Source organism: Colletes latitarsis, chromosome 1 (genome assembly GCF_051014445.1).
Source record: "Colletes latitarsis isolate SP2378_abdomen chromosome 1, iyColLati1, whole genome shotgun sequence".
In the NCBI taxonomy this organism is placed as follows: domain Eukaryota; kingdom Metazoa; phylum Arthropoda; class Insecta; order Hymenoptera; family Colletidae; genus Colletes; species Colletes latitarsis.
In genome coordinates this window covers 42,554,951-43,603,827 of record NC_135134.1, presented here as the reverse complement: position 1 = coordinate 43,603,827, position 1,048,877 = coordinate 42,554,951, and the positions used below count along the sequence as shown (strand labels likewise).

Below are 1,048,877 nucleotides of genomic sequence, written 5' to 3'. Positions count from 1 at the left end.
CGCGTTTTCACGTGACATTAAAAGTAATGACATTTGTTACTGTTACGTCGAGACAGTTGTGTCTTAAACGTTTTCACGCAATTTGATATCGCGACACTGGGTGATATCGGGTTGTAAAAATGCTAATTTTTAGCTTTCACGACGACCAAAGTCACATCTCGTATCGTAACGGTAAAAAGTCGTTAGCGTTGCGTGAAAACTCTCGATTAATTCATTGATATCGACGGATGTCCGATAAGGAATATCCCGTTAAAATATTCCACCATTTTGGTGAACCTTTAGAAGTTTACGAAGTAGTTAAAAATAAAGAATATGGATTGTTTTGAATCTACTCTCAAAAATGTCAGCCTTCTGACCGTAGTTTCAAATTCATATTTGGTGTTTTGTAATATTTAAATTCAATTTAATCTTCTACCTTAAATATCGGAACATATCATATTGTTGATTCTACTTTTGGCTTAGTCGCAGATTTATTGCCAATATGATGGCTCCGTGCAACTAAAGTAGGAGAAAAAACTGACACGTCGAAATCGGGAAATGCGAGGCAAGATGACGAGGAAAAGGAAATTGAACTTTGACTTGAGTTGACGTTTGCAACTCTTGTAAGGAATTTGAAAAAAGTAGTTAATAGTGTCAATATTCAGTTAGCAAATTTGTTGTATCTGTGAGTCACTGTACGGTGTGTTTTTCGCAATTTGCATTTATGGATGAGACTTGGACACCATGTAGATTTATTGCCAACATGATGGCTCCGTGCAACTAAAGTAGGAGAAAAAACTGACACGTCGAAATCGGGAAATGCGAGGCAAGATGACGAGGAAAAGGAAATTGAACTTTGACTTGAGTTGACGTTTGCAACTCTTGTAAGGAACTTGAAAAAAGTAGTTAATAGTGTCAATATTCAGTTAGCAAATTTGTTGTATTTGTGAGTCACTGCACACTGTGTTTTTCGCAATTTGCATTTATGGATTAGACTTGGACACCATGTAGATTTATTGCCAACATGATGGCTCCGTGCAACTAAAGTAGGAGAAAAAACTGATATGTTGAAATCGGTAAATGCAACAGGGAAACAGGAAGACAAAGAAAAAAAATTTGATCTTTGATTTGTCTTGACGTTTGCAACTCTTGTAAGGAACTTGAAAAAAGTAGTTAATGGTGTCAATATTCAGTTAGCAAATTTGTTGTATCTGTGAGTCACTGTACGGTGTGTTTTTCGCAATTTGCATTTATGGATGAGACTTGGACACCATGCAGAGTACGCGCTACCCTCTCATCGTGAACTGAGAATAGAATCTGATGCACCGTGCAACCCCATCCTCGAATAGAACATCGATTCCGAAGTGACGTTTATCCTGAACGGAAGTCGCACTTGAGAGCCGGACGCAAATGTAGAAGGATGACCTCATCCGTGAAGGGTGAAACCATGCGGTCCACGAACGCAATTTATATTTTAATCGATCTATACAAGACCTTTATCTGCCGAATGCCAGGCAATGGCTCTCGCCCATCTACCCCATCTGTCGCCCACCCCTGAACCTGGCGCACCGTCATCTCGACGAAAGGAAAAGGGAACAGTAAAAAAAAAAAAGACACAACGAACGCAGCCTCTCGTACTTGCCGAACGTGGCCCACAGAATAATCTCATTGAACCGAAGCTAGGACACCAACCGCGATTTAAATATGGACGTCGGCCAGGCGGACAATACAAGGTGTGCATTGGATGTTCGTCAATGTCTCGACCCGGCTGCGATTGACTGGCGAGAATCGTGCGAGAACGTTAAAATATATAATAAACCTCTCCGCTCTGGTACAATTTAAACACGGAAGGCTGACCAAGTTCTGTAGATATCCTATAGCTTGTCAGACCAATTGTGTCCGCGAAATCGTCCGAATCGAAAGGGGATGAGTTAATTACCAACAAATGGTTTGTATGTTTTCACTACGGTCAACATACCGAGAAGCTGTCATTATTTTACGGAAGTACAGTCAGAAATTTGTCGATGCGAAATTATTGTTTTTTTTTTTTATAAATGTATATTGTAGAATAATATTTTCGAACAGAAACCGATTATGTAGCACGGGAACGTCACGTATCCAACGATTGCGTTTGATTTTTTCTTTTTATACGTTAATAATTAAGGTAATTGCTTTTAAATGACGGGAAACGGTCTTTTTTAATGAAACCAACGTAAAAATACAACAGAATTTTTAAATATGTGAAAGTTGAAATTTTTTACAGTTGTGGAGAAAACAGTACAAGAAATGGAATATATGTTATTACGTGTAAATTATATTGTAAAATTTACATTTAATAAGAATGTTGTATGCGCGCGTAAAATTTCACTGGATTTACTTCTATTGCTCTAATTGCCAAATAATTATACATCGTTACTCGAATTATAGGTCAAGTTGAATATAACGAACAAATTGTACGCATTTTATGAAAGGAAAAGGTAAAATAAATTCAACAATTATACATTAAAGAACAATTTTCAGAAGAAAGATATAAGGAAAATGAAATTAGAAAACTCCATTAAGAGAATTATGATATACCAGACACGGATATAATTCTTATCTAAATAAAAATTTCGAATAACGAATACATTTTTACGATATTTTAAGTTTTATTTGACTTGTACGTGAATAAAGGGCGTTTTTCCTTCAGTGTCATAATTTTGTTAATTTTTAATCAACTGTAGATAACTTATGTAATATTCCATTGCTCAAATTTTAATTTAAGATACTTCGTCCAACCATAGATGCTACAATATACTGTCGATAGCTTTTGTTTAAATAAAATTAAAAATGTATATACTAGTCATACGTATCTCTGTTTTTATTAAAATATTTGGATCGAAAAAAATGTTTGAAAAGAGACGCTCAAAAATGAGATATTTTTTTAATACATCGTGATGATTTAATTTCTTACTATAAAAACACACCCATGCAAATATTGCAAAGCTAAAGGAGTTTGAACTCTTACAAATTTTACACATACTCCTCGTCTGAAGTTAAAGGTGGAAACAGCAATTATAAATCCATTAACGAAGGATTCTCCCAAGAAAACAATAAGAGTTTAAATTCAATGATCAGACAATTCGCTTTGAAACATAAATCATGGCTTTTGAATAATTAAAACTGTGACTTTTTTGCTTCCTGCATCTCGACGAAGATTTTTGAGGCAATTTTACAAATAACGATGACCATGGACATAGCGATTGGCAAGGAAGCGTAAAATTATGCTCATCGCGACGAACATCGACAATATTACGCCGAAAACCGTAGCGACGTCGTCGTAGAAAAAAGTAGAAAAAGCCCTGAACCGAGAGAAATAAACTTAAAATGAATTTGCAAAATGCCAAAGAAAGTATTGTACGAACCTAGTATTCCTGATTAATTGTAAGTTTAAATGAAATCTAACAATTGAATTTTTCTTCTTTTTCACTTTCCACCCTAAAAACAGGAGAAATCTTGTAATCGAAACAAATTTTGAAAGTATTATACAAAATTTGTTTGTTGAATATGCGAAGTGTTGTGATTACGTCTAAACGGCTAAATGTGATTTCGTAAAAATTTATACGTAACTTCTATATTCTCAGATAAAGATCTGATTAAATTCTGAGTAACATTAATCCATGAATAATGATGAATACTTATCTTTGTTGTTTTTCTGATGTACTATGTAATAGTATGAACGAAAAGAGTGAACAGAACTAAGAACGAGACAGAAAGATTAGCGATAAAAGAGTCATCGTATGTGAGGGTGATAAATTTATGGCAATAATGGAATAACAGATATTTATAACTGTGGAATATCGATTTTGATATTACTTATCGATAACCTGTTATTTCATATACTCAAAATAACAATGAAAATTAATTTTCAATCTATCATGTGGTCCAAAATAAAGTATTAAAAGTTGTCTTCTCAGAATCATGGTCTAGCGATATGATATATGTTTTTTTCGAGTAATTCGATGATGAAAATTGTCTTATTAAAATTGTATCGTCAAAAACAATAGATACTTACGGTACTCAAGTAGAGGATTTTTCGTACTCGAAGACATTTGAAGATCACGTTGAAATGCTTCTCTTGATATCAGCTATAATGACAAAAATCTGTAACCCCGCTTAAAAAAAATCGATGACCTTAACATTTCAAAGAATGTGACCTTAAAAAAAAGCTTTGTCTTTTAGATAAAATACTTTGCTCCTTTCATATTACTTTGTATCATATTTAAAGTAGTAACCAGGACACCCTCAAATATACTACATAGTTTAGTACTTCGTCGCAGAGATTAGAAAGTGCATTGAACAGTTCAATCAAAATTAAACAGTTGGATTTTTTAAAAAGATGAAATTGCATTTTATAGATACACCAATGCATAACAATGCATAAAATTATATCCAAATTGCGCACCATTCGATACCGTTTAATTTTACTTTACGACACTTCAATTTACTTGTAACCGTTTTAAAAATAAAACCTTTTCCCAGTTGCATGGAACATCCTGTGTATCAACATACAAACACTAGAAAGATTAATCGAATATCGAAATAACTCTCGATGTATAGATAGCAACCGAGCACAGATTTCAACCTTTACGCAATCGCAAACACGATAATACCGTTACTCAATACCTATTACGTTTTTATTGCAGTGAGTATAGTATTGTGGGGCAAATACAGTAAACTCGTAAAAACTGTACCTAAGAAGCGAAGAGACAGTACCCTTGAATATAGAATGCCAACAGTTCAGGGCCGTACCTACAATGATTCTTTTGAGTGACTATGGAAAACAAATTTAAACTATTAGGAGCATTTTTAGAAACTGTCAAAATACTCCTACAATAAATGACGCAACTTGAAGAAATAAATTCAGATCCATAAACATTTATACAGGGTGTTCGGCCACTCCTGGGAAAAATTTTAATGGGAGATTCTAGAGGCAAAAATAACACGAAAATCAAGAATATCAATTTCTTGATTGAGGCTTCGTTAAAAAATTATTAAAAAATTAAATTAAAAAATTTCAAATCGTTCTGAAAAAATTATTTTTGGTTGCAGGGGTCAATTACAATCATTTTTGATCAATACACATACCCTCGGAATCCTACTCACTTTCGAGAAAAAAATTCATTACTGAAAATATAATGTCTGACCATAACTGTCTGGGTACCCTGAAAAAAAAAAATTTCAAATTGTTCTGGAAAAATTATTTTTGGTTGCAGGAGTCAATTATAATAATTTTTGGTGAATAGACATACCCACGAAATCCTACCCACTTTCGAGAAAAAAGATTCAGTACGGGCGGAACTTTAAACGTTAATAACTTTTTAACGAAGCCTCCATCAACAAATTGTACAGAGTATATGATGTGTATTTATTGTGAAAACCAAGAACAGATATAATTAAAAATGCAAGTTAAATTATCCGATGAGTGATTGAATACTTTTCAGTGTGTATGGTGTATTAAAAAATATATAAATCCATTTAAAAAAAATATTAACGACTTTTCATATATCCTTCTTGCGTTTACTTTAATTATTTTCCATTCATGTACGAATGGACTCGAGTACGTGTACGTAAAGAAACGTATGCTTTAAAAAAGTGTAAAAAAACATTGATCCATTGACTCAAAAAAACTGAATAGACCCTTAACGTAATTAGTACGCGGGTGCAAAATAAAGGAAAACGTGAAATAACAGGGTAGTAACAACGCTTTCCATTCTGTTGTGAGACGAGAGGAATTCAATGTGTTAAATTTATCAGGCTCAAAACACGAAAGCGTTAAGAGCGGTGCTTTTTTTATATTTTCAGCAACGTTTTCATTCAACATCGGACTATTATAGTCACGTTACGCAAGAGTCCTCCCAAGACGACCAATAAGCAGGTAGTTCCGTTTTTACATGCTTTGTGTTCAATAGTTCCCCGGCCTCCACCCCATCGAGCCACCACCGCCACCACCCTTCGATACGATTTTCATCCGGTGCCGCTGCTCACGTGTCCCGCCACGTGAATCCAACACGTGGAAGTCCCGTTCGCGATATCGAACCATCCTCTGCTCGAGATATTTTCGAGCATTCAAGATCCAGACATCGTATCTCATTTATACACCAGCCCCTCACCGTCCAACCACCCCTCAAAATCTCTGTTCCAGTCTTTATATCCCATTTATACTTTGTCAACATACCATGAACTTATTCTATTTTAATTCTTATGGTAGATGTCTCAATAATTTCCAGTACCCCTAACAGTACCATTATTAACACTTGCAGTGTCCCTTCTCACATTACCGAGAGACGATCTTATTTATTCGAACAGAAACGATTTTCACACTCGTTTCTAAACGTATTAATATAATATATCGGTGTCAAAAGTCTCAGGTATATATCTACAAATTAACACTTCGTTATTTATATTATTCTTACATGTTTACAAACAAGTATGACCACCGTTTCTATTTGAGTAAATAAGACCGTACATAGATACAAATTAAGTAATATATTTATTCTCAATTATTCAACATTTTCGGTTGTTCGATATTTTCTGAACATTGATAAATCCAACGTGATGAAGAGTCATGTTCTAACGTAGTAAAATTTTTTAAGCATATTAATCTACTAGATCATATTTAATAATTTTTTAAGTTATATGCATAAATGTAAATAGTAAATGTAGTTGCTGATGACCTTTCAAGTTGACGTAACCTCAATAAAAAAAAAAAGAAAATCTAACATAATTTCTGTATTCGTACAACGAATTTCGCAAAGCGATACATTGACAACATACATTGACTGTGAAAAATAATTCGATTAAAACAAATAATTGATGTAATAGTAACATATACAAATTAAAATGTTCAAAATACTTATAACAAAGAGCGAACAAATATTAATATACAATTAAAAATCTGTATGTTTGTGAGTTTTCTATAACTTCTACTATTTTTATCCAATCCAGAGTTAACTCTGTTTAGTTGTTCTTTATATGTCGACGAAAAGTACATAAGCTATTTAATTTGTGGAAGTTTTAGTTACAAAGCAGGCTACAAGATTTCAACATGACAATTTTGTAATACTATTTAACTAGTATCTATTATGAAAAATAAAATAATGTATGTAAGAATCATTTTAATAATCCAGCGAATAAAAGAAGCGACATTTATTGTCTGCTTATAATAATTGACGACGACAGCAACGTGGACAATATTTTTATGTTTGTCCGTATTATTACTGACAGTATCTACTTGGGACAAAAGAACGTGTCACGCACGCATGACTGCCATCTACCAAGGCCCTAACCTATTTTGTTAGTTTTAGTTGTTTAGTTCCTTATGCATCGGTTTCGAAAAAATAAATAAAAGGTGGAGAAAAGATTCAAAGAAACGCTGTTCTTACAAAAAAAAATAATGTTGGATGGCGTCTTATTGCAATAAATTGTGGAATAAGCATTTATATGTGTATATCGGTAAGTATTACAAGACGTCGGTAATAAATTTATTTAAATCCCTGTTTCATATTGATTCTTGTAATCAAAAGTTTATCAAAAATCATGATATTATCAGGTATTAAAATTGTTATCTTAGTTTAAATTAATATAATTTAATTTTGCGGCAATTAATCGAAGAAAATGAGCTCTTTGAAGCTATATTATATTATATATAATATATTGTACATTATACGTATATATACATATACATATAATAAAATTTAAACAGATATACGTATAAGGGGAAATACCTATTCTAAGAATATATAGTATAGTAAATCCTTTATATATAGAATCATCCTCTTCTAAAAATATATACAGGGTGTCCCACGTTAACTTAGATAACGAAATATCTCGAAAACAAAGCTTTTTAAAAAAAAAATGTTTCCAACAAAAATTCCTATAGGATTCAATGGGGCAAGAAACCTGTACTATTTATTTCTGATTCACCGAATGTTTTAAAAGTTATTTGAGTGTAAACTTTGTGTTCTTGAAACCTATAATTTTTTATTCTGCGAACAAAAAGATAAAATTTGGACAAAACATTTTTCGATTATTTCGACTATCGCAAGAAAGTAATGGTTTCCTTGTTCGATCATTGCGATGTAGATTATGGTTCCTGTATTTTTATATATAGAATCCATTGTTGCAAGTTTTCTAGCCTCAAAAATGAAAAGTGAACAACACCTCTTGCAGTCCATAAAACTGTTACCATCTTTAAATCATGCACATCTGTATGTGGCCTAATCGTTTATCGCGATCAACCAATTGTCCCGATCGTTTTCTATCGCTATATGTGATCTATATACGTGTGCGTACGTGTTCTTTCGATCGTCTTGCTATTTGATGAATGATGTCGTTAAATAAAATTTTAGAAGAGCAGTAAAAGATTCTTGAGTATTACACTTTGTTAAATATGCGACTAGAAATCACCGAATTGCTGCTGTCAAAGTTTCGAACGAATAATCGACGGCATGTGCGACCTTGAAGGTAACGTTCGTCTAGTTTTAATGGCACGGTGCTTCTAAAACGTCGATCAAACACGTTTGTAATGTTAAATGATTGCGTGTTGTTAACAGTTGGACAGTTCTGACGATCGTATTACATTTAATGATTAACATAGAAATGTTAATGCTACAGCTATATTTTTCCTCCGTATCATAAATACGCACTAAAAATAAAAATAACTTTTCTATCCTTAATGAAGAAGAGACGAATGCGTTATCTTATACAGGCTGTTTAATTTTTGGGGTTGATTTTAAGTAGCAAAACAAAACAAAAACGAAGAGATACAAAATTGTGTTCGACTTACAAGGAAGGTATACTGATCAAAAATAATTTCGAGCGAATTATTTTATAGAAAATATACGTCTTAAAACCTGATCATGCTTTAACTACTAAAAAAGACATTCTAATAAGAGTTCAATTTTTTCTTTGCTCCCTTTAATATTGTCGATTAAGAATATTTAATTGTTGAACTTTCCAAAGTGTCATGAACTACATTTGTCATATTTAACAAAATACATTTGTTAAGTTATAACATTACTCGATGGCCCTTTTTCTCTGAACTTCTTCAGGAGTAAAATTTTCTTAGATTACTGTTTATAATTCTGTTATAACTTAATATGAATGTACACATCGGTAAGACACGTATTCGTGTAACCTAAAAAAATTGTATTCTTGAAATGGACCTCAAAATAAAGGTTGACACGTCGAGTAAAATTAGAACAAATAAATATAGTTTTAGTTACTTTGAAAATTTCAATAATTATACTGAGAATAAAAAAACATTTTTCCATCTTGCATATCGGGACTCTATTTTGTAACTTCGGATTTTACTCAACGTTTCTTAAAATTGGAGCGACAAAAAGTGCATTATTGTACTTTTTTATTAGTTGTGCACGTTCCATTAGTTAGTTCGTATGAAAAGAAAATATTTTTTAGAAAGATGACAGTTAGAAATTATAGTGTCCAACAATTTTGTTCCCAGAAATTGTACGTTCAATATTCGCTAATGGATAAAACTTTTGTAAATTCAACGATCACACGAAAATTTCATCATCGTCGGGTTTTTTGTTAATACATTTTGTTTCGTTCACGGTAAGTCCGTGACTAATCACGTGGGAAAGTACCACGTGCATTAGGTAGCATTGTAATGCGCATCGTGTCCAGCGTCCTTGCGGCATTCACAAGGCACTTTTCCATTCCCGTTAAATACCACGGTGCATAGGATGAACGCGCAGCATTTATAGAATCTATGCCAATTAATGAAGCGGGTTAGAGAAACGTTTGATATATCGGTTAAAAATTTTAACTCGAAACCCTCGTTCTCCCGTCACTCTTTAGTATATCGTTCGCAGAAACCACACATGACAGAACCACTGTAATTTTGAAGCTCTAAAACCGACTAAGCGTTACTCGAATACAATTTTTATTTGAACAAACATTTCAACGAAGATTTATTGAAATAAAAATATATTCAAAAAACGTTTAGACAAAAATGTATTCGAATAAATATTTGAATAAATTTCTGTCCAGTTTTCGAGTAAACATAATCGATTCAAAGCCTCCACCATTTTTGAACAGTATTCGTTGAATACACGAAAAACGAAACAAAATTACAGAAAATAATAACGAATATTTCAAAGGTTGAAGTATATTTTATTTTTCTGTAAATATAAATTTAGTTTCTTTTAAAATGGCCTCAAATTAATTTACATTTTAATATATTATTAATAGACGCTTAAAAACAATGACATCGACCCAAAGTAATCATCTTTTTTTAAATAGTATTTGTCGGATACCCGAAAGATGGTATCGTAGAAATTCATAAAGAATATTTCAAAGATTGAGTGTGTTTCATTTTCCTTTAAATAAATGTTTCTTTTAAAATGGCACCAAATTAATTTATATATTTAATTCTACCCGAAAGATGGGCCAGAATCATAGAAAATAATAATGAATATTTCAAAGGTTGAAGTGTGTTTCATTTTCCTTTAAACAAAGGTTTCTTTTAAAATGGCACCAAATTAATTTCTATATTTAATACGTGACAACGTTCGGTTATCGAATGATCACAAATTACTAGAAAATCGTGGGTACCGTTAGGATGAACGTCGCGTACATCGAAACAGTTCGACGTTGGAATGGTTGACTAAAGGAAAGCATAAAAATTCCTCGAACGGTTCGCGGCGTCGTGATTTTCTCATTTTTCTGAATCTACGTAGGAAAGACTCGGTACCGGACGTGCTAGCGACGAAGGTCGGTCTCCGGACGTGACATCACTGGCAATCAGTTTTTCAGACACGTGAGAAAACAATTGTTCCTTACAATGCCGTAATAAAATGGTACACTACCGAGATCAATTTAATTGAGCTTCTCCGTGCGTGCCGCAGCTGGACGAGCACACGATGATCGCGACGATACAACACCGAGAAGCGAAAATACGAATAGCGACAAGTTAGAACCTCCATTATTCGAACTGCGGTCGAACTCCATTTATACGAACGGGGAACAACTAATTCTGATAACCGAGCAGACTCATATACAGGGTGTTCGACCACCCCTGGAAAAAATTTTAATGGGAGATTCTGAAGGCCAAAATAAGACGAAAATCAAGAATACCAATTTCTTGACTGAGGCTTCATCACAAAAATATTAAAAAATTTCAAATCATTTTGAAAAAATTATTTTTAGTTGCAGGGCTCAATTACAATAATTTTTGATGAATACACAAACCCTTAAAATCCTGTCTACTTTCGAGAAAAAAATTCGAGTAGGTACTGAAATTTTTAGACGAAATTAAAAAATTTCAAATCATACTGAAAAAATTATATTTAGTTACAGGAGTCAATTACGATCATTTTTGGTGAATAGACATAACCCCGAAATCCTACTCACTTTCGAGAAAAAAATTCATTACTGAAAATATAATGTATGACCATAACTGTCTGGTTACCCTGAAAAAAAAAAATTTCAAATCGTTCTGAAAAAATTATTTTTAGTTACAAGGGTGAATTACAATAATTTTTGGTGAATACACATACCTCGGAATTCCTACCCAATTTCGAGAAAAAAATTCCTAAACGAAAATATAATGTATGGCCAGAAATGTACCCCGGAAATTTCATGCGAATCTTTAAAATGTCATAACTTCTGAACGGATTGGAGGATTTTAATGTTTAAAAAAGCAAACAACGCGTATTTTGGTGTAGAATATGTAAAAATTCCAAAAATATTTGGAAACTTGCTCCTTAACCCCGTAAAATGTGAAAAACCCCATAAAAATGGTCCAGTTTTCAAACAGCCATAACTTCTACAATAGTGAATATATTTCAATGAAATTTTAGGAGAAAGTAGAGTTCATGGATACCTACGAAAAAGTACTAAACAACTTTTCCGTACAGCGTCAAACAAATTTATTAAAAATAAAAAACGAATTTTTAAGAAAAATCGATAGGGGGTAGGTGTCTAAATTTTTCCGCGACAGAAAAAAATTTAAAATCTAGTAACTGTAATTTTCCTGAACATATACACTATAGATTGCATGCTAAACTGTTACAATCGAAAGCAGTTTTCACTTTCTTAGAACAATGTTTCGCTAACGAAAAGGATACAAAGTTCTATTTACATAATACGAGATTCGAATGTCAGAACATTTGGATAACAAAGGATCACAATAATGTTATAACGATTCAGCTTGGAGATGAAGTCTCGAAACATGAACTTGAAACGAATGAAATAAATTATCCAAGACAAAAGAGAAAACAACAGGAGCGTTTAATTATTCTATTGTAGAACAGCTGCAAAATATCGGCATCACCCACCTAGGCTCCGGACTCGGTAACCAATCAGTGTTCGTGGTGTTGTTTACGCCACAACGATTGATAAACCTGCTGTATATGCCACAACTATTACGCAACCTGTATATTACATTCAATCGTACTCCATGAATGCGGAACTCGACGTGTTGTCTACCATTATAGCAAACAGACAACGTAGATACTGTAAAATGGGATGAATAGAAATACTCCTATAAAAAAAATACCAGCCATTACTGTATTCCATTCTTTGGTACAATTTGTTACTTCAAATCGCACAAAACTTATACAGCATACAAAAATTACAGTTTATTTACAAACAAAAAAAATACACAAGCCGACAATTCACAAAATTATGAAACTTTAGGTACTCAGTGTGTTATAAATATACCAACCATTGAAAACTTAAGGAATTTTATCTTTTAAGAATAACTTATGCCATAATAGGACTATATATGACTACGTAGTACCACAAAAATAAATTTGCAAAAGCAGTATCGTTAATTTCTTCTAATTAATAATTTAAATAATGAAAATACTGTTTTATCAGGGTTTCGTACATATACCAACTGTAAAAAAAAACTGTAAAAAAAATGAAATAATTTAATACATTCTCTTACCCACGAATTACATCGAAAATGTAATAATATTACTTTCTACGCGTATTTTGAAATTATAGATAAAATTGTTATTCATCATCCACAAATGTTTCATTGTGTAAATAAAAAAACTACATATCGTTTTCACCTTTTTTTTTATCGCTATTATCGTGCTACTGATCGTCACTATGATAAGCAATTTAAATGTTAAAATTTAAAAGAAAATATACGATGTGAAATAAGCGAATTGTTATCATGTAAACCAATGTTTTCTTAACCTAATCACGATATTAATAATTATTTGCTATAAAATTATTAGATTCACCCAGTATATGAACCGTTTATTTTTAGAGTGATGTAAGTCCAATATTGAGAAATAGTGAGTTAAAGCTAATTTTGATTACAAACTATTTAAATTTAAACAATCAAGACCTTCCTATATTCCTACAGATTAGTAACTAGTATCACAGCTGTTAAATGGAATTGTAAATATGTTTATTTTGAAAACGGTGTAACAGCAATCGCGGTCAATGACAACATTATTTTATTTGATTAACAAAAGCAAATATAAGACTGATTACACAATAAATTTGCATACGCAGAAATCACAAAAAAATAATATAAAAGTACCTGTTAACGTTTACCAATATTTTGATAGAAGTATGTTTCTTGGAAAAAGAAAATTTGGACTTACGCTTTAAATAACGTCTAAACTATTGATTTTATGAAATAACAATATATGGACAATATTTTTCATCTCACAAGGGGAAAAGTATTTTATTTTTACTCCTTGAAAGTTACTTCAATGTTAATTGGATTTATTTAAATGGCGTGCTATACTTTTTTGTTGATACTTCGTTCGATAAAAAAACAATTCAACGATATATGACACAATGAAGACCATAATCACACGATTAGAAATGAAACATGTGCCTATCCAACGAGCATCATCTTCATAGAAACTCTGACATCATAATCGTCCTTTTTAGTACGTGTAAAGAAGATGCTAATTCAGTGTTTCAATTCTGATCACAGATGACCATGAACGTTACTGTACCTACACCGATGAATTTATTTTCTCTTTATTTAACGAAACACGAACAAAAACTTATATATGTATAAAGAAATCAAGTGGACCACGAAATAATTTTCAAACAGACAAAAATAAAAGTATCGTCTTTATTCCATGAAAAAAAAATTTCATCTGACAAAACCAAAAGTCTAAGCGTTATTTAAAGGATCGTTTACTCTGAGACACCTTGCACACAAAATACCTCACCTAACTTAAGCCCACAAATTCGAGATACAAAAATAATGTAATTTAATATCTATAAGTAGAGTCTTGAGTAGTGAGTAGTGAGTCTTAAATTAGTAGAGTAGTGAGTCTTAAATTAGTTCACGTTTGTATTTGTGGTTGTATTTTAAAATTAAATAGAATACTGTAATAGGTAATACTATTTAAAAATTTAAGTGAAAATATTTATTCTGCCGTATCATGACTAAAATTATATAATAAAATATATCTTTCTTATTAAAAAGTAAACAATTACAGAAACAACTACAAGGAAATATGTTGAGGATAATAAGAACGAACTCGATAAATACATGATAAGTGAGAAATGCGTTTTAAACATTTTCAATAAGAGCATACTTAACAAAAGATTCTTGTGTGTTATTTTACTTCTATGGATTAGTAACTACTTTTACTTTTAATAACAGAAATTTTATTTTGCCATCATGGAAAATGTTTAAAATGCTTTTCTCTCTAAACATGACTTCATCAAGTTTCCCCTTGCTACCCTCAAAGCCTAATATGATTTTCGATTCTTGAACAATTGGTTTTGTTACAGTAACAACGATGGTGGAGTAGTACCATCCCACATTCCTTGTAAGTGACAATAAAAATTGTTTATCATAAAATTTGTTGTGTACACCACAGTACATATTCTATTAATTTTTATAAAAGAATTCAGAAACTCTATTGGTCGCGCTACTAGTTGCGTAGATTCAGAAACAGAGCAAGTTTTAAGGCGAAAATGGAATAAAATTATTTTCTTGACAGTTTAATATTTCATGATCCTATAGTCCTAAAACAGTCGTAGACGTACCGTGTATTTTATCACGTTGTTCGCTCGTAACAATCTGGCAATTTTCTATCTTGATTTGCACCATCACCTTAAATGATCGAACCACCTACTGTCTGTACGAAACTTTTTACCCGACGGGTAACACAGTAGCTAGTAAATTCTGGAGGCATGGCCTTGCGGATTGCAAACGTCGTCGTTGCAACTCACGATGTGCCGATGTCGTCGTCGTTGCGTAAGCCCTAGGCATCTCATTCAATCGAGTTTTCTAAGTGTTACATCTGAGTCACTCTCCCGCTGTGATTTATTCCGAACGATCTATCGCAAATATCAGAAAATAACAGGGCCCGTACGCGTCACGATTCCTTGCACGACGATTTCTCAAGCTCGACTCGATGCAATTGTGCCCCGAATTTGCGTACTAATTGGTTCTAGAATGGCCGATGAGAACTCACGAAAAGACACGAGTCAAGGTAAACATAATGCGCGTACACTCACATCCATAAGTCACCGAACGCTTGACGAACGTAGAATAAAAACAAATTAACACTGTGGAGCGATGTAAATTATAAAATGAAACACTTATTTATTCGTTTCATTAGAAAGGAAACGTAATTTTATCAAAATGTTAGCGAACGATTCAAAATTTTCGTTTTATGAGTGTATTGACCTCGTTTGAAAACGATCCTGATTAACGATAGAATTCTATCGACAATTGATTTTTAGCAATTTTTTTCATTAATTTCAACCGTTCTATAATATTCTTCACGAGTCCATCGATCTTAAACGCGTTTATTTTTAAAATTTGCTTCGTCGAATAATTTTCTTTATTGCACGTTTATTTTAATTTCGTATTAGCGTTATAAAATTTATAGGAAAATAGACGCTTAAAATATTAGGATTAGAATTAATATTCTTCAATCCGTTCAAGAGTTATGATATTTTAAACATACACATGAAATTTCCGGGGTACATTTCTGGCCATACATTATATTTTCGTTTAGGAATTTTTTTCTCGAAAATGAGTAGGATTTCGGGGGTATGTCTATTCACCGAAAATGATTGTAATTTACCCCTGCGACTAAAAATAATTTTTTCAGAACGATTTAAAATTTTTTTTTTCAGGGTAATCAGACAGTTATGCTCAGACATTATATTTTCAGTAATGAATTTTTTTCTCGAAAATGAATAGGATTTCGGGGGTATGTGTATTGACCAAAAATGATTGTAATTGACCCCCGCGATCAAAAATAATTTTTTCAGAATCATTTGAAATTTTTTAATTTAATTTTTTAATAACTTTTTAAAGAAGCCTCAGTCAAGAAATTGATATTCTTGATTTTCATCTTATTTTACCCCTAGAATCTCCCATTAAAATTTTTCCCAGGGGTGGCTGAACACACAGGTACCCTTCGAGAAGTATTATCAAATAAAATTGTCTACTTTGTTCACATTCATTCACCAAGCTTTATGTAATTACTGTCCTTACTGGACATTTCTACGATCATAAAAATTGAAATATTACTATGAACCGAGGAATGTGCTAAATGTACAATTAAATTCACTTATCTGAGGAGAACTCTAATTATTTGAATGAAAAGTCGCAACTAGCAGGGATATAATCAGTAAACTATTTGACTTTCGTCGGGTTCATATAGAAATTCCACTATGCTACAAAAAGAAAAGAAAGAAAGAAAGGAAAGAAGTGAAGTGCTGCCATCTTTTATTATATTCACGGAACTTACAATTCTATGTTAGATTTTTTCATAATATTTTCGATAAAACAGCTTAGGATGACAGTAGTTGGATCTTTTACTCTATTATCTCCCTATTTGTTCCTATAATGCAGGTTTTACTGTAGTTGATTTTTACCTGAATGTCCCTCCTCCCCTCCCTAGTTAAAGGCCACAAGACTGACTATCTTACGCGTATACCTCGTACCAAACGAATCGTAAAGCTGCGCGCCTTTCGCTTCCGGTTCACCGATCTCTCCACATTCGTTAAGCCACGTTCTCTGTTCCCGCCATTTATGCGATCACTTTCGCTCGGCACGGTTCGATCCTCCGGGCCGCCTCGGATTCATCCTTTCAAATTAATAACGCCTACGTGGACGAATCATCGACAAACCGCTGCTCCGAATATGCGTCTCGAGCGTAATAACAAATTCGACGGTTACCGTACGTGTCGCAGATTTCAGAACAAAAGGGAAAGTCCCGTCGTTGCGCGAGGATTTAACACGTTGAACGCGCCATATCGATCGATCCCTGGCGACTGACGGTAAATAAATAATTGGCCGAAATGCAATTTTTTAGGTACGGAGTAACCTGCCTCTCAATGTCTTATAATTTCCAGTATCTTCACTGTACCGAAAAAAGTTTCTCGTTAAAAGATTCGAACGTAAAACAATGTACACTTCAAGCACGCATTACAAACGTAAACTAAAATGAACCACAATACAGGAAACTTTCTGTTTTGCGCGTCAATTTATTTTCGATTAATGTGTTTTGGTGTTACTTTTATTAACAATTTGCTACTGGTAAAATAACGTATAATTTGTTCGGATTGTTTCTGAAGGAGCGTGGGTCATAAATGACCCAGGGTTGAACGCTCGTGTCGTTGTCAATCGAGGCGTAATTAATTGTAATTACTTTCTACGTCGCTGCAACGACGCCGTATTTAATGGCGGCGATAACATTACAGTGATCCTTCGAATTGATTCGTGTTTCATCGAAAATACCTTAAACATCTATAATATCCATTAAACTTAATACGGCAATTCCTGCGATGAAGCTGGGCAATTTAGAATCATTTGGACAATCAGTTTATGCAGGAACTCGTGTTAGCCAGCCAACAATAAACAACTCTGTACACGGATCTAGCATGGATGAATGCATCGTGTCCGGTGCACGTCCTTGTGCATTCACAAAGCTTTTCGTTTCGCGGTATTTCACAAACAATACCGTGCACAAAAAGAAAAAAGAGCCGATAGAACGTGTCCCGATAATGTTTCGTTTCATAAAATGTTTATTAAATTTATTTTAATACATCGACGTACGACGAAAATTCGGTATAGGAATATTTAAATATATTATTTATGTAAAACAGTTCCAAAGAAAAGCTTGAATCCGCGACATTTCCACGTTTCGTTCGACCTTCACGCTTACTTCCTTCTTATTTTCTTTTCAACAATTATACTTCTCACACTTATGCAGCACGCGTAAACTTAATAAGTAAGATGTTTGAAAATTTTCCATTGTTTCGATGTGATCGTTAAATTGAGTCAGAACACATTATAGATCGTCGATATAATTTTACGACTATTAAAAATATTTCAAATTCTAACGATAGAATAAACGAATCGAAGAAACGTAGCGTCGTCTTATTTGTTTTGATAGTTATCAATATCGTTTGTATTTGCAAGATACAAGTGATCGTAAAGTGTTCTTCTTGAAATATAGATCGAATTGTTGAATATCTTATCGTAAAAACATATTCACACGTTTTTATATTATTTCGTTATTAAATATACGTACGTAATAACGATGGTAAGTTCGCGATGGTGCCACGAAATTCCATGAACCCGTGCCAGATGCCAGTAGAGTCTGACTCTGTTTGTGCTGCTCTCTGCAGGAGATCTCACTAACGTTACAAGAAGCTTCTTATCACAATTTATTACATTTCTTTCCACTGTTGCGCGTTAGATTTTTTAGATAATCTTTACATCGACCAGAATTTCACTCGAAACACAAACGTACCTATCTAACGATTAAATTTCTTCGATTTAAAACCCCAATAATTCAACTAAGAATGAACTTAGTATTGGATTAATAACTTATACATACGTTTTATCATCACGACGGAAGCAAATGTCGTGAAAACGTTTTTGAATCATAGACCATACGCATCTCTAATCGTCGAACAAAAAAAAAACGCTGCAGTAAACATTTTTTTTATATCACGATAAACGTAATGCGATTGCTTTGTTCAAAGGGCTTGGAACTTATAAATTGACTCCATGCTTCTTCCCTGATTAAAATAATTTAATTTCCGATTATGATCGCATAAACCGACGTTATAAAAAATCAACAAATTCGCGAACCGTTTTTAAGCATTTATCTTTGTACGAGTAATCGACGCACGCTTCCTCCGTACATACCTAATCTCCTTTAATAACCTGCAACGTATTTTCTCTGAATACCTGTTCTCTTCGCAGTAAATACCTATTTATGGCATAAAATTTGCATACGTTAGATAATAAAGCGTGTACGCTTTATCCTATGAAAAATCTTTAAATACATCACGCATCTCTGCTTATTTTCTTATTCAGTGAAACAGACATTTTTTAAGTAGACACGGCAAGCTTTTTCTACATAAATACGCTGGAATCTTATCGGAACATTACACGAATACATATATGTATGAACAATTACTGTAAGATATAATATAATTACAATCAGTAATTATAATAAAATATATTAATAATAGATTCTCTCAAAGATTCATAGTAGAAGACACCTTTAAAGTAAATCAATTTTTTGGAACAAGGATTATCGATAATATTACCATAGAAGTTTAAATAATATACATTTTTGTTGAGTTCCGAAATAAACCATTAAACCCAATTCGTCTCGTTTAGTCCCCTGAAATTAGGGGTGATACATCGAGTAGTCTTAGTCGACACACTTCGTGCAATCTAACAAAATCGAACGAGCCTCAACCACAGATTAAACACGGTGCTTTGATCGATTCTCATGCATTACTAAGCATTAGTAACTTATTGCCATATTTTATTGGTTTCAAACTTTAGGTGTACCCCTTTTATTGATTTCATAAATATCATTATACAGTGTGTTCAGCCACCCCTGGGAAAAATTTTAATGGGAAATTTTAGAGGCCAAAATAAGACGAAAATCAAGAATACCAATTTGTTGATTGAGGCTTTGTTAAAAAGTTAGTAACGTTTAATATTCCGCTCATACTGAATTTTTTTCTCGAAAGTGCATAGGATTTCGAAGGTATGTCTATTGACCAAAAATTACTGTAATTGACCCCCGCAACTGAAAATAATTTTTTCAGAACGATTTGAGATTTTTTAATTTTGTCCAAAAATTTCATACCTTCTCGAATTTTTTTCTCGAAAGTGCATAGGATTTCGAAGGTATGTCTATTCACCAAAAATTATTGTAATTGACCCCCGCAACTGAAAATAATTTTTCCAGAACGATTTGAAATTTTTTTTTTCGGGGTAACCAGACAGTCATGGTCAGACATTATATTTTCAGCAATGAATTTTTTTCTCGAAAGTGAATAGGATTTCGGGGGTATGGATATTGACAAAAAATGATTGTAATTGACCTCTGCAACCAAAAATAATTTTTTTAGAACGATTTGAAATTTTTTAATTTAATTTTTTAATGACTTTTTAACTAAGCGTCAATCAAGAAATTGATATTCTTGATTGTCGTCTCTAGAATCTCCCAATGACAATTGAACGAGCGGAAAGCATAACTTTCCACCTAAAAACGACAAATCTTTAAGAAGTTTCTCAACAATGAAAATTGAATTCCTTCTTAAGCATCGACACGATCTCGTCGAAACTAACAAGAAACGAACCTTTGCAATATCTTATTTTATTATTCGAAGGTATTGTTATACTTGCATTTTTTGTTAATCGTATTCAACATAGTAAACCTTCACGCAACAGTTTTTACTTACAAAGTTGGCATTTGTACGTTCGTAAACTTTCTGACACAGTTTATTCTGTTTCGGTTCTGTCGTTTCCTTCTCGATAACTCGAACGGCAATGTTTCGAGCAGCTCTCTAATTGCCAAACACTTCGAAGTGTATACTATATACACGAACCTGCGAAGACTCGAAAGCAATTATTTTTTAGTTTTCTGTCGATTGCAACATCGTTCGATATCATTGTTTCGCTAATTTGCTGGAGTATTAATTCTACTGCGCTATATTTATAAGAATGAAGAATGAGTGAAGAAGTGGTTTCATTTTCTTGCTCGCTATCCCCGATAAAATTATTGGACATTTCAGAACACCACAAACTATGTTTGCCACGTTTGATAAAATATATTTATGACGTTCAAGTTATTTCTTAACGAGTTTCTTAATATTTTATTTTATATTTTTCATAAATAATAGTAAGAATTTACAAAAAGAATAAGTAACAACATTAAATGCAATTTGTTTAAGTTATGCAAAAACTACCTTCTTATTAATTTATAATACTGTTATGTATTATATTAGTTAACATTTATATATATTTTAATTGCAAGAGTGACAATATAAGTAAAAGTTACAATTATTAAAGTAATCTCTCAACTTTAGTGTTATGTTAACACAATAAGTTATTTATTGCATTATTTAAAACACTGTATGATTAGAATATTATATTATGCTCGCTATATTCGCTGCAATCAAACAATATACAATATAGTTGTCCAAGCAATAAACTTCGAAGTACCAAGAAAACTGTAACAATTCCAGGTAGACGAGTATTGGTGTTTTTCTTTCGAAACTGTCGTTCGAACGCGACAAAACATTCGCCACACATTTTGTCCGGTTTCGCTTCTGCCGTGCCCCACCGATAATTCGAACGGCAATTTTTCGAGCAGTTCTCTAATTGCGTACTCAATTTGCAAGTCAAACAGGCGGAAGAGTACTATATTTACGAAGGCATGAGAAAACAGCTTCGGTGACGTCACCGTTTAAAGGTCTATCGTACTCTCCTGGCGCTATTCGGTGCCGTTTTATTTCTGCTTTGGTGGGCCGAAAGACCGAGAGAGAGACCGATCCGAACAAGGGGAGGAAAGTAGACGCGAACCGGAAAGAAATAGATCGAAATCCCTTTATTTTTTTCGCTGGACCGTCGCCAGTTATAAAGCCCGCGACACGATGAATTTTGTTTTCATTGGATTCCGAATGGAAACAACGCGGGAGAAAATTGTTCGAGCAATCGACAATCATCTCGCGGAGACCGCTCCTCGTTTCACCTAAAATCTCACGAAAATTTTACGAATTCGTGTTCCCAAACGTCATTCCGACGATTCGATCAGATATACACGATCGTGATAAATTTGTTAATTCGACGTTTCTCGCGAAATCATCCAACAATTTTTGTCGTGTGCGTCGCGACAACGTTGAAATGGTTGGCTCACGACGAAGTATAAAATGCTCGTTGTTTAATAAAATAATTTAGTAAAGCGCGATTGATTTAGTCCACGTCGAGGACCTTTGCAATATTCTGTGGATGGATTTTTACAATGTTATATCTCGAATTTTTACAATAATCTGTTTCACAATTTGTTGATGGAGGCTTCGTTAAAAAGTTACTAACAATTAAATTCAAAAATTTGAAATCGTTCTGGAAAAATTTTTTTCGGTTGCGTGGGTCAATTACAATCATTTTTGGTGAATACACATACCTCCAAAATCCTATCCACTTTCGAGAAAAAAATCGGATAGGTGCTGAAAGTTTTGGGTGAAAATAAAGACTTTCGAATCGTCTTGGAAAAATTGTTTTTAGTTGTAGGGGTCAATTGCAAACATTTTTGGTCAACAGACATATGCCCGAAATCCTACTCAGTTTCAATAAAAAAATTCCTTACCAAAAATATAATTTCAGGCCAGAAATATCACTCCAAAATTTTATATGTATCTTTAAAACGTCATAACTTCTGAACGGATTGGACGATTTTAATGTTTAAAAAAGCAAACTACGCGTATTTTGGTGGAGAATATGTACAAATCGCAAAAATATTCGAAAAGTTGGTCCTTGACCCCGCAAAATGAGAAAAACCCCATAAAAATGGTCCAATTTTCAAACAGCCATAACTCCTACAATTGTGAATATATTTCAATGAAACTTTTTTCTGAAGTAGAGCTCATGGGTACCTACAGAAAAGTATTAGACAACTTTTCTGTAGGGCGTCAAACAAAATTACTAAAAATCAAAAACGAATTTTTAAGAAAAATCGACAGGGGGTAGGTGCCTAAATTTTTCGACGACAGAAAAAAATCTCAAATCGTTCTGGAAAAATTATTTCCCGTTGCTGGGGTCAATTGGAATCATTTTTGGTGAATAGACATACCCCCAAAATCTTGCGCATTTTCGAGAAAAAAATTCAGTATGGGTGGAACTTTAAACATTAATAACTTTTTAACGAAGCCTTCATCAACAAATTGGTATTCTTGATTTTCGTCTTATTTTGACCTCTAGAATCCCCCATTAAAATTTTTCCCAGTGATGGCCGAACACCCTGTATAAACATTAACGTACGTAGTTTGTGAAATTTTCTAAAATCCTAATTCTAATGTGTTTTCTCCAATTATGATCGTGATGATGGTCGGGCTTAAATTCTATCTTCAAATTTATCCATACAATATTCATCTATCCACTATGATAATCCAAAATACTTAATCATTTTGAATTTTTGAGTTCAAACGTGATCTAAAAAGATACGTATACCAAAAGATAATTATATTACACGCAAAGATTATGGCAACGTTCCACTATGCGTCGTATCTTGTTTCCAAAATTATCACAAGTAAATAGATTCGCAATTGCTCGTTCAATGACCCGTGAAATAATTTATCAGGCGTCCAAATGATCTATTAGAAAAATAAAAGAAAACATGGAACTAAAAAAATAGTTCAAGCCAATAGAAAATCAGAAATTCAACAATTTTTAATTGTTTATTATGTAGACGTTTCGATTGTCTTCCCATCACGATTTACTATACTTGATGCACCGAATACAGCAATCAGCAAGCATAGTTCACTTTAAAGAAAAGATTTAAATTAGAATATAACTCTATTCTAAAGTGCCCAGAAAAAAATATAGTATGTAATGAGGTCTTATCAAAATCTTGGTCAAAACTACCCCGAAATTTAACCATTTTCTACCACCTTCCTTTACTGTGCCGACATCCTGTATAGAAATCAAAGTCGTAATCGTCATCAGAGGATGCTGCAAAAACAGCTCGTGTACTCTGGTAACGATCCAGGTAAACAGCAATGCTTGGATAACTGCGAGTCATTTTCGATTGGATAAGTGAACGATAATCGTCGCTACTACTTAAAGGGGACTCCCCTTGACATACCAACGAAATTCAACGTCGAGTGGACCGCGAAATGTAATCTGATCTGAGCTCGAATATCAGTAAGACAATAGTACATAGTAGAAAGATGAAATTTTTTTATTTTTGTTTTTATTTTTTAATGAATTTTTTATCAATATATTCGTGCGAGTTTTCCGACTAAAATAAGACCAAGCACGATATAATTTGTTTTTAACTTACTTCTAATACAGAATAAGATATTGTCACTCGTTAAATACACAAATATGATCCAAGTTATATCGTGTTTGGTTATATTTTAATCAATAAACTAAAGACTAAAATAAGACCAAGCACGATATAATTTGTTTTTAACTTACTTCTAATACAGTATAAGATATTATCACTCGTTAAATACACAAATATGATCCAAGTTATATCGTCTTTGGTCATATTTTAATCAAAAAAAAACCTCGCAAATATATCAGTAAACCCAACCCAAGAGAAGCAGCAGCCACTTAGTAAGAGAAAATCCACAAAGTGTACCTGCAAAGGATCCTCCGCCTCGAGATGTAGCAAAGAGAAACAAGAAAAATCCTACAAGAGAGACTCATCGATGGATCTATCCAAAGCATAAAGATTGACGGGAGAAAAAGGAAAAGTGGTACAGCTGGTAAAACACGTTTCAGACTGTTTGCTTGAATCCATTTAAATCCATTTTCCTGTTGAACACGTTTTGCATCGAAACTCGTTTCCTATTCGATGTAATAAATGTTGGTACGCGCAATTAACTGTTTCGCAGATCTGAAACCTTGTATAATTTTTTCGAATATTCTTTGTTCACGGTTCATCGGCGAAGATACTTTTACGACTTCGAAAATTCGAAGAAAATTATACTCGAATAGTTTCGGCTATTAATTTGCTCGAGTTTCCTATTTAAAAAAGTAAGAGGAAGAGTCACAACTGGCTCGCAAGTCGCCAGTTCGTCACTCCTGACCTAAACCATCAACTCTGTCAATATTTCATTGTTTTCTTTCATTAATTTATCAAAAATGATAGTGAAAATTAATTTATGCCAAGTATTTCAGATTGCTCGAAACTACAGATTTATATGATTTATTTTATGATTGTATCTTACTAAAAAGACTACTCTAGCTACATTTTCATCAAAATATGTGTTAAAAAAACTAAAAAATTGAAGAGTTTGTAGAAAACAATGAAAGTGCCAAGAATCTACTTTTTTCGGGAGGAAGATAAAACATTGCTGATTTTAAATTATTAACAAAATTCAATTTTGTTTAACGTTACACGTCACTAAGTTTGTAATAACCTAAACACATTACAAAATTTTTGTATTTCTTGCATTAGTAATGACATCAATTTGTAAAAAGAAGTATGTTTGTAGAAAAGTCTATATGTGCCAAACTTGTTTGTTCGACAATTACTTAAGAATATAAAAATATAAAAAATATATTTCTTGAATATGATATTTTCATTTTCTATTAGGAGGTATTGCAAGAATTTATTTAATTGTATCTCAAGTAACGCATTGGCTACAACGGTAATTCACATTGTTTTCTACAAAAACTTACCAAATTTCTCATTTACATTGTTTGCTACAAACACCTCATGGCACTTAAAGAATTGGCAACAATTATCTCCCACGCGATTAAATACGTTACTATTACTCGCGCGATGAATGCAAGGTTAATGAACTTCTTTTGGGCGACTTGGTAACTTTTGAGAACGGAAATAAAAATTTTGTCGAATTGGATGGAAGAAGATGAGTCGATTCCTGTTGTAAACTCGTGGCCGTTAGTCAACGACGACGGCCCTGCTCACGGCCTTGTTGGCTAATGATAGTCTTGCTAATGATGCGTTTGTTCACGCACACGTGTAGTTGTAACGCGTGACTATTTCACCTAGGCAGCTCGGCGGATAGACTAGCACCGTCGCAGCCAGAAATATTCGACAACAAACTACTAATCACGAAGTAAAGAACTATAACAGAAACTGATTTATTCGTTGACCGATACGTGTGACAGAAAATCGCAAAACAAACTGGTAAAAGTTTGGCAAAATTCAACCCTGTACTACACGAAGCGGAGAATCATATTTCTGTACAATTCAGGAGAACTAAATATTGGAGATTGAAGAAGAATGGTAATCAAACTGTAACTCTTTTAATTAGCTCAGTTGAATTAAGAAGATATTCTACTGTATTTATTATACTGTAAACCCTTAAAATAGTTGATTTCTTTTTATATTCTTTTTAAGAATACAATTTAAAAAATATGAATGCAAAATCCTATGTTCAAATTCTTTGTGTCTTTCGTATTTGTTTAGTTAATGAAAATAATAAGAAACTTTCAACCCGTTTTATCTTCAAATTATATTTTTTAATATTTCCCGTGATTGAAAATCTACCGTAGCGATACTTTCCGCGCTCACCAGTAGAGGGATATGCACAACTTGTGCCTCTCTCACAAGTGCTTGACTGATCACCTATTCGTATATACATATACATTCCTCGACCGTCCATTGAATGTTATTTATTTCAAAATTAATTAGAGACCACTGATAAAAAATAAACAAAATCTCGTATCAAACTCGCTAATATCTCACACACTCTATGTTTATTTACATGGAAGAAGAGAGTTTCATCCAAAACGAAAACAACGACACTTTGATCTATCATATTAATAGAAAAACGTATGATAAGAAACTCCTATATGATAAAAAACATCAATATAAACGACGATAATCTTAGATTCATGTATTGACTATCATCGATAAGCATTGAAAGAATGCAAACAAATACTGGTGGTTAAATTAAATTAATATAATAAAAACACACTCGTAAACTAAGCTATGTATAGTCCAATTAATTCAACAATTCTTATGTCAAATTATTCGTTATTTTATTTAGATAAAGTAATTGAAATATTTATTTAAACTAAATAAAAAATCAAGTCAATTTCCTATATTATGCATGAAGTAAAAATAATAAAGTATTCAAAATAATCTGATTATTTCAAATGATTATTTGTTACCTTATTTTAAATAAAATATAATTTTATTTAAAACTATCATGTTGTACGAGAAATGCCTGTACATATATGTTAATAGATAAAAATCTGCTTTTGATCTTCTGATGCCTAACGTGCTTGTATAAGTGTGGGTCAGAAATGACCCAATTCCGGCGTTCAAACATCCGCCGTCTGACTGTTGATAATGACAGAGACTTGATAAACGATACGCGGCATGTAAATAACGAACGGTACCGTGTACCAATAATTCAGTTTCGAATGGAATCGTCGTCTGCATAATTACTCGAGAATCAGGATAAAACTGCTTGCTAAGCAAGCACGTTACATTAACACGGTATTGTGAGACGAAGAGTGATTTACGAACGTGTTCGGGCAGCTCGCCGGGAAACTGGTCGCTATCTCTTTGCAGTCGATGTCATTGTTAAAACACACAAGGACGCGAATGCGACTCTTGCATCCGCGCGCAAAGTGCATTACACGCATGGTCGTATCCAATGTGTCCCGGTTGCAATCAACGCTCGCGTTTCGCCTCGAGGATATACCATCAGTTATGGACTGTTCAAACCTTTGAAACGGTTCAAAGTTTTCGAAACTAAGAAGATTCCAATCGTTTCGAATACGATTCGAACCTTAAAACTGTTGAAAGTGAATGTTTTTATACATTCGAGAGTGTTAAGAGTTTCGATAGTTATTGTCATTGTAATAAAATCGGTTTAAAGATAGAAAAAGGTAGCGAGTGTAATAGAAAAAGATACGTTTCAGAACAAATTGTTGAACCACTCCCATATTTTTCGTATGTTAGAAAAAAGAACCTTTATGAAAGATGTAAAATAGATAATTGGTTTCCTTTTCTGACTACCACAGGATTACCAAAGAGCTTCCTTAAATAATGCTACGTCCATCATGCTGTTTAAAACTGATTAGGAAAAGATTTCTTTTACTATTTAAATACCTCCTTTATGGTGCAAATGTATAGAAAGAGAGTTTTTTTTATGTTTTTAATAACAAAATTAAGCCCTTAGCAGTAGGTACACTCGAATGGAGAATGGGCTCATTACTGTGACACAAATTCGGTGGTGGCGTCCATAATACTGCATTCGTAACGTAGGAAACAAGAAGAAAAACTTGAAAAAATGGAGACATTAGAAAATAAGAAAAAAAAGGATCTGAAATAGAAAAAGAAATGTCTACAAGTAAACGATTCATTGAAGGAATTTAAAACTAAAGAGGCTAAACTGCAAACAACGTGGAAGCAATGTGAAAATGAAATAGCTGGAACTTCAAAACCAATAAAAGAGGAAAATCTCATATCTGTATTTAATGAAAAATAATGTTTATACAAAATTTTAATGTTTAATTTGCGACGACACCTGCTACAATCGCCAACAGATAGATACATACCCCCAACCTATGCAGTTGACAACTTGTAAATATTGTTATCTTGATAGATCTCAGACATTTACGATTTTATAACGGTCAACATGATCGATTTCTACGTAAAAATTAATTCAATTCGCAACAATTTACTCCGAAACATTTATTTTGACTACGTGATCATTGAGTATCTAAAGCAGGTAATTAATATTGTTATCTTCAAGATTGAGCAAATCGAAAATAAAATGACGACCAACTAATGACATCATCGACCTTAAACCTCGAAATTAATTCTAAATTTTACAATTCATTATGAAAATTACAATTTACTATAGTGCAGTTGGAAACTTGTAAATATGAATATCTCTGGGTATTTCAAACATTCGCTATTGCACCGTAATTAATTAACAACATTATCATTTTATAAACCCAAAGTTAATTCTGAATATTACAATTCACTATACAAAGTGCTATTTGATATTTTACAGCTTGAAATTTGTAAATATTAATATCTCTGAAAATTTCAAATACATATTCACTATTACATCTTGTTTGATTAATTCTATTATCGATTTATAGCATAAAAATTAATTTAAACTATAACAACTTATTCCTCAACATGTAATTATATATATTGTATAATACATTTAAAATAGTATAAATATTGACATTTTCTAGAATGTCGATCATTCAAAATTGCATTACGATCAACTAATATCATTCTCGATTTCTAATCTGAAAATTAATTCTGAATGTTCCAGTTCATTAAGAAAGTAGCTATTTATTTTCCAGTTTGAAACTTTTAAATATCTACACCGTCGTGAAGTTTAAACATTAACATTTATATAAAGATTAGTAATAAGATTATCCATTTATGGCCTGAAAATGAATTCAAATCGCAACAATTTACTTAAAAACTTTTAATTTAACTAAGGCGATCTTACGATTATGTCAAGATATGTAATATGCTTTCCCATCGAATTAGCGTTTGTAAATATTGTTATCTTCAAGGATTTTCGAACTTTTACGGTTGCATCACGTGGACAATTGTATCCAAAAATACGATAGAGACGAACGGACTCGCGATCACGCGCCGGTTTATCTCGCCCCGCGGATAACGCGAAATAGAAATATTCGGAATTACGCACACGCACGTGATGCACAGGCCGAGGCACGTCACGTGCCTTCGCGTATTTCGCATGTTAACTCGAATGCAGGTGAAACAGCACCGGTGCACTTAGTCGAAATCTGCTTTTTACAGTTGGCGCCGCTCCAAATCGAATATTATTCCCGCTGACTTCGTTCGTGATGTGCACGCATACCGAACGAAAGCTCACTCGTTTTGTTTCCTATTCGAAAGCCTCGTACTGGAGACGATTATTCGTAGATATTGAAAATATTAAGTTACCCTACAAGTACGCGTCAAATTTTCTACTAGAAGCAACATTACACCCATATCATTGAATTTCATAAAAAAACCATAATCACCTTTTTGTTCGTTTCCCATTTTTTTCAAACCATTATACCTTCGCTATAAAAGTTCTCTAATTTTTCATTAAAATGTTGTGCAATACTATTTTCCATTATGTTAACATTTTAAAAATAAATGACGATCGAATGGGATAATATCTACAGAGTAAGATAACGTGACAAAATTTCTCTAGTAACTTAACATTTTTGTTAAAACATTTTGTTAAAACTTAACAAGTTTTGTTCCAACACTTTTTGCCATGTGTCCAGTGGCATATTCCTGAAAGACAATCTTTCAAAATTCCTACTCGTTAACAGAAAACTGGTATTGGTGGCAAAATTGAATAACGAATAAAAATTTTAGATTAATTCGTAAATTAATTTACGCTTAATTACGTAAAAGAATATTCACGAAAGAATGTTAGAGTTTCCAAAAAAATATTGCGAGAATAAAACTGTTCAGTGATTGGGTGGGGGGGAGTTTCAAAAATGTTGACACAGATCAGAACACACTTCTAAATTAGTGCAGTTACGCACGCATGTTGAGTGTGGTGTTTGTTATATTTGCAATAGCGGATATCAATTGTCTTGTTCTAATAATTGATTTCTATGCATTCAAATGTTAGGAGATATTCTTCGGAAATATGGGACCGGAGGTTCAAAAACTTTCAATCTTTACAATGTTCCATCGCGCTCGCAAGAACCGTGACACGGAAGCCATATTTTGAGGCACGACGTAAAGGCTTCGTGTCATCGCACACTTGTACGATTCGTCCAATTACATTAACTTGACTGTCTGTTCAAACTATACACACACACGTACGCGTAAAAAGGCACAAAAGTAAGACATGTCTACGAGACGATGAACTGTAAACAAGTTGCACAGCTTTTCGACAAATTAAACAAATTATATTACAGTAAAACCTCCATCTATACATATACATAATCTATACATTAACAACGTTTTGACCAAGTGTTCTAATACTTAATCATCGATAATATACAATAGTGAACAAAATTATAAGGCGCCAATGTTAGCCAACTACAGACAATCATTGCATCTAGATATATTCGTGTGTTTCGTACTATAAATTCTCCATTAGAGTGGTTTCATTAATATAAAATAGAAAAACATTAAAACTATCAGCGTGCCACGTGGCTAATCTTTAACTGAAGAGGAAAGAATAAAAATCCTTCAAAGAAGAGCAAAAGGAGTTTTCATTAAAAATGAAAATAATTAGATGTGTAATTCTTACGAAAAAGGAAGAAATCAGGAAAACAATCATTCCTCGAATCAAGAGATAAAAGAGCTGTTTTAAGGTGTGCATCAAATTTAACTTTTACATCCAAGCAAAGAGAAAATTTTCTGAAATTTTGTAGTCTTTTCTTTTTTTTTAAGTCTTATAATTAAATTAGGAATTTGTTATTATTTCTCACCAAATTTATGAAGATGTTATTAACAATTTTGCTTCCACGAAATGTGTTTCGATACAACTATAATATCGAATACCAAAACCAACGATTTTCGGGGTATCTTCTAATTTTGTCCACGTAAAACTGAAAATTCGTCGGGAAATCCAAACTTGAAATTCAACATCGAGATTTCTGTCATCGGATATTGACAACTTATCGCTGCTCACAGAGGCACGTTTTCATTTCTAATCAGTACAGCTCTACATCACTGCCACTATCTTATCGGCGGAATACCTATTACAGGATCGTAAATATAGGCGAGCAGCGCTCCGAGAAACGTCCACGTGCCCCTCTGCTGGGACCGTAAATTATTTAAACCGGCGCAATAATGAGTAAGCAACTTATGACCAGATAAGACTTGCCTCGGTGTAACTTGTTACTCATTACCATACCTTGAAGATGCTAACAAATAGAAAGCAGCCACTGAAAGCGGACGTTTCTGTTACTTTCTGGTTAGGTGTTCTGCACCTGCGATGCTCCAGTTCGTTGAACTTCGCGTGAACCTACATCGAGTGGTTCATTTGTTCGACGTGACAAGCGAATCAGTATAGTTTTGATCGTTGAACGTTTACGACACACGCCTAGACACCGATTGGTGAGTATTCGCTTCTTCGAAAGCTACGGTATTTCTCTGGATAACTAGAAAAATTTCTCCCCGGATTACTGAAACTATTTGTTGCTCGAGTAACTGGAACAAGTTTTCCCAATATGTAAATATGTAAAACAACTTCTTTTCGTATAATTAAATTCACCGAATTTTTATTTCTGGGGTTACTTAAAAACAAATGCGTCAACATATACAACAAAACTGCTAATGTGTCTGACAAACGCCTAAAATTTTTTAAGGATCGAGAAATTCTATGACACGACAACTGCCTGTATTCAGACCGAAGACCAAGATCTTGCAACTTGTCGCCATTAGACTTTTAAAACTTAAAAGTCTCTTGTTTATCCCAACAAACCACAACGTGTTGTGAAACTGATTTATCTACCAGAGTCGTCGAAAATTGGGTTCACCGTATTTGTTCGACTAAACGCAATCGTGGTAGTGATTTAAACGATATGTACTCTACGTAAGTACAATGTCATCAAATGCAAAATAAAAGAACGAGCACCAGATCATCTTTCGTAGTTTTCATTTTATTTAAATTCAAATTCATCTAATGAATTTATACATATTTGGACTCTGAAAAATGACCTTTCTCTCATCTAGTTAATATTTTAGGTTCCGGACCGATGCAAGATTCGACCATTTCTTCACATCCTACTTGGGGCTAAGGTTGAACGAGAAGATGAACGACGAGGACAGATCGAGAAATGAAGGAGATCGCGAGGAAATTCAATTGACACGTTCACGTTAACCCTTTAGGGCCGGATGTTGGGATCAGGCAGCATACATTTCCTGTTCTGAATAGTATTTGAATAATCCTATCAGCATACTCTGGAGTTAATTAAGAAGCTCATTTTGAGGCTAACCACACGGTTGTTCGTCGACGTAGCGGTATTATATTAGCGCCTAGAATACCGAAACGTCTTTAGGAAATAATCTACACAACGATTAGTTCGCGCAGGCGTAAACAAAGTGAAAGTTTCTACAACGTAAAGAAAAAGAATCCTTATGACTTTATGACATAATTACTAAACACGCATCTATGTCTAATATCAATCAAATTAGGATCAACTTTCACGTTGAATCTCTGACGGAGACAATTAAACGATAATGTGTATTAGCATCCTGTTACTAGTGTTTAAAATATTCAACATCGTATTCATTTAGAAATACTAAAAATTCTAAACAGGGACATAACAGAAGTATTATATAACGTAAAGAAAAGAATGAAAAAATGTTTAGACTGTAATAAAATACCATTTGAACATTTGCTGTACCGTGAGTATCGTATAGCATCTATAAAATACACCAAAATAGATCAGTATACTTTAAAATGGTATAACTCCTAAACTATTAAAAGGACATAAGTATCTTGATACTTTTTCATAAAGATTAAAAGAATATATCAAATAGCGCGATCAAAATTATGAAGTTCCATTTAAAAAAAGGACAGTTTTTAGATACATCAATGAATAAAAATGAATAAAGTTACATTCAGTTTGTGCATCATTCGATGTCATTTATTTTTATCTTCTGACATTTTGTGTATCTCTAACCACTTTAGAAATACAACTTTTCCCAGTTGTGTTATATTTATCTAGCCTTATGTCTTTTCTTCGACTTACGTCAAATATTCTGTATCCCATTACTGGGATTCAAGATCAATGCCTTATTTTTAAACGTTGTGTTGTAGTCGATAAAAAGGTAGATTCAACAAACTAAATAAGGTACCATCGAATTGACCCTGTACCTCAAAATGAAACAAATTATGTCACTGTTAATGCTTTTATTCAGAATACTAACTCAGAAACTACAATAGTTAATTTTGCGAAACACTCTTCAACAATTCAAAATCATCTTATCATAAGGTCACTGAATTCATCTTTTTATCTATTACAACACCGAATAAAGATAGTGGTGTTGACATTGAAATATCTCAAGATCACCTTGATATTTCAGAAAATATTAAATATAAAAAAATTAAATTAAATCTAACCAATAAGTCCCTCCGAGTACAATAAAATTCATTGAAAACGTTTTTTTATATATATAACCACTAATTAATGAGTTATTTTAGATAATAATTTTCATTAATTCGCCCTATATAGTTTCCAAAAATTTGTCGTACACTTTAGCTAACCGTGGTACAAACACACCAACGACCCACGTAATAATGCAAATTTAATTTAAATCCTAAATAAAGTAATCACATATTTGTATATTTTTTATTTGTTGTTAACAAATCCAGGGTTTCTGAATATGGTGACAAATCTAATCACCGACAACGTTTAATACAATTCTACAGAAATTTGTGATACACAAACTGAACTAAAAAAACTGTCCAGTTAATTGTACACGCATACGTGAAAAAAATACATTTGTTGAACAGTCAAAACGCCGATCAAAGAGCCTTAAAACGGATTTTCTCGTAAAAATGCTTCGTCCAATCTATTTTGGGTACGATATAATTTGCTTATAGACTGGACAACACGGAATCCTCGTTTAATTCTCGTTTAATTTCGGCACGTAAAATCACCCCCTAAAAAATTACCCACCTGTTATCGATCACCCTGTGTAATATTCCATCCACGACTCGTTTGTCTTTGCTTCTTGAATACGAATATCAGCCAACAAAAAAAGCATACGCGTTTAACATTCGTCAATGACCTATCTGCTTGCTAAGTTTCATAAAAAAATTGTCGTGTTACGATTACGCGATGTTCCTTGCGAGTATACGTTCGTAGGAAGATCAAAAATTGCTCGTTTTCTACCCATTGTTCGTATCGAAACACAGCGTATCCTGCTCTTGTACCGCGTTTCAAATTTTCGCCACGGCACACAGTGGTCCGAATCGAGAAATTGAACTTCACATCTCAACATCGATCGGTTCAAATTTCATACCGATGTATCTTTTACGGTTGCAAAGTTATACAAAAATGTCACTCGATTTCTCGATTCGAACCACTGTGGCGGCACTTCGAATCCACTTCTCACACGCCGCGCCGCGAGAAACAATTAAGAAACCCCGATGCTCGCGAGGTACGATGGGCAATTGGCTAGCGGGGTTCGTGAATCAATAAAATGGAGGCTCGTACGCGAGTAAATCCGACGGAAAAGCGAGAGTACGGCGATCGTCGATGGGATTTAAGATCGAGAGACACAGGGGATGGTGGCGTCCGGTCGCGCGGCGAGGTCAGAAGCGAGGAAAGAGAAGGCAGAGCTTGTCCGTTTCGCCGCAAACCCGAAAATATCCATGTCGACCGGTATGTTGAAACCTGGCATAAGCTCTGGCCAGTTGCCAGAAGAGCGGTACTCTCGGTTGGAGGCCACCGCCAGGCCAGAGGCGAGCGGCCTCGCCGCTCCGAACGTCCGCTAGGCCTCACAAAAAAAAAAAAGAGACCATAAGCAGCCGCTCAAGTTGAAGACCGCCCAAATGACATTTCTCGAAGAAGAGGATCGACCCACTCTGAGGCCTCGATATTCGCTAGTAGAGAGAGTTACAGCTAGTAGAGAGATCGCTGTTTCGATCGGTCATTAGGATTTAGATAGAACACCATAGGTCGTTCCAGTCAAGAACTGCCCAAATGGCTCCAAAAAGAGATTCAACCGGGTTTTTATATTTTTTATATTTCGTTTCAACAGGTCCATGACACTTATACTCTTGGACTTGTAGTTTCCTACTGGGGTAATGAAAATCGAATTTACTGTAATATATTTCATATAAATGAAGCGATAACTTCCAAAAGTATGTATAAGGATTATTTATCACTTAAATTTAATCAACCAAAGTATGCTGAACAATCTGTTTTTTTTGCGAGCGTGAAATAATTATATTCAACCCTTTGTCTAAACGTTGTTGCTGATCAAACAAGGACGGTTTTCGCTCGAACTAACTGCTCTCTCACAAGTACTTGACTAACCACCTATTTCTATACATATGCAGGGTGTTTGGTCACCCCTGGGAAAAATTTTAAAGGGCGATTCTAAAGGCGAAATTCTATAAGACGAAAATCGAGAATACCAATTTGTTGATCGAGGCTTCGTTAAAAAGTTATTAACGTATAAAGTTCTGTCTGTCGAACAGTAATCTGCAAACAGCTGCGTACACACGATAGTGATTCTCATTCACAAAACTGTAAGGCTGTCGATACGTCAGTAAGTAGAGTTTCGACAAAATTAGAAAATTCCAAATCGTTGTGGAAAAATTATTTTCGGCTGCGAGGATCAATTACAATCATTTTCGGTGAATAGACATACCCCCGAAATCCTACTCAGTTTCGAGAAAAAAATTCCTTACCAAAAATATAATTTCTGGCCAGAAATGTCTGCCCGAATTTTCATGTGAATCTTTAAAACATTATAACTTCTGAACGGATTGGACGATTTTCATGTTTAAAAAAGCAAACTACGCGTATTTTGATGGAGAATATGTACAAATCGCAAAAATATTCGAAAAGGTGGTCCTTGACCCCGCAAAATGAGAAAAACCCCATAAAAATGGTCCAATTTCCAAACAGCCATAACTCCTACAATTGTGAATATATTTCAATGAAACTTTTTTCTGAAGTAGAGCTCATGGGTACCTACAAAAAAGTATTAGACAACTTTTCTGTAGGGCGCCAAACAAAATTACTAAAAATCAAAAACGAATTTTTAATGAAAATCGACAGGGGGTAGGTGCCTAAATTTTTCGACGACAGAAAAAAATTTCAAATCTTTCTGGAAAAATTATTTTCGGTTGCGGGGCTCAATTACAATCATTTTTGGTCAATAGACATACCCTCGAAATCCTAACCATTTTCGAGAAAAAAATTTTTTCCCAAGAATATAATATGAGGCGGAACTTTAAACGTTAATAACTTTTTAACGATGCTTCGATCAACAAATTTGTATTCTTAATTTTCGTCTAATTTTGGCCTCTAGAATCTTCTATGAAAATTTTTCCTAGGGTTGACCGAACACTAGCGAGAAACTTGCCAATTGTTTGTCGCAACTTAGAATCTTCTAAAGAAACGAACAATATTGCAATTTTCATACATTAATGATAAATTATGCATTCGATTGTCTCTATATATATATTCAGGAGCGAACCTACTGCCAATACTGCACTTTCGGTGCCACGTGGTTTTGTTTACCTGCGCTTCATCTTTCTCTTGAATGGGCAATAATACAACTTCAATTATCGAGATTAATTGACGGTTTCAAAAACACGGATAACTGACTCTAATAACTGGATAAGTATAAACACAAATATATTAGTCAAAGTTTTTCAACAAATAAAGAAATCTCTTGAAGGGATTACAATTCAGATAATAGATTTTTTATCCCACTTTTTTATCCGCCATTGAATATAATCCTTCTTCTATAATTGACTTAATTTTGTATAATTTAATTAAATTACAATCTGTATCAAGCAGCAGCAAATAGTGTATTCTACTTTAAAAAGATTAACACTTACACAGCGCATTTTTTAAATAGTAAATATAATTTTAATGTTATAAAAAAATTTTGTAATAATTTGCATTATATTAGAATTAAAATTTTACTGAAATATTAACGATTCTTTTTTTAATGTAAATCTTTTATGTCGGAAGAAACATCAAACAGCAACTTGCAATTTTCGATTTAATGTTTTTAAAGATGATCGTTTTACATTTGTTACGATTACCAATGATGAAAACATTTGTTTACACAAACATGTAGGGGCATTATTATGCAAATAGCATAAAAATATTCTTTGCAATATCTCGAAGTGATGGAAACCTTTGCAAATAAGGTCTTTTCATTAATTCATTGCTAATTGAGTCGCGGCACGCCTATATTCTCGTCACGGTACACCAATTACGAATTGCGCACCTACTTAACCCTTGTATCAATAACCAATTACCCTTTTCCGTATTTCGTTTATTTAATTTTTCATGATTTAGTTGAAATATCGCCAAATCGCACTAGATCCTCATACTAGGTATGGAGAATTTTACGTTGATTTAAGTTTTCAAAGTAAACATTTAAAAGGAAACTTTTGAATGCAAAGACTTCATAGATATACTGAATGAGTCACCCAAGATCTTTTTTTCTTTTTTTACTCATATCAATTCCTTTTTGCAAAATATTTACTTTACTTTTTAAAAATACAAAATTAAACAGACTATATTTTCCGTCAGAACGTGCAGAGCAACTGATCCAAATTTGATCTGGATTGAATCCAAATAGTAGGAGTTATAGAAAAATCACAAATATACAAAATTTCGAATGTGAATAGATATCTACAGTGTCGATATACAGAATTTGATGACGCTATCTAACGCCAGGAATAGGAACTATTTTACTGCAAACTTTGCATTTATCATCGAGATCGCTAATCACAAGTTTAAGATTGCTGGTTTTATATTATTCAATATAATAATAGCTAATATATTTTACACCATACTTTCCGTCGTAACGTAAAGAGTAACTAACCAAAGTTTTAAATGAATTGGACAAAACTAATAAGTGGAATAGGATAACCACAAACACACAAATTTTGAATTTTACATTAATAATAGTCCTTAATTTTAATTAGAAACATTTGATATTACGAAACTTTTACCTGAAGTTATGTATAATAATATTCACGTTACCAAAAGCTCAGATAAAAGAATATAATTAAAAAGAAAAAATGTTATTTCTAATTATGTTCTAATATTTATTATAGCCATATCTATTATCGTAACTGGAATCATCCAGTTAGCAACATTTGATATTACGAAACTTTTACCTGAAATTATGAATAATAATATTCATGTTACCGAAGGCTCAGATAAAAGAATATAATTAAAAAGAAAAAATGTTGTTGTTTCTAATTATGTTCTAATATTTACTATAGCCATATCTATTATCATAACGTGTTGATTTCAGCAATAAAATTCACAGTAATAGAAATCAATAAGTTTACCCTAATTAATATTGTTCCGCGTCGCGAAGAACTAGAAGACACGTTTATCTTTCGAGTATAAAGTTGTTAAATTGAATAACACTTGCACATTTAAAGTGAGGCCACAATAATAGTGCTATGGTTTGACTAATTATGACCGACATTATATGTATGGAGTTTTACAGCATCGTCAGCTCGCCACAAAATTACCAGCCGCCACAATTTTTAATCATTCGTTGACCTTTTAACTGGCTAAGCCGAGCTAAATCGTCTTCCGCGATAAACTGAATAGGGCGAAGTTTGTAATGTCGTTAGGGGAACACTTTATCTAGTGGCTCTTAATAAGCTTATTCTAAATAGTTTATTCACAATTTTTTTTTTATCGCGATTTTCTTCAATGAGACATTTTCACACATCTAAAGTTGATTTTCATGCCAAACAGAATAGAATGTAATTCGAATCATAGATAACCAGTAAAATCAACGTATAACAAATTATTCGTGACGTTTATTCGGTCAAACGGTTAAATTTTTCTTTACTCGTTGTGAAACATTTTATTTCACGATTCAATTTTTTTTATTTCGATGTAACAAGTAATGAATAAGAACTTCTTTATTTTCGACTCGTTATTAAGTATTTTTATCTAGATAAGAATTTTGCTTATCTCAAAGAATAAAGACACGATTTTTGGTGGCATTAAAAGACAGTAAATAATTACTTTGACTATGAGTAACAGTTAATACAGATATCTAGAAATTTCGATACTGTCACAAAAATCCTGTAAAAGAATAATTTTAAGAATCGCAAAACAGTATCTGAAGCATCAAAATATTGATAATGACAGTAAATCCCGACTTTCGACGATAATAATCTATCTCATTTACGACACGAAATATCTCCAATCAAAATAATATCGTTGCAAAATAAACATAGAGTATTCGATTAAAGTACGCAACTAAAAAGATTAGACTAAAAATTGATGATTCATTTTTACGAAAGACCTGCTCGTTCGATTATCTTCAAATCTTAGATTTACTAAATATGTTGTTTAAATGTATAACAAATACTGCATGCACTAATGAACACCAGCAATTACACAGAATGTTTAAAAAAAACTTAAACACTTGCATAAATGTATTATTCAATAACTACACGTTTCATACGAAAACACTCAAATGTTATATAAAAAAACTTTCACGATTTTTAGATTAACTTACTCCAAAATACATATAGTTATTAAATAATTAATTATCACGGGTATCATAGTCAAAAGGCTTAAAACTACGATATAAAAAATAATGAAAATTGATGATACATTTAAAATTTTTCTTGCGACTATAAAAAGAAAAGTTAACCATTTTGACTTTTGACATGTCCAATTGATAGTGTTCAATTATTTTTTAATCAGCCTGCGCTATTAAAAGAACTTGTGTCTACAAATTAATTTTGTAACGTCAACACGGTTTAATAGAAATACCGGGAAACAACTAGACTATTGTAATCTTTATGGAGAAAACGACTCGCTATAATCGTTCGATGTCACCTTACAATGAAACCTATTTCGTCACGAACAGCATATGAAACTGGTTGCAAAGTTGAATGGGAAGTAAGCCATTACGTTGAGTCAGGGAACTGTCCTTAATTTTCCATCTCTACGTTTTAAATTATTAGCGTAACGCTTCCGAAACAATTAACGTTGGCGAGATTTTCAGTTTCTCTTTTTTTTTTTCTTTTTTATCACCGACCACGTGTACCTTTTTGCTTTACTAATAGACAAACTTGAATCGAGCGAATGTCGCGATTGCGCAAAACACAATTACCTGAAGTGGACTCGAACCTTGTTCCACAGATAATGCAGCACGGCAAGAAAGTCAAATTATTATTCCGCGACACGACGAGAACGGACTTTGTATCGTGATTGACATTCTACAACGAATACGCTTCGAATCAAAGTAACGGAAGAACTTGGGATACATTTTACAAATCGGAGATATTCGCTCGTTGCAGTTCCAATTGTTAGAAAAATATAACGATTGGACAATCTATTCGAGTCCAGTGCTTGTAAGTCCACTGACGTAAAACGACGAGCATCGTTTCAGATATCATTGTCGAGTATTAAACTAAATAAATACTACGCAACGAACGTTATACTTCACTTTTCCACCATTTACATCTCTCCTCCCACTCTATCTTCTTGATGAACGAAAAAACACGTACTTACATATTTCATGAAGATTACCGAAACAGTCGGTAATGATTTATTAAATAGAATTCGTTCCAACGATATTCGAAAAAATGGTAATGATATATAGAAGGAAATGATCGTAAAAATAATCGGTCTTCGATATACACGTTAATCGCTCTGACTCGAAATTGCCAATTTCCACGTAAGTCTATCACATGGCATTAATAGCGCTCGTTCCATGGTCAAATCGGAAAGGTTAGTATACCGCTTCGTGAAGCAGCCGTATTGAGCCGAACTGAACCGAGTGTATAGATACAGGTTGAGTAAGTGAAAGTGAGGTTAGGTTGGTAACATCACGTGGTGCACCACGGGGTCCAAACGAGGTTAATCGAGAGACCGAGGACCGAGCGCCGGCGCAACCAATGAACACAAATGCGTGCTTACAGCACTATGTTTTTTTTTATTTTTAACAGCATTTATACATTGTTTCGACAAACGTTCATTCTCCTCGCTTATCTCTTCACAGTCTCCGTCAACCAACGACAAGAATAATTAAGACAATCTAAGGAAAATTCCAACGTCACGTCGAAAGAACACTCGTGCTCCAAAGAAAATATCGGGTGACCACGATCAAAGTCAATGCAAACGCGCAGAAAAAAACGTGTTTTGTATTCGTTCGACTGCCGCCAGTCAGCGCTGAAGTAGTATTTGCGCGAATTTTGAAGAAATGCAAGAATTCGCGTTCTAGAAGACGATAAAGTGAGGGGAGAGGGGGCAGTATATCGAGCCCGCGTCAAGAAAAGCATTCTAAAGATATTCGCGCGTCGTAAAGTAGTGAGAATCGTATCGATACTTACCAATCAATGGAAAGATACTAGGTTGATCGAGTAACGACTTGAGGCTGTTTTCAACGAGGATGGGAGAGGAACGGTCCTTGTCACTCATTTCACGCACTGCGCCACGAAGCCGCACGTTCCGAGGGTACACACGCACACACTCCGTTCGTACACACGAAACACCGCACGAGAGAGCGAGCGATAGGTATATAGATGGGCTTATATGCGTGCACGCGACTGCAAGTGTATACGTGGAGCAGAAACGGCACACGCGGATAACGTGTAATAACAGCGAGCGCGACGATGGGAACGATGTGCCTCCCGTGGGACACAATTGAATGACGTTCTTCCAGACCGGCAGAGAGAAAAGGCGCCCGCACCCGAACCTCTCACCTCGTCACGCTGTTTCTACTATCACCCGAGACGGTCGCGGCCCGTTCGAACACTCTGGCCACGTTAAAATAAACGCGGAGCGCTACCCTGTGCACGGTGCTCTTGAAAATCAATCTAAAAGTGGCTCGGCTGGTGGCGCAATCTCCTGGCTACCCACTGGACCGACTCGCGACAAGTGAACGACGCCTGCCGTACTGATAACGAATACTGTCTTTACTTTTGCCTTATCGCAATGCGCGCGCATTCATTCACCCTCCTCCCTCCCCCCTAGACGTGGCATCCATCGTCGTCACTTCTTTACCACGATCAGCGATTCTCGTGAAATCTACGATCACGTTTCTTTAGTCTTTCTTTATGTTACATTATTCTTGCTCGACGATAACGTTTCGGAATGAACTACGGACCTTTGAGGGCACGAACCATAGAAAGGTTGATTTGTTTATCATTTTTCATTTCATTCATTTACTGCTAGTTTTTCTCGGATTTAACGTAACACGCAAATCAACATGAAAATGTCGTTCAAGCTTTTGTTTAAATTAAACGATCGTTTTCTTGCCAATTCCTTTAGAATTATTTGTACAACGTGTCTTAAAGGGTTTTAGGATTGGTTATTTTTCGTCTGATTTGTTACCAGAACCTAAAATAATGGTTAGGAAATACATGATAACCAATGTAAACAACGCAAAAACGTAATATAATGGACTAAAATTGTTTTGTCTAACTTTGTGTGTATAAAACTTGGTTTGAGATACGTGTTTGCCTATAAACGCATAACAGATTAAATAAACTTGGTTATGATACTCATAACCATATGATTAATCATTATCGGAGCAAAAGTAATTTTATTTTTGATTAAGAAATCTCTCGTTTACTGTATACTGAATATTTTATAAGTCATTCGTTATGTACAAATCTATGAAAATTAAAGCAAATTACACTTTATGATAAATTAATAACATGTCAAAACTAGCAAATATAAATTGAACACAAAGTCTTAAACATTAAAATTAATTTTTAATGCCTGCAAATTATTCTAGTTAAAAATATTTTTGAGTAACACAAGAACAGAAAATGTTTCGTTGAAAATATCTGCATATCGATCCTTCGCTTAAATGAAAAGAAATCTTTTTTTAATAATGATGTCAACATTCTTGTAATACGCTTAATATCATATTGTACTTTTGGAATTAGCATAATTTAATAGTATTTGTGATTCTTGTAAATATAAATGCTTAATACAAACTTTACAAATGTTTCGCACCTAGCTAACACGAATCATGTATTTCTTTTTTAATAGATAAACCACTTGCTACACTCGCATATATATCACTTTCCTAATAAGGTTTTGAACAAATTTATTAATTTTTATTGTTAATAAAATTCCTGTAGGAGTACGAAAGCAAATCTTTTAAAATAAATCATGCATCGGTTACGTTAACTCTTTTTCTAAATATTTTTCACAGAAAGCAAAATGCAAAATTAATGCATAGTAATTTGAAAGAAATATGTACAAAAAATTGCATTATACGATTTCTCGAGTGCGTTCATCATTCAGTCAATTCATTCTTTAAGTTTCATCAAATACATTCTTCAGACCTACTTTTCTTTTGAAATCAGTTTACACAGTCGCATAACCACTTAAACCCAAACGCTGAGAGATTCAGCCGTAGTCTGAGAAGTAGAGAAGCTATTTCGATGCTGTTTAAAGAGAGCTTGAATTTCGGCTGGAGTCGAAGACCATCTGCGATGTCTTGCTTTTTCTAAAGGTACTTCGGGTAGACCAACTTCTGTATGACAACCTCTGATAGGTGAAATTGGTAGAGCACTAGGTAAACCAATTTCTTGAAACGAACACATAGAAGAAAACCCACTTTCATCCTCGACGCTGCTGACACTAGCTGCTGGTTTCGATTTCGATGATCTTTCCTTAGTCTTTTTTTCAATTTTCCTGTTGCACTTATTTGGCGTAGAAGTTGGCGTGAACATGAACATACCGTCAAGTTCTCGTAATGAAACATTTAAAAAATTATTTGTTGGAAGACCGTCTTCTTCTTCGGTGGTTTTACTGCTTCCCGAATTTAGCGAGGTTGCATCGATGGATCTCCTAACACCCGGAAGAAGATTTTGCAAATTTCGATCAACCTCGACGACATTTAACGATTTCAAGAAACAAGTACTGCTATCGTTGTCCGTACTACTTGATTCGTTCCCGCGATCGCTGCTGGGACGTCTGGTATAACTAGTAGTCTCCTGTAAGGTGGTAGAGTTTACAAAACTATCGTTCTGTAACGAGAGTGATATCTCGTTATGATGGTTATTGTGGCGGTGGTGATCTTCTGGCGAAGGAGAGGAGTTGTTATTTTCAATCGACGAGATTCTGGCCAGATCAGGCTCCCTCATCGCTAACAATGACTGAACGGTTCTCATTAAACTGTAACAATTGATTTATGAGATTTTAATACTGCTGGCTGGCACGAATAGACTAAATAGGATTCAAATTAACGTTCACATACCTAAACGCTTCCTGGGACAGTTTCTCTGGCGGTACATCGTTCAGATCCAACTCCACTTGTTTGGGTTTTCTATAAACACCTTCGTACGTCTTATTGAGATCCTGAGATTTGTTACGCGGTGGCGTACAGTGTACAGGATCGTTCCTACGCAGAACGGACCAAGTGAATTCGCGAAAGCCGGTGTTGCACGGTGAGATTTGGGTGATGGATTTCGCCCTCGTGAAACGAGAGGAATCCGAAGAGGAGGATGACGACGCCGAGATGCCACGATGTGGCGACGAGTCCGCGTGTACAGCGTGTACACTTCGACTGCGAGGAACACGTCCAGTCGAACCTTTGTCCTTAAGATTATTCTTGTCGTGAAGAATATCCAAGCTTTTACGGGCTCGATCCAAGAAACGCACCACTTGTTCCATTAAGGAACGATACATGTGCCTGTTTGCCTCTATCTGGAATTTTGACAAGAAAACAAATCGTAAAGCAAAATTTACATCCATATTTCTAAATTATTAAATGTTACGTGAAAATGAACGTCAACACGATATTATTTCTAATTTAGCAATTATTATCACGATTCTTGATTCAGTGTTGTTGAAATAGACGTCGTGATTCAGGTTTTGTATGCATATAAACTATAATTTTATAAATTTTATGATCACTAGATGACAGAATGGGGCGTTATTCGAATAATTTAGAGTAAATCAAAGTAATATTAGGTCTACTAAAAAGTTTGGGTCGCTTTTTAGGCAGGGATATTTCTTAAAGGACTCTGAAGCCCACAAGACGTGATGTGTTATGACATCGTTCGACCTGAAAGTGTTACGTAAAAGAAAATAATACATTTTTATATTGCTTATTAATATTTAATCTGTAATATAGTTTGCATTAATATTGACAAGTTCTTCCCATCATGATAACAAGAAAAAAATTTCTTTTGCGTACCTGAAATAATTTTATCATAAACGGCTAAAATTAGATGTTATAGTTATTCGCTATTTGCAATATTCGACGGTATGAATAAAATTTTACTTGAATTCATTTATTGAATTGGAATAAATAAACGAAATTTAAGATAGAAGAGTAACAAATAATAGATTTATGTTCGTTGGTTTTTTGAAAACTATATGTATCCCTTTTTTAAATTAATCTGCACGTACTACGTATTTACAAAACATCTAAAAATCAATGTCTCTGTGACTGAATGAAACGAACTTTCTATGCATTATCAAATTGAAATTTTAATTTAGAGCCAAACAATTCTACAAAAAAGCTACAAAGAGTGAATTCAAATTTAAGTACTATAAGTAAATAGAATATCACTGAATTGTAATATGGCTTCCTTTAAAAAAAAATGACTTTTGCCACGTGTCAATTGACGTATTGCTAATCATAATTTGTACGAATATTATTTTCAAAGCACTATAGGACAAAAAGTCAACATTTTCTATTAAGAACAGCGTAATATTATGTTATTAAATATAGAAATAAAGAAAAAGGCTTTGAGTATCTCATTTAATATAATATATTATATAAAGAAACTCATTCGTTGCTGCATTCGTCATCACTTTCTACAAACGCACTGGTCTCTAATGCTTGAAAAAATGCACGATGAATCGGGAGAATATATTTTAGCAAGTCTAGAATGTCCTTTTTAGTTACAGAAACCAAACATGGATACGATACATTCTTCTGTAATATGTTTTTAAATTACATTTGTCTGCTACAATTGTCTGCGTCAAGATTAATATCCGTATAAATTATATAATTTTATCAAACCAATGTACAGTATGTGTTTCTATATTTCTCTTTCGCTTCGTTATTAATCGTTCTAACTGTTCAGTTAAAAGGAATTCATTTCTTTTTATTTCATAAATGTCTTGTTGAAATATCAATTTTGTTTTATAACTTTTGTCATTATGCTACCATAACCATTGAACTAATTTTAACAGAGATGACATTAATTTTATCATTATCAGCAACAATTTGATGTGTTTGATTCCTTTGATGCTATAGTTTCGTTCCAAACATGAAAGAATCCTATATTACTATGAATACCAAGATTTTAACGATACATATATTTTTTATAATATGCATTAGAAACGGTTATTGGATACGGAAATGCTTTCTGTAAATCGATGCTACATACATAAACATTATTCGTTATTTCTACATCCTTTTTATAAATGCAACTCGACACGTTCATCTTTAAGTTGTTTTATAATTTCATAATCAAGATAAATCTAGTTTACTTTTATATTCATCACATTTCTTGCATCTACCTTCCCGTGATATTTTAAAATAAATATTAAAACGCATATTAAATATATGGCGATACATATGCTCTTTTATTGATAGTACATTTAATTTAGAACACTTTTCATACAACATATACATTTATACATGTACGTTTTCATTATTTTTATTTGAAAAAAATTGTGAACATTCGTAAATCATAAATAAATATGTATGCAAAATGTCGAAATTAAGAAACTTGTATATTTTTTATAAAAAAATCCTTTAAAAAACCAAAAAAATAAAACTCTATACTAGAATACCCCCTGAATATAGATATGGATGATTTTCCTAGATTTCCTAAATAGTAAAAGGTTTATCGCGTATAATGTTCCTTTAGTTGAATGTAACGGTAGTATAAGTCCATTTGTTGCACAGAATAATGGCATATGTCCAAAACCGGTACTTAATCACTGTTTAAGATACTTTTGCACTCACTTAACTTACGATGTAAAATCGACTAATCTTTTATTAACATAAAAAAAAATATACGCAAGTTAAACTAGTAAATAAAACAAGTATTCTTAATATTTTATTTCTACAATAAACTCATTTTTTGTAATTTTGAACTTGCATCATTCGTCAAACAAAAATACATTCGAAGAGAAATGGTAGCGATGAAATCACGTAACAACTTTTCCACTTTATTTGGATTCTACGAAAATGTTATAATACATTTGAATGTTTTGAAATGATAAATTTGTCACATTGTTAGCCACAATGCATATAAATATTAACATGTTTGATTAGACTAACCAAATGTTACAGTACATGTAGACGAACTAACGAATGGCCATTAGTTTGTTTTTTTCTATAATTACTACAGTTTTAATACAATCCTTTACCCAAAACTTATAAAGATATAAATTTTAAATAATAAATAACAAATACAAATTCAACTGTTCGCTCGAATAAATATAACGAACAAATTGTTATAAGTTAGTTCTACCATTTAAATAAAATTTTACTCGACATTGTTTGAGAGGTTGGTATATTTATGACACACACTGTATCACATACCAGGATATTTAAAAGAAAACTTTTAATTAGGAGACATTGTTTTTGACAAAATCGATTTTAGAGATTAAAAAAGTTCGCGTGTACCTGATCTAAGTTTTGATCGAACGGTATAAGCCGGATCTCATTCCACTTCATATTAGTCACATTAAAGAAGTAGTTTACGCTAAAGATAGTGAAAGTATTCTGCAGTTAAAAGAAAAAAAAATCATACAGGCCTTCGAATGACTGAAGTGTCAGAACACGTTAATGTTTCAAGCGTCTCGTCCGACCAACCAGGCGGAACCATATTGTATTTTGCAACGGAGTGATCGTCGCTCTGAACAGTGTTGGGCAAAATTTTATTCGTATAATTAATAACTAATAAAATCAACGTATAGGATTGTATTTCTGACGTTTATTCAATGGAACAATTAAATGTTCATCTGTTCGCTGTGAAACATTTCATTTTATTATTTAAATTTCTGACTGTTGTTTATCTTTTATTCATTATTCGACATTTTTATTTAGATACAAATTTTGCCCACGTCTGACATCCAACAATTATTTGATTATTAAGTGTAGGCGTAATGTAGTCTTGTGCTTGTTTGTTAGAAAATTTAATTTGTTGGGCAATCTTTAGAAACAATAATAAATAAACGTTTTCGCCTCTGTAATGAATGGATCTACTTCATAAACGTTAGGTTAAGTAACTAGTATAGTAATTAAATTAATTACAATTCACAAGAAAAAGTGAACATATACATTGATATATTCAATCAGAATTTCTGAGATAATTATCTAAGCGTTTCAAGGTAGAATATTAGCAATGAATCTCACTTATCCTTGTGAATTATAATCATTAAAGTAGTTTCTCATAAATAACTGTGTTCTTCTTAGATAACTTACCTCAAAATTAAACATGAAAGAAATAGCGTAAACTTAACAATTGTATGTCAGCAATGATTATTTATTTTATATCTCTATAAACAAATAAAGCATAAACTGTCGACCATTATGTATATATTGATTATGTATATATTATGTATATATTGAATAAGATTATTAAAGAACAAGGTATTAGTAAAGGAAACAAATATTTTCAATATCAGTTTAATATTCATATTTAAATATTTAGATTTTTCGGTAAATTTTTTTTAACGAACTGTACCGAATATAGGACGGTAGATTTAAGTGGGTTAAAAGTGGTCTTACAAAATTTATTTTTAGTCAAAAATTTTGTTCGGTATGATCGACTCACTTTTGAATAAGAACAATTTGTTACGTGCTTAATTTCCCGTAAAATTCGTACATCGCATGAACAAACACAGAGATAAAGCGTTATCTCAGCACTTTTCGGCGTGGAACGAAGAGGATTAAATAATCGGAACAAGGTAATCTGGTCGAGGGCATTGCCAGTTTCCCCTTGTAAGTCAAGTAAGTTAAACGATCGTTATTCGCGATTACATACAAACCTGTTTTAGTTGCCATTGCAAAGTTTCAATCTGCGTCTGAAGGAAAACACTGTCGATTACTTGTACGTGAGGCACTTGATTCGATGTTAAGGCGGTCTGTAATCTTCGGTTCTCTTCTATTAGCGATTTGCATTGCTGCAACACAACAACAAAAACATCGATAAGCAAGAACATTTTAAAAAACTGCAAATCTTAATTCTAACGTCTAATATATTTCAGATCTACCGTCAATGATACATCGTAGCGTAAAAACATAAATCATAGGGAACAATTTAGAATTCAAAAATAATTTATAATAAAAATTTCGTAAGTAGTTGTAATTTTTCTCATTTTCCCCACTGTTCTCTTTTATCATTCGTGTTAATACGTTAAAATTTATTATTTAAGTTTGATTCGGTAAAGGCTACGATACTTATGGTCGAAATGTCGTTAGTGTTCGTGCAAATAATTTGTTCAACCGGCTATCAATTACTCTTCTAGATCGACGTTATCGTTTCAAAAACTGCCGAAAGTAAAACAAATTTTGTTATTACGATTCCTAATGTATTTACTGTTACCACGAAAAGTATGCTACTTCCGAACAACTTTCCTGAATGTAATAATTATTTTTGTGGAAGAAAGAAGCGCAATGTATGCACGCGTTCATACAGGGTTTCACCTTGCGTAGGAGATTTTCACACGGTGGAGTGAACACAAAACCGACGTTAGCAGAGCGTATACTTATTTTATTGTACAACAAACACTGCTTTTCCAATAGCAACGGGTCTCACTGAAAATAATACTTTATATCGTTGAATAGTTCTTTCGCCAGCCGCCATTTTCTAGCATTACATTTCATATTATCGAATTGAAAAGAGAAAGAAAACTTCTGTGCTTTTGAGAATAATTAAAAAATTGAAAGTGAATCAAATTGTTGAAACGAAAGTAATTCTTAATACTGTAGCATCAGTAGCGAATTTTTGAACCGAATGTTGGGAATAAAACGGCACAGTATATATTTTACACTATATTACTTGCATTGTATGAGCAATTCTTAAAATATGAGTGTTTTGAAGAACTCGATGACTTTTACAGTACTCGAAGTGGTTAAGAAATATTGTATCTAAAAATGGACTAGAACTCGGAAATTAAATAAATAGTGAAAACTTAATACATGTAGATTGTTATGAAATTTGAGCTCGTATAATATTACCAGGCTACAAAATTATTGATGAACCCTCATTTTGAGGCAGTCGATCGTATCATGTACAGTCTACGGGTTTTAATTTTGTACTATTTATCTCGTACATAGGGTTGTTGTATTCTTCATATTTGTGTTTGTCTATTAATAGGCTATCTATATTTTTTAAGCTGTTTATGGGAATTTTTTTTGAGAGAAATTGTATGTAAAGAATAATAAGTTTAGTCTTAGATTTCTTTGTTAAATAATTCAACTATATTAACGCTATTGTAGATCTGTTGTATATTATTATTGTATACTGAGAGTTTGAAATTTCTACATTACTCGAAGAGAAAGTTCTCATGGAAAGTATGATTTTTGTTCTTTAATTCAGAGTTTACTTGCGTATAATACAGCTTTTGCAAATAACAAAATATAAAACTGATTGTATGAAAGGAAAATATTTGAATTGCTGGAAAGGGTCCTCATATATTCCTGAGCTGGCCTGGGATGATACACAATCTTAAGAGATAATGTATCTAAGAATTAACTAAACATTAATAATGATGGAAGTAGTATATACTTTCTCTCTATGGGTTTTGTGCACTCTTAGTTTACATAGCATGAATCTTATCTCTTCTAATAGAATTTGACTAGAATTTAAAGATAATTAAGAGATAATATATCTAAAAATAGATTAAACATCAAAGATGTAAGGAGTAATGTATACTTAACATCTATAGATATTTATTAAACTTTTAATTTGCACAATATAAGTAACTTCCAAAGATTCTGACGAACCTCTATATTGAAGAAGTTTCCATAGAAAGTATACATAATTAAGAAAAATATTGTACCTAGAGTTAAGCTAAATATCAGGAATGGAAGAAGCAGTATATACTTAATATCCATGAATTATTTAAAAAGCTTTTACTTTAGATAATATAAATAGCTTTCAGTATTTCTTTACTTCGAGTAAAGCATACATTAATACGTTGAGTGCCATGTCGGTCACCGATGACCGATACTGTGACATGCTGCTTTTTTAGAACGTTTACCATAAATAAACCGTAATACTTAAAAATTTTTTAATAACATTAATATCATTGAAAATACTCTAAATAACAAGCACACCATTGAAATATTAATATTTATAATATTGATATAATAATTTGAAGAAACGTTGAGGGTATCCCAGAACGCTTTAAGAACGTTTAGCGCAAATAAAAAGCTATAAAAAATTTACTCCACACTCAACGTGTTAAACATTTATGGATTCTTATTAAACTCATAATTTGCATAATACGAGTAGCGTGAAAAGTTATTGAACTTCTCAAGGTAGCGTATTATTCGTTTTAATAGAATTGTGATAAAAGGTACAGAACGAAGCTTCACAAACAGTCACGAAGTTTACCTATTCCAATCACGAGACCATTATCGAACAAACAATTATACACTGAACAGTTATACGAGTTGCTAATCGAACCTTTTCTAAGAGCGTAGGAATCATACAATGCACACCTTCGAACGATGGGTCCCCCCTCGCGATGAACATTTGCATTTTTCCTTTTTCTTTTCGGTGTTCGTCGTAAAGACGGGCATAAAGAACTCCGAAGAAACACGAGGTTTCTGACATTTCCATACAATGACGGGAAAAATACGGTACGAGTTGCGAGATATCCGGCGATGGGCCATGGTTGATAACGAAGTCAGGACGCGAGATGTCGAAAGAATCGTGCGTTCATCGTTCGAATCGGTCTCCGCGTTCAGCTATCGTCGTTATAAAAATGGCAAACAGATACAGTAAACAGCAGAATTGAACGTATACATAACATTTTTACGAGAATAATATTTTATATAATGTCTGAGTATAGAACGTAAAAATATAAGATACGGGATAGAGTCATATCCTGACTTACGTTTTCTCGATTTACGTCGTTTTGCACTTACGTCGTTCCTAGTCACGACACGATAGACGTTTCTTCGAACAACTAAATTCGTGTTCACGTGCTTCACTTTGTATATTTTATAATTATAATTGCAGACTAAACATTACTTCCCTAATCGCATTTACTAAAAAAAAGAAAATCTGTCTCTTAATTTAACACAAGATATACACGTGTACGTTATGTTTACCTCGACCCTGAAACCAATTAGTACATAAATTCAAGGTGTGTCTGCATATCATATATAATGTTTTGGACTTTCTATGGAAAATATTAAATTCCATCAAATTTTCCTCGTGGAATCAACTTTTTCGAAAACGAAAAGAAGATGAAACATGAGGCTTACAATTAGGCGAGTTCGATCACTATCGTGTTAACATGGTTGGATTCGTTGTTAACAATTTTCAGAAAAATGGTAAGGATATTTGTGGCTCCTTGAGAAACATTTTTTGAAGGTCCTGCTTAAATTTTTGGCCCATGTCATTGTTCCTGCATGCAAATTAATGATGTTGGAGTAACGTTACACTTACTTGCCAATTTCGTTTTTAAATATGTCTAGACATTTTCTATTGGGCTCAAATTTGAGTTTCGAATAGTCCATTCCAAAATTTTTAATGATGGAAAGTATAACCAATTTTTCACAATTTCCACAATATATTTACTAGCATAATATTGTTTCCCACAAGATTTTTGCTAAATTGTCTTTATATACGTATTGGTTCATTAAACCATCAATTAGACAAATGAATCTACGTTATAGGATGTAATATACCGCTACACCATAATGGAACCACCATCGAATTTAATTGTTTGTTTAACGCAGTGAAAAAAATGTAGTTTTTTTTCTCAAACATTGTAGACGTCCATCCAATGAAAATTGATTTATTTAACTTTTATCTGACCAGATTGTTTTTCCCCATTTGTTGATATTCCACTTTTTATTGAACATTCTTCTCAAAAATCGAATGAGTCAAAATTGATTGTTATTGAGGTTGTACAAAAGTCTATGCTGAATAATGTGCTGAAAGATTTGCAGAAAGAATTGGAGAAGAGGTAGGGCAATGGGTTCTGCGTGACTAACAATATTATTGCGTTTACAAGAGATTACGTCGTGACTGGCTGGTATCTACCAGATCTATTAAGATGGACTAAATGTGCCAAATATTAGAAGAGTGAGTAGTTAGAAAAGTGCTGTTATTTATAAAAGATTATGTCGAAATCAGTGGGGATCAACAGTAGTAAACCTTTGCACGATAGTATTACTAGTGTTAAAATATGAATTTCTTGGGAGCAAAGAAAAATACATGTCAGATTTCACACAATATGCATTAGATATTGAGAAGCTTCTTTTAATTAAATGGAAACTGCAATTAAGAGATTCTATTAATTTAAAAGCTAATTGTTTATTGTAAAATTATTTGATTATAATATGTAATATTTACAGCAACGTAAATATAGTATGTTTAATTATGGATTCATAAAATTATGAATTCATCAACAGTGATAGAATAAAATAAAAATTACTGTCGAAATATTAAAAACTGAATATAGTACAATCATATTTTTTGAATAAGATTCTCTGTATTTTGGTTTCCTTTTTTTTTTAATAGGACACGGCCCTTTTCTACTTTGTACGAGACAAGGAATAGTATATTAATAGAAAGACGGATGATTTTAATATAAAATCAGAGAATTTAAAAAAATAATAATAGATATAATATAAAAATATAACTAAATATTCATTTACAATTATAATGTATTACACATTTCATTAGTGTTTTTCTTTGTACTCGTTACGGTGATTAACTTAGCTATTTAGATTTACATTATTCTAGACATTCGCTCTACTAATTTTTCCCGTATATGTTTTGAGGCACTTGCTTACTTTACACATGTTTCTGTTTTAAAATATAACTGCTACTGCCCTCCATTTTATTTTTTTGCCATTGAACGCACTGATTCAATTTTATCGATTACTTTCCATTTCATTACTTAAACTGAATAGAAGGCAACTATATTTGTAATCTGTAATTGATAATAAGTAACTTGTAGTCATAAAATGTAAAATAACTGCTGTCTTTACTAGAAGCTGCGACATACGCGTGAAAAGATAATGACGGAGCGCAAGAATCATAGATTCATTCCCTGATTAGACATTAATTAACAATTTGTAAGTTATTCCAAGTTACACTATAACGAAATTTACATCTTCGTCTAAAAATCAGAACAACATTAGATTTAAGTGATGTAATTTACCTTCTCCGAAAATCAATCGTAAAAGGATGTTTTCAAAATAAAGAAAAAATTCGCACGTGAGCGTAGTTCATTATTTATGGATGTATGTAAGTTCTTTTAGACACTTTCTCGTTATTTTATTCTACGATATAACATAGATTTTACACTGTTTAAATATTACATAAAATTAGATTTAATTTGCTTTCGTACGAAACAACTTTCCAATGCGTAAACCTACATTGCATTTAGCAATAACCATAAAGTTGTTGGAAAATGATAGTTTTTCTTTAAAACGAATTTCTCTAACTTCGGATAATAAAACTCCAGTAGAAGTTCACTAAATCTGGAGCTTTACTATAATCATTTTAAATCTGATTGCTCGATAATCGAGATTTAGTAGGACGATTACCGATTACTCGATAATTAGTTTGGTGTTTCATGAATAAATAATCGGTCGGGTCGCGCTATCGTTTTGTTCTGTGCTGTAAAATACGCACCGTCGTTCGAATAATTATGAACGGTACTGTATCTGTATGGTGACGACCATTAGTACAAAGAGCCAGCCGGTGTGTACAAGTAGAAACGAAGGAATACTGAATAATTCAGGCAGTGACCGTAGCGAGTGACGTCATGATAGTATTCAGCCGGTGGACGGTTCAAGCTGAGCGACCATGCGGAACCCCATCCGCTTGGGACCCTACTAAAAATTTCAGCTTTCCGTACAAATTCCCTTATGCGGCTCGATACTGTAGGAAACCCGTGGAGGTCAGCGCGAAGAAACCATACACAAAACGTTGTTTAAGGGATTACGTCATCATTCCGGCGAAAAATATCGAAATCATTTGTTTAACATTACACGTATAAAAAGAAAGTACATTCGTCGTCCTTCTCAAGCGACATGTTTCTTTTTAATTGGTATACATATATTCTTAGATCGATTTATTACAACCGAAGCCCTTGCAACAAGAGAAATCCATTTTTGACCATTTTTTAGTAATGTGTAAGATACGTATGTAAAAAAATATGAATCGTTTGATGCAAGTTTCATGCAAATTCGATACAAAATGGACGAGTTATTGCAAATTTTAATATTATATAATGACACGTAAGCACAAGAATGATGTCATTTTTTTAATGTTTATATAAACTTCCAACATATGTTTCCCATATTTGAAAAGCAACGATGAATCAATAAATTGTGTTTAGAAGGAAGCAAGCGTTTTTTGTATGTTTAAGATTTTTAAAAATATACCAAAGGTACAAATAAAAACCTGTTAACTCAATAACCACTGGTTATTACGTGGGGGATATGTGCTTTTTAATTACTGTTATGTTTGTTAATGTTTAGTAAAGCTATAATGTGTAGGAACAGTTTGTTTTTTAGTTTATTCACAACTGTTAAAAATGGAGATGCATCTCTGCGGCTGCAAGGTCTTCGATTCAGTTCTGAGAGAACGCCTACCGCGCTTCGGTTAAAGGTCTGTATCATCAGTGGCGGATCTAGAATTGTCGGAGCCTGAAGCTAATTACTCTGTGAGGCCTTTCCTTTTCTAAAATGTTTTATGAAACGCATGCACCGTTATTAACACTTTGACTGCCATTGTGGTCACTAGTAGGTACTTTAAACTCACAATGTGTTGCAATGTTGTTTGCAATGGAAAAACTTTAATACTGGTGAAATTACTTTAGTTAAAAATGCTGTAAAATAACAGGTACACCATTGAATTATCGAACATATCTATGTTTCACGCTAGAATTTGAACTAATGTCGAGGACATGTTTAGACATGAAAAAATGAAACATTTTTTATGAAAAGAATTCTGTTTAAAAACTGTTAATTCAAACTAGATAATCTATAAACTATACATACATCAGAGTTGAAATTACGTAAAAACTTCACAATTAAAGTTATAATTACGAATTATGAATAATGTTTATTGGTGTAAACGTATCGATTCTATTGTTTTCGCAATCCAAAAGGAGGTCAAAAGAAAATTATTAATGTAGAAAAATGTAGATAACTGGAACATTAATTTAGGCAATACAAATATGTACATCGAATACTAATGTTCAAACATACCACTTATTTCAGGTGCAGAAATTTTCTTCTTATTTTTAAAAGGTATGTTGCAAAAAATTTGGAAGCTACTGTTTTAAATTCTTTTCAGTTCTTTCTACTTTTTCATATTTTTACCCATTTCGTATTGAGTACTATACACGTATGTAATTGTTTATTTTTATTAGAAATTTTCATCCGTTGAGTACATTTACAATATCGAGAAGGATCTAAAGCATAGTTTAGTACAAAATAAAATTTAATTATGTCCGTTTATGCCATTTTATACATCACTTCCTTGTTAAATAAGACAAACAATGCTTACTATGAGCCTAATTTCAATAGTAGGGTTTATACCTAGATCACGATGTGTACAGAGGCATGCAAAAGCATTAGACCACAACATTTTCCTGTAATAATTTCTAAATACGAAATTGCGCAAGTAATTTCTTCAAGAACAAGTACTACCTTATATTAATGTATTAGTGCACGAAGATAATAAATCTCTGACAACATTGTAACGATATATATTTACGTTAAGAATTTTCCTCTCGTTAGTTCGGGATCGAAATTACTGGAGTTAATAACACTGACGTAATTTATAAAACGCATCCATACACATTTAGAAAAACATATTTATGATATCATTATTTGTATAGTAAGTCCAACTCTCTTTTTCAATTGTCTCTCGCGTGTTTTTTTTATTAAATACACACTACTACACATAGCACGGACATACCGCGAAGATTCAAACACGAAGGCAAAATGAAGATTATTATCAAAATGTATCATAATTATCATAATTGTACTGAATATGAATGTATGCAAAGAATCGTGTTGAAAGCAGTTCTCGATGCAAATGAAAAATTAGATTTACTAATATATATTACAAACTACGATTAGATTTTAATACATTAATACCAGCTTTCGAGTCATAATTTTTTCATCAATTACATGTAACGAAATCGTACTCCCACTCTTTATGTTTATGCAACGCAGCGATCTTCAAGCTTTTTAATAAATAAAATAAAAGCACAGAATTTTTCCGAATAAATAAAAAATAAATAACTGTAAATCCGTGCTCGTTAAATAAAAATAAAAATTTTGATCATAGAATAAAACGTTTCATTTGGAAGAACAAACAAAAAATTTAACTGTTCGATTAAATAAACGTTACGGATACAGAAATTGCTACACATTGGTGTTATTGATTACGTCTGTTTCACCAAAATTTGTTGATCCCCTAACAGAGTGGACAAATTTTTCTCTCGAATAACGAATAAAAATATTAGATTCACACGTGAACGAATTTTTGCCCGCAACATTCCTCGATAAAATATTGGTTCCAATGATTCGTTAATAGGTTCTAATTTATGAATGAAACGTACGTAGAAGTTAGTTTGCGTATCAATTTAAAATTTATATTCGTTATTCGCGAATAAAATTTGGCCAACTCTGTAATACTCGTTGCAACCGATCGCGTCGAAACTGTTTCTGGTCTTCACACAATAATTTGAACAAACGTTAAGGATGACTCAGCACGTTTCTAACAGCATTTGGCCGGAACGGAAAGGCATGAAAAACTCGCTCGGCGCTCGACGCGTTAAAAGACACAGGTGCACATCCGGCCGGTGAAATCGGAAACATGATACGATACACGAAATATGTGACAGAATGAAGTTATAAAAGAAGAAGGCGCCCGGAGGTGGGGAGACAAATGCATTAAGGGGTGATTCCAAAATGGCAGTCCGCCGCCGAATTTATTTTTGGTGCATTCCAGTCAAACGGACAGAGAGGTCCCCACGAGCTAACGCGCAGACGATGTTTCGCTAGGAAGATCCGGAGCTCGTCTTGTTGGAATACTGAAATTATTCTTTCTCCCCCCTCCCTCCCTGTACCGTCCCCTTTTCTGTCATTTTCTTCTCCTCCCTTTCGCTATGCTCTCTTTCCGTTTCCGCTCCTGCTGCCTATTCAAAGCAGCCGTCGCAATGTTTTTCTCGATAAACGGACAACGATTTCATGCATTCGCGATCCTATCTGCGTAAAATTATTAAAACAAATATGCGCATCGTAATTTACCGCGAATTTCAGAAGCAACGCCTTGAAGACTTTTATCGGGACTGTTTTGCACGGACTGTGAATCGTTTGATCGTTAATACGACTACTCTGTTGCACCAATGCGCGGAATAATGTAGCGTATGTTCGAAAATGTTTGCATCTAAATTGTAAATGTTTACCGCACCACACGTTTAATAAATTTCATGGAGAGAAAAATTGGCCAACTTAAGTCGCTCGGGGCAGCATATTATAAATATTATGCATAACGTTTATGTTATTCTATGTTTTTTGCATCTAACAAGCAGATTACTAACAGTTATTTTACTGGATACTTAATCGTGCAATATTTCGTGTAATGTTTACTAAGTACCTATATCGTCTAATATTCCCAAGCAAATCGTCGTGAAAAACTCACAAGTTCATTAATACGATTTTCTTGTTATATCAAAATGCAAAATAATACTGAGTAAATGAATATCAATCGAAACAATCAATGATAGCTCTCTATTAAGTTTTTAAGTAGATCTATGTCAAACTTTTCTTAGAAACCCAGAAATCTCCAATCAACTCGGTTCTACGATCGCTCACATCGAACTAGCATACACAGTGCAATGAATAATTATAAACTCAACCATATTTCTACATTTATCACAATGTTCCTTGGGTGTTTTCATACTACGATACAAAATAAAAATGAGAAAATAAATTATTTCTTAAAATTGTATCATAGGTTGTAAAAAGTATAAACTCAATATTAATTTTCATTACTTTCCATTTAGTGGATATCTAGTGAATTTTCCTTTATACTTTTGCCAGTCAGAAACATTGCCAATTAGGTTAATTAAATTTCGTTTAGGATATCTGCCCAAGCGGATACTACTTCTGTTTTAAGTTCAATAATATTATCAATTGCTGGCTTTCTCGCAAGAATATCCCAAACTATTAAAACTACTTTTTCGTAGAGGAAATTCTACGGATAGAAGCACTATCCAGCTGGAAAATGACCTTGTCATCTTCTATTAATGTTATAAAGAGCAATAAATAATTTTTTAACATTTTATTCCAACATCACACTTCACTTTAAACCTTTTTTTTTTAAGTCAGCCTTTCTTTCATTCCTTAAATTGTGCTAATAATGCTCGAAGCCATCAGGCCCACCCAAATTACATGCTCACGTACACTTCCTTTTTAAACATATTGTTTGGAATTCCAAACATTGTTTATTGTAGGATTCCCTGAATACACGTTCTTTATTTTTCAAGTGTTAATAATACGAGGGCTTAAGACCATCTAAATCACTTAATTACACGAAATTTGGTCATCTGACAACCACGTCCAACTTTACCATCTTACTGGCTCACTCGACAATAGAAATTGGCATGTAATAAAGTAATTAAGCGACGCGCACACTTTAATTAGTTTTTCAGGGGTACCTTAGGCCCAGATACCTGCGCCCTGAACATCGCGGCCAACTACTCCTGTACGCACCCATGATGGGTTGGACTTACAGTTTAGGGAGAACTGGCCCATGAGGGATGGACAAGCGATGGTTTGCCGATCAAGTAACCTCCAATTATCGGATTTCATATTTTTAATACCTTATTAATCACACCACACTGGCTACTGGTGCACGTAATTTTATTTCTGTATAAATCGTCTACGCCCAAAACCGGGTACCATTCGATTCAGTAGCTTATTACCTATCATTGAGCAAAACCTCATCAAAAAGTGAGCGTCAGGCCTCGAGACCTCTTCTTGTAAGTATCGATACTATTAGATCTACAAATTAGGTAAAATTAAGAAAAATCGACAGGAGGTATGTACTAAATTTTTCGACGAAAAAAAAAAATTTCAAATCGTTCGGAAAAAATTATTTTTGGTTGCAGGGGTCAATTACAATCATTTTTGGTCAACAGACATACCCTCAAAATCCTACGCAGTTTTGAGAAAAAAATTCGAGTAGGTGTGAAATTTTTCAGCGAAATTAACGAATTTCAAATCATTCTGAAAAAATTATTTTTGATCGCGGGGGTCAATTACAGTCCCATTAAAATTTTCTCAAAGTTGGCCGAACACCCTGTATGCTACTATTCATCGCCATATCAATATTAAAAATGTAACTCACAGTGGTGTAACTCACTCGTTAAGAAAGCTTAACAAAATAAAATAAATTATAAAAACAAAACAAAAAATGCTCCATAACATCGTTAATATGATTGCTCTATCATACCAAAATGTAGAAGAATGCTCTGTTCGAAAAGTTAATACGTGTACATTAATGCGAGCATTTGAATTCTCGCGAACGAAAATGGATCGCGTAATTCGAATATAATTTTGACGGAAATATCGAAAGGAAAGAACTTTAAATGAACAATAAAGCTTTTTAAACGTACGGATTAATGTGCACGCTCACGTACCGCGCACACGCAACGAATCACACTCGTCGAGCATCAAATCGTCGCATTTCCACATTAAAATAATACTCGCGTAAAATGTAATTTCCGCGCACAATAAGATGTAGCGACAACGCGCACGTTGAATATTGATTACAGGAACGATGAATCACAAATCGCTACTTTGTCACGATCGATGAATTTAACACTGTAATTAATGATAACACTTTCCAGTCGCACTTTCTTTTTCATGACGAGCGTTTTTTCATAGAGGAACTACTCGACTAGCTTAGAATTTCGGTGAGAACTGCGTTCTTGGCAAACCAAAAATAAGAGATTTCAAGAAGAACAACAGACAATACTATTAAACTGTTACATATGAAATGTCGGATTCGATGCTCCTTGAACTTCTGTCATTATTTAGCGACTAAAAGATATCACTAGATGTACTAATATGAATTTAAAATTTGAAGTTAATATGTCGTATGTAGTAAACTGAACGTCTCCATCATTGTTAATGTTTGTAAACACTATCCTGTACGGTAGAAAAATGGACAACTAAATTGTTGAAAAAGATGAACAAACATTAAAGTCGATTTTCTCGAAACCGGAGTCCCGGATAAAAAAATGTTACACCAAATTTTTTAAAAATAAACCCTTGTAAAATCAACCCTTGCTCGGTTGTACTACGAATTCCGGGTCACTCTGTATATAAAATAAAACTCTATTTCGTTATATAGGACAGTCGAAAAAGCAAAGCTGGAGGAGACCAAAGTAACGGATATGCAGTAAACAGTGCGAAAATCGAGCGACAGCGTTATTAGACAATGACGACAAAGAATGCCGGATGTAAACCGTGAGAATGATTTTTCAGTGACACTGCAGTCCCGCATCTTATCTGTTTCGTGCACAAACACGATCTCAGTCGCTGCGGGCAATTACGGTGCTACTCGTTTGTTACCGCTAATCAGTTAATTAACGGTAACAAACCGATCGGAGTGCATCGAGAATTGCTAAAAGAAAGTAGAAGGAGAATACAATGTCGTATTATTGTTTCGTTAAATTTGCGTAAAACAATTAATCTAAAAAAGGAAAAATGTTCGCACGATACGATGCAACTTCGTGATTTTTATGACAAACGAGAGTAAATTAAAGAGAATCTCACGGGGCCAGAAAAAGTTCAACTAATTATTAGCTAAATATACGTTTTACGAGAAATTTAAAAATAATTTTCAAGCTCTTATCCACGTAACAATTATCTTTATATATAATCTGTTCCAAGCAAAATAGTTCAGCTATCAATTTATTAAAAATAATATTTATTCGCATAATTTCAATTCATGTATTCCGATGAGATTCCACATTTTAAGACAGAAAGTTGTAATTATCTGCTACGTTTAAGATTTTCCACGAAATTTTTATTATAAATGGACACATATATAAACAAACATATTTGAGTCTTAATTTACGTGATACATATGTAATATCAGCAGAAGTAATTTTGTTTCGTTTATATTATCCTTTCACATCCTAGTTCGAAACTATGTCCTACTGAAACTGACCACCTAGTGAAATTGGCCATCCAGGTGCAAAACAATATTATTAAATTAAGAATTTGATGCAATTTGATTTTAACAGTTTAGGAGAGTGTTTTCCAAAAGGTGTGGCGCGACAGATGCAAAAATATATACATGCAAAAAGTTTATCTCCGTTTGTAAGAACTGTTTCCACTAATAATAAATTTATCATTTTTAAATAAAAAAAATGTGTAAGCAGTATAAATGTGTACATATTTTTTAACACGATGCAATTTTTAAAAGTATGTATAAAGGTCTATTTCCCTTGCATAATGTATTCTGTAAATAACCAGTCATTTTGCTTGGTCTGGTAAAAATAGATTATCCATTAATTGTTAGTAGTTCTAGTTGATGGTTATGTAAACGATCTCCATACGAGAACACGATTATATTTTATGGTAAAGAAAAACACATGGTACTTTACTACGAAGACTTGTATCAAGTAAGAAGGACGAAGACTAAAGTTAGGAAGGAAATAAAAAAATCACTGCTAGAGGCGTTCATGTCGCCTCTTTTGCCAACTGTTGGGAGATCATAGTTCCAACGCTAGTGTCAATGATTACATCTGTCTATCGTTCGAATAAAATTTTTTCCCATCCCTGGCGCGTAGCTAGCAATTTGGTTTTGGATTTTAAACGAGCCTTTTTCTGTTCTATGGCATTTAGCTGGAAGATGCCTCGGGACGATCATCCGGCAAACGCCTACGGGGTTTCGTTTCATGGAAATTCGATGCACTTCTTCCCTTTTTAGCTTCAGGCTGAAACGCGGCCTCAGGTCCAAAACATTTCTTTCGAGAACGGAAGGATCGTGAAACGTAGAATTGCTCATGGAAAGAGAGAAGGAGAGATTCAGTGGTGCAGAAAATACGTTCGTCTGGTCGACCGAAGGAAATTGCAGCCGGCGAACTTTCCTCGGATGCATCGACGATAGTTTCTAGCATCGCGCGCGTAAAAACCTTCTATCGACCGCAGCTTATACATTTTCATTGATACACGTTCAATAAAACGCGAAACGATACAGCGAGCTCAGCCGTCCAACGTCGATTTCTACGGACGAAACGTAATTCCATATCCTCGCGAACATACCTGAAACCTCCATTTGCACGGTATTTAAATTCCACGACTCCGATATAACCCATTAAACGTCGAATTAATACCTTTTTAACACTGACGTTTATTTTCCATATGTTGCATTTAAAAATATAGGAAGCGCAACACATTTGAAACAGACCCGAGTATTCTACAAATAAATTATTTTACATAACCATAGGTTAGTTAATTTAAAATAAAATAATTTTCTATTTTATTTATTATTTCATCAAATATTTAGTCAAATACGTTCTCAAATGCTCTTTAATTCTATGATGTCAATTGCGTTAACAATGTAGGTTTCCATATATTGTCTCGTGCAGGAATACAAGTTCAGAACACATTATTGAGTGACGAATACAAAAGAGACTTTCAAATGATTAATTCAAGAATTCTTATTAAACTTTACTGATTTCAATTAGAATTAAATAAATAATTCTTAGGTAAAATTATCTGTTATTTTATTTAAATGCAATAATTAAAATAAGTTAAAATAGTTTTCTGTATAAATCGTAATATATAATTATTATTTATGATAAGAAAAACAGTAAAGTATTTGAAATAATCTATTTCAAATAAAATATGGCGAGACCTGATTTGAAATACTGTTGGTTATTTGAAATACCAAAGTATTTAAAAAGCTATCAATGTTGTTTAATTTGTAACTCTTCAAATAAGAATGGCGAATTGTTCATTAATTGTCTTTCCCACATCAAGATATTTTTATTTTTCAACGTATGAATTATTATTATATCGTTTTGGTGCCATTATAATTTACACTATGTAATAATTAAGTTTTAGTATTATGGAAGAATGTTTCGATATGAACAGAGATATTTTATCAGCACATACTCTGTTCAAATAGTAGAACGATTGGATGGTCGAACGTTCGCATAATACAGATTCTACTGTATTAAAATATTTTGGGGTGCCTCGCGATACCAGTTGCGTTTTAAAAATATCAAACGACCCGAACGAAAAATCCGGAACGAGGCGACCCACGCGCCAGGAATGTGTTGATACTTTGGTTAATTTGTAATTGTGAAAATGAAGGGCTTCCTTCTCTTTGTCCTCCGCGTCGAACAAATCGAAACCGACAAATCGAAGTGCGCAGAAACGAGGAATGGAATGGAAAAGCGGACAGGAAAGACGCAAAACTGCAATTGAAACGGACTTGTTCCGAAGAAGAAACAAACGTAAAAGAGACCACGAATCGCGCGACTTTCGAAGAAGCTGGATCGTGGAATGCTAGGGATGTAGAAGATGCTCAAGGCCGAACTAGGGACAAAATTAGATTCCACGGCCTCTTTTCTATCTTTTTTGTGATGTTGTAAATTCGTTAGTGGCGAAATCGCGACACAAAGGGAAAAAGAAGACTTTAATGTTCCAGTCACGAAATTCTGTTAACATTTCGTAATGTTATTCCGCGTGTATCGATTTCTTAAATTCTCGATTTCCATTCGATCCTTTCATTCTCATCCTGGTCATATGGCTAATATTTATTCGCTTCTGTATCACCATTAACACTAGAAATATAGTCTACGTCTTAAAAAAAAAGCATTTACATTGAAATACAAACGTTTGTAATATAATATTATGATATTTTAAATAATTCGTCTTAAATTTGAATAAAACTTCGTAATACATACTGACCCATAGTTTGAGAAACAAGATCATTCCATGTAACCTATCGTTTTATCCAACTAATTAGTTTCATTTTACATTTTTCTCTTTAACCTCCTCGTTGTACATCATGCAAACATGAGATGTGTTTACTTTATAATAGACATTTAATATACAAAGCGTGTAACAAGATTTTCTTTCTTTTAACTGTGTGAAACATACAAATATGCAAAGTGCCTTATCATTTTGTCCCACACTGTATGTTTGTTTAATAAAAATGTTACAGCTTAGCAAAGTCGAACTAGTTATTGTTCCAGTGAAAATAATAATTCAGATTTACTACGAAGATGTGAAATATCTGTAAAAAATTTTCAACCAGTTTGACGTTCTATGGAACATGCGACTGTATTCGAGGTGGCTGGCGTAATTTGTAAAGCTCGAGCTTCCTTGATGGATTTCCTGATCTCACGAGGATGAGATCGCTCGCGAAGCTTAGTTACAGTTCGAAGTCATACAGATACATCTGCACAACTGTATGTAATATCATACGGCAAGAACTTCCACGGTCCAATGATCTTAATATTGAATATCAGATTGTAAAGTACGCCATCGACGTGCAAGAATATTATTTGCATCGAATCTGGCACAAGAAAAAAAGTAAGGTGTTTCAATGACAGAACATTTACAAAAGCATCGAACCCGTAGAATCTAATGAAATTATGCAAACGTCCGACCACGTTACACGTAACCCATTAAACAGCAGTGTTGAAGAACATATTTTACTGGTATCGAAATTACTGTGATTATCATGTCTTTTATATGAAAATAAGATGCAAATAAAAATATACTCGGGAACAATTTACTTGATTTTTCAGGTTCCTAGAATATTCTAGAATTCTCTTACACGTTATTATGATTTTTAACTAAAAAGAAATGTTTATAGAAATTGACAGTACAACTGTTTACATTGTTTCTCGTACAAATGTCTTGATATTATTAGATACTTCTAATAATATAGAAAAGTTATTCTTCCTTTCTATTTTCTTTAATACAACGATCTTTCGTTGTTTTTGTTTTATTTCAATTCAAAGTATCGTCGTTCTCGTTGGAAATCCCGTTATTTCTTGTTCTTTTTTAGAGCGTTCGAGAGGCTCCATAGTAGTTAAAATATCATTGCGAGAAATGATCGACGATATAACGATCCACGGTTCATCAATAACCAGCATGGAACGCGTTGAAACGGCCAAAAGAAGTCTGAGCGCAGCGAGAGGAACTTTCTTCTAGTCAGGTTGCGCAATTTAGATTAAATCTGCATCCCGATGCTCAAACGAGATCGAGCCGAGACGGCTGCTCGAACAGCCAGGATCCTAACGGGTCGATTGTTCATTTGTTTTAAAACAGGCTACCCTGTATAAATTGTGAAAGGTACGTGGGCAGTGTTTCAAGCCGGTATCATAATGGCGCGATGGCGAAAGGTGCACGGATGGAGGAATTAGTATCGCGGGCGGCGCGAAATTCCAGTCGCCTTTTTTCACCAGACAAATGTAAATGGAGAAAAGCATGGGATCAGCCCCGGCTTCGACGGGAAGCGTGGGAAAACGACCTCTGAATTCACCTCATTCTTATGGCTCTTCGTTTCGTCGCGCGTTTAATATCTAATCTCATTTTTTATCTAACCGCTAGCAAAGAGATATGCGCATAGACAAACAACGCAGTACAAAATAAAACTATCTTCGAATCGTTGAGAAGAAACGGCTCTTCTATTCTAAAAAATCTGTTTTAAAAAGTCGATTTTTTCATTTTTTTAACCTTTCACGTTTTAAGATTTAAAACACCTGTGATTTGTTTCTCTAAACTCTACCTATCGGTACTATATAGGGTGTTCGACCACACTTGGGAAAAATTTTAATGGGGGATTCTAGGGGCCAAAATAAGACGAAATTCAAGAATATCAATTTCTTGACTGAGGCTTCGTTAAAAAATTATTAAAAAATTAAATTAAAAAATTTCAAATCATTCTGGAAAAATTATTTTTAGTTGCAGGGGTCAATTGCAGGCATTTTTGGTCAACAGACATACTCCCGAAATTCTACTCAGTTTCGAGAAAAAAATTCCTTACCGAAAATATAATTTCTGGCCAGAAATGTCTGCCCGAAATTTCATGCAAATCTTTAAAACGTCATAACTCCTGAACGGATTGGACGATTTTAATGTTTAAAAAAGCAAACTACGCGTATTTTAGTGGAGAATATGTACAAATCGCAAAAATATTCGAAAAGTTGGTCCTTGACCCCGCAAAATTAGAAAAACCCCATAAAAATGGTCCAATCTTCAAACAGCCATAATTCCTATAATTGTGAATATATTTCTATGAAACTTTTTTCTGAAGTAGAGCTCATGGGTACCTACAAAAAAGTATTAGACAACTTTTCTGTAGGGTGTCAAACAAAATTACTAAAAATGAAAAACGAATTTTTAAGGAAAATCGACAAGGGGGTGGTGCCTAAATTTTTCGACGAAATTGAAAAGTTTCAAATCGTTCTAAAAAAATTATTTTCGGTTGCGGGGGTCAATTGCAATCATTTTTGGTGAATAGACATACCCCCAAAATCTTGCGCATTCTCGAGAAAAAAACTCAGTACGAGCGGAACTTTAAACGTTAATAACTTTTTACCGAAGCCTCCATCAACAAATTGGTATTCTTAATTTTTGTTCTATTTTGGTCTCTAGAATCTCCCATTACAATTTTGCCCAAGTTGTCACAATTTTTGTTGATATTTACGTTATTCTGATGAAAAAAAGTTTCCCATTTATCATATAATGATAAAATAACTATGAAGCTAATCTGCATTACATTTCGTTTTGCAATCACATTATATTTGCGACAAAATTTACTAATATGCCTTAAGAAAATAAAATAATATTCACTAAACTTATAGCGGGTGTTGTAAAATCCTTCAAAAACTTGAAAAAAAAAAGAGAAATCGATCCTTTTGAAGCTATTACGGTGTTCCCCATCAAGCGTGTGAGCACAGTGTGGATAAATCTTCTTACGCTCGATGTACAGTATTGTCTGAAAACTTGTTAGGAACTTATCCACTCACAAGAACTAATCGTGTTAACTGTAACTCTCACTTTCGTCTTTAATGTATACAAAGTCAAGTGCATCGAAGAATTACCAATGATCGAATTTCACTCACCCGTCTCTCAACTTGGGTCTCGAAACAATCGGACGTTAGTATTATATGTATATAACTGTTCAAAGAAGTACATTCGAATATACGTTTGTTTGACTAAAAATTGAAGTTTTCATTTAATTTTTATCTAGGTCCTCTTACATTTCTTAATGTTGTCTTTAATTTTAAATTGCATACAGTTAGTTCAAGCAAAATGTTTATGTAAGTTTTCACTCTTGTTTTTTTTAATGTGTATACGAGTACCTGGACTGCCTTCAATTATTTTCAAATAATTCTTGTGTAGTCCTACGGCAAAATAATTGATATTCATAAAACCTATACGAAAGTGTTACAGAAATTCATCATTCACAAAATATTATGAATTAGTTGTCATAATTTTGTCCGATTCTGTAGGTTTATAAACGTGATATATTGCCTTGTTAAAATTTTGTTCTGCAGATGATATCTTAATTAATTTATACGAAAGCTTCGAATCATTGTCATCTTGAAATAACTATTCTGATAACATTTTTTCGTCGACAAATGGTAGTCTATGATTATGTTCTTTTATTTGTATTAACGGGCCAGAACCATTACTCGAGAAACAACCACCACCGAATATTAATTGTCGGAAGCTAGCATTAACCCTTTGACTGCGTAAGATGTATATATACGGTCAATAAATTATTTTCGCTACAACGCATTTACTGTTTTACTAAACTCGTATAGCATTGGAGATATTATTACACGACACATAGCAAACGATTAACCCTCGGATAGCAGACCATCTTAGCGACCGAATGGCTGACTTCAAGTCTATTTTGACCCGAATCTGAATTTTGTTATTTCGCATTCCAGTGCAACGACTTTTATCGAATTTTTTGTGTTATTGTATTTGTACTTCATTCGTTAATGTCGTTAATTTTACAATGTCACACAGTATTTATATTATTATTGTTATTTAGTAAAAATCAAAACTTCACGACTCTGAAAGCTGCGTTAAACGAGGTGACATCAACAATGATTTTGATGCTTTTATATTATGAAAATGCGATTCTTCGATGAAATTTACACACTGGCAGAACGACCAAAAGTATCTGACCCTTAATCTTTTTTTATTATCTATGTTAAAGGGGTGAAATCTGCCCTCAAAGTAGGGACTGTAAAACCTATTTACTCCGACATGTTGCAAACTATTAAAAATATTGGAATAGTGTAAACGGATGAATTTTATATTTTGTATGGCGAATTTCACTGTACAGACAAATTGCTAAAAAATACATTTGTTTAAATTATATGTTAAAAAATGAGCTTAAGAATAAGTTCTAATAAAAAGCACAGCACGAACTTATAGGATGACCTGATATGCTTGTTTACAAAATGTGTTTGTCGCGTTATCGTGCGTAGTAAATATTAATAAAAGTTCGATAAATCGAGCATTGCTATTCCAACGGGTGAGAGCAAGAAAATTCCTACGTGAAAATAAATAAAGACCACCGTGGTGTTTCGCGATATCGATCGGCGTTTCAACAATTTCCCGAGTCCGACGAATCGTCCGTGAACGGAGCGCCGTGTTATTTTCGACCAGTTTCACCTACATATGTTTAACATTAGACCGCTCCGCCAGGAAGCCGGAGTCGCGTGGATTACGGGAATTTTCTCAGCAGGAACATCGATTGTAGCGAGGCGAAAGCGTAGTTGGGTTGCACACGATGAGAAAGGAACAAGGATCGTCTATAATCGCGCGTACACGCACGTAACGACGCATTTTGTAATGAACCGGTGTAGGGCAGAGCGTGTATCGTTGTCGCGTACATTATAATTTCGTTGCAACTCGTCCTCCAGGATGATCATTATTCCAGAGCCGTAGACAACTAGGTAACCTTTCCAGCTGTCGCATCTATCCACGCTACTCGTTAATGAACAAACCATCAATCAAACCTTTCCGGTACTTCTGCCATGTCCTCTGAAGCTACAGCTACTTCCTTCGGATTTAATGCGACGCTTTGGACACTCGGTTTCGTCTTTTCGCCATTAATTTGTCCAGTTCCTTAATACGTTTCAGACAGAAGAGTTAGATTTACTTAACCCGTCGTTCGACCCAACGACGAAGATACATTTAACGCAGTTGTTATGGCTTTACCGCTACCTCATTGTTAGCTTTATGGTGGGAATCTACGTACTTTCAGAAACCCATTCTTTTTACTTTCGCAGGTATCGTTTGACAGTCGGATGGTCAGACCGTACCAATCGAACAATTTTATGACATTTCGTCGCATATGTATATCACTTATGATTGTCTATTGTTTCCTAAATGTCCATCAACCTCAAAAATGAAGGAATTATCAGGAATTTGTGTCGTGCCGATTCTCGTGAGAGACCAACGTCTCGTATGTGTGACAAAGACGATTGTCTGCTTTATGTTCGTATAAATAAATGATGTGTGAACCATTGACCATTGTTCAAATTATGTAAAAAATCATATTCAAAATATACTGTTTTTCTGTTTAATGCATTTTGTTTATTCAGGAAGAGTAGCATCTTTAGACTACTGTTGGTATTTTGAATAACTGAAATATCTAAAAAGTCACTAATTTATATAATTTATGACGTCGTAAATAATAGAGACGAACGACTTGTTAACCAATGAAATTTGTGACAGTTTGTTACAGTTTTTCAGGAACTATTCAATAGTTACATTTTGATTAATATACGTCAAAACTTTAGAGTAAATTATTTAATCTATTCGTTTACGTATTTCGAGAATTCAAATTGTGACATGAAAATTCAAGATTTAGATACAATCAATATTTATCTAAAATAATTGTTCCAATACTATTTTTCTTGTGCCTGATTAGATCATAAGAGAAAGTAATTTTATCTATTTGTTTTAGCAAATTAACAAACTCGTTACTTTATATCATTTTTCAATTAGATCAAAGTTTTAGATAACTTTTTTCTCATCATTACTAAGAGTTTAAAATATAAAAGTTTATTAATTTCCCTGTGATATTCATTTTAAACAAATTGATATTTCAAATATAGTCTATTTCCTCTACAAAATTAAAAGCATGCAAAGCTTAGTGGACAATGAAACCATTCGAGTCATTTTCTTTGGTTTATTGGTATCTTTTGTTCTGAACAGAGGTACAGCCATAAAAGCAATACAAATATAATCATATTTCAGGTAAAAGTGCGAACAATGATCGCCGATAGAATATACGAACTAGAAAGGAAAATGAGTTACTTTATGGACTGAACCCACGAAATGTGACCTGGGAAATGTTAACTTTCTACAAATACATATATCGAGCGAGAATAACATTTATTCTATACAGGGTGTTCGCCCACCTCTGGGAAAAATTTTAATGGGGGATTCTAGAGATCAAAATAAGACGAAAAGCAAGAATACCAATTTGTTGATGAAGGCTTTGTTAAATAGTTATTAACGTTTAAAGTTCCGACCGTAGTGAATTTTTTTCTCGAAAATGCACAAGATTTTGGGGGTATGTCTATTCACCAAAAATGATTGCAATTGACCCCTGCAAACGAAAATAATTTTTTCAGAACGATTTGAAACTTTTCAATTTCGTCGAAAAATTTAGGCACCTACCCCCCCTGTCGATTTTTCTTAAAAATTCGTTTTTTATTTTTAGTAATTTTGTTTGACGCTGTACAGAAAAGTTGTCTAATACTTTTTTGTAGGTAGCCATGAGCTCTACTTCAGAAAAAAGTTTCATTGAAATATATTCACAATTGTAGGAGTTATGGCTGTTTGAAAATTGGACCATTTTTATCGGGTTTTTCTCATTTTGCGGAGTTAAGGACCAACTTTTCGAATATTTTTGCGATTTGTACATATTCTCCACCAAAATATGCGTAGTTTGCTTTTTTAAACATTAAAATCGTCCAATCGGTTCAGAAGTTATGACGTTTTAAAGATTCGCATGAAAATTCGGGCAGACATTTCTGGCCAGAAATTATATTTTCGGTAAGGAATTTTTTTCTCGAAACTGAGAAGGATTTCGGTGGTATGTTTGTTGACCAAAAATGCCTGCAATTGACCCCTGCAACTAAAAATAATTTTTCCAAGACGATTCGAAAGTCTTTTTTTCATCCAAAACTTTCAACACTTACTCGAATTTTTTTCTCGAAAATGGGTAGGATTTCGGAAATATGTGTATTCACCAAAAATAATTGTAATTGACCCCAGCAACCGAAAATAATTTTTCCAGAACGATTTGAAATTTTTGAATTTAATTGTTAATAACTTTTTAACGAAGCCTCCATCAACAAATTGGTATTCTTGATTTTCGACTTATTTTGGCTTCTAGAATCCCCCATTAAAATTTTTCCCAGGGGTGGCCGAACACCCTGTATAGTCATTTCAAAGATAAAATGTACTTGTTTCCATTCGTTACTGTAACTTAAAGAAACCACTTGCTGTAAACTGTTCAAACGTAAATTATATCTGCTTCATTGAAGAATTCGAAACAGCTCTTGAAACATGCATTCATTTCATGATGCTTTAAGAACCCGAAATGTTCGGAGAAGAATTCAGAAAAATTTCACTTAAAGAGAGAGTGCAATTGCACTTAAATTAGCAAAAAATGAGGGAGGCAGTTAAACCGTTTTATACCATTCAATTTATTTCCTCAGCAGTTTCTGCAGTTACAACAAAATATTTCGAAAATCGAAATAATAGTTACAAACGGTTTTTACTGCGTTCCATTTAGTCAGTTTAAATTGAAAGTAAAACAGATTAATTGAAAACAGACAAACAAATGTTCTTGAAAATATAAACTTCGGTTAAATAGACTTTATTAGAACTAGAAATAAAAATTCTTGTATAATAGGAACAGATATTTGAAACAAACGTGGAACAAATATTTCAAAATTCAAACAAAGACAAAATTCGTTCTTTCAAACCCAAGTCAAATTATTAGTTATTCCAAGTAGCTTTAATATTTGATCACGCTTGAGAAAATTCAATCTGTTCAAATGTTTGAACTTGACTGTTTATATAAAATGTGAGTATAACTATAATCTAATAAATTAAAAACTTATGTGTTAATTACAAAAGTTATTCTGAATTCAAAGAAATTTAAAATTTAAAATAAATTTTTCTTTAATCTCTCAAACATTAAACTACCTTAAGTTATTTCATGATTATTCTTGACTTTATCTAAGCTGATCCAAATCTTATCCAAGCGTAACATATTATTCAAATAAAATGCTATAATTAAGTAAGAATACATGATCAAGTTTGATTTAAACAATCCAAGGTAAGCTTAACTCGGCTTGTATTTTCAAGTAGGTATTTGGACACCTCTGACTCCTTGTATTTCGATCTCCTTTGTTCACTGAACTTCGGAAGTAGGCAAGAACATCTGTTGACGAAACATCTTGGATTCCCAGTCAAAAATTGCAAGAACTTTCGGTCATAACGCGCCTTTGTGCAACGGGTTTAAAAAGAGATTTCACGAGAAGAGGAAGTGAGCGTGTAATTTTGGTCGGTGTACATGTATGCACCAACATCCTGTTGGTCACGACGCATCGAAAAAAAGCAGGATGGCAGCGTCACAATGAAAAAAGACATCACGCGTTCAGGTCACCACCGGTAGCTTCAATGCGAACGAGCAACGTGTACATTCGTACATACGTATGTATGAAAGCGCAGACAAAACACACAAAGCTGGCAGCGAGTGGTATCTCTCAACTGATAATTATGGAAGGGGCTCGAGCAAACTTCCGCTCAACAAAACCTACCCAATGAACGTTTGCTTAAACGAATACACCTGCTGCAGTGACTCCGTACACAAAATCATTCGTCGTTTTTGTTCTTAAAGCAGAATACGGTAGAACAGTGATTTTTCATATTTTTTCTAACAAGCCCTCTTAACTCTTTGATCCCTAATGAAATAAAACATCCCATAGAATGTTCATTGCGATACTGTTTCAATTCTTGGACTCGAAAGTAGAGCAAGAACATTTGAACATCTAGATGTCAGAAAAACTCATTTTTATCAATGTGCCTCTCGTACTAATTTTTGAACATTTCTTTTATTTCTTTACGAATGATTCGAGTCGTTCAGAATCATTTTTTTTTTAACGTTATTGTGATATACAAGAAAGTTATTATCGAATAACAGCAAGTCGAATACTTCATGATAAAATAGTACCTCGATTGGGTGCTAAGCAACAAGTTGGACCTACTTCTCATTGGATTTGTTATTTTGATTATTGCAAGAATTTTCAAACTCATTTTCTTACAATATCCAAGGTTCTATTATATTGTCATTTTTTTTACAATCCTTCATTATATTTTCCTCTTTAGTGTAAAAGTAATGTTACTTAATTTTCTTCGAAAACGTTTCCTATTTATTGTACCGAAGAAGACTTTTAATACTGAGTCGAACCTATGAAAAGATCATATAAATTGACTTGAACAAGACTGAAGATTCTACAATCTTTAATAGAAAAAAACATGTAAGGTATCCATATCTTTCTATATTCAAAATTTTCATTTGCTATACTCTTGAACCACAAAACTGCAGTAGAACCTTCAGTATTATACACTCAAACAATTTTATTAATCACAGAAATCTATGCAATGGTGCGAAATGTGCAAAAATCGCTTGAAAATGACATAAAATTCACACATTCTTACAGATATATTTCTTTAATTTTCCAATTAAGTTAAGAGGTGTAATTTTTTTAATTATCACGAATGATATTACGGTCTCAGAATATACAGATCGCTATCTCTCGTGTGTAGCTGAATAAAACGATAGCAAACTTTATTTACACATTATAAATTGTACCGTATTTCGTCATGATAGGAATTTGTAAATATGAGACGTGAAAAAAAGTAAAGTAAACCTGAAATAGAACGGATTCTTGAATTACGAAATTAAAATTTGTCTGTTTTAAAAAATGTTTAAATAGTAACTAGAAGTCGAAAAATAATGCAAAATTTATAGTACTATGACAAAAAGAAGAACAATGAAAGCCTATCGATCCTATCAGCCCATTTAAAATGAGTTGTTTTATGTATGGCCTTCAACATTCAAGTTACAAAACGAAGTTAATTATCTAGAAGGCAGGTGTTAGAGCAAATGTGACAAGTGTTTGTCGTGTACAAACACAGAAAAGTATTGAGATGACACAAGTAAGAACATTTAGCATTCGTCAAGCAATAAGTTCACTGAAAGAGAAAGTAACAAAAAACTGTATTCACATGCGAGAAAAAATTCGAGCTGAACTAAATATAACAACAAAAATTACCTAATCTAATGAGAGAGTAAATTAATAAAATGCATTTTCGGGTCTGGATTTATTTCCTAACAAGATGATGCATCTACTTGCAACGTAGAACTTGTTTTGGCCTATTTGAAAAACAAAAACATCTGTTTTACATTGATTCACACTCTCTCCAAACATAAATACAATAGAAAATTTTTCACATAATCTAAAAACAGCTCAACAAAAGATAAATATTGTATCATCGAAATAATAGAAAAAAAAATAACATGTATCTAGGGCATATATTAAGGCAACTGACCCTATGTATTCATGAACGTTGTAGTTATGTTATTAATTCATGAAATTTTGTATTTTTCAGTTTTGTGTGATAAGCAATAAAGTAAAAGTGTTTCTATATTTACTATAACAGTGTCTTGTTTAGATGTATAGTCTGTTTCATAAAAACCAGTGTACAGTAAGAATGGTGAACAATTTTCAATATGAACGACTGTTTTATCCACTTGAAAAATCTGTGTAAAATTATTTGGGAAACTTCAACGGAGTTACAAAGCGCCAGGCGTTGAAATCACCGAGCTCGACGCTCGCGCATTGTAACCCTGAAATAATCGAATAAAAAAATTTCGTTATGGCCATGTCCTTATTTTTCGTTCTTATTACCTGTTTTCAGAGCTCAATATGTGAATGCTTTATCTAAACGTACTTCCAAAGAGACAACGCAGAAACTAATGATAATTATTAATCAAACTTAGTTACACCGACCTAATACGACATGATAAATCAAATATACTGTTATAGTTATTTATTTTAATAATAAAAAATCAACAAAATGATATCATGAATGAGATAAGAATTCGAAAAATCTTCTTATTCGAGTTGAAAATAAATAATTTAAACTTATTAAAAATAATTTATTAATTGCAGCGTTTTAGATCGATATGTGAGTCCTGTTCAATACATTCAACCCACCACTATGTGGTTTTTAACAAAACTATGAATTAAAAAATGGTAGACACATCATCTGCCAATCGAGTCTTTGAAAAATCGAATTTGATTATAATTTTGTTTAATACGTATACACGGTACTAGAGTTGGGCAAATTTTATGCACGAATAACAAATAAAAATGTTTAATTCGTTAAATCACAAATTAGCTTTTGCTTGCAGTTTTGCTCGTCTGAATGGAACGTAAACGGAAGTCAGTTTACGAATGAATCTAATGTTTTGATTCGTTAATCGTGAATAAAACTTGCCCAACCCTGCGCAATAAACAGTTATTATACGGATTGCATAACCTAGAAATTACTGATTACGTATCTATGTAAGTCCCAATTTTTTATATACCGTTCGATATATTTTTAGACTATTGGTTTTAGTTAAAAGAAGACTAACAGTCGCAATGTCAAATAAAAGTTGTTTCATGACTGCAAATTTCAAAAAATCTTTAGCTACACATTATCTGATGTAAAACAGAACAACTAAACGTTTCATCAATTATTATTATTATTTATCGCGTTGACTATCAAGGCAATTTTCCCTGTCTAATTTGATCCTCGACTATTTTTCAAATTATAACGCGACAAATAAAAATATTCAATATATTCCTAATGTCGGTGATGTTATTCCAAAAATTATAAATATTAAATCATTCATTTGTCCTTTTGACTGTAATAACACTCATAATGTTCTTGATTGAGGCTTCGTTAAAAAGTTATTAAAAAATTAAATTAAAAAAATTCAAACCATTCGCAGAAAAATTGTGTACGAATATTTTCTTCAAACCCTATAAATCAGAAATAAAATGGTTATAGACATAGGACTCTGTGACGTTTTGTTACATTCAAAATAAGCAAAATAAACTCTCAAAGTTTATGATATTTACTTCCATGACACACTGTATCCGAATGGAATTTCAGAGCAGAAACAGTTTTTACCACCATCGACGTGGGTCAACGAAATTTCTAAGATTACGCAAGCCAGATGAGGGATAACGACGATAATAGCCGGACGTTTCGGAGTTTCTTGGAAAATTCGGACAACGGGTGCAACAGAGAAGTGTCAAAATAACTGAACTAGCCTAACTGCCGCTCGGTCGCGAAATGTTCGAGAAGCCAGCGGGACGGTTATTTTCAGTGTTAGTGCGGCAAACTTCGACAAAATTCTCATTTAGATAAGAATTTCGAATAACAAACAAAAGATAAACTGCTCGTTAAATGATAGTAAAAATTTAAATTATAAAATAAAATATTTCACAAGAATCAAATAAAAATTTAACTATTCGATCGAACGAACCTCCAGAATAAATTGTGATACATTGATCTTATTGGTTATCTATTATTCGAATAAAACGTTGCCCGACTCTGTATCGTGATATTATTTTTCGCTTCAGGCCGACCAACACTTCACGATTTCAAATTGTTTCCCAGAAACAATTCAAACGGGACTATGGTGCGAAGCCCATTGTCGGAGTTGGTCTGCGAATCAGAAAAACGTGGTCGCAATGCTGTCGAATCGCAGCGCTAATCCCAAGAGGTTTAATACGCATGCGTCAACCGAGACCAGGGACCTGCTTATTTAAATCCCGGTTAATCAGTTCCCATTTCTGAATACCGTACATACAATGTGAAATATCTATGGAATCTCCATTAAACGACGGGCACGTATATTTACTTACGAATCTAAAATCATCCTGTCAAAAATTATTAATCAAACTGGACTTACTTTTCGAAGTTTCTCCAATTCATTAACGTCCGTGGAAGATTGGACCGTCTGTAAAAAACAAAAACGAAACATGTACCACTGAATGTATCAACAATTATAATAGGCCACGAACACACTCCTTTTTACTTTTTACAAAAAACATAAACTAGGGAATACACTAAAGATTAATTTTAATAACGATAAAATACTGAACTTTCTCAAATTCACCAACGAAACCAAAATTACGAATCAATTACTATAATGTAACGATTACGTTGCTAATAACCGTGTACTTGATGCAACGCTAAACCCAGAGAACAAAATACAAAAAAAAAGGTTTCACTGAATCGTAATTCTTCTTTGTTGTTTTCTCTCGTATTAGTTTTTTATTTAAAAGTATCGACGACGTGTTTTTAAACTAACGAGGAAAAAATCCCGTAGAAAACAAGATTTAAGAAATTCTATATTTTAATGAAATACCAATTTTGAAATTGCAATTGTTTGATCCTAACTCTGTGGTTTGACCTTTTAAAAATTAAACTTCCAACAATTACAGAAATTCGAATTTTTTAATATTATAGATTTAAAGAAAGAACGAGTTACTGAAAATTATACTAAAATATACCAACTAGAAATTGTATGCAGTTCATTGATTCTTGAAAAATATATGATTCAATACTAGCAGAAAATTATGTTATGCCGTTCGTTCGATACCAGAAAATTGGATACAGAAAAATAACACCGCCGAAAAAATGTGTACCTTGATGTTAAATGTATGCAGAATTGGTGCAATTTACATTTTGGAGTATGTTCGCCATTAAGCAAAATGTATTTACCTCGTTCGTTTGCCAAAGTTTCGTGTTGTCCTTAACGGAAACACGATTGTCCGGGGTTGTTGTCATGCTTCCAAAATTTACAAGGGAGAAGAAATTGTTGTTGGCGTTTCCGTTAGTTTCCGTTTCCTCGGCGATGGTGTTGTCAAGAAGCTCGTAATCCAGCGACTTCGCATCACGGCAATTGGTCACGAAAGAACGCGCGAAGCTGCTTTTGAAGAAGTGCTCCAGTGACACTTCGCTACCAAGAGCGAATTCCACTTTCGGAACATCACCCATGATTCTTCGTTAAAGAATCTGTTCGTATTCGTTCACAAAAAAAAATCCGTTTTTCCAACCCGAGTCAAAGTTAAAACCTTTTCAGACGTCCGATCTGATAATTAAATAACGGCGAAAGAAAACTGCTCGATCTCGTGCATTCCGCGAAAACTTTAAAGAACAACGTCGTTGACCGATAACTGTGATGCGAAACGGTTTTGCGAGCCCTGTTATTCTCGCAATGTTCACTTATTTTCCACGAATGTATCGTCGTGCATGCCGACATCAACGAATAGAAGTTTCTTTGTACGCGAAATTGTGTGTTGTATTCATGGAATTCGTTAAGTTTTCTTCATTAATTCAATTTTACTGTAAGAGAGAACGTTAATGCAACGAGAGGGCTCGTAACAGCGAACACATCGAAACACACAGCACGCCACTGCGTGACAAACTGACAACGAGCCTCGAGGCCCTGGAGCCTTCACACGGCAAAACACTGGAAGCGGCCATAGACAATCACGTACCGCGCATGCGCAACTTTATAAAGTATGTAATTTTTGACCCATGAGTTACTATTCGAGGAATTGATGTTTTCTATGGAGTTAATAATTTTTCCTATAAAAGTGTAATGCAGATACACATACTTTCTTATTATTAACATGTTTATTATTAACACACAAAAGAGCAGCATAAAATACACATACATATATGTTATAGCACTCTTTTAATTTTATGTTTGAAAAAGTACCCAAATTTGTTTCAAAATGGTTTAGTACATTATTTGGAAGTGATACAAAATCATATGTAATAAGGCATGAGCGCAAAATAATTGTTTCTTTAGTCCTTACTAGATGGCGTTAAAATATACATACAGTTTGCCATAAGAGTCTACTCTTTATACATACATGTATAAGGCGGGTGGAAAATCGTAGTACAACCGATTAGGGAGTAATTTTACGTACAAAAATAAGGAAAAAATATTGTGCACAATAAAACAAAATATTAGAATTCAAAGATTTTCATGACAAATTAAAGTTATTCCAAATTTAAAGTTATTAATTAAAGCAGCTCTTTTCTTTTCCACGTTCAAATGTCAAGACCAAACAGATTTTTTAATAATTATCGATATGAAAAATAGAAAAAGAAATCGTTTATGTAATTATGTTATTGTTAAGATTTCTGAGAAGGTCTTCTGTAAGCCAGGGTTTATGATACGGATACGCTATTTTGTAACTACATCTACTAACAGTATTCATACCTTCATTAAGGTGTTAGAAAGAAATTAAGGTTATAAAAGTCGCTTTATTGTAATGAATGTCGTACCTTATTTATCAACACCTGCATCGTTTTATTGTTATTCTAGTGAATAATTATTGCCGCGTTATAAACCCACGGTCCGGTGCTCGAAATCGATCGTACCTGGCGTGCAACCCTCTAGACCCGCTCTCTCCGTATAATACCTCTTCGTGTACGCGGTAACCTTGAAAGTTTGCCCCCACAATGAGGTTTTCGGTATTTCAATCTTAGAATTCATACATTTGATTACTGCCTTCTTGTCACGATATTATATTTAAGAAATTCATACATATTAAGGGATTGTTTAGTGACATATAAGAGATTACAAGTTACTCAATCTACTCGACTTACGTTGGCACTCATTCCGTGTAAATTATCTACGTTAAACTCATGTACTCCCATTGAGTGTACCTAACACTATTTTTACTATTGAAATAATGAAATCAAATTTTCAAACAGACATTATTATTTGTTCTTGACATTTAAAGTTCCATGATGCACAAAATTTATATTAAATCAATTCTTCAATTTTCAATAATTTTGAAATAATTTTCGAAAGCAGCCAAACATAGTGTCGTTTTAGGTACCCATTTTCACTTCACGAGGGCACTTTCCTGGTACAATTTTTAACACGCATGCTCGAAAAATATAGTCCATCTAGTATCACTGAATTAAACTAATATTTTTAGTATAACAAACTGATTAAGCCGGTTAATAAAACTGTATGTTAGACATATTTTTACGATTTATAGAAAATGTGTAGAATGCACTATAATTAAATCATTTTAATAAATGGTGATATCTATTAACATTTCTCAAACGAAGAATTTGTGGAACAAACATAACCTCAATTTAGAAGTGAAAAAATAATTCGAGATTTGAAAAAATGCCACGATTACCATTACATCCATCTTCTGGAATAGGTACTAAATCGAAGTTCTCACAATCGATACGATTTGTTCGTTATGGGTGTTCAAACAGACCATTCTTTCACATTGTTGTAATGGGCGTAAGTTTTTATTTTTCAGATGCTCAGTAGCTGTAAAGATAATCGTATTATTTATCAAATTTTCAAAAAACTATCCTACCTAAGAATGACAGTATTGTTTACCTATGCATACAACTGAACTACTCATTTATTTTTTTATTTATCTTAATTATTACATCGTTTTGTAATAGATAAAGATCATGAGAAATTTGTTGTATTCTAATAACCAGAATCAATATTACTAATGTTACTATGATTATAATAAGACTCCTTAAATGGCTTTAATAGAATAATGTATGTAAATCAAATATTAAATGATTTTTATTTAGACGAAACTTCTGCAACGTAAACCTCCAACAGAGCAATTAGGCAGTTATGATCCTATGCCAAACAAATATAATGAAAAATTAATTGCTCTGAATTTTGAACGTATACAATATTGGATGGGAAAAGGTGTAAACATATCAAAACCAGTTGCTGAGCTTTTAGGTCTTGCTGGTTTCCTTCCAATACATCCTAGGACATATATGACTGCATGGAGAAATCGGAGAGATGCTGAAAAAACTGCTGCAAATAATGTTTTACAAGCAAAATCTGCAGGCTAATACTTTCATTCCTTTACCTTTTTATTTCACATTCAGCTTGTAAATAATATGTATGTTTAAATAAAGTTGTTATAAAATAAATTGACTTAATACTACATTAATAAAAAGTAATTGTATATTATAATGGAATAAGAAGGTATAAAATGCATTACTTGAATGTAATGTTAAAGTTTTATCTACTTCCTTTTAAATTACATACAGTTTTTATTTATATATATTTCAATCATTTTAATTTCATGCACTCTATTACTATATGTTTGCTAATAATCTCGAATTAGTGGTCGAAATATTCGTACGAAAAAATAAAAAAAAAATATTCCCCAGGTGAGGCTCGAACTCACAACCCCGGCATTGCTCACAGTTATACTGTCTTATAAGTACCGTGCGCTAACCGATTGCGCCACTGGGGAGTTGTACTTTCCTGATTCTTATTTATGTATAAAAGTCTACGTAACAAAAAAAATTTTTTACATAATTAATTACTGTAAAATATATTTTGGTATGTTTTCAAAGGAACTAGTATAAAATTAACATGTGCTGTTTTTAAATTTTATGCTTCTAAACATAATCTGTGATATTGCAATTGTCTCGTTCTTAGACGTTAAAAATACGTAATTCTAAATAAACAATATTTTTCTCACAATTATGACAAGTGGATACGTATCTCTATATCTACAAATTGCGCAGATATATTAATGAAAACATAAGTAAGTAGGCAGTATAAAATAAATCTTTATTGATTTCTTTTTATGGCTATGAATGTGTTTTTACATACTTCATTTTTAAGTAATTGAATTTAAAAATAATAATACATTGAGTAAATTTGATATTTTTGTTGTTTCCACAATGAACATTATTCTTTATTTAAGTCAGTTAAATTTTTATTTTCATACTGATCAATAGCATGATACATTTTGTTCCAAAAATCTGTAACTCTTGCTTTCTCAAGGCCTACTTTCTGAAAGTCATTTAATAAGTTCTGGTTTTCATTAGTAAATGCGTCTCCTGGAAACAATAGGAAACCAAAATGTAACACATAAAATGTTACCATTGCTATACTTATTACCTATTTCTGTTGGCTGTATAAGAAAATAGTGTTCAATCTGCCAAGTATGTTCTACAAATACTAGTAACCATTGTAAGTACAAATAAATTTGTTGCACATTTTTAATTGAATGTATATTCACTAAAATTCCACCATTTCCATTATTACAATCTTCAAAACTTGCAAATTTCGTAACATCTGATTCATTTAATATGTTTGTTCGTAATATACCTTCCTGATTATATTGCGAAAGTGCTAAAGAATAAATATTCAATGAGATCTTACATTTACTGCATAAATAAATTTATAAAAATTCTAATATACCAGACATAAAAAGTGAGAAATTTTTCATTCTACTGATGTTTTGTACCCACTGTGTGACCTCCAATAAGTAACATTTATCTACATCCAAAAAATGACATGTTATGTCATAAATTTCAAATTCTTTTCCCCCCTGAAATGAGATAAAAGGATAACATACTTTTATTGTATATAGCCAATTGTACTTCAGTTTTTATAGATACCTCCAATTTTACTGTCAAATCAAGGAACAATTTGAGGCTTGTTGTTACTAAATATGTTTTGTACTGATAAATGTTTTCGCCTAACCATTTTTTCTTTATATCCTTAAATGTTATACCAGTAACTTGACGAGTAATCTCACATATAGATTGTTTATGTTGCCCAAACAAATTTTTTTCTATGTTATTAAAGTTATTGTTTGCAGGATTTGATATTCTATAACGAAAGTAATAAATGATATGTTTCTACATTACATATGATTATATAAAAATTACTTAGACATAAATAAAAAAACAAATATAATACAACTTTAAAGTAATACGCTTGTCATCTACTTGTTGCTTTTTTAATTTTTCATTTAAATCACGTGCTTTCTTAACTAAATTTGCTTTTAAATTTTGTAATGTAATCAATTCTCGATCTTCCATTATCCTGAAATAGAGGAGTCTGAAAATTACTGAAAGACTAATATATTTTTTAATTTTTACAACTGATACTTTTATTTTATGTATAACCACAAAGTAAACATACGTAAAATAATACTCTCATTCATACATTTAACAATGATTTCAGAGATTTTTAATGGTTAATAGTGATAGATTTTTAATATTTATGAATGCAAAATGTTTAAATTCGATTGGGAACTATGTAACTAATGGCCTACTTAAATAAGGACGCAAGTGCAAATGCTCGTACGGTAACTTATAACTACACGTACACGTACATATGTAGTTACGACGATATCGAATTAACCTCAAATATTTATTAGTAATATTTGTTATTTATGTCAGTGAACATATACAAAATCTAAATATAATTCTAACCTTAGAATAGGTAATTTGCATAGTATCGATTTCCTTACTTCCTAAACATCGTCAATGTTATTGAAAAACGTTACATCTTTCCTGCATGTAACCATATTTATTACTTGTGTTTAGGATTAGTTACATTTAACGAAGAAGGATGTTTTACAATAACTCAGTATTTTAACCAATGAAAAAATTTGTATTCCAAATATAACAATTTTAAAATTTATTAAAAGTTTGATACAATGGATGATGAAACTTTAAATAGGTAAATCTATTATAGTTTGTCATTTTTATTTATGATATCAAGATACAAGAAACTTTTGTAATAGAATAGTAATTATTTAATTTATCTTGACTATTGAATTTTCAATGTGCTTTCAGTGCAATTTGTCTCGCTAATATAACACTAATAATTTTATGTTTAGACTTGCAGTTGAAGCTTTATTAGAAGAAGCAAAGCTTGGAGCAAAAAGAGCCGAGATAATGGGTCCCAGTGGATGGATAAAACCAAAAGAATCTATCAATAAAAGATTCCTCCATTCTACATTACGCAATGTTGTTCTTTCAAATAAGTATCAAATTAAACGAAAAGACAAACAGTTGTATAAGCTAAACAGTAATTAAAATTAATTAATATAACAAGACTAAATAGATTGCTTATAAATACATATTAGTGGTATTTTGCTCTTTAATCTACTTGATATTTTATAAATAATTGAAGTTGTTAACTACTCATTCTTTATATTCATCATGAAACAAATCATTTCTAATATTGTTTCAATTAATTTCATATAGTATCTGTTACCTTACTGTATATTTTACTTAAGGCTGAGTTCTAATTTGATCAGATGAAAAGTCAACTTTCTTATTATCTACATTTTTTTAAATTATGAGATCTTAAAAGTATGTTTTTAAAACGTGATATTCAAAGATTTAAATAAGTCATAGCTTTATTAAAAAAAAGCACTACAAAAGTAAAAAAATACAATTTTTAATTCTTTAAAACTGTTTTCTTCAAATTGACTTTTCTTGACTTAGTATTGACAAAATCTTAGAAAGCAGCCATGCAGTTTCCTTGAAAGTTTACATGCATGTTCAAAATATAAATTAAAAATTTTTTCATTCAGAGGCTATCATTTTCTCATTTTTTTATTTTTCCAAATAATTTTATTAATAACGATAGTAATATTCATACAGATAATGAATGATTTTTTGTTACCTGTTATGAGTGATTTCATTGTTATTTTCATCAACATTGGTCACCTATCGCTGCTTCAATATTACCACTTAGTACTTTTTATAATAGTTTTTAGTTTTGTTTAATTGTTTTTATACATATTTATAGTTTAAAATAGTTTAAATATTAATAAATTTTAATACGAAATTAAAATTTTATCTGATAATTTGTTTCCAAATCATATAAACGTGAAAACAAGTTATTTTTTCATCCTACAAATTAGAACTCTGTTCTCTTAAGAAAACTTGTAGAGTAATTAATAATTCATATTTTTTTAATTTATAAATATAGATTTGCAGAAAATAAAAACTATGGTTAATGTAAAATTTGGAAAATTTGAATAATTAAAAATAAAATATATCTCTAATGTTTTATCCTTAAATGTTAAGAAAAATAGTAAAACGTATCAATTCTTACATATTGTATGAATATCATCTATGAAATTTGATATTAAACATTTTACAGTTGGAGTATTATTTTAATTTTACTGTATTTATAAAACTTCCGTAACGTTTATAACGTACATTTATTGTAAGTTTAATTAAAACACATTATACACACAGTTTTTGTAAATTTCTTTACAAACACGAGTTAGTAAATAGTTTTCTAGGAAAAACTAAAACTGTTTTAATATTAAAAATTATGATATTTGCAAAACAATTATACGTTTTAAAATAAATATAGGACGTTATAAATGTATTTTTTTATTTAAAATATTATGAAAATAATTACTGAATTAAATTATGAAGCCAAATGAATTTGATAAAAATAGATTAAACAAAATTTAGTTGTTATTTTTATCATCGTTGTATTTAAAACCGGAAACCACGTGCTAGGCTTATCCTGTAGCGTCTTCCGTCGAAACGGAGATCATTCTTTTACGTAAATATTCGTAGAAGTGTGAGGATCGACTTTGGGTGTAGCGTTGTACAATTAAAATTCATATAAGGTATAACGTTAATTTATTCATAAAATCATGGCAATGAGCATAAGAAAACTTTACAAACCGAATATAGGTTTGATAAACAATATATTCAGTAAAACTCAGGTTTTAAGTGGTATGTAATCTTTCTAACCTAAAATTATTAGTTGTAAATTTAATTCTATATAATAGTTAAATCATAATAGCATGAAAGAAATATTGTATCGGTTTAGTATAATTGTATATAACAATAATTAATGATTTAATATGTGTTTGCATTTTCTAAATTTACGCAAACAAATAAAAAGTATTTATCCTTTTTTGTTGGTAGGGACCCGATTTATATATTCGGAAAAATCTTTAGGTGTGACTGCATATGAACACACAAGATTTCTTTTTCATAATCAATTTGTATCAATAGAGGATACATTTCGCACTAAAATGGAAGATGTTTGTACTAAAGAGAGTGGAGTGATATTCACAGAAGATCTAAAAGCTATGTTACATTTAGCACAAAAGTCTGAAACAGAGATAATAAATAAAATGATAGAGAAATATGTTCAATGTGATCAAACAATGAAGTTTGGTACTTATACTTTTGGGCCAATAGTAATGCGAATGTTTTATTATTTAAACGAACCAGTGGCTGCATTAACTACATTTAATAATCCTGCTTTGGAAGGTTTTTTTACTCAGAAAACATCTTACCAAATTTTGATGACTTTGTTATATAATAATAAAATGTACCAGGATGTAAAAAATATATATGAGAAACTTTTAAATTCTGATGATCATCATGGTTTATTAAGGTTTTGTTTGGTTATAGCGATGGTTTCTTGTTATAAACAGGTATGAATTTTCTTACTCTACGTTTTTCAAATTTTTCTTTTCTATGGATTTTGTTGGTATAGAAAAACATTTGATATACCCTCTAAAGTTGAATTACATTATTATTTTTTAAATATATTTTTAAACTGTTTTATATGCAAGAATATTTACGTATTCAAAGTTTTTATACAATTTAAGTGGTTCCATATTTTTAAATTGAAATTTATCGTTTGTCATGCTCTATAGCAAGATCTAAAAAAAATCTGACAAAATTTTGTAGACTGATATGCATCTTTTTATGATTTATTTTGTACTATTTTATCATAAATTAATATTTTTTATTGAATAATACTAAGAAATCCTTATTATTTGATTTCAAAAAAAAAGTATTTTATTAAAAATGAAAAATTTCAGTTGTCTTTTATTATTTTTAACAAAAACAGAATTCAATTTTCTAGTTGATCTTCCTATATTTAGAGTTTAATAAAATTAATAAAAAACAAGCTTGTTTACATGATTATGTGATGCAAAATTTTACTCAAAATTTTAAGGTTTTACTATAGGAAACATGTTTATAATTTTGTTATAATGTACCTATACTTTTTTCTGGAAGTTTGCATGTCCTTACCAGTATGCATTACCTTCAGGAATCCATGGACATTAATTTGAGAATTATTGATCTACATACTTTTATCCATGTAAATTAATATATTAATTACATTCACACATAATTATTTTATTAGAATACTCCTGAAGCATTAGAAGATGCTATAAAATATTGGAAGATGGTGAAGGCAATGGGATTTCGTCCTTCACCTAGAAGTACTTCATTACTCGCAGCTTTAGCATTGCAACAAAATTCACCTCAGATGGCATTGGAAATACTGTCTACATTAGACAAACAAAACTTCATCGATTGCAGATGTCTTAAAATACTAGCATACATACGTTTAAAAAAATATGTACAAATAATTCCTATTATTAGACACGTATTGGAAACGGATTACAGTAATCGTAAACTAACATTTTTTTCTGATGTGGTAAGTAAAATTACATTGAGTTTTATTTTTTGTTTAATAAATCCATTTGGTGTTTATATACAGTAGTATATAGTTAGGGATGTGCGAGAACCCGAAATATCGGGTCGGGTCGGGGACACGAAATTTTTTCGAGATCGGGACAGGTACCTGAAAGTTTCGAGATTCTCGAAAAAGTCGGGATTCTCGAAATAATCGAGATTTCCGAAAGAATCGGGATTTCCGAATATTTCGAGAACCCGATGAACAGCGTACACAATGCTCAAGTATGTACTAAACATGCAGTCACACGTTTGTTTACATTAGGTCACTTGATTCTTAGAATCCGTGTTTCCAATAATTTCACGAAAACTGGCAGAAGAAATTGAAAGAATGTTGTCCATCACGAATTCTTTTCAAGAGTCTCAAAAATTTTCGAGAAACCCGATTCTTTCGGGAGTCTGGAAATATTCGGGAGCTCGACCCGAATCGACTCGACCCAACCCGACCCGACCCGATTCGTCCCGACCATCGGGTCTCCGATGTTTTCGGGTTCTCGCACACCTTGTAATATGTTATAAAAGGATGTCACTGACAAGGAACATTTCTGATGTCATTCCATGATTTTAATGAAGTCTTACACTTTATAGTGCAGTCAAAAATAGGAAATATGTATTATTTTCAAAAAATTCTAAATAATATTCTCTTTCTTTTTCATATGCTAGATCTATGAACTCGAAGACGATATAAAAACCGACAAATCGAAAGAAGCGTTAGATCTGCTGCAGTTAATTTTACAACTTAAACAAGAGGAACGTCTTACAACTCACGTAAGTTATTTAAACAAAATTTTTAATTGATAACTAAACTTCAATCGATGTATAATTCTTTTCTTTTTTTTGTAGCTTTCTTTAGAAGAAAACTTGCTTAAACCTATACACTTTACTACGAGAAGTGATCGAGAAAAATTGAAAGGAAATCAACATTTCAGAGAGCCAAATAAAATGACGGAAGTAAGAAGTCAGATGTAATGATTTTTTTTATAATAATGTTAGCTGTTAATAAATATTATGATTATTATTAATATTATTAAGAAACATTTTTATTTCATTGGTTCTGCATTTAATTCAAATTGTAAAATAAGTAGTACTGCATACAATATGTTCATAATTGTATTATATTGCCATTGTATATTTAATATTAATTATAAAGTTATGATACTTACGCAAGTCTGTACCATTTTTTTTTATTTAAATTTTTGTTGAATTCTTGTACAATTGCGTTAAACAAGTATACTTCACCTACAACACTTCTGAATGCATTGTATCGTGTCCAATTCGGTATTTCTATAAATAATTTTGCGATTTATTACAATGAATTTAATTTTTTAAGAATTATTTATAAAAATTAAATTTGTATTTATATTTTACGTGTGTAATGCAGAACAATATATTGCATAATTATATACGCTACAGTAGTTCCTGTACAAATTTTTAATAAAAATAAATATACACCAAGATTATAGTATTATTTTAGCATTTTTACTAATTGGTAGAATATCGGGGAAGAAATTGATTTTACACGAGATTATTAAGAATCGAATCCAATGGTCATTAATGTATTTCTCAAATGAGAATTATAGCAGTCTCGGCTGAGAAAACACGATTATCGCCCAGGGTACCTGAGCTTGCCTGGAATTCGTGACTAAATTTATTTCTAGTAAATTTCATTGTGGTATTGCATGAATGTACAGGGATTCTACAGTAATACAGTAATTCTTTGCTTAAAGATGAAATTTTAACAAAGGATTAACCTCTTCAGGACTCTCTATATCTCTATCTCTGTTTATGTTTATTCGGCTCTCGATTGACCGGCAGCTATGGAATTAAAACCTTGTTAGCTGAGGTTCAATGCGATGCCGCACACGTATCGGTCTGGTAGTTACAAATGCAAACTAAAAACTTTTAGATTTCTAAATGTATCGTCGTAAGAGAATTATCGATGGATCGGTAAGGTTTTCTAGATGAAAATTAGTTTGAACGCGATTTTATTCAAGCTACTTTCAATCAAATCAGTGGTAAATTTAAGTAGAAAGGTTTTTTTTAGAAACGATTTAAATAAATTACGATTAAAAATAGTCCAAACGAGATCGCGATTAAGGTTATTTTTGTCAATCGATGAATTATTGTAAAGATACAATGAAAAATATACGAAACTTGAATTTGCATTAATGTTGACGATACGCATTCGGTACTGCTTTTCCAAGTTTCGGCCACTCGCTCGTTGATTTATTCCTATCATTTTTGGTGTTGTATACTATTCACTGTCCTCGAGCGGCCCGTTCGAGAACTTCTCCGCCGACCCCTCGGTCGAAGGAAACTGACGGTCTCGATTTTCGATCTCGAAGCGAGGAATTATGTATTTGTAAGCAAAAGGTAAATCGAGTGGTATGTGGGACACGGTAGGAGTGTCGGGGCGGCCCGCGACTGGTGGCAACCGTACGAAACGAAGGAAGAAAAGGACGAAGCACGGTAGCTAGTCTAGGCGGGGAAGTTTCGGGGTAGCGGAATGACGTCATGTTGCTAAAGCGACGCGGCAACGCTGAGCGTCTGCGTGGGTCGGCGGGTGTCTGGGCAAGGATCAATAGCGTGCCAGCAACCAGGTAGTAGGTGTGAGTGAATGTAGGTTTCTGAACGGTGGCAGTCCAGGAGACGAATCTTCCGAGGCAGGACATATCACGAGTCGAGTACAGCTCCAGTGTCGTACCGGAGAGCGCTATGCCACTATCATCGCATCACGGAATCCTCATTGCCTAGGATTATCAGCTTCTCCAGGTAACGATACTTAACTGTTTACTCGTTCGCTGGTCCGTTCAGCTTCAATTAATCCCGAGGCAGCCCCGTGATTTTGAAAGCCATTACGCGCATCGATGATTCCGATGGCCACCACCCACGTACGTGCACTCGAAACGCAGAATTGATTCACGGAACGGAATCGGTATTAACAGCCAATCGCGGGCCGTTAAACGGTGTTAATCGAGTTTCACTATCAGACGCGGCCCACGGGTGGCGTGAAATGTTCGAATTTGGTGGCTGATTCGTCGCGGCTAACGAAACGGTACGACGAAAAAGGAATCGATAGTAAAATCGGCAAAGTTCCTTCGTTTGGCCGAGTAACAAAGTCGGCGTACAGGTCGACAAATGGAACGGCAAGGATAACGGGGATGCGGGTAGAGATGACAGACCCGACGAAATGAGATGGAGCCTGTGGTGGGGATCGTGTGTAACGAGAGATATGGATCCCTCGTCTTCCGCATGAAAGTTGGTTACCCAGTTGTTGCGATATATCCGTTTGATTTATCCACCGGACCGTCGCGAGTTAATTCGTTGACGCAACTCGAAAGGATACACCCAACCTATCGATATCAAAGAACAACTATGTTCGAGATTGTCGCGAAAATTACCAAACGGTAGGATCTCGAACGAGCCTGAGCTCACGGAGCACAACGCGATTTATAGTTTCGATGTTGTCACATCCTCTTGGGGCATCATGGGAACCGAAAGATGCCGTTTATATTTTCTCAGGAAGATGTATGCGTGTTTCTTGTACATATATACATAGCACCTGACAAGTTTGACAAAATGTATATTTTTATTGAAATTTATTAACTTTACCGAGACAATTTAATTATCGGTCCTGCCTTTATATGTCAATTTATTTATTCACCGAGAGCCAAACAACGTTTAAGCATTCTGTAATTTTTCATATTTTCGTTGTTATTAAAAACACCTCAAGGAAAGGGCTGTTTATAAAAATGTTACAATTGCACACTTTTCGTCCCCATTTTTGTGATTCAGAAACGAATATCTGCAACAGTTCTTTAAAAAAATGACGTGTAACGGAGATAATGTAATACTCTGTGTATAGGATGACCTACAAATTGTATTAACAGGGGTGATTCTTGGCGTAAAAGTATATTGAAAATGTGTAGTAACATTTTTAAACGCGACGCTTCGTTTTGGAGATAATCGATTTTGAAAATGTTCGGGGTGTATGTACGCGCTTGTAAACATTGTTCGTGGTATTGTCTGCTTCTTGTCGATTTTACTATTCTCCGACTGGTTCGAAACGATTAAATTAGTTAATTTCACCATCGATATTTACAGAGATTAGTGCAAGTAGAAATAATCGGTAATGATCAGACGCATTTACACACGTGCCCTAGTAATATTCAAATATGATTTTCACGAAAATCATATCACGTAGGGAAATGCTTTATTTCACATTTTTTTTTGTATTTCTTCGCGTAGAGTCGCTCTCTGTTCGCTAGTACTACATATTGCGTGACGCCTTGCATATATCGATGTGTAAATCCAGCTGTATTTCGCTTGATTAAAATTAACGTCAGACAGCGATGGGTAGGCGCTAACGGGAAAGCAATTACTTAAAAACACGTTTGTACATCGAGGAATTGTTTGATAAAGAAATTTGTTCGCTCTTTGCTCGAGTACTCTCGAGGAGTAGAAATACAAACACGTTTCGCATGTATATACCAACACTGACCTAATTCGCGCGACTATCCGGACGCGGCAATCATTCGCCGTTTCGCGCCCTGTCGACGCTGTTAGCAGTCTCGCACGATCCGTGTAATTAAGTAAAACCGTTTTGCTCGTAAGTGAAATAAACCAACGCGAAATACTGCGTCGTTTGATCCAATACTCGAATGCATCTTCGACCGACGTCTTTTTTATTTAAATTCAAATAATGTCCTTAACAGTCGGTGACTCGAATATGCTTGTGCTCAAATAATAATATTATTATAGATGCACATATTAAGAAAAGAATACCTGGTGTACACTTTTTAGCTTTCGCGAACGATTCCGTATTTAATTTTTGTAAACGTTTAAAAGCATACATTATTACAAAATAAATTATGAAACTAATTTAGCCCGACAGATTTGTCTGCCATTGATTAATTCATTTTAGAAGAATTAACATAAATTATATTTGACTTTATATTATTATACTAATAATTGGATATGGATTGAAAGATAAATTTTAATAAACACAAACATTAAACTGTACTTACCCTGGTATGAAAAATTGTAAGACAGTTGTTGACATAGAAATGTTGTGATAGAATTAAATTTGATTTCAAGAATGTAGATAATGGGTGTACGAATAAACTGTTCAACCGATTGTTTTAAAATATTTCACACATATTTATTGACTATTGAAGAATATTTAAAAATTTTCCCTCGTTAATACACATAAATAGCTTTGAAGGGAATAGTTGTCAAATTAGCGAGTCTAAAAATTAACTAGAGGAAAAATACAAATCGACGCCATTTTAAAACAAAAAAAGTAAACAAATTTCGTTCTTTTTTAAAATTATTAACAATGTATGCAAATAACGTTATAATTCTGATATTATGAATGAGCGAGTACGTTTTATACCAGCTCTTATAATTTCAGGTCTGAAGCTTTATTAGTTTTTGATATATCGCTTTCGTAAGTTTGGAAAACGTGGTTCAAAGGAAAATGTCTTTGAAAGGATATAGCCGATTAAGAGGGTAAAAAGTACCCCTAAATCAAATTCAATTTACGATGAGTCTTTCGATGGTTTATAAAAAGAATTATTTAAAAGAAAAATTTGGAAAAACTCAGAGGAATTTTAGTTTACCGAGACAGATTTTATAGAATTTTTAAAGATTTTTTCTTAAAAATCCAAGTTGTAAAAAATAAATATGTGTAAAAATACTGATTTTCTATTGAAGCAATCACATATCGATAATGATATTTTTTCAGAAGGTCTACATTATTGTTACTATTAATCCCAATTTTTTTCAGATTTATTAATTTGGTGGGCCGCAGTTAAAGCAATTAAAATTCAATTTTTTCGTCGTTTCGTATGTCAGAATAATTTATACATTGAATTTTTTTAGGTAGATTCTTTATTTAATTCGCAATTTTTAATATCTTTGCGTTCAGCAAAATAATAGAATAATTAAAAAAAAGATAAATAAATCCAACGAATTAAAAGTGCACCATGCATGTTACGTTCAAAAATATTTATCGTATTTTGAATGCTTTAAACTAAAATTCTGCCAAAACGTTTTTAAGATCAAGTTATAAGAAAATGCAACCAAAAAATCAATTTTTTGATCACGTGAAACGTGAAGTTCCTTTTAATGATACATACTCCTCGTTAAATTAGAATCTTAATAGATGTTTCAATTAAGAATACTTGTAGACTTGTTCGTTTGAATAAAAAGTCACTTCACGCACTTAAATATGCACGTACGTGTTCCTCTCCTTCGAGAACCAGCGCGCCATAGCTATCGAAGTCAAGCCATTTCGTTTGAATAATTACAAAGTCAATTTCCACTGTTTGTACGGCGTGCACGCTCTCCGAGGAATCGAATGAATTTCTCTTTTCGTTACGAATATTTCGACATTGTGTCCCAATTGATAATCATTCGCGCGCGTAAGTAATAATTCGTCTCTGATAAGTATCCGGCGCTTTAACTTGACGAAAATTAACATCGATAAATAAAAGGACTGAATGTTACACGCGAACCGTGCGCGCACGCTAATTATAACATGGTAAGTAGAATAGGTCAACATATTTTCAGGCATATCTGAAATCTGGAAATTCTGATAATAACAGTTTTTATTTGTCTGTTTCCTTTGAAAAGTTCACTTTCTAGTTGAATTTATTTGGCGCATAATTATACGCAAAGGTACTGCTCTATATTTGACGCTGCACAAAGAAAACTTAATTCCAGTATAAAACTCAATTATGTATGCATTTACATACTAATTAAAATGATTTACTAAATTTTTCTTTATACAAAGAAATACATATGGCCCTATTTAATTTTAATTACCCTTTGAAATTAAGATTATATATCAAAAGCGTATCATATTTGTACAAACCGTTTGTAATACTGTTTCTTTTGTTCTCTACAAAACTATGGCAAACATTTCATGAAATTAAATCTTGTAATCTTCTCTGTAATTTGTAATTATTTTCGAAAGTGAAATAAATAAGCTTAAGAAGAAGATAGTGCTATGAAATGAAAAAAATGTGAAAGTATCAATGGTGTCGATAAGTAAGTTAATGCATCGCGAAGAATGACTCTATTCGTTGAAAATTGATAAAATATGTCTAGGAGAAAAACAACAATCACAGTTGTTATGTGTATTATTCATTTTAACAAACGGTTCACACTTTTTAAAACTTTAATGTTAAACTCGCATTTAAAAGTTTATAATATATACATATAATAATTTATAAATTTAAATTAAATTTTTGAATTTAACTAAACGATTTCTATGGATGGAAAATAAGTTAACAATATCATAATCTTTAATCTTTTATAAACAACTATTTTTGAACCTGCTTTTATACTTTTCTTTAAATTTGTTAAAAGCTATATATTATACTTTAAATTTTGTAATAATAGGAGTATTTTTTCAGTTAACCCTCGAAAGGGAGAAGGATCCTTTAACGAAAGATTAAAAATTAATTATGATAGGAAATATAACATTAGATTTAACAGTAGTTGTTTAAAAAAAGTAAATGTTATAATATCGTTAACTTATTTTCCGTCCATATAAATCATTCACTTAAATTTAAAAATAGAGTTAGAAGAAAAGTTAGAAGAAAGAGAAGAAAGTTAAAAATTGCGAGAACAATGCATGTATAACAACAATATCTACTAGCTAATGTCCACAGTAGAATTTTTTCTGATTTCCTGTTTTTTCAATGTACTCTTTGCATTACTTTTTCGTAACACTGATTTGTTCACCATATAATTTTGCTTTCAATAAAGTTTAAAAAGTCTTGGGCTTGTCACTTCCAATAAACGTTGCCCACACAACACTTATAGCAATGTTATTTTTACGAATTTCAATAAGAAATTTAAACAGTATATATTTAAGATCTTAGATTACAAGAAAATGAAAATCAAAAAGGAATTACAGCGGTAATTGTCCAAAGTGTCAGATTGGAATACCTTTTTGAATTAAAAAATGAAATAACTTTTCCAAAGACTCACTATTTAAACGCGACATTATTTGCTATATTTCGTGGTTGTTTATGAGCAGACAATTAAAGTTTGCGCGTTATAAATATTTGCATATGTATGCGTACATGTTGGCTTTATTTCAAATAGACAAAACTTCGCCGTTTCTATTTTCCACCGACTCGTTCAATTCTAATTCCACAGTGGCAGAACGAAGGTTGGTGCGAGTTCATAAAAGCTGCTGTTATAAAATTATTTGTAATTCACGCGTAGGATTTTCGTAGGAAAAGGTGATGATTTTTCATATAAAAATGAATAAAAAATGCAGAATAAAATTTTTTTATATAATACTTTGTGTTCCAAAAAACAAAAACGAATTTAAACGTTTGTGAACACATATGTGCGATTTGACTAATGCATCCGTGTGTTACTCGTTATCCCCATTTATATTAGTGTTTGTAAACATTAACTTTATTACGATATTATCTACTTTATGTCGATCTGACCATCTTCTAATTTGTCAGAACTAGTTAAATCAGATAATAGTGTACCATCGTATTTGCAAATGCCAAACACAAGTAGAATTAATGACAAATATAGTCAGACACGTTCCTTGTAAATTGCACGCGTGTTCCAAGAATTTTCAAAATCGACTTTCTCGAACACGAAGTCACGTATGAGTGAGTTTTATTGTACATTTTCAATTAATTTTGGCGCGTAGAATCATTCCCCGTGGGTTTTTATTACCACTTTGGTACACTATGAATATTACACATTTTGTGTTGATGGTAATCAGTGTGACATTGATTTTCACCTTATAGTCTACTAGAAAAATTATTACCACACGTGATGACACGTTGGTACTGAGCAAACTTGTTAAAAAGAAGCTGACGGGTTACTTGTTAGCCGCTGTATTATTAGCGTTTCCGCTGAACACGCTGTATATGATCAATCGCGAGCCAGAAATAAAAGGTGGGTAAGGAAGGTGGTACATTTGTACAATTGCACACCTCTATAATTGTAAATACGACGATTTCCTATGGAGAAGTAAATAAAATGTGTGCAATATACTTTTTCTACACGGAGTTCTATTTTTGAGAAGAATTAAAGACGGGCGTATGATTACGACTGCCTAACACGTCTGTCCATTACTCGTTATTTCTACTGGTGTTCATATTTGACGGTATTAATGGTGTTACGATATTATCTATTTTCTGACGACGTTACCATCTGCTAACTATGTAGTTACTAGCCAAATCAGATAATACTATACCGTCATGTTTACAAATACACACACAAGTAGAAAGGACGATTAATGGTCAGACACGCTTGCCAAGACGTGTATGTCGTAAAATTTATATAAATTGGCATAAAATTAGTAAATAATTGTGTGTAATGTATTAATTATTATATATTTATATTAAAGGAATTATTTATTGTCTTTTTCATTTACATGTAATTCACAGTCTGCTTTGCTCAATGAATTAAGTTTAAATGGTTGCAGTATTTTGACTGTATAAAGGTAGCATAATCAAGAGTCTTTTAATTGAAGTTTTTTATGGAAGTATTAGTGAAATATAAACTATTTTTTTTATAAATTAAAGTTAATATTGTTAAATTTTATTAAAGGGGGAGAATTCCGTATAACTTCAGATAATTCAGCCACTTTTCACTTTTCATTCATTGAAAAGATTTGCTAAAAAGGTGAATTTATTATTAATTGAATGTTTGTTTCTGCATTACAGGCTACCACGATGTGGCCTGGAGTATTGAAGTTGCTACTGTTACTAACAGTCCTGCTACATCAATTAAGGTGCACATTCTTTTTCACATATATTTTAGTATATTTTAAGTCTAATTCCTAAGTAAAAGAAACTGATAGTAATATTCCTAAATATTTTTATATGTAGGGTAGACCAACAGGAAATATTAAATAAACGAGTATAGTAATGGGACTGAGATATGTTTAAATATCATCAACTCATTTACGTTTGAGATTGATAATCTTTTTAAGGTTAAAAAAGGTTAAATTTGTTATATTTAAGGAGAAAAAACAAATTTAAAGAGTACTATAACAATAAAAATAATAATTATAAAATAATACCTAACAAAAATAATTTTGCATTTAGAAAAGTAATTATTTAATTGTAGTTTTATTTCTATTACATTTCATTTGTAACTTTACAGTCATTTAGAAAAATAGTTTTTAAAAAAATGATAAAAAATTAAAGGATTGTTTCTAAAAATGAAAAATTACATAAATATAATACGCGATAAATAATTACAAATATTCGAATGATTATCTAAATCAAGAATTTATTTGAAGTTGCTCGAATAATCTGCAAATTTAATAATGGACTAGCTACATTGTGATTTTATTGAGGTCTCAATGGTACTTGATGTTTGAGTTGTATCGCTATTATAGGAAATAGCAACAAGTACAGCTTACTAATACGATAACATATTTCGATATCTATTCAATGCTTTAATACAATACAGTAGTCTTCATATAACAAAAACGAAATCGGATCTTCACAGTTTCAGTTATTCGGGTAAAACTGGGAAACCATTAAAGAGTGGAATGTAGTCTAAGAAATTTTTGGTTTAAAAGTAACCTTTACAGTAATTTTGACGTTTAAGACTAGAGGAGTAGTAATCCAGTGTTTTAGTGTTCTTTCTGTTTATTTATTTATATATGGCTCCGTAAGTTTAGAAGTATTAGTAATTGTGTACCGCCACGTATCTTATCGGTGAATGTTGTTTCAAGTGCTCGTTATACCACTATTATTTTTACCTTTAGTTTATTCATTTAAATTATAACGATATAAATTCTTTTGAACTACTTTCATTAAATTAATTTAATTTAAATAATATTTTTTAATCACTACAAAATTTTATTCATTAAATATTATTATTTTTGTTAAATGAATATACAGGGTTCAAAATTTCAAATCATTCACGGAAAAATTATTTTCTTTACCGAAAATATACTGTGTGGCCGGAAATGTTTCTGTAACTTTTTAACGAGGCCTCAATCAACAAATTAGTATGTTTGATTTTCGTCTTATTTTGGCCTCTAGAATCTCCCATTAAAATTTTTCCCAGGGGTGGCCGAACACCCTGTATAATAACTTTTTCAATAAATTCCTTTATACTCTTACATTGAAGAAGACAGTATTCCAATATGTCGAAGATTACAATTTTGTACAGTGCCGTATACTTTTGATTGTAGATGTACGCAGTCAAAGGTAGGGGACAGCTTCCGGTTGAAGGAGAAGGAAGTGTTAGACGACATCCTAGGACCAGGACGGTACGACGCACGTATCCGGCCCAGCGGAGAAAATGAAACAGGTGAATATACTGATATTAACTATTTTACGTCCATTGTTCCTTCCAGACTTCCTTACCAAATCGACCAATTATACCAACATATTGTGAATAGTCGGGTACGATAAATGAAATAACGAAGCCTGAATAAGCTGAATACACCGTATAAAGATAATACACTTGTTAGCCATGCTGCTGATAAAAGCTGCATTTTGCGTTTAGATTTAAGGAAAATTATAACGATAACTGTACGCTCTGATATTTTAATATATGCTAACATTCTAATTCAATGGTTTATTTATCGGTCGTACGATTAATGTATATTTTAATCGTGATTAAATATTCCATAGTACGTTGCAATCTTATTATGATTCGTCAACTCTAAAGTGAACATCAATATTAAAGATAGCCTTTTTTGTTTTAAACTCTTTGCTCCGTTTTAAGATTAAAATTATTTACTACATTGTCCTTCGTCGCGATGAACGAGCTTAACTAATAATATTATTTTCAGATAAATCTAGTTAAGAAATAGGTAGTAAGCGTCCGTAAACCAAAAATTACGAATGCTAATGCTTTTTACGGAAACGATTAGCGTTTGTTTGTGTCGTTTACCAAATTAATTGTCCTGAACAGGAATTGTGATATTTACCATCGGATAATTCTGGCAATCTACGACCTGATCTTCATTTCGTTAATTAAGGATGATTTCGATTTCGTTCTTTTCCTTTTTTTATATCTGCATACATAGGGTGATTCTAGAAACTTGGACGAGCCGTAGCTTTTTGTTTGATACAAAAGACTCGTAGAAGGAAATGTTTAATATCCTATGCGAAGGCCTTTCATGATATAATTTTTTACTTTGATGCAATAATGGAAGCAGAAAATACCATGTTTCTTTAAATTGGACTATGTATTTTTTGTACTTGTTTAAATCGATTCTTCTCAACATTTCGTATATTAAAGTGTTAAATCATGATCATTGAAAATTTTATACTTTACGAAATATTTTATATTTTATGTTTGTATTCGACAGCTCAATCTTCATGTTGAAATTGCTTTCACTAAACTAGGTCAGCCAGTACTGATGACCATGGTTACCGGTGTCAGGTAAACACATTTCATTCAGTTTGTGATAGATTCGTGTCTTGAGTGTTCTTGCTTTCAAAAGTTTTTGATTGCTTATTAACTGAGTTAGATTGAATCAGTTTGAAACATATATAACAGTCAGTTTTGTGAGATGCAATAAAAATGGCCAAAATACTGCATCGATATGTATATATATAATACTGTACAGACTTTTACATCTAACTCAGCCAATTCTTACTTTTGGGGTCATTTTGAAAGACAAGGCGCAGTTTTCTATTTGAATCAACAATACTAAAGTTACAATTAAAACTAATTGTGTTACACAAACTTAAAAATGTAAGGAAACAAATAATAAAATATTTAAACGTTTGGACATTGTGCTGGGGTAGAGTAATACCTTAACATAAAATATGAAATATCTCGTAAAGTATTGTGTTTTTAATGTTTACGATTTAATAATTTCTATGCAGAACGATGAAAAGAATCGATTTATGTAAAAGAATATATAGTTCTACTTGAAAGCGTAAGAGCGTATTGCGTTTGCACCGTTCCATCGAACGAAAAAATTAAATCGTCCAGAAAATGTCTCTGCACGGGGTATCTAACTTTTTCCTCTACGAATTTGTTGTATTTTTTAAGACTTTACAGTTTGTCCAGTTTCTAGAATCACTCCGTATATGACCAGAAAATACTTGTATCGCACTATAAAGGATCTAGCGAATCGAATTCGGAAATTTACGTCGTCGGGATTCCGTATACTTACAATTGTTTCTTCCACGTCAAGTCCGTTGATTTACAAAATTATTAACGGTAATTACTAATTAAAACTGAACAAGAATGGAGAAATGACGCACGCGCATCGAGGACACACGTGTTTTTGGGGGTCACGTTTCACGCCCAATGACGAATAATTTTAACACAGCACGTAAAGTGGCTCGATAGACGTGCGTTACAAAGAAGAAAGTGTTCGTGGTAGCAGTTTGTTGGCAAAGTGCCGTTAAATTGCAGTCACGTTGAATTTACAGCGAATATAAAGTAAAACGCGTTTTCAAGCAGCACGTTGTTCGATGAAGCGTCATGATAACGATGATCAACTACCGGCTGGCACGTTGCGCTGTCATTTCGTGGCAGCAAACGGTTGGCAAAGTGACGGCACGATTTGTTCCTGAAACGAACAGATATACACGTACCATCCACATATACGTACACGGATACTGGCTCTTACATAAACATACAAGCGCGTTCGTCTGTATGTGGACACATTCAGAAAACTTCTACGATAGATGGGTAAGATGAAATTGTTCGGGCATCGTTAATTGGTATAAAAGTGTCTTTCCATTTCTCGTAAGTAAGATCTTTTAGATGATCGTAACACGTCTTATCGAATACACGATGAGCGAATACTGGTTTTACAGCCAAATATAGAGGGTAATTTCTTGTAAACAAATAAATACGAAATGTGGAATAAAACTTTTTCATGCGAGGTTTTGTCTTTGAGAAGATCGTATTTAAAAATTCTTGAAGCGACCGTTAATCGTCGTTTCTACTTGCATAATATTTAGTGTTTGTAAATATGATGGAGAAGTATTATCTGTTTTTGAATGTTCACAAACACCAATGGAAGTAGAACTAACGTGGTTAGACACGGGCGCCTCAAGAATGTTCAGACTACATTCCCTCGAAATTGAAGGCTCGTATTAAAAAATTTTATCTCATTTTTTCGACTAATTTTTCGCGCCAGAAATTGCTGTATGTTGGACTGCACAGCGGAAAGTACTTTGAATTAATTAATCCGCGAATGATTTTTTTTGTTTATCTTTTATGAGACCCTTTATAAGGCGTTTCTGTGACACGATGTTCACGAAAATAAAAATAATTGTGAATATTTTTTTCGAAAATATGGTTCAGTCTACGAGATCGATGCAAGGGACTTATTAATTAATACGATGAAAAATTGTTACCGAGGGCGTTGTTAAAATGGGGTGGATAGGTGTAAGAGAGGATGCTATCTTGCTGAGAAATAGGTGATAGTATAATTTCGATTGGAAGCGAAGGTTTTCTTTTTGCATTATAATGGGAGGTATGAATAAAATTCATCGTATTTCTTTATTTGTACAAACATACACGTGCAATTGTGCAATTCGGTTATATATTTAGGCTACTCTGCATTAAATAATCGTACATGAAATTTCATACACACTGGTGTAGTTAAATTTTTGATCGAAATATCAAACGTTGAAGTATTTCTTAGAAAACGCTTATTTTATTTCAAAATTAAAATTTTCAAGCTTCGTTATGAATCTTTGTCTAATAAGTTTAGCATCGACATACCGGGCCATAAAATATTAATTTTCTTGAAAGTTTGCGTCGTACGTGTCATTAATATTAAGTCTTTCGATGCAGGTATCGATGTAATTTTTTATGGTATATTAGTATTAATAGAGTTTGCATTTCTAAAATTATAGCGTTTCATTGTTTTCGTGAAAACGGAAATCACATTTGATCGATCACCATGATTTGAGAGAAATTGTCTGGGAACGCGTCTGACTCAGGCAAGACTTATACTACTTGTATTTAACGCATATGTCGCTGACGGTTTCTGTTATATTTTACATACCTCAATTAGTTTAATAATTCAATTTCAATCAATATTTTCGATAATATTAGATACGGTTTTCATTATTATTATAAATATATCACAGTGACAATAAAAATGTTGCTAAAACATTGAGCCGACATATTATTTACTTTAAATGAACAAAAATTTCTGTTAATGATCGAAAATTTTTAACAACACCGACAACGATATTACGTTGCTTTTCGATAATATTTTAATGTTACTCTATGTTTGTTCATCGGTTCCTGCGTCGAAATCTATTCGCTATCGGTTTATTAACGTCAAAATACAAAAAGAATGAATTGCCTAAATATTAATTCAATTTTACCGTTTTGGTATTGATTCGTCAAGAGCGATCGTTATGAATTAATTTTACCTAGTTTCGACTATGTACACCAAGTATACTTTCCATCTCACACACCTGCCTGATACTCTCACTGTACGATGAAAATTGTACAATGGCATTGAACATCTCGGAAAATTGGACCACGAATTCCTATTGTTCGACAGGTCAGAGAAAGTATGTATCGTCGATAATTACAGTCGACTTCGTACCGCCTGGAGCTTGACGTCGGAGTCGTTACACGAAATTTTTAACATTTTCAGACATACCGTTGCTATGTTGTTCTTTCTCTTAATTATCGGAGAACAAGCTCGTATATTTTGCCCGGGTCATACTAATTTGCAACAACTTCAAAGACATGATTTTTAATCAAAAAGTGGAAGTAGTAGTTATTTCGTGTGTAATAGAAGACCTGCTTCAATTTTAAATCACACCCAAGACGATCGATATAAAGTTATATAGGGTTGGACGTAAATAGTGATAGAACCCACTTAAACTCTCTCATTGGCGATGATTCCTTGGGAAAATATTAAATCGAAGTGAAATTTGTTTATACGAGCGTAATATTTATATCCGGTTAAATTCATTGTAGATTGCAATGGAAAGGCATTAAGCAATCAAACGATTAACTTTAAACCTATTTAGTTTTGTTCTAATTTAGAGATTTGTTCTTCTCTTTTCATTTATATGAATTTTTTTTATCACAAATAAATGTCTCAATGGTATATATTCGTTAGTTATATTAAGTGTTTTATGAGTATTAGAATGTTTATTCTAATTTAATCTTCACGTATTTGTATGTTCGTGAATTTTTACAATTTTCAATAGTGTTTCTATTATTCTACATTCAGTTTCTTTTGTTATTCATTTGATATTAATATTTTCTGCTTGAGTTATTGTATTTATTTTGTTATATTCAGTGGTGATAGCTAATGCAACCGGGACACGTTTGTCCAATATCCACCATTTCTACTTGCGTTTGTGTTTGTAAATATGGCGTAATACTTTCTATTTCGATTGCTTTTAAGTAGTTACAAGGGTATAAGACTGACGGAAAACACGCAGCAAGGAATCACCATCAGTGTCGATAAATACAAGTAGAAATAGCAAGTATTGGTCAGACATGTTCGCGAAGAATTTCCAAAGTTAATCTTGTGAATAAAAGCTCTTATCAACAAATTATATGTTACATTTTAGATTTATTTGTAATGAAAATAAATTAAAAATGTACAATAAATTTTTTTTATACAAACCTTCGTTCTTGCGAAAATCGAATTCGAACATTTTTGAAGTAAATGCGAGATTTTGCAAATGTGTTAGATCATAACTCGTCAGTTCGACTTGCGTTGGTGTTTATAAATATTAACGGTGTCACGATGCTATTTTCTTTTAATTAATTAGAAACAGTTAAATCAGACAACGTCGTATCCCCATATTTACAAACATCAACGCGAGTAAAAATAACGAGTAATAATCGGGCATATTTCTCGAGTCGAACGTGTGCCCCAAGAATCTTCAAACTTAATTTTATCAAAAACGAAACCTAGTACAAAAAATGTATATAACACACTTTTTATTCATTTTGAACCACTCACTCTGTATGTGTATGTTTATACAGTTGCAGGAAGAAAAGAATAATTGCATTGTCCAACTCCACTAATATTAGCTATATTTCGCAAATATGTGTTTCTTAATGTGAGAACCTAATTTTACACTTGATCTATATGTCACGTATGATCTCGGTTAAAACAATCCGTCACAGCACTTTGCCTTTAGCTTCCGAATTTACTTTTAGACGTTCTATTTTTGTGGTAGACCTACACCATGTATTTTTCCACTATCCGATATATATATGTTACCACTATATGTTATCAAATGCCCATAAAGTACCTTTCGTAATCAATTGACCATTTGCCAGCGATTGACGGTTCAAGTCGATCCTCCAAACCGGGAGAACGAATTCGTCGATGTCCTTTGATGAAAACGATTATAAGCCACGAGACGTAATCGCTTCGAATTTTGGTAACGAATTAATCTAATGTTTTTTGTCTCCAATCTCTGTTTGTTCTCGAACGATTACCCGAACAATCCTGACACGGCTGCTCGATCGAACCGTAAGAAATCAAAACCAAAATAAAAAAAACATACATACACATACACATACACACATACATACATATACACACACAAATGAAAAACTCAAGAAAATTCTATAAAATGAAAGAAACAAATCAAGTAGAGTATTGTAATACACGACAAAGATTGACTGACTAAAAGGGGGCTCTATTGTTTTTGCCCTTAGATGGGCCGGCCATTGTCCGGGTAAACCTGTTTGTGCGAAGCATTGCGACAATTAGTGACATCAAGATGGTAAGTATACATAAACCAGTCCAAGAATCTTTAACGCGGTGCAATGTCATTTCTCTCTTGGCGGGTACTTTTTCCTTATTTTTCTGTTGCTTGCAAGATAACGTAGGCGCAAGTAGGTTTAGAGCCTCGGTAACGAACCAAAAAACAGAAACAAAATGACGGCCTCAGCACCAACGAGAACGGCAACAACAGCAATGGCAGCAGGCTAGCATCGTGTCCCTTCTCCGTTACATTTATTATTATATATCAACACCATCCGTTTCGTCGTTAGTACCAGACTCAATTGGAAAATTTTGCACATATGGCACCGGCCTGGCAGAAAATCGTGCACACGTTTACAATTTGTTCCATGATACAGCAGCTCCCACTTACACGTGACAAAATCAGGGCCGCCTGATTCGCTCGAAAACAAATTACGTAGCAATTTTTATCGCGAGCCAAAGTCGATAAAATATATTACAGAACGTTGAGCCATCGTAAAGAATTGTTACTTGAAAGCGGGAATTACTATGAATGAAAACAAGAATCCAATGTACGAGATTTACGTCAGTGCCGACCTTAGATTAGACTCATGCAAATCTGACTTTCGACACAATTAATTGCAAGAAGTCTATTCGATGCTCTAATGCATGTTGTAATGGATTCTGTTTTGACTTGCTTTAATTACGTTAGAAAGAACGATCTTCTAGCATGAGTCTAGCTCCGAGTATCCTTTGTGCGAAACGCATCCTTTGATCTGGGAATACTGTGTTGCGCAATATTCACCATAGACCCTGTTGTAGACTCTATCAAAGTCTGTCCGCCCCATCGATTCGTCTACTTTGTTGAATCCCGTTTGTCACACTACCAGACATCCAGTTATTTTTTCATCTATGTATACATGACTCTCCTTAATTTAGACTAAACTCACACAACAACTAGCATTCTAGCATAGATATAGGCATGTGGCATTATAGTTTCTATGTTCACATATGTACATACACGTTTATATACCGCTACATAGAAGAGCACAGATGTTGCAGAGGGACGAAGAAAACAAAGGAAAAAGTGAGACAAAGAAAGGGAGGGATAGGGTATGAAAATGGAAAAAAAATAAAATGCGAGAAGAGAGAATTATTGGCAGTTGATTTCATAGGTTTCGTCCAATTTTGCTCCCCGATCTGGTAGAGTTCCTCATAGTGCTTGATGATTAGTATGCTCGTTCACGTCGACACGTACAAAAAAGAATTATCCAGTTTTACTTGTTCCGTTCTTTCAATGTGTGAGATGATACAAGTATACAGGAATTTTATAAACGTACCATATATTGTCAAAAGTCACGAGTCCGTGTACAGTATTTTTCATTTTTTTTTTTTTTTCTTAATGATGGGGTGGTTAATGTCAAGTTCCGAGCAGCGTATCCGTTAGGCGACGTCGGACGCATTTGCGTAGTTTGTGGCCGAAAGTAGATGTGCCGAAAGGTAATTGAAAGTCAACGCAGTTGCAGCGCTTAGAATTTTTCTGCATGCATTTTACAACAGTTGCATCTTCGAAAGGGTGAGTTACAAGAAGCATATATCTTCTTCTCGTGCAACTGGAGAGGAGGACAAAGCGCAAATGCAATCGATGCGTACCATCCTTGGAGCCATTCGAGTTGAATGGTTCTCACCCGTTAAAATTTCAGAATTAATTATGAATATAAGTTACTTTATGAATGAAGGTCACGAGAAAGCAATGACAAAAATATACCTGGCACGCGTGGCCGAAAACAAAGTGCTACGTAATACATAAATATTCGCACAACGAGGCGAAACAGTGCTTTCTATTTTTTAAGTTCAACAAATAGCTCTAGAACGAATTATTAACAGAGAATCGTTAAATATTTTTGATCCTCTATGTTGATAACGCGGCGATTAATCAGAGAAGGATTATTGTTAACGAATTCTCTCTTATAAATACGTTACGTCGTAAGGTATGCCGTGTTCAACGATGAAAATATCGTGGATCATTAACTTTTTACGTTTACAATGATGAATGTCGTGTAGACAACTTTCCACGAACTGTACTTTTGCTGTATTTTAAGCTTACCAGGTTCAGTCGTAATAAGAATTTACACATCGATCTTTTGCAAACGTAAGAGATTCTTTCGTTTGAATGCATTCGCATGTTCGTCGAGTGTAATCGGGTTAATACGTTTTTAAAAATTTTTTTTAAATAAATCGAACGTAGAACATCGAAAGCAGAAAATATACAGGGTATCCAAGGAAAGTACAAATTTTTCTGGCTCATAGTACTCGCCTAAACAAGTAAAAAACTCTTAAGGATCTACTACTTAATAAAGCATAGAAGGCTTTTTGATTCATGAAATAGAAAACAAAACTATCTTAAAGGAAGAAAATTTAAATTTAATAGAAATTGTAAAAATTTTAAACAGAAATAGAAAATCTGTGTAATTTTTTCCCATTTCATACATACAAAGCATACATACTTTTAGTAGGACTGATTTTACCATATTTTAGCAAACATAGACGGACATCAAAAAACATCCTGTTAGTATCAAGTTGCACTTATCTTCTTAGAAAAATTAACGATTCTATTATCTAGAATCTATTATCTAGGATACATCCATGAAAATTCAGAGATGAAAAGTTCATAATGCCATCGCTGGTAAATCCAAAGTCAACGGTAAATAAAATGTTAGCCACAAAGAACACATCTTCAGCACATTGTGTGAAAACTCATTGGCAAAACGTCACCCTTGCTGGATAATCAGGATCAGCCTGGGGTCACAGTCGTTGGAAATGATTCTAGTATAGTTGATGTTCGCGAGGAATTGTCCTACCATTGGAAAAACACTGATGTCGACGTCTGTTGCCATTCTTCTAACATTAATTCCGGGATTCTCATCCACGTGACATGAAACACGGAGTGTTTTCTTAGTCATCATACTATTATAATTCTATCTCTTCCCCCTAGTTTTCGAGATATGTTCGTATATAATTTTATCGAGACTTATAATTATTAGGTCATTTGGACGAAACGTTGTTAATATTGGGATTATTTTAACTCTAAGAAAAGAAGTCGTCCAATAATTTTCCTGGAGTTATTATAAAGATCGAACCTTCTATTTCCATATTCCTAAATTAAATTTCCTTGGAAATGCTTTTACAGTAAAAAGTGAGTGAAAAAATGAATATGATTTTACTTTAAAAAATGTTTTAAATTCAAACAGCTTACAAAACTTTAGAAAATTTAAGGATTTGGAAAAGTGACACCTATTTTATTTCTTTATTCGCTTCTTAGTGTAAATGAATCTTTGAGGAAAAACTTAAGGATGTGAAAGTAGATAAAGTAATATTCCAAAGATTAACAACATACCGACCAAGTGTCCTAATACTAATGAGCGGCAATGTATTATACAGGGTGTTAGAAAAGGTTGAGACCAAACTTATAATACGTATTACTAAGGTCAAATAGATAAAAAAAAGTTTATATAAAGTTATGTCCGAAAATGCTTTATTGAAAAAATATAAGCTTTTAAAGACATTTGTGATTTATTATGGAAGTTAATAAGAAATGTTTGAAAATTCCTCACTTTTCAAGAATGCATGCTTCCATTTGTCGAATTAGTGATTGTTGAATTTTTTTAAATATTCCATCTGTATTGAAACTATGTAATAGTAAATGCATTTTGAATACATTCCCGATCAAACATTTGTTATAGCTGCCACAATGAATCATAAATCTTTTTAAAAGCTTATGTCTTCTCAATAAAGTACTTTCAAATAGAAGTTTATATGAACTTTTTTCATCTATTTGACCTCAGTAACACGTAGTACAAGTTTGGCCCCAACCTTTTTGGACATCCTGTATATTCAATAACGAATCAATGATCTTACTGAACAGCATGACAGGAAAACTTTAACTACTGGGAAAGTTAATAATCTCAATATTTCATATTCTTCAAAAGATATAGAATCATACCCTGATAAAATTTTTCGTTGTTAGAATGGTCAAAAATCGGCCTATTTTTACCACTTTCTTTTCGTTACTGTTGTCTCCGGATAACGATCGGAACTAGTAGCAATCGGAAATACAGAAATTGGGATAACATAAAAGACACAGATTACTGAGAGACAAAAGGTGCGACAACACGAAAGACGATATTACTTTCAGAACATACGTTTGTCAAGACCTTTTTACCCGTTTAGATGAGAACTACGAGCCCTAAAAGTTTGCGACACCCTGTATGACAATAAAGCTTTATTTTCGCTTCGTTTTATCGACGTCGAGCTGCGAGACAATTCGAATACGTCAATTCGCGTTAATTGAATTTTATTCATCGGAGATCGTGGCGGCTATACGTTTGCCTCGAAACGCGGCACAATACGAAACGAAGTTTTCCTTATTTTCTGTACTGGAAAGTAGACGATATCCGTTCGTTGCATACACGAGGATGGTCGATAGGTAACACTGTCGACAGGAGCAACGTGTCCGACGTCTTGTCCTGGTTCATGTAGGGCGGAATGTTACCCAGACACTCTGTATGGCTCAGGACGATACGCCTGGCTCGTTCGGTCTACGAGTAATACGTAATTAAAGTAAATTTTGTTAAAAAGCAAAGCGCCTTGCGATTTAACTATGGAAATGCCAACGGTTTCCTAATTATATCGTCGATTCATTAATATTTGAAAAGATCGAATAAACCTATAAAATTTTTCTAGCAGTCCTGCGGGGCAATTAACGTTAAACCACGCATAAATCGTTGTTCTCCGTTAATTACACGCGAAAGTATTTGCATTAGAGGAAAGTTAACGAGCCGATAAAGGAACACATTACACGTATGCTTGTTCAATATATACGAAGGTTTCCCGCGACGAAAGTAAACCGATTATGTTTTTACCCATTTATGCTGTGTATCCACTTCACGTTGAGATTGATCACGGTAATTATGTTGCTGCTTCATTTTTTATGGCCAGACGTCTTGAGAACCCGTATACGTGCGAAACAATGCTTAAAAGTTCTTAGACATTTAACATATATGTTGTCTACCAAGTAACGATTATGATTCTATCGTTTTTTTTTTTCTTCTTTCGTGTTTCATTTTGCTGTTTAGTACGTACCTTTCGTTTCGATTCGCTTTTGGTATCGATGTATACTGTTTCACTAGTTTGCTTTTTAAGTATTAGTTCGACTTATTTGTTCCCAAAGTCGTTCTCAGTTCGAGGGAAAGAGAGTTTCATTGTTACAACATTTTAAAAGCAAATAAGAAAGAACCGAAACAGAGCCACAGTTGTGCGTAAGTTATACTGTAATTTAAACTATTTTTCTTAGCGTACTTTTGTGACATTGGACTTTCTCTTTACATGTTCGATGTATTTATCCTGATTCGATGTGTTTTAAATTGTGGTGCATTTAAGAAACGAGAAGTTCTCGAGCACAAGCGAACTTAACGTAACGAGCTTTGTGTTTCATTCTGTATGGCTGTAAACAAAAAGTACTAACGAGAGCGAAAAGAAGAAAAGTAAAAAGTTTTGTATTTCTGTAGGCTCACTTTTCTTGTAACTGCAACAATGCATTTGTTAAGCGAAGCTCTGTACTTTTCAGATTCTTCGGAATAATTTTGCGTATATGTGCACATAATAAGGTAAAATGTGAAAATATTAAATACATATATCACGAGGTGCTCTTATAAAGAAAGGCAAAATTTTTCAACATAATCATTAAAAAAAGAAATGTATATCATTTGTTAGTATGACTTGATGAAATCAATTAGTATAAATTGTTTAAACGTAAATAACGATTGAAATAATTTAGAATTTCTCATGAAATATTTATTTTCTGACATTTTAAGAATTCAAGTTCCTGAAAGAAATTCAAAATTTTATCGTTGCATTGATGGAAAAATTATGCAGAAATTAAAATCTTTTTACAGCTTTCAATTTTTTCCTTCGTCAGTTTTTACCTTCAACCAAACAGAAAATACCAGGGATCGAAACAGCCATTGAACTTTTTTAATGGATTTTATTTAAAGAGTTGAAATAAAATTTTCTTTCGAAAAAAGCCTCACATTTTAAGTTCCGTTGAGAATAGATAAATAAAAATTGATTTGAAAATATACAGTTTAGTTTGAATAGTTTATGAAAAATGTGCATCGATAAGAAACAAAGTTTTCAAATTGAGCACTATTGTGTACTATTCAGTGATTTATTTACTGAATATAAGCATAATATTTAAAATGAAATGTATTATACATTATAATATATATTAATAATATTACCTATGTAGTACACATACGGTAAAGTAGTTTTATACGTTTCATTAAACTTTTTCTAATAAAAGTTCTCAAATGTTCTCCTGGAATTTTTATTATAGAAATTCTAAAATATCTAATCTACAAGAACAATTTTTAAAAAAGTTTCTCGTGATAAAAAATTTGTTTGACAAAAATGCTACAAAATTAGATTTTTTTTCATAAAAAATGTAAATTTCAATAGTATTACAGAAATATATAGAAGATGTTTTATTATATTTTGGTTTTCAAGAGTAAAAAGGATACGAGTGAAACGTTAAGTTATATTAACGATGTTTCGTTTATAAAGTAATATGGTATTTTTCAAATAAAAATTATGATATCTTAAATTTAAACATAATCATATAGTAATAACACTGTACTAAACATAAAGGTGAAAATTAAAATTTATCTAATTTTTCCGTATAATTTCAAAATTTTCTAACTTAAATTCTTATAATTTCTATCCCTTTTCATCCGTATAATTAGTACAGCTTTATTTATCATGTGGTCATATTTAAACCACAATATGAACGAAATTTAATGGTTCAATTTATTATTAACAGTTCATTAATTTGTTAGACATGAAATGAGAAACGAAAAACATTGAAATGTCGTGGTTTAATTTTTAACGATTAATAAATTGCTAATACAAAATGAAGCCACTAAGTTTCATTCATATTTCAGTTTGACTACTGCGATTATACATTCATAACAACGATGGGTTATTTAAATTTAAGGTATTATAATATATACCTGAAGATCATGTTACTTTGTGATGGAAAGTTCGTTAATACATCTTAAGATCATGCCACGTGAAGTCGTACATTTATTGGAGTCACGTTTCAGATTTTGCTCAAATTGGACGGATTTTTAAAAGTGTAGAAAATTTTTGATTAAACAAATATTTAAAACGTAGTGCTATCTTTTTTTCAATAAATTATATCTATGAACTAGCAATAGGATGTAATGACCTATTGGATACCCACACGAAATGCTTCGAAATACAAATTATTTCGGTTTAAAACAAAAGTATTTTAATAGTTTATTTTTCGGCGAAATTGAAAAATTTCAAATCATTCTGGGAAAATTATTTTTGGTTGCAGAGGTTAAGTACAAGCATTTTTGGTGAATAGACATACCCCCGAAATCCCACGCAGTTTCAAGAAAAAAATTCTATACCAAAAATGTCATGTCTGACCATCGGTTAGACGTTCTACTGAAATTTCATGTGTATCTTTGAAACATCATAACTTCTGAATGGATTGGAGGATTTTAATGTTTCAAAATGCAAACAACGCGTATTTGATGGAGAATATGTAGAAATTCTAAAAATATTCAGAAAGTTGTTTCTCAACCCCGTAAAGTGAGAAAAACCCCATAAAAGTGATCCAATTTTCAAACGACCATAATTGCTATAATAGAGAAGATATCTCGTTGAAATTTATTTGTGAAGTAGAACTCATGGATGCCTGTAAAAAAGTATTAGACAACTTTTCTGTAGGGTGTCAATCGAGTATATATTTCCTTCCCCGGGGTATAAGGTGATTTTTAAATCGCGGATCTATCAGTATAGAATTCATGTGTACTGTATCATCTTTCAGTATATGATCGAAGCGTTCTTGAAAGTAAAATTACGTATTCCATTTAATACAATTCTTGTCACTTCTTTTTTTATAATTTAGTGATTGAGATAAATAATAAAAATTACTTTTAATGCGTTATAAACACTGTTTCTGATATTACTAATAGTGTTCGTAACGTACTAAAAGTAATTTCTATTATTTATCTTAATCACTAATTACAAAAAAAAGTGACAAAAATTGTATTAAATGAAATACGTTATTTTACTTGCAGGAATGTTTCGATCTAATTGTGTAAGACGATATAGTATACATGTACTTTATGTTAATAGATCCGCGATTTAAGGATCATCTTATACCAAGGAAAAGGAGACATACTACACTCGAAAAATTCAGTAAAATAATTTCATTCATTTGTAGTTATGTATTAAAATGTTATTGTTTTAATCCGAAATAAATTCTATTTGGTAATCCGGTTTTCCGTTTAAGCAGATCAGTTTTCAGTTATAATTTATTGAAAAATAGTTGGCACTATTATTCATATGTCTATAACATTAACAATTTTTAAAATTTTTAAAAATCTTAGGTTGAAATATCATTAAAAACTACAAGGTATTTGAATTTAAGCAAACTCCAAAACGTTACTCGCAAACGTGTCACATTTCACATAGAAATCCTTCTTAACGTTTCACGCGTATCGCTCCTGCTCGTAAAAACCAGAAAGTAATAAACATTTTTCATCGAGTTTATCATTTGATAGTGAGAAAGAACAAAATAATAAAAATATAAGATTTAGAAATAGGAATTAACTATTTCTTTCGATCCCTGGAAGATACAACTAATCCGAATTGCGTGAGTAACCCTGCATTTATTTTCGAGCGTTTTGTGCATCGAATGTTTTGCTCCCTGAAAATTGCTTTATCGTTTCTTATCGGTTTTCAGCCACGAATTTCCGAAGATCAACCATGAATCGCAAGAGAAACGTGCGGCCGCACGAACGCGATTGCTATTCCGAAAGATAAAAATTGTAATCGCAAGGACGATTTTTATTCCGTCGCCAGGACTTTTAATTGTATCCAAAACGTTTTTCCCTATTGTCAGTTATCAGAAGTGTAACTCGAGAAGCGTTTCTTTCTTTTCATTACACACCTCTCGATACGTTTCATATTACTCAACGATTGATTAATTTTATTTATTCTGTTTGCTATGTTAGATGGGCCCGCGGTTGTCCGCGTCAACATATTTGTTCGAAGTATCTCAAAAATAGATGACGTTACTATGGTAAGTTAAAAATATAATGCCCCGAAATCACAGACACACGCCTACACATACTGAGTATTCGTCATTGTACAATCTGTATGTATTATAAATACAGAGTATGTAATCGTTTAGACCAGCAAATGCAATCCGTTAACTATAGTTTCCCAGAAAGAAAAAGTACACGAGAAAAGCAACGTGTTAAACGGAAAATTGTTCTGTGACACAAGTGATCCTCAAAAATATTCATGTGTTTTCCAAAAGTAGACTCTCTAACAAACAAATTCAACGTAGATTCAGAAATATTATAAAATAGATTATTGACATCATTAGTGTGTTTAGCTTTGGAAGACGTTGCAAACTGTATTGTCGATTTTAGAATTAGAAATATCCACGAATATATTTGATCGCTCGGTACATTATACGTTTTCGTTTCGCAAGACCCTCTGAAAACGAAAAATTATCAAAAGCTTGCCGGAGCATTCGGTACGGACTCGAATAGTATGATAGACATTGAACGTTTAGTTCTAGAACATCAAAGAAATTATGGAATAGTATCCAAGATTAGTAGCTAGACGCGCAATGGATATCATATACTATCTGGTTGTATAATAATACATACACATTAATTAATGTATTATATATACGTACATGTTTATTGTTAATTCGCTACTATAGTATCCTATAATGCTGTTCTTTGTCTCACGATATACAGAAGAACACACACACGTACAAATTTTCTCTTTACCTCTTTGTGTTGTTTTTCCCTTTTGTAACAGGCTCTCGTGCGTATTTAAGGCCCACTATCATAACTTTTTTAATTCCACTACTACCGTATGTTATATTAAGCAAGCATATGTTTTGTATGCCTAAGAAGAAACTTGGATGTTACGAACAGCACGACGTCTCTGTTTCGTTTACGATCGAAAAGGAAGAGAAAAATTACATATCTCTACTAGAATAATCTTTATAGAATGCGAATAATGTGCAAAAATTTCACCTAACCGTCGTTACTGCGTCGCAGTACAATAATTCCCTCTTGCGAGTGACAACTTTTACCCCGTAGTCCAGTAACGGAATCATCTCCATCGTTTTTATCTTTTCATTGGTCATCGTTAGCCATTGGTTCGCGACGAAACACGCTATCCACACTCTATTTCGAGTAAATTGTAAATTGTCTGGTATTGAATTTTGTCGCTTGCGAATGTGAATTACTGTAACTTGTGTTCGTTAAAACAAAGAATCCCAGAACGTCGTGCTGGGCGTAATCGTAAAACCACACCACATACTGTCGCCTCACGCTATTGTGTCGTAGATGATTTAATGGAATTTGTCGTTTTTTACCATACTTTTACTACGTTTACATGTGAACCATTAAGGTGATCAAAGGTTTTTCGCCTCGTGGCTGACGCAATCACACCTACAAAGATACTTTACACTGTATTCCGATTCTTGTTCGTTTTATCTCCTTTATTATTTACCGCACATACAAACATGCACACTCACAGACGCGCAAACATGCACAGAGAAATGTATTTACAGACTCAGCCGCTAATTTATTTCTTTAATCCCTTATTGCATAATAAAATTCTATTACGGTATGTTTCTTCCGTGCTGCTATATTCGGTCTATCAGTACCGCGGAAAGAGCATTCTCAATTATGCATATTGTATCGATGCACTGTTTACTTTGTTACGAATTATGAATAACCGTAGGTAGTTTCATTTCTGATCAACGACGTTGGCAATGGCGGTCTTGTTGTTGGTATGTTTCTAAATAACGTCTACGTTCTTTCTTTGGACGTGCGCACAGTTTCTTTCTGAATATCGAGCGGTACGCCCCATCTTTAGCCCTTTGCGGTCCGGGTTATTGTCAGCGTTTCGTTCCAGCTACTCCACACACATTTAGCCACTTTCACCTACGGTGAGTAATAAAAGACGTCGAACTGCAGAGCAGACAAAGCTTTGCTGTGTAGAAAATTTTTAAATCATCGACAGATACATATCTATTAAACGAACACACAAAAAGTTGCGAAAAGATTAAACAACAAATTTATACAAATTACAGAATATTTTTTATTACGAAGTATACGCAGGCCGTAATAAATGTATTCAAATACGTGTTAATATTTTGTTGATTCGTATTTAAACGCAATAACTACTTGGAAACGATTTTCCGTGCTGCTTACCAATTTACTAATCGCATCCAATGGCGGACATAAGGAAGGAATAATGTGATCGAACAATCTATTATTTGAATTCTACTCGTTTTAAGGAATTTCTTTGTTCATTTACTGATCATCGAAACTTTAATATGTCTATTTCTATTAGGTATTGCAATAAATCCGTTCGCATCGACGGGGTTACTTTAATACTTTATTATAAACTTTCACCGCATAACCGTACGACTAATAGCGGAAGAGACTGTTCACAACTGGATAACTTGATGAAAGCGACCATACAAACAAAAAAGTTGTTTTCTACTACGATAATTTACGACCCCGTATATTATTATGTTTAACGATGGAACAAAAAATATCGCTGCTTAGTTGGGATGTTTTATCCTAACCACTATATTTATCAGACCTTGCTTCGTCTAATTTTTGTTTATTTTGTATATTGAAAAATCGCTCAATGATATCGAAGAAATACTGTGTTATTCTATAAATTCAATATTCTGTCAATATTTCAAGCATACTATGGAATTTTATGAAAAACAGTGAACCCCTTCTCGCTGTACAACGTTCCCCCCTTTCTTTGGCAAAGCCATTATACAGGGTGTTCGGCCACCCTTGGGAAAAATTTTAATGTGGAATTCTAGAGGCCAAAATAAGACGAAAATCAAGAATACCAATTTGTTGATGAAGGCTTCGTTAAACAGTTATTAACGTTTAAAGTTCCGACCGTACTGAATTTTTTTTTCGAAAATGCGCAAAAATGATTGTAATTGACCCCCACAATCGAAAATAATATTTCTAGAATGATTTGAAACTTTTCATTTTCGTCGAAAAATTTAGGCACCTACCCCCTGTCGATTTTTCTCAAAAATTCCTTTTTCATTTTTAGTAATTTTGTTTGACGCCCTACAGAAAAGTTATCTAATACTTTTTTGTAGGTACCCATGAGCTCAACTTCGGAAAAAAGTTTCATTGAAATATATTCACAATTGTAGGAGTTATGGCTGTTTGAAAATTTGACCATTTTTATGGGGTTTTTCTCATTTTGCGGGGTCAAGGACCAACTTTTCGAATATTTTTGCGATTTGTACATATTCTCCATCAAAATACGCGTAGTTTGCTTTTTTAAACATTAAAATCGTCCAATCCGTTCAGAAGTTATGACGTTTTAAAGATTCGCATGAAAATTCGGGCAGACATTTCTAGCCAGAAATTATATTTTCGATAAGGAATTTTTTTCTCGAAACTGAGTAAGATTTCGGGGGTATGTATAATGACCAAAAATGCTTGAAATTGACCCCTGCAACTAAAAATAATTTTTCCAAAGCTATTCGAAAGTCTTTCTTTTCACCCAAAACTTTCAGTACTTACTCGAATTTTTTTCTCGAAAGTGGATAGGATTTCGGAAGTATGTGTATTTACCAAAAATGATTGTAATTAACCCCCGCAACCGAAAATAATTTTTCCAGAACGATTTGCTATTTTTGAATTTAATTGTTAATAACTTTTTAACGAAGCCTCTATCAACAAATTGGTATTCTTGATTTTCGTCTTATTTTGGCCTCTAGAATCCTCTATTAAAATTTTTCCCAGGGGTGGCCGCATTCCCTGTATTGTCATTATAAAACTTCTTCGTTTCTTCATTCAGTGCTGTTCTTTAACACGTTTATATTTTCAAGTTGCTTATCAATTGAAAAGTCTGAGAATTGTATAAAATCGCTTTGTTATAATTGTATAAAACTATATAAAAGCAAATGCAAACTTACTACACAACTTAATATTTATAATTTCTAGGGGTGGGATTCTCGAAATTTCGTAGTGTGTTTTAAATAATCTTTAAATATTATAGTGATGTTTCTAAGACTTTTGTCGACATTTTCCAACAAAAGTTCGATAGGGTTTAAGTCTGGACTTCAAGGTGGACGCAGTAATGCATCCAAGATATTATGTGAAATTTGGATTTAGGACCACAAAACAAAGAAAAATTTTTTATATAGTATTTTAACCACATATTCATAATAATGTATTTTCATTTAAGAAAGTATTAATATACAAAAAAATGTAATACAGTACCTTTCAGAACAATTTTTTAACATACAGGTCAGGGTTTTTATATAAAAGGTGTTTCTTAATTAAAGATTTAAACTTTAAAAATTCCACTTATTTTATTAATTAAAAAAAACCATGTAAATATAGGCCCAGATATATTTTATTTCTCTCAAGGTTTCGTATTAGAAACGCTTCAAGTAAAATGTCAAGCATGTAAACATTTATTTTATTTTCTGTAACGTTTGTATTACGCAAATTATAAGGGTAGAAAAACACGATATAAAAACGAACGAAACACGAAGTACGTAAATGCACAAGAGGCAAAATGTAATTAAGATGTAGTTATTAAAAACTACCCTCAAACATGACATAAAATCATTTAAACATGATTGCATAACATACAGCAGTGTTTCCTAAACTTTTTGAAAGACTTTTTTAAAGACTTTTTAACGGACGTTTTTAAACAGTATAAAATATTACAGGAAACATTCTTTTTATTAAAATAAAAAAATTGCAAATACACTATGTTTTTAAAAAAATTTCCATAAGATAGTATACTTCCAATCGATGAAATAGACATTAATATTAAAAGTAATTGTACGAGTGTAATTGCTATACAATTTAAAAATTATATCGTAAAAACATAGTCCCTATTGCGGGATTCAACTTTTTCCTGTAGCAATTTTTTGTATCTTCGCTTAAAAAAGAGCTACATCTTGACCCAGTTTCTAGAATCACTCTGTAGAATGCCCTTTTTTTCTAAGAGTTTGCGGGTTCCTACTACACGTAACACATTCGCGGGCCATAGGTTGAAAGAGACTGACGTAAACAATTATAGCTACGTTTTTAATGGTAGATCGAAATTAACTTCTTTGGACCAGAATTTTTTTCTTTAATTAAAAAAACTATTTTTCTCTCGTTTCAAATTATTTGAGGTTCGATAAATGTAATCGAACCAATAAATCATAATGTTTACGTGAATTTTAATAATTACAATAATATTTATCAATGTAGTTCTATTGTAAAATTCATCTAAATGTAAACTTATATATATACAGGGTGTTCGGCCACCCCTGGGAAAACTTTTAATGGAGGATTCTAGAGGCCAAAATAAGACGAAAATCAAGAATACCAATTTGTGTATGGAGGCTTCGTTAAAAAGTTATTAATAATTAAATTCAAAAATTTCAAATCGTTCTGGAAAAATTATTTTCGGTTGCGGGGGTTAATTACAATCATTTTTGGTGAATACACATACTACCGAAATCCTATTCACTTTCGAGAAAAAAATTCGAGTAAGTGCTGAAAGTTTTGGGTGAAAAAAAAGACTTTCGAATCGTCTTGGAAAAATTATTTTTAGTTGCAGGGGTCAATTGCAAGCATTTTTGGTCAACAGATATACCCCCGAAAAACTACTCAGTTTCGAGAAAAAAATTCATTACCGAAAATTTCATGTCTGACCATAGCGTTGATATGTTTCACTGAAATTTCATGCGTATTTTTAAAACATCATAACTTCTGAACGGATTGGACGATTTTAATGTTTAAAAAAGCAAACTACGCGTATTTTGATGGAGAATATGTACAAATCGCAAAAATATTCGAAAAGTTGGTCCTTGACCCCGCAAAATGAGAAAAACCCCATAAAAATGGTCAAATTTTCAAACAGCCATAACTCCTACAATTGTGAATATATTTCAATGAAACTTTTTTCCGAAGTTGAGCTCATGGGTACCTACAAAAAAGTATTAGATAACTTTTCTGTAGGGCGTCAAACAAAATTACTAAAAATGAAAAAGGAATTTTTGAGAAAAATCGACAGGTAGGTGCCTAAATTTTTCGACGAAAATGAAAAGTTTCAAATCATTCTAGAAAAATTATTTTCGATTGTGGGGGTCAATTACAATCATTTTTGCGCATTTTCGAGAAAAAAATTCAGTACGGTCGGAACTTTAAACGTTAATAACTGTTTAACGAAGCCTTCATCAACAAATTCGTATTCTTGATTTTCGTCTTATTTTCTCCTTTAGAATTCCCCATTATAATTTTTCCTAGGGGTGGCCGAACACCCTGTATTTCGAATTACGAATGAAAGCTTTATGTAAAGTATAAATAAATTTTTTTCGTGTAAAACTATTACTTTCATTGCTCTTAGTTGTAATGGTTTTCTGCAATTTCCTATTTAATCGTTATTGTTAATTAAATGAAGTTAGTTAACCCTTTTGATGTGCTAGTAATATCACCTGTTACTTTCAACAAAAGTTTTGTTGATATTTTTTATTATTCGCAGCTTTGATATTTCGCGCGGATGCACACTGTTTATACAGGGTGTACCGTAACGCGTGGGATTCCACTTGATCGATGAATTGGGGTCACAAAAACAATGGGAAAGTTTATATAAAAGTGCACCCTATTTGACCTTGTTCCGCAGTTGTAGCCATTTTTGTACTCCAGTGGTATGCAGTTGCTTACCTTTACAGAAATTTCTCGAAATGGTCGTCTTATAATTGTTAAACCCAATTGCAAACCTAAAGTCGTCATCTTATAAAGTTTATCAATGTTTGAAATATTCCAGGTATTTGTAGGATTCGTTGGGAATCTTGTCATACACATGATCAAAGTATTTGAAGACTGGAAATGGTGTATGAATGAATAAATGTTTTATTATTATGATATACAATCTCTAATGGAACTTTCTGCAATAACTCATGCAATTGATTACTCAATATTGGTCAATTAATCTATCATCAAGGCAAACAGGTCTGATTACATTATCGTCAATTATCCTAGCCCACAGATTTGTACTGAATTGTCATTGGTGACTTAATTGAAGAATTGCACATATAAAATAAATACAGTAGAACCTCCATTATCCGATCTAATAGGGAAACAGAATTAATAGAATAATAGAACATTCACTTTTCTTCGATTTATATTTGAAGTAAAATTCTAATCTAATTAGAAATTTAGAAATAATATAAATAAGTGGTTTGCTTACAAATTTATGAATTTATAAAATGATTAGTTTCGAAACAAGACCAAATAGGGCGTATGTTTATTTTCCTTCATTGTTTTATAATGCTTCACATATTACAATGCCTACCTATATAAAATGCATAAATTTGTTACAAAAATTACGTCGATTTGTATTGGTCTGTCAAATCAACAGTATTTCTATTATGGTATATTATTATAATCAATATTATTCAATCAAATGATTGATGTACGATATAAACACAAGTCGAATTTATTTTATTAAATTCATGTCGCGTCGTATAAAAACGTACAATATTTCTCGATAATAGTATGCATAATTACACTATTGTAGGGAAATATAATCGTGAACTCTAGAATATGCATGAGTTGTCATAAATTCTCATGTTGAAGCAGTTTCGATGGAATGAGAAGCAGGACTGGCTGGAACGAAAGTTGAGTCAGACTCGACATAGGATCGCAGAGGGTTAGGTCACTCGGAGGTTTGTCTAAGTAGTTTGACTTTCAAGAGTCGTTTATTTAAATGATAAACTATAATTCTATTAGTGATTCTAAAACTAGCCAGCATAGCATACGGTGTACAGTAATTCCCGTTTTCAAGTGACAATCGAAACTACCAGTTCACTTGAAAGCGGGATAGGTAGCGATCTTTAACGTAATGTAGAATGTCACGTGTGCCATTCGACAAGAAACATGAGTGGTATACAACGATAATGTGTAAGATAATCAGCGAGCGAGTCTTGCATTACATGGTCTCCGTGATCGTCCCTTAAAAATAATGTTTCACTCGTGTCTGCGAATTAACTACTAATGCAAAATGAACATTTTTACATATTTTTTCATATCATTATGAAATTATAATCAATACATCAGGGAAGTGGTCTTAATAAAAATGAGTCCAAACACGATCTCGTTCGGACTACTTTTTATTTTTTATTATTCCGATCATTTTCAAAGAATCTTAATAAATCAGAAATCAGTGAAAACATCGCCATCCATCGATAATACTTTCATGCATATAAAATGAAAAATATAAAAGTTTTAATTTTCATTAGCAAAAACCAGTGGTTAAAACGATTCCCAAAATAACTTCTTAGAACCTAGGTTCTGAATTGAAACAGTTATGAAAACCGAAAAAATGTTATAACCATTACAAATATATCAGTTCTAGCCAATATCGATTTCGGTTACGATTCTTCAAAATCGATATTATATCGGTTTTTTAACTGTTATTTTTCGATACAGTGTTTGTAAGTATATTATATAAATTTCAATACGGTTCTTAATTTTTATTAAATTTATGAAAATATTAATTCACTGTATACGGAACACGTACTAATATGTTTTTCGCATTTTATGTCGAGCGTCAACAGTTCGACAGCAATAACAAAAACCTTAATTTTTATTACAGTGTATCTATTATATGTATAGAAGCTAGAACCGATATATCCATAACAGTTATAACATTTTCTCGGTTTTCATAATTGTTTCAAGAACTGAAACCGATATTATAACTGTTTTCAATCCCTGGTGAAAACGTAAACAATGAGGGGGGGTAAACAATAAATTCCATTATTTAAATTTGCTGTGAAAATTGTCGTTCAAAAACGGGAGTTACTGTATCTGGTTAAATAAAATTTGAATCAAATCGTTGAATGTGTTAAATGTTCAATCAATTAACGTACATCTCATTGAAAAGATAAATCATCTTATAATAAAAAGTATCACTCCATTTCTTAAACTTTCCTCCTTGAAATGTGTAACTTTAAAAATTTCGATCTACTTTGGAAGCATTTGAAAATTATAAGATTTACGGAGTGTCAACAGTCTCCATTGTTTAAAATTGTAATTTTTTTTTTTCGATCGTTGTTTTCGACAATATTTTTAAAAAATACGCATCTTGTGGAGGAAGGTACCAGGAGTAAGTGGCATTTTTTATTATAGGGTGATTTGTCAATTTCACGTGACCAACGCAGTGCACGTTGGCCTGCAAAGCTGGTGAACGCTAGTGTTTCAGAAAGTGCTAAATGTTCGAGAAAGGTACATTATTTAAAATTACAATATCTTCGTATTCTTCAGTAGGTACTTTTGCAATTGCAAATTATCTAAGCTGGCTTATATCGCTTTTTTAATTTTCACTTTCAGCCGTTACGATCGGAAAGAATACACTTATTTGCTTTACGATAACCGTGTCTACCTCGATAGACATTTTTGTAGCTTTTGCTCGATTCTCGTCTTCTTCAAACCGTAGCGGCTAGCAGGGCACTTATTTAAAGTACCCCTGACATATTTAAGTTTCATCAGTGCGAGATGCATTGAACCGGTGAGTCATTTCTCTTTTATTTCTCGCATGCGTTCCCGATATGTCTGTGTAGAGAGACTAGCTTTTCTTTTCTTTTTATTTCCATTCTCGACAACCATCGTTTTGGTTCACCGTAATTTCAGTTGAAAATCTCAGTCCGCGGGTCTCTGAAAACAATGAAATTCACGTTGACGAGTTCAAAAGTGTTTCCACGATTAATTAGCATTCGCAACGGCCGTAAAGTGCATCGAAGTCCAGATTCGAAACTTCCAAAGTGCAAAGAAGTAATTAGTTTTTGATCGACCGATGGCTAATAACTGGACAATGTTTGAAACCAAATTATCTCTCTGAACGATCTGAAACATTTATGGAGAACAACACAAACGGAGAAATACATAAATGAGTATTTTATCATTTAAATTCTTTTTCATTATAGAAGGAAATCAAACATTTATCCTTATTTGTATCTAAATCAAGTTTACTGTAGCAACATAGCAGCAAGGAGTGCATATTTACTTTCAGCGATATTTAAACGCTTTTCGTTCTTCGTGCTACGAAGAAATTGTGCAGTAAGGGATTAAATGTTAACGGGGCATGAATAGCATGTTGTACAGATGTGTGTACAATCTTAAATCGTTAAAAAAAAATAATAATAAAACAAAAGGAACGCCTACTGGTTCATCGTGATCGAAAGTATCAACTTTTTCTACTGTCAAATGGCGTCTGTAAAATATGAAATGACGGTTGCAGTTACGATAAGTTGCCCAGTGAAAAGGGATTGTAATACGACTCTTGTTACAACGAGTAAATTATTATTGAAAATGGTAAGGTTTTACTACTTCGGCTTCAACATCGATTCGTCAGACGAGTCTGGAAGATGGAGTATTTTATTTTGCGCTCTCTTCCTCGTGCTTCGACATCAATTTTCGAGGATATATGCGCTGAATATCGATCAACTGTTTAAAATTAATTCGCTTAGAAACATTTACTCTTCTCCGTCCTTTGTCAAACTTTTTCAGTGTTTTTTCAAATAATGAAATTTTATACGATCACAGCCTATCTCAGTGGATCCTTCTTTGCTATCTTTGAAGTCTGCACACAACGAGCAACGGAGACGACGAGGCAAGAATTGTTCGCTATCACCGTCTGGAAGCTGATAAAATATAAAACGATCATCTTCATCTCATTCTTCATCCTTTTTACCAGCACGCCACGTTTTCTATTATCCAAATACTCATGTAAAGTTTAAATCAATCACCCATTACCAACAGCTCGGTTTTTTCTTATCATTAAACTTCGATTCAGTAGTTAATTGTATTCTTTTGCGAGGTAGCTGAGCCAGCATGTTAAGGCAACGGATTTTCATTAAAAAGTTATACCGAAATATTATTTTCAGAACTCTGTAGAAGTTTTAGTAGCCGATTAAGTAGAATGTTAGATTTTGTATTAGTAACTTGGATTAACTTTTCATTATTATACAGTGTGTTTCGTAAAATTCATGACAATGTTATACGACTTTCGAGCGAACAATATAATGAAATTCCTAAAAATTAATATTCTTCTTTTCTTGTTATTTTTTTCTTTGTCACACGAGAAAAGATCAAATGGATAATACTATATTTCCGTTGTTGGTATCAAAAGCAAACTTAATCTTTTCGATTGTTCGATGCAGGCTATTTTTAAAAAGTATAGAAAAAGACAGAAACATGATAAAAGACAAAGTGAAATCAAAATTAACCTTTTTTAGAGACGAATTATTTTATTTGAAATTAAGAAGAATCGAAATTAATATTGACCCATGACACTTATCGATCTTAAGACTATATTGACGCGTTATATTATTCAAGAACTTAATTATACATATTTATTCAGAATTTTAGTGGATATTTTCATTTATAAGTTGCCAATAATATTAACAAATAGTAAGTTGTATGTTGATTCATTTTATCAAGCAGCACGTGTAAAAGTGGAAAAGATTTCTGTAATAAGTTTAATAAATAAGTGAAATTTTGAAATTAATAATAAATAAAGATTAATTAATATAAATTTAATTAAGGAAAGATATGAAAGTGATGAGTATCTTTCATGCCTGTATAGGAGTAAAAAAATAAACTTTATATTGGTAATTTTTATTACGAAGGAATCAAGAACATTATTGCAGAATATATTTGAGTTTTATACCAACAAAGGAAATGCAATATTTCCTATTTGTCGTGATGTCCTGCAGAGAACGAATCATTTCCTATCATTCGTTTCACCTGAAATAAATTACAAATTATAGTGTTACAGTTTCCTTTGCAAAAGTACAAAGTCGTCTTATCTTTAAACGTTCAAAGATCACGAAATAATTAGACTTATGAAAAATAAATCCTCCTTGATAATGTTTGCATTTCTCAATTACTTTATTATGAATCAGTTTACAAAATTCTATCAATTATTCAGCAAAACTAGACAAAAATTGATACCTAAAAAAGTGCATTAAAACGACAACACATTATTTTTTTAAAGAATACTCGAAGGTTTTCCGATGAAATGCATAAAGTATGCCATTTTTATTACTATTAATTTCAAATATCGTAATCAAAACATTTAAACCAGATATAGACAGATAATACATTAGAATAATGATAATAACATCTTACAATAATTATTGTTCTTCTAATTGTAGCAGAAATATAAATTAAATATAACAAATTGTGTTTATATGACTCAAATTTGTTGAAAGATAAACAGGGTAGGGTGTGGTCGATAGTACAATCTTTAAATTAGTCCTTGTAAAGAAAAACAAATAAAAATTTTACCGATAACAGTTTCTATTATAAGGTATCGTTTTTTTTTTTTTCATTGCGTCACAAATCATGCCACAAACTATACATATAAGATATCCTAGAAAATGATGGTCTCCTCGAGGTGGCCGTGGGGCTAAAATAGGGTCAAAAAGGACATATAATCATAGTAGCCAAAAACCTTTTTGTATTCTTATACATAACAAGATAAATGCCATCAAAGTTTGTTGTTAAAACGTGAAAATAATTAGAGCTGTGCCCAAGGAAAGTTTTATGAAACAGATTTAGCAGTAATCCTGTTAATTGTTCGACCGAACAATTAAACAATTAGAAGGAGTATGTTTCAGACGTGGTTCAATTGATAACTCGTGTTGATGTTGATAGGATGTTTAATAATTTCCAACGTTTCTCTGTATTTTCTGGGAAAATGTCATTTATTTTTTACTGTTGCTGTGTTGCTACTAAAGAATATTATATTCATAAATCTATTTAGGGTGTCTCACGTACACGTATGTAACTGTAATTTTTCGAACGCTTCCAATAATCTGAGGAAAAACATTTTAAACAAAAGTCAGCTAGTTTTTTTATTGTTTATAATTGCAATGTTAAAAATGTCTTGTCTATGAAATAATTTTTTTGATAAAACGAATCCAATCTTAGTTTGCATTGTGGAGACCATTTTAATATTCTCCGTTTTTAAAATACTGCTAATACGGTCAGCTGTGCTCCCTATATAAGAAAGGAAATCGAAGATTCTGTTGTCTTTATGCGTGTTTGTGTTTTTCTATTCTAACCGCTGCGTTTCGTCCATTGTATGTTCTATCTTCAATATGGAATTCTTCATGTGCTCCAATTCTTTCTTAAAACGTCCCTCTTCGCAGATGTTGATATATTACTATTATACATCATTACTTTGGTATTATAGTTGGACGTATTTTATTATTATCAAGCAACGCTTTTGCATAAAAATATAAATTGAACATTTGCGAATTCTTTGGGTTAAAAAATATTACGTAACCCAATACTTCAAAATGTGACATAATTTCAGTGTCTGTTTTTAAAATCAAGAAAGTAAATTACATTGCATTTTCACCTTCATACTTTACTTTCGGATCAACGATCAACGATCGACAATTGCTTTATTTAGATTTAATAGTTACGTATGTACTCGATGAAATCGAAGCTTATCTTTTATCATAACGGAACAATAAAAGATTACGTTTCCATAACATTAAAATAATAACTAAAACTAAAAAATATCCTTTAATTATCTTTGTCGTCGTAACAGTACCAATACGATCTATCAACTTAACCCCATTTGGAATACACTGTTCCTAGTTTTGTAATTGTTCACCTAGCTAGTTAAAAACCCATAATTGGTGACTGCGAATTTGTAATTTGTACATTAGGAACTTAAGTAAATAAGAATTATTATATCTCACTTAACTCCATGATGAAGTCAGCTTCGAACGTCTTTTTTAAAGAATACATGCTCTAAAGTTATAAACAATCTCATGATTGCTTCCTTGTACCTCTAAAATAAAAGTCTGATAGGAGACAATTTTATTGAAATACCATTTTCATGTACAATCTGTATAAGCATAATTTTCCTAGCATTTATCTTGTTAAGAATACATTTTCGATAGCATGTTCGTAGGGCCTTTTTGCTCAATTTTTTCGAGCCCAGTCAGTTTCTTTATAGAAACCACATTTCCCTGGAATATCCTATACATGAATAATGATGAGACTGACTCGGATACATATATTCATTGCAGAGCTTTCGGTTTACGGATCAGTGTTTCAAGAAGAATCCTCGACCGCTGTTATACCATAAGATAGTCACTTGTAAATTCACGAGTTGAGACGAATGTTTTGTCACGAAGACTATAACAGAGTAACTTAGAGGGGATGAAACATATTCGACGAACAACAAGCACGAACGTATCGATCATCTTATTAAAAAACCATTAAAAATCATCGTTCGATCTTTTCGCTTGTTCGCAGCTTTTTCAAAATGTTCGAGAAAATTTAAACGTATCAATTTTACAGAGAAAACACGTCGAAAGGGCCATCGATACGCCAGTCGTTGAAAATAAAGCGATACATGACCCTAAAATAAAAAATATCATTGTACTCTCGGAATCTTCCTCTAGAAAATGTGTATTCTGGAAAGATAGAAAGATTTTTAAAACGTTAGGAATAAAATAAAACTCACGAATCTCTACAACTTTGGCAATATTCTTTCAAACATTGTTTGCAACGATATATTTCTAACCAGTTTCATAAGTATTCGTATTTTCAATGTTTATACAAGAATTTTGTCGAAATTATGCGATGGGTCTGGGGTTTTAAAATAAATCTGTCGTTGTAAATGTTTCATTTCGACAAAAAAATTGAACGACTAATAACAAAAATGCATTGTTACTATTAGAGTGAATTTTGTTTACTTTATCGTGTCGTATTGAAAACGACTTTTACAATTCACAATCAGTCGAATGAGTCCAATAATTCTATCCTAACTTGAAACTTTGTTCAAGTAATGCCTTTAAATATACAGATGTAGAAAAAATAGTATGCAGATGTAAATTTTATATTCGATCTGTTATTACTAGTATAATAGAATATGATTTATTACTAAGCAATCAACAATCGACAATATCTCGAAATATATGGCTGGTTTTATTTCATGAACAGCTTATAACGTTTTTCGTTCTTTAGCTAAACCTCAACAGAGTTCGAATGTAAATGAAATTGAAAATTTATAAGCAAAGTTTCTAATAAATAAACGTTGCAAGAGAAAATTGTTGAAATTTGTAATAGTATAGAATCAAATACTACGTTAAGATTAGTTGACAGTATGCAAAATCAGTAGGTAGAAAGTAATATATTTTCATTATTAAGTATCAAATTTTACTAAAATTTTGTTTAAATAACCTATTACTTAATTCCAGCAAATTTCTTTTATAGACATCGAGAACACGAATACTTTATGGAACTGATCTTACCTTCAAACATAACGTACTGTTTGAAGCTATACTGTTTAAATTCAAGCGATGCAAGTTTTATTTCTTATTTGATATTTATGAAGTTTCTTTATCATATTGAAACGCATATTTTATAGGAGAAGATTCGAAAAACGAAGGGAATATTTTTTATCGTAACCTGACGAATCGGTTTAGTTTTACATGGTCGTCAGGATGCGTCGAATCTAACAAAAGCTTGAAAAGTCGTATGTCACGTGATGCATGAATTCAAGGAATGAGCACATTGTGAGTAGCCTTAAGTCCCTGCATAATAGTCGATTACTCGCCATTTACTTAGTAATTCGATTCGCCTCATGTCGAAACACCGTATTCCATTGTGTTCCGTGGAAGGTTCCCTAACTTGGATGTTCGCGTACACTGGAAATCATTAATGTCTGTCGTTTGAAGGAAACACAGCAACCCGGACGTATTCTCTTCTCTTTCTCGACAAGATTCTAATTGCAATACGACTGAAACGTAGATGGAGTTTACAGAATTATTTATTCGTTTAAAATGTAGACAAAGTGAATGTAAATGAACAGATACTCGCGTAATCAGAACCTCCTTGGCGTGTCGTGGCCAAATATAGATTTAGCCAAGGATGCGATTAATATTGGTTGAAGAGGGAGTCGAAACACGAAAAAACACAACAGACAAACGAAAGAATAAATTTTATTGTACGTTGATCACTAAATTCGCCATCATTTGTTTTTTGCTTTTTTTAATATCGTGCGAGAACTCTCACTTTTGCGATTGTTTTTATAAAAACATTTATTATATCACTAGATTAAATTGATTTAATTTACATTTAGAACGAATAGTTTTAAATTGAACAAAATTTGTTTACATCCACTCTGCTTTTATTTTGAACAGACGAATAGATGCTTCGAAATGTTGAAGATACATTGTCACTCTATTTTAGTTGCGTTATAATTAGAAATTTATCGATAAGGAGAGGGAAATACGTCTAGTTTATGTTCTATTTAAACGGCAGACATTAATGCCTCCTAGTATTATAGATGGAAGAAAAAAATGATCTGTCCTGAAAGAAGTCTTAAAAGATTTCTTCGATATTTCGTTTACTTCGATAGTTTGCTTCCATCGTACAAAAAACAACTCATTCGTTTCTTCTTTTATCAGTTTCCATTTAAATGAATTTTAATTCTTTTTTTGTCATGTTAAAAAAAAGTGAACGTGATACTTTAAAATATGGCGTGCGACTTTATTTCTTCGCTGTATACTTAATTGTATATGCCCATTTTGAACATCGTCTATTCGTTTTAAGATACTATAAAATAATGGCCTTTTTGTGTCTAAAAGTTCTATGATTTGTATATATACATTTTTATTAAAGCAATAGCTTCGTAGATGTATTGAGAAACGTATAAGGAAAAGAAGAACATTGTTTACCTTTAATTGTAATCTACTTTTGATGGAATCTAAATTACATATCTCAGTTGCTATGTGCAAAATGTTAGGTACTATTATACGAAAATTTTAGGAATATAGATAAAAGACAAACACATCAATTTTATCATCAACATTAAAATCAAACACATACAGTTTTGGTCCTTCTCTCGTTTCAAACCGATCAGAAAACAATGAAACACGTGTAGTTTCTCAGTGCACCTCATTTATTTTCACAAAATGAATTGTTCCTCTTTCACAGACCCTACTCTTTCTCTCGGAAAAATAGACTCGGACATCCAATGGGTTGAACAAGCATATACATTATTCAACGAGATGAGACAGCAAGCATAAATAAACGCTCAAGCGATGAAACGGATCGAACGTCGATATTAACAGTCGATGAATAAGGATAGAATTATCAGTTTGCTGTCTGATCTCGTTGGACAAGGTATAGACGAATTTTTGCATTGGTAAGGTTTGTCACCAAGCAAAAATTGCTCGTCACTATCCACGTTCCCCTTAACTCAGGACTGATGATCTTTCTTTCTCCCTATAATACCGTATTATCTCGATTATTGCGGGAAAACAATAAATGTTAGCGGAACATTGAAAACTCCTCCAATGATCGGGAACCCCATTTACGCAGTAAATCTCCACTATCTATAGTCACTACTATCTATTATAGATCCCCTCCAACTTCACTCGTTGCTTGTTTTCAGAGAAGCGTGACGTCGTTGAATGGGTTTATCGTGTAAACGAAAAAACCGCGTAGCTTTTGCGAAATCGACGAACCAGTAAATCAGGCAGGACCATTCGGTGACACTTTTTCTCATAAGTTCGCACCTAGGAATGCAACTCCCGTTCACGATCCCGAGCCTCGTACCCTTTTCACTCATAGCCCCTCCGAATCCTGGTTTAAAAGTGAAAAAAAGAAATTGCAAACAAACAAAAAAAAAAAAAATAAAAAAAATAAGAACCACGCAAATCTCGGTGCACGGTAACTGATTTAATTAATCGATTTGTTTTGTTCTGTTTCGGTCGACGTATTAGATGGCCCGGTAATTGTGAAGGTCAACATCTTATTCCGCTCTATCAGCAAAATAATTGATTATAAGATGGTGAGTGCAATATAAGTAATCATCAACAAGGCCTATATACGATCTGTATATCCACACATTATGTATATCTATTAACGTCACGTGTATATGATGCCGTAAGACTTGCACTTGTCTGTACTTTGTATTTGTATTACGTGTGTATATATGCAAGGTGTCCCATTCGATGTGGGCGCCTTAAATATTTCTGTTATTTTTGATGGTACGAGGAAGCGTCAGATGGGGAGAAAGGACAAATGTTGTGATTGGGGAAAATATTTTTTCAAGGTTACCTCTTCCGAGATTTTTTCTATTTCTTACAATACAATTTAAAATTTTATATTCATCTTGAGATATTTGTTAAAAAATATAAGTATCTCCAGATACTTGTATAGATCTTAAAATATTTCCAAAATTTTTATTAATCGAATAACTGTTAAAATTATACTTTTATAACAGAATCAAAGTGTTAATGTGTAAACTTATCTTAAAATGAAAAGAAATAATTTAAAAGTTAATAGTGTACTAAATAACTTTTGTGAACAAAAGTTTATCGTTTCATTCTATCCTTGCATTGAAATGTGGAACAGATGAAATGTATGACGTTAATATAATTGTTTGAATTCCTAAACCTCAGTTTATAGTCACCCGGTATGTATTAATTTTATTCGTGTTTTCAACCATCTAATTTTGCAAAGGTTGCTTTATTGGCATGGAATTTCTATACTTCTAGAGTCTTATCGCCCGTGAATAAAAATAAGCGTATCGTAAACTGCTTACACCTTTAATTACTCCATTGTCTAATGGTACTTTCGGCCCAACTACCTGCGTTCTTGACCTCTCGGTTCACTACACCTGTACGTGACTAGGTGGGCATGAATTCATCTTTGAGGCGGTCTAACCATAAAAGACAGCAAACACCGCTTTGTCAATCGAGTCACCACCCACACTAGGCTGTTATGTAAGTACTATTGGGGGACGAGATGATGACACGCTACCTAAATGACGCAAGAGGCAAGAGTGAATCCTTCGCTTCTTAGGTTCTGGGTTATTATTGGGCAAGTCGATTATGCACCGAGTTCCTAAAAAAGCCGAGAACCTAAACAGTGGAGCTTATGGAATGATTCCCTTTGTACCTTGCATCGTTTAGTTTGTAGGCAGTGTGCCAACATCTCGCCACGCAATAGTAAGAATCGATAAGTTAACATATTTCCATGTATAGTGGTGACAAAATCGGCTAATATAAAAGATGCGTGGAAAAGATGGTAGGAATTCTCTATCGTAATCAATCGGACCCCCATTTCTAGACCAATTTACCAACTCGTGAAAGTACTTAATAATCTCTTAAACGGAAGTAGTTTAGAATTTGCAAGAAATCGTTGAACTATAAGAATCATTGAACGGAATAATCTTCGAACGGTACAAACTAAAGCGAATTCTATTTCCGAAAATCTCGAGAACCTACTAACCATTTATGTATATTCATTTTAATGAATACAGTCGTGGTTTCGGTAGCCGGATTTTTGAAATTTTCGAGACCTCGACTCTTTCGGGAAATCCAATTTCTTCGAGAATTTCGAATATTCTTAACTCATTCCGTATAATTACTATAGGTATACATACTTGGCTTAGGAATAGCAGAATGACGTTTAACTTATCAATAACTTATCTAAGGATCGTTTGTTTCTTCAGTCAAAAGAGCAACTTTTCAGAGTGTTTAGCTCGTTTGATTCTAAAATCGTAGAATTGACAAGATAATTCATTCTTTTCTACACTCTTAAGGTTAAATTAATAACAGCACATAGTTATATCTCATATCTATACCTAATATATACTCATGCTTTTTATTCGTTCTTTCTATGTAATTCTAATTTCTTTATGCATATACATTTTGTATAACAAAGACGTATTACTATTAATCACTTTTGGAACAACCATCTTTGATTTCGAAACTTCTGTCTTGGTTACTAGCGTTTCGTTTCCTTTTAATTCGAATTTTTAACGAGGGAAATTGTCTGTGTAACGAAACATTGAACCAAGTCGTTTACACTATTAGACAGAGATTAAAACTTGCGTCTTTCTTTTATTAACGCGACTCGAAAACCATGTGCAATGTACACGCGTTGCGTCGTAGTACGACTGTAAACAAATGTATACCTCCGTCTGTAAATAGAATACTCTTGAATACTCTTAAAACCGTAGGGAGTCTTTATTTGAATTCATCGATTGCTTAAGTACTATTCTTCTGCAAAAACGGTATAACCTCTGTCAATTGTCAAGTCGCTCTGATTCCAATAAGATTCTGAATCGAACTAGGAAACTAGGTTTATTGCTCAAATACTACGTTAAGTAATTCTTAAAAATTCTTGAGCATTGACGAAAATAATCGAGGACGGATAAATGTGTAAACCAATATGTTTCTCTTTTATTTTTCGTACTTGAGATCGTTCGACGATCACATTTTCCTACTATACAAGGTGAACCACGCAACTTGAGTAGCTTAATTTATTATATTAGTAATGGACCATTTCAAAGGAGCTTTAAAACGATTATATTAAATTTTTTGCTAACTGCATTCTCACCTAAGTTTTTAAGATCGTGTTAGAGTCTTTCTCGAAACCTATACTTTTTTACATCTATTTTTCAGAGCTGCAAAAAAACGTTAAGGAAAGTATTTCTTATCCTAATTCAAGGAATATTCCAAGTAATGTTCATTAACAAAAGTTTGAACAAAAAGACAGCTTGCAAAAAAAATTTAGTATAATCGTTTGAAAGCTTTCCCTGGACCATAATATACTTAACAAAAAACTTTTTGAACAGTCCACTAGTAATAAAATAAATTAAGCTGATCGAGTTACGTGATTTACATTGTATATTATTGTATTCGTTGTAATATCAACTATAATTTGCTACGATAAATATACGTATGTATATGTTTATGTATAGAATCCCGTTTTAAGAAATGTCGATGACTGTGAAATCTGAAAAAACGGTAACCTTGGGAACAAAGTTTCGATCGTAACATTCGCCCCTTCGAACCAAACATTTTCCTCATCCGACGTCAAAAGTAACAGAGTCATTCGAGATGCTCGAGTTAAGTGGGACACCCTGTATATACGTACGCGAAACGCTTCGCGTGCATACGTATAAATGTGTACATTCTCCATTACGCCGCGCTGAACAGTGGATGTGTGCTATCAGTCGCACCTCGTTGATTTTCTCGATGTCGTTGACTGTCATGTTACTATTCTACATAATCGGCATATGTCTCTCTGTTATGTTACGTTGATTGTTCGAACGTTCGATTGACTGTGCGTTGCAACCACGTCTATGTGCCTTGTTGGAATATCGTTGCCTAGAGAACGGAAAAGAAAAGAGGCGCGACGGATAATCAAACGGATGCATAGACTCGACCCGTGGATGCTTTCTTGTTCCAACGTTTGTTTGATCATAAGTGTCAGCGATCGAACCGCGTTTTACCAGTGACACGCAATCTTTCTGCTAGTCGAATATGCATACACGAATAATACACGCCCAGAGAAACAGTCGATATCCAAATGCAGTTGGATATCTGTACGGTGCAGTCAGTGAAAGAATCGACTTCACCTTCTTACCACTTTTATCAAACATTTTTTGTTATTTAGAATAATTTTTATCTCTTATGGTGCAAATATTTTTGGTTCCCCATCTACCAACGAAGTTCCATTACATTCTTTATGTAGTACCGAGAAAACCTCGCCAATCCATTGATAATTCTGTCATGAATTAATAATACTGTTAATTTTCATTATTGATGAAATTGATGAAATCCCAGAATTTTTATTCAAGTAAAAATTCGAATTTTTGACGAATAGTTACTGTATTCTGAGACGAAAATGTTACGTGACTCATTTTGCACAGAAACAAGAAACGAGAGACCTATGAAATAAAAATAATACTTCAGAATTACTAATAATAATTGTTTCGACCTTTTTGAATAGTAGGTTTGAACAATGATATTTTGCGTGCAAATACTTTAACTTTGAATAAATCCTATAATCGTGAAACTATGCACTATTCAAAGTTCATTTGTTTTTAATAAAAAAATGTTTCACTCGTCGTTTGTAGCTTCATAAAACGCTTTCGATATTTTTGAATGGGCTGTATTATTTTGAAAAGAAACTCTTTCGATATTTCATTTCGCGCCTTTCATGATACTAATAGTATTTCTTTTTCTCCATGGCACTAATAGTTAATAATAGTCAAGATTTATACACGGGCTGTCGAAGTCGAAAGTCGGAAGTCGAAGTCTTACTTTTCCATCATACTCTGTTTTCGTCTTAATTTGTCTTTTTCACGCAACTACCAGAGTTTATACAGAACGATCATTTGGAATCAGTTTGTCATGAATCATACTATTTCAGTCAGTTTACATAAAATATTCAATCCAAACATACATTTTATTGTATTGGACTAAATATATGAATTACAAATTTTTAAACGATTGTCTTATTCCAATTCTAGTGATGTTCGTAACATGTACAGGTTGATCTAACAACAGGATCAAACTCGCACAGTACTTAAAGAAATAGAGTTACTTCAGACTCCCTCATAGTTTTTGTATTTCTGTTTGTGAAATTGTATTCACAAGATTGCTTTCTAATTTAATCATAATGCAGCGTTATAAATATTAAATCACTTATAATTATTATTTATGCACAACATTTAGGTCTACGTCAACTATACCTCTTTTATCCATTTTTTAAAATCATCCTGTATATACAGGGTGTTCGGCCACCCCTGGGAAAAATTTTAATGGGGGATTCTAGAGGCCAAAATAAGACGAAAATCAAGAATACCAATTTGTTGATGGAGGCTTCGTTAAAAAGTTATTAACAATTAAATTTAAAAATTTCAAATCGTTCTGGAAAAATTATTTTTGGTTGTAGGGCTGAATTATAATCATTTTTGGTGAATACACATACCCCTGAATTCCTACCCACTTTTGACAAAAAAATTCGAGTAGGTACTGAAATTTTTAGACGAAATTAAAAAATTTCAAATCATACTAAAAAAATTATATTTAGTTACAAGGGTCAATTACAATCATTTTTGGTCATTATACATACCCCCGAAATTCTACGAATTTTCGAGAAAAAAATTCTTTACTGAAAATATATTTTCTGGGCAGAAATGTCTGCCCGAATTTTCATGCGAATCTTTAAAACGTCATAACTTCTGAACGGATTGGACGATTTTAATGTTTAAAAAAGCAAACTACGCGTATTTTGATGGAGAATATGTACAAATCGTAAAAATATTCGAAAAGTTGGTCCTTGACCCCGCAAAATGAGAGAAACCCCATAAAAATGGTCCAATTTTCAAACAGCCATAACTCCTACAATTGTGAATATATTTCAATGAAACTCTTTTCTGAAGTAGTGCTCATCGGTACCTACAAAAAAGTATTAGACAACTTTTCTGTAGGGCGTCAAACAAAATGACTAAAAATGAAAAAGGAATTTTTAAGAAAAATCGACAGGGGGTAGGTGCCTAAATTTTTCGACGAAAAAAAAAATTTTTAATTAATTCTGAAAAAATTATTTTCGGTTGCGAGGGTCAATTACAATAATTTTTGGTGAATAGACCTACTCTCGAAATCCTACTCACTTTCTGGAAAAAAATTCAGTACGTGCGGAATTTTAAACGTTAATAACTTTTTAACGAAGCCTCCATCAACAAATTAATATTCTTGATTTTCGTCTTATTTTGACCTCTGGAATCTCCCATTAAAATTTTTCCCAGGGGTGGCCGAACACCCTGTATATACTATTATATTCTATTATGTCGCGTGTCGCTTGTGCTTTTGCGTGAGGAGATTCGGGTTAAAATTAATCAATCATCTAACTTCGATAAAGTAAATGGGCTAGAGAGAAATTGACAACCAGTGATCGTGCAATAATGCAAAATATCTACTTTTATTTGCGAATAAATTATTATATTTTTGGTGAACGTGTTCACTACTACTGTTACAGTTACGTGTTTATATTTAACATATCGAGAGTAGTAGTATAATTGAATAGCAAATGATTCTTCGCATAAAAGTAAATCAAAAATGTTAAATAAAATTTCTTAATACAAGGCTTCGCTTGCGAGAAAATCGATGTTGAACATTTTTGGAGTACATGGGCTTTTGATTATCGCTTAACTAACGTGCCTGACTATTAGTTGTTATTTCTATTTCTATTGATATTTAAAATTCAATATGTTTCCATATTCTATCTGCGTATCAAGTTTCATAATAATTGACGATCTTCTTTGTTTGTGCAACGGTACTAATATGTCTGATCATTGTTAATTTTGTCTGCTTGTGTTGGTACATGTATTCATTAACGGTGTCGTTTGCTTTAGTTGATTTTTACCAGTCAGACGGGAAACAGATATCACACCACTATCAACATTTACAAACACTGAAACAAATAGAAACAACGAATAACGACCAGACGCGCCCGCCAAGTCATACCGAATCGTTCGCGTGCCCCAAACTTGTTCAAGCTCGATTTTATCGAAAACAAAGGATCGTATCAAAAAATTATATTCTACATTTTCGATGTATTTTTGCATGAGGAATCGCCTAAGGTAGATTTCATCACCCATTCGAAGTATAGACAAGGTTTAGTCGACGGTTTCATTGCGTTATCGTCGATTGATCAGATCGACGCGCATGAATCCTAAAACAGCGTATGGATCGCACGACTTTCGACTCCGAAGGGAAATCTCGATAACGTCTCGCGTCTCTATCCGGTCCGTAAACTTCCACGGTTGTTGGCATAGCATTGCAAACACGTGGTTGAGTCTAAAGGTGACGATGATAAAATCGACTTCATCATGCGTCCAAGACGTGCCGTCGACGGTGGTCTTTTCAAAACGTGATTCAATCTTTCGCCCTCGCTTCTCTAACGTCGTATCGCAGAGCATGATGAAACAGTGATCTTTCGCGCGACACCTTTTTCAGTGGTGAACCAGCTGCCGTTAACAATATTCTATATATTTCAGATAACAGAAAATAATAGTGATCGAACGTATCACGGATCATGCATATTTGTTTCTTTTTTTATAACTGCATGCTACATATGTATGTATATCCTAACCATTCTGACCCGTCCTGTTCCCTCTCGATTCATCGATCTCTTTCTTTTCTGTCTACGTCCAAATCATCTACTTTTTCTCCACCTCTCTCTACCATCGATCTGTCTGTCTATCTCTGTATCGCTGTCGTCCATTTATCATTGCATCGCATCCAGTCGTAGAGAGTACCGAATTTCATTGAACCATCAGGCAAATCACCTAGGCCAACGTATTTGAGGATCATGACAGGTCTCCGCAGATGTGTGACTATATCATAAGATTCCTTCAGGAACGATAAAAAGGATCTGTGTTTCTCGGGGATCGTAAATCTCATTGGGTCGAGCAAAAAGGTTCGAATTCCGATGACTATGAGGAGTTATCTTAACCCTTAAACGAACGTATGTCACCTCCTACGTAACATTTTTCACCATAGTGGACATCGACTTCAGATATCGAAGATCAAACGATAAATTACATATCTTGATACCTGATTCGTAAGGCGGATGTAATGATTGTTTGGTATGTTACAATCGTAAGTTATTTAGGGGAAGAAAAACAACTGTGTTCTTTTGTACAACGTGCGAAAGGAAACCATTCCTCCATGTTGGAGAGTGTTTTAAAACACATCACACATTGACAACGTATAAGTAAACAATAAAAGCTTAGATATTTAAATTGCAATGGAAAATGTTAAAATGTATATTTTCGTGCAACAAAATGTCTTTTCGTTTCAAGATTACAAGGTCCTAAACGCTGACGTCCGATAAGGGTTAAGACATCTTTGTCTGGAGTTATTATCGTAAAACATGGATACGCATCTGGAACATGGAACTTCTTTTCTCAACCTAATAAGATTACGGACCGACTAATCATTGATACCACCGGAAGAGGGATTCTCTTTCTATTTGCGTAGAGAAGCGATTTTAGGGACTTGAAAATGTTATCCTCGAGATAATGATTTATTTTAATTTGCACACATCTTTAATAGTAAACACGCGATCATCGTAACACGGTCTGATTATACGTTAATTCACGCTACTTGGTAAATGTCTGGGATAAAGACTCCTTTGAACGACAAGATACGACAACTTTCGATGTGCAATTTATATCAAAGAACTGTTCGAGGTATTTCTTTCTAGCGTTTACTTTGAAACATTTACATTTTTGTATTGAGAAACGAAGAAGGCAGTCTAACGATACGTGGATAATTGTTTATGACGAAATTAATTCGAAAAGGAAAATCATGCAAATATGCTTAGCTCGTCGTTGAAAGCTTGACCGTAATTATGTATAGAAAATATCACTTTTTCCATGCAGGAACATTTCGTATGGTTTTCCTTGACGTTTAAAAGGACGACATGGTACGTACCGTTTATTTCAGTAAGACGATGTTCTTCCTTTACTTTTAATCTTAGTACCACATTTTTCTCTTCTATTTCAGTTCTTGTCGCACACACATATAAACACACGCCACATACACGCTCATTTACTTTAGCGGCTACGACAGACGTCTTCCAGTCTATGATAGCGAAATCACTATGTAGGAAGGTATACAGTAATTCCCGCTTTCAAGTGATAAAGTCCGAAGCGCCAGTTTTACTTGAAAGCGGGGTAGGTAGCGATTTTTGTCTCAAGCCGAGGTTGAGCGTCGCGTGCACTGGCCAACAAAGAAAACGAATGGAATATACCAAGAGTAAGCGAGATAAAACAACAGCTTGTGATTCATGCATTACGGTGGCCGTAGCTTCAAAGCGATGCGTAACGCGCGTCAATGTGCCAACTACCAATACAAAATAAAAGCTTTTATATTTTTCAATATATATATATATTTATGAAACTATTATCCATAGATTCGCGAGATTTTTCCGGTAAAAATAGATACAAACACAATTCCATTCGTACTGTTTATAATTGTAAGTTACCCGAATTACTTTTCAAAAACTTTTAACATCGTATAATTAAAACTAACCCGAACAAGATTGTGTTTGGACTTATTTTTACTGAGAAAACTTTGCCAATTTATTAAACACTCATGAAAATAAAATGTATGGTACTTAAATTATTATTTTCATTAAGGAAAAGGCCGCACATGTCGACAGGTCGCTCGCGTTTATTAAACATAAACAGAGGGGAGGGAAATTAGTCCGTTATTCGAATTTAGTATAAAAAGTATCATTTGAAAACGGGAATTACTGTACTGTTCGAGATGACGTGTTGTATTATCTAACATTTGTAAAAAAATTCCACTCAGTATTGTTTTTAATTATTCACTGCAAAAATAGTGATGAGAATAATTGCTTGCGTTAAAAAGAAAAAATATTAAACTTCAGCTTGGCAATACAAGCTTCATTTATGATGTTTACAATTGCATTGTTTCAATTATCTATTAATTTTTCTCTACGTAAATGTATAAATTATAATTAGTTTATATTCCTTTCATAATTTCCATAAAAACTCTATTATATGTATATTACTATTTTGTCTTGCATAAAGGACAAGAAAGATACAATTGAAAATATCAGAAAAAAGCTTGCCAAAGACTATTTTACGAAGATGATATACTAACAACATTAACAGTAGAATTTCTAAATAAGAAATTTCTTCGTATCGAGTTAATTTTTCATATTCAAACGGTGATCAATTTTTTTTTTATTCATAATAATGCGTAATATTTAATTACTATTACTGTGAAATATTGAACTAACATATTCGATAACATTTTTCAACAGTAAGCCAATATTTATACAGAATTATTGAATATGTGCTGAATAATGACTTTCAAGTAAAGATATATTTGACAATATTAAAGCTAAACTGTAATTGTTAAAAATGGTTTAATTATTAATAATTAAACCTCGAAATTGAAAATGAATTAAACATGAAAACTTTAATGGATTTAATAAAATCACTTATGTGCTAAAAATGCGATCTTTACAGTAGAGGCTGATTATTAGCTGACTTATACTACTTAAGTGTAATGTATTCATAAAAGTGAAAGTGAATGGACTGAATGAAGTGACAAGACATCACTTCACGTTAAGTCGATCGAAGATTTTGAATAATTAAGCATCATCTATGAACTAGATTTTAAGATACTATATAATCGTTTGTTTACCTTTTATACATAATAGAAACTACTGTAATACAGTTTAAAGAAAAGGTGGACTATACAGAAGAACAAAAACTAACATTCTTTTAGTATGAAAATAATATTAGTGTTCCAGACATTTTTTCTTGAATTTTGATTCAATTACGAATTCAACGGTCAAATATTTGAAATTAAAACATATCTGGATACAATAGCAAATAATTTTGAAAAATTTTTAATTTTATTAGTCGACTATTTAATATCAATTCATTTTTTTAAATTCAAACAAAATCACATGATCGATAAATCGAGAAATCTCGTTTTTCTCGCGAATAGTTATGAATGAAAACCATCACGAAGAAACATCAGAAGAATTTAAACAGGAGTTTCATAAATATCGACGGTTTCTTGTATGTTTTTATTATCGGTTGCTAAAATTTGTTCCTAGCTTTTGATCTAGAAATGTCTCGTTTTCTGAAATTATTGAGTCTTATGAAACACATCTGTATAATTGAACACACGTTTCTTCGAAAAATATTTTCCAGCGTTTCAATGTATTTCTTTTACAGTAGAAACTATTTCTTACCCAAAATACTTTTTTTACAGTCTTTTGAAAAAAAATGTATAATGGATGACAAATATTTTTTACCACATTTTATTTGCTGTATTGTACAATTCAGTATTCCAAACTGAATTTGGAGATGATCGTAGAAAGAGTGATTGTATTTATGCAACAAACAAAAATACGCATACGCTCTACAATCTCAGTGAGAAGTCTCTAAACAAACTAATTTAAACAAAAACGAAAAAAAAAAAGAAACCATCATCAGGAGGTTTCAGGGAACTACCTCCTTTGCGACATGTTGCTCAATTTTCAGAAACTCTTGCGGACAATCATAAGTCTTTACAACCAGGAACTGGTCGACAAAACGATATAACTAATACGATATTTAAAAACAAACCAAACCGAACAAAATCGAGATAAGAGGATCGGCTAGGTTTTGACATTCCGGTTAAACTTGTCGAAGCTGTACCCTGCCAAGAATAAAGGATGAGTCATCAGAGATGACGATCGATAAGTTATTAAAAAAAAAAAAAAACAAAAAAAAGATATGGAAGCACTTGCCTTAACCCCCCCTCCCAAATAGAAAACAAACTGGATGTCGTCGATGTGGACAAGTCCAGCCAGGCTGGGAAAATAGAACTGTGAGCCAACATGCATGCTAGTTGTCTACTGCTATGTACATACATATACATATATGTATATATACGTATATATATACATATATTTTATCACTATAGAACTATAGTTCTGTTAGTTCCAACTATTTTTGTACTGACGTAGTTAGTTTCGATGTTGCTTTTTGCATGAACTCTTACATTGCCTTTCGCAGTGTATACAGATATATATACCGAACATTCATTACTTACATTCTCAACCGTTCTTTGCAACAAGACTTTTCATTTCAGCAAGATATCCACATGGCCTTGATTTTTTAACGCTCCCTTGGTCAAGAAAAAAAAAAAATATATATAACCGCGACCTTTCGCCGTGCAAAGTACTCTTTACTTGAAAAAGCCTCTAAAACGTTCCACGGCTAATCCTCTCGCCCCCCAATCTTTTTGGGCTCTCGGTATTCTTCTAACAGAAAGAAAGAATCCTTAACTTATTGGTCTTCTGTCTCTTATTCGCGTAGGTGTTTACTAAAGTAGTAGCCATTTTCTATGAACGTGCACAGCCTAATTGATTAATATTTTTAAATCGCGAGAAGAAAATGCAATCGAATCGACGTGTTTGATTAATTGGACACGCATCGATTTGAACTTACGAGTACTTTAGGAGCGTTAAAGGGCCGAATGAGATATCTTATGACATTAAAAAAAATTACTATTGTCCGTCCAACGTAACGATGAAGGTAAACAAAAACCCTTAGCTGCGGCAAGTGGCTGGTTATAAGCAGAATAGATACAAATACAATCAAATTTATGCTATTGTTTATGTATAGAAATATTATTCAAATGTATACTTCTGTAATCCAAATAACCATATGTTAACAGGTAGAATAGAAACATACCATCATTTCACTCGAAGTCGGACACGTTTTGGAGTAAGTTTTCAAATTGAGTTCAACTTTGGATATGTTGCAGTCTTTAGAGATATTTAAACATATCTCAAAGGGCTTCTCGAAATTAATTGTTGAAGTTACAGATGTGTAAAGTTGAGTATTATCGTTTTTTCGAAAAACCATAGTTGTTGAACTAACAAGTGGATTACATTGCGTTTTTGGCTGCCTGTAGTAAAGATATTACAGTACAAAATAAAAATTGTACCGATTAAAAAGTTGTTTTTTATCATTTTTTTTTTTTTTTGCAATTATTTGAAACGAACGCTCTGCTTCTGTACCGGGGAAATATTTAAAAATCTGATAAAAAATAACAATATAGCCCCGTTTATCCTCTTGAGGGACATCTTTGCAAAAACATGGACAATTTAAAATTGGCCCTATGAAAATTAATTTCAGCGAACTGTTGCACGTTACAAGCGACGAGACGGCTATAGCTATCATTGTTTTAGAGGCTATGCGATCACTGTAGGGTTCAGTATAGTTAATATTTATAATAATATTGGGAATTTAGGAACTACTACAGTGATATCGTGATCGCATAGCCTCTAAAACAACGATAGTTATGGCCGCCTCGACGCTTGTAGCGTGCAACAGTTCTCTGAAATTAATTTTCATAGGGCCAATTTTAAATTGTCAAAAGGGCAAATGGGGCTATGTTGTTATTTTTTTCAGATTTTTAAATATTTCGAAAGCAGAGCATTCGTTTCAAATAATTGCAAAAAAAAAATTATAGAAAACAACTTCTTTTTAATGGGTGCAATTTTTATTTTGTATTCTAAAGTCTTCGCTACAAGCAGCCAAAAACGCAATCTAATACATCTTTTAACTCAGCAGCTACAGTTTTTTGAAAAAACTTTACGCGTCTGTAACTTGAACAATTAACAAAATTTCGAAAAACCCTTTGAGATATGTTTAAATATCTCGAAGGATTGTAACATATCCAAAGTTGAACTTAATTTGAAAACTTACTCCAAAATGTGTTCGATTTCGCGTGGAATGATCTATTTATGTTGCTAATACGGATCATCTGCATTAGTGGTCGAACCGTTTGTAATATATTCAAAGAATAAGCAACAAAATTATTCTTTCGAATACTCTGATGCCGATTTTTCAGTCATTTGTCGCGTTTTTCCTTGCATCAAACTTATAATACAACCTTGGTTGAAACAATTCGTCGGATTCGATCTCGAGACAATCACTTGTTACAATACATCGCTTCATCGTTAATTTGCACGGATAATAGAATAAGATATGTCAGAATTGAAGAGGTAGGATACCCAATACATTATTGCAAAATCATCGAAAGGTTACAAAAGCATCTTCCTAGCAAACTTTTCTTTTCACCTCATTCTTTGTCTTTCGTTGTTTCGTCTGGCCTGTGGCCTATTACGTTCGATTGTGCACGTAAAGCTGTATCTCAGTCCCCCGAGATCGTTTACACGATCTATATACGATTAAAATTATTCTTAAAAATTTTTCGAAAACTATTCGGTGACTTTGTGTTATATAATGCGATTACTGACTCGATTCACGTATCTGGAATCAGCTTACTATTCTTATACATTTTCAAAACTTCTGATTCGAAAAAAAATTCGAATATTCACAATTTTAGTGATTACTTGCTTGTTGCAATATTCAAAATAACTGAAAAATGAAATGTATCTGTCAATATAAACTCCAATATCTTTAGGCCTTTAGCGTATTTATTGTACCAATCTGTGAATGTTTTAAATTACTTGTAAATTATTTATATAAATTTGAAATACAAATTTCGAATGCCGAATAAAAGGTAAACAACTGTTTTGAATAAAATATTTTACCATGAAGGAATTATAAATTTGCTTATCTCTCCTCGCAGCCCACTTTCTATAACCAAAAATTTGCGATGGTATAAACATAAACTAAAACAAATTTTTCAAATCATTGTAACGAATTAATTTGCGTGGATATATTTTCTTCGATGCCACTTCGACGTATTTTTTATCGAGGGTCGAAATTAGGTCGGGCCTGGATTAAAGTGTTAGGTCTGATTTTAAAAAAATGAAAAATTCATACGAAACATATTCGTAATAACGTTAATCGAGTCAGTAAAGAAGCACTCAAAGTAACCGAAATTGCTGACAAAGTAATTTTGATAACGTTGCACGTATTAAAAGTAAGTAAATCAAGTTCAAAGAAAGTTTGCCTTTTTCTCGCTCCAATAATGAAAATAATGTACAGCATATGTTTGGATTTATCTTTTTAAAAAGTTTATTGTATGTATCCAAAAGAAGTGTCAACAAAGTTTTGATACAGTCAATAAACAAAATTTTGTTTATCCACTAATTTTCTCCTTCTCCTTAAAACAGGGTATTAAGTATGCATAAATAATTTGTTTCTTACCCGCGTTAATTTCTAGCCTTAATGATTTAACATAGATTGAAAAATTAGAGACGAATGTAGAGATTTTACATTAGACATAAGAAAGAGGATATTAGAATTTCTTTGATGAAATTTGTTTCACGGTTGTCATAAATCGCTGCAAGAAGTATCTTAATATTTAATGGTTTTACTTTCTAATGTCTGATATAATGTAACTACGATTGCCCTTTTTATTTTTGCTGTATTGTTTCAGAAATTAACAAACTTATATTAAATTACTCTCATAGAGATTCTAAATAATCATTCCGAGCCTAAATAATTTGCTATTTACCTTAGTATCATACAAATATAGTCACTTGACTAAATTATTCTTCTTTCTTTTCGCCTGCAGGAATATTCTGTACAATTAACATTCCGGGAACAATGGCTAGATGATCGATTACAGTTTAATGATCTTGATGGTAATTATAACTAGTAATAACCATTTTATATGTGTTATAATATTTGATAAAATTTATATTTTTTCTCGCGTAAAACTCAATGCTCAAAGTTTCGAAATTTACTCAATTTAAAATAGTAAATCTTCTAATTTACGATACATTTTGCTTCATTAAAATATGCACAACACGCTATAACATTTTATTACATGGTTTGTATGTATCGTTATAGGTCGTCTGAAATATTTAACGTTAACGGATGCGAGTCGTGTTTGGATGCCAGATTTGTTCTTTTCGAACGAGAAAGAAGGCCATTTTCACAATATTATTATGCCGAATGTATACATTCGTATTTACCCAAATGGTTCCGTTCTATACAGTATACGGTAAACAATACAAAATTTTTAAAATAGGAATAGTTTTTGATAGAACTTAAATAAAGAAATTGCAGAAACACGTCCTGCGAATTCGTACAAATTGGATTTGTTCTTTACATTGTAGGATATCCTTGACGTTATCATGCCCAATGAATTTACAATTGTACCCTTTGGATCGACAAGTTTGTTCATTGCGTATGGCAAGTTGTAAGTATTACATATATTATCGACGTTTAAAAGAGTCTATCTAATTATGGAACGTTGTTCGCTATAGAATTTCTGTACACGTTCGATGAATAACTCACGATATTGTTTTTCAGATGGTTGGACAACCGCCGATTTAGTATTCCTGTGGAAGGAAGGAGATCCGGTCCAAGTTGTTAAAAACCTACACCTACCTCGGTTCACATTGGAGAAATTTCTTACTGATTATTGTAATAGCAAAACTAATACTGGTCGGTAAATTACAATTACGTACATTTGCATTTTACAAACGGTCAATGACAAACAATAAAATTCACTTGCAGGAGAGTACAGCTGTCTGAAGGTGGATCTGCTCTTCAAGAGAGAATTCAGTTACTACCTTATTCAAATTTACATTCCTTGCTGTATGCTCGTCATCGTATCCTGGGTATCATTCTGGCTCGATCAGAGTGCTGTACCAGCTCGAGTTTCGTTAGGTAACTATCTTTTACACTAACCGAAAAGAACTTATTACATTTATATACGTATGAAATATTCACGACTTATTATTTGTTTTAACATTTAATCGTTCCTTTCTTATCCACATAATATGTATGAAACGAAGAGCACACTGCCACGTATGAGATAATAGTAGATTAATTTTGAAGTTTAGTAATTATTGAATTGCAGTATTATTAACTTAAGATATTTTCATAGTTAATTCTTCATCAAAATGCTTGATTCTTTTGAGACACTCGGTCCTTTCGAACTGTTTGATTTTTTTGAATTCTCGGTTCGATTCGAGTTTCGTGCTACTCGAATAATCGGGTATTTGAAGGAGGTATTTTAGTGTGAAGTGCGCGTTTTAAACTTGCTTGAGGAATTGTTGGCAAATAAATTATAATTAATTTTCCAGTAAAAACTAGATTTATATATACATATTTTAGTGATATTTAAAAATTATTCCCAGGTGTGGCCGAACACTCTGTATATTGAATATACACCTAAAATTTTAAACTAATTCGTCAAGTAAATTTTTAGATATCATGGACACCGTTCTGGTGAACATAGTTTCAGGAAAAACACATTTAAAGTTTTGTATCTCTATAACAATCCACGACAACTTTATGACAATTATCCATGATAGTTTTAGTAGTTCAGGTATAAGGTTTTGCAGATATATTTTGTAAATTATATGCTCTGAAAAAATTCAAAAAAGAAATAAATGTTTTCAAACATTCACACTAGAATACCCCTTGGATAATTCTGATCCTGGCCCACGTGTTGTTCAGGGGACATTGAACGTATTTTAGCGATACATATTGCATCACCTCACACACACACTCAATTATATTAAAGTTACACGAATGAATTTTCACAATAGGCGTAACAACACTGTTGACGATGGCCACACAGACGTCAGGAATAAATGCCTCACTGCCACCAGTCTCTTATACAAAGGCTATTGATATTTGGACAGGCGTATGCTTGACTTTCGTATTCGGCGCTCTACTCGAATTTGCTCTAGTAAATTATGCATCGCGAAGCGACATGCATAGTGATAATATGGAGAAAAAATATCCACCGTCTGAAACGGAACAATCATCATCGATCGATCCATCCTCCGATCAAGTCGAACCAGATCATACGTCGAATTTCCCTATGGTCAGTGCCCCACAATATTATATCAGCTCAATGTTCATTATCTTCTGGCAGCATTCATCTTTGGTCAGTGATAAAAGCAATGTATTTTGATCGTTTCTATCGTATACGACGGTCAGACAAAAGTAAGAGTGATCAAGTTTTTCAGTTTCAAGCTTGCTTTGAATTTATTTAGTAATTCTTCCGTACCGTATAACAATATCCGAGCATTTGATCAAATACAGTGTCATTTAATCGCGAAACGAGCATTACATATTCTCGAATAATCGCCTAAAATACATAATTGCAAAAAATTTGAATATGGCTATTATAACGTACATTCATTCTATTATTTTATTTTTATTATTGTAAACTGCTAGACCGAATATGATGGACCACTTCAACATTCTCTACAGGTAAATAATCCTTTATAAAATCCAGTAATTTATATTTAATTTACATATTCAGTAATATGACTTTCAGCATTCAGTGAATAATAAACAAATCTATAAATTTATTACGTATATAGTTTGATGGTAATAGAAGATTATCGCACACTCTAATGATATGTTGTTGCAATGAATGTGTTTTATATTACGTAACTACTAAGAGTCTTTAGTGATATCGTAGATTTTTTTTTTTAATTAAAAAAAAAAAACAGCTGTAAGAGCATAAAAGTACAATGCTATTATTATAATTATTAAGAGTTTACCTGCAAGACGTATAACTGAATAAAATTTTTATTAGTTAGTAACTGTTTATAATGAATGCTCATGAACTCATTAGACTTTTCATGCACCTAAAATGAGTTCCTGATGTTTTCATATGCCTAACTTTTTAAATTATCGTTGATCAAAGCTGGATGTGCGTGTAGCTAATTTAAGCACTACCAATATTACACGTTGCATGATTTTTGAAACTGTGAAAACGCAAATGCATAAAAGACATTTTTTGATATTGCCCTTAGAATGCTATCGTAATATGTACAGATTCCCTCTGTAAACATTAAAAGTCAAGTTGTAATGCATCTATGTATGTGCAAGTTCAAAAAATTTTACCAAAAGTACCTAACGTTTTCATTATAAATTGCACCGCAATCAGCTTTACACGTTAAATGTATTTCTTTTGATGGTGTATGATCAATTTTTGTATAGAACCTTAAAAGTTTAAATAGCAGTGCTTCTTCTACTTTTTCTAATCTTCTCGGTGATTAATATTTTTTATACGTCTTAAAGTATATTTAAACAATTAAATAATCAAGATTTGTCGATGATTATCTAATAATGCTGCAAAGAATAAAATTGCATATTCTTATTTATTAAAATTGTATTACCCTTCAAGATTATGCATGTATTTTCAAAACATACAGTGATTTACAGATCACTTGGAAAAAAATAATATATTTGGTCGTCAATATCATATACAGTGCATTGCATAACTATGGTAGCGCCCATACTTTTATATGTTTCGAACCATTAAATAGATACATAAAAACTTTTTATTTGTTATAATTCATAATCTTGCAAAGGAAAAACTCCTGGGAGGAAAAACTCCCGAGCTTCCGCTGTTAGAAATGAAATAAGAGGAAGGGTATAATCGAATAAGGGGGTTAAAAGTGCCCCCAAATCAAATTGAACGTGCGATAAATCAAAGAAAACAATTTGTGCCAATTTGGAATTTTTTTAGAGTTTCAGATCGAAGAACCGTGTTATAAAAAAAAAAATTCGCAAAAAATGCCGAAAAATGTCGAAGTTTTTTGACCATAGCGTAGGTTTGGGTCTGTCTATTGGACTAAACACTTTTTTTTTTATTCATTATTTTTGTTTCCAAGTGCTAACTATATAACAATGATTTATATTTACGTACAAATGTTCTAAAAATATTTAAAAAATATTTTAATCTTAAACATGTATACAAATAATTTTGGATCGTTTTTTGTGTTGAAGCAATTTTTTATTTCCACGTGATTTGAAAAAATATTTGAAAATAAACATGGTGCTATAGTTATACAGCGCACTGTAGTCTTTTTTGTATGTTGGACGGACAAATTTGACAACAATATTTAATATAATCATATTTATTACTCTATTAACCCTTTGGCAAAAGGTGTACATATACATATAGGTGTATATATAGGGTGGGTCACCTCATATTGTTATCTAGATTTGCGTCATTATTATTACGTCTAGCGAAACATGTTTCAGATGAAGTTGATTGATTTCGAAAGAGGCACATTCTGATGATACTAATTTTCTTGTACACGACACTTTTTTCAGTTTCCACTGCCTTAGAACAATCTTACAACACGTATTAAAAATAGTTAAACTTTAGACATGTGCAGTTCCGAAACTACTAGTGTTATATTAATTATTAAGGCATTGTTAGAAGCGGCGAAGCCTCCCCTTTAAAATGGTTTTTGGTTTTTGTTGATCCGACTTTCCGTTTTCGAGATATCGTAATTTATGTAAAAGGTAATTTTTTAAATTCCGCTCTCCGCCTTAGAAAAGGCTATTAACGCGTATTAAAAATACTGAAAGTTTAGACGCGTGCAGTTCCGAAACTACTAGTGTTTTATTAATTATTGAGGCATTGTTAGAAGCGGCAAAGTCTCCCTTTTAAAATGGTTTTTGGTTTTTGTCGATCGGACTTTTCGTTTTCGAGATATCGTAATTTATGTAAAAGGTAATTTTTAAAATTCCGCTCTTCGCCGTAGGAAAGGCTATTAGCATGCATTAAAAATACTGAAAGTTTAGACGCATGCAGTTCCGAAACTACTAGTGTTTTTTTAATTATTGAGGCATTGTTAGAAGCGGCAAAGTCTCCCCTTTAAAATGGTTTTTGGTTTTTGTCGATCCGACTTTCCGTTTTCGAGATATCGCAATTTACGTAAAGGGGTATTTTTCTTAATTTGACTATCTCTGTCTCCGTCTGACGCGTCGCGTCGTACCTCCTTGTCGCGCGTGAGTCGAGACAGTCACGTGACGCGGAAGCGTAGTATTTCCAAGAATTTACTACGCACTGTTTACTATTGTCACGCGCGCGAGTTCATTGATATCAATGAAACGTGCCAAACGCTCAAAGCCTTATATCTTCGGAACTAGCCACCGCATCGACTTGAAACTAAAATCGCTATATCTCCGGAACTAATTACGCTATCTACTCGTACGAACGCTCATTTTAAAGGGCATTTCATCCTCTACCTAATGACCATATCACCAACCATAATTTTTGCTATCTTCTATGTTTATTTTGAAATTTATTTTGACGCTACATACCCAAAGAAGTTTCAACAATTCCTACTAATCGTACGACTTGGGTACGATCAAACTGGACCATAAATTGTTTATTGAATTGAAAATTAATTTAAATTTAAATACAGGATGTTTGCGTAATTACTAGTCAGTATTTTTTCGTAAATAATTGTTTTCTCTAGAACTAACTACGGTATCGACTTGGAACAAAATTCGTTTTCAAGGGCGTTTTATCTTCTATCTGATGAAAATTAAAAAATTTGTTAACATAAAAGAGAAGGATATCTTACGAATAACCATCAAAATACAACTTTCTAAGCATATAATGGACAAATTAGAAGTACGTTGCCTCGTAAAAGAGAAAAATAAAGACTGATCATTTGACCGGTTATGATAGGAATATAATGACGTAATACCAGAATGACGTAAATGTAGACGGCAATTATGTAGTGACCCATCCTATATAAGACCAATAAATTTTTTACTATAAGACATTCACTATTTTATTGAACTGGTATAGTGTTAGGGTTTTTGCCCCATGTTTCATAGTAATCAATTAAACAACTGGATATCGACAACTATTTTGATGTTTTCAGTTCAATTTGATTACCGATTGTCACGTGAATACCTAAAAGCGATGGTTCGGGATTAAAATGCGTCGCAGTCAAAGGGTTTATATACTTGCATACACTATTTATCTATTTCTATGTTAAAAGTTTGTGAAGATACATTTTTCCTTGAATCTTTGATAAACGATTACTGTGGACAAAGTTTTAATTGTTTCGATGCCTAGTTAAATATTTCGAATTTTGTATCTAATATTTATTATCCTTTTCATACCCGATAATAACATGTATGCATGATATTTTAAAGTCAATGATTTTGTAATGCAGTATATATGTTCGCACATGTGTGTTATGTATACGTATATACTTTTAAAGTTATGCAATGATTTATTCTAATATATTGTATACATACTTTTAAAAAATTATGGATTAGTAAAACTTGACCGAAGGCTGCATCTAAATTCCAGGTCCGAAGAGGTTAATTTAGACGCATACGTAAGGGGGCATATACACCTAGGAGGATTAAAAAATCGTTTGTTTTCGTTTGTTTTGTAATATATTGATATTGTACCAATGTCCTCTAAAAACTGTAAATCGAAGTCATATTGTATTCATTCAGGTAGCGGCTAGTGAGTACCATAAATACTAAGCCCTTTACTATGTTTGGCATTAGAAACCCGGAATCAGGTAACAAAAAAAAATCTAGTACGTTTCGTTGATAATTTGTTCATCGATTATTCGTTTATAATTATTCGTTTTGATGCGATGTAGTAAGTCACATAAAACATCGAAATCGATTTTCTCAGAAACATGTTTTTAAAATCAACATTTGGAATATTTCGAAACCAGTTGAACCAATATACTTTAAATGTTTTACTAATTATTCTACTCTGTATTGCGCAATTTTCTTATAGAAATATTTTTTTTTCTTTTCAGTTATCGCAAAACAGTAAATTTTGTTCTGTAATAACTTCAGCGTTTTGTCAAAAATCAATTAAGTTCAAAATTAATGATTTAATACCTTAAACAAAGGTAAATACTTCTATATTTTAACCCTCGGCACCGGATCATTCTTGACCCATCCCTTATATAATATTTATACACCGTCAAAAAGCTGCTTGTATATAGATAATGTTACATTCTTCGAGATATTATACTCTTCTATTAGTTTATAAGCTTGCAATCGAACATAAAATCTATACATAGGCATACTTTTGAAATTCATTCCATAACAAGTAACGAATAAAATAAGAAACAATAATTGCCTTTTTAATTAATTTTTTTTTAAGTAATCTACTTACTAATCTTACTATCACTTTTGTTAACAATTCGTTATACAATGTTAATAACTGTCTATACTGAGTAACTTTGAAATTGAATTATTCAAATATAGATCTAAATATATCTGTTCTCATAGGAAAATATTTTACCGTTTCCCCCAACGAATTCCAAAGAACCACTAAAAAATTAGAAGAAAAGAGTAGAATACCTCCTTAAAAGAAATAGCATGTATAATAGATATAAACTACTTGCATTTTTATAAACTAGAAACTATATTATAACATTGCATGAAACAATTTTTTTGTTCATTGTATGTTTATTTAAGATACAGAGCATAGTTACCAAAACTAAATTATCTTCTCCTATTATCTAACGAAAAAGTTTTCATTTATTGCAAGATTTCAAATTATGTTTTTATACTTTATATAAAGTAGTGATTTTTGTAGTGGACATTTAAATCTTATTTATTTTTATTAGTATTCTTACGTATATTATTCTTATTTTTAATATTTGGTTGCTAATCCTTTTTGCCGTAACACATCGACAATCTCTACGGCATAGAGTCAATTAATCTTCTAAACTTTTCTATTGTTACTGACTTCCATGCTTCTTACACAAAGTTGTTCAATTCTTCTATATTTATTGGTTCTTGCTGTTGTCTATGTTTTTCCACGTCTATTAACAACATTTCGATGAAGATAAGGTCGAAAGACTCTGCCGGACATTTTAGTATATTAATATTTTTTTTCTGACAAAAATGTATTGACAACGCGTGTAATATACTTTGGGTTATTAATTTTCTGGCAGATTCAATCATTTGACATACAGGTTTCTGCATATAACAGCAATACTTCCCACGCAATATTTAAATAGACAAATTGATCCATAATTCCCTGCATATGGTGAATCGGGCCAATACTGTTTATCGACATTTCAGCCCACACAATAACAAATCCATCGCCTCGTTTTATTATTGACTTAACGGGGAATTCTCGTGTAATAGGATTACAATATTAGTTTTTCGTTTTTACCAAAAACCAAATGTAGAAAATTTCAAGAATAAGCAGCCAAGATTTTTAAGTATAATTTGCAAAAATAACAGAGTTACAAGATATTTTATAAGACGTATCAAAGTGTAAACTGGTATCTAGTAAGTGTATTTTGAAACTTCATTATAAACTTTGAACACGTTTTTCTCAAAACCACAATCTTTAAATCGGTGTCTAAGAGAACTGAAAAAGTAATTCACCGATCAATTTCAAACACAGCTAATTTTATTCGTTATACATATTCTTCCCCAGGAACTGAATGTAAAATATAAATTTTAGTTTTTATTCATAATATATCTTTCAATCGATATAAAATTAACTTGTTTTGCATTTTTTTTCGTCTTAAAAACAGGTTCGATACCAGCGTAAACTACCTAATTCTAAGAAAATTGTTCATTTCGTTGTCATATCGATCCAATGAGTGTGAAAGGTATTACAAAAAATGCAAACAGGTATTACATCATCGAAAAGGTTAACAAAATTAATAAATAATAAAAAGACTTGTCATAAAATTGTCTCCTTACAATCTCAACAAAAGTTTAATCCATATTAAGAATAATATAAAAAAAAATTCATAAACATAAGATACTTTTAAAGCTGTTACACAAAAATTCCCCCGCGTTGCAATTTCGCCGATACTCTTTTCCGACACGACGTATACTTAAATTCATCTGTAAATATCGCTTTTGGCCACTGTTGTCTTGTTCAATTCAAACGAGTTTTTGCGAAATCAATTTTAACACGTCTATTTTATTCGAAAATTCATTTGAACGACATTGAACAACTTTGACACTTATTCGCTTATTAAGATTTTGGGAAAATTTCTGCATGAGTCAACTGCGATTTTAAATCTATTCGCCTCAAATGCGTGGTATATCTTCTTATCGGTTCTAACGTCTGTTTTTCTAGATCTTACTTTTCAAGGAATATCGATGGACGCTTACGCTGTATTGTTCGACAACAAGCTATAACAGATATTCCTAAGTTCTTCCTCTTACTGCTTTCCTCACGTTTTTTTATTTTAGTCCAATATCGTGGAAGATACACCTGGTACTACAAGCTACTACGCTGAAAACAATACCATATTTCTAAAAATTTTCTAACAAACGAGCCATCGAATTGCTCTTTAGTGGAAAACATTGGACCGCCTTTTGACACTTTTAGGTGTACTATATGCCTCCTTAGTACAGGATACAGACTTTTCGAATTCAAAGAAACCAAAGTCGGTATCCCAGAGCGTGCGATCAGATCTGTGAGTCACTGTGCCATAATCTTAAGAAACGATCTCCTTTTTTCTCTTCTACAAACAACGAAAGAGTAACAGAAGAAAGGTACGATCGCGCGTCTAACAGATCACTATCGTACTCATTTTTTCAGAAACCTCTGGTCCGACAGCCGGAGGATACCATGTCGATGGATAGGATGCAGCACTGCGAATTACATATGCAACCACGAAAAAAAAACTGCTGCAGGTCGTGGCTGTCCAAGTTCCCGACGAGGTCCAAGCGCATCGATGTCATCTCACGGATCTTCTTCCCCATCGTCTTCGCGTTCTTCAATCTCGCGTACTGGTCCGCGTACCTGATTCGGAAGGAAGAGGAGAACGAGTAAATGTGGATGAGGAAGCGCTCGGATCAAGGAACGTGGCACGCGGCCATCCCCATCATTACCACACCAGATCACATCGTTCACGCCCTCGTCATCAACACTATCATTATAGACACGATCATCACTATCATCAACACAACGAGCTGCAGCAGCAGCAGCAGCAGCAGCAGCAACAGCAGCAGCAGCCGCAGCAGCATCAACCGTTACCGTCGCAACGTCATCGACATCAGCGGTACCAACCGCACCTAGGTCAGCCGCGATCAGCGTCTTTTTCATCATTGCACAACACCGAGGGTAACGGTCGGTGTTCGCCGAGAAGCGCACGCCACTCTCATAGAAGCTCAGCGAAATCATCGCCATCGCCCTCGCCACCGCCGTCACCATCACCCGCAACCTCGCGCAGAGCGACACCCTCGCCCCCTGCGACGACCGTTCCAATAATATCCACCAATGATTTTCGTAATTTTCAACGATTACCGTTCTCGCGTACCGAGAGGTGCTGTTTGGGTCTGTTACCACGCAGATGGTTCACCTGTCGAGCGAAAGGTAGCGCGAGAATCGATTTCTTCTCGCGCATCGCTTTCCCGCTCACGTTTATCCTGTTCAATCTTGGCTACTGGTCCAACTATCTTTTCCAAAAGGAGGAACATATCGACTCGCATAAATAAACAAAGTTTGCCGATACGGATCGAAACGCCAAGATGGAAACGCGCGACATCGCTCCAAGGCGAATCTAACTTTGAGGTCTTATCGCTCGTCTTGAGCGAACTTTGCTCCTTGTATCCGGTAATCTTTCGAAATCGATAACACTGGTCAATGGCAACGTACGTATTATTCCTCTAAGCAATTAATTCCAGTTAAATCAAGATATTGGGCTCTAGTTCTTCTAAAACACCAACTAAAAATGAAAATTTTGTAATAACTATAAAACGAACCTTTTTGTCGATTTTTACGTTTTATATTCGATAGCCTTTTGTCTGATCCGCAATTCAAGCAAACTATTGTTGGAACTAAAATGTGTTTTATATTTTAATCTACTTGAATTAAATGAATCATGTTTCGTGTTTCTCAAACCAAAGTCAAATAATTTTTTGCGTGTTATTTTCGATCTCATTATAAAGACATAAATAGGAAGATAGCTTAATCATGAAGAATACGAATTATTGCTTGCAATTTATTGACCAGTGTGATCGGTGGCGCGTTCTATTTTCATGGCGCCGAAAACAAAAGGGAACAGACAACTTTCCGTAACATACTAGAAACATTTAACGGAGAACAATAATTCAGAAATATACGTTTCTATGTATTTACATTTGATCTAATAAGTATTTTTGTGATTTCTATACCAGATTATAAAAATCAATTTTGTTTGGTACATCATATACCAATTATTAACATACTTTAATTTTTTTAAATTATTGACTTTATCTAATTACATCACGTTAGAAAAAATTGTTTCTTGTTCTCTTTAAATTGCTTCGTGCATCAAACAAGGTAAAATTATATTTTCTCTTAGAATATTAACATCGATGTCATTGGAGTAAGTATTTATTAAATTAATAGTATAATTATCGAATAAAGAAACTCATTCTTCGTATTTAATGTACCAGAGATGGCCAAGGTGACAAGTTTCGAAAACTACATCCACCCACTGTAACTTCAAAGAGCTTGAACATCCAAGTAGGTAAAAAATTGATATTTTATCTACCGATGAGAAAACAATTTCATCAGATTTTCTATCGGACATTTTGTCGAAGTAGTATAACGTAATATTGCTTACTTAATGAAAAAGTGATTTTTGAACTTCAAGAACCACGCCATAGAAGCTCGTAAGCCATGGCCACCACGGTTGCATACGAACAACAGTAACGAGTATTTGAAAAATTAATTTTTTGTTTATAGAATAATGCATCATTGTCGATAATTAAAAGGGTGTGAAACATCGAATCGTATAACGTCGACGTCGCATATTCATCGATACGGGGAGCATGGTTCGTTCAAATACTGTACGCTTGTTTAACGAAAACAACGTGCAGCTTCGACGTAAGACTTTCTCAATAATCCGTGCTTGAAGTTCGATCATCACAAAGACCAAGGAAAGCGCAACGAAACAACAACGCTCGGTACGGTAGGAAGTAGTTGACGAATATATATATAAAAAAACAAATACAAAATGAAAAAAAAAAATACGACGAAAATGGTATAAGATATAAACTCTTATATGTGAGCACGTACATATTACATACACACACATTCATACACACCCATTAACATATTTGGAAGACCGCGCGCCACTGGATGAAAATCAATGTAGTGGGCCCTGTATAGCCACGGCCTGTTAACGAACTACATGCGAATAAATTTATAAATAATATACTTAATATAATTAACAAGTAAAACGTTAATGCAACAATGATTCCTCTGTATAAAAAATCCTCAGTCTACGGTACAACAAGTTAATGTTAAAGCACTTTTCCATTTAAAAGATTAACATTGACTTGATGTGAAAAGAAACAAAAAAGAAAAAAAGAAAAGAAAAAATCGGGAACGGAATCGAACAAAGATCGTAAACGACGATCTCGAGTGTACGATTAGCCAATATTATGAACCTCATTATCACGAAAGGTACATGTAGAGATTAATTTTCGATCGAGCAGTAGCATCACGCGAGCCAAAAAAAAAAAGAACTCATGTTACTCTCTCTTGGACTTTTCGAGGTCTCGTTTAAGCCTGGATCTCTCGTATTGCTCACTGATCAGTCGAGACTGAGGATATTGTTCAATGTGAAGTATATAAGTTGGAAGAAAAAAAAATGGACTGAACAAGTGGATCGAACGAGAGCGATTCACTGACACAGAGTATAGAACTTTATTTCCGAACAAGTGTATTTGCAAGCGTTGTCGATACCCTTGGGGGGAAGAAAAAAATAGAAAAATTTTAAAAAAAGTAAGTTGCAACTATCGAGGAGCAAAAAAAAGTATGAGGAGGAAGAGAAGGAAACAAATTTTAATTTATCCATGCGTGCTTTGTTTATTGTATCGGTTACCAAACCCCGCCAACTCCACACATCGAAGCGAGATCTTCCATCAAGCGTGTCTTTTTTTACGACGGATCTATACGAGGATCTATTTCGTTCCTTTCCCCCCCCCCCCCCCCTTCCCCCTCTTCCACGCGAAAAAAAGTTTCTCGCGGAGGTTCCCGAGCATATTAGCTTTCGTTTCGCGCATAATTATAGAAACAATTGCCGAGCGATTCTTTCGAAGTTATATTTTTGTTGTTAATTTACCACCCGATTCGTTGCTAGTTCGATCGTAAAGATTTAATCGAAGAGGCGATTGACAAAAAAACAACACCAAGCGAAAGAAAAAAAAAAAACGATCAAGCGTGTAATAGTGCAACTATTGCGTGAAAATGTTGTGCTAATTTTACCATCACTTTTACGCTGTATACGCACGCCTTTGATTTTGCTCATTCTCAGATTCGTTCGTATAGCACAGGCATGTCCAAACTTATGCTCCAGAGCTTTAGGCACTTTTCTCTATTTCTGTCCCACGCGCCAGCCAGAAATGGGCAAAATTTTTAACGAACAACCAATAAGACCAACGTGTAGTAATATATTCGTGATGTTTATTCGATCGAACTGTTTGTTGCTGAAATATTTCATTCTACGATCGTTAACGTTTGAAACGTTTGTTTATCTTCTATTTGTTGTTCAAAATTTGTATCATAGATAAGAATTTTGCCCGATGCGAACGTCTTAGCGATAATTAGCGTATTCGTCTTTCGTTGTATCGCGCGAAATACCTAACAGGGCGCGCGACTTTGTTGATTCGTTTATTCGATAATTATAATCGACGCGTGAAAACGGAACGAAACGCGTAAGGAGCTCCACCCGTGGACGTGCCTGAGTATAGCACAATGTCGGATCAGTATAACGTCCTGCTCAACAATGACTGACATAAACCAATTATGCTGATTAATTGTATATACGTATTCTTATCGTGAATAATGAAGTACCGCGCTGAATGATTCCCGAGTTTTAAACTGAGATTCGATTTTATCGAAATTATATGCGTCGTAACCGCAGATATAATACATGTAACCCGATTGTAACGTATCATTGTCGTCGGGAGCTCTCTGGCAGTGACATATTACGAAATCGACACATTAACAATATGAATTTTAACCGTAATCGTTGTCACTGTTTAGAAGATTCGATGGAAGGGTAAACGAATCGCCGGACTGGTCGTAAATAATACGATATATTATAATATGCGACAATGCGTATCACGTTCATTCTTCGTAATTCAAACCAGGCAATCACGTTCATGTTTTATATGTTGTTGGTACGAGAAGTACCGTTCAAGGACTTGGGATCGCTCCAAGGCGTGCGTTTGAACGTGAACGATCGCGCGGCAACACGAATATTGTGACGGCGATGCAACGTTATGGAAGATTTATTTATCCGTTTGTTGACACGCGGCACAAAGTAGTCATATATTACAAAACAAAATTACAAGAATAATACACAAACTACCGAACGTTTGACAGTATAGATTTCGAGAGAGAAAAAAAATGAGATATTTAAAGTATACAATAAATATTGTTGGCAGTCGAGAAAACCTGGTAACGTGAATCAGAATAAATCGAATCGATTCGTTGTAGTCGCTAAACGACCTCATTAGGCAAACATTGGAACCTGTTTGATTCTAAAATAAAAGAGATACCGATCGAATAATCGGCAATTAATTATTCTGCGATAGTAAACGCTTCCGCAAGATTGCGTCGAGTTGCATTTAGCGTTGCATTTATTTTGCAAACAGTTGCGACAAAAAAAAAATGCCTGGTGCGATCCTAACCTTACCGTTGTCGTGTTACAAAATCTAGCCGAACAAAAGGAATTAACGAATCGAAAATGGTTTTTTTTCGTTCGATTCGGGATTTTAGTAACGCGAGCGATCATCTTGCGGAACGTACATATTATTTTTCACGATATTATTATGGGGACGAAAGAATGGCGATTTTGAAGTATAGAATAAAAACATGGGACTGGGATGCAGGCAATTTTATAAGCGTAAAAAAAAACACTGTGCTTGCCGTGGGCCAATAGTCGAAGGCAGAGGAAATGGGTAAAAAATGAAGATTATTATAAATGGTCATAGCTTTACTCGTTACGAAATGGTAAAAAAAAGAGATTTTAAGACGAGAAATACTCAAAATGTGAAAATCAAAATAATTTGCCGGACAGCTATTGGCGACAACTTCACACAGTACGTCGACCCCGTAGATCGATTCTCTTTACCGCGGCAAACAATCTAATGAAACAATCGATAGATCAAATTTCAAATAGTGACTGTCAAACGCACTTCGGTTCGTTACAGCCTGAGCTGGGTAAAATCGACGCAACGGTATTTGAAATACTATTTTAAATAGTGAATGCGAATAAAGTAGCTTTTCAAACATATAACATGTAAACTTACAAAATAAAATATTTTCATTTTAACGGCCAAACAATAACGCAAAGTTGTTTCATTTTAATTTACACTTTCAAAGTGTCGAATAAAAATATTTCCTTTTTAACGTTGAAACATTCGAGAATACTTAAAATTTCATAAAAAACAAAACAACCTATTTACTATCTGACGAGCATATTTTTACCCAGGTCTGGTTATAGCACCGTTGCTGGGGTCGTATTATGTAGCAAATGTATCAGAGCACTGAAACAGAATAGAATTTAAAAAGAAAAAAAGCTTGTGTTTTGCAATTTTTACATAAGCCGGATAATATCTATAAACGAGCCAAATTCTTTGCGTATCCTTTAAATAGGAACTATTAAATTTTGTCCATGAAACAACCAGTGCTAATTGGCAACAAACGCGAGTATACTTTTTGATAATTATGTACTTTGACGATATCATCGTCGATTTCAACGATCGTGAAAAGTATGTTAAAGGAAGAAGGACGTTAAATGTTCTGGAGCAAAGAGTCGTTTGCCGTGAGTTTTCGAAATATTGATTATTACAAATCTTAGTTGCAAAGTATTTTCTTTCGGGTTGAGGCTCGGTTGAGGTAGGTGAAGCTCGCAAAACTATATTTATATTGAGAAAGAATGTGTAAAATAATAACTTAAAATATTTTAACATTTGATTAAAGCAGTTTTACAACGATAAAAAAAAATATATAAAATTTGTATTATTCTGTTTCGATGACTACAGATCACGTGACGAACATATTATATTCGAGAGAACAGTTTCAAGAATCGTTGGGAATAACTTTGAACCTGAAAAACAGAATGTATGTCAACGTGAAAGACATTACTGTATTACGAATACACGCCTTGGCAAGTAAGAAACACAGAGAAGGAAATAATTAAAATTGTTTATTCGTCGTTAAGAGCTTTCAAACGGAACGAAATCAATCCAAACTATTATGGAATTTGTTTCCAGAACGATAAATGATTTCTAATAATTACATGTTGAAAACGACTAAAAGAGAGCGGCGATTATGTTCTCGGAACACTCGATGTCACAACCTTCTTTGACATACTTTTGGACCATTAAAATCGACGATGGCGTTATTAAAGTACATGATTACCTAGTTTTCATACTTGCATACGTGTATATTGGTAAATATTCATCGCGTGTATAATACCGAGCGCACAGTACCGTGATTAATGTGTTACAGTAGTGGATTGTTTTAAGTAAATTGCCCGAGGCAATGAAAAGGAGAAACTTGCACTGGAACTATTCGATAGGATCGTGACAGTTGATAGAAATGCTTTGTCGTTTGAAGTGTGACACTATGTTATAGCACATATCCATGATTTATAGGTTCTTTTCAAAGTGTATATGATATTAGCGGAGTCTCTGAAGCTTATTAGAAACTCTATTTATACATTCACATAACGTAGGTGAGAACGTATTTATTGATTCTATTTCTTCCAACGCTGCGATTTACGTGTTCGCGAATTATTATTATTTCAAACGAGTCTAGTTTCTGCGATATTCTTTTTTTTTATTTTACTTGCTCAGCTGGATTCTTCTGAAGAGAGCATCTATAAAAGACACAAAATTATAAAGAAATCTAACGCTGCTTTAAAATCTTAGCAGAACGAATTAATAAATTGGGTTGATGCAATTTTTCTTAAAGAACAAAGAGTAACAAATGTTAAAATAGACATACGAATCTGCTCTATGACTTCAAAATCGCAACATTATGAGAAAGGTAAGATGTTTTTAATTCCAAAGTACAAACCTGAGAATCTGTTTTTTTTTTTTTTTAATATTTTAGTGTGTTTACTATGTAATATTATTATAAGTACAAAATGTTTCTCTATGTAGTTTAAGGTATGTAATAAGTTGAAACATGAGAGGATTATATCTATCAGAGAATTACAAGTGTTGAATTTAAAAAAAGAAAACAGTAAAGTAAAATCGATTAAATAATTAATTTATGTTCTTACTTGAGCAAGTCCCTAATATAAAATACACTGTCAGATGTATGTTTGATGAATAAGAGATTCTTGAATCAAAAATAAATTTTATCTTTTTATTACCACTATTACCACTTCATCAAAAACGGAGTTGAGGTCTCCCTAAAGTAAATAATTACCAAATGTTTCAAACAAAAGTTGTGCATTCTTTTACGTAAAATATGATTCCGAAATAGTTAAAGTTTAATGGTAAAAAAAGACATATGACACAAGAAAATATGAATATTTTGTTCCATTTTTTTTATTGTTCATATACCATTTTTTATTCTTTCAGATTTTATATTTACTACTTTTAACAATTTCCATTGTGTTTGTTAAAATCTGCGAGGTCATTTCTTTTAAATAAATAATATAATAATCTGTACATTATAGCAACATGTGTTGGTATATTTAGTTAAAGTGAAACATTGCAACGTCAAATTTAATTACATTTCATTGTAGTTTATCATATGTTACACACGAAAGAATGCGTCCTAATTTTGTCTTGATTTTAAAAATAATAAACATACAGAATACGCTTGATTTAAGATCTAAAAAATTATATATAAGCATATAGTATAATAATATTACATAACCGTTGAATCGAATAAAGCCTTACCGACATAAAAGATGGTAGTGTCAAATCGATACTTCGGAAGATCGATAATCTGCATTCTAGTTTACTAGCCAACGTCATGATTGCAACTACGCGTTCTAAGGGCACACCATGAACATACCATTTGGCATGGAATGCATCATCCATGATTGTCGTACTCTAATTTAATTAAAGAGAAGTCGAAAGTTTCAACCGTTAGTAAAATTCATAGAACTTTTTAATACAGTTTGGCATACAAAAGTTTCTTTACATGATATTAAAAGGTACAAAAAAAGTGTAAAAGTGTGATCACTAAATACTTTTCTACATAAAAATTGTAAATTAAATGAATAGAATTTAAAAACAAGATGAGAGGCAATAATCATACTCAGAAAAGTGTAAAGTTAGAGAAGAATGACCAATTCGATCAGACAATGCAGAAATGTTGGATGAATATCCATCGCGTTAAAGCGGATAAAAATTCGAAAAGAAATGGATCCTTCTCAAATATTTATTTTACACGAAACGCTATATTTAACTGAATCCAAGAATTATAAACTTTCTTTATATACGCACACATTTAAGCAGACTCTAAAAGAAAACATTGTAACAAGGGACCTTAGAATGCAATACTAATGTAAATATATGTATAATAGTAAAATGTGGCATGGCGACTATATGGCGACATACGAGTGAAAAGGGTTAATAGTGAGATAAGCGTGATCTGGCATAATTTACAAATTCTAAATGAATTCTAAATTGATTCATTCGACACAGACATTAAATATGAAATATCTCATATTTTTTATATGATGAATGTTGAGAAGAATCCATTTATAAGGAAATAATTGCATAGTTCGACTCAAAGTACAAATGCATATTGTTTTTTCTTAAAAATAGGGGCCTAAAACTGAAATAACATTTTGACTGCGTCACCCTGAAATTCCCATAAATAATGTCGTGCGTTAGTAGATTTATAAATATTCAAATAAATGAGAAAAGTATTTTCTGATTGCATTCCTATCATATCATTCCTTTGCAGTACCTTTTAATCACATGTTACCTAAGATTTATTTAAATTTTCCATTTCTATGACAGAATACCAAAATTCATTGTCACACATTTCGTTGTACTCTATCGTCTATCATATAATATACAAATTTATTATATTTATTATCGTTACATTTATTATCGTGCGTGACTTTTTGGAAGGATGTACTTTTCAAGACACTAAAGTTTTTCCAGTATCACGTGGAAATCCTTACCGCCTCAAGTAATTGTTGAATACAAAAACACAATATATAAAGTTGTATCACCGCACCGACTGCGTATAATGCAACTAAACATTTTTCAAAATGTACCGAATTTATCTGAAAAAAATAACATTCCGTGAACAAACGAAACCAGCTCGTTTCGAGACCAAGTTTTAAATTGCAAAGTTACAATACGTGGTATACCGTTATAATCATAAAACTTAAAAAGCAGAGTCGAAAAATGTTATCTATGTATAGAATTCCAACATTTGGAGAAAGTAATCTCTTCAATATAACGGCCATCCTATAATAAATATATGCACATATATTCTAGGAATTTTTGTTCGCTATACCGGAATTCCCCGTACATTCTACATAAAACAAAAAAACAGTTGATTGTTATTCTTTCATTTGAAAGAATGGTCACGTTATTAAGCAAAATGGGTCGGAAAGGAATTAGAAACCTCGGTCGAACTGTAAAAATTATTAGTCATTTCAAAATGGAAAAAGTTTTCGCAAAATTAGTAATATTGTTAATAAAAGCCGATCTATGATACAATATACATATAATAAAACGGTATAAAATAGAAAATAGGATAGAAATCAGAGTCTGAAACCTAAATAAAAAGTTGTTAAGTAATCGTGACGAACGAAGAGTTTTCAAACGAAATATTAATTCATTGAATTTTCTAATCCAAACATGTTTAATGTTGTATGTACGAATACGACTGTGAGAGATAGCCTTTAGGGCTAGTTACATTATTCTCGTTTTGGTATGTTTTTAATAAAAGAAAGATATAATTACTTTGTATACAGTAGTCTCTTACCCCATTTTTGAATGTTTACTCTCAATTTTAAGTGCGTAGATACATTGAATGTTAAAAAGTTTATTTTAAAAGAGGAGCATATACACTCACTTTTTTAAATACTCATATTTAAAAAAGAGCGTGCATGCCCAAACCTATACTGTCCACACCCATTAATAGTTTATGATTAGTTTTAAAAGTGCAAACTCTAAAAAATCCATAATTTAATGTGTTTGTTTTTAAGATTTCTTAAGATGCTCTATTTTCAAAAATTGAATTATTATAGTATAATATTAAGTATTTGCATCAACTACAAGTCCCATACTAACTCGACGACTATTCCATGGTGGTACGTCAGCAGTCTCAATTCTTGTTTAATCGAATTTTTACCCTTGCACGAAACATTTCTTTGAGCAGCATCGTTATTCGAACCTTTTAAACTTTCGAGTTTGCTTTGAAGTATTGCCTGAAATTGAAACCTTAAATATTTGTATTGCGCCGTCATTAAAAGAATCAAGTGCATAGTGTAAAGGTCCAAGCTGACTTTTCGAGCGATCGCGAACAGGGCGCCGAAACACTCGAGAACAACACCACCGATAAAAATATTTACTGAATATGGTTCCTTCGATAAAACGGCTGGTATTCGATAGTCCACGTAATAGAATTCATTTTTGTTAAATATTTGGACGAGCGGTAACGCTGTCCATATAATAACTGTACCAATGCTAGCGATCGTATACACTTTTAGCGGTTTCTCCAACGGTTTCAGTGTCTGGATTGTAATAAATTTCAGTGTCTCGTTGCCTATGGCAAAAGTATTGTTCATCTTCTCGATAAATCTCCGTAACATAGTTTTGCGATTACTTAAATAAATAATCATCAGAAAAACCTCTAAAGTGACTACTATATTCACTGTACTGTCTTGTAATGCCCTCTCTTTAGGTACGTGCAAAAGACCGAGAATGCAAATAGTCAAATATATCAATTCTATCGTCCAAACTATGATCGAATAGACTCGTAGATAAATAGGCATGTTTATTTTCTTGTTCGTTAGAGGTAGCATATTCGCTGAGAGTGTATTTACTAAGCCATTTAAACGATTTAAGTTTTCAAAGTCCATTGTTGCTTCTTCCAAAAATTTCAATCATGAAGTATTTAAGTTGATTATACCGTTCGAAGAGAAATTAGAAATAAGAGTAAAAGCAAACGATGAGTTTGTAATTCAAGGTGGTCCGCTTAACTGCATTTAACGTAGGTATAATTTCCGCTAAAGGGAGACAGATGACTGTTGCGATACTGTAAATATTTCAAAATATATAATAAATATTAGCGCAAGTTTCAGGTACATAATGTAAAATGACATTTAAACACGTTCATCTATGATGTTAGGTAGAATGCCATCTAAGCTAAAATTCTTTAGAAAATTCGATTAAGAAATGAACGATACAAAATTATATTAAGATGCACATGCATATGTATAGTGAACACCCTGTATAGTGAGCATATTCGCGTATATTCATTGTCAGTTTTACAATGTGAAAATAACGTACAATTTTTCCTTTTTTTTTTTTTATGTTAATAATCGTTTCTTTACCGTTGTATACTGTTTTCATTAATTTCGACTGTAATTTCTGGTGCAGACAATTGTCTATTATGTTTGCTTATTATTTATAAAATAGTACAATTTCAGTTGTAAAACAAATACTTAAACAAAACTATCGTAATATTTTATGTTAATAATGAGCAGACCCGTCTTTATTTAGCATTACCTCGATCATTCGATGAGACAAACTTGTGTATAATATTAGTATGTAAGTTTTATCCAAGTCTGTCCGAACACGTAAATTTCCTTCTTTTATCTTATTAATATTATTGTATTGTTTTACACCTTTCTTATACATTTCTACTAATTATGAGTTGCCCCTAAGCATTTTCTATAGTATTAAAGTCTGAAGACCATACTGACCAATCTGAACTTGATATATAAAATCTTTTCCAGCCATAGCAATCATGGCCACTACCATTGTTCTGAATTTGTTTTTGAATTATTTTCAAACGACTAATAATTTTCATTTGATCCTCAATAAACTTCATTTCACTTCTTTCTGTTGTACGCAATACAAGATTAAACGTCTGTTTGTAACATTACAAAATTCCTACTACACCGATGACGACTTAAAATTCTCTTTTGTTTTCAAAAATTGTTCAAATATTACTTCCAGCTATCAGGGCCATCAAAATTCATTTCTTTCTTATCCGTATAAAGTACTTTTCGCTACTTTTTTCCACTCGAGATGCCTAAGAGTAAATTGCAATCGACATTACTTGTGTACTCCAGTTAAACATGGTTTAATAGCAAACGATTTGCCCGTTAAATGGCTCTTTTTACAGTCTTTACTGTAACGTTTCAACCACATTTTGTCACAATTAGTATAGCCAAATTTGACGCACATTGCAAAAACCACTCTCACGTTTCACGAAGGAAGAACTCTTTAATCTATTCTTTTTTAAATTATTTTTAGGATCATGTAAGAAATTTCATATAATGCACCGACTTCTTTTCACCTTGAATGAAATCTGAGATTTTCTCCTTTTGCTTTCAATTACAGAGTTTCTATGTTTCCATTTTCATTTAATCCTCCTGCTTTGTATTAATAAAATCACTTTAACGAAATATGTCAAAGTCAATACGTGTAAATATAATTTGACACAATAACTTTTTGAGATAGATTAACAGCAGTGTAGTATAATTCTGTCCTACATAAATTTCAAAACACCTTGTTACCGAATAATGTTTTTACACTTTTTACTTGTTTATATCGAGGTGATATTCTAAGAACACATTCTTCTTTTTTATTAAGTACGTACGTTTATATATAATTAGTAATAGTTGAATGGGGTGTCTTATAATTTTGTCCGAAGGTATTTATTCTCGTAATTTAATTATTATTTCTCATTTTATTCGCCTGTTATAACGTTATCGTACATAGATTTGTTAAGACAGAATGTCGTACAGTACTATCTAAATGTTCGACAATTACTGAAGAACATTCCACCCTTTAAACGTCTCTCTACGTTGGTTCACCGTTTCTTCCAACAATTTCTTCCATACTCTATCATGTCAAAGGTACTCGTTATGGCAATTAAAACCTTTCTCGGTTGAATTATTGATAATCGCGAGAAATGAGTGGCCCACGTCTAATAATAAATGATCGTAAAGCCCCTGAATATGCATTGTAAAGCGAAGCATATTCTGAGAAAAAAAAGTGCATAAATTGGTATGCAGGCGATCTACCTATAAACTAAGAATTTATATAAAGAACAAGTTATTTTGTATTCCATTTGTAGCAAGAAAACTGAAGTAGAACTGTCTTTGCAATTATAGTCTCATCGATTTTAAGTATAAATTATTATTTTTAGAGACACTGTTGAACACTCGGGTGCAATGCTTTTGCACGTCTTCGTGAGTGTTTGAAATGGTGGACTGTGTGGGCTTGTGCGATGTGAAATTTATATGTGTTTTTAATGTACAATGTCGTGTTTTACATGCTGGTGCAAGAAGTCAACCGTCAGTCAATCAGAACCATTTCCTTTCTAGATCGGTGTACTACTATTTCTTGCATTTTGTGTTCGAGAGGGTGGACAATACCGTTTAATCGTAAGACAATAACAGTGTCTGTAGCCATGTGTAACGAGCGCTAGTGATACAATTAGAATAAGAATATATATATATATATATATTACAGGCCAAAGTCTTACGCGATAAGTACTTGCACTCTGTACAATAATAAAAATTAAGAAATAATGACCGCCGCGAGTGGCATACGTAACATAGAAAAACTAACAGACGAAAATTATGAAACGTGGCGATTTACCATGACGAGTGTGCTCATTGTTAATGACTTGTAGGACTACGCCGATGGAAACAAAGTGAGAACGGAGGTGAACAACGCACTGTGGACTAAAAGAGACGCGAAAGCGTTGGCTTTAATACTCTTGAGTATTTCGAAAAATCAGTTAAGCCAGGTGAAGAGAGCAACGATCTCTAACGAAGCATGGATTCTTCTAAACGACATTTACAGGTCCAGGGGTCCGGTAAGAAAAACAACTCTATATAAACAATTATACCGGATGTAAGAGGAACCAAGTGTTCCTATGATGCAACACATAACAAATTTTCGAAAATAAAGTCGAGGAGTCGATGCAGTCGATAATACTACAGACGAGGTATACGAGTAGACCTTTCACCTTATGGACTTTCGTGGTCCAATCTGGCTGCCATACCGACCTGAAAATTCGGAGGCCATTTTAGCGGCCTCTTTTCATGGATGGCGCTCAGTTGAGAAACTATTCACTGAATAAGTATTGATAGGTAAACAGCTGTAGTGTTGCGTAAATACATGTGAGTTGACTATGGCGAAGGGATTGAAATTCATTTCTAAATCTGTTGATAACGTTGCAAATGACACGAAAATGGTAATGGGGTTTCAAGACCCCATAAAAATAGGTCGAAAAAATACATTGGGTGAAAGATCTACTCGTATATCTCGTCTCTGACAATACTCTAGAATCTTTGATGAATCAATGAGAATCAAAACTAACCTAGCGAAGAAGCTCTATATTCATGATGATCTATGCAAGGCGGATCGCAGCCAATTTGCTAATATTATTTAGTTTTTAATTAATAATTGCATTACCCAGCTAAGAGTGATACGATTATTAATTAAACGGTAAATAATATTACCCAGGTCTCACCACGTGGAGGTTGCTGCGAGTGGAGACCCGAAGAGAGATGGATGGAATCCAAGTTCCATCCATCTCCCTTTTACACTCTTACAAGCTAGATTACCAAACTAGAGAGATAGAAGGAAGCAATGTTCCTTCGATCTTCTAGTTTAGTTGTACCAAGTAATTATTCCGTTTAAAAAGGGGTGAAGCTAAATTGTTGGAGACGCGACGCGACGCGATGCTGAACCGTACAGCGGATCTTTGGGATCGAACCTACTGCACTTGCTAACTCGATTTCTATAGAAAAATGAATGCTGCATCCCTGAATCGAGGTCTCCATTTCTCCAACGCAACCCGCCGGGAGCCCGAAGGACCCGACTTAGGCTGTCTGACAAAGAGAGAGTACCTGAGACAGGAACGACTTCCGCTGGAAGGTGTGCGTTTCCGCAGAATACGGAAACTCCACACCTTCCAGCGAAGAAACATTTTCCTTCAATCGAGCTACCAAGAGAAGGCGGTTAGATCTTTCGGACCAACTGGACGGCCGATCACATGTTTCGTTCGTCGAAACAGCGGTGATCGAAGCGAGAAACGAGAGAACGAATCGAGTGAAGCTACTTGTTAAATAATTACTTGGCATACGGAGACGCGTACAATGGTCGTCGAAGCTTAAGTCTAGTTTAATTGTACCAAGCAATTGTTTTGTTTAAAAAGAGGGGTGAAGCTAAATTCTGGGAGACGCGACGCGACGCGATGCTGAACCGTGCAGCAGATCTTCGGATCGAATCGACACTGCCCTTGGTAGATTGATTTCTATTTCTAGAAATCGATCTATCATTGGCAGGCAACTAGATCTTTCGGACAAACTGGACGGCCGATCACATGTTTCGTTCTACGAAACAGCGGTGATCGAAGCAAGAAACGGGGGAACGAATGAACGAGAAGCTAGTTGGTAAACAATTGCGTGGCACATACGCGGATACACTAGAGACTTAAAATTAACGTCGAAGCTCAAGTCTAGTCAAGTTGAATCTAAAAATCAGACGATAGAAGGAAACAAAGTTCCTTGGATGTTAGTTGTACCAAGCAATTATGTGGTTAAAAAGAGGGATGAAGCTAAATCGTGGGATACGCGGCGCGACGCGACGCTGAACCGTGCAGCGGATTCGAGGATCGAACCTACTGCCCTTGCTAACTCGATCTCAACAAGAAAACAGATAACTGCAACTCCGAATCGAGGTCTCCATTTCTCCAACGCAACCCGCCGGGAGCCCGAAGGACCCGACTTAGGCTGTCTGACAAAGAGAGAGTACCTGAAACGGTGTCGACTTCCGCTGGAAGGTATGCGTTTCCGCAGAATACGGAAACTCCACACCTTCCAACGAAGTGCCGTTTTCCCTCAATCAAGCTTACCAAGGGAAGGCGATTAGATCTTTCGGACCAGCCACACGGCCGATCACATGTTTCAATCGATGAAACAGTGGTGATCGAAGCAAGAAACGAGATAACGAGAGAAGAAGCTACTTGTTTTATAATTGCTTGGTAGAGCGCGAAAATACGTATAATAAAGAAATCTTCGACGTTAATTTTAAAATTCGCGACGAAGCTTAAGTCTAATGTACATGGAATTATATGTCCCTCGGCGGATGACTCCTTCAGCGAATGAATCCCTCGGCGGTTGTGGCGTCTTCCCTCAATGTCCTTAGAATCGATCTGTAATAGATCTGAGCTGAAACAAAAACTAATACTTGTATTAGTATCATATTAAGGAATATTTAATAAACCCTAATCAATCGATCTGTGATTCGACAGGTGGAGAAATAATTTGTTCAGCTGATGTATCGAACAAGCTAAGAAATTCTGAAATATTCCTACACAGAATAAATGTTTCTCGATGGGTAGATCTACCTAAAGAAATGTACAAAATTTACACCTAATAAGGAAGTGAAAATATTAATAAATTAAACAATGTCAGTCGAAATATATTAAATACGCTCAGCCCAAACGACAGAACAATTTCACAATTGATAGACGATGCTGGTGAACTTAGCTGACCAGTAAAAATATTCTACGAAATGAGGAATATCTTGCCAAGTCAGATTCAACTAATACCATAAGTAGTGAAATCGACAAAGCAATTTCGCAAACAAAATCGAGATAAAAATTCAGATTAATCGACAAAGACAGATACGAGTTCAGGAAAGAATTGGAAACAGAAACAGTAAACGATCGAAGGAAATACCCCATAGAGAATCATTTTCTTTCAGAGTCTTATATGGTCAACGTGACGCAACAATTGCCGAAATAATAGAAGAACCAGTTGATAGAATATCTCATTGTATGTCAAAATGGTGGAAACATCCGTAGTAACGAAACAAAAACCGATAAATTCAACAAACCCAATTTTTCATCAAACGGTAGTCAAAAATGAACGAGCAAGCTTCAAATCAGAAAAATATGAGAGAGAGGGGATATTTAAGCAAGATTTACCACTGGTCAGCAACTGGTCACTATTGGTCATCGTATGCTCACCACTGGTCAGTAGTGGTCAGCACTGGTCAGCACTGGTCAGTCCTGGTCCCCCCTGGTCGCCACTGGTCAGCCTAGGATGATCCCGGGATACCCACCAAGCCAGGAGGTCCACCACCCTCGGACTCCCCCGAGAGAGTGAGACATACATGTCTCCACATGAGCCTTGAATGTAGTGACGGAGGAGTGGGGAGAGCACAGCGTGTGTCAGCCATCTTAACCCGTCCGGTGGACAAATTATTTCACGAAAAATTATTATTTACGCTTACTGATAGGCTCTTTCATTATTCATATACCACATATTGTTAAGAATTGTTTAAACTATTGCGTTGGAATGTTAAACAATGCTAAGTTTTACTTATAATTGTTTATAATACTCAAAATTTTAAAAAACCCTCAGCTCAAATCTTATCGCATAACATTGTCAAGAAGGTTTTCAAAAATAATATAATTTATCGATCCACTCTAACAACAAAATCGACAATAAATAATAAAATTGGTAAAATTAGCATCATTATAAAATAGCGAGGTTTACCTGGTGATAACGAGTCCAAATAGTAAGCTTCTTATATTTCGGGGATTTCTTACAAATATTTTTATTAATATAATCGAATATTTAAATATTACATATCTCCGTCCGTCACAACAATAAACTACCGAAACTACTTTTGAATATTATTATTTATTTTTATGGTATTACTTAGCAATGTAAAGTACTATTATGGTATAATTTATTTCTAGAAAATTAAATTCTTTAAATTTTTAAGGATTGGTATATCTATGATGTGTAACTTATTAGGGTACAACTAATTTTTAAATTTCACTTAATACAATTATTTACTCTTACAATCTAATCAAGCACAAAAATCATAGCATAGAAACGATCACCTTATATGTACAAACATATATCAATTTTAACTAATATTAAGTCTTAAAATTGACTTACAGTAGCCACGAATGGTAACTAGTGAACTATCTTAAAAGTAATTTAGTTGATTGAAATATATTTTTACTTAGAATATTTTCTGAATTGATTTTTTATAATGTTCAATACATTTAGATATTAAAATTTCTTAATGTAATCATCATTACCTATATTTTATTGCCTTGGGGCAAATAAAAATATACGTAATTAAGATGACGAAGTTTGGTTGAGCGAGTTAGATCGTACATGAATTTAAGAGAAAAATTTATGTGACGTTTCAGTTCAACTCCCACACTCGCCTGTTCTTCGGTCGCATCTACCCTGACTGCCATCAGCCTATCGCAGTGCTCTTATGAATACATACTCATTTGACATTTCAGAGTTAGTGCTTACACGACTCACAACTAGCACGCGATATTACAGTAATTCCATCGTAGATTTTCCTCTAATTCAATAAATTCTTCGTTCGGTTGTTAAAAACAAAACAGTGAAACGATACTTCAGTCTCTTCTGTACTTCGCCGTAATATTCTTTAGAATTTCATATAATTCTTCTAAAGATATTCTAAGTTTTCTAACATCGCATATATCAGTTTTCAAGTTTTTTATATTTTTTACAACTGGGTCTACCGTTGATTTCGAATAAGGTAAGAATTCAGACATGTTTTTAGTAATGTTGTCGTTTCTTTTTTTAATAAAATTTCCGTGCGTTGCATAATAATGTTCATAATTTTCTGTAAAAACTTTAGCCATAATAATGAGTTATGGAACATTATTATTACTAGGGTTTAGTGTATTTTTGTTATAAGTCAGAGGTGTATACATAAATGGAAATAGACAATAGTTTTATTATCTTTTATAAGTGTTACTGTAATTTGCATAGATATTCCGAAATTTTCAGTTTATTTTGAGCAAGCAGAGTGACTTACATTATTTAAATTAAAAATATTTTCCTTTTTTGTGTAGACAATACGTCAGTCACAGGAAATATTCTAACTAATAATGACTAATAACATGGACACCATATACAATGTGAACCACATAATTTGATTAGCTTAATTTAATGTATATATTATATTTTAAGTGAACAGTTGAAAATGATTTTTGTCCAGTATAACATAGTTACGGGAGAGATTTAAAACATTTTTCTTAATAATCATAACAATTTAGTACATGATGTAAATAATAAAAAAATATATTTCGCAGTATTATTTTTCATATATTTTTATGTAATCCTGTAAACAGAAAATAAATAGTTTTAATCGTAAATTACAGAAAATGCCAAAAATTAGTTGAACTTGTAATTTTATTTAGCAATGTAAAATAAATTAAACTGATTAAGTTACGTGGTTCACCTTGTATATATACGGTTCATAGAATGTAACTAGTACTTCATTCATTTTGCATTGCTAATAATATAATACTTTTTTCCTTAATAATTGAATACGAATTTATTAATACCACAGCCATGATTTATTTCATAATTTCTTTACAACGAACTAGAATGACGTAAAATTTCTTTCGTTCTAGATAGAATGAATTGGCCCGAAGATTTAGCTTCAACGAGTGATCAACGATTTTGTGAAAATGTCTTCGAATTGCCTTCAGTGTCGCCAACATTACCTTATTTTCAGATGAATTTTCAGAGTTCTTGTTTCTCTGGAAATATAGAGTCTTCCTGGAATCACAGGTGGCTATGGAATAACTTATCAAATCTTTGTAATATATCAACATCGGCTCATGCCACGAACGAAACTAATTTCACTCCACCTTACAACGTACAACTTGAACCTCCTGACACAAACGAAAATAATCGAACCTACAGGTATAAAAATATTTCAACTTTTGAATCGTCGATTGAAAATTATACTTCTCAAGTATTGGAGAAACGTTGTTTTACCGAGGGTCTAGTAATAAAGTAATAATGATTGTGCAAGATCTCGGAAATATATAATGGCTGCTAACTTCTATCTCCAACAAAAATTATTACAAATATAAAAAGTTGATAAATACTATTACGTTGGTTATAAAAAACGATAATACTTTGTCCTCTTTCGTTTTTCAATATAGTTACCATTTGCAAAAAAAATGCTAAAATATTCTCCTTTGTAAAGTTACAACTCGTTTTTATCTCTTGCTAATTTATTATAACAGCGTTATGAAATGTTACATAAATATTAAATACAACATTATTATAATTATGCACTACTAGTTAAATAATTACAGTAGTATGATACGTAGTATTTTCTTGTCAAATAGTAATATTATAATAAAATCGTATACGTTCTCTTTCTTGCAATAAGAACGGGGCATTATTCTCACCGAAATGTCAACATTAATGAACACGGAGTAATTAAACAGTCGAGTAAAAAGGATTGTTTAAACTTGATGGACGAATCTGGTGATTGTAATTGTGAAAAGACTCAAGATCGTCAAATCACCACAACGACATTCCATACGTGGGAGGTTCCATATTGTCAGAACACGGTACAAAACGATGAAAATGAAGTAGACCATCGTTCGAGACTAAATTTCCAGACTACAACGAGCATCGCTTCGCCTATGAAAGAAACTCGCTCTGCATCGAAAGAATTTGGTAAGATAAATTCAAAAGTTACAGTAACCATGTATTTATTAACAAATTAACCCCTCAGGTACGTCAAAAATTGAACACTTTCCTGTCTTATTAACCAGTGCTGTTTTTTTACGACCAGACTAAATATTCTAGAGGCCAAAATAAGTCGAAAATCAAGGATACTAATTTGTTGATTGAGGCTTCGTTAAAAAGTTATTCAAAAATTAAATTAAACAATTTCAAATCATCCTCAAAAAATTATTTTCGGTTGCGGGGGTCAATTGCAATAATTTTTGGTGAATAGACCTACCCCAAAAATCCTACCTACTTTCTATGTATATAAACCTTATCTGAGGCTTTCAAATAATGAAAAAAAAATTACTCGCTGACGCTACAAACCAATTAAAACAAACGCAATCTATAAACTTTGATAGGCATTTGTTTCTTTTATGTCACATTTTAATTTTGTCGTATAACTAAAATCAGATCTTATTCGATCGACGTTAGCTACTATTTACGAATAAAATAGCAACACGGAAGTAAAACGAAGAGCCTTGCCGCTAATCGAGCCACGTTTTGTATCACTGTATACGATTCTAAGATGCTGGCGACTTACATTATATGAGCGGCACGTTTATTATCCCAACACTAGTGCAAATGGCAATGATGCGTCAAATATGAGATGATTTTCATCTAACCGCCACTTTGCCGCAAAAAGTTTAGGCTTGTTGAAGCGCTATCATAGCCTCGCGATTCTACAGAGTGTTAAAGCTCAAAAACAGTCGGCCAGATCGGGAAAGATAATATGTAGTTACAGTACTGAACAAAAATATAGGACATTTCGAATACTTATAGAATATTTTTAAAAAGCAATGTTACTAAAAGAGTATCACATCTAAAGAAAGTACTGATAATAACAACAATAGAGACAAATCAATTGAAACATATGAAGATAATGGTACGTCTATAAAATTGTTTATAAATTAACAACGTTAGAATTTCCAAATTTATATACATTTATAAATTTTATAAGAGAACTAAAAATCGACGCTTTTTAAATTTTTTGATGATAAACTTCACAACGAAACGGACGCTACAAATCGAATAGAGAGTTGTAATGAACGTAAAGAAAAGAAATAAAAATATATTTTAAAGAAAACATACAGTTATAACACTATTTCGGTTCTTTGTAACTGTTTTGAGAACCGAAATCGATATTATTCAATCCCTGTTTAGAACTTGTCATTCAAATTATGTTTCCATTGAAACTATCCAAATTTTATTTGAAACCTTTTTCGATGTAACTAATTACACCGAAACATTTTTTAACATAATCGTAACAGTTTAAGAAATATTTCAGTGTCCAGTGTTACGTAAGTTAGCCTATATAAAAGCAAGCAGTTATAGTTTACTAGTGTGACTATTACGCGTTATTTATATCTGAGTCAGCTGAACGTGCGGTCATACATACGTGCACTCTCATACAGAAACATATGTCGATGACGTGCTTCAGCCTAAAAACTCTAATTGCTTGTATCTTTATAATGAATCCTCAGATTGCAGCATGATAAACTGACATATTTAATTATATTATAACGACGATCAATCCTGAAATAGGCCCGCATTTTCGTTAACATTCTGTCTACAGAATTCTTCAAAATGAAGAACGACGAAATTTCATTCGAGATTTTTCTAATGCCTGACACGTAAATAATGATCGCATTTTAGTCAATTTTATTTCCCGTCTATCCTTTCTTCATAATGGAACCTTTTTAATACAGTTTCTGGCCATCGAATTAGGATCACGTGCAAGAATTTCACTTTCCTAATTACAACACTATACTATAAATGGTAAATTGGTCATGAGTGCTCAGATTATTAGTAAATAGATACATGATTATGTATACATAACAATTAATCTATTACTACTGAGAAAGTGATAGAATTTCCATAACGAACGATCGGGCCAATGTTTATACTAACTTAGACTCCAGAATTATCTACCGGATTATTATATAAATGATTTAAAAAAATGTTCACCTTATACCGGGTCCACATTGGAAAGAATACATATTGAATTTTCTGTTGAAAAATCCAGCTCGAGTTATGCTCAGACTGTTGTTAACGTTTTAATTACGTTTAATAATAATAGTAATAACGTATAATAATATAATAATGTTTTAAAATAGGTGGTCGTACTCGTTTAAACAAAACTGAGAAGAAAATAACGTTGGATTTAATGAATACAATTGCAAAATAGTTTATGACAATCTTATATGGAGTATTTATATCACTCATTGCGCAATAGAATGCAAAGAATGATACAGTTTCATAATAGATAAATATTTAGACTAGGTTGGCTTTATTACAGCCACATTGTCGATGGCAAAGGCATAAACGAGACTAGTATAAATTAATTATCAACACGTCGCCTCATAAGCGCGCAATATGCGCTTTAAAAAATTTTTTCTCGAAGAAGGTACTTTGTGTAAAACATTTCAATAAATGCACAGATACCAAAAAGCGGAAATGCACATTCTTCCCATATAATTTATAACGTTTATCTTAATATAGAATAAAATCAAAAATTCATTTTTCTAAAATTATATACAGGGTGTCCGGCCACCCTTGGGAAAAATTTTAATGGGAGATTCTAGAAGCCAAAATAAGATGAAAATCAAGAATACTAATTTGTTGATGGAGGCTTCGTTAAAAAGTTATTAACGTTTAAAGTTCCGACCGTACTGAATTTTTTTCTAGGAACTGGGTAAGATTTCGAGGGTAGGTCTATTCACCAAAAATTATTATAATTGACCCCCGCAACCGAAAATAATTTTTCCAGAACAATTTGAAATTTTATTTTTTCGTCGAAAAATTTAAGCACCTAATTAGATTTTCGATAAGGAATTTTTTTCTCGAAAGTGCGTAGAATTTCGGGGTTATGTGTAATGACAAAAAATGATTGTAATTGACTCACACAACCGAAAATAATTTTTTTAGAATGATTTGAAAAATTTTTTTTTCGTCGAAAAATTTCAGCACCTTCTCGAATTTTTTTCTAGAAAGTGGGTAGGATTTCAGGGGTATGTCTATTCACAAAAAATGATTGTAATTGACCCCCGCAACCGAAAATAATTTTTCCAGAACGATTTGAAATTTTTTAATTTAATTGTTAATAACTTTTTAACGAAGTCTCCATCAACAAATTGGTATTCTTGATTTTCGTCTTATTTTGGCCTCTAGAATCTCCCATTAAAATTTTTCCCAGTGGTGGCCGAGCACTCTGTATAAATAATGCTTTAATGTAACATGCTATACAATATAAGATAATAATTTATCTTTATTAATTTAGTAAAACGCATATTAAACATGACGAATATGAAACTTGCAACATCTATATTACAGAGACAAGAAGATCAGTACGCGATAAACCTCGGAAAGAAAGAACAGCGTTTACGGAACAACAAATTCGACATCTTGAGTACGAATTCGCACACAGCAATTACCTCACGCTATTACGTCGTTACGAAATAGCAGTTGCATTAGATATAACGGAGCGCCAGGTAAATTATTATACCACTTATACAATGAGCTTTATATTATTAAATGCTATAGAGTGTTAATAACTATTGAACAAATTGATTTAAAGGATAATTTTGCTAATACATATATTATTTATTAATTATTCTGGTTTATTGTACAACATATGCAATAACATAAACTACCTTCGTTATAGGTTGGAGTATAAAAAAGCCCCAAATTTAGTTCGTCTTAGCTCGTCTCTATAACCTAACCCCCTAAAAGTTTTTTAACCTGTTAAATTCATTTTTTAGGTTAAGGTGTGGTTTCAAAATAGACGAATGAAGTGGAAGCGGATGAAAGGTGGCTCAGGGAATGAAAAGACAAAGCTTGAAATTTCGTGACAAATTACTTTAATCTAAAATATCTTATACAAAGAACGAGTTTCGGTAAAACTTAATCCGACACATTTTCTATTTTGTCTTGCTTAGAAAATACACTGATATCAAACCTATTTTTATACTTGTTATTTTTAATTATCGCCTACTGGTAAAAATTTTATACTATGACCTTTTTCTTCTAGAATCTTTTCCAGAGCACTTAATCTATGCATTGTTTTTTGCATAAAACTTGCATGTTCACTGTTCTCAATGTCTGCATTCCTTAATCCATTTGTCTTTTCTCTATTTATTAGTTTCGGGTACATACTTTGTGACCAAGGTCTTCCATGAAAAAAGCCTAGATGTTGTTCCTCGGGTGGGATGTATGTAGCTAAATAAAATCAATACATTTGAAACAGAATTAATTAAAATATATGTTCAGTATTAATCCTAAAAAATTCTATGTATTACATATAATATATGAGAGTTTTATCACCTTTTAATAATCTACTGCACATAAGATAGTTATTCATTGTTTCAGCAGCTATTTTTGCCACTTCGGGAAATACAAATTCAACATAACCATAACCGCGGCTACGACCATTCTAAAAAATTCCATATTGTGTATATTGTATATATACGTTTAATTATCTCATATTTTGGAAATATACTTACCTTTTTTGATCGAGCAACACGCACTCTTGTTACTTGTCCAAACTGTTCGAAATAACTTTTAATTTCATCTTCATAAAAACCATGAGGTATATGACCTATGTACACTATACCTCTCGGATTTTTTTTCCTCCGATTTATTTCATTTCTTCTTATTCTTTTTGTCTTGCGTACTATAGTTGGTTTTAAATTTATAACAGGTTTGATCGTCTCCGGAGTTTTCTTCTATAAAAGTAAATATATTTTGTACTCGCATTATATTACTTAATAAAACAAAGAAGCAAATAGGTATATTCGCATACGATATCTAACCTTCAAAATTTTTTTAACATTTTCTAATGCTTTGGAAACAGTTGATTCCTCTTGTGTATCTGGCAAGCTACGTTTCACTTTTATAACTTTTTTAAACGCTGGAATTCTCACAGCATTTAAATTCCTTTTTATTTTCATTTTAACGAAATGAAACAACAAACACAGAAACTTATAAACGTGATGTCAAATGGAGCCAGTGTGCTAAACACTCTGGTGCTAAAACGACCAAGTTTGTCGTGGAATAGTTCGTTACTTTCAACGCTAGATGGTGCTTATTTATCGACCACAAACCCTCTGGTGTTAAAACGCCCAAGTTTGTCGTGGAATAGTTCTTATCGTCCACGCTAGATGGATTTCACGACAAACTTGGGAGTTTTAGCACCAGGGGGCCTGAGGTCGATAAATAAGCGCCACCTAGCGTTGCAGGTAACGAACTATTCCACGACAAACTTGGGCGTTTTAGCACCAGAGGGTTTGAGGTACAAAATAAGCGCCATCTATTGTTGAAAATAATGAACTATTCCACGCAAACTTGTGCGGCTCTCTCGACTTCCACGAGGTGGTTCGGAGAATGGAGAAAGAGACCATGTGTCTCTGCTGGTCTCTACTAGCCTCTGCATGCCACTGCTGACAACTTCTGACATGATATAATATAGTATAATATATTTATATGTATTAAAACTTTGTATAATGTAAATCTATGGCAATAAATGATATAACTTCAAAGAATTCTATGTGTTCTCATCATTTTTGCCTTTCTTTTTCTCTCGTTTTATAACTTTGAATTTGTTTCAATACAAAAATAATAACGCAATCAGTGTTAAATACGAAAAATAAATATGCGTCGTTCTTTAACATAACGACACATAATGATTTCGAAAAGATCGTCAACGCAATACTTGAAAGATAAATTAGAGTTTAAGTAACATTTTTCTAATTCTCAGAGAAAAGACCATAAGTATCGTACGTAGATCGTTTTCTTGTAATGCGTAAAAAGAGAGAGCCACATGTTGTTGCAATAAGAAGCGATAACATTGATAGAATACAGAAAGAAAAATTTCCATTCATTTATCTTGCATGAAAAGAAATAAAAATGTATACAACATCGTAATCCGTCATATTTAGTTTATCTACAATGACCCATTATCATTAACTAGCGATAATGTAACACTATTTATCAATATACTTGTATAAATTAGTTCCACTTCACCGGGAATTTAATTTTTCGAACGAATCTTCTATTAATCGTCTCAAGTAGCATATACTTATCTATCAGTGCCAAAAGAGTGAAAGCTTTTGTAAAACTTACTACGTTTAATAATTTTTATCGTCCTGCTTTTCGATGCAAAATTTATGCGATGCACAGAACAAATCATATAACGCGTCACCATTGAATCCCACCATGAGTATGTGTTCTACAAAAATATGTTTTATATAAAAATTATACGGTGTTGAGAAAAAAAACTTATGAGCATAATTTGGATTTATTCTTTTTAAAGAATAAATTAAATAGATGCGTATGTTTTCACTTACATACGTATCTACGTAGCACACAGAAATTTCCAACCGGATAAATAGAATTGGAGACAAAGGACTTGAAAATTGGATTTAAAAAATTCACAAACGATATAAAAATGCCTTATTTTTGTATGTTGCTTCGAAAATTGATTTTTTTTATGCCTCGAATCGGACAAATATCATAGAACTGAAGATAAAGTTACAATGTAGGTTAAAAGCATATTGTTTTAATAGATATACATATATTGCTTATTAGGTCAGAGATATTACCATCTTGAGAATATGAATCGAAATGCTTTCGTATTTAATATTATTTTCACGATGATAAGAATATGTAGTCTTGCAAAAAAAAAGTGTGAATGACCTTGAAATCTAAAAGAATATGATTCTGAGACAAAGTCGTTTCTTGAAATATTTGTCACTTACAAACAAATGTTTTCGACTAATATTTTTTGCTATCGTCAAAGGGATCTTAGAGGAGAAGCAAGCTTTCACAAAAATACACGTTTCAATGAATGTTTCTTTTTATTTTGAATAAAGTACAAAACATTTTCAGCTTAAAATTGTAATATTATCATCTGTAATTTTCTCATTACATCTGCGCATACGCCATAACGCAATTAACTTGCGAATACACGACCGACCATCGCGGTATAACTTAAAATAATTTAATTAAGGCAACTCTGTTATTACTCTACGCATTAGTCTTCTTCGAATATATTACTATTCACCACCCAGTAATCGTAAAGCTTAAATTTCATTATACGCCGACTCACAATAATACAATATTACGCGCTTATCACGTAATCTCGAGTAATGGACTTTGAAGAAATTCGAAATTGTGGATATTAAACTACCCCGACTAGACAAGCAAGCGATTTAATTTTAAGCAGAATGCATTCGTAATTACATTGTGTGCTATTTACAGAGTTCTGCTGTATGCTTTTAGAAACGTGATTCTGTTTGCTTTTATAATATTTGGGGGGGCCAAATCAGCATCTTAAGAGTAAATTTCATTAAGGAACCAGTAATTATGAGCTTTTAGTGACACACTCTCCTTCAAGAAATAATAAGACTCGTAGTACGTGTTGTTCATTAAAAAGAAAATGAACGTTTCAACAACGATCGTCGACGCGTTATAACGTTAAAGCGTCTGAATGTCATGAATAAATATTATTGTTTTTAAATATTGATCAGTTTTTGTTCAAATGGTTACACTAGTCATTATGTTGCATCATAACTTAGCGATTTCTCCTTGGTTTTGCGTTAAATCTCTCTCGTTACAGTCGCTAAAGCATCAAATATACAGGGTGTTCGGCCACCCCTGGGAAAACTTTTAATGGGGGATTCTAGAAGCCAAAATAAGACGAAAATCAAGAATACCAATTTGTTGATGAAGGCTTCGTTAAACAGTTATTAACGTTTAAAGTTCCGACCGTACTGCATTTTTTTCTCGAAAATGCGCAAGATTTCGGGGGTATGTCTATTCACAAAAAATGATTGTAATTAACCCCTGCAACAGAAAATAATTTTTTCAAAACGATTTGAAATTTTTTTTTTCCGTAGAAAAATTTTACACATTCTCGAATTTTTTTCTAGAAAGTGGGTAGGATTTCGGGGGTATGTCTATTCACCAAAAATGCTTGTAAATGACCTCTGTAACCAAAAATAATTTTTCCAGAATGACTTGAAACTTTTCATTTTCGTCGAAAAATTTAGGCACCCTACCCCTGTCGATTTTTCTTAAAAATTCCTTTTCCACTTTTAGTAATTTTGTTTGACGCCCTACAGAAAAGTTGTCTAATACTTTTTTGTAGGTACCCATGAGCTCTACTCCAGAAAAAAGTTTCATTGAAATATATTCACAATTGTAGGAGTTATGGCTGTTTAAAACTTGGACCATTTTTATGAGGTTTTTCTCATTTTGCGGGGTTAAGGACCAACTTTTTTAATATTTTTGCGATTTGTACATATTCTCCATCAAAATACACGTAGTTTGCTTTTTTAAACATTAAAATCGTCCAATCCGTTCGGAAGTTATGACGTTTTAAAGATTCGCATGAAAATTCGGGCAGGCATTTGTGGCCAGAAATTATATTTTCGTTAAGGAATTTTTTTCTCGAAACTGAGTAGGATTTGGGGGTATGTCTATTCACCAAAAATGTTTGCAATTGACCCCTGCAACTAAAAATAATTTTTCCAAGACGATTCGAAAGTCTTTTTTTTCACCCAAAACTTTCAGCACTTACTCGAATTTTTTTCTCGAAATTGGATAGGATTTCAGGGGTATGTGTATTCATCAAAAATGATTGCAATTGACCCCTGCAACTAAAAATAATTTTTCCAGAACGATTTGAAATTTTTGAATTTAATTGTTAATAACTTTTTAACGAAGCCTCCATCAACAAATTGGTATTCTTGATTTTCGTCTTATTTTGACCTCTAGAAACCTCTATTAAAATTTTTCCCAGGGGTGGTCGAACACCCTGTATATTCCTCTTCAAATTCAGGAAGAGATTATTTGCATTAAAAATTGTTGCTTTTAACGAACGAACACAAGTACGCACGTTATGAAAATCTTCGGTTTGAGCTATACAAAACGTCGCGATTTTAAATAAATTCCGACGACGCAAGTCGATCGTATTTGTTGCTTTAAATTCTATGCGACTGCTCGACTTTCTTTGCCTTGCCTCGTTACTTTTACCTGAAAAAAAGTAATCCAATACTGTGTAATACTAATTTCTATCATGAACTCGCATGACGTAACAAATTATTGTCCTCTTGGTGTAATAATCGATTACGATTCGACGATAGAATTTCGACTGAAACGACTTAGATTTATAAATTCACAGGTATCCAACTATTTCTAGACTCTTTAATTTATTTTCTCCGAGCGTACACCTGCTTTCTAGAAAATTACTCTCACCGTCGAATACGACGCGTCAAGAATCAGAAGGACGAAATTTATCAAAGCGATATACAGGGTGTTCCATTTACGTTGAGATTCTAAACAATCTCGAAGATATGTGATTTAAAAAAAAACAAACTTAAACATGCCCTTCTACTACTAGTTTTTTAATGCGTGGACGTTTTTAAGGTTATTTCAAGGTCATCTTGTCTTTTTTTTATCATAAATCCATATTTTTTATTTCAGAATCATATTCCACGTAAAAAAAAATGCACAACTTTTGTTTGAAACATTTTTTTATAAGTTCAATATTTTTTAATATTATATTATAAGTTCAGTATTATTAGTATCTTAAGATCCAGAACAGAGATAAACATAGCTATTATAATTGTGTTTACAAATGTATCTGACAATGTACTATCAGAACAGGATAAGTTTGGGGTTGATTTTTTAGTCATAGTTTAGAGATACTATATCGTCAATTTAGTTTACGAGTGCAATGGAATATTTGGAACAGTTGCAGAAAAAATAGAAACGATTCTTCTTTATGGTGAATCAGAACGAAGCATTGAGGAAGCTATTAATTTGTATGCTTTGCGGTACGAGGAGAACTCTATTATCTGTTTATGAGTCTTTTATTAAAGGAATTAATATATCTAGAAGTTGAGGGTAAAAATTTCGAGCTTTTATTACGATGTTCTTGAATGAAATAAAAAACCTTCCGGAAGAAGGTAACATTGCCACTTTAATAGAAAAACAAAATTATCCTTAACACAAACATGAAAAATCAGCTGAACGTCTTAAGAAATATTGAACTTACTTAAAAGTTGTGCATTCTTTTGCATAGAATATGATTCTGAAATAAAAAGATATGTGTTTGTGATAAGGAAAGACAACCTTGAAATAATTTTGAAAATGCCTACGCATTAAAAAACTAGTAGTGCCATTTGACTACCCTAAACACTAAAGGACACGTGTTAGTTTGTTTTCTTTTTAAATCACACGTTATCGTGATTTTTTACAATCTCAACTTAAATGGGACAACCCTGTATATTGGAAACGTTCAACAACTATGGAAACTATTCAATTTCCCGTTACGTTCTCCAAAAACGTATGTGTCGGAGAAGCTCGTCCATTCTGGTCCTCAAAGTCTCGCGTTTCGTCACCGATAACGCGCGCTGCGATCATAAAGCAGTCTCCAGCGTAGGGGCGCTAGGACTACGGCTGACATTTTGCGTCGCGACGCTCTGTGGCGACTCGGATCTTGCTCTCAGTATCTGTCTAACGTAAGTATTGTGGCCTTGGTTCGATGTCGCGGTCGTGCCAGCCAAGAATTGCGCTCTAGCCAGTTGATTGCTGATCCTCCTCGACTCGAAAGCGCTTATCGCTTGCTGACACGAAAGCGTCAGTTGCGTACAGTTGGGCGAATACTGGATCGCCGTACTGTTTTGCGGATCCGAAACGGTTTTAACGGGCGACGCGGATCGAGAAACACTCGTTTGCAAGTTGGAGACCAAACGATTGTCACCGACAGTCGCGACGATGCAATTCCCTACGCTGGACTCTTGCCTCTGAATCTCGTTGGCGTACATCGAGTCAGAAACGTCCACCTTGCCCAACGATAGCCTGTTGTTGCAATCGGAGGCCATTGTTTCCAAATGTTTCGGTAGATCGCTGCAGAGGTCCAATTGCCTCCTCGCGTTCAGTCTCGAAACGGGAGAAGAATTTTCTGGCGACGGTTTCATGGCCTTCTCCTCGGCCGCCGTGTCCTCGATGATCGTGGACGACAAGACGTCCGTGCGTGGCGTTTGAAACCTCCACACCGATCGAGGGCTCAGAACTTTGGCCAAGGGCGTCGTTTGCTGGATAGTCGGCGACGATTGTTGCTGCTGCGACTGTTGTCGCGACAGTTTCAATTGCTCTGCCGCGGACAGCCTGGTGGGTCCCGTTTTCACGCTCTGTTGGAGCAGCAAACGTTTGAAGTCCAATCGTGACGTAGCCGGTGACGATTGTGCGTTCTGTGTTACCTGAAACAGAAAATAATCGTGGCATGATACAAGACCCTCGTATCCTCGAACGACCCGTTCGGTAAGTCCTTAGAAAAAGATAGAGAAACAAATTATTTTAGGTAGATTTTTTTGTTATTTTTCAACATAATCTCCTTTTAGCTCTATACACTTTTCCAAGCGTTTCTTCAACTTTTTCAAGCCATCTAAAAAGTAAGATTTCGTAAGGTCCTCAAAATAGGCATCTATTAGAGCGGTGACCTCCTCGTTGTCCGCTAAGCCACTTTTTCAAGTTTCGAAATAAAAAAAAGTCACTGAGGGGCCAAATCCGGTGAAGTTTCTCACTTCGATCGACAATGAAAATGAAACCATGCGATGGATATAACCGAGACTTTGACAGTTGTCTAGCGAGTCATGGTGCTTATTAAAAACAAACCATTTTCAATGCTACGAGCGCCAGGTCTTGGATTTTCTAAGGACTTATCGAACGACCCTCGTAGTTTTCTGACAGAGACGCGATCGAAAAAAATCGGTAACGTACCACCGGAGGTTTCTGCGACTCCGAGCTCCAACTGTGTCTGTTCCCAGGCGGCATCTTCACCAACGAGTTCGTCGATCCGTACGGAGACAGGTTTTCCCCGTCATCCTTGATATTCAGTCTTTTCTTTGATTTGTGAATAGCGGCGAACAGCTCCTCGTTAGACATCGTGCTTTTTGTCGGGGAGAGAATCAAATTCGTCGGTGTACTTCTGCCCGAGGAAGTTTGTACGGGCGTGCTTCTTCCAGAGTTCGGCATCGGCGACGAGCAGTTGCTGGCAGCAGTCAGAGCCAAACGTTCGGCAACAGTTGGCATACTACGTCCGACCGGCGTGGACGACTTGAAACTATTGCCATAGCTGTGCCCGATCGGGGAAATTGGATTGTGCTTTAAAGCATCAGCACTAGAAGACTTCATAACGGGATCACGAACAGGCGAGGACGCGAAAAATCGATATCCCAACGCTGTTAGGCCTAATGGTGTTGCGAATCTAGATGAACAAAGGGAAACATTTTAGAATGAAATTCTTTTAACAATTTTCAGACAATTTTTCTTTGTCTTTTCAAAGAGGATAACCGGTGATAAAGGGATACAGGGGGTGTATAAAGTATTCGCGCAGTGACTAATTACGACTAAAATGCTGAATAATAATGACAATAAGTGTAATGGAATAAGTGGCCGAACATCATGTATATGTTTTAAAAATTTGATAAAATAAATGTCAGATGGCTGGAACTAGATATTAATTTTACAATTATTTGTTAATTGTACACTTGATAATGACAACAGAACTGTACGAATACTTATTACGCGTTCATTTCTGTCATTTTGTTCATTTTTTTTTTATATTTATATAAAGAATATAAATATTTTTTTTGTTTATTTGAAATTGTTCTACAGACTTTGGAGAATATATGTAACATGCTTGTTTAAAAAATATTATTCAATAAACATTATTATTCAGCACTTTAGTCATAATTAGTCGCTGTACAAATACTTTTTACACCCACCGTATATAGCAAACTGTTAAATATAGAAATAGCTTGGTTCTCGATGTGCAATAATATAATTTGACTAAAAATTTCAACAACACATGGCGCTAATATAACAAATAAGATCACCTCAAATCGGATGAATCAGTGTAACGTGTCTCATAAGATACGATTTTTATCAAAGTTCTATAACCACAATTGTGTTATCAATACTATTGCTCCTATAACACTTACTTTCTCAATTCTTTTCCCTTTTATATTTTCTTTAATGTTTCTTGTGCCTACCTGTTTCTGACATCCACAATTGGTGGCTGCTGATGACTTTGCATTAGGCGGTCCTGTATTTCGAAATTCTCTGCGTTTCGTTTGTTTAGCTCTACCTGAGAGCCAAATCGATTGGAATCCTGCTCTACCATCGTTTTTTGACCATGCCTCGCAAGCATGTGCATCGTGCTCAAGGAACCGCGTCCCAGACCTCTGGTAATGTCTGGTGTGACACTACGAGGCGGTTCGACGTCCCTTTGCGGTCTTCTGGATGGCAACGTGTAAAACTGTTGATTGACATCCTTTCCTGGCGAGTAGTATTGCTGGTTCCTCGCGTTGTGCATGTGCACGATTTGACGTTGGTCACAGCCATGCTGGTATTCGTTGTAACCTGGCAATTGATTCTGCTCGAAGAATTTGTTATTATTGTTGTAAAAGTGCCGTCGAGTGTCGTGAACGTAAATTTGTTGAGGCTGGGGACCTTGTCGTCCATAGTTCTGTTGATTGTCACACTGCGTTTGAATTTTTTGGCTTGTTTGAGAATTCTTTAGAATCTCTTGGATCTTATGATCCTTCTGACATTCCTCGGGATTCGGTGGCGAAATATACGGCGGTGGTTGGACTATTCCATGAGGTGGCACCGAGTCTATCGCCACCAAAGTATTGTCTGAAACAGAAAGACAAATAATTACCCGTATTTGCATTTGACGTTGCAACGTCGAACTTTTTTCTCCCTTACGTTCGATTATCTAACAATTAATTTAAAAAGTTTTACAGGCTCTAAGAAGATTGCTTTTAAGCTACGAAGGTAAAATAAATTTTCCTATTTGTTAGACATTCGACTCTGTTTAATATTGTTACTATACGTTACATCGATATATTACAAATACGTACGAGCAATTGTTATTGAAAAATATCACCAACAGATTTAGTACAGCAAACGAATTACTATGTTGTTTGTTATTTGTCTCGTATATTCTTGTACGAACATTGAGTTTCTAAGGTCGTGAAAGCATGTAACGTTTAAATTAAATAAATACTTTTTCGAACATTCTACGTACGTAACCGTCAAATTAATTTTTAATAGCGCTGCTGTTAGCGAAACGAAAGCAAAGCAAGCACGATACGAAGACATTGCAAACGCAAGCATGCAATAAAAACGTGAGAAAACTACAGTGCAACAATGCGTCACTCGAGTCCGATATGGAACGTACCTTTCGTAAATTATACACAGATCGTAAACAATTTCTAAAAGAAAAAAAAAAATTAAAATGACAGCGAACGTTTCTATATCGGACTCTCGTGTCTCTCTGATGAAGTTGAAAACAAAATGTACTCACCGGCCATGAACTATGGTACTACGACATGTATGTACGTGAGCTACTAGCGAGGGATGCCACACGCGCGTCAAGTGCAATTTTGTTCTATAAAACTAGTACGCATGTGTACACAAGCTAATGTGCACGAATACAAATAACGAAACGAAAGGTGAATTGAAAAAGAAGACACAAAACGAACGGTACGTGTATGGAATGGATGGGAGGTGAACAATAGTTAGTATTTACAGTAAAGGGTGGACGGCACTCAATGTCTTACGAAAGTATTCGAACACTCGTAAAAGAAATATTAACAAGGTGAAATGTTTTTGAAGACAATTCGACAAAGTGTACACCAATTAAGAAACATTTATTGTAAATACGAGCTGTATAAAGGTCGTAGATGTATGTGAACAGACATGTTTAACCCTAGGGTGACCTAGGGGGACTCGTTTCCAAATGGGTGGAAAAGAAAAAATTATATTATTATTAAAATAGTTCACTCAAACTGATTAAAAAAGATAACATCCAGAGGAAGAAAAACTGTTGCATGTAAAATATAAATGCATCTAAACACTTTCGTTCAAAAACTTGCAGCTATAATTACTAACAATTTCTATGGAACATGTCCCACGACAACTTTTTTGTATAAATTATTTTAATATAAGATAATATTTATCGACGAATCAAACTGGACGTAATTTTGGTTATAGCATATATAATAAAAAAATAAACATTTAAAATCCATGCACGAGTATAAAATAAAGGCGTTTACATGACGGTAAGGGAGACAGGAAGTTTAAAGAAACTTTAGTCGAGTACAGATATTTACATATTTTGAAACAAAAGTGATAAGAAAGTGTAGAAACACCACCCCAACGCCTTGATATTAATCGGAGCATTTACGAGTACGATTTTGACTATTTAACATTTCTAAAACGACTCTAAATATAAATTTCAAAGGAATTTTTATAAAAAGAAACGACAGAAATCGGGAATTCCACAAAATGTGACAGATATATTAGTACACAGTTGTTTATGACTTGTAATTAGTAACGAGGGAACCTATGAGATAGTAATGTATAATATTAATTATGAATTAGAATAATTTTATAGCCTTTAGTACACCTCGTATTTCTAATAAATGTTTTGTAACGATTACATGTGTCTAGATGTGTTTAGATACTTTCGCGAGCCACTGTAAAACGAAAAAGTGAAGAACAAATAATAAAATGCAGCTGTAGTTTTCATTAAACATGACATCTATTCACATACATTCCTCGTAACGTTTAACGACATCGTTTAGTCGGTATGTACATTCAAGTGGCAAGATGCGCTGTTCGTTATTAACCAGATACAAAAAAAAGAAATATACACATTTATAAAAATACAGTGCACACGAGTAAAAGATGAGCCTTATACAGTAACACATATATACGTATGTACATATACGGTACAAAGTGCTGCATGCTCCTCTACCCAGGTTGTAAGTAGGTCTCTAGATATTAGTCGCAAGCTGATTAATTCTTGCTGCAGCGAAAGAAATATGAAAAAAGTGAAGCTCGAAGGGATGTTGCTTGATTCGATCCGCTAAATTACGCGTCTACGAATGATCACTGAGACGTGAATAATTAAGGAATCGTCACGGTGTAAGTTAATTGAAAACGGGAACCTTCGACGCTAGATTTACGGACATCGATCGCACACATATTTTTATCGAAACTCATCGTGTCGACGGTCACGTTAAAATACAGTTTTTTCTTGTGTCAAATTTACTAGAATTAATTAATGTTTAGTTCTGTGAATTTAGCGTTGAGCAACCGTGTTTCAAACACGGACTTAGCAATTTCAAATAGACCTTCGATTGGTAAATGACGCAGACGCGACTCTGTAATAGGCGAGAGACCGATTGCTATGACAAAGTGTTCGAAGTTAGTTCATGTTAGTGTTAAACGCTACTTACAACGAGGGCTGAGTACGCATCGAACTAACATGCGATACGGCAAGTTTTTTAGGCACACTTATGTTTTCACCACATGCCAATACCTATGGTCGATCGTTCTTTTATTTATAATTTATCGGCGTTATTATAATTCACGGCGAACGGTAGCGGTGCAAGTCGCGTGACAAAAAAAGAGAAAGAGAGAAGAGAAGATAGTTACGAATATTAACAGAAACGTTACACCTTGATACAGCTAAATTACAAAGGTGATAGTTTTTGCGACACGACCATAATCGCGAGACAAACACCGTGTGAAAAACAGTTAAAACTAAATTTAATTTAATGGGACAAGTCACAACATTGTGGCAAACGTTATACAATTTTATGTTTTACAGACGATCCTCTTTTCTAACGGTTCATCGAAAATTTTGCATTTTATTATTATTGTTGTTATTGGATCCAACGTGCAGTGCCAATGTCTTCTGCTGCTTCGATCAACAACGAAACAGAAAATGATAAAAGAAGAGGCCAATTACTCATATGTCGTAAATGAAATCATGTTTAACCGAGTATCTGACCAATTCTCTCATCTTTACGCTTTCGACTGTGTGTAATATATTGTTCCTAAGTACGCGTATGACGTACAGGAATACTCTGTAATCGACTTTTGTTCGCGATTGATTTCCGAGAATGGGCAATGTCCTGTAACGATATATTCCGCTCGATTTGTCTCCTTTGTTTTCCCATCGCGTTTCTAAATCTTCCAAACCGGTGACGAAACATTATTTTAACAGTAACTTTTCAATTGCTGTGGCTCAGTAACGCTTACGATTCTAAAGAAATTAAAGTGACAATTGATACCAATTACACGGCTGAATGGATCAATGGATCAATTTTTCTATTTACATCGGCAATTTCTTGTCAAAATTACTTTAATATATTAATTATTTACACGATTGGACGGAACGTTCGTTTCGAAACAATTATTACAGTGATTCAAAACTTAACCCATTATGTATCGAATTTAAAAATACTTCGTTTAGTAAGAGAAATAATTTCACGCGTGTACCATAAGTAGAAAATTGGCACACCGAATAATATCAAGACATACAATCGTAATAACGCAAGGTAGAATTAGTTTTTATCAACAAGAATCTGAAAACATTCCAGACTAGAAAAGTCAAGTAAATTATTATTGAATATATATATTTTTTTTTGTTTAGAATATTGTATAATAAAAAGACTTACAAAAAAATTATAGTGTACTATATTTAGATTTCAATTTTATGCTCGAAAAATCTCACGAAATGCAATGAATTTTCTAAATATCCTCTAAATAAGACACTGGTACTTAATGGGTTAGGTATAAACATTCTGAGCTTCGAAATAATTGCTAACATTTTTACCATGTAAAATGCATACAAATCACTTTGCAGTAATAGTGAAATGTTGTTCACTGTTTTTGTTCGACGCATTTTACGATTAAGAATTGCTTCCTAAGTTATAAATATTATTATTGCAATTCGTTGTAATCGCTCGTGTATCATAGTACCCGCATTAATTGCATTTCAAAGGTTGAAAACGGAAAATAAATATTCTTTCGAAACGGTATATACATTTTCGTTGATGAAATCGGACAATTGTGTTCCTTTTGTTCAGTTTCATGCCATGTTGCTCCACTTTTTCAATGGCTATAACGATATGCCTGCTAGGATGATTACTAAGAATATACGATGATACCATTATGAATTACGTTTACTTCGAAGTTTTATGTGGTGTCACAAACAGCCGATAGTGTTATCGCCACAATTCCTTTTCTCTTGTTACAGCACCGTCGTCGAAAACTATGTTTCATATTATACGGAAAGGAAATTTCAAAACTTTTTTGGGACGCTGCAGAGTCCCAGAAATACATTATATGACATATCTGACCTAAAGAACCTAATTAGCAGGATTCATTTACGATGACAGAAAAATTGATTTCCAGCAGAAAATTACAAAAATGGTTACGTCTATCCAGAATTTGCAGGGTCACCGATGCTCCCTTTTTCTTTAAACAGAAGTACTGTAGAATATCGATTAAAAAAACTACTAATTTGAAGAAAACCTATTATATGAAATATTGATTGTCCAAAAAAACGAAAGTCCTTCTGGATTTACTTTTAAAAAATTATATTTTCTGTTAACACAAATAACGGCATTTATGATAGATAAATAAACGAATGGGTTATCGAGCTAAAGAAATGTATTACATGATTAGTACTACCGCTGTTATAAGTTATAATATGTGACCTATGTTATCTTTTGTGTCGTAACACGAAAAGTATTCATTATTGATTACAAATTAGGCGAGTAACAAAATTACGCTTTAAGCATACCATTTGTCACCTGCGTTATGGTATTCTGACTAAAAATTAATTTTTATCTTTGATTACAAAAGTAAACATCAATTTTGCGTGCACTCTCGATTACAAAACTTGGAATTTAAAGACACAGAAATGATATTATTTTTGCTGTCCAAATGTTAATGTATGTTAAGAAACCATAAACAATTATTGTTATGTTACGCATATTTCTCGTAAAATTATCATAACAAATGCAAAAATCGTAACGCACTGTAAAATAAATAAAAATTCGATGCTTAGATAAGAAAAAATAAATTCGAAGCAGTCGAAACGAATTTAAATTTTATCTTCGGGTACAGTGTCAAATTTAATTCAATTAATGAAAATCTTTTAAACGATAAAAGGACAGATAGAGTGTGTCAACGTTTTATAACCTTCGACACTTTTTGAAGCAGTGAAAATTAATGTCAAGTAAATATAAAATACACACGGTACAAAATTAATGCAAGTAAACAAGACTTAATTTGATTTATTAATATTTTTCAATATTGTACTGCTATTGTAAAATTTATTGCCACTTAAAGGAGTAGTATATTCGTTGTGACACTATTATTTATTTGAAAACATAACTGTAAACATTTCTTCTAATAACTAGTGACTTGTTCATTCGTTTGCATTGATAGAAAAATTGGACAAATATTATCTTAACTGAAGATGACTTTTTTGTAAATTTTATAATTATATAAGCTTAGAACTAATGAATCATAGAAATATGCCAAAAATAATTTATAAAAATTATTCCCAAATATCTACGTTGGGTTATTCTGTTATAAAAGAGTTTGTATTTCATACGGTTAATAAAAGAATGTATAAAGCAGGGAAAACGAAAAAATAAATGAGAAATATAAAAAATTCTATTTTTTAAAAGTAGATATACATGATAAAAAAACCGACTTGGTAAACATTCAACGAATCATTGATTGGAAGTTATTTAACTCATGGTTATTTATAATAACATGGCGACACTCGGTATGAATTGAAATATGTCGTAACGTGAGATTGGCAATATTCTGCTTGATTATAGTTAACGAGTAGCAGAAACAACGACGGAAAATTCCTGCACAGTCGTTCCATTAAATTTAATAAATATTACACCTTATTTGCTGTAATTTTATTTTAACGAAGTTGGGAAACTATTTATTTTACCGACATGTGCAACAATTTGAAACAAATATACTGTTCAAAGCAATAATAAAGAAAATAAATTCAACGTTCATAAATTGAAAAAATATCAACAAAAATATTTGATCACTGTACTAATGTTTTTTTTTCTGGTTCTGTTATACGACATTCATGTAACATTTTATATTGCACTATTATTATCTCAGTTACAAAACTACCCATTTAAAAACGAATTGTCATGTTTAATATTTAAATCGAGATCGATAGTGATCGATCGAGATGATACGCACTTGAAATTCCGAACCTAAGGATACATGGTTAATAATTTTCTAGATATTTAACATCATAATTTGTGTGAGCATTTATTTATAATACAACTCTATTTTACAGATTAGAAATTTATATTTATATTATTATATAATATCTTATTTCTTCCACTCACGTTATAAAATTAATTTTGTCAGAATTGCATTAAATTAACACTGTCGTTTCGATTAATTCACTAAATTAGGAAATATTACTCATAATAATGACGCATGTACAAAGGTCTGAGTTTACAGTTATGTATACGTTATAAATATTGCACAATACACATATATCCGTAGATATAACTGAAAGCAAACATATTTTACAAATACGACGGTAATATATTTGTAAAGCAAATCTAAACATTTCTTTCAAAACTACTGTTTACAAGGCATAGTTCATTGAATACTGTATTGATAAAGAAATTTTATAATTTGATTGTAGATAACAGAATGTTGACAAAACTTTAATGTTAAATATCTCGAAAACTATTAATCATGTACTATCATACAGGGTGTTCGGTCACTCTTCGGAAAAATTTTAATAGGAGATTCTAGAGGCCAAAATAAGACGAAAATCAAGAATAGAAATTTGTCGATTGAGGCTTTGTTAAAAAGTTATTAACGTTTAAAGTTCCGCCTGTAGAACGGCCATCTGCGAACAGCTGCGTACGCGTGATAGTGGTTCTCACTCAGAAAACTGTAAGACTGTCGATACGTCACTAAGTAGAGTTTCTCATGCTGAGTGAGAACAACTATCGCCTGCACGCAGCTGTTCCCAGATTGCCGTTCTACAGGCGGAACTTTAAACGTTAATAGCCTTTTAACGAAGCTTTAATCGACAAATTGCATTCTTGATTTTCGTCTTATTTTGACCTGTAGAATCCCTCATTAAAATTTTTCCCAGGGGTGGCCGAACACCCTGTATATTTAGGTTCAGTGTAATACTGTCGCAAAGATACAACGACAAATATAAATGTATTAATCTTCTTTAGAGGATGGAATTCAATCTCGTCGACGTATCGTATCATTATTGTCTGGGTTCGTTGACCCCACGAATTGATGGGTGACTAGCACTAAATAAGTAGATGATTAAAGTTACTTGAATACAGGGTAAATATTGTCACTTGTAGGTATGAATTGTAATAGTCTAGTATGTTTAATAAGTTACTTGAACAATTGCTCTAAACTCGTAAAACGGACGAAAAAACAATTAAATAAAACAATTGAAATTGATGGGGGTAACGGATTGAAAGGCCCCAAGCTAGGGTTCTATCTATACAGGGTGTTCTAATTTTCCCAACCAATTCTTGTTTCCAAATTCCAATTATACAATTTTTACTGTAATGAAATCAATAATTATAATTATTTTCTTTCTATAGAAAGAAATGCACAAAATGCATATAACATTATAAAGATCAAATAAATAGTTTAATTATGATTAAAAGGGATACAGACATCGGCTGTAAAATTGCCTGAATAGGAGAAAAAAAAAGGAGAAAAAACATGCATAAGTAAGAGAATGAGTAATAGATAATTCAAATCTTTAACCTCTACGTGAGGTGTAATCAAAAAAATATTGGAAACAATGAATAATGGCAAATAAAACATCAAAATAAAAGATAAAAATGCGACAGAAAAATAACGGGATATTTACATACGTATCTGCGTTTACTGGATATCAGTGATAATTTGGAAATGACGACACTAAACAAAGAATTATTACCTTCTGAATATCAAAACAGTCTTACTTCAACTTGACTTTATCGCGTCACTACGCACCAACCATATTTTTCTGTGTAAAAATGCAACACAAAGCGATGTAAATTTAAAAACGAATAAAATTGTAAAATATATGCTAACCGCCCTTGCTAATCGCAGCGTTGTAAAAATTAATCATGCAAGATACAGTGCGAGGCATTTAACATGCTCACCTAGAATAATTTTTAAATTACTAATTTGTAAATTAAAGTTGCATCGTTTTGGGGATATAAAGGTAAATTTCGATTTCGTAATCGGAATGTCATATTTTTTGTGCAAAAATTTGAAAGTGTATCGAATTTGAAATAAAAATGTAGCATTATGGATGAATAATCCTAAACCTAATAATTAATGAGATATTTGTGCTCCGTTTCTCGAATATTTAAACGAAATTTAATTAAATACATAAAAATTAAAGATTACAGTTTGACACAGTTTTGCTTTGATATCTTCGATACTGAATTACGGACGTAATGAGGTAATATTATTTGTGTCGATAAACACTGTTTTAGTGAAATCTTTGATGATATTGAGTATTCAATTTGGCGTTACGCGAAACAAATTGTCGAGAAATTATTAGGTTCAAAATAAATTTAATATATTTTTACTAGGAATTCATCAACATTTCATATATGAAAAAACAAATTGAACCTTCGAATCTTCACCTAGGAAATAAATTTATACGCTGTATAATGCCACTCTGCAAGTCGTACAACTTTTGCATATATCTTTCATTAATCAAATAAATAGGGGACTCAAACTTTGACCCTAGCGTATGTTTATTTTAGAACTTGAAAATAAAAATAATTATCGATGTACAAGTTTATCGAAATAAATAAAAATGTTCACGAGGGCGTAAAATGATGTTCGAATTAAATATTCTCTCATGAACAACAACAAAGTCTTCTGTTGAGAATATTTTCTACATACTGTTCTCTCATATTTTTCACATTTAAAAAAAGAAGTTCAGTCCATCCAAGTAAATTGTCGTGTAACAAATTTGTCAAAAACAAAGTCAGAGAACAAAATTTTCGGGTCATTTAGGACCCGGCTGATCCTTGTAACATTAAGTGCCTCGCACCGATTCGTAACAGAAAAATGCAATTGTGTAAACCAGAAGGAAATCGTTGTTAGAAAGTGAACATAAGAAAGCGTTCACTGACGTTCTTAAAAGAAAAGTATTCCCTTGACTTACTGTGTCGTCTCGTCGCTATAAAAAGAAGATGCCTTGCCAGCATGTTGGTACGCAACTGCAGCCAGTTTCAGTTGTCAAATCGCGAATACCCACACTCGTTTTACAACCGAATGTACGCGCGTATCGAGACTGGCGACCGTCTGTCTAGCGACAAGTTTTCCTCTTCGCTGGTGGACTGATACCGGCTTATCATTGCCCCCTACTAAAAATGCGAATTCGTTTTCTCCAGACCACCGAACCCGTTCACGCGTGAAGACCTAACAACTTTCCGACGTGAGTGCAAGTATCCACGGCATTGGAAGAGCAAGAATCGACCGGTCATTGATAAACCGTACGACAGGCTTAACGGAGGCTTATTCGAAATCGAAATATTTGCGGCACGCGAGGACCGATCTTTAGATTCCTCGGTGGTAGAATCGAGCAATAGATTCGTAAAGTTGCGTCAGCCTGGTTCTACCGAGCGACCAATTCGACAAAAGACTTCAAAAGGGGTGAAATCGAGGGGGTTTCGAAGCTAGTATTCGCGACTTTAAACCGTAAACGTGAACAGATCGAAACGAACTGAGGGCTGCAGCATTCGCTCGAAAGTATTTCAATCCTCAGCGAAGTAGGAGGGAATTTTGTTTATCTGGATTTGGAATTATCGGCCGGGATAAACATCGCGTCTGATGCAATTCCGTTAGTTATTGAGCCAGCGGCTAATGATGCTGATAAGGGCTAACAAAGTGAGGCTTCATTGGGGGCTCCCTGGAGTTTTCCAGCTCCTCCCCGCTCCCAACATTATTACATTCCGTTCGTTAAAGATTTCCTATTTACTCTCGTCTGGCGATCGTTCTTCCTCGTCGATCGGCGCCAGGTTACAAAGGATAACAACTTAAATAACATTCTCAACGAACAAACAGGGCTGTTGCGTCAGATTGAAGGTTCGCGGTAAATAAACGAACAACTTTCACCGCAATTCGGTCGATGAGGTCGTCTTAACCTGCCAACCAGGTGTGACGAAATAATTCACGATAACTCCAACGATGACTATTTTTGTCATGGAAATTTTTACGCTTCGAATTTGCACGATTCGGTTTCTACTTGATTCCCCCGTTTAAAAGAGGTTAACGATGGATAAGAATCGCGTGACAAATTGATTTGGAGAACCGAAGGAGCGGATTTCCAATTATCTTGAAAAACATACGCAGTTTTCGCGTTCTCGACGACTTCGCGAGTCGAAAATGAAAGAAGAATCTGCACGCGACGAAGGGAAGATACATTTTTAATCGTCTCGGTGGTGTGTAATCGGTGGACGATAGACGAAAAAGAGAAGTAAAATCCATAGTGCGTTAAAAACAAAGAAACTAGTGGGAACACCACGGTTATCTATTAACCTTGCGAAAGGCATGCCTCGTTGGGATTGCTTTGTCAGAGTTATCGATGAAACTATTGAACTCTAAAATATTCCGCGCTGTATACGGAGTGACCAGTGGATTTGCATTTATCGTCCCGTAACATTGCGTGTACGGGGGTTTGCGGCGCTTCGTGCAGCTGGGCGAAATCGAACGGATCGATTGATATGGAAAACGTGACTAGTATGTTTCTCCTATCGTTAACGCGGAAAAACATTGTTCGATCTCGTTATCGTGACCGTCGAACGGATCGTTTGTCGTTTGCCCTCATTAATTTCATGCAATGACACTCTCCCCGTTGTTACGACTCTTCTTTTACATAACGGACACCGATCCGTCGATAACTCCTACATCTGTCCCCTTTTTTCTCTCGATCGTGTCGTATTGGTCCTTGATGAGATCTCCCGCCGATCGATCTATTTTCTGCTCTTACGTTTCGCCTTCGACAATTATCGTGCGCACGTTTTACGTAACTGCTCGTCGAAGTAAAGAACAGAAAGGAGACATAGAGACGTTCGAGCAACGAAACTGCTTAGAAAGTCACGGAGAAAAAATGAATTTTTCAGTTTTCGTCCAGGGGAAACTTTTCTCGACAGAGTTGATCATTGACAACTTACGAGGTTTTTGTCGGGTCAGTTTAGAAGTTCGTTCGTATTTGGATTATACAAAGTGTTCGACCACCCTTGAAAAAAATTTTAATGGGAGATTCTAGAGATCAAAATAAGATGAAAATCAAGAATATCAATTTCTTGACTGAAATTTAAATACATTTTCAATTAAATAAACAATTATAATCCAGTTTTGATAGGAATTGCAAGATTCAAAGCAGATTTTAAAATAAACATAGAAGACAGTGTAAATAATAATAGTTGATATATTCGTCGAATAGAGGATGAAGAACCCTTTAAAATGAAATTCTTTTCAAGTTGATAGCGCAATTAGTTCCGGAGATATAACGATTTTTGTTTCGTGTCGATCGCATGGGTAGTTCCGGAGATATAAGGGTTCGAAGCGTTTATTTACATTCCATTGTTGACGTCATGAGGTTAATAAACTCTTCTTGGAGACCTTGTCGTTTCTAACAGTGGCTCAATTATGGAGAAAACAGGAGTAGTTTCGGAACTGTACGTGTGTAAAGTTTGACTTTTTAATACGCGTAAAATGTGTTTCATTTCCATTGTTTCAAAATTCCCCAAAAATAAGAACAAACTTATGGTCAGACACGATATTTAATGGATATTTGGCGAATTTGTCTTTGTGCCAGCTAAAATGCAAATAATACAAAATTGTATAATCTGGAAAATTTGAAAGAAATTAATTCATATAGAACATACTAAATCAGTTCATTGCATCTAAATTAAACTATCCAAGATAAATAAAATTTGAAACAATTCCTTAATGTCGGAAATAAGTTTAAATAGAACTTTAATAATATGTTTCCAAAACTTTCCTCTGGTTACATTCAGATATAAAATTGCATAAATAATGTTAAACGTTTATTGAACTTTACTGAAACTCTTTAGTTTAAAATAGCAATTAACAAAGTGAACGTTTAACGTTATTCTGCTCGAATGACAGCAAGAGAAATGTGCATCGCAAACTTAGAGGTCAATTTGATCTTTTCTCGGTGATGACATAATATCGAAAGGCACACGCGGGGATGATTTAAAGTGTTGACTTCGGCATGATTGACAAGCGGAAATGGAGAATCGCAAGCAATGGCGATAAAGACTCTGAAACTTCTTAACGATCAGATCGGAGTGCACTTTACAACTAGGTCACTCCATCAGACACTTTTTGGAGTACAGTAGAACAACCGTTTATCCGAATGACCGATTTTAGAAACGTAAAACAGAACATAAGTCTATAGCGTCACAAATCAATTGTAACATTAATAATCATACGCCTGCATTCAACCCTAGATACGAGGCACATATATACAGCGGATGTAAAAAGTATTTGTACAATGATTAATTACGACTAAAATGCTGAATAATAATATTTATTAAACAATATTCTTTAAACAAACGTGTTACGTTTTCCTGATATTTATATAAATATTTATTTGATATTGTTGTACTGCAGACTTTGGAGAATATATGTAACCTGTTTGTTTAAAAAATATTATTCGATAAACATTATTATTCAGCATTTTAGTCGTAATTAGTCACTGTACGAATAGTTTTTACACTCACTGTATGTATCAAAGAAATTGAGTCGTGACCATTAATCATGAAAAAGTAATGGCCATCGTTGCTAAGACACCTGGCATAAGAGCTTTCCAAGCGCTGATACTACGCCTACGAATCAAGTGTTCTAGTTTAGTGTTTCTAAAGAACGAGACTACAATTGGAAAAGAAATTAAACGTTATCGAACGTTCATAAATATGTAATATTTTTATAAAAGCGTTGGTAATTAATAGGAACCAAATGTTCGAATGCATCGATAAAAAAGTTAGACCTATAATTCTATCTGACTAGTCGTACAATATTTTGTTTTCATTTTACTTGTTACACTTCTTTTTTACAGTTTCCGTTTCAAGTTGTTACTGTTAATATCTACTATGTTTCCGTCTGTAATTTTTAAAATAAAAAGAAATTTATGGTTAATCCTGTAAATGAAAAGCTTTTCTTAAAGATTCTTTCTTTTCATAGGAATTGACATTACTTCGAATATAAATTCACGATGGTATCATTTATGTGCATTTCGTAAGACAAATTAACTATCATTTTATTACAAATACTTTTATTATTTACTACCTCATGACGTACTTACAAAATCGTGGAAACGAACTATGGTAAGATGTTTCTGCTGTTTTTGCAGGCATACGTTATACAAAGGGAGCAAGCAAACGCATTCAGAATTTAGAAAATTTTTTCATTTTCCGTTTAAAACAAATACTTTTGCGAGTTAAGTACGCTAAGGTATTATAATATTCTGTCGAAAGCACCTTTCGATGATCCTTTTATCGATCACCAAATTTCTGTATCGTTTCCGGAATATTTGAGCACTCTGGCAAGCTCTATATCCGTAGCCCTAGGTCGAGGACTCTTTGGAACCGTCGCGATAGGAATAGAAATCGTTACATTCATGTCGAAATTCACGTTGCTATCGATTCGAGGTTCCGGACTAGAAATTGTCTCGGGATAATTGATTCTCTCCTTTAACAATTCTTCCTGCAATTCTTCCGATGGCGTTCTACATATCTTGGACGATTTGTCTGTATTGCTGGAGAACTTTTTGATAAACATTATCGGACTGTTCGCCATTCGATAACTCTCGCTTCGTTTTACTTTACGGTCGACCCTATCGCCTCTCAACGCGTCAGATTTCTTCGCAGAACTATTATCAGGACACGTCTCGGAAACGTCTGAGGCATCTGTATCATTTGCGTTAGGACCGTCGATCGTGGACACGGCTAGCAACGATTTATCCGCGCTTTTCGCGTGACTATCGTTATCCTTGATATCGACGGACTGATAATCCAGCCTCGTAATTTTCCTACAAAAACTGGGCGTATCGAGATCCGACACAAGCAATTTCCTACTCAATTTCGGCGTGTTGCCGGTTTGCCTGAAACTTTTTGGACACAGAGCCGACTTCTCGAAGTCGAGTCGTAAGTTGGATTTAAAGTCTGTCGTCGATGCGTCTATTTTATTTACAATTCGATGGTCCCTCTGCCCGTCGAGGCTAACGTTACCAAGCTCCGGAGGGTGGTTCTCGTCGCAAGCGGTTGCATCCGTTAACCTATCTACGTACGTTTTGTTAGGGCAGAGGTTGGATTTGTTAGAATCCCGGACTTTGTTACTCGGCGCCAGTGCCAATGTTCCAGCGGTAGTTCGACACGTGCTTTTGCCCGAAACCAATGGACTTCCGTTGGCGATCGGAGTTGCGCTCGCCTCGTCGCTCGGGCGAGAATTGGTCGTAAATGTAAATGGTGCTTCTAATCTACCGACGTAGCCAGTGCAATCACGTTCGTCAGAGCTCGTACCAGAAGCCGTCTTACCTTCGTCGTCTTGCACGTTGACGTACGCCCCGCGAACTTGTCGATGCGGAGTCGTGGGACTCGTGGGACCCACCACGGTCGACGGCGTTCGAACGTAATCTGGGCTGGCCGCTCGATCGGGACTCCTCGCCGCTCTGATGATCAACTTGCCTAATTGAGGCGAAGTGGGTGGCGTTGATTTGCTTGGCCCGTCGACCGTGTCGTTGGTCTTCGCGACCGCTCGGACGTTCGGAATCGCGCGGTGCAGCAACGGCGATGGGCTCGGGGACGCCCCTTCTCTCACGAACGGACCTGAATTACAACGTACAGAGAACACACGTTAGTTGGAAATAATCACTTCCCCTGGGCAGTCGATCGGCGACCACCTGTAAACCAACTGCCCCACAGCAGTGGTTTTTAACCTGCTTACCACCTTTAAATAATTTTTAAATGTACGCCTTCGATATGTGTTAAAAAAGATAGTACGTTTTATTTGCCTCTCTCGATACGAGCATATTTTAGGTGTATCGTGAAAGAATGCAAAGTTAACCTTCAAGCACACAACTGGGTCCTATCAGGTATTCCACAACATAGTAGCCTTAGCCCTTATCAAGCTGATTGAAACTTGCATAACTTTGTTTTACAAAATGAAAATAAGTTTAGAAGAAACATCAAAATCCTCCGAGACTTTTTTAGCTTCAATTCTAGCAAATTTTTGGTTTTAAAATCAACGAGTTTACCATTAGCATGATCTTCGATAAAATTTGTATCAGACGGGCAAGAATTGTGGATCCATGTTCAATTTTGACGTCATCGAGATGAATGTAATTGTTAAAAAAATTCTGTAGCGTTTCCGGATTGAATATTTTTATCCATTAATATGCAAAGAAAGAAGACTATATTCCTGTCCTCTGATCCAGACTACTCACTTAAAATTTTACACAATATGCATCGTAACGTCTGGGAGAAACACAAGTGGTCTATTTGGAAGCACGTAAACAATGAAAAGTGTTCAAATAAATGTGTACTCTGATCTTGTTCTCGAGTTATAAAAAAATACAGGACTGTACACGTCGAATCGTAGAAATTCTCAACCTTTCAAACGAACCAGACATTTATTATATTTGCTGGCTACCTTTTTGCATGCCTAACGACAACGAGCGTTTAACGAACAAACTTTTATAAATGGCCTCAAAAATACAAATTCGACATATTTAAATCCGAAGAACGAACAGGAAATATGTTGTGTACGACCTATCCACCTATCAGAAAATCATTCATTCAAGAACTGTCTGGGTTACTCGGCTGAAATGTGGCGGTGCACAGTCATGCATAAACCGCATGCGACGTATAACATCTAATGGAACTTCCTCCAATAACTCATGCAATTGATTACTCAAGAAATTGATTTAAGTTTGACCTTAATTAATCTCCCATTGAGGAAATCGGGTCCGATTACAATATCGCCAATTATCTCTGCCCACGCATTTACACCGTATTGCTGTTGGTAATACGATTAAAGAATAGCTCGTTTAAAGACAATAATAATAATAAAGAACATAATAAATTAAACCACCGCTGACGCGAATTCACGCATTATATAATACAATTTGTAAAAATTGCATCTCCTACACGCCTGTACTAATGTTAATATACAAAACACATTTACTGTGTTGCATGAGAAGACTAAATTCTTAGTGACTACTAATTCGCTAGACGAAACATACAGCGACCGAAATAATTATTGGTTTACTATTCGCAGTCGTATGTTTTCTGCTCCTATCTCTATGAACATTCTTGAAGATATATGACGGTAGTTGACACAGTTCCGCAAATATATGCCCTAACAATGCTGCACCACTCGAGTTGAGTCAGAACAGCCTAAAAATTAAAATGCAACTTTTCAAAAATTTGTAAAAAATCATAGCCGATGCCTAAAAGAATATATCAGGCGATACAAAATAAAGAAGGATCTACTAAATATTAAGTTTTGTTTGTCTTTGTATATTGGAGTTATTCGTTTGTTACCTTATCAAATACTTGTTCATCATTTATTGAGAATATATAGAGAGAACCTATATTTATTTCGTACAGAAATGTTATAACACAAAGTTTATTATTATTATTAATAGGAGTTTATAGGTTCAACTAAACTATATTACATTGTTACTTATCTCAAAAATGTATAATTATAGAATATAAAATAAAAAATGTTGAATAAAATAGTAAATCAAATTATTTCGGTCACTGTATAACACTCTAATTCGAATATGAAACTTTGTCAATGTTTCTTTATAAAATCAAGTCTATTAATAATGAATAATAAACGCTAATTAATAATGAACGACAACTAACTCAATTTATAATTGCATTTTACTCTTCAGATTTCATGCATGCATAATGAACATTTACTTCACTTTTCATTATACTATGTCGGTAATTTACATTACTCTATTCTGTCAGAGTTCATTGTTTTCAAAAATTCTTCTCGATATTGTAACAATATTTATGTAATAAACGGGTAAATATACTGCAGCTACGAATCGTTAAAAACGCATCGAGGGAGGACACCAGTATAACACGTTTAAAAAATCTTTTATTTATACTACTGTTATCGACGATATACGATCAATTTTTGTATCAAAAAAATTTATGTTACTTGGAGATATCAGAACTTTTTCAATTCTTTACCAGTCTTTTTAAAATTATAACAAATATTTATTTCGTACAGTAGGAATACCACTTTAATAAAAGTAACGTAGTAATATTGTCATATGCGATTTTATTACGAATTTATAATGCAAAATAACCCAATATACTCGACACGTTGTTATGAATGAATTTCAAGCATTAATATGATTATAATTAATAAAGAACAACTGGTATCTTTTTTCGTTAGAGTAGAAGATTCTTAATAATTCTTTTTCATGATTTCTTTATAATTTTCTTCGTGATTTTAATTTCTAGAAATGGTATCCACATTAACAGTAGTTATCGTTTAATCTAGTTCGTGAACAAGTTGGTATTATTATGTTCCAAGAAGAACTTTTGGTACCATCCGTGGGTCTGATTAAAGTGACAATGTGAAAGACTGCCGGACGCTGACTTAATAGTTGCCTATTAAGAATGAGCAAGTGCCTGTGAGACAAGATGATGCGCCCATAAGCCTCGTTTAAAGGCGTCATGAAAGCGACGTTAGGGTTTCATGCTGCATTCCTTTTAGGGCTTCTCTTTTTTTGGAACTTTACAATATCTACCAATCACATAAAAGAGGAGGATATGTCACTCTGGGATCAAACAAATCGCGTTATTCGTTGATTGTCTCTCTACGAAATGAGTATCGAAAGATAGCATAACATCGAGAACATCGAAAGAAAAAGAAAATGTAAAATGTTTGATTTTCTTATAATACTGTATCACTTCAACCCTCTATTGCACAATGTGACAGTTTGGAAATCTGATAAAAAGAATCGTTAAATTCGCTGTGGAATTTGACATTTATACGAGAAAAGTTTAAGGGAGAAACAAGGTGTTTCTTCATTTTTTTTTGTTCAGATTTTATTATCGTTAGAAATAAAATTTCCTTTTTCGAAGTTCCTGGAGTATCTTGAATCGTTTGATATACGCTTGTCATATCTTCTGTTTTATGTGATTGGCAATCGTCTAACTATTTACAAAATGCATAATTTTACATGACCAGGTTGGCATGCGTTAATAAGATTATTGTGGGTCTTAAACTATAAAACAGTGTTTCTCAAACTTCGCCTTTTCGCGGACACCCTCGACAACGGAAAACACGTAAGCCACTAGAGTAAAATTAAATTATTATGTTTTAAACATATTGTAAAACTATCATTACAAAAACTGAATGTAAATTAAAAATTCTTATTTAATCTCACCGGTAAATTTCTTATACATTATTTGCTAAAGCTATCAAATCTAGTGAACTCTGTAATAATAAATTAATCACTTGACTTTCAGATAAAAATCAAATAAACTGTGCTGTATTTTAATACTTTCAACGGAAGCAGAATGGAAAATGTGATAAAATGGATATTCAGAAACGAAACAATAAGAAAATAATAATATCGGTTCAGGTTCCACGTTCAGTCTTCCTGTATTTAAACAAGGCTAATAAAGAGCAGGCTGTTTGCACGACCATGCGGTGCAGAATTGAATAAAAAATGTTAAGGCCTTACTGCGAGAAGCATTTTTCTAATTCCGCTATAATATGCCTCTATTTTTCGTTCGAGAGCTGGCGGACCGTCAGGGGTCCACGATCACAGTCTAAGAAACACTGCTATAAAGTATCAACGAACGAAATTGTTAGATATTATTATCATTTGTAATCGAACACAAATTAATATTAAACGAACAGTGAAACGTACCTGGGTTGAACGTAGTGTGCGCCCCTTTTCTTCTTTTCAAACTGTCGGACGAGTAGACGACTTTGCCCTCCGAGTCCAGCGTGACTCTGGCGCCCTGTCGTTTCCTCTCTAAAGAAGAGTCTGGCTTTTTTGGTAATTCGCTTAAACTAACATACTCGGCGTCTTTCTTGAAAATATCTGAATTCGCGTAGGTGGTCGTAGATCGAACTGGAGCGGTGCTCGACGACGAACCGGAATCCTGACGTTTATCGTTGTTGTTTCTCACGTCGGCTATAGTGACATAGTCGCCGGAGTCTGCGGTTACTTCGTCCGGAACCGCACTCTTCGTCACGTGCTTCCTACCTGGAAGCACGCCGCGAAGCTTGCCCAGAACTCCGCTAAGCGGACTGATCTTGGACGATTGCTGCCCAACCGTGGATCTATCGTTTATCGGGGACGGTAACACCTGAACGGTGGCGTACAGATTTTTATCTTGCCCGTTGATCACCTCCATCTTGGATGTTCCGACGGTGGCGGACATGAGGACCGCGCCTCCGGTTTGAAGATCGGACTTTCTCGTCTCGTTCGTCTTCTTTATTTGATCCGTTTCCTTCGCGTGCTCGTCGTCCGAACCCGGTGGCGTGATCACGCACATGGACGGTATACGACTAGTATTGATCGCCGTTTTTGAGCGAATTCTCTCGATTCTCTCGCAGCCTTCGAGATCACTGGACTCGGAGTACTCGAATTCCGAGCACGAACGTCCTGTACAGGCTGGACTCGAGGCCGATTCCACGGGCGAGGATGAGGTATTGTGTCCGCTGTCCGGAGATTCGCCACCATTTTGGTTTTGTCCGTGAACCTATCGATCAGACGAGTTTCGTTTAAGGGGGAAACCACTGTGATGGATTGAAAACATCGAATTTCTCTTTTCAATGTTTCGGGTTTTAAGAATAATCCCCTAAAATATTAAAGTAAAATTCGCAAAAATGACAAAGTTACAGAAAAATTAGTAGACGTAGAACATGAGTAATGCTTGAAACTAACTGCTCTTTACTTCGGAACATTCATTTGAAACTTTTTATTATTTCTTCTTTAGGTATGTAGCGTCTAAGATACTTCTTTGGGTATGTAGCGTCAAAGTAAATGTGAAAATAAACATAGAAAACAGCAAAAATTATAGTAGCTGGTATAGTCATTGGATAGAGGATGAAATGCCCTTTAAAATGAGCGTTTGTACAAGCCGATAGCTCAATTAGTTTCGGAGATATAGCGATTTTAGTTTCAAGTCGATGCGATGGCTAGTTACGGAGATAGAGTTTGTTTACGTTTTTGTTGCGCTCGCGCGAGTTCATTCATCCCCCGCGCGCGTAGATAGTAAACAGTGCGTAGTAAATTCTTGGAAATACTACGCGCCGGTAACTACTACGTGACTTGGTCGCGAGTCACGTACGAGAAAGAGAGGTCCGGCGCGACGCGTCAGACGGAGACAGAGATAGTCAAATTAAGAAAAATGCCCTTTTATATAAATTACGATATCTCGAAAACGGAAATTCCGATCGACAAAAACCAAAAACCATTTTAAAGGGAAGGCTTTGCCGCTTCTAACAATGCCTCAATAATTAATAAAACACCAATAGTTTCGGAACTACACGCATCTAAACTTTCAGTATTTTTAATGCGTGTTAATAGCCTTTTCTAAAGCGGAGAGCGGAATTTAAAAAATTACCTTTTACATAAATTACGATATCTCGAAAACGGAAAGTCGGATCGACAAAAACCAAAAACCACTTTAAAGGGAAGGCTTTGCCGCTTCTAACAATGCCTCAATAATTAATAAAATACTAGTAGTTTCGGAATTGCACGCGTCTAAACTTTCAGTATTTTTAATGCATGCTAATAGCCTTTTCTAAGGCGACGAGCGGAATTTTAAAAATTACCTTTTACATAAATTACGATATCTCGAAAACGGAAAGTCGGATCGACAAAAACCAAAAACCATTTTAAAGGGGAGGCTCTGCCGCTTCTAACAATGCCTCAATAATTAATAAAACACTAGTAGTTTCGGAAGTGCACGTGTCTAAAGTTTAACTATTTTTAATAGGCATAAAGTTTAACTATTTTTAATTCTTACCATAGCAACAACGGTAAGGCTAGACTTTCTTTCCGGTGGTGGAGGCGCCATTAACGCGGTACAAACTGTGCCCGCGGAACTTGTTGTCGTAGAAGTGGAACCCCTTCCAAACAGTTCGTACTCGTTTTCGACAATCGGTGAGGTAGGATCGGAGCTGATGTCATTAGACCTTGTCAAGGGACTTTGAGGGACTGGATCCTCTTCCCTTAAAGTTTTCAGACCGGAGTCCACGTGGAATGAGGTGTAATACCCTTCCGTGTCGCAAGAATACACGGACGATGTTTCACCGTCGTCGGAGAAGGGCACCACAGCAATATCTTGTATGATATCTGGAGTTAATGTACCCTCTGACGTCACCGAGGATGAGGCTGAGGTATCTCGTCCTTTAAATCGTCGCATGTGACTCAAAGAAGTTGACGATGTGCCGATCGATGCTGTCGTTGTGGATCTACGTATAAACAGTTTTTCATCGTTAGAAAGTATGGAAAAAATAAAAGTTTTACAACGAATTTTAAACGCATAAGCCTTGATCCTTAGAACCAAGCAGGCTATTAACCCTTAAACGACGATGGTTCCGTTATGGAAACGCTTGCATCGAAAGACACGTTGTAGTATTGGTCATGCTAGCACGCAATTTTTAAGAGATGTTAAAATCTGCTAAAATCTGAATACAGTGTCTTTGATCATCTTTGTTCGAGAAGTTACAATTATCAGAGACGTATCATCAAATATAAACAAAGATAAAAAAGCATACGTTCAATTATTCATAGTACATAAAAATGAAGCGTTACCATAAATGGACCCAGGCCAGACCATTTACCATAAGCCTAGCATTTACGGGGACCTCAAACTTATACGAAATATGTTTTTTCAAGTATAGAGAGTTTCTTTAAATTATTAAAAATCCCTGATCATAATAAAAGAAAAAGTATAAAATCAATAAAAAGTACTCTATAAAGAACCGATTATTAATTAAATAATTCTGTTTGTTAAGACGTTTGATCTCAAATAGTTTTAGAAACAGAAAGTATTATATAATTGAAAACAAAAGAGTTTTAACCTGCCCAAGCTGAAGCCCGTCTTTTAAGGGTTAATGTATTTATGTACTATGCAGAAATCATAAGTTGCCGATGAACGAAATTATCTGAACATTGTCATATCTGCAAGTATATTGCATGAAAAAAATCGCTAAAAAGAAACATGGAGCCAATGTAATCGCTAAGAATCTAAGAATCGAATTTATGGATACTCGACAACTTACGATTTGAGCACAATACATACGTCCCAAGCAAATCTTAAGAAAGTAGCAAGAAATTGATCTAAACTTTAGAGGCTAATAGCAAATCTTTACAGCACATTCATTGCGCATTAATCGATCACATTATATCATCGCACCAAACTCGTAAAATATAAAACATACAGACACGTGGCAATTAAGGGTTACGACACTACGAAGTTTACGAAGAGTAATAATTACGATCTGCAGCCTCATTAATTCTAAAGAATCTTAGTCATATTATAGAAGTGTTTTAATAAATTTTTTAAAGTTTTAAAGTACAATATAATTTGTAACAAGCAATTATCGTTTACCCAGGAACAATTGGTTAGCACTCCGTAGGTCTTTTAATAGTTAGGCTGAGAATTAGGAGTATCATTCGGGTGACTTACTTCAAAATTTATTATTTTATACATTATCTAGACTTTTCATAAATTAACATTATACGTTTGAGAGTTATAATTATAATGTACAATACATATAAAATACATAAATCACATTTGAACAGAAGTCAGACAAGTAATTTTTTATTCTTTTCCTAGATTCGATCGCTTGTCTCTGCGTCTGTTCAAAAGTTTCACTTAGATTCTTTTTCCTCCACCCCCGTGGCTTAGTTGAAGAATAATACTACATTATAGCGACTCGTGCAAGCGAGTTGTTCCATAATTCGTGGTACAAAAGGAAATTATTCTTTATCTCAAAATAAGCAAAAAATCGGTTTTAAAGATTAGTTGGTTATGGGTACACCTGAGCATTGACTAAACAGATCTTTAACTTAATATTTTTGTTAATGCTTTACAATTACATATATCGATTCGAGAATTGCTGGGTAATATTCTCTCTGTCATTTTACTTGTTCGAAATCATGCATAACTTTTTCTTTAAACTACGTATGATTTTATTTTTAGCACACACGACTTCGTTAATGTAATGCAAAAGCTGGTCGTTACTTTGTCAATGTTATATAAACGTGAACGCGAATTGATGAAAGTTTATGCTGACTCGTAAGATTCGTTGATCGTTAGACGAATCACAAATCTACGCGTACGTCCAACAAATCTTCAAAATCGATTTCTTCCAAAAGGAAACCTGGAACGAAAACAAGCTTTCTCTACATTGCAGAGTAATATTTGAATGAGGAATCCATTCCTTTCCGGTTGTACCACCCAGATCCACAAACCTACAAAAATAGAAGACAATACGAGTTCGGCCAATTCCTTACGAAAAGTGAATAAGGTCATTTGTTAGAATATATCAGTAATCGTATACGTATTGTCACTCAAAAGTTTGGAACACTTTCGAATTCGTGGTCCACCAACAGAACCATACGAAAAGTGGATAAAACGTTCAAGTTGTCATTTGTGTTTAATAAGGAAGAAGAGAGAGATTTATGAATTCATCTGGGCCCAACAACTAAACTAAGATTGAGAGTCCACTTAAGGGTTAACCAAAGTTTCAGTTAACTATTATAATAATATTATTGCTAAATTATAAATAAAACAGTATAGAATATAAAAACAACATTATATTTTCTTAATTACTTAAAAAAAAACCTCAAGTGTCCAATACTAGGGTAACTCATCCTATACGTTTGAAAAATCGAATTAAATCGTACATAAAGGGGTTAATATGCGAAGAAAGTAGTTTTTGTTTTGTTGCTGTATATTGATCTCTAATATTGTTAAATTATAAATAAAACAGTATAGAATATAAAAACGACATTATATTTTTGTAATTATTTAAAAAAATCCTCAATTGTCCGGTACTAGGGGAACTCACCCTATATGTTTGAAAAATGATTTCGAATTAAATCGTACGTCAAGAGATTAATATGCGAATAAAATAGTTACATTTCTACACCGATCGAGGGGTGGTTTCAAGCTTTTGAACGGCAATGCGTGTTAAATAATCGTACGAAGGTATCCGGTTTCCGTTAGATAGCGTTAAAGTGATAATCTTCGAACCTCCGACAGGCATACCTTGGTTGATGCGTGGTGGTGGTCGTTTCGCTTCCAATACTCGCCCTTCCACTTTCGGATGATGCACTCCAGTTTCCAGAGCTCGAGTGCGGTGGGTCGTCGCGACTGCTTCCCTTTCGTCTTTCTCTTCTTTGGGCCGCGCTTTCGCGCAATTTCACGCTCGGTTGTCTTTCCGTGCTCGGAACAGACACCGGTATGCTCGAGGTGCTCTTTCCGCTCGAGCTCGACGAGCTAGGCTTCCTTTCGTGAGACTTGTCCTTCCTGCGCCTGGTTGTTACCGTTTCGTAAATATTTGTTTCTTCCGGTGATCTCGACTGACCTTGATCCTGCTCTGACCTCTCTGTAGCCGAAGCGGACGATTCCTGTTGGTCTTGCTGATGCTGTTGCTGCTGCTGTTGCGCGGACTTCGGACTGATCAGCTTCAGTCTCGACATACCCCACGCCTTCAACGTGTTGAAATGGGACTTCTTCTCTGTCGGCGACTCCTTCTTCGACGAGCCAAGGATGTCCGTGCTCGCCGATCGTTGGGTCCTCGACGCAATGGCCGACATCGTTTCCTCCGCTTCTTCGCCGATCGCTTCCCTGAAAATAAAAGTGGCAACGCGCGCCTTGAGATCGGTCCTCGGTCGATCCACTATATTTTATACGCATATCTAAGACAACATGCCTTACTGTATTCAAAACCATTGCACACGTTTAACGGTAATTTTAATTTTATTAATCGTATGAGTATACTTACTAATTATCACGACGCTATCGATCGTTTCCGCAACTCAACGCGTTAATTCGATCGGTATTTCCTGCATGCTTTACACCCAAGATTGCTACTGTTTATTTCTCTTGTTCCGTGTTTTGATTTTGTACATAGTGTCTTACTTTACGTTTTTATTATTCTTTTGTATTTGTACCTTCCATTACGTGTTTCGTAAGGTTTCTCTCGTCGGTAATTATAATAGTACCAATAACAATAACAACAACATATAGAAATTTTGAACATCGTTCTAGTCTGAAGTACAAGACGTCTATCAGCTCGACTAAAATAATTGGCATTTTTTGGTTAATAATTAAAGTAAAAATAAAGAAGAATATAATATATAGGTTGCTACGAGTATCGATAAAATTTCTGGTTGTACCGAAGTAAAAACAATTTCTTGCGAAACGGAAACTTCCGAGTTGGACTTACTGAAACCAGCACTAGAATTGTTTTCGGAATTAAAATAATTTTTGTGACAAGTGTATCGACAAAGTACAAGAAATCGTACGAGAAGATGGCCATTCTGCGAGTGATCGGTATTTTAGAATACATTTTGTTTGAATAAAGTTTACTTGAACAGAAAAAACGCAGACTTATGCAATAACGTGTTATATAATGTTATTTGATGAAACTTACCCTCCGATAGCCTGACGAATTTCCTTCTGATCGGTACCAGCGATCGTATTTCGTCTCTTTCCCCTAGGCCTGCGAGGTCGCGACCGTCTTTTCACAGATGTTTCTTGATTTTCCGGACCAGACAGCAGAGATCTTCTTCTCATGGTCATTCTCTGGAATCCTTTTCCGCTGACATCCACCGCCACAATTTCTGCGGGGAATCTGCGACACAAATCATATTTCTCTTACAACGCGTCTCGACCGACGACAACTCGAAACAGGTAAAATCGTACGAAATGTACAACGATAAAATCACTGTTAAAATATACGTGGAACGGACTCTTAATGTATTTTACTGTCATATCGCTCGAACTCGAATGACACGTCGAAAGCTCCATTTCTATCAACCTTTTATCAGTTTCACATATTTGCTAGATTATGTTTCTAATCAGTTACTACGAAGTAATCGAATTAAACGATTTTGCCTTATCTTGATTAAAGCGCGATAGTACTATTAGAATGATAATTATGAAAATAAATATGATTTATTGGAAACGTTTCATCAAGAGTTTTACTTGCCCAATTATCCATTATTAAAAAAGTAATAAAATATTACAGAAACGATAAATAAGATTTATGGTAAATAAAATTATTCAAGAAGAAGTTATTTTACATGGTTAAAAACAATCTAAATAAAGTTGCAGTTGCATATAACAAGTACAGCAATAGTACTGCTGGTCAATATTACAAGTTCGTTTCAATTTTGGCTCCTTTATCGTCGTGATCGAAGCTGTTGCTCGTTTCTTTAGCAGACTTACGTAAAAATATGCGAAACATAAAGTAATGGGACAAACTTTGTCACGAAATGTTTCATTTATATTACTTTTCCTAAAAAAAATAAGGGTCTATGTGAGTTTAAGACGCTCATCGTCATTTAACTCGTTAACAAAACCAGCGTTTCGTATCGTACGTATCGCGTACGAAATTTCCTATCCGGCTGATCGATAAAAGTTTACTGTCTCTTATTAAATATTTTTACGGTAGTATAAATTTCCTACTTACTTGAGAGCGATGGCTTGAACCTGCTCCTCGGGGCTGGGAAGTTTGTGATCGACGGCGTCGTCGTCCGTTGTATCTCCGAGGATCCTGGACATGCAATCCGGTGGTACAGTAACGTCCCCCAGCGCCTCCGTGGACGTCCATCTTCGCAGATCTTCGATAGCGGCCGGCTGTAACGACGAATTTTACGTGAAATTAAAATAGCCGCCTTTGCTTCTTTGATTCTAGTTGGGAACGGTATTATAAGGGGGCATGGTACTGCTACATTGCTTCTGTTTCAACGAAACTTGACGCTGCGGCGAAAAGCGACCGACGTGTTTTACGCACTACGGCCCTGCGTGGGCACACCATTGTCGGATGTCACCTCGTGACCAAGCGGGTTTCACGCACAGAATACGGAACGGATTATATTACAGACTGGTCCCTTTCTACCCGGTGCACTCGTTACAAACAAGGTGAAAATGGATGGACTATATTAAGATTCATAATCGTCGCTACGTGTGAGCTAGCCCGTTGTTCGTTCGAAGGAATTGATTTATCCATCTGGATTAAGTTCATAAAAAAAATTTCATGACAGTTCGAAACTTACAAACTGATCTATAACAGATTAAATAAGTAAGTATATTTGTATAACCATATATTTGTTAAAACTGCCGAGAATTTTTGATTATTTAACATTTTCAAAATACTCGAGATTTTTAAACTTTTTTTGGTCTCAGGACAATCTTAAAGTAACTCGAAATTTTAGTCTTGATTTACATGAAAAGTATCGAAGTCTCATTATCACATCGATGTACACCTTATAAATATATCAATTTAGTTTCAGTTTAAATGCGTTTTCTAAATGACTTCTCCAGCAATAAACTATCCCAGACGTCGTTTAGACTAATTTATCACGAAATATATGAAAGTCAGCCTGTCTTTACTATGAAAGGGAGTTGATTCGTTTCCGATAGATGGAAGAGAAAAAGAAGACAGAACTTTGCGTTATCACATGACTCATCGTGTTAGATCGACCAGGTGCTGCTTCTAATAAATGACCGTTCCATGTGCTTCTAGTTTTATTAGATTTCCCGTCATGTACAAGCATTACTACTTCCTAAACACGCAACAATACTGTAAATGTACGTCTACTAGGACGAAACCGGTATTAATGAAAATACAGTTAAAACACGTTTTCAGATCTGCAGTGTTTTAGACTCATTAACCATCAACCAAATGCTCTCTTTCATATTTTTGGTTATTAGATAAATTGAGAATCTGTTTTGATCTTTTGTTATTCTTTGTTCGTTTTAAATTATACATATACTCATTTTATAAAATTCTTTTAGACAAAGAGAGTTGAAAACTCGATCGAAAACGTTATACAAAATGTATTAAGAACTCGGTTCGGCTTGCAAAGATTAAATAATGTTTTGTCTTCAAAGAAATTTTTCCAAAGTAAGCAATATGCCCAATGAATTTTCTTTTTTATCTTTACTCGTTACTTTTTCGAATGTTTCTATTATTCATTTTCTTGATCGTAAATAAAATTTTGAATTACAACAATGATATTTTGTACCGTATCCTTGTAATATCTCAACAGGAATTCACAAATTATACAAAATACAACCGGGAATCATAGAAAATAAATTACGCTGCAATTTAAATCTATTAGGATCTTTCCCCTAGTTTATAACGAAAAAGTTGCAAATCGTATACTTATGTTCATAACATAAAAATAGTTTTAATATTTTTTTTGTTTATTTGATTTGTTGTTCCACAGACTATGGAAAATACATGTAACATGTACGTTTAAAAAATATTCTGTAATCAACATTGTTATTCAGCATTTTAGTTGTAATTAATCACTGTACGAATACTTTTTACACGTTCGCTACCATTTTGTGTTTATACTTCTGCTCGTTGCTGTTATATCCTATAAGAATGTTGCCCTTCGGGTCCAAAATTGACCAGTTTCTACCATTGTTCTTTTCAAAGTCGGATTACCTTCCGCGAAACAGCAACGTCAGGCTGGTCAACCTTCGATCTTTTGGACCGAATGGAGCAGGTAGTCTGCAAAATAGAGGGAAAGGCGGTAGGACTATCGCCGCAGGAGTTTCTTCGCTATGAAGAAATGTGTAACTGACTGGCAACCTGCTTGCATCGTCTGTGCTCGATGGATGCGTCTATCGGGTGGTCGATAAATCTCTGCAACGTAGCGACCGGAGGCATCGATAAAACTTCGCGCGCTTAATAAGCCCCGCGTTCAAAGTATCAAGGACCGATCAAGGTCGGTTCTCCGTTCTCGATTATTTCTTTGCCCCGGGGTTTTATCTCCGATAATAAACCAATTCCTTCGATATTCACGGAGGGAAGCATCTGGGTCACCTTTATCTTCTATTTGCACGATGCTTTATCCGCCGAAGAAAGGAATCACCGCACGCGTCGCGCGACAAAATTCTTTCTTCTTTTTAACCGCCTCGAGGTTTCTACCAGCGGAAAAGAACCGACAAGGGTTTCGAGCGTTCATGCAACCGCTACCTCATCTACATTGAATCACGATTCAGCGTAAGAACGGGCGAATAGAAGCGGTTAGCCGGCGAATCGACGCGTTTCGCGTACACGAATCACATATTCTATATCTGGGTTTGATTGTGCCGTGGAATTTAATCCGTGCTGAATTAAAGGACGCTCAGTATAAGGAAGCGAGGAGAAGATGAAGAGAGAGAAACCACATACAGAGACGGAAGAAAAGAGGAACGAAAGGCAGAGCGTTGGCTGATTCGCGTTCGTTGAGCTTCAGCTACGGAGGTTCTTATGAATCCCAGAGAAACTCGCAACGTTATGGGAAGAATTCCGACGTTGCCAACCAAGGCTCAAGTCAATTCTAATTTCCTTTTCCCTTCGACGCACATCGGAGGATCCATCCTGTCTCATGTCTGCTTGTCAATATCATCGGGAAACGCTTCCTGGCGCGCGGTTCGGGAACCACGAAACGGAGCACAAAGAAGGGATCGTCTGAACACTGGCTGGGAAATCCTTGAAACGACGAGGGTTGATTGACTTTCGATAATGGCCAATTGTTAATAGCTGTTGCCGTGAATGCCCGGCTGGAGAATTGTAATACGAGTAGCGAGTTTATGGCTCCGTAGCTACGAGTAGTGATTTAAGCGCTTGACAAGCCAACGGAAACGAATTCCAATTCGATGTCGTGAAATCGTCTGGAACTTGTGCCACCCGATGCGAGAAAAAATTGAGGAAACGGTCTATACGATCGTCCAACGTAATAACGAAACGAAAATATGAAAAACTTTGCGATTACAAGCGAACGACGAACTCTACGCTGCGTGACGTAATTATGAAACCACCCTGAAATTTTCAATTTTCTATACAATGCTGAACATAAGTATTGGCACAGCATGGTTGGTGTGGTACAAATGCGTGATAACTACTAAACAAATTGATTCGAAGGAAAAACTTTTCGACATGTTCATTTATTATCTATACATAATATGAATACATTGATTCACGAAACAATAACAAAAATGTATTTATCAGAGACAAAATCTGATTGAAATTCTTGAAAATAAGGGAGTTTCCACGCGTTACTAAATTATTATTATAACTTAATTCAATTGCATTCACAGTGCAATATTTGTTTAATTTGTTTAATAAGAATATCCGGTTATTCCGGTTTTACGATTATGAAACAAGAATAAATCAGCTTTCTGTAATTCTCTCTTTTTCTAGTGGATACAATTTATCCTTATTTGGCAGAATATCGTTTCATAACCCAATTTCAAATATGGTACACTTTGCTTTTCATTATTTTAACAGCAACATATAAAACTTGAAAATTTTTAAGTGGTTTCATAGTTATGGCATGCAGTGTATTTACGGCTCACTGGCGCTGCCATATTCAGAGTGAAATTCTGACTTGGGCAAGTGGCCAAAGTTGATTTCCGAATAATAAACAAAAACTTTAGATTCGTCCGTTAACTTGCCCGTAGTTTCGTTCGGCTGGATCTCGTTTAGAGTTCCATTCTTTTGGTCTTTTTAGGGATTTCTTTACAAAAAGGAAGTTATATATTTCTTATAAGTACTAAGACAAATTTTAAGTCATGTAATTTACAATTGTCTAATGTTAAAGTTTTGGAGTTGTACAAAATTTTACTGCTTTGGTTTTGCCAGTCAACGTGTTAAAGAAGTTGAATCCCACGCAATGATCTGAAAAATTTTCTATTTTCGACAAAGATTAAAATTCTATATACGATACGCGCGACTGGCAATGACGTTGTTCGAGAAGTAAATGGAAAAGAATAAGAAGAAAGATACGACGCTCGATAATCGTTCTTAACAAGAGCAAATCACTACGGATCGTATGAGTCAGAAACAGTGGATCGTGCATTATTAACAAGCCGGTGCATTAACGAAACGACAATGCAACCCAACGATACGTATCGCTATAGAGCAGTTCACGTGGTCGACAGGGACCACCATGTAGATTTTAATGTACATGACTTCCCATGACATCTCCCATTGAACCTGTTTATGCGGAGCAATCCTATCGTAGCTCGGCCATACCGATGAGATTGTGTACCAAATCCTATAGATACGAAACTTGGTTTAGCTAAATCTAATCATTCATCGCTAACTTGTGACTACCATTCGCACAAGTGAACTATTGTATTCTGATATAAATTTCGAAAGACTCAGCATTCAAAACCTCGATCGACCTTATATCTTTTTTCCGATTATTCGTCACTTATTTTGTTGCTGTTAATTGTCACCTACATGTTGGTCAACGCACACATTGTTACGATACGATGAAAATTAGACAGAAACAAAGATATGCAATACTTCCACCTACTACCTACGAATTAGAATTTCCAAGTAATAGTACGTTGCAATGAATATTATTCTCTAGAATTATCGAATGAACTTTGCACTTTTGTAACGATGAGGTGTACTTTCTAACACGTTTATAGTTCAACAATAAATCGACTCGAGAAATACCTAAGCGACTGGAATGTAATTATTAAGTCGTCCCATAAATTCGTACCGTTCGACATTTTGAAATTGACCAGGAATAAAATTTGTAATTTAGTAGAAAACAAACAACAATTTGTCAGTTCAAGGGATTTACGAAATTTTAAACATACCAACATTAACAATTCATATAAATTTGAAACAAATAGGTTTTATTATATGCTGAGAAGGGGTTTACTGTTTCTCATCAAATTCCATTATATATTTAAAATACTGCTTTAAGTAGTAGTACCAAACTCGACACGAATATATGGGACAATCTAATATAACTTGCTTGATTAATAATATTGTAACAATTATTAATTAGTTATAAAGAGAATCGATGAAGTTCTGGATGAACACAGATTCTAACAATGGTACGTTTAATTTTGAATTACTAATTGTACATGTTCTATCAGACCTAATGAATATGACAAAGAACGATGCATTATTTATTTATGAAAATAAATCTTCTGTTCCAACAGTACGACAGATAAAGATTCTTATAATTAAATTTCAGAATAATTAACCTAATATAATTTACTAAATTTTTTTATTAAAAAAAAAAAGTCTGATCGAAATGAAACAAACGTTATATGCGTGAATTACAAGCATTAAAATCGTGGATATTAACTTAAAATAGAAAAGAAAAATTTACTAATTTTCAGATACGCTCTAATTTAAAGAACTAATCCTAGAACGATTGCAATTTTCTACGAGATACGCCAGTGTTTTGTAGCGGAACGAGAATTCACGATTTCGATCATAAGTATGAAACAATTATCGCAGAGAACGAATCGTTAATCTGATAATTCGTATCTCCTGGGACGTGGTTGCACTTTCACATACGGGGGAATATACTCACGATTCTGGATTCGATGTCGAGACTCTGGTCCCGCCTTCTCTTGCCAAGGACCGGCGTGCAGAGGAACATATCCATGGAACTGCCATCCCTTCTCAGACTATCCAAACTTCTGACAGCGACTATGGCAGCGGCCTCGTATAATTCCCTCAGGGCCTTCGGTCTGGTGTTCGACGTAAATAATGCCGTTGATGGTTTGTTAACGATGTGGAAATGTTCTGTCCTTGCCGCGAACGTACAAATATCCGATTCCGCTGCAACATTGTAAATAACAAACACTAAATATTGACATTGTACTTATTTAGTCATAACTTTTGTTACGAGTAAAATTAAATGTACAAGTAGGGAAAGTAGGTACGGATTGAAAATCAAAATAGTATAACTATTATGCAATTAAGTTTTATACAGGGTTTTCAGCCACCCTTGGAAAAAATTTTAATGGGAGATTCTGGAGGCCAAAATAAGACGAAAATCAAGAATATCAATTTCTTGACTAAGGCTTCGTTAAAAAGGTATTATAAAATTAAATTTAAAAATTTCAAATCATTCTCAAAAAATTATTTTTGGTTGCGGGGGTCAATTATAATTATTTTTGGTGAATACACATACCGCAGAAATCCTACCCAATTTCAAGAAAAAAGTTCGTTACTCAAAATATAATGTCTGATCATGAATGAATGATTCCCCTGAAATTTCATGTATTCCAAATCGTTCTAAAAAAATTATTTTTAGTTGCAGGGGTCGATTACAATCATTTTTTGTGAATAGACATACCCTCGAAATCTTAACCATTTTCGAGAAAAAAATTCCATACCGAAAATCTAATATGAGGCCAGAAATGTCACTCCAAAATTTCATGTGTACCTTTAAAACGTTATAACTTCTGAACGGATTGGACGATTTTAATGTTTAAAAAAGCAAACTACGCGTATTTTGGTGTAGAATATGTAAAAATAGCAAAAATATTCGAAAAGTTGGTCCTTGACTCCGCAAAATAAGAAAAACCCCACAAAAATGGTCCAATTTTCAAACAGCCATAACTCCTACAATTATGAATATATTTTAATAAAACTTTTTTCTGAAGTAGAGCTCATGGGTACCTACAAAAAAGTATTAGACAACTTTTCTGTAGGGCATCAAACAAAATTACTAAAAGTGAAAAAGGAATTTTTAAGAAAAATCGACAGGGGGTAGGTGCCTAAATTTTTCGACGAAAAGAAAAAATTTCAAATCATTCTAGAAAAATTATTTTCGGTTGCGGGGGTCAATTACAATCATTTTTGGTCAATAGACATACTCCCGAAATCCTACCCACTTTCGAGAAGTGGTTTCCCATTGGTTTCCCCCCTTAACCAAAATTTATTTGCACAGTTAATTGCAGAACAAAAACGATGGTATTATTTAAAGCAGTCACTTTCTACACATTCCATGAAAGTTCTTCAAACTCTGTTGGGATAGATACATATCAATTTCCGCATATTTCTCTTTAAAACCTAGTTTTCACTCGATAGCTCCGTTTCCAAATAAAAACTATCTTACACGCTATTCAACTTTTTGTAAGGAAACTTGCAGCCATTTCCACCAGGTCCGACCGGAGTTTGTAATCAAGCGAAAACAAATCTGGACTACCAGAATACCAACGACGACCCGAAATAAACTCTGAGACATTAATAAAATAAAATTTAGAACGAAAAACAAAGTCAACGTTCTTCGTTCCTTCGTTCTGTTTTAATCATCAACGGTCATCGTAGCTCATTCTCGGGCGTAGCAATTATATCAAAAAAGCATAACTCATGTTCCATTTCCTTTAGTGTCATGTTTAATTCGATGTTTCCGGTTGCTTCAATGCGGTGATACACCTCAAACTAAATACTAGACTAGGCGACTACGTACACAGCTTTTTAATAATCATACAAAAACTTTCTAAACTATACAGGGTGAGGAACGACCTAGCCCCACGATTTTTCAGCCCCCTCCGATGATTTGACAAAAAAAGTTTCCTATCGAAGTTAACCAGTATTTAACCGACAAGAAATTGCAGTTGTTTAAATTTAAAAATCATCTTGAATTTTAAAGTCATCTGAAGATCATAGTGTAGTAGGTCGTTGAATTCATCTCAACGTCGCCTACAATACTATAATGTTAAAAATACGTAGTTCCACTTAAAAATATGAGTGACCTTAATTTTTTATCGAAAATCAATTTGTTTTTAAATTTAAGCAACTGCAATTTCTTGTTGATTAAATACCGATTAACATCGATAAGAAACATTTCTTTGTCAAACTATCGAGAGGGGCTGAAAAATCGTGGCTAATTCGTGCCTCACCTTGTGTATTAAAGTACAAAATGTAACGTGCAATTTGCAATTTTAGTTAAATACAAACATGTAAACCGTTTTTAATAACGCACGATACCAAGTCCGATAAAACAAACTACAAATCACGTCATGAAACGTTTCCAGAATTGAATTTCGCGAGACGTGATTCATTCCTTTGTTGCTTCCGTGCGACCAATGCACTCGTGGGAGATTATTGTCATAAAACAATATGCGCCCATATCGTTTGTCGAACGGTGTAAACACCGTCCTGTCGCAATTAGTTTCGTTATGCGTTTAATTGCTGACTCTTTTTGGACGACGAGTCGTGCTTTACAACAATGGCGCGTGTTCCTTCGTTGTCACCGTAGACCAAGCCTATTATCGTTAACTCCTTGTTCTTCCTTCCTGTTGTTCATCTTTTGTTCCGCACAATAACGCAAAGGGTTAATCGGTATTGTTTCAGCACGCGATAGGGCTATTCTCCCTTTTCACGAACGCGCTGCATTGAATCTCTCCCTTGCGTCACGAATTAATCCAAGGGTATACAGATTTCGGTTGGAATCGTTTGTTGGGCTCGTATGCCCGCTAAACGTGACGGCCACCGTGGAAACATGCTTCTTCGTCGCACATTGCGTGTTAAATTTATCTGATAAACTATTTCAACGCAACTCGGTGTGACTCGTGCAGTACTCCCCGGTTTATTGCAACTTTATGTTCCCCGAGTTATTGCAACGCTTTCATCCCCACTCTTCCTCCACTCTGCTCTCCCGAACTTACAATTAGTCGGGTCGACTATAATTTCACGTAAGGTCAGATGTAACCTGATGTAACGTTTCGATTTAACGTGTGGCAAATTGAAAGACCGAGAAACCGTATGTAACAAACGTTTATAAAAAATAAAAAATTTGTATTTTCCACGATGTTGTCACGAAAATAATATCAACAGGCAGATGAGGTTTTAACAATAAAAATGATTCCAAACATGACCATATTCGAACAAAGTATAGAAACGAAATTATTTTTAATTTAAAAATTCGAGTTAAGTAATTAGTAATGAGTGCAAAAATATAAATAATACAATATAATTTTGTACATGAAAAAATAGAAATAATACAATATAATTTTTATTGTACACTCCACTGTGTTATTACACGTTTTCAATTCACGTAACAAGATCGGTATTCTGTTCGATTTTATTTTCCAGTATTCGTTACCCTCGATGTTTACAAGAATTAAATTTGACATTTGGAAAGTTTCAGTGGCGTAAGCGGATTAACATGATTACTTGGTCAATTGGCATTTATACGATGTATGCGAAGCAATTGGAATGCAAGAACAAGTTTCATTGATCATTATCAATATGTTTGTATACGGTAAGTGGCTCCCGAACGATTTCAGTGAATTAAGATTGCTCTTAACGGCTCTTCACGGCAAAGTCGGGTAATATCGTACTGCTTCGGGCATTTACGCCACACTGTATAAACCCACAGTGACGAGAGTGTGTTCAGAGCGAGATATGTATTGGGCTCGGAACCAGTCCGACTCGATTCAATCATCCGTTCAGTAAACAGTATATATTTGTAACATTCGATGACCATGGACCAATATTTTCAAGGCTCAATTTGCTTCGCGCGCGTAATGAAATCTATTTAGATAAACTGCCATAAATGAATTGTACTGGACAAATTTGAGATCGATTAAAATTAAAGAAGATCGACATGTATCCTGTCCAAAAGATTCCCTAAATAGTTTAAAATAAAATAAACTAGCAGCACCGTTTATCAGTGATTGATTTGATTAAAATGACACATTCTTGGTATTTAAAAAAAAATCTCGTAACTATTACAAGCTGATTAACGATGAATTAAAATACAACTGTCTACGTACATCTGGCAGTCGAAGACTATTGCACGACTATTTCATGACGTTTATCAGTTATTTTTTCACAAAAAAATCAAATTTTGGTTCTGGCCACGTATCTACAAATTCGTGCAAGTTAAAGATTTGTTATATTCATCGTTCCCCACATTTTTCATTGTGCAACATCTAAAAAACACACGTTCCGGTCGTAAACTTACCTTGCGAGACGTAAAATGCGCCTGCAAGTTTAACGACTCCGTTTTTTAGTCACCTCATATAGGCGTCCAATGATTCAGTATCGTATACGTCGAAAGGATCCTGTATACTTTGGAGTACAGTATAAAGTCTAGACTCTCTAGACACTTGCCTCGATAAATGCGCGAGGAAAGGCATTAAGCACGTCACGGCTGTTAGCAAAAGAGGGCTGGACGATAGTATTTTTTACAGACGCCAGAAGAGAGCGTGTTACGAGTCAAGGTCGGCTGCACAGGTTGTTCGGTCATGAGAATAGAAATATGACTGGAAATACCGGTAGATATATCTGCTGGTGATAGTTAAGGACGCGAGTAGCCATTGCTCGAACCGGCAACAGAATAATACGTTCCTAGTTGAACGTTTGACACGATTGCTTTTTGTGAATTCGCGTAATCTGTTCCAGCGAGTTGCACGGGTTAATTGCAATTGGTGTCGAAATAAGCAATAATCCAATGCCATGTTTTCAATTTCGTGTACAAAAGAAAACGTTGTTTCACGATGGATATTAAAAAGATAGAGTAACACTTTATCTCACTTCTTGCTAAGAGGCAATTTTTGTTTGAAATTTTTGTTTAAAGCTTGTTGTGGTGTTCAGTGAGCTTCGAGAAAAGTAGAAAAATTACTTTAAGCGACGTTACAAATAGAATATATGACTAATTACATCTTTTTTTCTTGCCTACAAAGTAGAATGGCCCCTTAAATTTAATTCACACCTATTTCCGCTACCTGTCCGCTTGATTTTGTCCGCAACTGTATGTAAAGCGTGGTGTCGTTCCGCGCGGTATTGTATTTCGCTTAAAAAAATATTTGAACAGGATCGCAAGCCGTTCGGGGCACTTGTGTAATGGTCCTCGGTGGATTACAAGAGCGCAATCGTTGATCGACGAATCGAGAGAGCGAGAGGAAAGGAGGCAGCGAACGAAGAGGAAAAGGAGAAACGCGGGAGGCGCAGGGAGGAGCACAGAGCAGATTTCCGATGGTGAAGAGCCGGTCGGGCTGTGGGAGGTCCGCCGTAGCCGATGAGCTTTGGCTATGCAAAGTGGCCCGAAGGGCCGCTCGCGCGGACCTTCACAGAGGCCGACAGACAGCTCACTGGCTGCGAGGCTGGCCTCGACTCAAATCGCTCAAACCAAGATATCAGAAAGCACGTAATTCACGGTTGCGGCTCGGCTCCGTGAACGCAGAAATTTACGGGTCTAACTGGTATCGTTCGCGCCGTGAAATCGAGTCTTCCTTACCTGGCGCGAAACACGTTGCATCGCGCTCAGGTATGATTCCGATCAGTGAGAACGACCTAGCGTGCAAACGCTGTCGGCTCGCCGCGCGCAACGATCTGTGTTGTTGATGCGAAAACGGAGATACTATCTGGTACAACGACGGCTGGAAAAGTAATCGTATCCGCGGACAAATGCATGCGAGAAGACTTAAATTGACAGAAACGCATAGAAACCGCGGTACGTGCCGCCGCTGTTCCTTGGACACCGAGAGATGTAGAACAGTGCAGGTGGCATCACCGGTAAGTACACTACCGATCAAAAGTTTTCGTACACGGGCTGACCGACTGCTTCTCGACTAGATTGCGAAGCAACACCACTGAGACTTTTAACATTTAATTAAAATCGTTACTTCTTCGGATGAGAATTTTGTTGACAGTTTCTGTATTACGAACGTATTCCTATAAGGGGGTCAGTCGGAAAATCGAGTTTTTTGTTTATTTTCGAAAGTAATATTGCTGAGAAATTAAATGCCAACGATTCATGACGTTGCGGTGAAAAATAAGGATTTAGGAGATGAAAATGTCGAGCATGGAAGTCGGAGGTGTTAGAACAGTTAACAAATGTATTTCTTTAAGAAATTAGGGTACTAAATTAGGGAACAATAAAAAATAAAGGAAAGACAATCTTGTTGCGATTAGATTTGAAAAAATAAATCCAGACTAAAAAAAAATTATTCGAAATAAATTTAAAAAATCATTCGACAAAATAATGGTTTGGTAGTCACTCGTTTCTCACTTTATTGGATTCATTTTAGGACAAATTACACGAGATATGTAGCTGGGAAGATTGAATTGTATTTTTAAATATGTAAACAATAGAGGAACATTCCTAGCACCACGTATGGCACCTTCAAAAACAATAATTGAATTAACTTAACTGTATTTCGTATTTGAGACACTATAATCATGTGGCAAACACCACTATATTAACACTCGTCAATGTCACGCATGTGAAACGTGTTCATTTTTTGTCTTTTCATAGTTGCGTAAAAGTAATATTTATAATTATCGACGACGAAAGAAAACTAATATAATCACTGTGCTCTTATTATTTCAAACCATATATTGCTTTGACGTACCTCTAGAAGAAATCATTCCACGATTTTGTACGAGTCTCGTTAAAATGCGCCTATGCTTCCCTCCTGACGTAAACGCAGCCGACTTATTCTCGTAAGTTGTCGGAAGTAATCGGGCTAAACGATCAGACATTTGCATATATTCTACTGGTGGCGTCTAAACTAGCTGGTTAATCATAGAGTCGGCACCGCCGCAAAGCAGCAATTAGCAATATTACTTATAGTACGCACCGCTTATAAATCACCTTGCGTAAATGATCGGTGAGCATACGCTTGAGTAACTTCTTACGATCCAACCTCTATCTCCGTACAGAACTAATTACGAAATTTTGTAAATAGAATCGCGTGAATTTCCATGCAGTGGTAAATAAATCACAAAATGTATATTTTATACGAGTACGTCTTCCACTATATTCCACTATATTCCACGAATAGAAATATATAAAAAAATGTTACATAAAAGTCGGCTATAAACGCCTTGCGTGTTACAAAACTAGTATTAATTACTGAACGTAACGCAAATTAGGTGACAACGGATTTTCCATTGCAGAACTGGAAATTATTTATTTTTTTGTTTATTATTTAAGTATGTTGTTTTGAAACAATACATGCTTAATTTCTCTTATTCTTTAAAGTTTTAAAATAACACGTGTCTCTTTTGCCCTCAATTTCGTTCTCTTTAACACATTGTCTGCCATCTTACCCACATATGGGTGACACGATTTTTCACCGAGGAGTTAAAAAAATTAATTCTCAAGATCAGATGTCAAAGAAAATAAAGCTAGGTGGGTCCCTTGAATTTTAACGAGTTTCTAAAAATAAGTTCCATGACAAATTCCAATCGTCTAAAAACAAAATTTAATTTTCCTTTTAATTTGAAGGGTTTGGTCTGACAGCCAACGTGTTAATAGGATGTAATTTCACTGACATTTTATTAAATTTCGTATACCAAAACTATATACACCTACAGTCGCAATGAAGATCGTATAGTACGTTATCGTTATTTTTTACTTTTTGTGTGAATAATCATCAAGTGCTAATCTACAGAATAATAATTTTGTTTCCTCCCATTAAATTTCTTATCCTGTTATTCTACCGTGGATACTTTCATAACGCGTAATTGTACATGACTTTATTACGAGGGACAAGAGAACAAAGGAAAGCCTCGATTCGGATACTTCGAAGATATACTAATGTTTACGATAAACACGTGTACTATTTTCATCGGATACACCTCCAGGACGTTCCGTACCAGTTGCTATGCCGTTATATACACAACGATCTTGTTAGGAATCAAGTGCTCGGAGCGTGTACAGAACACTCGACGTAACTAGCTCGGTGACGAATAGCAATGCGTGCACCCTAACGGACGTATCGCGATTCCTGGTTGCTCGCGACCAGGTAAACAGCGGGTCGCGCAGGTTCGGGACTCCGTGTAATTGCGGGTGAAACAAGTCTGTGTGGGCCTCGAAGGGAATTTTCTCAACGAGTACGTTTCAGGATTCGAGCCCTTTTGTTCGGAGCGTGCGTTGAAAAAAGAGAAGCCGCCAGGAGGAAGGAAGAGGGCCAGCGTGTTGAGCGAGGTACCGACGAGGAGGGAGAGAGGTAACGTCGCGAACGGTTGAATAAAAGCGACGAGAAGAGTGGTTTGGCGAAAAAGAGGAGGGATGGAGGAGAGGGGGGCCCAGAATGGATGAAAAGGAAGGCGGCGTAACGAGGGAGAGAGAAAGACGGAGTTACCTGAAGCTGCTCAACCGCGGTAAGGAAGGGATGTGCGAGGGGCAAGGTGAGGTAAGGAGGAATGCGGTTACGGTAGATCGCGGACCAGTCCCCGTACAGGTCCTGCAAGGCCCGGGGACCACGAAAAACGAGCAGAACGAAAACCGTGTGGCCCCACCGCGCTCTCGAGAATCGCCGTTCGTTGCCATTCATCAGCATATGACGCTGTCTCGATGAATTTCCATCGTTATAGAACACCGGGCCAACCAACGTCCACCGAGGTCCGACCAGACGTTTCACCTGACCCCCTTCTAAGCAAAACGAACGCTCGTCCTTAGTTTTTTCCTGACCTTGCCACCAGGCGATCCATCTCGATGGAATCTCGATCGTTTCTCGGATCGTAGAGTCGGCGAGAAAAATGGATTGTCAGCTGTTCGCGAAAGTATTCGAACGATGACGTATTCTTAATTGACATTTACACAAAACGTACGGTATAGTAAATTCTTCCACTATGAACTATTAAAGAACATATATTCGAAAATATTTAACTGAAGTCCTAATATTAATAGAAAAATTCCAACGTTCGAGTAAGCTGTAAAACGCATGATTATTAAAAAATTTGATACGTATATATTATAAAGTATGTTGCTATCAGTGGAAAATCCAGTTGAAGATTTCATTCGGCACATTTTGTCTTGCATAAATTTTACGCTTATTATCGATGAAGGACTGTCAAAATTCTGACATGCATTTTGTAACTCTTAACCCCCCTCCTCCCCCCTCACGACGTAAATTCAGCTTCGTTTTAACAGAGCGCGGTATCGTTTCAGTAAAGCTGGCAGATTTTCTGGCTATCTAAAGAAACTATCAGCACCTGTCAGGATCAACATCCGTCAAAGTAAGCAGGGAGTACGGTTACTTGGCAGAATATCGCTACCGTAGGAACAGTGACTTATAGCTTCGCAAAAAATCTGGCATGTCTGCAAGTACTCCATGCTTTATTTGATTTTTTGCAGGCAAAACGATACCAAACAACTTTGGAATTTATTGCTTTGACACCGCAGAAGTTGTATCAAATACGAAGCCATTACGTTATTGGAAATGCAATGCCTAACTTCTTAATGACATTATGCGATCGTTGTACAGTTTTATCGAAAATGTTATTTATTAATCGAAATATGATCTCATTCGTGCATACACTATTTCGAGTCTGTTACGAAATTTTGAAAGTTCCTAAATATAAAACTAATGAATGCTAGAAGCTATTTGTGCGTTCATCTATTGCATATACTGGGATCTTTTATGAAAGTATACAATTTTTATACGAATAAATAAAATGTGGTTTTAAAGAAACGTCTTCCGCTAAATAAATTTCATTTTACTTTTTGAAAACACGCGTATTCGTTTATCATAGCACCCGATACCCTATTCCCGTTGATAATAATTTGGAGTAACCCAGATGGCTACGAGTCACTGTATTAGAATTTTCGATATCTCTACGATTTTCGTGGCCCTACCTACATCATAAGTCTTGATTACCCTCTATCTGGTTTTATTGCGACCTAAAAGAGCCAAACCTTGTAACCATACGAAGCGAGGACGGCCGAGACAATAAGGTTCTATCAGATTGTCTGGCTCGGCGGGTTGACATGACTGGAAATCCAAGATCGACCGATAACATCACAATGGAGCGCTTGGTTGAGAAATGCGTTGTGCATTGGCGAAAAATGAAGAAAAAGAATGGGTCGAGACAAGTTCGTAAGGATCGTCCTTCGTCGTAGCTTATTAAACGCGAAATCGTCGACTCTTAATTAACGTGTACGCAGAGTCCTAGGATCCCCGATGATTTTAACGATCGCCATCGACGGTAGAATACGATTTTCATTATAGATAAATACACGACGCATTCTTTATGCAAATGACAAAAGGTAAATAATCGTCCTTGGATGATAGAATATGATTGCGTGCAACGAACGACTTAACGGTTTTTAATCTGCGCTGGAATTCGCGGAGCACAAATTGTCGAGATGCTACTGTCAACGATAACGAACTAGTTTTCTTAACTGATATATTCACGACGTAAAAGGAATGAGTGCTCGATATCGAAATTGACACTCCTTGTTTCTTGTACGTCGCGTTATCTGCAAAGACTTGTATACCAGTGTGTTTCAGTGGAATTAATTTTCCGTAGGAACACGTCGTCGCTGTAACGTTTTATTCTACTTACGCGATTGCTCATTTGTATGAAAAATATGTAACGTATTATAATTATACCAACGGTAGAAAGCACGATCTTAGAGTCGAAGATTGATTCTTAAATTTTTTTAAACGCAGTAGTAAGATAGCTGTCTGAACGGACGCTTGATATTTATTAATAAACTGAACTAATGCTACAAGGTTGCATGACTTTTATTTATTTGCCAAGCTATAACACAAAAATAAATAATTATAACTAGAACAGCTTGAATCCAATTACTAGGACATCTTGGTGTTCACTAATTAAACATATTTTTTTAAAAGAATATTTTCTTCAAAGAATGAAATATATAAATATAAACGATATTTAGTAAAAAAATAACGTTCTTATTATTGACACTAAGAGCAATTTTTATTAATTTATTTAAAAATACAATTCAATTTTCATGCCACGAATATACGTATTTTTTTCGGAATATTTTTCGTTCATTCCCTGCCTCTAAATTAATTCCAATGCACAATAAAATAATTCTTGTAAAATATCAGCTCGATCAAATAACGGGAAAACGTGTTCTACAGGTTTACGTGTCAAACTTTAAGGCTTATAAAGCACGTTTTTCCACCGTTCGATCAAGCTAATATTTTACAGGAATTATTTTTCAACTATTCTCAAAAATGAAAAGAAAATTCGGAAGAACATTTCAACCATTTCGATTGCCAATAAAAATTGAAGTAGATAATTTAATTCTATTAAACGTTCGGTGGAAAGTGTTTCAACTTAGAAACAAGAAACATGTAATTACTAATTTATAAATCGAATTATATTGAAAACACTACTTTGTCGCAGCATCTAATTGTCAAAATAAATTGACGGTCCAACCTTGATCATTTTTCTCTAAATAACAAATTTGATTCCTGGCCCACTAACCCAGACTTGGGCAAATTTTATTCGCGAACATCGAACAAAATTTTTCGATTAATTCGTAAACTAACTTCCGTTTACGTTCCATTTGTAAATTTCAGAGGAATCTAAACTTTTTATTCGTTATTCGTGAAATTAGCCTGACTCTGTCACCAGCTCTCGCGAAATGTAATAATTCGAATCGTCTCCAGCCAGCGGTTTCCCGATAACGAAATAATGTATCTTGCGAGAAATTGGCTGTAAATCGCGGTAAAGATTAACAACTGTTCGAGGGTGAGCCGTAGGAAGCGCGTACGATCGGGAGAGTAATTAATGCCGGCGACAAATTATCATTCGGTCGCGGTGCAAAAAGGAAAACAACAAAGAAATCCCTTTGAAGTCGCAACGCCGTTGATTGCAACAACCGACAGCAACAGCCGATCAGCAGGAAGTGCATTGTACTATTAACTCTGTTTAGACTTCGGTTAATTGAAGATAAAAGCTGGAGAGTACCTCCTTCTTCCTTGGTTCTGTTCGCGTAACGAGTTGCATATGCATGCGTGTGCCCAAGAGCGTAACCATTGTTGACGACGTTGGAATTATGTGCCGATAGCATAACGTGTCTCGGCAACGGGACTCATTTCCCATTCATGCATTCGTTTTAGTTGGTTCGTAGCGTGAGCGAATATTTTTGTGACGTGAAAAAGCGTAAAAATTCGTTATAACTCGTTTTTCTGCAATTATAAATCGAAACTTTTAAAGTTTATTTTACGATTTTGTTACATTGATCTATAAATTGTGCATATCCAAACAAAAAAGCTTTAAAAGAATCTTCGTCATCTTATTATTTCATTCATCTTTGTCGCATTATCGACTGAGCGAATAATTTTGTGACCCACTGTACGTCGACCCTCTTCCATGCAAACATAGTGTTCCTACCTGTTCAATGCAAAACAAAGTTTCATGAGTACAAAAATCAAGAAAATAATACTGGTACAATATTGTTCAATATTGTTCATATATGTTCATTAGCTCGCAACAACAAAAGTTTTACATCTCACGCAAGATTTGAAAAGTCGTATTTTCGCCAACTTTGACCCCCCCGAAATACTCCACCGTGCATCATAGTCGAGCAGAAGAGTTTTTCGCATCTTGACGACGCTGGCGGGGAAATGACACAGTTCAAATTCGAGTCCTGTTCCAACAATGTTCAAGAATTACGGTACCTATATACTTCTCGTGCGGCTAGAGTGAGAAACCGACGCCGCAGACGACATTCCACGACGGAGAACGTTAGTCGCATATACCAGCGTCCTTCTTAACTCTCCTTTTTCCGATGAAATACAATCTTCGACGTATTATGCCAGTGTGTACGTATGTCGTGACTTTTAGCTCCAGCCCACACAGTACACTGACCCTCGATGCAACCGAGTATAGTGCATATGGTATCGTGTATTCAGTTAGGGGGATTGCATTCGAGGGGGATTCGCTCTTGGTACCTTAAGACCATCACGATTAACGAGCAGTTCGAGGAAAATGTCTCTTTGACGGCTTAAGCAGCTTTCGTCCGCGCTGAGGACGGCTAAAGACGTATCGCCGCGCGGTTACAGAATGCTTCGTTAGACAAGCATTTATAACCAACGGATTCGTTCGATGCGTTCCCCTAGTTCATGACGACCCGCGCGTCAGTTTTCATGCTTTCCATCTCGTCGTGAACGCGAGCCAAGAAACTGCCGCGAGAAAAAGGAAATCCTTATCTCGCCGCCGCGGGAACTCGCTGCTTTTCGGAAGCAGAAAATTAGGTCGCTCGCGTGCGAACGGATATGCATCTTAAGGCAGGACATTACGAAACAAATCTGTACGTTGGACCAATGTTAACGTTCAATCTGTCACGTGCTGGCACAAAAACGTTTATCCTTCGTCACTGTCGGATTAGAAAGTTGCCTACGGATGACACGCGATGAAACTTCCCCGAGGGTTACTTCTAGTTTTTACTACGCATATGTTTTTTTATTCCAACGTGATAATAGCACAGACGAGGTATACGAGTAGACCTTTCACCTTATGGACTTTCGTGGCCCTATCTGACTACCGAACGGAAAATTCGGAGGTGATTTTAGTGTATTCTTCTCATGAATGGCGGTCAGTTCTAAAACTATTCACTGAATTAGTATCGATGGGCAGACAGGTGTAGTCTGTGGGTAAATACATGTGAGTTGACTATGGAAGAAATTAAAAGAAACGCAATTTTCAAAGGATCATAACTCCTACAATAGTGAATGTATTTTATTGAACTTTATTTCTGAAGTAAAGATCATGGATACCAACAAAAAAGTATTAGACAACATTTCCGTAGGACGTCAAACAAATTTATTAAAAATGAAAAACGAATTTTTAAGAAAAATCGACAGGGGGTTGGTGCCTAAATTTTGCGGCGAAAAAAAAATTTTAAATCGTTCTGAAAAAATTATTTTCTGTTTCGGGGGTCAATTACAATTATTTTTGGTGAATAGACGTACCCCCGAAATCTTACGCATTTTCGAGAAAAAATTCAAGAAAGTGAACAAATTTTTCGGCGAAATTGAAATGAACTTTTCGAGTCGAAGGTTACTTTGTTTGTTCGCAATAACTTGAATGCTCAATTAAACGTGCTACGTTTTAAATCGTGCAGAAGCTTACGATCCACGAAATATCGTTCGGTTAATCTTCAGAGTCCGATTCCTGGTCGCAAGCAGCGCTAATTAAGGAAACGTGTATTCGTTCGGCGAGCTTTAACACCGTTCTCACGATCACGGTCGACGCAAAGAACACGTTGTTCACGTGAACTTGTCAACAGCTGCATCGTCTCTTCCATCTTGGGTCATGAATCATTGAATAATTCATAATTTACGAGCATCTCGTTACGCCACGTAGTAACTTTTCCGTTCCGTTCATTCCCTCGCCGAGGAAAAAAATCTCTCCGCGGAGCGACAAAACGTACGCTAACCGAGATAAAAGTTTCGAAGTCGTCAAACAGGTTTCGGGCCGAACACCACTATCTCATTTTAGTACGAAACTGATTCGAACGGGCGCGTGAATCAAATTACTATTATACAGCTTGTTTCGATCGACACGAGCCACCTAATTACCTGCCACTAACGAGTGAAAAAAAAAATGTGTCGAAAAGTGAATACGCTTGGAAGAAAATCTTTCCTTCAGATGTTATTTTTCTAAAAAAATTTAAGATCATTTATATCCATGTACGCGTAAATACAAACACTTTTTCTTCACATCGCGATATTAATATATGTTTACAGTCATTGCAACATGACTCTGAATCCGAAATTAAACACGTAATATCCATTATTCTTTTTCGCATTTATACATTTCAATAACAGTGAAAGGTAATTTGTGAACGCAGACAATATTCGTCTTTTAGTAGACTGCAGATATTTAGAATGTTTGTCCATCGTTTAATGTAAATGGATGACAATTAATTTTTAATTCTGAAGTTCGTATTATTATAACGGTTGAAAATGCAAATTATCTCTGAAATATTTGTTCATATCGTGGCAACCGAAGGATATAATTACGAGAACTCTTTCGAGTGGGATACCCTATATATCTACTCCCACGCAGACGACTACTATTTACGATCTCACAAACATCCCAGGAGCGAAATTTTTTGTTTCAATGGAACTGGTACTAATTTATGGAGCATTAAAAATGTATTACACGCTTTTCTATTACTCTCGTTGATAGTCTGCTTATAAGGGTGTATCAAACCCCCTATCAAAGTTCGTCGACCTAAACAATCATCTTTCTACTGAAAAAGAAAGGTCACATTTTGGAAAACAATTTCTCAGTAAACAAATGTTTCTTTCTCTACGTAATATCACAACTTCATATTTTTTCAAACACATACATCAAAATGAAACATATTATATATATTCCATAATATTTATAATATCGAAGGTGTTTATTTTAACGAATAAAACAGGTTGTGTATATTTCTTCAAGCTCCAAGATTTTCAACGTGTTAAAGTATTTTAAAAATTGAGGTCTCTGTTATTTCAGCAATAAATTACAATAATTTTATTGATCGAATAGTTGATTATTTTATTATGCATTTAAATGTAAATAAATACTGTGCCTTTTTCGATAACCCGATATGTTATTGTTCTTTCGACGCTATAATTCTAACGCGACGCTATTTGTAGCATCGCTTTCCAATACGCGTTCGTGAATCTCCCCGGACGTGATTTACACCTTTGTATTGTTTTTGATCGTACCGTGCCACGCCGAGCGAAACATTTAGAAACAGAGTCGGCAAATGAGGTGGGCAGAGCCCGATGAACAACGGTTTATCACGAAATGTACGTCGGCACCATAAAACTTCGGAACTGTTTCCAGTCACGATTTTATCGGTTCCCAACCAATCGATCGACCGATGGCTGCCAGCATTCGACAAAGATACGGCACGCGGCACTCTGCGAACTCTGCTCGCACGATTTACATGTTTTCGCATTTGCTGCGAGAGTCAGATCCGCGTTACACAGATCAACAATTTGAGGCACGCGAGCCCGACGCTATTTACACGACACGCTCTGTTGCTAGCGCTAACTCGACTAATTTAGGTAAACGTTACTGAAATATAACACTTCTATCAACTGTCTTCTTACGGGGCTAACTGAAATATAACACTTTTATTATGTAACTGTCTTCTTGGATGGAACCATTACAAGAATTGGGTAACGAATTGACTAAAAATCGAAGGCACAAAGAGTATAGCCGTATAAGGGGGTCAAATGTGCCCTTCGATAGGGTAATCGATAGAGCATCAGAATCAAACATACTGTGCCAAGTTTTAACCCTCTATCTTGTTCGGAAGGGTAGTTACAAGGAAAATTTGGATTATCGAATTTCTGCCTATTTATCAAACAATTGGTGTTCTTGATTTTCGTTTTATTTTAGCCTCTAGAATCTTCCATTAAAATTTTTCCCAGAGTTGGCGGAATACCCTATACGTGAGACAGTCTTGAAGAGGCCTTCGAAACGTTGAGTCGAAAAACACAAAAATTATCTAGATTTGCTAAATAACATTTTGGAGCAGGACGAAACATGCACCGTCTTGGTATCAAAATTGAGATTATTACGAGTTTTGCAACAAGTGTGATGTCATCTGGCTATTTGAGCGTCGAATATTATCAAGCATACTTAATAACAGTTCACTTTATAAATAAAATACTCTCTTCCTTCGTAACTATTCTGTTTTCTCGAACTGATTCTCGCGATCCTTCGTCCAATCAAAGCAACTATTCACGGAGTCATTTTGTATGACACCGTGCGCAGTAACGGTTTCATTGCCTGATCCGTCGATCGATCATGCCGAATAAAGTTCTGGCGCCCGTGATTGCCACTTGTCTGCACGGCAGACAAAGGGATAAAAGCCGAGGACACTTAGTCGTTAAACTCAAATGAGATTAGGACCAATTGCTCTGACAGGATATTCAAAGTGCCTGACAGCAGACTTCTGATGTACTGCGCGTTATTAAATATATTTACTTTTCAATGCATTCCAATTTATGACAATCGTCGTCTTAGAGCAAACAATGGGTAACGATAAAGAGCGATCCGATATCGAATTTTATATCAAGAAGATCCAGACGGTTTCACGAGAAAAAGAAAATTCAATTTTTCTTGTAGTTTGCTCTCTGCACATAGTTTTATGTCCACCGTTGCTAAAGATATTGTATTTACTTTCGTCGAAAACTAATACTGTATTCGGAAACGAATTTGCCTTTATTAATATAATGTTTAGCAAAATTTAAAGTAGCGTTTCATTTCTTTTCTCGTGCATTGAAGCTTGTGAACGAAACGTTGTTTGACAAAATAATTAAAAAAAAAATAACTTCACGCGTAATAGGCGACTATTTCGAATGACAAATAATGATTACTCGATTCTAGATAAAAATTTGTTTGAAATTTTTTGAATAATAACTGAGCGTATTTAAATTCGTAATATTCCTGTAGATGATTCAAACATAAAATTTTTGCTTTATTCTTTTTTATGATAGCCATATCGTTACACATGTTCCCAACAAAAACATGATGTACTAACAGAACACCTGTCGTTCGAAACGTTTCAGTACTTCATTACGAAATCGATACCTATGGAGCCTTCTCCAACAAATTCTTCATCGATGTATCGACAGTTGAAGACGAAGCATGTGTCGTTAGACAAGTTGCAACGCGGTGGACGCAGTGGTCAGATAAACAGGAACGTTGACAATTACAATGAATCATATAAGACACGACAGACTGACATAGCTCGGCGCATACGGTACATTTCTACCGTGCTGTATCTTGCCTTGTCTCTCTTTCGATCTTTCCCCACGTGTCTGTCCGCCGGTTTGATCTGTGTCTGCGTGTATTTACGCTGCAAATCATGCCCAGCCTTGTAAATCGCGCCATAGCTGCGAATTAATGATAGGCATTCCCCTGCAAGGTCGGTTCGGTGCATGAAGTCAAACTTTTTCTTATTTGCATAAACTGGTCACGTCACGTAAAGACGCGGACGACAATAGGCGGTAAGGAAATTCAGCTTCCCGTCAGATTAAGTTTCCTTACCTGTAAAATGAAATGTAACCGACGCACATCTAACGCATTAAGGGGAGAACCCACTATGACAGATTGAAAATTTTTTTTATCTCTTTTCAATGTTTGGAGGTTTAAGAATGACACCCTAAAATATTAAAGTAAAATACGCAAAAATGACAAAGTTACAGAAGATGTAGTAGATGTAGAACTTTACTTCGGGACATTCGTTTGAAATTCTTTTATTATTTCTGCTGTGGTAAAGGTTTCATTATGAATAGGAAATGTTTCGATCGAGACAACTATATGAATCAAAAGTATTTAGTCTAGAGCGATAAGTGGTGTGAATGAAATCTACCAATACACGACTAAAGTGGCCTAACTGGCAACTTATTTAGCTTTAATCCAATTTAATGATGGCTATTCAGAATTATTACAAATGATAAAGGTCCTCGATATTAAAATTGGACCCCAGTCGGATGCTGAAGGAGATGACGATGATCTTTCTACAGAGGATACATGTTAGGGTCCTGAAGTGGATGCCCTTTAAAAAGTTTAAACATTCCAACGTTATTTCATAGATAATTTGGTGGAAAACTTTAAACACGTTTTTCTCAAAACTACATTATTCAATCTGGACGGCTCAATAACTGAATCAATTTTCATCCGATTTATTTAAAATTTTGTATGGTGGTTCCTAATACTATTCTCGTCAGTTGCACATACGGAATTTTTGATTGAATAATTAGTTTCGACGTGGTATTAAAAGAAATATTGATTTTATATATATATAATTATAATTATATTGTATATAATTTTATATATATATATATATATAGAAACTATGTCTTATAGTTTAAGAAAATTGCATGATTTCTTGTTTTACAACTTGCAATGAAAAATTACACGTCCGCCCATTTCTAACAAATTCGAGTAATAAAACTTATGTATTCTGTCAAAAAATGGAAAAAAAATCAATTTTGTTTAAAGTTTTAGCGTAGAACACTTCGTTGAAGCAAACGATCAATTTGAATTATGATGATTTAAGCTCATGGTTAACAAGAGTTTAATAACATTTGCAATTATGTACATGTAACTGTATTAATAATTAGAAACAGTATTAACCTTTAATTACTTGCATGGGGTCATTGTAATTTCAGAGCTTCTATTGTACATGTAAATCGTGTCCCGTAATGTCATTTTCCGGTGCAGTTGCTTAAACCGATTTCCTTTATGAGATTCAGTATTATTTGTGGAACAAAAGTAGAAAGTCGTGTCTGTTTACTGGTAATCACTGACCCGATGAGTATAGTTACAAAATAGGCAGCTTTTATACATATAATATACATATAAGTAATTCTAATTCGAAATGTATAGGCGTGACACTATAATTTTGATGCTTGTATAATGGAAAAAATTAAAAATAGAGTAATTCATACATAATAATTCAGATATCATTCCAATGTTTGTTTAAAAGACAATAAGTAACTTTTGCTTTTATTCTACGATAGATTAAACACAGAACTCTTTGTAAAATATGTATACTGCATCCCTATCGAAGTTTCTACACCATCGCTTTCATCTATATTTTACTTCGAGTATGTTGAAGCAGAAATATACGATAGTCGTAACATTCTTTCACATTTTATGTACTTACATTTATAGCTCCATTACTTTCCATTCCATTAAACTTAGTACAAATTTTCTAATATCATATTGTATCTAGCACCAATTAATCGAGTTTTGTAAACCTTGGTAAATGTAGAATGGATTAAAGACGATCACCAACGAAAGAAATGTTGAACTTAAATAATATAATGCATTGTATTTACAATCATTTTTAAGCAAATTAAACGAGTCATTATCTCTCTTCGCTGTTAAAGATACAATAAAGTTTTCAAGGCATATGGTTTTATAGATAAATTATATTACTATATAATAATCAAAAGCTTCGATAGTTTAATAGCGAATTTATATGTTATTTTCTACGCAGAAATATAAATTTTTAATAACAGTGAAGCAGTAAAATTATAAGAAAAATGCTGGTAGACGTTCTTCAGTATGATTTCTTCGTTCAAATACTACTATTTTTAATATATAATTTTTTCGAAAAAGTCTCTAGTACTATTTAAAAAAAGATATTTATATATAAAGCATATATTCATTGCCTTAAATTTGGAAAAAATTACATTCACTCTTTATTCTCCTTATGAAATTATTCAACATTTAAATTAAACATTATTCAACTCCTTAATCTTCTTTTGTAGAATGTGTCTAATCGAGTACTTTGTAAAAACTAAACATATTATCTTTTTATCGGGGCATGTAATAACGCCGAACCACTTATTATTCAATTAGAATAACAAAGAGTTATCAGCGAACGAGATAATCAGGTTATTTGTTTCTAACGAGCCACTCTGTAAAGTAAGTGGCTTTCAAAGCTATTCGGATATGCAATTTAACATTTAATTCTAATTGTTTTGGTCAGCGTATTAAACAAAAAATACCAAGTTCGATGCAGCAGACGGTTCATTTTTTCCTGATAAAGCAGAAAAGCTAACTTACCATTGACTGGAAAAAATTCAAGTTTTCAGGTATCCCTGTCATCAATGAAATACCTTCTACAAACTTTCTTATCGAGGTTTACTTTTCAATAGTCGACCACTATCTCGCAATCAATCGATAACGCGAAAGGTGCGTTATTGCATTTGTAGCTCCGCGATAAGCTTTCTTTGCCTTCGAGACACGACCGTAGGTAGTAGTGTACACAAAGATGATCTTTTTTCTTCTATTTACAACGTTCCGTTCGTGGTTTACGAGTATCGTACGTAGGTAAAATCTCACGGATAAAGAAAAAATAACCGACAAAGAAAAAACATTATCACAATTGGAGGTTTCGTTGTTTCTTCCATAATATATGAACATTTTCACAAAGTGGTATCGCAAAATGTAGACTTCCCGAATCTACTGGATCGATCTTGATATGTATAAATATGTATCGTTATTCACACGCGACGCTATTATATTTTTAAAATTTGCAACGTGGTTTTTACTCGTAATCGTTAAAGTTTTATTTGTTAAAAAATGTAAATTCAGTTTTATTTGACAAATACCACTTACACCTGATGCGATAAAAAGTATTCGTACACCAATTAATTTCAACAAAAACTTTATAGAAGTTTGTTTATTACAAAGGAAGTCTCTAAAACAAATACAAAAGATGATTAGTTTGAACAATCGAGGCTCTACCGTACTTAAAATATAGAAATTGCTTTGTTTGCATAGTAAGATACATCGTCACTATTTCGTATTTAATAACAAACTGAATTATTAGTTTTCAAAAAAAAGATAGCTGTTGAAAACAGATTTCACATGGTGTTTCGGAAACTAATGCTTCGAGTATAATTTAGTTTTGCATATTCACGAATGGAAATTTATTCATAGTACGTGAAAAATTTTCATTTCAGTCTTTATATTGGTTATTATGGGGTGAAAAATACGAAAGCGTTCGAAACGTTATATTGAGCCATTTCAGAGCACGTCCATCGATTCCAATTCCTTTTAACGGGAACTGCGCGAAGCGGTGAGGAAAAATATGGTTGAAAGGAGCCGAAAGCTTCCGACAGATCTAATATTTTTGAAGCAATTTCACTGTCAACCCTTTCTAACTCTGCCAAGACATGGGAGAGTATTTCCCGTGTCACGCTGTCTGTCATCGAGTGAGTTAATGTAACATGATATATGTCGTATGCCATACCACGTGGTCGCCACACCATTCCTATGTAACGGTGCCGCAAATATCTCATCGACTATAGTTTTTTCATAAACGATCCTCGTATGCTGGATACATAAGTGACGCAATTCGAACATATTCTGAACGTAAAAGGAATATAACATTGAAAGGAGTTAACGATGTGTCATCTGGATCAGATCAGACATTACGCCAAAGGAGTCGGAACATTTAAACCAAGAAACAATGCAATTTAAAAGTCTTCGTTAATTACACGGTACAGTGCACGTTAGGGTGAAACGAAATATAGGGGTAGATTTTTTATACATAATTCATGGCTTTTAATAGTAGACTAAAGTTACCTTTTAGTATAGATCAAAACTTGATCAACAAATTTACATTACATTACTTCTATCATTTTTATAATTGTAGTATTTTCTGAAATTTTAGAACCAATTGAAACATTAAACACGAAATATTTTACTGAAAGCTATTTCTTCGTTTCAAAAGCAGACATCAATTTTTGCGATTCGATTTTAATCTTTACGAACCTCCATCGAAGCAGATGTTTTACCAGAAAACATAAAGGATTTTGATCTTGAAATTGTACGAAAATTGGCACACGAAACATTTTAAAAATGTGTTTAAAAGTGCAAGAAATTGAAACTTGGATATATCTGTACAAACTCAACAATTATTTTGACCGAAACTAGCTTTTCCAGGACTAATATAAAAGAATAAAATTCGTTCACTATTGGAAAACAATCACGCAATTTTCAAAACAAAAGGCTCAATCTGACTGCCTGGTCCCCATAAGATCGTCCGAATAATTGTTTTCTGCATCAGAAAAGACCACCTTAGTGTGAAAGTTTACGATCCAGGAGGTGTAGAATTTGTCAAGTATTTTCGTAATGAAATTTCGAGTACGGTACTTTGGTACGAAGGTATTCGGAATAACTCTTCGAGATCCTCGAAAGGAAGGGTTTCAACGTGTATTACCCAATCTTGGATCTCGAGGGAGACGACGGGTCACCGCTACTTCAGTCCGGTTTTCAGAAGGTGACGATAATACGATGAGATCTACCCGGGTGTGAAGCAACCGCGAGGCATAATATCATTCATAGGTTACTGCAGTTCGTACGTACAGGTACACGTGGACGCGTTCTGGAATAGGTGTGTACAAGACACTCGATTGTGCTCGTCTACAGATATGACGGGTACGTGGGTAGATGGAGCCTGGGGCCTGTTTGCCCACACATGGCAATTCCTACATGGTCCTGCGTACCTTCAATTCGCTTCGCTGAACTTTTGCCCGAGAGTGGAAGAAGTTGCCAATCGTTGCTTATGCGTTAACAGACTCTTTTCTTTCTGGTTCAGTCATTTCGAAGCCACTCGCGAATAGTTCCGTTGCGTAATTGCGTTAACATCTTTCGACGTCCCATAACGTCTTGTGCAACGGAGAAAAGTAAAGAAATGTTAAGTCTATGTCTGTACAGACTTATAGTAAATACCCAAAATTATTCTGAAAATACAAAAAGAGTATATTTTAAATTTTAAACACAGTGTTATCGAAACTGATATTTTGAGTTTACGAGATCTCCAAAAATAACTGAAAAATTAATTTCAAATGTTTAAAACATATGAATATGAAATAATTTAAATTAAAAATGGATGAAACGGACGAGATAATTGTATGAGCTAGACAAGTCATTGCTCTCATTTAAACAAGTGAAAAAAGCTGCTAATAGACAAAATTTTGGCACGATTTAATCGTGTGATTATATTTTGGACCAAAAGATAACAAAGTACTGGAAATCGTAATAACTAACTCTTTTGATGAACAAAATTTTCTTCGTTCCTTGGTTATCATTGAATTATTATGATCGTTAGAGGTCAACAACTTTCTATTAGTAACACATTTTTCGTTTCTACATGCAGAAACTCACACAAAACATTTCCTTTTCATTCCTTTCCTCTCTCTTTTCTCTGACGTCGCGTATTTGCCGCAACCTGGCGTACATGCATCTGCGTTGGCAACATGTAAAAAATCGATACAAACCGTTGCCAAAATTTAAAAAATATCGAAGCGATCGTACATCCCATAAAACGCGTGTTCGTTTCGAAAACATGAAACATCAAAACCACACGAACAATTCCATAGATCCGCTGCGTTTAATTAAAAACTGACAACGCGTTCCGACAAATATTCCAACTTCACCGTTCTCTTTTAGAAACAAAGAGACAAAGGGCTATTTTGTTTCTGAAAATTTACAAATTACGTACCTCTATTTTGTAATGAACATTATTTCAAATAGCGGATACATAGTACAAAGTTTAGGTTTTATTTGTACGTAAATGCCATGGGATTTGGGATGCTTCGAATCGTTTCGAATTTACAAAATGATGTTAATTCAACATGTGATACAAATATATATTAATATATACATAAATGGGCAAATATTACTTTAATTTCTCTGCTCTTAAATCGTAAGCTATTGTACAGAAACATTGAAAATTACTTTACCAGTTCATTTATTTTGTATCATTTTAACGTAAGAACGAAACTTTTTTCATTCCTTAAAAATTTTTATTTTCTTTTTGTCATTAACTGCATTTTCCCTGCGTAATAAAAAAAATTGCTACAAAGAAAACAGCTATCATATTCGATTTCACAGTCCAAAAATTTGCAAAAAATCTACTCTTTTCAGTTCGTTTTCAAAAATTAGTTTTCGTCGTCCTGTGCAATCGAGCGTATCCTTTTCGTTCTACTTCGCGTAGGTACTTTGAATTTGAATAAACTGTTTACGTCCATCGTATTCTACGAATCTTCAAGACTAAACAAGAGATCTATAAATATTCCCGTCGTAATTTCGAACAATCGTACGCGCTTGCTTTCAGAGAAATGGTTTGTTTTGTTACAAAAGTGAAACAAATCGCGGAAGGAAGTTGTTGGTTCCGTGACAAACACCGTTTCCGTTGATGCACAACCAAACCGTGTACGAAAACTCGATCGTATAAAAGTTCAGCTCGCCGCTAGCGTGCCGGAAATAACGATCACTATGCTATTATCTACTTTGTCTTTCACCCACATCCGTCTTCGTCGTTGTAGGTGTATTCCAGGTAGGTGCAAAACGCCTACGAATCCTAGCCGAGAATAGACCAAATAACGAAAACACTACGTTCAACGTATCAACCTTTCGTTTCGCAATGACAGTGGAACTTTCTATATTCGATGAACATTTTATTCAAACGGGTTATCTTTCATCCACGACTACTTCGTCAAGAAGCCTTGCGATGCAAGATACAGTTGCGGACAAAAGTTTAAGACAACTTTGCTCTTCGTGGATTATCGCGCTATATTATCGATACTAAATAGCCAACAATTCGTAATTGAATTTACGGTGTACTTAATTTAATCTATTAAGCTGATTTAACTGATTTGAAAAGTAAAAACAATATACTAAAAAATACTTTAAACAATTTGCATTCCAAATTTCGTAGAAAGTGTAAGTAAAACTGTCTTCGCCATTATTTTTTCATCGGTGTTTGATTTTAAATAAAAGATTAAGAAATAATTGCATTACCTAAAGTGTCTGTTATTCCAAGCGAATCAATTATTTCGTTTATTTTCAGATATCATTACATAAATTAAAAAATGTGTTATTTCTAATAATGATTCCTTATTTTCATTTCGAATAAAATTTTATCAACTGTAGGTCTGTGTATGCGATTCTTCTTCGTTTGTGAAGTACAAATAACATCATTCATTGGAGAAAGAACTTGATGCCCCTAAATATCGCTGCGTCAGATAGTATTTGAAAGGGTATAGAATTTTATGCGAATTGTATGAATATAATGAGATTTAACCCTTTCGTTATAAAATGTTTGCACCTAGAATACATAACGTTTCACCCTAGTCTATCGTAGCTGTGCAAAAAAAAAGAAATTAAGGTTTCTGTTAGTTTTTCTACCAGGCGCAAAAGTAAACAGCCGCATATGTTGAAAAGTGAGAGTCAATTGGAGTGATTGTTTCACCGTTACAGGGGGTCGGAGTAGGTGCAGGAAACCATACGACTTGGCTAAAGAAAATATCTGGTGTCGAAGGGGGTGCGTTCCTTCGGAAGAAAGGGGCTTCTTTGTACGAAAAGCGATTCAGTTTATCTCGATAATAAGTGGGAAATAGGAAAGACGACGTTCCAAATTGTCACTTTTATATATCCCAATAATAATTTCATCAAATATAAAAATCGTAAATATTATACGTTACAGCCACTTCTTCCTATCTCTTATAGTTTGTCAGTTACAAACTAAAAACGAAAAATAGCTGAATTTTCAGTGGTTGATTTCACCCTTTAGAGTAAATTCAGACAGCAACATAATTTACGTATTGTCTACTTGTGATTTACATATTCCCAGAGTTCCATAATTTTCTGAATTTTTGCTCTCATATTTTCATAATTTATGAAGGATTTGTGATGCATCGTGAGGTTTCGTGAAGTTCTCGCGATCAAAATAAATTCACGTTCGAGCATAGAGATCGCTCGTGTTCGTTCGTGAATCAATTCTGCGGATAAATGTCGATAAATCACCACGTCCTTGTGCTAATTTTTCTCCCCTAACGATCCTGAATTATAGATGTTGCAACATCCACCGAACGCTTTTCGTGTCTTAAATTACAACGTCGTACGTGGGTGTTCAACATATAGTTACATGTCACTTTCGAGCTACGAACTCTGACCTCGGCTTGGTTGTCCCCAATTTCGAAACTTAACCTCTTAACAAGACCTCGCGAGCTACCTAACTTAATCGCTTAATTAATTCTGCCGTCCGGTCGTTCGCATCGCTTTCACCCAATTAACCGTCGGCAAGCCTGAATCGCGAATTTAAGATAAAATGCTGAAAGTTGAATTAGCCCTGTCCTGGCGTACTATGTGCTCCAACGTTTCAATCCATATCGATATCGAACCAAACGATAAACAAAAACATTTTACGAAGTCTGCTTTACGTAATACTCCGTTACTTCCTTCGCGTCATTATTTTATGTTACAAAGAAATTAAAAAAATTAGAAGAAACAGTATGTAAAATTAAGTATTAGAGAATCGAAGAAACTACTAGTAATTTTAAATTGCTAATTAAAAAGATCAGAAAGTACTGTTTTCTCGGTAAATATATTACGAAGAAACTATACAGGTTACTCGTAGATTTTTTTACCGTGAAATTAGTATTATTCTGTTCGTGCTGTAATAAAGTTTTTACTGGAATACAAATGACTCAAAGTCTGGCACATTGGATCAATTAGATAAACGAGATTCTACATTTTAGACTTTAGAATAAAAAAATGAACACGGAAATCAATTTTATACTTTCGAAAAGTAACTCTAGTAAATTGTGAATCGAAAATTTGAAGGGCTCGTAAATAATAGAATAATTATTCGGTAAGCATTCAGCCTGTTCCTAGCTATATTATAATATTTAGTTTCATATGTATGCGACGCTACGTTCCTCTTCATCTTGTTCTCGCCTAAAAGGAAGGCAGAATTAGTTTATTACAGCAACCTATTTGTCGTTTGATGAATTTCTCCTATTCCATTTTGCAATTTCGCGTAGGTAGAAAATGACATCGAGAACACATGCCCGGTCAGAGTTTGACTTGAAGAGTCTCGGACAAATTAAGGAAGACTGTTGGGAACGAGACGCTGAGAAGAAAGAGAAGCGAAAAGGAGAGAAGGGTTTCGGTCGGTTGTCTCAAGGTTTATTCAAGCTTACACAAGCAAAGTCTCGGTTTCCTTCTCTCGTATCGCTTACGGACCCTGCGAAGCCTTCGCTGTCTCCTCGTATCTTCAACAGAAATAACAGGTTTCCTCGGCGCACACTGATTGCATTGACAATTTGTATTAAGCCTTTATATTTCTATTTAATGTAACTAAATACGTCGAAAGCCTTGCCTTACCGACTGAAAATCTCCAATATCGAGCGAAGTGAATTACCAAGCGTAACGTTACAGATCCAGAATTCATCTCTGAACTTGGCAAACGCGAACGGAGAACACATATTGTATTCTAATAGCGAAAAAGAACAACCGGTAAGAGATTTGCATACAAGGTGGTCCGTTGAGACGAGAACATTAACGCCTTTGCCGTCAGAGACGAGGACCGTAAAGGAAAGCTGTCGTTTTTGGACCATTTTTTTGTTACCCTTTCAAAGATTGTAATTTTTCTATTAAACAAATCGAAATTATTTTTACTCGTTATCATTCTGTGTTCGTTAAACATCGCAGTGCACATTTATTATCTTTCGGCTCCAATAAATATTTCTACATAGATTTTATAAATTACTTGAATATATTAATTGGTCAAGTTTTGATTAAAGACGTTCTTCGATATAAATTCATTTTGTTTTATTTATTATTATTTAAGAACAGAATTAAAATATATGTATTTTAAGCATTTGAATTTATTTTGAATAATTTTCCAAATCTAGGCAAGAAATAAAGTCACGTGTACCTGCTTCAAAAATATTAAGTATCTTTAATATGCTAAAGAAAAATAATTTCTGGAAAAAAATTCTATCTCTTGTTCGCCCTTCGAAGCTATTCGACTTATCTTTTAACAGAAAGGTGCTAATTTAGCACAGGTTCCCGTTAGCTTAAGTTTTCAGGTATCCAAGACATATTTGGAGACGAGAGGAGGGATCGGTCCGTGTCGGGTTACGGAAGTTTCTTATCAAATAAGATTACCCAGGTTGCCTGTAACTTTCGGGTAGTCGAAGCACAGGTCGAGACAAACATTAAAATTCCAAAAACTACCTGTTCCACAAAGAACGACGAAAATTTTATTGTAGAACAAAATTATTTTTAAAATTTAGCACAACAGAAATGGAATCGTTTGTTATTTTATTTAGACTTGCCAGGACAAAATTACAGCAATTCTAGGTTTTCTACGTCTTGACTTTGCTATTTAGGTTCTCGTCAAGAAGTTAGGTAATTCTGTAAGTATAATATATTGTAATATATTTGAAAATATACGTATTAATAATGCTAAGAATTACAAATAAAATCTTGTTTTCAGATTACAATATATTGTCTAGGTAACCTAAGACTCCAACTAAGGAATTTCTTTTCACAATAAACTTTTTTGTTAGAAAAATCTGCAACCAGAAAATAAATTGTCTCTATGTTGTGAAAAACGAAAGACTGCGTTACTATTTCTGCTACATATTTTATTAACTAGCAAACGTCTATTTACAAATTTGTAATGCCATTAAAAGCGAGTCCAAGTTAAGAAAGTAACCAGCACTCCCACGGTAGTTAGGCACTAGGTGTATAGGGATAAACACGCAGAGAAAGTTGTGCTTTGAATGTACCATTCCATGAGAGATGACTCTTAGGCTACGAAGAATAAGAATATATTCAACGTTCCGACACCTTGATACTTTCAGGTCTACTTGTACGTGCAACCGTAAATCGTAAGCACGACGAAATTCAGTCTCCTGCCGGCACACTAACCGTCATGAATTATAAAGTGATAACATCGAAGACATCCACGGGTCACGTTACATTACATAGAAATTTCAGCTGCAAAGTCGTACTCATAACGAATCCAACGAAATAACGCTCGGCTAAATGGACGAAGTGAGTAGGTGATGTATTTTAATATTTCAGAAGAGAATGTGCATTATAAAAACACACACACGCCACGAATAGAATATAAATGTTTTAATTATAATGTGATTTAACCCTCGCATGGAACACTGCACGAGTTATAACAAAAACATGGCAGTTTATGTGCTTTTAAAAATCTGGATATTACGAATTAAAATCAAGCCTTTCTTAATTCTTTTTTACTAATTTTGAAAGTGAAAGTCTATTCATTTTTAAACACAGTTACAGATAAAGAACAATTATTGATAATAATTGCAAAATCAAAAGCAAACAAGTTTACATTAAAATTTTGATGATTTTTCGGGTTTATATCAAACTTGATAAATGCTATCGTAGTCGAACTGTGAAATTGTGGGGATGTATCAATTTTACTCCAATCCGTTGAACGTCTCGAACACCGATAACGATTCTACGATAATAATTTACAAACGAATTTTCATTTCGACTGTCTCATTAAACGGAAAAATGTTCGTTTAAATCAAGGTTGCATCAAAAAGTATGGAAGTCATGCACTGTTCTGATCAATATGCATTCATTAAAATACCACAGAAATGTACGATTTACGACGAGTTACATTTATTTATTGTTGTCTCTGGAAGTTAAAATTAAAACTCTTCTATAGTTGTTTCATTCCGTTTTTAGTCATTCTTAATTTATATAAAAATTAATATAAAGAACTCCTTTTTGTTTCTCGTCGATAAAAGCGAAAACTTACGTTAAACTTTAAAAATAGAAAATTGTTGCAGCATCGTTGATACAAAATCCAACATAAATATTCAATTACTGTGGCAGAAGAGACAAAATTTTTATTACATATTTAAAGATTATGTCTTATGCACGAATATTTGTTTCAGTATATAATTAATGCATTTATTGTTCAACGAATATAAATGCTATAAATTTCAGTAGTAACGTCACCATTTTACGAATAGAAAATCGTTCGAACCTACGGAAATCTACGATTTTTCTGCATTATACTGTCGCAACAGAGATCTGAATTATATTTCACTCGATCTTGCTAGCTGCACCGCAATTTTTCACACGACACCGCGAAAGTTTAAATTCGCTTCACGACACGCAATTTATTGCACGTCTTGAACGACATAATCGCGGTGGAATTGATATATCCATCTTTCCCAAGAATAACGTTAGGTTGCCAAACAGTTCAACGCGTTATTCTGTGTATCTTTTCTATAAAACAGTAATACTATACTATTTAAGAAATAGTTTTATGGAGTGCAATCATACGTATAATATGCGAAGATTAGTTACAATACATAGTTATTAAACATTCATTCATAAGAGAAATTATACACTCCGTGACAAAATTATAGAAGACATACTGGAATAAAAATGCATTCCACCAAAAATGTTCTTCTTCCACTCTAAATTTTTTTATTCACTTTGCATAGACGTACTTTATACGGTTCCACGAATTTCTTAATAATGAAATTTCGAAACTATAAATGAAAACACAGGTTTCCGTGATAATATTATAAAATAGTTGTAATTTGTCAGCGAAACAAGGGGGCTGTAATAAATACTTCAAGTAATTCTATTTGCAATATTATTTGTCAAATATTATCAGGTTGAAAGAAATTAAGTAACAGTAAGATCAAAGTAATTATCAATATGAAAGAAAAATGAAATCGCTGTAATTACTTAGAAAATGAAGAATAATATATGAGAAAGTACTCTGGTCGACGACCAAGAGCAAAAACTTTTCAAGGGTGGCTTCCAATTCAGTTCTTACAGGACGTCAAATTGCAAAAGAAACTAGAGTTAATACATAATTAAAGAACGTTCAACGAATTATAAAAGAATGAGATTACTGAGAAAGTCATAAATTTTTTAGGAAACCGCCACTAAATAATAGAAAAGTAGACATTACTGTATCATTCAATTTCTTCTTTAACAATTTTTTTCTATCGCTTATTGAATTCTAGCTTGCTATTCAGCATATCAAAAATTTCTGTACAACGAATGCCTCTAAATTTAATTTTCTGCAACCCTTGTGACGTGTGCTTTTGCTGTTAAAAATACAGCATACGAGATTTCGTAGATTTTATGATTGACAACGCCTACAATTTTCCTTCCCAGTCAAAAAGTTTGAAATATCATACAGTTTACATTTTATGTCGAGCTGTATCTACGCTTTAAGTTTCATTACAATAGCCGTTTCCCCACGATAGGAATAAAAAAAACAAATAGAATAACTGAGTTTCGTTTATCTCGATTCCTATCTATGTTATCGAAAATTTCTATAGAAAAAAGAAGTTTCCTTTAATTTGCAGTAACTTTCGTTATATATTTTTTCACTACAAAAGTAACGGTTTATCAATTATCGATTTTCACAACCCCTTATTCCAAAAAAAATTTTGCGACGCGACTACCCTCGCAAACACGCCACAATATTCGTTGGAATGTTCTTCGAGGGATTGTTCGTCCGTGACGACAGACAAAATTTAATGTTACTTTTCTGCATTCTGAATGAAGAATTTTCATACACGTCTACAGAATCTCCTAAATACCTGAATGCAGACTGCGTTTACGCGCGTGTACGCAAAAGGTGCATCGAACTCGAGCTTACCTATATTAAGCGGCCCTTGACACCGTCACGCTATAAGCGAGCGCAAGCATTCGGCCGCATTTAGACTGCTGATGGTTCCGAAGACAAAGCTCGGGACATTTACCAGCAGCACCCGTCCAGGTACCGCGATATGGTTTGACTTGAGTGTGTAGGGTGCCAGGGCTTAAATATAACTGCAAGGGTGCCACTGTCGGACGCAGTCACTACCAAACTCGAAATACTACACGGGACTCTATAATACGGAGACAAAAATATACAGGGTGTTCGGTCACCCTTGGGAAAAATTTTAATGGGAGATTCTAGAGGCAAAAATAAGACGGAAATCAAGAATACTAATTTGTTGATGGAGGCTTCGTTAAAAAGTTATTAACGTTTAAAATTCCGCCCGTACTGAATTTTTTTCTCGAAAGCACGTAGGATTTTGAAGGTATGTCTATTGACCAAAAATGATTGTAATTGACCCCCGTAACCGAAAATAATTTTTTTAGAACGATTTGAAATTTTTTAATTTTGTCGAAAAATTTGGGCACCTACTCGAATTTTTTTCTCGAAAATGGGTAGGATTTCGTGTGTGTGTCTATTCACCAAAAATGATTGTAACTGACCCTTGCAGCCAAAAATATTTTTTTCAGAACGACTTGAAAATTCTTTTTTCCGTCGAAAAATTTAGGCACCTACCCCCTGTCGATTTTTCTTAAAAATTCCTTTTTCACTTTTAGTAATTTTGTTTGACGCCCTACAGAAAAATTGTCTAATACTTTTTTGTAGGTATCCATGAGCTCTACTTCAGAAAAAAGTTTCATTGAAATATATTCACAATTGTAGGAGTTATGGCTGTTTGAAAATTGGAGCATTTTTATGGGGTTTTTCTAACTTTACGGGGTTAAGGACCAACTTTTCGAATATTTTTGCGATTTGTACATATTCTCTACCAAAATACGCGTAGTTTGCTTTTTTAAACATTAAAATCGTCCAATCCGTTCGGAAGTTATGACGTTTTAAAGATTCGCATGAAATTTACGAGAAGCATTTCTGGCCTGAAATTATATTTTCGGTAAGGAATTTTTTTTTCGAAACTGGTTAGGATTTCGAGGGTATGTCTATTCACCAAAAATGATTGTAATCGACCCCCGTAACCGAAAATAATTTTTCCAGGACGATTTGAAATTTTTTTTTTCGCATTGAAGCAATTATCAAGGTTAAAAATTGTACGAAGCGAAATAATAATGATATCACAAATGTTAAATTTCTTTTTAAAAGCCAGAAGATTGTAAATAATACTAAGTATTTTGTTTCTTTTCTATTCTACATGCAAATAATGAATAAAAAATTACTTTTGTTAAAATGTCGTATGTGTGTTCAATTTTGCTCCTCACTGTATACGCATGAAATTTCAAGGAAATTTCTGGCCATACATTACACATATCTACTATACGTATAATCCACATTTGTTGTCCCTTACATATTATATCTTTTATACTAAAGGATTTTTTTCTTCCCGTTAACAAATGAATGATAATAATAATAATTTCTCCTCGATGGAGCGTGCAAGTTGCGCTGCCACTCTCGAATCGGCTAATTTCGGGCAGAGTATCGATGCACGGCGATGTCAATAAAGATAGGCTCGCCGTTCGTAGCAGTTTGCATTGCGGATAAACGGCCGTCGAGGGTGCCGTTCAAGGGTACGCTCGAGTTGCGTGTCTCAGAAAAGTAAAAGGGTAAACGACCGGGTAGGGAAGACGCGAGCGAAACGCTCAGACAGGCAATTAGGTCGAGGGAACAACTGCTTTCCATTTCTCGGCCGTATCCAAATCTGTCGAAAGCAGCGAGAGGATCGGTCCGTGTTCGTCCGCCGCGTGGGCGTACGTTTCTCGAACTATAGCTTAGTTTGCGGAACGGATACAAGCAAGGGGCAAGGTTCTTTCTTCACCTTGCCCCTTTGTCCGACTTGTCCGCAATGAGTCCGCGAAGGTGTTACATAAATACCGATAATCTACCGGCGGATCTCGACGCTTCTCGATACACCCGCGGCGAGGTCGAACTCCGGGACTACAATTCGTTTAATGGATTTCGCTGTTAACGCGTTAGAACCCGCCGCTAATGAATTGCTAATGAGAGTGGCGTTCGGCGGCTCCTCTCGAAAGCAGATCGTACGATTGCGCGATCGGCGAACCAACGGCCCGCCAGGATAGTCTCGACGACACGGCACGCTCGACGTGACGGGACATGATCCCTCAATCAGCACATCTGCGTTTTTTCATCCCCTCGAACGGTACACTGTTTCCAGGTCGGCCGTTAGACTACGTTCGAGAGGTCGAATGGTTCAACGCCGGCTCACGATCATCGGAAATCCCTAAGTGCTGCTCGAAAGTCTCTTTTAGAACTTTTCTATCGATAGAAACAGGATACTTATTTCTTTCTGGGCGCTTAACCCTTTATTAGACGAATTTTTTTCTTAACCCTTTGCCCTACAACCACGCGTGAGACTCATGGTCAGGTATTCGGGCCAAAACTGATTATCACGTGTGAAGATACAATATACATGATTGATTACCACTATGTCCACTGTATCATTTCGGGATCAACAGTTAATCTATTTTGTCCCGTAACATGAGCACAAATATCAATTTGAATATCCTACAAACTTGTTCAGTAGTATCTTTAATAATTAATAAGCGATACGTTCAATTAACGAGTAATATTAAAGCTCGACACAGCTATATTTTAACACGCTTTAATTATAGACTGAATTTCATACATAATCACAGTTTAGTCTTCCAAGATATGATTTCTCTAATTTAGTTTAGTTGCTCCCATTCTTCTGTATATTACTCCAATTACCCAAACTTTTTTTTTTTTCTTCATTTACGCGTATTATCTTGATATATTTTCTCTTCTGCATTAATAATTTAGATAAAAAGAACTAATAAAATAGGAAACAATGTGCATACGTTTAGTTATACTATAAGTTCGTGCTGTACGACATTCTCAAATTAATCATGATAAAAATTTGTAATTTAGTAGAAAACAAACAAAATGACAATTTAAACAAACCAACATCAACAATTCATAGAAACTTGAAACGGACATTGTATCAAAGCTCAAAGTATAAAATTTACACTAGCGACGATATGATGACTTTACCAAAGGTGGGGGAGGGAGTTGTCAAACGAGAACGGGTTTACTGTTTTTCATAAAATTCCATGGTTCGAAATATTCAAGTCGTAGTGAAAATCTAAGCATGAACATATGGAACGACTTAATATTTGTAGAAAATTATTTTAGTATTTGAAAAATGGAAGTCTCTTGAAGGAAGAAGGTCAGAGCTGTAGCCCTCCAGTCTCCCCTTAATCTTTGCTTGCAGCTAACTTTTTCCTACGTTGCTCGAGGATAGTGAAAGGGTTATAGTTTCCGCGCGAGGGAAACACGATTCGCTAACGATTCGTGTAATTTGCGATTCTTTCGCCGTCGTTCCTGCTGACTTTGAGCGTTCCCCGTATTTTCTTGTTGCAACGTTGGTGGTCGATGTTGGCCACGATGTTACAAAGACCTCGCATAACCGTCCAACAAGCTGCACCAATGTCGTGTGTGCGCGTTAACCGGAGGCAGGAAATAAATTTATGATGACTAACGTTATTAGGGGATGCTGGCGCAAGGCGTCTGCTCGAATTAGAGGTATTTAGTAAAATCGGGCTATTAACGGAGGTGGATTTTCGACCCACATGAACCATTAGTTTTCATTTCCACGCGGACAACCTTCATTTTTATCATTTCGGGGATTCGTAATGACTGAATCGTGTATTTAATTTGGGGTAATCAAAGAAATTTAAGCTAATAATAATTCGACGCTAGAGAAGAACACTCACGGAACACATTTAAACAATTTGTAAAGATTAGACATGCATTACTTGAATACATTGTTCGAAACGATTACGTTATTCTTAACCCCTTGACGTACGATTTAGTTCCAATTCATTTTTTAAATGTATACTATTTAATTTTGTTTATATTTGTTCGTACAAGGAATGACCACGAAAAAAAATAGATTTGTTTCACGAATACCTCGTGAATGTAAAAATGTGTTGATTTTAATATATATTTAATGTAAGTCTTGATGATGAGTGAGATTCGTTATAGTACGGCAATAAAGTATTGGAGCTGTAACAAAGAGACTCGTATAGCTATTATTTGTATTGTTCGGTGTAATTTCGTTTGAAACAAGCATTCCATTCAAACAGGTACAGTAATTTATTTTGTAGAGCATTAAGATCCAAAAAAACTATTTTTTTATTGTACGTTGTAATAGTTACATTTCGTTAAATTGAAGAGAGAGAATTGGAGGTGTTTGAAGAGAAATGCTAAGAAAGAAAGAAAGAAGAAATTTATCTTTTCAAATAAAATGAAAATTTCATTTTAACTGTACTTATGTACACACAATTGTGAAAGTACAATTGTCAATTTTGCAACTGACTCATCGATTAAATCGAAGTTGGATTAACACATAGAACATAAGCGAAGATAATATACATAGAATATTTTCTACCGAGTTAAGTAACTTAATGAAACTTAAGATTTAAAGAATCCTTAAATTTCATTGAACGTATGAGATTATACTTCAACGTGAACAACATCACGAGTATAGTCTTAAACTCTAGATTAATTATTTGTCGTGAAATCATTATTAACCTTTCGAAATGGAGGATAAAACTGCTTTTACTGAAAAATCGGCGTTAAAACAAAGTAAGTAGAAGCGCTCGTTACCTTGAATCGCCGCCAAGATACAGACGAAAGGAAAGGGAGATACATACCTGAAACAAAAAAAAAAGAACTCAATTACACGGTGGCAGAGTCGCGGGCGTAATCATTTATCTTTTTCATGGCAACCGTACACGTAAGTTCCGATAAAAATCGTCTTCCCGAAAAGTCGAAAGTATTTGGATCAGCTCCAGTGGCGATGAACCCGTCGCGTCACCTCGCTCTTTTGTAACCGGTTTACTTTTTTTTTCCACCATCTCTCTTCGAAATTGGCTGTAACATTTTAGCAATTGGCCCCGCGCCAGTATTACTTTCGCGCTAACGCGTCGAATCCTTCGCAAATCTGACCATTATTCAATGCACAATAATATTACTAACGTACCCGGTTTCTTTCGTAGCACCCAATGCTCTCAAACTCTCTCCATGCCTTGACAAAGAAGCAAAATAACGTAAAATCGATTACAGTATCGTGTCTCCTCATATAAACCGTGCAACATTTATCTGAAACATTTTTTCGTACAACAAATAATTTATGAGATATTTGAAGTCGTCATATTATAAGACTCGCCTTGTATATTTTGAACCATTGAGAGGTGATAAAATTTACTATTTTTCATCAAAGCCCATGATATGTATGAAATATTGCTTTGAGGTGCAGTACGAAACTTGGCACGAACATATGGGACAACCTAATATAATAAAAATTGTCGAGAAATAAGACATAATGTTTTGTTAGTTTTCCTGTATGTTTATTAAGAATTTAAAAGTACTGATAAAATCGATATTCAATTAACGAGATTCGATGGTTTCTGAGAAATATAACCATCGTTGCTCGTATTACTGTTGCGAGTCCACGCAACTTCTTCCGATCGCAGTTAAAAGACGAAGAGATAAAGGAAGAAATTCGAAGCAGAACGAGATTCCAATGTTACAGAAGATCATTAAAGTGTCCCGTTTTCCTCGAACTTGGAACGAACCAAGGGTTCGTACCTTTACGATCCTTACATTGGCTCTGGTATTCCTACACGGCCGTTAGTGGCTGGCTTTCGTTTCAATAGTTACGCATTCCTCGACGACCTTTCGATGCCGAAAAAATCCCAGCTCTACTACGAATTACCAAACGATAAGTTTAAATTTTAAAGCAAAAAGCTGTTTATATGATGAGATACGCTCTTAAAAGGCAGACTTCCAAACATTTACTCATTGCGGAAATTGGCACTGCTCGATGAATAATTTGTATAAAAATAATATAATTCGATAAATGGTAATACATATCACTATAATACATATAACTATAAACACATATAAATGGTAATACAAGATTTTATCGAAACGATAATCACTACTTGTGGAAAGTAAATCAATTTAATATGAGAAATACAAACGTAAACGCGATTACAAAAAGAAGGTTGATATCCACGACACCTGATATTAGTTTGTTATTAACATAGTTATTTATTTCTAATCGAATTCAAAACAATGCATTTTTAAATAACGATTTCTTATTTCAATGTTATTTTCCATAACAAATTGTCCTGTTCTAAGACGTATGATCTTATTAGTATCGAGTTTCTGGATAGGTTGATAATTGTTGATGTTAGTATATTTCAGAAATTCCCTGAACTGACAAATTTTGTTTGTATTCTATTGAATTACAAATTTTATCCTCGTCAATTTCAGAATATCGAACAGTACGAAGTTATAGGACGACCTAATGTATTACTTTCGTAAGTAGAAATCTTCATAGATCCTGACAACGAATGTTTTTGTAACCGTACGTAATATTCGAAATCGTATATTATTTTCTGGTGCAGTTACAGGAAAAAAGAGCCAAAAGAACGGTCAAATTACATTCGAGGAATCTTCTTCAAAGGGTCTATAAAGGAAATTAGAAAGTTCTTGTAAACGAGAAAAATAAGAAGTACGAGCGTCACCGTGTGCGCGCGCCTTCGCTTTGGCGAAACGCCAGGAGTGTATTTTCGGTTTCAAGGGATTGGACTCTGCGAAGAATGAGACGAACCAAATAATTTTTCTTACCCGCGTCGACGGTTGCGTGTGCAATTTGCATGAAAAGAGGTATTCGACTTGCTACTTATTCCCGAATGTCCCCGGGGCGAAATATTTCAAGGTGCTCGGTCATGTATTTCGGAAATTGATCGGCCAGTGCAGGTGGCAATCGACGCACGAAAGGCGATCGAATCACCAACATCGAAATTCCCTTTAATAAGTTTTAAGTTTATTACATTTTCACGATTTATCGTTTATTGAAATTCTGCAATATTCGATTACGATCGTTGCAGGAACACGGAATGCCAATATTCGTTGCGTAAAATTAATTCTGTAGGTTTTGTAGGAATCCGGAATATGTTTCCGTTTGCAAATCGATGTCTTGCAACGCCGAGTTTTTCATTCGTTTTATTTTTCTTCTTGAATTAAAAACAGATTTCCCGCCTAGGGATGAAAACGATCCGAGCAAAATTAATTGGCTGCTCAAAGCCACGATTGTTCCCACCATTGTGATCGACTAATCGGTCGCTTTACCCTTCATCTTTTCATGACAGGAAAGTAATTTGTACTTGGCGTGATCTACAGTGAGGAGTACAGCCTTGATGGATCAGTTAATTTTGTCCCGACTATAGAAATTAGAAACGACCTGTTCGTGTTGTATTATATAATTAAGAAAATTTATAAAAAGTATAATAATAATGGTAACATCTTTATTATACTATATAGAATTATATAATATACAGAGGAACAGAGGCAATATAAATATGGTACGTTGGGAATACTTATCATTCATAGCAAAATATTCTATAAAAACGTTAAATAAAATGATATTTAATTCGAGAAAAATTATACAATTTTAAAATATTTACCGTAGAAAAGAAATTGACCGTAGTGTCATGCATTCAGATATTTAGTTTTATTTAACTAACAACCTATGATTATTCAAATATTCGAATAACTGCAAAATCATTTGAATGGCAAAACATTTTGAACTATCGAAGAAGTCAATATTACAAGTGTGTTTTTATCCAAACCATAAAAGTTTAAACTTGACATTATTACCAGACAATTTTATTCACACAATTAAACAATTTTATTTTTCATTCGATAAAACGTTAAATTTTTCTGTTGCATACAATACATTTTATGTTTGGAATTGTTTCACTTGTGAAATAGAATTTCATTAGAATACTATAATTTCAATTAACCTATTCAAATTCTTCTTCCATCGATATTCTTCGTTTGCGCTTGGCAAACAGATACAGCCTAATAATTTCTAAAATAACACGTTATAATTGGTAGTTTCCGAAGGTTGGTATAAATTGTTCAAAGTGGGACTTTGTTCAAGGCGAGGAACTACGACGACTGCGTGTTTCGTCGAATTCTGGTATCGACCATAAGGTCTGTATTTCAATCAGGAATTCTATTCATAGTTAGCATTATAGGACGTGCCCATAAAATGTTCCGAGTGATTTGGCTGTTTCACGCGGATCCGTAAAACTTTCAAGAAATTATATTTATTTGCATTATATAAACCACGTCGTATATATTATATTTCTTGGCAGCCTAAAATACAATTTCAAGAAAAAATTTTCGTTTATTGTTTTGCATTACAATATGAAAACTCGCAAACAATGTTTTCAATTTTTGGTTTTAACACTAGAACTATTTATTTGTACCATAATAGAATGGAAATAAGTGTTTATACATTCTCTTACAGAAAATTACAGTAAATTTTCAAAAATTCAATCGAGTAAATTTGTTACAATTTTTGTTAGAAATTACGAATGGGTCATTTTGACTGCTTTGGTAGTTTTAGTGTTAATATTACGAAAAACGTAGAAATATCATTGAGTTTTATATACTTTAGAGTTTTCGTTTTGTTAAATTCTTCTCCCCCCTCCTCATTTTTATCATTTTCAAACAAACTATAAAATTGTAGTGCTCTCCGCATTTGTAAGTAATGTTAATAGCGTCACCTCGGACCGTGTTTGGTACACGTACAGAAAAATTCAACAACGGAACACGCATTCTCGAGAAACGCATCGAGCTGTTCGAAGTCACGATACCTAAATTAGAATCGGATTTCTAAAGCGCAACCGAGCAATTTTGTTCAATGGATGTGCATGACCATGGACATACACAACTAACTGCACACGGTTTACTGGCAGTATCGAGGTCCTCGGCCATCGTTTCAAAGCGGACTGGTTCGCCCACTTCTTTGAACCCTGAAAGGGTTCCCGGTGTAAGAATTCTCACAGCTCGAGGCCTGCTTTCGAACAAATCGGTTCTTGAAATCGATAAGCTACCGGTAGCCGCCCTTTCATTCGAAAAATGTATACGGCTTATAAATTACCCGATAATCAGGATCAAGGTAAAACCAGCAACGGGAAAAACTGTAATCATTGTGAAACGGTCATTCCCATGAACGTAATGTCTGTACTTTTGTCAAACTTGTACCGTTTCACGATAACATACTCAGTGAGATTACCAACGACTGAGAATCACGTTAGACGCACATCCACGTTTTGATAAAGTGATAATTTCGCACCTTACGCTTCAAGCATTTTTTAACGAAACGAGTATATTTATATCTATTATATATTTAGTATGAAAATTCTATTCTCCATCTTAAATTACGGGATTAATAGGATACCACATGTAATAAACTACGTTCAATCTTTTAAACTTTAAGTATAATTCATGCATATCCAAGATATTGTATTCCTATACAGAGGGTGGCTCTCGTTACGTGACGATATCAAATCATTTGTTAAGTATTTACTGTGTCAAAATGTGTCAAAATGTGAATTCCTAATATTTATTTTCAGATTTCAATAAAATGTGATTGGCAACATGTAGATCACTTTTGTTTAGAAAGGTAAATTATTATGTTTGTAAACACAGCCCTAAATAAATATTAGATATTATCAAACATGAGATATCTTGACAAGATTTTTCAATATAAAGATAAAATTAATACAGTACGATGACATTTTTCGAAATACTCGAACCCGGACATTGCTATATTTCAAATTTCTCAATTTTCCTGCATCTATTTCGAAATTATCAACAAATATAGGATATTATTTAAGCACGACATTATTTTGTAATTAGTGTCGGTGTAATTAAAGCCAAAAAATTCGCATTCCGTCTACGCGTCGTTTCATTTGGAGAAATCAAGGTGACCTTGAAACCATAAGATATACGGAATTTACAGAAAATGAAATTCAATTACTCGATGTATTACACGCAACGGAATACATTTTTTCCAGAACACATATTTCTACGATCAAAGATTAAAGCCTCGTTCAAAACTTCAAATTACTAACGACTCTGTATCTTTTTTTCGTTAATTTTCTAAGAAGTCTAAAAACGAATATAGGATAATTATGCACAGAAATTTCTTCTCAAAGTCTTATTAGTACTTATTCGTTTAGTTTTGAATCACTGTTTGGGATAGACATCACGATTCCATTCACATTTATCGATACATACATATATTGCGTTTGTATGAATGAAAGCGGTATCATGAATGCTCCCTTGTTTCACATTAAGGATCGAGGGAAAAAATATCAGTAGTTTCTTGCTTCGTATGTACAAAATTAAAAAAACTGTGTAAGTAAATTAGGTCTACTAGTAAATTAATACTTCTAGAAAAATTGTTCAAGAATGATTAGTGTATGTACGATACTCCACACACATTGCCACATTCACCCCAAAGTCCTGACCTCGACCCTAAATTGAACACCTATGAAACAAGATGGAAAGAAAATTAAGAAATACAATGATTACATCGAACGATGAATTGAAACAGAGGATTGTTTCTTGAAGTATGGCAGTCTACAGACACAAGTATTTCAAAGTCAGTATTTTCTATGGAAAACTGTCTTAGGGCTGTAATAACAGCAAAAGATGCGTCAACTTTACACTAAACGTTTGTTTAGTTTAATTAATATTGCTATCAACTAATATTAAATGTACAATTCGAATACTTTTGTGATCTACAATGTGTCTTTCTAACTTGGATATGTACTCTCAATGAAATTTTTACAATTTCTAAATATTTACTATACTGTACGGTTTGTGTAAATTTCAATTAGGAATATAAAGAATATAAAAAAAGAAGGTAATACCGATCAAAATATTTTACGACGAAATTATACGTTAACGTATTCACGGTTTAGAAACACACCTTGAGTCTCTTTTGTTTTAGTTGTTTTAATATAGCGTGCATTCCACGCGTTTTACAAGGTTGGTAGAGCACGTGAGCTTCCCGTGTACACTTTTTTTACCACAATTTTCATCCATGGCCATTTTCACGGGGAAATATTATACTTGCAGTTCCACGACAATTAGCGACGCGTAAAACGTTTAACGCGATTCCGCTCGACTGCCACGAAATCCCGTAAATTGTTCGTATAATTAAAGGCATTGCAAAATGCTTTTTCATTCTGTCTGTAGTTTAGCGAATTTTCATTTTGTGCTTTTTAAAATCATTAATACTTAAAATGCAACAGTGTTTTTTAGTACATTACGCGTCACGGTTTACAGTCGACGATAAACTTCTTCGTTGTAACGCTTGTCTCATTATAGCTTAATATTTGTATTATTTTATTATTTTTATATTTTATTATTTAAGCCAGTACGCACAACTTGTGGAAATTAGATGTTCGTTGTGATTATGATGACAATGAATTCGATAAAAAATATGAAGTTATTACTAATAAGTTATACTAATAACTTCAGATTATTAATAAGTTATTACTAATAACTTCATATTTTTGTTGATAGCAGTGAGCTTACCGATTTTAATGACTTCGAAGTACGTTAGCTCTTTATCGTACAAATTAATTATCAGTAATTTTCCAAATGCATATTATCTAATTCTTTTTAATATGTTCACGTACGTAATGATCACAAAAAGAACGGATATGTTGTATCTATAACGAACCAGAATGTGAAAATGTGTGGATTTTAGTACATCAACTAGATATTCACGACGAGTAAAGCTCGTCATTGTGTAACCTAATGAAAAAAACTTATGAGTCAGACTCGTCATTGTACGGTAAGACGCACTAAAGGGAAAAGATTTACGAGTATTCTAAAACGAAAAAGAATGGTCTCATATTCCTAGTTTTTATTTTGGTTAGTATTAAACATCCTCCTTATGCGTACTTTCATAGAATTCGATAAAGATATGAACCTTACTTTTTTTTTAATTAAATGATTCAGAAATTTTACAAAATATTAATTATAATTATATTTTACCCTAATTCTATACCGTTTTGTACACACATGTCGACGTAGCATACTTGGCAATCCGTTTGATCGAACAGAAAAATATAAGACAATGCTAATATATACTAAAAATTAAAAAGAGAACCTAAAACTGAGAACCAAGAAACAAATATTTCTATTTGCAAGAAAGAATCAAAGATATAGAACGAATGTTTTCATGCGAATTAATAAATTTCAAACTGATGGGTTTCTCAGTATGTTTCTATCGTACAATTTATACGCAGAACGTATGTATGTACGAAGTCAGTTAGAAGAAACTAATGCTGTCGGTTATACATTATTACTACCATACATTTTGTATAGACACGACAGACATTTATAGCGAAATTTATTGAATTACACATATTCTATCAATTTATTTTTGCATGAAACATGAAATCACCTACTTCTCGTATTCCCATACACATATTGTATGTACCATCAAACATGATCAAGGCGACTTGTGTCCGGAAAACGAAAGTTCATTAACTGAGCTAACATACATCACCCGGACTACGGAGCAAAAGTGTGCAAACAAACGAATTGAAGTTACGTGTGGATTCATTAGCGGGCATTCTCGACTCGTTAACGAGAACTGCATTCTAGAAACTTCGTACAGCAGAGACTCCTTTCTTGGATCTTTTGTTTCTTGACAAATTAGTAGAGTCACGGATTCTCAGGGTCGTAGGAATACTTAGAATACTGTACATTCGAGATTTTCAACTTATAGAGCTTGTATTCTTCCTACAAATAGGTCTGCGTTCGAATTTTGCATTTCAATAAGCGAAAAACTGACATAAAACTTCTTAGGTGAACGCACAAATTTTTACTTCTGAAATGTACTTAATATAAAAAAAATTATTTCTAGTAAGCAAAAGATTATAATTATAAGAACTAACAACTTTATAGAATTTTTATAATAAACACTAGTTTGATCGTGTCCATTCAACTTATTATATTTGTTCAGGTTGTAGTTTTATCTTGTATGCTCATTCCTTATCATACACGTGTGCATCACTTTGGTCTACAATTTTATATAATTATAATCTATAGAAACAATTGATAGCTCACCGTGTTAAATTTAAGCAAGTTGACCAAAAGTCTGAATTCAAATAAACTCATTATACGGAAATAGTTTGCAACGAAGGTTACCAAAGATACAAAAATATATGAAGATACTTTCTCTGATATTTACGACGATCTATGTGAATTAATAAAATTGTTTTTTCTTGTTTAAGGTTAGAGTCGCATCGACATTGAATTAGACTCGTAAGTTAAATCCTTTTTAATGAAATTATGTTTACTTAATGACAAAACCATGTAGAGTTAATATTTGAATATTCATAAAATGTGGAAAAATTTCAGGTCAAGGAACAGTTAGGTTTCATCGTATTGAACTTCTAACAAAAAAATGTCGGTGTCAGACAACAGTGTTAGAGTAGAATACGAGATAATTCCAAGAACTGTGGTAGGTTACGTGTTTCGAATTATGGATGTACATTTCTTTAAGCAATTCATCTTACTTTGCTATCAAGTTTTGTCGAATATTTTGTATTGCTTCCCGCTTAAATAATTTGTTTCTCAATAGGAGGGAATAATTTCTATGTAGGTCCTCCTTTCTTATTCTTTTCTATATATCAACGAATCGCGTAAAAAATTCAATGTAACTTTATGGAATCATCCAAGCTTATAGTAAATTAACTATAAAAATCTGCGTCGAATTAAAATTTTTTGACAAAATTTTTCTTATTACTAAATCTGTTTTGTCGGAACTACGGCATGGTCGCGTTTTTACCTACGACCATGGAAGCAACGAAGATAAAATATACATATAGACAGTAACGATGATAAAAATTGTAACCTTTACGTGCACCTTACGCCATTCCTTGGCGTACAAGCCGCGGGAATATTGGTTGCGCATAAAACGGCAATGCGCACTTGGCACCGATATTTGCTCTCGGCAATTAGTAATGGTTCCGAGGTTTCCTTCCCCTCGGGCAGGTCGGTGAACCCAGGTTCATCGGTCATCCCGGAGGTTCTCCAGTCGCGCACTTGTCTCGCGTGGCGATTCCCTTATTCGGAGCATCTTTGTGCCTTTTGCTGCCGCCTGCCAGCCACCGGCTGCTCCCGCGAGAAGGCAAGGTGGCCACCATCGCGATTCTTTCGCGAGAAACTGGCTGAGCAACGGAACAAGAAATTGGCACGCGTAGCCGGGGAAACAGGAAAACACGAGGACAGAGTGACGACTTTTTCCTGAAGCGACCAAGAAGAGACCACCAACAGATTTTACGTATTTCTTTTTCTCGAAAATTTGTTTCATCCAATTAACCTTTAACGGTACAATAGAGAACATACTCCAATTCCTATCTAAGACCTTATAAATCGCATAAAGCACTCGATAAAAGAAGAATGGAATACAAAATGGAAAACAACAAAAACAACCAACATACACAACAACACGCGAGACTTCATGGCAGTAAACACCAGTCTCATCACCGATAAAGAAAAAACTATAATGTCCAGATTAAGAAGTGGCCATACAAAAATAACACACGACTACAGCCTTGACGAAAGAGACCCATCAAACTGTTGTTCGTTCATTGTGTCAACGATATCGCTGAAAAAGAATAACGAATATTAGCGAGGTACCACGTAGTACTTAACGTAGAAACGATAGAACGAAGATGAGGAGGACTGCTCGCGGAGCGTATTCGCGAGGCTTGCGTTTCTGCGCGCATGAATCGGCCGATTGCGACGCCGTTGCGGAGAATTTATTACGAGCCCGCGAGCCTACGGCGCACCGTGAGTACATTGGGCCCCTTGTAACGAGAATTCCGCCGATGCGTCATAATTTAAAAGGAATTTTCGAGGCGGTATTTGGACGTGGAAAACTACGCCAGGCAGATCCAATCACGATAGGCATCGCTTGTAGCGATAAATTGCGATTATAATCGGTTTTTGCTTTGTCGGCCCACCGAGGGCCAATAAAGGATCGAGTACTCGCGTCGGATAAAAGGCAGTACGATCGTTTGTTGTCGATTACGTGCGAGCCGTTGCAAGAAGTACCTCGTTATAGACAGCTGTATCCAACGCTTACTCCATTTTTGTCACGAATACGTACCATTCGTTAGCATCGTCGATTTTAAAACGCGAAGGGAACACGACGGTGCTTCGCGTCCCCATACGCGTTGATGGATGAAAGATGTTACAACGACAAATTGCCAGAAAGAGAAAACCGTCCAACTTAATCCACCTGTCGAATCGAAGTTCACCCGTACGATCGATCGTCCATCGAATTAAATTGCCTTATTTCATACAGCTGCCAGACAAAAGTACCGCGAATCTGCATACTCGGATACACGAAAAACATGGCACAAATGTAATTAACGCAAACGAGGGGCCAACCCCTGAATCCACTTCAACCCTTCTTCGAGAGGACCATAACGTGCGCAACGATTTTGCATAGGATGGACCGGAGGCAGCTGACCATTCAGTGCTCTGCAATCAGGGGTTTGGTCCCGTCTGCTGCTCCTCTCCGCCCCTGTTAGGGGATCGGATTAAAAAGAGCGTAGAAAGATAAAACCGGATGGCAGATGCGATGTTTATGGCCGAGCAGGACGAGCACTCCGTCCAGCCGCATTGTTGTCGTTCCGCAAAACGGATCTACGAGGCTTTTTCACCCCGTTACCCCCGATCGAATGTTAGCGAAACTCTTGGCCGATGAAACTTTTTGTCCGATGCGCGTCGCGAAATACAAGCAAGTTCTCGATCGCGTTGCAGATTTCTCGTTCCTCGAACAACATTTCAACGGTACAGTAGCTAACGAAAGTATTCAAAAGCTTAGATTTACGATCTTTGGGACATTAAATGTGTGCCTTAAATCAATGACCTCGCGACGGCAACAATGAAAAGTAAACAAACACTTCGAATCCTTATATCAACGGAACTAACCATACTATCGACTCCACCACAATTGAACATTTGTGGGCAGAAATTGGAAAAAGACTTAATCAATACCAAATTACATCAAAACAGATGTTAAGAGAAAAATTAATCGAAATATGGAATTCCATTGGTAGTATAGGGTCAAAAAAAAAAGTAGTGCATGGCATGGAACGTTGACTCAGAAAAATTATCAACGCTAAAGGTGATGCAACAAAATACTAATGTATTATGTATAATATGATGTAAATATTCTACATATTATTGAATTGTCCTCTAATTTTACTAACACAATCCTGAAATCTTCTCCTTGCTATAGATACCATATTGTATCAAAGACTTTAGTTTAACATACATGTTTCATCTGCTAAAAGTTGTAGGTCCAAGCGTTCGAATACTTTCGTTAGCCACTGTAGGCGTCAAACTCGCCACTTTTTACGATAAAACATCACGATGGAAGCGAATGAACTTCGCTCGATCGAAAGACGCGACTCGTCGTTCTCGAATTATCTAGGGATCGTGTTCAACCTGCCAACTAAAACCATAATCTTTTACGCGACATGGTCTTAACGATGCAGCTGCTTTCGAAACGACGGTTAATCGATGCCTCGTTAAAGCGTTGCGGCCAAATCAGAAACTCTTGAAAACCACCGAAGAAACGACGATTACGTAAAATTTATACACGACCGAGACCGGAGGGGATTCCGATGGAAACGACTTCTAGAATGTCACTTGGACCCGCGTATGTGCCAGCTAAGAATGGCGCAGACGAGAATCCATATACGGATGGCATTTACGACAACAGTCGGGTTTCTAGACTTTCCGCTTTGAGGCTGTATCAACGAATTGCGAAACATTTTTACGACTGCTCCGTCTGAAACTGCTCGCTTATGGCTTTGTCTTCGTGTATGTGTGCTTGGATCCCTGGCTCGGACGAACTTTAACTAACTTCTGCGTGTTAGTATCCCATCTTTACGACTCTGGTTTGTGCAACTCCATGCAAATCTTGTGAAAAACATATTGCAAGATTTTATAATTTTACCCTTGTTCGCGAGTACAATAAAGCTACGATTTAGATCTCGAGTTTATTTACGTTCCCTCGGTAGTACGTTAATTGCTTTTTAAACATCTTTGTCTTATCGTTTTATATCTCTTGTGCTTGTTATGAACTTTAACGCACAGAGAACAGTTGCAAGAACAGTGTAAGACATTCCTTGTACAGAAATGAATTGTTACTATGAAGCCAGTTGGTGACTTGGAAGAAATTTTTTTGAAAATCGTTCTCATTCTAATGGCAAGTCTTATAAGAGCAACGATATATTCGATCGTATCAAGGACATCGAACGAACAACAAATTATTCAAATCAGACCTTGGTGGAACATACGGGATATATCGTAATACTCTGGCACCATTTCGTAAGCAAAACCTCCGGGTACAAAAGCTATGAAACAGGTTCGTACAAACATGTTCTATTTAACGTTCCTGGTATATTCTTTAGAGAAACAGAATTTATTTTTAGAATGATTTAAAATTTTCTAATTAAATTTTTTAATAACTTACTACCTTACTAACGAAGCCTCAGTCAAGAAATTGATATTCTTGATTTTCGTCTTATTTTGGTCTCTAGAATCTCCCATTACAATTTTTCCTAGAGGTAATTGACAAATTGACCGAAAAACGTGTTTTTCTGAATGCTATCGATGTTTGTTTTAAGAATTGGGTAACCGATTTTTTCAATCCGTCGCAGTGGTTTCCCCTCTTAAGTACCTACGACCTTCGCTGAAAAGGCGTCAAGTTTGCTATCGAAGACGACGTATGTATGTTTAAAAAACAATCTGACGTTCCATTCTACGAAGTAGCATGCTTCTCGAAAAATACTGGACAGTGTACTCGGTCCAAAGTTATCCGCAAAAAGTACACAAATGCCAAGGATAAGGAACGTGCAATTATTCGCTCGACGTTGAACTGCGTTTACCTACGAATCGCTGTTTACACGTTGAAATCTGACGGCGGCGCGGAGCATACTTTCACGCACAGCGGCGCGTTCGTGGCGGTATCCGTGCCCAGGACTGGCACTTCGAACAGCAATCATCGTTCTCGTCCTCCATTCACCGGGAAACCAATTTGCACTGGATGTGTACGTCGGCGAGTGCACATGCTCAGCGCGAAAATTAATCGTGCGAACATTTTGCGGGGTCATCACGGTGGATTTTGCTTTCGTGTACGTCGCGCGAGCGCTTACAGATACCGTAACGCCGATCCACAGCCGCAAGATATTCCTCTAATTGCTTAATATGTTTTTCACGAGTACCGATAACCGTTGCTTTTGCTCGATCGCTAATTGCCCGGAACAATTAACGCTAACGGGGAAAATCTCAGCGCGAAATTTATGGAAAAAAATTAGCGTACGAGCACTCGTAAGATCACACCTTTTGCTAAGGTTCACCAAACGGTGCTTCATGTACTCTGTAAAGGACGTGGGATGTTATAATTTGGTGTTTTTAGATTTCATGTGGGTTTGCGTTAACGCATAAATGGTTTGTTTTTTAAGAGAATTATTTTCTAATAGTATTGAACAATCATATATGCTACCGTGCATAAATATTTGGACACTGCCGTTCTACAGGCGGAACTTTAAACGTTAATAACTTTTTAACAAAGCCTCAATCAACAAATTGGTATTCTTGAGTTTCGTCTTATTTTAGCTCCTAGAATCTCCCATTAAAATTTTTTCCAGGGATGGCCGAACACCCTGTATGTTTACGAACGAATTAACGTACAAAGTAAATAATAAGCGGTCGAATCTGCAAAAATATGGAGCAGAAAAGCATCATGCAGAAATCCTAACGCGTAAAATATCTTCCGTGAACTTTATAAGGGTCGTTTTCTTACGTTTTTGAACGAAGTTTGAGATAGAGGGTTGGTAATCGAAGCGTCGGCCACCGGTGACCACCACGCGTTAAGCAACTTTCAGCGAACAAGGCTGTGAACTCCATTCTGCGGAACGCCTACACTCTGTTCAATTCGAAAGTAAAACTTCCGAGCATCGATCTATCGACGCGCGCGCGTTAAAGTTACGAATGAAACCAATTTTACTGTCAGCTCTCGTCTAAAAAGAATGCCTAGAGCAATTTGTCGACGCGAGCTCCGGATGTCATCCCGTTGTGTGGAGTTTCAAGGGTCATAAAACGCATCCTGGCAAAACCTTTTGATGCAACCTCTCTCCGACACGCCATTAAGGTTCAAACGTAAACTATGGTCTGCGGTTAAAAGGGAAAGTCCAGAAGAACACGGGAACGAGAAAGAACAGGGAATCTCGTGCGCAGCTCGTGCTGAGACAACAACCGCTCTTCCTTACTTAAAATAAACTCAATAGGCCCATCTAACGACGTGGTGTAAATTATGTATCCACCGCCTGTCTACACACTCTGTCCTTGTTAGGGGTACTCGTTGCAAATAGCTTTCTTCGGCTTATATAAACAAGAGATCAAATAAAACGTTGTAATTACAAACTATCGTTAATGTATGAAGCTTCATTCTGTTTCGTCCGTACAGTGGCCCACAAAAAATCAAAAAACAAAACATTATTGGAATACCAATAAAAGTACGTTCAACGAATTTTGCTTTCATATACGAAAACAATTGAACTTGCAATGTGTAATGAACAAAAATTAAAATAATTTCGAGGATTCGCGTCTTTGAAATGTAAGATTGATACAATTAATGTTACGATAACAAAGGATCACCGAAAACGTCTATTTTCGTTATAAGATTTCATGAAAATTTTATACACATATATCTATGATCGTTAACATTTCAGCGTTGCATAAATTCTAGAAGGAATTATAAGATAGAACGAAACGATTTCGAATCAGACTGCACTTACAACGATGCGCTTAATTCTTAGTTAAAGTAAATACAAGATCAACTAATTTATTCGAATATGGTAATTCGCGATTGACGATGCAGTCGTATACATTTAATTATCCATGAATTCAGAAAATCAGGTTTGACAAGCGCGCATAAACCCAACCTGTAGCTATAACCTATAGCTCGAATGAATTCACTTATCGCGCTCTAATGTTGCACTGAGCACATTCTGAAAATAAAACATTCGTTAGCGGTGTTTAAGCTTGAGATTCAGATTGCATTTAAAATCGCACGAACGTATCCAAGGATGTGTATCTCGTTCAAAAAGGTAATCGGATCAAATTTAAGGCAACCAGACGTTGACAGAGTATATTTTCTAATTATATTCTGGTCTGAGAAATAGCGCAGATACGTAACAAAAATTGTAACAATCGTGTACTCGTCTAACGGTAAAGAAAAGCCGTCGTTTTTGTACTCTTTCGACATCAAGGAGACATTTCATTATATATACTTCGTCGTAACTCCGAATTCAATGAACCAAGAGTGAATTCATTGTTAAATTAATGACTCGTACGCAGGCATTTCTAGGAACTGTTAACGTGCCTATCGCAGCCGTTACTATTCCCTTGGTAACTCTGTAGGAAACGAGTCTTCTCGTTGCAATTAAAATTGCAGGTTTTGTTATGATCCTTGGCTTGAACTCTTAAAGGCTACTGAACCTGAAGCATCTCGCTCTGACGTGACGTGTACCTGTTTTATAAGGTATCGGCTCGTAGCTTCGCGGGACCAGTTTCCGAGGTATTTTACGAAAAAACAGTTCGACAGGTTCTCGACGTTCTTTGTGAAACTGTTAGCATTATTAAGCGAAAGAACTTTCAGCATCGAATATTTGTTCTTTACCAGAGCCTAATTATCCATATTTCTATTCCAACTGTTCAGATATCCGGGTATCCGCGAACAGAGTTAGCCAAATTTTATTCTCGAATTTTTAAGTCACTCGTAATCTAACTTCCGTGTACGTTTCGTTTATAAATTTATCCACTGTCGTCCAAATTTTGTAAAAATATCGTCGATCCATGCAAGATCGAAGATATCATTATTTGAATTTAACACCAAATATCTCGGAACGTATAGAGGATTAAATTCCAATACTGACGAGCCTTCGGTTCCCTGAGTGTGCACCAACAACCCTCGACTGGTGAGTATCACTCCGGCGATTCATCAGCTACGTGAGTCGATATCAACAAATCCCGGGACGATGAATATTCGCTCCCACGATCTCTTTGCTCTCGAGTTCTACGACCCGGTGGTATCGGATGACTAGAACCACTACTTGTCGGTGTTAGTTTCATGACTCACGAATCGTTCTTATCGCATTGCGTGACCAGACGAAACTGTCAATATTAGGAATCGCGATTTAAAAATTGTTAACACAAGGCACCGAAACTCCAGAATTTCAAGTAAATAGCCATCTTTCGTTACAGCAGGGTAACACAAGCAAAAGTGTTTCTTCGTACGATTGCTCGTTACTTCCTTCAAACAGTGTACACGACTGAAAAATATATCTAAATTGATAAAAGAATTTTATATTCAAACTCTGTCGTGTAACTTCATTTTCAAATTGCATGGACTTGTGGCTTTCTTTTTTGTAAGTAATGCAGTCGAAGTAAAAGTGTCTAATGAGCATGCAATAACGGGTCGTCGCTAGAATTGTATTCTCAGACCGCTAATCGGACGAACTGATCCAATTTGACTCGAGTGGTCTGAGTAGACGACGTAGTGCACAGTGGTGCTCGTTCATCCACCTCGAAGAACTCAAGCGTAGTTTGTTTCAAGACGAATTCCCGGACTTGGCGTGGAATACGTAAGGAAAAGGATGCACGGAGATGCAGGATACAAGAACTGTGGGAGCCTACGAGAGGCTGTACGTGCCTTGTAACCAAGATACCTGCCGCATTTAACCTCTTATGCGTCCGCGTATATGGCAACCTGTTCATCGATAACACGGCACTGAAGAAATTAATTGGTTTTCGTGCGTCGTAAAAATGTTGACTTTCATTAGCCTTCGATCGTTTCTTAAATCTTTCGAATCTAGAATTTAAATACAAATTTCGATCGAGTTTAACTTTTTTTTTTTTACCGGTGTTATAGGGCCAAATGTGTAAATAAAGAACATCCGAATCTGAACTTTTTTTTTTAATTTTTAACAAATCCTAAATGTAGAGAAAATATTATCACATAATTATTGACTTCGACTAATCGTGTACGCATATGTTACCCTTAGGTCTGAAAGGGTCGAGTAACCCTCCAACTTCGATCGAAAACTCTTCAATTTTCAGGGTGTACCCCAAACAGATGCATCTGTAACTCCGCAACAAAACGTATCGTTAAGTTCTTTATTCGTTGGTAACCTGAGGTTTTGTTCTTCGAACACAAACAAGATCTGCAAATGTTGATGCGCAACATTTGCATGTAAATAGTACGATACGATAAGCGTAGATTCACATTTACATAGACCATATTTCCTATATATGTATATTCTGTACGTACGCTGTTAAATAATATATAATATTTTAACTCTCTTTAACAACACTAAAAGTATACCTCCAATTTCAAATGCATTTTCGATTAATATTATTACAAAAAAATTTCCACGATCTCATCTCCTAGATAATAAAAGTTAATATTGAAAGCACGTGATATATAAATATATAATATAAATTAATCAATATTTAATATTTCTACTATGCTATAAATTATGTATTATCATTATAAACGACTTATTACTCATGCATTAGTATAAAAATAAAATCTAACTAAAACGTGTATGTAAGTATGGAGAGGTATAGCTAAAAAGGCTGTTGGAAAACTCAACCTCAATCCTATAATTTACGACCAAGGTAAGCATTGGGGCATTCAACGAGTTGCATGAAATGAATATTTCCTTTTCTCGCTGTGTATAAAATATGGTAATCTAATAAATATCTGCGATATCAAAAAGGAAAAGAGTTGAATGGTCGTAAAACGTTAATCCGAACCGAGGGTGACCAGTTTCCTTTGCTTGGAAAACTCCCATCTACTCCTTTAACGGTCATTCAACGAAACGCGCTGTCAACGGTTATTGTATTATGGGAATGGAATGGAGAACGGAGGCGGGCAGATGCACGTCGATCCCGGAAAGGGAAGCCGTTGTAAAGCTTCCTATGTGCAGAAATACGAAACCGATCGGTGGTATCGACAAAAAGTAGTTTCGGTTACCGCCATGATGCTGGGGGCTAATTATTGGATGCCAAAATTGTTGCTCGGCGAACTGTTACACAGCCACCCACCAGTCCTCCGCTAACCATGCGCGTTCTCAGAGGGTCTTAATTACATGCATACCAACCGGGACAGTAAAATATTACGATTCTTCGCTCAAATGGAACGCTGTGCGTTTCCTTTGAGAGATTCAAGTACTCGTTTTTGTTCTTATCAGGATTAAATTACCCTCCCAAGACGACCTTTTCTCGCACGAAATATGCATTCTTTGCGTGTCGTCGACGACAGTAACATACGACCTGCTCAACCGTTTGTTTATGTTACTTGTTCATTGATTTGCGATACCGTTATTCGAACACTACCAGAGTTGGGCAAATTTCAATTTCGAATAAGGAATAAAAGTGTTACGACTCGTTTAAACATTGGATTAAAATATTCATTGATTCTAATTTATAAACGTACGTACAAGTTAGTTTACGAATTATTATAAAGTTTGTATTCGTTATTCACAAAGCTGTTTATTTAGTTAAATACTTCAAAATATCATGAAAATAGTTAAGCATTTTTAATAGAAAAAAAAGTTTGATGTTTGATTAGCTTCTTATTGTTTAAGTCAAATTGGTACTTTCATTGTTGTTACTACCAGAAAGCATTTTTTCACTTTGCAATTTGTACATTTACTCGAGGGCTTTTATTTCTAAACTCTATATTCTCAAAAAACTAAGTTTCCTGAACTTGGTAAGTAATAGCAACGGTAATTCACTAATCGAAACAGGTATAACTAAGAAGTAAAGATAAATAAAGTAATAAATACATTTGGAAAATACGCTTTTCAAACAACTTTAAAGTTATAAAACTTACGTGTTTGGTAATTAGTTACTTTAACTCGTCCATTTTTTACACAAAGATAAGAAATCATAAATAAAACAAATTACTGGTAGGAAATCGTTTAAAATATTGTAATATTAACGTTCGCTCCATTTTGAATTAGTCACTACCACTCTTGCGATGATACACAGATATAACATAATGAACACAGAGGATGCGAACCCCAGCACGCGTACACGTGACCGCCATTAACGCCCTATCATCAAAATTAATCTAGGGCACGTCCTAGTATAATTTTCCTGTTTACGGATAGTTATACACAAAGTTCGCACGATAAGCCAGCTTCTGAGCTCCGTGTAAATGCAAACACATCATTAAATGTTGCCTTATGCAGTGTCACGTCATATTGAGAGACTACTGTTTCAACTATTTATCACCTTAATCCATACGACTTAGGGTATAATTCCTATTGAAAGTACCATATGATAAATTTCCAAAATTTATATCGAATTTTATAGATCGACGCATTAAACGAGAGTAAGCAGCAAATTTGATAAATATGCAATACATTTAATCTTAAAAGTGGTGTACGTCATGTTACCTTTAATATTTATTTAACGATTAACGGATGAACAAATCTATATTTTTTGGATTATGTATCTCGTCATGTCGAAGTTTTTTTGATTTGGTCTACTTTGAGCAAATTCACAAAAATGCTTGTTACGTACTCATACAAATAAATGAAGACTCTAAAGAAGGAAAATTTATAGCACGTCGTCGTAGAAATTTTAAATACGAATAAGAATAAATTGTTTAAAAATAATTAAACGGTGAAACATTACGTAAAATAATTTGTTTTCTGTTTTAACGATCGCTTGTCCGTTGGTTCCCTTTTGAAATGCAAATATGAACTTGATAATCGTAACTAACTGCCAGCAATATTAAAAGGAATCTGCACGAGGTCGAACTAAAAAGGGGTGCACCCTCGCGCCGCAGTCCGATTAAGCTAATCATTTGTGATCCTCTTAAACTTTGCTTAATCTCTACTTTCAACAATCCAGATTTATGAACTGGCTGCGGTGCCGTATTTGTAGTAAAAATACAAACTATCGTTTGAATGTTTTAAACGGACAATTTCTACAGACCATGCGTCGCATATAAAAATGTACAAGGGGTTTCCTGTCATTCGCCTGGCATGTTTAAGCTAGAGCTTTCTCCCTCTACCGGATACGATCGAACCAATAAGGCGCATAATCGTTCTGGACACGTACCATCTGCAGCTTCACCCAATTTTTACAATAATTTCATCCCACGTAAAGAGCTGAATTTCGTTTGTCGCATTCATAACGAAAGATAATTTTTCAACGCAATGAAACGAAGCTTTTCTTTGATTAAACATTTCGTTCAACTCTCTATGAATTTATAACCGATGCATTCACATTATTGACCAATAGACAAGTTAAAAACAATTTTTTAAAAATACTTTCCATCTTTATAACCCGAGAAATAAAAATTTGAGGACAGATTAAAGAGATCGGGGAGTTCTTTCCACTTCCCTTCACATTTTCTTCGAAACACAACGTTATTGTTTGTTTATAAATAAATAATATTTGAAAACAGTAACTTTGCTCCCACAGGTATAGGCCTTCCTACAAAGATACGCTACGTAATTATGAATTCTTTAATGTATAATTCATAACTCTTAAATTTGCAATTCGAGATAAAGAGTCCTGTTAATGTAAACGCGCTTCGTTGCACATTATGATACAAGCATCATGCAACAGGAAACTACTGTTTCCTCCTTCTACGTATTACAAATACAATTACTTAACATTAAAATTCTTTTTCATACGTCTTACAAGACTACAAATTACTATTATACACGTTTCGATTTATGAAACGACTAAATAAGATCTCGATAACTTAAAGAAGCAAAATTAGAGGAAGATTAAGTAAACGCGAAGAATCGTGATTTACAGTACGGTTCGAGGCTCGAGTCGTTTCTCTAACTGTTAACGCCTATACAGTTAGTAGATACGAAAGCACTTGCAGCATCTCTTCGTGATATTATTATCCGACACTTAAAAATCCGCAAGTTCGATAGCACCGAACGGCAGTAATATACTGCTTCTCTATACGCCAGATGAATTTGCTGACACATTTAATACGATATAAGATATTTTACGATACACGTAACATCCAGTCTCGGTGGATTACGTTTTGCATGCTCGCCTGATTCGCGACTCTAGCTAGCAGAAACTTTATCCACGCTCGGAGTAGCAGAAGATGTCGGCAAAGTGCTCGCCTAATCATCGACTAAAGTAATCCCCTCCGATTAAATGACCATACATTTCAAACATAATCGGGTAGCTCGAATGTTCGCTCGTTCCCCTTTGCGATAAGACGATTAGGAATGTGAAACAGAAACAACGCTTTGGAATCTTTTCGTACTACAGGGTGTTCCAAGAAAAGTCTCGTACTTTAAATGCGTGCCATTTTAATCGTTCCATAGTTACGAAGTACCGATATAGAGAGTGTTCGCCCACCCCTGGAAAAAATTTTAATGGGAAATTCTAGAAGTCGAAATAAGACGAAAATCAAGGATACTTATTTGTTGATTGAGGCTTCGTTAAAAAGTTATTAATGTTTAAAGTTCCGTCTGTAGTAGTCGTTCTTACTCAACATGAGAAACTGCACTTACTGACGTATCGACAACCTTACAGTTTTGTATCAAATTTTACCCAGGGATGGCCGGACACCCTGTATACGTAGAAAAATTTTTTAAATAAATGAAAAATTAATACAAATTTATTAAGACTTTAGCGCAGATGACAAGGAAACAAATCGTAAAGGGACGAAGTCATGACGTTTTAAGGGTAAAATACGATACATTCGATTCGTTGGAGAGGCTTCTTTGTGATAAAAAATAAACAAAAATTTTTAACGAACCAGATTGTAAAAATAAAAACTTTATTCGATAAACGTTTTCCTTCGATTGTATCCGTATATGGAGGTTTATTGACGCGAAGTGCAAACAAAAAAGACGAGACGGGCGATTGGCGTTTGGGTGAAACAAAAACACCCGACATAATTTCGCGTCCATTCACTCGCAATTTAAGTCCCTTTTATGCTAGCGCGCACTCGCTCCAAAACCACATCATTTTCGGTCAACAATACGATCGACGTTTCAAAGACAGCGCTTCAAAGAACTATCCAACATCTGTTCACGTTTCGTTACCTGAACGATTTCGCATTATGCTCAAGTGCGATACATTTATACGAGCCCGTATAATGCACGTATCCGTTCCACGCTACATCCTGATAATGTGACTTTTTTTTCACAGGATGCACGATCGAACATCCGTCAAGGGCCGTTGTGTCGAACCCGCCTTTATGCTGTTTCGAGACTCCATTGTCCGTGGATGTGCTCGATAGTTGTACAATAATTAAGGGTGCACGTCCCCGGCATGTGTTCCTTCACATGGTCGTAGTAAATGTAGCGAGAGTCATTGCACTTTGCAGCACTTGCACCGCGTTTGTCTCGACAGTTAACATAATTATACCTTGAAAAAAAGCGTTAACATAATTAATTACTCGTGGAACTTTGCTTCGGAGAACGTAAGAGTTTGTATTTTATTTTAAAAAATCTAGAACCTAAAGCAAATTTTCTACGCGTACAAAACAAAGAAATTACTAAACAAAGTTTTTATTCGTTGTATTTTTTCCAAAACAAAAAGCATTGATTTGTAATAAAATTTCTTCGATAAAAGGTATAAAATATTTTACTTATATCCTCCTTCGTCTGAGAATGTCTATTACCAAAAAATTTCTGAAAAAAGTTTAAAAAAACGCATTTCACGCTAAAATACACCCTTAATGGAATACTTATTATTCGAATAAAATGTTTTTCGTCCCTGATTTGACCTATATAATGCGGAATATCTCTCAGAGTGGCAAAAGTAAAGTACACCGTGCTCGTAAAAGGGGTTGATCCACCCCACGGCTCAAAATGAAAATTGCACGTGCAGCGGATCGCAGCCGGTGCCGTGGCATACAACGATATTGATATCGATGCGTGGTAACCATCAGTTTAGATATCACTCGATCCATAGCTGGGCACTTTAAAGGGCTCCGACATGTGGTGTACCGCATGGCGCAAGGTTCATCGTGAACAGAATCCTCGTTCTGAAGTGGTGCATATACGCAGAGCGAATTTTGTGCGTGGCAATTTGTAGCTGAATCACTTTTAGAGGAGTTTCAACGATAATGATACCTTTCATCGGTGATTATAACGTGTTATACATATAATAACATTTTGATGAACAACTGCTGATAATTATATACATCATTCCGAACACTATGCAAACAATGTTCCATTTTCCCCATTAAACATTCCAAAAATGTCAGGCAAAGGTAATTTAATGAGAAAATATATGAAACTAAAATTTCCTCGACTTTAGACAAAACATCAATTTATTTTGTGCACCTTTCATTCGATACGTCAACTCCGGAATTAAATTTATCACTTTATCCTCGATTTTTTAATTTATAATTTACAAAGAGTTTCTAAATAATTGTTATTCGATACTCATATAACCAAAGATATAATACATTTTGACACCATCCCTCCCGCTAACGCGTGAATTGCTACAAATGCCAGATGCGACGATCCGTGAGAACGGACACGTGACAGTTCGTTCCATCGTACAGAGCCGAATAACAATCGACGATAATCACACTTCGAAGATCTCCCTACGTTGCCAAGCAGCATGTGTGCTCGAAAAAGTAAAAAGTTATGGTTCGACGAGTTCTGCGACAAGGGTTGCGGCTCATCGAGAATACCGAGCCGGAACCCCGCAAAAGAGGGTTAACTCGCGCGGACGAAATTTCAGTCACGTAGAAATACCTTGGGTGTACGGCACGGCACTTGCACGACTGCTTTTGCACATCCAAATAACGACATTCGCTTTGCGCGGGCTGGCGTCAGGTTGCGGAATACGAAATTTCGTTTTAGATCGCGCGACGCATTTTACGGATATTTTATAACAGATTGGAGCCAACTTGTCAAAGATTTCTCGACGAACACTTTGCCTAAAAGCTGAGACAAGCTACAGATTCTTTCCAAGCAAAACTACCCCGCGATAAAAACTACATTTTGTATATATAATTTATTATTTGGTGCAACAGGCATTTGTTTGAATAGAACTATGCAGTTTCAATTAGTATTGTGTTCGTTAATGTTTAGCAATTTAATTTTACTTTAGTTTATTCGAAACTGGTAAAAACGGAGTTGCATCTCTTGCTGCAAGGTTTCCAAATCGTATCGTTTAACACTAAAGCTACTACGACCGGTCAAATGAACACTCCGTTTAAAAAATTGAGAGCCACCTTCGTTTCTCGAAAAATAATGTAAATATGCAAAATTTATATAAACTGTTCTGTTAGTCATAAGAAACCATAAAATTTGTTTCTCTTTCATCTTCTTGTAATTAGAATAGTTTTCGAAACGATCGCTGGCTCGTAATAGAGTGAACACCCTCTGTGCAGCAAACATAAAAGAGAATTTTCAGTTCCACTTAGGGAGTTTGCTACTCCGATATCATTTATGACACAGAATAAAATATACATTATTAATTTCTAAATAAAAGAATTTATTTCGCTATCGAATACGGTATTATCTACATTCTACGTTATGAAACGTATGTATATTTTTTTAAAGACCAGTTATGATAGGAATGGGCACGCGTCAAGTGTCGGTAGGTTTAGTGTTAATGATATACGTGTACCTGAAACGATCAATATGCAATGAAACAACTAACAAGCATATCCTGCAACTGCAAACAATGTAAATAGAGACGCGAGACAATGACATAGAATTCCATAGGCTCGTCACATAATCACATGTAGCTGGAGCGAGACTGAATCGTAAAGGGAATGCGTCTCGACCCGAGTTCTACTCAGAACACGCGTATGCAGACGAGTATCCCTGACTCTTGGAAAGTGGAACGAAACGAATGTGGGTCGACATGCGTGGTAATTATGCCTGGATGCGTATTATGCACCCCGTGTTCGAACGCGCGGAGGGGTGGAAACAGTCGGGAACGCGTTCACAGCGATCCGTGTAACCGTATTGTCGAGGAGAAAGACACTTCATTTATGGTGAATTAAAGTCTCATTCCCTCGTGGCGTTCGATCGCTTTCATCGTTCGCGGACAATGTACTCCCCTGTGACACCTTGTGTTCGTTCAAACCCTATTCGAACCTTTGAGGCCAGATTGTCGTTCAATGTTGACCTACGTTCGCGGTATGAAAAGAGATAAGTGAATTTGCGTAAACGGAAACACAGTACTACGACGAAGGTAGATTGATCGGATTTATTAGCGCGTAACAAGCAATGCACGTGGTCCGCAGGATTAACTTACGTAATGCATGTTCGTGACGTAGAATATCTCTGAAACGTTTCATTAAACCACCGACGAGGTATACGAGTAGACCTATCACCTAATGTATTTTTTCAGCCCGATTCTCTGGGGCTCTAGAGCCCCATTACCATTTCCGTGTCACTCGCAATGTTACCAACAGATTTAGAAATGAACACAACAGGAAGTGAGACAGAAAATTAAATTACAGAAATTTTATTATTTTTTAACGAAACGAAAGCTGTACGGTCCATAATTGGACATTAATCGATTAATTTCATTGGAGTAATCAATCGATTGAGGTTATTTAAAAATTTCAAGATTATTAAAATACCTAAGGATGTATCTCATTGATACGTACACCGCAAATCCTCTATTTTTTATTTTAAATTGTAATACATCATTTATTTAAAAAATAACCCGGCAAAAACGTATTTGCGACCCGAAATCAATGTTATTAGGCCGAGCATCGGGGGCCCCAGGAACTCCTCATTCCACTTTCGCACACTATGCCCAATTGCGTGTACGTGAGCTAATTAATTTAATTTTTATTTAATTTTTGTTTTCGCCGAGAAATTTAGGCACCTACCCCCTGTCGATTTTTCTTAAAAATTCCTTTTTCATTTTTAGTAATTTTGTTTGACGCCCTACAGAAAAGTTGTCTAATACTTTTCTGTAGTTACCCATGAGCTCTACTTCAGAAAAAAGTTTCATTGAAATATATTCACAATTGTAGGAGTTATGACTGTTTGAAAATTGGACCATTTTTATGCGGTTTTTCTCATTTTGCGAGGTCAGCGATCAACTTTTCGAATATTTTTGCGATTTGTACATATTCTCCACCAAAATACGCGTAGTTTGCTTTTTTAAACATTAAAATCGTCCAATCCGTTCAGAAGTTATGACGTTTTAAAGATTCGCATGAAAATTCGGGCAGACATTTCTGGCCAGAAATTATATTTTCGGTAAGGAATTTTTTTCTCGAAAGTGGGTAGGATTTCGGGGGTATGTCTGTTGACCAAAAATGCTTGCAATTGACCCCTGCAACTAAAAATAATTTTTCCAAGACGATTCGAAAGCCTTTTTTTCACCCAAAACTTTCAGCACTTACTCGAATTTTTTACTACGTACTCGACGATGGTGTGAATTAAACAATTATAAATCAAATTTAGCATTATTTAACATTCCAACGCAATAGTTTAAACAATTCTTAACAATATGTGGTATATAAATAATGAAAGGGCTCATCAGTATGCGTAAATAATAATTTTTCGCGAAATAATTTGTCCACCGGACGGGTTGAGATGGCTGACACTCACTGTGCTCTCCCCACTCCTCCGCCACTATATTAAAGGCTCATGCGGAGACTTACATGTCTCATTCTCGCGGGGGGGTCCAAGGGTGGCGGACTTCCTGGCTCGGTGGGTATCCCGGGATCATCCTAGGCTGACCAGTGGAGACCAGGTGGGACCACTAGTGACCAGAACTGACCACTACTGACCAGTGCTGACCAGTTGACCAATACTGACCACTACTGGCCACTTGACCAATGGTGAGCTTGTGATGATCAATTGCGACTACTTGCTGGTCAGTGGTGAGCTCTGCACAAATTTTCCCCCTCTCTTATTTTATTGATGCCAAATTTACTTGTATGTTTCCGAGTACCGTTTGATGGAAATATTGATTTTGTTTGATTTACTAGTTTCTGTTTCGTTTCTATGGATGTTTCCCCTTATCGATATTCTCTTGAATTGTTGGTCATTTTTGTTCTTCCATTATTAATTTTGACAATCCTAGTGGTATCTTAAGTATATGTGGTCATTTACTATTTCTATCTTTCGGTTGTTTCTGGAATTCATGTCTGTCTCTAACAAGAACTGATGTTGAAAGACGGTGTATGATAAAATACTGCTTTCACTTTTTGTTATTTCGTACAATCGTTTGACTCTTTCCTGCGTACATCAGTATCATCAGTTGATTAATTATAATTTTTACTTTGATGTTATTTGTGATGTGGTTTCGACGTTTCGTTCATTTTCTTCCGATTATCAATATCGTCAGTTGATTAATTATAATTTTTACTTTGATGTTATTTGTGATGTGGTTTCGGCGTTTCGTTCATTTTCTTCCGATTATCAGTATCGTCAGTTTATTAATTATAATTTTCACTTTGATGTTATTTGTGATGTGGTTTCGACGTTTCGTTCATTTTCTTCCGATTCTGACTCGATAAAAATATTCTCAATTCGTACAATTCATTGACTCCAGCTAGGTACATCAGCATCGTTTATTAACTAATTACAATTTTTATTTTGTCTTTATTTGTAATATTCTTAGGACATTTTGCTAAGTACACTGCTAATAGAATAAGACCCATACTAACATACATCATTTAATTCTTTAGGTATGAGTGTTTCTAAATTTCGTAGGTTGTCCAACTTATAGATTTTTATCTGCTCCATTACATTCTCCGATACATCAGCGCAACAAATTACTCCTCTACATTGGTCTTTATTAAGTGTTCTTTAATGATACTAACACAAGTAGCAGTTTTTGTTTCAGGTCAGATCTATTGTAGATCAATTCCAAGGACATCGAGGGAGGACGCTACAACCGCCGAGGGATTCAACCGCCGAGGAATTCAATCATCGAGGGATTCAACTACCAAGGGATTCAACCACAGAGGGATTCATCCGCCGAGGGATTCAACCGCCGAGGGATTCAACCATCGAGGGATTCAACCATCGAGGGATTCAATCATCGAGGGATTCAACTACCAAGGGATTCAACCACAGAGGGATTCATCCGCCGAGGGATTCAACCGCCGAGGGATTCAACCATCGAGGGATTCAACCATCGAGGGATTCAATCATCGAGGGATTCAACTACCAAGGGATTCAACCACAGAGGGATTCATCCGCCGAGGGACCTTTAATTCCAAGTACATTAGTCTTAAGCTTCGTCGCGAATATTAAAATTAACGTCGAAGATTTATCTATTGTCCGTGTTGCCGCGCCCTACCAAGTAATTATTGACCAAGTAGCTTCACTTTCTCTCGTCCTCTCGTTTCCCGTTTCGATCACCACTGCTTTAATGTAGAAAGCAAGTGATCGGCCATGTAGTTGGTCCAAAAGATATAATCGCCTTCCCTTGGTAGCTCGAGATATCAAGGGCAGTAGATTCGATCCTAAGATCTGCTGCATGGTTTAGCATCGCGTCGCGTCGCGTATCCCACGATTTAGCTTCATCCCTTCTTAAAAGAGATAATTGCTTGGTACCACTAATTTAGAAAATAGGAGTCTCGTTTTCTCCTATCTTCTGAATTTTAGTTCCGAATCTGCTAGCTCAAATTTCGACGTTAATTTTAAGTCTCTAGTGTATCCACGTATGTGCCACGCAATTGTTTATCAACTAGCTTCTCGTTCATTCGTTCCCTCGTTTCTCGCTTCGATCACCGCTGTTTCGTAGAACGAAACATGTGATCGGCCGCCCAGTTTGTCCGAAAGATCTAGTTGCCTGCCAATGATAGATCGATTTCTAGAAATAGAAATCAATCTACCGAGGGCAGTGTCGATTCGATCCGAAGATCTGCTGCACGGTTCAGCATCGCGTCGCGTCGCGTCTCCCAGAATTTAGCTTCACCCCTCTTTTTAAACAAAACAATTGCTTGGTACAATTAAACTAGACTTAAGCTTCGACGACCATTGTACGCGTCTCCGTATGCCAAGTAATTATTTAACAAGTAGCTTCACTCGATTCGTTCTCTCGTTTCTCGCTTCGATCACCGCTGTTTCGACGAACGAAACATGTGATCGGCCGTCCAGTTGGTCCGAAAGATCTAACCGCCTTCTCTTGGTAGCTCGATTGAAGGAAAATGTTTCTTCGCTGGAAGGTGTGGAGTTTCCGTATTCTGCGGAAACGCACACCTTCCAGCGGAAGTCGTTCCTGTCTCAGGTACTCTCTCTTTGTCAGACAGCCTAAGTCGGGTCCTTCGGGCTCCCGGCGGGTTGCGTTGGAGAAATGGAGACCTCGATTCAGGGATGCAGCATTCATTTTTCTATAGAAATCGAGTTAGCAAGTGCAGTAGGTTCGATCCCAAAGATCCACTGTACGGTTCAGCATCGCGTCGCGTCGCGTCTCTCACGACTTAGCTTCACTCCTCTTAAAACCAAATAATTACTTGGCACAACTAAACTAGACTTAAGCATCGACGACCATTGTACGCGTCTCCGTATGCCAAGTAATTATTTAACAAGTAGTTTCACTCGATTCGTTCTCTCGTTTCTCGCTTCGATCACCGCTGTTTCGACGAACGAAACATGTGATCGGCCGTCCAGTTGGTCCGAAAGATCTAACAGCCTTCTCTTGGTAGCTCGATTGAAGGAAAATGTTTCTTCGCTGGAAGGTGTGGAGTTTCCGTATTCTGCGGAAACGCATACCTTCCAGCGGAAGTCGTTCCTGTCTCAGGTACTCTCTCTTTGTCAGACAACCCAAGTCGGGTCCTTCGGGCTCCCGGCGAGTTGCGTTGGAGAAATGGAGACCTCGATTCAGGGATGCAGCATCCATTTTTCTATAGAGATCGAGTTAGCAAGTGCAGTAGGTTCGATCCCAAAGATCCGCTGTACGGTTCAGCATCGCGTCGCGTCGCGTCTCTCACGACTTAGCTTCACTCCTCTTTAAACCAAATAATTACTTGGCACAACTAAACTAGACTTAAGCATCGACGACCATTGTACGCGTCTCCGTATGTCAAGTAATTATTTAACAAGTAGCTTCACTCGATTCGTTCTCTCGTTTCTCGCTTCGATCACCGCTGTTTCGACGAACGAAACATGTGATCGGCCGTCCAGTTGGTCCGAAAGATCTAACCACCTTCTCTTGGTAGCTCGATTGAAGGAAAATGTTTCTTCGCTGGAAGGTGTGGAGTTTCCGTATTCTGCGGAAACGCACACCTTCCAGCGGAAGTCGTTCCTGTCTCAGGTACTCTCTCTTTGTCAGACAACCCAAGTCGGGTCCTTCGGGCTCCCGGCGGGTTGCGTTGGAGAAATGGAGACCTCGATTCAGGGATGCAGCATCCATTTTTCTATAGAGATCGAGTTAGCAAGTGCAGTAGGTTCGATCCCAAAGATCCACTGTACGGTTCAGCATCGCGTCGCGTCGCGTCTTTCACGATTTAGCTTCACTCCTCTTTAAACCAAACAATTACTTGACATAACTAAACTAGAAGATCGAAGAGGCTTGGCTTCCTTCTATCTTCTTAGTTTAGTCATTCAGATTGTAAAATTGCGAAAGGGAGATCGATGGAACTTGAATTCCATCTATCTCCCTTTGGGTCTCCACTCGCAGCAACCTCCACGTGGTGAGACCTGGGTAATATTATTTAGCATTTAATTAATAATCCTTATTACTCTTAGCTACGGGTAATGCAATTATTAATTAAAAACTAAATAATATTAGCAAATTGGCTGCGATCCGCTTTGCATAGGTCATCATAAATATAGAGCTTCTTCACTAGATTAGTTTTGATTCTCATTGATTCATCAAAGATTCTAGAGTATTGTCACAGACGAGGTATGCGAGTAAATCTTTCATTCAATGTATTTTTTCGGCCCATTTTTATAGGGTCTCGAAACCCCATTATCATTTTTGTGTCATTCGCAACGTTACCCTCAGATTTAAAAATAAATTTGAATCCCTTCCATAGTCAACTCACATGTATTTACGCACACACTACAGCTGTCTACCCATCAATGCTAATTCAGTGAATAGTTTTTCAACTGATCGTCATCCATGAGAAGAGGCCGCTAAAATCACCTCCGAATTTTCAGGTCGGTATGGCAGTCAGATTCGGCCGCAAAAGTCCATAAGGTGATAGGTCTACTCGTATACCTAGTCTGTGATTAAACTATGGAAGAACGTTAACGGATTTATGAATGTTTGTGTTTTGATTTATAGCAGAGCAAGGTGTTCATTATCTCAAGGTAATAGTTAAGTACAAAGATTTTTTTATGTAGCTACGACGAGCATTTAAAAAGCATTCTATAGCTAAATTTACTTTAATAAGAAAGCTTTGTACGGTACAATAAACTGCAGGTTTCTATTTGAAATTTTGTTTGCATAAGCGGTACTAGGTATTCTTTTCAGCTATGCTCGCTGTGATTTATGTACGAAGAAAATGTCATTAACCGTGGAGCCACTAATGACATTTCTCTGACGGTTGTCGAGGAAAGACAGAATAAGAAGCTAAACCACCAGTGTGTACTGCTTATTATTTTTCGTTTCCTAAATTGCAAGAAATACTTCTTATTATAAATGTTATTATTCGATAGGCAAGCATTGTCTTAATTTATTTGATGAAACTTAAAGACTTGTTTCTTGTACTACGAACAATCTTTTCTCCCTTTTTACGTTACGAACCCCCACCATATACTTGTCGTTAACCAACAGCTATTTAAAGCAGTTGTTTCGAATTCTTTTCGAGAAAGTTTTTCAAATCTTTTTAAAATATAATATCGTCCAGCCTACGAAATCGCGCCTAAAATTATCCGTGTCTCGGAGCGGCTGCAATTTACGGAGTTATGCCTATCCAGAAGAATGCAGTGAAATGAACGAAGAAAGAAACACCGTTGATTGAGCCGCAGAAGAAATTGAAACGACCAATGTAAAACACGCGGAAACGTATTACTGGAACATCAATTATTTGTCCGCGAGTTCTGAGTAACGCCGATATTTCGCTCGCGGTACGCCATGGCACATGACGCAACGCAGAGAGGGGGGTCGTAATACCTTCTCGGTACCGATGAATAAATTGCCAATTAGTGGCCGCGTAATTAAAGGGCCCAAGGTAGCCAAGTAAAGCAGCGTGCTCGCGGTGGAAAGGCTTCTTTCCTGGCTGCACTTCATCGCGAGAAGCACGGAATCTTGGGTCGTCTCGCAATCTCCAAGACTTCGTGCGAAAGCTACGACTTTTTTTTCGATCGTCGAGGCCACGGTTCGAGGCGAGCGAAACACGGACAGCGGCGAGCACAAGGGACGAGAAGAGAGACAGTACGGTGTGTACTACGAACACAACACAGAGGAGATGTCAATAACCTTGGGTCTTCGTCGTCGTCGTCGCGTGATCAAACCTGCCCCTCCTGATACCTCTCACTCTCACTCTCGCTCTTTCGACCCTTTAAACTACCCTTTACCCACCCTCGGTCTACTGCGGGGCTCCTGCGCTTGCTCGAGCACGGTTCGCGACGTTTGATTAAACGCAATAGTATTTTTTCGATATTACCTTCGACTCGCGAGAAGAGTGCATAGTCTTTCGGGTCATTAATTTAAAGATTTAGTCATCCAGTTCAAAAAAATGTTTATACAAATATATCTTCTTCTATAAAACATAAAACATGTCTATACTAAATAAATAATTGCCCAAAATAAATGCACGTAATTTCATTAAATAGAGGTTCTTATTGTAGAAAAGTAGAATATATTAATTTGAGGTTGACGAGGAGTGTAAGTCCTTCGACTTATAATTTGCTTAGAAATAAATGTACTACCAAAAAAAATAACAAATAACAGCTTTTGTAGAACATATTCTTTCTATTATTGCTTTAAACAAAACATAATAGATAAGAGGTCGCTAATGGTGGTCCGACTAGTAATGGAGACACTTAATTTATTAAATTAAATTATTAGAAACAAAGGTGGATGTATTAAAACTAATAACATGAGATGTGATCGTAACAAACCATTTGTCTTTCAAAGTAGAATAATTCAAATTAAAGGAAAAAACATTATTGGACTCGGTCACGATATACGTATGTGGTATCTGAATAAAATGGGAACGGAATGAAATATGGAAAAGCATCGTGCGTGACAAGAAAATATAGGATTCGCGTGTTTGGAGTAAAAAGCTCGTCATATTCTGTATTGCCGATGTGCCTATCTTTTTATTGTTTTGCAAATATCATCGATTAATAATGAGTTAGAAAAACATGCAATCTGTAATCGTTTTTTCCCTGTACGTATTTGTTTCCTTTTATTAAATATTATAAATATCTATACTTGAAAATATAAATACACATTAACAACTATTACCATTAATCATAATAAGTATCAACGACTTGTTGGATTACTTATTATGAGAAAATTTAATAATGATTAATCGATATGCTTTTTCATAATGAACACGTTATTACGTTATAATGTATGAAATGTGTGCTCGCAAATAAATTTCTTGTCAACAATGTTATTACTCGTCTACTATGTATATTCTTTATTATCAAAGATTATGGCTTGACATTTGCTATCTTTACTTTCGACAATTGCAAAACATCGTAAATTTTAAAAGATCTATAAATTTGAAGAAAAACACATAAAACGCGAGTTGTTCTGAACTTCGGCAGGTATAGTCATAAATTGCCGTTTTTGGACGGCTTGCGGGTATGTCAATCCCTGAAATTTACTACGTATAGTTACAGACCTCCGAGTTTCCGTGTCTTTTGGAAAATCCTATAACAATCAACAAGACTAACCATGGAAACTTTCCCTACCAATCATGCCTTATCCTTGCGAAATCCTAAACATTGGTATTTCGATCTTTCGAAGAAATTCTTCTTCGTCAATTGTATGTAGTCAAACGTATACCAGATTAATATTGAGACGAGAAAAAGGATAAACTCATTTAATGGTAATTATTAGAAATAGGATCTTCAACGTCGATTTCAATGACTTTCAAATATATCGTCGGAGATACCATTTGATACAACTTCAGTTAAATTTAGATTACGAATGCACTTTAGTTAGATAGAATAACTTAATAATATTGATACGAACTTAAACTTATCTCAAACCTTCGGAATATGATATCCAGTATTGAAAATGTTCAAAATGCCCACGATAATATATTTCAAAATCTTTGAAATCGGTATTGAGAACCTAATTCCCAATAATTACAATCACCTTTTTAGTCACGTTTGAACCTTTCACCAACATACATCTTCGATTTAATTACTCGCATATCTCCATTGACAATTTCAACAAACTAGTACACAATCGATCCACCTTTCCTTCGACACAAATTACCAGTCTGAACTCCGATCCACCCGCACTATTACATATAGTTTCTTGTACACATAGCGTATACTACAATATCGAACGATGCTTCCTCAACTCCATCGCCCTGACTAGATGTATCAATGGAATAATACTGTTATAGAAGTATAATGACGATAGAGTTGGGCAAATTTTATTCACGAGTAACAAATATATTATTTTATACTGGATTTCAATTTAAAAATCCATTGATGGGTCCTAATTTACGAATGAATTCACGAATTAAACGTAAACGGAAGTAGGTTTACGATCTAAAATTTATATTTGTTATCCGTGAATAAAATTAAAGCACAACGTAGTTTTCGAAAAAGGAAATATTAAAAAATGTTTAGCATTAACATTAAATTGTTATTCCGATGATACCAATGTTCAAAATGGTTTCTAATTGATTCCGGTATTGACATTCGACATCTGACTATTTCTATTTTTCTGTTTACACGTCGATAGATAAATTCGTTAGATTATCGTAACGGTAACGTGTTCCTCGAGCCCGACAACATTTCGATGATAAAACGTCAAAGTTACAGTGGACAACACCGCTTAAGGGGAAAAAGCACGTGTGCATGCTGTTAGGAATGCAACGTTGAAAGTGGTTTCGCGTGGTTGAGCATCGTACGTTGACTCTATTCCAACGTGTTACCTGGCAGCAGGTGCTCTTGGTCCGTTGGTCGAGGGAAACGGCTGATAACTCGGGCTACGTAGAAATGTACGTGGTACACATATACATATATTTACATCTGCTATAACGTGTTCCTACAGTTCGTGCCCCGAACTGACGCGATCACCTGCAGCCTCTTCCTCCCGTTCCTCGGATCGAAAAAACGTGTGACACGGTAATTTATGTTTTAGTCACTGACAAGTTCGTGATGTGTTCGTGAAATATTATAAATAGGTCTGAACGTAACAGGACTTTGAAAGCCAGCTGGAGGAAGGACGTTTTCCACGTCGAAACAAGTATCGAGGATGAGTCTCCGTTTATTCGCGATGATTTGATAGCATCAACCTTTGCTAATCGTAAGTATACAGGGTATTCACGCTATTGCTAGCCAGCGATTTTACGAAAACTATTCTCATTAGAAGAAAATGGAAGAAGGTTTTACAATTTCTGGAAGGTGGCACACTATTTTTTAAATGGAGCGTTACATTTTTTTAGGTCATCTGAAAGCGTTTGTCAAGACAAGTTCATTCATGTACTATGCGATGACCTTATCATAAAAAGATTTTGAATATTTCGTAACATTGTGTTTATAAGAACTCTTTATTAATAAGATTACAAAAGATGTTTAATATGACTTCCTTATGTTCAAAAACTTCCTTAGTTTTTAAATCATTTATATCTGTAGATCAAGTCGTATCAAAAAATTCGTAAATAAAATGTTATGAAATATTAAAAATTTTTCTTTTATTCCTGATTTTCTATGACCTCGAATTTTATTATATAGTACACGAATGAACTCATCTTGACAAACGCTTTCAGATGACATTAAAAATGAAAATGTTTCTTTTTAAATAAGTTAAAGGTTTTCATTTAATTAAATTAATTAAACGTTTAAAAGTGAATGTTTCTTCTGAAAATAACCAGACTCGTACTACAGACAGTGCAATTCGATCTGGCTGAACAGGTTCAATGGTATTCGAAGGCTAAAGTCATTTTTACAGGACTCCCTATGGAGATGTCGTTCTTCTCTTTGTGAGCCTGTTTTTCCGCAGCATTGTCTCAAACCATAAAAGAAATGCAGACTTCGTTTCATTCTTCCTTTTTCAGCTAAGACCTTGTAACGCACAGTCAATAATTTCTTACGCAAGTTAAATTTGCGTATAAACTTATTATAGTTCTTTAAATGATTTAAATTATAGGAAATAAATCTTCAGTAGTGAAATCAAATTAGGAAAAATGGTTTAAAAAATGCGTATTTTTTTATATCTTAAATTGCTCCCATTTACGATAAGAACCTGAATAGACATGTTTTACGCGTACCTTTTTTATAACGACTTATGATATATTTGACTGGAAACACGATATAGATACATAGTTCCACATTAATGTCATAACAGTAAAATTTTGTTTCTTTTCTACTTGTCGATTTACTACAATAATACCATAGTTAGAATCGTTAATCAAACGATCAGTGTTCATTCACGGTGAATATATTGCTTTATACGTATATGAGAAATAAAATTCGCAAACAGAAATATACCTTGTACAAACGATTTGAAAGTCGATACCATACTGATTACAAAAGCAGACCAGACTTCGGATTTAGGCATAAATCTGTGTTAGCAACGTATTTTCTTTTCAAATTGATATTTAGTACCTATAAAATCACTTGACACTAAAATAAATTTTAGTAGCACCAAGCTTTCTGAGTCTTTTATAAATAGAACACTCGTACATAACGGGTTAAACAAATTATAATACAGATAGGAGGAGAAGCAAAGAATGGCGCATGCAAAATAAATCTTTCCATGTCTATAATCTATATTTCATTGAAGGTAAAATGAATCGATTTATATAGACAACGTTTAAAAATAAGAATAGAAGAGTCTGAACTGAAAATAATTGTTTCATCGAACCAAACAATGATTCAAAGCTTTGTACTCGAGATACAGTGAAATGGAAATGGTAATTTATAATCCGATTAAACGCATTAAATACGTTATATTATAGGATAAGTTGATACTTTAAGTTGAAACTAAATTATACCAATACAAATTTCGAGCAGTAGTTATACCATTCGGTATAAATGAAAATAACTACAATCAAAAAAATTCATTAACTTCAAATAATTTGAAGCGCACGAATATTTATTCGGCGAAACAAAAATTCATTACGGAAATCAATACAACGACGTATGAATGAAAATTCTATTAATTTTTCGCAATAACTATTCCTCGAACGAAACTCTGTTTACCTAAATAAATAAAAAAAAGAGTTCGATAGCCAATTCGTGATACATAAAAACTTGGTAGAATGGAAGGTGCGGGAATTTCGAATCCAAAAGCTAGCTCACCTCTCTCCAATTATGAAACAGTTTCCCATGCGTGTCGATCAACAAAATCATGATTCCTGAACCGTGCACAAAACATCCGGTGCGCCAGCCCGGAATGCATGTTTTTATCGGATTCCTGCGGACGAAGGGCAAGCCCCCCATGAATCTCGTCGTGGAAACCATAAGGGGGCCTTGTTCGGAAATAATAATGACACTAACGAAAATAAAAGTAGGCCACGTTCGGTGCAACGGTCCATGGTTGCCGTGTCTTCGAGTTTTCACCCTCCAAAGTGTTTCCTTTATTCTCCCGGACGCGATTTCTTTCTCTCTTCGTCTTCTCGGACCCACTTCCGGCAGCCAGCTGGCTCGAACGGAGCACGGGGGTTCCGACGAAGGGAGAAAGATGCGAAACGAAGGGAAACTTTCGTTTAATTTTAGCCGGCTTGACGTAGGCAGGCGCGTGCTTCGAATGGGAACTTTTCGTTTCCGCATTAATCGAGAGTTTACGGTCGTTTGCTTAGAAATTCGAAGAAAGTTTCCACTCTTGGCTACAAAGAAGGATTAACCCCTGCGCAGTTTCCGTTAGTTACGGTAGATACACGTTTCTACCCCTTCGGGTTACAGTGACTCGATATATTAAAGTACGAGATTCAAGAAAGATAATAGAAATTGATTAATGTTTTATATTATACGTATATAAAATAAAATAGTGTCAAGCACATAAAAACGATTAAAGAACTTCGTGCGAACTGATACTTTATTTTAACTTGTTTCCGAGTTGTAACTATTTTTGTACTGGAATAATACTTAGCTAGAAGTTTCTACTAATCTTTTTATATACAATTTTCGATAACCTCATATTTTCTTTAATTTTGGAAAGGTATCAATCAGAAATTATTAAAAATGTACTATTTTCCCGGTATAAAATATTCTCGAACAATTGCACTCAATTGGGAACAATATCTACAAGTTTCAATACTTGTAAATAAGGATAACAGTCACGATCGTAATTAAAAATTTGGTTTTGGTAATTTATCACAGTTTAAGCGGGAAAGATTTGAACTATGGAGTGAAAATACTCCTTGAATATTTTTCTACGTGCTACGGCCGAAAACAGTAAATTATTTTTGGCGTGCTACAAATATATTCTGGCCCAGTATAGGACGTAAAAGAATGACAAACATTCCCAGACAAAGAGCGATCCCGTTTTTAATCATATGTTATTTTTATTCCTTTTCTCAGCGTTGCGAGCATAGTTTCTCGCGCAGCCATTTTCGTCGCTGCTTCTTATTTCTATGGCTCCTCCACCATGTGCGCGTACAAGGGAAACAGATGCCTCTCGATGATTGCTGGATATTTTCAGCGATAGCACTTCTCCTTTCGAGAATAAGAGGGTCGAAAAATATCTACGCTGCTCGATTATGAATGACGCCCGTGATCCTCAGAAGCACTCGTCGCTCCACACTCGAGGGTAAATTTCTGTGCCAGGAATAGACACATGGTCAAGGTTTTGTAAACACCAAATTCCGTTTGGACATGAAACATAAATGCTTCGATTCGCATTTATTTCATTTACGCTTCTACGTAGGGAACAATTTAACCTTTCATGGTCTTTAATTTTAAAGTAATTTCTAAAAAGGATCCAAACCGTGGGTTGAAAAATGTTTATTAAAATGATTATACGAGCTATTAACTTGAGGCGTAGCTCCAATATTATTTACAAGCAACAGAATTCTTGATATTCAGATCAAACTTTTCGTTACGATTTTTCTACGCGAGCGAAGATGGCAAAATGTCAAACATTCGTACTAGACGAAGAATGGAAACTAATTGAAATTCATTCCGTTAACTGAAGCTGTCGTAGTATTTCCGGAAAAATATCTCGACAGGTCGACAATTTTTACGTAAAGGTGCATGATTTACGGTACACTTTGACGAGCTTCGCATATTTTCCATGGCAGATGGTGATGCACCACTGCAGTCTCACCTGGGTGCCTGTATAAAAGCCACGCTTCAACCGTTCCGAGCACGTTTCCGTGTTTTCTCGTGTACAACCAACTCGGATTTGAACGATGCGTAAACAAAAATCAAGGAAAGAACGAGCAAAAACATTCGGTGTAGTATCGAATAATTAAGATAAATATAGTGTGAATAACAAAAATATTTTGACGATGGAATATGTTTCAATTTAACATTTTATTATTTAAGAGCATTACGAAAATCTCGAAATCTTGGAAATTTAAAATTCTTTGGAACTTGAAAATTTCAAGTATTTGAAATTCAAAAGTTTTACTTTGTAATTTGAAATTCTGGAAACTCTGGTAAATAATAATTTGTATAAATACCTTACAAAATAGGTGGTAAAAATTCTTGACAAAATAGATGCTCCAAATAAACAAAAATAAAAGAAATAAGTATTCTAGATTTTCAGTATTTCGAGTTTCAAAATCTCGCAATATTTACCCGTTTTTATTCAAGTAAATAATTATTAATAACAGATAAAACATCTTTTATTTGCTATTAATAATGATATTAATAATTACTCACGAGAATATTGTGTAAACATGTGTATATACGTTAGTGTTTGGTAGTAAATAATTATTTGAATAAAGAATGAACATTGATGTTGCTCGGATATAATTCTATACGTTTAAAAATTGCCGTTAAAGAAACGGAAATGGTTGTATGTGAAATTCAAAAGAACAATTAACGAAAATAAAATTATATCTCCAAACCAGTCAAGCTACAAGTACTTCAAGTTCGACAGTCGACAGGCTACGACGATCGTAAATCAAGAGGCGCCGTTCGACCACCCTGAAACCGTGTCTGCTTTTTCCCGATACTTAGTGTCCTTTTCCTTGATTTTCTCACTTGCATTTCTCTTTCCATATCTCACCGGCCACACAAGACGAACATGACGCGTAATGCATGTAAAAATATTACATTCTATGAGAAACAGTAATGATAGATATTGAAAAATTGCGATTAAGAAAGTATTCCTATTAATAGATATCGTTTTTACAGCGATCTTTGGTGTAAAATATGTATTAAAATTATAGATGAATAATCTTGAGATTGCACATACATATTTGGCCATGTTTAAAAATAATTCAACTAAATTTGTACACCATCCTTGTTATTATTTAAATAATCCTTTCCTGCACCATGGTATTGTAAATCACTTTCACGATTGGCGTCGTTGTATTCGTTCGAAATGAAAAATTAAAAAATGAGTACCAACAAATAATTCTACCAAATCTAGTTTCCGGTCTGACCAAAATTTTCCAAATACGTACTAAAGAGTCCCATTTCCAAAGTCAAACAGGAACTCTTTGACCTTAACTTTCTGCCCGACCAAAATTTTTCAAGTTTGATACGGTCCCTTTTCTCGGGAGATTGTAATAAACCAACCGACCTACATATTTAATCAACAGAATATATTTAAAATTTATACAAACAGGAATCGTTTGGTCATTTACTTGACAGGTTAATTATCTCAACGGTGTCCAGCACCGGCTCAAAGTTCCACGGTTCTCCACTGCGATAATAAACAACCAACCGGCCTACATATTTACTCGACGGTATATAATTCAAATTCACACAATCAGAAATTATTTGGTTATTCGTTTAACGGGTTAATTATCTCGATGGTGTTCAGCCCCGACGCACAGTTTTACCAAAGTCATCGATTAACTGTCAGAGGGAAATTTTCCAACTGCGATACAGTCTCGTTTCACGCGAGACCGCGGTTGGCACAAGCGTAACTTTCACGATTCGCATGCACCGGTTTCCAGGCTCGCCGCTCAACCCCAATCCCAGAGCGTCGCTTAAGAATTCCTAAACGAGTTTATCTGTTACGAAACGATATCGTAATTATTCATCTACGGTGTTCCTGGCCTATCCAAGAACGCATCCGTAACGGTTTCACGCATATTTCTCGCAAACACAACGCGCTATCGTTTCCATCCGCGAGCAGTGTGTCCATCAGTCAGTTCCTAGAGGAGCCAGTTACGAAGCAGAGCGACTGGCGCGCCGTGAAACCAAGAAACCCTATCATTGGTTAATTAATCACGGCAACTCGCGCACCTGCCCTCATCTCGCGAGCCTATTATTAAGCGCTATTACTTGGCTCTGCCGGTCTGCCAAAGCCCTGTCGCGACCCTTGACCGTTCCTAGAGAGCCAAGTCCTCCAGGAACTCTGTAACTTTACCTCGGGTGGCCAATTCCGCAAGAACTGTCCTTTCCGACGATTTACAAAACGAGTTCTCCCTCTTCGATTTTAACCTACTTTTACAGCGTTACGAGTATCCTCTGCTACGTGCAAGAACTCCATAATTTTAGAGATAAGTAATTAACTCATAAGTAGGATATACATGTACAGGCTGAGGCACGAACCAGTCCCCACGATTTTTCAGCCCCTTTCGATGATCTGACAAAAAAATGTTTCCTATCGAACCGTTAATTGGTATTTAACCGACCAAGAAATTACAGTTGCTTAAATTTAAACAGAAACTGATTTCCGATAAAAACATTAAGGTCACTGTTATATTTTTAAATGGAACTAGGTATTTTTAAGTTCATAGTATTGTAGGCGACGAATTGAACGACCTGCTACACTGTGAAAGAAAAATTGCCATGAATCGATTGCAACAATATTTGAAATTATTCGGCGATACGTAACACCAAGGCCTCGCATTTGGACGTAAACAAATGAAAGTAATCATTACAAATGCTTATTTATTCAACTTCAGAATTTAACACACAAAATAAAAGGAAAATTTATACAGACAGCAGTGAATCCCTTCCTACGTTCGCCAGCGAAGGAAACAACTGTTGCCTTTAACCATAGACTTTATCTCTGAAATTATCGAGCTACTATATCTAATGTTTCAACATATCAACATGAAGCGTAATTTTGCAAAACTGGGTTAAAACGGAGCGGAAAGGGGTTGCATGGATCCCTTGTCGGCGAAGCATTTGCCCCGGTCGTAGCATATTCACGACAGATTGCTACTTCGTAGACGCTACGTTATCGCTCGATTATCCCGCCGGAGTAATGACCCCGTTACTCAAACATTCCTGTTTACGATGCATCAACTAGCTCGGCGAAGATAAATCGCGGCGAAACGTTACGCCCTAGTACGTGCAAGTGCGATGGAAGTGCGATGGAAGCTCGCCGGACGCGACTCGTGGCGGGTCTAAGCTTTTACGTCTTTACGCGCATGCGGAGAGCAAACAGGCAAAGATTAAGTGCACGGACGAAAGATTAATCGTAAGAACTTGGAGTGTCGACTAACTAAAGGTTCTGGGAACGATCGCGTTATCGGCGTACACCGGTAACCTGCATTATATCGATAGATTAAATTTAATTCGAAGCACTAAACTGTTCAAAGTAAAGTATCCAGCACTGATCGTACCGTGAAAGCAACGATTCCTGCTTCCATCTCTCGAAAACCAATGGAGCATATGTAATCCAACTTCTTTCGCATAGTAGGTAAAATAAACAGTTTGCAGACAGTGGTGTTCGTTTAAATAAGAGGTTTGTTTCAGGAATTGACCAGTTATGGTTTACACTGTGATACGTAAATAAAGCCGTCTATTGATGCGGATCGTAATGCATCAATTGACCCTAAGAAACGGTGGGGATAACTTGTGGGTATTTAAGTTGATAGATCCGAATACCAGCGCGTTGATAAAAATCGTATGGAAATATAATTTCTACAGGAACATGCAAATACACAAAGTTAAACTTCTGAATACCCATGAGTTCTATTCTAGAAAAATGTTCTGTTATCTTTATGAAATTAGTTGGCTTTTTTGTAAGTGTAATTAAAAGAAAATGTTTAAGTTGAAAAATTGAATCAAAGTAACATAAAATATGAGTCAATTGTAAAAATATCGAGAAAGAAAAATCAAAGTATATCTATTACAATTATCCAAATTGTAATCCTTAATTGTTTTATCGAAAATACGCAAACAAGTTTGTTCAAATAACTAAATAAATACGTTATTACGTTTTAGTAAGCTATCGACTTCGCTTGTCTGAAATCGAGTTTTCTACAGTACTTGATATTCTATGCTGTGAGGTCAAAGAGACCACGTGTTACATGTTAAATGCTACATTGAACATGTAAACAGCCGTTTAATTCTCGTACAGTGCCACATCATGTCACGTGATTTGGCGTACAATAGTTGCATCACACGGCGGTAAAATAAAGTAAAATAAACAGTTTAATTTTGCGTAATAATATTGTAAACGTCACTAGTGGAGATTCTTTAATATCGAACGCCTTAGCAGTTTTCACGTTAGATGAATTTAATTCAGAGTTAGACTCTTCTTTCCTTCATTATATGTATTTTTCTTATTATATATTATATAATTTTCATTATATGTATTTTGATTTTTTGATTTCTTCAACTTGCCAAGTTTTTTTATTTACTAATCTTATTAATCAATTATTTTGGAATAGGATTTTCTTCTTTACAAATGCTCGAATACTTCTCTTACATTCCGAAAAATTACTAAGCTTATTTCAAAAATGAAGTGGTTGACTGACATTTGAATTTGTAACTTTGTGACTTAGATCGACGTGAAATTGAACCAATATCAGCCAGACTCAAAACATACTATTGAATTTAAAGAGTTTTGAAATAATAAAAGCGGTAATAAGTTAAAATTAAGGTTTAGAAACTTTCAGTGAAGAATACCGAATTTAGACTGACGCAGAGTTCGTAGAAAAGTTGATATTATTATTGTCGACGATTATTTTGAAATTTATACCGCATCGTAGCATTTCAAAGTTCTAATTGAATAATAATAATAATAAAATAGCAGATACTTATGACATGCAGTGAAATTCTGAACAGTTTTTACCCAACTGTGGAATACGACCGTTGTCTTTTTGGTTAAAAAGTTATCAAGTAAAATCTGTTTACCTTTTCCTGCAGCTAAGGTTCTAGAGAAGCGATTGTTTGCTGCTCCAAAAGAACAGTGAAGCCTTCAAACGTATTCACGCTGCTAAGGGTCGTAAGGGGGGAGTTGATGCGGAGGACGTAGAGGTGGCATGAACCCATTAAAGCTCATTACACAGATCGTCAATTAGATGTAAGAGGTTTTTTGCCCTTGCAGTCATCGAGAATCGTTTCGTTCAATTATTAGAAGTTCCAAGTATCGCACCACCACCACCAGCGAGAGTTACAAGACTACTCTTATCATTTGTAAGCGTGGCGTTGGTCAAACTAGGGTAGGCCAGACAAAGTTGAACGCTACGCGACGATAGAATCGAACGCAATATGCGTTTGTCAATATTATACAGGAGACAAACTCTATTGACACAGCTCGCTCAAGAACAAATCGAAAAGCAAACAAAGCGTCAATTTCTTAGACCTTTTGTAACGATCTTATCTCTTCCAAGAAAGTTAAAAGTAATATCTGTAGTGTGTCGAGAAGACTAACTGGCATTGCACAAACAATGTTTCAAGCCATATTACACATTTCTGTAATTTTTTCACGTGGCTTTCAAGGAATGTTATTTTGTACGTGCATATTTTAGATTTATTCGAGTTCTTTCAATATAAAACATTTTGTGCAATATTCTTTTGTCCCTTGATTTCACTCTAAAAGAAGCTCAAAATTTAAAAAAGAAAAATGGCATTTTAAGGGTTAATGTAACAGTTTCGACCTCAATTTGAATCCTCTTCGATATAACATAATTATTAAAAGCTTCATCATTTTTCTACAATTATTCGTTAAAAATTTTCACTCTTAATAAACACTCGAGAGAGAACTCGAACTTATTGTTGAGACGTTTCTGTCAGATTGAATCTCTATTAATTAAAAAGCAAACTCGTAGCATTGTATATTAGATTCACTTGACTATTTCAATTTTCATACATTATATAATCATTGGACCACATAGGTGGTCCACCGAAACTTAAAATAATCGTTTTAAAAAAACGATTGCTTTTTTCTCGTTAAATAAGATCAACAAAATTCGATCGATTTAGTACAAGTCGAGAAACTTGAACTGAACAAACGTCACGATCAGTCATACGTGAACGATCACTATAAGATACCATATCGTCGTTCGGGCATAGAGGTCGTGGCACTCGTGAGAAATGAAAATTGCAGAAATTTTCTGTGCGATCGCGGAATGTACACTGCACAATGAGACGATCGTTACCGAAGAAAATTCACGAAAGACGATAAATCGATCAGCGAATGGATCTAATTGGACCGCCGCGAGAGAGCCTACAACAAAGGCGGGGTACGCGAGCAAGGCCACGAGGAGCATAGATGCCCGATAAACGAGATATTGTGTTTCGCCTTATAGGTAATGGTAATCGAGGATGCCTCGATAAGGTCGAAGAGTACGGTCCGATCGTTTCTTCCCCTCCTCCGAAAGTTGCTCCATAACGAACTCGAGACCCTTTAGATGTTCCCCGTCAGCCTGTAGACTCGCGTTCGCGCACACGTAAGTTATTGTGCACCTCGATCGTAAAACAATGTCAATCCCGCACAATGAACCGATTTCTCAGTATACTCGGAACCAGCCGCGGACGTTCGAGCGCCGGGACGCTGGTCACGAGAACGCGAAACTTTTAAAAGTTGCTCGAAAATGATTTAGAGAATACGCGTATAATTGAGCAGTTGTTCGGAACAGTGGCTTTCCTCGAGATTAATCTTCGATTAACGCCTTTCTGCAATCTACAAATCTACATAGATCGTATTATGTATATCGCTAAATTGATTTTCGTATTGTAATTCGAGTTTGAAACAGAAAAGCTGATTACTCCCTACGATTGTAAGAAGTGTAATAAGTAAGAGTAATTTCACTTTGTTTATTGAAAATAATATCAAATTGGAGTTAATCAACCTTATCACAGATTTCTGCGGAATAGCGAAAACTTTCAAGAAATAATTATTATTACTCGTTAGCTATAGGTTTAGAAATAATACAGATCAACACTTTTTTACTCAGAATTTGATATTGTCCCATATTTTGATATAAAAAATATAATATTCCATTTAAAAAAACAAAGTTTACCTTCAAATCTCCGAAACGATTTCACCTATAAAAAAAACAAATGCACTACACAGTATACCCCTTCAAATCATGGAATGGAACTTTTTTGAGTAATGCATACTTTGAAAGATATTTATTTAATGAAATTATTAACATTTAATGTCTACTCCATTCTGTTGTCTATATTATTTTGTCAATTTTTCTATTTCATTTCCCATATTTCCTGTTCTTGAGAGTTTCTTTCAAGGTTTTAATAGATTATTATTATCAAAAATAATGTTATGTATACTTTATATTTACATGATTTGTTGCAGATAAGGGTATAAAATTTGATTATCATTGCACTCACGATCAAAATAGATATATATATAAACATCAACAATCTAATTGTCTACCTAATTGCCTAATAGTACAACAAATTATCATTCATAGTCGTTACACTTGAAATATTGTAAAGAATATATGCACAAGATGCGTGTTTATACATTTATTATATTCATTTCTTACTCCGTTTTATGAAGTTATTTTTATTAATTTTTCTAATATGCATTTAACGACTTAAATATAAGAATTGCACAAAATAACTTAACCTTACAAATCAATACTTTTATTTTACGTTTGTAAAAAATAAAGTACTGTTGTAAAAAATTCGAACGAATTGAAATTCAATCACAGACTCCTAGAAATTTTGAAATTAACTATGCTTTATAGAGAATCAAATTTCTACCTATAAAACCTGCGTTTATACTTCAACCCGATCGGCAATTTTCAATATTTTACACAGGCAAAATAGAGAATAATTTTACTAATTATTTCCGTTGTATATTTTTAAGAAAAACGAGGAATATATCTGCAAAATATCAAATTAATCGGATTTGTAGATTTTTTCCAAAAATCTTCGAGGAATCCTTTTTTCGCTCAAACGTGGAAGGCTCCTTAAAACAATTTACGATTTACTTCAGGTAATCATTGTAAGTGCTTACTCATGTATAATGCATGATACTTTTACTGTTACGTTACAAGATCTATTATACAACAGGAAGTATGTAATGCGAAGTGCGCTTCCATGAAAGGACAACCGGCGTGCCTTTAAGTTTTTCTGATGTTTGGAAAGAACGAACGCGAACCGATTCCGAAATCGCATAAATTGCGACAGAATACATTTATGCGCTCTAATTCATTTCACTATCGAAGTTTTACTACACCGGAAGGGGCGATGATCTGTTCACCAACGAAGTTCTTGCCAACCTGAAGAATTTAAACGATTTTCCAATCGGAACGCCACTCTTTTTCCATCGATCATCGAACCTACTCATCGCTTTTATTAGTAATAACCAAATAATATCTACGCTGTTCCGTAAAAATTCCTGTTAAGTTGTATACGAAGCAACAAAGATGAATTATTACATTTAATCCCCTATTGCACGAATTTTATTTTAACTTTAGAAAAAAATAATTTCTAATTTATGTTCTCGTGAATCCATTAATATTTCAGACTAAATCCTGTAATATTGAACTTTTTCAACACAGATCTTTTTCTTTGAGTTCATCATCTAAAGGTTACATTGTTTGTATTCGTTTTGTTACGAACATACAGTTACAGTTGATAACTTCCTGAGGAAAATACAGTACCTGGACCAATTTTTGTTATTTTGCTTCTTTATTTATACAGGGTGTTAGGCCACCCCTGGGAAAAATTTTAATGGAGGATTCTAGAGGCCAAAATAAGACGAAAATCAAGAATACCAATTTGTTGATGAAGGCTTCGTTAAACAGTTATTAACGTTTAAAGTTCCGACCGTACTGAATTTTTTTCTCGAAAATGCGAAAGATTTCGGGGGTATATCTATTCACCAAAAATGATTGTAATTGACCCCCGAAACCGAAAATAATTTTTCCAAAACCATTTGAAATTTTTTTTTCCGTCGAAAAATTTCACACCTTCTCGAATTTTTTTCTCGAAAGTGGGTAGGATTTCGGGGGTATATCTATTCACCAAAAATGATTGTAATTGACCCCCGCAACCGAAAATAATTTTTTCAGAATTAATTAAAGATTTTTTTTTTCGTCGAAAACTTTAGGCACCTACCCCCTGTCGATTTTTCTTAAAAATTCCTTTTTCATTTTTAGTAATTTTGTTTGACACCCTACAGAAAAGTTGTCTAATACCTTTTTGTAGGTACCCATGAGCTCTACTTCAGAAAAAAGTTTCATTGAAATATATTCACTATTGTAAGAGTTACGGCTGTTTGAAAATTGGACCATTTTTATAGGGTTTTTCTTATTTTGCGAGGTCAGGGACCAACTTTTCGAATATTTTTGCGATTCGTACATATTCTCCATCAAAATACGCGTAGTTTGCTTTTTTAAACATTAAAATTGTCCAATCCGTTCAGAAGTTATGACGTTTTAAAGATTCGCATGAAAATTCGGGCAGACATTTCTGGCCAGAAATTATATTTTCGGTAAGGAATTTTTTTCTCGAAACTGAGTAGGATTTCGGGGGTATATCTATTCACCAAAAATGCTTGCAATTGACCCCTGCAACTAAAAATAATTTTTCCAAGACGATTCGAAAGTCTTTTTTTTTATCCAAAACTTTCAGCACTTACTCGAATTTTTTTCTCAAAAGTGGGTAGGATTTCGGAAGTATGTGTATTCACCAAAAATGATTGTAATTGACCCCCGCAACCGAAAATAATTTTTCCAGTACGATTTACTATTTTTGAATTTAATTGTTACTAACTTTTTAACGAAGCCTCCATCAACAAGTTGGTATTCTTAATTTTCGTCTTATTTTGACCTCTAGAATCCTCTATTAAAATTTTTCCCAGGGGTGGCCGAACACACTGTATATGAACATCACCTTGTTCTTTAAATGGAAGATCTATTTCTTTCCAAATTTCGATAAAGCATTAGATTCTGCATAAAAGAATAGTGTCAATTCGGATCTAAAATAAGCAGTTATAATCTCATCAAGATCGAAATTATATCTATTATTGTTTACAATTATTTTGCACAGTATTTGTGCATTTTAAACTTTTAGTTACATTTTATGTTTTATACAAATTGCATTCACTTATCAGCTTTCGATGCTCGATGAAGAATTCAACGTTTATTCGAAACACCGATTCTTTCTCCATTTATTTTTAAACTTGTTTATAGCTTTTATGCATGAAGCCAGCTGCCTACGCTCTAAGGAAGAAATTCCTGATAAGTTGCATGTGAAATGCAACGTTGACTACGCAAACGGTAAACGGTAGCGTTCCCTTCTCTCCCAGTTTCGCGCGCTAATCGCGATAATTCGCTTAGTACCTTGACGCTAACGCTGTGCTCGCCGACTTGTCTTTGCTGATGAATCGAAACAGCACACAAAGATGCACCCTTTTAACGAAACAAAGGCATCGTTCAGAACACGGATGGACAAAATTGTATTCGAATAATATACAGGGTGTCCAGCCACCCCTGGGAAAAATTTTAATAAGAGATTCTAGAGGCCAAAATAAGATCAAAATCAAGAATACCAATTTGTTGATTAACGCTTCGTTAAAAAGATATTAACAAAATTAGTGTTAAAAATTATTAATAAAATTTGTCCAACTACAAGAATTTTTTTCTCGAAAATGCGTAGGATTTCGGGAGTATGTCTATTCACCAAAAATGATTGTAATTGACCCTCTTAACCGAAAATAATTTTTTCAGGACAATTTGAAATTTTTTAATTTCGCCGAAAAATTTTTCGGTCGTTATGGAATTTAAACATTAATAACTTTTTAACGGAGCCTCAATCAACAAATTGGTATTCTTGATTTTCGTCTTATTTTGGCCTCTGGAATCTCCCATTCAAATTTTTCCCAGAAGTGGCTGAACACCCTGTATGTATAGCCAACAACACCAATGTGTAACAATTTTTTCGTGATGTTTATTTCATTGCTACATAATGCAAGAACTATATTCGCTCGTGTGATCCCGCCCGAAAGAGGCCTCATTCTCAATTCCGACTCTCAAGAGTAAAACTTTCAAGTGGACATCGGGCATTAGTCATCGCGTTTCATTCGATTGTTCTCTGGACTCGTATTGTTCGTATGGTTCAAGGGTTTCGGCTCGACTCATCGACCGGCTGACTTTTCGAATACCCGAATCGAGCAACCAACCTCTTAGGCATAGACGATTGTGTTACGAGGAGGGTGGACGGAACGTTTCATTATACTCAAGTGCCCGTTAGAGAAAATATCGTCGTTGTTCGAACGTACGGCTCTCGTCGATAAAATTTTACGAGTCCCTACTTCGTTTGCACGAACGGACGACAGGCACCTCGACGATTCGAGCGGGTTTAATTGATAGAAAACCTGGACAACTCGTTCATTTTTTAAGATAGAGAGGAGTATTCTAGTTATTGACTTCATGGGAGACATGGCCTTTTTGGTTTTGACGAGCGAAGGGCACGAATTTTCCAACTTCGAATTTAATGCATGGATAATCGAGAATACAAATTATCCTGTAGCACAGAGAAGGAGACAACCTGACTTTTTACGTGAAATTTATTTGTTGTTCCTGGAATTTTTAGGTTTTACTGATATAAAAATTCTAGATTAATTTTGAATACTCTGCATACTTTTTACCCTATTTTCCACCGGAATATTTATTTGATAATTCTCTGTGTAGAATGATAGTGTAATAGATTACATGTAGCTATTCAACAATTTCTAAGATAAAAATAAATGAAGTTACATTCCTTGATACGCAAGATTATATCGAAATTTTTCTTTTTTTTCCCCCGGAAAAAAAAATTCTGTGCACAATAATTCCGTTTTTATATTTACTCTCCAATAATTTCTCCTTGTTATAACTTGTCTACCACGAAATCACTAAATAGCATGAAATCTTAAGTACCAACGAGAGTAGCAAAATTTAGTAGGTTCTCTGTCAACAGACTTTCGCCTTTTTTCACTGAGTTACGAAATGCAAGGTACTCGGTACATTTGAAAACGTGCCAAAAGCTTCGATCATATATATTCAGCTACGTGACAGTAATGAGAACGTTAAATTTTGTACACTCTAAACTTGACATTCATGTTCGTTATTTCAGTAGTTCTCGCGTGTAGTGATACAATCGGTTCAAATAAGAGACGCGTGAAATAAACAGTTTATCGAAAATATAAACAGCGTCCATGTTTCGAAGAATAGTTCATATCGATGCTGATTGGTCTTGGAACGACAGAAAGGAAGGAATTTTGGCTATCATAAGCTTTAAGGTAGATCGATAGATCCAACTGTTTTCGAAAGAGCAAACGTTTATAATAAAAATATAAATTAAATAACGCGATTACATTTTTCGATCAAAACTTCTTTTAATCGAAAATTAAACTTCCTCTTTATCGTGTTACCTCAAGTTGCCCATGTCTTAGGAAATGATTTGCAGTACGAGCATACTAATCACTTCTACCGTCCAATGTCTGTAATTAAAATACTCCCTCTGCAAGATTTCTAGGCACAAAGTGATCAACGAGTTCACCATTTGCGATATTCAGACGCGATTGAAGCAACGATTTCCTCTTTGTCGTGACTAGACAGACGACTTTGGCAAAATCGCGAGTTCAAAAAGCACGGATTTGTCTTAAGACCGAGAAGTGCTCTCGACTCGGCGACAGACCTGAATAAGCCATAATTATCATTCGTCGGGTCGAAAGCACCGCTCAGACACGTTAAACGTCGCGGATGGGTGTTATGGGGACAGCGAAACTAATCTGCGCACTAGTAGTATTTACGCGACAGCTATTACTTATTGTTTGCAACCGACTTTCTCGTCATTTCGTGTTGCATCTCATTGCCCCGTTCCACGCGGCGCATAATCTTATGTAGGCTGCCATTCGATGAAATATTTGTCTCGCGGTGCACTCGGTAAATCTGAGAAGGAAGCCGCACGAAGCGTTACACGCCAATTTTAGCGAAACTTCTTAGGGGGATTAAAATTAGATAGAAAAATATTTGAAACGTGTTTCGCTATTCGAGTCAACGATAAAAATTGTTATAATACCATGTGCTCTAAATAAATTGCTACAAACTGTTTTCTAAGAAACCAACGAAGATATCAACTGCGTCTCTTTTATTAAATTAAATGTTCCGGAGGAGTTAATTTTTTCACGTGCAACCAATTTTTTTACAAGTAAATTTTATAGATGAAAACAATTTTTTTTTATACGACTTCTTGCATTGTTCAAGACTTTCATCCCATTTTTTTAGTATACTTTCTCATCATCAATGACTTTAAAGTGTTCCTTCTTTTTTTAATCAGTAAATTTTTTTAATCGTTACCAAAGATTTTCGATGGCATTCAAAAATGATTCTAGATGATTGGATAATACATACAGTACATTTGGAATCGTGATCATACTGAAAGATAACGTTCCTCATACTTGGTTTCAATTTTTTTTATTTCTCGCCAAGCAAATGTTTAAAATGTTTACATAGTTCCATTTATTCCATGGATTTTATTCTCCAAATTTGACTGTAGAGCGAATAAGTAATTTTTCATTTTCTCTTTTCCAGATCCATTTTCTTTCATCTGGCCTAAGCCTATTTATTTTAGTTTCATCATTATATGTTATATTTATCGTTGTAATTTCTTTGGTACAAATAAATACACTTTGTCGGTAGTTCTAGTGTTAAACACTCAGTTTGTAGAATTTTCCATCCGACAAACTCCTTCAAGAGCACCGATGCCGTCACAGAAGGGCACCTTGTTACGCATAACGCATTCATCTACGCAGAACATGATCATATTATCGTCACAGAACCGCCTGAAACTGTATAACGCAAACATAACGGATACGTAATTACGAGATATCCTTGTTGCAATGTCACATACACGCTAGTCGGTACCACTCAAGGGCTACCAGCGTTCCCTACGTTTACCCTTTGGGCATGATCGAGCGCTTTGCAACGGTTCAATGCACGTTTACACGTAAAGTGCATTGCGTGAAATGCTGAATGAAGTCTGTCAAACAACTTCCACATTCACGATATACCGCACTAGTTTCTCAGGAACTTTCTATTTCCGTTTCATCCAAGCGTGGCGTTTAATTTCTTCTTACGTCAACCTCGCCAAGCCCCTGATCCACACGTGCATTTCCCAAGCAATCACCACGAAGGTATTCGATTCTTTGATCGCGAAAAGATCGAAATTAAGGGATACATTTATTACTTTATCGAAGTAGTGGCGTAATTTAAGTTCAATACTTTTGTTAGTTTACTCAAAATCCAGTGTATAAGAAGGAATAAAATCCAGAAGAAGATATAATGTATGTCGATATTTTATATCTATATGTCTGTACTGTATTTCTAAATTTTGTATTATTTTAATATTTTCTATTCTCTTTTAGCCGTAAAATAATTATAATAAATGCCTTCACATTTTATACACGCTAAATTTAATATCTTTCGCATAAATAACAAATGGACCGAACGATTAATTTTATTTTTTTGGTAAATTCTATCAAAGTTGATAGTTTATTTCATTGCATGAATATTTTCAACCGTGTCGATAAAGTAGAGCAGGTAATCGATCGCCACCTGCTGGATCACTTACTGATTATAGATCAGTCTGTAACGTAATGTAACACGCTTCATACAGCTAATTGTTTTCTCGTTACTTGTTATAAATAAAATATAATTAAAATAATACTACGAAATACGTAAGTCCACGAAAAAAAGCAATCGCAGTGATCGTGTTTAATTCGTGCGGAGATATTTTCCGTCGAGCGAGGCGAGCAAAATCGTATCCCGATATGCTTATCTAAGCGGGTGGGACGCGCCTTACGTAGAGCTTCGATCGTCCGTGTAGATCCGTGGATGGTTTACGCAGTGGACGAAGGGATCTTTGCGGTGCATAGCTTTCCTCTTCGCGTTTACAAGCGGCGAAATGGTCGTTTTAATTAAATACCGTGTCGCGGCGCGGTTTGACCGAAGATTATCCGTATCATTCTCGGTTGAATTTTGATGCAACGTAAGGTGTAAAGCGGCGTGCCTTAAACACACGATAATTGCACCGAGATGCGAACAGTTAATTAAATCTCGATAAACCGCGACGTCGTAATTTCGATCTAGCGAGATACACGAGACCCGCGTAGGGACTTTGCTGCCGTTCAATAAATATTTACCACACGTTCCTTGATGTTTGTGTTGCGTCCACGTTCGGTTGCTGACGACGTTATTTGTGGTCGGAAATATTCGTATTCTTCGCCGGCGGTCCACGTTAATTCGAGTTTAAGTATTCCTGCGAATGCGCAATTTTCCCGTGCTATGCACGCGTACGAACACGCGGGAATGCTTGTGCGTATAAAGCGTCTGCTAAAGAATTGCTCTTGAAAGTCGCTGTGAAAAGTAAGGGCCGTCGCACACGAACATTTTCATTTATCTTTTACGGATTTCGGCTCTCGAATCGATGAAATAACAATAAAATGTAAAATCGAAGACCTTGCAGCAAGAGGAATACTACTCCATTTTTTAACATTTTTAAACAAACGTTAATAAAGCATCGAATAAACCAAAAAAATGAAAGAGGAAAAAATTGTATGGTTTTTTATGATCGATAGGACATTGTATAACAATTTTACATGTTTACATTATTTTTGCGAGAAACGAAGGTGTCAAGACGAGTTCATTCGTGAGGTTTGTTTACGATATACCTCCCATGGACATAAACGATTTAAGAATTAAGATACAACAAGCATGTGTGTGTGTATGTGATCATAAGAAACTATAAAACTTTTTTTCTCTCTCATTTTGTTGTGTGAACACCCTGTATAAACTCTCGAACAGATTCTAAAACGTGTGAAATAGCTACCAACAGGTGGCTCTCCATACTTCCGACTGCGCTCGACTCACACCTCAGCTGGACACAAACTCACCGTAGTTCTAAGAACTCGTAAGTATCTTTTCAATCTACTCAAAGGCGGATTTAAACGTTTGCCACTCTCTAACGAAAGGAAACAATAAGAGCAGGAGAACCATACAAATTTGAATGCTAAAAATCAGAATAAAATGCTTCGTTCGATTGCAAAACGTACGGAGTTTTGTTTACTTTCTGCACCGGTGCAAACTCTTAAGGGGACCACGCAGTCAGATTGAGACTTTTTAGAAGGCTTTATTAAAAAAAACGATTAGGTATAAATAATTTGCCTTTTACACGATAGTCTGGTAGCTTAAATTGTATACGAATACAAATTTTTTTATTGCAGAACGTTGTCAAACAACCATGTAGCGAGCACTTGATACAAATTATTTTTATTTTACAGTGATTGAATGTATCAAACGACAAAATACTCGGAATAACCCCTGCTTTGCATTGAATCTATTTAAACATTAACAACAATCAAAATTATGAAAATAGCCCATTTAATTTCTGAATAGCTAGCTTAGTTTTCTAAAACTTAGCTTTGTTTAACATTACGACGCAATAATGAAAGGGTCCAATGAATTTACGTAAATATTAATTTTTCCACTCTTCGTTATCTTAAAGGAGGCACATGTGAAACCGCTTTGATCGAAACTGCTTTGAAAATGTATTTTTTCGGCCCATTCTTCTAGGGTCTCGAAAACCATCACCATTTTCGTGTCACTCGTAATGTTATCAACAGATTTAGAAATGAATTACAATCCCTTCCATAGTCAAATCACATGTATTATATCCACAGCTACAGCTGTCTACCCATCAATACTAATTCAGTGAATAGTTTCTCAACTGACCGTCATCCATGAGAAGAGGACGTCATGAAACTTTGGCATTTAATTTCTGAATAGCATTACTTTCGATTTTAAAAAAATCGATTTTTTGACTGCCTGGTCCCCTTAAGTAGATTGTCAGTTTCGTTCCAGGAACTGTATACCTGACAATGTCAGCTGTCTTCGCGAACAATCATTCGAAAAGGCACGGTCTGGAGAGACCTGTGGGACCTGAGTCGAGCGATTCCGCGGGGTTAGGGCCCCCGATCGCAGAGAAGAAGCCTCAGCTGTTTGCCGATGGAAGCCGTAGGATGCTTTTTACGCTGTCTACCTCGACCCGCGGCCCGTTCCGTCGTGCAACAGCGAGCAGAAACGCCGCCGGCTATTACTGGATACAGTCGTGCATGGTAATACGCGGCTGATATGCTCGAACGGTAACATGGTAATACTTCGCGGTCGAGGGTGTTCGGACTTCCACCATGACCGAGCGAGAAATAAAGGTCAGACTAGGGGAGGCAACGTACAGGAGGGGAAAAACGCAGTTCCGCCGACGCGGAAGCGGGAAAAGAAGCAAGGGGGTACGCGTGGATCGTATTTCGAGGTCGGGACACGCTCGAAATGTGGCGGAACGGAACTGCGTGGTTCTTGGGATCCATAAGTCGCCGAAAGATCTATCGGAGACCGGGGTTGGGAAAATTTTATTACCAAATAACGAATAAAAATTTTAGATTCGTTCGTAAATCAACTTCTACCAGAAAGTTCGAGCGGTTTTGGTAGTTTAGAAATAATGGTTCTTTGGAAACAGTGGCTTCGATGTTTCAAAGTAATCACTGTTCGATAACCTTTAGACTGACGAGGATAAAATTCGTAAACGTACAAAAGTACATTTAACTTCCATTTAAAATTCGATAGTATCGAACGAAACGCCATTGATCTATCGATGCAACGAAGAAATTCCTCCGGGGAAGCGAATTTCTGACAATTAATTAACGCACCACCTGACTTTTCTGATAATTAAACATTCCACCAACCATCGGAGTAAAGAGTGTCGTTAATGTCGCCCGACGGAAGCTCGTTCGTCTTATCCCGAATCGCGCGGGACGAGAACAAGGGACTCTTTGTAAGATTGCGCCGTGAGCAGCCGACTAATCCTTCGTCCTCAGGTGAAACTCGCTTTCGGCATCGAGAGATCCGTTTCCCACGGTACACGCCAGGTAACCCGGAGCGTTTTCCCCGTAATGTGGGTCTCCACGATACATCCCCTTCCCTTCTCCATCACTCTCACTCCCCCTCTCTCTTTCTCTGTCTCCGTTTGCCTCTAACTTCTCTTCGCCTCCGCTCGCTCGACTCTTTTACCGAAGTTGGCCCGCCTGGCCCGTGAAATCAGCAACGTCTTTTACGATTTCTCCGGTCAGGTAGAAGGAAAGGATTACCGAGGAAGCTCCAGCGATCGACGTAACACCGCTGATGCATTCGCTCGCTGGTCCCGGCGAATGGAATGCTAATGCGAAGGCGAAGGCGAAGGGGAGCCTACGATTTGCTCGCGCTGAACGGTGGACAGATATCCTTGGCTGTTTAGCGACTAGGTGCCGAGAACTAGGCTTTGCACTTTCGGTGCACACCGGTGGTGCCCCAGGGCAACGCTAAGCTACCATTTAACCGAGATAATAAAGACGCGCTGCACCAACGCTTGAACTTTCCACGGGGTTGACGCAACGGCTGGCTACACGGTTTAGTTTCGATTAAGTTATTCCACTCTGGCTCGGTACATGTACGCGCGGCGATACTTGGAGCAGACTCGAATTAAATATTTTAATCCTGCACCGAACAACGATGCACGTACGAATCGACGTGGTTTTACACTGGTCAAGGACGCAGCCAGGGGTAAACGGGACTCTCGCCTCCTCATATACTATAGTCGATTATTATATTATATATTACATTAAGGAGGCAGTTTCATGTGTACGTTGCAAAATTTAAACATCTTTGTTAATTTTCTTTTAACTAAATGTTACATCTAACGCTATAATTTATTTTCGCAATTTACTTAACTATCCTTTGGAAATAGAAAATAAATTTTTCAATAATTTTTATTCACTTTTCATGTTTTTATTACGCCCACAGTAAACATGTGTTTAAACACTGGCGTAGGTGATTGCAGCTTTCAAAGTTGACTGAATCAAAAAAATCAAAAAGATTTTTATTCGATAGGTTTCCCGTTATCTTGTTATTAACTTCTATAAAAGATTAAACTACAAGACAACGATAAACATTGAGGATGAGGTATAAATTAAAAGAGAAATTGTATCTGACAGTTCTTATAAACGTATTTCTTATTGGCCGCATTGCTTTTCATAATAATTGACATTGATAAAAAGATGAAAACACACTTTGAAAATATAAATATATGGATTCGAGATCTTAGTAACATAAAATTTTGGAGTGTTGGATGAAACAAATTAAAAATTGCTCATTCTAGTTTTAATAATAATTTATATTATTGGATCGGATATTATTCGCAGATATTTGCAACAGTTTGGTCCAACGAACAAATAATTTTACTGTGAATTATTTCGTTACTAGACTCTCGATCAAATGACAGAGTATACACTCTCAAATAGATTCTATTTTTATTTTAACTGCGCGTAACAAATTTTTCTATTTACGAGCTCGGGTTAGACACCTAAGGTTAGGTTGGTAATAGTACTTCAGCTGTGCACTTCGCTCCCTTTGCTCACTTTACCCTCGCGAGATCCCTTTCGGAGTAAACGACCGTTAACCTTGTACTTATATTATTCCAAACTTTGTGCAATGAAAACTAAACATTTATTAAATCGTGTTAATATTAACATTAGGAAACACTAAGATTGCGAATTAATTTTATTTTTCCACTAACGCACAGGTTTATTTCATCTTGTTTCTCAAGTTATATATTCTTTTAATTCTTTGAATCTTTCTATATCGTTTACAACAAATTATATACTAAATTTCAATTTTTGATTAACTTTATGCTGTTCTTGTTTGTTGCAAGAATCTAATAAAAACTAGATTGCCAAAAATATTCTCTTATTTAAAAAATTGTTTTGTATAACATTTGTACGCTACTACATAAAATAAGATTTACATCAATTTGAACCATTTGTTGCACTATTATGAATATTTATATTCATTAAAAATTGTTTCCGATCAAAACGAGTCTGCTATTAACAACGAACTTTTTTATTTAATGAATATTTATTATATACGGACCCAGAGATAGAGAAAAATCCGAATAAAAATTTCGAATATCAAATAAAAGGTAGTATACAATTTCCTATGTGTAAAATTTAAAAGGTGTCATACGCGTTACGATTTCACTCAAATGGAAACCGTTAATTGGCTTTTATAATAATTCGTCGTACAACTCGTACGAGAAATTGTAACGTGCACCATTTTAAATAAAATTTAAATTGGAGTTACACGTTGAATTACACATCGTATTTCACGTTGAACGAATTGAACAACGTGTTTTCCATTTATTATACGACTAAAATTTTATCTTCCGCACAGACCTTCGAAAGAAATAACGTTCATTGCGAACAATGTTTACCCTAAAAATTTTACCACGTTCACTATAACACGAGGTATACATATTTTATTCAACTTTCGTTCCGTCCTAAGACAACATCCGTGTCCGTGAACCGTGACACCGTCAGAAAAATTCTGTGGACCGATTTTTCCAATATCACCAGACACGAACGACAAACACGAAGTGTAAAAGTTTACAGACCTAGATATTTGGCCAGACGTCAGAATGCAGTACATGGCATAATTGAAGAATCTACAGTATTCGATTCGTACTGACAAAAATGAGAAACGTAACTGCAGCGAACGAAAATGTTTACCAAACGTCCGATTCCAAAGTAAAACCAAATCTGTTATTTGACGACAATAATCCCTTACTCTCGAAACGGTCCCACGCGAATTGCACCCCGAACTTAACATCAAAGAGTTCCTATTCTCGTAGCGTACCAAAAACAACACTCGTCGCTGGTTCGAATCAAGCCTCCCATATCACTTAGGATGAATGAGCCTCTCGCGGCTGAATGAATCTCAAACTAACAGTAATTGTTCGATGTGTTTCCAGGGATCGATTTCGCGAGCGGTTCTTCGTATTCCGAGTATCTGTTATGCAAATACCGTGGTTGGTGATACCCGTGCACAGGCGTGTTGTCTGTCTTTGACAACGGTTCGCTTGTCCGGCGTTGCATCGATAAGAAGCGACCGGAAATGCGCCAGCGAAGGTGAACACACGTATGGTACTTACGGACTGGCACTTTCTTGGGGTCGATGGTGGCGAGACGTTCCTCGACTTTGTCGATTCTCGAGCGCAGACGGCTGCTTCGATCAGCGACCGCGGTCAGATCGGCCGTTAGGTCCGCGAATATGTCCTCGGCAGTGGTGAGCAGGGACGCGAGTTGCTTGAGGGACGTGGTAAACGCGCCGTTCGCCACCGCCTCCAATTCGGCGCCCACCGGCCAACCCTGTGGCGCTGATCCCGCTGGCACGTGTCCGCGGCGCAAGTAGCGCGGTTCCACTTTTCGGAGCACAAACGGCATGATTTCACGGTATGGGGACCAACACCTTCACACATAACACTCAACCGAAGGATGTACGCGCGAACTTCGAACGGTTTTGGGGCACGGGACACACCGGTCTATCGTCACCATATCGCGCCAACCGATGAAAGATCGTTCGCGCTGACGATTACGACGAACGGCGAATTACTCTCGATCGCGCACGAATATTCCACCAGGAAATCTGGCGACTCCATTTTTACGGAAACCATCGAGAAATTTTCTACCGGAGGCACTGCACTTCCAACACACGGCAACGGTGTTCTTCACTTTGTGGTCGATGTCTCGATCGCATCGAGTCACATTCTCGGGACGACCGGCGCAAATTTCACTTAACTTGAAACGCGACGCCTCTTAAACCGTTCGGTACGAGTTCTCGCGTGGTGTTCTGTTTGGGGATTTCATACTGTCACCTATGTTATGAAAGAAAAATGCCCGCGTGAACGTACGGCAAACGTCCGCACGACGCGACGACGGTACGCGAAGTGCCGGCCGGCTTGCTGCCCTGTCGCCAAACCGTTGTTCGGTTATACTCCCATTCAATTCCAGCACGCTGAAGGCGCCCTTCGCGGCACTTCGAGCCAGCCATCTTCTGCGGATTTGGTATACCTGCTCTGAACTTCTGTGACCGTTAAGCGACGGTAACGTCGAGATTCTTCCGTACCGATAGCTGTCAAAGAAATTAGGCCGCAGACCATAAACGAGTTATAGAATAGACGTTGTATCACAAACGATATACGAGTAGACCTTTCAACCAATGTGTTTTTTCGGCCCATTTTTCTGAGACTCTAGAGCCCCCTTATCATTTTGGCGTCGCTCACAACATTACCAACAGGCTAGAGAAAACAACCATAGCGCTTCTTATGGTAGGAAATGAAACTACAAGAATTTTTTTGTTTCCCAACGGAGTGAAAGAAGACACAGGTTGCGGAGTCTCACAGCTGACTCCTGGACCCTACCCAGAATATCAAACGCGAAAAAATATTCACAACTTAAAGACAAGTGCGATCAAATTCATATTACTTGCAACTTGCAACGCGATTAATAATATTCGTATTTTGTAACACTTCTGCAATTTGAGATTAATGTTTATACGTAACTCTATACTGGAAAAGCAAACGCGAAAATTTTCATTATTCGCAACCCTGAAGTTAACTATAAAATTAATTATAACATTAATGCAAACTGCGATTTACCCCAAAATACTGATTGTTGTAATACAAGTACCATCTGAAAAACTACAACTACTACACTACTACAACTACTACAACTACAGACAAATACAGTGACAAAGTAGTAACAGAGAATGACTTTCCATCCTCATCCGAAGATGAAGACGAAGAGCCATTTGTTGTAGCCCGCTCTTGAAACAATTTGTCAGGGCCTCTTCGACTCCGCAGAGTCTTTTCTCTCTTCGGCGGTCCAGCCAAAACCTGAAACTTAATACTAAGCTCAAGGTTCCGTGCAATACTCAGTCCTCAAACAATGCTACGAATTATTATCGGAACAGGTGTGGACAACCTCGAGCGGGACGAGCGTTTCGGAGAACCTATCGCGGGCGACCACGACCGCGAAGTGTGACTGTAAAGTCACGCGATTCCAAAAATCGAAACTAAAACCAAAACAAACTGTACAATCAGCTTGCATCGGCTAATGTTTCGACTCTCCAAGTCGAACTACAGGAATAGGTCTGCCACAGAAATAAAATCTGTAACAGCTCTATCCTGACCCTACCTACTTACAACTAACACACATACCAGAAAGTTAAGTTACCTACCTACCTAACGCTATATTTAAAAAATTCCAAAACTCATTCTCGCAAGCAAACACTCCACGGTTCTCACGCATAATGTCCGGGCGCAAGAGCCTAAACTAGAGAGGATTCCCCGGGGTTCCTCCGACACCCGAACATTGTAACAACATTCATACTCTAAGGTACGTACCAATTTCCTGAAATCAACTGACAAAGCCAAGTGGCCATTGCGTATTTATATTATATGTATTACGTTGTTTCCATCTAGTAGAGTTTTTGATAAAATATGTTATTGTATAAATGATCGCAATCGACTTTTATTCTGTTATTTAAGATCAAGAATCTAATTGCCGTATATATTTGATTTAATATTTCAAACTATGATCTTTGTGTATGAAAAAAATTTGTAAATGGTGAAATAGAATTTTTATTGTAAATTATTATGAACTTTTAAAACGACGCAATTACACAGCCTAACCACAAACACACACACACACATGTGTAAATTCCGTCGCGCACGATACACTAGCGCAATGTCAGTCGCACATATATATTATTAGACATTTTTATAAACTAAATCATCGTGCCCATTACCTTCGCTCACCCAAGTAGCACCTGGGCACTTGAGTGAGATTAGGCAATGACCACGGAAAAATGACCTGAAAATCCTGAACTAGAAAAATGATTACAGTGAATACTAACGAATAACGAAATAGTAAATATTATTAGTAATGAAAATTATTCTAATTAAAATTGAATTATTTAAAAGAAAATACTTTAGTCAAGACTTTACGATAAAATAATTTATTTTGAAAATTGAAGATAAATTATAAAAGCAAACTAATTAAAATATTCAACCCTCGGGCAATTCTGTCATCAAAGCATATTTTTTAAAGATGAGTGTAGTATAATATATAATGCATGATTCAAGAATTTATCCGTCGCGAAATATTTTCTTGTGCATAAATTGAAACATATTTTTCAATACGTATGTTGACACAAAGTTATTACTATGGAGCATTTATTTGTTTAATTAGAAATCGCAGAGCACAAGAAAACTCTAGCCTACGCTAAAAAAAATATAACAGTACATGTTACTACTCACGGGTATGATTCATACCCGTGGTCACTGCATTTGTCAAAAATTGCACGTATACAACTGGTCACCCGCGTCGATTCGGACCTTTTTGTCCTACGACGTGATTGGGGACCAGAGGAATAAAAATTGGCATGCAACTCACCAATTGTAGAATGCAAGCACCCGCACGACGATGTTGACTAATAGGAGTCATCAGCGAAGTCATTCAAGATGTTCCTGGATCCATAAGTAGATACGTTGATGGGATGTTAGGATCCTGTAAAAAGAAACAGCAAATAACACCCTATCTCTTAAATTGTAGAGATTTTAATTTTAATAAAAAAATGACTGCTAATATTGAAAATGTAATGTAGCAACATTTCAAAGAAACAATTTTTTTCTAAACGTGCTCGGAATAAAGTACGAAGATACTTACATTTTTTGCTCGTAGGCACCGCCAAATACTCCTGCTCAGTGACGCACTGACTCTACTATCGCGATTCATGAAGCAAAGAGAGCCCCGGTGCTCTGACTAAAATTCACGAGAGCTCAATATACACTGACTCGAACTTCGCGTGTCTCTAAAATCGAAACGATAATTTACTAGAAGCCACTGTGCTTCGAAAAACAAGAAACTTTAAACGATGCAAACACTGAATTTACTAACCGCATTGCGCGCGGTCATCAAAATTTCTAAAAGAAAAAATGAAAATTTGGGATTAGAAATAAAAAATAATTTAATAAACACACGGATCTGTCTATCTATCGATTCAGTATTAAATTTCATTGATAAAAACACAAAAATTGGTAAACATATGTAGGTATATACTCACTTGTTATAATGAAGTTGCGTTTACCATTGCTGAATTTCGTCTCTTCTCGATTTACGATTTCCAAGCATCAATGGCGTCCATCCATTTCATGCCGGTAGCGTCCCTTCCAGCCGAATTGCAGCAAAGTCTGTAACACAAATAGAACAAAAATTACGATCCGATACGTTAAAATAAATGCATCCACACCTTAATTAAAGATCGACTGAACTCGAAATATGATCTATGAATTGATAATTTCGTTTGCAGACATCATAATTGACGTCGATTAGACATGTACGAAAATGCACGAAACTGACTCGACTTTTTTCGCGATTCCGGCAGAATATCTAATAGATACGTATTAATATTACATGAAAGCATCAACAAAGATTAACAGAGAGTACTACGAACGATTTTGGGCATTTAGATGACAATAATTAAAAATTACGTACCTAATTAAACGCGAAACTGTCAACGCACTTATCACCCCACTTTCCAGACGAAGACTGACGAACAGGATCGGACACGTCTACCGCGCGAGGAGTGGGGAGTGGGGTGAGGGAGTCACGTACCCCATCTCGATTCTTGATGTATACTTCGAAGGAAAGATTAAGCTTTATATTTCGAATAACTGAAAATAAATGAAGTAGATACAAAAAATAAATAAAATAGAGACAAAAAGATACCAAACAAACAATTAATTACTTAATTGACGTTATATTCTTGTGACGCCAGAATGCAAGCCGCTCATTGGCTCTACTTGAACATTGAATATCGACCTGTTATTGGATGCACAAGTTACTAGATCGATTCAAATATATTAATTCTAATCATAGAAACATATAATGTATTAATATTAATTTTCAACCTAAATTTCAATCAGTTTCTTATATGAATGTTCCTTTTGTGTATAGTATATTTTTTAAAGTTATTTGTCTCAATTTTCACTAGATCTACATAAAAGCCTGTCGTGATTCTGTGACGATACCAGTGGGTAATCTGTTGTGCAGGCAGATGTCAGCAGCAATAATTTTTTCGTAACACACGGATTAACGACACAGACAATGCATCGTGTGGACGTGTAAAAAACACAGTTTCCCGTGCCACGCGACCAAGAAATCATGAGCGAGCCCAGTTCCAAGGTGAAGTCGAGAGGCCGGCGAGCAACGATATAAACACGGACAGATCGAGTTTCCTGGCTTACGAATGCTAGCAATGGTAGGAAAAAAATTACTTTTTAGAAATATTTTACAATACACAAGAAATAGGTACAGACGAGTAATAGATTAGAACAGTCATTTAGTTAAACATTGTGAATATTAATGTTTTTTCGTATTCCATACATCAATTACAAAATTTACATGAAAAGTATTGATTAATTTTTCGATAAAAGATTAATATATTTACATTTTATTAAGTAGATATTGCGATTGACTTAATTACCTATGAATAGTATAATAAATCGATATGTCATTTTTAAGAGACACTATCGAATTTATCGAATGTATCGATGTTCAAGCAGAGCCAATGAGAAGCCTGCATTATGACGTCATAAGAATATAACGATAATACATCATTAAGTAATTAATTATTTCTCTGATATCTTTTTATATTAATTTCACAGCCACAAATCCTAAATATGTATATCCTCAATGTTATTCGAAATATAAAGCTTAATCTTTCCTTCGAAGTATACATCAAGAATCGAGATGGGGTACGTGACTCCCTCACCCCACTCCCCACTCCTCGCGCGGTAGACGTGTCCGATCCTGTTCGTCAGTCTTCGTCTGGAAAGTGGGGTGATAAGTGCGTTGACAGTTTCGCGTTTAATTAGGTACGTAATTTTTAATTATTGTCATCTAAATGCCCAAAATCGTTCGTAGTACTCTCTGTTAATCTTTGTTGATGCTTTCATGTAATATTAATACGTATCTATTAGATATTCTGCCGGAATCGCGAAAAAAGTCGAGTCAGTTTCGTGCATTTTCGTACATGTCTAATCGACGTCAATTATGATGTCTGCAAACGAAATTATCAATTCATAGATCATATTTCGAGTTCAGTCGATCTTTAATTAAGGTGTGGATGCATTTATTTTAACGTATCGGATCGTAATTTTTGTTCTATTTGTGTTACAGACTTTGCTGCAATTCGGCTGGAAGGGACGCTACCGGCATGAAATGGATGGACGCCATTGATGCTTGGAAATCGTAAATCGAGAAGAGACGAAATTCAGCAATGGTAAACGCAACTTCATTATAACAAGTGAGTATATACCTACATATGTTTACCAATTTTTGTGTTTTTATCAATGAAATTTAATACTGAATCGATAGATAGACAGATCCGTGTGTTTATTAAATTATTTTTTATTTCTAATCCCAAATTTTCATTTTTTCTTTTAGAAATTTTGATGACCGCGCGCAATGCGGTTAGTAAATTCAGTGTTTGCATCGTTTAAAGTTTCTTGTTTTTCGAAGCACAGTGGCTTCTAGTAAATTATCGTTTCGATTTTAGAGACACGCGAAGTTCGAGTCAGTGTATATTGAGCTCTCGTGAATTTTAGTCAGAGCACCGGGGCTCTCTTTGCTTCATGAATCGCGATAATAGAGTCAGTGCGTCACTGAGCAGGAGTATTTGGCGATGCCTACGAGCAAAAAATGTAAGTATCTTCGTACTTTATTCCGAGCACGTTTAGAAAAAAATTGTTTCTTTGAAATGTTGCTACATTACATTTTCAATATTAGCAGTCATTTTTTTATTAAAATTAAAATCTCTACAATTTAAGAGATAGGGTGTTATTTGCTGTTTCTTTTTACAGAATCCTAACATCCCATCAACGTATCTACTTACGGATCCAGGAACATCTTGAATGACTTCGCTGATGACTCCTACTAGTCAACATCGTCGTGCGGGTGCTTGCATTCTACAATTGGTGAGTTGCATGCCAATTTTTATTCCTCTGGTCCCCAATCACGTCGTAGGACAAAAAGGTCCGAATCGACGCGGGTGACCAGTTGTATACGTGCAAATTTTTGACGAATGCAGTGACCACGGGTATGAATCATACCCGTGAGTAGTAACATGTACTGTTATATTTTTTTTAGCGTAGGCTAGGGTTTTCTTGTGCTCCGCGATTTCTAATTAGACAAATAAATGCTCCATAGTAATAACTTTGTATCAACATACGTATTGAAAAATATGTTTCAATTTATGCACAAGAAAATATTTCGCGACGGATAAATTCTTGAATCATGCATTATATATTATACTACACTCATCTTTAAAAAATATGCTTTGATGACAGAATTGCCCGAGGGTTGAATTTTTAATTAGTTTGCTTTTATAATTTATCTTCAATTTTCAAAATAAATTATTTTATCGTAAAGTCTTGACTAAAGTATTTTCTTTTAAATAATTTAATTTTAATTAGAATAATTTTCATTACTAATAATATTTACTATTTCGTTATTCGTTAGTATTCACAGTAATCATTTTTCTAGTTCAGGATTTTCAGATCATTTTTCCGTGTTCATTGCCTAATCTCACTCAAGTGCCCAGGTGCTACTTGGGTGAGCGAAGGCAATGGGCACGATGACTTAGATTTATAACAATAATCTATATATGGGCGGCTGACAATGCTAGTGTATCGTGCACGACGTACTTTTCACATGTGTGTGTGGTTAGGCTGTGGAAGTGCGTCGTTTTAAAACTTCATTATTTTGTAGTTTAGAATTTTTTAATACTAGATTCTCATCAATTATAATAATAATATAAAATTTCTACTTACCATTTATTTGCCAATAGTTGATATTGCATACACAACTGTAATATTATAGAATGCTTAATAGATTAACTTCTCAATTTTAAACATATTATATTTTATTAATGACAATATTAAAATGTTCTGTTTAAATGCTTATATATACATATAATAAAACCACGCAATGGTCGTTAGTTTTTGTCAGCCGATTTCAGGAAATTGGTACGTACCTTAGAGTATGAATGTTGTTACAATGTTCGGGTGTCGGAGGAACCCCGGGGAATCCTCTCTAGTTTAGGCTCTTGCGCCCGGACATTATGCGTGAGAACCGTGGAGTGTTTGCTTGCGAGAATGAGTTTTGGAATTTTTTAAATATAGCGTTAGGTAGGTAGGTAACTTAACTTTCTGGTATGTGTGTTAGTTGTAAGTAGGTAGGGTCAGGATGGAGCTGTTACAGATTTTATTTCTGTGGCAGACCTATTCCTGTAGTTCGATTTGGAGAGTCGAAACATTAGCCGATGCAAGCTGATTGTACAGTTTGTTTTGGTTTTAGTTTCGATTTTTGGAATCGCGTGACTTTACAGTCACACTTCGCGGTCGTGGTCACCCGCGGTAGATTCTCCGAAACGCTCGTCCCGCTCGAGGTTGTCCACACCTGTTCCTATAATAATTCGTAGCATTGTTTGAGGACTGGGTATTGCACGGAACCTTGAGCTTAGTATTAAGTTTCAGGTTTTGGCTGGACCGCCGAAGAGAGAAAAGACTCTGCGGAGTCGAAGAGGCCCTGACAAATTGTTTCAAGAGCGGGCTACAACAAATGGCTCTTCATCGTCATCTTCGGATGAGGATGGAAAATCATTCTCTGTTACTACTTTGTCACTGTATTTGTCTGTAGTTGTAGTAGTTGTAGTAGTGTAGTAGTTGTAGTAGTTGTAGTTTTTCAGATGGTACTTATATTACTACAATCAGTATTTTGGGATAAATCGCAGTTTGCATTAATGTTATAATTAATTTTATAGTTAACTTTAGGGTTGCGAATAATGAAAATTTTCGCGTTTGCTTTTCCAGTATAGAGTTACGTATAAACATTAATCTCAAATTGCAGAAGTGTTACAAAATACGAATATTAATCGCGTTGCAAGTTGCAAGTAATATGAATTTGATCGCACTTGTCTTTAGTGTTGTGAATATTTTTTCGCGTTTGATATTCTGGGTAGGGTCCAGGAGTCAGCTGTGAGTCTCTGCAACCTATCTTCTTTCATTCCGTTGGGAAACAAAAAATTCTTGTAATTTCATTTCCTACCATAAGAGGCGCTATGGTTGCTTTCTGTAGCCTATTGGTAATGTTGAGAGCGACGCCAAAATGATAGGGGGGCTCTAGGGCCCCAGAGAAATGGGCCGAACAAATACATTAGTTGAAAGGTCTAGTGGCATACCTCGTCTGTGTTTTCTCCTTATGGTCTTTCGTGGCTCAATCTGACTACCATACCGACCTGAAAATTGGTGGTGATTTTAGCGGCCTCTTCTCATGGATGGTGGTCAGTTCAGAGACTATTCACTGAATTAGCATTTATAGGCAGCAGCTGTAGTCATGCGTAAATACATGTATGTTGATTATAGAGGGTCTGGAGGGATTGAAAAAGCCAATCTAGTATTATCAGGCGACAAGTCGGTGCCCAAAAGAAACTACCTCTCCAAATATTTTGCTCACTTTGTCATTTATCTTTTGAGGATACACATATATTCTTTTAGTACAAAATAGTAAAAAATATAGGAGTTCGATGATGATATGTATAGACTATTTCGAAAAACAGATTCATATAGCTGACATCATAGCGACTATTCTGCTCATCTCAAACGAAGGAATCAAAATGTGTTCTACTTAATGGGCATACAATTACAGGTTGAACTAAAAAAATTTAATATCTCAATTTCCACGTTTTTTTCGTCTTTGAGATTGAAAAAGAATAGAATAACACATTACATCTTAATATCCCTAGTTCCGGCTATAAAGGCATGTTTCTATAAATTTCAAATCCATTAATCAATTTGAATTTGTGACATTATGTCAGTCAATTTTGCAAATATGGTTTCACGAAAAACGCACTTAAAATTTCTGGTGTCATTAACCGCTGCGTACTCTTCCCTCTAAATGGCTATAACTTTGTTATTTTTACGAATTTTATTGAGTCAACGTTTATTATAATTACTAAATAAAGAGGACAAATGAACATACCAACTTCGGAGCAATGTTTAATTTAAGAATCATTACTGTACGTACAAAATTGTGTTAATTATACAACGCAAATGGTTAGTTCTAGTGGTAAATAGATCAGAAAGTAAAAGTGTTTGATCAGTCGAAACTCGAAAACGTATGCTGGTTAACGTAGTCAGATTTCAGCTGTTTCAAGAGCAAGAAGAAAAGACTCACATAACTGTACATCACAGAAACTGTACATAAATGGAAGGGCAGTTTCTTTTGTACACCGATCTTTGTTTTGTTAACATTTAAGCAGTTTTCATTGAGCACTGATCTGCCGTCTAGTAACACTGTTCATAAGTAACTAGATCAATTGAAAAACTTTAATTTTCTAACCGTACCAACGTATAATGCATAAAGACATATACCTAACTTCAAAGAAATATCATATGCTGATATTTTTCCGTACTTTTTAACATCTCTTTTTAGCAAACTATTTAACAGAACGAAAAAAAGTGGCACTTAACTAGAAGTTTTGTTTCAGCAAGATGCTACTAAAATCAGTAACCTAATCAAAAGTTTTTATATTACATATGTACGCTCCTGGACAAAAAAATAACACACTTGTACTATCATTAGGTTCTCAGAGATTGATTCAGAATTTTCAAAGGTCGATAATTAATATGCATATAAACCAGTTCATATGTTTACACTCAGCAGCAATAACATTATCGAGTGTAACAAATTCTATAATCGCCTACTTTGAAAAAATATTTTTAACTTATTAAGAAATTTACGAAGTAACAAATTGTTATTTGCAAATTCATATTATACTATTAGTGAAATTAATCAAAGTGTAATAATATTAAAATGTTTATGTAAATGTAAAAATATTGCATATTGAATATTTAGTACTTTTCTTTGTTCGAGGTTAACGCTTCGCAAAAGGCAATTCTGAATTTCTATCATCTGATTGGACGGTGTAGTTAAATAAAGCATATATTGTGGAAAAGGCGGTGCATTATTTGGTGACGTAATTTTTATTTTTAGTTTACAGCGAATCATCTTGAGTTTGTCGCAAAACCGTATTTTGTGTCCAATGTGTGCATTTTACATACAAAATATAATTTGAAAAAATAAAGTGGAAATACCATGTTAATGATGAATAACAGTATTAATTTATAAAGAGAAAAGTTCTCTTTTTTAAATAATCTTTAATGAATGAAGATAAATATTTAAATATTTATTCTATATATTCTTTTGAAAGAATAACAAAACACGGACAAAGCTCGTGAGATTTAATTAATTCTACCTTATTAAAAGAATGCCAGGGTAAGCACAATTATTTCTTTTGTGAAACATACTGTTATAGGATATCTCTTCTGTCGTCGAAAATTAATTTACAGGTATATAATTTTAAATCCGTTAATATATAGATATTTAAACTTTAGTTTGAATGCATCATTGGCATAAATATGATATAATAAATGATCCTGATAAATTTATTTATTGCAAAAAAAATAAACAATTTGAAATTATTGAGGATCACAATATATCAGAATTTAAATAATTATTTAGTTTCAGAAATATAATAATATAGCATGAACTATTTATTATCTAAATATTAAAAGATTAATTAATAAATGTACTTTATTAACTTGTGTTAATCCCAGATTAAAATTTATTTATAGTTACCACTTTTGTAATTCATTTACTTTTTCTTCTTATAATTGTGCTTCAGTAAAATTATACATACTACTTGTTTACAAAATTCAAATGCAAATACTACTTACATGGAACTGTGACAGATTTAGAAATAATTAAAATTCAAATACATATTAATTTAATAAATGTTAAAATGATAAGACAAAAATTTATTGTATTATTTAATATTATTTATCAACTGTTACCAAACATTTGGTATGTATTATAGATTGTTTTTATGATTAGATGTTATTATTAACAATTTAAACTTTACCAAAGTGTTACAGAAATGTCTTTGGATCATATGTTTTGTTCTCGATGTAAGGAAGGTTTTGTAGCTCATGAAAAAATTGTTAATTCACATGGAGAGTTATGGCATCCTCAATGTTTCGTGTGAGAATATTTAATTATTAGTACTTGATATATTTACTTTTATACAAAATATTTTATGAATTAAATTCAGTTTAATTATGAAACATTAAGCTTGACTACAAACAATTAAAATTACCTCAACATAAATAATTGTCTTGACCTCTTATTTTATTAGATGTGCACAATGTTTTCGTCCATTTCCAGATGGAATATTTTATGAATTTGAGGGGTATAAATATTGTGAGCATGATTTTCATGTATTGTTTGCTCCTTGCTGTGAAAAATGTGGTAAATCACTTTCTATTTAACTAAATTTGGTATTATATTTTAAAATTATAATAAACATTGTGATATTGTTTATATTTGATTCTATGGATATGAAATTTAAACTTTCTCATATATAGGAGAATTTGTTATTGGTCGTGTAATAAAAGCAATGAATGCCAATTGGCATCCAAGTTGTTTCCGTTGCGAAGAATGTAATGGAGAATTGGCTGATGCAGGATTTATTAAATGTCAGGGTAGAGCTTTATGTCATACCTGCAATGCACGTGTGAAAGCTGGAGCACTTGGAAAATATATTTGTCACCAGTGCCAGTATGTGTTTTTATTTTTTTTCTACAGTAAAATTTATAATTCATTTATGTAACAAAATTATAATTTTTTCTAAAAAAGTTTGATCTATAACTTTATATGTTGTGTACGTTTTGTAGTGGAGTAATCGATGACAAACCCCTACGTTTTCGTGGAGAACTTTATCATCCATATCATTTTAATTGTTCTGCTTGTGGTGTAGAACTCAATTCTGATGCTAGAGAAGTGAATTCTAGGCCAGGATATGCTGCCAATGAAATGGTATTGATCTAGTAGTGTATTCTGAAGATTCAAAATTTTACTTTTATATATTATGTTTGGTATTTAATGTTTTTAGAATGAGTTATATTGTTTGAGATGTCATGATAAAATGGGAATTCCTATTTGTGGAGCATGTCGACGTCCTATAGAAGAACGTGTAGTAACTGCTTTGGGTAAACACTGGCATGTTGAGCACTTTGTTTGTGCAAAATGTGAAAAACCATTTTTAGGTCATCGGCATTATGAAAAAAAAGGTTTAGCTTATTGCGAGATTCATTACCATCAACTCTTTGGAAATCTTTGTTTTGTATGCAACCAAGTAATTTCTGGCGATGGTACGTTTATTATGCGTTATTATTATTTAAATTTGGTAAATTAGTTTATTTTATTACATTCAAGAAATTAATTTTTTTATAATAACTTCAAAAATTAATATATAGTTAAGTAAAATTTTCAAGTTCTTAGATGTTATATTGTCGTGTCCTTTATGCAAAGATAATTAATTTTACTATAAATCTTTTAAATTGAAAACATTGTACGATGTAATCCTTTTTTATGTATTTTTTGTCAAATTGAAAGGAAATATTAGTTGTTTGTGTACTATGTATTTTATATTTTTCAGTTTTTACAGCTCTAAACAAAGCATGGTGTGTTCATCACTTTGCATGTGCATTTTGTGATCAAAAAATGAATCAAAAGACCAAGTTCTTTGAATTTGATTTGAAACCGGCCTGTAAAAAATGTTATGACAAATTTCCACAAGAATTGAAGAAACGTATGCGTCGTATGTATGATTTAAACCCTAAAAGAGTACCAGCTTAAAGGTTAGACTACACCTATATACACGAATGTTATTAGGTTATTAGTTTGTCATTAATATGTCATCATACTCTTGTATGAATTGCTAATATTGTTTTATATATTCATATTTATATTTTCGACTTTAAACTTGATAATTAACTCTCGAACAACTAGTTCTAGCTAGAGGCGGATTTATCTATCCCACAATGAAGGGAAAGGGTAACTGGAGGAGGACCATACAAACTTAAAATGTTAGATCCGAAAGTATTTTTTATAATTTTTTAATATTTACTATTTATTATTTAACAAATTTTTCCCCAAAACTGCCGTCCTAGACTATAGCCTACTCAGTATATACCTAAATCCACCTCTGGTTCTAGCGACGATACGGGCGATCTCGCCAGGATCCATTTAGACTTAAATGTTTACTTTCGAACATATTCATTTAAAAATAAGTTCGTTGGGTATTAATTTTGTTTCAATTCTTTAATATTTTTAATATCACTAATGCTTAAGAAAACAGGAAACATTACTTCAAAAATAATATACGAATATAGTTTGTAATATCCAATATGTGGCGTGAATACAAATAAAAAGAAATAGATTTATAAAGTATAAATAAACAATATTTATTGTAGTTTTTTACAAAATATACATAGAATATTGGTTCTTGCATAGTTAATGTGCATTGCATACATGTTTTTTATAATAATAATGGAATCCTCAAAATACATAAATCGCCAAATATCTATAAATTTGTCATAAAACATAATTGACATAATGAAGTGGACACGAAAAAGCTACACTTTTACTCTATACATAGTACTTTTTTATCATCAATCAGCAGATGAAAGTATTACTCTATGATTTCAATGGTTTTAGATTTTTCAGTCAGTGTAGCATTTATGAAATATCTTTTGTTTGGTTTGCAGAACGAATATGTCTTTATGCATACCTAGAAATGATTTAGTATTTTTATTACTTTCATTTTTAGTATATTCTTCTATGGTACTATATCTTCTTTATAATCCTATATCTCAATTATAGAATTATTACATGTAGTATTTTTTGTACAACAAAAATTTATTTACTAGATAACTGAATTTCTTTTCAGACGTTATAAAATTTATGTGATCTGAACATAACTTGTATAAATTGAATAATATTAAGTTTATATTATTGCTGGCCAATGTTTTACAATGTTTTACTGCCTTTTTAGATTCTGCCTCTGTCAGCAGAAATAGGAACATTGGTGATACTGTGTTATACAAATATTGTATAGAAGAGGAGATCTAATCCAACTAAGGGGTTTTACATGTAGACAGGATTGTTTCTTACTAGGAATCATAGCGATGTAAATAGAAGAAAATACAAAATTGAGGTTGTTGCCGCGCCTTCGATAATCGTGGAACACCGAGTAAATTTATTTAATTTTTATGATCGGGGTAGACAGCACGGATCACTCTTGTCATCGACAATGCTAGAGACGGACTATTTGAACCATTTGAACGGCAACGGTTGCCGGTCAACTAGAACTCTTCTCGGAGCAAACAGTCTTCCTCGAAACTTTGAGACAGATGCACACGCGACACGTTAATATAACACTGAATATATTACCGAAAAAAGTAACAAAAAAGGTGAGTTTTTAACTCAAAAGCATAGTCTTGTGAGAACATACATCGCTACGATTTTCAGTAAGAAACGTTTGTTTTTCTTAGACTGACAAGGATAAAATTCGTAACTTAAAGAGAAAAACGAAATTTATCGGTTCAGAGAATGTCTGATACTTTTAAAATACTATCAACAATTGTAGAGATTTGAAAAAAACATAGAGATGGTGTTGAAACTTCAAATATGCATTTCACACTAGTTTATGGAGTGGAATCTACTATAGAGAGAGGACTTGATGGCTAGGCACGCCGATTGGCCGTAGCGTAATAGCGACGCCTGGTTTCACACGTATTGTCATTATTGGCTGAGTCGTTCACAACTACAATTCCATCGCGTGACAAAGGACACGAACAAAACGTATAGCGACAGAGTAGAATAGGACAAGACTGAGGGACATTGGCGTAACCGTACTAGCTATGAATGGAACAAAAATGTATCTCTCGTGGTTGTGGAGACCTTACTACTATGCAGCGTAACGTCAGAGCGGGCCTCAGTAGTGGGAGTAAGGCGGCGCGAAGACCTTCTCTCCTAGGCCCTTGCTCCGTTTAGTTTGTAGGTGCCTAGCTAACAAGTCATCTCTTTGTGATAATCTTTGTTCGTATGCAATAAAAAAGAATGTTTCCTAAGGTAAAAAACTGTCTTTTTTAAGCAGGTATAAATTTATTTTTTCTTTTCAACTGAAGCTTAGTTTCATTTGAACGTTTTCTTTTTCTTGGAGGTTTTGTATTGTATTTTAGTAAACGTTGATTGTCATTGTTTTCATTCTTAGTATTAGAAGGCGACAATGAAAAAGATAGTTTTGCTGCAGTTGCGTGCTGCGAGGTTTCTGTCATTGATACGTTTGTATTTATACACAACTGCGATTCACAAGACACGGAACACTTATTTTTTATCGAATTGTTGCATTTCAAACTCTTACATTTTGCATCTTTAACTTCTTGTTCGCCAGTCATTAACTTACTAAGAATTGGAGTTGGTATAGGAATAGGAATAGGAATAGGTACAGGAATAGGTACAGGTATAGGATATGGTACAAGGACTGTAACCGGAGGTAAAAGAGTTGCAGACAATGTATGGATAGAAGATTCAGCTTGATCGAGTTGTACAGGCGATGATGCTTTTAAGGACGCATTAGTTTGTTTTTTGTATTCTATTTGAATAGTTTCATCTGTAAAGGATTTAGCTGCAGATGGAGTTTCACATTGCATCACAGGTGCAGTTGAAGTTGCAAACCAACTTGGTGATCTTAATACGTTTTCCGATAGATCATGTTCTTTTTCTTTTAGCAAATCCTTTATATTTTTTACATGTATGTTCTTTTCTAAAAATATATTATTGTGTCGATGATCGTACGAATCATGATTTACAACATCCATCAATCTGTGATCTTTTTCAAGTTCCTTACAGTTCAGAACAGTTTTTTCTGTACAATTAATTTTGCAATGATTTTGATTATTTACGAAACGATCGAATTTGTTTTCTTCGGTTACCAACGTTGGTTCTTTAATGTCTTCTTTAACATCATTTTTATTAATATCAGTATGGAAATTTATTTTTTTTTTATTATTATTTTTGACTTTGGTACATATTCGAATGCAAAATGAATCTCTTTTTCTTATTGCTTTTCGATTAGATTCTAATGATTTCTCAATCTCATTTTGATTTTTTTCCTTTCCTTTGTCATGGGAAGGTGATGATAAATTAGAGGTCACATGTTCATCCTCTATAAACGTATTCTCTGTAGAACTATTTAGAGGTGACTGACAACTTCGAAACCAAAGTTCTGGTGTTATTAAATTACCCTTTTCTGTATCATGGCAAGAAACATTGTTTAATCCTTGAAGCATTAAATGAGTCTGTGTTTCATGGCAAAAAATATTCATTTTATACTGATTCAAACATTTATCGCTACAAAATTGAAGTTGACTTTCATCATCCTAAAAGAACACATTGCATGTTATATAATTTTAGTTTATAATAAATATATGTAAGGCTCTAAAAATACGCGTTTTACAATAAAATATTTCTTTAAGGTTTTTCTGTTTATACCGATATCTCTATTGTTTCGAAAGTTTCGTAAGTTTGTGTACTTTGAATTCTATTTACATACCTGAAAATCAACATGACTACCTGAATTTCTTATGTGTCTACACCAATCACATGTTTTTGCTTGTTTAAAAACTGCTCTTCCAGCAGCAAAACAAGCTTCACTACAAAAATGTCCCAAAGTATTTATCATGTTATAGGAAAGAGAATTAGTCCTTCCTGATTTACATATTTGGGTAATTCGACCACACCAGGAACAAGATATATTCTCTATTGAAAGAATTAAAAGAAATTAAAACGAGAAATGTATGATTTAGGTCACTTTCATAATAACTAGTACGATTTGTAATGCAAAACCAGTATATGCATAAAAATAATAATATGTTTTTCTATAACTTACCTGAGCAAATAGAACCTGAATAATTTTTATAAGGAATTGTAGATGTAGAATCAAGCGATACTTTTTTCATTGGTAGTGGGGGTGATATCAGTTGCCTGTCCACAGTATTTAAACTGCTCACAGAATGTGGTAGTGGTAATTTTGATACATCAAAAGGCGAATTGGTTGCATTTAGCAACGGAGACTTTGGTGCTTGCTTGTTTAGAATAAAGTTCTCGTCCATTTTAACCATTTGACTACTTCTTGTATCAAGTGTGGATGTAAAATGATCCAAGTTTAAACTTCTCGTACAACCACTGTCTACTTTGTCATAACCATACCAACCCAATAGTTCGCTCATCGTAGTCGCTGCATATTCCTACGATAATATATAACATAATTTATTATTATATCAAAATTTATCAACATTCAATAAATACTCTAATGCGATAGAATCTCCCTTATCTAAACACCAATTATCTAAATACTATAGTATACGAACATTCTACTATGCGAATTCCCGATTGTCCAAATAGAGATCGTACTATTCTATTTAGGTAACAGAACGTTTCGATAGAAAGGTGTTCTGATTACAATATATTTGGATAATTAATTAAAACACGTAATTTATGTTATTATATGATTGTTTATTAATACAGATTAATACTGCAATTATATTACGCGACTAAGAGATCGGTTCAAATAATAGTAAAACTTTTTTTATCATGTTCGTTTTGAAAGTTTCTTTCTCTCGATAAATAGAATACGATGCGATCGTACAAAAATTTGACCTTGAAAAAGTCATTAAAGGTCAATTTCGTGGTAACGTTTTATAATGGATCTTCACAGATCAAGAGATGTAGAATCCTCCCTTGATAGACAAGACACAGGATTTTTACACAACCTCTACTGAATGCTTAGATTATAATTCAAACAATTGTAGAGTGGATTTGATTTCTTATGATAAAGAAAACGAGGCGAAAAAGATACAGATAAGAAGTGTGTCTGTTTTTAATCTGAAGTATATTTGAACTCAGCCTTTAGAGAAACGTGTATTTTTTCGGAGTTCTTTAGAAAGCGAATTAGAATCTTAATTCTTTGACGGCCATTGTCATGAATACGTGACTTTGCCAATCAACCGTCATCAGCCACTGTCACATGTATGTGAATTTATTATTTTATCCATTCAACTTATTATGTTTATTCTTAGTTTACGTTTTATTTTGTATGTTTATTATGGTATTTCTATATTTATAATAATATTTCCAGCATCTTCGAGTGCCTCATTTTGATCCACGATGTTTAGTTAAATTCTTAATCATTGTATAATACATTAAAAACAATATTATGAAAGAAAAAACATATTGTACCTGGATTTCATCGGTTATTATTTCCTCTTTAACTTCAATCGGTGTACAATTTGATTCAAACGAACAATTCTCTCCATTATCCTCCGGTGACGACGAATGTATTTTTCTTGCGTGTTGTTCAACTTTTTTTAAAAACGAGTTAGCCGTCTTATTGTCCATTACGGTATATTACACACAAATTCTGAGTTAATAATATCTCTTGTAGTCTTTAATATGATTTCAAGGAATTTTATTGTTCACCATGAACTACCACATACAAAGTCTAAATAATATTTGTTTTCTATTGAACTCAAATTTTAATCAAATACTCCCAACAATTTAATAATTTAATGAATCTTATAACTGCATAAATAATATAAAATATTAAACCACTTTAATTAAGCACAAATCGAAATCTGCAATTCCATAATATATTCCGAATAAACACATTTTTGTTTCACAAAGATATCTTGAAAATTTAATTTTCAGTTCAATTTTTTAATTGAACACTATATTTTCCATTTAAGTCAAGTCAATCAAATAAAAATACTTCAAATATCTATCATTAATCACTCTTACTCGATCAAGCGAAAGAGGATTTTTTTAATTAAGAAAAAAAAAAAGATTTTAATTCTATATTTATCTATTAAAACTCTTGCTTTGTAATATCGAATGAAACAATTCTCAAATTATTGTCACTTTTTATAATTAAACGCTACTATTATATTTGTATAACTGTAACTAATATTGTAATACTTAGTCGCAGTAGTAGTATTCTCTTACAACCGTTATGTTCTTTTAAAAAACGTTATTATACATTGTTCATCGTTTCACTGTCACCATGAAAATTATTTACAGAAGACTTTTAATTTATAGAGATATAAAATTATGATATAAAAATTTGTTTCGTCGATCGTTTAGCAAAGCAATATGGAAAATGCATTTAATGGAATATTATTATAATTACATCGTGTACAATGTTATCGAATAACAGGAATTTTTAATCGAAAAATTTACCGAATTTATCACTTTCGAATAGATATAAATATTCGAATAGGTAATACCGCAGCATCAAGCTGTGCCTAATCAAATTTCACAGATATTTTTAGGCCAGTAAGGTAACACAACTTGCGTGAAAATAGATCACATAAATAACTCTGTCTAGTGTCTTCTCCTTCTCACCAACTTAACAGAAATTTTCTTCTTCTCGGAAAGTAAATTTCACACTATCTACCATACGAATTGCCATTCGACGATCATAAATATATAATATTCGATATCGATATATTATATGGATAATAAATGGTTATGGAGACGATATATTCCGCGAACGTTGAACGTTTAAACGGCTCATATCTCGTTAATAGAAACATGTATCACTTGAACAGAATAAAAACGACACTGGGAATCGTGAACGGTCCGTCGGGAATGCACTTTTCGGTTTATAGATCACGTGGTACGATTTTGAAATATTTACTATTTTTTTCGAAAATAGAACACGCGGTATCAAACGATCCTTTGAATCATCGATCTTCGTTATACGGAGCAAAGAACATAACGAGTCGGTAGATAGAAAAAGCCTGCGTTTTGCGCGCGCACTGCCTTCGACGTTTGTGTATTCTTTGTAGCAACAGCTTTTTTGAAGATTTAAAGGCGGAATACCGAGAAAGACTGATGGTCGGTACACGAGCGTAAAAATACCCGGGATTACTTCGCTTCAAACCGTACGCATTCGTCTAAAAACGGCGCTGATAAAAACTGACATGTTACACCTACGGGCTCTCAGGCTGGACTAAACGTGAATTTTCGCGGCTCAGTGAATTGAACACTAAACCCCCACAAAACAAATCCATTTTTATTCAATAATTAAATTACATATCCCGTCATTTTACGTTCTTTAATCTACAAGGCTAGAAAGAAATTTAAATTTAATGAATTTTATTCGATGCACTTTTCCTATTTGCAAATATATATTGCAGTGTACGTTAAAAAATGTTGCGTACAAAATTATATAAAACAAAGCGAATCAATTTCTGTGCGGGCTTTCTTTCCTTTATGTAAAAACATACAATTAGATAGTAGGTAAATTTTTAATAAAACAGTCTTGATAATCTTACAATTATTATTATCTTATATTATTAAGAAATTGATATAATTAAATTTTTAAAATATCTTCCGCGTGAATATAACATTCGTAGTTAATGATCATATTTGTTCATAATTTCATGTGTTTGAACAATGGGCCATTATCATGTCCAGAAAAACAATCCCACGTCATTTTTTACCTCTATCGCGTTTTATAGTGAGAAATTGGTAACGAACGTGTAATTTTTTTCCTTTTTATTCTGGATCATGTTCTGCTTGCGAAACGAGCATGCCGAAAACATTTCCAGAATATTCGACGATTCGCACTTATTTACAGAAAAGAAAAAATAATCGTGACAGCATTAATTATTGAACACTACAAACAGAAATTGTAGAGATACAAAATAAATGTGTGCTTAGCCATTGAAATTTTACCGCAGTTTGCCGATTATTACCGAAGTTTGCCGATAATTGCCGAATGGACGTTTAAACTGGTTTATCATGGCGTCTCTCTCTAAGCAAAGAATGATAGCTTTTATTGTTGTACCTACTCTTTGCTATCAGCGTCGATTACGTATAGCTACGGCACTGCTCAGTCGATTTTCTCGAGCGGCAGTTCATATGGTGATAAAAGCTCGTGCATGCTTTGCCGAGAGATATTTTCTTTCTTTTCCTTTTTTTCCCCTTCCTCCTTGCAATATTAAATGTATTTGATTAGTTTTTATCGCTTATCAGTTATTCTTAATTTTATCTCACTCGCATTTTTCCAATGTATACAAAAACAAGTATGCTTCGTATCAAGGAAAAATAATATCACATCCGGTTTCCAACTAATGCCACTTTGATAAAATTCATTGTATCGGACAAATAAGAAATCCCTACAGAAATAAAAGTGTACGCAAAAATGTAACCGCGACCATAACAAACTGCTGCTATATTCTGTTATGTGAATAACAAAATTAATGTGGCTACAACAATGCTAAAACGAAACAGTTAAATCAATTTTATTTTGATTGGTTAATCATTTCGTAAATATTATATATACATTTCGTAAATTCAACTCAGGTATAATTGATTGTTTATAGTAGTAAAACAATGTATTGTTTTAGTGTTTAATTTATTATTTCTAAATAAATGTTACTTGAAAAAGATAATTATATTCTACAAATAAATAAGTAAAAGCATGAAAAATATATGTGTATAACAAACTTATATTATTATTATAATAGTATTAACTACTATTTAGTTACAATAGGATTACGTTAACAATTTTTGAGAACACTGAATAATTTTTCAAATAATATATACATATTTATATTAGTATTATGTGTGTACTTTTTATTGTCAGTTAATAACATTCATACCGATAAATCAATAATTCTAAATATAAAAATAATGTAGTACATTTAAAATTGTTAAATATACTTTAGAAAGGATACGGAAATATGTAAGAATTGTTTTCGTAAGTTAAAGGGATATATTGCAAAAAAAATATTAAATTTGTTTAGTTTCACCGCGACAATGAGAGCAACAAGTTATGTTTGAATCACATCGCGGAAGAAATATTTGGCCACCGATTGCTACTGCTGCTCCCATCACTGCATTGCAAGCTACATCTTGTCTTCCAGACATGAGCAATTTCGAACTCATGAGTACCTGCACATAAACAAAAGAAATATAAGTTCGAAACTAAGAAGCCAACAGTAAAATTAATATAGATCATAGAAATCATTAAAATTACAGAAAGTAGAAACATACTTTCTCTGCAGTCTTTTCAGCAACTGTTTTCATGTCTAGACCGATTATATTAATCTCTCTTTGTAAATTGATATTTTCTACACCACTTAAAAGTTGAACTTTCAAAATTTCTGCGAGTTGACAGCAGCCTTGTGCTAAATCTATAATAGATGTACTTGGCAATTCGTGCCTTGTATAGGAGGCAGCTCCAACAGGATCAAAATTTTCACGAAGGATACTAAGTGTCCTAAAGTGAAAAAATGTTTTCATGTATTTTTCACTTATTCAAAAGATGTATAGAATCTTAACGCTTATGAAATAAAAAGTTTGTGAATTTGCATTTTTTACAACTAGATACACGCTTTAATGCACTAAGATACCTATATGTCTTAAGTGATATGTCACGAACGTGATTACGATCCTCTAAAAGCCTTTTTATTGCTTCCTGAAGATCCATTGTCCTTTGACAAAGAGCTGCTTTCCATTTTGCAAGTTCTTCGACCATTAAGCTATCATAACAGTAAGTTGTAATTTACTATAGTGTCATTAATAAAATATACACTGCTGCTCATAGATATGAGTACATTTTGCTGAAATTTTGTTAATCTTTGGATTATTGATTATTATAACTCCAAGAAAAGAAGTCGTCCAATAATCTTCCTGGACTTATACTAAAAGTTGAATCTTCTATTTTCACATTCTTAAGTTGAATTTCCTTGGAGATTCTTTTACACTAGAAAGTGAGTGAGAAAACGAAGATGATATACAGTAGTGCCCACTTAAGTGTCCGCGGTCATTTAAGTGGGCATGGTTACTTCTCAGAATTCAACGAAGATAAGGAAAGAGGATAAATGAGAGTAAGATACAATTGCTGGCACCCGAAACCATACATACAATGTATCGATAACGACCGGCGTCAAGTTACGCTCAACACACTCGATGTTCGAAACCGCTTGGTTTCTAAGAATTGGTGGGGATAACCGCGGACATTTAAGTGGGCAAAAGTGCGCTCACTTAAGTGGGCACTGTGGTAATTCTAAAAAATGTTTCAAATTCAAACAAGCTATAAATTTTAAACATTGTTGTACCCACATAAACCTTAGAGATTAAAGTCTAAGACACTTAACAAATCATACTTACGAACAGCAGTGTATGTAAAAATTACGAAGAAAATGCTAATTAATAGGATATAAAATCAAGTATATGATACATAATTATAATATTGATTAAATTATCTAAAGTCTCTGAATTTTATGCTTGTAACTTCTAAAAATTAGGAAAAATTTTAATATGTCTTCGAATACATACATGCAAATATTTTTAAAATCTTACAAAAGTTTAGGACCTCATGCTATGTATGACAAATATATAATCATTAATTGTATATGTTTAGGCATATTGAGTGTCTTTCATTTACCTACTGGCTAAGAATTTACTTCTCCAAACTTCACACTGACCAGCCAACCATTCAGTTTGTTCTTGGTGAGTTGAAAGATGTTGAGCTGAATTTAAAAGTGCTCTAGCAAGTTGCAATTTATCTTTGGTTAATAAATGAACCTTTGTTTCAAGATCTTCTCCTACAGCAGCTACTAATAAATTCTTCAATTCTCCATTAACCTGTTTAAACAATGCACAATATACGTATATATATATACACACGCGCGCGCGCACGCACGCACATATATATTGCATTTTTGCAATTTTATTACTTTTCTTCGCTTTTACATATTTACTTTTCTCATTGAATAATAAATAAATGTATGTATGTATAGTATAAATAAATATATGTACAATGTGCATGTAATATTACCAAATATGTCAAGAGAAAGTAAGAGTCAAAGTAAAGTATATCTAATTAAAATGAATTAATTAAACAAAACCTAAATTTTATTACTGCCTAAAATACAGTAACCATTGCAATCTCTTCAAGTTTGAATTGCAGGTACAAAACAATTTCACAAAAAAAAAAAAAAAAAAAAAAAATAAGCAACCATGTCAAAGTTTTAAAACAAAGTAGCTTAATGTTCAAAAGTAAAATAGTTTGTTAATAACTAGGGAGTTGATGTGTCTTAAAAATATATTGAAGGCAAAAAGATAGACTACAACATAGTAGGTAAGAAATTTAATGTGCAATGTGACTATGTAATAAACAATAATTTGAGTCATATTCATCAATTTAAAAATAATTATAAATTTTTTATGGACAAAGTTTTTGCAACTACAAAAATATATATAGGCATAACTTAATCTAAGCCAACTTATTAGATATATAAAGAAATATATTAGTACCTGTGCTTGAAATTTCAACTGATTTTCAAGTTGACTGTTTTCTTCTTTAAGTTTTTGTATTTCTGCATCATACATTTTCTTTTCTTTTAACCATTCACTCTCCATACAGTTATCTTCGACTGTATTCATAGTATCGTTTGGTGGTACTTTTGTTTCATGAATTTTCATTGCAGCAATTTGAGAAACAGTCACGTTCATGTTTAAATTACACTTTTGTGATTTTTTACCTTTCTTATTATATGGAATAATTGGATTAACTGCAGCTTTATATGGCTCATAGGGAACAAATTTTGGTTCTTTTGATTTCAATGAATTTAAAATGTGTTTCTCATCTTTTACGCTAGTAACATGTTTTGGTATTAAATTTATTATTGGACCATTTGGAGTAACCGGAGGAATGGAACTTAATTGTTTTAAATTCGTTGGATGATAAATAAGCGTCTCTCCAAGACGACATTTCATTCCTTTGGTCTCTGTTTTCTCAATCACTACATTCTCCATTCCATCACCTTGTGTACGTCCCATACATTGCATCATTTGTTTATCTTAAATATTAATTATAACGCATTAATATTCAATGATAAAAACAAAAATAACAATGTTACTCTAAACAATATTAACAAATATTTCTACTGTCATGTTGCACAGTGAATATTAAATTTGATGTACCAAAGTAAAATTAATACAATGTTATAGACATTAAATATATAAAAATTTCAAATATAATAAAAATAAGCTTAATTTTGTGCAATATTTAGAAGTTATATCAAAGACAAAAAAGTTTCTACAAATGGATCATAAAAAGAAAATCTAACCTTGTGATTTAATTTGTGCGTCGTCTTTCGTGGAATTTGGAACAGTAGCCATTTTTATGTTATTTTCGTTATAGTTGAAATAATTGTATTCGTTTTAGAAAGGGAATAAAAATCTTTAACTAATTAGTAAGATCATTACTAAATCTTCTACTTGGTAGATAACACTTTATGAAAGCAACCTAACATGATTATTCGTAACTATAAGCTGTAGAGCACAGTACTAGTAGTTGCCCAGTATCGAAAATTGGAGAAAAAACATTCCGAAATAATTAATTGCTTCAGTTCGATGGGAATACAGCTCGCTAAACTGGGCTAAACCTCGTCTGTAGTTAAATGAATCTCCTTGTACTTTCTCTTGTCTTAACTTAAAACTCGTATATCAGTGTATGTGCTATGATGGAAAATACGTTACTTATTTTATTCATACAATATCTATTTATTTCTAACTCTAAAACAAAATTTATTTGCAAACTATATATGTGTACAATTTTTTCTCCTTTTAACCTTTGAATTTAGCTTTCACAGTTTGACAGAAAAATCACGGGATACCCTATACATGCAGGGTGTTCGGCCACCCCTGGGAAAAATTTTAATAGAGGATTCTAGAGGCCAAAATAAGACGAAAAACAAGAATACCAATTTATTGATGGAGGCTTCGTTAAAAAGTTATTAACAATTAAATTCAAAAATTTCAAATCGTTCTGGAAAAATTATTTTCGGTTGCGGGGGTCAATTACAATGATTTTTGGTAAATACACATATTTCCGAAATCCTACCCACTTTCGAGAAAAAAATTCGTGTAAGTGCTGAAAGTTTTGGGTGAAAAAAAAGACTTTCGAATCGTCTTGGAAAAATTATTTTTAGTTGCAGGGGTCAATTGCAAGCATTTTTGGTGAATAGATATACCCCCGAAATCCTACTCAGTTTCGAGAAAAAAATTCCTTACCGAAAATATAATTTCTGGCCAGAAATGTCTGCCCGAATTTTCATGCGAATCTTTAAAACGTCATAACTTCTGAACGAATTGGACGATTTTAATGTTTAAAAAAGCAAACTACGCGTATTTTGGTGGAGAATATGTACAAATCGCAAAAATATTCGAAAAGTTGGTCCTTGACCTCGCAAAATGAGAAAAACCCCATAAAAATGGTCCAATTTTTAAACAGCCATAACTCCTACAATTGTGAATATATTTCAATGAAACTTTTTTCTGAAGTAGAGCTTATGGGTACCTACAAAAAAGTATTAGACAACTTTTCTGTAGGGCGTCAAACAAAATTAGTAAAAGTGAAAAAGGAATGTTTAAGAAAAATCGACAGGGGGTAGGTGCCTAAATTTTTTGACGAAAAAAAAAATTTTTAATTACTTCTGAAAAAATTATTTTCGGTTCCGGGGGTCAATTACAATCATTTTTGGTGAATAGATATACCCCTGAAATCCTACCCACTTTCTAGAAAAAAATTCGAGAATGTGTGAAATTTTTCGACGAAAAAAAAAATTTTTAATTACTTCTGAAAAAATTATTTTCGGTTGCGGGGGTCAATTACAATCATTTTTGGTCAATAGACATACCCCCGAAATCTTACGCATTTTCGAGAAAAAAATTCAGTACGGTCGGAACTTTAAACGTTAATAACTGTTTAACGAAGCCTTCATCAACAAATTGGTATTCTTGATTTTCGTCTTATTTTGGCCTCTAGAATCCCCTATTAAAATTTTTCCCAGGGTTGGCCGAACACCCTGTATATTCAATATCGACAATATGCTTAGTTATTACAAATAATTCATCGAATCGCGGCCATCTACAAATGATCTCGAATTTTTATATTTAATGACAGCACTTATCATACGTGTAATATGATGGAAAAATATTTTTTAAAAATGAGTAACTAAAAAAAAAATTATTTAAGTATGAATTACGTATAAAATGCAAATTACAAATAGTAAAATAGCAAAATACAAATAGTAAGTAAATTATAATCATGTAATTAATGTAAACTGTAACCTCTTTTAGAATTTGTTGAGTAAGAAAAAAAATATTGATACGTTTTCATCGAAAACTATTATTTTTCATTGTTATTGCACACAGGTGCTATCTTCGTTACAATATATTATATAATAATACATCGATATTAAAGTAAAGTTATCGTATCCTTAGAAAACTTGAATTACTTATGTCAGTATAATGAAATATGATTTATAATTCAGTGAATTTAATTATAAATTATATTAAGTTATAGTTTGTAAAAAAAAAAGGAAAATCAATTACAAAAACTATGGACGAGAAAACTTATAAAAGATATAAACGAAGAATTGATAAAATTGTAGCTGTAGTCGATAATAAACCTCCAAAGTTTGAAGTTAACTGCTATTATAAAAAACGCAATTTAACTATCGATGCGGATCGAATCAGAGAGATAGACAAAGAAAACATGGAAATGTTAAAAAGAATGAGTGTAATTACTCGTACGAAAGTAAGTAGTTTTCGCTTTATAATTATTAAAAAGTAATTTTGACTTCGTCCTATTTACATAACAGGGTGTTGTTGACTGTTGGATGCCACGTATTAAATATACATCAGATTTAGAAGATCAAGAAACAGTAAATAACGAAATTATAAGATCAAATAAAATTTTACTAAAAAGAATTCGCGAGGCTAGTAGCACATACTCTACCGCAGAATTTATAAAAAGTTGGAAAAAACTGCAAATGAAAGCAATGATTACTAGAAGGCAAATTATCAATTTATAATTTTTCGAAAATTTCATATATAATATTTTAAAATAATTCCATTCAGGTCCTGAATGCGAGCACGCATTTTTATTATTTGATTAAAGTAGTTTAAATTGTTTAATGTATTGTGTAGAAAACAAAAATAACTTAATAAGATAAAAATTAAGCGATAAGAATAAAACGTAAAAATAAATAAATTAAGATGTTATACATGTTAAGTATATCATTTTAATTGCATCGATAATTTTTTAATAATAATTGTTAAAAATAACTTGTCTTGAATTTTCAGTTTTCCACAAGAATTTGAGTCGCAAATTGTATCTCACACAAATAAAGATCATTGCATGGTTAAAGATTTATCATTGATGAAAGAATTGAAACCATCTATTCGAACTAAATGTTTTTTCGAAATTGAAATCCGCGGCGACAGACAAAAGTTAGGAATTATTCAATTTGAACTTTACGATGATGTTGTACCACAAACGTGTGCAAATTTCGCGGAACTATGTCGTGGAACAGGAAATGGTTTGTCATACAAGTACATCGATTTCAGAAATCCTACTTTACTTTTAAATTCAATGAATGATACGATTGAAGATAAAAATTATTATTTCCAAAATTGTTATATGTATGTATTTATTATTTCTCTCTTCTAATTAAAGTTACAAAGACTTACGTCTCTTTTCACATTTATACAATACAGGGTGTCCTACGTAACTGAAGTTCGACATTTTCTTATTCGATAATTTATCTTAATAATTGCACAAAACATTTCTCTACAACTATCGTGGTTATACTGAACAGATAAATGCGTTAGAATATTTTAACTGCATCACTGAAATAAAAAGTCATAAATACCGAAGGATAATATTTAAATTATTTATTATTCAATAGAAATACACCGTTTCATCGTATTGTTACGGGTTATTGGTGTCAAGGTGGAGACGTTACAAAGTTTAATGGTAGTGGAGGAGCTTCAGTATTTGATACTTCATTCGAAAATGAGAATTATAATTTGCTTCATTTTGGTCCCGGAATTTTGTCTATGTGTAACGACGATGAAAATAAAAACGATTCAAAATTTAATCTGACATTTAGACGACTGGAGACGATGGATGGAAAATACGTAGTCTTTGGGAAAGTTATTTCGGGCCTTTCAAATATTTACAAGGTATACAAATACATTCCACTTTGTTTTTGTTATTATATAAACATAAATTTTTATTTAAGTTAAATGCTAATGCATTTGATGGATTATGTCAATGAGTGTACATAAAAATAAAATGTTGGACATCAGAATTATCTTTTGTACCTTTTATTTTATTTGAATTCAAAGTTCTATCGTTCTTATTTGAAAGCCCGCTATAAACAATCATTTTGTCGATATTTATTAGGCAGTAATGTCATTTTTATAATCTTTAGATCGAAGAATTCGGGACAAAGACAGGAAAACCGATTAAAACAATAATTGTATCCAACTGTGGTATTATATCAAGAAAACACGAATGGCATCCCCCAGAACCAAGTCACGACGTGGAAAATTCATGAAACAAGTAAACTAAAAGCTTTATTAATGTGAAACTTTTCGTTAAGGACTTGGATTATAGTAGACGGTCGTGATACCTATAGTATCGATATTTCAATTCCAATCATTTATATTTTTGCTAATTAAATGTTGTTTTGTATAAATTACTAACTTCTCTTGTCAGTGAATAGGAATGGTTTAAATAACCCTCGTGGGCGGAACAATCGCGGTGCTTGTACATACAGTCATTCACGAATAACATAATCGCGGTGTATATGTGATTTTTTAGAAAAAAATTGTTTATTGGAAGTGGCATTCACCCTCTCTATTTGAAAATCTCATCGAGCGGGTTTTGATATGCCCTTCTGAGCAGGTTCAATATAAATTGGGGTAAGAAAATAATGCTGTTGGATACGTCGGTAAGTACGCCTGGTAAATGTATCGTGCATCCGCCGTCACTGGACACACCATGAAGTGAGCTATCACGTGCACACGGCTGCACGAAAATTGCCGTGATTCAGGCGCATCTTTAATTGTTAATAACTGTAAGACAAAGCCTCTGTCGGATTATTGTCATTCTTGATTTTTGTCTTAATAACTAATGATGGCTGAACATCCTATATATAAGTCATGTTCAATTATTGCGTGACAAAAGTATTTGGATACCTTGGATTTGTATATATAAACCTTCTTATTGCCAAGTATGTTAGAATTTTGTACATACCGTATAATGTTTTAGTTACCCGTGAGTTTGGCACGAAAGTGTAAACATCAATTCTTAATAATGGGACATAGAGGAAGAAATACTAATTTTGATAAACGTCAATTAATTATATTTCATAGAGGAAAAGGTTTAACATACCGTGAAATTGAAAATTTATTGAGTATGAAGGACAGTCTACTGTTAACAACAGATCAGAATACTAATTTATTAATAAATGTAGGTAACATAAAAATGGAGTCATTAATGTTTTCATTGATCTACACCAACACCATCTTGTAGAAAACGCGAACACTTTCAATGTGGCGCAATATGCAGTTACACGTTATTTTACGAAATAGGAAAATGTACGCATTAATACACGTTATTAAATTTAGTAAAACACTAGTCGATGCAAAAATAATTGTAGAAAGTGTGAACGTTTCGAAGCAGTAAAAGATTGAAAACATTGAACATTGGATTTCCATTTCATTATTAAAGTTAATGAATATTGTTTTAACATTATGACGGAAAATGATTATTGTAAATATTTTTTACATATTTCTCATTTTTCTTGCAAGATGTAAAAACTATAATGAAAGCATATATCGATTGGTCGAACGAAATAAGGGAAACACTTTATAACGTGCGACACCTACGTTATTTCTCAGTAGGACCATGTATGGCACATGTTGCATGACGTAAACGCTATTTTACATTAACCAATGTACGTGTGTAGGCGCGTTGTGTAGCGCAAAGGTAGCGCTCGTGGGAGAACATTAAGGCGACAGTCTCTAGAACCGATCGTTGTGTTCGATTAACGTCTTCATAGTTTACTATATACTTGTAGAGTTTTTGATTTTCCAATAAATGAACGTTAGTAAATATATTACAATATATTAGAAATATATAATGTACAAATTTATATACGGGGTCAACAATTTAAGGAGTGCTGCTTCGAAGACCGAAAACAAATGTTAATCATCGGTATTTTCACGTAAAAATACAAAATGTCGAGTAAAAGTGTTTCGTTTATGTATCGAAAATATCAGATACCAAGAAAAGGTTTTACCGTTTCTGTGTGAATAATTAAAAAAACATTTTTTGTTGTAAAATGTATTTATTCATCGACATACGAACCTTTGCGTTTTATAACTTCCTATAAACGATTTAATAATTAATTATCAATGCCATTTTTATAAAAATTTCTTATTTTACCGAGGAAAATCTTGACGCTTTTTTCTTCTCGTAAATTTTTCCTAGCTTTTTTACATAAAATAAGCATGCACGAATAATTTGTTTTTAGTTACCTACCTTCTCACCAACTTTACATCCGCATTTACATACAAGTATTTACAGAAGCAACACACAACAGTGTATTAAAGTTGCTAGCCAATCGTATTTTTAAGATCTCCCCAAGTGCAAATGATTAATAATGATTTTTAAGTAGTTGCTTTTTTATTTTTTAAAATAATCTTATTTCTTCATTTTTAAAAAATTTAAGTAATTTCAATTCTTCTTAAGATTATTCTGCGTTATAATACGTTTTATATGATTACATTAAAATAACTTCTAAATTGTTAGTAGCACGAAAAAACTTTTTATACAAAAGTTACATGATTTGAGAGGGCACATTATGTACTGCATGTATTTTTTAGACGTGAAGTCATTTCGGAAACTTGAAGGTCAACTGCGTTTTTTAAAAAATGGAATGCTGTATTTCTTGTACAAAAATATGGAAGAATGTGGAGTATCGAGTAAAAAAGTAGTGATATATATTCAATTTATTTTTTAAACGTTTTATTTCCACTTTGATATTATGTGAAGTTCATTTCCAAGAAACAAAGCGAAAGTACTCGTTAATTAGTTTGGTATAGAAATATAGCAACTATTTATAAGGCAAAGTTAACCTCTAAATCTTCAAAGCCCCTCCACCTATAAAAAAATTCATACAATGTATAACGTTTCCACTTAAAAAATACAATTGTACAAGGCTTGTGAATGTTTGGAATCATTCATAAATACATTATCAAGATAGAGCATAGTACACACCTCATGTTTATGAATAAGCATTGAGGAAGTATAACAATCTTCAGTGGACTACAGTGAATAAAAGATTAGTTAATTATCAATTTTCGTAAAAACTGTTTAAACGCATCGAATCGTGGATGAAAAAAAAAGATGTATCGTTTATTTACTACTTTTTTTACACGAGGAACTATGTAGTGTTATATGTATAGCGCGGAACATGAATTGTGCCACACCCTTTATACATATATAATTGTATGTATAGTCATTGAAAACCGCATTATTAATTTACATCGATCTTTCGTACGTGTAACCTGTATTCAGAAAATAAGTTTCAACCGACTTAAAAATATCGAGTTAATGTTGAAATCTATATTTAGTTTAGGGTTTATTTAAAGCTTTGGCGTCTGTGAGTACTTAGTCGGGTAATTTTATTAAATTCGGAATAAATGCATAGTCTGATAAAACAGAAAGAAATTGATTTCGATATATAACTGAACCCATGAATAAAACCACTTCAAAGATTTTTCATGATGACCACGTAAATAATAGGATAAAGGATAACGACTCGTTGGTTATAGATCGATTAAGATCTTGTAATGTTGTGGGTTTTTATGCATCGGTGAGAGATGCGGTTAAACATGTTCCGTGATATTCTCTTATTAAATAGAGTTTTACGAAATGGCTACCGATTTATGAATCACGAAATTCGTAAGATGTAGGGTACGCTACCAGATGAGTGCGTCCCTGAATTATCCAACTTGTGTGCGACGATGGTATGGCGTGTACCTCAGTATTCGCGCGTACGCAGAGGCCGTATATGGTAGTGGGCGGTAGAAACGCGCCGCGGAGGCATGCAAGAACCAATATGCGGGAAGCGCATGCGCAAACTGAATGCTGCGCATGCGTTCGGACGCAGAAATCTACGGGTACTTGTCGCGGCACATACCCGGATGGTGCAGTAGAGCCGAGAATCCCGTAGCGTGTGTTTGTTTTTAATTTCGCGATCTACAATCTAACTTTTAACCTTAACAGAGTCCAACTCGTGAGAGAGGCTGTACTCTCTTTTTTTCTTTCAGTTGTCTAATTCTTCAGCCTTTACCCTCTCTCTATTTGTTTTTCCTTTTCCTTCGTCTTTCCTCTCTCTTTCTCTTTTCCCCTTCTCTCTTCCTCTCCCCATCCTCCTCCTCCTCCTCCTCCTCCTCTTCCTCCTCCTCTTCCTCCTCCTCACCCTAGCTATTCCTTTCTGTTTCTGTCGCTCCTACGTCTCTCCCCCCTTTTCCGTATCCTTCTTTTCCGCCCCCTCCTTCTCTTCACACATAGTATACTGACTCCGCTATTTCTAAAAACGTAACGCAATCGTGGCGACGTATGCGAGGAGCGCGCCAGAGAGAAACCACGAGTGAGGAGGCGCGTCGTACGAACATCGAGTTATATTAATTACGACAATATTAATTGTGCGAACAAAATAAAGCAAAGTGATACCAATAGTGAATAACCAGAAATATCTACGTTAACGTTGTGCAAAACTAAACGTGAAAGAAACCATCGTTGTTTTAGATCTTAATCGCAACGTCGTCTTTCTTAATCATATACGCGTTTAACGTTCTCTTTTTCTTTTCGTTTCCCTCTATTTGCAGTACCTTTTTTTTTGTACATCTTTTCTATTTTCGCGCGGCCGCCATAGGAGTAATCAAGTAACTGCGATGTGTGATAATACTAACACGACGACGCAGAGTATAGCGGACTATCTGTCACAGTTACTAAAAGACAGAAAGCAGTTAGCTGCTTTCCCTAATGTCTTTATACATGTAGAGCGCCTACTAGACGAAGGTAAGCAACCATTAATCCACTAATATCTTCTGTACCTTCGATAATGCATCGTTTCATATGCGACACGCCTTAGTTTCGTTTGCATGATTTACGCCTATAGCGATACATACTTTGAGCTCGATCCATCTATGTGCACACGGAATCATCGCCATAGTTTCTGCGATCTTACGAATTTCGCTACTGTAGCCGCGCAAGCGAAAAAGTGCACAACGTCCAAGAACGCTGCTGCCCGTGCTATGAGACCAGTTCTCGTTACCTCATAGTTTGCCATAATCGGCAACGGACTGCTTGCAAACATCGTATCTCGATCGCGTGTCACGTGTTGCGCGTCCCGGTCTGCTTTTCTTACCTTCCTTTTATTTTTTCAATTTTTCTACACCGAACTTACGAGAAACAGAAGGAAATTTAACGCGACGAACCCGTTCAATTTACAAAAATAAATTACAAATTTCACGTAATTTTTCACTTTTCCGATCGATCGATTCGTCTTGTCATAAGTCGAAGTAGCTTGCTTGGCCAGCCCGGCCCAGAATCATCGCATACCACAGAGGAAACAAGATATAGAACGAAATGGTGGGGAGATTGTCAGTGAAACTAAAGTGAACCAAGTGTTTAAGAACAGTGACGAAGAAAAATGCACAGCTTGCGATACAGCCTCTGAAACTCGTACTCCGTTTCTTTGTGATTTTTCTTAAATATTATTTTTACGTTCATAGTGCAGACAATTGTGAACAATATTTTGTAAACTGTTGGTTTTTACAATATTCTTACACACGTTTACATTTACGCTTGCTAGATACCACGGATTTAATAACGGATAAACAACTGTAGTCATTTGGTATACCGGGTGTACGAAAATAAGTGTCAATCGAAAAAGTATTTAAATCAGTGATTCTAGAAAATAATAATATTAGGAAAACTTATTCTGTTTTCAGTGTAAAATCCAATGTAATAAACGCGATGTTTTTATTAATTTTTTTTTTAACGAACATTTAACGGTTAACTTTCTAAACGGAATGTTATATTTTGTTCATACTCTGTTATATAAAAAAGTTGTATTATAACGTGACCTTGAGACGTCTCCATGTCAGATAACTGGTATGTTAAAGAGATTTTTTTTTTTTTTTTTTTGAACATATAAATAAGAAAGGACGTTATTTTCTTAGTTTTGTGCAATTTATTATTTCATATGTCCACTTTAATCCACTCGATGTTCTCAAGGTTACACTATAAAACCTCGTCGAATCTGTCCTTTCTTTTTCGTTTAACAGGACATCGACAAAAGAAAAATATAACTTAGCATTAAACAAAATTGAGTAAACCATGTAACAATCATAAAAGATTCGTTTGTAAACTCGGTAGTTTTGGTTTCATTTCAATCGATATTTAATAATTTATCTTTGAAAAGCGAATATATATTAAGTATATAGCAATGCAACTATTTTGTGTCTACGTTAAATTATTTAAAAATTGGAGTAAACAATCGAAAACTTAAATATATTATAGAACATAAGTACACACGAAAGTAATCAAATTGCAAGTAAAGAAAAGCATGAATTTTTCGTATTCGTCTTACGTCAATAACATTTCTATCTCTGTCTTATCATATTGCACACAATTCTGTCATGTGGGTATGGTTCAAGCACGCGTACATCGAATTTCTTGATCAGTTTAACGTTTGTAGTGAGGATTTCCTGATAATATATACAGGGTGGACAAATAACAATTAGCACATTAAACATTTTTGGAACAGTGTGGATAAAAGAAAACGTTTTTCGGTTAAAAATTGTAACAACGTAGATGTGAATAACAACTTTTGTTCGAATGAAGTCACTTACAATGTATGAAAGTCATTTTTTTTAGAGAATATTATGGGTGTGTTCCGTTTAGATTGTAAGTGCTCACGCTTGCTTGCTCCTGTCGTTTGGTTTGGGACCGTAAGCAGTCGTGAGCGCGCCAAAATGGAGATTAACTGAGAAGCAAGAAGAATAACTCTATAATATAATTTAATAGATGTTTCTTCAGGGAAGTGGAATTGTCTTAACTTTTCGAATCATATCCACATACGTATAATATTCAACGTTTTTATTTAAATTAACCACTTCCATTTTACATAGAATGTTATTTTATTTTATTAACATGTTGACTGGCATGGTAGTCACTGGTACAAAATTTTACAATGGAAGATTCTTAATATGTAGGTACTTGTAACATTGTAAATAATGATAATGTCGTTAAGAATGTTGTAAAATAACAAGTACACAGAAAAACAATTCCAAAAAGTTTTATATAAAGTTACATTTACTCTGCGTCGCCATTCCGCTTTTATTTACTCGTTATCGTAAAGATTCCAATTGAAGAGCAAGTCACTATCCACAAAATTTCATGTATATTAGAATAACAATAACTTTAAAACTTAACTTGATTGTGCATTTGAAATTCAAGAGAGAAAAGCGATTGTAGGAGCTTGTGTTTTTTTTCGTATCGATCACACCCTATATTTTTCTATTTATCTCCTGATAGCAATTCTTAAAACAAGTACAACAAGGTACAACATTAAGGTCATTCGAGATCGACAAAGGTTAACGATGATAAAAGTATGCCGACGAGACGGTGTTCGTAGTATTGACCGTCGCGGCGTCGCGTCGCCTCGCGTCGGTAGCAATACAATACTGTTTCTGTGTTGCCACGGAGCACAGTAATGTTTTCTTGCTTTTGTATACCTTATGTACAAATATTATGAACAGTAATAAACATTACGCCAAGTATTCGGTCGGTGGATCATGCGCAACGTATCCATTTACGGAGCAATTTGTCATAATTGTAACACGCGGAGAGCGCGAACAAAATTCTGCCAGGTGATAAATATTAGGACACTTAGCCAAAGCGTTGTCAACCTTCGAATTATTGTAACTTTGTGAAAAGAAATTGCATAACAATATTTTTGGGTTAATTTGTAAGTTATTTTGTAGTTATGGGTCATTTAAATTCACATCCCCAAGTCGAATTTCCTCCAAGATCCGTTTACACCAGGAAACGAACGAGAAATTTCAAATTCAAGCGGCTACGAAAAGTTTAAAATACTCTTTATGCAACTAAAAGAATAAATTTAAAGATTTAAAGGTTTCCAGCGTGAATGAATCTTCACGGAAATTTAACCGCGGGATGTAAAAAATGGAGGGCTGAACTTTTTAAAACGATCCCAGGAAAATAATTACGAGTTGTTTTCACCAAGTTAGAATAGTGGAAATATTGATGACGTTTAATGCTTGCAATAGTGTACGCGTGATAAGTCAAAGTACATCGATACTTTGGTAATTGGTAAGACTGAACGTCGAAATCTAGCAGCGAAGAAAGTAAAAGAAATCAGCGCTCTCGCAACTCGTGGCTTGAGATCCTCATGTTGGTTCGTGTCAAATTGCATGTGTGTTAGGAAAAGCAGGGCACTCCTCATACTTTGCTATTATCCTTTTTCCTCCATACATATTTCAGTCTACAGAGATATCAAGTTCATCTTCGATTTTTGAAATTTAATGCTCAAATTGTTATTCCACCGTTCGAAACCGAATAGAATTCCGAGTTAAAAGTGCTCGGTCTGGGTTAGATTCTGTGACTTATAACCAACACTTATTAAGATATTAATTGACAAGCTTATAACTACCTAATATCATTAGCTTTCAATATAAATTTATTATTGTTTGTAATAATACATTGTGCAGTGTCTCAAAAGTTATTCGAGTAGATGCGAGAATGCCACGTATTCAATCCTTGCACATGCTTGTACATACGTATCTTTCTTTAATTTTCCCTACTTCTCACGAACAATAATAAATTTATACCGAAATAGGTTTGTTGATCGCGTCGTCGATTATTTTCAAGGTCTATACAGAGTGTTAGGCAACTCTTAGGAAAAATTTTAACGGAAGATTCTAGAGGCCAAAATAAGACGAAAGTCAGCAGTATCAATTTGTTTATTGAAGCTTCGTTAAAAAGTTTTTAAAAAATTTCACATCGCTCTGGAAAAATTATTTTCGGTTACGGGGGTCAATTCAAATCATTTTTGGTGAATAGACATAACCCCAAAATCCTACGCACTTTCGAGAAAAAAATTGGAGTAGGTGCTTAATTTTTTCGGCGAAAAAAGAAAATTCTAAATCATTCTGAAAATATTATTTTTGATTGCAGAGATGAATTACAATCATTTTTGGTCAATACTCATACCCTCGAAATCCTAACCATTTTCGAGAAAAAAATTCCTTACCGAAAATATAATTTCAGTCGAAAAATGTCACTCCAAAATTTCATGCGTATCTTTAAAACGTCATAACTTCTGAACAAATTGAAGGATTTTAATGTTTAAAAAAGCAAATAACGCGTATTTTCGTGAAGAATATGTAAAAATTCTAATAATATTGGAAAAGTTGTTCCTTGCCCCCGAAAAATGAGAAAAACCCCATAAAAGTGATCCAATTTTCAAACGGTCATAACTCCTACAATAGTGAATATATTTCAATGAAACTTTTTTCTGAAGTAGAGCTCATGGATACCTACAAAAAAGTATTAGACAACTTTTCTATAGGGCATCAAATAAAATTACTAAAAATGAAAAACGAATTTTTAAGCAAAATCGATAGGGGGTAGGTGCCTAAATTTTTCGACCAAAAAAAAAATTTTTAATTAATTCTGAAAAAATTATTTTCGGTTGTGGGGGTCAATTACAATCATTTTTGGTGAACACACATATCCCCGAAATCCTACGTACTTTCGAGAAAAAAATTCGTTACCGAAAATATACTGTGTGGCCGGAAATGTTTCTATAACTTTTTAACGAAGCCTCAATCAACAAATTAGTATCCTTGATTTTCGTTTTATTTTGGCCTCTAAAATCTCCTATTAAAATTTTTCCCAGGGGTGGTCGAACACCCTGTATATCGCCGGACCAAAACTTTTTAAACCAACGTCTGATCATTTACGATAAACAGTATTAATGATTTCTAGTTGCTTTAACGAAACGATGCATATTTATTAACGCGTGAAAGATGTAGTTCTCAAATAAAACGAACACAGACACCGTCTGTAAAATGGAAGCGAAGTTGGGAAGGCAGTAAATCTGAATTGTGAAAAAAATACCATTTAATTTGCAACGACGCGATAGAGGATATATAGAACGGGCATCTTCGAAAAGCCACCGTTGAAAGTAAGCTCGTACGATGTGCACATTTCGTTCTATACTTACAAGCATGAGTAACAAAATGCTGCGTCTCATTTTCTGAAGAGTCTGTCGCTCTCGGCCTCTAGAAGCGAGTGGTAAATTTACGTTATGGCATGCTGCGCAGAAACGTGAAATTTATAGTATCATTTTTTGCTGCATTTACTCGGTCACCTGACGAAGAAGCGCGGTGGTATGAACCTCGAAATGTTCTACAAATATCTGGTAGAAATGTAAAAATATCACCAATGAGAATTAAACCGATCTCGAGACGCGGCTCGCGTCAACAACACGTTCGCTGCACAGAAGCCTGCACTTTTTATAATATTTTCGTCGTTATTTTACACTCTGAACACGCAAACGATACGATGAATATTTAATCCTTGGATGAGAATCAAAATCAGTGTGCTAATTTTCAAATTTTCAACGTTCAAACAAACAACCGGATGCGCAGTATAATATAATAACAATGGATATGCATATATATTGATCGTTTAAGCCGATGAAAATCGTTGAAACTTATTTGTTTAAAAATAATGTTACTCCTAGCATACGTATGTATATTCGAGTCGTCTATAGTGTTTCACAAGAAATGTGTCAAATGACGTTTACGACGAAAACCGGTTTTACGAAAGCTGTCGGGCCTTTCGCATTCCTACGCACATAGTCCTGTTGATATACAGAATTTTATCTTTGTTTCGTCAATTTAAAATGATACTTTGTTATTTAATATTCAAAATACAAATTTGTATTTTAGGTTTCTGTACCGTACCCGATTTAGTCTAAACTTGGGCTGTTAAAAATTCGAAATGTATAAATTGATCGAAAATTTCCAACAAAAGTAAACGTGTATTAACTTTTAAAGTGCAACTTCGCGATAAATATAAATATATGCTTTTTTATGAAACGATATTATCGTATCAATTACGTTACTCCAGTCGCTGCAAGATTAATAAATTGTTTTTTAATTTCTGTGATTTTTTAAATATTCAAATTGAGAAATGATAATCTTATAGCAGGACTCGAACGAAACAGTAAACTTTTATAAATAAAAGTTATTTAGTAAACTTCCAATTTTTCAATTATTTCTTTCCTGTTCTAAGTTAAGTTTGTACGTTAACTTTTGTAAATAATTAAATGTTCTCATAGATAATTTTTTCTTAGGAATATTTTTAAATCATTAATTTTTCATGTACAATTTCAATATAATAACGAATTCTGAGTATAAAAGTACCAACAAAGGTATAATTATTCAAACACTTGTCGTTTTTTTCATTATTTAACTTTCATTATTTAACATGTTTCTTATAAAAGATAGGAGACATCTTCTAACATATTTCATAATAAAAGTAGTAAGATGGATAATATTAATACCTGAAAAACAGTAAGTTTTAAGACAATTCGTTGTTTTATCGAAATCGAGCATAAAATATTGATTATTCCATAAAAAGAAAACTTGACCTCTAGATCTCCTCTGTGCTTCTGCCTGCAAGAAAAGAAACAACATTATTATCGTAATATGTATTTTTTTAAACGTTACAACTTTTGTAAGTAACATTTTCGCGTATTGTTTGAATTAACAAAGATATTGGGGTGGGTAATATTCGTGAGACGTATTGTATTTTCATGATCGATTTTCTGATTCAGTATCAAAATGTTTGAACATTTCACAGAGCGAATAATAGGAGAGTAAATATATTTTCGTAATAATAACAACATACGTCTTTCGTAAAACGTACTAAAAAAGAAAAGGCCGGCAAAGTAATTGGCTTGGGGCCTCGATAAATTCAGATCCGTTACTGGTTGATAGTATGTGTACGGTTTATTGCACGCTCTCGCGAAAAGGAATGAGAAGCATTTAACGGGAAAAGAAAAAGATTGGTGGAAAATAAGGAAAAGTGAGCATTGGTTGTACAGTCTGACACAAATGCGCACAAATGTTGCCCTTCGTAGTGCATCATCCATGATGGTTTAAACGTATTGCAATTGTGCCCGAGAGATCTATTTCGAACACGACGTAGCAAGTTTTCTCAGTGACCTAGTGGCGTGAATAGAACTCGTTGTCAAGCACGTCCTTTCGAAACTGTCTAGCGAAAACTTGGACAGACACGAGGTCTAGTTTTCTTCAGCTACTAGGTCGTTGCGCTTAATCATTAAAATGGACGCATGAAATAACGCATATTAGGGGATGTTTTAAATTTATTAACGTTACATCAAACAGTATTTAACGATTCGTATATTAAACATCGAAGCTCTTCGTTTCCACAAATCTGGTATTTTCTTTTCTTTTACAACAAAATTACGGAAATGTTTATAGTCGGTGGGCGGCTTTTTAAAATTTGATATCACAATTCGTCGAATTATTCGACTCCGGATCTAGGGTTGATAATTTTGTTTTCGGTACATTTTAAAATTTAATAAATTTTTCAAGCATATTAATACCACAACAGATTTTTCGGTGTAATTATTGTATAGTACTGTGCAAATTAATGTGATCACGAGTTGTTACATTAGAAAAATATTTCGCTCGTCACGAAAGCAGTTTTGTATGGAAAATGAATTTTTCCACCCGTTTCGATATGGAATCAATTAACTTGTGACAATTTTCTGTTATTTGCTTCTGTCATTTTTTTCTTAGCGGTGCAATCAATTTTAAGTAGTCTGTCCTTATACATACCCCTCAGGTTTTCAATGAGATTCGAATCGGGCAAATTCCCAAGCCAGACTAAACAGCTCGGTCTTTTCTCTTAAAAATACCGCTGCATAATGCGTGACACGGAATTGAGGCCAGCTGGAATATTGCTTGGCCATCGGAACAAACATTTCCCATTTCTCGATCTAAATATTGTTCCTGCAAGATTATCAAGATTCGTTTAATTTTTAGAAAAGATATACAAGCTGAAATATCGCCGAATCAGAAAATATAGTTTGGTCCGATGAAAGTAAAATACATCGATCTACGTCGGATATACTCTGATGGTGGTTGAAAATAAAAGTTGATTTTCCTTAGCTGCATGATATTAAACGCATAGTTAAATTCGGTGATGGTTCCATTATGATGTATGACGTGTGTTCATTTTATCAAATTGACGGTTTAATGACCCAATACGCGTACGAAGACATTTTGGAAAAGTAGTGTATGTACTGGTTGGTGGCGTCCTCATATCGAGCGCATGCGTCGCATAGGCGTGGAACGGAAGCAGTCTGGGCCCGACCGTGGACCAAGCAACACGTGGTGGTTTATATGTAGATGAGCAAAGTGACAATTATCCCGAAGTTTACTAGAGACACCACAGGAAACATAAACTTGTAAAAAACAATTATGAATATGTCGGTATAGGAATGTGCTATCACGTCCCAACATGATAATGGCATGAAACATACTGCGAACAGTGTGAAGAATCGATTGCGTGTTGAACCATTTAAAATCTTAAAATGATCTGTTCAAACCTAATACTTGAACACGTTAGAAAATGTTTTGGTATTTAAATTGACCAAGTACATTACTTGTTTATCGTATCAATAATAGATACATAACAAAGGATATAGGAACAGTGGTATAGTATTACGTTAAAACTGAACAAAAATATTTAAATGAAAAGCTCGTGGACCAAATATTATGTCTACAGAAACGCGACAGTTTATTGAAAATTTATAATTAAAATTTTGTGGTGCAAAACTGATTATTATTTATGTTAAAATTTCATACATGTTTTCAGTTTTGCTCTTTAATATATTTATAGACGAACGTAACAATAAGTTCAAAAACAAACATTTTTAATACTTTCTACTTCCACAAGAAATGTATTGTTAATATGTAATTATCGATTTACAGTACTACTGAATTAAGGGACTCGTATTACATGAAACATTTCAGAATAGGAAGAGGCCTTTGATCATTTAATGTCTGGCTCCGATAATTCTAGATCCGCCTATGTACGTCATTATAGATTTCTGATTGTGAGTCACGAATTTTGCAGGGAGTGTGTCATACTAAAACTTGTTGCTTCTCTTTCAGTCGTTCGAAACCTGTCGCGATGAGAAAAAGTTGAATTTCCAAGTCTCTTCTTCGTATACGCTATATACTCGTCCATAATCGATTAATATACAGGGTATTCGATTTTAATCTAAATATAAATGTAAATTATGTACTCGTAAACTAGTTGCTGTATAAAAAGAAAGGTTTAGGCGAAAATTAAATGATTTTGAGGGGGGGGGGGCATCAGAAGATGACATACGTGCAGCTGGTTATTTCCTTCAAAAAGTATTCAGCTATTTATTTTGAAAAATGATTAGTTTGGAAAATAATTTAATATTGTAAAGTGGTATTTAGTATACTTATATATCTGTATCTAGTTATATTTTCGAATTGACAGTGAACTATTTTGTTTTGGTATAAAACGATAAAGGACAATGACGAAAAAACAACTATGTTATGTTTATTTAAATCGCTCGAAAATACAACTCGTCAAAGTCACTATCACCATATCTCATTTGAGGGCAGCGGGCATCCGTACCACACCACTCTACAATATTTAAATTAAAATATCTTCTAAACTAATGATCTTTCGAGATAAATTGCTTTGTGGCGACACCTCCCGCACTCGTCAACAGAGGGATACGCTCAACCTCTCTCACAAGTACGTGACCTACTGCCTATTCCTATATACAGGGTGACCCGTCGCATGTGGGACCCACTTCAGAGATAGATTCTACGCAAGAAAACAATATAAATATAAACAGGGTGTTCGACCACCCCTGAGAAAAATTTTAATGAGAGATTTTAGAGACAAAAATAAGACGAAAATCAAGAATATCAATTTCTTGATCGAGACTTCGTTAAAAAATTATTAACGTTTAAAGTTTCATACCGACCGGAAAATTTTTCGGCGAAATTGAAAAGATCCAAATCCTTCTGAAAAAATTATTTTCGGTTGTGGGGGTCAATTACAATCATTTTATGATTATTATCCGAACACCATGGATATATATGTATTATTTTCTTACATAGAATCTATCTCTGAAATGGGTTCCTCATGCTACGGAACACCCTGTATACACCTCTCGATCAACCATCAAATATCCCGGCGTCTAAGGCAGGGCCTGCTAGAGTTGCCTTACTGATGAGTCCACTAGCAGACCCAGGACGAAACGCTCCCATCTTCTTTCCTTTTTGTTTCCCTTTTGCTATCTTGCTTTTTTCCATAACGGTTTTCGCCAGAAATTGATGATCCCGACGTGATCAACAAATTAACACCAAAAACCTTTCAATGAGTACAACATGAGAACATAGAGCGACAGGAACAACGTCTAATAATCGTATTGCCAGATTTAGTAATCCCTCTCCTAAGGTGGCCTTTATTCATAAGGATGCTTATCCTGACCTAAACTAGCTGTCACAGCCATTGTCTCCAGGGGTAATTAAATCGGCAGGATTTATAGCAATAGCAACCCCACACGCACGCACTTCATAAGTGGGAGCACTAGACCACTCTAGGACAGTAGTATACGACTCGACACGACAGCAGCACACGACTCGAGCAATGCGCTCGCCGCATGACGAAGCAAATAACTAATTTCCTATGGCTAACGGTGAAATTTCAGTCAGAAACGATTACCGATCGTCACCGAGTATAAGCACAATACGAAACATTCACGAGGCAGAAAGAACTTGCTCCAATATTGTTAACACTGGCGGGGGGTATGTAGCGACGCCTTCCGCACTCGCCAACAGAGGGATACGCTCAACCTTTACCTCTCTCACAAGTACTTGACCTACTGTCTATTCCTATATATATACTCCTCGATCGACCATTCAATGTCCCGGCGTCTAAGGCAGGGCCTGCTAGGGTTGCCTTACTGATGAGTCCACTAGCAGGCCCAGGACGAAACGCTCCCCTCTTTTTTCCATTTCTTTTACCTCTTGCTATCTCGCTTTTTCCACTAACAGCTCGCCATCAGCTTTATACGTTTTTTTTTGTAAGAAATAATCAGCTGCATCGGTTAGTGTATTAACCCTTAAATAGAAAAATCAAATTCAAGACAACAGTAGAATAGAACAATTTTTCTTTACAAGAAAAAGAAAAACAATTTAACCAAGTTTTAAAGTTTCGAAGTAAATATATTAAAACACGAAACAGTATGTTGGGCCATCTAGTATTAGTCTTTATGGTAAAATAGCGCGAATTTAATATACGTTTACACAAATTTCATGGAGTAATACAAATGTATTACCCTAATGTCTAAAGAGATCAATTTCACATATTCATTAAAGCAAGTTATAACTATTTTAGCGAACAATATTTTTTATTAAGAATAGTACAAGCTTAATATTGAAATTAAATTTATCTTTGTTGCTTCTGTATCACAAGATTTTCTAGGCACTTGAAACTTTAAGTGGAACAGTAATTTAAAGTTAAATAAGGTTTATCTGATTTGATAACTATTTCATAATGCAACGTTTTCAAGTGTTACCACGCGCTTAATGTCAACAATATATAAGATCGTAATCGTTTGATAACAACCTTCTGTAGTAAGTCCGTGATAACGAATAGTATAGCAAATTGAACGTCTAAAATTACATTAGCGGTGCACTACAACAATACATCGTATAATGAATACTTCATATAATTTTATAAAAGAAAAGTTCTTTTACTGTATGCGCTTCTAATTATTTCAATAACGAAAAACTGCTTTCCGCAGAATAATTCATTAAATGTACGCATAAGAATATTCTTAAGATAATATTAATATAATTCACGGATTCTATTTTAAATTTCAATATACTTACGTATAACAAGAAAAATGAATAATTTTTATAATTTATGGAACTTTGGATAGTATCGAATATTTACAAAAATTATAGAAATGTCCAATCATCTAAGATGTGACATTGAACGGCTTGTGCGCTCAATGAAGTAAGTATACTTATTACGCAGAAAAGTGTTTCTGTAAATTACTTTATTCAGTGTTATATGTTTCATTCTGATTTAATGAATCAATACATAACTATTGATAAGCTAAAATGTTGATTTAAAGCGACAGATTTGTAGAGAATTTCCCGTTCAAAACGTCTACTTTAGAAAGTGCACTAAAACAGTAGTAAATCAGGTCGATCTTGTAGCACGAGAGGGGGAGAGGGGGGGGTCTAAACGATAATTTCTTATGATTATTGTATAAGTGCACGAAGTTTAACTCGTTAAATTATTTGAAATTATTGGCATCGTCACTCCTGTACTTTATTTATAAATTATTACCTTGGTTAAACAATAACTACTATTACATTAACACGTTCGTAACCACCGTTCAGTTGGAAAATCGACCATCACAGATCACACTATATTTGTAGCAGTCTTATTTAATGTAGTGCATGCTTTCAATTATCTACGAATGATATATTTAATAGGCCAACGAAATATTTTTAATACAGTATTTCACATAATGTGAGAATAGTCGAGAGATTACACTTCATTTATTTATATGGATATAAAATAGATACCTGTTGTTGTCACAAATATGTGCCTTTATTATAAAAGTTGGCGCATCACAAATATAGTTAATGTGGTAAAATATACATAAACGTGTTAAATATACATTGTATGTAAATGTATTAATTTGTTTAAAAGTAGTTGCTTTCAAATTTTTCGTTAGTGGTAATACTAATTTTATTTTACGATGAAAATTGAAATATTTACGTAAATACATTAATTTGAATGCATCCGGAGTTTAAACAGCACACGTCAGAAGTCAGGTTTCGAAATTTTAATTGGTTACATCTCTAACTTGCAAATGCAAACTGGTAAGGAGCATCTCGCTTTCTCTTGCCGCGAAAACGTTTCATTTTTCGTCTTGCCCTAAATATACAGGGTGTCTCGGTATCTCCATTACCGTTAGTGAATGTAGGAATGCTTAAGGAACAATATGTTTGGTTCGAAAAAGCAAATATTGTGGTGAGAATCATTTTTTTCTCAAGTAATGTATATTATACATATATATTACGGAATATATATGTATATATTCCCAAAATATTAATTTTTCGTATTCAAGGTCACGTGCAAATCATAATATTATACCTCGTTGGATTTATCTTAGCCTCGGCTATTATCATATAATAATAAAAATATGGAATTTTATTTAAAAAAATATTGATGACCTTGAAATCTCGAAAAATAGGAACTTGAAAAAATAGATGATTTTCACTACAATACGTATCGTCTTTTCGAACCAAACAAATTGTTCCTTAAGCATTCCTGCGTATCATTAACGGTAATGGATATATCGTCTTGTAACAGATTTAATGAGATATCTTGTATAAGTTGTAAATGAAATACCGTATTTCAAATATTTCAGATACGTGGTTAAACTAATTCATGATGAAAGGAAATCATATAATCATAGATCCAGAAATTTTTCCTTTTTTCAATTAGAAACAATGTAGCTGATTATAATATAATCGAGAATTGTTTATCGAGTTGATAATGAAATTGGCGTATATTGCATATTTCACAGTAAATATGCAATTAGATATTAATTCATGCATGATTGAGATACAGTACATTTTTGTCACACTGTTCAAGAGTGTCTTACTATTAGTTACACTAACTAATAGAAGCTTAATTGCTTGACCTGTGCATTCTCCGTATTTAAATACTTTGGAAGTTCATGTATGGCGATATTTCAAGACCTTGGAAATACTTAAGAAATTGTCTAAACGTGCTCGGCAGTCCATTATGAGGAAATTAATAACAGTAATTTTGTTAAAGTGTTTGTACCTAGGAAAGAAAGAATTTCCGAACTTGTATAAATATTGAATACCTGTTTTATTACACCCTGTATATTAATGGTTTACAATACAGATATTTTATCTCCACTTTCAATATCTCTAAGAAAAGACAGGTTCAAGTGAGACTTAAAAATTGAATAATTATATTATTATCTTGTATATATAATACAACCATAACTTAAGTTATTTAATCAATAATATAAGATAGATCTAACAAAAAGTAAAATGAATGATATCTAAAAATATTCTCAATTTAACTAATATTATATTTATTAAAAGAGTAAATAACAAGTAGAAATTATTTTATTTAAAAAAGTTTAATAAGAGTAATGTAATGTAACAATAGTAACCTTACCCATTTCTAACATATTTTTATACTTTTATAAAGGAAAGGAGGAAATGTAATTTACAAATTACGAAGCATTCGAATAATAAATCATTATTCACCTTCCGTAATGTTCTTTGTTTGCTAGAACTACGTCATCTTTTGATTTTGCATATGGCATCTTGTTGAAGAATTCTCTACAATCTTCAGGAGTAATTTTGTTATTTAAAAAGTATATCGAGATTATTTTGTTTCACTGTAGACATTGAAAGTCTTTTTCAATATTTCTCGTTCAGTATCGTATTTGTCCGAGAATATTAATGTAATTTTCTTAGATGTAGAATTTCGTAATACTTCTTCTTTTTCGTTTCGTTGTATAAAGTTTTTTACTTCTTGGTGTCCCTTTCTTTGTACTGAAAACAAAAATTGTTCTTTCAAATGGTTTGAATTCCTTCGTAGTGAACGTTTCACTAGCAAAGACGTTTCTCTGTTTCTAAATAAGGTAATGCCTTACGCGTCCCCACTTTTGTCTTCGCCTTGGTCGACACTGTCGTCGTTTTTGTCTATGCGCGGGGAGCACTATGTAATGTTCGCACGTACGCATATACAAGGTATCCTGCAAGGTTGCTATATATAGATTCCTCAGCTATCTGTTAATGTTCACATTTATACATGAACGTTACTCATCGATGTTTTAAATTATCAATGATCCATATTGAACGTATTTCCATGATTTCTACAATTTTTACTTAACAATTTTCTGTGTCTGCGCGTTATTTTTATATCAAACTACACGTCCTTTGGACGTAAAACATTGTACGATATTAAATCAGTGTCAAACAGACACCAATAAATGAGAAAACACTCGAGTATTTTTACTATGCGTGGATTGTACTGTCACGTGTATGTCCACGTACGAAACAATATGGCAGGGAAAGCGTATATGAATTAAAATCTTAATATTACATTTTATCGTGATTATCCATAATTTAACAACGCTGGAAACGAGTTAAATAATTACGGTGACGTGTATCAGGTTTTATGCAATTTTAAAACCAAATAGAAGTTTAACCAAGTGTTGGTCCCGCGTTTAGTTTCACGAAAGTAATTTTTTAAAAACTTAGAATTAACACGTTGACTGGCATGGCGGTCACTGGTGACGGGCGTTTAAAACCTACAACACGTGTCTTCAAAACGCTTACAATAAACGAACCTTAAAGGTTGTCAAACAATGTCACTGACATTAGGAATACTGCGAAGTAACAAGTAATCGATATGGGACTATTGAATATTTTTATTACGTTGGAATTTAAAAGAATGTCGAGAAATATTGCCATGTATGGTATTCTCGTAAATATTATATTATTTCGTCTTGATATGTATGTAAAAAGTGGTCTGTCAGAAAATGCTAAAAGTTGGTACGATGGTTCCTGCGTATAGTGCATGTATGACGTTAAATTGTTGACAAAATTTGATGTTAGTAGATAGGGAAAAATGGTGGTACAGTGAACCTGTTAGTAAAGAAAACTATAAAAGAATCGAAATGTTAAAGAAACGAAAAATGTCATGGAACCCTTAGCGGTGGCCCTTGGGAGCTCATAGGGGCCGATGACCGGATTGACCTGCAGTTCGCTTCATACCACACGGCATCTACCAACGGGCGGGCTCGTGCCACTTCAGCTTCGTTCCATTCTCGTCATTATCTATCTCTCTTTCTCTTCCCTTGTTCTCTTATACGCTCGTTTCTTCACTAGTTCGTTTGCTTACACACTTATACAAGTTCGATCTTTTTATCCTTTTTCTTAAAATACCGTCCAACGTATTTATTTCTTCCGATTTTTCTATCGCCTACGGTTTTCATCCTTAAAATTTTCTTACTCGTTTCGACTTCGACTCTCCTCTCGTTCCATTCCCACGATTATCGTCTCTTTCATACTCAAGCATTTTTTTACTCTCTTTCTTTATACTCTCCCACCCCCACCCGTTCGATGTACACAGGCACGTGCACGCGCACGCGCACAGATTATCTTCCTCGGATTCGAGGCTCTCGCTTCAAGCTTCGAAAAGTAAGTAGGGTGAAAGGAATTCTCTACCGTCTCTGTCTCCAAGCAGCCACTCTTCATTCTGCTCTTTATCATTCTTTCTGCTTGCCTTGAGTTGGATGTGTACTCGTACACATGTACGTACGCTTGGGTCATTATATCAATATTCTTATACTATACTCGGTTTTAGTCGGTCAGATTTGCTGTAAATTATGACGAAGCAGGTTCAACATTTACAGTTTTAACTTGGGTTTTCGTCAAGTTCACGTTATACAATTAGGAGTATGATATTTAACGGTGATTCGAAGGAATCGATTCGAACGACACACCTTGTATATAAAATACGTAGTATCATATACAATGTTATGGCTTTCTATGAAAATTATTAAATTCCTATGTTACTATCATCAGTTTGCTTAATACAAATTTTCTCCGTGAAATCAGTTTTGCACCGCAACTAATTTTCAACCACTGTTCAGTTTTTACAGGTTTAATATTTAGTCCTTGAGCTTTTCAATAATGATTCGAACACAGTTTGACATACTTGATACTAAAGTTTCACAGTATGTATTGTGTAATACTATACCAGAGTTCTTGCATTCTTTACCGCATATCAGTTAATGAAAATGCAGAAGCATTATACTCCTTTGCCAATTTAATTTTTAAATATGCCCACACATTGTCTGTTGAATTCAAATTTAAACTTTGAATAGGACATTCGAAAATTTGTAACGATTATACGTCCAACTACTTGTTTATATCGTTTGCATTGTATCATTGGAATTTTTGAGAATATTATGTTCTGTTATTGACATATTCTCAATTATCAGATTTATGGAACCATCGATTTGATAAAATGTACCTACAGCATACCACACTACACTCTAATGGAATCACTACCGAATTTAACTGTTTGTTTAACACGTTACCTACCAAGTTGCTTTTTACTATTTTGTTTGGCATATGTAGTTTGCTCTGCTATTATTTGAAATATTTCTCACGTAACCAAAGCAAATAAAAATCTCGTATTTTGTTACGATCATCGTCTAATAAGATTGATTTCTAATTGTATCTCTACATTAATAGAGATAATACAGTAGTGTCTGCTTAAATGTCCAACGATCGGGACCGGACGCGGACATTTAAGCGGAGAGGTTTATTCCAGGAATTGGCCAGCTATAATTCACACTGTCATGCGTAAATAAAGCCGTCTATTGATGCACATCGTAGATAACGCCGAGGTTCGACTCGAGCAAGGAATTACCATGGAGGACGCACCATGAAGTGAGCTACCTCGCGCACGTGGCTGTTCGCAAATTGCCGTGATTCAGGCGGATCTTTAATTGTTTTTAAGACGAACCATCGACCGGAATATCGTCATTCTTGATGTTAGTTTTATTTTCGTCTGGTAGAATCACTCCCTCGAACGATGACTAACGGTAATCAAACACCCTGTATATGTTTTTACCAATAACGTCAACTAGTTTTAAATATTGAATTCTTTACAATTGAAGATATTGTTTAAATAGAAACCAAAATAAATTAATAGATATGAAAATGGAAATTAATTTAACGAGGACGTGGCCAGGGCAATAGGGCAAATGGGGAACTAGCCCCTCTTCTAGATACTTAATAAATTTTCAATTTAATTTTTTGTGGAAATAAAAGATCGAAAGGTGTGATATAATTGTAGCTTAAAAAATTAATGGAAATACAAGTATATTCAATACTATGTCGATTATTGTTTAAGTATTGTACATTATATTACAAAATAAATAAAAAGTAACTAAATTTTAGTCTAGCGTTTTTACCCTTTCCTGGACAAAATTCTGTCTCCGCCCTTGTTAATATCAATATAAAAATAAAACGTTTAACGAACAAAAAATCTATATATACATATATATACTGAAAGTAGTTATTGAAAAAAAACATAATGTATATAAGCATACACTTTAATGCTAGGAGTATGTTTATTCAACCAAATATAATTTTTGTAAATTTCATTTAAATTAGCTTCATCTAAATACAGCTTAATATTCAGTTTCATCGACCATTGTCCTTCGACCATTTTCTTCAGTTCTTGTGCCGAGATTGCCATCGCAGAACAGCTTGATCAGCTCTTTTTCTTGCAAACTCTGATAACAGCGTGATTTCAACAGCAAATGGATTTCTAACCGAAAATTTTGCTGACAAATCCTCTGGAAACATTGCTCAAAATTTGAGATCAAGTTTATGTGCGGTACCGCTTTATATTTTTCGCCAGCGCTATATTTTAATAACACGATTATAACGAACAGACGGGCAATTGCAGTTTTTCCATATTACTATAATTTGGTAATAAGTGTGTGGCCAGTTTCTTTCCTTGCTATTTTTAATGTTGTATTTATGTAAGTATAAAATGGATGTTAGAAGTTATAATTTCTTAGGCACCACTTTATAAATATATCCTCGTGACTCATTGCATGAAAATAAGTTTTGAATTGCTTAAGAGGTTCGACTACGAAGATGTAATCTGGGTGTGTACGCGTTGTGCCAAACCGGAATAAATATTGTTTATCTGGATTTATTTTATTTTTTATTCCCATTAATGATTGCTATTTTTTATATTATGAATTATGATTTCTCTCCAAAATACTTGTATTCCCTGTCACGTTTCATATATTAATTTGGTTTTCCCTTACAGACAAACATTTAGCTGTTTTTCTTTCGTTATTATGTCGCATAAAAATGTAGCTTTTCGGCGAAATTTCTGTTTAAAAAATTCTCGAAGTTTATGCTTTACCACGTGAAAACTTGTAACTTTGTTTTCCTAATGCTAACGCTAGTTCTGGAACACTTCCCTGACAACCACTGTACTTCAGAATGACAAAGAAGATCCATACTTAATGTTTCCTCATTCGTTTGAATTATATTACGAAACTAGCAATGCCATGAAGGATTTGCTCGAATGTAGTTAGTAAGGTAGCAATGTAATACACACAAGTTATTGGATAGAAGTACACAGGGTGTTGTATATGGGGGCGTAACTTCAAACGCGAAATCAGCACATTAAAATAAGAAAATAACTCGTATAAACATATATGCCTCGTATTGCCTTGTTTAGAAGTAACGTTTTTTTGTCTCGTGAGTTTTCAGTGAATTCGAACAATATTAGGTCAGAATAAAATTCATACTATCTGAAAGCTGAGTTAATTTCCCATCATCCTATGTTCGTTTCGTAACCAATTAACCTTCTATAACTAAAATAATTATTGTTTAAACTGAACGTATCGCGGTGTATAAATACTTTGTCCAGTAACTGTAGCAGCGAAGAGTTTGCCCAGATAGAGAAGGGAGTATGTTCGACTCCCTCGAAGAATTTGTGGACCCTGTGGACACACAAAGTCATGATACACTTTGAGGATTATTTAGTCGAGTGTGCCTCGATTACCACGGTATATATGTATTTGTTCCACCTATTATGCAGTCATCTAGCACGTGAAAATAAACCCATTAGATCTATTTTAAATGTTTCTGTTCGAAATAACCTCAAGCCTGTTTTCTCACTCCTTTAGAAAATTACTGACATTTTGGTAACAAGTATTTGTTGTCGGCAAGTTTCCAGAATTTTCCATGATCGAATATCGTCTCGGTATATTCGATTACAAGTTCATTTTCCTAATGCTTCTGTTCGGTTCGTCCAGCGGCCATCATAATATTTCGTAATATTTTTACTTGTTTCCAAGCGAATCGAATTCTGTAATTTTTAAAAACGATGCAAAATACAAATATAATTACCAGTAAATAATCTTCACAATTTAACTGTATATTTTCTTGGAACATGATCTTCGCTTTCAAGTATGTGATCTGTGTCATGGATCGTTGTCTGACTAATTACGACAGCGGTGATGTCATAAAACGCTGCAACTATACTAATACTAACACTATTCCAACATTACTGCCTACGCTTATATAGACATTTATTCTAACGTGACGTAACAAATCATTTTATATCAATTACAAACTTTGAATATCGGTTTAGTTTTGCCTTGTTTGAGGATTTTTATAATAACTGGCCGATTATCTTTAATAATGGCACCACGCATATTTATCAGAAAAGAAATGCAATCATATATATAAACCAAGTATAAATACGATGCGCTTCGATGTCTCGTAATATGTGGGACACACTTCAGGGATGAATTTCGAACTGAAAAGCAATAAAATAAGTTTCTATAAATACTTGTCTTATTTGACCTGGTTTCCAAATAAAAGAAAGTTCTGTATACGTAATCTTTCGACAATTTGCGCTAATATAAAATATTTATTCACCGTATGTTTTTAAAACATAAATCCAAATATAATGACTGTTTATTAAACGGCGATTCCAATTAATGTAAGGCATAAGTAGTCCTATTGATTTTGTTTAACGTTTTACCGAATTATTGATGCCCCAATTATTGCCCATTAACCGATTTTATTTCTTCAAATTATAGTGTGACAAATTAAAATACCCAGTAGTTAACTAGTATATGTACTTGTTATTCTACAGCATTTCCAATTACATTATTTGAAAGATAATTAGGTAGTTATCGTATTAGGGCTCATTCGGTGTAAGTGTTTTGAAAAAAACGTTGTAAACTTGAATCACCGATCATCGATGACCACCGTGGCAGTCAACGCGTTAATAATAACATGACTTGGAAGAATCGTAAAGTAGTTTTATTTTTTGCACTATTTTAGATTCTACATGAAAAATAGTAAAGAAAATCTTGTTACGTTTTTCTCGTATCTCCTACCGATTAATAATTATTTTAAGCAATATATATATTTATAGTGACCCTGTGTAGATTAATGATGACACTATTAATTTAATCGTTTCATTTTATTCGCCGTGTACTTGTTATAAATTCAAAGAATATTTCGTAATATAATGAATCATAAATAAGTGACGCAAAAATTTGTTCAGTATTTGTCGCATGGTTATCCCCAATACTTGATAGGAATGTTGACTCGGAACAAGTTGTATAAGTAACCGAGGGTGATAGGTTCATGAGTTACCCAACCAAAAAAGTTTTATACATGTATATGATGATGAATCGCTATACGCTAATGCCTCCAACACATTACGTACTTTAAAACTTGTTTTATTAGAACACAATTTTTTATTCATTTAATACATTTAATTATTTTACATAATTAGTCTTCTTCTATTTCTAAACAATACTTAAAGATACTGCAGATATTATATTCCCATGTTCATTTTCTGTTTTAGAAATTGCAAAAGTACGGGCGAGTCTATTCCAAATCAGTGGTGTCAAAAAGGAACCACTGGTTTTGCCAGAACCAGATGGCGAAATCACCACACTAACAGAGAAAGTTTACGTACCCGTTAAAGAACATCCAGATGTAAGTTTCTGTAATTGCTTTTATATACATAAACTTGAAATAATTTACAAAGTACGGGCTACTAAAGGTATTTGCTACATAAAAAAATATTTCAAAGAAAACTTGCATGATTCTTAGGGAGATATACGATACAGTAGTCACTCTTTTTATATTCTGTTTTTTTTTTTTTTTTTTTATCGAGATACGAAGATTGCGTTGAATTTTGTAAACGGAATTGCTAATATTTGTTTTCATATTTTAATAAAACGTGATTGTCAACAAGATTTGTAGATCAATTTTGCTTAGAAAAGTAGATCAAACATAAGATACCTATTAAGCTCGATAAAAGTAAAAGCCGTACTCAAGGAAGATATTAATTTTACAAGCTTACTTGATATTATCATTATTGTTATTTATTAAAAATCAGAACTTGACACGTTTAAAGTAAAGTTTGCATAGTTTATTGACTTTTATAAAACGTCGAAAGTGACGTGAGTTTCATTCAAGTTTGCATTATCCAATACAATCTAGGAAACATAATGTGTGTTTTTATAATATTTCAAAAAATAATTTTCTAACTTTCTTATTTTACAGTTCAACTTTGTTGGAAGAATTCTTGGGCCACGTGGAATGACGGCTAAACAACTGGAGCAAGAAACGGGTTGTAAAATAATGGTCCGGGGGAAAGGTTCTATGAGGGACAAGAAAAAGGTAAACCGCTTTTATTACTTAATTATTTATTTATGTACTGTATGATATTAATAATATACTATACATAAATGACTTCCTTGTGCATAAATTGTTCTAACACAAACAAATATTTCTAATAAACGTCAGTATAGATTTCAATATGTATTTTAATTGAGTTTTACTTTATCGACTATCTAACAATGTCACAAGCACATAGTCTTTAACGCAACTTTAAATTGTAGTATAAATTATTTATGAAGTTTCGAATTTAATTTGAATTAGAATGAATGTGGAGAACCCTTGTCAATAATTTTTTATATATTTTCACGTAATATCAGTGTACCTATCAGCTTTTTAAGGAAATGAAATCCTATTCCTGTAAACATTTGTAGTAAAGTAATTGTTTAAACTAATTGTATCTGAAATACAAATGGATTTTAACATTCGTTTTTATTACAACATTTTTGTTACTTTTATGGTGTATAATATATTAGCAGATTTCTCTCCTTTTTTTCCTCATTTTACTATTTTTATCTCAATTTTTTTTTTCTCGTCTCAAATTCTTCATCTTTACCTGCTTTTTTATCACTTTGTCTTTTCCTTTGCTTCATTTTTTATACGTATTTTCTTGTATTATCCTTGTAGTATCCTTAGATACTTCCTCTTGTCCTTGTCTTTATTTATGTTTCTCTTTTAACTTCCTACTTTAGAGGCCACTGTAGAGTCCATTTTATTGTTTATTCTATCTCGTTTTATGGCCTTTCCTCAAGAGAACAAAATTATTATTTGAAATTCTTTCTTCTCTCTTTCTTATTTACTTATAAATTCTACTTATTTACACCTACCCTACTTTAAATATATGCGTATTCAATAATTATTTTTTCATAGAATTAGTATATGTTGTTTTATTTTCTTCTTGCATTTTAAGTATTTAATTCTATATAAAATGTAATTTTAGTCTGTGCGTTGTTCATTTACAACTCATTGTCCATTTACAACTGACTCATTCATAATTGTACGTAAACCTGAACATTATTACAACTTGAAGTTCGGAACTTTCACGTATTATATATATTAAAAGTAATACAAAACAATGTTGTATATAGAAAAGTTTGTACTTACTTGCTTCAGTAAAATTCTTTGTTTTTCAAGCTGCATATGATGAATGAAAGAAAATTATATCGTAAGTATATAGTATAAACATACATATATATATATATATATATATATATATGTATAAGAACAATTACTATACCCAACATTTAAATTTATTTGTATGTTTACGTATATAATAATATTCTTTACTATTTTTAAAAACTTTGACGATAAACATACCGATTAATCCCTTTGCTGCAGTACGCTTCAAATAAAAAATGCTCTCTTTAAACTAACAAGGGATGCGCGGTAATTCGAAAATTCAAAAAACAGTGCCCGCATTGGCGCTTTTTACTCCCCTCCCCCCCATTTTTGAAAGTCGAACGGTTTCGAGCATCGAGCGTGTCGAGCGTAACTTGATGCCAATCGTTACCGATACTTTGTATATTGTATTTCACTATTCTACACCCGTCCCTCAATTTATGCGAATATCCGTTCCACGTGGATTCGATTTACGCGAATAAAAATCGTGTAAATTGAATCTGTCAGTATAAAAGAAAAAGTATTGGAAATAAAAGCTAGAAAAAGTTTTAGAAATACAATGTCGTAGGCAATATGCCTTGTACGGTCCTACCGCAACAAAGTTTCTTTCTGCGTCACGCGTTCCACCAACTGATCTCACAATACTAACTGTATAAAACTGTAAATTTTTAAATTTATAGGAAAATATATATGTATGTACATATAGTATACATCTGACCGCGTAAAATAAAATCAAAGTAAATTGAGGGGTGTACCCGCTATTAAATTCATAGAATTCACCTCCCCGCATAAATGTCCGCGGCCGGTCCCGAGATTGGACACTTAAGCGGGCACTACTGTATATTGATATTGATATAGATATGTATGTATACAGGGTGTTTGGCCACCCCTGGGAGAAATTTTAATGGGGGATTCTAGAGGCCAAAATAAGACGAAAATCAAGAATACCAATTTGTTGATGAAGGCTTCGTTAAACAGTTTTTAACGTTTAAAGTTCCGACCGTACTGAATTTTTTTCTCGAAAATGCGCAAGATTTCGGGGGTATATCCATTCACCAAAAATGATTGTAATTGACCCCCGCAACCGAAAATAATTTTTTCAGAATTAATTAAAAATTTTTTTTTTCGTCGAAAAATTTCACACATTCTCGAATTTTTTTCTAGGAAGTGGGTAGGATTTCAGGGGTATATCTATTCACCAAAAATGATTGTAATTGACCCCCGCAACCGAAAATAATTTTTCCAGAACGATTTGAAATTTTTTAATTTAATTGTTAATAACTTTTTAACGAAGCCTCAAAATTTAAAATTAAAATAAAATTTAAAAGCCTTAAAATTTTTCCCAGGGGGTGGCCGAACACCCTGTATAAGAGACGTTTGTTGTATTAGTTGTAAGATTATTTGATGGAGAATTTGATATTATAACATAATACATATTCTCGCTAATTTCTTTATTAGGAAGAGTTAAACCGCGGTAAGCCAAACTGGGAACATCTGACAGACGAACTTCATGTATTATTGACAGTTGAGGACACAGAAAATCGTGCCACGTTGAAACTTGCCAGAGCTGTAGAAGAAGTCAAGAAACTCCTTGTTCCCGTGGTGAGAAAGTTCCTGTTATTAACTACAATAAATAATAATTTTATAACTTGGCTTAAAGCTTATTATTACGCTACGCTCGAACAAAATCTAGTATTCTTTCTAAATTACGGTGTGTTGGATTCATATTTGAAACTCGATATTTTTTTGTCGCGTTTAATTCTTTTTTCAAAATTATTTTTATTCGATAATCATCGTTTATTTCTCGATACAAATAATTTTTAGACTTAAAAATTCTTTTATGCTTAGAATTATTATTTGATTATTATACAGTGTGTTTAACAACAGGTGTCCAAAACATTATGGAATGATGGCAAAATAAGGTTTAATGCCATACAACGATTCGTCTTAGGTTGTTGTCCTAATTTTAGATGTTTTGTTCATGAACAAAACATGAAAGAGAAACATGGACTAAAAAATTATTTCCTTATTTATGAATTCTGGAAAAGGCACTAACTTTTTAATTTTCGCAAAACTTTCGTAAATCGCAACCTTCCATCGTTCAAAATGTTTCTATCCAACTTTTGCAATCAGGGATCGAACCAAGTTTTGGACATCTATTGTCGTATACCTTGCATGACATATGCAATTTAGAGTAAGAAAATAAATGTACATTCAACAATGTACGAATTAACTAATTAATGTTCAACTGTTATGTTGGCAACTGGGTTCCCACTGGGGGGATATTGGGATATATGGGTTATTTTTACATTACGTTAAAAAATATTGTATATTCTTCTAAAAATATTGCAAAACTGCTCTCTCTCAATTCTTTGGACAATTTTACGTTGATTTATGTTTGTAGAATAAATTTACGTGAAAATAATTTCAAGTATTAAAGCTTGAAATATATTTATACGCTTGTTTAGTAACTAGAGTACCCGGGTATAATACTGTTAGATAAACTAATAATAGTTAGATAAATTGTTATGGGAGATATATAAACAATTTAAAAAGAAATTATACGGAGTATAAAACTTTTTATTAAAGTTGTATATTTCTAATTAAATTACAATAATTTTGTATTCAGAGGACAATTTTTTTCAAATTGTAATCCCATAATTGTAAGCGGCACTTATAGGCTTTTCCATAAATACAATTTTTTTTTTCACAGATTTATATGTTATCAGTATAAGAAATAAAAAAGTTTGTAATCTGTTTAGGATGTTACAGTCTTAGTAATATGTTCCTATAAAAATAAATTAAATTTTGTTTATAAAATAGTCAGCAATGATTTGTTTTCCTCGTGAAAAATTAGATTCTTGACACTTAGATTGTTTTCTACAAAGCCTCTTCAATTATTATTGAAATTGTAATACTTCATTCAGAATATTTCTTGTAATTCAATTTTAAATAAACATATCGCGCTTTGTACAACGAAAAAAAATATATAATATGAAAGTGATAATGTTTAGAAAATAGGTAAACGATACAGACCTATTTATATTTAAATATTGTATAATTTCCCAAGTTAATATGAATACATTTCTTATGAATCATGTTGGTTGTTAGCAGGCTGATGGAGAGGATGAGCTAAAAAAACGACAATTAATGGAGCTCGCTATTATAAATGGTACCTATCGGGATTCCAATACGAAAGTTGCTGCAGCTACAGGTACACTTCTTAACAGTCGTTCTGTTGTATAATAGAATACTTTAGAAAAGTTCATCCGCGCTGAGTTTATCTCTTAAGGGGGTTTTTTAGTTTAAACCGCCAAAAAATTCGATTTTTTGTTCTTGCATTTTCATAAACGATATAGTCTTAGAAATATATGTGCAAAAGCATATCACCTAACACTTAAAATAAAACGAAGATACTATACGTGTTGTTCAGTCGAGCTATACCTGGTTGAACCTGGTCTGACCCTTCTGTTTAAATGCATTCTTCAAATGCAATGCTCACAACTATCTTTTCTGAACTGGCTGCTATGACATCTCAAGATCTACTTAACCAATTTCATTCAAATTGAGCGTGTACCTTCAGTACATGTACACTATAGCCCGTAGCACAATGAAGTCGAAATCATTATTTTTTCTATTCTTTTTTTTAGTCTGTTAAAACGCACGTGAAACTTCCTTTTCTAATGTTTCTACAATTATTTGTTTCGATAGTAGCTAAACATCCTAGAGGATCTTAACTGAACATAGTTTAGAGTCAGTGTAGCATTTGACATTTCAGCTTGCGACGAAGAATGGAGACGCGTTGCAGCAGCTGCAGCAGAGACGCAGCGACTTCTTCCAGGGTTAGCTGCACCCATGAGAACACCCAGCGCTCCATTGGGAGCACCACTAATACTCTCGCCACGGATATCTGTACCAACGACCGCAGCATCTCTTTTGAACGGCTCAGGTCCACCAGGATCTCTTCTTTCTGCCGGTGATCCACATGGGTTAATCTATACGCCATATGCCGACTACGCCAATTATGCAGCCTTGGCAGCCTCGCCACTCCTCACGGAATACACCACTGCTGATCATTCTGGTGGGTTGTTTGCTCGCTGATCTTAGTTGCAAGATCGTTCTCCATGAGTATTTTTCTTTACCTTTATTTCTGCTTTTTGATCTCCCTCGTTCTTTCAGCACAAATAAACTAGAAAACCCAGAATGTGTGAGAAAAAGAGAGAGAAAGAGACAAATGATAAGAAATGTATCTGCGTTTTCTGATATTTGGAGAAACGTTTCTTTGTGGAGAATCTCCTTTGTCCAAAACCGTATTTTTTTTTTTTTTTAGAAAAAAGTGCATTTATATGCATACATACATACATACATACATACATACATATTATATGTATATACATACAATATATACATATATGGCACACTGAATTAGTAACTTAGATGATATTGAGCAAATACGGCTCTTCGTTTGAAAACAAGTGTTGCTGATGATTATGTAGAAATATATCATAAATTGAATTCCATTTACTTAAAAAAAAAATAATTATAAAGTTACACGGGTGCGTCGTAATTACGAGACCCACCGCAGGAATGAATTTAGCATTTGAAAATAATGTGTTCATAGAAATATATGTCCTATTTTACCTTACTTTTCAGTTATAGCTAGTTCAAATTGACTACCTTTTGCATCTCACACTAACAAATATTTTATTACAATTTTCTGGAATCTATTTTCAATTCTCTGTTTGAATACTTCAGGATTGTTAACGAACGTTTTGCAAACAATCAATATGATCCAAAAGATTTTATTCACATTTCGACAAGCTCGTATATCAAATTCGGGAGAGCTATTCGTCGCGTAATGTTTTTATATAGAACGAACTAAAATAACTCGTAGAATGTTATGGAATAGTGTTTACGCAATTGTCGGTAAGATCGTATGTAAGATTTTGATCATTGCTTGTAAACAGACGAATTGAATTAGTTGTACTAGTATGGTTTGTTGAAGGAGTAATTGCAACACAGAACATGTTATAATTTAGAAACAAAGATAAATAGGATGCATGTTTATGAATTTGAATTGATCTTGTTTTTTTTTTTAAATGCTAAGCCATCTCTGAAGTGGGTCCCATGTATTACGAAATGCTTCGTACGTATAGGGTGTACTACTTAACTTTATAATTTAAAATATTTGTTACTAGAAGATACATAGAAATTTTATAGAAATAAATAATTAATGTAAAAATGTAAAATTTCAAGAACATGCTTCTTAGTATAAATGTTATTTAATTTTCAAGTGGACATCTAACGATAAAAATATTTTCATTTTAGATGAAGGCGTGAGGAAAATACTCAAAGTATCATCTTTGTTTTTTTAAATGGAATGTCATTTTTTTTGTCAGTGCTTCACAGCGACTTTCAAGACATTAAAAGTTGAAATTCTAAAGATACAAAAAATAATTCTCATGAAAAAAGTGCATGACACATTCTGTGTTTAATATTATTCAAGCCACTGATATAAAAATACTCTTTCCTCATTCGATTCTTTGGGATTGGGGTGATATGAAAAGGAATGTTCTCCGCAATTAAACAAAAAAATACATACATACGTATATTTTTTTGTTTATCTGTGTACTATAATGATAATTAATATTACCAGTCGTTTCGTCGCATGTGTAATTGGTTGTTATTTTATTATTATCAATATTATTATTATTATTATTATTAATATTATTATTATTGTTTTTCTTATTACGTTCATCATAATGTTAATCATTATGATTTTTATTGCTATTATTATATTACCTTTCGTTGCCACCATCATTATTATCATTATCACACCAAATTATCATTAGAAACTGCAAAAGCATAATACTGATTAATAGGAAAATTACAATTTTGGCAATTATCAATTAGTAGAAGTTAACATAACTCAGTTATTGTTCAGGTAATAATATTAGTTGATACTACTTTTATTATGACATTTAATGCCTATATTGACAGAATCAAATCAGTCATTTACTAGTCGTATCAATTTTGATAATTATTTAATATTAATTATAATCGAGCGTTAATGATACAATACACATTTCTGAAATAACAAATTAATAATAAGTAATAGAGTTATATAATGTAATATATACAATGCGAACAGGAAAAATCCTATAATTTAAAAACAAGCAATTCTTGATAGATAAAAGTACCAAACGTTGTAGAAGCATATGCTTAGTATATTTATGTTAGCTCGGGTCGGTATTTATACAGAAAGGCATTAAACTTTACCATGTTCCGTTTAATTCAAACAACAATGTGGCCATTACCAGTTATAGATCCGTACATTGCAGATATTATATATGTATATACAGTAAAGATTTGATATATGCCCGAACTGATCTACAGCCTAAATGCCCGGTGTTCATCCCCACTACTGAGGGAAGATTCCCCTTGATATATCACAAAGTTCGGCAGCCGAGAAGGACCTCCTTCCCTTTTACTCGTTGTACTTTTCGGACTGTTTCTATAATTAGAATTGATCCATCAACTCCATAAGTGCCTGACTTAGGGTCCCACTTTTCGAGAATATATCAAACTTTTACTATACACATATACACATATACACATATAAAAATGATAAATCATTTATTCTATCGTAAATCTTATACGTACATTCGTTACCATTTATTGTACAAAGTATAGATCAAATGTGTGTTCAATAAGTATGGTGTGTTTGAAAAATGAAATGTTGCTAACATCACATTAAACATTTTAAATAAAAATACTTAGAATCGCAGATAAAAATGAAGCGATCATAGCTGATTGAACTTTAGAAAAGTTTCATTACGGTAAAGTTCGGCCGCAAGACACTCATGAAGCTAGAAACGCTAATAAACAATGCATTACGCAAAGACAAGGACAGTTATGCATCCTTGTCCTATGCGAATGGAGACAATTTTGAACGACAAAGGAAGAAATACAAGATTATCACAAATTACGTTCTGACCACACAAAATCACATAAAATGACGATTAAATACCTAGTAAACACAAGTCTATACCATAAACTCTAAACCTACTACAGGAACCTGTCGCTAAAGACCTAGATGTCTATGTGACGTTAAATATTTATTTTAAAAAATGTTAATGTTATTTATTGGTAATTATTAGGTGTAGAAATGAATAATCTAAATTTTTCCATAAAAGTTTACGTTTATTTTAAAAAAAAAAAGTAAACTAAATACTTAATACAAAGTAATTGCCGTTGCTTTCTATAACTTTAAATCGTTTGGCAATATCATCTGTTACAAAACAAAAATACTTCTAGAAGTCATAGTACATATTTATGTACACAGCTATATTTTTAAGCGTAAAAAAACATTTTTCATTTTTCGAACATGCCACATTTTATGACATGCATACTTTGTATTTCACTTACTGTATTTTAGAGAACGAAAAGAGGAATGTACATGTGTTATTACATGTCCGATTCTTTGGTGCATTAATATATTCATATATTTATGAAGTAATTAAACAAATCATACATTATTTATTGTCGTAATCTTTAATAAGTATGTATACAGGGTAAAAATTATGAACTGAAGTAAGTCAGTTTCTCGTGAGAACAAGTATTAAAAACACCGTTATTATTCATAAGCAGAGAACATTATTTTCAAATTGTTTCGGTAGATTTTAGTGAACTTCTAATTGCGTTATTGTGTGCATTTATTTCATTACAGTATATGTTTGCTATTTGAAAGGATATCGGTAAATATGGCCAATTAAAATAATACGATCATTGCAACAAATACAAAAATTACTAGGATAAACGATAAAACAGAAAATCAATTATTCCTAGAGAATAATATATGAAAAGAATTATGATTTTATGGAGCATTATTGGGAACGTAAATATGTATCCAAAATCCTTTTGCAGTTTTTGGAAACACATCTATGTCTCCAATCCGTTTTGCGTTTCGTCCTGGATCTACTAGTTGGACTCATCAGTAAGGCTTCATCTAAGTTTTACTGATAAATTACTTTAAATGTACAGATATATTTGACACATTGTCTCATTAATATTATTGAATACCTGTATATTAATATTTTATAAATAAGTACATATAATTAGAGCTATTATGAACGGACAATTATTTCTATATGAAAATAATTTCATTTCTATAAACATAATGAAATTGAACGTATAATCTTTAATAGTCTATATTCATTCACGATTATAAAAAATATCTTTTAATTATTCAGTATACTTAACTTTTATAATGATTTTATTTTGAAGATAAAAAGTGCTTACATTACATACGAATTTCACAAAAATTGTTCAATCAGTGTCATATTTTAAATATGTTTGATTACCAATTTAATTGTTGCGAGACATTTTCTCATTTTCAATTGTTAAATATTTTAAGTTTTTTTTTTACAGAATATAATATATTTCCGACATTGCTTCAGATTTGGGACATAAAAATTTTTTAAACAAAAAGTAAGATTACTTGTTATAGTTGTATCACGATGTCATATCTATTTATTAAATTTTTACATTATTGGTAAGTAGAATTAAATGAATACTTAATATACTTATACAAAATCTTACTGAATATCGGTTTCTTAACGAAAGTTTAGTATGATTTATATGTATGCACATCTACATTTTTTATTTGACTTTTCTATGCTCGGAATCCCAAACTGCGTACTTTTAGGCAAAGATTAATTTCTTACTACTGTAAAAAGAAAACAGAATATTTCTCAGTTGTATCCAAATAATTTTCATATTTTTAATTAGTTTTAATTATTTGTCATTTTTCTATTCATTATTTTAAATAGTGGATTTTATAAATTCTATAAAAACATATACTCGTATCGACTATAAGCTGTCAAATATTATAGTACAGAGGGTGTTCGGCATTTATATGTCAAAAATTTGAGAGGTAATTCTAGAGGACAAAATGAAACAAAAATCAAGAATAGTAATTTCTTAATTGAGACTTCGTTTAAAAATTTTTATCATTTAAAGGTCTGCTGAGTGAAACTCACTATCGCATGCACGCAGCTGTTTGTAGATTGCCGTTCTACAGGCGGATCTTTAAATGTTAATAACTTTTAAACGAAGTCTCAATTAATAAATTACTATTCTTGACGTTCGTCTTATTTTGGCTCCTAGAATCAGCCCTTAAATTTTTGACATATAGATGCCGAACATCCTGTATAATAATACAATACATAATTTACATATAGAGTTGGACTCATGTTGTTAGGATATCCAGTAAATTGAAGTTAAATTAAAGACTGATGTGCGTAAATTAAAATTGAATTATTTAAAACATGAGAAAATGAAATTAAGGTACAATATACCGAACTTTTTTCTCATTTATTAGATATGTGAAAAAATATTTTGTAAATAACTTTGTCTTAGAGAAAAAAGAATTTTATTATGAATATATTTAAATGTAGAAACGGTATTTTTTTTTTTTTATACACCGTAGCAATGATTTTGTAAATAAAAGACAAATATTTTCATACATTTTTATTTTCTCTATTCATGTTCTTTTAGTTGTCATATATAGTTTAAATCAGTACTATTAATGGTATAATGTAAAAATGGATCATTATATCAGTTCTCATACAAATTACCAATATTTTTAGCGTTGTGGCAGTTTGTATTGTAATGCTATTACAATCCGTATATGTGTACATTTTTTAAATAGATAAGACTTTTCTTTATATATATTTGGATTAATGTTGCCAATAGTATCTTATTATTACATATTTATAATATGTATAAAGGAATATATTTGACAATAGTTACTTTATTACAAAGTAAATATATTATGTAAACAAATAATAGATGGTTTGTGCAAAAGATCTTAGTAACGCCATCATGGGAAATGCATTGAAATTTTGATTGTATACGGGGTATACCACGCAATTAGAAAAAGCTGTCGCGAAGCAAAAGTAAACGACATCGAACGATGCATAAATTGAATGCGATTTTATTCATTTTTATGCATTGATGCATCTAAAATCTGCAACTACATCCTTTTTTTAAATGGAACCCTATAATTTTGATCGCACTATTCGATGCAGCCTTTTAATCATTATAAAAAGGTATTAAAGTACTTATGCCCTGAACCTAATAGTTTAAACCATTTTAAAAAGTACTAGACTATTTTGGTATACTTTACAGATGTCATGCGATACTTACGATACAACAATAGTTCAAATAGTCTTCCGTTGCAGTCTAAACATTTTTTCATTTTTTTCTTTACGTTACTTAACATTTTTATTATGTCTCTTTTTTTTAATCTTCAATATTTCTAAACGAATACGATGTTGAACATCTTGAGCACTAGTAACAGAATGCGAATTCACTTTATCTTTTAATTATCTCCGTATGAGAGTCAACGTGAAAGTTAATGCTACATTGATTGATATTAAACGTAGGCTCATGTTTACAAGCATATAATTTTGATCATGTTTCATATAAAAATAACCAAGTTATACAGCAAAAAATCCAAACATACCAAGGTGTTTGAATGTTCACACAAAAAATAAAACGATAGTAACTATTAGTTAACATCTATCGATATTGTTTAACAATATTATAAATCAGCACTGTTACTCGTTTTCGCACTATAGATTATTAAAAGGTCAAGATACCTAATAGCCATGGAATTTTTCATTAGACTTGCTTTGATATACAGGATGGAGTTCAAACTCTGTTCACTTACAATATTTCTGTAATTTTCAGATATAGAAAAAAAAATGTAGCATAAGTCTTTTTCCTCCTCTTTTAAACAATTTACTTTTTTATTCTTTATCTTCCATTTTCCATTCAATAATATCATTTGATTAGAGTTGGGCAAAATTTTATTCGGACGACGGATAACATATAATAATCAAGCATAAGCATTTTATTTTCGAATAAAAATTTATCCGAATACAGAATTGTTCAAATAACGAATAATTATTCTACGTATAAAATATTTAATTAAATAGAATCTATTCGAAAAATCGTCCGAGATAAACATCTACTCAAAACAATTCAAATAATGACCAACTCTGCTTCTGATACCTTATTCTAAACATTTTTTCCTTTCTTTTTTTATTGCTGCTTCATTATGATCTCCGGCTTTGTTTTGACCTTTCTCTCTTTTCAGATTCAATTATCGTCAATTCATATATTCGTGTACCTGAGTAACTTCTTTCATAATATTTCTTTTTCCCTCTCTATTCTCCAATCTGATCTTGATTAATTTTTCCTGTCTTCGTAGATCTTTTATCTCTTTCATTCTCCCTGGCATATTATTTACGAATATACTCGTTAATAGACAATCCAGTCAAACGAACAACATAGATTGTGTCTTCGATGAAATGCACAGCATTGACTTCTTGTGTTTATTGTAAACGCAATTGCTTTTAAAAACAATTTGTACAATTTAAACTTTTTCTCAATTCTCTTCATAATATAAATTACAAACTAGAGAACAAAATCAAACTTACTTGTGTTTACTGAATTACACGTGCTGGCGACCCGTACGATCTTTCCGCTTTTCGACCGACTCTATCGTAACGATGGAGTTACATTATATTGTTAGAAATATAATAATTCAGTATTGAACATTTGACCGAAAATTTTGTTTTTCAATTGTTTGCTTTTAAAATTAAATAAACTTATCATAAATTTATATTGAAATTCATCAAATAGCTCTCTACAGTCTACACAAATAACCATTTGAATTTTTCAGGATAAAGTAATTAGTACTAATACAGTTCGAAAAATAAATCTCAGTAGAAAATGTATTATACTTAATATATCTTGGGTTTTTTTCAAATTATTTTTAATATGTAAAAGTGACTTTCTATTTGATTGTCCAAGTTGTTAATCATAACGACTGAAATATATTTCTAAAGAGGTATACATAAACAATTATTATTTCATTTGTAAAAGGAACCAAAAATTAATTTGGTATTTTGAAGAATTGAGTAATTGAACAATTTTTATTAAATAGGACTAAGCTATAAAGGGTTCTGTTTAAAAAGTTGATTACATGTATTAGTATTTAAAAGTACTAAATAAAAAGTTATTACAATTCTAAAACTACTTCGATGGTACATACACGCAATTTGTATCTTTAAAAGAAAAAAAAACAGAAAGGTATATATCTTTTAAAATGTGTTGAAAAAAAAATATTTTGTAATTCTAAAATATGTTTATAAATATTTAAACACACATCAATATCTGCATTTTAAGCATTTTTTTTTATATTGAGTAGTAACAGACTGAAATATAGACCTCGATTCAGATACGTTTATCAATATGTATTAGTAATGTTTCTTTTAATTTTCTGTCATAAGCCGGAGATATCGTTTGGAATGTTATTTTTATCCTACCCCGTGAAACAAATTTTGAACTAGTATAATACAGTTTCTTTCATCGCAATAATTATTTTTTATTAGGATTCTTATCAGTGCTATATCGTAAGTAATAGAAGTCGGTGTACAAAGTAACATACTTTAACGCCCTGTAGAAATGAAAATAATACTGTTACATAATATATTGTAAGTATGTAGTTAAGGTTATTAAGGGTATCCTATCAAAAGTATTGTATAGAAAATGATGCAGATCATGCAAATTAGTTTATATTAATCTGTAATTATTTAATTGTAGTCTTATAATTATTTTATCATTCTGTGTTATATTGATGTTCAGAAACAAAACGACAAGTATACTAAGCAACGAATTGCGAATACTCATGATTTATATAAATGTATAATGTTCGATAAGTGTTAATTACATAAGACAATGTGCCTGTTTTCCAATCTAGAAACAAAAATTAATTCATAATAATAAATAAGAACCAACTGTATTTTGTTTGTTAATTTGCATTTTATTACGAAACGCAACGAATTTTGATATATGAAACATTTTGAAAGTAGAAGTAGAAGCTGTATTCTAATATCATTATCTGAAAATTATTTATAAACATTTCCATTGCCTACCATTCATTGTGTTATATATTTATAGCAATTTGAGATGAAAATATAGCAGTTAAATATAAAGCTTCATTGTAATCCATACAGCCGTTTCGATGCAATCGTATCGAAACAAAATTTTCTTTTTTAGTAAAGTACACTATGAGTAGTATCAGAATCTTAAAATGTTTATCCAAAAAATTATTGAAAAATTTATCTCAATTACAATATTTTTCTTCCTTATACATAAAAAGTAAAAAGATGCATTATAACAAAATATTCTACAGAATGTCGTCATTCGAAATATACCTCTTCAAAGATCGAAATCCTTGAAAGATCAAAGATCTCCTTGCGAATGTATACAGTAATCGTATGAAACACTATTAACATATCAACAGAATTACAAATTCGTTTTTTTTTTTACAGTACAAGTTGTGCGAAGAACAATTTCATTTTTAATTGTCGTTCTATTTTTATATAGGGGATCGCCTAGCCCTTGCTTATAGTGCGATTTTTACCACATCGTATGCATGTGTATATAAATTGAATTAATATCTATGGCATTTATTTGCAAATAAAATGAAATTGGTAAAAAATTCGATATTTGTTATAGAAAACATCTAGCTCCAAGTCTTATGTATGCATACACGCAAATATATTAATAATTCTATGATTGACAATGACTAAAATTAGTTTGAAAATTAGTATGCTTAAAAATTCACAAAATTAAAATAAACAGTAGCATGAAATAAATGCAAGGTACAAAATACTCGTGTTTCCTTAAAAGTGCAAGAATATTGAGAAAAATTGTATTATACGAACGTATTTTTTGTGGAATGTAACATACACTTAGCATTTCTTGATTTTTGTATGTTCGATTGTTCCATGGCTTTAAAATTTATTTAACAAAATGTTCAACATTTAAGTCTATGTAAAAGGAATATAAATTCCTACTACATTATGCGTGCTCACATCTTGTAAACATTCGAGAGATATTTCACAAAATATAAAACAACCAAAATGATTACTGCCTAATTTTGGAACAAGGTTTTATTGTAATTTAGATTACAGAATAATGGCTTATAGTATTTTTCATAAGTATTAATTTATGCAGCCTAGACAAATCACATACGAAGTGTTCGTATTATTATTACCTATTTCTTGTAAACGAATGTCGTAAAAAAGATATGAAAGAGAAAAAAAGTTCACTATTTTTTTAACAAAATTTCCAATAATTTTCAAATTATAAATGTGTGCAATATTTTTTTTTTAATCAAGAGTTACAAGTATTTTTATATTATACAAAAATAACTGTAAAGACAAATTTAACAATATCACATTATAATGAAACAATAAAACAGAAGTCGGTATATGTTAAAACTAAAATTTGAAGAGAAATGTAAAAAGTTTTGCTTTTTACTCTGTACGAACGTTACTATGTCATATGTTGTTAAAAGTTACTATGACTCTTCGTTAAAAAAAATTTGAAACATTTATAATTGAACATTTATCGTAAATTTTGACAATTGATTTATTGTATTTCTTATAAAAAAATAGTGTCTTTTCATCTGTTTTTTTATCTTATATCGTTCTGATAAGAAAGATAATAGACAATAACACGAACACCCAAAATACTTTTATATTAGCATATTTTTTGTATTAATTTTATATTAATACATTTTTTTTATATCAAATTTCTATACAACCATTTGTGTATGTACATAAAGCCTTTCACTTTTAGTTTTTTTTTTCTTTTTTGTAAAACTTACTCTCCCATTATTCCAAGTGTGAGAGACACGATCGAAAGTAAACTGGTAAAAAAGAAAACTAATTAATTGAACTCGAGTTAACGTTCGAAGTAGCTAAACTTTATTTAATTATAATTGTTATTTGAATGCTGGTACATGCGTAAGAGAAATAGTGCCCAAGTAGAAATGTACAGAATCGTGTAGAAAGACGCGTAATGAAAAAAGGTACCAATTTAGGTTTCGATCGCGGCCTCAGTAAAATTTTAATTCGCTATTATTGTTTATAGCGATACTTAACTGACTTGCCGAGGACTGGAAAATTATTAATACATGTGGATGCAGATGAATTATACACATTTGTATGTTGGGGACAGGTGCAGCAGCCGCTGCGAAACAGCGTAGGCACCTGGGTCAGATTCGCGAGCACCCTTATCAAAGGGCTGGTGCTTTGTCGTGAATTCGGAGAGCGCGATCACAATACTGTACGCGCCTCCGCGAAGAGGTTAGTTCTCACACACGTTAAATTTTTTTATTTTTAGATGAATATTTTGTTACGATATATTACATTATTCGTATACACATGTTTCTTCACATGCAGCTCACACACACAGTATTTACAGAAAAAAATTTCTTTTTCATCGTACACTTTAATTTTCCTCGAACTTTAAAAATTGTTATTCTTCAAGCATCTACTTTACGCAATTGTTAATATTTTTGTTAAATAGTACGTTATCATAAAATATATAACATACTGAAAAAAATGGGGTATCGAAGTGGAAACTTTTTGGAAACTTTTCATTTCTTTAAAGTAGTATTTCGTTCTAAGTTTCCAATGAACTCGTTGAAAGATTTATCTATAGGATCATGTCAAAGGTCAAATCATAAAAATAAATGGACAACAGCTAGTACAATTATTTTATAGATATTTTCTAGGGCTCGAGTCGGATTGGGTCGGGCAGGTCTCAAATTTTCGAATACCAAAATTCTACTTGAAACAACATTTTTCTCACCGACCTGAAATTTTTTACTATGGAAGAGCGTTTTCATTATTGTCGTATAATCAAATATAAGAATCCATACGGGGAAAAAAGCAATGTGTGAAAAATTGTTTTATTTTAAATGAAAGTAGAAGAACCATACTTTTTTAAATGACTAAAAATTTCAGTTAGTATTTTCGGGTTGCATATCACTTGGTGCAAGTTTATTTATCGAACCTTAGTGAGACAGAATTGGATAAATCTGTAGACTCATTAGCTATGCTTCTTTGATTGTATAGAAGTGTAATGTTACACGGTTGGTTCCCGATACTATTTCAACGCTGGTTACAGTGTTACAGCCACACAAAATAAATTAATACCAGAAAATGAAAAATTATGCTTTCTACACTTTAATGTAAAATAATACAATTTCTCACATGCTTTTTTTATGAATTTTTATATTTGATTACATGGTATGTAGGAAGATGCTTCCAGACTTAAAAGTTTAGAGCAGAGTTTCGAGTCCCGAATATTCGACACGACCCATATTTTCGGGTACCTGCTCGCCCCTAATATTTTCCATTTACATATATTCACATGGTATGCAATAAAAAAAAGGATGAATTTTAAACTTATATTATAAAATTGTAATATAGTAAAATTAAAAGTTGTTAAGTTCGAGGAAAATTGTTGAAATTAATTAAAACTTACTTTTGTTTTACCTGACACTGCGTCAATTTAATATTTAGTAAAAATCGATTTTCCTTTTTGGCATCTACATTTAAGTCGTATAGATTTATGTGGAAATTTAAATTATCAAATGTAAATATATATTTATAAATTATAATATAATTACACGATAGAATGGTTATATTAACTCTCACATGGCAGTGCCTGGATCTTTACATATTTTAATTATACTGCTACAAAGTAATATGTTCAAGTCATAAGTTCGAGATGGATTAATTAATCCGTTAATTGGTCATAAATTAAGATACAAATATTTGTTTTTTAATATTCTTCTTATATATACGTTATCTTCTCCGCCTTATCCACTTTTATTTAAATTTTGATAGTTTCTTGGTGCATTCGGTTACCTTTTATTTATTACAAAATTCCTGATCATTATACCCATCCATGTTATTGGAATCTTTGAAATAATACGTTTACCTTAAAATGTTATAAAATGGGAAAGATACTAATGTATATATATATATATACATATGTATATGTCACCGTGAATGTGGAAGTTACAGTGATTATATACGATTACTTGTAATTGCATATCTATATTTGTCTCGTCATTGAATGTTGTTTAAAATTCTTATTTTTTTATAAAACATTTATATTTACTAGTGTTTGTCCCCCTTACTAATTGAGTTCAGTGAAAGTGTTTTTTATATTTATTGTGTAATGAGAATCACATAATATTTTGTTCATTTTGTGGCAAGTTTCAAAGTTCCAAGTTTTTTAATTGTTACTGAACGAACTATATTTCTTGTTTCATTAACATAACTCATCCAAACCAGACAAAACCAAACGAAACAATAATTATCGACAAGCAATGGAAAGTACATTTTTAAGAATTTAGCACGTTTTGAAAATTATTTATTATAATACATTTAATGATTGGTTAACAGAATTATACTAACACATCCCTTTATTTTAGTATATAATAGTCCGAGTTGACCAATTTCTTTTTACGAGAAAATAAAACAAACATTCTCTAACAACGAGTAACGAAACTATACTTTTATTAGCAAATATGAATTGAAAATATTATGTACACACGTTCACTAGTTAAATTAATAAAGATAAACATTCACTGATCTTCTACTTTTATGGTAACATACACAGTCGGTCATGCAAATATTCGGACATCAGTATAGTTTTGACCTTATTCTGTGTATCTTAACTATACATACAATGAACAAAACAGATGTATTATGCTACATCTCGGTATAGTTTCTAGTTAAGAAAAATGCAAAAACATTCTATTTGTTGTATACGATTACTTAAATAGTAGGAAAGATAAAAATACACAAAAATATCCAAACACTATGGAAATTAACCTTATAGAATAAAACTAACAGTCTTTATTTGAGGATAAATATTTTGTGGAATATCCATTTTGTTGCACAACATGTTGTATGCGTATTGAAATGTTAGAATTAATTTCTCTTCAATAATCAACGTCAGTCTGTTGCCATTTTTCTATAGGACATTTTTTTAATCCCCTTTTTAAATGTATGACCGTTTTTCGAATTCTTTGGTCCATTTCACCTCATGAATTTTAAATAGGGATCAGTTCGAGAACTAACGGAAGTGATTGTAAAATGTTCGTAAAAAAAGAGTAAATAGATTAATCCATGATACTTTGTTCTGTCTATTATACATATATAAGTATAAAAGATGATGATAGTAATTGAATTTCTTGGTTAAAATTTAAAAAAAGTTCAACATAAATCTGCCATATTTTTAGGCGCCATAATCGTATCAACTCTGTTATAAATATTATTCGTTTTGTAGTATGGTATAATATAAAATATGAAATCGATATTAAATGTATTTCTTTTTAATATTTAAGGTATTCTATATTTACTTGCTATTAAATTATTAAATAATCATTCACTATTTAATAATTGTATAAAACGAGAAAGAAACATTTGATATATAATCAGTCTTTTTAAATTAAAAACTACGTAAATAATTGATTTTGTTAAATTCATAAACAATGAAATGTTTTGATACGTATATTATTTATATATGTCATCTACATAAACACAATACTTTGGAATTTCAGTATTGCATTAACTCCCCGCAAGTAGGTGTAAAGAATACACTGTATTATAACCATGTATGTATATACATATAGTTCCCTTTGTTAATTCTTGCATCAACATGCAAGAAAGTAATTTACAATGGAAGTAAGGTATGGGTGCGCACCTACCCATTTTTATATAAACTTTAACTTATTAGATGTATTGGGAAATAGAATTTTTTAATTACGAGTAATTATTAGTTTAATGGTAAAGTACAAATACTATTGTCATTCTTGAATAATCGAAGAAATTAATTTATGCTGTAAATAAGTTAATGATGTGCAGAAAAGGGAAATGGAAAAAAAACAAAAGATATATTTTAAACAAAGTAACAATAATATACTATTTTCTAAATAAGTATATTATAAGGTAATTTGATATTTCCATGCATATGTCTACCTCCAACGTATGTAAACATATGTATAACTCGATTATATTGGCAACTTGTGCCTGTGGAACACTTATTTACATTTTATTTAATTTGCCTATTTGTGCGTGTATATGTGTGCACGCGTGCGTGATGTACGCGTATTTTAAATAAATGTATATACCAAGTATAGAAAAAGTAGTTTTTTTTATTTTTAATGAAGGTAACAGGAGTGGTATTACGATACGATGCGAAGGTTCAAATTATAAAGCAATATTCTATACATCTGTTTATTATTACAAAAATTGGAAATATTTCCTTTAAATTTCGGGTGTCAGTCTTCCATATGAATCCAGGATACATTTACATAACTAGAAATATGTAATTTTGAAAGTATCTGAAATTTCACATGTATGTTATAATTCAGTTGTGGTGTACTTCAATATGGCAAGAGAAATTAATCGACTAATTCCATCATTAGTCCAAAAGATGAGTCCCATATTCCTGTTTGCTGTAGACAATTTTCAGCAATTTTTGTTCGTCCACTTTTTCCAATAACTCGAAATCAACTTCATATAAAATTGAAGTTACAATTCAATCCTAAAATTGCATCCTATCCTCCTTTATGTATCACTACTAACAACTACCACACATAATTTATAGTGGCACCTTCGTTATAGATGTAATTTTACCTATTACACTTATCGTATAACTAAGCATTGTCTTTATAAAACTAACAAAAATGCTCCACATGGCCAAGTTGACACTAACTTAATTCAAAAAACAAGGAAATTGTGAATTAAAACTAAGGGTGACTTTAAGCAGCAAGCTTTTTGTTATTTACGATTAAAATTATATAAACACATGAAGATTTGAATATATTTAATACACTGAATCAGTAAATTTTACGATTTTTAAAGAAATAGAATTAACTTCGATAAAGAGATTGAAAAAAAAAATTGAATTGTATTTTTGTCACTATAATTTTATAATATTTCATCATTAAATTATATGAGAAACGCAAGTGACATGCTTTTACATGTAATATAATAAAACTGAATCGATATACAGAACGCATGTTTATTGTAGAATTGTGTAAAATATTCAATCGTATAATATAAAAGTTGATAGTTAATGATTTTAACAGAAAACAAAACATAAATGTTAATAGTTACTTATTAAGTATCTATAGATAGATACTTCTTACATATACAATACTCTCCAAGATCCCCTTTTATATGTACTTGACTAGGTAATTACATTAACCATATTTGTATAATATATGTTCAACATTGAAATAGTTTGCTTTTTTTAAAGTTTATACCACTTACATTTACCTTATATGCCGTATGTGTAATTTGTAGACCCTTGGGCACTTGCTTGCTAATAGAATATCAGTTGTTAAAATTAAAATGATTCACAGTAATAATGTTGCCATTATTATGTGTTTAATATTATACATATAAACAATATTAATGCTGCTATATGGTGGCAGGTGCACACCCAAGCTGCCTATAAAATTGATATAACTTCTTACGAAATAAAGAGCTACTTTAAAGTCCTCTTATTATCACTATTCTAAATCTGCTTTTTTTATATTTATACCTTTCAATCGTTCTAGAATTTCATATAATTTAATCGATTTATCACCTTAACTATCCTATGCGCGGGGAGGGTACATAATTTTGTGAAACTTAAAACAAAATAGTTTAACCCTCTAATAAGTAATAAGAGTTGTACCATACGAAAACTATCAAACTTTAAAGTACAATATTTTATAAATATAAATTTAATGTATTTATAGCGTTTTCTTTTTTTTTTTGTTAAATCTTTCAAACATAATATAATTATCAATTATTGTACAAAAAGTTACGTAGTAATTACTAAATAATTTATGGGGATTGTAAAATTTCAATTCATGCTATAAAATTGACAAATTGTTCAGCAGTTAGAGGGTTAATAACTATAAGCAATAGCCGACAAATAACGAAGTATAAATTTCATTTTAGTGAAATGCAATTCTCTGATAATGTTTTGTTACATAATGTTGTATATGAATTAAATGCTTAAACACTAATATTGACCATCAAGAGTGTGAAGCAGTTGCTTGTTTACTACTATTTATTATAGTTATTCTTTCTGATTTTAGTCCTTACTTAAACGCAAAGATTAGCAAAAACTATATGTTAGACTCAGCGGTTCTCAAACTTTCCTATCTTCGAAGTCCTCTAAAGAACTGTATTAGAATTTAAAACTTAAACAAATTTTATAAATTTACTTAATACACATATTCAATATATTATTAATATAAATTTCCTATATCGTTGAAATAATAATTGTTACTTCGCGAAGATGTGGTGTTCCGTGGAACAGACTTTGAGAAACGCTGTGGCAGACAATCATTGCAGATAAATAATGTTTCATGTAGTTAAAAGTAATTGGATTTTTAAGCCAAGGCATTGCTTCCCACTAACTACATTTCTTTCGACTATTGAACTGTTCAGAGACTTAATGTTAACATGAATCAATCATAATTAAATTACTAACAAACTGTTTTTCTTTTCTTTCTATTTAACATTGGTTGCCCATGGCCTATAGGCTTGGAGTGCTAACAATGGAATCCACTCGCCCCGTGCTAACACCTGGACTCTGGAACAACATCCGCGTTCGATCGATTCACCAACCAGATGACCACCTTCGTCGTTCGCATCACCAGCCCTGTTTGTCAAGTTTATCCATCCTGTATCCTCTCCGTGTTTTAAAAATTTCGTAATCTCGATTAAATTATTATATTCGTTTCATTAGCACTCGTAGCAATTCTGATGGCGTTTCGTACATTCGACAGATAACTGTCTGACTTAACGTGGTATCACATCATTACACGCGAAAAGAAAATTTTTTTAAATTAAATCAGATATCTGCGTACAAGATCATGGTAAGAGTTAAAATGCTTTGAATTTTTAATGTAAATGAATGATGATTTTAAAGGATCTCGTATTTTGAAGCGAACTATATTAAAATTATCCTTTCTCAACTGTAGAATTAACAAAATGTCAATATAATTTATTATTAACTTTCCTCTCAAATGTAAGACTGTTTCTTTATAAGTACAGAATTTATTCAGTTCTTATTTTTTATTATACTGTGTCTAAAAATCATTGATTTCTTATAAAACCGTTCATGTAATGTTCCCATCATAATGAAGGAACAGTTCATGTTTTAACATTAGAATATTAACTTATTTATTGTTAAAATAAAAGATTTTTGGCTTTTTTCCAGGGTCACATTTCTATACAGAATGTTTCATAAGGTGTGATATAATCAGAAAATGAGAAATTCTCAAGTGAAAAGTAAAATGACTTTGAATAGTTTTTATTATTATTTAAAATTAGTATTTAAATTATTAAAAGTTAGAATTTTCATACATTTGCATAAATTTCGAATACACGTGGTTTGCAGAACTGAAAAGACGAACGAAAGAATTGGCTTTAATGGATTAGTCACACCTCTGCATACACACATATTCGGTCATTATTTATTACTAAACTCAGATATATTACATGGTAAACTAAATTTCAACACTATTTTGAATAAGTGACGAATCAGTGATAAAGTAAAAGAAAAAGACAAATGGACTTAAAAACATCTTAATCGATTTATTCTTCACCCAATTCGACCGCTTCTCGGAGAGACTAATTCGACCGTTTTTCGAAGAGATGGATACCACGACGATACTTAGCTCTCGGTCCTTGGATGACAAAAATTCTGAGAAGGGACTGCTTTAGACTTCGATCATCCGATCAACAGATCAACAGATCACGTTCTGATATACTATTAATGATTATCGATCGTTAAATTTGCACACCTGAATCTCGAATAGCATTCAAACGTTGCACACCTGCTAATGATGATAAATCCATAAATATCGTTAATATTCATGACTATTTTTCAGCCTTTACACCTTTTAAAGAGTCGTAGTATAACAATTACCGAATTTCCACTCGTGAAAGCTCCATTTCCTAAACATAATGCGTATATGGCACATCAAACTACCCTTAGCAAGATATTCTAATTTTTTCCTTTGAAAAAATTGGCGATCGACTTTAGTTTTTTAGATATTTGTAAATAACTGTTACTGGTAGTTGTTGCATCACTGGACGATCACAGCTTATCTTCCGTTTCCACAAAGACGTCGCAGTGATGACCGCTACGTTTATTAATATCTTGATATCAATCTATGATATCTTGATGATATTGATATCTTGGAAACTATTTAATTCCTGGAACTAAAATTTTATGTTTGTGCATCCATCTTCTCCGCCATTTGCAAATATCTCGGAAACTAAAACCGACCGTTTATTATTGAAAAAGGAAAAAGTTGTTAAAAATATCGTTCTTTGTAACATATTTAAAAATGAACAAAATCCATGGTGAGAGGCATCATCGACAACTTCATCATTTAAACAGCTTCCAAAAGAACAGCGTTATGCGTCATAGTGCTGAAATTTAGTTTACAACCTAATACTAGTATGTCTAAGGGCCGAATGGTGGTGGTTACACATGCGTCAAAGTTGGGATTGGATGGAGCTCGGTGTTATCGCTCTTTCCAACAATGTACAGTATATCGAATTTCTTAATGCGCTTAATATATCACATGGTCTTTAGATCGAGTTAGAACAACTTATAATATTATATATTCTCACAGATAGTCTTACAGTTTTTTTAATTATTATTTTGTTATGTACTAACTATCCAATTAAATTTTATACATTTTATATACTCAGTGTCCGCAAAGCCTTACTCTATCTAGCAATCTAATCAAATGTTTAATATTTTCTGTGTATTATTGACTATTTATATTTTCTGGAGTCATTGCAAACATTGACGTCTACTCTATAAAAACATAAGAGAAGTAAGAAATTCCTTATTATATTCAGGGAACTGTATTTTTTTATTTTTTTTTCGAATTTCTTTGAATTATTGTTAATGTATAGTTGTAATAATAAGTATAAAAATGTTACATTTAATTTCTGGTTTCTATATAAATGTGAGTAGGTGACAGAAGTATGCTTATTCCATATTAATCAAAATAAGCTAAATGCTCATACATATGTGTGTATTGATCATTAATAATGCCTGTTTTAATGGAATATGTGTTTGTAGAAAATTGTGTCGTAGTCATAAATCGCAAAGGTATAATTCAGCCAAGCAAGAGTGAAGTTTGATATAAAAGTCCCAGTCTTGCGGTTGCTCACCATCCGTCACATTTTACTGTGATATTAATTAGCATCGTAGATGCGACTCGACGACGGCGCGTAAATGAAATAAGCGTTCTGGCTCGTGAAAAACTTCAGTTATCCATCCCACAGAATTAGACAAATTTTTATTTTCGAACAGCGAATACAAAATTTTAGATTTATTCACAAACTAATTTTTATTTACGTTTCCATCCATCAATGCATTCGTAAATTAGAATTGGTTAACGAATTTATTTTAAATGTTATCCAGCAAGTAAAGTCACAAGATTAAGTTACGAATAAATCAAAAGTTTATTCGTTATTTGAAAATAAAATTTACTCGACTCTGTCATCCCAAATTTAGTTACAGTATCTGCCCACATTTTACGCCTCTAAACGCGGCTGCTCACAGATCTCACTCACACTTGACAGAACTATACTTATCTTATTACGTACTCAACTAGGTTTCTATGTAACTAACAACATTATTATTTTTAATCAATTTAATTTTCAACTTAATTTATCTTTAACTAAAGAATCTCATTTCTCTGTTGTATCACACCTACCGCAGAGCCAATATGTAGGGGAAATCTTAAGATCATACTACACAATCAAAACAAATTTTCATATTTAATGTTGCTAATCACAGACTGTAAAACAAACTTTTGTCTGTGATGTGTCAAATTAATTATATAGTACTTATATTGTTAACAGAACAACGGAATAAAGAGGAGAAGTGGGTAAAAATGAGATAAGAAATTTAAATAATATAATGTATTTTGTATAATTAAGAAAATAACATGTTTACTTGTAATAGGTGCAATATAAAATCAAAATTTGTTTTCATCTTGATGTTTTGTACTTGGAAGTAAAATTAGTGCTAAGTCTAGTTCAACTCATAAAAGAAGAACAATTTGTCAAATATTTTTTATCGTGACTGTTTAATTTTAAGTGAAACAGTAAAATTCGATCACAATAATTGAATACTAATAGATTGCAATATTAAAATACATTGAAACATAACGTAATATAAAGATATGAATTGTTAGATATAAAATTTAATTATAAGCTATATTAGAACAAATTCAATGAATATGTAATTTTAAAGAAATATATAAAGGCAATAAATATTGCATGAATTACTGTGAATTTACAGTACTCGTAAATTTGATATTGACAATAAAACGAAATGAAAGGTAAAGAAATCAAAATATTCAAATGTACTAATTAGGTATTGCAATTATTTAAGTTTCTTTTAAATATATTAATTTGTTATGTGACTAAAAAGAATCTCCATTTTTCTTAACAAAGAGATGTTATTCTATGTTTTACTATACTGTAATCTGGAAATTTTGTTATGTAATATTATGGTGCAATTTACTTGTAAAGTAATAAATTTCAACCGTTTATTGAATATTTTCAATCTTATAAATTGAGATAAGTTCTTATAAAAAATATTCATTTGTGAAATGTGTAGGGTACAAAGGTCTATTAACGAAATAGTACTACAAATTGTATCGTTATAAACAACGAGCAATTTGATTAATGTAAAAACTATTTTTACCTGTTTCTGTTGCAAAATCACTACTTATAATATTAGTTACTATATTACATACGAAATATGTCTACATGGATGAGAATGGTTATATGTTAGATTGATTTATTTATCAGTGAATATAACATTAGATATAAAACGAATGTTTTGTTGATTCTTTAAATTTGCCATATGTAGATGTAATAATAAAAACTTTTTGTCATACTCATTTGTGTATATTTAATAATGTGTGTAACTTATATTTTCAACAAACGCTTCTATATCTTTTTATTATTGAAAAACAGGTAACTTTTATTTTATCTATGTAAATTGTATTTTATGATATAATTATATTAAGAATGCCCCAAAACCTATTTTACTTAATAGTTTAACTATTATACTAATACATTTAATAATACTAATTACAGGATTTTAACAAGTTAGTATAATACTTTAGTCTTCATTAAATGGTTTAAGATTGGGCTAGTTTTTTTCTCTCGTCGAGTACGACGCTACATCAACTTGAACAATACGTGACAAAAAATTAAACTTGATCATTAGGTTTACCCTTCAAATATTTACTAGTTATTTACCAGTTGTACAAAAGTAAAAGATACAGACCATCGTAACGTAGCGATAATGTATGTGAAATAACAGGTACGGGGTAGTATCCTTGATGCGTTCACTGCCACGGACACGTATGTATAGGCAGAATTTAATGTACCTAGTATGAAAAGAATTTTGTTAACATCTTGGAAATTAAAGCCAAACAAAAACAGAAATTTGTTCAAAACTTTAATTCTCTATAACATATTTCAAAATTACCCAGAAATTAATGAGTGGGGGCAGGTAATCGAGAACTTGACCCGCGACCCTTTGTTAGAAAGGGACGTGGGGGAAGAGAGGAACAGGGAGCAGAAAGAGGAGAGGGGAGAGCGTTTTCGTCCTGCGCGGTGCGGCTGCGCCTGTTAAATAGGACTCATCATCCATCAGTTTGCGACTGAAGGCAGCCCTAGCAGGTCCGGTTTTAAACACTGTGGCATTTAATAATCTGTCGAAAAGTGAATAAACGGCTGGTTGAGAATTTGTGAGACAGATAAAAGTTGAACTTATCCCTCTGTTGGCGAGTGCAAAAGGTGTTACCATATTTCTCTCCGCGAGGTAACATTTGTGTACTGCACGATGAACACACTTACCCTAACCTCAAAGTGTTTTCTTGTATATCTTTATTGGAAGTGTACTCAAATCGTGAAACTACTTAATATAAAGTGCATCTTACTCTCAAGTTGGGGTGAGCCCTATCTCACCCACAACTTACCTACCGGTAGATCCACCATGGCTTTCTACCAGTCACCAAGTTATAACAATTACTTTCAACAACCACTTCCACCTCCAGAGCAAAGTGAATTGTTCCACGAAAAATCAACATCCAAGAGCAAAAGAAACCCGAGCAAGTTTTACGAAATGTCAAATAAAAGGTACTCAAAACAAATATCACACCTATATCAAACAAATTTACACTATACCTTGTCTGTGGTGTAACTCCTTCCTCATTTTGAAAAAGCAAGACCCAATAATTTGGCTATATCAAAATTCACATCGAATAGTGACTTTTGGAATGCAAAAGACCCTGTTAAATCTTTTACGAATTGTGTTTATCCAAAAGCCGACAATTTTGCTTGTTTACAAAACCGTTTAATCAAAAATAAGTTTCATCACTAAAGATAATGTTTTCAAAATTTATAGTCTAATGGTTGCCGATCGAGATGAAATTTGGAGAGAGGGGAGGGAGAGAAGATCCTAAATGCTAAATTTTACCTTCGTTTGTTTTCTTTCGATATGTAAGGTGTTCGATCACCTCTGGGAAATATTTTAATGGAAGACTCTAAAGACCAAAATAAGACGAACATCAAGAATAGTAATTTGTTAATTGAGACTTCGTTAAAAAGTTATTAACGTTTAAAGTTCCGCCTGTAAAGCGTGTAAGGCTGTCGATGCGTCAGTAAGTAGAGTTTCTCATGCTGAATAAGAACCACTATCGCGCGCACGCAGCTGTTCGCAGATTGTCGTTTTATAGACGGAACTTTAAACGTTAATAACTTTTTAACGAAATCTCAATCAACAAATTGGTATTCTTGATTTTCATCTTATTTTGGCTTCTAGAATCTTCCATTAAAATTTTGGCCCGAGGTGACCGAACACCCTGTATATGTCCATATAACACGTGTGTACGTGACAAATTGCCACGTACACACACGTATAAATAGAAACCGCTATAATGATTTTAAAAATATTTCATTAATATCTCACAAACTGAGATCGACCTATTATAACATGCAAGGTAAAAGTTGCTTAAAATGACGCCCCTAACAACAATATTTTAACACCATTGAAATCGACAAGTTAACCAAATATATTGTATATATATATATTTACACTCTATGTTACAAAACATAAATAATATTAACATACCAACGATCGTTGGTTTTAGGTACTTGCATTTACCATCAATTTCATATAAATCATTAGCTATAATGTATTTTACTGGAATATACCAACAACTTATAGAAAGATAGACTAAATGTAAATGAGATAATCTCTAACTAAGTTATATTTTTGTTAATACTATTAGTAAATTGTTGGAATTGTGATGGAATGTTAATCAATTTTGAAAAATTTATAAAAATATTGTTAAGTTTTTATAATTTCAGATAGTGTAAATGTTTACTTGCTTAAATGAAGATAAAATAAGTGTAAATAATAATTCTCACACTGTATTGCAGTATTACTATTTCATATTTGTATCAACTTTTGAATAAAGCTCTAAACAATATATGTTTACATAACATTTTTTTTCTTATTTAGACCAAAGAATATGCTGACAAAATTTGACTGTTGAAATCTAGGATACTCTATAATACAATTCTCGTTTTAATGATTAAAAATATTTTAAGCATTGACAGATTACAAAGGAAGAAAAAATAGAAAATAGCCAGTAAAAAATAGGAAAGATATAACATGATACTTTACAGTAGAATATACAACAATAGAAAATATATTACAACTTTATGATTTTGGTAAACGGTATAAACCACCTGAAAATAGTAGCTGATGTTCTCTAACTTTTCTATCAAGAAATTGTCTCAATTCAGGTAAACCACATTCCATTGCTCCTGAACCTTGTGATGCAAACATTTTTAGCATTTGATGGATTCTTTCCAGAGGCATTGAGTCTAAATTAGTCAACATTCCAACAATATAGGACCAAAACACTTGTAATTCCTCTTCCCTTTGATCGCTTGCTGATGCCATTGCACTTTCAATTTCTTCTTCTTCTACAATATCTGATAGAGATCTATTTTTTGTTGTGCTTTCTTCTTGTAATGTAAAAATATCATTAGAATTTTCTTTTAGAAGACCTTGCATAACCCAGAAAGTTATTTTTCTTCGAAGCACAGTTGCAGGAACATGCATTACTTCTGCAAGTTCTTCCAAAGTCCACTCTTCTGCAAAAATCATTTAAAAACTAAATCTGTATTACTAAGATAAAAGCAACCGTTTGTTACCCAACATTTTTCGCATTCGAACATTATACAGAATGATTCACTCGCTAATGTACTCAAAGGCTGTGCCGCTGCCTAAAGATCGCAGCAGAAGTCCTGTGTCCTTACACGATAAGCTAATAGTTACTGCAGTGAAGACATTTGTATGCGTATACGTGTAAACTGTAAAATCTCAAATTGAAACTTTACAGCTCATACATATATGTACACCCAACGTCTTCACTGCGGCAGCCGTCAACTTGTCGCGTAGGAACAAAACACCCCTACCTGCGGGATGGCCTTTGAGTACACTAGCAAACGAATCACTTGTATTTATACATGGTTCTCTTTAAAAGAAAAAGATATCCCTCTCCCTTTCCAGCTCTCTATAATTTTACAATTTTTCTTTTTTTTTCAATAGTCATACTATACTTGATTTTGTCTCATTATGCTTCTCTTGTGTATATTAGAAAATGTAGGTTACATTTACTACACTATATAAACTGAAAATTTCTGATAGTAATAAAATTTCTTACTTTTATCCTGAAAATGTAAGATTATTGTAGCATGTATTGGTGTCACATTTATATCTAATGTCCTGTCCTTTAATTCAATCTCTAATGTAACGTTCCCAAGATGAGGTTTCCAACAAAGTGTCCTATTTCCTTTCAAAGTTTCAAATGCTTTTACGTATTTGTGTAACTGATTTTGCACAAATTTAGGTAATTCCAATTTCCAATTTTCTTTGAACGGTGGCCAAAACTGTGCTGATAATATTAAAGCAGATATACGGAACTGCTCTTTCTCTAAAGTACAACTAGTATTAGATTGTATGTGTCCATCTATTCTCTTAGAATCATATATATCTTTCAACATAACTTCACAATAATGAAGCTGATTTTCTCCAAAACGTCTTTTCAATAATTCCAAATAACGAATTTCTCGCTCTGTATGATAATTTAATTGAGACAGTAATCTATCTGCTAATAGCGTGCGATATTCGTTTACAAATAAATCCTGACTTCCATATATGTTTACTAACATTGAGATTATATCTGACATTCTACGTTGTGCTGATTTTGCTGAAAAAAAGAAACACATTAAGATTTATAACATGAAATCTATAATATGCTATTTATATCATATTTGAATATACCAGGATCAGCATCAACAGGATCAGGCATCCATTTATCCCAATTTTCATTTTCTTCGTCGCCAGAACAATCATCTAATTGTAAAGATTCACCTTTAACTAATTCATCTGCTAGATCACTTGGCGAATCATCCAGTAGATCACTCACAACACAACGTACCGTATCTTCTCTAGTCCTCAAATAAACTCTAAATAAAACGAAATTCATAAACAAATTGTAAAAAAATATAATGAAAATTTAAAATCAGTTGATAATGTTAAATCAAAAGTACAGTAGTGCCCACTTAATTGTCCGCGGTTATCCTCGCCAATTCTTAGAAACCAAGCGACTTCGAACATCGAGTGTGTCGAGCGTAACTTAACGCCGGTCGTTATCGATACATTGTATATGGTTTCAGGTGCCAGCTATTGTATCTCACTCGACTTATCCTCTTTCCTTATCTCCGTTGAATTCTAAGAAGTAACCATGCCCACATAAGTGACCGCGGCCAATCCCGAGCATGGTCATTTAAGTGAGCACTACTGTAATTGACTTTTAAGTTAACTTAGTAATTTCAAAAAAAATATTTAAAAAAGTATGTTATATAAAAAAAACTTTAAAAGAATGTGATCGTATTATTACAATAGTAATAGTAATTACTTGATAGGTTCTGTTATTGTTTCAAGAAGAACTCCTGTAGAATCCAACTGTCTTAATGCCTTTATAGCTGCAATGTAAGCAGTTAATATATCAGGTGTATTCACGCCTGGATGCAATAATCTTGTCTTTAAGGCTTCCTGTAGACTTTCTACTAAAACTTTTCGCAAGTCAGTTCGTTGCAAACAGACACGTAAATCATCTATTGCTGGTTGAGAATCAGGATACTCTAAGCATACGAAAAACTATTACACATTGTACAACTATGAATATAAATATTATGAAATCATGTAAATTGTGTGTTTAATATGTAAAAGAATACCTATTATAATATCAAAGAGTTGTTCAATCCTAAATCTTGTGTACGTTTCGTATAAAAAGTAAGATAATTTTTGCTTAAAGTTATCTATAGTATTACGAGTTTGATTACTTAAAGATACAATCTTTGAAAAACCACCAGAATATACTCTTATTAACCAACTCATAACAACTGTTTCAAGCCACTGTAAAAACAAATATTATAATTAATGACAATTTTTAACAAAAAGTTAGTATAAATACAATTCACAATATAAACACAATTCATATAGTACAATGTGTATAATAAAATCTTACATTTTCCAATGATTCTAATTGTGATACATCAAATGTTTTATCACATGATTGATTCACATGATTTTTTATATGTATATGAATCAGGGATGTGAGAACATTACCCACTAGTCTTTCTAATAGTTCCAATTCAATCAATTTTCTATTCGTTTCATGGAACATAATTACTATCATTTGACAACAACATTTTTCTATTTTCTGTAAGCAGCCTACACATTGAAGAGAATCACTGACAGTAGTTCCTACAAAACAGATATTATATCTCTGTAGCCTTTTTTATGTATTAAAATAATAAGGTAATGCACAAAGTGATTGAAAAAAAAACTATACTAATAAGAATCACATGGGTAAAATCAAAAGAATTCAATACAAGAATCAAATCTGTATATCAATTACCATGTGTAGCATTATCTGTACAACAGAATACATTGAATGCAATTTTATAAAACTGCTTTAGTACATGCTCATAATGGAGTGGCAATTGACTTAATAATGTAGATCGTACGATCAGTTTAAATTGACTGAATATAGTATTTTCTTCTGTCGTATATTGAGCTGGTTCATGTTGTGTAAGATATTCTAATTTTTTTAATAATGGTACAAATCCTGTTACTTGTGTGTATAATCCATCTACTGCACATTTAAAATGTTCAAAACCTTGTTGTCCATTTACAGTAGTCATAAATTTTTTCCAAAACATAGGAGCTACACTTTGCCGAATGTATTCCTCTATATGATAAATAACCATATCCTCAACTAAATGTGTTAAATTTAATGCCTTGATTTCATTGATTATTTTCATAAATTCTTCGTCTGTGCAATCATTTTGAAGCTAAAAAAGAAAGATATATTAAGTTATCTGATTACAATAATAATATGAGAGTAAATGTTTTAAACCCTTTAACTACTTCTTAATGTACTAACTTCCATACTTAAATATTGTTCTATATACATTTCTTAAAAATCGATAAATTTTTATCAGATTCCAAAAACATTTGTAAAATTAGACATTTTTAAAGTTAATTTATATTAAACAAACCTTTTCATTTAAAATTGGAAATGCATACAGTATTCGAGAGAAAACTTCGGTCTTTCTAATAGTCGATGTAGCCATATTACCTAGTAACAACTGAAAGAAGTTTTAAGGAATCTGAAATTCCACTACAACAAAATTTTAAACGCTTGTCAATCTGTTTTTCTCGACCCTCTGAAACCTCTATTCCTCTACAAGCTCACGTACACGCAATTAGGCATTAGTATGCGAAGATGGAAGGGATGCACACCGTGCACTGCACGGTCTGGCAATACTGGTAACATGGTAATTACTGGGGATAGTTCTGTGGTAATATATCAATCTTGAATGTATTTAACGACAAAAATCTATTTAATTATGCCTTGTGTCTGCCACCGAAGGTTTAAACATTCAAGTATATAATGTCATAGGCGACACTAGTTACTAGAGTCTAGTAAAAACCATGCTCGACAAGAAGCAGTAAGGCTAAGAGAGTCCAATTTTGCACTAGATAGAGATGTACAAATGCTGCGTAGTTTTTCTATCAAATGAAAACTCAGACTCTGGCGGTTTTACTGTTTTTTGTTCAGCGTGGCTAGTAATAGAGTCGACTGTATGTAGTGGTATTGTCTGTTTTTCGAATTTCACTTTCATATAAATGCCATTATCACGTGATCCTAAAGCTACGTTTTCGCGACAGCACAACAGAAAATAACTATAACGACCATCTACAAAAATAGCAATGATTGTAACAACACTCACAAAACAAGGGTAAATGAGGTTAAATGTTATTTTTATGCAAGAATATCGATATGTTTTCGTATGGTCTTAAAATAACTTTTAGAACTTTGTCTGAAATGCGAAGCGTAAAATGGAGAATTTGTGGTTAGAATAACATTGCCAAATTTCATCAGAAGAAGTTCACGGTGAAAGTGTTTTTATACGACATTTGTGATACACAAAAAACATTTAACGAAATGGAAACTGTCAATTCGAATGAAGATATAATAGAAATGTCAGAATCATTGGTAACACGCGTTTATTATGCTGCCAAAGATGGTATGGCTATTGTGCTTTATGATCTTCTCAGTAATAAACCTTTGGAACAAGTTAATTATGTGATTAATAAAAGAGTATTGGAAGAAGATGGACAGCAATGTACACCTTTAATAATAGCTGCACGATATGGTCATGATAGAGTGGTTAAAATATTGCTTGATAAATTTAAACCTGACTTAGAACTAGAAGGAACAGTTAAATTTGACGGATGCGTTATCGAAAAGGCAAGCGCTCTTTGGTGTGCAGCTGGTGCAGGCCATTTGCCAGTTGTAAAAACTTTAGTAAAAGCAGGCGCAGATGTCAATCATCTGACCAAAAGTCATTCTACGCCTTTGAGAGCAGCTTGTTTCGATGGACGGTTAGATATAGTTAAATATTTAACAGAACATAATGCAAATATAAATATTTCAAATCATTGTAATAATACGTGTCTAATGATAGCTTCATATAAAGGTCATTCAGATGTAGTAAGTATAATTAAAATTTCAATTATTTTTATTGTTAAAGTAATATAATTAATCTCAGCAATTTTTATTATATTTTATATCAAAACAGGTAACGTATCTTTTAGAAAAAGGCGCAGATCCAAATGGAAAGGCAAATTGTGGTGTTACAGCATTACACTTGGCTGCTGAATGTGGACATACTATTATAGTATCTGAATTATTATCATATGGAGCGAAAATGACAAAGGATGTTAGGAAAATGACACCATTAATAGTTGCAGCCGAGCGTATTAGAGCCATAGTTGTTGAATGGTTGATACAATGCGCAGGAGTATCTAAAGAAGAAACGATCGAAGCATATGAACTTCTTGGTGCTTCTTATGCTAATAATGTCTATAAAGGAAATTATTCTTTGACAAAAGCATATAAATATTTCTGGAAAGCCATGGAGCTTAGGTATGTATATAGAATAAATTTTTTAAATGGGAACACTTCTATATTTCCATTGCTTATGGATCTATAAGAAAACTTCAAGATAAAATTAAATTGTTTAAAGGGGTAAACAGCAACAGAAAAAAATTTCTCTATGATTATTTTTTTAATATGTTAAAGTCATCAATGATTTTTCAAATAGAATCATATATAGCGACATCATTTCGGTCGCGACTTAAATTGAACTAGTCACTCAATATTAGTTTGGCGAGCGACGGCCAAGGGACACGCGCACTACGACGGTTACTGGACCTTACAACCCCAGGAGAATTTAAAAGATAATTCGCGCGGATAACTCAGCCATTACCCGATGCGATGGTACGTTTCAGATTCCATTTCCTATTTTCCTATTCTGTTTGAGAGTAGAAGAACTCCTCACTCTATACCTATTATGCAAAGCTGGAACAAAGACTTACTGAGCATAATTATATATTATTATATTGTTTGCCCCTTTACTGGTTTTATTTTATCTTAAACAATTTTTTCATGTATTCATAAGCAACAGAAATGTTTAGTTACTACCATTTAAATGATCTACCTTATATATTGCATCATCAAATAAAAACTAATATTTTATTTGGAGAGTTAGCCGGATAATTTTCTGGATGCTACAGGTTTATGGATCCTGAAAACATTATTCATAAAAAATTAGGTGAATCGGTGAAGGCATATGATAATTGGAAAGAATGTGAGACATTAGAAAAGCTGAAAAGTATTAAGAACAATCAGAATGCTATTAATATGGAATCATTGGCTATTAGGGAGAGAATTCTAGGTTTCTATTCTATTCTTATAAGTAGTGAAACAAACAATAAGTATAGAAAATAGTATAGTTTTTGTTTGTATTGTACATTATCTATATATAGATTAAATTTTAACATTAGGGCAGCATAATCCAGAATTACCACATCATATAGTATTCAGAGGGGCAGTATTTGCAGACTATGCTAGGTTTGACAGAAGTATAGATTTGTGGCTTCATGCTTTGAATCTAAAACAGTTAAATAAAGTATCAGTTGTAAAGGATCTCCTTAGGTTTGCACAGGTATTGTTTAGAAATATACATTAAATAATATTTTTATGGAATATTCTTTAATATATTATATGTTTCTCGTGTCTACTTTTCTTTTATTTAAATGTTGTTTTAGGTATTTTCACAAATGATACACGTTGGAGTGGATTTCGATTTTTCTCAAGTTTTGAGTGTTTTGGAAGCTTGTGTAACTGAACTTAGTCGTAATAAATCTGAAATCAATAAACCTGTTTCTAAAGAAGATATTGACCAACATATTGTAAGTTTAAACAAAAATTTCATTAATATTGATATAATTATTGGATTTTTCGGATAGTAATTACGATTTTTTTTTTCCATGAAAATAAACAACAATTTTTTTGTAGTATATAAATATTATATTTAATTATATATTGATCATTTTGGTCCAATACAGAACAAAATTTTACATAAATAAATCTTGCAATCTTAGCTGTTAAAATATATGGCAATATGATTCACAATGAAGTTAAAAATAAAACTACACTCATGGGAGAAAACGAAATTACTTTACGAGCAACCCAATATTTTAGCCTTTCAATCTTTGTTTGCAATTAAATTTTAATTGGACAAATTAAACATTAATTAATGCTTTCTTTGAAAATTAAAAAATGCAGAAGGAGATGGAATCAAACATTACAAGTACACTTTATATATTAGCAATATTAACGAAACGTCTAACAGTGAATGAAAGTAGATATACGGAAGAAGATAAAGATAAAGCATATCGACTAGTTCATAAACTCTGTGTCTTACAATTAAGTTTGAGGGATGGACAGACATTACTACATCTTGCTGTGAATTATGAGACTCCTGTTGATGACTTCCACATTAATGACGCCTGCAAGTCAGTTTACATACAAAATTTTTGAAGTTAATTATTAGATCTGCCAGAAACTTCTGTTCGTTTTATGATCAGAATTTTCTTTTGTTTTTTTTCTGTTTTATTTTTTTTCTTAATTAAAAGCAGACAATTAGTAGTTTACTAAAATTACATCGATCAGGAGAATGGAGGGAGATAGAGAGAATTAGACTCATGTATGAAATAATGTGTCTCAATCTTTTCTTGATTTCTTCCAATCTTCTACAAGCAAAAAAGTTCGTTAACTGTCAAAAAACACGGAGGTCATAAATTAATTCCCAACATCTAAAAATTAACAACTTCATGCATATATGAGATCAAAAATGTATCTAGATGACAGAAAGTTATAAATAATAAGGGAAATTATATTGTAAAATAATTACAAATGAATTCTTATCCAATGTTACATTGTGTTTCTGTTCAAAAACGGACGGAGGTTTTCGGTAGACAGAGCTTTACAGTTAATGATTTTTTAAATAATTACTTTACAGATTTCCTTGTGCCGAAACGGCAAAATTACTTGTGCGTTGTGGGGCTGATGTAAATGCTATGGACAATAAAAGAAATACACCATTACATGTGATTGTTAGTTGCAGAAAATCAGTTAGGTATAATTAACTAATAAATTATTTTTCTAAAACAGTTCAAATTTGATAATACAGGTATTCTCCGTATAATACGGTAGTTAGATTCCGAAAAATGTACATATTAGTTAAATTTTTATATTTTAAGGAAAAACATAAGCGATACTTTTCAACAAGTCATATAAATACACTTTCTTGCAGTGATTTTGCAACGCTTTATTCCATTATTATGGAACTTACGGAAGCTGGAGCACATATGGACACTGTAAATAGTCGAGGAAAAACTCCATATTTTGCTGCCACTACAGGTACACTACTTAAATGAATTTAAGATGCTCTAAATATTAACAAAATAAAGAATTATATATGATTAAAATAATGATTTATTTTTAATATCTAAAACTAGTTTTGCCATTGAACATTTTATATTATTAATTTATGTTGCTTTATACACGTAGGTGAGGCAGAATTAATATTGCGGACTCGGACAAAATTGTCATTGAAATGTATGGCTGCAAAAGCCGTAAAGACATACAACTTACCTTATTGCGAACGAGTACCACGTTCTTTGGAAAGTTTTATTGAACTGCATGGGCCTGGACTTAATTAGGGTTAAAATTATCACTGAACAATATAAATTTTTAATAAATAAATTACACTCATAATTAAGTAAAATTTATAAGATTAAGTTATAAGTTTGAAATAATAAATAATTCAAGTTATTTATTTTTTATGTAAATTTTTTAGAAAATTTGATTTACAAAAATCTTGAAATATTTATTCAGATACAGTTGTATAAATACAAATTTTTTGTATTTATTAAAGATGAAATCTTTTATCATACATAAAAGAAATTTCTTTATATTAGTTATAAAGATAAAACATAATTCATAGTTACAATTCTTTAAGTAACATATTTAATGAAATATCTTAAATATCATTTGAGGGCTAAAATCAAATAATAAGTTATTAAACAAAATAATCGTGTGATAACTATTATTAGAGGTAAAACCTGCTTTGTACAAACAAATTTTAACAATTGAAATCAGAGTTAAAACGACTAATACTTAATTGTTATAATTGTAAAATTGAACTTTATTGATTATCCTATACATTAATCTGTGAATTCAATGACTTTAACTAAAACAAAAATTGTAATTACCATTGTCTGTTTTTTGTTAAGTTAACTTAGCTATATAAAGGCTATATTAAATAGTTATAAAAATGATCAGGTATATTAAATATTTCACGTAACATATGCGTCATGAACTGACAATAACTGTGATTTTTTCAAATAAAGAGTTGTTAGATAAACTACTTAAAATTTTATTAAGCATATCATTTTATACCCTACCTCGAGCACTATAGGGTGACTCTGGAAACCGCAGATGTGAACTAAGCCCATCCTGGGGGAAAAAGATACCAAATTCCCCCTGAACGCGATGTGTAAGGTCATACCAGACATTGTCATCATCTCACTTTGCTATGCAACGACGACTCAACCACAGCGGTCTTAAAACGTGTGTTTACGTGTCAATTTTTCATTTATTATGGACTTTGCTTATATGTATGTGCCTATACATATAGCTCGAAACGTAAAAATGCCTGGGCAGTCGAGATTCAAAATTGTATGCCATTGACGCGAGGACGAACTTCAGCTGTTCAAGAGCAAGAAGGAAAGGCTCCCGTTCACGTCCTTTATCGATTTCTCGAAGATGCATGAAGTGCTCACCTGGCGTAACATGTGGCTCGTGCGGTAAGATATGTCGGCTTTCCCCACCACTCCGTAGACGCTAAGGAAGTTCGTCGTTACTATTGTCGATTTCGATGCATTCAATTATACCCGATCTAGCCACACAGCCTTTGCCGTCCCGCGGAACTTCAAGTCAGCGAAGCACTACTTAAATGCATGCACGTGTCTAGAGATAACCTCCTAATGTGTCACTACAAACTTTGTACAATTTAAATTCTCAAAAACGTAAAAGTAGTGTAAGTGATATTGTATTACTAATTAAAGGAAAATGGTCGAAAGTAAGACCAAAAAACGAAAAGTGTCTAAAAAGAAGAAGATATCATGGCGTAAACATGTGGATATCAGAGATGTTGACAAATTCTTGGAGAATTCTCGATTAGAAGAGAGATTAGGTTCTTTTTCTACTCGTAAAGATTCTGATTTATTCGAAATTTCTACAAAACCTGAAATTCTTTCAAAAAAATCACGACGTGAATTATTACGGTTGAAAGAACCACGATGTTTCAATATTTTAAAACCTCATACGTTAGTTCCGGATCCAATAGTAAAAAGAAATCGTGTAAAAACGAAAAATGAAAGAAAAAATGCTCTTCTTTTACGGAAAGAAGCTATTGAAAAATCCCAAGGAATTTTAAAATTGAAAGAAAAATTACGTTTAAAAAATAGGAGAATCGCAGAAATACGAAAATTAAACAAACCGAAAAGAGGTGAGTTTAACAAAGATGTGTGGAAAGAAAAATTTGGAAATGAAATTGACACCAATTGGTTGTCTTCGACTACCATAAAACATATACTGTCTCATTTTGGGATGAAGAAGAAGAAATTGCCTACTTCGTTGCATAAGAAACATTCTGCAATACCAATAATTGAGGCACCACATCCAGGAACATCATACAATCCTTCGTTTGAAGATCATCAAAACTTACTGCAAAAAATTGCAGAGGAAGAAATGAAATTAATGAAAGAAGAAAAACATTTGGAAAGAGTTACTACAAAGATGTTTAAAAAGGTACTTTGTTTTTATATTTGTATAATGACTTATTTATAATCTAAAATATTTTTTTTTTTTTTTTTTTTTTTTTTGTAATATGAGAAATGTTGACAGTTTTCTGAATTTCAAAATTACCAAAGGTACTTTTAAATCATATCTACTTTTTTTAAATTCAGAAACAATGCAACTTAAAAGTTCTGATTGAGAACCAAGATAAATCATAAAATATTTATCATGTTGCAATGTTCAGCATATTTTAAGTTCTGGTTTTATACAATTCACCTTCTTTAATCTATAAACATAAACATATTAAAAATTAAATGTGCTGTTATATTATTTATTAAATCATTTTGTTTCAGGTTTCACCTGAAGAAAAACATAAGAACTTAATAAAAGAATTATCAGAAGGTCTCAAACCTGAAGAAACTGAAGATTCTATCGAAAATGATGATTTAGAAGTAAAATCTATAAATCCACCAGTCCAAAACCTGAAAAAGACACATGTACAAAGGCGTAAACAAAAGGAACAAAAGAAGTTAGCTCAAAAGATGCTCAGAGAGAAAGTGGAGAAGAAAAAAATCTCTGACATTTATAAATTAAAATTATTAGACAGACAATTGATTGCTGAAGAAAGAAAAGCAAAGATTGCTAAAGTAAAGAGGTTAAAAAAAAAAGCACTGAAAGCAATGGGTACTAAAACTCTTAGTAAAGTTAAATTTGAACCATTAGAACCTGTTTTCAAATTAACAGAAGAATTAACTGGAAAATTACGAAATTCTAATCCAGTTGGCAATTTATTGAAAGACAGGTTCAAGTCTCTTCAACAAAGGAATATTGTTGCTCCTTCTAGTATTAAATTGTAAGTATAATAGTAATTTTTATTGTTCTTTTTGGGTCATTAACTATATGTAAATATTTACTAAATTACAAAATGTAATTTTAGTATTTATAATTTTTGTATGACTAATATAATATAGATAAATCATAATTACACAAATTTTATGTATATAACTATACATTTAATTAATACAAATTTTTATTCCAGAACACGAGACAAAGCTAAAGTGAAACGATTTATAAAACCAGATCACAAAATTGATGCAATCAATTTGAAATCAATAAATACAAAAGAATAATTTTCATTAAGTATTGTACATGGAATAAATAAATAGTAATCCTATCCACATATAATGTATGAAAATACATATTTGTATAAAAATTATTAAGTACAAAAAATATTATTCCAGAACATACAGGATGAGGTGTGAATGTCAAAAAGTAGTTTTAGGCAATACTGAAGTATTTTAGGGTACATACTTTCAATATCAAAGAAACAAGATAATCAAATAGTTCCCGTTCAAAACAATAAAAAACTTCAAATGTACAATAGAATTTATAATTCCTTTAAAAATATGCCACTATTAGTTTCTTAGTCAAATCTTATCCCATAAAATTAGTGTTTCGTATCGAGCCTTTATAGTTAGTACTATTTCCGCAATTACAGCCAACATGGCTATATCGAAGACGCGAAATTAATGGAGCCGACGTGGATTTCACGTCGTGAAGTGGACCAACTATTCAAATAGTGGCACTACTGTTTATACCCACTGTATCTTTAAGTTGAACGGACTGTAGTAACGGTAACATGTTTAATAAAAGTTGCTAACTAATCAAATTACGAATTATTATACATAGATTACATAAAAATCTACATACAGCTATACAACTTTCATAAAGATGAGATTAACTATCGATTATATGTTCTCAAGTGTCGAACATGTTTCTTGCATTGAAAATCAACCAAAAGATAAATAACACTCGGAAGAAGTGACCTTTCGTGTCCTTAAAACATCAGTTTCCTACTAGCAGTGGAGTAGAGAACGTGGTTTTTGACCAATTTCCGAATAGCTCACTAATTTCCGTTTTATTAAACTTGTGCTTGGTTTAAACAATTTGACAAGGTAAATAATATATATAGATTACATAGTTTTTACCTTTTAATTTGTGTTAATAACCGTAATTGTAAGGACTTATACTGTTTAAAATGTCCTTCATCATTGGTATTTATCATGTGTTCAGAATTTTTCATTTCTATGTACTTTCTTAATTGTTACTGTTTTTATTTAACTTTTATTATGTATAATTTTACAGTATGAAATTGTGAATATTTTTATGGATGTATGTATATATATATATTCATATTTAACATTTACTGAATATTTAATGAAGATAAGTTTAACCTTGAACTACTACATTTGCTTGCAAATGCTACCAAAAGTTTAGTATTACGTTTAAAACCAGATTTTTCTACTTTATTTTTTATTTGTTTCGTTTACATTTCAATAGTATGTGGAAATAATTATTTTCTACGAATTTTATTCAATTCGATTTGATCCTATCAAATAATTTAATTTTTCTTTTTGTCATCTTACGCATTTTTAATGAAAGTTAAACAGTTGATATTAAAATGTTATGTATTAATAGTCTATAATATTTTGAACATCTTAGAAATGATTCTACATCTTAAGAAAATAAAAATGGTTAATAATAAAGGCTATAAGGAGAAAATAATAATGTTTAAAAATATTTATTTTCTTTAAATTATACTGTAAAATCTTCATTAGTATGAAAATATATAACAAAATAAAATAGAGATCTTGAAATTTTAACTAACCAATGTTAACCTAAAACTTAATTGAACATTCTTTATTGACAACTATTAGTATATGCACAACCCTCATTTTCTTTATGTTTCAAGAATTATAATTTACATTCTCTGTTGAACAATACTTGTTTTTCTCTTATTTATAATTTTTAGTATGATAGTACTTTTCATTTAGCGATAAACAATTAATACAGTTTATTCTCATTAAAATATAGACATTCCTTAAATAATATTCACTTATACATATATCTAATAGAATCTCATACAAGAAATTGTTTTCCTTTTGAATCCTAATTTTTCTTTAAAATACACATAAACCAAATATATTGTCTTTAGATTATCATAACTCGATTATAATTAATGATCAGTGTGTTACAAAATTTTATTTTACTTGGATTTATTATTCATCTTCTAAAATACATTTCAATATTTTCATTTCTATTGGAACTATACCATGCATAATATATGTATAGATATTTTATATAATTTAGATGCACATAATTTGTTATAGAACAATTTCTTAGTTCTATTAAAATTTTACCAAAAATGTAGTTTTATGTTATTTATACAAATTTTAAGCAATATATAGTAACATTAAATGCAAGTTATCTAGCTATCAAGCTTCTGAATATCATTGTGTGTAATGTATCTAGAAGATTTGAACTGTTTTAAATAGATTGCATTCTATAATTTTATTTTGTTTTTTATTTTACTATCTATATTAATAATACATATTGTTCTTATCAGCATTGGATATTTAACTATAATCACTCATATTCATATTATACAAAAAAAATGTCAGATGATATTTATATATTAATTAGAACATTTAAATTATTTTATTGATGTATTATATGTACTATTTAATGATGAGAAGATGGTGAGCCAGCCAAATTGGCTGTAGATGGACAGTAAAACAGCGAGAGAAAGAGTCTGATTTTTCATTGAATAGACAAAGACACACAAATGCTGTATAGTCTTTCTATCAAATGAAAAATCAGACTTTGGCAGATTTACTGTTTCTTGTTCAACATGGCTAGTACTGGAATTGACTGTTGTATTGTCACTATTGAAATATGTGAAATATTAGATGTTTATGTTCCTTATGTGACTTTTGTGTTCTTCTCGCCAAGACCTAAAATTTAAAAAAAAAAAACGTATTCGATCCGACGACTTCGAAATTTTGAACTTTAAAGCCATTTTTTTCAAAAATGGCTAGTCATAAACATCTAATGTTTCACAGATTATGTTTGGACATCAACCCCTACAACTCTGCCAAATTTGATCCAAATCCGAGGTTGACAGGTCGTGACCTCCCCTTATGAGTCGATCACATTTACAATCCTATCACGTGACGAATCACGCAAACATAATGTATCGGAATAGAGTAAGACAAAGTAATAACAAACGACAATGGCGTAGACGTAGGTTTAGGATATTAACTCGCATTAGGTGCGAGATCGTCACTCGTAATAAGGAGAAATCTGTAATACTTATAATTACATACTAATATGCGTGTGGCTATGAAGTGTATCTTTCTGGAAGGGATTAGGCGGTGCGAGCGAATTTCTCCCCCGTTCTCTGTGCTGTTTAATTTGGGGGTAGTTCGCCAACTTCTCATCGACGGATAGTACCTACACTAGAGAGCAAAAATATTGACGTGGCGTCATGGACGCACGTATGGTACGAGGCATTTAAAAAGTTATATGAAGTTTGCTTGTAAATGCTTTATTACCAAAATTATAGGCAAATATTCAACGTAGTCTTAATATGAGCGTAAAATCATATTCGAAGTTTCATACTACGAAAAGTTACCCGTGTTTACTTTGTTTCTACTTTCATGATATTTCTTGTTTTCCATTGATTCATTGTGATAATTAATACATAAAGTATTAAGTAAAGTATTTAAGTAAATAATACATAATTTAGGCTATAAAAAACAAAATCTTTTCTCTATATTGACGCCATTTGGGACTAGCATGACAATGTGATTGACAGAAACAACGTATCTTCCCGTCGTTTCGGAAGGGTCGAATTTGAGGGTTTCAACCTCTTAATACTCCTCTCAAATTTTCGGTTATTTCGGTTAGGGTTACAGTTAAAACGTTTTAGAAATTTGGAAGTTATTGAGAGATATGTAGCCAGTCGAGAATTGCGGTCATTGTTTCGGTCACGACCTCTGACCGTAACAGAGTGACTGATGCAACAGAGATAGTATACAACACAAAAATCGCATATATTTATACATTTCTGAATACTGTTGTAAATGGAGTAGGGTAGTTTGCCTTACACTTTCCTCATCTTGACTGTAGAAATCAATTAAAATTCTTAAAAATATCCACAGGTTTCTTAAAAAGCTGAGGGAAAACTGCAATGTTAATTAGTCATTAGCTCTTTCCAGAACTACCACATACTTTACACAAAGAAATCTTCTGTTTCAAACACTTAAAAATCCTACAGGGTTCTTACCCCATTTGCATTTGACCGAAGGTCTTACGATCTGAATTAGTCGAAAGCAATATGTCATATAAATCCTATGTTTCTAAAAGTGGGATTTTATTTATCGTTGAATTTCATACTCGAAAATGTATGTTTAAAAAAAGAAAATTTTTGTCCTAAAATATGTTTTCGACCCTGAACTTTAAAAGATGGAATTTCCTATATGCGACTGCGTTTTGCATTAGACTCATTGGCACTGAAACAATGGAAAGCATCGTTTTGTACGCGTGCAAGAAATTTCATCTTTAGGGGCTGTTTTCCTAACCCCTTTAATATGGACGATTGCAGATAAAAAAAAGAACATATTAATTATTTTTTTGAGAACTAGCTCTCGTAATTTCATCAAAATAGGAGTTTGAGACAATGTAACGATACAAATGATGTGCTCGTCACAATTCTTATCTGGCTAAAATTAATTTAACCCTCCAGCGGGCACGCCCGTGTACAGAGTACACAACTTAATTTCGCATCTTAGTCCTTCTCCAAAAATGTTTTTCCCCGTGATCGGATCGATTTCGAATCTTTTTCTGTTCCTCGTTTGAAGGGTTTTCTATCTATTTGGCTAAAAAATAAGAATTTCATAATATCAACGCCGCGTGTACAGAGTACAAAAAAAGGCGCTCGTTTTACAATGAAAAGGGCGCCTGCCGGAGGGATAAATTAACGTATAGTAATCAATTTCGTAACTATCATACATTTTTTAGTGTTGCGCATAAATCAACGAAATTTAAATGCTATTTAAATGGATCTGCTCGGTCTGTTTTATTTCAATAAATAATTTGAAATAGAATGCAGACTCTTAAATTTTGGTACACTTGCTGTATGTATTGGCATCGCCATCATCTAGTACATTCGTCGGACGTATTCAATTTCCCTTTCTACTTCTGTTCGTTGCGAAATTTGCATTGTTTACCCAATAAGCAGTGTGCACCATGTGCACCAACAAATGCAGTCAGATGTAGACAAGGTGTCGTCAAAACAGTATTGTCACTAATTCCTGTCTCCTATTTATTTGCGCAGCCTGCAAAAATGGTCTGGATTACAGCAGACGATAAGGTATTTTACCTCACCAATTAATTATACAGCACAGCCTCGCTTCTTGCATCAATCTACATTAGCAGCAGTTTGCACCCACTGCTCTTTATGTTTTTTCTATTCAAGCAACTCTTGACTCAAGTGGTCAACAGCTGTGTTATTAAAACCCATTTGTTGCCCAAACATTTCTTTGTAAAATCTGATCTCAATTGGATTGCAAGAAGAGAAGCAGTACTGCAACGTGTATATTAGTTTGCAATGATATTATTTCGCTTGCTGTTATGTTTTTATGAAGTTTGAGTTGTTTTTAGTATAAATTGTTAATGCAATTTTAAAAATGGTTTCAAATTGCTGTGATCATACCACATGTTTGTAAATAGTGATTATTAGTATTCACAAAATATGACAAAATAACATTTGTATTAGAGTGTATTTATATAAGTAGTTTTCATTAATATGTAGTTCATATAAAAAAGATTAGAACTATTGAAATCTACAGATTTTTAATTGTATCTAAGAAATTGTCTATCCAAGAAATATTGATTTAAGGTCATTGCTCGCTTATTAATGCAACACCAAAACAAAAATGTTGTACTGATGTTGTAAAGTGTATAAAATTAAAAAATTTTTGAAGGCTGTTTGAATTTGAAACATTTTTTTCAATAAAATTATCTTTGTTTTCCCATTTGCTCCCTGGTGTAAAAAAATCATCAAGGAAATTCAACTTAGGATTGTGAAAGTAAAAGGTTCAACCTTGAAAGTAACTTCAGAAAAATGATTGAACAACTTCTTTTAATGGAGTTATAACAATCCAAAGGTTAACAACATTTCGACCAAGTGTCTAATACTTATAAACAGCAGTGTATATAAAATATTGATACAGTTTTTGATGTTGTATTTTTTTAGAATTCTACCAATCCACTGGAATATTCTAAAACTCTCTTTACCAATTTGAACCGGAAATGTAATTTTAATTTAATGTATAACAAAAAATAATAATTAAATTATTGAATCATGAAACATTTTAATTATGAGCAGTCATTGTATTAATATTACATATATTAGGCGAATTAAAGGTAGCCTGATTAATGTTATGTTTAGTTTCAATTTAGTTTGCTGAATCCCAACAATGCATTCATACCATTTTTAGAAAGATAATGGATCAAAGTTATGGAAAGTAACACATAAAAGTTTTTCCTTTTCTGTAAAGTTCAACCATCAAATAATTTTAAAAACATTTAACAAATAGCTGTATTTCTCCCTTGAAACTGAGAAACGTTTGTATTGAATACTGTTTTCAAAATATTTCTACTGTAACTTTCCAAACGAACACCCTGTATGTTTAAATACAGCAGAGAATGCTGATCTCACATTCTTATAAGCCTGGATTTAAAGATTCACGTACAGTGAAACTAAAATTAATATAGCATTTTCCTGTCAAGGTCACGTGTCTGACTCTAAATCATATCAGGTAAGCGTGCTAGTTACCATTTCAACTCGTTATTCTGTTCAGGAGAGAATGCATGTGAGTTTTTTTGCATGTTTTATCTTTCAAACAGAAGGTTGAGATGAACCAGAGTTAATTGCTGGTAGTACGTGACCTTGACAATGTAATTGATTTTGCTTAAGTATAGATGATTTTTTTATAATAGTTTAGCTCTATATTTGTGTAGATTTGACTTTTTATAGACTTTTAGTACTTGCTTATTAATTTTTTCATATATAGGGTGTTCGGCCACCTCTAAGAAAAATTTTAATGGGAAATTCTAGAGACCAAAATAAGACGAAAATCACGAATATCAATTTGTTGATTGAGGCTTCGTTAAAAGTTATTAACATTTAAAGTTACGCCTGTAGAATGCTGCGTGCGCGCGATAATAGTTCTCACCACAGACGAGGTACACAAGTAGACCTTACATCCAACATATTTTTTCGGCCTATTTTTCTAGGGCTCTAGAGCTCCAATAATACGCATTGTTTGAATTTTGAATCATTAAAATCCTTCAATCCGTCCGGAAGTTATCATGTTTTGAACAGATGCATGAAATTTCGGAGAAACATTTCTGGCCACATAGTATATTTTCGGTAAAGAATTTTTTCTCGAAAGTGGATAGGAATTCGGGGGTATATCTATTCACAAAAAATGATTGTAATTGACCCCTGCAACCAAAAATAATTTTTTTAGAATGATTGAAATTTTATAATTTAATTTTTTAATTACTTTTTGACGAAGCCTCAATTAAGAAATTGATATTCTTGATTTTCGTCTTATTTTGGCCTCAAGAATCTCCCATTAAAATTTTTCCCAGAGGTGGTCGAACATCCTGTATATTTTTTTCGGTTGAATTACACATCAATATCAAGACGCTTTCAGATTAGTTTGCTTAACATGTTGACTGCCATGGTGATCACTGGTGATGTCGAAAAAAAACTAATACACCATTGAATTATCAAGTATTTCTATGTTTCACACTGATTTGAACAAATGTCGAGAACTTGTTAAAACGTGGAAAAGTGGTATGGCAGTCATCGTGTTAATGATTGTTCTAAAGAATTAAAATAGTTTGTATACAAATTTTACATGATTATTATGTGTTTTGTAGATGTCTGGAAAGCCGAACACCCTGGCTATGTATGCTCAAAGTCAGTTAGACCACATGTGTGCTCTGGATATCGAAAATCGTGCGTCTTTCGTTCGACTTTCGGGGATAATTTGCACAATCGGACCGGCTTCGAGATCGGTTGAAACCCTTGAAAAGATGATTGAAACGGGTATGAATATTGCACGATTGAACTTCTCTCATGGATCGCACGAGTATCACGCCGAGACAATCGCTAACGTAAGACAAGCGCAGAAAAATCTCACCGCTCGTTCCAAAATTAACGTTCCTGTGGCGATTGCTCTCGACACTAAGGGTCCTGAAATTCGTACTGGACTTTTAGAAGGGGTAGGTAACAAAAGATAGGATTCGTTTGAAAAATAATTTGTATTAACGCGTTGCTTGTTATAATGTCTTGCACAAGTTTTTTTTATCTTGAAGTCTAACAAGGTAAAATTGGTGAAATAAATTATTGGAAATTATTCTGTTGACATGGCGATGCATTAAAACCGAGTTCTTATACGTATATTTTAATATTTCTTTTTTACTAAGATAAATGTAATATTTAAAGGCTTGTTATTTTACTAGGGCGGATCAGCTGAAGTTGAATTAGTCAAAGGTCAGAGTTTCAAATTGTCTACTGACAAATCGCTCTTGGAAAAAGGTAACGTCAACGCAGTTTTTGTGGATTACGAAAACATTTCCAAAGTGCTGAAGGTTGGGAACCGTGTCTTCGTTGATGATGGTTTAATTTCTCTCATCGTTACTGCAGTCTGTATGTATTATAAATATTTTTATATTCTCTATAAATTAAAACAGCAAAATAAATCAGCTGATGTCGATGTTTGGTTTATTTAAAAAAACTGGTGTAATATAAGTGGTAACAAGTGCAGTAATTAATGGGGTAGATAATAAATTTGTATTACATACAATTTTTTAATCGTCCAAGAGAATTTAATAAAAATACAAGAGGAAAATCGACATGGTTACAATAAAAAATGTAGAGAGGCTATGCCGTATAATGAAGGCGACCTTATTGTAATTAAGAAAACACAGTTCGACCTTAGATCGAAATTGTAAGCGAAACTTTTTGGTCCATATAAAATTTTAAAAATATAGAAAAATAACCGATATGAAGTTATAGAATAGAGGATGGTCAGGAACCGCGTATTACATCGACGGCGGCGGCCAATTTTATGAAACCATATATTGTAAACTCTTCGGAGACTGAAGAACGTACATGCAGGGATGGCAGAGTGAAAGATCGCGTAGAGAGCTTGTTGTTATTATTATTGTTATTAATATTTTTATACTAAATTTATCTAATTTTTAATCTTTATATTCGTTAGCTCCTGATGGAATTACAACGACGGTCGAAAATGGCGGTATGCTAGGTTCTCGCAAAGGTGTTAATTTGCCTGGTGTACCAGTAGATCTACCAGCTGTTTCTGAGAAAGATAAATCTGATCTACAATTTGGAGTTGACCAAGAAGTAGATATGATTTTCGCTTCGTTTATCAGAAATGCTGCTGCTTTGAGTGAAATTCGGGCAATTCTTGGCGAGAAGGGCAAGAATATTAAAGTAATATCAAAAATTGAAAATCAGCAAGGCATGACAAATCTCAATGAAATTATTGATGCTTCCGATGGTATTATGGTGGCTCGTGGTGATCTTGGTATTGAAATACCACCAGAAAAAGTGTTCTTGGCACAGAAATGTATGATTTCTGGATGTAATAAAGTTGGCAAACCTGTGATCTGTGCTACACAGATGCTTGAATCTATGGTGAAAAAGCCACGGGCAACTCGAGCCGAAACATCAGATGTAGCAAACGCTATTCTCGACGGTGCAGACTGTGTTATGTTATCAGGTACTGATATTATATTGCACGTATGTGTTCCTGTATTTTAAGTATATAACAAGTTGCAGAAGAAATTTCGTACGAAACAAAAATATTTATATTTTCGGACTATGAATTTTTTATCTAAAAGATTAAATAGCATTATTTATATAACAATTGTAAAATGTTCAGGTGAAACTGCTAAGGGAGATTATCCTTTGGAATGTGTGCGTACAATGGCTAATATCTGTAAGGAAGCAGAAGCAGCCATTTGGCAAACACAGATATTCCATGATCTTTCAAGCAAAGCTGTGCCGCCAATTGATGCCACGCATACTGTCGCAATTGCTGCTGTAGCAGAATCTATGAAATGTTTAGCTAGTGCTATTATAGTAATTACGACCTCTGGTCGCTCTGCACATTTAATTGCTAAATATAGACCTCGCTGTCCGATTATTGCGGTAACTAGATTCCATCAAGTTGCAAGACAAGCACATCTTTACCGTGGGATTTTACCATTATTTTATGAAGGTAATGAATATTATTACGAGAGATAAATATATGGAAAAAGTATTCACCTAGTGACAAGTATTTTTACTATGTGCGAAAAATACGCGAAATTACCATGTACAGGTAATTATTATTTGCAGGTGCGCCATTGTCTGATTGGGTGAAAGATGTTGATGTACGTGTTCAGTTTGGATTGAACTTCGGCAAAGATCGTGGTTTCGTTAAAGCTGGAGATCCAGTCGTAGTTGTCACTGGATGGAAACAAGGCTCAGGATTTACGAATACGCTTCGTATTATGTATGTAGATATAGAAGTTCCTCAAGATGAAGATGCATGTACTATACGTAGTGGAACAGATTCTTACGAAGATATTTTATAATTTTCATGCATTTAACATCCACAATATAATGTTATTTATTGTTTTGCTTTGTAAATGTTTCGTAATAATATAAGTTGATTGTGTTGTTCTTTCTTTTTTTAATTAGGTTAACGAAAGGAAGAAAACAATGCCTAATTGTATGCTAACTATAATTAACATTTAATCGCTTAATTCTTTGTTAGGACAGTATAAGTTTGATTTTAATTAGCTTTTTCCTTAACCACTCTTACTAAACAAGGGAATGGTATCTTGTTGATTTGTAAATAACATTTATACTTTTATATTTTGTCATTGAATATGTTTGTTATATAAGTTGATCTTAATTTTGTATTAGTTACATTTATGTGAAACGGTTTTCAATTCGCACAAGCTGAGAAAATATCCATTGAAAGCGAGTGCGCAATAACTTGGCTTGGCGCCATGGCGCCCATTGCTCGTTTGTTTCAACTCTGCAGTGTCGGAATTGTGCTTATCGATATCGCTAGCGGCAATTAATATATGCTCACTTAATGTATATACAATAATTATACTTGGTGTCTCGTTTTTAAAATCACTAGGTAGTACCGCCACTACACGCTAAGTGTCACATAATCATCAATGCTAAAAAGTGACGAATTGTGTGATCTCGAATTCTTCCCGATCCCGATCTTTAACATCTCCATCCAGATCTTTGAGATTTCTCCTTGTGACTTTCAGTTATTTGCATGTAGATTCAACAAGTTTTCTGTTTCTGTAATTCATTTTTTCATAAAGAATCACTTTTTTTTTCTGCATATACCACAAAAACTGATCCTCCTTATAGGTAAATTCCACCCTAAATATTAATGGTTTTCTCATATTTTCAGAAATGTTGACTAAAAATGCATTGGCTGATTTCTGAAGAAGAAAAAGAATTCAGTGATTGTAGATGTTGAAAGTTCAGTATGTATGTAACTTATATGTATGATGAGCTTAGTAAATTTATTGAAACATTACAAACATGAAGATGCCAGTAGTTACAGTATTATATTATTACCCCTACAAAGTACCTAGCTATATACATACAATACACACAAATATATGTATTTACATATATGGTAAAGTGTAATACTTACTTGGGCCAGTAAATCATTGAAGTTTGAATTAATTGTTTGAGAAAATATACTGAAAATTTACTGAATTTCGTAATTTCTGTATGAAGATGAATAAAAAAAATTTATTTTATGTTAAAACTAGTTTTATTACCTACACAAATGAAGCACTGGATACCAGATCGCATACAGGGTGATCGGCCACCTCTGGGAAAAATTTTAAGGGGAGATTCTAGAGACTAAAATAAGACGAAAATCAAGAATACCAATTTGTTGATGAAGGCTTCGTTAAAAAGTTATTAACAATTAAATTAAAAAATTTCAAATCGTTTTGGAAAAATTATTTTTGGTTGCGGGAGTCAATAACAATCATTTTTTATGAATACACATATCCCCGAAATCCTACCCAGTTTGGAGAAAAAAATTCGAGAAGGTGTGAAATTTTTCAACAAAATTAAAAAGTTTTAAATCGTTCTAAAAAAATTATAGTCGATTGCAGGGGTCAATTACCATCATTTTTGGTGATTAGACATACCCCCGAAATCCTAACCATTGTCGAGAAAAAAATTCCTTACCGAAAATATAATTTCAGGCCAAAAATGCTTCCCGTAAATTTCATGCGAATCTTTAAAACACCATAACTTCTGAACGGATTGGACGATTTTAATGTTCAAAAAGCCAAACGCCGCGTATTTTGGTGGAGAATATGTACAAATCGCAAAAATATTCGAAAAGTTGGTCCTTGACACCGCAAAATGAGAAAAACCCCATAAAAATGGTCCAATATTCAAACAGTCATAACTTCTATAATTGTGGATATATTTCAATGAAACTTTTTTCTGAAGTAGAGCTCATGGGTACCTACAAAAAAGTATTAAACAACTTTTCTCTAGGGGGTAAAACAAAATTCCTAAAAATGAAAAAGTAATTTTTAAGAAAAATCGACAAGGGGGTAGGTGCCTAAATTTTTCGACGAAAAAAAAAAATTTTCAAATCGTTCTAAAAAAATTATTTTCAGTTGCGGGGGTCAATTACAATAATTTTCGGTGAATAGAACTACCCCCGAAATCCTACCCACTTTCTAGAAAAAATTCAGTACGAGCGGAAATTTAAACGTTAATAACTTTTTAACGAAATCTCCATCAACAAATTAGTATTCTTAATTTTCGTCTTATTTTGACCTCTAGAATCTCTCATTAAAATTTTTCCCAGGGGTGGCCGAACACCCTGTATAATGTTTTAAACATACGCATGAAATTTCAAACGAACATTTCTGTATGTTTAAAACATTATAACTCCTGAACGGATTGGAGGATTTTAATGTTTCAAAATGCAAACAACGTGTATTTTGGTGAAGAATATGTAGAAATACTAAGAATATTCGAAAAATTGTTCCTTAACCCTGTAAAGTGACAAAACCTTCAGAAAAATTATCAATTTTCAAACCATCATAACTTCTACAATAGTGAACGTATCTCATTGAAATTTTTTCTGGAAGTAGAGCTCATGGATACCTACAAAAAAGTATTAGACAACATTTCCATACAGCGTCAAATTTATTAAAAATCAAATTTATATTGTTTTAAATTCGCAGCCATTAGCTCGGTGTTACCCATGATGAAGAAGTTCTTCATTGTGGATAACACCGATTACCAGGTCTCACCACGAGGAGGTTGCTGCGAGTGGAGACCCGAAGGGAGATAGATGGAATCTATCGAATCTATCAAATCAAAGTTTCATCGATCTCCCCTTTACAGACCTAGAAACTAATATAGGAAAGAGAGAGAGAAATAGAAGAGAAAGAGATAGAATCATGCCAAATAATTATTTTGTTTAAAAAATGGATTTTAAAAGAGGGATGAATCTAAAGTGTGGGAGACGCGACAAGACGCGATGCTGAACCGTGCAACAGATCTTGGGATCGAATTGACTCCGCTTGATGACTCGATTTCTACAGGAGAACGGATACACGCCCCTGAAACTGGTCTCCATTTCTCCACTGCAACCCGCCGGGAGCCAAAGGACCCGACTCAGGATGTCTAACATAGAGAGAGTACCTGTGACAAGGACTTCCAACCGGAAGGTATGCGTTTCCGCAGGAAACGGATACTCCACACCTTCAAGTGGAGTACCATTCTCCATGAATCCAGCCAACAAGAGAAGACGATTTGATCTTTCGGATTAGCCACACGGCCGATCACATGTTTCCTTCAATGAAACAACTGTGACCGAAGCCGGAAACGAGGGAATGACTGAAAACGAGAATCTAGTAAATTGAATAATTAATTGGCAATTTGCGCATAAACTAAGAGACCGAAAATTAACGTCGAGGCTCGAACTAATCAAGTTAAAAAGGAAATTTAGAATTAATTTAAATTAATTCAATCAAAGAAATGTTCGACGTTAATCTTAATATCTTAAATCTAACCGCACTTACATACTATCGCATCTATGCTGGACCCCTCGATTGGCGGATGAATCTGGCGTTTTCCAGTAGGACCCTCGGAATTGATCTAAACAAAAACTCAAGTAACAATTAATATTTGTACAAGAAAATATAAATGCACCAAATACCTAGGAAAAATAAAAAAACATAAATATAACATGGAAAAAAAAAACTAAATATGAAAAATAATGGATCGAGCAACCCAACGAAGTATAAAACCAAGATTGGAATGAGTGGAAAAATATCATCCCAACGAAGTATTACTGAAAGAACAGAATAAATGGAATAATATCACCCCAACGAAGTAATATGAATGAAATTAAATTGGGCAAAGAACCCAAAGGAAAGTTCTTTGAAACCAACACGCGTCAGAGTACCCCTGGCGGCTCCAAGGGTACTGAGGAGTTGGTCAGCAGTAGCCAACTTTATACCGGGAGGGGATTATGGGTTGCAGCCATTCAGCCAATCAGCAGCCAGTTAGGCTCCGCTTGATCGAAAGTTTAACAAAGTTGCAAGAATACCGAGCCTCTTCGCGCGCACCAATTTTCCGAATATTCTTACAATTTCCACATATTCTTCACTAAAATACGCGTTATTTGTCTCTGGAAACATTAAAATCCTCCAATCCGTTCAAAAGTTATAATGTTTTAAACATACAGAAATGTTCGCTTGAAATTTCATGCGTATGTTTAAAATATTATAACTTTTGAACGAATTGAAGGATTTTAATGTTTCCAGAGACAAATAACACGTATTTTAGTGGAGAATATGTAGAAATTCTATTATATATCTATAAGTATTCCATTATTTCAAATAATGATTCTTTAATTTCTTTTGATGGACAATTCGTCTATCAAAGTTGACAAATTTCATCTGGGTCACTCTCCCTGGTCCGTCCTTTTTAATCACTAGAGGAGCCCCCTGGGGCGCTCGCGGGAGTTATCCCTTAACCACGAAGTAAGACGGACCGTGATGCCAGATGAAGAATTTAATTGAAGATTTCCATTCAATCAAGATTTCCGAAGATGGTCAAGAAGATGTTTCACGAGCAGCGGCCAAGGGACAACCCTGGTTTCTTTGAAGACTGAACTTTGAACTTTGAACTGAACAACTCAGAGACTGAACACCTCTGTTACGGAATAACTCCGGAATAAAACTTGAACATCCTATATAATTGATACAAATTTAATTAAATATTAAATGAACATTCCTTATTATGAAATTAAAGAATTATTATTTGAAATAATAGAATACTTGGCAAATAGATCGTTTGAAAATAGTTTATCAAATAAGACAGTGAAAACTATTTTCAAACGATTTATTTGCTAAGTATTCCATTATTTCAAATAATAATTCTTGGCTTATATGTATGTGCCTATACATAGCCTATGAAATGCTGGGCCATCGAGAATCGAAATTGTGTGCCGTGAAGACGGACTTCGGCTGTTCAAGAGCAAGAAGGAAAGATTCCCATTCACGTTCTTTATCGAATTCCCGAAGTTACATGAGGTGCTGACCCAGCGTAACATGTGGCTCATGCGGTAAGATATGTTCGTCGTTACTAATGTCGACGTCGATGCACTCAATTATGCCAGATCTGGCCACGCAGGATGTGGATTTGGATTTGGATACCACCTTTTGGCAAGAGGATTGTGAATATTGTAATTGACTCCACGGTATGTACCCCAGAAACTTTCTAGATGAAGAACTCGTAATAACGGTAACATATTTTTAAATTAAACATTATATTTGTGAATTGAAAATAAAACAATTTTATCAATTTTACGAGGAAAAAAACGATGTACTTAAATAAAATACGGAACAAAAACTGAAAATTGCACTTTTGCACAATTAAAACAGCTTAAGTTTAAATTACATATAATGAATATATATGTATATGTGTAACTATTTTTACATTCATAATACAAAAAGTACATAAACATAAACATATATTCGTATATTAGGTATTTATAGGACTAATGACAGTGTTGTCAAATTTATCATGTTTCGGGTGGTAGGTACCAAAGTAGGCTATGCAAAGTCTGAGAATTTTATTCGATGTTGGGAATACATTGGGATCTGTACCGGATTATATTTTGCTACTTAAAACTTTCGCTTGTGAGTTGTACCCACACTAAACGTTTTGAAAAATTAATATTTAAAACGAAAGAATATTCATCTTTCGGCTTCAAAATAAGTTTTTTTAGGTGAAAAATTTGAAAATGTGGTTTCTTTTGAGGAAAAGACAATAGGTTAGGAACCATTGACAATGGAAATTTTATTTAAGGACAATTGTTATACTTGAATTCTTTTCATACGCGTAGTAAAAGAGATTGCGGAAAATCGAACTACTCATTTTCGTTTAATTGTCGTTGAATCTTGATGATGCAATACCGTTCATATATCCAAAGAATCTTTCCATCTGAAAAACACAAATTATTTAAAAGTTATTTGTAAATGTGTTACTATTACGTTTTTCAATGATAATGGTTTACTATTATTAATAGATCAGATTTTATTATTGTACTGGTGTAAATGTAATTATATAGTGTTCGGCTACCATTAGTCATTGTTCGAGGAGGTAATTCTACAGACGAAAATAAAATGAGAACCAATTACCGATGTATTCGATTAATATCAAATGTAATCGATGTAATCGAAAAATATCGATTTAATTGCTTCGAACGCGCTTGTAAACGCTGAGAAAGCATTTTTTAAAAGATATAAGAACAAGTTTCTGTAAGCACATTGTCGAGATGCGTTTTAAGTGTTTATTTAAAGCAAGATAAACAGAGAATATTATTTATGGGGTGACCTGATATAAGAAAGTATGCGATCTTTACAAAAGTATTAAATTCAGGAGGAGGAAATTTGTACTTACAGGTAAATTCGAATTCGAACGCCCGAAACGTAAGCGTAAAGAAGGCGATCGTTGTGATTTGCGGATCATTAAATGTTCGAAAGGAACCTTGCCAAATACAGTATCGTCGAAAGTACTACGATGCATTAGAAATTTGTAAAGCTCTTGGATATTCTCTTCTGGTATTTTTTCCGGTATTTCATCTGTAAAGATCATACACGAATAAACGAAACAATTAAAAAATAAAAGTTTAATTGCAACTAATTTTTACATAAGCGAGTTACATGAAACCTAAATATCGTCAACTTGTTGACTATGGTGGTCCTTAGCTACAAGGGTCAAAATTTTTTTTTTTAGTTTTTTTTTTACGCACCCCCCATAGATTGTGACACTTGACGAAGAAATCACTTATGCCAAATTTTAGCGTGTATTTGTATCGTGTTATTCTAAATTTATTAACCGATATTTTTTGGTGAAATTATAATTCCTTTAGAGTAAAATAATAACATTACGTGTGCAAACACGGTCCACGGTTTACGTGTCACTGATACAGAACACACGTAAACAATGGGAGGATGTTGTTTCAATTATTTAAAAATTGTTTTATTTATTCGCAGATTAATTGATAATTATATAAATACCTCCATAGTCTTTGTATCTTTCAACACCGACAGCAAAGCCAATGATAACGAATAGCAACATAGATTTTACATAGAGTTTACTCCACATCTTATTAACGTTTTCTGAAAATAAAATGATATATTAAATTCGTGATCAATTACTATTAAAACGTGTCTGATTAATTTTAATTAAGTATGCATAACTATTTAAGTAAATAGTCGTACGATACTATTGGTTTTTATACAGTAAATACTTAAATACTTGAACATTTTGATGCACATTTAATAACATTATAGATGAAATACAATATCATTTACATGACCACCAGAATTGTGTTTGGTAAAGTGAATGCGATAAATTTAATTTTCGATGACTCTGTGTGCATGGACCAGGCTGTATCTTAATAATAACGCGACGAAACTTACTTTGAGATCGTTAACAGTTTGTTGAAATAAACAAGAGTCAACTGTTCGTCCTTTATTAACGTTTCCTGTATTTAAAATAAATTTTAAACGAGTGTCCTCGTATTATTCGCTTTAAGTTGTGACAACCCCATGTTACAATCTATCGATCAGTAACTCATTTACCCAAGGAAAGCAGATTAATCATTCTGCAAATTTAATATCGAGTCAACATATGGATGTTATCGAATGTGTTCATGTAATTGCCCTTTATTTTTACCGGGAATGTCGAGTCTCTCGTTTTGCAAGTTTGAACACTTTTCGACCAACTTCTTAGTTTCTCACGAAGAACACAGTATAATCATGATTTGTCAAATTATATTAGTTCATACAATAATGTGCAATTATTTAGATAATGTAATTAAACTTTATAGCGTAGGACCAACAATTCCATTTATTTATTTATAAATTATAAATACTATTTATGCATTTGAGGCTGTTTTATAATGGCTACAATGGTGGCATCAATCTTTTATTTTAATTTTGCTTATAAATTGTTTACGAGAGGGCGAAAATAATGTTAAGTTGCCTTTAAAAAAAATATTGTTTAAATATTTAAATTACCCAATATCAAACAAAACTGCATTCTATTATTGTTATTTATCACTGATATTTTGGTATATCGATATCTAAGCAAAACTTGTTTTGAAAAATTGAAAAAAATATTCTTTGTTAAATATAAATTACCTTGTGCATTGCCTTTGATGCTGTAAATTTGAGTAAATGAGTTCGTATGCGAAAGAAAGTGAATACTTTTGTAAAATTAGCACAAGCTTTTCAACGCGATACAATTTGTGTAGAAATAGATTCGTATCGAACAGAGTAAAGTTACATATTAAAGCAATTCAGTGCACTGGATTCTGTTTCTATTGTGTATGTAACGCGGCAGGTATTTAACAATAAGGGACGGCTGAGTAGTTTTCATATTGTTCGGCAATGAGTTTCATAGAACATATTCACGGTGTTCAAAATTTAAACGCTATTGTATTACAATTTTCAATTATCAATTTCAATTCTCAAATATACATTAATGATTTAAAAACAAGAGTTTACGAAGGATTTGATCACGTATCGAAACAATTAAACTACTTATCGATGATAAAAAAATTTAATTTCAATAGATTTTGAAGCGGTATATCTGTATTATTTATTTTTAATCCTATTGGTATCAAGTAACTATTTGAACTTTAATTTATCGAAATAAATAAACCAGAAATAAAAAAACATTTTTGTAACTATTTACTGGTACGAACTTTATTATACATAAACCAGTAATTACAACTCGAAGATTATACCTGAGAAAAGGCAAAAACAAAAATTTTTCGCTTCTCCAATCGTTGATTAACCGTCGAAGAACTTTAGATCTCTATTTTTCTACATTTGTACACGATAAGTGTAATCTGCTGTAACGCAGTAATATATTTGTAATTATATTTCTAACATAACTAAAAGACAACGGTATAGACCTAATAATAATATGGATTTCATTTTACATCTTGTTCCACGCCTATGCTCTATTAATCGGTAACAGTTCGCATATTTCTTTCGGTTGTAATAAAATGTATTTAAAAATATCGGTAACATATTTATCGCGCTACTTTAAATTAAATTATTTAATTCTCACTGTTAATCGTTGAACTTTATCAACTATAAGCATAATTTGTAATCGTGTTTAAGAGCGATTGAGAAACGGATTTAAGAGATTTAAACATACCAATAAAAAGATTTCAATTAATACACGCTCTCTATAGTTTTAAAAATGTTATTTTACGAAAATATTTGTATCTCGAGTTAGAATAGTTTCACAATTACGCGTGGTTTTTTTATTCCAAAATAGACTATGTTTAGAAATGAAAATAAATTGCAAATTACCGGGCGGAAGAACACACGTTCGCTTATCCTTTAAATTTGTACTTTTCGAGCATCGCATATTTCTTAAATAATCACAATTTTACGAACGAAAACCACATAACACGGTGCAGATTATGAAATTACGTAAATCTCATGACCGCAAAATTTAAACTAAATTTAACGAAATTGACAAACTTACCTTATGCTAGAGACCAAGATCAAAGGGCTTCCAACAAGCTGATGAAATTACTTTCTCGACGAAGTGCAATCTTGAAAATTGTACGAGTCGCGCGATACGAGGGTAACGATGAGAAGTGAGACAGTATCGAAGGTATCTTCAGATATATATATATTTATATGTATATACATATATACACGTATATACGTACGTGCATGTATGTGTAGTTTGTGTAGGGGATGCGAGGATTTTCATGGGGTAGGGGAATGTGGACGAAAGCACACAAGTAACTGCTTGAAAACAACCACGCGATCTCGTGCGCAAGCGTACTTCTCCCTCATCTTCCTCTTTCGCTTTCCTACACCCCTTTGCTCAAATACAGTTACTCCCACTCATTATACGAATGTTTATCCTTTATGTCAATAACTAACATATTCACGGTTGTTCAATAACAGTGATTTTGTTTTCATGCTTTCCCTAAATTCTTTCCTGACTTTCCACAATGTGCTACGTGAGGTAGTAACATTCTTCCTCGATGTAAACATTTTTTGAAAATATCTTAAGAACTAATCATTTTTTTGCCACTGTGCCAAATAATTTCTTACCTAGAATGAAAAGAGGAATCGATATGTGCAACCAAAAATATGCATACTTTAAAAAATTATGCAATTTTTAAAAAAGAACCGAGATCCTACCAATGTAGCGCTCTTCGAGCCATTTATCTTTCCCCTTTGACATTTTTTTTTTTAAATGCATCGATAACGGAGTCACGGCTTGAAAATTTATTTAATTTTCTAATTAAATTCTTGAGAAATTGTAATTTCATGTCTTTTGTTTAAGTATTTTTAACAATACATAAAATCATAATAATTCTTTTGTATTATTAAGAATTAATGTAAAGATTTCTTTGAAATTTCGTAGAATTTGAACTATTGGAAAATATCGATATTTCTCTGCATCTAATAAATAAGATATAATGATCAAGATATGTTGGAATTTGTATTTACTTTTTTATCTCAATGTATATTGTTACTGTGTACACCGATTATTACTAGAGTAAATGTGTTTATTCAGACATTGAGAGCCCCAAGATGCTCGAGTGGACATTAACGTTAGCATTAAAATGTAATTCAATACGCTATTGTACTTTTTACGTACGATGCTCGATATCGATTTCTTTTTTCGGTCATTTTCTTCGCTTATGAAAGAATAATGATGTCGCTTACATTAAGCATCAGTAAAATACATTTATACAATCTAATTTTATATTAATACACGATAATAGATAGAGTTCAGAATTGTATAAATGCACGAATAAATATAATTATGTACAAAAGAGTCGTTTTGTAGGAATATGGTGTATCACTTTCAAAGTAAATAATAGATTTCTATTTTCATTTATACTGTTATGTATTTTTCAATGGTATGAGTTTTCTGTTTTTTAACAACATTATAGACAATAAAAATAAGAAATATGTTTCAAATAAAGGCATAGATAAAATCACGAAAGCATTCAGGGTGTTCTAGCTAATTTGAGCATCTTAAATATTTCATTTGTTCAAGCGATAAGAAAATATGTTGAAGGAAAACATTATGTATATAAGTTGCTTTAGTATTGTTACAAAATATTATATTTGCCATAAATCATCACATTTAATCATTTTAATAAACGGTATATACATATTTTTTAAATAATGTGACATACGATAAAAGTAATAAAATATAGAATATCTTGATTGCATATCAAGTATGCTGTTCGCTTAATACGATTTCTATTAGTTCACCTCAATGTTTGACTTTGATATTTCACATCTGTTTAAAAACTTTACGTATCATGATTTTATCGACTGGGTATGTTTTCGTAAAATTCATCACCATTTATTAAACTTCAGTTTTTCTATTCTATTCTATTTTTGTTTAAAATTTTTTTAAAATGCTTCAATCTACATTTGACCATTTTAATTTTACGGATAAACTTGTTGATGTACCGAGTCACTTCCGATTTCGATGATTATGAAATATATTATGAAGGATAGTATTTTGAACAACTTTTTATATGCATAGTGCACAATTGATGTATTTATTAAACATTTTCAAATACAATTATCTAACAAATTGTCGATTGTCCTTTTGATGTTTTTTCTTTTGTTGAAATATCATTCTGCGCTGCGGTTGTTTCTCCGAATTTGGATTGTTCATACTTTTGAAATATCCATAACCACCTCCGCCTAATCTTTTTCGTGGTCGTGAATTTTTGCTTAGTCCCACTTCTACGATAAAAGATTGTTAAGGAAATATTGTGGGAAAGCTGAATAATATAAATTATGAGAAATAAAATTCTTGAAAGCTTAATAATTAATAAAGCTATAAAAATATATTAAGATAAAGATTAAGAGTTCACTTAAGGGTTAAAATTAAACAACAAAAAGTAATATAGTATTAGACTTCTAATATATATAATTCTAAAAAGGATACTCAGATCCATGGCTGGTGGTACGACGAATCCAAAAGATTTCGCAACTTTTGCCAAGTCCAAAGTTTCAATGTCGAAAATTTGTTTCAAATGGTGAGAATCATATGCCCTTACGTATGCTTTAAATGCTTCTTTCGCCGACATATTTAAAAAGTAGTTTTTCGAAATCAACTTTTCAAGCTAAAAATATAGAAATCTGTTGTGTATCATTGGAAACAATGTAAACAGAATTTTTAATTTTTTTAATTTTTCGTAGCTGCTTTATGTTACTTCTAACTGCAGTTTTATTCCCCGTGACTAATATAATAATCAAATGAGCAAAAAATCTCGTCGAACCTCAAAACAGTCCTCAAAAATACAGATAGTATCCCTATTAGTTGTCCCATAAATTGTATAAATTTTTAGTTTAAAAGAATAACAATTAAAAATTCACCTGCAATTGAATATCAGCAATCTTATTCCATGAAAAATCAAATTCGTTTACTGGTACTCTAGCTTGTTTAAGGTAACGAAGGAAACCAAGTTCTTCTGGTCTTAAAATTAATAAGGCATGACCACTGCTACCTTCCCCTCGAGCTGTTCTACCAACGCGATGAATATATTCCTAAAATATTATTTAGTTTTTTAATTTATGCAGTTTTTTAAATGGCGATATAGTACTGACAATTTACCTTAGGATCATCTGGTGGATCATATTGCACAATCCAATCAACAGCTGGTATGTCAAGACCTCGTGCAGCTACATCGGTGCAGAGTAGTGTACCAGACGAAGCGTTACAAAATTGAAAAAATGTTGTTGTTCTTTTTGTTTGTTTTTGTTTTCCCTGTTGTTTAATTAAAAAATTTAATATACACCTACATGTTTTATTACCAACCATATACGTTTTATATTATATAATCATACATGAATACTTAATACTGGTAAATCAATGTAGTTCAAAAGTTCATGGTGATATTTAACCGACATGCAAGAACTGAAGAAAACCATAACTTTTTTCTTCCTATTCTTTTTTAAAAAGGTAAATAGAAGTAGGAATCTCTTCTCACTAGGGCTAACTACATAACCCTGTTCTAAACCTTCTACTGTTGCTTTTTCTTTGTCATCATCAACGCCAACATAAACTGGTTCTTTTTTTAAAGCTAAAGTCGTTAACATTTCTGTTTTTTTTGTTTGTGTTGCACTAAATAACATTGTTTGCCTCTTTTCTGTAAATATAGTACATTACGTTACAATTTAGATTGATACTGCCTTTTATTAATTGTTTTGTTATATGTATTTGAAATTTAGAAGATGCACTAACTTGGCAAGATATTAATAATTTGCTTAATTTCTTCTTCAAACCCTATATCTAAAATACGATCAGCTTCATCAATAATGAGACACTGAAGATTTTTGTACAAAAAGTCTGGAGTATTTTGCAAATGATCTAATAATCTACCAGGTGTAGTTACAATAATATTAATTCCTTTTGCAAGTTTTTGAGCTTCTGTCTGTCTGTTAGCACCACCCATTAGTAAACCATAGGTATGAAAATGATATTTCATCAATTCCTTTAAAACTCCAAATGTTTGCATGGACAATTCTCGTGTTGGAGATATAATAATACAACCTGTGCCTATAAATAAAAATGTTATAATATAAATTAAAAGTGTTTTATCTATATTAATTACATACCATTACGGGGCATAAATTTTAGTTTATATATTAGTTCAATGGCTGGTATCAAGAATGCTAAAGTTTTCCCAGATCCTGTTTTTGCAGATCCCACCAAGTCTCTGCCTTGTAATAACGGTGGAATAGATTTTGCTTGTATCTCTGTCATGTTTTCAAAACCCATATCTTTTATTGCTTTTAATGTATTTTCACATACTGTATCCTCTAATACTTTGAAACTTGTATCATTTGTTACATGTAATCCTACTTCTGATCCAGGTACTACAAAGTAAGTTTAATTGAACATATGTACAATATTATTTAACACAATAATGTATTATTCTACTTATATTCTACTACTGCACTTACAATTTACAGCTACATTATCAACATTATGTTCTTTTGATATAGGATGTTCATTTATTGATGTATCATCTACTTTTAATTTCTTATCATTATTCATTTTTCTTTTCTTGTCTGTAACATGGTAAAAGCACATGATTTAGGAACTCTAGAAACACTTTACGAACACAAGTTTTGATTAAGTTCATATTTACATTATATTTCTCTGTTAATTAATCGTTACAGATATTTTATTTGTGTCATATTAATACTCAGTATATTACTTTCAAAGATAATAAAATATATTTTTAGTTTATGAAGACTTCCTTGACTCACTCTATATTCATAGCACAAATAAACAATTGTTCCGACTTACTTTTTAATGGTTCATCTTCTATCCAATGTTGTTCAGATGCATTTGATAATTCTTCACTATTTTTCGTAATATTATGTTCTGAATCCTCAATTGCAGTTTCATCTTTCGTTACTATACAAAGTAATAATAATTCAAATTAATAACTTCATTGAAAAATAAGATAAAATACAAGAAACAGTTAATCACATTCTAAACATACAGTTACCATCTTGTACTTGTATTTCCCGTTTTTTTAATATTTCAAGTTTCCTTTTTTCACGTTTTTTAATTTTTCGCATCAACACTTTATCCGGCACCGACATTTTTATATAATAAATGAAGATTTAAATATTCAACTAAACTTAATACATTCTTTTGCGAATCACCTTTCAACCATGTGGTCAATGTGGAGTTTCGGGAAGTCGACAAAGGCAAACTGACACAAGCTCTCTTTCTCGATTCTCCGAAGCTACCCGAAATAATTTCGGACCGCCTCGTGGGAATCGGAGAGCCGCCCAAATTTGCGTTGAATAGTTCGTTATTTTCAACGATAGATGGCGCTTATTTTTCGACCTCAAACCCTCTGGTGCTAAAACGTCCAAGTTTGTCGTGGAATAGTTCGTTGCCTTCAACGCTAGATGGCGCTTATTTATCGACCTCAGGCCCTCTGGTGTTAAAACGCCCAAGTTTGTCGTGGAATAGTTCGTTGCCTTCAACGCTAGATGGCGCTTATTTACCGACCTCAGGCCCTCTGGTGCTAAAACGCCCAAGTTTGTCAAGAAATCCATCTAGCGTGGAGGATACGAACTATTCCACGACAAACTTGGGCGTTTTAACACCAGGGGGCCTGAGGTCGTTAAATAAGCGCCATCTAGCGTTGAAAATAACGAACTATTCCACGATAAACTTGGGCATTTTACCATCTGGATTTCCAAAGTGCCCGGAACATTTTTAATATGCTGGCGGCCTTGTGAAGAGGTGGCATGTATCTTATAGCTAAGGAAATAATAGGGAGAGGAAAAGAAAGGTAAAAATGATGAGAACACATAGAATTCTTTAAAATTATGTCATTTATTATCATAGATTTACATTATACAAAGCTTCAATACATATACATATGTATATGCCTATGTAGCTCGAAACGTAAAAATGCCTGGGCAATCGAGATTCGAAATTGTATTCCATTGATGCGAGAACGGCAGCTGTTCAAGAGCAAGAAGGAAAGGCTCCCATTTACGTTCTTTATCGATCTTCCGAAGTTGCGTGAAGCGCTGATCACACGTAAGATGTGACTCGTACGGTAGGCGGTAGGATATATCGGCTTTTCCCACCACTCAGGTAAACGCTAAGGAAATTCGTCGTTACTAGCGTCGTCGTCGATGCCTTCAATTATGCCAACATCCAAATCTGGCCACACTGAGCCACGCTGTCACAAACCCCGAAGGGGGTCGTCTGCTTTCTCCAATTTAATAAGAGAGGACGCTAGAAATAAATGGGCCTTGTTTCAAACATGGGAAATACGAGTGGACTCTTCGTTATTAATATATTCGGGAGAGTACGGTTGAAATAAATCGGACGCCTGAATATTAGAGTGTTGAATCCGCATGTATGTCAATTAATTCGTTGTTAGCCGTTTGGAGTTAACAAAGAATAATTGAGTCCTACATACAACCAAACCAAAATACAGCTAACAAAAGTTTATTCCTGAATTTTCCCGAAATCTCCCTACAACAGATTATTAAAACCACACTCATGTTTTTTTAATGAGAGCAACTATAATTCTTTTTATTACTATGTTTAAATTTTATGAAAATCATAATTGATAGAAGACATTTAGATTTTTCCTATTATTATTATTATTATATTATGTCCATCTCATTATTTTATGGTAATTTCCATAAATATTGTGTAAAAAATACATTTTGACATTTTTATTAATGATAAACATTAATTTCATGCAAGCTACTGATTAGAATCAAGGTTACTAAGAAATTACGACTTGTATTTAAAGTGCACATATATACATTTTGTTTACAATTGTAAATACGCACATTAAAATCGCATGTATAAATACATAGCTGATTTTATTATTATGTTCGTACATCTCTATAAAATGTTTAAAATCCAAAATTAACATTTTTTCAAACAATTTTTATCAAGTTGAGGTAGTGTTTCTTAAACCAATTACTGTTACATACATTTGATGGTGAAAAGAATCAATACAATTTTAATACAAAGTTTATCATGTGTAATGTTTACTACATACAATAATAAGTTATGAATACAAATAATTTCTATATTTATTTATATGTACACTTATAAATAAAATTTGAATGTTACACTATTTATTCGTTGTTGAAGAAACTTTTTCATAATGTTTTAAATTTAAGTAACACTGACTCAGTACATTTTGTTCTAAGTTTGCAAACAGTTCACATAAAATAATGAAACACTTTTTGGACTACTATAATATGTAATATAGCTTTGAAATTTAGATTCTATTATTTAATTCTGTAATTAAAGGCTTAAAATAGACACCTTAATAATATTAATAATAACGACAATAAAATAATCGATTCACAAATCAATATTATTAATAAATTTTATTTTTAATAAGTTTATAAAGTTCATCAAAATTTGTGCAGATTTAGGGTCTTATATTATTCAAGTTATTGTATTAATATGTACATGCATACAAAATTAAATAAAACAAACATTTATGGATATAACAAAATTAATCTTATAGGAAAATACATATAAGAAAGTGCTTCGTTATTTTGTGCATTCTGTAAAACGTATTTAAAAATAATTATGTATAACGTTTGAAGTTAATAATGAACTTCTATATATTAATTATACATTAAAATATTTCCGCAAAATATTTAATACTGAATTTTAGACTAGATTTTATAGTAACAATAAGTAGACCATTAGGGAAATATGAATATAACAATTTGTCAAGAAACAATATACAAATTTATGTTTTTGAACATAATTACAAATATCCTTGTTATGATGTAAAAAATGTATTATGTAGTACTATAAAATATGGTAAGATCATTGTATAAAACAGAACATTACAAGGGTATAATTATTCTAATAAAAGCAACTGTACATATATTTTCTCAGAAATCTTATCAATGAGTATGAATATATGAGTAGATACCTTTTCTAAATTTGTGTAACTTACATTAAAAAGTATAAATCCCATATTTTATTGCAATAGCATAAGAATGACTTTATTATTTAATAAATATTTTTGTAATGATATTTTTATTCTGTGAAATATCTTTTAATAGAGATTTAAATTTTATTTATTTTTACTAAGTGTTAGTTGTACATAACCAGTGATATTTTACATCATTTACTTTTATACTTCATTATAGCTCCATATTTATTAAATTAGAATAATTTAAACAAAGAGGAGACGAAGATTAGCTAAAAATGTATCTATTTTGATCTCTTTTTATATTGTTCTACAATGACTAGTAATATTCATTATATGAATCTGTGATATATGTATATTAATGCATTTGTTATTGCAATTTTAAAGCAATATAACTTTGTAAAATTTTGAAAATGTATTTATATGTATTAAACATGCCATATAGTTATTTGTATAAATATGTTGAAACAATTTAAATAATTTAAGTTCATTTTTGTCTACATGAAAAAGATTACTTCTGAATATATGAAGTATTAAAAGAATTTCATTTTATTGTATTATAATTGATATATTAATAAACAAAATTCACTGCAGACTAAATTGTTTACCCCCACACAAACAAATTTTATAGAATAAAATCAATTATGAAAACAAAATCTTTAGTATTACAAAAAAGTATAATAAATTCTTAAAATTTGTCTTTTATGAATCATAGTCTACATCACCAAAATACCTAAAGATTTTTTAATGCTAGATGTTTCTGGTAATGAAAGTGCCCATTTTCTTAATCCTGTTAATAAAACTGAACTTGTGACTAAAATTGCTCCTCCTACTGAATAACGGTTTGGTATTTCATTAAAAAATAAAACTTGCCAGAAAAATGCAAAGACTATGTCTGCTGATCTTGCTATTGCAACTGGTCCTGCTTGTTCCATCTGTAAAGCCAATGTTAATAATATTTGACCCCCAAAGCTAAAAAGAGCAAGTGCTACGACTAAGAGTCTATCAGTTCCACACCGAGGTAAGCAAAGTGCACCTATGGCCCAAGATATAGTTATTGTCTGAATTAAGGCAAATGATCCAAAATTTGTCATTATTACTGAAAAATGGAGGCCTTTCAAAGCTCTTAATAAAACATACACATTTGCACCAAATAGTGTTGCTGAGAAAGCTGCTACAGCACCCCACAAATCTGCATGTTCTGTTTTCACATGTCCATCAGAAAGAGACTTTATGGTATGTCCAAAAATAAGTGGTGGACGTGTTATCAGAACTACACCAATCAATGTTAAACAAACTGTAATAACATTAAATATTCCACAAGGCTCCTTTAAGAAGATTCTTGCAAATATAGCTACAAATACAGGAACAGAAAAAACTACAACAGATGCATCGGCTAATGGCATATACCTGAATGCATAAAAACTTAGCATAAGGCCAGTGGTCCCTACAAAACTTCTTAATATTAACATTAGTCTACGTCCCTTTGGAAAAGGATGTTCTCCTTTATATATCACAATTGGTATTGCAGGTAACAATACACCCACAAAACGAAATGCTGCCAATTCCATTGGATTAACCTCTACTAAACTCTTCACAATGACGCTGCATAATGAGAAAAACAATGATGATAACGTTGCCAGTATTAAACCAAGATAAGGACATGATTTACACATTAGAACCGAAAATCGTTTCTGTTTTATTGTCATATTACTTTCAATGTCACTATCAACTAAATGTTGTAATTCAACATGTTCTGACATGTCTGAAAAAGAAAGAGATTAAACTGTTTGAATTTTTGAAAGACATAGTTATATGCAAAAATGATAGTAACAGTAAGTAAGGTTATAAGTCAAAACAATGATTGTATGTTATTTAAATACATTACTGTAATAATTTTAGACAAATAAAAATTAAATAAATATTTTGTTAAAACAGATTCTTAACAGAAAACAATAACAAAAATATGACTAACTAATATGATAACGCATTGTGGAAGTAATTTACTTATTAAACATATTTAAGTAAAAAAATGCTAGTCTTAGCTTCATTAATATTAACAAATATACTCACCGGTAATAACTTTACTAATTAGTTAATCACAGCGTATAGGTTTGTTAATAAAATTATGTAACAATTAGTATAGCGCATTTATAAATGATATGGAAGACTAAATTAGCTTAGGACTTTCGATAAAACATTCTTGTTCATTGCCAGTGACAACGTCCTTTACATCTTTTTAATTGCTAACTATTTTAGTTAAGAAATCACGTTGTCACTTGCGTGAAGTAGGAAACTCGCGACATCACGTCGAAGAGTAGACAGTTTATCTGATAAATATCTGGATGAAAAATTCGATACATGTAAATTTAAAATTACATATTACTTTTGTTATTATATTCTATATATTTTGAGTTTTCCAAAGTATATTTATGAATAAGCACAATTGTCCATTAATTTCATTCATAATATGAGAATAAAAATATTTCATTTTTCTTCAACCACAGCAAACCTAATGTTACTAAGTTACTAGGTTTTGTACAATTAATATAAAAATATTCGAATATTTAATTTCATGAAATAGTGACTATTTGCCCAATGGATGTATGGAAAAAAATATATGAGATGATATGCTAATGTGATATAAATTTTGTTTATTAAATATTGGAAGATTTTTATTTGAAATAATTATGATATTTTGATACATATTGTTGATATAGTTACCGGTATTAATACAAGTTACATTGGTAACCCTTTAATGGTCTTAATTATATTACTCAAGTGATTTTATTTTATGTTTTGCAGTATTCTAATATTTGAAAGGATTATATTATTTAAGAACTAACGAGAATCGACTACTGTTTGTAGCCCTCTGGCGGATAAGTCCTGTAGGTGTTGTCATACTATACTTAACAACGATGCACGAAGTTCCTTCTAAAATGCTGTTATTCATTGATCGAATGTATGAATTTCATAGTGTTCGCAGGTTACAATAAATCAGACAATTTTTCAATTAAAGTTGAATTAAGATTGAAATTGTAGTGTAGTGCGCAAAGACCATTAATCGTGAGATACGGAATCGAGAACTATTTAATGGATCCGACTATCGGTTGGTATCAACCGGAGCAGTTCGGCCCCGCTAAGGATTTTTGGTTACACATTTGGGAAGCTGAGAAAGGTCTTGATATTTTAACGCTGAAGAACGACTCGTCTTCGAATGTGATAGGTGTGAAGCTTCAGCAAGATTTCATAGCATTGGATTCTCTTAATTCTCGTACGGGCGACCGCATGCAACATAACACTTGCAATAGCTATTATAATCCGTCGCGTAGGAAAGGTGATAATCGTGCTAGTACCTACGGCATGAACTACAATTACGATGCCTTAGTTGGCGAATACGGCGGCTGTCCGTGGCGTATACCGAATAAACATTATTCGAAAGGAGTTATTGGGTGAATATTATTTTCGATTGATGATTTATTATTTGTCCTTTGGAAATTAGGCTATTATACTATGAATGATTCGTCCATATGGGCATGGTTAAGGTTATGTATTTTGCATGCTCGTTTACAAATAGGCTATATCAGAATGGTAACTTTGCAATTGACGTTGTTACGAATAAGAACTTATTTTCATTTTCAAAATACAAGAAATATTATTTATCTCAAGTGCATATGATAATTAGATATTTTAAATTTACGTAAAATTGTTCTAATACAATTTTAATGTCTGCTAATATAAGTTTGTAGCGCACGTGGATGTTTATATAATTCGACTATTTATGTTTATATTGACAATATTTGATATTATTCAGAATTGGAAAATACTAAATTGTTTGAAAAAATGTTATATATTTTTGTACAAATAATGTTTAATGCAAAAATATCTTTTTGATATTTTATATTTTTAACAAATTTAATATTAGATATTTTATTTTGCAAGTTTCACAAGTACTATATGAATATATATGAATATAACTTATTTAAAAAAAAAAAATATCAATTACTATGTTAGTTTTATATTAGTTATGCATATTTTTAAATTCTTACATTAACTTATTTTATTTCATTCTTAATATGTGTTTTGTATATTTATTTACAATTTTATATCAATAATTAATTTTTTTTATATTTACTATTTTCTGTATAATAAATAAAGTTTTCATATTTCTTATTAAAATCTTATTTTTAATAAGTAAACGTGTAATAAATTATAAGATATTTGTATTCTTTTTAGTATTTTGAATAATATAAATATGATACCATTTCTTTCTACTAATGTGCAGTTTTATGTTTATATCACAAGTTATGTTGTGACATAACTTGTTACAAATTATTAACATATTAAAATTCATATGTGACTATAAATTAGGATTATCATACTTTTTCAAACAATATTTATGTTATCATATACTATCAATGAATTGTAAAAATTTTACAGTTACCAATATGAAAAATAAGAATATTTAAATTTGTATATTTTTTGCATTATAAATGTTATTAGCATATGTTGCAAATAATTATGGTAATAAAATTATATATTTTCTAAAAATAATTATTTGCAACATAATCAAATTTAACAATAAATAATATATGACAATAAAAAATAATAATTATTATAATCATTTCATTTTAAATCAAAGCAATGAAAATAAATGATTTTTATCATTGTTAAATGATATATGTAGTATGAATAAAAAGTTGATTAATAATTGGTTTCTTTTTTTTAATGTGTAGATTACATGAAGAAATTGAAGATTTTTTTGCTTATATGTGTCCCTCTAATGAAGAACATAGCTTACGAATGCGTGTTGTCAAAAGGATAGAACAAGTAATATATGATCTCTGGCCAGATTCTAAGGTTGAAGTATTTGGCAGCTTTCGCACTGGTTTATATTTACCTACAAGGTACGTATCATTGTACATATTTGAAATAGAATGTATTTAGTAATGTGTTCACATACAAAATATATAGTATTTTATAAATCAGTTTAATTATTACATGTATTAAATTGTGAAAATATTTATGTTATTAATATTTATTGAAAATCGTTTATTACATTATTGAAATAATATTAATTCTTCTTTTACTGTCATAAAATTAATGTAATTAATATTTTATATACACTTTTAAGTGTCATTGATACAATTGATTCTTAGATTTTGTTTTGTCTTTCAGTGATATAGATTTAGTAGTAATAGGAATGTGGATGAATCTTCCATTACGTACTTTGGAACGTGCTTTGTTGGATCAAAATATTGCTGAACCATCATCTATTAAAGTTTTGGACAAAGCTAGTGTTCCCATTGTCAAGTTGACTGATAAAGAAACTGAAATTAAAGTAGACATCAGTTTTAATATGAATAATGGTGTTAAATCTGTAGACTTGATCAATTCTTTTAAGAAACGGTATCCAGTGCTGGAGAAGCTAGTTATGGTATTAAAGCAATTCTTGTTACAAAGAGACCTGAATGAAGTTTTTACTGGTGGAATCTCCTCGTACAGTTTAATACTTATGACTATCAGTTTTTTACAAGTATGTGATTAATAAGTTTCTTTCAAATATACAGTACTTGTATTAGAAATATATTTATTTTATTGTGATAAAATGAAAAATGTAATGCTAAACTTATATTCTATAAAATTAAGTAATTCATAATTCACTTTATGAAAGATTGATTCTCCTATCATATAGAAAAATTTTTATTTCAGTTACATCCCAGGCAAAATGCTTATTGTTCAAATGCTAATCTTGGGGTGTTATTAATAGAATTTTTGGAATTATATGGTAGGAAATTTAATTATGTTAAAACAGGAATTCGTGTAAAAGATGGTGGTACTTACATATCGAAGGAAGAGGTAAATTAAATTGATTTTATAAAAGCTGCACAGTTAATACTAGTACATGAAGTATTTTAAACATTATTTGATAAAAAGTGTATGTTCAATATAGTATAGTATACACATATAATATTCTGTATAGATACTTCTCTAATTTGTGAATTATGTATGTATTAAATAATCTTAATTCAGAGAACTAAAATATACAGTATCTTCACTGTTTTATGCTTGTTATATGAACAATAAAGAAAATGCTATTAATGTTATTTATAATGCATATATATAATTACGTTAATGCACAATAAAGATAATATATGTTATATGATTTAGGTACAACGAGATATGATAGATGGCCATCGACCTTCTCTATTGTGTATAGAAGATCCACTTACGCCTGGAAATGATATTGGTCGTAGTAGTTATGGTGCACTTTATGTAAAAGATGCATTTGATTGGGCTTATTATGTCCTTTCACAAGCAGTTAGTCCTTTAAATATTTTAGTTAATGATGCAAATAAAGTAAGGTGAGATTATTTGTATATATGAAAGTTGTTTACATATTTTATAGTACTATTTTACATGTATTTTTTAAAAACGTATTGTATTTAGTATACTAGGGAGAATAATTCGAGTGACAGATGAAGTGATAGAATATCGTAAGTGGATTAAGGAAACATTCCCATTACCTTTGAATGAAGTAGATTCATTGTCAAGTTCAACTGGATCTGATGCATCAACGCTTTCTGCTCCAGCTAGTGACACGGTACTAAATCATAGTTTATTTATGTATAAAACAACAATTATTATAAATTAATTATATTTTTAACAGATTTTAACACATTTTATATATCGATATATATTGTAATGTGTACTTTTTTATGTTAAAAGGATTCTGAATGTAGTCGTGGTAATTCTCCTAACACTGGTGGAAAAGGTGAAGATAGGAATAAAGAAAGACATGTATATAATAATCAACATACTCATCATCAATCGCAATCCAGGAAACCATATAAAGGAACTGCTCATGGTATGATTATTTTAAATATTTAAATATGCAAATTAGTTTTTAACATAGAGAGAATAACGCATTTAAATATTTAATAGTCTTGAAATATCCCAGTTATTTTTATAATTTTAATATAACAAAATCATTATGGTTTAAATGTAATCTAATAGATATATTACTTTTAATAAAATTATATAGTCATATTTGTTATACTTTCTTCTAAGCAGTCAAAATAACATATATTCATTTATCATAGGTAATCACTATCACAGTTCCAGAGGAAATTATCATCGTGGAATAAATAATAATATAACTGGACAGAGTAAAGCAAAACATTCTCTTTATAGTAATGGAAGTAGTAATAATAGTCACAGTCCAAGTTCGAGACCACAAACCGTAAAACGAAAAAAACAGTGCATTGCACCTCGTGGTACCGGAGATTGTGTACGGTGATGAAACGTGCAAAATAATGTTGGACTTTGTTTGTCATTTAAGTAGCGAGCTCAATATCATAACTGTGTGGTGAAAAGACATTGATTAACTTTCATCGCACAACTAAATTATCCTTTCCACTTTAGCATACAAAGGGGCTCAGTGTCTATAACAGTGAAGAGTTGATAAACTGTGTTTTTTTTTTCTCATAGGGACAAGGAAATGCCCCAAATATAGTTAAGTTCTTCATTTCACCAGAAACATTTTTGTGTTCTGTACGAAAGTTTACATACCAAAGACGTACAGAATTGTAATATAGATTGGTTTAGTTTTACTTCGTCTTTGCATTACTGCACATGTTACAAACAACATTAAAAAATGTGTAATATTTTATTGATTATTGTTTACAAAGTTACAAGCTTATTGCTATCTTTGAATAGTAATTGTGTTCATAACCATGATAAACTCATTGTAATACATTTATATAATACGAACGATATATACAAAGATTATTTACAGTGCAGTTTTCTTAAAGATTTCATGAAGCTGTAAAACAAGCTCTAATAATGATGATAAAGACTTAGTTTTCTATATGGAATTATATTCTTATAACAAAGGGGTGACAGAAAAATTGGTGATATTGGGACTTACCTATTGTAAATATTGTAATATACATTATCGAACATAGAAAAATAAGTCTAAGAGTTACCTACTGAATTTTCTTATTTTGTACGTACCTAAAATAGTGGTTTATTACAATAATTTTATCATTTTAAGACATGGATATTTCTATGCCTATGTGAGAATTATATATTTTTTCTGTAATATGTAAGTCCAGTATTGTGAAAATGTTTTGGTATATTTTTCGGATTTTAATAAAATTATAAGTTCGTGTGCTGGTAATCAACAAATTTTGAATAAAAATATTTTTGAAAATACTAACTCATTGCTGAAAAAAATAATACACTTTAGATTTTTACACTGTGTTCTTTAAAGTCATAATTGTGCATAATAATACTTTACTTTTTATACAGAATTGCTGATTTCGTAAAACTAGTTTGTAAATTTTAGTCTCCCCTGAATAATGATACATTATTTTTATATTATCAAATAATAGTAAGCATACATATGTCATGATCGAATGTAAAATGAATTTAATGCACGAATCAGATATTGCATTTAAACATGTTTATTATAGTAATATTCTGTATTACTTTTTAAAAATTGAGCAATATTTCAAAAATTTTGTATATGACAATACGTAGAAAGGCCTTGATATCACTGAGAACTCCAAATGTTGTACTGTTAAATTATCTTGTATCTAAGTTATTGAACATTACATTCCGTTTCTCAACAAATCAATTTTTGTTCTTCAGATTTAGGAGAAGACATAACTGCGTCTATTATAACGAATGTTTATCAATTAAGAATCTTTGTCCGGATTGCATTTTGTGTTAATTCAAGTTGTAATATATATTCAGGCAGTGTCTCCTATTAAATTGGAGTGCAGAGATAACAATACTACTAGTATTTAATTTCCTTCAAGGTGTATAATATTTTTGCAGTATTCTGTATATTATTGAGTGAAACGTTGTTCATGAATAACATTATAAGCTGTGATTCAATTTTAGAATTAGAATGTCAATTGCTTGTTACAACACATATACATATGTATAATGTGTCTATATATGGATCTATGTATGGCTCTGTAAACACTAAAATGTGGATCTTACATTCTCAAAGCTATGTAATTATTATGGTTGTTATTATTACAACTAACTAGTCTACAAAAATTATTACAAATTTTTTAATTGGGATCAAAGTTTCGTAAAATTTTATTAAATATTTGCGATGTATGCTTGTCTATCTTCAAAACCCACTGAAAAATGTGTAAGTACTGAAAATTTAATAAACAGTGATAACAGGTTTCTTTGTGTCATTGTCATTATTTTGATAGTATTGTATTATAACATAATTATATTTAAAGTTTAACATTTTAGTCTACTAAGTAATAGACTGCTAATTATAATACATATACTAAGGTGATCTTCAGATACAGATAATCGACATTTTTTTCTACATTTTTTAAAGAAACCCCCAAAATCATTCCAATGAAAATTTGTTTAATCAGATAACGGGAAAGAAAATGTGTTATGCAAGTCTTAACATGCAATACTTTATATGTGCAAGTTCTCTGCTGCTCTAAATAGTGTACCGAATTTATCTACCTACTTATTATTAATTTTCTTTCTCGTATTTATTGTATGGACACGATCTTCCTATAACTAACTGAACGAATGGCGTACTCGATTTCAACAGACCTTGCAACTATTTCTTTAAGACCACCCAATCGTGTTCGACCATGTGTATCAGGGTATATCGAAATTACAGATAATTGAAATTTGTCTCCTGAATTTTTTAGTTTTACCCCTAGAATTGTTCCAATGTATGGGAAAATAATTTTTGTAAAATATTAACTCGATCGACTAAAAGAAAGGCGTGCCTGAAGCACGTTTGTCCGTTATCCGATCGAGTTTAAATTGTACAGGAATTTTCCATACCAGTTTCCATACCAGTAGATAGAATGAAGAAAATTAATGCTAGATAGATGGATAAATTTGGTGCACCATTTGGATCCGTACTTATGGAGATTTATATGTTCACACGTTTACTTTATAGACAAAAATACTGTAAAAAATCAAAGTGATTTCACTTTTTCAGTAAATAAAAATTTTCTTCGAAATGTTTACTACTGCAATTTATTGCTATAAAAATACTGAATAGCTTTCGTTCGAAATTTTTTTTATCAAATTAATGTTAATGCCAGAAAAGTTGTGATGATCATTACGATGAACATCCTATATATGTTTAGTATTCAATAAGTAAAATAAACATATAGCCATATTTATCATAAGAATTTACAAAAATTCAATAAAAAATTAATAAAATAAATTTCAACGACAAAGTTTCAGATAAACTGAAAAGAAATGAAGTTAAAAAAAAAAGCAATATTTGTATATATTTATTTTATAAAATGATTTTAAAGATGAAATATTCTTTAAAAAGTAACTCCTTTGAAACTTACCGTCGCGTCGGTTACAGGCAAAATTCTCCGCGCGAACTATCTTTTTAATTCTCTTGGGGTTGTAAGGCCCAATAACCTTCGTGGTATGCGTATCCTTTAGTCGTCACTCACCAAACTAATATTGAATGACTAGTTTAAGAATGTGACTATTTGAGATCACCGATAAGTCGATTTGAGTCGCGATCGAAACGATGTCGCGTACCACCCGCGGAACAATATAGCCTTTCGCTGGTCAACTCGGGCCTAGCGCTTTCGTTTTGACAAAGTGCTCGATTATTTTACAACGAAATTTGCCAGATGAGGAATATTCGAGGAATTTTGCGACGAAGTCACGATACCGTATCTGGTAATATAAAAGAGCGGAAAAACCCGAGTTGATGGAACGAAACACCTTATATCACGTAATATTTATTATTTTTATTTTCAATTTACTTAGTGTATACATGTTATGAATAAAAACTTATTGATTTTAATAGCAGCACTTAATTTATTCGATTTTTCATTAAATGCATACAGAAAATTTGGATTAAATAAGTGTTACCATATAATATATTATTTTATACTATATTTTGAACAAAATTACTTAAATTTATTGTTCAGAACTGATTCCTGTGATAGGATTGACATCAAGTAATTTCATACGTTCCATTTGAGCAAGTCTGTGTTCCTCATCAAATGTTACTGGTAATGGTGGATATGCTGTAAAATTTGAAATAATTTGTATTATATGTAATATTGTATGTTCTTAAAAATTCTTGCTCTATTTTATTTGTCAATTTTCTAGTTTAACTTTAAATTTTAAGCTTTCAATTTGCTATTTTAAATTTGTATGTATTGTTTTTTAGTATACAGGATATTCGAAGAATCGTGGTATAACTTGTAAGAGAGTGATTCCTTACATAAAACTGAGCCAAAAGTATAGTATAAAATTTTTTTTATTTCATTTGTTTACTTCATTTCCAACAAAATCGAGTTTGAAAATTCGTTAGGTACGCGTGCACTACACACACTCTACTTCGTTTGTTCGCACTGCTGCTTTTGTACTTATAAATAATATCAATCGCGATATGATATAATATTAACAAATAATAAGTTATATTAATCAACTGCAGCCAAAGCATTACCATTGGAACCATTGAAAGCTCCTAATGCATGGATCATATCCGTGTATTCACGATTAATATACTTGACCTTGACCATAATGAAATAAGACAACTTTAAGTCTAGAACCTTCGACATTGTTTATAAATAAAAGCAGCAGTGGAGGTTGTAAGCCAGGCTAGGCAAATGAAGTAGACTGTGTGTAAGTGCATGTGTACCTAATGAATTTTCAAACTCGACTTTCTTGAAAATAAAGCTCTGTATTATAAAATTTTATTTTATATTTTTCACTAAGTTTTATGTGAGGAATTACTCTCCTGCCGATTGTACCACGTTTTTTTGAATACCTTGTACATCCAAGTTAAATATGTTAATATTACTAACATTCACTATATCTTAATAAAATTTAAACATAAATGATTAATACAGAAAATACATTTTTAAAATCTGTAATAAAATTGAAATACCATAGATTTTAAGAAACATGAGTATCCAAATACTGAGGGCCACACCCATAAGTGTTACACCAACTTCTCCTTTCCATTCACCTGTTGGGGCTTGTATTTCAGCAAGTGTCTGACGAAAACTATTACGATATATTGTTTTCTTTTCTTCGATTGATAATTTCTTCCAATCTCCTTTCTCCTTTTCCCTTAATGCCTATGCAAGAGTAATATCAAGATAATAAACTTCATTGTATTAAAGTAATTTTAATCAAATGTTATAACTGTAATAACTATATAATATGATTACATGTAAAGAATTGATTTCTTAAAGGGAAATTTGATTAATTACACACACAAAGGAACTGCAACAAAGTATTTGCACTGACCTCAAATATAAGCAAGTATAGAACCAAAAGGTATTAGATTTATGCTTGTTTATAAGAACAATTAATACTTTATGAGATATAACATAAATTTATTAGAATTATTTTACCATGACATCTGGAGTGTTAGCTTTGAAACGAATTGCAGGCATAGGAAAGTCAAGCCTATCCATATAAGATGCCTCTCCATTATATCCACAGCCTACTATATCCCTATTACCAATTTTATCTGGAATTGCTACACCAGCTGACATTCCACGTGTGTAAATTGGAATATTTTGACGTAAGTATGGAAGGAACAACTTACTGGTCATTGTGTACTGAAATAATATACAAATTTAAATATACTGTCTAATTTTCTATCTTATAGAAATGTTGTGTAAATAAAAATAATAAAGTATTACAGTAAAGTTAATCCATAAATTTCATATATTTATAATACAAGACATTGAGTTAATGATTTGTATGCTTGTATACAAATTTTATACGATTTAATTTACTAAAATGAATTTTATTACAAATTAATACAAAATTATGCTTGAAATGAAAAAAGATTGAAACTTTAATTAAAATCCATGAATATGTGTAACTCTTCATATAATTAAAAAAATGGGTTCAATTGTTGAACATTTAATATATTTATTTTGTTTCATGAAAATATTTAATTTTTAGATAATGTTACGTAGTAATTGCAGAGTACATTTAGTGGTTACCTAACAGAATGTACTTCATAAAAAATATTTAAAATACAGACACTTATAAAAAATATATAGATTAATTAGGGTTAATATTTAACTGTCTAATGAATATATTAATACTTACTGCTGATGCATAGAATTAATGAAATAATATAACGTATAAAAACTTACTGTCCTTACAGATACCGATCCAATGTAAAGTAAAATGGCTGTGGCTCATACGAGATAGTACGATCAGTACCTCTAGGTGACAATGTTGACAGTAGTTGGCGGTAGCAGTCAATGCATTTACATTTCACAAGTATCCAATCGACAATGAGGTATGGAACAGGACATCTAATGCATTTTTCCAACCGCGATTTGTAAAGTGTATCTGTAAAGTACTTAGTATTTTGTTGTTAAATAATTTTTAAATAAAACAATATAAATATATATTTTTTTACCAATGGTTTCTTCAATATTTTTAATTATATGTGGAATATAACATCGATTAAATGGTCATCTCCAATTGCTGTATAAATGCGTGTTTTTTTAGCTAAACTTTTTCTAATATTTTTACATATTTATTTCTTGTATTATTTGTTAAATTTCTTGTCAAATATTTTTTCTCATTGTGATCGGCTTCTTTGTGTAGATCAAATAGTTACTAAAGAAAAAAATCTGAAGATGTAATTCATCCAGAAAATATTTCTTTCAAAATTTAAATCATAGCACGTGCTGTGTACGATGTCATCTTGTTGTTTAATTATGACCACTTTATTACCAATTTATTGTGCATTGATGTATTTCCTTCTAAATGTTGTAAAACACAAGAACACATTTTTTACATAATACATTTTTCATATATATATATAAGTATAATAATACAAGTTTTTTTAAGAGGTTAAATTAATTGTTAGTATATTCGTGTTGTTTATTTATTGATCATTTTCATTTTATATATGAAGTTTATCGAAGTGCTATTGGTAATGATTGTAAATTTCAATATGTCGATTTTTTTTGTATTTTACTATTAATTTTTAGAATTTCTATACATATGAATGTACTTCTTGTATGGTGCGATGATCATATGAAATATTTGAAATTGATTTTATCGATGGAGTGAATCTATACATGAAAAGCATATGAAGTAGTCACTATTTCTGTCCATAGGATCGCACAGGTCGTGCGATTATAAACCCGCGGTTGCTTATTGCTTACAGCATGGCGTTAGCCAAGTCGTGTGTCATCGTGCGTTGTAGATGAAAAGCGTACAACATTTATAACACTTTCGTTTCACATGTTGTACATTAATGAAAAGCTTTTTATACAAATATTGACGACAGGTGAGAGTACCAGAAAACGGTAACATGAGTGTCTACAGAGAAAAATAATAGTACTAGTAGATGAATTGAATTTAAAGATGCAGTGAGATTTTGATATGGCGGCAAATTTTAGTTAGGCGAAAATTTATTGTAAATTTCGGCAGTACTCTTCGATCGTTTCGTCAGATGTTTATGCGTAAGACGTGTTGCAATTTTTGTTTCAAATTTTGACTCGCAGTATACTTTACTGCAATGTTACATTGAAAAATTGAAACATTATGCATTTCTACATTTTGAAGCACAGTGGCGACATATCATGGCGGCGAAATTTTCTTAACTGCAGTTGTGTATCTCGAGTACTTTCATACCTAATACGTACGCAAAGGAATTTCTTTGTGAAGTAACATATTTAGTAAATGGATATATTGTGTATAAAATTCATTTCATAAGATTTTCATTTACGATCTAGTTTTGTGTATTCTAAGTGATGTAGTTATATTGTATTAATCAGATATAACATGTAGTTAAAAGGGTCTTTTGTGTACAGTCTTTGCACTGACACTATGACTTAGATGTGAAATTATGTTATAGTAATCCCGTATTGATAGAGGAAATTGGTGTTATTTGGATTTTACTATATATTTATCATTCATATTTTTTAAGATTATTCAAGATGAACAAGCGCCGTAGAACGTCTTCTGTTGCAAGCCGGGGTACAGAAGATGACGGTGACGATATACCACCTGAACCAACAAAGAGAAGAAAAAAATTAGATCCTGTAAGTTGTTTCAAATTATTATAAAACAATACATGTGAAAATTTCAATAATTAACAATCAAAGTACAATAATTATTTGATTTGATATGTATAGAGTGATCTATGCCAACAATTATATGATGTTCTACGCAATCAAAAAAAGGAAGATGGAACACTATTATGCGATGCATTTATACGTGTCCCTAAACGTAGACAAGAACCTGGTTATTATGAAGTTGTAACAAATCCTATAGACCTATTAAAGGTTCAACAGAAGTTGAAAACTGATGAATATAGAGATATGGATGATTTATCTGCTGACATTCAACTCATGGTTAATAATGCAAAAGCTTTTTATATGGTAATATATTTTAATTTTCAAGTAATAAACATATTAAACATATATGTGTGTTGCAAGTCTATATACAAGCTACTAAAATTATTTTGTAAAAATAGCGTACGTCTCCTGAGTATAAAGATGCGACTGAGCTCTGGGAGTTATGTATAAATACAAAAAATCGTATTATGGAAGAATATGAAGATGCAGAACCTAAAGGAAAGCTTATACTAAAAGTAGCACGATTGGTAAGTTCAACACATATTTTTTTATGTATAATGTAATATTAGGAAAATATCAATACCATTTTAATTATATAGGCTCGAAAAGCAGCAGCAAAACAAGACGACGCAGAAGATACATCTGAAAGTTCAACAAATCCTGATGAAGAAACAATACAACTTTTTGAAGACTTATTTGCAGCAGTTATGACAGCAACAGATCCAGCTGACAACAATAGACCGTTGCATACAATGTTTCAACTTAAGCCATCTAAAAAAGTTCGATAAATTCTTATTAGCAAAATATTATATATCATCTTTTTAAACAAATGTATCACTCGATCAATATTACATTTTCAGTTATATCCAGAATATTATGATGTAATTGAAACGCCAGTAGATCTAAAAACAGTTGCAAGGAAAATTCAAGAAGCAGCCTACAGTTGTGTTGCTGATATGGAAAAAGATTTGATGCTAATGTGTCGTAATGCTTGTCAATTTAATGAACCTGGTTCTCAAATTTATAAAGATGCGAAACTTTTGAAAAAGATTATTACTGCAGCGGCAAAAAAACAGGACACTGGATTAAGTAGTAGTGTTCCAAAAATTGCAACAACTGCACCATCAACACGAAGTAAAAGAGGAAGTCGTACAATGGCACAATCCTTGATAGCCCAGACTGCAGCATTACCAGATGAAGATGAAGAAAGTGATGATGAAGAGGAAGAGTCTGCAGAGACTGAAGAGGCTGACAATCACCAGTGGCAGCTATTTCAAACTATCCGAACAACACCTAATAATCAAGGTATTGCAAAGTGTTTGTTTGTCATATTATATTATTAAATACTTTATTAAATATTTTATAATAGTATTACTAAACTTCTTTTCCTTTATACAGGAGTTAGAATGAGTGAATATTTTTGGAAATTGCCATCGAAAAGGTTATATCCTGATTATTACAAAATGATTAAAAATCCTATTTCTTTATTACAAATTCGTACAAAGATAAAGGTAATTAATAGAAATAAAAATGTTTTACGCTCTGTAATATAAGTTATTTTTATTTAATTTATAATTTTTGCAGAAAGGAGAATATGGTACTGTTAGTGAAGTAGCCGGGGACATGAATATTATGTTTGAGAATGCAAAGAAATATAATATTCATACATCTAGACTATATAAGGTAATAAACATTCATAGGTTTAAAAATTTCATGTACTTTATTTTTGTCATTCGTCTGTGTTGTACTATTTTAGTGTGCTGTAAAACTACAAAAGATAATGCAAGAGAAAGTACAAGAGCTCTTAGAATTTGATCAGGTAAATAACAGATTATTGAGGTGAGGATATATTGTTCTTGTAGATTTTAGATGTCATATTGTACTATAACAAATTTGACTATATTGAAACATTTAACACGATACTATAATGACAATGCATTCTTTATCAGTGAAGCTATTTTTTATCAAATATTTAACTTTCTAACTACATGCACAACGAATCCTTGATTATCTGATCTCCTGAAGTTTCTAAAACATTAATGAGCTGCATCATTCTCTTATTCCTAGTCACACTTCTCTTAACAATTCAACAAACACTCACAAGATTTATTACCTAAATCTACATTACATAACATACCATGTGGTCCAAATAAAGTGTTAGAAGCTGATTTCTCAAAAACCAATGAAAATATCAACTTTATATTTTTATTATTATTATTATTTATTAATTCATTAAATAATCCAAGAGGATAGACCAATCTTTTCACGAGTAACATATTCTATTGAGGCGATTGTTAGGAGAAAAAAGAAAGACCCCTAGCTTTTTTCAAGTGGAAAGTGATATTATGCTTTTATTTATTTGAATAATTCTTATTCGATTTGATAAAAGCTATCTACATACCAAAAAAATACCACCTCACATTTAACAAAATCTGAAGTACTTCTCTTTTTGTTTCTATAAATCGCCTCTTCTCTTTTGTACCATTTATCTTAAAAAAAAAACTTACAATTTATGTATAATGCTACACTAAAAAAATTCTCCTATTTTCTGACCACTTCGATTATGCGACGAAATCCCATCCCTATTAGGTCGGATAATTAATATAAATTTTGTAAATACCCCAAATAAATTTAATATCAGCTTTATATTTGTTATGTTCATAGGATTCAGATTCAGATAGCGAATTTGAAAATAATTCTCATAAGGCTCATAATTTTATGAAACGTGCTACGAGTTTGTTGACTCGTGGAAAATATAAAGACAATGCACCATTGAAGAAAAGATTGTATTCATTAGTTAAATGTGTCATAGAATACGTTGTAAGTAATTCCAATATGAATTATTAAAACTGAAACTTATTAATACAAAGGATATCATTATATCATAGTGTGAAGATGGACGACAACCGATGTTAATGTTTATGGAAAAACCTTCTAAAAAATTGTATCCAGATTATTATCAAGTAATAGCAGAACCCATTGACATGTTAGCTATTGAATCTAATATTAAAGGAGAGAAATATCAAAGTGAAAGCGAATTAATACAAGATTTTAAGGTATATATATTAGATGTTTTTAATTGCAAATTTATTTTCTATTTTATTTTATGTGATTTCTTATTGTGTTTTGTATTGCATCGATTTACTATTTCTTTATTTTTAGTTAATGTTTAACAATTGTCGCCAGTACAATGAAGAAGGTTCTTTAATATATGAAGATGCAAATACTTTAGAAAGAATTTTAATGGACAAAGTAAAAGAATTAGGTCCTTTGACAGATTCAGGTAAATCTTCAAAATCGAGTGGGTCTACGCCAACTAGAAATGTTGGGTATGTAATATTTTATTATATACAAAATTACAAAAGAGAATTATGTTCATAGATTTATTATCAGGAAGTTGTATTTATTATGATAAAAAAAAGGTGTGTACGTGATATATATTTTTACATAATATAGGAGACCCAAAAAAACTGTACCAGTGCACTTACAAAAATTGAAAACTATGTACGATATTATAAAAGATTATCATGACACGAAAGGAAGACAGCTATCTTTAATTTTTATGAAATTACCAAATAAGAATGAGTACCCTGATTATTATGAAGTCATTAAACAACCAATGAACATGGAGAAAATAGCTTCAACATTAAAAAATAATGGATATGACAATTTAGACGATCTTGTATCGGATTTTATATTAATGTTTGATAATGCTTGCAAGTACAATGAACCTGATTCACAAATATACAAGGTTTGTACATTAGTGCACACATATGTAGATTGTTAACACCTGATTAAAATAAAATGAGATTTCTAACAATTATTATTTAGCGGTAGAATAATTTTGAAAAAAAAGACATTGTTTATTTAAAAATGAAAAATTATAATAATTATTACTTGTAATTCTGAATTAAAAGAAAGAATTAATTATTTATAATAAGCAATAACCGCTTAATTGGAAGGTATAAGATATATTGAAAAGCATAATTATTATGTTTGTAACTTGATTTAGAAAATATTATATAAAATTATGAAATAATTACAACTCGTAAGAGAACAGTACGTAAGCCGGAAGTTCAATTGAAATTTCGCGCTAAAACATGGAAAGTCCGATCTGTTTACGGTTATAATTTTTGAGGTTACGTGAAGTTAGCTTCCGTCGTAACTTTGTGCTTCGTATGGTTCTATATAAGACTTTTATGGCACAACGAATGATTTTTATACATGTATTAATATATTAATACAATCGGTGTGAATATGTGATTCTATCAAACTAATAATCATAAATTGAATATATGAAAAGTTACCTGGGTAGTTATTATAAATGTTGTGACTATACATTTTTTACGTGTCTGTGCTGTTATTCAGAATGTCTGAACAAGGATATAATAATAAACAAGAAAATATTTTTTTTTCACAAAAAACATTAAAAGTTCGGCCTTGTTTTATTCGTTTATTGAGAGATCATGAAGTAGATCAACGCTTATCAAAAAAATGCAAGAAGAATGAAACAGAAGTAAACAAATACTTAATTTTTTCAGAATATTGTTCAATCTTGTTTCTTTCAATAATGTTTTTCATTAACATATAAATGTAAAGAAAGAATTATTAGCATTACTGCATTTTGAATTCAATTTACAATTAGTTTACATGATGTTTCAGGATGCGTTAATTTTACAACGATTAGTTCTTCAAACAAAGTTACAATTAAGTGAAGATGAAGAAAGTGTGCCAGATGTGTCTGCTGCAGTTCAAGAAATATTAGCAACAATTTTTACTGCTCTTTATAATCACCAAGATGAAGAAGGAAGGTGTTATTCAGATTCTATGGCTGAACTTCCAGAGCATGATATTGTTGATGGAAAGAAGTATGTTATCTTTAATTCAAATTAAATAACACCCAATTATACTTTTTATTTACGAATTATATTTTTTTATTTTTTAAATTAGGATAATTTATTTTATTTTAAATAACAGGATACGAGGATTATCATTAGATTTAATTAAAAGAAGGTTAGACCGTGGAGTTTACAAGCGACTAGATAGGTTCCAAGAAGATGTATTTACATGTTTAGAAAGAGCTAGAAGGCTGTCACGTACAGATTCACAACCTTTTGAAGATAGTGTAGAACTTCAGGCATTTTTCCTCCGAACTCGCGATGAAGTAACTCGTGGTGGAGATTTATTACATTCACCAGCACTTAATTATACTCTCCTCGATCTATCTACTCAAGTTGCAGAACTTAAACGTCTAAAGCAACAACAAGAATTAACATTACCTAATGAAGAGGAAAGTTGTGATGGAAATGAGACAAAAGTATGCATGTAGTATTTTATGTTATAAGAGCTGTTTATAAGGGAAAATAATTTTATTTATTTTGGTATTCTTGGTTTGTTTAGGATTCAGAAACAAATACTAATACTGAGGGAAGTAATATCGACAATAGTACTCCAATGAGTTTTAATCAAGAAGTATATAGAGCTGGTGATTTTGCATATGTAGAACCTTCAGAACGAGGCATGGAGTATAGTGTTGTTCTTATAGAACGTTTGTGGACAAATGCAGAGGGACAGCAGATGTTATATGGCAATTTATTTTATAGACCAAGTGAAACTTATCATGTAGCTTCTAGAAAATTCCTCGACAAAGAATTATTTAAAAGTGATGCTCATATAGCTGTACCTCTAGCCAAAGTAGCTGGCAGATGTAGTGTGTTAAGTGTTAAGGATTATTTTAGAATGCAACCAGAAACTTTTCTAGAAAAAGATGTTTATGTATGTGAATCACGATATTCTACGAGAGCAAGAGCGTTTAAAAAAATCAAAGTCTGGAATTTTGATCCAGATCATTTAAAATTAATTCCAAGAGACAAACCGTTAGAACCAAAACGAGTAATATCAGTGTACAAGGAAAGACTAGAGAAACATAAAGAAGAAATCGCGGAGTTAGAAGAAGGAGAAAAATTAACAGAAAAGGAAAGACCTGTAAGTCATATTTATAATATTCATATCATGTTTCATAGTTATAAAGTACATAATTTGTAAAAAGAGTTTTTATTTAACATATCTTACTTTGTAGAATGTGATACTATATAATTCAAGTGATACAGAGAATACGTACTATGAACAATATAGTACATGCACGGGTGCTGTAAAAACTGGAGATTTTGTTTACGTAGCAACAGATGGAGGTAGACAACAAATTGCACAAGTTGATGCTATTTGGTCGACCAAAGAGTAAGTTATATATTTCAGTATAAATTGCATATGATTTATGTATTTATTAAAAGCAATTAATTTTTTAGTGGAAAATGTTACTTCAAAGGCCCATGGTTGTTGATGCCTGCAGAAATCCCACATGCTCCCAATAAGTTATTTTATAAACAAGAACTTTTTTTATCAACTGTTGATGGTACTCATCCTATCGTGGCTATTGTTGGGAAATGTGCTGTTCTTGATTTTGGAGAGTATATTTGCAGTAAGTATAAAACATAATACAAAAGTGAAAAGTATATATAATTAATGATTATGTCTTATAATATTTCTAAAAAATGTATATATGTATATAGGTCGACCCACAGAAGTTCCGGAGGATGATATTTATATTTGTGAATCATTATATGATGAAAGTAAAAGCCTTATGAAAAAACTTGGGCAAGAAGGTTTAAAAAAATTCAATCATAGCACAACAGTAACTGAAGACGAAATTTATTTCTTTCGGAGGCCAATTAATCCTGCTAAGGTATGTATACATTTTAAGCATTAATACTAACGTTACATGCAGCATTTCAATAACAATAAGTAGTAGCCTATTATTTTGTTATGCAACTAACGGAATATTATTGCTTTGCATGTGATGTGTGTGTTGTAGGTACCAGCCGATGTGGCACATTCGCAAAATCAAGTCAAGTCTGTTACCCCTAGTTCAACTCAGTTTGAAATGGTAATTTCTATCTATAAATTTCTTATGTTCTTGACAACAATACACCAAGAATGCATGTTCCCTTAAAGTCATACGCAAGCTCATAATTACTTGTCTTACAAAGTGTTATCAGACTAAATTAGAATCATACATTTTGTTTGACATATGAATATGATTTGCGTGTGATGAAGTTCTTATGTCACTTTGTATCTGAGCATGTTTCTCATTTTATGCCGGCATATTCATTGTTTCTTTCTACTTAGTTTGTGTTTTGTTTATATACGTGTATGTGTATTTTATGGAATTACGTTTTTTCTACATATTTATATAGGACTAGCAATTATTTTTCAAGGTTTTAAATTCAGAGCACCTGTTGGGTTTATCGCTAATACATATGTATATATATACTTGCATATATATATACATATAGAATACCACCAAAAAGTCGCTTCCATGTCACTCTAACCCAAATAATGTAAAAATTAATACATTTTGCTTTAAATGTAATGCATACAGTACTAATATCTAAGTATACAGATTTTTAGAATATTTCTGAGGAATAAAAATCAAGCATTAGAATATTATAATATTATATTAGCATCAAAGAATAAACTGTAAATAATATGCACTGCATCGCGATGATTCATAATGAAATTAAATTTATTTCCTTTAACAGTAAACTCACGAATACTGCAGTTTGTAATATCTTTGATCAAGGATAATTTATGTAGTTAATAGCATTAAACAAGATTGTTATATTGATACAAACAATTCAAAAAATATTCATGATATCACATTCGGTGATGGATATTGAACGTAACATAACATAAATGGTATAGGAAGCCTCACCATTGTTACCGAAGCTGGAACCCGATGTACTAGGCATGGGAGTAGGATTAGGAGTGGGAGTGGGAGTAGGAGTTGGGGAGGACAGCATGGACGCTGGTGGTCCACCGTCCGTTGGATCTGCAGAAGCTCAACCGGTGCTCTCCAATACTCAAACTCCTGTGTCGACTAAGAAGGTAGGCATTATCGTGACATTATTTACTTACAACTTGATCACGTATTGCATTTTATTTATTTCATTTTGTTTTTGTTTAGAGAAATATGCCAGCATACTTTTTGTTTTTGCACCGTTTAAACTTTGTTACCTAACATTATAGAACGACAATTAGATGTTTTACCTTTGAAGGTATAATATCAAGACTCGTTAATGAGACAGTGACATTATAATTTGTGTTTTCCTCTGTTTAGAAAACGGCGGGTAAGAAATTAGTTACGGGCTATATTTTATATTCGAGTAAAATGCGAACGCAGATTACACAAAACAATCCTGAATCATCCTTTGGGGAGATTAGCAGAATTGTTGGCAATGAGGTATTTATTTATTTTTTACTGTTGATTTTTAGTTTACTATAAGAATCTAGTGAAGAAGTAAAGTATGCAGATCAAATTTAAAAAATTTATTGTTGTAAAAAAAAAACTTACCGACTTCTATTGTGAAAAATCATCAAGAGTGTACATCATTCTGCATGCTTCATCTTTTCTTCAAGCGTGTGTGTTACATTCTTCTCGAGGCTACTATCCACGTTTTTACCATCAACTCCAAAATGTTATTGTTGTCAACAATAAAAATTATCGTTTAAACACAAATTATTATATGTGAATTATAAAATAATGTAAATATTGAAATACTATGCATATTACGTATGCTTACTATGTATTTTGTAAGTATATAATTCATTCATCATATATTTTTAACATTTATTTTTATTCTAATATATATTACAAATTAATTACGTAAACTATTACGGAAAGTAGCCATGATAGAAAACAGTTTGTTTGACCATTTTCTTATCTTCAATCATGAAAAAGGTTTGAAAAACTGGTTTTTAAAGAATATCAAAATATTGCAAAAATGAATATTTTTTCCATTCCAGTGGAGAAAATTGCCGGCAGGAGAAAAACAAGCTTGGGAAGAAAGAGCAATTAAGATGAACGAGGATGGTGGACAGCTTAAAGGAACATCCGTTTCAGTGGGTACAAATTCTTTACAAGATGTAGTATATGAATGTTGTTGGGACAATTGTGACTGGCAATTTGAAGATATGACTGATTGTATCGATCATTGTATCGCTGAACAAAATGGACATGTACAATCGTCTTTTGCTAACGCTGCTAGTGGTAAGTTTATTGAGTTATTTCAATACTATTAGAGATAAATGAAGTTTTGAAGTCCTGAAACTTATTTTTTAATAGATGTAGAATATCAATGTCAATGGCGCGGATGTGGTCGTACAAAGAAATCTGTACCTCCATTTCCAAGTGTACAAAGATTAGCAAGGCACGTTAAAGAAGTACATATCCTTAAGTCAAATGGACGTATAATACCTCCTACAGAAAGAAGCAAGTATGCTATCAAAAGTTGTTATATTATCAAAATGTATTTCTCAATTTATAAATTTATATTTTATTTTCATTGTATTTTTTATTGCAGAAATTATATGGCATCAAAAGGTCCAACGATATTACCGCCAATGGAAACTGGTAATTAATTTTTAATAATTTCAAATTAGTATTTAGAACAAACGTATAATATTTGTGTAATTACAAATAAATGCTTTTGTTACAGAAACATCGGCAGCTGCGACACAAACAAGTAGCATACCTACCACTAAACAACCGGAACCAATGTTTGTTGCAGTTCCTCCAAGACCAAGTCGTGTATTACATTCAGATGCTTACTTACGGTACAATTATCATTGTTACTATTTTTACAACAATTATTATTAATGCATATTTAAATATATTATTCATACCTTTTTCTTAGGTATATTGAGGCTCTAAACGTAGAAAACCGGTACATATCAAATTGGGATAAACAGATGAACGCCAATCCTGATAATACACAAATTCCTGATGTAACAAAATTACCTGCCGAATGGCTTGGTAACGGTGTAGGCAATCATGGAAACGTGGTAAACGCCTTATGGACACTCAGGAATATGATGATGCGAGATGTTTTGGCCATCAATAAAACTTTATAGTTTATAACTTGTTAAGATCTATAATATTTAATATTCGATGCTACCTTAAAACTACAATTTTCAGGTCCGTCGATCCTAGATGAAAGACTGAGAATTATTCAAATATCAGTGTATTTATAATTTTAGATTATTTCCTTTTCATTTTACAATTCTAATTAGTACGTCAAACTTAATTTAATTGTAATTCACTTTTTAGTCATTTCTGATATGTAATTTGAAATAACAAGGAAAGTGATTTTATTATTAGAAGATTTTCAGATCTGTAGAGTATTTACACAAAAGAATAAGTTTAGTGAAAAATTAATTTTGAAAATGCAATTAGCATTATTTTCGATACATCGCCTATGGATCTGTTAGGAGTAGAACTAAAATGTTACAACGTAAGAATCGCCATTTTGTACATAATTCGCTATTTTTAGTTTTAAATTTTCATAAAAAAAATTTTGTATTTTGTGTATCGCGCATTATAAAAGTATGACTTGAAAATTCTTGTATTCATACTGTAATATGAAATTGTAATGTAAATATAAAGCAATGCATTTTAGAAAATAATCTGACGTAAACAACATTATTGTATCTGTGACTGCTATTTCCATGTCACATTGCATTTTTAATATAGTAATATTTTCATTCAACTTTTTACAAAATTTTTATACAATTAAATAAAGCTTATTAAATTAATATTTCTTATGAATAAATTTAATTTTCATCTTATTTCATTAAAAATATAAAAATTTATTTATAGGTAATTTTTTGAAGATTTCATTTGATTTTGCCTTTATTAGAGAAAACTGAGAAGTTGTTTATTTAACTTTTTTATATAAAATTTAATTCAAGATTTATTTAAAACATTTTTTTGATATTTACAAATAACAAATATGTGTTGAGGAAATCAAAAAATTACAAGAAATAACCATCATTGACCATGGGACGATTTTATTCACATAAAACTTAAATGTAATGATTCATTGAAATCTGTTTAACTGTAGATGGAATCGTGTTAAAAAATATACATACACATTCCGCTGCATAAGTGTTCATCCACCTACCGCACTCGTATATAAATTGTTGCTTCAATTCTTCACGCTTTTTAGGCGGTGATTTGCGAATATTTATTTTTATTTTTACCCAAGTGTTCAATGGGGTTGATATCTAGCGACTGGGACAGTGTTTGCAAGTAATGTGGTATATTATAAAGGGTGTCCAGCCACCTCGGGGAAACATTTTAATAGAAGATTCTAGACTTTAATAGGATACAGACTTTAATACTATTTTAATAGGAGATTCTATTGAATGCGCGTATATGTATGCATTCAAAACTTTATTTTAATAAATAAAACATGATCAGTATGTTTTATAATTAAATTTTAATTAGTAAAAATTTTTTTTAGTTTTTGATGCTTATTACTAATACAAACCTTATTTATAGGTCGGAAAGTAAGAAGCCCTAAAATGCAACTTTATCGTTCTTCATTTTCATCTTATTTTAGCACGTAAGTTTATTTCTTAAATGATTGATCACCTGTAGATTAACTGTCCGTATACGAAAATAATTTTTACCATGTAAAATTCGGAAGAAAATTTTTTTACAAACTGTAATTTTCACTATAACAAATATTTGTTTTTAAAAACATGTTACACGAATAGAGATAATATGATAAATTGTTTATACGGGAATAAAGTCATTATTTAAATTAATAATATCTATTTTCGTGATCTACTCTATAATAAATAATTGCATTTAATTACCAATTTATTTGAAAATAAAAAACAGTTTTCATTTTTAAGTATCATTAATTGACTTAATATAAAAAATTGCCAAATATGCAAAGAAATTGATTGAATTTGATTTATTCATAATTTTTCTGTGTTGATTCATGAGATAAAAAATTTAATTCAGTGTGTTACATATAATTATTATATAGAAATTTGTAATAGAACTTTTAATTAATTAATCTAAGTAATTATTTTTGTTTACTTCAATTATATTTGTTTCTTTCTATATTCATTTTTCTATTTCTACTTTAAATATATTTACGAATTACCAGTAAGGTAATATGACTAATTATTTTATCTAGCATTAACAGTTCAATATGATGGAGTGAAGGTTTTATAAGTTCATAAAAACTAGACAAAATTAATGCTATTATTTTTTTAATGAATACGAATTACAACTTACAATGAACTTAGACTGTTATTTTACTTGTACTTTGGATATACATTTAGATCTTCAAATGAAAATTATGGAATAATGTAGTTTCAGATTTAGAAATCGCTCACTCGTCCACCGTTTTGCCAATCTCCCCACTTTGTTGGATCTTTTTCGCTATCTGTTATTAATTCCCCACTGTTTGGATCAGTTTCCACTAATACCAAATCCACAAAACGTTCTTTTGGGGGAACTCCTATTATTTAATTTTCTTAATAATGATTATACTTCATAATTTGCATGATTATAAAGTATATCAAAATTTATTTTAATTATTAGTTTATGATTAAATGTAAAATGTTTTGTTTACTTGGTACTGGTTGCAATTTCAGTTTTTTATGAAATTGTTTCATTCTTGCAGATTCTTCCTTTTCACCTTTTGTATCTGATTAATTATGAAAAAATATTCTATGTTAATATGTCAAAATAATAATTTTATAAACTAAGGTTTATACATATATATACTTATAAGATTTATATGCTACATACTTGCTGCAAATTGTCTAGTTCTATACATTAACGGTTTTATAGAAATTTTATTGAGACAACTAAACATGTTGACATTAACACAATGTCAGCTCTAATTTATAAATACTTTTATTTGTATATCCTATTGAGATGGCTAAGAAAAAGATTGAAGGTTTACAAAGTATTAATTCTTTTGTTATATGTTTAACAAAATACAAATAAAAATAGATCAAATCATTAATTTCACTTTTTTTATTTTTAAATATAATTTAATTTCTATACTTATTAACTATTATGTTCACATACATATCTATAAAAACAATATATACAAGAAAGTAAGAATTACTTCTCAAATTGTACAAAATGTTTTAACACAAGAACTTTTATTATTTTGTTTTAATTTAAACAAAATTTTTAAATAATATTCTTTACATTCTTTACATTTCTAAATTATTCAAATATTACTCTATACTTTATTTACAGTTTACAGTCTACATTAATAACTATATTACACATTTCTTCCTAAACATATTTAAAAATCTGTTACTCGACCTTTTCTTTCCCAATCACCATATCGAGTTGGTTCTGGTCCTCGTGGTCCTCCTATTTCACCTGTTTCTGGATTGACATTATTTGGAAATGGTTTCAATGGTTCTTTTTCTTGATAAGGATGTTTTCCTTCTTCTAATTCTTCCACTTTTTCTGTCATGTAAAATTATGTTATTTTATTAATAATATTTAAATAATTTGACAATAGATACTTCTTTATTGTATAGTAATGTACCTATAGGTGTACGTTCTCTTAATTTTTTTCTGAATTCACGCATTCTTGAACTCTCTGTTGTATTGGTTTCCTTTGCACATAGTATTTGAAATTCTATAAAAAAGATTAATTTGTTACTTACAAGGCAACTACTTGAAAATATATTGTGCAACTTTGGTGAAGTTTTGCAAAATTATAGAGTAACCAAAAATATTCAATACATATTTTCTTTTATTGATTATTATCCATGTTAAAATATCTTCAAGGAATGATGAAAATAGTATTTGGCTTAATATCTCAGAAATTATTAGATGTAGGAAAAAAGTGTAAAATGAGTGATTTTCAACAATGAATCTATATATGCAAACAGTTCCTAAAAATATCTATTTGTTTAAAAAACATACTAAAGAGATATTCTTGTTGACTTTTTGGGTTAAATATTAATTGATTTTTTTCTAAGACACAAAACATGAATGTTTAGAATTTTATAAATTTTGTACTCTTTTATAAACCTTCTCTTATTTTAAAATTAATACCGCATATGATTTCTAAAACACTTACGTGTATGGAATAAGTTAGTTGGGTATTTTATAATTTCATGATTCACTTTTAATAATTTGTGTAAATGGATAACGTTTGAAATAAACATAACCTTATCCATTTTGTACGTTTTCATCTATTTTAGTGACTAAATAGGAATTATGTTATTTAACCCTATATATGTACATATGTACATATATGTAATCACATCATGTATATTTTTATTACTACAATAGAGTTATGTTATATTGCCTTTTGATACAGTAATTATTCGTTAAAAGATCATAGCTCGAGTTCGGTGAAAAAACTTAACAAGACAGCTGGGATGTGTTTTTAAATGGCAGTTTCTCGCTTTTTTTTTTATCGAAAATGAGAATGGGATGAAATTATAGTGAATTAAAGGGGCTGAAAAAGAATTGCTAGCATATTCTATATGTACATTCTATAGTTAAAAATAAGATGAAAATGTCATACTTTTCGTCTGAAAATTATTAATTAATAAATAGTTTAGATAAGGTAATAATACATCATAATAAGTGTTATTTTGTTTTTTGTAAATGTTGTCGTTTGTTAATAATTCGAACGGGTATCAATGCAAAAGCGAGAAAGAAAGGCTCACATTTGCTTTCTTTTTCTACTCCTCGAAAACCATCAACCACTTCAGATATTTTTGGTGAGTTGAGAAAGAAAGTAAATGTCAATCGTTGTCTTTTGTCTCTCTCGAGGAAGTTTGAAGTTCATTCGCGCTTATTTCGGGTAGCTTCGGAGAATAGAAAAAGAGGGCGAGTATTAATTTGCTTTCCCATTCCAATCCCAACTCTCTATGAGTTCACATACATGCGATCGGGCATAGGTGTGAAGTACTGCGAAAGTGGATAGTTTTCGAATAATATCTCTTCTTATCAAATTTTATGTAGTTCTATCTATACATATCTGCTGTAAACATATTCTTCGACATACAAAAGTTAATTTCAACTAATTGAAGTATTTTTTAGTTTCTTAATTTATATAGTGTAAACCAAAAAAGATTAAACAAATTATTTAATTATGGTAACGAGTGCTTTTATTACTGGAGCATTGTAGGTATGCATCGTTTTATTCATAAAAAATAATTTTTTATATTTTATAGTTTTATAAGTTTAAATCTGTTATTATAAGAAACACGTGATTTACAATTAAATAATCAAGAATTTAAAGATACGTGCGACAATTTTATAGAAGTATTAGATTGAGGTTATAAAATTAGATTATAACTACAAATTTTAATGTAGTTTTCAATACATACATATACTGGTCTTGAATATAATTGGTAATCCATAATAAATATAAATCTTATTTCAAAATATATTTATACATATATCTTAATTTACATCAGGTTATATGTTATACATTAATCCTTTGCAGGGTTGTGTTAATATACCAAACAAGATACTTTTACTTTTTTGGATATATTCGAAAAATTCTTTACAAACATATTCTTTACAAAATTACTTTCTGATGCACATTATTTCTTTGCATTTTTTTAACATTCATACTCAACATGTTTGTCTATAGAGGATTAATAAAATTATAATTACTATATGAGGATAATGTATAGTAATTTACTAAAATTTTAAAAACTCTTAAAGTAATGTTGGAACAAAACATTAAGTCTTTCTTTTAGAGTAATAGATTTACAAGCTTCATCTATAGCTTGTATCATAGATGGTCCACCACAGCTAAAGACACCAATTCTATTAATCTGGAATGAAAGAATTGGTATTAATAACAAATAAAAATGATATTTTATTTAGTGTTTGAAGTAAAGATAAATGTAATGATGTTACTCACTATTGGATGTAATTTCTGAATAGATAAGAAAAACTGTTCAAAATTGGGCCGTCCAAAATGTGTCACTGCAGTTAAACCAGTAAACAAAGAATAAAATTATTTGTACAAAAGTTGTTTGGCAGGCTACATTATGTAGTACTAATTGCTTTCTTGTGAGTGGAGTGGTTGAGGAGATCTGAAGGTCAATATAATTTTCTTAAATAGAATGCTATATTTTTATGTAGCATTCCATTTAAGAAAATTATATTGACTATCAGATCTACCTACAAGAAAATTAGATTGACCTTCACCACTCTACCTACAAGAAAACAATTAGTACTACATACACATTTTCGACGAAAAAATTCGAGTAAGTGCTGAAAGTTTTGGGTGAAAAAAAAGACTTTCGAATCGTCTTGGAAAAATTATTTTTAGATGCAGGGGTCAATTGCAAGCATTTTTAGTCAATAGACATACCCCCGAAATCCTACTCAGTTTCGAGAAAAAAATTCCTTACCGAAAATATAATTTCTGGCCAGAAATGTCTGCCTGAATTTTCATGCGAATCTTTAAAACGTCATAACTTCTGAACGGATTGGACGATTTTAATGCTTAAAAAAGCAAACTACGCGTATTTTGGTGGAGAATATGTACAAATCGCAAAAATATTCGAAAAGTTGGTCCTTGACCCCGCAAAATGAGAAAAACCCCATAAAAATGGTCCAATTTTCAAACAGCCATAACTCCTACAATTGTGAATATATTTCAATGAAACTTTTTTCTGAAGTAGAGCTCATGGGTACCTACGAAAAAGTATTGGACAACTTTTCTGTAGGGCGTCAAATAAAATTATCAAAAATGAAAAACTAATTGCCTATTTTTTCGGCGAAAAAAAAAAATTTTCAAAACGTTTTGAAAAAATTATTTTTAGTTGCAGGGGTCAATTACAATCATTTTTGGTGAATAGTCATACCCCTGAAATCTTGCGCATTTTCGAGAAAAAAATTCAGTACGGTCGGAACTTTAAACGTTAATAACTGTTTAACGAAGCCTTCATCAACAAATTGGTATTCTTGATTTTCGCCTTATTTTGACGTGTAGAATCCCCCATTAAAATTTTTCCCATGAGTGGCCGAACACCCTGTATATCTAATCTATATAGTATAATCCTTTTTATTTTTTTCTAATTATCGAAAAAGTGGTTTAGAATGTAAATTACTAGTAAGTAGTGTTCTTATTTGTTAAAAGTTAACAAATTCTCATATGAAAAAAAAACAAATTTTTAAAGTAGGCCATGGAAAAATAACTATATATTTAATAATATATATAATATGTAATTGTTTATATTCATTATGATATGTATAATGTTTATATTATTTATAATTAAATTAACAAAATCATTTGAGTAGTACCTGGTGGAACCAAAGTGTGACCAAATCGAAAAGCTGTTGCTTGAAAAAATTGTTCTATTTGGGGATCGATGTTTGGATTGTAACCTTTTAAAAAGTAATTAAATTTAAATTGGTACAAAATTTGATAAAGATAATGTATCTTTTATAAATTGTATAAATTACGGAATCTTTATAAATACATTACCATTGTATTTAGGAAGTTCTTTTCCTAACCATTCAGGTAACCATTCATTAGTAACAATGTGTTGTTGTGTTGCTATTACCCATTTTCGAGTTTCATTGTAAACTTTTTCACTTGAACAATCAGGACACTGGCGTTTTATGTATCTTGCTATATGATTATGCCATCTAAACCAAATTATACCAAAAGTGAGAAGAAACGGATTTTCATTCCCTCTTGGATTTCCTAATTCTAAAACATAATTGCACCATACTTTACTTTACTTTATTAATTGTTCACAATGCACTCTTTATACTCTTTAAGAATTAAAATATTATCAAATATATCACATATTTCTCAAAGGAAATTCTATAGATCTATTACAAAAATGAGTGTAAGAGATGCATTAAATTCAGCTCTCGATGAAGAATTAGCACGAGATGAAAAAGTATTTATTTTGGGGGAAGAAGTTGCACAGTATGATGGTGCATATAAAATAACAAGAGGGCTCTGGAAAAAATATGGAGATAAAAGATTAATCGATACACCCATAACAGAAGCAGGATTTTGTGGTCTAGCTATTGGAGCAGCACTTGGTGGTTTAAAACCAATATGTGAATTTATGACATTTAATTTTTCAATGCAAGCTATAGATCGTATAATAAATGGTGCAGCTAAGAATTTATATATGAGTGCAGGAAAATATGGTGTACCCATTGTGTTTCGTGGTCCAAATGGTAATGCTAAAGGTTTAGCTGCACAACATTCTCAGTGTTTTGCTGCATGGTATATGAGCGTGCCTGGTTTAAAAGTTATGTCACCTACAACCTGTGAAGATTACAGAGGATCTTTAAAAGCTGCTGTCAGAGATCCTGATCCAGTTGTACTTTTAGAAAGTGAATTACTTTATAATGTGGAATTTTCTGTATCGGATGAAGTTATGGATAAAGATTTTGTGATACCTATTGGTAAAGCTAAAATTGAAAAATCGGGTAAACATATTACTTTAACCTCACATGGTCAAGCTACTCTCTATACAATGCAAGCAGCTGAAATTCTAGCAGGAGAGGGAATAGAAGCAGAAGTTATTAATTTACGTTCTCTTAGACCATTAGATTGGGAGACAATTTTTAAGTCAGTTACAAAAACTCATAGATTAATGACTGTAGAATTGGGATGGCCTATTTGTGGAGTGGGTTCTGAAATAGTGGCTACAGTAATGGAAAATCCAATATTTTTTCAACTTGATGCACCAGCTGTTCGTTGCACAGGTATTGATGTACCTATGCCATATGCAGAAAATATTGAATATGAATGTACACCTAAAGATCATCATATTGTAGATTTTGCTAAGAAAGTTTGTGGTATGAAAATATAAATCTGTTATTTGTCTTTCAAATAAAATTTTACTTACTAAAGAATCATTGTTCTGTTCTGGATTGAGATCCAATATTACCACTGAGAAGTTTATCACTTAGCTCTAATGGTTCTGGCCTATTAGAACCTGAAGGCTTATATACACCATCTTCATAAGCTGCTGGCCATCTTCTTAATAAAGGAGTATCAATTGCTCCCAATTCTGGTCGACCAATATTATTATACCATCCATCATATCCAGGATATTCTGTTGCTTTTACTTTATACTCATAAACATTATTGTTTTCCCAAGATCCAGTTAATAATCAATCCAACAACCTCTGCTTATCCTTCACAATTTCAATGTTACTTGGCTTTTTAATATCTTTAAATCAGATATTTTAAAGTTGTAAGTTATGTAAACAATGTGTTATATTAACACTATTTTATTTATAATATTATATAATGCACAATAACATGAGATAATATTAAGATGCTGAAATCCATACTTACATGTTAAATTTACTGAATTATTAGAAAGTGTAGAATTGCAGTAGAATAATGGGAAGCAACAGTAAATAACAATTAAATAAAATGAAGCGTGCATATTTTATCTCAATAATGACAGGTGATATTTGAAAAATTCATTAATGTACTGTGATTTAAATATTTGTTCTAGTTTTACACGCTTCTAAAATAAGAACTGTGGGCAGGAAAAGAACCACTCATTATATTTAACATAATATCTCTATCTTTGCTTGATAAGAGGCACAGGAAATGGAGAAGACTGAATCACATTTATTATTGAATAATCAAGCATGTATCTTAATAATTTAAAGCTGTTATTAAGTAAAGTCTGGTAAAGAATAAGTATAATACAATTAAGTATTAAATGCACATATTTTTATGTAATATAATATAGTAATTGTATAATAATGAATGAACCACGAAAAAAGATTTTTTGGTTTGCGATATTTAGTAGAATAACAGTTTTAGTTTTACAGTTTATATTTAATTTTGTATGCCCTGATCATCATGCAGATGCATTTAAAAGTCCTATCGATAGTCGCGAAAAAGTTTCATTATATGATAATATAGTTACATTTTTCTTTGGTGGTCTTACACGCTGGGATGGTGAATACTTTATACATATTGCCAAATATGGTTATACGTATGAAAATACTTTGGCATTCTATCCATTATACCCCATGTTAATTCGAATTATTGCTATTTTTATAAGAAAAGTATTCTTTATGTTAAATACTCACAGCTCTATAATTATAGCAGCCATATTAATTAATACTATATGTTTTGTAAAATCTGCTATTATATTTTATGATTTAAGTACGATAGTACTAAAAAAGAAAAATCTAGTTTATAAAGCAGCAATACTTTATTGCATAAATCCAGCTACTATATTTTTTTCTGCTATTTATTCAGAATCTTTGTTTACTTACTTAACATATTACAGTATATTAAGATCTATTAAATATGATCTATATGTATCTTTTCCAATAGGTTTATCTATTCTTACAAGATCAAATGGTATAGTTAACATTGGCTTTCCTATATATTTTGGATTAAAAGAATTATGCCATAGTTTTACAACAAAGTATAATAATTTTTCATTGAAAACATTAGGTCAGTTTTTGTTTAGAAAAACTACTTTAAAAAGTATTTTGTTAATGTGTAATACGTTAATTATATCAATAGCTCCTTTTATGTTGTTACACATATATAATTACATTACATTTTGTATTCCTCATTCTAATCAGATATTTATTCCAAAACATATTAATAGTCACAGTAAAATTAATAATTTAGTATTACCAGGTAGTAATAACATAGAATGGTGTCATGCTAAAATTCCAATTGCATACTCATATATACAAACGAAGTACTGGAATGTAGGCTTTCTCAATTACTATGAATTGAAACAGATACCAAATTTTATTCTAGCATTTCCAATATTGGTTATTATGATTACATGTATAAAAGAATACTTTCTTGAGCACAGAAAATATTTTTGTACATTGGGGTTTGTTAAAAGTACTGACAATAAAGAGCTTGTTACAACAAATAAATATCCATCTGAAATGTTAGTGTTCATTCTTCATGGTTTATTTTTGACTGTATTTTGTATTCTTTTCGTACATATTCAAGTAAGCACGCGTTTAATAAGCTCAGCAAGTCCATTAATATATTGGTATTGTGCTTTAACCATGTCTAACACACATAATAATAACATGATAAATGAAAATGGAGAAACTATGTTTACTAAATGGAGATTATTTTTTCTAATTCCAAAGAGATATGTTTTGAAGGATAAGCTTATATTATCATACTTTCTAGGATATGTAGTTTTAGGTTGTTTTATGTTTCCAAACTTTTTACCTTGGACGTAATTTATATATGTATTGTATAGATTTTATGTCATAATAACTAAATAAAATTGTGATAATTGTAAATCTATCACTGTATAATAAATATATATTCAAATATTAAATTTATATAATACTATGTTGTTCTGCAATAAAGAATATAATTTAATATGAATTGTGTAATAGACTAATGAAGATAAAGTGAAAAAATGTACATGTATTTAAATCAAATTAAAGTATAAAATACATTTCTTATATAAAAATTTTTAATCGAAACTATATGTGGTATAAAAGAGATTATTTAACATGTGATTTTTTATGCTTAAGTATCTCAATTGGTGTCAGGTATAATGTTTGTGCACAATCAAAACATTCGTATACTTGTGTATTAGGTTTACGTTTTATATTTTCAGGATGTCTTTCAGTTTCCTTTGTATGTTGGTGCATACAAGATTCTTGATGCTGTAATTTTTCTATACTAGTAAGAATTGCTTGCATATTACAATTTTGACAATGCCATTCCGTTTCCGACATTTCTATAGAAAGTTTATCGCTCCATTCTGTTTCTCTCAAACTGAAAAGAAGAAATCGTAATTCTTATATCTTGATTTACATTATGATTATATTAGAAATATAATATAATCATAATTATATTAGAAATATAATCATTAATAATTTACCAGTTATATGTAATTATGTTTGTTACACGAACCCCTCCTTTAGTTGAATTAGGGATTACTGTGAAATCAGGTTGAAAAGGGTTTGGATTTATGGATGTATTATTTTCTTCGCATCCCACATACATGTTTTTAAGATCAGCAGGTAAAAGTCGCTTTAATGTATATGGAATTGTGGTGTGCATGTATTCAATTAGTTCCTGAGTAAGTGTTTGTTCTATTTCATTAAAATCTTGTCTCTCATCATGACCGGTATTGGACTCTGTATAGTATTTGTGACATTTAATGTACTATATTAATGTATTTTTTTTTTTAAATTATATTAAAAATTATGCTTTAAAAAAGACGAAGTAACAAATTATAATTCTTAAATATGTTATATTTAATACTGTATACCTTGTAATTGTTGATTTAATAAAAAATCCCATTTATTTCGTAATTTGGTAGCTTTTATCAATAAAGTTTGACCACTGTCAGGTACAGGAAATTCTAATGCTAACCACGAATCGCATACTATTCTACAAAATATAAAAAAGAATATTTACACAAGTAAATATACAGAGTGAGACATAAATTAGTCCCCACGATTTTTCAGTTCCTTTCAATGGTCTAACAAAAAAATGTTTTCTATCGAAGTTAATCAGTCGATCGATTAATCGATGTCGAGACGAGTTCAACGACCTTTACGACGACTTTACGTTTAAATCTAAGGCCTTCGAATCAAAGTTAATTAGTATTTAATTGACAAGAAATTGCAGTTGCTTAAATTTAAAAATAAATTCATTTTCGATAAAAAATTAATATTTGAAATTATTCTGCGATACATAATATCAAGGCCTTGCATTTAAACGTAAACGTCGTCGTAAAGGTTGTTGAACTCGTCTCGACGTCGATTAATCGATCGATTGATTAACTTCGATAAGAAACATTTTTTTGTCAAACCATCGAAAGGGACTGAAAAATCGTGGGAATTAATTTGTGCTTCGTTCTCTATATAATTTATTTTAAAAATTAAATATAAAATGTATAATTTATACTTACATTAAAAATGTACTGTTCGTATCAATTTCACGTGAAAATAAAAGTAACGTTTGTGCAGCAGGCATTCTAAGCGTATTCACTAAGTAAGGTTTTGTTGTTTCCAAAAGAGATCTGGTAATTAAAATGAAGACAATATATGTATAATCAATTAATTGAAAAATTAATTATGTTTTTAAGATATCGTTGAAAAACTTACAAATATGCTAATATAGTATGTTTTGAACTAACAGGAGTTTTACTTTTGAATCCTGGTATTGATACAATATCAGCTTCTTCTAGTTGTAATACTTGAGGATGATTTCCAAAGAAACTCGTTGGATGTAAAGCAATATATGGTTTTGCTTTTGTATGAAATAATTGCTCACTTGATGACTATAAAATTTTACATTATATATTGGTGAATAATAATGTTACTATATGTGTAAAATTATATTACCTTACAATAATTAAATTCATCAGCACACGCAAATTGTGGATATAAACCACTGCATAATATTATTTTTAACATTGTCAAGTCTTTATAACTACATGCAGTGGCTGCTGTCAATAGACTTTGAACTTGATTTGGATCATTTCTCATTCGAAATTCAATATCTTTTATGTCAATTTCGCCATCATCATGATCGTTATCTTCTAACTGTATATCAAACGATTCTAACTTTAATTGTTTTCGTTTCCTGGGGCCACTTTGTTTATAGGTTCTTTTTAAAGATTTCAGGAGTTTTAATTCTCCATGTCTTATAGCACGTTCTGCACTAGTCATAGAAGAATCTGGTTCTGGAAAACATCTTAATAAACTGCAATCCTATAAATTACAAATAGCAGTGTTGAATAATCAAGTATTCCGATTAATCTAACGAATTAACGTTAAGTAGATATTCATTAACCTGAAGTAAGTCTTTAAATTGAGTTCTTAATTTTATCATTTCGTAAAATCTTTGTTCTTCTAGACCTCTTCTTTTGCACCATTTTCTACTACTACTTCCACTACCTCTAGATTCTTGTGAACTTTGTTGTTTTATTTCTAACCATTCTTTAAATGCGTTTAGTAACGTTATTGGATCACCATGGTCAGATTCCAACTTCTTTCTGGATGTCTTTATAGTATTAAATCAATACGTTGAAAAACGAAATTAGAAGAATTTAATTTATTTGTAAGTTATTTTCTATTACCTCACACTCCGAATCTCTGTATGCTCTATTTGTAAATGGTGTTTGTATGCTTAAAGCAGCAGCTAGTGATAATACTGGTTCTACTTGATGAAAAATTGAGCCCATTATTAACATTTTCCCTATTGTTATATCAACAGGTAGACGTGCAAGTGTTTTTCCAATGCAAGTTATTTTTTCATTGTTTGTAAGCGCACCCTGAAACACAAAAAGTATATTTCAATTATTACTTTATTCTATATTTAATAAAATTTAATGAAAATTTACTAACATGATCTTTTAAAGATAATATAGAGTTTTCTATACTTTCTGCTGGTGGTGGTTCTATGAATGGAAATTTTCGCGTATCTGGTAACCCCATTGCTATCATTTGTAATAGTAAAGAATCTAAAGGCACACGTTGTAATTCTGGCATTGAATACTTTTCTAAAGCCTTGTATTCTTCTTCTGAGTACAATCTGTTCAGTAGTATTTATTGTTTCAAATTTCTATTACATCAAATTATAAAAATATTACGAAACATGTATAATTTATTACAATACCTATAGCACACACCAGGTCCAGTTCTACCAGCTCTTCCTTTCCGTTGCTCTGCACTAGCTTTACTAATCCAAAATTCTTTAAGTCGTTGCATTTTGCATGATGGGTCATAACTCATTTCCTTTACTTTCCCACTATCAGCAACAAATCTGATTCCATCAATAGTAATAGAAGTTTCAGCAATATTAGTAGATACAATACACTTTCTCACTCCATCAGGAGCATAATCAAATACCTTTAAGAAGAGAATAAATGTAAATTGTTTAATTGCAAATGTATGCTTTTTGAAACAAAAGTATGTTTAAAAAATTTTACTTTATCTTGCTCACTAATGGATAAAGTGCTATGAAGTGGTAGAACGATCCAGTTATTTTTTTTCTGACTATACTCTTTTGCCGCATCTACAACTGCCGTAATTTCACTCATACCACTTAAAAATATTAGTAAATCGCCTTTTTCATCCACTAAAAGAAATACATTGTTAGTATGGTATGATTGAAAATTAAATTTAATGAATTAAATAATATCTTTTGCCTGGATATTTTTTATCAATTAATTGCATTATTTGAATGTAAGGACTTGGATTGAATCTATCATTTTTATATCGAATATCTTCTATAGTAACTGGTCTATATAATAATTGAATTGGATACAGTCTTCCAGGAACCTGTACATATAAACAAATTATGCTGATTATTCATTATTACAAGGGTTTCTCAAAAATAGTTGTCAGTTGTAAATAAATATAAATATACCTGTATTACTTTAACGTCTTCTTTTGCAAAGTAATTACTAAAAAGTTCAATGTTAATAGTGGCAGACATAAGTACTAATTTTAAATCATTTCTTTGATTAATGACACACTTCATAATGCCAAGAAGGAAATCTCCATGTAAATGACGTTCATGTACTTCATCCAAAACAACCACATCATAAGGCAATAGTTCAGATTCACCAGATAACTATGCAAAAAGTATAATGGATAATATACAATCTGAAATATTATCAATTTATTACGTTTTTATTTTTACCTGTCTTAACAGTAAACCTTCAGTTATAAAGGTAATTCTAGTTTCTTGATTTCTTTGTTTCTCAAAGCGAATTTGATAACCAACATCATTATGATTTTCTGTCAGTGTCTCAAAAGCAACACGCTTAGCCAAAGATATACATGCTATTCTCCTAGGTTGCGTACATGCTGTAAAAAAATTATTTGTTAACGAAACAACTAATATTTCTGAAAAGACATCAATTTACAAAAATAAATCTTTATAAATAAATGTTTTTATTACAGGATATTCTTTATTTCAAACATAAAATAATTGTTATACTAACCAATTTTTTGAAAGCCTGCTTTATATAAATATTGAGGCACTTGAGTAGATTTTCCACAACCAGTGTCACCAGCTATAATGACTACTCGTTCTTTTTCTACTGCTTCAATAATCTTATGTTTATACTGATTAACTGGCAAATTTACTTGGGATTCTCTAAGCTTTTTTAATTTTGCAAATTTTTCTTTCTGTTTGAAGTCTAAGTACAAAACAATTATGTTTTGAAATTTTAATAATTGCTCTTTTGTTAAAGCTTCAGTAGGTGGAACACGTGCAAACAAATCATTGAAATTAAAACTTAGTTTAAAATTTATGCAATGTAATTTGTGATATACTTTTGGCACACCAATGGTATTTAAAGAAAAATCAGGTAAAGTATCAGAAGTTTTTAATTTTTTTTGTACAGCCTCATATTTACTGACGAATTTCCAAAAATCTTCAATATCTTGTACTACATTTATATTTCCTGAAAATATTTTGTTCAATTCATGCTTGTATTTGCTAAAATCATAGTTTTTACATCCTCTATCATATTTTTTATAGGTCTCTTTCTTTTGTTTATTATCGTATTGATATTCAAAGTTAGATTTATTATTAAAGTCGTATCGTGAATTCATATTTTAAAACGAAAAAATATCTTGAAATATGTTCATAACATAACCATAAAAGTGTTTTTATAATGGGTTGACGACGTGTTTTTTATATTTTACAATACTGGTATCACTTTTTATTTATTACATTTTTATTGCTGTCTTTATTACACAAGTGATATATTAAAGTTTATTATATTTTAGACAATGTAAAGTATTTTGACGCTTTTTCTACCGTAACCTTCAATTTGTATAGTAACATATAATATGGTTGTTTTTCAACGTTTAAACATATAAACATTGTTCACATAAATTTCAATTTACTAAATTTTAATATTGCTTTCTAAAAATTATATTAATTTGTTACAGTTGCTTGAAATTATAAAAATACTTCTCAATAATACTTCTACAAAATATAATTCCAATAAATCGTCTTAAATTTGAAATAATACAAATATAATATTGTTATATAACATATAAGTATTGTTCACATAAATTTATATGTTTACATTTAATTTCGATTTGCTAAATTTTAATATGGCTTTTTAAAAATTTTATTTATTTGATACAATTGGTTGAAATTACAAAAATATTTATCAATAATATTTCTACAAAATATAATTCTAATAAATTGTTCTAAATTTGAAAAAAATATTAAAAAAATTATTATTTATTTTGAACTAGATCAGTAATGTTCATATATTTATGTACATCAATTAATTTACAATAATTTGATAATAAATTAACAATAAATAAACTTTAAAATTAAATGAATACAAAATATGAAATGTTAATCTTTAAATTTTATTTGTTACTTTCTTATTTTCAAATGTTAAACATTGAACTTAAGAAGATGAATAATAATTGATATATATTATCACAGACGAGGTATACGAGTAGATTTTACACCTTATGGACTTTCATGGTCCAATCTCACTGCCATACCGACCTAAAAATTGAGAGATGATTTTAACGTCCTCTTCCCATGGATGGCGGTCAGTTGTGAAACTAACTGAATTAGTGTGAGAGGCAAACAGATTAGTGTGTGTAAATGCATATGAGCTGAGAAGTACGAATTATTCACGCTTCTTTGACTAGTTATAGTTGTGAATAATTTCCATGTAATCATCGAAGTGAATAATGTTAGCAAATTCAAGAGTCTTGTCATCTGCTATTATAAATCGACAAAAGTGTGAGTTATTCTTAATTATAGTCAAGGTATTTATGTTCTAATAAGTCTTCGTTCTTTTTTCTTGTATTCGCGGTTTCTACTTGAGGCAGCCCTCGGGTTCATAATACAAGCTTCGTGAGACATCGGGCCTTCCCCCACCCCGCCACTTAATTCGCGAGCGTTACCGGGCACAGCCGAATTGCCATCATTCGTACTTTGAAAATTAACCTAGTAAGACGTGTCAAGACGTATCGGCGTTTCGCGACCAAGGTGCGTAATTCTAACTTGTTGATTTTTCCATTATTACTACTCACGTTTCAATTACGATCTCTTGCAATACGGTTTCGATTTAATCATTACTTAATTATAATAATCGTTCATGTACTTTAATGGATCTTTATTTCGTTTCTGTTACAGTCTCTTATTGGAATTCGAAATCAAGAAATTCCTTTTCGAAATACAAGAAATAATAAGACGTGTCGACGTTTCGCGACCAACGAAGTACGAATTTCTAACCTTTTCCTCATTATTATCAATTATTGTTTAATTATCATTTAATTTGTATTTTATTTCTGTTGCAGTCCCTGATTGAAATTCGACGCCATGGAAAGTTTTATTGGCGCGTAAACGACACCATAACAGATGGCAGACGAGTCGACAAATTTTGGAGGGAATATTGGTAACGTTTAAACAATTATAACAAAAATTAACGGGCATATTAATATTTATATATTTTTATTTTTTTATTAAATCATTCGTTGCAAGCATGATTATAATTTTCTAATCGGCCATTGTTAAGATAAAATATGAAAATCGTTAAGAAACTTTTTATCCATTTCGATATATGTATATCGAAGTATACAGAAATGGCGTCGGTAGATATCAACGATAAATTGGAATAGTTTCCATTTAACTGTATTCTGATCGCGATTGAATATTTCCAAGTTATATTTATTTAATTGATTGTTTATATCTCTTTCTTTATGAATTGTTGTAATTGCAATTTCCATATATATTTCAATGCAAGCTTCAGAAAATATAGTAACTACGGAGTTGGAATATGCTATTTAAGCATAAATAACCAATGAACTTTAATTCTTGCAAATTTCGGAATATTTTTAAAAATTACGAGATATTCTAACGTTCGATAAAGTGAACATAATCATGCTTACAGCTCTAACTATGAAACTTGGCGATATAATATTTATAAATTGAATAATTACTTGTACGTAATTATTTTCGTAGATGATATTTTATCGTTGAAATTCTCATTGATTGAGATTCGTGGCATTGAACTTTTACGTGGCAAACTATATGTATATACAGTAGTACTAAGTAAAGCAGTATTTCTGTTGACGAACTCTAGTAAGAAGAAAAAAGAAAACCAGTAGGCAAAGAACAGGTGTGCTTGTATTTCTTCTATCCTGTCCCTTTCTTTTCAGCTCTTTTTTCCAGGAAATTTGTTGGCTGCGCGCAATGCGGCCGGTAGATTCAGTGATTGTGCGTAGCAACAAGTTTGTTTCTCGGGGCAAAGTGACCCCAAGCACGTTGTCGTTTACGGTGTCAGGCAAACGCGAGAATAGAAGCAGTGTTTCTTACGCCATATTAAATTACTTCCAGAGCATCGTGGCTCTTCTTGTTTTCTGAATCGCGATGATAGAATCATTTGCTCGTCGATATGAATCTTCGGTCGCGGTAATGTAATTTAATACTTTCTAATCAAATTAATTATTCTTTTCAATTTGAAATTTAAACTCCTCGTTATCGGAATTAGAGTCGGTGCATCACTGAAGAGGACTATTGGGCGTTGCTCCACGAGCGAACAATGTAAGTACAAATTTATACTTTCAAATGTTTAATTAAAAATCTCTACAGTTTTAAGAATAGATTCTAATTGTTTTTTTTACAGTTTTCTTACAGTCCCTGGGCCTCATTCTGGAAACCAGCAGCAGTACCCGGGGGGTGTCGGGCGGTGGACCACGAGCGAACAACGTAAGTATAAATTTATACTTTCGAATTTGTTAACTAAAAATCTTTGTAATTTTAACAATAAATTCTAATTTTCTTGCATTTTTCTTACAGTATCTGGACCTGATTTTGAACCTAACCAACAGGGCCATGCTGACTGATGGAGGACTTCAAGAACTTCCAGTCATCATTAGTGAGTCGCATGTGACTTTTGTTCCTCTGGTCCCCAATCATGTTGTAGGATGAAAGATCCGAATCAACACGGGTGACCAGTTGTATACTTGCTATTTTTGACGAGTTAAGCGACCACGGGTATGAAAAATACCCGTGAGTAGTAACATCAACTGTTATATTTTTTAGAGCAGGTTTTAGGGTCTTCTTGCACTCGCGTTTCTTAATCCCATAAATAAATATTACACATTATGATTATTATAAAATTTTTACAAATATATATAATACAATTTTTATAAAATATATGAAATATTTTTATTAACTTTGTATGAATTGTATGATTGAATAGAAAATGAATTAATATAATGTGAGAAACATTATATTTATCACATGATCGAGTAGAATATGAATGATAATATGACATTATACAATAATATTTACAACATTAATATAAATTATTAATCGTTTATTTAATTAATACATCGTATGATGTATTTAACGTGCAAGAAGGTATTTCGCGACAGGTCGATTTTCGAGTCAAAGTAACGTGCATTTTATACTAGTTTGCTCTTTTAAAAAATTTACTTTGGCGACAGAATCGACCAAGGATAATTGAATATTTTGAATAACAATTTAATGAATTCATTTAAATTTTTAAAGTAAACTATTTTATCATGAAATCTTAATTAAAGTCTTTCATTTTAAGTAATTAAATTTCAATCATAACAGTTTTTTTGAATAATAGTATTTTTCAATATTAACGTATTTTATTATTGATATATTACATATAACAAGTCGAGTCATTTTAACTAATAATTAAATACGAAATACCGTTTAGCTATTAACCAGTTTTTCTAGTTAGGATTTTCAGACTAATTTTTCCGTGTTCGTTGTCCAAGTTCATGCACATGCCCAGGTGCTATTTGTATGAGCGAAGGCAACGGGCACGATGACTTAGATTATAACAATTTTTAATAATGAATCGACGACTGGCATTGGTTAGTGAATCGTGCGCGACGTACTGTCCGCATGTGTGTGTTGTGGTTAGGTTGTGGAAATACGTCGTTTAAACAATTCATTACAATTCTCTATACTTGTATTAATTGCAACATTCAATTATTATTTACTAATTTATTAAATTAATTATTGATTTTGCTGTTTATGTATTCATTTCCATACACGATAGTTCTAGTGATTCATACAATAAAGTAATAAATACAATATACTTGATCAATGACTTTGTATTGTATTAAATTATATAAAGATTTTATATTATACTGAAATATTATCTATAATATAAATACGCAATGGTCACTAGTCTTTGTCAGTCGATTTCAGGAAATGGTACGTACATTTAGAGTATGAATGAGGTTAGTTGTGTCCGGGTGTCGGAGGAACCCCGGGGAGTCCTCTCTAGTTTAGGTCGCGCCCGGACATTATGTATGAGAATCGTGGAGTGTTTGTTTGTTTGATTGAGTTTTGCAATTTTTTAAATATAGGGTTAGGTAGGTAGGTAACTTTCTCTCTGGTATGTGTGCTTAATCTAAGTAGGTAGGGTCAGGGCAGGACTGTCCACATTAGACATTCGGGTAGGCGCGTTTTCGCGTGGCAGTTCTGTTCCTGTAGTTACGATTTCGAGAGTAGAAATCTTGCTGATTCAAACGGTGTATGCTGTTTGTTTTAGCTATATTTTTGACTTCACGAATCGCGCGACTCTTAAAGTCGCTCTCTCGCGCTCGCGGTCGTGATTAGGTCCCTTACGAAACGCTCGTCCCGCTCGAGATTCACCACGTATGCTCGACCAACAATTCGTACATTGTTGGAAGACTATGTATTGCACAAAATCTCGAGCCCAGTCTTAAGTAAGTTTCAGGCTTCGGCAGGACCGCCGAAGAAAGAAAAGGCTCTATATGAGCTGAAGAGGCCCTAACAAATTGTTTCAAGAGTGGGCTACAACAAATGGCTTTTCATCTTCATCCACGGATGAGGATGGAAAGTCATTCCTGTTACTACTTTGTCACTTAACTCGTCTGTAGTTGTAGTTAATTTGTTTTTCTGGCTCACGTATGCATGTACTTTGTACATGATTGCACCATACATGCCAGCCATTCCTCCTCCGTATTCTGTTGGCTGGCTCACGTATGCATGTATTTGGTACATGATTGCACCATACATGCCAGCCATCAGGGCAATTCGCGGTTATGATGCACATAGAGTTGCGAATATTCAATAATCGCGTTTGCTTATAGAGTTGCGAATTACTGTTTTTCGCGTTTCCTTTTCAGGGTAGTGTTGTGACTTGACACGATTCGCGATTGGTTTTATGCAAACCTAGGTACCGAATGTTTGCTTTAAAAATAGCGTTGCGAATTATTAATAAACGCGATTGCGAATTAGAGTTGCGAATTACTATTTTTCGCGTTTGCTTTTCAGGGTAGTGTTGCGAATAATTACCATTCGCGATTGCTTTTATTGTTACAAGTCGCGTTTGGAATTTTTCTATTATAAATTAGCGTTGCGATTGATGATTAATCGCGTTGTTTGCCCCGTAGTGTTGCGATATTTAAAACGTCTAACTTCATCCTCATATGTGCCACTCTATTGTAGTTTGAAGTAGCTTGAAGTAGTTAGTTTATTTCATGCATGTATGTTTGTAGCTACAACCGAAGACGCCAGCACCCGATCCAGCATTTTTGGGCAACGCGATTTGCATTAGCGTTGCGAAACATAAATGTATTTCCATTAAAGATAGAGTTGTGAATATACAATAATCGCGTTTGCTTGTAGAGTTGCGAATTCCTATTTCTCGCGTTTCCTTTCCAGGGTAACGTTGCGAATTCCATACGCGATTGCTTTTATTGTTATTTAAAAATAGTGTTGCGAATGCACTGATCGGTTTGTACTTAGCGTTGCGAATTACTATTTTTCGCGTATACTTTTCAGGGTAGAGTTGCGAATAATCATCATTCGCGGTTGCTTTTATTGTTATAAATCGCGTTTTGAATTTTTATATTATAAATTAGCGTTGCGATCTTGACTTGTCGCGTTTTTTATTAATTAGAGTTGCGATCCAATGCCTAAAAGCTGGCCAGAGGCACTGCTCCAGGGTCATCACGACGCAGCTGGGATTCAACAAAGCCTTGAATGGCTTAACATCATTATTAAAATTAGTGTTGCGCATGATTTAATATGGGTGCACGCGATTTAATTAATAATAACCCTGTGGGGTTCATTTTACGAATAATAAGCACCACTCGCGTATGCTTTTTTATTTTATAAATTAGAGTTGCAAGAGAAATCCACTCACGGGTTGTTTTTTGAATTTATGAGTGGAAAATTTACCCTAACTATGTGAAATATATCCTTTTTTTTATATATTTGTCAATGAAAATACTGCTTGAAAGTACTATTGTAAATAGACCAATTATTTCCTTTTTCAGAACGTGTTAAAACCTGTAATTTTAATGAATGTATTTTTATCACAGATTTGTGATTCATTTAAAAATGCCATATTATGATTAATCGTGTCGTAGATTAAATTCATGATTCCAATATATTTATTTATATCACTAATTATTCATTATTAGAGTTGATGATTTTTGCGGGATATAATAACCTTTTCAACCCAAATGTTATTTGTAAATAGTGAATTTTTTTATAAATATTCTGTATTCTTTGCATAAATCAAAGTTTGTTCGCGATCGTTGTTTTAATTGATGGAAAATAGAATGCTTGCATCAAAAGGGTATGCAAATTGCAATTCGACATTTCATATTGAGAGTTTATTTCCGCGTAGAATCGACATTTTCGTTCGTTATTGCTTTTTCTGTATTAACCTAATTTAGATTTTTAAATGCAGTAAAATATAATTATTGCAATGTATACGTCTTGAAGAATTTTTTATTTGATAAACGAAACGAAAAATAAAATCTACGGTAACAAATGAATAAAATTTTCGATCTATTTCGTATTTATCTTAACACTCAGACGAATTTAACTTTTCATTCAATTTTAGTTACGTAATATTTATGTTTTTAAATTTTTTAATATCAATTTTTGCCCGTGGAAGGTTTAGTTCAAATATTAACTTTATAATATTAGTTTTACTATGATCGATGACCACGAGTCTATCTTGATGCTACATAATTATTTTTTTCTGTGTCCATTAATACACTTTCATTTCAGCTACTAATCCTTTGAACAAGTTCTTCTTACAGGATATATAATCATTGGAGAATGAAATTGGAAATAGCAAATGGGCTCGAACTTGATCGGTCTTAGAGAAATATTTCATACAATTTTATTTATTGTCTGAGTTTATGTTTCAGGAAAGCAACGTGGGATTCACAAATGCACCAAGAAGACAATGTCTTTTCATATTTCTTTATTTTATATGAGTTATATTGATTGAATATGAGTGTATGTTTTAGAAAAACATCGTGGGATTAATGAAGATACCAAGAAGAAAAATCTTGTCATATTTCTTTGTTTAATATCGGTTATATTTATTGTATATGAGTGTATGTTTTAGAAAAACATCGTGGGATTGATGAAGACACCAAGAAGAAAATATTTCCCCATATTTCTTCGTTTCTACAAATTGCGTTAGAATATAAGTACAAATGTATATAAATTATAAGATAAACATGCGTTTTACGGCACCTTAATAAATACTACCGAGCTACGAGTGTATATTTTAAGAACGAACTTAATATTAAGGATGCATTACGTACGTGCAGTTGCACACTCCAATTTCGTTTCTAGAAAGCGTGTGATGGATTATCTCACATGTATCAACATTTTGTTAGGTTTTCGATCTCTTCATCAGTCAAAGTTCGTATGTGCAGTTGCACATTCCAATTTCGTTTCTAGAAAACATGTGGTGGATTATCTCACATGTATCAACATTTTGTTAGGTTTTTCATCTCTTGATTGGGCAGTTCTTTTAAGAACTCTCCCTTTGTAGTTCATTTCTAACTTTTCGATAGCTTCTCTCTTAGATAGGTATTCGAATTCCTCGCCAAAGGAAGGGTGGTTGGGGCGAGGTTGGGGTGGGTCTCCTTACGCAGCAACCTCCTCGCGGTGAGACCTGGGTCATATTATTTACTATGTAATTAATATAATTATTAATTACATAGCAAATAATATGAGCTAATGGCTGCGTTCTTCTCGTAGTTTCACATACGATCTTCGCCCCTGATAACACTGATTTCGTGTCACAAATACGTTTTTGCCGAGTTATTTTTTAAATAAACGATGTATTACAATTTAAAATAAAAAATAAAGGATTTGCGGTGTACTTATCAATGAGGTGGTACATCCTTACATATTTTAATAATTTTGAAATCTTTAAATAATCTTAATTGATTGGTTATTCCAATGAAATTAATCGATTGATGCTCAATTCTGGACCGTATAGTTTTCATTCTGTTAAAAAAAATACTAAAATTTCTGTAATTTCATTTTCTGTTTCACTTTATCTTGTGTTTATTTCTAAATCTGTTGGTAACGTTGCGAGTGACACGAAAATGGTAATGGGGCTCTAGAGCCCTAGAAAAATGGCCCGAAAAAATACATTCGGTGAAAAGTCTACTCGTATATCTCGTCTGTGGTTGTACAAATGAACAACTATAATGCGGTTTGGGTTAAAACGTATTATTTCACATATTATTTCAAAGCATACGATTGATTTCTACTTGAAACCTCAAAACATCCAAAAATGTAGCTCTATTTACTATTGTTTTTTTTATTATCAATTGATATACTTTTCGTGTTATTATGTGTAGTAATATATTTATATTAAATATATTCCTCAACTATTACTTTTCGTGGCATCATTTCGTGGTAAAGAAGATTATTCGGCTACAAACTTCGACATTTTGCTTGCGAGGGTGCCACGTGTGCCGAAAATTTGCTTACAGTGTTTCGTTCAGTCAATCATAAGTGATTAGATGTATATTTTCATTTCTTAACTAGAAATCTCCATTTTATCTGTATTTGAATACACGTGTACGCGTGTAATAAATAAATCGGAACTTTAATTTGCGTAATCTATAGTACACGGGTATTCGTGTATTTCTATTACGCCTATACATGGTCGACTTTAGTCAGTTTTTATTTGTTTAGTCGTTCTGAGCACTTCATTATGGACTAACATTATAAGTAGTCCGTTAACTCTCGTGTTTTTTAATATTAGCTCGTTGCATATCAAATGATGATGTCTCTTAACTGACAGATTTCAAATAATTAATTTCTCTTGGTAATTGTCATATAGCGATTCAAACTTCAATAAAAAATTTATAATGTTACCAAGTTATTTCTGTAAAAGTTAATTCGCGTATAATATGGGTCTGATCGAAGTTCGAGAGTTGAACAAACAGGAAAAACATTTGTCACTTTATGCGTAAGAAGGGATCGATTGGTTGATGAATCAACATACAGGTGTAATTTCATTGATGAGTAGTTTAATGTATGATATTGCATTCATAATCAGTTTCGTATACGGTACAGTTTAATATGTTCTACATGTTGTGTGTTACTATCTGTATTTCCCATGGGAATGCTCGCTGCGTTCTATTGCATATAGTTTGAGATAACGTGTCCGTGGTCCACTGCCGTACCGATGCCGTGCATCAAACTTGCTACCAAACTTATCTTTTTTATTTCGAGAGCACTTTTTGATACTGTTATCTTCCTATACGCGTATATTTTATAAGTTGAATGTTATCGTTGTTTAATTTTTACGCAGCAGTTGGATGCATTCAAGTTTGTTCCCAAACGAGGAGAAAGATATTTTTGTTTTTCTGTAAATCATTTATATTGAATTAATTACTGTTAAATGTACAAATAATTGGTACAGTTTTTGTCACATTTTATAGATTCAACGGTGCTAGAAAGTTTTGAGCGGCAGTGTACAGCTAATACCGGAAGCCACAGGATAGGTTAGTGTTCGTGAACGAATCGGTGCTTGGCTAACACCGAGGGCCGCGCTCGTGGTATTCGCGCCAAAGCCGTCGCGGTTTACAAATTGTAAGTGCAGTGTATGTAATTATTCCGTATAGTCTCGACAATAGCGATGCTCGTCGAAGGAACGTTTAAAACGCAAAGATTTTTACGCTATTTGCCTTTAATTATCGCAAACGTTGCATCTTGGTTTATTTTTTATAAGCCCAGCAGATAGATAGAATATATGATAATTAAAAAACAAAGTGTATTCAAATTTTGTTGCTAGGTGTGTTAAGTAACGTAAAGGCAGGAATGAAAAAATACGTTCGCGCTATTTTAAAGGTAGATCATGGACAACCTATATCTGAACTATAGTAGCGTGGCTCATAAATCACCCATGACCTCTCTCGTGTCGCTGTTAATCGATCGACCGTCTAAAGATTAAATTGCAATAATTCGAAGTATCGTGATCATTAGTCGTAACTCGATTGAAACTGCGAGGCGACACTTTCCGTGCCCGCCAGCAGAGGGCTACGCTCTCTCGCAAGTACTCGACCGACCGGTGCAATGTCAGGCCCAGGACGTAATATTCTTCTCTCTTTTTCGTTTCTTGCCTCCTGATGTCTCGCTTATTCGCTTCCTGCGAATATCAGGGCGTTAAAAAGTCAAGTTAGTCGATATTGCTCGACACTGGATTCTGGTTGTGCCAATGACATCGGCAATCATCCGGCGAAGTTTCCCCGAAATCGATTCGCCGCCCAATGGTCCGGTTCGACTCTCGTCGTGGGAAGTACGAAGTTACTCCTTATTGCTTCCGCGGCGATGGTCGAGTCCTCCGTGCCACGGAACTTGCTAAATTGGTCGAACTTGGAACGCCGCGGCGAATGAATCTGTAACAAGAGCGAATATACCGACTACTGTCACGGACGAGTTTCGATGCAATTGGGTCCCGTTGAACCTCGGATGCGTGGATGGTCTGTATGTTGCATACACGTGCGTGTGCCCGTGGCCGCATAAAGGGGTACGGCGAGAGGGAGAGGGGTACGACCTGGGCACATTTTGCTCGCGCGTTAGTTTCGGGAGAATTCACCGGATCCCCGTGCTACATTACGCTCGCTGTTTATGACAACAGACGTAATCGCGGACGTATGGGAGCGAAGAGACGAAGACCCAGCAGCACGCGTGCCAACGACAAACGCGGTCGGATCACTGATTTTCTCGTGGACCCGACGAAAGCTACGTAATTCCCAGTTATCACCGGTTCTCATCGTGCCGAATGATTCGTTCGATTACCAATGGCATTTGCTTTGCAGCGAGAGATCAATTAGTTTAATGACGGAGGAACTAGAGGCGTCGCTGGAAGCGATACGCCGACGCAGTCTGTCCGTGCATGTCGTACTAATTGGCTGTGATTAATCTTTAATCGCGGGACGATTCGCCCGATGGTCCCGAGTTATTTGATTTTCTCGTTACACTCAGCGTTCTTGATGCTGTTTATTTTTGCTGAAACTCGTATTTCGTCCGTGCAATAGAAGCCTATTCTAAAACAATATTGCTGATTATAGCATAATCGAGCCTAGTTAGAAACTCGTATAAACGTTTCGACCGTCGATTTATACAGTCCTTTTTGGTATTAAGAAGGTATTGTAGTCTAGAGTTTCATTCTTTTTACAAAAAAGGTATATGTCAAGGATATCAAGAACTCTTTTAATTTTTTTTTTCACTTCTTTTTAGAAGGAACCTTGTAATTAAGTCAGTTTTCATTATTTTCGCTTGAAAAAAATGGTGAATATTCGTAGAATATAAATAAATATGTATGCAAAATGTCGAAATTAAGGAACTTATATCCTTTTGGGAAAAAGATCCCTAAAAGGACCAAAAGAATGAAACTCTAGACTAGAATACCCTTAAAGGGGGTGGGGGGCAAATCTGTGAAAATCGACTACCAGTAACTTTTTGAAATAAATTTTGCAAATTTGTATTTTTATAATATTTTGTAATACTATTTCCACAGCAGTCGTACACGTACTTATTTCGACCAAAATGTGTCTTTTAATACCTTTGCATTTCGATAATAATAACTGTGAAAGCCTTGAAAACTCCGAAAAAATGGGAGGAATTTAAAATATGTCGATAACATAGAGTGACGTTGTTCGACTGCTTTTCAAGCAACATAAATATTATACAACGTCTAAATTAGATACCAGGCCTTAAAAGCCAACTAATTTCTCTGTATAGTGGCACTTAAAATTCATACTATATTTTACTTCGGTAGAAATTAGTCAGAATTATGTGGACAATGCATGCAGTACAATTAGAAATCAGCCGATAGTATTGGAACGCATGCAACAATCGTATGATGTAGTGTACTGATGCGTGTGCGGTGTGTGGCAAATGGAGGCCACTTTGAACATCTATTATGAAGTATGCAATCCAATAATTTAATCCAACTGTATATCAGAAACTATGTTTATTAGGACTTCTGTTGATCTACAACATACCTATAAATTTTGTGATATCATAATTTTCAAATCATTAAAGGATATGAACATTATATGTTATGTTTGACGTATACAGGGTGTTCGGCCACCCCTGGGAAAAATTTTAATAGATGATTCTAGAGTCCAAAATAAGACGAAAATCAAGAATACCAATATGTTGATGGAGGCTTCGTTAAACAGTTATTAACAATTAAATTCAAAAATTTAAAATCGTTCTGGAAAAATTATTTTGGGTTGCGGGGGTTAATTACAATCATTTTTGGTGAATACACATATTTCCGAAATCCTATCCACTTGCGCGAAAAAAATTCGAGTAAGTGCTGAAAGTTTTGGGTGAAAAAAAAGACTTTCGAATCGTCTTGGAAAAATTATTTTTAGTTGCAGGGGTCAATTGCAAGCATTTTTGGTCAATAGATATACCCCTGAAATCCTACTCAGTTTCGAGAAAAAAATTCATTACCGAAAATTTCATGTCTGACCATAGCGTTGATATGTTTCACTGAAACTTCATGCGTATCTTTAAAACATCATAACTTCTGAACGGATTGGACGATTTTAATGTTTAAAAAAGCAAACTACGCGTATTTTGATGGAGAATATGTAGAAATTATAAAAATATTCGAAACATTGGTCTTTAACCCCGCAAAATGAGAAAAACCCCATAAAAATGATCCAATTTTTAAACAGCCATAACTCCTACAATTGTGAATATATTTCAATGAAACTTTTTTCTGAAGTAGAGCTCATGAGTACCTACAAAAAAGTATTAGTCAACTTTTCTGTAGGGCGTCAAACAAAATTACTAAAAATGAAAAAGGAGTTTTTAAGAAAAATCGACAGGGGGTAGGTGCCTAAATTTTTCGACGAAAAAAAAAATTTTTAATTAATTCTGAAAAAATTATTGTCGGTTGCGGGGGTCAATTACAATCATTTTTGGTGAATAGACATACCCCCGAAATCTTGCGCATTTTCGAGAAAAAAATTCAGTACGGTCGGAACTTTAAACTTTAATAACTGTTTAACGAAGCCTGCATCAACAAATTGGTATTCTTGATTTTCGTCCTATTTTGGCCTCTAGAATCCCCCATTAAAAGTTTCCAGGGTTGGCCGAACACCCTGTATATAATTTCTTATCAATTATCTAATATGAATTCCATATGACACCAAATTAAAATTATTATAAGCTATTTTCATATTATATAGAAAGTTTAATGCCAAACAATATAACTTCTTATAAGACTGAAGATAAGACGACTGGAATAAAAAATGAAAGTTCACGATCTTTTCAAGAATTAGACTCACACGAAATTTATTCACTCGTACCTATTAAATATAAAAGATATTCTGATATATGAAATTTGCAACATCAAAATTACCGTGGATCATCTTGTTTTTTATTACAATAAATTTTCTATCAATAGAATGCGTTTTAATATAAATTCTATTTCTATAAAAGATATTTTAAAACATCGTGAAGTACTACAGTCTTTAATTTGTTATTTTCTGAAGCTCTGCCATACTGTATTACATTTTCTATATGTTTACTGTTCAAAAATTATCTTATTAAACATAAATGTGGCAGAGTTGAATGTATTTTTAAATGTTTCTCGTTTTATGAAGCTGACTGGAGAAGCGTAAATTCGACGGGAATGTATTTGTAAAGCGAGTGAAATATCAACAGGTGCAGCTAGTCGGTTTCGTTTAATCGGTTTCTATTCTGTGACTGAGATTTCTAAATTCTGCCCTGTAATTCGTGATATCCCTTGGGAGAATCCAGCCGATGCGATTCCAGTGTCTTGAAACGAATACGATTATCCGATCGGGTTTCGGAATCGTCTGATACGCATGGCATTCATTGAAAAGTGAAATTATGAAAGCTCTTTCAAGCACTCGTACTGAAAAAAGGTACAGGGTTTAAAAAAATGTACGATTAATATATCTGGATCGGTGAATATTTTTGTCTTGATTTTAATATTATTGAAAATTAAAAAAAATATTTTATCGCAATACCACGGTATGTCAGAAATAAACCCTTTTCTCGTAAAAGACTGTCGAAGTTTTTGAATGCATTCCGTCTCCTATTAGTGTGTGTTACACCACGAAAACATAGTGCATCGTGCAGTAAAGTCAGCGTATTTTAGACAATAATTTGTATGTGGACGATAGGTTCATTCGTTCGTTCGGTCCGAGCGTATCGGAGAGAGTTTGAGGAATTGTTGGGACGCGGTGGGTTTAGTTTGCAAATATGGGCCTTGAGTCGTGCAGATTTTTCGAAGGATGGGGATGGCCCCTTTCTCTGTTTCTCCAGGGCAGTTAGGTGCCAGAGAAGTTAACACTTTGATGGCCGCACGTTTCACGCGAAGACTGTGGCTTGCCGCCAGCGATTTTCGTAAGCGTTTCAACTCGATAAAAGCTCCCTAACTGTTTTTCGGCTGGAAAGTTTTAAGAGCCAACATAATTTTATCACTAAGAAAACATGCAAATATCAATCTCATTAATTCACATGGAAGTACCTTCATGTACTTCTTCGTTACCAGTTTCGGATTATCCTCGTGTGGCTTAATTATTTTTTGTTTGATACCCGTTACTTTTGAGAGTAAATTGTTTATTTAGTGTTTCGTAAAATACTTGTATAAATGGGGCAACAAAATCTAGAACCGTTTTTGCTAGTGGACTCATCAGTAAGGCAATCTTAGCAGATTCTGCCTATACGAATATATAATGCCTGTCTTCCCATAGGAATGGGTGGACGGTCGAGTACTTGCGAGAGAGTGTATCCCCCTGCTGGCGAGTGCAAAAAGTGTTGCCATAGCACTATTAACCCTTTCGATACGAGTGATGGCTGTAGTTGATCCCCAAAAATGTCGTTATACTCGTTACAATAAGATTGCTGTTCGAAAATGTTGAGAAGTTAGTTTTCTTGTTCGAAAATTAAAAATTAAATATTTTCTACTTGTCACTTTCTCGACGTATTATTTTCCCTCTACCTTTTATAATAATTTTTTCGTTATACGAACTAGATAAACGAATAAGTAAATTACGATCGGCGTCATTAGCATATTCCGCATATCAGCGAAATAAAATGCGACTCCCCGTTGCTCAAATGCACTTCCCTGTATCTCGATCACTAGACACATAACTTCTCGTACAGAGTAGAACCGACGTATCACGGAAGTGCATGACAACTCGGCTATCGTATTGTCCACCCGACTCGTCCGGTTTGATATTCTACGCGTGCTCGGTGACGTAATCGAATCAACCGTCGATTCTTCTGTATAGATAGGGCGAGCGTCAGAAGACGTCAGAGGTAGGGGGAGAGAAATCAGAGAAACGTAAGAACAACCGGAAGAAAAGGAGAAGGATCAATGGTGCATAAAAGGAGGTCGAGACGCTGCCATAAGTTGTTTGGCATTCATTTGGCATGCAATGCCGAGCCCATTCCGAGATTGAATCCCACAAAACTGGCTGCGCCACGGCGTTATAATTAATTTATAATACCTCTAATTACGTGGCCATGTCGGATGTGGCTGTCCCGACGTTTAATTTGTTCGCTAATTAAACAGGGTACGCGCCCTATGAGCCCGTAACGCGCCTGCCTAGTTTCTCTGCTTTTCTACCGTTCTCTCCCTCCCAGCCCTTTGTCGTTTCCAACGATCTACCTACCGGCCGTTCAGGTTATGTGCCCAGGAACGACGAACACACGACTGCTCATTGTGGTTGCAGTTCACTCCGCAGCCGCATCTGCTTGTCGCCGTGATTCGACGTCGTCCTTTTCATCCCCTTCGCCCGGAACTCGTGCCATCCATTTTTATCATTTCTTTAAGATCATTCGATATTGTTTGACACTTCTTCCTCGACTTTTCTTCTCCATTTCATGGCTCACCCTTCGTTTTTCATTTCAGGGGTGTCAATTACAATCATTTTCAGTGAATAGACATACCCTCCAAATCCTACGCACTTTCGAGAAAAAAATTCTTTACCGAAAATATACTGTGTGGTTTCTATAACTTTTTAAAGAAGTCTCAATCGTCTTGTTTTGGCCTCTAGAATCTTCCATTAAAATTTTTTCCCAGGGATGGCCGAACACCCTGTATAAAGAAATGCTATTATACGCCCATAAAGGGACAAATCGGGTGATTAAAAGCGTTTAGTGATATCTGTGAGATCTTTGTGATAATGAAATGTAGAATAGCAACTACGTAGCGACATACGAGTGCAAAGGGTTAATTTTCTTTCGTCCAAAAAATTTCAAAACCTCACTAAAACATGTTATACAGTTCATTCACAGAATTTCGTCAAAAAAGTTTAAAAAATCGCCTTTCACGTTGGAATACCCTCTCAGTAACAAAGACTTCGTTAAAAAGTTATTAACGTTTAAAGTTCCGCCCATACTGAATTTTTTTCTCGAAAGTGGGTAGGATTTCAGGGGTATGTCTATCGACCAAAAATGATTGTGATTGAGGCCTGCAACCAAAAATAATTTTTTCAGAACGATTTGAAATTTTTTTTTTTCGCCGAAAAAATAGGCACAATACCCCCTGTCGATTTCTCTTAAAAATTCGTTTTTCATTGTTAGTAATTTTGATTGACGCCCTATAGAAAAGTTGTCTAATACTTTTTTGTAGGTACCCATGAGCTCTACTTCAGAAAAAAGTTTCATTGAAATATATTCACAATTGTAGGAGTTATGGCTGTTTGAAAATTGGACCATTTTTATGGGGTTTTTCTCATTTTGCGGGGTCAAGGACCAACTTTTCGAATATTTTTGCGATTTGTACATATTCTCCAGCAAAATACGCGTAGTTTGCTTTTTTAAGCATTAAAATCGTCCAATCCGTTCAGAAGTTATGACGTTTTAAAGATTCGCATGAAAATTCAGGCAGACATTTCTGGCCAGAAATTATATTTTCGGTAAGGAATTTTTTTCTCGAAACTGAGTAGGATTTCGGGGGTATGTATAATGACCAAAAATGATTGTAATTGCCTACTGTAACTAATTATAATTTTTTTAGTATGATTTGAAATTTTTTAATTTCGTCTAAAAATTTCAGTACCTACTTGAATTTTTTTCTCGAAAGTGGGTAGGATTTCAGGGGTATGTCTATCGACCAAAAGTGATTGTAATTCAGCCCCGCAAATGAAAATAATTTTTCCAGAACGATTTGAAATTTTTGAATATAATTGTTAATAACTTTTGAACGAAGCCTCCATCAACAAATTGGTATTCTTGATTTTCGTCTTGTTTTGGCCTCTGGAATCCCCCATTAAAATTTTTCCCAGGGGTGGCCGAACATCCTGTATTGAAATAGATGGTTGGTCGAGTACTTGCGAGAGAGGTACAGGTTGAGCGTCCCTCTAATGGCGAGTGGGGGTGGTGTCGCCACATCTTCATATATGGAGTCGCTTGTAGCCTTCTTGTATACGTAGTTGAAAAAAGTAGTATATAAATTCATTTGTACGATTACCCATGATTCAGCATTGACTGATACTGTTACGATGTTGGTAATATTATTCATTTAAATCGTCGATCAATGTGAAAATTGCATCTAATATCTAAAAATACAAAAAATGAAACCTGTTTCGTTATGGTTAATAAGTATCGAAAATAGTTATTCTAAATTTTTGTCACGAACGTTATTTTCGGATCAGATTTTCAAAAGAACGTGCGCAGAAAATCGTGTATCAGGCGTGAAAATAAAAACGAGGATTCCGACTGCGATATCGTTTGGTCTGTCCTTTCCCTGAATGCTTCTCTTTGACACTTAACTTTAATTTCCTATGGGAATTCATGACCACTCTTGCAGGTACAATATCTATTACTTCGGTCTCGCTGGTTCACTCACGTTTTGATAAGTGTCCTTTTCGTTTCTATGCTTTGAGCAGCATGCTCTGTCGCTTATCGTGATCATAATTGCCTCAGTTACGACTTTGTACATCTTGTAAATTATCGATGTGCCCTTTGTCCGATCATTTCAAATTAGCGGTGCACGCGTTTAAATTTTCTGTTTCCGAGAACCGCGAACGATAAAGGCTACTTGTATTGCATTGTGTGTTTGTTTCGGCAACTATGAAGCACCTATGCTTTCATATCGTGGATTTTGCTTCACATTCGTATCGTATAAATTTGACCTGTGCAATTATATTTAGTGATTCCTTGAGTGCATTTCTCGTAATTAAAAATAATTCAACAGATAAGCTTATAAATTCCGTAAACTTCATACCAAACTAGATAATAACAAATTTGATATTGTTTTAACGTAACTTCTATTACATTAGGGGATGGAAGGAAATTAAATAGTTGACCGAATGCAATCAACTCACAGAATAGAAATTTCATTGAAATTCCGCATGAAGAAATTATAGTATATATTATAGAATTCATTAGCGTGTTGTGGAATGAAATTTGGAAATACGGGTAAAATTGTGGACAAATTCTGTCTACAAAATCTGTCGTTACAATAAGATAATTTTAGCAGAAAAACACGAACAATCCTACCAGTAATATATACTTACTATTCATACACGTCTTCGACTTTATTGAAAAATGTCGTTGGAAATAAATGACCAAAAATGCGGAATTTTTAAAATACATCAAGTGGTTTTTGCTTTCTTAAGTGGGTGTAATATTTATAAATCTAAATTTCAGGAATCATTTTATGCTTCTTTGTTACACCGAATTTGAGCAAATCAAATTTCTTCAAATAAATTTTCAACTCAATTTTCTATAGAGTAATGTTTCAGATGAAATAAGTTTGTTCAATGTTTTTGATTTAATTTTAAACTCAGAATTATTTGTGAATAAATTTTACTACTCATTGCGAGCACCGTACATAAGATGAAATGTTTTAAGGAAATACTTGTTTTTTGTTTTCGATAGAACATTTCGCCTTTAATGAATGTTGAACATTAATTTCTTAGGGATGGGACATGAAAAATACCAGTAATATTGAGTGGCTCAGTCATAAAGACGCGTCAAGTTATTCCGTAAAGGCAGAATCTTTTAGGAAAGTTAAATGGCTACGTGGAAGCCGTTATGAGAAATGGTGTGCTTCATTCTAAACCAGAATAACTTTTGACCTCGTGCCTTTCGTTCTTTTCATTATTCCCATAAATTCTGCCCTATGGCGGCGTATACCTTAATCGTACGTTTCAGTCAACGAGGATTGTAATTTCCGCAAACTTTTCGCGTATGACAGTTTCATTAATGGTAGACTCTCGTGTTCCTAATTGGACTACGTGTCTGTAATTAGGTGGCGAGTTGTCGCAAGAGAAACGAAGCAGCTTTAACGTTCCGCGAGCACCACATGGTAAAGTTGAAAAGACGCCATAGGCATATGTGATTGTTTGAGAAACTTGAAATTACAGCCGATATAAATATATAATTATTACGGAAATATTAACTCGATCCATTTTAAAAACACAAAGGTGTCTCTGGTATTTGATATCGGTAAAAAAGCAAGACAACAAAAACTACTATACGTCCCCCTTGATACCATATGACTTTTGTTTCAAACTTCTTCATACAACACTTTATAAGTAATTTAAGGTAACTTCTTCTGTATACAGCACGATAGTAGAAACTAGGACAAACTGTCGCTCTTTCCTAAGCAAAGATACAAAAAATTCATAGTGGAAAAAGTTAAATCTTTCATCCACAGTTAATTTTTCATGATATAATTTTCTTGCTCGATGCAACAGTACGTTAATTCTTAATTGGAGTATGTCTTTCTTACGTATCCATTTTGTGTATAAAAATTGTTAAAGCATAGAAAGCACTAAAAACGCAATATTTAACGAGACATTTCGTATTTTATGTTTGAATTCAATAGTTAAATTTTCGTGTTAAAATTGTATTCTGTTTTCTCATTTTTCTAGTAAATATCCTTTATTTTTAAAGATTCGAAAAATATGTTCTCAATCTTAAAGAGAATTTACATAAAACACTTGAATAAATTTTTCCAATATCATGTCTAATAAAGACAAAATTGAGTGAAATTTATTTTATTAATTTGAAATAAAGAGTAGGTTATTATTGTTCGAATACCTTATGCACACGCAAGGTATAATAGTATGCAAATACATAATTAGTGGCGTGAAAATTGTAATCGTACGAAGACAATCGTGGTCATGTCCCGCATGACGTTAAATCCGCAAATGTCGCCGGAGTATTTTTGGTTACAGTTGTTAGCAGGTATATTACGCGTACGGAGACAGGTTTAGAATGAGGTATGATTAGCTTGCTATTCGAGTAATATGCGATCGTACGTTGCATATTACTTGGGTAGCTCTTTGCGGTGGCTGCCGAAAACTTTGTGGTCGAAGAAACGTTTCAAGTTCGGATTGGAAATTCAAGTAAACTCGAATCCATCCTAGTCGCTTATCGACGAGATGTAGGTTCGAGTACTAACTTTTGGATCTGACGACACGTATGGAACGTTCATTGCTTACGGAAAATCATTGCAAATTCATTTTTCCTTTAGTGGAAACTTCTGTGTAACTTTAATCTTTAATCGGTGCCGCTTTTCAATGGTGATTTCTATTTCGAAAGAAGAATCACCGTTTCAATTTTGTAGTTTAACTCTGTGTAGTGGATTGAAACTCTTCGAGTCTCGTAGTTCGAGAACTATTGTTTTAGCGTATAACGTTTCTGTTTGAATTGATTTCAATTCTTCCCGTTTATGAAATTGTTAATAAATTGTTCCATTTAGTGTACGTATAAAACATCGGAAATTGGATTTATAAAATGGTTAAATAAAATAGTTTTATGACTTGTAAATATTTAATGAAATGCATACTACGTTTAATTGATTTGTGTAATCGTATTTATATACTTAAAGTGTAAGCGATAATATGTTAAACCTAACACGAGCAAGGCGTCTCGTCTTATCTATGAAGTTAATCGATAATCAATAATTTTCGCGTTACTTGACGTTAAACGCTTCGTTGTTACACGCTCTAATTGAATCGACATAATTTACCTTCGTTCGCAGAAAGAGCAAACAAATTGCGAAAGTCTATCGAACAGGTTTTCTTGAGAACACGGTGAGTCCTTCAATTCCGATGGATAATTGGTGTCGTTTGTTCGCGCAGAAAAAGCATCCGATCGTTGGATCACATCACGCCAAGAGCGTTCAATCAGAGCATGCACAGTTTTAAAGTATTGACTACTAAGCCATCGAGAAATTTAAAGCGTCGCGTGAAATTAGACAAACGTCATAAATTACTTTTACAATACTATCGATATTCTCTCAAAATTTTATACAAATTGGAATTTGAAGAAAGTTTGTCCGTTATTTTACAATCTTTTTTCACAATATTATTTGAATTTATTTTGCAAAAATCGTGTTAATAGCATTAATGGTATTGTTTAATCGTTTTATTGGAAGAAAAATAGAGTTCAATTTGTCTCTTGTACACATATCTGCAATACGATTATTAATATTAAGTGATCTTTACAATCACTGTCGCGAGTCGACACTTTGATCGATCACTATACTTAGCAAGCTCAAATCTACACTTTGCCCTCTTTCGTCATCCTTCAATATATCAGCCTCCTTCCAGTTTTCAGGGCTTGAAACGATGTTAACCTCTACGAGAGTTCTGATCGAGTTTCAATTCTAGTTACAGCTTCCCATTTTTGCGATTAACTACACTCACCTTTAAGTTTCTCTATGCAATAATTTCATAGGATAATTCTGATTCTATACGAATATAATGAGATTCTAGTACTGCTTCCAGGAAATTCGTTATTTAATCAGTTTTATATAACTATGGAATTAATTTGAGTTCATAAATATGTAGATTGTTAAAAGAGTACTTGATACCCGTTAAGTTGTTTAATTAACATATATCGAACAATGAATTTTGTCAAAATTAGAAACCTGATTCTTTAGAAATAAGAATAACATTACAATATTATAAAACGAATAAGTATAATTGACAGTTGTAGATAATTAAGACTACAAGTAATAATTACTATTCTATTATAATTTCAGAATATTATAAAATTCTAGCGATGTAATATTTTTTATTTATTTTATTTAAATACTCCCTAATTAAAAATGTTTACAATGTGATCGATGCTATGTTTTATAATACTTTACCGGTTTGTAAAACAGCTAATATAACGGACATAGTGTTTTTTACTTGCGGTAATGTAAGTTTATGGGATAAAAATACCCTTTATAGTTTCACCCCTCTGATGATATTACGAGAATTATTGCAGATAGAAAAATAGACATTTAAATATTATACGAGTTTATTTTTGTTACTAATATCCTTCAATTTTAATGAAATGAAAGTTTTATAAAAGTTGTGATTATTGATTGTCGTATTCTACTTGTCTGACCATAAACGCGCTGATACTACTTGTTTTTCTAGAACCGATTCTCGTCCATTTCTCTGACTGTTCGTCTTTTACACGCATGATCAGGAGATGGATATTATATTATTACATTTGTCTGAACAGAAACATTTTCACTTTAAACATTTATTAAATGTGATTCTAAAAGCTAGAGTCGAAAAATGTTTTCAATTTCTAATCGAATAGTTTGACTGATAATCATTGTGCTCTAAATCCAATGAGAATGTAATGTATACTTACCTAAAAAGTGTCTGTAAAGAACAAGTGAATATAACATATCCGTCACACATAAGCGATACTAATAACCAAGCGATATTTCAGAAACGGATGAAGAGGAAAATTATAATAGCACTAGAAAAGTGTTTAGTTTCGATGCAAAACAAAGCTTCATGAGTACAAAAATCTAAAAAATAATACCGATACAATGTTGTTCGTGTATTCCATTAGCTCAGACACTGAAAATTTTACATCTTAAAGTATTTAGGCCAGCTTTTCGTCCCGAATACTCCCCTGTGCGTCGCATGGAACGCAGCTTGGCGTTGAAACGGCGCGATTCTGTGGAAAAAATCGCATTGTTTACGAGTGACCTCGTAATTAGAGAAATTACTCGGGACAATTTTCCCTCGATCAACGGAGCCCGGAATGCCAATAAAAGATAGAGGTTCACGGCGAGCGTAAAAGACGGATCGTCATTCTGATCGACGGGAGGGTGCATTGGGTGCCCATCTGCGGGCGCACGTTTCACAGGGGGCGCGAAAGGAAAGCTGGAAAGCGTAGAGAACGCGAGGCGTTCGTTGGTATTGGTTGGGTGTCTGTGCGACAAAGGGGCCAAGGGGTTCTAAGGGGGTAGATGCGTCGGTGTGTTGCGCCGTAGCTTTTGCCGCGGCGCCCGCCAGTCCATAGGCGAAGTCCTAACGAGCAGCCGGCGAGCGAACCGTGTCTGCGAAAAAGTTCCTCCGCGCGGTCCGATCGTACCGAAATTTACGTGTTCGCGCGCTAATTCGGCCACGATCGGACACGATCGTTCGGTTCGTTTCACGCGTGTCCCGTTTCTCGTCCGTTCGATTCCTCCTTTTCCCCGCGTTCGTTCGCGTTTCCGCGTCGAAGGAGGAACGCGCGTTCGCCGTCCGCGGATGTAACTCGAAAATCGTTCGATCGGAAAATTTTCAGTGGCGAACAGCAAACCGACAAAAAAAAAAGAAAAAGTTTCGCGAGAACGCTGGGAGCGCGCGTGGATCGCGCGATCGTCGCCTGGAAAGTTCTGACAGAGTGCCGGGAGCAGTGATTTATCGACAGAACAGGCCCGTTCGGGAACGAAGTGCTTCGATTTCGGCGACGACATGTGACGAGCAGCGCGAGAGGTGTCGATCGTGCGTCAGCGATAAAACATCTCGATCGCGAGTCGATCCCTCCAACCCCTCGATACCAACCTGTTATCGAGGATTTGCGATTTGTAACGCATCGAAAGAAATTTTGGTGAATGTAGCCGCGTGTATTAAACGACACGGGACGATACGGTTCGGGAGTCTGTGACGAAAGTGCGGGAACCATACATTTGCGCGTTGTTATTGTTCGCGCGGCTAACGAAGCTCCCAAGTGTCGTAATTGTACCGAGTTCGTGGAAGAGGTCCACACGAGTGTAAGTTTTCACGGTTCGATCGATCGTAGGAAAAATGTCTGTTAACGAAAAGACTCTGCCGACTTAATTTAACGACGAAGTAGCCAGAAGAGGTATTTAGAGTTCCATTATCGTCCAGAAGGGTGTAATTATAAATTCTCTGTTCGTGTTCGCCACGGTTAGCCTTCCGACGTCGTGATTTCCCCTCGACGGCCCAAGGAAATCGTGCATTTCCTTCGTTATCGTCGCGAATTATCGTTGCAACTCCGCGAGACAGTTTTCCCGATGTTCCGTGTTGTTACCGCCGATTATAAACTCCGTGCCGGTCGCCGCAAAACGAGGGCACACCCAGTCCGGTTCTCCGCAGTGTTACCTGATTCGAGCTTTTCCAACGCGCGGGGAAATAGCCAGGCAAAATAGAGAGAGATAGGGGAAAAAACGTGTCGGGGAAAATGGGCTGAAACCGGGGAAACAAAGGGGATTCGGGAACGCGGAACCGAAAAACCGGGAAACACCGAATAATACCAATTGCGACAAATTACACGTTGCTTTATCTACTAACGCCGGCTCGCGATTAAAAGGGATAGTGAGAATGCACCGAATACCTCGAACCGTGCGATTCGCATTTTTGTTCGCTGTTCTTTTTCGGAACGAAATCGTCAAATGGTCGTCATCCGTGCAGAATTCGTTGAGGCTACCGTGGATTTTCGACTATTGACTTCAAATAGGTGGTCCCTATTTTCCTGTCCCGTTTTATCGGATCATCCGAAACGATTTTAATAGAACTCCAAAAGTGACTTTTAATAACTTTCCGTCAGCTGCTGGGTAGTTTCGTGATTCCATTCTTGAGAAATTTTTTTCTCTTTTCGCCGGAGAACTGTTCTAATTTTTTAAATTTTCGCTGTATCGAAGTGTTGATCCTAAAAGAAGTTTTGTGTAGAAATTGGTGGTAGTGCAATAGTACCCAATCATAGCTTGCAGTCTTGTGTTATCCCGCTGAAACACGGCACTTTTTCTATTGGATAATTCAGGTCGTTTCTATTTAATTACTGCGTTTAATCTTTCGAACTTTATTTGAAAGTAGTTCGTAATAAATTCAATTCGTATCTCTTGCAATTCCTCCAGATACAAAACATGATTTTCTTCGAATATAAACCAGTCTCTGGTGTTATCTTATCTAACTTGCTTTAGAATTTTGTCAGTCCCAAGTTTTGAAAAGTATTATTTAAACGATTGATCGTTTCCTTTGCGATTAAGCAACGAATCAAGGAGATAGTTGGAATGCACTCAATTCTTGTTCGTTAGATCATGCTGTATCCAAATATTGTAACAAGTAATGCAATCATATTTTTTTTTTAGAAATTTTCTTCGAGTCTCTAACATATTTGCAATCTCTCTCGCAGTGTAGTGTGGATTATTGTTCACTGACAACTTTATTTGATAGATATCAGCTGTTATTACAAGGTAGAAATTGCCACTGTAAATTGAAAAAATCGTCCACGAAGAATATTTATGTTAATAGTTCCTCGTACAATGTACGTATCTCATTTGCGCTCGGATGTATTTCTTTAAATTTTTGCACATTATTTTACGAATAAGAGTTACTTAAACTCACTTACTGTTTTCTAATTAAAGTTTGAGAAGATATTTTTAAATACTGTACGTAGATATCGTAACTTTATACGTGTATTTAAACTTTAAATTATGTTAATGTTTTCATCTATTGAGAAACGCTACGAACTTTGAAACAGGGCTTGGCAAACTTTTTCTGAAAAGGGCGTAATACAATTGATGCAATTTTCGTACTAGCAGCACACGGAATATCAATGTAAACAAACAGAACTCCATCCATGAAACATATTTCCTCTTTATTGAAGTTCAAAGTTAACGTTCGTTGACGTTTAAATTGATTGAATGTTCATCGGATAAATTCGATTTGTTACGAGATTTGAAAATGTCTTTTCATGTAGATAGATAGCGTCAGATATTGAAACTAATCCATGTAAATGTGGCAACGACGATACGAAAACGGATTTGCAAAATTGCGTCACATTAACTCTGTCCTATGGATACTGAAACAGCAGTTTCACGATTCCACTATACAATTCGTTTCAAAAATTATTCTTATTTCGCGGGTCATAGTTTGTTGATCTATGCTTTTGAATGCCACATTTTTTGTATCTTTTACGGTAGTTTTTTGTTCAGTAGTGATGTAAAGTTAGGCATAAAAATAGCTTTCGTCTGTACTTTGACTGTGATTGATGATGACTATGATACTTTAAAAATTTAAATATAGATATTAATTCCAACTCCATATCTTTTAACGTGTTATATTTCGTAACACGTAGTTAAATGGAATTTTCTTCGTAATTATATGCTGAGATAATAATTTTCTGAATGTTTCTTTCAAAACTTTGCTTCTGATTGAGAGTGGAATATCAGTTCCCGTAAAGAGACAAACTGAATTATTCGTGTCCCCGAAAGAAAACAAAAAATATATCAAACATTCGTGTTATATCTTGCAACATTTTTGGAATTTCCCGTTTCTGTCAAGAGAAGCTTTTACGCGTTCGATTGCACGTAATCACCGTTTAAATACGACGCTTTTATAATGACACTTCGCTGTACTAAATATAATTTTCGGCTGGAAATATTGAAGGGAACGCTACGGTACTTCTGTCCTGTATAAGTTTTAATTTAAAAGTAAGTTTTGCCGAATTCACGTATGGATTTTCAATCTACGAATAGAATTTTAGAGGATTATTTTGATCGCTGTATTAGAAACAAATTAATTATTTTTTCTAGTTAAATAGATACTGCGCTTGTTTATTATCTCGTTTGATACTATTACTGGACTATTCAATTTATCCAACAAGAATCTAAGTGCTACTATCGTATCGCGTCTAAATTAAACATATCGTATTTCTGTACATATTGATGTTCCTTACACAACTCTAACTACACAGAATCTAATCACGAGACGTCGATTATAACGTTCGTCTCTGCGTTTCCCCGTGATTCTTGGTTAATGTCTGCTAGTGGATGATTATCGAAGAATAAAGTGCAACAAATCGAAAATGAAGAATATATTTTTTCGCGAGGCTTCGTTTTCTAGTGAATCGATTTTAAAAATTCGCTGGTAACATATGCGATTAATTAGAATTTGACTAACGCGTCTATCCATTACTCATTATTTCCACGTGTTGATGTTTGTAAACATTGGCTGTAGCGTGATGTTGTTCGTTTTAAATGATTCTAGTTAGTTAAAAGATAACTTTAAAAGTAAAACCGACGGAAAACAGATAACAACAATAATAACAATACTCATGTTGCACGCGAATCCGATGAATGTTTAAAATCGATGTTTTTTTAAACGAAATTTCGCACGAATAGCGTATTCTACATTTTCGATGAAATTGTTTATAATTACCGAACTGAACTGACTACGACAGATTTTTTTCACAATAATGGCCAGCCTTTGCTTTTCAATAACGATCTTTTACCCAAGATATAATTTCTACAATTCACTGTGTGAAATAGGAACAAGGTTAGACATTATCGTTTACGTCCCTTGTTAATTGTGACTTTCCTATCGATATCGCAGACACATTAATTTTATAGGACACTGCGTCAACATCTGCAGGTGTGCAGTTTACGTATACTCTGGAGACGAAATTCATACACTTTACTACAGTACATGTTCCATTTATAACATATGTTACCAATTTGGCTGATCTATTATCTCGATACAACTTTGACGTTATAGCTCTTGCAATCAATGAAACATGGCTAAATTCTGGTATCTCGTCTGCTTCCTTCGCGATACGTTCATTGATGTATCCGTAAAACATTTACATATTATGCACTTATACAAAGCACAGAGTACAAAGTCATTCGTCTTTAATTCTTAATCACTGATGTTTCTAGCATTAGCATTTTTTACATTTCGTCTTATTCTTGGTCACGATTAAGTAAATAAAACACACGCGTGAAATTATATAATGCATTCCAAATTCCAAAATATTGATTTAAAAAGAGTTCAATACATTCGCACAATATCGAAGTTACGTTTAAAAACAGTGTCAGATGCCTTTATCATAAATCCTTTATTATTATTATTATAATATCTAATTGAAACGTGTCAGTATCTCCAAAACAAAAGATTCGTAAAACGGGATATATTTCGTGTTACATATTTTAAAGTTTCGTTTTGATCGTTGTACAATCACGATTGAATTATTTTTCTTTAATACCTAGTTCGGTGATATTTATTCTCTTAACGCAAGATAATTATTATTCCCGTTTATGTCGATATCAATTCGCGGCATTAAATCCACTGTATTTCGTTTCGAGCGTTACGAAGATTACATCGACACGTGCCGCGCGCATTTAGCCGCACCTATTTGTAATCCGACAACGAAACCGTGGGGGTTTCGCGAAATTTATATGATCCGCGTAAGATTTTCCCGTAATCTCACGGCGTTTCGAAGATTCTGCTATATCCGTGCACGGTGTCCGAGAAGATTCAAGAATTTGTGAATAACTCTTTTATTCGTTCGTAAGCCCCGGTTTCTGTGAGCTCGATGTCATGTGTCATAGCATTAACAAGTTTTCCGATCGCGATACTGATTCTTCCGATGCACTTCGTCGGAGAACACGTTCGCTCGACGATAATTCGTAAAGAAACGTAGAAATTGTATCGTTCTTTTACGGAAGAACGTTTAGTATTGTTTGTATTATATTTGTTGAATCCGCGATTAAATATAAATTTAGTTCCAAATTCAATAAATCGTGTACGGTTCGCTCTTCTTAAAACTGTCTGTGTTTGAAACCATTTTTTCTCTTTTTTTTATTTATAAATGGAATCTACAATGCCAGAGACTGCTTTAGAAACCATACTACAAATTGACAAATTAAATTTTTTATGTCTGAATTAAAAACGTGAATGATTAAACAGATACATTTATACTCTATATCAAAGACGAGTATCACATTCTTGCTAGAGTAAACAGTTTTATTACTGTGTGTAGTATCATTCGAAAATTGATGAATACCCGGTGATACAACCTTATTTATGCCAAAGGTAACAGAATTCTCTGTTTCATTAGAATCTGACTGCTGGCCGCTTTAAATCAATCGGAGGGTCGCTTGCTGCCTGCCGGCCATATACTGTGGATCTCTGATCTATTATACATGTAGTACATATAGGGTGTTCGGCCATTCCTGAGAAAAATTTTAATGGGAGATTCTCGAGGCCAAAATAAGATGAAAATCAAGAATATCAATTTGTTGATTGAGGTTTCGTTAAAAAGTTATTAAAAAATTAAATTAAAAAATTTCAAGTTATTCACGGAAAAATTATTTTCGGTTGCGGGGGTCAATTAAAATCATTTTTGGTGAATAGACATAACCCCGAAATCCTACGCACTTTCGAGAAAAAATTCGAATAGGTATTTAAATCTTTCGGCGAAATTGAAAAGTTTCAAATCATTCTGGAAAAATTATTTTTAGTTGCAGGGGTCAATTACAATCATTTTTGGTGAATAGACATACACCCGAAATCCTACGCGTTTTCGAGAAAAAAATTCCTTACCAAAAATGGAATGCCTGACCATACCATTGATATGTTTCACTGAAATTTCATGCGAATCTTTAAAACATCATAACTTCTGAACGGATTGGACGATTTTAATGTTTCAAAATGCAATCAACGCGTATTTTCGCGAAGAATATTTAGAAATTCTAACAATATTGAAAAAGTTGTTCCTTGACCCCGTGAAATTAGAAAAACCCCATAAAAATCGCCCAATCTTCAAACGTCCATAACTTCTACAATAGTAAACGTATCTTAATGAAATTTAGTATGAAAGTAGAGCTCATGGATACCTACAAAACAGTACTAAACAAAATTTCTGTAGGACGTCAAACAAATGTATTAAAAATGAAAAACGAATTTTTAAGAAAAATCGACAGGGAGTAGCTGTTGAAATTTTTCGGCAAAATTGAAAAGTTTCAAATCATTCTGGAATAATTATTTTTGGTTGAGAGGGTCAATTACAATCATTTTTGATGAATACACATACCCCCGAAATCCTACGCACTTTCGAGAAAAAATTCATTACCGAAAATATACTGCGTGGCCGGAAATGTTTCTATAACTTTTTAACGAAGCCTCAATCAACAAATTAGTATTCTTGATTTTCGTCTTATTTTGGCCTCTAGAATCTCTCATTAAAATATAAAAATATCTCAAAGCATGCTGATAGTAAATTTGCATTTGTACGAGTAAAGTATTGAGTAAAGTAAAATTTTTACGAGTAAAAAAAACACTGTTCCTATGTATGAAGACTATCAGAGTAATTTTTGTTTTCTAGCTTTCAAACAATTGACTGTTTTGTAACTTATTTTTACTTTACAACGTAATCCTAGAACGAAGGCTATTTGAATCACTTCTCGTAATTTCTTTAAAACAGACAAGAAAAGTTTAACATTGTAAAATTCAAAATAAATTTTAAAATCTTTCCCGTTCATGAAAACCATGACAAATATTTTTGTTACGCCCTGTAAACGCCACTTTAAAATTATCATACGATGATTCGTTTTGTTCATGGCCATCTACTTCACGTGTTTTAAATTCACCGATAATTATTTCCACGTCAGATACAACATACTCGACGGTTCGTTCATGCGACAACGGACAGATAATTATTTCGCCATCACGCAGTGGACAGACTTCCCGAAACGTGGTCAAAATTCAAACAATGGTAACGGGAACATAATTATTGACAAAAGTAGTACGGATATAAAATAATATAAAATGAGTGTTAATAACGCTAATATCGTAATAATCTTATTTTTTGTTATTCGTTTCTTCAGTTTGATTAAACGATATATTTGGCTCTTGGAATAGCAACATGACTTCCGAGGAATAATTATTTTTCATACTGCGCGGAAAGGGACGTAAAATTATTTACGATAGGTTTCGATCAAATAAAGAACACGAGTAGCTAACAGATATTTGTATTTTTGAAGTTTACCGAAGAAAGTTTCAGCGAAAACTTTTCACGTCTTTGTTTTTGGTTTCCTGAGGTTCCTCAACTAATCGATTAATAGATCCGAGAACTGTGATACGACGGCAGGTCCATGGACGAGTACTTTATGAACAAAACCAGGCTGATGAAACTGCGAATAATCTTTTATATATAGTTTGGCTATCTCGTGGGAATAGCCCATGAGCATAATAAGGTCTCTAAACTGTAAGAGCTGCAACTCGTTGCAGCTAAGTTTTCCAGAGTTTTGAACTTAGACTGTAAGGTAATTTACTGTCAAGGAAACACGACGAAAGTACACGGAAAAACAAAGTTATCTAATAATGAATATTGCTACCAAGTAAATTGAAGCCTTTAATGTACTGTCTTATGTTACAGTTATACTAATAAAAATTCTATACGTTCAAATGCATTCATTTATCGTTATTAAAATTTTTAAGAAATTCACACATAAATAAACATTTTTCTATATTACACCGTTCTTTTATATTTATCGTATAATTTAATTAATATCTTACATTAATTCCTGTTTAACTCTACAAACAATGCGAAACGAATACCCAAATTTTACCACGTATTTCCTCTATGTTTTTTAAAACAGGAAGTTCTCTAACAGTTTCGGTTCGAAGCCCTGAAAAGTTTAGTTGCAACTTGTTGCAGGTTGTATGGTCGAGAAACCTTATACTTAAACTATATTTAAAAGATGTATTTATTTATGATTTCTCTGGCTATACATTTGCCATCGCATCGCAAATATCTAAAAGATTTTAAGAAGTCAGAAACAACTTTAAACTTTAAGGACAAACGAGGATTTGTTACATATGCTCTTTATTTCATCAGACCTTTCATAAATATTATAGTTTGTCTCCTTTCGCGCAGTACGAGAAATAGCTTTTCCTCGGAAGTCGCGTTACTCCTCAAAGAATCAAAGGCACCTTTTAATTAGTCTAGGGAAATGACTAGCAAAGAGGAAGAAATAAATTCCGTTACATCGGGGGAAAATACTCTGCCAGAGATGAAACGAAGTATAACAGTGATTATCGAGATGTAAGCGTTATTGACGATTCTTTTACGTTACTTTTTACGCGCAATGTATTACTTTTTTTTTGTAATTAATCATACTCGTGTTCGGAATATTGATAAATTGATTGTATTTTGACCACGTTTCGACGCGATACACTTTCGACTTTCGTAGCAGAGCTTCGGTTGAACGAGCGTTTTTCTCGCTGCGATTTTACGGTGAATAAAACAGCTATTCGCTTTTTAACCCAGAGATGGGAAAAAATTTTTACGTGGGTGCAAAATTTTGAACACCGAGTAAAAGCTAGACAATTATTCGTTGTGTTGCTCGTAGAAGAACAATTGGAGTTTCAATTGTCGAACGAAATATTTCTCGATTAACGAATAAAAATATGTTTCGATCAAATCAACGCCACGAATACGTTGCTGCAAGTTGGTTTTATCGGCCGTCTGTTATTCGAATAAAGTATCGTCCGTCTCCGTTTGCAACGCTGTTGAATAATGGCTGTGGTACGTGTGTAGAAATCAAAATATTCGACAACTAAACGGACAATGTTATTTGACGTTTTCTGGACATAAATAACATATCGATAATGTTGGTTATGCAAATAATTGTCATAGGAAAACACGATGATATTTTATGGTACAGAAAAACACATGGCACTTTACTACGAAAATTTGTATTACGAAGGAAAACTAAGGTTCGGGAACAAATGAAAAAATCACTGATTCGTTTTCAAACAGCTCGTAGTTCAATCGAAAGCTAAGCTTAGTATTTCCGAAGTTTAAAAATCGATTAAAATTCTGACTAAAGTTGACGGCAAGGGCGCGTAATAAAACACGCTAAATTTAAAAAATTTTAATTTGCAAAAAATATTTCACAGAGAAGGAACGATAAAGGGTCGTCTAATCGAGGCGAAAAAGGCTTGCGTATACCGTTTCTTTACAAATTTTATTTTTTCAACAAAAATGAAAAACAATAGTAAATAGAACTTTCCATTTACCAATAAATGTGCAATTAAGATGCATTTGTTGAATATAAAGCTTTGACTCGTTTTCAAAAAGCTCGTACTTTAATCGAAAGTTAAGTTTAGCATCTTCGAAGTTTAAAAATCGATTAAAATTGAATTCTGAATAAAGTTTACGGCAACGGGTGCATAATAAAACACATTAGCCATTTAAAGAGTTTTGAAAGAAAAGACGGTCGTCTAATCGAGGCGAAAAAGGCTCGCGAATCGTCGGCGCCGTGTTTTCTTTTTTTTTTCCCGGACGACAAGTCGTATTCGCCAGTGAAATTATTCCATCGAGATCGGCTGTCGATACGGGGGGGCATCTACGGCGCGAGATCGAGTTTCGCTGATTGACGCGCGCGAAATTGTGAGTTAGCGAAGCGGAACGGGTTGGCTAACAAATCCAATCGCAGTCACCGCGATTATTCACGATCGGGTTAAGCGCGGCCGAGTGCTTCAGAACGTGATGTTTCCAGGTGTCGTCATCGTGTCATCGTGTTGGGGGCTTAACGAGGAGCAGTTAACGTTGGCATCGTTAGGGAACGCGAGGAGCGCGACGCGAGTGCCCGCTACTCATCGTTCCGAATCCTCGAAACTGCCGCAGCGGTTGTTAGACGTTCGGTTGTGCAGTGAGAACAGTGCTTTACGGTTCGTGTCAACGACTGACGACCTCTCGATCGCGGATAGAGAGAGATTCCCGGCGAAGAGAACAAACGGAGAGGTAACAAGGGTGCACGAGTACCGTGCACGTTTCGGTAAACTTGGAGAGCAAGGAAAATGAGAGAGAACGCGAGCGATCGTGGTTACGCGAACGTGTTACCTTAAAGAGAAACTTTTTCGCCTGGATATGGGTTGTCCGTGAAAGGAAGCCAACGTAATCCTTCCGGAGACGATTGGATCGCCCTTTCGCGACGAGAAGCTGCGAGAAAGGAAAGCGACGATAACACGAAGCGATAGATAGAGGAGAGCGTGAATCGACAACGGGCACAGAAAGGTGAGTACATCGATAACAATAATCGTACAATAAATTAATGTTGCTTCGCGCGGCACGGTACATTTATTAGCGCCTCCTCCGCGATTCGATAATGCTGATTTACATATTTCCCGATAATGCCAGCATATTTCGACGTGCCGCGTTAGACCTGTAATCATGCGTGTAATTCTTGTCCGTACGTGTACGCATATACCGGATGCTTATAATCGTAAGGTATTAGGGGGAATCCTTCTTAAATCTCTTGTAATTAACCCCTTGCCGTACAACGACGAGTCCGACTCGTCACAAGTTCTTGATGTCAAATTTTACAATCCTGAGGCTATTCATTCGTCATCGAGTCTTATATATTAAAATCACCACATTTTTACATTTACGAGGTATTCGTAAAACAAATCTATTCTTTTTCGTGACCATTCCTTGTACGAGCAAACAAAATTAAATAGTACAGGCTTGACAAATTATTTGAAATTAGATCGTACGTCAAGGGGTTAAATCATCGATGATGTTGCGGGCAGCGTCATCGAGATCGTACGATAGCGTCGATGCACGTTGATAACGCGGGATAATTCGCTTTTGTGGTTGATAATAGAAGGGCTTCGTCGAAGCCTAAAATGTGTCTTAAGTTTCCAACTTCGCGGACTATATCGGTACGATCCGTTATCATTGGCAAAGCTAATACACTTTCGCGGGAATAATGGCGTATCTCGTTTCGAACTTAATCCACGTTTCTTACGTCCCTTCGTCCAAATAGACTCGATCAGTTTCTTTTAAAGTAAATGTAAAGAACTGATTCGATTCGTTATTACGACCTTTCGATTGTAAAGTTGTACGATTCTTTTCGTATATAATAAAAATCGATCGTAAAGAACAATACAGTGTCGATATAGCAACAATTGCTTATTTAAAAGGAAAAGTAGTGGCGATAGAAAGTGGAAGATAAAAAATAGAAAAATAGCTTCGATTCTTACTGTTTCTTTCTATATACAGTAGAACATACATATAGAACATATAGTACATATTTCGAATAAATTCGAAAGAACAAAAATAATATACTTATATTTTCTTCGACGTTCAATATTAATTTCAATTACTTTCCATTTAGTAAATCAGTACATTTTCCATTATTTCTAATCACTTGTAACAAGTTAGGATACTGTCGTTTACCTTAGTTATGTTTTTAAATCCTACATACCGAATCAAATTTAATTTTATCTTAGAACTCTTCAACGATTCGGAATAAAATAAATGTTTCAAATAAATCAGATTAAGTTCGTAAGAATTATTGGAATACAAACATAAATAATATTTTTCTAACATCAGAAATGTCGCACACCAAATAATTAGGTCTCTATTTTGCATACATTATCGAAATTGGCTGCTAAAACACTCCCTTATTTATTCGTCGGAATAAATGGTTACTTTCAATATTCAGCTTGTTTGTCAGCTTGTTTTCGCGCGTGCTACGATTTCAGTTGCGTTGTATCCCATATTCTTCCTTTAGCTTATGGAGCGACTAGGTCGGCCCACTTTCGTTAATCACGTTGACGAGATAAACGTATACACTTGAATGTGGAGAGTGTGCGTATCCGTGACGCGAGAAAGCCAAGCTTGCCCAGCTAGGAAGTACCATGTCACGTAGGATGAAAACAGGTCAAGAGGTCTCTGCATAAGAAAGTTAATTTCGAGGTTGTCGTAGGTCGTCAAGGGTGCTAGACAAAAACCAAGCCACTTTTAAATGATAAATTATCTCTAATGGCGGTGCATTGTCGTTCTTCGATGAGATTCCTTTTTCGTTGTAGCGTCTGTTCTATCGCCGATTACGGGCACAGGTGCGCAAGTGGAACACGGAAACCGTTATTCATGTCGTCGATGAAGTGGCTGCAATTAACATAAATGGTCGTGTTAACGTTGACTTCAATTTATTCGTTCGTACCGATCGCCAACAAAAACATCCACGAATTACACGTTCATTAGATCGAGATTTACGGCTCTTGAGCGCACCGTATTGTTGCATCTAATGCAGAAATCCACACAGCTTTGTAGTTGATTTACCGTAATTTACTACAAGGACTTCGGTCGAACAAGTTGTACAATGTCGGCAATAATACGCAGCTATATTGTTTCTATATTTATTTTCTAAACGATGTCGTTAACTAGAGTAATCCATGGAGTCCACTCTACTTCGGAGTAAGATTCATTTAGTTTTGGCTCTGTTCCAATAACGGGATAATAATTCTGCAGCGTACAATAAAATAATGAAATATTAAACAAGACGCGGTCGTTGCTGCGTGCATACATTCGTGCTCGAAATGGAAACGAATCTGATGAGAAGACGAAGTTAGTTACTAGACTTGCTCGTAATTACGCAAATAGAATTCGTCGAAGGTATACGATTTCTTGGAACGATAATAGAATAGTATAAATTTCGAAAATAAGTTCCCGGTAGCGCTGATTGGAATAGAAAGTTCAATACGTTTCTGCATTCTCTTCGGAGTTTATTTTAATAGCTTCGAAGTCTATTTTAAAATTGTCAGTTTAATGTGGTTCCGTCTCGATAGTAAAAATTTTGTCAGTTAACGTTTATTAGAATTTTTTATTTATGATTTATCTACTTGGTTTTCGATCAGAATCTTTACCAACACAGATTTCGAGTTCGAGTTTTTCGTCGTTTGGCGAACAATTTGAGATAAGTTTCTAACGCGACGTAATTCCCGAGATGTTTTGCTCCCATCGTCGACTGTGTTTTACATTTCGACGGGGCTGCCATCTGAGATAGCGCAGCAGAAATTGTGCATTCGCGAGCGTAGCTTGCGCGGCTCATATTGCACGATAGATGCACCTTGGAGAAATTCTAGTGTATCTGTATATAAGCGAAAGCAATGGTTGTAAAGTGCGGAGGAATGGAACGTCTACTTAATGGAACTGCTATCGTTTCAAACTACTCGCGATAAGGCTACTTTGAAAGCTCTATACCCATTGGTTTTCTCCCGAAACTCTCTGACATAATAATACCTCGAATATTACGGTACTTGGACAATAAAGCGTCCTGTAGTATTAGGCTTTGGGTATTTGTAGCTTTCATGTTGCTACAGCGTTAACAGAGACTTTTGTCTATTACTAGAATATTTTAGTCACGGTTTAAATTTTGGGTATTTGGAGGACATTTTTTATCAGGCTTAGCGAAAACACGTACTTCAAATTTATTATTCTCCTCGTAGGGAAGATCGAACGTTAGTGGGGTGGAAATTTGTATCTTCGCGTTAAAAATTTGTGTGTAATAAGACTGGTCACGTCGTGAATATTCAATTTCGTTTTTTGATTGTTAGAAACTAAAAAATCTAATTCGTGTTAACGCTATCGACAGACGTATTATTTAAATGTGGATCGAGATACTCGAGGACTGTCTACGATCGATATTGATGAAATTGCGAATTTAATCTAATAATACTCAAAATACAGAAGATAAATTGCCAATATATTTCACAATCGACTTTGAAGATTCATCGGTTACGCGTGCAGTAGAGTACTATGTACTTGAATATCGACACAAGTAGAAATACTGAGTATTGGTCGGACGCGCCAGCAAAATCCTATTCAGTCGCGCTTTTAAATTGAAACGAAATTTTATTCCGCATTCTTGACTTATTTTTGCACGTGGAATTACCATTGTGAAAGCACAATCGTGTCTTTGATCTTTGATCAATTTTAATAATAATGAATTTTACCGTTTCGACCGGTCGTGTGCGAAAAAAATTTGTTGAAAATACGGTTATGCTTCGGGAGTGAAAATTTTAGAGGCGTATTCGTGGTTTTAGTCAATTGTACCTCTTCTATATGAACCATTGTTATTAATATATGTTCTATTGAAATATGTTTAGCTGTCAATAGAAACTTTTGGAAATCTATTTTCTGGATTTGGTATTATTAAACAAACCTAAAAATATCGAAAACGATAATTGCAATCACTGTTTAGAAAAATTCGCGTCTATGAAATATAAACGAAAAACTGTTGGTCGTTCGAGCCATAAACCTGGGCGATTGAATGACTTTTAATATATTATAAACTAAATTGTCAAAACATTGCGACACATCTAGCGAAATTAATTGAAAGCTTTTATGTTAAAAGATACACTTTCAATATTAAATCACAAAGGCTATTCACGAGCACCGAGAACAAAAGGATGAAGCGTAATTACGCCTGCTGGCATTTCTTTATACGAAATAGAAGAAGCGCGATCGTGGTTTGGTGCTGAAAACGTGAAATTTATAGTATTATTATCTTTTTCACTCATACAGTCCCATAAAGATGCGAAGATCCATAACGTAAAACCTTCCTTGATATATGTTTAATCTTGTTGGTAAAAAACAATATTAAAATCAGGTCAGTAGTTCAGGAAGTATTAACGGTAAAAGATACGACGACGTTAAACTTTATACACATTTTTAATCGTTATTGAGGGGTCTTAAATGTTCTTAAAACTATCTTCATTGAATGTCTAATTCTATATGTGGTTAAAAAATGTGTCTTACTGGTTGACACGATTCCAATCATTCTGCTAATCTGAAATGAAAAAATCGAAAGGATTCTTGATTAGTATTATTGTGATCGTGGTGTGAATCAAAATGAAAATTTAAATATTCGTAAAATAAAAATAAAATTTTAAAATTTTTTTCTGTAAAAAAATTCTCAAATAGACCAAAAATATGAAACTCTACACTAGGATACTCCCTTAACAAATATCCAGGTATACATATACAAGGTGGGGCAATAACTTTGATCGCCTAGAGTATCTCCGTTATTTTTTTAGATACAGTAAAACTTTATTGACAAAACTTGTATAACTCGAAGGGGGCTGTAACGTGACAGTAACAATTTTTTCATAGGAGGAGTAATTTTAAAGATTTCAAAGTCAACTTCATTTTCTCAAATGACTATACTTTTCTATTCCTAATATAATACCCCCTTAAAACGACTACCTTTTTGATAGATAATCGTACAACATTATAGATATTAAATAGCAAATTCGCGGTTGACGTTAGAAACAAAGTAGTCTGTGATCGCACAATTTTGGACGAATTTTTGCGCGACAAGGCTTAGCTTGCTCGGTGACTCGTCGGACTTACCAGAAAATCACGAACGTTTTCATTGGAATTCCGGGGATCATTACATCTTTCGCGACTTACCGCAAAGAAAGTCAGGAAGTTCGATCGTGTGCGACTATGTCGGAAGGTTGCGCCGCAGATAAGAATCCCGTGGATTTTTCCTTTGGATTGAAAGCGTCCTCGCGGCTACTCCCATTCGGATCCTCTGTCTTTCTTCATTCGATCGGAAGCGTCCCCCTTTTCTATCGTACGAGGAAACGAGGAACCGATAAAACAGCGAATCTCGATCTCGCCGAGTTACGAGACACGCCAGTGAGGTGTAAAAAAATCCGTATGTGGAAGAAATGACGAGGAAGGTGTTTGCGTTCTTTTGGCAGTGACGACGCGATGGGTCGGAAGCGAAACCAGTTGAATATCTTCATGGTTCTCGCGTCATATCGCTTTCACGTGCCTTTGCACGTGCGTCGCTTTGTTGCGTTTCTCGAGATCCAGTAAATCATCGTAAAGTGGCCAGGGAAAGATTGGTTGAGGGGACTATGCCTCAGCGAAGAATACGAGCGGCGAATTGGCCACTTACAACTTTGTTGTTGCATAAAAAGAACACGGAATACGAATCAGGATACAACGCAAGAATAATTTATTACATCGCCTCGATACTGCTGAAAATTTGTCGAACTTCTTGGTTTCGTAACTGTGTTAAAATTCATTCAAAGTTGTTGTGACATAAACTAAATTAAAGTTTGAACCTCCTACTTGTTGTGCTGTAGACAATTTCGTTTAAGACGGTGCCCAACTAAAAGCTTCATGATGTTTGTGAACTGTCATTGAAAAAGGATGTGTTGTAACGAAGTTACACCCATTTAAAAAACTGCAATTTTTATGGTTCTATCTTTCGTGTACACCATACGTTTTCACATTATTTTTATATTCGTTTATTAATATATCTATAATTTGACGAATGATAGGATTAAAAGAATTTAAGTCCTAGGTTTGGACTATCTTCAGTAACATTTACCTATCTAATTTTGGAACGAGTAATGTATGTTCCTTTTAGCTTCTTTTGTTTGGTATAAAATCATCTCTTAGTTATTCAATGAATCAACTCGAAAATACATAGTTTTTGTATTCTTGTCAAAAATGTACGTGTCAAAGAAGACTCAACTCTAGGAATTAGAAATGTACCAAGAAATTTCTATTTCAAACATTAAGGGGGCATTTTAGTCTAGAGTTTTATTTTTTTGGTCTTTTTAAGGATTATTTTTACAAGAAAAGTATAAGTTTCTTAATTCCGACATTTTGCATAGATATTTAGTTCTGTTTTACGAATGTTAGCAATTTTTTTCAAGTGAAAATAATCAAAACTGATTGAATATGTCATTGAAGAAGTTTCCATTCTGCTTATCCAAAATAAAAGAATCAAAAGGATTCTTGATTAGTCTAATTCTGATTGAGGTGTGATGAAAAACTTAAGTATTGGACATTCATGTACTAATGATCACATCGATTATGCGACGCAGAAAATGCGTGACAGCTTTTAAAACGTTAAAATTCGTACGAAGCAAATATGTCCGAGCTGAATTTTTCAACGTACCTTGCGTTTAAATGTAATTTTGCAGCCAACTTGAATAGGACGTTTAATTAAACGGCTTTGAGGCGACACGTCTACGCGGGCAGAAAAGAATGTACGTAAAATGGTACAGAGCCGAGACGCGATTCATCACTTTAAAGATACGACTGTCACGTACTCTGAAACCTAGCAAGATAAAGCGTTAGCGAGGAAAGTATGTACTTTCGTGACCGTATTATATAGGGTGGACTGGAATTCGTAGTATAATCGAGCAAGGAGTGATTCTGTGTAAAAAAATAAAATAAAAGTATGGTATAACATATTTTTTATCCGGGGCTTCGTTTGGAGAAAATCGGCCTCGTAGTTTGTTCACCATTGTGAACGATTTAGTTGTCGTTTATTCTTCTACCGCCGTTATTTCTGTCCGAAACAGTGTTTGCAAACATTAACAATGATGGAGATGTTCCGTTTATAATAGACGTCATAGTTTACTTAAATATTATTAATTCGTCGAGCAAACTTGTATATACAGCAAAGAGGAGGATATTTTCAACAATTCTTGTAGTATTGTATTGCAGTATTCCAACAGAAAGTAGTAATGAGGAATAAAAAATTAATTATCAGTAAAAACACTTTGTACTGTCTTAATAATGTTTGTAAACACTATTTCGGATGGAAACAATAGTGGTAGAAGAATGGACAACTACTGAATTGTTCACAAAGTTAAACAAACTCTAAAATCGATTTTCTAGAAACTGAAGCTCCGGATAAAAATATGTTATTATGTTATTATTTATTAAAAAATGTTATATCAAATTTTTTTCTCGTTCAATCAATCTTCGTAGCAATAAATTTACGATTATCGAACATTTTCAGCGTTTAACGAGATCGAATGTTATTTTAAATCATCTCATTTAGCAGTTTTCCTCTTTTGAATTTACTGCGCTACTTTATACGCGCAGCACGAGCGTCGACGTAATCGTATAATTTAAATCTCGTGTTTTAATATTTGAATATGTGGGTAGACGACTGATTTCAACTTGTACGATTCTCCGAAATGTTGATTACTCGCTGTAATTACTGTGAGGTTTGGTATGAAATTAATTTCCATACGACTTAAAGTGCTCGTGATGCTTTGCTTCTGAAATTAATTATAAACATCGAATTGCTGCTCTCGTATCAGTAAATAATTCTGTTTGAAACGTGTTCATGTTTTTGGCGGAACCGTATTTATAAAATAGACGAATTATCCGCGTATTTTCCACCGGAACGACGAATACATATTTTAGATTACTCGGTGCATGGAAATTTTGCGAAAATTAAAATCAATTCGCAACTTTATTTCGTTAATAACGAATTTGAAAATTGTGTATTCGCACGTGAACAATCGTTACGCGGCACGGACGAACATCGTGCTGGAAAAACGCGTGCTCGTCTGTGAATTTACAGCGACAAAATTCTGCGCGGAAACGCGATCAAACTTTACCCTTAAGGATCTTCGTGGGGTTAACAATTTCCTCGGCAACGAATTCATGGTGCCATGTTCCTTCCGCGGGTGAATTCTGCCGACAGACTGCTGGATTTCTCCTGGTCTGATTTACATTTGGCCAGCTTAATTGGAGAAACGGGAGCGTTACCGGTCTCAGCTAGTCTATACTAAATTCCAATCAGTGTTACGTTGGCGTTCTTGCGCACAATCGCGTGTCGTTCCGATCTTACCGGTGCAAACCTTAATTAATCACCCGTCTCGCTTCGCGTAACGTATCGTGTGAGCATTCCATCTTCGTATCTTTCTGTAACAGCTTCGTTGGACGATCATTTCATAGGAGAATCGCAATCGTAAGGATTGCAAACAGCTCTTTGTCATTGTCTGAAATTTCTTTGTTAACGCTGGTATCGAATACTTGAAATTAAGTGGAATACGTTAAATTCGAAGATACGATTTATGTTGATAATCTCTTATGACTATTGTCTGTAACTAACAAAGTTCGTAAATACAGATTGAACTGGAGCAGTAGTAAGAAAATAAATTTATAAATAAGAAAATAAATAAGAAAATAAACATAGAAGATAGCATAAATTCTAATAATTGATATAGTAATTGGATAGAATATGAAGGGCTTCAAACGAATTTTGTTTCAAGTCGATACCATAGTTAATTCCGGAGAAAACAATTATTTACGAAAAAATGCTGGCATAATAATTACGCAAACATCCTGTATTTAAATTTAAATTAATTTTCAATTAAATAAAGAATTTATGATCCAGTTTTATCGTATACTAGTCGTACGATCAGTAGGAATTGCTGAAACTTCTTTGAATATGTAGCGTCAAAGTAAACTTCAAAATAAACATAGAAGATAGAAAAAATTATAAAATTAGGTGATATGATCATTAGATAGAGGATGAAATGCCCTTTAAAATGAGCGTTCGAACAAGTCGATAGCTTTATTAGTTCCAGAGATATAGCGATTTTAGTTTCAAGTCGATGCGATGGCTAGTTCCGGAGATAGGGATTGTTTACGTTTTTCTTGTGCTCGCGCGAGTTCATTCATCCCCCGCGCGCGTAGATAGTAAACAGTGCGTAGTAAATTCTTGGAAATACTACGCTTCGCGTCACGCGACTGTCTCGACTCACGCGCGACAAGGAGGTACGACGCGACGCGTCAGACGGAGACAGAGATAGTCAAATTAAGAAAAATACCCTTTTACATAAATTACGATATCTCGAAAACGGAAAGTCGGATCGACAAAAACCAAAAACCATTTTAAAGGGGAGGCTTTGCCGCTTCTAACAATGCCTCAATAATTAATAAAACACTAATAGTTTCGGAACTGTACGCGTCTAAACTTTTAGTATTTTTAATGCATGCTAATAGCCTTTTCTAAGGCGGAGAGCGGAATTTTAAAAATTACCTTTTACATAAATTACGATATCTCGAAAACGGTAAGTCGGATCGACAAAAACCAATAACCATTTTAAAGTGGAGGCTTTGCCGCTTCTAACAATGCCTCAATAATTAATAAAACACTAATAGTTTCGGAACTGCACGCGTTTAAATTTTTAATATTTTCAGTACGTGTTACTGGACTATAAATAGTCGTGATCGGTGTATTTTTCGTGTGCCTAATTATGACAATTACAACGTTGGACAATTAAAAGAGGCCAATTGTTGAATAAAAAAATATACAAATACTGAATCATTTCGGGGTTTTCAATACAACTAAAAAGCTCACATCCAGTAATTTTGTGAGATATAAAAGAAAAGTCCGTATGTTATTCTACAAAACTGCAATTATTCTATAATAATTAAACATGGTATATAAATTTATATGATAATGTTCTCTCTCTATATATAATGTATAGAGTATTATATATACAGGGTGTTCGGCCACCCCTGGGAAAAATTTTAATAGAGGATTCTAGTGGCCAAAATAAGACGAAAATCAAGAATACCAATTTGTTGGTGGAGGCTTCGTTAAAAAGTTATTAACAATTAAATTTTAAAATTTCAAATCGTTCTGGAAAAATTATTTTCGGTTGCGGGGGTCAATTACAATCATTTTTTATGAATACACATACTTCCGAAATCCTACCCACTTTCGAGAAAAAAATTCGAGGTGTTAAATTTTTCGCCAAAAAAAAAAATTTCAAATCGTTTTGGAAAAATTATTTTTAGTTGCAGTGGTCAATTACAATAATTTTGGATGAATAGACCTATCTCCGAAATCCTACCCGCTTTCTAGAAAAAAATTCAGTACGGGCGGAACTTGAAACGTTAAAAACTTTTTAACGAAGCCTTCATCAACAAATTGGTATTCTTGATTTTCGTCTTATTTTGGCCTCTAGAATCCCCCATTAAAATTTTTCCCAGGAGTGGCCGAACACCCTGTATATAATATAGTACAACTATAAAATGCACATTCAGTAACTTTGTGAGTCGTAAAAGAAGAGAACTGCGATTATTCTATAATAATTAAACAAGGTATATAAATTTCTATGATAATGTTCTCTTACATGACCGATTACTGGTACGTTTATTATGCGTCGGTGTCATTGTTTTTGCACTTAGGCATCAATATCGCGGTTGTAAAACGTAGACGTAAATAAGGTTATAAATAACTGACGAGCAGCAGGCATCGATGCCGTTTAAGCAGAGTCGATTGAATTCTCGACGCTAACGAGCGAGAGTGTGATCACCGTTGTAGGGTGACGAGGGAACGAAGGTGGCAGCGACTCCGGTAAAAATAACGCTCGCTTCTCGTAAAGTGTGGCTAATAAAAAGGAAATTATGCGGGAGGAGGCTATGTGATTCGTAGAAACAGTAAACCGAGGAGGGTCGAAACGAAAGAAGGATGAACGATGTACCATTCGAATTAATGAAGATCGCTTGAATTAAAGTGCCGCGTCTCGTTGAAGAGAGTCACGGACAGATTCGCTTTGAAGCAACGCCGCAAAGCCGTCCGAAAAGAAAAACGCGAACACGAAGCTTTCCAACGGCCTCTTTTGAAGTCTCTCTTGTACGTCGCGTTTCGCAAGGAAACAAAGGCCGGGGACGAAAACTGCGTATATTTCACGCGACCTTTGATTGTTACCAAAGAAAATGTAATAGGAAGTAAAAATGTAACGTGTCAACTTTGATAAAAAGCCTCGTCGCGTCTGATTGTTTTAATTCAGCAACTCAAGAGTTATATCGCATAGTCATATTATAATAGTTCGAAACAGATCATCTAAATAATTCGCTTTTGTTTTAGAATAAGAAGTAAGCATAGTTGGTCAGTTTCTACAAAAAAATTTGTTTTTAAAAGGAACTTTTAGGTAGAGCAATTTAAAACGAGTAAAATTACATACAATTTAAGGTCATTCCAGGTCATTTCAGATTATGTACAACGAAAAAAAAATTATTTCAAGGCACGGATCATGGCCCCCTTGAAACTGAGCTACTTTGGTTCGACACTTTTTTTTTTTATTGCGAAAAGTAAGCGAGTTATTCAGATGACCTGTTTTAGATGCCTCATCCTATATTTAATCGATGTTCAAAGTCCAGTGAATTATACCGACCATAAAGATTCTACCTACCTACAGGGATGGTCGAAACAAATATTCTTCTACAATTTCAAGTCTTTGTCCTTTGCGTTCGGAAGAAATTATTTTGGATAAAAGTTTGATGTAAACTGAATCCAGTGTATCGTACACAAGGTTTCATTAATCGTAAGAATTTTTTTCCCGGGGCGGTCCATTAGAAACATAATACTTTAATAGATTCACAATTTAAATAACAGGGAAAAGCGAGTCGATAAGAGCTGCGTAATTTTGAATAGAGGCATACAAAATAAACGACATTAGTTCGCGAAATATATCTTTATTTTTGAATAAAATGATCAATGTTGGATAAATGTTCTGTTATCTAAAAAATTCCTTTAACGACACGGTCGTTCTCTTTGCGCTTTTGTTCTATATTCGTGATCCATTTGCTGGGACCATTGACAATGTAAATCTAGAAAGTAACTTTCGATAAAAGTATACACGGATTATCCGTTCCATTCGATGAGTATTTCCTCTAACAAAATTTGATCCCGCCGTTTTGTACGTCGCGAGCGTTTAATTTCAATTCCCGTACAATTTTTCTCTCAATTTGTTTCCGTGTCGTTTCGACACTTGGCTGTCGAGGGTGCTTATTATTTTACTGAATCGGCTTAGCGATCGTACATACACGCGCGTAACTAAGTGTTTATGATCATTTCGTTCGGTATGGAAGCGCGTCCCAGCTATACCAAATTCGGTTTAATCGGGAAAACGATTCCGGATCGGTCCAACCCTCCCTGACACTCTCTTTTTTTTACCCCTTTTTTCGCGAAAATTTCGACGAATTTGCACGTAACGCGCGACGATTCGTTTTAATCGGACATTGCGTGTTGCGACGCGTTTTCAACAGGTTTAATAGTAACGACGCGATCGCGAGCATAAATACCGGACGTTCGCGAACAAATTTCGCGATAAAGTGTCAACGCGTCTACGGACGAATTGTGTTCTTTTCACTCTGAAATTACGCATGTCACGGACAAACGTCGGTTTATAGGTAAATTATTATATTATTCCTGTACGTGACAGTATTTATTCATGTTCTTCAATGCTTTTCGCGTTATTGTATTGAACGTGAATTCGATACCACTGAAATGTGTATAAATATTGTAAAACTTTGTTCCAGTGAAAATGTTTCGGATCGGGAGTTGAAGTGTGCACGCGTTCGAATGGATTCAGTTATCAATCATACTTTCGATAAGTTTTATGGAAACGTTTAATTTCCTTGTGGTTTTGTAAAGTTTTATTATTGTTAGACGAGTATGCTCGTACTATCTTATTATTCATATATTCGATGCGTTTCGGATAAAACGCGTAATACGAAAATTCGTCTACGTATAGAAATTGCTCAGCGGTGCCCTATTAAAGTTTGGCAACGCGGAATAAAAGGAAGATAGCGAGTCATTAAGACAACTAATTAAATATTTTATAGCTAAAGCTTGCAAGTTCGCCTGTAAATTTTGCAGAAAGGTGAATCCTGTGGCCCGTGAGGAAATGCATGCTACGAAACGGAACTATAAATTTCAAACTATTCAAGATCGTGCCCGTCGGATAAAGTAGCATGTCGGATCCTTTACCGTTTCCGTAAAATTAGGATATATTTTACTTAATGAAGCGGATACGCGTAGCTCGAACTATTTAATTTCGTTTATCCGATTTTTGTTCTCTTATGTACGATTTCATTGTTAATATAATTGTTCGTGTAACTTTTGTTTCGTTTGTAAAAACATAACAGATCTCGCGTCAAGGCATTGTGGATTTCATGAATGCATTTTCCGTTCAATTTTTTTTCTCTTTAATAACGATGCATTGAAATTGTTAATTATAATTATTCTTTAGCGAAATAAAGCTTCAGAATCAGATAACGATGCTTTGTACGTAACAATCATGTTGAAACATTTCAAAACAAATGTCTATTCTGCTAAGCACAATAGTACGAATTTGACTGATTAAACAGACATCTGACTTCGAAGTTCGCATATCTGGGCAATTTTAATAATTTCTGGTTGTACGCAGCTTTGCATTCGCGTTCACAATTTCCATCTTTGAAACGAAACAATGGAAGACATTGCGGAACGTTAAACAAGAACGTAAAGACATACCGCCAGTTCTATAATGTAGACTGTTACTTATTATCTGGCAAAACCAGAAACAACCGTATCTCGTTTAGATTTAAACTGTTAATTAATTCTCCGGTGCCGTGTTTGAATTGTCTTTGGTAGCTGTATTTTCATCCTCCATTTTGTTCTCGTAAATCTTTGTTAAAATTAATACTAACAAAGTTTGATTAAAATATTCCATTCTGTGTAAATTGATAAGAGAAAGAAACAGTATTACAGTTGCCATTAATTGTAAGGTACATGTATGGAGTTAATAGTTTAAATTTGAGAGAGCTCTCGAAGGTTGTATTCGTTTTAGATCGTACGTATAGAAGAGAAGTTAAATGTTTGCAAAAGATTTTAGATTCTTGAGAGGATTGTCAGTGACAAATTTTATTCACCGAATGAACATTTGCATTGTACTGAGGGGAAGGTAAATGTCACTAAGAATCTATGAAGAAAAAGAATTACTGAGGGTCTTGTCTGAGATTTTTCTTATTAGAAGATTTTTAAATCGATTTTAAATGCTGAATTGTATAAAGTCAACCCTCTTAGAACGCGGTATTCTTAAATCACGATTTCAATATACATAACACGACGCATAAATTACGACAGTTCTCCTGTAACACGGTTTCCATATAGTACATCTTGATAAATGTTTGTTGAAAAGAATAGAAAATTCTTCTAACACTAATACTGCGGTTTAAAAACAATAAAAATAGTATTTTATAGATTTCGACTCGATACTAAAGGTTCCGGAAGTCTCGTTACAAAGTATGAGAAATAAATGCGTGGAGTTCGAAGTTCGTCGACGTTAGAGATTAAAAAAATGATTTAAGGAATTCTGTTATATGGATTTTTTAAGAGGGGGAGATAGAGCACCCTTAAAACGCTGGACTATATTTCGCAAGATAGAGTGAGAAATCCTAGCAAACAAATAAGGATAATAAACATTGGAAAAGCCGGAGATCGGTCGTTGAATTACTTTTCCCAGACGCTGTTGCCCGTTTAGGACGCGGTTTTAGTTTCTCTCTCTCTCTCTCTCCTGTATCGTGGTACGCAGCGAGTCTGTGTTCGTTTAACTCAGCAGTGCTTACCGCATTGCGAGATTATATCATGGTTTATAGTGCACTGCAGTGAATGTTTAATGGAGTGATACAATGGCGAGGATATACGCCATAGGTGTGTTACGTACGTACGTATCTAACTTGCACCTCGTGCTGGAGATTCTCTGGCTCCCTTGGCTCCACTTTCTCCACAGCTTCCTGTTTCAACTGTTCTCTCTGCCTTTCTCGGTCTTATTTGTCTCTTTTCCTTTTACTCTCACACTCTCTGTCTCTCTTTCCTCTCCCATGTTTCTTTCTCATCCCTCTAACCCTCTTGTATTCTCTTCTTTTTCTCCGTCTCGTGTACCAATGCCAGACTTAGCCTTTTCCAACGAACGTTCATAGTTCGAGTATGTAGGTATTTTGTATGCATCTAACTATAATTACTTTCGATACAATTGGCAATGTGGGCGGTTCTTGCTGTATGGAAGAAACGTGTAAGCAGTGGTCGGTCGAAACGTTATATAGGAATAGGTCGATGGTCGAGTACTTGTGAGAGAGACAAGAGCGTAGCCCTCTGTTGGCGAGTGCGGGAAGTATTCTCAAATGGCCCCTACGCTCTTCTAATCTCAATGTTATTGAAAATGTTTAGACTTACCTAACATGAATCGTATACTAGAGTGAAAGACAATGTTAAAGAATCCAACATAGTATAATTAAAAATTGGAAACTATTAAAATACAAAATATTTTCGTCAGTTTCTTAAGAATGTCTTTCTATTCTATATTAAAACGATGAGGAAAGTAGTAGAAAAATATTTCAACGAAAAAAATATGGTTCATAATACATTGCTAAAGAAATATATTAACGAGTGGTAAAAGTACCTATATATATCTCTCGATAATCATTTCCGGGGATGCAATAATTCACGATTTAAAAATTAGACGATTATCCAGGGTTTCCGTAACGGATATCGCCTTATCGATTAATCGCACCATCCTTTTTAGTTCCTCTCTTTCCTTCGCTACTTACGTGCTTCTTTGGAAATAGCTTCCTTGGGTCGTACCTTAAGTCCCTTCGTTCCAGTTTGCTCGTTTCCCGATCGCAGTAACCTTCGTCGATAGATCTGTTGGATATACAGGGTCTGCAGGATTTCTCATTTCCATTGCGTCTTTTCTATTATTTTCTTTCATCAAGAATTCGCCTCTCGACGATTCCTCGAACGTTCCCTCTCCTTTTCTCTCTCTTTGCTCCTCTCTCTATCGAAGCTGGATCAGGAAGCGAAGGAGCAGCCTCTAACGCGTTGCAATCTACTTCAGATTTTTTCTCTTTCAACGTTGTTAGGATTCCTGGATATTGTCGACATTTATAAGCGCTCGTAGACGAGAAGCTCTAACAAAAAGCGCCTACTCTCTCTGCATTTTCCTCGAAAGGGTTCGCGTGCAGTCCAGACCGGAGCAAAGGGAATAGAATCGGTGTACCTATCCACGTTTAATGCGCGTCTAGTTTCAGAATCTCTTGACTTTTCGGTTATCGTCTACGTTTTTCAGTTTTCCTTTGAGGAAAAGCCTTCACAACTTCGTATCACGAAACCCCGGAGCAAATGAAAGACACGCGAGCGTTTCCATGTTTCACGGACACGGTCTTATAATATTTCCTCTCGTAGCGAGTTTTTGCGTCGTTGGAAATTTCTCTCGTTGCCGCTGCGTTTCGTTTCTTTTTTATTTGTAGATCCGGACGTGAGGGAAAGCAGCGACGTGCAGTAGTGTCGCGTTAGTTGACCGTGGCTCGGTACCGTGTCTTGGCCACCTATCGAGGGAAGTCTGGTTCGAGGAATTTCCGAGTGTTTTCTTTTTTCCGGTTGCTCGACTACGAGTGGGCGGAGCGAAAAAACAATCGAGAGCGAGGTACCGTTTCTCGACTTCAGGTTTACGATATGGACGTGACTTTTACCAGTGTTTAGGAATTTGTTATCTATCCGTTTGCCGAATTGTTACTGCAGTTTCATTCATTCGTGGGAGGGAAGAACTTTGAATTGCAACCGTGACTAAATCTTGAACCCTGTCTCGAACGATTCGAAGTTTCTTCGTGTTCTTCGAACAGTCACTGGGTCGTAAAACTAGGAAACGAATTTTACGAAAACGATTCTTGTAAATTAGAAACGATACAAACTTTATTTTGTGATATTCCGAATGCTTTTCTTGTATTATTGTTTGAGTACGTTCTAATACTGGTGTTTCAAACGAGTTTAAGAATTTTAAGATTATGTTTAGATTTGAGTAAATTTTATACTTTTTAAGGTTTTTCTTTGTATATAAGTAAAAGAACATCGTGATTTTTAATTGTTACTCGATGTTTCTTTTAATTTTTTAATCGGAAGACAAGCTTGACGAGTAAATAATGCGATTTTCGCTAGTGCCCGTTTCTTGCAATAGACGGGAACAGCTGCTTCGTACAAAAAAATTGAAAGTTTCGAACTGGACGGCGTCTGATTTACGCAAATAGTGAAAAAGTTTGCGCACTTTTAATTCACCATGGAAAATAGGATTGGAGCCGTTGGAAAATTTAAAATTCCTTTAAAAATTCCTTTACGATTTATTTTCCAGATATTTAGTTCTGAAGATGTTTGTTTCGTGCCTTGGTTTAATTTTATAAAGATGGACTTTGTAAAAATTACGGTTGGAGCAGAGAAATGAATTTGAAAGAACAGTGATCTTTTATAGACGATTTGATAAACTAATCTGTGACATAATTTAGTTTTCTTTTCTTTCTTGATTAAATAAGTCTTTCAAAACTTTTGCGTACGATTGCACAGAAAGATCATTATGTTTGTAATAAGGTCAAGTGCTCTGGCAACACCTTCTTGAAATTGAGTTGAAGAACCCCATTTTTCTTTCTTTTTCTCTTTTTCTTTTTCTTTTTACTCGTCTGTTTCCTTATCAAATTGTTCCTCCTTTGCATATCGCGAGATGATAATCAATCTTCAACTTCTTCTTCATTAATTACATTTTCACAATTGATGATAATTTTGAACCATTTACGTGTTCATTTTCGCTTTATATATTTCTCGTTCATAAATGAATTTGATTTCTAAAAGACGTAGGGATTTTTGATATTTTTTTCATTTACGTAGTGTCAATATACAGGGTGTTCGGCCAACCCCTGGGAAAAATTTAAATGGGAGATTCCAGAGGCCCAAATAAGACGAAAATCAAGAATATCAATTTGTTGATTGAGGTTTCGTTAAAAAGTTATTAAAAAATTTCAAATCACTTACGGAAAAATTATTTTCGGTTGCGGGGGTCCATTACAATCATTTTTGGTGAATACACATACCCTTGAAATCCTATCCACTTTCGAGAAAAAAATTCGAATAGGTACTGAAATTTTCAGACGAAATTAAAAAATTTCATATCATATTAAAAAAACTATATTTAGTTGCAGGGGTTAATTGCAATCATTTTTGGTCAATACACGTACCCTCGAAATCCTACTCAGTTTCGAGAAAAAAATTCCTCACCGAAAATATAATTTCTGGCCAGAAATGTCAGCACGAATTTTCATGCGAATCTTTAAAACGTCATAACTTTTGAACGGATTGGACGATTTTAATGTTTAAAAAAGCAAACTACGTGTATTTTGATGGAGAATATGTACAAATCGCAAAAATATTCGAAAAGTTGGTTCTTGACCCCGCGAAATGAGAAAAACCCCATAAAAATGGTCCAATTTTCAAACAGCCATAACTCCTACAATAGTGAATATATTTCAATGAAACTTTTTTCTGAAGTAGAGCTCATGGGTACCTACAAAAAAGTATTAGACAACTTTTCTGTAGAGCGTCAAACAAAATTCCTAAAAATCAAAAACGAATTTTTGAGAAAAATCGACAGGGGGTAGGGTGCCTATTTTTTCGGCGAAAAAAAAAATTTTCAAATCGTTATGAAAAAATTATTTTCGGTTGCAGGGGTCAATTACAATCATATTTGGTGAATACACATATCCCCGAAATCCTATGTACTTTCGAGAAAAAAATTCATTACTGAAAATATACTCTATGGCCGGAAATATTTCTATAACTTTTTAACGAAGCCTCAATGAACAAATTAGTATCCTTGATTTTCGTCTTATTTTGGCCTCTAAAATCCCCCAGTAAAATTTTTTTCAGGCGTGGCTGAACACCCTGTATATCTAATATATTTAGTGTAGTACCAGAATATAGGAAAGTTTTTTTTTTACTCTATGTCGAAAACAGAGTTTTTTTGTTATGGTACCTTGGCTCATAAGCTGTACTATGGATGATTTTTGGGGGAGGGTAGATAATTTCAAAACATTCATCTCTCAATTTATCGGCCAACAAAACGTGACTGCTGCAACTACTCAGGCGCAGAAGAACTTTTCCAACTGCACCAGTTCTTAATTGGTAATCTTTTACAGAAGGCTTAAAGTGATTCTCGAACCAATCTAGAAAACTACTCCAATCCAACCACACACTTCGTTGCACCTTGTAGACTATAGACAAGTTACTTCGATTCCTCAATTTCCGTGATTGTATAAATTTCTGTCTTTCTCATTTTACGGAAAGGAAATCATCGATAGAGTCGAAGAAAAAGATTCATGAAGAAACGTCTCATTTTAGTATTCTAGATCGGAAGGTCCCCTTAGAAAATGTAATTTTTTTTTTTGTGAACGACGTTTGTATTAAAATTCATCCTTTTAACCTTGAAATTTCGCTGTCGGTTTGGCGAACAGCTCCATTGCGAATTCGATCGTCGGAGACGCTTTATAGGAGGCTTTCCATTAAGCTCTCAACCTCGTCGCAAGAGCCGTGCGATTCCAGCGTCAAATTAGGGTCGCTGATTCGACGCGCAACAGAGAGACAGACGACAGAAATAAAGACGAGCCCGGGTGGTAGCATCTTGATGAAAGTTTAAAGCTGAGTTTAAGTTTGAAAGATCATGGCTGCCTTGCTAACATAACTTTCACGCCTTCGAAGATCCAGGGTACAGGAGCAGAACTGATTTCTCGTTTGTGTTACTCGAGCGGGATCACGACGCGGAATAAATTGATTCAGCACGCACCAGCTGCGGTGTAATAACGAGGAAATTGTAGAAGTCTCGCCGCGTTACGGGTTCGCGGGATATTTATGCCCGTCCATAAATAAAGCAACAAATGTGACGTCAGGCCACTTAGCGCTGAAACTGGCCAAATAAATATCAAACAGAAGCGAAATGTTGCTTATTTTTCTGCTTTATGCGTGTCCGGTTCTAAACAAGATTCAATTTTTGATTTAATAAAAATAAGTAATTGGTTGTTCTTTCAATAAAAGTGTAACACAATTGTTTTTTATATTGGCTGGTTAACTCATCGATAAGTATCTAACAAATTCTCCATTGAACGCTACAAGATTAGTCGTTTGAACAGTATTATGAGAATTCAGATCAAACGCAGCGAACACGATTTTAATAGTAGTTCTTTAGTGGACAAATTTTTATACACGAGATAGAATGATGAATATGTTGTTTTTTTTTAGCGACGACAAGGTGAAACTACACTTCGAAGTTTCTACGAATACAATTTTCTAAAGCGATCTTATCTTGTTACATTTATTCGTTTTAAGCCATTACTTTGCTATAAATTTTATAATGCACTCATAAAATCAAAATAAATATGGAATAAGTAAGATTGCACGGGCAAGCAAATTTTGAAGATAAATGCGTTTAAGATCGAAAGGCATTTAATTCGAAACAGAGAAATCGCGCAAAATGATGGGATTCATCTTTGAAAAAAGAAATTTCCACGAATACACTGCATAGAAAATGATAAAGAAGATTCGACTTCAAATAACTCAACATTTGTTGTATGAAAAAATGTTTCAGATAAAATTTACATCATTTTCAGGGGAATATATAATATTGAAATCAGTTTTATGTTACTTTGTTTTTTCATCAAGATATGAATGACACTTTCAATTTTTTAAATAGAATGGTTAATTATTTCTCCTGAATTTAGATTTACCATTAAATTCTACGTAAGAAAGTATTATATCAAATAAGGTCTAAAATAAATAGTACTGAGATGGTAGTAAAAATAAATTATCTTGCCTTAGAAATGATGTCATCAATCATCTAAGAATAAGCTTAGTAAATGTAGAGTCGTACATGAAAAAGGTCTTACTTTTACGGTGTACGGTAATAGCGAGAAATACGATATGAAAATGTATCTCTAGTATCTCAGCAACTATTTATTTTATACCTTATTTGGTATAATATTTTTTTATGTAGAATGTAGTGCTTTATTTAAATTCAGGAAAAACTCACTATTCAATTTAAAAAATTAAAAGTGACCTTCGTATCTTGATAAAAAAGCAATTTAACATGAAATAGATTACAATATTATATATCACTCTAAAAAACATGCAATTTTAATTTATTTTTTCGTGTAAGAAATAATTGTTGAGTTATTTAGCCTGTATATTCAAAGTTATTAAAATAATCATAACTTGGCTGAACTAGTTACGTCGATCTTTTATTTAGGGATCAATAATAGTTCATGTTTGAAACTAATATTAATGACAGCTTATTGCGATATCTGTTTGATGGGTCAACGCAATACTTGGGAATCGGAACGTATTGAAGTGTGTATCATTGGATCGATCCAAACTAGCGTATAAGCCAGGTTCTGTTAGATAAGCCTCACCGACGAGTTTAATCTATAGATCAATATTGAACTTTGCATGAAAAATACTACTCCGTATTATTAGACCGTAAAGTATGGAGATGGCCAAAGAGTTCGTATGGCTCTAAACGTGCAAATAGGCAATTATTTTGTGGTAGGAAACATCGTCATTCAATAACAAATTTTACGTTCTATTCCCATCTTTCAGATAGCTTCATAATTCGCATAAAAAGCTAAAGTGCTATTTAATGATCTCTTAGGAATCGAAGTTCTGTCCATTGAGGGGATTTTACAGGGGGCGTATCTTAAATAAAATAAAAATGTTTAAAAAATTACTTTTGATTCATTTTTTGGTGGCTCTATCTTCATACATTTCATTAGGTCCTTTTATAAGTTCGTGATGATATTGACGAGGATAAAATTTGTAATTTAATAGAAAACAAACAAAATTTTTCATAGGATTTCTGAAATGTTGAACCTACTAACAATAAGAATTCATAGAAATTTGAAACAAATAGATGTTGCTTGAACCTGGTTGTACGAATATTTTTGTTAGCACATAGTAAAACAGAAACTTATAAGAAATAAAATACAATTTCTAGGCTTATTAGTGGGTAAACAATTTAAAAATATTAACGTTTTAATAAACTACATTCGAACTATATTGTAATAAAAAAGAAGAAGAAGAGAGGGTGTTGTCAAACGCAAAGAGGTTTACTGTTTTTCATGAAATTCCACTATATGTTTAAAATATTTCTTCAAGTTGTAATACAAAACTCGACACGAACATATGGGACGACCTAATACATAAAGTACAGGTTTGCAAACACGTCGCAAATGCTCTGTTTGGATGTTCGTTTGATTATGTCAAAATTATAAAAAAAAAATCCAATCTCCAAACTTTTTTGGTGACAATATACAATTAAATGTTAGCTATCAAATTATATGCTTTTAAGATTTGAAATTAAGCATCTGTCCAAATCTGCACGAAATATTTGGCCAATATTAAGAAGAGCCAAAAATGTTCTGATTGTATGGCATTTTTATAAAGTTCTATCAACCAGGGATCATGGTACTTTAACGTTGTTTTAAGTAGAAACTCGATCAATTTTGCCGCTGGTCATAAAATGATCGGATTTGTATTAAGTCTCTGTTCTAAATAACGCGCTATCTAGACCGTGCTTAAAACACAATTACCCTCGACTAGTTAATGGATCGTTTAACACCTGCCTCTTTTGCCGGGACCGCCGTGCCCATTTAATGTAACGGCCGGGAACGTAAAACAAATTAGAACGTAATCCTTTTTTTCAACTATGCTTTACCTACCCTCGATGCACGCGGGACGTTGAAAAAAATTTTCCGACGATTGGGTTACGGGCATCTTTATTATGTTTTCCGCGAAACGGACCGCGTAACAGAATACCGTGGGTACGTACGTTCCATTAAACTTCGCGACAAAGATTAAAACGTACGTTAAACTGGAACGTTGTGCGTGGAGAACACGGATCAACGTATCGCCATCGCGTGAACGGGACACCAGGGTTAATGTTTAACGACTCTTCAATGTTTAATGTGCCAGACCTCTTTCCAGCAGCCGTGGACAAAGTGAAGCGAAGCTTTCATTTCTCTGCGTTTCAGTCGTGTTTTTCGCTTGCATTTTTCAGTAGTTTGCGATATAAGCTCTCGCGTCATACTATTTCACTTTTCATCGTTCCTGTTCATTCGTAATCGAGGCTCAGACGCAATAGACTCTTCGTGTATGGAAAATTAATGGTCCCCTATACAGTAGAATCTCCATTATACGAATTTCCATTATCCGAATGTTCAACCACCCGATCCCTCTATTATTATAAAGCATCTTTCTTATCGAAACATCAGTTCATAAAGGTAGAAACAAATTCGAAATGCTTGCTCTCGCGGGAAATTTAATTAAACCTGAATGTGAGAACCTTTCGATTACAATGTAACATTGAAAGTACAGTAAAACACATGTGATTTGAGGTAAAAGATTCATAATTCAAAGTGAATGTATAGTAACAGAGGAATATTGAAAATCTACTTACATAATGGAATTCTTGATTGATAATTTAAAAAAATTGTTTAAATTGCATGCTTAGTGTATACGTATAAGTTCTAGATGTGAAAAGAATTATGAATCCACTAAAGATAAATAAAAGAAAAAGAAACAAGTAGAAATTCAAAAATATGTCCACAAATCAAATTACATTGCACGAATTAAAAGTTTAAGGTATGAACAGGAATTACGTCAATTTACATGGTACATCTATTATACATTGAAGAAGTGATATAAATTGCATATTCTAGAACGTGCTTTTATTAAGAATTTTCCATTCATGGTACTAGAAAAGGGGTTTTATAGTTTGACGTATAAGAATAATTATTTTGAAAAAAACTTTTGGAACTTTGAAGTCAAAAGTATCTGAGATTCCTAAATTTTTAAGAGAATTTTTTGTTTATGTTATTATTTCATTTCTATAATTATTATTTTTATTATTCTACATCGAATATAAAAGAGTCAGAAAAGTGAGTGTTCTATTATTTGAAAATTTCTTTACCCGAACAGGTGTATCTTCCTACTGGTTCGGATAATGGGGATTTCACAGTATTTCCAATCTTTTGTCCCCCTTAGAATAAAATCAGCTCTTCATGAAAGTAGCTTACGTTCCCTTTGTATGCGAAAACAGTTAAATCTGTTCGTTGGAAAGTGCCATAGTAGTGTTTGCATATGTCTCTTAACTTTTAATTTAAAAAGCAATGGTTTCCGTAGATTTGAATGAATGAATTTTACGATTGTCGATTGTCGTTGGTTAATTCTGTGCAGAGAAAGGGGTTGGAATTAGTATTATATTATTATAGAATACTTTAACCACTGGTTTCAATATTAAGTTAGTGTTTCCAATTGTTTGGATACGCTTGAAAGTTTAAGGTAAAGATTATTACGTTGTGTGTAAATGAAAAATATTTCTATTTACAAAAAAGACATTTTTACATCTTATTTTCAGTATCAAGTTCCGAGTTGAGTTCTATTTGACCCATAAAGAATTAAATATTCAACATCAAGTGTGTATCAAGTGTCATTTGAAAAAATTTATATTTCTCAGAGCTTTCAAGACACATCTGGGCATGGGGAAAAATTGTTAAATTATATATCTAAGATATTTAAAAATTTGACAAGAAATTCATTACCTTAAGTAACTTATTTTTCCAATAATTTACGAAGAAAATTGTAACGAACAGTAAAAATTAATTATAGTTCACGAAATATAATTTAATCGGTCTTATCCATTTAATGTCCGACCAGTTATCATCGAATAAAAAGGCAACGATAACGTCAAGTCCACTTCTACTTTTTTACGCTCGCAGATCTCTGTAACTTATTTCTACGTTTTAACATTCAAATTGAGCATGTAATTTGAATAATCGATTGTCGACTCCGATTCAGTGCCGTCGATTAAAATCAAGTGGTAATAGTGGTAAAAAGTTCTCTAAGTACTTTCAGTCGAGTGATTTCTCGTGACGCGAGTTTGATTTAATATTCATTGCGGAAATGTTTCATAAGTATTTGAAAATAATTGCTTTATCTGCTGTCTCTACGAATGAATCTGTAAGAAAGTAGAACAAAACTATATCTCTTTAAACACTATTGGTAAAATCTGATTTATTGACAAGTACATCAATTTTTGCATCTAGAAATTAGTTGTTCATTGTAGAGTACTGTTTGATTTCATTGTTTATACGTCTAAGTTGGAGTCTATATTAAATGTAAGAACATCGATTTTGTTACTAACAGATAAAAGGGTTGCTCGAATACCAAAAGAACTTGAATATTATCTGGTTACTAATTGCCCTCATTAATTCTATACTCTTTAAACGAATATCAAATGGAACAAAAGAAAATCTTATTCTCGATGCATTCCTTTGTAGTCGATTAAGATTAAATTGGTCACTTTTTCAGTGAAATCTTTCGTCAATTTCCTAGTCCTTACCGCAACCTGTCTCGCTTTATTAAACATAGTTTAATTATTAAGTTTACCGAAAAATTCTGGCCATTTTTAAGGTAAAAGAAAGTAACACAGTTTTAAACTGTTTATTAATATTTAATTTATAATATAACTTTCATTGATGTTAATGATTTCTTCTCATCTTGATGGTAAAAAAAAGACACTCTTAATTTAAAATAATGGAAAATGGAGTGAAAATGGATAGAACGTTCCGGTGAACTTAATAATTATTTCACTCGCTATTGTTTACCAATGTGTTTCCAACAATGTTACCGTTTGAATTACATACAAAAAGCAAATTTCTCCGAATACATTTACACCTATTACGATGTTAATAGATTTAATCGTGTGACTCTTGTTTGCCTGTTACATTATTCAAAACCCCGTTTAAATAACAGCTGCACGTGCGTGTATCGAAGTTTCGAACAGCGAAGAATTTGATGCAGCACGCACAGCTGTCGGAATTTGCTGGCCGTTGATTGCGCGTTTCCATCAATATCATCTCGCTTTTGCTTTTATACGAGCGATACGAAATTGATTCGAAATATAAAATGCGAAACCGTTGACGTAGTGATAATAGTTTAACTGATCCACTCGTGCGTCGCGCGATCAACGATATGGCCTGTGAAAAGCGCAGAGGATCGTCGCTTTAAAAAAATCTCCATACAACGGTGCTTGTGGCAACTGAAATTACGGATAACAATCGACCGATTATTCGATGGCCCCTGAAAATTTGTCACTTGCCACGTAAAATGGCTGGTTTTTATACGCGTCGTCCATTACTTTGACGTTAAAGTAATATTTACGAGCATCGATTGCGCCCTTGTATATTTTTCCTGTAAAAAATGCTCCGCCGGGTCACCATTGACGCTTTGGGGAATAAAAATTTTGCCCATTTTCCACCGTCGATTCGTCAAAACACAAATATCGACGAATATTGTTATCCGCGAGATAAGAAACATCGAACTCGCGTACGTAATCAGCGCCGATACGATAGTGAGCTTCTAATTAAAGTGACGCGGGAAGGATTAACGCGTATCTCGATTAAAATGTTTAAAGAATATTTTTTGAAGTGTTCAATGGAACTTTTTACTCATTTTCGAATACCATATTATTTAAAAATTGTGAATTTAATGTGTAATGTGTGTGATCATAGGTACATATTTTTTAATATCCCTTTGACGATAATAGCATTCGATCCTAATAGCTTTTGGTTCAAACTTTGGGTATATTGATCAGAAGATGTAAACAAATGATAGGAAATACAGGCTAGAAATCAGTTTCCTACTTATAACGAAAACTTTGTTTTCATTGTAGCAGAAGTTCAAAGTATCTCTTGTTGTTGAAGTTTTGTTGTTAAAGTACGTATACGTCCAAGAATTCATAGAGTGTTCAAAATAATCAAAATAAACGAAAAGTTATTGTAAACTTGGTCTTAGAATTCGATAGTTTCGAGTTACAAGGCATGAATTATTGAATGGTTATTTAAAGTTTTCTTTGGTAGCAATTGGTATTCCAGCTTCTCTTGTCGAGAAGTAAAGGAAATACCTAAAATCCTTGAGCATGTGCGAACCTCAATGAGAAAACATGACAAGGCATGCATCGAAATGGGCGAACGATACTTCGAACACCTGCTGTCGCGAAATAAGATTTTTCCTTGTAACTTGGAAATTGTAGTTTTCTAGATCCACCTTTATTGACATTATTTTTCTTATACTATACAATATTTTTATAAGTACTTGTATCATACAACGTATATCACTTAATCAGGACGATTGCTTTGTCGAGGATAAAATAGAAATGGCAAAAGAACAAATTAATTAATATAGAAAATTCGGTCTTTCTATAACATTCACTCTTCCATAAGTGTAAAGATGCAGTTGTTGCTCATTTCTTTATAGTGTTAAACGACTTCTTTATTTAAACAAAAACTACTTATGGAGAAAATCAAGTTATGGGGACACTGACCTTATTATGTAATTTAATTCTTTGCTCCACTATTTTTGTTTCATCTTTAACGAAACAAGATATACGACTTGTCTTAGTTATATCACAGACACTATATATGCAAATTATATTGCTGGCACAAGCAGCAATGTGGTCATTGTACATGAGAAAATGTACCAAAAATACAGAATAGAGTTTTATTGTACAAGTCTTTTGTTTTCGAGATAATTGTCATTGAATATTCATCTAGTACAAACGCGCTGGGGAAGACTCGTCTAGCGTGTCTGACAATTATTCGTTATTTCTACTTGCGTTGAGTGTGAGCACTGATGTTGTCTACGGTATTATTTACTTCAACTGGTTCTAATTAGTTGAAAGACGATAATATCAGCGAAAAACATGTTCCATGCCATAAACAATATTTACAAAGACCAATACAAGTAGAACTATTATCGTTTACATGCCCTATGTTTGACTATTACTCGTTATTTCTACTGACGTTGACTACTGTATTATTTACTTCAACTGATTCTAATTAATTGAAAGTCGAAAAGATTAACGAAAAACTTGTACCATGCCACAAATAATATTTGGAAACTCCAACACGAGTAGAATTTGTTCGTATATATATTCTACAGCCTTTAATGATATTCCGTATAATTTGATCACCGACGACAACGTGAATGTTGTATTTCGTTTAATAATTCATTGTACATCTACCTTTTCTTACTTTAAGTAATCATCTTTTCACGATGAACATTCCTTTATATTTTCTGTATTCTCGTCGAAATTGAATTATACTACATTCTACCGAAGAGGATAAAAACACAAACACGGAAACGTTGTATTCAATTGACTCGTTACAATACAATTTAATTCTGTTCATATTTCTAAGCCATTTGTTAGATCATAATAGGTATTTTCACTTCGGTACGAAGCTTAAAATTAAGAAATAGCTTTTCCATTATTCTCGATCGTTATTATTTGCTAAATGCATCCAGCGAAAGGAAATACTGTGTAAAATAGAGGCTGAGTCAGGGAAGGAAATTCAGCGATACGAAAGCGCTGGATAAATTGTGAAACAATTTATTCGGCCACAAACTAGCGTGGCAGACAGTCTACCAGGACTCCAACGACGGAAGTACAAGTGGACAGATTTTTACGGGATGATACTGGAAGTGGTTTTACCGGTTACTTATCTAAAGACGAACCGAAGACTGAAAGGATTAATCTGGCCGGGACAAAAACACAATGGGGGAAAAAGGGTGAAGCACGGAGGGATGATCGACCAGTCGAAGACAAAGGACCAGCAAAGAAGCGACTCTCGTCCATTCTTGTTTTTGCTCTCGATCGAATAGAGAAACTTGCGCTCTCGATCTAATTCCATTTGTTGCCGAACTATCGGACGCTCTTGGAATTAGTATAAAGTGGGGTTATGGCTGATCGGGTCGACCGCTCAGTTTCCAGGCTCGGGCAAATAATTTATGGGATTTCTCGCGGAAAAAAGGGTAGAAGGGGGGCACGAGTTACCGTCACGTGGTAAATGGACGCCATTCGATGAGATCTTTACTCCTCGCCTTTTTCCATGGAATCAAAATGATAAATGCTCTTTTTCTCGGTATTTCGTCTGCTTTGTAATAGAAATTAGGCTCACAGTGAAAATTACTACTACACGAGACTTCCGAGCTTATCTTTAAAATGATTAAAAATATAGTATGAATATGAAAATATTAACAAATTGCCGACTGGAAAGGATTATTCTCGTTTTAGAAGTGTGTAAAATTCATATTTTTAGTATACACATGTTGAAGGAATTCTATATCATTAAAATCACCCGTCGTATAGCAAAGTTTTAATCAAAATAATTAAAAATTCCACTAAAGGAACGTGAAAATCACTTTAAACATCCTGTTCCATGCTCTTTACAAAGAACTGTCGATCCGAATTATTTCTTTATTTTTATACAAAGTATTATTACATTGCTGCAATAATCTGAGAATCCGCGAAGGAACGTTTGAAACTAACACGTTCCTTTTTGTACCGTGATCAACATTTAGGTCAGCGGATATTTTTCAAACGGGGAAAACTTTATCCCTTTTTTCACTTTTTCTTATGAAACTCCGGAGGCGTTACCTTGACGTCTCGATTTACAGTCTTCTTTACGGCATTTAAACCTTCGAAACGTCTCTCTTGTAGAAGTTTCTTCAATTTGGGGAACAGATGTCAGGGCCGAGAAATAAGATCTGGAAGATAGGAGGGGTGTGAACGTAGTTTCCATCTTGTGCCGGAAATCGTTTCCGCGAAGATGCGAGCGTGGAAATAATTGAACGTCAGAGGAACTTTTAACGCAGTTTCCTAAATATAAATTTAATTGCTGCTCACTTGATATTCGTATTAACGTTTCGAAATTGACGCTTGCAGGAATAATATTACAAAATAAATTGGTATATCTAGTAATGATAAAATGAACAATTTGAATCGTACACAGACACGATTAATTTTTTTGTCGAAAACCAATATGTTCTCAAATTTAAGCAACTGTAAGTTCTTGTCTTAACTTTACGGGGTTAAGGAATAACTTTTCGAATATTCTTAGAATTTCTACATATTCTTCGCCAAAATACACGTTGTTTGCATTTTGAAAAATTAAAATCGTCCAATCCGTTCAGAAGTTATGATGTTTTAAACATACGCATGAAATTTCAGGGAAAAATGTCGTGTATGGTCAGACATTATATTTTCGGTAAGGAATTTTTTTCTCGAAAGTGGGTAGGATTTCGGGATTATGTCTATTCACCAAAAATGGTTGTAATTAACCTCCACAGCCGAAAATAATTTTTCCAGAATGATTTGAAATTTTTTAATTTCGCCGAAAAATTTTCCGGTCCGTGGAACTTTAAACGTTAACAACTTTTTAAGGAAACTTCAATCAACAAATTGGCGTTCTCGATTTTCGTCTTATTTTGGCCTTTAGAATCTCTCATTCAAATTTTTCCCAGAGGTGGCCGAACATCCTGTATAACATTCAAATGTTCTTAATCGCGAAATTCTGTTAACGCGACATTTCGTAATGGAATACCGTGAATGCTGCATACATTTAGCAGAAAACATAACAGGATAACGTAGGATTAATCTGACCGAAATTAAAATTTGCTCGCGCATTTGAAATCACCGTCAGTCATTTTGTGTCGTTTATAATAATCCCATGGATCCTGACGAAGGCGAAATAATGCTTCGTGTTATTACGATTAAAGCACCGTACACGTAGGATTAAGTAACATAGCAATAACACCTCGTTTGCGCGAAAATTCTATAGAAACGTTGTATTCCACTGGTTCTTACAAGTCAAACGTTTAAACCTGGTTGCGCTACGATTCTTGACGTCCATTCAACTGTTTAAACGGCGCGTGTTTTGCATATTTCATACCCGCGTTCCGCATATTTAATCGACCAGTCTTTCATCTCTGTGTTTTCCTCTCTCTTAAAGACTCTTTATCCGGAGAACAATTTCTTTGTGGAACGATTAAATTAATCGAGCAATAAAGCTCTTTGGATCTCTTAGCGAACCGTCAACTTGTATCAAGCTTCTACACGTGTTTGCTTTGTTTGGTTAATTATTTAGAAAATGAGCTGCCTTGATTCCATTTTACAGAATTCTGAACGCCTTTTCCCCCTATACTGGGTGTCCGGTTTATTTGGAAGTTCGACGAAGGTTATTAAGAAAATGTTTTAGTAAAGGTTTGGTATAAAAGGGGGCATAATGTAACAGAAACAGTTTTCTTTAAAGTATCAAATTAGTTTGATACTTTATAGTAAAAAAAAAGAATTGCACAGCGAGCCGCAGAATCGAATAAATCGGTTCGTGCGTTTGACGTTCCCGGTATACGCGTAGGAAACCGTGAAATAATGGTTAAAATTGCTCCCTACTCTGTTTTAAAGCGCATGAATTTCAATCTACTAAATTAAACCGGACGCGGGAGAAAGGGTTCGTTCGATTTAATTCAAAGGCCTCTCGCATAAAGTAAAATTTTGCATTAATCCCGAGGCACGATGATCAAATTTGTCATCGGGAAATGAAATTTATAGACGCTTACGATCACGGATCTATTATCGTATTTCTGTCGAACTGAAAGCTGCTCGTTATACCGACGCGATATTTCTCCTGGTTCCGCCTGCGCGGAACTGTCACTTTCATTCTCGCGGACTTACCGTGCAAATTTCGTGCTTCAAAACCAGACGGACTCTGTTTGACCAGGGTTGAAAAATTGATCGAACAACGACGACTGGGTGGAGGGGGGGGGGGGGCGAACGTCGAATACGAGTTTCTCCGTTTCACCGTTCGAGCTTTGACCTCGGTTAAACGGATTTCACGCGTCCGTTGGTTGCGTTAATGCGAACGGATTAACTCGTTTCGGCCGCGAGGTCGTTCGGGCTTTCGAGAGAACGATTAAAGGATCTACGGGGGGGGAGGGAGGGAGGGGGGAGAAGCAACGGGCGAAAGAGCACACGAAGAGGGAACGCGAATCGAAGAGGTTGAGGAAAGTCGCGACGGGATGGGTTCGGGGCGTTTGAAACGAGGCGAAAGGAGGTGGGAAACGACAAAAGTGCGAGAATCGAGCGAGTGGCTGTGGGCGTTTCGAGGATAATTTGCACTATTCGCGCTGAAAGTTTCTTCCGCGGCGCGTTAATGGGTCTCTGGGACTCGGAATTCGGCTGTTTCCCCATTTTATTTTTCCTCGCTTTTCACCTTCTTCCGCGACTGGGTTTGAGAAACTATATCGTAGAGGCGAAACCTTTGTTTCGCCGAGACACGCGGCGCAACGGGCACAATGGCTTCTTTTCAAGACGACTTCCACCCCCACCCCCGGAACAAACAAATACGATAGTGGGGTTGGGAAATAGGGAGATGGTAAGGCAGGTAAAGCTTATTGTTTAGCGACGTTAATGGGATTAGCGTTTTTGTCCTTTAATTGCTCGGAAGCATGTAGCGAAAGGATTTGGTGGAACAATGTGCAAGAAAAGGAGTAGAATAATTCTTTCCTTAACCATTGGAAGACGGATTGTGTTTTGGATACAGGCTCTTTTTAATTCACAATAAAAAGTCGATTTTACGAAGATTTCAAGAAGAAACTGTGCATCCAACTTTATGTATATTTTTAACTGTATATATTATATTTCTACAAGAGTAAAGGAAAGGAAAGGAGAGGGGAACTCATCAGTCAGGTGGTCAAGTACTTGTGAGAGAGCGCATCCTTATCATTCTCTGTGAAAAAGTATAAAGCTAGTTGTACCGAGAAACCTTTACCATTAAAGATATTTTAATTTAAATATTGCGGAGTACTGGTACAACTTCAGTCATGTTTTTTGTTATATTCACTCTAGACAACCTTTTGTAAAGCAATTCATGTAAAGCGTAATACCTAATCTAACGATGTGTGCATTGTCGATGGAATTCTGATTGCAGTATCTTTCATGTGGTTTCAGTTGTATTAGTACTCTGTAATATTTAATATTTTCAAAGTCGTTTTTCTTCAAAACAAAGATTCGTACGAAAAAATTTTATTAAATTATTAAAATTTTTTTAAGAATTTAGGCATCAATTCCTATTATGTTTCTTTATTTCGAGCGACAAATTTAAGTTTAAGAGTCGATTATGTTTGGAAATACTAAAATTAAATCTAGAAACAAACAATAATTATTAAATTGTATACAATTCAACGATGAGTGTTTGCAAATTTAATTTTTGTATTTCTGAACATGATCCTGAACCGAAACTTTCTTAAATTACCGATAAAGTAATATTTTTTATATTTTGATAGAATGTATGCTCGTTAGATAAATGAGAACACATTCTTTCCGTGTGTAACGCGGAACACTGCTATCTTTAGAAAATGAGATCCTACGGCACACTATCACGACCCTCTATCGTTCTCGCGTAAATATCGTTAATGTTAGATGCTTGAACTGGCTCAACGAGCAAATTTATATTTAGGTCAAAAAAGACTCAGCTTTCTCCAGGCGAGGGTTAATTAAACTACACTGTTTAAAATAATTAGGGTGTCACGCCCCTGAATGGTTTTGGAGATTAAATTGGGATTTTGAATTAAGCGATTTGAAGAACTTAATCAACTAATATTAAACGCTATTAATCGACTGTGATACTTACAATGAACGGGAAGAGATAAAAATGTTAGAGTGAATGCCGTTTCATAATCCTAATAGGATTTTTATCTGAAATTGGATGAGATTCGTACCGAAAATTGGGTCGTACCATTCGACATTAGAATGTCCGCATTAACTTTTGGAAGGTAGTAATTAAATTAGACGTGATATAACGCGAACACTTTGGGACATGACACGTTAAAATGTAAGAAGTAAAAGAGAAATGTTTTACGAGTTCTCGTTAATTTTCGATTAAGAGTCCGATCGAAACAGAGTGTAGTATTTTCGTTATTGGACTGTTTCGATATAAAAAGAGAAATGATTTAATCTCATTTTTCATTTTAGTTCATTGTACTCGGGTAAAGCAATTCAACTTTGAGAAATTTAATACTTCCTTTACCGTCTCGTTGACAGAAACGTAAAACGGAGATCAAATCGACCATTAATCCGATGCAGTTTGATATAAATTAATACTAAAACTAATGGGTGATCCTGCGATGTAATTAGCGCGAATTTGACTGCGAAATGGACCGTAAAACGTCTTATTTCTACGTAATCGTAACTGAAAACGATTTGAAATGACAATGAAGAGTTCATGAATCATTAGAATCTAGATATTAAGTCGGATATAAGTAAAAGAGTTCTTTCTTTTTTATAGGACGTTCCTGCAGCAAGCAATCAAAGTTTATAAATTTGTAAATGCTTCTTTTCTAAGTTATTGACGTTATTCGTCACTTTTTCCAAGCATTTATTTAAATTATAAATTAAATTATACTTTTTTCAATATTTTCTACCTAGAAAATCCATACGAACCAAACAATGCTCACGAACTGTGTGATAATTACAAACTGCACGATACTCATGTACTGTTAAGCAGAATTGCATCGCGAATTGTAAACAAAGCACATGTTGCTATACTTTGTTTATATTATCATTGCGTTATGTTATGCAACAGTATTATTACGTTGCAAGTTAATTGCAATGAGTTAACCATGATTCGGTGTAGCTACTTCCAATATGGAGGCAACATGCTATTCATTTATCATATTTTTTACCCTTTATTGCACTCGTACCAAACCTAACGTGAACAATGAAAGAATAGAATTTCATAATTATTACGCAGATCAGAAAATTATGTTGTAAATTTCAATTTACAAAAGTAGTAAATATCCTATTAATTGTAAGTTTTTCTAGATTGGGTAGAAGGATTAGAAATCTATTGGCGTGTACAGATCTATAAAACTACATACAGCAGTATAATTTTTAAATCGTATTTTAAATTCAATAACATTTTTTATCGATAGAAAGCAGCGATTCTGTAAAAGGGAAGAAACAGAATGTTCTCAGAATTCTCTACGCGAGTCGGCGTACGTTACATGGTGCATTCTGCAGACTATAATGCGACAGAGTCTGTTACGCTATCCAGTTTCGTTTAGGAAAGAATTCGTCGTGGCGATCGACATGCTCGGCTATCGGTCTAAATTACGAAAGCACGCGGGGGCAATTCGTTTCCATCGATGGACGCACTCGAGGACGAGCTTGCCACGGAACGATTCGTCACGTCACATCAGCTCACGTCAGAATCACTGTTCCCCGATGGACCGCGAGGCTGCGATTAATTTAGCCATCATTGTCGGTGCCGCTGTCGTTGTCGTCGACGGCATCGCGCCGTTACGGTCGTTACCATCGCTATTGGCAGCTATACACACACCGCGGGCTGTCGTGACGTCACGTCGTTCCACGCCAACATAAAACACAATCCTATCCCTCTGTTTCCCCGACTCTTTGTACTCGGCTGTTCCGTCCTCTTTTGGTCGTCGTTGATCGGCCCATTCATTAACGACGTAATTAACCGCTTGCCCTAATTGCTGCCGGTCCGCGCGGAAGCAAGCTTTCCTGCTAAGCGACGCTCGATTCGGAGGGGGAGGGAGGTTGCTCGTAGTTAACGAACTCGGATGAATACCGTGGGCACAGTACGAACCGAGAAGAAACCGAATTGCGCCACTCGAGTTCTCTCTCTGCGTTCCCCCTTTTACGTTTTACCGGGGATTCTCCCACTCTGATATTTCATTATCAGAGAATCTATCTCGTTGACGATCTCCTTTTGCTCCTCCGTCTTCGATATTTCATTATTGGAAAACCTACTCCGTCGTGATTAAGGCCACCCTTCTTCGGATGTTTAGGGATCGAATGCGCTTTCTCCCGGGACGTATCGGTTCTCGCGCGTCGCGTTCCTCCTAATGAGAGAATTATCAAATTTATAACGTTCAGTTCTGTTTCGTGATCCTCGAAGATACGATTTCTTCGTCAATTTTCTTTTTTTCATTCATTTTGTAACATCCCACTTTGTTTCTGTTTCGCGAATATCTAAATATTACCATTGTGGGGGCTGTAAAGAGAGATAGAAAGGGGAAGGAGACGAGAATGTTTCTGTTCCTGTCCTGCTACTGGACTTATCAGTAAGGCATCTCAGCAGACACTGCTTTAGACGCCTGAATATTGAGCAGTTGAAGCTATACAGTCGAGCGCTTGCGAGAAAGGCAAGCGCGTAGCCCTCTAGTAGTGAGTACAGAAAACGTTGACCCCACACCATGAATACTGTGAACCGTGAAAGACTGCAGACTTCAATGTGTTGTTTTCTTCCATAATTATTGGTACGCATGATTTTAGATAAACCAAGAAAATCAAATTTTGTATAATAAAAGAAAATTGTTTTTTACTAGAAAAACAGAAACTATATACGAGTTTTGGAAACACAAGGCTATTAATTCTGGCATTATTATTAATTCACGTATCGAATATTTTGTTCACCAAATTCTGCAATTTGTATTGTATAAATTCTCGTGCTTTTAGAAGCAAAATTATAACATTGTTATCAACGTTACACGTATATTGTTTTTCATTTTATTTTCGATCATTAAAACTACATTGGAAATAATATTAATTCGACAAAATGTAGAAAATTGTTACGCGATGTTTGGATAATCGTAATGAAAAATATTACTTTTTCATTGTTTAATAAAATTGTCAATTTAACCAACCATGGAATAGTTTCAATATTTAATTAGAATGAAAGTTACATTTAAATATATTGTTAGGTAATAATTGAATACGTGATCGAGTACAAGATGATCGAAAAATAACGTGTTGTGTTTCACTTTGAGTGTTCTGTGTGTATTCATAAAAATGGAAGAAAAACACAAGTAAACAGTCGATGAGAGAATATAACATTTTTTGCAATCAACACGCATGCTGTAAAATATTTCGACAGTTTTTATTCAAACGTTCTCATATTTTTAATTTGTTCGAAGTCTGTCAAAACTGTTTAGCGATCACATTTTAATATAATTAATATAATACAATGATATAATTTTAATTCCATTTACTAACGTCTGCTAAAGAAAATCAGATTTTTTCCTTAACAGTCGTGTATCTACTCATATCCTGGTACTAAAACTCCCACTAATTTTTCAACTCGCAATTCATAGTAATCGTGACGTCTGTGTGTATTATTCGTCACGTTTCTTGAGATTTCGTGGTGATTTCAGTGAAGTTAGAATCATTTAAAATTCGCAATATGCCGAATAAGCATCTACGTGTATCATCAGATATGTATGAGGAAGGATGCCAGCTTGTTACAGCTAATTGCTAATCACACTGCATTTACATAGGAAGAACGAAGGAACGACCGAGAATGTGTACCGTAGGAAAAGGGAGGCAGGTGAGATAGTAATAAAGTAATAATACGTGTACCTCGCTATCGCAGCGAATTTCCATGGCGCGTTGCTCAGGTTTCTTCTGAAGATCTTTCAGGAACAATTACTTTATTTCTTTAGGAAAAATTAAAATAACCATTTGATGGACATTGGCTCCCTGGAATTCTTGAAAAACGTTCATACAAACTTTTATTTTTCGTTTGATGTCTGAAGAAATTCACTCGTGTGCGTAGACTGAATTTAACTTGAAACTTGGGCATTTATTACGATGTTATTTTGTACATTGGTTGCATCACGCATTTGGAGTGAGCTTCATTTACTTTTTATTTGATAACAATATTTGTTGTACCTTTTATGCAGAGAAAATTAAGGTTTCCTTTTTTAAATTAGTTATTGAGTGCCTATTAAATTAAGAATTACTGTACTTTGTTAATCGATTGGCACAGTGTTTGACAGTAATGTAATATTTATTACTAAATTAATTCGACTTGGTCTCTAATTTGAATTTGGTAATATTGGACTGTCAAAGAGTTTCTGGACAATGCACCAGCAGAGAATTATACAAAGTGTATTCAGCAGTACAGTAAAGGATATAATTTTTCAACTCTTTTGTACCATCAAAACAAAAGTAAATTTGATCTTGCTTATTAACTCGTTTTGCATTGAAAAATTGAAACACTGTGACTGTAGATTTTCCGGTTGTATGCAATTTATCTCGAATGATATGCTCCTATATACATACGTAGGAAAGGTAAAGTTATTGATAGCAGTTTTTCGGTATATGTATATTCATTATATCGATTATATCGATATCGCTGATAACAAAATTCAAATAAAAAAATGTAAGCTGTTTCAAAAAGTCAATTATTGTTTATCGATCTAACATCGAATATTCGGTGTAGCGTATCGAATGGACATTATCGGGATTAAAGAGAACGCGAAATGATCGAAAAGGACTTCTCTAAACGATCAGAATTGCGCGACTAATTGGAGCAAAGGGGGAATACTGAATTCATTTTCCGGGTTCTGGTTTCTTGACGATGGAGCCGTTTTTGAAATTGCTCTGCAATTTAATTCAATCAATGCCTTCGCGAGGCTGTGCAGCTGCTAATTACAAGTAATTGAATAAATCGTGGCGCTCTGATCCATACATTGGCATGAGCTCTCGAGTGTTCACGCCGGTAGCTCATTACCTGATAAACCATTAATATCGTTAATTAAAAATTTTAATCAGCTTCGCCGGATCTGCAGTGGCCCTTGTCGGCTAATTTAAGTTTCGAGGTCTTATAATATTGCGCGTCTTATGAAGTGACGTTGATGCGGTGTAATTCGGCGAACGACAATTTTCGCGCGATAAATGTTACCCGTCGATATTGCCAGGAAATTTCGTGGTACGTTTATGATTCGGATTTCCTCGTTTTCAGTTCCTATAATTGATGGAATAATATTGTTAACTGCTTTGGGAATTGTTGTGTGGGGATGTCGTTGGTATTCTTACCAATTTATTATTGTCATACCGGAATATTATATTTAATGCTTTCAAAATATTCGTTTCAAACCTGCAGAATTGAATTTATTAATATGAATTATATGATATTATAAGTACTTATAAATACAATTATAATATAAGTAATTATAAATATGTTGTTTAAATAATCTGAAATTTTATGCTTTAAATAGTTCCTTTAATAAAAATAAAAACAAGTGATAAATGTATAATAAAAGAAACAAATTAGTGATTGTCGTTTAGAGATTGTTATTGGTGATTTAACGCGAGTTTTAAACTCTGTGTAACAAAATTATACAGAGGAAGTATTATCGCTTATAAAATTTAGTAAAATAATATTATATCTGTTTTTGACTGTATAAACGAGCGTAAGGTATAAAATAGTAATGTATTTGGGTGTCGGTGACAATCTGACGGTGGTTCCTTGTTAAATGCTAAAACCAATGTTTTGGTAGGTGGTGAAATCGGAGTTACAAGGGAAGAATTGGATGTAGTTAGCGCGAAATTGGTTATTCAGAGAAGCTGTAAGAAGGGATTATGTAAAAAGTGGAGGTACATGTAAGATGGCAGGTCAAGGAAAGTGAAATGCAAATGAGAAGTCACGGGAAGAGATGGTAGTATTCTAAAGAAAGTAGGAAAGATTTCAGGGTGGTTGGGTGGAGCCTCCTAATTTATGGTCCTTGTGATCCGTCGACTGGCGTAAAGAAACTGTCGAATTTGAACTGTCTCTTGGCACGCAATTGTTTTTCATTCTTAAGATAACATTTTCTCGAGTGCTGACAAATGCATCTGCCAGACGAAGGATTTGTGACGCAATAATATGTCATGTAAATACTGAATGATGTACGAATCAATGTTTATTTAACCATTTTGGCTTTGAATTCTTTTCTTTGGCTGAAAACTATATTTATTTGTGCTTCAAGTTATTTGAGGTTTAATAAATGTATTTGAATTAAAGAATTATTCACAAATATGAATGCAAGTAGAAATGTGTAGTAATGGTCAGACATAAGAATAACGCTTTTGGTAATTAGAATACATTTTTCAAAATAGAGTAAAGATGTCTAAATTATAGTTTATCGAAGCACAAGATGAAAGAATCGTAGTATTACCAAAATGCGAGTGATTATTCTCGTAGAAGTAAATGGAAAATGTGGAATATTTATGCAAAAATAATGTACTATATTTGTGTAGAAACAGATTGAAAATAAGAAATACGATATTTTCATACGAGATTTTAATTTTGAAAATTTGTCTGGTATAATTTCGCTCGTGCGTCTGACCAATGCTCGTTATTTCTACTTGCGTTTGGGGTTCATGACCATTAGTAATGCTATCTTCTCTTTTATAAATACAAGCACGGTAGAAATGTCGAGCAACGAACTGTGTTAAACAAAATAAAGTAAAGTAGGGATGCTTTATTAATAAATTATTCGAGAATTAGACACCGCCAATCGCCGTGCAATCGAAACACGAGTGATCATAAGTATAGAAATAAATCGAAAATGTGGAATATTTGTGCAAATATGAGTTAAAAGTGTAGAATACAGTGTATTCACACGAGGGTTTGTTTTCGAAAAATTTGATTTTAAAAGTTTATCGGGTACGCGGACAATTGGTACGATTTTGAAAATATGCCCGACCATTGATCATTGTTTCTACTTACGTTATACGATACGTTACGTATCGATAAGTTTTCGATACTTTTTCGATACTTAACGATATATCGATACAAACGTATTTTAAATTTATCGTAAATCTATTTATTGTCGTTGAAACTTATAACACAGAGCACGTTAGTATATTTTGGCTGCGATTTTGTTCTTCTGTCGGAGAGAATCTGATTTTAAAAAATATTTGTTTACTAAGAATGAAAATCGCTGATATTGACAAATATATTTTGAAGCTACAGTAAAAAGTAATGGAAAATTTGTTCTAACCTCTGTGATTTGCAACATTATTGGATCGTATTTTCCATTAATCACGTTGCAAGACGCATTTCTAAAATCGACGGAAAAATTGAATAGGACATTTTGGATGTATTTTCGCCCGTGGAACGAAACCCCTGGTCGGTTTTACCGCTATTCTCGGGTCTCTCGGTATGAAAGAGACGCGAAGGAAAGCTTTTCAACTGCAACTTGTTCGCTCGACCTCCAATGGCAACTACTTTTTCAGGGTGCCGCAAGTAGGACGGCACTTCGACGCGCTAGAGGTTCCCGGTGTAAGCGAACATATTAAAACCAGTCGAACGGGGTCTATCGATTTTCGCGCGTCAACATATTTATCACCGCGGAATTCGGAATTCACTTAGCTTGTCGGTTCTGCGGGGCGAAAGGTAATATCTTAGAAATTTCCAACATTTTCATCGACATTCCCGCGAGCAGAACCACAGTTAAGGCGGAACGTGTGCACGTATTGGAATGCGTGTAGCGGTCGTGGGGGGTCGGAGCAACAGGGAACAGAATGGATACCGGCTGAAAAAGAATTTGGGTCAATGAGAAACTTGCACCGCATCACCGCTTCGACGATTGAAACTCCCTTGCTTTTAGATCGCGGATTGCGCGCCGTGGAAATTGCCTCGGCGAGGTATTTCGGCGAAGGTAATCGCCACTTTACGATACTCGAATACGTTTCTTCTTTTTTTTTTTCCTCGTCCTTGCTGTGTCTTCCCGACGTTCGAATCTTTTTGTTCGCCCGGACACAGAAACGAGAAGCGACCACGACTTGGTAATTCGACGATGATTCTCGTCCGTGGCGCGATGCAGTTTCTAACCTTTCGTAGGTGTGCTGTGCGTCGAAACCACTCGAGGGACCACTCAATTGATTGGAAAAACAAACTGCTACGCTGCAGAGTATAAGTATACCGACACTGACATTTTGAAGATTTTTATAATCTAAAAGACAAATTCAGAGAAAGAAATTGTATAACGTGAAGAAGTAAATAATGAACTTCGATAAAGTCGAAAGACATAATACAATCGGTGCAAAACTGTAGCACCATTTTCATACTAATTACACTTCATAGGTGTTTGTCACAAAATTTTCATTTAACACAGGTTTTTATAGTTAATTTAAAAGAGCAAAGTGCAAGAAATGTGGAATTTTAAGTTATATTGAATGTTTTTCACGATTCGTCGATAAATTTGCTGAATAAATTAAAATATTGTGGCAATCGATTCAAGGCAATTTTTCTTTCAATGTCATCTGAAGGTCACAGTGTAGTAGGTAGTTGTAGTAGCTACAATACTATCGAGTTAGACATACCTAGTTTCATTTAAAAATATAACAGTAACCCTAATTTTTTATGGAAAATCAGTTTTTAAATTTAAGTAATTGCAATTTCTTGTTGGTTAAACACAGATTAACTTCGTTACGAAACATTTATTTGTCAGACCATTCGTGCCTCACCCAGGTCGAGTACTTGTGAGAGAGCGTAGCCCTCTGTTGGCGAGTGCTGGAAGCTCACGTTTCTAATGACAGAATGAATTTTTTAATAATATTAACCATCTAGTAACTGTTTGTTGCAAGTGTCTCCAAAATTCCCTATACTTAAAAATAGCGAAGAAGTCATCGTAAACCCCGTTTTGTTAGAATTCCATTTGAACCCTTAACGTCGATAATGTCCGGTTTTATGTCTCTATCGTTGTCTTCCTTCCCTCTGACACACTATTAGCTCGCACGTAACATGATTTTATTTCGACGAGCAGGCAGCCAACCATGGCATAACAGGAGCCTGGTTGGCGATTGTTGGAACTTCCTGGATGATGTACGGCGGGTGATTAATTTTGACGGTTTGGATTTTATCGCTTCCTCAAGTCGAACAATTGGCACCGTTCGTTGTTATAACGCGAGCGATATTGGAGTAATGGTAGTAGTTCTTCCGAGCAATTATGTTTACGGTAGCGATTCATCTTGGAAAGAAGTTGAGCGATTGTTAAGCGCGTAATCTCTACGAACCATGTGATTCCTCGAGAGAAAAGTGATATAGAAGTTTGCTACGTAACGCGAAAATAACTTTAGGGCGACTGGAATGGGGCGATTCCATGCTTGACAATATGCAAACCGAAAGAAATAGTCTTTACGAATGAAAATTTATTTTCAAAAAGAAAACGGTATTATTCGGTGTTCATTTTTAAAAAAGTCAAACAATATTTATAGTTTCAAACGTAGAGCTAAGGAGGCTTTGTATATTTAAATATTATAATGTAACGTGACATTATGTATTTAAAATTCCACACTGGATTTTAATTTTCATGTATAATAACGAAGGAGTTAAATATAGTTAGCGTTACTGAAACTAAAAACAATATTTATTATACTGAAAAATCCAGAAGAGTAATAGCGATGAAATAAAAAATGTATAGGATGAAGCAAAATCGTGTTTTGAATAAGAAAATACAACCATATAGTTTTCCTTCGAACTTTATGTCAAACTGATGGAAGATCTCCAGACAAACGTACCCCAATGCTATGTGATCTTATTGAACATTGCATCATCCAATTCTTCACACAGTCATAGTAGTACTCTTTATCCTCCGTCTCTGAAACTGAATTTTCTCTCTGGAAGGAAGAAACTCAAGTCTTCTCAAATACAAGATGGAACAAAATTCGCGGTATAAACTGGAATCGGGCGATTCTTTGTCTAAAAATAAATCGAAATTGGCGAACAAAATTGCTCCGTTTTCTAGGAAATCGATTTTGAAAATTCGTCTCTTATATGTACGCTCGTGTATTTTCGATCCAAACGATTCTGTCTCGTAGAACGTTCTCGATTTTTTTCAAAGACGTAATAACGGAACAATATATCTTTTAATCTATATAATTTTATTCTTCAAAATGGTCACTGTTAGATTCGATAACCATTTTCGTATATTTAGATTACGAATATCATTTTTGTGGTATGTTTGTTTTAATTGAAAAGAATTTAGAGTACCATACAAGTTTTATTCCTTTTTCTCAGTGTACCCCCAAACAATTTGAAATATCGAACGAAACTACGAGAAACACTCGCCACCACATTTGATACTGACAATAAATTGAAGCATTCACGCAGTTAGAAATGGAGAATATCCTTTTTCGTATGGCGTGAACAGAACATCCTTGTAAAGTTTATGTTGCTCTCTGGTTACTTATAGCTGGCAGGCTATGATGTTTCAGAAGGACTCGCCGCAAAGAAAGCGATATACAGGGTGAATCACGCAATTGGGACGGGCTACATCTCGAATTGGGTTACAGTTGGAAAAATATTGTGGAGTGTGTGTACTTTCTAAAATGAAATTGCATGTCTTTATTTACTCAAATCGATTCCCCAGGTCATTCTGCATAAAGAACCATTAGTGCACCATGTTCAAAAATGAAATATTTCGTGAGATATAGTTTGAAACACACGGTACAGCACCATCTGAATTCTTTAGGCCTTTTTTTATTGAGTTGCTTCAAAGATAAACTACATTCACGATCATTTGTTTCTGTAATCTAACAGAAGAATAATATTACATTGTTCTAACATAAACAGTGAGCAGCTTAATTCTGTTGTGAAAAACATTAAGAAACGATGTATGAAGTACGTACAATCCAAAGGATAAGTAAACGACTTGTGAAATATCTTATAAATTAAAATTCCATAAAAAAAAGATGCATCTTGATTTTTCTAGCGCATCGTTGCATTTATGAAAACTATTTTTTATAATTTTTCTGTCCCATATAATATAATAATATTTTTTATTTTATAATAATCTGTCACAATTGAGTGACTCACCCTGTATAGGGGTTCGCGAGAAAGGATGGATTAGGTTTATTTTATCGACCGTGAAACAAGGAGCGGTACGAGTTTGATCGTTACGTTCTTCGACTACAATTCGTTATCAACAAGATTGTTCGTAAACGTAACCAAACTAGATATCATCCCGATCAATTAACTCGTAAATAAAGTCGTGTTATCCGAGGACATTTCGACAACTACTCGTAAGTGTCGAGATAAATTCTCCCGTGGCGGTATTAACTTAGCTGTAATTTCAGCAAGATAGACTGTCGCATACTACCGACGTTTCTGTTGCATCGTTTCATTACTGGAGGGAATTTCGTTTCATGGAGGAATTAACATCCGGGTGTATTTGTGTCGTGCACGAGTATCGTCTAATTCCAATGTGATTGCATCTCGCAACTTGGTTTGGTAATAACAAAAATTGGCGTAGAAGATTTTAGCCAAATTGTGAAACGTTAATTGCAATAGGCATGTAATGTTTTCTAAAATAGTTGTCATTATATGCAATATAATACTGAATTACGTAATTTACGAAAAGTTTTGCGTTTTCAACACGTTCAAGACAATCGAGTGTATTTCTGAAATGCAGTCTGTTCTTCATCTTTTGGAACACGGGATTTTATTAGTTAAATATTTGTTTACAGGCTCAATAAGTAGCACGTCTAAAAAAAAATTGTGTAATGCTATTCAAAACACGACTCAAAACATTATCAACTCGGTTGGGAATAAATTGATCATCCTCGATTTTCATGTGTTCTTGCATCTGAAAATGTTCCTTGGCTTTCGTTTCAGCATGATTCTAAAATTCATTCTAAAACAATGGTAGAAACTATGTAAAAAGGTGGTCCAAGGTACGTAGAATGTAACAGACACAAAATATTTTGGAAATACACTTCTGACATTTTTTACAATCGATCCGAACTTATATTCTCGGTACTACGGAGTAATAAGCTCAACAGAAACCTGACAAATGATCGATATTATTGTGTTAATTACCTGACTTAAATTTCCCATTATACATGTATACCGATTGGAAATTAAATACGATATCCCATTATGGTTGGTGGGTTTCGCGACATCGCGAATAGATTCCGTTGCTTTCATCCCGTATCTTGTATCGAATCCTTTTCAAAATATAATCTGTGATTACCGGTTGTTATGCACTTTATTTGGCGCTCAAAAGGTCAAATGATCATTTCGTCCATGTTCGATGCATTATATTGTTGTGCGTTCGAACGTAGGTTTGAAACGAACGGGAACCGTATCATCGATGCAGTTAGAAATCCGGCGATAAACGCTGAAATCGTTTGACTGCGGACAGCTAATACGGTCTGGCGTGGTCGGAAGCAACGTTAGTGCCGGAAGTGGCTGTGGGAGGGGCAGAACCTTACTTAACTCGAGCGCCTCTCTTGTAGCTTGAGCCAACTACTTATAGTGGGAGCACTAACTTGTTCATTAATCCTCTGACTGAGGGTTTAGTTTGCTGGCGAAATGGCGAGAGGGAGGGGAAAAATTGTAAACTTTCGCGTAGTGGATCGCGTATCGCTCCACGATATATTTATCCCCGTATTGCAGTGGTTTCCAAATTTTACGGATCATACGTCCAAAGGAAAAGAAAGACAATTTTTGAGTCCAAAAACAGATGATTAAAATGATACGTGGAAAATGTAAAGTAAAATATATTTCTCTTTTTTTGTTTTTGTACGTATGGAGAATAATTGTCGAAATGGTGTGTCTAAAGATTGTTATTAAGTTTTAGCTATTAAACTTTATGACCATTTCCAAGTAATACGAATAATATATAATATTCAAATAAATGGTAGGTTAGAGATGAAAATTAAATATACGTTGATATAATGGAAAATGGTGTCTCAGAAGGTATAACAATGAAGAGTGAAGGTCAAATTATATAAAGACAGTTAATAGATAGTAAATAGATAGTTTATTTATGAAAAAGTTATGGAGTATAATCTATGTTATTAGATGCTGTAAGATGTTTAATCGATAGATTTTTATATTTGTTACTATACGTGTTTATGAAACTTGTGATAACAGAAGTAAATTTTGGACACAGTACAATGAAAAGTACGACCTTCGTCCCACAAATTTTCAAATAAACGAGATTCAATAGATACGCGAATAAATTCATCCTATTTTTACATCGGTATGCAACAACAGTGTTAATTAATTTTATTTCAAGATCTACTTTAGCGATCTAAACTTTCTACGGAAACGCGTCTAGTTTCTTCAAGTTTCTCATTGTTTTCGGAATTCCTCGCGTCGTCCGGATCCTAAAACTTTACACTCGTTTGAATGTCCTTTCTCTCCGAATGAAATCCTGAATGTCTGGTTCAATAATAAGGTTCATTTTGCACCATGAAAACAGCATCAGTTTAAAAGCTCATCCATTATTCTTCGCGCTTTACGCGCGAAAGTGTTTTATTTTTGCGCCGTGCCATTTCCAAACAACGTCGATACGAGGATAATTGCGTGTTTAACGTAATAACAAGAATAAGGGTTTACGCTCGATTGAGAGAAGCTTAAGCACGAGGGTAAGCTTGTTACTTGTTATATCTCGTTGAATAATAAATGCTACTTTGCATAATAAACTGCGTAAAACTTTGCCCAGATTTCCATGGTTCGTGATCGCATTACGCTCTTCTTTGAGGCGTATAAAGTGTGAGTCCATAACGACGGCGAGCCCATTAAATTTACATAAAAATTCTCTGCCGCGAGATCAAACGACGACCCGGGACGAAAAGATCGCGGAGACGGAGTCTATCTTTCAGCGGAACTTGTACCAGCGTATTACCGGGAACGTAGTAGTATTTTTAACCTTAAACCGTTCTCTGACCAATGAACCTTTGCATCTTCGTACCAGAAAACGTAGTATTCTCCGAGGAGATGGTAAATATTTAGCTAGAATAGGCTTAAGCGAATAATCCTATCTGTGTAAGTGGATTCGATACCAGAATGATCTGACTTTTAGTCGTTTGAGTAAGCAAGATAGCAAAAGTAAAGAAAAAGAAAAAGGAAAGGTGAATATTTCGTTCTGGGTCTGCTTAGACGCTGGGATATTGAATGGTCAGTCGAGGAATATACATATACATATCTGTATAAGAATAGGTGGTCGAGTACTTGTGAGAGCGCGTAGTCCTCTGCAGGCGACTGTGGGAAGTATCGTAACATTATTAGAGTTATCGTTTCTTTGCTGATACAGTGTCTTTAGATTATAGAATTAAAATAATCAGAGGTCTATGCAAAAATTTCTCAAGCAAAACGATACTGGGAACATACTACCTAATTATTTTGAGAAGCAATAGGTTTAATAGATAAACCGTTATTGTGCTTTAACACTAGAACTATCGACAATTACATTTGACAGATACTTGAAGAAATGTATAATGCAATGGAAATAAATGTTTGTTCATTCTCTTACAAAAAACTACGGTAAACTTTCAGAAATCAACAAAATAGAGTAGAGTGTTTATTGTATAAGACTAACCAGACTTCAACGCACTAGAAAGATGCAAAGCAATTAAAAAATGAACGTATCATAAGGTGCAAGGTTATTGATGAATCAGCCTTTCTGTTTTAAACTTGAACTACAAGACGAAAATCATGCAATGTATAAAAAAACTACATACTTGTGAATGATTTTAAAGCCTGTAGTATAAACAAACGTTACACATTTTTCTCTATTTCACACGTTCCTAGTGTGTCTCACGTTTGCCTGCAATGCGTTCATGTCGATCAGAGATAACAGCCGTCAGTTACCGAAACAGTACCACCCTTGATAACGTTCGCGTCGCAGAACCTAGCCAGCGAACTTTAGCGAGGGATTACTGTATATACAACACACGACACGCTAAATATATTATTTTGTCACGACATAATTTAATGAACTCTCGTCAGGCTTCCAACACCCATTGTCTAGAAATTTTTTTTTCGAACAGCCTTTCTATTCGATTCAATTAGAACATTGGTTTCGTGTTAGTTCGTAAAATAGCGGTTTCACTGTAAATCCTCGCGGAAGGTATTAACTGATACTTGATTTTCCCATGGAGCTACTGATACGCGGCGTTATTCGGCCACGTAAATTTATACGAGGTTCCGCTACATTATCCTAACGCCGGATACGTTACTGTCTGTAAACGCGTGTGAAATTACAGGTTGCGAATCACGTAGATGTAACGTTGGTACATTCAACATCCCCCCCCCGGTGACGTGACACGGTTTTCTAAGGAGTGATGTGTAATTGCGCTACGTGTCCTTACATATGGTACCGTGAGATCGACTTCTCACTCGAGATATCAGTGGGAATTTACGAGGAAAATGTCAAGTTATTTCCCGCCAACGTTTGCTACCGAAACTTCTCGATTGTTGCGCGCACTCGTACGCCGCGTTTCCGGCTCGCATTTGTAACAAGCGATCGTGCCCATTGCTACACGGAAATTGGAAATCGCAACTGGAAAATCTAAACGATATCGACGTCACCCGTTATTGGATACATTTTACGTTGTAAATTACAGAGAAACGATGAGCAGAAACGTAAAGCTAAAACTACGACGATTTACGATCAAATTAAACAGAGTTATTGTTTAATTTCTTATGCTCCTGTGAATTAGCGTAGTAAAAATCTTCAAGTATATTTTCTATTGCATTTCTCGAAAACATTGACGTTTTCCTTTGATAGAACGTTGTAGAAGAGTGAGGCCACTTGGAAACGTTCATAAACAAGTAAACAAGCCTCATTTTTTTTTTCTTTTTTCTGTCTGTTTATTTTATTTGTAAACACAAGGCGTGGGTATACACGCACACAATTATCTCCGTCGCAATAGCGTCTGTCTCGAAGAAAGTGACGAGTCAAAAGCGACTTTGGCACAGTACTCGGAAAGTTAAACATCTGTTGGAGTAAAATAAACATACAGTATGAAATATCTTGCGTTTTCAATGCAAGATGCGTATTGCATTCATATTGTATCAAACAAAGAATTAAGGCGTTAAAAGACGGTTACGTATAGAGGATTTTACTTTGTTTTCAGTTTAAAAATAGTCGCGTTTAAGGTAAAGTTGTAGTTAAATATTACTTTAGTTGGTATTTATTTAATCGCAATGTATTATCATAAGAAAATCACAAGTTTACTATTTATTTGTTAAAATAAATTGGTCCAAATGTGTTCTCTGAGCTGAAATACAAGCATCGAAGCGACGAATCAGTGAATTTTGGGCACAGAATAATATGTTGTTGGAATGAATTTCATTTGGTGCATTAATAATTGAATTATATAACTGTTCGTGAGTGGTTATTTGCACACTATACATCAGCTGTTTTAAACGTTTTCACAAATCTCTATTTAATCTAAGTAAAAAGATCATTTTTTGGGATTTTCGAGCCAATAGAATTATTGACAGTACTAAAACAACGATGTTTTGAGCATATGTAAGTATTTAGGATAGTATCAGGATTCAATAATACTTTTCTTCAAAATAATCTCTTAAATAAATTCTTATTCAACTCTCCTTGTATCAACTTGTATACTCAGTAATATATTTCAAAATAAGTATCATAATTTAGTATCTAGTATGTTTTCATGGATAAAATAAAAGACCAGTTTTGATTATTGAAGCATTCGGTATTTCGTTAATAACTCATTAACTTAATTGAATGAATGCTTGCCATTTTAGGTAATCCTCTCTTTTAATTTTTTTAATCCTACACAGCAGTTAAGTGTTTCTATGCTACCTTGAATCGACTGAATTTAAATAATTTAAATCCGGGAACGATTAAAGATTCAACATGATGCTTTGTGTACATATTTAAAGTGATACTTCCTTCGTGTGTTATGAAATACTGTATTTTTAGGAATTCGTTTCAAAGTGTCCAAAAAAACTTGTTTTGTAATAAAACTGTTTCAATAAAGGCAAATGCATGCATGAATAGTCCATACAAATGTTTTTACTAGTTTTTCTTCAAAATCGGATATAGTTGTCTAGAATATACCATAGCGGGTACGGTTGGACGATGTATTGATTTTTGATGAACAACGTTCTGAAATAATATTTCACCAATGGAGTGAAAACTAAGTTGTTTTATTGAAAAATAACAAAATGACGACATTTTCAAGTAAGAATTTAATTTTTTTGCAAGAAAATTGCTTTATGTTTATAAAAAACCATGCGTCAGATAAAACTAAAACTATCGAAAAAATGCTACGTCAGCCGATAAAGAATATCTATAAAAAAAAAAATACGTAGTTATGAGAAAAATGCTGTTGTAGTTTCAGGAACGTTTTTTCTCCAAATGAATTAAAAATGTCGACTCGTATCTTCCAGAGGATTTCTATCTTTAGTTGCTCGTGAAGTATTAATATATAAAAAAGAAAATACGTTGAGAAAAAAATGAGAAACACAATTTTTATTTGTAAACGTATATTATATTACTATAATACCAGTTAGAAAGAATATATATAAACACTGTATTATATTCAGTTTCCAATTATTCAACAATCTCATGCTTTATTCTCGATTCTTTTATATTACGATTTTATACGAAAGCAGTGACCGTATCGAAAAATCTAAAGTTTTGATCCCAGCACCCTGACACGATTGAAGGGTGTCGCTAATGCGAGTCTACGATAAGAGACGCGAAAATTGGGTAACGCGGAAGAGCTCTTTGCGATAAGCTATATCGTCATCAGGCTCGTTTGATCCTCAGGCTCAGGCATCGATCCCTTCTCCTGCGTCCCACGCAATCGTGTTAGTCTCACGCCACGTGCTTTACAAGGTCCACCGATCGACAGCGAAATGCAGGAGCCCCCGATGTTCGATGTTCGATGTTCGACGAACGAATCTATCGATTTCGACCGCACGGCGTGTCAAAATTTCTTCCGTTTCTCGCCCTCTGTTCCCTTCGTTTCGACGATACGGTCAGCCTATTATTGTCAATTGGCGTGCTTCAAAGAGAGCTCTGAAGCGAGTGTATTTATTCAAACCGCAACGTAATATCGTTTTTACGAACGACCGACGAGCATTCTCATTGGGGTATCTGCCGATCGCTTTGAGGTCAGAGTTTACAGATTAAATTTCAACCGTGCGCATGCCACATTAAAGTCGGCCAGTTCTGCGGCAAGACCGCAAATGAATAACACGCGTGCTTAACTATCGATTTCTGTCCACTTATTTATCCAACTGTGCCTGATCGGGACCCTCTGTTCATTTGAGATTCTCTTTAAACTGCGGAGTATGGTTACGTTTTTCGCGTATCAGCTTGCTGTGTGGGGTAAGATAGCAGGAGGAAAGAAAAGGGAAGAAGAGGAGAGCGTTTTGTCCTGGGTCTGACATTCAATGGTCGGTCGAGAAGTGTATGCGAAAGATGGCGGAAAATTATTGTAAATACACATATATCAGTATAAAAGACAATATATATTGTATTTGCATATATTAACTGCTAACACAAAAAAGATCTTTTTGAGAAATAATTGAAATTTGGCCCGCGATCATCAGCTCAAAGAAAGATGCGCTAAAGACCGAAATTGGGCATCTGCTCATGATTGACATGCGCGCGTATGGTTGGGCCTGCCGATCGCGGCCATCTTTCCAGTCGTGTTTTAACCGCGAACGTATTAAGTGACCGAAGTGTACTAACTGTATTTCTCACGCTCATTATCGTCTCATAATTTATGTAATAGCATCAGAATATTTCAAGGTACTCACTCTCGAGAATTCTTTACAATTCATATAATTGTAAAGGTGTTATGTGTTTGAATTTAATACATAGCAATCGTATCTCAAGTATGGGAAGTGTCGACACAGTTGCATAGAACATGCATAAGGTATCCCCAAACTAATGCTTCAGTTTGAAAATGGGTGAAGTTACACGAAAAAATAAGTGATTTTTTTTTATATAAAGTTTCATTTTTGTCTGTATAACGAAAACGGGATTGAATATTTTTGTGGAACCAAACGGTAAATGTGGAGTGAAATTTTCTCGTACGTGACTTCGGTTTTGGGATAATTAATCTTGAATATTCATCGGTTACGCGATTCAGCACGGTTTTGGCTAACGTGTCTGTTTGTTACTCGTTATTTCTACTCGCGTTGGGCTGTGTAAACATTTTCGATGGAATTACGTGTTTCAATAAAATGTAACTTGTTTAAAGATAGTAGACTAACGCGAAACAAACGATGTCATATTATTATCGGTCGTTATTTACACCAAGCAAAAGTAATAATTAACAAACCGACACGTTAACCGAGTTGTTCTCAATGGCACGTATGGCTGATCAATTTTTAAGATCGATTTCATCGAAAATGATAATATTAATTCGTGTTGTTAATTAATAGTTTGCGTTTGAGATTTTGTGTCCAGTGTAATTTAAATTATTCACTTGTGTAATTACAGTTTTTGTTAATTGTTCCAAATATAATTATCTTCTTTAAATTCTATACTATCCTTTATCTTCTTTCATCATTCCTATTTTCGTGTTTATATCAAATTTAAATACCAAATCATAACGTGGATTTTAACATTACGTAAAGTTCAAAACGTTCGATGACTGATTCGGTAACAAGAGTTCACGGTGTATATTCATGATTCTATATCATATACACGATTAATGAGTTTCCATTTCAAATTTTCAGCTACAGAAGAAGCGGATTATTATGAATCCTCGTTAATTGGTACTGCCCATTAAAATGTAAACAAAAATTTTTGCACCGATAACAGTAATACTTTTTATTACGAGTGGGAGAAGTGGTAATAGCGGAAATGTGAATATTTATATTCTCTGTGTCTTATTCTTTGTGTCACTCGTCTATCTGGAAAGTGACGATCGAGAAATTGGTCTCTGTAAAGTTCCATTATACCGCATCAATGTAATAACTCGACGGAAATTGAGAATTGTGCAAGATTGTGAAATTGATGGAAAATACATTACGCCACTGTCAATACTTAAACTCACGAGTACAAGCAGAGATACGCTTTAATTGAAACAAATACATACGTATAGGTAATATTTTCATTTATATTCTGGATTGATTATTTTCACGAGAAAACAATTTTGTCTAATTGTGTTACGAGTTATATTTTCATGTTAGGAAGGAAGTATCCCCAAAAAAAGCAATTATTTAAAACTGTATAAAAAATATAAATGTACGATTAAAATATAGTTAAATAAACTACAAAAAAGAATCACGCCGTTAGACGTAGCATTCGTTTAAAAGAAATTCATGAAAATTGCTAAATTTCGCAACTTCCACAGAGCAGTGACCTCTTAATCTCCAATTCAGTTTAAGTCGAATTCATTTTGAAAACATTTTAATAAACTTACATACAACTTTGAATTGTCGCAACTATCGTGTAACGTTTTAACACGCGGTGCAGCACATTTGTCCAGTAAATTGCGATAACTGAATGTTTCCCGTGCAATAATTGATCTTCGAAAAGCTGAAGAAGGAATGGTTATATCCAGCAAGAAACTTATTCCCGGACCCAGACTTCGGTTACAGTTCGCGATGGGAACAAATGGGGATATTAATTATTACGAATGCGGTGTCACAGTATCGCGAGAATGGGCAACGATATACGTCTTTCCCTTATTTGTCTTTGCTTCGAGAATTTCAAGGATGACAACGCGGACGTTCTTGGCTATCGCGCGATTCTCGGGTCCCCCCGTAATGCAATATTAATTCCAAGAGGTTTTGAATGGGAAATAAAGCGAATGGAAACGGTCGGTGGAAAAAGCGGTGTTCTCTTTACATAATAAGTGCATCGTTCTGTTCCACCCATCCTCTTAGCGTTGTTCCGCTGTCTGTGCCCCTCGTCATCGTTCCTCGTCCCTCCGACGTCGTTTCCTCGTCGACGAGTTTTTCCCGCCCCTCGCGGTTTTTCGGCGCTCGTATCGCGAATAAAACGGGAAAAGGAAAAAAAAAAAGGGAACGTGATAGCGGCGTGACGCTATGGAATTTATCTACAAAACAGAAATTTACGGGGTAAAAAGCGAGCGCGACACAGGCGGGGGCGTTCGGTAAGACAGGGATTGGCGAAAATAATGTCGGAGGGGAAAAAGAAAACGACGTTAAATTTCAGCGCGGTTATCACGACCTACTACCTCCCGTTCTCATTTTGCTTCCTCGTTCCACGCCGCTTACCGGCCCCGGGAATTTTTTCGTCGTTAACACATTCACTGCGGTGGCTTTTTTTCGTGGATTTTCATACTTGATGGCACGGGTCAGTTAAACTCACGTAGTAGACTCTCGTATCTGACGATACGGGTAAAATAGGAACGTAGACTTTTCAGTTACGCTCTATAAATTTCGATAAAAATAGTTTTGCTCTGGTCCGGAATCGTATTATCTACTCGCTTATTCGATAGCGTATAATAATATTTTTTTCGAACCTTCGTCGTACCAATTTAAAAATAATCGTCGCTTTTCTGCTGATTGTGATGTTGAACATTTTGTAGCTATAAAACGTTAAAACCACATTTTTAATTACTCGTTTATTTACGGATAAAGGAAGTACCCTTTGGTACAAATAGAATGGATTATTTCTAAAGACGGATGGAGAGCTAAAGAAATCAACCATTTCACAGTATTTGTTTACGCTAATAATTAGACGATTGACTCAGTTATGCTCACCGTAAAGTGCTTTTAGAAGTTCTGTTTAGAAAGTTCAAAGTCTTAAATGTGACACTAGTAATGTTGATCATGAGTTTTTCGAACGAAAGATTATGTGAAAAAGTGAGATTATTAGTAACAGAATATAATGTGGTGTGGTTAATTTCATATTGAAACAAGTGAATAGATAAATTTATTTAGATAAATTTAAAGCCAACCTATTATTTATACACTACTCCTCCAGATTATACAACTTAAATTCACTATCAAAAACCACACAGTTGAGTAATTGAATGTGATTCTCATGAACTTGAAACAATTTTTTTGATTTCTACCGAATAGTACGGCGTGAAACGTATCAGTTTCACACGTCCTTCCAGTTTTAATTAATTACTTTCGTCCATCGTGTAGCTTGCAACGAATTTCATTGACCGATGTGTGTCAAATGATTGGATAAATTGATTCACCCAGAGGGGTCGTTAACACTGTGTTATCTCACGTTTAACAAAGCAGCACATTGATTTTCAATCAACATACCCAATTAACTTCAAGAAGGATTTCTCGTTTGCAAAACATATATAAACGAATCACGACGATTTATCGCCGTACATTTAGATTCGTCGTGTATGGTTTTGACAAATTAAACATTTTTATATTCTCATTTTTTTCGGATTCTAATTACGTGTTTTGTTTTGAGTCTGGTATATTTAGGAATAGGTTGATCGAGTACTTGTGAGAGAACGTAGCCCTCTGCTGGTGAGTGCGAGAAGTGTCGTCCCACAGTTTCAATCGAGTTACGACTAATGACTACGATGCTTCAAACCATTGCAATTTAATCTTTAGACGCTAGAACGATTGACAGTGACACGAGAGGTCATAGGTGATTTATGAGCTATGCTATTATACTTCAGAAATAGTTTGTCCATTAATTTAATCTAATTTATCTTATAATTTTACCAGTAAGGAATTCTTAACGAAAATGCGATTGAATTTTACAATTATGCCTATTATAGATTTTACATTTAATTGCAAATTTATTAAACTTATAAATAAATACTAGGTTATGACATTTAATAGGATATATTCAATTAAATGCGACTCTAGAAACGAGAAAGATTTTAATTTTGGGCTGTTTTTTAATTAATCATTTCGAAACTGTCTGGTTGTATTTTAGATTTATACAGGGTGTTCAGCCACCCCTGGGAAAAATTTTAATGGGGGATTCTAAAGGCCAGAATAAGACGAAAATCAAGTGTATCAATTTGTTGATGCAGGCTTCGTTAAAAAGTTATTAATAATTAAATTCGAAAATTTCAAATTGTTCTGGAAAAATTATTTTCAGTTGTGGGGGTCAATTACAATCATTTTTGGTGAATACACATACCCTTGAAATCCTATCTACTTTCGAGAAAAAAATTCGAGTAGGTACTGAAATTTTCAGACGAAATTAAAAAATTTCATATCATATTAAAAAAAACTATATTTAGTTACAGGGAGCAATTACAATCGTTTTTGGTCAATAGACATACCCTCGAAATCCTAATCACTTTCGAGAAAAAAATTCCTTACCAAAAATATCATTTCTGGCCAGAAATGTCTGCCCGAATTTTCATGCGAATATTTAAAAGGTCATAACTTCCGAACGGATTGAACGATTTTAATGTTTAAAAAAGCAAATTATGCGTATTTTGGTGGAGAATATGTACAAATAGCAAAAATATTCGAAAAGTTGGCCCTTGACCCCGCAAAATGAGAAAAACCCCATAAAAATGGTCCAATTTTCAAACAGCCATAACTCCTACAATAGTGAATATATTTCAATGAAACTTTTTTCTGAAGTAGAGCTCATGGGTACCTACAAAAAAGTATTAGACAACTTTTCTGTAGAGCGTCAAATAAAATTCCTAAAAATCAAAACCGAATTTTTGAGAAAAATCGACAGGGGTAGGTGCCTAAATTTTTCGGCGAAAAAAAAAATTTCAAATCGTTCTAAAAAAATTAGTTTTAGCTAGGAGGGTCAATTACAATCATTTTTGGTAAATAGACATACCCCCGAAATCCTACTCAGTTTCGAGAAAAAAATTCCTTACCGATAATATAATTTCTGGCCAGAAATGTCTGCCCGAATTTTCATGCGAATATTTAAAAGGTCATAACTTCCGAACGGATTGAACGATTTTAATGTTTAAAAAAGCAAATTATGCGTATTTTGGTGGAGAATATGTACAAATAGCAAAAATATTCGAAAAGTTGGCCCTTGACCCCGCAAAATGAGAAAAACCTCATAAAAATGGTTCAATTTTCAAACAGCCATAACTCCTACAATTGTGAATATATTTCAATGAAACTTTTTTCTGAAGTAGAGCTCATGGGTACCTACAAAAAAGTATTAGACAACTTTTCTGTAGGGCGTCAAACAAAATTACTAAAAATCAAAAACGAATTTTTAAGAAAAATCGACAGGGGGTAGGTGCCTAAATTTTTCGACGAAAAAAAAAAATTTTTAATTAATTCTGAAAAAATTATTTTCGGTTGCCGGGGTCAATTACAATCATTTTTGGTTAATAGACATACCGTCGAAATCCTACTCACTTTTTAGAAAAAAATTCAGTACGGGCGGAACTTTAAACGTTAATAACTTTTTAACGAAGCCTCCATCAACAAATTAGTATTCTTGATTTTCGTCTTATTTCGACCTCTAGAATCTCTCATTAAAATTTTTCCCAGGGGTGGCCGAACACCCTGTATATGATAAAAAGATTGTAATAAATTATGATCCATACGTTCGATTAATTGATTGGTGGAATAACTTTCATCTTAGTAATATTTTTATAAAAGTTCGCATGTGGCATTAAATAATGGAAATTTTCAGTCTCTCCAAATTTGATACTTACTCACTATGAAATGTCAATTCTGTAATTGTTGGAAAGGGGAAAGAGATCCATTACTCCAAACTTAACAAATTCAAGAAACGAGTAAAATTAAAATATGAACCACGCCAAGGGACATTAAGTGACTAAAATGTACCGTAATTTTCTAGAAGCTTTTTGAACTTGATAGTTTCGTGAAACGTAAAAAATGACGGGAATCCGATTTGAAACAAGTAGGAGTGCGTAAAATACTGTAATTTAAAAGTTATAGGAGGTCATAAAAGATCCAACTTTAATCCAGTTTTCTGATTTACTACATTTACCTTTACACCGAAGCGATGTACCGCGAAACTAAGTTAACATACACGCTCCATCATAATTTTAATTTTGCATCGTTCTCGCGTGCATTACATTAGTCGATCGATATACAGTGTCACCTAACTGGACCACTTGAAATTACTACCAAACTATTTATTGTACGAAAAAATGTATTAAGCAAAAGTCGTGTGGTATTAAGGAAGGCGTACTGTACAATTATTAGTTTTTTTTATCAGTTTGCTCTCTTTTACCGAGATATTAACACGTTGAATGTTGCTTGTTCGTGACTTGATTACGAAAATCTCTATCTCGATATCGCGTATCTCATACACCTAACTTTTGTGTGAGTGTTTTTTTGAAGGAGCAAAGTTTTATGTAAAACAGTGCAATTTCTATGACCATAAACGTCAATTTCAACGTTTTTAAATATAAATTAAAGGACAGCTTGAAAAATCTTTTTCACAATTTACATCGCTATAAATTTGAAAAATAAGTTCTTCCCTTTGCAGCAACACCATAAAAGTTGACATAAGCTGGCTCTGGTGAATAGGATTTTTTTTTGGTGTCCCTTTATGGCCACGGCGCGCGACAGTTGTAGCGGCTACCTTTGCCGTCCCAGGTTTATGGCTTAATTGTAATGGGAAAAAATTCGTGCCTAGGAGGAAATAGTACCAGGTAGAACTATTTATTATTCAAGCCATAAATCTGCTTGCAAGTGCTTTAAATGAAATTTCTAACATCTGACCATTAAATGTTGAGCAAAGTAATTACTGAAATATTCTTTGATGAAAGATGTGAATCTACACGCTAAAAGATGTAAAAAGATATTTTGTTGTCTGCTCGGATATATGTGGAACATCCTGTATGTAAATTGTTTATTTATATTAGTCTGTGGATTCAAATCCTGAGGTACGTGTATTTCTGAGACACCCTATATGCATTAATTTAACCGTTTGTTAGGATAGCCGTAGAAGTTGCTAATTACTCAGTGCAACTATCAACCTTATATAATTTCTTGCTTATTAGAAATTTCCACGATACAAATTACCCTAATGGAAGTTCTTGTTTGAATACTAAACACTTCTTGCTTGAACAGTAAAATTGCTACGTCGGGCACTAATCAACGATTAGAAGCCAAACAGTTGCAAACTGTAGGTTCCTAACTAAAATTGAATATAATAGTTGGTTAACACGGTACACGGATTAAAAAACTGGTTTTTTGTTCGCGTGTTTGGTCGAACAAATGAAAGAAACAGTTTATTTGCCCAGAAGTGCACCATTGCAAAACAGACATAGACTAAACGTGGAAATTAAATATACATATATAAAGTTACGTTATTGTGGAAAACGTTAATTGAAAGGGACGTATAAAGGTCTAACGCTGAAAAATTGGGGATAGTTGTTCGACTTTGAAGATGCAAATATATCTGCTTCTGAAAATAATGTCTTATTATTAACTCTATTTCTTACGCGGGTGATCTAGAACACAGGCTTCAGAGAAGAGCTGAGACTTGACATTTCAGAGAAATAGACTTAATTTTAGGGTTTGGTTTATAAATAGGTGTGCAATTTATGTAACCAGTGCGTTCCAATAACTGGGGTTTACTGATTCCATCTCTATTAGTGACATTTCGTACAAATAACAGAAGTTCACTAGAGTTCACTACTTGTTACTAGCAGAATATTTTTAGGCTGATCTGTTATTTCTATTTGAAATTCTTTATAAGAAAAGAAATCTGATGATGACAAATTTAAAAAAAAAGTTGTAAAATTTTAAGCCAATTGGTCAAGTAGATCTTGGACATCGTTCTGGTAAACACAGTTACGAGAAAATGCTTTTAAAGTTTTGTATCCCTATAAGAAAGACGTTGACCATCGCGTCTTTTAAACAATCATAACTTTGTTAATTTTAGGAGTTGATGTTTAAGGCTCGCAGATATATTTTTCAAATTATATTCTTTAAGAAAACATAAAAAGAAGAAATCGATTTTTTCAAAGATTCACGCTAGAATACCTCATTAAATTCCAATTAGAATGTCGAGTTAAATCGGAGCAGACTCATTGAAATCCACGGTGATTCTAAGCGATAAAAAACACAATGCCGTTAGGTCCGTAATAGGAATACTTTCAGGATACATCGGGGGTGGTTTAAACTGCGTGAAATTTAAGAGTGGCTCGAAGTAGTACTTAACACCGGCTATGTCGTAAGTTTTTATCAAGGCGTTCGTGCAACGTCGAAATCCAAACGATACGTCAAATGCAGGCCGGAAGCGGCTCGGTGCAATTTGCCAGCTGGTGCATTACGATCGACGTTTCGTTCGATACGAAGGTCGGTTTTTCCCCTCTCGGATCTCTCTTTGCGCTTATGAGCGGTCTCTATATCGCGAACACTGACCCGGGAAAAAGTTTATATTGATGAATCAACGTCGCCGTGGATGTACGGAAAAGAAGAGACAGTATCTGATTTACTGGACCATAAATATCTCTAATCTGTAGCAGACCCGGTGCATCCTTTCACCTCTCTCTATTTCTCTCTCCCTTTCTTCATTCCACCCGCGCGTAGGTGTTCCGTCTCACTTTCCCTCACGGTCCGACCGACGTTATCTTCCGTTACTCTAACTGACCGGCCTTCCTTCCGTTCTCCATTTCTCATCCGTTTAGACGAGAAAAAAAGTACTAAATTACGAATCCCCGTGCGGTGAATTGAGAAAATTCGTAATCGGTTTTTGGCGTCGTTGGAGAAATGTATCGCGCTGAAAGCGAATAAATGAGAATGTCGATGTTGGAGTTACGAGTTTTGCGTTTGGAAATAAGAATACACGAAGAATCAACTGGCTTATTTTTTTTTAAGTCATTAACAGCCGCTGAGAGATACATTTTTAATATTCAGTATAAATTTAACATATTTACAATCGTAATTTTTCTTTTCAATTATGTTAATTAAAGTTCCTCCTTTTATTTTATGGACTATAAATAAATAGGGCTGTTACTTAGCCTCGTGAGATGTTAAAAGCAGGAACGTTCCGGTCGATATCTCGATTATTATTAATCTTATCAACAATTTCCACAGAACAAAATAGTTTATAAATTTAATATTCAAGAACTTTGGAAAGGAATTGTAAGCGTAATATCGTACATTCTGTGGTTGACGCGCTACTTCATAACTTCCTCTCTCTACGCTAAGTCTACGCTAAGCTGTTGAGTCGTGTGTAGGTGATTAGTTTTAAATATCCGCCGCACTATAGTTATTCTTAAGAGGAAATTAAACTTTGATATAATGAAGGATCTATCTAGATCGAGTTAAACCTCTCGACGTAGACAGGCTCGATATACGGTACGGTAATTATCGTGTAATCACGAAACTTGAATTTCGCAACGGAATCTCATTTATTAATATTAACGACATTCGCCCAGCCCATCTCATCTTTCGAATATTCTTCACCGACGGTTGCTTTTATCCCCTTTCCTCGAACGCTGCTCATCGGTTCCCCGACTCATTTTCGTTATTCTGTTTCATGCGGAACAGCGATCGCCGCGTAGCATAGTGGAACACAACGATCCCGTAGGGAGATCGGTTGGGTTCCCGTGAACTATCATCCCCAGCTGCCTTCCGTGCCTGGCCTCTTATTTTCCACCGACACAACCACTTGTCATCCTTAACGAGTTTCAGCCACGTACCACCGACAACGTCTTAACCGACTTTCTGGCTTTTTCCTAGCATCGAATTTAAATTAAGCTTCTCCGGACAAAACTATCTCGTTATGAATATCAAAGACGTACCATCGATAACAAATTGGATTGCTCGTACCCAAACGGCATTATAATTTTGTGACAAACTTGCAGTTAGAAATTGGCTTATTTCGAACAACCGAGTTACCCGTGATTATAATTTGTAGATGGTTGCGACAAAAGTGATGTGAAATAGATCTTTTCTTGTAAATATAGATTTATTTTTATTACATTATGGCGGATTGCTGTATTGCAGGTTATAGAAATAAACACAAGAGGAAGTGAGACAGAAAATGAAATTACAGAAACATTTCTGGCAACACGTTATATTTTCGGTAAGGAATTATTTTCTCGAAAGGGAGTAGCATTTCGGGGGTATGTCTAATGACCAAAAATGATTGTAATTGACCCCTGCAACAGAAAATAATTTTTTCCGATTGATTTGAAATTTTTTATTTTCGTTGAAAAATGTCTGCACCTACCACCTGTCGGTTCTTCTTAAAAATTCGTTTTTGATTCTTAATAAAAACAACCATGGGTAATGTAGTAATACAGTTCGTTAATATAAAATACAACTGTTTCAAATCGACGTCATTGCTGGATGCTTGCGGCTGTGAAGGGGTAAATATGACGATTATTCGGACATTCCGTATTGTCGTATATTTTAGGCACAGAATGGTTAATTTTAGACTGGTATTTAGTAGCGGGATAGATCCAACGATGTAACTATTAATATATGAATTTCAAATGTAAATGTACCCCGATGCTAAAATACCTTTAATCCTCATCACTACTGGTGTTCATTAATTAAAAAGTTTTCATTTTCTTCGTGCCCACGAGTCAGTACTTACGGTTCTGAAGCAGCTAGTTAACTACCAATCTTCGAGTACAGAACGCCGTGAATTAATGAATTCTCTTTAATTTTCAGTTAAGGATTTATTAAAATTTTCATTAAGCATCATTTAAAGTACATTTAACTTGAGCATAAATTTATATATGCTTTAGGAGTTTAGTTTCTAAGTAGAAAAGTACGAAACATTTTCCTTCGATATCGGATACAAAAGCTTTCAACGGATTTATCTACTTTTTGGTTTAATAGATTTTCCTGTAGGAAATGCTGGAATGTCGGTGTAATGTATGAATATACGGATATCAAGCGTCACCTTTCAAATTCGTACTTGGCTGGAAGATGATGGGAGATTCGCGATATACGCAGGGATGAGATTTTGCCATAGTGATTTACATAATACATATGGAAATATGGGTCGGATATTTGAGATATTCGTTGAATGAACGTTCAATAACGTTTTGCCGAGGCGGAATATTCGACATTCAGTTTTTGCTGTATTTTAGACGCGTATGCGAATGACGGCTCTTAACTAAATTGCACTCTCGTTGTTAATCGTCAAGAGTATTCCTAGATCGATACTGTACCTGTTACACGTAGAAATGGATTAGAGGGAATATCGAATGAGTTCAACGTTTCTTTTGCTTTCCACCTATGGAACAAAATTTACATTTTATACGAAAAACACATTCTAGATATTTGCATACAAGTTATAAATAAATAACACAATTTTTTCATTTAATATTCCTCCTTCTCTGGGCCTTTAATGTTACATCTGTTAATAATGTTTGTTGATCACACGACATGTACAACATAATTTAATAAACTTGTTATAACGGTAATAATAAAAAATCTAGTTCTGTACTTTGTTGGAAAGTGAAACATAAACTGGCAAGCTTAAATTCATCGATTAGTGTTATAGGCCTTTGTTATCTCAAAAAATTTTGAAATTTCTACCGAATGTAATGTATTCATTACTGCTGTTTAATAACGAGAAAAGTTGAACATTTTCCGGCAGGGGTAAAGTTCAAAATTCTGTAGTTTGCAATCCTCCTGTTCTTATTACAGAACTTTTTACTTCTTCGTCTTCTCTTGGAATATTTTATCGTAAAAAGTGCTGTGTTTTTAATAAGTTGTGAAACAGTCGAGGGCAGTTAGGTGCATGACTGGGTCCTGAAAGTGAAACATAAAGTAGAGAATGTTTGTCACGTAAGGAGTTCTTAAGTCTGAACAGTTTTATTTTACTAAAAAATTTAAATATAATTCGTAAGAAAATTAACATTTATCATCGTATTTGTACTCGACGGGTGTAAGTACTAAATGATTCCAAATAAAACTCGGTGGTATCTTAATAAAATTTGGAAGCTTTCTCTAAAGTAGACCAACTTAAAATATCAGCTATATAACGTCGCAAAAATCCTGTCGGGAGAGAGGGGGGATTGTCGGAAGCGACAACTATAGAATGTATGATATCACGCTTGTGCTTCCTTTCACGGCAAAAGCATTTATGACATAATTTTCTGTGACTTCCGTCGGTACGGTTCGTTTCACGGCTCCAGTATAAACCCTCGCAATTATTTTTATTTTCTTATTCTTTGGCGTCTTTATAATCTTTCCCTATACTCAGAAGATAATTGACTTTTTATTTTTGCTTTTTATCTTACCACTATTTTACCGTTCCTTTGACTAACATAACTTTTATCTTACATCTAGGCTCACTCATATAATTTTTTGTTGTGGACAATCTTTGAATTTTTATAGTTTTTACTTTGATTTTATTCGTGTGCTGGAATTTTGGAGTTTACAGATATTTGTAACTGTTTTTTTTTTTATTTTTTATTCTTAATTGGTTTTTGTTATTCAAAAATTTATATTTTGTAATAACTTTTTTCTTTATTCATTCCTTGTTTGCATTCATATGAGATTTATGTTAAATTACATTATATTTTTTATTTTTTGTACTCACATATGGGAAACAATGTTTGTATTTTTCTTATACACAGTTACTCTTAAAGAAACGCTAAAAATAAGGGCGAAACATTGAGATTAAAAACCATAGACAGATGTGTCTAACTATTTACATATAAACCTAGAGCGTGATTGAAAATTAAATTTCGAAAAGTATTTATCCACGTGAGAAAACGTTTAATCATTTTCTTTCTCCCCCAGTTTTACTTGTGAGGTCTTCCTAACGCAAGTTGAGTTCTGCAACAACGGACGTTTGTATAATGAAAATTCTATCGAAGTATAGATAATTTTTGGCGAGATTTAGTTTTGAGGTGATTCGATTGTATTCGTTCCGCAAAGTATTTCTTAATTCTAAAGCTTTCTATCTTGAAAGCACGACGTTCCTATTACTGTGAACGGTTTCGCTAACAACACTTGGCGACGGTCCTAGTCCCGACGATTTTCGTTCAGCAATACGGGTGAAGTTTCACAGTTTCAAGCACGCGACGTACACCGATTTCAGGACTCGGGGATCGAGGTCCTTTTCGAACAAAACTCGAAACGAGTTGGAAGAGAGGAAACTCGGGATACTGCACGCATAACTGTCCCCATCGAGATTGCTCCTTCGATACGTAGTTGTGCTCTTTTCCGGTCGCACTCTTCTTCCATCCGTGTTTCGTCGAAAATCGTGTAGCTCGAGAATGAGAGGTAAAAGGCAAGGTTTCAGCCCATGAAAAGACTCAATAGGTGATCTAACAAGACGATGACGCTTTAGCATTGATTTTAATGAGAATTCGTATGGATAGGAAATCGAAAAATATTTAACTCCTACTCGGAAACTCGATAGTGTACGAGATATTAAGCAATCAAAATCCTCCTGCTGGTTCTTTAAGTTTTTACGATTATTCCTTTTATTGAGAACGTGGCTCGATGATTGCAACCTCGATTCGAGTTTTAAAGTAGAAAACTTCTTTTTCTAGCAAAATTAAAAGAGTAAAACATTTTTCTCCCTATGCTTTCGTATTGGATCTTTTATACTCAAGGTTATTTGAAGGGCATATTGTAACAAGAATTGTCTGTAGTGTATTGTATAAATAGTATACTTATTGTTGCTTCCATCATATTAGATCTACTTACAATATTCAGGAGAAAGCCTATACACTTTTCGATCTTAAATATTGATTGTTACCAAATTTGGAATAATGACTATTAGAACAAATTGAGTTGTTGCATTATCTACTTACTAACACAGGTTGCTGAAACTGCTCCATTATCAATAAAATAAAACAATTTTCATCTTAATTTCAAATAACAACACTGAAAATTAACTATGCTTTTATAACTGCAAGACTTCGATCCCGTGTTTCTTGCAGTTATGCGGGTATTGCTGTATACCGTTTTACTTCTATTGACATCCGTTTTAACAAAGTTCATCTTGAATCGCGTTATTTTAAACATTGAGAGTAAAATAATCTAAGACCAATTAGGATCACCTCCTCTATATTACACATCACAAAATTATTGATTTAAAAATATCATGTAAATATATGTAAGAGTCAAATTCAGGTACGTTGAAGAGGTTACGTTAGATTGGAAGTTCCAAAATATCGAAAAATATCTTTTTCGCATAAATTGATAAATCGAATTACGTCTACGCCATGTATATGTATATCTACATTTAAGCAGATAATGTTCCTTCTAAATCCCAAGTACGTAGGATATCCATTAATATGCCACGAAGCATACACGGCACTTAGCAGGGAAAGAGGATTTAGTTTCTATAATGGAAATGTTATTGACCACGAAGAGAAATTATGATATTCTAAGAAATGTGAATATTGAGAGGATAACAACGTATTTATTTAAATAATTCATACACAATAGAACCTTGCAAGTTTTTAATTTTTTATACATCGATGACTGAAAGATTTAAACGCTTTAATTTTTAATATAAATGTTTTACACTTATCCAAACATGTTATCAAAATTATTGAAATAATAATATTTTTTAACGTAAACGTATAAAATTAAAGGTAAAAATCTGTATATTTCTACATACATGGTTCCCCTGTTTATATATGACTTTTTGTATTAGTTACATAATTTTCAAGTTATAAAACAAATGAAATATAAAAAGTCATTGGTTTTAGGTGGATAATGAAACACGAATTTTAACTGCTGCATTTTTATATCTTTAAATTTGTCAAATATACCTTACGCGTACAGATAAAGAGTATATTCGTGAATAATAATTTTTAATTTGAATTTTAAATTCATGGAAAATAGAGATCAGCTACATTGCCATGTCACGTAAGAGAAAACACCACTATAGATAGACAGTCATTATGAATAAAAAATCAATTGACAAATAAATAAAAAATACACTTGTACTCTAAAAGTAATGTATATTCATGTACTACCAGGAAAAGCTTTCCGAGTATGGAGTTTCATTACAATAAATTTCTAAAAACCATGAATATTTTATTTTTCCGGCTCAGAGTAATTTCTAAAATTTCCACAGAATATTCCACAATATGTACTGCAACCAAATATGAGATAATTCTACGTGCACGAGCAATGCAAAAACGCAATGCAAAAGTTTCTTTTACGAGTTCTCTGTTTTCGAGATAAATCGATATTAAAGTTACTCAAGCACCTGCCAGTTTTAGTAAAATAGAATTTAATTACTTTTCCTATAGATACCTATCGAGCTTTTACACAACGTGTACTTCGTAATTACTTGGTACACGTTGCATGTAAATACGATAAACATTTGTAGAAGAATTCACGAAGACTTACAAAGTAATTTGTTGTAATTTTAAAATTGATATTCTCGAAAACGGAGTACCGTTTAAATTGTTAACTGAAACGTCAATTTAAGAAAAAGTGCTACTATTGTTCTACCTTCCACAAGGAATTATTCTATTTTTAATTTTAAGAAGTTCAAGCAAAACGGAAATATTAATTAATAATTTATGTCATATGACTAGTCTTCTTGATCTACGCCATCCTCTTGTATTTCTTGCACTTGTAGACTATCAATTTTACCCGAAACTACGTCTTGTCTTTCCATTGGCTTTCCACTATCTTAAAATAAAACGTTTGGATAGATTTACCCGACCACGGAATATCATTTACTCTTCAAGATGGGGTTTCGAATATCATTTAATCTTCTCGAGAAAAACAGTGAAACGACCCGGTGAAGCGCATCGAGCTGAAAACGGAAACTCGCGCTTGATCCTGATATATGATGTGCCTGAACACTCGCGTGCCGCGAAATTCCATTGTATATCATTCTGACGGGACTCGATCAAACGCTTTTTGCGTGGCTCATCTCCGGGCATCGTCAATAGAGTTAACCGACACCGTTGTGCATATACACTCGCGTGGAAAAGCGATTGAGAAAAATAAACATTCGCCAAGAGGAAAGGGGACCAGATTTCCACCGATCACCGACAAGTATAGATAACATTTTGCCTAATTCTTACAGGCCACTGTGTATACAGAGTAGGCAGCGTGATCAGCTTAGATTATTTTACTGTCGATGTCTAAAATAACGTGATTCAAACAGAACTTTGTTGACACTAAAACCTACCGTGATCGGTCAAATGACCCTTTTTATTTAGAATTTCTAACATGCAATATTATTTTAGCTCCATTTATTTTATAATATCCACTTCTATTCTTATTGTTTGTTTCCTGAGAAAAATATGTAGTCTGTCTTGCCTACCACGACCGATTAAAAAATTCTCAAGAAATAATATTCTCGATGAAATATAATAATGTAATTTTCGTTTAAGTACGAAATACTGATATTGTCGTACCATAATTATATTCCGAAAGTTTCAAAATTTGTCGAACGTCAATTTCGTGAGATATACTGCTGACCAGATATTTTCGTGGTTGACTGTATTTTTTATGGCCGCTCGGAACGTTGCCATAACTTCCTCGCGTCCGTATCGTATCGAGAAACGGTAAAGTGGCTCATCTCGAAATTACGTAATTCGTTCGATTTATGAATCGCGCTCGGCACGATCATAATTCGAAGATAGAATACATTAACCCTGGATCAGCCACGAAAGACGCTCCGGTTTTCTCGGTCCATCTGGCCGATCTGTTCCGTTCGTCGAGGTCAAACCCCGCTGCCCAGTGAAACTTCATCCCGTCCTGCCATTCCGGGATGAAGAATCATGAGAGCGGCGAACCTTACGAGATTGGCCTTAAGCTTCGAATAAAACCTCGACGGGGCGACAGTGCCAGCCACGAGAATTTTTCCTGCGAAAGGTTTATGGTATCGTTTGAGTCGTAACGGCCCTATTGCCGGGACATTTTTCTTCTACGAAATTAAGAGACTGCGATCTGTGAGACACGAGGAACAGTTTGTTCGTGACGGTTCGATTGATGCGTTCCTTCCGGAAGATAGACTTATCTGTGTTGTTTCATTGTCTGTCGTTCACAATGGAGCTGGATGGACTAGTTTTAAAAGATAACGCTTCTATACGGTTGGAAATTGGTTACAGAGTTTTATGATTTTTTTTCTGCATCAATATGATGTACAGGGTGTCCAACCATCCTTAGGAAAAATTTTAATGGGAGATTCTAGAGGGCAAAATAAGACGAAAATCAAGAATATCAATTTCTTGACTGAGGCTTCGTTAAAAAGTTATTAAAAAATTAAATTAAAAAATTTCAAATCATACTAAAAAAATTATATTTAGTTACAGGGGTCAATTATAATCATTTTTGGTCAATAGACATACCCCTGAAATCTTACACAGTTTCGAGAAAAAAATTCATTACCCAAAATGTAATGTCTGACCATGCATTGACATGTTTCACTGAAATTTCATGCATATCTTTAAAACACCATAACTCCTGAACGGATTGGACGATTTTAATGTTTAAAAATGCAAACGACGCGTATTTTAGTGAAGAATATATAGACATTCCAAAAATATTCGAAAAATTTCTCTTTAACCCCGTAAAGTGAGAAAAACCCCATAAAAGTAGTCCAATATTCAAACAGCCATAACTCTTACAATAGTGAATATATTTCAATGAAACTTTTTTCTAAAGTAGAGCTCATGGGAACCTACAAACAAGTATTAGACAACTTTTCTATAGGGCGCCAAACAAAATTACTAAAAATGAATAACGAATTTTCAAGAAAAATCGACAGGGGGTAGTTGCCTATTTTTTCGACAAAATTAAAAAATTTAAAATCGTTCTGGAAAAATTATTTTTGGTTGCAAGGATTAATTATAATCATTTTTGGTACACACACATACCCCCGAAATCATACGTACTTTCAAGAAAAAAAAATTCTTTGCCGAAAATATATTGTGTGGCCGGAAATGTTTCTATAACTTTTTAACGAAGCCTCCATCAACAAATTAGTATTCTTGATTTTCGTCTTATTTTGGCCTCTAGAATCTCCCATTAAAATTTTTCCCAGGGATGGCCGAACACCCTGTATATGAGTCTTCTAAGTCGACGAATTCGGAAATGCTTTTGCGTCGAGTTTCGCGGTCTCTCGAATATGTCAGACGTAAAGCACCACCAAATACAAATGTCAAACATGGCGCTTGTGACGAGTGAAAATTCTATCTTATTGGGAAATCCTATTATACAGGGTGTTCGTTTGGAAACTTTAAACCTAAATATTTCGAGAACCATATTTTCAGGAAGAATGTTGAATACGAAAGGTTATACTCGAACACTTTCAAAGTTATTTAGGGGCTAATCTTGGTTTTTTATTTGCAGATCTTTGTTCCCCAAAAATAAAAAATTTTTTCACTTGTGAAACTTTTTTTTCTGAATGCTAATAAACTGGGAACAATTACACTTTTTCACGTGGCTTTTTTTACTAGATAAATAAAATTCTGAAACAATAGTGCTCCTATCTTCGAAACATGTTTTCAAAATGCTCTCCATTTTCTGTTGAACAATAATACAATCTGTTTCCTTTTGAATATTTTTGCATTCCTGTACTATTCAATTTTTTAATTCGTCAATATTTTCATGTCTTGTTTCAAATATTTCAAGTTCTAAATACCCCCATAAAAAAATCTAGCGATATCGAATTAGAAGATTTGATCGGTCACTCAATAGATCCTCTGTCCATTGTCCTGGAAACTTATCCAACCATCGACGGACCGATAGTGTACGGTCTGGAGGTGCTCCATCTTGTTGGAAGTGACATTTGTGATTTCTCGCTTACCCTTCATCATTCGGTCATAAAAAAACAAAGTAGTTTCATGAGCAAACAAATTTATCATTTCAATAAATATACTTGTAGATAAAATTTGGTAAAAAAGTATTTCCTACAAAAGTTTGTTCTTTTTTTGCATAAAATAAAATTATAAATTACCCTTCGAATAACCTTAAAAGCATTTAACGAATAAAAAATCTAAAATAGTTTACCCCTTGAAACCGGTTAACTTTTCTGTGTAACATTTTTTTCGAAGATATGTTTCAAAGTTTTCAAATGAGCACTTTGTATATGTATATTATTTTAGTCTGTAGGTTTTCCTTTTTAAGTGCACGGTCGTATGATTCGTAGACACCCCGTATATATAGGGATAGGCTCATGAAGACGCGTGACTATGACGAAACTCAATATCAAGCGTTTTGGATACGGAGTCCTTCAGGAAACGGAAACTTGACGGCGGCTGCGAAGTTCCAGCCGAATCGGCGCGCATACATGCCTAATGCAACCCCGTTTCTGGAGACGCGTGATGACACGAGCCCGGTAATGCACCGGCACTTGCATAGTTGCACTGCACTGCGCCCGTGCTGCACGGCGCGTTTATTGGCTCTGCTTGTTTAGACAGAAACTCCGTAGTTGCATATCCGTGGTCGATTCCTGCGTAGGCGACCGTAGTATTTATCTTTCCACACAAAGGGACCAAAAACACGACAAAGGGTAAATAAGCAACGAGTTTATATTGTCGTGTTCAATAATTGACACATTTGGAAACATTCTTTCGAAGTTTGCGACTTAAATATATTAAATTTTTAAAAATTTATATTCGTTGCATTCTGACGACATTATAAATTGTTTACTTAACGTGCACAAATGTGTATCAAAAGAAATCAGAGAACAATAGTGATATACATATTACTATGATGATGTAACGCATGTTACGTAATCAATTTATATGGAATGTCGTGAAAATTCAATGAATAGAAATTTTTTAAAATTTAATATAATTTATATATTATAAAAATCATAAAATATGTTGACGTTATATAAAAACATCCAGCCAGTTGGATACAATCGTGTTAATACGATATAGGTACAAAGGGTGCAGTGGAATTTGTGGTGCAACAGGAAGGGAGATGATTTTGTATTGAAAAATAAACAATTTGGTAGAAAGTTTTTTCGTATGAAGCTTCGTTTTTGATAATATCGATTTTGAACATTTATTCGGATTGCATAGATAGATTGAAACTTTCTTGCCATGTCATTTTATTACTGATTGTTTCTGTCGCTATTTATAAAATATAAATAATGTAAATTTATATAATACTGTTGGAAATGTCTTCTCCATTGTTGCCGACACGATGGTCGTTAATAATATTTTCTACGTAAGTTTTAAGTTCCTCGGTAGTTCTTCGGGTTTTCTGACATATATTTATTTACGTTTATATTTATATTTTATTACATCTATAAAACATTATTGCACGAATGAAGGCGTAGAACGAACCAATTTCATTCTCATTCAAACAGATGCTCTAATGAAAATGTAGGCACTTCCTATCGATAATATACATAAATTTTAGTTATTCCAAGCGAACGTGATTTGAATATTCAACGGCAGAACGTATATTTCTCTCAGTTTCAAACTGGAATTAAAATTTTTTAAATTAGGAGTAGCTCGGAAATAAATATATCGCATCAAAAATGCTTCGAGCTGGAAATGCTTGTCTGTTGACTTAAACGACGGAGTTTTGAATAACTAAAAATTATTTCTCAAGCATAATATATTTAAATTAAATTTACATTTCAAAACATTATTTAAAATTAATTTATGTAACGAATCTGTTGAATAGTTTGTTGTATTTATAACAGAATAGAATATCAGAATTTATACTCACTACTAGCTGTCTGATTAATTTAAGGTACATACTACTAGTACTATGCCTACCGAAAATGTGATTGTACTACTTGCTGGTTGGTCCTAATCGACTTGTACTACTTACGCATAAAGGTGCCAGTAGAATATGCTTACCTATAGCCAGACTAGCTAGTAGTAAGTATAAATTCTGATATTCTATCATGTGAGAACGAAAACTAAATATTCTAAGGATTAATTTAAACATTATTACTTAAATAATTTTTAAATAATACTTTCAAGTCTAAATTAAATTTGACTTTATTACGCTTAAAGAATAATTTTTAATTATCCAAGATGCATTTCCAATAATCGTGAGCCTGAATTAACTAAAGTGTGTAAATGTCAGCGACAGAAAGATTTGATGTTTTCATCTGCAGTATCTATTCGAGTAGAAATGAAATTGGTTCTTCTTGTTCCTTCTTTTCTGGATCTGCATTTTGTACGAAGAATTAAAATCATCTTACCTCCTTCATAAAAATCACGATTTAATCTTGCTCAATTTTATATAATTTAGAAGAGTGTGACTCAAGTGTAAGATTCTTTTTTTATGTAAGTTATCGATACTTCGATAAATAATCTCTCGATTCTTGTTAAATAAAGTTATATATCAATTTTCTTGCAATTGTATTATGTTAATGTATCGTGCAAAATGCAAGATGATAATTACTAAACATACAAAAAATTACAAATAATAAATAATATTTTGAATGAGATACTGCCAGTATACTATCGGAACTCCCTTTCTGTATCAACTTATACGTCAATAATAGAAACTGAACTTGTACATTTGGGGTCCTTGTCTCGTAAAAGTGATCAAAATGTTATAATAATCAATTAAACGATCTTCGAAGTTATTCGACGCGATCAACAGAATTGATAATATTACTATCTTATTGGGATACATGCAGGAGTTTTCGTAATTGAACAAAATTGTAAAAAGTTTCGCGTCGATGAATTTCACGGATCCGTAGGGAATTGTTTTGATTATAGTCGCGATCGTCCAGTCCCTCTGGTGTTTCAGTATGTTGCGAGCTGATTCACCAACGTCAGAGCGAGTCCATCGTACTCGTATACACACAATGACCTGCACCGTTCAGGTATCCAGGGTTTATCCGTATAGCTATCTGTCTCTTGATCCAGAGAGCATTCCGATGGTTAGTCGATTGCAAATCGTGGAATTCGCGTCTGCAGCTTCCATTAAGGGAGTTCGGAGCTGTAGTTCTGTGTCCGTGGCTGCATCCTCCTTCTCTTTCACGGCACGTTGAACGAACAGTTCTCGCCCCTTTCCTAGCTTTTGTTGTCGTTACCGGTTACCCCCGGTTCTTGCAATTGCGGTCTTTAATTAACGATATTTGCTAACTGTCGCTATCATTTGTATCTCCGAGCAAAATTTGAATTCGCTGGATTTCGCTGCGAGAGATAGTATTCGTACCGAAGATTAATTTGCTTTCTAAGCCCAAGTTATTTCTTCGTGAGATAAGCGATACAGCAGTTGATCGATGTAAGAAAACATTGTCACAATTGTTTATACATGGTGTTAACGAATAGGTCATTTTTCATACGGAGCTTCTTTTTCGAACGAATGAAGTGTACTGTTCACAGCTGATAAGTTGACAGTTGGAATGGCACAGGGGGTCAGGGGAGTAAAGTGCATTTTTAAAATTGCTATAAGTCACAAATGCAGTAAATGTACTTTTCTATGTGTGTACAGAAACGAAGGTATTATGGTTAGTTAATTGCTTTACACAATATTTATAACTAGCTATAGCAATAACATTTGTTAGAATTGCGATAGGACAAACTTACATCTAATTAACAGAATTTTGTCAATCATATAATTTACTTATTTTATTTTTTTAAAACCAGGTTTATAATCTCTGATCAGAGCTCCACATAGTTAAATATTTACTAGAAAGATTAGCGTAATTTTCTGCTTAAAATAAAAGGTAGAATAAATTTCTAAACTATTAGTTTATATTACTTTATAATTTATATTAATTGTGAATTCATCGTATACATCATCGTTTATTTTCTGTCTATGAAAACAGTATTCTTTCATTCGCGTATCACAGTATTTTCTTTGATAGAAAGAAAGATTTTGGAAATTGCAGTGATTTTGATTTAGACGCATTAGACGTTATTCAGCGAAGTCAACTTTCGATTCGTAAAAGACCTAAACTTCTTCTCTTTTTCATCTCGATTTTCGATCGTGGTTCAATGCACGCTCCAAGTTGTACTTGCAAAAATTTTTATAGATATTCTGCTTTATGATATCATCCACGAAATCCATAAAAAGCAAGTCTGCTAAGCCAGTTCTCTTTTTCATTGTCCTCTGAGTAACTCTTCCTGCTCGTGTACGGTCGACAATACGCGTTCGAGGTATTTTCGTTTCACTATTTAAAGATCAGCGAGCGTATCGACTCTTGGAAGTATTTTTCTATCGATGGAACAGTGTCGCCTGAAGAATGTACAATAATAAAGTCGACGCGTGGAGATTCTACGTATTTATATGTAGACGGACACTTCCTGTATAGATGTGAAATAATTTCTATTAGTTTGTGTAATGAGTCCATTCACGTTTCTTAATGAGAATGTTAAATACTGTCAATTTTACATAGAATTTATTTATTACTACAACGATGTGTGCATGTTACTTGGGTAATTTAAATACTTTTTTTTACAGTAAAACTTATCTCGTTTTCTATTAAAAATTTCAGAAATAATCGAAATAAGTAAAAGTCAAACATTTTTTGTAGTGTGGGAAACAACAATTTTCCTAAACATAACTGTCGATAATTTCTTTTGCATAGCACACATGCTTACAAATATGTATAAACATTGTGTTTATACTAACCATGTGCAATTTAAAGTTAAAAATAACATTAATTTTCGAATAATATTCATATTTGAGATCACTTACTTGACAGTCTTACGTAAATAGTATACAGGGTGTTCGGCCGCCCTTGGGAAAAATTTTAATGGAGGATTCTAGAGGCCAAAATAAGACGAAAATCAAGAATATCAATTTGTTGATGAAGGTTTCGTTAAACAGTTATTAACGTTTAAAGTTCCGCCCGTACTGAATTTTTTTCTAAAAAGTGAGTAGGATTTCGGGGGTATGTCTATTCACCAAAAATGATTGCAATTGACCCCCGCAACCGAAAATAATTTTTTCAGAATTAAATAAAAATTTTTATTTTCGTCGAAAAATTTAGGCACCTACCCCTGTCGATTTTTCTTAAAAATTCCTTTTTCATTTTTAGTAATTTTGTTTGACGCCCTACAGAAAAGTTGTGTAATACTTTTTTATAGGTACCCATGAGCTCTACTTCAGAAAAAAGTTTCATTAAAATATATTCACAATTGTAGGAGTTATGGCTGTTTGAAAATTGGACCATTTTTATGGGGGTTTTCTCATTTTGCGGGGTCGAGGACCAACTTTTCGAATATTTTTACGATTTATACATATTCTAAACTAAAATGCGCGTAGTTTGCTTTTTTAAACATTAAAATCGTCCCATCCGTTTAGAAGTTACGACGTTTTAAAGATTCATACGAAATTTCGGAGTAACATTTCTGGCCAGAAATGATATTTTTGGTAAGGAATTTTTTTCTCGAAAGTGGTTAGGATTTCGAGGGTATGTCTATTGATCAAAAACGATTGTAATTGCTCCCTGTAACTAAATATAGTTTTTTTAATATGATATGAAATTTTTTAATTTCGTCTGAAAATTTCAGTACCTACTCGAATTTTTTTCTCGAAAGTGGATAGGATTTCAAGGGTATGTGTATTCACCAAAAATGATTGTAATTGACCCCTGCAACCGAAAATAATTTTTTTAGAACGATTTGAAATTTTTGAATATAATTGTTAATAACTTTTTAACGAAGCCTCCATCAACACATTGGTATTCTTGATTTTCGTCTTATTTTGGCCTCTAGAATCCTCTATTAAAATTTTTCCCAGGGGTGGCTGAACACCCTGTATATTGCAAAATCAATTTTTGTAGGATTAAATATTTACTGTGTTCTGATTTCTTAAAATTCATAGACGCCTGTTGTAAACGAATCTGTAGTATCAGAAATGGTCATTTTCGAGCATTGTCCTATGTCTGTGTACTATTTTAGAATATTGCGACTTGTTGCGGCCAAGAGACGCGAGTGGATGTTAAACGATCCTTGTCGCGTTATACCGCCTGCTCTTACGGTAAATTAACACGTGCCGTGGCACGGCAATTTCATTTCGGATAGCTCAATATGAAGCAGCTCTGGAGCCCTTAACTTTGTTGCCTAATTAAATAATGTTCCATAACAGTATTTTTAGTCGCACTCCGCCTCCTACGCACACATATATTCTGATTATACTTAATCCTTGTGTAAAACGACGTGTAACTGGTGGGTGTAAGCGAAGATGTATCGATTTCGCGCGAGAAAATGGATAGGAAACGCAAAATAATGTTTTTTGATACTGTTGCTTTGCTTTCCAGAAAAATGGCTTGGACGATTCATCGTCCATTACTCGTTACTTCTGTTAGTATTTATAAATATCGTCACTAATATGGTAGTTTATTTTATCTAGTCTAATTATTTAAGAAATATTAACTTTAATTAAACACTTGAATCCTATCGTGGCGAATTTATCCAATATTCCTTTAAGACGAAATCAAAAAGTCAATCGATGGATCAAAACAAATGATCTATCGTACATTTAGTTTCTTTTGTTTTCTTTAAATAAAATAAACAATCAGTTCAGATCCTAATAAACTTGAAGATTGAAGAAGCTTCATAGAATTTGATGGAAAACTCATTAAACAGCTTAAAAACGAGAATATTTCAACTAATTAATCATAATGGAGCATTGATTATTGGAAACAATTTTCATTTTAATTATTTTATAAATAAATATTCTTCTAGAATTGAACTTATACTTTTGTCCATCCTGGAAACAGTATTTTTCATAAAAAGGTTAATAAGTCATTCTTCGTGTAAATATTGTAAAATTCTTTTTCATAGATTTATCGTTCGTGCATTTTTACGTAATATTGCAAAGGAAAAAATAATAATTCTATCACAATAAACGAGATAAGAATGGAAAGAAACTTATAATATTGGCCAGTAGTGTATTTATCATCGTCAAATATTCCATTTTAATTACCAATTATGTCGTTGTATCATATACACGCTATTCTACACAGTATTACTGGACTTTACGTCACTCAAACAGATCAATATTATGTCATCCGCATCCGGGTTTTCCATCGGATATATCCTAAACTTTGTCCTGTGCTGTTACTACGACTCGTACTCGAAAACGTTTAAAATTTAATGCAATATTGCAGTCGGAGCTCGTTCGGTCCTATCTCAGTCTCAGTGCCAAAACGAACCTCCGTGTAAATTCAAATTCAATCCCGAAATATCGCACTAGCCACACCGAACATCTAAGTTATGAAGTTTAATAAACTTTGTTACCGAACTCCCAGTTCATTTATTTTCTTCTGTCCATTACACTGTAACGACTCAGTTACAACCAGATATGAATCCGACCTACTCCCGTTAATGGAACGTGTAAGTTTCGTCGCTCTTTCCATTATTCTGCCACAAACTATTGCAACTTCTCATCTATCTTCCGTTTGATTCTGTTTAATTTTTAAAAATGCTAATTTCGATTTTCATTGCTGATTCTTGATTTTTGGTCAACCCTGCATTACCAAATATCAATGAAACGACGTTTCATGTTTATTTTCTTGATTTTCATTTTACCGTATGCGTACTAAATAACTAAACAAAAACGTGAACGACCGCGAAGTTACTGCATCGCGATCATAGGAACGAAAAACGTGCGAAAACTGTTTTCCATTTTGCCATTCTTTTTTTCGTTACGCGTGCAACTTTCTTGCATTTTTCAATATTACGTACGTAAACAATGGGCGCCTGGAATTTAATTAATGCACAGAATAATAGAATTGGTCGGTATTTACGTATCTCAACTTTAATTTGCTGCTCGTTTCGCGCGTATAAGGAACAGACTTTTAAATTGCGGCTAAACATTTTAGTGAAAAAGCAATAAACGAAACTTTCCATTTCACAGGCCGTGCGTTCATTTCAGTTACAGCTTTTCGAATGGGTGTTATTCCTAAACATATGGAACACTAATTACAACTGGTGCCATTAGCGTGCACCGCGTATTAGCGAAATAAAATGTAATTCCTCGTTTCGGTCCACTCTCACTCAAAAGTAGTTTCATTTAAATCCATTTAACCGTTTAGATGAAATTCTATTAACGTCGTTAGTATACACGTACTTACATAATTACATAAGCGCATTAAAAAAGTATATTTAACTAATAATGAGAATGTGGTGGGTATTGAAAAGTGTACTTCCCTGCAAATGAGTTTTCTCAAAATATTTCTCGACCACAGTACCTTCGTTGTTCATTTTACTTAGGTATGCAAAATCATCTCCCAAATTATTGCAATTATTAGTTGCTGAAATCGATATTAAATAACTATAAGGAATCTATTGAATAGTTAATTGTATTTATAACAGAATAGAATATTAGAATTTACATTCACTACTAGCTGTCTGACTAATTTCAGGTTCATACTACTAGCACTATGTCTACCGAAAATGAGATTCTACTACTTGCTGGTTGGTTTTAATCGATTTGTACTACTTATACACAAAGGTGCCAGTAGAATGCGCGTACCTACAGTCAGACAGAAACGTGTATTTTCCTGCAAATGAAATTCCTCAAAATTTTTCTCGACTACAGTACCTTCGTTGCTTTGTTATTCATATTACTTAGGTATTAAAAATCATCTCCCAAATTATTGCAATTATTAGTTGCTGAAATCGATATTAAATACCTATAAACCGTAACTATAGCAATTTATTAATAATTTTAATGCTTTACACTCTACAATTCTCTGACCTGGACTCTATGACCCTCTATTCCCAGCTATACAATTTTCCTGCAATTGCTTTCTGATTTTGATTGCTTGCTTTGATCTCTTGTACTTCAGTTCTTCAAACCTAAATATACAAATGCACACCACAGATTCGTTTCCAATGCACACTTCACTTCCTATCGATATATTAAACGAAACATTCGCTGGGTTTCATCAGCTTCGTTCCAAACGCTTGTTGTTACGGTATAAATTGCTCTTGGCCGACTACTGAGCGTCAATACGATTTATTACTACTCACCGAGAAATTAACTTGTAACAAAATTAAAGAAATTAAACAAACTGCAAATATCAACGATCAGAATTTCATGTAAAATAACACAACAGTTCGATTGTTCTAACTATTGTGATTAAAGAAAAATGAGAGGAGAAACACTTTTATAGTTTTTTATCGTCAATAAAAAGTGACTCTAACATGTTGCAAACTATTAAAAATATTGGAAAGGTGTCAACAGATGAATTTTATATTTTTCACAGCGAATTTCACTGTAGATTTTTATATATTGAAAAATGAGCTTAATATAAAAATACATAATGTTTGCGTATACTAGTCTTACAAATGTGTACAGTGTATAAGGCGAGGAATAAGTTGTGTTTTGTTTGAAATCTAGGACACTTTCGCGCATACGCTATCAATTTACCCTGCATTGTCGCCACGTAGGACGTGAAAAAACAAGCGTGGGAGAGTCGCAAACAGCGGCGAACGCGAGACGTCCGACTGCTCGCGAATTTATCCTTTGTTACGCGTTTCTCGTAACTCGGAGCTCAGAATTGCGTTACATCACGACAAGTTACATCGAATTAATTTTGCTCGAACAGGTTTATCCTCTGTGCAAACTTGAACTTCGAGCTGCATATTGAAAGTTACCGTTGGAACAGTAATTAATTAGGGAGTATTAATATTACAAATGCTCCCGATTCCGTTGAAACCAACATATCCCCGTGGCGTAACTAGATATTATCGCCAGATAGCGCCAGAATGCATCGTATTATTGTAAATGTTTATCGGCGCGTTAGGTCGGCCTACATTCGGCGAGTACGTTAACCGTGGAACACGGCTTCGCGTTTCAGGAACGTCGACCCACAATCCGTTAGGATTTCACTCGATCCAACTATTATATCCTGGTTTCGCGAATCACTTGGCGGGGAACTTGTAACACGGGATACCGGTGGCCACTCGTAATAAATAACGATTTGGGTAATAAGAAGACGCGGTAGCGACGATTTACGAGCTTCGTTGAAAGCCGATTTAAATTTTCAATGAACGAATAGTGCTCGACACCGCGAGAAAGTAACGTTCGCGCAAAAATCGTGATTCATGAGTGGTGCGCGAAATAAATTGGGTACGTGTCTTCGTGTGGTTTATTGCTGGTTTAATTTCAACGATTGCACAACAATGGCCAAACCTTGGCACGACGGGACCCGTGTCGCGTCCATCGAATATACTTGAGAATCATTTCTTCCACTGGGCTGGTATTTTATATTATACTCACTGTATAGAAAAACATTCACGAACAAAATAAATGGTTTCAGGAAGGACTAAATCAAATGTAATTAGTGTTTTTTTTTTTGTTAGATGGACACGTTGAAATTATATGAAGGTTATACACGTTTTCTTGAATGCAGTCGTATCTTTTTAACAAAATAATGGACGCAACTCGTTATTTCATACAAAAAGTTGTGAAGATATTCTTTCGAAATATCATTAGTTTAGAAGATATTTTTTTTATTAAGGATTTAAAATCTCATGGATGATTTATAAACATACATAAATGAGCTTTGAAATTAGAGATTTATTCCAGGAAATGACTTTACCTTTTTACCTTTTTACCTGACTTTAACTGTAATTGATCGAAGTACAAAATACTCTGTTCTTTTTTCAAAAACCATTTTTTCGACCAAACAAGAAAATCCTATGATTGGGATGAGCACTCTTTGGACAAGAGTACAGAGCGTAGGCAACGACACGTGTAAACAAATCCTGCAACAGTGAGGTTTAAAACTCCCTGTCGCTTCTTTGTAAAATGTTTCTAAAAATTGAAAAATTCAAAGTATTAACTCGATTCCGCTACAGCGAAAGCAGCTTTTAAGGAGCAGCAAATTACAATATGGATGGACAGGTATCGAATCCTTGTAAAAAATTGAAGTTTTGGAAAAAACATTTTTGTATAAGTTTGTTAGATATCAGAAAACTTTAGCAGATTTCCATCTTTATATTAAAATGGACATATTTATAAGTATACGTTTACAATTTTTCTACAGAATTATAGCGTTTCCTTATAAGAAGTATTCAGTGCAAATGCAACCACGCACGAACATTCGTTATATTTCGTATTATGCTTATTGTCGTCACATGTGCACCTACAACATTAGAAACGGTTTTTACAAAATTTTTTAATTCTTGTAGAAGTTCGATGCCAGATGTTTTAGAGAGGCCTTAGAGTTCAAGTTTTCAACTTCGATAACATTGTGGCGACGCTTCCCGTACTCGCCACCAGAGGGCCACGCTTTTGTCTCTCTCGCAAGCGCTCGACCGACCCTTCCTCAAACGATGTTTGTACATTGGGACGATATTTTCTCCTCATTTGTTCCCTGCAACCTTTCTTATGGAAAGGCCAGAAATCAATGATGAAATTATACTGTTCTTGATTTCATTAGATATTAAACAATCTATGAATTGTCTAATGATAGACAGATTTTTAGTTAAATCAATGGATATTCCCTAATGGTAGATTTTACGAAGGTTAACAGAACGTCTGATCCGCTAGCATCGCCGATTCATTCCAGAACCGATCTTTTGTTCTTCCTGCGATACCCGAGGTACACGCATAGAAACATTTTTAATTGATTGTATCGGAGCGAGAACGAGCCATCCCACGAATCCCGTGAGAAACCTACAATTGCCAATCGAGCTCTGTACAACGCATGCTTGCGTTCGTGTTACAGCGGTACAGAAATCCACGTAACGCGTCCACGGTCGCGTGTTAACAAAGGATGTATCCGTGTTCACAGTCGTACAGTGATCCACGTACGTAGATCGAGCGTGCACGCGTCCTTGCTAGGAGGTCATTGAGAGCGAGGAGGGACGACAAGAAACCTAGATAACCGTAGCGTTCCGATATTTTCACCGCAGAACCAATCAGTAATCACCGCAGGGGAACAGTATGGTGGACATAACCGGAACGATAATTGTTATTGCGCTCGTTAACACATCGACGTGGAGTGTGTCCCTTGTGTGCGGGCACGTAAGTACCGATGCCCGTTTGGTAAGCGGCGGTTGGGAGGAGGATTAACAATTCTGCTGGCGTTAAGAGCAGGTCGAACGACGCACGAGCCTTCCCTCTGCGCTGCTGCAGATTCAATGGGGTGGCTAATGAATTTAAGCTATCTTCAGCGGCCTCCACCTGCAACGACGGTTAGGTCAGATTCCGCCCGAACGTCCAACAGATATAGATAGATCCCTTCTATATGCATCTCTCGCGAATGTAATCGCTCGTTTAGTCCACGTGCTCTTCTTGTTCCACCTTTCCCCTCTGGCTCTTCCGTATTCTCGGGTTTTCCACGTTAATTTTCCTCGAGTGTCTTTCTCGCTGTTCGAGGATTATTCGATTCCCCTTGGTTTATTACCGAATTTTGAACGTTAGGGGAGATTTTGTTCTGTTTTGTTCGTAAATCTAATGCGACTTGTAGAAACTCTAAAAAGAGTAATTCTCAAGATTAGATGTTAAAGAAAATAAATCTAGATCATTTTTTGAATTTTGACGAGGCTGTGAAAATCAATTCTATGAAAAATTGTGGGTATGCTAGTTTCCAATTGTCTGAAAACAAAGTTTCGGGTTTGTGGAGAATTTCAGGGCTTTGGTCTGGCAGTTAACGTGTTAACGTGTTAAACAGGAGGAAAGAAAAGGAAAGTGGTCGAGTACTTGTGAAAAAGCGCAGCCCTCTGCTGGCGAGTACGGGAAGTGACGTCACAATACTTTCAATTTTAGCAAATTTTGTTCAAACAAAGCCTGCAATACATGTCTCGCATTCTCCATTTCATTTACACGGAGCATCGTCGAATCGACAATTTCCGATTTTTGTGAAACGTGGCACGTGCGTAAAATATTGAAGTATATTAAATCCATAAATTTTTTAGACATTGACGTTTAAATTCAATGGGTGAAAATTACCATCGGTGGTGTGCAGTTCAGAAATTATAGAGATTTAAAAAAATATTGAATATGAAAAACTTATGTCTAGGTCAGAATACAAATTTTCTTAAATTACGGGTGGCGTTACTATAGCCTAATATTGACTATAATGGTGCCTTTTTATTTGACTTTGAGCGACTGACTTCTCTAAAAGAAATGTACAAAATACTTTGTTGAGTTGTTACGAGGATAACAAATTCTTTGCATGAAAGTTTGAAAGTGAAACAGTCGAGATGATTTGCGCTCTTTATATAGTGGTGTTTTATGATTACTTTTCTCTCTCATATGTTATTAAATTTCGTTACGTGGGCGGAGCTGGGTTACAACATTTTTCTGCACGTTTTATCGATTTACTCCCCGAGTCGCTTTCCTTGGCGTTGAGAAGCGTGCCCTGAAGAGATGGCAGTAAGGTGATCGTGTTACCCTCGACGCCTCAGAAGGAGCGCCAAAGCTATAAATTTGAAAGCCAACACTTCAAGAAGTCAACCTTTGTTTATAAGCTAAGTCCATGTCTGGCAAACGAACCGGGATTTAAATTTTCCTTGCAAACGTTACGAGAATGTCTTCCAAGGGACCAACGTCAAGAAATAATCCTAAGAGACAATACTTTTATGCAATTCGTTGACATCTATTCACTTTTTCCAGTGAATTGATGTTTCAATCCTTCCAGATGATCCAACTTGTTTTAGGATTTCAAATAAAAATAGTAAGAGTAAAAACATTTTAATGCTTAACCTGCTACAATCTAATTACACTTAGTATTTAATAATTACTTCTTCAAAAATTTGTGTTTGAAACATAATTACTAAGTGAACTTACACAAAATAAAATGAGAAGAATATTACAATAGGTAAGGAAGAGTTGACGAATATTTCTAATATTTGTGATTTTCACTCTTCAACGGTATGATTTAAGATTTACTCAACCACATAATAGTTTATTGAACCGCGTGTGAGCAAGCTCAAAGAATTTAAAAAATTACAAAAGTTGGAAACCGCGGGGACGCGAAAACGTTTATTCTTCTAAAGTATAGTATGAATATAACTTTTCAAAACATTAGTTTTCCTGATGAATAAGACATTTTTTAAAGCGCAAAACGTGTTTCAAAAGATATTTATTAAAAACCATCTGACACTGCATAATGAAATAACGCGAATTTAAAATATAATTACAAAAATTTAACGAAGCAGTATATATTATTTTAATGCCTCGAGGACGTGCAATACTCGAGAAAGAAACTACCAAAACTTTTTCTTTCTCCACAGCGAAATACTCTAAGTGAAAAGAACATTTTGTTAAATTTCTATGCAAATCGTTGCATTTACTTAAATATCCTTTTGTTTACAAATCACGTTCCGTGGAAAGAAGGTTTCCGTAACCGAGGCAATTACTTAAAACCCATAAGTGCATCCTAACGCCGTTTCAAAGTGGCAAATAAGAAACTGGCACTATCGACCGCGCGTTCTGCACGCCCACGTAAAAATAGAATCTCGTTGCGAGTCTCGAGCAGAAGTACGATCATAACATAGTACAAGAAACTAAAGAAGAAAAAAAATAAACGGAAAAGGAAGGGAGTCAACGCTTCTCCATCGTTGGGATGGGGGAAAAAAGTGATGGACGCCAAAAAGTTCCTCGCGTCGAAAAAATTTAGGGAACTTTCATCCCCCTCTCTGCCCCCTCCTCCCCTGCCCCGAGGACTTGACAGTTAAAAAGAGTCGGTGGATTCCCGGAGAAGCTTCTCTCTGCGGCTTCTCCTTTTTCCTACGCTGTTAATGAGAGATAATAAGCCAAATACCGGATTAGTGAGTGTCGGTGTTCGAAAGCGACGCGCGGTAAATTTTGATTTTCGTTTTGCATGGCCGACACGGGGTAACGGAGTCGGATACGTCGTGTTCGTTCCACCGACACACGTGAACACATTTTCATTAAATGCAAAACATACGTTACGCCCAGGTACGCGTTAACGACTCCACCGTTAACGGGCCAACATGCTGCTTTCCAACGATACCCTCCACGACCGATCCTACCATAGGACCTCCTGCTGCAACGTCGTCTACCGGATCAAATTATCGACTACCAGCACGTAAAACGCTCGGTACATTTTACTCTTGCTTCCGCCACGACGAATCGCGCTTTGTTAACTGTCAGAACTACACTGAGGCGAGGTTTGGATCAGGATATGGAATCGGTAGCTAAATTACGAATCGCTTTATAACAAATAATCAAAAATATATTTCAACCAGAAATAACGCGCGTGCAACCGTCAGCCATCTTGCTGCAATCGATCGTGCATCGATCGTACTTTCAATCTTCGCGGTGTTTGTTTTGTTGAGTTTTGCTAAGTCTAAATAGCTATAGGATTGTTAATTGGATCTCTCAATACTTTTTTCGGGGAGTTGAGGAGCTTAGAAGCGTTATAGAAATCAAATACGCCAACCCTGCATTAAGGAGTCGTTTATCTGGAAATTTTCCTATGTCCAAATTTTGACGAAAATTAATTGTTAGTAGTGGTAAACCAAAACCACTATGGTTTTTTTAACGAATGCCACTAGATAAGCAGAATGCAACTACTGATATGGGATTGTTATTGAATAGAACTTATGGATGGTGCAAGAACTGTGTGCAATGGAGGTGGTAGATGATTTATGTTTCGAAGTGTCCGTCCAGTGTTTAGAACCGACTTGTAGTGGGCCTATTGTTCGAAATTTCTTGCGTGATCGTTTTGAGCGTCTGGGTTAGGTCTGGCAGACCAAACATCTGGAAATTATCTTCTCGAGAGTTAGAAATACCGTCTTATATTACGTATAATGGTGTACTTAAACATAACCATTGTGCTACTTAAAAAATTTCGTGTTTTGAGACTAGTATACATAGTAAATCGATAAAGATTAGTTTACGAATCCTGAACAACAAACAACTCTCGCAATTGTCGTACAAGAGTGATTTATAAATTTATCGTTTCGGTTTTCCATTAAAAATATCATACATGTCCCTGAAGATTCCAACATAATTGAGGTGTTTTGGTTTCATTATTTTAACGAAGAAGAATTAATGAGAAAATGATGAAGTTCGGTTATGCAAACTTTAGCTGTCTGGAACATTATTACCTGTATGAGCAGCACACGTTTGTAAACGCGGGTGCTTTTGAGCATATCTAATTTGTTGACTATCCACTAGCTCGTACATGGCTGGAGACTTTACGTAGAAAGATTGTTGTGTACAGAGCTAATATTACTCTTAGGGTTAATCTGAAGACTTCTCTAGGACTAAAAATGGCTAGTGATATACAAAGTGATTCTGGAAACTTAAACAAGCTGCAACTCATTTCTAAGCATAGATACAAATGAATCCTATAATGGGAAGTATTTCTTGACGATGTACTTCTTCCTTTTATTGCTTGTTTCTTAAATGATACCATTTTTTTACGTTATTAACACTGATTACAGATGGAGTTATTAATACCGATTATCAGCAGGTCCAGGACGAATTGTTTCCATTTCTTTTTCCTTTTCTTTCTACTATCCCGCTTATTTCTTCTTACAACCGCTACAAACTACCATAATACTATTTCTGTTCTAAAGTAAGAAGTTGTTTTCTTCACTTCTCTCTTCAAATGACGAAAATATCCACCTTCCTTGTATTAAACTTGGGCTATTTACACGAATTTATTCTCGACTCAGAGACCAAGAAATCGTTCGCTGAGCAGATATGAGCTCCAATAATGGCGAACATCGAAGCGGCGTTAATACGATTTCGTAAATAATGGAATTAATCGGGCGGCGTGCTCGGTCGTATTTTACAAAAGTATCGTCCATTGTTTCCCCGGGAAGCATTTTAGTGTCTCATTATTGTGTCGCGTCGGTTTAATTCTCTTCCAAGCGTACTTTCGCTGCCGTTAAAGGGGATTAAAAAGCTCGCGCAATGATTTCGTCGCTACAAGGAGAAACCGTTGCAAAAACACTACTGCAAATTGTGCTCGGGGATAATTTAACAAGTGAAACGGTTGCAATGTAAGTTATATATACGTTGCTAAGCTTTACGACTGCTGTTCGCGTTCCTCTGCCGGTTGTACTCGTAAAAGGCCGACAATAAAGCCGCGTGACAGTGTCGAACGATTAATTTAATTTGCTCTACACTTGCAACGATCTGGTTTCTGTCCCAACTTCATCGTTTCAAGCCATTCGATGAATCAGTTGTTTAGTTGAGATTGTTTCGCCAGCAATCGTTGTACCGTTGTACTGCAGTTTAACATTATCAGCTGCAACGACGACGCAATCTACGCAGTTCATTCTATGGCGATGATTGTGCACTGAATAGGATGAAGTCAGTATAAAAATTATATCTTCAAAGCTGAAGATAGACAAAAAGAGACAAAATTAAACGATGTCGAATGGTTCAAATGAAACTATAATTTTGATTGGATTATTCGATACAGTTTTAAATTCTTTACAAAAAAATATTCGTGTACTTATGCCTTAAACCTAGGAATTCAAAAGTTATTACAGTTTAGAGTTATTAAATTATTTCGTTGTGTTTGCAGATGTTGTGCAAGATGATATATACTGGATCTAGTTTTATCATAGAGTTATTGGTTTATTTCTAATAATGATAAAAGCAGATACACTGATTCTGAAAGTACACGAAACGAACAATGAAAATGCAAAATGTATTTGCAAAAGCTTATCAACGATCTATTAATGTATATATTTTATTTTGATGTAAGTTTCAGAAATAACAACAAGCAAGGATGAGTTATATCTGTTTCTTCGGTAACTTGACTCCATTGTTCAGAAACTTTTGGCGCGGGGTGTACGATACTCTGTAAAAACTTTTTTCCAAGGCAGATTTGTGTTTTCATTTATCTTGTTTAAGGGTTACACGTAAACGCGTGGGGATTATAATGATTTATTTTCACGTAAATCACGGAAGCATGATGAGTGAAGCTGACGAAAGATTTTACACCGACCAGCTGCTATTAAAGATGAACAGATAATGGAAACAAATAGTTAACGCTTTCAAGTATTAAAATAACTTCTAACGATTTTGATTTCTTCAACTAAAGAAATCAAAAGAGTTTTGAAAAACATATATAATTAATATATTTGTCTTAGAAATGTTTAATCTTTTTAATCGTAAGTCCCTAGTTGCTTTTATTCGTAAATATTTTTTGTGGTGTCTTTTATCGGTACATTCTACTTTGTTTTTTATACTTGAAAGTTGTATCGAAGTCGTGATCTGACTTATTGGAATCAGCGGATTTGCTTCATCGGGATAGAGAACACAGAATATCGTACTTCTGAGTTTCGGTGTACAGGGTTTAAGGAAGCTTTAAACTTTGAACACATTCTGGTTTGCGGTCGATGCTAAGCCGTTGCGTATTCAGATCGTAGTACAAGTGAATCGAATGAACAGAACAGACATAGACTGTTTCTAACGTGAGCGACAGGAGTTTCTTTCTTCCTTTATTTTTTAACACTCGATCAATATCGATTAAAAGGTCCGCTGTGCTTTATATCTCAGAATTGTTATATGAGAGAGTCATGAAATTCGGCATAGTGATTTCTATACAGGGTGTCGGCCACCACTGGGAACAATTTTAATGGGAGATTCTAGAGGCCAAAGTAAGACGAAAATCAAGAACATCAATTCGTTGATTGAGGCTTCGTTAAAAAGTTATTAAAAAATTAAATTAAAAAATTTCAAATCGTTCTGGAAAAATTATTTTCAATTGCGGGGGTCAATTACAAGCATTTTTGGTCATTACACATACCTCCGAAATCCTACGCACTTTCGAGAAAAAAATTCCTTACCGAAAATATAATATCTGACCATACCATTGACGTGTATCCCTGAAATTTCATGCGAATCTTTAAAACATCATAACTTCTGAACGGATTGGACGATTTTAATGTTCAAAAAGCCAAACGCCGCGTATTTTAGTGTAGAATATGTAGCAATTATAAAAATATTCGGAAAGTTGATCCTTGACCCCGCAAAATGAGAAAAATCCCATAAAAATGGTCCAATTTTCAAACAGCCATAACTCCTACAATTGTGAATATATTTAAATGAAACTTTTCTCTGAAGTAGAGCTCATGGATACCTACAAAAAAGTATTAGACAACTTTTCTATAGGGCGTCAATCAAAATTACTAACAATGAAAAATGAATTTTTAAGAGAAATCGACAGGGGGTAGGTGCCTAAATTTTTCGGCGAAAAAAAAATTTTAAATCGTTTTGAAAAAATTATTTTCGGTTGCGGGGGTCAATTACAGTCATTTTTGTTAAATGTACATACCTCCGAAATCCTACGCACTTTCGAGAAAAAACTTCGAGTAGGTGGAGTAATTTTTCGGCGAGATTGAAGAATTTCAAATCGTCCTGAAAAAATTATTGAAGAATTACTATTACTCAAAGGAGAATTACTACTGCATATTGTTATCCCCTTAATTTCTGTAAAATAATTTTGCAATTCTTTTGCAAATTTATTCCTTAGACTTGATGTTAGAAACTCCTCGCGATTTCCTCTCGACAATAGCAACAATATTTCGCGATATTGCGTTAATGTCCAGGGAATGATCGCGGCAGGAAACAATGACAACGAGGTGTACTTTCAGCCATACGCAATTTCCACGAGTCTGCGTCGCGATTAACGGCGAAGAAGTGGTTCGTAAAGTGGAGGGACACGGTGTACGAGTCGACATTTGTTCGAGTTCGTTGTTCACGAACAATAAACGAGTTCTCGCGCGATTGGTCCGCGGCCACGTGGAGGATGGGGTTGGGGGAGAGGCTTACATGGCGGTACGGTGTGACACGTACTTTATGGTTGTGTAGAACATGCCCTGGCTACGATGTAACGTAGTTGTTCTGCGCGCTTGTTACCGGTAACTAATGTGCTATCCGCCCATTCGATAGCGTGATCCAGTGATCAGGTGAAACGGGACATCAGAGGGGGAAATAGAAAATGGTTAAAAAAAAAGGTCGACGAATTGGAAATAGTTGTTGTACAGAGAAGTGAAACGAAGGGAAATGTAGAATCGATGATAATTGACAAAACATACAGACAGGAACAATGTACAAACGTATGTTTATAACGTCAATTTCTTTTTAACGTTCTTTTTCGTAAACATTTGACCGTTACGGTATCTATCCGGATTTATATTTTAGTTTTACGGTTTGAAATCGTTAGCTGAGATTCCACGATCGTAACGCTACAAGGGCGGAGAAAAGGTAGAAAATGTATTACGAGCTATTTAGATTATTTTAAACGACGATCATTTTGAATATAATTTCTTTTTAAAGTCACTCTTTCCAGTTACGTAGATTATCAATATACGAAAATGGATATATTTCTTATCCGTTGTATATCGTTGTAAGTGGTAAGAGGAATTCAGCTATGTATCATAACGTAACCTTGAAAGTATTGAACTTAGGGATTCCCTTCGGTATCGCGACACAAGTTTAACCAGAATCGATAAACTGGAACATTATCTTGGAAAACTAATAGCAAGTAAACTCTGTAGACAGAATAAGTAGCGAGAGTTACAGTTAAGTTGGTCAAGACGGCACTGGGGCAAGAGAAGTAAGTAGTATAATCCTCGGTCAGACGTATTAGATCGTTTAAGCCAATAATGGAATTTATGTCTGTCTGATTGTTTCTTTCTTTCGAGTTAACTTTAAAATTTGCTGCATTGATTTTGATTAAACCATCAACATCCTGTATTAAGGAACACGATTTTCTTTTTTTTATTAAGCATTTGAAACCATACATAGAGGTTTATGTGCTTTACAATAGTGAGAAAAAGCAGCTATAACGAAGTTTACAAATTTATAATTTACATTCTTCGAGGAAGGAGAAAATAATTTTACAGGCCTTTATGTAGGGTTTGTAAATGAATAAATTAATATTTACTGGCAATTCGAAATCTAAAGCTATCAGAGAGTTGATTCATAGAATCTTTTGCGTGTGGTATAGATCATATTCTCAAAAAAGAAAGTTCTTCTTGAAACTATGTTTACCCTAACGGTATCCATGATATCTCAAAATTTACTTGAGTAATTGGCTTAAAATTTTAGATGTACATTCAGAACATATACGACTATAGTTCGTACTAGAATGAACCCAAAATTGTTATCTTTTATATTACTTTGGGTCCCCGACGTCGAAAAAAAACACGACAGAAACGATAATTAAACTTCAAAGTGCTGCCATTTTTTTAATCATCGATTTTTTTCTTTCCTTTTGCTAACGACTATAGCCAAACTTATATTGATTAAAAATCTTTCACGTTTTTCCATTTGGAACAAACCGAATGGCCGGAATCATGGACAACGTGAGACAATCTTTTTTTAAAAGCGACTATGTATGAAAATATGCAGTGCCATGAATTTTCACTTATTTTCGTTCAAAAATTTTTTAAACATCACTGAAACATATATTAATAAATCTTGTAAATTTCACTCGAAAAGGTGTTAAAGTTTATTTGTAAAAAAATTCTAAAGAAATACACTCCACACTAGAAGACCCCTTTAACACATTCGCGGACGTGAGTGCTTAGCATTGATTTTCATTGTGATACAAAATGACACGAATTCTATAATATCCAAATTTATAAGCCACATTATCATGCGTTCAATTTTATGTAGTTTTTATTTTTTTAAATTATCATGCACTTTGATGCAATGGCTTCATTAAAATTGATCAAAGAATGCGATTTTTAAAGCTTATAAAAATAAGATGCATGAAAAATTCAATATCGTCGTATCGAAGGTGTTTTGAAACTGTGTCATCCACGACAAATGAAATTTCGATTCACCAGCTAACAAGGAAAATAATAGACGTGGTTCGCTCTTTATATAGTGGAACGCGACGGATTGACGAGGGAACGTACGAAACAAGCCCGGGACGAGAAGGTTTTCGTTTTGCTGTACGTGAAAACGAATGTCCGCCGTCATAGGTGTACGACTGCATTTAGTTTTTCCTCTCGAACGGTTTTCGATTCGTCTATTGGCGATCGATCAGGCCGACGCGACGCGACGCCGCAAGATCGTTTGTCGAATAGACCGCAGTGCATGCTTTTTCCCTGTTGTTTGCGGGCAAAAAGGGGATGCATAAACGGCGCTATCTAGGAATAGGGTCAACAAGTGTCGGTATGCATTCGCGTAGATGTGTACGTTCGTAAGTTTGACGGTGACTGTGCTAGATTGTCTCTCGAGCTGCGCAGTAAATTCGTCTGTTGTGGTTGCACAAATTAAGTATGTGAATCCGATGCGGACTCCAGCACCTCGGAAATTAGTTTATCGCCATTAATATTGTAAATGGAGTGCTCGAATTGCTGTATATTATGGTCAATCTGGACCTGAGAAAGGATCTCTTAATGTCATGGTCTGAAGAAAGTAGGGCATTCGTGGAATTTTATCGTAGGAAAAGTAATTAAGATATTAATTTAATACTTTGCACAGTTATTGGTACGCTTGACAAGCTAAAATTTCTGTGTATAAAACCTGCATTTAAAGTAATTTAAATTACATTATAAATGATATGGATCTTAGCTATTATTTTGAGTATTTAGCCTTCTCGTTCAAATATATTACTTTTCCCAAAGACAGAAACTGACCTGGTTCTTAATATAAGAAATATTTAATATCCACATAATAACGCGCGTCAATTTTAATTCCTACATAAGTAATTACACTTTTTACTTCTTCCGTCTCATATTTAAATCACCGTAAATATTCGATAAAATTTATTTCTTCGACGCTTAAAACCTCCTATTATCTATATAGGGAACTACTTTGTTTCTGCATGAAAAAAGCTGTTAATCTTGAAAGGCGTAACACAATATTGTCTCGTATTTTCCTGAAAACAGGCGAACGTCGCTTCGAAAGTCCAGACGTCCGGCTACCAAATATCGAAAGATATTCGTCAGAGTGGCCCTCAGCGAATTTTTTATCGAATCGCGTTCGAACGACGTGTATTGCATCGAAATTGAAAAGTGGAATGTTGTCAGGAACGGTGAATACCGTTCGCGAGGCCTCGCGTTCCCGTCATTTCCTCCCTCGAGCATACAGTTATTTTTCAAATCAAATCGTCCACCGCGCCAGATAATTGAAAAAGGCTCGATGCGCGTTGCTCGCGGTGGAAAAACAGGCGAATAAATACCATTCTCAACGCGCGCGCTAGCTCCGACAAACGTTTTGTGCCTATTCACGTTTACCGCGACGTCGCATTAAGAAAACCCCTTTGTTTCCGTGTCCGATATTGCTGTTCGAGTTATTACTTTGTTTTTTTTTTTTTTATGTCAACGTGTAATATGTGGTACGATTTCAATGTGAAAAAGAACGAGCATCCTCGATTTCGAGAAAATATTGACAGTTAGGTGTGCACGCGGAAACTGAAACTGGTTCGTTAAATGTATTATATGTGTAACAAAACGAGAAACGGTCGCGAATCGGATAATATAATGAAATATTTGCGTAAAGTAACATTATATTAATTCAAGAACGGATATAAACTAATATCGGAAAACATTTCATTCTTCTGTAACCTTAACGAGAGGACAAATTATCGAGTTTTGTGTTTAATGAAACGTTACGATTTGCGATAACGCAATATAAAGCAAATCAAATAATTGAATATTTCTGCAACGTCTGGTTTTCTTTTAATATTTGGAACCCACTCCAGCAATCTCTGATGCATTTAAGATTACGGTTCTTAATAAACTGTAAAAAATCGATTTCGTTACCTTTCGAGTAAACAAACAGTTTAAAACTCCGTTGATATCGAACAGTAGCATTTCGTGCGCCACTTTTCCGTATCATAATTCCATTTCCTTAATGGGCGCTTTCGCGAGCACGCTAAAAACTAATCAGCCGTTATTTACGACGCTGTATTTTTAATGGGATTAAAACTTATGAAAATCGAATGTCGAACGAAGAACAAACAAGTCCGTTCCCAACGTTCTTCGCGCTTCGCGGTTTGCAGCGGGCTGCTTAATCTTTGACCTTTCGACGGTCCAGGGATTGGTTAAAAGGTCCGTTTGTATTCGCGTATCGGTTATCAGGGTTTATTCTTCTTCGGTTCTGATCAAAAGTGAGATAGAAAAGCTGGTCTCTATGGTTCCGTGTCTTTTGTGAAGATCCTTCTATTCAGTGAACTTATCCGGTAGAAATAAAGACAGGGAAAATGAGAGGCGGAAGGAACGTGATTCGCGTAGCTGCTGCGGCGATTGCGGTGTCGGTAACTCGAAATGCAGCTCGGTTTTAGTATGGCGCGTCCAATATTTAAATAAAGGGAACCGCTCGAATAAATTTTAGTCGATGCATGTTCTATGGAGCATCGAGAGTTCTTAACCTATGGTTTCTGTGGTGCTAAGTGAGATAGCAGGAGGAAAGAAAAGGAAAGGAGAAGGGAGAATTGTATTAATAACAATTACCATAGTCTCTTACATGTATGATCCTAGCCTACGTAGAAATCTTTAACACCTCCATTTTGTATACCATGAATTTAATATTCCTTGTGTTGTATTTATCACAGGATGATGTTCACGATGGATCGGTAGTTTTAGACCATGGTCTGTGATATATTTGATTTCACAGGAAAATTATACTTAGAAAATTAGAAAACCTGTGTTTAGAAATTGCTGTTTGCAACCTACATTGCACATTTCAAGTGCTCATACTAAAGCCAATATAAGTCCACGATATTCTGAATCTTTCTTCCATTCATACCCACACATTCACATTCAGTCTTATTTTTTATACATTTTTTTATAAGTTACAATACTCTTGTCTTCTTCTAACTAGTTTCACGTTACTTTGGTAAAATATTGACAGCTTCTGATAAGGTAATTTATGTTTAATTCTAAATATTATTTATCTTATATTAAGTACATTTTCAAGTATCTTATTGCCATTATTCCATGCTATACATATATCATTCAAGAATATATAAAACTTTTGTGCTACTTGTCTTATATATTTTGCTATTGCTGAAATTTTAGCATCCTTACGAAGATTAATTATTCTTTTATATCTATGTCTCTTTAATATTAATCTAGGCACTTATTTTGAAACACTTGCAGAGGTTTTATATTTGTGGGGGTTGTACAGCATAGTGAAACAATCCTAGAAAGCCTTAGACGCTAGAGCATTGAATACCAATTTGTTGATGGAGGCTTCGTTAAAAAGTTATTAACAATTAAATTCAAAAATTTCAAATCGTTCTGGGAAAATTATTTTCCGTTGCAGGGGTCAATTACAATCATTTTTGGTGAATACACATACTTCCGAAATCCTACCCACTTTCGAGAAAAAAATTTGAGTAAGTGCTGAAAGTTTTGGGTGAAAAAAAAGACTTTCGAATTGTCTTGGAAAAATTATTTTTAGTTGCAGGAGTCAATTGCAAGCATTTTTGGTCATTACACATACCTCCGAAATCCTACTCAATTTCGAGAAAAAAATTCCTTACCGAAAATATAATCTCTGGCCAGAAATGTCTGCCAGAATTTTCATGTAAATCTTTAAAACGTCATAACTTCTGAACGGATTGGACGATTTTAATGTTTAAAAAAGCAAACTACGTGTATTTTGATGGAGAATATGTACAAATCGCAAAAATATTCGAAAAGTTGGTCCCTGACCTCGCAAAATGAGAAAACCCCCATAAAAATGGTCAAATTTGTAAACAGCCATAACTCCTACAATTGTGAATATATTTCAATGAAACTTTTTTCTGAAGTAGAGCTCATGGGTACCTACAAAAAAGTATTAGACGACTTTTCTGAAGGGCGTCAAACAAAATTACTAAAATGGAAAAAGGAATTTTTAAGAAAAATTGACAGGGGTAGGTGCCTAAGTTTTTCGACGAAAATGAAAAGTTTCAAATCGTTCTGAAAAAAATATTGTTAGCTGTGGGGGTCAATTACAATTATTTTTGGTGAACACACATACCCCCGAAATCCTACCGAGTTTCGAGAAAAAAATTCGAGAAGGTGTGAAATTTTTCGCCGGAAAAAAGAAATTTCAAATCGTTTTGGAAAAATTATTTTTGGTTGTGGGGGTCAATTACAATCATATTTGGTGAATAGACATACCCCCCCGGAAATCTTGCGCATTTTCGAGAAAAAAATTTAGTACTGTCGGAACTTTAAACGTTAATAACTGTTTAACGAAGCCTTCATCAACAAATTGGTATTCTTGATTTTCGTCTTATTTTAGCCTCTAGAATCCCCCATTAAAATTTTTCCCAGGAGTGGCCGAACAGCCTGTATATAGGAATAGAAGGTCGATCGAGTACTTGTGAGAGAGCGTAGCTCTCTGTTGGTGAATACAAGTGTCGCCATACTTGAAATTCCCACCCCGTGGTCATTCGTAAAACAGATATCTATTTAATTGTTTGAACGACATAAATTGTAGGTGTCGTTTGCATATTTAGGATATTTTTCGTGCATAAACATCCACAGATTATCAGTTTACTGAAACAGAAGGTTACGTAGCTATTGCTAGATGACTATTCTGCAAAAGAGTTTGGTTATTTATAATATTTAATGCCGTACACAGTATCGCTAGTAAACGAAAATTGACTTGCAATATCTCGGAGGAATTAAATATTTCGTCTTGTAAACGTTGAATTGGCTTTACAGTAGGTGCAAGAACAAGTAAATGAGCAACTACACGGCCCTTACGTCTTTTTCTCAATTCTGTGTTCGTAAACTTCTTCTCAAAGCGGTTACGAGTTTCCGTGCTTAATCAAGTATTTATGTCTTCGTAAACTTCCTTTTAAACAGCTGCGAAATCGCGCGAACATCTGTATTAAGTGTCGCTACATTCCAGAGTCTTTTTCTTCCCGCCGCGGAGATAATGTTTTAAAACTTTAACCTTTAAATACGAGAAGAATTTGCATGATTATGAATACAACGGAAAATAAGCTTCCCGCTTGGTGCAGGAAAAGTTTACTTCGAGAGTTCTTAAATTAGTTCGCCTCGCTATTTTCAGAATTATTTTCCCCGTGAAAGATGACGCTTTCGACGCATGGTAGATTCCGAATGGATCGAGAATCGTATTAACGTTCAAGAACTTACGAAAGTTCCATCAATTATCTCGAATAAATAGAATTACCTTGAAAATAATTTATTTATTCGAATTAATTTTTTGTCTATTTCGAGTAGTTACATCGGGGATCAATTATTTTATTTACGTGGCACGACTTATAATGTATCTTAATTGGCATTAACAAAAATTTATTTCTCAGTATGTTGTCACAACCTTATATTCTGTATATATAAAAATAAAACGTGATTTTGTTAGTTTGTGTACTTATAATTTTAGGTACTGCATAACACGTGAAACTCTAAAAAATGAAATTATGCCTATTAGACTCAGAATTCGTTGAAATTGATCTAGAAATCGAGATAGAGGAAAATAACGAATACGAAGAAAAACTTTGGGGTTTGACGAACAATTACAAGTGAATAAAAAGTGTTACTGTATCCAATAAAAGTACTACTTCATAACTATCTAATCGACTAGAATGATTCTAATTTATGTCTGATTATGAAATATTTATGCAGACCTTGTGTCCGCTCATAAAAAATTAAACTTTAATTAAGTATTTTCTCCGTGTGTAAAATTCCATCGAAGTCGGAGATTGTCAATTTGGCACCCTGTCAGTATAGTAATATCTTCGCAGGCAGATATTGCCTGTAGCATGCGTGCAGGGGCGGGGTCCTTAAATTCAGAACCGTAGACTTCCCGAAAGTTACGATTAGTCTAAGAGTTAGTCGTGCCTTGAGCTTTCAGATTTTCGCGAGAACAAGCAATCACTATCAGCAAATAACTCGAAAAGGTCCTTCGTAGCGCGGCTCGATGCCAATGAATTGTTATTTCGCTGAAAACCGAAATCAATTTCGTTCCGGTGTGCGGCTGAACGGTACACTCGAATTAATTATCATCGATCTTTCCGTCGTCCCTGGTCCGAACGATTTTCGCAGACGAGCACAACGGGGCGTTCTCCCGTCCCTCTGGCCTATTAATATCCCCCTGTTTGTCGCAGCGCGAACTTTCCAAGTGAAACAAACGGTTCAAGTTCCATCGGCGACGTTTGGAAATTTATCAATTCTGTAGCCGGTGTTTTCCAGCTGTCGTCTTCCGGCGGCGGATCGATCGATTTTTGGCGGCGGAAGCCTGGCAATTGTAGTTTCGACCGATGTTTGCTCAATAAACCCCTGTAGACCATGCAAACTAACCGCTATTAGCCCCCGTGCTCTCGAGCTGGAAGTTATTAATTGCATTGGTAGCACGGAGCCCCGTGTAAACCATTGCGCACACGAGGAATTAGGGTAGGTATTCCTCGTGAAATGCTGAATAACTGAATCGCGCGACTTGCGCGGTTCATACTTTGACGACACGAAAGGAGAAATATGTAGCGATGCACGGTTATTCGGAAACGGCGATTTAGACGCGAAAAAGTCCAATTTTTTGCCATCCCCGATCATTTTACTTTACGTGTCATTTCGGGGTGTCATGTTTGACAAATTTTTTTACAGCATAATGGTTCGATGAAACTTTTCGCCACTTTCCACATGTATTCTTTAATATTTCGAGATACAAATATCATTTTTTTCGTTACGTTTTATCGACTTTGGATGAAATAATAAATTTTATTCCTTATGTCGACTGTGTGGTATTTTTTCCTTTGATTTGGAGTATAAGGTCGAACGAAATTTTGTTTGCAATAGTACTACGCGTCGTACGAACTAACATCCTTTATAATAATAATAATTATTATAATGGATGTTAGTTCATACGACGCGTAATTATTATTATTATTATCATTATTATAATGGATGTTATATGTTTATTGCATAATTAAATTAGACATTTATTGTCAAAATCATTTCTTTGTCTTCTTTGTATCTTCGACAGTTTTGCATTTTTTAAGGAGGATTTTGGTTTTAAACTTCTCAAATTATCGTGATTATTTTTTATTTTGTGGTGGCTTGCTAGCTAACAAATAAAGCTATAGCTGATTAAACCATTCTTGTATAGCAAATTATACAGTTTCATCGTCCAAAAATCTTGTATCTTCGAGATGAGTTTGAATACGTTGTTTGAACACATTATAAACAATGTGTCATATATCGAAATTAAAAATTCGAAAAGAATTATTTTCTTCTTACGCGTACCTAATAATTGAATTTAGTTTTAGAGAACATTCCGGAAAGGTCACATTTTCTTCAATGATACAGGAGAATGAATTTGAAATAGTGTCAATAGTGTCTAAATTCGTTTCAGCCTTAACATAGGATTTCTATTCGAAGGAAACTCGATCTTGAAATGTCGAAAGAACAGTGAAAATATGAAACGGTACTGTATACGACCAATTTCGAGTCACGTAACACGTATTTTAATGAATCTTTCGTAAAATCTATATTAACGAAGTTATCGAATTACTTCCATTCGCGTGATTTACCGTGTACGTGCCTGAATTTCTATGCAAAACTGTACGTTTCACGGAAAAATTCTGGCGCGTTTGCATAATTAAAGAATCTTCGCGTGCGTACAAAATCCACCCTCCTGTTAATGTTCGTCTTCTTCCCGAGTAATGGCGCAATTAATATAATGACGTAATGAGATTTTTTACGGCAGTAATTGTCGAACCATGCAAAAAATAAACGGCAGGTTACGAGCTGTAGTCTGAGAGCCATAGCGTGTTGATTGTCTAACGTTGTAACGTACATGCTGCACGCTGCTCCAATCGTGTGCATGTTGCGAGCTTGTATCATCGCCTACAATGAACTATTAGCCGTAGAGTACGAAGCGTAAGCTGTGTTGTGCACGCAACAAAAATTTTCTACGAAAACGTCGATGCAATTAAAACTTTACATCTCAATCCTCTGCCGATCATGTCGTTAGGTTATTTCAGGTAATTGCGAAGGAAATGGTGAAAAAGTGAATCTAGGTCAATTATGTAACGTTACGTCGCAGTTTCGATCATTAAATTTTATAGCGTTTCAAACATTTATTTTCTGTTTTGTGAATCCACTATTTAAACATATAAGAGAGAATTGACTCTAAATTCTTAGAGGGTATAAAACAGTCTTTAAAGTATTACCTAAATTGGTCAGGTTGTTCTTAAGATTACGATGTACATAACATACAATTTATACAGGGTGTTCGGTCACCTCTGGGAGATTCTAGAGGCCAAAATAAGACGAAAATCAAGAACATCAATTCGTTGATTGAGGCTTCGTTAAAAAGTTATTAAAAAATTAAATTAAAAAATTTCAAATCGTTCTGGAAAAATTATTTTCAATTGCGGGGGTCAATTACAATCATTTTTGGTGAATAGATATACACCCGAAATCCTACGCGTTTTCGAGAAAAAAATTCCTTACCAAAAATGGAATGTCTGACCATACCATTGACATGTTTCACTGAAATTTCATGCGTATCTTTAAAACATCATAACTTCTGAACGGATTGGACGATTTTAATGTTTCAAAATGCAATCAACGCGTATTTTCGTGAAGAATACGTAGAAATTCTAACAATATTGAAAAAGTTGTTCCTTGACCCCGTGAAATTAGAAAAACCCCATAAAAGTGGTCCAATAGTCAAACAACCACAATTCTTACAATAGTGAATATATTTCAATGAAACTTTTTTCTGAAGTAGAGCTCATGGGTACCTACAAAAAAGTATTAGACAACTTTTCTATAGGGCATCAAACAAAAGTACTAAAAATGAAAAACGAATTTTTAAGGAAAATCGACAGGGGGTAGGTGTCTAAATTTGTCCGTGCAAAAAAAAAAATTTTAAATCGTTTTGAAAAAATTATTTTCAGTTTTGGGGGTCAATTACAATCATTTTTGGTGAACACACATACCCCCGAAATCCCAAGCATTTTCGAGAAAAAAATTCGTGTAGGTGGGCAAATTTTATTAATAATTTTGTTAATAGCTTTTTAACGAAGCCTCAATCAATAAATGGGCATTTTTGATTTTCGTTTTATTTTAGTCTCTAGAATCTCTTATTAAAATTTGTCCCAGGGTTGGCCGAATACCCTGTATAATAACATAGATTATATTAATACGAAAATTGTATACATTTTGTTTCTGATATGAATACATTGTAACGGAAAATATTTATTATTAGATTTCTCCTAAAATAAATTTCTTCGTCTCAGCTGTATAGGAAAGGCTATTATTTGAAGAACTGTAGAAATTATAGATAGGATGTAATTCGTAAGACTTCTCAGTCGCGATGAAAAGTTTGATAAATTGTCTTCGATCAGCACCCACCAATCCGGGTAAGATCGATATCGTAATCATACCGTATCCCAGAAAGTATATCATATATATCACGCAAGACGTACTTACTGTAGCCTTCTAGCCGGAGCTAGCATTAAGCTCCTTTCGTTGCGATCTCGTTGAATGATTAATCCCCGGAGATTAAAAAGGCGTCGTCGCGTGCTCGTAATGAAAATGAATGCCGTTCTTCGTTCGCGAGCAGATTACGTTCCCCGTTCGCGTGTTACCCCCGCACGATCTTGTTTCTCATTTACGATCGGAAGTTACTGACGCAAGTGCAGCGAGCAACGAAAATATTCAATGCACTAGAGAACTAGAGTATATTTATTTCTCTATATCTTAATTGTGTATGCACAAAATAAATTTATTTCAGGTGTGAAATATATAAATTTCGGTGACAATTTTATAAACATTATATTCTTATTAACAGTAACTGACAAGGCATGTCATTATTGCGTTACAAAAATATTCGGATACTTGCACATTTCTGAAGATTATTCGTTCCGCGGTGATACCTCCTGCACTCGCCTATAGAGGGCTACGCTTTCTCACAAGTACTCGACTGACCTCCTATATAGTCATTACAATAAACCATACGATGATGCAAATAAATTTATTATCAAAAGAAAACATAATATTTTAGTTAATAATTGAAAGATGACGCTGATTTTGTTAATAAAATAGTGACATCGAAACATGGCGTCAGAATATAAATTTAATCAATTTAGAAATGAATGAAGAGCATTCTTGGTATAAATAAAGATCATGCTACAAAATATTAAGTCGATTTATATTGTTATCCAGTATGTTCCGATCATTGTTTTTTTAAATGTGTGTGAATATTTTTGTAACACAGTAATGACGTACCTTTTCAGTCATTATCAATTACAAGAAAAAAAAACAGTTTTAAAGAATGTATACATTTTATAACCCTAATAAATTAAGATATAAAGAAATAAATCTATGTATATTCTAGTGTTCAAATATTTTTATTAATCTCTGCCCGTACAAGCCCAGTGGTCGTACCGATATCTCCTCAACGACGTCACCTTTTCTTCTTTTTCCCTTGTAAATTCTTCTTCCCAAAGAGAATGGAAGGAAAAGTCGTAAAACGTTATGGTAGGGATAATCTTTCGCTGTTGGTAGCTTTAAATGGTCAAATGATTTTAATCCGACTACGAGTGTCGTTGGAAAAATTCGATACTTTTTATACAATTTCCGTTTGAATCGTTCTCGCGACTATTTCACGGAAAACATTTTTAAATTTTCTACCTTCTACAAGAAAATTTCTAAATATGTTTGAACTCGAAACAGAACATCAAAATGTTAAAATTATTTGCATTTTACGTAAAACGTGAACTGCTTTTGCCTCTTGGGAATTCTTTTATTTCTGTGTTTCGTATTTGTTATTCTTAAGCAAACGTCGCGTTAGCAAATAAATTTTTTATTCGCTATATCGACTCCGCGAATTTCGCACGAATCAATAAACGTTTACGTTCCGATGGATGGTTTGAGTTTTTACTCTTTTTTTTACTAGCGAAATGTAATGCGATCAAATTGCGCAATATTTTCTGGGGCGTCCTAATATTTACTTGCACGACTGAACGCGCGAATAGTTTTTCTTACAAGCTGAAGTGGCGGAAACTACGAATCGTTTGATCGAGCTAAAGGTGACGACCGATGGAAACGGTTGCAAGGGAGAGCGTTGGCGTTCAAGAGTCGGCGTTAGATTCATTAGGGCGGCACCGGGAACTTGATGGTATACCGTGTTTTCGGTCGAACTTCCGGTCAAATTGAATCACGCGGAATTTCATGGTAACAATCTTCTGTTTAACTTCGACTGTCCGTCTGATTTGCTGTGGCCTTTGAGTCCACAGATGTATTTGTCGTTCGATGTGGTTCACTCTTCGATGCTCCATTTGTCTCAATGGCGTTGTAGGTCATGGCGATAAATTCTGGCTAAAATATATACTTTTATACATGTAGAGTTCATGCTATACGCACTAAGCTAACGATAAAGTGCAAATTTGTATGGTATGTTTTCAAAAGCATTGTTGGTTACAGTGACAGTGGCAATGACAATGGCCAAACTGTGTTAGTTACATGAAAAATTCGCAATCAACTGGTAGAAATTGGATTCGTGGTATTACAAATTTAATTTTGGAACGTTTGTGAATTTCGTCGTTCTATAATGTTTCTGTTGTAGATGGTCAGGAATATAAAATAATAATCGAATATTATTTCACACGAACAAAAGAAAAAACCTATATTATCACACTGATCACAACGATTATAAAATATGTGTTCTTCAAATTAAAAAAATTCACGTCAAGTATGGTGTAACATGTACAAAATTTCTGAGGCGAAAGTGTAATTTTCCTATAATTTGAAAAATGTATTTACTTACAATGTATAGAGTTAAGTTTTTTTTACTATAAATTCAAAAAAATGTATGCACTTTGTATTCAATTTTCTATCGCTAATAACAATAGCCAATAAATTCTCATTTTTTTCTACAGTTAAAATGTAGATTAACGTTACAGAAAAATATTGACTGGAAAGTGCATTTATTTATTAAATAACTTTGTATGGCGTGTTTGAGTAGAATAGATTATCGATGTTCAGACAAAGGAAATATTTTCAATATCTTTCGATGCAAATCGAGCGAAAGCTCGACCCACTGTTATGGATTTACGAAAACCAAGCGTAAAGGAAGCTGGAAACAAAGGGATCGATTCGTTGCAATCTTTTTTCGATTTACTGTTACCATCAAGAACCTCGAGCTTTATGACTTTTTGAATGTTTTCCTATTTCTTGTCTGTTGTCATTTCAATGTACAGTAGAAGTGCATTGAATTTCGTTCAAAGAAGGTAATTTACAGATAACAGAGCACTCATTTTTCTAACGTCGAGTGTTTTATGTTTCTGGTGAAGTTTTTCAACAATTTACACGTTTTATATCTTTTCGACTGTAACACCACGCAAGCCTTTTTAGGGCTTTTATATCATAAATCACACAATTCCTTGTTTTAGCCACTCGAAAGATTTTTAACGCTTTGACAGCCGCTGTCACGTATATGTGAATTTTACAAGTTACAAAAGTTTGGAAGCAGTAATAGTTTCCAATAAAACATGACATTTCTTTGTTAATAGATCTTTGTTAAAAAATCTTATTATATATTTTCATTTTTTAAGCACATTTCTAAAAAATTCTTTATTTCGTCTTGTTTTTTTTTATATGACTGTCCTATCCTTTTTTCTTTTTTAAACGAAACAGTATCTCATATGACCATTATATGTATATTTCTCATTATTTTGTCTCTCGTTTTCGAGCATTTAAAAAATAGTTTTTCAACTTTTAGAGTCAAGCATTTCCATTCGATTTTCTAGCAAGAATTGGTCTATCTATCCATCGAGTCCATTTAGCACGGTAAAATGGAAGCAATTCACTCTGGAACATCGAACTGCTATCTGTATTCTCTACGAAGAAGAATATACTGAGAGACAAATTACGGAAAAACACGGAGTATTGTGTAAAGGTGTGCATCATACAGATATTAATAGAAAAAATATTGAGTGATCCAAAGTGATTACAAGTTATGACGATAGCCATATCAAAGTGTTGTCTAAACAAAATCGACATTTAACTGCACGATAAATTATAGTTGGAATAAACCATTGAAAGTGACGATTAAATACAGGTAGGGTAGATCGAAATAGATAAAAATTCAAAAAATCTGTAACGTGGGATAGTGGAACAAGGTTCTATAGACAGATGGGTCGAAATACAGAATATTCGGCTTAAAAAAGAGAGTATTTGTTCGCCGATCAAAAGAAGATTGAGCTTTAGAATCGTGTATTGAAGTATTAAATATAGTGGCAGCATAGTCGTGTGGACTTTCTCTGTTAACACTAAACCTGTAGTTCGCTTTTAGAAATAGTTTTTAGTACAGTGATACAAATTCGTCTAAGATAATCACAATTTTTTATTAATATACATAAATATACAATTTTTAAATATTTCGAAGTTAACGAAAATATTTATGGATCTGCAAGACCTCGTCTTATTTATTGTCAAATGCAAACTCGTCAGTTTCGATGATCTTGAAAAGTGAATTCTTGCTGCTTTACTGACCATTTATTCTGGTCATAAATCAATAATTTCGAAACCCATATGTTACAACCGACTGTTATTATTGCTTTCTACTGGTTCTATACAAATTTTTACGCACGCTCACGACACGTTAATAATTAAAATACTTGATCTTGATAGCGCCGACATTGCCCGACTGGGAACGTATATACAAGTAGACTCACGCTCACGGTCTAAAATCGAACCCCAATAAATCTTCTTTGCTCCCAGCCGGTTCTAAATCTCTTCAGCAAAAAGTTTCCCCTCTTACCATACGTCTTAATTCGCGGGAAATTCACTCCGAAGCACCCATTAAAAACCTAAGTGTTATCATAGATCAATTTTGGAATTTCAAAGATCACGTAAGGAAACGCGGAGTGGCTCATTACGGATTAAACAATCTCTTCCCATCCTAATCCAGACATAACACAGATGCTTCTTGTCATCGAAACTGAAGCTTGCATTGTCATGAATTACAAATCATACAAAGTCGTAATGATACTGTCAATCTAATGAAATTACGAAAATATAACAGTCTATCTATCGTCGTATATAAATAAAGAATTAATTCGAAATGAAATTACTCTGTTAAAAATCGTTGCTCTTCGATCTAATACAAACGTCTATCTTGCTAATTCTTTTTTAATAATTTGATTAAATCGATGATGAATTTCTCCGTGCAACATAATTGTTTCAGGGAAGTATACACAAAATTAAAATACAAGATTCGACATCAGATACTGGGTTTTTAACCATTCGCATCTTTCGAAAGAATTATTTCAATATAAATCTATAACTCGAAGATCAAATGGGGCGTAGGATTCGAATTCTTTTGCTGAAGAATTAGTTTTTATCGATAAGGGAAAACGTTTCGATAAGAGGACGATTATTTTGGAAGAAACTGCTCGGTTTGGACGATAGAACGTTCGAATAATAGTGTTTGGATACCGTGAAACATTCGTGTAGTGGATGTTTTGATAATAGAGGTTCCACTGTAATATCAATTTTCGACGAAACGAGGTCGTTACGAATTCATTGCGAGCATATTTGTGAGGAAATGGGACACATGATAGGACTAGGTTCCGAGTGTGTTAAACTGTTAATCCGGGACCAAAAGGGATGACGATCCTTTTTCTCGGACACATACACAGGTCGGTCGAGTAACGCATTGATCTCTGCCCAGGGAGGCTTTGTGTCTCGTGAACCCGATTGGGTCAGCCCCAGGCAACCGGAGGTGTTATTTCAAAGTCCAGGGGGATTTCCGTAGGCTTGGTAGGATCGTTTGACATTGTGCAGTGAGGGAACCGAGTATAATTAACGACCGCATCCGTCTCGTCTAGTGCTTTATCTTTAATTACCAGACGATAAGATTCAATTTCAGATATTAATTTGGATACTGTAGACTGCGACACTCCAAGCAGTTCGACACTCTTTTAACGATAACGATAATTTATGGGTAATATCCATTAGAGTGTACATATAATACAGCACGGAAGAATTAAATAAGAATCACAAATAGTATGGTTTACAATAAGGTTAACAAGTTTTTTTCTGAATTGGCTCGGTGAATTTGAAAAAAGTCTAATATAGGGGAGAATGAATTTTTTACTACGAAGATTCTATATTTAAAATTTTTGTATTTAAATCCATTTTTTTCTTAAATTAATATTACTTATCGAGATTGTATGTTATAGTTAGTGATTTTTGACATTTCAGATTAGAAGGAGAATAAAAGTGCCGTGCCCAAACTTTCGAAACAGAGATGAGTTGAGGATCTGCTACGATGCTGTGTCGTCTTACGGCCGTGGTGGCCTCCATTTTGGTTCACCAGCTGCACTTTTTGTACGTCGCCGGTTCACTAGGTACGTATACCTCTTGATTTTACATTAAAGTAACAAAAATTTTACATTAAACTGCAAAACAAATTTACTGCATCCTCGTAAAGAGTTTATGAATATTCTTCTTTTCATTATAAAGCAGTGCAGTAAATATTAAACGTTTCCAGTTACAAAAAAGTAATTGCATTGCATTGTTAGACGCGACAAATTTTGCAAATTTATTACTCATTCCTTTGGTAGAAGCGTGAAAATTTTGATATCGTTATCTTGATCCCGGGAAAGTAAAAGCTTTTCGAACGAGCTTACTTGACTCGTTTGCATCGTTATATGCATGTGCGTTGGCCGGAAATTATCACTAGAGCGAGCCATTTGTTTTTAAACGGCGTGCAAACAGAGGGAGTAAGCAGCAATGACATTATGTTGCTTGCTTATCGCAAAAAAGAGAAGAGAAACAATTTGTCAGTGTGATTTATTTGTACGAGCATATTTTGCATTTTTCTGTCTGATACAAGCGAGTTAATGGTACAGTTTGTTATCTACCAACTATGATTACATCAGAATTTAGTTTACCCTCCAGCTCTGTATCAAACTGTAACTAATAGATAATAACAGCGTACAGTGTGTTAAAACGCTAGAGGTATGAATTAATAAATCAATATAACAAGTTTAATAGACGCGTGTCGAAAAATTTATTCTTTCCGATTTTTCAAATATTTCCGTCAATTTTGTGTCAATCATATCTGTCATTTTTGTGTAAACGAATCGTTAGTGAAATGAAATAAAAGCTGATAACATGAAGCTCCATAAAAATATATTATAAATTAACAAAATAACTATTTCCTCCGTAATTATTAGAATACTATACAGGGTGTTCGGCCACCCCTGGGAAAAATTTTAATAGAGGATTTTAGAGGCCAAAATAAAACGAAAATCAAGAATACCAATAACTCGATGGAGGATTCGTTAAAAAGTTATTAACAATTAAATTCAAAAATTTCAAATCGTTCTGGAAAAATTATTTTCGGTTGCGGGGGTCAATTACAATCATTTTTGGTGAATACACATACTTCCGAAATCCTATTCACTTTCGAGAAACAAATTCGAGTAAGTGCTGAAAGTTTTGGGTGAAAAAAAAGACTTTTGAATCGTCTTGGAAAAATTATTTTTAATTGCAGGGGTCAATTACAAGCATTTTTGGTCACGAGACATACCTCCGAAATCCTACTCAGTTTCGAGAAAAAAATTCATTACCGAAACTTTCATGTCTGACTATAGCGTTGATATGTTTCACTGAAATTTCATGCGTATCTTTAAAACATCATAACTTCTGAACGGATTGGACGATTTTAATGTTTAAAAAAGCAAACTACGCGTATTTTGGTGGAGAATAAGTATAAATCGCAAAAATATTCGAAAAGTTGGTCCTTGACCCCGCAAAATGAGAAAAATTCCATAAAAATGGTCCAATTTTCAAACAGCCATAACTCCTACAATTGTGAATATATTTTAATGAAACTGTTTTCTGAAGTAGAGCTCATGGGCACCTACAAAAAAATATTAGACAACTTTTCTGTAGGGTGTCAAACAAAATTACTAAAAATGAAAAAGGAATTTTTAAGAAAAATCGACAGGGGTAGGTGCTTAAATTTTTCGGCGAAAATGAAAAGTTTCAAATCATTCTGGAAAAATTATTTTCGGTTGCAGGGGTCAATTACAATCATTTTTGGTGAACAGACATACCCCCGAAATCTTGCGCATTTTCGAGAAAAAAATTCAGTAGGGTCGGAACTTTAAACGTTAATAACTCTTTAACGAAGACTTCATCAACAAATTGATTTTCGTCTTATTTTGGCCTCTAGAATCCCCCATTAAAATTTTCCCAGGAGTGAGATATTCGAAATATAACTTTGTCACTGGCAATAAATTTCTAATTTATCTACAAGGATATACGAGGGTCACTTGAAAGGTTTACGATTATAAATACGAAAACGTACTTTTTCGAGTCTTAAATAAATTCAACTTTAATTGTATAGATAATTTAATTAATAAACGTCCATTTGTTTATCATCTGACTAAAGTTTCTGTTAAAGTCGGTGTTAAGCCTCAGCGTAAAATTTAATCACGTCACAATGTTCGATGTTTTCCATTTCACGATGGGCAGCGAAGTAGATTTGTTTTAAATTAACTTCTTCGGCAAACTGCGGGACTTATCGACATAAAATATGAAGCAAATGACATTTCAAGATAAGTAAACAAGGCTTGATGAGTATCACCTGCAATGGACGAGGCCGCGAACTTTTCAAACAATCCTCGTACAATGAGACGACGCGACGTTAAAACAATCACGCTTCGTCACTGAACGATAAAGGTTTGTTTGAACTGCAATTTCATTATTTTCATGAAAGTCACGAGTGGTCGTTATATTATCTTTGTCTGAGGGTGTCGTACTCTCTTATCGAGGCTGAAAATACAGAGGTACGGCTGTGAAAGTCGGCTACCGATGAGGGGTAGATTATACGCGCTGAATAACGAACTTCGGGCCGAACGGTCGGTTCCCAGACATTGTCCTATAATTTTCCAATTAAGGCATTGGATTCCCATAAATCCCACGGCTATGGACAGGATCCATAAATTCGACGCTGTATTGAGCGACAAACCACCGCGTTGAACCCCACCGTAGTTTTCGATCCGAGACAGCCCTTACATTATCGACCAAAATGCCTGAATCGAAGAAGAACATTGATGATTTATCGGGTTTTAACGATTAGCGAACTTTCGGCCATTATCGAGAATTTGGCAGTGCAAGTTTGTTTCCAGCAATGTCAGCGAGTAGTTTCGACAATAACAATCTTAAAATATAGAATTTTTCTCGATACTGTGAAGAAATAACAAAATTAAATTGAAAACGAATATTAAATATAAACAGATATTCCTTTCATTCATAATCGTATTATATGAATACGTATATGAGGCAAACCATGCTGAATAACTGAATAATTTGCTATTTTTATTTCGATCTATATTTATTCGAGTAATTGCAAACATTAAAGATAGCCTCCCACAATTATTTTTATAGGTTCGTTTCAATTTATTTTAGTGTTACAAATTTTGAAAACCTCTCTTTTCGATAATAAAAATGATAAATTCAAATAAAAATTAAAATGAAAACGAATATTAAATATAAGCAGATATTCCTTTCATTCATAATCGTATTATACGAATATGTATATGAGGCAAATCATGCTGAATAATTGAGCTTGGAACCTTGCTATTTTTATTTCGATCTATATTTATTCGAGTAATTGTAAACATTAAAGATAGCCATCCACAATCATTTTTAGAGGTTCGTCTCAATTTACTTTGACGTCACGAATTTTGAAAATCTCTGTTTTAAACGAAATATACCCCGAAATAAAATAAATATTTAGGAAAACAAGAATATAATTTTATCCGCCCTGAAGTGTATTTTTGAGTACAATTATTAATAATTGCGATAAAGTAAAGTCTGTATTTCTTTTTTTTTCATTTCTGAAGCTAATTGCTTGTTTTGATTTTTGTTGTAAAAAATATGTGTCATACTTTGATTAATACTAGTTTGTGTTTATTTATTTATAAATTCAGTCGCACGAATGTACTAAAATGAACAGTACAGTGCCTTCTTCGTGCATATTCGAAGAAGGAAACGCAGAAAACACTGAGTAGCAGTTTATTCATTATTTTGTTGGTAATTGTACAAGAGACAGAAGTTTGTTGCTTGAAAACAAAGGAGCAAGGATTATTCTTTTAACGATGGAAACAACAGCTTTGACGCGTCTTAAAATAAATTTTCTAAAAGATCTCCTGTCCGAGGGAAAGGATGGCCCTTCTTTCTTTACGCAAGAGACTGCATGTAAAATATTAACGAAGATTCCACCAGTCGTTTCTTTGCTCTCTGGAAGAATATTTTCTTTCGAGAAGTTCTCACGTAATGGTCTTTTTTTTTTATTCAGCCGGGAGTAGAGCAAACTTCCATTCAAACGAATTTTCTATAATTTTGTCAACTGAGAACGAACGAGACAGGGAAAATTCTTCCCTTTGATAAATTTTACGTTTCGCCCAATTGGAGGAGGAAACATAACAAGACAGCTCACGGAAAAATTTAAGGGGATTTTCAGCTTTCGATTCCAAAAGACAGGATTTCTCTAAGTTTTTTCTTTCGAGAAAATTGTAAAGTCAATCAGTTTGAAATATTACGCGTGTTTTATTCCGACTCTTCAAACGTAAGCTTTCGATTCTCTTCGTTATTTCAATAATTTAAAGTCATGCCAAACTATAATACTACTAAATTGATCGACGAACGTCGGATCGATGCGACTTACGTTCCGGTACCCCTGATAATTGATATAATGGAAAATATTTTGATATTTTCCACGCGTTAATTTCTAGTAACAGAAACAGTTACTCCCATTCGTTAGTACGAATATATTACCAAAGTAACTAGTTATAAGCAGACAAGAGTATTGTAACTTATAAAACAATGCATAGAAGATAAGACTGATTGTGAGAGGGTGGGTATGAATGGACGAAAGATTAAAAACATCGTGGACATATACTGCATTTAGTATGAAATAGAAAATAGAAATACGAATGTACAAACAGTAATTTCTAAAAATAGGTCTCTGTGTTTTATAATTTTCCCGGAAAATTAAATGTATCACAGGCCATAGTCTAAAACTACCAATTCATCGTGAACATCATTCTGTGATAAATGTAGGTAAAGAGATATTAAATCCATGGCATACAAAATGCAGGATAAATTCAAACATATACATAGATAGGGACCCTGAGTCAACGAATGTATTAAAGATATACATTCTACGTAGGCTAGTATCACACACACTATTCAAATTGTTATCAATAAAATTCTGAAAAAGAAGTTGTTCAAAACACAACGTGTATTGTTGATTTGTACACTCAATCGATTTTATAGTTGGGCATTACTCACCTGTTAATATTTTTAAAAAATTACTTCGTAAATAGAAGTAACACAGTGCAATGAACAATATTTGGTAAAAATAAATGGGAAGAATTCACGGGAAACAAGGTTCATTTCATTTACAGCGAAACATCATTATAGTGCACGAATACGAGTGGGAGTAACTGTATGAAAAACTTTTGTTAATAATAACCGAATTGATTTTATCTTCGATTATGAGTTATTATATTATCCAGTGGACCTTGGTGGCCACCTCGTATGATCCAACTATGGAACAATTTCCTCTCCATCGGAGGGCCGATTTCGAACCGGAGGAGTAATTCCGCGGCGACATTTGCTCGGACGTATTTCGAAATCTTGTCCACTAACCAGGTTTATCCTTCCGGGCGAGATTATGTGCCCCATCTTCCTAGCAGATATTACAAGTCCCTGCGTTCCTTTTCTCGGGGCGCCTCTGCTACAGCGGGAGAATTCACCTCGCGAGATTGGTCCTGCTGAAAAAGGACGACGGGGTACTCTCTCGCCGTTGCTGATAAATTTCTCGAGGATTATCCTGTCGTTCTTCAAGAAATAGTTAGAACGAGAGTAAAGGAGATCAACCGGAGGGGACAAAGCATCGGCACGGTCCAGGGGGAGGTGGGGGTGAAACCTAAGAATACGCTTGGGAATCGAGAGAAAAAGAGGTAGCCGGCTAAGAACGATCAGTTGAGAAAATAATTTTCAGGTGCGTCCGTTAAGTCGTCCCGGGGATCTTCTTCGAGGAAATGAAAGAGGATCTACTCGTGTTCTAAGTCTTTCTAGGCGAACGATTCCGTCGAGCGCGATGTCGTTTGAATCGCCGAATTTGATGGAGTGATATTGCGCGGCCTTGTGGTCTTTCGGATGCTATTTTCCTCACTTTATTTCCCTGCCAGTTGACTATGTCTCTTTCAGCCGTGGCCTTTATAACCGGCGAGATTGCTCAGTTTCCCGGTTTCGGCTCAAAGGGAAAGACGCTGGGGTTACTGACTTTATTACTTCTTCCTATCCTACACACAGTGCCAAGAACGGCGTAAAGACCGATTCTTGCATTGTGACTTACGGATTTGATTCTATATCGTCGATCTTTATTCTTCTATTTTTCCATTTTCGTACGAGAATCTCATTTTTTTTCTCTAAAACTGCGGAGCTGAGCTTCGCCTCTTCCTCCGACGAGTTGTAGCAATTCGTGTCAAAATCGGAAATTAGAACCTGCCAGTTTTCTATAATAGAAACCTTGGAGAATATGAGTATTGCCAGGGGCAGTTGTCCCTCCATTTTTTTACGATTTGGTGAAAAAACAAGTGATCAATTGAACTTCAGAAAAGTAGAAAAGTCTTACTTCCCTTACATGGTGTACAGAGTATTATTAACCCTTTGTCGTACAATAACGTGTCTGACTTATTACAATTCTTGATGTCAAGTCTTGTATATTAAATGAACATTTTTACATTCACGAGGTATTCTTAAAGCAAATCTATTCTTTCTCGTGGCAAACAACTCGTAAACAAAAGTAAGTAGTATACGTTTGAAAAATTATTCGAAATTAAATGGTACGTCGAGGGGTAAATAATTTTGTTTAAAGAAACTATTTTAAATTCGCAGCCATTAGCTCGGTGTTACCCACGAAGAAGAACTTTTCCATCGTGGGTAACACCGATTACCAGGTCTCACCACGTGGAGGTTGCTACGAGTGGAGACCCGAAGAGAGATAGATGGAATCAAAGTTCCATCGATCTCCCTTTTACATTCTTACAAGCTAGATGACTAAACTAGAGAGATAGAAGGAAGCAAACGTTCCTTCGATCTTCTAGTTTAGTTGTGCCAAGTAATTATTTTGTTTGAAAGAGGGATGAAGCTAAATCAAGGGAGACGCGACGCGACGCGATGTTGAACCGTGCAGCGGATCTTTGGATCGAATCGACTGCCCTTGATATCTCGATCTCGATAGGAAAACGGATACTCCGAGAAATGGAAGGTATGCGTTTCCGCAGAAAACGGATACTCCACACCTTCCAACGAAGTACCATTTTCCTTCGATCGAGCTACCAAGGGAAGGCGGTTAGATCTTTCGGACCAACTGCACGGCCGATCACATGTTTCAATCGATGGAACAGCGGTGATCGAAGCGAGAAACGAGATACGGAGTTGAGAGAAGCTATTTGTTTTATAATTGCTTGGCAATGTTGGGAGACGCGTGCAGTAGAAACTTAAAATTAACGTCAAAGCTTAAGTCTAGCCGAGTTAAAACTAAAATTCGGACGATAGAAGGAAACAAAGTTCCTTGGATGTTCTGATTTTGTTGTACCAAGCAATTATTTCGTTAAAAAAGGGTGAAGCTAAATCGTGAGAGACGCGACGCGACGCGATGCTGAACCGTGCAGCGGATCCGAGGATCGAACCTACTGCCGTTGCTAACTCGATCTCAATAGGAGAACGGATGCTGCAACCCTGAATCGAGGTCTCCATTTCTCCAACGCAACCCGCCGGGAGCCCGAAGGACCCGACTTAGGCTGTCTGACAAAGAGAGAGTACCTGAGACAAGGTCGACTCCCGCTGGAAGGTGTGAGTTTCCGCAGGAAACGGAAGCTCCACACCTTCCAGCGAAGTACCATTTTCCCTCGATCGAGCTACCAAGGGAAGGCGATTAGATCTTTCGGACCAGATACACGGCCGATCACATGTTTCAATTGATGAAACAGTGGTAATCGAAGCTAGGAACGGGGGAACGAGCGAGAGAGAAGCTACTTATTGAATAATTGCTTGGTAGGACGCGGAGATACGTGCAATAAAGAAACCTTCGACGTTAATTTTAAGATTTGCGACGAAGCTTAAATCTAATCGACTTAGAATTAAATGTCCCTCGGCGGTTGTGGCGTCTTCCTTCGATGTCCCTGCGATTAATCTGAATTTAAGCTGGAACAAAAATTGATACATACATTAGTAATATATAAAAAAAAAAATTTAATGAACACCATGTAATCCATTGATTACTAAGTAGTGGATTTATTGCGCTGATGTATCGAAGAGTGGAGTAGATGAGAATCTATAAGTTGGGGTAGCTACGAAATTTAGAAATATTCATACCTAAAAGGATGTACAAAATTGGCATATGATGAGACAGTCAAAATGGTAATAAATTAAAAGATGTATATCATAAGAATTTCACAAATAACGACAAAATAAAAATTCTGATTAATCGAGAAATGATGTCGGTGTACCCAGTTAGAGTCAACAAATTTAATGCAGCGAGAAATTAGAAAGTTCTCAAGCCAGATTCCATTAATATTAAATTTTGCGAAAACGTCAAAACAATTTCACAACCAACGTCAAAAGAAAAGTTCGAATGAATCAAACAATGATGTCGATGTACTTAGCCAAAGAGTCAACAAATTTTGAGCAACGAGACATTTCTCATTAGGTCAAATTCCAATTACTACACGCCTAGTAAAATTGTGAGAACAATTTCCCAGATAATTCCAAAATGAAAATACCAGACTATTCAACAAAGTATCACAGCAAAATTTTACGAAAATTTGAACAATAATCCAAGAACGAAAATCCCATTCTAATCAGTACCAGCAAAATTTAATAAATGTTTTAGAAACAAATATGATAATGAATCAACACGATACTTCATTACCATTGCCACATAATATTATATATATCAAACCAATCATACCGATTCGAAAAGTAATGTATAAGTAGGAAGAGAGAAACGAAACATTCATAATGATGAAATAAAACCGAATGGACAGACAAATTTGACGCCAAATAATCAAATAAAACAAATAAATAAATTTTGTACTAATAATATATGGTAAATGAGTGGAGTGGACTTACTACTCGTTGATACATAGTTACAAGTAGCATTTCTGTAGTGGTCAGTTCTGGTCACTTCTGGTCAGTAGCGGTCAGTTCTGGTCAGCAGTGGTCAGTTCTGGTCAGCAGTGGTCAGTACTGGTCAGCAGAGGTCACCAGTGGTCGCCAGTGGTCGCCAGTGGTCAGCAGCGGTCAGGAATCCCCAGCGGTTCACTTATGGCCACGTGTAGGCCCCCGAAGTCGCGGCGAGACTGAAGAATTCTTCCGCAGTGAACGTATGTGACGCAATGAAGGAGTGGGGAGACTCAAAGTCGAGGCCAACATCAAAGTTAACGGTTAAGGTTGTCTGCAGAAGAATTATTTCGGTTTTTCCTATTTTTTGGCATTTCCTTGGTCTTCACTGGATCACTGACCTTGATGTCAACCTCATAGTTGACCATCTGACCATAGTCCAACCATTGTTGACCATCGAATAACCAATTAAAGCTTTCTTACAATGATCCCCTTACATTTTGATGCACGATCTTTTTAACATTTTTTTCCATTTTGAAGGAGTGTATCTCAAGACTAGGAAATAAAAGAATAAACGTTAAAGTGACTTAACTAAACTTGTGATACTATGTCAGCCAGTTTCAAAAGTGTGGTTGTATGTTATATGAAAATTAGTTTTCACCGATACACAGAATATTAATAACAATAAGTACCGCGACAGAATGTGTAAATAATATATATTGTAAATGAATAGAGTTATTTTCATGTAAAGAACGTATAATTAAAACGATACATCACTCATTACACATTTCAATTATTAGCTTCAAGATTAGCGTATTAATATTACCGAATCGACGAATCCCAATTACAAATTCTAAACACAGTTGTCGAATTGATTTTGTTTAATGTTTGTAACACGCTTTCGGATTTTCACTTTTTAATATTGAACAATTAGCGAACGCACCAATCGGTGCTCGTTAATGTTTTTTTTTTTTATTCGAACGAGGACAGAATTTCTGGTGCCCTGCGTGCAGACGGATGCATTAATGCACGGCAGTAAATTAACAATCGGGCAAATTTCTCCGAGCTGAATGCAAATGGAAGAGCACGCGTGTATTTCAATTTTGCCTGTAGCGAATGCTCCATGCGATCAGTACAGGATTTATGCAAGATTTCTATCGATATATGCGCGGACACATCCGAGCTTAGTGTCATTCAGTATGTACCGAACTGACACGAGGAGCAGACTAGAGGCGATTGAATTGATGGACATTCGTCACTAGTCTCTTAACGAAGAAAAATATACTGTACATCGAAATATTGTTGACTCAAATAAAATACGAATAATGAAACGGTAGAGAACTAACAGATAACAATAGAGTCTTAAATTAAAGCAACTTAATTACTTAAATAATATTCTTAACATTATAATTGTCTTACTCTAATATCATGTTTCGCACGTACAAGTCTTTCCAAAGATTATAAAAATAATAATGATAATAGGATTTCCTTCATTCTTCCTTTTTTCTTTAATTTATATTTCATTTGTTACTGAGTTTGAAACCCATTAGCAAGGACGTAACACCAATTAACAAAAAAGAAGTAGTTAAAGTAGTTGATTCAATTTATTCTACTTTTACGGAACACGTGTCTTTTCTGCCTCTGCCTTGAAAACGCGCGAAAGAAATACAAACTTACGCCGCGACTCAAGAAGGCAGAATTCGACTTAAAATCACAAAGACGGTGAATTTTGAGTATTTTATCCTCTCGTACGGAATGTACGGATTCCGATGTAGCAGGCGCCGTAATTCCCCAGAATGCAGGCATATTTCTATTTATACCTTCGGCAACTTTTTGTCACGGCGAAGCGCTTATTTCCGTCGATCGCGAAAGTTTGCTTTTGTTCTCGTATCTGAAATACCGTGTAACCTTGCGAAGGGAATACATTTATGTGTATCGTCTTGGAAACTGGCGTGGAGTCGCGTGTGCTAGCTGCTGATAAGGCCATTCTATCCGCCGACAGCCGAAGGAGTTTCCTTCTGCCCGTAGGAAAGTGAAAAACTTTTCCCACTGCGATGTACTCGTTCTCCAACTTCGCGACCGTTCTCATAGTAATTCGATTTTCTGCGTCTATTACGCTAACGACGTGGTCGTTGGTGTTTGCGCGGGAATCTTTCTTTCGGGACTAGGGGCACGGTAACGTTTTGTTTCTCGGATCAAAGGAGGATAAGACAAAGCCACGATTCGCATTTGGACTCGGCTTAACGTGGTGATTTATAGCGGTGACGTCGGAAACTTTTATTATCGCCGCCATCGGGGTCCCATTTCGTTCGCGTTTCGTTCCCTTATCGTATCCGAGTTTCAGCTGTTTACCTCGTGGAACGATGTTAACTGGCATCTATAAAAGGTTTGACTCAATATTATAACGTAGACGATACTTTTAAGGACTTTAGGTTCGAGCAATCTTTGTGAAAACTGTGCTTCGGATTGTGTTTCGGCGATCTTCTTGAAAAATCGAAATTTTTTTAGAGATATCGACACCTTTTTAACTTTAGAACGTCAATACGAGAGAAGTTGAGCAAAACTGCTTAACCTTCTTTAAGTCTTCTCCCTTTAATCTTATTGATTATAAATAATACAAAGTGACTCTGAAAATTATGTGGTGGAGGAAAAGAAAGGAAAGGGAAAAGCATTAGATGCTGGCAAGTATGAGAACTGTCGCCATATGCTCCCATGCTAGTGACAAAGTTATATGTCGAATATCTACTTTTAATTTACTTCTCACTACTTAATTTACCTTTCTGAGAGTCGTATTAGTATACAGAGTATTTGGCCACTCCTGGGGAAAATTTTAATCGGAAATTCTAGAGGCCAAAATAAGACGAAAATCAAGAATATCAATTTATTGATTGAGGCTTCGTTAAAAAGTTATTAAAAAATTTCAAATCATTCACGGAAAAATTATTTTCGGTTGCGAGGGTCAGTCACAATCATTTTTGGTGGATAGACATACCCTCGAAATCCTACGCACTTTTGAGAAAAAAATTAATTACTGAAAATATAATGTCTGACCACAACTGTCTGGTTACCCTGAAAAAGAAAATTTCAAATCGTCCTGAAAAAATTATTTTTAGTTGCAGGGGTCAATTACAATCATTTTTGGTAAATAGACATACCCCCGAAATCCTACCCATTTTCGAGAAAAAAATTCGAGTAGGTGGACAAATTTTTCGACAAAATTAAAAAATTTCAAATCGTTCTTGGAAAATTATTTTTAGTTGCAGGGGTCAATGGCAATCATTTTTGGTGAATATTTTCTATAAATTGCAATATTATGACTGAAACAGGGACGACGATTAAAATTTACAGATAGAAGTGATGCTCGTGTCGCCGCAATTCACGAGTTTATGTTTTACCAGAATTGTTCTAATAGCAGAAGATAGCGCGATCGAATAATGGAACACGGATCAATTAATCGAGTTTCCACGGATACAGTCATTCGGATAATTAAGCATATCGTTCATTAATTGTAACGAGGATGGCAGTAAATTTGCGGTCAAGTTTAATTACGTCGTTGTATTTAAGTAATAAAACTTAGACAGACTAACGTATAATCTCGTTCTAAATTGTTTCAGGTGGTAAGCCGTTTCCTGGACTGGAAAACCTGCCGAAGTCGTTCTGGCATGAGCTCAGCTCGCCTTTTACCGAGGTAAGTCGGCTGCATAATTGGAACGAGCAGTTAAAATGTCTTTTTGAAAAAGCTACTGTCACAGTTTTCACACCGTTTCTCTCGACGTGCCGTACAATGCAGTTATCACCCAATAACAGTGCAAGGTTGGGAAACTGTAAAGATTTCTCGTACATTTACGTGACTTTCGTATAATAAATTTGAATAATAAAGTTTCTTCGTACATGGCATGTTCGATGATTAGTGTTCTGTTAGAGCTAAGTTACTAATTTATTCTATTTTATTCATTACTGAGTCTACTTTCTAATTTAAAAACTGCATTCGCGCAGATTTTGTCCTACTCATTCCCTCGAGAATTTTAGAAAACATACGTTACACAGAGTATGTAAATACTTTAAGAATAACAGTTATCAATTTCAATTTTTATAGCAATTTATTTGATTAAGTTTGTTGAATTTTGATTTCCCTATTCGTTCAGATATATTTTACATGTAACTAAGAAATGTTTTTCTTTCTATTTTTGAAAATATAATATGTATATTATTCCTTTCATAGTGTCTTAGTAGAATTGAGAATAATTTGTCATATCTTTAAATGATTGAATAAAAATTATATACTAAAATCAATATTTTTTGGCAAGAAATTCACGATAAAATGCAATTTAAATAAGGCCATAAAACAACGAACATAATTTGGAACTTAACTTCTGAATTACGAATTTTTTAATAATCAGACATTATACATTGGCGTCGACGGTAAAAAGAAAGAGAAATTTCTGCTCTGTAACGTATTCTTCCTTCGGATTACAGGTATACGAGGTGGAAAGTTTCGCGACAGATACTGGCGGCACTCCCGAGCCCAGGCCCTTTTTCGAAGATCCAGAGAGCAACATTACCGTGCAACTTGGCGCTGAAGTATATATGCACTGTAGAGTACAAAACCTGCAGGATACTTTTAAGGTAAATTCTCTTTTTTCTTCTTTTCCAAATGTTCCGTGAGCAACGACGCACGTTTCTTTCAGCTCTAGCGTAGAAAGTAGCGGCGTCGGTCGAATAATCTCGAAATTTATTCGATTCATGAAGTTCCTTAACACTAGAACAATCGAACTTATCGAAATTCATAATTTCTAATCGAAATTGTAAAAAATTTACTCGACTGAATTTTTGTAAATTTTACCGTGGTTTCCTATAAGACAATTAATAAACATTTATTCCCATTATATTATAAAGACGCCATAATTGGCGGTAGTTTTAGTGTTAGTGGAATTTAATTAGGATACAAACCATGTGTTATAGCAATGCCCCTTACTCGATATCCAAAGCAACAAACTAATTGATGAATTGAGGAAGCAGGGTTTTTCCCTTTCACTGTCGATTAATGTTTAGAATTTCTCCTTCAGAAATCTGTAGCGATTGTTTGTAGTAGCGTATATTCCTTCCTAAATGAATGTAATCTATCGATTAAGGAAACCTTTGTATCATATAACGTAGACAGTACTGTAAATTACGTCGCAGAATAAACTCCATTGAATATTTGAACCGCGTTAAAATAAAAAAAAATGTCAACAAAAGATGTTTTGCATAATAACGTGCACCGTGTATCCATTTTCTTGTATCGTTAAAAGTAGCGATGATATCTCTTTGTAACTCTGTAACTCTGTTACAAAGAGATATCATATTACCGAGACACTGTTATATTTCATAGTGTCGCATTTATATTACAGCGAATGATCTCGATCAAAGATTTTTCTCACTTTTTCTACCACTATGTGAAACTGGTAATTTAGTCTAGATACCGATAGGTTCTACGGTAAGGGTGTAGCTAGCGATGAGTAGATTCGTATCAAATGACCCATACCAGACCATTACGCCTGACTCTTTCGATAAATCTTTGTGGTCGTTCTGCGCTTCATATTTCCTTTTTATGACAGCCATGTTTTAGCACTGCAATGGCGTCTTTTGTTTTATAACACGGCAGTCCAACACTTTGGGGTCGGTTCACCACGTGTTTATTCAGGCCATATCCAAAACGATCTCGCGTTATGAAAAACTATTACTCGGGTAATATGTTTCGCATGGTTTAATGAGAAAATTCGACCGAATTGCCCGTGCTGTCTGAAATTTTTACGAACTATTAGTACAGGGACGATTTCTGGCGGAGCTTTATCTATGGTGTGATTTCAAAGTGCTATTTTTTATTGCACAGAGAACGGTTTAGAGCTTATTTAGAGGCTCGTGCCCGTGGTTTATTTAATTTTTTACTTCGGTTAAATTCAAGAATAGAAGTTTGAAAAAATACTTATTAAAATTCCAAAAGTCTTTAGTGAAATCTCTCACCACAATCGTTTTCATAATAAATCAGTTAATACTATACAGGGTGTTCGGCCATCCCTGGGAAAAACTGTAATTGGAGATTCTAGAGGCCAAAATAAGACGAAAATTAAGAATATCAATTTCTTGACTGAGGCTTCGTTAAAAAGTTATTAAAAAATTAAATTAAAAAATTTCAAATCATACTAAAAAAATTACATTTAGTTGCAGGGGTTAATTACAAGCATTTTTGGTGAATAGACGTACCCCCGAAATCCTACTCATGTTCGAGAAAAAAATTCGAGTAGATACTGAAATTTTTAGACGGAATTAAAACATTTCAAATCATACTAAAAAAATTACATTTAGTTGCAGGGGTTAATTACAAGCATTTTTGGTCATTACACATACCACCGAAATCCAACGCACTTTCGAGAAAAAAATTCTTTACCGAAAATATAATGTCTGACCATAGCACTGATGTGTATCCCTGAAATTTCATGCGAATCTTTAAAACATCATAACTTCTGAACGGATTGGACGATTTTAATGTTTAAAAAGGCAAACGACGCGTATTTTAGTGTAGAATATGTAGAAATTCTAAAAATATTCGGAAAGTTGTTCCTTGACCCCGTAAAGTTAGAAAAACGTCATAAAAATGGTCCAATTTTTAAACAGCCATAACTCCTACAATAGTGAATATATTTCAATGAAACTTTTCTCTGAAGTAGAACTCATGGGTACCTACAAAAAAGTATTAGACAACTTTTTCGTTCAGCCTCAAACAAATTTATTAAAAATGAAAAACGTATTTTTAAAAAAAATCGACAGGGGTAGGGTGCTTAAATTTTTCGGCGAAAAGAAAAATTTCCAATCATTCTGGAAAAATTATTTTTGGTTGCGGGGGGCAATTGCAATCACTTTTGGTGAATACATATACCCTCGAAATCCTACGTACTTTCGAGAAAAAAATTCTTTACCGAAAATATACTGTGTGGCCGGAAATGTTTCTATAACTTTTTAACGAAGCCTCAATCAAGAAATTGATATTCTTGATTGTCGTCTTATTTTGGTCTCTAGAATCTCCCATTAACACCCTGTATACTAGATTAATTAATTTCGTACTTATATGTGAAACAGAAAATTGCCATGCGCTTTGAAAGGCTCTTTACGTATTTCGATTAAATTAGTTTATCAAAATTATTCAAGTTTGCAGATATTTAATCGCCCCTTTTAATAACGTAAGACGAATCGATGAAGTGTCGTAGTCATATAAGTTTGCCAGAGTCGACAACAATTCAGGCGAAATAGTTGATCGTAGTTAATCTCATGGCATTTGATTCTCGCGTTGTCAGTTTAGAATTGTCTACCTTCCACTCAGTTTCTCGTGCTTCTTTGCACTAAAAGCTTTGCGCCGTTACCAGTATTTTCCAGGAAGAATCTCGTTGTACTTTTCTCTTTGCAGAGCGCCTTCAGCCAAGTCTTTTTCTCCGACCGTCGGCACTCTAACCCGTTACTAAGTTCACAACGAAAATTGTGCGCGGTGGTGGCCAAATATTTTCCTCTTAATTTTGTGGCCATTTGACTAGAAAAGCCTTTATCGGTGTAACACGTGCAAAAATGCTCTTTATCGAGATAAACGTAACCGAAAGATAGGTCGAAAGCCACTGAACTTTCATTTTATGGTTCTGATCCTTATTTTACGCGAAGTTTAATTATCGAAGACAGTCGATGGAGTCTAATTTTAAAACTTGGTTATCGAAATTAATGTGTCTTAATACTTTCAGGCCTAATCGTAACATACGCGTTAAATAACAATTTAAATATAATTTTATAATTTATTACTTTGATAAAATTTTACATAAATTTAATTAGAAAAGTATGCAATGATCTTTATGAATGAAACTGCTCATAAAACAATTATTAAGTCTGACAAAAAGCTATGTTTAAATTGTAGTTTAAATTCCAAAATTTATCAAAATTCTCGATCAAGCTCAAGAAATCCTGTATAGGTATCTTTATCAACAACGATATTTAATGAAAATACATAGTAGTTTAAATAACGAAGTTCAAGAAACATGTATTTTAGGAAAAAATAATTTTACAGTAGATTTTCAATGAAGTTAAGTTTTATAAACATAAAAAAGTGTTGACTCTGACGAATTGTAATACTGTTTTCTTTTACTGAATTTAAAAGCAGGTAATTCCAATGTAATATAATACGAGGTACATTTTTCTCAGTATTTTAGCAAGGCTTCAATCAGTTTCTAGGACGCTTTCAACTTTAATATAGAAAATATGTGTCGCGTTACTTTATCTCGTATTAACATTTTGATAAACTTCTGCGTCTCCTTTTTCCAAGGTTCAAGGATTGTCGATTATATCCCATCATATCTCGCTGTTTTTAGGACGCAGAGATTCAACGAAACGTACTCTTTTGAAGAAAGTCATGAATGTGTTCTAAAGTTCGTATTTACATATGTGTTTAATTAAAAGTACGACATTTTTGTTTAGAAATTCTTTTTACGATTCATCATGGTCGAGCTCTTTGAAGTACAAGACTTTTAATATTCGAGAAGTAATATAAACATACACTGACATCATACACGACATAAATTATCTGGTACTTTTAGTCTGATTATTTTATTAAATTATTCGTTGTTAGTTCAATGTATCTTCGCTTTTCGACTAGTAAATTTAAAAGTTACCTGGCAACTATAATGCAGCATTTCTTTGTTTCATATTTATTAGTGTAAAACTAATTTTCGTAGCGAAGATGTCACAAATATTTTCTTTGATTGTAAATCTATGTAAATCTATTTTCGATTACAAATGAATTCTGATTTGTTGTGAAATTTTATGCTGCGGTAAATTGCTCTCGTTACGAAATGAGAAATTTTAATACTTAGAAATATAACGCTCCGTTTGCGTGGCGTACTAACATCCGTGTTGTTTTTACTATCCAATATTTTTCTGTTTTTGACAATTTTCCACAAATAAAGCTTGATGTGGGCATAACAGTGGCAATTAAATATAATTGTATTTCATTTGTAGAATGTTTCGCGTCAGTTGTTTCGTTTGGTGGCGGAAAACGAACAAAATAATCTCTCACTTTGCAAAAGTAAAATTACAAAGCCAAAACTCTGCACTGTTTGAAAAATAAAATTTTTCATTTTATGGTTTTATATCATGCAGGTGACATCTTTGTAAGCGGTGATTGTTTAGCTCGTAATACTAACTGCAATATTGTAAAGCTTTTTGGCTAGTGCCCTTATGGCAATGGGGCCCTAAAGCCTCTATTAAAATGTAATAGTGCAGATTCAAAGACTGTGTCAAGTGACCTAAACGGGACCACTAAACGAGCTTGACTCGATAAATATTCGTGCTCGTTCTCCACTCCATATTTCCTTTTTATAGCAACTGAGCTCTAGTAATACGACAGCATGTTCTTGCGTTATGGCTTTATGGTACTTACAATAGAATAGTATTTCGGTCGAGTAACAATTTGGTATAACATTTGAGATTGGGTCACAGAAACGATAAAGAGAATTTATTGCAGCGCGATAGATAAAATCAATGGATGTAACTATTTACGGATTGGAAATTAGGTTTTATATCTATAGGGCTGTACCATACAAGCATTAATCTGTGTTTCATACTTTGTTTCTTGATCGAGCCTTTATCTTCGTTTTTACTGCCAAGCAACTTAACTTTCACAATTTTATTGAATCATTTTTGAATTACTTTTTCTAAACCTTCTCTTTATTTTTGTACCAATAGTTTTTAAGAGAAATAGTGATGAACATGATGGTTTTCAAATAATACAATTTTTAATTAAATCGTAAACCTATAGAACATATACATTTATATAGATCTAAATAGTTTTCTAAAAAGAACCTTTAGTATTTTTCTGAACAAGAAACGAGGAAAGAAATATATATTCAAAAATAATCTAGCTCATACTTGACAATATGAAGTATTTGTTAATTTTGTAATATCAACGTTCGTACAATTCTGAAAAAGATTCTGAAAGTAGTAACTATTTTTGAATTTGGTTTTTTATTCATACACTATTGTCGCAGAAATTTTCTTAATCAATGGCCATGGCAGCTTTTGCATATGAAATGCGAATCCATTGATCCGCCAATAGGAATTAAGCGGATTAATTAAAAATTTTCGAATCGTATTGCATATTTTTTATTTTACGGTACAAGAATTTCTATGGAACACCCGAAATTTTGGAATTTATCGATTAGATTGTGCCCTATTGTTAAAGTGTTCCATCATCTGGCTATAATTGCTTTGTTCTAACCTATCGAACTTTTCCACTAATTAAAAACTTCATCGATTCGAAGTTCAAAACGTACACTGATCTAAGTCGCTGCAAATCCGGGACCTTTTAGTAGAGACAACCGATCCGTGTGTTCCACTTTGGCAACATGCCAATCTGCAAACATCTTAAAGTTAGATATTTACATTTAGATCCAAACCATTAGACGTATTTTTAACTACGAAACTGACAATCTCGAATCTGTATAACTTGGAACTAAATTTGCTCATGAAGTTGCTTCCAATTATAAGTTATATATAACTATAGTAATCCGTTTATGTTTCATCTGTAAAGAGCTACTGTAAAAGAAAGACAAAGTTGTTTCATTCCACTACAAATTACTAAATTATTATATTTATTGTGGCAACACAGATTAAATGATCGACCGAGTGCTTGCGAGAGAGCGTAGCCCTCTTCTGGCGGACGCAGGAAGTGTCGCCACATTGCGTTTGAGGAAAGTTATTCCAGTATTTAGAGCTTAGCAATGAAGATTTCTTAATTTTAAAATAGTGACAAACATAATAGTTTTCCATGATAATATTGTTACTATTAATAGTGCTAGTACTACTAAATTATAATTTAAACAATAGAATATCCCAGAATCAATTTAAAAAAATGAAATTAAAGAAAATCGTCGAAGCATTTCGTAAAGTTCCGAGAGGTTTATTTTTGATAAAAGAAAGTTAAAAGAAATTGATGGAACTGATGTAAAAATAACTAGTTTATTTATTTCCAGTGGACGATTTGTATTTATCTTGAACTAGTTTGCACGGAATATTAAGACACTGTTTTGGACAGGGAGGCCAAAATCCACTTTTAAAATTCTAGCATGAGGAATACTCGTCGCACGTTCGCGAAAAATTTATCTTTGCACGCGTATAAGTCTATTTAAGAGGACGCGATAAATTTGGACGCGACTTTCATAAAGCACTCTGCTGTTCCTGTTTCGTATTATCCTACAGCGGAACGACGTTCTGTATCGCTCGCGGCAATAAAAAGAACGTCACGGCTGGAAATGGCGTCAAACGTTCTATAGCGTGCATTTCGCGGTATGGTCGATAAATCGTTGTGGAATTCACCAATCTCGTGCAATGATTGTGACGCTTTGGGAATTGTCTCACGAAATTCAATCTTACTAAAGGCTGATTCCCTCTGGTGCTTAATAAACGCGACACACGAGTGATGCTTATGCTCAAAACTCTATTACACTTTTTAATTTTATAACGGAACAACATTATCCATATCTATATCTATAAGAACAAGACAAAATTCTTTCCTAAAATATAGGGTGTTCGACCACCCCTGGGAAAAATTTTAATGGGAGATTCTAGAGGCCAAAATAAGACGAAAATCAAGAATACCAATTTGTTGATTGAGGCTTCTTTAAGGAGTTATTAACGTTTAAAGTTCGCGTGCGCGTGATAGTGGTTCTCACTCAGCATGAGAGATTCTACTCACTGACGTATCGACAGCCTTACAGTTTTCTGAGTGAAAGCCACTATCGCGCGTACGCAGCTGTTTTCAAGTTGCCGTTCTACAGGCGGAACTTTAAACGTTAATAACTTTTCAACGAAGCCTCAATCAACAAATTGGTATTCTTGATTTTCGCCTTATTTTGGCCTCTAGAATCTCCCATTAAAATTTTTCCCAGGGGTGGTCGAACACCCTGTATTAGTACATATCCTTTCAAAGACCAATAATAGAAACATCTTGAGAGCTATAGTGTTTGTAAAATTAAAAAATGTGATATAATTTTGCATAGAGTCTATTGAGCACCAGTATATCGATAATTTTTAATTACTACAAAGTGGAAATAAGTTATTTAAAAATGAGAAGAAATTTGTTTCGCAGCGTACCTTTAATATTAAATAGAATTGCAAGTTATAATGATTTACTTTTTTCACGAAGATTGCACAAAGAAACTCGAGCATTTCCTGGTGCGTCGTTTATTAACACTGATAATATTATTAACGAGGTTGTTGATTCGACGGTGCTTCTTCGTAGTATAAACTGTAAATTCGTTCTCAGGTAAACTTTAAATTACAGAGAGGAGTTCGTCGTTCGCTTGAAACAATTAATAATTTAAAGTTCTCAAGTCGGCAGAGGAAAAATCAGGTTAACGTAATTAAACAGAGTACGCGAATTACGTAATAGAACTATGGCAGCCGTAATACCGTTATGAAAGCGCCAATTAGTATGAGAATTAATAAAGTCTGAGAAAATATTGTAGTTCTTCTAAAAAATGTGTCCGTAACAAATATTCATATTAAATTATCACTGCATAAGTGGATAAGATATTGCACAATATACATACATACGTTGTAATTATTACATAATTTTTCTTTGACAAAAATGACAAATTACTTCGTATCGATATTTTGACGTGTCAAACGTAGACTTCAGGTACTTTTTAAAGTTTTTCTGTTAACGGTGTGTTAGTTTCCTGGTCAAAATTCAAAGCTTCTTTGTCGACCAATGAGACTTCGCTCGATGTGAAATACTATTGTATACGGTGCCCTAGCGACTCCATAAATCTGACTACCCACTTTCAGGCTGCTTCCATTAAGAAAAGAGCATTATCTTACAAAGTAGAGCGAAACAATCGAATTTCAAGTTATTACTTATTAATTAGATTTTAATTTTTTGTAGATAGAACTAAAGTCGAAACGAGAGGCAAGAAAGGATTTACTATAACTTTGCAATAATGAACTTGCTAGTGACCACGTGGTAAATAAATGTGGATAGTTGTTCACTTAACACATCTCCCAACAATAATTACAAAAACATTTCCGAATGATAGTTGATATTATTCACGTTCGTAATATTTTCTCAATATTAATTAAACAAAATCATAATCATTGGATAAAATCGTGGCATACGCTGTTCGAATAATCGAATAACTCCGTTTTATTGCGAAGATGATTCATTTTTAAATATTGAATTTAAGAAAAAAGTGTAGCGTTAAAGCTGGAACTTTCTTTCAATTTTTCATCGAACTACGTAGTCGTTTTAATTTTATTGCTTGATTTTTAGCGTGGTATTTCATTTCACGTTTCTGCATTTTATATTGCGGCCAACTCTCTTGGGAATTCTATAATTAACTGTTAATACAATTATGGTTTCGCTAGGTTTTAATTTATATTATTTCATATTCCGTTTCCGATGATAACTACCTTTTCGTTTCACCGACATCTTAATTTAAAAACCATGGTCTTTACTCGGGAAGTGTGATCAATAAATATTACGTGATAATTCAGAGAAAGATAATAGAGAAAGAAAGCATGAGCGAAATGAAAACATTGTGTATATTTCCCTCTGCTCTTGTTCGAGACTACTGTTCAGATAATTGTACGCCCCGTTAATCGGTGATCCGATAACCGAATATTCCGTTAATCGATGTTTGGATAATCGAATGGTTGGATAATCGGTGCTCCGATAATTGAGATTTTACTGTAATCTTCGCGATTACGGCATTGCTGATGTTTGGAATATAGTTCTTGAGACTGAGATACTTTATAATGATAGAGATGACAAAATAAATTTGTGTAACTTTACTTACGATTGAAAATAACGAAAATAAATCCTGATATGCGAATTTTTAAAACTGGAAGCTTCTGGCAGCTTCCATTAAAATTTTTCCCAGGGGTGGCCGTACACTCTGTATACTGTGTGTCATGATCCACTCGTTCTCGAGGTAATCATTGTTTAAGTATCGAACGAATTTGAGCAACAGGTTATTTATAACATTCGGTATCAATCTGATTTTACATTCCAAGCTATCTTCCACAGTTTCAATTCAGTGATTCGGTTTTTATTCACGATAGCTCATAAATTCTCAAATGCAGAATAACGCCGATATAGTAGGTACTTGTGTTCGGTTTTTGCAGCAATACGAGTGACGGGATCAGAAATAAAACTTCTAGAATGGAGTGACATAAATTTATATTTACGGCCGGCCTATTACGGACGATTTATATTTGCGTTCTTCAGCCAATAGAAGGGACAAACGATAAGAAAGATATGAAAACTGAAAAAAAACGTAAAATCCATTTTAGAAAGAAAATGAAAAACGAGTGAATCAAGACTCTTGTATTAATTATTGGTTTATTTCGTTATATTCGTACTTCAATAAATAATCTCTTTAGTACGGAGGGAACAAAGTATTCTTAAGTTGATCCACGTTCCGAAAAGGTTGTCGTCTACTGCTATAAATTATACGTCTAAATGTACATAAATTAAAAATTTCAATTATAGACAAAGTTACAATTTTATTTATGGTTACTCATAAAAGTATCCGCCTACATTATGAGTATAACATATTTCAGTGAATTATAATGTAAAGTATATTTATCAAAGATTATATTAATATAGATTATAATCTATAATTTTGAATATAACATTAATTAAATACGTAAAATATGTTACATTTATAAGGTGGGTGGATGCTTTTGTAACTGTATGTAGATTCTGGAAAAAGTAAAAATAGTAAAAAAAAAGAAATTTATTCGGAAAGCCATCATCAATCCATTGATAATACTTTCACTATATAACGAGAGGTACAAAAGATTTTAGAATGCATTAGTGGCTATCGCATCGATTCGCGTAGATGCAGGGTCGCTTTGAATTTTGGTTGGCCTGGTTTTGTTTACACAGCTGCTAGTCGCTCGAGTTAGCGGTCGCTCGAGTCGAAGGAACGTAAACACTGGTAGGGGGTGATTCTTTCACATATATACGGGGGTGAAACATTCGCAAATAGTCGGCCACTTCAGTGTACCAAAGTTGGCTTCGACGAAACTAAGCCCATCCATCGTATTAACATTAAACACCATAAATAATTTTCAATATACATTATACATATTTCGGATAAAATTACTCATTTTGTTTTATTCTCCTACTATAAACGTATAATCTCGGTTGTACAGACTTTACATCACGAAATATCTTTATGGTAGTACGTAAACTTTATTTTTCTCTTTTACGAGGCAACGTAATTCTAATTTTTGCGTTATACGTATAGAAAGTTTTGGTTTAAAATTTACTCGTAAGATATCTTCCCCTTTCATGTCACGTATTTTTTCTTAAAGCGTGCATTTTACAAAATTGTGCCAAAATATTCAATAATTTTCGTCTAAATGCACATATATAGTAGTTTAACTTCATACAGAAAATTTAATAAAACGCCCTTAAAAACGAATTTTATTTCAAGTCAATCATTTACGAGAAAATGCTGGCTAGTAATTACGCAGACATCCTGTATACAAATTTACATTAATTTTCAACTAAATAAACAATTTATGATTCAGTTTTATCTCATGCCGGTCGTATAATCAATTGGAATCGTTAAAACCTTTTTAGGTATATAACGTCAAAGTAAATGTGAAAATAAACATAGAAGAAAGCATAAATACTAATAGTTTGTATGTTCACCGGATAGAGGATGAAATGCCCTTTAAAATGAGTGTTTGTGAGAGTCGATAGCTTTATTAGTTCCGGAGATATAGCGATTTTAGTTTCAAGTCGATGCGGTGGCTAGTTACGGACTTTTCATTGATGACGTCACAAGGTCATTAAGCGCGCGTAGATAGTAAACAGTGCGTAGTAAATTCTTGGAAATACTACGCTCCGCGTCACGCGACTGTCTCGACTCACGTGCGACAAGGAGGTACGACGCGACGCGTCAGACGGAGACAGAGATAGTCGAATTAAGAAAAATACCCTTTTACATAAATTACGATATCTCGAGAACGGAAAGTCGGATCGACAAAAACCAAAAACCATTTTAAAGGGGAGGCCTTGCCGCTTCTAACAATGCCTCAATAATTAACAAAACACTAATAGTTTCGGAACTGCATGCGTCTAAAGTTTAACTATTTTTAATACGGGTTGATAGCCTTTTCTAAGGCGGAGAGCGGAATTTTAAAAATTACCTTTTACATAAATTACGATATCTCGAAAACGGAAAGTCGGATCGACAAAAACCAAAAGCCATTTTAAAGGGGAGGCCTTGCCGCTTCTAACAATGCCTCAATAATTAACAAAACACTAGTAGTTTCGGAACTGCACGCGTCTAAAGTTTAACTATTTTTAATACGCGTTTTTCCTTCCGAGGATCCTCGAAGCGCTTAATTATTCGCTGTGTGAAAAGTTCTTAGGCGTCTATAGTCTGGTCTGAAGCCTTCAGACGGCCGACGTGCATCGTAGAGATATACCATCCGCGTTTCCGAAAGTTCCTGCGGCAGGCTGTCAGTTGTCTTAAGAGGCCGGGAACCGATTCGATTTGAAACTTCGTTAACAGCAACAAAAGAGCCGTTTCCCTAGCGGCGATCAATAATGTAGTAATGCGATGCCCCGAACTCTCTAATCTATCGTTAGACGATTTGTCCGAGTTTCGATCGACCGTCACCGCGCGCAACGATCGATGCGAGCCACCGAGGCTCGTTAGACTAGCTCGGGGTCGTGTATTCCGGAAGTTGGCGAAGTCGGTCAGACAGGTTAGGAAGAATTAACGGACGACGAAGCTCCCACAGGACGTTTTATTTTCATTTTTTAACGTCTATGCATCGCAACGTGTTTGGCTCGCTTCAACGATGAATTGGGAATACGTAAACAATCAATAAAGTTCTTATAAACGCCTCCTCTATTTCATCTTGTTCCCAAGTTATAATTAGTTTTGAACTACGGTATTGTGTAGGTGTGCTTACCATTATGGAAAGTCCTCGAAATAACCACCTTCGAATCGGATGTCATGAAAAGTCTCAATCTCACTGGGCAATTTTCCCCCAATGACATAAGGCTTTCTTTAAATGTAATATCTATATTTCTTTTGCTCCTCCTTAGTCGACCTTTTTCATTTCTCAGGCTTTTATTTTGTTTTTCAAATCTTACTATGGAGAATAAATTTTAGGAATTCCTTTTTTGTTCAATACTCCAATTGATCTGCATATTCTAACAAAATTTTTACAATGTTTGATCGTGGTTTTGATAACAAGAAATGTTCGTTGGAAACATTTCTTTCAATAGTTAAATATCACGAAAAATTCACCGGTAAGTTTAGAAGCTTTTTCTGGCCCGATTCAAGCATGTTTGATGTATGGATCTGCTGAATGTAATTCAGCAAAAGCAAGTCTTCTATATGCGTATCGTTTCCCTAATAGACGTCTGTCAGACAAGAGAATGTTTCAGAGAGTATAAGAATGCCTCTCAAACACAGGTTCGTTTAAGAAACGAATGTCGAGGATCAGAGCTGTTAATCTCGAAGAAAGTAATCCTTAATTACGTTTAAGAAAGTCATGGAATCAGTGCCAAAAGAGTAACAGCAATGGAAAATGTTGGACTGTAAATAACAATGTGAAGAGCTTTGCGAGATATTTTATTCTTACCATTTAACGAAAGAGATTTTCATTGTTTTTATCCGTTATATCGTTTATCGACAGTGTCGGATTCATAAAAAGTGAAATAACCAATTTTCGCACAAACTTCATATACTTCGATTGAATCGCTATCAACGATTCAGTGTAAATGTATGGGCAAGAATAAATGCCAATAATCTGATTTGATCCGTTTTTATCGACGGGAGATTAATAATTCAATCTTATGTCAATTTCTTCAGCAATCGATTGAATAAAATATTGGCAGAAGTTCCACTTGATGTTTTACGTCACGTGCGGTACATACACAATAGTGCACCATCATATTTCAGTCGAATAATCAGACAGTTCTCGAACGATTTCCAAACGATAGGTGGTGCAGGATCTATTAACTGGTCTGTTTGCTCTCCAAACTTTAATTCACTGGATATTTATTACTGGAGCTTCTTACAAGCAATTGTTCATTCAACATCCATCGTCAATGTTGAAATATTTGGTCAAAGGACATGACAGAATGCCTAATGAATCCGACAAACACCTAGAATTTTTACATGATTGAAAACTTTTGCGACACAACGGCTTGCAATCAGGCTGAATGTGGTAATTTCGAGAATTTTTTATAAAGGCATCTATACGTTACTGGAGCACAAAAATGTCTATCACAGGGACAAATAGAGCACACTTTTATACAAACATATGTCATTGTTGTTCCCTATCCACTATTAAAGTAGATATCATATGCTATGAAATGTTTTGTGTATATTTAAAGATTGAAGTGGAATATGTATATATGTTTTTCCCTCGACATTATTCGCGGAGCCATTTCCAATTTCTGGAACTGCATCGACGAGGGAAACGTTGTAAATCTGCTCGTTAAATGTTCGCATATAAGACTGATAAAACTTCCTCGAAAACGTGTAAATTAAATTTAGAAATAAGGAAGAAGAAATACATAAAAATTGTAAATTATGTTGAACGTACTAAAACGATACGAAACAATTAAAAATGTGATACAAAAGAACGAACTGATGATCACCAGTCGTGTATATAAACAGCGTGGCTGTCGTAGTCGACGAAGTTGCTATTTTTCCACTTACAACAACGAAAGACAACTTTTGACGGTTCCCTCGTCTAACAGCCGTTGCAAGTTTATATACGTGCAATTAGTTTAACAAGTAAGCCGGGACTGCACTAATTGCACTCGAGTGAATTGCGACGATACGAAACGAGACGAGTGAAACTGTCCCGTGTCACGCTAAGTGGATGGAATTTACGGTATCACAGTTTCATCCTGCATTAACTTTCTCTTATTAATTTCATAAATTCAACCCGGAAGCATATTTGTAATCAGATATCAAAACTCGATATGCCACGTTTTTCTAATTTTATGGTAGAGCGATTTTAGAGTTTGTTTACCTGTGAAAAATCACAGTGTTCTTAACAAATATAAGCTATTTTTAAGTAAACTCAATTTTATAGATTCTTCGCAGATGACAGTAACGATTTTTCAAGTTATTCTTCATTCTTTATTCATTCAGTAAAAGATAAAAGTAAGCATTTTTTAAAATTTTGTATAATTGAAATATCAATTATTAAAACTAAAATATTAACTGGAAAAATTAGATATCTTATTACTTAATACTTAATTTAGTAATGTTCTGCAGAATTGTTGTAAAGTTTTAAAGTATTATTAAGGACTCTTCTTGTATAAGAAAGGAGTGTATCAATTGAACTTTCTAATTACTGGTCTTCCTCATTTTTGCTTTCTCAATTCAAGTCTGTTATTGCTTATATTGTACTATCTAATATATGATGTACCAGTGTAAAAACGCGAATGGAATATACATATACTTTCCGATGAGTGTATCCCTATTTGTTGCGATTGTATCGAATCCTCTTCGATTGTCGAGTGATACTTGACACGACGAACTATTTGCAAATCCGTATATCGAGGAGTATATCATATTTGCACCAGAGTATAGTTCGAGGATTATTATTTTAGGAGAATACATTTCTGATTTAAAAATGTAAATTTCTGGTCAGACAAGAGTCATTTTTAGTCTATCTTTTACTTTTCTGGGTGACAGAGTTTATACGAAACTAGAAAAATTAATTCTCAAGTTGAGATGTCGAGGGTTAGGTCTGGGTTAAGTTTGAGGTGATTTGTTGACACGTTTCATAAATATGTAACAAGAGGTACAAGCGTTTATTCGAAGACATTAAATATGTATTAATTGTTTAAACTGTCATAGAGAACGTTATTATGAAGAGTTCACTTAAGTTTAATGTTCGGTGCAGCCGTTCTTCGGTAACTTGGGGATTTCGAGGAAATATGGAGGGTTGACTCCGGAGGTCAAATAGGGATAATATGTGAGATATTTCATTCCATTAGCCATTATTTACGTAGAAATAAAACTCGACATTTACAAGAAGCTTTAAGAGTAACAATTTTACGGCGATTAACTACGTATTACATAGGGACTCTGAATAAAGGATCGATAACATGTTTAATGCCTTTTAATCTACTTGACAATCTGTAAAAATATTCAACAAATCGCAAGTACTACTGTATGAGACACTTCTAATTGTCTGTAATGAATACAGCTATAACATAAATTAATTTTAACCTTAATTGAAGAGCTTAGTACATCCATACTTGACGTTATCATTATTGTTCATCAGTAAAAGAATTTTTTCGACAATGTCTATAGGCTTGTGAATATTTCCAAACATATAAATAAATAAATTTTCAATTTCCTTTTTCTAAGCAGAATAATATCGCTACTGTTGTTGTCAAAATGTTGATAAACTTCGATATCATGACCATTGTTATGCCCCATTGTTGTTATAATTTTGTATTCAGTATTGGAAATAAAATATTAAAATAAACGCGAAGTAATAACTGAAATATAATATTACTGAACGTGTTTGCATATGCAGCGTAACTATTTAAATGCGAAAGCGAACACATACTGCAATCAGCAAATTTCAACTTGTTCATATTTGTCACGTAGCACGTGACACACGATTCATATGTAAAATTAGGATGTACGTCAGAGGTGACATACGACCGATAAGGTTTAATACACATATTTTATTTCGATAGACGCTTCATAAATATCGATGGACAAGGCGACTGAAATCGCGATTTATTTTATTTTCTCCTTTTTACGACTCTATTTACAAAATAAAAACTAAATTAAATTCAGTTATGAAAACAACCTGATATTATGCGTGGGTTAAATGATTATTTTAATCATCGTTACGTGAGACCATTACATTCGAAATATTATTTTCGTCTATATAATAAATTTAACTTTTACATAATTGCAAACATACACTGCGTTAAATAAAATTACTAGAAACGTAGTGGTTTGCAACAGATTGAACAAATTGAATGTCGGTAGAGAACATGTTAAATCACTCTAACGATAAAGGTAACGCAACACCGCCCTTGCGAACCAAACCAGATTTCACACTTGCGTGGGTGTAAGCACTGTACATAGTAATTGTTAAAGTTCGATAACTATATGTTAGTTCTCACGATATTAAGGCTATAACCAATAACAAACGAGTGTTGTTCATGCGTGGGAACGAAGGCATTCTTCGTCCATCCAACTCATAATCTGGCGTCATAATATACTGCATACAAGTTTCTCTGTTAATGTCAAAGACAGACCATCTAGATATTAACATTGAACAATTCAAGACTTGCGTTCGAAAACGGTATGTTTATGTCTGTATGTGTTGTCAGATTTTTCTGTAACTTCACTTATACATTCTCGAGACCCCACTGTGACTTCACTTACAATCTTATTTTGAAAATGTAAACCTAACGTGTATATTTTATTTGTTTATGATGCAGATTGGAAGAGTTCGAATACATTCGTAAACAATTTTATAATCTGTAGAATAAACATGTGTCGAATGTTTCTTTCCGTTTCACTAATTTTTAGTGTTTCTCACTTTCGCCTGCGATACAGTGAAACCTAACGCAGATAACAATTAGCAATTCCCTGAACGGTATACGTCCCTCGATAACGTTCGCGTCGCGGTCCTGAGCTTGGCGAACATTAACGAGGGATCACTGACATATACAGTTTACCTTATCGGCCGGTAGTGTACAGTACCACGGTTAAACGTCGAGTTAATCCGAAATGCAAGATTGCATCCTGAACGAATAATCCTGTACCATATATCGCGGGGGCGCGCTGCAGGAATTTATTACGAAGAAAGAATGAATCCCTCGGAAATCCTTCGGGACGGAGCGCTGGAACGGCGACCGGGATATGAAACGAAGAAAAAAACTCGCAGAAGACTACGGTCCCCGCGCGGATGAGGAAGGATCAGAGATGGCTCCGCGTAAAAGTGGCCTTGAGCTCAGATTAATCCGCCAGCAAACAAAGATACCGAATCCTCTTTAAGCGGAGCGCGATGACGCGGCCCTCTTTCAACTTCACCCTCGTCTTCAGGCCGTTTCCTTCGCCGTCTCAGTCGTATCTTTTCTTTCGAGAGCCCTCGAGTGAACCGCTTTTGCTTTTTGAACCGGTGCTTGGACCGCGCGAACCGCACCAGAGAGAGAGAGAGAGAAACAGAAAGAAAGAACGAATAGAAAAGGGGAAAAAGGTTGCAACCCCTTGCTGTTCGTTCGACTGCCGCCGCAATATTTATGCCCTGAGAGAACCACTCGCGCGGCGTTCTTGGCACCAGCAGAATAATCAAAGTGAAATACCGATCCTCCAGAGGGAAAGATTCGAGGGAAATCTCGGACGAACATAGGAAAGTCATTCTCTCGCGATAATAACATTCCCGTTGATGTTAACAGACGCTTTTGTGCGGCACAGTCACGCCTATTACGCCGTCTCAATTACGTTGTTGGATGCCGACCACAATACACAATCGATCTGTATGATCTACCGAAACACGAGATACAGGGACTAATAAAATTAATAGAGCGAATTTGAGCGATATTCGAACTCAGTATATTTGTGGGGAATAAATATTAATATAATATACGCATCATCTTCATCGATTACTTTTCGAAATCTATCGTGTAGCTTCGTTATCCCTTCTTCGAAGAACTTTCGGTCTTTTTTCTTATATCAAACTTAATTTTTCTCCTTTAAAAAAAGTTGCATCCATCGAAATATATGTCAATCAAACAACATCAAAATGTTGACTTAAACTTCTCTTTCACAAAGAGTGAGTCACAAAATTGTCGATTCATATTTTTCATTGATAAGGGATAAAAGGTTTTTACCACATGTGAAAAGGTCATGAGTTGTATTTCATGAAAAAAAATATGTTGGAACGACTCGTTGCAAAAAGTATGATTACTTTGTAGAATGAAAGTAGATGAATTTTTACGTTTACGTCGCGACCGTTTTGTCGTATAAAAATGATATTTTTAATAAGAAAAAGTACAGGAAATCTGTAACTTTGGAGAAAATAATCGTACATTGACTTGACAAGAATTTTGAAGTGTATTTAAGCTAAGAAAATGTCCAATTATTTAAAATTCCTCAATTTTTTAGTCGACCACATAGTGGAGTTATCTTAATTTTCGTTAACAGAGTATTATATTGTATTGCAGGCAAAAGTGAAAAACATTGAAAATTAATGAAATAGAGTAAAAAATAAAATTTTACAAAATTAATACCAAGACGTAACACTTAGTTTTACTTTAAAAAAGGAAATATTAGTCAGGGGTGTAGAGAAATGAACAATATAAAATGTTAACTATCCACGATAAAAATTAATTAAACAAGAAAAAGAGTGGCGAATATTCTAGATTTTTGTGAGAGATTAAAAACGAAGTATTCTATAAAATTTCTTTTCCACTTGTAATACGCGAAAGAAATTCATTCTAAAAAAAGAAATTTATATTTCTTCTGTGTGTATTAATTTAATAAAAAACTTTAATTAATTGGATAACGTAATTCGAATCATTTCTAAAAATGGCACATTTATGATTGCTAATAGTTATGAAAGTGTAACGACAAATACGTAATTCTTCTTTCTGTGGAGAATGAAATTTCACACTTTATATAATCTTAGTATAACAAAGATTTATTATTATTATTGGCAATGATAAATTTAATTTCGTTTACATATTTCATCGTTTTCGTCTGAGATCTACGATTATGATCATTCGCGCTGTATAAATCCATTGGTAGGGATAATTTCGCGACTTGAAAGCAGGGATTACACTACTATATGAACATACGTATCACTCGTTCGAAACGGACTACGTACGTCTTCCATTAGTGAGCTATTCGATCGAGGATAAGTCCATTAACAACGCTCGCTCTATGCAATTACCCTAATTATCATATCTTGGCAACTATATTTCTTCGACGCTCGCAAATACTTCAAAATCCAACGGGAACGTATTTCATGGTACGACATTGCGATTGTCGTATGTCCTCGTTGCCCAACCTAATCTTCTTGAGAGTTTGCAGAAGTGGAAGTATCTTAAAATAGTCTGTTACTCGACCCGTGGATTGATTAGAATTTTATAGGTTCATTACGCGAAGGTTATCTTCTCCGTTCAAAAACCATTTAGCATCTTTGTCGTGTCGATTCTCGTGAAATTTTTAAAGAATCCGACCACGCGTAAATAATTTCCACGTTAATTTTCATTTTGAAACACATTTCAGAATTGATTATTCCGCGTGATATTATTTAGTTTATTGCAACAAACGAACACGCGCTTATAAATTAGAAATTATTTTCGACGGTTATTGCTTTTTCTCGATCGCGAGGCTGCAGAATCATATCGATCCTGTACACGTATAAGTACGATAAATGCAACATCGGCAAACGGCCAGTAACGTCCAATATTTATTATCATTTTCCGTGGCTTTCATTGGTTTCTTTCTACGCTCAATTGATGTCGTACAAGGCACAAGGGTGCACTTCGTTCGAGTGCAGTGATTTTTCGCGTTTCCCCGTTCCAAAGGGAATCGTACACTGTCTCGTCCTTCCGCTTCTGCGGTCAGAAATATTTGATCTCTACGGATGAATCGAGGGAACTGCTTGGGAGGCGACCTTTCGGACGAAATAGATGTTACGTGTAATTATACTGGACTTAAAACAAACGGGGACAATACGACGTCTGACCGCTGTTTCGGTTACGTTATTAAAATTGATCAATATTGTATAATGTTTTAAAAATTCTGCTTTAAAATATATTCGAGTGGTATAGGTAAAAATGTGGCGAGCAATTATCTGCAACAGACGAGTACGTTTTTTTATCGATGATAATTAATTTGGGATCGATACTTCTTCGCCCAATTAATTCGTGCAACATTTTCGTTGACTGTTATTTACACGAACACAACTCTGATTGTGATCAATATTTTTTTAACGTTCATTACACAACTGACGCGTTGAATAGCCGTTTTATATACTATAAACAGGAATCACGAGGATTATATAATAGTGACAGGTGTGCAGTATAAAATGAAACTCAATTATCTCTTAATATTTGACTCGCCTCGAAACTTTACTTTCTCCAAACTTCGAGTTTCTGCAGAACTTTAAATGAATCGTTGAAAAGACCTTTGAAGTCAAAACAGAAATATCTTGTCAGCAAATATTTAAAGTAGTTTTGTTTAACGAAGTCACGAATATTGTCGTCGCGAGGTTTGATTGATTTTCGAGCAAAGGTTTTGTTAGTTTGGATATCTGGATGCGTCGATAGCTGAACGGACGAAAAATTTGATGACGAAGCGAAAAACATACCGCGTGGATAGAATATGAGCTGGCTGGGTGAGAGCATTTGCCCGGCAGAAGGTGTAAAGTTAAACAATTTACCGAGGTCGGTACGACACGAGCTGGCTTAGCTTATAGCAGAATTATACTGTCCCTGAGATCGACAGCACACAAACCTACTACGTAAACTACGGTCGGGGCATAACTTTTCTCGCGCGAATCCTCGCTGGCAGAAATCATCTTGGGGGAACTTCGTTTTACAGCAGGATGTCCCTTTTCCAAAATCTGGGTCGCAGGATTCTACCAAATGACCCATCACGCTTTTAAACTTTCGAGTATTTAGTTCCAGCTACGTGTTCCTAGATCCTTTTAGGGTTGAATGCGCTTCGACTTCGTTAATTTGCTTCTGCCAAAGAGAGTCTCTGATGCAGCGTATCAAGGTAGATTTTTCATCTCTGTTACCCAGTTCATAAAGTCCTTCCTTCTGAAAACTCTATTTAGATATCTAATTTATTCCAATTTGTCTTCGCGTACCACAGACGCAGCAAACACTAAGTTCTATTTGAATTCCGCTACGTCTCCACATTTTTAAATTTCTACGTCCCATTTTGTATCTGTCCTAATATTTTAAATATAAGTTTTCTGTAATTGATCTCTTCAGTTACATAAAATACGCCGAGAAAAATACACTTTGTAGGGAACCAATTTCTTAACATAACAACAATTCACAATATTTAATTTAACTTGGTGCTCCCTTTCTTCTTCTTATTTTTATATTAAAAAACATTTTCTTTCCTTCTTGTATCTATACGTACCATGAATATTTTTACAACTATATTCTATTCATATTATATATTATTCATAATGTAATTTCTTTGTCAGTCTGAGAATGTTCGTTTTGAATTAAATTTGATATTAAATTTAATTTAAAAAACAATTTGTTTTTGCTTGTGTCAGAAAAGGAGTAGTAGTATAATTTCCTTTCATTGAAGTAGGTTTGTTGTAAACGGTTGGACCCAGTACGTAGAAAATACATTAACAATTTTCTTTCGTGTCCCCTTTGGATTATAAAGTGCCTAGGGCTATAGGGACAACCATTGTACACACGAACATACCATAGGGTGACCAAACAACTCGTGTAACGATTGAATCCATAGGATTTTATAAAAACAACCATTCAACTTGTGTAACCCTATAGGTACAACCATTCAACTTGGTGATTCTGTAGGGGAAAATCTTTAAATTGTAAGACATGATATGAATAACTCATGAGAACCTTGAACGCCCACGCTTCCGAGATCTCGATATCCATTGTTACCTAAATGATTCCGAGGTCTCCAAACATAGCTAGGTAGTCTCTAGGGATTTTGACAACCCAGAAATCCTCGAAGCTCTTGGGATCATATCAGGAAATTAAGGATTCCTAGGATTTCTGATAACCCTAGGCCCTTACAATGAATTTAGGATTATTTGAACCGAGTCATAGTTTGATGAGTAGTTGCTTCGACAGTATATATGCTAAAATTGGAACGATACAGAGAAGTAAATTTAATCTAGGGCAAAAATTAATCTAAGCAAACATTAATTAGTCAGTGGAAATGGAACTCATGTTCTAAACAAGAGTGAATATTTATATAAGGATCAGATAAGAGTCTGAGCGAACTGTATCAGTACCTTCTTTGATACTCGAATCAAGATATACCTTCCTTAAGAAATGAAAGAATTAAATAGTATTAGGTCATCTTCATTTTGAAATTATAAAACCATAATTCCAATAATTAGCATGGCTCCTGCGCAAGGATGATGAAGGTAGGACAGCATCCCAGGAGGTCGAGTGGTAAAGGTTAGCCGTGTCAGTTTCCATGTGTTCTGGAGTTACCTCTATCAGGTTTTAGAAATACGATAGCTGTCGCTATCGCTTCCAGTGGATCAATCGGTCTTCCCTTATCAGGAGTTACATTATCGGCAGGTGTACGTATCGAGACGTACGACTTTAGGAATTGTACCTACCGGATCTCTCATGTCTGGTGGTTGTTCCTATAAGTTCCAACAGGTCTATGATTACTCCTATTAGGTTCGATATTATCCAATTGTGAGACTTTATTGGGTTGAGTTTGGAAATTATCGCAATTATGATTTACGTATCCGATGTTTGATACTATCGTTTATGACACTTGCCCTTATTTGTGCAGTTGTATTATACCTATTCAGGCTATTGAATCCGGTGGTTGTACATACAGCTTTCAACGTGTCAGAGTTCTTAAGCACTGTTTTCATATGGTACAAAGAAATATGAAAGCGAGTAAGTAGGAGGAAAGTAAAGGAAAGAGCTTTCGTCCTGGACCTGACATTTAATCTGACATGGTCGGTCGTGGAGTGCATACAATTGAAAAAATTAATGTAAATACACATATATCAGTGTAAAAACACAATGTATATATACTATTTGCATATATTATCAGATAGAAACAAACTTTCTTTTATTGTTTCAATATAATTACCATTCACAGAAAAATATACTGCTTAGTATACAAGCTGTTCGGCCACCCCTGGGAAAAATTTTAATGTGGGATTCTAGAGGCCAAAATAAGACGAAAATCAAGAATACCAATTTGTTGATGGAGGCTTCGTTAAAAAGTTATTAACAATTAAATTCAAAAATTTCAAATCGTTCTGGAAAAATTATTTTCGGCTGCGAGGTTCAATTACAATCATTTTTGGTAAATAGACATACCCCTGAAATCCCACCCACTTTCGAGAAAAAAAATCGAGTAGGTGTTGAAATTTTTCGGCAAAAAAAAAATTTTTCAAATCGTTCTAAAAAAATTATTTTCGGTTGTGGGAGTCAATTACTATCATTTTAGGTCATTACACATACCCCCGAAATCCTACGCACTTTCGAGAAAAAAATTCTTTTCCGAAAATATAATGTCTGACCACACCATCGATATGTTTCACTGAATTTTCATGCGAATCTTTAAAACATCATAACTTCTGAACGGATTGGACGATTTTAATGTTCAAAAAGCCAAACGCCGCGTATTTTAGTGTAGAATATGTAGAAATTCTAAAAATATTCGGAAAGTTGTTCCTTGACCCCGTAAAGTTAGAAAAACGTCATAAAAATGGTCCAATTTTTAAACAGCCATAACTCCTACAATAGTGAATATATTTCAATGAAACTTTTTTCTGAAGTAGAGCTCATGGATACCTACAAAAAAGTATTAGACAACTTTTCTGTAGGGCGTCAAACAAAATTACTAAAAATGAAAAAGCAATTTTTAAGAAAAATCGATAGGGGGTAGGTGCCTAAATTTTTCGACGAAAAACAAAATGTTTAATTAATACTGAAAAAATTATTTTCGGTTGCGGGGGCTAATTACAATCATTTTTGGTCATTACACATACCCCCGAAATTCTACGCACTTTCGAGAAAAAAATTCAATACAGTCGGAACTTTAAACGTTAATAACTGTTTAACGAAGCCTTCATGAACAAATTGGTATTCTTGATTTTCGTTTTATTTTGGCCCCTAGAATCCCCCATTAAAATTTTTCCCAGGGGTGGCCGAACACCCTGTATGTATACTACATACATACATCAAGTTTTAAAATTCTTAGAAATAAATTATAAACACGATATAATAAAAATACGAAGTTAGTGATAAAACATGACGTGTACGTAAGTGTGTAAGTATACGATCGCTATTATAAGCGATGTGTTTTTGCATTCAATACAGATTATAATGATAAGCAATTAGTCGAACAATAGGATCATCGTTTGGCTATCGCGATAACCGAATACTTGAAATAAACCTGATTTCGTTTCCCGATTTCTCGTTTCTCTTAGCGCCGCCGTCAGGTTAAGTTATTTAGTGTTACGATATGAGCGTTCAGCTATTATATCCACGCGTGGATACCGGGTTACAGCTTATGGCAGCAGGCTGGAAGCTGCACGCGCCGATACGCATATATACTGTGCCCAGGCAACCGCATGCGTCTTCAGCTTACGCTTTCGTAATTGCTCGTCTGTGCGGGATCGCAATTATTTGAGAGAACGGAGAGGTCTCGTTAAGATTTCAAATGCCACGTAGAATATGACGTGAATGTATAAATTCTCCTATTGTGCGAGTTTAATATTCATCGGTGCCACGTCGTAGAATCTCTGTGTCTATGGTTATCGAAACGGGTCTTCAGAAATCATTTTCAATACCATGCACGATCGCAAGCAATATATTTTTTCTTATCTTTAATTGTTAGAGTACTAGAATTTAGAATTGCTCTTAAAATTATTTCTCAGTTTGGTGATTCGAGTCTTGAATAGGAATAATCTTCTTAACTCTATTTTGAATACCTTGATTGAATGGAGTACAATTTGGACCACATTACCCTTTCATAAACCTAATCCTTCGAGAACAGGTATAATGATACACACTACCGATCATGAGTATTAGGATACGCTTATTTGACTCATAATAAATAATTTATCACTTCCCCAGCGAGTTAATATAATTGATGTTTGAATTATAGAGGAATAAATTACTGATATATTGGCTGATTTATTGTTTAAAATTAAAATACTAGGAATAATTGTATTAATGATATACATATATAGAAACAATTTCATCAACAAATTTATCAAATTTGACACAGCTAACAACTCTCTAGCAAGTTATCTTCGCGACGAAACAGACATAACCACGTTTCGGGTGCTTTTCACGGATTGATTTGGTTAACTTTCGGAGTTGAGGATTCTGCACGGTGGCTGTCATGGTGGTGACAGTTGGAAGCGGTTTGATGTAACATTCCCCGCGAATCCCACCAGAAACAGAGGAGAATCTTCTTTTCGCGTATTCCTGCTTTAGGTTTGTGTGGAGGCGGTACGCCACGGGACAGCCTCTGGCAGTTGCGGTTGACTTACAGTACCCAGCTCTCGTCCCCAGGAAGTCCTTCCTTTGGGGACGAACGAGGAGTTCGTGAATTGGTAGGAGGGGATCAAAGTAGATAGGGCTTATCGATAATAGTAATCGTAGAATTCGATACGAAGTAAGTTCGATAGAAAAATCAAACTTCGAAGTATAAATTTTCACTTTCTGTATGCGTAGCCATAGGTCCTAGGAACCAAGTGTTTATATGATTTTTCGTCTGTTCTGTCCATTTAAAATCAGTAAACTTTTGTGTCATTCTACGACAAATCTCTTCCTTCGATTCTTCCTTCTTAATATATTCATTATACATAGATAGATATAGTCCTTCTTAAAAGGGTTAAAACAATATTTCTTTTCGGAAAATTCATAAATACGTATTAGTAAAAATTTATACAACACTGAAACAACTTTATTGTAATTATTTTAATTTAGTCAGAATTTAATGCATCCGATGATATAGTACATTCATCATGTACTACTATGTTATTAACTTATTCAATAATTTAACGTGGTGAATATTAAAAAAAATATCTTTTTATAGTTAATAAGCTCCGGCTTCTCACAGGCATTGTCTTTCACGTTTTGCTGGGTTTTAAGTTAGGAGGGATAGGTGTGTTCAATGTACGAATCACGTTTGGGGCTAGTCTTACGAATCATCACCGTACCTGAGTACGATCGCAAATGGCAACGTTGGAATACCAAAAGTTATCGCCAATTCGCGGGTAGCGGCGTTCGACAGGCAGTGAATCTTCAATCGACGGCAGATAAACAGTCAGAATAGGATCGACCTTTCGAGCGTGGTGTTTTCTACCTCGAAGCGTTGAAATCAACAAGACACAGTGGAATAGTGAGCAACGTTCATTGAATGCAGTGTACATATTGGTTGCGGCTGTCCTTACCGAGAGCGGTCATGTTAGCACTTCTAGTAGGCAATAGCCTGTAGGTATGCTTGGTCGACAGAAGCCATGACTGCTCGCCTCGTCGAAGCAGTTGTTTTGTGTACCACCTCCAGGCAGAAGTTTCGAGTTGCGTCGCGATCTAAAGCAGGAGCCTCGCATTCGTAAGTAATTTCAAGAATAAAAATTAAAAATATTACAAGACACTATAACTACCGAAGTAGTCAAAATGACCCACTTGTAATTTCAAATAAAACTTCTATCTACGTACTAAATCTGTAGTTTCAAACTTTCGTTTACGTTTGGGAAATGTAAGCGACTACTGTCATATTTTATCTAATAGAGAAACGACGAGAAAAAGTGTAATTGTTATCAATTCATCAGCATTCAGTCATAGAAAGAAGTTTCGTAAAATGAAATTTGATAAAAATATGTTTCATATAATAGTTTGTTCCTTTGTTGTGTAAAATAGGAATCTGTAAATAAAAATATAGGTTTCCATTTTAAAAAACAAGGTAACCTTGTGGGGTTACCTCAAATAACCTTGAAAGCGTTTAACAAATAAAAAATAACTAAAATGGTTGAAATCAATTCAAAAATAAATTTAGGAAAAGCGGAAAATTCATAGGTTGTGTAAGGTCCACATTATTTATACTCATATAATTTATTTTACATGAAATTTTCTAAATTTATTCATCAAAATTTTTTTATTTTGACTATTCTAAGTCTCTAAGTTCAGAAATAAATCTCACATTCCTACCACTATCTCTGTTTGATCAAAGAATCCGAAACCATAATTATATTAATATTATTACGTCTATTAACGTTTTCTTGCATCTTTATGTATCGATGGCTTCCTTTCAATTAATTATCCTCCTCTTTTATCCATTATCGCGTTTCTGTCACGACAATCGTTGTGTCGTCAAGTCGCCATTGCTTTCTTGGGGCAAGAATGAAGTTTCGCTGCAGTTCGTTAATAAGATCCGAGAGCTAATTAAAGTTTTCTGAACGCTATTCGATGGGTCGATCATCTCGCGAGACCAAGAGCTTATTCCCAGTCGTTCGCAGACGTAGTTTTACATACGTTGGACGCGAACAGAATATACTATTCGTATAACTATAGCAGGGATCTTAACTTTCACAAGTATTTTCTATCAGTATTTCTCTCACGATCTTAATTTCACGGCTTGAATTAAACTTCCGTTTTAACATTCTTTGTTATATAAATTAAAAACAGCAGTTACATGTTTTTATTAGTTATTGAGGTTAGCATTTAAAGGTAGTAGATATTATTTTAAAGGTAGGATATTATTTTCATTTCAATTAAGACCTACACAGTTTTCTTACGGTTACAAACGAATGTACAAAAAATTTAAAATTTAAAATTTCACAAATTTGATCATGGCAGTCGTGTTAATTTTTATTAGCACCGTTACGCAATAATTTTGTCTGGAAACATACGTGCCTCGAAAATTCGAATTGGTTTTAATAACTTCGATATGAATTAAGATTTCGCGACACTCGAGACACGAGCATTGTCATTTTATTACCAGAAGTATCGTCTCAGTCGTAAACTTCACAGCGGGCGGAGTTTCTTTTAAAAATATCTCGTTTCGTAGCGCTTTCGATGTTTCCCTTTAATTTCCGTAGTTTCTAAAATATCACTCGATGGCCAGCGCGGCGTATCGAAATCAACGATTCCTTCTCTTTTTCCTGGTGCTCGGTCAATAGACGCGCGAATGCTGCTCATTTCCAGAGACAGTTATAACTGGACTTGGTTATAACCGGACAAAGATCGATACGATTGATTCGCTCCAATTTTCCCGACGAGTCGCGTTTTATCGGATCTGTATCCTCCTTAGCAGATCGTTGCCCGGTCTGTCGAGCACGAGAGTACGTTCAGCTTTCCGTCGATTTCGCATTTTAAACTGCTGATTCGACGGACGGCGATTTATCTCGGATACTGCAGCGACAGGCAAACATTATTACGCCTTGTTATCGACGGGTTGCAGCTCTACGCGCGATCCCTCCAACTTTTTCTTCCTCCGTTCCTTCCTTCATTCGCGTCTAGTGTCAACGTCCCTATTTCGCTTCGCCCAGTGATTTCTCGTGTCGAAACTTTCTATAGCAGTGATGGAACTGATACGATTACACACTGAAGATAGCAAACAATTCAATAGGAAATTATTGCAGGATGGAAGAGAGATCTGTCCTGGGATGAAGATAATACGGCAGATTTAGCAAGTCGAGTATATTATCCAGATAAAGGGTATCAAATCATACATTTCATATGTTCGTTTATAATTTCGAATTATTTTACTTGATATTAGTAATGATTTCGAAATCACTTGAATATACAATTTTGCGTTTAGAAGTTAAGGAAAGGGGAAGCAAAATTGATTACTTTTGTTTTATGTTTATATTAATAAATGAAACGTTGGGCGTTAGCCAGAAAAGTATTTTTTTAAATGTGCTTGTTTGTGAAAGAAGTAAAATTTGATCGAAGATAGAAAAATAGTAAAATAAAATTGACTAAAACAATTAGTTCCAATAGATTTTCAATCCAAACTAATAATTTCAAAAATTGATTCATTATTACTTTTATCTATTCCTAATATAAACTGACTGCTTGGATTAATGTTTCTTTTACATTTATTGTAATTGAAAATTAATTATGTTCTTATTAAATGTTAATTTCAATTGATTTCATTTTGATTTTGGATTCGTTTTAAGAGATGTTCATTTTCGAGTCATTAGTTTCGAGATTTAAACGTCGACGGCACTCTGCAAATGGAAACGTAAATTCTATTTCACATATTCATGTAAACCATGGAAGATTTAATTTAACATAAACAGTAAACAGGTACTTTACTGTTAAAATAATGAACGAGCATAGCTATTGCAATACGGTCAGTAGACATTGTTTTCAGCACGGTAATATTTATGTGCATGTGTATTGCTGAAATAGGTAAATAATTATAGGCACTGTGTTTCCACTGTTGAAATAATAAAACGTTTATTATCAGAGCAAGATTCAAACTGAATATAATGTGTTTTACAATGAAAAGGAAGACTAATGTGACTTTAATTGATAAAGCTATTCTCTTTAGATGGGATAATAAAGGAATGCGAAAATTGTTCACTGGGAATAATTAAAGGACGACGCTTCTGTACAATTTAAGAGAATTAATTCTACGCCATGGATGAAAGGTGTACAGTATATTTAATATCTAGAGCAACATTAAAGTGATAAAGCAATTTTAATAGACGATATTCTGAATATTTCGAACAATGTATATTCTATTTCAGTACGTCAATTTGACGCATGCTAGATTAATTTCATTTGTAAAAGTCTTAATTGGAATGACTTTTAACATTTTCAATTTTGAATATTAATTAAAAAGTGGTAGCAATTTTTATTTTCATACATGTTACATCAACATTATATAAATACTATAATTTTGATGTTGAAAATATATCTACTTGCTGTTTAAATGTACTTTTCTTAAAATGAATCTACATTGATGACCATTTATTAAAAGTAAGAACGTACTTCTTTGAACGAGACTTTCAATTCTCAATGTAAGTGGGTATATAATTACAGAGTACGTTGTATAATTTATTTCGAGAGCCAGTACTATCAAGATTTTTAAATAAGAAGTCACAAAGCGGTCTCGCAGTGCTCGGTTTGATTAATTTTGATTGATTAACCCTCTCGTCCTTATGTGCATGAAGTACAAAGAAACCGTAATATAGGAGCTCACGATATTAATCGAGCACGCGACGTATGTACGTAATAACACCTTTTAATGCCTTATTGGACACGTAACAGCTAAGTCATGTTTATACTCGGCGGACATAATTTTTTCAATCCATCTTTCGTGGCTATACACCGACACGGAGAGAGATTACTCGAGTTATAGATGACATTTTAATTTTTCCCATACGTTTGAATTTTCTATTTGTAATATATTTCCAAGTTATTATAAATTGGAAATATTTTTGAAAATAATTTAAAGATAGAAATAAGTAGTATTTAACTGGTTTAAAAGCAGAAAAATATAAAGACTACGAGTTTTCTGTATTCGGCTCTTGCATTTTCGATTATTAGAGCTGTTGTGTTTCTGCAATGATCGTAAAAAGACGTCAATTAAGGAAATTGTACGTCGAATGAATACAAAACTATCGTATTGTCTGGGAGAAGTGGCGCTTGTAGTTACGAGCTTCGCGTACAATCGTAAACGTCGCTCCTGTCCATTTTAGCTTCCTGTGGAGTTTGTTGGTACTTTCTTTTTCAAAATTGGGTCACTGTGTGACGTATACATTCGATATTAAACAAAATTAAACGTGACAAAGCTATTCGAACGATATTAATACATAAATATAAATAAAGAAAATTTTAGATCAGTAACTTCACAAGACGAAAGGATCAACATTTTGTAACATATCTGTTCGAATCGATGACAGGTTGGAAACCTTTTGGGTTTCAAAAGTTTGTGAATTTTTGCAGAACTAATACTCTGGCACTTTCGATGTAATATTTTAAATATTTCGTTTTTATTTTTTTATTTCATACCTTTAAGTTTTGTTTTAGATAGTTTCAAAGGTGTTCGATTGGATTTGGATCTGTATTTTAGAATGATCAATACATGATTTTTTTTTATTTTTCATACTTGTCCATAATTCCATATATCTGGAATAGGATCATTCAAAATATGATCATGCATCTGAATCTAAATGAATCGCCCAAATACTTTATTACTTTACTCTATGCCTCGTAATACATAGATATTTTCGTCTGATCACTGCGACAATTAATGTCGAACTAATAACTTTAGGAAGTTGAAAATTTGTAAGAACATAGGTACAACAAATATAACATAATCAAAAACGTTTGTGACTGAATATATTATTTATATTGCAATTGAGCATTACTTGTTCGTTAATACTAAAAAAAGAAACAAAAAACAAAAGAAAACTATTTCGTAAACAGAAGTAAAACAGTGTAATAAACGTTTGGTAAAAACAAGTGGAAAGAATTCATAAGAAACAAATTTCTTTCCATTTATTGTGAAACATCATTACAGTTTACGAATACGAGTAACTCCAACTATTAATAAAGACGATAGTGTTTTTCTCCTCCCTTTCCCAAGAACCTTTTCTCCCTATTCAAGTCACAGCGTGTCTTACGAAAAGAACGAACGCCACGACGGAGGTTAAATTGAAAAATACGGGAGTTCCATCAAAATTATAAGTCGTTTAAGGATTAATCTGCTATTGTCGCTACCCAGCTGCGGAGATTCGAGCTTGAAAATCGTATAGCGAGTTGGGAACGTCTCGCGAAAATTCAACCGGTAAATTTAATACGGTACTTGTAGTCGGTGTTCCCGTAGTTTTGATACGAAGGAGTTAAAGAATCGTTAGGCGTGGCGGGATTGCAGTAAGAGTGCCGTTCCGAGGCGCGGCTGCAGCGAGAGTCGTCGGGACAAAGGGCAGAATGAACGACGTCCTACTAGTCGTTTGTCATTATTATAAAGGACTCAGCAGTGAATAATTACATCTTAGGAAACTTCGTGTCGCCGACTATACAACGTTTATACCGATTTCTATGCCCCTCTGACCCGGTTCGAGCTATTAACACCGGCTGAAATTGTTAATTGGAATGCGATGTTCTGTTTCGCGACCCTCGCCCGACGGCAAAGCGAAAAGTTCATACCGCGCTGCTTGCCCGTGAAAGGAACAGTCTCGATTGACGTCCAAACGCGCCGGAATATCAAGCGGCAACAATCGTTGAAGTGTACGCCGGAAATTTAACCTGCGCGGGCGTTTCGACAACGCAATCTTCCGTGTCAGAATTTGTTTCGCAAGTTCGACGCTTGGGAGTGCGAACGCGTCAACTATTTACCAGAGGCGGTTACAGATTTTCTATCGGTATCATTTTGTTACCGATATTGCTCCAGCGAAGCTATAATCGATAACTTTGTAACACCGAAACCCATATTACTGTGTACCAGAATAAATACTATTGTTTCTGTATTCCATTCGAGTGATGCTAATTACACGCGAAATCGGATACATTTTCGAGTAAGTTTTCAAATTATGTTCGACTTTGGATACGTTGTTGTCCTTTGTTTAAACGCGTCACAAAGGATTTTTCAACATTTTGTAAATTGTTGAAATTACAGACGTGTAAAGTGAGTACTATCTTTATTTAAATAAATATAGCTGCTGAATTAACAAACGGATTAGAATGCACTTTTGGCTGTCTGTAGCGAAAACATTAGAGTACTGAATAAAAATTGTTTTTCACTGCTTTTTTTGCAAATGTTTGAAACAAAATCTGAAAAAAATGACAACAATTTAAAGTTGGCCCTATGAGAATTAATTTGAAATTAATATTGGGAATTTAGGAATTCCCAGTACTCGAGGAAGTCATTAGAATCATGGCCGCGAAAAAAGATTTAATTTCTATTATGAGGGACGGTTTAAAAATGCATATTCAGAACGTTTAATTTTGAATAATTTAAGGGAACTATTCACTTCTCAAACAAGAAAATCCGTCAATAAAAATTGAATTCGGTAAATTTGCTCAGCTTCCTCCTGAAGAGTGTGTGTCAGCACGAATTAATGGAACGCATTCTGTGTGTGTATATCTCACACATCAAAATGTGAAGTTAATACTTGCTGGTGCTAAATTGCAGAATTTAATTCCTCCGAGTTCTACAAAGTATTACAACATATCCAAAGTTGAACACAGTTTGAGAACTTGCTAACCTAGACTTGCTAAAGATTAAAGTGACGAATCCTCAGGCTTCTATATCATTAAAATCTTATCCCAATCATGGACGACGTCGACCATCTTTTCCCGTCGCATTTCACAATGAACCAGAGCACGAATTCTTTGTACGTTGTTCCGTGAAAGGTAGCGCAAAATAGATCGAGTTTGTTTACGGTAGACTTTTAGATGGAATCTAGGGTATCTCGATACCGCGTCTTCGTCAACGAAATTTTCATTTCTCCAGGGTTTTTCTGTCCGCGTCAGGGATAGAGCTGCCCTGTCCATGGTGCCTTGCTCCCTTTGAACTGCAAACTTGGAAGGTGATTATCTCGTAATGCATACATCAAGATAGGTGCATCGTCGTCTATGAGGAAGATCATATTTGAATTCGAATACGCTACGACGGAGCGCGTAGCAAGGCGGACAGGACATCCGATTTACATTAAATTTACATTGCTATAACTTGCCTCCGTGTCTGAGATTGATTCACCACGCGGCACCGGAGAAAGCTCTCCGTCATAGAATCTCTCTGGAATACTCTTTCATTTGATATATCCTGCTTAAAAAGCGTCGATACATATCATCCACACTCCTTCGGAATTTTTTATAATCTCTTTCTATTTACTAGTTATCGTACGCGTTCTTTTTCTATTTACGTATTCAGCTTCTTAGACATTGAATTAGAAAATTGGAGCGTAATTCTTCAAACTTTTGATAACCGCGTGATTTGTTTCTATGTAACGTCATATACTCGCAGTATTTTTTGGCAAATATTAATATTAATGTGTTTATTGGTTAGATAATGGGTTAATTCAATATGATTTATTTTTTAAAAATGTTAGAAATACATCTGAAACCAAATTAACAAAAATGAATGCATTATATTCTCTGACAAATGTAATTAAAATTGAAATATGTTAGTTTTATTTGTATTAATTGTATACAAAGCGCTGAGATCAAATTGAGTGATCCGAATGAATACATTGATTGAAAATAAATCACGTGACAAAGAGGAACGGTTTAATTAAATATGATGGATACAAGTTTCAAAGGGCAATCAGCGTTAACTGGAGGCTCGCGATGCTATAAGCATATGCAACGTTTTGTGTTTCGATAATCGGTCGTTCGTATAATCGACGTTTTACTCTACAATAGTGCAAATCGATAGCACAGGTTTCGATAATTCCTATTTCACTTAATCCGAATCTCGTAGTAAAACAAAGCCAAAATGGTCCCAGTTGTCTGTCTGATTGGTTACATATTCATCGACTTGAAACATTCTATACTCTGTAATCAGTCTGTTATCGAAGTTTGAACGATCTACGGGAAGGTGGAATTAACAAAGACAGCAGTCTGTACACATTGTTTACTAGTTAATTTTGTGTGCATTCATCGCGTCAAGTGTAGTCACATATTTGCTGAGACAAAGCGTATATTCCGTCCATTGTTTTCATCGGGCAGTCAAATTAACTCCTCAGAGTGAAGTACCGAGTACTGCTCGCTTTGCTTGCATTGTACTCTTCCTTCCGTCTCTCGAAAGCGAATCGAGTAGATGTAATCACGATTCTTTTGACTCGTAGAGAAAAGAAACAGCCATTACGCGATGTATACGTGACCAGAAAAATCCATTCTTAGTATTCTCCATTCGCTTTGAAAATCTCTCATACAGGGGATGCTTACACATCTCCACTTTGAAATACTAATTTCTCTATAGCAGTTACTAGCTACCAGACGAGAGTACAATTTGTTCAAACGGAGACAGGGTCGACGAATTATAAAAGAACAAATTCTTACACATGTAACCATTTGCAGACACATTTTGTTCCATTGGAATTTTGAAAATAATTATTTAAGCGTTTGTAAAAGTCGGAAACGTTACATTTTTATATTGCTTGTATATAGTAAGCAACAATTTAAAATTTTACAGCGAACAAACATAACATTAATTTCTCGTAGCGTTCTTTGGTACATTTACAAAATTAATAAACTAATGACAAAATATATATACAATATTATAAGCAATATTAATACATGTAATTAGTTCGAATTATGTAAGTAGTAAGGAAAATTTGTATGTAATATAAAGAGTACATAAACTTACTAATATATTTCAAAAATTAAAAATAAAAGTGCTATTTGGAAGTAATAACGAATATGTCTATAGAAATTGTTGTGGTTTTCATAATTACCGCGGGAGGTATATTTTTTTTACGAAAAACCTTGATTTAATTATTATATAAGAACGTTATTTTGAGAAATATTACATAGACTGGGCCCATAAGCCCCATTAAACTTGTGGAAAATGAGTAAACAAATTTTTGTTTACGCACTAAGTATTCGAATTTGGCACGTATCCCATTAGTACCAGAAACGACCACCGAGGGGTCTCTAGTAACAGGTTGTGTTAATTTATATTCAAAGGTTATCATCTAATTTGTGCCCCGTTATCCAAAGAAGAAACACCTAGTGTAGTAAATACGCAATAAATTCAATGAAGGAAAGCAGAACAACAATCATTGGTAACGTTGCAATTCATAATGGCGAACGAACTCTCTGCGTGCGCAGAATCCTGCCACGCGTCTCCTTCTTCTCTTCTGCGCACGCGCTGCACCTAGAATGAGTAGTGCGTCGCGTTACTTTTCTCTAACCGCGTGCGTCTGAATATATTTTCGAATAATTACTTATCCGTGTGTATCGAGACTATTAAATGGAGTGTGTGGAAAGAAGGTTAAGAATCGCCGATCTATTCTATTATTATAGCAAGTGTAAAAGAACAGTTGAACTAAGGCCGAGCGATGGTTAGGTGAATCCGAAGGAGGTTATGTACGTAATTGCCCAAGTTTCGCATAATAAAGACGTACTGTTATTATTATAAATAGTGTTACGATAAAATGTGTGGTTACGGAGACACGTCAAAGGGAAGAAGCTCGAACCTACGTGTTCGATTGTTCTCTGACGGTTGACACGTATGATTGCAGGTGTCCTGGGTTCGCAGACGCGGCGAAGAACTCCATTTACTCACAATCGGCCTGGACACGTACGCGAGCGACTCCAGGTTCACGCTGGCCTTTGAGAAGCCCAATGATTGGCGATTGTTCTTGCGCTCGGCGACCGAACGAGACGGCGGCCTTTACGAGTGTCAAGTCAGTGCTCATCCTCCATTAATCAGAACTGTCCATCTGGCGGTGTCAGGTGAGTAAATGTGTCTTTGTGCGCGCGTATATTTGCCCGCATCCAGTTGTCACGGCTCGAAGTGCAATCGTGGCTCCAATTTCTAGCCAGCCGTCCTAGAATACATATATGCTCTTTGATCTGACTATTTCGGTGCCACCGATAAATCAGACCGCACGGACAGTGGTCAAAGTGAGAGAGTGCGCGATAGGTCTCTACTAATCAACCGTAACGAGAATTTGACGGGGACCATGGTGATTATCGGTTCCGCTGTTTTTCGCGCGGGGATAATGGAAGCTCGTTGGTGTGTGGTCGCGTGACGTTGGTCATTTTCACGGATCAACATAAATCGTTTACCATGGAACCGTAATATGCAATCTATCCCGTGGAATGTAACACGGAAGTGCAACGTGTTATTATTCGCGAACAAATACAAGGAAACTAAAACGTTTTTGAGAGAATTCGTATCGGAAACTCGAAGGCTAGACTAGGTTAACGCGTTTGTGTTTACTATTTGTGAGTTTTAATGGCACTATGTGGGGTAATTAGTTGTAAATAGTTGGGGGGCAGTAAAATCAACGAAAAACAGATAACAGCATTAAAGTAGACGAACATAAACCTACGTAGAAACAATGAGTAATGAACAGACTCGTTAGCGAAGTCGTATTCGCAAGAAATGTATGCGTGGCGCCCTCGTCCGATTCTGATGAAACTTTGCTTGTTTGCGCGGCCAAAACAAACAGTACAGTAAGTTTCAGGGTTGAGATTACTCTCTGAAGTTGCACCCTAAATTTTCTGTCAAAAATTATTACATATACGGGGCAACTTTTTCAACAAATTCTAATACGTATAACCAATAAAAAAATGAATAAGAAAGTTCGAATAAAACTTTTATTTAGAGAAGCAGAGTAAATTTTTTACTATTCAGAAACATATCGCGTGTACTTAAATATTAATAGAATTAATGGGTGGTTATAACTTAGGCATACGTAATGTTTTGTTTCGTTTTCCTAGGATGATATTTCTGATATTTTGGGTCGACGAGTAGAATTTGTTACAAAACAGGTGAAATTAGATTGCTGTCCCGGTCTCTCCTAAATGAGTTATCTATTTCTTTTTGAGAAATTTGTTTTTATTTTAGTAATGACATCAAATTCGCGAATAGTAGCGTTCGGGATTTGTCAGTATCAAACCATGAAATTTTGAAAGAGGAATTTATGTACCGGAAAACATCTAATTCTTCACGTTATAATACTCATGAATAGATAGTCACGTAGGGTCCATGTCTCTTCACAAACCGTTCGCAGATAAGAGCACATGGAGCATTATATTCTACGTTACAACGTTCCCAGTGTCCACAGACTTAATTATTACAAGCTTTCATAGCACCAGTGTAAGTTTAACCCATATCGTCGAAATTATATGTCTCTTAAACGCCGCTAAATTCGGCGACTAAAATACCCACAAATTTCTGGTCGATTTAATCTCACCCTTGGTTTAATGTAATTATACGTCACTCGTTAAAATCGTATAATTTCGAGAACACGGAATGAAATGATTTGTCAGAACATACGCGATATTCATGGGACCAATCTAGTATCATACTCATTACTTTATTTTATTATCACCTTATACTTTATTTTTCATATAGTATATTTCTCTGATTTATCAGGCTTGAATACCAGTCTCTTACATTCCTACCAATTATTTGTCTCCCTTAAAGTCGATTTGGTGGTAAAATTTTACAAAAATTTGTGTTCTTGACTTACTATAAAAAAAATAATGGAAAATGATAGAAAATAAAACGTGCAACTATTGCTGTAATTGTAATGTTTGTCTCTTTCGTTTGAGTCTTGAGATCTAATTGAATGGTATCAATTGGTGTCGATAATCCCGAAACATTCACGAGACAGATACGATACGAGAATGACGATTAAAAATTATTCGTTGTAACAAAACACGTTTTCGTTCCATCATTACTGAGGCGGATAATGAAAAGCGTGTTCGACTTTGTAAACGGTTGCATATTACTCCCTCGCCGAGTTAATCTCGTCGAAGGGACGGTGACAAAAACCAGCCTCATTATTCTCTTAATCTGACCCGGCGAAGTATCTCGGGAAAGTTGGTTCGTTGATACATAATCCACGCGTTTCACGGAGCATTTTCGCTAGACCATAAATCACGATGGCTCGCGTCGTTAGGGTCATCCTTGTCGCGGCATAATGGTGATCTTGGTGCTGTAACGATGTCCTTGTGGCACTCTGGTCTCGGCGTACGTACACCCCTTAATTGGAACTCCCCCGTCTTCTCGTTGCATCTCTTTTGGTCCAGCGAGCCCTCCGCGTTCCACCCTCGTTGTTTCTTTCCCTTTATCGGTTTACACGCCACACATTTTCATTTTGACGATACGGCACGGATTTGCCGATACATTGACGGATTTATGGTCGCGTCTGCCAGCAAAAAGTATAATAACCTATCCGTGGATTGATAATATATTGGGTGTTCGCGTTATTGGTGTTCGGGGTTTTTCTTTGAAGCGAACGACGTAAGATAAAATTGAAGAAACAGAGTTGTCCTTTTAAGAGGTATATCATTTTATTTATTACCAATACCGTTGATATTGGTGAATCGAACAAAACCTATTGTTGGTATTACTGGTAAAACAATGATCGATCGCTGAAACGAAAGAAGATTTTGTGTCGATAGATCGCTATATTGATGATTGGACATTCAAATTTGTAGTACGAATGTACTTTGTCTCGACTATCGAATTTTCCCAATTTGAATTTTCGCGGTGTTCGGTTACGTTCGGTTCCGTTTGACGAGGAACAATTAATCTGATTGGCAACTTGTGATCTTTGAATGGTACAACACCGGATCAAATACGATTTTGCGAAATCTGATTAATGGATCGAAAACTTCAATGAATTCATGTTCTATTAGTACCTGTTGTGCTTTTAGCGAATCATGAAAATGTCCTTAATAAACACTAACTTATTGTTTCTATTCATTATAATCATATTATATACAGGGTGTTCGGCCACCCCTGGGAAAAATTTTAATGGGGGATTCTAGAGGTCAAAATAAGACGAAAATCAAGAATACCAATTTGTTGATGAAGGCTTCGTTAAACAGTTATTAACGTTTAAAGTTCCGACCGTACTGAATTTTTTTCTCGAAAATGCGCAGGATTTTGGGGGTACGTCTATTCACCGAAAATTATTGTAATTGACTCCCGCAACCAAAAATAATTTTTCCAAAACGATTTGAAATTTTTTTTTTCCGTCGAAAAATTTCACACCTTCTCGAATTCTTTTCTAGAAAGTGGTTAGGATTTCGAGGGTATGTCTATTGACCAAAAACGATTGTAATTGCTCCCTGTAACTAAATATAATTTTTTTAATATGATTTGAAATTTTTTAATTTCGTCTAAAAATTTCAGTACCTACTCGAATTTTTTTCTCGAAAGTGGGTAGGATTTCGGAAGTATGTGTATTCACCAAAAATGATTGTAATTGACCCCCGCAGCCGAAAATAATTTTTCCAGAACGATTTACTATTTTTGAATTTAATTGTTTTTTGGGGCTGCCATTGTCAAATCGCTATACATAATAAATGCTCGAGTTAATCAGACAGAATAATAAATTAATTTTTTAAAATTAGGAAACTGAGTTACAAGTTTTAAATAGTATAAATTACATAATTTCTACTGAATAGATAATTTAAAACCGATACTCTCTGATTCTACTCCTATCTGTATCAACTGCAGATAATCTGTAGTAGAGACAAACTTGGCGCCATGATTATAGAGCATGCCAAATATACACGGTCGCTTAAAAGTTTGTACCACTCTTCGATCTTTAAAAGAAATTAATTTTTATTTTGTACACTATTTCAATTAAAATTCTATTTAAATTTAAAGAAGTAAATACCTATTTATTGATATTAACTTTGCTTAACGAAGGGAGGCTACTGTGACTTGTCTACAAAACGCTATCGACGTTAAAATAAATATAATCAAAAGAAACATATTCGACAAAATGATCAACGATCTTCGTCTTTCCTACAAAATTTTTTCTAAATCTTTGGTGTATTTTTTGTGTACATTATACGCAAGTGATGTCTTTTTAATATTAATTGGAACAATTTTCGATGAGATAACTATGCGTGCGTAGAAACGTTTTATTTCTATAATGATCGATAAGGTGCTTCAAACTTTTGTACGGCAGTGTGTAACAGTACTTTTTCAACGACTTATCCTCTTGTCGAATAGAATTCAAAGAGATAAAAGATAATTGAAATGCGATCAAAGTACAATAGAAGACGATCTTTATAAGTCTTCATCGACCCAGATGCGATTCTTCTGTGATAGTTGTGAGAACCAATGGCTCACCCAGGGTGAGGGGGTTCACGGTAGCAATTGCATCCCCACTCTGGCTAAAAATATTCATTCCTTAAGCATTAAAATTTTGTTACACGTAACAAGGGCGGAACAAATTTTAAACGAGGATACTTTCTCTATCGTATTTAATAGCAGGTTGTAAATTTATCTCTAAACGAATGAAGTTAAAATTATTTCCGCCTGTTAAAGTAACATCATTCCACCATCCCTTGTGAAGTTCTGTCATTCGAGTGAACTATAGAATCATGCCAATAATTTAATACAAATTACTAAAATAATTATGCTGTATAACAATAAGTCCAAAACACGTCTCAATTCTGAAACGTTGTTGTTATTCATTGTATTTGATATTTAAATTAAAAAGTAAGGATAATACAAATTGCAAACTAAAAATATATTATTGGTTACGTTTTATTTCATAAATTAATATTGAATTTTCTTCTCTGTCTTTTCTAATAATATTTTGTATAGTATGGGAAAGTATTGTGACACGTTCGTCCAAATCAATCTTTGGTTGCCTTTTTCGAAATTCCTGGGTGCATTAGTCGCGTGAGTATATTTTTGCTGCACCCTGTATAAGAGTCACCGGTGTGGGATCCACCGACGTATGTCGTAAACCGGCAGTTTACGGTGCCAACGGCTCATACGCGATCGGTTGAATACTGCTACAAAGGGGTAATATCTCGCTGCAAGTCGCCCATTAAACTTCGCGTCTTCGTAGTCGAGGTTAATATTCCTCGACCTCGTTTCACTTCCTTCTTCGTCTCGGTTCTCTTACCGTCAACCGCTCGAATTCTTGACATATGAAATTGTTTCTCATTGCAGTCTTAACGCTAAATACACTTATTTTCTGGCATGATTCTCACCACGATCGAACACACGAGTCTCTTCGAAAAGCAACGAAAGTTATAAATTTATTATTATTTCAAACTTTTGAATGCAAGTTTTATGTTAATCTAGTCAGTAGGATATCGATTATAGTTTACAAGCTTCCTTTCTCTTTTTTTTTTTTGGACAGAACAAAGAAATATTTTTTTCTTGCGTTGGATATCGATCGATAAAGTATCTCTCCAAATCGTTTGTTATTTAGATTTTTCAGAGTCTCGATACGATAATGCAGATTTTTTATTTGTAATAGTCCCATGTTCTTGAATATAACGCTGTTCTGTACTTTGAAGTAACATATCTTTATATTTATTTTTATTTTTCCAAGTCGTTCTTTTTAGAAATTTTTCACCTAAAATACGAACAACTCCCGGAACTCATTTATAAACGAAACATTTAAAGGAATCATTGATGACCAGATAGAGCTGTTTTACAGGAATTTTTTCATATTATTCTGGTATGTGGCCCCCTTGGGTCTCGTTGGAATAATACGGATCTCTGTCAAGGGAGATGCTATTATGAGGTTCGTGTCCCTATAGGGCAGTTTCAGCGGACCAGATCGGCACGTATCGTCGCGTAATGAATCAGGTTTTATAATTTTCAAATCGCGAAACTTGCCTCTTAACGCGTTTCCGTGAAGATACATTTTTTAAGCGAACGGTGACTTCTTTGCTTATTTCGGTCGCGGAGAGAAAAACTTCTTCGTAAAAGTACGACTTCGGGTAACTCGAGCCAGGATGCGCTCAGTGGGAATGCGTGTTTGCATAAAAGCACCCATTTCACTTTGTCGTATCCGAATGCATACGCGTTCTCAAGAGAACAACGTAATGTATTCCGGATACGTGTGTACAAGTTCAACAACAGTTTGTGCGTAAAACAACGCCTTTTACTCTATGGCTTTTGCAATGAATGCGCAAAGAACGCCAGAGGGTTTCGATTCAAGTGGTCCAACCAACAGAAGAGGTTGTTGTTCTTTTTACGTCTTTTTCCCAGTAACCATTCGTCGCAGTTTCCTTTGTTTAGCACATTGTGTGCGGTATAACGCTCCTACTGTTTGAATCGTTCAATAAAATTTCTCATAAATTTTCCACGGAACGATTATTAACGTTTGAGACAGCGTTCATATCCAGAGACGTTTGATGATAGTAAACTATGTATCGTACGTTTAAAATAGGGTTATATATTAATTACATTTAAACTAGGTTTGTATTAGATAAATAATAATGGTTGTTTCTAAAGTTGTTTGGAATTGCATCGCTTGACAAAATTTATTTTAGGTTTATGGTTGTGGTTTTTGTTATATTTGTTAATAGATGATTAATTTTAAAAGTAGAACACGCTAGACGAGTCTGACACATATCATGGAAAGTCGGAGGTGCATTTTAAAATTACCTTTCGGCTATTATCAAAATTATTATTAACGAGTGAACTTAGGATTTCGAAAGATAATAAATTGCATATTTAAGCCCTCAAATATACTTCCAGTTCAGCTTTTGAGAACGAGAATGGAGTACGTGAGGTAGTTGGAAAATTGAGTTACTTCATAGTCCTGGTCTTTCTGTTAAGTACTACATTTTAAGCATTAATTTCTCAAAATGAGGTAAACTTGATTTATGCCACTCCCATTCTCTGAGATTCGGTTGGAAAATATGCAAATGTGGCGCAGTACATTCTACTTAATTCAGAGAATTCTACTTAATTTTTCTTAAAAATAATAAGATGAAGTTTGAAGATGAAGTCAAGCTTTGCGTGTAGCTGCATGATGAAACTCTGATTTAAATTCGAAGCGATAATATTTACTTTAAAAGGTATTTCTTCAAAGGTACAGTTCTAGGGTGACTTGACTGACGTTTGATACTATGTAATAGTAAGCTGGACATTGAATATTAAGAAGTGGTAAGTCAGATAAGAGCAACACGCGCCTGCCTATCTTGCGTTTTAATCATTTTTACACTGTCTCACCTGCGGGTGACACGCATATTTACGTTCATTCATTTTAACCCCAAGCTTCACAAATGTGAGTTTTCGTTGGTGACAGTACATTAATGGTGCATAGGGCTTGCAGTCATTTCGTTTTCATTATAATTATATTTTTTGTTCAGAGAACGACTCGTATGATGGGGTAGTATGATAAATAGATTACTCGACACCGGTGTATTGTCAGTACTTTCTATTTGACGACTTTGAACAATTTCAAAATAGTGAAATTTTCAATTAACGTTCTCTAGAATTTTTGTTGCCAAATATAGTTTGTATCACATTTCAAAATTATGTTTGACCTTTGATTTAATGAACGATAATCGCAGGTAATTAATAATTATTAATCGTCGTATGCAACTAATTCAATCCACTAGTAATCGAGTTTTGAGGCTGAACTAGGTGGGATAAATTAGTCGATTAATGGCGGACTCTGACGACAGGTTGGTATTTATTGCAAAGGTAAGCGTCGAGTTGAGTGATCGACGGAACTGTCATCGTTGTCACAGAGTTAACATTAAACCTACTACGACTGATCAAATGATCCTTTTAAAAATTTCGTTTAGAATTTCTAACATACAATGTTATTTTAGCGTCACTTAACATCACGACTTTCGTTATAATATATGTACAATGAATTTTTCAATATTCACTTCTATTCTTATTGTTTGTTTTTTGTGAAAAATATATAGTCTGTCTTGCCTACCACGATCGGTCATCTAATCAGTTGAACGATTTTTATTTTTTTGTAAAAAAGCGGACAAAATTTGGTATCAAATTCTGCTTAATTTGCGATACAAATAAGAAATACATAGCAAAGATAAAAGTAGAGAGTCTTCAATTTTCACTATCTTAAAACAGCTTAAGAACGCGTATTAAAAATACTAAAACTTTAGACGCGGGCAATTCCGAAATCACTAGAGTTTTATCCATAACAGAGACATCGTTAGAAGCGGTAAACCTTCCTCTTTAAAATGGGTTTTGGTTTCTGTCGATCCGACTTTCCGTTTTCGAGATATCGTAATTTATGTAAAAGGTAATTTTTTAAATTCCGCTCTTCGCCTTAGAAAAGGCTATTAGCATGCATTAAAAATACTTAAAGTTTAGACGCGTGCAGTTCCGCAACTATTAGTGTTTTATTAATTATTGAGACATTGTTAGAAGCGGCAAAGCCTCCCCTTTAAAATGGTTTTTGGTTTTTGTCGATCCGACTTTCCGTTTTCGAGATATCGTAATTTATGTAAAAGGCTATTTTTCTTAATTTATCTCTGTCTCCGTCTGGCGCGTCGCGCCGAACCTCCTTGTCGCACGTGAGACGTGACTCTCGTGACCTAGTTTCGGGCGTAGTATTTCCAAGAATTTACTACGCACTGTTTACTATCGTCACGCGCGCGAGTTCATTGATAGCAATGAAACGTAAACAAACGCTTCGAATCCTTCTATTTCCGGAACTAGCCACCGCATCGACTTGAAATTAAAATCGCTATATCTCCGGAACTAATAAAGCTATCGACTCGTTCGAACGCTCATTTTAAAGGGCATTTCATCCTCTATCTAATGATCATATCACCCACTATAATTTTTTCTATCTTCTATGTTTATTTTGAAGTTTACTTTTACGTTACATATTCAAACAAGTATCAGCAATTCCTACTGATCGTACGACTAATATACGATAAAACTGGATCATAAATTGTTTATTTAATTGAAAATTAAATTGAATTTAAATACAGGAAGTTTACGTAATTACTAGCCAATATTTTTTCTTAAAGAATTGTTTTCTCTGGAATTAACTACGTTATCGAGTTGGAACAAAATTCGTTTTAAAGGGCGTTTTATAAAAATTAAAATATTGTAACGTAGTTCGTAAATTTTCTTTATGAGCTTGAAGCACTAAGTAAAATATACGCTTTAAAAAAAAATATGGGACATAAAAGAGAAAGATATCTTGCAAAGAAACTTTGAAACACAACTTTCTATACATATAATGCAAACATTCAGAGTACGTTGCCTCGTAAAACAGGAAAAGAAAGACATTTCATGGTCATGGAGGGTATACATGAAGTATACATGAAGTGTCGGTAGGTTTAGTGTTAACTTCACTGTATGTTGTTACGAGTGCAACTACATATACAGAGTAACTTCGAAGTACTTACGTGATTCCTATTCTGATAGTGTATTTTACGCTTCCTAAGAATGAAGAAATGCTCATGTTTTCTTTTGTCCAATGGTTTTGCAACATGTACCACCTTTATTTGATCACTTCTTACATCTGTGTTTAACAAACGAATAAAAATTTCATTATAATTTTTAAGCAGTCAATAAGATATGAACGACTGTTTTCATAACAGTGTATATTTCTAACAAAACTTTTAGTAAATATTACGTTGCTGTCCTAAAGAAATTTTAATTTCGAATTTTTAGAGAAGAAACTGGAATTAGTAAAATTAAGGGGTAGTTAATAATAAGTAAAATTAACGGGAATTAGTAAAAAAACGGAGCATTAAATCTATTGCAAAGTGTAAAATCTTCCATTTGTGACTCCCAATTGGTAGGAAATGGTGGCGTTTTCAGTGTCATTCCATTAATCAAAAACCTAGCGTCATACACGTATTGTAACCTCGCAACAGATTCAATGGCTCCCAGTGTACATCGAACTTTTACATTGTGTTTGTACCAACACTATTACAACGCAATATGTCAACGACTGATTGCCTGCCAATTGGTCATGTTGCTTCACGATGGTCGTTTATTAGTCGCTAGAGAATTGTGGTATGCTTTGAGTAATGTGGGGTGTGAAACAGTGATAACATAATGGCGAGGGCGAATCGTCGTTCCCTTTACAATTGTAAGCTCATAAATTTGTTAAGCTTTTGATAGAAGAACAAAAAGTAATATAAATCTAAAAAGTCATACACTTTTTAGTTTATTAAAAATGGATTAAATATTTGAAAAATTGTTTGGTATTCATAAATCCACGAGAAACGTGTGGCGGGAAGGAAGTACTTTATTCCTAAAAATTCGAAATTTTCGGGTTCTCGTACGACCATATCGTTTAAATGTACGACAGGTGGACGTCTTTCAGAGATGTATGACAGCTTTGATCCGGCAGCGTGGTTGCATGAATTACCAGACAAGTTTGACAATATCTGGAGCATTCTGAATCGAATGCAAGCGCCCAAAATACGATCACCGATATCTCGCAGATTGGCAACCGGTTTTCCACGAACAAGGTCTTTGAGTCATGTGCTATTGAAACTCGAGGAGCGTGCAAGAACGTTTCCTCCAGCGCGGAACTTTGAAGAGCTATAACATGAAAGGGAAGCATTTCCGGATCCACGTACGTTTATACGACATTTGTTTCGCTCTGACAATTCGTACAACATATTACGAGAGTTTGACCATTTGTTATAGACATCTTTGTATATACTGTTGACATAATAATCTGACATGTAATGATAATTTCCTGAATAACAATATGCAAACATAGTATCCCTTCTGCTAGCCATTTTAATATTACAATATTTTAAAAATTTCTGAACTTTGTGTATTCAAAAATACTTGGTTCTAACTTCATGACACGGGTTAAATTATACGTATTAGACGGTTTAATTTCTTATTACTCTTGTTTATTTTGAAAACTTAACATAACACGTAATTATATTAATAGAGAAAATGCAATTTGGAAGGTCAAATTATTTAAGACGAATAAAAACTTACAGCAGGGGATCGGGGCAAATAACACTGCTTAATATCACGATGAAATTAATGATTTTTCACACTTCGAACTTTCAATAATAATGGCAAACAATAAGTATTTAAATATTTGGTATAATCGAAGAATGAGTAATTTAAAATATCAGAATTTCAAATAGTTTTTATATAATTTGTAGAAAGTATTTTAGAATAAATTCTTGAAGAAGCCTCTTCTGTTCACGATGGAAATGGTATATATCCTCTTAGAAGCATCTACTCAACGTAGTTTTCCATTCCGGATCAGTGTTTTGTGTTTTTGCGAAATTTCCGATTTTTTACAGACTTCTCGTAAGAAGTGTCGCTGAAAGTTACATGAACCATTTCGTTGCCAACTTTCCGCGTTTCCCATACTTCAACGCCATGACGCACAACGTTTTCCAATCTTCTCAACTCCAAGGAAACTGTTACGAGAACCCTGTCAGTTTTTCTCGAAGCGTCTCGTAACCTCGAGATTCTAAGAGTCGGTGCGGTAATTCTCTTACTACGAGACGGCGTCTCGAAATAAATCATTCAACTTTGCGACTCACGCGTGAACGACCATTCACGTGGCAGTTTAATTTTTTTAACTGTGCTGCAACGCTTCGAAAAATCTACAAAAATTATACACTAACGCCTACAACAAGACTCAGAAACTGTACAAATATAAACGCGGTCACTTGAAACTTTAAAATCCCGTTTTGCGACCAAAAATTTTGAGAAAATTCAGAAACGTGTACGCTTTTGGATAGAATGTCCATGGTTTTTTTCATAATTTTTTATTCGATGCAACGAAAGAAATGGAGCTTAAACTGTAAATTACGTTTTGCTTTGTTGATTATAGACACATTGATAAATCTTAAGATCGTTGGCATAGAATACAAATTTAGTGTGTTGGAATACTTTAGAGATGTCATTACTGTATAATATAAATAGAAATTGTTATGATTAGGATTGTTTACGGAATCTGGGAAACAAATTTCAAGTGACAAAAGGAAAACACCTTAGTCGAAAATATGATGTTGATAAGCTGTCGTTAGAAAATTCTAGATACTTAAATCGATAAGTCGATCGTTGACGAACCCTGTAGCTATCGAACGAGCCGTATTTCGTTTAACGTTTTATCGCCGGTCGAGCTCGGTTTAGTTCATTGGCTCTCGAGTCGACCATTAATTCTATTAAGGCGTAATTATCGCCCATATCAGGGTGATATCTTGACGAGACTCGTTTTGCAAATACAAGGTGTTTCATAAGATGTGGTACGCATTCATAGACACGAGACTGGTAAAAACAATGAACGAAATTCATATAAAAATGTGCCCTGTTTAAGTTTTCAATTTTACTATAACTATTTTTGTGTTAAGACCTGACTATAAAATAACTAGATCGATTTGGTTATAAAGTCTTTGTGGCATTGAGAACAGATCTGTGTTTTTTCCACCCTTTGCACTAAACTCTGTTACTTTTTATAGAATCAATATGCAAAATTATATTTGAATAACAGATAACCAAACAAGACCAACGTACAGTAATTTATTCATGACGTTTATTCGATCGAACAGTTATACCTTTATTTGTATGTTCTGAAATATTTAATTCCGATCATAAAATTTGTATTTGTATTTAAAATTTGTAAAATTTGGGATTTGTATTTAAATAAGTAGTAGGCTTATGGATAAAAAAAGTTTCTGTTAGCTCAGTAATCACCAGATCTCAACCAAATTGAGATGATTTGGAATCAAATTGCTGTACAAATTCGTAAATATAACATAATTAATAAAAATATTTTAGAAGACCGACTGAAATCGGAATGGGATTCTATAAACATAAATTCTATAAAAAAGTTGATTGAATCAATGCCAAAAAGGTTAATAGAAGTAATAAAGCAACAAGACTATAAGATATTGAACAACGGATTTATTGTTAAATATTTTACTCTAATTTACTCTTATACGAAATGTGCCAATATTTTGTTATCGATTCTTGTTCTTATTTAGTAACAACAAATTCCATTACAGTACAAAGTATATGATACGAATGAAAAAGTTTTAAAAATATTTTTCCAAACCACATATTTGATGCATTATTTTCTAACTGCGCGTAGAATGAGAAAAACAGTGAATTTTAAACAATGATGACTGTATAGAGCGAATCGTATTCGACATACGTACATATCGATTTTCAAGTTAGTCGTGCTGCAGATTTAAAGGAAATTTGTATTATCGTCATTTTTTATGAAACTGTCTCACGCAAATAAAAGGATAGATAAAACTGAGGTTTAGGGTTGAAATTATCAGACTGGTCCTGTAACTGTGAGAGAAAATGAATTCGATGAACCGAACAGTTGCAACAGCGTCACTGACGAAACGGTTACGTTTCTACGCTTTCAACGGAAACACGCCAACCGGATTGCGTTCCAGTATTGTTCGCAGTATTTTTACGGTGCCGCCGTTATTGCCAATCCTCCGATTCCGAAATCCGGAACCAGAAAGACGATAAATCGAGCGACACGAATGTTCGGTTCCCACGTCTCGGGAATTCATACGCCGACGTGGTCCGTTTCATTGTTTCCGTGTATTTATCGGTACGCGGTTTCAGAAGGGTTGTTGAAGACCGGGGAAATTTTCGACAGGTCGTTTGGGGAGCACACGCGAACGGTATTGCAACTAATCGACGATACGACTCGGTGTTTTAATTGTTGCACCATTAAAATAGTATAGGGTAACGCACGTAACGCGAAACCGTCGATTTTAAAAGTTTGTCAAGTTGTTTTTTTTTTATCGAAAAAAATTGGTAGATGTTCGAATCTAAAAGTTGAAAGGTTTAAACCTTAACCGTTACGCTAATGAAAATAGAATGAAAATTATTTTCTCTTTAAAACACTTTGTGGAAAAATTAAATACAGTAAATTTAATTAATAAAACGATACATCAAAATTTCTCTCGGGTAAATTTTCACCCACGGTAATTATTAAGGGTTAAACTTACGGTGAAAAGAGTAAAGAATAATTAATGTTCCAGAGGTAATTGATAACACCTTAATTTGATATTCAAAATAAATATTCATTTAAATAGGAGAGACAAAGATACGAATACCTTTCATTTTTTAATGTTTATTTTATATTACGTTACCTTCCTTTGTTGCTGATTTATCAGAGGGCTGCTACGATGGAAAATATTATAATATTAATATTAATAAATACAAATATATTACAATATTAATAAATTCGTGAAATTCGTCATAAAAAATATAAAATTCATACGATTACACCTTTTTAATATTTTTATTAGAATATTATACAATATTAGTATGCCCAATATGGTCGGTTTAGTCATAGCATATTCAGTAACAAAATCCGATGAACGTATACCAAATTCATACTTAGCGCGTTGAGTTTCTATTTCTTTTCTATTACGGAGTACACGACTCTCCTTTTAGGATTTTCATTTTTAGTCCAATTCTTACAATTTATTGCTACCTAAAAAATAATTTTCAAAACGAATATAATACACGTATTCGGTTTCGACATATTCAACACACGCGACTCCGACTACGCACTCGATCTGCGCAAGCGTAGCTCGATACCAACATGCAAAAAAGAATTCTCTAGACGAGGCGTCTATTATAATAATTCGTTTGAATTAAGCGCGATATTTGAACTCCTCGCAACAGTATCTTCTCTTGATACCATTATAAATGCGCATAAAAATAATTAAATAAGATAAATGAAACGCTATTATAGGTGCTCACTGAACCAATTACAAGAGAAACGACGAGCGTTTCTTCGTTTTTCCGTCTTCTCGATTGTAACTTCGCTCGTTCGACACGGTTGATTCTTCGTCCCATTGTTCGAAATTGCTCCTTGAGATTTTTGCTCGAACCTGTAGGGTCCATTTCGTCCGGCACTGTATTATTTATCACCGATAAGCAGCAGTTTCGAGCATTGATTTTCGCCGCGATTCGTTTGGCCGCTTCTATCCGCGGCGTCTTTACGCCGTCGAAAATTTCGATTTCGCTGGCGTCGATGCGCATTACGACAAAAGAAAACATCAATATGTCGGTGACGGGGGTCCGGGGAGTATTGGAATCGTGAAGGAACGAGTAAAGCCGAGGAGAAGCGATAGGTGGAAGCAATAAGCACGCCGGGGCACGAGGATATTTTTCAACCGGGATCGACGCGATAGACTCGTACGATGGTTATGAAATATTTGTCCGAAATACCAGGTGCGGGGACAGGCATAAATTCCCCTGTTCCTTCGCGATATAAACGGGGACGTTTCGTGTGTTCAAATGGCGGAACGAACGACCGGTCCCCTCCGTGTTCTTTGTACGTGTGCGCGGTACCAGATATTTATCATCCTCCGTTGTACGGACACGTTTATCCGTATCATTCTGTTCAGATTTTTATTGTTGATTTTCGACAACGACGGTAAAGCTTTCTTTTATGAGACCTTACGGCGCACTTGTCGCGCGCGTTCGATCGTATACATCGTATACATCGAGGAACTCGCGGCAAGGAAGTTACCCGAGTATAGATGCTTCTACTCTCAATGTGCTCGTGATTCGATTGACGACGAAAGAAAGATATAATATACGCTGGATCTTCGAATTCTTTGGGTGGCCGTTCGTTCTTGAGAATGGCTCCGTGCGTCGGGGCAACGAGTAAATCAAACTGAAATTTCCCATACGAAAGTAAGACACGTTTATATGGATGGAAGAAACGTGATCCTAGGAACCAGAATCTGTCTCTGTGTATTATATTAGACAGGTATTGCTCTATCTCACTGTCGAGGTCGGAAGGTTAATTACCAGGACATCAGATTGATCGGTTCAAAGTTTGAATTTAGTCTATTATCTTCAGATTTTTTAATTTAACATGGTTGCTTTTGTTTCCATTCAACGGTTGATCGGGGAGCGTATATACAGGGTGTTCGGCCACCTTTGGAAAAAATTTGAATGGGAGATTCTAGAGGCTAAAATAAAATGAAAGTCAGGGATACTAATTTATTGATTGAAGCATCGTTAAAAAATTATAGAAACATTTCCGGCCATACAGTATATTTTCGGTAAAGAATTTTTTTCTCGAAAGTACGTAGGGTTTCGGGGGTATGTCTACTCATCAAAAATGATTATAATTGACCCCTGCAACTAAACATAATTTTTCCAGAACGATTTAAAATAATTTTTGAAATTTCAGGGAAACATATCAATGTTTGGTCAGACATTATATTTTCCGTAAGGAATTTTTTTCTCGAAAGTACGTAGGATTTCGAGGGTATGTGTATTGACCAAAAATGATTGTAATTGACCCCTGTAACTAAATATAATTTTTTTTAGTGTGATTTGAAATTTTTTAATTTCGTCTAAAAATTTCAGTACCTATTTGAATTTTTTTCTCGAAAGTGGGTAGTATCTCGAGGGTATGTCTGGGGGGGGGGGGGTTGACCAAAGATTATTTTAATTGACCCTCGCAACCGAAAATAATTTTTCATGTACGATAATTTGTTAGTAACGAAACGAATGATGGTAGAATAATTATAGTAATGCGTTGCATTGTAGTGTACTGTGGAACAGAGTTTTTGTAAGTTATTTTGTAAAAATAAAATATGAACAGTTTCTATATAAATTCAGAATAGAAAGATTTGCTCTTATTGCACGTTGATCAGTGCCTCGTCAAAAGACTGACTGATTTATTGTAGCAAGGCACGACCACAATGGTGTTTGATAAAATTATATTACAAAACGTTTACTGCACGTTGAAAGGTGCTTGTCAAAAGACTGGTGCATTTGCTATGGCTGGGCACGGTCATACGGTGTATGGTTATTGTTATAGTAGAAAACGTTTTCACTGCACGTTGTTCGGTATCTACTCGTCAAAGGACTGCCATATTTATTGAAGCAAGAGATGATCACACGGTATTTCTTTGTCATACTAGATTGACGTGTACAGAAGCTTGCCAAAATATACCGTTTCGATCAATGCCTATATTATATGTTCTAATCATTGTCCCAATTATTGGAGTTGATACAATTACGCGATATTTGTTTTGAATACATTAGCGAACAATTAAATGAAATGCAGATAATCTGTAATAAGTATTATCATTTAACATGATTTACGTTTCGACTTCTGGTTTAGGTCTTCTTGAGTGTATAGAATTATAACTCAAAACAATTATAAGTAGGCAATTGAACAATTAACTTTTACCTCACAGCTTATATGTAAGTTGATATTTAATTTCTTATTATCTTGGCACTATCCTTGCCTGTTTGAGTTTAATTTCTGTATATTTTTAATTAGACTTGAAGGGTGTGCTGCGATAAGGAGGTAGTTCCATTTTTTTACACATTTTTTGTTATATATTCTATTTTAAATCTATTTTATTTTTATTACTAAATTCATTTTAACACATTTTAAATTATTATTTCGCGTTAATCACGATACATATCTCGTGTGCAACGATCGATATTTCATCGATCACCCCGCCCAGACTGTTTAACGTTGCGATCTCTCCCTTGACAAAAATTCATTAAAGTTCATTTCATGTCAAAATCTACTTCATTGGAATAGCTGTTACGTCTACGTTGTAACAGTCACATCTATCATCGTTATCCATCTTTTCATCGTTTGTTTCGTATTCACTTCCGATGTCGTTCACATAAATCTTGTCATTGTCAGATAAAATTGAATCGACGTTCCTTTGTTGACGCGAAGTTCTCGGGGTTGGTTTAACCATTTTTCTGAAGGCAAAAGATTAATAAATTCAGTAGGTGCTTTTACTCAAATTGAAATACGCGATTCATATGATTTCGATAAACATTTATTCAATGTTTTCACTTTCATGCTCGACGTCATTGTCAAAATACAAACAAATTACTTTTTATATTTATAAATTAAGATAAACAGATATTTAATAAGCAAACAGAAGAACGTTATGACAGTACACGGAAGGATAAATAAACTTACAAATACAGTTGTTCGATAAATTTATATGTTAATATGTCAAATATAAAATATAAATTTATTTACCATGGTTACTTCAGTGATAAAGGATACAAACCTGAAATATATAAAGGTTAATTGCATTCCCTTTAGCCATTTAAATGCAATGAACTTTACAAAATTGTGTCAGTAATAAACAACAAATAAATACAAAGGACTCTTACAGTCAGACAAATGAGGCACATTACCTTAAATCAGGAGTAAAAATAAGCAGTATTTTGTCCATTATTTGTTCCATAAATAAAATTATACTTTCTGTTGAACGAATAATACCTGAACAACTGTTCAATCGAATATAGATATGTTGCGAATAAATTTCTATACGGTGATTTTATTCGTCATGTATTATTCAAAGAAGATTCAGCCTATGTTTGATTTACATAGACCAGTGTATACTGCATGAGATAGGTTCTTCATATAAATTTTCGATAGCGACCTCAACTTGTCAAATGACCGCACGATTTATTACAGTTTCTTATTTATTCGTCAAAATATATTTACAATTTCTATTTTCGTTAGATATCTTGTTTTTATTTTCTATTCTTTCAGAGAATCACATTTGAGTTTAAAGAATTTAAAAATACGTTAAATCGTATCTTGAGAAAATTTTGTTCGTGGAAGTTTATACATACATACATCTATAGCCACCAAAATCGTTCAATAACTCGTCTCATTTGCTAGTCCATATCATAATTTTCTAATTTATTAATTTAACATGATTCTGCAGTTAGGTCTGGATTAGGTAATGAGTCTAAATCTTTGTCAATGGTAAATTATATTCGAATTACATAGATAGATACTATAAATAATATAGTTGGATAGTCGATTCATCTCGTTATCGATTCTCGCGTATATCAATTATACTTGTAATTTATGTACGATGTGACTGGTTGTTCAAATCATATTATTAATAATGAAATAATAACGAAAGTTACGATAAAATATTTTCATAATTCGATAAAAAACATTTCCTGTGAGGTATGGAGAATCATCCTGGTAGCAATTTTTCTGGTTCCTCGGACGTTTCGCGATGAAGTTATACCTACTTCTTCTAAAAATTATGGAAACGATGGAAGTCAGAATTGGTCCACAAGCTGAAATATATGCCGATTATAAAGACAAAAGCCGAGGACAAGCAGCCGAGCATTAAATCTGGCAAGCGAGAGAAGAGACGAAGGCGGCCATAAAATATAAGAAAACTAGAATAGACGAGTTCTACTACAGAAGCAGAGGGTTTATGATATTATTCAAAAGGTAGAAAGGACCATTCAAAGAGCGAAAAAGGAATACTTTAAACTTTGAATAAGATTTTCTTAAAAAATCTTTCAATCCTTCAAGAAAAATTTTTCTTGAGTTTTAGTAAAATGTCAGCGTGAGTCACAAATGACTCCGGTACAGGTCGTGAAGTCTAGTTCTCGGATGGATTGTAATAACGTATATTCCGTCCTAAAAGAATGTAATCTATCGATCTAAGGAACCTTTGTATCATATAATGTAGACGTTACTGTACGTAACGATGCAAAATAATCTCCATTGCAGGTTGAAACTGTGTTAAAATAAAAAAAAAGTCTGACGAGTCAAAAATATATGGACCGTTTCTGCGTTTGGTTGCATATTTTCAGAATCTAGTATAAAAGAACTGCAATAAACACGGTTTTTGGCTCGTCGTACTGGCGTCCTGTTGTGACTGACCACAAATTTTTCGAATTGATGTCCGACGCTTTCGAAGTAACTTCAGGCTCCAAACATCGCGGCGCGTAAGTGCTGTAACTAATTTCAAACGAAACACTTTAACATAACTCGAGCTCGTCGGAACTGTGGCCAAGTACCAAGAACCTCGATCATACTGGACAAAAACGTAAGGGTAAATTCAAAATAAAGTTGCCCGCATAAGGGTCTCTGCCACGCACGGTTGGTTGATCCTCGTTTTGGAGTGCATTCTATATATTAAATTTTATTCATATATTTCCTAAACTCAATTTGTGCAATCACAAACAAAACTCGAATGTACGTATGCTACGTATTATGTTTGAATTTTGGTGACAGTTCCCGAGCTCGCCAGCAGAGGGCTACGCTCTCTCTCAAGTGCTCGACCAATCAACTATTCCTACATATACGCCTCTCGATTTTCCATACACAGAAGTTTATTGATTTAATAGAATTAAATCATTTTTCGAAAATGTTGACATTTACACAATTACTGTTACTACTGTAACCTGGAATGTTCCAGAAGAACGTTAGTTAAAAACTAAAAGTCCAAACCTAACCCAGACCTTAACAACAGAAAATGTAGGCGATAGTTATGTGACTTCAGTTTAAAAAATATCTGAGTAATAATTGATTTCTGTACTCATACGTGTATCTTAATATTGCTTTACTTGACATTCCATACTTTTCCAAAAGAGCAAAATAACACAGAACAATAAACAATATATACAATATATACAAAATAACACGCCCTCTGTGTACAATTATTTACGTATTGTATAGAGTTGGTAGACAACAAGATATATGTTGTGGTAATTCTAAAATGACGGTTACTACCGATTTTGACTCTGAGCGATCGTACGTTAAGGCACGAGCGACGATAAAAATGGCAGTCGGCGAACATAGATTGCACGGAACGTTCGGCACGAGCTGGTCCTGGATCGCGTTTCTGTACTAGCGGAAAACGAGCGTACGAAACGAGCCGGTACACAAAAAACAGCACTCGCTTCTTCCCCGAACTTGCGAAATAATTCCTGGCGTCAGGGTTCGAGGGTGGGGAGGCGCACGAGAGCCGTGGCCAGAGAGCTTTATTTCTGGCAGACGTTCAAATAGTTAAGAACTTAAATTCCGCGAGAGAGGACGGAGGTTTTTCGGGGGCGTAAACTGCTACCGGGGCCACGGACCTTCCTCTCATCCTTGTTTCCTCGAACTTTACGAGCACCGACCCCTTCGTCTCTCTTACTGGCCACGTTCTGATCGGGTTTCAATAATGGCCGTGGCACGGTCGATCGATCTAGGCTACCTTTCGAAAGAAAAAACAAGTACGCGCGAAATTAGTATGGAAGAGAGCTTTCTTCGAGTCGGTATTCCACGCGGCGGATCTCACGGACCTTCTTATCGTGGTATGAAGCAATCGGCACCAGCCCGGAACAAGCTCGTTGATCGATTATCTTCCGGTGTTTAGGCAATTAGATCGTCTCGGGTTGAAGTTAATCTTGTTACCTTACCCTTAAATTTCTCTTTCACGCTGTACAATTAATCTCGTTACCGTCGAATCGGAGTGACAATTTGTGTTGTCCAAGAATTTCTTGTAATATGCTTAAAGGTGTATTCTAGCGTGAAGTGCATTTTTTAAACTTTCTTGAGGAATTTTTTGCAAATAAACTATAGCATCTTTTGCGATCAAATTTACATGGTTTGTCTATACATGTTTCAGTGACATTTTAAAATTTTTTGGGCGAAAAACAGTGAAAATTAGTGTCACTGCATATTTTTAAACATACTCGCTTTTAAAAAAGGTTTTAATATATTATTAAGAGAGTCTTCCATTTTGAAGTGCATTTGTTTTAGACTTTATTGAGGAATTTTTTGCAAATAAACTAGAGCACCTTTTGCGGTCAAATTTATAAGGTTTATTTATATATATTTCAGTGATATTGTAAAATTTTTTGACAAAATTATTTGACAAACATGAATAAATGTGTACGCAAAATGTCAAAATTAAGAAACTCATGCCTTTTTTATAAAGAAATCCCTAAAAAGATTAAAAAATGAAAGTCTAAACTAGAATATTCTTAAGGAAAGCAATGAAGTTTTAATAATAGGTAAAAATTAGATTAGATTTGTTCAATTACCTGAAAGCAAAATCTTGTAGAAAATTGTATGAATTTGATCTAACAGCCAACGCGTTAGTATCAGATAATAATTGTATAAAAGTATTTCTTGTAAAAAAAGGAATTCTAGACCAAAAAACCCCCTTAAAATCTCAGTTCCTTAGCGAGAGGCCCTATCACCCATATATGGATGACATAGTAAAAATGAAAACGATTTTGGCAATTAACAATGACAAATTCGATCATCGAAAAGCAGACACATCGCTTTATACCGTAGTTGGCAATTTTATTGAACCGCCAAGTGGTTAAATCCGCCAGGTGGAACGAATGCGTCCCCGCTACGAGCGAAGGCTCTACAAAGAGGGAGCCCAGAGAGGGGCTCGGAAGACCCGTGGCTTCCAGGTTATAAATCCAAGGTCGGAGGACATGGAATTCTAACGGGTGGTATGCACTGGTCTTCGAAGCGGAGGGAAGGTGGGCTCTCTCTTTCGCATTCCCTTCGCGAAAGCTTCAAAGCTTCGTGTGCAGTTGCCGGGAATAAATCAAGGCTTGCCAATACCAAGCGTTACGAGCTTTTATTACAGAGTCGCTGGTGGTCTCCTGTCACCCGTCGCGTTTATTTACAAAAGGTTGCTCTGTGGACTGCTCGTTTCCTATACCCCTTCATCCATCGTTTCTCCTATTTCCTTCGTCTCGTCGGGCTGTTTCTTGAAGCAGTTACCCCGGCCAGTTATCGCGATTGACTTCTTAACCAACGTTTCCGATACGCTCGAATGCAACCGGGCGAAACTACTTTCCCTCGTAAAATTCCATCCACGATTTCTATACGTGCGCGAGGCTCAAGTTTTTCACCCTCCGGGGGGGCGCAAATCACGAGCTAAGGCAATACCGCTGGAATTACGGCTTTCTTTCTTCCTTCAACAGCAGCGTTTCATGCTAATTCTCCTTTCGTGCACCTGTGCTCTTCTTTCATCTTGAAGACGATTTTTAAAGGCGATTATTTCAGCGGCGAAAACCCGGAAATTCAAAAACTGTTCAAACTATATGTACATGTATAGAGCATACATACATTGATGTAACTTTGTTGGGAAAATTCACTATAAGGGGATCGACTCTAAAATATTAGGCAATTTTTTATTGTATCGTTACAATTTGCAAACTGTACAAAGTAGAAAAGTTTATAGACAAAAGTTACATCTTAGAACTAGATCTTTAGAAATCGATATTTGTTTCAAGTCTTTTTATTGTTCATGTATAATATTAATCAAATATTATGTGAAATATATTCTTTATTGTACAATAACATATACCTAAAACGAGACTTGAATCATGTGGTGTCTATTTTTATAGACAAGTTAAAAATTTCATTCAACGGTTACAGAATTGTTTTACATTATTTTTCTAATGTCGGAGCCTGATATCTCGCGGTAATCTAATAAAAATACATTTTATTCTCAATATTTAACTACGAGTATATACATATACGTACACTAGGAAATTGATCAGAGATTAGATAGTTCGATTAGGGTAGTTTGCTTCCAAATGAACTATAGACAGAAATATTTCATAATGTTCATGAAATTAACTTCTTCCTCTGCACCCGATATTCATAACTATAAATATCAATGCAAACGACCATCTTTCTTCGAATGTTCGTGGTGCAGAACAAATTTATGTGTCCACTGTCCGAACGATAAATTTCTCCCGATTGTACGCAAACGTGCAGAATAAAATTACGTTACGTGCAGTTATGAACATGTGTTTACACTCATTTTTAACATTAAAATAGTTTAGTAACAATAGATAAATAACGTATTGAAAATACAAATAAAATATTTGCACCAGGAAGATTTAAACCTCTGTTAAAAGATTCGCGGATAATCATGCTCCATCTACGTTGCAACATTTTTTTCTTGCGATACATTTCATTAAAAGCTATTTTTATTGTAAGCTATAAACATGAAATATTTTATTAAAAACTGTTTCTCCGTTTCAAAAGCAGACAATTTTTGTAATTCGATTTGAACCATTATGGATTCATGTTTCCATAGACAGCATATGAAGTTTTACGATTCTTTTTATCACTTATTAGTAGTTATACCAAGCTTCCTACATTAATTCTATTTTACAAGGAAACATGGAGAATTATTTTTCACCTTAAGACTATAAAAGAATTGACACATAAAATCTTTTAAAAACGTGTTTTTATTCAATGAAAGGGTTAAAACTATTAAAATTTCTTTCTATGGAAAATCTCAGTTGTTCCGCATAACAACTTTGTTTGAATTGAACTCAGAAATAAATATAATTCTCTTCTTCAAATCCTACAATTATAATCCACCTAGTTGTTTTATATGCAATCTTAACAGGCACTGCCTTAGACATCGAGATATTGGAGCAATGTACATATAGAAACAGGTAGTCGATCGAGTGCTTGTGAGAGAGCGTAGCCCTCTGTTGGCGAGCGCGGGAAGTTGAACGTTTCAACTCGAAACTTAGCTGTCGTTAACCAACTTAATCGTACTGATTCTGGTAACAGTAAATAAGATTAATAGATCACGTTATGTTTTCCGATAAATTAAATACTAATTACGTCGTTGTGTAATGAAATTGCGAAATGTTCAAAAAGCGGGCTCGATCAGTTTGGCATTTGAGTGGTTCGGTTATTGCTCGAACGAGCAGAAAAAGGGGCGCTGCAAATCGAGCGTGGCAATAAACTTCATCGGGCACTTAATTTCGAACGGAGGCGGCGCGTTACGCGATAGGAGGGCGGCGAAGTTCCCTGTTGAAGTAAGCAGAGTCGGAAGTTGCTGGTGTTTTCGGTGTTCTTGGCTGCTCCACGGTTCGAGCACACGTGTAGCCGTGCTCGCTTACACGGCTCGCCGAAACTCGAGCCGAATTCTGAGGGAAAATCGCAAGGACCGCGAACACGGCGACGAGGGTTGCCGTTTTAATGGCCGCCCGCGTTAATGGTAACGCTGTTACAAGCACTTTCCAAGTTCAACGCGCGCAATCGTGCCGGCGAAAGATCACTGACATCGTTCGTCTGTCAGAACGCGGATGGAACGCGCGAAACATTCGGCACCGAACCACTCGCGATTTTAATTGCGAGGCCCTTCTCGCCTAACTTGCGAGCCCCCTAACGCGACACGTTTTTCTTCCCTTTTCCATCCGCGATTCGCGCAACGACGCACATTGGGTCAGATTTCAAATTTAACGGTTCAAACGAACGTTAGTCCTTCGAGTGCTGAATACTCCAAAGTTCTCGTTAGGGACGGAATACTGTACGCCAGTGTGAACTCCATCGACAGATTGTACGATACCGAGTCATAAATGCAATTCTCTTAGTGAATTACTTTATTGGATACATTGAAGTTTGAAACATTGGCGCGAATTCAAATTTACGTGGTAGAAGACGTACGCATCTAAATAATATATCAACGTGGATATACTATTCATAATATTATGTCTGGCTGATATACTAATAAGTAAACAATATATGTATTGGTTATAACATAGGAGAAAAGGAAGAACACCTCAACTGAAATAATAAAATTCATTTTTAAAATACTGATAATTGGTTAGAGAAGTAAATCGAAAACGTATAAACAGTAAATAGAAAGAAGGGCCTCGTTTGTGAGACAATTTGTCGAACATGCGTAATTTGCTTGGTGCGTCTGACCATTGATTGCTATTTCTACTTGAAATTGATGGTAATTTTTCTAAAACTGCATATGTAACGCGAATAGGAGCAAAATGTAGGGACGTTGATATTTATCCTCTTTGTAATTGCCTTCGTTAAGCAAAAACGATTATTTATGTATTAAACAAATTTGTTAAACAGAGCAAATGAGCCTTTGTTTGAAAGTTTATAACATCCATACCTAGTAGAATATTTTAACCAACTTGAATGGAAAAATAATGATGTATTATCGTTTTTAATAAAATTACGAAATAATGAAAGTAATTAGTTCTGGAATTAATAAGCAGTGCGTTAAATTTAAAATTTGAACAACTAACGTTACGGATGAATACTTTTTGGTACGATAAATTCTTCTGAATTTTCCGATCGTGAATTTGAAGGAATCGAAGCAAAAATTGTTGATGTCTGGCGTTTAAGGTAGAATGGTTTTAACTTATGTAAAATGCAAATTTACGTAAATAAAATGAAATTCTGTCTGTCTATTACCATCTTACGGGAGAATAGCCGGGGTAAGAGAGAAAAATTGTAGTACTTTGGAAAAAATTTCAGATGTTAAGCGTACGTAGGAGAGTGGTTTTAACGTATTAAAAATGCAAATATGTATATGAATAAAATCTCCTTTTACTTGACTCTTCGTTATCGTCAAGAGAATACATGGAAAAATTGTAACGAAAGTTACAGAACTTATATTTTGGTTATTTTGAAGCTATTTTAAAAGTATATTCCCAGAGTATTTAATAATTCTTGTACATATTTATCATTTACTATTTTTTTTTAACCAATAGCGTGAATGAGCCTTATCTATATTACTGCATTATTAATCTACTTCGCTTTAGGAAGCATTGGAAATATTAAACATGACTCTGTATGTATTGTTTCATATTGGTTATTCATGTGCGCTGTCAGAATCTAATTAGATGCCATGATAATGAGGAAACAGATTAATCTTTCAGTATCAAAATCCGTGACATCACCGATCTAATGAACATGTTACGCTTATCAAAACTCCATTATAGAATACATGCGTGATAATTATTCTGACCTCCTAATTACGTTATCTCTATTAACCCGGCGCCTCTTCTAATGGTATTTATCAGCTGAATGGATGATCTTCAATGACTATTTTCTCTATTGATATTCGATGTTAATGAAAGTTAGTATGAAAGTACATGGTGTCCCATTTAACTGGGGAAAACAGTGCCTTTATATCGGTTAGATATCAATAAAAATATCACGTGAACAAATTAAACTCAAAATAGTGCGCTTATATTTTTTAGATACACCAATGCATAAAATTGCATAAAATTGTATCCAGAGTTTATATTATTTGGTTAAATTCAACTTTACATCGCGACTCTTTCATTTATTTTTAGCCGTTTTATTAATTATCAAAAAGGATAATTAAAGTAAATAATGCATGTTAATACCAATTAAAAGAACATGAACAGAATTTACGAGAAGCTTAATGCGAAGTATTTTATTCCAAATTATACCGCAATGCGTATTATTATTTCAACGACGTGCAATGAAACGATTTGTTTAAAACAGTAGAAGAAACAATCGAGTAGTGACTGTTATAAATAAAACGAGCGATTGAATTACAATATACCATTATCTCGATACGGTCGAATTGACAGTTATTCCCAATGGGGCCTGCGGCGACATTATATTCATATTTCCACGGTAACAAAATTATTACAGTTACGAAATAATTCCAACGCCCTGTCCTCACTCGTGGGAAGCATATAATTTACGTAAAATATTTATATACATACTTTTGCGCGTCCTTATTATCAGCTGCTTACGCAATATTAATAATTCGCTGATCGTCTCTGTATTTAATCGTTAAAGTTGAATTATAAAGAATTTAAGACAAATTCCTTGGAATGTGATATTTATATTGCATGTATTCGATATTAATATTAATATAGGGCTATGTCTTTTTAAAAGAAAATATTATTATAATCTCAAGTCAGAGGGTGCTGTCTCGTTTTATAAAAATTAATATACACGGTTTAGCCAAAACAATTTTTTCAGAATCACCATAAAAAATCGATTCTTTGTGGAAGAAAAATAATTTTTAATATTCTTACATTTTAGACAGCAGTAATGTTTGCTCCTGTTTATATAATCGTGTTTGTTTTTGTACAGACAATTTTGTATGAAGTCATGATATGTACTGATAAAAATATGGAGGAATTTAAGTAAAAAATATATGAATGCATGCGATACGAGCACTCATTTAAGAAATTAATTAGTTTTCATGTGTTGTTAGAAGGTTTTCTTGATTATGATTCTTTTCTTATAAATCGAAAAGTGGGAAAACCTTAAACAAAAATTCTGTTTTAGTGTGTAGAACAATTTTTCAAATTATTTGTAGATAAAAACATTATAGGTAAATATGGTATGTGTTTCGCGAATCGCGATATGAATATTGACCGTGTTAAATTTCATTCAGAGATCGCTCAAAATTCGATCCCCTTGCAAATAGTCGGGAATATAAATTTATTCTCAGCGATAACAGGCAGAATGGTCGTTTGCACAGTGTTACGTGGCATAATCTAATGCGGCGCTGTGCAGTCGAGAAGACGGAGGAGATACATCGCTCGTTACTCCGTGGAATCCCATTGTATCATTAGGATAATGTCCTTACTTGCTCTACTTTTCAACGTGAATTCTTGGCCCTACTTGATTCAAAGTAACTTACTGATTTTCAGAATAATACAAAATATAAGTAACAACTGTTTCAACCTTGTCTAAATTCGATGAATATTACATTTAAAAAGTTACTAACGTTCGAGAAACAGAGTTTACGTTAAATTATAAGATGATATCGTGTGCTTCTAGCAATCATATTTATTATACATATCTACGAAACAAATAAACAATAAGTATCAAAACAGATATACTTAAATACTTCTTTCGATCGATAAACAGTGCACAGAAAGGCAAAATCTGCAAAAAGTTGAGTCAATCTCTAAATCAACTTCAGTCAACGTTAGTCATAAAATCAAACTTTCATTTTTACCAGTAAGGTCTTCAGCACTGTCATTAGTTGAGTTATTTGCAATTGTGATATCAAGTTCTCGATAATAACGAGTCTCGTTGTTTATTTTCTTACCCAGTTTAATATTTATTTGTCGATGAAGGGATAAAATTAAAGTATAAACGTAATTTTGGTTAGTACTAGGAATCTATGACTCAGTTATGGACTTTTTCTTACATTTTACGCGAAAGGATCTTAGTACTGCGAGCAACTACTATTTACCAGAAGTGGAACAGATCTTGGCAGGGAAGGTTTGGGGTTTACTGTTTAGAGTAAGTTTTCGCGTCTGTCGTCCTCAGTAGCAAACAGAGATGTTATACGTCCACGTGTTTCCGAAGAGCAAGGTAGAAATTAGTCTCGAGCGGGTCTTGGGGACCTGCGTGCCAACTGTGGGATTCAGAGCCTAGTGGAAAATGTGTTTCGTTGCCAAAATTCTGTCCACCAGCATGTATAAGACAGCTGTATTTACCTTGTTACACCCACTCTCCAAGGAAAGCGTGCTAAGGACTCTCTGTAAGAGACGTTGGGATTTACTGAAACAAATCGAGCAGTTAATAAAACCTAACAATTGTTGATTCCTAGAAGCACTTAGGCTCCTTTAGTTTTCACTTGATCAAGTATTTTGTTTAATGAACGTTCAAACTCAAATTAACTACTTTCTAGCATCTGTTTATCATTTACCAACCGTTGAAATAAACGTAGTCAATTTATTTCCTAAATTAAAACTCCTTTTCAATTTTCAATGTACTTTATATTCTTTAGAGTTAGGTTTGTGGTTCGATGTTAAGTGTCTACGTAAGCACCTTATGTTATATCTTTCTCCTCTTTGACAAGTGTAGCTAGCTCAGCATAGAGCAGAGATGAATTTTCCACCTTTGCTCCAGCTCCTATAAGACTCTTAACACTGGTTCTGTATACCTTGCTAACCTTATCCGTACCAATCTTTCATACCACTCCTCTAACTGCACTCCACTTCACTTTTAAATTCCAGGCCTCATTCTCTGCTCATCATCTCATTACTGCAACTCCCTATTTTCTGAAATTCGCGATCTTTCTATCAATTCTGCTTTCAAACGCGCCATCGAATCTCTGCATAATTTTCTCATTAACTTGATTTATATGTCATCTTAAGTGTAGCTTGGTATCGCTGGACTAATCCGATAACTAGACCGCGAGTATTTATGCACGATCAACATAGGGAAAACATATGACATTTCTGTACGAAAAATATGCAAATATTCAGTAAGTGTTAGGTACAGTGTCGAGTATCCATAAACGTTTCACAGTTATTTTGGTGTATTGTAATTCTAATTACAGTAAATTACAATCATTTTGTTTAAATTTGACGGCATCTGTAGGTCAACATTAATTTATACGTCGAAAATGACCACTCTACATCACACAATATTATCGATGCATATTTAAATTTACTTAACTGTGTTGTTGCATGTGTATTGATTCTTGCACGAACTCACCGCTCAAAATACGTGGAATTATTTTTAATTCTTTGAATTCTGTATCTCTTTCTCAAGTAGCACTTATTTTCTTTTTAATATTTTCCTCACAATCGCCGGAGATGTTTCGTAATTCATTTATACAGCTTATATATATTCCTATTGACTGATCTAAGTAAACGAGCATTTGGAAATATCAAATTTTGCAAAACTTTAGTCTGTTGGAGCATTTGTTGAGTGGTGTCATTGTCAGTAGCAGCATCTGTTTTTTTTGTTTAATTTAGAACTATCTATCGACTTACAAAATAGAATAAATATCGACGTAACTTTGTTTAAATTTATATAAGTTTACTTTACAATTTACGAGCATTTAAAAAAACCTCGACTAACCTTTACAATGTTCTCAAAATGTTGGGTATAAAATAATGCTCCCTCGATCCACGTACCCCATCTGGTAAAAATTGGTTCTGCTAGCAGAGGAGTATTTTTCAATATTTTATGATATGCTTCTATACGAAGTGGTACCTTTAGAGACATTTTTTTTTAGGAACGATATCAATTTATTGACTAGCAAAATATGAACACTTGCTCGATAATTCTGTGTAGAGCATGCACTAGACACGTAACATGTACTAAATTTCCATAAAATAATTTTAATTTTTTCCGGCTTTTACCATGTATGATGCTGCTGAAACTATTTAGAAACTTTTACTACCTTAATTTATATTTCATTATCAGAAAGATATATTTCTGTATTAATTGCTTTCAGCTTTTGCTTTTGAAAAGACATGTGACCAAGTAACGAAGGTAGTCCAATTATTATTGAACGAGTTAACATATACAACGTAACGTAACTCTGTACCGATATCGGAAGTCAACGCTAAGCCGGTCGAATAAGGGACAATTTCAAACGTGTAATTTACCTGTTCGTTCATTTGCATCGTATGATGCATGAGAACGTTTGCGGCTGTTTCGTCGTCAGCACCAGTGTGTAGGCAATTTGTTCGTGTAGCCGTAACCATATTTTGTGCGTAGGGTGATCGATACCCCTGACAGAGTGTACGTAACGCGATAATTCCTTTGACATTTTACTACACACATAGCAAAAATATAAATTTTCGCGCTCGATGCGACGTGATTTGACGTGCACAATTCACAACCCCCCGAAAAATAATTGACAACAATTCAAAACCTCTGCAAACGCGAGCTTTTACCACTTACTGCGACAACATTTACACCGAGAATCAAAAACATCCAATGTATTTTCTCGACCCAGTTTTCTGGACCTCTAGAGCTCCATTAATACGCAAAATTTGAATTTTGAATTATTAAAATCCTTCAATCCGGCCAGAAGTTATGATTTTTTAAACACACGCATGAAATTTCGGGAAACCATTTCTGGCCTCACATTAGAATTTTAATTTGTCGAAAAATTTGTCCACCTACACGAATTTTTTTTTCGTAAGTGGGTAGGAATTCGGGGGTATGTCTATTCATCAAAAGCGATTGTAATTGACCCCCACAACAGAAAATAATTTTTCCAGAACGATTTGAAATTTTTTTTTTTCGCCGAAAAATTTCAGCAGCTACCCCCTGTCGATTTTTCTTAAAAATTCCTTCTTCATTTTTAGTAATTTTGTTTGACGCCCTATAGAAAAGTTGTCTAATACTTTTTTGTAGGTATCTATGAGCTCTACTTTAGAAAAAAGTTTCATTGAAATATATTCACTCTTGTAAGAGTTATGGTTATTTGAATATTGGACCATTTTTATGTGGTTTCTCTCATTTTACGGGGTCAAGGACCAAATTTTCGAATATTTTTGCGATTTGTACATATTCTCCATCAAAATACGCGTAGCTTGCTTTTTTAAACATTAAAATCGTCCAATCCGTTCAGAAGTTATGATGTTTTAAAGATATGTATGAAATTTCAGTGAAACATATCAACGCTATGATCAGACATGAAATTTTCGGTAATGAATTTTTTTCTCGAAACTGAGTAGGATTTCGGGGGTATGTCTGTTGACCAAAAATGCTTGCAATTGACCCCTGCAACTAAAAATAATTTTTCCAAGAAGATTTGAAAGTCTTTTTTTTTACCCAAAACTTTCAGCACCTACCCGATTTTTTTTCTCGAAAGTGGATAAGATTTCGGAGGTATGTGTATTCACCAAAAATGATTGCAATTGTCCCCCGGAACCGAAAATAATTTTTTTAGATATTAATTAAAAATTTTTTTTTTCCTTGAAAAATTTAAGCACCTACCCCCTATCGATTTTTCTTAAAAATTCGTTTTTGATTTTTAGTAATTTTGTTTGACGCCCTACAGAAAAGTTGTCTAATACTTTTTTGTAGGTACCCATTAGCTCTACTTCAGAAAAAAGTTTCATTGAAATATATTCACAATTGTAGGAGTTATGGCTGTTTGAAAATTGGACCATTTTTATGGGGTTTTTCTCATTTTGCGGGGTCAAGGACCAGCTTTTCGAATATTTTTGCGATTTGTACATATTCTCCACCAAAATACGCGTAGTTTGCTTTTTTAAACATTAAAATCGTCCAATCCGTTCAGAAGTTATGACGTTTTAAAGATTCGCATGAAAATTCGGGGAACCATTTCTGGCCAGAAATTATATTTTCGGTAAGGAATTTTTTTCTCGAAACTGAGTAGGATTTCGGGGGTATGTTTATTGACCAAAAATGCTTGCAATTGACCCCTGCAACTAAAAATAATTTTTCCAAGACGATTCGAAAGTCTTTTTTTTTACCCAAAACTTTCAGCACCTACCCGATTTTTTTTCTCGAAAGTGGATAAGATTTCGGAGGTATGTGTATTCACAAAAAATGATTGTAATTGACCCCCGCAACCGAGAATAATTTTTCCAGAACGATTTGAAATTTTTGAATTTAATTGTTAATAACTTTTTAACGAAACCTCGATCTAGACATTGATATTCTTGATTTTCGTCTTATTTTGGCCTCTAGAGTCTCCCATTAAAATTTTTCCCCTGTACATGTATACACTCCTCTACTTGCCTTACTGTCGAGTCCTCTAGCAGACCCAAAACGAAACGCTCCTCTCTCCTTTCCTTTTATAACTCCTGCTATCTCGCTTACCATTCCTCTGGCACACCAAACCGCCACAGTCTCCATGTATTGTGTGGGAACGGTCCAATCAATAAAGGTAATAGAAATAAAATTACTTGAAGCACAAGTCGCGAATAAAACCCGTACGATATTGAAAAAGAAGGAAAGAAATCAATTTTCTCAAAGTTCTGGACTAGACCGTGTCCCAAAACTAATACGGATACTTTGTCGCGGATAGAAAACATCCATTTCACAGATTGTCAGGGTGGCACCAAGAACAACGGCTTCTTCGACGGCGTTCATCCAATTCCACGCGAGACGTTCCAAAAACATCGTCGATTTCCGCGACGGCGGTCGCAACTGTTGCAGTTTCCGGCGCGTTTCCCTCGAAATTATGCGGAACGCGGACGCGCGGTGTCGTTTCCCGTCACGCTTGTACCGTTTTATTGTTTGTTTCGCCGCGCGTCCGGGGTCTGCCTTTCAATTCGCCGCGATCGCGCGACTCGATCGTGCCAGATTAGGGGATTCGGGACGCCCGACTGGTTACGGAGCCGCGTAATCCGGATGATAACGCGGATTAAGCCTCGCCATCGGAATACCAGGAGTTAATCGTATTCCGTGGACACGGGTGTATAATTATCGCGGCCACGCGCTCCGCATCGAACTTGCCTTTGTCATCTGGCTTCCTAATTTCTCAGGGGCTGACGATCGAGCTCCATCCGCCGGTTCGCTGACTAGCTAATATCGAAACGACCCTTATCTCCTTTATCTCTCACCTTTCCGTGGGCTTTTGAAAATCTCCGAACGGACCCCGGAAACTTCATTGACAAAGACCAAACTTATCCCTCTAGGATCTTAAGTGGCGATTCGAGGGTGTTTCCGGATCGTTTCGCGGGGTGATTTTTATTTAGGGTTAGACGATGTCGGGTGAACTTTTAAAACGAATCGTCTTCGAGCACTCTTATATATCGAACGATCCCTGAGATCACGTATCGATGCCGAACATAGGAAGGTAATTCTAGAGCACGGAGTGAGAGATATCAAGATCTCTTGGGTGATGATGGGGTTGGAGCACATAGTGTGTCCAATGTGCGCTGCTTCGAAGTCTGGGTTCATCTCGTCTATGAAATTTCGTGTTTGTTATTGTTGCTGGAAAACAGTATGAAAGATATTTAGAATTTGATTTATTTTTTATTGGTGAATCTCTGTGATGGGTTGCTGGTGGTCGAGTGCTTGTGAGAGAGACAAGAGCGTAGCCCTCTGGTGGCTAAGAAAATCAGCTAAATCATTGGTAGATTGAATGTTGAAATTAATTATATTGAGATTGTGTAATTTCTGTGTTGGTACGAGTGAATGGAGATTTAGAGAAAGGTGTAGTGTAAGAGTTGGCTTAAAAGATAATGTGGATAAAAACAATAGCGTCCATGAAACGAATGAACAACTACGTGGGTGAGATTGAGTATATAGAAAACATTTCATAAAGTGCAATATTACAATAAATTATTATATCGTTTTATAGGAAATCTAATGAAATTCTTTTCTCGTCGATAAGTTTCCTTAATTAAAAAAAGTAGAATTACATTTTTAACCGTTTCGAAGACATAATTCGTCTCAGTTGCGTGTTACACACATCTCCGTGCAAGTCTCCATTTATTTCACGTTTGCATACCCATTGCGTGATTTGTGCGACTGGATTTGAATTGTATGCATAGTATTAGTTGGTATACAGTCAGGTACACGGAAAGTGACTTGAACTCGGTACGTCGCCCGAAGTGTGTACGTGCCGAGAACGGTGGTAGAAGACGTAAATCAAAGGAGCGGAATCGACCAATCGCGATCAGAAACGTGGGTGAAATAACGTATTAGTCGGATAAGCTGACTAAGACAACGTGCAATCGGAAATGCAAAATGTCTACAATGTTTTCTTTCTTCAACGTAAAAAAGAAGAAGACATCGACTGAGCAGCGGGTTGGAACAGTTAATCATCGACTGGGTGCATAGTTCAAAGTTCGAAACGTAGGGCGTCGTGCGCCAAACTGCATCCCCTGATTTCTTGTTACTCCGACATAATTACGGTCGTGTATCATCAAGAGTCGCGCTCACATTCCGCGACATATTTGCAAACGGTCGCTATCGTATAATCTTGTTAGGCGGCACGATGCGCGCAAACACTCGATTCCGCGCTGCAAACAGCAACGATCCATTAGAGCGATCTCAATTATGACGACCGGTCATAGCGCTAGCTGTTTGCGGCAATTTGAAAACGGCGAGGTCAACTCGGCCCTCGAAAGCCCGGCCTTTGCTGTTCGTCGGCGATCAATCGAATTATCAATCAACCGCCTCTGGTGGCGGCCGTTAATTAACAATAACAAGACAGCCCAATTGCATTTCGCGTCCGCGAGCCACGTCGTCGCTGAATTACTTTGTCCCTTTCCTGCGACTCCGTTCATCTCGTGGTAACGAATTCATCTTGCGTTAATGTCTGTTACCGTTGTAAATCATTTGGTTTGCAGTCGCGTTTGACATCGGGAACCGATGTGCCCCAGTTCCTTAAATCGATCAAGATCGTGCAACTGATACGCGCGTCCAATATGGAAATAAGTGATTCGATATTTTATAGCAAGCAGCTTGATGATGCGTTTAAGGTTGAAAAGGAACTCTCATTGTCAATGTGATTATTTGGACATCTATTGGGAAATTTTAAACGTAAAGTTCAAAGAATATAAATATAAACTTTTGTAGATACAATTTAACAATTTTCGTGCGTCGAATATAGAAATAAGTGATTCGATATTTTGTAGCAAGAAGCTTGATGATGCTTTTAAGGTTGAAAAGGAACTCCCATCGGCAATGTGATTATTTAAACAAGTATTGGGAATTTTTTAACGTAACGTTTAAGGAGTACAAATATAAACTTTTGTAATGAAATTTTGAAATTATTATTATAAATATTGAGAAATTTTTTTTTTTTAAAGAAAACTACCTATTATTTATTTATGTGTCGTGAAGATATAAAGTCACAAATATAACTTCGTTATTTTTTATTTTCATCTTATTTTGGTAATATTGTTTGTCAAGTTGTTGAGAATAGTACACATATTAAAGCATTGTACCTTTCTCAATAATGGTACAAATGGTATAGCTTATAGCGACACTTCTGGCATTTGCCACTGGAGAGCCATATAACCAATTCTTCTCCTGCAATTTCTCTATCCGCTATAATGTCCTATAGAGGGTGTATGTTGAACAAGGAACCACATATGTACGAATGTACTTTATAGTTTTATTGTTAGAATACATTCTCAGTTTTAGAGAACATATACAAGCTAAATATGACTAGAATAGAATGAAAATGTTATATTCTTCGTTTAAATTAACCATAAATTTGATCAACGATGAGCATTATACATTCAATCGTCAATCGTCAGTTATCGAGAACGACGAACCAGTACTGTCAATCGGCATGGACGATTACTTTAATCGTCAATCGTCGTGGCCGATTAAACACTATTCGCTTGCCAATCACGATAATTCCATTAATCGACTAATGTACTTATGATCACCAAATTTTCAATCGCATCCGTTAATCGATTCATTAGTACAATGAAAATAATCAATTGACGTCCAACTCTTGCAGACATAAGTTTCAGGGTTAGATTTATACACAGAAATTAGGATCTCCCTATAATATTCTATTATTCTCCGTATCTTTGCTCTTTCCCTTGATTTTTTCTCATTTTATTTTCCTTTTTACGATCTTCCCTCACTTTGCGAATCGCTTCCAAATATTCCATCGTGTTTCCAAATTCCGTCTTCAAAAATCGTAAATAAGAAATATTAAATTTTCAACGATGGTTGATCTATCAATGAATAAATAAATCGCTTGAAGAATGTCACATTTTTTTGGTCTTTTTAGTGACCGATATTTAAACTTCAAAGTAAAATTTTGTAAATTTTCACTATTTTTATTTCACTTCAATTTACACCAAAATCACGATCATACTAATCAAGAATCCTTTTGATTTTTTTGTTTCAGGTAAGCAGAATGATAATCGTGCCAGCCGGTCACTATTTTTTTTTAAAGGAACCTTGTCCAACGACATACAATTGAGTCAGTTTTCGTTACTTTCGCCTGAAAAAAATTCCGAGTATTCGTGAAACATAAACAAGTATGTATGCTAACTTACACTTAGCCTTTTTTTGTAAGAAGATCCCCAGAAAGACCAAAAAGAAATGAAACTCTGGACTAGAATACCTGCTTAAGTTATCGCGAGAGCAGCGAGACAATGCAAAGAACAAAATTGCTATTTTTCCGTTCCAGCGGATCTTTATGCCTGGCAATTTTGTCAAGAATCCCATATAATATATACAAATGGCTGCCAACACGGTTGCAGACCTGAATCCCGCGTGCATGTGTACAAAAATCGCGATAGCGCGCGCGCAATATAAATGCAAAAGGGCAGATATACGCAGGTAAGCGGGGCATATTTGTCGTTAAACTGTGAAAGTTGCGGATGTAAATCCGGTTCTCCCGTAGCGATACACGTTGTCGTTGCAAACTGGCACGATTTCGCCGTATAACTGCATCTGCCCCGGTGACTCCCGGGATCTTCCATAAATAAATGCATGAGCGCGTACACGTACCATGCGCTCGGCTCTGGTACCGATGTGTTCGACGTATGTTGCGTACGTAACGTTTCCTATGTTGATTGTTGCGCACGCTGTACGCCACTAGTATCCGTACGTGCACGGTAGAAACAATCGGTACGCGCAATGCGGATGCACCTGTACACCGGTATACATGGCCAAGCGATGAAATCGCGATCCAGTCTCGCGAGTCGGATACTCTAGTCTTCCGTGTGCCGTAAGGTCGGTTAACTTCAGAGAATAGCTAAAAATTGTACAATACTTGGTCCGCTGGTTGCACGACAAAATATCACGCGACATGCACGAAGATCATTCGATAAGCAAAGAGATACACCACTGGTATTTTAATGTGATTTGAATTAATGAATTTCACAATTTACCTATGTCAACTTCATTGTTCGTTTATTGTGATAGTTAGAACCGTTGTTTTTTCCTTTTGCAGTAGGTATTACGTAAGAATACACGAAAGATAAAATTCAGTAGTTCAATGGTGTACTTGCAATTTTATAGCATTCTTAAAAAACTAATATTTAGAAAGTTATAAGTATTAAAAATCATTCGTTACTAGTGTTCGAAAGAAAGTTTGAAAGCTTGAAATGGCTTTCACCGATGACCACCGTGGCAATCAACGTGTTAAAAATACATTTTTTGAGAGAATTTATTATTGAATGAACAATGTCACGATGACTCCAGTATTTGAATGGAAAATTATCTACACGTCGACGATTGCTATATTCAAAGTGGCATCAAAATTCAATATTGACCACTTTTTATGTTTTTTGCAAAAAAAAATAATTGACATTTAATTGATCGACAAATTCTTTCTCTGAGAAAATTGATTCATTCGATCGATGAGTACGTGTCGATGTTAGGTTTGAATGTGCATACGTTGAAAAATTTCAGCAACTATGCACATGCACAGTGAATTACTTGAAAGGTATATAGAAGCACAAGTAGCAGATGCTATGTATTTATTAGTTATGAAGCAATATTTGTCCACTGGGGTCTATCAGATCCCACTAGACTACTTTACATCTGGTTCACACCAGGTTCGAGGCATAAAATATTCACGGTTCTTGACACATTTATTGGAGCAAAACTGTCTCTTGAAAAAATTTGTGCTTACAGTACATGAATATACATTATTCGCAGAGTACAAATATATCTTTTTTTTTCTGAAAGTTGATCTTTTATTCAAAATGGCGGTCTTACCTGGTGTAGTGTTTTCTTGAACATGTGATACGTCGATGAAGATTCTTACCCTCCATTAATTTGAATTTTAAATTTGAAAGTAGATTCTTCTTTACAGATGCATTCTTTATCAGTTCAGTTTTTTTGTTTACTCTTCATCTATAAACGGAGATTGTATTTGTTTTATATCTTGAAAACTATGTAATAAACGATAATAATGTTTCCGAACAGATAAAGAATGTAATTAGAAATATTTTCGAGTTTGATTGGGATTTAATCAAATGTATATGTGGTTTTAAGTAAGGCGCGTTTAAAGTTCTCAGAGCTATTATTTTTACAATAAAGGTGAAAACTTGTAATCAGCTATTAAGGCATTTTGTTATTCTTTCCGCGTAGCAGCAAAAAGTTCTTTTATCGTTTGGCTATTGTAACCACTCTTGTAGCATTTTTGTGCGCGAATTCCACAATGGAAATACAGGCCTCGTTGATGTTTCGAACAATGTCAGAAGCATTGAGGCCAACTATACCCATAGCGCCCATGATCTACAGTAGATTGTACCCCTCACTGAAAATGTAGGCAGCAATATACGCGTCGATTAGGATGGTTTCTGTCCAACTGTTACATATTCGTATGTAGAATAAATTCTCCTATTTGAATCACTTATTTAAGTCAGTCGATGTAGTGAGAACACGAATAACTTTGCAGTTATGAGAATAAAAAAGCAGCTAACCATTATAATCAAAATAAAAATAAAATATTTTCAGTTACAAATAACGATTATAAGTGATTGAAATTTTATTTAATTGTCGATAATTATTATTAATGAGCGAAATTTATTTTGAAGTTATATCAATGTCATTCATTTTATTTTACTTTTCCATAATGTGATTCTGTTTACGTGATCGATAGTAATTTAAAACGAAAGTTGTACTATTGCCAGTGATAGAACAGAAACCATAGCGTGAAACAATAAAGTCGACTGATCGAATGGAACCGAAAAAATATTTTCATCGTCGATAGAAATTATAAATGACTGGTCAAGAATTTTCTATATTTTTTTGTCATAGATTTGCGCATGCTTTAATTCATTTTCGAATTAAATTGCCTCAAAGGATACTTTCTTTCAATGATTTCGACAATGGGAACTATCCGCTCGTTTGGTCGTAATGTTTCCCCAGAGTAGCATCGACGAACCTCGAAAGTCTGTTGATCCCCGTCTTCTCGTAAAACTCGATCCTTTCCAGAGGGTTTCAATTTGAGTTTCGGTCGCGTACAGCGAGCGCGTGAACGCGATTTTGGCTTTCCAGAGCCTGTGAGCGCTGTTGCATACATCTGAACTTGGCCTAATATTCTGCACGTGTCGTAGGGGAAAGGGGAGGAAACTCGAACGCTGGTAAATGTCTAGGAAAACGAAAATTCCGCTGTTGTTTCTCGGTGAGGCGAATGGAAAAATGTTCGCGATGACGATTTACAATACCCTTGTGAGAAAACGGGACGCTTCGTATTACGGGTTTTCTGTTGCAGTTTTCTTGCTCGGGCGCGATCCACCCTTGCATCTGTCTCCTTTCTTCGTCAAGAAATAATGCGAGAAAAAGAAATAGCAAAAAGTATTTTCGCTTCCTAATATTGTACGTATTTTTGCAACAAAAGCGTATGCCATTCTAAAAGTATGGAAGTTTATGGGAAACAGAAAATGCAGCAATTATATCTAGTGTTTTTTTTTTAATTGCATTACTAGTCACTATAACAATAAATACGTTAACTGAACTTATAAAATTCATTCGGTAACTGTACACCAAACATCGAAATAATTATAGGAATAGTCGCTTACTAAAATTTTATGAAAATTCTTGTAAAATAGGATACTTTAATATTAAAATAAGTTATTATATGACTGATAGAAGAAACTTTTTGTTACTGTGAAAACAAAATTATTGCATTAAGTTTTGGAACATCGATACTCACGATCGTAAAAAGAATTTAACTACAGCGCTCGTTTTCTTATGAACATTTGTTTTATATATTTTAGTTTATTATTGAAGAATAAATCATATACAAATAATTAAAAGAGAATTTTTGCTAAACATTATTTGGGCGAGCAAAAATATTAACGCATCCAGTCAATATTAAAAATTCTATGTTCACTTCCTTTCTCTCGAAAGCATTTTCCAATCCTTTATGCATCGAATGGATTACTAGTTCGTGAAGAATTTAGTTAATGTATATTTAAGAGGTGATCCCAAAGTGCAAAGGGTTAATTGTACAACAAACTAGAATATATATACAAAAGTTTCATAAAAAAAGTAAACTGGTTTTTTTAAAAAGTACGCTACTCTAACATTTTTTTACATTTTTTAGCCTGTAATGCGAACATTCTGTAGGGAAGAAATTTTAAGGGAGATACGTTTTTGTTTTCCAATAATCCATCACGCTTAAAAATATATAAGGAGCTGTTTAAATTTATATCGGTTTAAGGTTGGCTGGAGCTAGAGAGTAGCTTGCATACGGTTTTCCTTCTATCTCGATGAAAATAACGCGAGCGAAGTAATCGATTGACGTGCTCTGTGGATGCGTTGTTTACCCGGCATCGGCGCCCTGGGTGCATTGTACCGCGACGAAAGAGCGCTTTTTCACGGTGTACGGATTCCAAGCTTTTAGCGTGCCCTGCTGATTTACCAAATGGTGGAATCTGCTTCTCCCGTCGCGCGATCCTTCGCGATTCGTTCTGGCAAACGCTAGCACGGAACAAAGATAACGAGTGATCGATGCTCTCAAATTGTACCTGGACCTTCTGTTCGACAGTTAGTTACTCCATCGTTCCACGACCTCGAGTAAACGCTTGCATTTGTTCGTTGAACCACCCCGCGTAACGCTTCTATAATCAGTTCCTTTTCGCATAGTTTCGTTTCCAATCGTATCGACTGTGTAGTACGGTCATTAGCGGCGAAAATCTCCCTACACGGTGGAGTTGGACAAATTCTAAAAAAATTTTAGATTCATTCGTAAACTAACTTCCATTTATGTTTCGTTTCTAAAGAGATTCGTAAATTATAATCTATAAATGAAAGCTGTGGGCTAAAGTTAGTTTTAGAATGAATTGTGACGACACTTGCCGCACTCGCCGGCAGATGGCTACGCTCTTTCGCAAGCACTCGACCGATCACCTATTTTTATACACTCCTCGATCGACTTGTCCTCAAAATCTTAGGCGATCTCAGATAATAAACATAGCTTACGTAAACACACTAAATTTAAATATTGCTGATATATTCGAGACAAGTTGGTTACTGTTCCACTCGTATTCCGTGTTTGTGTTATAACTTAATAATATAGCTTTAAATGGCTTATGTTTATAAATATTTCTTTCTTATTTAGTGCCATAGAATTTGTTCAGTAGTTACAAATTTTTGTATACGGAATTGCATATTATATTACTACATACGTCCATTGTCAAGTCACTATTTCATTCATCCATTTCAAACAATATTGTTAGTTTTTCCAAATTTCAAATATTCTTTCTAAATGGATCTGCAATTTATCCTTTTTTTTTAAAAAAAAAAACTTGTAACAAAGCACGCAACGAAAATTACGTTGCTTTATTTTCACCGATCCAAAGCTTTGTTTTTTTCTTACTTCGATGTTTACTTTTCGGTGTCGCTTTTATGAGCCGTGAAAACAAAATCGAATGAAAACAAGGCGCATGGTTGCTGCCATTTTTTTTTGCTGGTCTATTGACACTCTCGTGACGCTATTGCGACGAAAACGTTCAAACTTCGAACAAAAGAGACATTGCGTTCGTATAAAAAATCCATTTTATACAAAAAAATTCCCTAAGCACGCTACAGACTAATATGTACCTAATTTCAATGATGAAACTGTGTTTGAAGTCAGTATTTGTTTACTAGAAATTTCTGAAAATTAAAATTTGGGTGTCACTCATGTACGAATTATTTGTTCTATGTCTTACGTATATCAAAATTTTAATGTTTACGTGATTTCTTATATTATATTATTTTTAACAATTTAGCAAACACTTTTTCTTTGAGATATGTCCATAAAAGAATATTGTTTGCGTTTGGGTCGAATAAAAATGGCGGTCAGTCAATGATTTCGTCGAATTCGTTACGAAATCTGAGTATATGTAACTCATACGACTAAAAATATTAAAGCTGATTCTGACAAGTTCTCAAAAATGGAGTCCATACATAATTTAAGCTCGAGGTTATAAACAATTGAAATCTGTCAGTTCCCTGTTGACCATCCTGTACGTCATTTGCAAATGCATTACGCGGCGGACAATGTATGCTTTGCATGGATAATTTTAAATAGTCATATAGGTATCGTGCTTTGTTAGATTGTCACAGTTGCAAAGTTTTCTTCCATTGCTATTCATAAACATGTTATGTATCTTTTCATTTTGAAAACTCATTCGAGTTGAAATTTGTAGAATATTGTTCGTTGTTTCATAATTGTTTTCTTGTTATTTTGCACCACATGCTAAGTATGATTATTCAATTGTCGATCATTACTAGTGAAAAATTAGTACTCAGAGATTGTAAGACAAAATTATGAAATATGGGAAATCACGTTAATATATGCACGATCACAGAATTATGGACGGAAATAATTAATCAATTTCGTATTGTTAGTCACGAAACTCCGATTTTCTGTCTGCTGTTGCGAAAATATGAAATGGGTTATTGTGGAAAGTTGCCATGAATCTTGTTTATATTTACGGGTAATTAAAAATAGAGTCGACAGCCGTGAAACGAACCGAAAAAGTAGCAGCGATATTTCGTTTTCAATTATTTTGTCGTCTCATTGTTTTACATTTGAAATACATTGGCGTTTCCTCTAAAAATTTACATCATAGAATTCTCTTTAGAACGTTTGACCCGAACAATTAGGACGTTTTGTTTGCAATTTTCAGATTACTCTCTTTGTTTGTTCGATTGAGCGATTATTAAACTGAATGTTTTTCTCTTTGTAGCATGAATTTTCGCTTCCGCTTTACCAAATCGACTAAACTGTTATAATAAAATCAATGGTCGCACCAACACAGTTTCAATAATACCTCGATGAATAACGTACATAATCCGGAGTCGATCACGGGAATTTAAAACGTAAGCGTACTTTTGGTTCGTCGAATCAGAACATTCTTCATTCTTATACCGTGTTATATAAATTTTTGTAATTGTGTTTAAATAATTCTAAAGTGAATTTTATTTATATGTCATATACTTAAAAGCTTCTGTATTTAGAGAATTTCACTCTGCAAATGGATGGATAAAACCACACAAATTTTGCATCGTTGTTTGCAATCATTATCAAACACACAAAAATTTAAAAAACGTGTACTTTTATTTACAAAATACACAAATCATTCGTCTAATTGCAAGTCGAAATATTTCGAAAATTTTATAATTACAGACGAAGCTACAAGCTCGTTTGTATCGATTTTCATAATTACTTCCACAATTATTATCGTTTTATACGCCCTGTTACACGCCGCCTGTAATTTGTAATAATATCGTTCGTAATCGGATAAATACCAGCGTCGTTCAAACACAAGTGACGCGGTTCTCTGTGGCCTTTAGATATCACTCGAATTCGATTGGTACGGTTCGATTAATAATTTTTAAGTGCACGTTTTTTTTTCTTTTTAAATTTATTACTCGTCGATAGAACTCTTGAAATGTTTTAAATTATACCCAAACCACGTTTTATTTTTCGGGTCGTATAAAACGCATTTCAATCGAACCGCCATGCATTTGCAATTTCCGAGTACAAATTTCTCTTTAACGGGACATCGAGCCGATCGATAAACCGTAAATTGTTTTCAAACCAACGGAGTCCCACACGACCGCAGCAATTTAAAAAAAACAAAGCTGTTGTTCCAAGTTCTTTTGCGCCCGTATGCGCGGGTCCCCGTATAAATTCGATCGCGGTCCACTTTTTCTAGCGTCGAGGAAGTACCAGCAAAGTTTCTGCCTCTTTTCGTTTGACTTAATGGACCGTGAGCCTGTCTTAATTCAGTCGGATATTCAGATCGGGCGGTTCCGAGCGGAACGCGAAGATACCTTGCATTTTTAACCGACTGGACCGAATTATGGTTCGACTCGGCTGCTGGAACTCCATCTTCTTCGTTGATTTTTCTACTTTTGCCGTTCGGAATCGCGTTATCTGACTGGTCGCCTCTGGCTATTCATCTCCGGTCAGAGGATTGCTCGTTCGACGATAAAATTGGTATTACTTTATATTGAATTCGTGATCATAACATTCGCCAAATCAAATTTGCCAAGATCAAAAAGTGATAATGAGAAAACTTGTCGTTTGGCTCGAAGAACATAACGTACAGTGCGTTTAAAAAATTGACTTGTTTTTAGACAGATTTTGTTATACACTAAATTATGGAAAACAATATCAATATAGCCGTCTCTATATCGTTTCAGATTTTCATAGATTCTCGGGAAAATGTTAATTTCTTGTTTGTTTATTAGCGTAAAATTTGCTCTCTAAGACACCTCGAAGAAAAACATCGAGGTTTGTTGGGTCAAATGTTTACGTTAGAGCAGTAACGAAACGAGCAGGACTCAGAGGACGCGTTTCTCAGCAGTATTCTGTGTGAACTTGGAACGTCGAGTCGTATTCTGAGCCCTGTTCGAATTCAGATCATCGGTATTTGAACGCGTTATAACGACTTGCAATTATTCCGTAACATTGCGATGTCTGTTCGCTTCCACAAGATTCGTGGAGCCAAGTTATTTAGGAAATAGATAAGTACGATAACTATTTACAAACACCTTGTATTTATTAACAAATATATATACTCCTGTTAACAATTATACATATATAAATGGTTCGTACATTTCTTGACATCTAATCCGTACAACGTTTGTTCTATTACACTCAAGTGTTCTAACTGTAACTTTTCAATGTTCTTGTGTAACTTGTAACTTGCTCTTGGGTAACTTTCAATGTTCTGTTCTGTAACTTGTGAATATTCTGACTGTAACTTGTAACTTGCTCTTGTGTAACTTTTAATGTTCTCTTCTAACTGCTAAGTGTTCTGTTCTGTAACTTGTAAATGTTCTTATATATCTTGTGACTGCTTTTGTGTAACTTGTAACTGTTCTTGTGTAACTGTAACTGTTCTGGATGTAACTGGTCAATGTTCTGGGTGTCACTTGTAAAGGTTCTGGCTGTAACTGAGTTCTGTCCTCGATTATATCGATTGGTATTCCCAACAATGTCTAATACGAAAGAACAATCATCAGAAAATAAAGAAGTGTTTCATGAGCTGATAGATAGTGAAGATAATAGAGACTATTTAATATTCTTAAAAAGAAACACGAACGAATTTATTACACAACCTAATATTTTACCCCATTAACACGTAGTACAAGTTTGACATCGGCCTTTTTATGTGTTCTATATAAGACGAAGAAGATATCACAAACAACAATCAACGGATCGCGTCTCTAAATTACTTACTCTGTTTAAAAACTAAATTTGTACCTTTTTTTCACGCGTGTCAAGGTAAGGTAACGAGGTTATTTCTATCTATACCATATGCTGCACGATCTTATTAAAAACTTTCAAAATGAAGCAACGGGCCTGGCAGTAACTGCAATATAAATAACTGATAAAACGAACTTTAATATGAATTCTACGAAACAAGAAGCTTGCGGGCGCATATTTACGTAGACTCTTTTCATTAATCCCAGGCACCATACTATGCCTGCATATTTCCTGATAACATTTCCGCTGCGTTCTGTGTATAAAGTCGAGCAATTGCTGTTGAATGGAGGCGCGCGGACACAATATTAAACCCCTCGAAGGAAATCCTCTTCCGCGTGTCTGCCCGCTCACTATGCACGTATTCGAAATGGCGTGTGAAAGGAGTGATCGATCATCGTCGGGAAATCGTGACCGCATGCTGAAATTGAGCAATGAATATACCTTTTTTATCAGTATATTGTTGAAGATGATGTAAAATATATGGGGCAAGTTGAGAATCTAAAAAGTTTCTACATGTCAATTCTACGGTTCAAAATTAACAAAAGTGTCTTTCAAGCGCAAACACTTAAAATTATAGTATGATAACTTCGAACTTGTCATAGGAAGTATTTGACCGTTAAATATCAGTATTGTGCAAAACGTAATTGGATTCCACTTGCCGTGTTTCGATTACATTTAATTAGATTGCAATTGTAATTACAGAATAATTACATAATTATTTAAAGATTTTCGAGTATGATTACATTGTAGATTATAGTTATCGTAAGGCATTATAAATGTCGAGATATTATAAGGATATTATAACCTTAACAAACATGATAAGTTCAATGAACGATGACATGGTGACTGAAAACAGTAAAATCATATTGCACGTGAGATATTACATTCTAACATAGAATTAACCACACCAGTTTCTAAGTTTAACGAAGCACCTCGGATAAAGAAACAGTCTTGTTCCGAACACCAAAAGCTAAACTTTGAAAGCCACGAAAGGTACATAAAGTTACATGATTGTCGAAACGAAATAAATATAAAAAAATTCACTGAATGTAATTAGTAAAGAACAGTAGATACCGGAGAATATATACATGTGGCGATGCTTTCCGCACTCGCCAGCAGAGGGCTACGCTCTTATCTCTCTCACAAGTACTCGACTGACTATTGAGCTTCTCGCTTACTCACTTCCTCCATACAGTAAGCCGACAGAATACAAAATTATTAATAGATAAAATATTGAATGCTTCACAGACAAATGAGCATTATTTAGATCAGTATTCATTGATGAGACAAGCAAAGGTATACAATCATTAGTAATTGTACATAATCACTGAAACTTCCACATTCATGTACAATCCTGGTACGATAAAGACACTATTATATTACTAGCAATGTACACAATCCTGGTGCAGTAAAGAATTAACATTATTGCCATTAAACAAGCAATAAGTTTGAATGCTCAAGAAGAATGAGAAGTTGATAGAAAAATAAGACAAGAACGAAGAACTGAAGGGGAGTTGAAGCAAAAGATGGAAGGATAGAGGAGAAAGAGGTGGAAGAGAATATGGGTCGAGGAAATCAAAAGAACAGGTGAAGGGAAAAGAGGATATACCCGAAACATCCTGCGGCGAAAATTTATCCAACCTCGGTGGACGCGCTGCATGGTGGCAATTTTTAAGATTCATGCCCCCGGGCTGACTAGACCAACGATTTGGCAGTCTCGGAGCATTCGAGGTCGAAGAAAGAGGAAGGAAGGAGTAGGAGCGAGCCGATGGAGGAGGACGAAATAGGTTTCAGGAGAAATTGCAGCGTTGAACGAGAAATGCCAAAGGATAGGGCGATAGAAACGAGGTGAAACACAGGGAGGGGTGAAGGGGGAAGAGGGAAACTGCAAGGACAGTCCGAATTGTACGGCGAACGAAGGTCGTGAAAGGGTGACAGCTCCTATTACCGAACTTTTAAAGTGTCTTCAAGCAATATTGTCTCCGCGATGTAAGATGGAATGCCGCCATTTCGCTTTCTTTCCCGAAGCAGCCTCGTCTCGGTGTTCCTGCCCGTCGGCGCTGCATCCGCCTGCAGTTCTTGATCCGTACGTCCCTCACCCTCCCCCCGGGGCAACGTCTCCCGCCTCGTTCGTCTTCTCGTCGCTCGTCTTCCCGAGTGCCCTATTTCCATACCAAATGGATCGAATTATTTCGAGGCTGCGGTACCTTTTAATATATTCGAGTCTAGACGCATCGACACATTGGCACGCGGATAGTGTGAAGCCTGTTTTCAGCGTTGGAAAAGAATTTTCGTTATTTTAGGTGGCTAGAGGATCTGCGAATAATAGTAATTTGGACCGTTTCTTGTAACAATTAATACAGTAAAGAAAATATTCGCATTTATGATATTAATTGTTCAGGCATAAAATCAATCCTTTTACATATGATAAGACATTTATTAGAGTTATAACGTATATAAATTTTTTGTTTTCAATTTTATTAACATTAGGTACACTCTCGTCCACAAGATGAGACACACCGGACACTTGACAAACATAGAATAAAAATAAATTAACACTGTTAATTGTAAAATGAAACGTACCTTTTCAGTTATTGTCAATGAGAATATGTTTGTAAGATTAAAAAAGAAAATGTATTTTATAATTCTAATTAAATGACTTACCACACGGGAAAACAATAAGTTGATTTTATGCATAAACAATTAAGACATAAAATAGTAAATCTATGAACCGATGTATACATTTTCTTTCCAGAAAATGAAACTATGTTTCTAGATGGTAGAATCACTTGATTCAAGGCCCGAGATAAAATCAAATTTAATTGAAGTTAGTTAGATTTGGGTTGGAAGATTGAATTCAACATGAGAATACTTTTCATACATTTTCGATGTTACCTACATTTGTTATAGTTCAACTTGTCGACATTGCTATCGACAGAATCCAAAATATATGACGGTGTGCAGAAAATTCCATGAGTAACGATAGAAAGGTCAAACGATGATAAAGGAGGAGCTGAGGATTTTTTAAACAAAAAATAGTGAAAGATGGCGTGATATATTCTAGAAGATCAATTTACTCAGAAAAAGTGATTTTAGATTCTACGTGAAATGTGGAATCAATAATCAGTAGGGGAGCAAGAATGATGAAATCCGTAGTTATAGTTCAGTAATAAAAGTAAAAGTAACGTTAACATAAAATATTTTAATCATTTCATGTAACTAAGACTCAGTTCAGTATAATAGAGTTCACGTCAATTCTAATTCAAAACGGAAGAATAAGAAACTATAAGTCACGAGACATCGATTAAAGTGATATACCATTTTTATATACAGACAAAACGAAGTGTTGCTTTCTTAAAAAGTATTGAGACACATTAGTAACATCTTCAATGCATTTTGATTCCTTATTGATCAATTGACTGCACGACAATTATGTTTGGTGACGACAGCAACACTGTGAAAGATTAAATTGATGATGTTAGTAAAGAGATAACAAGTCTTACGCCTCAGACTAGACTCAGTGACCTTTCCAACTTCTGATAGGGTTACTTTTCGGAGTTCTCGAGAATAGACATCAAAGATATCACGTGATAAAGGGATCACTGTCGACTTCTGTGATGTACGTTTCAGCAGCAAAATAAACCCTAGGCAAGATCCTGGCTCAGTAATATAACTGTGTAGAGATCCAACGATCAACAGATAACATTGTTTCTACAAAGTGTACCATTCCATGTCGGAAATACAGCAGGAGTAGATTCTGCACGCTAAAATATAAAGAAAATTAATATAAACATATGCTCGATGCGATCTTCTTTACAAGTTATAGCTTGTTTTGTTTCGTAATAGCTATTTACCATCAGAGAAATTGCACGTAGTGATTATCTCTGGCTTCAATACAGGCGTGAATACGTCTCATCATCGATCGGATACCGAATTGTATACAGTTGTGTATCCTAATTCACAACAAGCATATCTTGCATCACTGAACATTGCCTGAACAATAACTATTCGATTCATAATACAATACGTAATATTGTTTATAAATTCATTATGTCTGATCTCCTTCAAATTTTGCAGAAAAACAGTGAGCCAATATCTAATTACGTTCTTTACGATTGTTGCATCGGAAAACAAACTGTAACTTGAAAACAAGGTTTTGTTTCTTTAATTATTTTTCTTATTTTATTATGTGAAATCCACCTCTACTGTACTTTCTACGTGGGACAGGACACCCTGTATAAAAGATGTTTCATAACATATCTACTTTAGAGACAGACATAAGAATAACGAAATTAGTTCGTATAAATATTCGTAAACTAAAGTTTTTTAGAATATTGATACCTGTAACATATTTCAATATCATCCGAATCGGTGAGAAAGCCAAGATTCTGAATAATTACTCTACTTTATTTAACTTTTTCTCAAATTACAACTATTTTCGTGCTCTGATCATTTTTAATCAAAAACTGAGTTAGCATAATTTTACTAAATTGTTTGTATACGACGTTCAATTGCTCCTTGTTGTCCTTAATAGGAGATTGACTGATCAAGCTTATGTCAATCTCTCGAGTAATCAGTTGCATTATTGAAGGAAGTTCCATTAGATGTATGTCACGAGTGGTTTATGCTTGACGTTACGCCGTCAGGCAATTACGCCAATTAGTTCTCTAAGATACAATTTTTTTACGGATTTAAACTGCTTGGCGCTCGGAATTAAAATTAGCTGAATTTTTTTTTAAGAGTATTTAAAAAATTGAGAAACTCTGTCACTGCGACTCCAGACTGAATATTCATTTTGTTCGTTACTGGAGCATAAAAATGACTACAACCCGAAAATAAACATTGAATTCTCGATTCAATTTAAATATTGGATATGAATTATACAGGGTTAACGTTAACAAAGCTACAATGTCGATAATTACGAAATAAAACAAGTTGAAAATGTATTCTTAATTACTCTAACTCGTAAGTCACAATATTTGTGAAGAGAAACTGAATCATTAATAGCGTTCGATATAAATTGAAATTAATTTTTATTTTACCAGTCTTATTTCGAAACAACTGCAATCTTTCAAGAAAGTTCAGCTTCTTTAAAGAATCGTTAGTAAAATAGAAGCTTAAAAATGCAGCATTCATGTTAAAACTGGCGATTAAAAAATTATTAATGATCACCTTTATGGGCTCAAAACGTGCGGTATTTTCACGAATCGTTTAGAAGAAATGTGTGTTCAGCCAAAATGACCTGTTTGCCATGTATAAATCCGTTCTCGAGCTTTTGAAAACAATTTTTTTTTAAATATCTATGTTTGTTTATGCCGTTATCCCGAATCATATACGGTATACTGGTGTACGTGATAACTCAAAAACCGTTGAACCGAATTTAATGAAATTTGCTACACATATTCTCAATAATATTCTTCATCGACTGACGTAAGATTTTCTAGAATTTCACAGAATTGAAAAAATTATAGCAGTTCAGAGAACTTAAAAGAAAACAAACGACACGTCAAACGATAGACAATGTTATCGAGAATGTGTGTACCAAATTTCATTAAATTCAGTGCAATACACCAGGTGGTCGATCGAGTACTTGCGAGAGAGATACAGATCGAGCGTAGCCCTCTGTCGGCTAGTACGGGAAGCGTCGCCACAATACTATCAAGCGCTAAGGAATTGGTTTATGACACCGAGAGGAGATAATTTATAAATTTACCTAGAATGGTACGGTTCGAACGTTAAGTGGATCCCAGCTTAATTAATCAAAATTCTCTGTTCTTTGTACGACGACGAAGAAAGAACGAAATTGAAATGGTCGTGAATCCTTTCGAAGGCACAGCACGGTGCAGCTCGATCGTCGAATTTCGCGCACAGGCGGGACAACCCGGTCTAAGTGAAGGCTGTTCCTGAAGTGGCAGTGAGTTATCGCTTTACAGGAGCAGCCGTTGGCAAGGATCGTCGTGTGAGAATACGGAGGGCGATGGGAAGCTGTGTATGCATATGCATCGAGCACGTGCGTGCGTATGCACGTACTTAGAGACGAAACGAGCCGGGGATCAAGACCCCGTCTTGACGTCGAGCACGTACATCCGGTAAGGTATTTGCTCGCTGCCCGTTCCGTGGCTTGACATGTACATGCACTTCTGGATACGACGGGGAAGAGCTTTCTTTTAAAAAAACTCCTGGCAACGGGAGTATTGCGGACAACGCGAGAAAGCTTCTTCCCTAAATGCGTCGCGATGGGAAATTGAACTTGCTTCGTTTCCATCGTTAAACTTCCATCTCCAGTATTCCTGAAACCTACGGAAATATGAGCCCAGTTTATTGGCTACTCGTATCCGAAAAGGGTCTCGGACCATTGTATATTCACGTTTCTTGTAAATTTTGCATAATTATTCGCAATGGGTTATTCTCGTTTAATCGGTTTTACTGTATCCTTTATGTTGTCAACACATTAGCACTGTTTACGACTGGAGTTATAAAAATAATTGAAGGACTTAATATCCTTTTTCACTTGTTATTTGATAACATTCCTAACGATAATAACATTATCGAAAACGCTACAAATATGGGGGTTTATTCATTCTGAGTTGCAAATAGGTGTCTGTATCAGTAATGTCGAGTGCCCGGTTACTGTCGGTTGGCTACTCAAATTTGAGAAGATCATAGACTATGACATAGTACGCAATAGGATACACGACACACGATAACTTAATTTTGCATGATTGGAAAGTGTAGTTACTGCAAGGGTGCTTGTGAATTTTGTAACGTTAAATGTAAAATTAGAACTATTTCTTCTGACCAATGCAAATATTCTTCAGCTTTTTAATATCTAACTCATAGAATTTAAATCCAATAAACTTGTTCGATATATTTTTGCACTTTCTTGATCAAGCAAACACTGTAGGGGATTATTCCACTTAACTCTGAAATAGTTTCTTGTTGATCTAAGCATTCCTCTCTAGCTTTCATTCCTTTTTATCAAAAAACTGTTTGTTCTCGAATTCAAAACGTTTATGTACTTTCTTGATTAAATAATCACTTTCAGTCGAAAAATTTGTTTAGGCTTTATTGTCTACGGTTGGTTCTCTTCTTTTAAAGGATCTTGAAATATTATGACTAGTATATTGTTGCTGCAAGATTTTTGTAGATTATTTGTTATGGAACTATATAGAATACCATATTGAATACTGAAACTATTTCTAATTAAAGAAAGATTTCAATAAGAGCACTGCTTGCTGTTGAATTCAGTAACTTGGGCCAAAGTATGTTCTGCACTTTCTTGATTAAACAATCGTCTCTCTTTGAGAATGTTGCGTAGACTTTATTAGCTACGACTATATGTTCTTGAATTCAGTAAATTTACCCCATGCATTTTGTACTTTCTTGATTAAGCAGTTACGTTCCGCTGGGAAACTTGGAGTAGGCTTTACGACACACAAACTTAGTTTTACGTACAGGATGTCCAAAAAGATTGGGACCAAGCTTACACTACGCGTTACTGCTTTAAAATGCTCTACTTGTAACAATGTTTTCGCTGCGTGAAAATGCTTAATTGAAAAGGTATAAGATTTCAAAGATATTTATTGTGGAAGTTATAAGAAACGTACGAAAATTCCTTCCTCTGCAAGAATGCAAGCTTTCATTCGTCGAACTCTTTCAAATATTCCATCTGTATTGGAAATAATATTAAATGTATTTCGAATACATTCTCGATCGAATATATCTTATAACAGCTACAATAAATCATAAATACCTTTAAAACATTATATCTTTTCAATAAAGCATTGTAACCTCAGTAATACACAAGTTTGGTCCCAATCTTTTCGAACATCCTATATATTCCTGAAATTTCAATAATTACTAAATTAATATATTATTTAGGTATACGATAAAATATTAATTAGTCGCATTCGACATGTTGCATATTTCGTACGATGTGCTTGAATAGTCAAGTAATAATTATATTAACAAGAAAATAAATTCAACGATAAATGTGTCTACAAGAAATAACAGAGAAACGCGTTGAAGTTGAAAATCAAAAACGTCTTTGATTATTTATCTATAGTTTCGAAAAACGCCATATAATTAAATATGCATGTTATCCGATATTTCGTGTATGTCGATGCACACTTAGTTTAGCTGGATTCATGCAGAGTAATCGAATGAGTTTTGTGCACTCGAAGTCGATCGAGAGATATAACTTGAAATTTGATGGATTTACTGTAGCGTTGAAGAGCCCAAGTTTTGAACTACACGTGGCTTTGTAGATTATGTGAAATTTATTTACCCGTACGTGTGTTTGCACGTGTTTCAGTGAAGAGATACGCAGTAGTTCGTCAAACGGTTCAATCAAGTATTTAATAATATGAATTCGTGGAGCTTAATAACAAATTCCGCGTAACATTCAGTAAGAAATTCAGTGGATTGAATTTTCTACTAGGAAATGTTTGAAAATTAATATTAATTACTCGAGTCCCCTACGTACGATAAAATTTTTATATTACACATCCTTAATAAATAATACCAGGCACTCGGAGATGTGAGGACGAACTCAATAGAGGCACATTAGAAGAAAACGTGTTTCAAGCATTTTTCATAAAGGCGAACTTAACATAAAGTTATTGTACCTTTATAATTATGTTGTATCATACGAAAAAGAACTCAATGGTGGCGCGTGTCGAATAAAACGCCTTTTAAACATTGTTCATATGAACTCAACAAAAAATATAAAATAATTATGAAGGTGCAGGGACCTTTCGTCAAGTTATCACTCAACGTTCCAAACGTTTCATATTTTCACTAAAATTATAGCGTTAGGAAGTTTCCCCAAGCATTCGGTAATTTTATCTGTAACAACCTAATATCTTTCTCGCGTGTTCTGTTTCAATTTTGTTCACATTTCGTTAACAATCTCCTTAAATTCGTTCTGTTGTTCGCGACGAGGATCGTGTCTGCATTCGAGCGCTCTCAATGATTTAACCGAATTAATGCGTTACTCGTTTCTCCAGCTTTCAATAATTTAAACTGCTACACCCTCGGATAATGTTGGTTCGTTGCGAACAATGGCGTTCTAAATAAGAATCTTTCCGAGCAGCGGCGTCGATACGCGTCTGCTTTTAAACGTTGTGGACAATAGCCTCGCGTGCGGCAGCGGACACTCGAACATAGCGAAGCCATACTTCGAGAGAACCGTTCTGCGTAATTAAACCGTGATCTTTTGTCTCGATAGAACGATTAATTTTAGATGTCTGCTGCATTAGGCGAATGTGCCACGAAGTAGTTCCACAGCGCCCTAAGAATTACGAGCTCTTTTCCTGCGAGATATCCGCACCTTGTTTGTCCTAGAATTTCAGTAATGTTCGAATGGTATTAACGCGAACACACGTATGTACTATTCGTAAAAAGCGTGTAGCAGCGTGGCTTGATACTAAATTTAAATTGGAGAAACAAATTTATAATTAATGCTCGATATCTGAGATTTAAGGAGCCACTCTAATTTTTCAATTTAATGAATTTTTTTAATTTTTTTTTTTGTAGTTTATTTAACTATATTTTAGTCACAAATTTATTGGGGGATTGGAGCTCTCAAAGTGGCCTCAAATCAAAAAATTGGTAAGATTCTTAACTAGTATGTTTATTGTTATCGTTCGCTTCAAAATAAATTATTTATTTTGAAAATTAGCAAAATGGTGAACATTGAATGTGAAATATTTTTTAATAGAAAACGTATACTCAATATGAAAATATAATTCTGGTCTCGACGAGAGTTAGAATTTGAGAGCAATCGGCCATGTGGCTGAGATTTTATCTACGCCAGATGAAGAAATTACTTTTCGAGAAAAGTGAGTTTTATATTAAAATTACGTACTAAATTTTTGAAAACATTACTTAAGCAATAGTTGAAATTGTTCTTTAAAAATTGAACAGTGCATTCTTAACCCTAATCGTACCACAATGTGACTCTGAGTCAGATTTGAACTTTGGACTTAATCCTTAAATTCGAAATCAAAAAATATATGGTCTGTGTATAATATTTTACGTTTGTATATAGCTTGTTCAGATAAATAAATGAATTTAAACTATATGTTTCTCATAAGTGACTCAGAGTCACATCGTGGTACGATTAGGGTTAAATATATGTACTTTCGAAAAATAAAAAAGTAATTTTGTTTCTGAAAGCAAGATTGAATTTTTGTAATAATTGTGCGGAACTGAGCCTTACGAAATACTTTCAAAATTTAGAATCACAGTATATCTTATATTGCCTTAGTGTATGAAAATTGATAGACTTGTAGTCTTTGGCAGTAAATTCTGTAACTAGGTCACGAAATATCGACAACACATCGACAGATGAAGGTATTATATTATGTGTCAAAACAGAGAAGGACAGAGTAATGTGTTTCGGTGCTTTCGATCATTTTTTGAAAAATACAAATCTCCAATATCGCTTACTTGTTTCCTCTTGCGATGGTAAACGATCTTTTAATGTTGTTCCACTTGTGAATATTAAATACGTACTGTTGGCACGTTCACAAATACGTAGTTTCCACCCCTATTGTATTTCGTTAAATAATAAAATATATTTTTGGTTTTAAATTGATTTACATTGATATATTGTATTTAGTTTGGTAATAAAATATATTTATATTTTATTTGGTTGTGTAATAAAATATAACTTTGGTTTTAAATCGATTTACATTGATATATTTTATTTAGTTTAGTAATAAAATATATTTATATTTTATTCGGTTCTAACGAGAATATAGCGCAGTTTGTAGCTTCAATAGCTATAAAGTCACTTCTCTTGGCCTCGATTGTCCTCAACGTGTTATAAAGGACTTCTGAAGGGTGGCTTTGATCTGCGTTTGTAACGGTAACGATGGTCAGCACCCGGAGGAATTTTCCAACGTCGACAGTTACCATCATCCCCGCGAAACACACCACTACACACTTCTCAAACGAACGCCTTAAAAATTGAAAAAGGGATGCATGTACTAATCCAAATTCTCTGATTGGTAATCGCCAATATTTAGTAAGGACCAATCAGCGAGGATTAGAAAATATAAAAATAAGATAAGGGGTTGGTGGCGAGACTCCAGACAGACAAAAAAGGGAAAGAAACAGTCCAAGTCAGTGTGTTACAAATACAGTCCAACATTCAACAACTCAATACACACGGTGTCCACTAGATGAGCTACTTTAAAACATATTTTTCTTTCTACTTGACGTTCAAATGCAACGAATAAACACGTATGAATCAAGAAATATATTATTGCATAAGAAGCAAGGCGCAGTTATCGAAAAGAAATGAACGATGGCCCCTATTCAAGTAGATCGTTAAAAGAAACAGTGAACTTCGAAAGCATTAAGTGATAAATAACATCGTTTCTTATCCCGTCTAATCTCGCTCGAGATTTGAATTTTCTTTCGTATAAACTATTCGAAAATAACGCGTTCGCATTTCGACGCGTTTGTATAACCGGTAAGCGTTAGAAAGCCCTATCCACTCATGAATTCATTTCCCGAGGTTCGTTTTAAAAGATTCAGTTTACCTTTTACCACCTTTTGCCTTCCTCGTTTTCGGATTCGCCCCTTCAGCGAAATCCTACTAAATCTCTGGCCCGAGCGCGAAACACGAAACCCGGTGAAATCGTTTTCCGCGAATTTCGAAGGCAACGGACCAAGGGAACGGTTTCCGTTCTCCTTAAAAATTTTCCGCTCGAAGAGCAGGGGGTTTTGTTTCCACGCTGGGCGTTCGTGAAACGGGCGCGCGCGCTTGATATCAGATTGAGCCGTAATCCGCATTAGATGAAATCTTGATTTTGAAACGTTAAGGGCTGAAAGGGTGGCGTGCTAACTCGGTAAAGTCGGAAGCGTATTTTCCAACCCCTTATTGGCTCGAGCAAGGTTGTCCCCTTGGTTATCGAGGATTTATCTCCCGGATGCGCGCGAGCCATCGATTCCTCTTCCTTACCGTAGCGGGGTTAAATCGAGCGTCCCTCGCGGATGCTGTCAAGCCACCCTTCTCTCTATCCTACGACCTTTATTTTATCCCCGAGCATTTTTCTCCGGGTTGCCTCGCGCGTGATGGCTCGCACGACGGAAAACAGATACGGAATACCCAGCTTCGATTCCATCGGTTCACTTTTCACGTAGATTCTACGGTTGACATTGCGGTTAACCAGCCTCTACGTAATACTGAAACCTACTTCTGATATCCCTTGTAACGAGAACGTCGACGATTTAGCGAAAGAAGCTTCTCGCCTCGAGCCTCCGTTTCATTTCCAGGTTCCTTTCTTTCACTACTTTCAAGTATTCTAAAGAGAGAAGATACATACAGGGTGTTCGGCCACCCCTGGGAAAAATTTTAATGGGGGATTCTAGAAGCCAAAATAAGACGAAAATCAAGAATACCAATTTGTTGATGAAGGCTTCGTTAAACAGTTATTAACGTTTAAAGTTCCGACCGTACTGAATTTTTTTCTCGAAAATGCGCAAGATTTCGGGGGTATGTCTATTCACCAAAAATTATTGTAATTGACCCCCGCAACCGAAAATAATTTTTCCAGAACGATTTGAAATTTTTGAATTTAATTGTTAATAATTTTTTAACGAAGCCTCCATGAACAAATTGGTATTCTTGATTTTCGTCTTATTTTGGCCTCTAGAATCTTGTAAAATTTTTCCCAGAAGTGGTCGAACACCCTGTATAAGGGCACCAAATACTTTTCAGGCTTTTATAGCGATTCTACGAATCCTTGGTTCACTCGTAAAGCCCTTCCTAGGAATTTTATTTGCCTTACAGGTTACGTTGTAATCACTTTCAAATAGCTCACTTGCACCAGAGGTACCAATGTTATTATATGGCAATGTCCTCTGTATGATCCTCGCAGATCGGGCATGATTAACCCCTCCCCGTACTTTAACGAGTCTGACTCGTGACGAAGATTTTGGCCCGAACAGAAAGTCGTCCCAAACGTAAACATCACGAGCTCCCGGACAGCAAATCACGATCGTCATTGAGTTTTAGTTCCTATCGGTGTGTCGCAAGAGTCGGTCACGATTCTTATAACCTCTGTTACAAAGCAGTTTAGTATCAGTCTGGTCTGTTTACCGCGCGTTGACGCCTATCGTTTGGGCCTGGATTTCGTCCAGTTAAATGGCACGGTAAGCGTTTTCCTTTTCCAACCACTTGTACCTTCTATGATGGTTATATTTAAATTCCTTAACAGTAGAACTACCAAAGCAGTCGAAATGACACATTTGTAATTTCTAATGAAACTTGTAAAATATTTACTGAATTTTTGACAATTTATCGTAATTTTCTCTAACAGAATTAATAAACATTCATTTTCATTGCATTATACATTTCATCACGTATCTATCGTTTCGATCTCTTTGGTATAAATAAATACACTATAATTATCGGTAGTTCTAGTGTTAAGAAGCACAATCTCTATATGTAATTTTGCTCTATGTGTTGTATAAGTAGCATCTAGGTTTACTATCTGTCTCATGTACTTATTTATATAATTTTTTCCCCCCTTATGTATATTTTTCCCCCTTGATATGTTTATTCATTTCTATGTAAACTTGTGCTAATAATACTATAGAGATTGCAGCGTAATAAATAAATAAATAAAAAAATTGTGGGTAGTTGCTTCGTCACGATGGCAGATTCTCAGGGAGGAGACTAGGGCAGTCGGTTCAAAAGAGCGCGTTATCCAACGTGGATAAAATTTGGAAGTCGTGTTTATTAAATCTTATAAATTATACAATTTAATACAAATAGTAAACAAAGTAAATTAGATTATAGTTACAGAAACGATTACGCATTACGGTATGTATTTTTAATTTAATTTTGAGTATCGGATAAACCTGATAAAAGGACCGAATTGGCCCCGCGGGATAGACTTTGTGAATCCGTGTTGTAAATCGAACGTACGTATTTAACCAATCAAACGCAGCGACCGTAGCCCTGTCCAAACTACAAATATTTGTAAATTAACCAATCCGCGTGTTCTACATTAACAGCGTGTCCATTCTCGCTTAAACTAGAGATAACTTGGGATTCGTGTCGTTGACCAGCAATTTTATTTTTAAACTCGAAAGTCAACTGTGTGCTAAAATATTTAATTCTGGAAGACACTGATTTTCTAGCTTCTTTAGATTCATCTCATAGTGATGAAGATTTATAATACATAGAGTGTTAGGCCACTCCTAGGAAAAATTTCAATAGGAGATTCTAGAGGCCAAAATAAGACGAAAATCAAGGAAATTGATATTCTTGATTTTCTTACAATGAATAATAATGAATTTTATTTGTTTGTTACTTGTTTATGTTTTAATGTATTTAAAAATAATAACAGTTTGTTCGGTTTTTATTATATGTACAGGAAAATATTTGTTTTAATTAATTATTTTATATTAAAAATTAAATTTGCTACGTATAAATATGACTAACATATCAATGATATGTAAATAAGATTATTTTAACGAAAAACTGATTTTTCTTCTCTATATACTCGTTACACTGTGCATCTGTAACAAAGGATCAGACAGACGATCGAAACAAGAAACAAACTGTTACATTTTAAGCTCTAAGCTAAATAAATTTTGTTTTCGTATTTTAAGTCATATTATTATTACATCTTACATACAAACATATAAGTATTTTTATTACATTTTATACTTTTTCACCATATGTAGCCTTCGAATTAATAATTTCCTTTCGAAAATATTAAATTGTCGTCGGTCGTTGAAATGTGTTCATTTCATTCGACATTCGTAGACCAACAAACAGTTTAATTATTGCCAATTAATTATTACTAATATGATCCCAATTATATCAATGATTTGAAATTAACCGAACGATATAATACGCGAAATGAATTATACCTATGTCTCTCTGTTACAAATTAATGTTATCGAGCCTCATTCGGGACAGACGAATTTCTACGCTGTGTCGGAGTATTGGGTAAATGTTGACTTCTAATCGTTTTGAGAATTTAAATCTTTTCACTCTAATAATTCATTTTAATAGAAATAACTGACTACTTGAATGCAATTTTGTCAGGTCATTTTAAAGAATATTAAAATTGTTCTCGGATGTGATTTAAAAGTTCTTCATTTGCTTCGTTAATTAAATCGATTTGTAGTACATATTACGTGTCGCTTAAATTTAATCCATCGTGATTGGAATTTGACGAATATCGCAGACGTAACAAATTTATGAGTTTTCTTCCTCCTTTTGACGCAGGTTTGAATATTTTTCAGCATCGCTGTTGCTTTGTATCTTCTAATCTGTTTAAGGATTCATTTCACGCGAAGTATACGCCTTTCCTTGCTGCATACCGGGAAGTACGAGACGCTGTTGTTTTGAGCAAGAGCAGCGTAGATTGAGTTTCGCTGTTACTTGAACACAGTGCATGTCGCCTTTAAGCCGAGAAACTGAAACGGCATATTCCTGCAGAGTAACATCATTAATAGTTACGCGACAGGTATTTCTAATTGCGCACTCGTGTCACGATTCTGATGGAATATAAATAAAAATTGAATTGATTCGATAAAGTAAACTGAACAAACTGGGAGCTTCTAGTCATTACTATTATTATCCTTACTTGGTGAATATACAGGGTGTTCGGCCACCCCTGGGAAAAATTTTAATGGGGGATTCTAGAGGCCAAAATAGGACGAAAATCAAGAATACCAATTTGTTGATGGAGGCTTCGTTAAAAAGTTATTAACGATTAAATTCAAAAATAGCAAATCGTTCTGGAAAAATTATTTTCGGTTGCGGGGGTTAATTACAATCATTTTTGGTGAATACACATACTTCCGAAATCCTACCCACTTTCAAGAAAAAAATTTGAGTAAGTGCTGAAAGTTTTAGGTGAAAAAAAAGACTTTCGAATCGTATTGGAAAAATTATTTTTAGTTGCAGGGGTCAATTGCAAGCATTTTTGGTCAACAGACATACCCCCGAAATCTTACTCGGTTTTGAGAAAAAAATTCCTTACCGAAAATATAATTTCTGGCCAGAAATGGTTCCCCGAATTTTCATGCGAATCTTTAAAACGTCATAACTTTTGAACGGATTGGGCGATTTTAATGTTTAAAAAAGCAAACTACGCGTATTTTGATGGAGAATGTGTACAAATCGTAAAAATATTCGAAAAGTTCGTCCTTGTCCCCGCAAAATGAGAAAAACCCCATAAAAATGGTCAAATTTTCAAACAGCCATAACTCCTACAATTGTGAATATATTTCAATGAAACTTTTTTCTGAAGTAGAGCTCATGGGTACCTACAAAAAGGTATTAGACAACTTTTCTGTAGGGTGTCAAACAAAATTACTAAAAATGAAAAAGTAATTTTTAAGAAAAATCGACAGGGGTGCCTAAATTTTTCGACGAAAAAAAAAAATTTCGAATCATTCTGAAAAAATTATTTTCGGTTACGGGGGTCAATTACAATCATTTTTGGTGAATAGACATACCCCTGAAATCCTACCCACTTTCTAGAAAAAAATTCCTTACAGAAAATGTAATGTCTGACCATACATTGACATGTTTCCCTGAAATTTCATGCGAATCTTTAAAACATCATAACTTCTGAACGGATTGGACGATTTTAATGTTTCAAAATGCAATCAACGCGTATTTTCGCGAAGAATATTTAGAAATTCTAACAATATTGAAAAAGTTGTTCCTTGACCCCGTGAAATTAGAAAAACCCCATAAAAATGGTCCAATTTTCAAACAGCCATAACTCCTACAATTGTGAATATATTTTAATGAAACTTGTTTCTGAAGTAGAGCTCATGGGTACCTATAAAAAAGTATTACACAACTTTTCTGTAGGGCGTCAAACAAAATTACTGAAATTGAAAAAGGAATTTTTAAGAAAAATCGACAGGGGGTAGGTGCCTAAATTTTTCGACGAAAAAAAAACTTTTTAATTAATTCTGAAAAAATTATTTTCGGTTGCGGGGGTCAATTACAGTCATTTTTGGTGAATACACATACTTCCGAAATCCTACCCACTTTCTAGAAAAAAATTCGAGAAGGTGTGAAATTTTTCGACGGAAAAAAAAAATTTCAAGTCGTCTTGGAAAAATTATTTTTAGTTGCAGGGATCAATTGCAAGCATTTTTGGTGAATAGACATACCCTCGAAATCTTGCGTATTTTCGAGAAAAAAATTCTGTACGGTCGGAACTTTAAACGTTAATAACTTTTTAACAAAGCCTTCATCAACAAATTGGTATTCTTGATTTTCGTCTTATTTTGGCTTCTAAAATCCTCCATTAAAATTTTTTCCAGGGTTGGCCGAACACCCTGTATAACTCCTGGATAAAACAAGTCGTATTTACAATAACTGAAATAAAAAAAATAATGTATTTTTAATAATCTTTAAACTATTTAACTCGTGCAATTTTCACTTTCTGTTCGCCCATACAAGTTACTCATAATTTCGATATTTCTTATATAAATGATATTATATTATCGAACTTACATTCACAATTATTTCGATTCAAAAATTAGTATGTAATTTTGTATACGAGAAATCAGGAACGCGAATGAAAATTTACACGTTCTTTTCAGCAAGTATTACCTTCTCGTGCGTAAAAGAGGACAGCAGTCTGCGTATATATTTTGCCACAAAAGAAAGTTCAGAATGTAGTGTGTGGTCGTGTTATAAGTTTTCTCGATATATCAGGAACTTTAGGTACCTTTGTATTCGGTTCACGTACGAGAGAAACGTGAGAGTGCTATGGACTCTTGTTTAACTCTTAACACCAGCGTAACGTTTTATGGCATTCGGGGAAGAAGAATTTATTTTTCGAAGATAGATATTCGGTTTTGTCGAAACTACTTTTATTCTTGACCGACCACTTACGTCGAGGTAAACAGTAGCAAAAAGGAAAGAAATTTATTTCGTACGAAAAGCATAAATACATTATTTTTGGTAATAAATTTATTAATCAATATAAAACGAAGGAAATATTCTCACGAATGAAAGTTTAAGACCATGCATTAAGTGGGAATTTACAAATACAGAAAATTTGTATTCCATTTTAATATTTCGTCTTAACTCCTTAACGTTCATGCCCGAGTTTAACTGCTTTGAAAAACGATATTTGTTTAATCTAACGGTTTAAGGGATGATAATATTTTTCTTCAAATTCTACGTCAATAAAGAAAACTGATCATTCTTGGTTAACCCGAAAAATATGAGCGTTAAGGGGTTAAGTGTTCTATACTGTTTAACGAAAGATAGCATTTATATGACACTTTAAAATGTTCGTTCGCTGCCGCAAAGAAAATCTAACGATTTTCTTTGCTGTAAGGAGTCGATGGATCTGCGAAAGGAATCTTGCGCGATAAAGTAGGCGTTACCACTATGGTCGAAACCACCTAAATCATAACGGTATCATCGATGGAAGTTGTACAGGTTGATGTAGTAGCACCTTGTACAATGATACAGTCCACACACGGTATCCGGAGGAGTTACGAGCCTTTGGGGGTTGATAATTCCATCCGTTCGCGCACAATGCTCAGACGACGGATACGCTGTTACTGAACGTGGGTTCGGTGGCCGCAACGCCCTTCGAGTAACCTGTATGAGTGAAATTGCCCCTGAAATTTATGTTCCTATTGGGGATGATCGTCTTCCTCGTCAGAGTCCTGTTTAAAACCTGTACGCGAATCCCTTCACGGCTACATGCGTTTTGACAGGTAATTTGATCAATTGCGCGTCACGGATGAAAAGAGTCTTCCTCTTCAGTAGAACATACAGTGTAGATCAAGCTACGGTACAGGGAGATCCAAAATTTGTTCACGGATGTAAGAAGGCTCATCGAAAAGTAAGGTTCCCTCGGTAATAATTGTGTACACGTTAAAAGAAATTTAAATTTCCCGCTCCTGTAAAATCAAATATTCGTGTTGTCGAAGGATCGCTCGAATACCAGATAAACTAGAATATTATACGGTCAGAGTTGGGTAATATTCGTGGAAACACTATCTCGAGTACTATTTTAAATAATAGATACTTTAAAATTAAAATAATATAATATTTTGAATATTAATAGTAAATAAAATATTTTATTTCGATAATTTGAAACATAAAATGTTTCGTGTATTTATATTTCGTGATACTTTGAGTTTGCAAATATTTTCAACATTTTTCAAATAAAATGCTCTTTGAAATATTAGTTTACAAATTTCTTTACAACAAATGAAACATTTTATTTTCAAAAATACATGCATGATCTGAAGTAAAATATCTATTTACTGTTTGCCATTTAAAATAGTATTTCACCTAGTTCTGTATACGGTTACCAAGCACCTCTCAAATAAAATATTCGTCGTAAGAAAAATTTAAATTTCTCGCGCCTATGAAATCAAATATGTTCTCAAACGATTGCTCAAGTACCAGATAATATTATAGGGTTATCAAGTACCTCCAAAATAAAGTGTTACTCGTCATAAGGTCGCAAAGTTATACTAAAGTTAACGGTGGTTTGTTCGTCGTAACGACACGAAGAGTTAATGTGTACTTGGTAGGTGTGTGGCGAGTTCATTAAAACTGTAGGGGAGCTAAGACGGCGGCGGCCTTGTAGGTAGGGTGTTAATAGTTTAGGGACGAACTAGGGCTGATGGACGCTAGCACTTAAGGGTCTAGGTATCCCAGGGCGGTCAGTCGTTACGGGCAGTACAATGGTATCGAGTTGCAGACCGCAAGTTTATGATGTTATACTGCTGTGCACGAACCAATTTGATACTGGTCTAATCAGTATCGCGCCGTCTATCTACTCTATAGAATCTACGCGTCTTTTTGCTATTATTTGCTTCTGTGGATACGTAAATACAATTACAACATCTCTTTACTGACATCAGAAGTGGTGATTCTAATAATCGAGTCAGGCCTACATTTTTATTTTAAAAATTTTGTGTGGTTTAATAACTTCTTTCCAAGTATCAGTGCACTTGTAAAGCCTATTTTTTTTTTATGGGGTTATTTGAATTTTTAAAGATATTACAGTAGTAAAAAACGTATCTTGAACTCAAAACATTATTTTACTACACAAATTTGAGTAGTTTATCTTAATTATTGTTTTTCAGTCGTTCGTCAAAACTAAGTGGCGTATATACATTTTATGTTTTAGTATTAATTTTTATATTTATGCGAAAAGTTAGCTAAATCCATTGAAAAATAAATTGATTGTATACAGTATACGCTTGTGAGAAAGTTATATGATAGAAGTAATTAAACCATGGAAAATTTTATTTCATGATTTTTGCCTGCCTTCAGAAAACACTGATTTATGTTTATGAAAATTCTTGATGAATCTCACCAGTTCTATCAACATGTTAAATTTGTATTTCTATATCTTGTATATGTTTAGTTGATACACTTGATGTTTGCGAAACATGTGTGCTTGAAACTTCGCACAGGTACATGTGTACGTTCAGAAATTTAGTTGTAAAATTACCTACGAAGGGTTGCTTACGTGCTCTCAAGTGCAAGACATTGAGTAGTACCATAATTATTTATCATTGTATAACCACCTCGATTTCAATTCTGTATTTTTAAATGCTTCAGTAAATGTTTCGATTGCAAAATAAATATAAAGTGAATTACAAAATTACAACATATAAATCTATGTGCTAAAGATGTATGAATAGCTGAGACTATTAACTATACAATGATATGCAATACACGTAACAACATATGTTTAAAAATTCATTACTTAGAAAAATAACGACGAACAAAAAATATCAGAGTTCTTTATTTATAGATTTCTTCTTTGAGAATGTCTTATTACAATTTAGAGTTTGAAATTATACTCTTCGAAAATTCAAAGCTTTTGATGGTCGAGTTAGAATTTGTTCCGAGAATTCCAGGATTACAGGAAATCAGGTTTCATGTTTGGTTAGATGAAATTTGAACAATGTAACTAGTGGAACGAGGAAAATGATGGGGCAGTGACACAGCCGTTAGAAGCTATTTGTGGTTGGGTTTAATAACAGCACTTTACCTGCACTTCGTCCTTTACGCGTTTATAATTTATTTATGTACTCCTTTACATAGGGTGTTCCACGTGTTTCTATACTAATCGTGTCTGTGTATTTTGTGGCTAACGATCGGAAGAAATGGTATATAAATATAGATCAATAACATAAAATGAATTTTTAGACATCGTGCGTCTCGAAAATAAAATTTAAAACATTATACGTATCCAGTTTTCCTTGTTTTATCGCATAACTTTTGCACTCAGCATGATTTAAGGAATTAATTTACGTAAGCAAATCGATTACATCCATTAAAAAATAGAAGATTAAGTAAATATTGGATTTTAATACCATTAATATATTCAATAAATCGCCTTACGTCTCTATATTGTATTCGTTTTATAATATAGAGACGTAACAGCTTTCAATTTATCTTTTAATTATCGTGCATTTGTATTTCCACATCTTGCGTAACGAAGGCGATGAACAAAAAGGAGATATCTGTCTAGGACACAGGAAAAGTTTTCAGTGCCACGGCTACTATGAATACCAGTTACGTAGACGATGGCTTATTATGCACAAGAATGCTAATGAATATTGTCACAGGGAATTTGGATGGGAATATTGTCTGTAATTTAATTTTTGTTATTGGTAATGAGAATTGGCAACTGGGGTTGACTCATATAAATTCACAATTCATTAAAATTTCCAATGGAAAGATGATATGTACTGAAATATAAATACGAACCATTCGAGTCATTGTGAAAATGGTTCAAGTTTTTATGTTTTTAACGATCACACATTTTAATAACTGTAAATAAAAACTTACGAAAAATAATGATTATCCTTTAGATTCATTTGATACTGTCGAAGATGTACAATATGTAATACTAACAATGAATAATAATGAACTTTATTTGTTCGCTACTTGTTTATGTTTAAATGAATTTAAAAATACATCTACAGAGAAATATTTATTTTGATTAATTATTTTACGTCAGAAATTAAATTTGCAACGTATAAATATGACTAATATATCAATGATATGTAAATAAGATTATTTTAATGGAGGTTTCGTTAAAAAGTTATTAAAAAATTAAATTAAAAAATTAAATTAAAAAATTTCAAATCATTCTGGAAAAATTATTTTCGGTTGCAGGGATCAATTACAATGACTTTTTGGTATTACACATACCCCCGAAATCCTACGCATTTTTGAGAAAAAAATTCATTACCGAAAATACAATTCCAGGCCAGAAATGTTACTCCAAAATTTCGTGCGTATCTTTAAAACGTCATAACTTCTGAACGGATTGAAGGATTTTAATGTTTAAAAAGGCAAATAACGCGTATTTTAGTGAAGAATATGTAGAAATTCTAACAATAATGAAAAAGTTGTTCCTTGACGCCGTAAAGTTAGAAAAACCACATAAAAATGGTCCAATTTTTAAACTGCTATAACTTCTACAATAGTGAATATATTTCAATGAAATTTTTTTCTGAAGTAGAGCTTATAGGTACCTACAAAAAAGTATTAGTATTAAAAATGAAAAACGAATTTTTAAGAAAAGTCGACAAGGGGGTAGATGCCTAAATTTTCCGAGGAAAATGAAAAGTTTCAAATCATTCTGGAAAAATTATTTTTGGTTGAAAGGGACAATTACAATCATTTTTGGTCAATAGACATACCCTCGAAATCTTAACCATTTTCCAGAAAAAAATTTCCTTACCGAAAATCTAGTGTCTAACCATACATGGCATTTTTTCCCTGAAATTTCAAAAATTTTTTTAAATCATTCTAGAAAAATTATTTTTGGTTGCAAGGGACAATTACAATCATTTTTGGTGAATACACATACCCCCGAAATTCTACGTACTTTTGCGAAAAAAATTCTTTACCGAAAATATACTGTGTGGTCGAAAATGTTTCCATAACTTTTTAACGAAGCCTCAATCAACAAATTAGTATCCTTGATTTTCGACTTATTTTGGCCTCTGGAATTTCCCATTAAATTTTTTCCCAAGATTTCTACCAAATTAAAAAATTCTTAAACAGAACAATGTTCTACATTATTCTTAACGCGTCGAATACATCGGAGCAATTTTTTAAATAAATCTCGACGCATCCGATGCAAAAGTAATTCACTATTTTAATGGCCCGTTTGATCGACTGTTCGATCGGCGTGTCGAGAACATTCCTTATAACAAATCGTTCGTCGACGCGTGCGTCCGTTGGTTGCGTGGACGGACGCAATTATCGAGTCACGTGTTCGTGTGACCGAGAATTATTTCGCGCTACAGTTGACTCGCTGAAAAGATTTGTGTCGCGGAAAATTTAAAACCCTTCAGTCCCGTATCGGCTTATTGAATTATTGCGCGCATTGCGGCCGGGCTGCGGTCAATAGGAAATGCGATTTTTGCGAAACGGATGAGCATTGCGGGCGTGACGAGCTTGAAGCGTGCAAGCGATTCGATCGTATTTGCAACGGCCCTTGAACGACACGTATTTTCAGTCTGGTGAGCGTTCACGCCGCTGCAATCGAATTGTTTTCGTCGCGCTGTTCAATTTATTGGCGTTTCGAGGTTCAAAGTAATTCGCGCTTTTGAACGAAATTTTCTGCTACATTTTCGCGGCCACCGTCGCGCTCGCGATGGAAATATTAAATTAATATCGCGGCCGCTGCAACAATACAAAGAATCAGTATCGTGTTTACGTAACGGAATACATCGATATCCAGTTACTTGCGTGTGCGCGGTTTGTTATCGTCTAACGAGAACGGCCGAAACTATGCAAATACGAAATTATGAAATTTTACAGAACTTTCGGTATCCCAGCCAGAAAAAGCTAGAAGCATAAAATACTTGAGCCGGCTTCGTTGTAGCAATAAATTATATTTTGACGCTAATAATTATAGAGGAATGCGTCTGGTTTCCTCTGATAAATTTTCCTAGTGTAGCGTGACCGGCGGGAACAAACAAAACTAAAAGTTTCTGCCAGGTTCCGTACGCTTGGAGTTATCGTACCAACACGCTTCGAAATTTCATAAATTGTTTGCATAATAGAATGTTTTCACATAGATATGGTTTCTGAATACTCTACTATTATATTTACGGTTTAATTAGTTTCATTGTAATAAAACAGTCGTGTGAGATTTTGTTATGTTTCAAATAATTTTTGGTACAGAAAAATAGTTAGTACAGGGTCTTTAGCCGTAAACATTCGATGATGAGTTAGAAATTTCTTTAGAAACAAGAAATAGACATTGATGAGGTCAGTGTATACAAAGTAATCTTAAAAATTCAAAATACAAGTGTGAATTTTGTTTAATCATAAAAATAAAATTAAGGAAACAACTGTATAGAAACGTACATCATTTTCATGGTGAAATGTTATATTTATTTTGAATTTATATTTATAATGAAAAGAAAATTGTAATTACAATTCAAATAATTATTTATAAGTTTATCTCCCTTATTTGTTTCATTGCAAATTATAAAAAAATAGTTTTCTTTAAAAAATGTATATATATTTAGATTTATTACTCAACTAATGTGTTATACTTACTCAGACAGTAAGGTGATTATGAATATAACAGTAAAATTCACTCTTTTTTATAGTTTTAATACGTAGAACCGAAAATGAATCTTGCATCGTAGCTCTTTGAGCATAGCAGTATTATTGATCAGTATTTTAGTAAACGTACTTCAAGAGATATAAACTTGCATGTCGTCTACTTTGTTTTAGTAGCATAGTTTCGTCAGAGTGCAGAAATGTGCAAGCGACATTAACCTATATGTAGGCACCTGTAAAGGCTATAAAACTAGTTCATACGTAAGTAGTATATCTTCGTATATGGTCATACGAGTGCAAGTAGTGTGGCCGCGTGAATAGTCAGACACGAAGGGATTTTCGTAGTTATACATGACCAAATACTTATTACGATATAAAAGTATATATAAATATCTAGTACTAATAAACAGTACAAAAAATAAAAATAATTAAGCTACATATAAGACAGGATGATTTTAGAAACAAACCATAAATATCTAAATCATGTTTCTATAATGAACAACGTGACTTACGTTTAATATAATTTCAGTACTATTTATTATAATCAAAATGAAAAATTTAATTGCTCGCCTAGTTTCGTAGAAAATTCTGTGTACCTATCGAATGCAGAACAAAATGCACGACATTGTTTCTAAAAGTTTCTATAATCCACGATCAGCCTTTAGCGACGAATCATTTTTCACAGTGATTTTTCGCGCCAGTAGAATTGAAGAGGCACTTTCCCAGACACGATTTCGCGCAAACTTCAACGTAGTGCAGAATTGATTTTGAACAAGCATCCTCGGTTTCCGCTAACCTAACTCTCGCAGGTGTTGACATAATTCCGGTTCGAAAGAAGGCGTGGCTGGATCGAGGAAGCGCATTCTGTGTGTTTTAGGCCTGAAACGCGGTCTAGTCGAAAATGCAGGACGATCGTTTCGCCTCCACGGTTTTCTGAAATTGAATGCGTCGGACAGTGGCGCACGTTCAATCGCAACGCGAATTATTTATCGTCGGTACTTCCTGATTTCCATTTCAAGCCCTGCGTGTATCGTAAAATTTCCGTCCGTCACGTATGTAGCTTGGAAGCGTACTGGGATCAATGCTCCTTGACACAGTCGGAATCGCTAATAAGCAGACGAAATATGTTCACACGGCTGAGAGACCCCTTTCAGATTACGTTTGAAATTCGTAATATTCGATGGTAGACTTGGCATCGTCGAAAGGTAAGCTCTTATTCGGGATACACGTGACCTTCGGAATCATTAAGGTTACTTGTTCTTTGAAGCGGCAGTTCCATTGCCTCGGTCTCTCGATGTACAGTGATTTCCAGTATTCCGTTACTTTGGATGCCTCTTGACCGTACATACGTTCATTCATACATTGTGGATGGCATCGACTTTGTTCCGAACGTATGTGACATCAAAATTCGTTTCCTGTACAAATTTCCTTCAAGTACTTCCTTCTTATCTGGAATCTTATCTGGGAATTGAGGAGGCCTTAGGTTTGTTGTAGTTCAATAAAAGGTAGAATTCAGAATTTCTATAGGAGAAAATGTAACTGTAATTTTGAGAATTTTTCTAAGAAATGTTTTCTGTATTTTCCTCGAAGTATATGGAGTTTGGACGATTGAATTTTATCTGGAAATTGTGTAGGTCCCTTAGGTTTGTTGTAGTTCAATACAAGGTAGAATTCAGAATTTCAATAGGAGAAAATATAATTGTAATGTTAAAAAACTTCTTAAGAAGTTTTTACTATTCGTTAATTATGTGAACACTCACATTATTGATGAAAACAAACTAAGATTTGATGGGCTACACCCGCCAAAATATTTAAAATGCTTAGATACCATATTTGAGAATATATTTGAAGATTTCATAAAAATCAAATTAGGGTATGTCTATTTATAACAATTTTGCATACACTACTGTGACGAATTACACGATTTAAATACGTACGTTTACTTGACAATAAATCGTAAGGATTTAACTATTTAAAATAATAACAAACTTGAAATATTGTTTGTAAAATTTTTGATCAGACTAAACCTTTGATTCTAGATAATGGTAAACTACATAAATTAAAATTTGTCTTAATAATCAATTTCGTAACCACGATAAAATTCACGAATCCCATTCAAATTTATTCCCTTTAAAATTTCAGCTTGATTAATTGTTTTAGTTTCAATGTGAAAAGTCTTGTCACCCACGTATGGAGACTTGGTAGTAAAATTGATTATACAAGTAAGAGCATATTTATTAAAAGATTATTAGAGTACCCGATTTTGTGTTCCAAAATTGTCTCCAACCACGGATAGAAGGTAGAATATAAATTGAATAAAGTCGAACCGAGGATACAGTTAATTTTCATCGCCAATCTATTGGCATAAGGCGGCTGAATAGGCTCTCTTCGCCAATGAATCGTATCCAGTTCATTTCAGATCGTTGTCGGGGCGATGCATGCGCCTCGCCGCAAAGTCGAATGCATTTTCATCGTACCGACGTTGGTATTTTCCCCTCGAATGCAGAGAATGAGGACTGGAATTTAGATTAACGATCGTGCGTGACTTCAAAAATGTCGGCGATGCCGTCGCACCTTCCGTTTTATATTTTTCTCTCTCTCTCTCACCCCTCAATTTTGTTCGTCGTTTACCCATACTGTCTCAGAGTTCACTCTTTTTACATTGCGAACATCTGCTTGTTCCGTACAATATCCATCGTTTATGTCATAGAATTTATAGCAAAGACCAGAGCGATGATATATTTCATTTTATTCAGTTTCACGTCGCATTGAATATTTGGGCGTGAATTTTGGAAGCGTTTAAAGAAACATTTCTGCATTTTTCTTTAAATTATTACTTAGCTTTGATTAAATATTATATTTCAATTCAGAAGAAAAGGTATTTCATGTAATTATTCTAACGCACTATTATGGTTAATATTAAATTATCTCAATTAATTTTAACGAGACATGTAGATATCTAGTTACTGTTCACAATTATTAAAATTCAGAGTTTCGTACCAGAACTTGAATATTTTAATCATACCATGGAATTTTACGAAAATCAAAAGCTTCAAGTAAATCCCTTTTCGTTCGATTGCTTCCTCTTTTTTGCATAAAACTTTGATTTTTCATTAAAATGTTGTTCGACGCTGTACTTCAGTCCGTTGACATTTTCAAATTATCCACTAAAAAGCCTGCAGATTTTTGTAGAAAATTCATTTCTCATCTTCGATAATTAAGTAGCTTAGAAAAGCTTTGGTTTTTCAGAAAGAAACGAAAAAATGTTTCAATTACAACAAATTTTGTTTTTCCTTCTAATTTACGTACTTAATCCTCGCCAATTTGAAAACACGTAATAGCACGAACTTATGGGAGCACTTGATACATTTCGTATCAATAGTTTTCCATTGTAAGAGGTTAATTTATATTAATACATAAGGAAGCACCGTTCACTGTGGGAGTGAAATAAAATATATGCTTACGATATCTAATAAGAAGCGTGTTTTAGATACGAACAGGACGAATATACATTCAGATCGACTGCGAACAAAAAAATTGTTCAATTTCGAGACGTTCTCGAATACCAGGCTTGTACGTTTCTCGACTATTAGTTTCGTTATTATTTCGTTTCAACGCGGTGTTCCGTTCTCGCAATGGTTCCGAAAATATTTCCAACCATTTTCTACACACGTCCTCTCCTTAACTCGCGTTTTGTTTCCCTGCACGCCGCAACGAATACAAAGACCCGTGGCGTCGTATGCAGCGACAAATGAAATGCATAAGACGAGACTGCGACGCTCGTTTACAATTCCGCAGGGGCGCATCGACTGCTATGAAGCCAGCGTGTTACCCATTACCCTGCTCGTCTTGTAAATCGGCTCCGCGTGTCCTGTGTTCGTCCTTGCTCGAAGACGGCAAATTTGCAACGGTAGCGACGGGTAAGAGCGCAGCAAGCATTAAGTTCCGTGTCGTTCGATACTCTGAAATCGACGAGGACACAATTTGTAATTTAAGGAGGTATTGCTGTCTAGACTGTCAATTTCACGGCACTTTTTGTGATTTTTTTTCTAACGACAGGTAGGCTGTTTTGTACTGAGACTTTGTAAATATATTTATTCATCTTCTAAGCATGTACAATATTTTTTTCATGGAAAAATATTAAAAATCGTGGGAATTGTAACTTCTTATTTAATGGCTCTTTTGGAAAAGGTGCTCCAATAGCTTCCAGGATTCCAGATAATTTGAAACAGAGGGGGTTAAAGTATCTTCATAAGGAAGGTTGTAGTTATAGCAGGAACCAGGGAGAAGTAAAAATCCTGATAAATAAAGAAATGGCGACGCTTCAAGTTTCGAATTTCTATTTGTTAATCGTTCGTTTGTCTTTAGCGTATCGAAAAAAATAGTAAAACTCAATATTTTTTTAAATCTCTAGTTCCAGCTATAAAGGCGTGTCTGCTGAATATTCTCTCCAAATTTGAAGTCGATCGGTCTGCTAGATCTTGAAATATCATGTAAGCCAGTTTAAATGCGTGTTTTTAAACGAGAAGCTATAACTCTCGCAATTTTTAATATTTTTTGATGAAAATAATACTGTACATACCTATAAGACGAATAAATATATCTGCAAAATGTCACTACAGAACAACCTACCTATCGTTAAAAAAAAATCACAAAAAAAGGTCGAAGATATGACAGCCTAGACAGCAATACTCCCTTAAGGGGTAAGATCACTGTAAAAACCTGAAATAAAGCGTTTCTTTGCGATTTTTTTTTTTCATGGATGGAAAAGTAAGAGGATAATAATATTCAAGAATGTTATTAACCATGTCGTTAAGTGTTAAAAAAAAAATATTTATTCAAAAATAGTGCAAAATGACTATGATTTCTCTTAATCTACATGAGTATAGCTAGAGAAATACGTAGGGGATTTTTGAGACATTAATTTTTTTGTGTTTGGCGAGCATTTGAAGTAGAAAGTTCAATTTTGTACAAAACATGGGGCAATCATTTGTCGATAAATAATATTAAAATTGACTTATCGAAGATCTACGTATTTCTCTAGCTATACTCATGTAGATTAAGAGAAAATTTTTTGTTACTTTCCAGATACAAATTTGCGTCAGTTATACTGCGTGATACTTAACGACATGGTTAATAACATTCTTGAATATTATTATCCTCTTACGCAAAAAAACGCTTTATTTCAGGTTTTTACAGTGGTCTTACCCCTTAATAGAAAACAAACAGTCAGTTCGAGGGATTTATGAAATTTTAAACTAACATCAAGGATTCATAGAAATTTGAAATAAATAAATACTGTGTCAGTTCAAGGGATTTCTGAAATTTTAAGCTAACATCAAGGATTCATAGAAAACAAATAGATATTGTGTCAGTGCTCAAAGTTCGGAATCCTTACTGACTATATTTGAGATAACAAACGTTACATCTATTAAAAAGAGTTATTTTCGTACCTTTATTGCGAGTATGAAGTTGAACGACGTTGCAGAAATTATATTGCATTTTTCACAGTGCACTTTCCATTTATTAGAAATTTTATGTACGCTTATATCGTGTAAATCTATAGTTTCTTAACATTTGTCTAGAAATGTATGATCTCGTATGAACAAGATCCAAAGTCTTCTATAATATATTCGAATCAATAAAAATAAATCAATGCAAGTTTATTTTCAAAACATATTTTTACAACTCTCACTAGATGAAGTCTAATTAAAAAAAAAGAACAAAATTGAGGATCCACGATATCACACTCCAGAAATAGTTTATTTAATATAAAGAAAAATACTAAAAGAATTTGTAGCCAATGTATCACTAAAAAGAATAAGAAATATAGAAAAGAGTTGTATTATAATATGTTAGTTTAGAATTTTTTTGTCTTTTAATAATCAAATAAATAACAATTCTTACAATATGTACTAGCTCATAACTGACTGTGATTCATTTTATTCATAAGTTCTCGTTGCTCAACAAAAAAAAAGATTGTCCCTGAAGGAAATCCCAAATGATAGTCGAAACGTTGAAAGAAAACGAATAAATAACAGTTCCTTTGCATAAATGGCTATAGAATTTATGTAAATGAAACTCATAAGGGAACCTCGAGACATGCCTCCCTTGGATTTACATCTAATTTTGCATAAAATGCTATTTTTAAGAAAAGGTACCAACGGTAACAATCTCAACGACCTTAATTTCAAGGGTGCCCAAAAAATAGCAGCAGCTCCTTCGTCTTGTAAATCTAACGAATTAGTGGTGAGATTATTGAATGAATTCGTACTTTGTGATATCCCGTCCGAATTTCAAATGAAAGTGGAAGCATAACAAAAACAATTCGAATGTAATTTAAATCAAAATTCACGTACAAAAAAAAAAACAAAGTAAAAATTTGATTCAAGATACAGAATTTCAGTTTGAAAACGAATATAAAGAATTTGATATAAAAAACGGAAGGATGAATTTTGTAAAAAATTCTGTAAATGGTTATAAAAATTCAAAACGATGTTTAAATTGCAAATGGTGACAAAATATTGCTTTCAGAACACTTTACATATGTAAAATAATGGAAAAAATATGATCGATCCAACATGGCTCCTATTTTTCGGGCAGCCTATGAATTTGGATGGATAAAATTGTTATGGTTGATATCCCCACTCAAAATTGTCCTTGTATGCAAAATTTGACGTAAATTCTCGAGTTTCCTCTGTCGTTTTTGTGTGTCTGTTTATCGCGATATCTCGATAAGAAGGTTGCAATGAAATTTTGAACGTATCAATAGTACAAAATTCACAACTGTGAGAAGAGAGGAGTTTCTATTTCAGAAGAGCTTATATATATTTTACTCGACGTTGCTTTTAAACTAAAAAGTACTTCAGTAAAGCTTTTTGTGTTTAAGGATAAAGCATAGATTTACTCGATTAATAAAACAATCTTTCACATTTGGTTGATCCTTTCATTTTCACATTGAAAAAATGGTGGCAATTGCTTATATGATCAGTAGACTGCGGATGTTCATGCATTCGTGGCAAACTTTAACTCTCAATGCACTTAATATGCAAAAATATAAGAAATATTTAAAATGAGATACGAATTACTTCGAGACAACCCTTTAGAAAGCTCCTGTTTCGTTAATTCTATTAATACGAAATATTAATTTGTATAAAGATCCACAGTTCAGTGATCAGAAACTGGTGCTTGTATTGGATTCGAACCCATCGCTACGTAATAGAATGCGAATCGTCAAAGAAAGAGACGTTGGCAGGTTGTGTGGCGGCAGGTTGTCGACGTCCTTGGGAGGAGACGTGGCGGTCGTAAAAAGAGAAATGGATGTGACGAGAGCAAAGGGGAAATACCGAGCGACCGTCCAGTTCATACGAAACGTGGACTAGATCCTTCGCGATACAGTGGCTAGCCTACGTCGCGTCACTATTCAAAGTCGATAAATCGATTTAGTTTTCCGTTAAGGGGACGTCGACAGTTTTTCTCGATAATCCTTCGATAGTTAAATATGGAGGTTCGCTGTGTTCTTCATCTACTTTTTCGACGTCGAAAAAAACGTTTAAATGTTTTTCGATAGCTTTTCAAAGTCAATCAAATTTGATAGACAGTTTCAATCTAACGCCGTTGAATATTATTTCTGTTATCAAGAAAGAAACAGGTTTCTGCTAAACCTAGATCAGTTTTCCATCAGTCGAGGAATTTTCTCAACGCGTTCTCGAATCATAGTATCTAAAATAGAAGTTAATTCCTAATAACAGTATCGTTATTCAACATTTTACAAACATTCTAGCAAAATCTGAGCAATATTCACACTCAGTATATTCGTGGAGAATGAATATTTTATCGTATAATGTACGATTACTTTTCGAAATCTGTCGTGTATCTAGTGTTCCCTCTTCAAAGAATTTTCAGTCTTTTTTCCTATATATCGAACTTAATTTTTCTTCTTTAAAAAAAGTTGCATTCATCGAAATATATATATCAATCCGGCACAGGCTACCAGCCGGTAGCGTTACAAGTGAACGTAATGATACGTACAGTAGTAACAGTAATTACATAGACATCGCATATTTTGAGTAATTTAGTTTACCACTACTTCATATGCAGCATTCCCTATCATTGCATGGACTACAAACATTCAAGCACACACGCTCAAATACTTTCGTAGAGACACAACTGCATCTTTAATCGCTTATATCTCAGACTGTACTGCATGGATTCGAGTGTCTTTTTTTAATCGATACGCCAAAGATTTGGGAATAACACTGTACTAGTTAAATTGTCGGATGCGTTTGTACAGTGAAGACATTTATCAGAGAGTGAAAGATAAAATGGAACAGTTATGCTGGAAGGTTAAGTTCGAACAAAGTGATCCTCGCGAACGATAGACGGCACGGTTTGAACACGCATGACTACGTTTGCTCGAGGACCTATTAATTTTCAGCGAAGGGAGCCCGGAGATCAGAATTCCCGTACGCTTAAGTAACCAAGAGACAATAGTGTTCAAAGTAACCGCAAACGAGGTGGCAAACTTTCCCGACAAAGGGGACGAAACGCGGTTGTCGAGCGAGAATCCCATTACTCGGCGACACGTTTCGCGGAAATAAAGAGCTCGGACGAAGCGAGTCTCGTGTTACGTGTTACGCACGATGAAGATAAAGATGTAAGGAGCCGCGTCGACCCCACGCCAGAGGTATCATAACACGGGAAACCTTGATAACTTTGGTTGGTTCCGGGACAGCGAAGTGTTGCCGCGCTGGCTGCCTCTTAAATCACATTCCAAAATGTCCTTATCGTCCGCGGAGACTTTTCGCGCGTAGCAATTTCCTCGGAGACGCGGTTTCGAACGCGACGTCCGCGCTCTCCGAGTCTCTGGAATGGATTTTTTCGAATTTGCCCGCGTAACTTTGAAAGAATGAACGAACCGAGTCGCGACGCTGCTCGTGTAAGTAAATAGGATTTACTTGCTCTTTGTTGGCAAGTCGGTGAAAAGTTTTTTTTTCTTTATTTTATTTTCCTTTTCATTCCGTCGCGTCGAACGTCCGTTCCCCCTTTCCCGCGTTGCTCCATTTTATTTCTGTCTCTGTTCCCTCGGTGTCCTGTTTGCCAGATGAAAGTTTCACGCGTGACAAATGAAGAGTAGGTTCGAAGGTTCCTCGATGTTTCGTTTACTACGGACTTCTTATCGACAATTCCAATTGCTTTCTTAATAAATGCCCGAGACATTGGATGGAACGAATATTATTAAGACATTTTTACATCGATGCATTAATTTAGTAAAACAGACTGAGAGTAAAATTTGCATGGAATAGTAAATACGCCTATTAACGCGTATTAAAAATACCGAAACTTTAGACGCGTGCAGTTTCGAAACTACTAGTGCTTTATCCATTATTGCGCCATTGTTGGCAGCGGCAAAGCTTCCTCTTTAAAATGGTTTTTGGTTTTTGACGATCCGACTTCCCGTTTTGGAGATATCGCAATTTATGTAAATGGTAATTTTTCTTATTTCGACTATCGTTGTCTTCGTCTGACGCGTCGCGCCGGACCTCTTTGTCTCGTACGTGTCTCGTGACCGAGTGGCCGACTGACCTAGTTACTACGAGTCACGTGCCGGTCAACGACCTTGACAAGGCCGTAGTAAACAAAGCTACGGACCCTTATATCTCCGAAACTAGCCATCGCATCGACTTGAAACTAAAATCGTTATATCTCCGGAACTAATAAAGCTATCGACTCGTTCGAACGCTCATTTTAAAGGGTATTTCATCCCCTATCCGATGACTATACCAACTACTATATTTTATGCTGTCTTCTATGTTTATTTTGCAATTTATTTTGACGCTGTCTACTTGAAGAAGTTTCAGCACTTCCTATTGACATTATACGACTAGTATGCGATAAAATTTGATTATAAATTGTTTATTTACTTGAAAATTGTCAACAGTTCCAATTATTTTTAACACGTTTTTGATTCTATGCTCTAATTTAGTAGAAGAGATTAGGGGTAAAATTTGTCTAGAATAGCTTTCTTTAGGTCTAAATTGCTTTTGAGGTAATGTTTCCTACTCTAGAAGTTGAACTGTCACAAAATTTCGATGCTTCTATCGTTGATGCGCGCTTGCAGCGTTTTACCGAGTAAACATCATATTTGCATTTCCCACGTATCAGTGTGTTGCGTAGCGTTTGCGAACTCGGAAATCCGCGCGAAAAATGTTTGATTGGTTCTTTCGCGTTGCCTACCTATTCCGACGACCCTTCAAAGGAACCCCTTCAGCGTAGAAAATTAGTTTACGTCAAGTATAAGATTAGTTTTCGGAACGTATGTTGCTAAACTCGAATATAAGGGATATTTAAAGTGATAAAAATATTTCGTTCTTTAGTTAGTTAACAGTAACATAAATTTAATTCGATTTACGCCTTTGCTAAATTTTGAGAGCCATCATAATGGCTTAAATGAACTAAAACGAAATTGATTACGGTCAACGGCGAATGAGTACTTTTCGCGAAATTTTACGTTATAATCGTTTTAGTAGTTGGTTATAATATTTAACGCTTTCAGGCAAGAAGAGCTATTTTTATCGAAAGTATAACATGTGTATTTTTACGATAAAATTACTTTTTATACTTTTATACTTTTGATCAAATAACGGGTAGGTTTTATTAATTGTTACGTGTTCGGTTAATTTAAGGGCAGGTTAGACAGATTTCGTGCAAACGACTTATTTTGTGTGTGTATATCGTTACGAACACCGTGTATAACTTCGTGGCTTGCTGGTGCTCGCAGCCAGAGTAAGGAGACGATGTTGATCGATGAACATCGGTATCGATTAACTGTCAGAAGTGAATTGGCCGTTCACCCTGAAGCACAGATTACAAAAAGTTTTAATTACGTAGTGTAAAGTTTATTCTAAAATAGAGTTATAAAGTTATCATTTTAAAATTCGGTATTGTACAGTTTACGTAGTTTTATGTATAACTTTAAATATACAAATTCTGTACTTTAAAAATTACATATTAATCACTCGATATAAAGAACATATTTTATTGTTATAATTATTATAAAAACTTTATAAATGATTAAATATAAATAATTTAAAGTAACTTTAATTACATTGTTGAAACAACAAAACAGTATTTTTATTCAGACTATTTTACTCAGACTAATTTTAAATTATGAAATCTAAATTTAAAAATATAATGCGTAAAGGTAATCAGTGCATAAAAATAATAAAATCTACAAACTGAGATTCACCAGTACTTAAATAAAAGTTTAATCTACTATGAGAAATGTTTCGTATAAATGGTTTTCATATTAGGACTAGTTTCATCCTTGCAACGCACGCGTCAAGTTATTTAAACTCTACTTTAAACGGTTTGCTCTTGGCTAAACTTTTATGCTTGGCCATCCGTTATAAACGTACACGCGTCATGTGTATGTCTTCATAAAACTGAAGATCCACTTAAGATGAAGACTGCGAACACTGAAGACTAAGGAAAGTCAGATGTATTTTATGGGATGATACAGTTAAAACACTCTTCTGTGAAACTGTGTCTCGGACTACTTACCGCGAAACTTTGTAAAACTAGAATTATGTGACACGTGTTCAACGCTTCATTCTATTATATAAAACTTATAAAAGAAGCTACATTATTATACGTAGGTTCTATCCTTTACAATTTCCTTCAAGAAACTTACATCGTTCGTTGCGTTCCGTCAGTCCAACGAAACTTTAAATTAATTGTCAGATCCTTAGTAATCTCAGCGGAAGTGATCTAGATAAAAATTGTAATTCGTATTGAAAAATATTGTCATTCAAGTTTCGGGCAATAAAAGTTATTAACACCCTCGTGTACAATAAATTATCGCGACAACAACTGCATTTATAACAGTGAAAGTTTTGAAACAGCTTGTAACGCTCTTTGGATTACGAGATACACGAATTTTCATGCAAATCTGAGAACTTGTAATTTTGGACGGCTTTTTGGAATTCCGTTCCACTGTGGAGCAATAAACCATAGTGTGGTAACTTCTAACTTCTCGAAGGATAGAGAATCACGTATACTAATATTTTGTCTTTGTAAAAATGGCCCCACTGTCGGTGAAAGCTGATGAAACAACTTTAATGAATTAAGAGTAACGTTTTTTAACAAATTTGCGTATGAATATTACTTATATACTTTTAACTCTTTGGCTGTTTAATTACAAGTAATATTTAATGTATAATATTTACTTTTATTTAAATTCGTTTATACGTGCAATGCTCGCAAAAAAGAAAGACCGATTAACTTCAATTAAATGAAAAGTAGAGAAACGAGGTGACGTTACAAAGTTATTATATTTTAATTGTTCTCAGAATACGAACAAATTTATTGGAATAATAATTTATCAGAATTGTAGCTTTCATATTGTGAAGTACAAAAAACAGAAGAAATTACATCTTCTTATACTTGTTAAAATATCTCGAAAACGAAGGTCCACTCTGAAGAAACCTATTAGGGTTTTTTTGGCCTAAACCTACATATTCGCTCATCGATACGCATTTCATCTTAGCCTAAACACTTCCATCATCGACACCAACAATAACGTTTACTTCTCGTGTCAAAGTTCCTCGGTTAAGACATATGTATACACTAATATACATTTTTTAGAATATTATTAACCGAAGAGTGATATATAGGGTGTTCAGCTACCCCTGGGAAAATTTGTAATGAGAGATTCTGGAGGCCAAAATAAGACGAAAATCAAGAATACGAATTTATCGATGGAGGCTTCGTTAAAAAGTTATTAACATTTAAAGTTCCGCTCGTATTGAATTTTTTTCTCGAAAGTGCGCAGGAATTCGAGGGTATGTCTATTCACCAAAAATGATTGTAATTGATCCCTGCAACTAAAAATAATTTTTCTAGAACGATTTGAAATTTTTTTTTTTCGTCGAAAAATTTAGGCACCTACCTCCTGTCGATTTCTCTTAAAAATTCGTTTTTCATTTTTAATAATTTTGTTTGCCGCTCTACAGAAAAGTTGTCTAATACTTTTTTGTAGGTACCCATGAGCTCTACTTCAGAAAAAAGTTTCATTGAAATATATTCACTATTGTAGAAGTTATGGTAATTTGAAAATTGGACCATTTTTATGTGGTTTTTCTCATTTTGCGGAGTGAAGGAACAACTTTTTTAATATTTTTATAATTTCTATATATTCTACACTAAAATACGCGTCGTTTGCCTTTTTAAACATTAAAATCGTCCAATCCGTTCAGGAGTTATGATGTTTCAAAGATTCGCATGAAATTTCAGGGAAGCATTTCTGGCCTCAAATTAGATTTTCGATTAGGAATTTTTTTCTCAAAAATGCGTAGGATTTCGGGGGTATGTGTAATGACAAAAAATGATTGTAATTGACCCTCGCAACCAAAAATAATTTTTTCAGAACGTTTTGAAATTTTTTAATTTCGCAGAAAAATTTTCCGCTGATTATGGAACTTTAAACGTTAATAACTTTTCAACGAAGGCCCAATCAACAAATTTGTATCCTTGATTTTCATCTTATTTTGGCCTCTAGAATCTCCCATTAAAATTGTTCTCATAGTTGACCGAACACTCTATGTAATATAAAAATTGCTACCAACTACATTTACGAAAAGTATCAAAATTACTATCTTTTTGTTGCGGAGCGTATAAGGGTATCGATGTCGCCGTGAATGTATCGACGTTCGTGGAAAAAATGTCTCAGTTCCAACGCTGGCTGAGACAAACGCGTTCGAACAACGATTCTTCCATACGTGTTTACGTTTGCGTCTGGAAGCTTTTACACCGAAACCCAGGTCCTGGTTGCTCTCTTTTCTCGCTTCTCGAGCAGTGTTTTGCCCGCGTCTCTCGACGTCGCGAAATCTTGGCGCGTTATAAATATCTTCTCTCACCGGTCTGGCGAACAAAAACGTTGCCACGCTCGGTACCGCAATATCCTTGATGCTTTGCATATTTAAGCCCGGCATCGCGACACGTTGGCGGACCAGCTCGAGCATGCCAACCATCGACACGGATCCTCGTACCGTGGAGGGGCCACAAAAGCCTGGTTATCGAATATATCAGTATTCTCGGATGGCTAGCCTTCGCCCGGAGATCTGCCCGTGGTAGACAGATCCTTTATTATTCGCCTGCTTACGGGATTCGTATCTCGCGTCGCGACGCGAAATGGAAAAATCCCAACGCCTCCCACCCCGTTCGCGTCGACGGAAATTTCAATGAAACGCCTGGTACTGGAATGTTCGAAACAAATCAACGTATAAATGTACAGCGTACCCGTGACAGTAATGACAACGATCCTGCGAGGAGACTTTATGGCCGTGGAATTGAAATGAAATCCGCCGAACGAGGGCGACGCTCACTGCACCCGGCGAAAATTACTCTCTTTTTCCCTCTTGTTAATGCAGAGAAAAAAAAGAAAAAAATTATTGCCATCGAAATGGCACTGTCCAGAGGAAGCTGACGGTCGCCGGACCTTCATTATAAACGATGCAATTCACTGTTTCGTGCACCTTTCCTGCTGCACCTATTTATGATAGAGAAATTGATGTTTCGCTTTTCTAGTTTTACGCGCGAACGTGGACGCGTGTCGAGGGGGTGTTCCAACGCGACGCGAGGTTCGTTTTGCTATTTTCTGGTACAAAAAATTATAAGATATTTGTGATAAAATTTTGTTAAATATATTTCAACGTGCTTCCGTAGCGTTTGAACAATTTTTCGTCCGTGAAGAATTGAAAATTTTCGATGCTACGTGTCGTCGTCTCGCAGCGATCGTGATTCTTGCTTTTCTGTTTAGTTGATATAAAAGAATCGAAAATATTTGGATGAATCTATAGCCGGAACTAGAATAAATAAAGTGTATCGATGACTTAAAAATTGACGAATTTTTGAAGTTTATTTATGTATTTCTTTAGTTTTGTTAATTTATGGAGGTGAAACATATTTAGTTACTCAGAAGTCGAGATTTTTACACATTTTTCTTTACGAAAATTCTAAAAGAGCACTAAATAGGGTTCGTGATATGAAATTGACTCATTTATAGCTGAAAGGTTTCATCAGTTTCATAGTTTGTTTTGGAGATATATCAGGGTTGAAAGCAAACAAAATAATAATATTTTCATATGTTTTTATGAATTTTTGATCAATGGACTCTAAAACGTTTCCCTTGGTCGTAGTTATGCCACTGATAACAAAGATTTACTTATCTTATTTCAATGTGTAGTTATGTTACGCGACATAGTGAAAATATTGGCCACAGTCGATGCACGGACCAGTAAAAAATAAAACTGGAAGGAAGAAAAAGAGAAGTAACCTAGAAGAATTAAGAATGATTTTGGGTTTGCTACTGTGGAGTAAATTTCTGACTTTGAGAAATGTTTAAATGAAAAGTTACGTGTCCCGACTACTGGAAAAGTATTACTCCTTTGCACCCCAAGAGTGTTTATTGTGTACATTAGTGTTCCGATTATTTGGCACCTGGTTATCCGAATAACTATAATAGAAGGTGAAAAAATTTTTCGTCGAAATTAAAAAATTTAAAATCATTCTGAAAAAATTATTTTTGGTTGTAGGGGTCAATTACAATCATTTTTGGTGAATAGACATAATGACGAAATCCTACGCACTTTTGAGAAAAAAATTACTAACCGAAAATATAATGTCTGACCATAGCGTTGATATGTTTCACTGAAATTTCATGCGAATCTTTAAAACGTCATAACTTCTGAACGGATTGGACGATTTTAATGTTTAAAAAAGCAAACTACGCGTATTTTAGCGAAGAATATGTAAGAATTCCAAAAATATTCGAAAAGTTGCTCTTTAACCCCGTAAAGTGAGAAAAACCCCATAAAAGTGGTCCAATTTTCAAACGACTATAACTTTTACAATAGTGAATATATTTCAATGAAACGTTTTTCTAAAGTAGAGCTCATGGGTGCCTACAAAAAAGTATTAGACAACATTTCTATGGGGCGTCAAACAAAATTATTAAAAATGAATAACGAATTTTTAAGAAAGATTGACAAGAGTTAGGTGTCTAAATTTTTCGGCGAAAATAAAAAGTTTCAAATCATTCTGGAAAAATTATTTGCAGTTGCAGGGGTCAATTACAATCATTTTTGGGGAATACACATACCCCCGAAATCCTACGCACTTTTGAGAAAAAAATTCTTTACCGCAAATATAATATGTGGCTAGAGATCTGTGATTATATTCCTCGTTTTTATCACTTTATACGTTTATAAGACGAAAATCAAGAATACCAATTTGTTGATTCAGGCTTCGATAAAAAGTTCTCACCCACAAGATATCTTTTTAACGATGCCTCGATCAACAAATTATTCCTGATTTTCGTCTTATTTTCGCCTCTAGAATCTCCTATTAAAATTATTCCCAGATGTGGCCGAACACCCTCTATATGCTTTTGGTGCCTGAAATTTAGTACATATAAATTTGTCTAGTAATCGTCCCTCCATCCTAACAAAATTATCACAGTTTTACTATGCTGGAATCGTTTAAATGCATCGTAACTTTGCATAATTTTTATGTAAACTGACAAATTCGAAGTCTTCAAATTCTAACTCACTTTTTGCTCGATGAACTTAATTCCCGTGATCGTTCTACATTACGATTTTATAATGCAAAATTAAAATCAGAAACGCATATTATTTTACAATAATACCAGTACTGTCTAGCTGTGTTTTTAATTAAGTCGCAAGCAAGTTGAATTGAATCTTTAAAATTAATTGAACGAGATATTACCGAAGCACCAACCACCGGTATAAATGATCATAAATATCGGGATGCTGGACGTCCGAAACAATCTGTGACACACCTTTGCGCGACGCGGGGATACGGTTCATGCAAATCCACGCTGGAAACACGGCTCCTTAATTATTTTCGCGATACGGAAGGTCCCGGTGTGTAATCGGTCTCCCGTATTTGTTAGTCAAATCGTGGCGACCGCTATTAAATCGCCGCACTTTCGAGCCCGGGTCCCGGCTGATAGCCAATATTTGCGTTCGTTTTTCGGCCCGGGCAGTCCGTGCTTAATCGAACGACGGGTCACGGAGGGGAAAGAAGATCGCTCTTGACTTCTGTTCGAGTGTCAACCACGTTTCCGGTTTCCGGTGGAATCGATGGTTTTATAGGACTCGTTTCGACGACAACTAAATTCCTTTTCGTTCCGAGTCCCGCGTGTCAGATACTCCAGCGGAAGAGGCTAAAATTGCTCATTGTCCGTACCTTCCGAATCCAGCCTGATTACCCTCTATGCCATATAAGGCCTCTTCCAGACCATCGACCTTCCGTTGCATCGAAAGTTGCTGGAGCTCCGGTGAAGGTAGCAAAAGACTATTGTTCGCTAATCAAGGAGCAATCGATCGAGTATGCACGCTCCCGTATAGGCGTACCGCTTTTTCAACGAAAAGATTGATCCTCGACTGAACTCCGAGACGCGAGAAGTCTGAAAGAGGCTTTACAGCTAGTGTCCAGAGAGTCTAAAGTAATAGTCGAAGTCAATTGACTTGTCAAGGGCATTTCCCAGCCGGCGAACTTCATCCCTCTTTTCACCTCGTCCTTCACAGTGACGCAAATGGTCTCGGCTATTTTCCGTAACATAGGAGAGGGCGCGTTTAGACTTATGACAATGGGACGTCGGAACCTCCGACAGTTTTATCACAACCTTTGTCTGGCGTTCACACATTTACTTTCTCCCCTGTTCTTAGGCCCCAGTTAGACGATCTTTTTCACGCGGTGTTTCTATGGGGAATAGAACAAACGAGCTGTTTTCACGTTTGCGTTTTGCATGCTGTATTTCTACGGTGAATGAAACACACGTATTTTCAAATTAGAATCGGCTTATTGGTGCATTGTATGGTCGATCGAGGACTTGTGAGAGAGCGTAGCCCTCTGTTGGCGAGCGCCGGAGGTGTTGTCACATGTATTCTGCTTGATTTTTCTCGTGTTTATATTAATAGTATATTTACATTCGGTAGCGATTAGAAATAGGATATTATTTGATACGATAAATTCGGATTTCACACAGATGCAAATAAAAACTAACAATGGTGTTTATTAAGTATATCATTACACGTTGGTCGAGGAGGATATGTATACGAGGTCGTTCGAGCACTTGTGAGAGAGTGCAACCACTATTGACGAGTGCAGGAACTGTCGCCACGAACAAATATAAGGTAGATTTTTCGTTTATTTACGCGCAGAATAAAAGTTACAGCCTGAACTGCAGATGAAATATTGCAGAATGAACAAATAAAAAATTGACCATCCAATCGAAAAATTGTTGGTTTTATGCGTCATTCGTTATTCGAATACAATTCTTATCATTTCTGTTTCGACGTTGCAATACAGAATGTTATACAATCGGGATATATGGCTGTTATTTGTATAATATTAAAAAAAAAGAACAGTAATCTGTACTGATAGGTGCATTCAATTTTTACGATTAGTAGTAAACTGAAAAATTCTTGGAATACTATCATTTTAAATAATAATCAAGCAAAGTACAAGCGAGCATAAATAAATTCATGTATTATGAATAACAATTCCATTCTTATTATAACATCACTCTATGTGTAAAATAAAACACGTCTGAATTTAACAAATCGCGGACTTTCAGATCGTGTTTGAACTCATTCTCACTGAAAGAACTTCGCCAATCCATTAAGAATACTTTTATAAGAATAAAATGTAAAATATAATAATTTGATTTTCGTCATTTTTTTTCTGTCATGTCAATGCTTATTTTCTACTGTTTTTACATTTTAATATTATTTAATTTCACAGTGTTAAAGTTTCTTCCTACTATTTTGCCAATTTCTCGACAAGATTTTCCATTCCTCGATCGTGAAATTACAATCTTTTTAGCTTTTGCATTAGTTTCTGTCATTTTATTTCCCATCGTGATATGTAGTGTCGCACAAACTGTGATTAACACAAATTTTTCCTCCTAACGTCGGTTGTCACAAATCTTACATTCTTCTTACGAGGAACAAACATTTTGTAAGGTCGTAAAAGCATATATTAAAGACTTTTATTTCAGTTTTTTGTACAGTAAATATTGTCATTCGACAGCTTCTATTTTAAATATACACTTGTACCAATAATTTTGTAGCACTATCTTCGATCCGGTTTGCTTTTATCTGACAAAAAATTTCAACGAAGATTACACTCGAACAGTCGTTGGATTTTCGTGTATCGCCACGATGATCGGAATTCATTTAATTAATGTCATACGTAATATGCATGGCGTAATAGCGAACGCGTTAATTGTCTCGTTAGTAAAGCTATTGTATGGTCAAACGATCTTGGATACTGCTGGTCGCATTCGTCAACTGCGAATCACGCCGGACACGGTCTTCGCTTTTATTCTCTCGTCGAGCAACTTGCTCAAAACAGCGGAATAATTCTTTTTAATTTGTCAGTTCCACGTGTCAAAGGGGACGCGCATTACAATGTCCCGCGTCAAACGTAAAGTGTAAACGGGTAAATTTTATTACAGCGTCGCTCTCGCGTTTGCTTCATTTTACGCGAGTAGCTGCAGCTGTTTGTCTTTCGGGCGCAGTGTTCCGTTTGAAGCGTTACGACCGTGCGCGTTTCTGCTCGCCTAACGCCGACGACATCCTGGCCTTTCTGCACTTTTTAAAATTCCATTCCGACTTTCTGCATATTTCCACCTTTATCGTTAGTTACATTCTCTTTTTCTCTTTCCCGCGCGGCCGTACGACCATATTAGCCCTTAATAACCTGGGTTAAATTCTCTTTGTTCGCGCGTCCTACGTTTACACTTTACGATCATTCACGATGATAATTAGAAAATATTCGATGCACCGAATCGTAAATTTTTAACGTCTCGATTCGTTTCTCTTCTGTTCAAGAATATCCTTTAAAATTATCTTTTCCGTTTCTAAATAGTAACACTTTCACTGGCATATATGGGTGACAGGATTTACTATTATGACACTAGACAAATCAATTCTCAAGTTAGGACATTGAGAAAAATAAATTTGGATAGGATTTATGAATTTTAACAAGGTTACAGAAGTAAGTACTTTTCGGTTATGTAGCTTACAATGGTTTGAAATCAAAATTTTACACGGTTTTGATCTGACAGTGAACGTGTTAATTGTATTAGGAGTTTCCACTAAAAACTCTGGAAGAACGAATAATGTTCGTTTTGTCTGTAGTTGTATTCTTCGTAAAAACAGATGCATGTATCTGACATTTCACTACGATTCAAAGAAATTGGATTCACCGTAGTTCGAAAGTACTACTTTATCGTTGAAAATTCTGTCTTCGTAAAAATAGAGATTTAATCGCATCTCTCTGTTTACTCGAGCGAGGTACGGTCCAAGAGAAGTTACTTCACCGTAAAATATTGCGATGAAATTAAGGACGAGTATCTTTCTTCAAACATTCTTTGACTAATAATTTCTATTCGTCAGCTTTGAGCAAATGCTACCAAAGAATTTATACAATTTTCTTCAAGTGTGTATACTTTTCTTATACTTTCGTTGCGTGTATAACCTCTGGGAAAAATTTAAATAGAGGATTCTAGAGGTCAAAATAAGTCGAAAATCAAGAATACCAATTTGTTGATGGAGGCTTCGTTAAAAAGTTATTAACAATTAAATTCAAAAATTTCAAATCGTTCTGGAAAAATTATTCTCGGTTGCGGGGGTCAATTACAATCATTTTTGGTGAATACACATATTTCCGAATCCTATCCACTTTCGAGAAAAAAATTCGAGTAAGTGCTGAAAGTTTTGGGTGAAAAAAAAGACTTTCGAATCGTCTTGGAAAAATTATTTTTAGTTGCAGGGGTCAATTGCAAGCATTTTTGGTCAACAGACATAGCCCCGAAATCCTACTCAGTTTCGAGAAAAAAATTCATTACCGAAAATTTAATGTCTGACCATAGCGTGATATGTTCCACTGAAATTTCATGTGAATCTTTAAAACGTCATAACTTCTGAACGGATTCGACGATTTTAATGTTTAAAAAAGCAAACTACGCGTATTTTAGTGTAGAATATGTAGAAATTATAAAAATATTAAAAAAGTTGTTCCTTCACTCCGCAAAATGAGAAAAACTACATAAAAATGGTACAATTTTCAAACAGCTATAACTCCTATAATTGTGAATATATTTCAATGAAACTTTTTTCTGAAATAGAGCTCATGGGTACCTACAGAAAAGTATTAGACAACTTTTCTGTAGGACGTCAAACAAAATTACTAAAAATGAAGAAGCAATTTTTAAGAAAAATCGACAGGGGGTAGGTGCCTAAATTTTTCGACGAAAAAAAAATTTTTAATTAATTCTGAAAAAATTATTTTCGGTTGCGGGGGGCAATTACAATCATTTTTGGGAGTAGACATACCTCTGAAATCTTGCGCATTTTCGAGAAAAAAATTCAGTACGGTCGAAACTTTAAACTTTAATAACTGTTTAACGAAGCCTTCATCAACAAATTGATATTCTTGATTTTCGTCTTATTTTGGCCTCTAGAATCCCCCATTAAAATTTTTCCCAGAGGTGGTCGAACACCCTGTATGTATTCACGTTTACATCGTTTTTATTACGAGTTTCATCCAAATTCGTGTGCAGGTGTAAAATAAAAATAATTTCCCCGTACCTCAAATTACGTATATTGTTAACTTTTGCCTGTTTACTGTTAGTAATTTGAAAAACATAATAAAAACTTTCGGAATTATTAAACCTTTCTAATATCAAAAATAAAAGAAAAAGGAAAACAAAAAATCCTACGGATCGTAGGATTGGAACTAGGAACAAAATATTACTACTTTTCTACGCTGATTACTATACCACGATAACTATCGATTTGTATAATTTATTACTAAAGTATATTTAACTGAACAATTTTTTCAAACTTTGCACTTATTTTCTTAATAACTGGCCATTTGGGGCCATAACTCCGGTTACGATTGTTGCTCACGTGAATCTACAAGCCTGCAAAATATCATTAAAATCGTATCAAATCTGACATCCTGCGTATTAGTGGAATCGTTTTTTCATTTTAAAATCCGAGGCTTCTTTATCGAAATATTTTGTAACTCTCTCGAAGATTACCTTCCAAACATTAAAAAAGAATTTGATCCAAAGATCCTAGATGACACGTACGACTCTCTCCTCGTTATTGACTGCGCCCAAACGTCTGATGCAGCATAAAAATAGTTGAAGAAACGAGTCTAAAACATTCCCACGGTTCGAGACCTCCGTCGGTTTCTTAGAGCATTCGTCGCGTATGCATCGGCGGGTTCTTTGTAATTCCATTCGAACCGTCGTGGCAACTTTTTCGCGTATGCAAGCGCAAATCGTGTTACATATTGGCCCAGCGGCGTGCTAATGCTCACGGTCGCGGGCAAAAGGAGATCCGAACCTCGCCAGCGAATTTTCCAACGAAACACGGGGCTCCGACAGACTTGTTACCCAGGGATGAAAATTATTATTACATCGTCGTGACGCGTTTCCGTGGCCCGAACTTACGAGTCCTGTCAAGCTGCCGGTAATAGTTTCCTCGCGGTGTTAGCCAACGTAAGCCGTTTCAATATGAAGCCGTTTTATCACTGGAAAGTCCATTATCGTCGGGCCTCGGGGTCTCCGCCTTTGGTTCAGGCAGCCATTCTTCCGCGGCGCTTGGTATGTACGAGGCAGAAACTGTGCATTACCCGCATAATTTTAAATTTACACCTCCCCCCCCCCCCCCCCCCCACAGGAGCGAAAAGCTCGAGAGATAGGGCTCGTTCCAAACATATGTAACGCGTAATAAATTACGCTTCAAGTGCGTGAGAAGGGTCGAAGAATTTCACGAGCACTCGGGTACGAGGAAATTCAATAGAAGCATCATTTTTTATTTATAGATGAGTCGGACAAATAGATTTAATCTTGAATACAAGCTTGCTTGTACTGTGATGTTTCAACCCTCAGTTTGGGGCAATTCTCTTGTAATTAACGAAGAACGTATGCAATGTTGAGATAGCGAGATAGCTGGAGGGATATTGAACGTCGAGTACTGGCGAGAGAGTGTAGCCCTCTGCTGGCGAGTCTAAGAAGCTACGGGTATTTTTTCTTATATTTATGTTAAGCATTATAATAAGTAGAATATTATTCGAGACGATAAATTTGGATTCCACACAGAAAAATATGAAAGATGTGTCTTAAACAGTTTTTACGAAAATGTGTTTTTATTAATGTAAATGGAGAATAAAATAGTAGAGTGAAGAGTAGTTTAATCGAACGACGAATTTACATCCTCAAATTAAAAGTTTCTTTTTCTTTTGAATTTAAATTAAATTGTAAAATTAGAATTACAACAAAAACTACGGGTGATCTGAGACGCTCTGTATACCATATCTAATCAAACTTATCACAAGTCTTCGAAGTATGATGCGTAGTATCGAAAATATTTTTTATCGAATCGCTTTTATTCCCGCCATCTCGAAGAAACCGTATCAAAGATGTGTGAGAGAACGAAAATCTTTGATGGGTTGGAACGACCGTTTCGTGACCATAAGATTCAGGAGCTGAGAACGTTAGACAGTCGAGGGTGTCATCAATTAGGTCCTTCTCGATATTGTGTCGAAACCAGAGGGCACGACTGTTTGGCAACTACGATGTAGCAAAGTCGTACGAGGACATCAGTCTTAAGAACTTTCCCTTGTGGGAAACCCTAAGTCTGAAAAGTGGAGATCAATTCTGGAGCATTGATTATCCCCTAAAAGACACAACTATAGCGTTCTTAGTGCGACAACTGAGATAAACGCTTTGATTATTGCACCAGGTTTCGAATTATAGAAATGTTTAGTACGATTTTTATTGTTTTATTTTAATACAAACGTTTAAAGAGTTTTTGCAAATGTTACACAACATGTAATTCTTCAGAAGGGATTAACTTGCAATAAGAAAGTATTGTTTTAACCCTTACGTTAATAGCCAATTTTTCATTCAGAGTTCGATAACCGGGTGCAGTATTTTTTCCCTCGATATTGTTTGATTCTATTTGAGTAAACGAAGCATGTGAGAACGAGTTTAGTTTTATTCTTTCTCTTCAATTATTTTTTTACAACCTACCAAGCGCTGATATGTGAGATTCCATCGAAAACAAAAATTGAGAACGAAATATGTTCACAAATCGAAGTTACTCTATAAAACACACGCGATTTCTTCATTATTTTGAAAGTTATTGTTATGTACTTCATAATACATCTTGCTATATCCTTTTCAGATTATTCGAGCATTGGCACAGTTTGTTTCAAATTTCTATAAACTGTCGATGTTGGTTTAAAATTTTACCCTCGTTAATTTGAGAATGTCGAACGGCTCGAACTGATGGAACATTCTAATATTTCTTGCAATGCTTTCGACGATTCCTTTAGTTCCAAAGTGACGACGAGTCTCGAATGTCTCAGAGTACACTTTCACAAAACATGACCCTTCCGGAGCGTTTTAAGCGGAGTTTTGGACATGATTTTGATTTTGCATCCTATCTAAGAACCACTCTCGGGAAACTAGATCCTAATACAAAGATCCCGCTTAAATGTTACGACCGGAACAAATTATCGTGGACGCTGACTTTCTAATTTATATCGTACTACCTCGAATAAGTAGAATAAGTCAAGATTTTGGCGTATTGCCTTTCGTTACGGGAACACTAATGTGCGAGCACTAAATAGGATTTTTGTGTATAATGTGAACGTCAAAAATTGTGTTCGTAGTAGTTACCGAATAGGTGATAGTGATTTGAATATGTTAAGAAGCAAAGGTTGATAAGTAGGACAAGGAGTGAATCAAATTGGAGCAATGATCGCGTGGGGAGGTGGGTTGGATCAAGAATCTCGGTATAACGAAGAGATGGGTGTGAGAGAAGGGAATGCACTGATGAGGCTAGGAACGCAGAAGCGACAACACAGAGAATAGCTCAAGAGGCAACGATGATAGACTAGGATCGATAGACTGGATAAATTACGTAATAATAGGACGGAGAATATTAAGATCTCTAACAAGAGATCTAAGAAATTTCCACACAGTTAATTTACGTAATAAGTGATAATGACGTTGCTGTTCATTAACAATCAAATGCAGTGCACAATAACTGCAGAAATTAAAAAATTTCAAATCATTCTAAAAAAATTATTTTGAGTTGCAGGGATCGATTACAATCATTTTTGGTAAATAGACATACCCTCGAATTCCAACGCACTTTGGAGAAAAAGATTCTTTACTGAAAATATAATGTCTGACCCTGACATTCCGATTCCCCTGAAATTTCAAAAAGTTTCAAATCATTCTGGAAAAATTATTTTCGGTTGCGGGGGTCAATTACAATTATTTTTGGTGAATAGACATATCCCCGAAATCTTGCGCATTTTCGAGAAAAAAATTCAGTAGTGGCGGAACTTTAAACGTTAATAACTTTGTAACGATGCCTCCATCAACAAATTGGTATTCTTGATTTTCGTCCTATTTTGGCCTCTAGAATCTCCCATTACAATTTTTTCCGGTGGCTGAACACCCTGTATAATGTAATGTCGAAAAATACATTCAAAATACTATTTGGCAGTGTTAATCCTTTGCACTCCAGCATTTTGTGGAATAGGGTACGTCGAACGTATGATCAGGTGGCATTTATTGCTTGTTTTAGTGTGTAGATCCATCGCTTGAAGTATGGCCGTGTATTTCTGAGATAACCTGTATAGCACTGGAACGGAAAGCCCTCGCTTTAAACTGTAATCTCACTCGATTAAATTGTAATTGCCCTTTAACGTCCCTTCTGTTTCTATTACCTAAGATCCACGGAAGGCTCGGTGGTCAACGGTTGACGACTCGTCGTCCAATCATTGCTCTGGATAGAGATTCCCCATTGTTACAGTTTAATCCGCAGGCTCAAGGTTTACACCTCACTAGAAAGCTTTGATATAAAGCTCTATGCGTATCCTAAAAGACTGCTGTACAGATTTTCTACGACGTGGATAACTAAGTGATTACTTTCACGGAATTAAATCGAAATTGTGTCGGGAATATCTTTTGAACGAGGTCTCGTATTCGACAAATAATTATCGATTGATAACTGAGATCTGTAATCCTATAAAATACGTTTGAGATAGGGGGAATTAATGAAACTGATCTCGAAATACTGGTGTATTATTGTACCTGAAACTTGCATATTTATTTTTCTACATAATCACCATTTGATGCAATACATATTTTCCAACGCTCCATTTATTTTTTCACGACAATCATGGACAGTAAAACTTTAGTATTCGATGGGAAATATTAAATTTTTAATAGCTCCTTTTAATAGAATTGTAATTTGCAACTTTTAAAGAAGATGAAACAAAACTTGGTTAGTTTCCGTTAGTATGATAATATCTCATTAAAAATAAGACTCACTAATTTGTGATCGTAGTTTTAGTACATTACAGCTGTATTGATTAATGAAATATTAGAGCAATAATAAGACTAAACACAAGTTACACCATGGTTATTATAAGATATTAAATTCGATTGGCAACTATGGAATCACATAAGCAAAAATGTTATTTAATTTTCCCTATATGTATATTATTTTTACTGTCGATCAGTGCAACAACAATTACGAGAACAATTACAAAAAAAATCGTCCATATTAGGTGCATTGTGCTGAAAGTATTTTCGGTGATATCAATTATAATAATTGAATTATTACGAAGTAATCGATTTAAGCTTCATGACAGCTGCATTATACTCTTAAAGATGATGATAGAATTGTATCAGTAGTCATTTGGGCAAGGTTTACAGTACAGTGGATCGTCATGAAAGCCGATTGCTGTCGCTTCGATGATAGGATTAAATGAAATTGCAATTAGTGTATTAGTTTAATTACGCATCGATGACAACTCACAACCGGCTCATATATGGTTGACGAATTATATTAATTCCATCACTAATCGATAGTACGTGTTAGCTTTGCAAATGTACTTTTTAAATATTGTTGCCACCATGTGTTTTTCAAATCAAATATGTCAATCACTTATAATACATATATTTTATGCTCTCTTTTTGTTAAATTTACATTTTTATACGTTACCAGCAGCTCTCTTTTTCTTCGTGCTGTATAAATATCATATTTTCTTTGTTTTTAATATCATAGAAAACGAATTAAGATAGTTTCACATATATCATAATATTTATTCGTAAAAACTTTTTGTACATTCCCGAAATATTAGAAATATTATTTCTCAAATTTGCTGACAGTTTCTTTGCATATCAAGATTATTTTACAAATAAATTATTATATGTCTTAAAAGTACAATACATATAGTGTTCATTTGAAAACTTTAAACAAAAATTTGAGAAATGTTAAACACAAAAGTTACTAGGATTCAAGGGGGTAATAACTATACATAACACAAGCTTCATAAGTAAACAAATTTGTCATTTTATTAAACATCCTCGTAAGAAAAATTTGATGAAAAAATGTTTCATAGAAAAGTTTGTTCCTTTATTGCGTGGAATAAGAATCTGTAAATAGAAATATAGGTTTCTTAGTGATTCCCCCTTGAAACAAACTTTTGTATTTCACATTTTCCTCGAAAATTTATTTCCGCGATATTTATATTTAAAGTTCTCAAGTGAAAGCCCTGTACATGGAGTATGATCAAATGAATTGAAAGCGTCGAAGTTAGACGAATGTGTCTCATGAACTTCCATAAAAATATCAAACGTAATTGCTTCTTTTTTTTTTTTTGTCGAAAGTGACTTCGTTAAAGATTGGATGAAAAATACTCAGAATTATCAGGCTTAAGTTATCGCGAGAATCGTTCCATAAGAAATTGTCAGCCCGATAGGGATCGAACGTCGAACATATGGTAGACCGAGGACGAAATTTATCCTGGCGCAAGCAGCTTTCTTGATGGTATTAAGAATATCAGACGGAAGCCAGGAAAGTTTTCGCGGCCATTAATCATTGACCGCGTCTCGGTAGCGAAACAACGTGATCCACTTCGTCGGGATACGTACAATTTCACGGGGGTCACCTTGTCAAAGTAAATCTCGCGTGAAGTGGATTCCAGAAAAATTATTGTCTTGCTCCTCGACCTACTTCCTGGACAGAAACTAATATCCGACCGCGTCCACGTCAGCTCCGAAAACTTCGAAGTATAATACGGGGACGACACTCGAGTGTCAACAGCCTTTCCGGTTCCGTTCCGAGCAACCAGTCTTCGCTTCCTTGCCATAACGTGGTCAGAATTTTCACTACACGGGACTGGCATCCGAAGCGCCAACAGTTATTAAACTGTCGGGCCAGGAAAGCCAGATTATACTATTCAATTTAGCTCAACCTGCGAATCACTTTTACGCTGGCGGGCGTCAAGTGCCTTTGGAACGCATCCCCGCGACGAAATTGCACGCTTCTGCAAACTTATATGCAGCGTGGGTCGTTTAAGATCAGCCACTCGAATCGTTTCTATTTTATGATAAATCGTGGATAAATCATAGATACGAAACGGAGAGACAATTTTTAATAACGGTTATCCAGGGGTTCGAGGATTTAGAAATACTACGTTCCGTTGGCGCTTGAGACGTATTTTAAAAACTTTTTAATCGAAAATCGACAAAAGAAACAGCTGCAACGGACAGAGAATTTTCAATCGTGGATGAAACAAGATTCAGGACGTTCGTAAACACTTTGGGGAATTCCGTGCAGTCATTTTTGGGTAATGCATCCGAGGCAAGAAAGTGCATGAAAACTTTGAAGCTGGGAATGGTGTATGCAAACGAATGGAGAAAATATTCTGAGAGTTTATACGACCGTGAGATTCGCGCTGCATTTTAGGGAAGGTCTATGAAATTCATATCTGTCTTATTAAAATTATAGCGGTGGTAGTTTATTTTGTGGAACCGAGACGGGATGGTTTTGCTGCGGCTTTTATTGAAGTCTGTGTTTACAAAATGATAAACAAGACCGGGCAAAGTATAGACTTTGAGGAAATAATAACCACGAAGTAGAGCCATGTATATTGACCGAGGAAACGATACGTTAAATTGAAAAGTTTATTTTGGTCTACCTTTCTCGTGCACTCAATTCATAGTAAATCACAAACGTTGCACCTGTCGAGATTCGTTCGTTACTGTATGTAATAAATGCGTGGAATTGCATTATTGTGCGCGATGATACAGTTAAGAAACTTGAGGGAGTTTTTGTTCATAGTTAGCCAAGGTTTTCAATTGAAAATTATTATGTATTTCTTTCTTATTCGGGGATGCACCTTTGGTCCGTAGGAATGGAAGTTTGTCAAAAGAATAAAAATTGAAAAAACTAAAGAATTTTAATAGATTTGGTTTACTTAAATACAAACTTATTAAAAATAAAATATATAAGTTTAAACTACCCTTTAACCATCCGAGAACGAGGCAAGTAGTATACTAATAAAACTCAATTCAAAAATTTAATTTCATTATACAGGGTGTTCGGCCACCCCTGGGGAAAATTTTAATGGGGGATTCTAGAGGCCAAAATAAGACGAAAATCAAGAATACCAATTTGTTGATGGAGGCTTCGTTAAACAGTTATTAACATTCAAAGTTCCGACTGTACTGAATTTTTTCTTGAAAGTGGTTAGGATTTCGGGGGTATGTCTATTGACCAAAAATAATTGTAATTGACCCCCGCAACTAAAAATAATTTTTTTAGAACCATTTGAAAATTTTTCTTTTCGTGGAAAAATTTCAGCACCTACCCCCTGTCGATTTTTCTTAAAAATTCCTTTTCCATTTTTAGTGATTTTGTTTGACGCCTTACAGAAAAGTTGTCTAATACTTTTTTGTAGGTATCCATGAGCTCTACTTCAGAAAAAAGTTTCATTGAAATATATTCACAATTGTAGGAGTTATGGCTGTTTGAAAATTGGATCATTTTTATGGGGGTTTTCTCATTTTGCGGGGACAAGGACCAACTTTTCGAATATTTTTGCTATTTGTACATATTCTCCATCAAAATACGCGTAGTTTGCTTTTTTAAACATTAAAATTGTCCAATCCGTTCAGAAGTTATGACGTTTTAAAGATTCGCATGAAATTTTCAGGCAACATTTCTGGCCATAAATTACATTTTCGATTAGGAATTTTTTTCTCGAAAGTGCGTAGGATTTCGAGGGTATGTCTATTCACCAAAAATGATTGTAGCTAACCCTTGCAACCGAAAATAATTTTTTTAGAACGATTTGAAATTTTTTAATGTTGTCGAAAAACTTCACACCTTCTCGAATTTTTTTCTCGAAAGTGGGTAGGATTTCGGGGATATGTTTGTTCACCAAAAATGGTTGTAATTAACCCACACACCCGAAAATAATTTTTCCAGAATGATTTGAAATTTTTTAATTTAATTTTTTAATAACTTTTTAACGAAGCCTCAATCAAAAAATTGATATTCTTGATTTTTGTCTTATTTTGTCCTCTGTATAGAGCATGTACTAGTGAAAGAAGCAAATGAAAAAGAGGTTTATATAAATATTAATATGGCGATAGGTGTTACTGGTTGAAAGCTTACATTGTATTGGTTTTGTTTTGCTGAAAATTACACGTTTAATGAAGGGTGTTTATAATCATGTAGCAAGCATAATTCAGTTTGCGTGTGCAACAGATCAGTATTGCCATTGGTATAATGAAGAACAATAAGCAATTTCCATCTGTTTCGTTTAATTTGTGGATAATATTGCATCGATACCAGTTGATAAAGTTTTATTCGATACTGAACTGTATTAAAAATGTAGGTATCAAATAGTGTTAGTTTTGATATTACTCACTTTTTTCTATAATAGCAAATGACTGATTTACCATAACGTAAAATATAAAACTTTGTTCAGACCACAATGGATTTGTTATAATTTATATTTTCCAGTGACGAATTACTAAATTTCTTATTTCTATTTTACATTATTTTTCTTTTCTCACCGTTGTAGAACGTGTATAGACAAGTATTCTTTTTATTAGATTTTAATTCTTCACTTTGGGATTGTTAACTGACTGTTGCAACATCTTATACCGAGCCTGGATTAGAGTAAGGAAAAGAAAAGACTATCAAAATAGGCTGATCAACTTGTTTCTCGCAGAATATGTTAGTTGTGCCAATAATTTTCATTTCATTTTTTTATAACTACAAGCGATGATATCATTGTTTTTTTTCATACTATCGTGAGTTCATACTCTAAATATCATGTTTTCGAAACAAAAAGTACACAAAAGACATTCCTATCATTTTTAGCATCTGCCAATAATTTTGTGAATCGCTCTATGTGTGGCGACATTTCCCATACTCGCCACCAGAGGGGCTTTCTCGCAAGCGCTCGACCAACCGTTTCGTTCCTATTCTTTTTTTAACTCCCGCCATCTTACTTACCATTCCTCCGGTACACCAAACCGCCACATCTGCGTTGGGAGGTGAACGTGTAACGAAAATGAAGAAAAATTGTAATAAACTCCGCGTTGAGAAACCTTTTATCGCGCGAACGGGCTGCCAACGGTGGGAAATGCGTCCGATTTAGAATTCAGACTAAAGACTCAAGGAACTGTATCAAATCCGATCGTTTGATACTTGGAACGCAAACGCATGCCGATATTTGTATTCCAACTGGTGTCTCGTACGGGCATGAACCACAACATACGACCGATTGGGTATCGATTATTCGTGCCGGACGGAGTTGCGTGGGCGTACAATCCGCTGTGTACTTGGTGCGTCGCCGTTATCACCGGCGATGATTGAAGAAGCATACGCGGGAACGACGGAATTCAGTTTCACCGGCGATCAAAGTTCCGTTCTATAGCGCAAACGACTATTTCACGCGGAAATGAAGTTACGCGGGTACCCAGTTAACGTGAATTTCGCATCTCCCGTCGGCATTATGCTCCCCCCCCCCCCCCCCCCCTATTCCTCTCTCCCCTATAATTGAGGACTGTTCGGAACCGACAGTGAATTATTAGTCATGCAACGAGTTCCCCGGTTAATTTCTGTTTGCACGTTATTAACGGATGTATTTAACTTATACGCCGGAACCACGGTATATTATAGGTTTTCCGCGCGTTGAATTTACTCCTTCCGTCGACGCGGATTAAAGATTTAGAACCACTGGACGCGTAATAAGGGCGACGGTGCTGCCGCGTTTTCGTGTACCGCGATACCGACGACGCTGTACTATTCGGGAATAATTCCGTTAGAATGGACCGCTTACCGAGCTCCATTTACAATTTAAACTTATGAATTAGTTTCTTCGCGACCGGTTTCGTCTGAATATTCAAGCGGGGTAAACTCGCAAAGGTCAAATCCGAATTGACAAAAGAAATTGGTAACAATTAAGTTATATTGTTTCTCTTCTCGGTTAAGGGGGAAGACTCGTGTAAAATGGTAAAACTAGAAGTGATATTTGACAATTTTTTTGTAGCATAAAGGTTCCGTGAAACTTTTCGCCACTTTCCATATATATTCTTTAAGGTTTCAAGGTACAAATACTTTTTTTTTTCGTTACGTTTTTATGGACTTTGGATGAAATAATAAATGTTATTCGTTGCGTGTAGTCTAGCATTTTTTTCCTTTGATCTAGAATTAACACTCGAACGACATTTTTTTAATTAACATTACATATTTATTACTACTACATTTTAATCAAATTAGAAATTTATTGCGAGAATCATTCTTTTGTGTTCAGACCCGTGTATCTTCGACAATTTTGCATTTTTTAAGAAGGATTTTAGTTCATACGACGCGTAGTAGTAATATGAACAAAATGTCGTTTGAATTTTTATTCTAGCTCAAAGGAAAAATATGCTAGACTGCACGCCGATCGACGCCATCGAAATATTAATCGGTCGAGTACTTGTGAGAGAGCCTAGCCCTCTGCTGGCGAGCGCGGAAAGTGTCGCCACAGTTTCTAGAATAAAATATGTCTTTCACGAGTCCCCATAGATCAAAATTTAGGGGGATTGTGTCCAGAGATTGCGTCCAACATATTTCAAACTAATAATGAGTCTTTAACAGTATAAAAAGTCATGTATTTTTCAGTATATCTGTCTTCAAAATGATTTAATGTGGTCGAGTTCACATCCACGATATCTTGAAACTTTTAGCCCCGAAGGTTGAATTAAACTTTTGTAAACGGATACTTGTCTCTCGGAGTTACATCTATATTGTAAGATGAATAACTCAACGTCGTAAATCCTTACTTTTACAACACAAATTGTATCAGTTGATGAATTGTTACGGAAATGTCGCAAGACTTAAATTAGTTTTCCTTGACCTGTTTTCTTCGTGAATAAATGCAGTTATAGGAGGAAGTTAGTATTACTTTCTTTAAAAAATATAGCTATTACTTTTTCATGAATAAACCAACTTTTCTCTTCTTGTTGGAACCTTGTTAAGCAGATGGCATTCCCTTGATTCTCATTTTCAAAGAGGACCATAATAAAGAATCGTTCCCGCTCACAGTCACAATCGATTCAAAAATTTCGGTTTGCCAGCTTTTATAGAGCCTCTAAAAATTCTTAGCGCAGTCGACTTGTTGCGTCTTTATAACGGGAGAAAGCATTTTCGCGCGGTATTGCAATCGCGTCGCAATTATTCAAACTCGACGAATAGTATGAATATAAAACTCAAGCTTCCTGTACCGCGAAAGTACGGAAATATAACACAGTACTGAATGCCTTTTTCAGCTCTTTTAAATCACGCAAATATTTACACATATTTAACTCCCTGAAATTATTCATTTTCCACCTCGATCCACCTACAAAATCAAGCAGTTGATATTGTCATGAGAAATTATACTTTTTGTTAGTCTTCAGAGATAAGCAAATATAAATTAAAATGTTTATTTCGATGTCTCGGTTCAATGTTGGGTGTCTTTAAAAAATCGTACCTTACAATGTTTCTTTAGAACATTTATTTGTTAATAAGTGGTTAATTTACTGTGTCTTTACTGTCACCAGTTGAGTTTAGCTTTCCTTAAATTTCTAAATCGTCTGCTTCCCGTTTGAAACTTGAACTCCCAAGTCTGACGCAAACTGTACGAACCCGAACTTCGGCCGTCGTGATCATGACGAACGAACGACTATGCATAATCGTCGTGCAGGTTACGTTTCATTACCTATTCCTTCAAATCGGCAATCGCTCGACGTTTGGATCACTGATCTGCTTGAGTGGTTGGACACACAGCTTATACATAGTCGCCCCCGGGACATGTCGGCTGTTCCACATTGTCGGTCTTTCACAATGGCTCAATAAACAATGGATGGTTATCGCGTACGATTCAGTTAAGAGCAACACTAAAGGCATTGTTGTCGATTGGAACGTAGGATTTGATATCAGTTGCGTTATGAGTCTCGCAAATTTTACTTGTTTTCGGCGAACAGTTTTTTGTTTCGTGAAAACGATCGACGTCTATGACGGTGATTGTCCGTACGGAACGATTTCGCCTCATTGTTTATCATTTGCTGTCAGTCCTTACATTACGAGCAAGATAAAAATTGTGTTGATTTGTGTTTCGTTCTGAATCTAAACGCCAGGATATTGAATGGTCGGTCGAGCACTTGCGAGAGAGAGAGGTTGAACGTGGCCCTCTCGTGGCGAGTACGGGAAGTATCGCCATAAGAATTACTAGAGAGCTCCTCGGAATTGCCATGTATTATTGTATAAAAATGTATTAAATATGTAGAAACGTTGCAATACTCTTAATGACAAGGTTAATCTTATACAAAAACAATTAGTAGTTTCTACTACGAATAATAAAAGTAAATTAACCACTTATTAACAAGCAAAAGTTTCAATAGCATTTTTTTTTGTCTGAATTAATTTTTTGGAGTTGTTACACTGTTAAAGTGACACAGTTAGTTATTATCTGATCAAATTGTATTAAATTTTCATTCTCGATGTTAAATAATATATAAATAGAAAAAGTGTAATGGTGAGGCGAACGATAACAAATTTCATAGTTGTGTTTTGCGTCAATGGTTCGATAATACATACGTTTCGCCACAGCAATTAGTGTATGACCGATTTGACAGTCAGCTTTGAATGACCGTGCCTGAAAACAATGCAATCGTAACTGCCATCCGGCGGACCAACTACAGTTGTGCTTTGTGGGCGTACCGAACATAGGCGTATTAGTGCAGAGTTACTCGAACTTCACTTTCTCACGGAGATTTTCGACGATGGGAAATTACTGATGGATCCTACAGAATAGAATTACATTATTAATCTTTAAATATATTTGAAAACCGTTTTCTAAGCAAAATTCAATAATTTCAATAAGTACAAATAAAAGTATACGTATTTCCATAGGCGATTTTGGTGTTCTTTAGACAACAAAAAAAAACTGTTTAATCTATAAATTCATTCTGAATTTCAACAATCCGAAAACTCGTACAACTTGCATAAAATTTAAAACGGTAACAGTTGCAAATAATGTAAAATGTAATATTACGATTAAAATACCATTGAAATAAATTTCCAGTGACATTTTACATCACTCTGAAAGTTGCGTTAACAAGAGACAATTTCCTGATACATATTGCAATAAATTTAACGTTACGGAGGTTTGCGACACATTAATTACAGTCGGTAGATAGAAAATTAATCTCGTTCGACTTCTAATTACCAATATTTTAATTACTTGACTTATAATCACCGAACCGAATTGGAAGTTATTTATTGTCATTACAATCTTAGCGTATTTAATTAGATTTAAAGTCTTAAACTGTGTAATCTATCCAAGTTTATTAAACGATGTTAACTTCGTCTTGGGGAATATAATATTATCATTGCTTGTTATTAAATAATATTACAATCGTTGATGTTCCAGTAATTATATTACTTAACAATCGGTGGAAAACGAATTTAAAACTATTTTGGAAAGAATTCTCACTGTTGCTTGTAATTAAATTTTCGTGTCAGTAAAGCGTCGCCTAAGCGACTTACTGAAAATAATTGAACTTCGAACGTGTTCCATACTGTTCCTGTGTTTGGCATTGCAACGTTGTTAATTATCTATCTGTGTTCCCTCTTCCGTGGACGCAATTTTCTCTGCATTAAGGGAACCTACAATCTTGTTACCCGTGAAAATGTGGGTTACAGTTATGTTTCGTACGAGACATCATTTTAGTTAATTTACAGAGTAATTATGTCATTTTGTTAACTGTATATGTTACAATTCGACATTTAGACACGTATTAAATTTTCCTTGAAAAATGAAAGTTCACGTTATACGTGTATAATTTAGAACTCTACAATTTTCTAATTTCTTCTTTAAACTCAGACTATTTTGAGTATCCACAATACAATATAATATTGTATTTATTGATATCCTTCGTATACTGTTATGTATTTCATTGTTTATGTAGATTAATTACAATAATAATTTCTTTGGTCTAACAAGAGCTTAAGTAGCTTTTGTACTACTTTCTCCCCACCACTATAATTCCTGTCGAATGTTATGACAATAGAATTTTGATATGCTGATCCATCATAAATTACCCAGACTATTTAATCCGAAACTAGTCTAAACTTAGCTCGTCCAAAGTTGACTCAGACGTGACCCAGACGAAAATATGTGAAAGAAGTTAAAAATAATTTAAATTACTTTTTCAGATCATCGTACTCGATCACAGTAGAATCCATCTAAAATCCTGCGCGTTCTATTTTCAAGTTGTCGTTGAAGTTTTAAATAAGAACAAGGAAATTATACGATCGATTGAATTACTAATAAACGTGTCGAGACAGTTTAAAAAACTGTTTAGAAAAGTTCGAAGTACAATGTGTACGATGATAAATATTCAAAAGCAGAATATACTCGTGTGTTTTTAAATTCAAGTTCTGTTTGAAAAGTTGTTGACGTGACTAACAATGTGATGTCGAATTATAAATTCTACAGAATCATTACGATTCTCTACCTATTTTATATTGCAATAGCAACCGAATATGGCTTTAAAGAACCAATCGTCTGACCATCAAATGTTGGGAAACATTTTCTAGAAAAATCTATTGTAAACCTTGCGTCATATCGTGCTCGATTTAATAACATTTCATTGCTTTTAATACGTTATTATTATTCCTCTTTAACATGAAGATAACGAATGTTCGTTGCAAAGACGCCTAAAAAATAATGCATTCGAGGGGGTTGGTAACCATAAACTCAGCCTCGAGAGCGTCCCAACACATGGCCATGTTCAATTTGGGACGCGGCGCGCGCTCTTTTATTCACAGCCGACCATTTAAGCCTTTTATCAGATCGAGGAAGCCATAATGGCCAATTTCCCGAAGCGACAACTTTAATCGCAACGAAGCTCTCCCGACTCCTTAGAACGTTGCGTCTACGGAACGGTTCGGCGTTGTTCTTGCAGAAAACGCTCGATAAATTCTGGCGGTCGGCTTCTCTTGAAGAAGAAATTTATACGGGCCGCCATAAAGCGTTTCCTTCTTTCACCTTCATTTACTTGGCGCCGTTCCCTTTATTTTTCCCAATTTTCTCTTGTTTCTTCTTCGTCTGTACAAGCGGTTAGCTAATCTTTCGCGAGATTTATCCCCGACGCCCTGGAAATCTCTATTCAACGCGGCTGAAGAGACTTTCGCGTCCCTTCGCGGCTGACGTTCTTCCTTCGACACTATCTGGGCTCGTCTGCAAACACGCCAGCCACCCCCTTCGGCACGTGAATATCATTTACGGAAATTCGATTTTCGCCGCGACCCTTCTTTGTTCGGCTGCCTGTTAAAGCTGTTCAGTGTTCGCTCTTGAATCTCCCAGACGCCTCTGTTTCGCGTCGATTATACTAAATAGTTTCTCAGGGCGCGTGTTCTCGCCTCCTGGTGGGTCTACAGAGCGTTTCGAAACGAGGCAAGTCGAGAAATACGAGTTCGTTACGCGATGAAAAATCCAAAAGTCCTTTAAAAGTCCAAAAGACCAAACGGAGGCTTCGTCTTCGAGATATACAGCAATGATTCTTTAAATGAACACGTGATTCATAAGTTCCCCCTTGGAACCAGTGAAGCGTGAAAGAAAGGTGTCGAATTTCGCCTCCGCTGTACGAAAGATGAACGTGTTCATTTTAAGAACCATTACTGTACAGCAAAGAGCAAAAGCGATTCAATAAAAATGTTTCCCGAGAAAGCCATCATCTACATATTGATACATTAGCTAGCAGGAAACGACAAATAAGGAATTTTTTTTTTTTTAAATACACCAGCAAGAGTGAGGTATAAAACTCCCAGTATTATCGATGAAATTAAGCTCTGAAGAAATTAATGTCAAAGAAATTAAAACGTAAAAGCTGACGTTACCCAAGGGAATTTCGAAAGCTTTGGCTTTTGCGAAAAATTGGCCAATCAACAAGTGAAAACGTTATATGGTCAGACGAAACGAAAATTAATAGATTTTCATTTTATGCGCGATACCGGACCCATAAAGGTAAATCATTGCAGAAACGACGCGTAAAAGAAATTGTTTTATACTGTATGTTGCGGGATTATGGCATCGCGATTTGTTTCTCGCTACGCTGCAGTATATTTAATAATTGCTGCAATAAATTTCAACCAAACTCGAACCTTGTAATAACTCGTGCCACCGTAACTTATATTTTTCTTCTCTTTGTTCACGAACTGAGATAAATATAGACTTCAAAAATTACTATGCGTGCCAGTGGATATATTTTGCGAGAACTTTTGTTGGTCCTAATAGGGGCGTGCTCGAAGTTGTTTTATATTGCGATTCTTGCCTTCCTTTTCATAAACGGACGAAAGGAAGTGGTCCTTTTATACGAGTATAATTAAAGAGGATGGCTAAAAATGTTCAAATGCAAACGGTTCTTCATCGAGCAAGGTTAATTATCGAAACGGAAGATTCATTTTTGCATTTAAGACAAAGTTCTCCTTGCAAGACTCTTTAAACGATACAATTCTTAAGACGGGGAAATCTTTGCAATGCATCTCGACATTAAAATACGAAATGCAAATTGAAAGAAATCCAACACTTTAAACATTTGTACGGTGGATCGCGGGGCGTTCTCGAGTTCCTTCTTCGACGAAATAGCGGGATGTAAATCCTTTGTCAAATCGTCGTCTTGACCTGGCCGATCTCTGGTAATTACGAGCAATTGTTTTAATAATTCTGAAACAAAATTACAGTTCTCTTTCATCGGTACCGTATCTAGCGTAAGAAGCGCTGGCAGCATCTTGGAAGATTTCTTTTCATCTCAAGGTAAACAGATTGCAGGATTTCTCCGATGAACAAAGAAGTATCGATGGTAGTTGAATTGTAATTAGGAGCGCAATTAATATTAATTACAACGAACGAAAGATAGTATGAATATAAAGAGTAATTCTACTTAGAATTGTATGAGAAACGAGTCGCTTTTATTTTAACTTCTCGATAAAGCAATTTATCGTTTATTTCAACTTACTATTCATCATTTTCTATTATAATTTTTCGAGCGTTCACAAATATAAAATAGAGAATATTGACGAACTGTAATTTTTATATAACCTGTTCTTACGTTAACAAACGCTATTATTTTTTAATAGAAATTCCTTAATGCAGTTAGTCGAAGTCGTTGTTTACTTACAAACAATTTTTGCGCACAATTCATGCGCTACCAAGTTTGCAATAACGGAATAAAATATTTATTTAATCTCGAAGATCGTGATAGTATAAGATAATATTGTCTTCGATTCTGTACTTAGTAATTAAGGTATATATTTTAAAGTGGAAGAATTATTTGAGATAAATTAGAAGATGGATTCTATATATTTATTAGAATCTCCAGTATCAGAGAAAATATTAAAACGAAAAGAAAAAGAAATTATTTATTTTGTACGAAAAGCATATATACGCTGTTTCTTTTTTTTGATGAGAATTGATTAATTCTTCGTTTATATATTCATGCAGAAAACTGAAGTGTTTGGACATTTAAACTAAACATTCGAGGTTATCAAATGCAGGTTAGAGTTTGTTTATGTCCCCGTTACTCACACAATGGCGTTGTTGGGGACCTTGGTTATCAATCAACCCTCGTATATCTATATTCTGCAGGAGGGCGAAATGAATGGAAATTTTGGAGTTTTGGGAGGGTTATAATTGAATTCCAACCGCAGAGTACACACCACCATTTCGTGGTAAAACTACTAAGCCTATTCATTGTCACCAATACCTAACTCTATCGATCTGCGACGTACCGTCGCTATTATTGTTCAACGTGGGGATACCATACACTGGATTTCGCGAAGCGTGAAATGGAGATAATGACTGGTGAGCCAATCAGTTAACCAGACCGAGTCAGAGTAGACTAATGAGGGTGCACCCTACGGTATGTGCGGTTATTCGTGCATGGAATAGACAGACGAACAAAAAGTGCATCCGATGTTGTGTCAAGATTTTGTTTTATCCCTTTACTGGATCACCGTTGTTAGAACGCGTTAAACCTGTGTTTAATACGATTATTTCTTAAGCGTAAACAGCAGATCGAACATCCATAGGGACAAATATTTACAATGAAACTTCCACCTAACAGGGGGGACAAAACTGTTTTGTGGAGGGAATTTTAAGAAAATAACAAAAACGTAAGAATTTCAACAAAGAAGAGTTAATATAAACAAGTGATGTTCTCTAGCGTTAATTCACAAACGTTAACATCTATACTACGTATAATTGCATTGGTTTTACGTTTCAAATCGTCAAAGCCAATTTCCTATAACGACATTGTAATTGTTTAGGAAATATTTAATAAAAACGTTTTTATCGTTATCGTTGCTTATAATCAATAGTAAATTCTTGTAATAATTAATTGTATTACTATGGAAGACTGTTTTAATTAAAAATGAGCTATTGAACGTTTTAATAATTTACATAATAGAGTTTTATACATTGGATAAAGCATATATTTGTTATATTTTTCTTGTCATTTTCTAATTCTTTTTCCTCTTTGTTGTTTTCTTATATATTTCCCTTTTTCTTTTATCGTTTAAAACTAGAAGCACTTTGTATAAATCTTTAAAGAGTTTACGAAAGAATGATGTCCAAAATGTCGTTAATGTGAAAGTTATTACGTGGATTTAATTACAGTGTATTATTGTACACCTCGTAATTGATGGATATAATGGGTAAATAATTGTTCTACCACGCTGTCAGTGTAGCACTATCTCAACAGACAGGAAGAAATCCTAATAAGTAATTGATTACGGACAGAAAATACTTTGATAGATTGAAAGATTACGTAATAACACATAATGGGTGATCTCACTAAAGAATTATTAGATTGCACAGCAAATGGAAAAATAAAAATTTACTGTTTACATCGGTTTCAATAGAAATTGTACGTAAAATTTTGTGTACTTTGAATCACATATGTTACATTTAAATATAACTGCATACATACATAGCCAAACAAATAAATCAACAAATACGTATTTATTCTGACACGTATATGCAATAAATAAACAAACAAACTTTTTACTTTGTTTGACGTATGGAATACATGTATATTTGTCTGATTTTTACGAACAAATGCATCACGAGATGTTATACATCATATGTTATACAGGGTGTTCGGCTACAACCTGGGAAACATTTTAATGAGAGATTCTAGAGGCCAAAATAAGACGAAAATCAAGAATACCAATTTGTTGATTGAGGCTTCCTTAAAAAGTTACTAACGTTTAAAGTTTCATCCGTACTGAATTTTATTCTTGAAAATGCGCAGGATTTCGGGGGTATGTCTATTCACCAAAAATGTTTGTAATTGACCCCAGCAACTAAAAATAATTTTTCCAAGACGATTCGAAATTTTTTTTTTCCGTCGAAAAATTTCACACCTTCTCGAATTTTTTTCTAGAACGTAGGTAGGATTTTGAGGGTATGTCTATTCACCAAAAATGATTGTAATTGACCCCCACAACCAAAAATAATTTTTGCAAAACGATTTGAAATTTTTTTTCCGTCGAAAAATTTAGGCACCTACTCCCTGTCGATTTTTCTAAAAAATTACTTTTTCATTTTTAGTAATTTTGTTTGGCACCCTACAGAAAAGTTGTCTAATACTTTTTGGTAGGTACCCATGAGCTCTACTTCAGAAAAAAGTTTCATTGAAATATATTCACTATTGTAGGAGTTATGGCTGTTTGAAAATTGGACAATTTTTATGGGGTTTTTCTCATTTTGCGGGGTCAAGGACCAACTTTTCCAATATTTTTGCGATTTGTACATATTCTCCATCAAAATACGCGTAGTTTGCTTTTTTAAACATTAAAATCGTCCAATCCGTTCAGAAGTTATGATGTTTTAAAGATTTGCATGAAAATTCAGTGAAACATATCGATGGTCAGACATTATATTTTCGGAAAAGAATTTTTTTCTCGAAAGTGCGTAGGATTTCGGGGGTATGTGTAATGCCCAAAACTGATTGTAATTGACCTCCGCAACCGAAAATAATTTTTTTAGAACGATTTGAAATTTTTTTTTTCGTCAAAAAATTTTCCAGTCGGCGTGAAACTTTAGATATTAATAACTTTTTAACGAAGCTTCGATCAACAAATTGGCATTCTTGATTTTCGTCTTATTTTGGCCTCTAGAATCTCCCATTTAAATTTGTCCCAGAGGTGGTCGAATACCCTTATAGTTGTTATTTTAACACGTTTACTGTTAAGATCGAAACTATGATTTCAAACGATCGTAATCTACGTTTGAAATTTGTCTTGGTACTTTTTTTCGTAACCACGTTAAAATTCATGAATTCTATTCAAAATTTCCTTTTACATTCCATCTTGAGAATTAACTGTTCAATTCCAATGTTTCATCCCGATTAATCCAGTTATTTCCGGTGGTACGGTAACGAACAAACGAAACAACGTTTTATTTTTAATATCGCGAACTAACCAAACTATCACGCGCCGAATTAACGTTACAGTAATAATTCTTAGGATGAACATCGCTCTGGAACAATACATAGAATTTTCGGAACAAAATCAATTAAACGTAACATTCTGTCTAAAGAGCAAAGAACTCGATAACTTTTGGACGAGTAATATGGAAAGGAGCCTGAGCGCGAGCGGATTAATCACGTTCGCGCCCGCGAAGGATAAAAATACCGGTTCTGGAAGCGAAGATTATTAATTCCCGCGAAAGCGTCGAAGAGTAAATCTCCGGGCGGCGTAGTCAGTCGCGAAAGTACACGTAAAGGTTCAAGATGTCATTGTTCGCCGCGGCGATTCCCGGATTTGAATTCATTGTTCGAAAGAGCCAGTTACAGCGGCTTTCCGTGGACGATATATTATCTGTTATTATTGCAGCTCGACTCGTCGCCACAATGGCTGGCTTTGCAGCCTGGGTCGATCTCCATATTTTAATTAAAAGCTCTTGCCGCACATGGCACGTCTCGCGGCGTAGGAGTTGTTCCGCAGATATGGCCGCGCTCGCGATGCGTGTGCACGTAACTTTCCTGCGGCTGGAAACGAAAACGCGAACGAATATCCAACTGGGGCACATATCTTGCGTCCTCTTTCTTTAGCCATCGATGTCGTTTCGCGCGGATTCAATTGGAACGTTTCGACAGGTCTGGATTAAAAATATAGCTCGCGTTGTGTATCGTTCTGGACTTCCTTTATCGCGAATCGAGAGTCTGGATTCGATTGCATTGGGTAACCGGTACCGAGGATCTTAGCGTCTGGATTGCTGGCTAAGGGTGACGAATCTGATTAAACGTGGGATAGAAAAATATAATTTTCTAAAAAAATTCTGAGGTACCGATTCCACGACTTTCGTGTCGTTTGTATGAGTTCGATTCGGTTTGAGACCTCGATAGTTTTATCGTCTCGTGAATCCCTGAAGTTCAAAATTATAATTCATTCGCTTGATAATTAAAATTCTTCTGCAGTACAATTGTATGGTAACGAATTAATAGTGTCAGATTTTTATAAATGTAGATGACCTTCCACGGAAAATTCTATAGAAGTCTTAAACACTCTTTTTGAAGTAATTAGTAAACTTCGTTGAAAATCGAAACGATGCAGTTGTTACGATATTAACACTTTGACTGCCACGTCACCCATATGTGGGTGACAGAACTTTTAACGGTGGATTTAAAACAATTAATTCACAAGTCGAAATGTCAAAGAAAATAAATTTTACTGATGTCACGAAAGTAACTAGTACAAGTTTTAAGTTATGCAGTTTTACGGTTTTAGACTGGCAGTCAACGTGTTAATAGAGCATAATAGTCAACCAAAAATCGTGGACACTCATCAAAACAATGTTATATATTTTATATAACGTATGTATATTGTCTTATCTTTTGGCAAATTTTGTCGATTTTCAAGTTTTCCCTTTCTATCGTGGCAGAAATTATTTATTATCTCACGCAATCATAATATAATGACATTAAAAATTTAATTCCGCGATGTACGTTTTGCGAAAAATCTTTCGCGGTGAATGTTCCGTCGCAATAAACATAGAAAAACTCGCAACTGTATGGAAGAATATCGCTCCGAGCGGCAGTTCTTAAATTCCATCTTCGATTCGCCGCACAAACCACGTACTTGTCGCTGCAGCAACGATTTCCCGTTATGTCGACTCCACATTTCTAATAAAAGAAGATGACCCGAGAGTCCGACAAAGAACTCTGCCTGGAGATCCCAACACCCACCGCGACTCCACGACCGTCCATCCTTCAGCGGAGTAAAAAACTTAATCTCCCAATTGCCATTGGCTCGCAACTTCCAGCGTTCCCATATATATCCGGGTAGAACGTTTACTCGAACGATTTGCGGTTATCGGTGCACATTCAATCCGCAGTTATCCCACTTTCCGGAGCTCATACAGCCATACGATGCATCCGAAAAGAATCTGCTAATGGATCGTTGAGAACGTTTGCATTGAATATAAAACATTCGGTTGAGTAAGAGGAAGAGGCAGTTTGAGGAAGAGGCGAAATAACGAGGGCAAATAAGAGGAAGATATAGAGGGGACCGGAAGGGAGATGACATTTTGGGGTGGCATAGTCGAACGCGAGTTAAGAATCTTGGTTTATGCGATCGGAACGATGCATGATTGGTTTGGACGATGTTCGTTTAAACCGAAACGATTCTGTTCAATGACGAGTCTGACTCGTGTTAAATTCTTCAGATCATTTTTCACGATAAGTAGTTACACTATAAAATGAATATTTAAATGGTTATTCTTATGTGAGAGTCTTTCTTCTTTCTCGAAAGATTCTTAACTAGTAGACACACTTGTGAGATCACTGTTGGGGTTTTTCCTGAGTCAGATGTCTTTCAGATCAATCGATTTATTATTTTCAAATGTCTTAGACGTACCATCTTTCCCATTGTTCTTAATGTAGGAAAAATTTTGTCGTAGTTTGTGAAGTTCCTCCGCAAGTTTGAACCAATAATTATTTGATATATGTTAATGCAATTATTTTTTAAAGGAAAACAAGAAAGCAAGGAAAAATCAACATTAAGTAAAATAATTCAGTTGAGATTGAGAGTCCACTTAAGGGTTAAAGTAAAATTATCGAATATTCTTCGAAACACAGCACTCCATACGTACGATGCAAACAACTTGAAACTTCGAAGGATAATTTTATTATTTTGCAGCTAAAAAAATACTTGTCCTCTGTAAAGTTTCACGAATATCGGGTAGTAGGGACAGTTGGCGAATGTTCTTTATCGGTGAGGAACACAGAGAAGCGAAAGAATGATTAAGTAGGGTCGGTCACGCGCGAGCTAAGGATCCTGGTTCGTTCTTGTTGCGAAGCGTGCGTCGTAAAACACGCGGCTGGTTGAAGAGGCCGTGGGGTGTGTGGCGTTTTTCAGTCCCGGGTGGCGTGAGACTCGGCGACATATGCTTTCTACGGCGCCAACGTGATCCCAATGCATAGTGTCCTCGCGTGTGCGTGGGCTCGACTACACTCTTGTATCCAGAAGCACGGTGTGTCACGTGTGCCTCCTTCACCTTGCAGGCACACGTGGATCATTGGAACGCACGTGTGCGTCACGCTTATACCCAGCAGAAGTTGATTCCACGTTTCGTGTCGTGAAACGGCGCATGTGTCGCGAGGTGAGTCTATCATAGAGGCCGAGAGAGTTCATCGAGGTTGCGTTGCCCCGTTCGAGATGTTGGTTTAACCTTTACGCTGCGCCATTCGACTACAGTCAGCTGCGTTATTCGTTCAGTGCGGCTTTTCACTTTGGTCTACCTACCGTTACAATTTATTCTTCCCCATTGCGAGGTTCGACAACGTTCTATCATACGTTTGGCGAACTATTAACTACCTGGAGTTCTTTCTCGAGCCCTCTTGCAGGGGAATTACGAACGAAATTGCATCGTGTGCTCTATCGTGGCTAAAATTGATCAAAAGGAGAAGAGTGATTGTAAAGGGAAACAAACCGCATATCGCTGCTCCGAGTGCACACGTAACTTACAATTAGGGTTATTATTAGGGATTTAAAATAGGAGGGTGAGTCGATAATTAACGGTAATCTTGTAAATTTTATTGCAATACAAATAGAAAATCGTTATTAACCCCTTGCATTTCGATTTATTTTACAGCAAGCTTAGACTGTTTTATTACGGGACATTTATTATAAATGAAGCTAACATAGCTCGATTTTTATTAAGTTTCCCAATCTGTTCCCAAATATGATTTCTAAATATTTTCAATATTTTGGCGAATGTATTTTATTGAAGTTGAATTTGCATTCTCACTCAAGGAGTCAACATTATTTTTTAATATAATCTCTTTGCTTTTGAATGTACTTGTTTTACAAGTTTTCTTGTGCGTTCAAAAAAGGTTTTCGGCCGAGCAGTGAGCAGACGTATCAATTTTTTAATTTTGCAATCCATTCGCGTACATTTCGTTCCGGTAAAACTCCGTTTCCATGTTGTAATGTAAATGTTTGATATATTGTGTGATCCCTGATATATCTTCCGACTACAAAAACGCAGTTGGTTACACAAAGAAAATCTAGTACGAGAAATGAAAATAGAGACTAGAATTCTCGTTTTATTGAAATGTACGTTACCGACGGGATACGAGTATTCTCGTTTCACGACAAGTGTATGTTTTTCTAATAAATTTCTCCGATAACGGTATTATTTAGCGTGCATTTTTACATTTATTGTACGCGTTGTAACATATATTTATTAGTGTTTTTCTGACAGTCGAATACATCACAATTTTACATTTATGAAATCAACTACTATAATTTTTTCTTTTAATTATATTTTCTACAATATTTTTGTCCTCCCTAGTTAGATTATAGTTCTTGATATGTAATTCTTACTGTTTAAACAGTCTTTTACAGAAATTGGCAGATTTTCTTTTTTACTCTTAGCGTTGGATGATTTATCAGACATACCTAGTGATTGTGAAATCATCGAGGACAACTATATGTATATAGAAAGTGATAGTTCAGGCAATGACATTATTTCCAAAAAAAAATACACTTACGTATTTTATCTGAATACCGAAATAGACGGGAATGAAAGAAGTAACAGTGATTCTAATATTATTCACATATAACTCCTGAAAATTGCAATAAAACATATTAATTACAAAAATACTTATCACAGTTTCAGTATATGGTTAGTTACCCTAATATGGAATATGTTTAAAGTTTGTTTTCATTAACTCTTTGACTTTCATTAACTTCTTGATGTCAAGTTTCACAATCATAAGGCTACTCACTCGTCATCAAGTTTTATGTATTAAAATCAACATATTTTTACATTTACGAAGTATTCATAAAACAAATCTATTCTTTTTCGTGGCCGTTCCTTGTACGAACAAACAAAATTAAATAGTACAGGCTTGACAAATTATTTGAAATTAAATCGTACGTCAAGGGGTTAATATTCCATTGTATTATTTTTTCCATTATTGTATAATTGCAGTTTTTACTTTTCTTTCGTTTTCTTACATAATATCGGAGTCTGATAACAAGTCTGCAGTATCCGCAGAGGAGTCAGTTTCTTTTGCAATCTATGGATTCTATTTTTAATACCACGTTCTCCGCGAAACTTCTGTTTTTAGTTAAAAGTTGAATATTGCGGTAACGCACGGCGAGCCACCGGTATACCTGGATTATTTGCACGCGGCGCGGCAAAGAGTTCGAAATATCTAGGTTGCCATAATTAGCAATTACGCGATTCAAGATTACACGGTGTCATCGCTTTTTGTAGTATATTCTCCCTCATTATATGCGAAATGTGTGTTCTACTTGCGCAACGCCTCCCCTCGCGGGCGTAACTGTTCGTTCCCCCGGGTAAGTTGCTTTAATTATCGTTGCCTTTATGAGCCGCCTAATAAAGCAGTTTCCTCAGCAACGCGCCAAGACGCTGCCGCGCCACGGAGCCAAATGGTTAACCGGGGTAAAGATTCTTCAGCGGTGAATTACGCTTTCCGACTTTGTATCGCCCCTCGTCGGAGCGGCAAATAACCGCGAGTGGGGGCGGTGTAACGCAGAGCGTGTGTGGGTGCGCGTGTGGGAGGAATCTTGGCGTCGTGGAGCGTTTCGTGTCCCCGTAGGGAGCGTTTGACGATGGCGAATCATCGGGTTTCGCGAGGATTACCTCTGGTTACTGGTACATAATTTACTCCTTTCTCTGTCTATTTCTATCTCTTTCTCTCTCTCTTTTTCTCCGGGACAAACGACGTTCGCTCGCTTAGACGTCGCTTTAATTGCTGTACCATCGCGTGCTCCACGACCCGTGCGTGTGTTTCCTCGTTCCTCCGAGAATAAGTTCTTCTGGTTTCCTTTCGTGCTAGGCGTGCCGGATGAATATAATTAAGCGAAGAATCCCGGCGCAACGGGGGGAAAAAGAGTCCTTGTGGCTCGTCGCATCAGCATGCTTGATGAAACGTTTGGAAACGTACGACGTTCACGGGTAGTCGGGGATGCTCGCAGTAGGCTTTCAGAGACAGTCGCGCGTAAGGGGGTTAAGGCCGTTGCACATTTAACAACGCGATGCACAGGCGACATCAACCCGACGTCGACGCGTTCGCGTTATTGTACGTGGGGAAACGGGGTCGCAGGTCAACGCGAGAAGTTGCGTTTTATTTCGTTGATGTTTCGCTTCGTGATTGGTGCTAAGTATGTTCAACCCTTAAGGGGCCATTCTACTTTGTAGGCAAGAAGAATACATTTTTTCGCGATTTTTTGCGGGCTATTGAAGAGCGATTAATTCCGGATTTTGTGGATTTTGTGGATGTTGCAGACCCTCGAGCGTCCCCTCGCGATGCAATATAACACTTAGGGTAGGCCCAACCACTTGCTCATTCTTAAGGCAAGACGTCGGCTAGATGGTCGGAGTAACCACCGGTTAACTGGTGGTACAAGCGAAAAGAGGGTGATTGTACATGAAAAAATAAGTCTAAAATATGGAATAACAATTTTTCATGGGAGGCTTTGTTTTCTTAAGGGGGGAGACTCATGTAAAGTGGTAAAACGAGAAGTGATATTTGGCAATCTTTTTATTCCATAAGGATTCGTTGAAACTTCTCGCCATTTTCCATATACAGGGTGTTCGGCCACCCCTGGGAAAAATTTTAATAGGGCATTCTAGAGGCCAAAATAAGACGAAAATCAAGAATGCTAATTTGTTGATGGAGGCTTCGTTAAAAAGTTATTAGCAATTAAATTCAACAATTTCAAATCGTTCTGGAAAAATTATTTTCGGTTACGGGGGTCAATTACAATCATTTTTGGTGAATACACATACCCCCGAAATTCTACTCAATTTCGAGAAAAAAATTCATTACCGAAAATTTCATGTCTGACCATAGCGTCGATATGTTTCACTGAAATTTCATGCGTATCTTTAAAACATCATAACTTCTGAACGGATTGGACGATTTTAATGTTTAAAAAAGCAAACTACGCGTATTTTGGTGGAGAATATGTACAAATCGCAAAAATATTCGAAAAGTTGATCCTTGACCCCGCAAAATAAGAAAAACCCTCTAAAACTGGTCCAATTTTCAAACGGCCATAACTCCTACAATAGTGAATATATTTCAATGAAACTTTTTTCTGAAGTAGAGCTCATGGGTATCTATAAAAAAGTATTAGACAACTTTTCTGTAGGGCGTCAAACAAAATTACTAAAAATGAAAAAGGAATTTTTAAGAAAAATCGACAGGGAGTAGGTGCCTAAATTTTTCGACGGAAAAAAAAATTTCAAATCGTTTTGCAAAAATTATTTTTGGTTGTGGGGGTCAATTACAATAATTTTTGGTGAATAGACATACCCCCGAAATTCTATCCACTTTCTAGAAAAAAATTCGAGAAGATGTGAAATTTTTCGACGAAATTAAAATATTTCAAATCGTTCTGAAAAAAATATTGTCAGATGTAGGGGTCAATGACAATCATTTTTGATGAATAGACATACCCCCGAAATCTTGCGCATTTTCGAGAAAAAAGTTCTGTACGGTCGGAACTTTAAACGTTAATAACTTTGTAACAAAGCCTCCATCAAAAAATTGGTATTCTTGATTTTCGTCTTATTTCGGCCTCTAGAATCCCCCATTAAAATTTTTCCCGGGTGTGGCCGAACACCCTGTATATTCTTTAACGTTTCAAGATACAAGTTTTTTTTTCTCGTTACGTTTTATCGACTTTGGGTGAAATAATAAATGTTATTTCTTATCTGCAGTTTGGCATTTTTTTCCTATGATCTAGAATAAAAAATCGAACGACATTATGTTCATAATAGTACTACAAGTCGTACGAACTAACATCCTTCACAATTATAATTATTTCAACTATGTTTATTGAATAATTAAATTAGAAATTTATCGCATGAATCATTTCTTTTATGTTCAGAGCCGTGTATCTTCGACAATTTTGCACTTTTTAAGAGGATGTTAGTTCATACGATGCGTAGTACTATTATGTATTGTTTGTATCTACGCTTAGAAATAAGTTGCAGCTTGTTTAAGTTTCTAGAATCTCTTTGTATATCACTAGCCACTTTTAGTCCTAGAGAAGTTTTCAGATTAACCGGACGGGGCAATATTAGCTCTGTCCACAACGGACTTACTATGTAAAGTCTATCCCCAGCCATATACGAGTCAGTAGACAGTCAACAAATTAGATATGCTCAAAAGCAACCGCGTTTACAAACGTGTGCTGCTCATACTGACAATAGTGTTCGAGAGCTAAAGTTTGCATAGCCAAATTTCATCACCTTCTCATTGATTCTTCTTTATTAGAATTCAATGAAACCAAAACATCTCAATTATGTTGGAATAGAATTATAAATCGCCCTTGTATAACAGTTATAAGAGTTGTTCATAATTCGTAAACAAAATGTGAATGAAGACTAACTGATTTGCTGACTTTATCGATTTGCTTAGCATACTGGTTTCAGTGTAGACGAAATTTTGTAAGTAGTATAGTTGTTATGTTTAAGTATACCATTACACATTGGTCGAGGTGCGTGAATATTGAAGTAGGTGGTCGATCGAGTACTTTCGAGAAAACGTATCCCTCTACTGGCGAGTGCAGGAAGTCTTTTACTAAAATTTTTGTACATCCACATATGGATGACAAGACTTTTCACTTTAGAACTAAAACAATTAATTTTCAAGCTGAAATGATAAAGGAAATAAATTTTAGCAGGATTCATGAATTTTAGTGTGGATTGAAAAACAAGTACCGCAACAAATTTTGATTTACGTAGTTTCTGATCTACATATCTGAATCTTTTTTTAATTTTTGGTTTGCAAACAAGTCTTGTTATGGTTATTAATGTGTAATTTTTCGAAATTTTAACATAGTTGAAAAACTCAATATCCGATTAGTGTTTATCGATACAAGACTGTGTTTGTTGGATGCTTTCCAGCCAAGGAGACCAGAATCTTGCATGGTCGAATGAAAATTGACCGGAATGAACTCCTTTAGGAATTAGAAAATCCAAAGAATGGAAACCATGCGGGAAATATCACCGCAGGATATTTTCCTAAAACAGTACTAACGCTCCAAGAAAACACCCACACACACACACACAAGACGAGACACGCCACAGATAGAATCGAAGACACTACACACGCCAGAGAGTCGAAACAGGTAGAACGTCAGAGGCAGATACGTGGAAGAGATACGGAAAAGTTGTGCGCGTAAACTTGAAATTGGTTGCTGGCTGCGGTCTGCGGATGCTCGATAGGAATTCCTGATATGTTCTTGTTTCCCGTCGAACTTCCGGACTTCTCCTGTGTTCTGTCCTTTGTTCGTGTACCGAGCTATCTCCTGTTTGTCGGTACCGTGTAAGCGCTTCCGCATTTCCGTGACTCTTTCCCTTTACATTCCTCTACATTGTTGTGTTGCTTTGTCATCAGCAAGACTTCTTTGACGACGGATTAACTTTCCACCTGCAGGTACAGTTTTACGAAGTACAACAGCAAGGAAGATTTACAGCTACGTACGAAATATCGTGCCATACAGCTTTATTCTATAATAACTTTTAAATATACAAAGAATTTTATTACCTCTAAACTTATTTGACTTCGAGTCACGTGTCAAATTTGGGTATCTGCAACTAAATTTATATGGTAATGATACTTTATGTATTTTATAGCTTCATAATAAATATATTTTGTAATGTAGTGATACATAAAATGTCATCTGTTCTAAAATCATTTGACTTTGAGTCACGTGTCAAACGTAATGATACTTTATGTATTTTATAGCTTCATAATAAATATATTTTGTAACTTAACGATACATAAAATGTCATTAGCACATAAATCCTCAGTATATTTTTTTCATGTTTATTTTTAATAATCTGTATTTTTTATGTAAAAATTTACGAGAAATGTTAAATATAAATTCTATTACGAATACGTTTAACGTTTCCGCGACAGTTTTTTTACGAAGTAATAAGAAACAAGGACTCTGTGAAGCTTCGTTTATTCGATATGCGCGATATTCCTTCAATCGATGTTCTCCTGGTTTTACGATAGATATCATTTTTCTACACAACGTTTGCACCTCTGTATTGTTCTCTTTTCCCGCGCGAGGGTTTAATGGATCTCCACTGTTGCAGCTAAATATAGATCGACCATTTTTTAACGCAATAGAAAAATGAAATACACAAAGATAGTCGAGAAATAGTATTCGTTTGTAATTGAAAGACAAAAACAAATTTGGAGTTTGATAATAACAACAGTCTTCTATCTACTTGTATACATGATTTACATACGTAATAACGGCGTTAAATAAATAAAATATGACACGTAAGGTAATATATCCGTTCCTTGCTAAGTAGCTGTGGTAAATTTTTCGAATCACATTTGTGTCAGTTCCAATTAAATGTCCATTGAATAGCGTACCAGTCGCGTTAAAACTTCCCTCGTTTAATTGGTTTAATTAAACCCAAGTTCGTTGAACCCTTGCGCATTTCGCCGTCCCCTTGTCTCTTCTAATGCGTGGACAGTTGCATCATACGAATTGAGACACGTACTGTCTACACACGGTCAGAATTTCACGCGTGAAATACGTACTTGTAATTACGCGTGGAGGTTTGCAACTCTAAACCAGTAGACGCGTGAATTAGTTCGCGCAGACACGGATTCGTTACGCGAGTGACGAGCAATGTGAAACACTGAACGGGAACGTGATAATCCGAACGTGAAACGGTGAAATCGGTTTTTGAATGAAAATGTTCAAAGTGCGAAATGTTGGAAAGATCGATGATATCTCTATAAAAAAAAAACCATTCAGTTTTCTCTGTTTCACGAATATCAAAAGAAATTTCTAGATGACATTTCTATTATTTTTTGCGATAGCCAGCTGCTTGTGTGTAGCTTGATAAAATATACCGAAGAAACAGGAAATTATAATCTGGATAGAAATTTTGAATAAAGGATAATCAACTATGCTTTCGATACTCGTTAAGTGAAAAATAGAATTTAAATTATAAAATTGCACTTAAAATACATTTAACAAAACATTGAATAATCGTGATATGGTACCAGCAGAGACGTTGAAGGGTGATAAAATTGAAAAATGAAGTGTTTAATCTACGATGGTACGGTTAATTTATTTATAGATACACGTTACGTCAGTTGCGAGATACTCGTAAATTCAGCTGGACTTAATGCGCTTAATATCAGAATCAGAATTATTCGTATCAAACGGTACTAAATCAATGACAATTTAAGCTGTAGAAGATATCTTGGGCGAAAATTTCCAACGCGGAAAGCAATTTCCACGGTTCCTGTTTTCGCTAGGCAAAGTTTCGCTAGATAACGCGTTCCATAACGTTTTCCTCGTTACTATGCCCTGGGAAAGTTCGCCGTGATTCCGAAAATCTCGAGCAACGTCTGTACTCTTGTAATTTTTCAGCACCCGTCGACCAGAAAATTGAGAAGAACTTCTCAGCGCATAATTCATCTTCAATAATTGCAACGGTAACTGGAATAACGAATTTACATGAAAGTGAAGTTTGTGAAATTACGATGGCCCCGCGAAGCGTAGTAATGAATTCATAAGGACCACACGTCCCTTTCCACTTACTCACCATCCAATTGTTCTCTTCTTGTTTCGCTCGTCGTTATCCATCCTTTCTGTCCCGTATTTTTTTTCTGATTTTAAACTTTCTGGCTTGTTCGTGCAACCTCTTCCTGGCTCTCAAAAATAAGATATTCATCGACGAAATATTCTACGAATTCGTGACCAATTAGCGATATCGGTTATTAAATTTATGAATTACTTATGTATAAAGTTAAGTCGTCGATTTGTTCCAATTATCAACATAATGATATATTTAAATTTCAATTTGTATGAAGTGTTTTTTGACAACATCAAATTGTTTTCATCCGTGAAAAAGAAATAAATATTTTAGTATCACAATGTCGTTACAAACACTTGACTTACTACTAGCTTTTTTTTAAATACGGTAAACCTTTAACTGATCGAATGATACCCATTAGTTTATACTATTTACATTTTAAACATGAGTTAAACAAAATGTAAAAAAGTAGTTATTACAAATTGCAGAGAGATCCGAATATATTCAACGAGTTCGGGAAAAATACCGTATAAATTATAAATTTCTACGTGTATTCATTTTAGGAGTTTATTTAATGCAGCGTGGGTTTAAAATTTATTAGCGGCCACTGAAAGTGATATTTTTAACATTTTAATATGTTTCATATAAATTTACCAAATTAATAACAACGTGTAATTTTACGTATTTTATAACTATATTAAAATTTTACTGATATTATTGGTAAATTAATATGCTAATTTTTTCTTTTTATTATATTTTGTTCAGTATTTTTGTCCTTCCTAGGATTATAGTTCTTGATATGTTGACAGACTTTTACAGAAATTGGCAGATTTTCTTTTTTACTCTTAGCGTTGATCCGTAGTTTTGAATGTGCACCATTGTTCTAGGATGAACGTTTAAAGGCTCTGGAATAATGAATTCTGGAAAAAGGTGACCAAATTTGAATAAATTTTTTGAAATTTGGCGCGAGTAAAAATTAGAGTAAAAATTGTGCCGGTTGGATCGTAGTTTCCTCAGTTCCTTCGTTCGTTCGTTTCTCCTTATTCGACTGTCGCTGGTTTGCCCGTCGACTGCGTAATAGTAGAAAGAAACACTTTGTTGAGAAATGCCGACCACCCCGAACTCCTACGCGAGCCTCTCTGCCCGATGATTTCGGCCGAGAAGTAAGAGGAAGTTCCTGTTCAACAAAAGGAAACCACGAAAGTTGGGAGATGAGAGGTCGTCAGAACTATTCTCCTTTGTAGACGGCAGAAGTTCGAGGAAACGGTTATGAAACGCGTGTGACACGATGAAGTCGCATCGACCTACCGCATTTCGAATAAATAGATGGTCCGAGAGCGACGTTTTTAGATAAAAGTACCATAATAGTAGAGCTTGGATAAGCTAACAGTCGTATTTGTTGCTACGCGTCATGGATTTTCAAACTTTACTGTGAAATACGTTCTCTATTAAATAGAGTTTATTAAATTCTTAATGTGCATTCGTGTTTTATATTTAAATTAATTAATTTTACCAGTATCTTATATATTGCTGTCATTTTTTATGTAGATAAAAAGTCGTGATACCGATTTAAAATTAACACAATCTGTTATCTGTTGTATAATACCTAAAAGTATTCCAAGCTCTCCAATTCTTTCAATATCGCGATTTGTCTAGAGTCGAGATTGTTCAAGTTGTAAAAATTTTTGACGAAATCCAGTTTAAAAATGTGTGATGCAATATCATTCATTTTTAATAGAAGAGTACAATAGAAATATACTATGAGTAATATCTCTCTGATTTAGATGTTACGTTTACTAATAGTGTATCCATCGAACGCACGATGTTTTAAATAAATGTTTTATTGGAGAGGATGCTCGAACACTTTGTTGCAACGTTGTAAATATTTCTGCTGTAATACAGTTCTGAAATAGAATTGTCGAAGTACAATCGTATCGTCAGTAACAGTGTTTTTCAAAATCACTTTCATTTTTCGTTTTTTCATTTATTTATAGACACAATGGTTGTTAAATTATTCTTGATGGACACGTGTAATACGGATCGACACCTGCGAATTATTTAAACAGTAGCATAGAACACGTTGCAGTCAGTCTAGTGAAATAAAACAGTCACTGATCAGACAGGTCTATTGTTTTCTAATGTTCGACACTAATACGATGCTTGTTTAATCGGACGAGTGGAAATGATACGCGCCTGGTCAAACGAGTAGAGTTGGTACGCCACTAGTGAAACGAGTGGAATTGGTACGCCACTAGTCAGACGAGTAGGCAGAGTATATTTCTAGTCGGACCTGTAATATACGGCGTGTTTCAGAAATGCATAAATACTTAAGTAGCTGAATCTATTTACTAAAATACTTTACTATAATCGAATGGAAATGTTTCTTCTATAGAATTATCTATATTTCCTTAATTATACGTTAGAATATGTAATGGTATAAACTGCAATGTCAAGTGTGTTAATATTTTACAGATTTCTTTCAATATTTTATGTCAGTGATATCATTTTAGTCAAAGTATTCACGCTTTGAGGTGTTCGAGATTTATGAAAATGCTGAAAATTTGGATTTGAAATCTTCCAATCTTGACAGTTTAAAGTATCTTTCAAAAAACAAATTTGAACGTACATTACCAATTATGAGTTTAGTCGAACAAGTAGTATGACCAGTAATTATTCAGACGAGGAGACTTTCATTAAACTGAGAACATCACAATCCAGAAACACTTCAAAATCACTGATAAAACAAACAAAGTCACTAATTTCCATTTGTATCAATTTAAAAAATTTCTCATTAAATTCTTTGGAAGATAAATCGAGTTACTTTCCTTAAAAAATCAAATATTTCCTCAGGGAACTTACTTGCATGTTTGCTAACTAACGAGGTAGTATCGCAAGGATGAAAGTTCAAAGGGTTTCTCCTTATACTGTGGTGAAGTTAAAGAACAAATCCTGTCATTTTTGATCAACTAACATACAATCATAAAGGTAATTTATAATTAATTTACAATTAATAATCTCAGATGGAGGATCGAAGAGATTGAGACTCCTGTGATTTCAACTGATTTATTTATCGATACAAACAGCCCTTAATCTGTAGACATGTCGCTACATCCCCCAACAGTCAGAATTTTGAAGTTAGACAATAAATACTTATCCTTTCATTTTTAGTCAACTAACATACACTCGTAGAGGTCATTTATAATTAATTTACAATTAATAATCCCGGATGGAGGATCGATGAGATTGAGACTCGTGTGATTTCAACTGATACAAACAGCCCTTAATCCGTAGACATGTCGCTACATCCCCCAACAATCACAATTTTTCACGTTTAAACATTTAATTCTTTCCTTAAAAAATATTATCTTATCAAAGACAGAAATCGATTCACACCTGTTTGTGCCATCTTTCTTCTCTGTCTCACAAATTCGTAGTGTCCCTCGGAGTAAAAAAAAATAATTACCGTGGACAAGACAGGGCGTTACAGCGGGTTGATAGTTAACAGGTTGCAACGCAGAAACGGTCGTCGGTCCGTTGGCCGTGAAGCAGAAAGGAGAGAGACGAAATCGCCGGGTAGGAAGCCTTCATTTGGTTGCAAATGGGGTTTCTCCCGAATAGACGTTTTAAAAGTTTGCTACTGCGAGGCATTGTTTGGCCGACACTGGCAAAGGCAGGGGTGAGCCGGCCGAGGCTTTGATTAACTGGCGCCACGAGGCAGAGTCCTTTCACGATTGTTTGCCACTCTTGCTGTCTTCGTTATTCTTTGTTCTCGACGGTCTTCCGTTTTTCTTCCTACCCGGGCGTTCTTTCTTGCGGCAGTTGTCGTTTCCGTTCTTGGCCTGTCTTCCCCCTTTTTCGGGCGCAACAGCCATCGAACCGCTTCTTCTGTTCCATTTCTCGGCTTTATTCACTCTCCCCTCTTTCCCCTCTCTCTGACTGTTTCCTTCTCGTAGCCCAGCCTGACCAGATACTTCAATTAAGTTTACCCTGGATAGGAAAAGCCAAACTACTTTTCGTACCTATGCACTCTATTTGTGTGCTCCGGTTCCCTCTGGTCCCGTGAACTGAAATCCATTTAGGGCTGTCACGTTCCTGGAAAGGTATTGATTAGCTCTCGCGATTTTGTAAACGGCGTGTGACGTATTAGCCGTGTAACGGCGACGAATGCTCTCCAGCGAAATTGCGTCGTTCATGCCACGGCGTTGCACGTGTGCCGCCGTGTATATGCTGCGTGTTGCGTGTGAGTGATCGAGGAAACGAGAATCGATCGTGTAAAATTTCAGAGGCGACCGTGTACGACGAAACGACAAAGCGAATATTTTCTAGCGCGCGTAATCGACATGTTTGTCTGTTTTTATTAAACTATCTTGCCGACGCGCGGATCGAAAAACGGTTTTGCGAATAAAAGTTAATAATTGTGGTCGCGTAAAATAAAATAAAATTAAAGAAACATTGGAAAAATTGAAAATGATAAGGGGCAAAATTGGAGAAACGATCCCCACTTTTTGGCTATTAATTTCCTTTTATTTTAGTTTTTTTTTTTTTTGAAACATAAGAAACTGTTTATCAGGTATAAATTTTAACGTCAATTTTTATTCAATATGTGTTTGAGTTCAATAAGTTTTAATACATGTTCTTGCATTATATATTTCTACGTTTTACGTAAAATCGTTTATCTTTAATGAAAGTATTGATCTTATCAATTAATATTATTATAAATTAATTTATAATTTATAATAATTAATATATATAATAATTATGAATTAAATTATTAATGAATATCAAAAATTACGAAGATTATTCTGGAACGTTTTATTACTGAGATATAATCCTACAACAACAAAATAAAATTTCAAGGGAGAACTTATATTCATATTTTCCGATAATGGAGCGTACACATTTATTTTTTGATACGGCATTTATTGGAGATATCACTGGCACAATCAACCAAATAATTTATGGTCCTTTGAGATCGCAGTTTTGAAAATAACAGTATTATTTTCGTTTCGTTTATGAATTTTTCATTGTGTACTCTTAATAAAGCTGTTTTATCAACTGTGAATAAATATTTTTGTTTACCGTTCCAAGTGTAAAGATAAATTTTTTGGAGCGTATAATACTATTACTAAAGTAGAAAACTTTACTTCATATTTAAAATATTAACACTTTGAAGCAAATATTTTTTGTTTTGATTCTTTCCAAAGAATTTAGGGAAATGAAATAAAATGAAAATACTTCGAGCAACGTTTATTAAGTAGTTACTTTTATTCAATTTTGCTGTTCCATTGCGTACATGACTAACAAGTCGTGTAAGTGTAATGTCTTCGTTCTGATATACTTTCGGCATTATATCTTTATCTTATTAAAATGGAGGTAGTGCTTCGACTGAGGGCTATTATCGTTTTCGGAAATTCTATTTTATCCAGACGTTGCTCGAAGGTATTGTGGTCAAGTACCTGCAATCAGCAGAATTCAGCACGTATTGCTGACTGTTCACGTCTATAACATGTCGTAACCGAGTAGAACAAAATACCTTAAATAGAAGGTATTAGAAAACTAAATGAAAAATATTTCGAATTCGTTTTAACGTGTTTTTCGATGATTGAAATATAAAATTTCTCATGAAGTGTATTATTTAAAAGATATACCATTTACAAAGACGATTTTATTAGCAACAACAGTGATAATTTTAACGTGAATATTAATTGTTTCATTGACCCAAAAATTAAACTTCAGAATTCATAAAAGTACAGCAATATAATTGTATTAAACGGAGTGCATGGTTCAAGAAATAAAAATATTTTAGTTCTAAAAATGATTTAGTTAACAGCTTGATAATATAGGTGCTCTGTTCGTAGAAAAATGGCTTTTGCAAAGTTGAATTCGGTCAGACATCACTCTGGAACGAAACCTTTGTTTATAAATCAATTTATATAAATACCTAGTTTAGGAAAATAAAGAATTCATATTAACTATCTCTCAAATATTGTGGTCTGTCATTTACGAAAATGACAAGTAATTAAATGAAAACAATTTTTTAGTTCTTTCAGCATAAATAGATAGCGGGGAATAAATAATCATAGATAATAACAGTTTAGCAGTACAGTTGAAATCAATACGTATAGAAAATTGATTGAAATCAATATTCATGTACAGTATTTTGAAATTTAATATAAATTACGAGCTTGCGTGAAATCAGGCATCGATATGAATTATTTGATTGAAGCAATTAATGTCTCTACTCACCCCAATAAGCAAACTTATAATGACATTTCTATCAAATTGCTACGGTTCTGTATAACTAAAATTCTATTTATTCGATTCGACATAGTACTCTGCATAATACATTTTAAATTCTATGGAATAGAAATATTTAATAGCTAAAATTATTGCTCGATTTATATTTCATTTAATTTGTAGATAATCGTCCACTTTATCGATATGACTGAAATCGAAAATAGCCTTCGATTTTGTATGATACTTTCATTTTGAAACTACTGTGATGGATCAATCCCACGTATTTACTAAATATTCTAAAAAAATTGTCGTTCTGGGTTATTATTTAATGATATAAAAATTCTTATTTATATCTTGAGAAGATACTACATCTTCTACGAATCACCTATCGCCTTAATAAAATATCTTATGGCGATGTTCTCGTAGCTTAACACTAAAGCAGATTGAACTCAAGATATATTTTCATTACATAAGTAGAACGGATAATATTTTATCGAGATAACTGCATACATAAAACTCATTACATTTTAGTAAGATTCTATCGAGGAAGAATTATTACTTCTATATACTCAAGTGTTTCACTAAAATGTTCATCGTCTTGTCTGTTATGGTATCCTACTTAGACATTCTAACATCCTACCATTCTCGTATCTTATTGTATAATAATAGTGCCTTCGAAGGTCTTCCTACGTATCATATGTTTAGTTTGCATAAGAACACTTCCATTTTACCAAGAATTATATTCACAGCAATCTTAAACAGGCATAATTTATATGAAAACTTCGTGCAGTCATACATTTTTCTTTTCGCCATTAATTTATATACACAAGATTAGTGATTTACATATTTTAAACATCGTGCTCTCGCATAAATAGATCTTCTACTTAAAAGGAAATTATTATATGCTAAGAAGATTTCATTTTTAGGTACAAGCTCGAATCGAGGAACGAAATATATAAAATACATTTCGGTTAAATGAAATCCATAGAAGATAACGACTTGCAAGTATCGACGATTCTTATTCGCATTAGGAACAAAATAATTGGCGATTGTTCGTTTCGTCTTTCGATCGCGATCGCGTACAGTCGCTTCTCCTATTTCTCGGACTTGCCCCAATCTCAGTTCACCACTATCGTGGAAATTAATTCCAGACTGTTGCTTCTAGCAGACTCCATCGAGGCATGGTATAACTTTGTACTCAAATGGGCCGTTCTATTATGCTCGCGTGCATCGACAGTTAAACGAGCCACGTTCTGCTGGAGGTTTGATCTCGCGCCAGTGGTTAAGACGGTCACGTCCCCTTGCTTTTTAAGATATCTACGAAATCGTTGCCTTTTCTACCTGTGTTTTCCGCGGTATTAAGTCGAGTTCGTTTATGGAACGATCGAGCCATTTGTTTTCATACAACAGCGCGTTGAACGGCGCTTCTTGTGTTATTAGGTTGTAAAGCAACGGGGAGGATAGAAAACCAACGAGTTTTTATACCAGTGTCGATGCTTTTACGGTTGTTAGTATCAGACTCTTCGGGCTCCATTTTATTTCCGAAATTCGAGATAAAAGAGTACATTCCCCAAGAATTCTTTGTTTAAAAATATTATCTTAATCGACTTTGTTGATACATATGGATGGTCGATACAAGATCACTAAGGATTTAAAGAAATTAATTCTCAAGTTAGATGTTAAATAAAATAAATCTAGATAGAACTCTTGAATTTTAACGAGGCTGTACAAATAGATTCAATAACAAATTGTAGACAGTTTGAGTGGTTTGGTCTGGCAGGCGACGCGTTAAGAAAGAAAATATTCCACTTCGCTATTTTCATTTATTCAAATATAGAGGACAATTTTATGAATAGAGATCGATACACGATATTTCGTTTCGTGGTTTAAAATTATTTTCTCACGGAGAATTGCCTGTTTCTCGGATCCAAAGCACTCATTACGGCGTATCCAGTTTATTTCTCAGTTGATCGAAGTCGATTACCGGTCAGCTCGAGTATCTCGTGGTAACGCTGAAGATCGTTCGAGACATTCCGCCTCTATTGAAGAAATCCGATACCGCAAAGTACCTGTATTTATCTGCCGTGGGAGCTGGCCGGAAATATGTCCACCGACCAGAGAAACAGGAACTTCTTTTTCTCCCTAGGAGTCGTTCAACTTCCACGGAGTGATAATGATTTATATTGGCGTTCGATAACTGTTGAGAACACAAACTTTTCTTTATCCAGTATTTTTAATCTCTTATTTTGTATTACATCGTATGCACAAGAAGTTGTCGAGAAATTGCAGTGTTTCGGGACAGATAATTTGCAGATTTTTAGGAACGAATAGACACAGCATTACTGTATAATAATTACATCATTTTCTGTATAAATGTATATATAGGAAGAGGTAGTCGGTCGAGTGCTTGTGAGAGAGATAAGTTGCGCGTAGCCTTCTACTGGCGAGTGCGGGAAGTATCGTCACAGCAGTTCATTTTATGTAATTTTCTGATGAGAGTGATTCTCTGATTGTTTATCTAAGTTCTGCTATTTCTTGATAAGTACGCATATTTTGCCAGAAATAATTGTTTTACATGCATAAAATCAAATACGTGTATATTCGTAGTTGGCAGTGGGAACACTTTTAGAAATAGAAGGGAATATTTCACAATAAATAAATAAAAATCTTATTGTTGATAAACGTCACGAATAAATCACTGACATCGATTTCATTCGTCATTCGTTATTCGTTTTCAAAGTTGCACAATTTTTTCTCCACCCGTACATCTTACTTACAAAATGTGATTATTCCACTATTAACCATTTTAGACAAAGCAGGACTAAGTGAAAGTAGCTTTTCGATGCGTTGTCTGTTCTCAAAAAATTTAAGACTGTAATAAGTTTTAATACCATGTTAATTATAAAAACTTCAAATAGACAAGCCTTTTACTTTCAACGGTGAATGAAACAAATATGCATTTTCTTGGACGGAAAACTGGTTGCTCCAAATTTGTGTAAGGTTCTTCTCTCTTAATTTCTATCTTTTATCAACACAAGATCGGAAGGTCTCCAATTCCGTTTCCTCCATTACAATTCTCTGCTTCTCCGTAGAAAAGTAGCAGGGCCAAGAAACGGAAGCATAATACGATCGCTGTAACACCGACTACGGACAGGGTCGAATCGAGTGGCGATATTTTCGCGGCGCTATACGAGGGTAATTAAGCAAATCGCCCGTTCAGGGCACCGCAACAGATGCTCGAGCACCCCCGATTTCGAAGTCTCGTTTGGCCAGAGCGCGTCGTGGCAATACCCTTTCCACCCAGACACGACGTTCGAACGTTTCACGGTTAACGAATTTGTTCTTTTCGTCGTTTGCATCCATCTTCGCGAACGCGTCGAAAACTTATTGTTCCCACGACAGTTGCTCGCGACGCCTGCAGGGTAGAAGGATTTTTTCGCGGTCCGTTTCCAACGAACCCAGTACCGACGCTGAGAAATTTCGGCAATTCCTCTCGCAGTTAGCAGTTCGCGGCACGTTTCTTGCGCGAGGCTGGATACGAAACGAACCGATAACTAGGGAAACAACTTATTCTCTCGGCGAAGTTGGAGCAACGATGTGAAAGTACTTATTCTTCTGACTTAGGAAGACCCGGTTGTCGACGGCAACAGGATTCGGTAATGCTCTGGGAAGGAATGAGATATTACAGGATATCTCTCCAGCAGCTCGGAGCGTTTTGTGGCGCGAGCAATTAAACGTCTACAGAGAACTTGCGTCGCTTAGGTTTTGCGCGGGGCCTTGAATGAAACTGTTAAAATTAGCTCTGACAGTTATTTTTTTACTTTTTACTTTCATGTTTGGAGAAAACGATTCTATCTCCGCTGGGAACTTTATTCCGCGTAATGTGTCCCGCGGACCTCATTAATTAAATACAAAATAACTGTTAAAATTCAACTTTTTTAACGGAACTAAAGTGTTGATACAAAATGTAACTGAAAACAGAAAATTAAATAATCTAAAATTTGAAAGCTTATCAAATAACTTGTGTTTAGAAAAGTTTACGGTTAAATTTAAGCTTTGGTTTTGGGATAGTTTAATTGACATTTTATGCATTTTGAATATTATTGTCGTATAATACGGAATCATAGTTAAACGATATTTGAATAATAGAGACTCTGCTATACATTCTTTATCTATTTTTAATGGAATGTTAAATGATGAATAGAAGTACGGAAGTTATTAAAAAATTAAATTAAAAAATTTGTAATCATTCTGGAAAAATTATTTTTAGTTGCGAGGGTCAATTACAATCATTTTTGGTCAATAGACATACCCTCGAAATCCTATCCACTTTCGAGAAAAAAATTCCTTACTGAAAATATAATTCCTGGCCAGAAATGTCACTCCAAAATTTCGTGCGTATCTTTAAAACGTCATAACTTCTGAACGGATTGAAGGATTTTAATGTTTAAAAAGGCAAATAACGCGTATTTTAATGGAGAATATGTAGAAATTCTAAAAATATTGAAAAAGTTGTTCGTTGACCCCGTAAAAATAGAAAAACCACATAAAAGTGGTCCAATTTTCAAACAGCCATAACTCCTACAATAGTGAATATATTTCAATGAAATTTTGGGAGGAAGTATAGCCTATGGGTACCTACAAAAAAGTATTAAACAATTTTTCCGTAACTCGTCAAACAAATTTATCAAAAATGAAAAACGAATTCTTAATAAAATTCGACAGGGGTTAGGTGCAGAAATTTTTCGGCGAAAAAAGAAATTTTCAAATCGTTCTGGAAAAATTATTTTCAATTATAGGGGTCAATTACAGTCATTTTTGGTGAATAGACGTACCCTCGAAATCCTATCCACTTTCGAGAAAAAAATTATTTACCGAAACTATAATGTCTGACCATATATAACATTTTCCCCTGAAATTTCATGCGTATGTTTAAAACACCATAACTTCTGAACGCATAACACGTTCTTATTTGATTATGTGAACTTCTACAATAATTTCTGTTTATTAACTATATAAGGATTTTAATTTATATTTGTTGTATGTATGTATAAATATGATACCTATCTAAAGGTGTCAATAATGAGGAATTAAGTATATTACTTCTTACGCATCATCTGTGACTGCTAATTAGTACTAGGTACATATTTATAGAATATTCGCTAAGAATGTACATAAAACCACATATCCCAAATCCTGTAACACAGAGAACCGTAAACTGTTAAGAGCAACCCATATATCGATCTGCATCAATTCTCCTAAAAGTCCAACAATATTAAAGTCGAATTTTCTGTAGAGTCTAGCAGAAATATGTAAATTGTTGAGACCTGAGCCGATCTCGCCCGATCTCGCCCGAATTTCTCGGTTCTCGCGTGCCTCGACGGTGAACTGTATTTATAGAAAGGGATTAATGTTTGTTTCAGTGCCAAAAGTGGAGATCGTCGACGAGCATGGCGCGACAGCCGGTGACAAATTCTACAAAGCAGGTAGCACGATAGAATTGAAGTGTGTGGTTAGCAATATACCACAGCCTACCGGATACGTAACGTGGCGGCATGGACCACGGACGCTGAATTACGACACCACTCGCGGAGGAATCAGGTGAGCCCTTAACATGCGATTTAATGGCATAGAAATTGATTTCTCCGCGCTCGCGGGTGGGTCGGATATAATTTCGTGGACATTGGTATTATTATCGGAAACGTGGTCGAGATTACACTCACAGAGGAATCTAGTTTCATTTGATCCATGGGAATAGTCTAAAGAGGATGATATCCCTTTAGAAGTAATGCGACTCGGGGCGAGAAATCGTTATACAGTGAAACGTCGTTTATCGGAACCCCGATTATCCGGATGTTGACTACGCGAATCATTGGAATAGAAACGACGATGGTTTATACTTTAATGTCTGTATTTGTCTCGCAAATATTAAATCTGGAAAAGAATAATAAAAGAAACGGTGTTGGAATTGGAAAAGAAGTTTCAGAAAGAGCTTCCAGGCAAGTATAATGTTGAAAAGTCTGCAATTGTCGAGTTTGAAAATGATGAATCGATATTATTGGAATATGAGAAAGAAGATTTGAGTAATCAAGATAATAAAATAAATGTATATTGCATTAAAGTTATTGGAAATTTAAAAGGAAGTAGATGCCTTTGATATTATGATATTCTAAATATAAAAACTTCAGATTCCAGCAATACAGTATTAAATACTCAATAATTGCATTATTGCAAATTTCAATATTTTTCATTTAGTTTAAAATTATTTTGTGTAATTCTGAATTATAAATAGAAATAACGAGCAACAGCTTTGTTTATCGCCGAGAAGAGGAATTTCAAATTCGGTTAAAAACCATCTTGTTAATTCATATCAAGCTCTTGTACTTCTTGAGGAGTTATGAATTTCATTCTGAGGTTGGGCTACTTTCATGGTGTTCTGCTTTTATTCTACTAGAAATCGGAATTTCTTGTTAAACTTTAAATAAAGCTGTTGGTTCGCGAGCATAGTTATTAGTGTTTGTTATACGAAGCTCGAAGTGGCTTTTATCTCATACCGGTTGAAGAACAATCAAGGTCGAGATAATACAAATAAGTTCAAGTTTTCACAGGATAGTTTGAATAACTTTCCTGTAGGCAAAGTAAATAAATAATTCTATCGAATTAATTAATTTCGTACAGTACAGTAGCTGCATTCACATTGCAATATAATAAGTGCAAAAATGTATTATGTTAAAAGAATAAATTATAGTTAATAGCCACCTGTAGTCCATAACTAATTAGGGAAAAATCATTTGCTTTTAATATTTTCAATATTTTTCCGTGACTTTTTTTAAAAAGTTTATGAACATTACGCACAATCCTAATTAATCAAGTTTTTATCGTCCGACCTGGTGTTAAAAGAAACATTGATTCTGTCACAGTTTTTTGAGATTTTTCCTTCAAAGTTCCATCGTTTTATAATAAATAATTATTTTTACAAATCCGATACGTGCAACTGAAGCTACTATCTTATAGTTTAAGAAAATTGCATGATTTCTTGTTTCACAACTTGCAGTAAAATATCACACGTCCGTCCGTTTCTAACAAATTTTCGGAGGCCTCTCACGCAGGGTCCTATTATAATAATTAACATTTTAGAAGTAGTAGTTCAAGAAACGTACTTTCGAAAACATTTAAACATTTATCAGATAAGGTTTCACAGCTACGGTAAAAAAATACTTGAAAATTGACTTTATTTTCAGCCGCCACAGTTTCCCTTGAAAAGACTTTGCAATGATCGTTCATGGACGCTTTTTATTCCGTCGATGGTCGCTCGAGTGTCGAAAGACGATTATTTCACTGCGAACCGTCGATATGTTTGACCAGGAACGCTGACCGTTTTCGATGGCGTTTCGAGGGGGATTATGCGTTTTTCTACCCTACCCGCGGCGTGTTTCTTCTTTTTAATTAGAGCGAACCGGAACATCTGACTACGCGTTCGTATATGGTTTGCGGGCACTCGAGTAATTCCGCTGGCTGGCAGTCGATAGTTTATGCAGGCTGCATGTGGAATTCTAATTGCTCCGATAAAGAATAGAACGTTCGGTGAATTTTGAAAGGCTTTCATTAAAGTTCTCTGAACTGGCAGCGGTCGCCAGTCGCCGGCGTGTGTGACCTAATTGGTTATAGATATGACGGAATTCATGAATTTTAAATAGCATCGTTCGGTTACTCTCGCCCAACGGGGGAGGAGGGAGGTTGCCTTTCGATCACGGTGATTCGACGCTAAATCGATTTATGGCCACCGCTCGTTAATGCGTCCGCTGTCATTTCGCGAGGGCTTTCTTCTCAGCGTGTCGAAGTAGCAACAAAAACGGGTTGACGAGGTTCGCCATAGAACCGTTCCAGAAGCTAATTTCGTATGTGACAATATTGCCTGAACACGACTTTTCGGTGTCTGGTAATAATCGTCTTTTATCATCGACTTGACATATTATTAACTACCTGAATTATCAACATTTTTCAACTGTGTTAAGTCACAATTGTTTTGTATACACGGTGTGAAAGACGTTAGGAGAAATCGTTACGTATTTGTGGAGCTAAACATGCGTGTATAAAGTTCATTTTCGAATTATATTATCGATGTTCAGTTTGGTCGCCCCTGAGAAACATTTTAATGGGAGATACTAGAGGCTAAAATAAGACAGAAATTAAGAATACTAATTTGTTGATTGAGGCTTCGTTAAAAAGTTATTAAAAAATTAAATTAGGAAAATTTTTGAATCATTCTGAGATAATTATTTTTGGTTGCGGTGGTTAATTATAATCATTTTTGGTGAATAGACATACCCCTGAAATCCTATGCATTTTTGAGAAAAAAATTCCTTACCGAAAATGTAATGTCTGACCATACACGACATTTTTCCCTGAAATTTCGTACGTATGTTTAAAACATCATAACTTCTAAACGGATTGGACGATTTTAATGTTTCAAAAGGCAAACAACGCGTATTTTAGTCATGAATATGTAGAAATTCTAAGACTATTGTCTTTATAGTTTGTAACAATATATTTGTGTCGCAAGGTACATATAAGCAGATATTATGTACGATTTCATTTGTTTTTGTTCAACCATTGTCATCATACGTTATTGTGGGATTCTGGTCATAATATTGGACAAACATGTTACAGATATGCTCGGTAACATCACGGTTCATTTCATCATGTAAACGAATTATTCTGTAGGTATAAAATCGATTGAACAGATCGCGTACAAATACGCAACTGACAAACAATTTTACTCTGCAAAACTCGTAATTATTCGTCTCGCTGGAATTCATTTCTTTTATAAAATGCTGTCGAATGAAATGTAAAATTTCAAGCACTGCTAGTATTAATTATACATCCTATAAATAATTCGCGTGCAATCTAGTACAGAAGCTTTGATCCATTTTGCAAACGTGTTTGTAGTTTGATACAATTCATGCTCGAAGACAGAATATAATTTTATAGATCAATTGATTAACAGTAGATAATAATAACATAATTTATATTTTAATTCTTCTGCAAATAAACTCTGTAAAATTAATAGATATCCTAGTGTAGGTGCATATACACCCCTGGGAAATATTTTAATGGGAGATTCTAGAGGTCAAAATAAGACGAAAATCAAGGATACTAATTTGATGATTGAGGCTTCGTTTAAAAGTTATACAAACATTTCCACACATTAGATTTTCGATAAAGAATTTTTTTCTCGAAAATACGTAGGATTTCGGAGGTATGTGTATTCACCAAGAATGATTGAAATTGACCCCCGCAACCGAAAATAATTTTTTCAGAATGATTTGAAACTTTTCAATTTTCAGGGTAACAGACTGTTATGATCAGACATTATATTTTAAGTAATGAATTTTTTTCTCGAAAATGATTAGGATTTCGAGGGTATGTCTATTGACCAAAAATGATTGTAATTGACCCCTGCAATCGAAAATAATTTTTTTAGAACAATTAGAAATTTTTTAATAACTTTTTAGCGAAGTTTCAATCAACAAATTGATATTCTTAATTTTCGTCTTATTTTGGCCTCTAGAATATATTGTATGTTATATATACTATACATTAATCTGTGTAACAGAAACACTGCAATCGTACAGAACAACTATAAAATTTAATCGTCGGCTATAAAAACGTGAAATTTCTACAAAAGTGGAACGTTAATATCTACTATTACGGGGGTTGTAAAATATAAAAAGAGCGTCGTGCTTATTACACAATACGTCTCGTAAAAATTCTCGAGTCATATTTTTCAAAATTAATCTTAGATACCCATTTTTTTATTTCACGTGACAAATTATACACTTTTCTTTTTGGTCAACTTCGAAAGTATTTATTTTATCACTTAGGCTCCGTTTCCTTTTTTTTGCCTAAAAATATCGTTATACTTTTCTTTTATATTTGGTAAACGCACCATATTTTATTTATTACATTGTTTCGTAATAATTTTTCACGTAAAGCGAACAGAAAAATCGATCTGTGCAACGTAAAATATGAATTTCCATATTATAAAAATTATGCAACCGTGAATTGCAGATGCATCGTTGCCTTAAAAAAGAAAAATTAAGATGTAGTGCTCTTTGAACCATTTATTTCTATAAATAAATAACGGAATTGTGACCTAAGACAATATATAATACTTCAATAAGATCTTACTAAGATTTTAAAATGTACATTGACATTTTCTGGAGAAAGTCGATCATTAAAGGCATCAGATACATTTTAAAGCCACTTGGGCTTTTATGACAGGTCGTAAACAAGTTTTACAGTTGAACTCGTTTCATTTAGACGCGTCGTAGTAGTCTTAAAATATTCTTGATGTTTCCGTATCTAATATGTCAAGCTCAAACCAGAATGAAATATAGGTTTGAATGCGATTCGAATAGTTGAAATTGAAAGTTAATTGAAAACAAAATCGTTAGAACAAATCAAATAATAGAAATTGTTACAGATATACGCGTTACGTGTAAAACGATGAATTTGATTAAATCCATGTTGAAGATTCATTTTTAAAATGTACTTTGCAAATCGATAACGATTTTTGTCAAACAAATATTACGTTTCCTCGACGTAGAATTATATTAAATTCGAAATGTTTGTTCTTGGACCTCGCGCTGCTCTCTTCAATTTGTCGTCGATGGAAACGTCGCCTTATTAACTTGTTTGTTTGATTGGTTGCGCAGTGTGCGCGTAACTTGATTATAACGTTCTCAGCGTTTGAGTTCGAATTTGCAGTTTACTTGCTGGACCCTATACGCTTTTAACCCGCCTATGATCAATAATATCAAGCGTGCATTCATTTTAAACTTCATTAACGACGCACGACGTAATGGCGTGGCGAGAATTTCTCGATTTTTTAATTTTCTCCGCCGCGGTGCCCGCGAGTGGAAGTAATCGCAAATAATACGAACCGAAGAGCGAAAAGCTTTCATTAATTTTTTTCAGCTTACCAATTCCCCTTTTTTCGTTTCAGCTTCGTACGTTTCGATGAAAAAAAATTATGCACGATGAAATGAATTTAAATCTTTAATTCAGTTCACCGATGGTACTTTAAATATGTATGAGGTAAATAATCATGAATAAACAAACGATTTCTGTCGCTAAAAAATAATATCTAAAAAGGATACAGACTTATACGTTTTTGTTTAAACAACGCTCGAAGGGCCGAATAAATTCAACGAATTGTATATTAATTTGTCGGGAAGCGTAACATATATATTTTTAATGTACAATATTTTTTTAACAAATGGAATTTCCATCGAAGAGTGACCGTGTGTTTTAATTCCAACGAAGGCAGGTCGCATTCCCTGCGATTTTCGCTTTTGCAATAAAGGAGATGAAAATTCTCGTTGCGTACGGTCAAAGATACGGTTGCTTGGAAATTCGCAGTGTGTCCGAAAAGTTTTTACGAGCCCCGTGTTTGAACATACACCAGTCAACGAACTGGGTGGGGGGAGGGAGATCGTTTTTTGTTTTTGTCCAGCCAAGGTTGGAAAACGATACTGTAGATGCATGCTTTCTGACTGACATTTCGTGAAATAAAAGATCCGAAAAGCGGATTTTTTAAAACGCCAACTTGTGACCGTCGTGCAAATGATTCTCTGATATGAAACGTTACGCTTGTTGGTCAAACCTGCGCGTCCTTTGTCCATGTATACCTTCGAAGCTGTGCCGTTCAATTAGTTAGAAAGATTGAATTCTGTTTGATGGAATGTAACACAGTTAAAACTAAAAAGAAATGACAACGTAACATGACTTTCGTCTGGATCGTTTATCCAGTATAATTGAAAAAGTTTTCGCTATGGAATACCATTTTTCAGAACACGCGAACGTGTTTTATTGCTGCAAGTAGTATCTCGAGAGACTCGTTGAAAATTAAATACGAGGAATAAGAATAATAATCGGCGCAGTTTCGTAAACAAAATCTCACAACTTTGAAAAAGCGTCACAAAATAAAGTAGTATCGTAATATTATTCGCACTACTGTGATTTTCACAGGGGTGTGTATTATTCACACCCCTGGGAAAAATTTTAATGGGGGATTCTAGAAGCCAAAATAAGACGAAAATCAAGAATACCAATTTGTCGATGGAGGCTTCGTTAAAGAGTTATTAAAAAATTAAATTAAAAAATTTCTAATTCTTCTAAAAAAATTATTTTCGATTGCAGAGGTCAATTGCAATCATTTTTGGTCAATAGACATACCCTCGAAATCCTAACCATTTTCGAGAAAAAAATTCATTACTTAAAATATACTGTCTGACCATAACTGTCTGTTACCCTGAAAATTGAAAAGTTTCAAATCATTCTGAAAAAATTATTTTCGGTTGCGAGGGTCAATTTCAATCATTCTTGGTGGATACACATACCCTCGAAATCCTACGCATTTTCGAGAAAAAAATTCTTTATCGAAAATATACTGTGTGGAAATGTTTCTATAACTTTTTAACGAAGCCTCAATGAACAAATTAGTATCCTTGATTTTCGTCTTATTTTGGCCTCTAGAATCCCCCATTGAAATTTTTCCCAAGGGTGGCCAAACACCCTGTATGTGGGAGGCAGCAGTTAAACTCGAAAGATAATACGTAGATAACTCGTCTAAATATTTATATAATTCCAAGTACTGTGAAAGGACAGACAATTATGTTCATGGGACTAATTTCTATCGGGCGTAAAACTAAGTTACAGTTCCAACCTAAATACGAATTCATGAGCAAAACTAAATTACAACTTTAAACTAAACACTCGTGCAGATAATGGTCCATATGTAACGAATATGAGTCGCAATCGTAACGTATAGCAGCGTTGCTGGTTTATCCAATTCAATCTCCGCTTATTCAATTTATGCAGTTTGTCCACGTGTACAAAGTGCATAGCTGCAAAGGTTACAGAGCAATAATACCCGCTTCTCTGCAATTGGATACGATGAACGATACGTGATAGTACTCGAACAGGAGAAAAATTAAAATAATTTAGATAATAATTTCATTATTGTATTAAATATCTGACAATATTTAATAATAATATTACAGTAATACTACAGTTCAATTCACAGCTTCGGAACATTTTTTTATGAACTTTGTCTCTTTCAGAGACACAGATCGTTCGAAATGCTGTTTACTTTGCGTGTTCTTTTGCAGTGAAACATTAATAAATTTTCGTAACGTTGTAACACTACTAAATATACAGTTTAATTTTTAATTTAAATTGCTTTGAAAAAAGAAATTTTTGTTTCATATTTACTGGTAGACAGCATACTTGTATAATATTATAATACTCAGATTTCCCAAAAGCCTCTTACCTGGTGATTGATACGATTCCTCTGTGTATTCGATTTTTGTGCTACCCTCTGATCCTCTGATTTCGTATAACGCGTTGCAAATCCACTGAAGATTCTTCAGAGAGTCATCTTCGTATAGGGTTAATCCCCATAATCCCTAGTCTTGTATAATTTTACGCAGAAATTCTGTCCCTTGTCACAGACTTTTGTCAACTGTAAGCTATAAAACTCTTTCATATATCTGTAATTTATTCTGCTAGTTTCGTTCGTTAACAATTCATTGTACACTAGTGGTTTACTGTTAATCGTACTTCGAGCTTACGAATTTTGAACCAACGAAATCTCAAACCAGAGTAACTTTACTCTTTAGTCTTCAACTTTGTATATCGTTGTAATCACTGATGTCAATTTTTAATTATACAAAAGATCCGTTTAACGAGTATAAAAGTTCGTGTTAGAAGTCGTTATAAATATTGTCAAATAATTTGAGTAAAATTTATGTGGCTTTGCGAATCGATTCTGAAACTATTACATAATTTCGAACATCGCTTAAAGTGTGGTTCAAGTTTGTTCTAAAATGTTTCAGAAAGTAATAAGAACTTCTAATAAAGGATTATATAACTTTATTAAAATTTATAAAATACAATGTTATGCTAAGAATAAACTTTAAGATTATTAAGGCCACGTTCTTAGGGTAACAGAACACAGATGTGTATTTTACAACTCCGCTTTGTATTTCCGAGTGAAGGGGCAAAATATACGGTCGAGTCGACGTTACAATATCTATGAGGACGAAGGTAGTGCTTTTAACGTTACTATAGGGTACACTCCATCTTAATCACAACCTAATTCAATGGAGCAACGTTACTGTACTTCGGATGCTGTACACAGAAGCGAACGAATTAGAGTGTGTACAAAGTTTATTAAACTGTTCACTAAACTGAACTGAAACGTATGTGATGGTTTAATTATAGGAATTTAGTAATAATACTGTTTTCAAGTTTATTTGATGTTAAAAGCAACGAGACGTTGGATTTCCTCGTATCTATTTAAAATGGTTATGAAGCTTAGTTAACAAATTTTACAAAAATTATTCGATTTAATAAAGAAGCGAAAAATTACAAAAATTATTTGATTATTTGCATAAGATATTTTATATTTTTGATTGGTATTTTCTCTTAATTCTCATTGTTTAAACAATTTTTGTGATTATTCGTCTTCTGTAAAAAATTAATATACACATTCTCTCATTTTGTTCTTCTGGTTTTCTATGTCCACTCTTTATTATAATATTGTTTAGTAAATATCTCTTGCCGGACAAGTCCAATCAAGGTTTTACCATTTCAACATATTGACATTTACAATTATGATAATCTCGAAATTACATTTGCCTTATTTTAATAGAAAAGAAAGTTTCTATTAAATTAATATTGAAATTCAGTTCGCTACCACCATTAGCAACCGCTGACACTATTTTGATGTAATTATTGTGATTAAACTGTTAATTGCAAAGTTTCATGACGGACATAATTAGAAATACACTTTTCAATTAACCATCTATGGAAAGTTATTAAGCACGAAATTGCGTCGTGTTTTCAAATAAAATTATTTACCCATGCAGGTGAATTTCATCCAACGGCCATTAATCTGAGTTGAAGTTTGAACAACGGTGCACTCGTGTAATTCTATTTCGGTGATAGCGCCCTACAAGTATTACGCAACGCGATTTCACAATTAAAAATTTCCTGTTCCGTGAACACACCGTTTTTAGTACTTTACAGAACTGTAGCAAGATCTTTACTTTCTCAAAAGTTTACAGACTTATTCCGTTAATATTGTAGCCACAGTTCTCGTATGTATAGTCACGCTACCATCTCTATTACTACCAATTATTAAAAGCATTTTTCTCCAAATTATGTTTTCAAAATCGATACCAGAAACTGTTAGTGACTATTTGCTGACTTAGACAACTGAAACATGTAATCTTGGAGTTTCTGTAATTCTACTAATTTCTTTTTAAATTATCATCGAAACTTGTGAAACCTAAATCGTGTAAAAATTTTTCTAAAAACTTCAAAAATTCACGTACCTTGGACCCAGGCTTAGAATATACAGGGTGTTCGGCCACCCCTGGGAAAAATTGCAATGGGAGATTCTAGAGGCCAAAATAAGATGAAAATCAAAAATGCTAATTTGGTGATGGAGGCTTCGTTAAAAAGTTATTAACGTTTAAATTTCCGCCCGTACCAAATTTTTTTCTCGAATGTGGATAGGATTTCGGGGGTATGTTTATTCACCAAAAATGATTGTACTTGACCCCGCAACCGAAAATAATTTTTCCAGAACGATTTGAAACTTTTTAATTTTGTCGAAAAATTTCACACCTTCTCGAATTTTTTTCTAGAAAGTGGGTACGATTTCGGTGGTATGTCTATTCACCAAAAATGATTGTAATTGACCCCTGCAACCGACAATAATTTTTCCAGAACGATTTGAAATTTTTTTTTTTTCGTCGAAAAATTTAGACAGCTTACCCCCTGTCGATTTTTCTTAAAAATTCCTTTTTCATTTTTAGTAATTTTGTTTGACGTCCTACAGAAAAGTTGTGTAATACTTTTTTGTAGGTACCCATGAGCTCTACTTCAGAAAAAAGTTTCATTGAAATATATTCACTATTGTAGGAGTTATGGCCGTTTGAAAATTGGACCATTTTTATGGGGTTTTTTTCATTTTGCGGGGTCAAGGACCAACTTTTCGAATATTTTTGCGATTTGTATATATTCTCCATCAAAATACGCGTAGTTTGCTTTTTTAAACATTAAAATCGTCCAATCCGTTCAGAAGTTATGACGTTTTAAAGATTCGCATGAAAATTCGGGCAGACATTTCTGGCCGGAAATTATAGTTTTGGTAATGAATTTTTTTCTCGAAAATGCGTAGGATTTCGGCGGTATGTACAATGACTAGAAATGATGGTAATTGAGCCCTGCAACCAAAAATAATTTTTCCAGAACGATTTGAAAGTTTTCAATTTTCAGGGTAACAAACAGTTATGGTCAGACAGTATATTTTCAGTAATGAATTTTTTTCTTGATAATGCGTAGGATTTCGGGGTTATGTGTATTCACCAAAAATTATTGTAATTGATCCCTGCAACCGAAAATAATTTTTCCAGAATGATTACATATTTTTAACTTAGCCTAAATATAACTTTTTAACGAAGCCTCAGTCTAGAAATTGGTATTCTTGATTTTCGTCTTATTTTGGCCCCTAGAATCTCCCATTAAAATTTTTCCCAAGGTTGGCCGGACGCTCTGTATAATAAAATAAGTTTTGAAGCCACTTTACGAACACATTATCGAGAAACGCTACTACTCTCGCGTACATAAATACAGGGAACGATCAACCGGTCTATAAGTCCAAGTATAAAACTGTTTCACGGCCAAACTCGTTTGGAGAACAATGGCTTGGGGCTGAAGCCGATGGAGGCGGGTTTAATGCGCCCTTCAGCGTCGTTGAACGTGAATTTCGGTTGGAACGAGCACGGGCAAAAATCAGTGGGAACCGCAGTAATGAATGCAGCGTGTCCTCTATACCGCTCTCTTTCTCTCTCTTTCTCTCTTTCTCTCCCGAGAAAGGGAATTCTGTCAGGCGGGCTGTTGAAAATTTAATCATCCCCGAAAGCGCTCGATTATTGTGCCTCGACACGTGATGCACGGGATTGTTCTCTATTCACGGTTGTCGAGGCCGAAAGAGAGAGACAACGCCGATGGAGACAAGGGACGAAGGGAGCCCTGAATAAAACATACGGCGTTTCCAATAAATTCCTGAAAAAGAGACGCGATTGAGGCCTGATTTTCGACTATCCGACACGTATCGGCAGCTGTACGTCCAGGTCCTGGGTTAGCTACGTTCTATACTTACATTGTAATCTTCACTGCACAACAATTATTAATTTATGCACTCACGAACAGGTGCTACGAACATTATTCGTAATTTTCCAACCGCAGATCCTGATGTACCGTGGAAGAAATTTTTAAATTTCTATGGTCTTCGCTTCCGTTGTAAGTCTCCCAATTTTATTTTAAATAAGTCTGGTAGGCTTCTGAATTGACTGTCTAGCTTCTGAGTATGTTAGGTATATCGATTAAATAGCGTTAAATAAACAATTTTATGGTCTTACTCTGGCAGTGTTAATAGATACAGCAAGTTACAGTTTAGTACGGATTTTATTTTTAAATACCTTGATGTGGAGAATGAAATGAATTGGTGAGAAAGAGGCACGATTAAGCTTCGTACTTTTCAGATTTCTATTTGTCTTTAATATTACGGAAAGAATATCAAAAACAAAACCGAGCAGTATTCGAGCGAAACCGACGTAAAGCAATTTTTTTTCGTCTACCGTTCATTGGATGGGACACTGAAATTTTTATTCGTTTCGTTTATATTTTATTTGTCACTCGGAATCTTCATCTAGATTTCCATTTTTGGTTCTGACACTGCGTGTCCGTTTCGTATATACAAACGCAGTGTAAAAAACGCTTGGATGTTTACATTTCTTTTACAAACGCAGGCGAGAAATAAAAAATATTTACACGAGATTCAACCGTCGAACTGTTATTTAAACTATTTCAAAGTTAACGCGTAGCCAACATTAGCCACATTTCCTGTCGATAGAAGTGAAAGGAGACCGCAGAACGCGCGATTCGAAATTGCGAATAATCGAAGGAATTTCCCAAGAATCGAGAAATCCAAATATTAGGAAATATCGAAGACAAACATTTGCGGAAACGTGAAAACCGTTCGTTTGCGGATGGTAGTTGCTCGACTTATAGAGGAAATTTCGCTGCGTAGTCGGGAATCGAGGTCAATCTCGCAGCATTAGAAGGCAAAAGGCAGTCTTAGTAATGCAAATCGCGTGGCCGCGACGGACGTGTTGTCGACCATTTCTAAAGGCGTAAAGTTTCGCAAATTGCATAATGTTTCTCAAATGACGTGGCCGTTTGCGCGTGATAGATTGGCGCGCGCGAAATTTATTACGCTTTGATTGGCCCCGAGAGCCATTTTACCGAGATCGTATAAACCGGGAGCGTCAAACGCAGCTTTGTAAATAAATGACGTTCAATCGAGCCATCTCTCGTTCGACTCTCCTATTACGCAGTTTGTGATCTGCCCTTCGTCCTGCTGATTACGTCGTTCAGATTATGGTGCGTTGACACATACCGAACGATTGCAATCGAATGGTACTTGGCAGCAATTTTTGGCAATATACAAAGTGTGGCTGAATTCTTTATGAGAATGTAAATCGAAAATGTAGAATAACGATTTTCTGTTCGCGGCTCCGGTTTCGAAAATATCAAGTTTGAAAATTCTTGTTGATTTTTCCGGGTAAAATGTCGATTGATTTCGCAAGTTTGCAAAAATAATTCCGTGTCTTTGTTTATATTTGTCACAGGAATAAGCATTTCTTTCAACTGTTTACACGGGTGGATTCTTTGTCGAAGAATGCATCACTCTATTTACATTCTTTTTCAATCAATATTGTTTTTATCCCTTTAACCCCCTAACGAGTCTGATTGCTTTGAAGAACGATATTGGTTTAATCAAACGATTTAGGGGATGATAATATTTGTTTTCCTTCAAATTATACGTTAGATACAACAAATTGTAATTAACGAAAACCGCATTTTTAGAAATAAATCCAATAAAGAAAACTGATCATTCTTGGTTAACCCGAAAAATATGAGCGTTAAGGGGTTAAGATTAGAACAAACTAATCGAAATTTCGGTTACTCTAGTTTCCTAAAAATTGTAAGATAAATAATTGCTATCATTCGACGCAATTGTAGCCGTTTGTTCGGTATATTTCGGTATCTTTAAGTCGTTCGGAGTCGTTCGCCTTTCGGAATACACGGCACGCAGCCTCGCGTGAGAATATTAATCTACCTGATTCCAGATGTTCCCGCCTCGGTTTCTATAATCTAGCGCGTTACGCGCCCCTTAATTATTCACCTAGACTACACGACTTTAAACAAGATTGCCTTCGCGCCGTTGCTTTTATCGATGCGTTAATTCCATGAAGTTAGGGCCGACTTAATTAAAATCTTGTTGCACGATTAACGGTGCGCGATTACGCGAGGCGAGAGAAAGTGTGTCTGTTCGAACGAAGCTTATACCGTAGTTGCAGTTTTACGTCGAATTATGGGAGGCTTGAGCTCGAAACGTACGCTGATCGACAAATTAATTTCCAGGCGACGTTCCTAGGATTCCGTTTCTTCTACTTCGTTTAGAAAAATTTCTACCAGATTCGTTTGGAACGCTTATAAATTGCTTACAATAACTTGTAGGGGCAAATATGTATGCAAATATTTTAACACATATTTATTTAACGAGTAACGACGGTAGAATCAAAATTTTATCAGGAACAAGCAAACAAAATGAACTTTTTCTTTATGTCAAGTTTCACAATCGTGAGGCCACTCACTCGTCAAGTGTTATTAATTAAACTCAAGACATTTTTGCATTCACAAATCTACTCTTTTTCGCGACTGTTCCTTGTACGAATAAATTTAAACAAAATGAAATAGTATACGTTTGTAAAATTACATTAAATCGTACGTTAAGGGGTTAAAATGATCTTGAAGGTTGTTGCTTGATTGTAAATTTATCTTTCATTTCATAATATATGAAATCCCATTAACATTGTGGTCTTCGATTCTTTATAAAATTATTTTTTTCTCTATTAAATTTTATTTAGTGCATTTTAAAGTGTGAAGTATAATATTTATTTGTTTATTGGGCTGGAAGGATTCGTAGATAAATTCAGTGATCTATAACAGTATGATCTTGAGCTTTGTGGTTTTTAAAATCACATATACGTCGAACATCATGTCCCGAAAGGTAGGACAAACGTATTATCGAAATTTGTTTTGTAAGATTCGCGTTTCGAGTTTCGATGAAAATATTTCGTACGCTCGACTTGCGTTAATTATGCGTTCACCCAAATCGGCAAAGATTGGAGGTAGGTGTAGTGTCTTGAACTCCATCGGTGAAGTTAGAAACTAGCATAACGTGATTAGGGACTCTGCTATGAGCTGCATTACTCCCAAGCCATCTTCTCTTCGACGTACACGGTTCACCACCTTTCTCTCTATTACTCTTCACCTTGGGCCTTTAGGAAGTTGATCAAGTCCGTGAGTGCATGCCTCGAGCATATACGAGCTAATGCGATCAAAATCGCGTCGCACCTGCAATATTAGTTTTACGATTCATTCAATTAACGCTAATACTGTTGGAATTAAACATTCGGCGCGAGCTCGAAGGTTTTCTGTTCCGGAAGAACACCTTATATTTTATGATTGTTCGTTGTATCATCGCAAATTTTACGGAAACCGAGTCGAAAGTCCTATCACTAAATCTGCAGAAGTATGATGAAAACTAACATACACGGTCTTGTCTGTTTAAACGAGAATTCTGACTGTAAATGCGAAATTTAGACGAAAAGATTTAAATTTTTCCATTAAAACACAAGACACGTTTGCCCAAAAGCCTTCCTTTATACAGGGTGTTCGGCCAACCCTGGGAAAAATTTTAATGGGGGATTCTAGAGGTCAAAACAAGACGAAAATCAAGAAAATCAATTTTTTGATTGAGGCTTCGTTATAAAGTTATTAACAATTAAATTCAAAAATTTCAAATCGTTCTGGAGAAATTATTTTCGGTTGCGAGGCTGAATTACAATCATTTTTCGTGAATACACATACCCCTGAAATCCTACCCACTTTCGAGAAAAAAATTCGAGTATGTACTGAAATTTTTAGACGAAATTAAAAAATTTCAAATCATACTAAAAAAATTATATTTAATTATAGTGGGCAATTACAACAATTTTCGGTGAATAGAGATACCCCCGAAATCCTACTCAGTTTCGAGAAAAAAATTCATTACCGAAAATTTCATGTCTGACCATAGCGTCGATATGTTTCACTGAAATTTCATGCGTATCTTTAAAACATCATAACTTCTGAATGGATTGGACGATTTTAATGTTTAAAAAAGCAAACGACGCGTATTTTAGTGTAGAATATGTAGAAATTCTGAAAATATTCAAAAAATTGTTCCTTAACCTCCTAAAATGAGAAAAACCCCATACAAATGGTCCAATTTTCAAACAGCCATAACTCCTACGATAGTGAATATATTTCAATGAAACTTTTTTTTGAAGTAGACCTCATGGGTACCTACAAAAAAGTATTACACAACTTTTCTGTAGGGCGTCAAACAAAATTACTAAAAATGAAAAAGGAATTTTTAAGCAAAATCGATAGGGGGTAGGTGCCTAAATTTTTTGACGAAAAAAAAATATTTCAAATCTTTCTGGAAAAATTATTTTCGGTTGCAGTGGTCAATTATAATCGTTTTTGGTCAAGAGACATACCCACGAAATCCTACTCAGTTTCGAGAAAAAAATTCGAGAAGGTGTGAAATTTTTCGACGGAAAAAAAAAATTTCAAATCTTTTTGGAAAAATTATTTTCTTTTGCGAGGGTCAATCAGAATCATTTTCGGTAAATAGACCTACCCCCGAAATCCTACTCCCTTTCTAGAAAAAAATTCAGCACAGGCGGAACTTTAAACGTTAATAACTTTTTAACGAAGCCTCCATCAACAAATTAGTATTCTTAATTTTTGTCTTACTTTTACCTCTAGAATCTCGCATTAAAATTTTTCCCAGGGGTGGACGAACACCCTGTATATTTAGAGTAGTTTTCAACGTATAATCAGAGGGAATTTCTGACTGAAAGTTCGAAATTTAGACGAAAAGTTTAAATTATAAAATATAATTTTATTATATTATGCGTTGCTATTTGTTTCGTGAACCAATTCTCTCATAAAAATATTCACAATTTTAGAAATACGAATCTTCAACGCGTGCTTTTTTCATCAAAACGCAATGACACGTTTGCCCAAAAACCTTCCTTTATATTTCAAGTAGTTTTTAAAATAACATCAGAGGGAATTTCTGTCGTTCCTTAAATTTAAATAACCATGCATAAGATAATATTTATTTATCGTTTCTGGGGCCCGTGAGAATCAGGAAAGTTCCATAACAATCGTCGAACGCGCGACGAGTGTTCCTTGTCGGCGCGTCTGTACGTACCCAGTCGAGGCACGGTTTCGGTAAAACTGTAGCAACGCGGAATCGGAACGAGTACAGTTGCATATAACACTCAGCGAACTGGTGGAGTTTGTGCACTTGGCTCGTTGCACCGTAAATGGTACGAATTTTTGTGCAACAAACAATGCAACCGCCGGTGTGGCGACACCGCGTACAGCTGACGTTTGTCGAGCTTTCATCCATCCAGTCATTTAGGCTACCCGTGCTCGTCTGTTCACCGACCATTCGACGGTTCTATTTATATAAAATTTATATTGGTATTCCACGAATCGTTCCTGGTCCTTGTGCAGACACGGCCGTTGATCGCGACGAGTTGGCACAATCATTTCTTCGTGTATCGACACGTGAAATTGTTCGAACGGCCACGTATTGGGACGCGCCGGCACGCGGCCTTTCGTATTATTGGTCGACGATAGTTTTCGACGGTTCGGCCTGACAGTGTGGCCTGGTTGATCCATTACTCGGCAAATCAATTAGGACGCAGACACGATCTGCGTCGTAACGCGGGCCAGGGGGAGGGGAAAAAAGAGTGGCGAAAACAAAGCATTTAATCGGATTTTGTTTTATCGGCCGCACACGCCGAGGCCACGTCGGCAGATATTTCACGGAAACAACAGGAAACCCTGCTCTCCAATTTTTTTTTTCTCTACCCACGTGTACGTATATGCGTGTAGGCGTGCATGTGCAAGACGCGTGCGTATCTATGCCTCGCTCCATCGTTGGAACGGGGCCTATATTTCAAAAATTCTATACCGCCGGTGCGGGATTTTTTTTTTTTCATCCTCCGCTCTTCTAAATAAAAAAAGAATCCCTGCTGAAATTGCTGCGTCATTAGCGGGTTGTCGAGCCTGCCCCTCCAACGGGGATCTAATTTTTTCGTCGAACCACTGTTATCTAGCTGCGAAATTGCTGCAGTGACTTCGTATGTTTCGTACGGGAAGAGTAGAACTGCAGCTCGAAGCTCGAGTTAGGTGAATTCGCGAGCAACTAATAAAATTGTACAGGAACGCGTTTACGCTGGCTGGCTGTAGCTGTTCTCGCGGTACTATAGTGTTCCTAGACATCGATAGATACCTTTCGATTAATCATAAAGTGGTTGTAGTTAGTCGTAGATCTGTTCATATAACTGCAGTCGGCTGCATGGAGCGCTGATAAACGTTGTGGTGCTTATAATTTGTATTACTCGGTGTAAAAAATACTTCAGGTATTGGAGATAAACGGAATTACATTTAATACATATATGTGACGCGTTTAATAGTTAGTGGAAATTGTGTGAAACACATTGTGAACGATCTCGGACCTAGTGGTGATATCTTGTGGTGATACTTCCCACAATCGCCAGCAGAGGGCTACGTGCAACTTATCTCTCTCACAAGTACTCGACCTACCATCGATAAAACAGGATAGTGAGCCCACTAGCAGGCCTCTTTCGCTTTTCAAAACACCAAAAACGCCATAATCTAAACCTAGGCCTGATGGAGCTTCTCTAAACCTGATATAAATGACTTGGATTCGTACGATTCGACATGGTTGACTAAAATTCATGGTGCTTCTTGCAGTAGAAACACATACACTCGACGTTGAATCAGAAATATAGGATAAAATCTCGTGGAATCCTGACATCAATGATGATATACATTGCTAGTAGATAGGATTTTGAATTCATAGAAACTCGCGGGAAAGACATCGGATTTGTGACAACCAGGACGCATGACTCGGAGCCTGCGAAGCTTTTAAAGGTGATTTTGAATCCCTATAAAGCGTTACACAGGATTCTGAACACCCAGACATTCTAAGAAGATGGTATCTGGCTCGTGAAATTGGATGTCAATGACGGCACGACTCTTGGTAAGTGCGATACTGAATTCGTACAACTCCATAGAGACAATTTCGAACTCATAGTTAGATCTATTAACAATTTCGAAATCGTGGAGCATTTCAGAGGTGACTCTGAGTCATAGTGGTTCGACAAATATTCTTGGAATCGAATCGTCAGGTTTTTTAGCGAGGAACGGGGTTGGATCGGATCAATTATTGATACACAGTCATAAGTCGAAAACTATTAAACAATATACACGCGCCATATTGAATTTAGCGAGTACACCGTTCGTCAGTGCTGTACTCAGGGCTAGTAGGGCCCGACAATATCGATCGAATATCGATCACGTGAAATCACTATATTTTTCACGTAGATATCAGTAGCAATTGATTCCTGATAGACAAGAACTTGATTTCGTAGAACCTCACAGAGACAACATCGGACCGATGGTCTGTGAAGTCTTTCGAAAGTTGTCCCCTACTTTTCTGAAACAATATTACCGAACGTCGACCATGGGGGATTCGATAAAATAGATGTTTGACACATGAAACTCTGTATCAGTTACTACGAACTTCCAGTAGCGACCTAAATTTGTAAAATTCCACAGAGGCGGTTTCAAACTTAAGAAACCTGTTACGGACGATACAGAATTTGCGGAACCCTTCATAAATATGTCATCAGAGATGCAGGAAGTAGCACCTTTATGCTCGTAAAATCCAATATTAAAATTAAGAGATTCGTATTATTTATGAGAATTGTCTTGGAAGTTGATACCAATTAGCCAGAGTTTCTCAGATTCGTGAAACTTTGATGTCTAGAAATCTGGTATGTCCGGAGGATTTTGAGAATAGGCGAATACTTGATGGAATCGGACGTCTTGGGAATACAGCAGAAACTCGAGCTTAAATGTATTAATAGGGAGATAAAATTGTTCTGATGAGGGAATTTTTGGTAGTAAAATATTCACGTTTCTGAAATTTTTATCGTGTAATATTTCAGGTAAAATTATATAAATATCAATCACAGAAATGGATATGTGATATGCTAACGTTATTAATATGTTAACTATCACACTAAACCAATGAAATTTTCTACGAAGCCAAAAATTTTAAAAATAGTATAAATTCTAATATTTACATTTGCAACCTCGTAAAAATTGACGAAGGCTATTTACTTTCTTTAAAATCTCACACTGAGAAATAATTTTTATAATTCAATTAGTTAAAAATTAGTTACTAATAACGTCTATAATGAAAAAATAAAGAAGGCCAGAAAATCTAATGGATCGTGCCACGTGTCAAATATATTTTGACTACAGTAAAAATATTTGTTATTATTTAAATAATAAAAGTTTGAATAGTAGTGTGTATCGTGCATACATTCGATTCTACTGTATTAGGAGTCATTAATTAGAACCAATTGGGACTGTCGTGATTTTTCTGATCGTTTACTATTCTACATTTACTAACCCCTGTGCTATCTATATAGAATTCTACAATTTTAGGGTTATCTTTGTCGGGTCGTGGGGGTCTGGGGTTATTTGTGTCAAGTCCCACGAGTCCCCTGGGTTCGTCGATATTCCGGTAATCCGAGGTTACCAGTATCGAGTTTGCCAAATCTGATGTCATCAGTATAGTAGCTTATTAAGTTCAAATTGTCGGTATTATGGGTCCAGATTCGCCTATAAAGGATTTGGCAAAAGATTGAAGAAAACAAACAAAGCAAATGCAATTTTTAAATGCAGTCTATCATTATTTGCAATTGAACGTTTCTTTACTAAATATAGATTTTTGTCACTAGTTCCACTGACTAACGAACGTTAACGTTATGTTTTACCATCGATGATCGAGCAAGGAGTTTATGAAATAATTTAATTAAGTTTTTTGTGTTCGCGAAAAAATTTCAGGGTATTTCGTTTTCGTGAAACTAAATTCAATTTAGTACATTGCAACGCAAAAGGCTGAGGGGTAATTGTACGATTTCAGATTTTAATTAGTCCATAGCAGTAACGAACAAGCTGCCAATAGCAACCTGTAATTGTACATTTTTATCCTTTCTGCCCGCTCTTGGTTCAACAATGGTTTTGGTCGACGAATTATAAATTCATTACAGACAATGAGGGAACGGCGAGCATTGCGCGAAGCATTTGCTTACAATGCACGTCGAGATTTTTATTTATACTGGAAATGGCGGAACAGCCTGCAACAGCAGTACATATTTTAAGATGCTGTAAACCTAAACGGAACGTTCTCATTATGTAGGAAAAACAAATCACGGTATAACTTAAATATTACACGAGACGTTCGTCGCATTGTGAACAATTTAATCGTTGCTAGGCAGTCCGCGAGATTGAAATAGCATTTTACGACGTCGCGTACAAAATTCATCCGTGGAATAAATCATTGATGCTTAATCTTATCGATCGGACTGCAAACATTGATTAGAATTCCAATTTTGGTGGGATTCTAGTTGAATTATTCATGTCGATAATAATTGATGCTAATCTCAGAAATCGCTGTTATAATTACTCGATTATACATAATTGTAGAAACGAATATATTTATTAATCCTCGTATAAATAGATTCCGATCGTATTTTTATTCTCAAACTGATATTTAACTGGATTCTCCATCTTATTATTATTTATGTCAATGCTATTATTACCTACGAATAGAGAAAATTTCTATCGGTGACACGTTTTTGACTGTTTGGGGTTTAAAAGAGAACTGTTGGAACATTGCAAAATACACAATATTATATGTCTCCGTTTTGAACAATCGAAGTAATAAGTTGTTTCTACAAATTTTAGGAATTGCACGTCAGAGGCTAACATTTTGAGATTTTTTAATTCAAAGATTCCGTTGAGGGGTTGAGCAAAGTAATTTAAATTTGGTGAAAGAAACTTTTTGATATGCTCAACAGCTGAATATTGTAACAACCAATTTATTCTACGTGTTTAAGTGTCAATTTTGATCTGCTGTCTTGGCCAAGGTTGCCCAAGAAGCTAACCTCGCCATGGTCGTACCCAAGGCCATGGGAGGCAGCATTGGTCTTAGATTGGTCAACAATTGCTAACAAATTTTCTGGCACCGGTTTTCGATGTTATTGCAGGTAGTAAAGTCATAGAACGCCTAGATGTGGAGGACCATGCAGATTTGAATGAATTTAATAGTTAAATAGCCGCCTTCATGGCACTTGGTTGTAGGCGAAACTGGACTGTATAAAAGGTTTGACTCTACATCCGCTGACTTTATGAATTTACTATTATGTTGCAACACAGAATATATTGTTATTTCGCGCCGTAACAGATTAAATTAAGAATAGACGATCTTACAGTCATTTAAAAATTTCATGAGATCGCCGTTGCAAAACAGTGTTTTATTGCTACCGAGGAGGGAGATGTCCTCGCCGGTGTCTGAATCGACTCGACAACTGGTATCTGCCGGTGACTGAGTCGAATAAAATCCAGACATGTCTGGCGAGCGTCGATCTTGTTCCAGCGATCGTGGAACGACTGTGTAACCGGCACCAAATCCATCCGGCTTTCTTCGCGGCGCATGAATTTATTATCTGGCCGGCCGCAGTCCTGTGAAATTGAGCAAGGTACCGTAGTAAATCACAGGCGCGAAGGTGCAACGGCCGCGTAGCCGAAACTTCTCATCCTCCGTGAACTTTTACGATACTTACACGGTGACTTCTTTACGACTTCCTGCAGCGGGCCGGCGTCTACGCGCCCGGTCGGGATTCTGTTACGAAACAAAGATAACCGCGGGAATTTGTCGCGCGTAAGTGGCGTCTGCACCGGAAGTTCTCCGGTACCAGCGTCCAACTTTCGACTCTCGGCCGTCGAAGGAGCGCGCCTCCGCGCGTCGGTCAAATATAAAAACGCTGAGCCCGACCAGCGGATGAAAACGTAAATTTCGACGAATATTCTGGGACAGTCTCGAGGGCGTTTCGTCGATGACGTTGGGGGGATCAATATTTTAGAAAAGGATACGATAAGGAAATGTCTGTAAGATTTTGGAGTCACGGTAGAGTTTCGATTATGTTTACTTCGATTATTTTAAATGTTACGGATTATACAGGGTGTTCGACCACCTCTGGGAAAAATTTTAGTAAGGGATTCTAGAGGTCAAAATAAGACGAAAATCAAGAATGCCAATTTGTTGATGGAGGCTTCGTTAAAAAGTTATTAACAATAAAATTCAACAATCTCAAATCGTCCCAGAAAAATTATTTTCGATTGCAGGGGTCAATTACAATCATTCTTGGTGAATACACTTACCCCTGAAATCCTACGCATTCTCGTGAAAAAAATTCGAATAAGTGCCTAAATTTTTCGGTGAGAAAAAAAATTTCAAATCGTTCTGAAAAAATTATTTTTAGTTTCAGGGGTCGATTACAACCACTTTTGGTGAATATACATATCCCCGAATTCCTACGCACTTTCAAGAAAAAAATTAATTACCGAAAATGTAATGTCTGACCATACATTGACATGTTTCACTGAAATTTCATGCTTATCTTTAAAACGTCATAACTTCTGAACGGATTGGAGGATTTTCATTTTTCAAAATGCAAACAACGCGTATTTTTGTGAAGAATATGTAGTAGTTCCAAGACCATTCGAAAAGTTGTTTCTTAACCCCGTAAAGTAAGAAAAACCCCATAAAAGTGGTCCAATTTTCAAACGACTGTAACTCCTACAATAGTGAATATATTTCAGTGAAACTTTTTTTTGAAATAGATATCACGGGTGCCTATAGAAAAGTGTTAGACAACTTTTCTGTGGGGCGGCAAACAAAATTATTAAAAATCAAAAACGAATTTTTAAGAGAAATCGACAGGGGATAGTTTTACCGAAAATATAATCTGTGACCAGAAATATTTCTGTAATGTCAGTTTGATTTCGTCGCTAAGAATTCGAGATTAAAGTTTTGCTGTGATAATGAAAGCATATTGTTGTAGAATCTGGTTCATTGCATGGTGTCAACAGTCGAAGGAATGCAACAAGTAAGTGTTGGAGACGTTAAGCATGGGCCATAAATTTTAGGGATACGCTGTGCGGGCTAACTTCCCATTGGTTTGGCTACCCTGATTATTGCAGGAATTTTCAGCCTTGATTTCCTGCAATAATCAAGATTCTATTGTATTGTTATCACAAATACTGACACGAAAGCAGTAAAATTACATATATTATAGAATTTAACAAAAACACCTAAAACTTTCATTTTATTCAGCTAACGTATTATCGTTGTTTAGGGTCGATTTCACAAAAGAAATTAAATGTATAATGCGTAAGTTGTATCTATGAAATAATTCAAAATTATATCAATAACATTCCTTCCTTTTCTGATTGATTACTTCCGATTTCCATAATATTGAACGAAGGCATAAAATATTAAAGCAATCGTTATTCTATGGAATGGTGAGTCTCTACGTTTAGAAAACAATCTCGTATTTTCGAAGGGAAAGTAATGTTTGTAATAAAAAACAGAACTCAAATCCATCTTAGTTAGTACATACGTACGCGTTTCTCGTTTCTGCGTTTTCTAAGAGGTTTCCAACGAGCCAGGGGAGCGGAGGCGATTTCTCATTGTTCGGTGTTTATTGAAATTTTTATGCGTTCTCCTTTGCATTTCTACGGTTAACTCTTGTTACCGCGGAATTGTTTCTTGTTGCCAGTTCAACGCTGGCTTCGCGGCGCCGTTAATGAGTACGCAAGGCAATAGCTACCATCTAAAGCATAATAATAACACCCGGTGCTAAGTACGTAACAAAGTTGGGCGAACGAAGCCAAATTTTGCAGCAGTAACGATCATGGAACTTTAAACATTCGAGAAGTGGACGACAGAAATGTGTGGCAATGTACTTTAAAGTGTGACGATGAGTATTTTCATATATTCGATTGCTTTTTTGTTAATGAAAGAAATAGTATTGCATATATCGCAATTATCCTAGTTCATGCCATAGAGAGACCAGTTCTAAAGATACTGTATAAATTTGAAGTTGATATCTTGAATTTTCATGTTATCGTGTACGCGCTGCCGGAAAATGCAGGTTCGAGAAAAACAGCTTTAAAGTTTCACGTCCAGATATTATACCTGCGCGTGGTACATTTCAGCAGGCTATAACTTCGTTAGTTTTCTGAATTTCACTTTAATATTTCGTAGATATATTTTCGAGACTAGATACTGAAAGAAAATGTAAGAAAAATTCAATTTTTTAAACCCCACAAAGTAGAAAGGCAACTTAAAGTTTTACGTCCAATTATGCCTGCGCGTGGTACATTTCAGCAGGCTATATCTTCGTTAGTTTTCTGAATTTCACTTTAATATTTCGTAGATATATTTTCGAGACTAGATACTGAAAGAAAATGTAAGAAAAATTCAATTTTTTAAACCCCACAAAGTAGAAAGGCAACTTAACGTTACTCATTGAGGTACACAAATTCCAATTAGTTTCACTTGCAACGATCACGTTCCTACATTAAAACCATTTCTCGTCGATATAAAAAAATATACAAACCTTTTTCGTGCTCTATAACCTGCGTGAAACTGGAAATATCGAGGGTGTTCGATAAATTGGCGTTTTCACGCGAGCGAGACGCGTTCCTTTTCGAATTTCGAATTTAAAAAATTATCGTCGCTCGAGCAGTTTCAGCTTGGGCTCTGGGAACGATCGTGCCGCGCGTGCTATCGAGCCTTTGTCGAAATTTCCACCGTCGATGGGAGAGTCAGCGTCAAAATCGCGGGGAACGAACGGGCTCGGTTCGTTCTGTATTCCCTCGTCGTTCATCAGGATCTCTTTCACCGGCTACAAAAACAACGGCCATCCCTTGTATCGGCGCCGCTGCAACGCTATAATCTGCAGTTCACGAATTTCACGCCGTCAGGGAGATCCGAGCGGGCGTGATTTAAGTTGTCGCTCGCGTAACAGCGTGACCAACAGGCGGCAGGAGAAAATACCCTCGCTGCTTTAATTTGTGGCGAAGATACACACACCCTCCCCCGTGCCTCGAGGCCGCGTGCATATCTCGAATCCATTAAAATGGATTTATCCGATTCCGTGTTGGTAACCTGCAGTCCCGCGAGCGCGTGTGTGCGTTTCTAGCTACGTGATTTCACCCCATCTAGTACCCTGTTGCTGTCTCTGTCGCCCCGAAACGGGAAACGCGGTCAGCCAAAATCGATAGCGTAGATTGTTTCGCATGAACAGGATATCAAGCAACCGTCAACGCCCACGGGTTGTTTGATTTCGATGTTTCCACGCGCTTTACGCGTCATCGTACTGAAATTACGGCGTAGGTATCCGTGATTAATCTACACTTTAGTATGCGATTAATATGCGTTTTCTCGTGGTTAGCGTTGACCCGCCTCTTGGCAGGAATGCAAGTTTTATGGATTATTAGGGGCGAGTGGTTGTTGCAAAGCATTTAAAAATGTTCCTGTTTGATGTATCAGCTTGATGTGAAAATGATGGTTAACTGAAGGTTACTGTCTGTGCGTTTTGTTTATCATCGATTTAACTATTTTGTGATTTCAATAGAGAAAAGTAATTTTAACTTTTTCTGACGATAAATCCCATGAAGGGATACAGGGTGTTTGGCCACCTCTGAGAAAAATTTTAATGGGAGATTTTAGAGACTAAAATGAGACGAAAGTCAAGAATACCAATTTGTTGATTGAGGCTTTGTTAAAAAGTTATTTACGTTTAAAGTTTCATGACGATTAAAAATTTTTAAATCGTGCTGGAAAAATTATTTTTGGTTACGGGGGTTAATTACAATCATTTCTTGTGAATAGACATACCCCCGAAATCCTAACCACTTACGAGAAAAAAATTCGAGTAGGTGTGAAATTTTTAGGCGAAATTAAAATTTTCAAATCGTTCTAAAAAAAATTATTTTTAGTTGCAGGGGTCAATTGCAATCATTTTTGGTCAATAGACATACCCTTGAATTCCTACTCAGTTTCGAGAAAACAATTCCTTACCGAAAATATAATTTCTGGCCAGAAATGTCTGCCCGAATTTTCATGCGTATCTTTAAAACGTCATAACTTCTGAATGGATTGGACGATTTTAATGTTCAAAAAAGCAAACGACGCATATTTTAGTGTAGAATATGTAGAAATTCTAAAACTATTCGAAAAGTTGTTCCTTGACATCGCAAAATGAGAAAACCCTCATAAAAATGATCCAATTTTCAAACAGCCATAACTCCTACAATAGTGAATATATTTTAATGAAACTCTTTTCTGAAGTAGAGCTCATGAGCACCTACGAAAAAGTATTAGACAACTTTTCTGTAGGGCGTCAAACAAAATTACTAAAAATGAAAAAGGAATTTTTAAAAAAAATCGTTGGGGGTAGGTGCCTAAATTTTTCGACGAAAGAGGAAAATTTCAAATCCTTCTAAAAAAAATATTTTCGGTTCCAGGGGTTAATTACAATCGTTTTCGGTGAATACATATACCCTCGAAATCCTACGCACTTTTGAGAAAAAAATTCTAGTAGGTGCTAGAATTTTTCGGTGAAATTAAAATATTTCAAATCGCCCTGGAAAAAATATTTTCAGTTGCAGGGGTCAATTATAATCATTTTTGGTCATTAGACATACCCTCGGAATTCTAACCACTGTCGAGGAAAAAAATCATTTCCCGCAAATATAATGATTGACCAGAAGTGATTCCCCTGTAATTTCATGCCTTTTAAGGATCTGTTTCATTTAAAGCGTTCATTCTATTCGTACCCTCTCCTCGTATGTTTTATTTCTAATTATTTACGTCTTGTCTACGTTAAGTTGATGGTTTCCCTTGTTTGTCGTGTCTGTCTGTTTGCTATTGTATCGCGAGAAAACGGCTGAAGGGATCACGATCAAATTTAAAACGTATCCCTAAAGTAAACCAATTTAAAATATTTGTCGTACTACGTCGCAAAATTTCTGTCAGGAGGATGTTTGTCGGAGACGTCAACTGCGTAATACTTTGTACACATTTACATTCGCAGCAAAATTTATGGTATAATTTGTTGGAAATTGAATTTAAGTGCCTAAAACACGGGCGTTGTTGCGGGTGGCAGCTATAACGAATAAATATCAAACGTTTAAATATAGAGCAAGGCATTTCATACAAAAATTAAAATTGGAAATTTAGCTGTTCGATCGTATGAATGTCTCAAATAAATTGTTGTACGTTGATCTTATTAGTCTTATCAACTGTTCGCATAAAATTTTACTTTGATTAAGCTACAGAAAATATTAATAAAACGTCGTAAAAATTCTGGCAACTGAGTCAGATTATAGCAGTATTCTAAGAATAGAAAACAGTCATTGAGGACAATTTTCTATGGTTCAATGGCCTCTGTTATTTTATGATACGACTTTCTCCCAAGTGCATCGGTTTACTTGCAAAGTGCAATTGCATGCACCGATGCAGTTGAGGAAGAAGTATCACAGAAAGACAGAGGTCGATTAAACCGTACAAAACATTTATCCACTATATTTTTTTGCTTTACGATCCAAAGTGATATTATTTTATCGAATGATTGTGCTCAGAAAACTCGAAATAAACGAATGATCCATCACTTTCGACGCCAAAGATTTCGATGAGATCGTAATACGATGTAATTCGTGTAAAATTGAGGCAACTTTAAATCATCTTTTGTTAGGAGTTTGTTTAAAGAGGACATAACATAATACGTGCTAGATTAAAGTCACCTCTTACGTAAAAATTATTACATCGCAGGTGAAAGTAAACAGTTGCGTGTCTTGTATTTTTCAAATAAATTCGAGATCGATAAAATAGCGAATTACATTTCTCACAACGTTAGATTTTAAATTCTATCGAAATCACTGAGTTATTTGGGACGAATCGTCGAGATTTTGGTGAAGATCGCGTGCTCTCTGTCTTTTCTCATAGCTATTCCGGTTATCTGGCCGAAAAGACGTTAGGGGACCCGGAGGTTTACGGTCGCAGTCGCGAATTACCGGCGCATTTTCAATAGCGGCGATACTGCGGCCAGCCACGCAAAACGATTCAAAAATATTTTCTACGACCGAACGCTTTGGCGGCGATCCAATGTAATTAGCAGTATTTTCGCGCGAAGTGGCTTTCGACGGTATCGCAAATATTCCCCCCGTTTTCTCTGATTTTGGCACGGGGGTGGAACGGCGTTATTTTTTCCTCCGTTTCATCCCTCTGTCGTCTCCCTCCCTTGCTGCGCCGGCTTATTAAAAGACGAGCCACAGATTTATTATTCGCTCGGATTTCGTCGCGGTGAACTTGCTTACGAGACTCGCTCGGATTTCGGGCAATTACCATCTCGTATGAAATTTGAAACGTTTGGAATTACTCCAGCTTCGGGTTACTTGAGTTTCCAGGGTTTCTCCGTTTCTAGAGCATTACGTAACCGACGCATGATATAATACTGTTCGGTACCAACTATTATTCGTCGATTAAGGAAGGTCTTCCTATTGGATGCATCTGCGTTAATTTTAACGTTGCAACTTACTTCGCTTAATTGCATAACGCACGCATTTTAGTACCCCTTAATGGATTAACTCGCGACGTGCGGATCGTTCGTAATGTTTCGTCGGTTAGTTGATTTCCTAGACGGGACCTGGTGAAAGATATTCGATATATAAACTGTGCAAAATATATATTTTCTTCTTTTACTTATATCAAATGTTCTGTCGTTTCTCTACTTTCAGAGATACTCGTTCTTCTGATACTAATATTAAATGTAAATTAGTTAATTTTTTAAACAGACCCTGGTAAAAGGTACACAATATAAAGGGTGTCCGGCTACACCTGGGAAAAATTTTAATGGGAGATTCTAGAGAGCAAATTAAGACGAAAATTAAGAATACTAATTTGTTGATTAGTTGATGAAAAATTTTAAATACTTCTGATAAAATTATTTTTGGTTGCGGTGGTCAATTACAATCATTTTTGGTGAATAGACATACCCTCGAAATCTTACACACTTTCGAGAAAAAAATTCCTTATCGAAAATGTAATGTCTGACCATACATGACATTTTTCCCTGAAATTTCATGCGTATTTTCAAAACATCATAACTCCTGAACGGATTGAAGGATTTTAATGTTTCAAAAGGCAAACAACGCGTATTTTAGTGAAGAATATTTAGAAATTCCAAGAATATTCGAAAAGTTGTTCCATAACACCGTGAAGTTAGAAAACCCCCATAAAAATGACCCAATCTTCAAACGTTCATAACTTCTACAATAGTGAACGTATCTTTATCAAATTTAGTATGGAAGTAGAGCTCATGGATACTTACAAAAAAGTACTAAGCAACATTTCCGTACAGCGTCAAATAAATTTATTAAAAATGAGAAACGAATTTTTAAGAGAAATCGTTAGGGAGTCGGTGCCTAAATTATTTGACAAAAAAAAAATTTCAAATCGTTCTAAAAAAATTATTCTTGCTTGCAGGAATCTATACACATACCCTCGAAATCCTATGTATTTTTAAATTATTATTCTTGATTTTCATCTGATTTCGACCTTTAGAATCTCCTATTTTCGTGTTTTAATTATATAAAATATTCCATCATTTTGTTTTATACTGTAAGAGACACTCGTTCCTCTCATACTAATATTGAATATAAATTAATTAATTTTCCAGACAAGCCCTGGTGAAAGGTATGCAATATATAAACTGTGCAAAATACATATTTTCTTCCTTTAATTACGTAAAATATTCCATCATTTTGTTTCTGTAACAGACACACGTGCCTCTATTACTAATAAGAAGTATTAATACGTTGATTGACAGTTAAAACTAAAGATATTATACATTTAAAATTTTTTTCAAGTCCAAAATTTTCATTTTAGATCATTATACACTGCATACCTTATTTGTCGTAGTATTTATTTTCGTAACCGTGCTAAAATTTATGAATTTCCTTTAACCCTTAAGTAGATTATTGGGGCTGACGTGGCCCTCCGCGAACTAATAATTATTTAATACACGTTAATGTAATTATTTGAAAATTTATGTAATCCTCCGTTAGTTCATTATTTTTTAAATCCTTTAAGGGAAAGTTGATTTTCATTTACCAATTTGGTAAAAATCAACATTAAGCAAAATGGTTGAGATCGAGAGTCCACTTAAGGGTTAATTTCATCTATGAGAATATATTAAACGTTCATGGAATTAAAATAAATTTTTTTCTAGTCAAGATTCATGCAATTTTTCGCCAATCAAGTGTCAAAGTACGCTTTCGTCGTAGCGTAACGATGAGGTCGTTAGGCGACGGATGTAGCTATTCAAATTTCAGAAATTTGATTTTTCGTTTATAGCCGTGCGACGCGAAGGTGCTTCGTTAGCTAGCAATGTCACGCTTTACCGGTTTACGTCTTGAAAAATTTCTGAGAAACGTATGGACACATCCGCGTAAATAGGGTAATAAAATGAAAAATCCAAGACTGTGTTAGCTTTAGTATCTGATTTAGCTCGTAAATATAAAAATAGATTTTACATCGATTAATTTTAGGACTCGTGTCGATTAAATATATTTTACAAAGCTCTGGACCTTTTTGTATCAACAAAATTTTATTAGAATGTCATATTTGTCACATTTTTCACGTAACGATCGATGTAAACGCGAAGCTCGTCGCTATTATGTCCTTTGTTTTATAAAAGGATTACCTACCCGTTATAGAGATAAATTCCCTTTTTTGTTTCAGCAGGATTTATGCGTTATTATTCTCAATATCGTAACTTTTTTTGTCACGGTGCCAATACCTCTGTCACTTAATCTATTCTTTCAGCTTTGTCGATGTTTCAAAGGTTCTATGAAATATCGCATCTGTCATTCATCGCTCGACATTTGGTTATTATCGTAACTTTAAGAAATCGATGTTGACGTATATCGTTACCAGCGATGACAGAGGGGTTTTCTTTACCCGTCGTGACAGTTGTTACACTAAATCAGCGATCTGTAGCAATAAATGAAATATTATCACGAAAGTTATAGGGTGGAATGCATTTGCTCGTGATGGATTTGTCTGTTCCGTGGAAGGCGAACGACGTTAGAAATAATACAGGAAGCTGCAACTTTGTTTGCAGAGTCGAGAGCTACCCAGCAAATGGAATGGCAAACTTGGAAAATCGAATTCAACGCCCCTTTGAACGACGGCATTCTTTTATCCGCGTGAGCGGACGAACCCTCCATTGAAATTTTGAATTCGATTCGGGAAGTAGACGAAGCTCCCAACGTTTTGGTAGTGTCTCGCGTTTTCTTCCCCAGTGTCGCGACAAAACAACAAAGAAAATGAAAATGGTCGTTCTCTCGTCCATATTGTGGGAAACTTATTCTCATAAATATTTACTTAATCGTTATTTCTATCGATTAAATTCTCTGGAAAATATTTCCACACTGGATACGATAATGACATCTATTTGTAACTTCGTCTGAAGCAATTACGTTTCTATTAAAATAAAGTAATTCAATTTAGATTTGTGTATCTCTTGAAATTATTACGTCGATACGCAAAGGTACCAAAGTCTACGTTCACACCTAACTTCAAAGTTATTCCAGGAATCAAGTAAATCAAAACAAGTTAAACGAAACAGGATAGGAGAAAGTTAGATAGAATCTTTAGAACGGTGAGTAAAGTTGAATTATGTTACCTGGCGCGGAATTACAACTCTCTGAGCTGTATATTTCTTCTACCCTGAGAAATAAATCCAATTAAAGTTATCACGTTTCACTATAAGACATTTACAAATTTTTTTAACACATTGGCCACTTCATCCATGTACGAGTGACATGATTTTGTGTTAAAGAAAATAACTCTAGATAGGACTTTTGAATTTTAACGAGGCTCTAAAAATAAAATTTCGTTTTCGTGGACATTTGAGAGGCTTGGTAAAAAAAAATCCATGAAAAATACCAAAGGCATTTAATTATCTAACGATTTACAGTAAGTAAATGTCCATTGCCTGTTTTAGGAAATTCTACGTTTTAATATGATTCGAAGCAATGGATAAGACATTTGTGACAGGAATACGGTTTAAAATCAGGTCAAAATCAATTCAGTGTATGTCGTTAAATACAAGATTTTCAAGTTGCGGAAGTTTGTAGCGGGGAACGTGCCACTTGTGTACACCTCTGGTAACGCGATCTACTTTGAAACAGTGTATCTATTTTCAAGTACGTAGTTTGAAAACCAGGAAACGGGGTAAGTTCACTTACGTGTGAACGCGTATTCAAAATAGAAATTTCCTTCGACCCCATGGGAGAATACCGCGATCTTTAGTATTTCGCGAATGGGCCACACTTAAAAGCTTTAAGGAACAGCGTGCTTTCAAGCGAATTGACCGAGCGTTTGCATGAAAAGCTTGCATCTGTCTTGTAGAATTTCTCAACGCTCAACAGGCACGTAATTCACGTGAGTTTCAAAATTAGAACGTCCCTCTACGAAAGAACGTACGCTCAGCGATGCGTTTAAAATTAATTTAACTTTCTATAATCAGCGTGCTTCGCGTGAATTCTTTTATCCAACTTTACCATTTGTAAAGATACAATCTACAGAAGAAATTCTGTTAACTCCGTAGTTGGTTCGGGGAGTTAATTATATAGCAAAACAATTTCTTGATCCACAAAAACAACAGTTTATTCAATAATAACGACAAAAAATATTTAAGTTTAACAATAAACAAGAAATGGTACGATTGTAAGATAATATCGCTTGTAAGGTGATATTATTACTGATGTCCAAATTTCAAATTTCAAAACAAAGTTCAAATGTCCAAGTCCTTTTAGAATACAAGTAATTCTCCTGAACATCCAAGTAATTCGAGGTGAGTACAACTGGTTCGAGAATCTAAGCAATTCTGATATTTGTCCAAAGTTCTGTTCTAGAGGAAGACTCTGGATCTCCCTCTTAGTGCCTCCTTGGGCCTTGTTCTACCCAATCCGAATTTTGGACAGTTCTGGTTTGTTTCATCTTGGAAATCAAGGTCTGCAGAACGTTGCAGAATCCCTGGGTTTATCCCTATTCTTTTTCTAATTCTTTGTCCCAGTGACTGTCTTAAGTCTTGGTAGTCAACACGTGAGGATTTGCGATACATGAATTGTCGTCGAGGGTGGTCTAACCGGGGACCGTTTCCAGAGAAATCTGAAATCTGGCCAGACCTAGTCCTTTAGAAATTGCATGCAGTCCGTGAGAAATTGTGACTTCCTCAAAAACGGCGCTGTTCATTGTCGACTGCAGCGGAAACCCTTGACGCGGCGGCAACAAATTCTAAAGGTTAAGTCTGAGGTAAAATACGAGATATCGATCCGAGCTATTACCATTAATTTCAATTTTTCACTCGTCGACTGATCTCTCGGTGCAACATTCCCCGCAAATTACGCGACAGTATGTGTGTTACGTACGAGTGTGACGCATTAACGATCCACGGTAACGCGCGCGTTATCCGAATATACGTTCTTTAAAGCCCCGTTCTATTTCCACGTTCAAAGAACTGATATGCAGTGACACAGTTTCGAAAAATTACATTGATCGGTAACTTTCGAGCCCGCTCATTTCCACGGTAACACCGTTTTTCCAATGATTCTCTACGCGCCGGAGCCCTCCACTTTTCACTGGCGATGAATGAAAACCCGACAGCAGGAATTCCTGAGTGAATAGGAGGACGGTAGACATTAATTCACTGTTTTATTGATTTTATTTCGAGCATCAGCCCGTGCGTGCAGTCACAGCCACGAAGAAATATGACAGATATTAAGCGATCGACTCTGTATCGGCTTAGAAAAGGTACGCTGGGTTTCCTTGGCGACCATTTCGACGGTCACACGCAAAAATACAAGCAAATCGTAGTCGTCATTGAAATATACGTGCAAGGATAATCGAAAATAATCGTTGAAAATTGTTAAAATTTTCCAACCTCTTTTTGAATGAATTAATTAGGTTATATTGTTCTGAAATAAAACTGGATGCGAATGAAGATTAACCCCTTAACGTTCATGCTCGATATTTGTTTAATCCAACGGTTTAAGGGATGATAATATTTGTTTCCCTTCAAATTATACGTTAGATACAACAAATTGCAATTAATTCTTGATTAACCCGAAAAATACGAGCGTTAAGGGATTGATTGCTGTGAAAAATTGAGGAGACTGTGTCCTGATTTGCATATATAATAATTTATTCCAAAAAAAATTATAGCATTTGAAAAAAATGCTTGAGGCAATTAAAATTTCTGTAAAAGTCAGTGATTTTTACGAATAACAAATCGAACGTTTAATCATCGTGACAGAAATGTTCACAGTTCAGGAAGCATTTGAGGAACTAGAGACTTGATTAATCGATTCTACCGCCACAAACTATTATAAATCTAACGTGAGTGATGCAGTATTATTATTGGCAATTGAATGCAAATGAATCGAACCAGGCACGAGTCTGAATTAAATGGAAGTTGACTCGGGGCCAATAAAAATTGGATTTAGCCTTTCGTTCTGTACGTTGACAGCTCATAAACCTTTCCAACTATTGAATATCCATAAAACGGATAGATATGATTCGTAGTGTACGTGCAATCTAATCGAGCAGGATACTCCCACCACTACTGCGTCTAAATTGTCCAGTACACGAATTTACAGTCTACGACTTCGGCGGATATTCGTGTTAACGAGCTTTCGATTGCATTTCGATTGCAGTTTCGTGTCTTTTCCTAACGGATGTTCATTCAAAGACTTACGGGCGTTTGCTTTACAAGCGAAGATTGCAACTTTCCATCGTCCAGTTTTATCGAGATATAGAAAAACTAGCCATGAATAATAGAGGTAATAATCATCCTTGATGAAATTGAAAAAACCTCTAAAATTATATCGTAAAATTTTCCTAATTATTTTCTACATTTACTCCAAAATCATTTTAATGAACTCAAACTCTCGAATCACTAATATTGTGCAAGCGTATTTCGATATTAAGTCAATTTTTATGAATTTCGATTTGGAAGCTTTATCGAGCGTTAATATAGAGTAATATTTATTTTAACAAAAATATAAATTCAGTATTCATTGGCTGTAACAAGGATTACAGGATTTTCCCTTTTGAACTTTTCTGTTATTTAACAGAGAGCTGGTCTTTCGATACGTTTGAAAACTCTAATTTGTTCCATCCAGCCTTCCCCGAAAGCTAATTCCCGCGACTGTTCGTTAGTTTTCCAAACTTCGCGTACATGTTTTTAATGTTCAGGTACGTAGAACGTTTAGCAGGCGACCGTTCGTTTTATTTGAGTTTCTAGCCGAACGAAAATTTATTCGACCGAAAGCAAAAACGCAGGTTTGAATATTTTTGCGAAAAACGTGATTAACGAATAGCTGGAAACGTTTAATCGTTGCTCAGCGAATTTTGGTTTCCAGTTAAACATAGGTGGGTGTGTAATTTACTTGGTTTACCAACCGGCTGCACTGGAAGAACAAACATGTCCTTTTTACGGTTTTAAACGAATTTTCCTACCCGCGTGTCGTCCTATTTGTATTTTCCGTTTATCTCCGGCTACCACATATAGATTTTTTTTCGTCCAGAATTTTCCAGCCGCGGGAAAATACTTGGCCGGTTGGCAAACGTTATCATTGTCCAGTCACGATCGACGCATCATTTTGCTGCTGACTGCCCTTTTATTACTCGCAAAAACTGTTATTTTTCATTCGAACGTCCTCTTTGTTTTCATCTTTCCTATTTCTATTACTCTTATCTTTTTGTTTAGTTTCTTATACAATATTTTGAGTCAGATTCAAAGTTAAGAGCGTTTAATGCAAGTACTCTGATACGTTTCATCAAAGTGAAAATGTGTAAGTACATATTAATTGAATTAATACAGAGTTCAGCATTTTTCTGTTTAAAGCGTCGAGAATCATATTTTCGATCGAAGCAATATTTATAACAATGCATATTGAGTTGTTTATTCGTATGAGGTTACGTGTACGGAAAAATGAATTTTGCAAACCGGGAATGTCAACATCGACAGCGACAAATGACCAGAACCGCATGAAAAGAAACTTCTGCCTTGTACGAGAGAGACCCGATTTGTTTTGATTTTTTCAAAGAAAGGGTTTGTCAATAATTCGACAAATTAAACGCCGCGCTGCGTCGTCAACAATTGGACAAATTAAGCATGTATGTGCAGAATGACGCTCGCGTTCGCCGACAAAAAGGGATTGCTTTCAATTACGACGACACTCGACCGCATGCACCAATCACGACTCGAAACAAAACTTCATAATTTGCGTTGAGAAGCGTAAATAATTGGGCATCCATCATATTCCCCTAACATCGCTTCACTAGAATGTACCCTTTAAATGACAAAAATTATTCAATACTCTGTCCAATGTTTGTGCCTTGGTATTGCAAATATTGGAAATGCAAATCGAACGTTTGAATACGATCGAATAAATTAAATTTTTAATCGAGTAAAAACAATTTGATGGAAGAAGGTCCAAAATGCAATTTTCGAATATTGCTAATGAGATAGCTTAGATTTTAATGTGACTCCGTGTTGATAAATAGTACTTGATAATAGCAGCTATTTTTATCGTAAATTGGGTTTCGTTGTTTCTTTAAATTAAAACATTATGTGTAAATCAGTTTTCACGAAAGTGGTGCAAATTTCAGTAATAATAAATTAGCAGTTTAGAATTATTATTTAAATGCAAGACAGTTATAGACAAATTGATACGACTTAATTTTAAATAAATTACAATTAACATGTTTCATAGTTAAATAAAATTACAAATATGTTTTCTAATTCTAATAAATTTTTAAATATGATTTTAAAAATTGTGTATATTCATTTTTAGTTGAATCATTAGTAGTTGTGGATCCAAAAGATCCTAAAGGGTGAAGAATTAATAAAAATTCCCGAATATAATTATAATTATGATTTTATTTACTATTCTCATACAAAAAAATAAATCTGAAATAATATCTGCTACTGTTTAATTTGCACATGTTCGACACAAAGGGAACGTTAAACAAGCATATTATTGTCTGTTAATATTTTTGAATAAATTTGAATTTAAACCGCCTGGAGAAAGGAGGTTCATATTTTGCTTCCAACGTGAGTGCTTTAGAATGATTAAAAAATCGTAACGTCGATGTGTCGATGAAAGTTTTACGTTCGTTTGGAATACAGGATGAGCTTAAAGAGAAATGAGCCGGAACAATGTCGAGGAAAATGTTGAAATTAATAGCGTACAGCGTGCTTAATACGACGCGCGTGAACCTGACAGACCGTCGATGGGAAACAAACTGAGTAATTCGCTCTGAATGCGAAAACGCGATCCAAATTTAAACGGAAGTTCCGTTGAAACATGGACGATTCCCGCAGTGAGTTAATGACCGATCCCGTGTCTCAACAATTCGCGATTAATCAAATAGCTACGTTGTTACGAAAGTTGGTAGTTGTCTTATTAATTACGGGGTAATATCATTTTCACGCACCTTTGCATATTAGCAAAAGTTTTCCAGACAAAGGATAGTTTAAAGCGTTCCAAATTTCTAGATAGATTTCATCGATATTTTATCAGTCGACGGAAATGTTTGTAACTGATTGAGAATTAAACAAAATAGAATTTACCGAACTGCAATCATGTTTCGATTAATTATAAAATTGATTTAAATGTTTTATATGCTGGGTGTAAATCAGAATAAGTAAAATTCGATAACGTTTCGAAGGGTAACTGAATTATTATTACTATTAAACTAAACAAATGTATGAAACAAGAGAAAATAATACGTAATACGTAAATAATATATCTGTTAGTTTCCTTTTGTTTGCTAATGTATTTGTTTTTAACTACCTCAAAATATAATAAGTTTACATTCGTAGTTATAATATTGATTGTTATGATTTACGGACTGTAATGTGATGTCTGACCAAACATTGACATGTTTCACTGAAATTTCATGCGTATCTTTAAAACATTATAACTCCTGAACGGATTGGACGATTTTAATGTTTAAAAAACCAAACTACGCGTATTTTAGTGGACAATCTGTAGAAATTCTAACAATATTCGAAAAGTTATTCCTTAACCCCGTAAAGTAAGAAAACCCCCATATAAATGGTCCAATCTTCAAACAGCCATAACTCTTCCAATAGTGAATATATTTCAATGAAACTTTTTTCTTAAGTAGAGCTCAGGGATACCTACAAAAAAGTATTAAACAACTTTTCTGTAGGGCGTCAAACAAAATTATTAAAAATCAAAAACGAATTTTTAAGAGAAATCGACAGGGGGTAGGTGCCTAAATTTTTCGGTGGAAAAAAAAAATTTCAAACTGTTCTGAAAAAATTATTTTTACCTAGAGGGGACAATTACAATCATTTTTGGTGAATACACATACCCCCAAAATCCTACGCATTTTCCAAAAAAAAATTCGTGTAGGTGGACAAATTTGATTAATAATTTTTAACAATAATTTTGTTAATAAATTTTTAACGAAGCCTCAATCAATAAATTGATATCCTTGATTTTCCTCTTATTTTGGCCTCTAGAATCTCACATTAAAATTTTTCCCTGGGGTGGCTGAACACCCTGTATATGTTCCATTTGTGTTCTGATAGTTCGAGTAGACGGCATTTGGATAATCTGGATTCCAAACGTTGACGTTTTACCGTAACAGGAGAGTAACAGAGCTACTCCATAAATAAGCTGGCGTTTATCTTAAATAGATCCGTGATTTATTTCTGGCCGTACGGGCGATAAATATTCAATACGCGACGTCGAAGTTTGAAGCATTACGACGTCACGTTGCGTAGTTGCGCGTGATTTACTTTCGCGGCCGTGAAATCTGAATTTTACGAGTAACCCTATAACTTTTCAACGGCAATCTTACGAATGCGTCCCCAGAGTCCCAGGTAACGTGGCCTGGGGAACTTTGCGCGAGAAGCGTTTGAATTCTTGCGGCCACGGCGTGATTCTCGGCGGCGTAAAAAATTTTACAAGCTCTTCGCCACCCCGAAAACACGTACCTTCTCTCGAAACATCATTCATGAATTCGTTTTATTTTTGCGATAAATTTCAGAATATTCTATTCACCGTTAGGGGGAACTCGGGTAATTTTCTGGCGCGGCTAATTCTGAAATAATTTTAAGAAAATTCTTTCGCCGAATAACACTAGAACCATCGACAAATATGGTATATTTATTTCTACCAAAGAAATTAAATCGACAGATACTCGAAGAAACGTATAATTCAATGGAAATAATAAATAAATATTCAAAAATCTATTTGAGAAAATTTTTCACAATTTTTATTAGGAATTACGAATCATTTTGGTCGTTTCTGGTAGCTCTAGTGGTAAAAATAATTTCGTAGAAATCGATCCAAGACTGTCAGTTCGCTGAATAACACTAGAACCATCGACAATTACGGTATATTTATTTTTACCAAAGAAATTAAATCGACAGATACTCGAAGAAACGTATAATTCAATGGAAGTAATAAATAAATGTTAAAAAATCCATTCGAGTAAATTTTTTACAATTTTTATTAGGAATTACGAATCATTTTGGTTGCTTATGGTAGCTTTAGTGGTAAAACTAATTTCGTAGAAATCGATCCAAGACAGTGGCAGTTCACGTGTAATTTTCTATTAATCCTGTCATTCTATACAGAATTCTTTTTATTTTTGTTAAGATTACAATTTTTAATCCAAAGTCTAATCTCGACCAGCGTAGTTGGTGTACGACCAAAGTTATTTTTATCGTTTTACGTCGTGTCGGAAGGAGCACGTATTTAATATACGTCAAGCGTGTACGATTTGTGCAATTAGTGTTAGAAGTGGGATCGCTTTTGATGGAAATACCACGATACGGGTGCCAGAGAATTTGAATTCCGTAATGGAGAACGGAGATGTTAGGGTGCACGAAGATAATGACCGACAAAATTCAGTTTCCCCACTTTCGTTGGAGGGAATTAAAAAACCTATAAGAGAGTGTTAGTATTTTGCAGAAGTAGTTCTTCGTTAAAAGGCTATGTATACCAAGGCAAGTACTTATTAAAAACTATAATTATTTCATTCGTCGAAGATTTGTTGGAGAAAAAGTATTACTAATGAAAGTTCTGCGACTAAAAGCACTTTAATTGAGGGTAATATCGAATTTTAGTATGAATTACTAATTGAGATACGTTTTTATAATTTTTCATATTTAACGATGCTTTAATTAGCCATATTCTTACGTCAAAATTGAAACATTGATATATTAAATAATTAATCAAATTATGATTCGATCATTGAGCCCAAAAAATATAATCAAATATTAAAATCGTCGTCGTGAACGAGACACGTAACCGTAGTCGTTATTTATTGAACAATCTCCGTGAATCTATTTTCATAAATTATCAGGCGCACCGGGACAAATCTCGTTTCTTCGCGACGATTACAATTCCCATTAGCATATGTTTAAACGCTCTTATCCGATCCACGAGGTGCTCCTTTGAACAGTTTTTACCCAGCTCCGCGAAACAATTTTCTTTCTTTTCTAAAAGCCATTTCGTTGCTAATGGACGGTTATTTACTGGTAATCGAGGTACCAGTAGAATGACGAGGATAAGAGCCTAACGACTTGCTTGGCTGGGAAGTTCTATCGCGGCGACGAATCAAATTTGCGAGGTTGAAACTTTTCAAAATTGCTCTTTCGAAATTGAAATAAAGTTAACAACCGAAATTCCCTAATAGCTGTTATTTGAAACTCTCAATTTTCACTATCAGATAACGCCCACTATCGTTTCAACGAGTTTTAGAAGTTCCTTCTACGTGTAGAGTTTTGTTCGTTTTGGTAATTAAATCTATGAAAATTCCATAATTGTTTAAGTAACTTGTCTATTAAATTTGCGATAGTTGCTGATTAGTTAGCAAACAAGTTTCTCAGCACTGCTGTGTGGAGTTTGTCCGACAATAATTAACGAAGTTATTACACATATGTACGTGCTTTGAAGGATTGCACGCGCACTTTCTGTCGCAATCTTATTTTTTTCCGCCCTAAAGTGCACCTAAGACAGTATTTTCACCAGAAATATTCCTGTTGCTCCACAGACTTTCAGAACCATATTCTGATCAGTTACTTTGAACGAAAATTTTTGTATATAATACTTTGTATATACAATTGTCGTCACACAAATATTATTTTCTAATCTGAAATATGTTGCATAAAAATTTTCCTTTTCAAAAGTGACCAATTACGAACATATTCCTTCCGAACTATTCGTTTCGAAATATTCTATACCGTAATTGAACTATTTATTTTATTCAAGAAACGTTGTTTATTCGCTCGTTATTCGAAATTTTCATTTCGATACAATCTGAGTCCAATTCTGATTCCAGTATGAAACAAATATTTCAGTTTTTAAATCCCAGCCATGAAATTTATGGCTACTTGCAACCTGTTACAGTTGCTACGCTTTTATTCGCCCAATTTCGATTTTGAGTTCTCGATTTTCGGAGCAACAGGATTTAGAAGGGAGCATGCTATTACACAACTACTGACTGTAATGAGCTTACCAGGATCGTCTTATCCGTGGCGCGGCAGGAAAAAGGAAAACAAGGCGACAGTATCGTTCAACGAACGAAGGAAATGAAATTTAAGACGGTGTCATCAGTTCCGATCGCGCGTTCCCTTTTCCTGTCGCGATCAAAGCTAGTCGTCCCCACCCCTATTCACGGCCGATATCGGAAAAGGGATACTTCCGTCGGGAGACACGTACCCGTCAATTTCCATCTGTCGTTCTTCGTGTCTCGATTTAAAGCCGCTCGAGTGTACAGCTGCGATAACATTATGTCGATTTCCTCGGTATTTTCTATCACAATCGGCTAAAAGCGTACACAGACGCGTAGGTAAGGGTAAGTTGTCAAAATCGTACCATCTAAGTGGATATTCTATTGATATTCAACCCGTTATTTTACGCAGATCCCTTCTGTCAGCCTAATAGAGCCCATTTTTTTTTATTTATTTATGATACGGATAAAAACTCAGCGTACAAGAGAAAATATGATACTCTACAAAATCGTACCATCTGAGTGGATATTCTATAGATATTCTACTGATTTTCAACTCTTTATTTTATGTAGATCCCTTCTGTCAGCCTAATAGAGCCCATTTTTTTTTATTTATTTATGATACGGATAGAAACTCATCAGTGTATAAGAGAAAATATGATATTTCACAGTCGAGGTAGAGGACTGTGCTTATAGATAAACGATACGTAGTATATAATATAGAAATGCGCATAGAACAAAATAGAATTGATATTCAGATTTATAATTTAACTATAAATTGTGAACTTGTTTTTAGAATGTGGAAATTTTAATTGCAAACATTATGTAATAGTTTTTTAAATAATGTCCTTGTCCAGAAACGAATTTTTAAGAAAAATCGACAGGGGGTAGGTGCCTAAACTTTTCGACGAAAAAAAAAAATTTTCAAATCGTTCTAAAAAAATTATTATTGGCTGCAGGGGTCAATTACAATCATTTTTGGTCAATAGACATACCATCGAAATCCTATGCACTTTCGAGAAAAAAATTCCTTTCTGGAAATGTAATGTCTGGCCATACATTGACATGTTTCCCTGAAATTTGTCGACGAGAAAAAAAATTTCAAATCGTTCTGGAAAAATTATTTTCGGTTGCGGGGGTCAATTACAATCATTTTTGGTGAATTGACATACCCCCGAAATCTTACCCACTTTCTAGAAAAAAATTCGAGAATGTGTGAAATTTTTCGACGGAAAAAAAAAATTTCAAATCGTTTTGGAAAAATTATTTTCGGTTGCGGGGGTCAATTACAATCATTTTTGGTGAATACAGATACCCCCGAATTTCTACGCACTTTCGAGAAAAAAATTCAGTACGGGCGGAACTTTAAACGTTAATAATTTTTTAACAAAGCCTCCATCAACAAATTAGTATTCTTGATTTTCGTCTTATTTTAGCCTCTAGAATCCCCTATTAAAATTTTTCCCAGGGGTGGCCGAACACCCTGTATAAAGAAATACTATTATACGCCCATAAAGGGTCGAATCGGGTGTTTAAAAGCGTTTAGTGATATCTGTGAGATCTTTGTGATAATGAAATGTAGAATAGCGACATACGAGTGCAAAGGGTTAACATTCTTTCGTCCAAAAAATTTCAAAACCTCACTAAAACGTTACACAGTTCATTCACAAAGAATTTCGTCAAGAAAGTTTAAAAAATCACCTTTCACGTTGGAATACCCTCTCAGTAACAAAGAACAAAAACGACCAGCGGCTCGTCCCAGTTTCCAGGATCGCCCTGTGCATCCGTGGCATATTTGTTCGAGAAAGAACACGGCTCGGCGTCGCACGGCCATTTACACCGCCGCGGCGGGGATCGGTTTTAGATGGGCGAGAGCCATCGTTGTGCAGACACTCGAGTCGCGTTCGCAGACGAATTCCAAAAAGGTAAAGAGCGACGGTGCTCGTAGAGAGGAGAAGAAGAGGCTCGCAGGAGCGACGAGAGACGAAGCGGAAGGGAGGAGGAGGAAGTAGAAAGAAAGAAAGAAAACACGCAACGAGTACATCTTTCCTCTCGACTTCCTATACCGTGTGTATCCTCTCGAGCAGTGCCAGGGGAATTTAATTTCATTTTCAATTTACCTAAACCCCCTTACGCAAACTCCGCTCCGTTCTCGAGCACCTCTGGACTTCCCTCTTTCGCTCCCCTCCCACGACCGGCCCTTATTTCGTCCGCTTCCTCGAATCAGGTTCGCGCGTCGCCTTCCATTCGGGACCCACCGGCGAAAAGAGACCGCGCCACCCACCCTTCCCCCCGTCGTTCGCCGCCTCCTTGTCACTCTTTGATCTCGTCGTCGGGGCTTGTGCACCGACCGAGTGGTCGTGGATCCGCGGGGATCGAGCGGGGATCCGTGGTCTCGTTTTAACCCCCGTTTTCTCGCTAAGCGGAAGCATCGTCTTGTCCCGGCGGCATTGAGAACCCCGATGGCAGCCAACTCGACGCTCTTTTTTTCACCGCCGGGGAAGTGTCGCCCGCGCGAGCGCTAATTAGTTTCCAGCTGTTCCTTCGCGTTACCGCGCCACTCGTCGCCGTTTCTCGACCGTTCCGTCCTTCTTCGAGCTTTCCTTTTCCGCACTCCAGACTCGAGGGTTCCGCGGGCAAAGCTCTCTCTGCCCCGGTCCTACCATTTTGTTGACTTTTTCCCTATCGTCGGCCAATCTCGACCAGTTACCCCCTTTTCTCATCTTCGCCCGTCCGCCCCCCATCTTTACGCCGTTTGCGCGACTCTGCTATTAACGCGGTTCACCAGAGGCGTCGCGGCTGTTCGATCGCGCGAATCTATTTATTTATTCATTCGCGGGATTAACACGTTCACTGCCAGACCAAACCCCTCGAATTGCCAACGAAAACAAACCTTTGTTTTTCGACAACTAAAAACTAGCATACCCGTGATTTGCTATTCAACTTATTTTTGCAGACTCGTTAAAATTCGGAAGTCTTATCCAGGTTTATTTTCTTTAACATCTAATCTTTAGAATTAATTGTTTTAGTTCTTTAGTGAAACACTGTGTCACTCATATGTGGGTGACGTGGCTGGCAATGTGTTAAACACTAGAGTGGTCCTTAGCTACAAGGGTCAACATTTTTCTTTTTAGATTTTTTTTTTGACGCGTCCCCCATGCCAAATTTTAGCGTGATTGGACAACCAGAAGTTTTGAAATTATAACGATTTCGTGATAGAGTCGAATGTACTTGTATCGTCTTATTCGAAATTTATTAATCGATATTTTTTGGTGAAATTATAATTCCTTTAGTGTAAAATAATAACATTACGTGTGATCTCCAATACTATTGTTCAATTTATTATTAAACATCGCATATAACAGGGGGTGAGTCCCTGACTAATACAGCTGACTGGTTAAATAAGTTCATCTTCAAAATTTGTTTCCTGCATATTTATTTTATTTTGAAACTCCATCTTGGCTTTCAAGGAGCACTGAACCGAACCCACAGGTTTATGCCAATATAAAACAGTATTTGAACACGAAAGAGCTGAAGAATAGCATCCAGCAAGCGTGGTCTGAAATCGAATTGGAAACTTTACATAAATTAATAGAATCGATCTCTAAAAGGATATTTCAGACGATACAAACTAAAGAAGGATTTATTAAATATTAAGTTCTGTTTGTTTTTCTGCATTAACGTTACCTTCCCAAATATTTGTTCATTATTTATTGAAAATATATAGAGATATTTATTTGACACAAAAATAAAGTTATTTACAACACAAAGTTTGTTATTAATCTTAATAGGAGTTTATATAAATTATACAGATTCTAATGGCCAAAATAAGACGAAAATCAAGAATACCAATTTGTTAATAGAGGCTTCGTTAAAAAGTTTTAAAGTTCCGCCCGTACTGAATTTTTTTCTCGAAAGTGCGTAGAAATTTGGGGGTAACTGTATTCACCAAAAATAATTGTAATTGACCCCCGCAACCGAAAATAATTTTTTCAGAATTAATTAAAAATTTTTTTTTCGTCGAAAAATTTAGGCACCTACCCTCCGTCGATTTTTCTTAAAAATTCCTTTTTCATTTTTAGTAATTTTGTTTGACGCCCTACAGAAAAGTTGTATCATACTTTTTTGTAGGTGCCCATGAGCTCTACTTCAGAAAAAAGTTTCATTAAAATATATTCACTATTGTAGAAGTTATGGCTGTTTGAAGATTGGGTCATTTTTATGGGGGTTTTCTCATTTTGCGATGTCAAGGAACAACTTTTCGAATATTTTTAGAATTTCTACATATTCTACACTAAAATACGCGTCGTTTGCTTTTTTGAACATTAAAATCGTCCAATCCGTTCAGAAGTTATGATGTTTTAAAGATACGCATGAAATTTCAGTGAAACATATCAACGCTATGGTCAGACATGAAATTTTCGGTAATGAATTTTTTTCTCGAAATTGAGTAGGATTTCGGGGGTATGTCTGTTGACCAAAAATGCTTGCAATTGACCCCTGCAACTAAAAATAATTTTTCCAAGACGATTCGAAAGTCTTTTTTTTCGTCGAAAAATTTAGGCACCTACCCAATTTTTGTTCTCGAAAGTGGATAGGATTTCGAAGGTATGTGTATTCACCAAAAATGATTGTAATTGACCCCTGCAACCGAAAATAATTTTTCCAGAACGATTTGAAATTTTTGAATTTAATTGTCAATATCTTTTTAACTAAGCCTCCATCAACAAATTGGTATTCTTGATTCTCGTCTTATCTCAAAAACGTATAATTATAATTAAAATAAAAAGTGTTGAATAAAACGCACCTTTGTATTATAAAGCCACAGTAAATGTGATGTTAATGAGACGAACCTGTCGTTATTTCACTGTATTATGTGGATGGTCGAGCTATGACAGAGCTATGTCAGAGCTCGTGACAGGACGTGGGCAGAGGGATCATCGATTACGATATCTGTATCGATCCTTCGAACGAATCCCTACATACGGCGACGTTTATTATCTCGCGCGTATGTCGAATAGAAACGAATCGTCCAACGTTTGGTGCCCTTTTGCAATGTCACCATATCGAGGAAAACGAGGAGACCGAACTGGGCAACTCGAAATATGTCAGTATCGCGGGGACGTCAAGTAGAATGGACGTCGAGGAGATTGCCATAATTATTAAGGCCATCGCACACTTAGCAACACAACAAATGAACGGCAACGTCGAATTGACAACGCGCCGATACTGTTTACCGCGCGTATAACATATCGACACCAGTGTGATATCAACGAAATAACAGCACATACTCGCGTATGATTTGACAATAACCGGTGCGCGTTGTTTCCATCGAAACTTTGCAAGAATGTTTAGAATAATTTCATTGGAAGTTTACGATATAGAGAAAAATGCGATTATGTTTCTAGTTTTACGCAAGTAACGATTACTCAGGTTTTGTGAAATTATATTTAATTCCAAGCACCGAATATGGAAATTGTGTGATTTGGGAAAATAGTGAATACTGAAACCAAGCTTCGTGTTTCGAATTAAATTTGGTGTTTAATTTTTAATTGTGTAAAAACTAGAGTATATTCGAGTTATGTAGAAAATGTCTCAATTCACTGTAAACTAATTGACTCGCAATATTAATAGACAAAAAAGATATTGGATAGCCTTACGTGAAAAGAAAAGTAGGATTCAACCAATGAGAATAAAAAATTTTATTTTAAAAACGAAATACTTGATTTAGAGAGACTTGTCATTTCATTAACATTATCTGTGTAATTATTGGAATAGTAATTAAGATAATAGCATACAAAAACTGGATATTTAGTAGCTACATATAGTTTCAATATCTAACGATTCATAATTATAAAACATATCACGGATAATCCTAAATCGACGACTCTGAGATTACCAGTACATTAAAAAAACTTTTCTTTCTAGTAAATAACATTTTTGATACAAAGATTAGCATTACAAGGTTCGATCTCGAATCTACTAGTACTCATTAGTAAGTCTTAACTGACAGATTATAACTTAAACGGGATGCTGCTTCTCGTTCGAATAGTTTCCAATTACTCGATACTTAATTACTACATAATTAATTTGAACAGACTGTCAAAGCAAGTAATAACGTCGCATCTAAGATGCGATCTGCTCGATAAGTCATACTGATGAGCCCTACTGAAGATGAAACGCAATAATATTGGCCTTTATCCCAAAAATGATACTTATTAAAGACCACACTTATTTACTATAAAAAGATATTCTTAAAAATATGCTATTTACCACGTTAAATTATTTCTAAGTTAATAATATAATAGTATACAATCAATTTGTATCATCAGATGCATTAAATTCTAACTAAACTAAAATGGATAATTATAATAAAATTGTTTTAATTCTATATAATTTATGAATTTTTACTAATTTATAGATTTTCTGAAAAGAAATATTGTTTTAATCCTTTTAAGAAGGAATGTACAAACGATGGTTCTGTTGTGATATTGAAAGGGGGATGATTCTACATGAAAAAATAATTCCAAAATAAAGAATAAAATTTCCTCATTTGAAGCTTTATTATCGAGATAATTAAATTCACAAATTCATCGAATACGATTTTGCTAGCACGTCTGGCCATTAATCGCCTTTTCTACTTGCTCGACTCCTTAGCAGTTTCATTACCAAGCAAATTTTGTGCATTTTCCGTGTGGTCCCAACAATTTTTGGTTCCTAATTTTCAATAAATTTTTTTAGTCGTATATACTACTTTCTATCTTTTTAATCTTATTTAATTGTACATTTAAAATGTGGAAGAAGTGCCCCTGAAAAAACAAATCGAAGATAAATAATAAAATTTTTTCATTCGAAGCTTTGTTGTCGAGATGAATTTACAAATTTATCGTGCTTTTGAATACGATTTCCCTGGCGTGTCTGTCCAATACTCGCTTTCTCTACTTGCACCGATGTCCAAGCCGTGCTCCATCGAATTGTCAAAGTCTATTTTCTTGTAAACGAAGCCTCGAATGAAAAAATTTTATTCTTTATTTTCGAATTGTTTTTCTCGATTGTATACGACTATATATGGATCGAAAACTATCTCGTATTAGCTGTGGAAATCTCGTGATACCCAGGTGGAGAGTTAAGGAGGAAGAATGACGAATACATTTCGTCGAAGGGGAAGGAATATTTCTTACGGCGAAGCCATAACTCGGCAATCTGTGTTCGATTTGTAACAAATCCGTAACTTTAACTAGAGATGGAATTTATGGTGCAGTTAGACGGACGACTACTAGGTGGGAACAGGTGCGCTATAAATTGAAGCGTCGCGATCCGACGTTCTGCCGAGAAAAAACTTCCGTAAATTGTAACTGATATTTCCAACTAAACTCGTTAAATCGCGGATATAGTTCGAAACGTCAGCCATTACTTAGCCGAATGAATAAAACGCGTTGTTTCTTCCGGCGGCCACTGTCTGAGAGATTTATACGATCGCGATGCATCCCGGAGACAAACAAGCGCTGGCGCGTATGGAAAAGTTAGTTATAAAAAAAAAGAAAAAAAAAAGGAAGAAATGGCGTCGCTGATGGACCGAGTTGGGCGAGATTTACGTTGATCGCTCGATTGGTCGTTTCGTTCGCTTCGGTTTAATGAAGAAAGATATACGAACGGAATTTCATTACTTTATCCAGTTCTCTGCTGACTTTTTAGCCTATTGTTATTACGATTAATTCGCTCAGAACTGGAATATACTTTCAATTAAGTACTTCAGGTCTGTCTAACAATGGAGTGACCAGTATTATTTTGTATTAATAATTTTGATATGTAGTATTTGCTGTCAATGACTGCTTTATGCATGCTTTCGATTAATTTCATCGTATATATTCGATACAAGGATTTGTCAAGTGGAACGTTTTAGAATAAATTTCTAAAAGAGAAAATGGACTTTGGCACAGTGTGACTTGGATGCCAGGCAAGTAGAAATAGCAAGTAATGGTCAGACGTGCAAGTTGCGCTAGTGATCGACAAATTTTCGAATTCAGTTGTCTCATAAACGAAGCATTACTCAACAAAAATTTATTGTACTTTTGCAATTTATTTATTCGAAAAGACATTATTCCAGTCATGGTTTCTTTGTATTGTTCTTCAGAATTTTATACGATAAATTTACACTTTTTTTGACGCAAATGTATTTGAAGATTACGAAGAAAATATATTGACTAATAAAAACGAATGGTTTGTACACGAAAATGTGTAATAGACGAAGTATAGCTAAAACGCTATTATGAAATATCATCTTAATTAAATAATCTTTCATGGGACACAGTAGACTGCATTGTAAATCAGTGACGAAGTTTGGTGACTTAATTTTCATATAGTTTAAAAAAACTTGAATCATTTTGAGACACAATGCCCTTACCAGTTGCTCTAACAAATATTTTCTGTCTGTGTAAAAATAGTTAAGAGATTTCAGAGTGTCTTTAACTTCATTATGTATCCGATCTTACATAAAATTTGTAAAATTCTCTGTTTCCAGGATCCCCACAGAATCAATTCCTTCGATTCATTAAATTTTTACAGTATATTTCCTTTCTCCGTTACCAATAGATTACCATGTATACAGTTTTAAAGAAGTATCCTATGTAAAGAAGAGCGACGTGGAAGTATCGACGATGTAATTAGTTTTAAAACTGTACGCTGTCGGAACGTCGCGATTGAAGAACCTAATTAATGTAATAATGACACAGCAAGCGACACTGTAGAAAGGAGCATTGCAACGAAAGGGAAAGAAAACAGAAAAGAATAAATGAAGCGCGGAAGGTGGACTATGTCGAAAGAAAATAGGTTGAAGGACGAGACTGCTCAAATTAAGAATCCTTAAACAAAGTGGAATGTAATACTATCTGATAAGGTTACGCTGTCCGAAAGAAAGAATGGTAGTTGCTTGAGGGTCTCTTGTTTCAAAGTGTCATTACACTTTGAGAAATTAAATACAGAAAACTGAAGAAAACGAAAGGAAGAATCGAACGAAAAAAAGACGCATTCAGACGATGATCGAAATTAACAATTACGATATCACAAGAATTTCAACTTACTTAAACGTGTATCGATAAATATTCCAGATTCGTTTAAAAGTATTTCCCGTTGCTTCTCGTAGATAATTTCATTTTTCGTATCAAGACGTATTATTCATTGCAAAGAGATTATTATCAAAAGTTAATTATTCCACGTGTTTCGTTAGAGCAGTAAGTTCACATCGATTACAAATCAGCTGCATTTCAGACTCTAACAATGGTAACATTTGGATCTTCAACATCGTTTGATGGTACTTTTATGATAGAAGAATCTAGTCGCATTTAGGGAATCAGTCGAGTTCGTTGCACCCGCAATCGTTAAACTGTAGTTGGATCACTAGCCACCATTTAGACACCGAGTTCTCTTCACGTTTGTACAATAGCTAAACTACTACAAACTGAGTACCTCACCACGTGCGCTAGATACAGTTTAATTAAACGTCAGTCTTGTAGATATTCGGTCATTAAGGTAAATTAGTTTGATATTCACCACACGAACAGACACGCGATATTAAATTGACGCGTAACAGATAGAAGCGAAAGCCTCTGTCCAACGTGGAACCACTTAGAATTAATTATTCCCGTTAAAGCATAATTCGACACGGAGTCTGTGGGCCTCTGGTAAATATTTACAAAATACTTTGATCGTCGTATTCCTAGTCCCCAAACTGTTCTTGAAGGGAGGTTCCGGTCTAGGAGGCTGGAGAAAATTCATCAGATTCCTTTTTCATAACAAATTAAACGCGATAACAATTTGTTGTTCTCGGCATTTCATTATGTACCTTTTATACATATAACAAATTGTGTAGCTTTTTATTATATTCAAATATTAAAAGCCAAACAATCGGATGTCTGTCTTCTAATATATCCTTAAATCCAGATAGTGAAATAAAATTCTTTTTATCATCTTTCGACATTCAAAACCACTAATTATTGTTTACTATGTTTTTAAATATTGAATAATACGTACAACAGTTTGGTTATTATAAACATGGCAAATATATTTAGACATTTTAAAAGTAAATGAAGGAAACATAATCTAGTAGGTCACAGAAGTTTCCACGAAATTGGGTAACCTTATAAAAACATAGTGTTTTGTATTATAAATGCAGACTTTCGACTTCATGGCTTCAGTTAGAGAGTAAAACGGTCTCGAGCAGCTTGAAATTCGTTTAAAAGTTTGCAATTTAGCGATACAACTAACGCTGTTATTGTTAATATAACTCGTGCAACAGTACAATCAATTATAACAAATTTGAATTTGAGAGATGCAACGGGTTCGAAAAATTCTGAAAAGTTGGAAAATACCGAGTTTTTAACATTATCGTTTACATGAGAAAAATTGCGTGGGAACTGGTTTTAATTTTTCGGTAACGGAATGAAAAGTCACAGGAAAAATCGAGCGTGTTAGAACTCAGGGTTCGGTATTTCATAAAAGCTGTAAGAAAGGAGTTTGGAGAAACGAGAGGTGCTTGTAGGCAGGTCAAGAAAAAGAAAAAATATGTGGGACACGAAAAGGGATGGAAAATGGCTGACGGGGAAGCAGAGAGCGTGTCAGGGCGGTTGAGCGATGTCTTTTGATTTATGGTCGTCCTGTCGAACTCTAAGTGTTTGCAAATGTTGAGACATCGGGTTTGCAACCAGAGTTTACATTTGTGATTACATGTGCCACGATAAAATTACGTTACTGTACACCTACGCCACTGAAACGCTTATATATAGTTTTAACAATTTTAATAAAACTTCTCAGGAGCATATTTTCAAAATCCCAAGCAACAATATACCGAAAAGAAATTACTCTTTTGAAAATGTTAAACCGTCACTTGGAAATGTATACAATTTAAAAAAAAATCGTCGAAATATTTCCCTAACTTAACACTAAACCTACCACTGTTTTTATAATTTTCTTTTTGAATTTCTAGCATACAATATTATTTCAGTGACGCTTAACTTTACGACCTTTTTCAAAATATACGTACAGTAAATTGTTCAATAGTCACTCCTATTCTTATTGTTTGCTTTTTTAAGAAAAATACGACTCTCGACATAAAAGTTTTGTATCGACGAAGTCCGTTGGCACTAAGAAGGACGATTATTGCCGTGGCTGCACGACGCCTGCAAGTTTTAATGCAGTTAGGATTTACATAGTCGGAGTGCAGCGTGTTGGAAGATTAAGGAAGTATGAGCTCCGAGATTAGGTGTCGCGGTTAGAATTCAACCGTAGTCATATCTCGACCAGCGAGATTATGGTGCGTTTACGCCGTGAATAGGTTTACGTTTACACGGGAACTTCCCGATTTATCTTCGCGGAACGTAAACCGTTTCCAGGGTTTCTGCAATAGTGGAAACTTTGCTACGTCTTCGGGATCTATTGATCCTCGAACGCGCGAGTACGGAATAACGCTCGAGAGGGAATTACGTATGACGAGCACAGAGCTTCTGCCGTGAAGTATTTTTCTCCCGAGTATGTTTGACGGATTCAGCCACGTTAAGGATCCGCCGAGTTTATTCCACGGTCTCCTGGATTTCTACGTTTGCTTGTTTCGAATGGACGATGTGTAGCTACTCGCGAGTACTTGCTTCGATATCTTTACGTTTGATGTTTCTGTTTGTTGAATTTAATCGTAGAAACACGTTATACAAGGTGTTCGGCCATCTCTGAGAAAAATTTTAATGGGAGATTTTAGAGACCAAAATAAGATGAAAATCAAGAATACTAATTTGTTGATGGAGATTTCGTAAAAATGTTACTAAAGTTTGAAGTTCCACCCGTACTGAATTTTTTTCTAGAATGTGGGTAAGATTTCGGGGGTAGGTCTATTCATAAAAAATTATTGTACTTGACCCCCGCAACCGACAATAATTTTTTCAGAACGATTTGAAATTTTTTAATTTTGTCGAAAAATTTCACACCTTCTCGAATTTTTTTCTCGAAAGTGGGTAGGATTTCGGGAGTATATCTATTGACCAAAAATTATTGTAATTGACCCCCGCAACTGAAAATAATTTTTTCAGAATTAATTAAAAACTTTTTTTTTCGTCGAAAAATTCAGGCACCCTGTCGATTTTCCTTAAAAATTCCTTTTTCATTTTCAGTAATTTTGTTTGACGCCCTATGGAAAAGTTGTCTAATACTTTTTTGTAGGTACCCATGAGCTCTACTTCAGAAAAAAGTTTCATTGAAATATATTCACAATTGTAGGAGTTATGGCTGTTTGAAAATTGGACCATTTTTATGGGGTTTTTCTCATTTTGCGGGGTCAAGGATCAACTTTTCGAATATTTTTGCGATTTGTACATATTCTCCATCAAAATACGCGTAGTTTGCTTTTTTAAACATTAAAATCGTCCAATCCGTTCAGAAGTTATGACGTTTTAAAGATTCGCATGAAAATTCGGGCAGACATTTCTGGCCAGAAATTATATTTTCGGTAAGGAATTTTTTTCTCGAAACTGAGTAGGATTTCAGGGGTGTGTCTGTTGACTAAAAATGCTTGCAATTGACCCCTGCAACTAAAAATAATTTTTTCAAGACGATTCGAAAATCTTTTTTTTCACCTAAATCTTTCAGCACTTACTCGAATTTTTTTCTCGAAAGTGGGTAGGATTTCAGGGATATGTGTATTCACCAAAAATGATTATAATTGACTCCTGCAACCAAAAATAATTTTTCCAGAACGATTTGAAATTTTTGAATTTAATTGTTAATAACTTTTTAACGGAGCCTTCATCAACAAATTGGTATTCTTGGTTTTCGTCTTATTTTGGCTTCTAGAATTCCCCATTAAAATTTTTCCCAGGCGTGGCCGAACACCCTGTGTAGAATTGTCAGATATTAAATAGCAGTAAAATTGTCGATAATATTGTATTCAGGACATTCAACTTTCATGATAATAAGAATTGAATTTAGGAAATATAAAATTTAAATTACAGGTATTTATTCATTTTTGCGAGAGAAAGTACATTCTTTTATTTTTAGTCACGTTACAAAATTGCATTTGGTATTGCTACTTGCTCGTATTCTTTCACCCTTATTATTTAATATCTCAACCTATGTATTCATCAGTATACTATTCACGTCGTTTTATTTTAGTCAACATATTTACTAAAAATGGAATTGATTATAAATTTAGTGGTGTAATGTTAAAAAAAACTTGTTTCTTAGAGTGCAAAGGGTTAATAAACCTAGAGTATGAAATAAGCCATGTGTGTACAATTTTGTACGACTGTGTCTGATCGTTACTCGCTATTACTACTTGCTTGGTTTCTACTACTTGCAGTTAATTGGAAAGAAGCAAGACCTAGACAAAATAACTAATACTATACCATCGTTGATGTTAACAAACATCATTATACATAGAAAAAATTACTAACAAATCATCCTAAATTATACGCTTAAGAGATTTTTTAATTCAATTTAGTCGAAAACAAAGCCCCCCACGAACAAATTCTGTTTTGCATTTTCGATTTGCTTCAGCATGTAGAATCACCACCTGTTTGATTATACCAACTATACGAAACACCCTTTATGTTAATTAGTTAACGTTTTACTTCGTTTAATATCCGTTTCAATAGAACGTATACTGCTGATGAATAAATCGTTCTAAAATATTGAAACGGGGAAGACTGTTTCTGAACGGTATAATTATAAACCTTCGCCACTAAACTAATTTTCTAAATTGCAAATTGCTTTCTAAGTCTACGGTAAGTGTTTAATTAAAATACTTTTACGCAAGTTCTAAGAGTTTTAATTAAAAGAATACAAACTCCGAAGTTGAAATTCTTCGTCAAAAAGAGCATAATTCAACTCCGTTTAGATTGAAAGTTTTAAAGCGCAATTATAATATAAAGTTCAGAGTGGTTCGGGTTACGGTGCAAAGACTACAGACTTAATTTTTAAAACCCTCCTAACAAGGTTTCTCTGTGAGAATACGATTAAAGGTTGAAGATTTGGTCAAATATGGTCTTTCTCAATAAATTAACGAACAATTTTGACATTTTACTTCAATATTCGTAAAATTATATAAATTAACAAAGCTTTTTGTTCCAAGTCATACACTATGAAATCAGAGTCGAAATTCAGACTGAATAAAATTTATCTTATTAGAAGCACATTATAATTACACAGATATAACTGAGAAAGATACGTATGAAACTTATTTTTAAAATATACAATTAACGTGAATGATAAAATGAAATGGTCATCTCATTAAAGGTTAAAAAAAGGGTATTTCTGATTATTTTTTAGCATCCACTCGCGCATAAAACCATTGTTTTCGAGCGACGTAAGATAGACACGTCCGCGACATTAACCGTGTATTTCTTGTCCCTCGACAGCCACTTAATCCTAAGTGTAAAGGAGAATATTTCAGCAAGAAAACTTCAAAGCGCCCTTTTCGAGAGGCCAACAAAGTATTAAGCGAAATTCATGCATCGTTTAGCAACCCAGTCTACGGCGGTAGTCGCGTCAGAAACGCGCGGGCATAATTCCGTCGCTAAACGACTGCCAGAGCGCGAGATAAAAGTGACACCCTAAGGGTCCATTTAACGCGAATAAACTATTTCTTTTGCGAGTGGCATCCTACGCCGAAACTGTTAGTCAGCGAGAACGAGTCGGTCCCTGGGTCTGCTTGAAGTAGACGCTTCCGTGCAGTCTGGCCGAAGACGTTTCGGGGGTCAATTGTTTTCCCGTTGTAAACTGGTCAGAAATAAATCCCGGCTTAACGCCGAGCTTAAAAGCTCTTAAAACGGTACTCGGCCCCCCAGCGTCACTACCCACGCCTCAATTTATCCCCACCTCCCCTGCTCGCCGATTCTACACCGCCTCCTTCTCTTTTTGTTCCTTTGTTCCAATCGTGGACGAAAACTGCAACAGTCTTGATCGCCACTCCATGTGGAGCTCTGCACCCTATCCCATTGCCGTCAATTTTAGCTACAAGTAAACCTAAACGCCTTTACATTTCGGATCCGAGTCGTTTTTATGCTGGCGTTTCACGTTTCTGTATAACTATAGTAGAAGGTGGACAAATTTTTTCGGCGAAATTAAACAATTTCCAATCATTATGGAAAAATTATTTTTAGCTGCAGAGGTCGATTACAATCATATTTGGTCAATAGACATACCCCCGAAATCCTACGCACTTTTGAGAAAAAAATTCTAGTAGGTGCTAGAATTTTTCGGTGAAATTAAAATATTTCAAATCGCCCTGGAAAAAATATTTTCAATTGCAGGGATCAATTACAATCATATTTGGTGAATAGACATACCCCCGAAATCCTACGCACTTCCGAGAAAAAAATTATTTACCGAAATTATAATGTCTGACCATATATTACATTTTTCCCTGAAATTTCAAAAAATTTCAAATCGTTCTGAAAAAATTATTTCCAGTTCCGGGGGTCAATTACAATCATTTTTGGTGAATACACATACCCCCGAAATCCTACGTATTTTTTAGAAAAAAATTTTGTATTGCAAATATAATGTGTGGCCAGAGGTCCTCGCAAAGATTAATGCATTTTCATTTGCTACATTAACACGAAACGAATTCGAGTGTTTTACTGAAGAATCGATTGTCTAAATGCTTATACACATTTAAAAAAGATTTCGAATTTTAAATATTTTTAAGAAAATATTTCTAAAGCTATAAAAGTACAAGAAAAATTCAACTTTTTAAAATCGTAAATGAAGTGTTTCCTTTAATGAGTTATAATAATCGATTGAAAGAGAAAAATTTGAGTTTGAAAATCAGGTAAATTTTATTCACGAATAACGAATATGAATTTTAAACTTTCATCCATTATTTGTAAATAACGTTTGCCCATTATTATTATTTCTCTATAATGTCAAACCACTTCTTATCGTGTTAGTTTCCTACTGTTTCATTTTTCATCGACCAGTGTCGAATATTCCAATTCATTCCCTCGCCCAACCGATTATCAATGGACATCTTTCAAGTTGATGATTTTTGTTCCCAAACATTTCATAAAATATGGTTTTTGTCGACGATAGGTAGAGTAACAATGTAAAGAATATGGTAGGAAAATTGTGGTTGCTCGAGGCTATTTTCTCGACTGCGAATGGCGGCATAAATTACCTCCTCTCTTACAGAAGAGCAAAGCGATACTATATCCAAGAGGCAGGGCGCGTGTGTCTGCAGATTTGTGCGACGGGAGAAAAGATAGAGCTGCAGTGTAACTAAATGATACGGTCCGGGTTAAACTCCAGTGGTAAAACTGAATATTCATGATAATGTTTTAGCGGTTCTTCTATAAGGTCCTAGCCACACCCAGCCCACCTGATTACCTGTGACACCTCAACTATCCCAGCTAGGGACTCTAGATACACTAAAGGTTCACCTATAATAGTACTTTGGTCATTGATCTTGAAAATGTTGGCTCATTAGTGGTCAAAGTAATACCTGAAGACTCTTCACTGGTTTAAATCGAGGTGGTTGGCGACTTGTTGTATGGAAGAAACGAAAAAACGAGATATCACGGGTTTCGTTTCTGAGTCTGCTGGTGGACAATCGAGTACTTGTGAGAGAGACAAGTTGCACGTAGCCCTCTGACGGCGAGTACAAGAACCGTCGTCAACTACTGAACCGACTATACCTTAACAGTGTAACCATACCCCTCTAAGAATCACGATTCCACTGGAATGTAGCTTTGCAAAATTTTGAAAGTTCTCCAGAAAATAGGTGCAGAAAAATGAACTGGAAATTTGTTGTCCATTAAATTCCAAGTGTATTTTCTGCATTTACTTTCAAAATAAATATGAGTACGTTGGTCAGAATTTCGCATAAGTTAACGATTAATAGTATTATTATCATGTAAACAATTTATAAACGAGAAAAAGGAGAAACATCATACACAAGCATGCATCATAGGTCCTCGCAGTGGCAGCAGTTTCTTGTTTATTCGTGCACCATATACTGCATATTAAAATTGAGAATTATGAAATAATTTTCGCATTAACACAAGAGTTTCCATCTCGGGGAAATGTCGAGCATTTTCGCTGATGGGACGTGTGCTTTATTCAGAAAGGCATTCAAACGTTCCGCCATTGCATAATGAGCATTTTAGAAAGTGCATAATGATGCATAATAATTCGACTGGTAAGATAAATATTCCAGCATTCTGGCGTGTTGTTGATGGTAAATTGTCACAGAGGACCTACGACAAGTTGGTATTTAGCACGACGTTCGCAACTTAAATAATAATGATAACGCAGGCAACCGTGCGAACGATCGCATCGATAAATTCTCGATTGCGCGGGAATTGCTCGCGAAGACATAAATCGCGATGCTAAAAACTCCAAGGCAGACGCGTGCGATACATCAGTCGGGCCGATAGTTTATCAATTCAGGAAATTTTTATAAAATTCTGTTCACCGGGCGAGAAACGAGAAAGATTCAACGACGATAAAACGGTCGACGCGATAAATTAATAACGCATAATTGAGATATCGCGCGAACGTATAAAATCCATACGTCGCGAGAGTAATTCTTTGTTAAAAGGGCCAACGGAGGCATAACGAACGCGAATGTGGAGGCGTCCGGGTAGAAAGTTATATCCATGCTGGGTTTTAATATATGTAATTTAGCAGCGCGCATTCTGCGCTCTTGTTCTTTATTTTTCCAACGGTTATTAAAAAAAAAAAAAGAAAAAAAAAAAGGAAGGAACTCCAAAGGGGAAGTATGAAAACCATCCATCACGAGCGATAAACCTGGCGCCGTGCCACAGCCAGAGCCGTTTTAACGAGACTTCAAAGCCAGCAACTTCATTTGCTCTGCCGCGTTTTTGTTCGCTCCTAATGGACGAGCATAACAAGAAACCGGAAGAAAAAATGGAGACCTTAGATACCGAGATTAATCGTGTCGACCTAAAGCGGCTGCTCCTTGCACACAGTTGTCCTTTCAATACGTAATTTGCTCGACGACACTGTCCTATGCGTTGTTATTGTTCCTTCGTACTTTTGGCGGTGAGCCTGAACAATTGCATATTTTTATAGAAAACTGATAAAGCAATTTCTGAAACGAAAATACATTTCGCGACTAGAGGATTCTAAAAATATGTCTTTCATTTTGCATATTTTGTTTGGAAACATGTGTTGTTCCTTTCATAATTTGCAGGTAAACAGGGTGGTGTGTGGTTTCAGAGAGTGTATTTATCGTGATATATTATACTTATAAGTTATAACACACCTCGAGAGAAGATTCGTAGTTTATTTGGGTTCGTATAATATATGGAGAAAGATTCCATATTATTGTAATCGAGAGATCCCTATATTTTATTCTGTTTCGAGGTCATCAAGATAGCAGAATCGAACTTACGGGTTAATTAACGATGAAACTTTTTAAATTTAATCTTTAATCAAAATTTTAATTAAAATATTTTCGTACCAATTTATTTATAAATAGGCGGTAATATATTTTATCATTGAAAGTGCTTCGTTAATAATATACTGTCGATATCCAATCACGCGGTAACTTGCGTTGGAGATCAAGGTGTCAGGTACGATGGTATAATAATAATGAAATCACGATTTCAGATTCAGCGTTTAAGCGCAATCTTTCAATGATCATTTTTAATCAACTCGTTAATGGCGAAGAAAATCGAGTCGTAGTTTCAATTAAGATTCTCCTTGCTCCCAAAGAGCGATTTATGTGTCCTAAACGGATTAGAATACCAGATTTTGGACGAACCTGGAGTAGATGGTGCATGCTAAATTCCTGCAATTATGGACGAGTAGAACTCCCTGGTATCTCACATCCAGAGCAGTAAGTTTCTGCGAAACGTATGCAAAATTCAGGATACAGCCCGGTTACAGCGTAACATTAAATTCACAAGGGAAGCTGATACAACCACTCGTATTTTAATAGTTAGAATTTTCGTGCATAGCTGCGCACCGTGATACATTTCATTACACTTAGAAGATTAGCAATTTTGTAGTGGCAGAGTAGTTTACGCGTACGTATAATTCATCCTTCGTAGATTGCGAATTCATATTTGCAGACGTAATTCCAAATCTAAAAGTTTTTGAAATTAATTTCTTCAAAGACTGATCGTTTCATTCGATGTAAACGAACATTGTTCGCATGTACATAATATTGCTTTAATTTATTATCGAGAAATTTAATGGTAAATATTTTTGAACAATTTTAATAGTTTCAATTTCCCTACTCCACTGAATTGTATCGTTCTTAATTATCTAACATTTCTTACATTTTCTTGAATATTACTGTATCAGTTACTTTTTCTCATTTCTTCTTTACCCTTATTTCCTTACACTTACAATGAAATCAATATTTAACCGACATTTCATCAAGTACATGGGTCTTCCTTTATTATTAGCTTTTATTCTTTTCACTTCAGACCTCGTCAAGATGAATTCTTCTCTTTCTTTTATTTTCCTCCATTCGTCCTTTTTCTTGTGCGTCTTCCCCCTGGATAATGTTGCTTCTTCTACATCGTCATTCTTACCTATCTACTTCTCCCTTCCTTTATTTTCCTTTTAATGGCATTTCTTTCCCTGGAATAAAAATTTAATTTTAATTTTCTCTTCCTTAATTCGTGGAACAACAATTAACATTGTTTCGTGTGTCGACGCCTGGTGCACCTAGAATATTTGAGTGTTATTTAACTTTTTTAGTTGACTCAGAATTACTAGTTATTTAAACATATCGTATCATCGAGGATTGTTACTTAAATGACTTGACTCCAAGTACTATTTCAAATAAGGAGGTTTCCTTTTGGCTCTTTTCTTTCTATATTGCTTTCAAGAGCATGTATAGTTGAAAACTAGGTATAAGATCTTAACTTAACTGAATAATTGCCTGTCGAAGATTATTTCCAACATTTAAACAATTTTCTTTTAAACGTGTCTCCCTTTAAAGGTTTCTCATAAATATTGGATTAAATTATTATTATATGGAACGAGTGCGTAAAAATACACCTGCTCCAGTACCGTAAGGTGGAAGTCACGAGGTAATTTAGAATTATATCCCTCGGAGGAAGAGTGAAATACTGCGTGCACGCAGTCTTTCCTCGTACAATCTTCCCAAAAAACGAGGAGAAAAAATTACTTTTACGGAAATTCCCTGTGGAATAACCTGTCCTCTTTTGTTTATTTTGAGTAGCGCTCATTATTTTATAATACGCAAATAATGCCTCTATCGTTACGTTCGTATCTTAATTGCGGAATATGGAAACTAATTATACATCAAATTATCGCTAGAAACGATGAAACCTAAAAATACTCTTTCGTACGCTATTAATTTAAACGCTGGACAAATGAAAATTAGTTAATTTGTTTATTTTAATTATCTTTAACATTTTTATCACGCATATGTGAGGGCATAGGTTTATGGATATATGAAAGTACTTAATTTCATAGGATGGGACGTAGCTAAAATGCTCTTATTCAAATCTTAAATCCCAACCTCGGTTATTAAAATATACTTACAATTTACAAATTTTTTACGCGGAGTTCGTACATCAAATTAACCTTATGTAAATACTTTGAATCAAAGAGCACGTTTACTGCAAGTAAGGTACTCGCTATAATTAAATTTATTTAAATATTATCTACAATTTTTTTCATGCAACAAACTTTGATTTCCATTTAAAGCCTGAATGTAGTATTAATAATTACGACTAGCAACGCACTTTCAATGGTACGTTGTGTTGTTATCTTCGAACCATGTAATATTTAACCAAACCAATTATCGTTAATGTCAATATTCACAGAATTATTGAAGTGCTTCCTGCTGTATGCCCCACATAGTATATTGTATCCATACGCTATCTTACTAATTAACCTACATCACACTCTTGTATGGAACTTGATTAAAACTAGCAATAAGTTCTTTCTAAATAATGAATATTTCCACTTGTTGACTGACGCAAGGAAAAGAAGAAAAACCAAACAGATTAAATTTTTATTTTCTGGTAATTTACTCGATAGATAAATTATAATCTTCATAACTAAATTTTCTGATAGGTGGACTATAGCTTCCCTTTAGTAACTTTAGAAATAACTCACATTTAGGTGAATCGTCTTTCACGTTTCAGTGTGCTGATCGTTTACACGTTTTAATAAAATTTGTTTCATTCGATACGAACCTCCGTTTGTGACGATAGAAATTTATTTAGAGGAACGACTAATATTTACTGTAATGATAAATTCTGAAAGAGCCGTAAAAGTGATCTTCCACATCGCGAAGCGAACGCCAAACGTAATTAATACCGAAGTTGGTCCGCGTTATTCCGCGTCCACGCGATACACCTGTCGCCGTCAGCGTGATTAATTAAAACGTTGACTTCGATCACGTCGACTGTGTTCTATTGCATTTTAATTCGATGTTAATGACCGCGCTTATCGGCCAAAAAACCGTGTCGCGGTTAATGAATTATGTACAGTCGTTGTTCAAACTTTTTAGAGTGCGTCGAAAACGAATCGAAAATACTTTTTTACGCGGGGAATGATAATCTGAATGTTTAAAAACAATAAAGACAAAGCTCCACTGAGTAAATTGCAACAATGACAACAATATAATGCCTAAAATATTTATTAGTATTGCCCAGTATGCAACATGGTAGGAAATTTATCGAAGCAGTGCAATAATAATGAGTGCGTAATTCCGTGACGTAGTCGATCGCTCTAAAAATATTTATGTCGCTGAAACAATCGAAATCGAGTATTTTCAACGATGAATAAACAACTGTTCCGTTAACTATGAAAGCCATGAATGTGGGAAATCGGGGCCTCGGTTGTCAGAATTTTTGTAAAAAATAAACACGATAAACAACGATTAACATATCGAAAGCAAAAATAATAAAGGAATATATTTCTTTACTTGTACTAAATTAAAAAATCTTGGATCAAGTACGAGCCAAAAGCCAAGAATTTATTAATTTAATTTCTACGCTAACTTGCACTGTGAATGAAAATGAAAATGAAACGCGATTTAGCAATATTCTGTTAGCACAAGTTTTGCAAAACGTATTTCAACGAGTTTGTTTACTGAAATTTGAACTTTTACGTGTTTTGTGACGGGAGTTCCCTAATACTGGCCTACTTTTTGAGCGATCACTTTTTTTTTGCTATCGATTTTTGGTCCATATTTCTTTACTCGATAATTATGCTCGCGACGAGGAATTTCCCCGCTGGTATGCGTGTCGCCACTGTTCGATAAAACTTTCCAACCCCGCAGACCGTTGAAAAGTATTATAACAAGTGTTATCCTTTTATTTTTTCGTTTTTTGTTCGCCTTTCGCTCGACGGAGATTGAAGTTCCGAGGGTGATAATAAGCTAGAAGTTTCTCGTACTCGTTTCAGAAACTTCGCGGCTTCTGGAACGAAGAGAAGCTGCACGGAATGGACTCGGTATGAAAATTTCGATGAAAAACGAAGCAGTTGATTGCTCACCGTCCCATCGACGTTCGATGAAAGAGAATTTTCGTACGGCGGTCGCTAAGTTTTATATTTTCGCGTACCGTAAACCAAAATTAATTTTCGTAAAGAAATTTAAGTTTACTCGCGAAAACAACGTTACGTATTAATTTATGAAATTGTAAAACTTCTGTTCTGTTTGCAAGGTTGCAACGATGCGTAAAATTCCATTGAACCGATACAAATTTTGAGGACAGTTACGTTATTTATGCAGCCATGAATATTAAAACTATGGAGGGTCGGATTGTTTTAAAATTACATAATAAATAAAACAATAGAAACGAGAAAACTATGGCGTTGTTTCGGTACTATAACAATGGAAAATCTGTGATAATATTAATTATTTATAATATTTTAAGATTTTCTTTAAAAGAAAATATTTAATGTCATGCAATCGTCGACAGTACGTGAATATACATTTCGTTGCAATAATATTTAAAATATCTATGAGAAAAAATTCGAAGACAATTAGACGGTACCACTATACGAAATTTGCAAACAAAAATAGAAGAATTAATTGAATCTTATTAATAAATAATCGTACATTTTTTTGAATGCAACAAATATTGAAGAGATATGCCTTGGGTCGTGAAAACAGAACATTACTTTCAACTAGAACGAAGTTTTAAAGAAAAAGCCACTTAAGTATAGAGAAGGTCATTAGAGTTTGATGAAAATGAATTGGCCGCTCAAGGCCACTGGGAGTTTACCACCACTATGTCGTTTAGCCATTCCTCTTTCCTGCTTTTCTCGCAAGGTGTTCGTGTATTAACCAGTTTCTCATCAAGTTTTTCTTTAGTAAACACTCTACGATACACGATATATTCTTACTTCATTTTTTAAGTATTTAAAGACAACCAGAAAAGTATATTAATAAACATAAACAAGCTTTAACATTAGTGTTCCTCCTTCTATTTTAGTCAGTTGGTACAAACGACAATACGGTCCTACTACGTGAAATAGTGACTCAAAAATATATAATAGAATTTTGTTGACATTTTCTTTTTGAGAAAATTGATCATCACTGTTAACGTGCCTGGTTCATTATTCGTCATATTTACTTGCGTTGGTGATCTCAATCATTTGTCATAGAATAAATAATAAATAATATCACCATCAAATCTTACAAAAACCCAACGCAAGTCTAAGTAACGAGTGACAGCCAGACACGTTTGATATCTTCTTTATTCCGAGCAATTTTACTTACCAATTTCCCGACGCTGAAATCCGAAAAACAATCTTGCAGAAAAACACGACAGTGTAAATACGAAAACTCCGCAGTGCGTCAGCCAATCAATAAACATTGAGTAGTTCATTAGCACGCCGGTAATTAGCGCGAGTAAAATTCAAAGTGTATAGGCTAGTAAACAGATATATACACGATATCTCGATTTCATCACATATTTACTGAAATATACTTTCTCCTCCTTCTTGTATCACGTACGGTATCTCCTGCCTTTATGACTCTAATTTTCCCTCGATTAGAAGCATCAGACACTACTACAATGGTGTTTTTATAAACAGTGAAAATGCTTCCACGTAACCAAACTGAATGTACATATGATCGTAAGTAACAACGTAAATACGTCATACATTATCGAAAAACGTACATATTAGGCTAACTTATGGATCATCTATATTGTCGTGGAGTTCGTAGCAGATTGTATCAATTAATATAAAGAGAACACATGATTCTGAAGCGTGAGCAAAGATTATTTCTCCCTGATATAATTAACACATGTATCTCGTTTGTTTTTGACGATATGATAAAACGCCAAAAGCTTGGATCGAAGATGTAAATGTTGTCGAACGAATTGTCTTATTGACAAAAAGCAGAACTGAGAAATTTGTTACCAAGATTCTCCAAAAAGTGAAATTTATTTAATATTCTTGATCTTTCTGTTTTCGTAAACTGATTTATGAATAATCACGAATAATTCTAGTAAGAATTTTAAGAGCTACGAAAATGAAGAATTCTGTACATCCATTATGCGACATGTACAGTGTGACGTATTCAGGTAAGAAATATTGTAGTGCTCGCATTTGGAATGCGGTTCTATGCGTAGAATACACGCGCTGAATTTTTCTTGGTCGAAAAATGTTTGGTAGGGGGAGAAATTGTTACTCTATCTTGCATATTACGCTTGCCAGCGATATTATGCAATATGTTGCCTACTGGAATTCCCGTATCAAAATCGCGAAACGGAAGCTCTCTGCTCGTAGCAGAAGTTACGCGATGTAGAAACGATCGTGAGAGGTTAGCGCGAACCAGCGAAATGAATGATTTTCGCAGGAATGGCGGGATTCTGACAAGAGATACCCGGGCTGTGCGTTTGTATCTTAATTGTTCTCAGCGAGCGGACGTTGCAGCTGACGTTAATACCGTTCGTAAACAATGCATCGCTCGGTGCGTTATCAAAACAGACACGCCTGTCGTTTTGTGCATCCGCAAACGTCTCGCGGGCCGTGAAACTTCGCTGTTTTCTTCGTTCCTTGATGATTCTTCCTTAATGTAGAGAAACTTCGCGAATTACTGACGTTGCAAGAGATTACTCGCGTTCCGCGGAGTGGGGAAACATGGAAAGCTGATTAGGGCTCTTCTTCTCGCGGTGAAATTATTCGGGCGGCGATAAAAGCTGGCTTTTATGGCGTGTTTTATGAAATAGACTCGGTCCCTTTTCAGGTTGAGGTTTTGTGTCTTCTTAAGCCTTCTCGCGCCGAGAGGTTAGGTTAAACATAGCGTAGAAATTAAACGAATAAATCCTTGGCTCTAGACTGGTGTTTGTTCTAAATTAATATTAAAATGTACGGTCGCTCGGGATGGTTTATTTATTCATTGACAATAGTAAATTGACAGCTACCTTGTTGTTTCGGATTCGCCATTATTAAGACAATAACGGACGCGACGCGCGAGACGGTTAGACCAGTAAACTGCCGTCTCGACGGTTACCGGTGTTTACCGTGCGACAAATTTTTTGCTCCCGGTTTCGAATCGAACCGAGCCGAAACGCTTCGATACTGAGCTCAGTTGTCGTATCGCCGCTGACCGGACCACTCGAAGTAAACTGTGATTTCTATTCCGCTAGTGATATCGGTCCCATACTTTTGTACCTCATCTTTCCTCCTCGTACGCCAGTGGTCCACGGCCCTGACTCCGAAACCATCATCCATCCGCCTGCAAGAGATATCTACTCGAAAATAGTTCCATCGAATCTCGCACACTTGTACTACGGATTTTTGCTGGTAGGTTCTATAAATTAATGAGAAGAAAATTTACTTTACAATGTGTAACAAAGTGATTTTATATATATTACTGAAATATGTGTTTTCCAAAATCTTTTACGAAGAAAGCTTCTTTCTTTTGGGAAGAAAGAGGATTGATCGATGCCAATAATTTTGTCATACATTAACTATTAGCTCAGAACTATTTGTAATTGTTTGCAACGCTTCTAAAAAACTTAGAAATGTTGGTAATCAAAAGTACTCCGTTCCTGACCGTAGGAGTTGATTTGCTGAAACTGTATACATATAGACACCAGGTAGAAAGATCACTTTGTCACTCGAAAGTGGCAACTATTGAATTCTAAGATTTAAAAATAAGTCTGCGTAATATTCCATTATCCGAATGAAAAGGTTTCAAGTAATCCTATAGTGGATGGTACACATATGTATGTTATACACAGTGTACCAAACAGTGCCAGCTCGAGGGTTAAGGGATATTGTAATTAAACGTCCGTTGGGGCGCGTAAATACCAGATAAATTCCTCGCATTTATCTGGAATTGTAATTGCACGTTCCGGATATAGTTAGCCATTAGTGTGATTAGCTGTACTGATGCGATCATGCGAATTTCGTATCTCGAAGGTTTCGCGTAACACCAGAGACGAAATTAGTTTTGCCGTTCCATTCGTTTGTCCATTTCTGTGCATGAAAATCATATTTTCTTTTTATCGATGTCCCTCGACTCTACGAACTCGCTTCGACGTTCATGCGTTACGTTTCGTCGACTATAGAACTCGATATATACAAATACATTTCCCGACAGTTATTATTAATTTTCAATTATAATTCAATCTAGGTCATTTAAATACTCCATATCGCTTAATATTTAAGAAAAATGAGATAGAAGCATTAGTTGACTTGGAATAAGAAATTCAATATTTATTATTTGAAAAGTATCTTAGACCGTATAATAACAGAAAATAATTTGAGAAATTAATCGAATAACATACGATTGAAGTGGTAAGAGTAATATAGTTAATTCGAAGAGCCACTATTCTCCTTCTTTTATATTCGTGCTAATTCCATGAAATAGACACCTAATAAATAGATTTGACGACAGGAATATACAAGATGACCACTATGTGGATGTCTAATATTTGTTTTTTATTTCTACGTGTTTTCCTGGACTTCGCCTATTATATACGTTTCGCCGTTCTCGTTAGAGGATTCTCAAAATCGCTAAAAGATTCTTGCTTTGCGTCCAACGTGGAATCGACGGACCAAACTCACGCGGTAATTTAATGGACAAGCAAAGGACTTGGAGTTCAACTGTTTCGGATTTCTTTTGATCCAGGATTTCCTGTCCCGGGAAAGCCCAAGAGAGACCTCTGCCGTGAAATTTAGGTGAGTTGCCATACCAGGTTGCCCGGTCTAACGTAGTAGAGCACTTTACGAACCCATAGCCCCGTCCTATACAGGCCTCGTTACGTACATTCAAGCAGGTGTGTGCTGCATATATTGGGTGTCTCCAATTTAAACGTTCAAACCGTGATACCGTCCTCTGTGAATAGAAACGAGATGGAAATATTGTGCAAATAACACAAGCCCAAAACATATTCGTTCGAAATTTATGACAAAATCTTCAAAAGGAAACACGGTGCTTTTATAATACGAGAACAGATCGATTATGTTCGCGTAATTTTTGTTACTAACGGAACTCATTCAAAGTTTTCGTTGCACGAATTTTTCTCCCTTGAAAATATTTTCTTAATTTAATAGTCCTTAAAAATCGTCGCTGGACAATTTAACGTTTCGACATCGTGAAGCTTGCATTACTTACGACGATATTTTTAAACGAAGAATTAGTATTGTTCGATTAGTTATGTATAATATTTTCGTCCTACGGTTATTTACAGAATGCACCGTTACAGTTTGATCGTTCGATTTGGATACACCCTGTACATCGAAGTCTGCATCGCGCCCGACCACTATATTATCCACGACTTAATCGTCCGGGCTTGCAAACTTTTTATGGGCCATAATTCAAACTTTCCGCGGGGCATTCTTTAAGGGGCAAGAATGGCCCAGTGTCCCGGAACTCTCTCCTCCATTTCAACGCGAGGAAGGTACGATGGCGCAGCCACGTGGCTGAAAGGTATCGCCGTTTCGTTGCTGCGAAATTTCTTCAGAATTCCGACCGTCCAAGGAAATGTATTAAATCTCTTTTATTTAATAACGTTGAGGTTGGTTTCAGCCCACTTTGGAAGAAAAAATATCACAAAACCGAAAATACACGTATAACGCATAACGTTTTCTTTGGATTTTTAATGTAACATATACAGGGCATTTAAAAGAATTTCTAAAGGTTTTAGAGTTTATAGCACTCGCCAATAGTACTAAAATCAGTCCAACGTGAAATCGATTTTTATACTTACCAGTGATCACTATCGTAAGAGAATCTCTTCGAACGTTGGATGTACAGTAATGATTCTTAAGATGAGCCCCAGACGTGATTCGCAAGTTGAACATTTCTGTCTCTCCCAACTTGGGGGCTCTTCCTTAGAGCTCAGGCATTTCACTGTCATTTAAAGACCACAGCTGATTTAATCTAGAAAGATATATCACGTTAAATAATTAAATAATATAATAGTGCGTGACGAATGTGTATCATCAGGTGCATTAAATTAAAATAAATAATTATAATGAAGTTGTTTCAATGTTATGGAACTTACAAATTTGTACTAATACATATTTGTGGATTTTCTGTAAATATTGTTCTAATCCGTTTAAAAAGGAATGTATGAATGGTGGTTTTGTTGTGATCTTTATGCACGTATAATGTGTCAAAATATGAGGCTCGATGATATCACTGCGTATAAACATCTGCATCGAATTTCGCTTCCATTGTACGAAAAATGAACATGCCAACTGCGGGGCGATGTTCATTTTAAGAATCATTATCGTAAATAGAAGAATTAATTTGAAAATAAAATAGACAGAGGCTATTTGTGTCAGAAGCAAGCAGCGAAGCAGTATTGCATTGCAATTGACAGGGTGCGCGAGAAAAGGGGAGAACATCGAATTTGAAAATGAGAAACGAGTGAATATTTTCCATCTGTGCGTATGCGTGCTATGCCACGAAGGTTCTGTAAATATCACTTTTATTAAATTAAAGTTTACTCGTTTAACACTGCCCGGCTCAGGTAAATAACAAATAATAAACACGACAGTCAGTTTGTTCATTTTTGTTTTCTTTCGTATGTTGATTATACGCATTAAAATTTAAATTACAGTGTGAAATTAGAATTGCAAGACAGAATCAGGACAAATGAAGGTACAGAACTTTTTTCAAGTAATAGATAAATTGATAAAAATGCAAATGTAATAAAACAGATAAACACAATGATTTGTGTTTAATTTAGGTACTTTCGTAAAAACTCTTAGAGGCAAAGTTTTCATATTTTTCTGCGTAGAATTCGATTATGCGATAAAATAGGCCCTGTTCTGTTTAAAAAAACTCGATTTCCGATCAGTACCAAAAGTTCAAATTACCACTCTTCGATGAAACATATTCGAATTAGACAACTGAAGCTTTTCGGATTTGCTATAAAAACCTTTTCTTTCCATTTTAATAGACGGTTTGTCTAAAATGCTTTGCACATTTAATTCAATTTCTGTCGCGGTGAGATACGGGGGATTAAATATTTAAAGCTCGTAATAATTCGTGTACGAGCAACGAAAATTGCTCGATAGCCAAAGCATCGAATCCAATCTATATTAATTACTTACGAAGCTTCTCCAGTCTTCGTGCACTTGGTGGGAATTGCTCATTGTGCTGAAAATTATTCAGAAAACGATGAGTTTTGTATTTTCCGCGAGGATGAATCACGCCGTCGCAATCAACGATCCATTATTCGCTCGAATTCTACGTAAAACTAGTCCGCGTTGTTTCGATGCGTCGCGATTCGAAACGGCGTTCGTTTCGTGTTGTGAGACGGAATGAATACATCGCGGAGGAAAATGACGTGCGCCGGAAGAGCTTTGAATATTTGAGAAGCAAATCGGTGGTTTGGAAAATACCAGGCATCTGAATCAGTTTCGAGCAGCCGTTGTGCAAGAATAAACTTTGTTTCAAACGAAGTGTATGATGTTTTCTTCCCGGGAAAAATATTCTTGACGGAGGTTTCCATTGTGCCGTTTACGTTGGCGCTGAACTTTTAATAATCGTCGTTTGCTTCCACGGAGTTCATTAATGCGTGATTCGACGAACAGAGCTAATAAGAGTTAATTAGTTATCTCACAGTTTTTTGAGATTTTTCCTTCAAAGTTCCACCATTTTGTAATAAATAATTTTTAAAAATCCAGTACGTGCGACTGAAACTACGGTCTTATAGTTTAAGAAAATTGCATGATTTCTTCTCTCACAACTTTCTAACAAATTTTTGGAGGCCTCTCCAAATGTACTTTCGAAAACATTAAACATTTATCAGAAAAAGTTTCGTAGCTCAAAAAATTCTTGAACGTTGCCTTTGTTTTCAGCCGTCACGGAGGTCCACAGCGAACATTAACGATCACTGTGACATCTTGGTGCTGTCTAATTAAACTGATATTTTTTTAAGCATAATATTAGTTTTAATTTAACCAATCGAACGCAGAAACCACGTGTTGCATACGCGTATGTAAAAAGATAAACGACAATATTTTATGTTTCTTAAATCATCTTATTACCGAGGTACATACCCTAACGTAAGTCCGTTGTTGTAGCAATATTCTTGAGGTTCGTTAACGGCGAAGTGGGGGGGGGGGGGCGGTGTAAAATATTCACCACGTTTCTTATCCGCGATCGTAACCGATGGTGCATCCAGGATAAGTTTGCACGCTGGTAGCCACAAATCCCTACAGAGTTGAGATACCGCACGTACATACCGCATAGCATTCTCCGTGTTCGCCTCTTCCAGCACGGAAAATTGGTTTATGGGCGCGTGTAATTTCTCCATAAATTTATCGCAACTAGCGTTAATGCACCGAAAGTGCTGCTCCATTGCTTACTTTGTGCATCGAGTTGCAAATTTATTCGATTTGTCGTTTTGCAGAGGCATGCGCCGCGCGCGTTTTCTTCGGTCGCGCGGCTCCCGCGTTAATTCGGTTTACGGAACGGATTTAAAGCAAATCGTTTGTCGAAGGATAACTCTTGTTCGCGTCGCCAGTTTCGTACGGAGCCATGGGAAAATTCACGGACTCGTCTCGATTACTGATATTATTTCCTTTCGAAAAGAAATTGGAAAACGAGTCTCGAGACGATCGTCTGATAAATGTTAGTTCGCACTTTGGTCGGTTCTAAACCGTCAGAAAGTTCCCTTTGCGACGATTATGAAAATATTTCATGCATTTTTATTTCCAGAGGGAGGTGCAAACAAAAATTTTTCGATGGTTTTGAGCCATTACTTTAAACAAAACTATTATTCTATAATTTTAACAATTACTCGATATTTTCTTTTTTGTTCAATGACACGAAAATTTTTATGATGATGACAGAATTGTATACACTTTATTAATGAGCTCGATCAAGATACTTAATAATAATAATAATGAAACTCTTCAAAATTTCTCGATCATTTAAAAATTATCTCGTCCAAAACTGCAACTTCTAGTAAATCAAATTGAAACATTTAATAAAGTTTGTAAATGTGTATTCAAGTAAAACTACCATTTTCTTAAGATCTTTAGGAGTATTTCTTTGGAAAATATTTATGCAGTTCAAGTATCTATTTACATCTTCCATCGCGAATCTGTGCGTAACGAAGCATAAAAACTTAACGAATCAAGGTAATTATTTCTGAGAGAGTCTGTTCTTTAATTGCACGTTTTTGCATAATATGTACTTATCTTTCTTGTTTTTGAAACGCGACTCAGTCCGTTGCACGTTTTGAAACGCAGATGCGAAAGCTACTTGAAAGCTGGAGTATAAAAACGATCCAACGAAGTAAACGAAGCGCTGTTTCTGTTGAAATTGTTTAGCACGCCTGAGCATTTGTGTCGTCATCTATCAAAAACAATCGTCGTAACTTTTAAAATATCGATGTGTTTCCAAAATCTTTTTTGTCTTCGGTTTTCAGAAAATGTTATGTTTAAATCAGCAGTCTGAAAAGAATTACGTCTGAAAAGAATTCGTAATTTATTCGCTGGAATAGTAAATTCTCTGGAACGTCAGTGTCGCGGGCTATTAATTTGCTTCCATTTTTACTTTGAAAGATGGAAAAACATTTTTAAAGCCGCGTTCTGTACGAGAAAGGTTGTCCATGGAAAAATTGCGTAATAAAATTTTCTGGTTATCTGTATCGTGAATTGTTTTCGCATTCATCGATACTTTATAGATATTACTTTTCCAATTAGACCGTTTATCGTTAAGAATTTCTTACGGTTGATTTATTGCTCGATTAAAATAAGCATAAAAATCGTAGAAAGATTAATGGACGCAGTGACTTAAATTAAGTGCCCTTAATACTGGAAAATAGAACAAGATTTAGTGGGGAGCTGACGAATGAAAAATAAATTTACGCTTACTTTTATACAGGGTGCCTTAAGAATGGGTTTACCAATTTTGAAAACTTAATGAGAAAAATTTTGTAACAAACGCGGTACACGAAACGTATACTTATTGGAATTGATACGTAAAAGTATTAGCAAATATTTTTAGATTGATAGATCCAGCTGATTATTATTTTTTAGTAAACAACTCATGTACTGTAATCTGTAATTGACAACAATTGCTGTGGTTTACTATATAGCACTGAAAATGATTCTAGACAATGATTTGTGTAATTTAAAAAAATGATTCCTATGCAGAATCGATAATTTCGATGCTACAGGTGTCTACAAACGACCATAAGTAAGTTCATTAGTCAATATTCTCAGCTGATCTCCTAAAGTAAAATTAAATTATTGCTTACGATATTTTGAAACTTTTTTTCCTTTAAGAAGTCTAAATAAAAGAACAAGTGTGTTATTAATTCTGTTTTAATTATCCACAAGATGTTTCATATGCTACGCTTAAACTACCCAGCGACAGATATATAGACTCGAATGATATTTGTGAATCTCTCGCGTTGCGCAAATAACGGTCCTGCGAAATGTTCGTTTTTGGAAAATAAATCCGACAGATGAATCGCGGTACTTACGTTGGATGTTGTTGCATCTTAAAATCGCACGGTATCGCGGCGCCGTGGATCTCGTATCGTCGCGCAATAAACATGCTGCGTGCAGCCACGAATTTGAAATTCACTCGACTAACTGCGTCAGAGGCGAATCAGTCGATTTCAATGGACGTATCCGTATCCGAGTTAGACTCGATTTCGATATGCTGACCCCGGAGAACGATGCATGATTCGGTCCCTTTAATCCTTCGCTGTGTTATGCCGAGGCTCATTTAACGCGTTACGAATCGGTGCTCGAATTTCTACCAATGCATCCCAATCTAGCTCAATTTCGACCGCGGATAAGAATAAATTCGCGAAAACGGAACGTACATGCAATTTTGATAGCTTAAAAGCAGCGATTTAATATCATTTCGATCATTTTAATCGCTCAAGTAGTCACCATTATATCAGTGGTGGACCACTATTGGATTTCTTTCGTTTCTCCCTCCCCCTAAAATTATGATATTTGGCGAAAGAATAATTTGTGAAAAATTTGAAATCGATTGAATAATGGAAAGTGTTCACGCATCTAATTTAATTGTGGAATTTTCTGAAATTAGAATTTATATTCAATATGATACATCTTTGGATTTGTCTTTTCTTCCTCTATAAGAATGTAGAAAAAGAATATATGGTTTCGTTTGAAAACATATTTATGATCTTAAAATTTCGAAAAAGTGACGAATTTCTCTTCTTGTATTATTGAATTTGTATTTTATTTAAGGAGTTTGTTTAAATATATTTATTAACGATGGAAATATTTTGTTACTCCCATTCGATCGTCACACGGAATACTCGAGTAGAGATAAGTGTTTAAAAGTGGAAAAACGAGGATAGCATGAAGGAATAAAAAATAAAAACATTTCTACTGGTCTCAGTTTTGTATCGAAGAAACTTTTTTAAATAAGAATAAAACTTCTTAATTTCTGTTAAATGTTCGTTTCTTTAAACTTTTTATTTGAATAGGAATAAAAGATTATTTAATTGCTATTAATTTAAGATTAAATCGATTTCATTACTATCGATCCAACATTTGACACGTATCTAACAACTGTATCATTTGTTCCAGGTAAATACAGTTTAACTAACTACAATCGTCGAAGTATACCAACGGAAGAAATTGTAAGAAATTCAAAATCCATGGCAGGGGTAAGTCGCTTTTAGTAGAATAATATTATGACTGAACATCGATCACCCCTCCCTTTTAAGAAATTGTGGTACACAATTTCACAATATTTCACAATCGTAATTTACGTAAAGTGGCAATTATTCAATTTCCGCTATATTTTGCCTGTTGACGTGTATTAAAAATACAAAAACTTTAGACGCGTGCAGTTCTGAAACTACTCGTGATTTATCCATAATTAAGCCACTGTTAGAAGCGGCAAGGCCTACCCTTTAAAATGGTTTTTGGTTTTTGACGATCCGACTTTCCGTTTTCGAGATATCGCAATTTATGTAAAAGGTAATTTTCTTAATTCGACCACGATCTCGCTTGGCGCCTTAGAAAGGCCTATTAACGCATATTAAATATAGTAAAACTTTAGATGCGTGCAGTTCCGAAACTACTAGTATTTTATTAATAATTGAACCACTGTTGGTGGCGGTGAACCTTCCCCTTTAAAATGGTTTTTGAATTTTGTCGATCCGACTTCCCGTTTTGGAGATATTGCAATTTATGTAAATGGCAATTTTTCTTAATTCGACTATCGCTGTCTCCGTCTGACGCGTCGCGCCGGACCTCTTTGTCTCGTACGTGACTCGTGACCGAGTGACCCAGTGACCTATTTTCAATGTGCGCGCGCGGTCAACGGCCTTGACAAGGCCGTAGTAAACAAAGCTTCGGACCCTTATATCTCCGAAACTAGCCACCGCATCGACTTGAAACTAAAATCATCATATCTCCGGAACTAATAACGCTATCGACTCGTACAAACGCTCGTTTTAAAGGGCATTTCATCCTCTATCCAATGAATATACCACATACTGAAATTTATGCTGTCTTCCATGTTTATTTTGAAGTTTACTTTGACGCTACTTACCCAAAAAAGTTTCAGCAATTCTTACTGATCGTACGGCTAGTGTACAATAAAACTGGGTCACAAATTCTTTATTTAATTGAAAACTAATTTAAATACAGGATGTTTGCTTGATTACCAGTCAGTACTTTTTCTTAAATAATTGTTTTCCCTAGAACCAACTATGGTATCGACTTGGAACAAAATTCGTTTTCAAGGGCGTTTCATCTTCTATCCGATGAAAATTAAACAATTTTTTGAGAAGGATATCTTACGAATAAACATCAAAACACAACGAGGAAAAGAAAGACTGGTAGTTTGACCGGTTATGGTAGGAATGGGTATACAATAAGTACTAGTAGGTTTAGTGCTAAATGTTGCTCCGGTAGTTACTTTTGTAACCTCATTAAAATTTATTTTCTGTAACATTTCAACTCGAGAATAAATTTGGATTCCACCGTTAAAAGTTCCATCACGTGGCAGTCAAAGTGTTAAAGTGGCTTCGTCAGAAAATGAGACGTCGTTCGAATTTAATCGTGCGAATTATTCGCCCCCATCGAAGATCTTGTAAATAATATTCCGCGATAGAGGTACGATAGTACCAAATGGATCTATCTTTGACGAGGTCAGGATCTTAGACGGCGTCCTCGAGGCGTCTCTCGGTTTCACCTTTCTATGAGGGCGTTGTGTGGGTGAGCCTGGTGTCCAGAATGGTTGCGCAACAAAGCCACACTCCTCGACTCTTTTCATGCAGCTTTAATGAGGTGATACCGGTTTCCATCGCGCAGCCTGCTTCCCGGGGGCACCGGATCTTCACTCGGAGGGCTCCAAGTGTTTCCTTCGCTTTCAGTGGCACGGTAACAAAGCAACCTCTTCTCTATACTTCTTCGTCGCTCCCGAGACCGCCTGTGGCTTCGACTGACTCGAATCAATCGAACTCCTGATGCTGGGGACGTGTATGTATGCGAATTCAGGATCAAAGGGCAGGAAACAACGGACCGAAGAGTTTATTGTTTTGGAACACGGGTCTGCTTTGTATTCCTTCTTCTTGGATTTCAGCTTCGCATGCTACGTTTACCACCCCCGTGTATTTCCTGCTGGTCCCGTGAGTCCAGAAGGGAGAACGAACGATTAGTCGAACGAAGGAAACACGGTTTCTACCGGTTATTTATAACGCGCTCTTGAGTTTCTTCGTGTGTTATAACTTTGTCGAAAGCTAAATAAAGAGGAATTGTACTTTGAAGCACGTTCCACGTCGCGTGCATTGGGATTAACGTGATCGATTAGTACTGCATATTTATTTCAATTCCTGTGCTGGAACGACTTTGTTCCTTCGACAGAGACGGACAAAGGTGTTTGTATGAGAGACAAAATAGAACGAGGATACTTTTCATGGTAATTCGAGCATTTATTCTATCTTCTTTATCAAATATAACCGTTGTCGTTGCTGTATGGAAGAATTGCCTTAAACGGGGATATTCAATGGTCGAGGAGGATGATATATATAGAAACAGGCATCGAGCACTTGCAAGAGACCGTAGCCCTATATTAAGCGTATCGAATAAATGCTTCAAGTGCCACGCAAAGACCTTAAATAAATTTTGTATTGTCACGCTGAGTATCGTGATACATTGAACAAAGAAACCTGAAAGCGATATTTGTCTCGTATCTATATTATAATTCGTTTGGACCTTCCAGAGCGTTCAGAACACAATTGAAATTTAAATCAACCTTCGAGATCATGTTCTCAACGCTATCGACAGTTCAAACAATTATATTTTATTAAATTCAATAAAATTGTTAAATCTCCGTATTCTCGGCGTTTCAATTTAATTCCCGACTCTTTTATCGAGCCAGTCCATAAACGACCACCGAAACTCGTACGCGCCGTGGTTTTACGCCATCAGAGACGCTTTTTATTCCTTCCGATTTCTTTGATCCTTTCGCGGGCAAAAATTTGGAAGCGACAAAGGACCGGGCGAAAAATGCAAACGGGTGGGCGGTAACTTTTGTGTTTTATATCGACTACCGGTTATATTTTTTTTTTTTTTTTTTTTTTCTTTGCATAAAGGCCAGCTTTCGTACCCTTTGCCCGGCGCGCCGCTGCCAGAAAATTATACGACCGACATTACAAACCCGTTGTCGCGAAAGTTTTATATTGCAGCGCGAAATTTGAGGTTAATTATCGTGCACGGTACAGAGGCATTCAACGATCGTTCCGAATGGCTGCGCCTTTTTTCCTCGCTACGCTTGGACAAACCGCGCTGGATTATTTAGTTACTGCAGTTCGCGTCGGCCACCATCGCCAGAATCACCCACTAATTCCGTTTTGATGCCCGGTAATTCGTCACAGACCGTACCTGCGTTTCTCCTCGCTTACCGACGAAACTTTAGGTGACCAATCACCGTTACATTGGTTTCATGTTAACCGACGTATTCGCGTATTTGCTCGAGATTCGTTGCTGAATATCCTGGAAACTGGTGTTCCGCGGATCTAATCTATTATCAAACTTGTACACAACCGAGGATTTATGTCACTTAGACCCCGTGTCTCTGAACCTTTTGTAACTCGTATACCCCTTCTGTCTTTTATTTATCCATGTGACCAGCGTACAATAGAGTATTAATCGTTCAGTTACGATTTTGTTACGTTTCCCCGTCCATCGTTCGACGTCTCTGATAGTTAATCCTCAAGCACACTCGTTCAAATACTCACGCAGAGACACAACTGTATCTTCGATCGCTTTATCTCGGACTGTGCTGCATGGATTCGAGTGTATTTTTTTTAATCGACACGCTAAAGATTTAAGAATAACACTGTGCAGGTTAAATTGTCGGTTGAGTTTGTACAGTAAAGATATTTATAAAAAATCCAAACGTTTCAGTCGATTGCAAGATGCTTCGAAAATACATGAAAATACTTAAAGAGCTGAATTTACACACTAAAGGAAGTAGACAAATTTCAATGAACATATTTTGCAATTAGATTAAATTTTCCTTTTCTAATACAATTAAATTATTTGATTTACATCGTTGAAAAGAATTTATTACTCATTTATTGCACAAACGAATATCTTTTGTAGATGAGAAATATTAAATGGACTTTTAATTTTAATAAGTAATTTTGTATATGTGTAAATTCTACATCCAAAATTTCCTCCTGAGTTACGATTGTATTCTCGATCATTTGTAAAAATTATGGAAACATATCAAAACAATCCTTTTTAACTTTATTTAACCGTAGATCAAGTTTGTTGATAAAAGTTTTTATTTTATAACTGCAACAAGTAAAAAGGTTGGTCAGATTTAGCAAATTTAAAGCATTTACTCATAATTTTCATACACAGACTTAAAATAGATCTTCATTCGTATATTTAATAGCTAATTGCTTCAGATGAAGGAAACAGTAAGTTGTTAAATCAAGATGAGAAAATTTCTTTATGCGTTCGAGAAATTTCTATCGCCTCAATTCGAAGGAAGTTCGTAACGGCATTTATTTGACTAATATTCGCAGCTATTGTCCATTAAATTGAGATATGCACGTCTGGAAGGTATACCCACCGTGGAAAGAAAAAATCGCAAATTTCAAATGCAGCGCGTTCGCGTAGAATTTTTTTTTTACCGAATTTTATACTTTCACACGTTCGTTCGCGATGGAATTATTCTCACACGTACGAGTACAGTCTGTCGTTCTCTAATTATTATTCTCGCTCGCTGGCGGCACGTTCGAAATATTCTAATTTATCTGGTCGGCCAAGCTGACGTCATTCTCTTCCATCGGGATGACAACGGAACCGGTACTTGCGAAAAGGAAAAGAGAAATAATTCGTCACAGATGCGATCAGAAAAATTTCTGCAGCCGGCGCAACCTTCTTTCTATTCCAAATGGGTTTCGGCGCGAGGAAATTACAATATTAATATCGTTATCATATTTTGCATTCCATGGAAGCACATAGAGTACGTTATATTTGGAGGGAATCCAAAGTAAAATTCTATACATATTTAAATATTTAATAAATCTCTATTGCCGGAGTCCTTCGTTTTTCTGAATATTAATTTGTCGTTTCTGTAAGTTCAGATTTTTTATTTTATTTAATATGTTTCGATCTATATAGGGTGTTTGGCCAACCCTGGGAAAAATTTTAATGGGAGATTCTGGAGGCCAAAATAAGACGAAAATCAAGAACACCAATTTGTTGATTGAGGCTTCGTTAAAAAGTTATTAACAATTAAATTAAAAAATTTCAAATCGTTCTAAAAAAATTATTTCCGATTGCATGGGTCAATTATAGTCATCTTTGATGAATAGATATACCCCGGAAATCCTACCCAGTTTGGAGAAAAAAATTCGAGGTGGGAAATTTTTTAACAAAATTAAAAAATTTTAAATCGTTTTGGAAAAATTATTTTCGATTGCGGGGGTTAAGTACAATCATTTTTGGTCATTACACATACCCTCGAAATCCTACCCAGTTTCGAGGAAAAAATTCCTTACCGAAAATGTAATGTCTGACCATACGATCGATATGTTTCACTGAATTTTCATGCGAATCTTTAAAACATCATAACTTCTGAACGGATTGGACGATTTTAATGTTTAAAAAAGCAAACTACGCGTATTTTGATGGAGAATATGTACAAATAGCAAAAATATTTGAAAAGTTGGTCCTTGTCCCTGCAAAATGAGAAAAACCCCATAAAAATGGTCCAATTTTCAAACAGCCATAACTCCTACAATAGTGGATATATTTCAATGAAACTTTTTTCTGAAGTAGAGCCCATGGGTACCTACAAAAAAGTATTAGACAACTTTTCTGTAGGGCGTCAAATAAAATTACTAAAAATGAAAAAGGAATTTTTAAGAAAAATCGACAGGGGGCAGGTGCTTAAATTTTTCGACGAAAAAAAAAAATTTTTATTAATTCTGAAAAAATTATTTTCTGTTGCGGGGGTTAATTACAATCATTTTTGGTGAATAGACATACTCCCGAAATTTTACCCACTTTCGAGAAAAAAATTCAGTATTGGTGGAACTTTAAACGTTAATAACTTTTTAACGAAATCTCCATCAACAAATTAGTATTCTTGATTTTCGTCTTATTTTGACCTCTAGAATCTCCCATTAAAATTTTTCCCAGGGGTGGCCGAGCACCCTGTATAATGGAAGATCGAAATTGTTTCCAGAAACCTGTTGAAAGTTAAAGCGTATTCTGGATACTTTGTTTTTATAGATTACAGGCTCAGAAAAATAAAAAAGCAATAATTATTTAAATTTATATTACACAATCGACTCGATGATATTTTTCTCAAAGTCCTTAATGAATATCACCAATTAAAAAATAAAAGTGGAGAAAGCAGAACAAGGCGATTAATACACGTTACGAAGGCAATAAAATTAACGATATACCGTCATTGAGGTTACTATAGTCACTTTTTAAATGTAATAATACAAATTCAATATACTTTCTAGTTCATCTCATCAACATATTCCAATTTCATTAAAATCTCTGGCCTCGATTATAAAATGTGATCGTCGTGGCGCGGCATGACGTTCGTGGAATTTTAACATTTTCTTTCATAAATTAAAAATACGGTCGTCGAAATTGTTGGATAACGGAAACTTTAAAAAAGTGTCGTAAAATCGTATGACCGAGGGAGGGAAATTTAAATATTTATGAAAAGCTTGCGGTACCCTTGGATACACCGTCGCCATAGATGAATAGAAAACAGCTGTAATCCAAGCTCGTACGACGATTTAAAGTCGGCGAGGCTTGTCGGTCAGTCGTTGCAAAAGGAAAGAAGAAAAGTCAAATATCGTGGTACTGGCTCGTACAATGTACGCGTGGTGGTGCATAGAAAGGGCCCCTAACGTAATCTTCGGCCATTGCTACGTCCGCGCGTATGTACATTCGACCACGAACTTTTTCGAATTCGATGCGACGTGCGAGCGAACGACCATTTGCTCGCTACGTTGATTCCAGACACGTCACCTTGGGATCCGCGGGATACAAATTTACGAAAGTAGGACAAAAATATATATACACATATTGCGCTACGTTGAACTTTGAATTATCTATGCAATCTCTCTGGACGCATTGGCTGTTTTGTCAGACGTGTTCCATACACGCGGTGGTGTCGTTGAATTATCAACGAGACTATAGCACGAAGCAGCAGTTTCTTATGATTAATCTTCGTCTTTGCATAATTTTAGTCCATCCAGAAAGTAAGTGTACTTTCTAAGAATACTGAGTTTATAATGTAAATCTACGATCGTTTCGTGTATTTAACATTCGATAACTGAAATTATTTCGAGGTTTTTTATTCGTTTGTATAAAATTAAGAATTATTTTCTTTGCTTTCCTTGGAGTCGATCGGATCCCTCGGAAGAATGGACAATTTAAACTTGTGTGTTTGATGTGATTAAACATGTTTTACTCGATTTGTCCGATACAAGAAAATATAAGTACACAGTGATAAATTTTTATACACAAATGGAATAGCGGTTGCCTCGAATAGTCATCCGTATTAGTTTTTGTAACACAAAATAAAGCTATGGAAAAGCTATCGTAGATATATCAGCTTTCAGGGCGCAATTATTATATTTTAAAACTTGTTTAAATCACTCGATCGTTGGACAAACTGTTCCTAAATTACTCGGAGAGATACTTCAAATATTTGAAGGCTTAATTGATTTTAGAGTGTTTATTTTAACGAACAAGAAAATAACAAACAGTCGGGGATAATGATTTAAATAGTTCGAGTGTATGCTCGATACGAGCTATTCACAAAATTAATTGAACTCTGAGTATTTTCTGGACTCTAGCCGATTCTATTGCCTAATAGACGGCCGATTGCTTTCTAGGCTAACTAGAACGAAACTTGTGGAAGCTTGATTGCTTTTAAACACAATTAAAGTAACATACGCTCGTCTCAGAAGTAACGAAAATTATAAATTCTAGTCACGTCTGATCAAACATTAAAATATTATTAATTCCTCATTATTTACATTCTTCTTTAAGGGGCCTTTCTACTTTGTGGGATTTAAAAAATTGAATTTTTTTGCGTTTTCTTTCAGTATGTAGTTTCGACAATATATCTATCAAATATTAAATTGAAATTCGGAAAACTGAAGAAGTTATAGCTTGCTGAAATGTACCACGTGCAGGTATAACAACTGGACGTAAAACTTTGAAGCTGTTTTTCTCGAAACTGCATTTTTCGGCACTGCGTAGACGATAACTTTAAAACTATTCAAGATATCACCATCAAATTTATACAGTATCTTTAGAACTGGTCTCTCTATATCATGAACTAGGATAATTTCGATATATGCAATACTTTTTCTTTTATCAACAAAAAAGCAACCGAATATATGAAAATATTCAGTATTTTTTCGTAAAATAGCTGCCATTTTGCCATTTTTCGTTTCTTTGAAAAGATCCTAGTTCTTATCTATATTAAGAATATCTTTGGGTTTTGGATTTCGGATAACTTGTTCGCAAGATATCACCTACGCAGTCGGGCGCCGTTCGTAAAACCTGTTGTTCGTTGATCAACAAAAACAGCGTAATCAATTGATATTATGCGTTGCAAAAATTCGTAAATATAGTTAAATATATAATAAATATATCCACAAAATTTAGAATTAATCGCTCTTTAATAGCTCGCAAAAAAAAAATCATAAAGAAACATATTTTTCTTGCCTACAAAGTAGAATGGCCCCTTACAATTTGCCACATCGAGGTGGGTAGAATCGGAAGTTCCCGTTTATTGAAATTAAATTTTTCTTAGAATTCTATACAATTTGAGTAACGAAAGATTTAAATAAAATCCGTCCCGGGCATTATAGAATCGTCATTCGAAACGGCGGTTAGTTATAAACGGTAGCAATTAATTTAGTGTTAACTACGTGTCGCGAACTGAACGCGCGAAAATGGACAGGTCGCGGTTTCCTATCTCCGCCGCTTTTGTGTTTGCGCACGCGTTTCACGCAAACGTTATTACAAGCGTGAAATAGATTCACGCTTGCCACGGATTACGATCAGTATCAGAATTTTCGCAGCGGGCTCAGCCAGACGCACGCGAAACACAGGGGACCCGTAGTGTAAGCGAAATATGTCGAGAGCCTTTGTGAGTCGAGATAGGGTGAAAATGGCATTTAATGGATGATCGCCTATCGAACTATTTGCATAGAGCGTCGAGCGCAGTATGTGCAACACACCGGGCTCGCTTTGTAGACTCTCTTTCAAGCCCGCCACTTTCGCTACTAATTTAACCCCCCCCCCCCCCCCCCCCCCCCCCATCCCCACAAAACATTCCGGGGCTTTTGTTCTGTACTCGACTTCCACCGTTCGATGTACGGTTTTACCATTCCATAAACACTCGTTTTTTACACTTTTTCGTTTTGCCGAACGTAGCACGTAGAGCAAAGTTGTTGGTAGTATTCTGCAACCTCTCGCGTAAAGAGTGGGGTGCAGACTTGCAAGGATCGGCCATCTTTGGTCCCGCGATTTTGGAACTGTGTCAAGCTCGTTGTAGGAAGGAACAAGCGAGATAGCAGGAGCAAAGAATAGCAAAGGAGAGTACTAGTGACTCATCATGGTGAGTCAGTCAAGGAGCATATACAAGGTGTTCAGGCCAAAGTAAGACGAAAATTAAGAATATCAATTTGTTGATTGAGACTTCGTTAAAAAAATGATTAAAATATTAAATTGAAAAGTTTCAAATCATCCTGGAAAAATTATTTTCGATTGCAGAAGTCAATTACAACCATTTTTGGTCAATAGACGTACCCTCGAAATCCTAACCATTTTCGAGAAAAAAATTCCTTACCGAAAATGTAATGTCTGACCAAACGTTGATATGTTTCCCTGAAATTTCATGCGTATGTTTAAAACGTCATAACTTCTGAACGGATTGAAGGATTTTAATGTTTCAAGCGGCAAATAACGCGTATTTTAGAGTAGAATATGTAGAAATTCTAACAATATTGAAAAAGTTGTTCCTTGACCCCGTAAAGTGAGAAAAACCCCATAAAAGTGGTCCAATTTTCAAACGACCGTAACTCCCAGAATAGTTAATATATTTAAGTGAAACTTTTTTCTGAAGTAGAGTTTATGGGTACCTATAAGAAAGTATTAGACAACTTTTCTATTAGACAACATCAAACAAAATTACTAAAAATCAAAAACGAATTTTTAAGAAAAATCTACATGGGGTAGGTGCTGAAATTTTTCGGCGAAATTGAAAAATTCCAAATCGTTCTGGAAAAATTATTTTCGGTTGCAGGGGTCAATTACAATCATTTTTTGGTCAATAGACAATATCGAACGAATAAGGCATCTGTTCTTCGTCAAACTCAACACTAATTGCGTGTTTGAGTAATGAAATAAAAAAATTTAGAAGAAATGGAGTTGACCAGTTTGATATCTAAGTGGCTCATATAGATAAGACTCTTCTAGACTAATAAATAAGTTAACAATAATACTAATATATAAAACTGAAATAAGGGATACTATTTCATTTATATTTTTATATCTTTAAATAAAATTTTAAAACCCATCGTGCACAATGTTAAAATAAGGATATAATTTGTTATACATAACAAGCATATATTCATTTACTCGTATCATTTTGACAAAAAATAAACAATGAAAATGGTATTCTAATAGATCGTTGTACTGAGCTTCGTAAGAACGTAAAAGTTTTTAAATTTTCGCCCACTTTACTGGGTCAAATATTTTTTGCTTCCGAAAATCTAACTTCAGATTTGGAATCACCAACCAAAGCACCACCCAGATATTTTCCATAGAAATTAAAAAAATTTTTTCAAATGTATGATCCGCTCTATGGAATTAGTCATTACGAATTTCGCAAATGCAATTTCGAATTTGTCGTCAGCAGCCAATACGTCCAAGTGTGAAGTTTAAAATTATTCGGACTGATATAAAAATTTCAAAGCGTATGGACTGACACGTTAATGCACTTCTACTACTTTCATCCCCTCGTGTATCTGAACCCAATTATTGACTGCATTAACAAATTTTTTGTGACTGACGTGTTGTCATAAGATATTATTTGCCACGTAATCCTTTAATCATTCAAATTAAAGATCTATTAATTTTGCGGTTTTTCTTTTTAAATTGTTGGTCTGTTGTTTACTTTCAAAGTACGTTTCTTTCTTGAAGATGTATATGTAGTTTTTATTTCTCATGTACATATACATAAACGTACACTCAGAATTTTATTAAATAGTGCACACATCTCCAAGTAAGTTTTAAGATTAATTTTCTCGATCTCAAAATCTGGTATGAACAAATTTTACTTTATATTTGATATTTATTTTAGAAGACAGTCTTTATTTTAAAATATAATAATTATTAAGTCCATAACTTTACACCAATTCTCGGTATGGTAATTTTTCAATATGTTTTCCAATTGTACTTCCATTTAGTATAGTTAGATTTGCATACTATCTACCCTTCAGTATACACTGATTAATTGTTGCTCGTGAAACAAAAATAATTAATTTATTGATTGAAATTGCACCGAAACTCTAGGTAGCGGACAAATCGTATTGTCTAACATCGACTCTCTCTTTAATAAAGGTAAATTAATTTTTTATTCTCGTATCGTGTTCGACTCAGACGATAAAGTTCCCAGGTCTCCGGTAACTCTCTGCGAAACGATGCTTTGCAATTCGAGACGGTCGTTCTTTCCGCGGCTGTAAAAAGAATTTGTATATGCTTTAAGCAAACTCTGCAGTAATTCGAGGTTACTGCGATACTCGGTTCAAAGTTTCATAACTCCAGCAGAGGAGTGTACTCTTCGCCGTGAAAGCGGTAGAGAAACAAAGGTTGGACTGGAGAATCAAGTGGCTGTCGTGGACCTAGCAAAGGCGGAGGGGCTCGGCAAGAAAGATCGACGGAAATGCGAGAAGGAGCACGAGGAGGAAAGAACGAAGTACAGCGGAGGGCGGAAGTTCGAGGAACAGAGAGATCACAGAAGAAGATCAAAGATGTCGACGGTGAGGTGCAAGTGCAGAAATGCAAAGTGAGGGAAAGGGATGGGTTTGTACAAAGAACGTAAGGGGTAGCGAAAGCAAGCTAAACTCTGGGTACAGATTGGAACGATCGGGGAGGGAGCATGGATTATGTATTTCATTATAACGAAGCTATGAGAATAGTAGTTACGTAATCGACGCTGCAAGTGAGTGCTACTTTACCTTAAAACAGGGATGAAACGAGGAGCCAGAGGGAAGGGAGTTTAAGAAAGTCGAGAGACGAAGTACGCAGCCAGAGTGGTTAGTTTGTTCGAGGGAGCGCAGGGGAACAGAATCACGAAAGAAAGAGGGACGAAGGACCGAAAATAAAACGAAGACGAGATTCATTAGATACGCGTTAACCCGCCTCTTTCTGCCGGCGAAAGATAAAAAGGAAAGTAGGTCGATTGGAGAGTATCATTATTCTCAGAAGATTAACTTTCCTGATTATATAACACTGATAAATACTTTTTTTTTTTATCCGAGTACGTCAGTCTCCTCTACAACGATAGTGAGGATTTACTCGGCGATGCGGAGGAACTACTTTGGTCTTTTTAATAAGATTATGGACTTACCGTTATGGCAACACAAGACTATTAATAAGAACGACCAAGAGGAGATGCGGTGCAAAGTGTATCTAGAGAGGCAAAGTTTAGTGGCGGTTAAGTTGTAAAAATATAGACGGGTCGGTTAGGTAAACATAGAAATTGAATTATCTTTCGCTACATGTATTCTTTGCTCTTTGGAGCTTGCAACGACTTTATTTGGTAGATTGGTCTTATAGATTGTTAATAATATTAACAGGCTTAGGCTAAATCATAGGTAGATGTAATATTTTATTCCAACTATTATATATAATTATTCGTCGTTTCCAGAAAGTTGTACTAGTTCTTATCACATAATCTCGTGTGTATATCTTTGAACAACAAACAAAATATTTTTATATCATATTAAATATTTTAATTTGAAATTGACTACGCGACGAATGCAATGAGACAAAGGTTTAAACTGTGGCAGTTCCCACGCTCGCCAGCAGAGGGCCACGATCAAACCTTTCTTTCTCACAAGCACTCGACCGTACCATCTGTTTTGATATATACACGCCTCGATAGATTATCAAATATCCCGGTATTTAACATTTTGGGCTTCTCACTATGGAACTAAAATAATTAATTGTCAAGTTGAAACGTTGAAGGAAATAAATTTAAGTAGGAGTCATAAATTTTAGTGAAACTATAAACTAAATATTAAATCAAATTTTAAGTTATGTCGTTTACAATTGTACAAAATCAAAGTTTTGTTTTAGAGAAAAATTGTAGGGTTCTAGTCTGGCAGTCTACATAGAGTTTCTACTTTGACGTAACTTCCTGACAGAATGATGGTTTAATTACAATCAAAATGGCTTATCACTGACGCATAATAAAATAAGTTAAGCCTTAAAATTAATTTACAAGCAATTTTTCTAATGTTGATCTATCAAAATTTGCTATCTAATTACAGAGATAATCCTATATTTCGTACTCTAAGCAATGCTCATGAAATTGTAATCGAATTGCATTCGCCATGATTAATTCAACAAGGAATGTACACCGCAATTACATTGTAATTAACTCGACAATTATCATGTAACTTTGATGCAATCATAATCGTAAATCATTAAACCGTATAATTATTGTGCATTAACCGAACAATTACAATGGGAATTACTGTGTTGAAGCAATCTTGGTAACTTAAATTTGATTCTAAGTACATTCAGATAATAATCTAGGATTTACTACTAAACAATATTTCTTTCCACTTGTTTTTCAATTATTCTATGTCCATTTTTGCAAATTTCAATTTCATTTTGTTGGTCTCTAGGGATTTTTTTAGAGGGAAAGTATAAGTTTCTTAATTTCGATATTTTGTGTAGATATTTATTTATATTTTTCAAATACTCACAATTCTTTTCTCTTAAAGATAATCAAAACTGACCAAATTAAATGTTTTTGAACAAGGTTCCTTTAAAAAACTACTAGCTGACATAATTCCGATCATTCCGCTTACTTGAAATGAAAAAATCGGAAAGATTCTTAATTAGTGTGATCGTGATTATAGTGTGAGCCAAAATGAAAAAGAAAATAGTGAGAATTTACAAAATGGGGGCACCTTCAATTTTGAATATCGGTTCTCTTAACTCTTCTTTAAAGGACCCTTGATCAATGACGTACAATTCACTCAGTTTTGATTATTTTCACTCGAAAAAAATCGTGAACCTTCGTGAAATATAACTAAATATCCACACGAAATATCGAAATTAAAAAGCTTATGCTTTCCTTCTAAAAAAAAATCCCTAAGGGTCCTAAATCGTTGGATCAAAACGAACATACGCTCGGCTCTCAGGACTTGTGAAGGTTATATTTTTTAACCATTCACAAACTTGCCAATTGCATTAATATTTGTCAAAAGGATGTTCGTTATAGAAAAACACGCGGCTGGAAGGAATATCGAGCGCTCGTGAAAGGTAGACCTCGTTCAAGGTGTGAAACAAGAACGTTTCGAAATTAGGCATTCGCCTGGATTGCGCTCGCTACTTAGTCGCTAATAATGCAAAGAGCGGTAGGCGTACGTGTTGGTCTAATGGCCCGTCGAGGCTACAACCTGGACGATGTATCTTACGCGAGAACGTCTCGCAATTCGCCGAGCGCAACGGAGATATCTATAACGTGTAACAAAGATCTGCACTCGGGACCATTAAGGCTCGTTTGCCATTCCCTTGCTTCGTCTATTTATCTTGCGATCCTTGGAAAAGAAGGAATACGTAGTTCCTTATCGGATACGTGTACAAAGCGTTCCCCGAGGCGCGCCGTATAATTTTGTTGGACCTCCGTGGCGATTCATTCCGCCAGGCACAAACATCGTTGCAGGTAGAATGCTCCCTCCTCGCCGTGAAACCCACCCTTCTCTGTGAATTACGAACCAGCATCGTTTTTTTCAACTCTCATAGATGGGATTGCTGCATCCCCGTCGCGAGACGGGGCTCTCTGATCCCTGAGTTCCGGAATAATTCATTTTGTAACGAAGCCTCGTCGTTTCTTCGTTTCGTGCTTTTCTCGCGCGTTCCCTTGGAAGATGAGATTTTGGGTTCTGGGATGAGGATTGCTCACATTTGTACGAGCTGTCCAAACTGAAGTGGACCACCTAAATATCTCCGTCAGCGACGCGATTTTAATGGTTTCGAATGAGAAATATTGTGGATTCATTATGAACAAAAGTTATTGCTGAACAATCGTCTCGGTTTGATTAAAAATAAGAAAATATCGTAAATTAGTAGTCTAGATATAAGAATTAATCCACAGACAATATTAATCGTTTGAATTAATTCTTTTTGGTAAAACAATAAAAATAAATATGATTGAAACTTAGAGAAATTCTCCCCCTTTGCGACGTTTGTCCAATTCGTTTTTCTATTTTAGAACGGAGAATGTATACACTGCAACTTTGCACTCTGCGTTCTCCATCTCTCGTAGACTATCGTAAACATGTTTCACACCCAAATTTTATCATAGAAGCTTTACGACACGCGGTGCAGTTGAACTTGCCCCGAAAATGTTCATTCCGATTCCGCCGCAATATAAAAAAGAAATTTCGTATCCACCTCAGTATTTCCTCCTGCGCTTTCTTCTGGTACCAGAAGCAACGGGAATAGTTAACGCGCTCGTAGTAAAACTGACATAAATCTTACTCTGTATAGTTGTTCCAAAAATATTAAATTTGAAAATGTAAATTCTGGAATCCCCAGTCATGCAGAAGTAGATTTGTATATTTTATACGACTTTGCCCAATTTGAAAGTTTTCTTCGGTATTACGAAAAGGAACATATAAATTTATTCCCTTTCCACGTGATAAATTAGAGTTATAGAATACATACATTTTTTTAGCAAATTTTATGAACATTATATTCTAATTGTAAATAACTGAAAAGGTATTCTATAATATTCGTCTTCCAGTACTATCATATACTCGCAATGTTTGTACAGAGTGTTCCGCCACCCCTGGAAGAAATTTTAATGGGATATTGTAGAGGTTAAAATAAGACGAAAATCAAGAATATCAATTTCTTGACTGAAGCTTCATTAAAAAGTTATTAAAAACTTAAATTAAAATATTCCAAATCGTTATAAAAAAATTATTATTGATTGCAAGGGTCAATTACAATCATTTTTGGTCAATAGACGTACCCTCGAAATCCTAACCATTTTCGAGAAAAAAATTCCTTACCGAAAATGTAATGTCTGACCATACATTGACATGTTTCCCTGAAATTTGTCGGCAAAAAAAAAAATTTCAAATCGTTCTGAAAAAATTATTTTCCGTTCCTGGAGTCAATTACAATAATTTTTGGTGAACAGACATACCCCCGAAATCCTACCCACTTTCGAGAAAAAAATTTGAGAATGTATGATATTTTTTGACAAAATTAAGAAATTTCAAATCGTTCTGGAAAAATTATTTTCAGTTGCGGGGGCCAATTACAATCATTTTTGGTCATTAAACATACCCTCGAATTCCTGACCACTTTCTAGAAAAAAAATTCAGTACGGGGCGGAACTTTAAACGTTAATAACTTTTTAACGAAGCCTCCACGAACAAATTAGTATTCTTGATTTTCGTCTTATTTTGACCTCTAGAATCTGCCATTAAATTTCCCCCCAGGGGTGGCCAAACACCCTGCATACTTGAAAGAAATAATTTACAAGAAACGTATGACTGATCAAATATTTTTCTAACGTAATAATATTCAAAATAATAAAAAATTAACCTTTCCAGTTAATTTATAAAATTGTTAAAAAAGCTTCATATATTTTATAACCCAAATAAATGACTGATGGAAAAAGAGTAAATCGATTTTACGAACGATTAAGATATGAAGAAATAAATCTATGTGTACACTAGTTCCCTAATACTTGCGTAATTCACTGTGCATGGGTGTCCTTAATAAAGCTGCAAACAAGTCGCTCGTCGCGTGTCACGGCAATAAGCGGTGACAACGTGACGGATGTTCGGAAACCATTCCTCCCTTTACAAACGTCGTCACGTCCCCTGAGGGATTACGGGGTAAACGAATAATGGCTCGACCTTTTCACCCCCCCCCCCCCTGGTCCTATCGTTCCCTCTTTGTCTTCGCCGCCAGCTATTACCGCTTATTGCATTACGCAATCTCATTAATATATTCTCGGTGGTCATGGAAAACGACGAGTCCCCGCAGGGCTACAGGTCTCCTGAATTACATTCGACAATTGAAGTGTTTCGATCCACAGGGAGACAGCGAGGGAGTGGACGCGTGCCGCCACCATTCTCTGGCGAAGGGTTTAACTCTGCGAATGAAAATGCGATACGCGTCTCTGTCCTTAGCCCACTGCTGCCTTTCGCGAGCGTTTCTTCCATTTTAACGAATTAATATTGCAGGAGATTTTTATTGAATATTTGCGCCTTACTGTAGTTTCGTTGAATGTTAATTTATGTGCAGAAAGATTGAAGATGTTTTGTATGAGAAGGAATGGGCAACCAGGAACAGCGAGACAACGGGGAGAACAAAACGAGTGGTTGTGATTCTTATATGATATTAATTTGTGTAAAAAGTTCGTATAATTATATCATTTGTACATTTGTTCCAAGTACAATTCTCTTTGTTAAATCCTACAGTAGTTTTACTACGAAGAATAGGGCTCGTCTTATTAATTGCTACCCTTCAGGGGAGGATAGACGGATTTCTGGAAAGTGCGTCGGATTTCGGTGGTATGTCTATTGACCAAATATGATTGTAATTGACTCTTGCAACCGAAAATAATTTTTCCAAAACGATTTGAAATTTTTTTTTTTCCGTCGAAAAATTTCACACCTTCTCGAATTTTTTTCTAGAAAGTGGGTAGGATTTTGGAAGTATGTGTATTCACCAAAAATGATTGTAATTGACCCCCGCAACTGAAAATAATTTTTTCAGAATTAATTAAAAACTTTTTTTTTCGTCGAAAAATTCAGGCACCTACCCCCTGTCGATTTTCTTTAAAAATTCCTTTTCCTTTTTAGTAATTTTGTTTGACGCCCTACAGAAAAGTTGTCTAATACTTTTTTGTAGGTACCCATGAGCTCTACTTCAGAAAAAAGTTTCATTGAAATATATTCACAATTATAGGAGTTATGGCTGTTTGAAAATTGGACCATTTTTATGGGGTTTTTCTCATTTTACGGGGTCAAGGACCAACTTTTCCAATATTTTTACGATTTATACATATTCTCCATCAAAATACGCGTAGTTTGCTTTTTTAAACATTAAAATCGTCCAATCCGTTCAGAAGTTATGACGTTTTAAAGATTCGCATGAAAATTCGGGCAGACATTTCTGGTCAGAAATTATATTTTCGGTAAGGAATTTTTTTCTCAAAACTGAGTAGGATTTCGGGGGTATGTCTGTTGACCAAAAATGCTTGCAATTGACCCCTGCAACTAAAAATAATTTTTCCAAGACGAATCGAAAGTCTTTTTTTTCACCCAAAACTTTCAGCATTTACTCGAATTCTTTTCTCAAAAGTGGGTAGGATTTTGGAAGTATGTGTATTCACCAAAAATGATTGTAATTGACCCCCGCAATCGAAAATAATTTTTTCAGAACTATTTGAAATTTTTGAATTTAATTGTTAATTAAACTTTTTAACGAAGCCTCCATCAACAATTTGGTATCCTTGATTTTCGTCTGATTTTAGCCTCTAGAATCCTCTATTAAAATTTTTCCCAGGTGTGGTCGAACACCCTCTATAGAAGGTAAAGACTATACATATAATTCCTTTATTATAGATTAATATAAAGTTGGCAGAAAGAGTCTTCACTTGAACTCAAATTTAATTTCTTTCATTGCTATTACTTGTCTGCGCCAGTATGAGTATTATTGTAAAATTTTATTACACAAAATGACTAAAAGTATATTCTATCTCGTACTGATCTTTACTTGTCTCTTCGGAACGTTTTTATTTTGCATACGGTTGTATGGAAATTACGTTGACCTAGACAAGTTAGTTCGCATATATCTTGCCTATCTCAGATTTTCAAATCCTAAGTTAATAAATTACTCGAGCATTCTTTTCCACGTTTGTCTGCATAAATGTTTTATACACACATTTTTTTTGGACGTCTGAAAATTGTGGGAAAGTATCTTTCGAACACGAAAATCGCGAAAATTGTTAGCAGCGTATAAAATAAAGTTCTCAAGGTGTGAAATGGCAACGACAGATCTTATAATTTAACGAAGAAGCGTATTGTAAAAAGTGATCGTAATGCGTTGAACGAAATCCTTAACGCTTTGAAAATTTGTCCATGTTACAAGAATATAGGTAATAATAAAAGACTTGAATTACTTTCCAGATTAAAAACAGTAAATATTTTTACACAGATAACACCAGTTCGTATCATAATATCACGAATGCAACCAAAGCTCCAACTAGCTTCGGTACCAGGAGACATAGATCATCCATTGCTGGAAGAGAAACGCTCCACTTAGTCCGTATTATTAATAGCTTTAATACCTCTGCCATTAGAGCGGAAACTATGGGAAGCTGAACACCTGTGTTACTTCATATGCCGTAGAAGCTGCACAGACGGAAAGTCACGATGATCGTTCGATCTCTTGGAACAGTGTGCCTGTTTCGAGAAAAAAAGTCGATCAGGACGTCACGCACTTAAATTATAAAAATAAACAGTCTTCGAGTTAAATAAATCGAATATACGTAACACAGGACATCTCTTTCGAGAGTACGAAGTTCTGTTATAAGGAAACAAAACATACGTGCGTGACATCTACTACTCCAGATTTTTATAATAACGAAAATGATAATGATAATAACACGTCTTTGTTACCACATGCTGGTACCAGGTAATATCACAGACTCTTCTCATGGGTGGCGGTCAGTTGAAAAATTATTCACTGAATTAGTATTGATGGGCTGACAGCTGTAGTGTGTGCATAAATACATGTGAGTTGACTATGCAAGGATTGAAATTCATTTCTAAATCTGTTGGTAATGTTGTAAATGACACGAAAATGGTAGTGGGGTTTCGAGACGCCATAAAAATGGGGGGAAAAATACATTGGGTGAAAGATCTACTCGTATACCTCGTCTGCGACAATATTTTAGAATCTTTGATGAATCAATGAGAATCATAATTTTAATTTTTCAATGAAACGATTAAAAATATTCCTGGTAGATGTATTCGTTCCATTCGTTATCCATTGCACACGCATTATTATTTCGACGAACATTTATTTAAATGCAATAAACACCGTTAAACAATCTTAATGTGGGAGATTGCTATGGGGAAGGAATATTTTATTTTTCTCGTTTATGTCCCTCTGCTGAGATGCATTACTCGGGTGATCGTTTCTGTTTAGGGGTAGCTGAGTCTCTTTTTCCCGATAATTCTTATCTCCGTTAACCGTCATGGTGCTGCTAACGACGAGAGTCGTTACTCGAGTACATTCGTAAGACCCAAGTTTCAATGTCCGTGGTCTGACAGTTTGCTTTTAAAGAATCACAAAAGAGTGGCCCCGTAATATCTTGTAAAAAAGATCGACGTTGTTAAGAGGCTCTCACTGTGGAGGAAAGATAAGGGGCTCAGTTTTCACGATCTACTTCCTGAAATTTATCAGATGCCAGCCATTTCTCGAATTGGAATTCTCTTAATGATTAAAGCTTCCTGGAATCAGGTAAATCGATTAAGCGTTCTGCGCAGGACAGGCATCCATTAAATTAAACAAATAAATTTAGAAATAACATTATCGAGGAATTACTTATTAAATTCGTTCATTAATTAAATGTTAGTAAACAAGGCTGGTTCTATAATGATCCATGATTCATTTTAAAGAAAATTACCTTAGATGAGCGTTTAACATTTGTAATTGTCAAAATTTCTCGTCTTTAGTTTCTCTATCGACAGTTAATATTCCCTCTATAGAAAACGATGATGATGATCGTCAACCTTTGTCCTGTATGAATTTTTTAAATTTATACGAGAAAGGAAAATCCTCAACGAAAATAGAAAACAAGGTATAGAGTTCGAAATCACGATATTGTTTAATCGCGTTTAACGGTAAAGCCAGTAACGAGCTCTAAAGTGTTTCAATTTTCTGTCACAGTGCGGAATGCATATGTTTTTAGCAAGTATTACGTCGTTTAAATAATTTACTGCACAGTGTAATTACGAATATAGAACTAGTAAAGGTGCACGCTTAACTAGAGATTTTCGTGTATTTCTCAGCAGAGTTCGTTGGGCTTCATAAATTTCACGTCTTAATTACCGGATAAATGAGATTGTTCGAGTGTGTTGCGTTGTAACCAGAGTTGTACTGCGCGTCATAAATTTTATAGTTTATGTAAATTACGAACAACGTCAGTCTAATCCAATTTTCACTTCCATTCCGGACATGCTGCAAATCCGCTTCTACCAATGTACCTCTGTAAAGTGTTTACACAACTTGACTCTAGTTTTCAGATTTTGTTATTTTATAGTTTGCTTGCTTCTTCACTTCTGATATTTTCTTCTTTCTTCGTTCAAAGTTATTCATCTGTCACTGATGAGGAGCGTATATATAGGAATAAATGGTCAGTCGAGCACTTGTGAGAAAGTCAGGTGGAGCGTAGCCCTCTGCTGGTGAGCACCACTGTCGTTACAGTTATTTCTGTTACTGATTTTGGTATTTCTCCCTAAATTCTATCCTTGGCTGTACAGTCGTCTTTTCCTATGTTGGTTCGAAGTTCTCTCGTAATTGTTTCCCAGTTAATTTTTAACGATCCGTTTCTTCGATCAAATTGTAATTAAAATTGCCAGCGATGGGAAAGAATTCTAACCCGCGATGAATATGAAACAGAAACGTTAACTTTCGAGCGGAAGGTGTCGTTTTGCTCTTCGTTAGAAGATACCCAGCGCCAGTAGACACCGTGGAAAATGGAATTTCGGCCGCGATCTCGCGACGAAACGAGAAAGATCCCGGCTCGTGAAAGTAAGATGCGAAGTTATAACGAATGCAGGACGGCAAACGTAATTACTTTCTTGTGTGTCGTTAGACAGACAGACGGATAGAAGGTGGAGGAGGCGGAGAACTGACATAGGGAAGAACACGGTCCGACACTGAAGAGTTCTTTCGTTAATCAACGTTTCAAAGTTTTTTGCCTTTCGAACTTTCGCGGAAAGGAATATTACTTTCTTATTGACACTGCACGAGTTCCCGCGACAGCGCGAGATATCGGGCATTACCTTTATTTCCGTCCGCCTCCACTTCCTATTTCTTCTTAATTAGACTCGCGAGAAGAAATTGTTCCTAGAAAAAGTTACCAACTTCTGTTTACTTTTGTCCCGCGCTATCATTTATCGCCCACGTGCGGCTACAGAGTCTGGCATAATTTCAATTTAACGCAGCTGGAGAAAACTAGAAAATTATCATTGTAATATAATAATTAAACTTGGACTACGCAAGTTATACGCTCAGCGTTGGCATTAACGAGTCTCAGTTTTGTTTCGTTAAAAAGGATTTCATGATATAAATGATGAATATAAAAATCATAATTTAGTACGGAAAGGTTACTGCAACGGAATTATGAGATTGTAATTTATGAGTTAGAAATTTATTTCATAGAAGATATAAATATGTTATATATATACTTATATTATAAATTATACAGAAGTTACAATTATATAAGGTTTTCTAATTCCTTGGAAGATTTTATAAATACGAAATTAATTAAATAACGAACCTAATAAAAATTCCATTAATAATGCAAATAACAAATTCGGAAATACTCTTATTATTAACCTGCGTGAAAATCCTAAAGAACTGAAATTTTATTCTCTGTAATTTCTCTTCCACTTTTTTTATGCTTTAAACATCGTTACAATTATATTATAACGATGTGAACTTTTTAATATTCCAGCTCACGAATACAGCATCTGTTTTTGTTCGTATATGTCTCCTTTCTAGAAGAAATAATTCAGACACATATTCCTTTGTTAAACACCTGGGAAATAATAATGTTTCACTGCAATATTATATTAACGTTTCGAATAAGTGCAATGTAGCGTTTTGTGACAATTAAATTATCATGCCTCGTTGAACGCGTTAGTTGGATATGTAAAAAGTATGCAATTCTTAATTTGTAACGCGTGGTACAGTTTTAATTGTTTTACCTGTAATACAAAGGACAATGTCTCGTATACTAAAAAGATCAGGGGACCACTGCTGATCACTGCTGACCACCACTTATATTTCTGACAACATATAACGATTACTACTGACTTCTGTCAGCCTCCGCTGGCCACCACTGACCACTGTTGGCCACTACTGACCACTGCTGACCACTGCTGACCACTGCTGGTACTTCTAACAACAAGCAGAGGCTGGGAGAGGCTGGCAGTGGCCAGTAGTAATCGTTATACGTTGTCGAAAGTATCAGGAGTGGTCAGCAGTGGTCAGCAGAGGCAGGCAGAGACAAATAGTAGCCAGTAGTAATTGTTATACGTTGTCTGATATATCAAAAGTGATATCTGAAATAATATACATATGTACGCTCATACATAGGAATAATAAAAAAAAATTTCTTTTTGTTTTCAATAATTAGAGTATGATCAGTCCTAAAACGTGTGTTTTCGTAAAAAAAATTTTGCAAAATTTTTTTTTATTATGGTACTTTGCTTATGTGAGCCTACATAGGTCGGAAAATAAAAATGCCTGGACAGTCGAGAATCTCGGCTCGAGATTCCAAATCGTATGCCATTGACGTGAGATCGGATTTCAGTTATTCGAGAGTGAGTTGTTCATGGATTGTATATATTATTATATGATTAGGATCATTTCGTAATTAATGACAGGACAGTGTATATGATTAGGATCATTTCGTAATTAAGGTTACGACTGTGGACGTGATTAGGATCATTTCGTAATTGAGGATAGGATTGTGTACGTGATTAGGATCATTTGGGTAATTTAGGATAGGACAGTTACCTTCTAAAATGTTTGTAAATACAAATATCGAACGTAAATACAGTTATTCGAAGAAATTGCTATTATAATTTCCGTTTCTGATGCATAGAATCCAAAAGCCAGAGAGATAGCAGCGATCAATTTTCACTCACTTGTCAAAGACACTTAATCACAATTGTCAAACTTTTTTCTCTTAAAATAGCATCCATAAAAAAGAATTCCATTCTACAAAGGGGAAAATTTTAACATTCCTCTCAAAACGGAAAATTATTTTTCAGTAGTACTAAAAAAAGAATTTTGACATAGGAAAAAATTGTTGAAAATGACGCATTTTACAATGCATTTAAAAATCATTAAAGTCAAAGGTGATATCCTAATATAAATAATTACCTATTAGCATGTTAACTACCATAGTGGTCACTGGTGACCGGCACTTTAAAACACTGTATTGTAGAATTGTTTACAACGAAAAAACACTAACACTTGTACAATTCTAAATAACGCTACTGTCGTTTCAATGCTGTAAAATAACAACTACACCATCGAATTGAAATATTTGTAGACAGTCAAACGTGTTGAACTAAAAAAAAAGTGTCCTCAACATTTGTTCAAATAATAGCATGAAGCATAGATTCAATGGTAAGATTGTTATTTTACAACATTCCAAATTAAAGTAGCGTTATTTACGATTTTACAAGTATCAAGGTTCCTCTATTGTAAACGATATTGAAACTTGTAGGTGCAAACTGTCGGTCACCGGTGACCACCGTGGCGATCAACGTGTTAATACGACACTGCCCTTTCTTTGTCTTCGCGCGTAGAATTATCTCTTTCTCGCTGTGGACTGGGACACCCTATATAATGCTGGACCCCGCGGTGAACGCCAATTTGTAACTGGCTAACTTAGCGGTTGGGCGGCGGATACGTCGGTTGGGTGACGGCAATCAAACCTGTAGCGACCAGCAGGCTGGTCTGCCCTGAGTGTTCCGGTACCACGTAGGGTCAAACGTCCACCCATGACGTAATAGATCCGATACCGACACTATAGGATTCTATGACACGATCTCGATCACCCAGAACTTAATAGACTCGATAGCCGCCAATGAAGACACTGTCCAACCTATCACCGTACTGGGCTGATTAGATTCGATGTTGGATGACAGGTCGTAGAAACCAAGCGCAACTTGCATTTGTTGGTGACAACACTCTACAAATCATTCGATAAAATCTTGAGGATCCTAAAAAATGATACCAGTTTGACATAGCTCATGAATACATTATCTATATTGTGTCAGAGAGTAGGAAAAAAATTAAGAAGCTTGAAATTCGTTTTTTGTTTTACTCTTCGTTGGTTATATCGCGACACGAATACCCTTATTTGAACTCAGAGAAACGAAACATTTCGATTCACGGTTATATGGTAAGAAGTTGAGTTTTAGATAACATTAAAGAGAGGGAGTCTCTCAGCCTCAATTTTATTTTTTAACAACAGAAAAGGGGTTCATGATTTTCAGAGTAGATTTCTTAGTAAATATGTAACGAAAAAGTTATGAATATGTTTTTGCTTTTACTATCTACCATGAAAGTTATAAATATTTCTCATCACTCTTCTGTAAGAAATGATCGTTGTGTGATTTGACTCTGATTGTTCTTCTATATCTGGACTTATGATTAACAAAACTCGATTTCTGGAATCCTAATTCAACTAATTCGGATGCCTGGTACCAGCTATGAGCAGATCCTAAATATTTCTAATATCCTAGTGGATGTAACAGATTCCAGAGGTATTCAGATATTCCTGAGACATCTAGCTTTGCAGAGTATCGGAGTTTCTGAAGATTACAGGAATACATAGGTATCAGGTAAGTTTAAATTTTGTTTATCTTTCGGATTCTACCTGGTTCGATGAATACGTAGAATTATGAGAGTTTAAGGAATCTCACGATGTTTAGAAGTTTAGAATATCCTGAAGGTCACAGAGGCCCTCCAACGCCATCAAACCATAATTTCTAGGATTTCTGAGTTCCTCGAGATATGTACATAGACTTCAAACTTTACGAAACTTTTGAGAGGACGTAGAATATCGTACAGAAACTCTGATTCCTGTCGAACTTCCGGAATACTTCGAATTCTTAACGCTAATCTTACCGGAGTGTGGCTCAGAGTTTGAGTAATTGTAAGATCTGTAATTAAATTACTCGTTGCATCGCGCAATTGGAACGAGTTGTATCTCAAATTAAAAATTGAATTAAATTAATACCTACGTATATTTTCTGTTCGTCCTTCGTGAAAAGTATTGGCGTACAATGATTAAGAGATCGATGTTTCGTGAAATATCATCACGTTACCAATTACAGTGCTATTATTTACAGCACTGTTAATATTCGACTTTTTTACGAAAATCAAACATAAAATATTTACTCTTTCGACGAATTCATTCTAGCACAAAACATTCGACCAACATTTGACATTATTTTTCCAAGTGACACTTATGAACTAGCCTAGTAAAATGTTTCTATTTTATTTCTTTGTTATTGTAGAGCATTTAAATGTTAAGTAGACAACGTATCCGACTTCACGAGTTTCTATCGTGTTTACGTATCGTGCTATCAAACTTTCCCGCTTTTCCACTTAACAGCTGCTGAAATTGGCGAATAAGGCAGATTGCCTTTCACTAATTACCAATACTGCTTCCTTTCTTCTTCCCACGACACACCTATCGGTTACAGTTCTCTCTCCGTTTCCCCTTCCTTCTAAACAGCTTAATTAGTATCCGCACAAAACGATCAGTGTTACATGGAAGTGCAAATATTCAGTAAATCATCAATCTCGATAAATATGTATATCTGAATTTTGTCACCGATTTTCAATACGTAATACCTAATGTCTTTTCTATCTGTGCTGTGTAAACGAAGTTATTATTTTACGTGAGTTTTCATTTAAATTTTATCACGTCGATAAATAGTTGAAATTCCTACAATAACGTCATTTGTCGTATGTGTTTTCAACAACAAGAAAAATCTATTTCTCGTTGTAAATATTTGTGAATATTACTGAAAGAGTAATAAATATGCAGGCTGTTCGATCACTCCTGGGAAAAATTTCAATGAAAGATTCTAGAGGCCAAAATAAGACGAAAATCAAGAATATCAATTTGTTGATTGAGGCTTCGTTAAAAAGTTATTAACATTTAAAGTTCCGTCCATACTGAATTTTTTTCTCGAAAGTGGGTAGGATTTTAGGGGTAGGTCTGTTCAACAAAAATTATTGTAATTGACCCCCGCAACCGAAAATAATTTTTCCAGAACGATTTGAAATTTCTTTTTCGCCGAGAAATTTCAGGGAAACATGTCAATGTATGGTCAGACATTACATTTTCTGTAAGGAATTTTTTTCTCGAAAGTACGTAGAATTTCGGTGGTATGTCTGTTGACCAAAAATGATTGTAATCGAACCCTGCAACTGAAAATATTTTTTCCAGGGTGATTTGAAATATTTTAATTTCACCGAAAAATTTAGGCACCTACTCCCTATCGATTTTTCTTAAAAATTCGTTTTTAATTTTTAGTAATTCCGCTTGATGTCCTACAGAAAAGTTGTTTAATACTTTTTTGTAGGTACCCATGGGCTCTACTTCAGAAAAAAGTTTCATTGAAATATATTCACTATTATGGGAGTTATGGCTGTTTGAAAATTGGACCATTTTTATGGGGTTTTTCTTATTTGGCGGGGTCAAGGACCAACTTTTTGGATATTTTTGCGATTTGTACATATTGCCCTCCAAAATATGCGTAGTTTGCTTTTTTAAACATTAAAATCATCCAATCCGTTCAGAAGTTATGACGTTTTAAAGATTCGCATGAAAATTCGGGCAGACATTTCTAGTCAGAAATTATATTTTCGGTAAGGAATTTTTTTCTCAAAACTGAGTAGGATTTCGGGGGTATGTCTGTTGACCAAAAATGCTTACAATTAACCACTGCAACTAAAAATAATTTTTCCAAGACGATTCGAAAGTCTTTTTTTCACCCAAAACTTTCAGCATTTACTCGAATTTTTTTCTCAAAAGTGGGTAGGATTTCGGAAGTATGTGTATTCATCAAAAATGATTGTAATTGACCCCCGCACCCGAAAACAATTTTTCCAGAATGATTTGAAATTTTTTAATTTAATTTTTCAATAACTTTTTAATGAAGCCTCAGCCAAGAAATTGATATTCTTAATATTCGTCTTATTTTGGCCTCTGGAATCTCCCATTAAAATTGTTCCCAGTGTTGGCCTAATACCCTGAATATACGGAACGAATAATAATTTCATAATTTCTTTATAAAAGAAATACCGAAGAGAATATAAAAAGACGCGTTGTACAGTAGAATACCCTCTTCTTAATCAACTTTCCTTGAATAAAATTATATTGCAAGTAAGTCGTGATTTTTCTGGTATCTAATAATCTTTCCTAATGAAATGTTCGTCTATCCAGAACTGTTTTAACACCTTGCGCGGACAGTCTATAAATAATCTTACGACAATGTCCGGAATACAAGTATAAATTGTCTCGCCTCCGTCAACGGGTCGTTAAAAATTTGCCGCGTAGAACAGCTGTTTTACCGAAGAGACCCGAGCAGGGGTGGAGTGTAGCAGCAAATGGAGAAAAATCGGTGAACGGGGAAAACACCGAGAGAGTCGGAACGAGACGGAAACCGGGGAGAAACGCGGGAAAATAGTATTCGCGTGTACGCACCGGGTATGGCAGATTAAAGTGGGTTACCGCTCGGACATGGAACGTCAGCGAGCGCATGCAGTCGGCCGCACCGCGTGAAACATTGCAGGAATTATGCTTCGGCCTCCATTACCGGCGAGCCCCGACCGAACTTTCAACACGGCTCCGCGATTTACCGGACTAAACTTCGGAATGAGGACGAACGCGCCGAATACGCGATTACGACGGTGCCGCGAATTACACTCGGGGGACACGATTTACAAAAAAAAAAAGAAAGAAAAAAAATGTATACCGACGCGGAACTCCCGAATGAAACTGATGCCGCGCGATCGTCGAAGCTCTTCCATTTAATTGGTGTGGCGGAAGAAAAAAAACCAGTTTCCCTCCCCTCGACTACGACGCGTTTATTACTTCCGCGACGTCGTTGAAATCGGAAAAGTTACACCGCCGGGAAAATTTTTAGCGTAACTTTGAATTTATGAACCTGGACGTGACTTATACGGTACAGTGATGATTCTTAAAATGAACGTGTGTTTATTTCTGGCATAACTAGGCTTCATCCCTTTGCCATACGATGACGAGTTTGACACGTCAGAAGTTCTTGATGTCAAGTTTCACAATTACGAGGCTACTCGTCATAGAGTCTTATAAATTAAAATCGAGACATTTTTACGTTTATAGTCGTAAAACAAATCTATTCTTTTTCTATTCCTTGTACGAACAAATTTAAATCAAATTAAATAGTATAGGTTTGAAAAATTATTTGGAATTAAATCGTATGTGAAGGGGTTCTTTAGTCCGATATGAAATTATTAATCTGAGTAACTAAAAGTCTACGGTATCCATTACTTACAAAAAGTAAAATTCTTGTATTTGAAAGCATTTTATCCAAATATGATGCATTTTTTATTACTTGTATGATACATGTATTCCACAGAATAGCTGAGGAAGTTCGTCAGCAATTTTCTGCTGTTAAAAGCTCTACTGGAGGCTTATAAAAACAAATAAAAAGATATTCCTTTGTCACCAAAATTCATAATAACAAAATGGGGAAACTGGCTGGGAGCAGCCATCTTTTATATAACTCATTTGTAGAAGATAAAAAACGTAGCAGTGTCATTCCATGAAAAAGAAATATGGACAATAAAATCAGTGAAAGAAGCATTGCAATGTACGCCTTTGCAACAAGATTTAACGTTTATTAAAAGTCATTTCTACGTGCTACCGGATGTCATAAAGAAAAATTGGAATCTGTGGACTTACCTCTAACAAAATCTACTAATTTAGTAGGTACAATAGTGGAAAATTTTAAGAATATACCAGATGATTGTGAATAAAAATTGCACAGAAGGTTGAAGCCATATTAAACAGAAATGCAAATTTTGCGACAATATTAAACCACAAGAAATTCCAGCAGACCGTTGATGCAAATTTAGACATACAACGCTAACGTCGTGTAATGTGGAACGCTCATTTTCAGCATACAAAATAGTTTCAACAGAAAAGATGCATCTATTTGCAACAGACAGTATCGATAATACAATTATACTATATTGTAATTTGAACTATAGTAAGCAAAATTATATATTTAATATTTTGTAAATATGTAACATTGTATTCTACTTATTTCTTATATTTATTTTGTACATTTGACATATTATACTGGCATAAAGATTCACAGTCTGCTAATGGAGTATACATTGAATTTTAAAAAATTTGCAAGATTACGAAGCAAAGATTTTCCCTGATTTTCAACAATGTATTGACTTTAACTTGGACAGTTATAGATTTTAAAAAGGACTTAATATATACATACGAGGCACAATGTAAATAGAATGATACTCGTTGTTACGACTTGTCGTTAGTGTTTTCATTTTTATATATGCAACCTTGCTCGATAGTTGTTTAAAACTTTTATAAAGAACTCGGTTTTGATGCGTTTTCGTAGCGAAGAGCCCAATTTTTATTAAAGCTTCTAAGCTGGTGGAAGTTCGACAAGAAAAAGGTGGCTTCTAAATTGTGTACGATATTGGAGCTAGACGTTGCATGCATGAAAACTTTGCAGGGCTTTGCACGGGGAAGCCTAATTCACAAGTTTATAAGAGACCACCCTCGTTGTTCTTAGTTTACGATGCCCCGCGGTTATACAGGCAGTATATAAAACAATACTAACAGCGAAAGCCATTCAAAAATTATCGATGCATCAAACTAATGCAATTAATAAATTATTCTTCTGCTTACTGTGATATTCGTAACGATTAGTTGACAAAAAGTGATATTTCTTTTACATAAATTCCAATATCCTCTATTTCGATTTACATTTTTCTACTAAATAAGACCTACTGTCTCGATGCTATGTTTGATTTGAATTCTCCTTGTATTAAAACTCTCGTTTGACAATTTTACATGTAACTAAATAATACACTAAGTTCACATTTTGTAATGAAAATAGTATGTTTTAAAGACGATAGAAGCTCCTTCAGAACCTGTGAAATAAAATTCTAACAACTGCAGTCTCTTCGTTGCTCTTAATTTCTTTGAATATAAACAATTTTGTTGATCGTTATAAACACCTATAGATATTTTGTTAACCTAGAGACACAGTAACTAGAGGTTCAGAACAATCAAAGAAGTACAATATTATTGAGTGTGGGTGTTTGGAGTCCCAAAAATGCTAGATAATGCTCTCCAGCTTCCTCAATTTCTGAATCGACTGGATTTCTAGATCTCCAAGGTACACTAAACCCTCGTTAATCTGGACACGGTTAATCCAGGTGTTAGATAATCCGCTAGAGTTCGTATCTTGAGCGACACAAAGGATTTACGAAGGTATACGAGTCACATTGACTGCGCTATTAACGGTGCAGAAGGAGATAGAGCACCTGTCACGACTCTGTTAAAGTTTTGCACGTTGTTCAGTATCGTTGTTAACTTGTAGTAATGCACAGGGTGAGTCCTGGCACGTGAAACATATCAGTAGTTGTTTAACCTCGTTTCCAAATTATAACGATGTTTATGGTACCATGCAAAATAAAAATCATATTTCTAGGGAAATAGAGTAAACAACGAATCCAAGAAAATGGAAATTTCTTAATGAACTAAATGCTATACGTCAGAATAATCAACTGGTTCGTTCTTCGAAGTATTTAAATTTAAATACATATTATATTGCTTAATGTATAGAGAAAAGGATGATGGTATAATAAAATTGAGAGATCCTGATTTGAAGCATAGCGGTGATAGCTCTCTTTTACCAATCAAACGACGATTTCGATCAGGGTTCCCGTATAAAATCCATTTCTCATCCCCAGTTATTAAACGCTAAACGATACTTATTCTGTCATCCGATAAAAAAGGTTCGAGCCCCAATCTTTTTCAAATATCTATGAATCGTTGATCTCTGTGTATTTAAAATTATAGACATTTCGTAAACCGATAAATTTCGTTCTTTCCCTCGCTATAGTACGAATTTTATCCTTGTCGGTCTGAAAAGGGCAGAGTGCTTTTGATCGTTTAGACCGACATTCCCTTGTCAAAAACGTTCAAACAATTTCTCCACGAGTGTGGGATAATATGGGAGCCCCTTCGTAAACGGCAGAAATATTTTGTACACCCGTCGCTGTCGTGCTTCCTTTTCAAATCTTGTACGTCATAAAATGCTGGAGATGAATACGCATTTCGCTCATGGTATATTGCTATCTAGAGATCACTGTCCCCGTCGTACAGAGACTTTTATCCTCTCGACTGCTTCTCTGAAACTGAAGTTGAGCACTTGACTCGAGATCAATCGTCCTTTCGTCGCTCTCATTTTGGTAAATGTACGACGAAAAATAGTAGAAACTCTAATAGAAACATTTTGATATTATTTTAAAGAATCGTATAATGATCGAAGGATCTACGGGGAAAAGGAAAATGTCGGGGGTTAGCATTTCTTAAAAAGCAAATATTTATTTTGAGTCATTAAACTCTAAAAAGTAAAAATTATTTTCATTCTTAAAAAGTGTTAAATTCAAAATTTCTCTTTCTTCCCAAGGATTTGTCGATCCATAAATAGAAATATCGATTCGTTAAAGAAAGATGTGATTTTCATGTCTTAGAAATAGTTACACCTACAGCTAAATTGTCAATAGCAATTTTCTTTACCCAATGCATCTTATGCATTTATTTACTTTGCATTTCTTGTTGTACACTGTCTTTTTCTGCTCGTTTATATGCTGTTTCTCCATTCTACATCTACGATTTATGTTTTCCTCCATCGTTCTCGACACGTACACACTTCAACATACTAAGTTCAAGTTTCCGTGTTCCTGACTGTATACTAGCTAATACTATGCACACAATTCAAACGCAGACATAGAAATCGTGCAATGAGTATGCAGACGCGAAATAAGTAGGAACTTGTTTTCGCAATTTTCGCGAGTAGCATTTTCAGAACGGTTAAAGGTGGATACAAGTGCCATAAATTTTATGCAGTGTTGCATCTAGGAAATGTAATTAAATGGACCAGTTCATGATGCAGTTTTTCAGGCTCTAAAAAAAAAAATTTATTAAGATACTTTTGATCTGAACCATTTTTCAAAACTATTTTGTCGGCGTCTGTAAATATTATACTGCAAAAAAATATTCGAGTGCACTCTCTATTTAACACTAACGAAGCCTTGCAGCATTAGACCCATTTCGATTACATTTAACGAATAAAATAAATATATAAAAAGAAAGCTGCAACGTCGACTAAGCGTCAGAACACTTTTAAGAAAGTCTCGACCAGTATCAGCTATCAGAACTCGATCCGTAAAAGTTTCATTCCGACACATAAATCTTCCAACGATTCCTTGGATCGCGAGATACAAATATTCGATTGCTCGTTTTCTTTCGTAGATCCTTGCTCTTTTGGTTCCCAGGCACGACGAGCTAGGGGGTTCGTTCTCCTTAACGCAAATTGCAACGCAAAGTCAGAGCCGTTTTTCCCCCACCGTGGAAGAAAAAAATGAGATGCCTCGGCAAGAAGGAGAAGACTTTGGTAGGTTTGCCCGTGTCGTAGGACGTGCCATAAGCGCGTTATGTAGCCGTGGATGCGCCAAGGGGAAAGCAGAAAAATGGGTAGAGAACGGTTGTAAGCATGGAAGAAAGGAAGGAAGGAACGATATGCGCAGCCTAGGACGACACATCCCGTGCTTGCAGGCTGCAACTTTTCCCATCAGCGCGCAGCAAGGTGCAAGCTTGTTATGCGAAGCTAGAAGCATGTAACGCCAGATGCCGCATATTGGCTCGCACCTGACCCACACCATCAAAAACCGAACTTCTTTTCTCGTTCCGGGGCAACCCCTTCGACCAGACGCAACCCCATCGCAAAGTAATCAGCGTGCTTTTTACGAAACATCATCATTCGTCGCCTCTATATCGTTTACGTCGTTCGTTAGTCGTTTCGGTTTTTAATTTTCCGTAACGAGTAAGAGATTCCTTGTTTACACCATTTTCTACAAAGTGGAGCACAAAAGTAATGATACCTATTCCACTATTAGTGGGTTAGAAATTTTATTCTGTGACATAACTTGAGGTTAAAAGTCATCATACGAATTTGTGTGGAAAAGAAATCGTCAAGAAATAGTTTCGGTTTTTAATTTTCCGTAACAAGTAGGAGATTCCTCGTTTACACGATTTTCTACAGAGTGGACCACAAAAGTAATGATACCTATTCCACTATTAGTGGATTAGAAATTTTATTCTGTGACATAACTTGGAATTAAAAGTCATCATACGAATTTGTGTGGAAAAGAAATCGTCAAAAAATAGTTTTTCGTTACTGAAGTTAAGGATAATAATAGCAGGATGGAAAACAACATTACTAAATATAATAGTATCGATTTTTCAACTTTTTTATTATACGTTCCAATAACGTAACTTTAGGTTTGAATTATTGAAAACCAATATCGATAACATAAAATGAACCATAGTAGAAAAAAGTAAGGTAAACTCGATAATATTAGTATATGGTTATTGACAACTAATAAAGAATCATTTTAGTCGAGGAAGCAATTCTTATCCTATTAGTTTTATTTTCGAAAGAGCTTTAAGATGATTATAATAAATCTAAAAAAAATCATCGTGGAAGTGACAATAAAGTTTAGATAGAGAATGAGTGTACTATTTTCAATATAGTTATTTTTGGACATGGAAACTCGAGTGATGATCTTGTTAGAAACCAAAGAATTTCGAGATTTTTCCTGCTCCACAGTCAGACAATTCTTCTTTTTTATTTCAGGATATTATGTCAGGTATTATTTCAGCTTTTATGACAAACTTGATGCGGGTAATAAATGACGTTTGAAATTTATTATATGTTTCTGTCGATGTTTCTGCCTTCACATGTCGGCCCTCTTCAAGGGTATATCAAGATATATCATAGCAATATATAAAATCACAAAATGGAATAATTATTGCTGAAGGCTATTAAAAAATTAAAAGACTGTTAAAGAAATTATACTTATATCGTATGTAGTTTGTCGAATATCCAAAACTTGTAAAAATTTGTATTTTTATCTTCTATATTTTTGCATTTGTATCTTCTACATAATTTCCAGACGAAATTAGTAAATTACGTTCGAATAATGGTGAAGTACACACTTTAATTATTTACTTACACTTATAATCTCGTTGCATATAACCGTACGTAGCGTATACAAAATTACCACTCGCGAACAGTCGTTCGTTTTCTCCAGGGCATATAAGCTATCTGTTTTTGTAATCATGTTCGTTTCAAATTCCGCTGACTGAACATTCAAACTCTGCGACCGCGCTTATCAAACTTCTCGATCGGACTATCGAAACTCACGAATGCTACGGACTCGTTTCCGATGCTATCAGAACGTCTACTGTTTGCAGAGTCAGCGTGAACATTATGATTTTTTTTCTATCTCTGTTAGCGACGTTTTTATGTTGGAACGTTATATTTTTGAGAACATATTTGTTTCTTTAAGAAAATCTATCATGTCTGTCTCTTTTTTTAATTCTGCATTTTTCCGCTCGTTCTGGCATAAGGTGTAGTTCGAAGGATCAGTTTTCTTGGCGAGAGGTATTCGCGAATGATTTTTCACAGTGGAGCAATAGTATTGTTGATTTTAATGTTTGTTCCTAGGAACCAACAGAGTCTTTATCATTATCTCCAATAATTTGCATATTGTACTCGTCAGGAAGATTGAAGGATAATTTTCTAGCTTTTGTTTGACTTGTTAGGTATTACTAGTGCTTTACGTCAGTCGTTTGGGAAGACTTGTGGGTTCAAATGCAACGAAAGGGTCTGTATGAATGGAAATTAGTCTGACACTTGTATTTTTTATTTTCAGCGGTCCGGAAATTATGAAATCGTTCGATAAATCAGCGTCGTAATTCCGTTTCATAAGAGTGAGAAGGGGTTCTAAACCTCTTACAAGTATATCAGGCTTTTCCCCGCGCGAGTTCTCCACAGAAGATCTAGAAGATCGTCTAACGTGTTACGTAATAACACTAGGCGCTGAAATGTTACTTTCATCCGGCTTAACGACAAAAGCAATAAAATATTAAAACGCGACGCAGAAAATAGTATTGTGTATTAATCTCTACGATTAATTAAAACTTTTGATACTCCTCTGAAATGGTACGTTCTACGTTGTACGCATTTTACATCAAGCTGGAATAAATTTAATTCGTGATATGAGACTTGGGGGAAATTTAACACATTAACTGTCAGACCAAACCACTCAAAACCAAACACAAACTGTTTCTAAACTAAAATCATCGTTAACACAAAATGTATGTTCAACAAATTTTGTGTTTATAGTTAAATTTGTGTTGAATGGAGATAATTGATGATAACGAAACATGTACTGTTTTGGATACTTATCGTAGCGATAATACACAACTTGAACAGATAAATAAACAAGACTATACATAAGGGTAGTTTTTAATCTAAATGTAATTTCTAGAAGCAATTCATAGCAACTATTATTTCCCTGTTGAAGCAATTTTCTGAATATCGCGTACCGTTTCGCGATATTCAAGCCAGTCACTACTTGGAAATGTTACGTGATTCACTACAAAGAGCGATGTAATGCATGACATTTCAAGCTTCGCAATATTTAGAATTTGGTCAATTGTTCTGCATCAAAGAAATATAAAAGAGTTGTGCATTTCGTAATGTTTCGTTACAATTGTGTACATTTTTAAGATTCTAAACATAGGAATAAAATACTCCCATCGTTCACGTTATTGAGAAATAGTTGTAAATTAGATTCTATAAAGTTGTCTTTATTTTTGTATTGTTCGAAAATCATACGAAACGAGTAATAACACTACGAGTATTTTTGGCAATATGAAAATAATTAAATAGAAAATAGACCGAGCAGACCAGAAATCTCAATTGTGCGAAGTCTTTAAGTAGTGTCGCTTCGTCGAAGATCAGACCTTAAGCAGTGCCACACCATGAACGATTCGACGTAGTATCATATGTACAAAACAGAAACCTCGAGTGGGAACTCAATGTCGAAAGCTGAGCCCTCGAGAAATGCTAAATGTGCAAAGCTGACATCTCAAGTGGTATCCAATATCTAAAGCAAACGCTTCGAGTGGCGCCGAATATATAAAGTGGAGACCTCAAATAGTATCGATCCTTCGATAATGAAACCTCAAGAAATAAGTTCGGATTCCTCGCAACCGAAAGTCTCAGTTTGGTTTTATCCATAATTCCACGTCGCTGGGAACAATTTTAAAAAAACTCTTTTATCGAAATTTCAGAAAAATATTTAGAAACTTGTGACTTTTAAGTCGATTGGGGTGGCTAAAAATGGAAATATTCTCAAAATATTACGAAAAATTCAAAGAAATGATTTATTAACATTATTGGACGGGGAAGTTCCTTGAACGTCTCCCAATTTTATCAAAAACTCACTTCTTACAAAAAATTTACAAAAAATCGGAACTCGTATAGTAGTGGATATTTTTTATTTTATTTTATGAAACTATCGAAACCGTACAAAAAATTTTTAAGCGCCTTTTGAACGTCCCCGGAATTTATCAAAAAATCGTAACTCTTACAGTAATGAATATATTTTCTTAAATTTTATTTTATTTTGTAGAACTCTTGAACTCTAGAAAAAATTTTTAAACGCCTCTTGAATGTCTCCCACTTTTACCAAAGATCGTAACTCGTACAGTAGTAAATATTTGCGTATTCTTTTACACGGCGTTTAAGAAATAAATGTAAGATAAATTTCTTAAACGACTGTTCGACTACTGCAATGAATTAGAATCAGCGCTGTGTAAGAAGAAGATTTTGTTGGTAAGCGTTTGCCTCTTCAGGAAATATTTTCCTTTCGAGCGTTATACGGCTCCGCCTATCTATTGTCGCGTTACGGAGCACCGAAACACTAAATTAGGCTGCACTGCGTTGGAAGTCTATAGCGTTTCTAACCCTGGAAGCATTATTTTTCCGAACAGTAGGCGAAAACAGTCGTGGCAAAAATACGATTCGAAGCAGATGGAGCGTGCTCGTTCGACGGGGCAGCTGCGTCAGCTTCGAAAATCGTTTTCCTGTAAACGCTTTTAAATTTGTCGGCAACAACCGAGTCGGTCGTTATTGTGTCGTTTCTCTGAAGGGGATAGTTTGGTCTGGAACTTTAGAAAAGCCAGTTTTCTTTTTTTACCTTGTAAACAGCTATGCAATTCTTCTCCGTGTAATATATAAAATGGAATCTATGACGAAAGAAGTAATACGTCAAAAACTTTTGATGTTTATTATTTAAATCAATTAAAATAATATTTTAAATAAAAGTATCTACGAAAGCAGAACATAGAGAATGGATGGACAAGGCTATCGTTGAGTATTGGTTCAACCTCTCGATACGTAAACAGAACATTTAGAACGCAATTATAAAATCGAAATTAGGAAAATGAAAAATGTATTTGCTTTAATTTTGGTCTGGTTAAATAATTATTTTGTACATAGAATGAAATGTGTTTTATGACAATAAATGGTTCATTGTGCACAAAAAAATGATTGGCCAGCTTGATTTATTTGACGTAGAAATTTTTAATATTTTCGTTGCATACATTATATTTGAAAAGTTCAACGTTATTTCTTCAATGCTATAATATTGCTACGATACATTATACTAAAATAAATCTTTCGATTTGGTATCCTGAACTTGTCACTACGTTTCGTACAGAAAAATTACGATATTTCTTAAGAAATGAATTTTGTAAACACTTGGAAACAGTATAGAACTCTTTTAACAGTCATTTTTATCTCAATGACGTTAAAATTCAAATCGATCGTACAATTAAAAATTTACTAGAATGGAAACTAAAGAACCTTATTTTGAAGAATATTGCATAGAGTCACGAGCTCCATTAGATCGACAAATGGGAAAAGAAAATTAAGAACCATCGTCTTATTGTATTTTACGATTCAGAAAGGTGCAAAGTCGATCGTACAATTAACAATTTACTAGAATGGAAACTAAAAAACCTTATTTTGAAGAATATTGCATAGAGTCACTTGGTCCATTAGATCGACAAACGTAAAAGAAAATTAAGAACCACCGTCTTATTGTATTTTTCGATTCAGAAGGGTGCAATGGTGTCGTTTTACGTCGTAAATAGCAACTAGAAAATGAACAATCGTTAACGTTCGAGCGAATTCGTACGTGTACCAGAAATGTATGCAAATATGTGGGAAATTAATACGCGGGAGGAAGCCAAAATTTGCGCTCTCTGGACCAGATTACCCCCCTTAAATAGAAGCATACTTCACCTCTAACCGCGATCCACGATCCACGATTTCCCTCGCGCGTTATCTAAACGACGAAACGTACTACGCGCAATAAGGAAACCAACGCTGGAATTCTCGGGACGGGGATCCACGCTTTGCATATGTTTGTAAAGAAGAGGAGGGAGTCAATAGAGGAAAGAATGGGACCGGTTGTCGAAGGGGACGTAAAGAATGAACAAGACGGGACGAATAACTAAGAGAAACCTAAAACGAAGAAAAACGGAAATCGAATGTTGCACGAACGAAGATAAACGAAACATTAAGTACGAGGACTTGAGTGCTGTTTAAAATTTCAAGACGGTTCCACGTCGTTTAGAGGTGATCAGCGACTATTTGCCAAACGTATAGGAAGCATCTGTGCTGCGATCCGGAACGTGAAATTTCGTGCAAACGTTGAGAATTCGAAAATTGCGTTAATTTGAACTTCTTTTTAAGAATTACTTTTAACGTAGAATGGAATTCAATTTTAAAAGGAAATACGTAAACCATATGTATCTTTAAATTTCTATTGTAAAATATTGATAAAACATCGTTTATCTTGAATGTTGACAAAGAAACAGTTTAGTCTGTTATTACCATTTTATAATTTTTTCGTGTATATTTAAATATTCCAGGTGTTATTGCAGAATTGTCAAATACGTTGTCGAATTATTCGAATACTGATAACTATCGTTGAGTAAACAAATGTCTCGTATGGCCCCAGAAATAATAATCCAACGGATTTAGATGGACGAGCAGATTGTGCAATAGATCCTAACTTGATCTATCCATCTGACAGTGAATTTGTTAGTTCAACGACTACCTGACTACTTGACTGAAATATGACGAGGGCCGCGAATAAATCAAATGCGTCTACATCTACCGGAGCCTCCGGCTATAATTCATTTAATTATTCAAGATATTGACACAAGATAAACTGGTTAATCTCTCATTAAGGGAACCGAGCATTGTACACAAACAGTTTGGTACAGCAGATGCACAATACCCAATCGTAGACCAAATCAGTCCTTTCATTCTATCAAAGACAAATTCGCAAATTTATGTGTCAGAAAGGATATAATTGTTATTCTCAGTGTAAAAATAAAACTAAACGATATGCAATGATATTTAATAAAAATATCACTCCAAAATATTATCAAACAGTTTCGGTTAATTCGCTCTGTTTCACAAATACCGTCCCATCCAATTAAAATTTATTTCGTGCAGCGAGTACAAAAGTAAAAAATATCACGTTCTAAAAATTAGTACTGAATTTCAACGAAAAATCGAAGTTTCATGGCGACTGTATTGTCCCAGAAATGGGAATATTTGTGGGCTGCGAAAATACATTTACCTTAAATAACTTTCTCATTAAAAATCGAAATATATTATTTGACATTAAATTATTTTATTTAGAATCGAACTGTGAGCCACTAGTTTACTATAATGGAATCGATTATACTAGCTTATCAGTTGACTGTAAAGAATTATCGGAGCCCTGTAAATGTCCATAATTGACTCGTGCGTTCAGTTGACTGGCGAAATGGCTTTTGCATTATCGTTCGTTCCTCCGAGAATTTAACTTTTCAGGGTCGAGCAATTACTTCCGAATTCAACACCGGTTCTAGCGATACGATCGCGCGCGAAATAGGAGGCTCGCGTTCTTTCGGGGGCTTGAATTTAATGCACTGCTTCTTCCTGTTCTATTTGGCCCCCGCGGACATTCACGACCACCCTTCCTCCGCGGAGTTAATTACCCGGCCCGTAGAAGCACAATTACGTAACAATTCGCATCCACTTCATTACTCACGCCCGCAAAAATGAGCACAAGGAGGGAACGAAGATGAAAGACGACGACTCCTGCTCCGAGAAAGTTCCATAACGCGAGTTCTACTAATCCTGCTTCTTTTATTATTTAATTGTTTCCACGTCCTTTGGTTCATTGATATCTCTCTCAAACGCTGATAACATTTTTTTAACGGCATACTCTAGTCTAGAGTTTTATTATTTTGGTCTTTTTCGGGATTTTTTTTTAGAAGAAAAGGTCATTTTTGGTCAATAGACATACCCCCTAAATCTTACCCATTTTCGAGAAAAAAATTCGTCTAGGTGGACAAATTTTATTAATACTTTTTAACAGTAATTTTGTTAGTAACTTTTGAACGAAGCCTCAATCAACAAATTGGTATTCTTGATGTTCATCTTATTTTGGCCGCTAAAATCTCTCATTAAAATTTTTCCCAAAGGTGGCCAAACACATGTTTATGTTTTACAAATTTCCACAATTTTTTTCAAGTGAAAATAATCGTAACTGACTAAATTATTTTTAATTAGCTCGTTCTGTTGGCTACCACCATTGACAAAATTACAAATGGTTCCGTTTGTAAATAACACGAGCCATGAAAATGGTGCTGAGCTCTGGCCCGAAGGATTTAACGCGTTCCAACTGTGACAGAAATATAAAATCTCATGGATCCCACATAAATCACGTACGGGGCTTCGTCCAGATATCTCGTGCATGAGGGATCTCGTAATTTTTTTTCGCCAGAATTTTAAGCACCCACCAGCTGGCTCGATGTCTTCGCTGTCGCGTTTCCTCGTTGGCTCGCGTCGTTCATCCATCTCCTTTTATTTATATTTCTCATGACGCACACTCGAGGAATTAAACTCTAACTGCAGGGGGCCTCGGACCTGCCGCGATCCTTTCGCGTTCCGATCGCGAAAGATAGGATTCGCCGTCGAGTATTGTGCCAGAAAAATCCCGGATAATCCGTAGAATTCCACGGCGAGACAAGCGGATGAAGGGTCTCCGCGAATTCCCCCGTAGGGTTTCGTGTAATACGCACCTCCTTCGCTCCTATCCTCGAGTCAACGTCGGACGCAATCTGCTCGACGGGCGCTAAACTCGAAAAAGAGAGAAAAGATTTGTGTCCTTTCGTTGTACTCGCTGAGATACAGTACCGGAACAGGAACGGGAAGAAAAGAGCCGTTTCAATGAAACGAAGAACGACGGAAAATCGACTTCTTTGTCTTATTCGTTTGTACAAGAGATAACAAATGTCGAAGGAATGTGAATCCGATGAATCGGTGCAATTATAAGGGAACCTGGAATGTTTTCATAGTTTTTTATGACACCTGATTCTAGAAAAACTGGGTTTGCTAGTGGATTCATCGGTAAGATAACCCTAACAGGCCTTGCTGTAAATACTAAGACATTGAATGATCGGTCGAGGAGTGTATATGTACCAATAGGTGACTAGTCGAGAGCTTGTGAGAGAACGTAGCCCTCTGCTGGCGAGTACGGGAAGGCCAATAGGTGTTGAAATTTTTCGGTGAAATTAAAAAATTTCATATCATTCTAGAAAAATTATTTTTAGCTAGGGAGGTTAATTATAATCATTTTTTGTCATTACATATACACCCGAAATTCTAACCATTTTCGAGAAAAAAATTCCTTACCGAAAATATAATGTCTGACCAAACGTTGATATGTTTCCCTGAAATTTCATGCGTATGTTTAAAATGTCATAACTTCTGAACGGATTGGACGATTTTAATTTTCAAACGCGCAAACGACGCGTATTTAGATGAAGAATATGTGGAAATTGCAAAAATATTCGAAAAGTTGATCCTTGACCCCGTAAACTGAGAAAAACCCAATAAAAATGGTCCAATTTTCAAACAGCCATAACTCCTACAATAGTGAATATATTTCAAAGAAACTTTTTCCTGTAGTAGAGTTTATGGGTACCTACAAAAAAGTATTAGACAAATTGTTTATAGAACGCCAAACAAAATTACTAAAAATCAAAAACGAATGTTTAAGAAAAATCGACAGAGGGTAGGTGTCCAAATTTTTCAGGAAAATTGAAAAGTTTCAAATCACTCTGGAAAAATTATTTTCGGTTGTGGGGGTCAATTACAATCATTTTTGGTGAATAGACATACCATCGAAATTCTATGCAGTTTCGAGAAAAAAATTCACTAATGTGGATAAATTTTTCAACGAAAAAAAATTTTGTCAAATCGTTCTAAAAAAATTATTTTTATCTAAGGGGGTCAGTTATAATCATTTTTGGTGAATAGACATACCCTCGAAATCCTACGCATTCGTTACCAAATATATAATGTCTGACCAAACATTGATATGTTTCCCTGAAATTTCATGCATACGTTTAAAACTTCATAACTTCTGAGCGGATTGGAGGATTTTAATGTTTCAAAATGCAAACAACGCGTACTTTCGTGAAGAGATATGTAGAGATTCTAAGAATGTACGAAAAGTACGAATAGAAGAATAAACTAAAAACGAAATTAAAACTATTTTAGTAAGAAATACTATAAATCTCTTAATACAGTAAACTTATAAAATAAATAAAACATAGTTTTGTTTGTATAATTATTGTCTTCAAAATAATAAAATACTGTTAAAGTAATGCTAATTTGACTAGAGCCTCGCGAAAATCGAACCATTGGTTTCCTGTACTGTGATTAATACACTATGGGCGAGTCATGTAGGCGAAGAGACTTGCGTGGCTGAACCGAAAAATATCTCACAGTTTTCTTCATATTTTTACACACTGCACTGAATTTACTGTAAGCGCAGGGTACTGTTAACGAAGTTTAATTATTTAAAAAGGGCCGGCCGGGTGGCTCGGGAAAGCGTATATTTACTCACGTTCGTTTCGCTGCCGACGAAATGAATTCAGCTGACGGCGTGAAATATGCGGTTCATTAAAATATGTATAATTCGAAGCAATTTTCAGCACTTGCGTAGCGCGCGTGTGCGCGTTTCAACCTTATTTTTATGCATATCGTTCGTTCCCGCACACTTTGTTGTAACCATAGTGTACATCACCATCGAGGACAAATCAATTTCCAATATTTTATTCACTCTGAAAGCATGGATTAATAATTTATATTAAATCGATTCCCCTCGTCAAAGCACGTTTAACTGTCGGATGATGGATGGTTTGACGATGGCAAAATTCGATCTACAGTAAAGTTTCTTATCGATACATTCAAGAATAAAATCACATTTTCTTGGTACAATTTAAACTATATTTTTAAATATTTTTTTTAATAATACCAATGATAACTGATTTAAAAAAAAACATATTTATGGAAGTAGAAATACTGTCATTGAGGTTCATTCTGTGGCGTACTGATTCTTAATAATAAAAATTATTTTCTCTTTTCTTCGTTTTAAAATCCTCGTAAATCCTTAAATAAATGTAACTCATCTTTACAAGCTCAATCATTACGGTCTTTCGTTAAACAATTGATTAAAAATGTACTGAATACCGATTTACTATTTATTCTTGACTTTTATTCATTGTTTTTACTATTTATTTTCCTGCACGACTGTGATACAAAATTCGATTCACGGGACTGACTTCAACAAACTAAATTGCTCTTTAATCAAATTGAACTCTTCATACCGTTGCACAGTCGTGACACGTGTCTTCTTACACTCGAAACGTACATTCCTGGAATCCATTCAAACACACGCTTCTGTGGGAATCGAACTGTTATCCTAAACAACCACTCGATCACTCCTGCGTACTGTTCTAAACACTTGTCATTCACCTTGTCATCCAATCCACGCCGCAGTTTAAACACATTTCACTTGCGTCTACACGTTGGGAATTGTTTTAATTTAAACAAATCGAACATACAGGATCTATGAATCTATTACATATCGGTATTTCTAACGAAATTCACTTGATTACGGTTTTAATTTTTCGTACACCACGATTGAAATTACTCATCACTTTGGGGATCTGAATTATTTAGAATTTATTAAAACATTTTATCCTGTCTTGGATGTTAATTTAAAAAATGCATCTTCTAAATGTTTTGGAAGGTTCTGGACTATTAAGAACATTCTTTTAAATATTTCTCTATTACTTAATTCAATGTTTATATCTCTGAATGTTTAAATAAGAATGTAAGAGCGTACTCGACAGTTCATAATTCCTAGATCATCCTCAGTTCGATTAAAAACGTAGATCTATGATATACTTTTAATTCTCTTTAAAAGAAATCGTCCATTTCGTACGCAACATCCTATTAATTTCCATATCAGTCGACTCCGGTGATTAAAATCGAGAGCTTTGTGGGAGAATCGTTCTGAAACTTTTTTCCCTACCGAGAACAATGGTTTTAAAGAAAACGTCGGAACAGGAACAGCAACTTTTACGTGACAGAGTCGCTGAGAACTTTCGCGGTCACTTCTGTTCGAAAGGAAAACGTTAACGGATGCCAGCGGGAAGAGACTAACAATGAAAGTTCGCAACTCTCTTTAAGCCAGGAAACGAAGAACCGCGACGACGTTCCTGATTCTTCCACCGAGTCCCGTTGACCAATCCGTCGCGACGTATAAGGCGATTTATGTAGATAACAAACATAATAGTTCCTGTTTCCGTGAGTGCATTGTTTTAAAAAATTGTTTTGAAATTTTATTCGAGTGGAGTTTTTACTGAGGAATATCGAGGACAGTGTTTTCTTAAGCAATCTACTTTATAGGAATCAAAAAGTTGCTTAATAATAATTAGAAAATCTAATTGTTTAAGCAATTTCCTTGAGGACCATTCAGAGAAATTTTTAGCTACTTTTATTACCACAATTTCTTTGTTTACCATTTAAATAAGTTTGATAAGTTTGATAAGTTTTATATCTTCATTTATGAGGCTCGTAACGAGAAAAGAAATTCAAATCATTTTAAATGACAAGAATCAACTATTTGTTTTTGTTGTAAAAATCTAGTTGAAGTTTCCTGCAGAATACAAATATCAATTTATTTCCAATGCAATTTCGAGCAGAATAATGATAACAGTGCAGTATAATGCAAACAGAAAATTCAAATGTTAATCGTAGAAGAAAATATAGCGAATAAACATTGAAGGATTTGTAAATGCAAAAAAGTGTGATCTAATAAGAATTCTGATTTTTGTAAAATTAAGTAATAGTTGTATGGTTTATGAAAACGTATCTAGTTTTATTTAATGGGCATTTATCAGAATAATGTAAAATTATAAAATACACAAATTCTTAATATATCGTTGGTTTAATAAATATGAATCATAACGAATGCATTGAATGATGTTGAGTCATCTACGTTCAACATAATAGAAGGAAAAGAACAAGTTTAAACATTCCTGGAAAATACATAATAACCTAATTAGTTTAAACATTCGTTATAAAACAGGGAACGCCATTATACAGAGTTGAAATTCGTATCACAGAATTTCCAAATATATCGTGTAGCTCAAAACAGAGGAAAAGCGTCTAATGAACATGAATAAAACCATTGGTTTTTGGAATGTAGAACAGCGAAATACGTCCGCAAATTTCATGACTAGACTCTCACCGAATAATTAGAGAAAGGTATGGACGGTCACAGTCTTCTAATAATTATTTAAAAATTCAATGCGTGCAATAAAATATCGGATCATTTTTGTAAATAAAATTTTTTCTTTCATTTCGTTTGGACTACACGAGGTGAAACTTCAAAATAAATACTCTTGCCATTTGCATTTTTAAGGTCTTCGTATCTGGGTCGTAGATCCTGTTTTTTTCACTTTGTTCATTAAGCTACCTGCGTATATTCTTCAAGTGCGGAGAATTACAATTAGAAATACTGCGAATGCTGCAGGATGGTTGCATATTTTGCAAGCAACGTAGCATTTCGAATTATATTATAATTACCCCGCGTGCACTTATGATATATCTTCGTATACAGAGCGACTCGTAAATAATCTGGATGAAAACGCTAGCAACGTTTAAATTTGAGGTAAAGTGGACGAAATTATATTTCGAAAGCTTGATTATTTCCACGTATTTAGATCAATCGCACATTGTTATCACTTTTCCTATGATACACGTACAGTCTTTCTGGGAGGGTTAATTTAAAAAAAAAACGTCAACCTTTTAATCTTTAAAACGAATTCAACTTATTTTGTATTTTATTTTCATTATTAAATAAAAAGGATTACTCCTGGAGATTCTGAACACAACAAAAATAATGCAAATATCGTTTAAATATCTTTCTAATCTTCTTTGATCTTCTATTAAACACTCGTGCAATTTCCAAATTCTTTATATACAGGGTGTTCGGCCAGCCCTGCGAAAAATTTTAATGGGGGATACTAGAGGCCAAAATAAGACGAAAATCAAGAATACCAATTTGTTGATGGAGGCTCCGTTAAAAAGTTATTAACAATTAAATTCAAAAATTTCAAATCGTTCTGGAAAAATTATTTTTGGTTGCAGGGGTCCATTATAAGCATTTTTGGTCATTACACATACCCCTGAAATCCTACGCATTTTCAAGAAAAAAATTCCTTACCGAAAATGTAATGTCTGACCAATCGTTGATATGTTTCCCTGAAATTTCATGCGAATGTTTAAAATGTCATAACTTCTGAACGGATTGGACGATTTTAATGTTTAAAAAAGCAAACTACGCGTATTTTGATGGAGAATATGCACAAATTGCAAAAATATTCGAAAAGTTGGTCCTTGACCCCGTAAACTGAGAAAAACCCAATAAACATGCTCCAATTTTCAAACAGCCATAACTCCTACAATAGTGAATATATTTCAAAGAAACTTTTTTCTGAAATAGAGCTCATGAGTACCTACAAAAAAGTATTACACAACTTTTCTGTAGGGCGTCAAATAAAATTACTAAAAATCAAAAACGAAATTTTAAGAAAAATCGACGGGGAGTAGGTGCCTAAATTTTTCGACGAAAAAAAAAATTTTAAATCGTTCTAAAAAAATATTTTTGGCTGTAGGGGTCAATTACAATCATTTTTGGTGAAGAGTCATATCACCGAAATCCTACTCATTTCCTAGAAAAAAATTCAGTACGGGCGGAACTTTAAACGTTAATAACTTTTTAACGAAATCTCCCTCAACAAACTAGTATTCTTGATTTTCATCTTATTTTGGCCTTCAGAATCTCCCATTAAAATTTTTCCCAAGGGTGGCCGATCACCCTGTATAGTTACACACATTATAATATTTTGATGTCTAATTATAAAGAATTTTTCATGCATCTTCGAAGGAAGAATTTCAAGGGAAGAAAAAATTTCTCTTTTAAATAACGTTATTTCATTTATTTTTAAGGGAACTCAACGGAGCTACGCAAACACCAAAAGGTTAAAATTGAAGCGTCAGTAGCTTCGAATTAAATTCTGTTTCTCTTTATTGTCGAACAAATATTAAACGTAGGTTGTTAGGGAAAAAACTTCGTGTAATAAAAGAAATCTGAAAATTCCAGGACGCCAGTTACAAACTCTGCTGGCACTAAAAATTTCGTCGGCATCGATCATTAACTGTTATTACCTTCGAGTAGTCGTTAATTGTTCGCGGAGGGTAGTTTCATTTAACTCGTACGCGTTGCTGGTCGAACCGATAAAACTGTTTCCCATTCGAGCGCTTTTCTTTCTTTTACTATCGCGATACGTGAGCAGAAGTTATCGTGGCCGACACGGCTTGGCCGCGCAAACAGGCTCGAAAATTCGAACGAAACGCCCCCCAATGCGGAAATCTCTCGAGTCCGAGATTTACCTAGCTTTCATCGATTCGCCAAACCCCGTTTCGTTGCCATCGCGAGAATGTTTGCTTACGCGGAAGAGTATCGAAGGGACGAGAAATTATTACCTCGAATCCAGAGTCGAAGAAAGAACAAACACCGAACGTTCGATCGTGCAATGAATTCTGTTTAACACACCCTTGCACAATACTTCAGAGAGTATCGCGGTTCTGTGTCGTCCCTATAATTAAAAGAAAATGAAAATCTCTCTAAGCGATTTAGTCCCTTTGATTAAGAACGAAAAGTTACAATCTCTCTCAAGCAAACCATTCGTTTCAGTATTTGGGAAAATATGGACTTATCTCGATTTTCGCTGTCTGATCTCGAGCGTACTCGTCGACTGCATTCTCTGACTTTTGTCGACTCGTTGACCAACGCTTTGTCTCGTTATCTTTTATTTTGTTTTGTCCAACAAAGTTTACAAAGTTATCGCGCGAGTCAGCTGGAGTACATTTTTTTCAAACTCGAATTTAGAAACAATTTCTACTTAACTTGGCTGTTGGAGGAAACGTGTAAAATTTTTTTCGAGACCAAAACTTTGATTTTGAACGATTGGAAATTACATAAATTACTATTCGTGTTAGTAGTTATTTAAAATTTATGAATCGTATTCGAATTTATTTCTCTTGATAGTTTAGCTTGTGATTGTTTTAGTTCTGAAAGAATTTTGAAACGTAAATGCTGATAAACATAGTTATCTGAAAGTTCTTTGGTATTTTCAGGAAAATAATAATTCTATTTGTGTTTTAATAGCAGTGGTCAATTATTATTTTGGTGAAATATGTCCAAGACTATCATGTATCATTTGGTTGTCCAGCAAACTACTACTGCTCAAACATACCAAAAAAATTATGACGATTATTCATTACTTTTGAGTGAACTAGTTATCTGAAAGTCTTTTGGTATTTTTAGGAAAATAATAATTCTATTCGAGTTTTAATAGCAGTGGTCAATTATTATTTTGGTGAAATATGTCCAACGCTATCGTGTATCATTCGGTTGTCCAGCAAACGGACAGAAACTCGGTGAATAGTAAAAAATGGAAAAAGGAGGTCAGCGAAACAAAACGCAGCTAACACCTTTAAATCTCCTCGGCCGCCGGCAGCGAAATTCATTGTGGCTCCGTAAACGGCGCGGAAAAAAAATTCCTGGTTCGAACGCGAAGGAGGTGGAACCGCAGAAGGGCGAAGTCGCGACGAAGGGTGAGGACGACGGGGTAGGGAGGAACGCGAAGTGTTGGAGAGAATTGCGGGTAAATTTTGGGGCAGCGCGGTGGAATTAAATTCCTCGCGCTGCAAAAAGAAGAAAAAGCGTGTTGGTCGGTTTCGGGCATCGTTAGACAGCCGGAATGCATCGTCCGGTATGCGATAAACTGACAATTCGGTATACGAGCGTTTTCTTCGTCGGAGAAACCGCAGCCGCATCGATCGAAATACGGACATTAAACGACGAGACATTTATCTATCGGTGGCCGTACGAACACCGTCCAGAATGTCTCCCCATCGTACTTAGGAAACTAATGGTCGACCAAATACCAGAGTATAATTATTATTTGGATAGAAATTTCGTGCAACGAATTTGCTACGAAATGAAACTAAATGTTGCAAATTGTACGTCGAAACGTTTCGAAATTAATGGATTACTCGTTAATTTCGTTGGTTTGTATCAAGTTTTTTTCTGGTAACTATTGTAAGATAGTGGTATTCGTGTCTCGATGGATGATTCACTAGTTTGATGGATTCGAAACGTAGTAATGAAAGAGAAATTTATATTGGATTTAAAAGATTAAATTGATTAGAGTTGAGTTCAGTTGAATATTCTAAGACAACGAGTGGTTGGTATTCGATGTTGATGAATGGTTGACCAGTTTGATAGATTAAATTCAAAGCAATGAAGTAGATATCTGTACTAGATTTAAAAGATTAAATTGATTAGAGTTGAGTTCAGTTGAATATTCTAAGACATGAAGTGGTTGGTATTCGATGTTGATGAGTGGTTGACCAGTTTGATAGATTAAAATCGTAGTAATGAAACAGAAATTTATATTGGATTTGAAAGATTAAATTGATTAGACTTTAATTCGGTTGAATATTCTAAGACAACGAGTGGTTGGTATTCGGTGTTGATGAATGATTGACCAGTTTGATGGATTAAATTCAAAGCAATAAAGCAGATATTTATGCAGGATTTAAAAGATCGCATTGACTAGAGTTGAATTGTTTAGCGTATTGTTTCCACAAGTATCCGACAGTATCGGTGATTTTAACTCTAATTTGGATTGATTAGGAAAACAACGGAAAATTTAATTCCATGTGTGCAGTAAAATATGTTCCTTCAATTTGATTTTTAACCCAAAAGTAGCTTCGCTACAGTTTGTTTAGTCCCGTGCACGATTAATGAATCACAGATACGCTCGTTTGGACTATCGAAATCAACATTGCCAGACCTTTAATCAATTATTATTAGATATACGTCAATATTTTTCTATATAACAAAGTGTATCACGATTCCTCACCTAAGTCTTGGAACATTTAAACTTTCGAAAGGAATTTGATATGGGCGATATAATTTAACTCGCCAAAAGGAGTCCGATATCATCAGTACTCTATAGAAATCCACGCGATCAGTTCCCAACGATTTATTCAATCGCTGAATACTTCGAGGGGGGAACTTTCATAACTGGAGCGAATCAGAACTTGGACGGAGCCTTATGCTCGTGGAAAAGTAGATTCCGTCTCGTAGGATCGCCTCAAAGTTCTCCGTAATTTTGTCGCGAAGATAACACGCGATCCGCCATTAAGATCGATCCGAATATGCACCACAATGACGTCCGCCTATATCAGATCGCGTTCAAAGGAATCGCAAGTGGCATAATTAATGGCAATTTCGTCGATGGGTTTCACATTTAACGCAAGAAATTTAACCTTCGATCGATTTGCATCGATAGGAGTTGAGAATATCATTTTTACAATCGAGCTTCCCTTTTTATTTCAAATCTCCTTGCAAGTGGTAATTTCTTAGTTTTCTTTGGCAATTACACTTACGAAATGTTTCCATTTTTCTCTTAGTCGATTATTAAACACTACTCACACATTGCATTACATTCAGGCACATTGAAGTTGAAATGTCGAACGATTGCTACTACGAATCTTTTATCGAAAAAAGAGAAAATATGATATTATTAATATGTAGTCTGTATTTCGATTCAAAGGGGTACAGCTCCTAAAGCAAACTTTTTCTGTCGATTATTATCTCGATACCCCTACTATTAATATAGTATAATTTAAGCTTCATTTCTTTCGTTGTATCGAATAAAAAATCATGGACCTTCTACCCGAATGCATACATGTTTCTGAATTTTTTCAGAATTTTCGGTTGCTAAATTTTAAGCCTTCCATTAGAAGATACATTACTTCACACATAATTCGATAAAGTTCAATCTCGAATATTTTTCAGGAAATTTTCAAAATCAAAGCCACGATTAATCGAGTCTGCAGAATGTTAGCGATTCGTTCAAATTCCGGTAATTAATTAATTGTTAAGTTCTCTGTGATTTCGCCGCTGCACCTATGCACGATTAGACGAAAAATAAGCGCATTTAGGGAAGGGTTGAACGGATACCCAGGTCTCTTGGCCCTCCGGGAAAAGGGCGAAAGTAAAGCTATTGGTTTCCCTCATAGAGGTTACTGGCATATCGGGTATCCGGTCGACAGCTAGTGGGATTTTCCTGCGAAATTGAAAATTCGAGCTGGCGATTCGTTGATTTTCTACGACGCAACCCGACCGAGAAAAACGCGCGAAATTAAATTCTTGGGAATATGAAGCGATGATGTGGAAAGAGGACACAGAAAACAGAGGAAGCTTTAGCTTCCGCGCGCGTGGATACGTCGAATGCCGGAATCGGGACGAAGAAGATTGACGCGGGAATGTTATTAAAAATGCACTTGGCTCCGCGGCGAATCACGTGGCCCCGCTGTCTCGAATTTTACGTCAAGTCTCGGAATCAGGTCTTACCGTTAGTTAAAATTCGCGAATCGCTTGGTCGACTGAAGGGTAGCCGGGATCGAAGAAGGTCGAAAGAAAAGTTGTAAAAGGGAAGAGATCCTTGACAGACGTCGCGCAAGGTTGTAATTATTTCCGGTGCACGTAACGAGTTTTAGCTTGTCATGTCACCTAAAAAATATATTGTGTTCCCTGTACTTATTCGAAAGAGGTATTCCATTCGCTATTTCGCTCCTTTCACGATCGAAATTAAACGCTGAAAAGTGCAATTTCTTGGTTCCAAGAAAGCGAGCTATTCGGGTTCGTGGCAGGTATTAATTTAATGATTTCTTCTTGAAATGTATAAACGGATAATAAAGAGAAAAGAACCAAAGAAAACAGAAACGTGGAAGATGAAGATTACTGTTTACGAGGATCCTTGTGCTTTAAATTTTGTTTCTACAATCAATGAGAAAAGTTTTAATAATAATGCGTCTTTATCGAACCTGAGTTATATATAAAGTGATTTAATATACTTATGATTTACGATGCAAATGCAAGCTACAGCTGTATACTGTTAATAATCCAAAATTCATGGTATAAACTTTGTACACGTACGTAGTACTTATCAGAATAAATGGAAACGGAGACAAAATATGAAACATAATTCCCAAATTGTAAAACAAAATATGATCGAGAATTTAATTCTCTAGATAACAGTTCTTTCATATTCTGATTGATCAATTATATACAAATTACTGCGAATGAAATATATTCGTTATCCATGTACGATCGAACGAGGTATTAAAAACAAAACGAAACTGGTAAACAAATTTATTAGAAGCTAAATGACGGTATAATTGATTTCATGAAACGATATTTCATTCATCGTCAATGATTTTTAAAATTACCAGAAAGTTTATTGAAATACAACAAAGTATGCCTTAGAAATATGAATGTAATCGTGACTAGTTGGAATCAGAGCCAACTTGATATTGCTTAATTCGGATTACGTAACAGTAATACTGCTCCAGTCGACAGCTATTTCTGTAGTTAAGCGAATCGATGTAATTTAGTATGCATACTGTGGGTACGGTTGCCTTAATAAATAATCGCTGTTAAATCGTTTTATGCATCTTTCTGCGCTGGCACGTGGTAAACGCAAACATACTGAGCAAATTTACTCTTGTCGAAAACGTTGACCATATATTAATTGATGAAATGATTATCGGTGAAAGCGATACAACGTGCGACGATTATTCGATCTAATTAACGAAAAGCCAATAATGCGACAGCCCACTCGTACCAACCATATTATCAGCACGCTGTACCCACTGTTACCAAACTTACAGTAATCATATTCCTTCGTATTAACTATCGCGACGAACATTAATGAAAATTGGACGAGCCTCGTGTAATATCATACTATTTAATGGTTCGCGCAATCATTTTAACCGTTTACCGAAACACGAAAGCTTGCGTTAGAAATCGATACGTATTAATTGCAATTTCAAACAAATACGGGGCAAATATGAGGGGGCCCCTGTGGCATTTCGAGGTGTTCGACGCAGCCTTCTCGCATATTTTGTCAATTACACTCGAGGATAAAATTAAACGGTCCGGTACGCCAGGAATTGTGCGGTGGAAATGTTTATTACCCAAATTTAATCGAACTATACTCTTGGCGTGAATTTAAATTTTATTTGACATATATGCTCACGGTACATAGAATATTCGATCAGTAATTAAAATTAACGTTAATATTACCGTATAAATAAATTATGTTCAACGGACGGGGCCACGTGACCGAGAATGGCAAAGTTACGTGGACGCTCGGAAAACGGGGAGTCTAAAAATAAAATATTGAAGCAAATACTGGATTACGAGTCTACTGGAATAATTAAAATCGCAGAAAAAAGTAAACTGTGCCTTATGTCTGGACAATGAAATCCAAGAAATTAATTTCCATATTCTTCTTTTACAAATTCCCTATTTCTGTTTCTTGTCTTTCTATTTTTTTAATAGGGTTTTAAGTTGCACATTTTAATTTTTAATAATAGACGTTGCGTTCTAGAGTATTAATGGACTCATCGGTAAGCCTTTTTACGTAGAAGTCACCTGCTTAATTAACTCGCGAGAAAGTAAATTCAGGGAATGCCATCCGGTGGTATTATCGCAGAGGCTAGTTACGGTTTATACCCATTAAAACAAAATTAAAAGGTTCTCAGCTACCGCGCTTTAAATATTGAAATAAAAAAGTTCATAACGACCGGCATAGTTCTCGAAAGAAGACATGCACTGGTCGTTATAAACTTTTTTATTCCCATACGCGAAGCTTGGCGGATAAAATCTTTTCAATTTTATTTCTCCGGCAATGAGAAATAATAGCAAGGCCAAGTAAGGTCAAACGAACCGTTCACAGGACAAATCGATCAGCTCCGCTTTTCGAAATATTTTAAATTTAAGTATCAAAACACTTGGTTCGGTCGTAACTTTTTATATTTATAATAAATCTCCCAAATAATCAATAATGTAATTCAAACACGGTAGGAAGTGCTTAACGATGACAGTAAATTTTTTACTGGCGTCTTATCGGAATTAAAATAAAATAAATTAGTCGGAATACTAACTGCTGAAGAAGCAAGAAGTTTGAGAAATGTAGAACAGCCCTTATTACGTCCTAGTGGTAGAACCGTGGCAAGAGGAAAGAGGAGAGACACGATGGATCTAAAATTCATTCCTCTCGTTAAACGTGATCACTATAAAAACAGCTGATGAAACAGACATCATTTATATTGCTGATGGATTGATAAAAAATAATGTATTATATCGTATTATAATGTTAATATTCATTTTGATGAAAAATCTGTGATAAAAATATATAATACTTAACTTCCACATGGAAGCTGCATCCGTATTTACGCATTCCACAAAGTCTATTTGAATTTATATTGCAAAGGGAATTTTAAGAAACAGTGTACATTAGTTCATCGCGTTCCTTCGATTGTTGTTTTGAGTTAATCGATTCGTCCTGTGAACGGCTCGAATAAGGGTTTGGACTCGTTTCCATCGAAAAAAACGTCGCCAATCCATTGATAATACTATCGTGAAATTACAACGGAAACTATCAAAATTTTTATTTCCGAAATGAAACTCGATTCGCGACAGGATAACGATCGGATTGTGCAGATTGTGACAGCAGGAGGGGGTGGAAGAATAATTCATTCGGTGGAATACGGGTGGAAAAATCGTCTCTAGAAAACGGGAATTACCGTATCTTGTCCGAAATCCATTTTGTATCCGAAAGTTGGCGTTTAACAAACTTTTTCTCGATTCTCATTTGCATGGAATTCCACGTCTCCGTGCAAACCTCTCCGAACGGCGGCGCCGCGGTTTTTCCCTTCCGTTTGATCGACGCTCGTTCGCGGAAAGTTTACAATTTTCCCAACACGCTCGAAGCATTAAAAAGCTTCGCGAGGGGGGAGTGAGGGAGGGTGGAAACGGCGCGGCGGGTTACACGGAACGCGGACACGTGTTGTGCCCGCGAAAGGACAGTCGCGGAATGGTAAATGGCGCGGATATCTCTCCCTGGGTGCCAATCGAGAGAATTCCAGGGCGAGCCGGATCGTATGGATTGATGTCACGAGCTTTGTTACACGAAGTACGGCGGGCAATTATCGTCACACGTGTTCTGCCGTGACACACGAGCAAAGGGGAACGACAACGGTCGACCTGAATTGCAAACGAAGCCGGAGCACCTCATTTTGATCTTGCCTTTCCGCAAACTCGAGTGCCAGCCGAAATCGTACGCCACTGTGACGTATGAAACTGGTCCAAGGATTTAAAAGGATACTAAAAAATTCACCGTTCCTCGCATTTTCCACGAAAACTGATGTATCTAGATTTATGAAACATCCCACTATTATATTATATTCTGAAATCTACGGGGATGAAATTTGTAATTTAATAGAAAATAAACAATGTTTGTCGGTTTAGAGGATTTCTGAAATTTTAAACTAGCATCGACGATTCATAAAAATTTGATGTAATTTGATACAGGGTGTTCGACCACTGGGAAAAATTTTAATGAGAGATTCTAGAGGCCAAAATAAGACGAACATCAAGAATATCAATTTCTCGACTGAGGCTTCATTACAAAGTTATTAAAAAATTAAATTAACAAATTTCAAATCATTCTGAAAAAATTATTTTTGGTTCCGTAGATCTAGTATATTACTATAGTAGTATATACTCGTAGTATTTTTACTTGCCTTTCCTAGAGTTCATTACTGAACTCTGCAAATTACTCCTGGTTTCTATTTGCCTCTGATGACCTCTGATGACCAGTGCTGACAAAAGTACAGAACTCCCGACAACTTTTGACACCATACAGCGACTGTTACTGACTGCTCCTGATTACTGCTTGCCTCTGCTGGACTCTGCTGACCATCGCTTATATTTCTGACAACCTATAACGATTACTACTGACTTCTGCTAACCTCTGTTGGTCTTTGCTGATCTCTGTCAGCGTGTGCTTGTCTCTGCTGAACTTTCCTGGCCTCTGCCGAACGCTACTGACCACTGCAGGTATTTCTGATAATGTATAACGATTAATACTTACTACTGCATGCCCCTACAAGTCTCTGCTTGCCTTTGCAGGTTTCTGCTTGCCTGTGCATGCCTTTGCTGGCCTCTGCTGAACACTGCTGACCACCACTGATGCTTTTGACATCGTATAACAATTACTACATGCTACTGTTCGCCCCTGCAGATCTCTCCTTGCCACTGCATGCCTCTGCTCGTCTCTACTGACCGCTGCTGACCGCCTCTGATGCTTCTGACAATATATAACGCTTACTACTTGCTACTATTCGCCCCTGGTGATCTCTGCTTGCCACTGCTGGCCTCTGCTGACCACCACTTATATTTCTGGCAACGTACAACGATTACTACGACTCCTGCCTTCCTCTGTTACCCTCTGTCAGCGTCCCCTGGCCTAAGCTGGCCTCTGCTGACCGCTGCTGACCACTGCTGGCCACCGTTTATATTTCTGGCAACGTACAACGATTACTACTGGCTACTGTCACCCTCTGCTGACCTCTGCCAACATCTCCCGACGTCCCGTCGACCATCGCTGACCATCGCTGACCATCGCTGACCATTGCTGACCGTTGCTGACAAATTGTAACACGATGTAATATAATATAATATGTTTATGTGTATTAAAGTGTTGTATAATGTAAATCTATGGCAATAAATGATATAATTTCAAAGAATTCTATGTGTTCTTATCATTTTTACCCTTCTTTTCCTATCGAAATCATTCCCTTAGTTATAAGACACTCCGAATCTTTTAAAATTTTCCAAGTTCTCCGGAAAGATTTCAAATTTCCCGCCACCAGGAATTTTTGCGAATTCCTGGAAATGACGTTATTACGTAATATTACGTAATATTACGTAACATTACATAATTTTTGCCGAAAAATTTCGGCCGAAGAAATTTTAAAGAGCTATTACGTAATATTACGTAATATTACATAATGTTACGTAATATTACGTAATAACGTCATTTCCAGGAATTCGCAAAAATTTTAGAGAGCTATTACGTAATGTTACGTAATATTACATAATGTTACGTAATATTACGTAATTTTTGCCGAAAAATTCAGGCCGGAATTTTAGCCGCTGCCTGAAACTTCTTGGAAATTTCAGGGATTCCGAGAAGTTTCAGGGACGCCGGTAAGTTTCAGGGATCCGAGAATTTTCAGGAATTCTTAGAAATGACGTCATTTCTAATTTGGGAAATTTGGAGAGGGAAAGAGGGGTAAAAAATGATGAGAATACATAGAATTCTTTGAAATTATATCATTTATTGCCATAGATTTACATTATACAAAACTTTAATACATATAAACATGTTATATTACATTACATCATGTCACAAGTTGTCAGCAACGGTCAGCAGTGGTCAGCGATGGTCAGCTGACGTCGGGAAATGTTGGCAGAGGCCAGCTTAGGTCGGGAGATGCTGGCAGTAGCCAGTAGTAATCGTTGTACGTTGCCAGAAATATAAGCGGTGGTCAACAGTGGTCAGCAGCAGTCAGCAGAAGCCAACAGAGGCTAGCAGAGGCATGCAGAGGCAAGTAGAGTCCAGCAGAGGCAAGCAGTAACAAGTAGTAATCTTTATACGTTGTCGGAAGCATCAGGGGTGGTCAGCTGTGGTCAGCAGAGGCTAGCAGTGGCAAGCAGTGGCAAGCAGAGTCCAGCAGGGGCAGGCATTAGCAAGTTATAATCGTTATACGTTGTCAGAAGTATCAGGAGTGGTCAGTAGTGGTCAGCAGAGTCGAGCGGAGGCAGGCAGAAGTCAGTAGTAATCGTTATACGTTGTCAGAAATATAAGCGGTGGTCAGCAGAGGCCAGCAGAGGCTGGGAGAGGCTAACAGTAGCCAGTCGTAATCGTTATACGTTGTCAGAAGTAACAGGAGTGGTCAGCAGCGGTCAGCAGAGGCCAGCGGAGGCTGGCAAACGTCAGTAGTAATCGTTATACGTTGTCAGAAATTCCAAGAGTGGTCAGCAACAGTCAGCAGAGGTTGGGAGAGACTAACAGTAGCCGGTCGTAATCGTTATACGTTGTCAGGAATTCCAGGAGTGGTCAGCAGCGATCAGCAGAGGCCAGTGGAGACCTGTTGACGGGAAATCGGATATTAGTTGTTCAAGAGCGAGAAGGGAAGTGTGAGCCTTTCTCTCTCGACTCTCACGAGGGGGTCCGAAATTACTTCGGGCAACTTCGGAGAATCGAGAAAGAGGGCATGCGTTATTTTGCCTTTGTCGGATTTCCGAAACTCCACGAGCTCACGTACGCGTGATCTGACATAGTGTGAGAGATCACCTTCGGTGCCTTTCTGGCATCTCTGAATACAACCATTTTTGGTGAATACACATACTCCCGAAATCTTACGCACTTTCGAGAAAAGAATTCAGGAATGTGGGCAAATTTTTCAGCGAAAAAAAAAAATTTCAAATCATTCTGAAAAAATTATTTATATACTGTTAAAACAGAAAAAAAACTAGCAATAGAGTATAATAAAAACAGCATTTGGTGAAAATAAATGGGAAGAATTCATAAGAATCAAATTCCTTTTCATTCAAGTGGGAGTAACTGTATATATTAAATATTTGTATGTTGAATTGGAATGCACGTAACCACTATACATATACAAATATTTACTAATATAAATATGTGACTTGAGATACTTTTTAAAATCAACGAGGGAAAAACTCAGATGTTTTCGGGTTTAACAGCATGTTTCATGACAATCGTGAATTACTATGTAGGAAATATAGTTTCTCGATATTCTGTGGCAATTTTGTTCGCGTAGGAGCGACAATATTTTCTGATAATAAAAATCGACGTTTGCTGCTGACTTGTGTTGCAAAAATACTCGGAAAATGCCACGCTGTTAACGATGAAATTGGAAAATGTGAGTAGTTAGACTTGCATCATTCTGCAATATTAGTTTCTCTTGATATCGTGGGTCCAGAAAAATATGTTTCAATTTCTCTATTATTGCGTGTCGCGAATGTTCCCCTTTCTTTTTCCGAATTTCACAGCGTGGTATTTAAAAACTGTAACGATCAAAACTTTGTTCCCCCTAATCAAAAAATTATAACATGAATGTAAATTGACTTTTTGATACCAATTTCTTTCCCATCGGGTATTTTTTAATAGTTTAATAGTTTTTGACGCTTGTTTAAAATTTTAAAGAAACGTGAGATCGTATTTGATATATTTGTTATTATTACTATCTTGGAATTGACTAAATTTTGTTATAAATCTATCGAACAAAGAAAAATTTAAAACGTGCAAACGATGTCGACATATTGTTGCAATAAACATATTCAATGATGCTTAACGTAGCAACATATTTAATATAGAGATTAGACACACAAATTGCTTATCAACAATGCGTGGATTACGTGCTAACCGCGTGGGAGCTCATTCACAACATTACGCGTTATGAATTACCAACCGCAGATGAGGCGATTTACCAATTATAATTCATCAATCGTTCCTATATGGTCACCAACCATCACAAATTGAAATGTATCATTTCCTTGAATCGACGCATTAGCTGATTGATTTCACCAGTGCAACGTAAAACTGTATTCCGATTTCAATCTTTCCATTAGAAGACAGATGACTACACGCGTTTAACGAAACGTAGGAAAACATGAAGTCACGAGCTAAATTGTTTTAAAACGCACAGAATTCAGTGTGTTAAATTTAGCACACCTCGAGAGAAACGGTTCGATATTTCAAAGTTCGAGAATTTCATTACGTAGCTCACGCTTTCCGTTTAATTTTCTCATTATATGCTTCAGGAATTATAACGGAAAGAAAGTAAAGCTGATTACAATCGATTTTACAATAAACCTCGGTCCCTTCGCTAGAAAAATTCTGAAATCCAGTTAGAACTTAGTAACCCAGTTTGAGAAATCAAAATGCGGCGCATTTGGATTTCCACCGCGTACCAAACCCCATCGTCAAAAGAGCTTAAACTCCGAATCAGACGAGAAGCTTTTTACAAACACCATGGAGGAACGTCGCTTCTGCAGTTCGCTCTATCCTCTTGACCCTAGGAGCATTGCAAGGATTCTACATTCGACTCGCCAGCATGAATTCAACATTCTTCGGCATCGATTTAAATGCGCTCGCGTTTCAACATTCACGAGAAAATTCGAAAAATGTCCAACTAAATCTCGTACTGTACGTAGAATATCCTCCGACGTTCGCCGTTACTCGTAAATAATTATGCAATTCGATGACACACTCGTTAATATTTCCTGTGTTTCTTCGGTAATGAAAACTGATTCGTATATTTAATCTTGGACTTTAGTTGTTCGACAAGATAGTTAATTCAAGTGACTATATTGTTAACACGTTGATTGTCACGATTTTTTTTTCGAACACTTGTAATGCATTGTTGATTTTAACTGAACGAATGGATATGGATTTTATATTTTATTAAATACAATGCATTTGAATTTAAGGACTGCTTTGTGATTAACTGTTGCTTGCACGAAGACTTGATTAAAACATCGAACAATATGTTCTTGTTTTGACTTGTATATGACTGCGTGTGTATATATGTGTGTGTGATCCTTAGTAATAAATTTTTAAATAACATTAGTATTTCAAGAATGTTATAAAATTTCAAGTACACCATCGAACTACCGAATCTTTCTGCTTCTAAGATTAAAATTTGAATGTCGAATGCATTTTTATAAATGAAAAACAGGCATAGAGTCAACGTGTTAATAAAAGTCACAATTTAATAAAAAGAGATATCGTTCCAAGCATTGAGAGATTTTTTTAACGACGGATTATTTCGTGTCGGAGACAAAAATTTTTATTTCGTTACTGTTTTTACGCAACTCACAGTTTCTCGATTCGGTGATTAGTTTGACTGCGGATGTTCACGCATTTATGGGAAATTTTAATTGAAAAAAAACTGCAGAATGCACTTAATATGCAAAACTATAAGAAATACTCAAAGTAAAATACGAATTATTATATCTGGGGGTTGAGACGACCCTCTACAAAGCTCTCGTTTCATTTATTCTATCAATAAAAATATGAATTTGCATAAAGATCCACAGTCTAGTGATCAGTTTGACTGCTCGTACTTCGCGTCAGATTTCGAGGGTCAAGAACAAGATGAAGAAAGAAACTTCGTCGTGGAACCCCGACCCACTTAACTTTTGTCCCTTTCATGGGTGCAGCAGTCGAACGAAACGGTCTTAGAATGGGGATTGGATTTCCGGTAGACGGAAGAGCAAGTAGCACAGCGAGAAGAGTAACGATAACAGGGTGGCAACAAGTGCTCTTAACGCTCTAACGGTTTCCCTTGCGACACAGAGGGGGAACGTTCCCCCGATGCGTTATTCTCAAAGGACCTCGCCCCGGGTACTCTTTACGCGACCGGTTCTAGGCGAGGAAGTAGTTGCGGGTTCGAATGGGGGTTACAGGATGCCACAGGAGGCATCCCAGCGATTCGAATCTTAAGGTCTCGCGCCATCTAGTCGCTAACAAAACAAAGGGGATGCACTGGAATTTTTTACAACACTATCGAAAGGAACTTTCGGCAACTGCCCTAATCTAACTGATCCTCCAATCCAAATGCCTCTTAAGGACTTCGTAAACCGCAAAGAAAAAATTGTAAAAGAACAATGGAACAAGATGTGATCAAGCGAAAGAACAGAAATAGACAAACTCAAAACGCAATTTTCAAACGACCGTAACTCCTATAATAGTGAATGTATTTCATTGAACTTTATTTCTGAAGTAGAGATCATGAATACCTACAAAAAAGTATTAGACAACTTTTCTATAGGGTGTCAAACAAAATTACTAAAAATCGAAAACGAATTTTTAAGAAAAATCGATAGGCGGTAAGTGCCTAAATTTTTCGGCGAAATTGAAAAGTTTCTAATCACTCTGGAAAAATTATTTTCGATTCCGGGGCTCACTTACTATTATTTTTTGTCGATAGACATACCCTCGAAATCCTAACCATTTTCGAGAAAAAAATTCCTTACCGAAAATATAATGTCTGACCATAGCGTTGATATGTTTCACTGAAATTCCTTAAAACATCATAACTTTTGAACGGATTGGACGATTTTAATGTTTAAAAAAGCGAACGACGCGTATTTTAGTCAAGAATATGTAGAAATTCTAACAATATTGAAAAAGTTGTTCCTTGACCCCGTAAAGTGAGAAAACCCCCATAAAAATGGTCCAATATTCAAACAGCTATATCTGCAACAATAGTGAATATATTTCACTGAAACTTTTTTCTAAAGTAGACCTCATGGATACCTACAAAAAAGTAGTAGACAACTTTTCTGTAGAACGTCAACCAAAATTACTAAAAATCAAAAACCAATTTTTAAGAAAAATCGACAGGGGGTTAATGTGTTAAGAACACAGGTAGGAATCTCTAGACTGATGCATACTAGGTAGCATTATTCATTATTTCTATTTTTTCAACGAGATCAGTTTTATACAACTTTCGAAAGTTTATCATTTTATAGAAAACAAGTTTTCAGATTTCTTTCACCACAAAGGTGGCCTAACCTCTTAAACCAGTCCGCCGCTGTGGAATGTGCGGCAGCCTCATTTCCCGACCTCCCCCTACCTCGTCTCCTTGACTGCCGCCATCACCCTCCTCTTTTGCGGCATCTTTGCCCTGCTCGTTTTTCCGACCTCCTTAGTCGGTTCCTTTAAAACCCACCTTCATATCCAGAAGAGGCTCGGCGCAGTTCCTGCTTAATGACTCGCCTCTCTGCTTTCCAACCCCCTTTTGCAGAGTTCTACTTACGCGAGTCCGGTAACATAACTGTTTGCAGTTCACGATACGTGCAATTCCGCAGAATTCTGTCAAATGGTTATTCTATGTTTTGCTTGCGACGAGTTTAGTCTTAATTTTTCCAAGGAACACGAATATTTTAACTTTTGTGCCAAGCAGTTTGTTGCTAATTTAAAGAACAAACTGGTTTGAATATGTTTATAAAAGGTTCCTTTAATTCGTGAAAACATTGCAAAAAATATTATAGGTAGGAGACAACTGGTGTCAAAGACACAACGAATATATACAAAAGCCACATGTACAAAATAGAGAATAATAATAAATACAAACACTTTTAGCTATCCTGCTCGTTGCATCCGACACATATAACAAAACGAATTAGCTCGTGTACAGAAACGATATTAATTAGAATTTGTTCATCGAATCCTCCCTTCTTCTGTTGATTCAAAAATGGCCCATTCTCTTATCTCTGTATTTTCTTTTTTTTTTATGGTAACCATCTTCAAATAATAGGCTTTTAGAGAAAGGATCTGGCGATGGCTTGAATAGCTTGGTTGAACAAAGTCAGCCTTCGTTCATGGGCTCAACAGATCTATTCTTTCGCTGTTCCGATGTCTAAAGCCTTCTGTTCCTTTTTTTTTCAAACGACAGAACGATACAACCGCAGAGTGTAGTTCGGAGTTATACAGTACGTCCGTGTTCAAACGAACGTTGTACAAAGCTTGCGTTCGTCGTTCGTGAATTCGTCGACGCGCTATCGGGAACGTGGAAAATGTCATTTGTTCCTGATTCGATTAATTTCGTTATATCGTTACTCTTTCCGCCGAATCGTAATATTCTTTTTCATTGTGAATCGAGTTTCGGTAAAGTTTAATTAAATATTTGTTCGAAATGAATCGTTGAGAATAAATCGATGCGAAGCTTACATCGTGTTCGATTTGGAATTTGGGTTAACGTGATTCATTTTACCCTTATCTGTATCACGGTTGTTCATTACACGAAAAACGAAGTGACACGTTTGACAATTTAATGTACTATCGCATCGTCGTTGAATCTGTTAACATCGTAGGATTTTTCGATCAACAGCGGAGATATTCAGATCCCTGTCCAAGCGTTTTGATATGTTAATAAAAGATCCAGGAATGCGATACTGAGATCTTCCTAATCCTAATACAGTATTAACTGTATGGAAACTAACATTCAAGTTAGATATTAGGAAGAGAGAGGCGTGAATTCTATAACATTGAAATTTATCTTTCCACATTGTCTTGCATTCAATTCTATATGAATTTATTTTTTGAAATTATTAAGCACTTCAATGTAATTGCTAAAAAGTAAATCACCTGTCCATTTTTGCAGCTCATAAAAATTTTTACTGCCCACGAATGTGTTACGCAAATATACAGGGTGTTCGGCCACCTCTGGGAAAAATTTTAATGGGGGATTCTAGAGGCCAAAATAAGACGAAAATCAAGAATACCAATTTGTTGATGGAGGCTTAGTTAAAAAGATATTGACAATTAAATTCAAAAATTTCAAATCGTTCTGGAAAAATTATTTTCGGTTGCAGGGGTCAATTACAAGCATTTTTGGTCAACAGACATACCCCCGAAATCTTACTCAGTTTCGAGAAAAAAATTCATTACCGAAAATTTCATGTCTGACGCTATTTCATAGCGTCGATATGTTTCACTGAAATTTCATGCGAATGTTTAAAATGTCATAACTTCTGAACGGATTGGACGATTTTAATGTTTAAAAAAGCAAACTACGCGTATTTTGATGGAGAATATGTACAAATTGCAAAAATATTCGAAAAGTTGGTCCTTGACCGCGCAAAATGAGAAAAACCCCATAAAAATGGTCCAACTTTCAAACAGCCATAACTCCTACAATTGTGAATATATTTCAATGAAACTTTTTTCTGAAGTAGAGCTCATGGGTAGCTACAAAAAAGTATTGGACAACTTTTCTGTAGGGCGTCAAACAAAATTACTGAAAATGAAAAAGGAATTTTTAAGAAAAATCGACAGGGGGTAGGTGCCTAAATTTTTCGGCGAAAATGAAAAGTTTCAAATCACTCTGGAAAAATTATTTTTAGTTGCAGGTGTCAATTACAATCATTTTTGGTCAATAAACATACCCCCGAAATCCTACTTAGTTTCGAGAAAAAAATTCATTACCGAAAATATAATTTCTGGCCAGAAATGTCTGTCCGAATTTTCATACGAATCTTTAAAACGTCATAACCTCTGAACGGATTGGACGATTTTAATGTTTAAAAAAGCAAACTACGTGTATTTTGATGGAGAATATGTATAAATCGTAAAAATATTGGAAAAGTTGTTCCTTGACCTAGCAAAATGAGAAAAACCCCATAAAAATGGTCCAATTTGCAAACAGCCATAACTCCTACAATTGTGAATATATTTCAATGAAACTTTTTTCTGAAGTAGACCTCATGGGTATCTACAAAAAAGTATTAGACAACTTTTCTGTAGGGCGTCAAACAAAATTTCTAAAAATGAAAATGGAATTTTTAAGAAAAATCAATAGGGGGTAGGTGCCTAAATTTTTCGACGAAAAAAAAAAATTTCAAATCGTTCTGAAAAAATTATTTTCAGTTGCGGGGGCCTATTACAATCATTTTTGGTAAATAAACATACCTCCGAAATCCTACCCACTTTCTAGAAAAAAATTCGAGAAGGTATGAAATTTTTCGACGGAAAAAAAAAATTTCAAATCGCTTTGGAAAAATTATTTTCGGTTGCGGGTGTCAATTACAATCATTTTTGGTGAATAGACATACCCCCGAAATTTTGCGCATTTTCGAAAAAAAAATTCAGTACGGTCGGAACTTTAAATGTTAATAACTTTTTAACAAAGCCTCAATCAACAAATTGATATTCTTGATTTTTGTCTTATTTTGGCGTTTAGAATCTCCCATTAAAATTTTTCCCAGGGTGGCCGAACACCCTGTATATTTGCATAATAATGACATTAAATAAATAAAAAACATCTAAAATCTCGATGCTTTGTATTCCATAAATAGTACCTTCTATTCTGCAATATTGATTCTTAACCCCTAACTATTGCTACTGAATAAATATAGCAAGTATTTTAAAACGAATACTACTATTTGTCGAATAGTGCTCCAAAACACAGAAGCGTCATTAATTTACGAGAAAAAAAAAATTTACGATCGCGTTTTCAATAAAGAGCGTCTGCACTTTTTATTGGCAATGAAATTGATTCTATCGCAAGTTGAAGGGTTGCCATTCCCTTCTGTAATCGAATAACGTCGAAGACGCGAACTGCGCTCGATAGGAATTCTCGAAACGGTTCTGTGTCGGCATACGAGATACACTCATAAATTCGGTTACGTCATTACCAGGAGGCGCGTCTCGTAAATCGAATGAAATTGTTTCACGTTGGGTAAGGCGAGTACCGGCGCTGTTTTAAGGACGCGTAATATGCCCCGCGACCTTCTATTCCACGTCTTTTGCGTAGGTTAGGGAGGTCTGGAAGAGCGGTCGATCTGTCAGGACCAGACGCCTCGCGGAGGGTGCCACTTGATTTACACTTTCCTTATCCTCCACTTCCTATTCGCCGAGAAGAAACGTGCAATTCTTTGACTGAACGGAGAACAGCCCTGGGGGGTGCTTCAAGCTTCAAGTGCAATTTTCTTGCGTTGCTTTAATATTCTTTCTAAACATTTCTGCGACTTTAGTTGTATCTTTCAGCTACTTATGGGGATTTATATGCTCATTCTTGGAGTATCCGGTTCTGTTTAATCTTGGGTTGCTTATAGTACATTCTTCGTTCATGTTTCTCACCGATTTATTTCCATGCAAGTGCTTTGTGTTTCCATTGTCAATAAATCGTAAAGCAGAGTGGTTCTACTGGACTATTCCCAGAGATTAGTTAATTGGCATTTATGAGCCATATCAGAGTGGGGCAAATTTTATTCACAAATCATGAATTATAATTTCAAATGAGCTGTAAATGTAAGCTAGTCCTGTGTGTACTAATGGTTTCACCAGTAAGGCAGCCTTAGCAGGCCTTTGCTGTACTAATAGAAGGCTTGTCGAGTGCTTGTGAGAGAGACAAGAGCGTAGCCCTCTGGTAGCAAGTGCGGAAAGCGTCGTCACAGTACTATTTTTATATTCGACAATGTCTCTTTAGACATATTAAATTCGTCTAATAATTTTAATGTCTACTATGGAATTTCTAGTGTTACTGTCAAATGTCAATAGCTGCTGTATGATATTGGATAATGTTCGAGTAGGATGTCTCCACACGTTTAAGTATTGCTATGAGACCAATAGTGAAAACAATTATTTTCGACTTTTTAAATCTCCAACATGGTGCAACCCCTTACCAAACATATAGAGAACAGAACCTTGTTAACGTTATTCCCATCGATCGTAAATTCATCCACGTGTCATTAAGACTAACACTTTGCTACTCATATATGGGCGACAGGATTTATATAGAACTAGAAAAATTAATTCTTAAGTTGAGTCTGAACTTTAGTTACAAAAACAAATTTTAGGTTGTGTAGTTTACAATGGTCTATCATCAAAATTTTAAAATTGATCCTTGAAGCTCGTCACCAACCGTTTTTTAACGTTTGATTTTGCGCGAGAATGGGTCAGCGTCCTTCGAACGGAATAACAGTGTTCTCACGAGCCATTTTTCATCGCGTTCCATCCCTCTAAGTCTTTCACCGACCTTCTTTCTTCGTTTCCTCCTTCCTCATTCCTCATACCGTCGTCTCTTCACTTTTTGCCGGCGGTTCAGAGTAAACTCCTTCACAGCCGTCTTCCGTATTCTGCAAAGCCTGCGGGACCCGGCAGGAAGAAGTCACCGCGACGGAACGTCTGCTTTCCGTTCGAGGGACACAACGGACACGGACGCCGACCGTAGGGTTCCGTTCTACACGAACCATCTGCTTTCTGTTTCAGCGTGAAGACGGACATGGGCGCCAGCGGTGCGACATCCAGACTCTATATAGCGAACGCGAATAAAAAGGACAGCGGGAACTACAGTTGCGCCCTGGCGGATGTGGCGGCAGCCACCACGGTCTCCGTCCACGTGTTAAATGGTACGTAACAACGTTTTCTCACTACCGTCAGTTACTTTTAACAGGCCCACCACTGCTTTCGTTTGCATATTATTTATTAATATTTATAATTCTAAGGAAACGAATAAAAGAGTTCAGACTTTTTCTTTTGTACAGTGTTTACGTGAGAAAATTTTTTCTTTAATTACTCCAAACACCTCATTTTTTAAATTTATTTAGTACAGATATTGGATATGACTCAACAAAATTTTTATATAATATTTTGAAATATTTTTCAATCGTATGTTTTATACTTATCTAGAAATCTCACCTTCCATGCAATTTTAATCATATAAACAACCTTTGAGTAGTCGATAATATGAAAAAATAATGGGTGATTCTAGAGGCCAAAATAAGACGAAAATGAAGAATACGAATTTATTGATGGAGGCTTCGTTAAAAAGTTATTAACGTTGAAAGTTTCGTCCGTATTGAATTTTATTCTGGGTTATACATTTTTTTTAAGAATGATTATAATTGACCCTCGCAATCGAAAATAATTTTTTCAGAATGATTTGAAATTTTTTAATTTAATCTTTTAATAACTTTTTAACGAAGCCTCAATCATCAAATTGATATTCTTGATTTTCGTCTTATTTTGGCTTTTTGAATCTCTCATTAAAATTTTCCCCAGTGGTGGTCGAACACCCTGTATAATACAGTATGGAAAAACTGTTTTTAGTTTTGTCGAAATTCGTTTCTCGTTTGTACTTTAATTTCACGTTTCTGCGATCCTCTATCGTTTAAAGGAGCTCAGTCGTACTAATCTCTAACTTCGTTTGCGAACCTATTACAATAAAACTACCTCTATGCAAATTATTATTATCCAAATGTTCTGCTATGGAAACTGTCTCGTCTCGTATTACGAAAATTCTATCATAATCAGGATTAACTCGAATTATCAGACTTCACTCCAAAATTAGCAGTTTATACACATATTATAATAGCATCGAAAACCTGTAATTTATAGAAACAAACTACGAGGTAATTTATTAAGTGAAACGAAACGTAAAATTCGTAAGAATTTGTTGCGAATATTTCTACGTTAATATCGACTGCACCTCAAATTCAGATCAATCGCCGTCAATAATTTCAGCTAACATCGCTAGAGAAAATTTTTATATTCACGGAAGATCACCCAATCGTGTCAATGACACCATTACATCACGCAATTCATCTATATTCATACAATGCTCGGAATTAAGATCGAAACGAGAACGCCTATTCAGTGTTTGAAACGATCCGCCATTTTGCATTAGGTACGCCCAGTGGCTCCATATATTTTTCACGGTGGGCTTTGACCACACGTCAAAGCGAATTATGCGAGGTAACTGAAAATTATGCACAACGGACACGCATATTCCTGCATTCGGTGTCCTATCTCGTCGCGGCCGCTAGCGAAACAGAAACAAACGATGGAAAAATTACGCGACGCGTCCAACCGAGCCTGAAAATTCATTCGCGGTGACGTTTTAATAACCAGCAGTGCCTTTTTAAGTTCGAGAGTGAACTTCGGCCGAAACAAAACCGCGAACGCCCAAGGAAACGCGAGGGAAGTCGGTTAGGATCACCGCAAAAGTTTAACAACGCGGAACAGCCCGAGTGTCGGAGGTATTTTATTGTAGAAAGCAAACTGTTAAACACTGGAATTCCAACCCCTTGACTGGTAGTCGCGGTAGCTGTAGATTAACTAAAAGAATTTACGTCAATGGGGATGGATCTAAAGTATTTTGTACATTTTTTTCACAACGGCGTACGAATGTTTCGAAATAACGGAAGAAGAAAATTTCGTATATTGGCTGGTGTTTTCAAGCAATATTAAACAAATGCAAATCAACACTTGAAGTTTTAGAGGTTTAAAATTTAAAAAATAGTGAAGTAATTTTAATCGTATCGTAAAGTTAAATTTATTCAACGTTTTCCACCTTTTGACTACTAAAGGGTTAATAGCCTGAATATTACGTTAATGTTGACTCGTAACAATCTTTAAAGCAGCAATATTAGTTCAGTCTTATTCAGTCTTAATATTTTATTTTTTAAAAATGAAACTGTTTTATCGATGGTTGATTGTAAAATCAGAGATGAACGAATATTCAGACAAGAAACGGTATATTGGGAGAGAAATCACTATTCCATCGAGGAGAAACTACTTTTCGTTAAAAATGTTCCGCCTTTTCAAGAAAATATTTCAAGCACGCTAATTGGAGGATCGTAATTCAGAGTTTTCAGATACTTGTTTACCGCGTCTCAATTCGCAGAGGCTGCGCAGCGGGCTCACAAATGTCTCGAGGACTTAATTTCCAACACTAACTCGAGTGTTGTATGCTGACGGTGTTTTGGGTTGCCATTGCCGTTTACATTTTCCGTGTACTTCATTGTTCGGTAGAGCAACCATTTCGTGTAGTTAAATCCTCGCCTCTAATCGTCATTTTCAAGCTACGAAAGAGAATTTACAGCGGGGGCATATTTGCGTCGCATTGAAAATTCGACGCTCGAACGAGCAATTGTCGAACGTCGAATAATGACAGCAATATTCTGTGCGTAAATTCTCGAGCGATTAGCATCGTTATCAGGGACAATCGAACGTCTGCTTTACGATGCATAAGTCGCAATTTATGTCGGATAATTTCATTTTTCTGAAAGCATTAGGTGCCAGAAGTGCACGTTTTCCTTAACGAAACACTAGACACGCCATTTATTACTTCTCTGCGTCTTCTCCTTGCTCAGCGTTTTCCCTGAACTGTGTCCAATCTTCCACACGGGCCACCTATCCTCTTTCCGCTTAGTCATATTAAACTTCAGACCCGTAGTGGCCCGCGCGAAGAAGATAAGTGTCCGTTCGAGCAACAAAAGCATCGTAGAAAATTCTATAATTTTGCAAGTGGCGGTGCAATTTTATATCATCGATCGAGCCTAGTTTCTCGAGTTACTCTTTAATTACTTCCGGACGTGAAATTTTCAAAATAAGGTTTCGGAATGAATGAAGTTACTCCATCAAGAGAAGACTTAAAATCACAAATTGTACTGTAATAATATATGCCACGAATACACTAAACTCTGTACTCTTATATCGCATAAAAATCGAAGCTCCTAAAGGAATAATAATATTTTAATAAATCCAGAAAAATTGTTTAGGAGTCGACTTTGGGTATTCGAAGCGAATTTACTCGAACGTAGCGTTGTGAAAAATCTGCAATAGGGTTTTGTTCTGATTATTTTGGTCTTGTTCATTTCACGAATGAATTACCACCTGGACAGGTCTATTTTCCATGTTTATTAACCTATCAGAAGGAATGGTAAAATCGTAGAACGCGACAATATACTTCAAAAAAATGTATGATCCGATAAGCAACGCCGGAAAAGGGAGACTCGGATAAACAAAGCTCATGAAGAAAAAGAATCATCGGAAGTATTCGATTCATTAGGTGGAACAAACTGAGACAAGTGACAGATTCGTAATAATGGAGGGATCTATCAGATTCTGAGGACCCCATGTAAATAACCCTAGAAACCAATGAGAATTAATATATGTATAACTCTATCAAGCCCTAAGTGTTTCGTGGTTCTTCCTATTCATTATGATAGACCTTCCATAATTCTTACCTTATTCTATGACTTTGATAATTGAATTTATCAGGTTGTACTAACCCAAAGTGTATTCCTAAGTGTTTTATCAGTCATGTGGAGATTCACACTTGTTAGATCTATTTGTATCGAGTCAAACAATTTTGATTACTGCTCATTGGAGTTCCAAAAACTTTCACCTGAGGGATGTCTCTATTTGTTTCAAAGTTTCTACATTATATTTTAGAATACTTTAATGCAATATAGTAAAATAAATATCTGCAATAAATTGTGACGAGCCTCTAATGATTCTTACTTTATTCTACAACTCTCATAATTGAGTACACCAAGTTACACTATCCCAACGTGTATCTCTAAGTGCTTTATCAGTCCTGAAGATGATCCCGTGGAGTTTCAAATGTAGCATATCACAATTCTGGCGACCGCTTCTTGGAATTGCAAAAACTTTCACCTCAGGGTTGTCTCTGTTTGTTTCAAAGTATCCGCATTATATCACTACAACGCGATATAGTAAAATAATTATCTACGGTGAATCGAATTAATTTATCACATCCCGGTTTTAATATTCTCAACGCGAATGGAAACTGTGTACGGTAGACAAAGTTAACATTAGCGCAACCTGCCACCGACGAAAACTTTATTACACGTACAGTCTCGTATTAACCAAACTACGAAACGTGGCCGGTGTCAGTAAACTATCCAAGTATCCGTACCGAACCGTTATAAGGTTTCGAGCAGCGCAAACTGTAATATACAGCAGGCTCGCTTAGCAGCTTATCGATGGGGTCATCTATCGAGTCTCTAGCCAGCGTACGTCTGAAGTTATAGCGAATGCAGGAGGCTCTGTTCCTCACTGATAACGGTGTTTCGGTGCCCCCAAAGGGGAACGAAGGGCCACAGCCACCCTTCACGTACGCTGCCTATCGATATATAATTTTCCAGACTTTTGCACGGTCGATAATTGATTTTCCATGGCTTTTCAACGGCACCGATGTCTATTATCAGTGGCTCCGCGGCCTGTTTCGTTCCTCGTTCGTACCTTTCTGTCCCGTTTACGGAAACCAAGCCGCGAGCGTGAATGAGTAATCGGGGGAGGCGAACGCGACGCAGTCATGAAGATCCTGCCGATGACGGCTGGCTCGATTGCTATTCGCGGACCCCCGTTTCATCTCTATTTTCATTTCCCTCGAGACGTTCGCGTAACAGGCGACGCCCTCGATCGGCAGCTACTCCAAGAAAATAGTCTCCCCGCCTGTTATTAAGCACACTGGACCGAAGAGGCACTCGCTACGACCGTTGAGCAACTTCCGGATCGTTGGAACCTGTCTCTCGTGTCGTATCAGAAATACTTGCTGGAAACTTATCGTCGGGAACATTTTTTAACGACACGGTTTAGGAGGGCTTTATCTTGTTATTCAGGAGTAAACTGAGTAGTGAAGTTCACGAATCTGGGAAATAGTGTGATTAGAAGTGTAGTGGGAAATTCGTATGATTTGACAAACAAAATATTTCGTTAAGTTTGGGGCAAGATTTAGATCACGTCACGTGCCTATTAGAGTGAATTCAACAAACTGGTATTATTGATTTTCGTTTTGTTGTTTAATACTTTCTTGTAGGTACTCATGAGCTCTACTTCCCCCCCCCCCCCAAAATTTCATTCAAATATATTCATTATTGTAGCAGTTATAGCTGTTTGAATATTGGACCATTTTTATGGGGGTTTTCTCACTTTACGGGGTCAAAGAATAACTTTTTCAATATTGTTAGAATTTCTACATATTCTTGACTAAAATAAGCGTTATTTGCTGTTTGAAACATTAAAATCTTCCAATCCGTTCAGAAGTTATGATGTTTTAAACATACGCATGAAATTTTAGGGAAACATATCAATGTTTGGTCAGACATTATATTTTCGGTAAGGAATTTTTTTCTCGAAAATGGTTAGGAATTCGAGGGTATGTCCATTGACCAAAAATGATTGTAATTGACCCCCACAATCTAAAATAATTTTTTTAGAACGATTTGAAATTTTTTTTTTTCGTCGAAAAATTTAGGCAGCTACCCCCTGTCGATTTTTCTTAAAAATTCGTTTTTGATTTTTAGTAATTTTGTTTGACGCCCTACAGAAAATTTTTCTAATACTTTTTTGTAGGTACCCATGAGCGCTACTTCAGAAAAAAGTTTCATTGAAATATATTCACAATTGTAGGAGTTATGGCTGTTTGAAAGTTGGACCATTTTTATGGGGTTTTTCTCATTTTGCGAGGTTAAGGAACAACTTTTTCAATATTGTTAGAATTTCTATATATTCTTGACTAAAATACACGTTATTTGCCGCTTGGAACATTAAAATCCTTCAATCCGTTCAAAAGTTATGACGTTTTAAAGATACGCGTCAAATTTTAGAGTAACATTTCTGACTTGAAATTATATTTTCGGTAGGGAATTTTTTTCTCAAAAGTGCATAGGATTTTGGGGGTATGTATAATGACAAAAAATGATTTTAATTAACCCCCTTAGCTAAAAATAATTTTTGTAAAATGATTTGAAATTTTTTAATTTCATCGAAAAATTTCAGCATCCCGTGTCGATTTTTCTTAAAAATTCTTTTTTGATTTATTATAAATACAACCATAGCTAATGTAGTAATACAAATTTGTAATAAAAAGTAAAATGTATAAAATTCCTACGCTTTATTCGTCAACTGTTTAGTATCGACTGCTGGATGCATGTGCCTGTAATTTCTTTGTTTGTGTGAAATATAATCTGTAACATTTACCGAAGAATAATCGGGGCAAGTATGCCTGTTATTCAGACATTTTTTATAACCTTGTTGCTAATGATTGTAACTCTACTGTATACAACTGCAAAAGAAAGGACATGTTACATAAATTTTGTCGACTTGGTTTCATCCGTATACGATAAATGCATTTCAAATTTCTTTAGAATTACATGTAAAACAATTATAAAATTTTTCTAACCGTGCGTAAAATAATCACATTGTATATTGCTAATAACAAGTTTCATAGCTTAATAAATAAATTTAAACAAAACCTGATGTAAATAGCAAGCATTCGTATTATTAACCTTCTGCAGTCTCGATAGAATAAAACTATTCCATAAGTGTCGCGGTTCATCAATTCTATGATTTAGATTTCACCTTTGGGTCAATCACTTGTTGCAGTTTACCACTGTAACGAATGTTACGGAAATTTCTGTACTGTCAATAACAAACTCAGCCTATCTCCACGCTAGAAACAAGTGTGCATTAAACAAAAGAACAATACGCCTATCAAAATAAACGCTACATTTTATGACTTCCTTTTTACCCTGCTCGAACGAGGTCTTTCTATGCCAAAGGAATAATAGAATTTCAGGAACGTGCAACCGAAAATTCATAAATTTACCAGCATGCACCGGAATTTCGAAATCATTCGATATCGGAAATGTGTATATATAGGTTCCCCGTACGTTACAATGTAGCGATCGTTCGTTCGTCGCGCACCTGCTCGCTGTTTCGAGGCCAGAAACCACGCGGCCGCTGCGGTTGCGAATGGGTTAATCGCGTTTCTCGCCGTTGCCATGATCTTCAGCCCCGACCTAATTCATCCTCGTGTTTACACACGATGTCCCCGACCGGGGCGTAACAGGTGGAACAGGCGAACCTTTTCGAAACAAGGTACTCTTAAAAAGTAACGCGTGCACACCTTCTTCCCACGGCTGTTCCCAGAATTCCTTGTTCCCCGATTCCAGGGGGCTGCGGGACGAAAGCTCTGCACAAACTAAGTTTCAAATGTATTCTCCCCTCCATTTGTCCGCCTCGCCCTCGTCAGCCATCCTTTCTCATTTCCCATCCGGTTTCCGATCCTCGGGGTAACCGCAGTGTTTCGTATGCCGCTGCTCCTCCGCCCACGCCTTCGTCCCACTCCAACCGGTGCCAGTGCATGGCGTATTCATGGAAAAGTTCGCCGGAGATATTCAGGTCGACCCATTTCCCTCTTCGTTCGAGTCCCCCCCCCGTTCCGACTCCACTCCCCTTTTCCCGCGATATTCCCAACTGCTTTCCCCGTTTCCTTTCGATCCTTCCCCATTCCCGTTTCTTCCCGATCTCGTCTACATCATCGTCCCTACCGTCTTCGATCTCGAACGTCTCGCCGTGCGCCCCGCGTAACCTATCACGCTTTGTGTCCACGCGAAACGTCAAACACGCGAGTAACCTGGTCCCTCCTACGAGCCATTTCTCCGTCGTACGTGGCCGTTTGTCTCCGTTTGCGGTGACCAATCTTCGTGCATCGAAAGAGGAGTACGTTTATCTTGCTCCGTTACTTTCTTCGACGCAGCGTGCTTCTTGGCAGGGTGTGATCGTTACGCTTTGTTGAACGTTTGACGCGGTGTACGAGCGAATGCTGATTGCTTCTATTGGAATTGTTATGGGTTGTATGATTTAGTTTAAACGACAATATTTAACTGTAGAATTTTGTCTTTGTTATAAGCGTGAAGATATATCTCAGAGATCCGTTCACTATGAGTTCGATTTCTAAACTTTGTGCAATAAACACCAGAAAAGGAAAGGAGGGAGTCTGCTAGTGGACTCATCAGTAAGGCTTTCTAGCAGGCCCTGCCCTATATGTAGCAACCGAGGGGTTGGTCGAGCGCTTGTGAGAGCGCGATCCCTCTGGTGGCGAGCATAGGAGGCGACGCCATAACTGAAACGAAACTAGACATATACAGTCGTCGCTGGAGATGATTTTTGTAACATCGTGAGACGGTCAGAAAATTCAACAGCTTCCTTTTGCTAGATTGTGCCTTTACAGGATGACTATTGTTGCTGCTTGTCTCCTTCGATTCAATTTTTCTTGTGAAATTCTGAGTTTGGTTGTTTAAACATACGGGAACACATTTGTACTTGACAATTGTTGACGATTCGTTGGTATAAAATTCGAAAAATCGATTGAACAAATAGTAACATAAAAATTAGGCGTTCCGAGACTTTTAGATACGTCGATTGCCAACGATTTATTCGATAAACTGAAATAATTTTAGGCAGATATCAATGATATATGATAATATAGAACAGATTATAGTTACATATTGTAATGCAAATTACAACAAGCAATAAATGAAGATATATATTGTATAAGTGGTTTTTTTGAAAGTCGGAGACAGGCAGAATTTTTAAAGTTCCATGAAATAATTCTAAATTCTCAGCCGATTAGCTCGATGTTGCCTGCGATGAAAAATTCTGCGATTATCAGGCCTCACCAGGAGGAAGTAGCTGCGAGCAGAAACCCGAAGAGAGAATAGATAAAAGGAATCCAAGTTCCTTTGATCTTCCTTTTACAATGGAGCTTACTAAACTACGAAGGTAGAAGGAATCCAAGTTCCTTCGATCTCATCTCGCTTTACATACATTATACTAAGAACAGAAACGCCTAAACTAAGGAGATAGAAGGAACCTAAGTTAAGTAAGTACGTTAAGTAAAACACGTCGCGAATCGTGTTGTTGGATTTTTAATCTTGAGAAATTTTATTTTAAAGTTTTATTATAAGCAAAAGCAATGTTGAATGTAGGTATACTTTTGAGGTTTATATTTTAAACGTTACATTTTAACACGTTGTCTGCCGGACCAAAATTGTAAGCTATATAAATTAAAGTTTGTCCTGGTAATTATTTTCGTAACTACACTAAAAAATTCATGAATCCCGTACAAATTTATTTCCTTTAACATTTCAGCTTGAGAATTGTTTTAATTTTGGATTTTTCTTATAGTATACGTACAATAAATTTTACAATATTCACTTCTATTTTTATTGATTGCTTCCTAAGAAAAATATATAGTCTGTCTTGCCTACAGATTTATATTTTTTTATAAAAAAACCGGACAAAATTTGGTATCAAATTCTGGTTAGCTTCCGATGTAAATAGGAAATATATGTATAGCAAAGACGAAAAGAGAGAATTAAAAATAGTTAAACTTTAGACGCATGCAACTCCGAAGCTACTAGAGTTTTATCCATAATTGAGTCACTGTTAGAGGCGACAAAGCCTACCCTTTAAAATGGTTTTTGGTTTTTGTTGATCCGACTTTCCGTTTTCGAGATATCGTAATTTATGTAAAAGGTAATTTTCTTAATTCGACCACGATCTCGCTCGGCGCCTTAGAAAGGCCTATATTAATGCGTATTAAAAATAGTAAAACTTTAGATGCGTGCAGTTCCGAAACTATTAGCATTTTATTAATAATTGAACCACTGTTGGCGGCGGTGAACCTTCCCCTTTAAAGTGGTTTTTGAATTTTGTCGATCCGACTTCCCGTTTTGGAGATATCGCAGTTTATGTAAATGGTAATTTTTCTTAATTCGACTATCGCTGTCTCCGTCTGACGCGTTGCGCCGGACCTCTTTGTCTCGTACGTGACTCGTGATCATTGTGGCCCAGTGACCTACTTTCAATGTGCGCGCGCGGTCAACGGCCTTGACAAGGCCGTAGTAAACAAACGTTTCGGACCCTTCTATTTCCGGAACTAGCCACCGCATCGACTTGAAACTAAAATCGCTATATCTCCGGAACTAATTGAGCTATCGACTCGTGCAAACGCTCATTTTAAAGGGCATTTCATCCTCTATCCAATGACTATATCACCTACTGAAATTTATGCAGTCTTCCATGTTTATTTTGACGTTTACTTTGACGCTACATACCCAAAGAAGTTTCAGCAATTTCTACTGATCGTACGACTAGTGTACGATAAAACTGGACCATAAATTGTTTATTTAATTGAAAATGAATTTAAATACAGGATGTTTGCGTGATCACTAGCCAGTACTTTTTCTTAAACAATACTTTTCTCTAGAACAAACTACGGTATCGACTTGGAACAAATTTCACATAAACAATAGCAGGGATAGAATAAACATTGATCAAGTTTCGCCATGTTCTAGTCGCGCTTACACAGCTAAAAAAATCAGTTAATAGTTGGGACTAATTGGAAGCTAATGTATCGTACAAATTATAAACTACTATACCTCTTAATTTTTATTATAAAAAAAACGCCTGAGTGAAACCAAAGTTTCAGTTAACTATTACAATAATATTATTTGTTTTGTTGCTTCATTTTGATTTCTGATATTGCTAAATTATACATAAAAACTTAAGTCCGGTACTAGGGGAACTCCTGAATTAAAATTTGTCTCACTGGAAAATTAATGTGAAAAATCTTGTCGCCCATATATAGATGTCAGTCGAACTGTTAACGTTGACACGTGCTTCTTTACACTGCATTAAAAATACCAAACTTTTCCCTATCTTCTCTAATAACGTATCGTGATGTGTTTGATAATTTGTTAGTTTCGCTTTTCTAAATGTCCTGGCTACAGTACAGTGCAATTACTAAATTGTCTTTAAAGTATCTCGTCTTTATTTGCGTTGCATTCTTTATACTCGAAAAGGAGATACAGTCTCCGGGCTCCTCAGGGGAACGGTGCTCCAGATTCCTTCGTATTTCTTTGTCCTCCGCCCTTGGAGGAACGTAAGCCCCGGGAAGTTTCGTATCCCGACGAAAATCACGTATAAGTCGAATCGATGGGGCGCGCGGGCACATCGATACGTACTGCTAAACGCAGGCTTTAGATCCGCGGATGGAAGAGGCTTTTGAAGTTTCAGCGAGGACTTCAACTAGTTTTCACGGCGGCTTTTCGCGGCTCGGACCAGGCGGAAGTATCGGAAGTCCCGCGGCAGAGGCGTCGTGCATTATTTACCAGGGATTATCATGAGTCGGGCTCGACGTTGGAGTTCGATCATATCCGCGGCGAAGCTTTCGACTTTTCGGAGGGAAAGAGAGACGAGACGGAACAACAAAGCCCGGAGGGACGAAACAATTTGCGTGGCCCGGTTTCCACAGAGGGCAGGGGGCCAGTGGGTGGGTGGGGGGGAAAAAAATAATCGTGATTCGAAATAGCGATGAAAATTTTTCATCGGTTTCCGTTATCCCGCGGGAATTAAGAGACCTCGCTGTACATGCGTTCTCGATACAGGTGTTCAACGCGCGTTTATTTTCTAAAATCGGAATAGAAGCTACGGAGATAACCGTGGGCAACGTCGTACTTCAAGCACCGAGCATTGCGTCATTCTGATCATCGTTCGGACCGATTGGTTACCGTTCGAGCGCGTTACGAATTGTTCGCGAGCGGAACATTGATAGACATTAGCGGGCACAAAGCCTGGCGAGTAACGAAGTCACTGGTGGAACGCAATCGAGTTGAAACTTTACGGGTGGTAAGCGTTCGATGAAAGTTTTAATCAGCTTACCTGTGTATATTTGTTTAACGAAATACGCTTAATTCTGTTTTACAAAGTAATTGTGGTCTGAAGAAAGTGTAAAGAAGATGCTTATAGCGAACTGGATGATTTAACTTTCGAGAACAGTGCAGAGAAAAGTGACAGAATGTCTACACGTACAAAGATGAAGAATAGTATTGTGAATACGGAGTTTAAATTTGAACGAATCGAGTAAATAGTTTTCGTGGAAATTTACCGCTTTGAAAAACGCAATTAAAATTGTAGGATTACTCTTCGTTATCCTGTAGGAATATTGCATGGTAATATTGACTTCTAATTGCCCAATATTTTATATTGTTCGTAATTAAACAAGTTCCATTACTTATTGAATAGGGCTCGTATTATTTATATGTTCTTACAAAAAATATAAATCGTTCAGACTATATATTTTTCTCAAAAAAGAAACAAAAATAAGAATAAAAGTGAATATTGAAAAATTCATTGCACGTGTATTACATATAAGGAAAATCGTAAAATTAAATGGCGCTAAGATAATATTGTAACGATAATATGGGTTAGAAATTCTAAACAAAATTTAAAAATTTGATCGATTGTTGTAGGTTTATTGTTACGACGAACACGATGAATTAGCCACTGATTGTCCGGTCCGAGAACACTCGCGTGCATCGAATTGTTCCAAAATTCCACACTGATTCTTCGGAAAACAGTGCTTACGGAATGTTTGCAAGGAGTGGTACGAGGAATGAAGTTCGTTAAAAATTGAAAATGTTGCTTTTACACGGCGTTTCTGTTCAAAGAAAATCAGTTTTGAAAATACAATGCACGCTGTTGCGCCATGTGGATTCTAATTTGCGTGCCGAGCTATTAAGTTTACGTCACAGTCAGGTTCGCAATCTCACAGACGCGGTAAATAGATTCCTTTCTTCCTCGGAATATTAGAATTCAAATGGAACAAATTTAGGCATAACGCGATGACTGGAGCATTATCAAAATGCGAGGATAAATTGGAGAATGAAACAAGTAAATCCGGAGATTTTGCGACGAAGGTAAATAGAGATGAAAAGTCCATGTTTACTGTAAACATTGCATCCATCTCGGTATTCACACTTTTTAAATACACAGAATGTTTAAAGTAAAGTTACATTGACGTCGCGTCGGTAATTCAAACAGAGTTAATTTCGCTCACGAAGTAAGAAAAGTGTGTTTATTCTCGAATGTTACGCGTACGCTACAAACGGACACTCGCAAGCTTCGCTAATGTCCACCTCGAACTTTCTGCCCCTTAGGGTTATTCTCGAGTCCGTGAGTGATGTCACATTTTACATCCTGTTTCCCTTCGTGTTTCAAATAGGAACGAAGTGCCTGCAGGTTAGTGATTTCCCCCTTTAAAGCAAACAATAGGGCAAAGCAAAGAGACGCGGAAAACAGTTGCAGAGTAGCAACGCAGTGTGATAGGATTTACTTCTCAACGACCTTGACTAAGCAAAATATTTGACTTCAGTAAATCTTTACTTCCTGAATCATCGTGCACAGTTTCCTGTTACGCGGAGCGTAAAATGTTGCATACTGGGAAATTACGTTTCTGGTTACCGATCGTTGCTCTTACACGTTGTAAGCAAACGTTAGAAGCATTCGTAACTAGATACGTTAAACCATTATTTGCTCACAAAGCTTCCATGCCCTACATTCTCCTCGCAGTTTGCTAATTACATTGTCTTTCGACATCAACACCGTCATCACTTCCTTGACAGGTCCATTGATATCGAACCAAACCACACATTGTCAGCCTGCCCTTTGTCATTAACAACATCGGTACTTACGATTGTCAAACTTCAAATCGTCCTCGACAGATGTTAACACCCACGTATTGGAGCGTGATGCTACCACGGGCGTACCTCGTCAATTTTCAAAAGAAATTTTTCTATAATCGGAGACAGATACAATCAAATTTTTCTGCACGTTTTCAATTTATCGACCAGGGAGATTAGATTATCGTTGTAAAGCGTACAAAGAATTTTATCTTGCTAAGAAATTAATTATGTCTTACGTTCGAACAACTTCAATTTAAATGTTTCTCAAATAGAGGTTTCAAATTAATCAAGAACTGGTATAAGGATCAGGAAATAGACTATTTAAATTGGTCGCCATTATCACCGGATTTGAACAGCATTGAAAATGTTTGGGGATATCTATCCAGAAAAATTTACATAAATACTCAACAATTTCCTTGCCCAGAAAATCTTGTGTATGCTATTGAGACAAAGTAGAAAAAAATACCACAATCTTATCTTTACGTACTGTATAAATCAATACCAAATCGCATGTGTCAAGTAACAAATAGAAACGGTAGTCATGCGAAATATTAATAAAACATATTCGTTATTAAAATATTGTTTTCTTCCGTGTTATTTACTATGTATTGTAGCGAACACATTCGTATCTTTTATAAAACATGAATATACTAAATATACTGTAGTAAATAAATAATTGCCTGTGGCGGCACAAGTTTCCATATGACAATAAAGTCTATCAACTTCTCCGATAAACTTCTACTAACAAAGTACAGTAGACATTCCATTATTCAGTTTCCGCGCTCGCCAGCAGAGGGCTACGCTCTCTCGCAAGTACTCGACTATCTATTCATATATTGCATATACACTCCCCGACTGACTCTCGTTCACTTCTTTCTGCAACAGCAAGTTGTAGAAGAATAGACTACATTAATTGAGTAAATAAAAATATCGAAAAAATGCTAAGTGTCGCGAACTGTATATCAACTAGAAGGAAATTACAATAATAAAGAGACACGCAGAGTATAGAATAGTTCTTAAAAATTTCAATAGTTCGATCACTATTTCTGACTACGATCGGTTCAACGCGCGTGTTGCTGAAGGCGTAAAAGAGTGTTCCGCGCGCGAGTCTTGCTCGCGTAAAAATCGTCTGTAATCGAAGATTTAATGTGTTTTTGCGCCACAGTTTGCAGCAAAGCCTGACCATACGTCTGTCCTTCGAAGACGATGCACTCAAGACGCTTCGAAACGTTCGAAGCAAGGAACGCTGGGTTAGAACGATGGGTTATGCGAGACGCGTAAGGCAAGAGAGAGTTATTACCTCGGGTGTTGTATGCAGGTAACTGCAAGGGCGACCATAATGCTGGAAGTAATGCGAATTTGCTTGACAAGTGGTCGGTTGGTCGCGGCGCGCATTCGAAATCAGTTCGACGCCACCTGGATCCACGGTCTGAAATTCCGTGAGCGCGCGGAGCCGGTCTGCACGCCCGCCAAATGTTCCTGGTGTCGTACGTGTGTCCACCTACGGTGACCGCGCGCTCGCGTTCTTCGTGAAAATGCTGCCTCGAGGATGGGAATTACGATCGATCCCGTGGTGGCCGCGCGCCTCGGCAAACGTAATCGCCGGAGCGTTTTGACGGTGGAAATCGTGCCACGGAATTTCGGGGCTGCTCGCTTCGACGCCCCGTTCCCGCATTTTCGGGAAGATCGTCGTTTCGCGTCGATCCGTCGTGCGTATAAAATCACCGCAGACGTTCGAATTTCAAGAGCGTTTATACGGATCGAAGGGGAGCCATTAACGATAGAATTTTCGAGGGCTTAATATCGCTAAGGATTGCCGGGGAATTTGCAACGAATTCGGACCGACTGGCGTGTGCACGGTCTCGTTAACGCGAGGCGAGCGGAATCGAGGCAGAGACGATCCTGTTGGAGCTTCGAGGACGTTAAGCTGACTTGGAGTCGATTCATCGCAGTACCGACCCCTTCGTCGTCTGCTTTTTACGACCCTACGAATGGGAAACGGTTGGTCGATATGGGGACAAAGTCAGTCCTAAATGGGGTGCTTTTACCTTCTCGGTTTCTGTATTTTATCTTCGTCTTCATTGTTTCTGGGCGCGCGTATTTTTCACACCTTTTGTATATTTCGCTATTTTCTTTTGCAAAATGTATCAAGGTATCGAAATTTAAAGGGGTATTCTAGTCTAGAGTTTCATTTTTTTGATCTTTTTAGGAACATATTTTTTTTGGAAATGTATAACTTTCTTAATTTCGACAGTTTGTATACATATTTACTTACGTTTTACGAATGTTCACTATTTTTGACTGACTGAATTATATGTCATTGAAAATTCCTTTAAAAAAAAAGTAGCCTTTTGGTTGATACGTTTCATTGCAAATCAGAAAGATTCTTAATTAGTGTGATCGTGATCATAGTGAGAACCGAAATGAAAAAGAAAATAGTGAAAATTTACAAAGTGGCGATACTTTAAATTTTGAATACCAATTTCCTTGACCTTTCCTCGTGTTTAACGAGGTAAACAACAGTAAGGGAAATTCTTTTTTTTTATAAATTTGGTTCACATTATAATCACAATCATACTAGTCAAGAATCCTCTCGATTTTTTCATTTCAGATAAGCAGAATAATCGAAATCGTATGATGTATACTTCAGTCAGTTTTGATTATTTTCACTTGAAAAAAATTGTGAACATTCGTAAAACATAAATAAATATACAGGGTGTTCGGCCACCCCTGGAAAAAATTTTAATGGGGGATTCTAGAGGCCAAAATAAGACGAAAATCAAGAATACCAATTTGTTGATGAAGGCTTCGTTAAACAGTTATTAACGTTTAAAGTTCCGCCCGTACTGAATTTTTTTCTCAAAACTGAGTAGGATTTCGGGGGTATGTCTGTTCACCAAAAATGCTTGCAATTGATCCCTGCAACTAAAAATAATTTTTTCAGAAAGATTTGAAATATTTTTTTTTCGTCGAAAAATTTAGGCACCTACCCCCTGTCGATTTTTCTTAAAAATTCCTTTTTCATTTTTAGTAATTTTGTTTGACGCCCTACAGAAAAGTTGTCTAATACTTTTTTGTAGGTACCCATGAGCTCTACTTCAGAAAAAAGTTTCATTGAAATATATTCACAATTGTAGGAGTTATGGCTGTTTGAAAATTGGACCATTTTTATGTGGTTTTTCTCATTTTGCGGAATCAAAGACCAAATTTTCGGATATTTTTGCAATTTGTACATATTGCCCACTAAAATACGCATAGTTTGCTTTTTTAAACATTAAAATCGTCCAATCCGTTCAGAAGTTATGACGTTTTAAAGATTCGCATGAAATTTCAGTGAAACATATCGACGCTATGGTCAGACATGAAATTTTCGGTGATGAATTTTTTTCTCGAAACTGAGTAGGATTTCGAGGGTATGTCTATTGACCAAAAATGTTTGCAATTGACCCCTGCAACTAAAAATAATTTTTCCAAGACGATTCAAAAGTCTTTTTTTTCACCCAAAACTTTCAGCACTTACTCGAATTTTTTTCTCGAAAGTGGATAGGATTTCGGGGGTATGTCTATTCACCAATAATTATTGTAATTGATCCCCGCAACCAAAAATAATTTTTCCAGAATGATTTGAAATTTTTGAATTTAATTGTTAATAACTTTTTAACGAAGCCTTCATCAACAAATTAGTATTCTTGATTTTCGTATTATTTTGGCCTCTAGAATCCTCTATTACAATTTTTCCTAGGGGTGACCGAACATCCTGTATATGCAAAATAAAATTAAGAAGCTTTTACTCGTTGAAAAGTACAAATTAATGAGACGACCTTTTTGAAAAACCACTACGTTTGAGAGTATGCAGTCCCTCCAATTTTAACTTTTTTTCGTCCAAAAATTTTTAAAATGTCACTGAAACATGTAGAAATAAACTTTGTAAATTTAACTGCAGAAGGTGTTATAGTTTATTCGCAAAAAATTCCCTAAGAAAGTCTAAACAAATGCACTTCACACTAGAAAACCTCTTTAAAAAATACATCACAATTTTTGTATTTTCAACAATTTAATACTTATTTCGTAGGCTGCCGTATGTACTTCACGCCTACATGGTGAAATTATTTTTTATGAACTGCGTTGAAAAAGGATTTCTAATTAATAATATACGGGATCATATCTCAATATTATATAATCCCAGGGCCATTATTCCTTTACTTTCAATTTAATTATTTCCTTGCTGTATAATTTAGACTGATTACTTTCGTAATTTGATACATTAGAGAGAAGCTCATATCCTATATTACAATGTTCTGGTCATTAATTTTAATCCGGTTTAAGCACGAAAATAATATATAATATAAATCTCTCGTTAAAATCAAAATAAATATGACGAACCACCGAATAAAGAAAGTGAAAGATACACGAATAATGATAGGAATTATTCTGCATCCTTGAACCAAGGAAAAAAATTAGATCTGCAAACGATGAACAATTGTACCGTACATTGTTAATTTTCACTCGAGTTGGGGCTTTGTTTAATAAATTTCGACGGAGCTTGGCTGTCGCTGCGTCGTACAGATATTAATTCATAATTACTATACTCAAAATTTTACAAATTTTTTTTATTCTTTAGTTACTTTAAGTTCTTATGAATTCATTGAACAAATAGAGAAAGAACAATATAAAAATAGCATTATAACATTCAGTTGTGAAGACATTCTGTGCACAACTTTTTTGTCCATTCTAGACAAATGGATTTGGCGGAACCTGAACACGTTTGTCTTTCTGTCGCTTACGCCATGGTAGAACGCACATCTCGTCCTTTTAGACCTGGAAATTGCTTTTTCAGTTGTTTCCGCAACTAACAATAGGAACACCAATCATTTCGGTCATCTTACTTCGTAACTGACAAAATAGATTTTTGTTAATACTGCTACTATCACATACTTTACACATTCCTATGTAGCAATTTTCTATCCATACTCGGGACATTGATTGAAGAATTGTTTTCAATTTCTCGTAAACGTAGTTCATTTCGATAGTTTAAATTTCCATACATTACTGTCTTGATTGAATTTTCTTTATACACACTAAACAAAAATCGCCACACATTTTACGAAAGAAATCAGCAATTTGTCTCCGTCGCGTGGTCTAGTAATTATTATTGTTAAAGATTACTTTGAAATTGATATTAATTAATATTCCGAATATTATTATATGTAACAATTAATACCACGTGTTGCAAATACAAAGGAACATAACGAGCAATATTTGAAAATTAAATTTATAATTGGGAATTGTTTAAATACACGTATTCCATGATGGCATTAAAACGAATATACACCTAAAATGTAGGAGTTGATGCAAATGTTAACGTTTTAGTAAAATACACATTCCGAATGAAAGTTTTTAATATCTAAGACGGATCTAGATTTACGAGGAAATCTGCTACAAACTGCATTAATAATTAGAGTCTTTGTTTCGATGAAAAGTGCAGTCAAGGACTATATTCGTGCAAAAAGAAACGTCTTCACCTTGCATTTCCTCCTTCCATAACTCTGTTTTAATATTCCGTTTAATAATTACAAGTCTCAACGTAATTTTAAAAGCACCTTTCAAGGGGGAAAACTTTGATCCATCGTTTCAAACCGCTTCAATTTAAAGAAGATTTATATTCTTCCATACGGAATTACTGTAAAATTTTTCGCCTGAAAATCCGCGCAGCGCATTTTTAATGGACAACCGGGGAAGTTGATATCGTTAATAACAGGAAGAAATCAATTACCATATAAATTAACGGGATAGTCTGTTCTTGAACGAATCCGATGCCACAATCTGCATTTCAATAGACACCGTCTCGAGAATTAATTACGCGGCAGTGTGTACCGTTTAAATATTATTTTCCCGCGTTAGACAACAGGGATAATTTAGAGCATCTTATTACTTGCTCCAGGTGTGCCCAAAGGCAATAAGGATCACGGACAATTCGAGGAGAAGGAGTACTTTTAATTTCCCCTCGACAGAGTACGCGATCGTTTCATATATTTCCTTCCCTGGCTTCCTTTTTTCTTTTTTATAATTAATATACATTACCCTCGGGGGTACGTCGTGGTTATTAATTAAATGTGACCCTAGCCGGAGACAAAGCACGTTACTCGACACTATCTGCCCGTAGAGCTTCCTCGAATCTTCCGCCATCCTCCCTCGTTTCTTTCTCTCTTTCTCGCCCTCCTCCACTGACTCCCCTTATCTCTTTCTATTGTCCCAATTGCTGAAAACTTTCCGCGGAATTATCGTAGCCGGCGTAGAAGTTGTCGATTGCCCCGCCGTTTCCCAAACTAATTCGACGACGAAATACTTTAAGGTTGAAATAAAGCTAGAGGGGCGGACGGGTAATAAGGGTCGCGCGGGCACGTTCCGTGAATGAGTTTCCCTGACACTCGGGAACATTGTAATAAATCGTTTCGCGACCATTATTAGTGCTTCAACTTCTGTGTTGGCGATCCCATCGCTGGCACGCGCGTCTCGTTGCCCCGATTATGATACAATTAATTTCAACGCCACGAGACGCTGCTTCGCGAATTTACTGTACACCCGTTATTTTTAGCGACCTTTGTCGAGACGCGAAAAATACTCCTTGACGTCGAAAGCATGGTCAAATGATTTATTCCACGCATAAGTACTTTATGTTTACTGAGAATTGGTCGAAATTAAGATATTTATTTGACGGTTGATATTAAATTTAAGAAAAAAAATAGACGCCATTGCTTGTGCAACATGGTTTTAACAGTATTTACACAAAATTTCAGGAGATAATGTTCGTGTCAAAAGTGTGGCCAAACGATTTGTTTATTCGACGCATAAGTACTTTATGTTTATTGAGAATTGGTCAAAGTCAAAGTTTATATGGGAGTTGAAATTAAATTTAAAAAAAGAAAATAGAAGTCTTGCTTATGCAAGATCGTTTTAACAATATTTACGCAAAATTTCAGAAGAAAATGTTGGTGTCAAAAGTATGGTCAAATGATTTGTTTATTCAACGTATAAGTACCACATGTTTTCTGAGAATAGGTAAAAATTAAGATATTTATTGGACGATTGATATTAAATTAAAAAAGAAAAATAGACGTCGTTGCTTATGCAAGATCGTTTTAACAATGTTTACACAAAATTTCAGAAAAAATTGTCATGTCAAAAGTATGGTTAAACGACTTGTTTACTCAACGTATAAGTACCTTATGTTTACTGACATTCAATAATAATAAACTATTCGAACATAGCAAAAATGTAGAAATTTTAATTGAAAATCACATTTAAGTAAAAATAATATCGTACTTATGATGTATTCGCATTGAGTGTTAATATTGCTAATGTATTAAAATCATTATTTTAAACTAGTATATTCTCCTGTCAAACATGAATAGCTAAGATTTGATATTTAACTATCAGCAATAAGAGAACTTCTTACGCTCGCCACCAGAGGGCTACGCTCTTGTCTCTCTCACAAGCGCTCGACTAGCCTCCTATTGGTATATATGCACTCCTCGACCGACTATTCAATGTCTTCTCTCCTTTCCTTCACAAAACAAGCTACCACAGTGAATCCAGTTTTAACAAGAACGAGGAAAAATTAACATCCTGGTAATTGTCCGTTACTTGTAAAAGTTAAATCTTACCATTGAAATTCTCAGCACCCGAATTCGCCCCATCGACAGGCTCCCACGTATTCGGACACGCTCAAATTAAGCCACCCTCTCTTCTCGACGAACCGTTTTATTTAAATGGAGTGTAACAAAAGCAACCCCGAAAATCCTTATGAAACCAAGAATCCCAGCGTAATCCGTGCTCACCGTCGACAAGCGGGCTATATAAGATCCATCCCAAAGAATACAGACTCTCCTATACAACCCCTTAAAGATAATTGTCGAGCGTCAAGACCGAGGGCACGCGGAATGGCCTCGCGAGAAGAGTGGAGGATGGTTCTCTCGCAAGTTGGTAGAAAAGTGGAAGTAAAAACGTAATGAAAGCCAAAGAGAACGAGAGGTGGATGTAAGCGGCGGAAGAAAAAAGGAACAGGGGGGGAAGAAAAAGAGTAGAGACTGCCGAAGACGAGTAAGGAAGGATGATAGAGCGAGAGAGTAAAGTCCCTCGTTCTCGAAAATGAGCAGTTCTTGGCCCAGTTAACGCCTATGAGGAGACAAGCGACTAGCTATTATGGAGTGTGTCGCTGGGTTGGTCCTGGCATAGAAGCGAGGTTAGGTGGGTTATTTCGCGGGGTGTCACGCCCAACCCATTAATAACCGTAGCCGCAAGCTCTCGAGGACCCAGGATGTCCCTCTCTATCTCTGCTCGCGGGGTCTCCTTTCGAGCCACGGTTCCATCCACCGTTGGAGCCACCCTTCATCCCCGACCCGTTGATTCTCTCTCACGGTCGCTTCGCTACGCTCTGGCCGACGACGACGACGACCGTGAGGAGTTTGCAAAGCTCTCCTCGCGAGACGCAGTTAACGGAAGCAGCGCACGCAGTCATGTATAATAGACAGAAGGAATCTCCTGAGGGTGCTTGGCAGCTCATTTCGCATACGCCTTTTTTTAGTGGCATCGCTGCTCCTTGTCCCTGCGGTGCAACCAGCTGCCAGGGTACCATCCGACCTAGACGGTCGAGTGTGTCGAGAGAAGCACACGGAGCTCGAGGCATTCAACTTTACTCTCCTATGTTTAGGAGGATTAGCCGGCTCAACGAAGAGGGGAGCAACTTAGGCACTTTGATGAATTCGAATTGGACAGAGGGAATTGTCGCGTAGGACCATCAGGGGGTCTCGATTCCGAAATCTGACAAGGGTTGTACCCAAAGTTAGGTATTATCCGATTATGAGAATTCATAGATTGTAAGTTTATAACGCCAATGGAACGGATTACGATTTATTTTGAGCTCGATTGTTGCGAACTATTTATACAGCAGTGTGCTCTACAAGTAAGATTAAGACTAAATTATATAATAAAATATCCACAAATGCTTTGTTAAGAAGTTATAACAAAAATATGAACTGTGAACCTCGGTTGAGATTCAGGATATTAGAATAAGAAAAAAAATTTATAATAAAATGAAATCAATCTTTCATAAGCATTCGATATTGTAAGTTTCTTTGCAATTTACTGAACATGAGCAATAGCTGAAAATTTTATGTCAACAAGATGTTATCATCGAAGAAAGAATACTTCAGTGCCCAATATAAATGATAGAAACTAAACTCTGATAAAGAAATGTTTAAGTTATCCACAGTATTCTACGTTAAAAATATGTTTTCGTGCCTCAACTAACAGTTACTCTCTTTAAACAAAATTTTAGTAAATTTGTTTGTTTAGTAAACAAAGAAACATCACATTTCATATATTTGTCATAACTTCTTAACAAAGCATTTATGAATTTTTTATTACATGACACTTTAGTAATCTAGAGATCAATCAATGCAAAATCGTTTTTTTCGATATTATTTGTTATTGATATTTATTGGTAATAATCTCTAGCTATAATGAATGTATTGCTTTACGCCGCGATTATTTTAAAAATCTTTAGAATAGCAATAATGACGATGAAAAGTAAAAACGAATATAAATATTTGAAATAATGCAAAAATCTAAGAATGAAGAGAATATTAAAATTAAAATATTGATTTCTTATCGTATCTGAGCTGAAATTTAAAAATGAACTCCCTTTATGCTGAGCGCTTGCACGGTCGCGCAATTTCCGCCTATCTGACTCAGCTTCCGCATGCTGTCAAATGAAGGAATTTTTACTTCTTTTTGTCAAGTTTCATTTTACAAATAAAGTAAATAAAAATTCAACATTTTAATAAAATGGTCCCAAACTTCAGTCTATTTTCAAGGCACTATTATACAGGGTATACATTTGAAAATTTTCAATATAAAAATCTCGAAAACAACACACTCTCGGGAAAAATGTTAAATACACAAGTTACTCTGTTCTAAGGGGGAAATATAACCATTTATTTATTTTTTATTTATTAAATGTTTCGAAGGTTCTTTGAAGGGTAACTTTGTTTTTTTAAATGAATAGTTATATTTTTATTTGTAGATTCCTGTTCTACGAAAACAAAGGACGAACTATTGTACGAAACATTTTTTTATCAAATTTTATCTAACGAGGATATTTAATAAAATAAAAAATTTATTTACTTATAAAACTTCTTTGTTTTTTGTACTACTGAATAAGAACAAACTCGTGTTATAAGAGAGTTGAATATAGTACCAGCCCTGACTGCACGTACGTGTTTTGCAATCAAGGTTTAAAGTCAGCTTATAAATGCAGGTTTATAATAATTTTAATGTAAACGAATGTTTTTCTCTTACCTTAATATAATTACGAACAATTCATTGCGTAATAATTATTGAAAGCAACTTTAATACTTCTCAATTATAAACGTTATCGTTTGTTTTTTTATTGGAATATGTCAGTCAAGTTTATAGAATTCAATTGTACAGATTTATATTTAATCACTTTTTTCTCTTTCTTTGTAAATAAATCTTCGTTTGAGTGCGACTGACACTTCTGACAGATTTAACAGTTTTCCTGGTCCCATGACAGTGTAAACCAGCCGTCCATAAATTCCCTGTCAGCGACGTAAAAATATTGAATAAATCGTTTGTACTGATAGAGGGTAAAAAGGTACGTGAATCCTCAATACTATGAAAATTAACTGTCTAGGTACACGCAAACATTAATTTGATTCTTCTTTAATTGTTCTTTCAATAACGTGTCTAATGTACCTTGTTCTATTTCGTACGAATCGATTGTTTTTTTCTGCAAAACAAATTTATTTACTAAATCGAAAATTCTTTGTAACGAGTATCTTATCTAATTCTAATTTTTACGTATCACGTAAAAACTATCTTCGTAACATATTCCAATTTTAAAACACGAAAATAGTGATTTGCACGATTTTTAGTTGATTTAACTATAACTGATGGTGTTCTTATTGTACGAAAAGGAAGATCGTTGCATAAGTATCTTGTGAATATTCATATACACGTTTCAGTATTAAAATATTTACATATCTATATGTAATATTAATCAATGAAAAAGGTGGAACTATAATATTATCTAGTTCAATATGGAAACGGAAACATAAATTTAGATCCGACGAGAGTGCAAAGCCGTTAATATATCCAATCGAATACGGTAAATACTGAAATAACGTTTCAAACGTAATATTCCGGTTTCTACGCTTAAAAAGTAACTCGATGGCATTTGAATTGCCCTTATACCAACAGTTTAACATTTTGTAGTGATATAAAGAAAGTACAAACACAGAAAATAAATTTCAATCAACATATATTTCGTAATTGTTATCGAAATATATTATTCTTCGTGTCATTGTAAATAGTGATTATGTTCAGTTTCATTGTTCCTGAACACCAGATCGAAGTTTCTATAATTAAATAGACGATTCATCAAACAATCCTTTGTTCCTCGGTGCCATAATATCGAACGTTCGAAACTCAAAATAATCCTCTTTCGCTTATAAACAATCGACCCAACGAGAGCGTTTTGATTCGTGTATTAATAAGGAACTGGAACAGAGACTTAGTTTGGAGAAGCATAATCAATCCATTTATGAATAATGCGTTTGCATAAAATATCATCGGCTGATGCAGAAAATATTTGCATTATGCCGCTAATAATTGGTAATTAACAATTAACCGTTATACGCTTCTGGACTGTATTTGATCCTATACTTATCTATTCATAAATAGAAATCTATTCGCGTCATCCTGCACAAAATGGGTACAGTTATTATTAGTTATTATTTATACAGTAAATAGGATGAACAACGATATATGATAAAATTGCAAAATGAATTTGTTCAACAACGTGATTGAAACATCAAAAGTGCATCAATTAAAGAATATTGTTAGCCTATTTTTACCTTGTACCGTAATAATACTAATAAGTGAAACACAAATGTTCGCTAGTTCAATTTAATGGATTTTTTTGACATTTTTGAAACCGGATTTATAACAGTTCATCCAGTAAAATTTTCATTTTTAGTACATTTACAAATTAACTCGTTACGTATCATCACGATATTTTCGTTATTTTATGTAACAAAAAATTATGGAAAAAAGTATTGCTTACACAACTGGTATGGTTTTGAAATAAACATAGTATTGTAACAAAATTTTCTTGTAGGTATGGAATAGAGGGGATTTAAAGGTCTCTGTATTCGTAAAATTCTTTGATTATTTTTAATTTGACAAGCATACTTGGTATTATTACCACTGTTATTTATTCAAAATCAGGGCTTCACGACTCTGGAATAAGTTAATGTGATTTTCAGTTCATTATATTAAAATAAAACGTAGCAATGAATTTTTGATACGAAGATTTCTTATTAAAGTGGAAAAGTAACAATAACGAAATACAGTATAGTTCCTAAGTTGGACCAATAGAATACTCGGCGCAAAATTTTATAAAAATTTAATCGGAAAGTACTTCGTGTAAGAACAATTCGTATTTCTATTACAACTTCTTTACGAAACATTTATGAACTCGTCTTTATGTAACGTTTCATCCTTATTTCTCCTGGAAAATATTGATTCGATCGTAAAATCCTTACTCTTCTCGTCCCTCGTCGAGACTAGACTCCCTCCAAAACATTTACGAGGCCCAATCACGGAAACGAAGTCTTAGGTACTTTTCCCGAGCGAGTAATGATATTCGTCGCAATTAATGTCGCCAGCGGCGCAACGGAATGAGGATACAGCCAATTCCAGATCATTATTTTCGCATTAAATTCAACGTCGGGCCGTTTCCTCTTGCCCGGCGTGTCGTCGGGAAGCAAAACGAGCGGAAACCGCGCGACACAGACGACGCAGCCGGAATTCTTATTGCCAGTAGAAGAATCCGCGGGGATTTCCTCGTCGCGATTGCAAATAAAATTTCTGGTCCCGCGGAGCAACGCGATAGTTTCGCAAGTTGATTCGCGCGACGGGCGAATCATCGTCTTTATTAAGGGGCGACCTCTTTATTAACGTCCCGCGCGGCGGCGAATTTAATTCCCAGCAATTTGTAATATTGACTGTGCAAATTATTTTCCGGGTGTGACGAGGCGCCCTCGCTGGCTCAACAAGTTCAAGTGCCACTTCTGGGACCGCCGGGGGCGCTCCACTTTATCCAATATACAAGATTTTCCACCGGTCTTCCTTTTAATGGCCATGTTTTAATTGCATTTATTATAAATCCCCCGCACTTGCGTTCTCGTTGTCGCGGCGCGAATCTGTTAACGCGTTTACCCGCCACGCTGAATCGTTGCGTGTGTCTCACCGTTGTTTGACCGTCGCACGCGTGTTTAACGCTAAACTTGCCCAGGGACGGTAAAATGACCGCTTTTTAAATTTGATTTAGAATTTTTAACGTAGAATGATATTTTAATGTCATTTCATTTTACGAATTTTCTTACATAGTATACGTACGATGAATTTTTTCATTATTTACTTCTGTTCTTATTGTTTGTCTTGCGAATATTTGAATATTGTAAATATTAAAAATATATACCAAATATGAAAGGAAAGAATCTTCAGTTTCAGTATTAAAACTAGTCAAAATTTTACACACATGCAGTTCCGAAACTACTAGTGCTCTATACATAATTGAGCCATCGTTAGAGGCGGTAAAGCCTCCCCTTTAAAATGGTTTTTGGTTTTTGGCGATCCGACTTTCTGTTTTCGAGATATCGCAATTTATGTAAAAGGTAATTTTCTTAATTCGACCACGATCTCGCTCGGCGCCTTAGAAAGGCCTATATTAACGCGTATTAAAAATAGTAAAACTTTAGATGCGTGCAGTTCCGAAACTATTAGCATTTTATTAATAATTGAACCACTATTGGCGGCGGTGAACCTTCCTCTTTAAAGTGGTTTTTGAATTTTGTCGATCCGACTTCCCGTTTTGGAGATATCGCAATTTATGTAAAAGGTAATTTTTCTTAATTCGACTATCGCTGTCTCCGTCTGACGCGTCGCGCCGGACCTCTTTGTCTCGTACGTGACTCGTGACCATCGTGGCCCAGTGACCTACTTTCGATGTGCGCGCGCGGTCAACGGCCTTGACAAGGCCGTAGTAAACAAACGCTTCGGACCCTTCTACTTCCGGAACTAGCCACCGCATCGACTTAAAACTAAAATCGCTATATCTCCGGAACTAATTGAGCTATCGACTCGTACAAACGCTCGTTTTAAAGGGCATTTCATCCCCTATCCAATGACTATACCAACTACTATATTTTATGCTGTCTTTTATGTTTATTTCGAAGTTTACTTTAACTATGCACCCAAAGAAAATAAATCTTTGAACACTTATATCTACTCTATAAAGCATTTTCGAACATAAGTTTATATAAACTTTCTTCGTCTATTTGACCTCAGTAACTCGTAGTATAAGTTTGGTCCCAACTTGTTTGACACTCTGCATAATTCTAATTGTTTCATCAACGAAGAGAATATATTGGAGAAGAGGAAACGTATTATAATGTGCTTCTATATGTATACAGTGCTATGAATGATCGTAAACTCAAACTTTCTTTCTATAATATTTCGAATAGTAAGAATATTTGTATATAAGTGACTTCCTGTTTCTGTTCGGCTGGGTTATCTGCTGAATGTTACAAAACATATAAGACTGAATATTTGTCAACTCGCTTACTGTTTGTAGCCCGCGCCATAATTTCGTGCTATTTATTTGGTAGGATAGTATTGGTAAAAATATCTTAAAGTGTATTTTGTCAAAAATTATGAGAAACCCTACAGGAATGTTTAGGATACAAAAAGAGTTCAAATTTGTGTTACGTACAGGGATTTATAATCTTCTGAGTTGTTTCGTGAATTTGAAACGTACGCGTAATGAACGTGCTGTTTTTTTTTAAATTTATTTGAGGACTGAACAATTGGTTTGGGATAGAGTAATTTGGGAGCAAATGGATTTTCGAGTCAAGTGGTTACTCGTTCACGCGTGTCTCTGTCAATACACTCGCAATCGACCGTTTCGCGAATACTATTATTTTCATAGTCCTACTACACTAATAAAATGTATTACAGGCATGTTTGTTTTCCGATTCATAATGGAGATCTTATCACGTGGAAAAATTTCGACAAAATTGCAAAAACACGACGGTTAAATAAATAACGAAGAATGTGGAAAACAGTATAGATGAAGTATAAACATGGCGAGAATAACAACGCTTTATTTGCAATCGTAATAAATATCAGAGAAAATATTTTTAATTACGCATTCTGTTCAGTTCGCCGAGATCTATTTAGAATTTGATTGGCTCGATATTAAAACAGATTATTTGGTAATAAAGAGAAATAAAATAGGGACAAATAAAGACTCTGAAACAACGCCTCTGTTCGTTCTCATTTTGTACATTCGTCCTTTGTTTTCGCGTTCGTTTATCGTCATGCGTTTGCAGACATCTCTGTTTGTTTAATACAATATATCTTACAGCAATATGACTAAAATTGTAGATTATAAGGATGCTCCGAGTGTAGAACGAGGTTACGGGATTCATTAATTCAGCAACACGCCAGGTAAACTCAACGAGTTTATTTATGAAAATATATCCAAAAGGTGCGATGCAGGTATACAGTACGCGATACGTGGCGGATAAAAGTACGCGGCTCGAATATACTATAAGCTGCGGACTACGCATGGCTGACGAGGCTATGTTAGGCCAATTGTGTGGCGAGGGACTTCAACCAGGGCTTTGGCGATCCTATATACGAAGTCTAGAATATACCCCAGCTATTTTGTATGTACGTACTCTCGGTACAAACTGACTTTTGCTACGCCCTATCGCGTACAGTGGAACTCCATTTATTGGAACGAAATTTTCGTCAATGCTCAATTTACGTGAATATCTTTTACGAACGAAAGTATAAACAAAATATATTTATCCTTTGCTGTCGTCGTCGATATACGTCAAATAGCGAAAATTCTGATAACGAATTAATTCCCAAACACATTGATGCACCCCATTCTTTAACCCCTTGACGTACGATTTAATTCAAAATAATTTTTGAAACGTGCACTATTTAATTTTGTTTAAATTTGTTCGTTAGAGAATAGATTTGTTTTACGAGTACCTCGTGAGTGTAAAAACGTGTTAATTTTAACATATAAGACTTGATGACCAGTAAGTAGCCTCATGATTGTGTAAACTTGTAAATAGAGTTATTAAACAATCGACAGTACAACCTGGAAACACATAAAATTAATATTCAGTGTTTAGAAGCTTTCGAGGAATTTTTCATTTGACAAAAATCAGCGTGACGTTGGAATGAATAAGAAATAACTTTTCCATCAATTTTTGAAAATTTAGACGTTATTATCCAACCGTGAACGTATCTTGACATAGTTGGTTGTTCCTTGAAAATACTGAAGAAAGAAAATAGGAGAAGTTTATAATTATTCCAGGCACTGTATATTGTAATATTTGTTTCTGAATATTCCTTAACGGCTATTGAAGAACGAGAAGAGATTTCAAATCTTTCGAGCTGTAATTGCGACTGACAGATGCACAATGGAAACAGCTATACCCCTCACCCTGCTTATGCCATCTTGTTATAATGCGACTACTCGAGAGCTGTACAAACAAGTTCACCGTAATATTAATAACCGTAAGAAGGGCCTTCGTAATAACGATCTACAACTCGCGAAGAGGTTTGTACGAACTTGAAATGCGGTCGGAGAGTATCTACAGTTAAGAACTCGTTAACAAATATAAATGTTGAGCGATGAACAGCGCCCGAGCAATTGTCTTAGTGGTACTTGAAATGTATCTCTGATTGTAAAATGCAGACGTGGAACGCGAGGATTGGTTTAAAAATATCTCGTGCTCGGGGAAAAGATCACTGTATTTAACTAGATAAAAATATAGGATCGCTCCTTTAGATGATTCTAACTAGTAATTTCATATTAAGAAATAATATGAACGTACATCACAATCTATAGCAAGCCAGAAACGATTGAAGAATCATGGAGATAATTGCAAATATAGTTATTCGGGATATTTTTATATTTATAAATACTTATAATACATAATTATCACTGATAATGTCGAGTCTCAAAGAATATAAAGTGAAATCACTCGTTAACTATTAGGTTTAGGGCTAATATGAATCAACACTTTTTTACTCAGAATTCGATATTATTCCATATTGTGGTATAAAAAATATAGTATTCCATTTAGAAAAACAATGTTGACCTTCAAATCTACGAAACACCTTCACCTATCAAAAAAAACAATTCACTATATAATGTATCCCTTCAAACCATGCAACTTTCTTATGCAAAATTTTTTTGAGCAACGCATACTTTGGATGTTATAGAGGTGCACATATTGCGTGAACGTTCTGTGTAATTCTAACGACAGTTCCCGGCGCTCGCCGGTAGAGGGCTACGCCCAACCTTTCTCTCTCGCAAGTACTCGATCGACCATTCAATGTCTCACTTCCTCCACATAGTTTTATAAATTTCTGATTTATAAACGGACTCGAATTGATTTCCAAGAGTGTGCGAGTGTACCTCGCATGCTACGACTTGCAAATACAGTCTAAGTGTAAGTAAAACTACCGTTTCCATTAACTTCGCGATCGAGCGTCCAAACTAATCTAATCGTTCTGTTCGATTTCATCGCGGTGTCATCGAGACCCTTTCGTTTTAATTGGCGAATCTGATTCCATAAGAAACTTCCATTTCCGGGATGCAATCGCGGAACGGACAACTCTGAATCGATTCTCTCCTATGGCAGTTAGGAAAATAGGTTCGATTCCTTTCCGGACGAACGGAGACGTCCTCTCGATGCCTTATTTCACTGGAACTCGGGGGAACCAATTAACGAGGCGAAGATCCGGGGTTAAATCGTTGAAAATCGGCTTCCGCCAGCGTCGGGGGTGCGGTAAACAAAGTTGTAAATTTTTCCAACGCGGGCAGCGTTTAATTGAATATTGAAAACTGGCCGCCTTTAAGTGTGTCGCGTGAAATACTTCATCCACCAAGTTCGAATAGAGCCCCGAGGTTCTCTGAAGCCTTCTGGCGATCGAATTTCTGGGAAGTTCGAATAACAGGCACTTCGCCCGGGCGATCGAATTAAGATTAGTTTATAATTATTCTCGCCAAGTTATCCCTCGTTTGACCTCTTCGGGAACGTTGTACATTCTAATGTAGACGATATTCGTTAATCGTTTTACTATATAATGGCAAATCAAAGTGGAATTTAATTGAAATGAAGTATTCGAACGTTTGCAATGAAAATAGCTACCGAATAGAATAAATTATTTAAACTCAAATTTTCTAAGTGGTATTTTAATTGAAGGAATTGAGAGTATAAGATTTGAGAACGAACAAGTAAAATTAGAAAACAATTCGATTACGTGCATATGCTTTTCTCGGAAATCAAGAATTTGAACGCATGAATTATTTATTATATGACTGAATTGACTTAGTTATTGTACTTATTTAAAAATTATATGTACTTCGAGCTTGTTTTAAATTATTTCTTATACTATCTTCTATTAAACCGTTCAAAGTAACTTCACGTCACAAATTCATGAAAATAGAAGACGAATTTCTTTATCAGGGTTTTAAGTACTGTGCACGTAATGACTGAAGAAAGATATAATTAAGAGGATCTGTTGTTCATTAATTATCTAAAGGTAAAGGTAAAGGTATTATATTTAATACCCTTTCCAACCTTAGTAACTTCTTTGCTTTTTAATAGTCCAGAAATATAGTTCTATAATTGTTTTAAATAATACGCTTACGAATATCACGATAATCTTCTTTGCTGCGTAGAGGAAACACTGTTTAGGCAATTTTATGGTAATTCTTTTCTTCCGACATTACCTTAGAAAATCATTGTTACATTATACCGCGAGATGCATTCTAATGATATTCACGTGCTCCGAAAAGTAATCTTACGAGCGAAATTACTTAATAGTAGTTTACTGGTAGAATACGAAATATAAATTCACGAACAGAATATACAAAATTTCGGTTTAAATTTGAAATTCACGATTCGCATTCAACGTTCTCGAATAAATTCTCGAAAATATTGAGATCCCGGTCGGTACTCGAGTTTCGTTCGAAAACTCGGGATTATCTTGTCCCAGATTTCGCGGACCCTGGATTTTTGAGACGTTTTAAACGGAACGATCCGTTTAAAATTCTAGTTCTTTGTTACAAATTTAAAAGTATTAATTGTCAACTGTCTCGACTCTCCAAGAAATTGAGACAAGATTGATCGTTTAATTAAACTTTATACCAGTTCAGTTAATCACTAACAATTTTCGAATTACAAGAATAATAAAATGGGTCACATGCTATGAGAAAGTAGATCCTACGATACCGTTTATTTAAATCGAGATAGTGAAGCTAATATTTGTTTATTCTATTTCATATACCATGACCCGATGAGTATTAAAAAGGGGTAAAATAGACTCATGGCGACGAAATGCCGGCAATCGAAATTAATTTCAGACTATAACCGGTTTATAGGTCATTGAATTGACCATTAACCCACGTACCTCGATCGTGTAGACAATAACGGAACACGATACGATAATAGTTTTCTCCATATGGTAGTCTGACTGCAATTTCATAATTCCGAATACCTGTCGATAGACGCGTAACAATACTGGCTATTATTGATAAAACGAATGAACACGTACGACCTTCTATTAACGAAAGTATAATTAAAATTAATTTATTGCTCATTTACTCAAGCGTTTGTTTGTTCGATTTCAATGATGCTCGACATTTTTACGCCGTCGTTATTCCTTTCTATGTTTATCTTCGAAATTCAGCGCATGCCAATTCGCTTGTCCCGATTTCCCCACGAAACGTGACGACACTTTTGCCCGTGATTTCCAAGAGGTTTTCAAACGAGATTTCGCGCCAAGTTGGCCCCGATATTTGACGTTAATTTCACTCCCGTCGCCTTACATTTAATTATATAGGAACATTGAATTAAGAGCACTTAAGTCGGGAGAGGAAGATTACGGATTAGCGAAAAATCAAGAACCGTACATTAATCCGGCCTAAGTCCGGGCTACGCGATATTTTTTCATCCCTTTCTCTGCGCCCTTCATCGTTTCCGAGTCTTCTCCTCCTCTGCTCTACTCTTCTATCATTTCCTTAATTGCTGATCTGTGCTCGATTCTCTCGACCACAGTTCTATCCTTTTTCTTTTAATACTAATGGTAGCTTTTCTCAAGATTTTTTGATTTTTTTCATCTTTCCTAAAATAATATAATATGGTATAATTGATAGATATCCGCGCGTAAATAGTTCAATGTGTCAAAGTCGATGTGTTTTGAAATTATTTAGAAAATCGATATTTGAAACTGTGGTAAGATAAACTAAAGAAAACTGTACATTGGTTATTGATTATAAATTAAAAGCATATTAAAAAATGTTAAATGCTAATTATAAATTTGTTCTTGCGAACTTCAGAAAATTAACAAGAACAAGTACTTTACAATAAAAGTATAAAAAATGGTTAAATATTGCCAGTTAATATTGAACTAGAAACAAAACACAATCAACATGATTAATCCTGAAGATGTAATTAGCCTTTCGTCAACTCACTTTTCGTCGTAGTTAAAATTTAAACTTAGTCTTGCTTGGATGCATTTTATTATATATTAAATTGCAATTATATTGCTGGAAAATTTTGGTACAAACCAAAACACGAAAACATAGTAATTGGTCACTGAGGGCGTAAACTAAAATTGTAATCCGACGTTCTCGCCCGGGACGACTGCCCTCCTCGGGGAAATAACTAACCGTGCAGAATGCAAATCTTTTTGCATATCAACGAAATAAATTGGAAAGGATGAAATAGAAAATTATACAGTGCTTCATAGAAAAGATCTAATTCACTCGATCCATCTCATAACTTCTACAACCAAGTTCACGACGGTACCAAAATTAGAAGAGAAAGAATCGTAATGAAGGACGTGCCTTAATTTAATTTAATCCTCGAAAAGTCAGAACCACCTTATTGCACAGCATGTAACAAATTTCTAACAGCCAAACATCTCTTAATACGAATGCAGAAAATTTGAACAAGTCAGAATAAGTTGCAACGTAAAACTAGAAACAACCCTCGCTTGTAAGTACCATATAGAAAATACAAAATATTACGAAGAGGAATGAAATATTCAATCGTTTGACGAAATATTACATTTGCAAATTGACGACTTATTCCCCTGTAATTCGCTGAACGCTTCAATTTCGTAACTCCCCTCGCATAGAAAATGAAATTTTGATTATAATTTTACATATGGGTCGTGGTCTGGGGTTTAACACCCGAACGAATTTGTTTCACGCGCGGAAAGGTACATCAAACGATGATATTAATTACATGCAACCGAAGAGGCAGTTTCGAATTCCGGCGAGCAAGTATTTCAGGTAGAACGATCAATTCGGAGCATGGCTTTATTAAATAATATAAATCAGATACAAAACGTTTGATCGTATTCTTCGTTTTAGTACGGGACCGTAAGTTCTGAATAATGTTGTTCTTATCGTACTTTATATGGGAGCAATCCCATTGACAACGAAAACGATTCCGTCTTGCCGCATCAAGCTTATGCTCGAGACTCTATGGAATATTCCCCAGCGTTCAGATAGAAGTTTCACGGGACATTGCGTTCTACGGTAGATTTGACGATAAGAACGTGAAACAATACCTGTGCCTACGATTTTCAGGAAAGGCGACGCGGTAATAAATTTCTGTTACTAACAAAAACGTTATTACAGCGAAATATCTCTGCAATTTTTAATTTAGGAGACGAATGAATCTGAAGAGAATATTGTAAATTGGAAAAATTCAAATATTTGGTCAAAGTTTAGTTATATTATAGTTAAAGTAATATCTCATTAAAAAATTATAATTTTTACAATAATTATATTTATACGCGGTTGTTATAAAGTTGGACCAATTCTCTTTCAATATATTATCTGTTAAAGGTGTAAAAGTAAAGAAATTTGAATATGAATCCACTATTTTAAAATATATAGTTATCTAAACTAATTAGATAGATACGTTGTAACAGAAGAAACAAAGTCTATTATGCAATTCTTAATTCGTGTCCGTTTCTCGAATAAATCGTTGCGATTGAAGCGGGGAGGAAAAGCGCTTATACGAGCGATATTCGAAATAGAATCTATTTAAAAGTTCCAGGGCTGAAAGCGTCGAATTTAAGCGACCGCTTTAAAAGTTCCGGAAACTGCCAACCTACGTAAGTGGGTTTAATTTCGAAATAACGTTTCAGGATACTAGCCATTTTTAGCGGACAGTACGTGCTCGAAATAGTGTATCGAAACTTCGAATGTCTCTGCACGACAAAGGCTCCCAATTGGCTGCGAGTGAAACTACACGCGATTGAAAATTCAAAACTTATGAAAAATATTTTAGGTTCGAATTCAACCGGGAATGCAAGTAGAACTAGTCAAATTCATTAGCTAAAATGGAACATTCTGTTTAATAGTAAGCAATATTTACTCGGAACATTTTTACATATCTCGCGTTGTTCAGTTAACGTGTGAAATGCTCCTTATTGTGAGAATTTTGAAGCTAAAACGGTGGACAGAAAGACCAATATGTTGTAGGCCAAAAGTAATTGAATATTAATGTGTTTTGATTTCAGGTACTTGAAATCAAACCAAGACAAAACTCATTCATTCAAACTAAGTCAAGTAATTGGTTATCTAAGTAGCTTGAATACTTGATCAAACTAAGACAAAATTGCAATTGAATTTTCTCATATTTCATCAAGTATTCAAGCTACTTAGGTAAACAAATACTTGATTTGTTTTGAATAAATGTGTTTTATTTTAGTTTGATTTCAAGTACTTGATCTTCAATTGAATTTTCTCAAGTTTGATCAAGTATTCAAGCTACTTGGATGATCAGTTACTTGACTTAGTTTGAAAAAATGAGTTTTGTGTTAATTTGATTTCGAATGCTTGATCAAACTTGAGAAAATTCAATTGAATTTCAAGTACTTGATATTACAATACTTGACTTAGTTTGAGAAAATGAGTTTTGATTTCAAGTATTTGAAATTAAACCAAGATAAAACGCAATTGAATTTTCTGAAATTTGATTAAGTATTCAAGCTACTTAGATAATCAAATACTTGATTTATTTAAAAAAATGAGTTTTGTTTTAGTCTGATTTGAAGTACTTGATCTTCAATTGAATTTTCTCAAGTTTAATCAAGTATTCAAGCTACTTAGATAATCAGATACTTGAATTAGTTTGAGAAAAAGAATTTTGTCTTGGTTTGAATTTCAAGTATTCTAAAGAAATGAGTTTTGTCTAGGTTCGAATTTCAAGTAAACTCAAGGAGCACTACATTATAAAGAACAATTAAAACTATTCAATAGCAATAATGAATTACTCGCCTTGTTGTTCCAGGTGAAAATCCAGCAGCCATGCAACACGGGGGTAGCGGCGACTTGAGATCAGTCTTCGTCCTCATCGTCATCGCGACACTCTCGTCGCTTTCGAGGTGACCGTGATGACTCGATTGTTCCGTGGGCCTGCAGTTCGAATGGTGCTAACTTTCTTCATCCTCGTGGCCGAACCGATCGCGGGCAGATCACGAAAGAACCTAGACGATCGGCTAGACGGGGCCCATTTATCGCGCGGCGAACTTTTCAACGATCGAGCGTCGCCCCCCTTACACGAAACCGACGTTTTCACCGAAAACAGAGAACTTACCAGGAAACAAGAACCCATTCCACGACGGGTTACGGGAAACGGGGCGAAATTGGCGACACGTTTTCCCCTTTCCAGACGGAAACGAATGGGACAGAAAAAGAGGCTTTTCCACGTTGGAATCCCTGTCCATCGACGGAACGTCATCGACACGCGTCTTTCCCTCCCTTCTTTTTTCCGTACCTTCCTTTCCAAAGCACGTCGAAGCAGACTGGAGCATGAAATTCCTCTAAGACGAACAACGAAGTTTCCCCTCTATAGAGACCACTCGCGGGTCGTGTTTACAAGCGCGATCCCGTAGACGCGCGTTCAAAGCTCGGGATCCACATTTTGCCTCGCGCAAACTGCCCGTACGCCGCGAGAAGTTTCCACGTAACGTCGAACAGGAGGAGGGCAACGGGGCTATTCCCCGTTGTTGTTTATTCGGTCGAATTGTTGGGTAACGCGCCCGTCAGTCAGGCACCGAACGAAACACACGAAATATCGTGTTCGACGTCCATCGAACGCGCCGCGGATAAATTTGCAAAGGAGAGGGATCCCCCCAACGAGCAACGCCGCAACCGAACTTCCTTTCGAACAGATTAACATATCAATCGATTTCTGTGAACAGAAATCGCGGATTTTCCTGTTCGTTTTTACCCCGGGGTCGAGGAGCACTTTTCAGGTGGAGCGCCATCGAGAAAAAGAAAGCTTTCGTCGCGGTTGTTGATGTAATTGAGGCGCGTTCGGTCGAACAGGGAACTTCTCCTTTGAAGCGACCATCGATTCCAACCACCGAATACAAGTATTGTTTGCCCGTATCGAGCAGGCTTCGAGCCGGAAATCGCGACTAGAAACGAAGTTAACGAAAGTTATTCGTCACTCGATTTTCGTTGGAACCGGTAGGACGTTCCGATTTAATCCTCGTTAAAGAGTATCGAGCCGGAAAATGTATCCGATAATAACTTCAAGTACGAAGCAATGGAAACATTGAAACGTTTCCTCTGGATCGGACAGGAATAATTTGTCCTCGAGAATTTTCGTAAGAGAAACAAGAACCAAATTCGGACGATTCAACGAAACTTTACCGATTTCTAATAATGTCTAGTTTCGAATCTATCTATACGAGACTTCCAGGAGATGGTCATCAAGGAATTTACCGAAGCACGAATGCCAGATTAATAGACTTCGATATTGATCAACGGATGGAATAACCAATTTCGAGATTAGTATTAGGTTCATTGGGATGTTTTGCCGTCTAAATGGAAACGATCCTCGGTCTGTGAAGCCGGTGTCGCATTAAGGTACGTTTCGTGCATGATTTGCTGCCACTCATGCTGTACTCTGAACGCACCAGTCGGGCAAATTTTATTCGCAATTGAGAAATAGAAATTTTAGATCGATTCGTGAATCGATTTAAATTAGAATCTATTTACGAATTTTATGAAAGCTAGTTTACGAGCGGTTCTAACATTTTTATTTGTTATTCGAGAGTAAAGTTCGCCCACCTCTGGTGTATTTTCCATGAAATTCTCCTACGTGTCACGTGACATGAATCGATGTTGACTCGAAACTCGTTTTTTCCTGTAATCATTGTCGAGATTTACGAAACAGCTGGGCTTAAATCTTTTTAAAAATGTGGACGTTTGTTAAATGTATCTCCATAAAAATGCAATTGCTCCCACTCGTATTTGTACACTACAATGCTAATTCGTTAAAAATGAAAAATAGTTTGCTTTTGACAAATTTAGCCGTTATTTTTTAAATTGATACGAGTCCCTTTTTTCATATGTTGAGATATTCAAAGATTTGTGTTTGAATAAAATAAAAGTAAACCTTGTTCGTTAGAGGTTCTCGCCTGATCACCGAAGTTAAACAATGTTGGGCGGGATCAGTATTTGGATTGGGTGACCCCTTGGGAACACCGCATATCGTTGTATTATTATTGTATACTGTTCCTATTATACTTCTCTATCGATTCTGTAATTGGGCACTTGCTCGTTAATATTGGAAACGAAACAAAACAAAACTATTTGGTAAATAGAAATGACACAGTATAATAATCGAGTTTGGTAATTGGGAATTATTTCGTAAATAGAAATAACACAGTATAATGAACAAATTTGATAAAAATAAATGAAAAGAATTCATAAGAAACTCGTTTCTTTTCACTTATAGTGAATCGCCATTATAGTGTACGAATACGAGTGGGAGTAACCGTATATTATGTCATCTATTTATATTTGCTGATTTAGCAACGCGTTTTGTATGAAAAATGGAACCGTATCTCGTGCGACACTGGCTTAAAATATAAGTCTGACAACAGTATTGCAACTTCAGTATCGATGATCTTCGCGACAAAATAATAGAACATTCCTGGAATTTTCATGTTTCTCAAATATCAATGATGCACGTAAAGAAGTAACTGACATTGTTTGTATTGTTTTCCTGTAATTATTAATTCCACATATTATAAAAGAAGACATATTTTGATCGATCTATAGACAAAATTTATGTACGCATTATTGGTTTAGAAAAACACGAAAAATTTTAGTGTCCTATCATTTTGTAGCGCAGTAAATTTAACAGGCTTTTCTAAGCGATTTACTGGGTTGATTATTATTATTATTATTATTAATTGAACGATACCTCATATCAATGTTGTTAAATAGTGGAAACAGTAGTAAATTAGTCATTGCTACTCGATCAACATTTTGCTGCAATAAGGATACACAATCCTAAAAAAATATATTTAATTCCAAATCATGTCTAAAATCATACGTTACTTTTAGTACTGAAGAATATCCCCTGTTAAATATTGCAGCTATTTGCATAATTTTAGGGGTACAATGTAAATGTTTTAAGACAAGCATCCATACATATGAATTAAAACTTTATCATTTTGTGTATCGAATCCAATATTGTTTTAATAATTTATTCGTGGTTCAGTCTTCATAAATAGGCAAAAATCGAGAAACTACAAGACATTAAATTTTGCAACTGTGTAGCATTTTATTAATTCACGACTCAGCCAATTTTTCGAATTTTTCTCCATTTTAATTCCGATAATCTCTAAATCAGATCCCCTCGAAGGACCAAATTAATCGAATAACGTGGTCGACACGATAAAATTTCTCACAATATTGGTAGAGAACATCGAACGATCCGCGATACATTTACATTCGCGTTAGAAAAGGAAACAGCATTACTCGATATCGTCGCTAAGCGTGGACAACGAAGGCGTTGGATGCACGCTGTTGCAAACTTGGAACGTCGAATAATGGCCGTGCACGGGTCACACGAAAATTATCACCCGATATAAAGTACTCGTTTCTGCATTGCCGGGAGCAGTCAGCCGTGCAGACAATGACCTCACATAAAATATCGAATCACTTCCTGGCCCCTGTGTTTATTGCGCGCCTGTATGCAAATTTGCTTTCACTTCGCGCCGTCGCTACAAATTTGGCACTTTGATTACCAGACCGTTGGCAGGGACAATCATTTTTCCATTGGACACCGCGACTTTGCCAAATGCGTCTGCATAAACGCCGGATACACGCGATCGGTCTGTCCAATTCACGTCCAGCTACCCTATGACGTACAATCGTGGGTGTTAATCGGTTTTTCTGCCGCGAGTGGATTTGATTTTTTTTTTTCTCTCCTCTCTCTTTTCCCTCTTTTTTTTTTTTGCCCATTCAACGGAAAAGGATAACGCGAATCACACCGATATCACGGCCCATCGACCTAATCGGGATACGTTGATGAATTTCCGCGGCGATCGTGAATCTGGAAAGAACTTTCACGTTGACCCAGGAACGGATTTTTGCGAGCGACGATCGTTTTTGATTAATCGCCGACTAGCAACGTTTTATTTACCCCGCTCGATTTCTATTTGCGACGCTCTATTTGCTGGACGTTTAATGTCCCGTCGACTGGCGACCATAGTCGCTATAGCGATAATAATAAACCGGTTTTTTGTAGGCAATTTGCGATTGTAGGCGTTGTAATATTTGTATCGACGATTTGCTAGTTTTTTTGAGCAATTCAGATTTCACTTTTTGTTTCTTTTTCGTAGGGAAGCAAAATTAGTTTGAGTGAGAGTTCTCGAAGATCCTCTAATAAATTATTCATCAGAATATTTGACCCAAGAAACGAATAGTTTTCGCTTTTGAAGCTTAAATTTAGTTTCAGTTTAAATATCTCAGAAAATGCATTAGTTGTTTCTGAGTTAATGGAATGCCTACATTTTCTGTTCAAAACTTTTAATTAAGTATTTGGTAATGGATCTTTTCTTTGAATATTTGAAATTAACGTATTATGTACATATTATATTTCTAAACTTGAATACCATTTGTTTCAAAATAAGTTTGAGTGGCAGCTATCGAGGATCCCCTAATAAATTATTATTTTGGGCAAATTTTACCATAACTTGAAATAATGTGGATTCTGATACGATATATCGAAACAGTTGTCATCGAGCTCTAAAATACGATGTCTGCACTTTTTCATTTATTTTGCCAATTAATTTTTGACTTGGCAAAAAGATTTGCAAAATTCTTGAAGTTACTTAACGTTGGTTTGCCAATCAGTGAAATGGGTATCAAATTAAAATTATCATTCAATGGCTTTTGATTACAATTAACAATTTATTTCCGTGTAATTTGCTAGTAGAGTTGAATCAATTTACAATTTGATTACAAGAATTCTTCTTTTCAAAAAAATGGAAAATTCTTTGGACAATTGAAGAGGAAACAAGCTACCCGCGCGACTGTTCTTTTCAGTTTGATATAATAGCCATTCATTGTGTCGAACGTTTTGCGAATAAAAAGGACCGATCGAGCAGCCCAAACAACGAGACAAATATTTTTTAATTTTTCGTTGTACTCGTGTTTGCTAAAACTTTTGCTCGCGCAAATTGTTTCGATCGAACAATGAAATTGAAATAACAAACGGATGCTGCTACTGAAAAATTACAGTCTGCGTTTTGGATTACATAACGTGGCCCTTTGCTTGTTGAATTTCCATCGAAGCTTCAATCAACCAACCGAGCACAAATAGCTCTGGGAAATGAACAAAGGACGCTACTACCACAACACGATTCTTCAAGTATAATAAAAAAATGTATTCAATGCTAGGTAGTGGCAAAGGCCTGTCTAAAATTGATTGGGAGGACAAAACATAGCATCAACGCATGATAAAATAAAAACTCCTATGATAAAAAGCTATTTGAGAATTTGGTGAATTAAAGGGAGCAAATAATAATTGAGATTAGGTTTTAAAACCTGCATATTATTCGATTGTATGTCTTTAAGTAATGCAGAGATAATGAAGATTAACAATTACTTGACAAAAATTGGTATCAAAATAAATGTTAATACAGTTGTTGGTCAGAGTTCTCTAAAAATCTTCTTAAAAAACAAAATAGGATTTTACCTACGGTGATCAGCCATTCTTTATTTCAAAGGACAATCCTTTTTTTCGAGTAACTGCCCTTTGGATTTATTTAGTTCTATAAAACTCGGTTTTGTACTTTTTTTTTAAATAATTGGCCCGTTTTGTCCTATTTTACACTCAGGGCAGAACAGAATAAAGTTACTAGGTCGTAGTTTGGAAAATTTTACTAAAAAGTTACACGTATAATTATGAAATCTCATTTATACCATTAAAATAATTCAAATTAGATCCGTTATCATTACTTGTTGCTTAGAATCTGTCTAATTCAAATCTAATCCAATATAAAATTATCGAATTAAATGGTCTGCAATCTATGAAATTGTATCGCTAGAGAGAATTGGAGATGTTATATAAAAGCTAACTAATCCTGGATTTGTTCTTTATTTTTCTTTGGGCAATATGGTCACCATACCATTCATTCTAAATTTGGAAGATATCTACGCGTGTACAAAATTTTATCGAAATATATTGATTTGTTTTCGAGCTGTGGCGAAACAAATATTCGGCCAAATGGACAGATAGATAAACAAGTATTCTGACAATATATTTTTTTTGTTTTTGCACGACTAAACTAACTCAAACATATCGAAAACTCGGATGAAAAATAAAATTACAAACATCGCCTACCTTTAGCGATCTATTTATACGCAGAAACCTCGCTTGGGGCGATGTACATAAAACTATATTTTTGAATCTTCTTTCGCTCGATTTAAAATTTTTTTATATATTTATTTATTAATATTTTCTCGGCGGTAACCTAAATAATCAAGTCGATGTTAATTATTTCGTTATACAAGTGCATATTCAACGTTTATCGAATCTAATGTACAGGAAATTATAAATCTTTCTATTAAAAAATTTCATTATTAAATCCGTTCCATTGTTCAACATCACGTAATCAACGCTATCGATCAACTACAATGCGTTAAAACGCTTTCATATCCAAAAAATCACACTCGTGTCTCACTCTGTATTCTCATCGTCATTTTATTCGCTAAATAACCCTTTGCACTTCGAATTATTTTTCAATTTTGTCGCCAATAATTTCATATTTAAACTGGTAATTTAAAAATATAAAAAAGAAGTGCAAAGGGTCAATCCTTTACAATTTCTTTCATGATGTCGTCTCTTTTAATTTATTTAAATCATTTATATATGCATATACTTGTAATCTGTAAGATTCGAGGAAAGAAGTCCAGTCAAGTTAACATTCGCGATATTTTTTAAAAATTACAGCGAATCGAAGAAACGTTAATATTACTTTGAACTTAGTGTTTTGGAGCTAACACTAGAACTACCAACAATTACGAAGTATTTATTTGCATCAAAGGAATTAAGACGACAGATACTCGAAGAAATTATAATTCAATGGAAATAAATGTCTGTCAGTTCTCCTATAGAAAACAATGGTAAATTTGTAACAATTTTTATTAGAAATTATGAAAATGGCTCATTTGACCAGCTTCCATTAATAATCCATGTTGTTTCGCAAAGATCAGTGGGAAGTGCAGGTCGATTTAGCGGACGTGATTGAATTTTCCGCGTAAGTATCGATCGTGGAATGGAAATCGACGACAGATTCGATTCAGAACAGTTAAACGGGTCGTGACAATGACGAAGGGGTAGTCCGGCGTAAATCAGCGGGACCTGGCCGCGGGGTAGCCACCCGACGGTTGTATAATACGATAATTTAACAGGCGCATTATTGCGTGGGCTGGTGCAAAATATTTCAGCGCGGTACGCGCGTGCACGCGGAACCGCTGCGCAAAAACCACATCCGTGTAACCGATGCCCGTGATAAATTTAATTATCACCTGGACCGTGTCTGGGACACTTTTCAGCCCCGGAACTCGAATCCCGAGGCATCCAGGAAATCAAATTCCCGCGCTTTTCAAGAGGAAATTTTCCTCCGTCCTTTTGTTCCCTTTGTCGCGTTCGTTTCTGTTCTATGTTTTGCTACCGTTGCCTTTTGTTCTCCCGTACGATCTGTGCCCTCCTCTCTGCTCCTTCCGGATTTATCGATTCCGTAGTTTCATTACTTTCGCGATAAGTGCTACATCTCGTAATCTCCACGATAGATTTACTAACGAATTTCTCACCTTTGTCGTTCGTGAATCCCAGCGTAGTTTTTTTTTTTATTTAATGGTTTAATGTCGTATCAACAACTTGGTTATTAGCGACATCGGCACAATTAACAGTATTTATAATAATTTATTGAAAAGTCCAGTTTCTCTAAGAAATGAGAGTACGTTTTGCATTTTTTGACCGACGAGGTTGTCTTCGAGCTCAGGTTCCAAACTATGTTGCGTACGGGTCCTGTTGTATTTGGAACAGCTTATCATGAGGTGTTCAATTGTCATTCTCTCAGAGCACTTATCACATATAGGTGCAGAGTCCCGTGACAATAAGTAAGAGTGAGTCATTCTAGAATGTCCGATCTTTATGCGTGTAATTATCACTTGTTCCCTTCTAGGTGACATTAATTTCCTTTCTTCAGTAGATTCATCAAAAAAATTCACAGTAAATCTTTTAATATGAGAAGGAGCTTTACATATCCATTCTTTTTCCCATTTCATTTTTAGTTTCATTTTAATTTCTTTTAGAAGGTCATCCATGGTAAAAAGATTTTGGGTTCCTGCTGTTATACTGGTGGCCGCCTCCTTAGATGTAGCATCAACTGTGTCGTTACCTTGCATTCCAACATGTGATGGAATCCATATGAATACTATTTCTTTATTGTATTTGACTGCTTCGGTATTAGTTTCTACTATACAGGGTGTTCGGCCACCCCTGGGAAAAATTTTAATGGGGGATTCTACAGGCCAAAATAAGACGAAAATCAAGAATACCAATTTGTTGATGGAAGCTTCGTTAAAAAGTTATTAACAATTAAATTCAAAAATTTCAAATCGTTCTGGAAAAATTATTTTCGGTTGTGGAGGTCAATTACAATCATTTTTGGTGAATATACATACCCCCGAAATCCTACTCAGTTTCGAGAAAAAAATTCCTTACCGAAAATATCATTTCTGGCCAGAAGATTCATGCGAATCTTTAAAACGTCATAACTTCTGAACGGTTTGGACGATTTTAATGTTTAAAAAAGCAAACTACGCGTATTTTGGCAGAGAATATGTACAAATCGCAAAAATATTCGAAAAGTTGGTCCTCGAACCCGCAAAATGAGAAAACCCCCATAAAAATGGTCCAATTTTCAAACAGCCATAACTCCTACAATTGTGAATATATTTCAATGATACTTTTTTCTGAAGTAGAGCTCATGGGTACCTACAAAAAGGTATTAGACAACTTTTCTGTAGGGTGTCAAACAAAATTACTAAAAATGAAAAAGGAATTTTTAAGAAAAATCGACAGGGGGTAGATGCCTAAATTTTTCGACGAAAAAAAAATATTTCAAATCTTTCTGGAAAAATTATTTTCGGTTGCGGGGGTCAATTACAATCATTTTTAGTGTATAGACATACCCCTGAAATCCTACCCACTTTTTAGAAAAAAATTCGAGAAGGTGTGAAATTTTTCGACGGAAAAAAAGAATTTCAAATCGTTTTGGAAAAATTATTTTCGGTTGCGGGAGTCAATTACAATCATTTTTGGTCAACAGACATACCCCCGAAATCCTACTCAGTTTCGAGAAAAAAATTCCTTACCGAAAATTTCATGTCTGACCATAGTGTTGATATGTTTCATTGAAATTTCATGCGTATCTTTAAAACATCATAACTTCCGAACGGATTGGACGATTTTAATGTTTAAAAAAGCGAACTACGCGTATTTTGATGGAGAATATGTAGAAATCGCAAGAATATTCGAAAAGTTGATCCTTGAGCCCGTAAACTGAGAAAAACCCAATAAAAATGGTCCAATTTTCAAACAGTCATAACTCCTACAATTGTGAATATATTTCAATGAAACTTTGTTCTGAAATAGAGCCCATAGGTACCTACAAAAAAGTATTAGACAACTTTTCTGTAGGGCGTCAAACAAAATTACTAAAAATGAAAAAGGAATTTTTAAGAAAAATCGACCGGGGGTAGGTGCCTAAATTTTTCGACGAAAAAAAAAATTTTTAATTACTTCTGAAAAAATTATTTTCGGTTACAGGGGTCAATTACAATCATTTTTGGTGAATAGACATACCCCCGAAATCTTGCGCATTTTCGAGAAAAAAATTCAATACGGTCGGAATTTTAAACGTTAATAACTATTTAACGAAGCCTTCATCAACAAATTGGTATTCTTGATTTTCGTCTTATTTTAGCCTCTAGAATCCCCCATTGAAATTTTTCCCAGGGGTGGCCGAACACCCTGTATATATGTAGGTAGCCATCACACTTACTAATAATCTCGTTGGCTAGAGATAAAAAGATATCTGGGTTGGTTTCTGACTTTTTGTATATCTCGAAGTCATTACGAATTTTGAGGGGAGACAAAGTCCAAGGAGGATATTTAGGTAATTTTCTGAGGTTAGGGTGGCCTAATTTGATATTTAGTTCATTTTCATAACTACAGATTTTGTGATAGGATAGTTTTTATTCGACCTTTTGACTGCTACATCGCGTATGGGTGAAACTGGAAAAGTTCGCGTGTCGAGACGTCGACGGGGAAATAAATTTGAATAGGATTTGTGAATTTTAACGAGGTTGCGAAAATTACGTGGTTTACGATGGTCTGAAATGAAAGTTTTGGTCTCGCTGAATATTATGTGCGAACGAGAATCTTTCAATCGGTCGAGTACATTTTGTCGTTTAACGTCTTTAGCCCCCCAGATAAAACTTAAGAAGTGTACCAAGCAAGATGGAAGGGCGTGGAGCAGCGAATAAATCTGTTTTACAACCTAAACCTTTTATACTTAATTTTGTAAATAAGGTAGCGATACTTGAAACGTTTTCAGTAAAACAGTTGTAATTAATGAGACAAGCAAGGGAAATATATTTATTATCTGTCGTTCAAATTGACTAAATTTTAGACACGAAAACATTGGCTACGGAAGTTCTATAACTCGATAAAATTTGTTTTAAATTATTGTTCGTTAAATTTATTGTCTGTTTCTGTTAATTTTTGAAAAATTTTAACCAACTTTCAACTTTCAACATAGTTGTCAATACTTTTCAATGCTTTATCTGTTATCATTCCATAAAATCGACGCGTTAGAATTATGCAGTATTTTTTTCGCGTTATTTTTATTCATACTGAAATGCAATTTTTAATTACAATCGTTTTACGCAATTATTTATAATTTTTTCATAAAACAAAAACAATAGGTATTCCCTCTTGAGATTATTCAATTCTTCGTTTCATGAAACAAATGTTTCAACTTGTTTTGGATACGAACGAAGGATTGTATCGAGCCTTTCATTTAAGATAATGCACGATGGATCTCCGTGGCAGATTTATTCATATTTTATAATCCGTTTCTTTAAACTTCCTTTTCCTCTTGTTCTCGAGCATTTATCGACATCGAGATAGTAATTTTTTATTCACGGCTTGAAACTTCTATATTGTTTTGTTTCTTTTATGTATTTTCGTTCCTCCTCCTGCGCCGTATCGCGTCTTTTTCTTTGATGTCTTGTTTACCACTTTAGGTCGCCCATCTTCCTTTCAACTCTTCTTGTTCTCCCCGCAGCGTTCTCGTCTTCCGCGGAATTGCCATCCATTTCCATTTCCCGAAGAGCGAACCGCTGTCGACGGCTGAAATTCGCAAAAAGCCGTATTTGCGAATTAATGGTAAACACTCAATGGTATCCACGATGAGGAAAGCTTACGAGAACCCTTCTTGAGAAACTAGTCTCAAGATGGAATGGACAGCAAATTTCGTTCAAGTCTTCGTGCATTAAAGAGATTTGCTACAATAAAAATTAAGAAGAAAGCAAACTTTCTTTTTTTCTTATTGTTAAAATATACAGAGTATTGTCTTTAACACACGCATTTGTAATATCCCCTTTTCAACGTATCTACATAATTGAATTTGGTTCTCTATGGCTCATATTACTGCGTTAATGGAAACATGTGATCTCGTTTAAAAAGACGTCGATGATTTTGAATAACATTTTTCCTGATCAGAATATTTCACCCAAGACACGAATAGTTTTCGCTTTTGAAGCTTAAAAGTTTCAGTTTAAATAGCTCGAAAAATGCATTAATTGTTTCTGGAATTAATGGAATGCCTATATTTTATGTACGAAATTTTTAATTATGTATTTGCTAATGGATCCTCTTTTCTTTGAATATTTGATATTAACATATTATGCATATATTTCTAAACTTGAATACCATTTGTTTCAAAATTCTAACTCGTCAAAGGGTGTATTTTAATTTGTTGACTTTTAGTATTGCATCTGATTTCAATTTCCATATTAGTAGATCGTGCCCTTTATTTTAATTTGTTTTACTTTTCCAATCTATTATACTTTCTGTTTCATTTATCTGAATTATAAATATATCAGATATTTTCTGTCACGTTGGTGAAGTGTTTATTTTTAAATGAAATCTCGAAATTAATAGACTATTTATTTTATGTTTCTAACTAAATGTTATTTCAAACTTGGAAATTAATTTCCATAGACCAGTTGGTTTGTATGTCTGCGTAACTATCAATTGTAACGTTCCATTTATTTCGTTATTTAAAATTTGTATGGTACGCTTTGCACTTCAGGTTGTAAAATGAAATAGCAAACTCTGTTTATTCTGTCCAATACATTCGTAAAACAGTAACCTGAATTCGGACTGTGAACGCAGCAGGGCGAGATCATTTAGCATTTTCTGGCGTCGTTGTTGACGTAAAACGGTTCGTTAATTACAAACGCGATGCCTATCCGTGATTCATTAATGCACAGTGCGACTATAATCAGGTCACGGCTAGCTTAAAGCCCTTTCAGGAGCCAGCGTTCGTTCTTGGTGAACATAAAGCTTTCATTGTGCTCTCTGCGAATTTTGCAATCAGCAAAATTGAGCAAATTTAAAAGCAATGCTATTAAATGGAAAATTAAATCTATTGTGGAAATTATACAGGTTGAACCAAAATACGAGCAAATCTAAATGAGATAGAATTTCCTCGTACGAGGCTTCGTTTTTCAGTTAAACAGTAAGAAGTAATGTTACTCATAGAGCATATTTTCATATGATTTTTACTACGTTAGAACCTCGATTAAAGCAATCACAATTATCCAAATAAAATATAACTTACTTATTCGATAAATGATAATGACCCGATCTTCTACTAATTTAATAAATAAATCCGATCCAAACTACGTCTCATTTTAATCAGAAAAGTCTAGCGAATGTGTTCGTAAAAGTTTCTCAAATGAATAACCAACAATATAAAAGTTTTATTATTGTATTTGCATTTTCTTATCCATAGGCTTTTATCCTTTTCCTACTATAACGAATTTATCAAAATTGCACAAATTATCAGACGTTATCTTTGAAAAAATTGACAATATTAAAAGCAAATATGAATAAATATGTTTCTATTGAAATATATTTTTCAAGCTTCTTCATTATAATTACAAAAATTATCAGAATAAATATGGTGAAAGTAATAGGAATCAGATTTTCGAATATTAATTTTTTAAATCAAATAATCAATTTTTAATTTTGGTTTCCTGCAATAATAGAAGTTCTACTATGTCTGCCTCTTCAATTTTCAAATTCACTCGTTCTTAAATGACCACTCCCCGCACTTGTAAACACAATGCGACGGACGAGTTTCTTGTCGAGGTAACGTTTATCGAATTTCAACTGTACCAGTTTGCATACTACGTGTCAACATGATAGGTATCTGTAACGAAGTCCATTAAACTTAGTTACAATAAACCAAACACTCACGTATGTCGTGCATATTCGAAATTAAGTAGTTCGAACAGAACGCCTTCTACGAGAAACTTTTGCTCTTCATTTTCAATTTATTTTTGGGCAAGGAATTAACTCCCATTTAAACGTATCACGTATAATTGAACATTTAATGTTTACGTACAATACCACGTCAAATTTCATTTTTAGAAAAATTCGTTTACATCAATTACAAACAGCAATTCGAAACTACCGCCCGTTAATGTGTACCTTAAAAGTCAAAATTGGCCACGCGTTTACTTTTCAATGTTTGCTCGAACATTTACAGCGTGGACACCTCGAGTTTGTTTAACCGAATGTGTACGTTAGTTCGAACGAGGTTTCTGAATTTTTTCCCGTCATTTCAACCGTAAAAGTTCAAACGATCGTGAATTAGCAGAATTTAAAATCACATGCACGATTGAATCTTTAGTGAACAATACCAGCGACAATCAAGAACATTTAATTATATTGCAATTGTCTAAATTATTACTTTTTCAACAAGTTTTATCGGTCGTGATAATATTGATACGAATTATCGACAGTTGAAATTGAAAAAACTGGACTAGAAGCAACGAAAACGTATTCCTGTTTCAGATAAATGAAAATTTCGTAGAAAGTCTAAGTGTAAATCTCTTAAATTTTTTAAATTACTAAATTTGCCTCAACTAGAACACAGTGGGACAGAAATTAATACCTTGTTTTTCTTCTTTCCTAACAGGTACCTCTATTAAACATATTTCTATAGTTTTATTAATTCTTCTAATGTAATCTTTTTAAATATTCTTTTCTCTTATATATTCAGTTTTCTTTTTTCTACTCTTCTTCTAATATTTTATCAAGCAGTGAGTACATAAACGAGAAGTCAGTAAAAAATTGTTCATTCCAACGAATGAATAATATTTTTACATTAATATAACAGGTCACGAGATAATTTTAATTTTCAACTTACACGTCTGAGTCTTCAAACTTATGTTTCTGACAAACAATAACTAATAACATTTTCCATGAAATAAAGATAAATTTGACAAAAACGTTTGTCAAATGATTGACCAATGACTTGATGATATCCGATATACCATGAAGATGTAATTACATCATAATGAAATGTTAACCCAATTTGACGACATCTATGATAACATAATTATCATATAGTATACGATAAACACAGTACATTTACTAGGCATTCTATCGATAAGAAGAACAAACTTTCTGTCGACTTTCAAATACATTCATAAAAATTAAGATAACTTGCAAATAAAATGTAATAAAAAAAAAATACTCGAATATCATTTGTAATACATTTTCTATCAAGGATATCAAATTTTCAAGAATTCTTTGATCGTTCATGGTAAAATATTTTGCATCAAAGTTTCTAGTAAATTTATCTTCAGTAATTCTGCGCCTATTTCGATAAAAATTGACTATTCTCGATCAAATTTGAAACCATAGAAGACAAAAAAGTTCTAACTTTACATCTACGAAACACTAAAATACGTTCTCTTTTTATCACGGTCCTATGTTGCGTGGCAATACTTAATACTTAAATGTGCTTGAAATTCGACAGGAGAATTCGATTCTTCAATCAAATTCCTCGATCACGCACGGTTCAATAGTTGTGTGAAAGAAAATGAAAAAAAAAATACCCTCCTCCTTGAGTCGATGTCGCGTCACTTGTATCCTCAAACGATTCACCATTTCCATTCGATTGAACCAGCATCATGGACGATGAGATTTTCACGGCTGCGTTTCGTAATATCCGACGACTGCGCCGCGGTATTTGTGAGTGAGAATTCTTTCGCGTGCATGCGTGTGCACGTTCGTTTGTATGTGTGCGTCCCCGCGTATCCTACGAGTACGAATACACGAGTAATTCATAATGCGTTTGATAAAAAAGTAAAATAAAATAAAATAAAGGTAAAAGGAAAAAAAAAAGTATTCCGAAGTTAGACGATTTAAGTCGCACGCAACGCGCCATACCGATCGAAGATCGAACAGAGTTCATATTTGCGTTTCATAAATAAATACGAGTTTTTCTAAAAAAATCTTTAATTTTAAGAAATTTCGAAAACCAGATCGCTCGATCTCTATTCACTTTTCAGATTAAGGATATAAATAAGTTATTGTTATTTTATTCCTTTCTTTGATTAATTTTTTAGATTTTGTTTCATCGGTACATTTATTATTTGATAAATATAATTGCATTCGTATTCAAAACTTGCAATGTTATCGAAAATGTGGGACTTTTCTGGTTCAATTCATGGTGTGTGTATAAATCGAGAAGTCCTTTATCATTTCTCCAGACTTCATCGGTAAGATATAAAGACTTGAAATTTACAGTAAACTGTCGAGCCTTTAAATATTGGTAACGAAGACGTATGTAGGTCGAAAAGTAATAGAGAACTTTCCGATTCGTATTGGCACGATGAATTTATTATATTGTCTTGAGCAAACGTCCCACATTTTCTGTATCACCCTGTAGAAACGTATCGATCTTCGATCGAGTAGATGCGGACCGGAGTACATTGTATGTAAAATCGAAGATTGTTCGTGTAAAATCTTCGGCCCGATATACTTGTTCATCGCTAATCATGTCTCATCATCCATAGTAATGTATTCACGATAACGATAAAGTAAATAAAAAGACATGTCTATAAGCATCTGTAAGTTATTGGTACTATTAATGTCATTAACGCGGTTAAGGTGCAAATGTGTTGTAGGAGGATACCATTTGAAGAGAAAACGGAAAAGCGACGGAGAAACATAGAAAATCCATTTAATGTCGGTATTCGCTGTTCACTATTTGTAAGATTCGAGAAGGTAAATACAATAAATTCATAGTACCTAAACGATCGTCTACTTTATTTCAATACACCCTGCGCAACGAACGATACTCATATTTTATGTGCACGCTGTAAAAATTGTTTATACTTTTCGTTCAGAGTTGGATGCGATAAAATATCTCCGTCGATGTCAGTGATACGTCAAAACGTTATTTTGTTTCGAGTAAAATGTCTCTTTGGGTCTTCATCGAGACTCTCACGGAAAAATTGTCGATACTCGGATTTTCAACCTCTTACTTACGAGACAATTGGACCATTCTTTATTTAAAATTATTTAGATATAAGTGTTCATTCCTATTTTTTTTCTATAAAAGGAAATAATAAGTGATACGAGTATTTTTCTCATTTTGGAAAGAACGAAATAATTCACTAATAATTTCCAAGAGTCACACTACCATGTTGACGATGTTACGTGTAAAAATGCTTTTTCTTCTAGCGTGTCACTAGGACGTCGTGTTAGTCAGACATTCTAACTTATATAAATATGTGTAATCGCATATTCCAGGACGAAAACACGTTGTAAACATCTCAACTGGATTACGAACACTGCAGTCCCAGTCTACATAGATTCCGCGCCACTTCCACAATTTTAATAAACGAGTTACAGCGCAGTTTAGATCTCACAGTTCATTTTCACGCGAAACTCAAATTTCATCGAGACTCTAATCTAATATATTATATTATCCTAGATACGTTATCTGAACGACATTTGTGCATATTATGAATATCCATCGAGTTATATCGTCTAGTAGTATTCGTGTAATAAATCATGTCCACTTTTATACGAAAACATTTGCAAACAAGTTGGTTTCAGGATGCTTTCCAGAATCCATCGACGCACAATTCGAATAGCTTCGACAAATTTTTATTTTGGTTTAGATACCCTATAAACTACATATTTACATCGAAATCGCCTAAAAGTTTTACAATCGCAAAGTTACAATTTTATTTATATAGATTTGTAGATCCAGAGGGGATTACACACAAACGCTTTCATATACCGTTTGTTCGTTTTGCACTACGATATCGTTTATTCTAAATGTCTACTTTTTTTTATTTGTTTCAAACTTTAATTTCGATTCTATTTTCCCCTGTTGCTTTGTATCTGTTCCTTTGACTGAATCGTCATTGCAATTTCTACTTCTACCCTTGTTTCTACTTGTTCGTGTGAAAGGCAAAATGTATTAGAATTAAAGATTTAAAGTTTCAAGTTTTTATTTGCTTGTTACGAGCTAGTAGAATAGAACCATGTATTTTTAATTACTAGTTAGTGTACTCGCGTTTAAAATAAATTATTATGATCATAAACCTGTATTTGTAAAATATCCAGAACACACAGAGATTTTTATTTATTGATATTTTTTAGTTATCAGATAAATTCTATTCGGATTCTTCCTTAACCCTCTTTTAATTTTAATTTTAAATACAGATTGCAACGACGTCACTCTATATCATTTGTTGCTCAGTGTTTAAGTTAAAATTTGACTGATTCTCTTCTTATCTCTTCGTAATGCTCACCAGATGAAACTACGATCATTTCACATTACTCGTTTCGACTGCATGGATCGAATGAAATTTTAAACAAAGATGTAATGGAATAATAAAAACGCAATCACTGGGAACACACAACTCAAGGACTGACTGTTTAATAGAGAGATTAAATGGTGATAAGGTAATTTTCATAACTTTCACCCGTGGGAACGTGTAACAACATATTCGACTGCTGAAAAGCTAGTTAATCTTCCAGAGCCACTGTGCGAGGGTTGAGGAAATTACGCGATTAAAACCCGGGGAATGCCACTTAATTAGACACGCTGTCTCGAACGTGACGCGAAAAACCGCGATGCAAAACACGCGGAGGACCGAAGTATGTTTTTCAAAGTTGGTCGGCTCGGGTCGGTGCAACCATTTGCTTCGCGTTCCCTTCTTCATAATTTCTTGAGTGTCCGTAGCCATTCCCAACTCGTTCCCCGTTCTACTTAACGCGAACAAAATATAGCCCCTGAGTCCCCGTAGTAGACCACATTACATCGAGTAAGTTTCCGAGACGCACGCTAAAGAGTAATTAAAACTTTTTATTTTCTCGCGTTGGAATACCGTCTAATGAAATCGATAGTTTCTCAAACAAGTTACCGTAACGAAGGAAATTCTATTACCATCGTCGATTACGTAAAGTGAAAAAAAGTATCCGTACACAAGAATAATTTCAGTTATAAAAAGACGTTGGGAAATTATGTAATAACCTTGGCTTTCGGGGAATTTTAATTTCGAACAAAGTAAGATCAACGAGAAAAAAGAGAAAAGAGAAATATTGCGTATTGTATCTCTTGCAGCGCGATGTTCAAGTATACTACGACTTCTGTGAGAAAGAATGAAGTACACTTCGTGAAGTACATCCTTCGCACGGGTATATAAGAAAGAAACAAATGCGGGGAAAGCAACAAGCGGAAAGGTTCGTACGAAAAATAGGAAAAAGGATAACGAACAAGAGTGAAGTTTGTTTCGAAACTGAAACAAAAGGAGAACTGACTTTTCACGAAGAAAATGATAACGATGGAACTTGTCGAAACAGAGAAATGAAATTATTGGGTGGAATTCACATGTAAATATTAAACGATGATTACATAAGAAATATTCTATTTTATGTCATTATTGTATTACATAGAAGAAGAGATCGATCTACAACAGACGAAGTAATTTTCTTGTAAGGTTTTTTTTTCACTATCAGTTGATATTCCTTGATATTCTTTATGAAAATGTATGAAGGAATACGCGTGTTGGTATTATACGATCATAGTGTTCACTTTTTTTTAAGTTAATTAAGTTAATTAATAATTACAGTTATGTTGAATCAAAGACTAGTTTTTCTACCGTAAAAACAATATGTGCTATACTATCAAATTCTACCAAAATCTGTTCATGAAACGTTCCATAAAATTAAAATATATCTTCAGCGTAAATATTTTGTATTTTATAAAACATGTCCGACTTTAATAATTACTCCATTCTGAAATGTCCACCGTAGAATTCTATCTCAAATTTATTCTCGCATAATCGTCAGTTTTGTGTTTAATACGGGTGTACCGATCCAATTATTATTAGTTGTCTAAGTTAAAATTTTTCTTAACAGATGCAATGTTCGTCTTTGTTTAGTCTCGCTGGATTTTTGGCTCCATATTTTCCTTTTGGACTTTGTTCCTCTCCTCTGTTTCTCTGCGTTTCTTTGTCTTTTTTTTTTGTGTAGTACAGGAGAAACAAAAAGTCAACACTACCATTCGGTCATAATTCGCATCGTGATGCCACGAAGCTACTGTGTCACGCCTGGAATCTCTGGACGCATGCCGGTGGTCGGCTATATATCATCGTGACTCCGGCTCCTCTGTCTGAATTTACAAAAAGCTGGAGGTAGAAATGGTAAGAGTGCGTTTTCTGTGAAACTGATTCTCGCTGGGACCAGCCATTTAACTTTCAGCACGGTTCTAGTCATTCTTGCGGTGCAAATTAAACAGTCGAGGGTCCAGGTTAAATCTTACGAGGGGCGAACACCAACAGTCCAACATGGATTTCATTTAATTTTTGTAAAATATATCAGTGAAATTATTTTATATTTGATTCATTCGAACAAACTTCGTGTCCTATGGTTATAATTATAATAACACTAGTTCGATTGACTGATTATTGTGGTAACGAAGCGTGTAAACAAATTGTGTTCTTTAGTATTTCGAAAATGGTTGTAATTTAGTCCCTAAGGTAACAACAATTGCATCTGATCGATTGTCCTTGCATATTAAATCTAAACGAATCCGAAAACAAAATATAAATTATAAATTTATCTTATGTACTTAATATACAACAGGTTCCTCTCTTTAGTTTTATATTTATATTTGTAAAATAATCCTATATTGTATGTAATTAGCGTCCGAAGGGGACTGCAAGGAACGGTTGAAAACGAATATAATTAGAATATAATTAACGGTTCACCGAGATTACTAAGTTATTTACAAATTTAATTATCGCACGAACACGATAGATTTTGAATCTTAATTATCTTTAACACGTTGACTGCCAAATAAAAATTGTAAAATTTTGTACCAGACCAAAACTTTGATTTTGAGCAAGTGTAAACTGTACATATAAATTAAAATTTATCTTAGTATTTATTTTCAAATCCACGCTAAAATTCATGAATCATATTCAAATTTATTTCTTTTAATATTTCTGTCTTGAGAATTAATTGCTGCGGTTCCAAAATGGCAGCCGAAGTGTTAAACACATTTACGATCCATAAATAGTTTTATTCAATTCGAACAAAACAATATTTGCATGAATGTAACTCGATTATTTTTATTGTTTGAAACTATTTTTGAAGTTACACTCATGTTTTATGGAATACTATGTATTTAATAATTTCGCGCGCTACTTGGTTCGACTTTCGCGCCGGAAATACACCAGTATTAATTATTTAATTGTATAAGTCAGGTTCCAAGTGAGCGATTATCGCGGGCGGGCGCAGCGAGACAGGTGGTTTTCAACTAAATTAGAAAATTACATCTCGCGATGTTTAATTAAATTCGGTGAATCCGTGGCACTGACAGGAGACGACGAGAAGCTATGGCCTGTGTGCGCAATCGCTGAAACGAGCTTCTGCAACGAAAATAAATGCGTTCCAAGCGAGGATTGTACGAAACAACGAATTTGTTACTGTGAAAAGTGTGTTACGCGAGAATAGTTACGAACTTACACACTCGTGTAGAATCACTGCACGGTGCCGTGGATTAAAAAAAGGAGCGTAGACACGGACATTGTTTATTTCGTACGACGAATCGCGAACGTAAAATAATATTTATAGACGTTAATAAAATACTAACAAAATATTAATTATTCCAATCTACTCAAAATCATAAATAATAATCGCACGAAGAAGTCAACAAAATTGAAACACGAATAGGGTACGATCGAATTGTTGCCAGCATGTCAAACATCATTTAATTATAGTTTCGAATCGGGTTGAATTGGAATTGTTACTATTGCCATGTTATGATCGGAACTAATTACATTAGAATTAATTAAACTAGAAACTACAATCGATAATTCTTCAATTACCTACACTACACAAATTAATTCAATTTAATTAGCAACCTTATTGCAGAGCAGCATTAAACGACATACATTTTGGATATTTAAATATGTACACAAATTTAACAATACCGTGTTTAAGTGTTGTGGTCAATGTTTGTCTTTATACATCCCAAATATTGCTATCTGATTATGGTCACCGATAAATGAAACTCAAACTCTCTATAATTAATCAATTAATCATAGTCAAATACTTGACTTGATTTCGAAAAATGAGTTTTGCCTTGGCTTGAATATTCCAAGCACTCTGACAGCTCTAGTTTATTGCGAATCGTATTATCGCAAAAACTGCAAAGCTATTAAAACTGTGTCACGAACCGGCAGACTGCAAAAAACAACCCAAATATCGTCGCGTCATAAAACTCTTTCGAACAAACTGAAATATTACTTAAACCAAAAAAAAAATGAATGAGAAAACGTTAAAAAACGTATTTGAAAAGAAACTACAAATTAAGAAGGACAGCTAGTTCCTAGAAAACATTACAATTGCTACACTATCGTAAATTGGCCTACCATTTGTAACATATGTACCGTATGTTGCCACCCCCGAGTTTAGACGACACTCGATCAAGGATAAAATATATTTCGAAGTTACGCAAAGCGTTGCTCCGTTCGACAAAAGATCAAAGAATGCACTTAATAGTTTTCGATTGGAATTCGAAGCAGGCTGAGACTGCAGTAAGAGCAGTCGATTTCGCGTCTGGTGTCTGTATGCACATGCATGCACGCACATATGGAACAACGTGCACGTAAAGGATGCATGCACAAAGCCGTGTGTACACGTATCGGTAGTCACTATGCCGCCAATGCTCTGCTACCTCCCCTCCCCCATGTATGTACTATTACGGTGTATATAATCGGCGCGGGTCAACACGTCGACAGAGAACGTCCATTACTTCATCAAACCCCGGTCATCGTCGACGGATCCATCCACCGCCAATTTGCCAACAATAGCAACGCTGGACCGTGTATATAAACAGGTTGACACTTCGACCATCCCAAATGGGACACCCCCGAGCGCCCATATCGGTTCTACCAGGTGCGCAGGAAGCTTCCTTGTCGTTGACTTCTCGTTTCCTTCGAACCGTTTACTTACAACTCACCGGGAATTTCGTCCATCACCAGGTACACTCCCGAACAAAACGATACCACGAGCGTGCTATCTTCAATTTCTCGCGTTAGGATTATGCTAGCGTGGAAACTCGGAGTTATATGTATAACGTCTACGAATACGTAAACATAACATAGACTGACTTCACCTTAATAGGTTCTCTTGATTGAAAGAGCAACACATAATCCGACGCAGACAAAATGACAGCACACTTGGAACAGTATTTACATTTTCTTCGGTGTTTCATGAACTTGCATCGAGTTATTACGTTCAACTGAAAAATTTCAAATCGTTTTAAAAAAATTATTTCTGGTTGCAGGGGTCAATTATAATCATTTTTTATTAATAGACATACCCCCGAATTCCTATGCACTTTCGAGAAAAAAATTCTTTACTAAAAATATATGGTCCGATCAAAAAGATACAAGTGCATACGGAAAGAAGAAAAGTACTGGAAGACATTTTATTAGAAGCTAAGTTGCAGAATAGATTACAAAATGAACGGTACAAAATAGAAAATAATTATTTTAAAGTAACAATGTCATGTACATGTTTCGTCACTTTTTCAATAAATTTTTTATTACTGAAAAGACGCAATGGAGTTGTTAAAGCGTTGGAATCAAGGTTTATGTCTTTAACAAAAATATTTTACATTAAATCATAGAACAGAGTACATAACAGGTTAAAGATTTACCGCGAAATAATTGCAGTAGCAATTAAAGCTGCGAGAAAAGATCTAAAATTTGATTATTCAAAGTTAAATTAAATTATTCTACGATTAAATTTGAAATTGCCCGAAATAATTTCTAGTATTATTAGCCTCTAACTTTAATTACGGAAGTACTTTTACGCGAAGTTGATTTTATTTTCAGCCAGTAACTGAATATTGTAGTTCAATTTAATTATTCATTGCACGCCCGAAAATACTGCTCTCCGTTTCGAACTAAATACGTATGATAAAGTAATGAATGAAGCAATTTGAAAACTGTTAGTTTGTATTTCAAACGACGCATAACATCACGGGCTGCATATTAATTGTAGCTTGCGGCTATTACGCGGGTAGAAATTAATTAAAGTTCGAGTAACATGAATGTGATTGAGAAATTAATTTGTCCTGGTGGAGTATTACGACGTTAAATCTCATCGTGATATTTTTCATTTCTATGTTATTTAAATTTTGTCATTAAGCAATACCAAATTTTTATACTAGCACCTATATGTATATAATTGTTGAAATTAATAGTTAGATAATATGCTTTTCTCCGCGTTGTTGCTTTCCATATATACTGGTGAATACAATTATTTATCTAGAAACATACGTACTTAAAAAAGAAAAAGAACAGTTATAAGAAGAGTGTTGTTAGAATTGATTTGAATTTGAAGCATTACTTTCACATATTATTCGATGCCACGTAGAGATCGTTTTTCATCGATTACTAGCAACATCATAATTCGTTGCAATTTCACTTATCCTTCACTCGTCGATTTTGTTTCCATCACATATGAATAGTAACTAGTTAATTACCACCTCGATGTGTTATGCAATATGGCTAACGTAACGTATTACACGACGTTCATTACCACCACAGTGTCATGCATTGTTGTATTACACAATATCGATTACTACTACGCGAATTGTACTATCCATTACACGATGTCGTGCGATGATAATGGCTATCATTATACCTACTTAAATTAAGAACCTGGCCGATTACCAGGAAATCTATAAAACGCCAATAATTGAATGTAAAACGAAAAATAAAAGTTTCAAAGTAAATTTCAGGCGGTGACTTTAACTTTGAAGTTTAAAGATTATAAATTACAAATTAATTTGAATATTTATCAAGGCATGAAGTATGTAAGTATATAAATTGTCTTATTTTGGCATTTCGTACCTTGTTACGGGTCCACAGAAACATTTTAGAATAAATGTTAAATAGAAGGACAGTGGTCTGAAAAGTTTTGTCACGAAATATTCATTAAATAAAATATTTATGTATAAATTTCGCGATAAGAAACATTTTGTCAAGTCTCTTTACAAATTAGAATATAAACGTAATACGAAACGATCACAGTAATAGAATTATTACAGTCCTGAACAGAAACCTGACAGAAAAATTAGAGTATTATCGATCATCGTGAAACGATTAATACCTATGTGGCCTGCGACGCGATAGCAACGTGTGAACTCACCCTAAGGCCAAAATGAATTCGACATGCTTGCAACGATAAAACGTTGAACCAAGGTCTGCTAGTTGACATACCATTTTTAATTCTATTAAATCCAGATGAATCATGGTCCAACAAATTACGTATTTAATCGCTCGAATTTCAGTTATGCCCTGGTTAAATTAAATTCAGATTATTTAATCGTGAAATTGAAAGTACCGAATGTAAAGTTACCATGTTTAATTTAAGATTCAGACTAGTTACTGGAGGAAAAATCTGGAAAATTTTGATGCATATCTTTGAACGACAGCTGCTCCCCGTAACGAAAACTCGCTCCGATGACAGTCGAACAAATTTTTCAAGCGATTTCAATCGAGTATCAGTCGCGGCTCATTGGTCGTCCCAGGTGGTACGAAGTTCCAAAGGGAAAGTCAGTGGCCCGGAGGTTTGGTGATCTTCGGTCAAGTAAACCCATGGGTCGGTTTAATCGCATCGTTTAATCGCGGCAGGTGGGCCGCGGGATTAATTATTTAAAGCCCCTTAGGCTAACGTCGAATTAATGGACACAGCACCGCAATGCCACCGCGGCATCGATAATTCTGCAGTTCTGTGGCTTCTCCCATTGGTCCTGGGACGCGTGCCACTCGCAGAACATAGGTAGGCGACTAGGATGCCCGCGTATCTCAAATTGGAGCTTTGTTGTTTGCTCGATCTTTCCAGCGATTAGTTTTCCCGGCGAGTCCGAAAGCATGATAGCTGCTCGATTGAAATATGGGAGAATTTGGCCGACACAGTTTAATCGTCATGCTTCGGGACGACGAAACAGGGGCACAGTAGAATCCCCACTGTCCGATTTGTTCGGAAAATATCACTGTTCCGGTTACGAGAATTTTAGGGTACATTTGCAATTTCGAATTGCTACGTATTAGAATTGATTTACTTTTGTTATGATGCTATAAATGCATTTACTTTCCTATGCGTGAGGTATCCTTGATGTCTTTTATGTCTTTCTGTACGTATTAAATCCGTTTAATAATTAATTTCTACTGTTGTACATTTCTACTATGGAATTTCTATTCTTACGTTTCGATAAGAGAATAGTTGCTTTACGAGGGCATTTGGTAATGTTCGAATAGTTGTCGATTGTCGGTCGAGTACTTGTGAGAGAGTGTAGCCCTCTATTGGCGAGCGTGGGAAGTGTCTGCATAACGAAGATTCATGTACATAATAGCGAAGAAGTTGATAGATTTTATTGTCACATGGAAAGTCTTTCCCAACAATCCTTGATCTCTGATAAATACTATTTTGCAAAACTTTGACGTTCTCATCTTCATGTAAAATTTAATATACGTTTTATGCATTCATTAATATAGTCTGACCTTCAACATATATTATTTTCTTTATAATTTCTCTGTAGTACAACTGTAACTAATAAATCCTTCAAATATATTTAAAACGTATTTCTAAACTACGAAGATTTTGTATATTGTGGGTCTACCACAAATGTAAGTATTATTTAATCTCGAGGTGACATTGTAATAGTAAGCACTTACTAATGGAGTCGTCTAGCCTGTCTATTTACTAGAACTCAGCCTAGTTCTACGCTTCAATTAATCTCATATCTACTGTTGAGATAAGTATCATTTGGTATAAATGTGAATTTATAGTAGCATGCTTCTTTAGCTATTGTAGAAAGTACACAACTGTCTATCATGGTAGCTGGTTTAATACTTCTATACGTAAACTAACGAGAAGTATCCGTACATTTATATATCGCACACGTAGCTCCGCTTCAAATGAAATTTTTATTGCAGTTCGTATGTGGATTGTTGTGCATGTGAAAGAACGGGGTCGTAGGAACTTGAATTTTCCTGCGCCATTCAATTTTATTGTGCTATTTCCTTTTATATTTATCGAAACATAGAGTACGGTTTGTCACCGTGATGCACTCTGTATTGAGAGTTCGTAAAATGTTTTAGAAAATCGCGTTTGTCCTTGTGTGCTTGCTCTTCAACGTCGTTTGTTCTCCATTGGCATTCGGAAGGTTCGACCAGTGGAAATTTCATCGTAGCCATTTCTTGTCCAAGCGGAACAGGATAGACGAGCCGTAAAACATTTATACTGAGCCCACGCGTGGAGGTTTTGATTACGGGCCAGGCAAGAATTTTTTTTTCACCGTCGCATCGTGGCGTTTACGGGCAATAACTTCGTTGTTTCGCGAATCGAGCACTCAGCGTAATGTTTGGTAAAATTACAGCATTTGTGGTTTATGGATGTACAAATAACAACAATCGACCGCTCTTGTTAGTACAAAAAAGGAAGCGGATCTCTCGGACTTTTTACGACATTGAAGTATGTTATAGTCGGTATAAAATTAGAAGGGACCATAATTCTTTTTTTTAAGACGACAATCTAAAGTGGAATTATAAATAGAGATCAGGTTTTGTTATACAACATTGCATATTTTGGAAACGAAAGAACTTGGGATATTTGTAAAACTTCAGGAGCAACTTTTACATTTGTGGTGTATGTGGCAGCCATAGAAAAGGACAGTAAGATTTTGAAAAGAACCGTTGCGTTAACCACAATGTCTGACCCCGTACAAAGACAGAGTCGTACGATGAAGAGATCATTCGATATTATAAAAATTTTCTAAGAAATTACGCGAAGATTTGCAAATTTAGACAGAAATAATCGTTTAGAAGTTCCAATATTATATTTTCCCATCTTTAAGTTTAGTTTCAGAATGGGCAGAAAGGATAACATTTTTATAATTTTTTATCGTATTAATATACATATTTTAGAGGAATATAGATTGATGGCTGATATTGTTAATCTTCTCAAAACTATTAATATTTAAATTATTGTGCACATGATAATATCGACTGTTTCTCCAATTCGTGAAACTCATTTAAATAGTATTACTATTGACGTTTGGTTGTGCAGCAATCATAAATGAATTTATTTTAAATAATACGCTTTTAAGTTTGTTATTCCATACAGACTTTGATATTTTTTTACCGAATCACATTGCAGTGTAACTCACTGTTTTCTTTCTATTTTATTCTACCTTTGATTCATGTCTGAAATCGATACCATATGTAGACTCAATTCACGTTGTACACGCAGTCGACGTCAAATGACAAAATCGACAAAATATTTTTCAACGTATCTCCGATGAAACGGTTTGCAATACATATGTCAATGTAGAGGCAAAAATATTTAATAAACGTTATTTGATTTTGTATTCATGTTACACTATTTTAATTGTTATTGGCAACGTATTAATCACATATCGCGTATCTCTTTTATGTTCAAACTGTGATAACAATAGTATTGCAAAGGAGAAAATTCAAAAAACCAATTTAGAAATTTGTCTCTCGCTCTCGTGTTTTATCTATACAGGGTGAATCACGGAACTGGGTCGAATGATATCTAGAATTTGATAAGAGATGGAAAAAATTGAATGGCACCGTGATATTTAGTTTTCTACAGCAGTGGTTCTTAATCTACGGTCCACGTGGATCCACGATCACTCACATGTGAGTGAGATGGCAGATAATGCGTTAAAAGAAATGCTATTACTTTGTATTGTTTTGTTTGATCATTTCTTGAAATATAAAATGCTGACTCATGGTCTGAGAATACATAGGACTTGAACAATTTCAGTCAAGTAACTTGGGGAATGTTCTGAATTTCATGTACTCTAGGAATTTGCTAAAATATTCCACGTTCCAGATGTTGTCACATCTCTGAAGTTTCCCAAGTACTATCTATGTTATCACAAAGTTACGAAAATCGATAGACCTCATTGCCAGATTATTTTCTGAGATTGAAAGTATGAATGAAACGTTGTTCGTTTAAATTTTTACCGCTAAACGCCTTATAATTCTATTTGATTCTGCATCGATAACGCTGGTTGTCCAGAAATATTAAAAATTAAATTCTATATCGAAGCTTTGGAAATTCCTGGCGAAGAAAACGTTTCGTTTAAAAAGTTTCACATTGTCGAAGAACGAAATTAAGTAAGGAACAATTATATATCAGTATTTACAGAGACTAAGTACAACAAGCACTTTGAGTTTAATGGTTCTAGTCTTCCGTTAAAGTCAAGTGTTGAAAGCTGATAGAAACTAAATACCGTGATTAACCAATCCGTGGTCGGAAAGAAAGTTACAGTGTATAGGGATGTTCGTCCCTTCTACAATATGTATTTAGCAGAAGACTAATGGGTTCCCGTGGAACTTTAGAGTTTAGCGAGGAACGAGAGGCTTTCAAGAAATTTCACGTGATTCAATTTTACAAAACGATACTTCGCATTAAAGTAGCTTTAATAGTTTCGTTTCGTGTAAAATAATTTTAATTTTCTGATTCTCTTTAAAATTTTCTTAATAAATACTTTAAAATTATATAAAGATGGATTTTATATTTCTGTACATAAAAGTAGAAAACCGGTGTGCTGTCATTTGTAATTAAAATATTCGTCACAAAAATACCAGTAATATTTATTACTTGCTATAATTTAATTTTCAGGCGAGTCTCGTAATTTCCTACGTGATAATACGATTTCCATAAATTGAAAGGGTGATATACTTCCGTACAGTATCTGTCATTGACAAAAAAAAAGAAAAAGAAAAAACGGGGGTACGTCGATGGCAAAGATAACCGATGGAAAAATCGAGCCTGTAGGTATCCCCGTGAGACCAACTCGGATGGAAGAATACGTATAACGTTGAACGAGCCAGTTTTTTCCCCCATCGTGCTACGTCACATGACGTTTTGGAAGGGAAAATGATATAGGTTAAAAATACGTGAGTGAAATCTTTCAAGAGGTACCAGAGCCCACCGGAAATACAAAGTCGACTTCGTGTCCCTGAACGACTTCGCATGGTACCACCTACCGGATGAGAAAGGCAATCCTTAAAACGTTTCCGCGAGAGCATTATTCCGAAAAGAAATGCAATTGCTCATCTCTGCTTTTACTGAAAAACGCCGCCACAATACAAAAAAGAACTTTTTAAATTTTGTTTTTTTGGTACATTTTGGTACAGTATCGTATATTAGAAAATTTGGATCATCCAAGCTATAATTTTACAATGTTAATTTTATTAGAATTTTATTTTTCCAGTTCCAATTGTACTGCATGTATTAACGTAAGATGTTTATTAAAGTTCAATTAAGGTTGAAGGTTGTAACCAGAAGCGACGTTAAAAACGCGATGTTGATTAATGTTAGTAGATATCCCTTTGAGATACACTCCCATGAGAATACTGACAAAAGAAAAATTCTCATAAATTATGGCACGTGAATTGCATTTCCGTCATCATGCTCCGCTCTTGTTATGGTTCTAACAATAAAACCGGATTAAAATATATTGAATGCAACATTCAAGGTTTTATACGTTAAATGCAATAGAAAAGCAAGGAAGAATAGAAATATATTTTTAACGAGAGCGTTGCCATTTCTCGAAAAGTCTTTTGAATATTGAGTTTCTATAAATCATTCAACTATTGTCATTTAACCACTATCACTCATCTCAGTTCTTTTGTACAGATTAATTTTGTTTCCGAATATAAAAACAACGTCAAAAAAGTAGAAGCTTTGCCTTTTAAAACGAGCAGAAGCACACCTCTGTATGATATTTTTCATGAAATTACAGCAGTTCAAAAATCGACAATTTTTCGATCTAAAATTGGTGATCCCTTAATTTTAATAATGTATATTGTATTCCATTGATTCGTCGTCGCGCTGACGATTCTTCTGTCAGTTCTATTGAGCCAAAAGTAAACCCGACCACTCTTTTTTCGTGTAAATTACAGAACAAGTATACTTGCAAAACGAGCACAGCTGCGCTTTCGTTGCTCTACCTGCATCACACGACACGAGGTCAACGCGCACACAGGATTTCATTATTTCGCTCCGGTCCACCGTGAAAATACTTTCGACTTTTCGAGACAGAGTAAACTGGACGACAGGGATTAACAGGATTTTCTTGAGAATTAGAATGACGATAGTTCGCTACAACTACTAAAAACTTCCCTCGTCATTTAATTACTGAAATCACTACGACGTTTGCCACCATATCACGTGCATGTCATTTAAGTTTACTGACGCTCCTTTCTCGTAAAGATTCGAGTAGGTTTCTTCGATCAACTGTAGACTACGTTCCACGTTAGAATACATTCAACAAAAGCTAAATTCTTAAAATACAGGTTCGAGCATTACTTTGAAATATATTATCGATTCTGAATAACTTCTTCCTATTCATATTAATAATATATTAATAATACAATTACTAGACTGCGGATTCATATTTTTATTAATAGAAATAATGAAATGGGAGCTTTCTAGAGGGTTGTCTCAACCCCTAAATGTAATAATTCGTATCTTCCTTTAAGTATTTCTTATATTTTTGCATAAACATTCGCAGTTTAATTATTACCATTTCACCTTGGTTCCAAAGATATACACAAAAATATTTTCAATACTACAGATAGTATTTTGAAATTTGGTATGTTTGATCACGTCTGGGTTTGATTTGAAATAGTGTATTCAATCGATTAAATGGGTTAGTTTGTGTTGTTACAAGTTAATATATTTATGCTACATATATAAACTTAAACCAAACCATAGTCAAAACTAAGTTCAATCGAATTCAAACCTATTTAATATATAGATAAATGAACACCTTACTGACCTCTGCCGTAAAGCGTCCAGTTACCTATGTACTATCTATTAAACACCTGTTCCCGTGGATTAATAGCACTGACCCAAACATAAGTCAAACGTACCACGAACACCAGAAATACATCAAGTGTTGTTTGCGTTGCAAAGCTTAGTCTACCCGAACGAGAAATCTACACCTAATCGCTTGATCCGAGAATCGCAAATATTTTGTCTTAGGTACAATTATTGGGTTAAATCTATGGCAATTTCCGAAAATTTCAAACGACTTATTGCTGCTTAAAATCTTTGCATTTACGTCCAAAAGTTTGATAGTCTAACAATTGCTACGAACGTGCCACCTATTATTATTTACTTTTTTCAAATCCATTCTTGTCAGCTGCGACCTATACATTTATGATACTGTTAATACTATCGCCGGTGCACATAAGGCGCAAGTTGCACTTTCTTTCTGGTAATACGGAACGGAAAATCGTTTAAACCGAAAGCATGTAGTGTCGCGGACGCAGAAACGCCTAAGTTTGATGACATCGTAGCGATTGTGCATTATTGCACAAGTCTAAATGGCACTTCATACGCTGCTGCGATCTTCCTGGGTGTAAACGTATAAACTACTCCTTGGTGGAAGTTTGGGCGCAGTATCATCAGAGATGGAGTTCGACGAAGTTTGTGCTAGCATCAGCGAGAGTTTAATCGACGACTCAGTTAATTGGCTGCAAGGGTTTTATAATTAAATTGCGTGTACCTCTTTAATGCTGTAAATTGCGACGAAATTGGAACGCATTATCGGCTGCTAGCCCCGCCGGGACTTCTCGTTTTAGATTAGTCATTTTTTCCAGTGAAAACTGATTAATGCTAATGGGTGGTAATATAGGATTTAAAAATGTGGTATTTACTTTAATACTGTGAGAATGATTTCAATAAGTATCAGTACTTTATTAATTCAGTGTCTGCTAGAATTATCAATAACATTAACTCGTTATTCCGTTTGATTATTTTGACGTAATTATTGAAAAAAAGTAATTATTTATTTGCAAGTATAGTATAGTTCACCTAATGGTGATCATCTAAATATCTCACAGTTACAGACATTATTTATCAAGTGGATATTGTTAATAACTATTTTAGCTACTGTTCGACGAAAATTGTTAAAAATTGCAATTCATCGAAATCATGATATAAAGATATTTGTATGAATCAAAGGTTTCGATGAATTTTTATTTTGCATCGTGATTGTAATATTTAGATATTCTTAGAATATTGTTACTATATACACAGTGATATGAATGATGAAAATAAAACGAAAATAAAGAATACCAATTTCTTGATTGAGGTTTCGTTAAAAAGTTGTTAACAAAATTATTGTTAAAAATTATTGATAAAATTTGTCCATCTCCAAGAATTTTTTTCTCGAAAGAGCGTAGGTTTTCGGAGGTATGCCTATTCACCAAAAATGATTATAATGGACTCCCGTAACTGAAAATAATTTTTTTAGTACGATTTGAAATATTTTTTTTCGCCGAAAAATTTCAGCACCTACTTGAATTTTTTTCTCGAAAGTGGATAGGATTTCGGTGGTATGTGTATCCACCAAAAATGATTGTGATTGACCCCCGCAACCGAAAATAATTTTTCCAAAACGATTTGAAATTTTTTTTTTCCATCGAAAAATTTAGGCACCTACCCCCTGTCGATTTTTCTAAAAAATTACTTTTTCATTTTTAGTAATTTTGTTTGACACCCTATAGAAAAGTTGTCTAATACCTTTTTGTAGGTACCCATGAGCTCTACTTCAGAAAAAAGTTTCATTGAAATATATTCACTATTATAGGAGTTATGGCTATTTGAAAATTGGACCATTTTTATGGGGGTTTTCTCATTTTGCGGGGTCAAGGATCAACTTTTCGAATATTTTTGGAATTTCTACATATTCTCCATCAAAATACGCGTAGTTTGTTTTTTTAAACATTAAAATCGTCCAATCCGTTCAGAAGTTATGACGTTTTAAAGATTCGCATGAAAATTCGGGCAGACATTTCTGGCCAGAAATTATATTTTCGGTAAGGAATTTTTTTCTTGAAACTGAGTAGGATTTCGGGGGTATGTCTATTCACCAAAAATGTTTGTAATTAACCCCCTTAGCTAAAAATAATTTTTTTAGAACGATTTGAAATTTTTTTTTTCGCCGACAAATTTAGGCACCTACCCCCTGTCGATTTTTCTTAAAAATTCCTTTTTCATTTTTAGTAATTTTGTTTGACACCCTACAGAAAAGTTGTCCAATACTTTTTTGTAGGTACCCATGAGTTCTGCTTCTCAAAAAAGTTTCATTGAAATATATTCACAATTGTAGGAGTTATAGCTGTTTGAATATTGGACCATTTTTATGGCGTTTTTCACATTTTGCAGGGTTAAGGATCAACTTTTCGAATATTTTTGCGATTTGTACATATTCTCTACCAAAATACGCGTAGTTTGCTTTTTTAAACATGAAAATCGTCCAATCTGTTCAGAAGTTATGATGTTTTAAAGATACGCATGAAATTTCAGTGAAACATATCAACGCTATGGTCAGACATGAAATTTTCGGTAAGGAATTTTTTTTTCGAAAGTGGGTAGGATTTCGGGAGTAGGTCTATTCACCAAAAATGATTATTATTGACCCCTGCAACCAAAAATAATTTTTTCAGAATGATTTGAAATTTTTTAATTTCGCCCAAAAATTTTCCGGTCAGTACGGAACTTTAAACGTTAATAACTTTTTAACGAAGCCTCGATCAACAAAAATTGGTATTCTTGATTTTCGTCTTATATTTACCTCTAGAATCTCACATTAAAATTTTTCCCAGAGGTGACCGAACACCTCGTATATTATAATTCAAATTAATCCATATAAATGAGCTTTTACTGAGTCTCATAGTAAAAGATAGTTCCTCATGTGTTATTTAACATCAAATCCGAAAAGTGGTATTGCTTGAAAGTTTTTAAACGGAACGAAATGATACAGTTTACACGTATGAACACCCCTGGTCATCCAAAATATACATGTAGCGTGACAATTATACAAAAGCAGCCACTTTCGTTCGTCACTCGTTTCCCACAATACAATAAAACTAGAACTACGTTATAATGTTGTCTTGTGCAACACGCAGCGTATGTGACACGGAAACGGGAGAGCCTTCCTCGCACGAAGGTTTCGTAGAAAACACACGAGACGAGTTTCGAGTACAGTTCAGCGGTACCAAAGTAAATCTCTGAGAAGAAAGAAAGCCGACTGAAGGAATGAAAAAAAAAGTAGGCTCAGATTTCTCTCGTCGACTCGTCTAGGACAAAGCTCGAAGAAAAAGACGGAATCGTAACAACACCGACAAGGAAGCTGTAAGAGGGATAAAAACGTGTGCCATACTTTTACGAGTCTTCCCTACTTTCGCGAGTAATGTGCGAGGCATATGGTACTGTGACGGCTGTTACCCCTTTACGGCTTTGGCTGGCCTTTTCTAACTCCGTGTCCTCGGTATTCCCGCCACGCGTCCCGAAATCACCGGCTGCTAAAAACGTGCATGCGAGACGAGAATGCCCGCGCTTTAAACGACGACGCTATCTCCCTAGCGAAACGCCTATATTAAACAAGTGTTCCGGTCCGCGACGTTCCCGTCGATATTGGCAGCCAGAACCGGAGGCGCTAAATGCGAGGGCTAGATGATGTCGTAACGCAGAGAGTTAGCATAATTCGATGTGCAGTTCGAGTGGCGCGGCTTTTTCAGAATAACCCTGGCCGCGGTGATTCATTTTAATGCGTGACAACGCTCGTCGGACGAGCTGTTATCTTTATCGGAAACGAGGTGTACGTTAGCGGGAAGCGAAACTGATTGAAAATTCTCGCGCGTTATTTCGAAACGTGCTTCGGTAATTTCGAAACTTGAAGCACAGTTTTCTTGCTGTTCCCAACACGGGGTATATACTGTCTCCCGAAACGGCTTTCGGTTACGATACGTGTGCCATGTGTTTGAGACGAAACGGTCGTAAGTTGGAGAATTTAGAAGAATGCACGCACGGAAGGCGACGATCAATATTTGCAGCGAAAAGGTGGCTGGAAAGTTGATTTTTTTAAATTCACGGAAACCGAACAATTTTTGTCAATAGGATAGTAGTTTAATACCTAAGAAACGATAAAACTGTGTGTACTTCGTCCGAAGATGTGAGATTTTCTCAATCAAGCTATGAAATATCATCGGTTTAGTAGCGATTCCTATATGTTTCATGACGGATCGCAGTCGTAGAAAGAAGCGAGCGAGATAGCAGGAGGAAAGAAAAGAAAAGGAGTGGGACATTGAATGATCGGTCGAGTACTTGCGGGAAAGACGGGTTAAGCGTGGCCCTCTAGTGGCGAGTTCAGGAAGCGACGCTACAGTTTTAAAGGAATTGCATAAATTCTTTCGATAGAGAACCTTCTTATAGATTTTACTTTCCTATCACAGATATGTATACAATTATAGTTAATAACTTTAGAAAATAATCTATGACATAGCATTCCTTTTCGAGAAATAAGTCTTTGATTCGAGTCTTTCATTTTCCATGCAGATTAGATAGTACAGGGAGAAATAGTCAAAGAATTTTTTTCTTCAATTATGTGTTATTATACAAGTTATTCAAATGGCCTGTTCTAAATACCCCGTCCTGTATATCCATGAATTTTTCGATCTGTTTTTTAGATCGCCTCATATAAATCTCTACAGCCTTCACAATTTCAGTCGACGAAATCCTCAGGCCATAAATATAATCGTGTCTGTTAGTGGAATCCTTCTGCAAGTATTAATCAAGTTTACAAATTCCAATTAGAAATCAATTATCGACGTTTATTAACAGTTTTCGGTGTTCATCGATAGTTATTGACAGTAATCGAGAGATAGATAGTTATGTATATTTACGCATAATTACCACTATGTTGGGGTATCGGAGCATCCAGATATTATTGGATTACTGATGTGCTGATATGTTGTATCAGTTTATTGGTGCCTCCGTGTATCGATATATCGATGATTCGATGACGTTCTATAGTGGTGCATGTAGTTTAAAAAATATTAAGCAACCATTGAAAAAGGAACTGAAACATAATATTCAAAACAAAGATAAAAATAGTTAAAATAATAGTTTGTTACATAACAACAATTCATTATGCATTTACTTGTAAAAAGTATGTTTTTAATATTCCCTACCACACGATTTTAGTATTCAGGATGCAAATTAGATGCAATAATAACTTATATAATTAAAATTAATATGATAAATTGAACATTTCGCTAACATTGTAACTGTCACTCTTAGGGTGGAAATGTCATACACGTGTTTCGTGTAGTTTAAGTTTATTTAAGGTGCCCGGGCTCGTATCATGGATCATTGATCACGATCGCCGAGCTTGTGTCACTGATCATCAATCGAAGCTCTTTTAATTGTCGTTGTTAATTGGGCTGAACAATTAAAGCAGCTGTGATTGGTGATCAGTGACCCATGGCATGAGCTCGGTGAATGGAAACCGATGGCCCATGACATGAGCATAGATACCTTAAATAGACCTAAACTACAGGACACACAATTATCAGTGTGTCATTTGACCTTTGAAGAAACTGCAATGTTTACGAAACGTGAGAGTAATGTTTCTTTCTGTCCAGGATAATTAAAATAATAAGGTAATAATTAAAATCTTTAAAGCGGGTCCGTGATAGGCAATAGGTTAAGAATCGTTTTGTGAAAAGATATAATGTTGTTGCTTAGACATCATAAAATGTTTATTCGTTTATTAAGCAAATATTGCACTGTTTGCAAATATGTTCTCGTATGTAACAGGGTTCACCGACTCTGTGGGGACATTAATTCCGAGAAAATTGAGTAAATCTAGATTCTGACGCCCTTACGCGTCCGTATCGTCGTCGAAGTAGTGAATCTTTTGACTTTCACTGCTTTCAGCAGCCAATCGGTTCACCAACGGTATCTTTGGGGTGTTTTCCGCGCAATCCTGTACCCAAAGGAAACACGATCCGGCAATATTCTGGAAATACGGTAGAATGAATCTTTCCCTGAAGCAGCGTTTGTACCACTCGAGCTCTTCCCTCTTTGAAGCCTTCTGCTCGAGCAATTCGTCGAATTTGATCGATTTTCGTGGCGCCGTCACTCTCGGTTCTTCCCACTGCTTTTCAAATCCGCTTCTGTACGTAGCTACATCGATCGTCTTTTTGATGCCGAACGCCAAATCGTTTAAATCGTCCTCCAAGTATTCGTACCGTGTCTTGGCCTCTGTACGCGCGTCTTTTTCATCACCGTTCGCGGCGGTGCATGGTTTAACCGTACCGGTAACCAACTGAAGACAATTGAACTTTTTAAGTCGAGGAACTTCCCCAGTGACGGGCATCTTTAACCCTTTGCACTCGGAGACTTTTCTTCGATTACCTACCAGCAACTCGAGCGCACTTTCTTACAAAATAGATAGTTAAAACTCCAAGAAAACATATTTTTTTTAAATTTTCTGCTGAATTTTTAGTTTGATTTAAGATACACTGTATTTAAATTCATTTACAATAGGAAATTTATTTAAAATCTGTTCTATTTAGTAATTTTTTTGCGAATATAAAATTAATTGATAGTAATTTAACTATATAAATAAACTACATATTTAACCCACGCGAATCCTATGTATTGGGGAAAATCGTATTTAAATTCGGACCCCCCAGAGGGAACAGCTGAGTGCAAAGGATTAAAATTTGGCACCTAGTGTAATCGACAATCACAAAGGATACAGAACAAAAGACCAAAATTTAGTCGCGTTTGCATAAGCAATTTGTAACTGGAATTTTCGATTGCAATTTCGTTTCGAAGAACAGATCAAACAAGAGTCTTTAAATTAATAGTACTTTACACGATTATTACAAAATAAGTATAAAAATTTATTTTGAATTAACGTAGAACCGAAGAAAAATTAAGAAGCACAGCGAGTGAAAAGAAACGACAATTTGAAATGAAAAATATCGTTTCTTTTCATAGTTTCTAAATACTTTGCATGTATAAGATTGTACGTCCTTTAAAATCGTCGATTTACCTTCGTATAGTTTTATTTAGACTTTTTATTAATCATACGACGACATTCCAATAATTTTGATTAAAAAAAGGAAGAAGCATTCCGGAACGAAGATAATATAGATTAGTTGAATAACTTAAGCGATGCGAACGGTGATAACTTTGCATATTATGCAAAAGAAAGACGGTAGCTGACCTAGTAATTTAATTGGAACATCTGGCAATAGTTTCGTAAAAAGAGCATTAATTCACTAACGGACATCCAATAGCGTCCGAGTGCTCGTTGGATATCGATCACTGCGTTCCCACTTGGTTCTTTGAAGCTGTATAAAACGCGTACATTCAATAATTTTGGAACAATCATTTCATCGGTCATCAACGGAAGATCATTAGTATTCTCCCAAATTCCATCACCATTTTTTCCGAATGGAAATAGCCAGTCATACGGTATCGAGTAGGTACTCCGTATTATATCTCTTCTGTCAAAATTTGTTGGCCTCAGTTTCCGTTCCTAATATAAATACAACAATAGTAAAAGAACATTTACTCTATTCGTTAAAAAATACGAGAGAAAAAGGTGTAGATCGATATACAGAAACAATCGAAACAACGACACAAAATACAAACCTAAGATTGTCTGTTGTAAATACTAAAATTAAGATGTACTAAAAAATATTTCATTATTTTATACGACTATTCACTGATTTTGTTAAGCGACTGAAAGCAATTTTGTTGTATGTTTTACTATGATAAAGCTTGTATTTTATGTTTTCTAGAAATTAACTTTTCCTTCTTCCTTGTTTGCGGACTGAAAAATGCTTGATCATGCCTTTCAAAATTATAAAAAATTGCGTTTCAAGCTGTGTGTCCTAGTTATTGTTGAAATCACGCGAAAAGTTAAGATTTCATTAAGTTTTTCTGTTATAGAAAATAAAGAGAATATTTATCTAAATGTACACCTCGAATTTCATTTGAAACGTTGGTGGTCCGCGCGTTTCGATGGACAAGAACAGGCTCGACAGAAAGTGAAATATTTTCACCTGCGTCACTTCTCGGCAGCTAAAACTAGTAACGTTTTGTAAGCAATGAATCATTCAATTCAACAAAAAATACTAACAGCCAGCAACTGCGTTTTTTAAGTCTACGTAGAGTCGAAATACTTCGACACCATTAGCAAATTTGTTCTATAAGTACAATACAAGGCATTAAAAACTACATTTGTTACAAAATAATGAAATATTTGTTCACTACGTCTTAAAATACATATCTTGCAAAGAAATTGTTACGTGAAAAACAAAATATTTTTCAATTAGTCTCTTATATAATACCCAAACGTAACATTTATTGTTTACGTAAGCTTCTTTATGATGTCTTGCGTAACAATAAAGCAGAATGTTTCTGCACTAATTATTAACGCGTTCCACTTATACATGTATTATTTGGTGCAGGTGAATGCTCAAACTAAGAATTTCGCTAAATGCAACCTCATTCTTTACATCTCTACATATTCAGTTCTATTGTATCGACAGCTGAATAAAATGGACAATTAGCAACGAATAGCGTCTCCAATGTTTAAAACAAAAGCAGATCGCTGTTAAGAGTTCAACGGTAATCCTCATTGAATCAGTCACCTCGATAATTGCTCGAATCTCGATACTTGTAAAAATCTTCGCCTCTGTTTATCAGCCACTATAGGGGTTCATGGTTGCTTAAAACTTAAATTGGAACCGACTTGTACTAAATATGTATAAAGTACTTCTAAATTAATGAGGTGTGTCAAACTTTCATGGTTTGGATTTCTACAGTTGATAAAGCTTTTTGACGCGAACCATATCCTTTGGGGAAAGCGTTCCGACGCTTTGCTTGCATTAAAGTTGGCTTCATCATAATGTGTCATCTGCCCATTCCCCTCGATAAAGCCAGCTGTAATGGAGGAGAAACGTGGGAACGTATTTTCAAAGACATTTCTAACCAAAAAGTTTATACACAGAGTCCATTCCAACAATATGCTTCGATTTGAAAGAAGATATTGTATAGAATCAAAAAATTCACCGCGTTATTTATGCTTAAAATTTTCATTAAATACTCCGTAAGTGAAGTTTATTTTTATATAGATACGAGCTAGATATTATTTATCATTCGAACGAAAATTAATACGTAAGAAAATTTAAGAAAAGTTAGAAGAGCTTAAAATTATAGAATTTCTTCGATTCTGTTAGTGTTGATAATAATAAGTTACCCCATTTTTACTCCTTTTACCTTGGAATAATCTAAAAGTGTAGTTAATTTTAGTCGGATTTAAGGGGTTAATTATTACCGTTAGAGAGCAAACGTTCTCTCTAATTTTACACAAAGCAAGTTGACCCCGAAACAAAGAACGACGCGTCTCTGTTGCGTTCCTCTGACTTTTTTGGCCAACTCATCCCCGTAAATGGAGAAAGCAGACTTTCCGGTAGTTCCTATCGCGGCGCCGCAAGTTTCTTTGTCTGCGACTTAAACTCAAAGACTACTTTGCCGAAGTATGCATTTATGAGAAGACAGGACTTAGGAAATGAGCAGCGCCGGAACGGCTGTCCCGATTATCTAACCTGAAACGATAGCAGGGCCTTTGATCGTGACTCAGGTTTCGCTGCCTCAAATGTAATCAGACGACGAAGTTCCGGTCGACGTGAAGTTGGATACAAAATCACGCTCGTCTCGTTATCGAAGACTGCTGCCAGCTCCGCCTGGTTCCTCACGGATCGATGAAGGTACTCGTAAGCCGTCAGATCCCGATTCATCGAAAACAGTTTGTATTGACTGGTTCTCGTACCAACGCGGAGCCTCTCGTGATCGCAGCCACGCTTACGCTCGAAATTTTCGTTTTCGTCCAACCCTTCGTCCTGTGCACCCTCGTAACTTTCATCCTTTATATTTGATACGCGAACGTCCACATACGAGCCGAATTCTCGACGTCCGGACGGCTGCCTTTTCCGACGATAACGCGTCGTACCGTCGTTCATGACTTCGAAGATATTTCCGCAGACGTCGATGGTGGTGAATATGACGGCTGGCGACTCGAAAGCGAAGAAGTTGTAGGTGGACGTTGACTGGCTGCCGCAAGTGGCGCACACGTTGCCCTCGAATGACAGACCATGCTCTTCGATCTAGTGGAAATTCGTTCCTTTTAAAACGCTGACACTTCTCGATACACGTGCTTGTTCATTTCCTTTCATATTCACATTTCGTCCACGGTCAGTCCGGTTGGGACGATTCTGAATTTTAGCCACGATTATTATTCCTTTTGTGTTCTTTTACAATTGGAGAAATCAGGCACTCGTGATATAAAAATAGAGTACCCTAAAAAATTGTCTGCGCATTACGTGCATTGTGATTTCTTAATATTTTACTAAAAAATAATGGCATTTCTTG

The 1,048,877-nt window shown here is 34.5% G+C and overlaps 31 protein-coding genes, 3 long non-coding RNA genes and 1 other non-coding gene across 80 annotated transcripts; 18 read left to right on the top strand and 17 right to left on the bottom strand.

Moving 5' to 3' along the window:
• The first annotated feature begins 31,759 nt into the window (after positions 1-31,759).
• Positions 31,760-33,498, top strand: LOC143342862 (uncharacterized). Its single transcript, XR_013079867.1, has 3 exons — positions 31,760-32,030; positions 32,282-32,508; positions 32,661-33,498. It is a non-coding gene; the product is annotated as an uncharacterized LOC143342862 (long non-coding RNA).
• An 8,601-nt stretch (positions 33,499-42,099) lies between these two features.
• On the bottom strand, positions 42,100-80,475 carry LOC143342168 (uncharacterized). The gene is made up of 5 exons (XM_076765761.1): positions 79,758-80,475; positions 78,943-78,990; positions 49,649-49,783; positions 44,886-45,334; positions 42,100-44,803 (listed from the first exon to the last, which is right to left on the bottom strand). The coding sequence occupies exons 1-5, from the start codon at positions 80,031-80,033 to the stop codon at positions 44,011-44,013; spliced, it is 1,701 nt and encodes a 566-aa protein (XP_076621876.1). The 5' UTR covers positions 80,034-80,475; the 3' UTR covers positions 42,100-44,010.
• Positions 80,476-81,955: 1,480 nt separating this feature from the next.
• On the top strand, positions 81,956-82,982 carry Mrps16 (mitochondrial ribosomal protein S16). The gene is made up of 2 exons (XM_076783495.1): positions 81,956-82,317; positions 82,626-82,982. The coding sequence occupies exons 1-2, from the start codon at positions 82,195-82,197 to the stop codon at positions 82,899-82,901; spliced, it is 399 nt and encodes a 132-aa protein (XP_076639610.1). The 5' UTR covers positions 81,956-82,194; the 3' UTR covers positions 82,902-82,982.
• A 235-nt stretch (positions 82,983-83,217) lies between these two features.
• Trnai-uau (transfer RNA isoleucine (anticodon UAU)) lies at positions 83,218-83,311 on the bottom strand. Its single transcript has 2 exons — positions 83,274-83,311; positions 83,218-83,253 (listed from the first exon to the last, which is right to left on the bottom strand). It is a non-coding gene; the product is annotated as a tRNA-Ile (tRNA).
• A 32-nt stretch (positions 83,312-83,343) lies between these two features.
• Positions 83,344-86,924, top strand: LOC143342449 (protein POLR1D). Of its 2 annotated transcripts, XM_076766361.1 has the most exons (4): positions 83,344-83,608; positions 83,895-84,039; positions 85,407-85,542; positions 85,703-86,924. In XM_076766361.1, exons 3-4 carry the CDS (start codon positions 85,520-85,522, stop codon positions 85,899-85,901), a joined length of 222 nt encoding a protein of 73 aa, XP_076622476.1. In that variant the 5' UTR covers positions 83,344-83,608; positions 83,895-84,039; positions 85,407-85,519; the 3' UTR covers positions 85,902-86,924. The 2 variants fall into 2 exon arrangements, with proteins under 2 accessions (XP_076622476.1, XP_076622467.1); XM_076766352.1 differs by lacking the exons at positions 83,344-83,608; positions 83,895-84,039 and adding an exon at positions 85,166-85,302.
• Positions 83,614-86,950, bottom strand: LOC143342420 (uncharacterized). Of its 8 annotated transcripts, none has more exons than XM_076766286.1 (6): positions 86,932-86,950; positions 84,778-84,900; positions 84,471-84,684; positions 84,271-84,400; positions 83,968-84,201; positions 83,614-83,906 (listed from the first exon to the last, which is right to left on the bottom strand). In XM_076766286.1, coding segments are annotated over exons 1-6 (855 nt in total). In that variant the 5' UTR covers positions 86,934-86,950; the 3' UTR covers positions 83,614-83,754. The 8 variants fall into 8 exon arrangements, with proteins under 8 accessions (XP_076622401.1, XP_076622428.1, XP_076622445.1 ...); XM_076766313.1 differs by lacking the exon at positions 86,932-86,950 and adding an exon at positions 85,293-85,522 and having other exon boundaries at positions 84,778-84,915; XM_076766330.1 differs by lacking the exon at positions 86,932-86,950 and adding an exon at positions 85,293-85,522.
• Positions 86,951-87,389: 439 nt separating this feature from the next.
• Positions 87,390-90,509, top strand: LOC143342413 (pentatricopeptide repeat-containing protein 2, mitochondrial). The gene is made up of 5 exons (XM_076766263.1): positions 87,390-87,572; positions 87,768-88,285; positions 89,008-89,304; positions 90,006-90,110; positions 90,186-90,509. The coding sequence occupies exons 1-5, from the start codon at positions 87,491-87,493 to the stop codon at positions 90,309-90,311; spliced, it is 1,128 nt and encodes a 375-aa protein (XP_076622378.1). The 5' UTR covers positions 87,390-87,490; the 3' UTR covers positions 90,312-90,509.
• Positions 90,510-91,938: 1,429 nt separating this feature from the next.
• Positions 91,939-159,216, top strand: Gluclalpha (glycine receptor alpha 1). 8 transcript variants are annotated; one of them, XM_076769692.1, is made up of 12 exons: positions 91,939-92,114; positions 99,056-99,123; positions 100,543-100,661; positions 116,121-116,188; positions 149,072-149,141; positions 149,350-149,503; positions 149,619-149,701; positions 149,815-149,949; positions 150,022-150,174; positions 151,062-151,342; positions 151,699-151,734; positions 158,843-159,216. In XM_076769692.1, the coding sequence occupies exons 2-12, from the start codon at positions 99,065-99,067 to the stop codon at positions 159,074-159,076; spliced, it is 1,392 nt and encodes a 463-aa protein (XP_076625807.1). In that variant the 5' UTR covers positions 91,939-92,114; positions 99,056-99,064; the 3' UTR covers positions 159,077-159,216. The 8 variants fall into 8 exon arrangements, with proteins under 8 accessions (XP_076625807.1, XP_076625798.1, XP_076625844.1 ...); XM_076769683.1 differs by lacking the exon at positions 116,121-116,188 and adding an exon at positions 106,986-107,053; XM_076769729.1 differs by lacking the exons at positions 116,121-116,188; positions 158,843-159,216 and adding exons at positions 106,986-107,053; positions 158,375-158,818.
• Positions 159,217-167,038: 7,822 nt separating this feature from the next.
• Positions 167,039-170,318, bottom strand: LOC143348466 (uncharacterized). The gene is made up of 5 exons (XM_076778732.1): positions 169,528-170,318; positions 168,597-168,696; positions 168,405-168,509; positions 167,164-167,319; positions 167,039-167,095 (listed from the first exon to the last, which is right to left on the bottom strand). Exons 1-5 carry the CDS (start codon positions 170,316-170,318, stop codon positions 167,039-167,041), a joined length of 1,209 nt encoding a protein of 402 aa, XP_076634847.1.
• A 7,670-nt stretch (positions 170,319-177,988) lies between these two features.
• On the top strand, positions 177,989-183,912 carry Btn (buttonless). Its single transcript, XM_076770797.1, has 5 exons — positions 177,989-178,026; positions 178,910-179,204; positions 179,683-179,975; positions 183,360-183,517; positions 183,788-183,912. Exons 2-5 carry the CDS (start codon positions 178,915-178,917, stop codon positions 183,875-183,877), a joined length of 831 nt encoding a protein of 276 aa, XP_076626912.1. The 5' UTR covers positions 177,989-178,026; positions 178,910-178,914; the 3' UTR covers positions 183,878-183,912.
• Positions 183,864-185,038, bottom strand: LOC143344632 (MKI67 FHA domain-interacting nucleolar phosphoprotein). Its single transcript, XM_076770920.1, has 4 exons — positions 184,838-185,038; positions 184,529-184,750; positions 184,350-184,458; positions 183,864-184,244 (listed from the first exon to the last, which is right to left on the bottom strand). The coding sequence occupies exons 1-4, from the start codon at positions 184,973-184,975 to the stop codon at positions 184,006-184,008; spliced, it is 708 nt and encodes a 235-aa protein (XP_076627035.1). The 5' UTR covers positions 184,976-185,038; the 3' UTR covers positions 183,864-184,005.
• A 1,823-nt stretch (positions 185,039-186,861) lies between these two features.
• On the bottom strand, positions 186,862-324,990 carry Gukh (NHS actin remodeling regulator GUK-holder). Of its 6 annotated transcripts, none has more exons than XR_013079716.1 (12): positions 324,210-324,990; positions 226,549-226,799; positions 220,677-220,843; positions 219,636-219,836; positions 218,246-218,827; positions 214,991-215,438; positions 212,878-213,718; positions 208,511-208,801; positions 193,085-193,730; positions 191,811-192,297; positions 190,022-191,290; positions 186,862-189,981 (listed from the first exon to the last, which is right to left on the bottom strand). XR_013079716.1 is itself a non-coding variant. In XM_076765674.1 (12 exons), the coding sequence occupies exons 1-12, from the start codon at positions 324,499-324,501 to the stop codon at positions 190,448-190,450; spliced, it is 4,980 nt and encodes a 1,659-aa protein (XP_076621789.1). In that variant the 5' UTR covers positions 324,502-324,990; the 3' UTR covers positions 186,862-190,447. The 6 variants fall into 6 exon arrangements, 5 of the variants coding, with proteins under 5 accessions (XP_076621789.1, XP_076621808.1, XP_076621775.1 ...); XM_076765674.1 differs by having other exon boundaries at positions 186,862-191,290; positions 218,246-218,512; positions 218,582-218,827; XM_076765693.1 differs by adding an exon at positions 263,464-263,510 and having other exon boundaries at positions 186,862-191,290; positions 324,210-324,282.
• A 10,147-nt stretch (positions 324,991-335,137) lies between these two features.
• Positions 335,138-338,483, top strand: Stck (LIM zinc finger domain containing stck). Of its 2 annotated transcripts, none has more exons than XM_076767936.1 (7): positions 335,138-335,457; positions 336,109-336,222; positions 336,377-336,489; positions 336,606-336,798; positions 336,915-337,056; positions 337,133-337,391; positions 337,679-338,483. In XM_076767936.1, exons 1-7 carry the CDS (start codon positions 335,450-335,452, stop codon positions 337,876-337,878), a joined length of 1,029 nt encoding a protein of 342 aa, XP_076624051.1. In that variant the 5' UTR covers positions 335,138-335,449; the 3' UTR covers positions 337,879-338,483. The 2 variants fall into 2 exon arrangements, with proteins under 2 accessions (XP_076624051.1, XP_076624143.1); XM_076768028.1 differs by having other exon boundaries at positions 335,138-335,531.
• Positions 338,484-340,172: 1,689 nt separating this feature from the next.
• On the bottom strand, positions 340,173-345,062 carry Sobp (Sine oculis-binding protein). 3 transcript variants are annotated; one of them, XM_076767532.1, is made up of 5 exons: positions 344,320-345,062; positions 343,324-343,665; positions 341,975-342,332; positions 341,639-341,844; positions 340,173-341,465 (listed from the first exon to the last, which is right to left on the bottom strand). In XM_076767532.1, exons 2-5 carry the CDS (start codon positions 343,480-343,482, stop codon positions 340,173-340,175), a joined length of 2,016 nt encoding a protein of 671 aa, XP_076623647.1. In that variant the 5' UTR covers positions 343,483-343,665; positions 344,320-345,062. The 3 variants fall into 3 exon arrangements, with proteins under 3 accessions (XP_076623647.1, XP_076623730.1, XP_076623792.1); XM_076767615.1 differs by having other exon boundaries at positions 343,324-343,611; XM_076767677.1 differs by having other exon boundaries at positions 343,324-343,504.
• Positions 345,063-346,497: 1,435 nt separating this feature from the next.
• Positions 346,498-350,589, bottom strand: LOC143343163 (golgin-45). The gene is made up of 6 exons (XM_076767806.1): positions 350,229-350,589; positions 349,414-349,958; positions 348,542-348,741; positions 347,505-347,633; positions 347,146-347,371; positions 346,498-347,043 (listed from the first exon to the last, which is right to left on the bottom strand). The coding sequence occupies exons 1-6, from the start codon at positions 350,278-350,280 to the stop codon at positions 346,882-346,884; spliced, it is 1,314 nt and encodes a 437-aa protein (XP_076623921.1). The 5' UTR covers positions 350,281-350,589; the 3' UTR covers positions 346,498-346,881.
• Positions 350,590-352,402: 1,813 nt separating this feature from the next.
• LOC143344856 (uncharacterized) lies at positions 352,403-354,565 on the top strand. The gene is made up of 5 exons (XM_076771394.1): positions 352,403-352,408; positions 352,469-352,702; positions 352,767-352,960; positions 353,856-354,132; positions 354,384-354,565. Exons 1-5 carry the CDS (start codon positions 352,403-352,405, stop codon positions 354,507-354,509), a joined length of 837 nt encoding a protein of 278 aa, XP_076627509.1. The 3' UTR covers positions 354,510-354,565.
• A 3,601-nt stretch (positions 354,566-358,166) lies between these two features.
• Positions 358,167-408,489, top strand: How (protein held out wings). Of its 12 annotated transcripts, none has more exons than XR_013079567.1 (8): positions 358,167-359,047; positions 380,660-380,793; positions 381,367-381,483; positions 384,058-384,201; positions 385,711-385,813; positions 386,363-386,680; positions 387,928-397,829; positions 404,092-408,489. XR_013079567.1 is itself a non-coding variant. In XM_076763926.1 (8 exons), the coding sequence occupies exons 1-7, from the start codon at positions 358,921-358,923 to the stop codon at positions 397,782-397,784; spliced, it is 1,008 nt and encodes a 335-aa protein (XP_076620041.1). In that variant the 5' UTR covers positions 358,167-358,920; the 3' UTR covers positions 397,785-397,829; positions 404,092-408,489. The 12 variants fall into 12 exon arrangements, 9 of the variants coding, with proteins under 9 accessions (XP_076620041.1, XP_076620020.1, XP_076620033.1 ...); XR_013079568.1 differs by having other exon boundaries at positions 386,779-397,829; XM_076763926.1 differs by having other exon boundaries at positions 384,058-384,198; positions 386,378-386,680; positions 397,702-397,829.
• Positions 408,490-410,916: 2,427 nt separating this feature from the next.
• Morula (anaphase promoting complex subunit morula) lies at positions 410,917-415,587 on the bottom strand. The gene is made up of 8 exons (XM_076763832.1): positions 415,248-415,587; positions 414,605-415,040; positions 414,212-414,450; positions 413,919-414,099; positions 413,600-413,825; positions 412,963-413,147; positions 412,343-412,888; positions 410,917-411,770 (listed from the first exon to the last, which is right to left on the bottom strand). The coding sequence occupies exons 1-8, from the start codon at positions 415,320-415,322 to the stop codon at positions 411,331-411,333; spliced, it is 2,328 nt and encodes a 775-aa protein (XP_076619947.1). The 5' UTR covers positions 415,323-415,587; the 3' UTR covers positions 410,917-411,330.
• A 348-nt stretch (positions 415,588-415,935) lies between these two features.
• Positions 415,936-420,504, top strand: LOC143341143 (protein fem-1 homolog B). 2 transcript variants are annotated; one of them, XR_013079563.1, is made up of 9 exons: positions 415,936-416,746; positions 416,835-417,181; positions 417,832-417,992; positions 418,102-418,262; positions 418,366-418,509; positions 418,886-419,115; positions 419,622-419,733; positions 419,916-420,022; positions 420,173-420,191. XR_013079563.1 is itself a non-coding variant. In XM_076763847.1 (9 exons), the coding sequence occupies exons 1-9, from the start codon at positions 416,198-416,200 to the stop codon at positions 420,322-420,324; spliced, it is 1,968 nt and encodes a 655-aa protein (XP_076619962.1). In that variant the 5' UTR covers positions 415,936-416,197; the 3' UTR covers positions 420,325-420,504. The 2 variants fall into 2 exon arrangements, 1 of the variants encoding a protein (XP_076619962.1); XM_076763847.1 differs by having other exon boundaries at positions 419,622-419,738; positions 420,173-420,504.
• Positions 420,505-421,592: 1,088 nt separating this feature from the next.
• On the top strand, positions 421,593-423,677 carry LOC143341161 (ribosome biogenesis protein NOP53). Its single transcript, XM_076763885.1, has 3 exons — positions 421,593-422,476; positions 422,818-423,317; positions 423,504-423,677. The coding sequence occupies exons 1-3, from the start codon at positions 421,736-421,738 to the stop codon at positions 423,592-423,594; spliced, it is 1,332 nt and encodes a 443-aa protein (XP_076620000.1). The 5' UTR covers positions 421,593-421,735; the 3' UTR covers positions 423,595-423,677.
• Positions 423,678-424,135: 458 nt separating this feature from the next.
• LOC143341146 (pyruvate kinase-like) lies at positions 424,136-435,198 on the top strand. 2 transcript variants are annotated; one of them, XM_076763866.1, is made up of 8 exons: positions 424,136-424,419; positions 428,643-428,678; positions 431,261-431,605; positions 431,846-432,032; positions 432,607-433,128; positions 433,291-433,629; positions 433,749-433,905; positions 434,833-435,198. In XM_076763866.1, exons 2-8 carry the CDS (start codon positions 428,652-428,654, stop codon positions 434,843-434,845), a joined length of 1,590 nt encoding a protein of 529 aa, XP_076619981.1. In that variant the 5' UTR covers positions 424,136-424,419; positions 428,643-428,651; the 3' UTR covers positions 434,846-435,198. The 2 variants fall into 2 exon arrangements, with proteins under 2 accessions (XP_076619981.1, XP_076619989.1); XM_076763874.1 differs by lacking the exon at positions 428,643-428,678.
• A 4,520-nt stretch (positions 435,199-439,718) lies between these two features.
• On the bottom strand, positions 439,719-443,611 carry LOC143352108 (short neuropeptide F). The gene is made up of 4 exons (XM_076784374.1): positions 443,496-443,611; positions 441,005-441,106; positions 440,385-440,566; positions 439,719-439,925 (listed from the first exon to the last, which is right to left on the bottom strand). Exons 2-4 carry the CDS (start codon positions 441,090-441,092, stop codon positions 439,866-439,868), a joined length of 330 nt encoding a protein of 109 aa, XP_076640489.1. The 5' UTR covers positions 441,093-441,106; positions 443,496-443,611; the 3' UTR covers positions 439,719-439,865.
• Positions 443,612-445,538: 1,927 nt separating this feature from the next.
• On the bottom strand, positions 445,539-448,755 carry Pit (probable ATP-dependent RNA helicase pitchoune). 2 transcript variants are annotated; one of them, XM_076771263.1, is made up of 10 exons: positions 448,525-448,755; positions 448,320-448,430; positions 447,971-448,078; positions 447,623-447,883; positions 447,249-447,563; positions 446,852-447,153; positions 446,619-446,771; positions 446,381-446,551; positions 445,950-446,127; positions 445,539-445,744 (listed from the first exon to the last, which is right to left on the bottom strand). In XM_076771263.1, exons 1-10 carry the CDS (start codon positions 448,619-448,621, stop codon positions 445,578-445,580), a joined length of 1,863 nt encoding a protein of 620 aa, XP_076627378.1. In that variant the 5' UTR covers positions 448,622-448,755; the 3' UTR covers positions 445,539-445,577. The 2 variants fall into 2 exon arrangements, with proteins under 2 accessions (XP_076627378.1, XP_076627295.1); XM_076771180.1 differs by having other exon boundaries at positions 448,519-448,754.
• Positions 448,756-451,078: 2,323 nt separating this feature from the next.
• Positions 451,079-453,961, bottom strand: LOC143347243 (solute carrier family 35 member G1). Its single transcript, XM_076776308.1, has 2 exons — positions 453,538-453,961; positions 451,079-453,229 (listed from the first exon to the last, which is right to left on the bottom strand). The coding sequence occupies exon 2, from the start codon at positions 453,225-453,227 to the stop codon at positions 452,181-452,183; it is 1,047 nt and encodes a 348-aa protein (XP_076632423.1). The 5' UTR covers positions 453,228-453,229; positions 453,538-453,961; the 3' UTR covers positions 451,079-452,180.
• A 464-nt stretch (positions 453,962-454,425) lies between these two features.
• LOC143342088 (terminal nucleotidyltransferase 4B) lies at positions 454,426-460,755 on the top strand. Its single transcript, XM_076765575.1, has 8 exons — positions 454,426-454,916; positions 456,201-456,371; positions 456,643-457,000; positions 457,177-457,323; positions 457,636-457,829; positions 457,915-458,068; positions 458,194-458,332; positions 458,568-460,755. Exons 1-8 carry the CDS (start codon positions 454,558-454,560, stop codon positions 458,762-458,764), a joined length of 1,719 nt encoding a protein of 572 aa, XP_076621690.1. The 5' UTR covers positions 454,426-454,557; the 3' UTR covers positions 458,765-460,755.
• Positions 460,756-462,288: 1,533 nt separating this feature from the next.
• Positions 462,289-464,772, bottom strand: LOC143344025 (cytochrome c oxidase subunit 4 isoform 1, mitochondrial). The gene is made up of 4 exons (XM_076769610.1): positions 464,628-464,772; positions 463,869-464,078; positions 463,397-463,589; positions 462,289-462,527 (listed from the first exon to the last, which is right to left on the bottom strand). Exons 2-4 carry the CDS (start codon positions 464,070-464,072, stop codon positions 462,418-462,420), a joined length of 507 nt encoding a protein of 168 aa, XP_076625725.1. The 5' UTR covers positions 464,073-464,078; positions 464,628-464,772; the 3' UTR covers positions 462,289-462,417.
• Positions 464,773-465,645: 873 nt separating this feature from the next.
• Polybromo (protein polybromo) lies at positions 465,646-477,185 on the top strand. Of its 8 annotated transcripts, none has more exons than XM_076763542.1 (27): positions 465,646-465,781; positions 466,424-466,538; positions 466,632-466,877; positions 466,973-467,101; positions 467,174-467,353; positions 467,435-467,879; positions 467,973-468,085; positions 468,159-468,257; positions 468,331-468,393; positions 469,239-469,394; positions 469,463-469,630; positions 469,737-469,903; positions 470,031-470,325; positions 471,237-471,442; positions 471,525-471,891; positions 471,975-472,559; positions 472,654-472,811; positions 472,880-473,052; positions 473,144-473,316; positions 473,446-473,517; positions 474,336-474,518; positions 474,751-474,873; positions 475,437-475,680; positions 475,756-475,906; positions 475,994-476,043; positions 476,129-476,246; positions 476,327-477,185. In XM_076763542.1, exons 2-27 carry the CDS (start codon positions 466,434-466,436, stop codon positions 476,541-476,543), a joined length of 4,986 nt encoding a protein of 1,661 aa, XP_076619657.1. In that variant the 5' UTR covers positions 465,646-465,781; positions 466,424-466,433; the 3' UTR covers positions 476,544-477,185. The 8 variants fall into 8 exon arrangements, with proteins under 8 accessions (XP_076619657.1, XP_076619684.1, XP_076619690.1 ...); XM_076763551.1 differs by lacking the exon at positions 465,646-465,781 and adding an exon at positions 466,146-466,280; XM_076763560.1 differs by lacking the exon at positions 465,646-465,781 and adding an exon at positions 466,149-466,172.
• A 1,518-nt stretch (positions 477,186-478,703) lies between these two features.
• Positions 478,704-479,308, bottom strand: LOC143343196 (uncharacterized). The gene is given in 3 exon segments (XM_076767834.1): positions 478,704-478,963; positions 479,063-479,137; positions 479,242-479,308. Coding segments are annotated over 3 exon segments (297 nt in total). The 3' UTR covers positions 478,704-478,808.
• A 148-nt stretch (positions 479,309-479,456) lies between these two features.
• Positions 479,457-480,835, bottom strand: LOC143349335 (succinate dehydrogenase assembly factor 4, mitochondrial). Its single transcript, XM_076780549.1, has 3 exons — positions 480,545-480,835; positions 480,005-480,097; positions 479,457-479,922 (listed from the first exon to the last, which is right to left on the bottom strand). Exons 1-3 carry the CDS (start codon positions 480,657-480,659, stop codon positions 479,753-479,755), a joined length of 378 nt encoding a protein of 125 aa, XP_076636664.1. The 5' UTR covers positions 480,660-480,835; the 3' UTR covers positions 479,457-479,752.
• A 538-nt stretch (positions 480,836-481,373) lies between these two features.
• On the top strand, positions 481,374-487,665 carry Pig-v (phosphatidylinositol glycan anchor biosynthesis class V). Its single transcript, XM_076783982.1, has 2 exons — positions 481,374-481,606; positions 485,940-487,665. Exon 2 carries the CDS (start codon positions 486,196-486,198, stop codon positions 487,663-487,665), a length of 1,470 nt encoding a protein of 489 aa, XP_076640097.1. The 5' UTR covers positions 481,374-481,606; positions 485,940-486,195.
• On the bottom strand, positions 481,771-484,138 carry LOC143351922 (uncharacterized). Its single transcript, XR_013081838.1, has 3 exons — positions 483,929-484,138; positions 482,354-483,828; positions 481,771-482,264 (listed from the first exon to the last, which is right to left on the bottom strand). It is a non-coding gene; the product is annotated as an uncharacterized LOC143351922 (long non-coding RNA).
• On the top strand, positions 482,968-485,804 carry LOC143351911 (pyruvate dehydrogenase E1 component subunit beta, mitochondrial). 2 transcript variants are annotated; one of them, XM_076784004.1, is made up of 2 exons: positions 482,968-483,964; positions 484,268-485,804. In XM_076784004.1, the coding sequence occupies exon 2, from the start codon at positions 484,293-484,295 to the stop codon at positions 485,280-485,282; it is 990 nt and encodes a 329-aa protein (XP_076640119.1). In that variant the 5' UTR covers positions 482,968-483,964; positions 484,268-484,292; the 3' UTR covers positions 485,283-485,804. The 2 variants fall into 2 exon arrangements, with proteins under 2 accessions (XP_076640119.1, XP_076640110.1); XM_076783995.1 differs by having other exon boundaries at positions 482,975-483,964; positions 484,052-485,804.
• Positions 487,666-487,785: 120 nt separating the features above from the next.
• LOC143351901 (putative ATP-dependent RNA helicase DHX34) lies at positions 487,786-493,417 on the bottom strand. Its single transcript, XM_076783969.1, has 15 exons — positions 492,405-493,417; positions 492,101-492,267; positions 491,825-492,031; positions 491,604-491,736; positions 491,385-491,533; positions 491,072-491,304; positions 490,801-490,987; positions 490,533-490,727; positions 490,247-490,456; positions 489,796-490,164; positions 489,556-489,731; positions 489,360-489,470; positions 488,715-488,836; positions 488,322-488,580; positions 487,786-488,215 (listed from the first exon to the last, which is right to left on the bottom strand). The coding sequence occupies exons 1-15, from the start codon at positions 493,018-493,020 to the stop codon at positions 487,939-487,941; spliced, it is 3,411 nt and encodes a 1,136-aa protein (XP_076640084.1). The 5' UTR covers positions 493,021-493,417; the 3' UTR covers positions 487,786-487,938.
• A 964-nt stretch (positions 493,418-494,381) lies between these two features.
• LOC143342795 (uncharacterized) lies at positions 494,382-495,151 on the top strand. Its single transcript, XR_013079861.1, has 3 exons — positions 494,382-494,434; positions 494,582-494,665; positions 494,746-495,151. It is a non-coding gene; the product is annotated as an uncharacterized LOC143342795 (long non-coding RNA).
• Positions 495,152-517,146: 21,995 nt separating this feature from the next.
• LOC143351614 (zwei Ig domain protein zig-8) lies at positions 517,147-1,007,950 on the top strand. Its single transcript, XM_076783363.1, has 9 exons — positions 517,147-517,843; positions 527,286-527,803; positions 636,265-636,410; positions 648,828-648,901; positions 649,690-649,839; positions 686,182-686,395; positions 823,673-823,850; positions 969,527-969,666; positions 1,006,872-1,007,950. The coding sequence occupies exons 3-9, from the start codon at positions 636,332-636,334 to the stop codon at positions 1,006,967-1,006,969; spliced, it is 933 nt and encodes a 310-aa protein (XP_076639478.1). The 5' UTR covers positions 517,147-517,843; positions 527,286-527,803; positions 636,265-636,331; the 3' UTR covers positions 1,006,970-1,007,950.
• Positions 1,007,951-1,048,877: the final 40,927 nt, after the last annotated feature.

Bases quoted from the DNA above. Each gene is read 5' to 3' on its own strand.
- LOC143342168 (XM_076765761.1), bottom strand. From the start codon at position 80,033: ATGGGTGATGTTCCGAAAGTGGAATTCGCTCTTGGTAGCGAAGTGTCA. The intron at 49,784-78,942 runs GTAAGTCCAGTT...GTTGTGTTGCAG, and splicing joins AATTGGAGAAACTTCGAAAA to CAATGCAAATCGCTAATAGA. The intron at 44,804-44,885 runs GTATGTGAACGT...CAATTGTTACAG, and splicing joins CTGTCCCAGGAAGCGTTTAG to TTTAATGAGAACCGTTCAGT.
- Mrps16 (XM_076783495.1), top strand. From the start codon at position 82,195: ATGCCACGATTACCATTACATCCATCTTCTGGAATAGGTACTAAATCG. The intron at 82,318-82,625 runs GTAAGTTTTTAT...ATTTTTATTTAG, and splicing joins TTCACATTGTTGTAATGGGC to ACGAAACTTCTGCAACGTAA.
- LOC143342449 (XM_076766361.1), top strand. From the start codon at position 85,520: ATGGATGATGAAACTTTAAATAG. The intron at 85,543-85,702 runs GTAAATCTATTA...TTTTATGTTTAG, and splicing joins GATGATGAAACTTTAAATAG to ACTTGCAGTTGAAGCTTTAT.
- LOC143342420 (XM_076766286.1), bottom strand. The intron at 84,401-84,470 runs GTATCTATAAAA...ATCTCATTTCAG, and splicing joins ATTTGACAGTAAAATTGGAG to GGGGGAAAAGAATTTGAAAT. The intron at 84,202-84,270 runs GTATATTAGAAT...TTTATTCTTTAG, and splicing joins TTTCTCACTTTTTATGTCTG to CACTTTCGCAATATAATCAG.
- LOC143342413 (XM_076766263.1), top strand. From the start codon at position 87,491: ATGGCAATGAGCATAAGAAAACTTTACAAACCGAATATAGGTTTGATA. The intron at 88,286-89,007 runs GTATGAATTTTC...TTATTTTATTAG, and splicing joins TGGTTTCTTGTTATAAACAG to AATACTCCTGAAGCATTAGA. The intron at 90,111-90,185 runs GTAAGTTATTTA...TTTTTTTTGTAG, and splicing joins AGGAACGTCTTACAACTCAC to CTTTCTTTAGAAGAAAACTT.
- Gluclalpha (XM_076769692.1), top strand. From the start codon at position 99,065: ATGTGGCCTGGAGTATTGAAGTTGCTACTGTTACTAACAGTCCTGCTA. The intron at 150,175-151,061 runs GTAACTATCTTT...TTTTCACAATAG, and splicing joins ACCAGCTCGAGTTTCGTTAG to GCGTAACAACACTGTTGACG. The intron at 151,735-158,842 runs GTAAATAATCCT...TCATTTTTTCAG, and splicing joins CACTTCAACATTCTCTACAG to AAACCTCTGGTCCGACAGCC.
- LOC143348466 (XM_076778732.1), bottom strand. From the start codon at position 170,318: ATGGACTTTGAAAACTTAAATCGTTTAAATGGCTTAGTAAATACACTC. The intron at 167,320-168,404 runs GTAAGGATTTCC...TAATTAAATTAG, and splicing joins TTCAACAATTACTTGAGGCG to AGTACGACAATCATGGATGA. The intron at 167,096-167,163 runs GTAAGGCTTTAT...ATAATTTTTTAG, and splicing joins CACTACCATCTTTTATGTCG to ATCTTAAATCAAGCGTATTC.
- Btn (XM_076770797.1), top strand. From the start codon at position 178,915: ATGAATTGGCCCGAAGATTTAGCTTCAACGAGTGATCAACGATTTTGT. The intron at 179,205-179,682 runs GTATAAAAATAT...TCTTGCAATAAG, and splicing joins GAAAATAATCGAACCTACAG to AACGGGGCATTATTCTCACC. The intron at 179,976-183,359 runs GTAAGATAAATT...TCTATATTACAG, and splicing joins CTCTGCATCGAAAGAATTTG to AGACAAGAAGATCAGTACGC.
- LOC143344632 (XM_076770920.1), bottom strand. From the start codon at position 184,975: ATGAAAATAAAAAGGAATTTAAATGCTGTGAGAATTCCAGCGTTTAAA. The intron at 184,459-184,528 runs GTAAGTATATTT...GGAATTTTTTAG, and splicing joins GTGTTGCTCGATCAAAAAAG to AATGGTCGTAGCCGCGGTTA. The intron at 184,245-184,349 runs GTGATAAAACTC...GATTTTATTTAG, and splicing joins GTGCAGTAGATTATTAAAAG to CTACATACATCCCACCCGAG.
- Gukh (XM_076765660.1), bottom strand. From the start codon at position 324,501: ATGCCGTTTGTGCTCCGAAAAGTGGAACCGCGCTACTTGCGCCGCGGA. The intron at 219,837-220,676 runs GTAAGTAGGAAA...TTTGTGTCGCAG, and splicing joins GTTCAAGCCATCGCTCTCAA to ATTCCCCGCAGAAATTGTGG. The intron at 215,439-218,245 runs GTATGCCTGTCG...GTTTATACGTAG, and splicing joins ACCACCACGCATCAACCAAG to ATCCACAACGACAGCATCGA.
- Stck (XM_076767936.1), top strand. The intron at 336,223-336,376 runs GTGAGAATATTT...TTATTTTATTAG, and splicing joins TGGCATCCTCAATGTTTCGT to ATGTGCACAATGTTTTCGTC. The intron at 337,392-337,678 runs GTACGTTTATTA...TATATTTTTCAG, and splicing joins CCAAGTAATTTCTGGCGATG to TTTTTACAGCTCTAAACAAA.
- Sobp (XM_076767532.1), bottom strand. From the start codon at position 343,482: ATGGACAATAAGACGGCTAACTCGTTTTTAAAAAAAGTTGAACAACAC. The intron at 342,333-343,323 runs GTACAATATGTT...ATATTATCGTAG, and splicing joins TAATAACCGATGAAATCCAG to GAATATGCAGCGACTACGAT. The intron at 341,466-341,638 runs GTATGTAAATAG...GTGTTCTTTTAG, and splicing joins GTAGTCATGTTGATTTTCAG to GATGATGAAAGTCAACTTCA.
- LOC143343163 (XM_076767806.1), bottom strand. From the start codon at position 350,280: ATGGCTACTGTTCCAAATTCCACGAAAGACGACGCACAAATTAAATCA. The intron at 349,959-350,228 runs GTTAGATTTTCT...TTAATATTTAAG, and splicing joins CGCACAAATTAAATCACAAG to ATAAACAAATGATGCAATGT. The intron at 347,044-347,145 runs GTATGTTTCTAC...GTTTATGTGCAG, and splicing joins CTGAAAAGACTGCAGAGAAA to GTACTCATGAGTTCGAAATT.
- LOC143344856 (XM_076771394.1), top strand. The intron at 352,961-353,855 runs GCAAATTATCAA...ATTATTCAATAG, and splicing joins AAAGCAATGATTACTAGAAG to AAATACACCGTTTCATCGTA. The intron at 354,133-354,383 runs GTATACAAATAC...TATAATCTTTAG, and splicing joins GCCTTTCAAATATTTACAAG to ATCGAAGAATTCGGGACAAA.
- How (XM_076763891.1), top strand. From the start codon at position 358,921: ATGTGTGATAATACTAACACGACGACGCAGAGTATAGCGGACTATCTG. The intron at 359,048-380,659 runs GTAAGCAACCAT...TTTCTGTTTTAG, and splicing joins AGAGCGCCTACTAGACGAAG to AAATTGCAAAAGTACGGGCG. The intron at 381,484-384,057 runs GTAAACCGCTTT...TTTCTTTATTAG, and splicing joins CTATGAGGGACAAGAAAAAG to GAAGAGTTAAACCGCGGTAA.
- Morula (XM_076763832.1), bottom strand. From the start codon at position 415,322: ATGGCTACATCGACTATTAGAAAGACCGAAGTTTTCTCTCGAATACTG. The intron at 414,100-414,211 runs GTAAGATTTTAT...TTGTTTTTACAG, and splicing joins AATTAGAATCATTGGAAAAT to TGGCTTGAAACAGTTGTTAT. The intron at 413,826-413,918 runs GTATTCTTTTAC...TCGTATGCTTAG, and splicing joins ACTCTTTGATATTATAATAG to AGTATCCTGATTCTCAACCA.
- LOC143341143 (XM_076763847.1), top strand. From the start codon at position 416,198: ATGGAAACTGTCAATTCGAATGAAGATATAATAGAAATGTCAGAATCA. The intron at 416,747-416,834 runs GTAAGTATAATT...ATATCAAAACAG, and splicing joins ATAAAGGTCATTCAGATGTA to GTAACGTATCTTTTAGAAAA. The intron at 417,993-418,101 runs GTTTCTATTCTA...TTTTAACATTAG, and splicing joins TATTAGGGAGAGAATTCTAG to GGCAGCATAATCCAGAATTA.
- LOC143341161 (XM_076763885.1), top strand. From the start codon at position 421,736: ATGGTCGAAAGTAAGACCAAAAAACGAAAAGTGTCTAAAAAGAAGAAG. The intron at 422,477-422,817 runs GTACTTTGTTTT...ATTTTGTTTCAG, and splicing joins CTACAAAGATGTTTAAAAAG to GTTTCACCTGAAGAAAAACA. The intron at 423,318-423,503 runs GTAAGTATAATA...TTTTTATTCCAG, and splicing joins GCTCCTTCTAGTATTAAATT to AACACGAGACAAAGCTAAAG.
- LOC143341146 (XM_076763866.1), top strand. From the start codon at position 428,652: ATGGTCTGGATTACAGCAGACGATAAG. The intron at 428,679-431,260 runs GTATTTTACCTC...TGTGTTTTGTAG, and splicing joins GGATTACAGCAGACGATAAG to ATGTCTGGAAAGCCGAACAC. The intron at 432,033-432,606 runs GTATGTATTATA...TATATTCGTTAG, and splicing joins TCTCATCGTTACTGCAGTCT to CTCCTGATGGAATTACAACG.
- LOC143352108 (XM_076784374.1), bottom strand. From the start codon at position 441,092: ATGTGGAGTAAACTCTATGTAAAATCTATGTTGCTATTCGTTATCATT. The intron at 440,567-441,004 runs GTATTTATATAA...TGATCTTTACAG, and splicing joins AAGATACAAAGACTATGGAG to ATGAAATACCGGAAAAAATA. The intron at 439,926-440,384 runs GTAAGTACAAAT...TGTGTTTTTCAG, and splicing joins GTTCGAATTCGAATTTACCT to ATGGAAAGATTCTTTGGATA.
- Pit (XM_076771180.1), bottom strand. From the start codon at position 448,621: ATGTCGGTGCCGGATAAAGTGTTGATGCGAAAAATTAAAAAACGTGAA. The intron at 448,431-448,518 runs GTATGTTTAGAA...TACTTTGTATAG, and splicing joins ACAAGTACAAGATGGTAACT to TAACGAAAGATGAAACTGCA. The intron at 446,128-446,380 runs GTGAATTTTTAA...CTATATTTTTAG, and splicing joins TTGCTGATATTCAATTGCAG to CTTGAAAAGTTGATTTCGAA.
- LOC143347243 (XM_076776308.1), bottom strand. From the start codon at position 453,227: ATGTCAGAACATGTTGAATTACAACATTTAGTTGATAGTGACATTGAA.
- LOC143342088 (XM_076765575.1), top strand. From the start codon at position 454,558: ATGGATCCGACTATCGGTTGGTATCAACCGGAGCAGTTCGGCCCCGCT. The intron at 454,917-456,200 runs GTGAATATTATT...TTTAATGTGTAG, and splicing joins TATTCGAAAGGAGTTATTGG to ATTACATGAAGAAATTGAAG. The intron at 458,069-458,193 runs GTACTAAATCAT...TTATGTTAAAAG, and splicing joins CTGCTCCAGCTAGTGACACG to GATTCTGAATGTAGTCGTGG.
- LOC143344025 (XM_076769610.1), bottom strand. From the start codon at position 464,072: ATGACCAGTAAGTTGTTCCTTCCATACTTACGTCAAAATATTCCAATT. The intron at 463,590-463,868 runs GTAAAATAATTC...ACTCTTGCATAG, and splicing joins CTAACACTCCAGATGTCATG to GCATTAAGGGAAAAGGAGAA. The intron at 462,528-463,396 runs GTATTTCAATTT...CAAATTTTACAG, and splicing joins CATGTTTCTTAAAATCTATG to CATATCCACCATTACCAGTA.
- Polybromo (XM_076763542.1), top strand. From the start codon at position 466,434: ATGAACAAGCGCCGTAGAACGTCTTCTGTTGCAAGCCGGGGTACAGAA. The intron at 473,053-473,143 runs GTAAGTATAAAA...ATATGTATATAG, and splicing joins TTTTGGAGAGTATATTTGCA to GTCGACCCACAGAAGTTCCG. The intron at 474,519-474,750 runs GTAGGCATTATC...TCCTCTGTTTAG, and splicing joins CTCCTGTGTCGACTAAGAAG to AAAACGGCGGGTAAGAAATT.
- LOC143349335 (XM_076780549.1), bottom strand. From the start codon at position 480,659: ATGAAAACGTACAAAATGGATAAGGTTATGTTTATTTCAAACGTTATC. The intron at 480,098-480,544 runs GTAAGTGTTTTA...TCTTTTTTATAG, and splicing joins AACTAACTTATTCCATACAC to AATTTCAAATACTATGTGCA. The intron at 479,923-480,004 runs GTACATTACTAT...TTTACATGACAG, and splicing joins AAGAGAACGTACACCTATAG to AAAAAGTGGAAGAATTAGAA.
- LOC143351911 (XM_076783995.1), top strand. From the start codon at position 484,206: ATGCACTCTTTATACTCTTTAAGAATTAAAATATTATCAAATATATCA.
- Pig-v (XM_076783982.1), top strand. From the start codon at position 486,196: ATGAATGAACCACGAAAAAAGATTTTTTGGTTTGCGATATTTAGTAGA.
- LOC143351901 (XM_076783969.1), bottom strand. From the start codon at position 493,020: ATGAATTCACGATACGACTTTAATAATAAATCTAACTTTGAATATCAA. The intron at 490,165-490,246 runs GTTAATGAATAT...TGTAATTTATAG, and splicing joins AATTTAAAGACTTACTTCAG to GATTGCAGTTTATTAAGATG. The intron at 489,471-489,555 runs GTAAGTTTTTCA...TTTAATTACCAG, and splicing joins CATACTATATTAGCATATTT to ATCTCTTTTGGAAACAACAA.
- LOC143351614 (XM_076783363.1), top strand. From the start codon at position 636,332: ATGCTGTGTCGTCTTACGGCCGTGGTGGCCTCCATTTTGGTTCACCAG. The intron at 649,840-686,181 runs GTAAATTCTCTT...GTATGATTGCAG, and splicing joins ACCTGCAGGATACTTTTAAG to GTGTCCTGGGTTCGCAGACG. The intron at 823,851-969,526 runs GTGAGCCCTTAA...TTTCTGTTTCAG, and splicing joins ACCACTCGCGGAGGAATCAG to CGTGAAGACGGACATGGGCG.